At 41.2% G+C, this 1120567-nt stretch overlaps 10 protein-coding genes, 1 long non-coding RNA gene and 2 pseudogenes across 21 annotated transcripts; 9 read left to right on the top strand and 4 right to left on the bottom strand.

Moving 5' to 3' along the window:
• Positions 1-132120: 132120 nt before the first annotated feature.
• Positions 132121-175694, bottom strand: NUP58 (nucleoporin 58). Of its 2 annotated transcripts, XM_055317333.1 has the most exons (16): positions 175373-175693; positions 170532-170674; positions 168865-168900; positions 166278-166427; positions 165491-165628; positions 162786-162896; positions 154715-154739; positions 153580-153645; positions 153086-153260; positions 148690-148769; positions 146436-146554; positions 145940-146022; positions 142721-142922; positions 137205-137303; positions 135521-135616; positions 132121-134286 (listed from the first exon to the last, which is right to left on the bottom strand). In XM_055317333.1, exons 1-16 carry the CDS (start codon positions 175477-175479, stop codon positions 134117-134119), a joined length of 1800 nt encoding a protein of 599 aa, XP_055173308.1. In that variant the 5' UTR covers positions 175480-175693; the 3' UTR covers positions 132121-134116. The 2 variants fall into 2 exon arrangements, with proteins under 2 accessions (XP_055173308.1, XP_055173307.1); XM_055317332.1 differs by lacking the exon at positions 168865-168900 and having other exon boundaries at positions 175373-175694.
• Positions 175695-187046: 11352 nt separating this feature from the next.
• LOC129504617 (elongation factor 1-alpha 1-like) lies at positions 187047-188596 on the top strand. The gene has a single exon (XM_055317398.1). The coding sequence runs from the start codon at positions 187047-187049 to the stop codon at positions 188433-188435; it is 1389 nt and encodes a 462-aa protein (XP_055173373.1). The 3' UTR covers positions 188436-188596.
• An 11638-nt stretch (positions 188597-200234) lies between these two features.
• On the top strand, positions 200235-239237 carry MTMR6 (myotubularin related protein 6). The gene is made up of 14 exons (XM_055317365.1): positions 200235-200401; positions 213405-213521; positions 217259-217421; positions 218767-218924; positions 219446-219574; positions 223011-223145; positions 225288-225420; positions 226976-227085; positions 227485-227610; positions 230250-230299; positions 230771-230971; positions 232932-233063; positions 233148-233274; positions 235690-239237. Exons 1-14 carry the CDS (start codon positions 200378-200380, stop codon positions 235948-235950), a joined length of 1866 nt encoding a protein of 621 aa, XP_055173340.1. The 5' UTR covers positions 200235-200377; the 3' UTR covers positions 235951-239237.
• LOC129504597 (U6 snRNA-associated Sm-like protein LSm3) lies at positions 219586-221908 on the top strand. Its single transcript, XM_055317366.1, has one exon. The coding sequence runs from the start codon at positions 221366-221368 to the stop codon at positions 221672-221674; it is 309 nt and encodes a 102-aa protein (XP_055173341.1). The 5' UTR covers positions 219586-221365; the 3' UTR covers positions 221675-221908.
• A 44886-nt stretch (positions 239238-284123) lies between the features above and the next one.
• On the top strand, positions 284124-285103 carry LOC129504489 (glyceraldehyde-3-phosphate dehydrogenase-like; annotated as a pseudogene).
• Positions 285104-304259: 19156 nt separating this feature from the next.
• AMER2 (APC membrane recruitment protein 2) lies at positions 304260-307569 on the top strand. The gene is made up of 2 exons (XM_055317381.1): positions 304260-305088; positions 305401-307569. Exons 1-2 carry the CDS (start codon positions 304260-304262, stop codon positions 306291-306293), a joined length of 1722 nt encoding a protein of 573 aa, XP_055173356.1. The 3' UTR covers positions 306294-307569.
• Positions 307570-330942: 23373 nt separating this feature from the next.
• On the top strand, positions 330943-331833 carry LOC129504451 (methylglutaconyl-CoA hydratase, mitochondrial-like; annotated as a pseudogene).
• A 72337-nt stretch (positions 331834-404170) lies between these two features.
• Positions 404171-749731, top strand: SPATA13 (spermatogenesis associated 13). The gene is given in 16 exon segments (XM_055317330.1): positions 404171-404221; positions 451478-451513; positions 569090-569154; positions 667580-668667; positions 668669-669239; positions 691564-691929; positions 693784-693928; positions 729490-729626; positions 731330-731509; positions 731870-732055; positions 733782-733961; positions 735989-736221; positions 739446-739575; positions 741680-742052; positions 743181-743255; positions 745546-749731. Coding segments are annotated over 13 exon segments (3678 nt in total). The 5' UTR covers positions 404171-404221; positions 451478-451513; positions 569090-569154; positions 667580-667741; the 3' UTR covers positions 745722-749731.
• On the bottom strand, positions 526492-526854 carry LOC129504570 (60S ribosomal protein L31-like). Its single transcript, XM_055317331.1, has one exon. The coding sequence runs from the start codon at positions 526852-526854 to the stop codon at positions 526492-526494; it is 363 nt and encodes a 120-aa protein (XP_055173306.1).
• A 3084-nt stretch (positions 749732-752815) lies between the features above and the next one.
• On the top strand, positions 752816-765083 carry C1QTNF9 (C1q and TNF related 9). Its single transcript, XM_055317280.1, has 4 exons — positions 752816-752861; positions 758148-758334; positions 762446-762508; positions 763866-765083. Exons 2-4 carry the CDS (start codon positions 758169-758171, stop codon positions 764636-764638), a joined length of 1002 nt encoding a protein of 333 aa, XP_055173255.1. The 5' UTR covers positions 752816-752861; positions 758148-758168; the 3' UTR covers positions 764639-765083.
• A 6206-nt stretch (positions 765084-771289) lies between these two features.
• On the top strand, positions 771290-958071 carry MIPEP (mitochondrial intermediate peptidase). Of its 6 annotated transcripts, none has more exons than XM_055317277.1 (20): positions 771450-771507; positions 772070-772202; positions 774680-774853; positions 778774-778862; positions 781763-781849; positions 790098-790161; positions 794511-794693; positions 795438-795594; positions 800936-800984; positions 802932-802992; positions 807132-807184; positions 835475-835628; positions 837280-837357; positions 837989-838193; positions 839955-840064; positions 872843-872917; positions 875704-875823; positions 930513-930634; positions 933737-933810; positions 957821-958071. In XM_055317277.1, exons 3-20 carry the CDS (start codon positions 774782-774784, stop codon positions 957916-957918), a joined length of 1851 nt encoding a protein of 616 aa, XP_055173252.1. In that variant the 5' UTR covers positions 771450-771507; positions 772070-772202; positions 774680-774781; the 3' UTR covers positions 957919-958071. The 6 variants fall into 6 exon arrangements, with proteins under 6 accessions (XP_055173249.1, XP_055173254.1, XP_055173252.1 ...); XM_055317278.1 differs by having other exon boundaries at positions 771450-771514; XM_055317276.1 differs by lacking the exon at positions 771450-771507 and adding an exon at positions 772360-772473 and having other exon boundaries at positions 771932-772202.
• LOC129504545 (uncharacterized) lies at positions 799923-816320 on the bottom strand. The gene is made up of 3 exons (XR_008663380.1): positions 816085-816320; positions 801402-801652; positions 799923-800164 (listed from the first exon to the last, which is right to left on the bottom strand). It is a non-coding gene; the product is annotated as an uncharacterized LOC129504545 (long non-coding RNA).
• A 55384-nt stretch (positions 958072-1013455) lies between the features above and the next one.
• Positions 1013456-1104003, bottom strand: TNFRSF19 (TNF receptor superfamily member 19). Of its 5 annotated transcripts, none has more exons than XM_055317174.1 (10): positions 1103589-1104003; positions 1083612-1083716; positions 1081778-1081888; positions 1068566-1068744; positions 1059096-1059181; positions 1026552-1026716; positions 1025981-1026106; positions 1021460-1021562; positions 1020464-1020863; positions 1013456-1016369 (listed from the first exon to the last, which is right to left on the bottom strand). In XM_055317174.1, the coding sequence occupies exons 2-10, from the start codon at positions 1083678-1083680 to the stop codon at positions 1016361-1016363; spliced, it is 1248 nt and encodes a 415-aa protein (XP_055173149.1). In that variant the 5' UTR covers positions 1083681-1083716; positions 1103589-1104003; the 3' UTR covers positions 1013456-1016360. The 5 variants fall into 5 exon arrangements, with proteins under 5 accessions (XP_055173149.1, XP_055173147.1, XP_055173151.1 ...); XM_055317172.1 differs by lacking the exon at positions 1103589-1104003 and adding an exon at positions 1095187-1095354; XM_055317176.1 differs by lacking the exon at positions 1103589-1104003 and adding an exon at positions 1095187-1095354 and having other exon boundaries at positions 1020464-1020809.
• Positions 1104004-1120567: the final 16564 nt, after the last annotated feature.

Genomic DNA, 1120567 nt, shown 5'->3' with positions numbered 1-1120567 from the left:
GTAACGTTCAAAATGAGACTTATTTACTTCCCATTTTGAATTTTGTGATTACCTTGAGGACAACTTGAAATCAGAGATTTGAAAAAACATTAAGCAAAAGTTCAAAGTCAAAAGCTAATGATCTAATAAGCAAATTAGGCTGCTTTATAGGAAAATTAAAAATAATATAGCCAACCCCAAAAGAGAATTCTTTGAAGAAGATATAGAATTATATTTTATACATGAAACATACAACGACTCATCGTTCCAAAGGCCTCGCTCCACATATGTGTTTGCCCGAGTCAGTGCTCTTTCTCTTTCTCACTGTCCCTACTATTGTGTGGAGCACTCATCTGCCAAGTGGCTGCTCCCGTAGGTTAGAAACACAGTCTTTTTTTTTTTTAATTTTATTTATTCACAAGAGACCCAGAGAGAGAGGGAGAAGCAGGCTCCATGCAGGGAGCCCAATGTGGGACTCAATACCGGGACCCCAGGATCACACCCTGGGCCGAAGGCAGGTGCTAAACCACTGAGCCACCCAGGGATCCCCAGAAGCACAGTCTTACAGTAAATACAAAACTACTCAACTCTACCGAAAGCCCACACACCTGACACTGATGTTGTTAATACAACAATCTCATCACAACAGCCATACCAGGTGTTACTCAAGTCTAATCCAAAGTCCTAAATCCACTTGATGAAAGCAAAGAACAGATCTCACCATCTTCCCAATCCCAAACACACTCTCCTGAGAGGTGCTGGATACAGGTGCCAAATTTTTTTATAAGGACAAAGTTCTAAATTAAAGAGCTATTAACTGATATGGTTGTAGTCATCAAACAAAAAGGTCACAGTGCCAAGAGAGCACTTGCTAAATAACTGAACATCAGCTCCCATGATGCCTCAAAGCCAACATAATGCCCTCTCTGTCAAGAGTCATTATTCCCAAGAACTTCTCTGTATTTATTTAGTTTATATATATTATATATAATATATACAGTTCTTTTTATATTATTATATATAATAATATTTATATTCCAACCAGGAATTCTTCTAAGCTGGTCCACTTAGAGTCTTGATTTCATGTTTCAGATCACAAGGGCAGTCCCCATGTCCACCCTTCCTTTTACCAATATTACTCCTATGCCTTAGAATTCTAGTTAAATACTATAGTTTCCTTGACCAAAAAATCACACATTAACCTGATAAACTTTTCTTTTCCTACTGTGCTTTTCACAGCTCATGTTGAAAATTTTTACTATTTTAAGGTTGCCCTCAAGTTTTTATCATTGAGAAGCACTGTAAAGACCCTCTGTTAATTTCTCCAGCAGGTATAAATATCCCAAGCAGAGTACTGACAAGTATTATTACGAATAACCAGAAAACCAAAGATTATTTCATTGTGGCTATCCAAAGCGCATTAAATATGGCTATTTCTGAACATTTTCCTTATAACACAATTTGTGTGTGCATGTATAAATTCTGAATAATAAGAATAATATTGATCAGATAACAGAGACTAACCCCGTGCTGTCCAATATGGTAGCCACCAGCCACATGTGACTACTGAGTACTTGAAATACCGCTAGTCAGAATTGAGGTATGCTAGAAGTAGAAAATACACAGCAGATTTTGATTATTTTTATATTTAAAAAGGAAGTAAAATGTCTCAATTTTTCATATTGACTACACACTGAAATAACATTTGGGATACATGGACTTAAAAGAAATACACTGTTAAAATACAAATATGCTCATATTAGATTTATATTTCACAACACTGGGTTGGCAGTTGTAACTTCATTATTATCTTACCTGTCAACACAGTGCATAGCCTGCCTCACCCCTCAAACTCACAACTTGTATCTAAAGGAGAAAAAGTAATTTTACTTATTTTTTTCTTAAAGATTTTATTTATTTACGAGAGACACAGAGAGAGAGACAGACATAGGCAGAAGGAGAAGCAGGCTCCCCAATGGGGTATTCGATCCCAGGACCCTGAGATCACACCCTCAGCTGAAGGCAGACGCTCAACCACTGAGCCACCCAGGCACCCCGGAAAAGTAATTTTAATACCAGCTTCAGGAAAACTTAACAGGGAAGATAGATCTATACCCAGAATCACTGCCTAATGCTGAGTACCAGCACTTTCTCTAGCTACAACTTAGCCTACTGGTAAATACTCCGCTAGCGGTGATTTAGACACCAAAATGCCTGTCTGTAGAGAAACCCAAGTTGATGTAAGAGTTTTTCACTAATATCAAAACAGGTTTTTTTTTCTTTTTTTTTTTTTTAACAGTTTTCTTATACAAAAACTTTAGTTCTGCCTTAGAGGTAAGCCCATATTTTGTTTATTCTTGTTTCTAGGAAGATTAACAAATTAGGCGTCTCCTATAACTCAGAGACAATTAGAGGAAAAAAGATCATTATAGTCAACCACACGTCAGTTAGAAGTGACTGTCCACAGCGAGGAAGGGCACAGAACTTCACAGGCCCCACAAGTGTACCACACACAGCAACCCTTAGGCCATACGTTAGAGAGAGTATGTAGCTCTAAAACCCAGCCACAAAGACAACCCTTAAGTAAACACCCAATAATCACTTATTTCACAATGACCATTTGAGTCCTTAAGAAAAGTCTGTGTAACACTTTCCTAGGAGTCCTGATGCTTTGCCCAAAGTTATTTTTAACTCGAAAGCTTCCTATTATGTGTGGATAAATATTTTTTCAAAACAATGTTAATTTATCAAAACTACATTTTTTAAAAGATTTTATTTATTTCCTTGACAGAGAGAGAGAAAGAGCACAAGCGGGGAAGCAGCAGGCAGAGGGAGACAGAAAAGCAGGCTCCCCACCAAGCAAGGAGCCTGATGAGGGACTTGATCCCAGACACTCAACCACTGAGCCACCCAGGTGCCCCAAAACTACATTTTTTAACAACTTTAAAAACTTAATTTAGTATCTCTGATAAAGCTAAAGAAAATATTTGCTGTTTTAAATATTTAAGATCTTCCTACAAATATAAAGTGTTTAAAACAATATACAATAGTATACCTTATAAAGACATCCATGTCTATAAATACATTTATAGCCAGTGAATTACTACTTAGTACTTATACAAACTTAAGTAGCATATCAATCTTCAATACCTCTTATCTTTAATAGTTAATAATTATTTATTTAATTATTTAATAATTAGCATCTTTAATACCTCAAGCATACTATATGGATATTTGATTTATACAAAAAGTCATAGTGGACATAAAAACCAGTCATAAGATTATAAGGGAAGAAAAGCACCTAAATAAAATTTAGTAGAAAAAAATCAAGATAATATTCTATGGCATACAAAGAATAGAATGTAACATCCTTTTTCTACCTTCAAAAGGGACGATGCCAGAGCTAAGTGTGCAGCAGTCACCTACTTTTCCATACCTTGTGTCACAGCTGTCACTTGTGTGACTACCACTTGAGCTAGGCTGTGTGCTTCCACTAAGTTCTCTAACTAAAACTTGTGGACTTCTTAAATTCATGAAGATGTATTTGCTTACAGAAGAGGACAGCTCTTCCCTTTTTAAACTCTATATTGAGATTTTAAAACCTGAACCCAGCATGATGTCTGTGTTTTGGGTAGTGTGTGACTTCCTGCTACTGTAAGAACCATCCAGTGAGATGATGGCCAAGCAACTGGCTCCCTCAAACTATTCCATGGTAAGCCCAAGAAGTGTAAGCTAATTAAGAAGACAACAAATATACATCAACAATGAAATATAAGTTAAAATGAAATTTTATCTCACAAATTGATAGTTTAAAATACACCAATTGGATTTCTGTTTCTGGCTCTGAGGAGTATAAGAAGGTCCAGACTAGCACCCTTCCACTAATGATTAGAAAACTAGAGAAAACATAGGAAACAACTATTTTCTGATATCAAGTGACAGGTGGGTGGTATAAGTAATCCTTCAGAGAAGAGAAACAAACAAGGTGAGCCCTATGATCATAGCTTTCTGCCTAAAAACAATTTCCAGACCAAAGTGCAGTGGGCAGAGAACCCAAAAAAACCCTTACAGTTTTGGGACACCTGGGTGGCTCAGCGGTTGAGTGTCTGCCTTTGGCTCAGGGCATGATCTGGGTCTGGAGATCAAGTCCTCCATAGGGCTTCCTGCAGGGAGCCTGCTTCTCCTTCTGCCTATGTCTCTGCCTCTCTCTCTCTGTCTCTCATGAATAAATAAATAAAATCTTAAAAAAAAAAAAAAGGTTCATCTTGAATCTTCAGCTAAATTCCACTCTGGACATACATATGGCAGAACTCATCAAGGCCAGGGAAAGAATAATTACCAAGGAACTGTCAGAAGAATAATTTTAAGAGGTCACACAAAGCCAGGAAATTGTTAGAGGTGTCAGGAACCACGGTGGAGAGGCCTCATTGACTACACTGGGAATCATGTCTGAACTGTGAGACTAGAATATGCCTCTAAGAAAAGCTACTCTAGGCTCATTGTATAATAGCTTAAAAACTAGCTTAAATAGGATCAAATTAATCTACAAATAACTAAGCAGAACAAAGCCCAAAAGTCCTGATAGGAACTAAAATCTAGCACTCACTTCATCATGTATGGTATTTTTTTTTCATGTATGGTATTTAATCAAAATTACTAGACATGCAAAGAAACAGAAAACCCATATGAAACAAATGATTCAAAATCAAAAGATAAGTCAGTCACGGAAACGGGCCCATAAGTGAGAACAATGTGGAATTACAACACAAAGACATTAAAACAACTCATATAAGTAGATGCAATATGCTCAAGGATTTATTTTTTCAAGATTTTATTTATTTATTCATGAGAGACACACAGAGAGAGGCAGAGACATAGGCAGAGGGAGAAGCAGGCTCCATGCAGGGAGCCCGATGTGGGACTCGATCCAGGCATTCTGGGATCACGCCCTGAGCTGAAAGCCGATGCTCAACCACTGAGCCACCCAGTCATTCCATGTTCAAGGATTTAAAGGGAAAAAAGAATATGAGATTAGAAATGAGATATAATAAACAGACTTCTAAAGATGAAAACTAGAATATCTGAAATGAGATGATGCTGGGTAGGGTTAAAATCCAAAAAAAAATCATGAATTTGAGGACATAGCCACAGACCTATCCAAACTGAAGCACTGAGAAAAATATACCAACAGAACATCGACGACATGTGAGGCAGTAACAGGGGTCTACAGTATATACAGATGGAGTCCCAGGCACAAAAACGGGTCGGGGGTGGCAAGGAAGGAAAGGACAGAAACAGGTGAAGACATAATTTGGAAAAATATTTCAGATTTAATAAAAACTATAAACCCAAAGGTCCAGAATCTCAATGAACCCCAAGCAGGATAAACTAAAACACAACAAGGCATATCATATTCAAATAACAAAACCAGAAATAAAGAGAAATATCTTAGCCAAGAAAGACAGTGCATACTGAAGAACAGAAGAACTTTCTCAGACTTCTCATCAGAAACTATGAAAGTCTAAAGAAAATGGAGTATTTCACTTTTTTAAATGTTAATTTTGAATGTCCTATCAATATCTTTCAATAATGAAGGTGAAATAAAGTTTTTTTTTTTCACACAAGTGAAAGCTTACAGAACTTAGGTACTACAAGTTAAAGGAAGTCCTGTAGTCTAAAGAAGTCTATCAGATGGAAATTGATCCCACACAAAAACAAGGAAGGCCTAAAGCTGGAAATATAGGTAAGTGAAATATTTCCTCTACAAATTTCTAAAAATTATTTGAGAGTATAATAGTGTATTGCGGGAATTATACTTAGAACTAAAATGGAGGAAGCCCGGGTGGCTCAGCAGTTTAGCACCGCCTTCAGCCCAGGGCGTGATCCTGGAGATCCAGGATCGAGTCCCACGTCAAGCTCCCTGCATGGAGCCTACTTCTCCCTCTGCCTGTGTCTCTGCCTCTCTCTTTCCTCTCTGTGTCTCCCATGAATAAATAAACAAAATCTTTAAAAAAAAAAAAGAACTAAAAAGGATAGTGCAACAGATAAAGGGGGAGTGAATAAAAACATAGTATAATAAGGCATTTATATTAGACATAAAACACTATTGTTATTCAACAGAAAGCAACAAGTGAAAAGATACACATAGGAAATCCTGGAGCAAATATAAAACAAAAAGCTACAGTTAATAAGCCTAGAGTGAAGATAAAATAGAACACCTAAAATGCACAATTAATACTGTTTTAAAAAGCAGTAGACAATAAAAATTAATTTATAATAAAAAAATAAATAAAATAAAACCAACAGAAAATAAAAAAAAAAAAGCAGTAGAAAAGTAAAGAGCAAAGAAGAGACTGGATACAAGTAGCAAGATGAGAGACTTAAATCTAACCACAATGATACCTACATTAATTATAAATGGCCGACATACTCCAATTTATTCAATTGTCAGACTGAATAAAAAGATCTAACTGTAGGCAATCTGCAAGAAATCCACCTTAAATATAAAACAGGTTAAATGGGAATTGGAAAAAGTCATCACACAGACCATCAAAAGAAAGCTACAGTATCACAGCATCAGACAAAACAGGTTTTTCAGGGTAAAAAGGTACATTTCATAATTATAAAAATGGCAATATACCAAAAGGACTTAATCCTAAACACTCATGTATCTAATAACAGATCTATGAAGCAAAACCATTAGATCTGCAAGGAGAAATAGGCAAAGCCACAGTATACTTGAGAGACTACAATACTTCTCAGTAGTTGATACAACAAAGAAAGAAATCAATAGTGAAAAACAAGATGTGAACAACACTATAAAGCAACCTGACAACACTTCTAGAACACTCTACCCAACATATGAGAAACACACACAGGCCATTCAACAAAATGAACTATATTCTATACAAGTCTCAACACATTTAAAAGAGCTGAAATGATCTAAAATGTGTTCTGACCACAATTAAATATAATAGAGAGCTCTCTAAAAATGTTTGAAAATTAAACACACTTCTAAACTGTAGGTAAAAGAATATTTTAAAAGAGAAATCAGGAAATATTTTGAACTGAATAAAAATACAGCTCTAGTTTGGGGCCAGGAGGCAAAGCAGCAGTCTGAGAAGTAGACACATGAAAATATTTAAAATGACAACATTCTTTGCTTTTCTTGGGATTATTTAGGAGAAAGGTAAGTGAGATATATAAAAATACATTCTGGGTTGCGTTGCAAGCACCAAGAGTTATGAAGAATGCCTTCAGCAGTTGTACACCCTGGCCTTCTGCACGTGTCAGGACCAGACGAGGCAGCCGTAGACATGTGGATAAGGGAAGAAACAGGCAGAGGAGGCAGTCCAGCAAGACAGAAGTGAAACCAAAGTATAAGTAATACCAACACTGACATCTGGAGCACATATTGTGCTTTATATTCATATCCTCTCATTTATAGCAACTCCAGGAGGTAGACATTAACTTCATTTTCTATATAGGAATCTTGTAAGCTGGTTACCTTGTTCAAGTTCACAGTAGCTGTAAGAGCTGGGAAAAGAGTCAGAATCCAAGTGCCTCATCACTGCCTACTTGAGAACCCACAGATGGTTCTTCTATGAGTGTACATCTCCGGGCATCCCACAGTCTTGTCCCATCAAGTTCACTTGGTCTTCCCACAAATCCACCAGCCACACTCATGCTTTTGCTCCTGCTCTGCCCAAATGCTTCCCTCCCAAGCCGTGCTCTACATGAGCCTTCCTCACTGAGACCAAAGAGTCCTCCTCTATAACCTTTTCATGGCCTGTTTAGAATTTAAATTGTCTTTCTCTTATACTGTCTCTATTTAAGGAGCATAGTGAGAATATATCAATATGTGAAGATGTATATTTTAGGTCAAAGAAATTTTGTAAATGCTTGACTAAAGTCAGCATACCTCAATTCCATCAATATAACCAGTGTCCACTTGTGCTCAGGATAATGTGGCGCAAAGATGGAGATGACACTGCCCTTCATGGATACCCCAGTTCAGGGGTGAAGGAACTCTATACACAAGTGATTTCCAAAGAGAATATCAAGTGCTACAAGGAACTCAGGTACCAGGGTCCCTGGAAACACACCAGGTGGCCTCCTAACTAAGTCAAAGGAGTTCTCAAAGAGGGTAAATAGCTAGGCCCATATTTAAAGACAGAGAGGGTGCAACAGGACATTCTGGATAAAAGCAGCAATATGTGTAATTTCTGCAACGTGATAACAAATATGCAACATTATGTTCTGGAGGCTGCAAGAAGATCCACATGGCTAGAACACAAAGTATGTGTCATGCTTTGACGGGAGAGAAGAGCAGAAAGTAGAAACCCAAATCTGAAGGGCCTCGAAATCCATATGAGGTCATCTGGATATCATAAGCTACCTGAGAGGTAAAAATTGAAGAAGGGAAAAAAGATGTAATCATCTTGTCAGTACTGAGCAAAGTCACCCTGCTCGGGTCAGAGAGGGAGAAGAATAAAGCCTGTGAAGGATGAGGAGGGAGATAGACAGGTTAAATCATCACAGTGGTCAACCATGGAAGAGACAGTGGAAGAACTGAAGGCAGCAGAGAATTCTGGAAAATCACTAAGTCATTAGACTCAATAGGGTTACCATCTGAAAGAGAAAAAGCAGCACCAGGAAGGACACTGGTTTGGGGCCTGAGCAATTGATGGGGAGACCATCAAGCACAGTGGAAAGAATAATGTTGGGGTGTCTGAGTGGGTGAAAGGATGCCAAGGGAGGAAAGCATGAAAGAAACAGAAAGAGGGAGTTTGTTGTTTAGACATGTTAAGTTTGTGGTTTCTACCTTCAAGCGGAAATATTCAGTATACATTTAGGCATTTGTGCACAGAGGCTGAAGTCGATCTGAACTAGAGCTTCAGGAATCCTGAGCACGGATAAAGGATCCGAAGCCTGGCAGTGGTGGCCACCAGGGTAGAAGGAGAGACTGGTAAATGAGAAAAACAAGACCGGCATTGGATGCATAGAGTGCTGTGGCTTAGAGGGAATGCAAGCTTTAAATGCTTATATTAAAAAAGAAAAAAATGTCTAAAATAAATGAGCTAATAAAGCTTTTACCCTCAGAACCTAGAAAGAGCAAATTAAACACAAAGTAGAGAAATATGGAAGGGGGAAAAAAACAATTAAGAACAAAATAAATCATAACAACTGACTGACAAAAGATTTATAACACATACATCTGCAATTGTGAATAGAGTAAAAATGCTTACAAAGTAATAACAAAAAGAAAATGTTTACATATAGGCACTTTGTATATCTTTGCATATACCTGAATTCAAAAAATTACCTGGTATAATGTCTTTTTTAAGGGGTGGCTGGGGAAAGCTTTCTATTTTCCTAGGTCATATTTAATTTTATCTTTCTTATATTCAGGTATATACAAAGATTTTGTTCTCAGGTATATACAGCAACCTCAAATTTTGCCAGCCATTAATCTTGCACCCAGTTGCTACATTCCAACACCCTGATGGGCTCTGGCATGAAGGCCTCCTTTGGCTGCTGGGTTAGCACAAAGCTAATAGAAAAAAGTTCACGAGGGGATCCCTGGATGGCTCAGGTTTAGTGCCTGCCTCTGGCCCAGGGTGTGATCCTGGAGTCCTGGGATCGAGTCCCACATCGGGCTCCCTGCATGGAGCCTGCTTCTCCCTCTGCCTGTGTCTCTGTGTCTCTGTCTCTCTGTGTGTCTCTCATGAATAAATAAATAAAATCTTAAAAAAAAAAAAGTTCTCGAGGGAAAGGGGAGGGGCAAACAGGAAAAGTTATGCCCAAAATTTGTGAAGGAGACAGAAGACAAAGTTTCCAAGTCTAAGTTCAACAACTTATTCACTCCCAAATCACTGTCCCCTTACTGGGGCCAACAGACCATCTTCTCTTAACATTAGGCAATACAGAGTTCAATTTAAAAAAAAAGTCTGTGTATGCAAAAGGTTGTATAAAAAGAGGCCTTGTGTCTTGGTCTCACCCTTAAAAGAGATATTTGGATTCTGCACTTGTTTAAACTTAATTCTTTGCCCCGTTTCAAATGAGTCTCTAATTTGAGCTCACTTTATTGTGCTAACTGTATTAATGGCTTTAAATCATTCCAGATAGGCAACATTTTTCTAAACAGAACACAAACAATAATCTTTGAAGTAACCTTGATCAATTTGAATTCATTAAAATTAAGAACTTTGATTCATTAAAAAAATAGTACAAAATGGAAGAGGCAAGACACAGACTGGAAAAGGATATTTGCAATATGTATATCTGACAACAGACTTGTGCCCAAAATAAAGAATACATACAAAACAACAAGAAGTAAAGACAAGATGAGCAAAAGGCTTATTCACAGAGAATACCCAAATGGCCAATAAGCACACGAGCAGATGCTCAATCTCACTTATTAGAGGAATGCAAATTAAAACCACAGAGGATGCACTAGACATCCACACATGTGGATTAAAAAGAGAGGCAGGGGTGCCTGGGTGGCTCAGTTTGTTAAGGTCTGACTCTTGATTTCAGCTTGGGTCATGGTCTCATGGGTCATGAGATCCAACCCTGAGTCGGGCTCCATGCTCAGCATGGATTCTCTCTTCCTCTCTCTCTGTCCTTCCCCATTCTCTCTCTCTCTCTCTCTCTCTCTCTCTCTCTCTCTCTCAAATAAATAAATAAATAAAATATTTTTATAGAGAGATACACTCTTCATGTTCACAGGACAAGGGTAAATTGCTGGGAGAATATAAATCACTTTCACCACCCTAGAAAACTATTTGGCAGCTTCTAAAGTATATATCTATTCCATGAGTTACTCCTGTGTATTTTGTCCAAGTTATATCCACAGAAAATACATACAAGAATCTTATTCATAATAGAAAAAACAAAACAAACAAACAAACAAAAACCCTCAGGGGGATACCTGAATGGCTCATCAGTTTAGTGCCTGCTTTCAGCCCAGAGTGTGATCCTGGAGTCCAGGGATCGAGTCCCACATCAGGCTCCCTGCATGGAGCCTGCTTCTCCCTCTGCCTATGTCTCTGCCTCTCTCTCTCTGGGTCTTTCATGAATAAATAAATAAAATCTAAAAAAAAACCCTCAGATGTCCATCAGCAAGGAAGTAGATAAACAAATAGTGATCTATCATACAGTAAAACATTCACATTACTAAATCTCACAGACATTACTCTGGCTGAAAGAAGCCAGACAAAAGAGTATATCCTGTAAAATTCCATTTAATTGAAGTTTGAAGGCAAATAAATCTATGGGTGATAAAAATTAGAACAGTGATTACATCTGGCAGGGAGAGGACAGAGGGGTACAAGGGATCTTCTAAGGTGGAAATAGTCTACATTTTTATTTGGGTATGGACCACAAGCATGTAGATACATAAGTATTCACTGAATTAAATACTCTAGATTTGTATGCTTTATGTTAAATCTCAAAAAGCCATTAAGATAAAATATCCCAAATGCATTTATCCTTCAAGTGACTTATTTTACTTATAATATTTTATCATTCCGCAGATATTTGCTGATCTGATCACCTACTGTATGCCAGTCACCCTTCTTGGCACTAGAGCAATGAGCAAAACAAACAGAAGTTCATGCCCTCATGGAGCTTACACTCTAGAGGGAAAGGAGACAACAAAGAAAAAAAGTTGTATAGTATTTATAAGTAAATAGCAAAAAAATTCTAAAAGGGGATGAGGATAGGGAATGGGGGCAAGCAGATTACAATCTAGGCATTGACCTCACTAAAGTGCTGTTTAAATCAAACCATGAAGGACAGGCACATGCAATAACTTACACGTATAGTTTTTTAATTATGGTAAACATTTATCTTAATCATTTGTAAGTGTATAGTTCAGCAACATTAAGGACATCCACACTGTTGTACAGCCATATTGCAGAACTGGAACCCTGTGCCCATTATTTTTTTTGAAGATTATTTATTTATTTATTCATGAGAGACACACAGAGAGAGGCAGAGACATAAGCAGAGGGAGAAGCAGGCTCTTTGAAGGAAGCCCGATGTGGGACTCGATCCCAGGACCCCAGGATCATGCCCTGAGCCAAAGGCAGACACTCAACTGCTGATCCACCCAGGTGCCCCCTGTACCCATTAAATACTAAGTCCCAGTCCCCTTCCCAAGCCCCTGGCCACCACCCTTCTACTGTCTGTCTCTACGAATTTGACTGCAGGCACCTCTTACAAACAGAATCCTATAGTGCTTGTCTTTCGTGACTGCCTATTTCACTTAGTACAATGTCCTCAAGGTTCATCCAGGCTGCAGGCTGTCAGAATTCCCCTCCTTTTTGAGGCTGAATAACATCCCACTATGGAAATACCACATTTGTTTATCCACAGATGGACACCTTGGTTGTTTCCACCTTTTGGCTATTGTCAATGTGTGTGCAAGCATCTCAAAGGCCCTGCTTTTAATTCTTTGGGGTCTATACCCAGATGCAGAATCGGTGGCTCATGTGATAATTTCACATTTAAAACCATGAGGAACAGGCACCTGGGTGGCTCAGTGGTTGAGCATCTGCCTTTGGCTCAAGTCATGATCTTGGAGTCCCAGGATGGAGTCCCGCATCAGGCTCCCCACAGGGAGCCTGCTTCTCCCTCTGCCTGTGTCTCTGCCTCTCTGTTTGTGTGTGTCTCATGAATAAATAAATAAACAAATTGTGAGGAAGCTCAGCCTGCTTTCCACACAGCAGTGTGCTTTTACCCTCCTACCAACAGTTCATGTGGGCTCCAATTTCTCCACATCCTTGCCAACACTTGTTCTTTTCTGGGTTTTTTAAAAAATATGTTATAGTAGCCATCTTATAGGATGTGAGGCACTTTTTTTTTTTAATTGTATTTCCACGCCATCGTTGTGAAGTACAGACTCACATTCCTGGAAATGGCAGCAGTCTGTCCTCCCAAGTCAGCTTACCTGAAATTTACTATCCCTCCGACTTTTATTAGAGTTTCTATTGTCTGCAAAGGTTTCAAGGGGGGAAAAATCCAATAAAGGTCCTATTCGCCCTTCAACGGATCTCAAGGAAATGACAATATTTCTGCTTAAGATAATTTTAATATAAAAATAAATATCCACCTGCATTTAGAATTAATCCTGGTCTTTATAGCTTGAAATTCTTCATTTCTAATCAGTAGGTTTCATTTGTTATACATAATAGTACAAGAAAAATATCTACCTCAGAGTTATAAGGGGAAAATAAAACTGAAAAAATTAATCTAACCATTGAAAAAAAATTATACCTAAGGGCATTTTCTAGGGTTGAGTATTTGTTGACTATGGCAATTTTCCCATCATCCAATACTATTTATATAAAGTAAGTATGAGAGGATCATAATTGGTGTCGAAGTTGCAAAACCCTGAGTCCCCATGTTGTAGCCAGGTTGAAAACATGAATGAGGAGACAGGTCATGAATGAGAAGACCAGACAAGTTAAGCAGCAAAGCTCCCAGAATACTTCGAAGCACAGCCCGCATGGACTTCCTCATCACACACACTTGGCATCCAGAGGTCAGTTCTGTACTCGGGGCCCTACCACCGTTGTTCCAATTGTCAGGTTGGGACAAAACCATTCATTTGCCAAAAGCAACAGATCTTGGCAAACAATGCTTTGGATTCTTCTCCCTACTATGGTTTTCAGCAGCTGCAACTTTTACCAGTGAAAAGAAGTGGTCTAAAAAGTCTGAATCCAATCCATGTTCTCTGGATTTATGTATTTCAGTAGCCGTTACATCACTATTCTAGGGTTGCAAAAGCAAATTAAATACCTGGCCATTCGGGATGATATTTAAAACTCCTAGACCAAGAACAAATTAAGAAAAAGTAATTTTAAAATAATGTGAATATCATGACACACACACATCCCAGTCAGAAGCTTATTAGTTTTGAGCTCATGGTTTTCCTTTTTGGTGCCCAGTGAGGTAAACAACCTATTCTAAGATGGAATATTATTAGACCATTCTCACGTGTAACTTCTGGGCTTCTGGCTTCCTATATACCATCTAATTCATCTTAAGGTTTCACCTAAATATTTTTATTGCAAAAAAAAACTATTTTAAGGTCCTGAACATATTTAAAATATATTTGGCTAACATTTACAAAGAGAAAAAAAGAATTCTTTGAATCGCCTAGGCTGTTTTTACTTCTTTTTAAGCTATAGGACGAATAATCCTTATCTTCAAGGCAGAGAATTGAAGAATTGCTAGCTACAGGCTAACCATCTGCTCAAAGCATTGCTGCTCCACTCGTTGTCCTCTGTCACTCATGCCTTGGGGAGGCTGCATCTACATTAGAACAGCTTTGTAGATGGAGTGTGTTACCTATGGCACAGCATCTCTTCCAGCCGCAGGTCAGGGGCATGGCGTTCAGTCCTTACATGGGGTGCACGAAGACAAAAGCAGCCGTAACTGTTCGTATGTGTCTAGGTATTAAGAGCTCAAAGCTGATCCCCCAAGATAATCTGAGAGAATTATATTATGCCCTGCAACTGTCCTGTTCTAATTCACCTGGCATGAAATATCGCTCTGGAGCACAAGAAATTTAGGAGGGATAGCAGAAAGTTAGAGATGGGAGCAATTTTTAATGAAAAAAATTTTCTTGGGCAGCCCAGGTGGTTCAGCAGTTTAGTGCCACCTTCAGCCCAGGGCGTGATCCTGGAGTCCTAGGATCAAGTCCCATGTCAGGCTCCCTGCATGGAGCCTCTTCTCCCTCCAATTCTCATGACTGAGCATGCCTCCTGTTTGCTTTGGCCACTTTGAGGATGAGAACCAAATATATTTTTACTTCTGATTTTGTCTTTTTCTTACTCCTATTTCCTTTTATCCCCCATTTTCGCACTTATTTCCAATTGTGGAATTATTTCCAATAATATACCAAGCTATGTTGCTTTGTGGGATAAATAAGTCTTCCATAAAAGGTCTAATGAAATATAATTAGCAACATAGAAATAAAAGCCCATCATAAATGAGTCTGAGTTTGTTAACAAATTTGGTTCAAAACTGGGAGACTATATTTTCTAATTCATCTCTTATGGTCTTAGATTATTTATAAAAGATAAAAATCCCTCTATAGAAGTCATCCAAAAAAGTTGATAACACCTTTAAAAGCTCTTGAAAATATGGTATTTTAGAGATGGATGGACATCTTTCTTAAAGATTTCCTGAACTCTGCTAGGTTGCAAATCTCCGACCCAGAACCTCCTTTATTTCTCATCTGTCCTCAGAGTTGAACTGTCTCACAGGTAAAAATCCACTAAGGATCACAGAATGCCTTAGAGACATTCACAGATTTAAGATTTTAAAATTGTGAGTCTGAAAAATAACAAATATAACAAACTGGGAAAAGAATTAAGACTCTTCATATTTCCTAAGAGGATATACACCAAAATGTTAATAGTAGTTCTCTTCTTTGGACTTTAAGAATATACAGGACTTGTTTCTTCTTTATTTGTTTTGTTTTTTGTTTTTAAGTAGGCCCCAAGCTCAGCATGGCACCCAACTCAGGGCTTGAACTCACGACCCTGAGATCGACATCTGCGCTAAGATCAAGAATCAGATGCTTAACTGACTGAGCCACCCAGACGCCTCTTCTTTATTCCTGTTCTTATTCTCATTTTCTAAAATGAAAACATTTTATAATCAGAAAAAGATTAAAATAGGAAGGTTGTTTTCCTTATGATTTTCTTATTTTTTAAAAACTGCCTTCTTCACATTGGATTGATAAATCAAGGCTGTCTTATCTTATCAACATATAGTATTCTGTATCTAAACTGGAGGTTGCCCAATGGCAAAGAATTCTTTTGGGAATTTTGAAGACCTGAGTGTCCACTTGTTTAAAATTTGTCTCACTTTCCCTGTAAATCAGAGTAAACACTCCTTCAACACCTTCTCTCCTATCCATTCTTTGAGACTTCAGATAAAGTAGGAGCTTCCTTTATAAAATGTACTTTCTTCAAATTCCATTTGTAATCCTGACTGAAAAATACATAGCTCTCTAATTCTGTTTAATGGTGAGGCTTTCACCCTCAAGAAACTGTTAGAGGGATGCCTGGGTGGCTCAGCAGTTGAGTGTCTGTCTTTGGCTTGGGGCATGATCCCGGGATCAAGTCCCACATTGGGCTCCCTGCATGGAGCCTGCTTTTCCCTCTGCCTATGTCTCTGCCTCTCTCTCTCTCTGTGTGTGTGTGTGTGTGTGTGTGTGTGTGTGTGTGTTTGTCATGAATAAATTAGTAAAATCTTTTTTAAAAACAAAAAAGAAAGAAAGAAACTGTTAGAAATGCTAAATACAAATCCCCAGTATACCAGGAAAAGCTTTATTTTAAAAAGAGTGTTATTGATTTTACTTACACTATTTCCTGAAATATCACAGCTTCTAAAGCTTTGAAGACTAATTTTATAGGGCTTTGATCTGTTGAAAAGCCATCAAATTTCTTAGCATAAACATATCCCTGGGAGGAAAAAAATACCAAAATATGTAAACATCTGAGTTTTTAAAGTTAAAGCAGTTATTAGCAATGATGTCTAAATGGTCAAAATATTACTCTGAATCGAAATGACTAATTCTGATCCTCACTGGAAGGTTATGAACACACCTTCTAAGTCGAATTTTGCACCGTGAATGAAGGTAAATTTGAAACCTCCAGTGCTAAGGTTTATGGCCTTGAACCAATAAAAAAGATAGTCAACAGCTTAAATTTAGTCAGAAAAAGCATGTGAACACACATACATGCACAGAGTATTTTTTTTAACTGTGCAAAAATTTTCATGAGATTAGTGTAGCCTGTAATTTAAGATAAAATTAGGGGAAGAATAAATAAGATTCTGGCCAAGTGGTGTTCCAAAAATTAGTGGTTTACACTGTATTTCCCATTTCTAATGCATGAGCATTCTGTGTGCAAATAAGCACTGCAGCCAAAACTCAAGGATCAAGCATACGCACTGTACTGTCATATATATAAGGAACATTTTAAGAACAGGCTAGAAACAATGTGAACCACAGGACACACCTGAGATTGTCAGAGGAAGTCCACACCACTCCTTCCTCCTTTCTCTAGCCATACACACCCAAATCCAGGAATAAACATATTACAAAATGCTTTTTCCACATAATCACAGAAAGGCATGGAGCCAAGGCTTAGGTAGGAACTCAGACCTTGCAACAATTCACAGATTAAAAACAAAAGGAAAGAAGAATTAGAAGACATTCTCCAGACTGGTTTAGATTTCTCCTGAATTGAGGAAGAACACAAGGAGCTTCACTACAGCGACTACACCCCACTCCACATAGAACCATGAAAATCCAATGGTTGGCTGTACCTCTTTACGTAACATGACTACTGGAGGACTCTGATCACCAACTGTCCCTCACTGAGGGACATTCACTGAGAAGTAAAATGTGTGTGTTTAGGGAAAAAAGATATAAAATCAAGAGTGTTAAGCTCTATGAAAGAACATTTACCCATGTAAGAACACATATATACCTAGAAGCCCTCTTGGTTATGAATCTTAAAGGAATTTCTGGGAGAGCTCCCTTTTGAGAAAGGCAAACATGATCGGTCATGTCATCCACAGAAAAAGTGGACAGGAAGAAAATGAGCAGGTTCTACTTGTGCAAACCCCAGGGACATGACCTTGGTTGACAGAAGCCTGGCTCCTAGCTGAAGTATCCCCGGCCAGGAGGCTTCACCACACCTCTAAGAGCCCCTCCCCGATCAGCTCACCTACATGAGATCAGATCCAGCCCCAAGATTTTGCTAGGAACCATGAAAGCTCCCAAACTAGTCAATATTCACACCAGTAGGGAAAAAAGCTCACTTCATGTTTATGCAAATCTAAAGATCCCCAATGATGAAAGTCAACTGACACTTTGCTGGGGTTTCTGCTCCATCCTAGGGACCCCATAAACACCCCAGCCTGGGATCCACTGCAGATAAAACCCCAAGCTGTCCCGGGCTATGAGCACACAAGTGTGCAGACACATAAGAGCCTCAGAAATCCATCAGCAAAGGAACCTCAAGTGCCAAGTGATGTGGGCAAAGCTGATAGCATAGCTTCTGTGCAGGCCCCTATGTGGCCCTTCATGCACAGAGCAAGTGCCAAAGCTTCAAAAATTAAAACATTAAAAATCAGGGGCACATGGGTGGCTCAACGGTTGAGGGTCTACCTTTGGCTCAGGTGTGATCCTGGGGTCCTGGGATCGAGTCCCGCATTGAGCTCCCCACAGGGAGCCTGCTTCTCCCTCTGCCTATATCTTTTCCTCCCTCTGTGTCTCTCATGAATAAATAAATAAAATATTTTTAAAAAGTCAATCACATGCATGGATAAACAAAATGTGGTATATCCATACAATGGAATATTATTTGACTATAAGTAAATAACAACCTAATTCATGCTACAACACGGATAATCCTTGAAGACATCATGCCAAGTAAAACAAGTCAGATACACAAAACACCACATATTAGATGATTCCACTTATAGGAAATTTCCACAATAGACACAGAAAATAGGTTAGTGATTGCTAGGGCTCTGGAAAAGTCAGAAATCAGCAGTAACTGCTAATGGGTATAGGGGTGTTTTGGAGCAGGGGCAAAATGCTCTGTTATTAGTGGGTGTAGCTGCTTTGGGAAAGTATTAAAAACTCACTGAAGTGTACATTTTAAAGGAGTACATTTGATGTATGATTGATAGCTCAGTAAAAAACAATCATGCACTTCTCAGTATGTAGGTTATAACTCAATGAAGAATTAAACTTTTAAAAATGCTACAGGTTCACATTTCACTAAGAAGCACCTCATACTAAAGCAAGATTTTTACTTAATTAGAAGAAATCAAGTTAGTACTAAAAACTAGATCTCAACCTCAGGTTGTCTTCTGGAGCTGGGGGCTTGGGGATAGAGGATGGAATCACTTCCCATTGCACTGTGACTACATGGGATTTCCCTGCACTGAAGTTAAAAAAAAAAAAAACACATAAAATTAAGTCTGAGGTTTTCCAGTCCATTCAAATACTTTTTTTTTTAATCAAAAGAGTCAGGAGACAGGTTACATGTATATGCATGCATCATATGTGTAATTTATATGTTATAGATGTGTATATAAATATATATATGTATTGCACGTGTATTACATACACAATGAATGCCTATTTGTAAAATACATTTTAGGACAGAATATACACTTATACAAGGAGACACACTACCAACTATTCCATTCTTGTTAAACATGCTCCAGTCTATACCATAACCTTCTGTCTTATTCATCTCTCAGAACATCCCCAACAATCCTCATGTCTAACCACCATTCCTCAATCCACTATAGTGGCTTCCGGCTACCACCTTCTGGAATCACTCTTCTAAGGTCAAGGGCAGCCCCTTACCTACCAAATCCAGCTGTCCACATGCTCGTTCCCACAAACCCCTCTGCAGCATTCAGCCTTATAAAGTACTCCCTGCCCCCTACCCCATGTGGCAACAATCCCTGTTTGGGCTTCTAGGAATCTATGTGCTCAGCTATCCTTACAATTGTTGTTTTCTTCTCTTTCCGCACAAGTCCCCCCCGATGATCCTCCACATGTGAGGTTCCACACAGCTCCCTCCCATGCTGCAGATTCACCTGAGGTTATGGCCTCCTTTTCCAAGCTGGTCTAGGTGCCAGACCACTCCCATGGACATGAGCTCACATTTCCAGCTGCTGATCAGACATCTCTACCTAGAGGTCCCACATACTTCTCCAACTCTCTAAAACCAACCCTAAAACTTCATTAAATCTGTTGTTTATCCAAGCTCTCAAACCACACATATCAGAACCATCACTGATTTCCTGCCTCGGAGGCGACTCAATGGTTTTATCTCCAAGCCCTGTTCCTCCTCACAGATCTTGAGGTCATTCATCCCCAGGGTCTCATCCTCCCAGTCTGGGCCATCACACACCTGCTGAGTCCTGCTCAGACCGCATCCCTGGTCACAAACACCTGACCCTTCACTCCAGGCTTGTGATCGAACCTCCCACCTACCTGGGTCCTCCTGGGCTATAGGAGGAACCTGAACACTGGTGTGAAACACAGAAGGCAAAATGACGTCTCCTGCCTCGGCTGCCATTCCACCTGGGCACGTAAGCAGTGAGTGAATCCTGAATGCACCAAGTTCCTACATGACCCCAGCTTTTCACACAACATCTGGCAGTTTGTTACGTTTATCAATTTCTTGAATAATTAATACACTTAAAATGGAAACACTCAAGGGGTACAAATGGCTGCAGCATAGAGAATAGCCCAACCATTCAACCATCTGGTTTTCCTCCTTGCCAACAACAACCAAGTTTGGAGGAATCCTTCCAAAGAATGAACACGCTTGATGTCTTCTTTAGATTCTAACTGCCTACTTCCGCTGGAATCTAAACAAATTAAAAATAGAAATACTATATGACCCAGTATTTCTATTTCTGGACATTTACCCAAAGAAAATGAAAATGCTAATTCGAAAAGAAATATGCACCCCCATGTTTATTGCAGCATTATTTACAAGAGCTAAGACAAGGAAGTAACCCAAGTATTCACTGATGGATACATGGATAAAGAAGATGTCACATGCGCATGCGCATGCACACACACACACACACACACACACACACACACGATTATGTAGCCATGAAAAAGAATGAAATCTTGGCATTCATGACAACATGGGTGGACCTAGAACATTATTATGCTAAGTAAAATAAGTCACAGAAAAAAAAATACCATGGAATTTTGCGTATATGTGCAAACAAACTAGACTCAAATACAGAGAACAAACTGGTGGTTGCCAGTACCATTTCAAATGTCCCCTACTCCATCAAACACTTGCCTTCCAAGGAAATCTGAAGAGTAAATTCTCACTAATATCTCCAATAAGAAGGACGACCTTTGGGGGTCAGGGAAGCAACAAGCAAAAAAGAGTCAAGTTATATCCTCTACACACACCCCAAATTTAAGACATACAGTAGATTTCTTAGTAAAAGATTAAAAACAACAAGAGATCCATTTTATTCAGGTTCAGTAATAAAGCTCAAAAAGGGAGGCAACTGGGTGGCTCAGTCATTTAAGCATCTGCCTTTGGCTCACGTCATGATCTCAGGGTCCTGGGATTGCGCCCTGCATTGGGCTCCCTAGCCAACAGGGGCTCGGCTGCGTCTTCTCTCTGCTCATGTGTTTTCTCTCTCTCTCTCTCTCTCTCTCTCTCTCTTTCAAATAAAAAAATAAAATCTTTAAAAAGAAAAATAATGCTCAAATAGGGTGGGGTTGGGGGTACAATAACAAAACACTATTAACTTTGACTTCGGTCCTAGGAGTCTGTCCAGCTTCTCACCCTCTATTAAACCACATCTCAATAGATCTCAGCAAGAAAGCACTCTGTGTCCTCCACAGACTTTTTTTTTCTTTTTGGAAGTTTCTAGCTTTAAAAGAGAAAGATTATCTTGGGCAAGAATGTAAGGAAAAGCAAATGGGAAAAATGTATATTCAAAACACAGCAGTAATGGTACACATACATGAATGTGCTAATGGTAGCGGAAGCAAAGAGAAGCCCATTTGCAGAGACTTTCACAGAGCATGTGCTTCAGGGCGTATGCTTTAGTCAGGCCCTTAATTTAAGAGATGGGTTGTATTTGAAACTATCAAAAACTATCCATAGCTAGAAAACAAGCTACAGGGCAATGATCATCATTGAAATGCACAAGGTCTACAAGTAAAAAACTCAGGATGCATTTTTAAATACATAAGCCACTCAACAAAATGACTTGGTTTAAGTGAACTTGTTTCCCAAAAAGAGCTTTCACTGAGTATTTTACAATTAAGTTTCAAAGAAATCCTGTAAGCTCTTTAATCTGTTTTGCTATACACTTTACATTAAGAGAAGTAGCAGTTAAACCTAAGTGTGTGCATACGACTGGAACATTCTGCCCAGAAGTTCCTGCAGGGACCCAGCAGTGTACAGGGGACAGAAGAAAGTCACCACCAATCAAGTCACTCCTAAATCGGAACATCACTAAAATCAAACACCACCTTGTTTGATGATGTGGTTATAGAGACCGTAAGATTCAAACTGCTTTTAGAACCACTGGCTTCAGGGACACCTGGGTGGCACAGTGGTTGAGCATCTGCCTTTGGCTCAGGTCATGATCCTGGGGTCCTGGGATCAAGTCCTGCATCAGGCTCCCCAAAGGGAGCCTGCTTCTCTCTCTGCCTATGTCTCTGCCTCTCTCTGTATCTCTCATCAATAAATAACATCTTTTAAAAAAATAAAAAACCATCAACTATAGAAGAAATGCCACAAATATAGGAAGAGGGAATGGCAGGTGAGGCTAGTGACCAGAGACAGAATCACATAGTCAACACATATTATTACAGGATAAAAATCACTTCTAGGAGAACAGATTTGCTGGGCCTCTCAAAAGAAGCCTCTTCTCCCAGGCCTGGGACAGGTGACCCCCAACGCCTTCCTGCTGCATTTCCCACCCCTCCCCACTCCTGAGCTTTCCCAAGTGCCACAGGACAAAGCACCTTTCTGAGGCCCCAAGTGATGACAATGTCCTGCCATTAGGGGGGCCCTGCCCATGGCCCTACTGTTTCCCACCTGAGAAGTCTTCACACTCTCCTGACACCCCTGTCCATGCTTCCCCTCCTGCCAACTTCACTCACACCTCCGTCCCCATCTGGAGGGCCAATGAGCATGGACTTCCGCACTCTGGTTCTGGGAGAGGGGAGTGCCTTGGGTGAGCTGAGCTTTGTTTTTAGGGCTTTTTCTATGGTGTTTCAAAAATACTAAGCCCTTTTTTTTTTTAACATGAATCGGGTCAGGTTCTACATATTTGCAACTGAATTTATCCTTGATATCTTCACTTATTTGTATGTCTAGTCTATTTTTTAAAATATTTTATTTTTATTTATTTGAGAGAGGGAGAGAACAAGCAGTAGAGGGGCAGAGGGAGAGTAAGAAGCAGACTCCCCGCTGAGCAGGGAGCCCGACTCAGGGCTCATTCCCAGGACCCTGAGATCATGACCTTAGCTGAAGGCAGACACTTCAGTGACCGAGCCACCTAGTGACCCTGTCTTGTCTATTTTTTAATGGTGTTTTTATATATGCCATGGTATGTGTGGGCCAAGATAACTAAATGATCCCTCCCCCATTGATAAACTCAGTGAGTTAAGCATCTGCCTTTGGCTCAGCTAGTGATCCCAGGGTCCTGGGATTGAGTCCCATGTGGGGCTCCCTATCCAGCGGGGAGTCTGCTTCTCCTTTTCCCTCTGCCCCTGCTCTCTCACTCACTCATGTGCTCTCTCGCTAACTTGCTCTCTCAAATATTTATCAAATAAATAAAATCTTTTTTTTAGAAAAAAGCTGAGACCTCGGAGATGACGTGATTCACTCAGTCGATGCACCTGCGCACATGCCTGCACGCACTGGCGCACTTGTCCATGAGTAATCTACGATAGTCCTTTCTAGAAATGGCATTTATCATTTACTGACACTGGTTCACAGCACTGGATCCTGCTTTACTTTTGTAGTATTTCCTACCTGTTAAGCTTATGTTTCCAGTTAAATATAATAAATATAAGTTTTGTAAAGCATGGGATCATGTGTTAATAGTTCTGTAGAGGTCTGCACGGGATCAGTGTTTGTACTAAATACACTGTAGCTGGTGGGGAAAAAAACAAACTTACCGACAGTTCCCGTTACTCTTCCCTATTTGAATCCCAGCACTTCCTCTATTATTGCAAACTCAGGGAGCCTCGTGAGAGAGCACCCAGGGTGTTGGTTAAACTTTCTGGTAGTTTTGTGATTTGGATGATGTCAGGTTCACACCTCTTCTTTAGCCCCCACTCCTTGGTGGTTGAGGAGGATAAATTCAGTGGATCCAGAACAGGCAGCAGAATTGGCAGCAAACTCACCTTTGGAGAGCACCTGCTAAGTGCCAGGTACTTTCCACGTCCTTTCATTTAAACTCTCCGAGATCCTAGGAGGAAAGACTTATTATCTCTTGAAAGAGGAGACGTCTAGGGCTCAGAGAAGTGCAGCGACCTGTCAGTCCTACAAGCAAGGAGAGCTAGAAGGGTCTGACTCTAGACCTTTGCTCTGTCTGCTCTCAGTAGTGAAGGACCAAAACCAACAGCAAGGACTGTGTAATAACCCACAAAATCATGAGCAGAAGAACAGTCACACTGCATATTATCACATGTAGAATGTTCCAGTATGTGTTACATGAGCCGATCCTCAAACATTGTACAACATGCACATCGCATTTCCCCACATTTTAGATTAAGGTATCTAAAGTTAAGTGATTGGTCCAAAGCCCCCAAGGGGTGTGAGTAATTCAGTAGGACTAGACTTTGGGTCTCTAGGGCTAGGCCATGAGTCATTGCTCTGACTGATAAGAATTGATGGGGACCTAAAGCGTTAGAGCAGTCCTGTATCTCAACGAGGTAGCGGAGAGCTTTTCCAACACACACACACACACACACACACACACACACACACGCATGCACAAACACTCACATACGCAGCCCTATAGGTGATTCTGATACAGCCATCTCCCACTTGCATTCTCCTCCTCCCCCTCCCTGCCAACTCAGCTACCTCAAGGACCCCTCCTTCCGTTAGCCGACTTGCTCCTGTTTTAACACAAGGGCTTAGGTGAGGAATCTGAGAGCAGCCCAATTTAGCCGAAATTCTCTTCTGCAAATTGACTGTTCAACATAAGCAAATAAAGCCAAAGTAGGCACCATTTGTGCTTCAACAGAAAACTATGAACTGTTGAGCTCATGTCCTTCAAGGTTATTTGATTTTCCCTTTTCATTGTCTTTGAGTTCTGTAAATTGTAGATAACTGAAGGCAATTCAAGGTAATTCTTGTCTGCAGACACAAAAATGCTGCCAGGAGGCAGGGAGTTCAGCAGGCAGTTCCCTGCTCCCCACTTCTGCAGAAAATCCTCGTTTTGCCTCTATACGCAAAACGTATCCTTCCCTACATACACTTCTATATTCCCGATCTATAAATGTGTCTTTGTTGGATTAGGCTTTGAATGGACTGTAATGTCTTCCCTGTTCCCTCTTTAACACTATCTGCATGAGAGTCATGATTTCACTTAAAAGCAAACAAAAATCCTTTAATACAGCAAAGTAATAGGTGAGGAGGCAGGCAGAGCAGCCTTGTCCCCAGGAGAGGAGAGCTCCCAAGTGGAGGGCTGGCAGCTGGAAGGCAACAGCCCTGATCATTAACTGCTATAGAGCTGCCATTTCTGCAGAGGCTTTTAAAAGACTGCTGACCCCTCTGCAACACAGAGCTTCCCCTGGTTCTATGCAAATGTGAGATATATTATTCCAGGGGGGAGGGGGCAGTTGGGATCTCTTTATACAGTTCCCCTTCTTCCACATTTGAGGGTCTGTCTCCATATGCCACCAGCAGGGAGATGCTGGTGGCTTCCTACACCAGGCCATCAGAGGAAAAAGAGGGTTAGAAATAGCTGTTCATTAACCAGGGAAATGACAGCTTATTAGGAGTGTGGGTGGCATGAAAGGTGTGTGCAGTAAAAATCTGAAAGCACTGGGAGGGCAGGAGGAGGGAGTCCTGGGAGCACAGTGCACAGAGCACCAGCTAATTTTACTTTCAGGCAGATAACTGAGTCCACTGGAAAACCGAGTTTCCCGCTGTATCAGTGGGTAGGCTGCCACCTGGTTACCTATGCTGGCAAGCTTTCATTCTATTTTTGCTGGTTACTCTGGACAGTTGTGTTGTCCACAGACTGAGCCAACGAACATCCGATGACCATCTACACTGTGTGAGCACTGTTACTGTGTCGGCGCAGCAGGCAGTGCCCCTCCAAGTGCAGTCAGCAGATCCCCGATCAGAAATGCTGCCATCCCTTGTGAGAAATGAAGATTCTTGGGGTCAGTGAGTCAGAAATCTCCACTTTGGATAAACTTACTTGTACACACTCAAGTCTGAGAATCACTGAAACAGAATACTTATACACTAACTAGCTTAAGCTAAGGAATCATTGTGACTAAGGAATCGTGGATTTGAAACCTCAGAAACTTCCCAGACGAAACCTGAAACTGGCCCCCATACAAGAAAGGCAAAGAGACACAGGAAGAGGAGGCAGCCCTTGCAGATTGGGAGGCAGCAGGCCTCGTGAACAAGAGAACCTACACACAAAGCTTGTTAGGACAAATAGATCCCTGCACCTGCCCAACAAATCTTCAGATTATGTAGAGGCCTCAATGCAGTCCCATCGGTGTACAGTGCAAATGTTCTCAACATCATGTCACTATCTCAAGGCGAGGTCTTTGGGGCACCTTCTGGGAGCAGGGAAGGCAAGTGGCAGCCATATTCCAAGGACAGGGGAGGAGGAGTGAGGAGCCCCTGAGTGCCCAGGCCCAGCTCACTGGTCCACCAGTGGTCACGTCTTCCTGATGCCCCTTCTGCAACAATCATCAAATCTGGATTGCTGGAAGGGTCTTTCATCCCATCTGTACCACGGAGCTATACTACCTGCCTCACAGGACTATTACAATAATCAAACGGGTAATATATGTGAAGGTGCTCTGTATGCTGTGAAAGCAAAGATTATTACTCCACTGCCTTCAATTCGTTCTGAAACAAGTAGAATATCAGTCAATGAGTAAGTGAATTAATCAGCACAAAATTCTTCAGTATCTGAGATGGTAGAAGATAGAATATTTGTTGATAAATGAATTCACTTACAGAATTCACTTACTATCTCATAGAAGAAGAAACTGAGTGCCAAAGTATCAAAGTAACTTGGCCGAGACCACAGAGTTAGACCATGACAAAATCCTGCATAGGCCAAAAAGACAGGATCAGAGGCCATGCATCTGGAGAAATGGAAGAAAAGAGAGTAAAATAAAGTAAAGGTTACTGTGTTTTATATACATATATATGTATGTATACATATATATATATGTTTTATATATATGTTTTATATATATATCCTTGAAGGACACAGCTTCATAGAAGGTGAAGACTCAGTTATACCAACAGGCTAAAGATGGAACAAAATGTTTGCTTCAACCTACACTGGGAAAAACTGGATCATACCTGCCTTTAGAAACAGCTGCAAATTTATGGAAAACTGGGGACAAAAGGTCCCAACGGATAAAGGCATGCTTTCAGACAACGGGAAATAAACTGGATATCCTAACACTTCATAATTAAAGTACCAATTAATGTTATCACTTAATCTGGAATCTAGTTCCCACACTGCCCCCCCAAGGTGGTCCACGTTCTAAGCCACAAGGCAATCCCAAGCAGCAAAGATGTATAAGACCTCACATCACATTTCTGGGACACAGTCTGTGAGTACACACCATGAGTGTGCCTACTGTTTCATTCAAATGACTTTAATTCACATATGCCTCAATATTCATAGCCTGAAAATCAAAAAGAAAAACTAAAAGAAGCCATTCAGAGATTAAATATTAAATAATATTAATAAAGTTGGTCATTCTGGAAGAACTGTTGACAATTTATGCTTCTCCCTGGCAGTTTATGAAGTCTTGTGATATATCAAATGAAATAAATAATGACAGTAATGGTCTACAGCTAATGCTTCCAGAGGGGTTTCTACTCTGTTCATCTTGAGAGGAGTCCGGGAGAGTGATACAGACTCTAAAATTTCTGTAAAGGAGGTAAACACATAGACATGAAAGCTGCCCAGAATCAATGCACACTGTCTAGGCTTGAACACAAGATGCTGGAACACAAGAGAATACCCACAGGGCTCTCACCTTCTAACTCATGCCAGAACTTCCAAGAGACTTTCATATAAAATCTAGAGATAAACTTATGTAAAATAAATGGGGGTAGGGTGGGATGCAACAGCAGCACAAATAAACCCAATGACAGTGAGGGAAATAAAAACAAAAAACAGTATTTTCCCATTTGCATGTTGCCAGTGCCCTTTCAGTCCTAACCCACATGAAAGCTCTTGGCTTTAGTAGGACAAGAACTGATAATTGTCATATAGTTCTCAGATGGTCCCAATTATTCATTTAACAAATATTTGTATTCTGCAAAAAAATAAAAAACAAAAACAAACTCAAGGAACAAAACCCAAACCCTATCTCATAGATCCTACAATGTATTTGGGGGTGGGGGTGTAGATAACAAACACATACATATATAATATAGACAATAAAGCAAAATAAAAGGTAAGGGCAAAGACAGTGACCAAGGAGTTCAAGTTCAAACGTAGGAAATTAGAAGTCCAGTGAGAAAAGCACACCCACAACGAAGAAAAGAGCGAGTGCAAAGGCCCAAGACAAGGACTTGTTTCCTGCATTTGAAAAGCAGCAGCGAAGGCAGTACATCTGGAGAGCAGGTCAAGACGGGGAGATTGGTAAGAGCAGGCCTAGGATCTGGTCATGAGGACCCCTCCCCTGGTACATTTTACACTATATTCTAAGTAGGACTAGAAAACACCTTCCTATTCGAGCAGGAACATGATATGATCTTACTTTTTTAAGAATTTATTTATTTATTCATGAGAGACACAGAGAGAGAGGCAGAGACACAGGCAGAGGGAGAAGCTCCCATGGGGAGCCTGACGCAGGACTCGATTCCAGGACCGAGATCATGACCTGAGCTGAAGGCAGATGCTCAATCACTGAGCCACCCAAGCATCCCAGAATGTGGTATGATCTGATTCTATCATAGAAGGATGTCGTCCAGAGGATACGTGTCTGGGAAAGGGAGCGAGTTAGGAGGCCAGTGCAGACTCCACTTGAATGATGCTGCCTTGGACAGAACCTTATCCTTAGTCGTAGAGGTGGTGAGAAGTGGCTCTATTTGGGACAATATTTCTAAAGTAGAAACCACAGGACTTGAGGATGGGTTTGATGGGGGTGTGAGAGAGAGTAGTCAAGGAATGCTCCAAGAATTTGTGCCCCATAACTGGATAAATGGTGGTGCCATTTGTCAGGAAGGAGAGCACATGCAGAAGTGGGAGGCACTCCATTAAATATATACACAAGACTTCCAATGAGTTCATCATGTTCACGGGTAAACGTGACCATGAATAACATCCTGTGGTATAAGATCTATGATAGTGGAAATGTGAATCTACTGAAAAAGCTTATAAACTGTTACAGCTGCTATATTCTGTTTGCTTAGAGCGTCAGCTTTCCCAGCAGCTGTCCATCTTGAGCATCCCCTTGATGTGCAGAAGCACCACGCTCTTTTGCTTCTTCCCTGGCAAATTTCAAGTAGGTGCACTCTCCTGGTTAATTATTTATGCAGTACCTGCTTGCCACGACCCTGTGCCGCCAGGAGCTGATGAGATGGGAGAACAGCTGGGTAGTGGCAAGGGCACAAAAGGAGGGAACAGACAAAAGGAACGAAGGGCAGCACTCAGAACAAAAGGTACATTAGGTAATTAGCCACAAACCAGGCGACGAAATTCCGCACCATGTATGGTTCTGGGGCACGGAATTAATATTACAACTAGGGTTATTAATATGTAGGAAGCTTTAGTTACCTAGATGGAAGCACTCGATTTATGGAAAAGAGGCATACGTAAGATGATCCGGGACTGGCAAGGACATTTCACATTATGTCCTTGGCCAAAGACCAGGCAGCTTCATCTCCTAAAACTTCTTCTATTTAGCTCTAAAGTTTAATACAATTGATACTTCTGTTTAGAGATACAGTCCTTGTGATAAAAATCATAGAGTCAAGAGTCTCAGGTGCCAGTCGAGCTCTGGTTTGGTCTTTATGGGTCTCCGTTTCCCACTCTGAAACTGAAAGTCGGGCCCAGTGATCACCAAGGCTCCTCTGGTTCTAACCATCCATGGTTCCACTGGCTGCTGTGATCACCCCACATAGACAGCCCTGAATTTATCCTCCTGCTCACATCACTGTGCCAACAAGGAAGAGCCACCCGCTTTTAAAAAGATTTTTTGATCAACTTGTGGGAAAATGATAAACTTCATCAGTGATCAAGGAAATACCAATTAAAACACACAGATATTGAGGAATAAAAACAGAGCATCCTTTAGGGGCATGAAGAGACTTTATTCTGAAATGGTGACCAGTTCTTTGGTTAGTGAAGGACAAGGAAGATATTCCTAGGTGAGTTTTTTAATCCAATCCTATCAGCCTCCATACCACTGCTGATTCTGGGCCAGTCACAGAACACTTCTGGGCTCCATTACCTCAATTAAAAAAAAAAAAAAAGAGTGACTTGAACTCCATGCAAGTTTAGCTTAAATCAGAATCAGAAATAGTAACCAGGCTCACTTAATTTTGAACTGAGATTATCACATTACCAAATCAGTTTGTAAATCTTTTGAAAAATAAATCTGACTACAGGTGTAGAAGATATTCTCACAAGAACTATGTGATTGATGTACTCAAGTACTTCACATTAAATCAAGCATAAAGTTAGATTTTGTCTTCGCTTACTGAATGAACAAATAGATCCGTCTGACATTCTGAGGGTATACCCACGTTATGTCCTGCCCTAGCACTATGGGGGTCCAAGAGAGGACAGGCTGGTGGGTGACCAGTCAGCTCTGCTGGTCCCCTGGGGGTCTAGAGGCCTCATTCTCCAGACCTCTGGCTCCTTCTTGCTGGTATAACTAGATACACGACACCTGAAGTGGACCATATCTGTCTTTTGCTCAAGTCCCAAGGCCTCAAGAAGCCATGGAGGCTGCTCTCAGAAGCCTCCAGCAGCCACCTGGCCAGTAGTGGATATGCACAGTAAGAAGTTTGGGTCTTTGCTTCCCTTAAGTGGATTACTTTGGCACCTAATACATGTTGAGCACAGCCTGCGGCTGTGGAAGGCAGATGGTCTCTAAACAATCAAATCATGTCTCCATGGGAAATAAAGACATTGCTTGATAGATAGATCCTTTTAGCTACCAGTCCCCAAACATTGTGGCTTAAGCTATAGTTCTTGGATAGTAAACAGTTTCTTCATCTTCAGTATTGCTTTATGCATACTAACTGTCCTTACAGGAGCTGTCAGGTAGACTACCGCCACCATGAAACAGCCCCGGCGCTACAGCCCTGAAGTTGTCCTTCCTCATGTTCCAAGCAGCTCCACCTGACCCATACCTGTGCCTGCCCTGCAGGTGGCCATCTGTGGGAGGGGCACCCCCGCCCCCAACCCTGCTAATGTGCATTTTCAGTTTCCAAAGTTGCCTCTATTTTAAGCTTCCCAACATTCCCTGCAAATTTTGCTAAAAAAGGTATCTGTATGGTATTTTGGCCTAACCCAAGAAAAGAAAAAATTGCAGACAGACAAAAAGCGAATTTTATTTATATAGCATGAGGAGGACAAGAGTTTAGGTGGGAAGATTTAGAGTCCGTTTTATCCATTTGTTTTAAGTGCTACAAAAGAGAAAGCAAAAGTCACCCAGAATCCCAGCATTTTGCAGAAATGTTTATACCAAAATGATATGAAATGATACCAAGCCTCCATCCTCATGCTGTACTCACAGCTTCGTACCCCCTACCAGGGCCTGCCCCACTTTACAGATGTGTGTACATACACAGGTGCATGTGTACAGATACATACATGCTTCTTTGATGTAAAATAGAATTATAGGGTAACTTTTTATTTTTTTTAAAGATTTTATTTATTCATGAGGGACACACAAAAAGGCAAAGACACAGGCAGAGAGAGAAGCAGACTCCCTTCAGGAAGCCCTATGTGGGACTCCATCCCAGAACACTGGGATCACGCCCTGCACCAAAAGCAAACACTTAACCACTGAGCCACCCAGGCACTGAGGTAACTCTTTTTAGCATCCTCACTGAGCCGTAACTATAAAGTTACAACTTGAAACCTTATTATGTGGATACACATAATTTGTTAAATTAGTTTCTCTCCGGTCTCCTATGGTAAAAGACATTTTTGCTGACAAATAGATGACACCTTCTGAGGGAGACAAGGACCATTAGCCCTGCTTTATGTGTCAGAAAACTAGGGCTGAAGTAGTTAAGTGACTTGTCAGAAGTCACAAATCACACGGCTGCACAGGGCACCGACATAAGATGCTCCCTGTTAATCCAGGCCTCCCCCTATAGTCCTGGCTCCTCTCACTAACCACTTGCCATGTGGAAACATGCATCTGACGTTTTCCTTCCAACCAGGACTCCTCGTGAGCTGCATCAGGGAAAACCTCAGTCTTTGCAAAAACAGTCTCCCTCCTTAAAATGTATGAGTAGTGTGAAGCCAGTAAGAGGATTTTTTTTTTAATTTATAAGCTTGACAGCATTATAAATAAGCCCCTGTTTTTTGTTAACATTGTCCTAATGGGCAGCATTGATGACAAATGGTAAGGGAAGAATCTAGCTCAGGAGGTCGGAAGCCCAGAACACCAGGAAGATAGTCAACAGAAGAACCAGGGATGTTAAGAACAGAGCAGAACTGGCTGAGCCTTGCAGGATCATGGGTGTATATATGAGGGTGCTAACAGCAAGAACAAGGAAAATGATCAAAGGAGTGATCATGAAACCTTGGAACAGCTGCAAGTCCAGAAGGAAGCCAAAGCCAGTTCCGGGAACTTTCCAAAGTGGAATTCCTGAATGGTGTTAGGTCAGTGGACACCAAGGGGAAGGGCCTGCAGTATGGCCCATTGGTGGTAAAACACTTCTCGTCTTTACTGCAAGGCTGAGCAGAACACATGACCCTCACACAGTGCCTTCTTCACAAGGGGTAGTAAAAATCTATGTGTTATTTAGGAAATACACAGTGATGTATTTAAGAGTATAAAGGAATATGATGTATGCAACTTCCTCTCAAATTGTTTAGAAAAATATTGTGTGTGGGATGCCTGGGTGGCTCAGTGGCTGTGAGCGTCTGCCTTCAGCTCAGGCCAGATCCTGGGGTCTTGGGATCGACTCCTGGATTGGGTTCCCCGTAAGGAGCCTGCTCCTCCCTCTGCCTATGTCTCTGCCTCTGTCTGTGTCTCTCATGAATAAATAAAACCTTATTTAAAAAAATAAAAATATTATGTGTATTTATATGTACAGATGCATATATATATGCCTATAATATATACATAGATAGGCTGAGAAAATGAATACATAAACTGTTAAAAGTTGGTGAACATGAATAAAGCATTCTGAATTCCCTGCACCATTCTTGCAAAACACACACACACACACACACATACACACAAGATAATCTATGTTTTGATTTAACATGATCTGCTCCACCTAGGTATTAAGACTTTACTTCATTTAAAATTAATTTATTTCTCTAGCAAACACTTTCTGAGGGCCCAGTAGGTGCCTCATGCTGTGTAGATCATTGAGGATACAAATAAGAATAAGATACACTCTTTGAGTTCAGGTAAGTTAAAATCCAATGGGAGAGACAGGTATATAAATGAAAATATATGACAGTGACTTTGACTTCTGCATAGAAACAGACAACAGTGCCACAAGACTTTTAGGAAGAGTTAAATCCTTTCTGACAAGACAAAGAGGAACAGCTCCACAGAGGAAATAGCATTTGACCAAGGTCTTGAACACAAACATGAATTCAATAACCAGAAACTGGAAGGAGAAACCTACCCTTCAGCCCTGTCTGTATAAATCCACTCACCCTTGTAAGCGTTGTGCCTGATTTTCGAAGCCAAGAGTGTTTGTGTTGTGAACTAAACCACGGCAGCAGGAGCCACCCGCAAGACTGACTACACCTCGTATTTCATTAATTTTGGAAAAGCACTGTGTTAATGGGGTCAGCCGCTTTGGCCATTTAGAGTCCCTGACCTAAGTGACTTGCTGCAAAAAGTGCCCTAACCTCTGTGACTTGCTGCAAAAATAACCAGGTGTCAGTACAATATGAAAATTCTATTATCTCTACTGGCAAAACCTAAGAGCCTATCACTCTTCCTTTTTTTTTTTTAAGATTTTTATTTATTCATGAGAGACACACAGAAAGAGGGAGAGACACAGGCAGAGGGAGAAGCAGGCTCAGTGCAGGGAGCCCGATGCAGGACTCGATCCTGGGTCTCCAGGATCACTCCCTGAGCCGAAGGCAGGCGCTCAACCACTGAGCCACCCAGGCATCCCCCTATAGCCTCCTAACCGTCAGGGAATACATCCTGTTTTGTGGTCATATGTTAGTGGGGTTTTTTTCTACTTTTTCCATCTTTTTCCCTGGTTATCCTAGCTGATTCAAAAGCAATACCACATTTGACCCAAATTTCATGAGGCCTAGCTTAGTGTTTTGTCTCTTTGAAGGTCATGATTCTTCCTTAAAAGAACCTGAAATAAAACCTGATCATTCTTTTGAGTCACTTTTTCCATGTACTCTTCCAGGTTATCAATTTTACCATCTCTGTCCCAGTTCAGCTTACCTATTTGCTATGGCATTTGGATTTTTTAATCTTAGATTCTGAGCCCCGGGTGTCCAAGATCTTATCTTTTAGTTTTACGTCGTCATGCTTCATAAAAATCATGCTGAGAGTGATATACAAATGTCCATAACCATCTCCTTCCTCCCTGAAAGGAAATGAAGCCCCAGCAAATTCCTTTTCTTTAAATAGACACAATAGACATTATTATCAAGCCTACAGACTTTAAGTCAATACTTCAGTAGACAGAGCATATCATGGCAGAAAAGGGATGAAAGCCAACCTGCTGGGCTAGACAGTAGTGACGTTTCCAGAAACTGTTTACATAAAAAGAGAGCTTTACAGGAAGATCAAAATAGAAAAGGGCATATATTATACCAGTAGAGTCTAGGAGCAGAAAAATAAAGAAGAAAGAGTTTTGAATAACAATTCCATGAGCTAGTCTGTGAATCTGCAAACTATAACTGAGGGTACTAAAATCCAGCATCAAGATGATGCTTTATTTCTCCAAGTGTTGTTATAATTCTTTGCATGTTTGCAGAAAGCCCATTAATTCTATATTTGAGCCGCTCCATTTGCAATAGTCCAAGAGAATCACAGTATCATTCCACATTTATAATCAGAAATTAAAATTATTAGATGTAAAATTATTTTCCTTGAACTATCAAAACAAGGAGCCATGCAGGCTGTCCCAAAACGTAAGAGATAGGAGGATTCCCTAATTAAACAGTCTTTTAAAATAAGGCCAAGATTATTTTGGGAGAGACAAGAGCTTAAGGTAATGGCTTAGTCTAGATAACCCATAAGTAGAAGTCATTAATAAGACACTAATATACTTTTTAAATTTTTATTTAAATTTAATTTAATTAACATATACTATATTATTAGTTTCGGAGGTAGTGATTCTTCAGTTGCATGTAACACCCAGCGCTCCTTCTATCAAGTGCCCTCCTTAATGCCTATCACCCATTACCCCATCCCTCCACCCACCACCCCTCCACTGACCCTGTTTATTTCCTATGATTAAGAGTCTCTGGTGGTTTGCTTCCCTCTGTTTTCTTCTTATTTTATTTTTCCTTCTCTTGCCCAATGTTCATTTGTTTTATCTCTTAAATCCCTGCACAGCAAAGGAAACAGTCAACAAAACTGAAAGGCAGCCTATGGAGTGGAAGAAGATATTTGCAAATGCCTCTTTAGATAAAGGGCTAGTATCCAAAATCTACAAAGAATTTTTCAAACTCAACACCCAAAAAAACAAAAAATCCAGTCAAGAAATGGGTAGAAGACATGAATAGACACTGCTCCAAAGGAAGATATACAAATGGCCAACAGACACATGAAAAAATGCTCCACATCTCCCGCCATCAGGAAAATACAGATCAAAACCATAATGAGATACCACCTCACACTGGGCAGAATGGCTAAAATTAACAACTCAAGACATCAACAGTATACTTTGAAAATTTTTACCTGCTATTCTACAAACCTAGTACCGAGTAAATATCCACTGACTGCAGACTGGGAAAAAATGTCTTTTACCAAGATTACATAGCACATGGTGATCCTGTCACAGGAAACACCATCTTCACAGCAAGCATCGCCAGAGCCCCCTATCCTGTCCCATTAGCACCCCAGAGGGCAGGGCCAACTTATTCTGGGATCCTGATCAACCATTTTAACACCAGAGAAGAGAGGGCCCTCTCTGACTCCAGTGGGAGTATCTTTGGCCACAAGAGACATGAGCTCTACAACAGTCAAATTAGACAAGTTACACCAATTGTGTGACAGCAAAACCAGACTGCATACAGGCCAGCTCAGGTCATCTGCTGCAACAGCTCATCTCCTGGAACAGAGGCCACAAAGTGGCAGCGTGGTGCCCAACAGCAGCAGAAACAAAGGTGGGACCTGAGCAGCCAACACGGAAAGCAGGGCCGAGGAGAGAGGAGTCTGAGTGGAGGAGGCAGGAGTGGGAATGAGTTCCAGACATTCTGCTCGTGGGCACTCAGAGCCTGAAACCAGGGAGAATTGTGCCAGGCTGCTACGAAGGTAGGATGATATGGCCCTACAGTTAACAGGAAATTCACCTGTCCATTCAAACAGGATTTGAAAAATCCAAAAATTTCATAATGGGTGGAGCTTTAAAGGGATGAAGCTTTTCTCCAGGAGTGACTATCAAATTGAGGATCCAGAAGACACTGACTCCCTCAATGTCCCTCTCTCCTTCACTTCTCTCTCTGGGCCTCGAGGCAGCTTGAGGGAGCTCAGAAGGGTCTGAAAAAGAAGCTGAGATACTACTTAGCCATAAAAAGAAATGAGCTATCAGGCCATGAAAAGACATGCTGGAACTTTACACACATATCACTAAATGAAAGAAGCCAATCTGAAAAGGCTGCACGATGTCTTAATCCAACTATATGACATTCTGGAACAGGTAAGACTGCAGAGAATAAAAACATGGGTGGGTACCAGGGTTGGGAGGCGGGAGGAATGAATAGGAAGCACACAGGGATTTTAGGGCAGGTTACACTATTTTTTTTTAAGATTTCATTTATTTATTCATGAGAGACACACAGAGAGAGAGAGAGAGAGAGAGAGAGAGAGAGAGGCAGAGACACAGGCAGAGGGAGAAGCAGGCTTCCTGTGGAGAGCCCAATGTGGGACTCGATCCCAGGACCCCGGGATTATGACCTGAGCCAAAGGCCAATGCTTAACCACTGAGTCACCCAGGCGTCCCCTGGGACACTATTCTTTTTTTTTAATTTTTATTTATTTATGATAGTCACACACAGAGAGAGAGAGAGAGAGGCAGAGACACAGGCGGAGGGAGAAGCAGGCTCCATGCACCGGGAGCCCGACATGGGATTCGATCCCGGATCTCCAGGATCGCGCCCTGGGCCAAAGGCAGGCGCCAAACAGCTGTGCCACCCAGGGATCCCCCTGGGACACTATTCTATGTGATACCATAATGGGAGATATATGTCACTACATGGTTGTCAAAATCCACAGAATGTACACCACAAAGAACCCTAATGTAACTAACCTGGGGACTTTGGCCAAATACTCAGGTGTCAGTGCTGGGCCACTGACTGTAAAACACATACTTCTATGGTGTATGAGGTTGATGGTGGGGATGGCTGGGCAGGGGCTGGGGCAAGGAACTCTATACTTGTGACCAATTTTGTTGTAAACTTGAAAAATAAAGTCTATTGACAGAGATAGAGAAGTGGGATCAGGCCAGATCCAGAGCCCAGAGAATACAGGAAAAGGTTATGCAGACAGCTGGAGGGAAGAGAGACTGGTGTGGTTAATGTTAGCTGGGCCAACCACAAACCATGTAGTCAAAGTGTTCCTTGCCATATTGATTTTTGAAAACTGTTTTATATAAGAGTAACTCCTTCTCTCGACTGAATGGCATTGAGAGATGATTAGTCTATGCCCCTGGACTCAAGCCATTCCACACGGCATGCTTTTGTGGTTCCCACAGGTCAGAGACCCTGCCTACGGTCGCCCCACAGCACTGGCATGATGCCGTCCACCAAATATGTATCCACATTATTTGCAGAAGGAGAGACAGCCAATTTTCTTGGAAACCCACCTGGAGCCTCCCAGGGGTTGCACAGGCAGGAAGCCTTCCCAAACATCCTCTTTGATTTCAATCCACTTTCTTCAAGCCTTTTGGTTGTTTTTGGTTGTTCCCTGCTGTGAAATTTCTTAAGATCTGCTTATCATTTTCCTCTTAATGCACCTGTCTGTTCCTCCCCTGAATCAAATCATTCACACTTTCCAATCCCACACCCATTTCCCTGGACCTCAATATGAGGTAGAGGTGAAAGTAAAGATGCCTTTTCCCTCACTCCTCACTAACTTCATGGGATATTTGGAGTACAAGTTGCTGACTCAGATGACATTTTGGTATTACCATCACTAACTCTAATTGCATATTCCAAAACAGGCAAAGTTGGAAGAGTCTGGTTCCTTAAATTTGTTCCTCATTAGGTGGACTTTAACACTTAATAATGAGTAAGGGTCCTTACAGGAAACACAAAAGTCAACTAGCCTTCTACTCGAGCATCCGGGCACAGGGGAGAGAAGCAAAGCCCTGAGGCCTTGGCCTGCCCCAGACAGCACAGCCTCCCTCCTTCCCTGCGGCCCACGTGCTATCAGCTCCTCATTCCCGCACCTTCCTCTTAGCGCATCTCTGCTAAATGGGGACTCTTTCCAGGTGTTTACATTTCATAGGGGACCTCAGATCTAAAAGAATGATGAGATGAACCATAGTCTCTCCTTTACCCACACCTACCACCTGATCATGACATCAGCCATGTCTGGACATCAGAGCTCCCCAAAGCTCCTGGGGAAGAATATTTGTTACCTCCTTACACAAGGACCAGTTCCTAAACCACTGGGGTGCAACCAGACAAATAAAGCCTGCAAGAAAGCCAGAAAATGACAGAAGAGAAAGATATCATGGATTTCTCACCACACACTGTCTTGCAATTACTTGAGGATGTATGATTTCCAGAGAGTTCCAAGTAGCAGAAACTAATTGAGTCTCCCCATAAAGACAGATTTGGCCAAGTCCTAAGATGAAAAGACTCAGCTCTGAAGAAGAGAGGAAATCAGGTGCACCCACTCTGCTTACTGACTGTACGTCTGTAGGTACTAACTGGAGACAGGGTCTGGGGTTAATGAAAAGCAGAAAAGACCCTTCAACTTTCAGGACAGTCTGACCACCCCAATCAGAGGAAACTCCCTTCACTCATTCTCTCATTTGCTTAACAAAGGTTTATCATGAGTCTGCTATATCCCAGAATGTGTAGCCTTACACATTATCCTTTGCAAAGGCTGGTTTCCTATCTCACTGAGACTAATAAGTCTGAAGTAGTCTAGAAACAATTCCAGAAACCTTGCATCAGAATTCAAAGACATTCTTCTTTTTATCTAAGAAGACCTCCCAGAAAGGATCTCAAGGTTTTTTCTTGTAAATTACCCTTTAAATTATCTCACCAAGAGGCGCCTGGGTGGCTCAGTGAGTTAAGCATCGGACTCATGGTTTCAGCTCAGGTCAAGATCTTGGGGTCGTGAGATCAAACCCCACATCAGGCTCCATTGCTAGCTGTAGAGCCTACTTAGAAGTCTCTCCCTCTCCCTCCACCCCCCACCCCACTTGCACACACACTCTTTCTCCCCCCCAAAAAAAGAAAATAAAAGTAAACAATCACACTAAAAAAATATCATGCAGTCAGGATTATGGGACATCAATTATCTTCTAAAGTTATCAATTTCTCCACTTTGATTAGATTTAAAGAGCAGCTTTTCTGTAGCGAAACTGAATTGACAGAATGTTAGCATTACACTTGAGACACTCTTCTGTGGTTCTGAATTCAACCCAGTCACACGGTCTATAAGGGCCCTTACAGATCTCTGCTACCAGGCAAATGGTCCCTTCTCAATAATGCCATCGCTTTGGCCACAATCTGGCAGCAGGAGTAACAGGCTGAGACCAATCAAGATGCCTGTGGCATGACCTTCTGAGAGGCACGACTACCTGGCAGCCTGAAAACACAACCCCCGTTATAGCCACTGCTTAGATGGAGGCATTAGCCATACAGCAGCATTGTTAAAATAAAAATATCTTACCTGGAGGATATAACACATTTTCTAGGAAGGGAGACAAAACCGTCTCATCAACTCCATAACCTAGAATCTGACCCTCCAAGGATGAGATGGGTGCAGAGCAGAGAGATGGATTTGGAAAGGCAGAAGGGGATTCCAAGCACGGGCTCAGCTCAAACCACCTGGAGAAATTCAACTTTCCTCTCCAGGCTAGACTCTAACTTTGCCTCCTCCGAGAGGCCATCCCTGACCTTTGTGTGCTCCCAGGCCTCCTAGCAGGTTCCCACTGAAGTATGTGCTTGGTCTCCTTAGAGCATTTGTCACATTGCCCTCACAGGGCAAAAGTCCCATTTTGTTCATCTTTGAATCCTTAGCACTAATCACCACCAGGCACACAGATCCTTAAAATACTTTTTGTTGAAGGAGAGAATGAATGAATGAATGAATGAATGAATGAGTCATGACCCAATAGGCCAGGAGCCGGCTGAGAGAAGCTAGGGCAAAAAAGAAGCTAGGTCAGGGGAATCAGAGTGTGGCTAAAGGACAGAGGGAAGGAAGGCTGTGTACCTGTATCTAACTCATCTTTTCAGTTTCCCCAGAACCTTCCCCACACAGAATGCGCATTTGGAAGTACACGTAGCTACCAAACCTAAAAAATACAATAAAACAGTGCACAGAACATTATATCCTGAGTCGGTTTTAGTATATGATGTTTAGGATTCTGTCCATGTATTCAAAACTCATGACCCAGAAGGTGTGGCCCTGAACCAGCCCTATCTGTGGGCATGCCAGGCTCTCCAGGAAAGAGCGGCGCAATGTGAGGCCTGGGCAGGGCCTCAGTGCAGAGGGTCCCACTCAGACCCCAAAGGCCCGGGGGAGCAGCTCAAGAGTGGGGTGTGCAGGGATGGGAAGCAGAGGCTGCGGGCTGCCAGAGCTCTGAGCTAAGGGGACCATCTGGAAGAAAGCTCAGAAGTGGGCTGAGGGAGAATGAAAGTGGCGCACGGATTTTATTAAGGTCTGTATTCTAACTTGGCCTACAAGGCATGACCAGTCTTGTGTGGTAGGCAGTGCTCCTCTTTAAGACTCCATTTTCTGTACTTTGACTCATTTTTCAACAGCTTCTTCCCCCACCCCCCCACCCCAAGGAAAGTGAGTTTCTGAAAGCTCTGGTTATGCTGGGCCGCTGGCTTCTCCCCTCTCCCCGGCCCCTGAGCCCCGCTTTCCAGCTCCACACAGCAGCTCCCCTCATGGCCTCCGCGGCCTCGGCCTCGTGTGGCTGAAACCAACCTTCTCGGCCCCTGCCTTCCTCGGGCCCTGGCCGCACCCAGCCCTGCTGACTGCTCCCCTCTGGAGCATCCCTCCCTGTGCCTCTGGGAGACCACACCGCCGGCTTTCCCTCAACGTCCCTGGTCACTTCTCTGCGCATTTATAGCTTTCTCCTCCCTTGCCTGTTCCTGCCATGCTGTGGTTCAGGAAAGTTCTCTCCGGGACACATTTTTGTCACCTCCCAGGGGCTCCTCATCTTTCGCTGAAGCCGCAGGTCCCATGAGCACCAGTCAATGACGTGCATCTGTCACATCCCAGGGCCACATGCTCAGATCCAACTGCCCACTGGACACCTGCCCTTTATTGTCTCAAAGCCACGTCAAACCAATGTGGCCAACAAATAAAAGCACTTATCTCTCCCCTCCCCTATTCCTCATCCACCCAGTTGCCCAACAAGGAGGCTGAGCAACACGCTGGCCTTTCTTTCTCCCTCAGTGTCACCTTCCGTCAAGTTTCCCCCGTGAGAGCCACCTCCCTCACCCTTTCTGCCACCCTCCTGCGTTCACCTCCACTCTTCTCCCATCGATGTTTCTTTGGTAATCACTCTCCTCTCCAAGCCACTCTCCACAGCGAAACCGGAGTCAAAGCTCTCTAGTGCAGATCTCACTGCAGCACTTCAGAACGCTGGAGAGGACTCTCCACCATCTTGTCATGAAGTTCAAATTACTTAACAAGGCCAGGCTTTCCAGCACATTCTGTCTCCCTTCTCCAGTGCCAGCCAGTGTGGAATGCCCCATGCCCTCCTTGCAGGCTTCAGTCCTCTCCTGGCTTCTGCCCACACAGTCCCCTTTGCCCCAAACACCCTGACGCCCCGAGCACCCTTGTATGCATGACTCAGACTTCATTTGGTCCCAGACACTGCTTTCTCCAGGAAGCCTTCTCTGTCTTCCAGGTCTGGGGTTGGGGGGGTGGCGGTTCACATGTGTTCTACCTTCCCTGTGGTAATCCTTTCCCACTGTTCCAGAAAAGCCTATCTATCTGTCTGTGTCTTCCACTGGGCCAGAAGTTCACAACACCCACCCCCGCCCCCACCCCGCCCCAGTCAGGACATTCCCGGCACCTAACTCAGTGCCTGGCACATTCCAAGTAACCAGTAAACAAACATTCAAACAGATGGATAAATAAATGGATTCCTTTCAACAACCCCCTCCATCCCTCATGCTGTTAGGATGTCTTACCTGTGACAAATAAAGCACACTGATAACTTTCATGCCAATGAGAGCAATCATACCACAGGATTTTCTTGACCAACTCAATTTCAAGCTCTCCACTCTTCTAAACCCTTAAACTTCAAGGTGTGGCTGCAACTAGCAACCAAATGAATCAAATCAGGAGACCATACTCAATTCAAAAGAAATCGAGGCGAGAAAAAAAACAATTTCCAGACCCACGTTCCTATTGGGTTCTGGGGAAATGTGGTTGCCACACATACAGAGCTAGCTCTCCAATCTCTCTGTACAAAAAAGGCTGGCTCAGACTGAAAACTCTGGATGCAGAGTAGCTGAAAACTTATTTGAGATCACCCAGTGAGTTCCTGGCAAAGGTAGAGATAGAATTTACAAACCAGCCTGAATTCTGTTTAGAGGTTTCTGCCCATATATTCTCTCATGCAATTGATGCTCTACTTTCATAGCTGCATTCAACCAGTGTCTTCTAACTCAATATTACCAGCCAAGATGGACCACTCCACAGAGCAAGAACCAGCTCACCAAGGAAGCCCTTCTATTGTCCTTCTAACTGGTGCCCAGCCTGACTCAGTTACACCCTCCTGAAAGGCAAAGAAAATATGAGATTAGACCATAAACCACATGCTTGCTGGGACAAAGACCCAGGACCCAGCACCATGGCAAAGCAGCACAGAAAAAAAGCTATTTTTATTTTTAAAATTACTTTATTTATTTATTTGAGAGAGAGTACACAAGAGAGAGCACAAGCAGAGCAGAGGGGCAGAAGGGGAGGGAGAAGCAGGCTCCCCACTGAGCAGGGAGCCCCACACGGACTTGATCCCAGGACTCCAGGATCATGACCTGAGCTGAAAGCAGATGCTTAACCAACTGAGCCACTCTGGCGCCCCAGAAAAGCTATTTTTAAAGGACACTTTTAAGTCAATCCTGTCCTGGGGCACCTGGCTGGCTCAGTTGGAAGAGCATGCAAGTCTTGGTCTCAGGGTCATGATTTTGAGCCCTACAGTGGGTGCAGGAATTACTTAAATAAAACCTTTAAATATATATATTTTATTTAAATACATATATTAAATATAACATACATGCATATATATATGTAAGATATATATATTTTAGAGAAAGATATCAATCCTGTCCTTTCGCCCATGCAGAAAGACACACTGACTGTCACATACAGAGGACCAGTGGCCATGAGGCCAGTTTGTGGCTGATATACCTTGCCCTGATATCCACCCCCAACCAAAAAGCACTTATCTTTGTCACTCACAATCTAGCCTAAACTGTATTCATCACTAAATAAAGAACAGCTGGAAGCAAGAGAATAGCAATGAAAAAGTGGTTATTTTGGGAGAATAAAGCTTTTGGCTGCCACTTAGAGAAAAGAGCCCTCTTATGACATCTTGAGCAAGTGTTTATTAATAATATTGCTTCTGGTCCTTCATTTTATAACTTGATAAATAAGAGCATTTGCTATAGGGCACCAGGCTGAACATTTTTGAGAAAGTGCCACTTCCATGACAGCATGATGCCACTGATCTGGACTTTCTATTTCTAACGCATCCAATACCAAAAAAAAAAAAAAAAAAAAGATCTTTTTCATTTGTATCATACTTAACCATTTTAAAGAGCTTTTGCAGGGCACCTGGGTGGCTCAGTCAGTTAAGCATCTGACTCAATTTCCACTCAGGTTATGATCTCAGAGTCATGAGATCGAGCCCCGAGTCAGGCTCCATGTTTATTGGGAGTCTCTTGAGATCCTCTCTCTCCCTCTCTCTCCACTGCTTCCCCTGCTCACACGCTCTAAAAAATATAAATCTTTAAAAATAAAAAGCACTTTTTCATATATTTTTCATTTTATCCTCACTACTCTGGAATATCAGAAGGCCAAGAACACATCCAAATTTTGCCATGAAAACACTGAGTCTTAGAGAAGTGGTGGGCCCAGAGCAATTCCCCAGCTGAGCAGCACACTCACTATATGCCCAATTCATCTTTGTATGAACCCAAAGTGCTTGGCAGTTGTTTAATGAATGAATCAAAGTTAACAATTAATGATAGCTAAGGATTTGCCTAATAAGAAGAAAACACTAAATAAAACCTGCCCAGTATTGAGCTGGGCAGTCACAGAACCAATGTGTTCAGGGTTGATATGTGTAATACAACCCTACTGTTGTTAAAATATGGAAATGTTCCCATACCAACAGTAAAATGCCACCATCCCAAGCTCCTGAGGGGCCCTCTGAGCCCTGGTCTCCTCTTACACTCTCAGGTACCCCAGGGCCACCCCATGGACCAGGACTGCAAGAGAAGTGCCTGCCAAAATGCAGGCCTCCGGGATGCATCTCCACTGGAAGACAGGATCTTGTGCTGACCAGCAGGGCGTCTGCTGTTTTGTTAATCGGTTCAAATATCACCCCTTTGCATTACTGAACAGAACCAGGATAAATGTTCATGATTGATAATCCGGAGTCATCCAGACAGAGTCCAGTGGTGTTCAGAAACCATTCATTAAGAAAGTAAAGGAATGCAGAATTCGTTTTGGAAAGTGTTCTCCTAACATGACTAAAAAAAATTAAGGATTGGCATTTGGAGGGATCAGTTTTCATTACCTGGGTAAGTCATTCCTGTGGACCACTCCTGTGGAGACCAATCACTCTGTTCCTCAGAAGAGCCATGAAATCAGGGAGGATCTTACACACCAGTGATTCTCAAAGTGGGTCACAGATCACCAGCAGCAGCAGCAGCAGCAGCAGCATCTGGGATTTGTTAGAAATATAACTTCTTAACCCCACCCCAGACCTGCCGAATCAGAACTTCTTGGGGGGGGGGGGTAGCCGTGTGCATTTCGACAAACTCCCAAGTGATTCTGGTGCCTGCTTCAGTTTGAGGATCACTGCTCATCGCCAGCAGTCCCCATCCTTGGCCGTATGTCAGATCCCCCAGGGAGTCCATCAAAAGTGCAGATTAACTACCCAGCTTCCATCTCCTGGGACTGTGACTCAGCCAGTCTTCAAACTGGCATTTGGAGGACTCCTGGTGGCTCAGTCGTTAAGCATCTGCCTCAGCTCAGGTCGTGACCCTGGGGTCCTGGGATCGAGTCCCACATCGGGCTCCCCTGCAGACAGCCTGCTTCTCCCTCTGGCTATGTCTCTGCCTCTCTTTGTGTCTCTCATGAATAAATAAAAATCTTAAAAAAGAAACTGGCATTTGGTGGTCACTGCTATAAACTGCAGGAAACTTTTCAAGCAGAGGTAAAAACTTCTAACAGTAATGATATCTTATTATACATATTTATACAAATCCACAGAGCCTTAGGGCATATAATGTCCCCTGCCTTCTTTCCACATTCATTACTTCAGTTACATGAGGACACTTTATAATAGTATCACTTTCTCTTGCGAGGTTTTCTTGATCTCTCCTACTCCCGGCAGAATGAACACTCTTCTCTTCCCTGTCACCCCTCAAAATCACACATATCTTTTAATAAAATTTATCACATTGTATGGAAAGTACTCTAGAAAGATCTTCCTCCTCTTGTTCTCGAAAACAACTCAATTGTTCTTGACTTCAACAAGTCAAGTCAATTTAAATTGGAATTCCCACAGCTTTCAGCACAGGGCTTTCGGTCAACGATGTTTACTGAGCATCTACCAAGCACCAGGGACACAACGGTGAGGCAGAGGAGACACGGGCTGTTTTCGTGGACCTACAGCCTGTAGTGGTGGCAATCAGAAATCCTACACATGGAATGGCTAATTATAAAGAAAATTCTAGCAGGTTATAAGAAAGATTCCCGATTGTTATGGATTGAAATGTCTGTGTCCCCCCAGTATCCATATCCTGAAGCCCTACCTTCCATTACAATGGTATTTGGAAGTGAGACCTTTGGGGTGATTAGGTTTAAGGAGGTCTTAAGGATGGTGCTTTTGTGATGGGACTAGTATCCTTATAAGAAGAGGAAGAGGGGGCATAGGGTAGAAGGGGGATAAGGTGAAGGGGGGTGTGAATTTAAAAGAAAGACCGGAGCTCGCTCTCTCTCCACCTATGTAAAGACACTGCAAGAAGACAGTTGTCTGCCAATCAAGAAGCAGATCCTCACTGGAGAACCAAGTCAGTCAGTACCAAGTACCTTGATCTTGGACTTCTCAGCTCCCAGAACTGAGAGAAATACATACCTATTGCACTTCATCCATCCAATCTATGATATTTTGTTATAGCAGTCCAAGCTGAAGAATGAACACCAGTGAAGAGAGATATTGATTTCCAGAAGTGTGATATTATAAGCCGCTAGTCCAAGGAGTGCTGGGTGGTGCTATCGGTCGAGCATCCACCTCTTGGGTTTCAGCTCAGGTCGTGATCTCAGGCTCATGATCTAGAGCTGTGCATAGGGCTCCATGCTCAGCCAGGAGGTCTGCTCAAGACTCTCTCTCCCCCTCTCCCTCGGCCCCTCCCCCGTGCATGAGCAATTTCTCTCTTCCTAAAATAAATAAATAAATATTTTTTTAAAAAATAAGCTGCCAGTCCTAAAGTGTGAACCATGAGTTGAGCCAAGGAGAAGTGAGGACCCCCCCTTCTCCAATGCCCAATCAGGAAATTGCAATCATCCTGAACGGCAGCAAAGCAAGCAGGTTGAAAAGGTCCCTGTGCATCTCTGGATTTCTACCACCCGTCCAGAGAGACTGGCGCTTTAAGACTCGGAAAAAAAAGTATCAGGATGTTGGTGGTGCTGGAATCCTTTAGCAGATTTCAGGAAGGTCCTATAAGCAACAGACAAGCTTTTTTCTCAGTTTCCTGGTCTGAAAGTAGAAAGGAAAGGAAATGCACACTTGCTAGAAGCAGGCTTTCCAACGATAGCTGGGGCTCAGTGTTAAAAACACCATGGTAATATTACTACTGTTAGGAGTTAGTGGGACAGTTAGGTAGTCAAGGCCAGGGTCCCCAACAAGAAAATATGGAGTCAGGAGGGCTAAGATCAAACAGCACTGACATCCTGTTTTGCAGCTCAGACAGGGCCCCACCAGCATTCTGTTTCGCAGCCTTTGCAGAAATGAGTTCTGTAAAACATCCCAAAATAAAGCAATTAACCACAAAGTATTTGTCACTATCACAAGTTAGGGGCAGTTAAGACATAAGCCCCCCAGATGTCAGCTCCAGAAGACCATCTGAACATAAACATTAACCTTAAAGCTAGACAAATGCATGGTCAAAGCCCTGATCGGCAGGCACGACTCAGCACACCCTGGTTGCTTAAGATTGTTCCGAAAAAGAGCTCATAAAAACCCCTAACCTTAGAAACTCCAAGGGCAATCCTCTCAGGTCCCCTTTGTCCTGGGGAGCTTTGTACTATTGATCAATGGCTCTGCTTTGCTGCCCACCAATCTTCATCTGGTCTACTTCTTCATTCTTTGAAGCAGCATGACCAAGAACCACAGGCATGAGAAGATTAGAAATCCTGCGCCAGTATGAACACAAAGACATTAATGCATCTGAGAGCACTCACACTGTCACAGGCTATCTGAGGTCAAGGACACATTAGCTCACGTTACTAGATGTCCAGGCCAAGACAGAAGCCACAGAGCCAAGGGTGAGGATGACAAGTGGAACCCTGTGGCCTTCCTCTAAAAGAGATTCCCTGAGGCTGGAGACAAGATCTCTGGCTTTGGTACCTAGCTTCTGGGACAGACTGTGGAGGGGACCAGTGGTCTACTGAGAGGTGGCCCGAAGAAATGTCAAGCCTATGAAGCCTAGATCTTACCTGTGTCATCACCTGGCCAGCAACTGGTCTGTGCAATCTCCTGCTTTCTGCTGACCTGCTTCCACCTGGGTCTGCCCCTCAGGCTGCTGGGGGCTGGGGTGGGGGCAGGGGCACAGGGTAAGCCTGCTGCAGGTCAGTCAGACTTGCAGTCTTCTTTTGTCTTGGTTTTTTTCAGTTTTCTTTTTTCTTTTGTTCCTTTATATTTCCTTTCTTTCTTTCTTTCTTTCTTTCTTTCTTTCTTTCTTTCTTTCTTTCTTTCTTTCTTTCTTTCCTTTTTTGGCTTTTGTTTTATATTGTAACATAAAACACAGATACCAAAAACCACACAAAGCAAATGGATGGCTTAGTGACTTATCTGAAAGCAACGCCCTTGTTGATGTCTGCCTGAAGTCCAGTTCCCTACTTCATCACAAATTTCTAATGAGCTAGGAGCCCCCGTCCCCCAGATTGTCCCCTCTTCTCTCAAGCCTACTTGTGGCCAGATTAGGCCATGACTAACCACAGTGCAGAGGACACACCCATCCACCTGCAGCCCAGAAAGGAGACCCAGAAAACCAAAACCACCCACTAGAATCTTTCCAAACTGTTAAGATATAACTTACAAAGTGATGACAACTATACTGATCACTTGCTGAACTAGTTGACAACAACCAAAACAATAAAAGCAGTTATTTATGGAGTAACTACCAAAAGCCAGGTGCTGTGCAGATAGCCTAGTTGCTCTCACTGATCTTGAGACAGTATTCACATGTTTTAAGTTGGTGGCCTGAGTGTGAAAAGTTTCATAGTTTTCCCAAGGTCACATGACCAGACTCTGGGATCTCAGGCTCAGTACGCCAGATATGGAAGCTTAGATCTTCCTGTTTAACTCCACTGCCTTGCTAGTGAATGGCAGCAGAATACGCCACCCCAGAATATGCCTTGTTGACATAAGAATTATTTTGAGTTGATTATTTTGAGAAACTGCAGAAACAGGAAAATCTCTGAAAACAGAACAGCAGTGACCCTTTTGGAAGGGAAACCTACATTAGAAATTGGGTGGTACCAGGAAGAGAGCTACCGCCAGAAATAACTTCATCACCTGAGGGGTAACCTCTGTTTGTCAAATATTTCCTCTTCTCACCTTCCTGTGAACTGGCTCCCCTCTTTGAAGCCCTAGATCTTTCCTTAGTTTAGGAACTAGTCATCTGGCTGCCTTCTGAGTCTCCCATCTCTGTGGACTTCCTGTGTACACATGCACATGTAATTAAAATTCATTATTTACTTCTGTTATTTGATCTTTTATCACAAGGGGAGGAACCTAAAAGGGTGGAGGGGAAATTATTTTCTTGTAGATGAGATTTTTCTTTGAAAAAAAATTGGTTGATTTGAGAGACAGAGAGAATGTGAGCAGAGGAAGTGGCAGAGGCAGAGTGATAGAAGCAGACTCTGTGCTGAGCATGGAGCCCAACGTGGGGCTTGATCTCATGACCTTGAGATCATGACCCTGAGATCACAATCCAAGCCAAAATCAAGAGTTGAACGCTCAAGCAACTGCGACATCCAGGCACTCCAAGATGAGATTTTTATTTTATTTTTTTTCAAGATGAGATTTTTAATAAATGTGTACTGAGCACCTATTGTAGTCAAGGCCCATACAAAATGTAATGAATCCCAGATGAACTCCTTCAAGATGATGAAGTCAAACAGCAAGCTCAAAACGTATCAGATAGAGAAAGACAAACACCATATGATTTCACTTACATGTGGAATCTAAAACACAAACAAACAAACAAAAAACCAGAAACAGACTCCTAAAAGCAGAGAACTGACGGTTGCCAGAGGGTTGAGGATGGGTGAAATAGATGAAGGTGATTAAGAGGTACAAACTTCCAGTTACAAAATAAATAAGTCATGAGATGAAAAGTACAGCATGGGGAATAATATAGACCATTGTATTGCAACAACATCGTATGGTGACAGATGGTGACTACACTTATCACGGTGAGCACTGAGTAATGTATGGAATTACTGAATCAATATGTTGTACACCTGAAACTAATACATATCAATCATGCTCCAATTTAAAAAAACTGAAGAAAACAAATTACCCAATTTAAAAATGGGTCAAAAATCTAAAAAGACACCCCAGCAAATAAGGTATATGGATGACAAATAAGCCTATGAAAAGATGCTTAATATCATCTGTCATTAGAAAAACGCAAGTCAAATGCACAAGGAGGTACCACTGCTCACCTGCTGGAATGGCTCAAGCCAACAACAAAACCGAGTACAACAGGAACTCTCACTGCTGGTGGAAATGCAAAATGCTAATACCAGTCATTGGAAGACAGTTTGGCAGTTTCTGATCATGGGAAAACAACAGACAAACTCAAATAGAAGGACACTGTATAAAATAACTAATTAGTACTCTTCAAACATGCTAAGGTCATTACAAAATAAGGAAAGACAAAGGAAATCCCTGGGTCACTCAGCGGTTTAGTGCCTGCCGTTGGCCCAGGGCGTGATCCTGGAGCCCGGGATCAAGTCCCACATCAGGCTCCCTGCATGGAGCCTGCTTCTCCCTCTGCCTGTGTCTCTGCCTCTCTCTCTCTGTGTGTCTTTCATGAATAAATAAATAAATAAAATCTTAAAAAAATATAAGAAAGACAGAAATTGTCACAGACGAGAGATGATGAAAAAGCCACAGTCACTAAACACAACGTGGGATCCTGGGCAAGATCCCGGGGCAGAAAAAGGACATTAGGGAAAAAACTGGTTAAATCCAAATAAAATGTGTAGTTTAATTAATTAGTATTTTGTCTAATGCATCACAGCTACGTAAGATACTAAAATAAGGGAAGCTGGGGGAAGAACACACCCGTGCACTAACACTGCAGCAAGTGACTGCTGTCAGCCTCCTGTGACCGTCTCCAGTGACCTCAAGGAGAAACCAAAAATAAGAAGAATCAGAAAATCAATTGAGGGGAGGCAAGCAGGCAATATTTTTGAACAATCGGATATGGCAGAAAGGTACTGTTACGACGGCCTAAAAGTCTTTCTCATGTCTAGGTGGAAATCAGTAAGTCTTAATTTTACAACCCAACACACCTTGTGCGGGGCAACTACACTCTGGAGAACCGCTGGCAAGCACGCACACCCCTTCCCCGTTTTGCATACAATCCACTGTAAATCAACAAGCATTGGAGCAGTTCCTGCAGAGCGATCCAACATACTGTCTCCTGGGCTACTGTCCTCACTAAGATAGCGGATATAGCATTTTCTTTTTTTTTTTTTTAATTTTTATTTACTTATGATAGTCACAGAGAGAGAGAGAGAGGCAGAGACACAGGCAGAGGGAGAAGCAGGCTCCATGCACCGGGAGCCCGACGTGGGACTCGATCCCGGGTCTCCAGGATCGCGCCCTGGGCCAAAGGCAGGCGCCAAACCTCTGAGCCACCCAGGGATCCCGATATAGCATTTTCTAACCTACTTTGAGGTTGGCTTCTTTTTTTTCCTGTGGACATACCAAAACCCTCTTTATCTTTGCAACTTTTCTGTAATTCCAGAATTATTCAAAGGAAATAATTTATTAAGAAACCCCGGAGGCACCTGGCTGGCTCAGGCAGTAGAACGTGCAGCTCTTGATCTCGGGTCAGGGTTGTAAATTCAAGCCCCCTTTTTAGGGGTAGAGATTACGCAAAAATTAAAAAAAAATCTTTAAAAAGAGAAAAAAAGAAAAGAAACCCTGCAGTTAGAAACACACCCATGAAGGTGTCTAATATAAAAAACAGTATATAGTGGGGCACCTGGGTGGCTCTGTTGGTTGAGTATCCGCCTCCAGCTCAGGTCTTGATCCCAGGTGTCCTGAGACTGAGCCCCGTATGGGGCTCCCTGCTCAGGGGGAAGCCTACTTCCCTCTCTCCCCACCCCGCCCCCCTGGCTCGTGCTAACTCTCTCTCTCCCCTCTCTCTCCCTCACTCATAAATAGATAAAATTTTAAAAATAATATGTATATATATAAAGTATGTAAATAATTCTGAGAAGGTTAAAAAATATATACAAGAATTCAAAAGTAGGGCAGTGTGGGTGGCTCAGCGGTTTAGTGCCGCCTTCAGCCCAGGGTGTGATCCTGGAGTCCCGGGATCGAGTTCCACATCAGGCTCCCTGCATGGACCCTGCTTCTCCCTCTGCCTTTGTCTCTGCCTCTCTCTCTCTCTCTGTGTGTCTCTCATGAGTAAATAAAAGAAATAAAAAAAGAATTCAAAAGTAGTGCAAATAAAATGCCAGGGTGGCTCAGGGAAAGAAAAGTTCATTAATTTTGATCAGCCATGAAGGGCTCCATGGAGGAGGAGACATTGGCATCTGGATGGACCTGTGCAGATATGGAAAGGAAAAGCACAGTATGTGTAAAAGCAAGAGAATTTTCTTTCAACTGGAGTGTCAGACACTTGCCAGTACAGGACTCACCATCAATCACTAGTGCCACACCAACTTCCACCATGGCAGGGGCCTAAGCCTGACTACACTTCACATCGCCTCGGCTCAGCACTAAACGTGTGACCCAAGGGCATCTTGGTCGCCTTTGTCCAATGCCTTATGTAATGGAATTTGATAGGTTTATTTTTTTTAATTCATGGACTTAACTATTGTACATTATGATAGACTGGCTTATTGGCATTTTTCAAACTGTTTTCTCAAGCACAGATAGGTATCAAGTAAAATGTAACTGCTGCAAGCTGTGACTATCCCTGAGCCCCACACCTGCTAAAACAGCCTGCTCAAAGGTCCCCATCTTGACCAAAGTTTCTTCTGTAAGGCACCTACAGGGCAGAAACATAAACATTGATACAAGTAGGTTTCATCTCTTTCCCAAAGACCAAAAGTAATCTAAACAGCCTCAACCATCTTTTTTTTTTTTCTCAACCACCTTTTATACTTGAGAGATAATAGGAATTTCAAGGCACCAAAATGGAGGGTAAGGTGATCTTCCTGCCCTAAGGGACCCAGATTGGAAGTTAAATAACAATTCAAATTATTATATGATAAGTGTTTTTGCTAACTGTTGATGTTCCTGTTATGTCCTCCACTAGATTAAGAACTTCTTGGGGGCAGAGAGTATGATTTTTAATTTGTTTAACCTGATCAAAACTCAGTGCCTAGCACTTAGATGGCTCAGTGATGAATGAACAGAATAAGTAAACAGATGATGGAAGAATGGATAGATAAAATGATAGATGGATGATGGATGGATGGACAAACAGATGAGCAAAGAATGGATAAAATAATAGGAGTCCAGGGTAGGGAGAAATTACTGCTAGTTGGTAATGAAGAGGGAGGAAAGACTTAAGCCGGACTTATAATAAAAATGCAGATAAAGCCTCCTATTCAGGAGGCTTCCTCTCTGATTTACTGGTTATATCTCAGAAATCCATCCTATTCTAACTTGTGCCACTCTACCTCTGAGTCGCCCCATCTCCTCCCCATCACCACACCTCCACTTAGATCCTTGAAATCTAACTCAAGGAAATGAATAAAAGGATAAACAAATTGTGGTACCTCCGTACAATAAAACGCTCATCAGCCATACAAAGGACATGGATAAAGCTCAAAAGCAGAATGCAAAAGAAGCCAAACATAAAAGAAAACAATACATATGATTCCATTTGTCTGACGTTCTGGAAAAAACAAAACTGTGGGAACAGAAATCGGACGAGTGCTGTCAGGAGCTGGTAGAGGGAAGGGAACTGGCCACAAAAGGACAGGGGGGGAAACACAGGGGTGATGAAATTGGTCTGTGTCGAGATGGTATGCAGCTGTATTAATCTGTAAAATCATCAAGCCATACTACCCACGTAAAAAGGGTGAATTTCACCATAGGGAAATTATACCTTAATTACCCTGACTTTTAAAAAAGCCAAAAAACAAAAAATCTCACACAAGTCCTGCTCTGAAAAGATTCCCATGACCAGGCTCTGCTTCAAGTGTTCATTTATCATCCTTGTAACTCACTCAGCAATTAATCATGCCCTGTGGGCACCTCTTCTGTTATCATCTTGAAATACTTTTTATTTTTATTACCTCCTCTTTACATGTCTAGGTCTTATCTCCCCAACCAGATGGCAAATCCCTTGGAAACAAGAACCTGGTAGTATTGTGCCTCCTTTAGCCACAAAGTATCCAGGTCACTGCTTGACACATTACACAAGTGAAAGGTTGAATAATTATTTTTTTATTTTAAAGATTTTTATTTATTTATTCATGAGACACACACACAGAGAGAGAGAGAGAGAGAGAGAGAGAGAAGCAGAGACACAGGCAGAGGGAGAAGCAGGCCCCATGCAGGGAGCCCGACGGGGACTTGATCCCTGGACTCCAGGATCACGCTCTGAGCCAAAGGCAGGTGCTAAACCACTGAGCCACCCAGGGATCCCCAAGGTTGAATAATTATTCATTGATTTCAGCAAAAACCAGCTAGGTGAAGTTATTTTGCATACATCTTCAATTCAAACTTGACCATGATAAACAGGCTGACCAGTGCCTTTCTCTGTTAATTACCAAACACACCTTTTCCTGCAGCCTCCTGGATTCTCTACATCATTCATATGTTTCACCCCCAGGAGCTCTCTGGTTGATCCATCACTGGTATAAGATATGACACCAAAGATTTCCAAATGAACCTGAATCAAGTTGAGGACGCTTCCCAGAAAGTGCCTAGACTAAGTGCTGCTACCTCCTTTCCCAAGATTATTGACCTCAATTAAGCCCAGAGCTTATCAGACACAACAGAATCACATTCCTGTTTGAACATTACAAAATCCAACAATTTCTATTTCATTCTCCTTACGTCTAAAATGCTGAGATTTCCAATTTCCAAACGTGCCTATTGTCAGTTCCTGAAAATAAAACAATGGCCACTTCTCTCCCTATATTCCCTCAAATTTCATGAAGAGACACTATACTAATTAAATTGCTGTCTTAACACATCATTTTAAAAGGAAATTTAATCTTCATTAGTCTGGGGTGAGGGGAGAAGGAGAGTAGTATTTCCTGTGCTCATTAACCCCATGTTAGCAGCAGAATGCTGTTCTTTGACATTGCAGGGCTTTGACCTCACCTTTAATGGGTTTCCTCTCAGATCTCTCCTGGCCACCTTGGTGAATCTGTTTTCCATTAAACAGGTAGAGCACCATTTCCTTTAGGCACAAACAACCATGACCACAAAAATACTTTAAAATATTAATAAAGAGAAAAAAATCAATGTATAGAAATATTTACATTGCATTTTATATATAAAAATACTGGGACACCTAGGTAGCTCAGTGACTGAGTGTCTGACTTTGGCTCAGGTCATGATCCTGGGGTCCTGAGATCGAGTCCATGTCAGGCTCCCCACAGGGAGTCTGCTTCTCCCTCTGCCTATGTCTCTGCCTCTCTCTGTCTCTCATGAATAAATAAATAAAATATTTAAATATATAAGTATATACACATATATAAAAATACTTTCAGGTTAAAGAAAAGAAACACCTACTTTATATTTTTCTCATTTACAGAAACTCTTATAATTACAAAATTACTGTTTGAGCTTTAGGAAGTTACAGCTCAAAGTAATGTTTCAGGTACTTCAATAGTAACTTGGTGAAAAGGTTTTTATTTATTCTCATTTCAGAGAGCAGTGAAGTGAAGTTGTGCAAGTCTGCTTGAAGGAGTCTGCATAAACACCCAGTGCCCACCAACCTGAAGCATGGACTCTACGAGGTGAACACCTCCAGGGCTCGGCCCAAGGTCTCTCTCCAGCTGCTCAGAGCTTCACCTCCTAGGCAGAAAAGTGCTAAAGCCAATGTACAATGTGCATCTGACCCACAGCCCACACCACCTTGTGTGACCTACAAAAGCAGCAGAAGTATTTAGAAATAAGTACATATAAACATATAAACTTTTCCACAAAAAGGGAAAAGTTTAAGATGTGGAAACAACATGTTTGTTTAAGACCCTGTCACACAGAACCGTCTGCACAGTTTGAATTCCTGCTAAAACACACAGATGGAGGTTCGTGGCTGCTCACGCTGCCCTGAGAAATTCTCAGTGGCTCTCAAGGTTCTGACCACCTCAGCAATGTCTCCTTGGGGTACTTAGTGCCTTCGGTCCAAGCACAGAATGAGCCCGTTCTTTTTATTTCTGATGCTAAAGGAGTGGGAACATTCCCCCCTGAGGGTCCAGAGAAAGTGATTTAATCCTGCATTTATATGATCATCTGAGAAGCCAGAAGGCCCCTGAAATATGTGCTCTGTGGTGGAAATAAAAACTGAAAAAAAAAAAGAGAGAGAGAGAGAGAGAGAGACGCCATTAAATTGTTTCAGAATCTGGAATGTATGAAGTGGTCACACCTTACATGTTTAGTGATGAGAGGAAATGACAATTTGGATTCCAAGAGGGGAAAAAAAAAACCCATCCCTATTAATGCTCAAACTACTATTTGGCTTAACATAGTTTCGATTAAAAAGTGCAAGTCTGCAATGGTGCCAGTGAGGCGAGCCCCATATCCCTCCCGGAGGCCTGCGTGGGCAAGGGAGGTTGGGTAGCAGGGCTCTGCAGGGTCACTGTATTCCTCTAAAAGCACCCTCATCAGGCAAAAAACTGGCTTGTTTTCACAAGAAGAGACAGATTCCCCCATGCATTTGCTGATACAAGGAGAAACTGTCATGCTCTTTAAAAATTAAGCTCACTACAGGGGAGCCTGGGTGGCTCAGTCGGTTAGGCATCTGACTCTTGATTTCAGCCCAACTCGTGATCTCAGGGTCATGGGACTGAGCCCCACATCAGGCTCTGGGCTTATCAGGGAGTCTGCTTGAGGCGCTCTCTCTCCCTCTTCCTCTGCCCCTCCCCATGCTCACCCTCTTTCTCTCTTTCTCTAAAAGAAATAAATCTTTGAAAAGAAAAAAATTAAGCCCATTACAATTGTCATTTGACTTTCCAGACAAAGACTTTGGTATCCATATGAAATTCACATTAAATGGAGAAAAGTTAACAGTCGACCTATGGACAAAAGAAAATGGGGGAAGGTCAGAGCCCTATATCTCTAGCATATTACTCTTGAAATAATTACAGAAGCATTTTATGCCTTAATGTTTTTAATTATTAATTTTATAATAATTAATGAATAACATGAAGTTTCAGGTAGCAGTAGGTGCTCCATATGTTATCCTGTGTAAGAACTCTCAGCAATCAGCAAGGTAGGCTATCATCAACTCTAAAGCAGCTCTGATTGGAGTCATCTGGGCTGTATCCCTGCCTGAAGTCAGGACTTTGAGTTCAGCCTAAACCATAGCACAGATCAAATGAAAATAGAGAACTGTGGGTGGCTTCCCTCTGCAGCCAGCAGGCATGCAGTTAAGCAAAAGAAAGTGCAATAGGAACACCTTGCATGGCTACTGTGGTCCCATAGGACACCTGGCAAGGGTTAAACCACAGCCACACTGGCCCCTTGGAAAGTGACCAGCCCTTTTCCTTTGGAGACAGCTTCCCTGTTAATGGGACCCAGAGCTGGTCGTGTGGAAGGAATGAGGAGCCAACAGGCTCAGCAGACTATCAGTGGAGGCAACCTACCTGGTAGCGTGTCCTGACCACCGCCCTCTCCCCCCCCCCTCCCCGTGTGCTCACTGAAGACGGTGCAGACACTCCTGCAGCTCTACTCTGCCCCCTCCGGGAACCCTCAACTGAGGGGAAAAAAAATGATTTCTGGAATCACAAGGTACTTAAAGTACACGAACAGCATGCAAAGGAGAAAACAAACAGAACTCAATGCTCAGATGATGAAACCATCAGAAAAAGACTTTGAAATGTGAAATTCACATCCCCCAGGAAAGGAGAGTGTCCCATACCTTACGCAACTCTAGACTGCTCTGAAAAAAAGAATCCAAGACCATGGAAAGAAATCACATAGCTGTTGAAATAACAAGTCAACAGATATTTCAAACTAAGGAGGAAAAAAGAAAAGAAAGCCAAAGCTGAAGAGTGCATTAGTGAACTGAAAGGTAACACCAAGCAATGATACCGAAATGGAGCATTAGGGGATAACAAGTATAAAACCAATTAAGGAACCTTCAGGGAGAGACAGACGTGCCAACAGCCATGTGGAGGAGGTTGCAGGCAGGAAGGGGGAGAAAAGATGAAAAATTCCCCCAAAAGTAAAGACAGTACTCTCAGATTTGAAAGGGCCCTCCAGCACTGAGCATTTGATGGGGAAAAGAAAATACTTAGACCATCAATCACGTTGGAACTCAAGAACATCAAGAACATTAAAAACTGATCAAAATGGGGGATCCCTGGGTGGCTCAGCGGTTTTAGCGCCTGCCTTTGGCCCAGGGCATGATCCTGGAGACCTGGGATCGAGTCCCATATCGGGCTCCTGGCATGGAGCCTGCTTCTCCCTCTGCCTGTGTCTCTGCCTCTCTTTCTCTCTGTGTCTCTCATGAATAAATAAGTAAAATCTTAAAAAAAAAATTTTAAAAAACTAATCAAAAAAGAAAACAGTTTTGTGGCAAAGGAACAAGAATCAGATGGACATAGATTCTCATCAGCAAATCTGGGTATGGGAAAATAATGAAGCAATCTCCTTAAAGTGCTTAAGGAAAAGAGTTTTTGAGTCTAGAATTCTGTATTCAGCAAAACTATTGCTTAATGGGGAGGATGACATAAAAACGTTTTCAGGGACACGAAGAATCAGTTTTCAGTCACAGATGGTCACTGGGCGATCCTGAGGGATCCACTCCAACAAGAGGAATGACACATAAGCACTGCACTCCGGGGATTTCAGCAGAGAAGAGAACAGGGATGGAGGCAAACAGCCAAGGTTTTTGTCTTTTTGTCTGCAGGGCTCGGTTGTGGAGAGGAAAATGATACACATACTGATGAATTCTCGCCTCTGTTAGGAGAAAAAAATATATGTAATTTGCAATTTAAAAGTGCCCTCTAGAATAAGAAGTTTACACATAAAAGGTTCAAAAAGCTAAGGAAAAATATTATGATAGAAAAACTTGAAATAACAAGAGCATAATCCATGAAAGTAAATGTTGGTAAGTTGGATTTTGTTAAAATTAAAAACATGCTCTGGGAGAGACACTCAGAGAATGGAAGACAAGCCACAGACTGGGAGAAGATATTTGCAAAACATATCTGGTAAAGAACTTGTCTCTAAAATATAGAAAGAATTCTTCAAACAATAATAAGAAAACACCTAACCTGATTTACAAATGAGCAAAAGATTTGAATAGGGGCTTCATCAAAGAAAACACACAGAGAGTCAGATCAGCATGTGGAAAGGTGCTCCATATCAAGTGTCATTAAGGAACTGCAAGTTAAAACAACTATTAGAATGGCTAAAATCCAAAACACCGAGGACACCAAGTGCTGGTGAGGATGCGGGGCAACAGCCATTCTTACTCACTGTTGGTAAAAATGTAAAATGCTACCGCCACTCTGGAAGACAGTTTGGTAGTTTCTTACAAAATTAAATATACTCTATACGATCTAGTTTACCCAAAGGGGTTGAAAACTTATGTCCACACACAAACGTGCACACAGATGTTTATAGCATATTTATTCATAATTGAATTCCAAAACTTGGAAACAACTAAGATGTCCTTCAGTAGCTTAATGGATAAATAATCTGTAGTACATCCAGACAACAGAATATTATTCAGGGACTAAAAAAAATAGCTATCACGCCATGAAAAGGTATGGACGAACCTTACACACGTTATCACTAAGTGAAAGAAGCCAATCTGAAAAGGCTACACCCTGTAGGATTCCAATCAAATGATATTCTGGAAAAGGTAAAATATGAGGACACTAAAAACGTAGCCAGGGGTTGGGGACAGAGGAGGTGAATAGGTAAAGCCCAGATTATTTGCAAAGCAGTGAAAATACTGTGTGATACTCTAATGTTGGATGCATGTCATGATACATTTGTCACGGTGCAACACTGCAGTGCCAGCCTCAGGGTATGACACCACAGCACTGAGTTCAGAGTTGACAGAGACATCACCACATCCACGATGGCATCTTCCCTGCCTAGGCACGATACTGCTGGCATTGCCCCGGTATATCCTGTCAACATACCATTCTGCATAAAAGAGCCTGGATGGTAGACTGCAACTATGGACTGTCTCCCCTACCCTGGGTATCTTCAGCCATTCTCTACAGCCATGCTCATAAAGCCATGACCTCTACTGAAATATATCCTAGACAACAGACAACACAGCTCTCCATTATACAGACTCACAGACTGAGTCAAATCATATCTCTAAAGCAAACCAACCCCATGCCACTGATACAAGATATCAGACTGCTAACAACAACACAAGTATCATCTCGGTTGCCAAGCCCGTATTGAGTACCACAGCCCATAATCTCACCAATGTTAAAAGAAATTCCTAAAAACTCAAAGTACGGGAACAGTCTAAAAAGCCCAGCTTCATCCCCTGGTAATAAAACCTACTTCGTCTTCTCAATAAAATGCCAGGCTGCCACTGACACAGTCTGAACACAGCCCTTGGATTATTTTCTTTTTTGTTTACTTTCTCCATTTCTGGAGGATATGCTTTTGAGAAAGTTGTGAAGAAAATATTCACTAAGACGGAATTATTTTTAAAATGTGTTTCTTTAAAAAACTCAACTCCAATTACTGACTGGCCTTTGGGAAGACGAGATCTATATACCGAGATGCCCGCTGGTTACAAAGGAGATTCTCATCTTGGTGGCTAAGATTTGCCAGCTGCTTGCTCTAGACTGTGCAGCACGTGGTCAAAAGTTTGTTTAATCATAAATTGCAGGTGCATAATATTTGAAGATCCTCTCTGCAAATATTGACTGATAAACTCAGATTACAAACACTCAAGTAGGTCTTATTAGATGTTAGGTTCAAAGAGATATAATAGTACAGTAGCCCCCCACTTCTCCACAAAGACATGTTCCAACACCCCCATTGGATAGTACCGAGCCCCATAAATACTATGTTTTTCCTATACATACGTACTTATGATAAAGTTAAATTTATAAATTAGGTACAGTAAGAGATTAATAACTACTAAACAGACCAAATATAATATATGATAATAAAAATGATGTGAATGTGGCCTCTCCGTTCAAAATATCTTATTACACTGCACTCATCCTTCTTCTTGTGATGGGAGATGATAAAATGCCCACGTGATGAGATGACATGAGGTCAGTGACACGGGCATTGTGATGTGTTGTTAGGCTACTATGGATCCTCTGCTGATTGTCCAGAAAGAGGATCACCTGGTTCCAGATGGCATTTTGACTGCGGTGACTGAAAGTGTGGAAAGCAAAACTGAAGACATGGGAAGGGCACTACTGTACCACAAACCAATTAATTTTCAGAATAATCTTAAGATGGATTGCCTAGATGGTGCCCAAGAAAGATTTTCACTCCATGTAAGAGAAAGACAAAGTAACCCTGAAAAAAATATTGGAGGAGTGGAAAGACATGGGCTCCAGGCTGTCACTACCCCTGGAATGCTGGGCAAATTCCAGAATGTAACCCTCCATAGCCTTGGTTTCCTCCCCAAGGAAGGAGGGTGTTGGGCCCCCAGACAATTTTATTTCTGAAAGTCTGCAATTCCATGAACAGCAAATCACAAATGTTGGCACAAGACCATTCATGACAGTGTTGTCCAAGTTACATAGAGCATCTTAAATTTTTTAGTAAGCACACTAAAAAAAAAGTAAAAAGAAACAAAATAATCAGAATATTTTAGGGCTGAGTGGCTCAGTGGTTGAGCGTCTACCTTCAGCTCAGGGCGTGATCCCCCATGGGGAGCCTGTTTCTTCCTCTGCCTGTGTCTCTACCTCTCAATCTCTCTCTCTCTCTCTCTCTCTGTGTGTGTGTGTGTGTGTGTCTCATGAATAAATAAATCTTTTTTAAAAAAATTGGAATATTTTATTTAACTTGACCTATCCAAAATATTACTTCAATATGTAGTAAATATAAAACATACTAATGAGATGGCTTAGATTCTTTTCCCATAGTAAGTCTTCAAACTCCATGATACTTTCAATACTTTGAGCACAGCTCAATTCTGACTCACTCCTCAAGTGTTCAGTAGCCACTGTGGCTAGTGACCACCATCTGGGACCACACAGATCTAGAAAGTCACCTTTGACTTTGATAATGTCTGACTCTCCAAGTACTGCTGATGCTCTGCAAAGTATCTACGCTCTCAAAGGACAAATAATGATCAGGCAAGGATGGACAGATTTTTCTATCTGCCTGGTTCCATCTCTACACGTTGTTGATTACAACTCAGCCATGCTTCCCACAGTTACTCCCCTCTTTGCATCTCTGGTGTTGCCCTGGACCAGGCCCTCATTATTTCTCACCTGGAATACTGTAATAGCCCCTTACCGTGCACTTCATTTGCTATCTTTACTGATCCCTTGTGTTTACACCCAGCCCAATTTATTTTTACCTGGGGCCCCCTCAATCACTTGCCCACACTGGTGTCTTCCCTCCCAGAACATTTGCCTACACCCTAACATCTGAAACCCAGTCAGTAGAAGAGTCAAACAGAGTGGAATAGACATATTTTCAAGCATCAGGAAGGGTCAACAGGAACATGAATGTGGGGTGGATCCAGAGAGCAGTATCTGTAATATTCTTGCCAGCACCAATGAACAGCGCAGGGAATCTGGGGGAAGGACTGTGGGGACTGAGGACAGAACAGAAACACCGCACACCACCTCACACTCTTAGCAATTCGGTCAGTTAAATTCAGTTGCTGAGCCAGGCTCCCAAGATCCCAGAGGACAAAAGATCCATTTGTGTGTTTGCTAGATAAACAGTAACTACCTCTTTGGGGGTCCAAAGATAAAAACTGTGTAGTTTCAAAACCAACGTTCTGTCTCCTCGGTACATAAGAATAAAGAAAACAGAAAGAAAATGGAAACGAGTCTTAAATAAGGATAATCGTTATGTGGCTAAAAATAGTTCATAAGAGGCTGATCCCATGGAGCATGAAGCTGAACAGCTCACCAGCAGGCCACAGTTTTCTCCCTCTGAATGTGAATGAGCTTCTCCATGATATGCATGCATCATTTAAGGCTGGTGAAAAAAGCAATGCTCCCTGAACTTAAGATCTGGAATGAGATTCTAAATGTCAGAGTAGAGAGGTCCTTGCTCTATGTAGTATTCACTTGGCCCCATTTCCCATATGATCAATCTCAGTAATGTACTTAAAATGTTTACAGTAATCCTGGGAGCCTCAGTGCTGATTGCAGCTAACACAGTATCTCTAGAGATAGAAGAGGGAGAAGCAGCCCCCAAACACTTCACCGAAATGTGTGAAATGTAACATTTGCTTATTATTTGGCATAAGATTATGAAAGACTGGAAAGCTTACTTGCAAATGTAAAACCTCTACATCAAAATTAATCAGGATTAGATCACTTTTTAGGGTGAAATGTGATGTTATATCAGATTCTGATTCTTACAGATAGGCAGTGAGCAAGGTAAGACATGTAGTGTCTGAGCAAGAGACACACATAAATAGCACGTGTGCACATACACACACACACACACCACCTACGGTAATGTGTTGACATAGTGAGCCCTCCACAATCCCTGCTGATGAATGAACAATATTATTCATGCACTCTTATGAACACAGCTTTGCAGGCAGACCCAGCATCCATGTGTGACTGCGTCCCCATGGGCTGTCAAGGTATTCTGCATGGGTGACTGGCCATCCCCGTGGCCTCCGTGCTCTGTCCTAGCAAGGGCTCTCTCCCAGGTATCGTTCCTGAGTTTGCCCTTAATGATGGAGAAAAACTCCCTGGGCATAGACATGAGGTCACTTTTATTTTTAGTCTTAATGGTTGTTAACATTCGTCCCGAGCACTTTTATTGGCCTAAATGGATGTAAATAATACCTTATATCCAGGATGGTATTGACCAGAGGTTATATTTAGTAAATGCAAAGATCTGAGGAGGAAAGGCAGAAACTCATCTTTAAAGGTGTTCTGTAGACATCCTCCCATAAATGTCTGAAAACGTTTTTAGAATAATTTAATTTAACCCTTTGATCTAGCTGGCACCTCTGTCAGAGAAGGGTTTAAGATAAAATATCCGCTGTGAAAGGAAAATCAATTATTAAGCAACTTAAGCCATCAACTGAGGTGCTTATTGGCCACTGTAGGGTGAAAAGAATGGCCTTGAAGCCAGGACAAGTGGACAGAAGGTGAAAGCCTCCAGAGACACTGGTGGATGAATTATGTATCCCTAATCTGAGCGCTTAGTGGGTGATCACATACACCTGGACAATAGCACACGAAGGATACCTAAATGCTCCAACAGTGACTCCTTGTCAGGCCTCCATGGTGAGATTTAGAGGGGGAATAATGACAGGTGAAGTTTCCTCTCATCCTGATGGCATGAAGGGTAAGTATCTGGGTGCAGGAGTTTACCTTGAATAGTGATGGGCAGCCTGAGTAAGATCTGACATGCTGCCAATATAAACTTGATTATATCACAAAGTTCTCTAAATGTATCAAATAATTATTGTGCATACTTTAATCCACATTGCTCACTCATCACAACCATCCCGTGGGGTACAAAATTTATTTTCATCTGCATCTGTAATCGAAATAAAGGAAGCTTTCCAATATCATACAGAACTGAATCCAATTCTCTCCAATCCCAAAGCAAGGTGTTTTAACCCTGATATATGACTGACATAAAGAACCTTCCAAACATAATCTAGACCGTTAGGCCAAGTTCGAAAATTAATCCATGACAGAGCTCAGTCAGAGCTTTTTTTATTGAGTACTCACAGGGTAGACAGTACAGAAAACCGAAGCAGAGCCAATTAGGCCCAGCTCTTTACATGTTTCCATTTGAGGAACGGAACACAGAAACAGAACTTGTTCTGTTCAACCTGGGTGTCATATTGAACCAGGCGCACTGGAGGAGTCGACAGTACACTGGGTTTGGGGATTACCTGGTCCTGCTGGAAACTAACCAACAAGCAAGGAGTGTCTCTGAATTGTTTTTTTTCCTCTGTGAAACCAGAGGATGAAGCCATTTCTGAGATGCCATCCAGCCCTTTATGATGAAAGACCACGTCTGTGTTTCAGAGTTGCCACTTAGGTATTTTACAGTCTGACAACCCAACTCATAGCTGGGGTCTGGGCAGGTGGATACAGGCCTGAGTTTAGGAGGGCACTACTAAATTTTGCTTTTCCCCAGGTGCCTTTTAAAATAAGCGCTTAGAGTTAAGGTTGGGGAAAAGTTAGTACCCTCTGCCCGATGGCCTTTTAAGTAATAGGTGCCTGCTACCCTGTTCTCTCTCCTGTTCACTCCTGACCTGGGCTGGAGGGCTGCCCTTCCTGCAGCTCACTGCACCCCCATCCCATCTCTGGGCTTTGTAAGTAATAAGTCTTGTGACCACTTCCCTGGTTAAGTGTACTGAAACTGCACCTTCGATCAAAATGAGCCTGAGGGTCTTCGCTTTCCCAAAGCGGGCGCTCGAGTGTTGAGCAGCTGCCTGCCCACCGCAGGTGGGCACCTTGGGCCTCTCTCAGCAGGTCATGAGCTGCATACTCTAGATCCAATAGACCAGCTCTAGCTTCCAACACAGCCTCATGTTCTAGTATCAGAGCTCTTTCTACTTTCATCCACTCTCATTTTTCTACTCCCCCTTGAAACTTGGGGCAGGTTGTTATGGGAAAACTAAGTCCAGGTGGGAACACTTTTTAAATAAAACACAGCAAAAACCACCTTTGCTGACCAGGAGACGACAGAAGAGATGGATAGGTCCAACATGGGATTTGGACGAGGACACTAGGAGCAGCTTCTGGAAGATCCATACTCCTCCAGGTTCTGTATTTGGCCTGTATGCTTACTGCCCACTAGCTCTTCATTGCTAATACGTGTCATTTAAGCCAAATCTCTAAACCTAATAAAATAGGGAGGAAGCTTCTTCCCTAGAAACTGCTGACATCATATCTCTAAAAAACAACTTTTCCTTTCTGTCCTCACCGTTCACCTCCACCCCCCTCCGCACACCCATACATACACACCCCCACTTCACTATTCATCTGTGTGCACCGTCCATGAGTGTCACTGTTCATGAGTGTCACAGCAAGTCAGGATAGGAGTTGAGAGCACTGACCCCGTGGGTTGTAACCAACCACAGTGCGACAAGCTTCATGAGAGCACACCTGCTCTGCTCACCACTCCATCTCTAGCCCCAAGAGTAGTACCCAGCACAGAGTAGGCACTCAACATACATTTGTTCAAATCAATAATTCCAATTCCAACTGTCTCCCTTACCGGACTGAAAGGCTCAATCTTGAGCCAACTGTAAGCTTCATATGGGCAGGGGGACCACCCCTTATTAGCCTTTGTATTCCCATCATCTGGTAAAATGACTGAGACACACTAACACAAAGTATCTAACTGGAGAAAAGTAGAATTGGCAAATGTGCCCCTGTATACCCAGATTAAGGAAAGAGTCAAAGATATCTCATAAGCAAAAAATAATAATCTCAGAATTATTTTAATAAACAGTATGCAGCTCAGCACATAATCTTGAAACAAATTTCACTGTGAGTTTATTTTTTAAAAATGAAAATAAATGTAATGGAGTACACCAAGGTCTGAGTTCACCCCTACCCTAGACCCAACCAAGATACATCAAGCAGGCACTAATGTGCCGAGCACGAAGCTTCTCAAACACAGAGGTTCTGCTGTGTTACAAAAACAGGTGGTATACAATTTAATTGCCCTGAGGGAACAGCTTATCAATGAAATTACAATGATATCATTCAAATGTCTTGAATTGAGAGTGTATTTCCAGACCTGAAACATGACGACTATTTTCTTTTGATAAAAATTACTATAGTTTACCTTTCTTCCACTAAACTTTTTATCTTGGTATCATTCTAGATCCACATGCAGTTGTAAGAAAATAAAGAGATTCTGTGTGCCCTTTACCTAGCTTTCCCCCCATGGAAATATCTTGCAAAACTATAGCACAATATCACAACCAGGACACTGATAGCAGATAAGTCAGGATATGAAACATTTCTATCACCACAAGGATCCCTGAGGTCACCTTTTTTATCCTTCCCATCACCACAGCTTCCTTCACTCCTGGTAACCACTCATCTGTTCTCTATTTCTGTAATTTTGCCATTTCATGAATGTCATATAAATAAGATAACATGTAGCCTTTGGGATTGAAATTTTTGTTACTCAGCACAACTCCCTGGAAACCCATCCAAGTGGCTGGCTCCTTTTCATTGCTCAAAAGTATTCCATGCTGTGAATATACCGAAGCTTGTTTACCCTTTCAGCCATTGACAACATCCAAATCTTGGCTATTATGAATAGAGCTGCTATGGGTACTCATATGTAAGTCTGGAAAAGAACGATGTTTTAATGAACAATGGTATGCCAAAATCAGGACAACAAGGTTACTGACAAGAAAGTCTGCATTTAAAATAAGCATCAGCTACTACGATGCTAGTCATGGTGCAAATTAAGTTAACTGAATTAAAGATAAATGTGGGAGTCTGACTCCAAAGGGGAATTGTGAATTTTAGAGTTGCAAAGGATCTTAGAGATCACCTTGTCAAAATTCCCTTAGAAAGATGAACAGAATTGCTACCTGCACCCAGACCCTTTCTTTGGACATCTGGTTTAATGTTCTCCCTTATTAACACAGCCCCTATGCTCCCAATTCACAGCCCATGATAATACATATATGAATGTAAATAAAAAAAAGAAATAAAGAAGGAAATAAAGGTTTCCATTTCTCCATAATCAATGCCCAAGATTACAACTGCTATATCAAATGACACCTGCATGTTCAGCTTTATAAGAAACTACTATACCCAAAATACATAAAGAGTTTATACAACTCAACACCAAAAAAAAAAAAATCCAATTAAAAATGGGTGGAAGATCTGAATAGACACTTTTCCAAAGAAGACATCCAGATGGCCAACAGACACATTAAAAGATGCTCAACAGGGATCCCTGGGTGGCGCAGCGGTTTGGCGCCTGCCTTTGGCCTAGGGCGCGATCCTGGAGACCTGGGATCGAATCCCACATCGGGCTCCTGGTGCATGGAGCCTGCTTCTCCCTCTGCCTATGTCTCTGCCTCTTTCTCTGTGTGTGTGTGTGTGTGTGACTATCATAAATAAATTTAAAAAAATAAAAAATAAAAAAAAAATAAAAGATGCTCAACATTACTCATCATCAGGGAAATGAAAATCAAAACCCCAATAAGATACCGCCTCACACTTGTCAGAATGGCTAAAACAAAAAAGACAAGAACTAACAAGTATTGGTGAGGATATGGGAAAAAAAAAAAAGGAGCCCTTGTGCACTATTGGAAGAAATGCAGACTGGTACAGGCACTGCAAAAAAAAAAAAAGTATGGATGTTCCTCAAAAAATCAAAAATATAAATACCATATGATCCGGTAATTTCACTACTGCATATTTACCCAAGGAAAATAAAATTACTAATTCAAAAAGATATAAGCACCTCTATGTTCACTGCAGCATTATTTACAATGGCCAAGAAATGGAAGCAACCTAATTGTCCATTGATAATTGTGCACTGATCATTGAAATGGATAAAGATGTGGTATATATACACACAATGGCATATACTCAACTATAAAATGAATGAAATCTTGCCATTTGCTACAATATGTTTTGGCCTAGAGGGTATTATGCTCAGTAGAAGCAGTCAGATAAAGACCAATATATTATTTTACCTACATGTGAAATCTAAAAAACAAAACAAACAAAAACAGCAGAAACAGACCCATAAATCCAGAGAACAAACTGGTAGGTTGCCAGAGGGGAGGGGAGTGGGAGATGGACAAAACGGATGAGGTAGAGGCTTCCCGAGATGGAATGTCTGTCATCCCATAATCATGGGGATGAAAAGCACAGCATGGAGAGTAGAGTGCACAGCGCTGAATGGTGACAGTTGGTAGCGACACCTGGGGTGAGCACAGCATAACATAGAGAGATGTCGAATCACTATGCTGTACACCCGAAGCCAATGTAACCCCGTGTGTCAACATTACTTCAATTTTTAAAAAGCAAGCAAGCAAAGAAGCCGCCAAATCTTGTCCCTGAGTGGCTGTGCCATTTTCTGCCCCCAGCAACAACGGAGGAGTGATCCAGTTTTCTGCATCCTTGCCAGGATTTGCTGATGTCATTATTTTTTATTATAGCCATTCTGATATGTGGGCTGCGATTCACTTTTAATGAACACAAAGATCCAGAGAGGAAAAGGAAAGGCCTCACAACCACCCAGGTATCTTTAAGTATTTTGCTGATCCCTTGTGATTACCTTAATAGGCACAATAAATCTTCCTCTGCCCTAAATGAAGTACTGGGTAGGAAGAGCAGAGTGTTTCCTTCGAGTAACACAGAGCAGCTACCAACAGCAAACATCATCCTCACCACGAAATTCTGGAAGCATTCCCTTTAATGTTCTAAGAGCAAAGCAAGAATAGCACTTCCGGTCAAAGTTTTTATTAGCAGTACTAGCAAATATAATCAAATAAGAAAAATATTACGACTTACAACTTTATAGTTGTAAATGTACAACTATAAATGTAATGTACAAGAAATGAATGTAAATGTACAAGAAATGAAATTACTTGCAGATAATGCAAATGTCTACACAAAAAAAATTAAAAGAATCCTAAACTTTCAAAATTTATGATAGTTCACTAGGTTGTTGATACACAATCACCAAAAAATTTCAATAGCTTTCCTAACATCAGCAATAATCCAATTAAAAATGTAATTTTTGAATAACCCCATTTTTTTCTAGTAACAAGTATCTCTGAATAAACCTTTTAAAATGCATAGGAATCTACGGGGGGAAATTATACCAGTTTAACAAAAGACTTAAAAGACACATTTAAATAGTGAGAAATACCACATTTATGGTTAAAAGGACATTGTTTTAAACGTCTACTCTCTCCAGATTAATCTATAAATTTAATGCAAATTTAACCCAAATTCTATCAGGATGTTGTTTTATTTCACTTCATTTTAGAAAAGGTTCTTTTAAAAATACACATGGAGGGAAGCCTGGGTGGTTCAGCGGTTGAGCACCTGCCTTTGGCCCAGGGTGTGATCCTGGAGTACCAGGATCGAGTCCCATGTTGGGCTCCCTGCATGGAGCCTGCTTCTCCTTCTGCCTATGTCTCTGCCTCTGTGTGTGTGTGTGTGTGTGTGTGTTTCTCATGAATAAATAAATAAAAATCTTTTAAAAATAAATAAATAAATAAACAGTGTATGTTCTCACTTATTTGGGGAATATGAATAATAGTGAAGGGGAATATAAGGGAAGGGAGAAGAAATGTGTGGGAGATATCAGAAAGGGACACAGAACATAAAGACTTCTAACTCTGGGAAATGAACTAGGGGTGGTGGAAGGGGAGGAGGGCGGGGGGTGGGGGTGAATGGGTGACGGGCACGGAGGGGGACACTTGACGGGATGAGCACTGGGTGTTATTCTGTATGTTGGTAAATTGAACACCAATAAAAATTAATTTATAAAAAAAAATAAACTGGTAAATATAAAAAAAAATAAAAAATAAACTGGTAAATATAAAAAAAAATAAATAAATAAATAAATAAATTTAAAAAATACACATGGAGGAGTAAAGGACCCAAAGGAGACAGAACATAAAGACTCCTAACTCTGGGAAACGAACTAGGGGTGGTGGAAGGGGAGGAGGGCGGGGGGTGGGGGTGAATGGGTGACAGGCACTGAGGGGACACTTGACGGGATGAGCACTGGGTGTTATTCTGTATGTTGGTAAATTGAACACCAATAAAAAATAAATTTATTTTTAAAAAAAGAAGTCAAGACATTCTGCAGAATGGGTGACAAAGGGACCCAAAGCTCTGAGTGCTAGCTGTGCTGATGCCAATGTCCCATTCATGGTGGCACACCTCTGTCAATGGAAAGAAGTGGTTTCAGAGCTCAGGACACTCCTAGACCAACCTCCCAGCACCCCCAACCCCAGCACTTCTGCTTGCCCTGGCCATCATCCAAACTCAGTCTTCACCCTCTTCTATAGGAGTGTCCCCACAGAGCCCACACAATCCAAGGGCCCCCTTCTTCCTCACACTATATGCAGATTCTTCACATAGACACCACCTCTTAGAACCTTCCCGTCTTCTGGAACTTGCAGCCTTTCATCAGCAAATATCCTATCTCCCCTACCACTGCTCTGCTTTGATGACCCTGCTCCTCATTGTCGATTTCAGATCACTGTCCCTCCTTACTTCCTAAAAACCGCCTTACTTTGACACTCCATCCAACTGTATGACTGTAATACTAGTCTTCAAATAAAACAATCTGAAACATATCTTCCCGACTCCAGCTACCACTCAACTTAACCTCTGCCCCTTTGCTACAAAATCCACCCAAAAGAGTATTCTGCACTTGCTGTTTCCTTCCCCCCCCCCAAAGGTTTTATTTATTTATTCATGAGAGACATAGGCAGAGGGAGAAGCAGGCTCTCTGCAGGGAGCCCGATGTAGGACTTGATCCCAGGACCTGGGAATCACACCTGAGCAGAAGGCAGACGCTCAACTGCTGAGCCATCCAGGTGCGCCTGGACTTGCTGTTTTCAGTATCTGTCCTCTTATGTCTCTCTCTCTCTCTCTCTCTCTCTCTCTCTCTCTCTCTAGCTGTTCTGTAGACATTCTCGCCCACGCTTACACAAACACAGCTCTTTGCAAGGTCACCTGTACTCTGTGATGGACTGTTCTCAGGCCTCGCCTTCCCTGAGCTCCCAGCAGCACTGGGCACAGCTGAGCATCCCCTGCCTTCTGAACAGTTGGCTCACTGAGCTCCAGAGCGCCACTCTGGGCTTTTCCTGGGACCTCACTGGCCATCCTCTAAGCCCCTTCGCTATTGTCTTAACCTCCCTGAACTTGAAATGTCTGTGTACCCAGGCCTCTGTCCAAGGATCTTTCTCTTCTGGGCCACATGTATACACACTGGTTACATAATATGCAGGGCCCAGGACAATATGAAAAAGCAGGCCCCTCACTCAAAAATTAGTAAGGCTTCCAACACCACAACAGCACAGCACAGCATTAGAACAAACGCAGGATTCGTCCAGAAGTGGGGGCTCTGTGCAACTCTTCTGTCACACAGCTAGGGAGCTGGTCCTGCCGAGGACCCCAGTCTACATCTCTGGTCTAGACCACTCCCTTGAACTCCAGGCTCATAAATCAGAGAAGCTCATAGACTCCTTTTAAACATCTCCACTCTGCTCTCTCTAGCAGGCACTTCAAAACCAAAGTCATGACCCCCCCCTCCACAAATAAGTACCCTGTTCTTTAGGGATTTTTCCCCCCTCTCAGTGAGTGGCATGTTCTTCCACTTTCTTTTTCCTTCTAGCCATCCCTTGGTTCTCCTCTTACTGAAGCGTCACATCCAAATCATGAGCAAATGTTGTTGGCTCTCCCTTCAAACATATGGAGGATGTGCCCACTCCCCCCCCCACCTCAGCACTGCCACAGGTACCATCTGGCACCTGGATTACTGCTGTCCCCTCCCAGCTGGTCTCTGGCTTCAGCCTGCACTCCCTGCAATCTAGCCTCAACCCCATGGTCCTCTCACACCCACACCGGGGTTCTCCTCAGGTGGATGTGAAGGTGCCCCGACGTTCCTCAGGAGCACAGGTCTGAACTACCTGACAGCGCTTTCCACGTCGCGTGACTCAGCTGCAGAAATCGGCAAGTCGTTTTCACGTGCCTATTCTCTCAGAACCACAAAAACCTCACGGAGACTACAAATGCCCCAGCCCCACACTGCAACCCCTGTTCCCTCCTCCTACCAAAGAGCCACCTGCAAATCTGCAGGGAGTCCTAAGACAGTCAGAAATCTGGTCCCCTCTGACGCTCGCTTTCAACTGTTCACCACGTAAGGGAGGGACCTGGGTAACGCAGCGTGGATCATAGTCACGTGACATCCAGCTTAACACGCTCGGGGTTCTAAATATGTTCCGTGATCAACGAAATGCACGCGTCCAGCCGTGAGCGGCCGGGGGCCGTGCTGCGAGCCCAGGACTGCTGGCTTGGGAGGAGCAGCAGGCGTCGGAACGCGGACGCGCGAGCGCGGGGCGTGCGGGGACCGAGCCTGTGCGCCGAGGCTGCCGGGGCTCTGCGGCAGCAGCGCGAGGGCAGGGCAGGGCGCGGGCAGGGCGCGGGCAGGGCAGGGCGCGGGCAGGGCAGGGCGCGGGCAGGGCGGGGCAGGGCAGGGCAGACGCCCCGCGCTCTGAGCGCCCCCCCCCCGAGCCGCGGACCGGCACCCCCGCGCAGGGCGGCCGGGCACGCGCGCGGCGGCTGGCACACACACGCGCGCGCACACACACACGCGCACGCACCCCGGGCCCGCGGGCGGACGCGGGTCTCTGGCGCCCCCGCCCCTCCCGGCGGCGCAGGTGTCGCGCAGCCCCGCGCTCCAGGGGCCGAGAGCGCGGCGCCGCGGGGGCCCCGCGCAGGGAGGCGGGCGGCGGGCGGCGGGCGGAGGGCAGGGCGGGGGCGGCTCCCCCCGCCCGCGGCGCCCCCGCCCCGCCGCCCCTCCGCGCCGCGCGCCCCTCCGCGCCGCGCGCCCCTCCCCGCTCACCAACGGACGAGCGGATCCGCGACCTTCGGGGCAGGGACATCCTAAGAGCTCCGTCCAGGCCGGAGGCGTTGGGCATCGCGCCCCGGGCGGGGGCGAGGCGGCCCCGGGCGCTCGGCGGGGGCTGCGCGCTGGGCGGGGCGCAGGGGCGGCGGCCCGAGGGCCATGGGTGGGCGCGCTCCCGGGCCGGACTGCGGGGCGGCGGGGGCCGCGGGGGCCTGCGCCGGTGCCGCCGCCGAGGACGCCGAGGACGCCGCGCCGGCCGTGCCGCAGCCGCGGGCCAATGCGGCGGCGCCGGCGGACGCCACGGCTGCGGGCCGGCGGGCCCGGCGGGGGGCGGGGCGGGGCGCGGCGCGGAGGGGCCGGCGGCGGGAGGCGCGGGCCGCGGGGCCGTGGGGCGTTACTCGGGGCGGGGGCTCTTCCGGGACCGGACGCGCCTCGCCGGCCCTCCTCTGCCTGTGCCCGTCCGCTGCCCCCTCTACCTGTCCCTCGTCGTGCGGTGCAGGTGGCCCGTGCGAGCCCTTCCGGGCTCAGAGCTTCCTTCCTTTTCTCGGTCTCTGCCCTGTGTCCATTTTGGTGGGCTCGGTCTACGTTCTTCCAGGGACAGGTTATTTGGAAGACGCAGGGCCTGGAACTAAGAGAAGTCCTGAGCCCCCGGGCTGCTAACCCCCAACCCGCTCAGGATTCTAACTTGGTGGCCTGTTAAAACTGCAAGAAGCCCTTAGGAACGCTGCTTAGCTCGCGCCACACGCACACACACCCCCCGACACACCTTCCATAGGAAACAAAGTCAATGAGAGGTGACGTGAATTGTCCAAGGTCACTTGATCCATTTTCTGTTTTTACTCATCAGTGTTTATACCGCGTTTGGTCCTTCTGGGCACAGTTCCATAAAAAGGGGCGGGGGAGGCTGAATCTGTTTAATATCTGATGAAATTCTGACCTCAGAATGAAAACAAAGATGATTCAAGAAGAGTCCGACCTTACATTTATCGATGTGACCATCACATTAAATTTAACATAAACATCGAGGGCTGATGAGAAGGACAGAGTTCCGCAGAAAGAATTGGTGCCCCATGAGAAAACACCTATGCAGCCCCTCAACCTCCTACTGGCTATCTCTGCTCCGAGTTTTCTTAGGAAAAAATAGCAGAAAGGATGGACAGTAGGCTGGCAACGTTAGCTTCCAAGTAGGATTCCCTGCTCCTGTCTTCTGGGCTCTCAAAAACAAAACAAAACAAAACAAAAAGTGGTTCTAATAAGAAATGAGTCTTCAGTAGGATGTTGAAGAAAATTTTCTAAATTGTTGAGCTGAACTTCAGGATGGGGAGATGTTTTCTCAGTGGGTCTTCATAGCTGCTGAGGGTAAACTTCAAGCCACTTGATCCTGGCAGTGACTTTGCCAAAAACTTTGTCTCTAATAATTCAGTCAATTTTCTATTGATGACAACCCTTTGAAGGCTAAGCAGAACTGAAAAGGACTTGAGTGAAAAACGGAGTTTTTTCAACCCCAAATTTTAGGATGAAAAATGTTTCTATCATAACCAGATGGAAAAAGAAAGAGTAGATAGAAGTTATTTTTCATTTTTGAGAAGCTGAATATGTTAAATATAGAACATTGCCTTGACCACCAGATTGACCCAATGCCTTGCCCTGATTTTGTGCATCCTTATCATAAAATGAATAGGGGCACTTCTGTTTCTGTAGCTTCTCAGAACCAAAACTTCACTAACAACTTGGTAGAGCACTGAGATTCAGTTGGCCCACTTTGAAGATGACATGGTAGGTGCAAGGAGCAATAAATGGGTAATTCATTTGAATTTGTGTTCTCTCATTGACTGCCATGGTTAATTTCCCTGATCTGACTAGCTGGCATCTCTCTTGGGAACTTAAGGATGGCATTTCACTATGGAATCCAGGGCGAACTCCTATCTTTGAGATCTTCTACAGACATACACGCACAAAGGACAAAAGCTAGCCGATGACCAGAATTTACTAATAGTCTTAGAATCCAAATGCCAGTATGGATCATTCAGGAACTGGTATGTGACCTCTGGGAGAAATATATTCACCCGCGTCAGAGGCAGCCTAGGCTAGAACCAAAGGAGATGCAAGAAACCTGTAAAAAAAAAAAAAAAAAAAAAAAAAAAAAAAGCAATGCAAAATCAGAGCAATAGGGATAGAGAAATTTATTTTTTGTCTCTACCCTATAGAAGCAAGAACTTCTCAAGAAAGAGCATTTGCCTCAATTCTCTAGAGTCACCACCTCAAAGTCAGGTGACAGAAGCAGCATGAAGAAGAAAATCCCTCCAAAGACAGGCCAAGCAGGATACACCAAGCTCCTAGCACTGTGGGTTGATAAATATCACTGAGCTAAGTCAGAGTAGCTCTTTTCATCATAATGTATGATGTCGAAGGAAAGGGGGAATAGGAGTTTCTCCATCCTCTCTATACTCTCTGCCCCCTCTCTAAGCAATGAGATGGGCCAAGACACACCCATCTCCCAGAGAGAGAACCCCCAACACATACACACCGTGGTGTGACTGCAGAAAGACCGAGCATGTTTTCAAGAATCCGAGGAAGGAAATCTGCACAACTTTTCTTGGCAGCGCGGTCTGATGCTAAGGAGCTAGGGCTTTTAAGCAGTTCTTCCTATGACCACCTTAAATTCTATTTTAACTTAAGCCCATTCTTATTTAATCTTCATGGTTCTAGAGAGCAACCAGCTTGCATCCTTCTTGAGGAGTTCTTTCATATAAATTAAGATTTTGAGCCATTCCTTAAGCTCCTTTCTTCAAACTAAAACCCTATTTCTTTTTAAAGTGTTTACACATGAAAAAATATTCATACATGTATACATATATGTATATCCCTTTTATGTGTGTACATATATGTCTACACAGAGGTAAACATTTTTAAAAAGGAAATTGCAAATATATGCCATATAAAAAGGTACAGAGATGCATATAGCATTCATCCGTGTACCTATGTCCTCAGTTTAGGTAACAATATAGACAGAGCGGAAGGCACTACTAATCTCTAATGTCTTCCCTTTCCCTCTGTCCCCAGATCAATTTCCTTTTAGGCTTTCTTCATAGGGCCTCCTTCCTCTTTCCCTGTTGTTATTTACAAACAGGCTACAAAGCAACCCTGATAGTATTGGGCAAAGAATCCAGGAAGGAAGATGATTTAATAAAAAACTTTATTCTTCTATGGCAGGCTTCTACAACATCCTGTAAATGTGTTCTGATGACTCCAGATTCCTTTCACTTTACACCATATCCCAAATTGAAGCAAAGAATAAATATTCAGTAGAACAGTCAATATCTAAGGACTGAAAGGGGCAAGTGCCCTAGAACCCCTCCCCCTCAATGACTTAATTAGCATTCATGTCTGGCTTTTGATGCTGGCTGCAGCTGGAATCTTTGCTGGGGCTGTCATCTGGTATACTTCACCGTGTCGTCTCCAGGTAGCCTGGGCTTCCTCACAGCACGGTGGCTGCTTCTAAGAGTCCCAGGAGACAGCCAGGTGGAGGCTATGGCATCTTTTCTAACCTAGCTTGGGAAATCATGCAGTATCACCCCTACCACAACCTGTTAAGGCAGTCACAAAGGCCCAGTCACTTCAAGAGGACAGGAAATAGACTCTAGCTCTTGATGGAAAAGGGGCAAGATTCTGCTAGACGGTAAGGATTGGAAACACTGTTGCAGCCATTTTTGAAAGTACAATCTATCAAAACTAGCAACAAATAATTTTAATAAAATATAATTGTACCAAAATCATAAAATTTTTATGGAAAATTAATGAAAGATATGCAAGACATTGAAAATAAGGGACCCAAAAACAAAATTGAAGGACATACATTACTGATTTCAAATCTTAACTGTAGTGTGAATTCTGGTCAACATAGTGTAGTGTAGACACATGAATAGACAGATCACTAAAATGGAGTTCAGAAATAGATCCATGTATATATGGTTAAATAATTTTGACAAAGACACCAAAACAACTCAATAGGGAAAATATAGTATCTTCAATAAATAGTGCTATTACAGAGATGCCTGGGTGGCTCAGTCAGTTAAGCCTCTGCCTTTGGCTCAGGTCACGATCTCCAGGTCCTGGGATTGATCCCCACATTGGGCTCCCTGCTCAGCAGGGAATCTGCTTCTCCCTCTTCCTCTGCCCCTCTTCCTGCTTGTGCTTTCTCTCTCTCTCAAATAAATAAAAGCTTTTAAAAAAATAGTTCTATAACAACTTGATGTTCTTATGAAAAAAAAATAAGCCTTGATCCCTTAACCATACCAAATAATTAATTCAAAATGGATCATAAAGTGTAAAAAAACTAACCATATAAGGCTTCTAGGGGATCCCTGGGTGGCGCAGTGGTTTGGCGCCTGCCTTTGGCCCAGGGCGCCATCCTGGAGACCTGGGATCGAATCCCACGTCAGGCTGCCGGTGCATGGAGCCTGCTTCTCCCTCTGCCTGTGTCTCTGCCTCTCTCTCTCTCTCTCTCTCTCTCTCTCTCTATCATAAAAAAAAGTTTATAAGGCTTCTAGGAGAAAATATGTCTTACACAAGACATAGAAAGCACTAACCATAAAAGAAAAAACTTATAAATTGGACATTATCAAAAATAAAACTTCTGGGGACACCTGGGTGGCTTAGCGGTTGAGCGTCTGCCTTCAGCTCAGGGCGTGATCCCGGGATCTAGGATCAAGTCCCATATCAGGCTCCTTTCGGGAAGCCTGCTTCTTCCTATCCCTGTGTCTCTGCCTCTCTCTCTCTCTCTCTCTCTCTCTCTCTCTGTCTCTCATGAATAAATAAAATCTTTTAAAAAATAAAATAAAACTTCTGTTCATCAAAAAACATCACCAAGAAAACAAATAGGTAAGCCACAGACCAGGAGAAAACATTCACAATGCATACATCTGACAAAAGGCCTGTTTCTAGAATATATGTTACTACTACAACTCAATACTAAAAAGACAAACTGAATTTGTTAATGATCAGGAAAATGCAAATTAAAACACAATGACATTCCACTACACACCAGGATGCTGAAATCAAGATTAACAACTCTGAATACTGTAGAAAGATGGTGAACAACCAGAATCCATACTTGCTGGTGGGAGCGTAAAATGTTATAACCACTTTGAAAAACTTGTAATTTCCTATACAGTTGAATGTACACCTTCCCTATGACCCAGAAATTCTACTTTGAGGTACTTGCCCAAGAGAAATGTACACATATTTACAAAAAGACTTCAAAAATATTAATAGCAGCTTTATTCATAATAGCCTCAAACTGGAAATAACTGAAATATCCATCACCAGGTAAATGGATAAATTGCCATATAGCCATATAATGGACTATGACTCAGGAATAAAAGGGAATAAATTACCAATGTATATAACACCATACATGAATCTAAAAAAACATTATGCTGAGAGAAAGCAAGATACAAAAGGGGGGAGACGGTTTGATTCCATTAAAGTAACTAGATTAGGTCCAACTTGAAATTCCTCCTGCTAAGCCCTACATAAGCAACCCAAAACTTGACTATGTTTCTATGCTCTGTGCTTGGCTTCCCCAGAAAAGAAAGGCCTGGGCCAGCCAATCAGTGCCCATCTGTCCAGGACAAATTACCTAATGTTGTTCCAAGATGTTCCTTTGCTCCATACAAGGAAAGTAACCCCGCTTTAACCAATCAGCAAATGCCCAGTACAACCTCCTTGTTCCTGCTCACCTTGACCTATAAAAATTTCTTGCCCGGTGCTCAACATCACTAGTGATCCGAGAAATGTAAATCAAAACCACAGTGTGATAGCAGCTCCCACCTTTTAGAACAGCTATGATCAAAAAGACCAGAAACAACGAGTGTTAGTGAGGATGCGCAAAAAAGGGAACCCCTGTACACTGTTGGTGGGAATGTAAATTGGTGCAGCTACTATTGAAAATGGTATGGGGGTTCCTCAAAAAATTAAAAATAGAAATACTAGGGGCATGGGGTTGGCTCAGTCAGTTAAATGTCCAACTCTTGATTTCAGCTTAGGTCATGACCTCAGGGTTGTGAGATGAGCTCCATGTAGGGCTCCATGCTCAGTGGGGAGTTTGCTTGTCCTTCCCCACTCATGCTCTCTCTCAAATAAATAAATAATTTTAAAAAATAGAAATACCATATGATCCAGCAATTCCACTTCTGGGTATTCATCTGAAAGAAACAAAAACACTTATTCAAAAAGATATCTGACCAAGTTAATTGCAGTGTTATTTACAATAGTCAAGATGTGGAAACAACCATTATATATATATATATATATATATATATATATATATATACACACACACACATATATATGTATGTATATATATACTGGAATATTACCAAGCCATAATAAAGAACGAAATCTTGCTGTTTTAGACATGGATGGACCTTGATGGCAGTATGCTAAATGAAATAAGTCAGACAGAGGAAGACCATATGATCTCACTCATACTAGCATACATCAGAGATATTGCAGGATTGGTTCCAGACCACCATAATAAAGCAAATATCACAATAAAGTGATTCCAGTGAAATTTTAGATTCCCCAGTACATATAAAAGTTGTTTATTCTGTAGTCTGCTGCATGTGCAGTCACATTATGTCTTAAAAAATGTGTGTATCTTAGTTAAAAAACACTTGCTAAAAAATGCTAACCATCATCTGAGCTTTCAGCAAATAGTAATTGTTGATTACAGATCACTGTAACAAATGTAATAATAATGAAAAAGTCTGAAACATTGCAGGAATTACCAAATGTGACACAAAGACCTGAAGGGAGCAAATGCTGTTGGGAAAATGGTGCCAATGGACTTGCTCCACTTTTCATTTGTAAGAAACATGATTATCTGTGGAGGAGACAGTAAAGGCCAATAGACAAGGTAAACCTATATACGGGGGTGTGGAGTGGGGAATGGTATGAGTAGAGGTGGTCAAGAGGCACATACTTAACAGTTACACAATAAACAAGTCCTAGGGATGTCATGTACAACCTAGTAACTATAGTTAATGATACTATATTGTACATTTGGAAGTTGCTAAAAGAGTAGATCTTAAAAGATTTTATCAAAGAAAAGATATTTGTAACTGTATGGTGACAGATGTTAGACTTCTTGTAATCATTTCACAATGTATTCAAATATTGACTCATTGTGTTGTACACCTGAAACAAATATAATGCCATATACCAACTATACCTCAATAAAAACAATCTCTTGCCTTGTACAGCTCTTTAAAACTGCCTTCTAACCTGCTAGACAGAACACTCCTTAATTCATGAATTGCTGGATAAAAGCCTACTTGATCTAGTAAGTGGATTGTAAATCATCTGTGGGAAACTTTCTTTTTCACAATTCCCTTTAAGTGAAGCTTAAGAAAAGGCAAAAAAAAAATTTCTAAGGGTCAGGTTGTAGAGATTCACTGAAAAGGGACTCAAGGGAACTTCCTGGAGTAATAAAAAGGTTGTTTTAGGGGTTTTTTTTTGTTTTGTTTTGTTTTGTTTTGTTTTTGACAAATGAGTGGATATTGGGTGTGTGCATTTTCCAAAGTTCACCAAACTATACAGTTAAGATCTACACTTTTCACTATAAACTATACCTCAACTTTTATAATACTAATAAAAGGAAGTGAGTTTTTAAATGCTTGCACTGGGATACTCATAATGATGTCTTTTATAATAGTAAGAACTTGGGAAACAAGCCCAATGACGAAAGAATGATAAAGTAAATTAAAATTCTTAAAAAAAACTAATTCTCTTTAAAAATAAAATTTTCAAAAAATATGTAATGGCTTGAGAAACTAGAATATGATGTTAAATGAACAAAGGGGAGATGAAAAACTGTATATATGTTGTGATCTCTTTTTATATACATATGTACATGTATATACATTTATATATACAAGTATATTTAGATATTTATATTTGTATAGCTTTCTAGAGAGAGAAGTATTAAAATATTAACTGTAACTATCTCTGGATGATGATTTTTAATTTCCATCTTATACTCTCTCAAATTTTGTACAATCATTCTCCTTAAAGTGTAGGAATATAGTGAGTCCATTGGCCTAAAGTTGTTGCTTTGCTACAATTTGAGTTGGCTGAACATGTGCAAAGGATGAATGTCAGAGTGATTAAAGCAAGTGTTTGCTGCCAAGCAGAGCTGGGGGCCAGAGAGGATGTCAGAATAACAGAATAAAGCACATCTTTAGGAAATGCGACACAGCTGCAGAGTATTGGGGAATTCAACAGCCAACACAGTGAGTCCATGACAAGTGAACAAGTCAAAAGGCAGATGAACTAGTTTTATCATAATGATAAAAAACAGCTAGCATTTTTTTAAATTTTTATTTATTTATGATAGTCACAGAGAGAGGCAGAGACATAGGCAGAGGGAGAAGCAGGCTCCATGCACCAGGAGCCCGATGTGGGATTCGATGCCGGGTCTCCAGGACTGCCTGGGCCAAAGGCAGGCGCCAAACCGCTGCACCACCCAGGGATCCCAAACAGCTAGCATTTTTAAGTGCTTATTCTGCACCAGGTAATAAGCTAAATGCTTGACTTACATTTTACCGTGTAATTTCCAAAACAATATGGAAAAAAAAACTACATGATTCTCCCCATTTTATGGATGAGAAAACTCAGGGTTAGAATAATTTCCGCAAGGTCACATAGGTAGGTAGTAAGTGCAGTCAGAAGGCAAGTGGCTGTCAGTTCTGTGTCTAGACCACATTCATAATTATTGTACCCTCCAAAGAGGTCTTTCAACAGAGGAGAAGTCAAAAAATCAAATAAATAAATAAATAAATAAATAAATAAATAAATAAATAAATAAATAAATAAATAAATAAAACGGACAATAATAATAATAAATAAATAAGAAGAAAAGAAACAAAGTGTTTCAGGATCCCTGGGTGGCTCAGCGGTTAAAGCGTCTGCCTCTGGCTCAAGGCATGATCCTGGAGTCATAGGATCAAGTCCCGCATTGGGCTCCCTGCATGGAACCTGTTTCTCTCTCTCTCTCTCTCTCTCTCTCTCTCTGTCCCTCATAAATAAATAATCTTTTTAAAATGTTTTAAAAAAAAGAAACAAAGTGTTTCTAGACAGTCATAATAACAGGAACCCAAAGCATACTTTTATATAAACAGAATGAAAGGCTTTAATCGAGTATCTAGATTTTCTTCCACAGCTGCTGGCCAAAGACCACCAAAGGTAGCCACAGCTTCGAACACATGCCCTTTCATATACAATATGAGTAAAAACTCACTTTTACTAAATTCTGAAGTTCATCAGACGAACATCTGTTGCTTTGTCATCTTTTATTACCTGCTCTCTGTCTATGACAAGTGATTTGGAAAGAGCTAACGGTATCATAGCCCACACCTGCTACCACCGGAGTGGCCTGAGGAACCACATGGACAAATCAGACTAAGTCTACCTGGAAACGAGGCTTAATCTCCAGGTAGAGAGGTGATTCTGAGTAGGAAGAACCAGAAGGCTATTCCTCTAGCAGTTCCTTAAAAAGGTAAACATAAATTTATAATCCCAGCAATTTTGCTCCTAGGAATCCACCAAGAAAAATGAAAACATTCATCCATACAAAAATTTGTACCCCAATGTTCATAGCAGCATTATTCATAATAGCCTCAAATCGGGAAAAAAATGAAATGTCCATTGACAGCTGCAAAGATGAATAAAAAGTGGTGTGTCCATACCTGGAGTACTATTTGGCAATGAAAAGGAAATAAGTATTTTTTTAAAAAAGATTTTATTTATTTATTTGAGACAGAGAGCACCCGTGTCCTCAAGGGGAGGAGAAGGAGGGGGAGGGAGAAGCAGACTCCTTGCTGAGCAGGGAGCCCACGCTGGCTCCTTGCAGGGCTCTACACTGGCCTGGATCCCAGGACCCTGAGATCGGGACCTGAGCCAAAGGCAGACACACTTAACTGATTGAGCCACACAGGCTCCCCGAAAAGGAAATAAGTATTAACACAGCTATGCTATAGACGGATCTCACTGACGTGATCAGAGTCAAAAACACCCTCTTGGCAAACGGGCTCCAGAATCCTGGAGAATTAGTTGCTTGAGCATAACTCAAAAACAACGTTTTGGGAAGCTAACATTTAACACTTGGCTTGCTAACTGCTTGCTAACTCACCTCTGTGGGCCGAAGATACTTTAGAAACATTAATGCTAGAAAGAAAGAAGAAAGAAAGAAAGAAAGAAAGAAAGAAAGAAAGAAAGAAAGAAAGAAAGAAAGAAAGAAAGAAAGAAAGAAAGAAAGAAAGAAAGAAAGAAAGAAAGAAAGAAAGAAAGAAAGAAAGAAAGAAAGAAAGAAAGAAAGAAAAAAGAAAGAAAGAAAGAAGAAAGAAAAGAAAGAAAGAAAGAAAGAAAGAAAGAAAGAAAGAAAGAAAGAAGAAAGAAAGAACATTAATGCTCACATCACATTCAACATTTTTCTCCTGCTTTCTACTTTCCTGCTCTGCATTTAACAGGAGGGGCAAAGACAGATGGGCGTTTTCCGAATTATTCAACAGCCAGAATGCTTTAGGTCGCATCTTGGCAGACGCGCACAGGAAGGCGCGGAGCCGGCGGTCTGGGGTCTGCTGCAGGCAGGAGGCAGAGGGCAAAGCTGGGACCGACAGAAGAGCGACCCTGTGGGCTCCGGGGGGTCAGGGGTGGCAGGCGGCCTCCGCCGGAGGTGTCAGAGGCGTCCCTGGGTCCCTACGGCGCTGCGGCCCAGCTGCGCGGCTCCCGTGGTGACCGAGGAGCGCTGTGTGCACAGCAGGTGCCGCGAGGGCCGGCGAGCGTCCTAGACAGCGGCAGGGCACACCAGGTGCTCTAGGGCTGAACCTCGAAGAACGAGTCCGTGAAGCACCCCTGGCTACGGAGAGCGCGGTGCGTGTGCGGGAGAGCAGGACGTCCGCGGGTAAGAGAAACCAGAACTCGGGGGACCCGCGGGGGCCCCGGCGGGAGCAGCTCGGAGCCCGGGGGCTCAGGGGTGAGCGTCTGCCGTCGGCCCAGGCCGTGATGCCGCGGTCCTGGGGTCGAGTCCGCCTCGGCTCCCTGCAGGGGCCTGTTCTCCCTCTGCCTCTGTCTGCCTGTGTCGCTTAGAGTAAATAGGTAAATAAATAAATAAACCTTTTTAAAAAGGGAGAAAGAACGGGGCGCAGCTCTAGACTGTGGCAAAAGCCCATCCCCCCTGCCCTCCGTCGGTGCTGAAAACAGCGGCGACGGTGGTGACGGTGGGTGGCGCGGCCCAGGGGGTCGGGCTCGCGTCCGCGCTGCCCCCTGGTGGACGCTCCGGCCCGGGCGGAGTCCCGGCGCCCGCCTGCGCCCTCCGTGATCACGGTCTTGCGTGGTTGTTCCTTCCTTGCTTCCACCTACTTCACATTCCGCGGCAATGAAACCGAGCCCCCCCCCCGCCCCCCGCCGGACCCGGGCTCCATCCCGCACCTGCTCCTCTTCTGGGCCCGACGGTGGAGACCCCCCGCCGCCCCCCCGCCCCGGACTCGGGGTTCAGGTCGCACCTGCACCTGTCGGCGGGGCCCGACCGTGGAGCCCCTCCGGGCCTCTCTTTGCTCCGAGGTACGGGGCTCGGAGGCGTCGTTTCGTCTCCCATCGGAAGACCCCCCGCGGCAAGTGCGGACCCCGACCTGCCCCCTCCAAGCCTGGGCAGGAAACGGGTAGCGCTTGGCATCCCGTGAGGCGTGGAGGGCCTATGCCGAGGTCACGGTAGACTGTTCAGCCCAAGGCTTCCTTTTTCCCCACCGTCTTCGTGGCTAACTTTCCTCTGCATCTCCTCTTCTTTGCAGCTCTTTCCTCCGCCGGAATGCGCGGTCTCTTTTTCATGAGGAAAAACAAGGTAAATTGCAATTGCCTAGTCCGCTGAAGGCAGCGGGACGTAGTCTCAGGTCAACAAGTGACTGAATTAGTGAAGTTGTCAGACGGCAGTGCCCCCAGTACCCAGAGAGGGAAGACACGCTTGGCAGCCCCGGGAGAGCATCAGCCGCTGGCTTCGCCGAGCTCCGGGGCCCGGGAAGGTTTCGCATCCCCCGGTTTGAAGCCCGTGTACGCAGAACAGCCTTGAGGCCCGTCCAAGGACGAGAAGAACCGCTCTGCGGAGTAGAGACACCAGCTCTGTTCCCGCCTGCTCCTCCCCCTCCAGAGACCCCCTCTTGCCACCCCTCCCTCTCTCGGCCCTGAGTCATCACCTTCCAACCATTATGCCTCGTGCTTAGACGAAGACTCTGAGGTCTCGTGTCCCCCCTTCGGGGCCCTCCGGGCCCTCCGCCCCCTGCCGCAGAGCACCGCCTATGAACCTGTCGCGGAATGGAGCTTTCCGGAGGGACCGCAAACCCAAGGTGAGGTATTGCGAGCCTTCCCCATAGTAAGAGGAGGAAAGCAAGGCCCCAGACATGAGATCCTACCCTTTGCAGTGTTTATGGAATTTAGGAAGAGCAGAGCTGATGATGGGATGCCGAGCTCACTTACCAAGGGGATGATAGAAGGCATGGGGCAAGGTTATGAGATGACTGACTGCCTGGGACTGGAAGACTTCGGTCCACACAGTTTTAACCACAGCCTAATACAGTGTTTGGTTACAAAAACTTAATTAAAAGATGTGGCCACCGCTATCTCTGGAAACTCTGGAGAATGCAATTCCTATAGGGTTTGATATGATCACTGGGTCTGGCCCCTTATGTTGATCCTCATGCCCAGGCCCAGTTACAAAGGCAAATTTTTAGTCAGACATCTCAGGAAGCCATAAGAGCCTGGAATAAGATTCCTGAAGTCAATATACCCACCAGGTCCTTCACCACAATCAGGCAAAATCCCACAGACCCTTAAATTGACTTTATAAATAGGCTACAAAATGCTGCCATAAGGCAAGCCGATACCCCAAGTAGCTGAGGTTCTGGGGCTGCAGTTGACTTATGAGAATGCCAATCATGATTGTCAAAAGGTCTTTGCCCCACTTTGAGGCAACCATCATAACATTGCGGAAATGATAAAGGCCTATGAAATTGTTGGTATGGAGACTTTTAAGGCACAAGTCCTGCAGCAGCTCTCCAGCCTCAGAGATGCTACATTTGTGTCCAGGAAGGACATTTGCAAAAGGAATGTAAAAAGAAAATAGAAAGTGCCCCTAAACCCAAACAAAAATGGCCTAAATGCAAGAAGGGTTTTCACTGGGCCAATCAATGTCATTCAAAGTTTGACTCTGAGGGGAACAACATTTCGGGAAACAGGAAGTGGGGTGCCAGCTTCCGAGCACCAATAAAATCTGGGAGTCAGGCCTGGAACGTGCATGCCCCCTCGTGGGACCCAGAGACCCTTCAAACAGGGTCACCCTCTCTGGTCACAAATAGCTGAACTACAAACAGAAACCTCTGGCAGTGCATATTCTCTCGGTGCACCAGACACCATCACCTTGGCTAAGATATACGCCCATCTGGCAGATCATACCAGCAGGTAGGCTTACAAATCACCCTTGAAAAGGTACAGAAGATGGATCCATGGAAATATTTGGGTTATATTATTACTTAAAGACACATCTGACCACAGGGAGTCACAATGGCAATTAAGGAGACTATGACTCTTAACAACCTTCAAAAATTGCTAGGGACTATTAGTTGGCTTCAGCCCCTCTATGGGCATTCCCACCTATAGCCTGCAGCATCTCTTCGACACCTTAAAGGGGGACCTCGACCTCCTTTCTCCTGGAGTCCTCTCAAGCAAAGGAGGAGTTAAAGAAAATAACTAAATGGCTCAGTACTCGTCACTTAGTACGAGTCACCCTTGATAGTCCGATACATTTAATAATCTTAAACATGCCTCACAGTGCCACGGGCTTCCTCTGTCAACTTCCCCCACATCTTGGGATCCTAGAATGGATATTTCAAGCCCATCACCACAAAAAGAAATTATGTACTCAATTTGAACAACAGGCTTACTAATTAAACAGGGCTGGCACCAATGTCAAATACTGGGCAAGACCCAGATATAATTAATCCAGGAATCAGTAAGACGGATTTTTAGGCAGTGCCCTGCCAATCTGAAATCTTTCAAATAGTATTAGCTGATTATCATGGAAACATTGATTTTTCTTTGCTTTGAGACAAAATCTTGCAAGGCTTTCAACTCCTTCCCCTTGACCCTTTTAATCGTCCCATCTGCCACTCCTATTCCTGATGCCTTAACAGTCTTTGTCAAAGGTCAAAAAAATCGGGTAAGGGCTCTGTCACTTGGCTCAAACAAAATATTTGGAGACATTTTCTTACTATACACTGCAGCTCCACTCAGTGGGCAGAACTTAGTGCTGTCATTGCAGCTTTTCAACATTTTCATGACCACCCTTTAAATATTGTTGCAGACTCTGCTTATGTAGTTGGTACTATTCAGGTCATTGAGACAGCCCTTATCTGTGACAGTAACGATGAGATATGTCTAGACACCTTCCACATCTGATACGGACCAGGACAGAGTGAGTCTATCTCACTCGTATCAGATCTCATTCTGGCCGGCCAGGTCCTTTAGGAGAAGGTAAGCATAGAGCTGACAAATTAGTGATGTTTTCTACAACTATTCAGGAGGCACTCGCTTCTCATCAATTTTTCCACACAGACACCAGAGCTTTGGCCCTAACCTATAAGATACCTTTATGGCAGCCTTAAGAAATCATTAAAACCTGTCCTGTCAACGATACTCCAGAATTGCTCCACAAGGAGGGATTAATCCACAAGGATTAACAAAAAGTGAGATCTGGCAAATGAGGTCACCCATTAGGAGCCCTTTGGTACCTTAAATACCTCAATGTCACTATTGATACTTTCTCTGGCCTACTCCATGCCACAGCCCAATCAGGAGAAACTAGTAAACATGTTTAAAAACATATCCTAGGGGATCCCTGGGTGGCGCAGCGGTTTGGCGCCTGCCTTTGGCCCAGGGCGCAATCCTGGAGACCCGGGATCGAATCCCACATCGGGCTCCCGGTGCATGGAGCCTGCTTCTCCCTCTGCCTATGTCTCTGCCTCTCTCTCTCTCTCTCTCTGTGTGTGACTATCATAAAAAAAAATATATCCTATCTACAACTGCTGCAACTGGGCCTTCCTGAACAGATTAAAATTGACAATTGCCCTTGCAATCTTTTTCAAAACATGGAACATTAAGTATGTAACCAATATCCCATATAACCCAACCAGACAAGCCATTGTTGAATGGGCCAATGGCCTTATAAAAGCACAGCTATGTAGACAAAAAAGGGGGAATATGGAGAGATACACTTCCCCTCAGGAACAACTTTATAAATCCCTATATTCTCTAAATTTTAAAAATTCCAGTGCATCAGGTCTTACAGCCATAGAATGACATTTTGTTACGGCTCAGGAAAGGCCCAAGCCTCTAGTCCTGTATCGGCATCTTCGACAAGGACCCCAATGGCAGGCACTGGTGGGATTGTTAATGTGGGGAAGAGGGTATGCTTCTCTGTTGTCTCCTTCAGGACCCCTTTGGATTCAGACTAAAGCTGCACAACCCTCCCATGGCATCTACAGGGATAGAACCCAGTCCCAGAACTTTGGCAGTTTGCAGTCCAGCCACCTCTGGGGATGGTTACCAAAAAAGGAGGGTGGAATCTGTAACCTCCACGATGCAGTTCTCTGGGCCAACGTGGGGTGACCTGAAAAAACTCACCTCATAAATAGAAAAAACTTTAGAAATTGTGGAAACACCTATGACCCCTGAAAATTTACTCTTTTCCATGTTTGCAAACATAACCATTAACTCCCAAGTTCCCAAGATATCTGTGCTGTTCATGTTATGGGGATTCCTTGGCTTCCTATCTCTATAGGAAATCACACCTATTGGACACATATCTTGAACCCCCCAGTCTTTGATCTCCTTTCCTGGAGGACCCTAAACTCCCCATTTCCACCAATAACACCACTTACACACGGGGTAACTGGCCTCCCCCTTCCCGCCCCCTTCAGGGCTGTGGAAAATTCTGCAACAAACTTGGATACCACAGTGGATGGCATAAACTCACTCATGATTTTTTCTTTTTTACTGAACAGTTACTTTCTGTGCTGTAGTGTACAATACAGCCAGTAATTATTGTATTCCTTTTTCAACCACGATGGTTTATAAACTGCATCTTTACAGGAATGGACTGTATAAGGATGGTAAAATATCCAATATTCATCAGGACTTCCCGGGTAGGGGGTAAAATCAAATTGGGAAAAAATTATTCTAAACCTAACTTTCCTGTATGTTCCCACCCTTGTGTACAAATCGGAAAAGGCTTAGATTTGATCTGGGGCACCAGCTTTACTGAAAATCCATTATTTGAGGGACCAGTGCTAGAAAATTGGTGCCCAATTGGTCTCCTGGTTCAAAACTCTAGCATTACAAGGCATTGTAGCCTTCCTTTCAACTATTCTGGACAATCTTTATCTTGGAACCGGAGACTGGGAAGGCACCTGCTACCTGTGCGCCAGCGCTCTCACTGGTTGTTGTTGACAAAATACATCTGGTGTCTGGCAATTGTCTTTTTTTCCTTGCACGATGTGTCAAGAAGATTATCTAAGACCTAGGGGTAAGATCACTTGGGTTGCCAATGATCACTTGGGTTTGCATCTCTCTCCCCTACATACTTGCTCTGTCCTTCCATGAGCCTTCTATCTCTCAAACAAACTCTTCATCTTCTCATTATCCCTGAATGAAAAACTCTAATGTGACACTAGCTGACAATTCACATGGCTCACTCCCCTGTATTACACATTTGACACATATTTGCAAATCAATCAACATGATATAAAACACAAACAAAAGAAAGGATTAAAAAAACATGATCATTTCAGTAGATGCAAAAAAAAGCATCTGACAAAGTACATCCATTCATGATAAAAACTCTCAACGAAATAGGTTTAGAGGGAATGTACCTCACCATAATAAAGGCCATATATGAAAAGAAAAAAACAGCTAACATCATACTCAATGGTGAAAAACTGAGAGCTTTTCCTCTAAGATTAGGAACAAGACAAGGATGTCCAGTCTTACCACTTTTATTCAACATAGTACCAGAAGTCCTAGCCACAGCCATCAGACAAGAAAAAGATAAAAAAGGCATCCAGGGCAGCCCTGGTGGCCCAGCGGTTTAGTGCTGCCTTCAGCCCGGGGTGTGATCCTGGATACCTGGGATCGAGTCCCACATCCAGCTCCCTGCGTGGAGCCAGCTTCTCCCTCTGCCTGTGTCTCTGCCTCTCTCTCTCTGTGCCTCTCATGAATAAATAAAGAAAAGAAAAACTACAGAAAAAAAAATCTATAGAACAATCTCAGCCATGATATTAATGGATATTCTAGTAAAATATTAGCAAATAGAATTTAGTAGAATATTAATAAATGGTACCGCTTGAGTAGATGGAGCTATTCTAAGAAGATGAGGATTATTCATTATTAGGAAATCTGTTTAAAAACCTTGCCACAGGGACACCTGGGTGGCTCAGTGGTTGAGCATCTGCCTTCAGCCCAGGGTGTGATCCTGGAGTCTCCGGATCGAGTCCCACGTCGGGCTCCCTGCATAGAGCCTGCTTCTCCCTCTGCCTGTGTCTCTGCCTCTCTCTGTGTCTCTCATGAATAAATAATAAAATATTTTTAAAAATAAAAAATAAAAACCTTGCCACACTAATGTCAAAGAGGTAAAAATATAAATGATATTGCTCACTTAAAAATTATTCAAATATAGGTCTTTGATTTATTTTCCTTACCATTATACTCTCTAGCTCCATTCATGTCATTACAAATGGCAAGATTTCATTCTTTTTAATGACTGAGTAATATTCTATTTATATGTATGTGTGTATATATATATGTATTCCATATATTTTTATTTAAGTTTTTCTTTTATATATATACATTCTATATATGTGTATATGTATAGATACACATATATATGTATATATATTCCACATCTATTCCATATATATATATCCCATGTATATATTCTCTATACATGTATATATAGTCTACATCTTTTTATTTAAATTTTTATTTTCATTCTAGTTAGTTAATGTACAGTTATATTAGTTTCAGTTGTACAATATAGTAATTCAACAGTTCCACACATCATCACCCTGTGCTCATCACAAGTACACTCCTTAATCCCCATCATCTGTTGAACCCATCTCCCCCTCACCCCTACCAAAACCATCAGTTTGAAAGGCAAATACCATATTATTTCACTCATATGTGGAATTAAGAAACAAAACAGACAAGCAAAGGGGAAAAAAGTAAGAGAGACACACACATACAAATTAGAAACAAACTCAGGTTTGTTCACCATAATGATTGCCCATACTTTATATCTCGTTGACTGGATTATGTCCATGAGTAGAGTTTTCAAGAGGAGAACATGGGCAATCTACTCCTCTCAACTCTGGAGACATTCCTGAGGTGAAGTGGCAGCTGGCTGTACCCTCCCCAGAGGTCTGAGCACCAACTTGGTGGGTCTCCCTTTCAAATTTCTGTTTTCTATCTCTTCAACTCCCTCAATTTAGGCATGGTAGCTCCTTCCTGGAGATTTTACTGTCTTCAGTTTTTGCTCCTTTTGCCCTCCAGCACCTCTGTAACCAATTCCTCACATTAAATCCCTTCTGTTGATATGCCTTCTGTGTTGTTATGTGTTTTCTGACTCTACTGTGGTCATGAACTGAAGAAACATTGGTTGGATCCACATCTTCTTCCAACATGACCAAATTGTATTTTGTCTGCTTTAACATTCTTTGGGATTGATAGCACAAATTTCAAGACTCTTTACATTTTAACATAAAACTTTAACATAGGGATCCCTGGGTGGCGCAGCGGTTTGGCGCCTGCCTTTGGCCCAGGGCGTGATCCTGGAGACCTGGGATCGAATCCCACATCGGGCTCCCGGTGCATGGAGCCTGCTTCTCCCTCTGCCTATGTCTCTGCCTCTCTCTCTCTCTCTCTCTCTCTCTGTGTGTGTGTGTGTGTGACTATCATAAATAAATAAAAAAAAATTTAAAAAAACTTTAACATAAAGCTGTAACATTTTCCTTTCTGTTTCTTTTTAAAATGTATTTTAGCAAGTGGGTTCTTTCCACAAAAAAAAAGGGATAAAAGAAAATATGATGAAATTTTAAACAGTATTATTTCTGAGTGTTGGGCTTTTGTGTGTGTTTTTAAATTGTTCACAATAGGCATGTATTACTTCTATAAGTAGCAGCTAAGAGATATTAAACTTTTTTGAATATTTTTTGGTAAAAGTTATTCCCAAAAATAATGATGGGGGCTAGCAACCAATTCTTGATTTCAGCTCAGGTCACAACCTCAGGGTCGGGGATTGAGTCTCGAGTCCGGCTCAGTGGGAGTCTGCTGGAGATTCTCTCTCTCCCTTTCTCTGCCCCTCCCCCATACTTTCTCTCAAATAAATAAATCTTTTCAAAAAATAAAAATAATGATTATATTCTGGAACTTGATCACTTAATGTGCAAATTTTGTAGGTCAATTTCCTTCATGTATTCACTTAATCCATCTGCAAAAAAATGTTGTCCCTTTCTCCCAGGGATGTTGGGGTTACTAATTAAACCAAATAAAGATAAAAGATGCCCAGAAATGTTATGAACTCTGCAAAAGAAACATGATGGTATTTTTTTTAAGATCTTATTTATTTATTTGAGAAGAGGGAGGGGCAAAAGGAGAGGGAGAGAGAGAGAATCTCAAGCAGACTCTGTGCTGAGCACAGAGCTTGACACGGGTCTCGATCTCACAATGCTGAGATCATGATCTGAACTGAAATCAAGAGTGGGGTGCTCAACCACCTGAGCCATCCAGGCACCCCTGTGATGGTTTTGTAAGGCAGAAACATAGAGACCATTCTTGGTATTTTAAAGATTTTGTCCTTAAATAACATCCTATTTGCAGAGAATAATTAAGGAGCCCTCAAATTAACACAAGGGCAGAGTTCTTCAGAATGTAACGGTACTCTTCCACTAAAAATAGCTCACAGAAAAGTCACATCTTTCTCTAAAACTTGGAAACACAATCGCCACTGACAATCATTATCTTGTCTTTTGGAAACTGGATGTTTGGCATTTTCAGAGACCTGATGTGTCTGGCCTTCTTGGAAAACAATCTAGCACAGACAGCCCTGCTCCTTGTTTTTCAATGTTAAACCAAGATTGAAGAGGACCCTCAACAAGGCAGCTGCCACCACCAAGTGAATTATAGCAATTCCCTCCACACGGAGTGCTATTTCTACACAAATGGGCCCTCCTCCTGCTGGGGATCACTCAAGCAGAAAAGGTGGGCAGCGCTCATTAAATGTTGGCCTTGGGGCTATATGCGTGAAGATGCACAATAGGCAGCTTAAAGATTCTGATTCTGCATTTTCAGTCTGTCTCTTTTATGGAACCATGTCTATGGTACAGAATCCGATTTGTGTTTTACAAGATTCTCTCCCCTCTTCCCCTGTACCATCAAAAGGATTCTTTTTGGAAATTTTCAGAGTCAGTCTAAAGACATAGATCAGCCAATTTACCTTCAGTGAAAGATCTTTAGGGAAAAGCAGATTTATATAAAAAAGATCTGGGCAGCCCCGGTGGCTGGGTGGTTTAGCGTCTGTCATGCCCAGGGCATGACCCTGGAGACCCGGGATCGAGTCCCATGTCGGGCTCCTTACATGGAGACTGCTTCTCCCTCTGTGTCTCTGCCTCTCTCTTGCTCTCTCTCTCTCATTAATAAATAAATAAAATCTAATAAAAATAAAAAAGACCCTTTCCCAACCTATCTGAGGCATTTCTCTTACTTTTCCAGTGTAGCCATGCAATGAGCCCAACTAGTATTGTCAGAGATTTGTTTAGCTGTGCTACATCCCAGCTTGTGAACTGAGACTAGTAACAAATTTCTCTCTCTCTCTCAGCACAGGACATTAATCATCCTATCCTGAAGGGAAATTGGAAGGTTCAAATTTTGAATGTAATGTTAAGTATTAAAAGGCAAATTATATAAACAAAAGGATGAGTAAAACTGGAAATCAAGGACAGTGTGGGGCTCCTGTGTGGCTCAGTCAGTTAAGCATCTGCCTTCAGCTCAGATCATGATCTTGGGGTCCTGGGATCAAGACCCCAGGGCTCTGTGCTCAGTGGGGAAGCTGCGACTCCCTCTCCCTCTGCCTGCCACTCCCCCTGCTTGTGCTCCCTCTCTCTATTAAATAAATAATATCTTTATTTAAAAAAAAAAAGGACAGTGGAAACAAGGATTAGTTCAACTCTACATAAGACAAAATGTCTGTGATTTGGAAACGTGGAGAGTCAGAGGTAGATAATTAAGACCCAAGACTGAAAGATTATAAATTTAACTCAGCAAAATGCCTACAACCCAGTGAACAGGCTCTTAGAACCTAAGGTGAGGCTCAAAGGAAGAATTTAATATATCTTCCCTTATGGGTCAAAACAATAAAGTCACAATCATTGCTAGGTAGAAATATAAATAGATGATGAGCCTCTGTATTTGTCATCAAGCTTGTTTATTGGGAAAGCAAATGAACATATCAAGGAAAACTCTCCCTTATTCCCAAATGGGATTCTGATGTAAAAAATTAATTAAGTTTTGCTGCCACCTTCACAGAGACATCTCATACTATGCATATTCTAGATCTGCATTCATGTAATCCCTATCTGGTCTCTCTCATGTCACAGGTAATACTCACATAAACACTCATATAAAGAGCTAAAATCTATTACAATTAACTGAGCACTTTAGAACCTTCAGCTGGAAGCATGTAGACACTGCCATCATCATACCTTTTAAAGTATTACTGAGTTCACAAGTAAGCATCATGAGCTATCAAAAGAGGCACCTGGGTGGCTCAGTGGTTAAGCATCTGCCTTTGGCTTAGGTCGTGATCCCCAGGTTCTGGGATAAAGTCCTGCATGGGGAGCTGCCTCTCACTCTGCCTGTGTCTCTGCCTCTTTCTGTCTATAAATAAATAAAATCTTTTTAAAAACTTATCAAAAAAGGTAGTATTGGGGGAAGCCTGGGATAAAAACAACAACAACAACAACAACAGGGAGCTGAAATGAGAATAGTAGGCAACAAGCAAACAAACTTGACCAGTTTTGCCCTGGAAGCAGCATTACCTCCTGAAGCCCACCACAAAGTTAAAGAGTTGAACCTTAAACCCTGCCCTCCCTACCCTATTAGCTGAGGCCTTCAAAGGGAAAAATTAAACTTGAAGCTGAAATGACAATTTAAGCTCAGAAAAGCAATTAATGAACAAATTAAAAAAAATTTATCCAGAATTACAGCATAGAGAGTAAGGAGATGGAACAAATTAATCATTAAGAATCACAGCAAGAGCAAACTTCTGGGTCACTGAGGTCATGGTGGTCATCTATGCTGAATATTCCCACACATACTCCAGTAAAGTAAACAGCATGAAGACAAAATAGCCTGAATCCCATGCTGTCAGCATAACTAGAAGATAGAGATTACAAACTTTAAATCACTTGTGTGTGAAAAAATAAACAATGGTTTCCAGAGAGATATACCTCAAATTCTCAACACAAGATACTGTGGAGAGGAAGGGAGGTCTCCACTAAAGAGAAACTAAAGGAACAAAGGGCTTACTATTCACCTAAAAGCTCCCCAAGGCACAAAAACTACACCTCAAGAATGAAAATATTGAAAAAAATATCCTAGCACATCAGAGCATTAACCACAGGGATGGAACTTAAAAGTACATTAGGCTCAAGGTGGCAGTCACATAAAAACCCCACTTCTGCAGGAAAAAATGCTTTAAAAGATAAGCAAGGCCCCTTTGGAGACTTAGCGGTGAAGGAAAAAATAAACGAGAGGGGGAATTTTAGGATCTTCAAAGATAAAAGTGAACTAACAGTTGAGGGACACACACCCTCAGCCTTCTTTGTTCTTCTCAAAAAAAAAAATCCATTCAAAAACAGTAGTTTCTCACATATTCACTTACATAGAAAGAAGAGGTTTCTCTTGGAATTAGTGATTTTCTGTAGAGATTATTCACAAAAATTGATGCAATAATTCCTCTTATCCATCTGTATGTGCCCTTTGCAGAGATTTAGTACTCTATTTCCCCTCTGCCTTGAATCTGGGCTAAGCTCATGATTTGCTTTGATTAGTAGGATGCAACTGAAGTGGCACACTGTGGTGTCTGAGCCCAGGCCTTGAGTCCTTGCAGCTCCCATGCTTACCCTCTTAGAATACTGCCTTCAGGATAAAAGACTCCAGAAGAGTCCCAGTGGTCCACCCCAGCTGATCCCACCCCAGCCAGCCCATCAGCTAAATGTGACTGCATGAATGAGCCCAGGTGAGACAACTGAAGAACCACCAGTAGCCAATACACACTTGCAAACCACTAAAGTTACTATTTGAGGCCTGTAAACATTATAGTCATTTGTTCTACAGCAAAAGATAACTGGCAACACACACACACACACACACACACACACACACACACAACTTGCCCCTAAAATGAATAGATGTAAGCTGTCTTCTTCTATACAAAACTATCATAATGGGGGAAAAAATAATCAGAAGGTAAGAATTAAAGGATTCAATTAGTGAGCCCAATGAACTGTTTTTCCTTGGCAAAAGCAAACAGCTAACATAGTGCTCTAGACAGAATTAAATAATCTCAAAACCATTAAGGAAAATGAAAAAAAATACCCTTGAGAAGTTTTTGTTAAAAGAAAGGGATTAAATGGATTCAAAACCAAAAGAAGGAACAGGAAAATTTGATGAAAATGAGGAAAGAAATGAAAGCAAAAGACAAAATCATATCAGAAATGAAGACTAAATTACAATGCTTCAGAGAATAGACTCAAAAGAAAGTCTACTTTCTTTTGCATTAAAGAAATGCATTAAAGAAGTATAAAAAGTGTAAAAAAAATGAGATGAGATTTTAAAAGGAGAAAATGGTTTACACAGCATACAGGAGAAGATCCAACATGGTTATAAGTAGAGCCCCTCACAGAGGAAAGTAGAAAAATAAACCTTGGAACAGAAAGAGGACACGTGGGAGTAAAGAGGACAGAGAAGAAGAGAAAGTTGTTGGTGGGGGAGGGATAAGGAAGAAGAGGAAAAAGAGGGCACTCTCACAGAACTCATACAGAAGATTGTTCTCTAAGAGAACTCTCACGAGGCAGAAGAAAAGCTGAATATACTTACTGAGAGGATCAATCAGATACCTGGGAAAATTAAGAGAACCTTATAAAACTGTTAGAACTTTAAAGATAAAGAGAAAAAAATCCTCAGGGCCTCCAGGCAAAAAAATAACTTATAGGGGCAAGAGAATTAGACTGCTGTCAGGGGACAGACAATGAGGAGGGCACTTGATGGGATGAGCACTGGGTGTTATACTATATGTTGGCAAATTGAATTTAAATTTTTAAAAATGTTAAAAACAATAAATAAATAAATAAATAAATAAATAAATAAATAAATAAATAAATAAATAAATAAAAACAATATACAGGGGGAACCACACAGCCACAGGCAAAAGAATGAAAGTGGACCACTTTCTTATACCAGACACAAAATTTAACTCATAATGGATGAAAGACCTAAATGTGAGACCTGAAAACATAAAACTCCTAAACAAACAAACAAACAAACAAACAAAAACAACACAGGAAGTATCTCTTGGTCATTGGCCTCAGCAACATGTTTCTAGATATGTCTCCTCCTCGGGTAAGGAAAAGAAAGGCAAACATAAACTATTAGGACACACCAAAATAGAAAGCTTCTGCAGAGCAAAAGAAAACATCAACAAAACAAAAAAGGCAATCTACTGAATGGAAGAAGATATTTGCAAATGACATCTCTGATAAAGGCTAATATCCAAAATATATAAAGAACTTATACAACTATGATACCAAAAAAAAATAAATAAATAAACAATCCAATTTAAAAAATGGGTAGAGGGGCAGCCCCAGTGGCGCAGCGGTTTAGCGCCGCCTGCAGCCCAGGGTGTGATCCTGGAGACCGGTGACGGAGTCCTACATCGGGCTCCTTGCATGGAGCCTGCTTCTCCCTCTGACTGTGTCTCTGCCTCTGTGTGTGTGTGTATGTGTGTTTCTCATGAATAAATAAAATAAAAAATGGGTAGAGGACCTGAATAGATATTTTTCTAAACAAGACATAGAGATGGCCAAAGGACACATGAAAAGATGTTCAGTATCACTCATCCTCAGGGAAATGCAAATCAAAACCATAAGGAGATACCACTTCACACCTGTCAGAGTGGCTTATATCAAACAGGTAAGAAATAACAAGTGTTGGTGAGGATGTGGAGAAAAGGAAACCCTCAAGTAAAATCATATGGTATTTGTCTTTTCCTGACTGACATATTTTGCTTAGCATTATACCTTCTAGATCCTTCCATCTTGCTGCAAATGACAGGATCTCATCCTTTTATATGGCTGAGTAATATGTACATGCCACATCCTCTTTATCCATTCATCTGTCAATAGACACTTGAGTTGCTCCCATATCTTGGCTATTGTAAATAATGCTGTAATAAACATAGGGATGCATGTATCTTTTCAAATTCGTGTTTTCATTTTGTTTGGGTCAATGTCCAGTAGTGGAATTACTGGATCATATGGTGATTCTATTTTTATTTTTTGAGGAAACTCCATACTATTTTCCACAGTGGCTGCACCAATTTTCATTCCCATCCACAGTGTACAAGGATTCCTTTTACTCCACATATTTACCAACACCTGCTGTTTCTTGTATTTTTTATTTTAGCCATTCTGACAAGTGTGAGGTAACATAAACATGGGAGCAACATTTTAAAGAAATTCAAGGAAAAACACTGTGAATCAAAGTATATAAAGAAAATGTAAACCAAAAGTGATATAGCCAAACTCTTTGAAGCTAAAGGGTTACAGAAAAAACAACTTTAAACATACAAGGTACAGGAGATGCAAGAAAAAATAGATACAAATACATTAATAATAGGAGATTTTAAGATCCTGCTGTTATTACAAGTTAGATCAAGTGGATAAAAAGCTAAAAATAATGAAGACTTAACAATATCACCAATAAAGTAGAACTTCTGGGATATATGTAGAACCTCATACACTAATACGAGAGAATATACCTTCTTCTCAACAGTTCGTGGAACAATCACAAAAGTTTATCTTATGTTAGGTAATAAAGAAACATCAAGAACTTCCATAAAAGAGAAATAATGTAAAGGATACTCTGGTTACAGTGTAATAAAACTGTTAATTAGTAGCAAACTTTTTTTGAGAAATATCACCATTTAATTGTGATATTAAATATGGCTATGAAAACTAATATATACAAACAGAATTTTTTAAAAGATTTTATTTATTTATTCATGAGAGACATAGAGAGAGAGGCAGAGACACAGGCAGAGGGAGAAGCAGGCTCCATGCAGGGAGCCTGATGTGGGACTTGTTCCTGGTACCTCAGGATCATGCCCCGAGCCAAAGGCAGACGCTCAACTGCTGAGCCACCCAGGTGTCCCAAACAGAATATTTTCATTATTCAAGATAGTAAATGCACAGAGGTTAAGAGCATAAGCTCTGCCATGTATCAGCTCAATGAGATTAAGCAATTGCTCAATTGTGATAACTTTCCTTTCCCTCATCTGTAATACAAAATTAAAGAGAATTAAATTAAGTACATCACTGAGTTTACTTCCTGCATACGGTGAGCACTCAGTGATTAATTGTAAGCTCTAGCCATTATAAGGGGTTGATAGTGCTCTGTAAATCTCAATAGTTGAAAATTATAGATCTGATAATATCAGGACTTTAACAAATCTTTTTAAGCATAGGGAAATACAGAACTCAGTCTAAAGCCCTGAAAAACAGAACTCAGTCTAAAGTCTAGGAATTTTAGAATTTACACTGTGGCTAGCAGAGTTCTACTTCACAGTGAAAAATGGATGTGCCCCCAGGGAAACTCAAAACTACCATGAGATATCACCTCATACCTGTCAGAATGGCTAAAATCAAAAACACAAGCAACATGTTGGTAAGGATGTAGAGAAAAAGGAACCCCTGTGCACTGTTGGTGGGAATACAAATTGGTACAGTTACTGTAGAAAACAGTATGGAGGTTCCTCAATAAAGTAAATATAGAATTACTATGTGATCCAATAATTCCACTACTAGATATTTACCGAAAGAATACAAAAAAACTAATTTGAAGGGGTACATGCACTCTTGTGTTTACAGCATTATTTACAATACCCAAATTATGGAAGCAGCCCAAGTGTCCATCAACTGATGAATGGATAAAGATATATACAATGGAATATATATATAATGGAATATTATAAAACCATAAAAAAGAGCAAAATTTTGTGATCTGCAATGACATGGATGAAACTACAGAGTATTATGCTAAGGGAAATAGACCAGTGAGAGAAAGACAATATCATATGATCTCATTCATATGCAGAATTTAAGAAACAAAACAAATAAGGAAAGGAAAAACAAGGTCAGGGAGAGAGAGAGACAAACCAAGAAACAGGCTCTTAAATAAGGAGAACAAACAGGTTACCAATGAAACTGGTGAGGTGATATTTTACAGAGCCTGGTAGGATCAACGTACAAATTTTTTTCCCTCTGAAAATTCTATTGGGAGATTTGATGAAACTTAACCAAATGTAGCATACCCAATAAATTAAAGTCAGATAGTGGGCTTGAGTGTATACCTGCATGTTTCTTCATCTTTAAAAGTCTTGGAACAACAAACATATTTTAAAAGTTTTCTTCCAGTGGAAATTTGAAACCTTGTATTTAACAACTCTCAACCTGAAAGGGGAATTTTTTAAATTACAAAATTCCTACCAAATAAAGTTAATGAAATGCCCTAAGTATCAGAATTTATGAGATACTTTTAAAGATAATGATAAAATTTTCACTTTTAATTATTAAGCTAAGTGGTATTTATAAGAGACATGCCAAAAATATAAGGACACTGAAACTTTGAAAGCAAAAGAAGGGAAAGGTTACATTGTGCATATCAACAAAAAGAAAGCAAGAGAGACTGTTAATAAGAGACAAAACAGATAATAGTAATATTACTAAAGGTAAAAAGGTTCTGCCTAAAGATAAAAGATTCAATTCACCTAATATAATAAATAGCCTTAATGTGTATAATGAAAACTTGCTAGAACATCAGAGTGAAATCGACAGATACATCAGGCCTGGAGGAGATTTCAATTCCCTGAGTTATTGACATGTCATATCATATAGCAGTTAAGAACATGCATCCTGCAAGCAGGGTGTCATGTGTGATTCCTTACTCGGGTACCGACTAGGTGTGTGATCTGACAAATTACTTAATTCCTGCCAGTTTCCTCATCAGTAAAATGAAGGTGATGATAGTACTCACTTTAAAGGATGGACAGCTAGAATTATGAGTTAATAAGAAAATGATAACCCAATAGAAAAACAAGGGGCAAAGGATATCACTGATATTTAATTGGAAAGAAAAATATGAATGGTCCATATACATGAAAATATTCTCAACCCTATTAGTCAGTTAGTAATTAAATTCTAAAACCACCAGGAGATACCATTTAATACTAATTAGATTGGCAAAAATTAAGGAATTTCTCATTATTATTGCTAATGAGGACTCAGAAAAAGAGACTCACAAACACTGCTGGTAGGAATGTAAATTTAAACAACTCATGTGAAAGACTATTTGAATATTTGCATACCCAAATACTTTATAGAAGAATGACTTTAAATCTTGTGACTGTGAGTTGCAATCATGTATTTTATATCCCAAACCAGTATAACAACACAAGTGAAAATAGTGTAAGAAAGCAATAATTGCTCTACCTAATATACTGATATTTTCTATTTTTTCATACAAAAGTCTTCATTTCTTTTATACTAATCCTGTCATGAATTTATTTTTTTAAGATTTTATTCATTTACTCATGAGAGACAGAGAGAGTGGCAGAGACATAGGCAGAAGGAGAAGCAGGCTCCCTCTGGGGAGCCCAGTGCAGGACTCGATCCCAGGACCCGGGATCACCACCTGAGCCAGAGGCAGACACTCAACCACTGAGCCACCCAGGTGACCCTGCCATGAGTTTATATAATCAGTCCCAGCAGTTTAAACCTCTGACCTTGGGACTTCATAAAAGCATTATTTTTACATGGATCAAGCTGGTGTCCCAGTTAAACCCCATGCTTTTTTCTGTTGACTTCCATTTTTGTCTGAGCATTTTTCTTCACATTTCAGTAAACTCCCTCAGTTCATTAGAGTGCTTATAATATGCACACATCACACATTAGTTTTGGCAAGTATCTTCTTTGATCCAATAATTTCAGAGTGTGGTATTTGACATTCTAGATTCTTTCCAGGTTTGTCACAATAACATTTGCAGGGCCTTCCTTTTAGAATAAGCTCTACCCCCTTCATGTCTACAATATAAACATTCTCATGGATTCCCATGTATGCAGCCAAAGGAGCAATTCCATGTTTTCAACAAAGGCCGGGGAACTTGTACAAAGTCCCTCCTCTTTTCCCCTATTCACCATTCTGGGAACCCCTAAAAGATACATCGCACCTATGGTTGAAATCTGTAGATGCTGGTGGCATTCTAAAAGTTTGTTTTCCTGACTTACTAATGAATTGTAACCCACTCTTTGAAAAACACTGCCTTAGAGGACTTCTTATTTGGTGTGTCAGGAAACACATGCAGAAGTACACATCACAACCGTTTGTTCATAGTAGAAAACAATGTAGAAAGTGCCCACTCTCAGGAGAAGGGATATTTAATTTTACACAATGAGTGTTTGCGTAGTCGGGAACATTCATGAGCCTAGATACACCTAGATACAACACAGATAAATCTTGGAAATATGTTAAGTGAAAATAAGCAGTTTGCAGACTACATATAAATACCATTTTTGTAATATTCAAAACAAGCAAAATACAATGCTTAGGGAAATGTACATATGTGATAAAAACTATTTTTAAAACATCAAGGGAAAATTTAGAAAGTTTAGAAAATTTAGAGTAGTTACTTCTACAGGGAGCCAGGAAGATGGGATTGGGTAAGAAGAACACATAGGTAACTTCATTATTGATCATGTTCTGATTCTAAATTGGATGATGATTTCATGAGGGTTTATCATTACTACTCATAATGTATATCTATATTAATATACTTGTTTTATTATGTGCTTGTTATTATATTATGCCTTATCTTGTTATCCCACATAACCCATACTTCCTTTTTTAATATGTATCAGATAGCATATAATGCACTTTTGAAATGAAAAAACCCTGTGGGTTTGGTCCAAGTTGCCATGTACAAGAGTCAAGAGTGTGTACCATATGCTCAGAGTAAGAATAGCTTTGCTCCAGGCCCCAAATCTCCACTAACAGTCCCTAAGAGGGGGCACTGGAACTCTGCATGCTCCAGGCAAGATTCCCAGTTCCTCTAACACTCAACCCCACAGCTTTGACACCATCAGAACTAGGCTTATAATGCCCTAGGATCCACACGATCCTAGGATTTCCCATTTACCCCTCAATTCCCACATTCAAACTCCATATAACTTTTCATAAAGTTGCAATCTCATCACCCTCCTTTCCTCAATTCTTAGATTCCATGTCGTCTGCAAGGCAAGGTCAATCAGCAAAATCCCTTATGGCCTCAAACTCTGAATATTCCTGTCAGGAATATTCATCTCTCTCCTGGGGATACTTCTTCCCAGCAGCCTTCATATAGGGTTGCTGCCTTCTCTCACATCCCCCATACACCTGGCCAGGAGATGGTGAAAGTGTCCTTTCTTCATTGCTATTTCCAGGCCATTCTCTCTCCTTCTCCAAAAAATCCCTGAGCTTCAAAACTCAGGCTGTTTGACTATATACCACTGGCTACCCTGGATCATTCCTCTTTACCTCATTCTTTGAAGACTTTAGCTCCTGACTGATTCCCTAGTCTTTCCAGTGCTACTCCTGCTGTGATTCTTAGTGACTCCAATGTCCATGTAGATGATCTATCCAGTACGCTAGCCTCAGGGTTCCTTAACTTCCTTTCCTCCAGTGATGTTTATCTTCACCAACATTAATTAGCATTCATCCTCATGATCACAAGCCCAGCACCACCCAGTACATTTGTCTGTGATGACGGAAATGTCTGTATCTGTACAGTTTAATATGGTGGTCCTCTGTCTCATGTGGCTTTTCAAATGGGGCTAGCATGACTGAAGAATTGAATTTTTAACTTTGTTTACTTTTAGTTATTTTAAATTTAAATAGCCAGCCAAGCCTATTTGAAAGCACAGCTCTAGACCGTCAATGCCAGTAACTGGAAAGCTACTCTACAACTTGAATTTCAATCATCACATTTTCCTACCAGCTATTTTCCAGCACATTCTTTTGAACATCATCTATGATAATTTTTTCATCACCATAGGAGCTAAAAACCTACTGACTCTACAATTATTTCATTGCATAATTTCCCTCTTTACACAATTTGAATTCTATAATCCTAAATGCCTTATGGTTCTCCAGCTTCATTTTACCTGATTCAATCCAAGTCTCTGCGTTCTACACATCAAAATTTGACTATCTGAATGTGGAAAAGAAAAATACCCAACTTTACAGACTGGGCTTGTTGAATGACTGCCAACTTCAAAAGGGTACTCAGTAAGTATTGTCTTGCAATCTAATTTATTCACTTTCTGACTATCACAGGGTAAATATTTTATATCTTCTTTCTTCTCAAACCTCTCCACCTTACCTGCATCAGCACACTCAGCTTTCACAAGTTCTACCATGAAACCCCATTCTACATCTACTCCCCTTAGCTCTGCATTCGTTTGAGTTATAATGGATCATCTGCTCTTGAGACAGGTCCCATCTCCCCTCACTTAACTAAGGACCTCATTCCAGCAATTCTCTCCTCTCTCCCTGGCATCACCAATTTTTCCCTGTCCATGGGGTTTTCTGTCAGCATACCTACATACCATTATTTCTGACAGAGAATTCTTGATTCTAATTTTCCCTTGAATTCTTACCCTGCTTTTCAACAGTCTCCTCCAAAGTGTGCCTTTACTTGCTGAAATTCTGAATGTCTGAGTCTCTCTCTTTCTATACTCTTTTACTTTTTTGAAGTAAAATTGGTGTACTATAAATCACATATACTTAAAGTGCACAATTTGAAAAAGCTGGGCATATGTATCCACTTTTGCACAACCAAATTAATATTTTCTTCAATCCCATAAGCTTTGTTCTGTTCCCCTTGTGTAACTTCTCTTAAATATTTGAGCATATTTAGCATTCTATTTTAATTCATCTACTGACGTTTTGGTTATATCTCTTTGTATTTTTGTTGTTGGTTGTGGTGGTTGCTCTAGGGATTACAATTACATACTTAAACTTTCAAATATATTAATTGTAGAAATCTTGCAACTATAGAGATCCTGTTATTCTCCCCCCAATGCACTTTGTGTTACAGTTATTATAAGTATTACATCTCCATATATTTTCTTTCGACTGTTTAAGGCTGTTCTTCCAGTGAATGTTGGCATCCTTGGTTTCTGATGAGAAATTCATGATTATTTAAACTGTCATTCTTCTGTAGTTACTTTAAACCTTTCTTTATATTTAATCATATGCAGTTTAATTATGATATACCTAGGCATAGCATATTTTAACTTGTTCTGCTTGGAGTTTGGTGAGCCTTTTGAGTCTATGAATGTATGCTTTTCATCAAAGTTAGAAAGTTCCTATTATTTCTTTAAATGTTATCTCTACTCTACCATTTATCTTCTCTCCTTCCGGGACTCTTGTCCCAGACAAGACATATATTAAATTTTTTTAAGATAGTGCCACATGTTCCTAAGCTCTGTTCATCTTTTTTTTTAATTGTTTTTCTCTGTTCTTCACATTTGATCATTTTTATTGATCTCTGAGTTCACTGTCTTTCCTATATCATTTTATTTTGTTGTTAATTTCAACAGTGAATTTTTTACTTCAAATGTATTTTTTAGTTATAAATTTTCATTTGGTTTTTCATTATAGTTTTTGTTTCTCTATTGAGGTTTCTTATCTTTTAATCATCTCAAGTGAATTTTCTTTTACTTTGTGAAGCATCTCAGTATTGTCTCTTCCATTAGGAATGAGTCACATTTTCTTGGTTCTTTGAATGTCATGTAATTTTGTATTGTGTCTTGGACAGTGTCAATATTAATGCATACAGCTTCTGAGTTCTGTTCTAATGCTCTAGAGAATGTTGATGTTTTTATTTTTTACTTTATTTCTGTACTGGTTAACCTCAGACCATAGCTCCATTTTGCCTTCAGTGATTACAGTCTGAGTTCTGTTATCTAAGTGTTTGGAACCCTGACTTGGGTCTGCCCTGCACACGTGTGGTTCAGGGTTGATCTGAGACTTATGCAGGTTCATATACAGAGTTAAGGAATCTCCTTCTCTACTTTTTTCCTTCTCAGATCTGTCCAACCCTCCACCACCACCACCCCTCAACAGGCTACACACACACTCTTTCCAATTCATGGGGCTCCTTTACATGAATCCTCTGGCCAGAAAGACTGGGGAGTTTTGCCTGGAATGTCAGCTTCCTAAAATGCACTGATATGCTACTATGGCCTGCCCCTGGAGGCAAAACATTAAGGGGGGAAAAAAAGGAAACTGGCCCCAGTTCAACAATCTGCCTTCTGTTGCATATTTTTCAACATCCTCGTGTAGTGTTTTTGTGTTCTGTACAGAGTTTATATGCGTAGTCAGCATGAGGAATGTGCTATCAGGGGAAAGACCATAGTAACCAGAATAGGAATCTCCTTCTTCCCTTTGACCCCACCTCAGGCAGGTCTTCCTCCTCATCACTACACCCAACTGTGCTGCTAAAGGTGACCAGAGATTGCCTCTTACTTGACAGCTAACTCCTTTTTCCTTCTACCTCACCAGGCATTCTTTTCTAGTCTCCTTGACTGGTTCCTGCTCATTACTCTGACTTTTTTATGTTGGAAAGCCCATAGCTTGTCCCCTTTCATTTTTTTTAATAAATTAATTTTTATTGGTGTTCAATTTACCAACATACAGAATAACACCCAGTGCTCATCCCGTCAAGTGTCCCCCTCAGTGCCCGTCACCCATTCACCCCCACCCCCTGCCCTCCTCCCCTTCCACCACCCCTAGTTCATTTCCCAGAGTTAGAAGTCTTTATGTTCTGTGTCCCTTTCTGATATTTCCCACACATTTCTTCTCCCTTCCCTTATATTCCCTTTCACTATTTTCATATTCCCCAAATGAATGGGAACATACACTGTTTGTCCTTCTCTGATTGACTTACTTCACTCAGCATAATACCCTCCAGTTCCATCCACGTTGAAGCAAATGGTGGGTATTTGTCGTTTCTAATGGCTGAGGAATATTCCATTGTATACATAGACCACATCTTCTTTATCCATTCATGTTTCGATGGGCACCGAGGCTCCTTCCACAGTTTGGCTATTGTGGACGTGGCTGCTAGAAACATCGGGGTGCAGGTGTCCCGGCGTTTCATTGCATCTGAATCTTTGGGGTAAATCCCTAACAGTGCAATTGCTGGGTCGTAGGGCAGGTCTATTTTTAACTCTTTGAGGAACCTCCACACAGTTTTCCAGAGTGGCTGCACCAGTTCACATTCCCACCAACAGTGCAAGAGGGTTCCCTTTTCTCCGCATCCTCTCCAACATTTGTGGTTTCCTGCCTTGTTAATTTTCCCCATTCTCACTGGTGTGAGGTGGTATCTCATTGTGGTTTTGATTTGTATTTCCCTGATGGCAAGTGATGCGGAGCATTTTCTCATGTGCATGGTGGCCATGTCTATGTCTTCCTCTGTGAGATTTCTCTTCATGTCTTTTGCCCATTTCATGATTGGATTGTTTGTTTCTTTGCTGTTGAGTTTAAGAAGTTCTTTATGGATTTTGGAAACTAGCCCTTTATCTGATATGTTATTTGCAAATATCTTCTCCCATTCTGTAGGTTGTCTTTGAGTTTTGTTGACTGTATCCTTTGCTGTGCAAAAGCTTCTTATCTTGATGAAGTCCCAATAGTTCATTTTTGCTTTTGTTTCTTTTGCTTTCGTGGATGTATCCTGCAAGAAGTTACTGTGGCCAAGTTCAAAAAGGGTGTTGCCTGTGTTCTCCTCTAGGAGTTTGATGGAATCTTGTCTCACATTTAGATCTTTCATCCATTTTGAGTTTATCTTTGTGTAGTGCAAGAGAGTGGTCTAGTTTCATTCTTCTGCATGTGGATGTCCAATTTTCCCAGCACCATTTATTGAAGAGACTGTCTTTCTTCCAGTGGATCGTCTTTCCTCCTTTATCGAATATTAGTTGGCTTGTCCCCTTTCTAACTCACTCTTTTGTTAATCACCTGGCCTAGTAAAATCCCAAAATTTAGGGGCACCTGGTGGTTAAGTTGGCTAAGCATCTGACTCTTTGTTTTAGCTCAGGTCATGATCTCAGGGTCCTGGGAACCAGTCCACATTGGGTCTTCTGCTCAGAGGGGAGTCTGCTTATCCTCCTCTCTCTCTACCCCAAACCCGGCTCACACTTCATGCTCTTTATCTCTCTAAAATAAATAAATCTTTTAAAGAAAAAACTTCCAAAATTTATATCACCCCTCAAGATTCTTTTTAAATGCAGACTTACCAACTGCCTACTTACCGTATCCACTTGTATGTCTGAAGGCATCTCAAACTTAAAATATCTGGCTGTACCCATAATTCAGCACCCCTTCCCCTCTTCCTCCTCAGTCGGACCCTCCCAGTGAATGCTAACTTCACTTTTTCCAAAATCCTTGAAGTCACCTTCGATTCTTCTCTTAATTTTACCTCATATTCCATCTGTCAGCAAGTCCTGTCAACTCCAACTTCAAAATACATTCGAAATCATCGAGCTTATCACTCACACTGCCTCAGCCTGATTTAAGTCACCCTCATTTCTTAATTATATTGCAGGAATAGTCTCTCCACTAACCTCCTGTTTCTTTGCACCAGTGTTTTCTAGCACTGCTCCTATTGACATTTAGTGCATTGCAATGTTTAGTACCTCTGGTCCCCAGTCACTGTGACAACTAATACCCTCTCACCCAAGGGTGCATGCACAAATGCATCTCTAAACATCCTATTAAGATGGAAGTCAAAGAAAGATATTTCACACTCATGAATTGCAAGAATTAATATTGTTAAAATGTCCATATTTCCCAAAGCTATCTATAGATTCAATGCAATCTCTATCAAAATTTCAATGGCATTTTTCATAGAACTAGAAAAAACAATTCTAAAATTTGTATGGAACCACAGAAGATCCTGAATAGCCAAAGTTACCTTGAGAAACAAGAACAAAGCTGAAGGCATCATAATTCCTGATTTCAAACTCTATTACCAAGCTATAGTAATCAAAACAGTATAGTATTGGCATAGAATAGATACATAGCTCAATGAAACAGAAACGAAATAAACCTATACATATATGATGAATTAATATACGACAAAAAAGCCAAAAATATACAATAGGGAAAGGATGGTCTCTTCATTAAATGGTATTGGGAAAACTGGACAACCATGTGCAAAAAAACAAAATTAGATCACTATCTTATATCACACACAAAAATTAAATCAAAGTGGATTAAACATTGAAATGTAAGACCTGAAAACATAAAACTCCTAGAATGAAGCACAGGTAGCAAGCTCCTTGACGCTGGTCTTGGTGATGAATTGTTTTGAATTCAACATCAAAGCAAAGGCAACAAAAAGCAAAAAAAAAACTAAAAATAAACAGGTGAGACTACCTCAAACCAAAAAACTTCTGCACAACAAAGAAACCCACCAACAAAGTGAAAATGTAATCTACTGAATGAGAGAAAATATTTGCAAATCATATATCTGATAAGGGATTAATATCCAAAATGTATTTTAAAAAGCTCATACTACTCAATAGCAAGCAAACAAATCAACTTAAAAACGGGCAGAGAATCTGAATAGATATTTTTCAAAGAAGACAAGGAGATGACCAACAGGTATATGAAAATGTGTTCAAGGTCACTCACCATCAGGGAAATGAAAATTAAAACCACCAGGAGATATTAACTTATACCTGTTAGAATGGCTAGTATCAAAAAGACAAGAAATAACAAGTGTTGGTGAGGATGTGGAGAGAAAGGAACTCTTATGCACTGTTGGTGGGAATATAAATTGATGCAGCCATTTATAAAATAAATGAGTCATGGAAATGTACTGTGCAACATTAATGTGAAAATTGATAAGGATAGATTCTTAAGGTTCTCATCACAAGAAAAAAGTTGTAACTATATGTAATGATGGATGTTAACTAGATTTACTGTGGTGATCAATTTACAACATATACTGCTACTAAATCATTACATTGTGCACCAAAAATTAATATGTGAACTATATCTCAATTAAAAAAACTATTGATCCTTGAACTTACTAAAGTTTTCTGATATATAAGGAAATATCTCTCAAATTTATCTTCTTTCTGTAAATTGCTAAATGTTTTACATATTTCATGCTTTATGACATGCAGCTATATCTCACAGCCAAATTTTATGCTTCCAAGCTTTATGTTCTTTTTAAATTTAAGTCAAATAAACTTCAGTGTTATTTTTCCCAAGACCAAAAGTATAACTATTAAACATTTCTGATTTTATCAGTGTTCTCTAAATATTATAAAATCAATATTTAAAAAAAGATAGAGATCAGATCATATACTCCTCTGTACAATTCCTCCAAAGACTTACCATCTCACCCAGACTGACAGCCAAAGCTGGTATCACGGCCTACAGAGCCCTACACAATCTGATGGCTTTTTACCTCTGATTTTCCCATAGGTTTCTACTCTCCTCCCTCTCTTCATCCCTGCCATACTGATGCTCTTTGAGTGAGCCACTGAACCCTCCTACCTTTGATACATTCATGCTTTTTCCCCAGCCTGTTTTTGCCCATGTCTCTGCATGGCTCCCCAACCATCATCTCTTAGGTTTACTTAGACCCCATCTTCTAGGTGAGGCCTTCTGCAGCTACTTCATCTAGCATCATAAGCCTTACCCCCAGAACTATCTCTCTTTCCCTCTTTATTTCTTCCGTGTGCTTATCACCACCTCACATTCTACATATTTACCTTATTATTATTTACATAGTCTGTATCTTCCAACTAGAATATATATGTTCCACGAGGGCTGGATATTTTGTTTGATGTATTCATTTACCTATTCTGACATTTAGAACGGTGTCCAGCACATAATAGTTGCTCAACAAATATTTGTTAATAGAATGAACACGGGAACGGTGTATGCTTCATAAGAATGAAGTGCATAGGGCAGCCCAGGTGGTTCAGTGGTTTAGCACCTGCCTTCGGCCGAGGGCCTGATTCAGGAGACCCAGGATCAAGTCCCATGTCGGGCTCCCTGCATGGAGCCTGCTTCTCCCTCTGCCTGTGTCTCTGCCTCTCTGTCTCTCTCTTTCTATGTCTCTCATGAATAACTAAATAAAATCTTTAAAAAAATGAAGTACACAATATACAAATGGCCAATAAGTATATGAAAAGATGGTCAGTGTTATCTGTCATTAGGGAAATTCAAATCAAACCCACAATGAGAGGTGCCTGGGTGACACAGTTGATTAAGTGTCTGCCTTTGGCTCAGGTCATGATCCTAGGGTCCTGGAATTGAGTCCTGCATCAGGCTCCCTGCTCATCAGGGAGCCTGCCTTTCCCTCTCCCTCTGCCTGCCTGTTCCCCCTGCTTGTGCTCTCTCTCTGTCAAATAAATAAATAAAATATTTAAAAAAAATAAAACCCACAATGAGATAACTACTTCACACCCACCAGGATGGCTATAATTTTTTCAAGACAATAACTGGATATAAAGAAATTGAAACCTTCATATATTGCTGGTGAGAATGTAAAATGTTTGGAAAAGTTTGGTAATTACTCAAAATGTTAGCATCACCATGTGACCCACCAATTCCTTTCCTAGGTACATGTCCAAGAGAATTGAAAACATACATCCGCAGAAAAACCTGTACATAAATGTTCATAGTAGCATTATTCATAATAGCCAAAAAGTGGAAACAACTCAAATACCATTAATTAATGAATGAATAAGCAAAATGTGTTATATCCATGCAATAGAATACTGTTCAGCAGTAAAAAAGGAATGAAGTACTGATATATCTGACAATACAGTTGATCCTTGAACACATTATGCTAAGTGAAAGATCCCAGTCACATTTACATGAAATGTCCAGAATAGGCAAGTGTGTATATATACATACACATACACAGAAAGGAAATTAGTTTCCCTAGGACTTGGGGCGGAAGGAAGGTGAGGAGGAAGAGGGAATGAGTTCTCATATGTAAGGGGTTTCCTTTTGAGGGGTCAAAAATATTCAAAAATTAAATTGTATTGCATAACTTTGTGAATACACTAAAAACCACTGAATGTATCCTTCAAATGGGTGAATTGTATGGTATATAAATTATATTTCAGTAAAGCTGTTTTTTTTAAAAAAAATGAGTTGCATAATTAAAGTTGATAAATATTTAATTCACTATACTTGGTCAGTTCCTTCTGTAAATTTTCCACAGTTCCTTATATACAATGAATTAGTGGCCAACTTCCTAGTTTTTAAAAACACTCTCAGTAGCTGGTATATGATCCATCAGATCATCCTTAAACATCAAAGGGCAAGTTTTCTTTACTGAATTCAAAACATCTTGACCACACTCACCCTAAGCCTTATAGTTCTATTCTTAAATAGTGAGACTCATAGAATAATAATCGGAAGTTCCTTGCAAAGTAGATATTTGTCGATTCAAAGACTGCTCAGAACTGGATTTTTCTTCCTACTTCATTGGTTTCTGTAACACTGGGTTTTCGAAATCCAGTTAAAACCTGTGATTTGTTGCCTGAGAGAAAAAGAAAAATAGTTTAGACTGTATTGTGACACTTATAATTGTTAATATTTATTGCACGCTTCGCACTGAAGCATCTTATGTGTGTTAGATCTTCTTAATCCTTACAGTCAACCTATAAGATAGGTATTATTGTCTCTATTTCATTAATGGGATACTTAAAAGACAGGAAATAACTTGGCCACGATCATATACCTACTAAGTGGTAGAGCAGAGATTCTAACCCTGGCAGCATGGTTCCAACACCTATACAGAGAAAGATCAGCAGTGGGTCACTGACTTAACCATTTTCCTATGGCAGTAATCACTCAATTCATAAATATTTATGGAGTCCAATCAAATGAAGGTACAAAAACAAACCAAAATAAAACAGGGCTCTTGTTCTGGAATTACATAATCTAATGTGGGAGACAAATATATCCTTGAGCAACAAAAATATAATGTGGTAAGCCTGTATCATAAGGTCCAAAGTCCAACCAGAGTGAAGAGGTGCATATTAATTTTGCTGGAGGAGATGGGAACGGATGAGGAAAGATAGCATTAAGAGGCCATTTATTCCAAAGGAAGTACAGGATGCAAATGCAAAGTGGTATGAAAGAACATAGTGTCCTGGAATGGCCTTGGTATGTGAGAGCTCCAGTAGAGTGCTGGTAAAGTAGACGCCCGAGTGTGAGGGACCATGTGTGTTAGACTAACGTGTTTGAGATAAAGAGCACCAAAGTGTATGGGGTTTACGTAACCCTATTTGCATTTTGAGGAGGTAACTAAGAATTCTGATTACTGGGATGCCTACTTTGCTCAGTGGTTGAGTGTCTGCCTTTGACTCAGGTCGTTATCCCTGGTTCCTGGGATCGAGTCCCACATCATACTCCCCTCAGGGAGCCTGATTCTCCCTCTGCCTGCATCTCTGCCTCTCTGTGTATGTTTTTCATGAATAAATAAATAAAACCTTAAAAAAAAAAAGAATTCCGATCACTTTCAAAGGTACAGACAATGAAACAGGTGGCAGTTGGGAGGCCTTATAGCAATAGACATAGATTTTTTTTTAAAGAAACACATTAAAATTTTGCAATTTTTTTTCTCTTTTTAGGTCTATGATAAGCCATTTGTGGTCCCAGGACCATGATGAGTACTATCTCAAGCAGTACTGTCCAAGATATATAATGCAAGTCAAGTCACATATATAATTTAAAATTTAAATTAAATTAAATTAAAACTTAGGAGCTCCATTAAAACAAGTAAGACAAACACATGAAATTAATGTTTTATTTAACCCAATATATTTATCATCTCAACATGAAGTTGACATAAAAATTTTAATGAAATATTTTATTCTTTTTTCAAGGCCAAGACTTCAAAATCCAGTGTTGATTTTACAACTAAAAGCTTCTCAAGTGCTAAATTTGCTTGGAACTACTTGATCTGCATGTAGATTAAATAAAATTTACAATCAAAAAGTAGACTCGTGTATCCAGGTTGTTCCAAACACACTTATAATGTTGCCCAATATTTAAATTAAATGTCCAGTTCAAATTTAAATTGATTCAAATGAAATTTTTAAAAAATATTTACTTAATTTATTTTTTAGAGAGAGAGAACACAAACAGGAGGGCCAGAGGGAGAGGGAGAAAGAATCTCAAGCTGATGGAGCCTGACACTGGGCAAGATCTCATGGCCCTCAGATCACAACCTGAGCCAAAACCAAGAATCCAAGGCTTAACTGACTGTTCAAACTCAGGTGCTCCCCAAATTAAATTTTTAAATTCAATTTTTCACAATTTTATAATCACACTAGCCATATTTCAAGTGCTCAGTACTCACATATGGCGAGTGGCTACCATTTTATACAGAGCAGATTGAAGTACTAATTCTGAATGAAGGCAGGATGACTTTCCACATACTCCTGCTTGGCTTACCATAGGTGTTCACTAAATGTGTTTGTTACTATCAGGAAGCATATGGTTAAAAAAAATAGAGAATCACTAATTCTAAATCAAATACAAATAAAACAGTGTATGGGAGGAATTCTTTTGGAAACCAAAAGGAATAATGCTCAGCATGTTATTGATTTTGCCTATTATTTAAAAGAACTTTTCTTCAGACCAATCTTTTGTTCAGCTACATAGAAAATGTAAACAATGACTAGAAAGAATTATTCTTTGTTATTAATTACCTACAAAATAGTAAAAGACAAAAAACAATTCTCACAGGCCAGGAAACACACTGTGCCTTGAATAATAGTACATGAAATATCTAACTAGCTCTCCTCCGGCAGGAGGGAAATCATTTCCCCTGCCCCGTGCTGTCAGCTGCCCTGCACTGCAGAGCTCCAGTTTTGGATTCACCGCATTCAGTGATGATGGATGGCCTGGGGCTTTCCACAGCTCTGAGAAATTTGCCAGGTGGTGAATACATTTTCCTCCCTAAGGATTATTTGAGAAAAGACTAACCATCATCACTCTCACATCTCTCTGAATAGGGAAGGCTGGGGCATGGATCTCTGTGAGTTAATTTCCCCACCAGTCATGGCACTAGTGAAGGAGAATGTAGAGAAGACTCCTATGATAGTTAAAGGAGACAGAAGAGTGGACAAAGCCAGTGTACAACAGAGCAAATGATTATATTGGTACAGCAGGTGATTCAACAAGTGATGTGAATGCAGGAGATAGCAGGGAGCAGGGGGACTGGGGTAAATTGGAAGGTCAATGACAGCTCTGAAAGGCGCAGCTCCCTGAGTAGGTGGGGTGGCTAGTCACTGCTGCCAAATCTGTCCACAGTCTGTTTACAAGAAAGAGATGTGGGGATTTCATGTAAAGTCTGATTTTTAAAAATCAGCAAACATTCTGTGGACCAAACAGATCAAGTTACATGTCTCTAGTTTGCACCCTCTGAACATAAAGTTACAAACGGTCAAAATAGGGTGCCTGGGTGACTCAGTCAGTTGAGTGTTGAACTCTTGATTTCAGCTCAGGTCATGATCTCAAAGTTATGGAATTGGTCCCGTGTTGGGCTCCATGGTCAGTGGGAAGTCTGCTTTTCTCCGTCTCCCTTTACCCCTCCCCCTGCTCAAGCTTTTTCTCTGAATCAATCAATCAATCTTAAAAAAAAAAAAAAGGTCAAAATAAAGAGCAACACCAGAAACAGAGTTAAAGTAAAAGCTAGTCAAGAATAGTTATTTTGAAGAAAGGATAATACAAAAAAGTAGATCATAGACAAAAAAGTAAAATCACTGCTGGGATAGATGCAATGTAGGTCAGCTTACATCCATATCAGGAATAAGATAGATTCAATAGAATATGTACCTGTAACAATTAAGTAAAGGGCCTCTCTTTAGAACTCTATTTGGGAGTGCCTAGGTAGCGCAGTTGGCTAAGTGTTTGACTCTTAGTTTTGGCTCAGGTCATGATCTCAGGGTTGTTAGATCAAGCCCTACACATGGGGCTCTATGCTCTGTGCCATGCCTGCTTGAGATTCTTTCTTCCTCTACCTGTGCCTCTCCCGTTCATGCTCTCTCTCTCTCTCTCAAATAAGTGAATAAATCTTTAAAAAAAAAAAGGAACTATATTTGGATTAGATCTCCTAAAATATACTCCCACTACAAAACAACTGAAAATGATGTGTAGAATTTTTTAACACTTTTTTGAAAAGTAGGCTATATGCCTAATGTAGAGCTTGAACTCACAACACCCAAGATAAAGAGTTTCATGCTCTACTGACTGAGCCCACCAGGTGCCCCTAACACCTTGTAGACTCATAGCTGAGCTAGCTAGGAAAGGCAAAGTCTTAGAAGTCAAACAATTGAAGTGAAAGCTTGAGGAAGGAGAAGCAGAGAGTCTGGTAGCTACCAATGATCTAAAGGTTTTAGCTGCTGTTCGGGAGGTAGGCCAAGGCCCAAGACCCCGTGCAGTCTACCAGTTTTCCCTCAGAAAACATTGTCCCCTTCTTTTTTACCAATAGGAGCTTTAGCTCAGTGCCTGACTATCTACAAAAAGACATATCCCAGGTAACCTGGGTGACTCAGCGGTTTAGTGTCACCTTCAGCCCAGAGCATGATCCTGGAGACCCCGGATCGAGCCCCACATCAGGCTCCCTGCATGGAGCCTGCTTCTCCCTCTGCCTGTGTCTCTGCCTCTCTCTCTCTCTCTGTGTGTCTCTCATGAATAAAAAATAAGATCTTAAAAAAACAAAACAAAACAAAAAACAGACTGCAAGTCCTCTTAAATCTTAAAAAAAAAAAAAAAAAAAAAAAAAGACATATCCCAGCCTCACTTGTAGCTTTGTGGCCTCATTCTGGCCACTGTGATGTGAGCAGAAGTGACATGTGCAACTTCCAGATCACACTCTTAAAAGGAAAAGAGGTGTTCTCGCCACATTTTCCCTCTTCTCATGAGCTGGAATGCAAATATATTCCATTGTGTAGACAAGAACATTACTGTCCAAATAGCAAACAACACTATTAGGAGTCTGGACCTCTGAGTCTGCTGAGCAGCCACATCACCCTGGACAGCTACTTGGACCATATGAAAGAGAAATAAGCTATCTTGTTCAAGCCACTGCATTTTGAGGTCTCTTAATTAAGCAGTTTTGCCTATATCCAAATTAATATGAGCCATGCAAATTAAGGAGTAAGAGGAACCCCTCCCCCCTCAACACACACACATCTGTAGAACAGGGACACCAAATGTCCATACTAGGAGCCATCCTTTTTATCTAATGGACCAGAAGACAGTGATTATTTTAGGCTTTTTTTAGCCTCTGTCCCAATGAGTTAATTCTGCTATTGCATAACAGAAGCAGCCATAGACAATAAGTAAACAAATGGCTATGGTTGCTTTTTTTAAATAAATGTACAAAAACAGTAAGTGAGCTTGATTTGGCCCACAGGCTATAATTTGCCAACCCCTTGTCAACATAGTACTACATAAATAATAAGAAAATGTCTGATAAATAAAATTTGCCTGTTGTAGCCTTGGCTCTCTGAAATGAAAGAAAATTCTGCTGAGAATGCATTACTTAGAGCTGACTCTCAGAAGGGACTACGGTTTCAATATACACTACATATGTCGCCTAAAAAATCCTGAGTGAGATGTTATTTTGAAGTGGACCTGGGTCAGGTGCCTAACAGAAGCAAATGCAAATCCTCTTTGGAGGAACACATCTTCAGCCGCAGATAATTCCCAAAGATAAGTTCCTATCAAGGATAAAAATTATAAAAAACACAAGGAGAAAGACAAGTCATGTTGAACAAATCAACAGAAAAAAAAATCAGATTCTATTGACTTTAGATATTGGACTTGTCAATGACAAATATAAAATGAGTATATTAAATGCATAAAAAAAAAGTTTAAGTAAGGATAAGAGATTATCAAATGACCAGGCATAGTTTTTAAAGGACTAGTGAGAATTTCCACAAAATAAAATCGAAATGTAAAATTAAATGAATTTTCAATAAAATTACCAAAAAGGATCAACATTTTTAAAAGGTAGTCTAAAACCACAAAGACAATGAGAATAGGAAAAAGGCTAATAGCAAAGAAATTCTAGGAACTGGAGTGGAAAATGAACTGACTTAGCAGATCAAGAAGGCTAATTTTCTTTTTTTTTCTTTTTTCTTTTTTTTTTTTTTTTTTTTTTTTAGAGAAGAAGGAAGGGGTAAAGGGAGAGGGAAAATTGTAAGCAGGCTCCAGGCCCAGCATGAGCTCAATCTCACAACCTGAGGTCATGACCTGGGCCGAAATCAAGAGTTGGATGTTTGAGCCATCCAAGTGCCCTGAGAAAGCTTTTACTTACGGTGGGGAAAGCTGAGCAGGAAGCTACTGATACTTTTTTGTAAGTAGGGGTGAAGGAGGGGCTAAAAACAGAATTGACTAAAAGCTTTAAGGGGTCACTTAATTTCATTAGTCACTTCCAAATGGAGAAAAGGGAGACTGCTGCTTTTGTAACAAGGCTATCCAAACAGTTGTCTCTTTAAACTGGGTAATGTAAGGGAGGAGGGGCAAGATGGCAGAAGAGCAGGGTCCCCAAGTCGCCTGTCCCCACCAAATTACCTAGATAACCTTCAAATCATCCTGAAAATCTACGAATTCGGCCTGAGATGTAAAGAGAGAACAGCTGGGACGCTACAGTGAGAAGAGTTCGCGCTTCTATCAGGTAGGAAGACGGGGAAAAAGAAATAAAGAAACAAAAGGCCTCCGAGGGGGAGGGGCCCCGCGAGGAGCCGGGCTGAGGCCGGGGCGAGTGTCCCCAGGACAGGAGAGCCCCGTCCCGGAGGAGCAGGAGCTGCACCAACCTTCCCGGGCGGGCGGAAAGGGGCCCGCAGGGAGTTAGAGCAGGACCCAGGAGGGCGGGGATGCCCTCGGGCTCCCTGGGACATTAACAGACACCTGCGCCCCGGGAGAGTGCTCCGAGCTCCCTAAGGGCTGCAGCGCGCACGGCGGGGCCGGAGCAGCTCGGAGGGGCTCGGGCGGCGGCTCCGCGGAGGGGGCTGCGGGGCGGGAGCGCGAATCCAACAGCGCAGGCCCCGGAGCACAGGGCGCCGGGACACAGCCCAGGATCCGGCCTCCCCCGGGACAGGCAGAGGCCGGGAGGGCCCAGGACAGCAAGGACGCTCCTGCCCCGAGCTGAGCAGATCAGCGGCCCCGCCCCGGAGCCTCCAGGCCCTGCGGACGGAGAGCCGAGAGCCCCGAGCCCGTAGTTCCTGCGGAGGCTGACTCCAGGGCTGCAGAGCTGCCATAGCAACTGCGGCTGTTCCTCCTGGGGCCCCACGGGGTAAACAACCCCCGCTGAGCCCGGCAGCAGGCTGGGACAGAGCAGCTCCCCCAAGTGCTAACACCTGAAAATCAGCACAGCAGGCCCCTCCCCCAGAAGACCAGCCGGACGGACCAGTGATACTCCCCCGTGTTCCAATACAACTTGTTTTTGGCCACTCTGCACTGAGCAAAATGACTAGAAGGAAAACCTCACCTCAAAAGAAAGAATCAGAAACAGCCCTCTCCTCCTGGTGCATGGAGCCTGCTTCTCCCTCTGCCTGTGTCTCTGCCTCTCTCTTTCTCTCACTGTGTGCCTATCATAAATAAATAAAAATTAAAAAAAAATTTAAAAAAAAAAAAAAAAAGAAACAGCCCTCTCTCCCACAGAGTTACAAAATCTGGATTACACTTCAATGTCAGAAAGCCAATTCAGAAGCACTATTCTACAGCTACTGGTGGCTCTAGAAAAAAGCATTACGGACTCACGAGACTTCATGACTGCAGAATTTAGATCCAATCAGGCAGAAATTAAAAATCAATTGAATGAGATGCAATCCAAACTAGAAGTCCTAACGACGAGGGTTAACGAGGTGGAAGAACGAGTGAGTGACATAGAAGACAAGTTAATGGCAAAGAGGGAAACTGAGGAAAAAAGAGACAAACAATTAAGGGACTATGAAGACAGATTAAGGCAAATAAATGACAACCTAAGGAAGAAAAACCTACGCTTAATTGGGGTTCCCGAGGGCGCCGAAAGGGCCAGAGGGCCAGAATATGTATTTGAACAAATCCTAGCTGAAAACTTTCCCAATCTGGGAAGGGAAACAGGCATTCAGATCCAGGAAATAGAGAGATCCCCCCCCCTAAAATCAATAAAAACCGTTCAACACCTCGACATTTAATAGTGAAGCTTGCAAATTCCAAAGATAAAGAGAAGATCCTTAAAGCAGCAAGAGACAAGAAATCCCTGACTCTTATGGGGAGGAGTATTAGGGTAACAGCAGACCTCTCCACAGAGACCTGGCAGGCCAGAAAGGGCTGGCAGGATATATTCAGGGTCCTAAATGAGAAGAACATGCAACCAAGAATACTTTATCCAGCAAGGCTCTCATTCAGAATGGAAGGGGAGATAAAGAGCTTCCAAGACAGGCAGGAACTGAAAGACTATGTGACCTCCAAACCAGCTCTGCAAGAAATTTTAAGGGGGACTCTTAAAACTCCCCTTTAAGAAGAAGTTCAGTGGAACAATCCACAAAAACAAGGACTAAATAGATATCATGATGACACTAAACTCATATCTGTCAATAGTAACTCTGAACGTAAACGGGCTCAATGACCCCATCAAAAGGCACAGGGTTTCAGACTGGATAAAAAAGCAGGACCCATCTATTTGCTGTCTACAAGAGACTCATTTTAGACAGAAGGACACCTACAGCCTGAAAATAAAAGGTTGGAGAACCATTTACCATTCAAATGGTTCTCAAAAGAAAGCAGGGGTAGCCATCCTTATATCAGATAAACTAAAATTTACCCCAAAGACTGTAGTGAGAGACAAAGAGGGACACTATTTCATACTTAAAGGATCTATCCAGCAAGAGGACTTAACAATCCTCAATATATATGCCCCGAATGTGGGAGCTGCCAAATACTTAAACGAATTATTAACCAAAGTGAATAAATACTTAGATAATAATACACTTATACTTGGCAACTTCAATCTAGCTCTTTCTACCCTCGATAGGTCTTCTAAGCACAACATCTCCAAAGAAACGAGAGCTTTAAATGATACACTGGACCAGATAGATTTCACAGATATCTACAGAACTTTACATCCAAACTCAACTGAATACACATTCTTCTCAAGTGCACATGGAACTTTCTCCAGAATAGACCACATACTGGGTCACAAATCGGGTCTGAACCGATACCAAAAGATTGGGATCGTCCCCTTCATATTCTCAGACCATAACGCCTTGAAATTAGAACTAAATCACAACAAGAAGTTTGGGAGGACCTCAAACATATGGAGGTTAAGGACCATCCTACTAAAAGATAAAAGGGTCAACCAGGAAATTAAGGAAGAATTAAAAAGATTCATGGAAACTAATGAGAATGAAGATACAACCGTTCAAAATCTTTGGGATGCAGCAAAAGCAGTCCTGAGGGGGAAATACATCGCAATACAAGCATCCATTCAAAAACTGGAAAGAACTCAAATACAAAAGCTAACCTTACACATAAAGGAGCTAGAGAAAAAACAGGAAATGGACCCGACGCCCAGCAGAAGAAGAGAGTTAACTAAAATTCGAGCAGAACTCAACGAAATTGAGACCAGAAGAACTGTGGAACAGATCAACAAAACCAGGAGTTGGTTCTTTGAAAGAATTAATAAGATACATAAACCATTAGCCAGCCTTATTTAAAAGAAGAGAGAGAAGACTCAAATTAATAAAATCATGAATGAGAAAGGAGAGATCACTACCAACACCAACGAAATACAAACGATTTTAAAAACATTATGAACAGCTCTACGCCAATAAATTAGGCAATCTAGAAGAAATGGACGCATTCCTGGAAAGCCACAAACTACCAAAACTGGAAGAGGAAGAAATAGAAAACCTGAACAGGCCAATAACCAGGGAGGAAATTGAAGAAGTCATCAAAAACCTCCCAAGACACAAGAGTCCAGGGCCAGATGGCTTCCCAGGGGAATTCTATCAAACGTTTAAAGAAGAAATCATACCTATTCTACTAAAGCTGTTTGGAAAGATAGAAAGAGATGGAGTACTTCCAAATTCATTCTATGAGGCCAGCATCACCTTAATTCCAAAACCAGACAAAGACCCCACCAAAAAGGAGAATTACAGACCAATATCCCTGATGAACATGGATGCAAAAATTCTCAACAAGATACTAGCCAATAGGATCCAACAACACATTAAGAAAATTATTCACCATGACCAAGTAGGATTTATCCCCGGGACACAAGGCTGGTTCAACACTCGTAAAACACTCATTGTGATTCATCATATCAGCAAGAGAAAAACCAAGAACCATATGATCCTCTCATTAGATGCAGAGAAAGCATTTGACAAAATACAGCATCCATTCCTGATCAAAACTCTTCAGAGTATAGGGATAGAGGGAACTTTCCTCGACATCTTAAAAGCCATCTACGAAAAGCCCACAGCAATATCATTCTCAATGGGGAAGCACTGGGAGCCTTTCCCCTAAGATCAGGAACAAGACAGGGATGTCCACTCTCACCACTGCTATTCAACAGAGTACTGGAAGTCCTAGCCTTAGCAATCAGACAACAAAAAGACATTAAAGGCATTCAAATTGGCAAAGAAGAAGTCAAACTCTCCCTCTTCGCCGACGACATGATACTCTACATAGAAAACCCAAAAGCCTCCACCCCAAGATTGCTAGAACTCATACAGCAATTTGGTAGCGTGGCAGGATACAAAATCAATGCCCAGAAATCAATGGCATTCCTATACACTAACAATGAGACTGAAGAAAGAGAAATTCAGGAGTCAATCCCATTTACAATTGCACCCAAAAGCATAAGATACCTAGGAATAAACCTAACCAAAGAGGTAAAGGATCTATATACCCTAAAAACTATAGAACACTTCTGAAAGAAATTGAGGAAGACACAAAGAGATGGAAAAATATTCCATGCTCATGGATTGGCAGAATTAATATTGTGAAAATGTCAATGTTACCAGGGCAATCTACACGTTTAATGGAATCCCTATCAAAATACCATGGACTTTCTTCAGAGAGTTAGAACAAATTATTTTAAGATTTGTGTGGAATCAGAAAAGACCCCGAATAGCCAGGGGAATTTTAAAAAAGAAAACCATATCTGGGGGCATCACAATGCCAGATTTCAGGTTGTACTACAAAGCTGTGGTCATCAAGACAGTGTGGTACTGGCACAAAAACAGACACATAGATCAATGGAACAGAATAGAGAACCCAGAAGTGGACCCTGAACTTTATGGTCAACTAATATTCGATAAAGGAGGAAAGACGATCCACTAGAAGAAAGACAGTCTCTTCAATAAATGGTGCTGGGAAAATTGGACATCCACATGCAGAAGAATGAAACTAGACCACTCTATTGCACCATACACAAAGATAAACTCAAAATAGATGAAAGATCTAAATGTGAGACAAGATTCCATCAAACTCCTAGAGGAGAACACAGGCAACACCCTTTTTGAACTTGGCCACAGTAACTTCTTGCAGGATACATCCACGAAAGCAAAAGAAACAAAAGCAAAAATGAACTATTGGGACTTCATCAAGATAAGAAGCTTTTGCACAGCAAAGGATACAGTCAACAAAACTCAAAGACAACCTACAGAATGGGAGAAGATATTTGCAAATAACATATCAGATAAAGGGCTAGTTTCCAAAATCTATAAAGAACTTCTTAAACTCAACAGCAAAGAAACAAACAATCCAATCATGAAATGGGCAAAAGACATGAAGAGAAATCTCACAGAGGAAGACATAGACATGGCCACCATGCACATGAGAAAATGCTCCGCATCACTTGCCATCAGGGAAATACAAATCAAAACCACAATGAGATACCACCTCACACCAGTGAGAATGGGGAAAATTAACAAGGCAGGAAACCACAAATGTTGGAGAGGATGCGGAGAAAAGGGAACCCTCTTGCACTGTTGGTGGGAATGTGAACTGGTGCAGCCACTCTGGAAAACTGTGTGGAGGTTCCTCAAAGAGTTAAAAATAGACCTGCCCTACGACCCAGCAATTGCACTGTTAGGGATTTACCCCAAAGATTCAGATGCAATGAAACGCCGGGACACCTGCACCCCGATGTTTCTAGCAGCCATGTCCACAATAGCCAAACTGTGGAAGGAGCCTCAGTGCCCATCGAAAGATGAATGGATAAAGAAGATGTGGTCTATGTATACAATGGAATATTCCTCAGCCATTAGAAATGACAAATACCCACCATTTGCTTCAACGTGGATGGAACTGGAGGGTATTATGCTGAGTGAAGTAAGTCAATCGGAGAAGGACAAACAGTGTATGTTCTCATTCATTTGGGGAATATGAAAATAGTGAAAGGGAATATAAGGGAAGGGAGAAGAAATGTGTGGGAAATATCAGAAAGGGACACAGAACATAAAGACTACTAACTCTGGGAAATGAACTAGGGGTGGTGGAAGGGGAGGAGGGCGGGGGGTGGGGGTGAATGGGTGACGGGCACTGAGGGGGACACTTGACGGGATGAGCACTGGGTGTTATTCTGTATGTTGGTAAATTGAACACCAATAAAAATTAATTTATTAAAAAAATAAAAATAAACTGTGTAATGTGATTTTGATAAAAAATAAGGATTATTAAAATTAAAAAATAAAATTCTGTTTTCAAGAGTAAGAAATTCACTAAACTATTAAGTCAGTTAGAAGGGCATAATATTGATACACAAAAATATATTAAAATATATCTTTGAATGTTTATATGTCATCAAAAACAGGGATAATTTTCAATGATATATTTTCCATCTTATATACAAATGATTTTAATTATATTTGTATACACACAGACACAGATACATGCACCTCACACACAATTACAGTTTTAGGGAAAAAAATACAAATAAGATCACATAGGCTCAACACTACATAAGGAATCTAAAAGTGGCAGTTTTTAGAAACTTAATAGATTATTTCAAAAATATGATAAAATCATTACATCAAACAAGGGCTCAGCCTAGAAGGTCCAATTAAAAGATAGTTTATTTCAGTTTTCATAGTGGCATCTATACAGTTTGCAAGATAAAAAAAATAGAACTTGTCACTCGTGTTGTTTAAGAGTTGATGTCCTTCAATTAAGTTCTCATGCCCATCTAGGAGAAAAAATTTTTAAAAGAAAAAGGCATTGGCCACAGACATTTAACTTTTCTTCTGCCTTCTCAATATATAACAATATAGAAGGCATTATCTTTGGAAATGACACTGAGCTGGAAGTGCCATTATTTCTAAAAGACTTCATTAGAATAGCACCTGTGATACTGGAGTCTGAGTTTTTAGAATCCTCACTTAGGACTTTAGGACTTTGAGCAAATTCCTTAGGTTCTTCTCTCATCTCTAAAGAGAAATAAATGATGATATCACCTACCTTAGTGTTACTGCAATGCTCAAAAACTCCATTACTGTCAGTGCACTCTGGAAAGTGGTGTGCATGAAGTCTCCTTTCAGTTCTGCCATCCTCTAATTACAACCTGGCACCAGCCAGCTAGCTGAATCTTCTAAAGACCACTTCATACAATTATGAAGTTGTAGTGGTAAATAAAGACTATAAATTGTAGAACTTAAAATGTCTTAATCTCTTTTGTCTTCTCATTGACCTCTCATTCATTCCCAGAAGTCATTAAAAAAAGACTAGTAAATTTTGGTAAAATTAAATTTTTACACAGCAAAAGGAATAACCATAAACAGGTGAAAAGGTTAGCTGCAAAGGGATCCCTGGGTGGCGCAGTGGTTTAGTGCCTGCCTTTGGCCCAGGGCGCGATCCTGGAGACCCGGGATCAAATCCCACGTCGGGCTCCTGATGCATGGAGCCTGCTTCTCTCTCTGCCTCTCTCTCTCTCTCTCTCTCTCTCTATCATAAAAAAAAAACTAAAAAAAAAAAAGGTTAGCTGCAAAACATTTGCAATATATGAGAAATAATATAAAATATTAAGAAAGTTTGAGGGATCCCTGGGTGGCTCAGCGGTTTAGCGCCTGCCTTTGGCCCAGGGCACGATCCTGGAGTCCTGGGATCGAGTCCCATGTCGGGCTCCCGGCATGGAGCCTGCTTCTCCCTCCTCCTGTGTCTGCCTCTCTCTCTCTCTCTCTCTATCATAAATAAATAAATAAATAAATCTTTAAAAAAAAAGTTTGAAAGCAACATGAAGGGGAGATGATGATATAATTTTCATTTTAAAAAGTGACATGGATCCAAGACTAAAGGTTTAAAATTATTTTTTTCCAAATTAATTATCTCGACATCTCGATAAATAAAAAGTGATTCCATCCAAAGAGCTCTTACAAATAATTTTTTAAAGATGGCTAATAACACACAAAAATGTTCAAACCCCTTCATAATTAAGGAAATGTCAATAAGACTGGATACCATTTTTACCTATCCTACTAGAATTATTTCTAATACAGAAAAAAAAAAGGAAAAGGAAAAGAAACAAACAATCTAAATATTCACCCAAACACATAGGTTATCAAACACAGTGTGGACATACATGCTATGCAGCTATGAAGAAAAGCAGTAGGTATCAGAATAAAAAGAGATTTAACAGAAACTTCTTCTGGGAAGTATTAGTTGCCTTTATTCCTTTATGTTGCTCAAATGCAAAATTATCTTTAATATCTTTAATTAAACAATGTGGTTCTTTAAATTCAAATTGCTAATTCTTCATTGAAAATAAATCATAATTTGGGGCCCCAGAATTGGCTCAGTTGTTAAGTGTCCAACTCTTGGTTTCTCCTCTGGTCATGATCTCAGGGTCAGGAGATCCAGCCCTAAGTAGGGCTCCACGCTCGGCACGGAGTCTGCCCCAAGGTTCTTCCTCCCTTTGCTGCCTTCCCCACCACCACCACCCTGCTCTCATGCTCTCTCTCAAGTAAATAAATAAAATCTTATATTTATGCATTGCTCAAAACCACCTATTATAATTTGGGAGGTGGGCTTCCTCAAGCCAGTTAACATCTCCTCTGTGCTCTCAACAATTTTCTTTGTACCTTTATCCTATCACTTAGTAAGAAGTTCAAATTGTATTATACTACTTACATATAGTCAGAATTAGGATCTTAGACTCTAGAAAAATAGCCTGGCCTAAAATGCTGGCCCATCTACTTACTAGTGACCATTAGGTTATTGAACTCTTTTGTGCCTGTTTGCTCACTTGTAAAAAGGAAATAATAATATCCATCTCAAGAGGACTGAGGAATGAGTTCATACGTGTAAAGCTCTCAAAGGTAGACCGTAGCCTCCACTTAGCACTGGATGTCAGCTGGTATTATTGAGCATAGAAAATACCCTATTCATAGTAATATTCCTCTAAACTCCCAGCAGTGACTGAAATACGGCAAATAGTAACAAATGTTTGCTGAATTAAATGAAATGAATTAAAATGACTTGCTACCAAGGGATTCAGAGGGGTGAGGATAACAAAGACAAGGTCTCTGGGCAGCCTAGGTGGCTCAGTGGTTTAGCGCCACCTTCAGCCCAGGCCGGATCCCGGAGACCCCGGATCGAGTCCCACATCGGGCCCCCTGCATGGAGCCTGCTTCTCCCTCTGTCTGTGTGTCTGCCTCTCTCTCTCTGGCCTCTCATGAATAAATAAAGTCTTAAAAAAAAAAAAAGTCTCTGCAAGTTAAACTTAGAGCCTACTCTTCAGCATGGCAGCCTTTGTGCACTGGGTATTTGTTGCACTTAATTGGCAGATTACATAGAGAGAAAACGTGTGTTAGATTGAGTAGGAAAAGGCAAACAACTTGGACCGTGACCAATTCTTCCAGTAATTCCTACTCCTCCCTCTATGTGCTCTTAGCACCTGAGCTTCTTGCCTATTTCCATGGTCTCCTTGGGCCAGATGAGGTTCATCGCTCTGTAAGGCAGGAAAAGGATCTAGTCTCATGCCATCTGAGCACGCAGTGCTCTCTGGGGTAACAGGAGTCAGGGAAGCCTTCCTGGAAAGGCTTTCTTGTTAAACTTACCTCCTAGGATCCCAATAGCCCAAATTACTCCCCCTTACCATTTTCAGGATGAGCAGAGCACCCCTCATGCTGGGATGACTGGCTCCGCTCTGAGACTCTTCATAGGGAAGCAGCGGGGAATAGTGGCTAATAGTAGCCTGCTTTTTCCTCCTTCCACCCATGATAGGGTTATTCCCCTTAAAGTCCCATAGCCCTTTGTACTTACCTTGCCTTCATCTATACTTTATTGTATACTTGGAATGTCCCTCATGCAAATCACGCAATATCATTACCTTTGGTGCCTTTGAGAGCCTAGCCATGAAAATCAGTGTGCTATTCCTGTTATCACAAGTAAACCTAGCTCTATGACTTGACAGCCACACGACCTCCAGTAAACTGCCTAAGTTCAACTGCAGTTTCTTCATCTAGAAACTGGAGTTTTCTGCTTTATAGGATGATAGTGAGATTAAACATCATCAAGTATATAAAGTTGTGAGTGTGGTGCCCAGAACAGACTATGCACTCAATAAATGGAGGTCCCCAGAGGCAAAGGGGGCTTTGTGAAAGAGATTTAAATTAGCCCCTCCAGGGCAGCCCGGGGGGCTCAGCGGTTTAGCTCCGACTTTGGCCCAGGTTGTGGTCCTGGAGAACCGGGATCGAGTCCCGTGTCGGGCTCCCTGCGTGGAGCCTGCTTCTCCCTCTGCCTCTCTCTCTCTCTCGCTGTGTCTCTCATGAATAAATAAAATCTTAAAAATAAAAAAACAAATTAGCCCCTCCAGCTCAGACTTTCAGGACAATGACCCTGGGTTACCGAGTCCCAAGGATGCATCCTCTAATAACTTGGTGGTGTAAGCCCCCAAAACTACAGTGCAGTCAGGTTTACAAACGGTGAGACTGGAACAAGGCACGGAGGGGATGCTGAAGTAAATGTGATAAATCATTCAAACTCAAATATTTCATATGTAAAAAAACCCATTACAGTATTTCTAAAGGGACTATTCAAATTCTCTTGTTGCCAAAAAACACTGAGACTAGTAAGACATTAACTTAGGTTTACTCTACCAACACAAAAGAACAGTTAATCTGCTTCTGAAATAATGTGAATGACCTTGTACCAAGTGCAGGATAAAAATCCACTCAGAAATAAAATCAAGATGCTGTTAGGAAAAACAATTAACCAAATATCAAATAAACAGTGTAAAACCTTGCTGAAAGAATGAGACCTAATATATGCATACATCTATGTCAACTCTCCCCAGATCATAATGTATTTTACTTGTATAAACCCAATCAAAATCCCAATAAGATCTTTTAAAGGAAAATATAGGTATCAAGTTTATCTTAAATAGGTGTCTTAAAATAGCCACCCTACACACACACACACACACACACACGAGTAAAAACAGGTATCTTCCCTATCACGTACCAAAATAAAGCTCCCAGTTATACTGATTAACAGCAGTGAGGTACTGGTGTAGTGCAACACTGATGCTTGAGAAGTATCAGGAGTTCATGCCATTCAAGTGCTTTAATAGATTAATAATAGATTCTATAATTAATAGGACTACCCATCTTTATCATCCCCACTTTTCAGATGATAAAGCTTGATTAAGGTCTGGAAAAGTGATTAATTTGCCCAAGATCACATAGGCTCAAGGCAAGGGTCTGAACCCACCTGAGGAATCCAAACTACCTCACAAGAAAAATATTAATGTCCACTACCTACAGAGATCAAGAAAAAAACACTACTAAATAAACTGGTATAAAAATGGACAAAGGATATCAACATACAATTATAATAACATGCAAATGGCTAAATATATATTAAAAAGCTCAACCTCACTACTACTTATTATTAGGATTGATCATATATAGGGTGACAGAATACTAGGAAATGGGTACTCATGCACGCTGCAGAAGTGCATTACTTATACAGCAATTTTAGAAGGCAATCCAACATTAAGAAATACAATTTGTATGCCTTTTCAGCAATTCCTCCTCAAGGATCAATTCCAAAGAAACATTAAACATAAGCACAAAGAGCCAACTACAAGGATATTCACTGCTTTTTCTGTAAAACTGAAAATACTGGAAGGAATCGAATTGCCCAACCACAGAAAATATGCTATGGGATGGCACATAAAAGCAAATTTCATGGACTGGCATGGAAAAACATTGGCAATCTATCACCAAAGGGGAAATAAGGCAAATCAGAGTATACAGATTTTTAACTCATTTGTTAGAAAAAGAAGGATCTGAGAATGATAAAATGTGAGAAAGAAAAAGAAAAAATGAACATATGCACACGTATGTGGAAAACTCCATTTTTTAAAGGGGTTCAAAAGGATACACACCAAACTATGACGAGTAGATACTCAGGGAAAGAAAGTAGAATCAGGGCTTGGGAATTGAAGGGGACTTTCATTCTACTCAATATTCTTCTATATAACTATGTTTTTGTAACCTTGAAAGGACAAAAGCAAGGGACAACTTACTATCTTGTGTTCACTCTACAAAAAGAAGATAAACTGGTAAAAAGAAAACACTAAAAACTGACCAAAGAGAATAAAAGACCAATAAAAAGAAACTTACATATTAAGAACAACTATTGACACCTATAAAGATTCAAAGCAACTGACACAATAAATTTTATTGTTTACATAATGATAGGCTCTGGACAGAGTGAAGACAATGGCGACAATGACAACACATTTAAACTCCTATCACAAATTGATCTGTAACAAATTTCCAGTGGTTCAACATATTAAAATGTAAAATATATAAAGAAAAAAATAAGAAATATAAATATTTAGATTTCTGCAGCACAATGCAACGTCCTTTTAAAAAATAGTTTGCTGTAATTGGGTATTTAATTCTGACAGTAATTCAAAACACAAAACCTCGCATTTTCCTACCCTTCCCCAAAATCTGGATCTGGGGACAGAAGTATTAGAGAAGTATGCAAAAATAAAAACAACTTCAGTGCTCAGAAACAAAGCATTTTCCTTATTTTAATGCATCCAGGCGCAAAAGTTTCAATCCCAAAAAGCCAATCATTGCTATATGCAGATAAATAAAAGATTTAACAACACTTTAATAAATCAAACCCAACTAACATTATACTAAAAATATATATGTGTGTGTGTGTGCATTTGTGTGTGTGTGTATATATATATGCAATACCTATTTTAGAAAAAAAGGTGCCTTGGTGAAAATGATTCTGAAAATATTCACTTGATGCACATTATGTACAAAACCTTCTATATAAAAAATTAAACTATTTTCAATGAAATTCCATGTTCATATCCCATTTAAAACTGTACTTGAAAGATAAGTAGGTCTACCTAACGGTTTCTGACTGAAATCATGGCTAAGGCAGTTCTCTTTCCAAGGGCCCTCTTTTTCACCCACTCTGTCACTAATACTAATATAGACAAATATTACACAGATGCAATCTGACATGCCTATGTGTCACTACCTGGAGTTCTGTTCACTGTTAAAATGGGATAGTTTATAGTTGCTACAAAGAATACTTTTTTTCTTAAAATATATTGTTTCTCTATTCCAAATTAAGCATTAAGCACTTAAGACATTTAAGAGGCTGATAAACCACTCCATTTGGTGTCAATATCAATAGCCCTGTAAGAAAGAACTCTGTATTGGAATAGCTAGAAAAGTTTCCACTAAGGTAATAGTGCATCCTTCACCTGCATAGAATCAATTTGGCTTTATAGCTCTTTGCCTCCAGACACCAGTCTGGAGTTCAAATATGCTCTTGAAGGTTCAGCTCAATATGAGAAAACATCTCATATAGGCATAATGAGGGTATATGGATAATAAAAGTTGTTAAAGTCTATTTGATGATTCTCACAGCACTCTTCCTTCAGAGTAGCTGCTAAAGGTTAAGGTGGAAACAAAAATGAAAAAGACTGGGGGCAATGAAGCAGAGTTGGTCAAATATTTACACCAGTAATTATTTCATTAAGTCGTTAAGCAAATAACTGCAATGACCTGATACCTCTAGCTCATCATTCTACAAGCACTGAGGATTTGATGCTTAAAGGTGAAAAATAGAATACCCTTAGAAAAGGGAAAAAATTCTGAGGCAAAAGTTGTAGGTCTGTAAATATATATTTTATATGAACACACAACTGTGTGTATTATTCTGTATATATTTACATATGTATTCACAAGATGCCCTGCAGTGTAGTTCAAAAGGCCTTTATCAAGGAACAAACTGATTCTAGTATAGGACTTAAAGTTCATACCATCTGTATAAGAAACAAATGTGCATATATTCACATCATGTAAACCTTATCAACAAAAACATTGCTTTGACACTAGGTTAAATAGGTTTTACTAATTAGTGATGTAATCAGAACAATTCTTACACTGACAATCAAAATAATGAAAAATACACAACTGGGTTTCAAATTCACAAGAAAAAAGATGTTTAGCATGGCAAATAAGAACAAAGTTCAGATTCCAGAGTAGGGAAAAATATCAAAACTTTATAAATCTCCTGGGATGCAATTTAATTACTGCATCGATTTTAGAAAAATAGACTCATAGAATGAACGATGCTGCTATGAATTCTCTCAACCACATCCACCCATATGTTTATCTTTTTCCTCTTTTGTTTCCAGCTGGAGGTTTCTTCAACTGAAGGAGTTGTCCTCCTGTTCCAAAACCTGCAGAGGCAGGATTGGACACCCCAAATGTCAAACCAGCTGACGCCGTGATGCCAGGATTGCTGAAGTTAAACCCAGATGTACTTGAGCTGCCAAAGCCTTATGTTTAGGGAAGAAAATATTCATATCAGAAATTAAATCACAAAAACAAATATAAAAAATGGGGAAGAGAGGTAAATTTCTAGCTAAAAGAATATATAATTTATAAAAATAGCAAATATCTTAGAACCCTAAATTTGTAACATGGAATTTTACAGGAAAATAATTTAGCGAACAACTAAGAGGCACCTTTAAAGACAGAAGTTTAATGATCCAGGCCCAAAGAGAAACCTGAGCACAAATATCTGAACTCTACAGAAAACTTCAAGTTGCCAGATACTTTCCTGTTAATTAAATATGTCATGGTGCCTTCCTCCTTCAGCCCCTCTAAAAACATATTATTAACAGAAGAGAGACTTCACAACCTTTGGACCCATTCCTATAATCCTAAATCCTCTAAGAAGGCCTTAACCCACAAGTTTCAGGTCAATGAACACATGAAAGAGTAGTACCAATTGTTCTGATTTTGTAAGAACCCCTGCATCACTAAGATCAAGTACTATCACTGCCTACTTCCTCATACCAGTGAATGCTCTTATCTTACTCTTTTGGAACTGTTGATTTTAAATACCACTTAACATTAAATGGAATTTCCTTAAAATTCCCTCAATTTAAACATAATTTTAAATGTATTATGTCATTATTTTAGACATGCTATTTATCCCTAAGCACTGCATGTTAAAAAAAAAAGCCATTATTTATACATATAGAGAAAATGGAGAAGAAATTTAGAATTTTCTACTAGAACAAAAGATTACATATCTATTCCAAATGAACAAAGAATCCAATCAATCATCATCTCTAATACTGGCATTCTTAAAAACCAAAGGAACTGATAACTAAAGAACATCTCTTTGGGAGAGAAATTATTTTCCTAAATAAAAAACGATGAAGACTGGGTTAAAACCTTTATGATGGGTTCATTTTTGTAATAATGAAGAGACTTGTTTAACCATGACACTAGTCTTTGGGTTTAAAAGAATCTCTACTTAGTTAAATGATAACTTATTATATCAAACTAATAAGTCTTGTTAGAAATATTACACAAATCTGACTTTTTAGTTTATAAGAGAGAGAAAACTGTATGATTTGTTAGGCTTGCATGCTTCATTCAGGGGATAGAAACTGAATCAGGGATTGTTTTTGGATACTGGAAATAACAATACTTATATTTTTAAATTAAATAATTTGCATCTTTAAATTTGCCTGAAATTCAGGCCAAAAACACACAAACCTGCACTAAGACTTCCTGAGGGTTTATTTGTTGTTCCAAATCCAAATGTGGAGGCCCCTGTGGTGCTGCATCCAAAACCAGAGCTAGTTCCAAATCCTAGTGGAAGGGTAATAGAGAAATATACAATGGTATGTAAAACACAGGTTAAAGGATACTGACAAGTAAAACCTAAAATTATCAAAGGTCTAATAAATATAGTGCTATTACAGAAATCTATTTACTCTTTCGCAGACTTTTGGAAGAATCAGGTTAATCTGAAATAAACATTTTTATGTATTTAGACTAAATTTATGACCCATCAGCAATTTTTAAAGAACAAAGCCATAGAGAAACAAGATCATATTAGTATTTTCTCTCCCAAATGGACTAGAAATGTTAGTGATCATTCGAATATGATGTTAGTCAAACAGGTATAAACATTATCTACTTAGGTATATTTCATTTTGGGAAAAAAAAAAAAAAGCTGACTAAATTTATAAAAAAAAAGTATGACATGCACAACAACTTAAACACCAAGTACCATAAGGTAAAACTTTATTCTGCTTTTTACCAAAACATTTTCACTTACAAACCTTTACCATTGAAAAACTGCATCATTACAACACAATCATGTTAAATATACTCAGTTAACGGTAGACTTCTATCATATACCAGCTGATATTACAATTGAGAAAATTAGAGTGGGATCATCATGATTTTTCTAATACTATAGTCACAATTTAAATAAATATATTTCATTATATAAAAGAGGTGATTCTAATAAGTAAAGACGTGTTTTCCATTCTCTTAAAAGTCAGGTGCTCTAAAAATAAAATTCAATTCTTCTTAGGCTACTCTGCAACAGATTATCTAAAATACTGAGTTTAATAGTATGATGGCCTATAAAGCTAAGATATGTAATGGCAAATTGGATTATAGATCATAGGAAATATGCTGTCTGCCATAATTCTAGTAATTCCAATAGAATTTACTACATTAAGTAATCTTGATTGCTCGCAGGCTTCTCTCTTATGATGATACATTTTAGTGGAAATAAAGGAACTTTATTCATTATATGACAATACACTTGCCACAGTACACTCTTTCAAATACCCATAGCAGAGAATTGTGAATATGTTTTTACTTAACATGACGACTTACAGAACACTTACCTTACTAGTTAGAATTAACTTATAAAACTATTCATCACTACATATACAAATATGCATAAAGGCAAATATGCCCAAATGCTCAGAAAAAAGAAGCTGAGCTGTTCAATTATAAAATTATTTCCCCATTTAAAGTGTTCATTTACAGAAAAAGAAGTAATGATTAGGATGTATGTCCAGAAGTCGTTTGGACTCCAAACTGATGTTATTAAGACTACTGTTTTTTTAAAGTTAATTAAATTTATTAAAACTAAGTAATTTTCAAGTTCACATTTTAGCATATTGCTCTGAAAATATGAACATCCCTACCGGTTAATCTTACTACTCTTTTATATTTACTATTCACCGAAGATGAAATGATTTTTTTTTAAGTTCTAAATCTAATACTAGAAAGCATGGATTATGTTTGTAGAACTGCTTTTGTCAGGTGGAACCTTAACTTCCAAAGTAGCAGAGCTTCTTAGAAATTTTTTACAGGCTAGTATCAATTCAAATGTATAATAGTCCAATGCAATATTAGAAAAATGAAAGTGTACCTCCAAGGTTTGAAGAACCTAAGCCACTTGATTGCAAGCCAGTGCCAATACCTGAGCCGAATGGCGTTCCAAAACTAACTCCCAGAGATGGCTGTGGCCCTGGTATAACAAAAAAACAAAACAAAACAAAACAAAAACAAAAACAAAACAAAACAAAACAAAACGGGGGGAAAAAAAACAAATTTGCCTTACTCTTTCAAGATTAAAGTTTCTTTATGAAATTATTTTTTAAATAAACAGTGATTAATTTTGACAAATTCTATTTGCTAAAATTCAGTTTTCAGGATGTCTCCCTTATTTATCTATCCCAATGGATTTACCTATCAAAAAAAAAAATTGTTTTTAAGTGACTTGTTCACGCCATACAATTAAGAGGCTTACCACATTGAAAAATGATTGTTAGTTTAACCTACTAAATAATTTGAAATCTTTAATGTATTGTAAATTATAATTCTTTTAATTTTATTTCTAGGATGGTTTTAGCTCTCCCCACTTGTTTTCTGATAAAATTACTTGGTGTAATTAGTAAAGGTTTTTTTTTTTTCTCTTTTTAAAACAAGCTCCTTACCGTTAGAGTCAAGTCTCAACTGATCAAAGAGACTGACACTAACATGGCAAAACTATCATGTTACTTCATAAGAGTAAGTACCAAAAAACTAGGCATCACTTTTTTATATGAAATATAAATGATATATACAATAAATAGATAAAAAACAAGACAATGTTTTATTTTATTAAATTTATTGTTCATTTTAAAGCAAATCAATTACACAGTAACATGACAATTCCAACTTGTTCACAAAAAGTGATAATTGAGTTCTATTATTAAGCTCTGCTACATTACACCACTTATCACCTGATTAAATAAGATAGATAATGAACATTTACAAAGGCACCGCTGTGTACCTTGACAGATTCAATACATTCAAGATTTCAATTCAGAAGTTTCTTTCCAACATTTTGGAAAACGTACTCAGATGCAGAACAATTAGTCATCCTTTTCCCGTTTGTTACTTTAAAGATTTTGGCTGAGTTTGTTTGGCAAGAATAGCATCAAACTTACTAGCCTCTCTTTTTAACTACTTTTTTTTCTTTAACTAAGCAGAATACAAAAATCTAAAAATCTCTCATTTGATAAATAATTTATGAAAATTATTTAATAAATTTCATAGTACAATCTTCAGTCTTGTCTTTTTCAAGCACAGTGATCAGTGCATCTCAAAGTTGAGGGAACGGCCAAAGTAATATACAGATTGAAATTTAAACTTTTCAAAAAAAAAAAATTCAAAGCCTTCAAGTTGTTTAATGAAGAATGAGGTTTGTATATTCAAAAGGTAGTGTAAAATTATAAAGCATTAAAAAGAAAAAGAAAAAGAAAACTGAGGAAACTGCATTTTGCTACACTGGGACAGAAACTGGACTTTTCAAATAGCTTCTACCCAGAAAATAAAGAATAAGAACTAATAGCAGCCGGAGTTCTTATACTATTATTAAAAAATAAATTAAAAAAAGGATTTAAATTTTTACATCCAGTTTGAGATTAATTTGAGAATAAAATACCTGCCTAGCAGCTCTTTTGTAAAATGTTACTATAGGAAAAAGAAACTAAGCATATTACTCTCTTATTTTGAAGAAAAATAATACGTAGAAAACACACGTCCAGTTTCTTTAACACTGAGAGACTTAAGTGTCACATGTTAATAGGAGGCACTGCTGGTGGAAGACCCTAAAGAATAATGCACACCACAGCCCTCAACCCTACAAGTCGTAAGAGTTACTCAAATAACATGCTTTTTGTTGTGTGTGGGTCTGTTTTTAAGAGTAACCCTAATCATCAATATTCAGGATATAGGTAATCAAGAACTCTGACAATGACAAGACTTTCCATTGCACAACAGGTACATGATTACTTTGAGTTTTGTACCTTCACACAAATTCTGAAGGCAACATCATTTATAAAACTAGTAGGCAAATGTATAACATTTTTTAATATTAAAAACTCATGATAAATATCTCCCATGCCAAAGTATTAGCATATATTACACTCTGGCCACCATATAAATTAGTTTCACTATTAGAAAGCAGAATCTAAATCCTTCAGGCAAAAGTCACGTAAACAATTCAAGAAATCTGTTTCAGAATCTGAATAGTCATTCAATGAGAGGCTTAGTTCCATAAATAAAACCTAGTTAGTAGTAACATATCCCAATAATTGCCTAAAGTGAAATCTTCATGTAGAGTAACATTTTACAAAAGTTACCGTATAATATATTCACACACAACAAAATCAAGTTTAGCACTGTAATTCATATTTTCCAGAATAAATTCTACTTTCTTAAAAGTAAAACTGCATTCAAGGAAAAGGACTAAAGTGCTAAAATTTTTAAATAATTTTCAATAATTACTCAAAATACCTAATGTAATTAGTGTGATTATTCCTAAGTCATATTTTAAAAATAATTTTTCTTAGAAACAAAAAAATGCCTTTTTTCCCCAATTTGAAAATTTTTACTTACTGATTTAATGGGGAATGTTCCTTTGGTTATTTAATACAACAAAACTACAAGAAACTAAAATGAAATACTTAGAATTTCCTACTTAACACTACATCTTAAATGTTCAAACCTACACTAAAAGCTAGAAATTAGAAATTCCTAACAAAATGTCTCAGCTCTCCTTAAAAATAGCAGCTAAGTCACATGAGAATAGTCTTATTATGTAAACATTAAGAACTTTTAAAAGTGTCAAAACACAACAGCAAAACTTAATCCCAGTACATTAGCTTAAAACAATCTATCCTAAGTTAAAATTATATTAATAATCCTAATGTAATTGTCTTAAGCTTTTTAAGAGGCTTCAAAAGCACTGATGGACAAGTATACTCAAGATCTACTAATATGTCATTTACCCATGTACTGATGCTTATTTGATATGTAATTAGCCTGCTGGTTTTTCATCAATTCTCTTCAGCCTTCAGAAGCAATAATGATAAATCATGCAGGCCTAATCTCTATTATATTTTTTTTTCATTAAAAAACACCAAAGAAAAGTTAAGAAGTCACTTCAATCCATACTTCCACCTTTAAGACTACACAGAAACCACCTTCAGAAGGTAGCAGCCTAAGAAGCTATCTGCACTTTTTACATTAGTGAAGAACCCATATGCAACCTAAAGAAAAAAACCCCTGACAACTCAAATCTTGCACAGACCAACAGTGATGTATAAAAACAGCACATATGCTTTACCTAACTAAATCTAGATGGTCTTTAAAATTTGTTACTGATACTTAAAAAGAAAAAATGTCCTCAAAGTTGCAGGACCTAAACAATCACTGAGTACAAAGCACAGTGCAGTAATTTCACAACAGGCTGTACTCATGAAATCAGAATGTATCTAAGAGACCTCATCCATCTCACTGTAGTGGTGACATGACTGGAATAACTAACATCCTATCAGATGCATAAAGGAATGCACTATGGAACTGGGAAGGACCTCAAAGAAATAAAAGGAAAAAGAGAAGACATAATACAAAACTGTTATTACTATTGTTTAGCTTCTCAGTTCTAAAAATCCACACAACTCAAAATGAAAACACTGTAAGACTGTTTAGCCTGATAAATTATAATCCCTGCCAGTCAATCAGGAAGCCTTATTGTAGGCTTCAAAATTGTGGGGAACATTAGAAAGCAGTCAAGTTTCCCTGGAGCCTGGCAAAAGTCACAAATAAAATTAAATGAACAAAGCCTCCTCAAGATGATTCCTCAAAATTCAGCTAACATTCTCCACCACCACAGAAAGCAAACACCATACTTCACTCGTATTGTTTACCTCTGTATCCTTGGAGCCTAGCACATAGTAAGCACTCACTTGTATTTATAGAATGAACATATATCTTCATATGTTAATGAGTCCAAAATGCATGACCTCTCAAAACTCTCTACATAAAAGAATTAAGAACAACAACCCTGACAAGTGGTTTGGCTTTAAATTTAGTTATACACCACAGAAGATAATTCATTTATACTATGACATTTTACATAACTGACCTTTCTCAAGTTGTATTTATTAAAACGGAAATCTCTCAAGTTTTAAAGAACACACTACCAAAACCCATGCTTATTTGATCTATTTTAGGATTAATACTGGCTCCAGAAAGTAAATCAGTACTATGTTGGTTTCATTAGCTAAATAATCATGAGAACTGATAATCCTAATTATTACGGGGCTGATTCCTATACTGACTTGACAGCAATCAGCCACATACTGACTTTTTTCCCTCCATAACTTGAGAATGAATCCTACACTCCAGCCAGCTAGAGAACTACTATATAGTGCCACTGTGAGCCACTATTCACATGGGTCCAGCCATGGAATGTGGACGGTTTGGCATAAACCAATCATCAGCCATTCACTGATGGTAAGTCAATTCTGTCATCTCCAAATGTGAAGAACAATTTTTAAACTGCCAGTAATGAAAACCAGAGAATGCTTCCCTAGTAGAGGCAGCCTGAATACAATACTCTTTTTGTACTATAATTTACTATTGGACTATATGGAACTTTCAGAAAGACACATGCTATAGGATAATAATAAGCATTACTCAAAAATTATGAACGAGTAAAGTAAAAAAAAAAAGTCAATATCCATTAACACTATATTTTCTACGTCCTACTTCAAGCCTGACAAAACAAGAGACTGGAGGAGTAAAGACAATAATCTTCAAAAGACATAGGACCAAACTCCACACTGCAGAACTAGACCATAAAAATGTTTCTCCCATTAGAAGTGGAATTAAACCAAGGACTGAAATTATCTGCTTTCCCATATCTCATTAATTATTTTCATCATCTGCCCAGCTTCCCAGTTCATACTTCTTAATATGCAATCCAGAACATCTCAAAACATCTTCTTCCTGCTCTTGCTACTGTTCTGTTCATTCTGAAAAGGTACAAAGAATTCTAGTATGTACTTTCTTCCAAATTTGGTTAAGAGGACCTGCCCTCTGATTTCAGTCATGATGCATAAAAACAACCAACTCATCTTCAACACGCTTTCAGTCCTAACAATGTACTTCATCCTAGATGTGGGGTACTCTGTAATCACTATGTATGAGGAAAGGAGAATGCACCATCTATCAGTTTCATATATGAAAAATGCAATATATGGCTGCATTATCTCTGACTTTTAAAACAATAAATGATACAATCACAATTTTAGAATCTAATATTCTTAAATGGAATTCGGTAGTGAAACACCATGTTCTAAAGGGCATTTATAGCAATACAGCAAATAACATTAAGTAATTCACAATATTCAGTGTATAATTATTGCTAAGACTACCCTGCATTTTTTATCAGGTATGTTTATAATTGTGTCCATCACAATTTTTAGATTGTATTGGAACAGCTACTCATAGAAATTTCTTTAGTGCTAACACAAAAGGAAGACTTTTAAAAATGCACATCAATGTTCTGCATTTGAACAGTAAGAAGCTATAACTTGAATGCATTCAGACCTGTAGCAGGCTGTTGCTGCTGTGTAAGTGTTGCAGCCATGGCAACGGCTGCTGCATTTGGCATGTTGCTGAAAGGGGTGGGCCCAGTAGTAACTCTGGGCGCATTCTGCCACTTCTTGGCTTCTGCTCGCCTGGCTTCAAATACATCTACAGCATCTCCCAAGAACATTTTCCTGTAGCCAAGGTACTGTTCCTTTAGCACCTAAAGGAGAGAAAAAAGAGGTTAAGAAGTTCTGTTGACTTTGGTAATATACGAATAATCTAACTAGGAAGTAAGGAGGTAAGCAGACAGATGAAAGACACTGCCAATGCTGCCAATATTAAACATTCGCCCTAAAGTGCAAATCAAAGTGCTAGTGATGCGTGGTGTGGGAAATGACGTGTGCAAGCTCTATTACTCTCTTTGAGTATTTTCTTCCCTATTTTTGTCATGTTTTTACAATAAATTGCCTAATATATTCTGGCTTCATGAGGCCCTCTTTATTTTTTTTTTAATAATAAATTTATTTTTTATTGGTGTTCAATTTGCCAACACACAGAATAACACCCAGTGCTCATCCCGTCAAATGCCCCGCTCTTGAGGCCCTCTTTAAAATGAGTTAGCTCAGCTTTTAATCAAGCAAAGTAGTATCTAAAATTCCAGTTTCAAAAAAAATAATAAATAATAAATAATAAATAAAATTCCAGTTTCAATATTCCAGTTTTTCACATTTCCCCCTCTAGTATTCGACCTTTTGGAAACTTTCAGATTCAAAAAGCTAAAAACATGTACTAAATCTATATTTGTTAAATGTCTTCTTTAAAAGGCCTGGGTGACACAGGTTAAAATAAGAGGTTACCTTAGTAGAGAGGGCTTGGGGGGTATAAAGACAGCTTTTACTTTATCAATATGATCTGCCTATTTTACAACGAGAATGACTCATGTTGAGCTTGTGTAACCAAACCGGGGGGACGGGGGGGGGGGGGACGGGGACATAGAGGGGAGGTGAGTGAGTTTATAATTTCAGAGTAAGAAAGAAAAATTACCAAGTTCATAAGGTAGGCTGGTTCACCTAGTGCAACATCTGCCTTGATTAAGGCAATTAACAGGAATGATTCTACCTCACATCAGAATTACTAAATAACTTTCATTAAAGGTTTAATCTAATTTAGATCAGTTTTAAACAAATTTTTAAAGAGATGTAGAATTCTCAGACTCCCTACCATTCTCAACAGAAATTAATAAACATTAATCTTTTTGGTCTTAACAGGTAGAACATTTAGAAATCTTACTGTTATTTACAATATTTAAATGTTATCAACTCCTTTTGTGTGTATTTGATGTTCCGGTTCCAAACTTTCCTAAAATATTGAAGCAGGCCTGCCAAGAACTGAAAACCGTGGGATATGCAGTCAGAAGTAGGGAATGTGATATCACAAGAATGAATTATATTAAAATTGATCTCCCCCTAATCCATCCTCCCTTTTCTCTGTACAATTAAATGCACATACCCATGCAATGTGACATAACAGCCTATAAATATCCGTTCTACTTCAGACACTAGAAAATAATGACCTGCCCAAGAGACTTGAAACACAACTGGTTTAAGGGAAAACAAAACAAAACAAAAAACTGACCTCAGCCACAATTTGTATAATTACTGATAAAATGTCCAATTTTGTTAATGTCACTAAAGACAGGCTGGCTCAGGTAGTTTAAGCCAATTTTAGGAGATTATCTCATGAAAAACAATACACAAGAAACAAAAATAAAAAACCACCTCTTGTAAGATTTTTATTAGCCATTGAGTCCAGAAATTAGTTTGCTCACTAAAAGCAGCTGAAAATAATTGGCAACATAGTCAATCTGATCACAAAACATCCTTTGGTTCTCAGGAATGTAAATTCCAAAAAAAAAGAGTAGGTCAAATTGTCATGTAAAGCTTATCCAACATGATCAGAGGTGATTTTGTGTGAATCTGTCCCACTGTTTTATGGTCATGTTACTGAAAAAGGTAGTTTTCAAATCAGAGAGGAGAAACTGCCATTAAAAAAAAACATGTATAGGACGCCTGGGTGGCTCAGTAGTTGAATGTCTGCCTTCGGCTCAGGGCATGATCCCAGGGATCAAGTCCCGCATCAGTCTATCACCTACCTCTTCTCCTATGTCTCTGCCTCTCTCTCGGTCTCTCATGAATAAATAAATAAAATCTTAAAAAAATAGCATGGGTACTTACAAATGACATGTCTGGAATATACTTTAAGATATTCTAGCATCTCTGTGTAGAAGATGGATAAAGTTAAGACCAGCAGGGTCTTGATAATGGTTGAAGCTGAGTGATGAGTATGTGGGCATTCATTACAATAGTGCCCTACTTTTTTGTGAATGTATATTTGAAAACTTTCATAATAGTAATTGAGAAAAAAAATCTGTACAACTCCAGACTCATCTGTGAGTCTCTGAGACAACAGGGAATCATCTTTATCCCTTTAAAAAAACTAAAGTAGGGATCCCTGGGTGGCGCAGTGGTTTAGCGTCGGTCTTTGGCCCAGGGCGCGATCCTGGAGACCTGGGATCGAATCCCACGTCAGGCTCCCGGGGCATGGAGCCTGCTTCTCCCTCTGTCTGTGTCTCTGCCTCTCTCTCTCTCTCTGTGACTGTCATAAATTAAAAATAAAAAATAAAAAATAAAAAAACTAAAGTAATATTTATTATAGACCTTTACATTTCAGGAAAATTTGATAAAAATGCTTGTAAGCATTTGATGACTAATACGTATTTAAAACATATGTAAAATTAGAGCAGTGCAAAATGCTTTTGCTACTAAGAATGTTTATTTTCTGTAGTGCTGCTTACAGTGGTAGAGATGGAAACCTAAATGGCCAAAAAAAAGAGGATGGGTTAAATAAACTATCTATGCACATATACAATGAAATGCTACATTAACTACTAAAAATGTTGAAGAAACATGTGTATTAACACAGAAAACTATTTACAACAATAAACTGAAAAAAGTTAAAAGAGCCGAATGCATAGAACACCTGGATCTTTAAAAAAAAAAAAAAAGAAAAAAAAATCTGTGATTGTGTCTGAGCATGATTGCAGATTATTTTATTTTTAGTCTTTTTCACTTATATGTAATTTCAGCTGTTCCATAATAAGCATGAATGCTGTGCCCCACAAATAAATACTTCACTTGGGTCTAGATATACAGATATGTGAACTGGTAATGAACTTACCTTTACATTTTCATGAATAGACTGAAGTTGTGCAGCTAAAGCTACAAATGTTTGATAAATTTTCTGCATAGCCATTGACAAATCTATAAAAGAAAATTATATTATAACACAAATATATATATGTAACAATCAGTATTATTTTTCTATTACTTGAGTCAAATTTTTGGTATAAAGTATAGGAGGAAAAAAACTAAATAAATATTTGCATGAATAAGAGAAGACAGAACAGTGAGCAGACGGAGAGCAGTGTGCCTGCATCAGTTATCAGGGAAAGGGAGGGAGAAGGCCCTGAGACTTCTGTAACAGTTCATAATAAAGCATTTTCTATTTACAGAGAATAAAGATCTTCAAGGCCTTAAGGAAATTTTCTTATGGCAGCTTAAGACAACTACTAATAGTTATGTAGAATATCTATTATTAACACCTTAACCTCTCTCACCAAAAAATAATGCTATCCAAAAAAAGAAAAAAAAAATCACCACAGAAAGCACATTACCTTGAGGGGTTATATGTGAGTTATTTGCTTGAGTGGCAAGATGGTTTTCTAGTTCTTCAATCTGCTGTCTGTACTGCTGAAGCTGTACCTCAAACTGCTGAACCAAGATTCTGAAGTAGCTATACGAAAACATTTACAAAGATCAAAGTTTTAAAACTAGTATTTTCCTTACATTCCAAATACCAAAACGAAAACTTGTAAATTATCAAGGTATCAAAAAGACGCACATCCTTATCTCAATTGCGAAAAATCTCTATGAAGAGATAATCTACAAAGTAACTTTATACTCTTCAAGATATCAGGGTCATGAAAGACAAAGACCAAATAACTGTTAGAAACTGGGAGAGATAAAGGAGAAATAACAACTAAATGCAAAGTGAATAGGATTCTGGAATGGAAGAAGTACAGTAGTGGAAAAGATTGGATCCTGGAAAAGAAAAAGCACGTTAATGAAAAAAATCAATAAAATTCAAATAAGTTCTGTAACTTGGTTAATAATATCACGTTTGTATTAATTTCCTATCTTTGATAATTAAACTGTGGTTACACAGTAGTTTGTTAACGTTAAGGGAAGGGATATAAGGAAATTCTCTGTACTACAATTTTTCAAATTTCCTGTAAGTCTAAAATAAGTTCAAAATAAAAAGTATTTTTAAAAAGTGCAATTGTCAACCAGATTTTACAAGCAATTACTTACGGTTCTTATATTCTGAAAACACTATAGTGTCTATACAATACTATTACACTATTCTGATAAATGTAACCAGAGAATGCCAGAAAGAAAAGAAACCTTGAATAGCATGCAAAGTATGCTGAATGTTATCCTATAAGAAATGGAGAACTATGAAAGCTTCTTGTAGTGGAAAATCAAACAATTCATCCCATTTCAAAACTAGCTCTGATGATAGCATGGAGAACAAGACAGAGGGATAAAATACTAGAGGAAGTCCAGTGAGGAAGCACAGACCGTGCTAATCTGAAAAAGATAAGAGTATCACTGTCCTTGTTAATTTCCTGATTTTGATCAACTGTGGTTATGTAACAGATTATTATATTTAAGAAATACACAATGAAGCACTTTAACATAAAAGGCATCATGTCTGCAAATAACTCAAACTGTTTAGGGAGAAAATATGTATATACATATAGAGAGCAGAGAACAAAATAAGTATTGTAAAAATATTATTAACATGTAAGGAAACTGGATAAAAGATATACGGGAATTCTTTGTTTTATACTTTTTAAAAAAAAAAAAAAAGATTTTATTTATTTATTCACGAGAGACAGAGAGAAAGGCAGAGACATAGGCAGAAGGAGAAGCAGGGTCGGTCCCTGCAGGGAGCCTGATGTGGGACTCGATCCTAGGACCCCAGGGTCACGACCTGAGCCAAAGGTAGACACTTAACCACTGAGCCACCCAGGTACCCCTTTGTTTTATTCTTGAAACTTCTCTATAAAACTGAAATTATAGCATAATAAAAAAGTTAAAAGAAAAATGAACGTGAGGGACCAGGAGTCAGACCCGTATCACTCACAAGCTCAGAGTTTCACCTCTTCATGCCTCAGGCTCCTCATCTGTAAGACTGGAATAATAACAGCTGTAGAGGTTTTGTGGAAAATGAGATAAAGCACATAAAGTGCTAAGCACATCGCTTGGCATATGGTAAGCATCTGATAAATATGAGCTATTATCAGCTCTAGCAACACAAAAAGGATATAAAGAAAAGAGACAAGACAGAGATGACATGGCAACCGTACAAATACACAACCTAGGTGACAAGAATGCAGGTGGATTTTTTAAAATTTCAACTTACCTACATTTTCTGATTACTCTTCCTGAAAATTTATTATCTATGTGACTAAAACTATGCAATAAGTGTTAAACTATTTCTAGAACTCCCTATTTAAGAAAGAGACCATTATAAAAAAAATTTTCAATTAAAAAATCCTTATTGATAAAAACATAAGTTTCTACTACCTGCAGAATCTCATACAGTGGAATAGGCCCTGTACATAACAGGTAAATAAGGTACAACTGCATAATAGTGATTAAAAGCCCAAATTTTAGCTGTCACTTACCCTCCAATAAAATGAAGGTAATGAACTGTCTTCTTATGGTTATTAGGAGAATTAAATGGAGGAATCCAGGTCAAGTGCTACTCAACCCAGGCTTGCTACAGAGTAAACTAAAAATTCTTAGCCAGTGTACTTGTACTGTTTTGCTTTCTTAAAGTGAGAAAATCCAGTAACTTACTCAGCAGGAGCTGTGTTTTCATGTTGGAGTCCAGGTGGTGTTTTCTGGGTTCTTAAAGCGATTTCAGCATTCTTTAACTCCTAATAGATCAGAGGTTGAAAAAAAAAGAAGAAAAAAAAAAAAACGGTTAAATATTAGTTTAAAAATACCAATTTTCTCTGGACTGAAACTTCAATGCCACTCTTATGCTATTAAAAGAACATGCTATATTTAACCTGCTTTACAAGTTGCTAAAATCTCTTTCCAAGAAGACAAAGTAAACCTTTAACAAACTTTATGATAAATTTATAATGAGCTGCTGATCTATTGTAAAAACAATGGATTTCTGTGAAATTTATGAATTCACCTATAGCAAAAGATGCTATCATTTAAAAATCTTTAATACACAAATATAGAAAATGCTATTTTAAAAAAGCAATGCAGCAGCAGTTAACATTCTGTAACTCACTAGGTATCAAGCACTATACTTAAGGCATTATGTGTACTGTATCATGGTTCATCTTCAATAACAAACTTATAAGGTACATGTCTCCCTTTTAACCAATGAAGAGGGGATCTTACAAGGACATGAGGTAACTTGTCCAGACTCATGTAGCTGGAAGACCTGAGACTACATGGAATTTTAAAACTTACAAACTTAACCATTCTTATATTGCCTTCTACCATTCCTCAATGCCAACCCTATCTTTTAGCCAGTGGTTTTTCAAGACCAATACTCTGGTTTTACTACCTTACATCCCATGTTCCTATTACCTCAGTGATTTTCAACCTCTGTTTAAGTTCTTTTATTTAGAGGGGGCAAAAAAAAGTACCTTACTTTATATTTCCTGCAGCAACCTCTTACCCTCATTTTACTGCGAAACTAAGTCTCTAACAGTCTGTTTTTTCTGCTTCCTTTTCATTCGCCATCTCAGTCTTCCAGCCCACCTGACTTCAGGACAAATGCCCCAAAAAGATCTGAACTATTAACTCTGAACCCTGCCTACCTCTTGCCAGGCCCACACTCATAAACAGTGTTCCTAGGATACCAAACTGCTTATAGATCCTCAAACATGCCTATTTCATGGCTCCATGCCTCTGCTTGGTATTCTTTCTACCAGCCTGGTGAACACTCATTATGTTCAAGATTCAGCACAAAGGTATCCTACTCTGGATGGATGATAAAAGTGCCCACTTAGCCCTTTGTGCCTCTATCATCATACCTTGTACCCAGGAACATGTTACCCAACCAATATAACTCTCTCTACAGTATATTTTAAGTCTTTTGATCCAAACACTTCTGTTCAAATGCTCTGTGTATAACAGATCCTTAAAAATGCTCACTGACTACAAGGACTCAGCAATATAACCTCAACAAACTACTGGCACCTGCCCTACCCAAAAAAAGAAGAAGTTTAAATACCCTTCTTATTTAAACTCAAGTCATGTAATCAAAAAATGATTTAAAAGACTTTGCTTCCATAAAGTTCTGGTTTTTGCAGTCACAACACTGTTCCTCAGAATTGCCTGTATTTCCCAAAAAGAAGTTGTTTTTTAAAAAATTTTATTTATTTATTCATGAGAGACACAGAGAGAGGCAGAGACACAGGCAGAGAAGGAAGCAGACTCCCTGTGGGTAGTCTGATGTTGGACTCAATCCCAGGACCCCGGGGGTCACTACCTGAGCCGAAGGTAGATGATGCTCTACCACTGAGCCACCCAGGTGCCCCTAAAAGGTTTTCAAGATGAAAAGAAGACTGATAACTACTTCACTAAAGGAGTCAGAACTGATGATTCCCTAAACTGTGGGTAGAGCACTAATTCCTGGAATTAGAAATAAGAATAAGATATCTTAGATCAAATTTCTTTGATATCACCTATAACATTTTCTAAACTGAGATGACTTTTTTTTAAAAAAAAGATTTTATTTATTTATTCATGAGAGACACAGAGAGAGAGAGGCAGAGACACAGGCAAAGGGATAAGCAGGCTCCTCACAGGGAGCCCAATGTGGGACTTGATCCCCAGACCTGGGATCACGCCCTGAGCCAAAGACAAACGCTCAACCACCGAGCCACCCAGGTGTCCCTTGATGACTTTTTTCTTAAGGAAACTTTCTTTGACTCATCCTCTTCTTCATTTGCTATCTTTATACTACACTCAATCTTTTATTATTTCATTTGTACCCTAGTCTTTTAGTGTCTTTGGAGTTGGGTTTGTGTATCAAGTCTGATACACAAAAGTTATTCCACAAATATTTATAAATAGAATCATCCACCGCTAGTTATAGTGGACCACATTATAGCATACATTACTCTTTTTCTTGAATTTGCCTCCTCTGTTAGTGTGCTAATGACCCTTCCCATATAATTTATATAATTCTGTGTAATGTTTAATCAGTCTTGGCATTCTTCACTGTCTAAAAGCATAACATTTCCTTCCACCGAAAAAGATGATACATGCATATCATGATGCAAACAGAAGCAGTAAGTGGAAAAGAAACATGGGAGAATATTTTTTTTTTAATTTTTATTTATTTATGATAGTCACAGAGAGAGAGAGAGAGAGGCAGAGACACAGGCAGAGGGAGAAGCAGGCTCCATGCACCGGGAGCCCGATGTGGGATTCGATCCCGGGTCTCCAGGATCGCGCCCTGGGCCAAAGGCAGGCGCCAAACCGCTGCACCACCCAGGGATCCCATGGGAGAATATCTTAATCATATTTAACTAAAGAGTTTGTAGGCAACCAGGAAATCTGAGAGTAGACAATAAAGACTTTTAATTCCATTGAAACATCAAAGTTTAGAATAGCTACTTCAGTGAACATGTTTTTATTAAAAATATCACAAAGTGTTCTCTAATAGTTGACTTGAGTTTTCATAAGCACAGGTAAATGTCTAATTTAAAATCAAGTAAGTCCTGGGGATGAAATGTATAGCATGGTGACTATGGTTAATAATACTGTATTGTGTATTTGCAAGTTGCTAAAACAGTAGACCTTGAAAGTTCTCATCTCAGGGGGAACCAAATAAGTATGGTGGTGGATGTTAACCAGATTAGTTGTGGTCATTTTCCAATATATATAAATATTGTATCATTAACACTGCACACCTGAAACTAAAATAGTTTTATATGTCACTCATATTTCAATAAAAAAGGACATATAAGCACCTTTAAAATTTTTATTTAAATTATTATCACTTCATTTATGAAGAGCATAGCACTCTCATAAGCCCATGTTTTAAAAAGGCATATCATAGAAGTGCCTAGGTGGCACAGTTGGTTAAGTGCCCAACTCTTGGTTTTGGCTCAGGTCAAGACCTCAGAGTCAAGACACAGAGCCCTGCATTGGGCTCCCTGCTGAGTGTGGAGTCTGCTGGAGATTCTCTCTCCGTCTCCCTCTGCCTCTTCTCTCCCACTGGTGCTATCTCTCTCTCTCTCTAAAATAAACAAATATATCTTTAATAAGGTATATCACAGGGACTCCTGGGTGGCTCAGCGGTTAAGTGTCTGCCTTCAGCTCAGGGTGTGATCCTGGAGTCCCGGGATCAAGTCCCACATCCAGCTCCCTGCACGGAACCTGCTTCTCCCTCTGCCTATGTCACTGCCTCTCTCTCTGTGACTCTCATGAATAAATAAGTAAAACCTTTAAACAAGAAAAAGGTATATCACATAGTTCATTTAACAGATGAAGGGAAACTTAAGGAAAGATTTCTAAACTGCCATGATCAGATCAAGTATATTTTATAATTGTGAAATACAAAACAAAAATAAATCTTCTACCATCATTCTTTCCCAACAATGTAGATTAAAACTATATATTATACATATATTATACCATAATGGAAACAAAAAAAACAGACATGAGTGACAAAAAACATGAGCCTCATTAACATTTTTAACTAAGATCTAATACCAGCAAGTCATCAGAAATTAATATTTATAAAGCACGAAACAGTTTTTATTTAATTGCTGAGAGCTTTTAAAAACCTCTTTTACTGCCTAGCTTGTGTAATATAGCAATTTAGCCAACAACCACTTTTAGGAAGCAAACTAGTTAAGAGTATCAACTCTAGAGCTGGATTACCAGGGTCTGAATCCAAGCTCTTCCATTTACTAACAAAGTTCTCTGCCCATTTTCTTATTTATATAACAAAGAAGAGTGCCTACTTCATAGAGCTGTCCTAAAAACTAAACTGGACTAATAAAAATAAATTGTTTAAAATACTGCCTCATAAATAGAAAGCGCTCAATACAAACTAGTAACTATTACTATTACAGCAACTTAAAACTACACAAGCTATAGTTTTCTTACAGCATTATCTGTATTGTCTTATAATTGACAAAAGACTGATTTCCACTTGAATAAAACAAAACAAAATGAAACTCTATGATAAAATTATTCTAAGTTAGTTTACCTGAGCAGTTTCTATTTTCAACTTGTCAATATTGAGGGTGTTTCTCTGTAATCCACTGGCAGCCAGTGACAGGAGCTGCTTCAGAGCTTTAATATCTTCTTGTACTTTAAGCATGGCTTTTGAAGACATTCTACTAATTTCTTCTTGTACCTGTTTTTGCTCCTTCACAAATTTCCTAAAAAGATACATAAAATTGAACTTTAAGAAAAAAATACACCATTGGTTTCCCACAGGAAAAAAGTACATTTATGATAGGTTGGTCAGAGTCCTAGTGTTTCGGAAGGAAATATTAAAAATCCATCTACAGTTCACATGCTTTTTTCAGAATGACAGTAACAAAATTTTAATTCCTGTTATTCTGTTTTCTCTTGAGTTTATAGGAATATTGAAATTTTTACCTAACTTAAAATATTTAAGAGGAAGAAGCGATGTTCCCCCTAAAATATATTCTACTATTCTTCAATATGTCTTATCTAATTATATTTCACACTTACTGGAGATTTTCAACATCCTGGCAGATGACAGGAGGTAGATTTTCATCCTTCAGTGCTTTACTATCCCTAAGAAAAAAGCCACAGATGTATTAAAGGCATTAACAGTATAAAAAGCTGACAGCTGAGTTTCACTAGAGTATGTGTTGAGAAGAAAATAAAGCAAATATTCCCCATGTATAGCTTTCTTAGGTGATTTCAAAGCTCTTTATTAGAAAACCCTGTATTTCCTGACCTTTAAAATAACTTTAACAATTCATCTGAGAGGGAGATGTTTTTCTAAAAAAGACTGGCATCTATCACAAGTACACATAAATGCATCTGACCAAATGTTTAAGGAAAAACTTAGAAAATACAGCACATTAGACTAATATTGAACTAAGTTCCCCCACCTCAAAAATTCTATGACTGACATATTTAGTTAAAAAAATCAAAGCATTCATTAAAGAAAGTCTATAAAATTTCCTGTAACAAGATGCTCACTATATTTTACTTTATTTTAATAAATTCAATTTGTTCAACAAAATGAAACCTAGGAATAGCTTAACAGAATCATAAATATTTAATGAGATAGGAGTAAGTGAAACTTGACATGTTGTAATGTAATTATGAAATAAATTTCAGTCACAGATTTGCTACTTGGCAAACCTCAGTCTCTTCCAGCTTCCTCATTCATATAATAGAGTTAAACAAGTTGTTTTGGAGGTATGAACTGGATCGTTTATTTATATATGTTGTATTTAATGTAATATAAATTAGGTGAGAAAATATAAGTAGTAGTAAAAATAGTGATCTTTACACATATGATGTATATGGAGGCTTTTTTCTCCATCATCAGAAAATAAATGGTACTAGTATAGTAATTTATTTATAAAAGGTATATATATATAAAATTAGGTAGAAAACATTCTAGAAAGAACTGGTTATAAATTTTCCTAATGATTAAAAACTACAGATTTAACCTTCCAAAATCATTCCAGAGCTTATGTTTATTTTAGTTTAGACAAAAACTGATTCAAATATTTTTTCTTCTAAATGCCTATATAGTTTCATTTACTTACAACCATACCATTTGCCTATAATTTAATATATAAAATTCTTCAATGAAAATATTTTAAAAGTTAAATTGTAAACTTACTCTGGTCTTGTTCCTGTTTTATCACCTAGAAAATTTAAGAAGTTTCATGTAAAAACAGGTCATTTAACAGTGTACTCCCAATTCAAGTTTTAATTTAATACAAACTAAGGTATAAATATAAAAACTGCTAAGTATTTCTTAGACTGCCTCTTACATATATGTGAGGTCATGATGTCATGGAGATATGTTTGTGTACATATAGATAATTACATAGCTGATTTGTATCTATTTCTTTCAAGGGCCAGAATCTTCCTCTTTCAACTCTCTGATGAAAAATATTCTTGTGTAGCGCAGTTTAACTGTTCAGAGTGAGGTTCTATCAGTTTAGAACACTAAAAGTTGTCAGATTACTGGATGCCTCTAAATATTTAACAAAAGCAATTTTTTTAAAGTTGAAGTTTTTAACGTGTGTAGATATATCAACTTTCTAACATCTGTTTAACGTTCATTAATAGTATATATCTAAAAGTAGAAAAGTAAAAATGCTCCATCAGCAAAATGCAGTGATTCACTTTCTGCTTTTCAAAAATGTATTTCATGCTACAAAATAAAACCTGCTTAATTAAGAAAATACAGGAACACACAAAATTTCATCCCACCAGAAAATTTCAATGATCCTCTTACAACCTATTTCTGCACTTATACACACATTTTTTTTTAAGATTTTATTTATTTATTCATGAGAGACACAGAAGGGGAAGCAGAGACATAGGCAGAGGGAGAAGCAGACTCCCTGTGGGGGGCCCAACGCAGGACTCAAACCCAGGACCTCGGGATCACAACTTGAGTCAAAGGCACACACTCAACCACTGAGCTACCTAGGTGCCCCTATGCACACATTTTTAAAAGCAATCAGGATGACTGTAAGTTATGTTAACATATTTTCTCAGCATGCTGCATTAAGTCTTTTCCATGTCACTTAACATGATTTTAGTGATCACAGGATACTGATAATAACATAGCTGTATCAGAACCTTTATGCACAACCTTCTTCTTAACATATGAGCATTCACTATATAAACAATAGTGCTACAGTCAATGTCTTTAAATCTCCAAATACTTGTCATGACTTTATTTATATTCCAAAAAAGAGGAATTTATAGGTCAAAGATTGTATCAGGGAAAGCCTTTGATATATTATCAAACTGATCCTTTAAAACAATTGTTCCAATTTATCTTCCAATTTACTATAAGCGTACCTTTTCCATCACACCCTCAACAACAATGAACATATTTTTTTAAAACAATTCCTGCCAGTATATAAATGAAAAATGCCACTTCATTATAACCTAAATTCACATTTCTGACAGCACTAAGCAAAACATTTCAAATGTTAGACAAGTCTATTTCTCCTTTAGTGAATGGCCAATCAGGGTATTTGTATATCTTTGAGATATGTTTCTTACTGACTTCTAAGAGCTAAGCATATGAATTGTCATATATATATATATATCATATATATCTCATATATACATCATATATATATCTCATATCATATATATATCTCATATATATCGTATATCTCATATATATATCTCATATATATGTATATTACGTGTCTATTTCTAAAATCAGACCCTAATTTTAAGATACATCTCAATTTCAGATGTTAAAATATAAAAAATTGCGCACCTAGAAATCAAGTATTTTACTTCTGATTTGCCATTTACCTTTTGCCTTTGTCCATCAGCTTTCTTTTGTTTGCCTCTTTAGTCCAACTACAATTTATTTCTCCGTATTTTTATTTCACTGATTCTAAGATCTTTCTCACACATAGTTAAACATTTCTGAAATTGGACCCATGTTCTATAGATGGGTGTCTTCGACTGGATAAGACACAGTTATATAAAGTAGGGATTTCATTTTTTTTCCAAATAGTTCAACTTTTTTACTGATTAATGTACTATTTTGCTCTTTCTTTGATATTCTGTTTCATTGTATTTACAGAAGTTTATATACAGACAGACCTGAGTATATAAAATTTGGGCTTATTTTTAGCTTACCATGGGCCCTGACTAGTCTTTCTAGCTCTGTGTCTATAATACCTGGACTGCTATAAAAGCTCCCTAACAGAGGGAGGGGCAAGATGGCGGAAGAGCAGGGTCCCCAAATCACCTGTCCCCACCAAATAACCTAGATAACCTTCAAATTATCCTGAAAATCTATGAATTCGGCCTGAGATTTAAAGAGAGACCAGCTGGAATGCTACAGTGAGCAGAGTTCGCGCTTCTATCAAGGTAGGAAGACGGGGAAAAAGAAACAAAGAAACAAAAGGCCTCCGAGGGGGAGGGGTCCCGCGAGGAGCTGGGCTAGGGCCGGGGCGAGTGGGGCTAGGGCTCCAGGAGAGCCCCGTCCCGGAGAAGCAGGAGCTGCACCAACCTTCCCGGGTGGAAAGGGGCTCGCAGGGAGTTGGAACAGGACCCAGGAGGGCGGGGATGCCCTCAGGCTCCCTGGGACACTAACAGACACCTGTGAGCGCAGGAGAGTGCGCCGAGCTCCCTAAGGGCTGCAGCGCGCACGGCGGGGACCAACCGGAGCAGCTCGGAGGGGCTCGGAGCAGCTCGGAGGGGCTCGGGAGCGGCTCCAGGGAGGGAGCTGCAGGGCGGGAGCGCGAATCCAACAGCGCAGGCCCCGGAGCACAGGGCGCCGGGACACAGCCCAGGATCCCGCCTCCCCCTGGGACAGGCAGAGGCCGGGAGGGCCCAGGACAGCGAGGACGCTCCTGCCCCGAGCTGAGCAGATCAGCGGCCCCGCCCCGGAGCCCCCAGGCCCTGCGGATGGAGAGCCGAGAGCCCCGAGCCCCGTAGTTCCTGCGGAGGCTGAATCCAGGCTTCCAGAGTTGCCATAGCAACTGCGGTTGATCCTCCTGGGGCCCCACGGGGTAAACAACCCCCGCTGAGCCCTGCAGCAGGCAGGGGTAGAGCAGCTCCCCCAAGTGCTAACACCTGAGAATCAGCACAGCAGGCCCCTCCCCCAGAAGACCAGCTAGACGGACCAGTGATACTCCCCCGTGTTCCAATACAACTTGTTTTTGGCCACTCTGCACTGAGCAAAATGACTAGAAGGAAAACCTCACCTCAAAAGAAAGAATCAGAAACAGCCCTCTCCTCCTGGTGCATGGAGCCTGCTTCTCCCTCTGCCTGTGTCTCTGCCTCTCTCTTTCTCTCACTGTGTGCCTATCATAAATAAATAAAAATTAAAAAAAAATTAAAAAAAAAAAAAAAAAAGAAACAGCCCTCTCTCCCACAGAGTTACAAAATCTGGATTACACTTCAATGTCAGAAAGCCAATTCAGAAGCACTATTCTACAGCTACTGGTGGCTCTAGAAAAAAGCATTAGGACTCACGAGACTTCATGACTGCAGAATTTAGATCCAATCAGGCAGAAATTAAAAATCAATTGAATGAGATGCAATCCAAACTAGAAGTCCTAACGACGAGGGTTAACGAGGTGGAAGAACGAGTGAGTGACATAGAAGACAAGTTAATGGCAAAGAGGGAAACTGAGGAAAAAAGAGACAAACAATTAAGGGACCATGAAGACAGATTAAGGCAAATAAATGACAGTCTAAGGAAGAAAAACCTACGTTTAATTGGGGTTCCCGAAGGCGCCGAAAGGGACAGAGGGCCAGAATATGTATTTGAACAAATCCTAGCTGAAAACTTTCCCAATCTGGGAAGGGAAACTGGCATTCAGATCCAGGAAATAGAGAGATCCCCCCCTAAAATCAATAAAAACCGTTCAACACCTCGACATCTAATAGTGAAGCTTGCAAATTCCAAAGATAAAGAGAAGATCCTTAAAGCAGCAAGAGACAAGAAATCCCTGACTCTTATGGGGAGGAGTATTAGGGTAACAGCAGACCTCTCCACAGAGACCTGGCAGGCCAGAAAGGGCTGGCAGGATATATTCAGGGTCCTAAATGAGAAGAACATGCAACCAAGAATACTTTATCCAGCAAGGCTCTCATTCAAAATGGAAGGAGAGATAAAGAGCTTCCAAGACAGGCAGGAACTGAAAGAATATGTGACCTCCAAACCAGCTCTGCAAGAAATTTTAAGGGGGACTCTTAAAACTCCCCTTTAAGAAGAAGTTCAGTGGAACAATCCACAAAAACAAGGACTAAATAGATATCATGATGACACTAAACTCATATCTGTCAATAGTAACTCTGAACGTGAATGGGCTTAATGACCCCATCAAAAGGCGCAGGGTTTCAGACTGGATAAAAAAGCAGGACCCATCTATTTGCTGTCTACAAGAGACTCATTTTAGACAGAAGGACACCTACAACCTGAAAATAAAAGGTTAGAGAACCATTTACCATTCAAATGGTTCTCAAAATATACTCTAAAAACTATAGAACACTTCTGAAAGAAATTGAGGAAGACACAAAGAGATGGAAAAATATTCCATGCTCATGGATTGGCAGAATTAATATTGTGAAAATGTCAATGTTACCCAGGGCAATTTACACGTATAATGCAATCCCTATCAAAATACCATGGACTTTCTTCAGAGACTTAGAACAAATTATTTTAAGATTTGTGTGGAATCAGAAAAAACCCCAAACAGCCAAGGGAATTTTAAAAAAGAAAACCGTATCTGGGGGCATCACAATGCCAGATTTCAGGTTGTACTACAAAGCTGTGTTCATCAAGACAGTGTGGTACTGGCACAAAAACAGACACATAGATCAATGGAACAGAACAGAGAACCCAGAAGTGGACCCTGAACTTTATGGTCAACTAATATACGATAAAGGAGGAAAGACGATCCACTGGAAGAAAGACAGTCTCTTCAATAAATGGTGCTGGGAAAATTGGACATCCACATGCAGAAGAATGAAACTGGACCACTCTCTTGCACCATACACAAAGATAAACTCAAAATAGATGAAAGATCTAAATGTGAGACAAGATTCCATCAAAATCCCAGAGGAGAACTCAGGCAACACCCTTTTTGAACTTGGCCACAGTAACCGGAGAAGGACAAACAGTGTATGTTCTCATTCATTTGGGGAATATGAATAATAGTGAAAGGGAATATAAGGGAAGGGAGAAGAAATGTGTGAGAAATATCAGAAAGGGAGACAGAACATAAAGACTTCTAACTCTGGGAAATGAACTAGGGGTGGTGGAGGGTGAGGAGGGCGGGGGGTGGGGGTGAATGGGTGACGGGCACTGAGGGGGACACTTGACGGGATGAGCACTGGGTGTTATTCTGTATGTTGGTAAATTGAACACCAATAAAAATTAATTTATTAAAAAAATAAAAAAAATAAAAAAAAAAAAGCTCCCTAACAGCACTCCGTATCTGTTCTTGCTTTCCTGCACATTATCTTCCACATGGCTACCACAATGCTCTTCTTCAAATATGTATCTCACATCAAAACTCTAGTGGGTCTCAACTGTCCTCAGTGTAATTCCAAAACTGCTTAATGTGGCACACATGGCCCTACGGCCCTTTGCCGACCTCTGGAATCTGATCTTTCTGTTGTAGCTCGCTGGTCTTCCAGCAGTTCTTCAAAAGAGAAAAGATCATCCTCATCTCTAGGTCTTGCTCCATGCTACAGCCACTCACAGATCATTGTTTCCTACTACTTTTTATCTGATCAAACCCAATACTGCAGGTCAAGACTAACTGATATAGCTACTAGAGAAACCGAGAAATCCTTGAGATTAAAAAAGAATCCCTTGATACACAGAGGAGGTTAAAGGGAACTGGACATAATGCATCAGTTTCAAGTCACATGCACTTATTCTTCATATTCCTTTTGTTCAACTCTAAGGCACAACAGAAGAGGAAGACAATTGGGGGGGAGGCAGGGGGAAAAGAAGAGAAATTAACTCCTTCCATTTCTCTTACTCTTTTGCCTCAATCGGTTCTTTAACATGAAGGTTAAAAGCGATAACAATAAAGAAACAGTTTCATAATTAAAATAAAAGTAGTTGGACAGTACCCAGACTGCTCCAGCAGAGTAACAAATAAGCTGCTAAAAGACCTAAGATTATTCTTCTAATTTTGGAGATGCTACAAAGAAAACTAAGTAAAACAAGAGAGAAACCCCTATGTTTAAAAATCAATTTCCAAAGAAAAATAATCCCAAATTTTCAAAATTTAAAAGGATTTTAGGATTGCTGACTTTTAAAACAGTACTTCACCTACTTCACCCTAGAATAGTATCTCTATATAATAAAATCCACATTCAAATAAAAAAATTCTTACATAGATATATAAACACAGCATTTTTACACCTTCATCTATTACCTCATTCTAAGTTCTCCATAAGAGTTTAATACAATATGCATGAATATACCCTAGTAAAACATGCTTTCATCAGAGGCAGAAGAGATATTGCAAAACAAAACAAAAAATCAAGCAGAGACTCAACAAAACTAAAAAACTTTTCAAAATGAACCTGGATTGGTAATTTTTATTTTATTTATTTTTTATTATCATTTTTTTAAGATTTATTTATGATAGACATAGAGAGAGAGAGAGAGAGAGAGAGAGAGAGAGAGAGAGAGGCAGAGACACAGGAGGAGGGAGAAGCAGGCCCATGCCGGGAGCCTGATGTGGGACTCGATCTCAGGACTCCAGGATCGCGCCCTGGGCAAAGGCAGATGCTAAACCACTGAGCCACCCAGGGATCCCCTGGATTGGTAATTTTTATTTTTATTTTTTATTTTTTTATTTATTTATGATAGTCACAGAGAGAGAGAGAGAGGCAGAGACACAGGCAGAGGGAGAAGCAGGCTCCATGCACCGGGAGCCCGATGTGGGATTCGATCCCGGGTCTCCAGGATCGCGCCCTGGGCCAAAGGCAGGCACCAAACCGCTGCGCCACCCAGGGATCCCCTGGATTGGTAATTTTTAAAAAGAATATTCAGCATGGCAAGAGCACAGCAAGAAGGGCATTTTCATACTGGTTGGTGGGAAATAAATTGGTAAAACATTTCTGGAAAGTAATTTGACAATATATGCCAAGAATCTCCAAGACCGTCCTTCTCTTTAAGCCAATGATTCAGTTTCTAGGTATTAAAAAAAAAAAAAATCACCAAAAATATGAATGGAAATTTATAAGAAAAGCAAACACCTAGAGAGTATTTACTATGTGCCTGGCTCTGAGGTTTTATAAATAGTAATCCTCAGACCAACACTGAAGTAGGTACTGTTATTTTCTTGCACTTTACAGATAAAGAAACTAAACCAGAGGGATAAATAACAAGGTCACAGAGCTTGTAAATAGCTGATTTAAAGACTGGCGATTTCAGCTCGTCTACACCCTTAAACTACAATACCATGTTGCCTCTCCCTATAAAGATGCTCAATATGTTGATACTTGCTAGAATTAAAAATGAAAATGAACACTAATAATAGAATGATGGTAGACTGATATATCTATCCATTCACAGAGTTGACATTAAGCAGCAGTAAAATATTTCTAAAGAATTACGGAATTGACAAATACTTAGGAAATAATGATGTAACACATGAGAAAGAACAGGTTAAAAAGCAATACGGTTGACCTTTGAACAATGTAGGTATTAGGGGTCCCAATTCCCCAGGGAGCTGAAAATCCACACATAATTTTTGACCCCCCCAAATCTTAGTAGTTGCTTACTGTTGACCAGAAATTTTACTGATAATATAAACAATTAACACACATTTTGTATGTTATATGTACTATATACTGCATTCTTACAATAAAATAAGATAGAGAAAAGAAAATATTAAGAAAATCATCAGGAAAACACATTTATAGTACTCCACTGTTATTTATTGGAAAAAATCCACATGCAACTGGATCTGCACAATTCAAAGTGTGTTATTCAAGGGTCAACTTGTATACCGTATATTTGTGCATCTCAACTTAAGAATATATATTAATACACATATTAAGACATGCACATACAAAACTCAATTTTCTACAAAAATAAAATCTTAAACACACAAAATTTGTGAAATATAAAGCAAATTTAAAAGTAAAAACTTTATTAGTGAATATAACTAAAAATCTTCTTGACATAGGAATTTAAGTTACTGTTAGAACGTAACATTACTTACTTTTTTTATCTGATGAACTACTAAAATCAATACCGCCAAGGCCTTCATTGCCTGTAGTTGAAGTAGCCGCAGTGGTTCCCAAAGTCAATCCTAACGCATTCTGTCCAAGTCCTACAAATAAGCCAAATATAATTTACAAAGTTCACTGGAAGTCTTTATATTGATTTTCCCTTAGAGACCAAAGCTCTCGAATACTTTTAAGTTGGATCCTATTTTTCTTCTTACTGGATTTAAGCAAATAACAAGGAGTAAGTCTGGAGCTGGATTCAATAGTATATGTAGTTTGGATAATGTAATTTTAATTACTTTTTAGGTAATTTTTTTAAGTGTAGTTGATGCACAACGTCACATGAGTGAGTATACAGCAGTGATTTGACAAGTCTATACACTATGCTATGTTCACGAGTGTCACTACCCCATATAACCTTTTTACAATACCACCAACTATATTCCCTAGGCTATACCTTTCATCCTTCTGACTTACACCGTAACTGGAAACCTGTACCCCGTGCTCCCCACCCTCACTCACCTTTGCCCATTCTGCCTATCCTCCAAACCTACCCTGTCTAGTAAACATCAGTTTGATCTATATATTGATGGGTCTATCAATTTTTCTTTACTAAAAAGGTCAGAGTGTATCTGTTAATTCAATATACGTGAACATATTAATTTACTTGTTTTTTTAAACCCTCTCTTAAAAAAGCAGTTTTAGTTTGTTTATTTTCAGATGAATACTTCTTGTCTTCCAATCAGGCTTTGGAATTACATACTTTTAAAATAATCTAGAATTGGATGTGTTAATTCATTTGATGGGCATTTACAATGTGCATGTATATATGAAATCATCATGCTCCACACTTTAAATATTTTATAATTTTCACTTCTCAATTATACCTCAATAAAGCTGGTGATGGATAAATTAAATAATCTAATAATGATCTGTAAGACTTCAGTATAACATAAAGCAAATAGTTTTACTATTAAATTTTAAACTGATTGGTGGAAGCCTTACAGTTCAAATATCATATTTCATACTCAAAGCATTTTTAACAAAACTTTAATGAACAAAGTAGACTTCATTTATTTAAATCCTACCTCACTGACAAAAGGAATTGAAGGCGCTAGACTACATAGTTAATCTTAAGTCAATAATGTATGTTTGTGAATCAAGCTGCAAAATTTTAAAAACCATGCATTGGTAAATCATCTAAGTCCATGCACACCCAAGCTGACACAACTGTGGCTCTTTTGGACAAGATGCTATCTACTTTTAAAACAGAGGAAACAGTAGGATGCACTGGGTAAGAGCATCGGATAACTGAAAACTAGATTTAAATACTGGCAATGTGTGAAAAAAATACAGCTTACTGTTAATTGTTTTTAAAAAGTCAACAGCATCTTTAGGTTAGAATAGCCATAAATTAAATACTGACGTGTGTCTAGAGCCTAACAAAAATTAGAATAGACCTAAAAACTCATTAGCAGAGCAAAAACAATCCTCTACCTCCCCTTTCTATTAATTTTGTGTTCTGCTCTCATAGGAATCTTTGGGAAGGATGTTTAAGTACTTATCCTGCAAAGAAACGTATGTTATAGTCATCCAGAGATTTGGTTGTTAGGGACATTTTGAATACCTACAAGGTTAGACAATAGTGACAAAGATAAATATTCGAAAGATCAATGTAAACTTGAACACTACAAATTTTTAGAGGTTATCTTCACCAACTTTTTTCCCCATTCACTGGCCCAGAGTTCCTTCATTAAATTTAGTATCTGAACAGAGCACCTGAAAGAACCCTAAGTTTAAAACACCAGGCCATACTCCATTTCTCCCACACAACCAAGTATTAGACATTTATTAGGTGTTCAGTAAAACTTCTGAAATTAAATAGCCGTTGCAAATAAACATATGTATTATTGGAAATTCTGTGATTTCAACATCTTACTAATTTTTCCTAACTAAATCGTTAAACAGAAATTCTTGATGTTATACTGCTATCTGAGATCATTACACAATGTTTTCATATCAGAGGAAAGCTTTTCTCACTGCTACATTATATTATTGTATTACATTATATATATTCTATCATGTTTACTCTATTATTTATTTCCAATATTCAAAACATCTGGAGAATCCTTAACATGAAACTAATTTCAAAATAAGCATGAAATGAAAAATCAATCCAAGATAGAAAATATTAAAGATTCTCTGCCTAGAGAACTGATACTTTAGTCTTTTTTGCCTGACTGTAATGAATTTAATACAGGTGTTCTAAAACCTTGCCTTCAAAGCATGCTAATACCCTTTCAGTCTATCTGTAATGGAAAGCCATTCTTAAAACCAGGACTTACAAGGTCAAGTTGTTTTACAATGAACTTAGATACTCAATGATCCAAGACTATGCAACTGCCATTTTTAAAAAGACAAGTTTCTCTAGAATAGTTTACTACAGGCTCCTTCAACAGGCCCTTCTTTGGGGCCTTTTGTTCTTTATCTAGTCAGTCAATATTGAGAAGCAGAAAAATGTAATTCTACAATGTGGCTAAGATGTCCAATTATGTATGGAAAACATTTTATAATTCAGTTTTCATACTAAACGAAAAACAGACAGGTTAAAGAGACAAAGTGACCTGTTCAAAAGGTCAAAATACAAAGTAAATTTTAAAATAAATATTTACAATTTCGGAAAATGAATATCAATTACCTGATGTTGCTGTATTTGAACTCTGGAAAAGTGAACCTCCCAAACCAGCTAAGGCTCCACCTAAGGAAAGGCTTGTTGAGGAGCTAGTAGTTGTGGCTGTTGTTCCACCCAAATTATTTAGGGTAAATCCTGTAGATGCTATAAAAAGTGAAATTTTAAGGCTTTAGAAGGAAACATCATTTCTAAGAACACCAGAAAAACTACAAAACATGTCCAACAACAACAAAAAACCAAAAACAAACAAATCAGCCAACCTGATATCCATGATAAAATTCACACTTGGGAAAAACTACTCACTAAAGATAAAATTATATATATATATATATACTTAAGAATAAAGAAAAATAGTACCTTCAAAGCAAAAGCTAGTGACAGGAATAAGAGTTCTGGGTAATACTAGAATGGTATCAGGTAACTGATTCTGGATTGTCATAAAGAGTTTTCAACCCAGGATACCAATTTCGCCTTCAAAATGGAATGAATCCTAAGCCAGGCAAGGTTTATACAGACTCCTTATCCTTTCTTGTCATCAAAATACTCCTTGAAAACAAAGTGGATATTAATAGTTTTACATTTTACCTCTCACCTGGTCCCTGCTTTGCTCTGTAAATAGAGACCAACTTCCAAGATGGCCCCTGCTGCCATTTAGTAGGTCAAAATTGCTGAATGATTGAAATAAAAACTTTCCAAAATCACTTATCTTTAATAAAGGTGGATATCTATATTCATGAGCCAAAAACAAAATAAAATTCAACCATAAAATGTCACTTTTTGCATTCTGCCTCACCTGATGGAGTTGATGTCAGAGCAGATGAAAGAGTAAGACCACTAGCTGAGGTAGAAGTAATAGGTAGAGCAAATGGTGTGGCAGATGCGGCAGGTTTTGTGAATCCTAAACTGAAACCTGTTGTAGACGTAGACGTAGTGGCTGGCGTTCCTGGGTCAAACAAACAGACAAATCCTATTTTATCATAACTGTGTATGTATTATACCAGTTTCGATTAGGATCCCTAAAAGTTTGTGACCCTACTTTTGTAGATAAAAGAAAGATTTATGTATTTGTATATGTATGAAAGAGGAAAACATAAAAGTTGGGACCAAATCATACTGAATACTTAAAACATGACCCTGTGATTTAAGAAAGGCAAAAATCAGTCCAATCAATGTGGTAATATTAAAATCCAATTTTAGTTCTACCCCTGGATTTACCCAAAACAGCATTTATCCTTCCTTTCTCTATTCTTAGCAGAAAGATATTCCTCCCCTCCAAGGATATTTGACCCATTCTCCACTGCTTCCTCTTCCTTCTGTTTCTGTCAGCTCCTGCTACCACACCTTTCAGACTGCTTTTGTCCATCTCCTTCTTCCATCCACTTCTTAAATGATACTGCCTACAGCTCCAGGCCTGCTCCCATACTTCCTAACTGCAGATTTCCAACTACAGGAACATGAGTCTAAATGTACACCTATCAGAGCCTCCATTGGTTAGCTTTACTTGGATATCTCTTCCCTCTGCACCTCTACATCTCTCTATACAAATACTTTCCCGAATCCCCTGCCATGGTCCACTCAGTTGCTCAAGCCAGAAACCATATGACCCTGAGGTCCCTTCCTCCTGTATTCTATTAGTCACAAATCCTGTCAATTCTACTGCAGAAATATCCCTGGAGTACAAGCATCCTCAAAAACACTAGCTCAGGGGCACCAGGGTGCTCAGTGGTTGAGTGTCTGCCTTTGGCTCAGGTCATGATCTGGGAGTCCTGGGATCAAGTCCCACACCAGGCTCCCTACAGGGAGCCTGCTTCTCCCTCTGCCTGTGTCTCTGTCTCTCTCTGTATGTCTCTCATGAATAATAAAATATTTAAAAACAAAAACAAAAATCCTTAGCTCAGGTCATCTCCCTCTCAAGAACTATTATAATAACCTCTTAATTTGTTTCTGTGCTATCAGCCTTTCTAACCTTTAATACATATGTTCTTGGAATTAGTTCAGTTACTTTGAAAACAAGAAAACACACACACAAAAAAATAATACTCTGGTGATTCTCCCTGACTGAAAGCTCTCACTAGCTCTATACTATCTCTACAGTAGCATCTAAAGGCCTGGCACACAACCACCTTTCCTATCTAGTCCTAACATACTCCTCACTTCCCCTCTCCCTACTATTCCCACTTCTGAATCCTAACTCCAAGAACCAAGTTCTTTTCCTATTCCCTTGGATCCCTTTATGATTACGCCTTTCCACTCCTCCATCAGCAATGTTTCCTGTCCCCAAAATAAATTCCTGCTTTTTTCTTCCTCTGCCTTCCTTGGTGCCTTTCATTTATCTGTTAGAGCATATAAGAACATATTACTATACCTGCAAATCACCTTCACCTTATAACCACGAACAATGCCTTGTTCATGCAACTCAGCATTTCTTGACATCATCAGTACAATTCTCACCATCAGTACCATCACCACACCTACAGCTAATACGAAATGTTCAAAGTATTATGTATACCTAAGGCGAGAATCAGGAAGTAGTAGCTGCTTAAAAAAATTTAAAAATATATATATATATAATGACTTGCATTTTGGATTCTCTTCAAAGCACTAAGCAGCTGCCAGAAATTAAAACTTCTGGATTGCCCTTACCACAACCAGAAGTTCCTGCCAGGATACAGTGCTTTAAAATCCTGTAGAGGTTCTACAATCTCAGAAAAATAAGAGAATCCAAATGCTTCCCCCTGAAGCCAATCCTGTCCAAATCTCTAGTAGTAAATAGATGTGTTACGCTTTCTGCTAATAACAGGTGAGTATCATCCAAATGAAGAAACGCTACCATCTTTAGTTTATTTCAATTTTTTACTTAATTTTACTTAATTTTAACTGAGTTTCCTCACTGTCCTTTCACTCATTCATTTCCTTTGACATTATTAACTGCCATCCTACTCACTCGCATCCTCTTTGGCATATCACTACAGCGAACAATGATGTTTTGGGGCTGGAAGGGAATCCAAAAACTTTTTAGTACAATACATTCATTTTATAGATAACTAAAAGCTGCCAGATACATGACTACCTAAGACCTCACAATGATTTGAGGTATAAGCAGGGTTTAATTCCAAGACTTCTGGCCCATAGTTTGTTGCTTCCCCCCACCTCCCAAAAGGACTCAAATGACTACAAAATACAATGTGAAATAAATCTCTACAGAAAAAGCATTTCTGTATTTAAGGTTTCTTTCTGAATTAAAAAGTCATGGACTTTTTAAAAGACTCCAATATCAAAAGGTTCTGTGGTGAGTCAGTGTCTGTGATCTATACCCCAGCTCTGTGAGATTTAAAGAGTAGAAAACCACAGATCTGGGATCTTTCCTCAAAAATTCTTACCCAGAGTTAATCCTGTAGTTATAGTTGTTGCTATTCCTGGGGACAAAAAGAAATAAAATTTAATCGTCAATGGAAAATGGGATATTTTGGGGTTTATCACAATGGCAAGACTTGGAGTCATCCTCAGAGTGTAATAACACTACAACAACCAGTATCCTCCACCATAACCACTAATACAAATGTTCTTCCTATAGCACTGGCTTTCATATTACAGGCTGTATATAATTTGATAAATTAGGGAATATTTATAAATGCAAACAACTCCTGCTTATAACAACACTAGGCAAGGAGGAAAAAAAAAGCTACTCCAAGCAAACACTGGCACACAGAATTGTATCAAGTAGCTCACTGGCTGGTCTATTTACTCCTGCAGTTCTTACATTTTCTATGTGTGGCTGTGAAAAGTTGCAACTCAAAGCTAGAAGGTCAATGCAAAAAGCAGTAACAGAGACCTAGAGACCCTGAGGGTAGAGAACAAAAGAGTAAAGAAGGAAGTAAACGTTTTAAACGGGGATCCCTGGGTGGCGCAGCCTGCCTTTGGCCCAGGGCACGATCCTGGAGACCCGGGATCGAGCCCAACGTCGGGCTCCCGGTGCATGGAGCCTGCTTCTCCCTCTGCCTGTGTCTCTGCCTCTCTCTCTCTCTCTCTCTCTCTCTCTCTCTCTCTCTGACTATCATAAATAAATAAAAATTAAAAAAAAAAAACTTTTTAAACTGCAGCACCAGTGAAAGGTATTTTTAGTAACAAAATATCTTCAAGTATTAAAAAACAAACAGGATTTTATTATTGAAACGTCTACCAGAAAACTTGACCTCTTGCCCTTTTCCCATTGAAACAATTGTTTTAATAATACAAAAACTTAACATATCTCTAAGGAAGGTAAATTATGTTATAGCAAGACAGGATCTGCTGGTCCTACATATGTAAATTAATTAATGTCCAAATTGGTAAACTTATCTTCACTAAGGTAAAACACCTCATTATATAATCTAATATAAAAACTAATTTACTATATTTAAAGAGGTATGTCTTCTTTGTGTCAAAGTATACTCCAAAAAAAGTTATTAAACAAAGAGAGATCTTATTTCTTTAAATGTATTTTCCTTTTTCAGATTTTTTTTTAAGATTTTATTTCTTTTTTCATGAGAGAAAGAGAGAGAAGCAGAAGCAGAGAGAGAGAGAAGCAGGCTCCCTGAGGACCCTGGGATCATGCGCAGAGCAGAAGGTAGATGTTTAACCAATTGAGCCACCTAGATATCCTATTTATTTATTTTAGAAGGAGAGCTTGAGTGTACAAGCGGGGAGAGCAGAGGTCTAGGAGAAGAGAGAGAATCTAGGGAGACTCTCCACTGAGCCTGAACAGGGCTCATTCCAAGACCATGAGATCATGACCTGAGCAGAAATCAAGAGTTGGATGCTTAACCAACTGACCTACCCAGGCACCCCTAAATGTGTGCTTTCCTTCTTTATATTAAAATGGATTATAACCAATGTTAGGCCTATCACTGGCCCTTAATTCCACATCCCTCTATATTTTTTCATCATACTATTTACCATTTTTTAGATCTGTCGCCAATGACAATCCTTGTAAAGGAAAGAGTTATAAAAGAGAACTTAAAAAATAATACCCATACCAACTCCCTGCAAGTGGGACAATCCTCCTTACCTGTATTTGTTCCTCCTAGAGTGAACCCAGTGGTAGGTTTTGATCCAAAGAGCCCAGTTCCAAAACCACCCGAAGGAGCAGATGTAGTTGCAGGAGTTGCAGTGCTTCCAAGAGTTCCAAAATTGAGCCCCACAGAAGTGTTGCTTGTTTATAAAAAACACAAAAAAAGTCTACTAGAGCCAGTATTTCCTTAAGAAAAATAAAAACTCTTCAAGATTAAGTACCTTCTTTCATTTAACATATTTAATATATCTCCATAGAATATAAAAGGGATTAACTATTTTTAACCAATCAAATTCAAATATTTTCCTGTTCTCTTTTAAAATAAGTACACACAAAATTAGTCTCAAAAAATGAGACTGAAAAAAAAATGAGACTGGTCTTCAAAAAAAGCATAATCCATAACAATTAAGATTTCAGGTCCCAAATAATCATAAACAGTATCACACATATACTGCTTTCATAAGTTTTATTAAAAGCTAGCATACTTTAATATGGCCACAAGGAAATCCTATGAATGTAGGTCATTTTCCCCTTACATGACTCATGTACAGTTCATATCTCTAAATTCACCTGTTCTTCCCCAACTACTAATGATATGAGGAAAAATAAAACATACTCAGAAATAGAAAAGTTATCCTAAATTCCCCTTGCCACCTCTCTGTTACTTATCACCATATTCACGGAGTAGGGCGGGGGAGAAGGGGTTGCAGTTAAAACAGCACCAAAACAGCAATAAGAACTGGAGTAGGGGTGGGAAGAGGAAGAAGACTAAACATAACCTGGCAAGAGTAAAATGCAAAGTAAGATTACCCTCTATCCAGATTATGTGTTCATCAGCAGAAATACACTTTAGAGTTTTTGAAAGCTTAAAAAGAACAGCTGATAATAACAACTGATGTGAACAAAGTTCACAACTTTCAACTGTTCTCATCAAAACTCAGGGACTCATATTTGCTATCTACAGTGGGAGAGCAAATTATAAAAATAGAAAATCTTGACAATTTGATGCTCCAAAAATTGTGTGGAGGAGTCAAGAGAGATTATAACAACACATAACATAATGGGAGATCCATTCATCCTATACAGGTTTCTTTATTAGGTCGGCCTGCTCTTCCATACAGACACAATCTCCATAAGAGAAGCCAAGATCAATTTTAAAAAGCTTAAAAGTCTGAGACATTTCAACTTAAGGAGGCAGCAGTGTTCCAGTACCAGCTCCCCAATGTCCTGGGCCCTGTGTTACATCACTTAGCCTTTTTGATCCTCTAATTCCTCGTGTGCAAAATGGGAATAATAGTGCCCACTTAACAGATGTTTTGCAATAGATTAAGAAATTATGCATGATGAATTCACTTAATAAATGTTGTTACTACTTTCGTCATTAGGAACACTTATAAATTCAACTAAACATATTATATACAAGGTATTATGCCAGCCAAGCACTGTGAGAACAGAACTTGAATCAGTCATCAAAACTGAGTAGGAGGGGAAAAAAGGGAGCATACCCTAAGTTTATCACTTATTTTAAAACAAGCTCTATGAGCATAATAGGTGTGTGAAGTACAGAGGGTTAGCAGGACAAGGCTCCAAGGTCTCACCAACAAAGCACAAATCTTTAAACACTTAATCTACTGAATTAAAAGGGTATTTTAATAAACACTGGCAAATTCTGAAGACCCCAAATTAAGAAAATGGTTATTATGCTCTCCTTCCTCCCAAATAATTCACTGATCCCATTTGATTTACTGCTATTCCACAAATATACAAAAGATGTACAGTTAAATTATGTATTTTAGGCAATTAAAATACCTAAAATTTCTTGACAACTTAAGATAACTGAAGACACTATGAAGTGTTCATAACTAAAGGTGAAAACATTACCAAAGAAATACATCAAAGTGGTATTAGAAAAGCAAAAGAGAACTTCCTCTGTGGCAGAGAAATTTACTTACTTCAACAAAAGGTACCCCAGACAGGACCAATTTTTGCCTCAACCCACTATTATCTGCCAATGACTCATCAGAATGTGTTACAGAAAAGCCAAGTTGACTCCAGCAGGTCAGGAATAAGGTTTTAACTTCTCCAGCATGCCCTAATGTGGACTTAAAAAGTAACATTTATCGAACACTTATCAAGTGCCAGATATGATGCTAAGTACTCTATACGCTTTACCTCATTCAACAACTCAGTGAGATAAATATATCCCTTTTCCAGATGTGGGAACTGAGGCATGGGGAGTAACTTTGCTAAAATTATTTACTTAAGAGACCAAATCACCAGATGGCACTTGGGGCAGTTAGGTCTCCAAACCAGTACTCCACCAGACAAGTGTTAGACTGTCTTTCCTTTCATTTATCCAAGCCCTTCTAAAATTTTTGTTTTTGTTTTTGTTTTATTTTTTAGATTTTTTTAATTTATTTATTCATGAGAGACACACAAAGAGAGAGAGAAGCAGAGACACAGGCAGAGGGAGAAGCAGGCTCCCTGCAAGGAGCCCGATGTGGGACTCGACCCCAGGTCCCCAGGATCACACCCTGAGCCGCAGGCGGCACTAAACCGCTGCGCCACCAGCCAGGGCTGCCCAAATTTTTGTTTTTTAAATTTTACTTAAGTAATCTCTACACCCGGCATGGGGCTTGAACTCACCATCCAGAGATCAAGAGTTGCATGTTGTTCTGACTGAAGCAGGCACCCCTTATCTAAGCCCTTCTGAAGACTGTGTACATGTTTATAGCTGATCACTAATAAATCTTTTACTCATTCACCAAATATTTATTAAAGTCCTCTCCAGAGGAGCTGTCATAGGAATTGAGAATAGAGTGGTAAATAAGACTCAGATTCTGACTTCAGGAAGTTTCCAGTCAGAGAGAAAGAGATTAACCAATCATTCATTCATTCAAAAAATGTGTGCTGAGCTCCACTGTGTCTACAGAAAAAAAAAAAAAAAAACAGTATGAAAAGGTATTCGCTGTCATGGAGCTTCCATTCTATTGCTGGGATCAGAAAGTAAGTCTATAAAAAACACAGTAAACTGATACAATTGTGATAACTATGTTACAAGGTACAATGAGGATGGAAACCTCCTCTACATTTGCAGATCTAGAGACCTCTCTGGAGATGTCAACATGTGAGTCCCAGAAGTATACACCAGCATGGTATACAAGGCAGGAGGTGGGAGAATTCCAATCAGAGGGACCTGCCCCCAAATGGGAAGCGGTTTGGCCAAGCCCAGCTGAGAAACTGAGAAAATGCACTAGTTGCTACAGCAGCATTTTTCAACCTAAGATTAGGAGCCATTAGGAATATAAGATCAATGTAGCCAATCACAATCAGCATTTTAAAAAATGAAATGGAACAGAACAGAAAATATCAAGATGCATCACATAAAGTAAGGGTAAATATCTTTCTTTGAAACTCTGTTTCAGTTATTTCTTTGTACTGGATAATGATGTAAAATTATTTTTTTCATAGAAGGTCTGTATTACTGAATTGGAGCAAACTGAAAGGAGGAGATGGGCTTAGAGTGAGTCTGAAGAGATTCCAGAGTATTTGGGTCTTATGTGTAATGGTAAGATTTATTTTTACTTCATTCCAAGGATAATGAAAAATCATGAAAGGTAGGCAATGGGAATTTTAAAAAGTGACTCTGACTATAATGTGGTAAAAAAAAAAAAAAAAAAGGACATCAAAATAGATTTTTAAGATGGCAACTGGAATTCCACTGAATTAATCAAAGCGGGAGATGAGAAACAGTTGTCATCAAATATGAGAAGGGTTACTGGATGAAAACCTGAAAGAAATCCTAAGTGTTTTCATAAGAATGTAAGCTTAAGGAGAGCAGGACCCTAATTTATCTCATCACCTAAGACAGTCTAGCACACAGGAGCGTGTTCAATAAATATCTGTCCATGAATGACACAAGCTTGAAACAGGGTGGTGGCCCTGGAAGCAAAGCCAATGGGAAGTCAATTATCAGGCCTTGTTAATTAAGTGTGCAGAGGGATCCACAAGTGGATGTTAAAGGAAATCCCCAGATTTTTTACCCGACTATGTAGTCTCTGCCCCCTCCCCCTTAAAACAACAAAGGTATTTTTGCCTTTTTAATCTGCAATCATATCCCTTAAGCTTCAGGCGATACCTTGAAACACTTCCTGTGCACACCTCTTGATTGAATGAACTCCACCTCCATCTTTAAAAGACTGAATTCTAAAGATGCAATCTCTCACCACGAAGCTGACTTTTAGCTCTTCTCATGGACTCTTTCTGGACCTCTGCTAGCTGTACGTACGTCGTCACCGCCCGAAGCGGTGGTTCAGCAGGTTGCACAAAAACGATAAATATGCTACCGACATTTTTTCGGTATCAGCAGAAGACAATGGGAGTCATCACGACACGGCTCTCACGTATGCTAATCTGCACAAAATGTCCAAAATTACCACCAGTGAATGCTGCAAAACTTGCTTAGAACAGGAGAAAAAGCAGCAAGAAAGGATACGGTTCCGTGAGGTACGAAGGTTCGAGCTCGTTTAAAATACCACGAAATCATTAAAGCGCTGGGATGTCCAAGACCCTACCTACACCCTGCCACGCACGGGAACTGAACTACCAGAGGTGAACCTCTAATTGCCCTCCTCAAAATGTTCTCTAAATCGTCGTGCTCCGCACGCCCCGAGTAAGCCAGGACGCCGTTCACACGCCTCTGCCTCAGACTGCCGGACCGCGCGGCGCGGGCTCGGCGGGAGACCCCAGGCCCAGGCCCTTCCCGCAGCCAGCGGGAGGGGAGAGGGACGGGACGGGCCCGCCCACCCCGGGCCGGGAAGCTGAGGAAGGGCGGTTACCTAGACGCCCCCGTCCCGAAGGAGAAACCGCCGCCGGCGCCGCTCCCGCCAGCGGCTACGGTACCGGAGCCCAGCGTGCTGGTCCCGAAGGAGAAGCCCGTGGACATGGCTGCGGAGGCTCGGCGCCGTCGGCGAGCGGCGAGGGGTGCGGGACGCTCCTCTCTCAAAGCCGAGGCCGGCCGAGCAGCATCGCTCGGGCCCAGGGGCGACCTGGCGGGAACTTCAAGCCCCGGCCGCGGACTGGACAGGGCCCAAGTGGGTGGGGCAACCACCCGAGAGCACGTTCGGCGCCCGCCGCGCGCGCGGAGCCCGCCGGGAGCGAGCCCGCCGCGCAAGGCACCCTGGGATGGGAGCGGGTGGGCGCGCCGCGCGGGGCATTCTGGGAGGGCCGGCGCGCCGCGCGGGGCGTCCCCGGACGCCGCAATCTGGGCGCGCCGCCGGCTCCCCGCGAAGGTGGGCGCTCCGCGTTAGACGCGAGCCCAGCCGTTTCCTTCGGCTCTGAATTGCATGCGCGTTGACGTAATCTGTACTTTATGGCTGCTGGACCTCTGTTGCTTCTGTCCTTACTGCTACCGGGGATGCGCGGAATCCCAGAGCGGGGAAGGCCCGATTGAGCAGTCCGAGCCCAGTGTGTGGTTGCTGCCGTCTCTTCCCCCGGAGAGGGACGGGGAGCTCTCCTGCGCCCTGACGGTCCGGAAATCGATCGATAATCATTCATTCATGCGCTCCGCAGTGTTCGGAGCCCGTTAGGCACAGGAAGGCTCAAAGAGCGGCCTCTGGGGGGCGGGGGAGGCGGTGCCCGGCCTCCTGGTGCTGCGCAAACCCCTGGAAGTCCGAGGACGTGCTCAAGTCCTCGAGGTGCTGCGGCGTGTCCCGCGGGGTAGTGTTGGCGAGCCCGGCCGGTCGCGGGAGGTGGCCCCCCGCCCCCCGTAGTGGCTGTCTTCTGACCTTGGGCTTGGCGTCGCTGACACCTCTCTGCTACCTGCTAGAGCAGCTACAAGGTGGAAGGGAGAAGTACAGAAACAAGCACGGCATAGTGTGGAATTCAAGGGTTCCCTGAGCAACCCTTAAAGATAAGAAAAATGTAGATTTAAGGAAGAGATTCCCGTGTTAGTGGTGCATTTGAGGTACTGTGATAATGTGGGTCTTTGTTTTTCCTTCAGGGATTATTACATTTCTCCCGCAAATGGGTTTTCCGGTCTGTGATTTCTTCCAATAAAATTCATCCCATAAGCAACCACCAGAGTTGCTTTCCTAAAACATAATTCTCACCCTTGCACTGCCTTGATGGAACACTGTATTCTGGCACTCATCCTCCATATGGCAAACATTTCTAAGCTCACCTCTCACGACGCCTCTTAATGCAGCTCTTTCTCCGGCGTTGAGGTTGGGCAGGCATTGCTGCCTCCTGTAGGCTGAACTGTATCCCTCCAAAATTCCCGTGTTAAAGCCTTAACCGCCAATGTGATGGTGTTTGAAAGTAGGGCCTGTGGGAGGTAAACAGGTTTAGATGAGGTCATGAGGGTGGGGTCCTCATGATGGGATTAATTCCCTTGTGAGAAGAGACATTAGAGAACTCTTTGTTTCTCCACTTCCGAGGAGACAGCTAAAAGGCATCCTTCTTAAGAAAAGAGCTGATGGGCACCTTGATCTCGAACTTCTTAGCTTCCAAAACCGTGAGAAGTAAATTTTTGTTGTTTAAGCCACCCGGTCTGTGGTATTTTGTTATGGCAGCCTAAGCACTTATACATCACCTCTGTATTTGTTTAATTAAGAAACTAAATAGCATTTTAAATATGGAGGTTACCATAAGAATAATTTAAAAGGAGACATATTTGAACTATGGTAGAAAGAAAGATTTCATAATGATTGAACAGGAGGAGAAAAAAAATATTGAGGGTTTTAGATCTTCAATGGTCTAGAGAATGCCATAAGTGATGACTAATAAGATGGTCAATAGGAGGACTAGAGAGGAAATCTAGGGTACTTTTGCCTGGGGGAAAAAAAAGAACCAGATGAGTTTTGGAAGAAGGTAAAATATGGCTCCCTACATCTTTTAATTCCATTCTTTCCAAAACTTTTGAAGAATATCAGACCAGCATAAAATTTGTAAGATCAAAATGCCTGGCACATGCAATTTATATATTAATTAACAAAACACGTAAGATTAGCTGGATGGAAAGAGCGTGCAAAAATGTAGTAGGGACTACTTTTGTTCATAATAGGGGAAAGGAGGGGGCCCCTGGGAGGCTCGGTTGGGTGGCTGCCTTTAGCTGGGGTCATGATCTCAGGGTTCTGGGGATCAAGCCTCACGTTGGGCTCTCTGCTCAGTGGTGAGTGAGCTTCTGCCTCTCCCTCTGTGATCTCTCTAGTTCTCACTCTCTCAAATAAATAAAATCTTTTTAAAAAATTGGGGAAACTGATGTGGGCTATATACGAATTATCTTTGTGATCATTCTGTAAATCTAAAACAGTTTTATTTATTTTGGGTGGGGAGATTTCTTTTTCTAATTTAAATTCAATTAATTAACGTGTAGTGTATTGTTTCAGAGGTAAAGTTGAGTGATTCATCAGTCTTATGTAACACCCAGTGCTCATTACATCACCTGCCCTCCTTAATGCCCATCATCCAGTCACCTCATTCCCCACCACTTCCCCTCCAGAAACCCTCAGTTTGTTTCCTGTGTTTAAGTCTCTTATGGTTTGTCTCTCTGATTTCATCTTGTTTTATTTTCCCCAGGTTCGTTTCTTTTCGTAACCAAGATCACGCTGTATGTTCTTTGATGTGTTTGTTGGAGATGTTCTCAGCCTAGAACACTCCTTTTATCTGTTATATATTCCACAGAATTAGTGTCACTATTCCGACTGCTTCATTCTATACTGTCATCATTATGGCCACTTTTGTGGACAGATTTGAGCACCAGGGCTGGAATTTGAGGGAAAGAGTGTCAGTTTGAGTCCGTATTGATTTGAGGTGAAGATGTGTTGACTTGACATTGAGCAGGTAGCTGGCAGTGCATGCTGACTCAGGCAGGAGGGCAGTTGGACTGTGACTTTGGGACCCACAGACCAATGGCATCATATGTGACCAGGATGTGGCTGTTTTTGTTCCTGGTCATGAATCCCTTTAACTTTTGTTTTTCTGAGAAAGTTTATCTTTCTATTCTGAATGAAAACCTTACTGGATAGAGTATTCTTTGCTGCAGATTTTTTTCCTTTTAGCACTTTCAGTATATCATGCCGCTCTCTTCTAGCCTATAAAGTTTCTGCTGAAAAATCCACTGATACTCTTATGGGGTTTCCCTTTTAAGTGACTGCTTTCCTTTATCTTACTGCTTTTAAAATTCTTTCTTTATCACTACTTTTGGCCATCTTATTTACTTTATGTCTTGGTGCAGACCTCTTTGATTTGGTTTTGTTTGTGGGCTCTCTGTGCCTCCTGGATCCAGATGTCTCTTTCCTTCCCCAGATTCAGGAAGTTTTCAGCTATTATTTATTCAAATAAATATTCTGCCCCCTTTCTCTCTCTCTCTCCTCTCCTCTCCTCTCCTCTCCTCTCCTCTCCTCTCCTCTCCTCTCCTCTCCTCTCCTCTCCCTTCTCTCTCTCCCTATCATGTGACTATTGTGTCTGACATTGTCACTGAGTTCCCTGGGTCTGTTCTCATTTTGCATATTTTTTCCCCTCTCATCTGCTCAGCTTGATTACTTTCCATTACTCTGTCTTCCAGGTTGCTGATCCATTCTTCTACTTCCTCTAGTTCACTGTTTATTCCAGGTAGTCTATTTTTAATTTCATTTAATGAGTTCATTATCTCTAATTGGTTCTTTTTTAGGTCTCCTATCTCTTTGTGGAGGGTCTCATGGAGATCCTGCATTCCTTTCTCAATTCTACCAAGTGTCTTTATGAGAATTACTTTAAATTCACTATCATAAATAAATAAATAAAATAAGTAAATCACTATCAGACTTATTACTTATCTCCATTTTGTTTAGATCTTTGCTGTGATTTTGTTCTGCTCTTTCATTTGGGACATATTCCTCTGTCTCCTCATTTTGTCTGTTTCTGTGTCTCTATGTGTTAGGAAAGTCAGCTATGTCTCCTGCACTTGAAAGTAGTGGCTTTATGAAAAAGAGGTCCTGTAGTGCCCCACAGTGCAATGTCTCCTTTTTACCAGAAAATGGTGCTTTGGGGATGTCTCCTGTGTATGTTGCTACAGGGGTGTCCTATTGTTGTGGCCAAGCTTTTCTTGCTGTCAGTACAATCTGTGATGGCTCTCTGCCTATTGTGGGTGGAGTCCGGTGTCTGGTGTTAGTGGGGCAGTCTGGGGCTGCCTTGGACTTGAGTTAAGTCAGACCAGATGTTTGCCAGAGGTAAAGTAGCACCAAACTGCAAGGAACTTTCCCTGTGTTGTCCCCTGAGAAGCTTTTATTAGTGGATAGGGCATGCAGTTAGAGTAGCTGCCTGCCCCTAGCCCACTGCTGGGGTCGCAGACAGACTGGTGTTTTGTTATCTTCCCTTCTCCTTAGAGAAAGACTCACTTTGGAGTGGTGTTGGCCTTTGTCTGGGATGCCTGCACACTGCCAGGCTTGTGGCACTGCTTTGATGGGATTTTGCCAAGAGTGTGTCGGAGGGGATGGATCTGTTTCTTGTGGCCTCTTGTCTGTGTCTGTGGAGAGTCTGTTCTTCCAGTCTTTGGGTTGCTTTCTGGGTCATTTGTATCAATGCAGGTGTTCTCTAGGTGGCCATGCCACACTAGGTAAGCCCAAGATCCTCCTACTCTGCCATCTTTCCAGCAACCCCTGCTTAAAAAACAGTTTTAAAAATACGTTTATATGGGACCCCTGACTGGCTTAGTTGGTAGAGCATGCAACTCTTGATCTCACAGTTTGAATTCAAGCCCCATGTTGGGTGTGGAGTCTACCTTCAAAAAACTAAGTGAATAAAATAAAAGTAAGTTTATAAAAGAAAATAGTGAGAAATATGATGTAGATAAAAGTTTGAGTTTTGGGGAAGCCACTCAAATTGACAAGCAAATTATTCTTTTAACTTTATAAAAGTTTTAGTACAGCGTTTCTTGTCTTGTATCTGGCAGATACAAGTTTGTTTATTTTAAAGATTTTATTTATTTATTCATGAGAGACACAGAGAGGGAGGCAGAGACATAGGCAGAGGGAGAAGCAGGTTCCCCATGGGGATCCTGTTGCAGGACTCAATCCTAGGACCCTGGGATCATGACTTGAGCCAAAGGCAGGCACTCAACCACTGAGCCACCTGGCAGATACAAGTTTAAATTATGCAGCAGTAACCTCCAAGATGCTACAGAGAGGAGCACTACTGAGATAGATAGTGGACCACTTAACAAATAGTAGTGTTACCATCTATTACATGGCCCTAGATACACTGAGTGCGAGACTGGACCTGAAATACCTTTTTTCATATACCTTCTTCTGTTTGTCCTATTAGCAAAAAAGAAAACACTTTTCATCCTTTGTTCTACAGAAATAAATCTCCAAAGAAAGCAGTTTCTATAAGCCAGTTGTTTGTTTATTCAATGGAAAGCCTGATAGTAAAATGTCGATATAAGCTTCATGCCTATTTAAGCCAAAAGCCTATGCAGCCAGGCAAAACCATAGGGCACTGGAATTTGGCTTAACCATCCTTATTTAGAGTACATATCCTATTCTAAAGGATGTTTCAAATATTCCTCTTTGACATTGTGGGACCTGAACCCATGTATCAATTCTATGTGAATTACTGTTTTCCATAGATGAAGCAAATGATTCAGATTCTAAATTACATAGCAAATCATCTTGCTTCCCCTTGTTTTTTATATTATGAGAATCATGCTAAGAAACCCCATCTTTTGCTGATTTACTGGCTGTATGGTGACATTGTTAATGTCATAATCAAACTGAATTATCTGAAAGGCAATAGCACTGTAAAAACTATTTTTTAAAGATTTTATTAATTTATTCATGAGAGAGACACAGAGAGAGAGAGGCAGAGACACAGGCAGAGGGAGAAGCAGGCTCCATGCAGGGAGCCTGACTTGGGACTCGATCCTGGGTGTCCAGGATCACGCCTTGGGCTGAAGGAGGCACTAAACCTCTGAGCCACCGGGGCTGCCCTGTAAAAAACAATTTAATTTTGACTTGCATTAAAATGTCTAAAAAGGTTTGTTTCCATGGTATGTTCAGATCAGGATAACTCTTTGAGAAGTATCATTTGAGAGGCTCTAACATAGAAAGGAAGTTGGAATTGAAAGTCTGTTTAAGAGGATCTGCAATATTTATGGTCTGATCCTCTGAAATAACCAAGAGAGAATTTATAATTTAGAGCCTATGTATAACCAGTTGACCTCTGTCTTGAATTTATAGATTCCTATCTTGAATAATAGATTCCTGGGAATCTATTAACTTTAAAGATTTAGGTAGTGTCCTTCCTTTTTAAAAATCCTATTAATTTTTCAAAAGATCTAATAACAAAATTTATGGAGAGATAGATCAATGAAAATGTGACAAAATGTCAATAAATGGTGACTCTACAAGAAAGATATATGGGTGTTCATTGTACTGCTCTCTCAACTACTCTACAGGTTTGAAATTTTTCAAAATAAGTTGGAGTCCAAAGCTAAAACAAAAGTTTCCAACAGTAGATCAGAACAGCAATGATCTGTTTCCTGATATAGCTTTTACCTATCACCCAAAAAATGAAAAAAAAATAAGCAATACAGGAAGTTTTACATGAAGCTAATTATATTTATTTATTTATAAGGATTTTATTTTTTTTAAGATTTTATTTATTCATGAGAAATACAGAGAGAGGCAGAGACATAGGCAGAGGGAAGAGAAGCCGACTCCATGCAGGAGCCTGATGCAGGACCTGATCCCAGATTCTGGGATCACGTCCTGAGCCGAAAGCAGATGCTCAACCACTGAGCCACCCAGGTGTCCCAAGATTTTATTTTTTTTAAGTAATCTCTATACCTGACATGGATCTCGAACTCCCAACCCCAAGATCAAGAGTCACATGACCTATTTTTTTTTCCACATGACCTATTATTGACTGAACTAATAACCAGGCAGACTGAAGCTAATTATATTTAATTTTAAATATGGTCATTTGTTTTGAAATTATGTCCTTCCTTTTGGTGAGTGTGGGATGGGACTCGAAAAGGTTGTTTTCATGACCTGATAATGATATTGAATAAGCATAAGGTCAGGAAAAGGATCTTGGCAATGTCAGCATAAAATAAATGAGGGAAGCTACCTTGTTGCCATTAATTTTCATGCTTCCCTTTTCCCTTAAAAAAAAAAATCCCAATTTTGTTCAAAGTGGCATACGTTTATTTACCTGTGGCCAGTTGAGTGTAGAGGAAGACTTGAGATTCACCCCAGGTATGAGTATGACTCATTTAAAGGAGTAGCTACCATATATCCCTTTTACCATTCTCCTCCTTCTTTCCTGCTGCCTGGGATTTAGACACATGGCTAGGTCATGGATAGCCATCCTGGTCTGTGAAGAACTTAAGAATGAAAGTGTTAGGAGGTGGGTGTTGGGTGTAGCAGAAGGGTGAGTGGGAAGGTATAGCAGAAAAATAGTATAGAGTCACCATACCAGCCATGGTTTGCCTGCCTTTAGACTTCTTTTAATTTTTTTAAAAGATTTTATTTATTTATTTGAGAAACAGACAGACTGAGCACAAGAAGAGGGAGGGGCAGGGGGAGAAGGAGAAGCAGATTCCACACAGAGCAGAGAGCCCACGTGGGGCTTCATCCCAGGACCCTAGGATCACAATCTGAGCTAAAGGTAGACGCTAAACCAACTAAGCCACCCAGGCACCTCTTCAGACTTCTTTTAAATTAAAGAAAAATCATCTTCTGTGTTAAGTCATCATAGTTGGGTCTCTGTTATTCATAGCTAAATTTAATATACCAATTTAAGTAGGAACCCACACTAAAAGATAAATGTTATATGTGCTACTGAAGAAACAGGAAATACCCAAAATGAACCAAGACCAAAGGACTATCTATAGGACCAGAATATAGTGATAAAGGCAACAACATAATAAATTGTTATCTAATCGTTATTTAATTGATTAGATTAGCTGAGGGCACAGTCAGGTTCTAGTTTCAAAAACATGGGAGCCAAAGAGGGAGAATGTGACTGCACTTATTCTCATATTTTAAGGAAACAAGTCACTATATCTGAAGGACTCAGTGTCCACTGTTATGAAGCAGTAATACATTCATAAGACTTCCATAACATGGACAAAATTTCCCTCAACCTCTCCAATTCTCTTTGATCAGTTTTCCCATAGCCTGGTTAGACCTCTTTTGGTTACAAAGAATAGAAACCCTCTCAAAGTAGGTTAAGCACAAGTGTGTATGTATGTGGGGGAGACACAGGAAGACAGAGTTGGTAGTCTTGTTATTGAGACATGGGAGACAAGCCTGGAATACAGAGAAGTTTGAAGTAAGTCTAGAAGAAAAGGAATAGCCAGACCTCAAGTATATCAGAAAGCAACAGCCAGCTCATAAGAAATGAACTGGAGAGGGTTACATTTATTTCAGAGAACTGAGAAGATCTGGAAGTCCCAGAGGATGGAGGAATGGTTAACTCCCTGAGTGCCCAAGGGAGACAGAGGGGCATTTGGGAATCTGCCACACAAGAATCTGAGAACTGACTCTCAAGGAGCAAAGGCTAGCAGGGAGAAAGTGAAACAAACTTGGCAAAACAGATTCCCCTCACTTCTGTCCCCACCTCCAAACCCACTATTATCAAACCTGGGGGGTATGGGGAAAAAGAAGCTTTGAATAGGATTAAGGGGTAAATTTATGTAAGATTGAACTCAGATTCCTAAAAATCTTATTTTTCTAAAACCCAGAGTAATAAGTACAAAGTTGTCAAGAGGTAAAGGGAGAGCCAACAAAGCCACCTAGAAGGGTAACTGTGAAGAAAAAAAGTGCTATTTCACCTCATAAGAATCCAGTGTTCAATGAAGGAATTACAAAGAACAGAACACAACCGACCATTGTATCAACCAGAGTGAATGGACAGAAAGACCAGATATGGATACAACTTGGGAAAATCATCAAGATTCACTTATGTAAAGGACTCAGAAAGTCACACAATCAGGATACACTGAAAAATGATGAGTACTTTTCTTTAAGATAGAATGAGGAGCAAACCTCCAAGTTCTCAACTCCTGAGGGAATGAGAACCACACTAACCTGCAAACATAGTATTTCACCCTCCCACCTAGTATGAGACGGAGGCATATTAGCTAACTTGGCTATGTGCACTTTGCTGGGCCAGGTACATGTCCTCAACTGCAGAGTTCTAGAATATATAATGTGATCACTTGCATACAGTGTATAATTCACTCAGATAAGAGCAAATGTTTCATCTATCATCCATTCCCCTTAAATTTCTGAACTCAGTGATAAAGAGTTAGAATGAGGATAGCAGGTATGCAAACATCTTCAGGGATGCATTCTTTTTTTTTTAAACAACTTTATTTTTTTAATTTTTATTTATTTATGATAGGCAGAGAGAGAGGCAGAGGCAGAGAGAGAGAGGCAGAGACATAGGCAGAGGGAGAAGCAGGCTCCATGCACCAGGAGCCCGACGTGGGATTCGATCCCGGGTCTCCAGGATCGCGCCCTGGGCCAAAGGCAGGCGCTAAACCGCTGCGCCACCCAGGGATCCCAGGGATGCATTCTTCTTAAAACACACATGCACACACCTATTATTTATTGAGGATTCATTGAGACCAGCTACAAGCTTGAACATTTCTTCTCATTATTTCACATAACTAAAACAAATAACTCAATGGAGAAGGTGATGGTAAGTACTACTACTTAAAGATAGATAAACTAAGAGAGGAATTAAATAATTTTACTAAACTCACATAGATAGTGAATAGCAAAAAGGAGATTTGAATTTAGATAGCTTTGATTCCAGAAAGAATTCTGATCATAGATTTCATCTTCTGCAATAATATACCTAAAAATAAAAGCTGAGAAAAATGAAAAGCTGTAGTCAAACAAAGTATTCTTGCTCTATTAGTGGCTTATGTTTATTTAAGAAGCACCCAAATTAAGAAGTAAAATTGCTTTTATTTTATTTTTTTAAAAATTTTTTTAAGATTTATTTATTTATGATAGACATAGAGAGAGAGAGAGAGGCAGAGACACAGGAGGAGGGAGAAGCAGGCCCATGCCGGGAGCCTGATGTGGGACTCGATCCTGGGACTCCAGGATGGCGCCCTGGACCAAAGGCAGATGCTAAACCGCTGAGCCACCCAGGGATCCCCGTAAAATTGCTTTTAAACATCTCATTAGATGGCAAATAGTAAACATAATTATAAAAGCAACAACATTTTAAAAATATGAAATGTTATCTCACATGACAATCATAGTATCAGACACCTCTTACACATTTTGTAGGGGAATTAAGTGTTTTCTTTTTAACAGTGTAAAAACAAACATTAAACATTAGGGAGAAATGAATCTAGGAGACTGATTCCTTATTATTTCAAAGCATCATGATTGTTTAATGTTTTTTGCATATTTGTTACTTTTAATGCAAAACCCATTTGGATGATGAAGTTATAGCTTTACACATCAAAACAAAACTAATCAAAGCACAAATATTTAAAGACTCCATAGAAAGACAGCGTGGCTTCTACACCATGTCTTGATAGGAACTTAGTTGGCATAAAGAAACAACAGGGCCCTCAGAAGGGGGCTTTTCCAGCAATAAAGCCTAAATTAGGGTTACTTGATATATTCCTATAATAATGAACCTTTAGGGCTGCCTCAAGGGGCTTCCCTGGCCCAGAAACACCACTATATTGGTACATCTCAATAGGATTTACAGATACATCACGATTTTGCCTGAATGACGACAATCTATAACATTTTTTTCCTTGCTCCGAATTCATGCTAAGTAAACTTCTCAAATGTAAAATGTCTGCATAGCTTTATAGGAAGAGAACGTGCAGATACTCATTACTGTTTGCTTTAAACTTTTATTTCTCATTGTCAGTGATTAAGTTGATATTTTGATATTTACCAGCCTAACCCTAAGAAACAGATCTCTTGTTGGCTGTCTGGTCTTCCTTCAGACTAGCCTCAGTGGACCCCTTCATTGAAAACTACAATTATTATAAGTCCCCTGTTTGCATAAGTGATGAGATGAAGAAAGTAGGAGATACTTAGTCTGTTTAATTTTATTGTGCTTCCACTTTTTAAGGAAGGAAAGGATTTAAGACCACTGGTACACATTGAAGTTTTCTTAAACTGGACCATATGCTTGATGAACATTAATAAAAATAAAACACATCTAAATGAATGAAACTCTTCTTCTTTCTAGTGTCTCTATTTCCCTTGAGTGAACTGCCCTTTTGTAGTGACACAGGAACTGAGGCTTTTTGTTTCTTGCAGTAATCACCAGGGGTAGAACTACTGACAGAGAAGCTAATGGCCTGGATCCCTTGGATCTGTGTGTGGTGCCTAACGGGGGCTTGTACTCAATCTCTGCTGCTGCTAACAAGACATCGTTCCCAGACTTCCTTGAGCCCATTTAAATGCACAATCCCCCTTTTTTGCAACGGGTTTGCCACCAGAACACAGGTGTCGTGAAAACCACCGCTAAACCTAAACCAAAATGGGAAAGGAAAAGACTCACATCAACATCGTCGTCATTGGACACGTAGATTTGGGCAAGTCTACCACTATTGGCCATCTGATCTACAAATGTGGTGGGATCGACAAAAGAACTATCGAAAATTTTGAGAAGGAGGCTGCTGAGATGGGAAAAGGCTCCTTCAAGTATGCCTGGATCTTGGATAAACTGAAAGCTGAACGTGAACGTGGTATCACCATTGATATCTCCCTGTGGAAATTCAAGACCAGCAAGTATTATGTGACCATCATTGATGCCCCAGGACACAGAGACTTTATCAAAAACATGATTATAGGCACAAATCAGGCTGACTGTGCTGTCCTGGTTGTTGCTGCTGGTGTTGGTGAATTTGAAGCAGGTATCTCCAAGAATGGACAGACCCGTGAGCATGCCCTTCTGGCTTACACACTGGGTGTAAAACAACTAATTGTTGGTGTTAACAAAATGGATTCCACTGAACCACCCTACAGCCAGAAGAGATACAAGGAAATCATTAAGGAAGTCAGCACCTACATTAAGAAAATTGGCTACAACCCCGACACAGTAGCATTTGTGCCAGTTTCTGGTTGGAATGGTGACAACATGCTGGAGCTAAGTGCTAACATGCCTTGGTTCAGGGGATGGAAAGTCACCCGTAAAGATGAGAATGCCAGTGGAACCACACTGCTTGAAGCCCTGTATTGCATTCTGCCACCAACTCGTCCAACTGATAAGCCCTTGCATCTGCCTCTCCAAGACGTCTACAAAATGGGTGGTATTGGTACTATCCCAGTGCGTCGAGTGGAGACTGGTGTTCTTAAGCCTGGCATGGTGGTCACTTTTGCTCCAGTCAATGTTACAACTGAAGTAAAGTCTGTTGAAATGCACCATGAAGCTTTGAGCGAGGCTCTTCCTGGGGACAATGTGGGCTTCAATGTCAAGAACGTATCAGTCAAAGATGTTCGTCGTGGCAACGTGGCTGGTGAAAGCAAAAATGACCCACCAATGGAAGCAGCTGGCTTCATGGCTCAGGTGATTATCCTGAACCATCCAGGCCAAATCAGTGCTGGATATGCACCTGTGCTGGATTGTCACACAACTCACATTGCTTGCAAGTTTGCTAAGCTGAAGGAAAAGATAGATCGTCGTTCTGGAAAGAAGCTGGAAGATGGTCCCAAGTTCTTAAAATCTGGGGATGCTGCCATTGTTGATATGGTTGCTGGCAAACCTATGTGTGTTGAGAGCTTCTCTGACTATCCTCCTCTGGGCCATTTTGCTGTTCGTGACATGAGACAGACGGTTGCTGTGGGTGTCATCAAAGCAGTGGACAAGAAGGCAGCTGGAGCTGGCAAAGTCACCAAGTCTGCCCAGAGAGCTCAGAAGGCTAAATGAATATTACCCCCAATACCTGCCACCCCAGTCTTAATCAGTGGTGGAAGAACAGTCTCAGAACTGTTTGTGTCAATTGGCCATTTAAGTTTAATAGTAAAAGACTGGTTAATGATAACAATGCATCGTAAAACCTTCAGAAGGAAAGGAGAATGTTTTGTGGACCATTTGTGGGGTTTTTTTTTTGTGTGTGCATGTGTGACAGTTTTAAGTTATTAGTTTTTAAAATCAGTACTTTTTAATGGAAACAACTTGACCACAAATCTGTCACAGAATTTTGAGACCCATTAAAACAAAAGTTTAATGAGAAAAAAAATTCACAATCCCTTCAAATCGTGATACAGGGGATCCCCAACAAAATGCTTATCATTCTATAGTTTGGCTTGCCAATTGTCAAACTCTCCTACAAAGATTCTTCCTAATTGACATTTTATTTATTGAAAGGATGGTCAAAGATCATCAGATATTAGAGAACAGTTGTGACATGAAAGTTAGAAACCAAAACAACAAACCTAGAAGGAATCTAGAGGGAATAAAGATAATTTGAGGAACAAAAATAAATTAATACCTAGAGATATGAGATCCACAAAATCAGAACTAAGTGCTACCAAAAAAAAAAAAAAAACCAATGGTAAAAGAAAACTGTATGTAACCAAATGAACTCAGTCTGGAAGGAACAATGTTCCATGGCAGTAGGCACACCTAGTGCTCGGATCTTGGATTCTATTATTATTGCAATGAAAAGGACTAGATCTCCTTGGAGAAACTGTTAATTCTAAGAGCTGGGGTAGAAAAGATACAAGATGAGACTGTGACATATTTTAGTGCCAGAAAGTAAGGAAGTGCTAAAAACAAAAACAAAAAAAGCCCCACCTATATTGATAAGGTATGTCAAAGGGACATAGGAGCCCAGGGAAAGGTTTCCTGATGGCCAAAGCTGGAACAACTCAAGCAAGAAAATAAGGAACTCTCAGATTATAACCAAAAGTATAAAATGAACATACATGAGTCCCTAATGATATAAACAAAAGATGGAATGAATGAATGAGAATAGAAAAGTATCTTGTGTGAAGAATTCCCAATAGTTTATATGTAGAAATACTGCCCTACAAGAGAAGAATTAACTCCCTACTCTGTAAAGTGTATAATGTGAATAGCAATCTCTTTCAAAAGAGGACACTACAGAAATAGGGGAAATAGTACCTTTATGGAGGAGAAACTTGACAAACATTACCTCAGTCAAATGATTAAGGTAAACATGAACAGTGATTAATTATGTTGGGGGTATGTACCCTTGATATGATGTAATAGAAATGGCATTTTATCTCTGGGATCTTCCTCCCCCAAATCCTTAACCCTAGTTTAACTATGAGAAAAACATTAGGCAAATTCCAACCCCAGGGCATTCTACAAAATACCTGACCAGTACTTTACAAAGCTGTTAAGGTTATAAAAAGACAAAGAAGGGGCAGCCCAGTGGCTCAGCGGTTTAACACTGCCTTCGGCCCAAGGCCTGATCCTGGAGACCTGGGATCCAGTCCCGCATCTGGCTCCTCGCACGGAGCCTGCTTCTCCCTCAGCCTGCATCTCTGCCTCTCTCTCTGCCTGTGTCTCTGTCTCTCTCTCTCTCGCCCTCTCTCTGTGCGTCTCTCTTGAATAAATAAGTGAAATCTTTTTTTAAAAAGTAAAATAAATTTAAAAATAAATAAAAAGACAAAATAAAAAACTATCACAGTCAAGATAAACATGACTCCTAAAGTAATGTGGTATCCTGGATGGAATTCTGGCACAGAAATAAGACATTAGATAAAAACTAAAGAAATCTGAATAAAATATGAACTTTAGCTAACAATAACATCCATATTGGTTCAATAATTGTGACAAATACACATTATTCTAGTAATAGAAGAAATGAGATATGTAAGGAGAAATGAGTGGGAACTGTCACCTTACCTTTTCAATTATTCTGTAAATCTACAAGTGTTCTAAAAATAAGGCCTATTTAAAATTTAAAAAGAGGACTTGGGCATTAAAAATATAACTGCAGCAATTAAAAAAATATCAAAAACAATGGACTATAAAGTTGCAAAAATTTCCCTGAAAGTATATTAGAAAGACAAAGGCCTAGAGAATAGGAATAAAAGGATAATAAAATCCTTTTATTATCAGACCAGCAGTTTCAATATCTGATAAAAGAAAAAGAAAAATAGGAAGGAAGAGCAATGAGCAAGAGGGAAGAAGAAAAAAATACAGAAAAGGAAAAAAGCGTAATTATCTTAGAAATAATACAAGAAAATTTCCCAGAATCAAAGCAAATAGTGTTTTTAGATTAAAAGAGATAGCATGTGCGAAATACACTGGATGTAAATAAAAAAGAAAACCAAGTTTTCTTATTTTAAAATTTCAGACCAAAAAGCTTCCTGAGAAAATAAAGCAAGGACATCCAAAGGGAAACCAGGAAATGATCAGATTTCCAAACAAATACCTTGGGAGTTAGGATGTGTTTCTGGGAGCTTTCAAAGCTCAAATTTTCTCCTAAGAGAAAATTTTTTTTTCAGCCCAGCATCTTAGACTTAACTAAACTATCCATCAAAGATGCCCTTCACTTTATTTCAGGAAGTCAATAAAGAGTATACTCCACCAAAACAAATCATAGCAAAGTAAGCAAATCAAGAAGAATAAAACATAAGATCTAGGAATTCAACATAAATACTAATTAGGACATTTCCCTAGTGGAGGATGAAAGGGAGTCCCAAAGATAATACGCGTTTGGTAGGCCCAGAGAACTAGAGCAGACTGGAAGAAGAGGAGAAGAGGCTCCTGGAGATATCTAGGTACCTCTGGAAGGATGTCTCAAGGAAAAACAATGGAACTGAGATTATCGGCCAGTGTTAACCATGAGGAATATTGAATCTGGTGTGAGACTAGTTAATACAAGAGTCAAACTAGGCTAAGTAAATGACTCCAAGATGCAGTTGAGCCAGGAAAAAAATTTTAATTATATAATAAAGGAAATGTGAGTAGAGTACTTAATTTGTATTAACAGTGAGCAGTATAAAAGAATAATAATGACAACATGAATGTGTGTTTAATTTTTAATTTTTATTTTATTTTTTATATTTTATTTATTTATTCATGAGACACAGAGCGAGCAGCAGAGACATAAGCAGAGGGAGAAGCAGAGTCCCCTCAGGTAGCCCGATGTGGAACTCAATACCTGAACTCCAGAATCATGCTCTGACCCGAAAGCAGAGCTTAACCTCTGAGCCATCCAGGCGTCCCGCATTTAATTTTTTTAACGTTTTAAAACTCTAGGAGGACAAGAGGTGGGAGAAATGTGAGTCTGAGAGCAGGGAAGTTGCAAAATAGCGAAATTCTGACCTTCAGTGAAGGAAGTAAACAGAGATTGTCTAAATCTGAAAAAAATGTCAAGAAGGAGTCCCATAACTATGTTACTTAGACACGTGGAGTTAAAAACAGGAAAAAGACAAAAATAAAAATGAATGCTTTAGGAAGTGGAAATGGTGATGAAGCATGGGATAACCAAATTTTGTTATAAGCTTATTGCTACTCTTGAACTTTTAAAACCATTATATGTTCTTTTGGAAAAAAGTTAAAATTTTCCACTTCATAGACTTTTCCCAATTGTCAAAATGTTATACTTACAGAAGAATGCATAAAGTATGTAAGTACTGTTTATAAACTAAAAATTCTCATTCTTTAAACACCACACTGTAACTACCATTCATACCAAGAAACTGAGTTCTGCGAGCAACTTAGAAGTTCTTATGCCCTTCCAATAGTAACCATTATCCTATTATAGGAATATATTCTTTTTCTTTATAGTTTCAGCATCTACATGTTCACCCCTAAACATAGGTGAGTTTTGCCTATTTTTGAAGTATAATACAAATGAAATCATACCATATGCATCATTTTGTGCCTTGTATCTTTTTTTAAAATTATTTTTTGAAGAACAAAAACCTAGTGTAGGGCCCAAAGCAGGGCTTGAACTCACTACCCTGAGATCCAGCATCAGATGATTAACTGACCCAGGTGCCCCTATGCCTTGCATCTTTTGCTCAAGCTTATGTTTGTGAGTTTCATCCTTGTTACATGTAACCGAAGATTATTCCTTTCCATTGCTGCATAGTATTCCATTTTATGACCATATCACCATTTACCCCTCTATTTTATTGTTGCTATTGTTTGTAGTTTTGGGCTATTAGAATGGGACTGCTATAAACATTATTATATGTGTATCCTATTTCTTATGCTTAAGGTTCTCTACAGTCCACATTTAGGAATGAGTTGATGATTCCTAGGCTATGCAATATTCCACTGTATAAGGGGATGATAAACTGTTTTCAAAAGGCTTTGTAACAAATTATACTCCCACAGCAACCATGGTCAGAGATTCCATGCTGCTACATATCCTTGCCAAAACATGTCACTGTCCACATTTTTGAATTTTCCTGATTAATAACAAAGTTAAATACTTTTATTTTTAAAAATATCTATTTATTTGAGAGACAGGGAGTGAGCAAGTGAGAGAGAGCTTGAGCTGGGAGACGAGTAGAGGGAGAGGTAAAAGCAGACTCCTTACTGAGCAGGGAGCCTGACATGGAGCTCGAGCTCGATCCAGGGACTTTGAGATCATGACCTGAGTCGAAGGCAGATGGCTAACCAACTGAGCCACACAGTTGCCCTCATATATTTATTGAACTTTCGGCTATCCTATTTTGTGAAGTCTTGTTCAAATGTTTTTCTCATTTTTCTGTGGAGCCTCTGTCTTTTTCTAATTTATTTGTAGGAATTCTTTATATTTTCTAATTTATTTGTAGGAATTCTTTATATTTTCTGAATATGATTCCTTTATATATGTTACACTCCAGTTGGTCTTTGTACTGCCTTATCATCATTTTTTTAGGAATAGAAATGTGCATTTAAATATTGTTCAAGGGATCCCTGGGTGGCGCAGCGGTTTGGCGCCTGCCTTTGGCCCAGGGCGCGATCCTGGAGACCCGGGATCGAGTCCCACGTCGGGCTCCCGGTGCATGGAGCCTGCTTCTCCCTCTGCCTGTGTCTCTGCCTCTCTCTCTCTATCTGTGTGATTGTCATAAATAAATAAAAATAAATAAATAAAAAATATTTAAAAATATTTAAATATTGTTCAATTTACTATCTACAGTGTTTTTATGGTCTATTTTAAATATTTTTCTCTAAAATAAAGTCATGAGACTATCCTTACCTACCCTCTGAAAGTTTATTATGCTGCTTTTCACATTTGGGTCTTGGCGTAAGGATCAAATTTCATCTTTTGACCCATATAGAAATCAAATTTTCCCAGCCCCATTTACTGAAAAGTCCATTTTCCCACACTGTTCTGCAATATCACATTTTTCATAAGTATCTATATATATGTGGCTTTATTTCTGGATTCTCATTCTGTTCCACAAGACTGCCTATTCTTGCAACATACCACTTTAATTACTGTAAATTTAAAATGGCTTGAAAATTCCTCTGGGAAAATCTTGCCTTCTTGTTCTTCCCCAGAATTGTTCTTAGTTCTTTACATTATCATATATGTTGTAGAGTCAGCTTATCACACATACGTACTGACAGTTCTCCCACGCTCCCACAATATATGCACATACCAAGCCTGTTAGGATAGTGATTGGGAGTGCATTGAATTTATAGATAGATTAGTTTGGGAAGAATTGAAATATTTTAAAATTGAGTCTCTTTTCCATTAACATAATGCATCTTTCCATTTATTTAGGTATTTTTGTGTGTGTGTTGGAGGGAGAGAGAGAGAAATTGTGATTCATCTATCTCTGTATATCTATCCATCTCTCCATTTGTGGAGTTTATAACATTCCCTATAAATATCTTACATATATTTTGTTAATTTTTTCATTGGCATTTAATATTCTTTTCATGCTGTGGCAAATATATCATTTTAAAATGCCATTTTCATCTTCTACTAAATTGGAACTTATATGCTGTTTCTATTATTGTATCAGTTACCCTAGCAATTAAAACAAACATTAACTCTTTTTTTTTTTTTTGAGACAGAGAGAGGGAGCGAGGAATGGAGAGTATAAGGGGAAGGGGCAGAGGGAGAGAGAGAGAGAGAGAGAGAGAGAGAGAGAGAGAGAGAGAGAATCTTAAGCAGGCTTGATCTCACAACCCTGAGAACATGACCTGAGCCAAAATCAAAAGTCAGATAGTTAACTGACTGAGCTACCCAGGCGCCCCTAAGCACAACTTGTTAAAGCTAAAGTTAACCAGCACTACTGCTCTTTTCTAAGGTGATGCAAGGATTCTAAAACACTTTATTTCACTCCTCAGTCATATATTTGAATTGTTTTTCAACTTTACAAAACTTTATTATTGTTGTCTTATGCAGTTAGTGTTGATTTACATTTACTCATTTCTTTACATTTAAAAAAACCCTTCATTTCTTTTGTGTCTTAGATCTTCCATCTGTGATCATATTTCTTATCCTGAAGTATTGTTTAGAACTTGCTTTAGGGGATCCCTGGGTGGCGCAGCGGTTTGGCGCCTGCCTTTGGCCCAGGGCACGATCCTGGAGACCCGGGATCGAATCCCACATCGGGCTCCCGGTGCATGGAGCCTGCTTCTCCCTCTGCCTGTGTCTCTGCCTCTCTCTCTTTCTCTCTCTGTGACTATCGTAAATAAATAAAAATTTAAAAAAATTTTAGAACTTGCTTTAATATGGGTCATGGCAAATTCAGTCTTTTTGTTTTTTTGGAAGATGTCTGAGGGTTTTTTCCCCTTACTCTCATTTCTTGAAAGATTTTTTCTCCTGGGAAAAGTGCTTTATTTTTTAAATTAATTTTTAAAATATTTTTTCTAAGTAATCTCTACACCCAATATGGCACTCAAATTTACAATCCTGAGATCAAGTGTCACATGCTCTATTTGATGAGCCAGCCAAGTGCCCCAGGGACAAGTATTTTGGATTGCCAGCTGTTTCTTTCTGTATATGGGAGATACCATTGCAGTGTTACATGACTTCTACAATTGCTAATAAGAAGTCAGCTGTAAATTTAATTGTTGATCTACTGGAGGTAATTTGTACTTCTACTTTGGATGCTTTTAAGAACCTCATTTTTGTCTTTGGTGTTGCCATAATGAATTCACCATAGTGAATCTATAGTTCACTATCATGTGTCTAGAGATGGATTTCTTTTTATTTATCATACTTGGAATTTGTTGGCTGCTTTATTCTGTGAATTGGTGTCTTCTATGCATTCTGAAAAAATCTTCAGGCATTATCTCTTCAAATATTATCTTTGCCCCACTCTCTTTCCCTCTGTCTCTTATTCTTATGAAACTATAATTAGGTTTATATTAGATCTTTTCACTCTATCCTTCATTTTTCTTAACCTCTTTTATATAATGTTTTTGTCTCTTTGCATTCCTTTCATTTGTCGATAATTTTCTTAATTTCTGGTTTTCTAATTCTTTATTATTTTTAAAGAATTAATTAATTAATTAATTAGTTTATGAGATAGATAGATAGATGGGTAGATAGAGAAGCAGAGACATAGGCAGAGGGAGAAGCAGGCTCCCCACAGGGAACCCGATGTGGGACTTGATCCTGGATTCCATATCCCGGGATCATGCCCTGAGTCAAAGGTAGGTGCTCTACCGCTGAGCCACCCAGGCACCTCTAATTCTTTCTTTTAACTTGTCTAATCCAATGAGCTTCCCATTCCAATTCTTGTATTTCATTTGTAGAAGTTACATTTGGTTCTTCTTTATATTTACTATATCATTCAAAAATCCCATATATTGCAAATAATTTAAATGTCTTTCATTTCTTTAAACAAAACAGTTGCTTTATAAACAAAGCCCGATAATTATAAAGCCATATTGCCATTGTGTTGTAATTGCCAATAATCTCTTGAGAACTGTTTCTTTGTGTGCTATTTTTTAAATTGTGATGAATTATATTCCTTTGAAAACTAATTGTAAGAATTATTTGAAATCTATCATACAGGTACAGTCCAACCAAAGAGGATTTGTATTTGCTATAATAAGATTCCTAGGCACTGCTAATTGCAAACATTTTCAACTATATTCACAGCCTGGTATTTGGGGGAAGTTTTTTAGGTGGTATGAATCTAGGCTGTAAATCCATCTATTAACTTTTTTTGTGGTTGCAATATTTCCAAGACAGGCAATTATTACACCCCCTTCATTTCTCAGTGTCAATGCAAATTTCCTGAAATATTCTAGAGATTGGGTTGGTTGTGCTTCCATATGGCCCTGGCTTTATGTGGGAAAAGTACCTTATTAGACTCCCTACCTGGGGTGGGCCCTGGATTTTGACTTTTGAATTTTGTGCCCTGCAAGAAATAGAAATGGCCCTCTTGCCACAATATTAGTATCTTGCTTACCTCTCTGGGTATGCACTTTCCCTTATAGTTTGCATTGGTATGGTCTCACTAACTTGTCAGTTACCTGATGCTTTACAGAGCTTCATTTCTACTTTGCCTATTATTTTAGTTTTTTAAGGCAAGGTACTTTCCTAGCCTATTTTATTATCATAAATGGAACTGCTATATAGATTTTGAAAAACAAACCAGTATAGAATAGTTGTTAAGAGTACAGACTCTGAAGTCAGACTGTCTCGCTTTGCATCATGGCATCATGGATCTAGGCTTTACCTGCTCTGCAATATTGGACAAATTACTTAACTTCATGTATTTCACTTTCTTCATCTTTAAATTGAGGAAATTATTTCTTTTAAATTAAGTATGTTCCTCATAACACAGGTGAAAAATTTGGTACACTTTCTGCCTCTTGATAATCACTATTAGTTATTGTTATTACCTCTCTATGAAAATTGGTGAGAGAGAAAAAGTGAGAAATGACAAGAAAAAAAAGGAAAGGATAACCTGGTATGTGAGGGTTAAACTGTATGGGAACAGGAAGGGGGAGAAATGACAAAAATGTGGGAGAAACAGTATACAAAGAAGTTTTATTAAGGAAGTCTTGATGTTGCTATCCAATATAATTCACTCTCTTCTGTTTTCTCAAAAGATCTTCAGTAAGGACCTACCTTAGTTTCCTTTTTTAAAAAATATTATATTCATTTATTCATGGCGGGGCGGGGTGTGCAGAGACCTAGGCAGAGGGATGAAGCAGGTTCCATGCAAGGAGCCCGATGCAGGACTCGACCCCAAACCCCGGGATCATGCCTTGAGCCAAAGGCAGAAGCTCAACCGCTGATCCACCCAGGTGTCCCCCTACATTGGTTTTCAATATGGTTTTTGCTTTGTTTTGTTTTCTTGGAAGCAGGATTTGTGTTTCTTCTGGATGTGACACTGTTTCAAGACTGGTTTGTAGGAGACTCTGTCTTATTCTCATTTCCTATTTACCTACAGGAGTAAATAATTTCATCACAAAGACTGCTGAATTTAATAAGCCCTTGCTTTGGCAATCTGTCTGAAGCATAGAAGGCACTCAAAAAAACCAAACCAAAACAAACCAACACCAAGACAAGTTGAATAAAATAAGTGAATGAAATGCTGGCAAAAATTTTAATTAGAAAATAAAAGCTAGATGTTAGGCCTTTATAGCACCAAACACAGTAAGAGAGATGATGTAAAAATGATGATGATGTTTTACAAACAGCATTTTCTAGTTATAAGTGGAACTTCTCGGTGCAGAACACCTGGGAAACATAAAGCAGGGTTTTGCCACCTCTTCAAAATTGACATGTTGGTCTGGATAATTCTTTGGGAAGTGTGTGTTTAGTGCACTATAGGACGTTCAGCAGCAGACCTAGCCTCTACCTGCTAGATGCCAGTAGCACTCTCCACACATGCACCCGTTGTGACCACCAAAAACATCTCCAGATATTGCCAAATATCCCCTAAGGGGCGAAATCACTTCAGATGGAGAACCACTGAAATAGAAGAATTACAAAAAATTACAATCCTCCCGTCTAGAAATGCAAACTTTTTGTTATATAAATAAAAATTATGAGAGTCACATTGATCTTACCATTCTATAGTCAGCTTAATTTTCACTCAGTAATACAGCATCAATATTTTTTTTGCTATATTATATTCCTCTACAGCATAATTTTTTTGGTCGTGTGAGTACTTCATAACCAAATAATCATAATTCCTCCTTCCTCCCTCCCATCCCTTGTCCTTCCCTTCATTTCACTTATACATTAGTGTGCACACTCATATATAATCAGATACATTATTGCTATTATTCTTTTAGACCAAATATTTCTTACCAGATCAATTAAAAGTGAGGAAATGTTTTTATTTTACTTTCATTTACTTTCCTTTTCCAATGCACTTCCTTTCTTTGCGTAGATCCAAGTTTCCAACCTCTATCATTTTCCTTCTTTCTAAAGACTTAACAGTTTTTTTTCCAAGGCAGCTCTACTGGCAACGAATTTGCTCAATTTTTTTTAATCTGAGAAAGTATTTCACTTTACTCTTTTCTTCCTTTTGCAGCCTCATCACATCTGAAAAGAAGTCAAATGTGATTCTTATCTTTGCTCCTCTATTGGTAGACGATTTTTTCCCTCTGGCTTTTTCAGAATTTTTTCTTTATCTTTGAGTCTCTGTAGTTTGAGAATGATATGCAGTTTTCCTCATCTCTTCTGCTCGGTGTTCTATGATCTTACTGGGTCTGACTTTGGTGTATGACATTAATTCGAGGGAATATTTCAACATTATTGTTCCAAATACTTGTCTGTTCCTTTCTTCCTGGGATATACATTACATGTATATTACATCTTTTGTAGATCTTGGATATTCTGCTCTGTTTGTTTGTTTTTTCAGTGTTTGTTTTCCTTGTTCTCCAGTTTTGGAGATTTCTGTTGAGGTATCTTCAAGCACTGTGAGGATAGAGATCTCTTTCCTCAGTTATGTCCCAATGACTAATAACCCCATCAAAGACATTCTTCATTTCTGTTGCAGTGTTTTTTATCTCTAGCATTTCTCTTCAGTTCTTTCCTAGGAGTCTCTGTTTACGTTGTCCATCGGTTCTTGCCTGTTGTTGCCTTTATCTGGATAAATTAGAGCCTTCAGCATATTGATCCAGTTTTAAATTTTCAATTTGATAATCCCAACATCCTTGTCATAGCCATATCTGGTTTTGATGCTTGCTCTGTCTCTTCACCGTGTTTTCTGCCCTTTAGTATGGCTTCTAAGTTTTTCTGGATTGTTGGAACTGATATACTGGGTGAAAAGGAAACTGCCCAGCACCGGTGCCCAGTAAAGTCGCTGCTTGTGGGTTTGTATTCCCTTAAGTCGTGATCCTCTGTATTTGCCTGACCCCTCTCTAATTCTGGGGGTAGCAGTTTGCTCTGTGACCTCGGTTCTCTTGCAAATCTAGGAAAAGTTGATGATTTTTCCGTTTGCTCAGCTTTTACTTGTCAGGATCTACTGCATAAAAATCTTTTTTCCCATTGAACATTTATTTATTTATTTATCTATTTATTTATTTAAGATTTGCTCCATGATTTTTTTTTAAATGGATAACTAGTGGGAATTCTGATTGTTTCAAATAAGGCTGTAGGAAATGTATCTGATCATCCTTCGAAAAGATTCCTGCTGTGAGGGGAGAAGTGGTGATGGCGAGCCTCCACCAGCAGGGGGCGCTCTAGGATCGACGGCGGCCCGGGAAAAACTGGACGCCGCTCTCCCTCGCAGGACCCTCTGCCCCGCGGGTTTCCGCTCCCTCCGCGGCCGCGGGTTTGAGGAAGTGTTTCTAGGAGACGGCGCCTGCGCGGTTGACGCTGCCGGGTGGGGGGGCGGACTAAGGGGCCGCGGCGCTGGCTGGCTGGCGGTGTCTGCCGTGCCCGGGTCGGTGTGCCCGCCCCGGTTCTCTCGCTCCATGGTACGCCTGTGAGTCCCGTCGCCGGCGGACTTGTCCTGGGGATGGAGCACATCCGTACGACCAAGGTAGCCCGCCGCTCGCCGTGGCGTGCGTGACCCGGCAGGGGTGGGAGGCGACGGGAGCTCGGCTGGCTGGACCGGGGCTGCGGGCCTGCGGGGCCCTGTCCGGGGGGGCCGGGGCAGTTCGGGCCCGGGTGGGTGCGGAGGCCTCCTGGACCTACGGGAGCCTCGCTTCGGGGCCCGGTGTTGGGATGTGGGTGATTTGGGCTGCTGGAGGTCGAGTCCCATGAAACTGGTCGCTGCCCTCTCAGCGCTGCACTTTCTTGGGCAGAATTGGGGCTGCTTTAGCTCCGGCTGCTCTCAGGCCCTTCCCGCTGCTTCGCCGCCCCGAAGACCGGAAAACGGCCGAGCGCTCGGATTAGCGGCTGATACTGTGTAAGCTTTTCCTTGTTCACGTTGCATTGTCCCGTGTGACAGGCTGTTGATGCGAGTTTGGGGGGCGCTGAGGTAGGTCAGCCTCGGCCTCGGCGTCCGGTCGTTTGAACTGGGCCCGCCGGCTCAGGGCTCCGCACTTCGTAGCCCGCGTCAGTAGTTGAGAGGGGTTAGGGACGAGGAGAGACGGCATCCCACACCTTAAAGTGTCTGACGCAGCGCTTTTTCTCTTAACCTTGTTAAATCTCATGCTTAATTTTTGCCTGCAAAAGGCACTGATTTCTAAGGACGAACAAGCGTTCGTAGAACTCCATTACAAATGTTGAAACCGAGGGATGTGGCGTCAAAATATTACCGAATTTCGTTACCAACAGTTAAGTTCGGCCTCAAATTTGGGAGGGAGAAAAACATAAATCAAGACAAGAAGAATTGAATAAGACGATGTTGGGATCGCCCGGAGCCTCACAAAATCCGGAAGAGGACCCACTGTGAATCTTGACTCTTCAGGTTTTGCTGAAACCATCTCTCAGTTGCCACGAATCCTAAAGTTACCCTTAATTTAGAAAAAAAAAAAAAAATAGCAGACAGATGTTACCCCCATTTGTTCCATGGAGAATTTGAGGTCTACTCATTAAAATGTTTCACAAGCCTTTTTAAGGTGCCGCGGATTTTTTTTTTTCTTAGAACTTGTTTATGACACTGCACATACTATAATAAAATTGAAGATGCTAAAAACTAATCCTTGTTTTAAAAATGTCTTTTTTTTTTTAAAGAGAATGTTAAATTAACTGTATAATTCAAGTTGCTGACACTTTAAGTTTGAAAATGGAAGGGCAGTTAAGTAAATAACCAAACTAGTAGAAAATGTAGAGGTGGAAGAGCGGTCTAGAGGGTGCATCAGACCAGATTTTTGTCCTGATTGGGAGGTTCCAAATGTGTATTACCATAGTAGCTTTTCACAATGGGCCTGTCCTGATGGTTTAGTAAGGTCCTTTTATGACTTTTTAAGGAGCAGGAAATTTCTGAATAATTTTCTATTAAAATTACTTTTCAAGTTGTGTACTTTGAGTTATTCTTCTAACATAGGACCACCAGTACTCTGGAATAATCCTAAGTGGCTGTAGGTAGGCTGCAATTAAACTGATACTTACTAGGTCCCAGTTATGTGCAAGCACAGACCAGCACTGGCTATAGAGCAGTGAGCATAATAGACTTGGACTTCACTGTACGTTCTGATAATTAATAATAGACTTGGACTTCACTGTACGCTCTGATAATTAATAATAGTGCGAACTATAATATTTTCTAAAATTATGATTTTTGGGCAGCCCCAGTGGCCCAGCGGTTTAGCGCCACCTTCAGCCCAGGGTGTGATCCTGGAGACCCCCAGATCAAGTCCCGTGTCAGGCTCCCTGCATGGAGCCTGCTTCTCCCTCTGCCTGTGTCAGCGTCTCTCTCTCTCTCTCTCTCTCTCTCTCTCTCTCTCTCTCTCTCTGTCATGAATGAATAAATAAAATCTTTAAAAAAATAAAATTATGACTTTTTTAAAGATTAACATGAATATAGCCTATTGCATAATTATACTACTTCTACTTTGCATAGCCTAACTTGGATGTAGTTAATTTACTGCAAAGATGCTTGTATTTCAACACTAAAAATGAATTGCTTTAACTTTACTTGGCTGTTTTGAACTATACAGTTTAGTCACTATGATCAAAAATTGACCGTAGAGTAGTCCTGTGTAACTATTGGTTTGTTCTGTGCTGAGACAGGTTTATTTGAAAAGTAATAATTATATTTCCTAAGAACTCTATGTCAGTGTAGCCAACTGTGCAGTATTACTTTACAATACTTAAAATTTCACAATTATGCTAATCTATACAAAATTGCCACTAATTTCTTAAATAACCTTGCCAGTTGGGTATATTATCAGCATTTGCAGATGAGAAGGAAATAGGCTTGGAGAGTTGAAATAATCTGCCAATTATCTCATGAGGGGTGGAGTGAAGTTTTTTTTTAATAAAAAAAAAAGTTTATTAATTTGAGATAGAGCGAGAAAATGAGTGAGCACACAGTGGGGAGAAGGGCAGAGAGGGAGGGAGAAGCAGACTTCCCACTGAGCAAGGGGCCCAACTGTGGGGGGGGGGGGCGTTTGATCCCAGGACCCTGGCTGGGGTCATGACCTGACCCAAAGGCAGATGCTTAACCCAGTAAGCCACCCAAGCGCCCTTAAGAGTTAAGGTGTTTTTTTTTTTTTTTTTAAAGATTTTATTTATTTATTCTTGAGAGACATGGAGAGAGAGAGGCAGAAACACAGGCAGAGTTCAGAGAAGCAGGCTCCATGCAGGGAGCCTGATGTGGGGTGCATCCTGGGACCCTGGGATCACACCCTGAGCCAAAGGCAGATGCTCAACCACTGAGCCACCCAGGTGTCCCTAGAGTTAAGATTTAAACCAAGGTTTGTCATAATTTTTTTTTCATTACTTCTCTGGTTTTAATCTAATTGTTAAAATGTATTAATATTCAGAAATGAATCCTAATAATAATTCTGAGAGCTTTTTTTCCTCCCCAAACCTCTTCTTGACGTAAGTAAATATTTATGTGATATTATTTTGTATTGTTTATGATCATTGTGGGTTTTTTTATTGTTTATGAACCAGAGGTTTATAAGATAAACTGTTTTAGCTGAGTACTGATTAAATGACTTTATAGTTATAAAATTCAGGAGCAGATACACCATCCTAATTGGTCATATTTGGTTTACTAACTGTATAGCATCGCCAAAGATGTCAAGACTGAATTTGAATTTCCGAAAGACTATTTCCAAGCTCTGCCTATCACTTTGAGCTCTAATTTTTCCATAATGAGGTAGTCTTGCCAAGAAACAATGGGAAATATGCAGAGACAGTTCTTCTTTATGCAGTCTTTCTCCTTTCCCTGCCAGGCTCTAGTGCTTTGGCTGACATCATCTGTTGATGTCGAATGATGTGCTGTTTGTGAATGGAACTTTACAGAATGTAATGGAAGAATGTTTTCCTAAACTATATATGGTAGACTGCTTTCTAGAGTTTGTTAAAGAATGGAATGTCCCATGAAAATCTGACCCCATTGGGGCTCAAGTTGAATTATTGCAAAATGCCTAGCTGCTACTCATTTTTGTCATTAGGATGTGCGGTCATGTGTGTATGTATACAAGTATGTGTAATCAGTTACAAAGAGGGAAAGAGGTGCAAACTAAGAATAAGAGCCAGTAGATTGTGGGGAGTATCTGAGTGCTTTTCCTCACGTAAAGCACTATTTTGGCTAATTAATATTATTCCATTATACAAGTGAGAAGACTGAAATTTGCAGAAACTAAATAATGTGTCCTGACTCAAATAGATAGTTCTATTAAGGAAGAGGTGGAGCTGGGAACTTGAATCCTGATCTTTCTGATACTAGTCTTATTCTCTTAACCATAACACTCCTCTCCTCAGAGTAATTGTCTAATCAAGAGATTTGAGTCTGGGTGACTTAGCCAGTTAAGTGTCTGCCTTAAGCTCAGGTCATGATCCCAGGGTACTGGGATCGAACCCTGTGTGATCTGGGCTCCCTGTTCACTGGGGAGCCTGCTTCTCCCTCTCCTTCTGTGCCCCCTCCCTCTGCACACTCTTTTTTGCTCACATAAATAAATAAAATATTTTTAAAATAAAGAGATTTGAATAGTGAGGTAAGTCAGTGTTATTGGGACTGGAAGAAAGGCAGGGGATGGAGGAGAAGAACTGAGGTGGTAGGATTTTGTCCAGTAGGTAGCTGATTAGAAAGGTGTAGGGTTAGGGAAAAGGTGTGGTCCAGAAGAATAGATTTGGGAGTAATCTATTGATGTAATCACGATATTTTCTTTTCTGGATGAGGTTGTGCAAGGTACATGTAGAGGCTCTGTGGTGGAGAAGAGTGAATGTTAGAGCCCCAGGAGTACTTACAAGGGGCAAGCAGAGGAAGAGGAGTCAGAGAAAGAGTGTTAGGGATAAAACGGGAAGAGACGAATCACAAGAAAAGAAGGCTTCCCTATTCTAATTTCCTTCTTTGCTCCCTCTTCCTCTTCTCTCTCCTTTTTTAGGGCCTGGTATTCTAGGTACTGGGGAAATGGTAGTTTCCAGACAAAAGCCCCTGCCATTCCAAAACATCTTTTCTAGTTGGGGGACACATGACAGAAAACAAAGTTAATAAGCCAAATACATAATACAGTAGATGGCAGTGCTATGGAGGGTGCCAGGGTGAGGTTGGGGGAGAACAGCTGTCAATGTGGTAGTTTGGGAAGCCCTTACAGAGATCATGAATTACTTGAGTAGAGAGTGGAAAGTGGTGAGGCAGCAAGCCATCTTCACAGCAGTAGGGGTTGTGGAGGGGTGGCTGGGAGAGTCCCAGAGAAGGCACAGCAGGGGCAACCTCCCTATGTTGGTCATACCTGGTTAGTAAAAACTAGCAAGAAGACCAGTGTGGCTAGAGGAGAGTGAGTGAAGGAGAGAGCACAGTAGGAAATGAAAAGTTGGAAACAGGGGCAAGCCTTTGCAGGATAATGTGAAATCTTGGCTTTTACTGAGTGAGACAGGAAGCCATTCATGGAAAGTCACCTGTGCCAATGCTGCAGAAAAGCAAAGTGAGTGAAGACTGAAAAATGTCCTTGGATTTATGATCTGTTTTGTTTGATAATTTATGCAGCCAGACGCTGTTGTAGAACTTGGGAATACATGAACAAAGAAAGATTAAAATCTCTGCCCTTTTGAGGTTTACCTTCCCCTTCGCAAAGGCAACTTGATGCTCTTTCTTTTTGAAAGAGATCCATGCTATGGAGTGTGGAATAATGGTACTAAGAGTCCTGAATGGGTGTCTTGTTATAGGGGTTGCTCACAGCAAGTCAGAGAAGCCCTGACCGTGTGTTTTCTGCTTCAGTAGCCCTTGTCATGTAGTTGTCAAATATAACTGTTAGCTGCAGAGCTTTGGTTGAGGATGGGGCATAGGTCCTTTCTTGTCCCAGAGTCTACTTGGTGTCTGAATTTTCTGGATATAAATGCTGAGTATGTGTGATTTCCTGTGTTTTTCATTTCTAGCTTTGTAATCAGCTGAAATATGAACTTCTGTTGAGAGACCATTAGGGTACCTTTAGTGCAGGCCCAAGGTTGGCAACAATTCAACTAAATGGCCCTCAAAGTAATGTGTTGGCATTTCCCCTCCTTACCATAGTGACCACACTGCAATTCTGTTCTCCCTACTCTGTTTCTTCTTTTCCCAAAACCTTTTACTTCTTCCCCATTCTTTTTTTTTTTTTTGGGGGGGGGCCTCTGGTAATACCTAGAATTAAAGGGTCTTGACACTTTCTGTAGTGCTTCAGTGTTAGTGACCTGAAAGAGTTGTGATTGCTTTCTTTTTTTTTTTTTAACATTTTTATTTTATTTTTTAAATTTTTTATTTATTTATGATAGGCACACAGTGAGAGAGAGAGAGAGAGGCAGAGACACAGGCAGAGGGAGAAGCAGGCTCCATGCACCAGGAGCCCGACGTGGGATTCGATCCCGGGTCTCCAGGATCGCGCCCTGGGCCAAAGGCAGGCGCTAAACTGCTGCGCCACCCAGGGATCCCTTGTGATTGCTTTCTAAATACCTGCTTAAAACATTTCCAGGAACACATGGAAAAATCTGTAGCAACATCTGTAAAATACTCTATTCCTTGGTGTGAAAGGGAAATATGAGGCAGCAGTTGGCGCTTAGAAGTTGACTAAGTCTCTGGTTTGAAATTTGTATGCTGATAATTTTAGCAAAGAAAAAGACCTATTTTCCTTTTTTTTTTTTTTTTTTTTTTTTTTTACATTTATCTTAGGATTTTCAGTTTAGAACAGAATAATCAGTAAATTTTCTCAGAACCTAAAGTTTCTCCAGAACCTAAAGTGCTAAATAAATAAATGTTTTGGAATAATGTTCAGATTACTTTTATTATCAGTCATATCCATATAACAGTGGCATATTGAAGCAATCATGTAATGAGTTTTCTATTATGTTTTCTTGAATATGATTACTATGGTAATAATCCTCAATTTATTAAAGTCTTATATAGTCTCTTTTCTCTCAGACTTACATTTCCTTTTATATTTTATCCTACTGAATGGCAGCTAGCCTCTGTTTTTCCTTCCTTCTCACATAGGTTTTGTCATCTCAAGATGGGCTTGGTTTTGTCATCTCAAGATAGGCTTCCTCTTTCACCTGTCTATGGCAGCTTAATCCAGGCCCTTATCACATCTCTCCCAGCCACTCCTAGATTATTAGCTTTTTACCTGGTTACTCACCTCCTGTCTCTTCTTTACTCAACATTTTCTCCACATTATCATTGGAAAGATCTTCTTAAAAACCATATCTGGCCATGGGCTACTGTGCTTAAAAGTCCTCTGTATCCTTTTATCTACAACGCAGATGCTCTACCCTAGCAGGTGTTTCTTTTTCACCAAATGTTATTCCCTCTCCCCTTTTGTGTTCTAGCTCTTCTATTGGGAATTCTGTATTTTCTGTGTATTAAGAAAAATTTTGCTGAGCTTTGCTTCCAGTATTATACTAGAAAAAACAGGTTTTTCCAGTTCTATCACACATTAGAATATTGAATTTGCTTTTTTTTTTTTTAAGATTTTATTTATTTATTCATGAGAGACACACAGAGAGAGGCAGAGACACATAGGCAGAGGACGAAGCAGGCTTTCCGTGAGGAGCCCTCCCGGGACCCCAGGATCACAGTCTAAGCCAGAGGCAGATGCTCAACCACTGAGCCACCCAGACATTCCTTGAATTTGCTTTTAAAGTCCGTGTGCCTTCTCCTTCCTTTCTCCATTTGAACTTGGCATTAGTCTAATACAGAGGACTGTCAGGGCTCAACTTAACTCATCAGGTTACTAACTTACTAACAGTCATTTTTGCAAACATGAGCATGTTATTGCTTACCGTTTGTCAAGCAAACTTGGGGTAAAGTACCTACATGTATTATCCAGTCTTACTGCAGCTTTCAAGGAAGAGATTACTGTCCTTATCTCACAGATGAAGAAAGTGAGATCCAGACAATTTGGTTCGTTGATAGCCGGTGAATTTTTATGGAGTGAATTAGTAAACCCTTTCTGAAAATGTATAGTTATGTGGATGTTCTTCAAAGATGTGTGTGTGTGGGAGGGTGTATGCATATGCCAATAATGTGGTTGTATATTTTAAAGGGCCATAAGTTATAAGAAGCTCTTTTAAAAAGTGGGAGGATACAAGCTGGGACCTTAAATATTCAGGAAAAGAGCATAAAGATAGAGAAGGAACCTAGCCTGGTTAAGAGTTAAGAGCAAGAGGGGGACAGCCTGGGTGGCTCAGCGGTTTAGCACCAGCTTCAGCCCAGGGTGTGATCCTGGAGACCCGGGATTGAGTCCTACGTTGGGCTCCCTGCATGGAGCCTGCTTCTCCCTCTGCCTGTGTCTCTGCCTCTCTGTGTGTGTGTCTCTCATGAATAAATAAATAAAATCTTAAAAAAAAAAAAGAGGGATTAATTTGGAATTTAATTAATTTTAATTAATTAAAGTTAGAAGGAATACTATTTGCCTAAAAATGACCTGGTGAGCTTCTTAAAAATTCAGATTCTTGATGTCCTGTCTGCTGAGACGACTGAGTGAAGTTGAGTGGGGCTTAAGATTTGTATTTATGCAGTTTCAGAGGTGATTCAGATGAACAGCTAGACTTTGGGACTTTTATGTAGGTAAGAAGAATTAAAGATTTAATAAATGGAATCTCAAGTTAATTTTGGATATAGAAATTAGGGAGAATCAAGGAATAGGGTTAGAGTGTTAGGGAGAGTATTTTTAACCTGAATTTCCAATCTTGATAGATGACAAGCCCAAAAGAACTGTGTAGTGTTAGGCAGTTCTAGAGGAAGAGTGACTTAATTGGGTGTTGGGGTAGGAATAGCAGACTGAGTGTCCACATGTGGCTTTAAAAACAAAAAAGCTGATCTATAACTGTACACTATTAGTAATTTTTCTACTTAAGTTTGTTCATCTATTTGTAAATTACTGAATGAGTATTTACTGTTTACCCTTTATGTAAGGAAGAAATGGCAGAGAGAAATGAAGGACAGTATAATGTTACAAAGTAGAATTTCATATAATAAATCTCTTGGGTGATGTCAGCAAAAGAGACCACTGCTAAACTGTGGGCATCTTCTGTTTTCACCCTGTGGCAAATGTGTCTATGGCTGATCACCCTAGTCCAACAAATATTTATTGTATCAGATGCTATACTAGTCATCAGGTAGTCAGACATAAATAAGAGACAGTTCTTGCCCTGGGGTATGTCATAGCTTTAGTGGGAGAGATGGACATGAACAGATGTTTTATAATATAGAAACTACTCTAACAGTAGTGAAAGGTGCAGATTTTTAAAATATTTAGGCTATAAAATTGGTAGGAATTGGTGATTTAATTGAATATTGGGAGTTGGGACACCTGGGTAGCTCAGCAATTGAGCGTCTGCCTTTGGCTCAAGGTGTGATCCTGGGGTTCTGGGATCGAGTCCCACATCAGGCTCCCTGCATAGAGCCTGCTTCTCCCTCTGCCTGTATTTCTGCCTTTGTGTCTCTCATGAATAAATAAATAAAATCTTTTTAAAAAAAGAATATTGGGAGTCAAGAGGAAGTCATAGGATGATTCCTGAATTTCTAATGTGGGTGACTAGATGAGGATGGAGTCCTATATTAATTCACATCAGAAATACAGGATTAGGAACCTATTTGTGAGGAGTGAGGAAAGATCCATTTCATTTTCAGTATGCTTAACATGAGTCTTAAGACATCCAAATAGAGCGGTATAGCATGGTGGGAAGGAATCAGACCTATGACATAGGATTATTACTCTGCTGTTCCACTTACTATTACTAGCTGTAGTGTTGGGACATTTAACTTCTCTAAGTCTCAGTTTCTATACAGAGATTAATAGTACTTAACTAGGTAGGAATTGTGAAAATTAAAAGAAATACTGTATGTTAAGCACTTATCAAAGTACTCAGTATATAATAAGACTTGAGTACTATGTCAGGAATGATTGTAGTCGTTATATGTATAGCAGGCAATATGAACTCAGGAGAGCTCAGAGTTGGGCATTTAGTTTGGAGAGTCATTCACATATAGGTTAAAATAATGACAGTGGATAAGCTGCCTATAGAGAATGAGGCCCCTGAGGAAGAAGGGTAACAAATAGGAGATGGACTGAAGAGAGTTAAAATCCAAATGAAAGTAGTGTGATTGTTTTGCATGTAGATAAGTGCATGTAGAGAATTTGTGCTTTGTCAAGAAATTATTTATGGGGCAGCCGCGGTGGCGCAGCAGTTTAACGCCGCCTGCAGCCCAGGGCGTGATCCTGGAGACCCTGGATCGAGTCCCATGTCAGGCTCCCTGCATGGAGCCTGCTTCTCTCTCTGCCTGTTTCTGTGCCTCTCAATCTCTCTCTCTCTCTCTCTCTCTCTTTCTGTCTATGAATAAATAAAGTCTTAAAAAAAGAAATTATTTATTATGATTAATACATAATATATGATTAATAAGAATTATTTATGACCTTTTGAAAGTCCACAGATTAAACTTCATATGGATTTAGAAATAAAAAAAGCTGTTCAGTTAAATACGTAGTAATGACATCAGCTCCTACTCCCTTTACTTACCAATATCCTTTTTTTTTAAAAATTTTTTGAGTAGTATGTGAAGTGCTGCAAAATGATGTTGGCATTAATTGCTTGAGTAGGGTTAATACTTTGTAGTAACCTTTATTTCTATATGTATTCATTAATTCTCTTTAGAAATATTAACACTTTGCTTTAATTGCTTTGGAGATAAGGCAGGTGAGGTTTATATTACGGTATTACTGTTGGTTGGCTGTAGTCTCCTTACAACTAAGTCTAGCACAATTGAAGGAGAGTAAACAGTAGTTGATTTCATTGTTTTAAAAAATTTAAATTTTAATTCAGTGTGAGTTATATAATTGAGTTAGATTTTTTAAAAGGAAGAAATGGTCCTAAACAATGAAATAAATGCAGATCTCCAAGAGAAATCTTCATACAGTCTTTTCCTATCGTCTTAAAGGATAGTGTGTATAATTATCTGATACTTTTACATGTCAAATCAACTGTCAGATCTGAGCTATATAAATTAGATTGTATCTAAGTTTCCAGAAGAAAATGTTAAAACTCAGTTCATTGCCTTACCCATACAAATAAAATTTTGTGTCAACAACAGGTATTTCAATTTTACAGTTAAATTTTAACTTATTTGAACAGCTGCTGTTAAAAGAAAAAAACTTTTGGAATTAAATTTCTTCAAGGGGAGCTAATTAGCTTTTTACGTGGTAGTTATTGTGGAAATCATAATTTCATAATTAGGGGCATTTGTTTCTTCAATTTTAGTAAGGGAAAAGGAAATATATGTGGGGGAAAAGTACAGAATTAGTGAGATAATTGTTAGACATAGAAGTTAAAGAACTATCTGCAACCTCCTGTTACGGCTATGGATTAAAAATTTTATTTATTTTTTTTAAGATTACTTATTTATTTATTCATAGAGACAGAGAGAGAGAAGCAGAAACACAGGCAGAGGGAGAAGCAGGCTCCATGCAGAGAGCCTGACGTGGGACTCGAGCCAGGGTCCCCAGGATCACACCCTAGTCTGCAGGCGGCACTAAACCGCTGTGCCACCGGGGCTGCCCAGGATTAAATTTCTTTAATGGGAAATGGTTGTTTTACTTTTTTCCCCCCCCTCCCAAAAAGAATGTACAGCAATAAATAACTATGTTTTCAAAACAGTAGTCTCCTACACAGTAGGAGTGGCCAACTGTAACCCCACAGTAGTAGTGGCCAACTCTAACCCCACTCTCCAGTGGCAGCTCTGTGTGTGTGTATGTGTGTTTATTAATAAAGGAGTACTAGATACCTTACTGCCTCAGCCACTACAGGACACAGAGGCAACATGTGATATAATCTGTGATAGGGAATTCAGAGCCAGAAGGAACGATGAAACTGAGACTTTTTTTTTTATGATAGTCACACACACACACACACACACACACACACAGAGAGAGAGAGAGAGGCAGAGACATAGGCAGAGGGAGAAGCAGGCTCCATCCACCGGGATCCCAACGTGGGATTTGATCCCAGGTCTCCAGGATCGCGCCCTGGGCCAAAGGCAGGAGCTAAACCGCGGCGCCACCCAGGGATCTCAAAACTGAGACATTTAAGTAAGTCAGTCAGTTTTCTGAGAAAGGATTCCAGTTAGGAGATAGGGTATCAGTGAGCCCCAGAGAATGCTTACTTAGCACTTAGCTAAGCAGAAGAGACCATCTTAGGAAGGGAGAATGGTATGAGTAAAAGCATAGAGCAGACCACAAAACAATGTCTTGGGTGGAGTGGTGAGGAGAATATAGAGATTAAGTTGGAGTTTGCAACCATTTAACTGTTGATTTGATTTTTCTGGTAGTTTACTCCATGATGCTAGATATTTATTACTTGTTTTGCCAACTTAAATGTATGGACTCTTGCATCTGTCAGCATGGCTAAAATTAACACAAGAAACAAGATTTGATGAGAATATGGAGAAAGGGGAATTCTCTCTTGCACAATTGGTGGGAATGCAAATTGGTGTAGCCTGGAGAACAGTATGGAGCCTCCTCAAAAAACAGCATGCAAACTGATGCAGCCTGGAGAATAGGATGGAAAACAATATGGAGATTACTCAAAAAGTTAAAAATAGAACTACCCTATGATCCAGCAAATTCACTATTAGGTATTTACCCAAAGGATTAAAAAATACAGATTCAAAGGAGGTACAAGCATCCTAAATGTTTATAGCAGAATTATCAACACTAGCTAAACTATGGAGAGAACCCAAGTGTCCATCAACTGATGAATGGATAAAGAAGGTGATGTGTGTGAAATCTTGCCAATTGCAATGATGTGGATGGAGCTAGAGGGTATTATGCCAAGTGAAATAAGTCAGTCAGAGAAAGACAAATACCATATGATCTCACTCATGTGTGGAATTTAAGAAAGAAAACAGATGGACATATGGGAAGGGGAAAGGAAAAGTAGAGAGAGGAACCAACCATAAGAGACTCTTAACAATAGAGAATGAACAGGAGGGCGGTGGGTGGGGAATGGGGTAGATGGGTGGTGGATATTAAAGAAGGCACTTGTGATGAGCACTGGGTGTTATAAGTGATCAATTACAGAATTTTCTCCAGAAATCAATATTGTACTATATGTTAACTAAATAATATTGAAATAAAAAATATATATGGACTCTTGGATATGAAAACCATTTGTTTGCTTATACCATGGGTCTCCTTCCCCTTCTCCTTAATATTTATGTTGTTTTTTTACAGAGTTCCTTTATTGGTTGTATTTATAACTCTAAATAGTACTTGTGTTTCTTGTGGTTTATATACTCCCCAAGATACATGAACTTTGATGTTCAACATTAAATAAACTCATGCTTTTTAATAGAAAGAGGAAAATGTTATCCCAGGATTTAAATGTACCATTTAAAAGAATAATAATAAAGAATTTGCATTACTTTTGAAATGAAAAATAACTTTTTTTTTTTTTTTTAGGTTGAACAAGTGAAATTACTTGACCGATTCAGTACCAGCAACAAGTCACTAACAGGAACACTCTATCTTACAGCCACACATCTATTTTTTATAGACTCTCATCAGAAAGAAACCTGGGTAAGAAGGGCATCTGCTATACTGCTTACCATACTTAGAATAATGGATTTGGCCTATTGCTGTATTTCATTTTGATCATGTAAAAAAAATTTAATCATTGGTTACCTGTTTCAACAAAAATTTTTTCAGTCGCCTCATCACTTATACCCTCCCTTTTAATAAAACAAGGATACCATGTGGAATGTGGAACTCTTTTATAGGTTATATAGCAAGATTTTTTTATCTGCATTAATAAGTATAAAATACCTACTTGTTCCTTTTAATTTTTAAAAATATAAATAGTATATGTACGTGTTTAATATTTAACAGTTTAAGTGACTTAGTCATGCTATTTTTTTTTAAGATTTTATTTATTTATTTGAGAGAGAAAGCACACACACACACCCTATCCATGGTATTTTTACACCAAGTTGCAATTATGGTATTTTTTAATTGATTGATTGTAGATCAAGCAATACAGTAATGGATATTTTGTATATATTTCTTCCTGTATATGCACCAGAATTTCTCAGAGGTAACTGCCTGCGAGTAAAATTGCTAGGTCTTAGAAAAGTGCATATTTTCCTTCACTAAATGTGGCCCTTGCCAAAATAGTTGTTTCAAAATGTTTATTCTCAGTAGAGTGTGATGTGTTGTCTGCCATCATTAGCAACATTGATATTATCAGCTTTAAAATTTTTGCCTCTCTGGTGGATATGCAGTTGTGATTTTAATTTGCTGATTACAAGGAAATCATCCTTTCGGATATTTTGGCCTTTAGCTTTCTTTTTCTGTTGGGCTGTTTGTCCTTTTATTGGCTTTATGAGTCTGGTTTTTAATGTTTCGTCAGGTATGTGTGTTGTAGATAACTTCTCCCAGTGTGTGGCTTGTCTTGTGTGTATATACATCTTTGAATTAAAGTTTCAAATTTAGTGTATTAGAAATTTAATTTAGTGTATTCGATTTTTCATTTTTTCTTTTATGGTTTATGCTGTTTTCTGACTTAAGGGATTCTTAAAGTCATAAAGATTCTCCTGTATTTTTTTCTAAAAGCTTACATTTTGTATTTCAGGATAAGTTGTTAGTTAATACATATGGAAGATATTTTCTCGGATGATATAACTTAGGGATTCATTTTAACTTTTATCCTTTTCATTATTTTCATATGGATACTGGCATTGTTTATTGATGGTTTCAGTGCATTAATGTGTAGTATCAACTCTGTCAAACAAAGTGAGGGTTTGCTTTTGAGCTCTCTATTCTGTTCTTTTGATATATTGATTCCACTGTATAATAGCACACTGTTTTATTGATTCTAGCTTTTTAATACAATCTCTCTTTTATTGTACTCTCTTGATTTTCCCAGGAAGGCCATCCAGTTGATATGTGATTGCAATAAGTAAGTCAAGATACTTACCTGAGATGTTGATCTCAGAGAATTTGTATTCCCTTGAGACACTGAAGCTTTTCCCCATCTAGTGTTGGCCCGGAAACTGTTAAGGATTTCACCTAGCAGGGCCTTATAAAATCATTAGTCATATTATCATCCACTCTGTCCACCCTTCCTTTGTCCGTCTGCTTTAATATCTTCTCAGTATGTTTTTCATCTCCTGAGATACACAGGGAAGTTTCCCATAGATCTCTTCTTGCAGATGTTGGAAAAATAGTTTGAGGGGCAGTGGAAAAGCATCTATTTTATTCTCTCCTATTACTGTGTTTAAAATGCCTTTTTATCAGTATAGTCCCATATGTCTCTCCTGAATTAAATGTTTAGTAACCTAGATCTATAGAAATAAATATTTTAGATCTAGTAGTGGACTTACTAACTTTATCTTTTTCTCATTTTACAGATAATTATTTTTTCAAGATCACATAACTAGTTAGTGGCACAGTCAGGTCTCTTCAACATTTTCTTCTTATAAATAATTTTGGGTCTTAATTAGAATCATAATAGTGATATTATAGTAGCTTATTGTCTCTTACTCTCTTTAGATGTTACTATTAGATCATTTTGAGTAACTTGGCACAGGCCTGCTAATATGAATGTTAATAGTGCTAAATCTTGGCCCTAAGTTTGGGCTATATATGTGCAATGTGTATTAAATATCTGTGTAGTGTATACTTTTAATGTCTGTAGAACAAGTTCTTATTAGTCTTTTTAAAGTTTTTCTTGATTATTTTGTACATTTAATCTTACATGTGAACATTAGTCACTATATATAATTTATATGATTAGTATTAGCATTTAATATTATAATTGTATAATATATATGTATGATGTATGATATAAATAATCATCTCTTACCCTGCCACAGAAAAAGGCAAAAAGCAGTTTGGAACTTTTTATCGAACTTATGTTAAAGTTTTAGATTAATTTGGAATGAATTTCTTGCCATGATTCAGTTTTATTCAGGAACTCTAGGATCTTTTACTTTCTAGAAAAACTTTCCATAAATATTTTAAATTCATAGGAATGATACTGAGAAAAAAAACTTTTTTAGTAGCAAAGAGAATATCAGAACTGCTATGAATGATAATCATATATTTAAACTGCCATTATGGGTTGAGTTTTTAGTAGGTCTTTCTTCATTCATTCAGTAAACATTTATTGTGATGGAGGTAGAAGCAATGACACCTGTATTATTGGTCTGGTCAAATTTTAAGTTTGGATTTATGAGATACAACATTTTAAACTTTTTTTTTTTTTTGAGGAGGGTCATTATAATGCTCCAGATATTGTGTTAGGTGCTACAGATAGAATGATGCTCAACTTAGCTGTGGTATGGTTCCTTACAAAGTTCCCAACATCTGGCTGGAAAAATAGACATTCACTATACAAGGAATTAGTCATGTTCTAAGTGCTGTGAAGGAAAAATATAGTTGATAAGGCATAAGAAAATGGAGGGGACCTAACTTGGGAAAGGCCATGAGAGTTGTCAGGGTGTTCTTCTTGGTGATGAGGTTTAAATAAAGGCCAGACAGAAATAATAGAAGTTCCTAGGTGAAGAGGTAGATCTATAATTTCCTAGTTAGTAGGAAATGTCAGTATATGTAAAGGAGATTGGTGAATTTGAGGAGCCAAAAGAGAACTGTCACTTGCACTTGATGTGAAGAGGTACTTGAGATGAGTCTTGAGCCTAGAGTCTGGGAAATGACACAAACTATATTGCTTTTTTAATCTTTATTTATTTTTTGAAAGATTTTATTTATTTATTCATGAGAGACACAGAGGCAGAGGCATAGGCAGAGGGAGAGAAGCAGGCTTCCTGAGGGAAACCTGTTGTAGGACTCGATCACAGGACCTCGAGATCATCCCCAGAGTAGAAGGCAGATGCTCAACCACTGAGCCACCGAGGCATCCCTATATTGTTTTTTTTTTTTAATTGTTTTTTTAATAGTCACTCACCTGCCTTTTAGAAAATGGATTAGAGGGGGTCAAGGGTAGATACAGGGAGAGCTTTTGTAAGACTACTTACAATTAATTAGGTGAGAAACGATGGCAGCATTCCAGCTGGGGGAGTGACAGCAGACAAAGAGAGAAGTAGACAGGTTACAGATATGTAGGAGATGCAGTTCTTGGGGTTTGATGATGTAGTGAATATGTGGAGTGATGGAAGAGGAATCAGAGCATAGTTCTAATGTAGGCAGGTTTTGAATACTTTATGTGAAGAGGGCATTTCTAATATATGCTCTGGAAGAGAATACGATACTGAGCACTTTTTTATGATGTTGATCACTTGTTTTTTTTCATGCTGTAGATATTGCACCACCATATTGCCTTAGTAGAGAAACTAGCTTTGACTACTTCTGGATGCCCACTTGTGATTCAGTGCAAAAACTTCAGGATTGTGCATTTCATTGTTCCCAGAGAAAGAGATTGCCATGATATTTATAATTCTTTGCTACAACTCTCAAAACAAGGTACTGTTTTTAGAGACAAACTTACTTAATTTTGAGATGGGTTATCTAAGATACTTAATATGCCATTGTTACTTTATCCTTGAAGTAACCCTTAAGTTCTTATGCACTCTATTTCCAAAAATTTGGTTTGGAAATAATTAGATGCTTCTGATCTGAATTGTAAGAATGGTTAGAGTAAGGAGAAAGTTAATTAACATTTATAGTACAGATCTTAGAAACTATAGATTTATATTAATTTTAAAAAAATATTTATTTATTTATTTATTCAGAGAGAGAGAGAGAGAAGCAGGCTCCATGCAGGAAGCCCGATGTGGGACTCGATCCCGGGTCTCCAGGATCACACCCCAGGCTGCAGGCGGCACTAAACCGCTGCACCACCGGGGCTGCCCTATATTAATGTTTTTAAAGTTTGTTGGTAGCCAACAGCACAGCTTTTTATTTTTATTTTTTATTTTTATTTTTTTCACACGGGTATCCACAAACCAGGGGGAATGACTTGGAAATTGATTGCTAAAAGAAAAGTTAAGGAAGGTCAGGTTCCTCTGGTAGCAGTGAGACCAATGAATTTAATTGATCAGAGTGGAGCATAAGGGAGATGACCAGAGGGAAAGTAGAGGTTGAATCCTACTTGACTAGAGGTAGAAGTGAAAGTCATGTAGTTCCGAAAAAGGAACCCATCACTATTTATGCCTTTGAGATCTGGAGGCTTCCTTCCCCCAGCATGACTTGAAGTATGTAGATCTCTCCAGGAGACAAAGCACACTGGTGACTGAATGTTACTTTTTGTTGAACACCTGGATTGCAGTGGTCTAGGAGCAGGTGTATGTACACCCTTGTCTCCTAATACATAAAGCCTATAGCATTTACCACGTTGTCTCTGGAACTCTCTGCAACTATTGCCATTTTTGGTCAACACTGTCCTATAAGAATGTATATGAAATTTCATGTTCTATATGCCACCTCTAGTTTTTTATCACAGCATTAGTATTTCCATTTTATATCTCATTTGGGAAGTGTGGTGGGTGAGAAGTGTGTGTGTCTGTCTTTGTCATTAAAATTTACTTTTTAAGAAAAGGAATTATTTACACTAGAGTATTTAATATAAAAGTATTGTTTATTAACTTTTGCTGATTATATAGGTGAATCTCAGATTGATATGCATGCCTTTAGATACAATCACTTGAAATAACTGAGAAAATAAGTTCAAATATGTTCAGGTATTAGTTATCTTTTTGAAAATTTTAAAGAAATAATGGAGGGATAAAACTGAAAAGTTACTATTATTTGTAGAGTTTTAAGTCCTAGAAGTTGCATTGTAACATTTGTGTATTTTGTAAACTTATAGCAAAATATGAAGATCTCTATGCATTCTCTTATAATCCCAAACAAAATGATTCGGAACGACTACAAGGTTGGCAGCTCATTGACCTTGCTGAGGAATATAAGAGGATGGGAGTGCCAAATTCAAACTGGCAGCTGTCTGATGCCAACCGAGAATACAAGGTAACTTAGCAGTCTTTTTTAAGTTTTTATTTAAATTCCAGTTAGCTACCATACAATATAGTATTAGTTTCAGGTGTACAATATAGTGATTCAGCACTTCTACAAAGCACCCAGTCCTCATCACAGCAAGTGCGTGCCCTCTTTAATCCCCATCACCTATTTCCCCCATCCTCCCACCCACCTCCCTTCTGGTCACCATCAGTTTATTCTTTACGGTTAAGAGTCTGTATCTTGGTTTGTCTCCCTATTTTTCCCCCTTATTTGTTTTGTTTCTTCAGTTCCACATATGAATGAAATCATATGGTATTTGTCTTTGTATGACTGACGTATTTTGACTTAGCAACCTTTTGGAGAAATTCAGATATTAGTACTGAGATAGAGTGTCATAGTAGCATGTTGTCTCAATATTGTTATGTACTGTTGTTGCATTTAAGAAATTGTAACGTTTTTTAAAGGTGATTTTTAACCTCATGATTTTTGAACTGTGGATAGAATGGTTATGTTTTATTTGATTTTTACAGATTTGTGAAACTTATCCCAGAGAACTTTATGTTCCCCGAATAGCAAGCAAACCAATAATTGTTGGTAGTTCCAAGTTCCGGAGCAAGGGAAGATTCCCGGTCCTTTCCTATTATCATCAAAATAGAGAGGTAAGAAAAGAAGGTTTCTTTTTTTCTTTTACAAATGTGGTATAACCTCTCTTCAGGTTTAAGTATCCAGTTAAACACTCATTTTTATATAGGGAGGTCATTATTATAATATTGCTGATAGAGAGTGTTGGCTTTTCTCTTGAGTATGTTTTTGAAATTTTAAAATTACCCTGAAATGTAGAGATTCTCATACTTGTCCTGTTTGCTTCCTCCCTTACCCTCCTTCAGTCTTGTCTTGCTTCTGGTAGGGACTTGAAATACTGAGATTAGTGAACAGATATAGCTGCTTCTTTCCTGTGGTTCTCTTTTGATCCTGCTTGTATTTGGGAAAAACAGATAGATAAACCAACTACTGAGAAAAAGAAGAAAGCCAGCTATATTTCAGCTCTCGCTTTTTCTAGAAAGCTCTCTCAATCAGAAGGATTTTGCAATATGAAGAGGTGGAGGAGGAAGTATCTTTATACTGAGGTACTGTAATAGGTATTACTCACGACAGCAAAATTTTCCCTCGTGGCTTGTAACAATAGGCCACAAGTCAGTATGTTATAGATGCTTTATATGCATGTAATCTCATGTTAATTTTATAAGGTAGGCTTTGCCAATTACCTATAACTTTCAACTTGTGAAGAGAGGATAAATCACTCTCCCTAAATCTAACAGCTAGTAGGTTGTGGAGTTCCATGCCAGTTCTAACTCCCAGTGTTTTGTGACCTGATTTTTTTTTCTCCTCAGGAAGCTTTTAGAATCTTTTTTCCCCAGTGTTCTGAAATTTCACAATGAAGTGCCTTGGTACGTTTTTTAAGATTCTGGGAACTTACTTTTGAGAAGTTACTTCTCTATTTCTGTGGTGACTTCCTCTCTTCTGTTACTTTGTTTTGCACTTTTGTGTGTTTTTGTGTGTGTTGGTTGGCAAATGGGCTTCTGTAAACCTCCATTTTTCTTAATTTTCTCTATTTTCCATCTCTTTCTAGTTTTTAGAAGATTACTTCAACTTTGTTTCCAGCCCATCTCTTTATTTTTTCTATATTGTTTTTAAAATCTAAGAACTCTCCCTACTTTCTGAACTTTTTAGACACTTTTGTATTCATGGTCGTGATGACTGGTTTCTCTGAAGATGTTAAGGACTTTTTAAAAAGAATTATTTTGCTTCCCACATTAGTTGTCTATTGCTCAGAGTTTTTTCTTTTTGTTTTGTTTTTCATGTCTTTCAAATACCTGATTCTTGGCTGGCCTCTCACACTTAACGAGTGAGGTACCACAAACTATTTAGAAGTTTGTGTGCATGAGTGATCTCTATCTTTGGATTCTTTCTGTTAATTTTCATCCCAATGTGGTGTGTTAGTTCTGTCCAGGATTCAAGCGGGGGAAGGCAGATGGGAGGATCTCACATTTTGTTTTGTAGGCTTTACTTAATCCTCTTGTTCTGGGGGGTACAGGGCTTCCCTCCTACGCACAGCTATGCATATTGGCCCCAGTCTTCAGGTTAATCCTTTTCATAGAGTAAACTTTGTCTTCAGGGCGAGGGAAGATCTGGGAGCCTTTATTAGTCCCTATATGGATATTCAACCAATTCTATTTTCAGTTATACTCCAGCTCAGGCTTTCAGAGGTACCAAATCCTGAGTCTTTCTGGGATTTTGCTGCTCAAGATGCTTGCTTATTGTTGACTCATAACAACTTGGCACCTTTCTTTGTCCTGGTAAATTGGTCATTACTAACTTGTCTATTTGCTTTCATTTCCTAAAATTTTATTAAAATCTCTACTCTGGGGAAACGGCACAGGGTTTGAAAGATGGCGGACGATGTGGGCGAGCAACAAACTACCAACACCGTAGAAGAGCCCCTGGATCTCATCAGGCTCAGCCTGGATGAGCGAATTGATGTGAAAATGAGAAATGGCCTAGAGCTTCGTGGCAGATTACATGCATATGATCAGCATTTAAATATGATATTGGGAGATGTGGAAGAAACTGTGACTACTATAGAAATTGATGAAGAAACATATGAAGAGATATATAAATCAACAAAACGGAATATTCCAATGCTTTTTGTCTGGGGAGATGGTGTTGTACTAGTTGCTCCTCCATTAAGAGTTGGCTGAAACAAAGAGTTTATCATGTATGGAATATAGGAGATTTTGTATGATTGCCTCTTTAAATGTAGAAGACATCCAAAAGAGAAACCTGCGTTCATTTTGATATTAAGAAATGACCAAGGATTCTTCCACTCCTGAAATGAGTTGATTTGCAGATAACTCAAAAATTCTTAAGCTAAAGGGCATTTTAATTTTTTTCCAACTCTTTCAATAAATGTGATCACCAGGATGCAAAAAAAATTTTTTTTAATTTTAAAAAAATTAAAAAAAATCTCTATTTTTCTCTCCTTTTCCATCCTTTTTGATCTTCCAATTTTATACATTTTAGATGTCTTTATTAGAATTTTACTTGGTTTTTGGGAAACCAGAGGTGGAAAGTGAAACTTTCAACAGAAATTCCTAGTCTGTTCTTCGTAAAAAAGTCATAGGAAGGGAGTTAGGACTGGTTATGGCCTTGGTTTGACACACCCATATTTTTATACATTGTTTATTGGAATGTTGGGCTGAAAATAGATATTCAGTGCCCAATTTAAGAAATCAGAAAGTACATCTGAAAAGAATTTTATAAAGCAATCTTCATTTTCTTCTATCTTCTTAAATTTTCATGGTTTTATGTGTGAATTTATGTATACTTTTTTTCCTTTATGATACTATGGTTTGAATGATTGGGTAGGGTTAAGTTGGAGCTGGTATGAATGAGATTGTAAAAAAAGTTATTTGGGTCTAAATCTTCTAATCTTTTTTTAAGACTTTGAACAATAGTAAATATCTAATCCAACAATCACTACTTCTTACAGATAGTTTTGCACACTTAGATTTATATTTTAACTCAAATTTGAAGTTCATTTTTTTATTGTAGTCTCATTTTATATAAAGTTAGCTGATTTCTAAATAGAGATCTAAAAGCTCAAATAATACATTATAAGAACTCAAATGTTGCTATTTTTAAAAATCCTGTTCTATCTTTATTGATTAATCCCTTACTTGAATTTCAGTTGAAAGTATCTCATCATCTAGAACATAGCATGCAAGTATCTTAGTAGGTTACATGATAGAGAATTTATCACGTGTTGCTTCTCAGAACTTAAGATTTTTTTCATCAAACTACATAAGGAGGCATTTCAGTTTTTCAGAAGAGAATATTGGGAAAACTTATGTGACATCAGGATGTTCAAATAGTGTTTAATTCAAATAGGATTTCAGGGTTAATATCTTCTGATTGTCCTGCCAACTTTTAAACAGATTACATGTTTGATTTTAACTTTTGTTTTTCTTTTAAGCATTTTTTTAGACATGTTTTAGACATCTTTGGATAATCTGTTTTCTGTCCTTTTAAAATTAGGCTGCCATTTGTCGATGTAGTCAACCACTATCAGGATTCAGTGCCAGATGCCTGGAGGACGAACATTTGCTTCAAGCCATTAGTAAAGCCAATCCGGTCAATCGCTATATGTATGTCATGGATACCAGGCCCAAAGTATGTGTCTTGAATGTAGTACAAATCTGTTAGTTTAATTATCTTTGTTACTTTAATTAATGAGAGTTGATCAATTTGCCCGTATTTAACCTATCTGAATCCCAGTTTTAAATTAACTGAGGCTAATGATACTGAGGAGAGCAATCTTTTAAAGGATACCAACTTAGGAGACCAATTTCCCAGATGGTGATTTCTTATGTCTTCTGATTTATATGTAAATCTAGAAAAACAGAATTTTATATTGGGAACTCTTGATGATGTATAAGTCTTACATTATTGTCAAGAAATATTAAATAGTGTGTGTTGTGAAAAATTAGAAAATCTTAGTAATTTTTTTGGTAGAATTTTTAACTGTCAAAACACTTTGTATTAAAATAAGGGGCCTCAATTTGAAATATTCAAGAAAATAAGGAAAATAGTGAGGTAGGAAGCATTGAACTAGAGTATTATAAATAGTGAACAAGAAATAGTTGTTCTGTTAGGCAGCTGTAATGTTAGGTTCAGTTTTTATCATTGAGACCAATGTCAGAATCCCTTTTTCTTTTAATAAACATGGTTAAACAACTCATTCATATAGGATCCTGAAACTAAAGTAATTAAAATCCTCAATGGTAATAGCTAACATTACTTTTGATTTTTATTAAAGCATCGAATGCAGAGCTGGTGGGCTACACAAAAGGACATTGGCAGAATTATAGTGAGGATTTCTTCAAAAATCTGGAATGATGAGAAAATAAGAGAAAGCGATGAGAAAAAGCGAGTGAGCAATATAGAGCACAATTTTAGGCAGCTTTGTTGAAAAGAATGATAACTGTTTTAGAAGTTATTCTCATCATTATGCATTCTCATAAAATATAATGGAGGAAACAGAAGAGATTAATCTGAGTAAATTAAGCATTAAAAACTAGAAATTGATAATTTGATAATCTTTTATCTTGTTAACAAGAAAAGACTTTCTTAGAAGTCAGAAATGTTGATGATATCTCTTGTAAGACAAATTTTATTTTTCTTCCTTGTTCGATCTGGGTGAATTCAGTGGTCAGAACTACTTTTAGGTGATATTAGATATAAAAGATGATTGTAATCTGAGACTTTCTGAATATGAGGCCCAAAGGCGATCTGTTTCCCAGGACCTAGTATCTCTTATTTGTATAATTGATTTCTACACAGCAAATAGGCATTTCTTTGATTGTTTGTACTAGTTTAAACTTCAACCTAATTAGTAATATTGTAGAAGTATTTGAATATCTAACTCATCTTAGCCATCATAGGTGCTGAATTAACCAGTGAGTCAGTAGGTAGAGTTGAACTGTTCTTATTACCAACCTGGAACCCCATCTACTGAATAAAAAGCTATTTTTTCTTCCAACTTAGCTGTTGTTACATCCAGGTTCATAAGAATATTCTGTAAACTGTAGTAACGTGCAACATGAAATCCTATTTGAAAGAATTAAACATACCAAATCTTAAACGAACCTGTGATCTAGTAACCAAAGACCATGGGCCTACTGGCAGTCTGTTTTTTCCTTAGGGGCCAATTTATATTGGCCCAATTCTTGGAGCTGTATCAAGCTATTGGATGATATGCCACGGTATATACTATGTGGGCCTCCAGTAATCTCTAATATGGAGGACCTTGAATAATCTCACGTGTATTTCAGATGATTTCTCAGAGTCCCCATGGCTCTCTGAATGATCAGGTGTTGCACAGGCTTGCTCTGAAGTGAATCTAATAGGTTCATTAATGTAACAGAAAAGCTTCCCTGCTTGGTTCACTTCTGAATTATTTAGGATTCAGATAAGAGATACTTGTTCCTTTTTAACTTTTAACTTTTGAAATATTACAAACATTTGGAAAACTGTCTAAAACCATAAGTGAATTAGTTTCATAAATTATTTGTGGGAAACTTCTTGTCTGACCTTTCATTTTATAGCAGTCATGTTGTTATTTATATAAAGTGTCCTTCATTACTCTTAATAACATGTGACACTTTTACTTATTAAAAAATAGTAACATACTCAGTTTTGAAGAGTTCTTTAAATTCTACTAAAATGTGGTTTATTTAGTATTTCCATGATGTTTTTGGTAAACTAAGAGATAAAAGCAATTTGTCCATAAATTTCTAAAATTTTAAATTTTAGCTGAATGCAATGGCCAACAGAGCAGCTGGAAAAGGTTATGAAAATGAAGACAACTATTCTAACATTCGATTTCAGTTTGTTGGAATTGAAAATATTCATGTCATGCGGTCCAGCCTTCAGAAATTATTGGAAGGTATGATTATTGTTTGCCTTTGAGGCAACTTTGTCTAATAGAAATATGTTAGTCACATTATAAAATTTAAAATTAGGTAATTTAAAAACTTTACAGGGGGCAGCCCAGGTGGCTCAGCGGTTTAGTGCCTGCCTTCAGCCCAGGGCCTTGTCCTGGAGACCCGGGATCAAGTCCTACGTCAGGCTCCCTGCATGGAGCCTGCTTTTCCCTCTGCCTGTGTCTCTTCCCCCCCCCCCATGAATAAATAAAATTTTAAAATCTTAAAAAAAAAAAAAATTCCAGGGACGCCTGGGTGGCTCAGCAGTTGAGTTCTGCCTTTGGCTCAGTGTGATCCCAGAGTCCCCACATTGGGCTCCCTGCAAGAAGCCTCATTCTCCTTCTGACTATGTCTCTGCCTCTCTATCTGTGTCTCTCATGAATAAGTCAATAAAATCTTCAAAAAAAATAAAAAGTAAAAATAAATAAACATTTTCCAGGATGCCTGGGTGGCTCAGTGGTTGAGCATCTATCTGCCTTTGGCTTGGGGTGTGATCCCAGAGTCCTAGGATTGAATCCCCCATTGGGCTCCCCACAGGGAGCCTGCTTCTCCCTCTGCCGGTGTCTCTGCCTCTCTCTCTCTCTGTGTCTCTCATGAATAAATAAATAAAATCTTAAAAAAAAAAAAAAACTTTTTCCTATATTCACATTATAAAAAGTAAAAAAAAAATTGAAATTAACATTAATAATATATTTAACCTAATGCATTAAAAACATGTTAACATGTAATCAGATAAAAAATTAGTAATGATACATTTTAGGTCTTTTTTAAGTCTTGAAAATTGACTAGTGTGTATTTTATACTATTACACCATGTTTCAGTTTAGATTATTCACATGTCACTTTGGGTAGTGGCTGATGTATTAGTACAGTTCTAATAGTTTTGCAAAAAAAATTGTTATTATTATATAGATATTCTTGCTTAGTCTGTACAATGAAGCTTAATTGATAATAATGCTCCATTTAAGTATCAAGGTATCTTTCCAGTTGTAGTGTGGAATTTTAAAAATTAAAATATCAGACTTTTTTTTTTAAGATTTTTATTTTTTTCATGAGATACACTCACACACACACACACACACAGAGAGAGAGAGAGAGAGAGAGAGAGAGAGAGAGAGAGGCAGGGACATAGGCAGAAAGAGAAGCAGACTATGCAGGCAGCCCGATATGGGACTCGATCTTGGGACTCCAGGGTCACGCCCTGGGCCAAAGGCAGAAGACGCTCAACTACTGAGCCACCCAGGTGTCCCAAAATATCAGACTTTGAAATTAAGTACTTTGTACTCTAGATTTTTCTTTTTTTAAAGAAGAGATTGGAGCTTTTTTTAAGCACAAGGAATGACCAAAAAAAATGTACCCAGAAAATCCAGTATTGAGGTTCTAATAGCATCTTTTCATTTATAGAGTCTCGCATTTTATTTTGTGCTCTTCCCCCCAATTCACTCACTCAGGGAGCTTGAATAGGAGAAGTGGAAGCTCTGGCTGCATTCTAATCGAAATGTTTTTTTCCCCTTTTCAGTCAATGGTACCAAAGGGCTTTCTGTTAGTGATTTCTACTCTGGTTTGGAGAGCTCAGGATGGCTTCGCCACATCAAAGCTGTTATGGATGCTGCAATCTTCTTAGCCAAAGTAACTCTTCTTCACTCATTTTTGATTGGGGATTTTTAATGGTTGGGAAGGATTGCATTTATTCTGTTGGGTGCTGGTACCCTTTCCAGTCAGATAACTTTTATGTTTTACCTCTTTAATAAGGCTTATTTTAATTTGAGCTTTAAAAAATCATGTAGCACTTTAGGGACTTAGGTGAGATCCATAGACACTTGGAAATAGCAGTTTTGGTTTTGTTTTGGTTTTGCTTTGTGTTTTGTCTTGTCTTTTGAAAAATATACTGTGGCAGCATTATCATTGCAGTCCTTGCTCTTCCTTGTAATGCAATATTTGCTAGTATAGTTTTTGAGTAAGTAGAACTTAATTGATCTACCTAAAATGTATTCTGCTGTAATTGAAGTATGTGATCTTTCTTTTCAGGCGATAATGGTGGAAAATGCAAGTGTGTTGGTACATTGTTCTGATGGTTGGGATAGGACTTCCCAGGTTTGTTCCCTTGGCTCTCTTTTATTGGATTCCTACTACAGAACAATCAAAGGATTTATGGTAAGGAGTGATTTGGCTAGACCAGTGATTCTTAAATAGGAGTGATTTTTGTCCTTCCAGGAGACATTTGGCAATGTTAGGAGACAGTTTGGGTTGGTACAAAGAAAAGGACACAACTGACACTTAGCTGGTAGTGGCCCAGCATGCTGCCAATACTCTATATTGCATAGGTTAGCCTCCAACAAAGATATATCTGGCCCAAAATGTATATAGTGCTGAGGCTGAAAAACTTTGAGTCAGACTGATTTCCATTACCACCTCTTTAGTTTTAAACGGTTTTTTCCCCCTAAAATGTTATAGTAGAAATATTCAGTATTTTCTCCTTCATTTTTATCCAACGCATGTGAGTGATATAAAACAAGGCACAAATAAGAATACTTAAAAATTTTACTCTAGAGTAAACTTTCTGTTTAAAACTCCTTCATTCGTTAATTGTAATTACACATTAGGAAGCATGTTTTATATCTGAAGATTAAATTTCTAGTTGAATAGATTTTCTGCTTTGTGAAGTTAAAGCCCTGGCTACTGTTTTTTTATTTGTCTTTTAATATACGATCAGATTAACTTATGTTTTCAAATTTTACATCTTAATTCATGGCAAGTAAAAGTTTCCATTAATTTAATTAAATGCAGTGCCATCTTAAAGCAGGGGAATATTTAATATCACTAGATGCCTTTCAGCACCATTATTTGGTGGCACTAGCATATTGAGTCTTGGACAGACGGAATTAAAGTGCTGCTAAATAAAATTACATACAGCTTACCTTAAGAGTGTAAGATAAGGAATACTTTCTCTGCCATGTTTGGCTTTAATTGCTTGCTAGACATTCAGATGAAATCATGTAATAAGTGCCTAGGGACAATGTGAGAGCTTCCCAGGCAAAAGAAACAATGAAATCCAAAGCATAGCTCTGTAGGCTGACTGCAGGTGATGTGTGATGGCTGGAATTCAGGGTGTTAGAGCAAGGCTCTTAGGTGCAGAAGGATATGTTAGGATGAAGACTGGAATTTGGCCTTTACCCTCTTTGGGTAGTGAGAGCCATTAAAGAGCTTCAAATAAAAGAAATGGTAACTTGCTTAGATCTGCTTTGTAAAATGATGGCTTGCTATCTTCAAAGTGGAGGGGCATGGACATGGAGGCAGGAAGACCAGTGTAGAAACTGGTAGAATAGCTCTGGAGAGAAAAGAGGTCCCAGGAGTAAGGCAGTACCACACAAATGCAAGAGGAGGTAATAGGTTCAGCCTCCAGGGATGCTGAGAAAGTAGAATCGGTAAGAATTGTTCTTGGATTGGATGTGAAGAAGAGAGGAGCTCTCTTCCAGGATGATTTCCTATCTCTGGACTCAGTTGCTAGGATGGATTGTGCTGTTCTCTTGGTCACTACTGAGAGAAGTAGAAGTCTAAGTTGAGTGAGAAAGATACTGAGTTAGGTTTTAGATGTGGGTGTGTAGAGGAGCAGCAGAGGGCCTTTGGTAAGACCTGAGGCTCCAGCCTGAGAACCACTTGCCTGAGGTCACACAGGTGGAAGTGGTGAAGCTAGGATTTGAGCTTAGGCAACATGGCCCCAGAAACTGAATCTTACCCTGTCACAATATGTGGCTTTCTGGAGAGATTTACAACAAAGAGAAGCTAAAGGTAGTTGTTTTTTTAAATCCCTGGCAGTGGATACTACCTCCCTCCTTTCTTTTGGGGTAAATTTCTCTATCTCATCATTTTATCTGGTAGGAATTTAACCCCCCTGTACCAGAGTGTGCTCAGCTGAAAATAAGGATCATGTTGCCACTCAGTGCTTCTTCAATGAGGCTTCTTCTCTCCCCATAGTTGTAGAGTTTGTTCCGTCGGTCTTTAGGCCAGTTTCTGGGGGTGTTAGGATGATTTGATAATTATCTGTGTTCAACTGACAAAAACAGCCTAGAGTCCTCCTATTCTGCTGCCATCTTAGCTCCCCCCTAAAGGTGGCAGTTTTGACACTGAAAAGAATGTGCTTGGTGATTATATAATGAAATTACAAGATACATTAAATACTAAGAAGATACAATGTATAAATTAGACTGAAAAAAATTAGAAGCCTATTATTATTCAGTAGAATTATATTCAGTAGCCTATTACTCAGAGAAAACAGATTAAGATAGTCCATTCAAGAGATTAGCTATCACCATCTGAATTTGAATATACACTTTTTATTGGTCTCTTTATCATTCTTTTTTTGGTATTATATAAGTAATGAATAAACCAAAGCATACACTCCAGTTTACTACCCCCAGTTAACACTGTTAACATTTTGATTTACATTTTCCTAGCCATTTTTCTGTGCAGATATCATCATTAGATATGCAAAAATGTAAATGTGCTAGTGCTTTATAACATGTAGTTTTCACTTAAAAGGTAATAAACACAACCAAAATGATTTAAGTCCCAGGACTACTGTATTTTTCTTTTATGTGTCATTTTTACTCTTTGTTAAACCAACCTCTAATCCAGGTTCTTACTGTCTTTTACCTATAATTAAACAACTGTTTGTTTTGTTTTGTTTACAACCTTAAGTTAAAAGGATAAATTGTTGTTAATAGAATTGAATCCATTTTAGACAAAAGAAATGGAAAGTAGTTGTAAATTGAATTTTACTTTTTGTCATTAAGGTTTTAATAGAAAAGGATTGGATCTCTTTTGGACATAAGTTTTCAGAAAGGTGAGTCATAGTTTTACATTTATGTATTTTGTAAAACGAATAAGACCATTTTAGAGTGCGAAGATATTTCTGTTCTTCATGAATTCGCATGTCCAGTGGCAGATGAGAGTGCCAATAGGTTTATTTTTTTTTTTGGTATGAAAATTGATTTAATTTTTTTCTGTTATCTCTTTCAATTCTCATACCTTTGTTAATTTTTTCTTTTCTTTTTTTTTTTTAACTTTGTTAATTTTCATGGCAGCTTGTTACCTTTCTTTTTTGTCTGGATTGTGGTACTTAAAAGGTAATAGACCCTTTAATGTTGTGGTTGAAAACCTCCTAAATTTAAATTGTTTTAGTAAAAACATTATGCTTTTTTTTTTTAGATAGAATGTTTTAGGTTCCTGTGTGTATGTTTAAATTTGATAATACCTGAACAAATTGACTTCTTCCAGAGGCATTTTTAAAAGCTTGTACTTTCTGTGGGGCTAGGTGTGGCCATTTGGATGGTGACCCAAAGGAAGTCTCACCGGTGTTTACTCAGTTCTTGGAGTGTGTGTGGCATTTGACCGAACAGTTCCCACAAGCCTTTGAATTCAACGAAGCATTTCTTCTTCAGATCCATGAACATATTCATTCATGCCAATTTGGAAACTTCCTTGGAAATTGTCAGAAGGAAAGAGAAGAGCTCAAGTAAGATAGTTTGCATACAGTGGGCTCTTTTTTTCCTACTTAGTTGAGTTCTAACATAAATCATGGTTGAACATAAAATATCTTGACAGTATGTAATAGAACTGAATTTTATTGTAAAGATTTTATTGTATTTCTGAAGCTAAGTGCCCTCTTTCCCTCACATCCTCAGGTTGATAGTAAAAACACATTTTAAAAATTTGTTTTGAAATGTAGCACATACATACAGAAAAGTAATATAGCATAAGTATAAAGCTCAATAAATCTGAAACTCATTCATTTATGTAATCAGTACCTAGAACAAGAAACCTTTACCAACACCCTGGAAACCACCCTCCTACTCCTTGCTGGTCTGAATATATGTGTAAAACAGAAAAATCTTAACAGTATTTCATTTCCTAGAAAGTATTAATTACCAAGCTTTAACGTTGGGTAAAGGATTTAAAAACTGTAGGCTTTAAGGTAAGATAAGTCCAGTTCTCCTCACACTTCTAGGCAGGTTGAGGAACATAGATCTATGTTGGCTGCAGTGTGTCCCTGAGTTGGGTCTTAAACCTCTTCTTTCCTAACCAGTCTTTGGGAGTAGGGGTTTCTCGCTAAATTTTGCTGCGAAGGAGATGCAGGATAAGACAGCGAAAAGTTCTTATATACTTTTTTTTTTTTGGTTGGGTTTCTAACTTTTAGATTTCTTACAAGTCAATAAAGAACAGTTGTAGATTCTTTTTTCTTTCTTTTTTTTTTTTTCAGTTGTAGATTCTTAAATGTCCAAGTGACATATTAGAGAAGCTAAATCTGGTAGTGGTTTGAAGACAGCCACATACTCTCTCACTCTCAACAGAATTGAAGGCAGATGGGGCGCCTGGGTGGCTCAGTGGTTGAGCCTCTGCCTTTGGCTCAGAGCATAATCCCGGGGTCCTGGAATTGAGACCTGCATCTGGCTCCCCATGGGGAGCCTGCTTCTTCCTCTGCCTGTGTCTGTGCTTCTCTCTCTCTCTCTCTCTCTCTCTCTCTCTCTTTCTCTCTCTCTCTCTCTCTGTCTCTCATGAATGTATTAAAAAAAAAAAAAGAATTGAAGGCAGAACTGAGAGTACTTGGAGCACTTGGAAGACTCTAAAGATGTGTAAAGGGAATTACAAGTGAAATAAGAGTATGACAGAGATGAACAAATCAAAGAGCGTTAAGACTTTAGCTCTGTGCTATAGTAATTCACAGTAGCTTATTATAATTTGGAGCAAGTGACTCTTAAAGTAGAGAGCTATTTTAGAAAAAAAAAAAACTATTCTTCTCAGTGCCAAACATCCTCTTACAAAGGAAGATGATAATAAAAACATTTATTTCCTAATAGTCTTTCTCTAAGAATTTACTTATCGGTCATCTTAGGAGTCATAGAGAAATGAGCAGACTCCATTTTTCCCCTGGTCCCCTATCTATTTTATGTTTATTTGGCCTAATCCATTCTACCCTTTATCCACTTACTTCACGTAACTTTTAGAGTTGCAATATAATTGGCATCTTTTTACTGTTGAATAACATCCTGATTTTTCCTACTTCCTTTTTTTCCTATTCACTTGCTCTTAAATTTGTCCCTGTTCTATAATACATGCTGCTACACCCAGATACAGTGATTCAAGTGTCTTACTCAAAGTGTCTGCTGATTTGAAATAGGTATAACAGAGACCATGTCTGTGAAATTATGTGAGCTGAAAGGAATCTCTTAACGTGTATGGTTGTGAGAGAAAATGGTAGACCTATGTTATGTCCAAAGAGACCTGGTTTTATTTATTTCATGATTATATGTGATAAAGGAGAAAAGGGAGAATACAGAATTCAGAGACAAGGTGAGGTCAGATTGCAAATAGAAGGAAAAATTAAAACTGAAATCTACTTGGGAAACAATTGCCTGTTTATAAAAATGAGTATTAGCATCTGTGGGAAACATCTTGGTTTTTCTCATTATGTTAAGGTTAAAGGAGAAGACTTACTCCCTGTGGCCATTTCTCCTGGATGACCAAAAGAAGTACTTAAATCCCCTCTATAGTTCCAAATCTCCAAAATCTGCCGTGTTGGAGCCAAATACAGTCTCCTTCAATTTTAAGTAAGTTGGCATCATTGAGGTATCTATACTTTATTTTTCTCAAACACAATTTATTGAGTTGTTGTTTTTGTCTTTGTCATAAAGGTTTTGGAGAAACATGTACCACCAATTTGATCGAACATTGCATCCTAGACAGTCCATGTTTAATATAATTATGAATATGAATGAGCAAAATGAACAGTTAGAGAACGATATTAAAGACTTAGAATCTGTAAGTATTCTGAAGTATCTAATATATTTGGAATACTAAATTAATGTGTTTCCTTACTTATATTCTTAGTGTATATTAGTATATATGGAAACCTCAGAAGTATACATGATTGCTTCAAAGTAATCAGATCTCTGTTTTCAATAGGTTAGTTTGAATTGTTTTCCCTGAATTTTCAAATTGAAGTAGTTGAAGTACAGTTGACCCTTGAACAACATAGGTTTGAACTGCACAGGTCCACTTACAAGTGGATTTTTTTTTTATAATTACAATACTGTAAATGTATTTTCTCTTATAGTTTTCTTAGTAACTTTTTTTTCTCTAGCTTTATTGTGAGAATATGGTATTAATATACCTTAAAGAATATGTGTCAATTGTGTCAATGTGTATGCTATTGGTAAGAATTCCAGTCAACAGTTATATTATTAATATTAATATAACTTAGAGAATATATGTCAATTCTATCAATGTGTATGCTATTGGTAAGAATTCCAGTCAACAGTAGCTATTAGTAGTTACGTTTTGGGGCAGTCAAAAGTTATATGTGGATTTTTGATTTCATGGAGAGTTGCTTCCCCTGACCCCTGTGTTGTTCAGGGGTCAGCTGTATATAGAAAAGTAGAGATAAGAACATAATAAATATCAGGGTATTTACCACCTAGCTTTGTGAAATTTTAACATTTATCATATTTGCTTCAGATTTTTCATGTTTTTGTTTTAAGAAATGAAACATGATAGATAGATTTGAAGAAGTATACTCCTGCTCAGCCCTCCCCACCTACTTTGGGCTGAATTTGGTGTTAATGGTCCTATGCATATTTTTTTACTTCTATATATGTTTTTATCCACGATTTATAATATTGTTTTGTGTGATTTAAAATATTTTTATTATATATTGAAAAAATACAAAAGAATATATTTTTTATAAGGTATAAAAGAGCAACAGACAACATGAATGCATATGTGCCCTTCACCCAGCTTTTAAGGAACTGCATGATTTAAAACTGTATAAAGGTTGTTATACCATGATGCTTTATTTTACTCAACATTGTTTTTAAAATTTATCCATGTTGATACATGTAGCTTTAATTTATATGTTTTATTAATATCGACTATATAATCTCTTACATGCATATTGTTTTCAGTTTTGGATTTCCTTGATAACAAAGGAAGTTAAATGACTTTTCATATATTTAGTTGGCCATTTGATTTTTCCTGTTCTCTGAATGGCCTATTCCAAATTCTATTCATTTCTTTGTTGGCACATTTGCCTTTTCTTTATTGATCTGTAAGAGTTCTTTGTATACCGGACATTAATTCTTTATTAGAGGTGTGTGTGTGTGTGTGTATCTCACAAGTGGCTCTGCTCAGTCTGTTCTCATCTTCTCCATTTTATTTGTGGTATGTTTTTTATAGATGTTTTGAATTTTAATGCAGTCAAGTTATGTTTTGTGCCTTTTGTATCTTGTGTAAGAAGTCTCTCTCCACTGTTAGACTTTCTTATAATCTTTTCTCTGTCATCATATATAAGCAAAGAGGATCAGTAAGTACATACTTTAAAAATCCTAGACAGTTGTTGTAACTCAGACTGTCATGTCTGTCTCTCAAGCAGGTAAGAAGGTAATTAATGACTGCTTGAAGAGAAGGTAGGAAAATGTGTCAAAAGAGAGGCAAGCCCATGAGTGGCTAGAGATCAGTTCAAGGACTTGGAGAGTGTGATACTCTGCCAAAGAATACTTTTAAAATCTTATGTTTTAAAAAAAAGTTCTGTTGGGGCGCTTGGGTGGTCCACAGTCAGCTGAGTGGCCAACTCTTGGTTTTGGCACAGGTCATGATCTCACGCTTGTGAGATACAGCCCTTTGTCAGGCTCTGCACTCAGCAGAGAGTCTGCTTGAAATGCTTTCTCTTTCCCTCCCCTGCTCTTCTTTCTCTCAAAAATGTATATATAAATCTTTCAAAACATAAAAATTTTGTTATATTCTACCTTTTTGTGTTTATCTAACAAGTCATTGTAGGGAAACCATGTAAGAAAGTTATTTAGGCAATAAAACCTTTAGGTAATAAATAAGTGTGTGCTTATTACATTATACAGTTATGATTCTGGGTGAAGTCTCATACATCTTTTATTATAAGATATTTACTTTTTATACTTTCTAGGTAATGTGTGCTCTTTTCAGATATGAAAGCCTAATGATCTTTTGCAGTCAAGTGTAATAACCATTTTCCACTGTAAAAGTTGTACACAATTAGGATTCTCAACCATGTCTTATTCTGCACTAGGTTTATTAATTTTTTTTGAGATTTAACTTTGTATTGTTCATAAAGAGATCATTTACAAAAGTATAGTTCCTTTTTCTAACCTATATTGAATATGTGGTATGTATAATTAATTTTTTTCAAATTTGTATTTGTTCTAGAAAATTAAGCAACGTAAAAGTAAGCAAACAGATGGAATTCTTACCAAGGAGTTGTTACATTCAGTTCATCCTGAATCACCTACCCTCAAAACTTCCTTGTGTTTTAAGGAGCAAACTCTGTTACCTGTGAATCATGCTCTTCGAACTATAGAGGGCAGCAACCCAGCAGATAATCGTTACAGTGAATATGCTGAAGAGTTTTCCAAATCAGAACCCGGTGTGGTCAGCCTAGAGTATGGTGTGGCAAGAATGACCTGTTAGACCCATAAAGTCTGTTCTGGACTTACTGTGGTGCAAGAAATGGATTATTGCGAAGATGATCAGTGTGCATGACCAAAAGGAATTTGTCTGATAATGATCTTAGAGTTTAATAGTTGAAGAAATGGTAATAACTACTCCTATGAGAGAAATAAGTCAGTTTAATTGCATTTCCAGCAAGGAATGACTTTCAGTTCTTTAAGAAACAAGTGGTACTGGCAGATTTATTCAAAACACAATTTGTACTATAGACTAGTGAATTGACATTTCTGTATGATTTATATGTTAATTACAGCCAAACATGAACAACTTTTCTTAACTATAACTTAATTGCCAGAAAACAAAACTTGACAAAGCTCTCCCTTACTTAATAATTGACATGGCATGTACTTTTGACTACATAACTATGTAACTATGAATATTTACATGTTCTGTCGATTGGTGATGTTTAATGTAGAAGTGCCATGAAAAATATTCTAAGAAAGCCTTAAAATCTCAATTCATCCTTTACTCTTAAGTTTTATAGCCAAGAGCAAGTTTTTGGATTTTTTGGTTTTTTCTTTTGGTCAGCCTTGTTTGATTTTTTTTTAATTTTAATTTTTTTTATTTATTTATGATAGAGAGAGAGAGAGAGAGAGAGAGACGCAGAGACATAGAGACGCAGAGACATAGGCAGAGGGAGAAGCAGGCTCCATGCACCGGGAGCCCGATGTGGGATTCGATCCCGGGTCTCCAGGATCGCGCCCTGGGCCAAAGGCAGGCGCCAAACCGCTGCGCCACCCAGGGATCCCCCTTGTTTGATTTTTAAAGAAGTTCACTGTCATTACTGCAGGGGCTGCATGCTACAATACTCCTGTGTAAACATGTAGAAGTGCACCATTAAGTTCATGGTTGGCTGGTCCCATGTCCATATTCAAAATTAATGAAACTGAACGTTTTATTCTGATGACAGTTTGTGCAGTGCTACATTTGATGACATTATTTACAGCTTAGAGTATTGATTTCTTGAATATGTGTAAACATGTTTGACTGTCTTTTATGGATAGATTACTGCATTCTTTTGATTCTTACTTGGTGGTGGCTTTATTCCCTTGATAACTGTGAAACTTTAAAAAAGCGACTGTAACACTGTTCTTAAAGACAATGAAGAGTATATATGTATATGGTTTTGTTTCAGTGAGTTACTCTTCCTAGGACAGACTTTCAGTTTCCCCCAATTTTGGGGGTTAAACAAAAGGGAAATACAAATAGTTTAGATTTCGCTTGGTTGCATGAATTTTAAAGCAGCCATTTCTATGTGGAACATTTTTTCTTCTCTGTTAACATAGGGAAAAAAAGGGAAAATTAAGGATAGCCTAGTGCAAAGCTAATGTTTAGCAAAAACAATTTAAATGCTAGGAAAAGTTTCATTTTCCAATGTTATGTTAACCGTTCTGTGTGCTAGGAACATATCTTTAAATGACAAAACAAAAAAAAATTCACAGTGTCATCCAGCTGACTTTAAAATTGAAGGTTGAAGTAACATGACTGGCAAGAGGTATGATGTAGGGGTAGTAGGAAACCTGGATAGGATCCCTAATGCTTCTCTTTACTATACTTATATCTATTACATTAGTTTTGAACATAAACAAATATGTTTTTCAAATGAAAAAAAGCTTTATTGTATAAGAACTTATCCTGTTTATTTTTCCAATGCTTTTGTGTAATGCATTACGTAATAAGAAAAATACTCCTTTTTAAACAGTAACAGAAATGCACTATTAAATATAGTTTGTGATTTAGCCAAGCCTATTTCCATACTTAAGCACTGGGACAGGAAACTTAATCTTTGTAACCACAAAGGGAAGCTTTTGTGCCTTGTTATTTGGTTCCAGTTATTGACTGTGGTTTTAGAATCTTCCTTAGCAGATTTCTTATATTCACATGTTTTTGGTTTATTATCTTCAACTTCAGGCATATGTATATATATGTGTGTGTGTGTGTGTGTGTTTATGTGCTCACACATGGACTGAGAAATTAGTTAACATCTTAAGTGACCTACAGAGTATATGTTGGCAGAAAGCAGATTGTGTATATGTCATATAAAATTTACGTTCAGTGTGTTTGGGGATGTATAGCATGTAAATTATTAGATATATTATTTAAAGGTAATTAAATATTCACATTTTACTTTGGATATTTTTCTTTTGGGGAAAAAAACAAATGGAATCAAGTTGTGGTTGGTTTTTTCTTTGCTCAAGTAGGGAATTGGACCTTCACATTATACTAATCATAACAGTATAGGGTTTGAGCAATTCCTTTTCCCAAAGTTCGATCTTGATAAATAATAACATATATAAAAATAATTTCCAAAATACTTAAAACAGGTATAGTGGGCTAAAAGTTTCAGCAGATAGAGTTGATAATGTCACAGTTTTGGTGGAAGGCAGTGTCTAGTGAGTATATACATTCAGAGTAAAAATATCTCCCCAAAGGCAGATCTAGAGATCTGGAGATAAACACAAGGAAAATGACTTACAGGAAAAAGTTTATATGGGAGTGTTTTGAAAGGTTAGCTAGGCGAGAAGTAGCTCAGGGAATCTTGACTAAATAGAGATGGAGGGAAATTTTTTTTTTTTTAATTCTCTATTTGGTAGACTAGCAGGGCAGCAGGGGGTAGTATCAGGACCCCTCCCTTTTTTTTTAAAGACTATTTTTTTAAGAGTAGTTTTAGGTTCACAACAAAATTGAGAGGAAGGTCCAGAAATTTTTTATATACCCCACCAGAGTGCTACATTTGTTCAATTGATGAACCTGCATTGACATCATCATTACCCCAAGTCCATAGTTGACCTTAGTGTTCATCCTTACTGTTGTATATTCTGTGGGCTTTGGACAAATGTATGATGACCTTTATAGTATCATACAACGTATTTTTCATGGCCCAAAAAAATCCTCTGTTCTTCCTATCCGTCCCTCCTTATCCCCCTACCTCTGGCAACCACTGATCTTTCTATTGTCTCCATAGTTTTACCATTTCTAGAGTGTCACATAGTAGGGATTGTGCAGTGTGTAGCCTTTCACATTGACTTCTTTCACTTAATGAATGCATTTCAAGTTCTAAAACTTGAAGTTTTAGAAATTTGAAAAAGCTTCTGTGTTTTTTCATGTCTTGATAGCTCACTCACTTCTTTAGCACTGAATAATATTCTGTTGCCTGGATGTACCACAGTTTATAAATTCACCTATTGTAGGATGTCTGGCTTGCTTCCAAGTTACAGCAATTGTGAATAAAGTTTGCTTTAAACATCCGTGTGCAGGTTTTTGTATGGACAGAAGTTTTCAACGCCTTTGAGTGGATACCAAGGAGTGCAGTTACTGGGTTGTATAAGAGCATGTTTAATTTTGTAAGCAACTGCCAAACTGTCTTCCAAAGTGTCTGCACCATTTGCATCCCCACCAGTTGCCCCACATCCTCACCAGTGTTTAGTGTTTCCAGTGTTCTGCATTTTGGCTATTCGAATAGCCTTTTCTACCTTTTTTCTTTTTTTTCCCAGGTCAGCTTTAGAGTACTGAAACATTTTCCATTGGCATTCTAAGTTGGGTGAAATTCTGTTCATTTACAAAACTGTTTAGAACAGTTGTAGACTTTTATCAGTGATATCGATCTATTTTCATTGGCCAAGTTTTAGCTATTTTGTTGGCTTTTCCATGCAGTAGTCTAATTGGCGTTCACATGTTTTGGTTAGTTAAAATGTAGAAGCTCTTTTTAAAAATACAGACTAAGCTTTAGAAATCTGTCTCTAGAAAAAGACTGTAATTTAAAATAATTGACTAAAGAACAGGATATATACTATTCTAAGAAAATAAAACACTAATTTCTGCCATTTTTATAAACAATATTAGTGCTACTGTAGTTGTTTCTAAGCAAGTAAAATATCTCTGCACAGTGACTTTTGTAAGACAGTGGAATGTGTAACAAAGCAATTTTCAGATATGTTTGCATTAAATATGTTTTGGAGATTCTGCTGCCTAATGGAGAATCACACTCTAAACCATGACCCTGATCAGTAAGCATCTCTTATTCTTAAAGGAAATGCAGAATTACTCTTGTGTGAAGAGCAATAGCTTGGGGGCGTAACACCAAAATGCTACACGAGAAGGGTGAGAAATAAACTTGTGTTTGGGCTCATTGTTACTATAGTATCACCTAGTTTATACTGAATGATGAAACCATTAGCACACCTAAGACGTTAATGATCCACTGATTTCATCTAAAATCCAGTCTTTCACTGACTCCATATGGCTTTTTCCTTAATTTTCAACTCCTGTCCAATGAAGGTTCATGCATGGCATTTCCTTGTAGCTCTTAAATCTCTTATCTTGAACAGTCCCTTACTTTCCTTTGCATTGATGTCTTGAACAGCAATAGAGTATCTTACCACTTGTAAATATATATATATATATATATATATATATGCACAATAAAACAAGGTATGTCTGTACTAATTTGAAATGCAACTGAGACATTTTGTTTTCAAACTTAAGATATTTTCTTATCTTAAGTTTCTAATTTTCTTTTTCATTTAGTGGATTTTTAAATAGATAAAGCATAGTTAAAAATTCAAATTTATGTATAAAGGTAAATGCAGCGGCACCTGGGTGGCTTAATGGTTGAGCGTCTACCTTTGGCTCAGGGCATGATCCTGGGGTCCTGGGATTGAGTTCTGCATCAGGCTCCCCACGGGGAATCTGCTTCTCCCTCTGCCTGTCTCTGCCTCTCTCTTTGTGTCTCTCATGAATAAATAAATCTTTTTTAAGAAAGTGTATGCAGAAGTCTTATTTTATTACCATCACTTCCACCCTGTTTTTTTTTCCTCTACCCTTCTATCCTTCCCACATAGTAGCCATTTTTATTGGTTTCTATTGCTCTTTCAATGTTTTTTTTGTAAATATGTATATATGTGCATACTTGAACAAAGGATAGATACATACTATATATACTATTCTATACTATATAACAAAGGATAGATACATACTATATATACTATTCTATACTTCGCTTTTTTATTTTCACTTAACTGAATCTTGGAGATTACTTTGTATCATTACAAATAGAACTTGCTCATTGCTTCTTTATGGCTGCATAGTACTTCATTGTATAGATTTTATTATACTAGTTAAGTCATTCCTATTTTTTAAACTTTTAATCATGCAAATGTCCAAAAGTTCAAAATTAAGAGTAATATAATGAAACCATGTATCTCTGTAGAATCAATTATTAATGGCAGTTTGCTAATTATATTTGATACTCTTGTTTTTTGTTATTGGTATATATTAAAACAGATTTCAGAAATGCCATTTTACCCAAATAATTCAAAATGTGTGTGGATAGATAGATAGATAGGAAGGCATTGTAAAGATACTGTAGGTGGTTGGATAAGGTATCAGTGTATTTTTTTTCCATATATTTAAGGCCATTTGCACTTTTCCATGAATTGTCTATTTATGTCTTTTGCCCATTTTTTTCTGAACAGGTTCTGTTTTATCTTTACTTATGAGCTTTTTATATTTTAGGGAGACTCTCTATGATATAATGTGCTAAATATATTCTTATTTGTCATTTGCTTCTGGTGCTTTTTGCCATGCAACAGAGTTTTATATTTTGGAGATGGAATTATATTAATCTTACATTGCTTCTTGTTTGAGTTATAGTTAGACTTTCTGATTCTAGGCTATAAAAGACTTCACCTATGCTCTTTTAGTACTTACAAGATTTTTTTTTTTCATTTGACTCTGATTTGAAGTTTGTTCTGGTATATAAAAAGAAATATGGATCCAAATTTATCTTTTCCCAAATGGTTATCTGGTTATTTCAGTCATTTGTTAGTAAATTCACCTTCTTGTCAGTGATTTGAGATGTCATATTTATGTGCTTCTGGATTCTCTTCCTTAGCGTTCGTGTGTCTATTCATGTACTAAAGCCATACAGCTATATTTATCAAGGCTACATAATAAAGCTAACCCTGCCTTGTCACTTTTCTTTCTCAGGGTTCTCTTTACTATTATTTTTAGTATTTATTTTGAGACAATCTCAACTATTCAGAAAAGTTGCAAGTATAGAAGAAACTTTTTTTCCTGAACCCTGTTGATAGTAAGATGCTGACATGTTGCTCCATCTCCTTTAGGCACTTAAGTCTATTTTCCCTACAAAGATATTATATAACTGCAGTGCAGCCATCAAAACCAGGAAGTTAACCACGCTATAATCCTCCAACCACCGTTCAAATTTTCCAGCTGTCCTTTCCATATCTTTAAAAAAGGTAAATAATAAAATATTTAATAAATTAATAAATACATTTACCTAATTAATAAATTAATAAATTACCTTTATTTTAAAAGGCAATCCAGCTATTGAATCCACATGTTGAATTTGGTTCTCTCATTAGCTTCTTCAATCTGGAACCATTTCTCAATGTTTCCTTGAATTTCATGATGAGTTCTTTTGTACTATCTGTGAAATCATTTTATTCTGCTACTGGGTGGTATTTATTACGATCCTTTGATTAAAGTGGTATGTCCCAGGGTACCTGGATGGCTCAGTTGGTTGAGCCTCTAATTCTTGATTTTGGCTCAGGTCATGATCTTAGGGTTGTGAGATGGAGTCCCATGTTGGACTCCATGCTGGGTGCGGTGTCTGAGATTCTCACTCTCCCTCTCCCGTTGCGCACCCCTGCTTGCTTTTACTCTCTCAATAAAATTAAAAAAAAAACAAACAAACAATTCTCTCCCTCTGTCCCCCCACTCTTTCTCTCTAAAAATAAATAAGTAAAAATTTTTTAAACGTGGTCTGTCCCAGATTTCTTCAGTGTAATATTACTTTTTCTCTTTAAAAGTAGTAATACTAGTATTTTGTGGAAAAGTAATTCAAGCCTATGTAAACAATCCTTTTTATCATCAAAATTTATTCATTTTCAATTTATTTATTTGTTTATATTAACATAGACTCATCTTTGGTGTCAGCATTGTCATTATTTATTGTGTGTACATTTGCTACAGCTTTTTTTGCTACAACTTTTTATATTTGCTGTGTTTTTACTATGTAGTCTTCTTTTAAAAATAGTTTTAAACATTTCTTTTAATAATTACACATTTGGACTAGTGTTCAAGTGGGTGCCTTTTTAGTGATACATTATATGATGCATCTAGTTCATTTTTTACCTTACTTAGGTTTCTAGTTTTGCTATCTGTAATAACCTTTGGCTCCCATCTTACTTACATGTCAGTCAATGAGCCAATTCTACTCTTCCCTTCTCCTCCCTGGTTCAGCTGTATTATTTCCACTTTGTCAGAGCATATAACATTATCTCCCACCTTTATCCTCAGTTATGTTGTACTCTAGAATGCTTCACTAAATATCTTCGATGCTCAACACCAGACTTGCCAAAGTTCCCCCGTGGAGCTTATCACCTATAAGATGCTTCAAAAGGGCTTGCAGATACAATCTTTCTTTAGTTCTTGTGTGTTCAAATATTTTCTATAGATTTTATTCTTTAAGGGTAGCATGGCTGAATATAAAATCCTTTGCTCAGACTTTCTTTCCTGAAGTTTCTTGAAAATGTTCTTTTTTTTTTTTTAAGATTTATTTATTCATGAGAGACATAGAGAAAGAGGCAGGGGAAAAACAGGCTCCCTGCAAGAAGCCCGTTGTGGGACTTGATCCTAGAACTCCAGGATCACACTCTGAGCTGAAGGCAGATGCTCAACCACTGAGCCACCCAGGCATCCCTATTGTTTCTTTATTATTGAGAAGTCTGGTGCCAGCCAGATTTCTTTTCTTTATGAGTGACTTGGTCCTTTCATTGTATACATATGAAGGTCCAGTGCATTTTTTTCTATTTAAAGTCAAGTCATTTTACAAACATGTCTTGTAGTTACCTCCTCTAGGTCAGTTTTTTCCAGGTATGTTAGGGCCCAGCTCAACATACAGATGTAGATCTTCTATGACAGTGAAGTTTTCTTGAATTGTCTTTTAAATGTTAGTTTTATTGTTTGATTTTACTTCTTCAGTAAAGTGTTGGATCTTTTTAAGTTTTCTGTATCAGTTTCTCTTTTTTACCATTTTTGTTCATTTCTGTTTAATTTTTACATTTTTTTCTTTATGCTGCTTAATTATATTCTCCTTTGGAAACTTACAATGTAATCTTTGTTTCTGGAATTTTTTTTCTTTTGCTTCAGTTTCTTTTTTAAGTTCGTTAATTCTTTACATATTTTTGTCCATATCCATTCTGAGTTTTTGAATTTATGATCAGTGGTTGCTTATCATATCAGCACTTCCTTTAATTATATTTTAGTATTACTATAGTTTGCTTTTACTTGTAGCAGCACTTTGGGCTCCTCATGCCTCTGAATATACAGACAAAGAAGGGAGTTACTGTGCTGGCTGAGTGATTGATCCTAACTACCAAGAGGAAATTGGGTTGTTGTTACACAAGAGAGGTAAGGAAAAATATATCTAGAATATAGGAGATCCTCGGGGTGCCTGGGTGGCTCAGTGATTGAGCATCTGCACTGGGCTCAGGGTGTGGTCCCAGGGTCCTGGGATTGAATCCTGAATCAGGCTCCCTGCAGTGAGTCTGTGTCTCCTGCCTGTGTCTCTGCCTCTCTCTGTGTGTCTCTCATGGGTAAATAAGTAAAATCTTAAAAAAAAAAAAAAAATAGGAGATCCTCATGAATGTCTCAATATTACCATGGCCTGTGATTAAGATCATTGGAAAATTGCAACAAACCAATCCAGTCAGAATACTAACAGCCCAGACACTTCAGGAATATAGGTCTGGGTCACTCCACCAGGTAAAGAACCATGACCATATGAAGTTCTGGCTGAAGGCAAAGGGACTACAGAATGAGTATTAGGTATACCAGAAGTGACCATGTGACCAGTTATAGATCAAGGACTATAATTGTCATGAGTATTTCCTTATTTTGTTATGAATACATCTGTGTATGAATACATATGAAGCAAATATTTTTGTTTTTTTCCCTGTCTTATTCCCTTATTATATAACATATAATGTGTTGACTGTATTTTAGTATCTAAGTACTGTTAATTTTATATCATAGTATTTAAGTTATAGGACATCAAAGTAAAGAGCAAACATCACTCAAGGATTTTATTTCCTTTTTTGGGGAAGGGGTTAGTGCTTTTTTTTTTTTTTTTTAAAGATTTTATTTATTTATTCATGAGAGGCAGAGACCCAGGTAGAGGGAGAAGCAGGCTCCATGCAGGGAGCCCAACATGGGACTCAATCTTGGGTCTCCAGAATCATGCCCTGGACCAAAGTCGGCACTAAACCACTGAGCCACCTGGGCTGCCCGGGTTAGTGCTTTTTTAGTTGTATGTGGTAGCATTGTATCATGTGAGGCAGAATATGACCCGTTATTTCTCTATTTAGAGATTAAGGAGATGAGTATGGTGCCAAGTTGACAAGGGAGTGTGGTGGTTAGTTTCATATGTCAACTTGACTGGGTCATGGATACCCAGACATTTCACTGAATATTATTCTAAGTGTTCTGTGATGGTGTTTTGGGATGAGATTAGCATTTGAATTGGTGGACTTAGTAGAACAGATTGCCCTCTCAACGTGGGTAGGGATCTTCCAATTCACTGAGGGCCTGAGTAGAATGAAAAGTGGGGGAAAAATTTACCTTCTTATTATGCCTGAGTGATTTAGCTAGGACACTGGTGTTCTCTGCCTCTGGACTACAGTTTACACCATTGGGTCCCCCTGATTCTCAGGCCTTCAGATGTGGACTGACTCATATCACTGGCTTTCCTTGGGTCTCCAGTTTGCAGATGGCAAATCATGGGACTTCTCAGCCTCCATAATTATGTGAACTAATTTCTCATAATAAATCTCCTTCTCTGTGTATATCCTATTGGTTCTGTTTCTCTGTAGAACCCAGCTAATTAGAGGTAGCTACAGTTAGCCCATGGGAACCTAGAAGTCCATTTCCTCTTTTTATGTTATTTTTGTGGTAAAATATACATAACATTGAATTTACCTTTCAATTGTTTTTAAATGTACAATTCAGTGGCATTAAGTACATTCACAGTATTGTGAAATCATCAACCCTGCCCATTTGTAGAAGTCTTTAATCATCCCAAACATACCATTAAACAACAACTCCCCAATGCTCCTGGAAGGCATTCTTCTACTTTCTGTCTCTATAAATTTGACTATTTTAGTTACCTTGTGTAATTATAATCATGCAGTTTATGTCCTGTAATGTCTGGTATATTTCATTTAGCATAATTTCGTTTTGATCCATTTTGAGCAAATTTTTGGTGAATTTTATGGTAGGATCAGTGTCCAACTTCATCCTTTTGCATGTGGTTACCCAGTTTTTCCAACATTGTTGAAAAAACTCTTTTCCTTGGCACACTTATTGAAAATCTACTGACCATATTTGTGAGGGTTTGTTTCTTTGTTCCTGGGCTCTATAATTTACCCCAGTAGTCCACATATTTGCCTTTATGCTAGTACCACACTGATTTGATTATTGTAGTGTGGAAATAAATTTTGAGGGACGTCTGGGTGGCTCAACGGTTGAGTCCCTGCCTTGGGCTTGAGTTGTGGTCCCAGGTCCGGCAATCAAGTCTGGCATCAGGCTCCCTTGGGGAGCCTGCTTCTCCCTCTGCCTGTCTCTCTGCCTCTCTGTGTGTCTCTCAAGAATAAATAAAATCTTTAAAAGAAAAGAAAAAAAGAAAAAGAATTTTTGAAATCAGGGAGTGTGAGTCCTCTAACTTGGTTCTTTTTTCAAGGTTTTTTGGTTATTAGCATCCCTTGAAATTCCACATGAATTTTTGGATGTTCTTTTCTATTTCTCCAAAAGTGCTGTGGGATTTTTGATAGGTGTTTTATTGAACCTTTAGATTGCTTTTGATAGTATAAATGGCCTAACAGTAATAAGTCTTCTGATCCACGAACAAGGGGTATCTTTCCATTTATTTGAGTTTTATTTCTTTCAGCAATGTTTTATAGTTTTCAGTGTCTTTCACCTGTTGGTTTAAGTTTATTCCTAAGTATTTTTGTCTTTTTGTACTATTATGAATGGAATTGTTTTCTTAATTTCCTTTTTAGACTGTTCATTGCCAGTATATAGAAACCCAATTGATTTTTGTGTGTTGATTTTACATCCTTCAACTTTGCTACATTCATTTATTAGCTCTAACCGTTGTGTGTGTGTGAAATATTTAGGGTTTTATACATATAAGATCATGTTATCTGTGAGCAGAGATAATTTTACTTCTTTCTTTCCCATTTGGATACATTTTGTTTCTTTTTCTTGCCTAATTGCTCTGGCTAGAACTTCCAGTACTATGTTGCATAGAAATGGTGAAAACCGGCATCTTGCATTGTTCTTGATCTTAGGAGAAAAGCTTTCTTTCACCATCGAGTATGGTGTTAGCTATGGGTTTTGCATAAATGGCCTTTATCATATTGAGGAAACTTCCTTCTATTCCTAGTTTGTTTAGTGTTTTTATCATGAAAGGGACTTGAATTTTGTCAATGAATTTTCTGCATTGAGATGATCATGTGGTTTTCTTCCCTTTTTGTTAATGTGGTGTATTATATTGATTGATTTTTGTATATTGAACCATCTTTGCATTCCAGGAATAAATCCCACTTGGTCATGGTCTATAATCTTTTTAATGTGTTGTTGAACTCAGTTTGCTAGTATTTTGTTGAGGATTTTTGAATCAATGTCCATAAAACGCTTTGCTCTCTTGTTTTCTTTTCTTATGGTATATTTGGCTTTAGCCCAGCTATTCTCTAGTGCTGGCATGGTATAGGTTGAAAAACTGAAGGAAGAGTGACCACCATGAAAAGCTGATACTTCAGCAAGGAAAAAGAGAGAAAAGCATTTCTCAGCTGCATTAACTGAGCCATCATCCTTCAACTCATCTTAAACTTTGTTTTGATATGGTTACCAAAAATATGAAAATTAAAATAAGAAACATGGCCAAAAGGATCAGGCAAAATGTATGAGAAATTCTAGACTCATAACCATATGAAAGAGAACACAGAATATCGTAAAGGAAAGAAGTTGGAGACAAATTGAATAGCACAAACGAGTATGAAATTAGGTGAATGAGAAGCTGCTATTTAAGTTACAAGATCATCTGATGTTATTATTATCAGTGGTAAAGTCCTGAATGAGAAATAGTTGTGAGGAAAATCCAGATTAATACTCCTATAGAGAAGGGCACCTTAGTGGCTCAGTTGGTTAAGCATCTGGCTCTTGATTTTGTCTTAGGTCTTGATCTCAGGTTTGGGGGATTGAATCCCAGGGTGAGCCCTGCATGGAGCCGCATGTCAAGCCCCAAGGTGGGCTCTGTGCTCAGTGGGGAATCTGCTTGAGATGCTCTTCTCTCTCTTCCTCTGCTCCTCCCCCTGCTCACACACACACTCTCTCTCTAAAATAAATAAATCTTTAAAAAAAAATTGTAGGGGATCCCTGGGTGGCACAGCAGTTTAGCTCCTGCCTTTGGCCCAGGGCACAATCCTGGAGACCAGGGATCGAGTCCCATGTCAGGCTCCCTGCATGGAGCCTGCTTCTCCCTCTGCCTGTGTCTCTGCCTCTCTGTGTGTGTCTGTGTCTATCATGAATAAATAAATAAAATCTTAAAAAATAAATAAATAAATAAATAAATAAATAAATAAATAAATAATAAAATTTTTAAATACTCTTCTATAGAAATATAAGGCAAGCCATATATGTAATTTTAAAACTTTCTAGGAGCCACATTTAAAAAAGTAAAAAGAAACAGATGAAATTAACTTTAATGATATATTTTATTTAACCCAATACATCTAAAATATAGTAATTTCAACAAGTAATTGATATAAAAATTTATGAATGTGATATTTAACATATTTTTGTACTAAGTCTTCCAAATCTGGTATATTTTAGATTTACAGCACATATGAACTTGGACTCACCACATTTTACATGCTCAGTAACTACATGTGCCTGCCATATTGGGCAGTAAAAATCTAAGTGGGATTTCACTTGTCCAGATCTGCTCATCAGTTTAATTTTCCAGAGCTTGACAGATGGAATTGTTAGCTTTTCTGCTCTCTGTTCTTAACAACTGTATACTCTTATACAAGGTAGTTCTATAGGAAGGTATAAATTCTGAAGTCTTTCTCTAATGACATATTCTTTAGAAATAGCCGACATTGGACAGATTGTCAAGAAACAAATCCTTGGCAAGCAATCTTGGCATTTGTGGAGGGGAAAGGAGGTCTGGTGGCTAAGTAGTTGTGGCAGGTGAGGGCCTAAGGGAATTTGTTGAGGATTTTAGGCTCACTGGATCCAGCAGGAGGTAGATTTTTTGAGCAGTTGGTAGATAGGGGAACAAAACATCAGGGAGATTGGGAACAAAAGTTGAGTGGGCAGAGAAGTTGGCCTTTCTTCCCTGAAGAACCATGGGTGTCTGGATTCCAGGTACACAGTAGCAACAGCAGCTTGCATAAGTCCCTGTCTTGAGCTGTTTCCCTTTCACCTCACTTATATGCCACTCCCCAAAACATCCATTCAGTGTGTTTAATGTGTGTCATTCTTGTGCTTAAAATTTGTGTGTGCTTTACATTTATGTAAGTGTGTTGAGTATTTCTTCTTGCCTGTTTTTCTTACCTTTATCTCACTCCTGCTGTCTTCTCATTATCTTTTCTTTGATGCTTTTCCCACTTCAGTGCTTTTCCCCATTTTTTTTCTTTCAGGCATTTGGCATTAGCTGAGTGTCTAGTGCATGCCAGGTAGGATGCTGGGTACATCACATTGTTTCATTAAAGTCAGTAACCCTGCAAGGATGGTGCATTTCCTCATTTTGTGAAGGGATGAACTTTGAGCAGTTAAGTGGCATGCCCACTATCAGACAGCTAGTGATCCGATTCACACTTCACCTTTATGATTCCAAAATTCATGCTCTGCTATTCAAAAACTCTTCTTCTTTAGAAAAAAAAAATCCCCCTCTTAAAAGAAGAAATGACACAAGTCAACTTGGCCATCTCTTGGGATGTAGAGAAGCTAGCTATTTACAGATTTGGTAATAAGAGCAGCTAACATTTATTCAGTGCAATGGAAAGCAGTATAGAGCAGTGATTAAGTGTACAGACTTTGGAGCCTGGCTGATCCCAACTCTGCCCCCAAGCCCTTAAGGATCTGTATACTTTGGGCTGGTTGTCAACACTTCCCTGGAGGAAGAAGACAAATTCTATGCAGTAGAGAGTGTGCAGTAGAGAGTATAGTAAGAACATAGAGATTTGCATGTTTTTCATTCATTCATCCATTTGGCAAATATTTGACATGTACCATGTACCACAGATTACTCTAGGATTATTCTGGGACCTGGGGTTATAGAAGGCAACGAGGTATAAAAAGCCCCTGCCCTTGAGAAACTTACCTTTTAGTAGCAAGCAGGAAGTCTGACACTAAATGAAGGATGGAGACCTCAGCTGGAGGAGGAAACAGTAATAAGCAATAACTTCGATTTACTGCTGTCTGCTGTGTGCATGCTTCTGAACAAATTCCATTCCCTATGGATAAGATTTCATTGTTTAACAGCTTTATTGAGGCATAACTGACATACTCTAAAATTCAACCACTTTAAATGTACAATGATTTTCAATAAATAAATAGACTTGTGTAACCCTTACCTTAATCCAGTTTTAGAACACATTCATCACTCCATAAAAATCCTTCTTATTAAGAGCAAAGTGTTTTTGTGTCCTTGATAAATGAAAGGATGTGGAAGGAACACTGACCCAAGGGCCAGGAGAAGCCAGACCTAGTCCTAACTTTGCCACTGTACCCCCAGGCAAGACGCTTCCCCACAGAGTCTCACTTTCCTCACATGTAATGTAAAGGGCAACACTTACTGAGTCTTCTTATAGTTCCAACATCTAACAATTTTATTTAAGAAATATCTGAGTATCTGCAGCAGTTATAGAAGACATTAGAGAAGAGATATAAAAATATAACAGGAGAGAAAATGTTGATTAGAAAATTATTAGAAGGCATTCATGTGGTGGGATTAAGTCGTTCATCCTTTTCTTTGAGCACTTTGTCCAGTGACATTAGGATCCATCACCAATGTTGTATGCCTTAGTTTCCCAAAAATGTTCCAAAGATTATATACTGAATCATTTAGTGCCTTCTATAATTGGTTAATCAGGAGATCTAACGCAGATGGTATTTTGCATCTTTCCATAGATGGTTCATAGCAGGGACTGTCAGTGAGCATTTGCTCACTTTGTGTCTATGGCTCACATTTTGGTAATTCTTGCAATGTCTCAAACTTTTTCACTATTATATTTTTTATGGTGATTTGTGACCGACCAGTGATTGTTGATGTTACTATTGTAATTTGTTTGGGGGGTGCCATGAACTGTGCCCATATAAGACAGCAAACTTAATTCATAAGTATGTGTGTTCTGACTGCTTCACTTACTGACCCTTCCTCCATCTCTTTACCTCTCCTTGGGCCTCCCTGTTGCCCAAGACACAATAATATTGAAATTAGGCTAATTAATAGGCCTACAGTGGCCTCTAAGTGTTCAAGTTAAAGGAAGAGTAGCACACTTCTCCTTTAAATCAAAAGCTAGAAATTATAAAGCTTAGTAAGGAAGGCAGGTCAAAAGCCAAGGCAGGCCTAAAATGCGGCCTCTTGTGCCAAACAGTAAGCCAGGTTGTGAATGCAAAGGAAAAGGTTCTTGAGGGAAATGAAAAGTGCTACTCCAGTGAACACATGAGTGATAAGATAGTGACACAACTTTATCATTGATACAGAGAAAGTTTGAGTGGTCTGGCTAAAAGATCAAACCAGTCACAATGTTCCCTTAAGCCAAAGCCTAATCCAGAGCAAGACCCTAAGTCTCTGTAATTCTTTGAGGGCTGAGAGAAGTGAGGACACTATAGAAGAAAAGTTTGAAGCTAGCAGAGGTTGGTTCCTGAGGTTTAAGAAAAGAAGTCAGTTCCAGAACAGAAAGTGCAAAGTGGAGCAGAACGTGCTGGTATAGAAACTGCAGTGAGTTACCCAGAAGGTCTAGCTTAGATAGTAATGAAGGTGGCTACACTGACCAACAGATCTTCAATGTGGATGAAACAGCCTTCTGTTGGAAAAAAAATGCCAATGAGGACCTTCATACCTAGACAGGAGAAGCCAATGCCTGATTTCAAAGTTTCAAAGGACAGGCTGCCTGTCTCATTAGGGACTAACGCAGCCGGTAATTTTGAGTTGAAGCCAAACTCATCAACCATTCCCAAAACCCTTGGGCCCTTAAGAATTATGCTCAATCTGCTCTGCCTGTGCTCTATAAATGGCACAATGAAACCTGGATGACAGCACATCTGTTTACAACATGGTTTGCTGAATATTTTAAGCCCACTGTTGAAACCTACTTTCAAAATATTACTGCTCATTGATAATGCATCTGGTCACCCAAGAGCTCTGATGAAGATGTACAGTGAGATGAATGTGGTCTTTATGCCTGCTAACACAATATCCATCCTGCATTTCAAAATAAAATAATAAAAATAATGAACAAATAATAAAAATATATTTCATAAGACTGTAGGTGTCATAGAGAGTGATTCCTCCAATGGATCTGGGCAAAATCAATTGAATCCCTCCTGGAATGGGATGCCATTAAGAACAATAGGAAGAGGTCAACATATCCACATTCACAAAAGTTTGGAAAAAGTTATTTCTCACCCTCATGGAGGACTTGGAGGGGTTCAGGACATCAGTGGAGGCAGTCACTACAGAAGGGGTGGAAACAGCAAGAGAACTGGAATTAGAAGTGGGACCTGAAGATGGGACCACATTGTTGCCATCTCATGATCAAACTTGAATGGATGGGGGGCTGCTTCTCATGGATGAGCAAAGTAGTTTCTTGAGATGGAATCTACTCCTGGTGAACATTTTGTGAAGACTCTTGAGATGACAATAAAGGATTTAGAATATACACAAACTTAGCTGATAAAAGAACAGCAGAATTTGAGAGCATTGATTCCCATTTTGAAAGAAGTTTACTGTGGGTGAAATGCTATCAAATAGCATTGCAAGCTCCAGGGAAATCATTCAGGAAAGGAAGAGTTACTCAATATTGCAGACTCCATTGTTGTCTTCTAAGAAATTGCCACAACCACTTGAGCCTTCAGCAATTACCATCCTGATCAGTCAGCAGCCATCAACATAGAGGGAAGACCTTTCTCCAGCAAAAAGATTATGATTAGCTGAAAACTCAGATGATGGTTAACATTTTTTAGCAATATTTTCAAGCTAAGGTATGTACATTATTTTTTAAGATATAATGCTATTGTACACTTAAAAGACTATAGTATAGTGTAAAGATAACTTTATATGCACTGAGAAACCAAAATATTCGTTTTTCTTGCATTGTGATATTCATTTAAGTACAGTAAATCTGGAACTGAACCTGTAATATCTCTGAGATGTGTTTGTGTGTGTGTGTGTGTGTGTGTGTGTATAAAAAATATACATATATGGGACGCCTGGGTGGCTCAGCAGTTGAGCATCTGCCTTGTCTCCGGTCCATGGTCCCGCAGTTCCGGAGCCCAAGTCCCACGTCAGGCTCCCTGCATGGAGCTTGCTTCTCCCTCTGTCTGTGTTTCTGCCTCTCTCTCTGTGTGTCTCTCATGAATAAATAAATAAAATCTTTTAAAAATATATATATATATATACATATACATGTATATGGAATATGAAAATTTGTTATAGGAATCAGCTCATGCAGTAGAAGAAGACAGGAAGTCCCTCAGTCTGCAGTCTTCTAGCTGTTGAACTAGGAAAGCTGGTGCTGTAATTCATTCTGAGTCTAAAGATGTGAGAAAAGGGGAAAGGTAGGCTGCTGATGTGACTCAGGTAAAAGTTCAACCTGATGTCCAAGAGCAGAAGAGGTCAAGAAGAGAGGGTAAATTCACCCTTCCTCTGCCTTTTTGTTCTATTTGGATCCTCAATGGACTGGGTGATACCTACCCACATGAGGGAGGAACATCTTTACTCAGTCCATCAACTGAAATGCTAATTTTTTCTGGAAATAGCCTTACAGATATACTCAGAAATAATGTTTTACTAGCTTTCTGGGCATCTCTTAGCCCAGTCAAGTTGGCACATAAAATTAGCCATCACAAGGGGCAGGACCCTTAAAGGCCTTCAAACCAAAGCCAAGGATTTAATTTAGTTGAATGGCATAGAGACATGATTGAAACATTTGGTTATTGCTTTTGTATGTCAGTGAATGATTCAAGATATGATATCCTGGAACAAGACCCAAACTTAAATCCTATCATTCCTGTCTGTGAATTTGATCAAATTAATCTCCATATGCTTCTATTTCTTTATCTATATAGATAATACCAACCTCACTGAGCTTAACATAACTGACAGGTATATGTGAAGCACATAATTGTGTTTGGTGCCAAGTACTTGATGTTTTGAAATTATAAAAGATACTTTATGAATATTAATTTGGGAGCAATGTATTGACTCAATTGACAAGAAGCCAGTTTGATGTTCAGTACTTTTCAAAATATGGTTCCTAGATCAACTGTGTCAGAATCAGTTTGAATATTTTGTTAAAAATGTAGGTTCCTGATCCCAGTCCCAAATCTGATGAATCTGAATATTGGAATGAGCTTTGGAGACTATCATTTTAACATTCCCAGGTGATTCTAATACACATTTGGATTTGAGAACCACTGTGACTGGTTAGCCCTCAGTAAATATTAGTTGTTTTATTACTTTTGCTGCTGCTGTGAGTTATTACCATAATAATGTAGAGAAATCCTAGCCCAGCTTAGGGAGGGGCCATCAAAAGGTTGGTTTTAAATTGTTTGCACGAATGGGTAGGCTTGGGATGGATGTACAGGCTTTGGCCATAGAAGGAAAAAGGGGAATGTATTCTATTTAGAACAAAGGCACAGAAATAGGGGAGAACATGGCTTTTGCAGGGAACTCCAAATAGTTCAGAATATGGTCACAGTGAAAAGTGTTACTAGAGAGTAGTAAGAGTTGATATTGGATGTTATGTTGAAGAAGATGGAAAGGCAGTTTGAAGTTTTGGTTTTAAACGAGAGTGGAATAAGGCCAGATTTGTATTTTGGAAGGACTGCTCTGGACCAGAGGGGGTCAAAAGGAGGTTGCTGAGATTACCCAAGAGAGAAGCTATAGAGGCCTGACATAAGATTTTAATGAAAGAGGGCAGCCCGGATGGCGCAGCAGTTTAGCGCCGCCTGCAGCCCAGGGCGTTATCCTGGAGATCTGGGATCGAGTCCCACATCGGGCTCCCTGCATGGAGCCTGCTTCTCCCTCTGCCTGTGTCTCTCATGATTAAATAAAATAAAATCTTAAAAAAAAAAAGATTTTCATGAAAGATAAGGTGCAACCTGAATAGGAAGAGAATTAGAATAGACTGGGTTTGCCGACCAATACATTGCTGAGTGCCTGAGTGTGTGCATAGGCACAAGTCAATGATGACTTCTAGATTTCTCTGGAAGGGTAACTGAGTTGGGTGGGACTACCATTCATCTAGGTGGGGAAGAGAAGGGGAGAATAAAGTATGTCGGAGGAAAGATGCCCTTGGGCTTAGTTATATTACACTAGAGATGTCTATGGAACATCCAAGCAAAGATATTTTTTAAAATATGGAAGCAAAAAAATAAATAAATAAAATAAAATAAAATATGGAAGCATGGGGCTGGTATTAAGAGGAGAGTCCTCAGTTATAAAAAGAAATTCTGGAAGCCACCAGTTTCTAGTAGAGGATTAAGATACGGCATGCATAAAATTTATTGGGAGGCCTTAGAATGAGAGATTGGAGACTGACATCTTAGGAAGGAAGCAGAAGAAGAGATGCCCAAGAAAAAAAATTGCAGGACAGAGAGAGCACTGGGAAACCAGAGTTAGAAGGTTCCAGGAAGGAAGAGTCTGAGAAAACTATTTACTGTGTCAAATGCTATAGAGATAATTTAATTTAAAGAAAAGAAATTAAATCGTAGAGGCAGAAATTAAATTTATGGCTGAATGGGAGGTGAGCAAATAGAGACCATGACTAGAGACTATACTTATAATTGGGAGAAAAGAATTTCTTAACTTACCTGTAAAACCCTTCTATTGAAAGAATTGAAGTATTATTAAAGATGACTGATTTAAAAAGTCCAAATGAACATATCCTATGGAATGTACATGGAAAAAGAAAAAAAATGTCTCAAAGGGGATTTTGGTCCTGGATTGCAAGCCTTTTGATGGCAAGGAGTGTCTTCCTCGTTTTATCCACAACCTGTGAGCACATTGCCGGGCATCCAGCATTTGTGCAGGAGAACTTTATGGATTGGGTGGGCGGTGGACACAAAGGCCCAGAATTTATTTATTTATTTATTTATTTATTTATTTATTTATTTATTTATTTATTTATTTTACAGGCCTAGAATTTTTAAGGTTATTTTTTCTAATTTCAGATGGAGTTAAAAGAAAGGGAATTAAAAGGAACCATGTTAAAATATTGATACTTACCAAGAATGATGGTTTTAATTTTCAAATAGCCTCTTTTTTCCAGGATTTGCCAGGATTATTCTCTCTCTCTTCTAATAAGCTCTCTCTTCCCTTCCTCGTAATTCCATGCTAGTATTTAATCTAAATATTTTAGCATCTGATAGAGCTTGGAAGTAAGTTAGGATTTTAAAATTTGTATGTTGCTGTTGGACAGTGAGAACATCGGGGATGTATCTAACGCTGCTTAGAGTCCTGTGCCCTTCGGCAGAGATTCCATTTAGAAGGCTTCTGTGCTCTGAAGTCAGCCTCCTAGCAGGTGGGGCTGGGACCACTGCTCCCAGAGTCAGGCCAGGTGGCTCTTGGCCAAATGGTTTCTGAAAATAGGCAATTTTAATAAATGTTTAATGCTCCTCCTTCCCATGCAGCTGCTACAAAATGCTGTCCTCTTTGTGAAGACCTTGTGTTTGGCACTGTATTCCCTGTTTGTTCCCACCGAATGTTTTAATCCAGTTTCTTACTCTGCTGAGCCATTGTCTCCATTTGCACTTTTCCTGGGCTGTCTGTGAAGCCTCTGGTTCAGTGTCCATTTTCACGTTTCTGGGAATTCTGAACTAGTAATATTTTTTTAATATTTTATTTATTTATTCATGAGAGACAGAGAGAGAGAGCAAGAGGCAGAGACACAGGCAGAGACACAGGCAGAGGGAGAAGCAGGCTCCATGCAGGGAGCCCGATGTGGGACTCGACCCCGGGTCTACAGGATCAGGCCCTGGGCCAAAGGCAGGCGCTAAACCACTGAGCCACCCAGGGATCCCCTGAACTAGTAATATTTACAGCAGTTGCTCTCACAGGACCGTAGTTTAAAGTGTCACAGATAAGAAGAAAGAGCAAGCTGCTGTCTATGGTAGAGAAGGTAAGCGGTAGAGGGATGGAACCATCAGCTCTTCATTTGATCCTCTTCAGACCACATGATGGCAGAGTTTCAGGTGTACTTTATTTGGGCAAGTTTTTGATTCCTCCATGAACTTACATGACACATGCATTAAATGCTTAGCAAAGTGTCTGTGTTGTAATTCAATAAATATCTAGTGAATGATATTTGGGTCAAACACTGGTTAAGGCACTGAAAATACAAAATTAAATAGGGCCCTTGACCTCAAGAGTCTCACAAGACAGTGAGGAAGGGGTGCAGACATGTAATACCAGAGGATAGGTGAAATTACAAAGTGTGTACATTATTCTCCCTATAACATTTCCTTGTAATTATCTATTTTTGAAGCAAAGGAGGGGAGCTTTAGTCTTTCTTTGTGGGCCGAGCTGGGGGTACATGGTAGGCATCAGGAAGGTTCTACGGGAGAAATGGTAGTTGGGTTGGGTTTTAGATGATAAGTAAGAATTCACCAGGAAGAGAACAACATTTAAGATGGAAGGATGAGAAAACATCACAGAGAGAGAAGTATCATGACTAGTCCAAGATGGTATGGCTGGAGCCCAGGGGCACTGGTAGGAATAGGTAGGTGGGAGGGGAGGTCAGGATTCCTCCTTTTTTTTTTTTAAAGATTTTATTTTATTTATTCATGAGAGACACACACACACACACAGAGAGAGAGAGAGGCAGAGATACAGGGAGAGGGAGAAGCAGGCTCCATGCAGGGACCCCGACGTGGGACTCGATCCCGGGTCTCCAGGATCACACCCTGGGCTGAAGGCAGCGCTAAACCCCTGAGCCACCTGGGCTGCCCAGGATTCCTCCTTTTAATCTAGAACACAGTATGACAATATGAAACAAGAACCTTATAGTTCATTTCACTTGGTCTGTTTATTCTACTCTAATGAATGTAACTTAAGGCAATCATCACAAATTTCAGAAAATGTGTATGTACACCACTCACAAAAATTAACTTGAAGTGGATTAAAGACTTAAATGTAAGACCTGATATTGTAAAACTCCTAGAAGAAAACATAGGAAAAAAGGCCCCTCACAGAGGTCTTTTTTTTTTTTTTTTTAAGATTTTTATTTATTCATGAGAGAGAGAGAGGCAGAGAGAGAAGCAGGCTCCATGCAGGGAGCCTAACGTGGGACTCGATCCTGGATCTCCAGGATCATGCCCTGGGCTGGAGGCAGCACTAAACCGCTGAGCCATCCGGGCTGCCACACAGTGGTCTTTCATGCAGGCTGTATGCTGTGTTCTAATGGATATGGTGTTTTGTTGTAAGCTCACTGAACTGGAGGATTTTAAGCAGGGGGATTACATAATCAGATTCATATTCTAAGGTGGGTTCAACAGGGCAGGTGTCAGATATCTCTGGTACCTGGCCCAACACCCTTTGACCTGGGCTCTCAAGTGTAGTCAATTTAACACCCTCATAGTAAGGACTAGGAGCCAGTGGGTAAATGCTTCTTCTGGTCTCTCTTCAGTGAATAATTCCAAGAGGAAATCTGTGTGTGCCTGTGAGTGAGATCAAGCCCTAGCTACCCACAGAGGTGGTCTTAGTTGCTCATCCTTATATTGGCTTTTGTTCCCATCACTCTCTCTCAGCTACCTCATTCCCACTACCTTGAGCAGGTTCTAATCAAGCTCTGCCTTAGGGGAGGAAGGAAAACACCAGGCTGTGACAGAAGGTACCAAAGAAGAAGCTCTTGCAATAGTTCAGGTAAAGATGATAAAGGACCAAAGCAAAATATTAATTGCCAGGATGTCAAATAGGGGAAGGAGTGGAGAGGGTTGTAGGAGTGAGAATGGAAAGATCTCGATGCCAGGTCAATGTGGGGGGTGGAGAAGAAGGAGGGATTTCTGATGTCTCTTGGACTGCTGAGAAGGATAATGTCATTCATTAATCAAGTTGAGAAATAAAGCTGTTAAGAGGAGTGTATGCGGGGGATAATATAGGTTCTACTTTTAATTAGAAGAATTTGAGACACTGTGGAAAACATGGGCAAAGATGGTTAGGAGGAAGTTGGATTCAGGAGTCTGGAGCTCAGGAAAGAGGTCAGTTGTACCTGGCACTTTTGTGAATCATGAGCATATAGGAAGGAGAGGGCACCTACATTTATTGAGGGTCTAATATCAGTTGAATGTAGCTCTTTCCCCAGACTTTGAGAGGAAAAGGCAAGTGACCTGAAAGTACCCCCTATTTCCTTCATCGCATTGTTTTAACTTCCCATCACCGTTTTGCTTTTGTTTTTTGTTTTGGTTTTTACTAAGACAGTGTTCATTTGTTAAAAGTTATGTTATCATAGTTTTCTATTTAAATTTTGTCTTCCTAAGGAGGGGACTTATGGCAAAGTTCCTGGATCACATTTGAGAGCAGTGCAGAAGGGAAATGAGGGCAGACAGGCAGGCTCACAGGTTAGGTGCTTGGGTTTTATTTCAGGTGTGCGAGGAAGTTATTGGAGAATGCAGCCATCCAAAGATGGTGTGTGCTGCATTGCAGAGACCTGCCTGGAATTGGGGCCGCTTATTTGCTCTGTCAGTGTAACCCTTGTTTTTATTCCCCCTTGTTTTTCTTCTTGGCTAACTTCTCATCCTTCAAACTTCCTCTGAGGCCAGTGAATACTTGAACTCATGATCAAACAGAAGTGGTTCACCTGCGAACCCCCAGCAATTTAGATAAATTCGTGTGTATCTTCAGCATAGCATCATGAAAATGTTCACAAGTGTGTTATATGCCTCAAGTGTATTATAAGCTCCTTGAGGACAGGGACCAAGGCTTATTTCAGCTTTATATCCTCAATGCCCACATATCTAACATATCACAGGCACTAAATCATTGTTGAAGAGAAGTAAGTGAGACACCCAAGGGAATATGTAAGGAACAAGTAGGACAAGAGATACTGGAACAGACCTGGAAGGGGCTGCTAGGAAGGAAGGAGGCTGTTGATAAACTATAACCCCTGCAAGTGACTTAGATGGTATGGTAGAAACTGGAAGTATGGAAAAAAAAAAAAAGAGGGCTTAGGAGGAAGGGAAGGCTGTGGGTGGTGTAGGGTGATAATGGTGGAAGGAGGAGATGGCATGGGAGCAAAGATGGACAGGGAATGAGGAGTTGGCCATCAAATAGAAAGGCCCCAAGGCAGGAGCTGCCTGGCAGGCCTGAGGAACAAGGGTGAGAGTGGGTGAGAGCAGACACTGGCTTCCCTGCACCCCCATTTATGCCCATCCTTTTGATCCAGTTGCAGCATAGCCCTCTTAAACTCTCAGGTAGCTCCCTTGAACATATCTGCTCCAAGAGACAAAGGTGTTCATGACATAACCCAGGGACTTAGTGTAAAGTGGGCACTCTGGGATTGGTAAAATGACAATGAATACAGGAAGTCAAGAGGCGTCAAGGTTTGGAACGGAGAGTGGATCACAATGTGAAATGCAACAGAACAGTGAAAGAAAATACGCCCTGAAAAGAACCTTTGACTTTGGTAACCTCTCCATGATGATGGTTGCTCTAAAGAAAACTTCTGAGTATAAGGCAAATTTTCCATGTGATTCTAAAATTAAACCATCTTCATCCTCCTCTGGCCACCTTATTTACTTGTGAAAGGCTATCTCTTCTGGCTTCTGTCTCTTGGGCACTGTTAAAATTAAAGCTATGAAGAATTTTTTCTTATTTATTTGAATTATCCATTTTTGTCATCTTCTATTTATAGTCTCAAGGTCTGACGTGGAGAATGTTCCATTGTTCTCCACAAGGGTTTTACGAGTGTGTTTGGAAAATAGATGGGAATAAGCTATTTAAGGAATTATCTTTAAGAGTCCCATCCCAGAGCTCAAATGCAGCATTGCAAACATCCCCACTTGATGGCTTCATATCCAAAATTAAATACAGTAGTTCACTCTTGGAATACGGACTTCTTGCATCTGTTTTATCATAGTGTACAACTCACAGTTAACATTGACATGAAAATGAAAGAGGGTCAAATGTCCTTTCATAAATAGTAATGTGGTGAAACCCTTTAATCTAGAGTTCTAGTCTCTGGCACTCACTTTTTAGATTCAATTCATAGCTAGGTATCTGTCATAGAGATTTGGCGTTACAGGAAATGTGCAAAAGGAACATGTCTCACTCTTTCAAGAGTGACAGTCAGTCATCAGAAAGCCAAAGGAAAGGTTAGAGATGATGTCTGGGGCATACAGGCTACAAGGAAGCCTTTTAAGTTCTGGGATTCACTTTTCGGTGGTAAAGTACAGTTGTTTTGACAGGGAAAGCTTGCTTTTAGCCATCTCAAATATTTATGTACTTGACTTCTATTCAACTCATCCATGGAATAGGAGTACATTCAAAGATAAGCATTTAAACCACAGAGAAAGATAGAGGTCCCTGATGGGGAATGCTAAAAATGTATGCTCAGGAAAGAAGAGGCATGTTTTATTCAGTAAAAGCATGTTTTATTCAGTAAAAGCAAAAGCAAGTATGTAAAATAGCCTTCACTAGGTTTTGCAATTTTAAGGATATTTATGAGAAAAAAATATTGGAGGTCCACATCAGTCAAATTTAAATAATTTCCAAACATATTAAGTCCATTTTCTTCATGGAAGATGAGGCCATGTCTAGGAGGATGGTTCTGCTTTGCTTAGGAAACTCAGGATTATGGTCCCTGCTGGGTGACCCACTGCCCAGCCTGCTCGATCTGTCTATCTGAGCAATCCCTTTACAGACTCTGGGCAGCTGGTGGACCACTCTAGCTACTTGGGGTTCCCTCTCAGTACCAGCTTTAGAGTGCCATGCAGTTTATCAAGCTTTCATTCTTACATCCTCTGAAATAAAACTACACACATGCTAGGAGGATTTACTGCTACAGAAATTCTGAAATGTTGAGGGAATTTCAAATGCTCAAGGAATCTCAAAAAGATGCCAACAACAGTAGGTGATGGTCCCCCTTTCAGTGTGGGCCCACACATTACCTTTCCTCCAACCTCCAACATTCCCTTCTGCCTCCTTCCTCCCAGATGATGCCCTGACCTCTCCACTCACTAAGGTGCCATCAGAAAGTGCTACCTTAGCTTCCAACTACCCCCAATCTCCCTGTTGCTGCCTTCCATGGCCAGCTTTCATTGCTCCCCTCATCTGGTTTTCTAGGAACATTGAATATGTTTAGTCATCCCTCCTTTCCATGGAACTTTTTCTGCTTCAGCTTCTGTTAAGTTCCTCTGTTACTGTGTGTGGTTGTGGCCCTTGTTGCCTCATTTCAGGAGGGCTCTCACAGCCACTGGTTCTTCCTGGCACTGGCTTCTAACTGAAAGCCTAGTGTCTGTGTCCTAATGCAAGGGGAGGTAGGAAAGTATCTGGGATTTCCATGTAATATAGGGTGGGCAGGTTGTGTTTCATATGGTAAGGAGTTCCTCACACATACTAGGGTTCAAAAAGAATGACAAATGTCCACATGGAACCTTGACCTAGTGAAATTTGAGTCATTGATGTGATGCAATTAGTACTCCAACTGGCAATGTCTGCTGAAACTAAGATTTTGCTTCGTCTCAGGTTTAGGGGGTATGCTGAAATCTCTAAATGTCTTTGATTTTAAAGAAAGCAACAAACCAATGAGCTAAGAATCAGAAAAGAGTAAAAGGACAAAAGTAAAAAAGAAAAGTAGAAAAAGTCATACAGGTCAAAACACCATTAATGGAGAAGAAGAAAAAGAGAAAAGAAAGAAGAAGAAAAAACACCATTAATGAATTATTGACAAGAGAACATCAGAAGAGTAAGTCAGGAAACCCAAGAGTTGTTTCTTAGACAAAAGCAATCAAATTGGCAAACTTCCAGAATATCTCCTCAAGGAAGAAAAAGACAACTCAAACATACTGAGAAAAGGAAAATGGCAACACTTTATACCCCTTCCTGGGCAGCCACAAAACCACCTAACTAGTCTCTCAGCTGCAGCTGCCACTCTTGTTCCCTGCCCCAACACTCTCTATATCAGTCAAACAAATCTCCTGAAGATATGCATTGGATCATGCCCAACCATGATAAAAACCCTCTAGTATCTTCCCATGTGATGTGTGATGGTTGAGTGATTTCACAAGTGCTTTCCTCTTTGGCCTCTTTTATTATTACCCACCTGCTTTTTCTTCCTGTCCTCTCTTTGCTCTTTATTCTGCTGTGCATATTCTGACTTTGGAGCCTTGGCAATGCTGGCCCCTTGGCCTTTGGAAGCTTCTTCCCATGAAATCTCAGCTCCTCTGGCCACTGTGTTCCAGGCAGGGAGACTGGCTGACATCCATCACATGGTCTTGTCTTACCATCTTTTTGCCACCGCAACCAATCTGTTTACTTCATCTGTGGTTTCCCCCACTAGGATGTAAGCTCTCATCAGAAAGGACTTCTCACGGCATATTCATGACTGTGTCACCAGCAGCTAAATCAGCACCAGGCACAGTGATTATATCCCTTAATTGTGAAGTCTCTGTGGCAGACATCTTATTATGAATAGAATCTATTAAGTCAGGTTCAATTTACTGAATGAAGAAAGAAATGACTAAGTATAGAGTAATATTGAAAGATTATTAAAAAACAGTAAATGCTAACAAAAAGGAAAATCTTTAACTGAACAAAATGGGAAACTTGAATAAGACTTATAATAAAAAATAAATTTTAAAAATTTGTTAAAAATGTATCTCCCCCAAATTCCAGAATAGAAAACTCACCTTTATTTTTTTTAAAGATTTATTCACTTCTCTGAGAGAGAGAGAGAGAGGGCACACTCAAGTGGAAGGAAGGCAGAGGGAGAGAAACTTCAAGCAGTCTTCCTGCCCAGCACAGAGCCCCATGCAGGGCTCAATATGATCCATGAGATCATGACCTGAGTGGAAACCAAGAGTCTAATACCCAACCGACTGAGCCCCCCAGGCACCCCCAGACTCACCTTTTAAGGTGGATGTGAAATCCTACATCAAATGCTAATAAATTAAATTTGACAGCACATTTAAAGAACAATTTATTATGATCATATAGGATTTATTATAGAAATACAAGAATAACTACATTAAAATATATTAATAAACCAAATCAATAACTTAAAAAGGAAAAACTTTATCTTGTAAGATGCTGAAAAGATATTTGTGAAATTCAAGGCTCTTCTTGTCCTATTGAGATAAAAAAACATCTTCAAAACACTAGGGATATGAAGATGCACATTTGGGATAGAATATGTAACTCTGTTGAACCACAGCTCACTTAAATATGAACTCCCAGAAGTATTTCTTTTTTTTTAATTTTTTTTTAATTTTTATTTATTTATGATAGTCACAGAATGAGAGAGAGAGAGGCGCAGAGACATAGGCAGAGGGAGAAGCAGGCTCCATGCACCGGGAGCCCGATGTGGGATTCGATCCTGGGTCTCCAGGATCGCGCCCTGGGCCAAAGGCAGGCGCCAAACCGCTGCGCCACCCAGGGATCCCCCAGAAGTATTTCTATTAAAATTGTGGGGGAACCTCAAAAATTCTTCCATTACTATTATTCACCATTACCTGGAAGTTCTGGGCAATACAATTAATATCAAATAGAGGATATATAATTATTTAAAAGGAGGAAAAACTGCAATCAATATTGTCTACTTAAGAAAGTGCCAATCAATTAAAGAACATTTCATTTGATGAAGAATCAGCAAAGTGGCTGAATGCAAGATAAATATCAAAAAATTGATGGCTTGCTTCTATACCAGCATAATGTTGCTTTTTTTTTTTTTTACCTGATCTGAAACAGATTAGTTTGTCATACATAATTCCAAAGTGTAACCAGGGTTGCCCTCACTAAGAGATATTATCATTCCTCATTGATTGTGGTTTTGTGTTCTTCCTCACTCTACCACATACCACTACCCTACAGAGAAGTTTGGAGGCTAAGGAAACAGCCCTAAATCTTAAAGGTAAGAGCCACTTAGATAAAGTAGAGGTGTGTGTGTTGGGTGGGGTGGGGGTGGGGACACGATCATACAACACAGTGTCCTCGTGCTGTGTAAAGGGTGGCTCGCAAAAAGAATTACCCAAGGGGTCAATATCAATTGGTGCAAGTTGAATAATTTAAGACTTTAAGTGTTCCTTTTTGGAACAAGAAATCCAGAGCTAAATGATCTCTGGAAATGATGAACCCCATGAGGCAGTGAAATCGAATGGAAGGAAAGGGGTGGCACCCTCTTCCCAAGCAAAGGCATCAAGAGTCTATGAGTTTAGTAGTCTTGACCTTTTACTGTAGCAGACATTGCAAATCAGAGGCTTCAGCTTCCAAGAAAAGAGAAGCACACACATTTGGTGCAAATTTCTTTTGCTTTCTCATTGCGGTATCCCTCCTAGTTAGAGAGTTTCTGTCAGGAGGGTCATTTTCTGGCCTGGGGCCCCAAACACCAGCTAGCCTATGGGCTGCTGCTGGCTTCAGGACATGGTAAGGTTTTCCTGGTATTTGACAAGATGATTGAAGGACAGTGTGGTGTGTACATATGTGTTTGGATCAGGTTGTGAACTGCCTTCTCCTGGGATGGATGATCTTTGTTTCTGAGAATATGTCATTTCCACGTTTTCAGCTGTTATAATCTCTTTTCTTTGTTTTTGTTTGCTAATTGCTTAATGACCTTACTTGGAGTCATGGAATGAATGCTACTTATCTGTCTGCCTAGTGCTCCTTTCCCTTTTACTTTTTTCAGTACATCTTATTTTATTTTTATTTTTATTTATTTCATTTTATTTTTGTTGGCTTATGTATTCATTTATTCCTTTATTCAACATATATTAATTGATCATGGAATTTAGTGGGTCCTAGGCCAAAACTAAAAAAAAACAAACAAACACAAAAACAAAACAAAACAAAACAAAAAACCAAACCAGCTTTGTGGGATATCTGGGTGGCTTAGTTGGTTAAGCATCTGCCTTTGGCTCAAGTCATGATCTCAGGGTCCTGGGATAGAGCCCCACCCACATCGGGCTCCCTGCTCAATGGGGAATCTGCTCTGCTCCCTCATCGTGCAACTCAAAATTTAAATTTACTCATTTACTCTCAAGTAAATAAAAATCTTTAAACAAACAACTTTTCCCCTATTGAAACACACTTTGAGCTTCATCACTTCCTTAAACTTCAGTGTGGGTAAGTTTTAGATTCTCTCCTGAAAGGCTGGAGTGGAGGGAGAGACAATGAGAGAGCTTGGAATTCTAAAGAGAGTAGAAAGGATATAGAAAGATGCATAGGAAATCACCAAATTAAACTTGGTCAGTGTCCCAACTTTCCAGGCATCTGAGTGGATGAGTGTTGACTTTGGTAAATTCACTATCATCAACCGAAAGAGTCGTTCTTAAATTGCACAGACTTTAAACATGATTGAAGGAGGCTTTCACACGTGAAAAGCTGCAGGATCTCAACACCAGAGAAAATGTGGGTATTAGTTTATAAGTGTTCTAACTTGGGGTGAGTCTATGAAACATGTAAAAGCTAGATGAAATTAGAAGGAGTCTTTCCCAACCAGTACCCATTCCTGCCTCTCTCCAGCACTAAGCTGTAGGCATCCTAAGGGCAGGGGCTGAGTCTTGATCATCATTATTCCTGGCGTTTAGCACAGTGCTCAGCACGTTGCTGGTACTGAATCAGTACTTACTAATTGATGAAATGAAAAAGTGCTGTATGATGGGGCCAGCGTGCCAAGATCCTTTTCTTAAATTAAGCCTTGATTCTGCCTTACAGTAGGATCCCATGAAAACAGCTTGCTTGTGGGGTAAACCTTTTGTTTAAATCAAGACTTTAGGGAATTTTTTCCTTTGACCCCAATTTTCTAATACATCCTTAAAATTTACGAGGGAGAAGACAGAGCCAATAAACTTCCCCCCATTCCAGGCAGGTCTCTTAAGTTTGCCAGCACACACTGTCCTTGAATGGCAGCACCTTCTAGTGACTTCCCAGTGCACTTGGAATAAATCTAAACCCCTCACTGCATGTGTAGGCTTTTCCCCGCTGGCCTGCTTCTCCTCTGCTGCGTGAGAATGTGATAAAAAGAACCTTTGTCCTCACCATGAATCCTTTCTTAGGAACACAAAATCAAATACACTGTCGAAACCATGATATTACCGCTGTTGGTGTATGAATGCTGGCTCATTGAAAAAGACAGCGATGGGAAATGGAACAGTGGGATGGCGGAAAGAAGGGACACTTTCACAGTGCCCTTGGCCTGGCCTCTCCTCTCCTCCGAAGGCCTGGGAAAAGAGCTACATGTAAGGCTGGCTGGCCAGGGAAGAGCAGGCCCTCCATTGTGCTGAGCTTGGTTCCCCACTGAGCTGCCACTCAATTGGCAGCGTGACTAGAAGTCAGTGACCCCGTTGCCATGGCCAGACAGGCCGTCTGGGTACCATCTCCACTGGGAAGCCAGTGTGGGAAAATGCTGTTGCTCTGGCCAGTATCACCAGTATTATCTTCACCGGCACTTTCAGAGTTAAAGCTCTAAGACTAAATCCACTTTTCTGCTCCCATAACCTAGGATTAGTTGCTGTCCATGGTGGGTTTCATCAGGTAGCCTGAGGGCAGGAGAGAGGCCGAGGTATTGACTGGCCATCCCTTGCTGAACAGTAGACATCTTAGGGAGGAAAACATTCTGATTCCCAATCCTTTGGTGTCATTGCAAATGCAATTCACAGTTCAGAGATGTATTCAACTGGGATTACCCGGAAGAAAAAGAAGCACAATCTGCAACTCAAAATTTAAATTGAATCATAGCCTGGTTAATCTTTTATAATTAATTACTCCGTGTACTGTCACTGATAATTTAAAAATCATAAGTCCCACACATCTGAGGTAATTAGCATTGGGTAATGCCATCATGCTCTTTTGATCCCGTTTGTGTTGCCTTCACTAGTTTTGGAGGTGCAGGATCCAGGTGTCGTGAGGCTTCCATTCCTTAGTCTCATTCATGACTTAATATTGCCATAACTTAGGCTCAGAAAACGTTTGATGTCAGAATAGTCTCAGGTTTATGGAAGAGGCGCAGAGATGGCACAAAGACTTCCATACCCTGAACCCACTGTCCCCTGTCGTTAACTTCTGTCATTACTACGGGACCTCTGTCACAGCTGAGGGACTAACATTAGAATATTACTATTTAACTGTACACTTTACTCAGATTTCACTGGTTTTTTCCTAATGCTCTTTTTCTGTTCAGGGTCCTATCTAGATTACTAATATGTTAATTAAGACATTTCAGTGTCCTGTCTTTGTGACCTCCTTTGGTCCATGATGATTTCTCAATCTTTCCTTGTTTTTTGTGACCTTGATGGCTTTGAAGACTACCGGTCAGGTATTTTGTAGGATGTTCCTCTGTTGGGGTGTATGAAATCTGACTACCCTGAGACCACCCCAAGCCCAGGGAAGGGTCCCCCAAGGATGAGATGCCAGGTAGAGAGGGGGAGGCCTGGAAGCCTTGGTACTAGACGGGTGTGAAGAAGTTGCCTTGGAAGTGGCTCCTTCCATCTCCATCTCCCCACTTGATGCTCTGTGGATCAGAGACAGATTGCTCAGCTCTGCCTTCCCTGCCCTGTGAGCAAAATCAAATGGTAATTTCCGGAGAGGAAGTGTTGGGGTCGTCTTAGAACTATTAAACAGAAATTATTCTGACACATGTGAAAATGGCATAAAGAGTTTATTCAAAACAATTGCAAAAGGAGGGGACTATTGATTGCAGTAGGGGAGAGAGATTGAATGCAACTGGGAATACAATAGGAACAGGTGGGGGTTTCTGACCAATTGGCAGGATGAGGCAGCAGATGGAAAATTACTAGGGGGTTACATGGTTAGCTGTGGAGGTTGACAGGGTGAGGAAGAGGAGTTTGCTTGGATCTCAAGGATGGGGGTTTTTCAATAAACTGACTAAGCATCGCCAGTAAAACTGGACTCCCTAGACCAAGGACAGGGGCCACGGATGAAGCTGAGTAGAAGAGGACTGTGGAGCCTGATTGAAGTTTGGTCAAGGAGGTTGTCCTTGTCTTGTGCAGCAATGGAGACGGGAGGGCTGGAGTGAGGGTGGCTGGAAAGCGTGGCAGGGGGTGGTCTAGCTTCCCCTGAACCCTCCTGGCTCCTGACTTAGGAGTAACTGCAGGGGCTGGGCCCCTTACCTCTGCCCCAGGAGGACACCCGGCTCAAAAGATAATCGTAACTTCAACACTTTACCGAATTCTAAAGAGGGATCAAGGAAAGGAAATTTGGGGTCATCACCAGGGAAGCCGGTGCCGTGGCCAAGGTGGTACTGTGTGTGGATGCTTGAGTGATGGTATTGGAAGAATGAGCCCTGTGCTGGAGGCCAGGCAGGGGGAGGGAGCCCTCAAGTTCCCGCTGAGCCAGGACTGAGACAGGGGAGAGCTCATCACTAGGATTTTCATCTTATTTTTCTTATTTTATCTTTTTGACAGTGACCTGCTTGCCCGCCTCTCTCTGTGAGTGAAGGGGCCCAAACCATGACCCCTTTGCTTGTTCTCCTTTGCATCACTATCCTTAATAAACCTTCTGCCGTAGGATATATGGCCTATAATAATGTCAATCTTCCCATCACCATTGCTAAGAAACAGATGCATTTTCTATGAAGGTATCTTTGTAATTATTACTGGTCCCCCGTGGGAGCCCTTCTGGTATGGCATGAGGCCATGGCCCAGGACAGCCCCCCTGAGAGTGTGCTAATGCGAGCGAGCGCACTGACAGGTGGAAGCCTACTTAGTACCAGGGGCAGTAACAGGGACCCCTGTTGAGAGTGTTAGCACATCCCCGCCCCATTCCCAATCCAGACAGGTCCTGGGATCCTAAGCAAATCTAGAATTGGCCACATTAGCCCCTCTTGGAGTCATGACCAGAAAGTCCCTGGAAGGTGCCAAGGAAGACAAGATTCCCCAGCACCACATACTATCATTAGCTACCCCCACCTCGCATTCACCATCTTGGAGGAGAGGGAGAAGAGGGGGAAATATCTGAGAGCCTCAGCATTTTACTTAAGGGACTGATATAGCAAAGGTAACACTTGATTGATTACGTCAGACTGAATTTACTGAGTCTGGGGAAATTCCGATCCCCACCTTCCCTCCCTGCAGTGCATGGGGCTCCTGAGGAAGAGCAGCTCAGAAATAGAGAAAGGCAGAGGCCAACTTTCTCTGCCTAACTGAGGGCAGGGGTACACATGGACCCTCCTACACCCCCAGTATAGTGTTCATCTCTGCCATGACTACTGGGGGGGAGGGGAGGAGGGAGGGACCCCAAAATCATGTTCTAAGTTCCACGTGCCCAGCACTCCCTTAAGCATCAACAGTCTAGATGGACTTCTGCGCTTCCTAGTTATAAATTTTATCTTTAATCATCATTCTTATGGAAGGGACTCACCACTGGCTTCGAGATAATCACTGAATAATGTGATGAATGGAGCTCAGAGCTATAGACCTCCTTTATGTGACACGAGCACCGTGGCTTGCCTAATGAGTTAGATGATAGATTTATGACCTTCCTGTTTCACTTTCAACCCAAAGCCTGGAAGATTTCATAAATATTATTTTATATCAAAGCCTGAAGAATCACTATTCCGGAAGTGATAATTCATTCATATATTTTCTCTCTGAAATCTTTCTCATGAGATAGGAGTTATGCGTGTAGCCTTATGGGGTACACATGCAACAGGCAAGCCGGTGCACAGCCCTAGAGCTGTGGTATTGAGAGCCACCCTCGGAAAGGAAACACTGGTTTCCACTCTGTGCCATCAGCACCAGTATTGGGCACAGAAGAGATGAAGTCTGAAACAGAAATGGAAAAGACCTTCGGTCGGTCCAGTTCTCCCTCCTGCCTGGGGGCACGCAGCAAACCGATTTCCCCATGGAAGGAAGAAGAACAGAGCTGGGCTCCCCACCCCCAGAGCGAATGATGACATGAGATGTTTGGGTAGAGTATTAGGGTCACAGAGCTCCCCCAGGGAGGGGGGGTGGTGACTCCCGTGGTGCAAATGAGGAGGAGGAGCCTGAGAGGTCCCGATATTTGGATCAAGGTCCTATTCTGAGGCTGCTACGTGGGTACCAGGGTGCATATTCACCATGTTCCTATAGATTTGGGATAGCAGGAAGTATTATTCTCCTTTGAGTCACAGAATGGGAAGCTCAGAAAGACCAGTCTCCCAGTTTAAAGCTGGTGCTGACCCTTGATCCTGGCAGGCTTGTGGTGCCCAGTTCCTGGGAGAATGAAGTACCACCTGGTCATACCAAGGTTGGCTGGGGGGCTCCTGGTTCCAGCATTTCATGCCCCACTCCGTCAATGGGGTTGTTTTCTCTTCTCTTTCCAGATCACAGCAGTGATGTAGGATGGGCCTTAGCAGACTGATCGATCTCTGTGAGCATCCCAGTGTTAGCCCCACAATCTGCCGTGGTCAGGCTGGCTTCCTGAAAGGTGATTTTTTTACCCCCACTCCCAAACCTCAGTTTCCTCCTTGGACGATGGGGATGTAATGAATAAATACACGTGTGCACGCCACACACATCTGCCCTGAGTTTGCTGTGAGGACGTGGTGAGATGGTTTGCTGAACAGTAACACCAGGTAACCCCAACCGAGAGCTTTCCCACAGGCTAAACATTTGACATGAATCCTGTCCTTTGATCCTTACAACCCGGTGAGGGAGGTAGTAGTACAGTCTTCACTCTATGAAGGAGAAAGTGGGGGTGCAGGGGGCAAGGTCCCTTCCTGAGGTCACCGGTCAGCAAAGCGGGGAAAGTTGGTACTTGCCCTTTCACCGGTGAGTCCTGCCTCTCGGGGTGCCTGGCATGTGGTGAGGCCAGCAGGGAGAGTAGTAGCGCCCACTTTTATAGCCCTCATCTGGGGTGCCTGGGTGGCTCGGCAGTTGAGTGTCTGCCTTCAGCTCAGGTTGTGATCCTGGGGTCCTGGGATCGAGTCCCACATGAGGCTCCCCTCAGGGAGTCTGCTTCTCCCTCTGCCTGTGTCTCTCTCTCTTTCTCTCTGTCTCTAATGAATTAAAAAAAAAAATCTTTATAGCTCTCATCGGTGACACAGAACCAGGAGATCTGGAACATGCCTCTGCCAGTCCCATGGGGGTAAGGTAGCCTCTGGATGTAAATCTAGGAGAAAACAGGTTCCAACAGACCTCGTGTTGATTCTCTTGTCAGAGTATCTACATCATTATGCTCAGTATGTGGAAAGAATTTATTTTCTAGAAATGGCTTCTTTAAGAGGCTTCACACTGCTCTCCACATCAGGGCATTTTTCTGGTGGAGAGCCTTTGAGAATATTCATCTTTAATGACATGGACTAATATTAAAATGTAATTAATATGGTCAAACCAATAGTTTTATGAGAAAAATTCTTAAAATGACTATTTCCTTGTAGAGTATGGGGATGTAATGAAATGAGTCACCCGCTGAAGCCATCAGCTTGTTCCTGGCCCGTCCTTATATCTATAAGTCAGTGGTGGGAGAGAGGGAACTTCCGGCCTCCCCCCACCCACCTAACCCCATTCCTTGTGAGCCTGCTGGGGCCAGCTAGTGTGCTGGTTACTGGGGGTAAAGATGAGCGAGAAAGATGAGGTCATGCCTCACAAAACTTAGTCTAAAAAGAGGGACTGGGACGTCCAGGGGGCTCAGCGGTTGAGCTGCCTTTGGCTCAGGGCATGATCCTAGAGTCCCCAGATGGAGTCCCACATCAGGCTCCCTGCTTGGAGCCTGCTTCTCCCTCTGCCTGTGTCTCTGCTTCTCTCTCTGTGTCTCTCATGAATAAATTTTTTTAAGAATCTTAAAAAAAAAAAAAAAGGAGATGAGCTTATGTTATATCAATGAGCTCATGTTTCCAGCAGAGGGACATGCTGGGAAGGTACAGGGTGCATGAGGGTTTTAGCAAGGGACCTTCTCTAGGAGGTTCTGGGGGTTAACGAGCTGTGAGCTGAGCCCCAAACTCACCTGGAGCAGGAAGTGGGGGGTGGGGTGGAAGGAGCTGGTGTATGGGGAGACTAAGATAGGGGTGGGTGAGCACTTGGGGCCAGGTGGCTGGAGCCTTGGACAAGGGGACAGTGGCAGGAAGTTGGGTAGGATAGAGAACCAGGGGCTGTGTCAGCAGGGACTTGTGGGTTAGGTTAAGGATTTCAGACTTGGTCGTCCTAAGAAAACTGGGAAATGACTGGAAGGTTGTAACGGGGCGGGAGGGCTTCATTTTCAGAATCTCACCATTCTGAAGAGGAGCCGCCCGTGGGGCTGTGTGGAGCTACTGTCACCCCTTCTGGCTTTGGAAGCCCGCCTGTCCTGTAGCACCGCCAGCCCCCCGGTACAGGTGATCTCACCTAGAGGGGCCCGGGCACAACTAATGGGGCCGGGACAGTCATCTGTGAGGAACCCTGAGTCGTCCATTCGACAGAACTTACTGAGCCCCTCCTGCGGGTAATGACATAATGACAGTTCCTACTTGGTGAGATATAAGAGCTCTTTTTAAAGCAACGGTGATTTTGTGAGTTGTTGGGTATTTTTCCCCCATGTGTCATTCAGATAATTGGACACCCTCTGTTTCCTATTTGGGATGTGTCAGGGGGCTGGGTACCAAGTAGAGTTTCCGGAGAGACCAGTGGTGACTTTTGTCCTTGCAGACCAATGGCTGTTTCTGCTTGACAGAAATGTCCGGGGTGTCAACATACAAACTATAAGGGAAAACAGAGCTAGGCCAACTTCCCCTCATGGAACATCCCTCTCCAAGTGCATAGTACATTCTGGAAGGAAATGAAGCAGAGCTGAGGCCAGGTGAACTCAGCCAGAGTGGTGAGGAGAATTTTGTCATTGTGGAGAGTCAAAACTCTTCATAAAGTCCTTATCTAAATGCTTTATTTTTGTGCTCTATTTTTTACCCCCAGATGATTAGGATGATTTCTTCAAAGGCTCATGAGTCTGAAGTTAAGGCTTTGTTTCCTGTCAGGAGTTTTCCATCCTGGATCCACATTTCTTCATGAGGGATTTCGATCTGGGTATAATTCTTCTCACTTGTACCAAGAATGGGCTGTTGAGGGAGGTGTGGAAAAAGGTGTTTCACAGATGATAACAGTCACCACTGTCTTTGGGTGGCTCCCATGCAGTGTGTAACAGTCCAGTGGTGATATAAAAATAGTAAATATGAGCACATAATAATTCTTGGAGTGTAATGTCCAAAAGATAGGGCATAAAGTAGCAAACATCATTCCTCCTTTTGAAAGTGTACTAAAAGCATATCTCTCACAACAGGGTTGAAGGATTCTAAAGGAACTCATGCATCAATTAGATTCCAAATGATGCCACTTCCCCCCAAAAATAAGTGATGTCCCCCTGAACCCACCATCCAGTCTTTGATTTTGGCCATGAATCAGCTAGCCAATTAGCAGCAGCAGATCCTTCTTGATTATTCAAAATATAACCAGCAAATGCTTTGGCACAATCATTCATTCTAAAAAGTCCTGGCACCTTTCTAGAAGTCACATTTCCCTTCCTTGGAATGCATCTGAAACCCTGGCACACAAAATCCCTCACATCTACGTGGCTCTTTTGGATTAATCATTTATGACCCTGTTATAGTCACACTTGGCCTCACACACCTTTATTATTTTTCAAATTTAAAAGCCAACACACAGCCACCAATGTCCAGAATGTAGGCTTTGTCCCGGCTGCCTGGGGCTTTCAACGCCCCTGAGAGGAGCACACAGAGCTTGGTTGGGGTTGGCTTCCATGTGCTGGCAGCCCTGGGGCTGAGCGGTGGCTCTCCACTAGGGGTGCTGGCAGGAGAGTTTTGGGTGGTCCTGAGGCCAGGCTGCCTGTCCGGAGAAGACCTAGTGGCTCTGAAGATGGGTGCTGTCATCTGCCCGGCAAAGACCCAAGGTGCACACCTGGGTCATCCCTGGGTCATCCCTGCATTTCTCTGCCACCCCCACCAGGAAATCGTCTCCATTCAGAAGGGCCTTGTGGTCCTTTCTCCTTCCATAAGGCAAGCGAATATTTTCGTTACCTTTCTTCCTCTATAATTCACTTGTTTTTGGTTTCAGTTTTTCTATACTATTTCCTAAGGTATAAAATATTCCAGATAGAACAGTGACACATTCATGCCATGTTGCTCATCCTGAAACTGCATAACCTGGCACCTAGTGAGATTAAATATATACGTTGAATGAATGAATGAATCTATACTTTGGCGACACAGGCACACACCATCTGTACCAGAGCCCTCACTCATGGCATTCATGTGCAGAGACCTGGGACATACCTCACCATCAGAAAAACGTTCTTGAGGATCCCTGGGTGGCTCAGCAGTTTAGTGCCTGCCTTCAGTTCAGGGCATGATCCTGGGTTCCCAGGATCGAGTCCCACGTTAGGCTCCCTGCATGGAGCCTGCTTCTCTCTCTCTCTGTCTCTCATGAATAAATAAATAAAATCCTTAAAAAAAAGAAAAAAGAAAAAGGTTCTTATTGATTTGGGGTCAAAATTAAGAGGCAATAAATTGAAGAAGGTTAGAGAATAGTCAAGTACTAAACAATGATCCTAATGAGCTCTTTCAGTGCTATAAAAAGGTCCTCATCTGGTTACTTTGTGTAAGGAGGGCTTATGGAGGGGAGGTGTGAGGAAATAAAGGAGGTGTGTGTCCCATGGCAGGGGATTCAGGAGGACAGGGTGGGAGGTGGACTTCCTCATTCTTTGGAAAAAACAGCTCTGGAAACAGGATAGCCCGCCCTGTCAGTGGGAGCAGCCTGAGCTTGGATTCCCCTGCCCCGGCACCCAGGTGATCAGTTCCCAGTTTCTGATGCTAGCAGGCTCATCTCCATCACAGAACAACTTCTTTCAGAGATTCTTTTGGCCACTGCTCCCTCCCCGCCTTGTTTTGGCAGGCTCCCGGCCCTCTGATGGTCTCTGCAGCCTGTCTTCTGTCCTGCACTTTGCTTCCTCTTTCATCTGTTAACTCTATCCCTGTGTTTCCCATTCAAACTTCCCAAGAGGGGAATTGGATTAATCTATGACAGTGGTGAAAATTAAATTAACCCCCAAACCCAGAGCACGGATATTCAAACTAATTAAAACCAGGCACACGCTAGCCTGCCAGAGTGTTCATCAGGAGGCAGCAGGAAAGAGAACTAGAGGTAAGGTCTGCAGCTCTCCCAGCACGCCGCCCGCCCCAGCTCTCCACCTCCTTCTCCTGCCGGCCTCCATCTACTTAACCGGCTACAGGCCGCAAGGTCTCCCCCGGCTGGGCAGCCCCTGCCACATGCTGTCAGAACTCCGACACCCATGGGCAGCCCGGGTGGCTCAGCGGTTTAGCGCCTGCCTTCAGCCCAGGACATGATCCTGGAGACCCCGGTTCGAGTCCCACATCAGGCTCCCTGCATGGAGCCTGCTTCTCCCTCTGTCTGTGTCTCTGCCTCTCTCTCTCTCTCTGTGTATCTCTCATGAATAAATAAATAAAATCTCAAAAAAAAAAAAAAGATTAGAACTCCGACACCCCTCATGGTGCTTCTGGCTGGTTTTCCCAGCGTGGCCCAGCCCTCCTGCCTCCCCCTCTCTCCTGGGCTTACGCTAAACAACACCTGTTTCTGTTACTACATCGCAGCGCAAGTCCTCAGCAGCACCCACCGCAGGAAGTGGAAGAGAGAGTCAAGGAGGGGCTGGCAGCGCTGCCCAGGGGAGGGGCCTTGGGCACCTGGGAGGATGGACCCCCAGGTGAAGTGGCCGACTCTGCAGGCCAGGGCATGCGTCTTGGTGTGGCACCTGCGGTGGCTCCCGCTCTCCGATTCAGGGACTTCAGAGGCACACTGTATGTAGGAATCAGGCTATTTAAACTGCAGAACACTCACTCATACATGTGATTGTCTTTGTTTCTAAGAAGGACTGATATCTGCTGTCTCATGATTTGCCCCCCAGGCAGAGTCATGAAGCAGAAGGAGGTGCATTCGTCTTTGGTGTCTGTAGTGACACTATGCTGGTCTACCAACACCCCATCATTTCTTTCCCCTGCTAATGAAGTCTCAGTTGTGTTCTAGGATTGGCTGACTGGAGGAAGAGGGAACCAGCTCCAGAGGATGAATCATGACAAGTCTACAACTAACCCTATTCCTTTTGTTAGTGATTGGGTCTGGGCAAGAGATGAATGAGGGCATGTGATCCTGCTCTGGCCAATGAGTAAAGGAAAGCCTGTTGGATAATTTGGGGCAACAGTTTCCATTCAGAAGAGAAGTACATGAAGTGAATTTATCCTTCCCTTCCTGTCTTTGTTATGGTGGATGATGTGATGTATGGAACTGCGGCACCCATCTTGTGAACAAGAAGCTCACGAGAAAGATATCAAGAGAATGCAGAGAAGTTGACCTAGAGCCCTGATATAATCAAACCACCAGGTCAACATGGAACTTTCTACCTCTATACTTATTATACATAATAATAAACCCTTATTGCTCAAGCCACTCTTAGATATTTTGTTACTTGCTGCCAAAAGGTCATTGACTGGTATATTAGGCACCAACATACCTTAGGACCTTCTGGGAGAGGCCCACAGTGGTGGATTTAGTCAGGAGAAGCTTGTTGCATACATGGCAGAGAGGAAGAATGATAGGAAAAGATGGAACAGATTCCTTTTTGATAATTGTTAGCCAAGAAATAACAGTAGCCCTTGCCCCAAGAAATGTCACCATCCATTGTTGTCCCCCCTAACCCTAACCCACACCATCCCCAGATTACCACCTTAGTCAAAAGTACCTACTTGCCTCTCTTGAGAGAATTTGGGAAAGAAACAAATAAAGAGACCGCAAAGTTAAGGAACACCCTCTATCTTGTTGCTAGGGCACCAGGCTAGAATGGGATGTGATCTACACAGAATAAAGAACTGGACTGGAGCCATCTTAAAGAGGACTTCATCTGAGTAAGCCACAGGCAAAAACTTTGGGGCAGCAAGAGTCTGCATGTGTGCATGGGGGTTGCACTGCTGGGAGGTCGGAATCTGTGGGGCTGGGGGAGATAAGTGGCCAGCCTGAGGTGGCATTGCCCACACTAAGGGGCCTGTGGGTGAAAGAGCCCCAACAAAGAAGGGTGTCTAAACATTAACATAAAGTTTATCCCTGCACCCCTCAAAATCAGCTTTGAATACCTGCCAGTCCAGAAATCACCAACATTTGATCCAAGAGCTTGAGTTGAAGTTGTAGCTTCAGTCTGAAGGCAAACCAGGCAGAATTCAGTCTTCTTCAGTGATCCTCTATTAGCTCCTTCTACTGATTACACGAGGCCCACCATGTTACAGAGGGTATTCCACTTTACTCAGAGCTTATTGATTTAAAATGTTTATCTCATTTAAAATATGTCTTCACAGAAATATCCAGGCTGGTGTTTGATCGAATATTGGGGTACCATGGCCCAGGTAAGCTGATACATAAAATTCACCACCACAGGCCTTACCTAGAATGAGAGAAGGCCGGGATCATCTTCACAGCAGAGGTTGGCTGTAGTGCCAGCTAGAACACCTGTAACAAATGCCAAGTCAGTGGCTCCTAGCCTGAAGACATGTTGAGCTGGAGACGACAACAGGTGGAACTGTTACTCACCTGAGAAGCAGGTGAGGGAGGAGGTGAGGGAGGAGGTGAGGAGTTCACTAGTAACTGAGGTGCTGGGATCTGCAAGGGCCTGTTTCATGAGTTTCCCTCAGGGTTCCTAACAGCTGTCACCACCTGGAGCACTCGTGCGGCCAGGTGGGGTGTCTGACAAGGACATATGCAGCACTGGAGTGACAATCACTTGTTTGTCCTTCCCCCTGGGTTGCAAGTGTGAGGACAGGACTGTGATACCCTGGGCAGTTAAAGAGGGCCACCGCCTCTTTGACACTGTGCTTGCCTGGGGGTAGAGGCGACAGTCCTTGCTCGCGAGTCTCTGCTGACCTTAAAACTCACTTGGCTGATGGAACGCAGCTGATGTGTCACCATGTCCCTTCTTGGGGAACCCAAGAGCCTCACATTTGCACTCTTGGAACCCAGCCACCATGCTGTGAGGAAGCCCAAGCTGGCCTGCTGGAGAGAGGCCACATGGGGTGGCCCCAGAACAGGAGACAGCACGTGTGCAGAGGGCGGGCTTGGGGGGGCTGTGAACTGAGGCACTAACAGACACTTGGTGCCAGCCCTCCATCATGCGACAGACCTTGTCGGGCCTCCCAGGCCGGCCCGTGCCCCACACGGACACATACGTGTGAGCCATCTGCAGTGAGAAGAACTGCCAGTCAGACCATGGAATCATGAGAAATAAAATGCTGTCGTCAGCCCCCATGCTTTGGGGCAATTTGTCATGCACCAACAGATCATCGAAACACACTAGGAACAGAAAGCGGCCAGAGGCCAGATTAAAGAGTTTTATTCAGGAAATATCCAGCCTTCATAAAAAAGGAAATTAAAGATTTCATGTAGAAAAATGATTCACTCACAACCTACTTGTTAGACATATGCAAAGGCTTGGCAAGGGTCTGATCATTGGAGCAACCACTGAGTGGGTAGCGCTGACATTCTGGACGCCAGGGAGAACCTCAGCTTGGCCATCACCAGCTGTGACACCTGGGGCTAATCATTTTCTGATTCGTGACTTAGAGAAACACCCCTGAAGTTGTAGCTTTCAGAGCTGCTAAAGGAAGGCGGTTTGTCACGCAGGAGAAATGGCCCTGGTGACGCTGACATGAGCGCCTAGGCCCCCAAGCTCCACAGGGGTAGCAGGAATTCTGATAGGATAGCGAGAGAGCACGGAGATGTCCTAAAGGCATTTCATGCTCCTGGTGGGATGATTTCAGGAACCAGGAGCCCAAGTATAAAGAACCGAGGAAGCAAACAAACCGAGGTCAATGGTGTACATTCCCAGGAGACCTGGGGCTTCCTGACTACCTCCTGACAGTCCTAAGAAGTTAAACCCAGAGAGATCAAGGCAAGTGAGAAGCAAGTGAAGTTATTAGCTGCCTACAATGGAAAGCTACACCTGTCTCTGTAATCCGGAATAAAAAATGCCCAGAAGCCGTGATGGAAAGCCCCTTCTAAGTGCTGGAGCCTCTCGCCTATAGAAAGAGGGGCCCTGGAAGCAGCTCTAGAAGATAAAGCAGGGCCAGCAACAAGCACATGAGAAAATGCTCCGCATCACTGGCCATCAGGGAAATACAAATCAAAAGCACAATGAGATACCACCTCACACCAGTGAGAATGGGGAAAATTAACAAGGCAGGAAACAACAAATGTTGGAGAGGATGCGGAGAAAAGGGAACCCTCTTACACTGTTGGTGGGAATGTGAACTGGTGCAGCCACTCTGGAAAACTGTGTGGAGGTTCCTCAAAGAGTTAAAAATAGACCTGCCCTACGACCCAGCAATGGCACTGTTGGGGATTTATCCCAAAGATTCAGATGCAATGAAGCGCCGGGACACCTGCACCCCGATGTTTCTAGCAGCAATGTCCACAATAGCCAAACTGTGGAAGGAGCCTCGGTGCCCATCGAAAGATGAATGGATGAAGAAGATGTGGTCTATGTATACAATGGAATATTCCTCAGTCATTAGAAATGACAAATACCCACCATTTGCTTCGACGTGGAGGGACCTGGAAGGTATTATGCTGAGTGAAGTAAGTCAATTGGAGAAGGACAATCATTATATGGTCTCATTCATTTGGGGAATATAAAAATTAGTGAAACGGAGTAAAGGGAAAGGAGAGAAAATGAGTGAAAATATCAGTGAGGGTGACAAAACATGAGAGACACCTAACTCTGGGAAATGAACAAGGGGTAGTGGAAGGGGAGGTGGGCTGGGGGTTGGGGTGACTGGGTGGTGAGCACTGAGGGGGGTACTTGGCGGGATGAGCACTGGGTGTTATGCTATATGTTGGCAAATTGAACTCCAATTAAAAAAAAAAAAAAAGCAGGGCCAGGCTGGAGGGAAAAAGGGAACTCTTGATGGGTCTTTTCCATGACTGACAATCTGAATCTGTCTTCTTCCAGGACCCAGCCCATCAGTGCCCAGCCTGCCCTCCAGCAGCCCCACACAGCACCTATTACGCAGGTCTGCTATGGCTCTGCCTCAGGGCAGGTGTTTGGGGGAAGGACATAGGAAGGAGAATAGCCATCACGAATCTACCTGAATTGTGTCCATGTGTCTACGTCAGTAGGAGCTTCTCCTCAGCTCTGGCACCCAGCAGTGGAAGCCAGTATTCTTCCCAACACCCATGGATGGTCAAACACCTCCAACCTTGGAACTCAAATAATTGTGCCACATTCTGCTGCTCTGGTACCCCACTAAAATGCCAATCTGGTGCTCTTCCATTTGTTCCACACTTTCCTTCTGACCAGTTGCCATTTCCCTATATTCATTGTTCCTCTCAAATTCTCTTCGTCTTCTCTTCCTACTCACAGTTCTCCCCTCTCTCCTCCTTAGTCTCACCCTTTATCTCCTCCTCTGTCTCTCCCTCCTCTTCATAGCATTAAAAATTCTTTCAGATTCTAGTTAATAAAAGACTGGGGCACCTGGCCAACTCAGTCAGTTTTATGTTTTGTTTCCTTTACCACAATTTAAGGGTAGAGATCCTGCCTCATTTGAACTATGTCCATTCATTTGATAAATATTTATTGAGCGGCTACACTATGCTCTCGGGGCATTGTGGGAAGCATGAGAGATACAGACAGACGTGGCCCCTATTCTCATGAAATTTGCAGCCCAGCCATGAACACAGATGATTAGGGAGTGAAAATTAAACGGGGTGATTATTTTACTGGGAGATTCACCCTTCCACAGGATTAATGTAGTACCTGACACTCAATTTTTATTGAGCCACATACTCCTTCAATGCAAGTGATGATACTGATGTCATATTCCTACTAAGAGATTATAGGGAAATTAATATCATGCTTGTTTTCAACTGCTCCCATTTCAACCTCAAAGTTAAAATAGAAGTAAAAAAAACATTAGTCTAATGACACACTTGAACCGAGCTAATATGAATCTTAAATTGGCTTAAGTATTAATATGATTTGGGCATCTGTTGTCTCCTGGAGGACAGTGCTATGTGTCAACCTCAAGTACACATCCTTAGCTCAGCAAATGACTCAACAGCAGTAAAGTGTGGTCTCTTTCTGAAATTGGACTAAGTTCAGCGACCCAAATTTAACTGCCCTCTCCTCTCCCTAGAATCTTCTCTATTGAGGATTTTCAAAACTTGAGCGAAAAGCTCCCCATCTGGACTATAGTGAGGGTCATGGCAAACAGCACAGAGCGTGCCACTGTTGCATGCTCAGCTGATGCCATATTCCTTCATTGCGTGGCCCCACCGAGACTCTGGCAGCACATCTGTGGTTGACAATAAGTCTGATTTCACATTTTGGCTCCACCATAGGCATTGTCATAGGAACTGAATGCATGCCCAAAGGATTGTAAACAAGGAGCTATTCAGCAACAAATATCAAAAAGAAAAGAAAAAGAAAAAAGTCTGTGTCTCTCTTTTTTCTAGTTCCCCAGGATTCCTTCATAGGTCCTCATGAAAACCCTCCACCATATTGGTTTCCACGTAAATGCTTAAAGGTTTCTTTGGAGAGAGACAGCAGCCTCTGTCTTGGGAGAAAATGTACTCCCTCCAGCATGTCGCCCTATTGACAATGTCCAGCTGCCCCAACATGAGATAGCGGAGTGTGGGGAGATAAGCCAAGACTGCAAGAACAATGCTGCTGCGGTCATCAGCAAGAGAATGGGGAGCAGAAAGGGCACTGGAGTGGCCAAGCAGAGCGCTGGTCCCTGCTGCGGGCTATTGAAAGAGTCAAGTGTCACTGGGGAGAATTAGGGGCTGGCAGAGGTGAGTCCAGAGACAGAAAAAGGTAAATGGTGCTCCTGGGGCAATCCTGCTCCTCCCAGAGCACTCCTGCCCATGCATGCACCTCCCTATTTTCCTCTTACTCCCATCCACAGGGCTTCTGGAAGGTCCTTCCTTGAGCTTGTCTTTCCCTGAGTCTGACCATATTCACTTTAGGGTCCTTAGGGACTCACAATGTTCAAGATGTGAGACTTGAGCATACTGCTTACTGAAGTGGTTCACTCAGCCTCTGTGGTCTTGGGGTGTACACAAGTGTGTTCACATAGGATGCACACACAAGGGTGCATATATTTTTGTTTCAAAATACACATGATACTACTTACTCTTCTATTAGTGGAATGACCCATCATCCTGGGATGGCAAGGATTTTCCTGATTTTCAAATTGAAAGTCACACATATTTCAATCTCAGAAGAGATGGTTGGTTGCTATCTCTGTAAAGGAAATTTAGAAGATTTCCATATGTTCTGACCATCATGCTGGCTCAGCAGTGTTCTCAAATGGAAACCTTGCATATAATACATAACTGAGTGAGGGTAAATTGGAAGCCAGAGGACTGAGATCTTTCTTATGTAAAAGAATCTGAGGGGTGCCTCGAGCTCTGGAACCCCCTGGCTCAGATCCTCCCGCACTGGCCAGCTGGACCCACTGGACAAAGGCAGAGCCAATCTGTGCCTCAATTTCCTCATGTCCAACAGTGGCTCCCTCCCTCTTGTGATTGTGAGAATTAAAAGTGATGATATAAACAAAGGACTCGGCTCTCTGCTCCTCGCCGTCCGACAGCCAGCCGCAACTTCTGGTGCAGGGCCAGCTGTGTCCCCGAGACACACGATGGTGAAGGTCGGAGTGAATGGATTTGGCCATATTGGGCGCCTGGTCACCAGGGCTGTTTTTAACTCTGGCAAAGTGGATATTGTCGCCATCAGTGACCCCTTCATTGACCTCAACTACATGGTGTACATGTTCCAGTATGATTCTACCCACGGCAAATTCCACGGCACGGTCAAGGCTGAGAACGGAAACTTGTCATCAACGGGAAGGCCATCTCCATCTTCCAGGAGCCAGATCTCGGCAACATCAAATGGGGTGATGCTGGTGCTGAGTATGTTGTGGAGTCCACTGGAGTCTTCACCACCATGGGGAAGGCTGGGGCTCACTTGAAGGGTGGGGCCAAAAGGGTCATCATCTCTGTCCTTTTGCTGATGCCCCCATGTTTGTGATGGGTGTGAACCACGAGAAGTATGACCACTCCCTCAAGATTGTCAGCGATGTCTTCTGCACCACCAACTGCTTGGCTCCTCTAGCCAAAGTCATCCGTCACCACTTCGGCATCGTGGAGGGCCTCATGACCACCGTCCATGCCATCACTGCCACCCAGAAGACCGTGGATGGCCCCTCTGGGAAGCTGTGGCGTGACGGCTGAGGGGCTGCCCAGAACATCATCCCTGCTTCCACTGGTGCCACCAAGGCTATGGGCAAGGTCATCCCTGAGCTGAACAGGGGGCTCGCCGGCATGGCCTTCCACCCCCAACGTGTCAGTTGTGGATCTGACCTGCCGCCTGGAGAAAGCTGCCAAATATGATGACATCAAGAAGGTAGTGAAGCAGGCATCAGAGGGCCCCCTCAAGGGCATCCTGGGCTACACTGAGGACCAGGTTGTCTCCTGTGACTTCAACAGTGACACCCACTCTTCCACCTTCCACGCCGGGGTGGGAATTGCCCTCAATGACCACTTTATCAAGCTCATTTTCTGGTATGACAATGAATTCGGCTACAGCAACTGGGTGGTGGACCTCATGGCCCACATGGCCTCCAAGGGGTAAGAGCCTCCTGGACCACCAGCCCCAGCAAGAACAAGAGGAAGAGAGAGGCCCTCAGCTGCTGGGGAGTCCCTGCCCCAACTTAATCCCCCAACACACTGAGAATTTCCTGAGCTCCAATTTACATCCCAGACCCCAAGGAAGGGGAAGGGCTTGGGGAGCCCTACCTTGTCATGTACCATCAATAAAGCATACTGTACCCCCAAACAAACAAACAAACAAACAAAGAACTCGGCATAGGGCTTGATGCACTGAGCAACATTATCCCCTATCATTATTAGTGTTAGTGGTAACCAACCAGTCTATTTGTAAATGGGGCCTGTGTTTTCTAATGTGTTTAGAAGAAGTCAAATTCTGTGGGTGAAACACAAAGCCCTCTGAAGAGGGGAATAGATGATACTTGAAAATAGCCTAAGATTTGGATTAATATTTAAAAGATTCAGTAAATGAATCCATAAACTCCAAAAGGGAAGAATGACTTTACTTCAGTTATTTGAAAAAGCAGTAGAAATACTTCATAAAGAACAGTCTTGATTGGTGGAAGATGGACAGATTAAACAGAATGATCCCTTCAGTTTCTGGGTTTTAAAGGTTTTTCTACTGTTATGAAGATATATGTGTCTCCGGGAAATAATTTGATGTAGTTTATAGGTGAAATAGTGTATTTCCCTAGTTTATAGATTATGAGGCTAAATGAGAGAGATGGTTTGGTCCCCAGTTCACCAACTTCAGCCTGTCTCAGGAGACATCTGTATATGGTAACGTTTTTTATTCATAAAACAAGAAAAATTTGAGGATCATATAGGATCTTTCAGGACTAAGGGGTAATTTGGACACCACTTATTTATAGTAGTCAGTAAAAGGTTGTAAAATGGGAGCACGATTGATTTATTTTAAAGGCATTGCAGTTTTGTCTCCTCTGAAGCATTCAGTTTGGCTAAGAAAAATCAGTTCCTTTCCTAAAATTTTCAAAAAAAAAATTATGGAAAGTTGTTGCTTGGCTCATCTATCATAAAATAGGGCACATATGCCACAAAGTCACAATTATCTATTTATTCTGGGATTAGACATAGGGCTAGACCAAGAACAGATTAAAATGATCTGACTTCATTAGCTTAATTAGGGAGTCCCAAATTAGATTTTTGCAGCTAAATTCTTCAGCCACTCAGGGTGAGCAGCTGTTGCCGGGCGCCGACCTCAAAGGTAGAGAGCTCCCAGCGTGGCTGGCGAGCCCCAAAGCTGACCTCACTGTGGGAAGCCCATGGGGCCTCAGCCTTATAGTCCTGCGTTGCTTTGACCTAAAGAGCCATTTCAAACATTGTTTCCAGCAAAGACCCCACTGACCTTTTCCATTATTACTGAGACATGTGTTTAGCTCTGCAGCAGAACTGGCCGCATAATCTGTGGGGCCCCACTGCAAAACAAAAATGCAAGGCTCCCTGTTCAAAAAATGTTAACAGTTTCAAGACACAGCAGCAGGACATTAGCCCTGCACGGGCCCTGTGCAGCCCGACACGCCCAGAAGCTGGCTCTGCCCAGCAGTCTGAACCATTCACAAACTTACCATCTAAGATGTGGTTCCTTCTCTCTGGCTCCAACATACCCTCTACACATAGGTCCCCACTTAGGATGGTTCAATTTAGGATTTTTTGACTTCACCATGGTGTAAAATTGATATGCATTTAGTAGAAGGCGAACTTTGAATTTTGATCTTTTCCAGGGCTAGTGATAATGCAGCAAGAGCCTCTCTCCTGATGCTGGGCAGCAGCTGCAGCCCCTCGTTTAGTCACATCATCACTAAACAACCAATACACTGACAACCATTCTGAACCCAGACCACCATGCTATTTGACACTTTCAGTACAGAAGTCAATACATTACATGAGATTTTCAATACTTTATTATTAAATAGGCTTTGTGTTAGATGATTTTGCCCAACTGGAAGCTGATCTAAATGTACTGAGCACCTTTGTATAGGCTAGGCTAAGCTATGATGCTCAATACATTAGGTGTATTAAATGCATTTTCAATTTATGATGGGTTTATTGGGACATAATCCCATCATAAGTGAATGAAGGGCAGCCCGGGTGGCACAGCAGTTTAGTGCCGCCTTTGGCCCAGGGCCTGATCCTGGAGACCCCGGATCGAGTCTCACGCTGGGCTCCCTGCATGGAGCCTGCTTCTCCCTCTGCCTGTGTCTCTGCCTCTGTGTGTGTGTGTGTGTGTGTCTCATGAATAAATAAATAAAATCTTTAAAAAAATAAAATAAAATAAAAACATAAGTGAATGAAGATCCGAACTCAGGAAATGATGGCTGAGGTCCTTAATTTTGTACATAATGTGTACACGATTGGATTATTTACCAGGTGGGTACCATTTTTTAAATCTTGGTATACATAAATACAGCATGATATAATCCTAAAAGTGGTATTCATGAATGGCAATGCACTATCACAAATCAAAAAAAAAAAAATACCAGAAAGTACACCAGTCTAGAGTTTGAATATCATTGAATGACTTTGAGATAGCCTGGAAGACACAAATACTATTTATAGAGTTCTGGAAGCCTAAAACTGCAGAGTTATCATCTGATTTTGAAAACTTGAGGTTTAGCAAGCTCATAGACCAAATCCTACAACAGAAATTTTGTCAAAGACTTTTCTTAGCAACAGTAAATTCTATTCCTTGGGCATCATAGTGTCGAATGAAGTAGAGACAGACTACCCAGACAAGCAAGCCAGAGGTCACCTGGGACGTTATCAAGCCAGCAATGTGCCTGGGTGGCATTAAGTTCCAAGCAAGTTAAAGGTCAGGGGCGCAAAGTGTCAACCAACTATCTTGATAACTGCTATCCCTGTTGTTCCTTACCTGCGGCCTTTCTCAGTCCCTCCTCCTTGCTTCTACATTATCCTTTCTCAGCAATTTCATGCACCCCTTTGCTTTGAGTCTTAACTCCAAGAAGGAGGCTCAGGGAGGCACCCGAGCCCTGGTGTCCCTGGGCATTAGCTATGCACCTCCATCTGCCTGTGCAGTACCTCCATCCTTGGGTGCTAGGTGCACCTGAAATTCAGCTAGCTAGAAACCAATGGCAGCCCCACCCTTTCTGGTCACGAAACCATGCTTTAGTTCCCTTTTCTTTCTTCTTCTCTTCTTCATATTCAACCAGATAATGACAATCGTGGCTCTGCACCCAAGTATTTCTCCAATCTAGTTTCTTTTCCTGTCTAGAGTCAGACCCATCTGTGACCGACCTCCCAGTCTTGGCTTTGCCTCCTTCAGCCACCTGCGATGGACAAAACAGTAAGCTCTCTCAAGCTGCAGCACTCTCCTGCTCAAAACCTTCAGCCCAGGAGTAAATTCTTTCACTTGTCTTTATAGTTTCCTTAAACTGATCTTAATCTACCCTCAAACCTTCTCTTCCAGCAATGTGTCACACATGATCCTTTGTGTGGATCTTACCCTCCAGCCCAAACCACCGCTTAGGACTTTTGAATACACTTGATACCTTTCAGTCCCTGTGCTATTCCTATCCCATTTGCCAACACTTTGCCCAGAGAGGCTTCTTCCCCTTGTACAATCACCAAGACCCTCATCCTTCGCAGTTCAACACATCTGGGCCTGCTCCATGGAAGAACTCCTAGATTGTCCGAGGCAGTGATCATGTCTCCCCGTAGGAGGATCTGAATTCCTCTGTGTTGTACTTCTCAAGGCACTCATCACATCTGGTCAGATGCAGAACCTTCCATTCCAGCTTCTACAAGCAGCTTGAAGATAGGCCTTTTGTCTTATTTTCCTTTACCGAGCTCAATACATTACTGACGAAATAGTAGTGATTAAATGTAGAAATGGCTATCATAGACGTCACTTCCAGCTTTGCAATGGTTAATGTTTAACTTAGGAGGATTGTCACTAACATTGAGGGCTAAGAATGCATTGGTTAGCACACGTTGCCTCCCCCACTGCCTCTGCTGCCTCCACCTTAGTCCAAACTTGGATTGCCGAAGATCCCCTAACTGGCTTCCCCATGTCCTCCTTGTCCTGCAAATTTAACCTCTACCTGTTGGCCAGGAGGTATTCTGAAAATATGTTGGTTCTCATCACCCCCTTGTTTAGAATCCTCCAGACTTTCTATAGAGGAAGGGATTCGGTCATAATCTGGTCAGAAAGGAAAACTAGGAGAATTGTCTAGATGCTCCTATTTGCGCCCCAAGAACCCTGCTCCTTTAGCAGTGTTGAGGCTGCTTCAGGATGGCTGACGGAGAAAGGTAGTGTTCCCCAAACCATATGGCTTCTGGGACCTGGTTCCCAACTGGAGTGTGTGAGGTGGAAGAATTAAAATGGCTTGGAATCTACCAGAGGGTTCTTCCTCTTGCTCCCTCTCTCTTCTTTTATGTTTGTTCCCTTCCTGACTCTCAGTTGTGCTGGCCTTCCTCCCTCTTCCTTCCTGGGGGTTGCATGTGGACCCTCGGTCCCTTTCTTTTCCAGTACTTCCCTCAGTCTGTATAAGAACAGAGACTTCTTGCCTGACTTCTCGCCTGCAAGGGGGAGTGGGTGAAACGGAGGCAAGCTCAGGAGATCTATGTACAAAGTGAGAGGAGCCGAACTCTGTAAACACAATGTGTTACACATGAATGAGTGGAGTGACAGTGGGGTGACAGAGTGCTATCATTTTCACAGGTGCAAGAAGAAATCCTTCTCAGCTTATGCAGAGAACCCACCTCTCGTAATGATTTAAAGACATAAAAGAACAGTGTCTGCTCGCACCACCTACAAGCAATTTCATGCACATTATTAATGGGGAAAACATTCTCTTCTAGTGCTTCATGTTGTTGGAGGGAGGGAGAGAAGAGAGAAATGAATTGGAGTACCACCCACCCACAAGCTCACTGTCTATATCCTAGGACGAGCTGTGAATAGCTGTTGTGCTTCCCAGACATCCCCGGCAGCGAGATTGTGTGTGGCTGTGAGGTACTTCTGTGAAAATTCAGAGAAATGACTTCAGACGGAAATACCAGTGGCCCTTCCCCTATGCTCATGGATCCTCATGTTTCTTCCAGAAACAGGCCGGTGAGCTGTACAGAGCCTCCTTGTTTACATCCTTGGTGATGGTTGTGGATTAGTCAGAGGCTAAATGTTTAGCAGAGGCAAAAAAAAAAAAAAAAAAAAAGAGGAGAGAGAGAATTTGCCCAGGTTAACTCCCGTAGTCTTGCAAGGCTTACAGGAAAATGGAAGCCGAGCAGCACCCCTGACCATGTAAGTCCGAGCGAGGAGGGAAGTTGCCACCTGAGTGCCACCAGGAGGAAACCAGCAGGTGCATCCTGGGCATCACAGCCACAGGTGTCCTTTGGTCCAGTGGGGAGGAAGCTCTGTCCCCCCAGAAATCCTGCCTAAGTGCCAGGTGTCACAGAGGCAGTCTGGCAACAGGATGAGAAGAAGTCAGATAACTAATCAAGCTTTCACTCGGAGGCAAGTGGTTATCCTCGAAGGGCAAGGAGGGTCAGGCATCCTTTAGGAGCGCACTGGCTGTGCCAGGGCAGGGGTGGTAGCCTGCCTTTCCTGTCCTGCCCTGGCTTTTCTTCACTTCCTGGCCTTCATTTTTCCAAATGGTGATATTTGGAAGTACTTGAGTTCCAAATATTTTCGTTATCTCTAAGGACTCGGAAAATATAGCAATGTAGGTAGGTATAGAAGAACAAAAATCTCAGATCCCCCTTACCAGAGGTGGCCATGGCTATTGGATTAAATCTGCTCCTTGGGATCCCTGGGTGGCGCAGCGGTTTGGCACCTGCCTTTGGCCCAGGGCGCGATCCTGGAGACCCAGGATCGAATCCCACGTCGGGCTCCCGTGCATGGAGCCTGCTTCTCCCTCTGCCTGTGTCTCTGCCTCTCTCTCTCTCTCTCTCTCTGTCTCTCTGTGACTATCGTAAATAAATAAAAATTTAAAAAAAAATCTGCTCCTTAATGCATATAGTTTTACATGGTTGAGATTATACTGGGAATCGTTGTAGGACTGTATCTTGCTTTTTTCCTGCTTAGCTCGTGTTATCATAAGCATTTTCTCATGTCATAAAAAATTCTCGTACAGTAATGTGAGGGGGAAATGTATATTATTAGCAACTGATATGAGAATTCCTTTTAGGGAAAAATGTGCCTTTATTGAGAAGAAAGCTCTGGGGAGAAGCAGGGGGCATCCTTTGTCAGTTGCTCCAGGGAGCTGAGGGAGCAAGCCCGTGAGAGTGAGGGGGAGCTGGGTTGCTTAATCTGAGCCCCCTTGAGGGCTCCTCACAATGACAATAAATCATCCAAATCACAGAATCCTTGTGGGGAGAATGGAAGCTGAATTAGGCAGCCCTGGACAGAGCATTGACAGAAAAAAAAAGTCCTTGGAAGGAAGGAAGCTCTCCTTCATCTAAATAATTAGTGGGAAAGAATTGCATTGTCATGAACTGTGGAGCGGAGAATCAGGGCATGGTAATCAGATATCTGTGAGACAAGGGGAGGGCCTCTTCAGTCCCTGAGCTGATATCAGGTTGACATTCTCAATCTTTTGATGGCTGTCTAGTGTTCCATTAAAGGGCACTATCACTTCAATCACATTTTGAATAACTTTGTGTTTGGGTTAATTCGTTGGACATTGAAAACACTTGGTCAAATGATATAAGCATCTTAAAGGAATCTGGTACACTACTACCTGGCTGTTCTCAAGAATGTCTGTGAACAGGCAATGTGAGAGCCACTTCTTGGCATCCTTGCCAGCATTCACCTGCTACTTACGATCTACTCCACATGCCACTGCCTCCAAGAAACTTTTTCCTGCCCAAGTAGAAATAATCTGTCTTATAAACCTTGTAATGCCTCACTTTCATCCCCTAAAGGCAGTGATCATGTTACTGTCATTAGCATACACACCTCCTCCTTGAACTATACTATAAGTGGTTTGAGGGTGTAGACTGTGCCTTCCTTATGCCTGCGGTGCAATCAGTGTTGTAGGGAGGCAGAAGCCCACATTTCTTGAAAACAATGGGAAGCACCTGACACTGACTTTGTGTCTGCTGACCCAGATTCATAAGAGGATCAGGTTCCAAGAGGTGTTGTGATTTAATTCTGTGACTACACCACTGAGGTGATCTCTGGGGGAGTCTGGAAAACAGAGAAGTACCAGAAGGCTGCAAATGGGTGAACAGTGTGCTGGTGTTCAGAAACAGGCAGGGGTGGGGGTGGGGGTGCAGATTCTGGCACGGAGCGCAAGCAGGATGATTTCAGAAGGGGAGGCTGTGATCACCAGGAGTCAGCAGGGACTCGGTGAGAAAATTCGGACTGACCCAATTTCTTTTGCTGCCAGTATTATGCTTGTGGCACACTAGAGAAAGGCGAAGAGCAGGGAGTTTCCAGAACCCGGTGAAAGTGCTAGCAGTGGATCGTCCCACCCTCCTGAGGCCAGCTGGGTGTAAAACAGAGGGCTGGATGCAAAGCAGGACAAGGTGTAAATCCACAGATGCCTGAACAAATCTGCCCTACCGGTTTGCAAACGTGCAGATCAATGGCTAGATGTTAATGTGGAGAGAGGTTTTTATTTTTTTATTTATTTAATTTTATTTAAATTTTTTTAAGTGGTATTTTTCAGAGTCTCCTTCTTGTCTCTGAGTGGGCCCATAGTCTTGTCAGTGACTTGGAAGAAGATGTGGAAGGAAGAGGTAAGTTACGCATCACACATAGAAACCTGGAGAGGAGTGTGAAAACGGCGGGACACCAAATCAGGACCGAGGAAAGCCTGATGAATCAGGGTGCCAGGCCACATTCCATAAAATGAAATGGAACTTGGGTCCCTTGAAACAATTGCACAGGTGTGGAGTGAGGGGCAACACATTTCAGGGGGCAGAATTTCTATGTGACGCTGTGTGGCAGTCATAAATTCCCATTTGGGGCAGCCCCAGTGGCTCAGCAGTTTAGCGCCGACTTCAGCCCAGGGCATGATCCTGGAGTCCCAGGATCGAGTCCCACGTTGGGCTCCATGCATGGAGCCTGCCTCTCCCTCTGCCTGTGTGTCTGCCTCTCTCTCTGTGTGTCTCATGAGTAAATAAATAAAATCTTAAAAAAAAAATCCCATTTGATTCAATATCCATATCTAGAAGTCAGGAGGTGATGGTCATTCTGGTCTGTACCAGCCTAGGCACACCCTGGAATATGACACTAAGTTCTGGGGTACATCACGGGAAAAGGATAGGATGATAAGGAACAGCTCAGGAGCAAAGAAGGCTAACCCAACAGACTGAAGTTGCAGAGCTCCTGGAGGCCGTTTCCAGAAGAGGTATCATTTGGGAGTACACATGAACCTATTTCCTAGGAAAAAAGAAACTGTGGTTTGGGTAGATGGTATTCTCTCTGATGGTCATCATCATCTTTCTCATTCACATGTTGTTTTATGCTATGATCTTGCACTCTCCAACAAAGACATAGAGTTTAGTTATCCTCCCCTTGAACCTAGGCAACCCTGGGACTTCCTTTGACCAGTAGAATTTGGTAGATGTGATGGTGTTTAACTTCTGAAGCTGGACCTTCGCTTATGCGGCTTTTACCTTTGCCAGTTGAAATGCTTGCTTCAGGGTCCAGTTCTAGCCGCCATCCCACGGCAATCCACAACAGACCTCAGTTGATGCCAGTTGGAGTAGGAGGAGATGCACCTCGCTGAGCCCTGACAAAATACCTGATCCACAAAATTCTGAGTAAATAAAATGGTCATTGTTTGAAGCCACTGAGTGTTAGCGTGGCAGTGGTATGTTATTCAGCAACAGATAATCAAAACAATGATTAAGAAGGAAGACTATGGAACCAGACTATTTACTAGCTGTTAGATCTTGAGCAAATCATTTAACCTCTTTGCCCCAGTTTCCTTTTCTGTAAAATAGGGAAGACCAACCTCATGATTATTGTGAGGATTAAATACCGTGTGAGAATCCCTTGGAATAATACCTAGTCCATAAAGACTGATCAGTACTAGTGTAATAATAGGACTAAGGGGTTCCCACTATGAAGACACAAAGTAATTCAACTCTATTTTTAAAGAATTCTCTAATGGAATTGTCCAAACACGGTGTAAGCTGCTTCTGGATGTGGTGAAGCCCCCTTGGCTGGTGAATTCCAATCATGAATGGGAGGCTGTTTGTAGAATTTGGAGATTGATGACTCCTTCAACCTTAAGATTCTATGTCCTGTCATGTTGGGGCCAAGTTTTTGATGGAGGAGGCACTCAATGTGTTCAATATGCTTTTCTTGAATTGACTTGAGCTAGATATGTAAGAAAGGCCTGTTCATCTGGCTAGATCATTACAATTTTGAGATTACCAACATATTTTACTTGGCATAATGTTTTCTCATCAACTTTTAATGTTCCTGTACACATCCTTCTGAGGTTAGCAACACCATTTCTGTAAGATAAAGGACTTGAAGCAGAAGAGCTAAGTGGCTTATTAATTATTGAACAAACTGCTTAGAGCACCTTTCTGCTTGTGAATTCAAGACTAGAACATGAGGCCCAAGCCATTCAGCTTCCTTGCCCGGCAAAGTGGTACAGAGACCACCCCGAGCTCCCCAAACACAGGGGTGAAAAGGCACAGAGACACAGGACAGATCTTAACTTCACTCCTCTCCAGCTCTGAAATCAAGAAGCAGCCCCAAGTAGCTCCTGAATTACAGAAATTCAAGAAAGGAGGAGTTGCTCATTCAGAAGTTAACAAAGAAAGAGAAGATCTGGAATGGAAACGTTATGAACTAAGAAACCGTCCCAGACCTGATCCCAAGGGCCCTGAGAGATAACAATCCCAAGTCACTTGCAATTCAGCTGACAGTTTCTTGCCAGGACATTCTAGGTCAGAGCACAAGCTAGGGAGAGAGAAACAGGAGCACAGAAGTTCCGGGTGATATGGGGGCAGGGGCCCCAGCTAGCTTCCTGTGCTCTTGAGTTTCTCCACCCACTGGCATCAAAGACAGCGATCTTAGGGCTCTAAATGAGGACAGACTGACCCAAGAAACAGGGACAGGTGGTCACTTTGCCACTCACTCTGAAACCCTACATGGGGTATTTTAATAGTGTTCTCCATCTGTCCAACCTCGGAGGCTAATCCCTTCCTAATCTGAGCTGTAATAAAATAATTGGGTAATCAGACAAGACACTCCAAAAAGCTCAGGCCATAGTTTTGCTGTTCTTTTTGGCTAGATTCTCCCTTTATTAGAGCAAAGTATAGCTGACCTAGAAGTTTCCCTATTTGAGCTTCAGTCTTCGCTAAATACAAACAGACCCGCTGAAGAAGTACACATGTTTAGAAAGCACTGCCCTCCTTCTTGAGGGTAATTTCAGTCCCAGCTCCCTGTGCATATAGGAATGAGCTGCTAGGAGACCACATGATCTTGCTCTGTGCTGCAAACTGGGGGGAGAAAAAAAGAGGAAAGAGAAGAAAAGACAGGGAGAAAAGCCTCATGGTTAGCTTGGGCTAATGAGCTCACTGGTGTGTGTCCAGGAAACATCCCAGAATGAATACATCTGCTGAGATTTCTGTCTTTTGAAAGAAGTAACCTTGTTGGGATAGTTGGAAATGAAACATAAATGCAAGCCGCATGAAGCCAGATCGGGGACTGAACCTAAAGCCCATGCAGAAAACCCAGTAGGTGGTTAGGCTCTGGGACCGAAGTAAGCCTGACTATTTGGGGATTAACCCATCATGGAGGAAAATGTATATATATATATATATATATATATATATATATATATATATATTTTTTTTTTTTTTGCAAGGGAGGGAAAGTGAACATTTAAGCTGCCAAGAGGCCTGATGACACTGGCCTAGCACCTGGAAGGAAACAAAGGTGCTGTCAGTCAGTCGGCTAGGGGTTTCACACTGAAACAAGGCTCACAGCGGGGCGTCTCCCGGTTGCCATCAAGGGCAGGGTCATAGCTTATTCATGCCATCCCCCAACACACAGTAGACACTCAATAAATGCTAACTGATGCAGCTAAGACAATATGGGAACCATCCTAAAACAGTCCGGATGCGGCAGTAGCCACAGTCAGATATTCACTTGAGTCTATTTCAAACATTTGCGAAACGTATTTGCTTTAACCAAAAAATATTCTCTCCAAAGGAGAAGGCTAAAGGAAATGGAGAGAGCCAGGAGCGGATGATAGAGACCGGAATGTGGGGGTCTGGAGGTCTAATGCACGGTCTGTGGCAGGGGGAAGCATAGAGAGGAAAGTGAGCCCAGTGGGGGATGTGGGATATTTCCTTTCCCTGAATGGCTGTAGAGTGGGCTGATTTGCTAGCAAATTCTGCTAGTTGTCTGCTCTAATCTATTCTCTTCTTCCATAGTAATAGGGATGTGGCCAGGCACATGGTGAGACCGTATTTCCCCCTTTCTTGTGGCTAGATGTGGCCCTATGACTACTTGTCACCGTTGCAATATGAGAGAAAGTGATACACACCATGTCTGAGTCAAAGCTTCTTCTAGGATCTCTTTCCAACAACCGACTAGATGTGGACGGAGACAAGACCCCAGGGGAGTTGTGAGGCATGAAGCCTGAGACCGTGGATGAACAAGGAAGAGACCCCTGCCCTATTGATTTAGATACCTTCCTAGAACTGGTAGGTGACCAAGAAATAGACTTCTGTTGGTTTGAGTCATTATTTGGGGAGGATCTGTTACAGAAGCTAACACAATCCTAAGTAATGTTTAGAATACCCAGGGAAGTGACGCCCTCATCCCATGTAGCTCAAAAAGGGGAGAAGAGGCCCAGAAAGTGAGTTATTAGCCTCTGACTGGGATGTCTGAGTAACTCACCTGAAGCTCTGCTGGTTGGCAGCTCTGCTTGTCACAGAGGGAAGAACTGTGCTCTTCCTTGTCAACACAATTCTTAGCCCGTCCAAGCCAGAGTCAATTTATGGGAAGTGGGCCCTGGGGCACCACAATGATTGAGGTTGTGCAGAAAACGCCTGATTGTGTGTGACGTATCATTGGAATCAGCCACACCTCCTAGAGCCACAGAGGAACCCGGCTTCCAGCCATGACATAGAGAACGCACGGGATCCATTAGCTGCACAGGTGAAGCAAGAGTACTCGAAAGGATAGCTACAGTGTGGACCAGGCAGATGGACAGTGACACATTCAGGGAATTTGCTCAGGCTTGTTGGAATATAGACTATGAGAGCAAGTGTGTTTGTGTCTTGTGCGTAGGGGTTTAAGGATGGGACAGAGCTGGGAAATTAGAGTAGAAGAAGTAGGCAGAGATGCAGAAAAAAGAAAACAAGAACAAGATAACTCTTTTTGAAGTTCAAAATAAACTTTTGAAGCCCATGGCAGTATCTTCAGGTATAAGGGTTTTTTTTTTACTTGCATGAGGTAGGGTTATTTAAACTTTACGAACCAAGGTTCCAACTTCAGTGATAAAAGAACATGTATATGTTTCGCTGGCCCAGACTACTCAAGACCCCAAGGCTTTGGGGAATGGAAGAGAAAGAAAGAGTGCTAGGGTCTTTAAGAAGAACGGGCTCTGCTCCATCCAAGTTAGCTCCAAAGAAGTGGGCATGAGACACACTTCCCCATGTCACCATGGGCTCAGGAGCTGAGACTAGGAAGGACCCTGCTACTATCTGTCTGGAGCTCTTATGTATGTCCCCTGTGCCATCATGCAGGGCCAGGGGAGCAGATGTTATGACGTGGAGCAGGGGCAGAACCAGAGTGGCATGGGAAAGCAAACAAACTCTTCATGTTTCTGAGACTGAGGTTGAGGTAGCTGAGAAAGGGAGCCAGCGATCCAGGTGTGACGGTTGTGATGAGGAGATGCTGTGGTGGAGAGCAGCTTGCTCGTGTGACTGGAAACCAGGTGGGAAGGACAAACCTGGGCAGAGGGACTTCCTTAGCTGCATGGACTGGTTCATGCTCACTGTCTGTCTGCTGAGAGGGCTGGACCAGCCCTGTGTGTGATACTGCTCTATGTCAGAGAAGCAGAGACACAGTAGAATTTCTCTAAGGTGAGAGAAAGTACACCCAAGGAGGGGCAGGTGCTTGGGCTTTAATTCATTTTTTGTAGCCTCTCTAGGCTCTCACTCTGGAATTCCTCTGCCTCATTAACACCTGCAGGCCTCATCTTGGACTCTGGTTTAGTTCACACCCTCTGTAGGATCAGATGCTTCCCACCACTGAGTTTGGCCGCTCCCTCGCGTGCATTCATCCATGCCCCAAGCCCTGGCATCCTGTCCACATGGCCTCAGCTGTCTGACCTCATTCTGCCCAGTTTTGGCTTCCTTGCGCCCACCTTGGTGCTGACAGCTGGAAGGACCCCACGCCACTCTGCAATCTGAGACAGAATATTTTCTAAGAGTAGCTTTGGCCAAATAGCAGGCCAGGGAAAAGGGGAATTATGGGGAGGAGCAGATCAATGGTTATGATGTAATCCGCTTCTCAGGCTGCTCTGGCTCATGTGTAGGAAATCAGAGAACAAGAATAACCACAGTGTTTCTCTTATTCTATCCCATCCAGACAGCCATCTAGGTTCCTCTTGGACGGTCCCAACAGACCCCAGGAGCCTCATGTAGGTGTGCCAACAACTAGTTGGCAACCCCCTGAGTGCCCTCCATGACCTTGAAATGACTTTGAAATCTGCTGAGTGTCTACACTTGCTGGAGAAGCCCACACCCAATGTGAACCCCCCAAAGTGAGTCTAAGCACATTACTGTCTGTGTCAAGGGCACTAGCGGCTGCACTGAAGGGTAAAGGTGAGGTGGATGCCACCACCATCACTGGCGGTGATGCTTGTCGTGGGTTGAATTGTGACCCCCCAAAGACACATCACAGTCTTAACCCTTTGATACCTGCGAATGTGACGTGATTTGGAAATAGGATCTTTGCAACTGTGACTAAGATATAAAATTAAGATGAGGTGATGCTGGAGTGGGATGAGCCCTTAGTGCAACGTAACTGGTGCTCTCATAAAAGGAGAGGAGACACAGGCAGATGACACTTGAGGGAGAACACCCTGTGAAGATGGAGGTGGTTGGGAATGATGTGTCTAGAAGCCAAGGGATGCCAGTGGTTACCAGCAAGAACCAGAAGGTATGAGAGAGGCCTAGGAGCTACCCCGATGCCAGCATTGCCAGCTTCTGCATGGCCTGTGCTCCCTGAGATAGGAGAATATCATTTGACTTTGAGGGGGGGAAAATCTTCTTAAGATATAGATTATAAATATCATAAAGGGAAAGATTAATGCATTTGACTACATGAATTTAAAAACACATCTATGTAAGATGCCACATACCAAATTGAAAGACAAACCATAGAGTAGGAGAACATAATTTCAACCCAATGTATCTAATGTAACCCCCAAAAAATCTAATGATAAGGATGCTTGTTATCATGACTTTTATTCAAACCACCAAAGTTACAGACAAGTGCTCATTTTGCTTTTGTTTGGTCTTTTCTTCATACCCTCTTGCTCCACAATCCAGGTACAAACCCACAGGGGCTGGGCCAAGGTGACACCTTATGACTGGTGACCCGTGGAACCCAGAACACCTCACTCCCTGAGCTTCTGGGCCATTCCAGAGCCAACATGGGATTCTCTCTCCTCTTGACATGAGCTCTCTCCCCTCTGCTGCCTCAGCTGTGCTCCAGGGTTAATATGGAAAATTGAGAGTTGGGGTGGATTTTACATTGCATGTTACTAATTAGAAATGAATTTCTTCTCTGTGTAAGCATATACCCAGAACAGCTATTACCCCACATTAGGACAGATTAAAAATCAAAATATGCAAACGAGAACATAAGAACTTCAGTCTAGCCGCAGCCGACTGTGCTTAGACCTCTGTAGTCCTCTGCCAAGTGCTCACCTAGAGCCTTGTCTTCCGTGGAAAGGAGGGCACAGAAATACGTCAGTAGCATGGGCCCCTGGGCCAGGCTCACTGGCAAGGGGCATTCACACATTTCTCCCCTGGCCACTGTACATTTCACCTTGTAGTTTCAGCTTATGGAGGCCCACGGCATCCCTTGTAGGGCAAGGATGGACCTTGGTCACGTGGACAGAGTTAACTGCAGGACGAGGGTCAAGGTTGGCAAGGCTGGAGCTCCCCTCAATCATCCTCATAACAAAGATGTTTGAGGATCTTCACTCTTCTGGCCTTCGAGGATAATCATGGTGGGCGGGGGGGTTGGTGGAGGTGGAGATGGCCAAGAGCAGGAAGGCGACATTGCCATTGGGCCGGGGTCCAGAGCAGGCTAAGTGGTCTGGAGATGGGAGGTGTTGATCCCAGTTCAAGTATCATTTCCGAATGTCATTGATGAAACTATCCTTTTAAAGACCTCAGGCAAACATAAGGTAAAGCCAGCTGCCTCCTTAGCGGGAATGCTGTGATAAGGGGAGATCCACAGTACAGCCACCCCGTGGCTTGAAGGGCAGCTCTGCCCCCAGCCTTTTCTGCAAAATGTTCTGGGTGTTTCCCCTCAGATAGAAAATTCCACCCAATAAGCTCAGGACACAGACTAGAGTTAGGCTGGTCAGAAGACTCCCTGAAGAGGGGATTGATGATGATGATGACGACGATGATGGTAAGCTCTCAAATGATTCCTCCTGGGCTTCTCTTATCTTTTTTTTCTCTTCTTTTGATTAACCTCCTCCAAAGATGCTTGCTACCCAGAGAAAAAAGCCCTGACTGAATAATAAACACTCCCTTGTGCCAAAAAAGAAAAGCATGCACATGTCTCCAGCAAAACCCGCTTGCTGTTCACATTTGTGAAGCATCTTATCATTCTGGAATAGCTTTTTTTCTGAAACATTTCTCCTCAGCTCCTTCCTACTCTAATTTTCTGTTCGCTCTCTCAGATGGCAGGTTTGGGGGGTGCATGGGGGCACTGGTGAAGTAGGGGAGAGAGAATGAAAGAGGAAACTATAACCCCAAACAGGCATACTGGTAAAATTATCCTCACCGTCATGATCTGTCTTTCAGGGACAATAGTCGCCATTTTGTGCAAATACAGATATTGCCTCCCTTACTCTTGACAGTGAAGAGTGATTTAAGGTGTCTGTAAACCCTTGCAATGATTCATAGCAATGGCCTTTGACTTCAAAATGCGCCCCCCCCCCCCAGCAGTTGGGCTGGAACTCAACCATCTACCTCCCTTGCTGGCTCCTGGGCCCTAGAAAGGGGGTGCTCTCCCCCCATGTGCCTGATTCTTCTGGTAAGGTCCCCATAGGCTGGCCACACTCTCCTTTTTTTGATAGTCCCCATAACAAGGACCTTGGGTTGGAGAATATTTGAAGGTCCCCATCCACACCATGGCTTCTAAAGCTCCCCTTGCCTAGGGCCTTCAGATGAGGATGAGTCTAAGTGTCTTGCCTTCTTCTGCCTCAGGGCCAGGGACTGGCCACCACAGCATCTTCCTAGATTAAAGACTGCTTTGTCTCTTTCTCTTTGTTTTAAGTGTCCCTGTCTCAAAGGAATGATACCCATCCCAAAGTCCAGGCCATATTTTTCCTGGAGGGGGGTGGGGAGTGGGGGTGAGGGTGAGGGGCAAGGATTCTCATATAAATGAGACTCACATTGGCCTGTCCTGGGAAGTCAGAGCTCTGCAGTGGATAAGCAGTCCACCTTCTCCCAACGTCAGCCTCAGGGATGGAGAAGGGGAGATTTTTTTATAGACTGCTTTATTTTTTCCTGACCCCAGTCATAAACTCTTTCAGACTGACACAGTTATGTAGTAACCTACCAATCAGAGCAATTGTATGGTGTGTGTGAAAGAACTGGAAAAGATTTTCAACTGCCTTCAAAAGCTTGTGAAGAAGTAACAAATGCATTTCTCTTTATATTTTTTCACACCTCTTCCCTCCCCAGGGCAATGAGAACCCTGATTCACCGTGGCAAGTGGTCAGTTAAAACTAGCAGTGGCCTCTCTAGTCTCAGGTTTAAACCCTGTCCTGGAGGGATGTGTGGCATGAGGGGCAGAGACCTGGCCAGATTCAAATGCTGAGAATGGGGGCACCGGGTGATTCGGTCGTTGAGCGTCTGACTCTTGGTTTCAGTTTAAGTTGTGATCTCAGGATCGTGGGCTCAGGGTTGTGGGATGGAGCCCCCTGCCAGACTCCAAGCTCAGCAGGGAGTCTGCTCAAGATCCTCTTCCTCGGCCTCTGCCCCTCCCCGCCACTTGCATAAATGCTCTCTCTATAAAATAAATGAATAAATAAATAAATCTTAAAAAAAAAAAAAGGGACACCTGGGTGGCTCAGCGGTTGAGCATCTGCCTTTGGCTCTGGGCATGATCCGGGGGTCTTGGGATCTGGTCCCGTATTGGGCTCCCTGCATGGAGCCTGCTTCTCCCTCTGCCTATGTCTCTGCCTTTCTCCCTCTCTGTGTGTCTCTCATGAATAAATAAATAAAACATTTAAAAAACCCAAACAAACAAACAAAAAACAAATGCTGAGAATGAAAACCTCTCCTGAATCCAAAACGATTTTAAAAATTTTATAAAACAATGTTTTTGATAAAAATCAACAGAAAAGGGCAAGTATACAGCTAACAACCCCAAGTCCTACATTCGAACCAACTGTGTCCCATGCTACAGGAGCTGCAGTGGCTTTACATTATTAGTAAAACTCTGACTTCAGCCCATAGAGAATGGAGTTTCCAGGTATAATGCATGCAGCTCATAAAAAAATGAAGCTCAAGATGATGAGGGAAAAGATGGATCTTCACATATACATAAATATCACATATTGCTAAACAATAATAATGAACAAAATAGATCATAAATTAATATTATATCTTTATCACATATTATTAAATATTAAATATATATAAATCATATATATATGTGTAGATGCTTCTCCAAATTTCTTCTTTCATGTATATATGACATGAATATATGTACATGCTTCTCCAAATTTCTTCTTTCATTGTTAGTAAACCTTCAGTTCGGGTCAGGAAATTAGGTGTCAAGGTTACAATATTAGCAGTCACCATCGAAGTCAGATCATAGAAAAGATCCCCAGATCGGGCCATTCCCTGGGGCAAGGTTTCCCTTTTGCCCAGATGATGTGGGTCAGAGCAATTGCAGAGACTCCCCGGCACTCAGGGACCCTGCCAGGCTTTTCCCTGTCCCAGAGGGGGCTGCAGGAAGCCCTGGGGATGTGGAAGTGGGTAGGGGGTGGCAGCAGTAGGGATCGGGAGTAAAGCCCTCGTCCTGCCCAAGGCAAAAGAAGGCAGACCCTGAACTCCAAGGACCACCTGTGGAGTGGACCTGAGATTCTCAAACTGTGTCCTCCCTCCTCCACTCATCCATTGTGATCAAGTGCAGGCTAGGCCGTGGCTTCTGTGACCCGAGCCCCAGGACCTGGAGTGTGGGATAAAAGCCACAGTTGCCTCTGAGGACCAGTCACCTTCCCCTTTACAGAACCAACCGCACTTCTTTCCTTGCAGAGAGTTGCTAATTGGTATTCGGCGGATGGCTGGTGTTTTTGCAGCGAGAATCTGGAACCGCAGTGCTAAGGATTCAGCATGGACCTGGAGACTGTGGCTCAGCAGAGGACAAGCCACAGATGTCAAGGGACACGCTCCATGCCTGCTGGGCTTGGTGCCAAGTGATAAGGACAGACGTGAAAGGCTTGGGAAAGACACAAAGGCTTGTGAGGTCCGGGAGAGGCGCTGAGAGCAATGACCATTTTGGGTTGGGGGTGGATTTCTTTGTCCTTTTTATTCTTTATTTTTTATTCATCAATCAGTTCATTCATCATTTTTGTAGGGGGTGGGGGGGCGGTGGTTGCTGCGATCCACCACCGGGCTTCTGGAGAGGAGGAGGAAGCCGGAGGCGGGTGAGGCGGGCCGCGGTGTGCCTTCCACAATGCCGGCTCTGATTCCTGCAGTCGACTGGAGGCTGCGTTGCCTGCTCGTGCCCCGCTCGCACAGACCCTGCAGCACAAAGCCGAGCCGGCTCCGAAGTGGGTTAGGGCATTACACAAGGCCCGGGCGGGAGGGGAGACGCTCTTTGACGCGTGTTTGTCCTGCTGCGGCGGCGGCGGCGGCGGCGCGAGCGGCTCAGGTTGACGGGGAGCGCGGGTGACAGCGGGCTGGCGCGAGCCCGCGCTGACGAAAGCGGCTCAGCCCGCTCGGTTTCCATGGAGACGAGCGCGGGCCGCGGCGGCGGCGGCGGCGGCCAGGCTGTCAGCGAGCGCGGCGGCGGCGGCGGCGCGTCCGCGGGGGGCTGCAGGAGGCAGGCGGAGGCCGCGGCCGGGACCCTCGCGGCAGACATGGACTTGCACTGTGACCGCGCCGCCGAGACGCCGCCGGCCGCCGAGCAGCCGTCGGGGAGGATTAACAAAGCCGCCTTCAAACTGTTCAAGAAGAGGAGATCGGGTGGCCCCATGCCCAGCATTTTTGGGGTCCGAAACAAAGGGGACGGGAAAGGCTCGGGTCCGGCGGGGATGGTGCGCAGCCGGACGCACGACGGCCTGGCCGAGGTGCTGGTGCTGGAGAGCGGCAGGAAGGAGGAGCCGCGCGGCGGGGGGGGGGACGGCGGCGGCGGCGGCGGCGGCGGCGGCGGCGGCGGCGGGGGGCGGCCGCACCCGGGGCCCCCCAGGCCGGCGGGGCCCGGCGCGGGCTCCCTGGCCGGCAGCGCGGTGGCCAAGTCCCACAGCTTCTTCTCCCTGCTGCGCAAGAACGGGCGGCCGGAGAGCGGCAGGGGCGAGCCGGCCGACGCGAGCAAGGCCGGCGGCAAACAAAAGCGAGGGCTCAAGGGGCTGTTCAGCAGCATGCGCTGGCACAGGAAGGACAAGCGCGCCAAGGCGGAGGCCAAGGGCGAGCGCGCGGGGGCCCCGGGCGGCCTCATCCTGCCCGGCTCGCTCACCGCCAGCCTGGAGTGCGTCAAGGAGGAGGCGCCCGCGCCCGCGCCCGCCCGCGCCAGCCCGCCGGAGCAGCCCAGCGGGGACGCGCCGCCGCGGCCAGCAGGTGAGCTCGCAGGGGGGCAGCCGGCGCCGGCCGGGGGCGCCCAGGAGCCCCGGGCCGCCTCGCAGCTGCGCCCCGGGGAGGGCCGGCCGGCCGACGGCGCCCGCAGCCCCGGGGACCGCCCTGGCGACTCGGAAGGCGGCGTTGGCGGCGGCGTTGGCGGCGGCGTTGGCGGCGGCGTTGGCGGCGGCGTTGGCGGCGGCGGCCGCGCCCCTGACCCCTGCTCCGTCGACCCGCCCTCAGACCCGTCGGCAGATCGTATTTGTTTGATGTTTTCTGACGTGACTTCACTGAAAAGCTTTGACTCTCTTACAGGCTGCGGAGATATTATTGCAGACCCCGAGGACGAGGCAGGCCCCGGCTGCGCCCAGCATGTCCCCGGGCCCGGCCAGCCGGGCCCCCCTAGAAAGAACGCCGGCGTGGTGGCCTACCAAGGAGGAGGGGAGGAGATGGCGAGCCCGGAGGAGCTGGACGACACCTACCTCCAGGAGTTCTGGGACATGCTGTCCCAGGCCGAGGACCAGGGCCAGGCGGCGCCCCAGGCGCCCCAGGCGGCGGCGGCGGCGGCGGCGACGGCGGGGGCCGGCGGGGACGCCCGGTGCACGGAAGGGGCCAGGGACGCGCCCCCGGGCAAGCACAGGAGGCTCGACCGCGGCGCCCCCGAGCCGCAGCCCCCGCCCCCGCCCCCGGACCAGCCCCCGGACCAGCCCCCGGACCAGCCCCCGGACCAGCCCACGCAGCCGCGCAGGGAGCAGCCCGCGGCCGTCCCCAACGGCGACCAGGGCTGCCGGGATTCCCCGCCCGGGCCCGAGGAGGACGGCCCGGCCGGCGGCCAGCGGGCCAGCGCCCCCCGGCAGAGCCCCAGCGGGGACGCGCCCCACGACCCCCACGCCGACCCCGCCGCCGGCCCCGCCAGCGACGAGACGTCCGGCCCGGCCCGCCTGAAGCCTGTGTCTCCCGTCACCATCACCTGCCCGCTGCGAACACCTGGCAGTCTGCCGAAGGACTCCAAGATCCCCATCAGCGTCAAGCACCTCGCGGGCCCTCCGTCCAGCCATCCCGTGGTGCAGCAGCAGCCAGTCCGGAGTGAGATGCCCAGAACGAAAATCCCAGTCTCCAAGGTGCTGGTCCGCAGAGTCAGCAGCCGGGCTTTGGCGGGGACCACCCTCCGGGCCGCGGCGTGCCACGACAGTGCCAAAAAGTTGTGAGGTCTCCGAAGCCCAGGTGCATGGACCACATGTCAAGGAATACGACCCCGCCCCCCCGCCCTGGAAACCGCGAACAGAGGTCATGCTTCCCCTGAAGAGAGGCTTGTAGGGCCATCCCCGCTCCAGAGCCCAGACCGAGGAGGTCTCGGCCACGCCGAGGGGGCAGGGGCCGGATACACCAGAGAGGGGGTGCTACACGTGGGATTCTCCGCTCAAATAAGCTACCCGAGAATGATTTCCAAGCACTTTTAGTTTTTGGCCTTTTAAAAAAAATCCTTTCTTTTTTTTCCCTTTTTTCCTTTGATGCACTGAACACCTGGAAGTCACCTTTACTTGCCTTTGCAAAAAACAGGACTTAACCAAACCCAAGTGAGCATCATGCCATGATGTTTGGCTGTGCCAGCGTCCAGACAGGGCCTGGAGGAACCACTGCCAGCACCAGAGGAGCACCCCCCTTCTTCCATGACACTTTCCTTCCTTCCTTCTTTTCCTTTTTCTTTCCAGGAAAAAGAGAAAGAGAGAAAGAGAGAGAAAAGAAAAAAGACCTTTTGCTGTATCACTGTGTGGGAAACACCTACAGAGCTGAAAGAGCCAGGTATTTTACCTTCTGATGAGCAGAAGGGATTGTTCATTGGCAGAACACTTGCCTACTTTCAGTTGATGGGTATGCAAATAGGTCAATAAAGGAGCATTTTGGTTTGGTTGGTGTAGACCATTTGTTAGGGGAGAAATAAAAAGCTCAGCAGAGCAGGTTTCTTCTTTTTCTTTTTCTTTCCCACCCAGTGAAGAAATTAGGATCAGGGAAAGATTTCACTAAAATGCCAATAGACACAGTATTCTAGCATTTATAAACTGTAACCTTTTCATGTGTAGATAATGCATATTTTACAGTTTATCCAGCTGTTAACATTTTATAATCTGTCAGTAACCTCGGATTTAAAATCTGGTTTTATAACTAGTTATGATGACTGTCCACGAACCACTGATGTTCTTTTATGTACTGTAACCTAAAGAAATTCTGTTTCCGTTTTATATGGGTTCTCTGGCTCTCAATGCAGGAGAAAAAAAAAAAAAAAGAAAAAAAAAAAAAGAAAAGGGTCTATTGTGTTGATGTCCCAGAGAAATGGTTCTGTCTTGTCTTGGGTAAGAGACTATTTACTTCTCACCCCAATCCTGGTTTTCAGAGATTTTTTTTTTTTTTACCTTGGTTATAAAAATTTTGGATTCAACCATTCTACAACATGGGGATTTCCAAATGAGGAACATATGGAAAAAAAAAAAAGAAGAGAAAAATAGAGTTTCCCATGTTATTTGACTTTTGATTTATAGACTTATGATTGAGACAGGTATGTTCAGAATATGACGCTGGCAAGCATACATATCATCAACACTCTATGCCAAGATTTTCTTTTTTGAAAAGTGGTTTCCATATTATATAGGTTTTCTGTTCTTTTAGACGAAACATTTATTTCAGAACGGGTTACCATATGCCTGAATAGTTTGAGCGATTAACTGAAGCAGTTCCTAGAATGCTATTAGCATGTAATGATTATATAATATCCTCTTTGAAATGCACTTCAGTGTGTTTAATCAAAAGACCAGAGCTTCTACTAGGAGTTGATTCATGGTATCAGGAAGATTAGACATTTTCAAGCAACACTGCATGTATATGAATGGCACAAACACTTCTATATAACTCCCATTTTCCAGAGAGATTGCCTAAGTGATGAACTGATATTATACACTTTCTAAGCTTGTTTTCTGTTTCATAAGGGAAAGAAAGAGGCAAGTTATGTATATGGAAATCTATTTTAAGAGTACAAAAGAAACAAAATAAACGGACCTCAAAGGCAAACAAATTTGAACCAGTAGCATAAAGTAAATTGTTCTCCGTTTTAAATTTGCAATGATTCAATTAGAAGAGGTGGTAGAGATTTGTTGGATCTCCTTATTAGTCAGATTATCGGCTTTTATTGCATTGTATCAGATCCCTAATGTTATTTCAAAGCACTGTTTTAATATTTAATTTCCTTATATAGATGAGGTCCTATAATCAGACATAGCCTTAAGCACTCTGAACCCACCACGAGGAATTCATAAAGCCGCTCACACACGTGCTTATGCACTCAACTGTGCACAGACTAACAGACAAAGGCATCTACTGTATACTTGGAAATATTTTACAAATTATTTCTGTCTTGAGAAAGGGATTTAGATTTGATTTCACGCTGATAGTACTATTTAGACTACAAATGCATTCATTTTCCCCTAGTGAATGTAAAGAACGTAAATTTTATTCCTAGCCCTAAAACAAAGGATCTTTATTTTCTTCTTGTGCATTTTCTTGTGAGGATTATATTCTCCTCTGTGTGAATCCACGACAAAGTTATATTTGTTCATCTGTTCAATTGTACAGGAAAGTTAAGGGTACCTGAAGTACTGATGGGAATATTATAACGGTAAAGGCAATCTATTGATAAATCTATTTTGTTAGCACTGAGACAAACTATTTTTGCTTTCATGGTTTTGGGGACTTATTTCTGCAATTATACCACTAGGCTGTGTCTTCTTTTTGTAAGTAAAGGAAAATGACAGCAAAGCTTACCTTCACTTCCCCTTGCCTGTCAATTAACCCATTATACAAGATATAAAATATTTTCTTTTTATTCTTTTTTCCATATGCTTTCTATTTTCTAAAAAACTCTCTATCTTTAAGAATTCCACCCACACAAGTCAAATGAAAGATGCAGGCAATTAATTAAGTGGCGTCAGTAGGTAGATGGGAAATCAGGACCAATGCAGGAAGCCTGCAACTAAACCTTTTCCACCCACTAATAAGGCTTTGTGGTTGCTTTTTTTTTTTTTTTTTTTTTGTGCCAAGGGCTACTTTCTTTCATTTGTATTCCTGGAGATTGCTGGGTTTGTTTGTGTGTGGTTTTTTTTTTTTTGAGCATTTTAATATTTATATTCTAATTAGTATTAATGCATTTCCTAATTTGGCCATATTTGCTGATTTTTTTTTAATGGGAAGGATTAAGTATGGGCTGATGACCCCTTTGCTGTGTGTGTATATGATTCTGAGATATGGGGTTGATGAGGTCTCTTTAGTCAGAGAGCTGGACAAATTAGAGAGGAAAAAGTCAAATCAATCGTTGGCCCTGAATTTATCAGTGAGTTTAATAGCTCTGCACAAAGACAGCCTGACTTTAATATCTACATTACACAGACAATGTTACTTGAACTACTCTGGCATCAGTACTAATGGCAGTTGGAGGCTTTTATTCTTCCATTAGCACTGACGGGGAGAAATTTTATGATAGCATTTTCAATAATTGCAAGAGAAAACAGATTCTTATTATTTTACCTAACAACAACGACATATGGGACGTTAAAGACTTTTATCCGTAAGATAAATTTTCTACTAATTATCTGCTTATTTAAATACAAAGTGTTTAATGTCTATGAGAGTGATAACTTACTGTAGGATTTCAAGGGTTTTGTCATTAGTCTCAGAAGTAGTTTTGAAGTATTTGCACATGGATGACTATTCAAATAACCCTTTGCTTACAAAGTTATGAAGGTAAAAGACTATATTAGGTATCCAGATTTCTTCGACTGGTCTTTCTGAGTTTTCATTATTTACATCTTTGTCAGATTAGGTTTCAGAGCCTTTTTGCCACTAACTTTGCATGAAGAAACAGACTGAGGTAGTTCCTGTCCTGTCCCCACCATGTTTGCTTACTGAGATAGCAATAAGGGGACACTTCTCATGATGGTGGCATCTTTTGACACTGGTGTAGTGGAACACATTTCTTGATTGTCATTCCAGATTTCTCTCCTGAACGATGATAATCTGGCACTGGTCCCCTGTGCTCGGTTTCTGTGGAGGCGTGTTCCAATTTAGCCAGATAGACTTCGCTTCCCTTATCCTTCTTAAGAAATTAATTCAAGAGTTTTATACTCTTAAAAAGAGAAAGCACCACAATTGCCTCTTATCACCACTGGGAATGACCAGTTAGAAGTACTTGCATGAAATAAGAGGAGGAACCCGGATACCTTGGCGCTACCTGTCTTCCCTCCCTTTTCACCAGGCAGACCGAGCAATGAACTGCAACACACATTCTTATTTGTGGAAACTGGGCCTAAGGAATTTCTGATTCCTTATGCACAAATATTCATGACAGTTTGGGACCAAAAGCTAGCGTGGCAGACTGGTGGCTTATACACCTGTGTGGGAAAGCAAGAAGCAAGCATTTACTTCATAAAAAGATGTGTCTGGAACGTTGTCCAGAACCCCCCCTCCCTAAGCGTGGCTTCCCCTCAAGGGCAGTCACCGAGGCCCCTGAGGACTTGGTGATGGCTGTCATAAATTGCTTCTTAAAGCCTTCGCCCTGTGCTAATGCTTTTTTTTTTTTAATTTTTATTTATTTATGATAGTCACACACACAGAGAGAGAGAGAGGCAGAGACACAGGCAGAGGGAGAAGCAGGCTCCATGCACTGAGAGCCCGACGTGGGATTCGATCCCGGGTCCCCAGGATCGTGCCCTGGGCCAAAGGCAGGCGGCTAAACCGCTGCACCACCCAGGGATCCCCCTGTGCTAATGCTTTAGCGGAGATAGTTTGTTGCAACTGTAGCTGCTTATAAGGAATGTTATCATCTCACTCCAGATAATGCTTTTTAAGGAGTGATTCAGAATGATGGTTTCATGATTATGGAAAGGCGTTCTTTCTCAAACTGAAAAAAGCAAAGATTAAAATAGTCACAAAGCCTCCAGAATGGGAACCAGGCGCACTCTTACGACCAATGTTTACTGTAATTCGATGCCACCTGTATTCACGGGGCATACGCTGTATCTGACACTTCATAAAGACACGTGCAGTTTGGAGCTCACACATGGTCGTACTGACTGAACCTTCTTAACAGTCATTAAAAACATCTTTTATTTTATTTTACCTACCTTTTTTTTTTTTTTTTTTGCATTTGTTGCTTATGGTTTGTGGGATGGAGCAGAATGGGGTGAGCTTGAATATGAATGGAATGGATTAAGCCACACAAATTCCTCTCAAAACAATAATAGTAATTATAACGATGAGCATGTGCTGAGTACTTGCTAAATGCCAGTGACTGCTAGGAGCTTTACAAATATTTACTTGGTCCTCTTAGCAGCTGCGTGGGTTGAGGCAATATTATTTCCCCAGTGTGCCATCTTTAATTCATGCTTTTTGTTTGTTTCTGTCCCATCCCATCTCATCTCCACCCCCCCCCCAACTCCCCTCTTTCTCTTTCTTTCTCTTTTCTTCTGGGATGGAAATATAAACTCTTAAGTAACTTAGAGTGACACAAGAGCTAAGAACACAAGAGCTAAGCTCAATGTCATGACCAGCTCACTTCCAATAGGAACAAAGCTAACCCATGTCATGAAGCCGAACATTGGTTTTGTGTTGGAGACGATGGTGGTCGTATCACTGGCAGAGAAACCAGGCACAGTTAATAGGCAAACACTCTGCTTTCTTTTGATGGTATCTTCTCCTCCTTGAGGTTAACATAAAAAATATAGACAGAAATCTCTTCTGTTGTCATGGTGATACTTCTTCCCTATAGGATGCCAGTCATTCCAAGCACGTTGCACTTGTTTTTCCACGATAAGCCCAGTCTAGCCTTGCTCTGGGTGTTCCATGTGGTTTGTTTAAATATCTACTAGCTGAGTGATCCCTGCATTGATACAGTTCTGAACTTCAGAGAGAAGCTCCTGGCTCTTTAAAAAGTGGTGCCTCCTACATTCTGTCTATGGCCACTGCATCCTAGGTCATATTTTCTGATTCATTAATTCACTCAATATTTATTGAAGACCTATTAAGTCAGTCATCGTGAATTTGAGTATTTTATATTAAAGTGAGATAACTGACATATACTGTGTGTTTGCCCTGCGCCGGGATGATGCTCTGTGCTTTCTTTTACACTATTATCACCACTGTTCACAAGGACCATGCAGGCTGGGTATTGGCTCCATCCTGCAGAGAAAGAAAATGATGCTCGCAAAGGTGAAATACCTTGTCCAAAGTCACCCATTTCATAAGTAACAGACAAAATTTGAATCAGAAACCTAACTATATACCTTATGCTTTAATTCTACATCTTTTTTTAAAGCCATATGATCAATTTCTGTAAAACTTGTTTTAATTAAGAAACTGATCAAAGTCCTTAACTGCAAGAGCCAAACCAGATTTTTATAATTGTGGGTACCATCCAACTGATGATTATTTTAGTTAAAAGAAACTTGTATTTTTTTTTTAATTCTTTGATGGCTTTTCAAAAGCAAGCCTAAAAGGTAGAGGTCAGAGACTAGCAGGTTTTCTTCCCACCTGGGCCAGTCAAAGTTGCGAACTATATTCATCAATTACTTTGGAGTTGCAAACAAACAGGTCTACATACAGATTTTGTGATCTGATATATGTTCTGTCAATAATAAAACTAAACACAGTTTTAGTAGTGAATCCAGCAGGTTGCAACCTGAATTTTCTCCCATTCTGATTCTGTTAGTACTCCCAGTATTTAGGGAAAATTCACTTGAAATTGCATCATGGTCACAATTAACGAGACTATTTCCCTAATATATGGCCTGCCTACACTTGGTAAAATGCTTTTAAAATTAATTTCAGACCTCATTTTAATGAGACTCGGTAGAAGATTTCAATAACAGGTGGTCATTCTACTGAAATGTAAACTGGGGTCATTTGTGGTAATTACTCAATAATTGGTGGATTGACTTTCTGCTTTGTGTGAGAACATAACATTTCTTTAAAAAAAAAAAGATTTTATTTATTTATTCATGAGAGACCCAGAGAGAGAGAGAGAGAGTCAGAGGCACAGGCAGAGGGAGAAATAGGCTCCCTGCAGGGAGCCTGACGACGTGGGACTTGATCCTGTGTCTCCAGGATCAGGCCCTGGGCTGAAGGTGGCGCTAACCGCTGAGCCACCCGGGCTGCCCGAACATAATATTTCTAATAAAATATAGTTGAAGTGACTGGTTATCGGAGACATATTAAACTTTCTAGATACCTACCTGGAATATCTAATAAGCTAAAGAAGAGATACTAAAAATATCTGGTCAGCCTGCATAAACAGAGTGGACAGAGAGTAAAAACTTGTAACATGACATGAAATGGTCCTAGGTAGCCTGAAGGAATTAGTGAACTTTTTCAAACATCTACATTGCAACCATTTATCCCCCCACTATAGTTATTTCTAAAGAAAGGAAGAGAAACTCTAACAAAGTAATACATAACATTCTTACTGCTTCTAGGACAAATTTAACTGAACATGAAGGATCGGAGAGTAGTCGTTTTATCAAGAACATCAGGGAAAATGGTTTTGATGTTCTAGGCAAAGTAAATTTTTGTCATTTTTACTTGACTCCAGCTCTCTACCAGGCTCATTACTAACTTCAGGTTTTGACCAAGTTATTTATATGAAATATCTCAGTATAATATAGGGAATTAATTGCAGGTTATTTGAAAATAATGACAAAGAAGACCCAAATGAAAAACTCCATTCTATAATTAGTTTTCCTGAAAGTCAGGCATGTCTTTGAGGACAAGCTTCTGGCTGTATTATTTTTGTGCACAGGAGGAAAATTGTTAGTAGGTTTATAGATATTATTTTTATAATAGAATGTTAAATTCCCCCCAAACATCAAAAATCGTCTCCTAGAACTACTCTATGTTTTTAAAACTTGTTTTAAAAAAGGATTCTAAATAGCAATAGGATCTTTTCTCCTTTCTCCACTCCAATGATTTAATGGGATAAATGAACCAATGTTTATATTTTTAAACCTGTAAATATTTTTATTTTGGGTATTTTGTATATTTGTTGATATAACTCCATTTTGTGCATATGTATCATTGTGCATGTTGTTGTTTTTGATAGTCATTCTTTTAATGAATGTAAGAAGCTTGGACTAATAGCACTTTTCTCGTTTCATTCAAACATCTTAAAATGAAAATACAACACTGCCATTTTAACTGTTGTGTTTAATTCAGTTAATAAATTTTGTTGCTCCTTTACATTTAAAGTGAATTCTCTTGGTTGTTATTTTTCCAGGATGAATTTTATTTCCAGCCTTTTTATTTTTTAGAATTGATACTAATGATGGTGATAATGATAATCTGATGTACGTGCATGAAATTGGTGGAAAAACCAATGGTGGCTTGTATTTCTTTTCACACTTTGTAAACAAGTGAAAAATTATTGTTCGGTTTGGGTAATAGCCTTTCAAAAGCCTTGTTATTCTGATGTGGATCTGATTTCTGAGCCTTTCACTCAGAAAATCTCCATTCCTCATAAGCACATGTGAGGCCAACTGATCTGTGATAGGAGCAGCCAACTGGAGTCTTTTTTTTAAAGAATTGTTTTCTGGGTTTTATTCTATTTTATTGGGGGGGGGATGTTAAAAAGCAAATTTAACCAAGTAAATTTGAAAATCGAATTGGCTTTATTAAACAGTTCATGAATTGGGCAGCATCCCTTCTAGCAAGTAGAGAGATGCTCTGAAGGAATTGTATGAAATAGAGGGTTTTCATAGGAAGGAGAGTGGGGCAAAGACCTATTAGTAAAAGAAATAAAAAGGATTATTTCATGCAAGGTCACCTCCCCTTAGGGGGAAGGGCTGTGGGTTTTAGTAGGTGGCTGACCCCATTTTCCTTTGGGAGATGGAGAGGACCCATGTGGCAGATAACCTCTGATGCTGATGAGAAAATTTCCAACTGACCAGTTAAAACTTATAATTTCTGGGGGAAGCATAGGTTAGGTACTAAGCCCTGGTTTGGTGACTTGGCCTAGGTGCCACCATTTTGGACTGTGGCTTTCTTTTTAACAGGGCTATATTTTCACTTTATATGTCCAGCGGTTCAAATCCATAGTATTTTGAAATTCAGTGTAAAGACTAATGAGGCTGTGCCCTTTTATATTTTAAAAAACCTATCGATGACTGCATAATTTTTTTGAAATATACTTCCCTTAAAATAGGCTTGTTCACGCTGTGCTGGCTTGTATTTCTCTTAAATAACAAGAAAATTTTATATCTGTCTGTAGAATGTGAGGGTAAACTTCCAAAGGGAGATCTGATTAGTCACAGTAAGCAGAGTAAATATACATCGATAGAACCACAAATAAGGACAGAAGAAACTCACAAAGCCTCTACTCCCTTTGTGTTGTGCCTCCCCCTTTCTCCCAGTCTCTTTTAATTCCCCTTCACTTCTTCTCTTGTCCTAGAATCAACATAGAAGCACCTCAAAATAACTGAATTCAATTTCCCTTTAATGAGGCAATGAGGAGGCTAAAGCTCATAGATGCTAGACTTACCCTAAAGTCTTTGAAGGAGGAAGGTGTGATAAAAAGAGGCCAAATTTGGAAACCAAACAGAATCTGGGTTTGAATTCTGGTTTGGGCACTTATCTGTTCTTCAGGCAATTTCCTTAACTTCTGTGAGACTCATTTTCCCATTCTATAAAATTAGAATAATAAGATTTAATTTAGAAGAGTGATTGTACCGCTATTAACTTTCAGAAATATAGGTGTCTAAGACATAGTATGTTTTTTGCTTATGTTCATTTAGTTCTTCTTGTTTAAAAAAAAGCATTTATAAAGATTAAAACTTTATGGGCTGGAGTTGAAATTTCTTGAACAGAGAACTTGCTTTGATATACATAGAGATAAATAGGAACTTCTTGGATGGGGTGGAGGTGTAGAGTGGTGAAGTATGCTTATATACAAACAAGGAAACAAATGGGAGTCAAGGTGGTCTTAAGTGTCTTATTCTGAGACACATTATTCTGAAATGAAAGCCTACATACAATTAGGAGAGACTAAGGGGGAAAGCCTAGTCTTTGTGGAAGAAGTCAAGGACAGTAGCTGAGCTGGTTGGAGAGTTGGCAGCTAAAACAACAATGACCAGACACAGTGGTGCTGAAATTGGAAAGGAGCTTACTCCCTGAGACACCAAACAACTGGCTGTAAGAAATAGCACAACCGTAACTGAAGGCAGGTAGCTGAGGGGTTTAGTACACCCACTTAGTAGAGAGAGATCATTGATGTCCTTAACCTGAAAAAAAAAAGTTACTGTATCGATTTAAGAGTTAGAAAATAATTTAAGCAAGTGGGCAATAGCTTCTACCATTTCAAGCCACAGACGAGCAAGGCCTGTGCTCTGAATCAGCCTCAGTTCCTAAGCACTTCTCACAGAATGAGCATCTCTCTGCCCTCAGAGGGGATGTGGGATTCTGGGATTTAATGATAATAACATTTTCATATGACATGGAGGCCAAACTCAATCCGAGAAACTCATCTATTTCTGACAGGAAGAGAGTAGTTGGCCACACTGAACATACTGATAGACGTGGGTCTCCATTGTGACCCTTCACGGGAGAGTTTTAAGGGCATACACAATTTTCTCCTTTTATGCTGTTTTCACAGAACTTTAAGCCAAATGTATAGAATCCTGAGGAAGCAACTGCAAACCAAAGGGCAGTGAAAAACATGTGTCTCAGAAGGAAGAGTTTAATGTCATAAATCGAAACTAAGAGAACAAAGCAATGGAAAACTGCCCTTGAATTTTCCTATCCACCTATGCTTTGTACTCACAGATTCCTGCACACTCCAGGATATGTCAGGTGCTCATGAACCAGCAGTGAGATGAAGAAAGGGACATTCCCAAGAACAAATAGAAGTCTGGGCAAAGACTAGGACCTAGGGCTGTAGACACATCCCCTTTTCCTTGTTCCCTGGGTGGAAGCAGCAAAATGTGTATTCGTGTTCCATCAAGGAGAGGGTTCCCACTTAAGATCATTTAAGACTTTATGCTTTTCTAGCTTCTAGGTTTGTAAGCTTAATGTCCTTCTCAGCTCCTGAGATCTCTAGATTCCCCGTGCCCTGTGTAAAGTGGCCTTTTAGAAGTAACTGAGAATCATTGATGGTTGTTCTCAGTACCAGAAGCTGCCTGCATGTTGGCTTGTTACCCAAGGGATGTAGGCACTTTCTAGAGGAGTCTTGTTCTCTCAGTCAGGGACAACTCTTACCAGGTGCTCCAGTAGTCCCATGTCCAATGTCACAGTCTAGTTGCAGCTCTCCATCCCATGAAATAGTTATATCCATTATATGTGCCATAAAATAGATTCATGGGAGGCCTGGGTGGCTTGGCAGTTGAGCATCTGTCCTCGGCTCGGGGTGTGAACCTGGAGTCCTGGGATCGGGTCCCACATCGGGCTCCCTGCATGGAGCCTGCTTCTCCCCCTGCCTGTGTCTCTGCCACTCTCTTTCTGTGTCTCTCATGAATAAATAAATTAAAAAAAAAAACTTTAAAAAGAAAATAGATTCATGCCATTTGGCTTAGCTCAAGAACCATCAACTACTTAATGTGTTCAGTTCATGCTCAACTTGATGGGTATGAGGGAGTGAGGTATAACACTCTCTGCTAAGGCCACTTACACTTCCCAACAAACTCCCTGAATACAAATCTCTGTCCTGGTGTCATTTTCTGGGGACCTTCAACCTCAGATATTATTATTTCCATTTTCCAATGAAAAAGTGAGGCTTAGAGATCTTACATGTTTCTGGCAATATAAAAGTTTAAAAAATCTCATGTACAGAACTCTTAAAGATGACAGACAAAGTTCATTTTTTTTCCTCTACATGGATTGTTGAACTATTATTACAGGAGGGAGACCAGAAATCCTTGGATGTTATTACTGATTCCTGGAGGCCTAGAACTTTCAGTTCCATGGTCCAAGAATGGGCTGGGGACCATACAGGAGACAGTTAAATCCACAATCCGAGCAGAAGAGCAGTTTTGTGGGCCTTTTTGGTAATTGAAAGATCAAGCAGGCACAAAATCAGTAAGGATAAAGATTTGAGAAACACTTATATATTTGGATGCATATAATCCTGGATCAAACAATTAGAGAATCCACATTCTTTTCAAGCACAAACAAAACATTTATGAAACTTGGCTACATCTTAAGCCATGAAGTAGGCCTTAAGCTTTAAAAAAAAAAAATCAGTTACATGCAGAACATGTTCTTTTATTATAAATATGCTAGAAATTAGTAGAAATAAGATAACTAAAACCACACCATACATTTGGAAAAAGTTTTTTTTAAGTCTTAAATATGCCTTTAAATAGCTTATGGATCAAAGAATAAATGAGAATGGATACTAGAAAACAATTAGGAGTGCATAATTATGAAAACATTATATATTAAAACATGGAATATAGCTAAAGGTTACTTAAAAGGAATTTTACAGCTTAAAATGCTTCGATCTGAAAGATAAAAGGCTAGAATTAATGAGTTAATAATCCATTTTAATCAAATGTTAAGAAGTTAGAAAAAAGAATAACAGAATAAGCCCCTAGAAGGTATAAATAAGGATTTAAATTAGCAGAAAGTAATGAGATTGGAAACAAAGATACTCTAAAGTGGATCAACAAAGAAAAAATCAATTCTTTTGAAAAGCATCTAATAATATTTATTGGGATCCCTGGGTGGCGCGCGGTTTGGCGCCTGCCTTTGGCCCAGGGCGCGATCCTGGAGACCCGGGATCGAATCCCACGTCGGGCTCCCGGTGCATGGAGCCTGCTTCTCTCTCTGCCTGTGTCTCTGCCTCTCTCTCTCTCTCTCACTGTGTGCCTATCATAAAAAAAAAAAAAAAAGTCCTTTAAGAAAAAGAGATGATACAAATAAGATTCAGAATGGGAAGAGACGGGCAGCCCCGGTGGCGCAGCGGTTTAGCGCCACCTGCAGCCCGGGGTGTGATCCTGGGGACTCGGAATCGAGTCCTGCGTCGGGCTCCCGGCATGGAGCCTGCTTCTCCCTCCGCGTCTCTGCCTCTCTCTCTGTGTGTCTCTATGAATAAGTAAATAAAATAAAAAAAAAAAAGAATGGGAAGAGATGACTTCTGTGTGCCAAAGATAAAGAGTGCTATAAAGCCATGCCAATATCTTTAAATTTTAGACAAAATATGCAAATTCCAAAAAATATATAAATTGCCAAAAGTGACTTGAGAAGAAATAGATAACGTAGAAAGTCCTAAAACTATTATAAAGACATGGAATTAGTAGGGAAAACTCTTCCTCCCAGTAAAACCAGGTGGCAGAACCAATGTTCTACCAAACAATTAATGATGAGATAATTCCAATGTAACACAATGTCTTTAAGAGAAAGATGAACCATTCCTTGTTGCATATATCGGAGGAAAATTCAAGCCACATCTCTATTGTGGAATTCAACATTTCCATATAAGCTCTTAGAAAATTGAATCTAGTAGTCTATAAAACCAGTGCTCATCTTACCATGTTGGGTTTACTCCAGAAATGGAAATATGGTTCAACATAAAAAAGTCTATTACTATAACTTAGCACATTAAGAGATTAAATGAGAAGCATATGATATCTTAAAACTATAGATTTACATGCCCAAAGGTGCTTTTTAAGGTTCTTTAACAATTCTAGAATTTGGACAGCTAATTCCTGTCATGCTGTTCAAGACAACGGGGCTCTTTAAACTTTAAATGTTTTATCCAATAACATTATTTTAAGCAATTGCCCATATTTCATCCAATCTAAGTTTCTACATATGCATATTCTCTTATGTATCATAAAGAAAAAATAATCCTTGCAATTATAATTGTGAGATACCACTGATTCAAATAAGTACCCAGTTTTAAAGATGTAAAATCATGAAAATATGCATCTTAGAAAGGATGTAATATTGGTGTATTTGTTAAAAGTAATAATAATATTATTCTTCACTTATCAGGGAAGTGAAAGTTTCTGTGAAAAAATAGTTATCTAAATGTGGAGTCTGCAGTATACCAAATGCCGTATGTTTGGAAGCAACTAATATTTAGTGAAGAACTTATTAAACAGGTACAATTAAGGTCTCAAAGTTTAGGAAAATTGTATATTCCTTTTTGTACAGACTTATGCACTCTTCATGAAATGAACATAAAAAAATTCACACTATATACAGGCTTAGTTTTCAAACTTCCCACTTTGAAGAAAATGAAGGCCTGTACATTTGACATCTTTGCCTCTAATCTTGCTTCACTTACCAGGCTGTCCAAGTTGTCAGGCAAGAATACAGTGACAATCTAAAAAGATCTTTCTCTGCTAGCACCTCAGTGTTTCCCACAAGACACCAATTTCACATAGATCTATGTCTTGTACTTACTTCCAGATGGTAACGTGTTTTTTAACAAGCTTCTAAATCTTTCTTTTGCCCATGGGACTACATTTCAGAAGATTCTTGTCACATCTTGTTTTCCCAGTCTGGCAGATATGCACCGGCCTGATGCATGACCATAGCCATCAATTTGTGCCTGCCCGGTGGGTGTTAGGTAGATTTCTTCTTAAGTGGTTGGAGGAGAGCCCCATCAACTGGCAAGTCCACATCCTACATTTTGTTCAAAAGAATATTGGTCTTCCCATAGTGATACCTCTCAACCTGTAGGTCTTTAAATAGTAATAAAAAGTGAAACCTTACTTGGCTCCATTCTTCCTGATGATTTATAGTTTCCCCACCCCAAGGACTTGCATTTTTTAATCATTTATTTTATGACTGTGCATTTTGGTTTTAAGTTTTCCTTCTTCCTGCCATCTTTGTCTTTTATTCTCCTAACGACCTGCTCTCATACTGACATTTAGCCCAGAATTATCTTCCCAACAGTTCATTTGTTCTCTTTTAGTGGAAAAATCCATAAAATACCTGCTTTTTCTGGGAGGTTTATCCTGAGAGTCTTGTATCAATAAACTAGTGTTGTTAGGGATTACAATAGAGTTTATCTGGTCTTGCTTCCTGAAAGATAACCTGGAAATCTTTGAAATTTCCTGAATGATAGGAATGTCTTTGTTATTCTTAGTGGGCTGCTCATCCACACGTGAGTTTATGCTAAGGAGGTGTCTCAGAATGGGACTGGTCTTGCCAGAGAGACCAACCATGTGATTAGAAGCCTAGGGCCCCAAGCCTTGTGACTGCAGTCTGACCTCCCCACTCCCAGGGAAGAGAAGGGGGCTGGAGATTAATTGAGTTCAACTTTGAAGCCAATGATTTAATCAATCATATCTAAGTAATGAGACCCCAATAAAATCTCTGGACACTGAGGCTTCTGAGGGTAGCTTCCTGGATATGAGTACATTGTTATTCTGGGAGGGGTGACAACCCCAATTCCAATAGACAGGACACAGAAGCTCTGTGCCTAAGACTGTTCAGACCTTGCCCTATGTGACTCTTCACTTGGCTGGTCCTGACTTGTATCCTTTTTCATAATTTGTAAGTACAGTACCGTCCTGAGTTCTCTGAGTCATTCTAATGAGTTATCAATTAACTCTTTAACCCTGAAGACGTCTTGGGAACCCCCCAAACTGGTAACCTTTAAGTCAGAAGTGCAGGTGACCAAACCTGTGGCAGGCATCTGAGATGAGGACAGCTGAGGACCATGCCCTTACTTAACCTGTGGAATCTTCTATGCTGACTCAGAGTGGCTAGCATCATAATTGGATTGCAGTATTTCAGGGATGCGGGGAAGGGGAGGGAGGCTTAATTTTATCAGGCCCGAATAACACTTTCCAAAAGTTATTTTTGTTATAGTGTCTATAAGTAAAGAAATTAACAAATTGAACACCAATAAAAACTAAATTTATTATAAAAAAAAGTAAAGAAATTAAAATTGATACTATAGTCTCATAACTTACATGCCCAATTGTTCTACCAGCTACACTTGTTTCTTATTTTATGAGGCTGTTTCTCCGAACCTTTAAAGAATTACTTTTCTACTCCCTGCTTGTGGCTTTAACTTGACATTCCTCAGAGGTATGCTTAGAGGAGCTGATCTCCTGCAGGGCCCAGAATGGTTGGCACTACCCTGGTCTGGAGTTCCAGAGAGTGGCTTGGGCAGAGGGTAGAGGGCTTATCCCACAGTATTCACTGTATTGAATCTCACAGTATTCATGGGCCTGAAAACAGATAATAAAGCCTGGGACTCCCTGCAGTGCTAGAAAATGCAAGCAAGGTGATCCAGCTCCTGGAAATCCACCTCTACCACTGCTGCCCACTTGACAAAGAGTAGAGACATGAGTGGAGCCTGTGCTGGAAAGGTGCAAGGGGAGGGTTCCTCTGCCCCAGGCACAGCTGAGCATGGGCAGGGGAGGGCTTGGCTGGGCCCCAATTTCTGTCCTTCCAGGTAGCATGCTTCTGGCCAAGGGCACTTTTAGCAGACTCGCTGTCCTCTGAGTGACTGCTCTCATATATGAGAGCTACACAAAGAGTTTCCACTTTTGGAGTCATTTGTGTCAAAAAGGCAAATTGGGTCCAACATCCACTTGCCCTGATCAAAGAAAAGAAGGAGCTGTTAGACTCTTTAAACTTAATTTCAACTGTTATAAATGTTTGAAAGGTTTGCAAAACGGCTTTCAATTTTTTTTTTTTTAAATTAATTACAGTTTTTTTTTTTTTTTATTTTTATTTATTTATGATAGTCACAGAGAGAGAGAGAGAGGCAGAGACACAGGCAGAGGGAGAAGCAGGCTCCATGCACCGGGAGCCCGATGTGGGATTCGATCCCGGGTCTCCAGGATCGCGCCCTGGGCCAGAGGCAGGCGCCAAACCGCTGCGCCACCCAGGGATCCCCGGCTTTCAATTTTTTATCACCCATTTGGGTGAACATGTTTCCTCCTCCATGGTAACTTTCAAGGTTTAGAAAAGGACTGCTAAGGCTTAAACCTGAGGGGCAAGCCATGTGCAAGGAGAGCTAGGTTGGGTTCCTCAATAAAATTCTTTAAAAGGTTTTATTGGGGATGCCTGGGTGGTTCAGTCGGTTGCATGTCTGCCTTTGGCTCAGGTCACGATCTTGGGGTCCTGGGATCCAGCCCAGGGTCAGACTCCCTTCTCAGCGGGGAGTCTGCTCCTCCCCCTACCCCGTCCTCTGCTCATGCTCTCTCTCTCTCTCTCTCTCTCTCTCTCTCATGCTCTCTCTTAAATAAATAAAGATCTTTAGAAAAATTAAAAATTTCTATTAAAGAATTTTATGGAAAATCAGTATTAAATATATATTTTTTAAGATTTTATTTATTTATTCATGAGAGACACAGAGAGAGAGGCAGAGACACAGGCAGAGGGAGAAGCAGGCTCCCTGTGAGAAGCCTAATAAATCTCAGTGGATTCTAGCGTGATATGTAGTAGTGAACACAGGTCAGTACAGAGGCTTAATATATTTTTAATTTTAAAAAGCCAGAAAGCAATACAGTTGTGTTATGTTACTAACATAATGTAAGTGACAGCTGGGGTCACCTGGTCCTCTGAGCCTAAATGCCATCCTTCCAGGGCACCTGGGTGGCTCAGTGGTTGAACATCTGCCTTTGGCTCAGGGCGTGATCCTGGGGTCCTGGGATCGAGTCCCACATCAGGTTCCCCACAGGGAGTCTGCTTCTCCCTCTGCCTATGTCTCTGCCTCTCTGTGTCTCTCATGAATAAATAAATAAAATCTTAAAAAAAAAATGCCATCCTTCCAATTGGAAATCTGGTTAAGTAAGGAGGTAGTTTCAGGAAAGTTCCCTCAGCCTGATCCCACAGGGAGCTCGGGAGAATTTATTTCACTGCGAAGTCCATCCCACCTTGAGGCGAGCAGGGCTTCTGTATTCCTCACCAGTCAGCCATTTGCTGGAATCCAAGCAGCTTTTTCTATATTTGCTGGCTGTTTGGGTTTATTTTCCTCTCCACTACCTACTCCTATTTTCCCCTTGGCTTCCCCACCTCCTACATGAGCACGCTCCCTCACTGTCCCCCAACAGGCTGGTTCAGGGGTTGTCTTATACAGGTGTCTCACTGGTAGAAATCTGGTGCTGCCTACTAAAACAATTTCCCTACCCCTGCTACCTAAGTAATTAAATAAGAGAAAACAATAAAGGAGGGAAGAGAAGGAGGCTGTGGCAGATGCTAGAAGAGCCCTGCCCCGGTCCCCCGGGAATCTGTTGCTCTCGTGCTGAGGCTAATAATGACTCAGACACACAACCTTCTCTGAAGTCCTGCCTGCTGATTGGAGCTAGCTCTCCAGACCTACCTGGAAGCTGTCGCCCAGTCCTTCCCAGGGACTAGAAATGGTCCCCAAAGCCCTACTCCCTGGACTGAACAGATGTGACTATGCTTGAAATCTCTGACTTACGAGGCTTTAAATCTCTAGGCATAGGATTCATTGCTATGAATTCATCAGTGTCACTTCCAACCGGCACTAAAAGTACAATAATTTTAATTTTCCCACGAACGTCGTGAGATAAATGGGGTGTGGACAGAGTTGTTGGAAGTAGAATTCCAGAACTTTTGAGCTGGAAGGACCTTGGAGATTATGTAGTCTAACCCTTTCATTTTACAGATGACACTGAGGAAAAATGATTTCCTCCTGGTGAGTCCGGTTCCATGGTGCGGGAGGGGACAGATTTAAAGCCAGAGCTAAAGTCAAATCCTTGTCTGGTTCTCCTTTCCAGCAATGGAAGGAATGGACACAAGCATTTCAGGCTTTTGCTATAAGTCCCAGAAAGTTGTCCACAATTCCTGGAAAGGGCCTTCTTAATTAAGGTAGGCACAGAGGAGGATGGAAAGATACAGATTTGAGAGAGATTCAGGAGGTAGTAACAATACTTGATGACCAATTGGAACTGAGAGAGAGAGATGACAGGCAACTGAGACATTTCTAATTTGTTGAAAGATTGATAGTAATTATAATAGGGAATATTGAACAAAAAAAGGAATATTAAGTAACTGGGTCTGGGTGGGGATAGTGCTTGGGAACAGTTTTGGATACAACCAGATAACACTAGGTCATAATTCACTGTTTCCTCTATCTTGGGAACATGTTTTAAGAAGCTTGTTTTAAGGTAGTCACCTACTCAGACCTGTATGCCTCTTCCCCAGAAGATAAACTACACTAACAGAAGAGAACATACAACCCTGATAGAATTGCTCAAAATCATGCTTGCAGGGAAATAAGATAATTGAGGTGAGATATGACCACTGAAACTTCCTTAGATGAGCTAAATAATTGGATATCTCAATTGATGAGCCCAAGGATCAAGAGTTCTGTTCCTAAAGAAGAAGAATAAATACATTTTAAAAAATATTCCTCAACAAAAATGTCTGTATCCACCATGTTGACAAAATGACAGTGAACAATTCCATTTTCAGTAGAAGACCAGAAGGAGTGTGAGTCATTTCAGAATGTTGTTTAATATGTTTTTAGATCGGGAAGAAAAAGATAGTGCCCCTCCTCCTTCTAAAAAATCCCTTTAAAAATTTCCTTTCAAGGGATCCCTGGGTGGCACAGTGGTTTGGCGCCTGCCTTTGGCCCAGGGCGCGATCCTGGAGACCCGGGATCGAATCCCACATCGGGATCCCGGTGCGTGGAGCCTGCTTCTCCCTCTGCCTGTGTCTCTGCCTCTCTCTCTCTCTCTGTGACTATCATAAATAAATAAAAATTAAAAGAAAAAAAATTTAAAAAAATTTCCTTTCAGGGCAGCCCAACTGGCTCAGCAGCTTAGCACCTGTCTTTGGCCCAGGGCATGATCCTGGGGTCCCAAGATCGAGTCCCACATCAGGCTCCTGCATGGAGCCTGCTTCTCCCTGTCTTCTACCTGTCTCTACCTCTCTGTCTCTGTGTCTCTCATGAATAAATAAATAAAATTATTATATTTATTTATTCATGAGAGACACACTCTGAGGGAGGCAGAGACACAGGCAGAGGGAGAAGCAGGCTCCATGCAGGGAGTCTGATGTAGGACTCGATCTCAGGGCCACCCAGGATCACGCCGTGGGCCGAAGGCAGGTGCTAAACAGCTGAGCCACCCAGGGATCCCCAATAAAAATCTTTAAAAAAATTTCCTTTCAAGTGGGCTATATCTTTTATTGACTTGATCTTCCCATTTCATTGAATGAAAATAATCAAAGTAAGGTTTATTCCAGACACCAGGGTCCTAAGCCAAGGAAGTAGTTGAAGCCACAGAAGTAGGTGAGATTATCCAAAGGGAATCTGGAACAGAAGGCAGGAAGTAGAATTCCGGTGTAAGGGATAGCTCTTGAATTTGCCTTTCCAGCATCCATCCTCCCTCCTTTGGCAAACAATATACTATTTCCTCTGGGGAGCACCTCTATTCCAATCCCTCAGTTCAACTTGTTCATGTAGAGATGCACCTCCCATGCTGGACTCGGGACTGGGCACACCATTCAAACACGGTCCATCAGAGCTCTGCAACCCCAGGTCACAATGGTTGATTCAAGGAGAAGCACCTGACTCACTGGTCCAACGAGACATCACTCTAGATCTTCTGCTAAAACTATTTGGGAAAAGGGGTTCTTTGTCTGCTGGGGTTGTTGTACTGGTAGGAATATGAATAGGCAATTGCTGTTGGCCAATTAGTGCAGGGAGATCTTGCCTAAGAGAGAAGCAGTGGGAACAGAACTAAGAGAATGAGAGAGATCCTAAGTGAGCAAATTCTGGTGCCCAAGATCATGAACACATTTTAACAAAGCTAGCTCTGATTTTGAACTTTTTGTCTGAGCCAATAAATTCCTTTTCCTATTAAAGGCAATTTCAACTGTGATCTGACACTTGTGACCAAAAAAAAAAAAAAAAAAAGGACTGAAGACTTAACATTAACATTTAAAATGTGTTTCTTGGGACGCCTGGGTAGTTCTATTGGTTAAGTGTCTGCCTTCAGGTCAGGACATGAACTCAGGGTCCTGGGATTGAGCCTCATATCGGGCTCTCCACTCGGTGGCAAGTCTGCTTTTCCCTCTCCCTCTGTGATCTCTCTCAAAGAAATAAATAAAATATTTTTTAAAAACGAAAGATAAACTAAACTTTAGTCTTTGAGTTTTACATTTACACACACAGTGACACAGTAGATTTACTAGCCCAACACTATCCTGCTTCACCCCTTGTTACAGAGCAGAGCTAGAAATGTGGAAAAGACATTTCCCACTCCCTTTGAAGCCAGGATTCTGCATGAGACTTAGGCTCTGCCCAGGAAGATGGGCTTGGGAGAGACCTTGATTGGAAACTGGGTCAACTGAAGACAGTGGACCTGGTGAGGGACTCCATCTGGATGGAGTTACACGAGGAGAGAAGTGCAGGGTGCAGGGCACCACTTTGCTGGCACAGTCCCTGCTAGAGCTGCTGTAGTTTTAGTGCCAGCAGCTTGGGTGGTGGCTTTTATTTTGAGAGCTTTCTCACCCGGCAGAGGAGTTCCATTGTGTGTTTAAAGTTCCTGAAAGTTTCGCATTCCCCAAACCTTTATGTGAACCACCGCAGCTTTTAGGAAAGCCCTTTCTGGTTCTTCTAGCTGGAGTATATTCTCCAGTGTGTTACGAACAACCTTGATTGATACTATGCAAAAAATCACGTTTCTAGGGAAACAAACCATAGGCTTTGTCAATTTTTCAACAGGTTTTGTTATCCAGAAGAGGCAACACGTTTGTTGACAGGGGGGGTGGAAAATGGAGAAGAACCACTGAAAAGGAGCTGTAAGATCTATGAGGGAAATGCTCAACAGGCCATTTAGAAAAGAATAAATCAGCAGAATAAACTGTTACAGAGGAGTGAAATGTTGAAATTAGGCCACTGCACTTGGCAGTTCCAGGAAAGTAGAGGGGCAGAATTCTAATTGCAGTAGTGAACTGAGAAGTGAATGAATGATAAGAAAGTACAGGGAGTAGAGAATATTTTTTGAAGCGAAACACATTGTGAGGTAAAGAATGGTGATTATAGATTGATTTTCCGGAAGGAAAATTGTTTTTCTTCCTCTCTTTTCCTTCTTTTTTAGTTTGCTCTAAGAGAAAGAGCCACGGGAGCAGAGAGATTGGAGATACAATAGGGAGTGATTGGTAAAGCTAAGTCCCAGAGGAGGGCAGGGAGAGGGGACGGGATCCAGAGCAGGGGGAACCCAGCTCACTGTGGACAGGTGGAAGTACTCCTCTGAGGATATTCCAACAGTGATGGAGGTGAAGGTACATGAGAAGTCAGAGAGAAGCTGTGGACTTTGTGCAGGATGGCTTCTCTTTCTCTATGGAGCAGGAGGCAGGCCACCTGCTAAGGGAGTGGGGTCGTGACCGGGTCTGTGTGGTGAACTGCAGAAGCTGCATGGAGCATGGGAAAGGACACTGGATGTGTCAGTCTTGGCCAACAGCAGGTACAGAAAACCTGGCTCAAACAGACTGTAACTGAAAAGGAACACCTGGTTCATGTAGTGAAAAGTCCAAGGATAGGGCTGCATCTGAGAGTTCCAACAATGCCATCAGAATTTCATTTCTGGGCTCCTGGGTGGCTCAGTCGGTTAAGTGTCTGCCTTTGGCTCAGGTCATAGTCCCGGGGTCCTGGGATTGAGCCCACCTAGAGCTCCCTGATCCCTGAGGTGCCTGCTCTCCCTCTGTCCCTGCCTCTCTCTCTCTATCTCTCATAAGTAGAGCTGGGATCACACCCTGAGCCGAAGGCAGAGACTTAACCACTAAGCCACCCAGATGTCCCTCTTCCTTTCTTTTTTCTTTCTTTTTTTTTCTTTCTTTCTTTCTTTTCTTTCTTTCTCTTTCTCTTTCTTTCTTTCTTTCTTTCTTCTTTCTCTTTCTTTCTTTCTTCTTTCTTTCTTTCTTTCTTTCTTTCTCTCTCCCTCCCTCCCTCCTCCCTCCCTCCTTCCTTCCTTCCTTCCTTCCTTCCTTCCTTCCTTCCTTCCTTTCTCTTTCTTCTTTCTCTCTTTCTTTCTTTCCTCCTGTCCACTTGGTAGCCAGCCCTGCAGTCTAAGGAGAAGAAGCAGAGCTATTAATAGAAATACACGCATTACACAGTTATACCCATTGCAGACCTCTCTACATCAGCGACTGTGCATGATTCATGGGAAATTCCTGGCTTAGCCTTGAAGGCACTCCTGACATACACAGGAGTGTATGGACATACACAGACTCCAGAAGAGCAGCAGATGTGGCCTACAGCTTCCTGTGCAGGCAAAGTTACTCTCAGGGGTCGGGGAGGGGTGGGTAAGGGGAAATGTAATGACATGCATTGGAATGATCCCCAAACAAAGAGGAACAAGTGAAGGATTGTGACATGTGTGCCTTTTTGATTTGATGGGCTCCTCTTAATCACATGTAGTTAAGCCAGTACTTAAAATAGCTGGGCCACTAGGGAACTGGCGTGCCATTTGCACAAACTCTGCTTTGCGTGTTAATTTTATGTTGCTCCCCTTAGGGTATTCTTAATAGCGGTAATGTTTCTTGATTCCTGAACTATACCCACCCTTAGTCTCAATTTTTCTCGTTCACTCCTTACAATAACCAGAATTTTCTCTACCACAGATCTATAGTTGAGTCAAGAAACATTGAGCCTACTGGTGAAATGGGACAGTGAGGATTCCCTAATAATCCCTGTGGGACAATTTTGAGAATAAACAGGGAATACATCAGAGTTACGGATGGAGTTAAGTATGTATCATAGGAAGAGCAAGAAAGTAAAGTTATATGTGGTTGGTAATTTCTAGAGCACAGCTCAGACAAGTCTGCCCTCTACTCAGTCTTTTTTTTTTTTTTCAAATTAAGTTTGCACAAATATTCTTTTTTTTTTTTTAAAGAATGAAATCCTTTTTTTAAATTTTTATTTATTTATGATAGTTACACAGAATGAGAGAGAATGGCAGAGACATAGGCAGAGGGAGAAGCAGGCTCCATGCACCGGGAGCCCGACGTGGGATTCGATCCCAGGTCTCCAGGATCATGCCCTGGGCCAAAGGCAGGCGCCAAACCGCTGCGCCACCCAGGGATCCCTGCACAAATATTCTTTTTAAAAAAGATTTTGGGCAGCCCGGGTAGCTCAGCGGTTTAGCACCGCCTTCAGGCCAGGGCGTGATCCTGGAGACCCAGGATCAAATCCCACATTAGGCTCCCTGCATGGAGCCTGCTTCCCTCTGCCTGTGTCTCTGCCTCTCTCTCTCTCTCTCTATGTGTGTGTCTCTCATGAATGAATAAATAAAATCTTTTAAAAAGATAAATAAAAATTAAAAAGATTTTATTTATTTATTTATTTATTTATTGAGAGAGAGAGAGAGAGAGAGAGAGAGAATAGAGCATGAGTAGGGAGTAGAGGGAGAAGCAGACTCCTCACTGAGCAAGGAGCCCAACGAGGGGCTGTGACAAAGGCAGATACTTAACTGACTGAGCCACCCAGGTGCCCCTGCACAAATGTTCTTAATGCCTAGACAATAAAGTTCAGAATCCTAGGCATGGTATTCTAGATCCTTCAACCTCTGCTCTCAAACTTTCATCATTTTAATTTTTTCTGTTTAAATATTAAAGATTTCAATGCACAGAAAGTTCAGAGAGGATAATAGACACCCAATGCCCATGACAAAAATTAGACTGCTTGCTGGTTTGCGATATTTGTTTCACATCTTTGTGTAAAGAAAGTCCTAAACAGACAAGGTGATGGGGGCAGTGGGCGGGGCCCTTGGGCACCTTGTAGGTGGGCTGAGCTCGTTTGGTGGCTGCTCGCCGTGCACAGCTTGGACCCTGGTGGAGGCTGTCTGGCGATCTGCGCCCTGGGCTGGGCACCAGAGGGTAGGCTGGAGGAGGGGCTACAGCTCTAAGATGAGGACGGGCAGTGACTGCGGTAATTGGAGGAGGAGAACTGAGGAATAGTGGTGCTTGGAATAAATAGAGCCAATGCCAAAAACTCATTCAGTAAAAATCTGATAAAAATGCTCTCAAAAGCTGTGGATGCTTTAAAATCTGATAAGAAACTGAGGTCAGTGGGCACCTGGGTGGCTCAGTTGGTTAAGTATCTGACTCTTGATTTCCCGCAGGTCATGATCTCAGGGTTGTGAGATCAAGCCCTTCTTGGGGCACTGAGAGTGGATCCTGCTTAAGATTCTCTTTCTCCCTCTGCTCCAGTCCCCCCTTAAAAAGAAGGAGGGAAGGGAAGGGAAGAGAAAGAAAAAAAATGAAAGGAAAGGAAGGAAAAGGGAAAGTCAGGAATAATAGTCAGAACGAAGTTCCAGGGATATTCTGTGCTGGTGTGGATCTTATAGAGAATGAGAGCGTCAACATGATCCAGTGAAGTTGGTCCTTCTGTCTCCAAATTAAGAGCAGTGATTAATGAAATTAGTGGGGACCCAGTAACTCACCTACTAACAGGATGTCCCTGGCCAAAGAACTTTTCTTCTCTGCAGGTGTGCCCAGTGGCCAAGAAGCCGAAGCAGTAACCTTGCTCAGTCATGTTCTAGAACAGAACATGGAGGGGGATGCTGCCCACTGCAAGGCCTTGGGCCTGGCAAGAGTTTTTACCTCAGGGACGTGTTATGATGAGAGGCAAAATTAGCAATTAATCAAGGGATGGAGGTTGATTTAGTAACAGGATTAGCCATAGAAGAAGCTTGTCATGCTCAGACTACTCCAATAAAAAACAGGCTTGAAGGTCTTCTTACTTTTAAAGAGACAAAGTCTCCTCACTATAAAACAAAATAGAAGAAACAAAAATCCTTAAAATGCCGGTGTAACAAATATACTTCTGGAAGTATCTTTCATATCCACATATGCTTCAGCACCTGGAATCCCAATGACCGAATGAAGAGCGAGTTAGCCATGTAGTGAATTAGGCATCTAGAGTGCATCCATATGTATACTTTGTCCAAATGTGTATCATGTCATAGTCATTCAGATTTATAAAGTTCTTTGTGTGTACTGTCAAAAACAGATTCAAAATTAAGTACAAATTTTAATATCTCCTGCGTATGCAGGAGAGGCTTCCTGTTCTTAATTTTTTAAAAAAGATTTTACTTATTTATTCATGAGACACACACACAGAGAGAGAGAGAGAGAGAGAGAGAGAGAGAGAGGCAGAGACACAGGCAGAGGGAGAAGCAGGCTCCATGCAGGGAGCCCGACATGGGACTCGATCCTGGGTCTCCAGGATCACACCCCAGGCTGTAGGAGGTGCTAAACCGCTGAGCCACGGGGGCTGCCCCTGTTCTTAATTTTTTAATGTGAATAATTTATACATTTGTACACCCTAAGAAATAATATGATTATATGTATGCTGCAATACGAAATAAAATTATTTCTATGCACCAAAAAAAGAAAGAAAAAAGAAAAAGAAAGAAGGAAAGGAAGGAAGGAAGGAAGGAAGGAAGGAAGGAAGAGAAGGAAGGAAAGAAGGAAAGTCTTAGAGATAGTGGAAGCTCCCCGACGCCCTGCATCCCATATGGAGTTCAAATAATGTCATGACCACCATATTCCTCTCTACTGTCCTAGAGAGAATCAGTATCCTGAAGTTGTTCTGTTATCTTGCCATCTATGTTTCTATGTTTTTGTTAATTATTTGTTTTTATAGTATTATTCAAGGAGATTTAAACATTTATATCAATTAACACTATATGTATCATATTCCAACTTGCTTTTTAATTCTATGTTTTTGGGATTTATCCATCTCAATAGTGTAGATCTAATTCATCTATTTATTTCAACTGCTGTGCTGTATTCCCATGTATGGATATATCAAAATCTATCCATTCTCTTAATGATGAATGTTTATTTTGTTTCTGTATGACAGTGCTGCCCTTAGGCATACTTCCTTGGACACGTATGTGAGTTTATCTATGGCAGTGATTTTGCAAAATTGTGTTCTAGTCCTTATTTTGGAAACACTACAATTAGGAAAACAAGAGTCTTAGAATTGTTTAACCAATCCCTCCAGAAATTGCCATCACAAGGCACAGGAGAGAATATTCACTCAGGTTTTAGAGTTAAGAAACACTGAACAAATGAAACACTCTTTTTCTTCTGTGAACCTTGTAATAATTAGGGTGTGCTTTTTGCTTGGACTATTAAGAAGCCTGGCACCAAAGTTGTAGCCCACCCTGTGAACTCATAGCATTACGTGGCATGTATTCTATGCTCTAATTTTTCCCTAGCGGAATTATTTTTCCTTAGCTTTATTACCTCAAGTATTCTGTGTGTGTGTGTGTGTGTGTGTGTGTGTGTGTGTGTGTGTAGTATATGTATGCGTGTGCTTCCTGGAAACATTTGTGGAGTACAGCATAAATGAATCAATGAATAAATAAACAGATTATTACAGCAAGACAGCAAGACTAGACAGGATGGAATGAGCAGATCAAATAATCTGTACCCATTACAGAAGTCTGCCTGAAAGCTAATTTTTTTGTCAAGACACATTCCTCTTTCATAAATAATGTAGTTTATAGTTTCATAACTTTGGCATTTTCTAGTAGGGAACTAAGATCATTCTATCTCAACCATCTTAAAGATTAAAGGTTAGATTTTCATGTTTCCTTGCATTGATCATAGTGTTAATAAATAAATCAAAAGGATGATTTGTGAGCTTGCAAATATCCAGTGGTTAGGGACAGAAACAACAAAGCTGCCATAACTAACACATCTGAAAGAAGTCCATACTGTTAGCCAATGGATCTTTCTCTTTGAAAAAATAAAATAAAAAGTTCAGACTTGTGAATGCCATAATCTGCCTGCAAAAAGGTTGTGTATGAATTACCTGCAAATTATCCCCACTGGGCTGACAGTGACGAGGAGCAGTTACTGTGTCTCACATGCTCAGCTAACAACAAATGCGGGCTGTAAAGTTCTTTAATGGTATTTTGGGAGCTAAGCCATCCTTTGGCCCTTACTGAATAGGGCTTTTCAGTGTCTTGCCCTGATTAGCCTTTTGTGTTATGTGTTGGAGTCTTTTTCCACCTCAATTTAAGAAGGTCTTCTGATGTTCAGCCACTTCATTTCATTATAAATGTCCTATTTTTTTTCTTTTGTCATCATGGAAACTATCTGTCCCATAATGTAGAAGGTACCCTAAGTGCTTGCTTCTTTCCCTCTGATCTGTTCTGCTTCGGTTCTGTTTTACACATAGATTGCTTTGGCGGTTTTTCATGACTTGGCAGGTCAAAATAGTTTCTGGAAAAAAAAAACAAAACTTAAAAAAGGAAAAACCAGTCAAACTAGAAATTTTTTTGACCTAACCAGTCATGGCGATTGCTGTCATTTTCTGGTTTAGTGAACAATGAAGTAAAATTAAATGAATATTAAAAACCTTACTTAAATTATTTTCACATAGATGGATTTTCTTGCCCCTCTAAATGCTGATTTCTCGTCGTGTGATTCTATCTCATGCATTTTCAAAGTGCATTGGCTGTGGACAAATTGGCCCACTGGGTGAATGGAGAGAGTTTGAAGGTCAGTGGGTTTCCAAGGGCTGGTTATCTTGTTTAAATTACTAGCTGAATCCTGTGCCACACTCTGGGACAATTCACTTCTTTCCTTTACTTATGGCCCCAACCACATTATAGGGAGATTTAAAATGCAAGAGAATTATCTGAGATCATACTCTCAGTAGCATTTCTTGTTTTTCGTTTCAGAGAATTTGTCCACAAGCATACTTTTTACATAGTTGCCTCCCACAACTTTTTTTCCTCACTTAATTAAAAATACCATTTTATCTGTGAGCACATACACTCCAGAGACAGGGTCTATTTCAACATTTTCTACCTCAGCACTATCAACATTTCGGGTTGGATAATTCTTGGTTGTGGGGGCTGTCCTGTTGTCCATTGTGTGATGTTTAGCACCATCCTTGGTCTCACCCAACAGATTGCAAGTGGCACCCCACCCACCCCTAATAGTGACCAGCCAAAAATGTCTCCCGATATTGCCAAATGTCCCTGATGGGTGGGGGACTTCATAAGATTGCCCCAGTTGAGAACCACTGTCCTGTTTTTCTCATCTGAGGAAAGCAAAGTGTGTTGAGAATGAGATCCCATGTCCAGGCAGACAGGAAGGACTGTGGCTCCTGTGTGGTGGTGCCAGCCTGAGGAAGGCATGCAGGCCTTTTCAACTAACCCTTATAATAGAGCCAGTCAAATAGGTACAGGAACCCCCAATCCAGCTTTGCCCAAATCAGGATCAAATAATCACTCTTGGGAGTGTGTGTTGTTTCAGGTACTGGCTTTTACCCATAGTCTTCTGAGGCAGGTAGTATTATCCAAGTTTTACACGTAGAGAGACTGAGTCTCAGAGAGGTTAAGTAAACTTGTCCACTGGCAAGTTGGGGAATTCAAGATTCAAACGCTGAGCTGGGGGATGGTAAAGCTTGTAGTCCACCTCCTGCCCTTACACAGAAAGGTGGTAGGTGTGATCCAGGCCTGCAGGGGATGGCTGGGGAAGTAAGCCAAGGAGGAGGTGGGGTTTGGGTTGGTCTGCCTAGAAACCACCCGTTTTGTTCATTGTAGAAAGTCAAGAGCCTCGTACTCTGGGGCCCTTTAGACTGATGGAGGGAGTTGGTTTGGGCATCTCCAATATTCTCCTCAAAATGTAGCAGTGCAGGATGGGAACAGAAAACCAATTGTCTGCTCAAAGCCCAGGAGAAAGGTAGAGGACTGAAAGGTGAGCCCTTAAATCATAGGCCCACGTGGATAGCCCTGAACCCCTCAGCCATGCAAGCTTGAGCAGCCCTGGAAAAACTGGAATGAAACTCGTCATGTCTCACTTTGGGGTTGCCTTGTATTGCTTCCTCCCATGGGGCCAGGAGAGAAGAGAATCCCAGAGAGAAGTTGATCAGGACACAGCTGTGGAGCTTCAGAGCCACCCCAGCTGTTGGGTCAGGCAGGGATTTGCTGACTGCAGCCCTGTGTATGGCAGTGTGAGGCATGATGCTGAGGGTAGGCCTGGATTGCTCAGGGTATCAGGTTAGGCCTTTGGAATCTGTGTTTCATCACTTCTTGGCCTTTTGGCTAGTGAAATCTGTGTTTCAAGAGAAGGAGAAGATGTGAAATTGATTACAGTTAAGGGAAACTTATGAAGAAAGTACTGAGGTGTTTAATGGGGAATTTTATTGTTTCTGCTTGTATGTTGGATGCTGAGACCTGTCTACGAAAATCCTGCTGAAATCTCCACTAAAATATGTGTTTCACATTTTTTTTTTTATTTATGATAGTCACACACAGAGAGAGACAGAGAGAGGCAGAGAGAGGCAGAGACACAGGCAGAGGGAGAAGCAGGCTCCAGGCACCGGGAGCCCGATGTGGGATTCGATCCCGGGTCTCTAGGATCGCGCCCCGGGCCAAAGGCAGGCGCCAAACCGCTGCGCCACCCGGGGATCCCTGTGTTTCACATTTTGCACCATGGAATTGGATCAGCCTCTGGAGATGGGTCAAACTACTAAGGTCAGCTCAGAGTGGGTAGGAAGAGTGAACAAAGGCAGCCCATGTGGCGCTGGTCCATCCAGTTGTTAGGATGATCATAACATTTTATAGGAGAACATGTTATAACACATCACAGAACAGTTGGGACAGAATTGCCGGGGGTTTCCTGTTGACCCCACACTCTAAACTCGCTGGCAGCCAATCCTTATCAGAACCTTATGATGTAGGTGATTACTTTTGCCATTTTACAGTTACAGAAACTCAAACTCAGAGAAGTTAAAATGATGCAAGTAGTAAGTAGCAGAGGAGAGATGTTAATCCATTTGTGATGGAAGAAGAGTAGGACTGGGAATTTTCTTTGTTCGTAGATTCCTTCACTAGGCAAAGGTGTCCTGGATACTCTACTGAGACAGAGACATGGGGTCTCCACAGGGACTCCACACCAGCCAAACTCCAGCCTCACTTTGTGGGAGACAGCCTGTATCCGTAAAGTCCCTTGCTGTAATTCTTATACAAGTCCTTCACCTCTCTGCCCCAGCACCCAGGCAAACATGTGGCTGTACCCCGACACTGTTAATCTCAGGAACATATGTAATGCTTTTAAAGAGAAACAAATCAGGGTGTAGTGACTGCTATATCAGTCCCTTCAGCTGAGATCAACTTGGAGAGCTACAGTGTTGGTAAGCTTATCAATATAGCCAATCCAGGCTTCATGGAGTTTCATGGAGCTCATGCACTCAGAAAAAGAAAACACAAAGATCTATCAACAACTCTCTGAAATCAAAAGAAGAGAGCAGGAGCCTTCATAGTCACTCATACCAGTATGTGTGTGTGTGTGCATTTGAAGACAATGTTGGTATTAGAAGACTATATTTATATATAGTGGTTACTTCTTTTAACCTCTAATGTAAATATAGTCTTCTATGTGCTAGCACTTTTCCAGGTGGGATAAAACAATGGACAATATAAACCAAAAAAAAAAAAATCCTTGCTCACATGGAGATTACATTATATCTCTATTTCTATGTATGTATGTATGTATAGAATGTATACATGTATGTATTTATTCTTACCCACTTGAGATCATACTAGTGGCTAATAAAGTATAGATAAACCACCATTCTTTCTTTAAAAAATAGATGATAAACATGAACATTTTAACTGACTTTGCACATTATGTTGCAAAATGCAAAAGCACTTGCTCCTTATAGATTATTATCTTGTTTCTACTACCAATTGATTTAGTGAGGTTTTATGAAGAAATTATGCTGCAGAAGGTACATTTCAGTTCATTATGTGTTCAAATATCATGACGGAAATCAGACTTTTCAACGATCGAGTTTTTACTGCAGCCATTTTCAGCAGAGCAGGGTGGGGCTTTGGGATTTGCTGAGTTTGGACTAGAGTTTATGAATGCATGGATTGCCTCAAGGTGTTGACATTCTTTAAATAGAACAAATTATGTATGACAATGACTCATCCACTCAGTCAAAGTTTTTTTATGGAACTTAATCTAGTTTCCTATTTCAAGATTTGGGAAATAATCCACTGCAGTTGGAAGGGAAACTGCTGCCAGTTAGCAACCAGGCTTCCTTCTCTGAACTACTTTATTCCTTTCTTGTTACTAAGAAGCAACAGCATTGGACTGTAATATTACACAGTAGGACACGCTGCATTTTCCAAGACATTTTGCAAAAACTGACCACAGGAGACTCTCACTCGTTGATGGTGGGAATGCAAAATAGTGCAACCACTTTGGAAGACAGTTTGGAAGCTTCTTACAAAACTAAATATACTCTTACCACACGATGCGGTTGGACTCCTTGGTTTTCACTTCAAGAACTCAAACACTTGTCCACCCAAAAACCTACACAGAGATAGATGTTTATAGCAGCTTTATGCGTAGTTGCCAGGCACTGAAAGCAACCAAGCTGTCCTTTAGTAGGTAGGTGAACGACAAATAAGATGATACATCTAGACAATGGAGTATTATTTAGCACTAAATAGAAATGAGCTATCCGGCCATGAAAAGACATGGAGGACACTTAGATGCGTATTACTGAGTGAAAGAGGCCAGTCTGTAAAGGCTACATACTTATGGTTCCAACTATATGACATTCTGGAAGAAGCAAGCCTGTGGAGGCCGTGAAGGGATCAGAGGTTGCCAGGGGTAGGGGGAGTGGGGTTGGGGTGGAAAGAATACGCAGATCACAGATGATTTTAGGGCAGTGAAAACACTCTGTGCACACGTGTCATTATACAGTTGCCCCAAACCATAGAATGTACAACACGGAGGAGAGTGAGCACTAATGTGAACTATGGCCCTGAGTGACAATGTGTCAGTGTAAGTTCACCAATTCTTTTCATAAGTGCATCAATTATAACAATGTAGTGCTCTGGTGGGGGATGTCATGGTGAGAGGGTTGTACAAATGTGGGAAGAGCGGGTATATTAGAAATCTCTGCTCTCTGCTCAGTTTTGTTGTGAGCTTCAAACTGGTGTAAAAAATAAGGTTTATTAATAAAAAATAATAAAAAGCTTAAAAAAGACTTACCGTGGATTTAATGAACCAGAACTTGCTTATGCAAATATTACCATCAGATAGGTCTTTTTCAAACAAACATTGTCCGAGTGACCGATAACAAATTTATACAGAAATGTTAATTGGTGGGGCCTCCAGCTCTTCAGCTCACTCTCTGAACATGAGTGTCTTCTTCCTCTTCCTCTTCTTCTTCTTCTTTCTTCTTCTTCTTCTTCTTCTTCTTCTTCTTCTTCTTCTTCTTCTTCTTCTTCTTCTTCTTCTTCTTCTTCATCTTTTTTTTTTGCTTCCAGCAAGATTTGCTGGTGCAGCAATGGTGCATCCCCTCTGTTTTTATGCCCTGAAAGCAGTATTGTGTAAGTTCAACCTCCGTGCCCTTTGGCAATTTTCACTAATTGTTTACAGTGCTCTAATTTTTACACTCTCTTTAAAGGATCTTTGTGTGTGCTGATTGCAGAAGGTAATATTTCGGGCATAGTAACCATGGTAATCAATCATTCTTTCAGAATTGGTGCCAGCTGCACTAGCATCTAGATAATAGCACCCCGGTGTTTTGCTAATGAGTGACTTTTCATTTGCTGGAGGAGGACGTTTCCCCTTCTTCACGTGTCTGCTTGTGTTTTGTTAAAGGCTCTTCCTTGAGAACATTAGAAAAAAATAAATCCCATTTGGTAAAACGTTGATCTCAAAAGGAAAACATTCCTAGTTCCAGAAAGCCGAGCATGCAGAATGAGAGCCTTTGAAGGTTCTATGGGAGGGTCATTCCCGCATGCTCCAGGCTCCAGTCCTACCCCACCCCCCAGACCCACCCCCCAGCATCGATCTGTCTCTTTGGGACATGCACAGAGAGCTTTCCATCAGCCTTCTCCTTTAACTACTGGAGAAAGGAGTTTAAATATTTCAAAGATTTATGTTATGAATAATTTAAGAGAAATAAAGAAAGCTCCTAAACTCGCTTTGAATTATGTAATGGAAGCTTTGAAATATGTTAGCATTTTACTTTATCAGATTAAACCGTTTTTTTATGTGTGTGGGAAGATGGAAGTGGAACTGTAAGCTATTGCCGCCCTTTATTTCACTGACTCATGATGATTCTAGGAGAGACAGAGAGCTTCTTAACCTTGCAGGATATAAGAGCCCTGGGGTAATGGACCCTCTTTCCATCAACTCTACATCCTATTTGCTCTTTCCATGAACAATTGACAGGATGCTCCCAGCAGCTTTTAAAACATTTGAATCCCATACCACTGCCACGTCTAGCCTGGGTGGCCTTTTGACGACAGCTAAGGAAAACTGATATCCAGGATACCTGCTATGCAGAATATTTCTTCTTTCCTAGTCACTTAGACATGGACACCTGATCATATGATTCTGGTGTGGGCACTGACTTTTATGCTGAAACTTCACTCGCAGTGATAGGTTCACGACACGAAAGGCAAACGCATGGTGCTTTCCATGCTGTCTTATGTGCTTTACATGTGTTAACTTATTTTATCCTTATAATGACTCTACCATGCAGACATTATTTTTATTTATTTTGTTTCATTTTATTTATTTTCTACTTATTTGAGAAGAGAGAGAGAGAGCGTGCGCACACGGCAAGGGGAGGAGCAGAGGGAGAGGGAAGGCCAGACTCCTCACTGAGTGCAGCACCCCACGCAGGGTTTGATCTCACATCCCTGAGATCATGACTTGACCTGAAATCAGGAGTCAGACACTCAACTGACTGAGCCACCCAGGTGGTGTAGACATCATAATTTCCATTTTACAGATGAGGAGGGAGGCACAAAGAGGTTGGGGAAACTGGTCCAAGGCTACCTGGATGGTAAATGGCAGGGCCAGGATTCACATCCAGGAAGTCTGAGTGCAGAGCTCTTGGTATTATCCACATACTTGTGCATCCATGTACCCATCTCAATACTACCATGCAAGGAAGCACACAGGAGGGCTCACCTGCCACTTGTCTCACATAAATTCCTTCCTCTTAAAAAAAAAATTATTTTCTCTTCCTGCATCTCAGCTTCTTCAAGAAATGGAAATCACAGTACCTGCTTCACAGGGTTCTTGGATGATCACATGAGATAAAGCATCTGAAAGCTTTTTAGAAACTACAGGTGCTCTCAAGTGGGTATATAAGGATGGGGATAAAGAAGAAGAGAATGCTGATTGCTGGAAAGGCAAATCATAATGAAAAATGTATCCTTAAAGAATATTAAAATAAGTGATATTAAATTACTCTAATTTCTCAGAATGGTATGATTAAAAACTCACTTATCTCAAAATATCATTCCTGCTGAATTAACTTGAAAGTTTACAATACATGATTCCAGAACAAGTATGAGGACTAGGGACACCTGGGTGGCTCAGTGGTTAAGTGTCTGCCTTCAGCTCAGGGCATGCTCCTAGGGGTCTGGGGATGGAGGCCCACATCAGGCTCCCTGCATGGGGCCTGTTTCTCCCTCTGCCTGTGTCTCTGCCTCTCTCTCTGTGTCTCTCATGAAAAAATAAAGAAAAATCTTTTTTTTTTTTAAAAAAAGTATGAGGACTACTTAAAAACAGGGTAGTCTTGGGGTGCCTGAGTGGCTCAATCGTTAAGCATCTGCTTTCGGCTAGGTCATGATCTCAGGGTCCTGGGATTGAGCCGCACGTCTGGCTCTGAGCTCAGTGAGGAGTCTGCTTCTTCCTCTGTCAGTCCTCCCCCAGCTAATGCTTCTCTCTCTCTCAAATAAATAAATAAAATATTTTATAAAAGTGGGGTGGTCTGCAGTCATTATTATTTTAAAAATATATATCCATCCTTTATGGAGAGATTAACGTAATGTGTCACTTGAAAAAACAAAGAACAAATCCCTTGAAATGACTCAGAGTGTGAACAGAAGCAAATGTCTCATGAGCGAGCGCCTGCTGGGAGCTCGTGAAGGCCAGAATTGCTGGGACTGTGAGATGGGGCCATCATGTCCAGGGTGACAGAGGAAGGAGCATGAGCACAGCTATAACAGAGGAACCCTAAAAAGGACAAAACTAAATGACATAGGGATCCCTGGGTGGCGCAGCGGTTTGGCGCCTGCCTTTGGCCCAGGGCGCGATCCTGGAGACCCGGGATCGAATCCCACGTCGGGCTCCCGGTGCATGGAGCCTGCTTCTCCCTCTGCCTATGTCTCTGCCTCTCTCTCTCTCTCTCTCTCTCTCTCTCTGTGTGACTATCATAAATAAATAAAAATTTTTTAAAAAATTAAAAAACTAAATGACATAAATGGTACCAGATACACAGTTTAAAGCTTAGTTAGCAAGATGTATTTGAGAGAGAGAGAGAGAGAGAGAGAGAGAGAGGAAAGAGCAAAAGGGAGAGAGCAAAGGAGAATCAGAGATGGAGGAAAATGATAGATTTCATGTCTAAGGCTCAACTAAGGTCTAACTGTTCAACTATGGGAGGTTCAGTTTTCCTTCCTGAAATGATAACCTGACTCTTGATTTTTCCCTTTAGACGTTTTCCCAGTAGGAAAAAAAAATGAGCTGCAAGAATATTTATTTATTTGTTTTAAAAGATTTTATTTATTTATTCATGAAAGAGAGAGAGGGAGAGACAGAGGCAGAGGCAGAGGAAGAAGCAAGCTCCATTCAGGGAGCCTGGGATCGGGCTCGACCCCAGGACCCCAGGATCACACCCTGAGCCAAAGGCAGATGCTCAACCACTGAGCAACCCAGGCGTCCCAAGAATATTTAATATACTTACAGAATTCTTTAAGTGGACTAAAATAATCACTTGCATTAAGGTGAAGATTTGTTTTTTTGAACTTAGCTGTGAGTTACCAATCATGTTAAATCCTTTATTATTGTAATTACATTCCAGAATTGACAAGTGGGAGATCCAGAGGCTTTGGTCTTTCCAACAATAAACCACAGTGGAACCAGCTTTACTGGTATTTTCTCTAAAGAGAACACGACCATATTCCCTTTAAGAAGTCAGTTGTGGTGTTGCACCCATGAGTCATGAATACTCACGCTTCTGAGAAGCAGCAATCAGGTACGAACATGTTTGCTGGCACTGACGAGGGTGGGGAACAGAACAGCCCTCCTGGTAGCGAAGCGTTTTTTCACGCATTTATCCTGCATCAAAACCTGTGAACGTCTTGGAAGGGCTCCGGGAAGGCAGGCTCAAAGGCACAGATGGTGAATGAAGGAGCGAATGTTATAGTAGAAATGAATTCGCTTATTAAGAAATCAGCTACTTGGTATAACGTGGCAGGTTTCCATGGAGTACTGCATGGGCTTTGACTCAAAGACGAGAGGGCTTTCCCAACAGCTTGCTCCAAAGTAAGGCTTTGTTTTTGGATCACCAAGATTCACCGTCATTTCACAAAAGCCTCCCACACTAAGGCAAGGATTCCCGTGTGGAGTCTTCTGCTCTCCCCTCCCCGGTCATTCCTCTGGTGCCCCTGCTCCCCACTCTTCTCCATTCTGCTCCTGCCCAAGGGTGGCCCCGCTGAGAAGCATCGATGACAGCTCCTACCACCCCAGGCGTGGCACTGGGCTCAGAAAGGAACACAGATGCCTAAACAAGACACACATTCTCATGGAGCTCACAGTTGGAGGAGGGACAAGATGGAGAAGATGGTTTCACAGGGGCACAGTAGGAAAGCGTGAAGCAGCCAGGTATTAGACCTCGGGGACGAGTGGGTACTGTGGCCATCTGGAGAGAGCAATGGGGATATGCAGATTTTTGTGTGAAAATGTCTGAGTTTTAAAACACTTATGGCGAAGCAAAACATATTGAATTCAGCTTGGAGCCTGCCAATTTGTACGTGACAGTGACAGGTGGGAGGGCAAGAAGCCGGAGGATGAAGTGGCCCAGGACTCACCAGTCCCTTCCTTTATTTCTCCTTGGAATAGTACAGTTAGGATGGTTATCTTACATAAGCAAAACAAAACACTCCAAGGAAAACAAGATGAACAAAAAGCAAATACAAACAGCTTAAGATCCTACGAGGCATAAGAGCATGGCAGCAAAAAAAACTACAAAGTCAGGAATGGTACTGCCTGAGTGTAAAGCCTGGTTCTGGGGCTTGCACCATGTGGGCTTGGGGGGGGGGTCACTTCACCCCAACCCCTCAGTTTTCTCATCTGTGCAACTGGGAGAATATTCATCACCACATTATGGATTGTGAGGATAAAATTAGTCGATACATATAAAGTGCTTGGAAGTGTATCTGGCACCGTGTAAATGTTAGCTATTAATATAGTTATTTAGATGGGTGATTTCAGCCTGTCAGGATCTCAGAAAATGCAGTGAAGAGGTTAACTTGACACAAGATGGTTTTGCTCTCCTTTATAGCAACATCTTCACATGTTCCACCCCCACCAACCCTTGTGTTTGCCCTCTATCTTCTTCCCAGCTGTGTCCTGGATCATACTTTCTTTTCAGATCTAGACTTTCCAAATCTATCCTAGGCTTTATCTTCTTTTCAGATCTAGACCAGCACCATCGAAGCTGTGATGTGCATGTGAATCACCTGAAGATCTTACTAAAAATGCATATTCTAATTCTGTGCATCTAGAATGGGACCTGAGATGCTGCACTTCTAACAAGCTGGAGGGTTTTGTCAACTTTGAGAAGCTAGAAAACTAAACAACAGGCTGCCTCAACATCATCTTCCAAACGAAGTTTCATATCAAAACTTGCTTTTTATTCATTAATTTTTAAATATTTATTTATTTGGAGTGGGGCAGAAGGAGAGAGAGAACCTCAAGTAGACACCCCTCCCCCACGATGCAGGGCTGATGTGGGGCTCTATCTCATGACCCTGGGATCAGGACCTGAGCCAAAATCAAGAGTTGGATGCTTAACTGATTGAGCCACCCAGGTGCCCCTCAAATCTTGCTTTTTAAAGTTTGAAGTATCCTTTAGTCCTGAGGTCTAGCCTATTCAAGGATACCTTCCCTCCCGACTTCACAGCTCTCTTACATGACAGTCATGGAAAATGGACCCGGTGCCCATAGAATATTCCAGCTCTTGCTATTAGCTCCATCTGCCTCTTCATGTTTTCTGTGACTCAGCAACGAACCTCCTCCTGTGGGAGTGTTCTAGTAGGTGTCTAGTATGAATAGAGTTTTCAAAATCATTCTCCAATCTCATGACATTCTGAGGAAAATCATTTCTTCCCAGAATAAACAGAACAAAACAGAAGCTTATGTTACAAGGTATTATATTTCCCTGTGGGTTCATCTTCTTTCAAGACAATTTCATGAAGATGAGGACGTCTTGTTCACTTGACTTCTACCACCCTCACTCTGTTAGATCCCTTGCATACAGTCAATCCTCAACGAATGTGTGGGGAGGATGTGAATGTATTTCCACACTACATGTGCAGTTTCGCCACATTCCATACCACACTTTTGTTCCAAGATGCCCATGCCACAGATATCCTATGAATTTATGAGGATGTCCCAATTCTTTTGGCTCAAACTTCCCCTAAAACCCAGGAAAATGGAACCACCAGGCTTCTCTGTATATTGGCTTGTGTGTATCCCAGACACAAAGTAACAGAAAAGAGTGTTATTAGAAAAAGGAAGGATCTATGAACATGTATTTTAAAATGGAAAAATGACAATTACTTAAAACATGGTAATACTACACAGTCTTCCCAAAGCTCAAATGCAACTAGCCCCTCCCTCCAGTGTCATTTATTATTGCACTAGAATTGAGGGCACTCTAGGGGGAGTTTTATTTTAATTTTTATTTTTTTTAAGATTTTATTTATTTATTCATGAGAGACACAGAGACAGAGGCAGAGAGTCAGACACTTAACCAACTGAGCCACCACTGAGGCACCCTAAGATGAGTGTCTCTTAAAAGGAACTCATTATTCATTCAGAACAACCTTTCAGTCTTTATCATTTGGTGTCTTAGAACCTGACCCTCCATTCATCTTTTACCCCAAAGTGAAAGGGGCTCATCAAACAAAGAATGTTTCACTATGTATTTGTAGTAAAACTCTTGTTTTACTTGTGAAAGTGCACATTATATGTTGGACTGAGAGTCCTTCTCACTCTTGATGTGGAGGAGGTGCCTTCGTGTAAGCCTCCACACCTACAGGGTGTCCTGACAGGGGAGGTGGGATGGGGCAGCCCAGTCTTCTCTCCTCCTCCCCTTGATTATTGGCTCCTTGGTGGGAGAGCACATTCCATGGGGTTCCTTGTGCTGCAGGTTCTAGCAGGGTCTGCCTAGGAGATGGACGGGGTGGGCCCAGCTCCCCCGTTCTGGGGTCAGGCATAGGGAAGCCCACTCTTCTATAGGCATAAGCCACATTCTCCAGTAATGGCTTTGTCTGTAATAAAGGTAACGTTCTGTTGTCCCATCAGTCTGACTCTCTCTGCTTGAATGGAATTACCCGTATTTGATTGAATTTCTGATTCTTTCCACTAAAAATTTTCCAGAGCTCAGAGGAAACAGAAGCTCGCCTCACTGAGTTATTTGCAAGAAACTCAAATGTGTGTGTGCTTTAATGGATATAGTTAAGGAATTTAGCTGGGCAAGACTTGTTCTTCTACATTATGTGCTGCTCCCAAGGCAGCAGAATTATGGCAGCCCCAAGCCTCCCTCCTGTGTGCAGAGCACACAGCAACAGCCCTTATAAAAAAAAGAAATAATAAGTCCAAGAATTCAGGCCAAGAGACAACCACATTTTGGATGATTTTTGTAAAGTGGGACGTCTGTGGTGGCCTGGGAATGGTCTTCATTGCCTCTCCTCCCTCTTCCCTGCCTGTCTGTGACTTTTTTTTACCGGACCTCAATCTAATAACTGATGTGGTCTCCCAATTTTGCTAACAAACTCACAACACTGGAGTATTGATACGATCGTGGTACCTGAAGAACGGCTGAGTCACTCACGCCCTCATAATCAAAGCAAGTGCTATGTTCTAGTTTTCGAAGCATCAGACATCCTTATGTTGCTTTCCTGACTCTGGAGCTTTTGTCACTTTTGGCCTGAAGTCCCACTGGGGGGCCAGAGACATCAAACGTAGGCCAGATGTGAGTTACCGGATTCTCAAAGACTGCCTCCTCCTTCAGTCTCAAAACTCCTAGAGGCTCCTGGCTGTCCAAATGTCCTGGAAAGTCATCCATTTAAACACATAGCTGAGTTTTTATGGCATATGGCAGATATTATGTGGGAGAGGTGTATACTCTAGTTAGAGAAATATAGTAGCACGTAAAGTATTAATAATAGCAGGAGGGACAGAGAGTGATTAGCAAGCGCTAAGGGTCAAAGGATAAGTATGACAATAAATATTTGGGAGGATTTGGGAATTGGGGGTAAGATCCTATCAAGCTGGAGGGTTCAGAGAAAAGTTTTAAGAACTGGCCTTGCAGAGTGGAAATAATGGAGATTTGCATATAGGAAAAGGAAGTCTGTCCTAAGCAGGGAAAGGCCGACCCCGGCCCCTGCCACCTGCCTCCCTGCTGCCAGCACTGACCTAATAAGTATCTTCCAACATTTCCAGCGTGGTGGGCACCAGCTCTGTCAGGTACTTTGACCGTTGCATCTTTGGTTGTAAGTCGTGAGGGGCCACAATCCACAGCTGCGATAAACCAGCCCGGGAGGATGGAAGCCCGTCTCCTCAGAGTGTCCAGGGTGGCCTTACTGTGTGGCTAGATGCTATATGTGTGTGTCTGTGTGTGTCTATATGTGTGTTTCTATGTGTTTGTGTGTGTGTCAAATTGTGTATCTGTATGTTCATGCATGTGCCTGTGTGTGTCTGTGTGTTTGTGTGTGTATGCCTCTGTGCCTGTATGCACATGCCTGTGTGTTGGTGTGTGTCTCTGTATCTGTGTGTGTGTCTCTGTGTGTCTGTCTGTATATCTCTCTGTGTGTGTCTTTATGTGTCTGTGTGTCTGTGTGTGTCTGTCTCTACACGTGTGTGTCCATGTGTATTTGTATGTGTGTGTCTATGTGTGTCTGTGTATATGTATCTCTGTGTCTGTGTGTGCATGTCTATACGTGTGCATCTGTGTGTGTCTGTGTATGTCTACATGTGTGTATGTGTCTATATGTCTGCGTGGATCCCTGTATCTGTGCATGAGTGTGGGTCTCTGTATGTGTCTCTGTGTGTGTGTCTACGTGAGTGTGCACGTGCACACGCTTGTGCGCACGCTGGCAGTCGGCCTCCCACGCCCTGAGGAGCTTGCCTTCAGGCCCTGCCACCCCCGACTGGGGCCGCCCAGTTCTCCCTCGCCATGTTATTATCTGTGATTTGAAAGAGTTCCATGGCCCCTTTTTTCTTATTCTCCTCAACCTGAGGACTGTCACCTCCTTCTCATTTATTATCTGGGAAAGAGTCCTTTTTCTCCTTTTTTTATCCGTTCCTCCCGAGAGGTCCGACCCACACCAAACAGTTATGACTACCACCGTCTACCGACAACTCCAAGATCAATACCTCAAACTTCATTTTCATTTCTAAATTGAGCTCCAGTCACACTCTGTATGTCTTCTTCCTAAGGGACATCGTTAGGTATTTCAAATCGAACATGTTAAAAATGGAACTCGCTTTCTTCTTCCTAAAAATGTCCCTAATCTCTTTCATCTTTCACCTTCCTTATTCAACTCATTCCAAATTGTGTCAACCAAATCTCAGGTTTGTACCCAAACTGCCCCGACTTCTCATCCTGGGTCATTACCAGACCACCTCTCAGGAGGACAGAAGCCTTTAAACTCAACTCACTGCTGCCCTCTCTCCCCTTGGATTTAGCTTTTACACTGCTACTGGAACAATTTTCCTAAAAATAAATTCTTTCTTTAAAAGGCTTTAGTTGGCGTCTAACTTTTATAGAAAAAATTTCCAATCTCTTACTGAAAACGTAACCTCCTCAACATCACCTTCCTGCTGCTCCCAGCCCATATCTTAGGCCTCATCGTACCTAACTTCTCCCCAGTCTATAAACTATAAGCCAGTTCATGCTGTTCCTGTATCTGGAATGCCTTTCCCGTCATTATTCATCTGGTGGACTCCGATTCGTCCTTCAAGACCCGTGCTTTGATTAGAGTCTCTTCCATGAAAATGCAACCGGCATTGCTTCCCCTTCACGCCCGCAGAGCACTCTGCAGTCACCGTCACGGTGTAGCCAACATCCAGGTGGGGTTCTCTGGCCCTACTGGTCTCACATCCCCTTCATTTTCTTGCCAAGTCTTTCCCTACCATCGCCTCCATGTCTTCAGCTCATGGAATGGAGAAGGGAGATCTAGGACCCAGGAAGCACACGTTCCGTTCCCTGTCTTGTCCATCAACTTGATATTCTCTGAGATACTATCTCTGAGATGATATTCTTGGTTTGCATCAGGGCAGGGGGAGCGGGGGGTGATGACAATGTGTTCAGATGGTCAGTACCTCCAGAGGCCTTCCTCCTGCCAGCCCCCTTCCAAACACCCCCTCCCTATGCCACCTCAGATTGGTGGTGATGATGCTGAGTTCAAGAGGCTGTTTCCTTCATCCCCCAGAAATGCCAGGCCAAGGCTTGGAGAGATATAGGGTGTAGTGGGGTGCTATCAGAGGATGCTGATCCTCTGGAGGGACACCTCTGGTTTGGTGAATGGAGCAGGCTCTTGCCTTCAGGTGCAGAACAACAGAGTGTGGACTGGCTAAGCCGGGTCAGTACCGTCACTGCATTGGGAGGGGGTCTGCACTGTCTTCCAGCTGACGGTGGACACATTCATCAACCTCTTTATTCCCAAAGCCTGTGTTCAACGAATGAGTGTTCGTAGGATGAGGGAGTGGGTCACTTTATTACAAGAGTTTCAGGGTTTTTTCTTGTTTTTACACATTGAATAGTGTAAGAACGGGGCAGACTTTCTGAGGGATCTACTGCCCAAGTGGTTTGCCCACACTTGATGCAGGAGCTATGGGATCCTGAGTTCCAGCCCTGACACACTGGGTTCCTCTCCCTTCTTTGACTCATGGACCCATGAAGGGGATTCAGCAGGCGTGAGGGTTAAAAAACAAAAATCCAACTGGGTAAATTTTCTTTCTTAATATTTCATTTATTTATTCATGAGAGACACAGAGAAAGGCAGAGACATAGGCAGAGGGAGAAGCAGGCTCCCTGCAGGGAGGACCCTGGGATCATGACCTGAGCCAGAGGCCAGATGCTCAACCACTGAGCCACCCAGGTGCCCCCCAACCGGTAAATTTTAAAGATCGAATTGGTTTTATTAAACAATTCATGAATCGGGCAGCATCCCAGATAGTAAGTAGAGGGAGTTATGAGGAGTCGTACAAATTAGAAGGTTTTTGGAAAGAGGATGTGGGGGATCCCTGGGTGGCTCAGCGGTTTGGCGCCTGCCTTCAGCCCAAGGTGTGATCCTGGGGTCCCGGGATCTAGTCCCGCATCGGGCTCCCTGTGTGGAGCCTGCTTCTCCCTCTGCCTGTGTCTCTGTCTCTCATGAATAAATAAATAAAAATCTTAAAAAAAAAAATAATGAATCCTCCTTTAAAAAAAAAAAAAAAGGAAAGAGGATGTGGTGAGAAAGTTACTGGCAAAAGAAAAGGATGGTTCCAGTCAAAGCCCCCCTTCCTTTGGGAGAGAGGGAGGCAAAGGGTTTTACTAAGCAGATTCCCCCGTCTTCCTCTGTGGGATGGGGAATGCCCAGTGGCATGACCAACAACTCCCCACTGACTGGTTATACCTGCATCTTTAGGGGAGCTTGAAACTGCAACCCGATGAAGCCCCAGTTTGGGATCTTGGTCTCAGTGACACCCACTGGGGGCCCATGGTTTCCTTTTTAACAGCATCATGCCAGGATCAGGACCACCTTTGCTCCTCAGAGAGTCGGAGTCAGTGTTTGACGTGGCCCAAAGGACAAAGCTCACATTACCACTTTCTCCCTAGAAGGCATGAATTGAGTGAATTATAACCCCATTTTCACCTCAGTTTTCTCCTCCATAAAATGGGTCAATAAATCCTCTAGAACTGCAGACTGTGGGAGCCAGGGGGAACCTGGGGCCAGTCTTCTGGGACCATTACGGTAACTTCTGCCCAGCAGTACCTGGTATACGTTGTCTACACATCTGTCTCCCCCACCATCACCAACTCTTCTCTGTCTCTGAGATCTCCATGTCTGACACCTAGGAAGGGCTTAGGTAAAATGTCTGTTGAGTAAATAAATGAATATGAGAAGAAAAAGAGAAAGGAATAAAGGACAATACGACCTGAAACAGTACCTGTGATGTACTTTGTTGTATTTTGTTGACGTTGTTCTCGGATCCTATTCATCCTTTGAATTGCTAGAGCCAAAATTCTGAGTATTTAGAAATTACACTGAAGAGGTGGAAATCCAACCTGTGGATTTTATTTCTTGACCTGGAGAAGGAGGTGCCTTCAGAGGAAGGGACATAGCTTTTAAAGGGTGGATGAGTGTCTCCATGGCACAGGAAGCAGGGGTGGTTCTAAAAGGAGAAGCTGCCCCAAATTGGGGAATGGGTGGGAAACAGAGGGAAAGCGTGATTGAGGCCTGAGCCCGTTCTGAGAAAGCTCTTGGGTGTCAGATTTGGGTCCAGGGGACAGCCCCGCTTGGGAACCAGGACTGCTGTGGGGAAGCTGCGGCCCAGCTCTGGGCAACACTTGATCTAGAAGTCCCTGCTCATCATAGCAGAGACCCACCCTCAGGCCAACTGCTGATCTCCAGCCAGGCTCAACCTCACAGCGGCACTGGGGACTCTGAATTGTGTGAGTCGGGGGCAGACACCCCCTGCCCTTGGTCCGGGATTTACTTGGAGGACTGCCTTTTCTTCCTCTTCTCCTTCTCCTTCTCCTCCTTCTCCTTCTCCTTCTCTGTCTTCTTTTTCTTTATTCTCTTCTTTTTATTCATTTGAGAGAGAGAGACAGAACCCAAACAGGGGGGAAAGGCAAAGGGAGTGGGAGAAGCAGGGTCCCAGCTGAGCAGGGAGCCCGACATGGGTTCATACCCCAGGACCCTGGGATCATGACCTGAACCGAAGGCAGTTGCTTAATCATCAGAGCCACCCAATTGCCCCTGCCTTTTATACTTCTTAAAAGTGCTTTTTCAAACTCTGCATAGACAGTCTGCTGGGGAAACAGGAAACACGGATTAAAAAAAGATGCTAACTCAGAAGTGAGGCTAAGCCACTGTGGAGTTGATCGCATTACCTTTGGCTAATAAATAAAAATAAAATTCTTCCAGAGTGAAATAAGAGGCCACGGTTGCACCTAGAACACCATGACCTTGCAAAAAGAGATGAAGCTATCTGCAGATGTTCCAGCAAAGCACTTCCTGCTTTGACATCTCCATAAAACACAAGATTATCTGCAAAGCTGATCTGAGGGGAATCAGTGTTCCCATTATTAACATCTCAAACAACAATGTCAAATAGGAGCTTGAGAGTTCTTAATTGCTAAACCATATCACATAAGAAGGTAAGCGATTAAAAAAAATCTCAGCGTGATAAAACTTAAAGGAACCTTAGCGAAAAATCTAGTTCAACCCCCATATTTTCAGATGAAGCAGAGGCGTGGAAAGGCCCCAGGGCCTTGACTGGCAGAACTGGGATTAGAATCCTGAATCTGGGCTTCTTTCTGCCATATTAATGCTTCCCTGAATAAGTTGGATAGCAAAATACTTATTTTGTTATTTCTAAATGTGTATCTAGACATTCCCATTAACCTGTGGCTTTCTAAGTTTTGCTTTTAAGTTGCACCTAATAAATTTTGCTGAAATGAGATCACCAGAGTCCTTTATAGGAACAGTCTTTCCTGAAAGGGATTTAACCCTGACCTAAAACTTATGTTTGGGGAGAGTTCATCTGGAGCATTTAATCAAGAGTGGAAAACTCAGGTCACCTGGGTGGCTCAGCCAGTTGAGCATCTTTTTTTTTTTTTTTAAGATTTTGTTTATTTATTCATGAGAGACACACACACAGAGAGAGAGGCAGAGACACAGGCCCAGGGAGAAGCAGGCTCCATGCAGGGAGCCCGATGTGGGACTCGATCTCGGGTGTCCAGGATCAGGCCCTGGGCTGAAGGTGGCACTAAACCGCTGAGCCACCGGGGCTACCTAACATCTAACTCTTGATCTCATTTCAGGTCTTGATCTCAGAGTCATGAGGTCAAGCCCCTCATTGGACTCCACACTAGGTGCAGAGCCTACTTAAAAAGAAATAAAAGAAAGAAAGAATGGAAGACTTTACTGAGAAGTAATTGAGGCCAAGAAGTCTCATCAGGTGGTTTAAAGACAAATGCCCACTGGGGTGCAGGGGAGTGTGCATGGCCTAGCTCTGGAGGTGGCAGGAAGTGGGGTGAGCAGGGTGTGGCCACACTGAGCAAGGGGACCGAGCAGCTCCAGCCAATTTTCTCCCAAGCATGCAGGGAGTGGAGGCCAAGTGCACCACAGGGTGGCACCTCAAGTATAGCACAGAAGGCAGGTGACATCCGCAGAGATGCAGGCCTACTGTCCCTTCCCACATGCTGAGGTTGCTCGGGCTTTCTGTGAGCACCGATGGCCTTGGATTGAATGACAGATGCCATAACGAAGCCGGACCCTAGGGCAGCCTGAGGCAACAGGGAAAGGCCCAGCTGCCCAGCCGAGAGCAACAGACTCTTAAGGAAAATGAGAGTCCTGGATGGCTGGAGGGGCTGGGATTTCCAGAAGGCAGATGGGGCTCTCGGTTGGGGCATTGGCAGGATGGAGGGTGCAGGGATGAATCTCATCCACTGAAGTCTTGATATGGCAATGAAAATACAGAAAGCTATTTTGGTGTCAAGAAATGTGCAACTGTGTCTCATGCGCTGAGTTCTTCGTCCACTTGGGGGGCGCTGTAATGTTTTGGGTGCTTAGGGCCTTGGACCCCTCAGGGCCTGGGATGGGGCTCCCCAAAGACAAGGAAGCAAAGCCCCTCCTGAGCTGCGGCCAACTGTGGAGATGCCCCAGCTCGTGTCAGGACTCCCTCCCCACCTCTTCACATCACCTCCCCCCGCCCAGCCTCATTGCTCAGGAGGAAGGATTTGGCTCAGCCCTACCTGAGGACACCCTTGGACCAAGAGTGTTTGGAGGAAATGACCTTTTCTACTTAATGAAATCACCTTACGTCCTTTCCTATCTCATGTTCTGCTGATCTGATTCCCCTTTCTCCAGATGGTTCCCAGATCCCGTCCATTGTGACCATTCACTTTTGACCCAAACCCAGTCCCTCGCATCTGAAGGTCTGCCTAGCAGGTACATTTACATCTCCCTGTCACTCCACATCACTGCGTCCCCAAGGGCACCTGCCGCCTTCCCCACTGGGCCAGCCATGCCGCCTTCTCTGTTTCCGTCATCGGCACCCTCAGCTCCTCATCATCTGGGTTTACAAGTGTAGATTATTTTGTATTCCATCTTCTCCCAAATCTTCCTTTCCGCTGTCTTTTCACATTTGTATTCTCCTTCCTAGAAACAACATGACCTGGAGAATTCAGGCCCGTGCATTCAGAGTTAGTTCACTTTCAGCGATTACCAGTGTCAGTCAGTAAATGTTTGCCGGGAGAAAGGATGCAAGGAAGAACTCAGAGTTTACCAGCCTCTGTGAGATGGGAGTCGCCAGAAGGCAGGAGCGAGGTCTGAATTGCCCCAGTGTCTAGGAAGTACCTGGCACAGTCGACCGGATGCTAGTTAGAGGGAAGACACAGACAATTCCTTGGGCTTTCTTCCATCTCTGCTCCTGCTAATCCAGCCTGTTAAACTTTCATAAATAACTCATATTATTAGGGTTCTCCTCTTCTCAAAAATTTCAGTTTCCTATTAAAAACTTCCTTTGTGTGTCATTCAAGAGTTTGATGCGGGACGCCTGGGCAGCTCCGTGGTTGAATATCTGCCTTCGGCCCAGGGCGTGATCCTGAAGACCCGGGATTGAGTCCCACATCGGGCTCCCTACATGGAGCCTGCTTCTCCCTCTGCCTGTGTCTCTGCCTCTCTCTGTGTCTCTCATGAATACATAAATAAATCTTAAAAAAAAAAGAGTGTGATGCATTTGGCTTCAAGCCGAGGAGAAAGAGGAGTGTAGGTGTGTGTCTGTATGTGTGTTTGTGTGTGTCATGTGTATACGTGTTTGTGTTTCTGTGTCTGTATGTGTTGGTATGTACGCTTGTGTGTTTGCACTGTGCATGTGTGTATATTTTTGCATGTGCTCTGTTTACATGTCACTGCATGTACATTGTGCATATGTGTCTTTGTACGTGTGTGTCTGTATATGTTTGTGTTTCTGTGTCTGTGTATGTGTTAGCATTGTGCATGTGTCTTTGCACTTGTGTGTGTATTTGTATGTGTTTGTGTGTTTTTGTAGTTGGGGGAAAGAAAAAGGTTGAGACTAGACTGTATGAGAAGGTGGAGGGAAGAAAGCAAATTATCCACCAATCCCACACCTGTCTCTCCCCAGAATGCAGGTCATTGAGGTTCTGAACCTTGAGGATGCGGACTTGACTGACCAGCAAGCATTTCCTATTATTAATAATAATTCCTATTATTTATTTCCAGGGCAACTCCTCTCTTGAGCAACCTCCTACAGTGGGATTTTTACTCAATATTTACACTTGGTGGAGGATCCGCCTTCAGCGGATAGCAAGGCTTTACAAGGTGAGCTGGGAACTACAGCTGGGCCTCTGAGGACATCTCCTGCATTGTCAGCGAGTCAACACAGGCCAAACAGGAGGGCACAGCCACAGGCAACCCCTGGAACTGGCCACAGGGCGCTCTTCCCACTGTGCTCCCCTGAAATAGGCTGGAACCCACTCAGAGCCAGGAGGGGAGGCACCACGGATGCTGAGCCTGCCGATGACCTTGACAAGAACCCCGTCAAGCAAGCTGTCATCCCCAGGACTGTTCTCCACACCTGTACCTGGCAGACTGACTCGTGCCAGGAGCTCAGCAGCATCCCAGAGCAGAGGATGTGGACAATGGTGGCTTCGGAGGCTGGAGGCCAAGAGATAAGTGGATGCAGGCGTGGGGGAGGGAATGCGCTGGATTTCTGGGCTCTGATCCTATTTATGAGTTAAACGGCCAAAGGGACGGGCAGGATGAGATGGTGTTTGACGTCGGGATGGGCTCTTCCCATCAGCTATCGCAGGCATTTGTAAAACAGCAGAAACGATGCCTTCCATTCCACGATCGATTCTTCATGCTTTCTCCCTCATACATCAGAAAGTTCGTCTCTTCCCTCTGTAAACGCACCTGGAGCAACAGATGTAGCAGCAATCAAGAAGCGAGATTACTTGGTCAATATTGCAGAGACAGAAACCTCCAGCAGATGGCAGCACTAAGACAGCAGCGCCGCGTGGCCGCAGCCGCCAGTGTTCACTCTGAGCGGCCTCCCTCCTACCGGCACAGGTGTTACCTGTTCCACTCGCTGCCAGTGGAAATGCTCCCTGAATGGAGTACAGTCGTAACAGGAGGACTGGTAAATCCCAGAGCCAATTCACTCAATATTACTGAATCATAAAATGAGAGAAATAGAAAAGACCATCTTTCCTGCAAGCTCTAAACCAAGGGCTGTGTGTTTCTATCCTAATTTCCAGAAAGTAAACATCGCAAATACTGTTGAAATTCATTGCTTCAACAAGGAATAAAAGATTTTATTTATTTATTCATGAGCGACAGAGAGAGAGAGAGAGAGAGAGAGAGGTGAGAGAGAGAGAGAGAGGCAGAGACACAGGCAGAGGGAGAAGCAGGCTTCATGCAGGGAGCCCGATGTGGGACTCGATCCCAAGACTCTGGGATCACACCCTGGGCCAAAGGCAGACACTGAACTGTTGAGCCACCCAGGCGACCCTCAACAAGGAGGGTCTATTGCTTGATAATTTGCTTTTGCTACAAGATCTGGAAAAGTGATATTTTGGATTTCTCCTATCTAATATAGACTTGCGGTAAAATGGAGTCTCAGAAAGGATACTGGTCTTTTCCCTAGACAACAGAAGATTCAATTTGGTTTTTTAGTGAAAGTTTAGGAGTAAATTGTGTTGTTAGAAATACATCATTCAGTGGCATTGGATATGCTCTTTTTGTTAAAATAAGTAGACTGAAGTATAAACCTAATTATTACTCAAAAAGAAATGCAGAGCTTCTTAGATATGTCTATGTATGAATCCATGTAGTTTGTAAGTGTATATATTTATAGTTTAGCATATTTTTCTTATTTAAGAGATATATATGTCTGCCATGAATCTCTGATATATAGATATGGATCGTAATTCACGTCATAGGAAAATTCTTTTAAGTCTACTTTCATTTTATATTAAGGCTATAGATGGTTGCTGCCTTAGAGATCTGTACTTGAGCCAAGTGGTATTTTTAAAAGCAAGCCAGTCTATATCTAGCCCTTTGTAGTTGGTAAATCTCAGAGCCAATTGTGAAGCACAGAGCACCTTCCCTTAGTAGATTGTCCTAAGTGATGAAAATTGCATTTGGGATAAATACCAGTTCATCTGGATATACCTGAAATTCTTTAGAGGGCCATGGTGGGGAGAGAGTTAGCTGTTCTCTGAAAATGGGATGTGCTGACTCTTGTCCATAATCCTCTGTGCTATTCTGTTATCACACATATATGAAAAATCATTTTTACATTTGCTTTGACTCTATGGCAGAGGACCCAAGTCCCAGTCCCACCAGCAAAACTTCCAGATATATTCTGTAAATGACACACAGGGCAGAAGGGCTGACAAAGGGTCTTGTAGATTTCTTTTTTAAGATTTTATTTATTTATTCATGAGAGACGCACAAAGAGCGGCAGAGACACAGGCAGAGGGAGAAGCAGGCTCCTTGCAGGGAGCCCGATGTGGGACTCGATCCCAGGACCCTACAATCACAAACTGAGCCGAAGGCAGACACTCAACTACTGAGCCACCCAGGTGCTCCAAGGGTCTAGTAGCTTTAACAAAAACACATTCAACCTTTGTCTCAGTCTCCTTGTCTGTAAAATAAGGGCTGTGGATCACATGGCTTCTAAGGGCTGTTTCAACTTTAACATTTCAGTATTTCTTCTTCTAGAGATACTAGGAGAGGATTAAGGATTTACCTCCTCCCCTTACTGCTGTGCAACTCTGCCAGAAATAAGAGAGAACATTCTCTTTGTTTCAGCACATTCAGATAAGCTGGCTCAAAAGACAGTACTGAAGAAACATAGGCCTTCCATGATTCTCCAAAATCTAAGTCTTTATTTTTAACATACTACTTTTAGTACTATCTCCCTAAGCCTCAGATCCTTACAAAGATAAATATTGTGCTTTCTGGGACTACATTCAGAAAAGCCATTCTCTCTATCTGTGTATTACCTCTTGGCAGGAAGCAAATGTCAGCTCATTCCTGTGTAATTGATCTGTGGCATCTTAGTTTCAAGGCTTAGCCAAAGTAGTTACTAATAGATTTTAGATGACAGATAGAGAATTTTCTTCTCTCATCTTTCAGTGGGAAAATCAGAAGGACAGACCTGTGATGGTAGGTTTTGATGCCTTTGTAGTAATTTGGGGAAAGCTTAAAACAGTGTTAAGAAAAAAATATTGGAATATGTATGTAACAGTGTTGTTTTAGTTATCTTTTTAATGAATGCAATGTATTGATCTGGCAGGTGAACTCTATTTATTTACATTATTGTCAAATTTCATTAAGCTGGGGACCGTGTATATAAAAGTACCAGAGCAGGGAACCTATCTGGGTGGCTTGGTGTTTGAGCATCTGCCTTCAGCTCAGGGTGTGATCCAGGGGTCCAGGGATCAAGTCCCGCATCAGGATCTACACAGGAAGCCTGCTTCTCCCTCTGCCTGTGTCTCTGCCTCTCTCCCAAATCCCTCATGAATAAATAAATAAAATCTTTTTTTTAAAAAAAGCACCAGAATAATGCATGGAACAGTCCCTCAACAAATGGTAATACCATTTTGTACAGAGTGTACTTGGAGGGTGATTATTTGTAATCATCTCAGGAATACCTGAATTATTTACATGACAGTAGCTCACGTTAGGAGACTGAAGATAAACAGATATCCTAAATAAACGTTGGCTAGTTTTGCACAGTATTTTTTTAGACTTTAGTCTAAGGCCTAAGTCTGATGAGGCCCAGGACCTTGAAGATGAATTATCCTGAAATATCCAAGATATATGTGGCCCACGCAGCCCACTTTATCCCTCTGGTCTGCAATCCTTTAATTTCAACTACACACACTCAAAGATCAATGTCTCTAGGAGGTTCGGGTCTTAAGCTTTCCTCCTAAACTCTAGAAGTCATGGGAAACATTGCATAGGTACCAAGTGTTCACTAGATTTTCTAATGTCATAAAATCTCTAGAAGAAATAAAATTTCCAGGATCCCTGAATGGCTCAGCAGGTTAGAGCCTGCCTTTGGCTCAGGGCGTGATCCTGGAGTCCAGGGATTGAGTCCCACATCAGGCTCCCTGCATGGAGGCTGCTTCTGCTCAATCTCAATCTCTCTCTCTCTCTCTCTCTCGTGTGTCTCTCATGAATAAATAAATAAAGTCTTTAAAATAAAATAAAATTCTTTAAAAAAAAAGAAATAAAATTTCCTACTGCAAGAGATGGACGTGCCTATCCCGGTGGCTAAGATACTTGCTGGAAGTTGTTATATTTTCACAGAATCTGCACCATAAAAGCCTATTTCTTGATTGATAGTTGACACTTCCCTTGGTGATGCTATACAGCAGGGTCTCAGCGTTTATGAGGTGGCTGAAGAGACAGCAGAGATGCTGTATTTATTCTCAAGGTGCTTCAAGATACAAATGATAGGAATGAACACGGGCACAAAGATTGTCGGGACTGGGGTGCTCATCACTTACGACCAAGAAAACAAATGCTTTTTTGTTTGCAAGATTACTCTGACAAAGAACATGTCAGAGTAACGCAAGTCACAGCCTACACTATCTTCTATCACTATAGTTACTGATTTACGGAGTCGTCTTACCTCTCTGAAGTATCAATATGGAATGACTTTATTTTTCCATTAACAGGCACTGGCTGTGCTCTGTTGAACACCGCCACTCCTTGCTCTCTGGCCAGGCCTAGCTTAATCAGTCCAGTTATATAAACCTTTAGTATTTCCAGTTATTAGAACAGTCTCTTTCTACAAGCAATCAGTCCTGTTTATTTTCTTTAAAACCACATTTTTTTTAATTGAGGTAAGCTTTATGCAGTAAAATGCCTTGTATCTTACATGCAAGATTCAATGACTTTCAACAAATATATATACCTATGAGGAATGCAAAATGAATACACATAGATCAATTGTATTTCTGCATACTAACAGTTAAAAATCTGCAAATAAAATTAAGAAAATAATTCCATTACAGTGGAATTGTAGGAATACAAGAAGGAATAAAATATTTGAGAATCAGTTTAGAAAATAGTGGAATAAAATATTTAAGAATCAGTTTAGAAAATAGTGTAAGACCGGTACCCTAAAAATGATACATTGTTGAAAAAATTTAAAGAAGACTAAGTAAAATGGAAGACATCCCATGGTAATAGATTGAATGGCTTATTATTGTCAATAATGGCAGTGTACTACAAACGGACCCACAGAGTTAACACGACTCCTATCAAAATCCCAGCTACCTTTTTTGTTTTTTTTTTTTTTGCAGTAACTGACAAGTTGGTCCTAAAATTCATATGGAAATGCAAGGAACCCAGCATAGCCCAAACAATCTTGAAAAAGAATAAGATTGGAGAACCCATACATCCCTGCCCATTTCCAAGCTTACTTTAAAGTTCCATTAATTGAGGCTCCTGGGGGGCTCAGTCGATTAAACAGCTGCCTTCAGCTCAGGTCATGATCTCAGGGTCCTGGGATTGAGCCCCACACCAGACTCCCTGCTGGATGGGCAGCCTTCTTTTTTTTTTAATTTTTATTTATTTATTCGTGAGAAACACACACACACACACACAGAGAGAGAGAGAGAGAGAGAGAGGCAGAGACACAGGCAGAGGGAGAAGCAGGCTCCTCACAAAGAGCCCCATGCAGAACTTGATCCTGGATCCCTGAGCTGAGGGCAGATGCTCAACCACTGAGCCATCCAGGCGTCCCATGGATGGGCAGCCTTCTTCTCCCTCTCCACCACTTGTGCTCTATTGTGGACTCTCTCACCCCTAAGTAAATAAATAAAATCTTTAAACAAATAAAAAAAAAACTTCCATTAATCGAGACAGTCTGAGACTGGCATAAGATAGACATAAAGGTCAATGTAATTAAATTCCACCCAGAGATAAAATGCTTACACGTATGGTCAATTAATTTTTGATAAGGGTGCCAAGACTATTTTATGGGGAAAGAACTATCTTTTCAACAAATGGTGTTTGGACAACTGAATATCTGCATTAAAATTAAATAAAGTTTTACTTCTACTCACACCACATACAAACTTAATTCAAAATACATCATAGACCTAACTCTAAGAAATAAAACTCAGGAGTAATCTTCATTAACTTGAATTAGGTAATGGTTTCTTAGATATGACACCAGAACACAAGCAACAACTACAAAAAAAAATAGGAAAACTGAACTTCATCAAAATCAAAAACTTCTGCACTTCAAAGAACCCCACCAAAAAAGAAGGAAAAAGATAGTCAATAGAATGTGAGAGAAAAAATACACAAATCATATCTTAAGAGACTTGTTATATAAAAACACAAGTCAAAATGAAGATTCAAATAGAAGTTTCTCCCAAGAAGATATGTAAATGACTGATAAATGCATGAAAAGATGCTCAACATCATCAATTATTAAGGGAATGCAAATCAAAATCATAATGATGTGCACAGCAAAGGAATCTATCAACAAAGATAAGGCAAAAAAAAGGCAACCTATGGAATGGGAGAAAATACTTGCCAATCATATATCTGACAAAAGATTAATATTTAAAATATATAAAGAGCCTATACAACTCAAGAGCCAACAAGTAAACATGTTAAAAAATGGGCAGAGAATCTGAATAGGCATTTTCCCAAGAACACATATGTGTAGGAAACGGGTACATAGAAAGATGCTCAACATCACTCATCATCAGGGAAATGCAGATCAAAACCACAAGGAGATACTGCCTCCTATCTCTTAGAGCAGCTTGTATCAAAAAGATAAGAATAACAAGTGTTGGCAAGGATGTGGGGAAAGAGCAACCCTCGCGCACCATTGGTAGGAATGCAAACTGGTGCAGCCACTGGAAAACAAAAACTAGAACTACCGTATAATCCAGCAATTCCACTTCTGGGAATTTATCCAAATGGAACAAAAACACTAAGTGGAAAAGATATCTGCACTTTCAAGGGGCCATTGCAGCATTATTTACAAAAGCCTAGACATGGAAATGACCTACGTGTCCACCAATGGCTGAATGGATAAAGAAAATATGGAACATATATACAGTGGAAATTACTCAGCCATAAAAAAGAAGAAAAACCGTTGCCATTTGTAACAATATGGATGGACCCAAGGACATTATGTTAAGTGAAATAAGTCAGAGAGAGAAAGACAAATACTGTATGATCTCTCTTATATGTGATAATTAATCAAACCAAGCTCTGACATAAGAGAACTGATAGATGGTTACCAGAGGAAGGGGACTAGGGGCTGAGAGAAATAGGTGAGCTATTTTTGGTTTTGTTTTAGTTTAAATAAATTGAATTTTAAAGTAATTTTTCCCTAAATTTTAGTCAGTACTTCCTCCTCTACCTCAATCATATCTGCTACATCTGATAATTTCCCCTGCTATCCTCCTAGCTCAAAAACATATAAAACATACTGCATGATTGCAATAATCTCACTCAGTGATTCTCAACCCTAGTTTCACATTAGAATCACCTGGAAGAGCTTTTAAAAAATTCTTACGTCTGGTCCCAACCTCAGAGATTCTTGGCCAGGATGGGACCCCAATATTGTCATTAAAAAAAAAAAAAAAACTGTTCAGGAGGATCTCTGGGTGACTCAGCGGTTTAGTGTCTGCCTTCTGCCCAGGGTGTGATCTTGGAGTTCTGGAATAGAGTCCCACATCGGGCTCCCTGCATGGAGCCTGCTTCTCCCTCTGCCTGTGTCTCTGCCCCTCTCTCTCTCTCTCTGTGTCTCATGAACAAATAAATAAAATCTTTAAAAACAAAAAAAACTGTTCAGGTGATTCTAATATGCAGCTAGGTCTGAGGACTACTTCCTAACCTTCCATTCGTCCCCATCTTTAATCATTTTGCATGTTAGATTATGAACTTAAAGGATTCTTCTTTCATGTACACCCACTCAAAAGCTTTAATTCATTAACACCTTTGTGATAATGTGCAAACCCCATAATCCGACCCCGTCCCCTAAGCATGAATCTGTGATTTGCTAATACTTTGTCTCCTGAAACGGCCTTGCAATTTTCTGCCTTCGTGCATTGCTGACACTTTCTCTGTGCCTATTTATGCCTTCGAGAATATGTTCAACATTGCTATATTTCCAGCCCAAAGCCTTTCTCTATTTTGCCAGCTGATCATGTTTTTCCCTAAAATCCAAATCATTTCCAATTGATGACAGACTCCTGGCACTTTTTTCACCAGAGCCTAGTGGTTGAAAGTTCAAGCTCTTGCAATACACACAACAGGTTCTTTTTTTTTTTTTTTTTTTTTAAGATTTTATTTATTTATTCATGAGAGACACACAGAGAGAGGCAGAGACACAGGCAGAGGGAGAAGCAGGCTCCTTACCGGGAGCCTGGTGCGGGACTTGACTTGATAACAGGACCCTGGGATCATGCCCTGAGCCAAAGGCAGACACTCAACTGCTGAGCCATCCAGGTGTCCCCATACAGCAGGTTCTTTTTTTTTTTTTTTTAAAGATTTTTTAAATTTTTATTTATTTATGATAGTCACACAGAGAGAGAGAGAGAGAGAGAGTCAGAGACATAGGCAGAGGGAGAAGCAGGCTCCATGCACCGGGAGCCCGACGTGGGATTCGATCCCGGGTCTCCAGGATCGCGCCCCGGGCCAAAGGCAGGCGCCAAACCGCTGCGCCACCCAGGGATCCCCATACAGCAGGTTCTAATCCTGGTTTCTCTGCTTCTTGCAGTGTGACTTTGGGATGTGGTGGGGTCTCTTGAGTTTTGTTTCTATGTCTGTTAAATGAGAGCACTCACCTCTTAGAGTTGTCTGAGAACTAGGTTAAGTGAAATAAGATATGAAAACTATATCTTAAATAAGAAATGCTAGATAAATGTTAGCTATTTATTAGTTTTATTATTGTTATCACTGTGTACGTGTGCCATCACCCCAAATAGATTATAAGACGTTGGAGTAAAAGTCTTACAAAACCTCTTACACTCACAATATCTATTATTGTTCTTTGAACATAGTAAGTGTTCAACATGCTTATTCAATAAATAATTTTTATAGGTAATTCTAAATATATCAAAGGCAATTTAAGTGACCATGACCTCTAGCCTGGCTGTAATGCCCTTTGGTTGTGAACAGACTATATATAACATTCTGATTAAAAGCTTATCTTTTTGGGGAGGCCTGGCTGGCTCAATCAGTAGGGCATGTGACTCTTGATCTCACATTGTAAATTTGAGTTTGGGATTGTAAGTTTGAGCTGCACATTGAATGTGGAGATTACTTAAAAATAAAATCTTTAAAAAAAAAGCTTATCTTTTTATAATATACTTTTAGAAAGACATACAAAAATACCACAAAGCATTTAAAAATGTTTACAGGGATCCCTGGGTGGCGCAGCGGTTTGGCGCCTGCCTTTGGCCCAGGGCGCGATCCTGGAGACCCGGGATCGAATCCCACGTCAGGCTCCCGGTGCATGGAGCCTGCTTCTCCCTCTGCCTGTGTCTCTGCTTCTCTCCCTCTCTGTATGACTATCGTAAATAAATTTAAAAAAAAAAATTTAAGGGCAGCCCCGGTGGCTCAGTGGTTTAGCGCCTGCCTTTGGCCCAGGATGTGATCCTGGAGACCAGGGATCGAGTCCCATGTCGGGCTCCCTGCATGGAGCCTGCTTCTCCCTCTGCCTGTGTCTCTGCCTCTCTCTCTCTCTCTCTCTCTCTCATAAATAAATAAAATTTAAAAATAATAATAATTTAAAAAAAATTTAAAATATAAAAAAATAAAAAAAAATAAAAAATAAAAATGTTTACAATTCCCTGGGTGTAGTTCTAATGTCACTCTTTCAAGATCTCTAAATATTCCAAGATTCTGCTAAATATATTTGGTGTATCCTCCCTCCCCAGAATGAATATTCTTATAATCCTAACAAAAATGGACCATCAATATGAGGTGGAATTCTTTTGAGGCCTATTTTCTGATTTTTTTTTTTTTTTTTTTTGTATTTCTTGTCTAAGGCAGCATTGGTTTAAAAAAAAAAGTGACTGTATTATCATTGGGCTTTTTTTTTTTTTTTTTTTTTTTTTTTTTTTAAGATCTTATTTTTGGGCAGCCCCCGTGGCCTAGCGGTTTAGCGCCGCCTTCAGTCCAAGATGTGACCCGGGATCCCACGTCAGACTCCCTGCATGGAGCCTGCTTCTCCCTCTGCCTGTGTCTCTGCCTCTCTCTGTGTGTGTCTCTCATGAATAAATAAATAAAATCTTTTTAAATAAATCTTATTTTTAAGAAATCTCTATACTCAAAGTGGGGCTTGAACTCACAATCCTGAGATCAAGAGTTGCATGCTCTTCTAACTGAGCCACCAGGTGCCCCTGCATTGGTTTGGGGGGTTTTTTGTATTTTTTTTTAAGATTTTATTTATTTATTCATGAGACACACACAGAGAGAGAGAGGCAGAGACACAGACAGAGGGAGAAGCTCCCCGCAGGGAGCCGGATGTGGGACTAGATCCCGAGACCCCAGAATCCGCCCTGAGTCGAAGGTAGATGCTCAACTGCTGCGCCACCCAGACGTCCCGCATTTCTTAAATAAGCCCCAATACCACTTCATTTTGACAATATTCCTAGAAAAGAGGAGGTTTCCATATAAATGAAGTCTAGTATCACCTTAAGAAGGAAACTCTTCTTTAATACTTTATTGGGGAATGTGGGAGTATTTTAAATTGTTTTGCTGGCTTTAATAATAATATATTGAACACAATTACATTTTTTTTCCTACTGACTGAGAGTTATCATTGTCCTTGACATTTATTCCACAAATGTTTATTAGGTGCCTTTTATTCTTTGTTCTGGTTAATGAATGAATGACCATATTTAGAATGTGCTGTGATAGGGGCATCTGAGTGGCTCAGTTGGTTAAGCATCTGCCTTTGGCTCAGGCCAAAGATTCAAATTTCAGAATCCTGTGATTGAGCCTGCCCACCCCTGCCCCCCCAGCAGGAAGTCTGCCTCTCCCCCTGTCTCTGCCCTTCCCTCTCCCTCTGCTCCTCCTGCCTCACCCCTGCTCATTCTCTCTTGCTTTCTATCTCAAATAAATAAAATCTTAAAGAAAAGAAAAAAAGAAGATGGCACCTGGGTGGCTCAGCGGTTGAGCGTCTGCCTTTGGCTCAGGTCATGGTCCCAGGGTCCTGGGATCGAGTCCCGCATCGGGCTCTCCACATGGAGCCTGCTTCTCTCTCTGCCTACATCTCTGTCTCTATCTTTCTGTCTCTCATGAATAAATAAATAAAATCTTTTTTAAAAAAAAGAGTATGCTGTGATATATAAAGGATATGAAGCGTAGTCAATATCTACTTGGTTTTTATTGTTGCTACTGATGTTATTTATGTTGAGTATTTATGCTGTTTTTTGCCTGTTACTATTTGACTATTGAGTATTATTTGCTGCTTTTTAATGTACTTGTTTCTGATATTCTGTCTCCCCCTTAATTTGTTTTTTTAGTAAGAAGGAAATAGGAAATATGCAACATAAGAGTGCCTTGGTTCTGTGTATCCACTGTTCTAGAAGAAACAAATTCGTAGTCTTTGTACTACTTGTTCTGACTGCCTGAGAACTTGTTTGCTTATTTAGACATTCTGTTATTCCATTTTGTATTAAATACTTGAGATTGCTGAATACGTGACTTATACTTGAATATACCACAGATGAAGCAGCATGGACTCAATTCAACTCTGAATAGTTAAAAGCAAGAATACTCAAGTCAAATATCAATAATATACACATTTTATAGAAATTATAAAAATTTGGGATGCCTGAGTGGCTCAGCGATTGAGCATCTGTCTGCCTTTGGCTCAGGGTGTGATCCTGGGGTCCCAGGATCCAGTCCCGCCTCAGGTTCTCTCCATGGAGCCTGCTTCTCCTTCTATGTCTCTGCCTCTCTCTCTGTGTGTCTCTCATGAATAAATAAATAAAATCTTAAAAGAAAAAAAATAAGTGATAAAAACTTTATATGATATAAAATCAACATTTTGTAATTTTAAAATTATAGTTTATAAATTCAATTAATAAGTCCTACTTACTTGTAATAACAAACCTCATTAGTTAGAAAGATTTTTTTAAAAACACAACTCCCCAAGAATAAATTATATGCCCTTGTCACCAAAATTAACCATCACTTAGGGCTGGTTTCTTTATGTTTGTTTTCCTTTATGCTTTGCTTTACCTATAGCTCTGGGTCAGGTCTCCAACCTAATGATTCAAGTGTTTATTAGACACTGTTTTATTTTTGTTTTAGTCACCAGAAACACTAAATTGAAAACACTCCTCCAATTGTCCACAGTCTAACGTGATGTGCACATCTGGGGTAATTTTCTGTGCTCCCTCCTGCCCTCAGGACATTTGACAATTTCCAGAAATCTTTTTTGTTTGGGTTATCACAAGTTTGGAAGGTATGGGCAGTGCTTGCTCACAAGCTACTAGCATCTAGTACATAGGGGCCAGGGTTGCAGCTACATCTCCTATCAAGTGTGAGATAGGCCCCCACAACAATTATCTAGGCCCAAATGTCAGCAGAGCTGAGGCTGAGAAATTCTGCCCTCAAGTGACAGTAATCACACAAATAAGACAAAAGGAGATAAGTGGTAAACCAATGAAGGGCTGTTTTTGAAGACTTTTTTTTTCTTTTATAGGTACATTAAAACTTTGTTTATTATGAAAATTTTAAACATACACAAAATAAAAGAGAATACATACCCCATGTATCAGCTTCAACTATTGTCAACGCTTTGTCAATCTTGTCTCAGATATACATGGCCCCTCTTCCTCTGACAGATTATTCTAAAGCAAACCCAGATGTCATATATTTGCATGTGTAACTACTTCAGTATGTACCTCTAAAAGATAAGGGGATCTTTTTAAAAACGTAATTTTTTATTTTTAATCACAGCAAAAAAAAAATCCTTAATACATAGATGCCATCTTCACACAAAAGAGACCCAACTCTACAGATTTTTTTTTTTTGCCCAGAGTTATTAAAAGATATCTGCATTCCCCATATTTTCCAGTTTTGAGGTAAACAGGAGAGTTGAAATCTCTCATTTTGTATACCTTATTGATTTGCACAATCCATCAAGGGATTCTATGTTGGTGAATGCTATCAGAGCAATGATCTAACCTGCAAAGTTTGCCTTTTTTTTTTTTTTACGTTGGCATGATCCATAGATCTGATGAAAATTTTACTATATATCCAAATTGTCTGGTTAAGACAAGATTAACAACGAACTGTGTCCTTATTCCAAGTTGATTATTCATGCATCAGAACAGGATGTAATTTCTCAATGTGCTTGGCTCTCTTCACTAGGAATAAATTAATCCTCACATAGAATTTCACTTGGCTCCTGCACTGGGGGAGGATCGGGGGGGGGGGGAGTGGTGGGGTGACATTTGTATTTGGTGAGAGAAACCAACAAGGGAAATGCCACAATGGAGTTCATGAAAATGAGTCAGGAAAGGGCAAAGACATTAAAATATCTCCTGATTCCCTTTTTTGTGGAATGTATCTGGGGACTCTGAGTGTAGCAGAGAGCTCTGAGGGTGTCCCACAAGGTATGGCAACCATGGCTCTGGAGTGAGGGCTCTTGGATTTGAGATGTCTTTTTTCCTTGCTCAAGTAACTATCACTATCATGTCTACTTCCTTACCTCTAAAATATGCAAAGAAAAATTACCTGGGGCTGAGTGAAATGAGAGAATTAGCAGAGCATGCTTATCATGGTGTCTGATAAAATAAATGTTTAATAAACAAAGTAGCCGTCATTATCTACTGGAAGAAGACATTCAAGTTCATCCTAGAAAATGGGCGCGAGAAGGAGATATCTGGGCCTGTTGCCGTATGTGACGATGGAGCACTTGAAATATGGCCAGCCTGAACTGAGATGTACTGTGAGTGTTCAGTTACCACCTGATTTTGAAGTCTTAGTTTGATTTTTTTTTAAAAGAACACAAAATACCTCATTAATAGTCTTTATACTGACTACATGTTAAAATAATGGTCTTGGATGTTTGACTTAAAGAAAACCGTTTTTGGTTTTTTTTAAGATTTTTATCTATTTATTCATGAGAGACAGAGAGAGAGAGAGAGAGAGAGAGAGAGAGGCAGAGACACAGGCAGAGGGAGAAGCAGGCTCCATGCAGGGAGCCCGATGTGGGACTTGATCTCAGGACCCCAGGATCACGCCCTGGGCCGAAGGCAGACACTCAACAGCTGAGCCACCCTGATGTCCCAGAAAACCGAATGTTAAAATTAATTTTACCTCTTGTTATTTTTTAACGTGGCTCCTAGAAAATTGAAAGTGAAACACGAGGCTTGCATCATAGTCTCGGCCACAGCGCTGCTTCAGGCAGTGCCTCTTTAGGCTTGAGGGCAGCTGGCTGGCTCTGAGCGATGCTTGCCTACGGGTGAATGTATTACGGAATAGGTGACACCTCTAAGTTGGGGTGCTCAGCTCTGGCACCACATGACCGTAAACATAAATATGTGTTCTTGCAGCCAGCAGTGTGCAGGCCCCAGAGAATCCATTTTTTACATCTTAATGCCATGAAGATGTGGAGGGTGCCTCAGCTGACCTTGGAGATGAACATTGCTCCAAAGTACCAGGAGGACTCTAGGGCACAGGGGCAGAGAGACTAAGTATTCTGATAAAAGACAAATTAACTAATTCATCCGAAGTTTCCTCTCAGCACACCAGTGCTCAGTGTTGGGTAACAAAGCATCACTTTCTAGTAGCGTGGCTGGCTCATCCAATGTCTTCCTTCTCTCTGCAGCAGGTCTGAATGTGTTCATGACTTGCATAGATGCAGACTGGAGTGGAGGAACCACAGATTTACCTTCCCAGCCAGCACAGCACTCTCCCATCCACCCTGCCCCGGGGGTGCTGCTGCTTAGGGCCTGTGACCATCCCCAGATACCTGTCCTCGGGAACCTGGAGGAGTCCTTGGATGTGGCCAAGACTGACTTGACCTTGTGCAACATTTTGCAATATTAAAATGTGCACATGCATGTGCATGCGTGTGTGTGTGTGGAGGGGGTGTCTATACATAATGTGTGGAGCACTTATCCAACTCTTTCCACAAGCAACTATACGGGAATTGAACACTAGACTGAGATGTCTTTATATAGCTATCGTATATGTATATATATAAATATATTTATGTCCTTGACAATAATATTTAATATTTAATGAAATTTTAGAAAAAATGATTTTCAGCTTTACTTAATTGATTTTGAATTTAAAATTTTGATATTAATTTACTGTAAGTTGCATTTTGCCTTTACATTGAAGTAGGTCATTTTATTATATTTTAATAAAACTAACCTTTTGGAAATTGTATATTAAAAATAATTTAATTTTGGAGCCCCTGGATGGCTCAGTCAGTCAAGTGTCTGCCTTCAGCTCAGGTCATGATCCCAAGACCCGCATTGGGCTCCCTGCTCATCAGGGAGTCTGCGTATTCCTCGTTCTCTCCCCCTGCCCCTCCTCCTTCTTGTGCTCTCTCTCTCTCAAATAAATAAATAAAATCTTTTTTAAATTTTAAATTTCTTCATTTACTCTACATTTTAATAATATATTGAAAGTTCTCATACTTTTAATACAATTAAATTTTCGTTTTCATCCCATAGATTATTATTGTCAAATAACAGAATTTTATGTTAATGTCTTTTTTAAAGTAATCTCTATACCTACCAAGGGAGGCTTGAACTCATGATCCCAAGATCAAGAGTCTCATGCTCTTCCATCTGAGCCAGTCAGGCACCCCTATGTTAATGTCTTAATGATAAAAAACCTAAACAGTGATTTTTTTTTTACTTGAGTCATATAAAAATCTTAGCTCTATACATACTTTCCTAGTTCTCTGTTATGAAGCTATATTTTAAGGTAATAGATCTATTTTATTTGACTGTTTGTTAAGTTGATCTATAATTTTTCTTACTTGGACTTAGGTAGACCTCTGTTCTTTTGACTGTGGACCCATAAATATCAGCTGGACTAGTGCCAGCGTGGGTTATGTCGACTTCTAGTGGCCTACTGATTTTTGAAGTCTGTTACATAAACTCTTTTATAAAATGCATCAGAAGGAAATAGCTCCTTTTAAAATGCTGTGATATATCCTTGGATGATTGGTGTGATTGTCCCCAACTTCTTGCTTAGATCCATCTACCTGATGATTATAGTCAGACTCCTGGTCCTAGTTCACATGCGTATCCTGGTGTTAGGTTAGAAATATCAAAGCCTAGTTCAGTGTGTGCAATGCCTAATCTTAGTGCCTATGTGATCCTTCTAATAAATTCCCCTGGAAGCTGCTTCCACTAGTAGGTTTCCCTGCCTACTGACTTCCTGGCCCTTAAAAGCACAGTTGTGTCCCTTCCTCGAATACTGTTGAGAGCAGCATGAGGTAGAAAGCCCACAATGCCTGTACTGATGCTGTTAGAGTACCTCATTTCACTTTGATCTAAATACATTCATGTAGGCATGGGCTGCCTATTTAGGTTAGGAAGTCATAATTGCCCTTGATCGAGACCCCAGATTTCTATCTACCTGGTCCATAAAAGCTCATCCCCAACAGACACACAAATATTGTTCTGATACACACGGTTCCTTGCTTTTTATGAGAGAATGTTAGTCTCAAAATCCATGCACTCTTCTCCTTAAAAATGATACCCTTGATAGGTATTTTTAAAACGGTAAAGCCAATAATTCGTGAAAATACAGAATCTCATGGCAAATCATGGTTTATGCAGAAATACTGATAAGCCCTTGGCAAAGTATATCCTGGTCTATTTCTCAATGCTTGTCCCCTTTAGGGTGACTGTTGGGTGGCAATCACCACCATTTTCCTCAGACTGCAAGTAAAAATCCAAGGGATGGGACAGATATCCAAATCTGAAGTGCTAACCAATGTGGCTCTTCACAAATCATTACAGCAAGCTTTATTTATTTATTTATTTATTTATTTATTTATTTATTTATTTATTTGAACAGCTATCAATCCAGGTGAGATCCCAATTGCATCTGAATTCTCATATATCCCTGGATGCTTTGTCTCAACACACATATTGATGCAGGCCTCAGAATGGTGGGAATTATATAGATTTGTGTGCAGTTTTATGTGTAAGTCTTAACAGACATTTGATCTGGAAGTAGAATAGTCACCTTTTATTTAAAAGCTTCTTCTTGACTTGACTTATCCTTAAGGGCAATGGTTAAATGTTAACCGGCTAGTGTCAACTTACATCCAGTGATATGATCAGATTTGACATTTATTTTCTGATTGAATTTCAGTCCAATCTTTCAGAAAGCAAGCCTGTCACCTACATGGACTTTGGTCTCCTTCAGGAAGTCTAATTACTTCCCATCACCCATCAATTGCATTGCCCAGAAAGCCCCAGGGGCTGTAGCCTTGCACTGTTGGTACTGTCCACTAGGAGTGATGATCTGGGCAGGGGTTACCCACGGAGCTCTTGGAAATGGGGAGAGTTTTATGTAGCATTTAAATATCCAGTATTTCTCAATGGTTCCTCTTTCCCTTGGAAAAAGAAGGATTGGAATCCCCAAAGGGATTGGAATCCTCTCTGTCTAGGAGATGGAGAAAGGGAAGATGAAAAATATACCTATTTCTCTAGTGCCTTGCTTCAAATGACACATGTCACTTCCCCTAACATTCTCTGGGGGAGAATCGATAGTATGCTGTATCTAGATGCAACAAGGAGCTGGGAAATCCAGACTTTGGAAGGAAAGGGATTGCAAAATCTGGTGAGTAGTCATCTGCCTTTAATAAAATTCCCTTAGCCTGTTACACATATTCTCCTCTTTACTGTCTATCGAAATCCTATTCATTTTAGCTTAGATACCACCTTATTCACAAAGTCCTCCAAAATCTCACTGTTGGAAAATAATTGTCCTTCTCCTATATACTTGACCCATGCCTCTATTATGGCACAAGAAGCCACTTGTTTCCCTGTCTGCCTCCTCTACTACAGAAGGTGTTCCTTAAGACCGTAGACTGGAAGTCATTTCTTTCTATAATTCCCACATCACCCAGAATATCTCTGCATACTCAGATCAGTGTTCCCTCAGCCCTTCTGAGAAATGTTACTAGAATTTAAGCATTAAAACATTAAGTATATAAAATTCTCAGGAAGTATGATACTGGCCAACCAATAAGCATTTCTTAATTACCTGCTATGCGAAACCCAGTTCCTGGATTTAAGATGCTTATAATCTAATAGAGATGTCAGATATAAGCCCCTGAAAAAAACAAGAAAAAAAATATTTAAACTCTTGAGTTCTGCTAACAAGACCATCAGCCAGCAAACTGGTATTTAGCTACCCAGAAACTAGTGACACCTGAGGGTTGAAGTGCTGTTATACACAGCATACATATCAAACATGATCTGTCAGTAGATAAATAATAAAACTCAAATCCTTTTTTATATTTTTAAAAATATGAATATTCTGATTTTATAAATTTTAAAAATCATTTAAGTATAATTGTACCATATATATAGAACATATACAACCATAATGAAGTTCTCTGTGATTTACCTATAGATTGAATCCAAAAGTTAAAATCAATAAACTGCGTTTATATTATTATGGTTACACATATATATATCTCAAATGTTACACTTTGTGCAAATGTTTCTATGTATATGCACACACATCCATCGTACATATAGTGACTTTTTTTTTTTTTAAGATTTTTATTTTTATTTATTCATGAGAGACAGAGAGAGGCAGAGACACAGGCAGAGGGAGAAGCAGACTCCATGCAGGGAGCCCGATGCGGGACTCGATCCCGGGTCTCCAGGATCACACCCCGGCCCAAGGCAGTGCTAAACTGCTGGGCCACCAGGGCTGTCCCATCTAGTGACTTTTTATAAATGTTTGTATGTACATGCACACATGTAGTATATACAGTGACTCTCTCTCTCTCTCTCTCTCTATATATATATATATATATATATATATATATATACTTATATACTTAGCAGATTGCTAAGTAATATGATTATACTTCTTTCTATGGTGCAATGTCATGTCCTCTGCTTGTGTTGAAGGAAAATACTTAAGTAGGCTATCTTTTTTATATTTCACCAGATATAACATTGATTAATATAATTATAATATGAAAGTTTATATCAGCTTTTAATACCAGTTAAAGAATGAAAAATAGTGATGGTTTATATTAGGAGAAGGGAGAAGGATAAGTGGGAAGAAATAAATAAAACATATTCTCATCTATCATAGCAAAAAAGTCAATAGTTATATTGCAAGTTTGATAAACCAAGATCTGACTGTATACAATTATTATTAATGAAAATCAAGTACTAGAAACACTAAAAACAAATGGCTAAATATCTGAGAAGTTAATATCCAGCGTATATGACGAACTCCTACTAATCAATGCAAAAAAAAATAACCATGAAGATATTCAACATCAGGGGAAATGCAAATCAAAACCACAATAAGATATCACCTTACCCTGTTAGACTGGCTATTATCAAACAAACCAAAACAAGTGTTGGTGACAGTGAGGAGTAAAGGAACACTTCTATGCTTTGGTGGGAATGTAAATTGGTGCAGTCACTATGGAAAACAGTGACAAATGCAAAATCTTCCTTTGGAGGTTCCTCAAAAAGTTAAAAACAAAGTTACTGTGTGAGCCATCAGTCCCTCTTAGGGGTGTATATCCAAAGGAATTGAAGTCAGGATCTCAAAGAACTACCTGTACTCCTGTGTTCATTGCAACATTATTTGTAGTATCTAAGAGATGGAAGCAAACTAAATGTCCATTGATGAATGAAAGGATAAAGAAAATGTGGTGTATACATAAAATTGGATATTATTCAAACTTAAAAAATAAGGAAATCCTGCTAATTGAGACAATGTGGCTAGACCTGGAGGACACTATGCTAAGTGAAATAAACCAGGCAGGGAAGGACAAACTCTTATGAGGAATGATCCCACTCTTATGAGGAATCTGAAATAGTCAAAGTCATGAAACCAGAAGGTAGAGTAGTAGCTACCAAGAGCTGGGAGGAGGGAGAAATGGGGAGATGTCAGTTAAAGGGTACAAACTTTCAATTTGCAAGATTAATAAACTGGAGATCTCTCCTGTACAACATGGAGCCTATAGTTAACAGTACTGTGTTATATACTTAAAAATTTGGTAAGGGGGTAGACCTTATGTTAAATGCTCTTACCACAAAAGGAAAAAAATTAAAATAAATAAAAGAAGCAGAAGGAAACTTTGGGAGGTGGATGAATGAATTATGGCCGCAATTGTGGTGATAGTTTTAGGGGTATATTCTTACCCCCAAACTCATCATGTTGTATACGTTAAGTATATATAGCTTTTTGTATGTCGATCCTACCTTAATTAAGTGGTTTCTAAAAAGCAAATGGTTGAGAGTGAATATCTCTGTGATCAGGAGCAGACATAGCCACTATTTAAGTAGACTTTTTAAATTATGTGTGTTTGTGTGTTTGTATCTTTGATTAGCTATCTTAAAAAAAACACAGAATTTAAAGTTAATTATGTTATAATTAATATAACATAATATTGTTGAATTTATAATAGCTATTTTATTATATAATTTACATAATGACATCTAGTTTACATTTTATATAAATATGTAACTATGTGATAACATATAACTATATAAAATATATAATAAATATATAATTAATATAATACTTACATATTTATATTCTCTTGAGGTCAAGCTGGACATTCACATCTTAGTATGAGTTTTATACTCAAAGGTACACAGTCTTAATCTTGGGACCTAATATAGCTATATATCTAAGTAATTGACAATCTGAAGTAATTCTGTTTAAAAGAAACCCTTCTAAAAAGGTCCAGTCCTGGGGCATCTGGGTGGCTCAGTCTGTTAAGCATCTGCCTTTGGCTCAAGTCATGATCCCAGAGTCCTGGGATCCAGCCCCATATCAGGCTTCCTGCTCATCCCTCTCCCTCTGCCTGCCATTCTCCCTGCTTGTGCTCTCTCTGTGTCAAATAAATAAATAAAATCTAAAAAAAAAAAAAACTTCAAAAATAAAAATAAAAAGATCCAGCCCTACAAAGAAGATCAATTGGGAAGCTCTATTCATATTACAAAGAATTCACAACAGGGCTTCTGTAAATCATGGACTTCACTAATATAAGATTCATTAGAGGTTTAAAAATTAAATCAATACACAGCTTTTTAGGAACACAGTCCTCATTTCAAGAATGCAATCTTGTAAAAAAGCAAGTGCTAGGAAGGGTGTGATTACTTACAAATGTGTGGTGAATTTTCTGCCTCATTAACAAATGCAAAATGCTCTTTTCTTTCAAAGAAAGGCAGCACAGTAAAACCATTTCAATGTGTAAATGGATAGGAAAGCAGACTCACAAGGATGTGAATATAGACTAGCTTTTATTTCCTAAAGATGCTACTCATAGACTACCCACTGGGCAGAATAGAATTGGAATGGAATCACCAAAATCCTGGGCTGGAGACCCATTTTATAATTTCACTTTCAAATTTCTCCAGAAATTTTGAGGATTGTAGTCCCATGCCCAGTGACACTGACACATTTGAAACAAGGCTAGACCATGTATTATAAGGCCATTTCCTAGGATGCCTTCATGGCTCAGTGGTTGAGTGGCTGCCTTTGGCTCAGTGTGTGATCCTGAGGTCTTGGGATTAAGTCCTACATTGGGTTCCCTGGATGGAGCCTGCTTCTCCCTCTGCCTGTGTCTCTGCCTCTCTCTGTGTGTGTCTCTCTCATGAATAAATAAATAAAATATTAAAAATAAATAAATAAAAGGCCATTTCCACTGGACAACCAATCTGTCCATTGTGGTATGGTTTATAGAAAAATCTTGATCATGGCTTGCAAGCAAATTAATTTCTGTAGGAAAATTTTGCCTGGTAAGAAAAGGAGCTAAACAGATCAAAGGGATATATTCCTTCCAAGATGCTTCTGAGTCTATATTGGCATATTATGTGGTTTAATCAAATCTCTTGGTCACCATGGTTTCCAAAATAAGAGGGAGCATAAATTCACTTATTTAAATCCTATCCTTTTCTCTCTTTCCTATTGTGGAAGGTTTTTTTTTTTTTTTTTTCATTTTGTGATTTCCACCAATTACAGGTTTGAATGCTCATCTGCTAGAGAGCCAATGATCTGTAGAGAACATCTAGTCTTAGATGCTTTTGTAGATAAAGTTTAAGATTGTCTTATGCACAGATAAGTCAGAATGAACTAGGTTCCCATGTAAAAAAAAGAAAAAGAAAAAATGTAAAGCATCAAGTATGTGCTGTCAGGCTAAACTAATGGCATATTATTATTGTCAATGGTGTTGAATTGTACGGTGGGGTTGCAAATGTTGCAACTGCATGTATTAACTTGTCCAAATATAGAAGTATGAAATTATACCTTTGTACTTGTCCAAATAAGGAAGTGCATAAATGCACACTTTTGAGGCTATGAAAATCAGTGTATGTGGAGACTCAAAGCCAATGAGCAGAGAGAGATCATCCTTAGGGCAATTCTCATGGGTCAGAGTCCTGTGAGGGGTTAGGAGCAGAATAAACGTATCTAATCACTTCTCATTAGCAAGGCTGGGAAGCAAAGGTTACAAGACTTGCTCTTGTGCGTTCTCTCTGAATGAGCACAGAAAATGCTCATTGTACAACATGGGGACCAGTGGGTGTGATGAGCCCATTGTAAGTTAAAGAGTATTTCTGAATTTGCATACTAATATTCATCATTCTGAGATTTTACTTTTAAGAATACTAGGTCTTGGGACACCTGGGTGGCTCAACGGTTTGGTGCCTGCCTTTGGCCCAGGGCGTGATCCTGCAGTCCCGGGATGGAGTCCCACATGGGGCTCCCTGGGTGGAGCCTGCTCTCTCTGCTTGTGTCTGCCTCTGTGTGTGTGTGTGTGTGTGTGTATGTATGTGTGTCTTTCATGAATAAATAAATAAAAATCTAAAAAAAAAAAAGAATACTAGGTCTCTATATTTTGAGAATTGTGAATAGTTACAGGGTTCAACACCTTTCCAAATAGAAGAAGGTAAAATGATGACAAGCCTCTTCCTACCTCTGTCCCTTATCCACCCAGCTGTCACCACCTGTAGGCTTTGTCTCTCAGGTGACCACTACGACTAGTTTCTTGCCTATTCTTTCAGAGTGTTCTTGTTTATAAACAAATAATTGCAAGTATATATATTCTTTCCTTTCTTGTTGACACACTACATCTTCAGAACCTTGCTTTCTTTCAATTAGCATTTCTAATTCTCTTTATGCCAATGAGTACACAGAGCACATTTCAGTGTTTGTTTAGGCTGCAAATTATTATACTGTATAGATACATCATAATTTATTCAACAGGTTCTCCATTGTTAGATATTTAGATTGGTTTTGGTTTTTGCTATTAAAAACAATAGTGAGGTCGGGATCCCTGGGTGGCGCAGCGGTTTGGCGCCTGCCTTTGGCCCAGGGCGCGATCCTGGAGACCCGGGATCGAATCCCACGTCAGGCTCCTGGTGCATGGAGCCTGCTTCTCCCTCTGCCTGTGTCTCTGCCTCTCTCTCTCTGTGTGTGACTATCATAAATAAATAAAAAAATTAAAAAAAAATTAAAAAAAAAAAAAACAATAGTGAGGTAGAAAGCTTATATAGACAAAATTTCTCACTTGTGCAAATATATCTGCAGAGTAAATATACAGGAATAAGATAGCTAGATCAAAGAGTAATTGCATTTGGAATTCTAATACATATTGTCAACAGCCCTCTGTAGAGCTGATACTGATTTGTGCTCCTAAGAGCCGTGCATGATAAAGCCTGTTTGTCCACAGCCTCACCAGGAATACTTTTTCATATTTTTGCATTTTCTTACCTGAGAGAAGGACAGCGATTTCTCAGTGTTATTGTAATTTGCATTTCTTCTCTTCTGAGAAAAGTTGAGTATCTTTTCTCTATTTAAAAATCAATTGCATGAGATGCCTGGGTGGCTCAGTGATTGAGCGTCTGCCTTTGGCTCAGGGTGTGATCCCAGAGTTCCTGGATGGAGTCCCTGCATGGGTCTCCCTGCAGGGGACCTGCTTCTCCCTCTGCCCGTGTCTCTACCTCTCTCTCCGAGTCTGTCATGAATAAATAAATAAAATCTTAAAAAAAAACAAACTCAATTGCATTTCTTTTTCTGTTAACTGTTCTGGTCATTTTTCTATTGGACTGTTGGTCTTTTTTTTTTTTTTCTTATAGATCTCTAGAAGCATGTTGATTCCTCCCACTTCATGTGTTAGCATTACTTCCAGTGTTTTTTGTTTTGTTTTGTTTTTAAAATATTTTATTTATTCATGAGAGAACACTGAGAGAGAGAGAGAGAGAGAGAGAGAGAGAGGCAGACACACAGGCAGAGGGAGAAGCAAGCTCCATGCAGAGTGCCCTGACGTGGGATTCGATCCCGGGTCTCCAGGATCAGGCCCTGGGCTGAAGAAGGCGCTAAACCGCTGAGCCACCCGGTCTGCCCCCAGTGTTTTTTTGTAATACGAACTTTAAAAGAACTTTAAAAACATTTTTATGACTTCTGGATTTTAAGTCATAAATAGAAAGGCTTTTACCACTCTACAATTATAACAAATGCTCTCATATTTACTTCTAGTACTTTTTGACTCCACTTTTACACTAAAATTTTTTATTCATTTGGACTTTTTCTAGATGTATGTTAAACTGCATGGATTCAACTATACTTCCACCCCCCTGCCCCCAGAATGCTACCTGTTGTCTCCAAAACATTTATTAAATAGTCCTTTCCCCAACTGATTTGAGATGCAATTTTTTTAAAGTAGGCTCTACTCTTGTGATGCAATTTTTATTGTAATGTCTTATAAGGATTTGTCTATATTTCTGGGCTTTCTGTTTAATTACATGGGTCTTTTCTGTTCATGTTCCAACACCATAGGTTTCTAAAACATTGATGACAACTTTATTTTTCAATATTTGCTTTTCTTTTTCAGAGTTTTCCCAGTTATTCTGGTTTGCTTGTTTTTCAACATAAATATTAAAACTGATTTGTTTAATTAAAAATGAAATAATAACAGTAATAGCAACAAAACAATAGAAATATCTGTCGGTGTTTGATATACAAATTAACTACAGAAGAATTGACATCTTTAGAGTGTTGAATTTTTTTTAAAGATTTATTTATTTATTTATGATAGACATAGAGAGAGAGAGAGGCAGAGACACAGGAGAGAGAAGCAGGCTCCATGCCAGGAGCCCGACATGGGACTCGATCCCGGGACTCCAGGATCGCGCCTGGGCCAAAGGCAGGCGCTAAAACGCTGCGCCACCCAGGGATCCCTGCCCTAAAATTTCTTATGAGTAATGTGTTGTCTCTTGTGTCTGGTTTCCTTCAGCGTGCATATTTTGGAGTTCTGCTTATGTGTCCTACATGTATCAGGGGTTTGTTCTGTGATTTCACCAAGCAGTGTTTTATTGTCTGGATATACAACAACTTGTTTGCCAATTTACTAGTTTATGAATATATTAGTTGTTTCCAGCTTGGGGCAATTAAGAATAATGTTGGGATCCCTGGGTGGCGCAGCGGTTTGGCGCCTGCCTTTGGCCCAGGGCGCGATCCTGGAGACCCGGGATCGAGTCCCACGTCGGGCTCCCGGTGCATGGAGCCTGCTTCTCCCTCTGCCTGTGTCTCTGCCTCTCTCTCTCTCTCTCTCTCTCTCTCTCTCTCTCTCTCTCTCTATCATAAATAAATAAAAATTTAAAAAAAAAGAATAATGTTGCTATGACCATTCAGATACAATGTCTTTGTGTGGATATATGTATTCATTCTTGGCTATCTAGCAAGAAGTGGAATTGCTGGGATGAATAGTAAGTGTGTGTTTAACATTTTAAGAAAGTGTCAACTTGTTTTGCAAGCGGATATATCATTAGAGTATCACTACTAGCATTAGGTGAGTATGCTGGTTGTTCCATCTCCATGCCCATACTGGGTATTGTGAGGCTTCTTAAATGTTAGCCTTTCCAGTGAGCAAAAACAGTATTTCTTTTTGTTTTATTTTATTTTATTTTTTTATTTATGAGAGGCACACAGTGAGAGAGAGAGAGGCAGAGACACAGGCAGAGGGAGAAGCAGGCTCCATACACCGGGAGCCCGACGTGGGATTCGATCCCAGGTCTCCAGGATCGCGCCCTGGGCCAAAGGCAGGCGCTAAACCGCTGCGCCACCCAGGGATCTCTCTTTTTGTTTTAATTTGCATTTCTGGGCAGCCCCGGTGGCTCAGTGGTTTAGTGCCGCCTTCGGCCCAGGGCGTGATTCTGGAGACCCTGGATCGAGTCCCACGTCGGGCTCCCTGCAGGGAGCCTGCTTCTCCCTCTGCCTGTGTCTCTGCCTCTCTTTCTGTATCTCCCATGAATAAATAAACAAGATCTTAAAAAAATATATAAAAAAAGATAATTTGCATTTCTTCAAAAACTAATGATGTTGGGCACCTTTTCATTCCCTTTTTTTCTAAAGATTTTATTTATTTATTCGAGAGAGAGAGAGAGAGAGGCAGAGACATAGGCAGAGGGAGGAGCAGGCTCCCTGCAGGGAGCCCAGTACAGAGCTCGATCCCAGGATCATGACCTGAGCTGAAGGCAGATGCTCAACCACTGTGCCACCCAGGCGACCCGCACCTTTTTGTTCCTTATCGGGCTTTTACATATATTCCTTTATGAAATGTCTTTTTAAAATCTTCTGTCCATTTTCTGACTAAGCTGTGTGTCTTTTTATTGGCAAGTTGTAATAGTTCTGTATATATTCAGGACACAAGCCACTTGGATGTTTTGACAATTTTTTTCCACTTTATTTTCTGAAGAGTCTTCTGAAGAGCAAAAGATTTTTGTTTTAATGAAATCCAATTTATCAATATTTTTCTTTTGTTTCATACCTTTATGTCTTTTAAAAATTTAATTAAGTGTAGAAAGAGAGTGCAGGAGTGGTGGGGGGAAGCGGTAGGGAGGAGAAAGAGAACCTCAAGCAGACTCTGTGCTGAGCGTGGAGCTCAATGCTGTGCTTAATCTGACAAGCCTGAGATCATGACCTGATCCAAAACCAAGTGTTAGATGCTTAACTGACTGAGCCACCCAGGAACCCCCATGCCTTTATGTCTTAATAAATTATTGCCTAATCTTGTGTTACATATATTTTCTCCCATGTTTTCTGCCTAAAACTTCTAAGATTTGAGCTTTTAAATTTAGGTCTATGATCCATTTTCACTTAATTTTTTTCATATGGTGAAAGTAAGAGTCAAGATTTTTTTTTTTTCCCAATGTGGACAGTGTGGCATGGTTCCAATGCCATTTGCTGTCTTCCCATCATTTAATTACTCTGACACCTTAGTAAAAAATTAGTTGATTATATATGTATGGATCTATTTCTTGACTGTATTCTGTTGCACAGATTGGTGAGTCTTTCTTTACATGTATATTACACTTTCTGGATTACTGTAGTTTTACAATGTCTTCTTAACAGGTGGTTTAAGTCTTCCAACTTTCTTCTTCTTTTTTTTTTTTTCTCTTTTCTTCTTTTTAAAATTGTTTGGTTATTTTAGGTCATTTGCAATTCCATGTCAATTTTAGAATCCACTTGTCAGTTCCTAAAAGAAAATGCCTGTTGGGACACCTGAGTGGCTCAGCGGTTGAGCATCTGCCTCTGGCTCAGGGCATGATCCCAGGATCCGGGATCGAGACTCACATCAGGCTCCTTGCATGGAGCCTGCTTTTCCCTCTGCCTATGTCTCTGCCTCTGTGTGTGTGTGTGTGTGTGTGTCTCCCATGAATAAATAAATAAAATCTTAAAAACAAAATACTTAAAAAAAAATAAAAAAGAAAATGCCTGCTGTGCTTTTGATTAAAATTGTATTAAATCTGGGTACCTGACTTAGTTGTTAGAGCAAGCATCTGACTCTTAATCCTTGGGCTGGGAGTTCAAGCCCCACATTGGACATGGAAACTACTTTAAAAAAAAGAGAGATTGTGTTAAATCTATTGATTAGGGAAGAATTGCTGTTTTAATAGTAAATCTTCCAATGTATAAACATGGCATATCTCTCCATTTATTAAGGTCTTTTTTAATTTCTCTCAACATTGTAAAAATCTTCTACACCTTTCATTATATTTATTTCTAAAGATATTTTGTGCTATTGTAAATTATTTTTTAGATGCCATTTTACTTGCTGTTAATGTGTAGAAATAAAATGATTATTGCATATTAATCTTTTATCTTGGAGTCTTGCTAAATCATTTATTAATTCTCATAGATTTTGTATATTCCCTTAGGATTTTTTATATATGTGATCGTGTGGACTGTAAATTCAGTTTTACTTCTTTCTTTACAAACTCTATGCTTTGGGATGCCTGGGTGGCTCAGCAGTTAAGCATCTGCCTTTGGCTCAGCGGCTCAGCGCATGATCCTGGAATCCCTGGATTGAGTCCCACATCGAGTTCCCCGCGGGGAGCCTGCTTCTCCCTCTGCCTGGGTCTCTGCCTCTCTCTGTCTCTCATGAATAAATAAATAAGATAAAATCTTAAAAAAAAAAAAACCTCTATGCTTTGTATTTTATGTTTTCTTGCCTATTCACTCTTTTAGGACCTGCAGCTGAATAATAATGCTAAATACAAGTTGCAACAGTGTGTATCTTTGTCTTGTTCATGTTTTAGGGTAAAAGCATTTACTTTTTCAACATTTGATATGATGTTCCATGCTAAGTTTTTCACTGATGTTTTTTCCAGGTTGAAGATATTTCGTTCTGTTCTGAGTTTGCTAAGAGTTTTATCAGGAATGGGTATTGAACTTTGTCAAATACTTTCTCTGCATCTGTTGAGATGATTGTATGGTTTTTCCTCCCTTATTTTATTAATATGATGAATTACATTAATTGATTTTCATATATTAAACCAATACTACATTTCTTGGACAAACCCCATTTGATTATGATTCATGATTCTTTCACTATATTGCCGGGTTCCGTTTCTGAATATTTCCTCAAAGGTTTTTACACTTATATCCATGACGAATATGGGTCTATAGTGTTTTTTTTTTCTTGTTATGTCTTTGTTAGACATTAAATCAGAGCCATACAGTAAAGTATTTCCTCCTTTTTTGTGATGTAATTTGTGAGAGATTGGCATCATTTATTCTTTAAAGGTTTGATAGAATTACCATGAAATCAGCTGAAACTGGGGTTTTCTCTATGAGAAGACTTTTAATATAAAACATTTTTAAGTTTTATTTGTTATAGGTCTTCTATTTTCCCTGAGTCTGTTTTTGTAACTTGTGTCTTTTGAGGAGTTTGTATATTTCATATGTCATTGAATTTTTTGGCATAATGTCATTCACGTTCAGACCATTCCTTTATTATTCATCTTTTAGTGAGTATAGAACTATATAGTAAGAATCTTCTTTCAGTCTTTCATCTTATTGGTAATTTGTGCATTTGTAATTGACCAGTTTACCTAGAAGTTTATGTTTTATTGATGTCTACAAGAGACCAGCTTCCAATATCATTGATTTTCTCTTTAGTTGTGTCCATTTTCTGTTTCATTGACTTTCACTGTTACTTTTATTATTTCTTTCCTTCTACTTGCTTTGGGTTTAATTTGCTCTTTTTTCTAGTTCCTTAAGAAAAAAGTTTATACCATTGGATTTATTCATTTCTTCTTGATCTCTGATATAAGCAATGCCATAAATTTTCCTCTAAGCATTTTTTCCACTCTATCACACAAATTTTATGTGATATTTGTTTACATTTTTGTTCAATTCAAAATATTTTCTAATTTCTCTTCTGACCTCTTTTTTCCTCAAAGGTTATTTAGAAGTAGGTTTAATTTCCAAATATTTAAGGATTTTCCAGGGAGCTTCTTGTTATTGACTTCTAGTTTCATTCTATTGTGGTCTGAGAATATACTCTAAGCAATCCCATTATGTTTATATTTATTGAGACTTGTTTTATGGCTCTAGATATTCTATATTGGTGAGTATTTCATGTGCACTTTAAAAAGAACAAATTGCCAATACATTCTTTGAATGCCAATTAGTTCAGGTTGGTTGATGATGTTGTTCAGGCTTTATCTATCATTACTGATTTTCTGCCTACTTGCTCTATCAATATTCGTCGAATTTTCTCTGTACTGATTTTCCAGCCACATGTTCTGTCATTAACTTTGAAAGTATGGTTTCTTCTGTAGCTGATATCATGGATTTGTCTATTTCTTTCCTTTTTTGTCAATGTTTAATGTTTTGGAACTCTGTTATTAAGTTAATATACAGTTGTAAATGTTCCATATTCCTGCCTTTTGATCTTTGTATCGTTTTGAAATTCTTTGTTTCTCATAAAACTCCTTCCTTAAGGAGCCCCTTAAGGGCTTTCTCATGCTGTTTCCATGATATGTCTTTTTCTGTTCTTTTACTTTCAACTCATTTGCATATTTGCATTTAAAGAACATCTTTTGTAGACAGCACATAGGTTGGTTTTGTTTTTATATTCCATCTGCCAATCTGTCTTTTGATTGGAATGTTTAATCATCCACTTATATTTAATTCTTGATATGAATTATTTTAAGTCTGCCATTTTTCTATTTGTCACATCTCTCTCTCTTTTTTAAATTACTCTAGTCCTGCTTTTTTTATCCTCCTTTTTATGTGTTAAACTTTTTTTAGTATACTGTGTAACTAATTTCTTGGCTTTTAAACTAATTTAGTTTTTAGTGGTTGCTCTAAGATGGCAGTATTTGCTTCTTAAATGTCATTTTCAGTCACTTGCTGTTAATATATACAAATAAAATGACTCTTATATATTGATCTTTTATTCCTGGTCATATTCTGGAAATCTTTTGCATTCTTTCTCACCATACAATCTTCTTAGATCTTATCTTTATTTAGCACATGTATAGTGGTCAGTGTTTGTGTGGGATAGTACCATATTCATGGGTCATATGTCATTTTAAATAGCTACATATATATTTATTTAAAAAAAACACATTCTTTATTTTTAAGGCAAAATTTTCCAGTTTTCCTCATTGTGTAGCTGCCTTCATTTGCAATTCATCCACAGAAACACTTCCCACTCTCACAATCTGTCAACATCAGCTAAGCTTATAGAAGCTTTACCTTGTAATGGAGATTTAGTCTCCCTATCAGATAACAATTTGAAGCAGATGGCCTTAATTATCAGCAATGGGGAGCTGAACCCATCAATTAGTGCCCACAAATCTGGCCTAGGATATTGTCAGTATATTGATGAGTGACTAGGAGAAAGAAGATACTTTATACCTTAATTCTACAGTCTACATCGTATAAAGAAAGACCAAGATCACAGCACACATATGAGGAATCATACCTATTTCTCCAAAGTAATACAGTTAAAGCACCAACTTCTTTCTAGACTTGGCAGAGGCTGCAGGCCTTGTCATAAGCACTCCTTCCTCCCCCTTTTAGCTGGGAAAGCCCCAGCATCCTGTGATCTAAGCTGGAGCATCACTCGACTTTCCCAAGTCACTGCTCTGCCCAAACCACCTGCCCAGATTCTCCAGGCACGTGGCCTCCTCCCTCACAGCACTTCCCACCCCTGTGATTTCACATTATTTGTGTGACTAATTAAGGAATCTATCTTTTCCAGCAAACTGTAAGCTCCAAGAAGACAGAAACCACACCCATTTCTGCTCTTGGTTGTGTGGCTAGCCCCAAGCTGAGCAGAGCCTGCACACACTGCTCATTACCTGCTTGTTGAGTGACAGCTCCTATGACTTTGTGCCACAACTTTTGGGGCATGAAAGAGATCAAGTACCTTTGTGTGATTCTGATGCTCATTTGTAGAAGAGATCATATGAGAATCTGAGAGCAGATAAAAGAATTTTTAAAAGTAAATGAACATTTATCTGCCCAAGAAAGAGTTAAAAGACTAATTCAAAGGCAAAAGGGGTAGGAGAATTAGGTTTAAAGAGATTTAAATATTTTTAACTCTTTCTCATTTCCTTTCTTTCTTAATTTCTTTCCCTGTTCTATTCCCCCTCTGCATGTGCATGTTCATGGGCATACAAACAAACATACTACTTTTTTAAAAAAATATTTTATTTTTAAGTAATCTCTACATGCAACTTGGGGCTCAAACTCACAACCTCGAGATCAAGAGTCACATGCTCCACTGACTGAGCCAGCCAAGTGCACCACAAATATACTACTTTTGATGGAGGAGGGACAGAGGGAGAGGAGAGAGAGAGAGTGGAGCTGGATGCAGGGCTTGATCTTACAACCCTGAGATCATGACCTTTGCCAAAATCAGGAGTCAGAGGCTTAACTGACTGAGCTGCCCGAATGCCCCAACATACTACTTTTTATACACTTTTTTCTTTACAGGTAGCCAATGATCCCGTCCTGTAGATCACTGACACTCTCTCATTTGTCACTTATGATGCTTTCAAGAAAATCTCTCCTTTTTAACTTCTCTCGGTTGATGTGACCCAAGAAAAACTAGAGTCATGGAATTATATTACATATATTAAGTCTCAAATGAAGTTATTTTTTAGTCTCTTGAAATGAGATCTTCTTACACTGTAAAGTTTAGATTTAAGAAAGATGTTTATATTCGACACTCAAAACTTATTAAAAAGTCATATCAATATATTATATTCTCTAGAGACATTTTTACAGGCTCTTTTAGATCTTATGACCTCGTTAAAACCTTATGAAAAGCATAGGCTCTCTGGAAAAAATACACTGACGTGCATTCTCAAAAATTTGCTCACAACTTTAGGAGGGTCACAGAACTAAAGTTCATTCATTAACAACAAAGATCTGATGGCAAAATTCCCTATTCAAGAGCGATCTAAATCCTACCAAGGAACATAATTACAAATTCAATTTTGCAAACATTACCTCATAAAAAGCATTAACATTTAAACATAAACATTTTGTAACAGCACTAAGAGTACTCTGCAAATGTCTTTCACGTACACATACAGAACTCAGAGTAGTGCATGGCACATGGTAAGTAACCAGTTGCATATTTATTTGGACCACCTCATGAGTTGATACCAGCAACAGTAATGACGACCATCGTCACCATGACTGCGTGTCCTTCTGCACCAGTCCTTGTGTGCTAAGCACTTTATAAATATCGTCAGTAACCCATGTAACAATCTGGTACAGTGGAGATTTTAAGTTAGTTTTCATTTTCATCAAAGTAATGTATGCACATAGCTCAAAAAAAATAAAATGTGGAAGGCTCAAATCAAAATAAAGCCATTCCTGCTTTTGCTTTTCCCCATCCATTGCTATCATTTGCCTTTTCAGAAACAACCAGTTTTAACTCTTTGTGATGTTTGTTCTGGCACTTAAACATTCCCAGAGGCCTAAACAATATATGTATATTGGTTTTTTAAATCAATTTCAACATGATTTATTGACTTTCTATACTTCTGATCCACCATCATGTTTTCTGCCTTTTCTCCTCCTTTTGTTCAATATAGTTATAATTTATTTTTTATTCTTTATTTTTAAGATTTTATTATCAAGTCATCTCTACACCCAATTCAGGACTTCAACTAACAACCCAGAGATCAAGAGGCACATGCTCAATTGAGCCAGCCAGGCGCCCCTCGAAATAGTGATAATTTTAAATTAAATCTATGTTCACTGTCCACATTTTTCTGCTTATGCAACTATTAATCACAGTTCAGGATTTAGTGTACTGTGATGATTTCCTTTCTTTTCTGGAAGTCAGGAATTCCCTGGCTTATCAATCAATTAATGATTTTCCTCATATTCTCCAATAGTGTCTCTCATGGCTAAGGAATTCCAGGTTTCCTTGGCCGTGATCCTCCTTAAGGTCTCTCTCCTCCTGTGAGGGTGACAACTGTCCAGTCTGCTGCAGCTGGCATCTAGCTTTTTCTAACCTCTTCCATGCATTTCCCCACTCCCTGGATCTCATGACCCCCTCTGTGTTGCTTTAGTCTTTTGTTTTGCAGGGGCTCATCCTCTAGTAGTTCACTCATTAAAAGTTGGTACAGAGGCAGGCTGACCATGCCAAGTGCCCTAGGCTCTGTCTTTGAGGGTGGCTGGTGCCCCCAGGCTGGACCAACCGCCCTCTGCTCTCAGGGATCAGTAGTCATCCCGCATCGGCCCTCTGGAGAGTCCTTTGCTGTTCTTCTCTGGATCTTCAGTCTTCCACCTCACTTTCATCTCTTTTCCAGTTTACTCCTCATCTGAATAGAAGACATCCTTAAGATACTATGTGTACCAATTTTAGAAAAAGGCTCTAAGGCCAAAAGAATGGCCTCAAGTCTCAAACTGGTAAGTGCTGGCTGGACTTCAAACCTGGCTCTTTTGCTGACCTAAGCACCTGCTCTTTTTGTGGCTCCATATAGAGAAGGCAAGGAGGGAACAGGGCATCTCTGTGTGCCATGAGTAGAGACTAATTACCCCTGCCCAGGTAGCCACACAGCAGAAGGGGGACTTGGGCTTTTGGGGCAGGGGCCCGGACTCTGGTAGACCTAAGCTGACTGGGAAAACAAGATTATGGTAGAATCCAGTTTCAATGCTCAGACATAGATGGGTCAGGTCCAAAACTGAGCCTGACTTAGCTTCCTGCTTTGGATCAGCCCACAGCATTGGCTTTCCCTCTCATTTTGCTGGCTTCAGGTCCATCATTGCTATGGGTCTCTGGAGTGCAACCAACACTGCTTCTGTGTAACTTTCTTTTATTTTTTAAAGGAAAACAGCTGAAGAAAGGGGCAAGACATTGACATATGAGTGACTAAAAAACAAAGGACCTGGACTAATGGGGGTTTAACTGAAGGTATTAAGGAAAACATAGGTGTACTATTGTCTACTATATGTCTACTATTGTCATCTTGTATATTTATGCCTATTCACATTAGTGTATTTTTCCCCCATGATTTTTATGATCATGTAAATGCAAACGGGGCTTGTGTCAACCAGAGCATTTATTTTATTTATTTATTTATTTATTTATTTATTTATTTATTTATTTATGATAGTCACACAGAGAGAGAGAGAAAGGCAGAGACACAGGCAGAGGGAGGAGCAGGCTCCATGCACCCACCAGGAGCCCGACGTGGGATTCGATCCCGGGTCTCTAGGATCGTGCCCTGGGCCAAAGGCAGGCGCTAAACAGCTGCACCACCCAGGGATCCTAACCAGAGCATTTAAAGAAAAAAATAGCAAATGGGATTTGCAACAATTTAACTTAACCAGTTTATATATAAAGATATACTCATGTAGCCATGGTCTTTAGAGAAGTACAACTTGGCCCTAATGTGTACATATCTATTTGTGTTTACTGCTTATATAATTTATCTGTTCTCTGACCTTTTTTTTTCTTTTTTTAATATTTTGTTTATTTATTCATGAGAGACACACAGAGAGAGGCAGAGACACAAGCAGAGAGAGAAGCAGTCTTCCTGTGCAGAGCCCGATGCAGGACTGGATCCCAGGACCCTGGGATCACACCCCCAGCCAAAGGCAGATGCTCAACCTCTGAGCTCCCCAAGCGTTCCTCTGTCCTTTTTTTTTTCAGTTAAGGATGAAATTGAGAGGCATTATGCCTGGTGTCAAAATACAGATCATTTTAGAAACTTAAATAAAAAGATCCAGGGACTTATTTATGAGGGCACAATGACCCTCTTGTTCTCAGCAAAATCTTGAGATAGATTTAGAACTATTGGAATACTCTATTTGAAAGTGGCACTCTCAGAAAAATCTAGAATGTTGGGCTGCCAAAAAAAAAAAAAAAGCAGCAGCCAGGTCTGTTCTGGATCACTTTCCAATCTTCTGACTCTGAATTCCTGCTACATTTCTTATTTGTACTTAAAATAATAATAACATTAATAATAGCTGATATTTACATAAAGGCTTAGTATATGCCAAGCTTTGTCTTAAGGCTTAACAAATGTTAGCTCATTCAGTCCCCAGAACACTGGGAAATGGATCAATGTTATTCTCATTTCACAGAGAAGGAAACCAGCATACACAGGGGCTAAGTAACTTGCTTGAGGTCTCATACATGCAGCAAGAGGCAGGAGGCCAGGAGGGCTGCCCCCTATGGGCTTTCTTATCACCCTCTCTCCTCTCATAGCCCCCTTCCTCTCTCCAATTTCCACCTGTTCAAATCTAGTCTCATCTTTCATGGCATGATTCAAAATCTTGAGAAACACAAGTGGAAGGTCTTTTTCTGAATTTTCTTAACACTTGCATGTACGTTATTTCTCTTTTCATGCAGCCATTCCATGTGCATGAACTAAATGCCATTCCATGTGCATGAACTAAAAGCATACCAGATCTATGACCCCTGGGTAATTCCTGCCCTCAAGTAGTTCAGTCTGGGGATCAGGGAGGTGGATAGATGAATTGGCAGGCCATTAAACAGTGACATTAGTGCCAGAGATGCTCGGCTGAGCAGGAGCTCCTGTGCTGGGAGGTCAGAGGATGCTTCCTGGCCGCGGTCCTAAGCTCAGCCAAGCCAACGAGTTGGGGGAGCTAAAGGGTTTTCTTGACAGAGGGTTTGTAGAATCCCATGAAAGAAACTGCAAGTGAGTTCAGCATATTGGAAGTTTGGGGTGAGACCCTAAGGGCTGTGTTCACTGCTTGATGGCTGGGGTTTTATTCACACCACAGCTTATTTGGCCTCACTGAAGCTTCACTCAGGGTGAAGATGTCTCAAGAGCAGGAAGCTAAGGTCACCTATTACTCCTCTTGGCTGAGAGCCAGACGGGGGCAGGCCTCGCTGCTACGGAAGCGGGACAGTTTAGGATACAGGGCTGACAGGGATACGTGTTTGGGGCCAGGAACGGTGTGCACTGTTGCTCACTGGCCACCTCAGTCCACCAGCTACACTTGTGCTTTTTCATCCGAATCCATTTCCTCCCCCTCCTTGGGACTCAGGTGTCACCATGAGGCTGTCTACCTCAGGGAATGCCGGTGGCACAAAGTAGCAGTCCTGATATCTTTCCAGCCTCATCTCAGCTTTTGTCGTCCTGCTGTCTGGACTGGGTGCTGGGGTGGGGAACACCATGGGAATAGTAACCACTGTGCCCCTCCTCGCCCAGCTCCTGGAAGTTAGGGGACCTCAGAGCTGCAAGGAGATGGGGCTGTGGCAGCAGGTCCACAGCTGCTGCACGATGCTTCCAAAACACTGTCAAGTGTGATAGAATTTGATCTACAGATCACAACACTCAAAGCTTTTTGAAATTTTCTCCATTTAACTTCCTCGTCTTCTCTCTGATTTATTTTCTTGAATCCATTATCAAATGCAACTTCCTTTAAAGATGAGTCATCTCAGATGACTTAACACAGAGATCAGGATCTGCCATTAGGCCCCACAGATTTTCAATCAGTATTAAGATGCAGAGAATCCTCAGCAGGTCCTATGTTCTGAGACCTTCTTTATGCCTCCATTGTTGGTATTTTTTTAACTAGTGACCATAGCTGGAAAACAAAAGTACCTGTTTGCTAGCTGCTCAGCATCTTCCTGAATACTTTCTAAATTCATGGGGACTGGTCATAGACATTTAGTATCTTTCTCCTTTTTTTTTTTTTTTTAGATTTTATTTATTTAATAATGAGAGACACAGTGAGGCAGAGACATAGGTAGAGGGAGAAGCAGGATCCCCATGGAAAGTCCGATTCCAGACTCAATCCCAGGCCCCCAGGATCATGCCCTGAGCCAAAGGCAGATGCTCAACCACTGAGCCACCCAGGTGTCCCTCTCCTTCTCCTAAGTTCATGAGGATTGAAGATCAAGTCTTACATTTTGAAATTCAGAATTCATTAAATAAATATTTTTGAATAGTTCTCAAATATTCTAGGAGCCAAAGATAGAACAGAACAAAATAGAAAAAAAATCTTTTCTTTCTGGTGTTTTTTTTTTTTTAAGATTTTATTTATTTATTCATTCATTCACACATAGAAAGGCAGAGACATAGGCAGAGGGAGAAGCAGGCTCCCTGTGAGGAGCCCAATGCGGAACTCGATCCCAGGACCCAGGATCACTAACTGAGCCAAAGGCAGATGCCCAACCGCTGAGCCACCCAGACGTCCCCTCTGGTGCTTAATTATAGTGGGAGAGGAGAGGCAGTGAGCACATGATTAAGCATATAATATGTCAAGTGGTTGTATGTGGGATGGAAATATAAATATGAACATATCGTGTATAGTTTAGTGGACTAAAAGCATCAAGGTTGCTAGTTAAATGGCATAAATCAATGTGTTTTATTTTCTATTTTCATTGCTTTGTCTTTACTCAGGCCATAAACACTTTTTAATGGAATGTGTATCCTTCTGTGTTCCTGAAAGACAAAAAGGCAGGAGAGGACTTCTCATGTGTGATCTCTTAGTTTCCAAAAGGAGGCTGTGGCGCATCTACAGGTGCAACTACTAGCATCTGTGGCTCTCACACCCTCCTAACAAGGGTCTCAAGGTAATTGTAAAAGCCCTCCATCAAATGCTTTCAGGAGCTTTCTCCTGTCAGGGCAGCCAGAGAACTTTCAGCATCCATGACCTGAATCACAAACTTCAGAATGGCTCTCATTTTTCAAAAGTAGAAGTTAGTTGCCAACAATATCCTGTTTGGCTGTAGGTGACCCTGGGATTTTTCTCACCGGCCTATCACTGATATTTTATATATCTACTCAAATGTCTTACAAGAAAACACACATCCTTTTAAGAACAGTTAGTTGTCACGGGTACATTCTAAGTAAAGCATTCTGGGCAGGAGTTTTAGTATTTATGAAAGAATTTAGCCAACGTTAGCCTCAGTGTACCATGAAGAGACAGACACAAATGAGCATGCGTGCACACACACCATCAGTTCGTGGCAAGAAGAGAAGTTTTCTAGAGTGCCAGGTTCCCAACAACTACAATTTCAAGAGGATTTCAAAAGAAACTAATAACTGCAAAATTATATGTGAGATTGATATTTAAGAGGGAAATAGCCTGAGGGCACAGTCTTACCTTTTGATAAAGTTGTGCCCACAGTTGAAAGATTCTTCAAGGGCAGCCCCGGTGGCTCAGCGGTTTAGCGGTTTAGCGCCGCCTTCAGCCCAGGGCGTGATCCTGGAGACCTGGGATCGAGTCCCACGTCAGGCTCCCTGCACGGAGCCTGCTTCTCCCTCGGCCTGTGTCTGTGCCTCTCTCTCTGTGTGTCTCTCATGAATAAATAAATAAAAATTAAAAAAAAAAGAAAAAGAAAGATTCTTCGATTTCAAGTCAAATGCCAAGAAAGATATAACAAATTGTACATTTAAAAAGTTAAGGGACACCTGGCTGGTTCAGTAGTTGAGCCTCTGCCTTTAGCTCATGGGGTGTGATCCTGGGGCCTGGGATCGAGTCCCACATCGGGCTCCCTGCAAGGAACCTGCTTCTCTTTCTCCCTGTGTCTCTGCCTCTCTCTGTGTGTCTCTCATGAATAAATAAATAAAATCTTTTAAAAAAAATTCAAGAATCTACAGAGGCTTCCATAAGGGACTGGATAAAAAGATAAAGATTATTTATATTGAAAAACTAAAGATAATAACAAAAAAAATCATCGAAATCTAAAATGTCTAGACTGGAAGTGGCAGGCAAATTCCCAAAGTATTGCATATTATTTTAGAAAGGCACTTTTCTTCATTGCTTCTACAGCACCTTGCTCAGACACTCCTACTCGTGTTCCAACTATAGTGTCAGTTTTCCCAGTCTGTCTCCACCATTAGTCTGTGAATTCCTCGAGAGCTGGAAGCATGTTGCTTGGTTTCTTCCATGCCTGGTACAGAATCCAGCACCTGGTTTGTGCTGAAGCAATGCTTATTGAGCAAATGCATGAGTGAAGGGCAGTAAGCTGAGTGCTGAATGAGTTATGTACTCTGTGTGTACTCTGTGACACATGAATATCCTACCAAGGTAAGCAAAAAAAAATAAAAAGTAGATCATTTTTCAATGATTATAAAGATACAGCTCATTATTTCCAAGATATGCACAGGCTAAAAATAGAAACAGTTCAGAAAGGATTTAAATAAGCTAATGGCTGATGGTTCCACATATTCCATTATTTGAAGGAAGCTAGGACAGGAAAAGATAAAACATGTCACAAAGGTGTGTGTATCCAGAGAGCTGAACAAAGGTGATGGTGCCGGGTATGCAGAATGTGTTCAATAAAACTCTTGTCACCTTCCTTTGTTTGTTCCAGGGTGAATAGTCCTTGATCAACTGGAGGCTGTCGCCAGTGATGTAAAGATCCTTCTCTGGAAAGGCTGCTATTTTACATGGCGAGAAGTTGTGGCTCTCAGAGACATTGGCTCTTCTGTGTGTTTAATGAAGCACCTGCCTGTCTCTGTGGAACTTAAAGAACTAGTGGAACCCGGATGGATCCGAGTGTGGTAAAGAGCAGCTGGCAGAGAGCTGGGGTGTGCTTAGCTGCCTCTCCATTTCCTCCACATCAGTCTCCCTGGGCACAATTCCTTTCTCCTGGAGTCCCTTGAATCTGTCTCAATCTTGCCCTGTCCTGAGCCCCAGCCCCATGCTGTCCATTCCTGGGTGACCAACAGCTGTGATTGTTTTACTGCTTTGGGCCACAGGGCTGTCACAATGATACAAGATGGTAGCCCTTACTAAAGGCTGTTTTTTTGTTTGTTTGTTTGTTTTTGTTTTTGTTTTTTTTTTTTACCAAACTCCCAGGTCCTTGAGGGTGACAGTGGTCATTTAATCGCTGTGCCTTAGATCAGAGGCCCCTTCTCAACTGGTGTCATGGTATCTCTTGCTCTTTGGGGTTCCATTTCCCACCCTGTGGCCTTCCTGCCTTCCTTCCATTAGCACCCTGGTCCAGGTCCCTCATTGTGTCCAATGCCCTTCTCACTACTTATGTAGCTTGAGGAACTTTCATAAAGAAATCTGCCGTCGGGTTGCTTGGGTGGCTCAGCGGTTGAGTGTCTGCCTTTGGCTCAGGGCATGATCCTGGAGTCCCAGGACTGAGTCCCACATTGGGCTTCCTGTATGGGGCCTGCTTCTCCCCCTGCCTGTGTCTCTGCCTCTCTCTCTCTCTCTCTCTCTGTGTTTCTCATGAATAAATAAATAAAATCTGTAAAAAAAAAAAAAAAAAGAAAGAAATCTGCTGTTCTTCAGCAACCTCTCACCTTAAAAATGTGTGTCTTTATACTGGAATTCCAATTTACAAATTAAGACTGTTGTTTTACAATTGCATTCTTTGCTTTATAAAAGAATTTTTCACAGAATTCTTCAAATTGTTCTTTTATTTTTTTTCAAGATTTATTTATTTATTTGAGAGAGAGAGCATGCGTGCAAAGTAGGGAGTGGGGGAAGGAGAGAAGCAGACTCCCTGCTGAGCGTGGTGGAGCCTGATGAGGGGGCTCCATCTTGTGACCCTGAGATCATGACCTGAGCTGAAATCAAGAGCCAGAAGCTTAACTGACTGAGCCACCCAGAAGCCCCACAAATTGTTCTTTTAAAGTCACATTTAAGCAACAATTTAATTTACAGGAAGTAGATTTACACATATATGTTCTCATTATATTTTCATGTCCTTATGGACAAAGGTTTTTAAAAAAATTCCCATGTGCCAGGCGTCTTGCTTCATACAGAGTTGTGCGAAAAACAGCTGCCAAGTGAACAAATGAACACAAGTCAAAGTGAGGAAGAACAATTTGTAATGACTTCTTCAATAGCAACAGAGCCATGTGCAGAGCTGGTCATAATTAATGTTTTTTGGGGAAATCTGATTAGCAATTGATAAGGGCTTCCTAAGGGGTGACTTTACAACAGAACCTTGACTCATCTCATTTCTCCTCCCTCCGTATCTACCTGGTAGACTGAGAGCCAGGAGGTGTTAGTATGTAGCAGCATATCATAAGGGGATTCTGTGCTACGATGATCAAGTTTGACGTCGGTGGTTAATAACACTGTCAGAGCTTGTCAGTTTTGCTTATAAGCCTATTTCTCAGGGGTACACAATGAAAATGATGAAAACTGACTTTAATTAGGATCTCAAGGTAAAATGCTAGTTTGATGCCTAGAATTGAGAACAGTAGACATATGCGAATCTTTATTACCATCCCACCCCCCGATTTCTTTTCATTTAATTTGAGTCCCAGTAGTGCACTAGAGCAATTCGTGGGAAGTCAGAATAATATTACATTTGGAAATTTAGAGATTCTAAAGCATATATTTGTGTTTGTAAGCAGCATAAAATAATAAACTTCCCCCATAATTAGCCTAACAGTATTTGTGTATTAGGAATCCAAGAAGAGAACACAATGCATTTCTGTGTATTTCAAATGCAGAAGAAATTCTCATCCAAATCAATTAACCATACATGATCACAGAGGCTAAGAAAAGAATTAACAAGGGTGACAATTGAGTTAAATCTTGTAGATGACAATATCTAACAAAGTAGTGTGTTCATAACAAGATTCAAGATCTCCAGACAAGTGAACAAATATTTTACTGTATTTAGAGCATGCTGCTAGGAGGTAACATTAGTGTCTGGCCATCATTTGTGAGCTACTTACTTTTTTTTTTTTTTAAGGTTTTATTTATTTATTCATGAGAGACACAGAGAGACAGAGGCAGAGACACAGGCAGAGGGAGAAGCAGGCTTCCCACAAGGAACCTGATGCGGAAGTCGATCCAGGCCCTGGGGATCACACCCTGAGCCAAAGGCAGAGGCTCAACCGCGGAGCCACCCAGACGTCCCTGTGAGCTACTTACCTGAGATCTAGTTGGCACCTCCAGGTGTGGCTGAATTACCGGTTGTCTTTCCTGGAGTCCCAGGCATTGCTGATTCATGCTGCTGTGCCACGGGGCTGCCGTTCACCATGGCCTGGCCTCCCCCCACTCCCGTCTCCTCTTCTTCCACATTAGTCTCTTCCTAATCCTTTGTGTGAAGGTCAATCTCCAACCCAGAAACACTATCTAAATGCTTGCACAGATAAATTTATGGCTAATGTCAGATCTGTTTCTCGGTGAGCTCTCAAAGTAGGCTTGCAACAGAGATGGGAGAAATACCCATCCAGAAAACTAGTCAAAGTCATTCACAGGAATAAACAAAAGAAGAAAAGCTGATCAGCAAATTAGTTAACAAGGACTTACTGCTCAAAGGTTGTAGAGGACCCTCTTAGACTAGAACCTGGGGGAATGGACATAATTGTTTACCCCTGGGTCTCTAAAATGATTTCATTTTATTTTTTTTAAAGATTGTGATTTATTTAAAAAAAAAAAAGATTGTTATTTATTTATTCATGAGAGACACACAGAGAGAGACATAGACACAGGCAGAGGGAGAAGCAGGCTCCACACACGGAGCCCGATGTGGGACTCAATGCTGGAACTCTGGGATCATGCCCTGGGGCCGAAGGCGGTGCTAAACCGGTGAGCTACCCAGGCTGCCTTAAAGTGATTTTATTTACTCTCAGAATCACTGTAGTAATTCTACTATAGTGCTAATGAAAGACAATTACAGACACACACACACACACACACAGGTATATTAGATTTTTCTCCTATCATCAGGAAGCAAAACAGTAAATGTTCCAAAAGTACACAAAACAAATATGTACAATTATAAAAATTGTCATGATCTCAGGGTCTTGGGATCAAGTCCAGAGTGGGGTTCCCTGCTCAGTGGGAAGTCTGCTTATCCTTCTCCCTCTGTCCCCTGCACCCATCTTGCGCACTCTCTCTCTTAAATAAATAAATAAAATCTTTTTTTTTTAATTTTTTTTAATTTTTATTTATTTACGATAGTCACAGAGAGACAGAGAGAGAGAGAGAGAGAGAGAGAGAGAGAGAGAGGCAGAGAACAGGCAGATGGAGAAGCAGGCTCCATGCACCGGAGCCCAACGTGGGATTCGATCCCGGGTCTCCAGGATCGTGCCCTGGGCCAAAGGCAGGCGCTAAACCGCTGCGCCACCCAGGGATCCCAATAAATAAAATCTTTAAAAAATATTAGTTTTTCATGAAATACATCATGTCTTTTTACTTATTTTAAATGGACTGAAGATTCATTTTTGTACGGTTTGCTTATATTGCTTTCAGAGTTAGTTCTAAAAGGGTCTTGATGAAAACAGATATAAATGCACTAATTTACATAAATATGTGAATGTGTGTTCATCTTTTCTGTTCTCATTTCCCTTGTGTTATATTTTCCTCATCTGCCTGTTTTTTTTTTTTTTTTGATTTTAATTTATTTATGATAGCTACTGAGAGAGAGAGAGAGGCAGAGACACAGGCAGAGGGAGAAGCAGGCTCCATGCACCGGGAGCCCGACGTGGGATTCGATCGCGGGTCTCCTGGATCGCGCCCTGGGCCAAAGGCAGGCGCCAAACCGCTGCGCCACCCAGGGATCCCATCTGCCTGTTTTTAATTCTCTTTCTTGTTCTATTGGATTGGATGTATTTACATGTGCCACCTGAAATTCTTTCCAGACCAAAGTGTGACGTTAATAAAACAAAAACAGACTTATTCAGGACATACTGACAACCAAAATTAGCGTTTCCAAAAGTTTAAAGTTTAATCCATTAAAAATGGATTCCAACACATATATCAGAAAATAATATTTTATTTTTAAAAAGATTTTAGTTATTTATTCATGATAAACACAAGGAGAGAGGCAGAGACACAGGCAGAGGGATTAGATCCTGTGGAACTAGATCCCAGGACTCTGAAATCATGACCTGGGCCAAAGGCAAGTGATCAACCACTGAGCCAATCAGGCATCCCCGGAAAATAATACTTTGAATAACATCTCCCAATAAAACCAAGTATGAATGCTTAGAGAAGTGATGCAGCATTGTACCTAGACAAGAAGGAAACAAACTCTTTCTCAGTTTAAGTGGAACATTCAAGAGGTTTATTCTTAGATCTGCACACATTAATTTAGATAGAACCCTTACTCAGGGCAACTTTATGCTCCAAATCCTTCTTTTCTTTTCATTGACCTCTAATTTCATTTTTCCCATTTCCCTGATGCATCTGATGCCCACCAAAATGTATGCATTTCAAAGCACTATCCCATATGGGGGGGATTGCTCTATAAGCTCCCTTTGGAACCTTGGAATATTTCCATGGTTTCTTCTACTGGGTCCTCAATCAGAAGACTTATTTCTAGGCAGTGGGCTTTGACAATGTCTGGTGTAAAGACATCTGGGTGTCTTCCATGTTCTTACGTTTGGGAAGTGGGTGATGAGAGGAGTTGTTTTGTTGGGAAGCAGCCTTCAATGGACACCCCACAGGAGGACTGACCAGGGCCCTCTGGGAAGCAGTTTGAAGGGGGGACTGAAGGTAGGGTCTCCTCTGCTCTACCCCCTGCTGCCCAGAGGCTGGTTCAGACTAACCTCCTGTGGTGTGTTTCTCCCTGGCACCTTTCAGGGTGGGAGTGGTGATGGGAGGCAGGTCGGGTGCAGCTCTTCTCTCTAACTCACTGCTATGACCCCAGAGATACATCCAGCTGGCTCCCAGGAGCTAGAAGATGTACCTCCCTCTCATTTTTGTATAAGAAAATAATCACATTATTATTATTCTATTGTTTTTTAAGTTTTTATTTGAATTCCAGTTAGTTAACATACAGTGTAATATTAGCTTCAAGTATACAGTATAGTAATTCAACACTTCCATACAACACCCAGTACCTATCACAACAAATGTCCTTCTAACTCCCATCACTTATTTCTCCCATTCCCCTACCTACCTCCCCTCAGGTCACCATCAGCTTGGTCTCTATAGTTAAGAGTAGGCTTCTTGGTTTGCAACTCTCTCTCTTTTATTCCCCCTTTGCTCATTTGTTTCTTAAATTCCACGTATGAGTGAAATCATATGGTATTTGTCTTTCTCTGACTAACTTATTTTGCTTAGCATAATACTCTAGCTCTATCCATGTCGTTACAAATGGCAAGATTTTTCCTTTATGGCCATGTAATATGGCCACATCTTCTTTATCCATAAATCAGTCTCTGGAAACCTGGGCTTTTTTCATAATTTGGCTATTGTAGGCAACACTTTTATAAAACGTAAGGGGGGAAAATAAACCTCAGGGGGCGTGCATCCCTTTGAATTAGTATTTTTGTATCCTTTGGATAAATGCCTACTAGTGCAATTTCTGGATCATAAGGCAGTTCTATTTTTCACTTTTTGAGGAACCTCCATACTGTTTTTCCAGAGTGGCTGTAGCAGCTTGCATTCCCACCAACAGCACTGCAATTCTATTATTAAAGAAACAGCAAACAAGGGGAATCTTCTCTTGCTTCACAGTGGTTTGTTGCTGCCCAAAGTAGCACATGTCCTGAAGGAGCCCCGTGCTGTGGGCTGTAACCTGGCTTTGGGAGGGAGGGATTAGAAGCCCAGCTCCACAGTGTAATGTGCTGCGAGCTGTTGGCAGGGAAACTGACCTCTCAGATCCTCTTTTAAATTTGTACAATGGTTAGTGGTAGCTATGACAAAGAGATAATGTGGGTAGAAGGCTAGCAGGGTGCCTCGGTAACCATTAGCTTTCTCCCACTCACATCTTACTTCCCTTTATAGGGAAAGAATTAATTACAAATGACCAGCAAGAATTAGAAAGCAGCATAGTCTTATAATCAAGCAACCACAGCTTTCAAAGCATGTGCCAGAGGCTAGCCTCCTGAAGGCCACTGGCTCCTGTGAGAAATTATAAGAACTAACCCTGAGATTTTTGTACATTATCTTATTTAATATTCTCAGCAACTGCTGAGGTGGTTTTTATTTTTTTATTTATTTTTAATTTTTTTGAGGTGGGTTTTATTACCCATGTTTACAAATGGGGAAACCAGAGTCAGAGATTAAGTGTCTTGCCCAGCTGATGGATTTAGAGCTCAGTCTGACATGAGTCTGTGCTTGTTGACCAGCAACATTGTCAGACCCTCTGAACCTCTGTGTACACTAAATTAGTACAACAACTTCCTCTGTCCATTCTAAAAACTACTGAAAATAGAGACTACTCTTTGTTTGTTTGATGGGGAAACAGGTTCAGAAAGGCACCCATTTGCCCATATACCTAATTGGACCTAAAACCCTACCAGAAAACCTCAATTTAGTCTCCAGTCTTAGTGGGTTCCACACTCTCTGGGCTTCCAGTACCTTTCTAAATGTCTTTATTTTTCTTTATAGCAATAACAACGGCCTGACTCTTATTTCTTTGTTGTCTGTTCTGCACTCCAAGTTTGGCTCCCAAGGCAGGGACCTGGGCTGTTTCCTTGTTAGTGGTCTCCCCAGCATGCACCATCCACCAGTAGATAGCCAGTGAGGATTTATGTAATGAATGGATTTCTAAAGTCTGTAAGTCTAGCTACCTGCAATTGCAGAGGGGTAATGAGTACAGGTCATCTCTTTCAGCTAACAGGTTTATATCTTAACAGGGAGTTTTCTGTAGCACTTTAACTCAGAGGAGTAAATCTGATAGTAAAAGCACAGGGCAGGCTGTTTGGGGGTTGAGCCTTAGGCAGCAGAATCTTTGCATCCATTCAGATCACCTTACCCAGGCAGGTAACTACCTGTACCTTAAGTGGTAGACTGGATCTGAATTCCAGGCTGTGCTTTAATGATGATTCCCCTGGTGGAAATTTCTGGTAGGAAAGAGAAACCGTTCTGGAGGGCTGCTTGTTTTGTCTGGGTAAGAGTTCCCCGCCAATGGCTTTTACTGCTTCTCAGACTGTCCTTGTCCCCTAACTGAACTTCCTAGGGCTTATCATTTTTCTTACTCTAATTTTATGTTCTGAAAATGGGCTCCAATTAGCAACTTGACTGTTTATAGATCAGAATATCTAGCTTTTGGGGGGAATGGTGGAGGGCTGTGCCAATCAATGATGATGCAGTTCAACAGAATGGATGCAATTAGCAGGGTCTGTATATACAAATTTTCAACCGCTCTCTTCGGTATGAAGAGCACACGGTTCAAATCGTTGTTAAAAATCCTCGGGGGAAAAAAAAAACAAACAACACCAGTCAGTCTAATAGTATAATTAGGAGCAAGAAATTTAGTCAGGACCGTCTTGAAATCTCCTTTGCCCAATTCAGGCTTTGAGAAATGGTGAGTGTGTGTGTGTGTGCGTGTGTGTGTGTACGCGCATGCGACCGGTGAAGCAGGGATCCTACGTTTGCTTATTTAGGTTACCAGTTATTTTCCCACCCTCTTCTCGCAGCGTTTCCTTGCAAATCAAACCGTTCCTCTTCCTTCCCTCCGCTTCCTCAACCCGGAGGATTCAAAAAAGATGGAGAGAGACTCCGCCCTCTCATGAATATGCAACCGCGAGGGGCGGGGACGGAGCCGGGGAGACGAGCCCTGCGAGGAAATTGACCCAGGGCCGCGGGATCGGGCTCCGCCGGCCGCCCCGCCCTGTGCCCGGGCCCCCGCGGACCTGCGCGCCAGGGGAGCCGCGGGCCCGGGAAGCCCCCCTCGCCCGGAGGAGGGTCAGCGCCCTGGCCCTCGCCGGGGGCATGTGGCATCTGAGCAGCCCCTCGGAGCCGCGGTGAACTCCCGCCGGGAAGGCCAACGCCGGCCGGATTAACGTCTCCCGACGGCGGGGCCCGAGGTCCCTCCCTTTGTGGTGCAAATGAGGGGCGCTCAGGGGCCCCGGGGGCGGCGCTCGCCCGGGTGCAAGTTTGCGCGCGGCTGCTCCGAGACTTCCTTCACACTTTGAGCTCGGCGCGGGATGCTCGGATCCTCCCGGGGAGCCCCCTGCCATCGTGGAGGGATGCTGAGGAAGGTAAGTGGGTGTCCTTTGCCGGCTGTCCCCTCTCCCTCACGTTTGCAGGGGGGACCACCCAGCAGCAGGTGGCTGCAATCCTGTGCGCGTGTAACGCTTTTTCGGAAACCAGGGTGAGAGAAGGCGGGGGTCGGCGGCTCTGGGGAGGAGCCGGGCAGAGCCGTTGGACAGCGAAGGTTGGAAAAGTTGGTGCCCAGCAGGTGCCGTGGGCGAGCGCGCCGAGCGGTCCCCGGGCGCCCGGAGCACAAAGCCCGCGCGCCGGCGCGGCCGCGTTGCCATGGCAGCAGGGGCGGGGCCGAGCCGCGGCGTGCCTGGGTTGCCGGGCGACGGAGGGGCGCGGGAGGGGGGGGGATGCAAAATCTTAGGGAGCTTTTCCCCAAGATGAGCCAACTTTTGTCTCGCCCCGATCGTTAACTCAAGTGTATTGGCCGACACTTGTCCTTTGGTGAGGCAATCAGGCTACCACCTGCTGAATGCTGCAGTCCTCTGCTTTCGAAATGTTGGATTGTGGCCTGATAGAAGGCATGGAAAAGTTAGAAAATACTCCTTTCTAAAGTAATAACAATAAGTACTCTGTTTCATATAGCATCAGCTGAAGGATATTCCTTAATTTTTATTTTTTAAAAAAGATTTATTTATTTATTCATCAGACACACACACACACACACACACACACACACACACAGAGGCAGAGACACAGGCAAAGGGAGAAGCAGGCTCCATGCAGGGAGCCTGATGCGGGACTCAATCCCTGGACTCCAGGATCACGCCCCGAGCCAAAGGCAGAGGCCCAACCGCTGAACCACTCAGGCGTTCCTTAATTTTTATTATTAAAAAAAATACGGAACCTGGTTTGGATGCATGCAAACGAATTGGCCTTCAACCTTCCAACATAGTGACCAGAATCTTTGCAAAATAAAAGCACATGCAGTAGGTAGCAGGCACAGTGTGAAACGTTCAAACAGTTACATCTTAAAATGTTTTACAAAGACACGAATTTCACAAAGCTTGAAGGAGAATATCTTTTTTTCACTGGACATTTTCTTACATGTAAATGTGCCAGATAATTTTGGCTTATTATCTCAAAGATTATTTGTTTTAGCCATACACTGCAGAAAAAAATATTGGAAAGGAATTTGAATGCTCTTTTCCAGAGTAGTGATTGACAGCTACAGTAGTATTTTTACACCCTCCCTGCCTTTCCCATTTATCCTATTATAGCTAAAGCTATCTTTTGGTGTTTTTAGTTTGTTTCTCAGATTTTCATTGTGTTTGTCAAAGATACTGATCTGTTAATAGTCCATAAGCTGCATTCCACACATTGATTTATTTCTTTTTCTGCTTCCAATTAATTAATTAATTAATTAATTTGGAGAGAGTGCACGAGGGTAGGGATGGGTGGGCAGAGGGAGAGGGAGAGAGAGAATCTTAAGCAGGCTCCATGCTCAGGGCAGAACCCCACGTGGGGTTCCGTCTCATGACCTTGAGATCCTGACCTGAGCCGAAATCAGGAGTGGGTCGCTTAACCCACTGAGCCACCCAGGTGCCCCTCATGCCTCTGATTTAAAATTATCTATGTGGGGATGCCTGAGTGGCTCAGTCAGTGAAATGTCTGCCTTAAGCTCAGGTCATGATCCCAGTGTCCTGGGATGGAGCCTCCCGTGCCTATGTATAGAGCCAGACTTGGGATTAAGTGGTGAGAGAGACATACAGAGTTGAATTAGAAAAATTCACAGTTTAGGGAGAGGAAAAGGCTAGAAAGCAACTATAAATCCATTCTGATATGTTCTTATTTAGAAATTGCACCCAGGATATCCCCTGCCACTGATCTGAACAGAGTTGAGCTTTGTGCTTCATCTATGCCATCACCTTTGCCTTTGCAATGCACACGTTATTCATGGACCGATTTAAACTCTGAGGAAGATGAGACTTGGAAAGTACAGTAATTTGCCTCAGGTCTTACAGTTAGTAAGTGGTAAAGTCAGGATCTAAATCCAAATGTGACTGCTAGGACATGCTGCTTCTGAAGCATTAAATCTTTTATCCCCATATCCCTACCAAATTACCGTATTTGGATCATTCTTAATAGTGACTGTAAATATCTAAAAATAATTATATGGTTTTCTTTTTGGTTGAGATGTTTTCAAAGTCAGATATCTCTAAAGTCAAATATTAGTTGCATTTCTGAAGAGTATATGTTCTTTCTACTGGAATGTTGTTATTGTCAATTATCTTATTTTCAGGGGTTCCTGAGGAGCTAATGAAAAACAAAGAATTTGATTATTCAAATCAAGTTTTAAGAATATTAGAGATACTTGTTTATGAAAGCATTCTATTTTATAAATAATTATAGAATTAGATTTGTTTAAAGTAGAATACACTACTTAGCATTCCGGTTTTTATTACCTTTCTTAATTTTAAATCTTTTAAATCAGATTTATTAGCTTCTGCTGGCAGTGACTTTAGTACATGATAGTTGGAAAGTGCTTTCTGAGTAGTTGTCCTGGAGAGTTCAGGTAGGTACCTGATTTGACCTGATCAGAACCCTGAAAACCACTGTGAACTGATTTTATAAGCGTTTTTTACTATAAAAAATATTTTTCTAAATAGATTACAGGATCCATGGAGGCAAGAACCAGGTCTTTTTTGTCTTCAGAACCCATCTTTCAGTATCAAGTACAACATTCTTCATAAATATTAAGTGGCAGGAGAAACAAAAGTAAACTTTATTGGGCCAATGAAATATAGAGTAGAAATAATCCTTTAAAATACATAGTATCAAGAGTCACAAAAGTTCTAATTATTTGCTGATCTGTTTTTTTCATGGTACTATACTACAAACTTCTAGGCAGTACCTATTTTACCAATAGAAAAACTGAGCCACAGTGATTAGTATATAAAGTATTTTCCGGGGACGCCTGGGTAGCTTAGCGGTTGAGCATCTGCCATGGGCCCAGGGTGTGATCCTGAGATGCGGGATCGAGCCCCACGTCGGGCTCCCTGCATGGAGCCTGCTTCTCCCTCTGCCTATGCCTCTGCCTCTCTGTCTCTTTGTGTCTCTCATGAATAAATAAATAAAAATCTTTAAAAAAAATAAAAGAGTATTTTCCAATGTTTTGTCTGAATTGAAATTCACAACCACCCATGCAATAATTCCCATTACTATTTTTTTAAATATATGAAGACATAGAAACTCAGAGAAGTTGAGTGACGTGGACAGAGTCAGCCAGAGAGGATACCAAATGATTTTGTGCACTAGGCTCTTGAAAACTAGATGCACATGTGAGCTTCGGGAACCTAAGCCTCTAGACAGACACAGGGATGCCAGATGTAAGATGCCTTCCAAGGTTCCACATCTGTTTGGGCAGAAGGGAAGAGACCCTCTTTTAAAAGACAAGTATAGACAGAGTCAGGGCCGATGAAAGGAAGACATGCTCAGTAGGGTAAAAGAAAGTGAGGGGAAACAGTGAAATGAAGTTCATAAAAGAAGGAACCAGTGTCCACAATTGGTAGTGAGGAGCCCTGGTTATATTATTTTGCTAGGATTGCTGTAACAAGGTAGCACAGACTGGCTGATTGAAACAACAGACATTTATGGTCTCATAGTTCTGGAGGCTGCAAGTCCCAAGTCAGGGTGTCAGTGGGGTTGTTTTCTTTCTGATACCCTTCCTTAGCTTGCACGTGGCCATCTTTATGCTGTATCCTCACATCGTCTTCCTCTGTGTGTACATATGTCTGTGTCCTAATCTCTTCTTAGGACACCTGTCCTGTTGGATTAGAGCCCACCCATATGGCCTCATTTTACCTGAATTGCCTGTTTAAAGGCCCTGTCTCCACATACAATCACATTCGGAGGGAGGGTTAGAACTTCAACATGTGAACTTGGGGAGAACTCATTTCAGTCCGTAATGGAAAAGTGAACTTGATCTATTATTCTGAAGACATGACCTATTGCAGTTGCTTTCTTCCTGCGAGTATTTTCTCCTGGCACAAATAAATGTTTGAGCAAGTTGTGGCAATTTTTTTACATCAGTGTATTCCACTGGATGTACAAAGGGGAAAAAAAAGAGAAGATATTCAGAACTGGATTCTTCTATGTTTAGCTTGCTTCATACTTTATTTTCACTCTCACCTCTGGAGGGCCAGCTTCAAGCCTTGTCAAGTTTTGACAAGGGCAGACGAAGCAGATGATAATCCCATTGCTAGCTAGGTCTAACCTATCTCTCTGCCTTTTTTGAGCTTTGGAGTGCATACAATTTGAGTCCTACAGTCTTATGCACTCCCTGTGTACTGTGATGAATCCAGTAAAAATGAACACACAATACTAAGAGGACAATGAAGCATAGATTTTACAACCCTCACAGCCATGGAGCTAAGCTAGGGTGACCTATCTGAATGGTTTTTCCAGCTTATTTAAATAAGATGTGTTCAGCGTAAAACTTCAGACTGTAAAAGGCAGCCAGAAGAATTTGAAAGTTTTCTCTGAGGCACTGAGCAGCTTACAAAGTTATAATTGGAATGTGTTGCAAAGACTCAAAGTATTAAAAAGCTGTGGTCATAGAATAACAGGGGCGAGGGGGAAGCCTGTGAGTCTTGTGGCCAGCGCCTTGCTCAAAGCACAGAGACTGCTTTGTAAAGGTAGGAATCAGTGCTGTGTTTCAAGACAGCCAAAGAAGATTCCAGAGTCTTCTATAATAAAAGTTTCTGTATCTAACCAGTCATCAGAATCTCAAAGTACTTTTGTTTCCTTGACTTCCTTCATTACTTCACGTTCAGCCTTCAGAAAAGGCTGAAACATACCTGTCTACTTTTCTTCATGCAATATCTTGTGATTTGCTAAAAGAGTTTTTATATGTCACTTCTTGGCCCTTTTTTTGTAAGTTGAACTGAAACTCTGTCCATTGTTTTTAGGAATCTGTTTCTATTAGTCCCACAAAAGCTACCCCTCACCATCTGGCATTGTGGAGTTGTTATTTATGTCTTCATGGCACCTTCCTGACTTGTTCCCTTTGGGGACCATCCTATTTACGTCAAGTATGAGGCTCCGGACTATATTCTGAAATATCCCTACTGAAGAATATGCATCCAATATACTTGGTGGAGCTTTTTCAAGAAATACCAGAAGCTTTCAAAATGCACTCTCTGGATGTGATCCAGTAGCTTTCCATTCCATGATGGGTGGTTTCAGAAACAGGTTCTTGTGTGGAATAGCTATTGTTACCCAGCCAAAAAAAGAGTGCCTATTTCTCAGAGCAGTGCATACTTAATTAGTAAAGGGATTGATGCCAGTGCCTGGAATTTGAAAAGTCAGCTTTTAAAGTTAGTGTAAGTCCCTGAAGGGCAAAACTATGTATTTTTCCTGATACGAGCCAGATGTTGGTCTAACTGGTCAGTTGTGCGTTTCGGCTGACATCGGTCCAGGAGGTGGGTTGACCTGCTCCATAGCTACTTCTGTGACACTTTTTCATTAAAAGTTTGCCTCAGAGGCAACTTTTTTTCTCCTAACTTTAAATTAGGAGAAAAGTGCCAAAGACATGTGTAAGGAAAACCTACCGTCCATGGCTGTTTAGACTTCTCCAGATTTTGGTACAGTGAAATACCTTTCACTCCCCCGTGTTACTGAAGAAAATCATGCCCTTGAAGTGGCTTGAAAGTTCCCAGGCAGTCAGCAAGTATTTATCAGTCACTTACTATCTACTCAGTGCTGACAGGGCATAAGAAGATATATCATGAGCTTTCTCCTCAGGTAGCTGATCCCGGAGTTCCGGGTAAACAGGCATGAAAATAGGAAAGCTCTGTTGTGTGCACCGCTTAGACATACAGCAGCCTCAGCTGGGGCTGGGTGGCCAGGGAGCTACATCCTCCTTCCTCTCTGTGGCTTTGAAGATGCTTATCTCCTTCAAGTTCTCATCTTCCCAACCCCCTAAGCCCAGGCCCTTTCTGGCTTTCAGAGTCTTGCTTCAATCCGGTAAGGATGCTCAAGAAATCCTATCTTTGAATGTGTTTACACCTGGGTGAGTCTGGCCACAGGATTCTAAGCCTTTATACACCTGGAGGAAACTCATCACCATTTGAAGGAAATAAAAGAAGGGGCTAGGGTTGAAGGAGCAGAAGAGACAACCATTTCTAATCTCTTCCCTCACTAAGAGTAGTTGTAAATCCTTGGCAAGCCACAAAAACACTGCTTGAGTGTACATTTGAAGGACAGAAAGGTATGTGGCAACAACATAAGACTATGAGACTGTGTTGAGGGCAACAGCAGGGCAGAGAGGAGAAAAACACTGGTCCAGAACCCTAGATGGTGACAGAAGATAGGGCAGCAGCAAGTGGTCATTATCCCAAGCCTGGGAAGAAAATAAACATGGCAACTGGGAAGCCAGCTCCGGAAACAGAAGTACCCCCTGGGGTTATCCTCCGGAAGCCCCAGGCTTCACACTCCTCACCCACTGGACCCCAGCTGAGCAGCAGGGATTTGGAGCTGGAGGGGGTCCTCTGTAGGAAGTGTAGATGCCTCTGTTCCTTGCCTTTCAAGGCGGAACATACATTCAGTTCAGTGTTAGATTCACAAGAAAACAAGTTTGCTTGTTTGTTTTTCAAGCATGTTTCATGTGCATGCATTCAGTATTTGGGGCTGGCTCAGAGACATAGTCATTGTATATCTATTGCTAAGGAAAATATATGCCAAATTCCAAACAAGTGAAATGTATTTTTATTGCACTAAGTGTTTATGGCATGAAGATTAGTGCAACAAGAACTTTATTTGGCTGGCCTAATGTAAGAGCAAAGAGCATCAGTGGAGGGTTAGGACATGTGCATGTAAGCTTTGTGTCTAATACCAGTTAAGAAATGTTTAGCAAGCCAAATTCCCAGAGGTTACATTTTGTTATCTGCAAGAGGAGGGACTTGATTACATAATTTCTAAGGCTCTTTATTGAATGGAATCCTGTCCTTTCTAAAAGGCAGCCTGAAATGGAATGTGTCTTCTCTAAGAATCCCAAATGCTCAGTCCTGTGCCTTTTCACCCGTTAGTTTTCCAGGGACCCTATGGAACTATAATTGTCAGTGATAATGTTACCAACCTGTTTTCATGCACAAAGTTGGGAAAGTCCAGGAAAAGTTTTAGAGGTGAGAAGTTACTAGCTTTTCTTAATTCATACTCTCGGTTCATGGCTTTGTAAAAATGTAATTGTCTTTGGTTGCTCCTGGCTTTCGTGTCTTGACTCTGAGCTCTCAGCTTTGAGAAGCCATCAGGCTATACAGCAGTCATAGTGCCATAAAATGTCACAGTCCTTTGAGGCTGTTTTTGTTGTGATTATATTATATTTCAAGTCGAATATCGCAGGATGTATCCTCAACCCAAACACGTGATTTCTTTGGATTGGGAACTTAGAAGGATGTCCCTGTGTAGTCAATTGCAACAAAACAGAGTGAAGTACAATTATCATTTAGTGTAGAATATGTAATAGGGTAAATACTTACATATTTATAAATAGTGTAAACTATGAAGCATAACATGAAATTCTGAAAAATTTTAAATTTTGGTATTTTAATTTATATTTTAAATGAACTAGTGGATCAAAGCTTAAGAGAAAAAAAAATAAAGAGAACAATTTTTTTCCCATCTATCTCTTAAATATGTCTGTGACTTGAAAGCTAGGAACCACACTACTTATAAGATACATTTTTAGTGGGTTGCAAGATAGTTAAAATAATGTGGAAATCAACTGTTCCTCTGTGGGAATATATTCTCTGGAGAAAAGTGTAAGCAGTTTTACAATTAAATATATTAATCACTGTCAGCTCTGGGAATCTGCCCAAACAAATCATTGTTCCAGCAATGTTTGTGTTGAGCCAACTTGAACAGTCAACCACTGAATGAAGCACTTTTTTACCCCTAAAAGACATGATTTGGCTGGTAAGAATTTGGCTATGCAATTAAATGTTCACCAATTAGGAGCTAAAAGCTCTGGATTTGGAAAAGTTTGGTATTTTAATGATCCAAAGTATAAATAGTTTTTTACCCCCCACAATAAATAACTGATGTAAAAATTTTAATTTCATATTGGCCAGTCTTCACAGCCACACTGCAAGCCGTACACTAAGGGATTGAGGATAATAAGAAAAACTAGAATGCCACTAGCAGTGAGAAACTATTTTTAAAAGAAAAAGAAGGGCCAATTCCTTCAGAAAATGACTTAAGATTCTTTTCCTATTAAACATGAGAAAAGTGAAAGAATTTTCCAAGAATGTTGACCAGTGATGGAGTCTCTGTCCATCTAGTAAAAATACAGTTTTTACTAGAACTTTAATCAGAAGTTTAGGAGTCACATTGCCTCTTCTAAAGGCAATAGGAGACAACATGATCAAGATTTGATGAGTATTATACCTGCAGATTTTAATCGCAGGCACTTTGTGCTAGTTATGACTAGATGGGTGTAAAGGAGAAGAGACAGTGGAAGTCCCCAGCCACTGAATGGAAGGCACCGGGCAGGACAGAAGCTACGGGAACAGACTGGAAGGAGGGTAGGGACAGTGCTTCCCAGTGTCCTTATTTGGCTCTTTCTTTGGGAAAGGTGCTTCTGGAATTTTTACTGGCATCCGATTTATGAAAACAGCTTATGAGAAGATGGGAAAGATTGGGGCAGCCTGGGTGGCTCGACGGTTTAACACCGCCTTCAGCCCAGGGCCTGATCCTGGACACCCAGGATCGAGTCCCACATCGGGCTCCCTGCATGGGGCCTGCTTCTCCCTCTGCCTGTGTCTCTGCCTCTCTCTCTCTCTCTCTCTCTCTCTCGCTCTCTCTGTGTCTCTCATGAATAAATAAATAAAATCTTAAAAAAAAAGATAGAAGATGGGAAAGATATAACCCAAGTAGCTGGGCTAAAGGCTATGTATGAATTAGATGATAGAAAACAACATCCTTCATTAATATTTTTATTCAAGTAGTTTCATATTAAACATTAGTGTTCTTGATGGTTTAATTTGCTAATTGAACAAAAAGATATATCCCACTGGTTTACTAAAAATCTAACTTAAAAAACTGATGATTTAAAACATGGGTTTTCATAGTGGGAAAGATGGCAGGAAAGCATGAAAAACTCTTATTTTACTTAAAAAATTAAGTGTATTAATTTTTAAAAATTGTGTGAATTTTAAAAAATATGTAACTTATTTATGTCCTGTGAAATTAGAGGGTAGAAAACAGCATCTACTGAAAAGTTGCCTCCTGTCTTCTCCTGTCTTCCACCCCACTACCATTTCCATGTCACCAGCTCCCTGGAAGCTGCCAGTATTACCTGCTTCTTCCATATGCTTCAGAGGAAGTCTGGACCTGTGTTAGTGAATATAATTTCTTTTATCCCCTCTCTATTTGTCATATAAGTGATGACATCATCCACATGCTATTCTGGATCTTTCATTGTCAGTGAATAATGCACTTTGGAGATTATTCCTTATCGGTACATAAAGCAATTCTCCATTCTTTTTTTTTATTGTGGTAAAATATGTATAACATAACATTTATTATTTTAAAGCATACAGTTCAGTGGCATTAAGTACTTTCGCATTGTTGTGCAACCATTAGTACCATCCATTTCCAGAACTTTTTTATCATTCCAAACTGAAACTCTGTCCCCATTAAACAACAGCTCCCCACACCCCGTAGCCCCTAGTAACCACCATTCTACTTTCTGTGTCTACGAATTTGACTCTTCTAGTTTGGCTGTTCTAGCTGCTTCCAACAAGTAGAATCATACAATATTTGTTCTTTTGTGTCCAGCTTGTTTCACTTAGTATAATGTCCTAAAGGTTCATCCATGTTATAGTCTATATCAGAATTTCATTTCATTTTAATGGGTGAATAATATTCCATTGTATGTATATACCACATTTTATTTATCTGTTCATCTGTCAAGGGACATTTAGGTTGTTTCTCCTTTCCTTCATCTTTTTTTTTTCCTTCATCTTTTTTGATGGCTGCATAGTATTCTGTTCTGTGGTTATAACAATACAAAAACCAGTTTCCTATTGATGGTCAGGTTATTTCCATGTTTCAGTGGATAATTGTGAACTAAAACCTTTTCATACATGTATATCTATTAAACTCATTTCTTGAAATGGATTTGCTGGAAAAAATGTTATAGGTATATTAAATTTGAGGCCATTACTAAATTATCCTCCATGGAAATTATACCAATTTTACACACTCTTTAGAAGCTGTTTCCCTACCTCCTTACCAACACAGTGTTACCAAACTCCTTCATCTTTGTTCATCTTTTTTTTTTTTTAAGATTTTATTTATTTATGCATGAGAGACATAGAGGCAGAGACACTGGCAGAGGGAAAAGCAGGCTCCATGCAGGGAGCCCGACGTGGGACTCGATCCCGGGGCTCCAGGATCACACCCCGGGCTGCAAGCAGCGCTAAACCGCTGAGCCACCTGGGCTGCCCATCATCTTTGTCCATCTTATGGTGGAAAAGAGTGTCTCAGAATAGTTGCAATCTCCATTTCTCTTATTTTGAGTGAACTCTGGGAGTTTTAGGGCCTTCCCCCCACCCAGGACTATCTTCATTTCCTTTGTTCATTTCTCAATTGGGCTATTGAGTCCCCCCCACCACCTCTGCTTTTATATTGGCTGTTGTTGAAAAATTTGCTTTTGTTTGGCATCCTTAATATAGCTTACGGGAGACTTTTGGAGACTTTTTGGAGCTCTGCTGTGAAACAGGAGCTTTGTCTAAGAATAGGGGAACCTGCTTTTCAACACCATTGACCAAATGCTGGCTCCATGACAATACATTTTACTGAGGGGACAGACCATCTGATGCTGTAGGAGGCTTTATTGGAGAGGTTATATTCAGAATAAAGTGTATCACTGTGAGAACATTATAAAAACTTCTCACTATGTGTTTTAATGCAGTTTAGGATTTACTCATCTTCCAAAAAGTAGTTGTAAAAACCCAAGGTAATAAATAGCTTCGTATATACTGAAAAAAAAAAAAAAAAAAAAAAACCCAACAAAACAAAATAGCATATTGTTAAATTTCATTTTGCTAATCCAAATACCCCATCCTGGATACCTCCAAGTCAATAGGCCCCACTCTGGACTCATGTTCCTTTGACCCACAAAGCTAGTCCTCAGTTCCTCAACTTCCCGTGTGGATTTTCTAAGGCAGTTGTAACTCTCCTCCATATCCAGCTGGCTTATTGCCAGTGTCCTTCCCATGTACCCACCAGCCTGGGTCCCCATGTCCATCATCGTGTCCAGACCCCCCACTGGAGCTCTTTGGGGTTACTGGAGCAACCTCCAGCTCATCTTCTGTCTCCAGAGTTGTCCCTGTTCAGTAGTCCTATGATCTGTAGCCAAGAGCGAAGTTTATCAAATGCAAATCAGATTGGCAAATCTTTGCTTAAAACCCTTTGATGAGGGGGATCCCCGGGTGGCGCAGCGGTTTGGCGCCTGCCTTTGGCCCAGGGTGCGATCCTGGAGACCCGGGATCGAATCCCACATCGGGCTCCCGGTGCATGGAGCCTGCTTCTCCCTCTGCCTGTGTCTCTGCCTCTCTCTCTCTCTCTCTCTGTGTGTGTGACTATCATAAATAAATAAAAAATAAAAATAAAATAAAAAATAAATAAACAAAATCCTTTGATGGTGCCCTTTTGCCCTTAGGATAAAGTTCAAACTCCTTAACAGGGCCTCCAAGGCCAGCTTGCCCTGGCCTGTCTCACTTATCCCTCGAGCCTCCTTCACTCACCCTTTTTTCTACACTTCTTCTTCCCTTTGTCATCTTTCAGTTTCTCAAACTCAGGGTGCACACTCATGTTTTGGGAACTTTGACTTTTCTGGAATGTTCTCCCCTGTTCCATTCCCTCTACCCCCTCCACCTGGAAAACTCCTACTCACTCTTGATCCAGCAAGACCTGCCCAAAACTCCCCCAGTCTGAGTCAGGGGTTTCTCCTGGGCCCCTGAATATTTATCTTACTTGACCACCCTTTACTTGGAGGGCCTGTTTCCTTGTACAAATAAGTGCTCCCCACCAGGCAATAAGTGCCTAAGGAGCAGGACCATGTCTCCATTGCCCCCACAGCTAAACACATTGATTGCTCATAAGTGTGATGAATGGTTGTTGAAAGATGTCTAAAGAGCTGAAAGAGAGTGTCTTCTGGGAATGGGGTGTTGCTATGTGTGAGTGGGTTGTGATAATATGTTACGTATTGAAACCCTGAATGCCTTCCCTGCAAATTCTGAAATCTGTACAGCAAGTGGGTGAGGTTAGCTGTGCTTTTGTTTGCTTAATGGCATGCTGGCCTCATGAGTGTGACACTGAGCATAAGACTTGCTCAAGGTCAAGACTGGGTAGCTGGGAAACAAAGGACACCTGCCAATATTCTGGGCAGAGTCCCAAATAGGGAAGGAGCTCCCTGAGGGCAGTTGGGGTGTTCAGGCTTCGGGCAGAGGTCCCAGCTGTGGTCTGTGAGGAGGGGATTGTTTTGAGCATAACATAAATTGCCTTGGAGTATAGCCTTCAAGAGAGCCTCTGCTGTCCTTTCTCTTTTAATACCATCACGTCCTCTTTTTGAGAAGTAAGTGTGGTTTGGGGCTGATTCAGGACAAGGAATCCCGTGTTTGTGAAACAGAGTCGCTGATTTGGGACTTAGCATGCAGTAGAGTAAAAATAATAAAGGTCCTGCGTTAGTGGATTCTGTCTAAAGTAAGCAAGCAAATCGTGAGCTTAAGACACTCTTGAAAGGCATCCCTCCTGCTCACCAATTCTCCTTGGAAATTTACCGTGAATGTCGTGGTCATAAGAAATTTTTCCTCCGCCGGGCTTCCCTGCAAAATTAGTGCGATCCAACTTCCCGGTGACCAGCAGTCTTTGTGCTGTTATTTTATTCTCTCCCTCCATAGGTCGATAGAACTAGTTTTCATGGCGAGGTTAACAAGGAAAAAGAGAGAGGATTGTAACTGTAGTACAGTTCATGTTGCCATTGGGATCAAAGGCACCACTTTCGAGGACAAGCGTTTAAGAGGTAAATATTCATCTCATTCCTCAATACCAGGAGAACCGAATATTCAAAATGCTGTGTGACCTCTATTTATAGAAGATTGGGTCAGAGAGACTGTACTAGTTGGTGTTGGGGAATGCAGTTTTTGTTTTGTTTTTGAGAAGAAAAATCTTATTTTTTTAAAAGATTATTTATTTATTTATTTATTGAGAGAGAGAGAGAGAGAGAGAGAGAGAGAGAGAGAGAGAGAGAAACAGGCAGAGGGAGAAGCAGGCTCCATGCAGGGAGCGGGTCTTGATCCCGGGTCTCCAGGATCACACCCCAGGCTGCAGGCGGCTCCAAACCACTGCACCACCGGGGCTGCCCGGGAATGAAGATTTTTAATACACTGAAATGTGTAAATATGTATAGTGACCCTGAACAGGAGGAAGAAATGGTCATGATGACCACATGGTTATTGTAATGATAGGAGCTAATGTTCATAAAGCCAAGCCCTCTGCTAAGTGTTTTACCTGGATTATTTCACATAGCTTTTGCAATAAGATACAGAGTCTGTAAAATAATTAGGCCCACTTGCAGCTGGATGACTGAGGCACAGCACACTCCCTGATGCTCCCCAAGTGTTCGGCAGAGAGTTGGAGTTGACCCAGGTGCTCCGAGCCCTGGACACAGCACACCCCCTCAGTGCCCAGGAGCCATGGCCTGGGGTGAGCCAGCTGCTTCCAGCTGGGTGACCCGTGCAGTTTACAGAAGGCTCCGCTTCAGAGCCACATGAGGCACACAGGCTGTTGCTAGGATTAAATATAACAGCGTCGTGTCTTAGAGTAACACTAAGTCCTACAAGAAACAAAGCCCAATGTTCCAGTGGCTTGATGCAGGAAAAATGTACTGTTTCACTAACGGCGGAAGGCAGATGTTCCTGGTCAGTGGTGGGTGGCTCCTTTCTCACAGTCTGCAGGGACCTCGGTTCCTGAAGCTTCCAGCACCTTCAACAGGTGATTTTCAGGCCCCCAGGGCCTGGATGACTTACCCACAGGCCAGGGGAAAGGTGTTGGCAGGAGTGGTGGCAGATATGAGGCCTGGAGAGAATACCATTTGGGAGAAGCCTTTAAAAAAAAAATACAAAGTGGCCTGTGACCAAATTGCTACAGATCCTTACAAGGCCCAGATGGGGCCCTGCAGCCGAGATTCATTGGTTTCATGGCACACGCACCTCTGTAGTTTACACTCCTTTGGCTGGACCCTGGGGGCTGTGGAGTACCCGGAAACATGTCTGGTATGTCCAGGTGAAATCACTGCTAGAAGTCTCTGCTACATGTATGAAAGTGCTTCTAGCACATGGCAAAAGCTAAATAATAGTGCCAGCCACTGGTTTATAATGCTGCATGAGGATTTCTATCAAGACCAGCATGCCTTGATGGTCACTTGCCATTTATACCAATGTGTGTCAGGCATTGTGTTAATGCTGGACCTACAAGCAAGCTTAAGTGTTCAACAGCCTAGATGAAGAGATACCATGTCTCTTTAAAAAAAAAAAGAATGAACAGTACAAAACCCTGTCACCAAAGAGACAAATGTAGCATCTATACCAGTAATCCTTTTGGGGTGGGCAGACCGATCAGAATGTGTGTACACACATACCCACAAACATACATATACATGCACATGTGTGTATATATCAGAATATACATGTATCTATCCAGTTGAAACAACCTAACTTATAAATTAATAAAACATGTGTATAGGGACATATAGAATTTTTAAAATTTGTTTATAGGGATGTGTAATTGGAAAGGTATGGAGACCATTTAACTTGACAGTAGATGCCCTAGGAATAAAATGGCAACATAACCTTTTAGAGTGTTTTTAAAAAATATTTTATTTATTTATTCATGAGAGATACAGAGAGAGAGAGAGAGAGAGAGAGAGAGAGAGGCAGAGACACAGGCAGAGGGAGAAGCAGGCTCCCTACAGCGGAGCCCGATGTGGAACTCGATCCCAGGATCATGCCCCAAGCCCAAGGCAGATTCTCACCCCGGTGTCCCAACCTTTTAGAGTTTAATATGCACACACCTACTGGGTACAGTACAAACATTTTAAAAGAACACTCTGAGACAGAAAGATACTGTCTTTGAAGGTTGATGTGATGGTTAACTTTAGGTGTCAACTTACCTGGACCACAGGGTGCCCAGACATTTGGTTAAATTTTGTTCTGGGTGTTCTATGGGGTTATTTCTCAAAGAGATTAACATTTGAATTGGTGGGCAGGGTAAAGCAGGTGGCTCTCCCCAGTATGGTAGTCCTCATCCAATCCACCCAGGTGGGAGTTTGCTCTTTCTGCTTGTCTCTGAGCTGGGACATCTGTCTTCTCTCACCTTTGGACTCAGATTGAAACTTATGCCATCAACTCTCCAGCATGTTGACTCACCGGGGAGATCTTGGGACTTGTCAGCCTCCATGACCATGTGAGTGGATTCCTTATAATAGATCAGTTTTTCTCTCAATTGGTAGATAGATAGGTAGATATCTCCTATTGGCTCTGTTTCTGTGGAGAAACCTGATGGACACAGCTGGTTAGGTCCATGTGGCAAAGCAGTGTTAGGCAAGGTGGTTCTCAGTCTGGCTGCCTGTTGAATCACATGGGGAGCTTTTAAAAAAAATCCCAACGCTTGGGTCCCTCAATCAAAGATTCTGATATAATTGGACCTCTTTTTTTTTTTTTTTTTAGATTTTATTTATTTATTCATGAGACACACACACACACACACACAGAGAGAGAGAGAGAGAGAGAGAGAGAGAGGCAGAGGGAGAAGCAGGCTCCATACAGGGAGCCTGACGTGGGACTTGATCCCGGGACTCCAGGATCACGCCCTGGGCCGAAGGCAGATGCTAAACTGAACCACCCGGGTTGCTCCTAATTGGACCTTTTTTAAAAGCTCTCCAAGCATTTCTAATTCTTAAGGTCCCCTAGGGATGACTGGGTGGCTCAGTGGTGGAGCGTCTACCTTTGGCTCAAGGCCTGATGGAGTCCCACATCGGGCTCCCTGTGGGGAGCCTGCTTTTCCCTCTGCCTGTGTCTCTGCCTTTCTCTCTGTGTCTCTCATGAATAAATAAATAAATCTTTAAAAAAATACATAAAATCTTTTAAACAACAACAACAACAACAACAAAAGGTTCCCAAGTGGTTGGGGCTGAGAATTGGGACAAATTCTCTGTAGCACTGTAGGTGTCAGAAATGTGATTGGTCAGCACTGAGAAAGTGACCCTCTGTTTCAGGTGTGGGCTCAGACTGGCCAAGCATAGGACTGAGGAAGACGCCAGAGTGCTAAGAGGACTAAATGCCATCTGAGACTGTCACTTAGAGGAATAGATAGGAATAGATAGCTACCCCCACCCCTCCTACCCGATGGCCAACAGAGGTGGGGAGTGGAGCCTGGTTCTGTACTTGGAAGATGACTTTGTGAGCATGTGGGTAGGAGAAAGCGGCCGCGAGGCTGGATGGTGTCATATATGGGACCCCTCACATCCCGACTTTGCCACCCTGCTGTGAGCCTTCCTCTATTTCATCCATGCCTGAGTTTACCCATCTGCAGAATTGAGATGGTTAATGACAGAGCCTACCTTCTAGAATTGTTGAGAAGATGGAGTTAATATATAAAGAGTGTTCAGAGCAAGAATTGTCACTTGCTTAGTGCTCAGTAATGTCAGTTATTGTTCCTCAGATGTTTGTGGCCCCTCAGCGAGATAGCAGATGTCTGGGATGTAGCCCTCCTTCACGTACAGTTATACTCTTTCTTCCAGTTTGCATTCTTCCCATTGCTGACCATTACCTCCCTTTTTGGTTCTTTCTTGACTATAGTAATTAATGTCGTTACTAGGTGTACTCAAGTTCCCTAGGTCTGGAAGGCTACATATATTTAAGTCTGAGAATAGCCCTGCCTAACTTCGGGTTTTTCTGCTCGGAACCTGTGTTAATTTTTAAAGTGCAATTCTCAAAGGGACTCTTTAGTTGTATATCAAGGTAGGATGTCTCACTTTTAGCCACATTATCTACTGACAAGGTGCAGTGGTGTCACCTGCGCTTTCAGAAAAGAGTGGAAAGCACTAGGAAAGATGTGGTTTTAAAAAGTCAGCGACCTGAGCTGCCACATAGAGGATGAAATGAGCCAGCTCTATGAAAGGCCATGAACATAGAATCCCCCAAGCGTGTCCTGCCATGGCAGATCAGAATCCTAAGCCTGATACTTTGCACCTGCAGAATTACACACAATTTATTGCCTCCTGGAGAAGGACAGAGTATCCCGGGGTCAGTGGCATTAATAGTTCAAGGCAACAGCTTTAGATGGATGACAAATTACTAAATGTGGTCATTTTTATTAATGGTTTTGGTTGATCTGCTACTAACTAGTCTGGGACTGGTGTAAATTGCATTAAAATGCTGTTATTTCTAACAATGTGTTATGCACAAAATCAGGCATATTTCCCTTGTCAGCAATTTACAGCTATAAGGCCTGTCTGCAAATAAGAGATAACACCACCTCTCAAGAAGGCTGACATTGTTTCATGGATGCCAAGTACTTGATGCCAGATTCTGCTAATGACATTCTCAGCCAGGGAACCGATAGGATGTGTATTTATCATCCCCATCCCCCGCCCCTCCTCACAGACTGCCTATATTACATTCTTGAACCATAGCTTCAAACCCACAAAGCTAAGATAAAGAATTTACCTAGAAAAACCCATCTTCTGGCAAGATGGAGAGAAACTGGCGGATCACTCTCTGATGGGGTCTCTGGGTGCTTTCCCAGAGAACCCCTTCATCTGGCTGCAAAACCAATCTTACAGCAGGTGATATTTATGCTGCTTGAGGGTGAGATTCTTGAATATTTGAACAACAGATTTCGTTAGGAAATTAAATTCATTTACTGTGTTCAAGGCACTAGTGATTTGGAAGGCGGGGGATGCTTCTCTGGAGTCTGAGAAGTGGGAAGTGTGTCATGCTTCTTCAGTCTTTTTTTTTTTTCCTGACGAGTAACAAGCAGTTACAACGAAACATCCTTCTTTTCAATTATGAGGTGATGGCCAAGCTTTGGAGTCAGAGCCCATTCTTGCAGGTTTGGGGCAGGCTGCTGCAGTTTGGGGTAAAGGAGGTATATTCCTGGCACCATAAACTTCAACTTGGAAAAATTCTCTAATGGAAACATTCTCTAATTTCACTACTATAAAATGTATTAGGGGCTTAATATCCATAATACTGGCTTACAAAATCACCTTTAAAAAACTTTTGGCAAAACTAGGGTTTAAAAGGTCCTATGCGGGCTTATGTCATAAAGTTGTCAAGAATTTGAAACATAATGTAGCATGAATGGAACACTAACATCTCTAAGAGTTTCCTTCCAAGGAGGACCTCGACAGATCCTGCCGTGGCTCTGGAAAGCAGATTTATGGTGAAAGCTAGAGGATGTTGGAGTCTTTCTTAATAAAGGCAGCACTTTCTATCCGAATAAAAATAGAGATATGGTTGAGAAGATTCACATGTAGGGTTGGCCAACATTATTCTGAAGGCATCTTTCAGAGGTGATTTCTGTGATCCTCCAAGTGGTGGAAAGGCCCCACCCATACATAATTGGGAGCCTGTCTTTAATGGCTGCAGGTGGGAAATGTTGGAGTTTCCTGTTCTTCAGTGAGTAATGACAAAGAGGGGAAAAATGAATATAGAGTGACTTTTAAAATTTTTATTTAGTTGTTATTAATTGATTGCTTCGCTTTGCAAAACTGGTGTCTCTGAGTACTACTTTTGGGATGCAGAAAAGTAGAATTGTAATAGGCAATAAGCAATAGATTTTCTCCTATAACTCCTTGGAATTATGTAGAAAATAGCTTGTAACCAAGCCCTACATTTTAGGAATATAAGGCAGATTAGAAAGCAAATTTACATGGGGAGATGGTTATAAAGTATCTGCTTTAATCTACAAAATATTTGCTTTAATTGTTACTAAATAAGTGAGCTAGTTTAGCTGTGTTCTCAATGGGGAGAAGGGTGATTTTGCTTCCAGGGGACATTTGTCAGGGTCTGGAAATGTTTTTGATTGTCATGAGGTATGAAATAGGATACTTTTAGCATCTGAAGGTAAAAACCAGAGATGTTGCTAAACATCTCTCAATGCACAGGATGGCTCCTAAGCAAAGAATGATGTCCAAAATGTCAATAGCGCCAATGTTGAGAAACTTTGGTAGTCATAGGATATATAGCAATCTTTGATTTGTTTTTGGAAAACTATGATAAATTATGTGTTAAAATGATTTATAATGCATGGCTGATATCATGTCTTTCTGATTCCTAGAAAGACAAAGAAAGAATTGATCTTTGAACACACATGAGTTAAAGATTATTTTGTTTTTCCACTTTGCTTTGATCAGATCCAAGTAGAGTTCAGTGTTGTCCTTGGATGAATTCTATTTAACTCGGTTTGACATTAACATCAGCACTACTGGGTCTTAGTTTCTAGACTGGTTATTATTTCTAGCTTATTTTTAGAACATTGATTATACTGATAACTTGAAATGAATCATGCCCAGATGCAGAGCCACAGAAAGCAATCAGCTTGGGCAGGTGGCCCTAAAATAAGATGACAATTTCAACACCAAAAAATGCAATCCTGTGGCTGACTGAGGTTTTCTTTTTGTAATAAATATGTGGTGTTATGTTCATCTTTATCTGATATGCATTTCATATTTATAATAATCACATTCTGTGATCTGGATCATTCCGATTCTTCTTACCAAAATCCACTGAAAAAATAATGTAGATAGTGAAAGGCAGGGAAATGAAGAAGGTGATGTTAAGTAGCATATGAATTTGCAACTGAGAACAAAGGATCTAAGTCTGAAAAGAGGAGAGGATAGGGCAAAGGCACAGAAATTCAAATTGGCAGCCTTCCCAACATGGAAAAAATGAAAATGTTCATCCTCTGGCCATAAGAATTCCTAAGAATGAGGCTGCCTTGAATTGGATGGGAATCAGTGATTCATTACTCCTAGTACTGATCAGACCCCTAATAGCATGTGTTCTGTCCATATCTGAGTTTCATTTTTTAAAAAAGATGTTATTTATTTATTAGAGAGAGAGCATGTATGTGTGGAGTGCAAGTTCGGGGAGGGGCAGAGGAGGAGGGAAAAAAAGAATCCTCAAGCAGATTCCACACTGTGTGTGGAGCCTGATGTGGGGCTTGATCCCAGGACCCTGACATCATGACCTGAGCCGAAATCAAGAGTCAGACCCTTAACTGACTGAGTCACCCAGGCACACCTGAGCTTCCTTTTTGAAGAGGGGCATGTGAGTTTGGAGAGCAGGTTAAGTGGAGAGCTACAGGGATACTGAACAGGTCGATATGGTGTCTGTGAGATGCATAGGAATTGAGATATTCATTCTAGAAGAGAACAGACCCTTGATGGTGGTCTTTGAGGAAATGAAGGCTCGTGCATAGATTATGAATATATTAATTTCTTCTCCCTGCTGTAACACGTTACCAAAACACACACTTAATGGCTTAAAACAACACAAATTTATTATCTTATAGTTCTAGGGGGCAGTCCAAAATAGATTTCACTGGGCTAAATTCAAGGTATCAGCAGAATTGCTTTCCTTCTGGAGGCCCTAGGAGAGAATCCATATTTTTCCACCTTCTAGAGGCCACCTGCAATCTTAGGCTTGTGATGTCTTCCTCCAAAGTGAGTGAGCACATCACTGCAACCTTTGCTTCTACTGTCACATCACCTTCTCTGGCTATCCTTTCCCTCTCTCCTCTCTCTATAAGGATCTTATAAGGATCCTTGTGATTACATTGGGTCCATCCGGATAACCCTGTAGATAGGTGTTATTCCCATTTTATGGCTAAGAAAATGTGGCTCAGAGTCCTTGCTCTTTCTCTTAAGAACAGTGAAAAATGGAATAAGTCATATTAGTTCTAAGTTTCTTTTTTTTTCTTTTTTTGATTTTTTATTTATTTACGATAGTCACAGAGAGAGAGAGAGGCAGAGACATAGGCAGAGGGAGAAGCAGGCTCCATGCACTGGGAGCCCGACGTAGGATTCAATCCCGGGTCTCCAGGATCGCGCCCTGAGCCAAAGGCAGGCGCCAAACCGCTGCGCCACCCAGGGATCCCTAGTTCTAAGTTTCTAATCACTCTTGTAAAGATCAGTTATGATTAGCAGAAAAACCTAGGCACCTAAAAGTAATTACTTTTTAGGCGCACCAAGGTGGCAGAGTCAGTTAAAGGTCATACTCCTAATTTTGGCATTGGGCTCTGTGTTCAGCAGGGGGTCTGCTTCTTCCCCTCTCCCTCCCCTGATTTGCAGTCTCTCTCTCTCTAAAATAAATCTTTAAAAAAATAATTATTTTTTGTCTATTTAAACATCCACTAAGTTTAAATTAGGAATATTATGAGTGGAAATGGTCACCATTTTTGTTTTATCTTTGCTTTTTTTTTTAACTTATTAAGGTATAATGGACATAGGATAAGTTGCATATATTTAAAGTGTACAATCTGGCAAGTTTTAACATACGTACACACCCATGAAATGGCGACAATAAAAACAATGACTATATCCATTCCTGCCAAAAGTGCCTCATGCCCCTTGGTAATCTATCTCACCTTCATACCCTCATTCCCAGACAAACATTGATCTTCTTCCTATCACTATAGATTAGTCGGCATTTTCTAGAACTTTACATAAAAGAAATTAAACAGCATGAACTATTTTTTGTCTGACTTCTTTCACTAAACATTATTTTAAGATTTATTCCTGTCGTTGAATATATTGCTAGGTCATGCCTTTATATTACTTAGTAGTGTTCTTTGCATGTGTGTGCACATGTGCATGTATCAAAATAATTTCCCCAAGGGCACCTGGGTGGTTCAGTTGGTTAAGCATCTGACACTAGCTCAGGTCATGATCTGGGATCACGTGAGCCCCACATTGGACTCCCCACTCAGTACAGAGTCCGCTTGTTCCTCTCCCTCTGCCCCTCCCCTACACTTGTACTCTTTCTCTCAAATAAATAAAATCTTCTAAATAAATAAATAAATAAAATCCCTCCCCCCCTTAGTGATTTTATTTTTTAAAGTAATCTCTACACCCAACATGGAACTTAAATCCACAATTCTGAGATCAAGAGTTGCATGTTCCACCGACTGAGCCAGCTAGGGGCCCCCAAATAATTTCCCCTTTATAAGATCAAATGTTGCTTTGTATTCTATTGTTTATCTAGTCACCTATGAATGGACATTTGTGTTGTTTCTAGCTTTTGGATATTACAAGTAAAACCATTGTAAGCATTATATATAGGTCTTTGCATCAACAGATAGATGCTTTCTTCTTTCCTGTGGTCATACTTGCTAATGGAGTGATTGGGTCATGTGGTAGATGTGTTTAAATTTTTAAGAAACTGACAAACTTTTCTAAAGTCATTGTATCATTTTATATTCCCACTAGCAGTTAACGAGAGTTCTAGTTACTGTATATTCTCTACAATGCTTAGTATGGTGAGTTTTTAAATTCTAGCCATTCCAGTTGGCATCTTAGAGAGGTTTTAATTTGTATTTCCTCAATAACTAATGATGCTGAGCATTTAAAAATTTTTTATATATTTTTCTTAGTGATTTTTACACCCAAAAAGTGGCTCAAGAGTTATGTGCTCCACCGATGGAGCCAGCCAGGCACCCCTGAGCATTTTTTTCATGTGCTAATTTGCCATCTATATATCTTTTGTGAGATGACTATCCAAATCTTTTGCTCATTTTTTAAAAATTGGATTCTTTGTTTTCAAATAGTTGCATCCTAGAGTTCTTTATATATTATGGGGAAAAAAGTCCTTTATCAGATATGTGATATGCAAACATTATCTCCCAGCCCTGTGGCTTAACAGTGTCTTTCAAAGAGCAGAATTTCTTAATTTTTATCAAGTCCAATTTATCAAGTTTTTTCTCTTGTGGATTATGCTTTTCTTTTCCAGTGTTATATATATATGAAACCTTTTCCTAACCTAAGGTCACAACGATTTTCTTCTATGTGTTCTTCCAGAAGTTTTACATATCTAGATTTTACATTTAGGGCTATGATCCAATTTCAATAAATTTTTATATATGATGTGAGATATAAGTAAGGTTTTTTTTTAACCTTTAAACATATGTATTCCTTTAACCTTTTTAACCTTTAAACATATGTTTTCCATATGTATTTAACCAATTTAAACATATGTATTTCTATTTGTTTTGGCACCATTTGTTGAAAGAACTATTTTTTTTATTGAATTGTCTTTGCATTTTTTGTCAAAATCAATTGACTATGTATGTATGAGTCTATTTATATACTCTCAATTTTTTAGGTACTAGAGGCCCTCCAACTTTTGTTTTCAAGGCTGTTTTGGCTATTCCAGTTACTTTGTATTTCCATTTATTTTAGAAATAGCTATTTTATTTCTTTAAAAAAATGGGATTTTTTTTCCCTAAAGATTTTATATATTTGAGAGAGAGCATGAGAGAGCATGCACATAAGAGACAGCACAAACAGGGGAAAAGACAGAGGGAGAGGGAGAAGCAGGCTCCCTATTGAGTAGACAGCCTGATGCAGGACTCGATCCCAGACCCCAAGATCAAAGACAGTTGTTTAACCAACTGAGCCATCCAGGTGCCCCAGACTGTGGGGATTTTGACTGGAATTATATAGAATGTTTAGATGAATTTGGAAAGAGCTGACACGCTAGCACTGTTGAATCTTCTGATCCATTAACACAGCATATCTCTCATTTTTGTCTCAGTAGCATTTTGTAATTTTAAGTGTATGGACCATGTTCTTCTGAAAACACAACTCTGTCTCAACTCAGGGAGATCTCTAGACTGAGTCTGGATCCTTCCTCCTTGTCCAGTAGCTTAGCTCTCTCCTGGCATTCACTGGAGCAATCAAAGGCTCACCTAATTTGTTTTTTTAAATAAACTCTGCACCCAACCTAGGGCTTGAACTCATGACCCTGAGATCAAGAGCCCCACGCTCTCCTGACTGAGTCTACCAGGCACCCCAAAGGGCTTACTGAATTTGTCTCCTGTCTCTCTGGGATCACTCTCATATATTGCCTGATTTTTAATGTTTGAAAACTGTTGTTTCATATTTTCAGATTTTTTAAAAAAATTTATTGCTGTTTGGTATTTTTTAAAGTGAGATGGTAACTCTGGTTCTTAATACTCCATTTTTTTTCAGAATCAGAAATCTTTTTAATTTTTAATATCAGACTTTCCTCTACTTAGATATTTAGGTAAAATGAATCCAAAGCCACTTTATTGTTAAGATTCCTAGGCCAAATATCTGGCCTGTAACAATACTAAGTGGTCAATTCACCAAACCTGAGAGACAGTATAGTAAAATATATTCAACAACAAGCAGCCCCAAAACATGAAAAAATGCTCACCCTTATTGGTAAGCATCAAAATGAAAACTAAAACCACAGAAAGATGGCATTCAATATTCCCCAGACTGGCAGAAAATTTAAAAGTTGGGTAATACCAAGTATTGAAGAGGTTGTAGAACAATTGAACTTTAACTACTGGTGGAAGTAAAAAAATGGTATAACCACAATAATATACAACTTTGCCTTATCTAGAATCTTAGTCTAGATTCTATAGAAAAGAGAGCTTTAGGCAAAGCTCTGCTCACATGTTACTGGGGAGCACAGTCCCAAGAAGCAGGAAGGAAGGAGACAGAAGGGAAAGCAGAGGGAGTTGCTTCTCTGAGTGACCTACTGGGCTGTTCTGCAGTGGGTAGGGAGAGTGAACTTGCCTGCTGGTTCTCTCTCTCTCTCTCTCCTTCCTCCAGCTCCCCATGGATTCAAGTTTGCCCCATGGGGAACTGACTTCCCTATAGTTTCAGGTTACATGTGGCCTATCTAACAGCTAGAAAGGTAGAGTTCATGGCCAGCATGGCGCCTCATCAGAGTTCGAAGCAGGGAGGAAATTAGGAGCTAGCGGTAGAGGCAGAAACTGCCTGAAGTTGTCTCTGCTGGTGGCAGCTGAGCAAAACTCACCAAGCTGATTGCTGCAGGGACACCAGGACAGAATGTGTAGTCAGATTTCCTGGAGATGGCTGAGAGGTTCTGAACTGCCAGAAAACTGATGTTTGGTATGCCAACACAGGTGAACGTGTGCTAACCACAGGCCCTAGCAGCTGTGCTCTTAGATACTACTTCAGAGACACAAACACACATACAAGGAGATAAGCATAGGGATGCTCATGACAATGTTGGGATTGTTTGTAACGGTCACAAATTGGACTTTTAGAGGCTATGAACGGTCAAAAATTAGAGAAATTGTGGTATATTCATAAAATGGGATAACTGTCCAGCAGTGAAGGTTACCTCCAACTATATACATTAATATGAAGGAATCTCAAAAACATAATGCTAAACAATAACAAAAAAGCAATGCACAAAAGAATATATACATGCTCTGTTAAATAGTATATTACTTCGAGATACATCCTTATCACAAAAGCAGGAACACAGTTAATAACATTTTGGATGGAGGATCCCTGGGTGGCTCAGCGGTTTGGCACCTGCCTTTGGCCCAGGGCGCGGTCCTGGAGTCCCGGGATCGAGTCTCATGTCGGGCTCCCGGCATGGAGCCTGCTTCTCCCTTCTCCTGTGTCTCTGCCTCTCTCTCTCTCTCTCTGTCTGTCTGTCATGAATAAATAAATAAATAAATAAAACAATTTAAGAAAATAAATAACATTTTGGATGGCAGTTACCCCTGGGAATAGTAAGGGGATGCTATTAGTGAGAGCATACCAGAGGCTTCTAAGATAACAAAGGTATTTTATTGTTGAACCTGAGCAGACGTGAGTACTCTTTTTTTCTTTAAATTGTACATATGCATTTTACACATTTTAATATATCATGTATTTTGCATATGTATCTATGCAAGATACTGAGTTAGGAAATGTGGGGTCTAGTCCCTGGTTGGCCTCTAATAATAAGCTATGTAACTTTGAGCAAATTGCTTCATTTCTTCATCAAACAAATATTTTTTAAAGCAATGATATGCCAGTGTGGTGCTGGGCACTAGGATACAATGGTGATCAAAACTGATTATGATTCTTGCCTTGAGGGGCATATGGTCTTTTGGGAGAGTTAGACATTGATCCAATGGAAAATTTCATTTCTGGTAGGAGGAAGATGTTGTGCTAGAAGGTACAACAGGGAGCCTGACCTTGTGTGGGAGCTGAGAAGCCTTCACTGAGGAAGTGGTGGGTGTTAGAACCTCTGAAGTATGAGTAGGAGTTCAACCGGACAAATATGGATAGAAAAAAGGAGTTCTGCCTTGGAGGAGAACATGCTGGGTGTGTGGAACCAAATGAGAGATAGTGTGGTAGGAGAAGAGACTGCAAAGCCAGGCAGGCTTTGAGTGTCTAGGAACATTCCCAGACACTGCATGTGATGATGGACAAGGCAGAAGCAGCCCCTGGTTTCTCAAAAGAAATCTTGTGGAGAGACAGACCACAGCAGAATACATGGCAGCAGAAAGTTCACTAATGGGATCAGATCTATGAAGGAAATAAATAAGGCTAAGATAGACAACTGCTCCAGAAGAAGCGATTCCGGATAGCACCGGCCAGGGGGGCCTTCCTGGAATGTGACATTTAAGCCGAGAACTAAATCACACAGAGGACCTAGCCATGTGAAACTGGGGGCAGCCCCAGAAGAGGATTCTAGGGGAATACATGAAGCATCCCTGTGTGGGAGAAGGATTGTGTTGTGTTTAAGAAAATGAAAGACCAGTGAACAGTGGTGCCAAGGGAGAGTGAAACCAGATGAGACTAGAGAGGTAACCGGCTCAGAGCAAGTGGCACTGCTACCGGTTCTCCTGAGTGATCTTGAGCTCTCTCTTCCAGCAAGGAAATGATGGCAACTTTTGCCTTGGAGTTGTTGGGACAGATAGAATATAGAGGATGACTTGAGAGCATTCAGAGTTGGTTGGATGTGGGACCATGTGGATGGAGTCAGAGGTTTTAAGAATTATCATCATGTTTCAGGGGAATATGACTTATTGCGATAGGAAATCTTATATTTCTTTCCTTCTTTCTTTTAAAATTTTGATTTGTAGTGTTTTTCTGACATTCCACAAAAGGTGTCGAGTAGCCAGTTAAGATAGTGGATTGGTAGCTTGTGAGAGAGGTCTTAGATCGGAGATAGAACTGTGGGACTCAAGAGTGTCTCAGCTTCCTATGGCTGCTGTAACAAAGCATCACAGGCTGAGTGGCTTAAACCACAGAAACTTACTGTCTCACAATTCTGGAGGCTGGAAGCTGAGGTCAAAGCGTCTGCAGGCCTGGTTCCTTCTGAGGGATGTGACGGAGCATCTGTTCCAGGCCTGTCTCCTTGGCTTGTAAGTGGCTATTTTCTGCCCATGTCTTTGTATCATCTTCCTTATGTGTATGTCTGTCTCTCTGTCCAAATTTCCCCTTTCTGTAAGGACAGTCATACTGGAGTAGGGCCCAGGCTAATGACCTCATCATACCTTCATTATCTGAAAGACTGTTTCCAAAGAAGGTCACATTCACAGGTGCTGGGGATTAGGACTCCACATTTTTATGGTGGCACCATTCAACCTGTAGCAGACAATAATGCAGCCTGGGTGAACTTACCTAGGGAGAGCGTGTAGAATAAGACAGAAGAGGGTCAAGGACCAAGCCTAGAAGAACCACATCAGGTAACGGCCAGGTGGAAAAGAGGAACCTGGGAAGGAGAGGGAAGGGCCTTGTTAGAGAGGACAACAAATAGAACATGGCATCACAGAATTCAAAGGAGGAGAGGTTTTATGAGAGAGAGGTGATTAAGAGTTTCACAGGCTGCCAAAAGGTCAAGTATTTTGATGTACATTGAGGACTAAAATATCTCCATTGGATTTCGTAGCACAGGCATTATTGGTGCCCTTTTGTATGAATTTAGGAATAAGAGAGGAACCCAGCTGAAGAAGGATCTGAAGGAAGAGATGAGGCATGTCTTGTATCTTGCTTTAACTGTTCAGGGAGAAATAGGGTAGGGTGGTATAGCCAGAGGCATGTGGGGTCCAGAGAGGAGAGCCCTCCGCTCTAAGTGTAAGACAAAGGAGAAGGGACACATGTAGCCATACATAGGTTTACAGGCATGGCAAGGGACTTAATGGACTTTCTGTCTGATGACATGTATTTTCTCTGAGAAATAGAAAGTGAAGCTGTCTACCAAGCAAGAGGTTGTGATAATTGGGTAGTGGTTGGGAATTTGAGGAGAGTGGAGAAAGTGTGTAGTAGTCACCACAGGACGTGGGAGAATGAGTTGATCAGAGAGATGTCCTTGTTGAAGTTGGCGATCATGAATTTTCTCTTCTTACTTGACTGTGATGCTCACTAGGAGAGCCCACAAACAGATGAAGCAGGGAGTTGAATCCATCTAGTTGAGTGTGATGGGTGAGATGACAGAGGGGTGAGGGGGCTAGGATACTGGCATGGCTGTTGTTTAAGTGATTACCCTTAGATAAGGAGGGCCATGAAGAAAAGAGGGGACTGATGGGTTGGAGAAAGTAGAGGACTTAATGGAGTCCTCTAGAGCATCTCCAGGGAGGTGATAACTGAGCAGGCAATCTATGGGGAAAGGCTATGGAGAAGCTTGCTGAAGAGAACGGGACATAGATTCTGGGAGAGGACAGGTCCAGGATATGACTATGGAAAAGTTGGCAGAATAAAGGAAAAGATCGTGGGAGGTGAGGAGATGAGGGAAATTGAGAGGCCAGCAGTCATTTATAAGACATCACTTAAGGTGATAGTGGAGATGGAGAGGTTGACTGAGCCCCATACCCAGGCTGCAAAGACATGATCCAGTGCAAGCTTGAGGCATGAGCTTCTAAAAAGCAGTGTTAGGGTTTTCTTCCCCCATAACATGAGGTGGTTGTGTCAGAGGAGGTCTGATCACATCCATTTATTTATTCATCTATCCATCCCATAGCTCATCCTATCACCGGACCTAGGATCTAAAAGCATTTCTAAAAATATGTTGTATGAAAATATATTGAATGACAAGAATATAGCAAACTCTGAGTTAGGCTTGCAGTTCCAGACGTAAAAGAAAAAGTCTGTTCTCGGGGTATTTGCAGTCATAGGCAAGCCTGGTGTGTTGAGAAATGGATTGATTCCAATAATGGATCAATGTCACTCTGGATCTGTATTTCATAGAGGAGAGAGTTAACATATTTGGGTGAGAGAGTAGGGGAGCTGGTGATGGCTTTCCCAGGACAGCATTCTGGGCTTGGAAAAACACACGATTGGCCTACATGGCTTGAGGTATGGACAAAAGTGGGATTTGTATTGGTCTTTGGGATTCCTCAATCCATGCCTGTTGGACTGACCTGACTATAAGGATTAGAAGCCAGGGAAGAGTTTCCCCAGTTCCCTCAGGGTCTCCATGAAAGGAGATTGCCCCAAGTCTTGTCTGGCTCGTCTAGGGATGGATTCAGAATCTCAGCATCCCTAGAACCCATCCCGTAGGTGGGGCAAAGCTGTGTTCTCTGACGGAGATTCCTGCCTGATGCTGCTCTGCTTCCCTCATTCTTCAGCCGTGTCCTTAGGAACCCCCGCTTCCCTGTCCTTATAAGTCATAATATACAGGATTGGTACAGCCTTAACGTCACCTGCTGTCCCCTTTAGGAACTGGGTCCCTGTCAGAACCTTTGCTTCTGATGTTCCCAGAAGTGGTGCAGCTAAGTATTTTTCTTTTTTTGCATATGGGGTGACCAGAGAATATCTCTGTCGTTTCTTCTGTTGATTGTCCCTGTGAACTCAGGCCTGGGTGTGTGGCTGGCTCCCTGGCTCCCTGAGGCCATCATGAAGTCTTAAGAAGTACAGCATTTGCAGTAACTCAAAATCCTTTTTGTCTGGTTCTACATCATTCTGTTTATAGCACTCCCCCCCCCCCGCCTCCCCACATTGGTCTATAAATGCAGTGTGTGTGTGTGTGTGTGTGTGTGTGTGTGTGTGTAGATATATAGAGAAGGAGGGGAAGTACCTGTATCAAATAACTCCGGGAAAGGGTTGAATTACTTCATTTTCATGTCTCAGTAACAGACATCTCAAGCTAAGTAAGCATTGCTTCTCAGACACTAGTGACAATTGCATTGCTGGGCCTTGAGGTAACAGCAAGTTTACAAGAGCAGGTTTGGTAAATTAGACTTTAAAAAAGATTGACAGCTTAAATAATGAATGGAACACACAGAGAAAAGACAGTGTTGTGTGTATCTGTGTGACGAACATGAATTAATAGGCTGCTGTGCTAAATATGGAGTAATGTCCTCTTGGGAGGCATGAAGGGACTTGATGATAACAAGTAGCTTTTGAGAAAACCTAAAATTAAAACAATAATAGAGTTAAGATTAGAATCTTCATTATGTAATCAGCTCTTTATATACTGTATTGGTAGTACCCTAACACAGACTGAACTGCATATGATGCATTTCAAAAAACCTTGAATTAAAGCAAAAAATAAATTATTAATAAAATGAAAGGAGAAAGTCTGTGGTTCTTCTGCAAATGCAAAATATTTGCAGAACAATTTCTTTTACATTATTCATCAGCCATTATTCACTATGTTAATGATATCTTAAAATATAGCTTACTTTTTGTTCTATATTTAATTTAATTTATATGTATAATACAATGTTAGAAACATTTTAAAATATATGAATAAAAACACAGTACACATCTGTGCACACAGTACCCATAAAAAGAACCAATATGGTTGAAGCTCCTTCCAGTTCCATTTTCTTCTCTGGCCACCCCATAAATTGTTTTGTATATTTACTGCATATATGAACAATCTATATTACTATTGTTTTTTTAAATATAAAAATTTACTTTTGTCTCCTTTCATATGTCCTGGTGAGCAGTCTGGAGTTCTGGTCTACCTCTGAAGGCTGTTCAGGGACATGGGTTCTTTCCAGGCATGCTATCCTCTCCAAGGCAGAGCCTCTCTGCCTTTGGTAAAGGATTACTGCTTTTTTCTTTTTCTTTTTCTTTTTCTTTTTTTTTCTTTCTTTCTTTCTTTCTTTCTTTCTTTCTTTCTTTCTTTCTTTCCTTCCTTCCTTCCTTCCTTCCTTCTTCCTTCTTCTCTTTCTTTCTTTCTTTCTTTCTTTCTTTCTTTCTTTCTTTCTTTCTTTCTTTCTTTCTTCTTTCTTTCTTTCTTTCTTTCTTTCTTTCTTTCTTTCTTTCTTTCTTCTTTTTCTTTCTTTCTTCCTTTCCTTTCCTTTCCTTTCCTTTCCTTTCCTTTCCTTTCCTTTCCTTTCCTTTCCTTTCCTTTCCTTTCCTTTCTTTCCTTTCCTTTCTTTCCTTCTCTTTCCTTTCTCTTTCCTTTCTCTTTCCTAGGCTCTGTTGCCTAACATGGGACTTGAATTCATAACCCTTAGATCAAGAATCACATGCTCTATTGACTGAGCCAACCAGGTGCCCTGGTAAAGGATTGCTTTCAAAATCTCCAAGTATGGGGGATCCCTGGGTGGTTCAGCGGTTTAGCGCCTGCCTTTGACCCAGGGCGCGATCCTGGAGTCCCGGGATCGAGTCCCACGTCGGGCTCTCGGCATGGAGCCTGCTTCTCCCTCTGCCTGTGTCTCTGCCCCCCCCTAAATAAATAAATAAATAAATAAATAAATAAATAAATCTTTAAAAAATAAAATCTCCAAGTATCATGAACAATATTTGTAAATTACAAAAAGAAGGATGTTATTATACAAATGAAATAAAACCACAAAATATTGCTTTGCTGTCAACTACATAGTTAGGAGTAAAATAGTGACTCCTTATACTGACAGGCTATATGTGCATTTTGAATGCATATCATTTATATCAACATTCAAAGTTTTTAACGTGCCAATTGCTTACTTCTTCCTTATCAAATTGATATAATTTAGGTTGGATTGACATTTATATATTTGTGATTCATGAAATATGGAATCCTGTGCTACAGATAATTTATTTTCAGGCTATGTAGTTCTCCAGGTTTTTGCTTTCTTGACTCACTGGCCATCCAGGAGTGTGGTACTCCCCTTAGGGGAGAAGACTGAACAGTCGGTGAAGAAAAGACTTCCTCCATCATGACTCTGTTCCTTCAGGTGTTTTCCTAGAACTGGTAGAGGCATCATAGAAGACATCATAGAGTCTTCCCTACTACTGGGAAGACTCTGGAAGGATCAAAATACTGTACCAATTAATTAAGTTCCAAGATTATTCTGTTACAAGGGCTGAAAATTTACTTTCCATACTATTTATCATCCCAAATGATGTTCATTCACATTATCCAATGTCAGTTACCAGGGACTCTACAGTGAGCTTAAGCCAACAGTAGGATGAAAAGGGGCACTCAGATAATAAAATATTCCCACCTAGAGATCCCCAAATCAGACTATAAACCTCTTCCCACCATCAGCTTCCCAGGGAGAACTTAGCGCCTACTTTACTTCTTTAGTATTATTATTATTATTATTATTATTATTATTATTATAATCTACTCTAGGTGAGAATAAATCAGAGGAAGTAATTGATAGGCATTTGAAAATGCGTTACAGGGATTCCTGGGTGGCTCAGTGGTTAAGTGCCTGCCTTCAGCCCAGGGCATGATCCTGGAGACCCAGGATCGAGTCCCACATCAGGCTCACTGCATGGAGCCTGCTTCTCCCTCTGCCTATGTCTCTGCCTCTCTCTCTCTCTCATGAATAAATAAATAAAATCTTAAAAAAAAAAAAAGAAAATGTGTTACATTCCCTTTTATATTTCTACCTTTTACTAAATATAAATTATCTTTGCCAACTTGCTTTCAATTTAAAAAACTAAAATTAAAAAAAAAAACCTCTAAAATTTCCTTAAGTAAATAATACCTGGAAAGTCCTTATTTTATAATAACCCTGCTTTTTCTGCTCTCTAGGGGAGGAGTTAAGTGCTAGATGACATAACATTTAATTGTAAAGAAATTCTGTTCTTTGGGGTGCTTGGGCGGCACAGTTGGTTAAGTGGCTGCCTTCAGCTCAGGTCATAATCCTAGAGTCCTGGAATCAAGCCCTGTATCGGGCTCCCTGCTCCATGTGGAGTCTGCTTCTTTCTCCCCTCTGCCTCTGCCTCTGCCTCTGCCTCTGCCTCTCCCCACTGCTTGTCATGTGCAATCTCCTTCTCTCTCTTTCTCTGTCAAATAAATAAATATAAATAAAGTCTTAAGAAAAAAAAAGAAATTCTGTTCTTTGACAATCTGTATACAGTGCTCACATTTTCATATTGTTTTCATTTCTCATATTCTGATAAAGTTGAGTAAATTTAGATGGATGTATGAAACCACATTCTAAAAGATATGCATGTTTAGTAGCAAGCAAGAATCAGGGACCAATTTAGGTGAAATGGACAATTGCCTAGTCTCTCAGACCAAGGAATTAGCTCACAAATAGGGTGCTAGCTCAGGGCTTAGCCGGGGAGGTCCAGAGGCAAGAGTTCAGATTTAAGTATGAAAGATAGAGTACAGTTGACCCTTGAACAATGTTGAGGTTATGGGTACCAACCCCACAGACAGTCTAAAATCTGTGTATGTATAAATTTTGACTCCCCCAAAACTTAACTAGTAGTAGTTAACTGCTAATTGTAGTCACACATTTTACTGTGATATACAATTTACTGAAGAAGATGAACTACTCACCAGAAGATGATTAGCATTACAGGCATTTTAAGCAGCTACCTTTTTTTTTTTTTAAAGATTTTATTTATTTATTCATGAGAGACACAGAGAAAGAGAGAGAGGCAGAGACATAGGCAGAGGAACAGGCTCTTTGCTGGGAGCCTGATGTGGGACTCGATCCCAGACCCTGGGATCATGCCCCTAGCTGAAGGCAGATGCCCAACCGCTGAGCCACCCAGGCATCCCATGTTTTTATTTTTCTTAACTGGAAGTGGTGCCATGTGTAAGTTTTGATAAATTTTAACTTTTTAGAATAGATTCATATATATTATAATAGTAAATGAAAGACTACTATCTACATATATTTTATGCATTCATGACATATCTGACTTTTTAACTTTTTATTTCTAGGCTAAACAGTTTGTGGGTGAGTTCAAAGTGTCACAAATCTCCAAAAAATTTTCCGATCTATTGAAAAAATTTGTATATAAACAGACCCCTGCACCTCAAACCCACATTGATCAAGGGTCAACTGTATCTGCAGATATCAAAAGAACAGTATTTTTATGGGTGCTTGGGAAATATGGAATCAAAGCTGAAAAAGTGCAACTGGATAGCTTTCTTATCTGGTGAAAGAATGAATTCATGTGTTTTGACCACTCTTGGTGTGGGGATGAGGGTAAGATGGAGAAGATTGTAGTTCATGAAACTGTCTTCCAAAGAATCACTCTGAGGAAGAACAGCTGATAAATGTCACATTGAAGGGTCTGAGGACACGCAAAATTTAAAAGGGCATTTTCCAAGGAATGCACATTCTTTCAGATTTGTCAACAAACCTAAACGTTGCCTCTGAGGCACAAGCAGCAGCCTCGGCATTTTTGTCAATAGAGGAGTAGATTCCTTTCTACACACACAGCAACATAACTGACATTTTTTTCTCTCCTTAATAAAGACTTCCACTCCCTTGACCTTTAGAATTGACCTTCTAAGATACAGTCCACCAATTCTTGCATAATTATCACCTGTTCTGCTACACAATTGCCACGCTTGTACTCACATTTCTGGATAGAAGACGTTCAGACCACTTGAGCTGGAAGCACCCATAGGTGCCTTCTACATTCCTTTGGTTTTCACTGTGAGCCACAGAGAAAATATAGCAATTTTGTGAGTAACGATCCATAATTCTGTTAAGTGAGAGGTGAATAATGGACAGAGTAAAAATATATCTGAGAGGATATGAGGGTAAGTTTTTATGTTAGCATCCATTAGGAGTTATGAACTTCTATAAAAATTTTCTTATTCTGAGTGTATCTATGGGCTGACACCCTGAGTCTAGGAGACCCACCAATTCATTAGCAGGTGAATATATAGGGCCTGCCTAGTGTCCTTGAGAATTGCACAAAAGTCTTCTAGGCATTGAGAATGTGATAGAAAAAAAAAAAATCTAGGGGCACCCAGGTGGCTCAGTGGTTGAGCATCTGCCTTTGGCTCAGGGCATGATCCCAGGGTCCTGGGATCGAGTACTGCATCAGGCTCCCTGCAGGGAGCCTGCTTCTTCCTCTGCTTATGTCTCTGCCTCTTTCTCTGTGTCTCTCATGAATAAATAAATAAAACCTTAAAAAAATCTGTAACTGGTATTAGTAAGCAACAATTTCAGACAAATACATGGCAAAATTATTTCCAGTGTGTTCTCACTTCATGTGCTGTGATCTATGAAGAAATGGAAAGAAAGCCAGCATGGAGGGCAGCCAACGAAGGGAGAGTTGGGGTACAGCAGAAGAGCTGGTGGGGCCCCGCGGGCAGGCCTCTGTAGTAACTACTGCTACTCTTACTGCTAGTGCAAAGGGCAGCTGTGCTGTTGAGCACTCACTGTGTGCAGTGCTGATGTGAGCACTTGACAGGGGCCAGTGTTAATCCTCACGATAATGCCATGGCAGGTAGACAGTGACCAGCCCAGGTCACCGCTGTGGGACTGAGTCTCAGGGAGGCCAGCACCTCAGGCAGGGGGGCGCGGGGGCGGGGGGGGGGGCTGGTGGCAGGTGGTGGCAGGAGAACACCCAGAAACATGACCCAAGCCCCTCCCACTTACCCATCGTGCCTGTCAGCTCCCAGTGAGCACTGTGGGTTTTGTTCAAGTGCAGATGGAGCCAGGTCCACAGGGCAGGGAAAGGGATGCTCTTGCTGTGTGATAAACATAAAGCTGCGGCTCAGAAGGACAATGCACAAGGTCCCTGCAGCTCCCACTGTTTCATCATTTTGGACCAGCCTCTCTTCATGCCCACTGCCCCACCCTTGGTGATCTTACTCGCCCACAGCTGGCCTTTCCTTGCAGATCTAGTTGCAATGTCTGCTCCTTCACAGAGCCCTCCCTGCGGCTCCCCTCAGCTCAAAGCACCTGTCCTGCCTTGGCCCCCACCTGTGCTTCTTAAGAGAATCACTTTCTACCTGTAGTTACTGTAGTCATTCTGGTGACCTCTTGCCCAGCTAGAGAAGGGTCCCCTAAAACAATAGGCACATCACCTGTGTAGAGTCCGGACGAATTTTGTTGAGTGGCCTCAGGGAAAAGGGACGGACCCGGCTGGACAACCTCCTCATGTCTTCCTAGGGGGCAGTTGGGACCAGAGCTTGCTCTTTGGGAGGGAGCCTCCTCTGTGTGTGGCATCACAGCTGGGGTTAGGAGTGGGGCCCTGGAACTCAAAATCCTGCTCCTCCGATGACAAGCTGTGCAATCTGGGGAAGTTACTAAGGCTCAGGCTTTTCTCCACTTTAAATTTAGGGGTAATAGTACTATTTGCCTCAGGTGTCGCTGTGAGGATTAAATGAAATTTTATATGTGCTTGATACATAGTAAATCATAATAAACAGCATTTATTCTCATCAGGGTCTGTGTGCACGTGCCACCCCAGAAAGTGCACATTTTACTTCTACTTTAAGCCGTGAAGCATAACTGGGAAGTTCTGCAGGAAAACTGTGGTAGCTGCAGCTAAAAGGCTGCTGTGTGGGCCTGGGCTGCAAAGTAGGGTGGGCGATTAGAGGTGGGGTCACACTTGGGGGAGCTCAGGTGTAGACTGTGTGTCTCCTGACTCTCTTAAAGCAAGGTTAAGATGAGTAGGTTCAAGGAGAGACCAGTATTCCAGACTTCTTTCCTTTTTCTTTTTTTTCCAGACCTCTTTCCTTTTTAGTTTCCTAGTCTGCTGAATGAGAGAAAATGTGGCCCCACACTCTTCCTACTCCTTTCTCATGCTCTCTCTTCCTCTCCTTCCCTGGGTGCTCCCTCCCCCTTTTTTCCATGAGCGCCCCCTCCCCACTCCTCTGATTGCTCCCTTCTCACCCCTTCCCTAAGTGCTCCCTCCCTACCCCTTCCGTGTGTCCCTTCCTCCTCCCCTTTCCTCACACATCCCAGAGAGCTCTTAGTTTTCTTTTTCTGCAGCCTCTACTAAGAAAAACACTTCGTGCCTCCAGCTGATAGGGTGACTTAAAGGCCCAGGAGCCCATGTGGCTGAGCGGGAGGAGAGGTGGCAAGGATACCGTGATGGGACCAGGGGCTGGAGGCTACTCATAAAACAGGATGCAGGGTCGTGTGGCCTCTGGGAACACATGGGAGCACTGGGAAGTGAACCCAAGGAGCACTTTGCTGCAGGTCCCCGAATGGCCAGGCCCTGCCAGAGGCCTGCGGGTTGGGGGGGGGGTGTCACCGCGCAGGTGTGAGCCAGCTTGCTGCCCGCTGCCCAGACTCTGCTTCGGCTCTGTCAGGAGCAGCCGAATACAGGTCTGCGCGTCACAGACATCCCAACCCGGGAGCCAGAGCGGGCCAGCTGGTCTCTTCCTCTTTCTTCTCTGGGCCCTCACGGTCCAGCAGGGCCACCTTCTCTCCCACCATCCCTGCTCCCCTCTTCTACTGCCGGCCTGGATCAGGACTTCCCTTCCTGCTGCGGCGCCACTTCCCATGTCCTTTGATCTTCCTTCTGCGAATATCCCCATCCATCGTCTCCTTCCATTATTTCCTGCCTCGGTCCCTACCCGTGGCTCCCTACCGTGGCCTGCCAAGTGTGTCCCGTGCCGCGTGTCCCATGCCACGTGTCCGGATGCCCAGTTCTCGAGGGACAGCACACTGGCAAACTCCCTCCCTGAGCCTGGGGGGACATCTCCACCTTGAACTCTTTTAGTCTTTTCCCGTTTCCGTCCTGCTGTGATGTGTCTGGACGCCCCAGCAGGCTGACCCCTGCGAGACCTTGAGGTTGCCTTCTTCCCTGGACCTGATCCATGAGCGGGGTCCCCTCCCGGCGCTGCCCGTGCTTGGCCCTGGGTCCGCCAGCTCCAGCCTAGGCTGGGCCCACACTGGGGTGTCTGCTCCCGGCTTCAGTCAGTGCTCAGAGGTCTCACCTGCCCCAGAGGGAGAAGTGGGTGCAACTCCCGGTCCTGGGGCTCTTTCCTCTCCCCGTTCCCGAGGCAATGCCAGCGTGGCTCTCCTGCTCAGTCGTCACATTCCACAGTTGGTCTGGGCCCCAGAGACAGTCCTGGGCTGGAACTTGGCCTTGCTGCCCCTCCCCTGGGCACCATGGTGACCCTGCTGCGGGGGCCTGAGAGTGTGGCTGCTGCCGAGGACAAATCCTGGAGCCACAGAAGAGTCCTGGAATCCTACCACTTCTCCCTCTGCGGGCTGGGTGGTGTCCGTGAGGCATGGGGCTGTCCTACAGCTGGCGGACTCTGCTGGCACACCCACTGGCACCAGGACCCTTAGACTTGTCCAAAACAGACTGATCCTGCCTTGCTTTCTTCTTCAGGCGTGGCTGAAAACACTGGCCTGTAACTTTACTGGGGGAGCAGAGCTCCTGTCTCTAATATCCTGCCTGGCAGAGAACACACTGAGACAGTGGCCTCCTCCTCTGGCCAACACCTGTGCATCCAAGCCTGCCCGGTCGGGGTGGCAAGAGGCAGCCAGTGATGCCGACTGCAGGCCCCGGCCCGGGGCTCCAGGGCTGGCCCTTCCTGCACAAGCAGGTCTGGGAAGGGTCCAGGATGGGCACAAGGAAGGAACTGGCCAGAGCTTATGAAGCCCTGTAGTTTTTCTGCACTAACAGACCCAGAATTCTCAGAGCAGGTGACATCCTCAGGCGTCTTTGACCTTCTTTATACACTTGTAGTGGTGGCTTTCCTGTCCACCTCCTCCTGCCTTCTAGACTGTGAGACTCAGGGACAGGACCTAGTCTTGCCCACCATTGTATCTGAAATAGAACTTAGTGCGGGACTCACTGAGGATAGAGGCCTTGGGTGTCCTGCAGCGACTGCCTGTGGTCGCTGCCTGTGACCAGGGGCCCAGCAGGAAGGTGAGGGACCTGGTCGCTGGCAAGCCATTGCCGAGAAGCCCAGGGTATAACTGGTCAATGATGCAAGATCTGCCCGGGAATCTTGCTGCCTCCACTCTGCATCTCAGCCAGACCCTCCATCATGGGCACCGGGTCTGTGGACCATTCCAGAGCTGGGAACTTTTCTCTGCTTTCAGACCAAAATACATTTAGACTCTGGGTGATGTGGGAAACAATGGCACAAGGAAATGTAGATGAAAGGAATTGTCCCTATAACCTGCAGCCCACCGGCAAGTACTGGAGGCGGGCAGAGTGTCCCGTTCCTCCAGGAAGCTCCCAGCTTCTTAATGTTAATGCCTTACTGGAGAGAAAAACAACCTTGGTTTGACAATAGCCAGGCCTCACATTAGCATATGAAAGCCCTTTTGAAAGTTTCCTTACATTTTCTTCGATCCAACCACAAAGTATATAATCAGTCGCCCCTCCCAATCCCGGGGCAGCAGCTCTTCCTGCCCAAGGGTCCTGCCCCTGTGCTTTAATAAAACCACAATTTTGCACTGAGGTCGTTTCGAGAAGTCTTTCTTGGCTGCCGGCTCTGGACCCCACCAACCTCCCCAAAACATTCCAAAATGGTGTATCATGGGGTGAGGGGAGGGCAGGCCAGCTTGTGGACGAAACTCTCTTGGTCTCCTCTCAGATGCTCCCTGCTGGTCAGTATCTGGAGGAGCCACAGGCCACCTGGCAGTACCTTTGGGGTATCATCTAGGTAACTAGGAGGAGTACAAGGATTATACCTCCTGGGTCTAAGGGTTGAGAGAGACCCCCATATAGGAAATTCTGACAGGCTGCCCTTTGGGACGTCAGGTTAGGACCCCTGAAATTGGCCAAGGTGATCATGGTCATGGCCTTCCAATTTTAGTGGCTCCCGTGGTTCCTTCCTCTCTCTGCCCCTGGCGTCTGTGGCTCACCTATCTCTCGTTACCAGCCCCACAACCCAGGTGTGTGGTAGGAGGCTCTGGTCTCCAAGAGGAGTCCTTGCCATAGCTGCCAGGTCAGTCATCTGTTCCCCCATTTCTACCATGTGATGAGCTACTGCAAAGCCTAGTGGCTCTCAGCATTCATTTAGGGCATGGGTCTGCAGGCCGGGGGTTTACCTGGGCTGGCCCAGGCTCCCTCACCTCGCGGGCGCCCAGCAGGCCGTCAGCTGGACGGATGGTCCAGCTGAGCCAAAGGTCTCTTCTCCAGCAGGCTAGCCTGGACATGTCCTTAGGATGGTGGGCGAGGGGAGAGGTGAGCAAGTCCAAGCCTGCGCTGTGTCCCATGTGTTAGTGCCCCATTGGGCAAAGCCCACACATCTGCCCCAGAACCAGGGTGGGAGGATGGCACAGGGTCACCTGGGAGATGTTGCCAAAGCTTGAGGAACTTTGACCCCAACCACAGACTGAAAGGGGGTGTGAGCCTGGCTTTTCTGAGCAGCACTTGGTGCATTTAGTATGCCCTCCCCATGCATGCTGCTCCGATCCCATGCTCCCCCCTCACAGAATTTCTCCAGGTCCCACTGCCTGCTCCTTGAGTGGGGCTCTCACTTCTATTTGAGTTCCTTGGTTTGCAGAGCATCTCATTCCTTCTACCTGGCCCGTGCCCCTCTGCCTGACCCCCTCAGATGACCATTGTCTGGTCTGTGACTCCACTTGCCTCTTGGCCTCTCGGCTCCAGGCTCTGGAGCACCCGGAAGAGGCAGGGCCACACTTCACCCTGTGCCTTCCCCAGCACCTGAGGACACAGTCCGGTTCCACCCATTCTGATAATGAGGATGAGATATCTACAACCAAGATCATCCTAAAAAATACCTTTTTCTTGGGCAGCTCTGGTAGCCTAGCGGTTTAGTGCCAACTTCAGCCCAGGGCGTGATCCTGGAGACCCGGGATTGAGTCCCACGTCGGGCTCCCTGAGTGGAACCTGCTTCTCCCTCTGCCTATGTCTCTGCCTCTCTCTCTCTGTGTGTGTCTCTCATGAATAAATAAAATCTTAAAAACAAAACAAAACACTTTTTCTTGACCTCGTGTGTTCTTCAAAGTCCCATTTCTTTTTAACTTTCCTTTTAACAATAAAAAACAACAATGGGGCACCTGGATGGCACAGTGCTTAAGCATCTGCCTTTGGCTCAGGTCGTGATCCCTGAGTCCTGGGATTGAGTCCCACATCGATCTCCCCTTGGGGACCCTGCTTCTCTCTCTGCTTATGTCTTTGCCTGTCTCTCTGTGTCTCTCATGAATAAATAAATAAAATCTTAAAAACAGCAACAATAACAAAAGCTTTAAAAGAGTAGTTCACACCTACTTCTTCCACTCCTTATTACCCACTTGCTCCCTGGTTCCCTACAAGTTTTTCTGAGTTTTTTCCCCCTTTTTTTGCCCTAGAAAATACTCGTGAAAGTCAGCAGAGTTCGGAACATCACATGTGGGGTTTTTTTTTTTTAAGATTTTATTTATTTATTCATGAGACACAGAGAGGGGCAGAGACACAGGCAGAGGGAGAAGCAGGCTCCATGCAGGAAGCCTGACGTGGGACTCCATCCCCTGTCTCCACGATCACGCCCTGGACTGAAGCCTGCACTAAACCACTGAGCCACCCAGGCTGCCCATCACATGTGTTTTTTATTTAATTCTTGAAAAACCCTGACAAGACAGGCCTGCATGTTACCACGGCCGTTTCACAGAGGACGAAGTCAAAGCTTGGCCTGAGTCAGGACAGGTGATGGAACATGGGCCTGACCGCAGGGGCTAAGTTTTTAGCCATTATTCTAACCCCGAGTACAGTGCTGGAATGTGTTCAATGTCGGATCCCTCCGAACCCTGGCTGTGCTGAGGGGGGTGTATTCGTTTACTTAGGGCTGCTGGAAACAAGTACCACAAACCGAGGGCTTAGGCAACAGACATTGAGCATCTCACACAATTCTAGAGGCTGCAAGTCTGAGATCGAGGTGTCTGTAGGGCCATGCTCCCTCTGAAGGCTCTAGGGGAGGGTCTGTTCCAGGGTCCTCTCCGGCTTCCAGTAGCATGACTGCAGACTTCACATGGCATTTTCCAGGTGTCCATGTCTATGTCCAGATTCCCCAGTTTATAAGGACATCAGTCATAGTAGATTAAGGCCCACTCTGATGACCTCATCTAAACTAATTGTATCTGTATCAACCCTCTTTCCAAATAAGGTCATGTTCTGAGGTACTGGGGTTTAGGACTTCAACATATGAATATGGGGGTGGGGGTACCAGGTGATCCATGGACAGCCCATAAGCAGACAATGTAGATGGTACCTTCGAGCCCCTCCCCTGATGTACTGAAGGAACATTTGCATTTTAACAAGATGCCCAGGCAATTCCAATGCACATTAAGATGTGAGAAACGCTTGTCTATAACACCTTCCGCAAAGAAGTATGGCAGCATGAAGCAAGATTCTTAGGATGATCCTAATTGTCCAATTTCAGTTAGAAGAGAATTTTAAAGATGGACAAAAACAATGTATACAAAGAGGTTTAGTCCAGGTTATTCCATAGAAATAAAACATTTTTGTGCGGTAAGCATTACTTGCTACCATTTTTAGCTGGAAAATTGTTTGTTTGTTTGTTTTTTTATTGTTCCATTTCAGGTGACATTGGAGTTAAAGTTGCTTTTGTGGGAAATGTTTCCTGAAACCTAAAATGACTTATAACCAAATTTCTGGAACACGACCTATTTGTAAACTTGGAGATTACAGCAAATCAACCATTGAACTCAAGAGCTTACTTAACTATTTTTGTTCAGTATGATAATGGTATTATGTTTATGTAAGAAAATGGGCCCTTCTTGAGATGATATTGTATGATTAAGGGGTGAAGTGGCATGAAGACTGGGATTTGCTTTTTAAAAATCCAGCAAAATGAAAATTAATGGAATGAGTGTAGTGAAATGATGGCTGTTAAATCTGGGTGATGGGTTCATAGAGGGAACTTTCTTTCTTTTTCTTTCTTTTTCTTTCTTCCTTTCCTTCTTTCTTCCTTCCTTCTTTCCTTCTTCTCCTTCCTCCCTCCTTCCTTCCTCCCTCCCTCCCTCCCTCCCTCCCTCTCCTCTCTCTCTCTCTCTTCTTTCTTTCTTTCTTTCTTTCTTTCTTTCTTTCTTTCTTTTCTTTCTTTCTTTCTTTCTCTTTCTTTCCTTGGCTTAAAATCACAGGGCTTGAACTCATGACCCTGAGATCAAGACCTGAGCTGAAATCAGGAGTCAGACACTTTACCCAACTAAGCCACCCAGGTACCCCCATGGAGGGAATTTCAACTCTATTTTTTAGCGTACTTGAACATTTTTTACTATAAAAAAAGTTTAAAAATATAATCATGTAAAGTGTTAAAAATTAATTTTCTCTCAGGTGTTCTTTTGACTGCCATGTCTTTTCAGTTATTTTATTTATTTTTTATTTTTTAAAAATATTTCATTTATTTGTGAGAGAGAGAGAGAGTGAGCATGAGCAGGTAGGAGGGAATGAGGGAGAGGGAGTAGCAGATTCTCCACAGAGTAGCAAGCCCCATGCAAGGCTTGATCCCAGGACGCTGAGATCATGACCTGAGCCAAGGACCGATGGCTTAACAGACTGAGCCACCCAGGTACCCCATCTTCTCAAGTATTTTAGTCACACGATGTTTAACCATCTATTCCTCTGTTTCCTCAGTTTTTTAGTTTGTGACAAACTCATGCAGGTCTTCCTCCCCATGTTGATCATTGTTACTTACTGGCCTCCTTTAGAAGGAAAGACTGCTTGGTTTAGTGTGGGACAGATGAAAGGAAATAATTACCCTGCTGGCTGAAGTTGTAATCTACACACATTGTGTTAGCCTCCTACCATCCCCCTTTCTGGTGCTTTTATGACTCTGGATTTTAGTGGTAAGAACAACAATAATTTCTCAATAGAGCAAGACATGATATTTCTAAACAATGACCTAATATGAGTTTTAACAAGACCGGCCTTGGAAGAAGAAAATCTACTATGATGAATGCTTACTCCAAAACTGATGCATGGAGTTATTAAATGTTTCTTTTTTTTTTTTTCCTTTTCTTCCTTCCTTCCTTCCTTGAGTAAGCTCAATACCCAGCATGGTGCCCAACATGGGGCTTGAATTCACCACCCAAGATCAAGACCCGAGTGGATATCAAGAGTTGATTGCTAACCAGCTGAGCCACCCAGGCTCCCATTAAATGTTTCTTTTAAAAAGTATTCTGAGAATGTCAGTTAAAGCCTTACCAGGTTACCTTTCCCTGCCAGGTACCAGATGGACTGGACACGTTAAGAAAACTCTTCACAGTGCGGATCAATAAACACGGAATTTCAGAGATAATGCCCAGCTTCCCAGCTCATTTCTTTCCCTGAGGTCCCTTCTCCCCCAGAGGGTGATTTATCAATAGCACAAATCTGACCGTGTCAGGGCGGCTGACGATCTTCAGGATGGGTTCTAAACCCCCAAGCAAGCCATCTGAATCTGTCTAGCTCTTCAGCCGCACTTGTTGCCACCCCCTGCTGCTCGGGCTTCTGCTCTGATCATTGTTAATCACTTGTGGTTCTCAGCAGCCACCTCCCCACACAGCAGCAGCACAGGAACCACCTCCTACACCTGTAGCCTCTAAGTCCTTCCTCCCAAACTTCCCCCCGCCCCCAGGCAGTCCTCTTGGTCCCCGATGCCCGATGCCCTGGCTCCTTCATCAGCCTTCACAGGTGCCACCTCTCCCAGGATGGTTTTCTTGAGTACCCCTTGGATCATGAATTTTGGCTAGCAAACCTTCTAGAGTCCCCATCATGACAAAATCTAAATAATTAAAACAAAGTTAATTTTACTTAGAAATAATTTACCGGGCAGCCCAGTGGCTCAGCAGTTTAGCGCCGCCTTCAGTCCAGGGCGTGATCCTGGAGACCTGGGATCGAGTCCCACGTCGGGCTCCCTGCATGGAGCCTGCTTCTCCCTCTGTGTCTCTGCCTCTGTCTCTCTCTCTCTGTGTCTCTCATGAATAAATAAAATCTTTTTTTTTTTTAAATCTTAACAACTACAACAACAACAGCAACAACAAATAATTTACCGTCTAGAAGGGATACTTCCATCATTTAGTGAGACTTTATCATGAAGCCAAAGCACAGTTTTGTGTTCCCTACACCCCCTGAGTGCTGGCTTCCTCTTCCCATGTGGAGGCAGAGTTGATGGTGCTCTGTTCTCTGATGGCACCTGTAACCCCAGCCCTATGGTGATGTGGCGGGTGTAGGGTGTGTGTGTTAGGACGTGGTGGCCATGGTGACAAGTGTCTGGGTTCTGAGCCCTACAGTAAAATAGTAGGAGCCCCAATCCAAGCTCTTCTGCCCCCTGGCAGGATTTGAGACACTTGGTGCATTTTCCCCAGATGTTCTTACAGTCTGTCAATCGTTGGGCTTGGCTTGTGGCTTTATCCTTCTACTCTGCTCCTGGTGATTTCTCCTGATTGGTCAGGCTGAGGCCAGTATGATTTGGGAGTGCTCCTCCTTTGGCAGGACTCTAGTAGCTCTGAAGGGCAGTAGCTGCCCTTCCTGAGCTGGGATGGCTGTTTCCCAGCAGTTTCAGTTCTCATCAGTGTCCGGTTGGAAATTCTTCCCATTTTTGACAGCACCCTGCATGTTGCACTAATTCTATTTTTATTATGTTTTATTTATTTATTTGAGAGAGAGAGAGAGAGAAAGAGAGAGAGAGCATGAATGGGTGGGGGGGCAGAAGGAGAGAGAGAGAAGCAGACCCCCTGCTGAACAGGGAGCCCTTTGCTGGGTTGGATCCCAGGACCCCGGGATCATGACCTGAGCTGAAGGCAGATGCTTCACTAACCCAGGCACCCCTGCACTAATTTATTTAATGGCTTTCAGCTTTCTTGAGTTCTTGCTGAAAGAACTTGGAACATCTATCCTTCAATAGCAGGGAGAGAAAGTGATACAAACTACACTCATACCATTGAGCCTAAAATTGCCTTCCCATTCCTACAACCAAGGTGTCATTGGGCTGACCTTGACACCACTGATGCTACCAGAGCCGACTCCCTTTCCCAGGAACCTATGCATAACCCAAGAGCCTGAGCACCCTCTACCAGCTCCCTTCCTCCCTTGCTCTTACCCTCTGAGCCATTGTGCCTCTAGTATTCTCTCTTCCAAAAGTTTTATTGCCTCCTTGTTCAGAGAGTAGCCCTATAGGATACTCCAGAATATGGAGTACGCAGTTTGCCACATAGTTCCAGCAATAGGGTGGAGGTTCTGTTCCCACCCTGCCTGGACCCCCAGCATGGGAATAAAGACATGATAAGTCACGTGGGTGCAGAGATTGCCGGCCTCATTCATACCTATGTTGTTCCCACCCCGACCCAGGGCCAGCATTCACTAAATATGTGTTAGCTTGGTGAACGAAAGAGCGAACAGCTCTCTATTCACCCAGATGGTATGATGATCATAAATTAACATGAACCTAACTAAGAAGTGGCGGGCAACATCCAGGAAAGGGTGGTTTCTGGAGGTAAGAGATGGTGATGAGCTCAGGACGTATGGAATGAGGCCATAGGGACTGGGGATCAGAAATTCTTTACAGACGTTGAGCCAAGTAGTGAGCCAGGGGAGAGAGTCTAATAAATATCTATGCAGGAACAAGGATTCCTGAGAAAGTGTCCAGTTTTTAGCCATGGAGAGCAGATCCCCAAAATAACTATACTTTTGCATATGTTTACAAGTGCCAAGCCCTGCTCTAAGCCCTTTCTATACATTAATTCACATAGTTTTCACTCAATTCTGCTTCAAGCCAGGCAGAGAGGTTACATAATTGCTGTGGGTCCTGCAGCAAGAAATGGTGGGATTTGACCCTATGTGCTCTGACTTTGAGTCCATGCACTTAACCATCAAATCCATTGATCTTGAAACCCAGCGCTTTCAGTTATAAAATAACACAGTCAGAACCATGAGGCCGCTGCACAATCCAAGTATGTTGGGTAGAACATGTCATTTTCTCAATGCTATTAAAATCTGCTATTAAGGCCACTGGAGATGTATGTGTGTATATGTAAATGTATACATGTATGTATGTGTATATATTTTTTTCTTTATACATTTTTTTTCAGGTCAAATAGAGATCTAACATCCAAATTTAACTTCAAACAATCTTTCACACATCTGTGTGCTAACAGCACATCTTTTCCTTCTTTTCCAGGACTTGTCCTTACGAGTCTCCAGTGCTCCAAACCTGGTAAGAAGGGCTTCCATTCCTGTCCCCTCCCCTACCCCACTATCTCTTCTACACTTCTGGAGACTCAGACTGACAGCTTTATGCTTTTCTTGACTTTCAACATTCACCTTCTATCAAAGCCTTTGAGTGACATCTTCCTTTTTGAGGTTGGCCTCCTCTTCCTATAATTAGGAATTATACCATAAATGAACTTTATTAATCTGCAGTATTGGTACCAAATATTCTGCTCTTGTGGCCAATCCATCTGTAGGCAAACTTTGGGATGATTTTATTTTGTAAGCAAAGGCAAATGAGTCACCTCACATCAGTGGAGAGTCAAACATGAGATTTCTCACATTTTTAGGATATTTTATTGTGATAAATAACCTGGGAGTGTTTTGGGGCTCTTTGTTTTTTATTGGATGGATATACACTTAGGGTTTAACACATTTTAGTATACACGTCCATGTATATAACATATTCATGTCTTCTTACAAATTAAGTTGTATTAACAACCACCTCATGATTGTAAGGCCAAAATGTCTTTTCTGATGGACAGATAGAAATGTTACAAAAGATCATGTTTTTCATCTCAGCATTGCTTATAGCCATAATTTACCCATTGAGGTTAACTAAAGACTAAAAAAGAATCTAAGGAAGGCCGTTTAGGTCTTGAATGAAATATCTTTTTATACTCCTTATTCTCCAACTGAAGTAGATGAAAGCTTATGGAAAGCTTTAGCTGAGCTAGGCAATACATAATTTAGGAAATCCAATTTGAGATTACATCCACATGTCAGAAACCCAATGATGTCAATCCATTAGTAGACAAGTAGATGATAAGTAAGGTGCAACTTATTAGCTAGGTGATCAGATGGCTGGGTTGAAGTTCATTGATTTCGCGCACCATCAACCTTACCTGACATTTTGCCATTTACTATTGACCTGAAATAAAGGCTATTTTAAACATATTTTGCTTACTTGATGAATTTTTAAAATTTTTTAGCTATTTGTGTTTGTGGAAAAATTACATAATGGGATTTGGGTTCCAAAATTTTTGCTTATTAAGTGGATAGATTATCACATACTTTTTAAATATCTTACTTCAAAATCATTTGGTGTACATTCAGATGAAGAGAAATTATGATAAACTCTTAAAAATTTACTCAGCCTGTTTTATAATGTTTTTAATATTTAGGATGAAGGAGAATATTGAAGCATCCCTGACCAGGTGGATTTCAGTGGGCATATTATAATTTGGGTGATACTCAGGGAAGGTGAATGTGTTTCTAAAGAAGGAGGAGCCCCAAAGATATATGATTTTTATTAATGACAGAGAAAAATAGTATACATTTTTATAACATACTGTAGAAAAACTACAAATTTAATAGCAATAGAACTAGGTACAATTTCTACGTGTTTTTTGTTTTGTTTTGCTTTTTTGGTAAACTTGTGATTTTAAAAAATCTCTTACCTAGCAATAATTTATGTGTATTTTAAAGCATTTTTAAAGTCACACGCTAAAGGATGATCTAACTTACAATGCAATACATGTGTTCTCCTCTTTTATCTTGTGCTTCCTTCCCAATTAGAATAAATATCATTGATGAAAATGCTTTGCTGAAGTCAGATTTTATACAAAAATACAATCACAGAAGGGAAACCATCAAACTGTTCACAGAACTTATGTTGCTTGGAATTAATTGTTGGAATCCTAGACAACAATGGGAACCCAAAGGGAAAGAGACAGTCTGTATACAAGAAAAGCTTCTGTTAAATAGATGTTTTAATTTCTCAAACGAGGTCATGTTAGCAATGACAGATGGAGACTTCAGTGATGCCCCTTTCTTTCTTCTCTTCCGCTCTGGAACCAGGGAGGACTGGGGGAGGTTAGGATCCCCACCCCTTTGTCCCTGGAGTCCTTCTGGAGAGCCTTCTGGCCAGCTGGAGCTCTTTGTGTGCTGCCAGAATTCAGACACTTTATCTTTACTGAAGCTTAGCCTCTCACCGTGTGATGCGCTTCGCTGAGGCAGGCTGCTCCTTAGGAAGCCCACCACAGAGCGTGGAGACCCACCCACAGCCAGACCTTGACCTCCTCTGTCACTTTTCCCTTTATGGCAGCAACGCCCTGGGATCTTAGGCATGGTGGCTTGAAGGATTTGGACCTCGTTAAGTGCTGTACTTTTGAATTTAAGGTTTTGCAATTTTACTTGGTCCCTTGTTTTAAATTGTTCCATTGCAAACAGAGCATTTGATTGTATAGTTACAATGCTTGAGCTTTTAAACTTATTTGTCATTGATACTGTTCCAAATTTTGGAAAAAGCAAAAATAGAATGTTCTATATTGTCACTGAGTTCCAAGGTATGTTCATTCTCGTGTAATGAAAAAACATATGTGACTTTCTGAAAACTTGCTTTTAAACCTTAATCAAATATTTATTAACATTTAAATTAAAATATGTTAATTTTTAAAAGCAGGTTTATAGTCATTTGAGATGGAAACCATTGACCAATAACTGTCTCTATTTATTCTTCACATAAAAATGACACCTTTATGTCAAATAAAATTTACCATTCGGTGGTAACTAACTTTTTTAAAAAAGATTTTATTAGGGGATCCCTGGGTGGCTCGGTGGTTTAGCACCTGCCTTCGGCCCAGGGTGTGATCCTGGAGTCCCGGGATCGAGTCTCGAGTCGGGCTCCCTGCATGGACCCTGCTTCTCCCTCTGCTTGTGTCACTGCCTCTCTCTCTCTCTCTCTCTCTCTCTCTCTCTCTCTTTCTCTCTCTCCCCCTCCCACCCCGTGTCTCTATGAATAATAAATAAATAAATCTTAAAAAAAAGATTTTATTAATTTATTTGAGAGAGAGAGAGAGAGAGAGAGAGAGAGAGAGAGAGAGAGAGAGAGAGAGCACAAGTAGGCAGGGCGGCAGGCAGAGGGAGCAGGAGTCTTCCCAACTATCAGGGAGCCCAACACAGAGCTCCATCCCAGGACCCCAGGATCATGACCTGAATCAAAGGCAAATGCTTAACTGACTGAGTCATCTAGGTGCCCCCGTGATAATTAACTTTTAACATCAAAACTTAAATTGATTGAGAAACACTTCAAATGAAAATTCTAAAAATAAAATGAAATTCTGTTTTAACTCTGGAGGCCAGCAAGCTCAATTTCCCACAGAGGCCACGAGAGGGAGCTGTTGAATCTTAAACTAAATATATTTGAATTTCAACAAACCTTTGGGTAAACTACCCAGATAATCTGGGCTAAACAATGTAATGCATTGTAATAAGCGGTAGCACGGTTTCCATTCCTATTAGGACAAAATTTATGCCTATAATTAAGAGGTACTGCAGTTAAATTAGATGAATACTTTGAGACATGTTGTTCATAAGTCACTCTCTTTTAAAAGGGGATATAAAGAATTCAAATGGTTCATGAGCATATGTGTATGTCTGGGTATGTGCACTTGCATGATGATATTAGAACATAATATATAAGAACCATAAGAAAGAAACAAAGTACCATGAGTTTCAAAACAGAGAACTGGCATCCTGCAAGGTGGGTTGGAGAAGGTGGCATTTAAGGATGCACAGAGGGGTACCCCGGGGGTGTGACAATAGGAAATGGGGAAATATGCTAAGCGCAGAATATAGCATAAATGAAGGAACTTAGGAGAAGCCTGAAAATTCCCATTTGCTTGAAGCTTCAGTTATGTAAAGGTAATTAAAGGAATATCAAGCAGGAAAGGCAGGTCAGGATGCATTGTGAACCCATGTAAATAAATACTGGAGGACTTATTTGTACCTAATTACTCTGAATGTCAAAGTGTGACCAAAGGAACTCTTAGCCTGCACATGCTAACACTATTAAATGCTATAGTGTTCACTGTTAATTAGGCATTATTCATCAAATATCTCTTGAGCACATACTAGACATAAGTTCTTAGAAAATATTTTTTAAAAAGATTTATTTATTTATTTGGGGTGGGGGAGAGGGCAGAAGGAGAGAGAATCTCAAGCAGACTCCCTCCTGAGTGCGAGCCTGATGCAGCTCTTGATCTCCTGTCCTGAGATCATGACCTGAAGAGAAATTAAGAGCCAACTAAGCTATCTAGGCACCCCAAGTTCTTAGAAAATCTTAATAGTTTTTAATTACAGTATTCTGAACCTGCTAAAGCATTTGTAAATTTTTTAAAAGTCATTGAAAGTGATCTTCTTTTGAAAAATGGTTAATAGAAACTTCTATATTTATTAAGACAGAAATGACTGCTTCTTAGAGTACTGTGGTATCTTTAAAAATCCAAAATAAGAAATTTTTTTTTAAGAGTTAAAACAAAACAGAAACTATCTACAGGAAGTGGGATGAATTTCATTCTGAAGTTTTCTGACCGCCAGTGCAAGGCAGGCAATCCTGTGGTCCACGTTGTTTGCATTTGATGAATCCATCTGCCGAATTAGAAGTTTTCCTGGAATTAAACTCCAGCAAAAATTTATAGTGTAGGCTGCTATATTAAAAGAACATTTAATAGTATGCCAGACAATAACTTCAGCTGTTTCTAAAAATCATATAGAGGTTGTTCAATCACCCTTGGATCCTCTATAAAGGTAGATGTTAAGGCATAACTGAAGTAATTCATTTCTCTGGAAAGTAGAGATAACATGGTCCTGATAGCTTGCTTAGATTGTCTAATTTAGAGAGAAAATTAGGTAATAACAAGTGATGTCTTATAGTGTGATAGGTGGAATAATTCCATGCCTACCCCCAAAGTTGTCCTTGCCCTAATCCTTGGAACCTAAATATACTACTTTGTATGGCAAAGAGTGCTAGAACAAAGATCCTGGATTATCCAGTGGACCCAATGAATCACAAGGGTCCTTAAAAGGGGGGAGAGGGAAGAAGAGTAGGTCAGGGGAATTCTGTGTGAGGACTTGATCTGACATTGCTAGGTTTGCAGGTAGAGGAAGAACCAGGAGCCCAGGAATGTGGGTGGCTTCTAGAAGCTGGAAAAGGCAAGAATATAGATTCTTCCCTAGAGCCTCCAGTAAAGAATGCAGCCCTGCTGACATGTTAATTTTAGCTCTGTTGGGCTTTTAACCCACAGGGCTGTAGGTGACAAATCTGTGTTCAAGCTACCAAGTTTGTGATAATTTATTACAGCAGCAATAGGAACTAATATATATAGACCCTCTCTAATATCACAGTCAGTTCATGATAAAAATCCCCTGATTACCTGTCATGTAGATATCTCATGTTAGTACATGTGAGCTGTGAGCTTCACTTACTAGGATTGAGGGGATGAAAATGGCCAACATGTGGGAAAGATTTGTGAATCATATGCTATGCAGGTTTATAAATCTGAACAGTCCATGTCATGACACATTAGCAGGAGGGGTGGCCAAGAGAGAGTGATCAGATGTACCTTAGACTAGACTTCATCCATGTATCTATAATTTGCCAAATCATTTGCCAATCATCTCCCTAAGATTCTTCAAATCATGGGAGTTGGAAAGCTGAAGTCTGGAGATTTTCAGACCTTGGAAGGTGCTTAAATATTTACTGAATGGATGGATGGATGGATGAATGGCTGGATGGCTAGAAGGTAAAGGCTAGGAGGATGAACAGGTAAAGACGAACCAGGCTGTTGGCTAAAGAAGAAACACTACTTTATTCTCCTGGGTTGTGGTTGGGTCGATAAGACCAGCCACATACATGAACAGAGAGTCCTATCTGGAAAGTTAGTGACCTGGTGCCCCTGAGTCCTCTGCCACTGGAGATCTGGTGGCTGCACAACACCATTCCTACAGAACAGCAGACACAGTAGCTACTGTGTTATCATTAAGTATTGAATGCTGACTATGTGCTATACAGTAAGTTCTTTTTCAACATTTTTCATGTTTTTATAAATATTTGGTAATGCAAAAGAATACTTGTGTGTGTTATAATGCATAATAATAGACTGAACATCTGGACCCCTGCATATATATTAAGAGATAGAACATTATGTTTATAATGTTCTATAATAATATATAGTATATAAAATGATATAATACAATAGAGTTCCCTGTGTGTTAGTCCTTGATTATGCACCCTGTCTTCTCTCAAAAGATAGTATTCCAAAAATTGGTTTTTAAATTTTTTTTATTTTTATTTTTTTAAATTTTAGTATAGTGTACAGTGTTATTTAAGTTTCAAATGTACAATATAGTAATTCAACAATTCTGTATATTATTCTGTTCTTATCAAGATAAGTGCATCTTACCCTATCACCTATTTTGCCCATTGTCCCACCCACCTCCCCTCTGGTGACCACCAGCCTGTTCTCCATAGTTAAGAGTCTATTTCATGTTTGTCTCTTTCTGTGTTTCTTTTGTTTCTTAAATTCTACATATGAGTGAATTCATATGGTATTTGTATTTCTCTATTTCACTTAGATCTATCCATGTTGTTGCAAATGGCAAGATTTTTATTTTTTATGACTAATAGTCCATTGTTTATATATAACCGAATCTTCTTTATCCATTCATCTATTGATGGACACTCAGGTTGCTTCCATTATTTGGCTATTGTGAATAATATGACTACAAACACAGGAGTGGATGTATCTTTTCAAATTAGTGTTTTTGTATTCTTTGGGTAGATCTTGTAGTGGAATTATTGGATCATAGGGTAATTCTATTTTTAATTTTTTGAGGAACCTCCATATTGTTTTCCACAGCAGCTGCACCAGTTTGCACTCCCACCAACAGTGGAGGAGGGTTCCTTTTTCTCCACATGTTCCCCAACACTTGTTTTTTATGTTTTCAATTTTAGCCATTCTCACAGGTGTGAAGTGATACCTCATTGCGTGTTTTTTTTTTTTTTCATTGTGGTTTTGATGTGCATTTCCTTGATGGTGAGTGATGCTGAGTATCTTTTCAGGTGTCTGTTGGCCATCTGTATATCTTTGGAGAAATGCCTTCTGTCCATTTTTAGTTGGATTATTTGTTTTTTTGGTGTTGAGTTGAATAAATTCTTTATATATTTTGGATACTAACTCCTTATTGGATATATCATTTGCAAATATCTTCTCCCATTTCTGAATATTGTTTTCAATTCTCTTCTCTTTGTTGTTTTACCATAAATACATATGCCCCTAAGGGAGAGAGAGAGAGAGATTGAGAATGTGCACATAAGTTGGGGGATGGTTTGCAGAGTGAGAGGGAGAGTCTTAAGCAGGCTCCGTGCCCAGTGCAGAGCCTGATGCAGGGTTCAATCTCATGACTCTGAGATCATGACCTGAGCTGAAATCAAGAGTTGGTTGTTTAACCAACTGAGCTACCCAGGCCCCTCAATTGTTGCTTATTTTTAAAAATTTTATTAAAATGGTATCATAGTGTATGCATTCTCCTTCTCATTGCTCTTTCATTCATCATACTGATTCTTGAGGTAATAATGTATGCATTTTCTCTGCTCTAAAGTATTTCACTGTACTTATATCCCAAAATGTATGTGTATGTATCCATATTATCTTATGAATAAACATTTGAGTTGTTTCCAGTCTTAACCGTTGCAGACACGCTTCTATGAATATTCTGTACAGGTCTCCCAGAATCCATATACAAATTTCTTTAGGACATACATTTAGAAGTTGTTGGATCAAAAAAAAAAGTTGTTGTTGGATCATAGTGGAGCTATATGTTCAAATTTTTTTTTAAGATTTTATTTACTTATTCATGAGAGACACACAGAGAGAGGCAGAGACATAGGCAGAGGGAGGAGTAAACTCCTCTTAGGTAGCCAGTTGTGGGACTCTATCCTAGACCCTGGAATCACACCCTGAGCAAAAGGCAGATGCTCAACTGCTGAGTCACCCAGGCATCCCTATATGTTCAACTTTTAAATATTTTATATATTTATTCATGAGAGAGAGAGACACACACACACACACACACAGAGGCAGAAACACAGACAGAGGGAGAAGCAGGCTTCCCAAGGGGAACCTGATGTGGGACTCAGTCCCCAGACCTGGAATCACGGCCTGAGCCGAAAGCAGATGCTCAACCACTGAGCCACCCAGCCATCCCCCTATATTCAACTTTTAAAAAGCATCCTAAATCCTTTCCCAGAGTAGTTGTACAAATTATACATAAAACCAGTGATTGGTGCAATTTCTTTTTGCTCTAAATCCTTATTAAAGTCAATATTTTCAGTTTTCAAATTTCTGTAATTGAATGGGATACAAAATTATATCTCACTATGATTTAAATTTTCCTTTTTGTGAATTCTAATAAAGTTGATTATCTTTTTATCTTTTCTTTCTTTCTTTCTTTCTTTCTTTCTTTCTTTCTTTCTTTCCTTCCTTCCTTCCTTCCTTCCTTCCTTCCTTCCTTCCTTCCTTTTTAAGATTTTGTGTTTATGTAATCTCAACAACCCTTTGTGAGGCTCAAACTCACAACACGGGATCAAGAGTTGCACACTCCACTGAGCCAGCCAGGTGCCCCAGCATCTTCTCATAATTATTAGCCATTTACATTTCTTTCCAATAAAATATCTGATCATATATTTTGTCCCTTTTTAAAAAAAAATTGGCTTACTTTATATATTTTGGGTACTAATTCATTGTTAGTTATATAGGTTCCAAACATCTTCTCCCTAACGTGTGACTTATTATTTCATCTATTTTTATGGCAAAACAGAAGTTTCAGAACAGAAGTTCTTTTTTTTTTTTTAAGATTTTATTTATTTATTCATGAGAGAGAGAGAGAGAGAGAGAGAGAGAGAGAGAGAGGTGGAGACACAGGCAGAGAGAGAAGCAGGCTCCATGCAGGGAGCCCGTCATGGGACTCGATCCTGGGTCTCCAGGATCACACCCTGGGCTGAAAGCGGCGCTAAACTGCCGAGCCACCCGGGCTGCCCAGAACAGAAGTTTTTAATGTATTCATTCTTTTTCCTTTTATGATTAATGCTTTTTGTGACTTAAGAAGTTCTTTCCTATCCCAAAATCATATAGTCTCCTCCAAATACCCTTTTAAAGTTTGAAGTTTTATGTCTTTAATATTAAGGGCACCATGAATTATTATTCATGGGTGCGGGGGAAGGAAGTATAAGGTGAAGTAGAGCTCCTCTCCTATCTCACAGGTCTGTTTCAATATTATTTACTCTTTTTTTCTGTTCTGTTTGAGTTTGGTTAAGATAGAATTATTTGATCCTTTACTGTTTAGTAAAATTGTTTATAATAGTGTGTGTAGAAATTGGTGACAAAACTACTGTTTTTTTATAGGAAGGTTTTATTTTTTATTTTTTAAAGATTTTAGTTATTTATTCATGAGACACACACACACACAGAGAGAGAGAAAGAGAAAGAGAGAGAGAGAGGCAGAGACACAGACAGAGGGAGAAGCAGGCTGCATGCAGGGAGCCTGACATGGGACTTAATCCCAGGTCTCCAGGATCACACCCTGGGCTGAAGGCAGCGCTAAACGGCTGAGCCACCCAGGCTACCCTGAACTTCAGCTCTTATCTTTAGAATAACACTTGGTCAAAAGTAGACAAGTGCTCCCCCTGACTCACACCTTCTTCTTTCTCTTCCTTTTCTTAAACTTCACATAGCTATCAAACATCAAAAACTCTGATAAAAATATTTTTGTTATAATTCAATTTTAGTTGTTTCTACTTTCCATTATACTGTTTCTTTGATACATGAATTATTTATATTTTATAATTTCTGAATATATGAGAGGATTTTTTTTAGCATTTTAAAAATTGATTTATCATGTAAGTATAGTGTGATCAGAAAACGTGGTCTATTTGACAACAACTTTTCAAAATTTGCAAGACCTGATATATGGTCTAATGTGTTTTTATAAATATTTTTTTGTTTTGCTTTGTGTTTATTCTCACAGGTTAGACTATTAATACTATCTTATACTATTGATAATTGTTTAGATTTACTTACATAGTTACCCCTTTCTTCACTCATCATTCCTTTTTGTATCTGGGCTTATTTTCTTCCTCCTGTGGTAAATTCTTCTAAAAGTCTTTAGGGACAGTCTCTTGTTGGTATACAGTTCCCAATTTATCAGAATGTATCTGTTTATCTGAAAATGTTTCTATTTTGTCATAGTTCTTAAAAGATAGTTTTGCTGGATGTATAATTCTAGATTGATAGTTGTATTTCTCCTAGTACCTTATAAATGATATTCTTCAGAGTTCCGTGGTTGCAACTGTGAAGTCAATTGACTGTCTAATTAGATATAAGGTAGTATCTTTTTCATTGGCTGCTTTTGATTCTTTTTGTGTGTGTGTGCATGGCTTTGGTGTTCTTTGGTTTTTTAGTAATGTTTGTTTATTTTTTTAAAGTGATCTTGCTTGGTATTCTTTATAATTCTCAATTCTGAGGATTTATCAATCCTCAAAACTACTATCAGTTTTGGAAAATTTGATCTCCTCTCCTTTTGGAAATTTAACTGAATGTTGGTTCTTCTTCCTCAAGTTTTGGTATTCTTTACTTACCCATCATATTTTTCTTTCTTTTTCTCTGTGTTGGATCCGGATGCTAAATCATTGATTTTTTATTCAATCATGTCTAATCTTCTTTGAGGTTTTTGTTTCAATAATTATATTTACTTTAGAGGTTTATTTTTATATTTCTGGTTTTAAAATTCTTCTTGCTCATGGTTTCAATTCCTCTTTTATTTCTGTAAACAATTTATTTTCTATATCTGATCATTCCTATATCTAAAGTCCTGGTGAATCTATTCCATTATTTTTTTTCCTGTGGTTCTTTGTTTCCTTATATATATATTTTTATTATAATCTTATATTTGTTTGAGATCTATTTGTAGCACACCTGGGTGGTTCAGTGGTTGAGTGTGTCTGCCTTTAGCTCGGATCTTGATCCTGTGGTCCTGAGATCAAGTCCCACATCGGGCTCCCTGTTCAGTGGGGTGTCAGCTTCTCCCTCTGCCTGTGTCTCTGCTTCTCTCTGTGTGTCTCATGAATAAATAAATAAAATCTTTAAAGAAAATCTATTCGTGAGAATGTTTTAAGGCCTGAGGTAAAGATACATTTTTACAGAAGTAAAAATACATTTTTACAGGAAGAGACTTTTTGTTTGCTTTTACCAACCACCTAGGGATACCACAGAATTTATCTATTTAATATAAATATTTTAACTTACAGTTTATAGACAGATAATGTGAATTTAGGACCCAAATCCATATTAGGTCTGGCAAATAGCCATGGAGTCTCAAAGGTAGTGTTATCATAAAACATACAGGATGACTTGTTAAATTTGAATTTCAATAAATAATAAATATATTAGCAGTATATATTATTTATATAAAATAAATAGACTTTAGTCTTTAGAGTAACTTTGGGTTTATAGCAAAATTGAGCATCAACCATAGGGTTTTCACATACCCCTCCTCCCCATACTCACACAGTCTCTCTCCCAACAACATCTTCTTACTAGAATGGTATATTTATTACAATCAATGAACTGACATTGACACATTATTATCACCCAAAGTCCGTAGTCTACATTAGGGTTCATTGTTGTTGTACATTCTATTGATTTTGATGAATGTATAATGACATGTATCTACCATTATAGTATCAGAGAATAGTTTCACTGCCCTAGAAATCCATGACACTCTGTACTTTTATTTCTAAATATGACAACCTGACTCATGGGATACTTTTTCTTCTTACACTAAAAGTCAAGACTAAGTCAGGTAACTTTCCTCGTCTACTGCTTGGGTAGGGTGTTTATGTTTTCCCTTTATTTAACATTTCTCTGAGGGCATGGCCTTTTAAGAGCCTTGTCTTTCTGTAGTGGTCTCTGGTTCTCCTCCCACCAAATCCCTTGCCCACCCATGTTTCCTTTAAGATGAAAGCTTGCACCATCTGGGACTGGAACATGCCTCCAGGCTAGCTGAATGGCCAAGAACTTCTCATTTCCTTGGATTTATCCTACAGCTTCATTCCTGGTTACAGAGGAATGTTTTACTCTCTTGTGACCTAGTCCATACATTTTTAAAGATTAAAAAAAATAAAAATACTGAACCTAGCATTCTTAAGTATTCTGTAGTAGGAAGATTTTTACAATCTGTAGTTCACTATATTGCCAGCAATGGAAAATTTTATATCTTTACATAGATTCTCTCTTTCAATCCTCATTGCCTAATGAAATTGATATTATTATTATCTCAATTTTACAGAGAAAATTGAGATTTAGAAAGGTTAAATAATTTGCTTAAATTCACAAAGTAACCACCAAATGCAACCCTAGTTTTTCTAACCTCCAAAACCTATATTTTCATCTAGTTTGCTATATTCTCTTCCATTTCTTGATACCTTTTACCATTCAAAGCAGCAAAAATAAATAAATATTCATTTATATAGTTTTGTCTTTTTTATTTATGTCACCATTAGGACTGCTACTGGTAGTTGGTGGCACTGATGCTGGTATCAGGATTGACCTGCAGCATAGGTAGGACCTCCCTTTGACTGCCATCTCTTGAGGGTTTGGCAAGACTAAGGTCTTGTCCTGAGCTTTACTGATTTGGAGACTTGATTATTATCAGTTTACCTGGAGCTAATCAGACTCTAGTATACTGACTCATGCTAACAGATCATGAGCCAGAATTCCAATATAAAATTTATAGTGGGAGACAGTCCTTTTCAGTGACTAGACTATTTGTACCCACTCTCCAGGGTCTTTCTAGATATCAAGACAGTGGGTGAAACATACCTGTGGTGAGTGATATGCTTGGCAAAGTTTGAATTAGGAAAAGGAAAATTAACTAAGAAAATTAAATGGCCTCCAGGCCCAGTAGGGATATCTGATAAAATTAATGTTTCTAATAACCAAGATTTCTACCATAAAATAGGTCAATTATGAACACGTACTGAGCATTTATTTCATTTTGGTCACCATGCCACGCACTGTAGATGCAAAGATCAATAAAACAGTGACCTGCCCCTGATGAGTTTATGATCTCATATGTTCTCACTCCCTTAAACAATACTCAAAGTTGAAAATTCTCTCTTTTATATCTATATGCAACGTTCTTTAGTTAAATCCAGACTTAAGGACATGGACTTCAGATACCCAATTAGACTTCTGGGCCTCCAAGATGTTCTCAGTACCAAATTTACAAGCTATCTCTTTGGGCAAGTTGCTTCTTTGGGTCACTCTTCTCCATTTTTAGATAATTCTTCACCCACAGTTGTCCTCTGGGTGCTGAGTACTTGGGGGCACTGTTGTTTCTTAGCAATTACTCATATGGCAGTAGCAAGAAGTGAATGCTTTTGGAATGAATCCACCTATGCATCTGCCAGAAATTTCACAAGGAGTGATTATAAGTATCTTGAGTTTCCTTTTGTATTTGTTCACAGGGATGGTTGTGTGGAAAGTCTGCTTACTTATTTCTTTTCTGTAGTAATGGAGAGTATGGAAGCTTTGGGTTGCAAATAAGACATTACAGATTTGGGAACACAGGAAAACCTAGTTCCTGACCAGAATAACTTTAAATTAATTTTACATTTGAGAGTTAAGTTTGCTCCAAAATGTAACCAAACTTTTAAATGAGAGTAAACCTAAATCCCCTCACTACATCAGGGTGGCCTTCCCTAGAGGGTTGCCATAGGTCAGGGTCTGGTTTTCATCCTTATAATTCAGTTTAGTTGAGTCAGTAGGTCTGAGACTTAATTTTTGTTTTCTGAGTCACTAAAAACTGGAAATACTGGGGCATTTGATATAGTCATGGCTGGGGAGTGGTTGACTCATTTATTTGTTTGATTCAATTTGGAGTAGATTGGAAAGGTTAGCTTAATACAATCCTCTTGATGAGGAGAAAGAAGAAATTCACATTTTATCTAGATAAATAAGATATTAGTTTAGCTTTTTAAAGATATTTAACTGTTAGGGACTTGTAGCAAGTCCTCTGGTGTTAGGTAGCTGATGAAAGTACCCTGGACCTGCAGGGTTGACTGTACCATTGAGGAGCAAGATCACTCACCTAACATCCATAGGATGTGTGAAGTCACCAAATTTTATAAAACTGCTGAGAAAATAGAATTTCAAAAATCTAATAAAAATGAAAGCCAGAAACAGCCAAGTTGAGAGGCATGTAAAAAGCAGCTTTGTATTTGGAAGGATCCATGGGGTTTCCCTACATTATCCATGGCCAAATCCTCACAGTATCAGAGATAGAGTCATTTCCATTAATAAGTATGCTAATACGATCTGTGTGGCATCTTCCCTGACCCAAAGTATTCTGCTAACTTATTGGTTTCAACCCAGAATGGTAAAATTGACTATTGTAATTAACTCTGACATGGAAGAGAGGACTAAGGAGAAACTGGCCACAAATCAGCTGTTTCCAGTCTCAGTTTTGTAGGGCTTATTAAGGCCCTGGTCCCTGTCCTAGCCTGCAGTGGGACTCAGCACGATGCTGGAGGAGCTGTGGGTGCTCTGTGTACCCTCTGATCTTATCCCAAATGAGGCAAAGCTTTGTTTAGGATATTGCTTAGTGTGTCATAGGAGAAAATCACCTTTGCCCTGGCTGCCTTTCCATCCATTCCATGGCAGGTGAGTCTTACAGTTCAACCATGTGACAGCTTTAGGTAGTCAGTGCCAGGAGAAATGTGTTAAAGTGAATGCAGTTATGGAAGCTACCCGTTTATCAAAAATAGTCTTTTCAGTAAATAGAGAGGAAGAAGGCAATAGGGAGTTTTCTATAGCAAGTCCTTATTTATGGAAGAGGGGACAGTTTATGTTGAGATTCTGAGGATCCCACACTGTTCCTTTCATTGTTGTGGGTGAGCTTTCAAACATTTAATCAAGAGTCAGGGGCGGTGGCTTCCCCCACCCACAGAGAAATTCCTTTAAGGAATCATGAAACCATCAACATTCTGCAGCTGTTTAAAAGACTGTTTAGACTCCCTGGAATGATGCTGGGAAATTCTTGGATTTACAGTCTTGGGCAAGAAGGGCACTCAAGAGTGGGAAAATCAAGTAGTATAACCACCTAAATCAAAACCAGGGGAACCTTCCTTACATAACCTACTAATCTGCTCCTCTTAATATAGTTACTGCCAAGTGGCAGAATTTAATGGAAAAAAAAAAGGTTAATATCCTTTCTGCTCTGGATCAAATACAACGCAAGAGACCAAATTCTCCATGAAATTGGCTGGATTTAATCATTTCATGCTGAATGCTTACTTTAGAGTCTGTAGCACTCATTGTTGGTTCATTGTCCAATAAACCCTCTCAGGTCTCAGTAGATGAGGTGACTTGTAATGTTGGTCCACTGCACCATCAATTCAGGTACTCTCTTCCTAAATGACATTTTTAAGCCACCTGGCTTAGCTTTGGCCATGGAGACATTGAACAGAGTAGTAGAAACCTTAAAAGCCAGGAGTTCCTGGACACATAGCTTAACTTAGAAGAAAGAAGCAGACATGAGGAAAAACATGCCAGAGAAGTAAGACTAATTGATTGCATGTCAAGTTGTATTTAGTTCATATAAGGCAGTGGTTCTCAAACTTGTTGGTCTAGGACCCCTTTGTGCTCTTAAAAATTGAAGAGGCTGGGGGTGCCTGGCTGGCTCAGAGGTTGAGCATGTGACTCTTGATCTCAGGGTCATGAGTTCAAGCCCAACATTGGGAGCCTAGTTAAAAAAAAAATTGAAAAGCCTCAAGAGCTTTTGTTTACAATGGGCTAAATTACTAATATTTACTATATTAAATAAAATTGAGAAATTTAAAAAATACTGATTTATTTTAAAAACACAGTAATAACCCTATTACATAAATGACATATTTTTATAAAAATAAGTATATTTTCCAAAAAAATATTGAGTAAGAAGAATGGCATTTTTGGGGCACCTAGGTGTCTCAGTCCTTTAAGCATGTGCCTTTGGCTCAAGTCATGATCCCAAGGTCCTGGGAACAAGCTCCAGATCAGGCTGCCTGCTCAGCAGGGAACCTGCTTCTTCCTCTCCTTCTGTTCTCCCCCCACCCCCATGCTGTCTCTCTCAAATAGTAATAACAAAGTCTTAAAAAAAAAAATTCAGCTCAGATCATGATTTCGGAGTCCTGGGATCGAGCACCAAGTTTAGCTCCCTGAGCAGTGTGGAGCCTGCTTCTACCTCTCCCTCTGCTGTTCCCACTTCTTATACTTGCTCTCTCTCAAATAAATAAGTAAAATCTTTATTTTAAAATTTATTTATTTATTTAAGTAAAATCTTTTTTTTTTTTTTTTTTAAGTGGCACTGTTTGGGAGTTTTGCAAATTTCTTTAATGTCTGGCTTAATAGAAGCTAGGAATTTCATCTCTGCTTTTGCATTTAATTTGAATCTGTTGCAATATGTTGTCTTGGTTGAAGTGTATGAGGAAATCTGGCCTCACACAATATATAACTGGAAAAAAGAAGTAAACAACCCTTTCAAATGATGGTGGGTTTGAGTTTCTCGACAAGCGTAGTTTATTAAAAGTGAATCACAGTGTAGAATCGAAAGTCCTATCAGTTTCAGATTCATTCTGTTATGTTAAAATCTGTTGTTCTATTTTGCACTCTCAATGGCTGCTTTACTCATGCATGATTTGGTAATATCATGCATTGATCACTTGAAAAATATTGGTTCACTGAATTATGCAGATCTTCCAAATGTTGACGTACATATCAAGAAAGCACATCTGTTAATATCAACACCAATCTTATCAGAAAAGTCTTGAGATATTGGAAAGCTGTCAAGCTAATGGTGATGGACAGGTTTTCAGTAACCTCATTTTTGCTTGAAACTTGAATTTTACTATTGGCAACAAATACCTCCTGTTGTTTTCCTTTCAGTGCCTGGATTTTTCAGAAAATATCTAACAAACCCAAGTGTGAGTAACCAGAGTCTGTCTGTCAGTCATTCTTTCAAGTAAAAATAGTGCACCATGGTAACCAAATGCTTTTGCAACTCAAGCTATTGCACAAGGATTCTTCTGCAATTATTGTACTTCTGGGGTGCAACAGGAGTGCTTTATGAGTTCTTTACATTTTGTTACACAGAATATTAAAAAGGTTGAAATTTAAAGTTTTACTACAGGGATCCCTGGGTGGCGCAGCGGTTTGGCGCCTGCCTTTGGCCCAGGGCGCGATCCTGGAGACCCAGGATCGAGTCCCACGTCGGGCTCCCGGTGCATGGAGCCTGCTTCTCCCTCTGCCTGTGTCTCTGCCTCTCTCTCTCTCTCTGTGACTATCATAAATAAATAAAAAATTAAAAAAAAAAGATACTTTAAAAAAAATAAAGTTTTACTACATCATCATGGACATTCTTTGTTTTTTTTTAAATGTTATTTATTCATTCATGAGAAACAGAGAGAGAGAGAGGCAGAGACACAGGTGGAGGGGGGAGAAGCAGGCTCCATGCAGGGAGCCTTATGTGGGACTTGATCGTGGGTCCCCAGGATCACACCCTGGGCCTGAAGGCGGCGCTAAACCGCTGAGCCACCCAGGTTGCCCCATCATGGACATTCTTAAGTGAAACTGTTTGGTTTTCGTTTTGTTTTTTTGTAACTACAAGTACAGGGTAGTGACAAACTTACTGGGACTCCTAGTACAGTTGGGGGCCATGACTCAGGCCAAAGACCCTATAGCTTTACCCACCATTGCTTTAGCAGCCTTGGTACAAACATCAATATAGTTAGAATCAAATGACATCTTCATATTTTATTACAGAAATAATTTTGATCTCTAGGGCTCCTCAAAAGGGTCTTGGAACCCTTGGGTCCTATAGAGACCCCACTAGAATACCACTGACTTAAGGCATCTGGATCTTTTAGAACCATACAAACGTCTCCATTTTTGTCTAGTTACAAAAGACTTAAATTACATGGCTGGCCATTCCCATCAAAGCAAGCTGAATTTGACTCTAGAGCTTCCTGCCCATATTTAGCTTAGCCAAGCTCTAGTTTTTTAATTGTCAGATTCAAATATTATACTTTTTATGGAAAATGGTTGGCTCCCCTAAATGAAGTATCATGAAAGCATGTGGTCCATTAACATTTTCCTTCTGCTCATTTATTTTACATTTTGTATTTATGCCCTGAGGAAGAGTTCAAATTCATTCTCTTAGTAACAGAATCATTGTGGTGGTCTGTTGGAGAGAGAATCCCAAGTAAGCCTCCTATTCAGTACAGAGATTGACGTGGGGCTGGATCTCATTACTTGGAGATCATGGCTTGAGCCAAAATCACGAGTCAGGCACTCAACTCAGGCACCCATCTTTTTTTTTTTTTTTTTTTTTTTTTTTTTTAAGTAAACTCTGCATCCAACTTGGGGCTTGATCTCAAGACCTCAAGATCAAGAGTCACACACTCTACCCATTGAGCCAGCCAGGCACCCCTATACTGAGTTCTCTAAACCAAGTTCGAACCTTGACAATTCCACCTTTTTTTTTTCACTCTATTCAAACTTAGAGTTCTTCATTCTCAGAAGAAAAGCAAAATCTCCAATAGCAACAAAGTCCTGAAGGAAATTGCTTTGAATTAACTGTTCAATGAACAGATCATGAGCCTTATAAAGGGAGAAAAGGCTGATCCTTCATGCAGGTCAATGGATTGGAGCCTCTTGAACCAAAGACTCTGGATGGGTAAAAGGGACCAACCCGAATTGTTACAGCAACTTGCAGGAATAAAAATACAGAGTAAGCTTTAAAATAAAAGGCATAAATAGTGAAATTCAAAATAAATATTAAAATCTTTCTCCCCTCATTTAGTCATAGCATTTATGGATTGGTTTTCTTTTTAAAAAATGTGATGGAAATCCTAAAATTTAGGAAAGCAAATTTTAATCACACAAGTGAAAGATTAGACAGCCTTTGCTATGAGAGAAGTTAGAAGATTATAATTTGCTTCATATTAATCATTCAAAGGAGTTTAAATTTATTCATAAGACCAGGTGACAAGTCCTTAGTATGGCATATAAGAATTGGGGTTCTCTCACCCTTGAGACTAGTGTCCCCGCTTGGGGATGGGGGCAGTGGTTCATTTTCTTGTCTTCTTATCCATGTTTGATCATATTACTATTGGATCCATTCTTCCGCCAGGATCAACACTGGCTACAAAATTTGCAGGGCCCAGTTCAAAATGAAAATGCTGTCTTTTTGTTTAAAAAATTATGACAGATTTCAAGAAGGCAACAGGAGAGCATTAGGCTGAGCATGCATGAAGCCCACTCTGGCTGGGATCCACTGTTGTCCTGAATGCAAATCACAAGAATACCAATAAACAAGGTACAGGGGACCCCTGGGTGGCGCAGCGGTTTGGCGCCTGCCTTTGGCCCAGGGCGCGATCCTGGAGACTCTGGATCGAGTCCCACGTCGGGCTTCCGGTGCGTGGAGCCCGCTTCTCCTTCTGCCTGTGTCTCTGCCTCTCTGTGCGTGTGTCTCTCATGAATAAATAAATAAAATCTTTAAAAAAAAATAAACAAGGTACAGAGATTTCTTCTGAGGCCTCAGAATCTGGAGATGTGTAAGGTGACTGTCTTTTAGGGATGTTTTGGATGCTCCTCTGCCTGGCGCCTGTTGGAAAGAAACCTAAGACTGGAACTAAACCTAAGAACTGTCTGAGCCTGGAAAATATTTGTGAACCATCCGTTCCTGCTTCTTTCTGCACTTCTAACACTTAGCTATTCTTTCAGAGCTTAGGTGATTCACATTTCTTCTGTGAAGGCTTCTCTCACCCTACTGAGCAACAATAATCTCTTTTTCCCTCAATTTCGATAAAGTTAGTTGCCAAGTATGTACTTGTTAATTGTTAATTAAGTTAATTGAAAACAGGTTCTTTGACCAGTGCTTTTTAAAATTTATTTTCCGGGCAGCCTGGGTGGCTCAGCGGTTTAGCGCCGTCTTTGGCCTGGGACGTGGTCGTGGAGACCCAGTATCCAGTTGAATCCCACGTTGGGCTCCCTATGGGGAGCCTGCTTCTCTCTCTGCCTGTGTCTCTGCCTCTCTCTCTCTCTCTCTCTCATGAATAAATAAAATCTTTAATCATAATAAATAAAAAAAGCAAAAAAAAAATTAGTTTGTTAATCTGGTTTTTTGGAGTTGAAGAACCTCTGGAAATTATAAATGAAATTGTGGATGCCTACGTATATGTCATTTTGCAGAAGTAGTAACCACTTCTCCCCAAAAGGGTTAATAACAACCAAGCTAGATTCTCAACAGATATACTCTGATTGGTTCTTTGGGGATTTTATTTATTTATTTATTTTTAAGTAAACTCTACCCTCAATGTGGGCCTCAAACTCACGACTCTGAGATCAAGAATCTCATGCTCTACCTACTGAGCCGGCCAGGCACCCTGGTTTTTAGGGGGTTTTAAACCCAAGATCTATTATAACATGGTCAGGAAAGTTCTCACAGATCATCTCATCCTTTAGACCCTCAACTATAAATGCAAATCCTTCTTGAACTGTGCCAGTGGGCTTTTAGTTCTCTCTGTTGTGTGTTGACAAGGGGGTCTACGTTTGGAAGAGAACTCTTGGTTTGCCCCCTCTGTCTTGTCCCATGCAAATATGAGGTTAGTCCTCGGAAAATAGGCCAGATGACTACAATATTTATCACTGTGCCTCTGTAGTGCTAAGAAGCAAGACAAGCATTGAACTCAGGACTCAACAAACTTTTTTAGTAAAGGGCAAATAGTAAATATTTCAGCCTTTGCCGGTTGGATGGCCTGTTGCAACTTCTCATTCTACTATCGTTGCATGAAGATAGCCATAGGCAAACAATAAGTGTTGTTGTGTCCAAGTACAACTCTATTTACACAGTCGGGCAGGGGCTACATTTGGCCTGTGGGCCAGAGTTTGCCAACCTCTGATCTAATTTATGGCTGACTGGGACCTAGGAAATCCCAGTTATAACCAAAAGGCACAACACTGACTAATTAGGCATGCCTTTGAAAACTCTGCATTTCACCAATAGCATGTAATTCTAATCTTGGCCGAAAAATGAGCATGTGAATCCAAAGGAACCAGCTCATCCCAGGTAATGGCCCAGACTGGCAGCCCAGCGACATGGGCAATGAAATAGGGGTGATTTTGTTGTCACTCTTCCAGTTCTCACGCACCCTTTATCAGAGACAATAAAAAAAGGTTATTGTTGACACCACCACCGACAAGGAGAGGGCAGGCTCCTGCTATAAAATCCAGATTGCTCCCTGATCAGCCTCTCTGTAATTAGTCACCCTTTCTTTCTCTGTTCTGTGCAGATGATGAATAAAAGGCTCACGGTGTATGATGTCACCAGAGTTCTAAAAACAATCTCTTGATTGTTCCACGTTAAATTCTACATTTGCACCCGGCTGTGGCTGCAGCTGCTAGTCATTTCTCTACCAGCTACTACTCATTTACCAAACTGGCTTTGTCAGCTTCCCCGCCACAGATTTGCCTGGCAGGAGGAAAGCCTGGGGGGAGCAGGAATCATAGGTTGAAACTTGATAGTGTCATGGCTAAGAGAGCGCAAATAGTGGAAGTTGATTCACAATTTATTTTACAAGTTTAATGATCTGGAAACAGGTTTAAACAGTTCAACTTGCAAATCAGAATTTTAAAACATGGTAAATTCTTAGACTTATTTAGATTTCTTTTTGTTATCAAGTTTTATAAAAGGAAGCCTTGGATCTCAAGAGGAATCCTTTGACTTTGGTCCTTTCTTGTCTTTTGCTGCTCTATCAACTAGAGGGATTGATGAGTTATATACATTTATTTTTTTGTCTTTAGTAAGTTGCCATGTGTTCTCCCAGTCATGTGTGTGATTGGGAGTGGAGAGAATTCTGTAGCTGGCTCTGGTCCTGTGTCTTCTCTACCAGAACTTGGTTTTCTGGCAACTATTAATGCTGTCATTGGTGATGCTGCGTTTGCCCCAAGAAAGCACCCTTCCAGTGACCTCTGGTGCTGTCCTCACCCAGGAGAGGCTGACCCCTGGCCTGTCTCTCTAGGGTTGCTATTCTCTGTCAAAGTATGGTGAGGTCTTTCCTTTCTTTCTTTTTTCTTTCTTTCTTTCTTTCTTTCTTTCTTTCTTTCTTTCTTTCTTTCTTTCTTCTTCTTTCTTCTTTCTTTCTTTCTTTCTTCTTTCTTTCTTTCTTTTTCTTTCTTTCCTTCTTTCTTATTTTATTTTATTTATTTATTTATTATTTTTTATCTTTTTTCTTTTCTTTCTTCTTTCTTTATTTTATTTTTTATTTATTTATTTTTATTTATTTTTATCTTTTTAAAATTTTTTATCTTTCTTTCTTTCTTTCTTTTTTAAAGATTTTATTTATTTATTCATGAGAGACACAGAGAGAGAGAGAGGCAGAGACACAAGCAGGCTCCCTGTGGGGAGCCTGATGCAGGACTCGATCCCAGGACCCCAGGATCAAGACCCAAGCCACAGGCAGATGCTCAACTGATGAGCCACCCAGGTGTCCCTGGTGAGGTTTTTCTGACTGTGCTGAGTGCCACTGTGTGTCACAGACTGCATGCCACTGCCCTAGAAACAAGGGAGACTGAAGACCAGACTATGTTTGGCCAATCACAAGCAACTTGTCATTAGATTAGCACCCTCAGTAGCAATTCCCCTGAATTGCCACTAAAACCCAATCAACAGACATTCCCAAAATACAGACAGGGTCGAGGTGCTGGATGGCCAAACCAAATAGCAAGGGTCCCACTACTCCAGCTAAACTGGATAGACAGTGTGAGCTGGGACTCTAGTCCTAGAGAGGGAGCAGAGAGAAAGAAACTAATCTTTTTACTGAATGCTTACCCTGTTTCAAGCTCAGGCAAGGCACATGTCTTATTTAAAGCTCCACAAACCTTTGAGCAGTGAAGTTCCAAGGCTTTATAGGTGGTAAGTGATGAAGCCAGGATTTGAAACAAAGTCTGTCTGAGGCTGTCTGTTCATAGTCTTTTAAACAAATTGTTTTTTTTGTTGTTGTTGTTTTGTTTTACCAAATAGTAATTAGAGTATGGGGCAGAAACTGATAATACTGCTGTGAAGAGAAACTGGCAGATCTCCATTTTTGTGTTTTAAGTTAAAATAGGTTGGGGAGAGAGACAAGGCCATGGGTTGGAGAGAGAGACAAAGCCATTCACCCTGGCGTTGTAGACATAAGAGAAGGCAAAACACAAAACCAGCAAGACCAATTTTGTGAAGCCCAGTTTTGTGAAGCCCAGCTCATTAAATGAGGAGAAATTCCTTGAAGAAGATCCAAGTGGGATATCTCTGTTATGGATACAAATTTTTCCAACTGGAAGGGTCTTCGAGGTGCTTCAATTTAAATTTTTTATTAATATCAATTATTAATATTCTGAATCTGCTTCCTCTGGCTCTTGCTAATTAGTTATTTTCATACCTTTTATAAAGCTCTTCCTTGTTTTTTGAGGTCAGGGACTGTAGCTGGCCAATACAAGAAATTTTGGCTGAGATCAGATCACAATGTGAACTAAAATACTGTGGTCATGGTCCGCCAGGAGACCCCAGCCTTGTGGTGGGAGCAAGCAGAGAGAAGGAAGCTTGGGGTAGGTGCTAGTACGTCAGTTAAAGCCACATCCAGACATGTACAGCAAAAACAGTTTTATTTTGAAACAACAAACAGAACAATATATAAATACCAACCTGTGGTCTTATCTATGGGAACACTGTAGGGTGGGGATAGGATGGAGCTGAAATAGTTCAAGTTCACACACTTAGCTTGACTCAACCCACAGTATGCTCAAAACGCACCGGAAATTTTGGAAAGCTTTTTCTTGTAATAAAAACGACATGTTCTCTTTGTAGAATCCCCTGGCAGTTTCAATGTTATATAGATGACTTGGATTTTCAAAAGGATGGGTTCTCAACCTGGATTTTGGATATAAAGATTTTTTTGTTTTGTTTTTTGATTCTTTCTTTCTCTCTCACTTGCTCTTGCTCTTCCCCTCTCTTTCTTTCTGATAAAAATATCTATCTATCTATCTATTTATTTATATTTTTAAAAGATTTTATCTATTTATTCATGAGAGACACACAGAGAGAGGCAGAGACACAGACAGAGGGAGAAGCAGGCTCCCTGTGAAGAACCTGATGTTGCACCGTATCCCAGGACACCGGCATCACAACCTGAGCCAAAGGCAGATGCTCAACCACTAGCCACCCAGGTGCCCCAAAAATATCCTTTTAAAGCTCATTTTCCTAATTGAAAATTTCTGGCCAGGTTCAAATTAGTATAGTCTGATGCTAATGTCAAAGTTAAATGCCTCAGAGTTAGAATCTCACATGTAAATAGCCCTGGTGTAAAAGATGTTGTTATATGTTATATAAAACCAAACAAAAAAGTCCGTATCGGTTTTGTCAAATAATTTGTAGATCGAAGTTTTAAAGATAATAGAAACACAGACAAGCCTGGAGTTGGGTTAGGGAATCATGGTGGTATTAAGAAAATGCTTTCATTTTAGTTTTTTTGCACCACCCTACCACCCAGCTCATATTTTCATGCCTCCAAACTTGGAGGGGACATATCAATCAGAAAGTAGAAATATAGGAGGTATGGGCTGGGCATGGGGAAAAGCAAGCATTAGCATAGATGGTGGATCAGAGCTGTTGGCTTAGTCTCATTCACTCAAGAAGATGGTCACAAGCGCACTATACCTACAAGGAAGGAGGCAAGGGGCAAGATAGGTAAATAAAGGGAGGTTCCTGTCACCTGAGAACAGGACAGAGGAGACTTGGCAACCCACTGCAGCACTCCAAAGGCCAGCTGGAATCAGAGTGAGTCATCAAGGTCAATATTTATGCTTTAACACACAGCCTTCTCCTTTTCATCATCTTATTAGAAAATGCAGTGGGAATTCCTTGCTCTGGGGTTGTGTGTGGGACACAGTGAAGGCTGTGTGTGGACCAACGTTGGCAACCCGGTAAGTCTTCCCTCGGGTACATTGACTACCAGAGCCGAGGCTGCAGGCAGTTTATGTAGATGGTGAGAGAGAAGGCAGGGGTCAGAAGATAGTTTTAGGGACTCAGTACTTGCTCTGAAGGCTCATGGAGGAGTAACATTGGTCTCAGCGGAAATTTTAAATTCTAACTGAATAGAAGAAGGAGGGAAAAGTAACACCAAACTAAAAAGCACAAATGGGACGGGGAGGCAGTGATGAGGTGCTGGGCCGTGTTCTTAAATGCTACATATTTAGAATACTGGAGCTTTCAAAGCACACGAGGTTGCCAGACGAAACCATTGACCACCCTCCGCACAAGTCACGTAGGTCTGAGGCACAGGGTGCATCGACACACCTGCTCTAGCTCATCATTTCACAAAACTGGCTCTCAAGTAGTCATTTGTGTGCTGACCATCAGGTCGGCCTTCCTGAATTAACTCTAGGATGGACCTTCTTGAGATGTATTGTACATAGATCTAATCTGAGCAGCTTGACCAAAAGAGGAATTCCCCATCATCAACCCCAAGAGGGGCTGCCCTATTTGGCCAGTGGTGGAGCCTGGTAATCTGCATTTGATCAAGCCCTCTCCATTCTCACACATGTTCTCTGAGAACCCCACTTGGAGAAGTACCTCTGGGAATGTACAGTAGAGAAATTGGTTCTTCAGAGGTCTACTGTTTATTGTGTTTTAATTTTTAGAAAAATTTTTGTTTATTTATTTATTAAAGATTTTATTTATTTATTCATGAGAGACAGAGAGAGAGAGAGAGAGGCAGAGACACAGGCAGAGGGAGAAGCAGGCTCCATGCAGGGAGCCCGACATGGGACTCGATCCCAGGACTCCAGGATCAGGCCCTGGGCTGAAGGCAGTGCTAAACCGCTGAGCCACCTGGGCTGCCCAAAACTTTTTGTTTAAGTAGTCTCTACACCCAACGTGGGCTCGAACTCATGACCCCAAGATCAAGAGTCACGTGCTCTTCCGACTGAACCAGCCAGGCACCCAATCTACTGTTTGTTTAGCTCACACTTTCAAAGCATTAACAACAGTTTGGCAGGTGATAGGGTGATGCAAACGTGGTATGAAAAGATACACAAATATAACTTCATCTTGTCTGAGTTGATAATGAAGACTTTGGCGTTGTGTGGCTTGGTTAAAAATGCCAATCATGGCTCAGTTGAATGGATCATACAAACGCATTAAATCTCAGGTACTTATTTTTGGTGTTGGCAAGGTCCTTTCTCTTCTTCGGCTTTACATTCATAGATAGAGAGACGCGAACAGCCTACTGGAACAGTCTCCATTTTCCCCTTCTTTTGCTCAATGGCATGTTCCTCCTCTGCTTGGCCTTAGCTGCCTTACCACAGATATTTGCTTTGGCAATGACACTTGTGAGGCACAAGAGGATAGGATGCTTACGTGACATATGTTATGCTTTTTTCTCCTTCTGGTTTTACTGAGATATAATCGATGTACAACATCATGTGTGTTTTTAAGGTGCAGAGTATAAAGACTTGTTAATTTAAGAAATAAATACTATAAGTTTAGTGAACTTATTGTTAACATCTAATTACAATTTTTTTCTTATGATGAGAACTTTTAAGACCTACTATCTTAGCAGCTGTCAAATAATGTCTTTTTAAAAAAACCAAACACTGTGCCAACTTCTCCCATCTCAAGGGTGGTGGCTCTTGCAGCTTGAGAGATTTGTAGCAATCACTTTTCTACTCAGGGAAGAGAGGAGGTTCCATCTGCCAGATTCTGGGCCTTCATTGTGCGATAGTTACAAAAACACACATATGTACATGAACATATGTTTATGTACACACATCACACATATGCACATACACACACCGAGTGTGGGGTTCCCTGGTAATTTCCAGATTGGAATGCATGGTTGTCAGCTCAGAGAAAACGAGCATGCCTCTCTGGAGGATAAAGTCCTCAGTGAGTTGCCTCTCGTAACTTTAAGTGGGGGAATTTTTGTATTTGTAGACTCATGCCAGAGGGGAAGAACAGAACACTGGGCAACAACAACTTATAGTGAAAGGTCACATTTTTGTAATTCTGTGCTGATTCATCACACATTGAGATCTTCTAATAAATGCCCTTCCTGACAAAAATGGAAAGGACACTAAGGCGGAACAAATGAAATCACCCTCAAGACATAGGTTATGAGAATGACAGATTTCTCAACCTTGAAAACATGGTTGGTCTTTCCCCCTATTTTGACGGCCCTGCTAGAGATGAGAAGTAGGTTTATCCTGGTAGAGCATGTTGCCTTGCACAGAATGCTGTAATGTGCAGCAGGCAGGGTGAGGATTGCTATTTCTGTGTTTTGCCTGGCAGGAAAACATAAAAGCCTTGAATGAAGGTGAAGGGCAAACCTGGCCTCCTGGCCTCCCAGAGCTGATGGAGCCACCAAACCGCCTGGCCAGCTCAGTGGGTGTCCGCTGCCTTTTAGAAACCAGAACCTTGGGGATCCCTGGGTGGCTCAGCGGTTTGGCGCCTGCCTTTGGCGCAGGGCACGATCCTGGAGTCCCGGGATCGAGTCCCACGTCAGGCTCCCAGCATGGAGCCTGCTTCTCCCTCCACCTGTGTCTGTGCCTCTCTCTCTCTCTATGTCTATCATAAATAAATAAATCTTTAAAAAAAAAAAAGAAACCAGAACCTCTCTTTGCTTCTCTTCTTTCTTTCTTTCTTTCTTTCTTTCTTTCTTTCTTTCTTTCTTTCTTTCTTTCTTTCTTTTTCTTTCTTTCTTTTTTTTTTCCCTCGGAACTTATTCTTGAAAAATAAAATCCAGGGATCTATCATTTGGAACATGTCCTCCTAAAATGACATTTTTAAAAAAGATTTTATTTTTAAGTGATCTGTACCTAATGCGGGGCTCAAACTCACAACCCCAAGATCAAGAGCTCCACCTACTGAGCCAGCTGGGCGCCCCTGCGATGACACTTCTGTCGCTTTATATCTACATATGATTTGTATCATTCGTTATCAAACCTTTTGTATAAGTTTCTTTGGCATGCCTCTTGGAAATTTATATCTGGAAAATTATCTTCTTTGTATAACTGATTTCTTTCTGTCAGATTAGGAGATTTATGTACTTGTTTTCCAGAAAGGTTAGAGTTCAGTGATTTGATTTCAATGTTCAGTGATGGCTTTTGTATTATCCTAAATTAGTTTCTTTCCCTTTCATGAGGTTTTAAATTGTGTATTTCAGCTTTATTTTATTTTTTTAAAGATTTTATTTATTTATTAGAGACACACACACACAGAGAAAAGCAGAGACACAGGCAGAGGGAGAAGCAGGCTCCATGCAGGGAGCCCAATGTGGGACTCGATCCTGGGTCTCCAGGATCACCCCCTGGGCTGAAGGCAGTGCTAAACCCCTGAGCCACCGGGGCTGCCCTCAACTTTATTTTATATGCACCTTTTATTATGAGCCAAAACTGCTTGGAAATAGGCAGGATGTGTGTATACATTTTGAATAAACACTTTTTGATCTGAATTTAACTTGCTATGAAATCAAAACATCAAATGCCCCAAATAAAGCTGCAATATTATTAAGTGGAATTGGGTGGATCACATATACATGTTTTTTTTTTTTTTTTTTTTTTTTTTTTTTTTTATCATTGCAAATACTACAAGGACAGATCTTGTAGCAGAAGAAATCTAGTGTATAAAACACTATAGGGACAGCCTGGGTGGCTCAGCGGTTCAGCGCCGCCTTCAGCCCAGGGCATGATCCTGGAGACTCGGGATCGAGTCCCATGTCAGGCTCCCTGCATGGAGCCTGCTTCTCCCTCTGCCTGTGTCTCTGACCCCCACCCCCACCCCCCTCTGTGTGTCTCTCATGAATAAATAAATAAAATCGGGCAGTCCAGGTGGCTCAGTGGTTTAGCGCCGCCTTCAGCCCAGGGCCTGATCCTGGAGACCTGGAATCGAGTCCCCTGTCGGGCTCCCTGCATGGAGCCTGCTTCTCCCTCTGCCTGTGTCTGTGCCTCTCTCTGTGTATCTCTCATGAATAAATAAAAAATCTTTAAAAACATAATAATAAATAAAGTCTTAAAATAACACTATAAACACCATCAGGCTTTATGAGAAAGGGTGCTAAAAGAAAACCAATGTGCAAGGGAAGCTGAGAAGTTAGATGGAGGAACACTAAAGTTTAATTTCAGTTTGAATTATCTCTAAGCAATCATATGAAATATCATGAAGGAAGGGAAAACACCCACTGCACCCAGGGTTGCGGTGACTTGTACTTGCTCCAGGCTTGCAGCTTCAGCAGGCTGCCAACTGGATCCAGCAGCCTCCAAGGTGGAGGGATCAGCCACTTAGCAGATGTGTGGTCTTGAACAAACTGATTCTACTCAGAGCCTCCCTTTGCTAATCTGCAAAATGGGATCATAAAACCCACTTCATTGGGCGGTGCTGACGATTTTACAAAATGACTTATGAGAAGACATTCGGATGGTGCCTGGCACACTTTTCCTTGAAGTTTGAATTTTAACCTCGTAAAAGAGGTAAAGTGTAAAAAAAAAAGAGAGAGATAAAGTGTGACATTTTCTGTTTCATGATAAATCCTGTGGAGAGCCTGTATTCGATTCTTACCAAAAATGTTTGCTGGAGTATATCACACACACAGAAAAGTGCCTGAAGTCTTAGGTACACAGGCAGTTGCTGGGATCTTCCCAAAGCGACCACACTCATGGACTAGCATTGAAATTGAGAAACAGCCCGCGGGTACCCTCATCCCATCCCTGTTGCCACAACTCTTCCCAAAGAGAGTGTCGATCCACTATCTAGATTTCTGACGCCAGAGACTTGTGTTGCCTATTTCAGAATTTTATATAAATGGAATTCTCTAGTGTGTACTCTTTGTGTCTGGCTTCTTTCATTCAACATAATATTGGCAAGATCCCTCCGCAATGTGTATAAAGCTATAGTTTGTTTATTTTTGTGGCAGTATAGAAGTCCATTATACAATACCAAAATTTATTTATTAAATTTACTATTGACGGAAACTGGGGCTTCCAGCGTGAGAGCTGCTATGAGCATTCTTGTACGTGTCTTATGGTCAGTGTATGCCTACATTTCTATTAGATCCCTGAGAATATAGCTCGTGATGTGAGGCTGTGCATATTGACCAGCTTCAAAAAATCCCATCAGTTTTCCAAAGTGGTTGTGCCAATTTATACCCCCAATACAGGGTGGGAGCTCTCTTCATCCTCCTCAACACTTGGCCTTGTCTGTCTTTTTCATTTTGGTGTTCCCACTATCTGGCGGCAGAGCGAGATTTCATTATGCTCTTCATTCGTATTTCCTGGGTGACTAATGCTTCTGTTGCATTGTTAACATTACCTTGTGTGTTGAGATAAAGTTAGATACTGACGTAAAAAACAACGTGGATCTAAACATAAAGCAAAAGCTATTAGAACTATAAACAGAACTTGATAAGCACAAATATAATGAATGCTTTTAAATATTTTTATTTCATGATTCAGCAGATCTGGTATACTTTAAATTATCCAGGAAAAATAGGATCTCCACACATTCATAATTTCCTGTAATAATACGTAATGAAATTTGTATCCTACAAGTGGAGAATATACAATTTTTCCTTTTTTTTTTCTTTAACATTTAGGAAATTCAGTTTGGTACTTGATAATGAGAGACATTTTGAGGGCTCAAGAAAGTAGAGATTTATTTATTTATTTATTTATTTATTCATGAGAGACACAGAGAGAGAGAGAGAGGCAGAGACATAGGCAGAGGGAGAAGCAGGCTCCATGCAGGGAGCCCGATCCCTGGACTCCAGGATCACCAGAGTCGAAGGCAGACACTTAACCACTGAGCCACACAGGCATCCCGAAAGTAGAGATTTTAGTTAGCACCATCTGCCTCAAAATCCAATCAAATTAGATAAATTACATAAAGACCCAGTCTAAAATACTTAGAAATTAGTGAACACTCTCATTGGGTATGCACAGAGCAAAGAGGAAGTTGAGGGTGAAGTTTCAAGGTATCTAGCAAAGCTTTAAAATTAGGAGACCTTAGGAGTGCCTAGCTGGCTCAGTAGGAAGCATGGAAGCGTGTGTAGCTCCTGATCTGGGAGTTGTGAGTTCTAGCCCCATGTTGGGTGTAGGGATTACTTAAATACACATAAAAAAAAAAAAAAAAAGCTAGGAGGCCTTATACCAAGCCTATGGACTCCAGGAAAACTTGTATTTAGAGGAAATAGCCTTTAATACCTCTTCACTAGAGAAGGAATTTTAAAAAGATAGGTTAGAATTCATTTTAAGAAATGAAGGAAACCAAAAAACCCCAAAAGACTTACGAAAGGAAATTAACTAAGATAATAATAAGTTGACACTAATGAAGTAGACATTAGGACTATTAAATCTTTGGCTCTTGATTTCTGTATTAGGGTTCAGAAATGTCTGAATTCTGTTGTTTTTTTTTTTAATTTTTATCCATTTATGATAGGCACACAGTGAGAGAGAGAGAGAGAGGCAGAGACACAGGCAGAGGGAGAAGCAGGCTCCAGGCACCGGGAGCCCGACGTGGGATTCGATCCCGGGCCTCCAGGATCGCGCCCGGGGCCAAAGGCAGACGCCAAACCGCTGCGCCACCCAGGGATCCCAGAAACGTCTGAATTCTAACTGAAATCAGATGAGAGGCTAAAAACAAACATATCATTTCTCCAGTTAGTTTCCTTCATTGTAAAATTAATAATAGCAGTACCAGTAATAATAATAATACCTAAGACAGTGTGAATGGTCATAATAGGTTTTAAAAATGTAATATTGGGGGATCTCTAGGTGGCTCAGTGGTTTAGTGCCTGCCTTCCACCCAGGGCGTGATCCTGGAGTCCTGGGATCGAGTCCCACATCAGGCCCCCTGCTTCTCTCTCTCTCTCTCTCTCTCTCTCTCTCTCTCTCTTTCTGTCTCTCATGAATAAATAAAATCTTAGAGGAAAAAAAATGTAATATTGTTGTAGTGCAACTCAGGGTAAAGATTTCATCCATATATCTGCTATCTCGCTTCTATATACTAAAGACTCAAAACTGATGTTAAAGGAGAGCAGAGGTGCTATTCATAGAGGAGGGTTTTTGTGCCAGGTGTGTAAATACTCTGAAGAAAGGACCTGAAGTACCTTTACAGTGAGGCCACCATAGTCATCCGCAAGCCAAGAGGACATTAAGTCTGATTATTTACATTTGTGGATGCTTTCAGACTCTTTCTGAACCATCTGTGTACGTCAGAGATTGATACTAACCAAGAATTTGTGGGAAATTGTTGTAATGTTACTTGTATATAGAAGATATTAGAAAACAGGTAGAAAGTTGATCTTAGCTGATAGAAGACTAAAACCTTCCTTGCGCTTCCAGCTCCGTGAAATCTGATAACCCCGACTGGTCACTTTCCCAGAGCCAGATTAACCTGCTCAACTGGTCCTCCCAAGAAGCCAAACATCCTTGTTATAAGAAGAGAATGTTGAAGCAAACAAACAAACAATACACACACACACAACACCCCACACTCAGAGTAGTTGAGGTGCCTTACGTTCTACAGTCTGCAGGATCCGAGGCTGGCTCAGCCCCTCTACCAGACCTCAGGGCCCACTTTCCTGAGTCTGGCAACAGCCAACAAAAGAGGAAGGGGAGCCCGGGGTGGTGGCCAGCCAGAGCAGCTCCGGCCACAGAGGGCAACAGTCCACAAGAGGAAGTTAAAATGCCTGGGTGATAATGCACTGTCCTAATGTTATGTAAAGCTTGCCTTGGTCTACCTCCAAAACCGGGACTGGGCGTGCTGTGGACGACCACCGTCTGTAAGGTCCTGGGCGGCGCAGGCAGGACCTCTGTGCGCAAGGAGCCGTGTATGGCCCACAGCCGAGGACTGTGCTGATTTGCACAACACTCAGAAACAAAATCGAGGGGGAAGCCTGAATAGATGCTGCCATAATGTCCTGCGAGGTCTACCCACTTCTCAGGAACCTGCCATTTGTACCTTTTTTTTTTTTTTTTTTAAGATTTTATTTATTGGGTCTCCTGGGCATCTGCCTCTGGCCCAGGTCATGATCCCGGGGTCCTGGGATTGAGTCCTGCATCAGGCTCCCTGCATGGAGCCTGCTTCTCCCTCTGCCTGTGTCTCTGACTCTCTGTCTGTGTCTCTCATGAATAAATAAATAAAATCTTAAAAAAAATAAAGATTTTATTTATTTATTTGACACAGAATGAGAGTGCACATGTGTGAGTACACAAGCAGGGGGAGGGGAGGCAGAGGGAGAGGGAGAAGCAGACTCCCCGTTGAGCAGGGATCCCACTGTGAGGGACCCCACAGGATCCCAGGACCCCGGGATCACGACTTCAGCCAAAGGCAGACGCTTAACTAACTGAGCTTCCCAGCTACCCACCCCCCCACCCCCCATTTGTACTTTTGTAGTAAAACATCTAAGTTGTGCTACTTGGGGGTTTTTCCCCCATCATGTTCGTAGAGAGGCATGTCCTAGGAGTTCAGCGGTGTTCTAGACCAGATCTGCCATCGATTAGGTGGGAAGCTGTGAGAAGCCTCTTCTCCTCTCTGGATTTCCTGAACATACATGAGAAGCATAGAGTGTGTGACCTCTACGGGAACGCTTCTGGTGCTAACCTCCTTAGATTCTCGGAGCTGTTAGCTCCCTGTCCTGTTTGCCAAGCACATACCTTGTTGCAGGGGCCTTGTGATCGGCCACGGGGATGTGAGCAGCAGAGGGTGGTTTCCAACGTTGGTGGACAGGTTGTGCCTGCAGAGGTCTGAGTTGCCTGTTTTTGTCCTGACATTTTAAGCGAATGACATTCTGCTTGGGGCTGGAGGTAAAGCTTCCTCAGAAGCCAGATCTTTCCTGTCCTTGGTGTTCCTGCTTGGCCCCCCACCCCACCCTAGTCTGTCCAGTGGCCCCACTGACACCTGTTACCACCCTCGCCCCCACCCTACAAACTCCAGTTTGCAGCCTGTCCTGCCACATCAGACAGCCCTTATGGACTCCCTCAGGGCTTGCTGGCCTGTCACGTTCTGGCCGCACCCTGGCCGCTTACCTCTGCAGGTTCTGTTCACCTGCAACAGGTGCAACTCACAGGGTCCCGTCTCATGCTTGCATGCCCTTTGCCTCCTGCTTGGGGGTTCTTCGAGGATGCCAGGCATGGGATTCTGGGGGGAGGCATTTGGGGCACACACATGTGCAACCTGGAAGGTAAGGGGAGGTTAAACCCAGGGGGTCAGTAGAAGAAGTGAATGAATAAATGCTGTGTATCCGTAGTTGAGTACAGTGGAGCCCAAGGGAGAGAATGACCCCTTTCAGGGGTGCTTGAGGGATAAGGGAGGCTAGGAAGAGATTCCACAGAGGAAACATCTGAGATGAATCCCAAGAGAAGTGGGCAGGGTCCGGGGATGGGGGCAGAGGTAGCAGAGCTATGAACATCCTAGGGGGAAAAGCATGCTGTTAGTTGAGTCTGCGAGGACAAGGAGGAAGGCAGGGGTCAGGGAGGGGTGCTATGGTGGACGGACGAGGCGGTGGAGGCCTGGGGCCCCACGAGTTCCCATGACCTTCTGTGCACAGCCCCCTTGTCGCCTTATCTCCCAGTCAGTTCACTCCTGCCTGGGTCCCCTCCCTGCCCCTCCCTGCAGCAGCAGTCACCTGCCTGGCTCTCCTGCCGTGTTCAGATCTCCTGTCTCCAGCTTTTCCATGACACCTGTGCTCGTCATCAATTGTCTCCTTTCTCGTGGAGGAGCTGAAACCTTGCTAGTTGCTGGGAGTGAGTATGGCTGTAGGTGAGGCTTGGCTTTTTCACGTGACTCACTCATACCTGGCCTCAGGGCTCCTCAGGCCTCTGTTCTGAATGCAGTTCCAGATGGAAGAATAGAGGACAAGCATGGCTTGAAAGGATCTTGGGGCCTCAGTGGCGTAGTTTGGTCATGAAGTGTTTGTTTCTTGATCACCATTAAGAACTGATCTTAGATTTAAATTCAGAGCAGACCAGGTTCGTTCAGGTATGTTTACGTTCAGGCATACAGCTCTGATACATAATATATAATATATATAGTTGCTATCTGGGTTTTGTTTTCACTTTTATTTTTAATCTACTATAGGAGAAATAAATGTTCCAGGCAGATGGCTAGGAACCTCCACCAGAGCATCTCTGCCTGACTCCCCCCCATTTCCAAAGGAAGGCCAGTTTCCACATCTGCTGGCCTGATTTCAAGGGGAGATGGGAATTATAAATGGATCTTGCTTTAAGGAACTCTTTGGACACAGTAGAATGTGATGAAATTTCTTTATAAAATAAGACACATTTTCCAAGAAGAATATAAATATTCAGAGTCTTGGCTTTGGAACTCACAGCTTTCCTTTGGGGAGGGCAGGCTGACACCAGAGCGCCTGCTTGGTCAGCTTTGCCCTCCTTCCTCCACAGATGACTTGTGTTGCTCACAGCCCTGCCCAGCTTGTTATTTATGAGACATGTCTCCTGCTTGCCATGGAAAATTGTTCCACTGAGCTTCCTGTAGGGATATTTTGGGACTAAGAACCTTGGCTTCTTCTCCCCCCCCCCACCTTGTGTAACAGCTCTGATTCCCAACTCTTTTGAATTTTCTCTCTCCCCTGCTGTTCATTAATCTGTAAAATAGCAAGTCTCATTTAGCATCCTGTTTTAAGTTTATGGAACCACCCTGTACCTACAGCATAAAGTTATTTACCTCTGTGACTTCTTTTATTTTAGACTTATTACAAACTTTTATTTTAGATACAAAACATCCAGCATTTGGGGAGCAAGTGTATTTGGTTTGCTTGCATTTTATTATCATGAAATGCAGAAAAGGTCCTGTATGAGTTAAGTCTGCAGAATTTCGGAGCTAGAGAGAGCACTGCCTCATGTGCCTCCTCTAAGCTTGTTTGACCTGTTCCTCATTTAGACTGGGATGTGAACTTTGACTTTTTTTTTTTTTTTTCATAAAGCAGTGAGTGCCCTGATCAATAAAGGATGGATGATAGAATTTAGAAAATCATTGCATTTAGATGCAAATACCTAGTGAACCATAAAACCACTGAACTCCCTCACCCACTAACCATTGTTGCATGGGTGATTTGCACCGAGTTCCTGCATATTAATATTCAGGTAGCAGTGACCTGGGGACATAAGTACTAACACCACCCATTACAGGTGTGAAATTGGGTGAGCTGTTCTAACCTCAGGCTTCAACTTTCTTACCTGGAAATGAGAAGTGTAAACTAGCTTGCTGCCTAAGCACCATTCTAGACCTTTCTTGAGAGCGGAGGTGGTGAGCTAGGCCACTAGGCCAATAGGCCCCTAGATACCGATGTTTCTGGGAGACCCTGGGGCTACTTCCTGTTGATGCTGCTCCTGCTGGCTTTGTCCTCTCTGAGAGCTCCTGAATCCTGCAGATGTGAGGACTGTGATGTGTTGGTTTCATGTTTGTAATATTTGGGGGCTGGTGACTCAGCCATTGACACTCAGACAAGAATTTTAAGAGACACCAAAACAATCCCTTTGTTCTCCTGATGTCTGTTTGAAACCTGACTGGGAACCATCACACTCCAGGAATGGATTATTGTGTGTGCCATGGAATAGGAATTTACAAGGATTTTCCCAACATATATGAATCAACAGAGGAAGAGTTATTATGGATTATTTATAAGCTTAAGGTGTAGACGTCTTGAAAAATGAAATAGCCATCACAGGCATCCCCTCTGTGTTCAGCATCTGCCTGAGGCTCCTGCATAGCTTTGCCTGTGCTGGGTCACTCTGAATAATGGGTGCCCTGTGCTCAGGGTCAGCCCTGCAAGGGGAGAGGAAGAGGGGAGATGTGGAGGAGGATGTGAAGAAGCCCACAAAGAGTAGTCACTTCAAGGGCAACATGACAGATCCCTCCTACGCTACTACCATCATGGGAAAGTCCGTGGTTCCCATCACACCCTGTCCTGGCAGCCCTAGTGTGGTAGACCACTGGTTCATTTAGCCAGGAAAGGAGGAAAATCATTCAGGGGAGTTTAAGGAGAACTTCAAATCCATTTGCAATAATCCTGGATAGGTAAATGTCAAGTTTGGCAAAATTAGCTCCATTCAAGTTTTTTAAGTTTTTGAGGAGGAGGGACTTCTAGAAAATAACCGCCAAGAGAAAGTGTACATGGTAGGGCATTAGGAATATCGGCACATCCAGATGTAACGTTCCAATTTAGTGTTGGGGGAAATTGTATGATAGTGCGAGAATCATAGTTCTTACTGATAAATGGTGCAATAATGATGTTAACTTCTTTTATCTTTATATGTTCTCTGGCACTAGATTTAGCTAGGTATCTTTCAGAAGGTGGTTATTATGACTACCATTTTACATTTATTTTTTTATTTTTTTTGCCATTTTACATTTATAATTCAAATTTTTATGAGCAACCTAATATCAATTGCTATGGTTCAAAATTTATAAAGCAAGAAAGCAAATGTTGTGCTCTACCTTACTTTACGTAGCCTTTGAGGTCCGGATCAGCAACCCTACAGTGTCTAGCAGTCTGAAAGGGTATCAGACTGTGGTTAATGTGTATACAGTATAAAACACATATTTCTGATAATTTTACACATTTGTATGCCACTCAATTTTGGTTTTGTGGTTCTTAAATTCTTCCCCAGCCCTCTTCTCTTCCTCAGGGTTATATAAACTGTTATGATGTGTCCATCCCTTCATTGTTGGTACCACATAGTCTTCAAGATCACAGACTCAGCCAGGGGCCCTGGAAAATCCTGGCTCTGACCTTTTCTATTTGTGTTCTCTTAGGCAAACTTTTTTAAAAAAAGATTTTACTTATTTTTTCATGAGAGACACAGAGAGTCAGAGACATAGGCAGAAGGAGAAGCCCTCAGGGAGGGCTGATGCAGGACTCAGTCCCAGGACACTGGGATCACTACCTGAGCCAAAGGAAGTCACTCAATCACTGAGCCACCCAGGTGCCCCCAAACTTCTTAACTTCTGCACACCTTGGTATATTAAGGGGATTAACAGTACCTACCTCACTGGGTTGTTGTAAAGAATAAATGAGTTAACACATACAAAGGTCTTAATCACACCTTCAGCAATCACCATTCATCCATTTAAAATGTATGTATTGCATGATATTTCATGGCATCACGTACCAGGCACTATACTAAGCCATAGGGAGCCAGTGGTGGTGGTAGGAAGAGCACCAGAGACCAAGGGCCCCCCCACCAGTCCTTAGGGGCTACTAAATCTTACCAGCCAGGTAGCTCTGGGGCTTTAGTTTTTCTCTTTTGCCAAATAATAAAGATGGTGTCAATAATCTCAAAAAGTACTTTCCAACTCTACATATTCTTGGATGTTCTAACACGAAGTCAAATAGGCTTGGTGGAAATTCATCTCAGTGAACTAAGGAGGTTATTAATTCCCACAGACCTAGAAAAAAGTGATTGTGATGTCTTAGATGAATGACCTTGGCAATGTCATATCTTATTATGGAAAGCAGTTTCTGGATGGTTGGGATGAAAGGGGATATAAAGATATCACATATTAATGTTAGTGGTTTGAACAATTTAGGGAGCATATTAACAACAGTTTTTCATGATGTGAGGAGCCAGCAATGCTCTCAATGAAAAGCCCTCTTGGACACTGTAGCTTGTCTTTTGCAGGCGGAAGATGGGATAGAGGGAGCTCTTCATCATTTCATGGATGCAAAAAACAGTCAAATAGAGGAAATTCGTCACTTTTTACCAAATGAGTAAATAGAGCAAGTTACCCCTAGATGAGATGAGAGACTAGAAGAAGGGTCTGAACAGCAGTGTCTGCGGTATACCCAGCTGAAAGTATTTAGGATCCAGTTAGAGATGCTTTGGGAGTTCCAGAAAGGGGCAGGTAGGCAAGGCTTAAGCATCTGATTAACCCAGGAGATTGGTATTTGGACTTTTAAAGTAGTAACGGAATAAACCTAACCTTAGATCTGTTATTCTTTCTCCATATAAGAGGTATGTCCAATTAAGTCCTCCTCCTACACATTCCCAGAGCACTCCACTCTTCAGCTGAGATGACACTCTTACTTTCTTGCTTTGTGCTGTGTTTCCCCCTCCAGAATTTCTGCTCTGTGGCTGTGGAGATGTTATCTGATGGTTTGTTGTTATGCCCTAAGGGCCTAGCACAATGTCCAGCACGTAGGAGGAGAATATGCAGACATGTTTGTATCTTGAGTGAATGAAAAGATTAGTTTGTTTTAGCAGACTCGTCTTCTGAACTGTGCATTCCCAGTACTTGAAAGACCTTGCTGGGGCACCTGGGTGGCTCAGCATTGAGTATCTGCCTTTGGCTCAGGTCATGATCCTAGAGTCCTGGGATCAAGTCCTGCATCTGGCTCCCCACCAGGAGTCTGCTTCTCCCTCTGCCTATGTCTCTGCCTCTGTCTGTCTCTCATGAATAAATAAATAAAATTTTTTTAAAAAATAAAGAAAGACTTGTCCATTTCCATGTGCTCTGGTGGCTTTTTTTGGGAGAGAGGACTGAGGACAAGAATAAGCAAGCTGCCTTGTGTTTCTGACAAGATATCCAAACTGTGCAGACCCAGGTCCCACTGTGCTCCTCAAATTGTCCTGAGATAAAGGGGGTGGGCTTCCTTAAACACCAGGCTTCTGGGGGAAAGGAGAAATGGAACTTCTTAGACTCACCCCCTCTTCAGCCTTTGATACCCGGCATCCCCCTGCAGCTGCTGATCTTCTTGAGAATGTCCTCAGCTTCCCCTCTCAGTCTGCAAAGGGGTGTCTTCACTTCACTTCCGGTGAGCAGTTTTCTGACATTCTCCAGTGGAGAGGCCCTCAACCAAGCCAGTGTTCCCTGAGTCCTAGGATAGCATCCATGTCAGACCAGGTTGCTGTGGGACGTTCTGCATGAATGTCTAAATGTTGAAGGCACTGAAAGGTCTGGTTCAGTGTGATATAGACTCTGTTTCTTTGTTCTCCTGGTCTACCCCATCCCTACCACCTTCTCCCCAACCTTCAACCATCATGGCACTAGAGATGTAGAGTCTGAGAGGTGTACAGTATTTGTCTTTTGGATTCTCCACGCCACACATGTCACTGCTTTCTTTTCTCTTCTCTGCATGCAATGACTCTAAACTAAGGCTGTAATTGGGTTGGGAGAGAAGGTTCACAGCCCATCCCCTATTCCCCAACCTCAGGGGTCCAGGAGGACTCAGAGGAAATCAGACTGAGGTTCATTACACCAGATCCCCTTCCTTTGTTTTCCTGTGATCTCAGCGGCTGATGTGACTTGCCAAACCCCACGCTGCTGTATCTTCATTCTGTGGATGCTGTGGCAAGGGGCTGTAGAATGCAGAAAGGAATGTTCAGGGTCAGATTCAAACTTGGCAGGCTGCTGCCAGCATAGCAACATGAGCATCTCGTAGGCTCCATCCTGGATGAACTCCCATTGCACCACATTCATGGCCTCCATGCCTCATGCCACATCAGAGGGTTGTATCTTTATTTTTGTTTCTCTTTGCATACTCATGATGCCACATAAATTGAGCTTTTTCTGACCATGAAACAAAACCCAGAAAGCTTACTTTGGATGACATCTTTTAATTATAAGGGGAATGCAGGATTCCAATACAGAAACTGCCAATAACCCACTACCTGGTATTATTGTTTGGGTATCGGATTAGAATAACAATGGTCATAGCAATGCACTGTGCTCCTGGCCCTATTTAAACCTTTTAAATCCTATGGCCTCATTTAATCCTCACCACAGTATTTTGAGTAGGTAATTCTAATATCTCCATTTCACAATTAAGGAAATCAAGGCAAAATAGAACAGCGTTAAACCTCCTACCTAGGGTGGCTTTTGTTGTATACAGGATAAAAAAACAGCTCACAAGTGGAAGCTTTGTCTTTGTGTTTATAAAGTCCATTTGTTATTTAAAGTAATAATTAATAACCCAATTAGAGATTCTTTTTTTTTTTTAAATGTAATTTTATTTATTTATTTATTTTTTTATTTATGATAGTCACAGAGAGAGAGGCAGAGACACAGGCAGAGGGAGAAGCAGGCTCCATACACCGGGAGCCCGACGTGGGATTCGATCCCGGGTCTCCAGGATCGCGCCCTGGGTCAAAGGCAGGCGCCAAACCGCTGCGCCACCCAGGGATCCCTCAATTAGAGATTCTTTTAAAAAATTTTTTTATTTCTTTACTTGAGAGAGAGGAAGTGAGAGAGAGAGTGCACAAGCAACAAGGGGAGGGGGGAAGAAGTAGATTCCCCGCTGATCAGAAAACCTGACCAGGACTCCATCACAGGACCCCAGGATCATGACCTGAGCTGAAGGCAGACGCTTAACTCACTCAGACACCTAGGCGCCCCCTGATTAGAGATTCTAACAAAGAAAATTATCAGTAACTTTCTTGGTTTGCAACCCCAGGTTTGGAAAATGCCTACATAATTATGAAATTCAAATAATTTATTAATTGCTTATTTTTATATGGTAAAACCATGCCAGATTAGTAAAGAATAACTAATTATTTTAGGAATTATCTACTTGATTTTTCTAATGATTTATGTACAGTCTTTATAGGTTTATTGGTTAAGATATGAGGCAGCAAAATTTATTTTTAAACAAAGTTTCTAGAATATCTTTAACCCCATGTACATTATTTTTAAAAACTCCACTAGCAGTGCCACAGTAGCTCATATAGACCTGTGAGCCTCTCAGGACAAGGCCTATCGTCTGTTTACTGTTGTAGCCACACCACCCAGTCCAGTGCTTGGGACATGGTGAACGTCTAGAAAAGTTTTTCATTTGCAGAAACTTTCTCATTGCAGAAAATCATTCTTACGAACACAGCAGCTGCACCTTGCATTGTTCGTTTGATCGCTGTTCTTTATCACACTTGAATCCTAATAGCTTTGGGCCATGTTCAAAGGTATAATTCGCCTTCAGAATGGAACGATTTGGCACCACTCAGTTACTTAAATGAATGCTTCACTTTTTGAGGAGAATTCCCAAAGGAGAAAGAAAGATTATTTCTGAGAATCTATTATGTACTGAGCACAGGTATTTTCATTTCCGTCATCTTATTTAATCTCACCAATTTTGTAAACTAAGCATAATTACAGCTCTTTTTTAATTGGAGAAGGTACAATTCAGAGAGGTTAAGTAACTCACCCAAAGTCACACAGCTGGCTAGTGTGTATATATATATATATATATATATATATATATATATATTTTTTTTTTTTTTTTTTTGCTAATATGTTTTAGAAATAAGATTTACTTTGGGTACTTTTTGCCTCAAAAGCCTACTTTGCACTGCTATTGCTATCTTGAAGAGGAGGTCCAGGGATGTGGTGAGCAATAGAGACCTCACTGGAGAGAGAAATAATCCACCAATGGGAGAACTGCGAAGGAGAGCACGCTCATTTCCATGTGTACTTACTAACAAGTTTGGTGGCATCTCAGACTGTTTTACCAACAGTGACTCTTCCCAAGTTATTGCTTAATGCTGATGCTCTTCTAGGAGGAGCTGTCAGACCTTCTAGCCCCATGCCCAGTTCTTGTGGTCTCAGAGTTCTGTTTACTGAGTACCACCCAGATGGTTGTGGGTCTGGGTGAGGTTGCATCATTTGAGAGATGGCAGGGGAGCGGTTGAACAGGACCATCCGGGACAACTTAGGGCAGGTGGTCATGACGGGATTCTCACTCTGATGGCCTTCACCCGGACAGTGAGGGTAGAGGCTGGTCTGCAGCAACAGGGAGGGGCCCTGCCTTCCCCTTAGCTCCAACTTCCCAGAGGCTCCCATTCCTGGTCAGACCACCTCACCCTTCTGGAAGTCTCCTTTCTTATTTGCAAAACAGAGGACATCAGTTCAGGTAACTGAAGAGCTTCTATCCAGCTCTAAGTTTCCAGGTCTTTACAAATCTGAGGCTTGAGTGTGGGTGGAGCGCAGTAAAGGGACCCAGGGCAGAAGCAGTGCGGTACCTGTATGGGGCAGGAGGGCGTGCGTGCTCACATTTGCACGTACACCTGTTTGCATGTGTCGTTGCCGTCCTGCTGTCCGTCTCAGAGTCCCATCGTAGGATTAAGTAAAGGAAGAATCAGAATTGCTGCACTTTGATTTCAGATCGATTGTACTCTGGGGCTGCTGCAGACGGTGCTTTAGTTGTTGGTGCTGTTCTGGCTACAGTTAGGGTCCTGCCTGTGACACGGCCCGGCCTCGGTTAGCTCCAGCACCCTTCAGGCTGGGTGTCCCTGGGGTGGGGAGCTCAGAGCCCACAGGCGGCAAGGACACACTTCCCACCTCTGCCTAGAGCTTCCCGCCAGCAACCTGGAACTAATAGGCCTTTCTTTGGAACCCATGTGAGTCACGAAGAGCCCGGGCTCTGTAGACTATGTGTGCCTCCTCCGGAGGGGCCAGATCCGTCTAGGCAGATGCTGACTGTTTTTAGAGACCACAGCCCCTCACCAGAAGTTATTTCTGTTTCCCATATTTTGTTTGTTTTGTTTTTAAGATTTTATTTATGTATTTGAGAGACAGCACATGCACATTAGGGAGGCAGAGTGAGAGGGAGAAGCAGACTCCCCACTGAGCAGGGCGCCTGACCTAGGGCTCGATCCCAAGACCCTGGGATCATAATCTGAACCAAAGGCAGATGCTTACCCCCTGAGCCACCCAAGCCCCCCTGTTTCCAGTGTCTTGTAAGTCTTGGGAGCCAAAGACCAACTTTGGCTTTTCCCAACTCACTTCTAGGGCAGAAAAGAAACCCTACTCCTGCATTCGGCTGTTCCTGAGAGGCCCAGGCCACACTTGTCTTTGTGGATGCTGATGGAAGTGATGCTACAGATAGCCTGACGCCGCAGTCTGTGGTGTGACATCAGATCGTGACACTTCCGCACTCAAGGTGCCAGTAGCCTGGCGTTGATTTGGAATAAAGTTCAAAGACCAGAGCCTACCTGCTCCAGGCCTTCCGTCCCACTTCTCCTTTCCCTCCCCTGCCACTGCGTTTTGGCCCCTCTGTTCTGGAAGCCTTCCTCCACACACCAGATGGCTGCCATGGCCTCTGCGGGAAGACTCCTCCTCCCACTCTCCCAGCTCCCTTCAGCTCTCTGCTCAATGTCATCCCTCAGACAGGCCTCTCCTGACCACCTTACCTAAGAAAGCACCCCTGTCCCTCTCAATTCCCTTACCTGCTTGATTCTTCCTCACAGCACCTCCCCAAAGCCCGACGTCTGCCCCACTAGAAGATGCTCTGCACGTGGCGGGGACTTTGTGTTATTCACGTCTGTATTCTCCTTGCCAAACCACCATCTGGCATGGAGAGCACACTCAATACATATTCATAGGATGGATGAGTGAATTATTGTAATTCTTGATCCACACCCAAGTTATAAGGCCCTCTGGCCAACCACCATCCACTTCTCTTGACCCCAAGCTGATCTGGGCTTCCTCTCCCCTGACCCAAGGGCCTCTGCTGACTATCACTCAAACATTTCTGCCCTACCCTCTGGAGCTCTCATTGCAGGAAAACACACTCCCCTACATCATCACTAAATCTTCCTCCACCTCGTTGCCTGAACTGACCCCGGCTGTCGCTCAAGAACACAGCTGCCCTGAAGCCCACTCAAGTAAGGCGGCTTCTTCTCCCATATCCTCTGTACCTTAGGGTCAGGAAGAAGGGTTGTACCCTGTCTCTACAGCAGCCAGATTCAGAAACTCAGGCTAGACCCAACCAGCAGTCATGGAACTTCAGCCTGGGAAGGGACAGACCAAACCAAGAAGAGGCCTGGGGTTGCCATTTGCACTATTCTAGCTACAGCAGCCTCCATGAATCTTATAAACCTAGTGCTCAGTTGATTTCTCCCATGCCATTCTGAAGGTAAGAATTCAAGGCTCCATTGGAAGCAGATGGACTTGGTGGTACTTCCTTCGGCCCTCTCCCAATCTGTCATACAGACTCCCCAATCCAGGCTCTGCTGCCCTTCCAATACCAAACCTCTAAGTCCTGTACTTTTCTCATCCCTGGTCAGAAGTTAACTCTGTTATGACTTTCATGAGTAAATATCAGAATCCAGGCAGCAGTGGAAATCCCACTGATCCTAGATTTCTGACTCTTGCTTCATGTTTTATTTACTTATTTTTTTTTTTGGTTATAAATTGAGCAGAATTATGATTAGGTTGAATAAGCATTTATTCATTAAACTTCATAGCATCAAAACTACGTGGTTTAATAAAAAGCAAATTGTGAAGAAATACCTACCCAATAAAGCCTAAATCTTTGTGCAGGTCAAAAACATGAGTAGATTGAGGAGGGTTACATAAGTAAATTCACAGGTGACATGTCTATAATAAATATGAAATAAAAAAGTCGTTAGATGGGAAGTTTAGGCTAATATTTCTTTTGAAATTGGCAACATAGAAAGGAACCTCTTCTCTTACCAACTACCTCCTATTTCTTTTCTCAAGGAAAGAATTTGGGGATATAAAAAGCTGCTGATTTGATGGAATACAGTTTTTGCTTCCACAATTATACTTGCCAGTAACAACTGTTCTCTCTTTGATCATTTATTTTGTTTTTCCTGTCATATTACCAATGCAATAATTCTTCCTATCATTTAGTCATAACCCACGACCAGATGGCACTGGCTACTGAGAAAAGGAGAATGCTGTCCCCCAAAGGTGACCCGCAGCTCAAATCTCAGGGCCAAGGGAATGTTCCAAATGGGGGTTCACTCTGGGACAGCATTCCTGTCTGCTTGAGATTTGGTGGTTTGGTGGGGCAGGGTAGAGAGGTCATTCTGGTAAAACTAGACAGAGGTGATGTTTGAGGGAGACTTTCCAGCTTCAGTACATAATTTAGCTCAGACAGAGTCCCAGATACTGACTGCTTTTACAGAGACAGAGCTCAGGAGCAGAGCACAGATTGCTGACAAGAATGGTCCTAGTGTTGGAGTGAATAGGCCAGTTAGACTTTATGCTGCAAGTTCCAGAAAACTCAACCATTTTGGGTTGCACAGTAGAGGATGGATCTGCTCCGGCAATACAAATGTCCTGAGGTAATCAGACTTTACATATAGCTTGATCAGGGCCACAGCATTCCTCTGGGACTTTCCTGGCCTGCTCTGTGCTCCTTACACTAAATTCCCTCAAGATGGTGAACAACTATAGCAACTCTAGGAATCCCATTGAAAGGAAAAGAGGAGAGGATGTCCTTTCCCAGAAATCCACAGTATATGACTTGTCTGATCTGTTTCGTTAATGGTTTGTCATGTGTCCAGCTTTAACCAGTGGAATCTTACTGATTAGCTGAGGCCTGAACCTTGGGACTATATGCTTATTGTAATGGTAAATTTTATATGTCAACTTGACAGGGCCTCAGGGTGCTCTGATATTTGTTCAAACGTTATTCTGGGTGTGTCTGTGAGAGTTCTTTTAAATGAGATTATTATTTCATTTGACAGAAGAAAGCAGATTATCCTTTCTAAGGTGGGTGGGCCTCAACCAATCAGTTGAAGTCGTAAGCAGAACAACAACAACAACAAAAAAGCAAGACCTTCCCCAGAGTAAGAGAGAATTCCTCCTGCCTAAACAACCTTTGAATTGGGACACTGCTTCTTTTCTGTCTTTGAACCCAAACTAAAACATTGGCTCTTCCTAGGTCTCAAACTTGCCAGCCTTTGAACTAGAACTATATCCTTGTCTCTCCTGGTTCTCAGACCTTTGGACTCAGACTGGAACTAACACATCAGCTCTCCTGGGTCTCCAGCTTGCCAACTCATCCTGGAGATCTTGGGACTTGCCAGACTCTGCAGTCACATGAGCCCATTCCTTTACATATTTTCTTTATATTTATATCTCTAATATACATCCTATTGGTTCTGTTTCTCTGAGAACCCTGACCAATAGACTTACGGTGCAGGGAAGGGCTTTCCTATAATCAGGGGAACTAGAGGTGCTCAGAAAACTAAGCCTTCACTCAGTCATAAACTGATTGAACATGGCAGTGTCATTCCTTTAGAGAAGGGAAGTCTATATCCCAGGAGACTCAGAGGAGCCTAGAATTCATTCTAAACACATTGGAATAGAAAGCAAGGCCAAATGGCAAGGAAGCTAGACATTGTTGGAACTGGCACAAAAGCTAGTTGGAGCTCAGCCTGCTATGATGAGCTTCAGAGGCTGTGACCAAAGTGGAGTAATAATGATGCCACCACTGTTATTGGTGTAAGGCATGGGAGTGAGACTCCGTCTGCATCAATATGTTCAGTCCTCATAAGAAACCTGTGATACAGGTCGGATTATCCATAATTTATAGATGGGGAGCAAAGGCTTAGGCCCTTACTTCACTGAGGTGGAATGGTGGGTGGGGGGTGAGCGGTGGGGAACAGGCCCTCCCAGATGTGAACCTTGGTCTGATTCAGGCCTCTGTCATCTAGAGTTTGTTCTTGTCATCTCTGCACTGTGAATTTAAACATTTAAACAGACTTCTTGCCATGGGTCAGATCAGATTTAATATTCATTGCTGGCATTTTGGCTGCTAAAATTTTTTGTTGTTCCATACGTCATAGCATTTTGTGAGAAGGAGGAGGCTCTTGGCATTGTCACCCACTTTGCTATCTTTCTGGAAGCCCATGAGCTCTGTTTTTGCATTGGCAAAAGTTTAAACATTGCAGGAATTTAGAGTTCTTGAGTAAGGGAATTCTCTCCTTGTGCACTTGATGACAGCTGTCCCTGGGTGCTCCAGTAGCTGGAGGATGTAAAGAAATCAGGCTCTGCAGCTAGTTGACAGCATGCTGTTGCTGGTTTTGCTGGCATAAATATGTAGCATGTGTTGCTATATTAATCATTCAACTCATATGCCCTTTACCCATTTTTTATATTTTATTTATTTATTCATGAGAAACAGAGGGACAGAGAGAGAGAGAGAGAGAGAGAGAGAGAGGCAGAGACACAGGCAGAGGGAGAAGCAGGCTCCCCTCAAGAAGCCCTATGTGGGACTCGATCCCGGATCCTGGGATCACACCCTGAGCTGAAGGCAAATGCTCAACTGCTGAGCCACCCAGGCATCCCTCTTTCCCCAATTTTTATAGAAAATTTAAAAAGTGCACATATCCAATCAAGGATATTAAGTAAGAATGAACTGGACACACTACAAAATTGAACACACACGTATGTAAGTTATTCTCTGTCATAGGGTAAATGTTTTCTTAGAAATGACTTGTAACTCACCCTAGAAACACAAAACAGAAATATCTAGAGTTACTGGTACAAATTTGTTTCTTAAAGCCCCCGAATTGCTGCCAAAACCAGGATCTCTATTTAAGTGCCTATTTGCAGAACTATTCTAAATTGGAACAGTCTCTAGAATCTTTGTGCCTGAATAAACTCAATGGAATCTTTGCAGAAATATAAATGAGAGACCAAGCATATTTATGAACTGGGCACACAGATGATCATTTTGTCTACGTTGACCCGTAGACGGGTTGATCTCCACAGTGTGTGCTCATGTGGGAGCAGAACACCAGCCACTCTGTTATGTAAGGGTTTCTACCACATCCCCCCACCCCTTCCTTTTAGAGACAAACTTCATAATAGGGTTGGTTGGTGTAGACTTGGCTGCCTCCCCTCTGGGCCTCCTACTCATGCACCACTTAGTCCCCTGAGTTCTAGCTTGCACTCACAGTTTGGTTGAAGCTATGTTCTGGAGTGTCACCGAGACTAGAGACTCTTCTCTTTCCCAGTCTCTGCACCCTTCTGTGCTTATGATGTTCTTGGCCACTCCACTGGCCTCACTTCCCTCCCGGTTCTTGCCCTAATCCTCAGCATCCTGTCTTGGCTGCTTTTCTTTTACATCCTCATGAACTGTTGCCCAAGATTTCATCCTTGGCAATCATGCCCAACAGCAAGCCTAACGCACAAATGACTCCTCCATTCATATGTCCAAACCAGACCATCTCCTCGATTCCAGAATTGACTTTCCCTTTAGTGTTTCAAACTAAACCACTCCAACATTGACCCCACTGGTTCTTGTCTCCTTAAGCTTAGAGGTTTATTTAAGGATCATTGATATTTTGATGTCACCAAATTTTTCCACCCAAGACAATGATGGCAACTTTTTGGTCATTTTTCCAGATCGTGTGTGGTTATGAAGTTTCAGTGTAAGGAAGAGCATATGTTGATGCTACAAGTCTGAGTCAACTGTACAGACACATTTGTTAAGATTCTGGTGGCCCTGTACTTTTCACTGACACTATTTTGTAAAATTTCCAGATTTATGAATCCCATGACCCCAAGAGAAACCCAAGAACTCACTTTGCCATATCACGTAGGACACAGGCAGGTGACTTTCATCCGTCAGTCCTAGTCCATATACAAGTGAGAAATTTGGAACAGGAAGTTCTACATAGAATTTATCCGTGCTGGTGAGTGACAGCTGAGGCATGTATTTTTTTTGGGGGGAGGGGGGGGTAGAGTCTATCCCACCTACAAGTGACATTGGTGCTGACAGCAGCAGTAGTTACAGCTATAGCTGTGTAAATGATAGCATTTAGGATTGAGTGACATCAGTGGTACAGTTTTCCAACCAGCTCCAGACAGCAGCATGGTTTGAGCTCTCTTCCTGGAAGTTTGGCTTTAAGCCTACTTCTCAAGCCCATGTAATATCCTTTAAATAAACTCATCTCCTTCCAATTTCTGTTGCTTGCAACAAGAACCTTGACTAACACATCAGGGAAGTGTGAGAAGGGAAATAGTATTTTTTTAAAGACTTTATTTATTTATTCATGAGAGACACAGAGAGAGAGAGGCAGAGACATAGGCAGTGGGAGAAACAGGCTCCATGCAGGGAGCCCGAGATGGGACTCGATACCGGGTCTCCAGGATCATGCCCTGAGCCAAAGGCAGATGCTCAACCACTGAGCCACCCAGGTGTCTGGGGAAGGGAAACAGTCTTAAGTGAAAATTCCATCCATGGTCACCATGAATATCCAGGTAGTCTGTGAACTGAACAGATCTGGGCTGGCAACCATGTAGACTGAAGTGATGAATCGAAACTCTTGGAGATGTACAACTTCTCATGCCCAGGTAACTTTTGCTACTGTGTAGCTGCTACTCTGTCTCTACCTTGATTTGATTCTTACATTGTACTTTATATTCAGCACTTTAAAAAAAATTTTTGGTGAAATACACTTAACAAATTTACTATCTTAGCCATTTTTAAGTGTCTAGTCCAATAATGTTAGGTATGTCCACATCATTGTATGACCATCGTCACCAGAACTTTTTCATCTTTCCAAACTGAAACTCTGCCCCCAATAAACACTAAGTCCTCGTTCCCCCTCCTCCACCCCTGGCAACCACCATTCTACTCTCTCTGAGAATTTGCCTACCCTAGACACCCCATATTGGGTGAAATTGTACAATATTTGTCTTCTTGTGACTAGATTGTTTTGTATAGCATGATGTCTTCATGGTTCATCCATGTGTGTGTCAGGATGTCCTTCCTTTTTAAGGCTGAGTAACATCCCATTGTATGGAAAGACCACATTTTGTCTATCCATTTACCCATCAGTAAACATCTGGGTTGCTTTAATTTAAGCAATTGTGAGTAATGCTGATATGAACATGAGTGTATATACTTAGCACTTTTTATAAAATATTTTATTTATTTATTCATGAGAGAGGCAGAGACACAGGCAGAGGGAGAAGCAGGCTCCCCACAGGGAGCCCAATGCGGGACTCAATCCCAGACCTGAGCCGAAGGCAGATGGTCAACTGTTGAGCCACCCAGATGTCCCTACTTAGCACTTTTGATGCTAATAATAGTGATCGTCCCTCGTATCACACTTAGCATGTATTGGGCATTATTCTAACATACATGAATCGCTTTGAAACTTGCAACAATTCTGTGGGTGGGAAACTACAATTATCCATATTTTACCAACAAGGAAACAGAGAGTTAAAGCACCCTCAGAGGAGTTAGGGGGCATATTCCTGGTACTTGAATTCTGGTGGTAGAACTAGGATTCAGATGCCCCAGTGTGGCTCTTGTGTGGAGATGCTCATCTGTGCTGCCTCTGAATACACTGCCTTTGGACCTCAGTCACTTCCTGGGAGGAAGTGTACCCTTCTGGCTGCCAGGAATGGTGTCCTGACCTCTGATGGCTGGTTCCTTCTTGCCACTTACATTCCAATTTAAATGTCTTTCCTCAGAAAGACCTTTTATGACTCCTCACTTTAGTTTGTATTTATCACAGTACCTTGCTTCAAATCCATACAAAGCCCCACTTCCTCTCCAACGTCTTAGTATTCATGTACTTTTTTGCCCACCACCGGTCACCCACTACCACATAAGCTCCATGAAAGCAGAGGCCTGTGCTGACCTTATAAGGTTATATCTCCATCACCTAGAACTCCAGTTAGCAGATCATAGGTACTTGGTGAAGAGTTGTTAGCCAAAACAGTGAATGAATGTGTAAAGGAATAAGCTTGGCCCTTGTAGAATTTCACATTAAAAAAATTAAAAATAGAGCAGATGTTAATATAGGAAATTCTCTCCATTGAGCCAAGGGTTTAAATAAACCCAAGAGCAAAGCAGAATGGCTAAAATATTCTCTCATTTCTAATGACCACGCACTATTCTGATACCTTCTAGCTGCATCTGCTGATTAGATTCACCTTAATGCTGGCATTGTTTCTATTTTATGCAATTGGAAAGGTTATGACAAAGTTGCTTATCCAGCTTCATGAAAGTTAAGTATTTAGTTCCAAGAAACCTGAAGATTGTCTGTAATTTCAGCTGAAGTTAAAATGAGTGAAAGTTTTTCATCTTACCCTTCAAATCAGGAGTGCAAGAGATACTAGACAGGAAGCTCTGCTCACTCTGCTGCTAGTCACAGGGTCACCTGTGTCTCAGAGACACTCCTGAACTGAAGGGAAAGCCAAGTCCTCAGAAGCATCTGCCTCTTTTCTTCTCTCTTTATTGAGAAATTCCTGTGGAAGAGAAATCCTTATAGAAGAAAAAATTTCTGGGGCACCTGACTGGCTCAGTTGGTTAAGTGACTGACTCTTGGTTTCGGCTCAGGTCATGATCTTATATGGGTTGTGGGATCGAGCCCCGCGTGGGGTCTCTGCACTCATGTTGGAGTCTGCTTGAAGACTCTCTCCTTCTGCTCCTCCTCCGTCTTGTGCTCTCTCTCTTTCTCAAATAAATAAATCTGAAAAAAAGAAAGAAAAAATTCTGTAGCAGCATAGGAACAAAAATGGTTTAGAATAGAAAAAAAAGTACCTAAAATAAGGAAATCGTGTGGCAGAAAACTTGATTTTCTGTAAGGTCTTCTGTTCCTATCAGTATCTTTAGAATGTGCTGTCTAAACCAAGCTGACCATTTTCTTTTTCCCTCTCATATAAACATGTTTTTCCATCTGTAAAATAAAGAAAGTGTTTACTTTGGATTTCATTAAGATAATAAGCATCATTAATGTACATTGTTGACTGGGAGGTTCTCAGAGATCTTTATATAAAAACAGAAACATAGCATTTTATGTGTTTTAGCCATTTAAGAACAGCTATAAATTGAGAATGTAACTAAACTGTGGCACATCAGCTAATGCAGGAAGGTTGAAAGTTAGGATCCCAGTATATTAGGAATTAGGATTTTACTTTTGTAACTCAGGGCCAGGAATCCAGTACGGAGATAGTCAGCTGAAATCTGTTTTATATCACTTCTAGAATTGAAATACTCTACTCAGTGTCCTTAAGGAACTAGCAAAGAACACAGCTGCTATCCACTTGCTTACTTCATGGACAGGGAGTACGTTCCACTGGGAAATAATCTATTCAATTTTCCTCATTAAAGTTGAATGAAATACAGTGTCCATACTGATTATAAACTTTGCAGATTGAATTCCTTATGGGGTAAGAGTGATTCATCTTCGTGTGCCAGGTTATAGCCTCATGTCTGGCAAGTGCTCCATCACTGAGTGATGGGTGAAAAACTAAACAGATCAGTGGTAAAGCATGTCTACCATTGTCAAGGACTGAGGAAAGTAGATGTTCCAAGGGATAGTAACATTTACAGATTTTTGTTGTTGTTTTGTTTCTTTATTCTTTTTTTTTTTTAAGATTTTATTTATTTATTCATCAGAGACACAGAGAGAGAGGCAGAGACACAGGCAGAGGTAGAAGCAGGCTCTATGCAGGGAACCTGATATGGGACTTGATCCTGGGATTCCAGGATCATGACCTGAGCCGAAGGCAGATGCTTAACTGCTGAGCCACACAGGGGTCCCTTGTTTCTTTATTCTTATTGGATATCATTTGTGAAAGAAAGAAAGAAAGAAAGAAAGAAAGAAAGAAAGAAAGAAAGAAAGAAAGAAAGAAAGAAAGAAAGAAAGAAAGAAAGAAAGAAAAAAGAAAGAAAAAGGAAGGAAGAAGGAAGGAAGGAAGGAAGGAAGGAAGGAAGGAAGAGAGCTCTTTGTTAATAGAGGAAAAAAATACTATAAACAAACTAGCAGAATCTGAGACATTAAAACTCAAGGCCATATAGGTTGTTGTGGCTCTGGTTACCCATAGGGCACCATGGGGTGCTGAAGTAGGTGTAGAGGGCTAGAACTAAGGCAGTGAGAAGGAAGGAAGGAAGGAAGGAGAGGGAGAGAGAGAGATTTTGTTTTACAGGAAACAAAAAATCTAGAATGTCCTGCTTAGTCAAAAGGCAATTGCTTTCCCCCCAGAAAGGAAGGCAGAAGCCAAGCAGAAGGCAGCTGAGAAAGCAGAGTTCAAGTGAGGTCCTCCTTGAAGTGCAGGCGAGACTCCTCCTCTAATCCTCGTGCATTAGGCGGCCTGGTGGGCTGGCACATCCTTACAGCAGGATGACCCCATTAACCTTGCTATGTTCTCAAGAACAACTAGCTTTCAATCAGAAAATGCCAAGTTGTCTCCCTTTAATTTATATGTTGTTGAAGGGACCCTGGGTTCCTTTGTCAAGCCACAGTTTTCGGTATTTCTGGTTTTTGTTAAAATACCATCTCTTGTGGATAAAGAGAATGAGGACTAAAGTTGAGGAGGAGCATGATATCATTATCGTTGAGCTTAATCATCAGCAAATGGATTTTTCCACTGGGGAGGCAACCTATGAGTGGTTCCGTTCCAAGAAGTTCTCTGGGATTTGGAATGAATTTTCCCACAGGAAATAGAAATAGGAATTAGACTCCCAGTTCCAGTCCACAAGAGCTGGTTTAATTCACAGTACAGCTGAACTATAGTTATAGGGGTCATATTTTCTGAACCCCAAATTGAGATCCATGATTTGGCAAGTACATATGTTCTGACCACAATAAAAGAACAGAATCGGAATACTGAAATGGGATTTGTACTGGGAGATCCAGGAAGTCATATTGTAGGACTTTGATGCTCCACTGTAGACCTCAACACCATGACTATGCGTCCACAGGAAAATGTACATCAAGCTCCAATGTGGCGCATCAGGGTCACACTCCTCCCCTGCTGCTACCTGCCCCCCACGCTCCCCACCCCTGACTTCAAGCCTCAGGAGGGGGCTCTACCACTGTTGTGATACCTGCTTCACCCCACAACTCTGTTCCCATGGCCACGCCTTCATTCCTCCCTCCTGCAACCTAGTGCCATCCCAAGCTTCTAGATTAATCCCAGTCTTGAGCTACAGACCTCTGAAGCCTGGTCCAATATCACCAACCATCTTGTTCACCCCACACTAACTTTTCAAACTGGTCCCAGCCGCTGTGAAACTTTTTTAAGGATTTTATTTATTTATTTATTCATGAGAAATACAAAAAGAGACAGAAACACAGGCAGAGGGAGAAGCAGACTCTCTGAAGGGACTTGATCCTAGGACTCTGGGATCATGACCTGAGCTGAAGGCAGATGGTCAATTGCTGAGCCACCCAGACATCCCACCACTGTGAATTTTGATGGAGCTTCCTGGTCCCATCACTTGGTCCCTGCTTTACTCCTGTCCTGGAAACTTAGACTTTGTCTAGGTACCTGTGGCCAGAACTCTGTGTACCTGGCTGCCTGCCCACCTGTACCTCTGCTCATGCTCGCTCTCACCCCACAGCTGACCCAGTCTAGCTAACTTGCAGACACCGAAGACTGTCAGCCTAGAGGCTCAGTGCTCCCAGCCCCTAAACACAACAGCATCAAGAGAGGAAAGACTTTGGAGACAGATTCACCCTGGTTGAGTTCTAACTTAGCCATTTGCTCACTCTGAGGCTTTAAACAAAGTACTCGAATCTCTCTGAACCCGTTTCCTTACGGTTGTAACGAGGATGATAATAATAGCTATGATACCCACAGTGTTTACCATGGGCCAACTACCATGTGTGTGTGTTAGTTCATTGAAACCTCACAATCTAAAATAAATGCCATCATTTTCCCATTTTACAAATGAAAAAGCGGGAGCCTCCAGCACTTGAATACTTAAAAAAATGTTTTTTTAATTTTTTTTGGGAGATTTTACTTATTCATGAGAGACACACAGAGACAGAGACATAGGCAGAGGGAGAAGCAGGCTCCCTGTGGGGAGCCCGATGCAGAGCTCCATCTCAGACTCAAACTGTCAGCCTCCAGAGACATCACGTGAGGCCCAGCACAGTGCCCAGCACGCGGGGGCCTCAGCAACCAGTCGTTGCTACGTGCTGTTTCTGCCCATCTGTGTCTCCATTTCCCTGTGGATGTGCTTGGGAAATAGTTGTTGACCTAATCGAAGGTCGTGTTACTAAATCTATCAGCCTACCCACCTCTGCCCTACGTCTGCCATCCCAATCGTGTGAGCGGATTTTGGCCCTGGTTTGTTCATCCCTTCCTTTACCCATTTAGGCAATTATTAATGAAATTGCTGTTCTGGGCAGCCCGGTTGGCTCAGCGGTTTACTGACGCCTTCAGCCCAGGGCCTGGTCCTGGGGTCCCAGGATCAAGTCCCACGTCAGGTTCCCTGCATGGAGCCTGCTTCTCTCCCTCTGCCTATGTCTCTGCCTCTCTCTCTCTCTGTGTGTGTGTCTCTCATGAATAAATAAATAAAATCTTAAGGAAAAAAGAAAGAGAAAATGGAAAGATCTGTTTAAAAAAAGAAAAAGAAAGAAATCGCTATTCTGGAGAAGGTGAGCACAATTTGCAAGATGGACACAGCCTCTTTCCTCTCAGTGTTTATGATTCAGTGGGAAAGCCCATCAAAACATCAGCCAGTGAATGTAAAATTACAGTTGGCAAGTGCTCTGAGGCGGGTGTAGAGTGCTATAAGCCTATCATGGCATCTGATCTAACCAAAGAATCAGGGAGGGGTTCTTGGAGGAAGTGATATTTACTTGAGAACTGAAGAGTGAGTAGGAAGCAGTAGACGATGAGAGAGAAAACATCCCCGTCAGTGAGAACAACATGTGCAAAGGCCCTTTGGTGTAAGGGAGCAGGATGTGTAGAAGGCCAGTGTGGCTATAGGCTAGTGTGGCTACAGCAGAAATCGTGTGGCATGAAATGAGTCTGGAGATAAATAGGGGCTAGACCATCCAAGGCCTTGGAAGCCACAGTGGGGTTTTATCTCTATACCCAGCACACTAGGAAACTGTTAAAGGTTTTTTGTTTGTTTGTTTTTTGTTTTTAAAAGATTTGATTCATTTATTCATGAGAAACACAGAGAAGAGGCAGAGACACAGGCAGAGGGAGAAGCAGGCTCCATGCAGGGAACCTGATGCAGGAATCGATCCCAGAACTCCAGGATCATGCCCTGAGTCAAAGGCAGATGCTCAACCGCTGAGCCACCCAGGGATCCCCTGTTAAAGGTTTTTAAGCAGAGTTCAGGTTGGAGAGGGGATGACATGATCCAGGACACTTTTGAAAAAGATCACTGATACAGGGTGAATTAGAGAGAAGTCAGAGAAGGAGAGGAGAAGAGGGTTCTGGTCTGGACTTTTCCACACGAAAGACTCTGGTTGAACTTTCTTTGTTGACCTGGTAGCTCATTGCTCTCAGGGAGTCTTTCTAGAAGGTTTAGCTAAGAATCCTGACTTAAGACTTAAAATGTACAGATGTCTAATGATTCTGCTTTGGGGAGAGTCCTGAGGACTTTGGGGAGAAGCTATTCCTACCAAGTATGATGTCCAGTACTTTCCTGGCTCCTGCTTCTGTCCCTCAGCTGACGATGGTGATTCTTGTGTGTAGCCACATGCCTTTTACACTAAGTCACAAAGTTAGGCTGTATCCCCAGCCAGCATCTCTCTAAAGATACTATGACTTTCAGAGTAAGATCTGACGGCATTTCTTTTTAAATATTTTAAATATTTTATTTATTTATTCATGAGAGACACAGAGAGAGAGAGGCACAGAGACACAGGCAGAGGGAGAAGCAGGCTCCCTATAGGGGTCCTGATATAGGACTTGATCCCAGGACCCTGGGATGACACCCTGAGCCGAAGGCAGATGCTCAACCATTGAGCCACCAGTGGCTTACATTGATTTGTAAACACCAATGTCTCAGAAAGGAAATGACACCAGAAACAAGAAGTAATTCCATATTAAAATATGCAATAACACCAAACTGAAGGAGAACATTGAGAATTCTGAATGGTCTTGTTTCTTAGGGTCCTTACCTACAACAGGCCAATCCAAATCCCAAACCCTTATAACCCCAAAGTTCATCTTTGCCTCATGACAGTCTGTCCCCTGTAGCTCTGTCTGTCAGAATAGAAATATCTAGATAAAGGTTCTTAAAACAGACTCCAAAAGTTTTACTGCTATAAAGACAACTAGGGACAACACAGCAAATGGGAAAGTCTCCTGCTATGGAATGAATGGCCTGTGAAGAGATTAATTAGGTAGCAAGGATGTATCAGAAATTAAAACAAAGAATTGGACACGCTGCTTGATCTCGATCACTTGCCACCATCACATGCCTCATTGCTTCAAAATGAATAAAATGCTCAAAAGGCACATTCTCACCCAATAAATACAGAATGGGGTAGTAAGGGAAAATCGGAGTCATTGTGCACATTTGCAGTTGGGATGTGCAGTTGGGAATTTGAGCCCAGGCAGACCCTGGAATCCATTAGCCTTGACATGCCATATATCATCGCAGAGGTAATTTCCCCTTAAATTTGCAATTAGGCCTGGGATTTGGCCCTCGACCCTGATGTCACAGAGCATCAATTACCCTGCTTGGCGTACCGTGTGCCTTACCCCGTAACAAGCAGAGTCTTCTGCCGGGTTCTGTAAAGTTCAGAGTCCAACGCACTGACCAGTTTTGTGCTTTCTCATCTCTCGTGGGTGCTTCCTATTGTTTCCTCTGCTTAAGGCTTATGTCCCTCCAAAGATGACCTCCTTGAGGTTTGGGAAACCAGCTCCAGATGCCTCTCTTCCTTCCTCCTCATCTCCGAGAGGCATCTGTGCCTCCTAGTAACTTCGCAAGAATGCCTTCTGTCGTTCCAAGGTTTCGGTCAGCCTCCAGGACATAACCGCTCTATGTGAGCATAAGTATGTTTGGTTTCAGGCATTCACTAAAGCATGGGTTTTCTGCTTGTCATATTCTAGGTGCTATGGGTATAAAAAGGAGTCTCCAAGAACTCCATTGGGTCCTTGCATTTCCTTTCAAGGAAATCTATCCAAGACACACAGCAGAAAAAAAAGAGAAAAAAAAAAAAAAAAGACACACAGCAGAGACCAACACACTTTTTTTCTAACATAAAGTGAGGGGATGCGTTCATCACTTCAGTTCGCCAATAGTCTGGAAGAGCCTTCTCTTGTTTTATTTCATTCCTTTTTCCCCACTTCTTTCTCACTCCCCACTCTCATTAGCACTTCTCTCCTCCAACCCTTAAGCACCTGCCCTGTTACGTTTGGCAGACATCCTTGGGTCTGTACAGATCTTCGAAGCGTACTGAGCATGGTAGCCTGAATGTAAGCATTTTAAATTTACAACAACAGTAATAGTAATAGTGTACCATGAGAGTCATCCTATTTCTTAATTTTAAACAAATAGCAGACTGTGTTTTGAAGACCAGTGGATGGGGGCGCCTGGCTGCCCCAGTTGGTAGAGCATGCAACTCTTGATCTGAGGGTTGTGAGTTCGAGTCCCACACTGGGTGTAGAGATTACTTTTAAAAAGTAGAAATCTGGGCAGTGTGGGTGGCTCAGTGGTTTAGCAACACCTTCAGCCCAGGGCGTGATCCTGGAGACCCAGGATCGAGTCCCACATCGGGCTCCCTGCATGGAGCCTGCTTCTCCCTCTACCTCTGTCTCTCCCTCTCTCTCTCTCTCTGTGTGTGTGTGTCTCATAAATAAATAAAATCTTTTGTAAAAAGTAAAATCTTTAATAAATAAATAAAGACCAGTGCATGTTTCTGATGGTACCTCTGGCTTATTCCTGTGTCTGCTTCAGTCTTCTATCAGGGGCAGCCACTGTTTCTCCCATCCATTCACCCAGGTTAAGCTCCATTTAAAGTGCCTCCCACTTTCCCCACCCACAGAGAATGCTACGATCAGTCACCTGAGCCTTGTCTCTTGTGCTGTGCTCACTGGGAGTCTCCTTCTAAAAGTGGGACTTATGGGTCATAGGTCGGATGCTCACCTAATTTCACTGAGTTCTGCTGCCACATTGCCCTCAGATGGCTGCACCATTTCCACCCACAGCGCCCCTTCACTCTCTCCATATAATCAACTTGGTACCTCAAATCATCATCATAATAATAATGCCCACTGCCACTTGTTGAACATCTGCTACCTGCCAAGCTGTATGCTAGTTGCTTCTTGTGCAGAATCCAGAATACTTACATCTTTGCAAGGCGTTTATCAACGTCTTGTTGGCAGGTGAGGATAGCAAGGTTCAGCCAGGGTAAGTTCCTCATCAAGGGGCAGGCAGCTCTCCTGTGACCCAGGCAGGCTCAGTCCCTGGTGCTGAGCTCCATGTGCCTTGAAAAATATGTACTACCGAATGTACTAGGTTAGTTTTATTAAAATCACATAACTAGCTGTGATGGAGGAAGGTGACACTGGTCAAGCACTCCCCTTGAGATGAGGGGGTACCCCTCTGCAGAGTTTTGCCCATCACAGTGGGTTGCTCAGAGAGCCACAGAAATTCTTCTTTGCAACTAGAACTGAACTAAAAATGAGATCTTCACGTCGTTTCCACATAAATACACTGACAATGGTACCCCAAGACTCCTAAATAGTCTCAGTATGAGGGGCAGTCTTTATGAGAGACCTCTTTGATATATTAGAATCGTAGTTTTGTACAATTTTTTCTCAGTATTTTGGAGTATAAATCTAAATGGTTAATGGTTGGAAGAATCTAAGCTTTCTAAGGCAGACTAGAAATTATAGCTTCCATTTGAGGGTGAAAACTTATTTGTTTAATAAAAAACCTTTATGGATGCAAAGAGTAACAAGGCATTCTCCAGCCCTGAGGGGCTTACAACCTCGGGGAGAGAAAGGCATCAGTAAATAATTTGGAGGGTGGCTGGGTGGCTCAGTGGCTGAGGCTCTGCCTTTGGTTCAGGTCACGATCCTGAGGTGCTGGGATCGAGTCCCGCATCAGATTCCCCATAGGGAGCCTGCTTCTCCCTCTGCCTGTGTTTCTGCCTCCCTCTCTGTGTCTCCCATATATTCATTTATTTGTTATAAATAAATGGATTTATACAGAAATATATTTATAAATAAATAAAATGTTAAAAATATGTAAGTAAATAATTTGGGGACCGACTAGATCCCGCACCAGCAAATGGAGAGCTCCCAGGGAAACAGAATAGAGGCAGATGCCCAATGGCAAATGCAGGGAGCATCAGCTCCTGGCATCTAACAAAGGGTGCCTTGCGCCCGAGTCACCCTCGGCCCTGCCTCTTCGGGCACTATGAGAAAACGGGAACCGGACCCGCAGATCATAAACAAGCCGGTGGGGTCAAAGGAGGATGGGTCTGGCTTGGGCCAGCGGGTACCGGGTTATTCAGGGAGTAACCGGGACCCCGACCTCAAGAGAGCATATGGTGCCTTCTCTCCGCTTGCGGGTGGTTGGAGTTTCCTTAGATTTCCCTCAGTTTCCGACCTGTCCTCCTTCATCATCTGTGCAGAGAATGATGTTTCAGGTGTCAGGGGAGCTCATTTTGTAACATTAATCAGGGAGGATTAAAACTATGCTTTCTTCCGATCTGTCCTGCAAGGGTTGCTGGGGAGTCCGGGGGAGTCCCTCTTCGACACAAAGGCTGCGCTCACGGGTTTGAAGTACCACGTTCAGCCAAATAAATGGTGATGAGACGGATCCGCCTGCTACTTTCCAATTCTAAAGTTTTAACTGCTCATTTCCGGGTTGCTCCATCCCTTGTCCCTGGGCGCCGGCAATCCCCATCTAGAGGCCAGATGCTTTTCTGACATTTTCCTCAAAGCAGGGCGGGGGGCGGGGGGGGGGTCCCAATGACATGTTTCTGGATTTCCGCATCCCGTATTCATCTGTGCAGCTTGCAAGAGCCCGCTGCACCCTGCCCAGCACCTGCGTTACCTGCTCTCCGAGCCAAGGCTGGGCTCAGTGAGTATTTTCCTCCTGCTCCTCAGAAAAAGAGGGGGGCAGAGAGAGAGCACCGTGACTGGAATTGTAATGAGCTCCCAAACCTGTTCCTAATTATCTTCCGTAACTTAGCAACGTACTGGATGAGAAAGGAGCAGAACGATTTAAATTCATTGCTGAGATGTGGGTGGAAGTCGGGGAATCGGGCACCCTGGCGGCGCTCCGGGTACAATGTGAGGAGGCATCTGCGAGGTGGGGAAAGGGTATGTGCCCCCAGTTCAGCTTCTGTAGAGGAACAGGGAGGGAAGAGGAGCTGAGCCCACAGGGGTGGAGAAGTCGCTTTAATTGCTACTGTAAGATTCCTAGATTGCCCCGAGAAGGGAATCTGGGGCCCTCACTCTTACCTTCTAATAACCGTGTGCAGTCGTGGGCTGGCCAACAATTGATTCCAGAGAACTAAGCAATTTCTGCAGCCTCCCCCCAGTCCTCTGAGCTCTCCTTTTCAAAATGTCAGGGTGTCTTTGCTATCTTGTGTCTTGAATGGAAAGAGATATGCTGTACATTTCTTGAGCTGCAGATGAATTTCAGGTGACTAAGCAGTACCCCTCAGTGGGACTGCCAGTGGTCAGGTGAGGCTCCAGAGCGTGCTCATCAGAGAGCACAGGTTGGGAATGATGGCCAGTGGAAGAGTTGCCAGAGCCAGGTTTTGAATACAGACCTGAAATCAAGGAGACATGTATTTTTATTTATTTATTTATTTATTTATTTATTTATTTATTTATTTATTTATTTATTTATTTATTTATTTATTTATCTATCTATCTATCTATTTATTTATTTATTTTTATTTATTTATTTATTTATGATAGAGAGAGAGAGAGAGAGAGAGAGAGAGAGAGAGAGAGGCAGAGACATAGGCAGAGGGAGAAGCAGGCTCCATGCACCGGGAGCCCGACGTGGGATTCGATCCCGGGTCTCCAGGATCGCGCCCTGGGCCAAAGGCAGGCGCCAAACCGCTGCGCCACCCAGGGATCCCAAGGAGACATGTAAAGGCACTTATTTCCTTTTTTTTTTTTTAAGATTTTATTTAAAAAAAAAGATTTTATTTATTCATTCATGAGAGACACAAAGAGAAAGGCAGAGACATAGGCCAAGGGAGAAGCAGGCTCCAAGCAGAGAGCCCAATGCGGGACTTGATCCTGGGTCTCCAGGATCACACCCTGGGCCTAAGGCAGGTGCCAAACCACAGGGCCACCCAGGCGTCCCCAGCCACTTATTTCCAGTGGAAAATTCAAGTATAGGTCAGAGGAAGCCTAGCTTGATAACAATTTATGAGAAAAGCATTTGGGCATTTTGCTGAATCATGAACTAAATATAAAACTTGAGGGGATCCCTGGGTGGCTCAGGGATCTTTAAAAAAAAAAAAAAAGATTTTATTTATTCATGAGAAACAGAGAGAGAGAGAGAGAGAGAGAGAGAGGCAGAGACACAGGCAGAGGGAGAAGCAGGCTCCATGCAGGGAGCCAGACGTGGGACTCAATCCTGGGTCCCCAGGATCATGCCCTGGGCGGAAGGCAGGTGCTAAACCACTGCGTCACCTAGGTTGCCCAAATAAATAAAATCTTAAAAAAAACAACAACAAACTTGAGAATGACAGGGGTGATGAATACCTAACTGAATCTCATGTGTCCCATTAGAAGCATGGGATTCAGGTCAAGGGGAGACCATTGTTTTGTTTTTAGCTTTAATCCTGGAGACCCTAATGCAGAGTGTGTGATCTGGCTCTGGCTCTGCTTTTCAAAAAGCAGCATTGATTGACTTGAGAATGTCCAAGGTAAGAGTAATTAATGAGTCTGGAAGCTTTGTTAGGTGGGGACAGCTGTAGAAAATGGGAGTGTTTGGACCAAAGCGGGAAGCCCAAGGGACCCTAGTCCAAGAGGGAGGCTCCCTCACCTGCAGTAATGTGCCTTTTATAGATGTTGAATTCGCCCCTACCTGATTTTTTCTTCATTTCCGTGGGAACCAGCTCCCTTTGCAGGCAGGGCTTTCCTCCCATGCCGCGCAGGATTGTTCCAGGCAGTTTGCAGTGAGCTGCTTACTCAGTGTGAGCACTGCTGCAGCTGGCCTTTCTGTGGGACTCGAGCCTTCTTGCTCCTGCCCAGGTGAGGAGCAGAGTGCCATTTATGGCCAATGCATCCCCTAGCTCTTGGGGTTACTGAGTCCTAGGGTGCTCTTAATATTCCAAAGTGTCTTAACCAGATCAGAGCCACGGAGTAAATAAACTCTACAGGCTCAGGGTGCTAGCTCTCAGAGAGCCCAGGGAAGGATTCAGGGAAGAAAGGGAGTTTCAGAGATGCTTGGATTTAAACAAGCAAGGAGAGGGAGGGGAGGCCCTGGGCTGGAGGAATATTATTGCCAAGGTAGGGAGTAGACAAGCCTGACTGTAAAGACAGTGGGACAAGGCTGTGGGGAAAGGTCAAATGATGGGGAGCCTTAAATGCCACACAAGGGTTTGACTTCTGTTAGGGAGGCAAGGGGTAGATTTGTCAGATTTGGCAAATGAAATACTGTGCCCAGTAAAATCTGGATTTCAGATCAATAACAAATAACTTTTAGTATAATGATGTCCTAAAAATTGCATGGGACCTAGTCTTGCTGAAAAAAAAAATGTGTTTGTGGTTTATTTGGAACTCTGACTTAACTGGGCATTTTGTACTTTCGTAACTCATGCAAGGGGAATTCACTGAAGTTTTATAACAAGGGAGTTCTCTGTGTCAAGTTTGGAAAGAGTCATCTGGCTGCTGTGTGGCCACTGAATTTGAGGAGGAAGACACAGAGTCAGGGCTAGAGAAGGAAAAAACTCTATTCGTCCTGTAGACCCACTACTTCACCTCTGCTACCAGATGTTGGGGGCAGTTTCCGACCAGATGGGTGTCCTACGATTCAGCTCAGTTCTGGCATTATCTACCTGGACAATGTCAGATCTCACAGGTTGAGAGCTCAGATCCCACAAGACTGCCCCTCCCCCTGGATGTCACTCTCCAGGCCAGGTTATCACACCAGCTACTAATCAGAGGTTCCCACAACCCCCTCCTCCGTTCAATAATTTGCTAAAACAGCTTATAGAACTCAGGAAAAAAAAAAAAAAAGAACTCAGGAAAACAGTTTACTTACAGGAGTAACAGTTTATGATAAAAGGATACAGCTCAGCAACAGCCAGATGGAAGAGACACACAGGGCAAGGTATGGGGGAAAGGGCACGGAGCTTCCATGTCCTCTCTGGACATTCCAGCCTCCCACTACCTCTACCTGTATACCAACCCTTCAGTTGAGGTTTCTTATGGAAGCTTTGTAATGTAGGCGTGATTGACTGAAGCCTTGGTCATTGGTGATTAACTCAACCTCCAGCCCAGCTCCTCTTCTCAGAGGTCAGGAGGTGGGACTGGGGACACCCAGGTGGCTCAGCCGTTGAGCTTCTGCCTTTGACTCACTGGATCCCAGATCAAGTCCCATATCGGGCTCCCCACAGGAAGCCTGCTTCTCCCTCTGCCTGTGTCTCTGCCTCTCTCTCTATTGTGCCTCTCATGAATAAATAAATAAATCTTAAAAAAAGAAAAAAAAAGGAGGTGGGGCTGAAAGTTCCAGCTCTCTAATCTCATGGTTGTTACCCTGGCAACCAGATCCCATTGTGGTTATCTAGAGACTTTCCAAAAACCACCTTCCTTAACTTGGACTTCAGATTGAAAGGGCTTGTTATGAATAATAAGATACTCTTTTCCCCTTTCTATTCAAGACTTGTCTCAGGAGCCGTCGACAAAAGACCGAATGTTGTAACAAAGGATGCTCTCATTTTTCTTATCACTTAGGAGATTACAAAGTTTTAGGAGCTATGTGCCCCATGTGTCCCTGTAGAACTACGGCTATGGGTGAAGATTAAAATATATACAATATTATGTATTACTATAAATCACAGTACCACAAGGCAATAAATTGGAAAATGATTGAAATTGTCCCAACTTGACTCTATAAAAGAGCCTTGGTCTGCGTTATAGTAAAAATATGAACAAAGGGATGGATTCAGGAGATGAGCTCAATGGCTCAGTCAACAGGCTGTGGTGACTGGCCAGAAGTAGTTCAGGGGAGAAGGCAGAGGAGTGTGGCAGTAGTGAGGGTGAGTTCAAGGTTTAGTCTTAGCGGCTGGGATGAATCCTGGAGGAAATAGTTCAGAGGAAGAATGACATAGAGGAAAGAAGGTGGAATTTTGAGTTCTCTGGAAGACCTTCTCATGGTAGATACCAAATGGGAGTTTCCGCAAGCAGGAGAGGCAGTACTAAATTCCAGAAGAGAGAGTCGGTAGGAACTGTTGGCTTGGTAGCCCCTGGATAGTGACGGCAGCTGAAGTAGGTTGAAGAGTGGATGAGCCCTCCAAGGGAGGAGGAAAAGTGAGGTTCAGTATAATGGTGGCTCACGGAGGGAAGAAAGCTAAATTCATTGCATATTTATTAGATTCCAGTCTCTACTCTGGACTAACAAGTGAGTCTCAATTACTAGTGGCTTCAGCCTTTTCTTTTCATTTCAATAAAGGTGGAAAGCAAATATGGAGAAATAGTGTAGTTGCCATAACAGGCTTCCTTCTATGAACATAGTTGGGGGATGTAGTCTTAAATCTCTGAATGCCCAGAAAGACTGGCCCTCTGAGCATCACCCAGATGCTTCAGGGATCACAAGTGAAACCTGATGATGCTGTTGGCTCCCATGCTTGTCAGCCCAAATCTAGAGTGAAGGAGTTGAGGGGAGGTTAAGAGGCCTGATACTAAGGGTCTGGGGTCCTCCCAGTCCTGGCACTAATCCTGCACCAGAGCCGTGCTAGGTGGCTCACTCAGTAGCCGGCTCCTTGCCCCTGCACTTCTGCAAAGTGGCTCAGTCACAGCCAACTGCTGATCGGCTCATTGTGCCCCCACCCCCACCCCAAGGGACAGTATTTGGACACATACTTGACCAATCACACACGCTGGTTTTCTCTGAGTCAGGGACACAGGGAAAAAAGCAATTTTGACCCTTAGCCATGGACAGCATCCAGGGACTTTAAGTAGTGTAATTTATTGGAATCTTAATGAGATTCTAAAGATTTCTGGCTCCTGTTCAGGTGAAAATCTTTGGGTTTTAGACATTCTGACTGCAACGTTAAAGATTTTTAAGTGAATGACTCAGTTGCAAAGTCAGAGAATGGCATGATGCAATGAGGCATTCTCAAGTGAGGTGAGAACTGGCTGAAGTACCCTGGCCCTTCTTCTTTCCTTCCCACCCAGACACTCCCCTGGGTCACCCTGGGAAGTGCTTTGATCTCTCACTCACTGGATCTTATGGAGCCTGGCACTCTGGGAGGCCACACAGGGGCCCCTGCCTCTCTGCCTGGAGGCACTGCTGGTGATGCAGCTGCAGTGGGAGCTGACAGACAAGGACCTGCTAGGGCCTTTGTGATGCAAATTGCTGGCTGGTTTGTAGCCACTGATGAGCCGCTCACCCAGAACCAGCCTTCCAAGGCTCAGGCCTTCCTTCAGCTTCTCCCCTGGCCTCCTTTTTCCAACTGTATTTAATAATAACTTTCTAATATCCCCAGAGCTGTGTCTGACCCTCTAATTTGTGAATTTGTCAACTGTCTAAGTAGGATTATGCAACCTGAGATCACACATTTCTGGTCTTGTGATCTTAATTCTCTAAGTGAAGACAAATTGTCACAGGAAGTTGTGTGCTGCTGAGACATGGTTCCAGGAGACTGGGAATTAACGTGTGCTAAATGCTGCTCTGCGGCACTGGATCCCCAAACAATTTTTGGGGTAGGTCTTGTTTTCATCTTACAGACCTGAGGTTCAGAGCTTCCAGAATGTACCCAAAGCCATGTAACTACCAAGTGTCTAAATTGGATGAGAATTTAAACTCAACTGATGGGACACCTGGGTGGCTCACCAGTTGAGTGCCTTCGGCCCAGGGTGTGATCCTGGAGTCCCGGGATCGAGTCCCACTTCGGGCTTCCTGCATGGAGCCTGCTTCTTTCTCTGCCTATGTCTCTGCCTCTCTTTTGCTGTGCATGAAATACATAAATAAAATATTAAAAAAAAAAAAAAACAAAAACTCAACTGACTTCAGATTCTGAACTCTGTTTAGACCTTATGCTCGAGTGTGGAGCTTCAGTTTTGGTTTTCTTCCCCTGGAGATAAAAATATATATGGAACTGAGTGTGTAGCTCTGGATGTTTACTGTTTTATCTTCTGATACATTTGTTAACAAATATTGATTGATGGATCAACGACCTGGAAGACAAAATTTTGGTGCTGTCCTAGCAAGTAGCAACTACATTTACTTTTTTTTTTTTTTTTAGATTTATTTATTTGAGAGAGAGAGAGAGTACAAGAGTGGCAGGAGGGGCAGAGGGAGAGAGAGACAGAAACCCAAGCAGACTCTCTGCTAAGCATGGAGACTGACATAGGTCTTCATCCCACGACCCCGAGATTATGACCTGAGGGAAATCAAGAGTCAGATACTCAACCTACTGAGACACATAGGTGCTCCTTCCTTATATTTTTTAATAGACCTTAATTTTTAGAGCAGTTCTTGGTCCACAGAAAAATTGACTGAAAAGTAAAGAGATTTCCCACGTACTCCCAGGTCCCACACATGCATAGCTTCCTGCATATCAACATCCCCCATCAGATTGGCACACTGGTGTACCAATCATCCAAGTCCATGGTTTACATTAGGGCTTGCTCTTAGTATTGTATATTCAATGGGTTTGAGAAAATATATGACAGGTATCCATCATTATAGTGTCATAAGAGTACAATTGAAACTTGAACAACGTGGATGTTAGAGTTACCAACCCCATTGTGGGGTTGAAAATCAGCATATAACTTTTGACTTTACAAAAACTTAACTAATTTAAAGTTAAAAAGAAAAAACAAACAAAAAAAAAAAAACCCCAAAACTTAACTATTAATAGTCTACTATTGACTGGAAATGTCACCAATAACACAGTCAATTAACACATGTTTTCTATACTATATACTTTATTTTTACAATAAAGTGAACTAGAGAAAAGAAAATGTTATTAAGAAAATCATAAATAAGAGGAAGTGCATTTACCATATTGTACTGTATTTATCAGAAAGAAATCCACATATAAAAAAATGGACCCCCTGCAGTTGAAACTCCTGTTGATCAGGGGTTGTCTGAAGTTTCATTGCCCTAAAATTACTCTGTGACCTGCCTATTCATCCCTCTCTCCCTCTACCCCTGATCATTTTACCATCTCCATAGTTTTGCCTTTTCTGGACTATCGTATAGTTAGAATCGTACAGTGTGCGGCCTTTTCAGATTGACTTCTTTCACTTGATAATATGCATTTAAGGTTCTTTCATGTCTTTTCATAGCCTGATAGCTCATTTCTTTTTGGCGTTGAATAATATTCCATTGTCTAGATGTACCACAGTTTATTCATTCATCTATTGTTGGACACCTGGATTGCTTCCATGTTATGGCAATTATGAATACAGCTGCTATAAACATCCGTATGCAGGTTTTTGTATGAAAATATTTTCGACTCCTTTGGGTAAATACTGAGGATTGTGACTGCTGGATTGCACAGAAGAGCTTTGTGAGAAACTGCCAAACTGTCTTCCAAAGTGGCTGTACCATTTTTCATTCCCAACAGCAATGAGTGAGAGTTTCTAGTGTTCCTCATCCTTGCTAGCATTTAGTGTTGTCAATGTTTTGGATTTTGACCATTCTAATAGGTGTATAGTGATATCTTGTTATTTTATTTTGGATTTCCTTAATGGTGTATGTTGTTGAGCATCTTTTCATATGCTTATTTGTCACCCACCCAGTTCTCTATTTCTACATCCTGTATGGACTTGTATCCATTTTTTCCCTATTAAAATTCATTTATGGGGGGCTATCTTGCTCTACTCTTGCTGGAGTTGAATGTATACATGACATTTGTGAACATTATTGGATGCAGATGGAACTTCTACTTTTATAGCTCTGTCCCAACCATCAGATCTTTGTATCTAACTGCTTATTGACATCTCCACTTGGATGTCCCATGAATACCTCAAACTCAACCATCTAGCAGAAGCTTATCTTCCCCCACAAACACAGGCTTCTGCTGTCTCCACTCTCACTGAATGGTATCACCACCTAAGTCTCAACCTTGACATCTCCTTCTTGCTCACCTGCCCTCCATGCCACCACCAAGTCGTGCTGACTATCCAGTGAACATAGTTCTTGTCCATCCCACTTTTCCCCCATTCTCACCATTGCTGTCATACTTAGTCACCATCACCTCTTGCTTGGACCACCCCAACAATCTCCCCACGGTTGACCCTATCTCCTCATCTTTCCCTCTCTAACTCACTCTCCCCATAGTCAAGTGAGGAGATCATTTCAAAGTACAAGTTTGACTATGTCACTGCCAGACCATGAATTTCACTTCCTCGGGACAAAGTCCAAAATTCTTAGCATGCTCTGTGGGGCCTGAATAATATGACTCTGTGCTAGTCTTTCCAGATGCAATAGTGAACCAATCACAAGAGCCCTGTCCTCCTCATGCTCCTTCCAACATAGAGATACGAACAGAAAATAAACAGTAAAAAAAAAATATGAATAAGTGGATGGTGATTTGTGTTATGAAGGAATGGATGAGGTGTCTCAATTGGGAAGGGCAGGAGTTGTTACTCTAGATAGCATGGTGAAGGGAGGTCTCTTTGAGGTGGCCACAGATATGCTCCAGGACCTATCGTACACCATGAAAGCTAGTTCTATGCAGGGGGAAGAGCATGTGTGAAAGCCAGGTTGGAGTTTCAGGAACAGAAAAGTCAGTGTTGCTGGAACAGAGAAAGCAAGGGGAAGGTGGTGCAAGATGAGCTGGGAAGAGTGGGCAGAGTTGTGGGGAGCATGCTGGGTTTCATCCTGGTAACGTGTAATGCAGAAGAGCGCATTACAAGGGGGGCCTTGTCAGAGGCTGGGTTCATGGAGAGCCCTCTGGGGAATCTGTGGTATTCCAGCAGAGATCTCATCACTGACACAGACATGGCAGTGGAGATGGAGGGAGCAGGTGCATTGGAGCAGTGAAGTGACCTGCACAGAGCTGGAGGAGACCTTGGTCTCCAGACTCTCAGGTTGGTTCTTCAGTTTGTTTGACCAGTAGTTAAGTCAAGTTGGAGATTTTAAGAGTCCTGAAGTTTTACTTGCTTTGACAGCAATAGCTGTTAGGAGTGATCAAAACTGCACGTTGCAGCACCCAGGTAGCTCAATCGGTTAAGTGTCTGACTTTGGCTCAGGTCATAATCCCAGAGTCCTGGGATCGAGCCCTGCGTTGGGCTCTCTGCTCAGTGGGGAGTCTACTTCTCTCCCCCTCTGCAGCTCCCCCTGCTCATGCAACTCTTGTGCTCTCTCTCTCTTTTTCTCAAATAAATAAATAAAATCTTTTTTAAATGTCAAAAAAAGAAAGAAAGAAAACCTGCACATGAGTTTGCCTATTTCACTCCTAGTAAGAGGCCACAGGCTCTTGAAGGAGTCTTTGTTGTTGTTCACGTGTGGTTGGTTTATGGCTGGATACTGAAGGGTAGGTCTCTAGCATTTAGAGAGGCTGTGTGCATAGTGGTCCCTGTTCTCAGAGATGATGCTCTCTAGCTCTCCCATCAGGCTATGAACAGGACCATGTCATTCTTTTTCTTTTCTTTTCTTTTCTTTTCTTTTCTTTTCTTTTCTTTTCTTTTCTTTTCTTCTTTTCTTTTCTTTTCTTTTCTTTGTCTATTAAGATGACTATATAGTTTCTGTGCTGTAGTTTATTTTGTTTTTAAAAAATATTACAGGGATGCCTGGATGGCTTAGCAGCTGATCGTCTGCCTTTGGCTCAGGTCCTGATCCTGGAATCTGGGATCAGGTCCCACATCGGGCCCCTTGTGGGGAGCCTGCTTCTCCCTCTGCCTGTGTCTTGCCCCTCTCTCTCACTCTCTCTCTCTGTGTGCCTCTCATGAATAAATAAATAAAATATTTTAAAAATATATTATATCAATTGGGCCACCTGGGTGGCTTAGTCAGTTGAGTGTCTGACTCAAGTCTTGATCTCAAGGTTGTGAGTTTTAGCCCTGCATTGGGCTCCACATCCAGTGTGGAGCCAGTGTGTTAAAAACAAAACAAAACAAAACAAAACAAAAATATTTTTAAATTATTAAATAATAATAATTTAAATATTAATAATTAAATAATAATTTAAATATTATATCAATTGATTTTGGCATACTAAAATAACCTTGCATTCCCAGGATAAATCCCACCTGGTTGTGATGTGTAATTCTTTTTATTTTTTATTTTTTATTTTTTATTTTTTGTAATCCTTTTTATATGTTGCTGGATTGGTTTGCTAGTCTTTTATTTATATTTCTGCATTTTTATTACTGATAGATATTGATCTATAGGTTTTCATTCTTGTAATGTCTTTATCCATATAAAATGAGCTAGAAAATATTCTCTTCTGCTTTTTGGAAAAGTTTATGATGGATTGGTGTTAATTCTTTAACCAATTTCTGATAGGATTCACCAGTGAAGCAATCTCAGTCTGGGCTTTTCTTTGTGGGAAGTTTTTGGTTACTAACTCAATTTTATTATTTGTTATATGTCTAACAAGATTTTTAATTTATTCTCTAGTCAATTTTAGTAGTTCATGACTTTCTAGGAATTTGTTTAGGTTACCTAAATTGTTGGCATAAAATTGTTCACGGTAGCCCCTTATGATCTTTTTTACTTCTGTAAGGTTGGTAAGGATGTCTCCTCTTTCCTACCTCAACTTAATAATTTAAGTCTTGGGCAGCCCAGATGGCTCAGCAGTTTAGCGTGCCTTCAGCCCAGGGCGTGATCCTGGAAACCCAGGATTGAGTCCCACTTCGGGCTCCCTGCATGGAGCCTGCTACTCCCTCTGTGTCTCTGCCTCTTTCTCTCTGTGTCTCTCATGAATAAATAAATACAATCTTTAAAATAATAATAATAATAATAATTTAAGTCTCTTCTAATTTTTTCTTGGCCAGTCTAGCTAAATTTATCAATTTGGTTGGTCTTTCAAAGAACTAACTAGAATTTGTTGATTTTTTCAATTTTTTAAAAGTTCTATATTTCAGTATTTACATTCTAATCTTTATCATTGTTTTCATTCTTCTTATTTAGGGTTTAGTTTGCTCTTCTTTTCCTATTTTCTTAAAGTGGAAAGTTATGTTACTGATTTGAGATCTTTCATTCTTAAGCCGGAAATTACAGTAAATTTCTCTCTTATCTGCATCTCATAAGTTCTAGCATCTTTTGTCTTCATTTTTATCTCAAAGTGCTTTCTAATTTATCTTGTGATTTCTTCTTTGACCATTTGTTATTCAGGAATGTGTTCTTAAAATTTCCACGTATTTGTGAATATCTCCAATTTTTTTTCTGTTACTGATTTCTAATTTCATTTCAGTGTAGTCAGTCATTCTCTATGATTTTATTCCTTTTTAACTTTGTTAAAAAGTTTGTTCTGTGGCCTGGCACATGGTCTATCTTGAAGAATATTTCATGGACACAAAGAAAAATGTATATATTCTGCTCTTGTTGAGTGTTCTATGGATGACTGTTAGGTCCCACTGGTTTCTAATGTTATTTAAATTGTTCATTCCTTGTTGATCTCTACCCAGTTATTCTATCCATTATTGATGGCAAGATATTGAAGATGTTACAGTTTCATTGTCTAGTTCTCCCTTTACTTCTCTGAGTTTTCCCTTCTTGTATTTTTGGTATTTGTTATTAGGTGCATGTTTGTAATTATTAAGTCCTCTGATGGTTTGACCTTAAAAATTTTTATTTTTTATTTTTTTAAACAATTTTAGTTTTTAATTTTTTAATTTTAATTTTTTAACAATTTTAGTTTTTAAATTTATTCATGAGAGACACACACACACACACACAGAGAGAGAGAGAGAGAGAGAGAGAGAGAGAGGCAGAGACATAAGCAGAAAGAAAAGCAGGATCCATGCAGGAAGCCTGATGCGGGACTTGATCCCACGGCCCTGGGATCACGTCCTAAGCCAAAGGCAGACACACTCAACTGCTGAGCCACCCAGGAGTCCCTTTTTAAATTTTTTAAATTGTTAAAATTTTTTAAATATCTTATTTATTTGAGAGAGAGAGAGTGAAATTGAGCATGAGTTGGTGGTAGGGGCAAATGGAGAGGGAGAAGCAAGCTCCCTGGTCAGGAGCAGAATCCCATGACCCTGAGATCATGACCTGAGCCAATGGTAGACACCTAACTGACTGAACCACTCAGGAGCCCCAACCCTTTAAGAAATGTTAAATGTTCTTTTTAAATCTCTAGTAACAATTTTTTGTCTTCAAGATTATTTTCTCTAATATTGCTATATCTCCTCCAGCTCTCTTTTGGGTATCCTTTGCACAGGATATCTCTTTCCATCCTTCAGTTTTCAATTTATTTGTATCTTTGACTCTGAAATGTGTCTCTATAGATCATGGGTTTCTTTCTTTCTTTCTTTCTTTCTTTCTTTCTTTCTTTCTTTCTTTCTTTCTTTCTTTCTTTTCTTTCCTTTTTTATTAAATCCATACTGACAGTCTCTGTCTTTTGATTGAAACACATTTGCAGTTAATGTAATCACCAACTAGGTAGAATTTACAACTGCCATTTTGCTATTTCTATGTGTCTCATGTCTTATTTGTTCTTTGTTTCTCCATTACTACCTTTTTTGGGGGTTAGATATTCTCTAGTACCATTCTCTAATACCATTTTAATTCCCCATTTGTTTTACTCTACTATTTTTTTAGATTTTACTTATTTATTAGAAAGAGATAGAGCAAATGGGAGGGGGGGAAGAGCAGAAGAATAGAGAGAGGCAGACTCTGCACTGAGCATGGAGCCTGATGTGGGACTCTATTGGATAACCCAAAGATCATGACCTATCTTTTAAATCAGATAGCAAAATAAAATAATTAAAAGCAGAAATATATCTGTACTATCTTTCATACTTACCTGTATACTTATCTTTCCAGAGCTCTTTATTTCTCTGGGTGGAACCCAGTCCAGTGTCCTCTTATTTTAGTCTGAATGACTCCTTTTAGTTTTTCTGGTAGGGCAGGTCTGCTAGTGTTGACTTCTCTCATTTTTTGTTTATTTGTGATTAAATTTTTCTTTTTTTTTTTTCTTTTTTTAAGGATAGTATCAGTGGCTATCAAATTCTTGATTGACAGTCTTTTTCTTTCAGCAGTTGGAATGTGTCACCCATTGATTTCTGGCTTCCAGATGTCTGATGAGAGGTCAGTTGTTGTTCTTATTTTGTATCCATCATGTGTAATGAGTTGCTTTTCTCTTGATGCTTTCAAAGTTCTTCCTGTTTTTGTCTTTCACCAATTTTACTATGATATGTCTAGATGTAGACATCTTTTTTTCAGTTTTATACCTTTATTTGACAATCAGCGATTAGTTCTCATCCACATTAACAGTCTATAGATTTTTTGAAAGTGGTGACAGATACATAGGTAACCAGCTTGTAGAGCTTGTTTGGTGAATCTTCATCCTCGTTATGTTTTCTGGACAACCGCACACAGATACGGTATGGAACAGTCCTTATTCCTTTGGCCCAGACAGCTTTGTTGAGCCTGGTGTCAATGCGCACATCTGGAGTTCCCATCTCCTTCATGGCAAATTTCCGGATCTCTTTGAGTGCCCGAGGGGCAGGCTTCTTGAAACCCACTCCATGGATACATTTGTGAATGTTGATGGTGTATTCTCTGGTCGCTACCTCGTTGATGGCAGAACGGCCCTTCTTCTTCTCGCCACCCTTCTTTTCAGGAGCCATTCTGCCAGGCCCTAGTTGGAAAGGCGATGTAGACATCTTTGAATTTATCCTCCTGGGAGTTCATTGAGCATGTATATGTAAAATAGTGTTTTTAAAAGTTTGGAAAGTTTTTAGTCATTATTTCTTCACATATTCTTTCTGCCTCTTTCTCTCACTCTGCCCTCCCTCTGGGACTACTGTGATGTGTATGTTGCTACACCTGTGTGTTACACAGGTTTCTGAGGCTTTGTTTATTCTCTGCACACTTTTCTCTTTCTGTTCGGCAGACTGGATCATCTCGATTGATTGTTGGACAAATTCTCTCTTTCTCCTGCCAGTTCAGATATGCTATTGAGCCTCTCGTGAATTTTCCACTTCAGTATATACTTTTCAACCCAGAATTTCTATCTGGTTCTTTTCAATAATTTCTTTCACATTATTGATATTCTCTATTTGGTGAGATGTCATTTTCTTACTTCCTTTTAATTCTTTAGACATGATTTCCTTTAGTGATTTGAACATATTTATAATAGATGACTTAAAGTCCTTGCCTAGCAAATCCAACATCTGGGCTTCCTTCAGCATAGCTTGTATTAAACACTTCTTTGCCTAGGCATGGACTATACTCTTTTTTTGCATTTGTCACAATTTTTTTTTATGGAAACTAGGTTTTAAATATTAAGTATCCAGATTTCTTTCTCCCTGAGATTTTTTTGTTATTGTTATTGCCATTTGCTTGTCTAGTGACTTTCCTGCATTAACTGTTTACAAACTATGCATTCTTTGTCATTTTCAGCTACTAATATCTGCTCAGTTAGCTAGTGGTTGCCTAATAATTAGAGAGATATTTTCTCAAATGCACTGAAATAATAAGTTTCCAGGCTTTTATAAGGACCTCTGTGTGTGTGTTGAGGTATGTCTTCCATATTCTAGTAGATCGTTTACATCTCTGCCTTAGCTTTCACTCTCTGCTTGTACAAAGTCTCAATGTCAGCGAGAGGTGAGAGATTAAGCCTTCTAAGCTCTTGCCTGGGCATATCCGCAGCCCAGCACATGCATGTGGCCTTCTAGATTCTCAGTAATATGTTACAGCTTTACAAAGCCCCCTGAAGACATCTCATTCCCCATCATTTCCTTTTAAGTTTTTTTGTTCAGCCTCTTGTTAGTCTTAACTGGTATCACTACCACAAGCAGCTGCATTGTCAAACAATTGCCACTGACTGTGTTTACAAATGCCCTAGGGATACAGCTCTTTGCACAGAACTTGCTCTGAATAAGGTTGAATAAAGACAAATCCTGAGAATGGAGCTTTTCAGAGAAGCTTAAAAATAACACTTTTCTCATGGTGTGGTTGTAGGAGTTACAAACTCATTCTGTCCCCTCCTGTGGCTGCTAGGTTGCTGGTTTTCGCACTTACCAAGGTATAAACCTGTCATTTTCCAAGGCTACTGTGGAGCTAGGGAGAGCAGTGAATAGGAACAGGGCAAATTGAAATGCCACAGTTTGCTGTTCTGAGATTAAGTCATATTCTTTGAATAAATACTCTATGAGTTGTTGCAAACCCTTGATTAGCTTATGGAGCTCTGAAAAAGTTGCTTTTGACAGATTTTGCCAGTTTCTCATTGTCTTTATGGAGGTTTTTGGAAGTCCTTACACCACTAATCTGGAGGTGTTTCTCCAATGCTGACCTCTTTAAAGGGCTTTTTAGAGATTGTACCTTAGCTCACAGAGGAAATTGGGGTCATATGATATTTCTTAGGCATCTTGACAGTCCTCTGAGGGCAGCAGCTTTAGGAAGGGGATGCTTAGTGCCTCTGGGGTCAGTTAAAAGTGTTAGATACTTGGGGTGCCTGGCTGGCTCAGTCAGTAAAGCATGAGACTCTTGACCTGAAGATCATGAACCAAGTCCCATGTTGGGTGTAGAGCTTAGTTAAATAATTAAGTAAATAAATAAATGAACAATCGCATTTAAAAAATAAACTAGCATTTTAAAAAGCATTAGATATTTATTGCATTTATTTTTCACACCCCAGTAGGCTTTTATTACTAACTTGCTGCTGCATATAGTCACTGAATGATTACAATTGATATTACTTGAGTAATAAGAAAAGATAATGGTTTACATATCCAACATAGATGAGTCAATAAGAGGCAGTTTTAAAAACAGTGGTGACAATGAAGTACAATGGGAAGCGATTAAGATTAAGAGTTTATGAGGGAGATAATTTAAATATAAGATTATTCAAAGGAAATTAATTAGGGAGTCCAACCTTAGGGTATGTTAGAAATGGGCTAATAGAACACTATGTAGAAAAACTCTATACCAGGCAATATTCTCTGTTGATCTCTGGCTCTTGAAAACATATTGTTCTATTGATATAATAGTTATTCCTCTTCAAACTGCCCCATGTTTGGCACCCTGACATCTCTATGTGATTTAAGTTGTAGTTTATAAAGAAGACAGCCATTTTTAGCAACTATATTAGGATATTTTTATGTGGCATTTTTATACTCTCTTATGTGGAGTTACTGAAAAAGCTAGTAAGAATGAAAAGGTTTCTTGAGTAAGCTTGAAGCAGTCACATTAAGTTGAATTTTTAAATGTTTGGTATCTGCTCATTATCAGTAAAGATGACCATTTCCTTTCAAATAGAGTCTGAGAGCACAATAGCAGACTGGGATAATTAATCTTATTTTTCTAGAGCATCCTGGTAAAACAGTAAGAGAGTTCACATTTTTTAGCAAGGTCACATTTTACTTGCATTATTTTCCAAAGCAATAAACAACCCATCCATCTTCCCACCAGACACTAATAAAAACCAAAAATCAAAAACCAAAAAAACCTATATTTCATAGGGTTAAAAGGTCAACCTCACTGAGAAACATCAATGGAATCTGTGTGTTTCTTTGTGGCTGAGCCTGGTTTCAAATATATAAAGGGTGAAAATAATTGTCTATGGGTTCACTCAAGCTGGTCATTCTTCCTGAATTGAATAAAAGTCAGGAAATGCTGAAATTCACTTTCCATTCACCAGTGCCTCACTGTTCCTTGTCTTTAGGAATGCAAATACTCTACAGTGATTTGCCAGTTCTAGAAGAGACCTTATAGTTAGTGAGCCAGATTTTCTTAAGATATTTACCTGAAATTTATATGGATCTTAGGAAGAAACAGTGGCTCCAACAAAAATGCAAATTTGAGGCACATTTCAGATACATCACAAAAAACAGCCAGAAGGTCTGGCCCAAATGCTCCCTTGAAATCTGATTGACTTGTCTCTTTTCTGCTAAATGGAGCAATTGTAGGAAAAGGCAGTATCACATAGAAGTAGAAGCTTTAGCTTGGTGGTTATGAGAAAACTGTTAAATAGGTTGGTTTTAAATATTTTGAATTTTTTGTAATGTTACAATTTTAAGAAAAACCTGGCTGCTTTAAGAACTAAGAGTCAAGATTCTAACATTAGAATAAAGGGCAAGTATATAAGGAAAGAGCCAGGCTGTGCTAATAATACTTTGAACACTGTTATTCAAGGTGCATGGGTAATGGAACCTATGAATCTCAGTCAGGATGCTTGTGAAAACGCAGCTGCCTAGGGTCTTTCCCTGACCTAATAAATTGAAATTTAGGACTTGGGATTTGAATTTTAAGTCAGAATTTTGTACACTGTAAAGTTTGAGAACCACCAAGAACTCCTGTTTTCCACATATAAGCAACTTAATATCCCAGTTATCCCAAGAGTTAAAAATAAAAACTAGCTTCTAGCACAAACTAAATACTCTCCTTTCTTAACTGTTGTAACCTCTACTTGCCAAGATTTTTTTCTTTATGCAGCTCTTATTTGGGCTCCCTTATACTGTATTCCTAAATGTTGGCTGGTCTTCTCTATAAAAATCTTCATTTCTAGGGACAGCTGGGTGATTCAGTTGGTTGAAAGTCTAACTCTTAGTTTTAGCTCAAATCATGATCTCAGAGTTGTGGGATAGAGCCCTGCCTTGGGCTCTGTGCTTAGCAGGGAGTCTGCTTGGGACTCTCTCCACCTCTTCCTGTGTCCCCCACCTCAAATAAATAAATAAATATTTTCTTAAAAGGGGGGAAGTTCATTTCTTTGTGATTTTTTACTATTTTTGTTGTTGTTGTTGATTTGTCTTCTCAGACTAAAAGAAAAAATAAACTTCATTTCTTGCTGTGCTTGCTGCATGATAAAAGATATGGGCAGTTCTAGAGTCACCTACAACTAGAACCAGGAACATTTCTCGCTATGCTAATATGTTAAGTACAGGTCCCTGGATCTCTCAATTATCCACATATGAACTAAGCTGAATCACTGCATCTGAACCAGCTCATCATCACCCCTGTCACCTTTCACCTCATGGCAGCCACCTTTAGTGTAGAGCTAAGGTACAGATCACTGGATCTTACACATCTATAGGCACAAGAATCTACTAGGGATTCATTCAAAATAGACATTCCTGGGCTCCAACCACCCAGTTTCTGATCAGTGAATATGGAGCAGATGCCAGGAATCTGTCTTTATCAAGCACGTCTCCCACCCCAGGCTATTCTAGAATCTGGACCCAACCTTTGGGCAAACTTTCATAGAGGAATTTAACTCCCCTATTCAAGAGTAGCTTTGATGCTCTTAGCAAATTCAGCATTGGAAGACTGAAGTAAAGAGAATCTGAGCCATCAGAGAATAGGTCTATGAGGAGAACTCAGGCCCCTTGAGAATCACAACACATGAAACTCTCCGGACAAACGTGACTTGAGAATCACAATTCGAGTGGGTTTGAGTGGGAATTAGTGAAGTTGGGATCTCATTGGTGATTTATATATGTGATGAAGAAAGATGTACTTGACAATTTGCATTTATTAGGACATTGATAAAAATTTGTGCCTAAATTTTTTTAAATCTTGACACAAGGAGTTCTGCTCCTCACCTTTGCCCCTCACAACCTTCCACTCCCCATTCCCAGACACACGTCCATGATACCCACATGAGCATTTTGGTGTTTGGTAGTTCTAAAATAAAAGATATTGTTAAGAACTCTGAATTTAAGCACATTGAGATGGCTTTTCAGCAAATGTTTCGAATGCTTGTAAGAAACAGACCAGAACACGTAATCACTTATATTGCAAAAGCGTATTTTGGCATTCAGTGAAGGTTAAAGAAGCATTGGCTTTTTTTCTTAAGATTCTATCTATCTATTCATGAGAGACAGATAGGCAGAGCCACAGGCAGAGAGAGAAGCAGGCTCCCTGTAGGGAGCCCAATGCAGGACTCAGTCCCAGGACCCCGGGATCATGACCTGAGCCAAAGATAGACGCTCAACCACTGAGCCACCCAGGTGCCCAGAAGCATTGGCTTTTCAGTAAAATCACATAAAAAAAACTAGAAGGTTTTTTGTCTGCATTGAGATTTTAATAGAAATGTACAAAATAAGTAGTTATGGCTATTTTCTTGAGAGATGTAAGAAGAAAAGCTGTGTTATTTTCTTATCTTAGCCAATCCCTCAATACCCATACACCTAGGGTCCTCAAGAGAGTCTGACATCCTGTGGAGATGTTGAGCCATTGCCACACCATACTCTCCTAGGCCCAGGGATGCTGTACCCTGTCTTGTGTGTATCTATCTGGGGCTCCCAGTGTTTGGCAGCCTAACTCTTGATGAGTTCTGGGGGGAAAGAGGGACCTGATGTGCCCCAGCTGCACTCAGATGGCATCTCCCCATCTCAGATGCTGCCACAGTGGTGCAGGTCCGAAGAGGTCCACTTTTGGGTGTGCAGATGTAAATAGCAGGTGACAGCATAGGCCAGACTCTCTGGCTCCAGGAAAATTCTGGAACAGACCTAGGATGTAAACTTTTGGAGTAAAACACAAACAGGTTTAACCTTTTGGCTATCAAACCAGTATTATTGTGTTGCAGTTTTTCAATCACAGAAATGTTTGTGTGTCTCTAGGGAGCATGATCATGAGGACTTCGGAAGTGCATGGCATCTAATAGTGGGAACTTGAAGTTAGCATAGAAAATCCAGGTTTTGGTACATTTAATGATTCTGCATAAATAGTTCTGGTTGCTCAAATAGTTGGGAAAATGTTTTTTTGGAGAGAACTAGATAACTTGAAAACTCTCTCAGTATAAGTTATCTTAAAATGGTGGGGAGGACAGAGTAGGATACAGCGAAGTAATGTGATCTGACAAAGTTAAGAGATGTTGCACAGTTGTTTGTTGCTATAGTCCCTACTCTTTCAGTAGGCTTAAAATATCCAGAACAAATAAATAAAACTCACATTTGTGAAAGCTTTTTCAAACTCATTATATAGAGCCCCCTTACTGTCCTATATACATTAGGATTATAAAAAAAAAAACACACAGAACATAACAAGTATTGGTAAAGATGCAGAGAAATTGGAACCCTAGTGCACTGTGGTGGGAAAGTGAAATGGTGCAGTTGCTATGGAAAACAGTAGAGCAGTTTCTCAAAAAACTGTAAATAAATACCATTTGATCCAGCAATTCTCCTTTTGGATATTTACCCAAAATAATTGGAAAGCAGGATCTTGAAGAAATATCTGTACACTCATGTTCACAGTGGCATTATTTGCAATAGCTACAAGGTGGAAGCAAGCTAAGTGTCTGTCAGAGGATGAATGGACAAAACAAAATGTAGTCTATGCCTATAGTGGAATAGTCTTTAGCCCTAAAAAAGAAAGAAATCCTGTCCATGCTATAAGATGGTGAAATAAGAGAAATAAGCCAGTCAAAAAGGGACAAATACTGCACAGTTCCACTTATTTGAAGTACCTACAGTAGCCAGACTCATAGAGACAGAAGGTGGAATGGTGGTTGCCAAGGGCTGGGTGAGGGGGGATGGGGAATATTGTGTCATGAGCAGAATTTCATTTTTCTCAAGATGAAAAAAGTTCTGGAGCTTGCTTGCACAACAATATGAATGTATGTAACACTGCTGAGAACTGTATGCTTAAAAATGGGTAAGATGGTAAATTTTATGTGTATTTCATCACAATTATTAATTAAAATAAAATTTAAGCCCACCTTAGATAATCAAAAAAGTTATACTGGCTATTGGATGAATCCACAAACTCTTCTCGTCTGGGGATACAGAACTCAGAACAATGGACTTGAAACATACCCCCCTTTCCCTGCACAAAATTTGACTCCCAAAGTTAACTTTCCCAGCTATACTTTCTCAAATGAGTCTTCTCTTCCTAGAGAAGTGCTTTCGATCAATTCAGTTGTAGGCATTCTCATTCAAAATGGGTCTTGTCTCGTGGTACCAGACCCACAACACTACATCTCTCAGACCCTCTTTATCAACCATGGTCTTGGGACAAGAACCTAGACGTCAGGACTCAATCCAGAGCTCTTTATTTCAGAAGAAATATACCTTGATAACTATGCTTGCCTCTGAGAAGCTGCCTGGGTTACTTTACTTCCCATCCTAGTCTTTTTTAAGTATACAATTCAGGGGTGCCTGGGTGGCTCAGTGGTTGAGCATGTGCCAGCTCAGGGCATGATCCCGGAGTCCCAGGATCGAACCCCATATCAGGCTCCCTGCATGGAACCTGCTGCTCCTCCCTCTGCCTATGTCTCTGCCTCTCTCTCTGTGTGTCTCTCATGAATAAATTTAAAAAATATTTAAAAAAAGAAGTATACAATTCAGTGGTTTTAGTATATTTCCAAGGCTGTACAACTATCACTACAGTCTGACTACGCAACATTTTCATCAACCCCAGTGGAAACCGAAACCTATTATCAATCACTCGGCACTCCCTTCTCACCCCACACTGTGGCAGTCACAATATATATTCTATCTCTATGGATTTGCCTATTCTGGACATTTTGTATACATGGGCTCATACAACATGTGTCCTTTTGTCATATTTTCAAGGTTCATCCATGTTATAGCATGTATCAGCACTTCATTCCTTTTTATGGCCAAATAATACTATTATATGGATATATCGCTTATTGTTTATCTGTGCATCTGTTAATGGGTATTTGGGTTGTTTTTACTTTGGGGCAATTATTAGTAATGCTGCTATAAACATTGTTTACAAGTTTTTGGTAGGCATATATTTTCAGTCCTATTGGTTATGTATCTAGGAGTGGGATAGGTGATAGGTTAACTTTCTGCATAACTTTTTGAGGAACTGTCTAATATTTTCCAAAGCAGTTGTACATTTTTCCATCCCTACCAATGTGTGAGGATTCCAATTTCCTGCCATCCTTATAGACACTTGTTATTATTCATCATTTTGATTATGGTCATCCTAGCGGATGTGAAGTGGTATCTAGCACTGGCCTTGATTTACGATTCCCTAATGAGTAATGCCATTGGGAATCTTTTCATGTGCTTATTAGCCATTTGTATATCTTCTTTGGAGAAATATCTAGTCAAAAACATTGCCTATTTTTTAACTGGGTTGTCTTTTTATCATTGAGTCATAGGTTTTATGTATTTGGGTTACTAGTCTCTTAACAGATATATAATTTTCAAGTATCTTTTCCCATTCTATGGGTTGTCTTTTACTTTCTTGATGTGCCATCTGAAGTACAAAAGTTTTTAATTTGGATAAAGTCCAGTTTATTTTTGTCTTATTTAAGTGTCATATCTAAGAAACCATGGCCTAATTAATACAAGGTTACTATGTTTTCTTTTAGGAGTTTTATAGTTTTAGCTTGTATGTTTAGGTCTATGATTTATTTTGAGGTAATTTTTGTAGATGTTATGAAAAAGCTATCCAATTTCATTCCTGTGCATGTGGTTATCCAGTTTTCCCAGCACCATTTATTGAAGAGACTATTCTTTCCTGATTCATTTGACCTGTCATTGTTGTTGAAATTTAATTGGCCATAAATCTATAGGACTACTAGTATTTGAAAAACAAAACAAAAACCATATATTCCTAAATTTGAATTGGAAATATTAGTATATTAGTATAAACTCATCAGATGCTTCATAATGTTTTATTTTATTTTTTCATAATGTTTTAAAGATAAAACATTTCTTAATTCTGTTCACTGATGTGGCTTAGAAATAATGACCAACCTCATAGCAGTGAGTATCTTTAGGATCCACATTGAGGTCTAGAAGTATATTTTCCCTCTTAGACAAATTGGAATTCCCGAAAAATGGTTGTTCCAGCTGTGAGTTAAAAAATGTAAAAAGATCAGCCTGGAACAGCTTGTCATTTCAGGTGGGCCCAAAGCTATCACAGATTAGCAGGGTAATGTCAAAAGGATTCAGGAGCCAGCTTAAAGAAGTTACCACGGAATGAAGATGGATCACTTTTGAATTTTATGATGAATGTTAATTGCAATTGATTGAAACTCATATTTAAATCCATGAGTTCATAATAATATCTTAAAAAACTAAGTCACCTACAAAGGATAATGGGGATCCAATTCATTATCTTGAGAATCTGTGAAGAATGGATAAAAGCAAGCATTTATTGTGCTTTAATGTCTACACACTGTGCGACTTGGTACAATAAATGAAGATAAGTGAACCATTTTACAAATGCCAGTGAAATGTAAAGATCCTGTGCTGCTCAATGGGGTAGTCACTAACCACAGATGGCTGTGGCTGTTTAAATCTAGATTCTAATTAAGTAAGATTAAATAAACTTAAAATTTTAGTTCCTCAGTCACACTGGCCACATTTAAAGTGTTCAATAGCCACATGTGCTAGCACCTTCCACAGTGGACAGTACAGATACAAACATTCCCTTCGGGTGCCTGAGTGGCTCAGTCGGTTAAGCATCTGCCCTCAGTCCAGGTCATGATCTCAGAGTTCTAGGATCGAGCCCCTGCATGGGACTCCCTGCAGGGAGTCTGCTTCTTCCTCTCCCGTGCTCTCTCTCTCAAATAAATACATAAATAAAATATTTTTTAAAAAAGTTTCTCTCATTGCAGAAAGTTTTATCAAACAGCACTATTTAGACATTGAGCATCAACCACAGCTAACATTACAGAGTGGAAAGCAGACATTATAGCCTCCTGAGAGACCACAACACCATTGATGGTCTTTCCAACAGATTTCAGCATGATTTGAATCAAGTCTTTGGGTCCAGTTGTCATTAGAGCAAGTAAGGAGGATGGAGGCTCAGTCGGGCCCCTGGTCTGAGGCTGCCCACACTGCTGGGACCCGCTAGAGCTATGGCCCCGGATTGCCCACCGACCCCAACCTTGACCCCAACCCCGACCCTAACCCTGACCCCGACCCACTGCAGCACAGTTCCTTAGGCACCGCATTTCAGAGCAGGACCTAGCGCTGCAGGAGGAGAACGTGCTCAGCTCCTGGGTAGAAGAGCACTTCAGCAGTAGCAGAAACAGGAGAGTGTTGCAGCCTCTAAGTCTGTTGATAATGGTTCCCTGGAAAACATGCTGCTGGATGCCCAGCAGGAGTCTATTTTATTGAATTGAGAGAGAGAAATTGAGCAAGAGCAGGGCGAAGGCAGAGGGAGAAGCAGACTCCCCACTAAGCAGGGAGTCCCATGTGGGGCTCTATCCCAGGAGTCTGGGATCATGACCTGGGCCGAAGGCAGTCACTTAACCCACTGAGCCACCCAGGGACTTCCACCAGCCCCTTTTGAAGAAGAAATGAAACCTGGCCTTTTCCCAACAGAGCCAGCAGCACCCCTGACAGAAGAGTTTTCTTGATCCTTGGGTAGTAGATGCTCAGCAGGGTGTTTGTTGGTTCTAGAGATGCTCTGTTTGGAATTTAGTGAAAAGGGCAGGACACTAAAACCATGCTAACCTGTAATCATACCTTGGGATCAATTAATAAGCATGCCATATAATTACTATCTACTGTAATAATGTGGCAGTAAGTTCTATTTGGATATTAAAAATGTCTAAGCATAAATAATGTTAATGTACTAGATAGGATGTACATAGCATCTTTTTTTTGTATATAGCATCTTAACAAAGCTTATCTGTAACCAGCTATTCAGTTAAAATAGTTTATAGTTTTTTTTTTACGATTTTATTTATTCACAAGAGACACAGAGAGAGGCAGAGACAAAGGCAGGGGGAGAAGCAGGTTCCCTACAGGAAACCTGATGTGGGACTTGATCCCAGGACCCCAGGATCATGCCCTGAGCCTAAGGCAGATGCCCAACCACTGAGCCACCCAGGCATCCCAAAATACTTTGTATTTCAAAATAATGAATAATTTTTATTAAAATGACTACATAAAGGATTTTTCCCGAATAAGTATTGTGGCATTATAGCCACACTATTATAGGAAATGCTATGTTTAAGTGGATGCAGTTTTTCTAATAGAGACTACATTTTAACTCTGCTGGCTATTCTTTGTGATCCAGTAGAGTCCAATGAACAAATACAGACTCCCCCATACCATTCAGACACTAAACTGCTTGCTTTTGCAAAGGTAGTGACTTCAATCCCAGGCTGTTAGCAACCACCTGGCACAGTCAGTCTTCTGTCCAGGGCACTTGCTAAGTATCTTATTCTTTTTTTTTTTTTTTAAGTATCTTATTCTTTTATCATTCTAGGTTGCTGAACTTATTCTTTGTCTTCAATTTTTGTGTGCTTTTAAAATCAGCTTCATTCTAAGCAAATCTGTGTCTATGTTAAAAAACTAACAATAGAAAAAAAAAACAAACCGTTGCCAAATCCTTCAGCAGAGATGACTGTAGTCATATATGATTTAAAACAAAATGTCATAAAAGCTTTCTGGCTAAACCAGGCATCCTCCCCATTGTCACATTCTTTACCTTTTCTGTGGCATAATATTTTAAAGGCAGCCCCTTGGATATATTCTATGTATCCTGTTGTATTTTTGTTTCACACTTCGTTACTCAATTCAGTTGTGTTAAAATAAATAACATGGGGGTGCCTGGGTGGCTCAGTGGTTGAGCATCTGCCTTCGGCTCAGATTGTGATCCCGGAGTCCTGGGATCGAGTCCCACACGGGGCTCCCCGCAGGGAGCCTGCTTCTCCCTCTGCCTCTGTCTCTGCCTCTCTCTGTGTCTCTCATGTATAAGTAAATAAATAAATCTTTAGAATAAAATAAAGAAAATAAAATCTAAAATAAATAAATAAAGAACATGTTAAGTTAAAAAAAAAAAGTATGGAGTAATACGCAGACCAAACACATGAACATGCAAGCAGAAGAATCCAAATTTGGGGGGGAATTCTACTGGTCAAATGACCCAAGTTTTTAAACAAATAAATGAGAAGAAAAAGAATGGGATGAGTAACCTGCAGATTCAAAGGATTTTTAAACTGTCAAGATGAAATCATTGTATCTGTGAATGGACACTTGGAAGAAAAAGTTACAAAGAAATGCAAATAAATGATTACTGTGAACATAAGGATAATGGTTACCAGTGGGGGAAGGGCTGTGATTGGTCCAGGGCCCGGTGAGGGGCTCCCCGTGTGGCTGGCAAAATTCTGTTTGTTGAGCTGGGTGCTGGTTATACGGGTTCATCTTATAATAATTCATTAAGCCATATTTTGTAATGGCGTTCTCTATCAATGTTTTCTTTTATAATTTAAAAAGGTTTTTTAAAAAAGAACCTAGGAGTACCTCATCAGAGCACTATGCCTCTGACAAGATAATTTCTTGTGATTTATGATCTTTAAATTTCCTTACCAAACCTCTTTCCTGAGTGACATCTGTATTCCCCACTGCATGAACATTTAAGAAGATTACACTCTGTTCGCCCTGAGGTACCAATGAGCTCTATAAAGGAGGAAAAAAAAATCTCTTTCCATTTTCTCCTACTGTCAGCTTGGGCATTTCATCTTCAGATGAATTTACTTTTGTATCATGAGCTCATGCATCTTGAAATGTGCTCGCGGAGACCTTGATCTCAACTCTCTCTCTACTGTTTCCAACGGAATGTGTCACTTTTTACATTTCACTGTCTTATAAGGATAGAATGTTCTGCTGAAGACTCATGAAGATGCCTGACTCCAGCCAACCTTCCTTAATACTCACTTCTGAGAGCTGGGGGCCCCCAGAAGTACAGAATTATTTGCCAAAAGTCACAGGAGAAATTTGGAACGAGGCTGGGGCCGGAATTTTGATTTTCTAGTCCTTCAGTTGTCTTTCTCTTCAAAAAAACCCCCTACATCCAGACTAGATGTTCTTTTTACCTGAGCTCCTCCCTTCTGGGCCATCCATCATTTTCACCTTTACTCTTAAGATTCATCTATACTGGGACGCCTGAGTGGCTCAGTGGTTCAGCGTCTGCCTTCTGCCCAGGTTGTGATCTCAGGGTCCTGGGATCGAGTCCCACACCGGACCCCCGCAGGGAGCCTGCTTCTCCCTCTGCCTGTGTCTCTGCCTCTCTCTCTGTGTCTCTCATGAATAAATAAATCAATTTAAAAAAAAAAAAGATTCATCTATACAGTACACTTTCATCCCAGTCTCCCACCCTCCTTCAAAGGAACTCCTGCCTTTGAGAAAGTGGTTGTTTTTTTTTTTAAGATTTTATTTATTTATTTGAGAAAGAGAGAGAGAGCAAGACAGCAAAACCAGGGGGAGAAAGAGGCACAGAGGGAGAGAAACAGACTCCCTGCTGATTAAGGGGCCTGACATGGGGCTCAATCCCAGGACCCCAGGATCACGACCAGAGCTGAACACAGATGCTTAATTGGCTGAGCCTCTCGCAGGCACCCCAAGCAAGGGTTTTAATAGTAATTTCAATGATGCATTCATGCATTCTTTTGACATAAATTTTCATTGGGTTTTATAACACTGAGAAGGAGAAAACTTCTATCTATGTGACTGACAGTATCACAGCATTATTAATGAGAACTATGACCGCCACCAGAATGCATGAGTAATGTGCAATAAAAACTTGCTGGATGCTCTCAAAGGGAAATTCACATACATTTGAGGATCCAGGTGAAACTGTAACCGGTTAAGTGTGACTTTTGGTGCCTCCACTTTTTTCAGTGGCCGTGGCTCCTTCAGCTCCTCCCCATCACATAGGGATCCTGAGTTCCTATTCCTGCAGTTGCTGTTCCCATGGGCCAGGCCCCAAAGATGACAGGGACTTCCCATCCCAGTGCTTCTTTATTTTCCCTGAAGATTCTTAATTTAAAAATCCTGGGTGGCTCAGTCAGTTAAGCATTTGCCTTCAGCTCAGGTCATGATCTCAGGATCTTGGGATGGAGCCCCACGTCGGGCTCCCTGCTCAGTCTAGTTCTCTCTCTCTCTCTCTCTCTCTCTCTCTCTCTCTATCTGTCTGCTGCTCCCCCTGCATGTGCTCTCTTGCTCTCTCTGTGTCAAATAAATAAATAAATAAATAAATAAATAAATAAATAAATAAATAAAAAATCTTGTAGTATATGTGCTGCCGAATCGAGCACTTTATAAAATCTTTAAAAAAAAAAAAAAAAAAAAAAGGGATCCCTGGGTGGCGCAGCGGTTTGGCGCCTGCCTTTGGCCCAGGGCGCGATCCTGGAGACCCGGAATCGAATCCCACGATTCTCCCTCTGCCTGTGTCTCTGCCTCTCTCTCTCACTGTGTGCCTATCGTAAATAAATAAAAATTCAAAAAAAAATATTAAAAAAAAAAAAAAGCTTTTTTTTCTGGCTGTCAAAATACATGCCTATTATAAAATCTTGAAAAATGCAAAGACCTACTATTAGCATCCAACATGATTTTGCTTATCAATGCTTGCCTTTGGTTTCCTTCCACTCTTTGCTCTGCTCTTTCCTTTTCTCACCTGTTCCCTTCTTTCCTCCCTCCTCTCTCTCTTTTCTCTCTCTCCACACACACTCAAATATAATATTCAAAAACGCTCTTAAGTTAATACTATGCCATGATGATAAATATATATTTAGTATTTACCGACCCTCCTTTCCTGGAACCGAGTTCCTAAAGCCCTTGAAATCCCCAAAATGTTGAGTATCTTTTGTATGCTAATAAGATATCTCCTGGATAGCCTTAGGATGGAGGCTGGTAGCCTGGGGAATCAGCCCCGTGATGAAAGCCTTGGAGCTTTCAACCCCACACCTGGGAAGGGAGAGAATTGGAGACAGAGCTATTCACCAGCGGCTGTTGATTTTATCAGTTTTGCCTATTAATTGAACCTCTAAAAATCTCTAGCAAATTATCAAAAGGAGTTGTAGACACCTCCGATTTATACACAACTGATCAGAAGCACAGGTGACAACCTGGACTGGCCATGGCCTTTGAAGTTGGGGTGGGGAGCAGTCTGGTGGGACAGAGCCCTTAATCTATAGAGCCTGTGCTAACTCCAGATAGTGTCAAAATAGAATTAAATTGTTAGACACCAGCTGGTATTGGACAATTGGTCAGTATGGGAAAAAGCCCTCACATTTGGTGGTCAAAAGTAAAGAAGTATGCATGAGAGTAGTAGAGAGTAGAGAAGGATTAGGGTTTTCACTTACACATATCATTTCTTCATACAGATGTGCTTTGACCATTCTCTACATTTGGATAAGTAGTTTATTCACAATTTAAGAGTACTGTGATCATTACTATACTTGATTTTTTCCTGTTTTATTGCTATTCATGGTTTGATTATTTTTTTGCCATCTAACTGGAGTTTTGTTTGCTTGTTGAAACTTGTTTAATACTGTTGTGTGTTAGGTTAATCTATTTGTGTGTGTGTGGTAAAAGACATATAATATGAAATTTACCATCTTAACCATTTTAAATGCACAGTAGTATTAGCTATATCCACATTGTTATGCAACAGATCTCTAGAACTTTTTTATCTTATAAAACTGAACATCTATACATACCATTCAACAACCCTCACTTCCCTCCATTTTACCCTTGGCCCCTGGTAACCACATTCCACTTTCTGTTCCTATAAGTGACTACTTCAGATAACTCAGTGAAGTGGAATCATACCATATTTGTCTTTTTGCAACTAGCTTATTCCAACTAGCTTATTCTTATAAAGTCCTCAGGATAATATCCATGTTGTAGCCTAACCAGAATTTCCTGTTTTTTTTTTTTTTTTAGTCTGAATCATGTTCCATTGTATGTGTATACCACATTTTTTATTTTTATTTTATTTTATTTTATTTTATTTTTTTTTGAGCAGAGAACATGCTTTATTGAGGAGTAGATATAGAACAGCACATTCTACCACATGTGGGGAAGGGTTAGCTTCAGTAAAAGACCTTTACCCCTTAAGAAAACCCCCAGTGAAGTTGCTTTTGAATAAACTTTAACAGTGACACTGAAACTGGCAGGGAGCTGCCACTGAACATGCTTAAAATTAGCTCCCCCCAACCCACAGTGAGTATAAGTAGTGTACAGAGATGACAAGAGAAAGGCACAAATGACCAGAGTCGGGATTGTATACCACATTTTTTTAAAAAAATTTTATTTATTTATGATAGTCACACAGAAAGAGAGAGAGAGAGGCAGAGACACAGGCAGAGGGAGAAGCAGGCTCCATGCACCAGGAGCCCGATGTGGGATTCGATCCCGGGTCTCCAGGATCGCACCCTGGGCCAAAGGCAGGCGCTAAACGGCTGCGCCACCCAGGGATCCCTGTATACCACATTTTATTGAGCCAGTCATCTGTTGCGATGGACATTCAGGTTGCTTCACCTCTTGGCTACTGTAAATAATGCTGCAATGTACACAGGAGTGGACATATCTCTGAGATCCTGGTTTTGATTCCTGTGGATATATACCTAGAAATGGGAATTCTACATCAGATGGTCATCCTATTTTTAACTTTGGTGGAATCTCACTGGTTTTCATAGTGGTTGCACTATTTTACATTCCCACCAAGGGTGTACAAGGGTTCTAAGTTCTTCACAACTTCCTAGCACTTAATATTTTTAGAGGTTTTTTTGATAGTGGCCATACTAATAGGTGTGAGGTGTACCTCATTGCAGTTTTGATTTGCCTTTCCCTGATGATTAGTGATGTTGAACATCTTTCCATATGCTTGTTGGCCATTCATTTATCTTCTTTAGAGAAAGATCTATTCAAGTCCTCTGCCCATATTTTAATTGGGCTCTTTGATTTTTAGTGTTGAGTTGTAGGAGTCCTTTATATATTCTAGACTTTAACCCCTTTTCGCTCTATTTATTGTTTCCTTGGTTGCACAGACATCTCCCCCCACAGCTTTATTGAGATGTAACTGACACATATAATTTTGTGTAAGTTTAAGGTGTACAATGTGCTGATTTGATATATGTATGTCTTGTAAAATAATTACCACAATAAGGTTAGTTGACATATTCATCAATATATAGTTACCATTTTTGTGTGTGATGAATTTTTAAAATCTGCTGTCATAATAACTTTTAAGTATACAATACAATATTGTTAACTGCGGTCACCAGGCTTTACATTAGATCTTCAGAACCCTTTCAACTTATAACTAGAAGTACACATTGACCATTTTTACCCATTTCCCCCACCCCACTGCCACTGGCAACTACCAATCTGTTTCTACAAGTTTGTTTGTTTTCAAAGATTTTATTTTTTTATTCATGAGAGACCCAGAGAGAAGGCAGAGACAGAAGCAGAGGGAGAAGCAGGCTCCCTGTGGGAAGCAGGCTCCCTGTGGGAAGCCCGCTGTGGGACTCGATCCCAGGACCCCAGGATCATGCCCTGAGCCAAAGGTAATGTCCTCCAGGTCCATTTATGTTGTCACAAATGACAGTTTTTCTTCTTTTTGTGGCTGTTCTATCATCTATCATTTCATAGTTTCTTTATCCTTTCATACTTTGGTCTGTTGATGGACACAGGTTATTTCTATGCCTTGGTCCTTGTAAATAATGTTGCAATGAACATGAGGCTGCAAATATCTCTCTGAAATTCAGAAATATCTCTCTGATTTCATTTCCTTAAAATATACACCCAAGTGCTATTATTAGATCATATGGTAGTTCTAGTTCTAATTTTTTGAGGGATCTCCATACTGTTCTCCATAGTGGCAGCACCAATTTACATTCCCACTGATAGTGCACAAGAGTTCCCTTTTCTCCACATCCTTACCAGCATTTGTTATCTCTCATGTTTTTTTGTAATAGCCATCCTAATAGGTGTGAGATAGTATCTTGTTGTGATTAGTGCTGTTGAGCACCTTTTCATGAAACTGTTGGCTGGCCATTTGTATATCTTCTTTGGAAAAATGTCTATTTTTGTCCTTTGCTGATTTTATAATCAGAATATTTTTCTTTCTTACTATATTTGGATATTAACCTCTTATCAGATTTTTGGTTTGCAAATATTTTTTCTGTTACATAGGTTGCCTTTTCATTTTGTTGATTATTTCTTTTCCTGTGCAAAGGCTTTTTAATTTGACATAGTACCACTTGTTGATTTTTGCTTTTGTTCCTTGCACTTCAGGTGTCATATCTGGAAAATCATCATGAAGACCAGTGTCAAGGAAATTTTCCCCTATGTTTTCTTCTAGGAATTTTATGGTTCAGATCTTCTATTTAAGTCTTTAAACCCCTTTCAATTTAATTTTTGTGCATGACCTAAGATAGGGGTCCAGTTTCATTCTTTTGTCTATGGATATCGAGTTTTCCCAACACCATTTATTGAAGATTACCTCTTCCCCATTGTGTATTCTTGGCTCCCTTGTCAAATATTTGTTGCTGTATATGCATGGGTTTATTTTTGGCATCTTGATTCTGTTCCACTGGTCTGTGTGTCTATTTTTATGTGAGTACCATACTGTTTCAATTACCATGGATCTATAAGACAAATCAGGATACATCTTGTGTGGCTCCATACTAACTTTAGGATTGTTTTTTCTATTTCTGTAAACTATGTCAGAATTGGATAGAGATTGCTTTGAATTAGTTATGAGTAGCATGGACATCTTAACAATATTAAGTCTAATGATTCATGAACATGGGATATCTTTCCATTTATTTGTGCCTTCTTCAATTTCTTTTATCAATGTCTTAGAGTTTTCAGGGTACAGTTCTTTTACATCTTTGGTTAAATTGATTCCTAAGTATTTTGTTGTTTTTGAGCTATTGAGAATAGGGATTCTTTTCTTTATTTCTTTTTAGACAGTTTGTTTTAGTATATGAAAGCACAACTGATTTATGTATGTTGATTTTGTATCTTGCTACTTTACTGAATTTGTTTATTAGTTCTAACAGTCTTTAGGGTGTTCTGTATATGAGATCATGTATTCTGCAGAGATACTCTGTGATGAACATCTCAGTGAAATGGGTTCATCTGTTCTCCAGATGAGATTCAAGTGTGTGTGGGAGGAAGGGAGAAAGGCTTAGAGGAGAAATGAGATAAGATTTCCCTACAGAAAAGTCCACACATAAGTATATATATCCTATTATGGAGAATTCTCATCCTTTTGCATAGTTGTAGCATCTATATTTGTAGCATCAGTAACTGACATTTCATTACTCATGTCCATTTTGTCACTTCTGTTTATTAACCAAGTAGGAGTTACTCTAAGTAGGGCTGATTTCAGCACTTTTCAGTGATTACTTGGTCTGTTTCCTACAGCCTTTCTAATCTCAGTGGCCTTAAATAATCCTGCTACATTAAAAAAGAACACACTGGAACTGAAACTCCTTCTCAGCTAAATTCTGCATCAGCATGTCCACTACCTGTTACTGATATTTTTATTCTGCAGCATCAGCTTACCACCTTCCTTACCCAAGTATCAGCCAATCACTTAAAGAATCTTTAGATTCTAGAATTCTGGAGTACAACCAGATTTGATAGAATCAAATCTGATAAACTAATTGGATAGAATCTAAATATCAGTCCCCTCCGCCCTCAAAAAAGACATCCATATAGTTTTAAGTATATCTGTTAATTCTACTTAGCTACTTAGCAGTTACCTAAATTTTTAGGGCAGTAAAAAAAAAAAATTGCAACAGTTTTTGGGTACAACTTTATACTGTAGTTGCAGCACAAAAGCACACCACTATGAGTATTGGCCATGTGACAGTCATGATCCATGTGACCTCTTCAGGTCCCCTCTATACACAGCCTTAAGCACAGACTGGAGTAAAGGCTCCTTTCTAGTGTCACAGGTCCCATCAAAGCACAGACTAAGTGTGTCTTGTTGACAACTTGCTTTATGAGCGCATATTCTCCTATGAAGGGTTTCATGCAAATCATTTTTGGTAAGTTGAATTTAAATTTAAATTAGCTGCTGAAGGCCAAATCAAATATGACCTGGCTGGTTCAACAACTTTTCTGATTTCAGTTGCACCTTAGCCACAGAAAGCTTTGCTGATAAAATCTAATGCTCCAGAAGAATCTTTACCCCAAGAAGGTCTTTCTTTGATGTGAATTTTCACCAAGACTTTAATGGCATTTCCATTAGGTAATAAATGTAGACACAAAGAGCTGGACTCCTTCAGGTGCTGGAAATACCCCTATCTAGATCTGGGCACAGAGCTGTACTATAAAAATGTGTCCCTTTTTTGTTTGTTTTTCTTTCATTTGTACTCTCATTTTATTTTTCTAAAAGATTTATGCATTTATTTTAGAGAGAAAGAGTGCAAGGGGAGAGTGAGAGGGAGAGAGAGAATCCTTAAGCAGTCTCCATGTCCATTGCAGAGCCTGACATGGAGCTCGATTTCACAACCCTGATACCATGACCTGAGCTGAAATCAAGAGTCAGACATTTAACTGGCTGAGCCACCCAGGTGCCCCGCACTCTCATTTTTATTTATTTATTTATTTAGGCTGGAGTATTTTAGGGTTGACATAATTTCACTGTAAACACTTTATTGTACAACAAAGATTTAAAAGAAAATGTGTAACCACAATGCCATTTTATTCTGCAAAAAAATTAATGAAAAGAAGTTTTTTACTATGTGTCACTGATACTTCAATTTATAAAGAAAGAGAGAAAAAATAAACAGGAGCTAAAGTGGGAAGGTGGGAGAGGAGAGGACAGAAGGCGAATGAGGTGGGAGAGAGGAGGAAGTGGAGGAGGAAGAGGACTCTACTCTTATACAGCTACTTGGCCTTAGCCTGTGAGTTTCACTTTCCTAAGTGAGAGAGGAGTTCCTCCCTTAGGGTTGCCTGGGAGATTAAATGAGACCATTATAGTACTTGGCCTAGTACCTGCTTTAGGGTTCAATAAATGGTAGCTATTATTATTATTAATTATATCCTTCATAGTTTTAGAAAAAAATTAAAACTTAATTATAACCACTATTCTCAATGTATATTCTCTTTGAGCCATGTTGATAAAAACAAAAGCCTATTGGCGATGTATCTGCTGGTGTAGAGGGAGAAGAAAGCAGGACATTGTTTCTTCCTTGCCTTCCTGAGCCACACACACAGGTCTTTTGACCTTGTACAGCTGTGCCAGAGAGACAGTGCGGTGGGGCGCAGGGCGGTGGAATGCATTGCCAGGCACTGTCCGGCGAGACCAGCATTTTGCTGCCTTCTTCTCCAGCAGCTGCATGAGTTCAGTGAGGAATCAGTCCTATCAATAATCCAAAGGCTCAGATGGTGTACTGATTAATAAACTAATATTTATTAAACCTTATTGGGGCACCTGAGTGGCTCAATGGTTGAGCATCTGCCTTCGGCTCAGGTTGTGATTTTGGGTCCTGGGACTGAGTCCTGCCTCGGGCTCCCTACAGGGAGCCTGCTTCACCCTCTGCCTGTGTCTCTGCCTTTCTCTGTGTCTCTCATGAATAAATAAAAATAAAATCTTTAAAAAAAAAAAAAAAAAGAAAGAAAGAAACCTTCTTAACTAGCGTAACCAAGATCAAAATGTCAGACTCTATAGTCAGACTCGGTTCAAATCCCACCTGCCACTGATGTGTTATGGTTCTTGGGGCAAGTTGCTTGACCTATTTGTGGCTCTGTTTTTACATATTTAAAATAAAGATAATAATGGCATGTACCTCACAGATTATTAAAAGAATTAAATGAGTTAATTATACATAAAGTATCGGTATCATGTACCATGTTTGTCATTTTTATTTTCTGTACACCAGGTTCTGTGGGAGATGGGGGGATACAAATGTACTTTTAATGATTTTTTTAAAAAGATTTTATTTATTTGAGAGAGAAAGAGCATGAGCACAAGTAGGGGGAAGGAGCAGAGTGAAGGGAGATGCAGACGCCCTGCTGAGCAGAGAGCCTGATGCAGGGCTCCATCCCAGGACCCCAGGGTCATGACCTGAGCTTAAGGCAGACACTTAACTGACTTGAGTAGCCCAGGCACCCCACTTTTAATGATTTTATAAAGGAAATTATTCAGATGAAACTGTTAGAGAACAATATACAACAAGTTTGAGAATGTCCACCATATATGTAAAAACTAAGAAAATTCCAGTAGGTCACTGTAGGGTGAATAGTTTTGTTTTGTTTTGTTGAATGGTATAAAGATTGAATGGAGGGGCACCTGGGTGGCTCAGTCAGTTACGCACCTGCCTTTAGCTCAGATCATGATCTCAGAGTCCTGGGATGGAGCCCTGTATTGGGCTCCCTGCTCAGCGGGGTACTTGCTTCTCCTTCTACCTCTGCTGCTCCCCCTGCTTTCTGTGTGTGTGTGTGTGTGTGTGTGTCAAATAGATAAATAAAATCTTAAAAAAAAAATCAAATGGAACCTTTTTAGGGAAAGAGTGGTGTTTGACAAAAACGATAGTTGATTTCACTTCACGTTAATTAATTTATTTTATTTATTTAAAAGATGTTATTTATTTATTCATGAGAGACAGAGAGAGGCAGAGACAGAAGCAGGCTCCATGCAGGGAGCCTGACGTGGGACTCGATCCCAGGTCTCCACGATCTCACGCCATGGGCTGAAGGCAGCGCTAAACCGCTGAGCCACCCAGGCTGCCCCACTTCACGATAATTTAAAGAGATTCTGGTTCTATTGTTCTGTTAAATGAAGACGTGATTTAGTCTACCCAACTTTTAAATAGGTTTTGATGAAAATATTTAAAGCAGGCATAAATCTATCCATCCTTACAAAACTGTCCCTTAAATACACATATAAGGGAAAGGGAAAGTGTTTTATATGTACAACATATGCAAGTATCTTCATCTTCATGGACAGATATTAGGCATAGAGACAATAGTTTCTGAGAAAGAAAAGGATTCCTTTTTTTTAACCCATTATTTCCCTCACAGTGATGATGATGATAAGGACATATGGAATGCAAATAAAATATTAGATAAAGGTCCTGTCATTGATGAGCAGAGTCCAGACTGCCCAGGCAAAACTAATTGAGTGTATGTCTAGACAACATAAAAAAACCCTACTGTGCATATAAGTGCTCTGAAACCTACATTTTATTATTAATTAATTAATTGATGCTTTAAAATATTGATTGGCTTTTTCTGCCTAAAGTCCTAATTTCTTAGCCTGGCTCCAACCTCCAACCTACCTCTCCAGTCTTATTTCTGCTTACTCCCTATCCTCAGCCCCCCAGCTTACAACCAAAAACTATGCCATACTTAGTGTGCTCTGTACTTTGTATTTTCTCTTCTCAAATGATGGTTTATCTGTTTTCTCTTCCTGATGAACTCATATTCATTATTTTTAAGAGCTTCTTCATTGTTATCTTCTCTGCTCAAACTTGTTTGCTCCCAGGTGGAAACGACGGGTCTTCTGAGCTCCCACAAAATGTTACTCAAATCTCCATTACAGTAGTTTTTGGCCGGTTACAGTTTTTTTTTTCATGTCAGTTTCTGCTCAGTGGCAGGAGTCACCCTGGGATCTCCAGCACCAAGCACAGTGTAAGAGAGCATTATGGAAAGTCAACAAATATATGTTGAGGAATGGAAAAGGTAATGGGTGGTATATGAAATAAGAGCTTAGAATAAGCCTAGAGAGAATATGTTTTAGGAGAACAGAAATGGAGAGGAAAGAAATGTAAAGAACATGAAAGCTCTCTGTTACAGATTGAATATTTTCCCTCCCCCTGAAATTCATATGTTGAGGTCCTAATTCCCAGTATCTCAGAATGTAACTGTCTTTGGAAATAGTCTTTACAGAGGTAATTAAGGTAAATTCATTAGGGTGGGCCCTAATCCAATATGACTGGTGTCCTTATAAGAAAAGGGGATTAGGACACAGGTATATACAGAAGGTATATAGCCTTTAGGCCTAAAGAGAAGGTGTCCCATCTACACCCCAAGGAGAGTGGCCTTAGAAGAAACCAACCCTCCTGACCCCTTGATCTTGAACTTCTAGCCCCCGGAACTGTGAGAGAATAGATTTCCGTTATTTAAGCCTCTGTCTGTGGTTAATACCAATTAATAGAAATCTTTCCCATCTTTCATCTGCTAGAAACCAAGAAGTTTTTTTTTTTTTTCACTACACCCAACTTTTCATTGTATGTGAAAATGTGAACTATTCTGCCATTGAAGTTGGTGGGAATCATGAGAGATTTTTTGGTTTCCCGTACTTCCTCTCACTTCACTTGGGCAGTTGTGTAGCAGAGACTCGCCCTGTTGGTGGATCAGTTAACAGTTGGTCCCTCAGCTACTGGCATTCACAGAACAACACCCGCATTGTGTTTCACTGGGTCTAAGTACCAACAATTCAATAGTTGTTCATTTCCAACATGGAATCCGCTGGTGCTGGGGCCCATGGAGTTCGCTCTCACTCCAGAGCAAACTTCACAAACAAGTTCAAGGTGAGGGCCGCGACCGCTTTACAAAGATTTCACGTTGCAGATATAAAACCAAGAACCTGCTAAAAGAAATGGGGGTAGTAGGCAATCTTGTACAGAGAGAGACAACAAAAGAAAAATCTTGTTCCTAAATTCATTACAGATTCCAGATAAAGCGGATCAGGTGCATTTGAACAAATGTGGGAACATGAATTCAAAAGGTAACCATGTGCTAATGTCTGTGGGCCCTTCTGAACATCTGAGGAATTAACTGATAGAATCTCAGTTGCATTTCCTCTCTGAAAACTATATTTCTGGGAACCTTCAGATTAGGCACTAACATGAAGGGAAGATAAAAGCAGAAAAAAAGTAGAGAAGGGAGGGGGAATTTATGCTTGCCAGAGTAGTGGAGGAAATAAATAAAGCTTTTACAACTATATCAGGGGAAGGAAATACTAGAAATTAAAGCAGATATATTAAGTAAAGGAGGAGAATGAAATATGAGATCACAAGATGGCTGGGTGTTCAGATGCTCCTTTGAAGTGTCCCTTTCACAACAAAATGTTGTAAGGCTCTGGCTTTCTGTTCAGTCCCGGTTCCCTGGGTAATGCTGGTGAAAATGTTCTATGTGCACAGTGACAATGAAAGCTGTACCCGAGAGAGGAGCATTCATAATCAAAACCGCCACTGTGTAGTCCCAAGAAGCCAGGAAAATGGTTTGCCAAACTGAAAAAAACAACCAACCAACCTAAGACCCTAGTAAGAATAAAAGCAAAAGTAAGCACTCTGGCTTTTAATTTGAATGAGCTGGCTCTCTCAGAAAATACTAAACAGAAGTGGTATCAATCCTGTGCTTCTGGAAATGCATTGAGAAAAATCATCCTCTTATCAAAGGTACCTCAATGTAGACTCCAACATTTTCATACTAACGCTGTCTCTGAATTCCACATGAGAAATATAAAAGCACAATGAGAATCTCTACATGCACTTCCTTTTATTTTCAAAATGTTATTAAACTGCTTATGTACATGGTCAAAAATCAGTAATTAGGGAAGAGGAAACTTTTGCAGTCATTTCTGTGTTAGACCTTTTGGTGGTAACACTTGTAATTCTAAATGAGATGCATCAGTTGTTCATTGACATTAATATATTAATTTAGGTGGTATCTTGAGTTTCTGGTATGAAAGTCCATTTGCATACTCCTTTAGTTATTTCATTTTTTTTTAAGATTTTATTTATTTATTCATGAGAGACACAGAGAGAGAGAGAGAGGCAGAGACACAGGCAGAGGGAGAAGCAGGCTCCATGCAGGGAGCCTGACGTGGGACTCGATCCCGGGTCTCCAGGATCACGCCCTGGGCTGAAGGCGGCGCTAAACCACTGAGCCACCCGGGCTGCCCTAGTTCTTTCATTTTTAACAACTGCTATGTTCAGTCCTTCCATTGGTTACCTTCACACCTTTGTACCTAGACTGAAATCTCAATTTCTTGTTCCTTCAACATTGAACCTGACCTCCCAGTGAGATGCAGCCTCTTTATATGTCAGGCCTCAGTTAATCATTCTGGATGCTTGGGGTGTGAGACGCTGCCTCTCTGTTAGGCACACCCTTCGTGGGAAGCCTGCCTTTGGGGCTGAATCTAGAGACTTGCTTTCTGGAGAGTTTGGGCAGAGACTCCCCCTTCCAGCGAGAAGTCTCCCTCCATGGTTCATTTAATTTCTCTTTAGAAGAACTCTCCATTGGAGATGGGCAGTAAATGCTGGCTAACTTTCCGGTAGCACGCAGGACTGGGGAGACGTGTGCTGTGGCTCTGTAGGCAGGCTTCCAATTTGTTCCTGCTTTTCAGCACCTTTCCTTGTTCTTACTCTGTAAGCCGATTGGCCTCAAGCCCAGAGCTTCCCTGGGGTCTTGCCAGAAAGACTGGCTCCCACTCCCCACTCCCTCACTCCCTCCCGTGAGTATTCTGGGCTAGGGTTTACTCCACTCTGTTGTAAGCAATAACACACTTACATTTGCTTTGCCGTCCAGAAACCTTTAAAATCTCTCTCCCTCCGATGTCAACCCCCCCCTCCAGTACCTACACAGGAGGTACTTGCCCTGAGTTAGCCATATTGAATTGGAGCTAAACATTTTTTTTAAAAAATTTTATTTATTTATTCATGAGAGACACACAGAGAGAGAGGCCCAGACACAGGCAGAGGGAGAAGCAGGCTCCATGGAGGGAGCCCGATGTGGGACTTGATCCCGGGACCCCAGGATCACACCCTGGGCCAAAGGCAGGCGCCAAACCACTGAGCCACCCAGGCATCCCCTATCGGAGCTAAACTTTATGGCCACTTGAGAAAGAGAGCTCATGCTACACACACCCTTTTAGAGCCGCCCCCCCCCCCATTTTGGCCACATTTTGAAGTATTTCCTACATCATCTTTATCTTTTTAAATGTGTGCATAGTACTCCATTATATGGATAGACTGTAATTTACTTAATCAGCACCCCCATACTGGGCATTTCAGTTGCTTGTAAATTTTACTCTGGTAAATCAATCTTTGTTAGCTTAATCTGCTAACATCGTCTACTGTCTCCCTGGAATGCATTCTAGAAGTGGAAGTACTATGTCAAAAGTTTGCACACTTCTAAGGCTTTTGATACACGTTGCCAAACTGCTTTACAGACTTCCATTTTCATCAGCTTTCACTCCCATTCAAACCTAGTACTAATTTTCTTCTAGCCCTGGATCTCATTATACTTTTAAACTCACAAAGTTGATAGGCAAAAATGCCTTATTTTAGTTGTTTGCTGACTTTGTTGTTAACCGTGTAACTCCAGGTAAAGGAGAATAATGGCACTTAACTTCTTTCCCTGTACTGGGTGCACACGGAGGAGGTGGAGAATAGTCAACTGAAGAAGAGTTCTTCCAGACTCCAGAGCGTTGGGCAAGGAGAGGGCAAGGAAGGGAGGAAGATGGTTCTAGATCAGACTCCATTCACCTTGATCCAGTGGCATCTACAGGAATATGGAAATGTGTGGGGATCCCTGGGTGGCGCAGCGGTTTGGCGCCTGCCTTTGGCCCAGGGAGCCATCCTGGAGACCCGGGATTGAATCCCACATCAGGCTCCCAGTGCATGGAGCCTGCTTCTCCCTCTGCCTGTGTTTCTGCCTCTCTCTCTCTCTCTCTGTGACTATCATAAATAAAAAATAAAAAAAAAAATTAAAAAAGAAATGTGTGAGCAAACCTGAGCGATGTACTGCATCTTAGGGTTAGGACCGATGGAACTAGATCCCGACTCATTTAATATTGAAAGAAGTTTGTGGGTCAACTCCACACCCCTTGACCTTCTTGAGTTTCTGTGGAGAGTAAGTGCTTACCTGGAAATGCATCAGCCCTGAGGATTTGTTACCCTCTGATCTGGGCCTAAACTTTGCTAAGACCTAGAGGTTGGTGGAGGAGAAGCAAGGGTTTGGGGATAAATGACTATTTTTTTGTTCATCAAGCCTTTACTGAGCTCCTACCATGTGCCAAGTATCGTGCTGGATGGGAACACAGAAATGAAATAAACACATCCTTGCTGGTGAGGTACTTAAAGGCTATTTAAGGAATAAATATTTAACGTATGATAATACAGTGATAATTTATAGCCCATAAAGCAGATTACACAGAAGAAGGGCAGATCTTTGCAGTCAATAACCAACTTCAGGTAAGGATGTGATGAATTGAGTAAGCTAAGACTGAGGCTTCTGGACCTCTGAGTATGTGTGTGTTATCTGTGATTATAACATATTCTTAACTCCTTCTTTATTAGTAAGAATAAGGAAAGAGACTAGGGGAAAAACGTTTCTAATTCTAACAAAATAAGCTATTTTATCTTCCATTCTTTCTACCTTTATTGCTAGTATTCTAATTCAGGCACTCATTATTTTCTCTCTCTATCATGGATCTTGCCTCCTGGAATCCATCCTTATATAGGGGCAGTATTCAAATCTATCATTTTTTTCCTCTGTCATTTGTGCCTTGTTTTATTCAAAATCCTCTTTCCTGGGATGCCTGGGTGGCTCAGTGGTCCAGTGTCTGCCTTTGGCTCAGGGTGTGATCCCAGGGTCCTGGGATCGAGTCCCATATCAGGCTCCCTGCAGGGAACCTGCTTCTCCCTCTGCCTGTGACTCTGCCTCTCTCTCTGTGTCTCTCATAAGTAAATAAATAAATTCTTTAAAAAAAAAAATCCTGTTTCCTTAATCCCACTGTCATGTACATCCTACTTGCTTCTAAAAGTTTTAACGTTTCAGCTTTGAACATTTAGTTATGTCTCCATTTGGCTAGAATTATTTTTGTTTATGGTATGATTATTTCTACTATGTTCTCATGCAATCTTCCCGTGTACTAATTTATCAAATAAACACGAGTCCATTTTGGTTTCTCCATTTATTCTGTTGGTCTAATTGTCTCCTTCTAGTACCATACTATCTTATTACTATGGCTTTATTGTAAGTGTCCATTTCAAATAAGGCAAATCATATTTACCACTTTTTCAAAATTGTCTTTGGTCCTTTACTTTTGCATCCATTTTAAGAGTTTGTAAACTTCCTCAAAATATCCTGTTGAAGTTGCACTGAATTTTAGGATATTTGGGAGAAAATTGCCCTGTGTGTAATATTGAGTCTTCTCATCCAGGAACATTATAAATCTCACTGCTTTTTGGTCCTTTTAATTTAGACTGTTATTTCCTGTAATGACAGCCTTCTCTTCCTTTACAATTTTTTAAAAAGATTTTATTTATTCATGAGAGACACACAGAAAGAAGAGACACAGGCAGAGGGAGAAGCAGGTTCCCTGTGTGGATCCCAATGCGGAACTCGATCCCAGGACACCGGGATCATGACCTGAGCCGAAGGCAGACACTCAACCCTTGTGCCACCCTTGCATCCCTCAGGTTTTATGTTTCTTTTCTTTTTGTCTTGTTCTGCTGGCTAGATCCCTTGTCTAATTTTGAAAAGAAGTGGTGATAAGGTATCTTTGTTATTTTCTTTAAAGGGAAAACTCCTAATATTTTATCTTTGAATACAATATTTGCCTTAGGTTTTTGATGGATACCCTATATAAAATTAATCAACATTACTCGTGTTCCTAGTTTGCTAACAGTTTTTATGGTAAAAATTAGTGTTCAAATACTCTTGTTTCATTTAATGCACCATACTCCCCCCCCCACTTTGCCTCTTAATGAGGTGAATTGCATATAAATTTTCTAATGTAAAGCTATTATTACAACTCTACTTGGTTATATCTTTCTTTGGTAGTGAACTGTCATTGGCACACAATGTCATGTTAAGTGATTCTACAAACCTATGCGTGATGCTCTGCTCACCGTAAGTGGAGTTCCCATCTGTCACCATGTAACACTATCACAATAATGATACCTTTTTAAAGTACATTTTTGAAATTTATTTGCTAATACCTTATTTCTATTTTGCCTCCATGTTCCTAATCCAGACTGACTCATGATTTTATCGTTTATACTGTCCTTGTTTGAAATTGTTATTAAGGTTTTACAAAATTTATCCAATCCATGGAGGAGCATTCCCATTTTTTCCATTCTCCAGGTCATCCTTTTTTTTTTTTTAATATGTTATTTATTTTTATTTGACAGAGAGAGAGAGAGAGAGAGAGAGAGGGAGCATGTGCACATGCTGGGAGAGTGAGGAGGGCAGAGGGAAAGGGAAAAGAAGCTCAGCGAGGAGCCTAAGATCAGGACTTAAGCCGAAGACAAGAGGCTTAACCTACTGAACCACCCAGGTGCCCCTCTCTAGATCATTCTGAATTACTTAAGGATTATGGTCCTTGAAGACTTGCTAAGTGACAGCTCTTGGGTCTCATCTTCTATTATTTAGCAGCAGCAGTGCATATGGTTGGTTAGTTTTTTCCTTGGCCTCCAGGACACTCTCATTTAAGGCAGCAGCATTCCGACATTTCTGCATTCCTTCCCAGTGTGCCTTCTTGCAGACGTGTGACCACCTTCATGGCAGGACACCAGTGAGGACAGGTTGGCTTCTCCTCTGGCACTGCAGACAAAGTCATATAGTTTGGCCAAAACATCTTCTACCCCCAATGAACACACCTCCCCCCTGAATGTGCCAGGTCAATTGGTTCCTCTTGCTACCATGATACTTAATACCTCTGCAGCACTTACCATGCTATATTATAATTAATCATACAGACAGTCTTATCTCCAACCAGTATGTCACAGCACACTGGGCCTTATTCATCTTTGCAATTTCCATGCCTGGTGTAGCACCAGGCACCAGAAAAGACAGCCGATGTTTGTTGAATAAATGAACTAAATGTTCTAATCAGTTAAACACAAATATCTCATTATAGATCTGACATGTGGTCTGCTGTCTTACCAGTTTCTAACCAGGATGTTCTACTGCCACCTTGCCATACACAAATTTATCACATAAACAAGGGTCGATTTGGGAGTCTTTATTTATTCCCTTGGTCTGATTGTCTCTGTTTTTCTTACCATACTGTTTTAATTACTGCAGCTTAATGCAGGTCTCAATCCCACAACTGTTTTCTCACTCACGATCTGCAGTCTCTCCCTGTTGCCTGTCTCCTTGGCCTGGGGGCTCAGACTCTCTCTGGAGTTCTTCAGTGTCTGGTAGTGATCTTTGATCTTGGCTGCTTTTGCCACCACTTCTCACCCATGCATTTCCTCTTGTATGCTGTTTCTGCTGCTCTGTCGCTAAGGTCTCTGCTTTATGGTTCAGACATCCTTGAATGCTTTCTAGAATTCTGCTGTTTTATAGTTGATTCTGACAGACACCACTTAACAGGACGGGCTACTTATCATAATGACGTACAGACAAGGAAGCCTGACTTCCTGGAGGCCTGGGTGCCTGGGGACCGCATCTCCCAGGCAGCGGGATAGATGCTGTCTCTGAGGTCCTTCCTGGTTCTCTTCCCTGATGTGTTCCTGGAACGCCACTGCAGAGGTCATCTGGACAACATCCATTCTAAGTTTGAGTTTTGTGAGCCAATTTGTGCATATAGCAAAACATTTTTATCTCAGTTATTGGATATTTTAGGCAAAAGTTATTTTGGTTCCAACCATTGTTAATGGTGACATCAACTCTTGGTTTTTTTGAATGAGTGTTTAATAGGTTATTTCTGTAAAGGAACTCTGTTATCTTTTTAAATAAAACAAGAAAATAAAGCAAGTTATATAAACACCAGCTCAAGTACGGAGAATGTGCTGTAAGTTTGCAAAGCATTCTCTGCGGTTATGGGTCTGATCTTTCATGCAGATGGCTTGAGTCACGAGAATGTTTCTACGAGTCTGAATGTGGAAGAGTAATTTAACTTCTCACTGTGCTCACTAGAGAAGTGCACAGTTCATGTGGAGCAAATGTAGACTTTGGTTAGGTTTTTTGATTCAGATGTGCTACAAAACTAGTATGGCTTTCCAGAAAGAGCTTTGGGACTGGAATAGCTTTTGAACTGCTAGTCAGCTCCTTGAGAATCCACAAAAAGATGATTGTCATTCCTCTTTCTGGTAGTCTGTCAACTCTGGTGAATTTTCTTTGTTGCTTCTTCAGCAATGGAACTGACTGGAAACCAATATGTGAGGATGTGGAAGGCAATTCAGTGTGTGTGTGTGCACGTGCACGTGTATATGTGTGTGTGTGTGTGTGCAGGAAGTCAATGCTTTACCTTAAGCATAGTAATATAGTGCTTTTACCTCAGGAGATTGTTTAGTGAACAGAAAAGAAAGAACACCACCCACTGGGGCCTGGAGCCTCCCCCCAATACCCTGCTCCCAGTGTATCGGGCCGTGGACTGGCTGCTACATTGCTTCAACAGCCCTGCTCCATTAGTCACATTTTTATGTTTTAGAGTCACATGATCTCTCCCATTTTTGCTTTTTGCTTTTGGGGAAGCAGCTCAAGATTAGTCAAACTTCTCTTGGTTTGCTTTTAAATCCAGCCTGGGTTGGGTCTTGGAGATTGACCAAGAAGTTTCTAGAGACATCCTCTCAGGGGAGAAAGAAATTTTGCCAGGTAGGACCATGGAAAAGAAAATGATCATAAAGGTCCTCTTGGTCTGTACTTTTGATATGGTAAAAATCAATAAATACATTTTTAAAAGATGCTTGAGTATTTTCCACAGAGAAACCAACTTGATTTCAAATATGAGTTGGGTCAATCTGATACCTCTCCTGGTAGTGATCATGGCACTGGCGACAGGAAACTAAATTCCCTGAAACATAGAATCATTACTAAAAACACATCAGATATGTCCCATTCATTCTGTCATGGCTCTCAGCCTTCAGCGGGCACTAGTGTCACCCAGGGGCTTGTATATGGCAGATTGCTGGGCGGGGTCCCCAGGAGGTCGAGGTCAGTGGCTGGCGCCTGGGCATTTGCATTTTCAACAAGTCTGTGTTGATGCTGGTGCTGCTGCCTTGGGGACCAGACCTTGAGAAGCACTGTGTTTGCCTGTTTCTTGAGAAGAGAGGCCACACTATGGTCTTACCCATCTCTAGCCCCTGGCCTAGTGCCTGGCACATAATTACCTCTCAATAACTGTCAATATAGCAACATTACAGAGAACTTTTATTTGGGACTCACTGTGTGCTGTTCCCTGCATTAAAAATGTTACAAAGATTCTCATCTCTCACAGCTCCTTTAGGGAGATACCAACCCACATTCCCATTTTACAGAAAGCCTTGGAGAGAGAGGTTAAGTAACTAGCCTACAGTCACATGGCCAGTATGTAGTGGGGTCAGGAAAGATGTTTGGGGGTTGTTCTCTATCTCTCTCTTTTTTTTTTTTTGGTGATAATTTTCAAGTTCTTATCAAATCTCTGACAAAGATAAACCTGGAACTATTTTAAAAGAAGAAAATTCTACCCAAATTCTACAGACAACTTTTCAAATTGATCTTGAGAGAGAAAAAAATATTGACCAAATTTACCCTTGCAGATACTCATTTTTTTTCTCAGCAGCTGCTAGACATTTTCTCACAGACCCAGACGTCTAGGAAATCGCCTTTCGTGGGGCATTTATCAGAGCCTGCTCCTTTTGCTCCAACCGAGGTGAACACCATGATCACCTTTGCTTGGTGTGAGCAGCTGTCACTAAGAAAAGTCTTGCAAATGCATCCGATGAGTCACTCAGAAAAAACCAGAACCTCTTTGCAAGGTTTTCCCAGTCTGTGCCTCCAAATTCAGCCAAGAACTTGTCGCTGGGTGGAGTCTTAGGTCGTGTCTTCACTGTGAACAGTTCTGAGAGCTGAACCCCACCACCGGCCAGAGCTGCGGAAGGTGCCCCCAGAAGCCCTGGACAGCGGGAGAGGCCGGCAGCGCCGAGAAACCACCTCTGTGCGGGGCTGGGAGGATGCCTTCAGGGTGTCCTGCTGGGAAATCCAGCGAGGAGACCATCCTTTTGGGGTGATGAGTATGCATCAAATGTTGAAGCTCTCTTGAGGCCTACTGTGGTCTCTGACTTGCCCCCCCCCCCGCCCCCTACCTAGCAACTAGGAACATCACCAAATGGCCCCTCGCTGGGTTGTTTTGTGCAGCTGCCACCAGTGGGACCCCTTCGGGCCAACCCCGCTGCCACCTGCAGCTGCACTAGGTGCTCCCATGCCGCCTGGCCCTTCCTCCCAACCCCGCCGACTCCTGGGACTCTGTGTGCTCCTCCTTTTTTTTTTTTTTTAAGATTTTATTTAATTATTCATGAGAGACATAAAGAGAGAGGCTGAGACACAGGCAGAGGGAGAAGCAGGCTCCCTGTAGGGAGCCCGATGTGGGACTCGATCCTGAGTCTCCAGGATCACGCCCTGGGCCGAAGGCAGACGCCCAACCGCTGAGCCACCCAGGGATCCCCTCTGTGTGTGTCCCTTGTGAATAAATAATATCTTTTAAAAAATTGTGTGGATATTTAGGAGCTTGAAGGGACTGTCCAGCTCCCTTGCCCTGGAATCCTTACCCACCAGGCATTTAAAGTTTAATAGGAGAGATAGGACCAAACGTGTAGTGAGAGACAGTTCACTGAGTTCCACTTACAGATGGGAGTTAGGTACTGCCCTGTCCTGAAAGAAGGAGTGACATTGACTGTGGCAACCTTCCTGGGCCAGAACACTACAAGATAACAAATGATGAGTAAGAAGGAGGAGTTGTCCCCTGCTGGGTTTTTTTTTTTTTTTCTTTTCTTTCTAGATTTTATTTATTTATTTATTTATTTTTATTTTTTAAAAAATGACCAAAGCAACGAAGGCCCCCTGGGGAATGTTTAAAACAGAAAATAAGTCACTTCAAACTCCTCCACCCAGAGATAACCATTGTTAATTCCTTAACAAATTTCCTGTTTCGGGCTTTTGAGATAACCAGGGAAAACTGGTTATGGGAAAGGAAGGCTCCAGGGTCCAGGCCCCTGAGATGCTTCCCCCACACCCACCACTCACCCGGGCCTCCTGCCACCCTTGGGTGGGGAGGGATGCCCTTGTGGCTCGACAAGCTCCTGGGCAAGCAGCTGTGGCCACACCAGTGCGCAGGTGAGGAGGGCGGGATTTGTCAGAATTGTCACCAGTTATAACCAACCAACCTTCTCTGCCAGGCACAACCTGTTTGAGGTGGGATCTTCTAAGCATCAAATCACCTGTCAATTCACCAAAGAAAGCAGTCATCTGAGTTCTTAGAAAATAGCCAAGGATAAACTGGTCTTTGGTTTGTAAGGAATTGTGGGGAGGGGATGTTAAGTTTTGTTTTTTCCATTTTGGGTATTTTATCTATGCTGCAGCCAAATCTCTCTCATTGCCCATCTACACGACGAGGAGGACCATGACCACTTTTTTCTCTAAGTTGCAGACTACCACGGGGCAGGCTGTGGAAAGCCCTCCCGGGATACGGTCCAGACCAGCAGCCCCTACTTAGGTCTGAAAAAACAGAAGAGGGGGATAGGAAATACTGGCTCTGCCTTTCCAGTGCAGGGGCAGGATATCTGAGCTTCTCCGCTCTTAGAAAGTTGTGCCTTCCTAGACTTTGGTGAAAATTACAATCCTGAGAGTGTATTGTTCAAAGTCTCACTGAATATTGGACACTCAACCCTCTCAAAAGCTAAATAAACCATGTGACTAAACTTTTCAAGGTGTTCGGTGGTTCTGTATTGTATATATCATACTTGGTGTCCCTCAATACAAACAAGAGGGTGTTTACTCCAATTTTTGCCTTTTTTATTTGCATCTTTATATAATCACTGTTTGGCCCATTTCATTCGTTTCTAATGTTCTGTACAAACATGTCCAAATGTTTGCAGTGGGACCAGATGTTACTAGAACTTTATCAGTTTTTTTTTCTTTCTCATCTCACACTGTCTGCCCAGATTTGTAAGAGTGAGTCCTTCACTGGGGTCAGGGATCTAAAAGGAACTGAAAAGCCCAGGGCAAGAAAGGGTGGAGGCAGAGGGGAGGAGGTCTTTGAGAAGGTAGTGGCAAAGTAAAATCTCTCCACCCTACATCCCAAGTGACCCCATTGTCTCCTTCTTCCTCTTTCCTTCCTGTGTCCACTGTAAGGCTGCCAGTTCCTGCTCTCTCATAATTTCAGCTTGCATAGCATGTAGAAGTGGCCACAAAGGCATTGACTCTGGGGTGGGTATTTGATGGCACAGAACCCACCTCTTGTAGATTCTTCTAGAGGAGTCTGTAGGCTCCGTATGAGGGAGCTGCTTCCTCTAACACAAGTGGGGAGAGAGGATCCTTGATTCAGAGTAGGGGAGCATCCTCTCATCCCTAACAAGAGTGTCCTCATTGCTTTGGGAAAAGACAATTAGAAGAGACATTTGGAGCCTCAGGATCCAGGGAAGGGGCAGAGGAGAGATGGGGTGAGAGGAAGAATGGTGTGCCTCTTTAACAGAAGCTCGTGAATGATCAGGTTAGAAAAGGGGGGAGGAGGTGTACTGCAAGTGTCTCCTTCAGATTTCTCCTTCAGCACAGATAGAGAATGCAAATGATCCCTGGAAGGCAGCACATGGAGCAACCGACTTTCTCCCACACTTTGTAATGGTTGCCAGTCAGAGATCCAGTGGGTTTAAGATCCTCCTGGCTGAATTAATAATCAGGGAATTTCTTCCTCATGGGTGGCTAGAATCTTCAAGATTCAAAGGATGGGAATTCTTCCTGCTGGGAGTAGGAATGGAAGAGAGAGGTCATTTTAGAGATGAGGAACAAGGAAAAAGCAGAAGTGTTCCGGGTAACCTAAGGGAAAGGTGCCAGAAAGCAGGAGAAGGGCATGGGAAATCCAGCACTCTTCTAAAAATAAAAATAAAAATAAAAGATGCTCAATAAACATCTGGTCGCTTAGTTGGCAGAGTCAATAAAGGTTGAATAAGAGGTGAAAGGGAGCTCACTCTGAAATGTGGATTTCAAATGCTTCATTTTCCCAGAGATGAATGTCCCTGCAGCTAGGAGTAACTGTCCAGTTCTGCTTCAGGCCCTCCCTGTCATTCCTAGAGAGGCAGGGATAGAGCAGGTGAGCGAGATGCCCTGTCTCAGGCAGGTGAATCTTGCACCTTCCCCTCTGACCCAGCCTGGAAATGACAGAAGGACATCCCTCCTTCCACCCCCAAGTCTATGGTAAGATTCTGCTGCAGTTCTGCTCCCTTCTCTGCCCTCTTGTGCTACAGGGGCTGCCTTGAGGGATGAGGCAGTGGGGCAGGTCAGGACGGCAGTCAGGGGGCGCCTGGGTGGCTCAGTGGTTGAGCAACTGCCTTCGGCTCAGGGCGTGATCCTGGGGTCCTGGGACCAAGTCCCACATCAGGCTCCTTGTGGGGAGCTTGCTTCTCCCTCTGCCTGTCTCTGCCTCTCTCTCATGAATAAATAAATACAATATTTTTTAAAAGAAAAAAAGAGGGCCATCAGGAGTTCAGCAGCCTTCACTGCTGTGTTGTAGGTCTAGAGGGATCTGGAGGTGGATGCAGCCAGGGGCCTATGAAACACTTTGTCACAGCATTAAATTAACTAGAAACAGAGAGGCCCGAGGTCACATCTTGGTCTCATCATTGCCATGCTCTAACCAGCTGAGTTAACTGACAGATTACTCCTCTACAAATGTTGGATTTAAGTCATTTTCTAAAGCCAATGACAGTTAGTGTTCATTCTGGAGTTTCCCTGGACAGGAACAGAGGTTAGGGGGCAAAAAATAGACATATTTAACTAAGCAGCTCTTCCCTAATCTGTACTACGGAGCTTCTTTCTCTTGAGATTAGAATAGGAAGACCAGAGGTTATGGAGCCAAACAGAAATGTTTTGCCAGGATTTCCATTATCTCACTAACCCGCCTGAGACTCAGTCCCAGGGTTGTAAAATTAGCAATGCTTACTTCATTGTGTTGTTTGAGGATTTGATTCAATAATACTAAAGTTGCAATAGAAATGCTAGTCCCTCATGGTAGGAAAAGGGGACATTTGAGAATGTTTCATAAAAGAGTGACTTACAAAGGTGTAGGGAAGCTGACCCAGGCCAGTAATAATGAGGGCATCAACTCTGTGCCAGGGGAGGGACCTGAGAGGTCATCATCAGAACCTGCAGGCAGAGAGGGCTGCCTTATAGGTGCTGTCATGACCTTTAGTCAAGGGCAACAGGCCACAGCGCCTCCAGCCTGACCTCATCCCTTCCCACCCTCCCTCCTTCTAGTCTGGGCCATGCTTTCCATCACACAAACCCAACCAGGAGCCCAAGAGCATGGGAGCTCCTGGATGTAGTCCACATAGGCCAGCAGTTAGGGACACAGCAGGCTGGTCAGCTGAAGGGTGAGCCCAGGAAGGAGACGGAAGATATCCAGCACAGGGAGGGTTCAAGAAATGAAAGCCATTGTGCCAAGTCCCTGCAAGTCCAGGTCAGATCCCTTTAAATCCATTTTCCAAAAAAGTATTAGTTAATCCCAGCACTTATAGGATATGCCAATCAGTGTTTGCTGAACAGTAATCAGGTTCTGGAAAGGGCATAAAATATTGACTTGTGAGCAAGCATAACATTTGCATTAAATGTAACATTAAAGCACGATGATTTAAATTGCTCATCACAGATGGAGATAAAACAGAAAAGCATCAAGTCTGCTATGGCTTTATTCATTCCTTCCCTTTCATTCTGAGTTGAGTCTGCATCCAAATACTTCTTCCCTTATTGGCAAAATGACAGTGTAATTAACTAACACCACTTACAAATAAATGACTGTAAATTGCTCTGTAGTCAGAGGGCTAACCCCCGCTGCACACTGTCTCTGGTGTCTGCAATCCTCTTTGAAGTTGTAGGGGAGGCTCTGGATGGATGGAACCTCTAACATATCACTTGCAAACTCTAGGGTCCCAGGGGGTCAGGAGAATAGAATAAAATGCCCTTCACCAGGCAACACTGTAGGATTCCATTCTAGGTGGTACGCTTGCTCATAGAATTGGATTCCTCGATAGTCAATCGGGCATTTTCCCCATGCGCTGTGGGGTGATCTACATATGTGCACCTGTCAAACCCTGGAGAGGAAATGACATCTGGGGCCTGTTCTGACCTCTGCCTCTGCCTGTTCTGTTTCCTCAGAACTTACCTAACCTGTTCTGTAAGATTTTTAAATATTCTAAAGCATTGACTTAAATTGATTCTAACCCCAATGCTTGGTCAGATTTTTTTGCTTTCTGGTTAGCTCTTTGAAGAGAGGGATAAAGCCAAGAGATAATTCAATAGTGGGGCAGAGCAATCAAGGAGGGTCCCCTGGGAACTACTCAGGCCTCAGGTGGCTTACTACCAATTACCCTGTTCTTCCCTGTCCCAAACTAAGGTTTTACAACCTTGCTGATCCCAGGCCCAGGAATCTGCAATCAGAGCTCCCAGATGATGGGGACATACAATCTTGTTTTAGAAACAGGATTCAATGGAGTGAGAAAAGCAAAAGAATGTATTCAAAGAGGATTTAGGCATCAAAATTTCCTACCTTATAAAAATCTACCCTACTGGGATGCCTGGGTGGCTCAGCAGTTGAGCGTCTGCCTTTGGATTAGGCTATGTTCCAGGGTCCTGGGATCGAGGTCCGCATTGGGCTCCCCACTGGGAGCCTGCTTCTCCCTCTGCCTCTCTGTTGTCTCTCGTGAATAAATAAATAAAATCTTTTTTTTTTTTTTTTTAAAAAAAACCTGTCTACTTTCCTCTGAAAATATGAACTAAAGGCTGGCCTTCAGTTTCTCTTATTTCTGGAATGATTAATTTTGTGCTCACCTTTCCAATACAATGACATTTTTACTACACATTGATCTTTAAAACCTGGTAAGAAAACAAGTGATCTGAAAACTTTTAAAGGTTTTCTGCTATCCAAAATCAAATCATATTCCTTGCTGCCACCCTCTTTCGTGTCACCCCGAGGCGCCCAGCCAACCATCTACTGAGACCCTCTGACAACCATTTCTGTTATTTTAAAAGGTGACTTCAGCACAGCAGGCCTGAAATCCAAAGTTTGGGTGGTGCCAAGCTGAAAAGAGAGAATGTCTGAACTTTGATGCCAGGGTCCTCTTTGCACAGCCAACGCTAAAATGTTGAGGGTTAGAGAACATGCAGTGATCAAAGAATTTAGTGAGGAATCTGTCCTGTGTGGGAGGGAGGGAACAAGAATCCAGCCTGACTGTGATCCTCAAATTCCCATGGTCGATCCTTTTAACCTTTTGTGTCTCAGGATTTAAAAAAAAAAAATGCTAAAAACATAAATCGGGGCTGGTCTGGAGAGATGTTGGGTTGTGACAGAAGAACCCAAGGTTCTTGCAGCCCTTGACCTCCAGAGCTGAGAGTGGCAGGGACACTCAGGATCTGCCTTTTGCTGGAAGCCTAAGCAAATTAGAAACTTTAATTAGAAAGTGCTGGTTTGGGACGCTTGGTGGCTCAGCGGTTGCAGGGAGCCCGCTTCTCCCTCCGCCTGTGTCTCTGCCTCTGTGTGTGTGTGTGTGTGTGTGTGTCTATCATAAATAAATAAATAAATAAATAAATAAATAAATAAATAAATAAATAAATCTTAAAAAAATGAATAAATTGATAAAAGATCATGAGTAAATGGATAAAAAAAAAAGTGCTGGTTTGTTCCACTAAGCAGCCACCGGTTTAATTCCGCTAATATTTGCTGACGTTTGAGGACATGAACAGTGCACTATGTCTGGGGCAGAGGGAAGAGCTAGTGGCTTCTTTCTTCTTCTTTCTTTCTTTCTTTCTTTCTTTCTTTCTTCTTTTTCTTTCTTCTTTCTTCTTTCAGATTTTATTTATTTGACAGAGAAAGAGTGAGTGAGCGCACAATCCCAGGACCCTGGGATCATGACCTGAGCAGTAGGCAGGCGCTTAACCAATGGAGCCACCAGGTCCCCTAAGCTGGTCGTTTCTGATCCCTGCAAGGGTTTCAGGCTGTTTCTGCCCTATACACTCTTTGCCCAAAGGCTGTGTCCTGGACATGTATTTAACAGTTAAGACTGACACCAAGTTTTTTCAGGCAGAACTCCTCCTTGGAATTGAGCCCAGTCCCACCGGACTCCTGGCTGGGTAGTGACACTGTCTGTGTCCTCCTCCTCAGGACCAGAGACCATCAGTAGCTGTGGGACCAAGAGGGCGGGTTAAAAATCCAGTGACCCTGGGCTGAAAGAAAGGTCAGGACCCTGGAGGACCCTGGAGTCCTAGCCTGTGGTTCCTGTGCTGCTTTCTGATGATCTATTGTCTTTTCCTGATGCAGAAGGTCACCTCCGGCTCCTCAGCGTTTTAGGAGAGTGCTAAGAGGTGGGTGAGGTGGCCTGGAGGCTGCTGCACCACGCCCTTTCCTTCAGGACGTGTCCTTTCTGCGCTGCACTGGCACGGAAGCCTCAGGCTGACCTCATCCCCTGCATGGGCCTGTCATTGCTGGAGGTGTGTTTGCACCAAGCTCCATGTGTGCCCAGAGCCTTGTGTGTGGGAATCATGCCAGGGAACTAAGTCCCCATGAATACCCAGGAGTCCACGCTTGGAGAGCCACCGGCTGATGCAACAGAAGGTGGCTTTGTACAAACCGGCTAATAATGGTTCTGGTGACTAAGAGCCCAGACCTTAGGTAGTCAAAAGGAAAAATCCTGCCAGCACCCAGTATGAGCCAATATGGACACCTACCTACTAGTGGATTAAAAAGGAAACTGCTTAGCAAACATGAATTGACCCACTGTGCCGGAGTCCAGCTGGGAGGAGAGAAAGCATGTTCAGAGAAGAGAGAAAAGGCCAGGGACACAGGCAAAAGTAAAGCTGAGAATTCTAGAAGCACATGAAAGGACGAGTAACTTTTCTGATTCATTAGCTACATTTTCTACTCATCATTGAGTGTCAAGAGAACAAGGGGTTTATCAGACAAGAGGAGACGCTTGTAGGGTTAATCATTCCAAATCCATGTTCTCTGAATAGGTAAGTGGATAGTTCTTTGTGCTGATAGCATGTTGAAGCTTCCACCGTTTTTCAGGATAAAACCCACCGCCCTTAAAGAAGGAACCACTTATTGTTTGAGTGAGGAGACAGAAACCAACAGAACCAAAAAAAAAAAAAAAAAAGAAACCAACAGAACCTGAAAACACGCCTTTGTCCTGGACCTAAATAAAAGCCTGTTCAAATTGTGACAGCTTTTTAAATTCTCTCCTTTTTTTCTCTATAGGCTTTACATATGTAATTAAGGAGTTGGGACTCTCAGCAGGTGAACTTGTTGGAAAGAAAGCTGGGGTAAGCTCTGGAGCAATGCGCTGTCTTGCTTCATTCTGATTCCCACGTTTATCTCCATCTGAGTCCCCGTATGTTCAGAAATAAAAGCCATTCTAAAGGACAAGGATTTTTCAGTGAGCAAATTCAAAATATTTTCATATACACTTGAAAGTAATCCAGAAAAGGAACTGCATTTGAACATATTGCATTTGGAAAGGAATGCTTTGAACAAAGGCTGTATTATTAAAGCCCATTTAGTGGCTGCTTTGAAAAGACCAACGTCTATCTGGGTTTTTAAGTTCTTGTGCACTTAATTACAGCAAAAAAGAGTAGAATTCAAACCACATTCTGGGCATACCTTGTCCATGTCAGATCAAATACTCCTCTTCCCTCTCCTCACAATCTTCCTGGATTCATGCCCACACTAGTGTCCCTTCTCTCTGTGGCCCCACGAGGCCCGGACTAACTCACAGAACCATCTCTGCTTACCTGACCAGGACACTGGACCATCTCCCCACCCAGACAGAGAGCACCTGGGTGGCAGGGGTCTTGTCTCATTCACCTCAGCATCCATGGAGTCTGGACAAAGCTCACGATCAAGACATGTCAGCTGGAGGGATTTTGTGGTACTTCTAGATATCCAGGAGGTCAAGTTTGGATGCAGAAATATTGGGATTTACAAGCCATTCCAGTTGTTTATGAGAACATGTATTTTGGTTTATGGAAGACCACATATTTGTAATGTGAAATATAACAAAATCCAGGTTGAACACAGCTTTCATAGAGTCATATTAATTACTTTAATAGAGTGTTGGCTTTTTAACACTTGCGGTGAGGAAATAGAAGTTTTGTTGACAAACGGGGGCAATAGTTGGGGAGTCTGGCTCCCTTGGGATAGTGTAACACTTTGAGGGGTAGGGAACTAGACTGAGAGAGGACAAGGAAATGAGGAGGCCAGATTACCATGGGGCCACATAAGGGAAGGCAGCATACAGAGGGAGGCTGTTGCAGCAGACACAGTCAACCATCCGTTCCTTATAATAGCTCTGATTTGAGTCAGGGTGGCAATATGCCCATCTTAATACACCCACACTTCCAGACTCCCTTGCTGCTAGGGTTGACCAGGTGACACAGTTCAGCCAAGGAGGTGCCAGAGGGGTCACTGGGTGCAACTTCCGGGAAAACTTCTTCAAGAAGTAACTGAGAGCTACCATTTTGACTTTTACTCTTTGCCCTTCTTCCTGGAATACAGAGCTAGTACTTAGAGGAGGGACTCATTTCACCATTGCAAGGATGAAAACCACATGCCAAGGGTGATGGAAAAGAAATATAGCAGCCTGGAACCTGATGACCTCATGGAATTGCCATGTCACCCTTGGATGGTTTATCTCCAAATTTCCAGGGATAGGAGAGAAATAGACCACTCTTTGGCTAGGCTACCATACCCGGTCTTCAGTTCTGCATGGCTGGCTGAATACAATCCTGATTTATGCTGGGCTGTACCGGAAGAACAGAGCACAGAATTCCAGTCCTGCCTCCTGCCCTTATTGACAAGTGTGCAACCTAAGGATGTCATTTCCCCGAATGTGAAACTGGGGTGGGGGGGTGGGGGATGGAAATCACTGTCTTAACACCTCACAGGTGATGTTAAAGACCAAAAATTATTTGAAAACATTTCAAAAGAATAGAGAATTTTATATAAAGTGTTATTAATATCTTTACTAATAAGTTATGAAAAGGGGCTAATGTGATGAAGCCAGGCTTAGAAGACATTAAGAAAATGTAGTATTTGGAATTCAAAGTCTAGGAAAGGAAACTTCAGGTCTCAAGGGATTCCCATAGAGGGAAACTTAGAAGCCAGGACCCAAATTCTTTGATTTTTATTCCCTCTGTCATGACTATGTGCCAATCACAAAATAGGCACTGATAATTTTCAGAGGCAGGAATCATTACTTGGGGCTGTTGGAAATGTAGCTCTTGCCTGAAGGAAATAAGTGCCCAGGCAGGAAGTCCTGAGAAAGGAGATGGGCTGGAGGCAGAAGGAGTGGCTAAAAGGCTTCTTCACTCACAGGCCCAGGGGTTGGAACTGACACAGAACCTCTGCAGATTCTCAAGCAGGAAAGGGAGGACAGAAAGGAAATGATGTTCTAGAACTGCAACCTGATAAGCCTAAGTGGTTCCTGGAAGAGAGCAGAGATAAGTCAGAAGGCAAACAATGTCGTTGGCATTTGCATGTGGATTCACAGCCTACAAAACTGTGTTAGATGAAAGGTAAACTGTTACAGGGAAGAAAGTTTATGGTTGGACATACGGTAGCTTGGTTTTGATGCTGAGATCTAGGGAAAGTCAGTAATGGATTCAAATCATGCTCTGTGTTCTTCTGGCCCTGTTCTTGGGTGTCAGGCCTAGGATCTGGTCTCTGTCTTCATCTTGAGGTCTAGAGTTTACACGAGACCCCAGTTTTATCAAACAATCCATGTAGCTGGGTCCCTCTTTTGGTAATCAGCCAAGTACTGGAGTCTGAAACCTTGCCTCTGATTCCCAGGCCTGTGGCGGGTGCCCTGTTAGCCCCACCAGCTTCTCTGAGGGTCACTGCCTGTGTGCCTGTCTGAATCTAAGAATGCCAGCTCCGGGAGGCCACATCATGGCGTCTGTCTGCCTTGTCTGTCTGCTCAAGCGCTATGAAAGGTGATTGCCAAAAAAAAAAAAAAAAAAAAAGAAGAAGAAAGGTGATTGCCCTTCAGTGTAAGGAATAGATATTTAGAAGCTCCAAGGAGATCAGAGAAGGATCTAAAAAGCAGAGAGGGCTCTGGTCCCAATTCTCATTTGTATGGCTGTCTTAGGATAGAGATGGTGGGTAATGGCTTCCTTCCTGTCATATGTAGTTTCCCAAGGCTTATAAATGGAGGTGGGGAGGGGGGTCCAGAAATTGCTATATTGAGGCATGTACATAAACAAAGAGAGCTGGTGGGACCCTGAAAGACTTAATGCTGGGGCAAGGAGGACATAGCATATGTGGATGTTCCCCCTGAGGCAAAGGAGGGAAGCCAGCATTATTGATTGACTCCCACCCATCCAGTAGACAGGTGGATCCGGTGGCAGGTGCAACCAGGAGACATAGGCCCCCAGAGACCCAGGGGATAAGACTGTGAGGTCTGTGTGGACCGGATGGTAGCACAAAGATCAACTACCCCCTCCTTAAACTTGCCCTATGCCCAGATGCTGCACAGAAAATGGGAAAGAGAAACTTGAAAGACTGAGAATTTGCCCCAGGGAGACTGGTAGAGCCAATTAAAACCACAATTACTATGCTACACACTTTTTGCCCTTCCCCCCTTAGTAGAGTTAGTAGCTCTTAGGACGTTTGGGATCTATTCTCAGAAATAAAGTTAGTTCTGTATGTCTGGAACATTGCCTATAAGTTTCAACACCAGCACCCACTGTTTCCAGAGTTCAATTCAATGGGCAGAGGGAAGACAGAGTGAGAAATGGAACCAGATACTCCTACGGAGGTAGCGCAGGTACTAGATATACCTGAAGTTCAGGGAAGAAAGGCGGGTTGTGCAGGTACAATACAATAGCCAGGGATAAGCAACAGGTGGTAGGTAGGCCAAAAGGTGTCCTAGGGTTCCATAACAGGTGGGTAGGTGGAGAGGCTGAGCAGAGAGCTCCGTCGACTTTAGCAGGTGGCTAGGGCTGGGGGACCGGCCCCATCCACAGAACTGGGGCACGGGGCAGAGAGTAGTAGTTCCAGGGCCACTCAAAGGAAAATAACAAAAGAAAGCAGAGTTTTGGTCTGAAAGGGCAAGGGAACAGGACAAGCAATCAAGCCAGGAACATAAGAACTCCATCTAGGAAAAAAAAAAAAAAAAAAAGAACTCCATCTAGTATGGATGTGGCTTCCAGGAGAGGTTACAGCCCAGTGTCGGGCCAGACCGAAAACACATTGACTGGGTGTCTCACTAGAGCTCCTCAGTTTTCCTGGTCTAGGAGGCAGCTGGCTCCAGAACCTACTGTGAGTCTGATTCCACATACTTTCCAGGGGCATGTGGAATGTGTGGTTGCCCGCGGGAAGTCGAGAGCGGGTAAGGAGAGGTATCAAATGGTCCAAAGGGAAGAGAGAGGTAGGATGGTGCCTGGCGGGACCCCGCCTGACCAAATAAGCAAAGAGAACTTCAGAAGCCGTGTGATTGGTTGTGGCTCAGGGCTTGATGAATTTCCCTCCCTTCCATGAGGATGTCTGGGCCTTTATCCAAGGAGCGAGTGAGTACGCAGACAGCACCTGCTGGAGATGTTATGTGGCTCTCAGGGGCCTATCCAAGCCTCGAGTACCCGGGTGCCCAGCCGCCTTCCCAGTGAGGAGTTCTGCTGTGGGATTGCCAGGGATCTGGTATTAAGTCCTTCAGGGTGCCACCAGCTCTCTTTGTTTATCTACACGCCTTGATGTGGCCATTTCTGGATCTGGGGACAGATCAGCCCCGGGACTAGCTTCTGGCTGTGAAGGATCCCCCCAAAGCAGATGGGGAAACACCTGCTGTGTGGAGGTCGAACTGATAACCCAGAGGCTGGTCCCTTCTTGGCAGGCCTAGATCAGCAAAGGGATCCCATTGGGAAATGCTTCCAGAAGAGAGGGGATGAGACCATTTTTAGGGGGCCAAGGAAGTGATGGGTATGCCATACTTTAAAAAAAATTTCTTTTTAAAGATTTTATTGATTTATTCATAAGAGACACACAGAGTGAGGCAGAGACATAGGCAGAGGGAGAAGCAGATTCCCTGCGGGGAGCCCAATGCAGGACTCAATCCAAGGACCCCAGGGTCACGACCTGAGCCAAAGGCAGATGCTCAACAACAGAGCCACCCAGGCGTCTCAGATATGCCCTTTGGAGAGACCAGAGGTTCTCACTGGCTCGAGGACGCTGACCTCCCCAAGAAGCTGATGACACACTAAAGACCATTTCCCAGAAAAGCAAGCACGCTCACTCATATGCACGAACCTCAGTGAGATCAGGAACATTCTGTGGAGGATCTTCACTCACCCAGAGATAGTGTTCCTGAGCAAGAGAGTTAGCAGATCCAAGTTTTTCAGCCTCATGTTGCCATTAGAGATGGAATACAAGGGGCAGGAAAGAGGTTCAGATTTTCACCCAAGGTTCATGAGAAGTTAGATGTGAGGGGAAAGTGACCTTGGATACCTGCAGGAACCCTGGGTCTCTGAGTTGGAGAAGAAAACCCTGGATGTGGGGGTGGACAGGACAGCGGAAACCATGTGGGTCACAGTCTTGGCCCTGCTACTTGTTCACGCCAAAACCTGGGCTGGTCACTTGACCTCTCTGGTCTTAACTCTCTCACCTGAAAGAGGAGGCTACTCTCTCATGTACTGGGTCCTTGGACAGTTGCACCAAGACAACACGGATGACAGTGAAACTCTTGGTAAAAGGGAACATTCTGTGGAAAACGTAAATTATATCATCCGAGTCACCTGCTAGCTCATGGCCCAGGATAGGACCTGGTCCTTCTCAGCCAACAATGTTTCCTGGCTCCCGCCTTGGTCCTGGGACAGCCAAAGGAGTAGCCCTGCGTGTCCTAATTGAAACTCACTGTCCCAGCCATTTGTGGCACCAACCTTCCCTCCTGAGCCTATAAAGTACAAAGCCTCGGTCCAGTGGTTTTATGAGCCTCAGGATAGCTTTGCTCATTGTCATGTGTTCAATTGTGTTCCCTAAAACGTCATGTATGGAAGCTCTGACTTCCGGTACCTCAGAATGTGACCTTATTTGGAAATAGGGTCATTGTTCATTTCATTAGGTAAGATGAGGTCGTTAGGATGGGCCCTGGTCCTATATGACTGGTGTCCTTATAAAAAGTGGAAATTTGGACAAAGAGGTAGATACATAGAGAGGGAAGAGGACATAGAGAGACACAGGGAAATGGCCTTCTGTATTCCAAGCAGGGAGGCCAGGAGAGGCTCCACTTGTGCCTTCACAAGGGACCAACCCTGCCAACACCTCAAGCTCATGTTACACTTCTGGTCTGCAGACTGGGAGAAAACAAATTTCTGTTCAAAATTTTAGCCATTTTGTGGTACTTTGTTATGGCAGCCTTAGCAAACCACTATACTCGCTGTCATCATCAAAAAAAAAAAAAAAAAAAAAAAAAAGAAAAGAAAGAGAGAGAGAGAGAAAAAAAAAAGCAAGCAAGCAATTTTCCCTTCTCTTCTCTCTTTTCTTCAGATTTGTAAATATTGGCCGGGAAATAGCACACCAAGCTTAAACACATATGTATTTCCGTGGATCCTATAAAATCATATTGGTTGAAGGTTAGAATAATCTCCTAAATTAGGAGTTCAGTTCCTTTTACAAAACACCATCACTCAAGACTGCAAATTACATCCTGCATTTAGCTTTCCTGCTTTCACACTAATGTTAGATAGAACTCCATTGCCCCAACCAGGAGCTTTTTGCTTAATCCTGAGTATTACTGCAGGATAAAGGGAACATAATGAAATGCTAATGGTGTTTACTGAGGGTAAAGACTCCTGAGCTCAGGAGCCTCTGGCGTGACTCCTCTGCCAGCCTGAGACCAGCACATTTTTCTCACAAAAGTTTGCAAACCTAGCACAATCTGAAAGACAATGGGGACAGGGATACTACTTTTTAGATAAATCTTTGGATCTCCTGAAAACAATGTGTTCACTTTCCTGAGCCAAATTAAGAGGTTCTGGGCTGCCTTTAAGCAGCAGTCAGCCTCAGAAGCTGTGCAAGCAGCGTTAAGCTCAACTGGGCTGGTGTGTGGGAGAGAAGTTTTCCTAAGCAGATTATTAACAGGAAATTATTTGTCTGAGGTTCCAAATGGTCTTTCTCTGCCAGGCCACAAAAATGCCTTATTTTTAAATAAACAATTTTGGGCAGAAACAACTAGAATACTCAGAAAATTCATTAGATGAATTCTATGAATTCTAAGTCGAGACCTCCCCATGCTACGTTGACAAGGCTCAGCTTTGAGGACCACCGTGGCCACCATGCTGTTGACCTCTGAGTCCGCCGGGCTTGGACGGAGAGCCCCCAGCCCAAGGCTGGTGCCCAGTAGGTCTGGAGATATTTGTTTAAGGCATGCAGGATGGATTTTGGTGCAACAAATCCGTATGAGCTGATGGAAACTGGATGGAATATGTTCCGTGATGTAGGAGAGATATGATCATGCGGCTCAGAGACGAGTTTGCACACTTTGTCATTGCTAGTGAAGCTGGAGAAATTATCCGGTCTCCTTGGGCTCGGTTTCCTCACCTGTAACTTAGCTTCTAAGTCTCCTTTAACCTTGAAAAGGTCAATGCAGAGACTTTCCTTGTGTCATGGTGGAGTGCAAGACCGCTATGAACTAAAATGACAAGATGTGGGTTCTAGTCCCGCTTTGCCACCGCTGAGCTTAGGGGCCTCCTTCAAGCTGCAAAAATTGGGAGGATTTCTATGAGAAATTAATTTCTAACAGAGGAAATAGCTTTTACTATAAAGGCTTGTAGAATGTAGTATGTATCATGAGTTTTGAGCCTGGAGTGGGATTTTGGAACAAGGCCTATTTGAATGCAGCTTAAGTGGGACATCTGGGTGGCTCAGTGGTTGAGTGTCGGGCTTTGGCTCAGGTCATGATCCAGGGGTCCTGGTCCCCCTGTGGGGAGCCTGCTTCTCCTCCTGCCTATGTTTCTGCCTCTCTCCTTCTCTCTCTGTCTCTTATGAATAAATAAATAGCAATCTTTAAAAAGTAAATAAATGCAGCTTAAGTATTATCAGGAAGGGATATTAAGTGACAGTAATATTCTCAAGAAGTAATAGTAACTATTATCAAGAAGTGCTTGTGCCCTCAGACTTTTGTTTGAGAATTTTACGTGCCTCGGACCCAGAAGGGTCGCTGTTTTTTTTTTTGTTGTTGTTGTTTTTTGTTTTTTATAAAATCTGATACTCGGTGATATGTCCGCCTGCCTGCTGCTTACTGTGTGTTCTTGAAATTTTCCTCTGTTCCTTTTGGACCTGATCAGAGGCCCAGAGGTGATAGTGAGTATTGCTATTGAATGACTGACAAATTGTTTCCCAGGAGGGTGGTACCAAGTCCACACTTCCTCTACGACTGTAGGTGTAGCTTGTCAGTTTTCCCACGGCTGGGCGTGCATTGACTATTGACATTAAGCTGAACTTTGCTACTTGAATAAAAGAACTACCACACTGGTCTTTTAACGGGGCATTTCTTTAATAAATAGCGAGGTCAAATATTTTTTTTTCAATGGTTGTTGCAAGACCTGTTTGTGTTGGCCATAAAATATCTTTTTATATCCTTTATCAAGTTGGATATTATTATTGCATTTTAGTGTCGTATTTAATAACATGCTTGTATTCATTTCCTAGGGGTGTCATAATAAATTACCATAAACCCGGCCTTAAAGCAACATAAATTTATTCACTCAGAGTTCCAGAGGCAGGAAGTCTGAGTTAAAGTATCAGAAGAGCCATGCTGTCTTTGAAGGCTCAGGGGACTTTCTTTCTTTGCCTCTTCCAGCTTTTGCTCCTTGCCATCAGTCTTTGGTGTACGTTGGCTTGTAGACACATCACTCCAATCCCTGCTTCCATCTTCACACAACTCCTCTTTGTTTGTTCCTGTGTACAAATTTCCCTCCTCTTTGCAGGACACCAGACAGATTAGGACGAACCCTAATCCACTATGACCTCATCTTAATTTTACTGCATTTGAAATGGCTCTATTTCAAATAAGGTCTAAGACATTAGGACTTAAAACTATTTTTTTAAACTTATTTTTTTTTTTAGAGAGAGAAAGAGAGCACACATGAGCAGAGTGAGGAGAGAGAAGGATGAAGCAGAAGGAGAGGGAGAGAGAGAATCTTAAGTAGGCTCCATTCTGTGCCCAATCCCACGACCCTGACATCATGACCTGGGCCGAAATCAAGAGTCAGATGTTTAACCAACTGAGCTACTCGTGTGCCCCTAAACTGATTTTTTTGAGGGGGGCACTCTTCAGCCCACAACAATAGTTAAAAAGAAAATATGGGCAGGAGGTTCTTCTGATGGAGAAGGAGCAAAAAATTGGCAGGTGAGTGATAACTCAGAGAAAAATCTGTGTAGGTTTATTACCATCTGTTACATCAAGGTACTAGAGAAAACCATGCTTTCTGAATTTTAAACTCTTTGAATTTGAAAAGCATATAAATTAGGTCCTAAGATTTCAGAATACTGGTTACTTACCAGTGCAACTATAAAATTCAGCTCCGGTAATCTAGTAAAGTGGAAAGCACATGCTACCATAGGGTCAAACACTCTGGGTTGGGGGTGGGGACTGTCCCTGGTTCTGGATCACTTAGCTGTGTGACTTAGAATCATTTGCTTAATTAACATATATCTATTACTGTTCTAAAATCTGTAACATGTCAGATATAGACCACCTTTAAGGCTTTTAATTCTAACCTGAGTCTAATCACCTATGGCTGCAAAGGCCATATAAGGTAAATCCATTTACTTCAGTGTCCACATTTGTATTTGTAGGGGTAAATGGCTCTTCAGTTTTGTGTTTAGGCATCAAGGCTAATGGAGTTTAGGCTAAAGTTAGTTTATATTTAAGCTATTGTTATCCTTGAATATTGTGTTGGATTTGGAGAAGGCCAAGAGCTCTGTCAGATGCTGAGATGCTCAGATAATCAATCCACACTTTGTTCTTTCCACAGGAAGAGAGGATATTTTCCAAATATAAAAGGCTCATTGATGTTGGAAGTGAAACTAGTGATTTAACTATAGAGTTTTCATCTTCAAAGCCCTTTATAAACAAGAGATTTGGTGGGACCTGGGGTAAGAGATTCCGGAACCCAGCACAAATAGGGTCAGATGTAGAAGAATCCAGAGCCAGCCTCTGTCTCTGCTGAGATCAAATGTGCTTGTTCAAGTTGGGTTTTATGCGTATTTCTGTTTGCATGCAGGTCCTTCTGCAACAACTATCTATGGTTTATTAAACATTCAGGACTAAAATTAAACTAGATATTGTTTGTGGATGTCTATTTACTCAAGTGAAAAAGCCAAGAATAATATAATGGAGGGAGATGGGCACACAAAATCTGGGTTCATTTTCAACGTTTTTTACTGGTAAGGACCAGGATTCACCTCTTTGATGAGTCTCTGCTACATTTTTTTCCTTTTTTTTAAAAAAAGATTTTATTTATTTATTCCTGAGAGACACACACACACAGAGAGGCAGAGACACAGGCAGAGGGAGAAGCAGACCCCATGCAGGGAGCCCGACGTGGGACTCCAACCCAGATCTCCAGGATCACACCCTGGGCTGCAGGCCGCGCTAAACCGCTGCGCCACCAGGGCTGCCCTCTCTGCTACATTTTTAATTCAATGATCGTGAAAGCTTCTCTGTTTCGTGTAATCTTGAATAAGAGTGGTAACAATATTTTTAAAGTGAATTCATTTATCATTCCAAGGAAATCTAATGAAGTTCACTTTGTTACATCGGGCCATGGTAATGCTTTTTTTTTTTTTAAGATTTTATTTATTTATTTATTTATTTATTTATTTATTTATTTATTTAGATTTTATTTATTTATTCATGAGAGACACACACACACAGAGGCAGAGACACAGGCAGAGGGAGAAGCAGACCCCATGCAGGGAGCCCGACGTGGGACTCCAACCCAGGTCTCCAGGATCACACCCTGGGCTGAAGGCGGCACTAAACCGCTGAGCCCCCCCGGGCTGCCCAAGATTTTATTTATTTATTCATTAGAAAGAGAGAGAGACAGAGAGAGAGAACACATGCAAGTGAGGGGGAGGAACAGGGGACGGCAGGGAGGGGGTTGGGGGGGCGGTGGAGGGAGGAGCAGACTCTGCCTTAAGCAAGGAGCCCAGTGCATGGGGCTCCCTTCCAGGACCCTGAGATAATAACCTGAGCTGGAACCAAAAGTCTGCTGCTTATATGACTGAGCTACCAGGTGCCCCCACGATAGTGCTCTTGAATCTTCTATCACTTCTTGCTTGCCTGTACACTAGTCACTCTCGATTTCTGAACATCAGTCCGCACTCCCTTCTATACCAGACAAACTCCTTATTCCTCACAGCCCTACTCGACCCCTCCCACTGAGCTAATCCTTCTCTCTCCTAAGTTCCAAAAATACTCTACGTTTTCCTCTATGAAAGAGCTTATCTATATAACATGATTAAGGTAGTCCCTGTTAGAACAGGAATACTTCAGAGGTACCTGGCTGGCTCAGTTGGTAAAGCATGTGACACTTAATCTTGGGGTCACGAGTTTGAGCCCACGTTGCGTACAGAGATTACTTAAAAAAAAAAAAAAGCAGAAAACCCTTAGTACTTCATGAGTGAGTAGTCTGAGTCTTTATTTTTGTATCCTTAGAGCCTCCTATATGGGGGGTATTTAATGGGATGTCTGTTAAGCAGGTAAAAAATAGGGCAACCTATATATAAAAGTTGTTGCCTTTTATCTCACTAACTGGAGACTCCATTGGATAAGAAAAAGAGATCCAGATATATCATTAAGTGCACATTGTCAATTTTTTTTTTCTAACTCCTGTATCACTTCCAGGGCAACAATGTGCTATTTCAGAGCAGACTAACCACTACTTTGGGAAAGTCTGGTATTGTCCTTTTCTTCAAAACTGCCATTTAACTGGGGCTGGCAAATGGGGTGTTAGGTCTTCAGGTAGCTATTTGCCCACCTGGCTCAAGCATCTCAGGTGAGCTTTGTGGAAACAATTCCTTAAAAAAACACTGTTTCCAAAAATGAGCTAAATTAGAAATACTACAATGGGTGTTCCAGTTTGTGTGATTGTAGAAGGTACACCAGGCAGTGTTCCTCCCCACCTTTTTTTTAACCAGTGATTATCCAGCAAGTTTTTCCCACTTATGATTCATAGTCCTGATGTTAGAGCAATTTTGGACAGTGTTCATCATTTCTAGGGAAAGCTTTTTTAGCCTTTCTGTTAAAGTAATTTTACACTTTAAAAAATGTGGTTAAAATAGGATAGTTCCTGTATGTCCTTTACCCGGCTTCCCTTAACGTTAACATCTAGCATAACCACAGTACAATGTCTCAAACCAGCATATTAACCTTGATTCAACACTATTTTTACCAACCTATGGGTTTTATTAAGAATTCACCATTTTTCCCACTCACGTCCTTTAGCTACTTTAGGAGCCAATCCAGTACTGCACATTACATTTTGTTATAAAACTAACTGTTTTCTCCAAGCTGTTATAGTTCTTCAGTCTCTCTTTGTCTTTTGTGACCTTGACACTTTCAAAGAGCACCAGCCAGTTATTCCCTCAGTTTGGATTTCTCTGATGTCTTCTTATGTTAGGCTGAGGTCATGCATTTGGGGCAGAAATACCCATGATACCATGCCCTTCCCAGTATATGTAAAAAATTATCATATTCACATTTTGCGTGGGTGTTGGAATTTGCTTTTTAAAAGATAATTCCTTCATCTTTATAAAAATTATTTATTTTTATTTTTATTTATTTACTTTAAAGATTTTCTTTATTTATTCATGAGAGACACACAGAGAAAGGCAAGACACAGGCAGAGGGAGAAGCAGGCTCCATGCAGGGAGATTGCAGACTCAATCTCTGGATGCCAGGATCACAACCTGAGCCAAATGCTGATGTTCAACCACTGAGCCATTCTTGTGCCCCAAGATTTTATTTATTTAGCTTTAAAGAGAGAGAACACACATGTACGAATGGTGGGGCGGGGCAGAAAGAGAGAAAGAGACTCTCAAGCAGACTCTGACCTGAGTGTGGAGCCCCATGTAAGGCTAGATCCTATGACCCCAAGATCACTACCTGAGCCAAAACCAAGAGTTGGACACTCAAATGACTAAGCCACCCCAGGCACCCTGATAATTACTTTTAAAACAAATAACAGGGCAGCCCCAGTGGCTCTGCAGTTAGTGCCACCTTTGGCCCAGGGCATGATCCTGGAGACCCGGGATCGAGTCCTGCATCAGGCTTCCTGATTGGAGCCTGCTTCTCCCTCTGCCTGTGCCTCTGCCTCTCTCTCTCTCTGTGTGTGTGTGTGTGTGTCTTTCATGATTAAATAAATAAAAAAATCTTTAAAAAAATAAAATAAAACAAATAACACATACAAGGATGCCTGGGTGGCTCAGTCAGTTAAGCATCAGCTAGGGTCATGATCCTGACCCTAGGGTTGTGAGATTGAGCCCACATCAGGTTCCACACTCAGCAGGGAGTCTTCTTGAGATTCTCTCCCTCTCCCTTTCCTTCTACCCTTCCCCATTCTTGCACTGTTCCCTCACCCTCTAAAATAAATGAATAAATCTTTTAAAAAACTCAAATATTCTCTGCATTTCTCAGGAATTTAGCAGATCCCTCAATCACTTAAAGTTTGGAGTCATAATTTATGGAAGGATTCCTTTAGAAGACTATTTATTTCTCTGCCTCTGGGGAATCTGAGAAGAGATGGAGCTGGCTGTCCTTCTCTTATCATGACAGCAGAGACTCATTGTCAACCAGCGGCCTTCTGCTGTTGAAAAGCTGGCAGTCCATTTCCAGGCTTTGGCTAATTGTAAACTGCTTCTTAGGTTGGGCTCATCCAGAAGCCAACCCTGAGACACTGAGTTGAATCTAGGTCACTTACCTGGTGGGAGAGCAGGCAAGAGAGGGTAAAAGACTGGAGCATTAATCTGCAGCCCCTAGCAATCATTGGATGAGGGCTGCTCTAGGGCACTTTTTTTCTGACATTCTGGCCCATTCCAAATCAGAGAGTACCTCCAGATAGAGTCACTGGGGCCCCCAGTAGAATGTCTTGAAAGCCCTTAGTGTTTAAAGCAATTGGAAGTATCTAGAGATCTGGTAGGGACACCCCAATGCCCTTTCTGCCCTCCCCTTCCTTCTTTTTTTTTCTCTCGCCACATTCTCCAACATTTAAAAATAAAAATCCTAAGTGGTGGATGGGGTAGAGATGAAAGGGGAGGGCATCAGAAAAGAAGTGTTGTGTAGGTAAAAATCCTCAGCTACTGGCAGTGCTATCATTAATATACTCTTACATTTTTGGATCAGTCGATGCTAAGTTCTATTTTTAAAAGATGAAGACCCAAGGCAGAAAAAAATGTGTATCTTATAAACTTAAAAAAAGCTGTTGTTTTCCAAGCTGTGGTCTTTCTTCCCAACCTTTAGAACTGTGAGATCAGTTATAAAGAGAGTGCATTACCTGAGCTTGGGGATGTCATGGTACCATCGACACTTCACTGAAAACACGCTGCAATGGAAGTACAGAACACCCAACATTGGGAGTTTATTTTTTTCAGAAGCTTTCTGGCGACTCAATGATACATCTTGCAGTGGGATAGTCTTAGAAGTTCTGAAATGGCCCCCAAAACTGGAGGAAGGGATTAAAATGGGGGTTGGAAACATGGAGCTTCAATATTTTGCTCTCTGGTCAGATGTCTGTAGATGAGTTGTTTACCTAATTTCTCACCTATAAGATGGGAATATTTGTACCTATTTCATGTGGTGACCGTGAAATTAGATAAGGTCATGTTGTTGAGAAATGCCTGGTCTAGGCTTGGCCAAAGTAGACTCTTAGCATGTGGGGGTGGGGTGGGGAGGCAACTTCTCACTGAACCTTAGGCTTGTGTCATCCATGTGCTGCACGTATTCTATCCCAGGTGACCTTTGTACTAACCTTATGAGGCCTTTATTATTATCCTCATTTTGCAGAGTAGAAATTCAGTTCCCAGGGCACCGGAGTGGTTCAGTCAGTTAAGTGTCTGCCTTTGGCTCAGGTCATGATCCCGGGGTCCTGGGAGCAAGTCCCACATCTGGCTTCTCCCTCTGCCCCTCACCATGCTCTTGTTTTCACTCTCTGGCTCTCTCTCTCTCTCTCTCAAATAAATAAATAAATAAATCTTTTAAAAAAAGAAAAGAAAGAGAAATTCAGTTCCCAGAGAGGCTGAGTCCTCTGGGACTCACAATTGTCAGTGGGCAACTTAGGATTTGAACCCAGATCTGCCTGATTCTGAGATCTGTTTTACCACACGTTTCCCCGACATTAGGAACACCAAGCCAAAGTGAAGAGAGTGGGTGGAGGTGGAGCACCTTCCTCCTCCTTGTCTTCTCCCATCACAATGAACAAATAAAGAACACCTGGAAGCTCTACCTCCTAAGCCAAAGGGGTAAGAGGATAGAATATGAACAACTTCACTCAGCACCGTGTCCCAGGTGTGATGCTGGGCACTACACGAAAGGTATCTTGCTTAAGAAGGATTGGAGTGCAGCAAGACAAGCTCTCTGTTCTGGTTGCTGCACCAGGCTGGCCAGGGAAGGCTTTTCTGAGCATGGCTGAGGAGCTCGTGGAGGTCCTCTGGTCCCTGCAGGCTCCTGCAGCCCTGCCCTGGGTGCAGCAGCTGCTGAGCTTCCAGTCCCTGGTCCTGGGCTAGCCCAGGGCCAGAAGGCACAGAGATGGTGGTTTCAGCTTGCATGGTGGCAGTGTCTAGAATGTGGGTGACAGGCCAACTGCTGGCTCTTGGCCTCTGTGCCCTTGTGTTCCAGGTCCTGCCCAGAGGTTGCTTGCCACCTTAAGGTGCTGCCCCCTCTCCTGCGAGCCAGATTTGGACTAAGGTTTCAATAGACCAGGGACGTCATCGGGGAGGGCTGAGGTGTCAGAAAGCAGAGGGGAAAGGGCGTTGGGAAAAAAAGGCAGCATCGAAGGTATAGCAACTCACTGCAGTGAGCCACTATTCAGAATCAAGCAAGTCAAAGGACACCTGTGTCAACCACCTTCTTGACTCCTGGCCACACTGACATCACTTGCAATTTGGGTATTGGTGGGTTTCCACATGGAAAGAGAGAGTGGAAAGGCGTGGACAGGTTACTCAATTAGAATGTATAAATCCTACTACCTTAGAGGAATTTGATGTGTTACAATGGCCACGAAATACCAACTAACTGGACTATAGGTGATGATCGAATTTATTTTTTTCTTAAAGATATTAATTAAGGCTATTTCTACAGTAGCTATGGCATTGTAAAATAGCTAGAGGATTCCAGTCAAACAATGACTTTGCAGGGTCTTTGGACACTGTTTAAAGTGTTTCCCTTCAGAAGAAAAGACTAACATCTGAAGAAGCTGACTATAGCATTTTTTAGTGTGCATCTGGAGGATTCTAGGTGAATTTGCATACACAGAGGACATAAATCCAGTGGACTGTTAACAGACGTAAGGAAAATAACCGCAGGCCCCCAGAAGAAGAGTCAGAGGGCAGAGGCTGGCACCTGAACAATAAGCATTAGTGTAGCTGGATTTGTGCTTGAGGCAGAGAGAGACGAGGAAGTACTTCCTATAATCCTTAATTTATAAGTTGGAGAAGAAAGGCATTAGGAACCAAGATGGGATTTGTCAGACTGGAGAGGAGCTGCCTGGAAAGTGGAAAGAAAGCCAGCACATGCTGAGGAAAGGGACATTAGAGCATCTTACGCTCTTAAAGACTAATAGAGTGTGACTGCCTTTTATGTGACACACACAAGTATAAAAAAGAAAAAAGAAAAAAGTTAATGCAGTGAGAATAGATACAGATGACTTAAGCCATATTTCTGGAAGATTCTTGTCCAGTGTGAGAAGGCTGCACTCATAATCCAGGTGGAGAAGAATGTGCATGAACAAAAAATAGAAAACCACTGGATGCCAAATTGGTCGTGCTGGCCAGGAGGGCATGAGGAAGGCTATGAAGGGAAAATCCTTGCAGATGGCATTGGCCAAGATGTCATGGAAGACAGACTATGACCTGGTCCTGGAGGAGAGAAGGCTTTATGTTGGCAGAGGGAAGGAAGAGGCTATTCCAGAGGTGGGGAAGAAGACTGGGTGGTGTGGGGTCGCTTTCTGGGGAGCCTTGGAAGCTAGGAAGAAGAAAACAGATTTGGGAACCTTGGCAGACTAGGCAGGAAGGTGGTGTGGGGTTAATGGTATTTTAGGCAGTATCCAAAGCTGGTTTAGGGTAGAGGGCACCTTGGGCAATAGATTGGGTTCTCTGATCTCAGTGACAAAGCCTGTCCTGATTCAAAGATGATTACCAGGGATTCCAGCCAATGAAGCGTGAGCATTCCGACCCCAGCACCAAAGCTATTCCTATTGTGGACAGGAGCATCCGACTCTTTAAACCCGACACAGTGAATCACCCAATTCCATTAACTCCCCGGTCTTCATGCTGACCAAGTCTCCCTGCGATTGCTGGTGGCCTCCACCTGGGCGGGTCAATAGGAAATGTGTCAGTTTAATTTAAAGAACTGATAAGTAAAATTGCCAAGGAGATAACATAACTAAATCATCTATAGTTTTATCTACATAGCCTTAATAAGAAATAACCTGTAAACCACTGTGATCATTAACACATAGGAATGTAGGCTATTAAATGTTCTTTTATAGGTCATTATAGAAAGTGTACAGAAATTTTTTAAAATTGCCAATGATTTTCTTACTTGCCCATAGGCATTTTTAAAACATCACAATCATGTTATACATTCAGTTAGCACATCCCCTTGCATCTAGAGCCTTTTCTGTTGTGATTGGCGATGTGCCGACAGTCCACGTGCCCTCTGCTACACTGTAGAGTAGCCCATCCCATGGATGGGCTGACATTTGTTTAACATTTCCTGAATTTTGACTATTTGTGCTAGTTCTTCCTTTAAGAGGTCTTGTTCAGGGGCACCAGGGTGGCTCAGTCATTTGGGCATCTGCCTTCGGCTCAGGTCCTGATCCCAAAGTCCTGGGATCAAGCCCTGAGCCAGGCTCCTTGCTCAGCAGGGAGTCTGTTTCTCCCTCTCCCTCTGCCACTCCTCCTGCTTGTGTTCTCTCTCTCTTAGTCTCAAATAATAAATAAAATATTTTTTTTTAAATTGACCTTATTCAGACCTAAAACGTTTTCTTCCTTGAAAGACTATGTGTTCCACATGGTAATAGAAAGAAAAACTTTGGTGATTCTTGATCTTTCTCAACACATTCTTTTTCCCTAGAGGCCGTGAGGGAGTGTGTTATCTTCCAGAGTCTGTAACACTGAGCACGTGTCGGATACAAGATGGTACCTGCTAAATAATGATGTTTTTACCACTAAGAGTGGAATGTTCTCCCCATAAAGTAAAAGCTGTCCTTCAAGAAGACTAGTCTGCTTAATGGGTATGGAGGGTTGATGCCTCAACTTGACATATGGCATTTCTAGTAAATTAGGCTGAACCCACAGCAGGGAAGGTAGAAGGAGATGGAATGATGACTTGATTGAGTAACTTGGTCATGACAGCATAGTATAGTCCGCTTTGCCATGGGTTGAGTTTCTGTCGAATGGTTTAGCTCAGTGCAGCCGGCAAACAGGGAAAGGATGTTGACCCAATGCAGAAGTTGCCCTGGTTCATGGAGATTCCTGAATGGTAGTGTTGGGTACCTGCCAGGGCTGCAGCCTGTTCCTCAGCCTCCTTCATCCACTTCCTTCTTCTGTACTCTGTTCTTTCAGTCTGTGTGCATTTTGCCCTGGTCCCCAGAACTCATTGGTGTCGAACCCTTATACCCGTTCTGTGAAGAGAACAAGAGGGGTGTTTGTTTAGAAATGCATGCATGTGTCACATCATATCAGAAATGCCCATCGAATTGGAAGAAAATAAGCTGGGGTGTGCTGTGTATTGTGCTACCTAACTCTCTGGCAACCCTAGAAATGGAACCAAACACAGCTTTCTCTTCGGTAATGCTGCCTGCCTGGGCTCCTGGAGGAGCACCTGACATGAGGCAGCAAACCCAAGCACCTGGTCCTCCCATTACAGGAGTTCACAATGCCATCACCTGTCACAGGATTGAGCAGTGTTGTCAACCAGAGAGGGAACTTGGTTGCAGAATTGAGCTGGCAACTGGCTTAGCCCTTCTCTTGGGTCTATTCCTTTTTTTTTTTTCCCTTGGGTCTATTCCTGTTTACATCGTACACAGGCTTGATTGACTAAACAGATTAGATAAGCAAAAAAACATGACATTCTGTTCTAACATGAGTGTGCTACAGAGAGATTGGAAAGCTTGAGGACGCCAGGGAAGGGTGGATGGAGAGAAGGAGGGACACAGGAGTTGCTGTCAATTTGGGTAGAACTGCTTGTTTATTCATGGTTTCCATGAGTGTTTCAATCATAAAGAAAGGCTCTTCTCAGCATGTGGCAGAAAGGGGCCCTGTGATTCAGTGGTGCTGGTTAGTCTTGCTGGAATGTAAACTCAGTCTACAAAGAAGCAGAATGAGGGTTTGAATGTTATATTTGACCACTCAGTAAAATTATCTGTGACTGAGGAAGTAAAGAGCTCAGAGACCCCACACAGGAGCCCAGGATTTAGTTTAGCCCTTATAATCCTAAGGGCCTAGTAAAGATATCAATCTAGTCCTCAGCATAGTTAGACTGTTTGAACAATCACCAAAATTGAGTTCTTGGGCTTTCTATTTTGTGAAAATATTAAATAGAAGAGAAAAAGAGCCCCTTTCTGGTTTCTCAATGATGCAACATAGAACATATGTCAGTGTTACTACATAAATAACATTTCCAGTAGCTTAAAGTTACAAGTAGAACCTGCCAAGGAAAGGAAACAATACCTGTTTGTTAGGAAGGCAGATATAAGAGGATCACTAGCTGAAATCAACCATCTTTGCACCAGAAGAGGAAGAGAGTGGGCTAAAAAGGGGTAAGGAAGAAAAGGAGCAGAGGAAGGGGATGTCACGTCTGTGCCCTGTTTACTGTCACACTGTGGTGGTTTTCACATTCCTGAGCACTAGAGTTTATCCAACTATAGGAGTCACCCCTTAGTGAATCTTCTGGAACCAAAGACAATAGAACCAATGGACTAGAGAATATCAGAACGCATTGCATGTGCTAAGGTTCAGCATTGTTTGTAAATATTTCCTCCATGTGTCTATATTCATGAAGGTGTTTTCTGGATTATAATATAAAATGCTTATATAAAATGCTTTTCTCACTGTGGGTTGTGGTAGAAGTTTGAGGAACATTCTGACTTTTTGCCTGTCTTCTGCTCCCGGACTTTCTTTCTCAGTCAATGAAAATTTTGTCTCTAAATTTGGCTACCGTTAGGGACGCCTGGGTAGCTCAGTGGTTGATCGTCTGCCTTTGGCTCAGGGCATGATCCTGGGGTCCTGGGATCGAGCCCCACATCAGGCTTCCCGGATGGAGCCTGCTTCTCCCTCTACCTATGTCTCTGCCTCTCCTTCTGTGTCTCTCATGAATAAATAAATTATCTTAAAAAAATAATAAATAAAATTGGGTACCATTAGTTTTGAAATAGATGGCCCCTGTTTGCCTCAGGTGCCTGTTACAGTCTACCATCCTCACCTACTCAGGAATGGGGGTTTCCCCAAGGGCGCCCCACACTGCTGGTGTGTCTATCAGCTGTGCCATAATGGAAAGTCTCCTGAAGTTAAAACTGAAAACTTGGATTTGAATCTCAGTTTAGCCATTTATCAGTCATATGATCATGGATGTTGTTACTTCAAAATCTCCCAAATCCAAGTCAATCTTTACCAGCCCAATTTAATTCAATGAATGCTTATTGAATGCCTTATTAAATGCAGAGTAGGATACTAGGCTCGAGGAACTGAAGAAGTTGCCAGCCAGGAATGAAAATAAACACATAATTCTAAGATATCTATGGGAAGAGAAATGAGGAGGTATTTAATTCTACATGTAGGAAAGGTGTTATGTGGTATGTGAACTGAGTGACGAAGAAAGAATAACTGAATCGTCAAGTGGAGAACAGCAGAGCTGGCTTTCCAGGCAGAGGGACCATCAGAAGTAGGTCACAGGCTTGGGGAAAGCTCCTGCCATGGGTCCTGAAGGGAAGTATGGTCCCAAGTAATGCTGAGATTTCAGGTAGATGAGTGGACAGACGGTCATGTCAAAAAATGGCGGTGAGTAGAGGCATAAGCTGTGAGAAGGACTAGGCCCTGCCTTCACTGAGGTGCCTATGCTTTAAAATGCTTTCTGTTTCCTCTTCCCTCCCCCACCCCCTTTTTTTAAAAAAAATATTTATTGATTTATTTATGATAGACACACACACACACACACACACACACACAGAGAGAGAGAGAGAGAGAGAGAGGCAGAGACACAGGCAGAGAGAGAAGCAGGCTCCATGCCAGGAGCCTGACGTGGGACTGGATCCTGGGACTCCAGGATCGTGCCCTGGGCCAAAGGTAGGCGCCAAACAGCTGAGCCACCCAGGGATCCCCTACCTCCCTCCCCTTAAACAGCTTCGGCCTCTCCAAACAACCCAGATTCTCTCTCCTTTCCAGCCCCTGCCCCTGCCCCTGGCTCCTACAAATCCCTTGGTTGGCACACTACAGAACTTACTTCATGCCTGTCAGCTAGAGAGCAGATGATAGCCTTAGTTGCAGTTTAGCTATCTTTAGTATCCAGAGCATTCAAATCCTGTCAGGTGTCTCTGACTAGTACATGTATGTTCTTCCAGGGGACTTGGTTCAGGCAGGATTTCCTTTTTGAAGACTTTACAGACTTGTCTTCCACCCCTGTATTAGTTGGGATTCTCTAGAGAAACAGCGCAGAATATATACATAGAAATAGAGATACAGACAGAGAGAGAAAGAACGGCTCATATGGTAATGGGGACTGGCAAGTCCAAAATCTGTAGGGCAGGCTGGCAGGCTGGAAACTAAGGCAGGGCTTCTGTGTTGCAGTCTTTTTTTTTTTTTTTCGTTAAGTTTATTTTTTTATTTTTTATTTTATTTTTTTATTTATGATAGTCACACAGAGAGAGAGGCAGAGAGGCAGAGACACAGGCAGAGGGAGAAGCAGGCTCCATGCACCGGGAGCCCGACGTGGGACTCGATCCCGGGTCTCCAGGATCGCACCCTGGGCCAAAGGCAGGCGCCAAACCGCTGCGCCACCCAGGGATCCCCTCTGTGTTGCAGTCTTAAGATCAAATTCCTTCTTCCTTGGGAAACTTTAATCTTTGTTTTTAATAGCTCTGATTGGATGGGGCCCACCCACATTATGGAGAATAATCTGCTTTACTCAAACTCTACTGATTTTAAATGTTAATCATATCTAAGAAAGCCTTTCAGGCAACATCTAGACAGGTGTTGGTTTTTTTTTTTTTTTAATATTTCTATTTATATATTCATGAGAGGCACAGAAAGAGAGAGAGGAAGAGACAAAGGCAGAGGGAGAAGCCGGCTCCATGCAGGGAGCCCGACGCGGCACTCCATCCGGGTCTCCAGGATCACACCCCAGGCTGCAGGCAGTGCTAAACCGCTGCGCCACCCAGGCGTCCCTAGACAGGTGTTTAACCAAAGATTTGAACGCCGTAGCCTAGCCAAATCAACACTTAAAATTAAGCATGTCGACCTTACCCCCATGCCCACATACACACTAAAGAATCGACAAGTTCTTGTCTGGGCCTTTCCATATTTTAATCCATTCAGTCAGTAATCCTGGGAAGAGGGTATAATTCTCATCATTTTAGAGATGGCAACATTGCAATTCACACAGGTTCAGAGATTTGACCTAGGTCACGCAGTTCTGGAAATGGAAGCCAGGTCATGGCCTCCAAATTCTGGATACCTCCTGCTGTGGCACCAGAGTATCTGTTTTGTGAACATGATGATGGGTCCTCCAGCAGAGGGGAGCAGCAAGATATATACTGGGTATGCTGGGGCTTTCAAAGTGAAACACACCTTGACTTGAATCCTCACTCTGCTAAACACATGAGTTGAGGGCCTAGGGCCCTTTATTTAATCTCTCCATGCCTTACGTTCCCCACTTATAAAATGAAGGTAATAATAAACTTTCCTGAGTGTGGTTTTATTTATTTTATTTTTTAATTTATTTTTTAAAGATTTTATTTATTTATTCATGAGAGACACAGAGACAAAGACATAGAAAGTGGGAGAAGCAGGCTCGTCACAGGGAGCCTGATGTAGGACTTGATCTCTGGACCCAGGATCATGCTTTAGGCCGAAAGCAGACACTCAACCGCTGAGCTACCCAGGCATCCCCTGAATATGGTTTTAATGATGAAATGTGCAACGTAGTGCTTGGCATGAAGTAACCATGCATAGACAATGATAATAGCAAGAATAACAACATTTAATCATTCACAACCAATTTATATGGAAAGAATGTAAATATTCATTTAAATACCTGAAAGTTCTGTCTCTGCCAGGGTTTCATAAAAAACATTTCAAATTGTGGAAAGCTGGTGGAATAGGAGGACCCTAAGCTCACCTCATCCATGGATACAACTAGGTAATACTCATCAGTGTAAATAACCCAAAAACCAATCTGAAGGCTGGCAGAACAGAATCCACAACTAAAAGTACAGAAAAGGCCACATCAAGGAGGGTGGGAAGAGTAGAGACACAGTGGGGAGCAAAACAGACTAGTGGGACCATAGTGGATAGAGCAGCAGGCGCAGAAAGGGAAGGAAACAAACCCTCACACTGGTGAGCCTGCATAGGGAAGATGAATCCCCATAGTATTTGGCTTTGCAAACCAGAGGAGCTGAACTTTGTGAGTTCTTAGAATCAATGAGACTTAAAACTTGGAATTTAAAAATCAATGGGCTAGATTCTGGGCCATCTAGGAGAAAAAGGGGAAACTGAGCCCCCACCCTTAAAGAGACAGCACAACAAACAGCCCCTAGAGATACAGTGTAGAAGCAGCAGTTTGAAAAATGCCTGGGGCATAGGGGAAGGCAGGTTATTTGATAATCTCAGAGTTGCTGAGGGATTTCTTCAGAAGCAAAGGAGCTGGCAGGTGCCATTTCCTTCCCCTCCCCCACAGGGTAAACACACTATAACTACCTGCTGAAACCAACAAGGCCTTGCTTACACCCTGCCTCCAACCCCACCAGACTTCCTGGATTTGTGGCCTCCAGCCAGGCCGGGCCCCCAGTCTCCACGCTGCTGACACTCCATGCCCCTCCCCTGAACGTGTTGTGAATCTGTGGCCTCCAATATGCTGCTGGCCAGAGCCCATCCAAAGCAGGGCCACAAGCCTAGCAGTATGCAAGCAGTCCTGACAAGGCCAGCACCACTCCAGTGTGATTCCTGCCCCAGGGAGAGGAGAAGATAACCACACACATGAGTTAGAAGGAGGCCCAGCAGGGCACTGGGGGGTAGACAGCTGGTCTGTTTATAGGCCCTACCCACAAATGAACGCTTCTCTTGGGACAACATAGAGAAAGTGCCCTGCAGTTTGGTGCTACTTCATCTCTGGGAAATGCCTGGTCTAACTCAACTCAAGCTCAGGGTGGCCCCATACTGGTCCACTAACACCACAGGGATGAAACTCTGTTCACAATAGGCAAAGGGAGCCACTGCAGATGACTGGACTAAAGGAAAGAGTGGCTCAGTTGCAATACCAGGGTGCATGCAACACACCTAGGAGACACCCCTGAAGTGCCCAATTCTGTAAATAAGGGACACTGCCTTGCAGGGCACTTCAGGACCTCTTCTTTTTAAGTTCACTACTTTCAAGAGCAGGACATGTGGCTGACTTTCCTGATACAGAGAAACAGATACAAAGAATTAGACAAACTGAGGAGACAGAGGAATGTGTCTCAAGAACAGGGCAAAACCACAGCAAGGGACCTAAGCACAACAGAGATAAGTAATATGCCTGATAGAGAATTTAAAGTAATGATCATAAAGATACTCACTGAACTTGAGAAAAGAATAGAGGACACCATGAGACCCCTAAGAAGGAAATAAAAAATAAAAAATGAAAAACACAAGAAATGAAATTAAAAATATGCTAGATGAACTAAAATAGATAACTAGAGGAAGCAGAAGAATTAATCAGCAACCTGGAGAACAGAGTAATGGAAAGTAATCAAACTGAGCATGTGAGAGAAAAAAGTTATGCAAAATGAGAGTAGATGTAGGGAACTTAGTGGCACCATCAAGCATAATAACATTCCCATTATAGGGATCCCAGAAGGAGAAGAGCGAATAGAGGATTGATATTTGTTTATCAAGGTAGCTTTGCCTATTCAGGGTCTTTTGTGGTTCCATATAAATTTTAGGATTGTTTGTTCCAGTTTTGTGACAAATGCTATTGGTAGTTTGATAAGGATTGCATTAAATCTGTAGATTGCTTTGGATAATATGGACATGTTTACAATCTGTGTTCTTTGAGTCCATGAGCATGGTATGTCTTTCCATTTGTCTGTGTTGTCTTGAATTTCTTTCACTGGTGTTTTGTATTTTTCAGAGTAAAGGTCTTTCATGTCTTTGGTAAGTTTATTCATAGGTATTTTTTATTTGTTATTTTGGGTGCAATTGTAAGTAGGATTGTTTAATTTCTTTTTCTATGGCTTCTTTTTTAAAAAATATTTTATTTATTTATTCATGAAAGACACAGGTAGAGAGAGAGGCAGAGACACAGGCAGAGTGAGAAGCAGGCTCCATGCAGGGAGCCCGATGTGGGACTCCATCCCGTGTCTCCAGGATTACACCTGGGCTAAAGGTGGCGCTAAACTGCTGAGCTACCTGGGCTGCCCTGGCTTCTTTATTAGTGTATAGAAATGCATGAATTTCTCTGTTCATTGATTTTTGCATCCTGCAACTTCATTGAATTATCAGTTCCAATAGTTTCTTAGTAGAGTCTTTAGGGTTTTTTTTACTTACAGTATCATGTCATCTGCAAATAGTGCATGTTTTACTTCTTGTTCACCAATTTCAATGCCTTTTATTCACTTTTCTTTTCTGATTGGTGTGGTTAGGACTTCCAGTAATATGTTAAATAAAGGTAGTGAGAGTGGACATCCTTGTCTCGTTCCTGACCTTATGGGAAAAGCTGTTTTTCATCCCTGAGTATGATGTTAGCTGTAGGTTTCTCACATATGGCCTTTATTAAATTGAGATATGTCCCTTCTAAACCTACTTTGTTGAAGGTTTTTTTTTTTTTATCATGAATAGATGCTGTACTTTGTCAAATACCTTTTTCTGAATCTATTGAAATGATTATATGTTTTTTTATCTTCCTCTTATGAATGTGATATATCATATTGATTGATTTGCAGATATTGAACCAGCTTTGCATCCCAGGAATAAATACCACTTGATCATGTTAAATGATTTTTTTCATGTATTGTTGGATTCGGTTTGCTAATATTTTGTTGATTTATGCATCCATGTTCATTGGAGATACTGGCCTGTAGTTTTCTTTTTTTGTAGTGTCTTTATCTGGTTTCAGTATCAGGGTAATACAGGCCTCATAAAATGAATTTGGAAGCTTTCCATCCTCTTCTTTTATTTGGAAGAATTTGAGAAGAATAGGTCTTAACTCTTCTTTAAATGTTTGGTAGAATTTAGCCATCCTGGAGGAATTTATAGGTCTTGAAACAGTTTTGTTTCTTCTATCCCAGAGTTCAGGCCTGAATATTGATTCTCTGTGTTCTTTCTAATTTATACATTTTATTTATTTTTTTAAAGATTTTATTTATTTATTCATGACACACACACACACACACACACACAGAGAGAGAGAGAGAGAGAGAGAGAGAGAGAGAGAGGCAGAGACACAGGCAGAGGGAGAAGCAGACTCCATGCAAGGAGCCTGATGTGGGACTTGATCCCGGGTCTCCAGGATCACACCCTGGGCTGCAGGTGGCGCTAAACTGCTGGGCCACCAGGGCCACCCTCATTTATACATTTTAAATTATAATACACTTTTCATCACTAACTTTTATGAATTTCCATACCCAAGGTAGTTGAATATGATAAAGGCAACGCCAAAACAAAAAGCAATCCTGAGTATGTGTCTGAGAAAAGAAAAATCTGTATTACATCTGTTCTCATGTCTAATTATATTCTCTGAGTTGAGACTGGGGCATCCTCCCTAGATGGTATGCTCAATCTGATTTTATTTCATCTGCATTTTTTCCTCCACAAACATTGAATCGACATTATAACATTCCACTGCATTACAAACACATTAGCCCTTTGGCAAATGGGCCTTGATGCTAGACCACCCTGAGTGTCTTTGGGATTTTTTTCAAGTAGATCCTTGTTTGGTCTGGGGACCTCTGATGTGGGAACCACATTGTCCATCTGCTGTCCTGTCTTTGGGCTATGTAGCCTACCTCGCCAGCTTCCCCCTTGCTGCCACCAACACAACCCTTTATTTATTTATTTATTTTTAAATTTTTTATTTATTTACTCATGGGAGAGAGAGAAAAAAAGAGAGAGAAAGAGGCAGAGACACAGGCAGAGGGAGAAGCAGGCTCCATGCAGGGAGCCTGATGTGGGAATCGATCCGAGGACTCCAGGACCATGCCCTGGGCCAAAGGCAGGCACTAAACTGCTGAGCCACCCAGGAATTCCCCAACGCAATGCTTATATTCCATTTCACTGCCTTTATTTGTGAATAGAACTTGTTCTTGTCATGTAAACAAGGAAGAAGTAATAGAGTAAGAGGTCTATTAGTATATAGCAGGTAAGTGAAGGAGTTGACAATTTAATACTAACCATAAAGTAAGCTCTTTAGATGAAGAAATCATCAAGGCAGCCAAGGCCACTTTCAATAGAAGATATTTAGTAGAGGGAATGCCCACAGTAAATGGCAACAAAGAGTGTGAGAATTTTCTGTAAAATAAATTGCAATTGTCCTCCACATTGTGAGGATGCAGCTCTATTTAACTTTTATGTCGTGTAGAAAGAACACATACTTCCTGTGGATCTATGTAGAAGAAGGGAGTCTTAAAAAACAGACAACTTTGAAACATTTGTAGAGATTGATGCCCATGAAAAATGTCTGGGAAGTGACCAAATGGAAGTATGGTGGAAAGAAGATGAAGTTTGGAATTTCTTCCTTGGGGTTTGAATTCCAGCCCATCCCCTTTACCTGTGTGATCTGAAAAGCAAACTGGAAATAAATATCTATTATTTATCAAACGAGTTCTATTTTATGAGGACACTTGCATATGTTCTTGCTTGATGTTCACAATGACTTTAGATAGTGTATACTGTTGTTATCCTTATTTTTTGAGGCTAAGACAATAATAAACATTAATGAGGGTGGTGGAGCACCCACAAGTTCTACTATATTACTTGTGGGAATGTAAACTGATAGAACCATTTTGACAAAATGTTGGGCAGTCCCAAATAAAGGTAAACATGTGCAGACTCCATGACCCAGCAATATCACTCCTGGATGTTACCCAAAAAAGTATAATTTTTTTCTAGTAGAAGCATGCTCAAGAATGTTCATAGAAGCATAATAACCAACAGTAGAAACAACCTAATTGTCCGTCACCAGTAGAATGGGGCATGATATATTCAAACAGTGGAGTACTACCCAACAATGGCAAAGAATGAACTACTGTTACATGGAACATGGACTAATCTCACAGACACAATGTTAAGTAAAAGGAATTAGACACAAAAGAATACATACTGCATGATTCCATTTATATGAAGTTCAAAAACAAACAGAACTAATTTATGGTGATGGTGGTTAGAATAATCTTTATCCCTGGGGCAGCGGGCATTGCTAACTGGGAGCGCACATGAGGTGCTGGAGACATTCTAATCTTTTGATCAACCTTGTGGTTACATTGATATTGCATTAGTTTTCTGTGACATGAAAACAAATTACCACAAATTTAGTGGGTTAAAACAATATATAGATATTTTCTCTCAGTTTCCATGGATCAAACATCTGGGTACAGCTTAGCTGGGTCCTTGGTTCTGAACTCCTGTCAAGATGTGGGCTGGGTGGATTCTGATCTAGAAGCTTGAGTGGAGAAGAACTTGCTCCCAAGCTCATTCAGGTTGCTGGCAGAACTTACTGCCTAGCAGATGTATAACTGACATATTGGCTGGAGACCGCACCCCTCCCCCCTCACTGCCTAGGCCCTAGAGGCTGCTCACAGTTCCTTGTCACATGGGCTTCTCCAGCGGGGCCATTCACTTCACCAAGCCAGCAATGAGTGTTCCCCTCCAGTCTGCTAGGATAGGGTCTTTATATAACATGATACCCTGTCACTTTTGCCATTTTCTATTGGTTGAGTGAAAATTGCAGATTCTGTCTATAGTGGGACAGTGGCTTAAAGACACAAATATCAAGAGGCAGGCATCATAGAGGATCGTGTTAGGATTGGTCCAACACACACACACACACACACACACACACACACACACGCTCATCCTACTATACATGTAAGATTTATGTATGTACTGCACAGTATGTAAGTTATACCTAATTTTTTAAAATATTGGAGACTAAGAGATATAAAGTAACTCATTCTATGTAACTTAGCTACTAAGTGGCAGCAGTGGGATTCAAATTCAGTTGTGTTTTATACCAAACCTGTGCTCTCACTCTGAAGACTGAATGAAAAGATGTAGGGGCACCTGGCTGGCTCAGTTGGAAGAGCATGTGACTCTTTCAGGGTCATCAGTTTGAGCCCTACATTGGGTGCAGAGATTACTAAAAAAATAAATAAATAAACTTAGAGTGAGAAAGAAAAGATGTAGGTAAAACCCGAAGTACTTTACCTGTACTGGCTCAGAGAATGGCGGCTAACATAATGGTGGTGAGGCATCTTAGTCTTATTACTTACTTGTAAACATTACCAGTTTAACTCTGAAAAATGTTCAGGGAGCATTTTGTATGTCTTAGGCAATGCAGTTAAGTCCAAGGTGCCAGAAGCATAGAGTCTAATTGACTTTGATCAGTATATGCCTTTACCACTGTTTTCTTAAACCTCTATGAATATGATTTTATTATTATAGTTCCTTTTCCTGGCACATCCATTTATTTATATTCCCTTGCCATGCAGGTCTAGAGATGTACTATGAATATTTCTTAGTTAATATTCTGAACTGTGAAGGAAACTTGTAAGATTTACTATAACTGTCTCCTTAACTTGTTCCTCATTATTCAAAGGCTACTTATAAGTGAACAGTGAATCATCTTGTTCTCTCCCATTTGTTCTCCTTTACTTTTGAAGTCAGTGAGGGGTGGTGGTGGTCAGGGGTGGGGTGGGGGAACAATTAACTTGGATTTTAAAATGGAAGAGTTTGGTCAGAGCTGAAATTCAAAATAGGTCACATGATTCATCTCAAATTATAGTTGTGGGCTATGGTGGTTATTAGGAGTTTGCTTAGAATTTTGGAGTTGAAAAGAATTACTGTTTTAATGGGACTTATAAAAATCAGCCAAAAAGAACTGGCAGCCTGCCTAGACTGTTAGAACCCTAAATTTCGGAACTGGTTTTCTTAAAAAAATTTTTTCATTCTTCAAGTTTGTAATATACCTTAAGGAATATAATAACATCTAATCGTGTATTATTATTTTATGGAAGACCTAGTACTCACTATATATCTAGTGTTGTGGGAGATCTCAAAGTAAATAGATAAAGTAAAAGAAAAAAATTTCTTCCCTTAAGGAGGTCATAATGTCTTTGATCAGTGGTAAAACAAATTTGTGTCTGAAGTCTTAGGTGCCATGATAAAAGAAGCAATTAGTTGGTTAACCGTCTGACTCTTGGTTTCAGCTAAGGTCATTATCTCAGGGATCTAGTTCTGAGTCAGGCTCTGTGCTCAGCATGGAGTCTGCTTGAGATTCTCTCTCTCTGTCCTTCTGGCCCCTCCCACTAGTACTCTCTCTCTCAAATAAATAAATAAATAAATCTTTAAAAAATAAGTAATTAGGGGATCCCTGGGTGGCTCAGCGGTTTAGTGCCTGCCATTGGCTCAGGGCATGATTCTGGAGTCCCGGGATCAAATCCCACATCGGGCTCCCTGCATGGAGCGTGCTTCTCCCTCTGCCTGTGTCTCTGCTCCTCTCTCTCTCTCTCTCTCTTTCTCTGTATATGTCTCCCATGAAGAAATAAATAAATAAAATCTTTAAAAAAATAAATAAAAAATAAGTAATTAATGCTAGCTAAAGCTACATATGATATCATACATATGTATGATTCCAACTATATAACATTTTGGGAAAGGTGAAACTTTGGGATGGTAGAGAGATCAGCGGTTGCCAGGGTTAGAGGGGAGGTGAACAGTGGAGCACAGGAGATTTTTAGAGATATGACACTATTCTGTGCGATAACTGTGCTGGTGGATATCTGACATCTTGCCTTTGTCAAAACCCATAGAATTATTTAATAGGAAGAGTGAACCCTGCTGTAAATTATGGACTTTAGTTAATAATAATGTATCAGTATAGGCTCATCAGTTGTAACAAATGTACCACACAGATGCCATATGTTAATAGGGAGGGAAACTGTTGGGCATGAGAATAAGGGGGTATGTGAACTTTCTAGTTAATTTTTCTGTAAACCAAATCCTGCTCTAAAAAAAGTCTATTAATTTAAAAAAATGTATGTATATGTATTTACTGCTTCAAGGAGTTCATAATCTCTTTGGTTAGCCCTAAAATAGAAATGTATCTGAGGTCTTAGGGTCTCATGGAATACAAAGTAATAAACCCTCCCTAGGGAGGTCAGGGAAGGCATCAATGAAGTGAACTTGAGAAAGACTGGCCTTTACCAGGCAGGCCTGGGGTTGCCTGTGTGTGTAGTCTTAGCGGCCATTTGTATTACATACTCTCTGTAGGTGTGGCAATTCTAAAGTCTTCACAGAGATTATCTCGCTTAATTCCCCACCATAATGCGGCACATATTACTATTTCCATGTTACAGATGAAGAAACTAAGGTTCAAAATAGCTTATCCAAGGCCACCCAGCTAGGGAAAGGTGAACAGGGGATACTCTGGCAGCTCAGCCTGCCTCCAGAGCCAGTGCCCCATCACCAGCATAGAGATCACATCCTGTAGAGGGTTAGGGGCACCCGGGGTTAGAGAGATAAAGCAAAATTTAATAGATGAGGGTATCAATCATGGCAATTTGATAAAGAAGACAGGACTTCAGGAGTTTGTTGGTGAGGCAAAGAGAAAGACTATGTAGAAAACCACTTTTGAAAAGTCCCCTCCTCAGTCTAGCCTTTGATGTACACCTTTGAAACCTGGAGTCACTTTCCAAAGTAAAGGCTTCCTGTGGATTCTGGTAAAAAAAACCTGAGGACGTGTTTTTTTTTTTTTTTTTTTTTTTTTTTTTTTTTTAAGATTTTATTTATTTATTCATGAGAGACACAGAGAGAGGCAGAGACATAGGCAGAGGGAGATGCAGGCTTCCTGTGGGGAGCCCGATCTGGGACTCGATCCCAGGACCCCAGGATCATGCCCTGAGCCAAAAGCAGACACTCAACCATTGAGCCACCCAGGTGCCCTTGAGGACGTGATTTTATTGCTCATTCTCTTCTCTTCCTTATGGCTGCTTTGCCAATCATATTCCCTCCAGATCCATCAGATTCCTCCAGCATCCTTTTGGGTGAGCATACAGGGTGTGCAGTGCAAAGTGCATGATGGACCTGGTTCCTGGGCAAAGAACAAGGAAAATGCTTTTGTCTTTCTGCTCAGATTAATTGGACATTCCTTACCCCCCCCCCCAAATAGATACTTAGGTGCCCAAATAATTTGATGAATACCAAGCAGTACTCTTTCATCCTAGGAAGCTTAGATTAGAGAGATGTCTGCTCTGATAAAGTGGAATAAAAGACCGCACATCCTTCTTATCCATTCTGATCAATAATGACAGCCACCATTTATTGAGCATTTTACCATGTGCCAGACAGTAAGCTAAGACTTGACATACATTATCACATAATCTTCACCACAGTATGTCACAGAGAAGAAGAAAGTCACAGAGAGGTTGAACAATTTTCCCAGAGCCACGGGGCTGGAGTGGAAGGGGCTTATGTTCTTTCAGGCTTTACCTTCCTCCTCAGGGGTAACTGTGGCCCAGCCAAGTTGCCTCTTCTCCCCTTCCCACCTTCACTACCAATTAAGAAACAAGACACTGGAGACTGACAGATGAGGATAAAAATGTCCGTGATATTCCTGATGAAGGCAATGAGACACTGTGACTTTGGATCTGTGTGGAAATTTCTTGCTAATATTCTTTGCATGCCCCTCTCGCTCCCCCAGCCAGATGTAGGCCATTAGGTACCCCCATCCAGGTGACAATCTGGCTCTGAGGCAGAGACATCGACCACAGATTGCTTCCTGGAGTAGTCTGGGTTGAGAGGTTCGAGAAGAGTGAAAAGGTTTTAATAAATTAGATGGACCAATGGATTTCACCCACCAGTCAGGTAACTCCTTCTGCAGTAGAGGGTGGGGCTCTAGGCCAGAGGGTTACATTTTGGAAGCTCCTCAAAGGAAAAAAGAAGTCTAAAACAAGGAGATAGGAGTTTCCTTTCTGTATGAGTCAGGTTGGCTGCCATGACAAAAGATCACCCTGGGTGGCTTAAACAGCAGGATTTATTTTTTACATTTCTGGAGGCTGGGAGGTCTAAGACCAAGTCGTCAGATTTGGTGTCTGGTGAGGATCCAGTTCCTGGCTTACAGCTGGCTACCTTTTTGCTGTGTCCTCCCAAGGGAGAGGAAGAAGGAGGAGAGAACCAGAGTTCTCTTCTTATTTGGGCACTAATCCCATCAGGGGGCCTCACCCTCATGACTTCATCTAAACCTCCTTACCTTCCAAGGTCCTATCTCCTAAAACTATTTAATTGGGGTTCAGGGCTTCAATATATGAGACTCTTGGGCAGGGGATAAACATTCAGTCCAGAGCACTTTCCTCCTTTGTCTCTTCTCCTGAAATACCCCTCAAGAGTGGGAACTTTCCGCAGAGGGAGCACCATAATGCTTCCTCAGAAACCCTGGGGGGAAGTCCCATTACAGCCTTCTTTATGACATTTAAAAGCAGGAGCATGAAATTAAAACCTGGCTGCATCATTTCCCAGCTGGGTGACCTTAAGCAATTCATTCACCTTCTCTGAACCTTTTTTTTTTTAAGTTTTTTTTTAAAATTTATTTATTCATAGAGACACAGCTAGAGAGAGAGGTAGAGACACAGGCAGAGGGAGAAGCAGGCACCACGCAGGGAGCCCAATGTGGGACTCGATCCCGGGTCTCCAGGATCACGCCCTGGGCTGCAGGCGGCACTAAACCGCTGCGCCACCGGGGCTGCCCACCTTCTCTGAACCTTGTTTCCCCATCTAGAAAACAAGAATAATAATAGTACCTGGGGGGTGGGGGTGGGGTTGCTGTTTTGAGGCTTTAAAGAGAGAATGAATGTAAATGACTCAGCATATTAAGTGCCCAATATATAGTAACAGAAATAGACATTATAATTTTGGAGACATAATTTTTTTTTTAAGATTTATTTATTTATTCATGAGAGACACATTGAGAGAGAGAGAGAGTGGCTGAGGGAGAAGCAGGCTCCATGCAGGGAGCCTGATGTGGGACTCGATCCGGGACTCCAGGATCAGGCCCTGGGCTGAAGGCGGCGCTAAACCGCTGAGCCCCCCGGGCTGCCCCTGGAGACATAATTATAAGAAAAAAATGTGCACCTCACACTTGGTGAGAAGTGGTAGTTTCTATCCCTGAACAGCATTCTGCAGAAAGCGCCGGTTGTGTTAGGATGAATCTTTGGTTGGTGAAAGCTGTGGATTGGCTACTGTTTAGAATTTCAGCTGCTAGTCAGAGTCTGGTAGCAGCAGATCATGGAGAGGAAAAAAAGTTCAAAGAAACCTCCGGAGGTTCTCTTTTGTGAGGAGGGTGGAATGCAGATGTCAGCTTTGTTTGCAGGGCAGTGAGTGATGGCTGGTCCTGTGGGCAGAGAGAAAGGTCACTATGGGAGACTCCGGCCTTTTTACTCAGAAGCCACACCAAGATTCCCCTGGCAGTGACCGAAGCTGAATGAAACTCAGAGATCGCTGGTCCAGATTTCTCATTTAACTGATTAGGAAAATCAGATGCAGAGAAGTTTGGTGATTTATTCACTTAATGCTCATAGGTAGTGATGGGGCTGAGTGTCAAGCCCTGAATCCCTCCATGTCTTATCAATGAGGTTTCTCTTGAACCATCCTGCCTTGCTCCAACAAGTTAGTATCTTTCATCTCAGGAGCTCAAGATTCTTACTAAAACACTAAAAAATGTCTTTCTTTTTAAGGACAGGAACCAATATTAAGCACTTGCATGTGCTAAGACACCAGGATTTTTATACTGGCTAAAGTTTGGTATTTTCCAACCAATCTGAAGAGGATATTGAAAGTCAGCCAAAAGACTTGCCTAGGAACACAGGTATCAGGGACAAATAGACTTTTGAGAGCAGTTTTAGGGTTACAGAAAAAAGGAGAGTTCTCATATACTCCCCACCCCAAGTTTCTCTTTATTGGCATCTTACATCAGTGTGGTACATTTGTTACAGCTGATGAGCCAATATTGATATGTTATGATGAACAAGCATACATCAGTTACTTTGTGTGGATTTTGACAAATGTATAATGACATGTGTCCACCATTTGATATTATACAGAATAGTTTTTGGCTATTTAAAAAAGCATACATAAAATTAATTTTGACTCTTCATTGGGTAATTTAGTCCTTTTATGTTCTTTAGTTTAAAAATAGTTGTATGGCTTTTTGATTATAAAAGTAATCCATGTTTAGAGTAGTGTTGTGCGTAATAACCATTCAAATGAATCACCCAAAACTGGCATTTTGAAAAAGAATATGTTTGTAAGATTCATCAGTGGCATGTAAACAATTACAGAGTATTTGGGGCCACATCCTAGCACAGAAGGATTTGCTTTCCTCTGTGGTTTTCATACGAAGTACTGATCACCGTTGGGCCACATCGAAAAGGTGGTAGCGCCTCGAGTGGGTTCCCTGAACGGTACACTAAGACTCGCCCCAGTTCCTGGGGAGGAGGGTGGGTTTAAAAATCCTCCCCTAGTATTTCCTTTGCTCAGAAATGCGCACAGCTTGGGTTCCTTCTTCTAAAGTGACCTCCAGGCCCGGCCGAGGTGGGGGAGAGTGAGTGGACTGGTGGTGGTGGTGGTGGTGGTGGGGGGGGGGAGTTGCCTGGGCGACGCGGCGGCTCCTCCCACCCTGGGCTAGTGAGACCGGGGTGGTGGTGGGGGAGGGGGAGAGCCCGGCTAAGGGGGTTCGGGCCGGGGGCAGTGGTGTGGGGTGGTCGCTGGGGGTGTAGCTGAGGGTAAGAAGAGAGGGAGTTGGGGGAAGTGTAGCAGGGCCAGGGGCGTGGCTGGGGGACATCCTGATGGGAGTTGGGGGACCCCGTAGGGGGTTGGAAGTGGCTGGGAGGGTGATGGGGCAGCAGGGCTGTTGGCACCGACGGCCTCTGCGGGGTCGCGGGGCGGGGGCGTGGCAGGGCCCGAGGGGGCGTGGCCTGAGGGGACCGCGATCCGGCCGGGGGCGTGGCCTGGGGAAGGAGAGCGCTCCGGAGTGGGGGATAGCGGGAGAGCCGGGCTGGGGGCGTGGCTTGGGCGTGGCCCGAGCGCCGGGCTGGGGCCGTGGCCCGAGCGGCTGGGGGCGTGGCCCGAGCGCCGGGCTGGGGGCGTGGCCTGGGGAGCCGGGCGGCCGCGGCGCAGGCGGGATTCAGCGGCGCGCTTTCTCTAGCGGCCGTCCGGCTCGCCGCCGGCCGGGAGGCAGCGCACCGGGGCAGAGGCTCCCGCGAGGGAGCCCGGCGTGCTCCGAGCTCCGCGAGGCCGGGAGCGGCCCCGTCTCGTAGGGACGTCTTGGATCCACTGGCTCCGGAGGCTCCGCCGAGTGGGGGCCGCGCGAGGTGAGGCTGCCGCTGGGCGCGCGGCTGTGCGGGGCACGCGCGGGGCCGGGGGCCGGCGGCCGGGGCTGTTCGCGGGGCCCCCGGAGGGGAATTAGCCCCGATGGACGGCCTGTAGCCCGAGCACGCCCTGCGCGTCCTCCTGGCCGCTTCTCGGGGCCGCCAGGCTGCCCACCTGTTGGTGCCCTGCGGTGCTGGCTTGGCGGCCCCCTCCCCTCCCCTCCCCTCCCCTCCCCTCCCCTCCCCGTCCCCGTCCCCGTCCCCGTCCCCGTCCCCGTCCCGGGCTCGGCCAGCGCCGCCGCCCCGGGGAGCGCGTGCGGGCGGTGCTCCTGGAGCAGGCCGTCTGCAGCACGACCCGTGCGGGGATCACCCTGAAACTTTACCCCGCGCTCCCGACCCGCCGGGCCTGGCCTTCGAGGTCGCGCGGGGCGCCCGGGGCGGCCTCCGTTCCCTTCGGTCCCGGCTCGGCTCCCTCGGGAGGCGCGCCCGGTGCCGCCGCAGCTGCGGCCCTACAGGGCAAGCGGTCGGAGAACTTAGTTTTGAAAGCAAGTTTCTCCGCGGGTCCCCGCTGGGTCTCATTTCGCGAGGCAGCCGGGAGGACCCGGTGTCGGTGGCCTCTGACTTGGCGGGCACGGCTGGAGGGCGGTTTGGTTCCAGCTGTGGTTGACGTGGGGCGGGAATTTGCATACTAATTTGCATACCGGGAAGGTAGCAGCCGGCCCCGCTGCCCACGTCAGGGCAACTCAGGTGACCTGTGCCGCCGGCCACCCGTCTGTGCAAAGTCGCCAGTCGCCGCGCCTGAGCAGATTTCCCCTCCCTGCAAGTGCGAGAAAAGCAAGGCAAACCGGCAAGCACGACTCTCTGGGGTAACTGCGTCCCAGCTTTGGATGATAATGCTAATAATAGAACAACAATTAGAATTTAGTTAGCACTTACTACCAAGGCTATCCAAGACCCACCCCAGCCCCTCCCCCCCACCAAGGTTTTCTCTGCACCTCATCTCATTTTCAGTGTTACGCGGTGTTTTCTTCCCCATAACCCCCCTCAGATCTCCAGTTCTTCCCTTTCCCTTGACAACGGCCACAGAAGCCTCACTCCGTTTTATTTTCCCACTTTCATAACAAATGCACCTTTTCTCTTCACGTCCCCCAACTTGCAGACCTCCTCACTCCATTGTTCTGTGGCTGCCTGCTGAGTCGCTCCTTCTTATGCTGCCAAACCTCCTTCTCTGCCCCCACATCCTTTACAGTTTTATGTGACTATTTCTTATCCCATATTGTCGTTTTCATCTACGTCCTTCGGCCCCCAGATTTGCCATCTTCCTTTCACCCAGTTTGATTATCTACTTTTTTGTGCTCCAGGTGTGCGGGCATCTTCCTTCTCTCCCCTGTTTCTCCCACGTGGTGCTTTCTTGCCTTTTACCTACTTCTCCTTGACAGGTGCTTCCCCAGCACAGCCTGCTGCTGCCTTCACAGCACACCTTGTTCCTTTGGTTGTGACTTTTCCCTGCCACAACCATCCCTAGGTTCCTTTTCTTCTTTTTCTATCAGTCCTCAGTTACCTTGCAGACATCTTTCAGTTTCAAACTGTCTGGAAGGGTCAAGAGGTGGAGGCAGGGAGCCGCTGCATTTCCCCCCGGACTGCCCTGGGTTTCACGACCTTCTCATCTGCTCTAGGATCATGTACATAGTTCTTGAATTATGTTGCTGTGGATATCAGTATGAGAGTATTTAATCAAACACTTAGTCTGGGCCAGGCACTGTTCTGAGAGATTTACATGCAATAATACCTCATTAATCCTACTCACATACCTGAAATGTAGATACTCCTACTCTTCCCATTTTACAGATGGGACAAGAGAGGCTGAGAGAAGTAACAGGCCCATTTTCTCATGGCTCTGTAGTGGTGGAACCCTTATGACTGCTGAGCTTCTGTGCTGTAGGAACTTCTGGACTCAGATGTAGGCTGGGATTTGGCTTTGGAAATGAGGTCATTAATTGCCCATTTTATTTAGTCTGCAGTTTATACCAGTTGAGGGCTTAATAGCTATACCTGTAGAACAGGGTATGGGGAAAGCCTAATGCCTAATGTCCTTCAGGAAGACTGGGGACACTGCCCCGGCCGACTGTCAATTCAAGCTCATTTCCAGCCTGCTTCCTGAAGGGAATACACTGGTCCCCTTAGCTGTGGGAAAGCTAGAAGAAAGACCGTTGCCAACAGTCTCCCGTGCATTGAGAGTTGAGATTCACTTTAGCTAGCTGGCCAAACCTCTCTGGTCCCCCCCTGACAGCCCTGGGATTTTAGGAGTCTTGTTTATTTCTGTTTCATTATATAATCCTAAAGCCTTGTTCAAATATTTCCTTGTTGGTCTTCACCTTCTGAAAGTTTGAGTCAAATATTCCCCCCTTTGCAGATACTGAAACAAAGTGTAGGTAAAGTTTTATCCTTTGATAACTGGAAGGGATCTTACACTCCATAGGTGAGCAAACTGTGACCCAAAGAAGTAAAATGATACATCCAAGGGAAAACAGCCGTCTCCAAAGGACAGGAGAACTGGCCTTAGATCCCAGATCTGTTGATCTCTGGTCCAGTCAGGGCTCTTCATGCCTCGCCCTGCAGCTTGGTGGGTTGACCTCTCTGCTTGCTGCTGAAAACAATGAACCTTCTTTCCTCTTCCCTTCCTGAGCTAAGAGGCTTTGGAAGGATTCATTTAAAACCGAAATTGTCCGTGGTTTTCTTGGTGGTTTATTTATTTATTTTTATGTCTAAAAGCTAAACAGTTAAAAATGTTTGCTTTTGAGATACGTAATGGCATAAATGGGATCATAAAATCTCGGAAGTATAAATTCAGAGGTTTTAGGAAGAAGTAATTTTGTTATTTCCAAAACATTAGGAAGGAACACCAAACGTACATTGCTTTCTAGAGGCAAATCATATAATACATGGCAATTTGAAGATCAGTAGCTGTAATGTTTAATTGTATTTTCCATTTGCAGAAGAAATGCATTAGGTACAAAGTGGTCACATGATTTCCTTCATCTTTGCATCTGAAATGAAACAGAAGTGAAGGGGGGAGAGCATGTCAGGTTAGTTTTTGTTTCTGTGTTGGCTCTGCCATGCTCTCCACCTTTTCTTTTTTTTTTTTAATTTTTTTTTAAATTTATTTATGATAGTCACACACACACACACACACACACACAGAGAGGCAGAGACACAGGCAGAGGGAGAAGCAGGCTCCATGCACTGGGAGCCCGATGTGGGATTCGATCCCGGGTCTCCAGGATCGCGCCCTGGGCCAAAGGCAGGCGCCAAACCGCTGCGCCACCCAGGGATCCCTCTCCACCTTTTCTTGTTGTGGGACTTCCACCCATGCCTTCCTAGTTCCCAGCTCCTGCCTGTCTATTTAATCCCTTCCCCCAGGAACCCTCAGGGAACCTGGAGGGTATTATTTATCCGTGATGCTCAACTCATTTTGTATCAGTCTTTCTTGACTGAATTAAACCCTGATGCCTTGAGGTATATGTTGTCTGTAATTAATTTCTCTTGGATGCTTCTAGAAAGAGAAGGGTGGTTAGGTTCTTAGGTTCCATCCTTGGTAGAATTGAGGGAACAGTCACTCAAATAGTTACCTGTGTTCTGTGCTGTTGGGGAAGGGAGGCAGCCTGCAGGAAAGTGAGAAACGGGGACTATTGCTTATCGTGTAGGACAGGTGCACGGGGAGGGCAAGAGTTCAGATGAGGATCATTGTAATGGAAGAGCAAATTAGGTTTTCCTGGTCTCCTTTCACAGTTGAAAAAATGGAGGTGAGGGACATTGCTGTGGCCAAATCCCCTGAGTAAGTGACAAGAATGATATTGGAGTGCAGGGCTGCCTGGCGCAGGAGATCTGGATGTATGCTTCCATGTGTCTCTCTCCTCTGTGGCTTGTAACTCCCTCACACAGTGCTTTTTCACAGAGGCTTTTCTGAACTAGATGGTTCCTGCCTGCTGAGCTGCCAATGCAGCACGAGAGGAGGGGCCAGGGCTGATGGAAGTTCCAGGTCCCATCCCTGCCTGTCTCACTGGGGGTGCACATGGCATGTTCTCACTGCCTGAGAGGACGCCAGGGAGCTGTGGCAATGCCGGGAAAATGTTAGATGTTTCTAATTGATGGCACTGATTTGTGGATACAGGTAAAGCCCCATCCTGTGGTCCTAATGTGCAAATGTCCTGGTCGTAGACCTGTTACCTCATCTTACCCAGGACCTTAAAGGACCTGATTTCTTGGTCGGATATAACCTCTGCCCATTTCCCTGCAGTGGGACCACTCTGTGTCATTGTGGAAGAACTGAGAACTCAAACATTATAATTTCAGGGACCATGTGCTGGACTCAGAATATCTTCAAGCACTCTTGCCTGCCAGATCTGGACTCCCTCTCCTGCCTCCCATCCTCACTCCCTGGATTCAGCCAGATTGGGGGAGCTCAGAGAGGATTCTCTTTGGCTAATTTGGAAGAAAGGGGCAGCTAGTCTGTCCCCCAGCCTCCATTAATACCATGACAAAGTTTGTTCTGTTGCAAGCTGACCTTGGAGAAAAATAGAACACAGGTCTGAAATGACCAGACTGGAAAGTGTTGGTGGAGGGAGGCAGCCTGCAGGAAAGTGGGAAACTGGGAATATTGCTTATTGTGTAGAGCAGGTGCAAGGGGAGGGCAAGCCCATGATTTTATTGTCTTACAACAGAGGGGCAGGAGGCCAGGAATGAGATGCGTTCCTGGTACTGGAACTTTGATCACAGTCTTTCGTAGAATTATCGTTCTATGTAATCTAAACAGTGAGGAGTCTTGTACTTGAGTGTTAAAGTTACAATTCAGTCACATTAAACACAGGCCTTAGTACTTAACCACCATGTGTGATACAGAGAGAGATGAGTGAGTCCCGAGTTCTAAAACAACTTACACATGTACTTTGAAACACATTCAGTTGATACATGGGGGCCATCTATGGCTACAAGAAAACCAGCTTTACTTCAGAAATTTGCTTCATTTCCACCCTTCCTGATAGGATGGCATGCTCACATGTGCACAGTTTTTGTGTCCCTTTTATGTGCCAGGTCTTGTGTTGGATGCTGAAGATGGAAAGTCATCAGAAACAGCCACTGTCCTCAAGGAGGCTCACATTCCTGTCCAGTGGGAGAGGTAGATGTGTGAAAGGAAAGTCTTGAAACTTGTAACTTGTAGTGATCAGTTTATGGGGAGGAAGTACATAAGAGGTCCAAGAAGGCTTCCTGGAGGAGGAATTAACTGCAGCCTGGGCTGAAGGGGATGAGCAGGTTGGGGAAGTAGCTGATGGAGGGAGGCGTAAGACAGATTCAGGCAGATTGAATAAGCAGAGGTGGGTAGACAGATTTCCACTTGGTGACCTTAGGGACTCTGAAACACTTCTACATGGCTATAGCTCCTAGCTCATCATTTATGACTGTTAACGGTGTGTCTACGGCAGTAGTAGTGCCTCAGTATCACTTGGGGATTTGTTAGAAGAGCAAATTCTAGGGCTTTCCTCAGACCTATTGAGAGTTTCAGAAGACCAAAGTTTGAGAACCATTGTTCTAGAACATGTGCTTTCCAGAGGTCCTAAACAGTTCATCTTCATGGCTACATGATAATCTTTTCAGAAAGTGGAAACTGTTCCTACCTGGTTGTATTGGGTAGGATTTTCCTGGAGTCCACAGCCATCCTCATTTCCTGCATTTCTTTGCCTAGTGTATGTACATACTCACAGTTCCTTCTACCCACCTTATTTCATTTCATTGCACACAAGTGATTTGTATAATTTCTAGAACACCTCCGCCTGACGTGATTTCTTAGTGTTGACAGTAGTCAAACTGAGTTCAGATCGTGACTGTGCTGTGTGATCTTGGGAAAGCGTTAACCTGTCTGTGCCTCAATTGCTTCATGTGAAAAATGTATGTAGTAATAGTACTCAGCCCTTAGGTAAGCATTTCAAACTTTGCTGCATATTGGAATTACCCAGAGGTTTTTAAAAAAGCTAATGCCTACTGCCACCCCAAATATTGTCTTTGGTTTTGGGTGTGACTAAGACATTGGAATTTTTAGCAGCTTCCCATGAGCAATGAAATCTGGGATTCACTGTGATCGGCTGTTGTGAGGATGAAATGAGTCTGTTCTTGCTCAGCAGAGGGCCTGGTGGAGGCTCTGATGGTTTTATGGCAACAAGAGGAGAAAGTGAGCCATTTCAATTGTATGATTAATACTTGTTGCTTGTCAAATGCTTGTTGGTTTGGAGGTCTCCTGGTGGTTCCCTCTTTTGTTTTGAGAGGTGAGAGGTGAAACAGCCCAAGGCAGTGGATCTCCATGTCTAATTCTCTAAGCTCTCTCTTTGCAAAGATACAAGGATCATGCTGTAAACAGAGCATGTCCCCTCCCACAGCCTTCCCAGCATTGGGCACCATTTTCTACATCTATATGGAAAAACTTGGGTTTTTGGAGTATAACCAGATTCTAAAGTCATGAGGTAGCTATGCTTTACAATATGGATGGGAACTACATAATAGTTGGGTACCACTACTGCCTACATTTTTCAGGTAAGGCAACTGAAACGTAGAGAGGTTAATGCTTTCCCAAGGTCACTCAGTTAGTAAGCAGCAGAGTTGGGACCTGAATCCAGTTTATTTTGTACCTGCTCTAATCTTTTTTTTTTTAATATTTTATTTATTTATTCATGAGAGACACAGAGAGAGAGAGGCAGACACACAGGCAGAGGAAGAAGCAGGCTCCCTGTGGGGGGCCTGAAGCGGGACTCCATCCCAGGATTGTGGGATCACGCCCTGAGCTGAAGGCAGAAGGCAGAAGGCAGACGGCTCAACTGCTGAGCCATTCAGCCCTCCTGTACCTGCTCTAATCTATCATTTGTACCTAAATGCCAGTTTTCAATCCTGGAATAAATCTTTAGACTTGGTCTCTCTTTGGCATGGATCTATTTTCTAGGATCTAGATGTCACTCTGTCATAAATTTTGTATTTCTAACCATTACTTGAAAGGTTGTATATAATCTTTTTGCCTGCCCTATCTTGTCACACACGTTAAGTTCACCTTCATTCATTGTTTTATTAATTTGACAACTATTGATGAGCCTCTGCTTTGCACCAAACAACCAAGTTAGTAAGTTTATTCCTTCTTTTCCTCCTCTGGACAAACATGTCTCTCTCTTATCAGCATGTGTAAGTATTTTGGTTTTGATTTATGACTGTGGCCTTTTCTATACCTGTCTTTTTGGTGACATAATTCCTCCACTCTTAATAATGGAACATATGAAGGACATTTTTCCTGTTGACTTCATGGGCCTTCCTTGAACCCTGCTGAGATTAATTAAGCCAAGCCCCATGCAACAATTATTCTAATATATCCTGCAAGTTATTAAAATGTAGGTTGCCCAGGACCAGGAGGTTCGAGTAAATGATCTACAGTTAGTACCCTCAGAATGAAATCTGTGATGCAGTTGAGGTTTTTTGGGTTTGTAATATCTTTCAGTCTAGAATCAGTCCTAGTAGTGTGGCCAAACTAAATAAAGAAATGAGAAATAGGTGAATTCATATCTCAAGTATTTTATCTGTTCTCTTTCTGTGAAAAAGTTAGATTATGTGTTTGGTTTTGTTTTCTGTGTAGGGCATGCAAGTAATTGGTGTTTACAGTTAGATTGGCCCTGGGACATTTGAGTGTGTGCTGCAAATAGAAATAATTGATTCACTATATTTGTTCTGCTGCCCGATTACCAAGTGAAAATCTACCACTGGGGAAACTTTTGTATAGCCAGCACACAAGTGGCTCAGTATTATGGTAAAGACTAGCCTCCATTGTGTGGTCTTAGCATTATCACTCCAGTTACTCAGGATCTGAATAGGCTTTAGAAATACAGGCCTTCAAAGGACTTGCCCTTGCTTAAATGTTCCATGGGTCCTTCTGAAATAACATCCCCCACACCCTCACTGAAAACAGTAAAGAAGGCGGAGATATATTAGTATCTACAGCTTTAGTTATATTCAAACGGATTATATATTTAAGATGAGAACAATTCGAAGTACATTTAGATTTTTAATGTTTGAGGTTAACACTTCGAAATACACTTGGAAAAATAAGTAAAATATTCTTTAAAATGGTATGTTTTAAAATCTGCTAGACCTGTTTTCTCTACCTTTGACTTTTCTGAAACAAATCTAAACTCCCCAGTGATTGCTTGGCTCCTCTTACCGAAGAACTACTTGTTTTACCAAATCCAGTTCAGCTCTAGCATTAGAGCATCTCTCTCTGTGTCCTTAGGCCACTTTTCCAGAACTATTGTGTCCTATACTTCCTAGAAAAGGATTGGGTACTTGACGTGCCGGCTGCAGTTCCTGGCCATGATCGATGATGTATGTGTGTGGTGTTGTGTGCGAAGGCGGGTGTATATGACAGAGCCAAAATGATGTGCTCTGTTGTAATGAAAAGTCATGGTAAGGTGTGGGTAAGAAGAGTGATTTATAAACTTGCAGCTTGTGGAATCAGGCTGCCTGGGGGATATTCATATTTTCAACTGCTGCCCTTAGCGACCGGTATTGGAATAAACAGCTCTGTTCAGTGTTGAGCTGTCTGGAGGCAGACACTTGTCTCCAGACTCAGCTTTTGAAATGCCGTGCACCTGGCAGTAAAGTCTTGTGCTTCTGCAAGTCAGGATGGCTCACGGATAATGATGATGCTCTGCTCCTTGAGACATAGGGACCGTTCATTCATAAATACAGACGCAGTTCGGGCCAGAGTGAGGCCCTGGTACAATGTCGAGTCTCAATGGTAACTCTGCCAGAGTTTACACTAGTCTCCCCTTTTCTCATTAGGTTTCACTCTTGGATAGGAGGAGAGTGATGAAGGTTAATTTCCTCTAGGCTTTTCTTTCTGGGCTAGGATCTTCTTCCAGGGCAGTGGGGCTCAGGACAAGTGAGAGGGTATGTATGCTTGCTTCTGCCTGTTAGTGGTTTTGCTGGAAGATCATCTGTGCCTCTTGTAACTCCACTCAGAATTAGGAAAAATACCCAGGGCTCAGAGAGTGCTGTCTGCCTTCCTTCTAACACAGAAGAAACTCAGAGGAGGAAGCAAGAACTCTTTCTGTTTTTCCTAATCTCTATTTCTAATCTGACCCCTCATCCGAGGTACTCACCCTGAAAGGGTGCTGACCCAGAAGCCTTTAAGCAGTACACAGAAGCAGGAATGATCTGGCAAACAAGGTCAGTGCTTACAGGTGGATAGGTCAAAGCATATAAAATTACTGCCACTGTCTAAATATGTCTGATTTGGTAGCATAGTTAACTTACATTTTGATGCTCTCACATCTGAAGAAAGTTTATCACCTTGACTTCCTGGGAGCTGTTTTCAAACCTGCTGAGATTAATTAAATCAAACCCCATGTGACAATTATTCTAAAGCAAAGTGGTTTATTAAATTTTGGTGCATGCTGGACTATTGAATTGGAATTGTTCAAGTGGATGATTACATTTTTGTTGATTTCATGCTATAGGAGTTTAATACCCTTTTTTTTTCTACCAATCTCTTAGTTTTTTTTTTTTTTTTTCTCTCCCTGCTGGGATGAAGAATCTCTAAAGGAAGAAGGAAATGGCCTGTTGTCAGCAGGATGGTACTGTTTTCTAGGCTTTCCTGAAAAGTGATCTCTGTAGAGGCCAGGTTTCACTCTACACAGTACAGGTTGGGGATTTTTAAGAACAGTTTGTATCACTTGGAACACTTTTCTTCTGAGATGAAGATAGTGGGTATCTGTGTAGATCAGTCTGGGATAAAGAACGTTGTAAAAGGAGACCTGGTTCAACAGGAGGGTTCCCAGTGCCTTGTCATATTGAGCTGGGACAGCCCCACCTGTGTATGTCCAAGACACAACGGAGAAGACCTGGTAAGCACTTTAGTCATTAGTGAGAGAAGATTTTAAAAACCCAAAAAACTCTTGAAAGCTTGTGGTTTTATTACTGTTTCCCCCAAACAGAAGAATGTTCTTTTATATGATTGTTTAAAGACGACTGGATCACTCAGTGACCAGTTATGACACATGCCTGGTTACAAATCTCTCTGCCTCGGATAAACTCATCACTGCAGGACTCAGAAAGAATTAGCTTGGAACACACTTGTTGTGAATTTTTAGTTGGAAAGATATATCCCCATTGGGAGAATCGTATAGCTCTCTCCTCAGACGAGTGAGAAATTCAGATTCGTGGCAGGACCACCCATTTACTAGCTGCTCAGTAGCAGATCTGCATGGTTTCAGATTCCCAAGGAAGCAACTCTTGTGCCACCTAAGTGCAAAGGTATTTGGGAAGCATTGCCCATTGGCTGCCTTATGTAGTCAGTGCTACCATTTGGCATGAAGGGAAGGGAGATGGTGAAGTAGTGATCTTCATCTCAGAACCGGTTATAGGGCAGATCTGATGGCATCTGCTGCTTCCATGTGGAGGACAGAGCAAGGAGAATTGGTGTTGGGATGGCTGCCTCTCACTGATGTGTCTCATGTATGATGTTATGCCTATATTGTGTCTTGCTTTTCCCACAGTCTGATGCAGATAACTGGAAATGTTTCAAGGTTTCAAAGGAGGTGGTATAGAGAAAGCTGATAACTACCACAGACAGGTGATAGTTATCTGTTTGCTGGTTCATGACTGGGTAATCTGTGCTGGAATTCATACAGACTTCTGGTATTGGTCCCAGGCTCTCTTATTGAACCTGTCTGCTTACATTGTGGGGATATGCAGCAAAAAGGCATACCCAAATTCCGGTGATGGTTTATGGGGAAGACAGTTGTACATAGATTGTTTTCATTAACTAGAGTAAGGTTGGTGAAAGTGAACATCTGACAACAGAAGAGGCAGGAGTTTGCTGAGGGAAGGGAGTGGGGATTTGAGAGTTAAGACAATATATAATTGTATTTGTGAAGAGTTTTAAATTTTTGTTTATTAATTTTTTAATTGAATTTCTCATTTTGAGATAATTATAGATATACATGCATGATTAGTACAATGATATTTACATGATATAGTACAGCATCACAACTAGGATATTGACATTAATATAGTCAAGATACATGGGGCAACCTGGGTGGCTCAGCGGGTTAGCGTGATCCTGGAGACCCAGGATCGAGTCCCACTCCCTGCATGGAGCCTGCTTCTACCTCTGCCTGTGTCTCTGTCTCTCTCTCTCCTTCTCTCTCTTTGTTCTCATGATTAAATAAATCTTCAAAAATATATATGTATAGTCAACATACAGACATTTCCAGTCACCATGAGGATCCCTCTTATTGTCCTTTTATGGCAACACTCACTTCCCTTTTGTCCCTACTTCTTCCTTTCCCTCTAACAACCACTAATTTCTTCTCCATACAATTTTGTTATTTAAAAAATGTTATAAAATTGGAACATAATATGTTTGGGATTGCTTTTCTCACTCAGCATAATTATCTGAAGATACTAGACCTTGAGACATCTGGTTTGCATACATGTTCTCTAACTAGTTTATCCTTTTAGCTCTTAACCAGGCCCTTTGCAGAACAGAAGTATTTAATTTTGATGAGCTCCAGTTTATTGATTTGTTTCCCCTTTTATGGATCATGTTTTTCATGTCAAGTCTAAGAATAGGAACTCTTTGAAGATTTTCTATTTTTTTTTTTAGTTTTATAGTTTTACATTTTAAATTTAAATTTATGATCCTTTTGAATTTTTGTATAAGGTATGAGACTCAGGTCATGATTTTGGTGGTTTTGTGTGTTTGTGTCTTTTCTTTTTTCTGCCTGTGGATGTCTAGTAGCTCCAGCATTTTTTTGTTGACAAGGCTATCCCTTTTCTATTCAGTTGCTTTGTACCTTTATAAAAAATCATTGGGCGTATTTGTGTAGGTCTTTTTCTGAGTTCTCTTTTCTGTCCTGTTGAGCTATGTGTCTGTACCTCAGCCAGTATCACAGTCTTGATTCCTGTAGTTACAAGTCTTGAAATTAGATGGACTGATTCCTCTCATTTTATTTTTCTTCTTCAAAATTGTTTCAGCAATCCTAGTTTCTTTCTCTTTTTAATTTTTTTTAAATTTATTTATTTATGATAGTCAGAGAGAGAGAGAGAGAGAGAGAGAGAGGCAGAGACACAGGCAGAGGGAGAAGCAGGCTCTATGCACCGGGAGCCCGATGTGGGATTCGATCCCGGGTCTCCAGGATCATGCCCTGGGCCAAAGGCAGGCGCCAAACCGCTGTGCCACCCAGGGATCCCATCTTTCTCTTTTTGTATGAATTTTAGAATAATCTCATATCTACAAAACCTGCTGGAATTTTGGTGAGAATTAGTATCTTTAGTATTGAGTCTTTCAATCAATAAACACAGTATATCTTTCCATTAATTTCATCATCATTGTGTAGTCTTCAGCATATAATCCCTGTTAATGATATAGATTTGTACCTAAGTATTTTGGTTTTTGAGTGATTATAAATAATATTGTATTTTTTATTGAAATAAAATTAGTATATAATATTACATGAGTTTCAAGTATGCAACATTATAGTTTGACATCTGTGTGCACTGTGAAGTGATCACTGCTAAAAGTCTTGTTACCATCTGTCACCATACAATTGACCTCCTTCACCCATTTTTGCACCTCCCACCCCCCTTTCCCTCTGGTAACCATCAATCTGTTCTGTGTCTGTGAGCTTGTTTTTGTTTTGTTTTGTTTTGTTTGTTTAAATTTTATATATGAGTGAAATCATAAGGTGTTTGTCTTTCTCTGTCTGATTTATTTCACTTAGCCTAATATCTTCAAGGTCCATAATGGTATTGATTTTTTAATTCTGATGTCCATGTGTTCATTGCTGGTATACAGAAATACAGTGGTTTTTTTTGTATGTTTAGCTTGTATCTTGCAACTTAGCAGAGCTCATTCATTAGCTTTAGGAATTTTTTGGTAGATTTCTTGGGATTTTCTATGTAGACAACCATGTCATCTGCAAATAAAGATGGTTTAATTTCTGCCTTTCCAATCTATATGCGTTTAATTTCCTTTCCTTGCCTTATTGTGCTGGCTAGAACTTCTGGCATTATGTTGGATAAGAGAGTGATGAGAGCAAACTTCCTTGTCTCTTATTTCTGATCTTAGGAGAAAAGTACACTGTCTTTCACAGGTTTTTAGTTGATGCACTTTATCAAGTTGAGAGAGCTCTCCTGTATTATTGTGGTGGTGGTGTTGTTATTGTTGCTTTAATGATGAATGGGTGTTGAATTTTATCAGATATTCTTTCTGTATCGGTTGAGGTGATCATATGATTTTTTTCTTTAGCCTGTTAATATGGTAGATTATCTTTACAATATGGAAAAACTCTTGAAGTTTCTTCTTCTTTTTTCTTTTTTTTTTAAAAGATTTTATTTATTTATTTAACCATGAGAGACACAGATAGATAGGCAGAGGGAGAAGCAGGCTCTACAGGGAGCCCGATGCGGGCCTTGATTCAGGACCTTGATTGAAATCATGACCTAAGCTGAAGGCAAATGCTCAACCACTGGCTCAACCTGGCGTCCCTTTTCCTTTTTTATGTATTCATTTCATACTATAAATTTTCCTCAGAGCACTGCTTTAGGTGTACCCTACAGTGATGGGTTTTATTTTCATTCAGTTAAATATATTTTTAAAAAATTTCCCTTTGACTTCTTCTTTGACCTGTGGACTATTTACATGCATCTTGTTTAACTTTCCAATTATTTGGAGATTTTCTTGTTATCCTTCTCTTACTAATTTCTACTTTATTTCATTTTGATTGGAGAATACATTCTGGGATGATTTCAGTTTTTAAAATTTCTGTGAGGATTGTATTATAGCCCAGGTTATTGTCTGTTTTCATATATATTCCATACACTCTTGTACAGAATATATATTCTGTTCAGCCGTTGTAGGATGGAGTGTGCTATAAATGTCTCATCCTATTGGTTGATGTTGATCTTACTTCTGAAATGGAGTGTTGTAGTAATGTTGGTAGTGGTTGTTTTTGTTTTTTTCTGGTAACGGGAGGGGAATGAGATTAGACAGCAGAGAGTTTGAAGTCGTATTGTCAGCAAAAATAAGGAGACTAAGTCTGTATTGCCAATTTAAGATAACTTTGACAACCGTCCAAGGAGACAGTAGAGTTTATATTGTCCACTGGAGATGTAAGTACTAGAGGGCCATTTCATCAAACCATTGTTTTAGAATTAGAAAGTCTGAAGGAAAACAAGCTTGATCTCAAAATCAGAGGTCAGACAGCTAAAGTTCCCAACCAGGACTGCAAGAAAAGGATATGTTTTAAGTTTGGATTATTTCTTACTGAGTAGTATTTACGTGTTAACTAACTTATTGTTTACTAAGTACTTACTTAATCATTACTTTAATTAGATCCAGAGCACAGAAGTTGCTTATTAATACAAAAGCTAGACAAATGTATTCTAAAACAGTTGTGTAATTCCTCTGTTCCCGACATGGTACTAGTTCCTGAGGATATAAAAATAAACTAGAGAAATATGGCCTTAAGTATCTTTATTCTCCCACAGAAGGAAAACCTAGAAATCCCAATGGCTAAGACTGACTTCTAGGAAATGTAGGAGTAAATTCAATCTCCAAACTATTTTAGTTTCACATGCTACAATTTAAATTTGAAAAATAATATTAAAAATACTTTGCAGGAGAGGTATGTTTTATTACATGGTTACCTAGTCATTTTCAATTAAAGGCTGTTATTTGTTGCATGTCTCCTTTGTGCCAGGTGCTGAAATGGGGACAGGGGAGTTTTTGCCCACCCCTTATCCATAAGCCTCATATAAAGATAGAGTCCAGATAGAGATTTCCTGAACTTATATTCACCTTTGTGTTTTATTTCTTAAGAAATTGAAGTTTCTATGTATAATGGAAACATTTTTCACATTTTTTAAAATAACACAACTTTGTAAAGAATTATCTACGTAAATCATGTTGAACTTAAATGTAAACAGATCTAGTATCTGTATCAATACTGAAGTTACTCCTCAGCATTTTGTAAACACACCTATTAGTTTAACCTGTTTAACCAGGTACAATTGCAGAAGGGCAACCAAGACCTTGGTCTATTACTTTTCCTGTAACACCAGAGAAAGTGAGAAAATACAGCTAAATTTATCATAGTCTTTGCTTGCTTTCCCCCCTCATGACATCATAGTTTCCCTTTAATATCTGTTTTTCAGATCATGAAAACATGTTATTTTCCCAACCAGTTGCTTTGATTAATGGGGCCAGGTCAGTCCAAGGACAGATTAAACACACAGGAACCTGGCGTGATTCCTAGAAATGATCCTCAGTCTTCCTTCTCTCACCTCGGGGCTCTTTAATGTTTTCTGTGAAAATACAAGGTGGTAATTTCCTAAAGAAGCTCCATATATCAGAATAAATGATAGAATGTGTGGTTGTTAAGCTATTAATTGTTAACAAATAACAAGCTCATGCTTCATTTTCTATCATTTTATTAACGAGCCTCCTTTCTTCCTTGTATAAAAAGAAGTTGAAAGTGTTACTGTCTATTCACCTTCTTCATTATTACTTAGTTAATCGAAGCACAGCGGTCATGAGCATTACTTCCCTGATTCACCATTACTTTTAACTGTTCATTAAGTTCTTATAGATATTTACAAGACAGTGGTCAGATACTTTCATAATAATTTAGGCATGTATCAGACAGTGTGGCTGATACGGTTTGCTTTATGTAAATCCCGTAATTTCTTGAGCCCTTATTGTTTCTGTAAAATAGTTCTGGCTAATAATAAGTCACCCCCAGTATTTATTATGGCTCTTTTCATCATAACATGCTAGTCTGTGAGCTCCAAAATATTGATAACTGTGGCTGATTTATCCCTGTATCTCCAGTCTATGACAGCCCAGATATTGCAAATGCTTATGCCATTTGGGGCCAGGCAGGTAACAGAGGAGCCTGCAGTCACATGGAAAACTCTGTGGGTTCCATGGATAAGGTCCCCAGAGAATGTGGCCCAGTGTTATTTTCCAAGAGAATCAGAAATCTACATTTTTAAGTGAAATCTTTCTATTCTTAAATATTGCAGAATTACTTTAGTTTTTAAAAAGTTCCCTGTGTAGGGCAAACAAGACATGAACACTAGAAAATTCAATCCAAAGCCAATGCTTGCCATTGGAGCATGCTCTTAAGAAAATGTTCATTGAATTAACAGCAGTGGGCAATAATGTTCATTGAAGTATTGAGCTCCTTTATGTTATGACTGCCATGAATAGAGATCATTTTGATACTTCTGAGGAACATACACCTGTCTTATAGTAAGAGCTTTTTTTCTAGACAATTATGATGTTATACAGAATTATTAAAAGTACTACTAATAAGTACTATAATAAATGAACTTACTATGTGCCATACATTACTAGGAAGGTATTATTATCCATATAAAAAGGATGCACAGGGGCACCTGGGTGGCTCAGTGATTGAGTATCTGCTTTTGATACTCAATCTGTCATGATCCCAGAGTCCTGGGATCAAGTCCCACATCAGGCACCCTCTGTCTTTGCCTTTCTCTTTGTGCGTCTCATGAGTAAATAAGTAAAATCTTTTTTTAAAAAATGCACAAATTGAAGATCAGAAAATTTAAATAATGACCCAAACAGATACATTTTGCCTAATGGCTGAGCTGAGACTATAACCCAGCAGTTCATACTGTACCATTCTTATGTTATCACCTTTTGTCCAGATGAATGGATTGATATCACAGCAAAGCAACTAGCCTTATTTTTTTGAAACAGCTCTATGGGAATATAATTGACATACAACATACATCATTTATTTAAAGTGTAAAATTCAGTTGTTTTTAGTATAGTCATAGAGTCATGCCAGTTATTACCACTCTCCATTTTAGAACATTTTCATCACCCTAGAGGGGGACTTTGTACCTATTAGCAGTCACTCCTCATTTCCCCCTGAACTCCTAGACCTAAGCAATGACTCATCTACATTCTGTTGCTATAGATTTGCCTTTTCTAGACATTTAATTTACAAGGAATTGTGTACTATGTGGCCTTTTGTGTTGCCTTTTTTCACTCAGCGTAGCATTTCAAGGTTTGTGCATGTGAGCCTGTATTAGCCTTTATTTCTCTTGAGTAGTGAATAACATTTTATTGAATGGATATATTACGTTGCATTTGTTCACCAGTTTATGGCCATTTGTGTTGTTTGTACCTCTTGGCTATTATGGATAGTGCTGCTATGAACATTTGTGTCCATGTATTTTTGTAGAGGTATGTTTTTATTTCCCTTGGGTAAAACTGACCATTGCTTGCATACATGGTAACTCTGTGTTTAACCTTTTGAGGAACTGTCAGACTGATTGCTAGAGACAGCTTCATTTTACATTCCCACCAGCAGTGTATGAGGATTCCAATTTCTCCACTTCCTCACCAACACTTGTGCGTGTGTGTGTGTACAGATATATATATATATATATATATATATATATATATATATATATATACAAAAGTGTATATATGTGTGTGTGTATATATATATTTTATTTATTTATTTATTTATTTATTTATTTATTTATTTATTTATTTATTTATTTATTTATTTATTTATTTATGATAGACACAAAGAGAGCGAGAGAGAGGCAGAGACACAGGCAGAGGGAGAAGCAGGCTCCATGCACCGGGAGCCCGATGCGGGACTCGATCCCAGGACTCCAGGATCGCACCCTGGGCCAAAGGCAGGCGCCAAACCGCTGAGCCACTCAGGGATTCCCCCAGTTGTGTATATTTTTAAAAAATAAAATATCACTTGTGATAAAGGCCACACATCAAAATTTTCCATCTTAGCCGTTTTAAAGTGTACAGTTCAGTAGGATTAAGTACATTCACACTGTTCGACAACCAGCACCACTATCTATCCCCTTAATCCCCTTTTCATTTTGTAGAGCTGAAACTTTGTACCCATTAAACAGTAACTCCCCATTATCCCCTGCCCCCAGCCCTTGGCAACCCTTATTACATTATACCAAAATGTCGTTATGATTGGCTTATTTCACTCTATAGAATGTCCTCAAGGTTCATTCCTGCTGTATCATATGTCAAAATTTGCTTACTTTTTAAGACTGAATAATATGCCATTTTATGTATATGCCACGTTTTCCTTATCTGTTCTTCTATTGATGGACATTTGAGTTATTTCCACCTTTTGGCTATTGTGAATAAGGCTGCTATGAGCAGAGGTGTACAGAAGTCTTTTTGAAATCTTGCTTTCAGTTTTGGGGTATAAGTGGAATGGCTTCATCTGGTTGTGTTCAGAGAAGATATTTTGTATGATAACTATCTTTTTAAATCTATTGAGACTTAATTTGTGACTTAACATTTGGTCTGTCCTGGAAAATGTGCTCTGTGCCCTTGAGAAGAATGTCTGTGCTGTTGTTGGAGGAAGTGTTTTGTGTCTGTCAGATCAAGTTAGTTTATTGTGTCCCTAAATTCTCTGTTTCCTTACTTCTGGCTGTTCTGTGCATTACTGTGAGTGAGGTAGTGAAGTCTCCAACTATCATTGTGGAACTGTATTTCTCCAGTTAGGTCACATTTGTCTACAAAAACATATACATACACACACACACACACATATACACATATATGTATCCTATATACATATATTCTATATATATATAGAATTCTATGTATATATGTATATGTTTCTGTGATCTGAAATTACCAATGTTATTTTTTTTAAAAAGATTTTATTTATTTATTCATGAGAGACACAGAGAGAGGCAGAGACACAGGCAGAGAGAGAAGCAGGCTGCATGCAGGGAGCCCGACGTGGGACTCGATCCTGGGTCTCCAGGATGAGGCCCTGGGCCGAAGGCGGCGCTAAACCGCTGAGCCACCCAGGCGTCCCCCAATGTTATTTTTTTTTTTAAGTCCAGTGTAGTTAACCTATAGTTACATTAGTTTCAGGTGTACAATATAGTGATTCAGTGATTCTGTACATTGCTATCTGCTCATTGTGGTAAGTGTACTTTTAATCCCCTTCACCTATTTCACCTATCCCCTCACCCACCTCCCTTCTGGTAGCCATCTATTTGTTCTCTATAGTTAAGAGTCAGTTTTTTCATTTGTCTCTTTTTTTCCTTTGTTTTGTTTCTTAAATTACAGGAGTATAGTCATACAGGATTTGACTTTCTTTGACTTTGTTCTTTTAACATTGTACTCTCTAGATCCATATATGTTGTTGCAAATGGCAAGATTTCATTCTTTATTATGGCTGATTAATATTCCATTATGTATATATTATATCACCTCTTCTTTTTTTAATAAATTTATTTTTTATTGGTGTTCAATTTGCCAACATACAGAATAACACCCAGTGCTCATTCCGTCAAGTGCCCACCTCAGTATCACCTCTTCTTTATTCCTCTGTCATTAGATGCTTGGGCTGCTTCCATAATTTGGCTATTGTAAATAATGCTGCAGTAAACATAGGGACACACATTAACTTTTTGAATTAGTGTTTTCATATTCTTTGGGTAAGTATCCAGTAGTGGGATTACTGGATCGTATGATAATTCTTTGTTAGCTTTTTGAGAACCCTCCATACTGTTTTCCACAGTGACTATATCAGTTTGCATTCCTATCCATAGCGCACAAGGGTTCATTTCTCTCCACATCCTTGCCAACACTTGTGTTCAGCAAAACTTACATTTTTGATTTAAGTCATTCTGACAGATGTCTTTGTGTTTTGATATTCATTTCTCTGATGATGAGTGATGTTGAGCATCTTTTCATGTGTCTGTCGGGCATCTGTATGTCTGTATGTCTTCCTTGGAGAAATGTCTCTTCGTGTCTTCTGCCTATTTTTTAATTGGATTATTTGTGGAGGTTTTTTTTTTTTTGTGTTGGGTCGCATAAATTCTTTATATATTTTGGATACTAACCCTTTATCAGATATGTCATGTGGAAGTATCTTATTTAGTACGTTGTCTTTTAGTATTGTTGATAGTTTCCTTTGCTGTACAGAAGCTTTTTATTTTGGTGTAGTTTCAATACTTTATTTTGCTTCCTTCATATATTTTGATGGTCTATCATTAAGGGTGGCAGTGTTTATAATTGTTATATCTTCTTGCCATATTGAATGTTTTATTAGTATCTAATGTCCTTCTTTGTTTCCTGTAAATTTTGTATATTTAACCAAGTTATAGTAATACTAGCTTTTATAATTTCCTTTTTTTGAGATCTTCCTTTATCCATATGCTTTTGAATTATTGCCTAGTGCCCTTTTGTTTCACCTTGTAGGAATTCCTTGAGCATTTCTTGCAGGCCAATGTAGTGGTCACACACTCCCTCAGATTATTTATTTTTTTATTTTATTTTATTTTTTAGTTTTTATTTATTTATGATAGTCACAGAGAGAGAGAGAGAGAGAGAGAGAGAGGCAGAGACACAGGCAGAGGGAGAAGCAGGCTCCATGCACCGGGAGCCCGACGTGGGATTCGATCCCGGGTCTCCAGGATCGCGCCCTGGGCCAAAGGCAGGTGCTAAACCGCTGCGCCACCCAGGGATCCCCCTCCCTCAGTTTAATGTCTTCATTTCTCCCTTACTTTCAAAGGGCAGGTTTGCTTGATATGGGATTCTTGGTTGACAGTGTTCTTTTTAGCACACTGATATATTGGTCCTTGTCTTTTGGCCTCCAGAATTTCTGAGGAGAAATCTGATGATTTTGTTAAGGATCCATTTTATTTTTATTTGAGGATTTCCTTCTCTTTTTCTCTTTTATTATAATGTGTCTCAGTATAGGTCTTTGAATTCATCTGTGCTTCGTGGATGTTTATATTCATCAAATTTGAGAAATGTCGAGCCATTTGTTTTTTCCAAATACTGTCTCTTCTTTTTCTCTCTCTTCTTCTGAGACTACCATGATGTTAGATGTTGGTCCATTTGATGATGTCCCACAGGTCTCTAAGGTTCTGTTTGTTTTTCCTCAGTCTTTTTCCTTTCTGTTCCTTAGACTGTAATTTCCATTGTCCTGTCTTTAAGTTTGCTTTTCTTTCTTCTGCTTGCTCATACCTGCTTTTAAATCCCTCTCATAAATTTTTCATTTCAATTATTTTAATTTTCAGCTGTTGAATTGCTTTCTGGTTTCCTTTTAGGTATTTTTTAATGTCCTATCTGAGATTTCCATTTCATTCATGTTATTTTCTTTACTTTTTCCACATCTTTCTTTAGTTCTTTGAGCATCTTTAAGACTTTATTTTAGGGATCCCTGGGTGGCTCAGCAGTTTAGCACCTGCCTTCATCCCAGGGCATGACCCTGGAGTCCTGGGATCGAGTCCCACATTGGGCTCCCTGCATGGAGCCTGCTTCTCCCTCTGCCTGTGTCTCTGCCAGTCTCTCTCTCTCTCTCTCTCTCTATCTCTATCTCTATCTCTCATGAATAAATAAATAAAATCTTTTTTTAAAAAAGACTTTATTTTAAAGTCTTTGCCTAGTAGATCTGCCATCAGGTCTTTTTAAGGGATATTATCTCTTAGTTTCCTCCTCCTCCCCCTTTGGTATGGGCCATAACTTACTGTTTCTTTGTATGCTTTGGGATTATTTTTTTTTAAATGCACATTGGACATTTGAATGTAATAACGTGGTAACTCTGGAAATCAAATTCTCCTCCTTCTTCAGAGTTTGCTGTTTTTTTGGCATTGTTTTTTGGTTTTGATTTTTATAGGCTATCTCTGTGCTGAGGATGGGCCCGAGCTGTACACTTAATGACTTCTCATTTTCTGAGCCTTTCTGTGGGCATGCATGGTCACTTTCTAATCTTTCCTGTATATATAGTTGTACTGAATGTCCTAGTCTTTAATGTCTGGCTCCCTAAAAGGAAAAAGACAAAAAAATGAAGCTAGAGGAGAAAGGAATACTGGTTCCTTTAAATTTCCTGGAAGTCACCAGAGGGGAAGGTGAAACAGCTATGGCTGTTTGTCTGCCTCTTTGCTCTTCTGTGATCAGAAGCAATGATCAGCAATCAGCACAGGTCCCTGATATTTAGAGGGATTCCTTTTTGCCCACCTTGGCTCCTATGAACTGTGTGCAGGCTGCTGCAGGAACACAGACACAGCTCCCTGCCAACATGGCTAAGAGTGGGGATGGGTAGATACTGTTGTGCTAAGAGCAGAAACTGACTGAAACTGATGGCAATTTATCATCTAAGTCTTCCCCTGAAAGTTGCAAGCTTTCAGTGGTATTCAGAATTACAAAATGGCTATATCATACAGATTCTACCAGTGCACTTGTTTATGTGGGAGACAGATTGCTGCTGCTTCCTATCCTGCCATATTCCCAGAATCCTCTTCCTCACTTGATTTTCATTTTCATTTTTCTGATCTATAATGATGTTGAACATCTTTTTATATCGGTTATTTGTGTAACTTTGGAGAAATATCTATTCAAGCTTTTTGCCCATTTTTTAAAAAGATTTATTTATTTGAGGGAGAGAGAGTGATTACGTGTGTGGGAGAGTAGGAGTGGGGCAGAGGGAGAGAGAATCTTCAAGTAGTCTCCCCGCTGAATGTGGAGCCCAACCCTGGGCTTGATCTCAGGACCAATGAGATCACAAACTTAGCTGAAACCAGGGGCAGTCACTTAACCAACTGAACCACCCATTTCCTCATTTTTTAATTGGGTTGTTTGCTATCTTCTTTTTTTTTTTTTTAAGATTTTATTTATTTATTAATGAGAGAGAGAGAGAGAAGCAGAGACACAGGCAGGGGGAGAAGCAGGCTCCTGGCAGGGAGCCCAACGTGGGACTTGATCCCCGGTCTCCAGGATCACACCCTGGGCTGAAGGCAGGAGCTAAACCGCTGAGCCACCCAGGGATCCCCTGTTTGCTATCTTCTTGATGAGTTGTAAGGGTTCTAAAAATATATGCTGGATACTAAACCCTTATCATGATTTGCATGATTTGCAAATACTTTCTCCCATAGATTGTCTTTTCACTTATTTAGTAGTGTCCTTTGCATCAAAGTTTTTCATTTTGATGAAATCCAACTTACCTGTTTTTTCTTGTTTGTGCTTAGGTGTCATAATTAAAAATTATTGTCTGATCCAACTCCGTGAGGATTACTCCTATATCCTCATCTTAAAATTTTATAGCTTTAGCTCTTAAATTTAGATCTATGCTTCATTTTTACTTAAATTTGTATATATATGAAAGAAGGTTCCAGTGGTGTTTTTTGGCATGTGAATGTTCCTTTATCCCAGCACCATTTATTGAAAAGACAGTTCTTTCCCCATTCAGTGGTCTTGGTACCCTTGCTGAAAATGAATTGACCATGAATATGAAAGTTTATTTCTGGACTCTGTTCTGTTTCCATTGATCTATATGTCTGCTCTTAGGCTAGCACTACACTGCATTGATTAGTATAGCTGTATAGTAAGTTTTGAAACTATAAAGTGTAAGCTCACTAACTTTGTTCTTTTTCAAAATTGTATTGGTTATTCTGTGTCCCTTAATTTTAATATGAATTTTAGAATCTGCTTGCCAATTTATGCAAAGTAGTCAACTGAGTTTTGTTTTGTTTTTTTTGTTTTATTTGAGAGAGTGAGTGTGCATGCTTACATGCAAGTGTGAGGGAGAGGCAGAGGAAGAGGGAGGGAGAGACTCTTAAGTAGGCACCATATCCAGCGTGGAGTCCATTCTCACTATTCTGAGATCATGACCTGAGCAAAAACCAAGAATTAGATGCTTAACTGACTGAGCCACCCAGTCACCCCAAGTTTAATTTTTCAAATGCTTTTTCTGTTGAGATAACCATGTGATTTTTTTTTGTCCTTTATTGATATAGTGTAGTATATTAACTGATTCTTGAGTTTTAAACCAACTTTGAATTTCTGGGAGGAATTCCACTTGGCCATGGTATAAAATCATTTTTCGATGTTGCAGGATTTGGTCTGCTGGTATTTTGTTTAGGATTTTTTGCATCTGTATTCATAAGAAATATTAGTTTGTGTTTTTCTACCCTTGTGATGTCTTTTCCTGTTTTTGTTTTGAGGGTAATGCTGGCTTCATAGAATGAGTTTGGTAATGTTCTCTCCTTTTCTGTTTTTTTTTTTTAATTCCTAAAAGAAGGTACCCCCTTCACATTGTCCTTCACTCTAGTCACTCTTTTTATTTTAATCTATCATGGCCTGTGTAGTTGGATCCAAACTGCTCCATGATGCTTTCTCTAATCACTCTTCCCTGCGAAGCTAGTTTCATTCCTGGACTTTCATTAATGCTTAAGGCCCATGAGCATACTTAATTATGTACTATGTGGTTACAGTCTCCAGTGTTATATGCTTGCTCCTTTTGTCTATTGTACTGATTGTGAGCTTCCTGGGAGCAGTGACTGGGTTCTCGGCTTCACATTTTGTCCTGAAGTACCTGGCATCTTGCAACATGTAAAAGTGGAACATTCTATCCAGTTACCTAGATTTAAAGGCTCTGAAAAATAATCTTTTTCAAGATTTCTTAACATTTATGAGTGTGTATATGTATTATATATTTGTATATGCTTTTTCACATGACTGTGTGCATTATTTCAAACATAGACCTAATTGTAGTTAAAAGAGAATTTGAGAGGCAGCACTCCTGAGTCCTGATTCTGGCTGTTTGAGATAGATACAAGCCTCTGAGGTTTGCTGTTAGTCTGTTTTCTCATACATAATGTAGAAATTGGTGTGAAGATAAGAATAAAATTAATTATTAATTTAATTCTTTGTGCTAGTAGGCACTCAGTATGTAATGATTATTATAATTTCTAGCTTAAGCTCCTTTTAAAGAATGAATATGATATGAACCATGCTTTCATATTTGTATTTAACACTTATCTGATATTAATCATGTCCTAATATGTATTTAAAATAATAGATGATTTGGTTAAAAAGTCTTAAATTTTGTTTAATAGCTGATTAGTTGAGATTTTTCCTTAATACTTTGACATAAGCGTATTCTTTCTTCTGTTATTTCTTTGGAATGTCTCTTGAAGCTGTTGCTGTAACTTTTCCTTGACCTAAATGCTTGAGGAAGTGTCTAAAAGCATGGTCTCCAGAGCTACACAGCTTGGATTCAAGTTCAGGCACTCATTCGCCATGTTAGTCTTACTTCCTCCTTTGCCATGCAGCAATGAGTATCTGCTTCTTAGGGACCTTTGAGGGTTCAGAGAGATACTCAATGGGAAACATTTAGCACAGGACCTGGCTTTTGGTAAGTGCTGAATGTTAAGTAATTGTGCTCTTCATATTTATTGTCATCAGCACCTCATATAGCATCTGGCATTTGATAAATGTTTTTTTTTTTAAAGATTTTATTTATTTATTCATGAGAGACACACACACACACAGAGGCAGAGACACAGGCAGAGGGAAAAGCAGGCTCCATGCAGGGAGCCTGATGTGGGACTTGATCCCGGGTCTCCAGGATCACACCCTGCCTGGGCTGATGGTGGCTCTAAACCGCTAAGCCACTGGGGCTGCCCGTTTGAGTGGACAGTTTTGTTGAAATTATTAACCTCCCTGTGGAAAACTCTTTGGGGCTTTTGTTTTTCTGTAGGAAGAATCCTACACTGGGAAGGAGCCCTGGCTGGGTGAGATGCAAAGCTATTTCTAGATGGGCTGAGAGCCTGAGTTGGGAAGGTCCTTTCCGCTACTCTGAGTTTAAAGATGAGATTAGCAAGGCTACGATGCTGTGACTTTATGGTTACGTATTTAATCCTACCTTTGCTGTATCTTTTAATTTTTTTTAAACCTTCCTATCTGGTAATTTTTTTTTTAAACCTTCCTATCTGGTGTGTTTCTAATAGGATTAAACAGTTAGCTGTGCAGATTTGATCAGCATTAGAAAACTCCTGTTGTTCTACTTCATTAATCAGGCCTGTTAAACAGAGCCTAGTCCATTAAACCAAATACAGTGAAACCCAGAGGAACTGCAGTGACCATCATGACCTTGTTTCCTGTGGCGGCATTGGTATATACAGAGGGTTAGCAACATGCAGCACACACCATTATTTTTATTGCCACATTTGGTATCAGAGTATGTGAAGCTTCTGAAGAAAGACATCTACTCAAACAATTTCCTTATTTACGATAACTCACTGGAAAAGGTAGAGAAGATTGCTATATACATGCGTGACTTCAAAGTTGTAAAGGTAAAGCCATTTTTCAAGTTATTATTTGCAGTATTCTCTCATGTACTCTGTCTGACTGAGTCTAAATGTTTTCATCTAGTTTTTTTTCGTTTGCTGTGGAAGTTGTTTGAGCAGAGGGCTAAATGTTTCAGGTATAAAATCACATAAACTGAACATAAATTTGTCCAATATAATGAATACAAATTTCCTTCAGGATAAACCTAATTCTTCACTATTTCCCTATGGAAAACTGCCATCAAACCAAACCAAGATTAATGGTAGAATTAGAAACACTTGACCAGATTGTCATCACTCCTTAAACTTAGTACATGAGAAAGCATAATGTCCAAAAGTTGAAACTCTCTCTATGTGGAAGGCTGTCAAAAAGTTCCAAGGCAAGGCTTCCATTATTTTATAATGTTCTCCACTGGCCAATAACAGTGGCTTTACCTGTGAAGCATACCTGGGCTGAGAGAGGAAGTGAGGTGACTGCATTTCTCTCTACCCTGGGGTTAAAATTTTGGTGAGTTCATTCTAATCCTGATTTTTCTCTGTGTGATTTTTTTTTTTTTTAATAATGTAAGCTTCCTATGAAATGGTGCTACCCAGGTTTTTGTGTATTGGTTTGCCTTGGACACACAGCACACTGAGTAGCCATTATCCCTCCCAGTGTACAAATGAGACTGAAGCTCAGTGAGATAAGATAACTTGCTAAAAATTACCCAGAAATGGGGATCCGGGGGTGGCTCAGCGGTTTGGCACCTGCCTTTGGCCTGGGGCATGATCCTGGAGTCCTGGGATCAAGTCCCACATCGGGCTCCCTGCATGGAGCCTGCTTTTCCCTTTGCCTGTGTCTCTGCCTCTCTCTCTCTCTCTCTCTCTCTCTCTCTCTCTCTGTGTGTGTCTCATGAATAACTAAATAAAAATCCTTTAAAAAAATTACCCAGAAATGCTATTTTTTTTTTTTTGAGAGAGAGAGAATGAGTGGGTGAGAGCAAGGAGTGGGGAAGGGCAGAGGAAGAGGGAGAGAGAGAGAATCTTAAGCAGGCTCCACACCCAGTGCAGAGCCTGACATGCGGCTCCATCTCACCATGCTGAGATCATGACCTCAGCTGAAATCAAGAGTTGGGTGCTTAACCGAGCCACCCAGATGCCCCTGGAAAAGCTAATTTTTTCACAGGATTGTTGTGAAAAGTAACAGAATTGAGTGATAAATGGAGAGTGGCTAGAGCTTTGTGGATTTTTTATTTGTGGTATGTGTTGACTGCCATGTTTGAATGAGTGACTTTGAGTAGCTATCTGGTATCTGTGCTTCCTGAGAATGACTTATTTTGAGAAATCAGTGTTAAACTCATTTGGGTGTTGAAATTCATACAGTATTCTCTGGGAAGAATTACCTGAACCCAAGTGGTCAGGCTGCTTTTCTCTTAAAACTAAAACCACTCAGCTCAACAGAACCTGTGTCTGTTGAGTGGATCAGAGGTAAGCCCGGCAATCCTCAGTCGGAACCACTTCGTCACAAGCAAATGTCTTCACATATGTGGGAAAGTGTGGGGAAAAGCATACAAATAGGGCCAGCCAAATTGCACAGATTATCACTTTCTTCTTGTTGCCAGTTTGGGTTTTCCTAGAGTGTATATTTAACTTGTTGAGTTTTTTCTCTCTGGTGTGTAATTGTTGTTATATATTAACTTAATGCCAGGCAACAGCACGAACTTAGAGATCACACTGGTGGGTTTTTGTATTCTGTGTAGGACAAAGTTCAAAGCTCTGATAATTTCATGGTCTCAATTCTCCTACGGAGCAACTGGGCCTGAAATAAAATCATACTCGCTGTGGCGTGACCTGTTTAGTGGCCTTTCGAAGACTGGGAAAGGTAGAATGGGTCCAGTCTGTTGTTTTTAAATTAAATAGTTCTTTAGTTATCTTAATAAAGATCAGAGTTGAAGGAAAAATCCATTGTTTGGTTATTGTTTGAGTTTAAAGTCAAGTGGTAGAGTCTATAGAAAGTGACCAGTGCTTTACTATTAAAGGATTTGAGGAGATACGTTAGTTCGTTGTTTCCTTAGGAAATAGCTGACGCCTTTCAGGGCCGGCACTGGGAATCAGCCTTTTGAAAAGTACATTCATGTAGCATTATGTTTTGTTTTTCCAGAGGACATGGCGACCCACTCTATAACTGTATTTATTACCAATGTGGGCACTTACCCCCTTTATGTAACTTAATATAAGCCTTCCCTAATAACAAGAGACCAATGTACCTCACCGTGACATGTGTTGTAGTACTGAGTGGATGCTGGTGTGTGTTACAAAGACTGTACAGTAAAGGCTTTTTAAATAATAGTTTTCAACACAAGTGATAGACACTCAGTAAAATTCTCATGCTTTATCAAATATTTTTTCCACAGGGATTATATTTATAGGCAACGTTCTGCCATGAACATGACTTTTAGGGGTCTGTAATTTAGATTTTCCTGATTCAAGGCTATAATTTCTTCTGAAGCTACCTGGAGATCTGTTCAGTAAGAAATAAACCAATGTAGAGAATTAGGAACTGAGATTTGAAAGGGCCAAATTAAGTTATGACTTTCTTGTTACCTCTAGAAATAATTGCTCTTTTAATTTAAAATCCATTAGCAGCCTTCTGTAAGTTTTGGCTTCATGATTATCAGCAGTTCTGTATATCTGGTCTTCTAATATGGTCTCATTTCAGAAACCTTAAGCAGATCATTGGTTATAATGTAATAGGTGTGGTATTTAAAAGATTGCATGATAAATTTTACTGAAGGTATCTAATAACTTGGATTTATCAAGCCTTGCCAGGGCAACAGAGCCAATTGTATGTATGTGTGTGTGTGTGTGTGTGTAAATATATATATATATATATATATATATATATATATATATATATATATATAGAGAGAGAGAGAGAGAGAGAGAGAGAGAGAGAATGAATAAAGGAATGAATAAGTGATTGGTTTTAAGCATTTAGTTCATGTATTTTTCGGGGCTGGTGGGTCTAGAATCTGTTGGGCAGCTCAGAAGGCTGGGAATTCCAGCAGGACGTGACGTGGCAGTCTTGAATCCGAAGGCAATCTTGAGGCCCAATTCCTTTCTTTGCAGAGACCTCAGTCTTTTAAGGACATCTACTGATTGGATGAGGCCCACTCACATTATAGAGGGTAATCTGCTTTATTCAAAGTCTACTGATTTAACTGTTAATTTCGTCTAAAAAATACCTCACAGAAACATCTATTGTTTGATCAAAAAATTGGGCACCCATGGCCCAGCCAAGTTGACACATAAAATTAACTATCACCATCTCCACATGGGGAAATGTTCATGTTACAGTTTACCTGTGGGCATGGAGAAGTATCTTACCTTGCCTACCTGCTTACATGATGTAGAATTAACTAGAAGGTGAGAGTAGAAAATTAGAAAGTTGGGGAGTAATCACAGGAAAATTAGATGCCACACCAGCATTTAGAAATTAATAGTGTGATTAAGGATAGAAATAATTCAAGGTATGACAAGGATATGCCAAGCCTCATGTCATATGGTTGCAGGGGCTGAGAATAGTCTTCAGACAGAAACTCAGCAAAACCAATGATAGACTACCCCAAAGTCCCAGAACTGAACATAAATAGAACTTTAGCAATGCACTCTGGTATAAGATTCCAGCAGAAATGATGTTAGCTTGTCATCTAGTTCTAAATCATGCCACTGTGCCAGGCCCAACAGCTAGAGAGAAGTCACCTTCCAGAATTTCTCAGCCTTAAATTTCAGAAAGCAAAAGGAAAGTATAGTACTGTAGCAGGCACATTAATTTTCTGCCTAGAAAATCCACGTTTTGGAAAGAGGTCCTCCACAAAGCAGCTTGTTTGACATGGGAACCAGAAGTATTGGGGGGAAAAATCAATTAAATTGAGAGAAAAAGAAAGCAATAGCAAGAACTAGGATAAATAGTAGCGCATTTGGCTTTATTTGTATATCCTCAGGAAATTCTAGTTGGTGAATTTATCAAGAAAGTGATTTCATTTCTGCAAAGTCACACTTAACATGCTGTTGAGTTGAAAGCGCCTTAGTCTGGGTCAGATGTGTAGGTGTGGGTTTACGCAAACGCAGCAGAATCAACAAGGAACCCTTTATGATTCCCTTTCCTTTAGGAGACTGTTCAGCAAACACCAAGTTCTGTGGTGTGACACTTTAGCAGGAAGCTCCTCTTTTCAGAGCAGTTGCACCTGTACTGTCACTGGTCATGCACTTCTAGGCTTTCAGAGCCCATTAATTCCTTTACTGTCCAAAGGGAGAAAGTAATAGGCAAATCCAGACCTCTTCTTCCATTGCAGAGTCATCCCTGCCTCAGTTGTACATGAGCCATTTCTAGACTTGGGTGAAGTAGTTACAGATCTCAACTGACAGGTGGCTGCTTTTCTGAGCAGCTTGAGCTCACGCTGGCTCCCAGCCAGCTTTGTTAACGCGCAGGCCTTGCCCTGGGTCTCCCCACCCTCCTCTTCCAGAAGCTTGGCAGGAGCATGGGAGATACCTGCCCCTCTTCTTCTTCACTGTGAATTTATTTAGAAAACCCTTGCATTTGAGGTACTTCAAGTAATGAAAGTATTTTCCTGGTTAAACAGTGATCACATAATTTTCAAATCCATGGCCTTACCGTGCTACCTCTTGATTTTCTGCAACACCGACCCCTGTGAATGACTCTCTGCCTCCTTCTTGAAGCTCTGCCTGGTGCCCATGCTGCCCGCTCTCCTCATTCTACTTCTGTCTGACAGGTCTCTGTCAGCTCTTCCTCCTCCTTGTACTGACTGTCAGTGTTTAACAGGATGCTGGTTTCCAGCATCCTCTTTCTTCTTAACTCTAGCCATTCCTGTGGCCCTACCTCTGACCTTGTCCCCTCTCACTCCACATGTCTTGTTAAACATTTGTATTTTTTGAGTCAAGACCTGAAGTTCTAGCATTAGTAAGTGTTTAATGTGGTGGACACTTCGGTGTGAATGAAAGCACATCTACCCTTCTGTCCTAGGACTGGGTGCCTTCGCAATGGTGTACATACTACAGACTTGTCTGAGCTTCCCTCCCGGATGTGATTGGGGTTAAAGTGGTGGCAAAGCAAAGGGAAGAGTTGGTCATAGGAGGAGGTGTCCTGTGAGGCAAATCTTGAAGATCTTGTAGGATTTTGAGAGGCTAATATGGAGAAGGCAGCCTTCCATCTGGGTAGAAGAGAGTAGACAGAGGCAAGGTAGCAAAAGGCGCTTGTGGAGACTAGCAGGTAGTCCTGGGTGATTGAGGCCAGGAGCATCTCTGTATGGGAACAGCATGAGATGAAACAATTTTTAATTCTTCCTACTGTTCTCAAAATGCCACATGCTGTGCCTTGCACCTCATAGGAGCTCCTTAAAGTTTCTGAAAATAGTTGAAAGTGAGGGTGGGTATGAATAGTGACAGCCTTGAAGGCTGGACTGAGGAGATAAAATTTTAATCCAGGGAGCCATTGAAAGTTATTGAGCAGGCTGTTGACTGGGACTGGGGATAAGCTTTGGGAAACTCCATCTGGCATTTGGGCACTGAATGGACCGGAGAATAGAACAGAGGAAAATTGCTAACAGATCTTGGTGAGAGGTAAGAAGCCTCTGAGGTTGGGAACCCGCAGAGAAAGTAGACACGAGGGAATAAATCTAAAGATTTGGGGAATGGGTGGGGTTAGGGAGATGGAGAGGTTCAGGATTCTCAAGGCTGTGGGGTGGGCACCCCGGAGAAGGGAGGTTTTGTTGGCACTGGGGGACTGCTGAAAAGAGGACTTGACCTTGGTTAGGTCTGAGAGCGACAGGTGAATCCAGGTGAAGAGGCTCCCCGAGTGTTAGAGCAGAAGCAGTTGCAAGAGTGTAGGAAGGCAGCAGTAGGAGAAAAGACCTAACTGTTTACCTGCACGGGAGTCATGCTGGGTGATGGATGATCAAGAAGATCAAGGAAGTCTCATCCTGCAGAGGGTTTCCAGGTCAGACACTGCAGGGTAAGCAATCAGAGAATTGTAATATGTTTAGACAAGACTAGAAGGGAGGAAGTACTGAGGGTTATAGAAGCATGAGAAGCAGAAATTGGAGAATAGTTTGTAGTGTTCAGGCTCCAGGCCCACCTTCCTGTCCTTGCATCCACGTTTCAGCAGCAGTGTCCTTGATGATGCCTCATTAATCTTGGCCACCTTCCAGTTAACATGAGCTCCAGTGGTTTTACCACACACCCCAAGGGCCCTTGCAGGACAGGGATTCTAAGATGGTGACACTGCAGCCGTACGTGATGGGGGTGTGAGACACAAATGATGGCAGATGAGTGCCAATCCAGGAATCTGTGATTTAACATGCTTACAGGTGCCCTGAATTTAGCATCATTCAAGACATATGTTTGTTTTTTAAAGAAAGAAAAGTCCATGCAGCTAAGATCATGTTGGGACCTCTCTTTCTCTGGCCTGCAGGAGCAGGGCAGGGACTGCAAAGGAGAGTTCCCAGGCTGTCTGCAAGAGGAGGTACATGTTGTTGGACCAATGTAGATGCGGAGGTGGACCAGGTGCTCTGGATACTTGCTATTGTTGCTTCCTATGGACATTCAAGTCATTCATGGACCATGGAAATGGATTACTGACTCTTCATCCAACGTCTACTCAAGTGACCTTTTAGAGGATAATTATTTTAGTTTTTAAAAAGATTTTATTTATTCATTTGAGAGAGAGAGAGAGCAAGTGGTGAGGAGGGACAGAGGGAGAGAAAGAGAAAGAAGCAGACTCCTTGTTGAGCAGGAAGCCTGTTGCAGGGCTCGATCCCAGGACCCAGAGGCCATGATCTGACCAAAGGCAGATGCTTAACTGACTGAGCCACCCAAGGCACCCCAAAGGGTGATTATTTTACTTCTTAACTTGTAACAGTGTTAGAACTATAGTCCTAGCAACTGCATAGTCAACATTTCCCCACTAACTGATTTGGTCTACTCTATTAGGTTGGAAGGACAAGGATTTCCTATTCTAACACTACCATTTATTCTGTGGCTAAATCACTTGTACACTATCTGCTTAAAGGTACGTGGAATCTTGGCTTCACCTGCAGGGCATAAATCAGAGATTTCATTTGTACCTATACAAGGAGCTCACATGGTCTTATTATCTGAAGAACAGTTACAAAATGTTTGTTTATTGGAACAGGAGGTAAAACAATACATCCTGTAGGGTGAATTATATCTCAATTAATATGAGCAGACAATACAGCCTTTTATTTTTTAAATTAATTAATTATTTTTATATTAAGATTTTATTTATTTGAGAGAGCGAGAGTGAGCAAGTGAGAGAGAAAGAGCATATGAGCAGAGGCAGAGGGAGAGAGATAAGCAGACTCTTCCTGCTGAGCAGGGAAGCCCGTTGTGGGGCTTGATCCCAGGACCCTGGGATCATGACCAGAGCTGAAGGTAGATGCTTAACCAACTGAGCCACCTAGGTACCCCACAATACAGCTTTTTATTTATTTATTTTTACAATTTTTTTCTTTTAACAATTTTATTTATTTATTCATGAGACACACAAGAGAGAGAGAGAGAGAGAGAGAGAGAGAGAGAGAGGCAGAGACCCAGGCAGAGGGAGAAGCGGGCTCCATGCAGGGAGCCTGACGTGGGACTCGATCCCGGGTCTCCAGGATCAGGCCCTGGGCTGAAGGTGGTGCTAAACCGCTGAGCCACCTGGGCTGCCCACAATACAGCTTTTTAAAAGTTTCCCCATTTCTCCCCTTCCTAGCTTTGCTAGTCACTAGTCTTAGTCTCCACGGATTGGCCTATTCTTGACATATAAATGGAATCATGTAACATGGCCTGTGTTGTGACTGCCTTGTTTCCCTTAGGATATTTTCAAGGCTCATCCACATGTAGCATGTATCCATACTTCCTTTATATGGCCAAATAATATTCAAATCTGTAGGTATATCCTGTTTGGTTGCTCCCTGCATCAGTTGGTGGACACATGGTTTACTTCCAGATTTTAAGTATTAGGTCTAATGTTGCTGTAAACATTCACGGACAAGTTTTTGGGTGGACATAAGTTTTCAAGTCTCTTGGTAATACACCTTGGCATGGACTCAGTCCCTGGGTCATATGATAACTCTAATATTTGGCGGAGCTGCCAAACTGGTTTCTAAAGTAGCTGCACCATTTCCATCCCACCAGCCATGTAAGGGGTTCTGATTTCTTCACATCCTTGTCAACACTTGTCTGGAACAATACAGTATTAGAGCAAACTCTGAATCGTTCAGGTACTGATTATCTATAACGAGGGTTGTCTAGGGTTTTGGTTTCTCTGTCTCCCAAGTAACTAATTTGTCAGTTTCACTCTAATAATACCCAGTTTCACTTTCCCAGGGATGGGTGGGTGAATAGACCATGGGAGAAGTTTCGCTGGTTAATGTAGGTACATATTAACACCTGTTAACTAGTTGGCTAGAAAGGTTCCAGGGGGAAAAGGCTGAATGTATCAACTTAAGTGAGGTTTTGGATAGTGACAAGTGCTCCACGGAGGACTGGGAATATATTCTTGGGTACTATGAGAATTTGTAAATTTGGGGTTTTCATTTATGAAAATAGTGACAACTAAGCATGTTCCATATTGTCTGGATGACCACCATGTAGGGAAAACTGAAACTTAATTTTAGTGCTTTTGTGTTTCAGTTTGTTTGGTGCCAAGAAATTCATCAGAAGTGACAGTACTTAAGGCAGAGTTTTCAAAACATTTCAGGGGCTCAGGGTAACTTTTCTAAGAGTTTCCTGTATTTCTCACATGTGGCAAGGAGTGTCACAGTCAGTACTTCTGGTGTTTTCAGTGTAGCCCTTGTAATGACAGTGAGAAGGAAGGCATACTCCCAAAGGGTTGAAAACTTCACATAAAGAAGCCTGTTGCAAGCAAACATTACTCTGAAGTGTTACACTACGATATTTAACCTTTACGTGAATTTATATTGTTTCATAACATTTATATAATCGATAACTAATATTTATTGTAATATAAAGTCTTAAATTACATAACATCAAGTGAAGATAGCTATACCTTTCACCAGCACATTAAAAAGCCTCCAATTTATGTAGAACAGATTTTTTTATTGTCCTTTTCATGTCATCCATTCATTTAATAAATGTTGATTGGTCCCTGCACTGGGGCCATGCAAAATTATAGAAGATGTTATCCATTCACTTTAAGATCCTGCAAGGTACTTGAGGAAACAGCACCAAGATGTGATATAAGAAGTCAAGTTTAAGTCAACATAAAATGAAAAAGAGGCAAGGATGCTGTGGAAAGAGATTTTTGGGCAGGGTGCTTAAATATGTGTGAATAAATGGTCAGAGATGACAGTTTACAGCTGGAAGGACCTGAGTTTACGTCCCAGGGCTTAAACTTGCCTTATGACTTTGATCAAGTGACTTACCCTTTCTAAGCATCACTTTGCTTCCCCCAAGGGATCATGCATGGTTAAGTTCATGTTGGAAATTTCTAGAATTAAATCAGTTTTGAGAAGTAGTGGAGTGTGGTAGAGAAGAGGTCAGATTCTGTTATTCCATCAGAGTTCACCTCAGGCCTCCTGTGGCTTTGGACCTCTCCATGAGTCTCTAGGACTCACTGTCCTCATATGTGAAATGAAGGTAACTGGAACTGTGCATGAAGAGCAGAGACGAGTAATTAGACTGTTCCAGATCTTTTTACATGTCTGGGCATTTGATACAGAATCTGGAGAATGAGTAGAGCAAAGAGAACATGAGTAAGAACCATAGAAGCTAAGGAGGTCTATGTAATATATTGTAATATAATATCTATACTCATAACCTATAAAAAAAAAGATAGGTAGAAAAGGTAGAAAGCACTTAGATGGTAGAAAAATAGAGAACAAGCTTTTGAGATATTCATCCCCATGGGTTATATTTTTGGAAAGTCAAATAAAGATTACAGTTCATTTTAGAAATAATTCTGGCTTCTTCTTTGCTTGTTTGTTCATATACATGAACAGTCTATTACAATGTCTGGTACTTAATGTTCATTAAACATTTACTTTTTGAAGAAATTGGCAGGTTTGTAGAGAGTAGTATATTTCAAGAGACAGTAATAGGCATGATTTCTAAATTAGACTTGAATGTTGGATTGAGCAGAAGAAGAGAACCAATTTGAGAAAAAGGAGTTGAGTGTGAAATGAGCAACTAGCTGCTAGGTATAGGTGAGTAGTGATCAAATATATTGGAAAAGTAGGACTAAGTTATTTGGAAATCTTAACTTTATGGTAAAAAGTCTTAATTTTGGTTAGTATTTCTGTCTTTAGAAGACTCCTGTTTTAAGGAAGACAGATCTTGCATTCTACTCTCTGAAATCCCATAACTGGTACATTAACATTCATATGATAAAGTAGTTAAGTGTATGATAATAGTGACAAAAATTGTGACAGACAAAATGGAAAGAAGTGATAAAGATGGAAAGAGTAAATGGCAAAATGGTGATTAAATATAGATTAAGTATATCAAACAGTTTTTAAGAGGAGCAGAGATTTATATAGTCAGGAAAGGCCTGCTGAAATGTTTGTTAAGAGACAAAGCTAGTTAAAGTCCTACAGGGCAGTAACCTTTGTAGTATGTTCTCTGCAAGGCAGAAATTATTTGCATCACTGCTGGACAAAAATAATCTACAAATTAACCTGTAATTTACCTAATCAGGGATAGACAGCAAGTCAGAATAAAGTGTGTTCTAGAGAATGAAAGAATCTTGAGTGGGCCTGTTTGGCCTACTCTGGTGGGAAACTGAAAGTTGCCATCCTTTACGTTGTTTTCATTTCTGGGTAATTTTTAAAAATGTGTATAAGGATTAGGCCAATTAATACCACCCAAATTACGATGATGTGTGAGACTGTCATCGAGTTCCTTATGTCTCTCAATGTGCACGTGGTCTCCTGGAGGCAGATTTTTGTCTTGGGCTCAAATCCTGCAATAACACGTTTGGTTTCTGTTTTCTTTTTCGTTTTCGTTTTCTTTTTCTTTTTCTTTTCTTTTCTTTTCTTTTCTTTTCTTTTCTTTTCTTTTCTTTTCTTCTTTCTCTCTCTCTCTCTCTCTCTCTCTCTCTCTCTCTCTCTCTCCTTCTTTCAGATTTGGTTTATTTATTTGAGAGAATGAGTGAGCACAAGGAGGGGGAGGGGCAGCGGGCGAGGGCCAGAGTACCTCAAGCAGACTTCCTACGGAGTGTGGAGCCTGATCAAGCCTCAGGACCCTGAGATCATGACCTGAGCTGAAACCAAGAGTCAGATGCTCAACTGACTGAACCACCCAGGCATGCCTGTGTTTGGTTTCTTTAAAGCAGAGCCATTACAGGGCCCCTGGGTGGCTCAGTGGTTAAGTGTCAGCCTTTGGCTCAGGGCATGATCCCAGGGTCCTAGGATCAAATCCCCTATTGGGCTCCCCGCATGGAGCCTGTTTCTCTCTCTGCCTATGTCTGTGCCTCTCTCTCTGTGTCTCTCATGAATAAATGAGTAAAATCTTTTTTTTTTTAAAGAGCCATTGCTCTTCCAACAACTAACCTTCCATTTTTCCTCTCTTCTTTTTACATTTTGTTTCTAAACTGTCTGTACTAAAATTTCAAATACTCAGTCTTTCTGCTTACACCTCAACTCCCATATAGAGTCATAGAAAGTCACTTTGTAATAAAACAGCAAGCCTATTTCAGATACAAATTGCTTTGCTGTATGTTCCAGAAACGAAAAAAAGTTTAGAGGTCTCTGAAATGCTTTGCCACTAAATCTTTTAGACTCAGGTAACAAAACCCACAGGATTCTCTCCCTGAGTTATTAAGTTTGGTTTGGGATTACTGTAGGGGTACCACTCTTTCTCATTCTTGTAGCAGTCTGCATCAGTTTCCTAAATAACTGTTGTTTGGAACTTAAAACTGGACATAGGCTTATGCAGATAAATGGGCGAGTTTTGTTTTATAGTCTCTTCTCTTTGTCCTTGTTTTACAAATCCCAGGTACTATATGACCCTGTGTCACATGTGATCTTTAGGACATGGAAACTAGTTCAACAAAGTTAGAAGAGTTAGAACCTGCAAAGACAGGTTCCCAGGTGATAACCAGAAGGCATCCAAGATGGGTGCCCAATCCTACAGAATTTTACTGCAATTTATGTAAGGATTATATTTTTAGGATATGTGCTATGTATTGCAGGATCAGAAAACTGTAAAGGTGGAGGAAACCTTAGGTCATGAATCTAGCCCCCACACTGTGGTCTGTGGCCCCAGCTATTGAGCCCACCTTCGGTGGAAACCATGAACCTCCCTAGATGGCATGTTCTGTGTCCTTGATTATTCATGAATTCTCTGTCCCAGAATGAAAGCAATCTCATTCTGTACACAGATTCTACTCAAGGGTGCACATACAAATAAATCTCTATTCCGTCTTCCATAGGAAAATCATTGTGATATCTTCCCTAATAGTTATCTTTTAAAATCTCAGATTCCCAGAATCCTTCTACTGTTTGTGGAAGGAAAAGGGTGGCAGACAGTGGTCCAAAGTGACTTGCAGTTTGTCTGTTTCTTTTAGATGTGGTACTTAGGATTGGCTATATTACTCCAAATTAACCAGCCAGTGTATAGGCTTAGGGGAGGGATGAAAAAACTGCTCATATCAAAAGATCTATCATTTGTGTAGACTAGGAATATATTGGAATTTCTGTTAGCTTTGTGACACTGTCCGGTCACATCCGGCTATCTGATTACATCTTAGAGTTCTTCTTGAAGTAATTGCTTTTTGTCAACTAGTCCCATCTTAACCATGTGTAAATAATTTTTAACCTAATTTAAAAAACCTTGGCTGTGAATACTTACAATAAACAGCACCATTAATAATAATACATAATTTTCATCAGAGTTATTGGTGGCTCTAGAATTAGGATTCTAGTCCTGGAATCAGATTCCTTGCAGGTTCAAATCTTATCTCCATGGCTTATTGCTAAATGACCTTGACATCATTCATTGTGATTGTGCCTATAAGGTACTTCCTATGGCTCTTGGCACATGGTCAATGGTTAACAGATGAGAGCTGTTCTTATCCTTTCTCAGACTCCCACTGAACTCAACAGGCATTATCCTATTTAACCCAACTACAAATTTAAGAATACTCTTATTCCTTTTTTCAGATGCAGGAACTGAAGCTCATAATAGTAATGTAACTTGTTAAGGGTTATATGGCTGCTGAGTGGTATGTTAGGAGTTTGAACATAGGCCTATCTGATGCCAAATGATTGGCATACTTACTTAGCTCTATTATATTATTTTAGTGTTTTCTGACCCATTCTTTTAACCCTTGTCTTTTTAAAAGCTGTTTTATTAAATATTTAAGTTACACACAAAATATTTGTAACCTGTGTGAATCAGATATCAACAAATAACACATATGCATTACCCAACCTGAAATATAAAATGCCACCAACATCTATAAATATTCCTTGCTTGTCCTCAGACTCTGCCGACCCCTACCAGGGAGGGTAACCTTATTCTGAATTTTGGAATTATCACTTGTTATCTTTTTCATATTGGTTTTCCACCTATAAATATATTCCTAACCAATATATTTTAATATAATTATATAGTTGGATAAGCCTGACTTATGAGATCTGGCCATGAAGCAACTTTATTTTTTGGCTCCCTGCTGTCCCCTTAAATTAGCTCTGTGATTAGTTCTTCCCATGCCCTCAGTGAAGACTCAACCAGTATCCATGACTTTTCTTGTCATTTTTGGGTCATAAAAATCTCATTTCAAGTTGGAAAAAAAAGCCAAACAAACAATACTCATTCCTTCAGTTAAAATGCATGACTTCATGTAATAATCAAACTTTAATCTTGCTTGCTTTAAAATGGGCAGACTGTGTCTCATCTCCCTGTCCCTGCCCCGGGAGTATTGCAGGCCATCCCAAGCCCTTGTTCTGTTCTTTCATGTGGATTTTAAAGTCAGCTGGTCAAGGTTATGCACATAGAGTCTGGATTTTGATTGGAGGTATTTTCAAATCCTGATGTTGTAATGGTAGTGGTTCTCCCTTTACCTTAATCAGGTTAGCATAATTATTAACATAAGGGGTGGTTTCTGGGCACTTATCTAGGTGAGCAAGGACCCTCTGTGCTGTGTACAAAGCTCTCAAGTAGTAGGGCTGCGTCACTGGGCTGAACGTCCTATTCAGTCAGCAGCTCTTTATTCATGTTTTGAATTAATATACTTTATTTTTTAGATCTTTATGTTTTAAGGTGGTAGAGATATTGATTGGGAAGTACAGAGTTTCCAAATACCCCATCCTTTGCATGCAGGTTCCCATTATTAATATCTTATATCCGTATGACACAATGAGCCAATGTTATTAAATCTGTTTTTATTAACTAAAGTCCCTAGTTTATGTTAGGGCTCACCTTGCTGTTGTGCAGTCTATGGGTTTTGACTAATGTATAATAATATATATCCATCATTATAGTATCAGACAGCATAGTTTCACTGCCTTAAATGTTCTCTGTGTTCCGCCTAATCATACATCCTTCCCCTTAGCCCCTGTCACCCACTCATCTTTTTCTTTTTTTAAGATTTTATTTATTTATTCATGAGAGACACAGAGAAAGAGAGACAGAGACATAGGCAGAGACACAGGCAGAGGGAGAAGCAGGCTCCATGCAGGGATCCTGACGCGGGACTTGATCCCGGGTCTCCAGCATCACTCCCTGGGCTAAAGGCAGCGCTAAACTGCTGAGCCACAGGGGCTGCCCACCCACTGATCTTTTTATTGTCTCTATAGTTTTAACTTTTTTCCAAAATCCCATATAGTTGTAATCATGTAGAATGTAGCATTTTCAGATTGGCTGCTTTTAAAGTTTCTTTTTCATGGCTTTTAATAGCTCAATCCTTTTCATAGTGATAAAAGTCAGTGACTGTAGTGATATCCCATTGTCTGGTGGCAGCCCATTTATTTATCCATTCATCTCCTGAAGGACGTAGTAGTTATTTCCAAGTTTGGGCAATCATGAATAAAGCTCCTATAAACAGCTTTTGAGCTTTGATCTCTCAGGTCCTTGTTTGTAAAATGAAACACTGAGCAGAAGTCTTTTATCATTTCTAACCATCAAAAATCCCATCTGTGAAGAAATATGACTACCAGGAACAAGAAAATTAATTTGGGTGACTTTTTAAAGTCACATGGAAGTGGTCCCCTTAGGGGAAAATGCACACGAGGAGAAAAGAGAAGGGTGGCCATGAGGCGAGAAAGACGCTTTGAATGAGAAAGACTCAGTAGAGCTGTGAGCTTATGTATTATTTTAATTAATTAAAAGTCTAAAACAAAACCAAGAGTAGCAAAAAGTGTAGCTAGAGGTGGAGGAAGCTGCTGGTGGGCTACAGTCAGGCTGAGAGAAAGGAGGAATTTTCAATAGGGGCTGATGGTGGGACCTAGGGCATCTGGTGCTCAGTTTATGTGACAGTTTTGCAGGGTATAACCAGTTTGCCTGTGAAGCTATTAAGGAAGGGCCAGCAGCAGGCATACATGCACTGATGTATCTGTTTAGCAGGCTGGACATCAACATGTACTTGAAATAGTACGAACAATAGAGATCATGTTTGTAGGGCAACACTCACCACACAGCACCTGTTATGGCCCTGGTGCTCTGTTAGTAGCTCACACTGGCCATTTCCTCACACTGAGGTAACTACGACTGTATTCTGAATCTGAACCCAGGGGGTTGTGCATGGAGAACTCTCCAGCCCTGAGAGTGTGGCATCTAGGTGAGAAATCTCTCCTCTACCTTTTGGATCACAGCCAGGTCCAAAGGGGCAAATACTAAGAGATTAAGATGTTTGTTTTAAAGTTCCTTGAAAAGAGTGACCATCAAGCAAAAACCATCAAGCAAAACCAAAAAGCAAAACCATCAAGAAGGAAGACCTTTCCTGAGGTTGTTGGTGATGAGGATGGAATTATGAGGAGGTGACTTCTCTGAGGTGGGGATTTGGGAAATCTATTGTGGCTCTTTTGACTGAAATTCTTGACCTGGATGCTTTACCATCAACTATGTAACTTGTTGTCTCGAACGTTTATTAGATCAATCATAAGGCAATTATGATCAATATTTTTTATTTTGTATATTTAACAGATTTATTGGTATTTCTAGTTAACTCATTCAATTGTATGATTCAGTAAATTTTCATAGATTTATAGAGCTATGAACAGCCATCACAACAGAACAACATTCTAATTTGGACTGTTTCTACTATTCCCCAAAAGAAACCTCATGGCCATTTGTAGGCCACACTTCCTCCCCTGGCCCCCAGCAACCACTAATCTGCTTTCTGTATCTATGGATTTACTCTCTAGCCACCTTATTATGTCACTAGAACCAAACAGTACCTGGACTTTACATCTGTCTTTTCTGTATCCCTTTCAGGTTTCACTTAGCTGTTGAGGTTTATCTATGTTGCAGCAGTATTTTATTTTTATACAGTTAAGATAAGTGACTTTGTAATACATGACTCGTGTCTTCCATACATCCGAATTTATTCTTGCTTTTATTTTTATTTTATTTTTTTTAAGATTTATTTATTTATTCATTCAGAGAGAGCGAAAGAGAGGCAGAGACACAGGCAGAGGGAGAAGCAGGCTCCATGCAGGGAGCCCGATGTGGGACTCCATCCGGGTCTCCAGGATCACTCCCCGGGCTGCAGGCGGCACTAAAGCGCTGCGCCACCGGGGCTGCCCTATTCTTGCTTTTAAAAGATAGCGGGTAAGGATATCATTTTGTTGTGTTGTGGCGAGCTTGTTTTTTAATTCTTCTGGGATTAATTTCAGAAGGATGTCCATAATGTCATTGTGCAGAAGAGTCTGATCTTCCTGTGACTAGCCCCCCACCCCAAGCCCTCTTTTGACTGTAAAACTATACATCTACACTAAATAGGTGGCTGTAAATATTCTGCCCATGACCATAAAGAGCATTTGGTCCCCCAGGGAACAGCACATTCTTGAGAGTAGCCTGGGGACAAGTGTCTGCTTGAGCACTTTCTCATCTGCACCAGAGCTGGGCAGGGCATCCTGCCAGCACAGTCGCTGGAACTCAGTCCTGGCCTTGGTCAAAGACCTAAGTTCCTGTTTTTTAACTTTACCTTTCTTTGAGGTCTAGTATTGGAACACTCCTGTGACTTTTTTATGTGTGCGCAAATTAGAGAAGAAAATTAAAATTGAGATTTAATACCTGAAGTGAGTAGGAGGAAGAATCTTAGAAAATAATAGATAATAGGTCCAATATTCCTACTCAGAAGATGTAGGTAGAAGACAGTGACAACTCTCTCATTAGGCAGGTGTTTTTAATTTTTTTCCCTTTTGTTCTTCTCTTTTTACATTTCCTATTTTTGGGGATAAGAAAATTTCAGCAAAGGTAGCAAAGCACTCATGAGAGGCCAGAATAATGTTATGAACGACCACTTATTTTGTGCGCTAAAAAATGTTATAATTGAAGCATTGCACATGTTTGTCCAATGTGGTGGTAGTTGATAAGGAAATGGTAAACCCTAACTCGGGAAGCAATAAATAGCTCCAAGAATTATGTTGTGATTTTAATGATGTCAAGGTTTCTGAGGAACAGATATCTGGAGTTGCCACTTTCCCAAGTGCCATGTCCCCCAAGTGCAAAGGACCATTCCATGGAGGATAAAAATTGGTGTCTGGGTAATGATCACTTAACAGAAAAGGAAAAAATACTGATAATGCAGCCCTTCAGCTTTTTCCATCTCTCTTTAAATTCCACACAAAGAAGCCTTCATTTCATAAAGTCTGTTTTGGTAACTGTCTCATTAGTCCGGTGTCAAATCAAGAAAAGGGATGGAAGCCCTATGTCCCCGCCATGTTTCCTTGAACATCAAGGATTCGATGTGGTATGCGGGTCTTCAGATGTGATATGTAGACAGTCCCACGTGCGAATTGAGAGGGCAGGACTCCAGTGATGTCGGACTTTCCCTTCATTTCATGGCTGATTCCTGAAGGCAAGAATTGAGCTAGGCTAATTCCTGTTCCTAGCTTCAATTCAATTCAATGGGCCCGCCAATTCTCAGACTTATTTCTCTTTTTCTTGGTAGATCTATAGGAAAAGAAGCTGGAAGCCTCTTTATTTTTTGACATTACAGGTAATTCATGGGAATAATTTGGTAGTCTGTCTCATAGATGGATACGTTTACTTTGTAGGCATCTAGACCTAATGTTTACAAAGGGACCATGAAAGTTCCATCAAATATTTACTGAGCTGCTGTTAGGTGCCAAATACTGTTCTGTGTGCATGCTAAGGCCCATCTTCAAGGGGCTTGTGTCTGCTGGGGGTTCGGCAGTCACGCACTAACCCGACTTTATATCATGGTGTGTGTTAGATGCTGTCTGCCACAGCATCCTGGTTTAAGCACAACATCTGTCACTATCAGGAAGCCAGCAAGGAAATATCACTTCTGAGCTGAATCTCATAGGTGACCAGTGGCGGGAGGCAGGTCACAGAGGCCCTTGTGTGGAATAATAGCTAGGAGCTCACTGGAGCACCTGTTCTGTATCAGACATTGTTGCACGAATAATATTATCTGAAGCTTTGTGTGCAGGGATATTTGAAACTGTATAGGATAATCACGAATTTTCCTGAATCAGATATATTTTGGAAAATTTTAACTCATTTATTTTTTTTAAAGATTTTATTTATTTATTCATGAGAGACACAGAGAGAGGCAGAGACATAGGCAGAGGGAGGAGAAGCAGGCTCCATGCAGGAGCCCGATGTGGGACTCGATCCTGGAACTCTGGGATCACATCCTGAGCTGAAGGCACACGCTCAACCGCTGAGCCACTCAGGCGTCCCAATTTTAACGCATTTAATGGGTCAATTTGACACTGGTTTTTCGTTTTTTATCTTTTTAAAAAAATTTTTTTTAAAGCCAGAGCATTTTTTTAAAAAAATGTAGCATAATGTATATATTATAAAACTCAGTCTGGGGTTGCCTGGGTGGCTCAGTGGTTGAGTGTCTGCCTTCAGTTCAGGGTGTAATCCCAGTTCCTGGGATTGAGTCCTACATCAGGCTTTCTGCTGGGAGCCCGCTTCTCCCTCTGCCTCTCTCTCTGTGGCTCTCATGAATAAATAAATAAAATCTTAAAAAAAAAAAAAACCCTCAGCATGTTAACTGTTTTTAGGTGTAGAGTTGTTCATTGGCACTTAGTGCAACAATATTCACGTTGTTGTGCACTGAGCACTACCATCCATCTCCAGAACCTTTCAATCTTCCCAGATTTAGACTCTCTACCCTATAAACATTAACTCCCCATTCCTTCTTTACCCCCCAGGCCCCATTCTATCTCAGTGAATTTGTCTACTCTAAGTACATCAACGTGATTGGAATCATAAAGTATTTGACCTTTTCTGCCTGGTCCTTTTCACTTAGTAAAATGTCTTCAAGGTCCATCCATGTTGTAGCATAGTATAGAATCTTCTTCCTTTTTAAGGCTGAGTAATATTCTGTTGTATGGAGACACCACATTTATGTATTCATTCATCTGTAGATGGTCTTTGGGTTACTTCCACCTTTTGGCTACTGTGAGTAACGATGTTGCATACATGTTGATGTTGCATACAAATATCTCTTCAAGACCCAACTTTTAGTTCTTTTGAGTATATCCCTAGGAGTGGAATTGCTGGATCCTATGGTAGTTCTATGTTTAACTTTTTGAGGAACCTCCATACTGTTTTCTGTAGCATCGGTCCCATTTCCCATTCCTACCAAAGTGCACAGGGATTCTGATTGCTGCACATCCTTGCTAATATTTGCTATTTTTTGTATTTTGGGTAAAAACTGTCCTAAGCGTTATTAGGTGGAAAGCATTGTTTTTTTTATAAAAACAAACTTTCTGAAAAGAATGAAAACTTTGCATAATTTCTAAAGATAAATCCTAGAACTTTAGATTTTCTGCATTTAGTAACCTGCTTATCTTAGTCCTCCCCAAGGTGTGAACTGGCTCTCTTGGGCCACCAGGCAGAGGCAATTGCAGTGGGGTAAGGGCTCAGATGTTGTGACCAGAATACCTGACAGAGATGCTGGCTCCACATCTTTCTCCTGTGTGATCTTAGGGCCCAACCTCAGATTTGCATCTGTGAAATGGGTGGGATAGTAGAGGGTGGTTATGAACATTGAGAATATCTGTCATATAGACTTTCTCTCTCATTGATTTGTTATTATCAGGAGTTAGAGGAAAAGTTTGAGCAGCACTGCCTGATGGGGAGTTGTTGAAAAGTTTTCAGCTGGGAAATGGCAAGGCTCGTTCTTATTGTTTGCCAATAATTTTGAGACTGGAATTCCTTTGTCAGCAAGCTGGAGGAAGGCAGTTAATGTCAAGTGAGGCTCAGAGTTGCTGATTGTGTTTAGAATCAAGGACTTGGTGGCTTCTCAGAACAGAGAGGAAGCAACTGTATTCCAGTGATTACTTGTAATAGGTTCAGTTGCCAGTCAGGATGAATGACACATGTTCCATATTCCTGTTGGTCAGCTGTGTAGTGATTCCAATTCCAGACTGTTCGACTATGGAATAAAAGGGCATGTACCTGAGGAATACCAGAGTTACAGCATAATTTCATAATCTCCCAGTGCTACTAGAATTCCAGGTGGGAAATATCTATAGAGCCTGAGTTCTTAAGAGAGCCATTTTGCCTTTCATCTGGAAGGCAGTTCACATTGGCTTTTCTGTATGAGCTGCTCCCAGTGATTCGGTCATGAAAGGCCTTGTGGGGGTGGAATACTTTCTAGATTGATCTTTAACTGCAAATAGGTTTAACTCTCTGATTCAGAGGGTCCCCAGTTTCTCAGTCCATGGGCCCTGCTGTCCTCAAGTTAAGTCTGTCATAGAGCCCATAGGCCAAAAAAATACCGAACAATTCCATTTACCTAAATAGTTTTAATTAGCTGAGAAAGGATCTTTCTAAGTGTAGAGAGAAAGAAGAAGAAAGTTAAGAAAGACTTACAATTTTTTTTGGAGATTAGTGTGCTGGGTGCAATTTAAAGTCACATGGAAGTCTCAAGAGATGAACCAAGTCACTCCATTGTTGAAGGTTGAATATAGGTATTTGGTTTTCTTAACCTAACGTTCACAAGATTCCTAGAAAACAGGAGTCTCTAATGATGTTTGTGTTTGTTTCTTGGGCAAGATTGTAATTCTGTAGAGCCAGCCCATGTTGAATGTGGCTTCTTGGGCCTTGCCCAGGATTGGTAAGCTCCTAGTTCCTCTGTGTGGATCCATTATCACAGTGATACAGTGAGAAATGTTGCTAATCGCCAGCTTAGGGGAACAAGGACTATGCTTACCAAGCAAATTTTAGGAATTCAACTTGAAAATGCACAGAGATTGTAGTAGTATCACCAGTAGGTATTTTAAATGATCATTTTTGTTTTACTTTTAAGCCCCAGTTATGCTTTCAGTTGGACAGGCAGACAGCTGGACAGTCTCAGGTGAGGAGAGATCTGAGACTTTAACTTCACTAAATTTATATCTTCAAAAGGTCCGTGTTTTTATTGAAAATAGATTGTGGGGTGAGCGAATCGAAGGCAAAAAGACAGTTCTTATAAGGGATAGTCAATAAAATGAAGTGATGATCTTTGTCATGAGGTGACACTTTCGGCATCTGTGTTCTTAGAGCTCTAGAGTCTGACCTTGCCTCTCTTGACCTTATACCAAGTCTACCCTGTTTGCTATTTCCTTTTCGGTTCCCACTTTCAGGCCACTCATCTCTAGCCATCATTGAGGGCTGCTTCTCTTGCCCCCTCTCATGTTATTACCCCTTCACAGTGACAGGATAACCTTGGATCTGCGGCCCACTCCAGGCCCAGGGTGATCTGCAGCTGCTGCCTAGATATAACTACTTGCACAATGGAAAGGCAGTATATTTTGATCAGAAGTCCTCGTCTTCCCTCCCAATCCTCTCCCTTCTAGGCCTCGGTAGTTCAATAAACTGTTGGTCCCAGCCTGTCACCTGGAGTCACACCGATTCTCCCTCATTCATGCAACACATCTAGCCAGTCACAAGGCCATGGCATTCCATCTCCATCACCAACCCCATCTCAGAGCCCCTGTAAGAGTCCAGGCAAGAGTTGTCATACCCTGTTGGCTCTATCGGCCTCATAATTGCCTCCCTGGCCTCTGGTCTTGCTGTTTCCAGATCCATGTAGGTCACCTGCTCCTGACAGTTCCCCTGATCCTCAGAGTAAACCCTGAGTCCCTAACATGGCCTCTCGATGCCCGTTGTCCACCAGTCATGTCAGTACCCTCCACCTTTGATCATCTGTCAGGTCCTACTGCCATGTCACTTTCTGAAGGAGACCAGTTCAAGTGTCATAACAATGCAGGGTTCATCACAACTGCCTATTTAGTTACACAGTTGACCCTTGAACAACATGGGGTTTAGGGGCAACCGACCCCCAACATCGTCAAAAAATATCCGTATATAACTTCGGATTCCCCACAGACTACTAAGAGCCTACTCTTGATCAGAAACCTTACTTACCAATAACATAAACAGTTGACCCACACATATGTGATATGTTAGATGTATTACGAACTGTATTCCTACAATAAAGCTAGAAAAAAGAAAATGTTATTAAGCAAATCATAAGGAAAAGAAAATACATTTACAGTATTATACTGTACTTATTGAAAAAAGTCTGCATGTAAGTGGACCCATGAAGTTCAACCATGTGCTGTTGAAGGGTCACTGTACCTTTCCTCAACTGGAGAAAGTTCTGTGGTGGCTGAGGTGATGAGTGCTGTTCACCACTCTACTCCTGATGTCTCCTAACAGCAGCCAGACAAGAGGAACCAAGGAAGCATTTGCTGATGATGGTAAACTACATTTACATTGAGGCCATTGGTATTTCTTCCTAATTTACATTCACTCCAGTGATGACAGGCTTAGTTGACTTTGCAGGTGTTCTTACCTGCATGTGGCCCTTGTTGCTTATGTGACCACCCCAGAGGCAACTGAGGCACTGACTGTTGCCAAACTGTAGACTCTTGCATCAGAGCAGTTGGTCTAGTGAAGACTGTTGGGCTCTATAGAGTTGATTGCTGTATCATTATAGTTCTGAAATTATAATTAGAAAACAAACGAACTAGCAGACTTTGGCAGGTTGTTTTCTTTGCGGAGGAGAAGCAGGGTTGTTTTGAAATGAAATTCAAATATAGTTAAGTTGGTCACATTGAAGCATACACTTGCACAGCTAGCTACCTTGCCAGATCTTGAAAAACTCAAAGGCGGGCTTTGTTCTGTGGACAGGCAGGCTTAGACTCACAAAGCTTCTTCCTAAGAAGTAACTGTTTGGCTGTACCACTCCTTGTTCCTGAGCTCTGAAATCACTGCCACTGGGGAAGCAGCCATCAAACAAGATAAGCCCCGAATGTTGAGATGCCATGAATACAAGCGGTGTGACTGGCAGGCTAGTGTAGGGTCACCTACTCCACAGTGCACCTGACCATAGTGCAGTAGTGAGTTACAGCCGAGGATGTGACAGCAGGTTTATGTTTGTGCCCTGGGCTGTGTGGTGTTGCCCTGGTCTTCACAGCATCAAGGACATTCCTTGACGGAGAGATCAGAGGTATTCAAGAGGCAGAAGTAACCTCCTACGTAATGGAAGGGAGTAGCTCACAAAGGATGAGTGGAAAGAGAGGAAAGTCAGAGGATGCCGAAGACAAATGATCCTACTTCCAAATGCCACAGGGCCTTTCTCGTACAAGGAAGGAGGGGACAAAACTCTTCTTCCTCTTCTTTTTCACTTATACCATCTGAGCCCCTAAGCCAAAGAAATCAGGTCCCTCTTTTTATTAATTGCTATTATTAATTTAGTTTAATATACTAGTAATTTCAATTAATATAGCAGTCATATTGCCAGTGGAGACTTTGTTTACATTATGAATTGAGGGAGATTGGGCAGATAATAGGCACATCTTACAGGAAAATGTGTTTTAAATTCTGAACAGTTGACTCCTAAATTGATATTTAGAATACTAATTGCCAAAATTTTGAGACATCTGTTACTTATATCTCACTGCCAGGGTAAAGGAGAGTCCTAAGGCAGATATTATGCATGTGTATGGAGAAAAGTTAGAGCTGATTTCAAAATGAAATAATGGAATTTAATGTATATTTTGGTTCCAGATCCATCCTTTGGGAAACATCCATATACAGGCATTCCTTGGCCGGTCCTTACATATTCATCTGGCAGTGACCTTTGAATTGGCAGGATGGCTTTAGGGAGCAGGATGGGCTTCCATTTGTGGGTTACAAAACGGTGGCTTACACATGTGGGTACTTTTCTGCACCCCCATGGACTACATGGGATCTCTTTGCCTAAGCCCAGTTGCATATATAATAAGCTCAAGTCCATTGAATTTCCAATAGAATATTTCACTTTTTTTCGATCTAGAAATTTTGAGCTGGAATTCTATTTCCTATTAACCAATTTTATATTAAACTATAAGTATAAAATGTATGCTTTACAAAGAAAAGTGTCACATGGGATCCCTGGGTGGCTCCGTGGTTTAGTGCCTGCCTTCGGCCCAGGGTGTGATCTCGGCGTCCTGGGATCGAGTCCCACTTTGGGCTCCCTGCATGGAGCCTGCTTCTCCCTCTGCCTGTGTCTCTGCCTCTCTCTCTCTCTCTCTGTCTCCCATGAATGAATAAATAAATAAAATCTTTAAAAATAAAAATAAATTTTAAAAAAAGAAAGGTGTCATGCTATGAACCTAGCTAATATTTCAGTGAGAATGTTCTGCTTACAATGCACTTGCTTCTCATAACAACCTTGTGATATATTCTCAAAGAAATGTTAGGATCACATTGGGAAATCTGAGGTTGGGATGGGATGTGACTGGTCTAGGTTCCCAAAGGTAGTGAAAGGCAAAGAATCCAGACCCAGGAATTCTGAGCCTTAGCTAGATGCCCTTTCTCACTTAACCTGCTTCAGCTGTAAGTCTTTGAGGTGTGGACTTACTTGAGATGGACCCTCCCTGGGTCTCAGCTGGTTGGCCCTGGGTTCTTTGTGACTGCTCTCAGAAGGCACGTCTGTTTCCGTTCCTAACTGCCTGGACTCAGAGGGTAACCTGTGTCTCATCTTGCACACTACTTCACTTTCCTTGTTTTAGGTTCCAGATACTTAAGTCTTTCCTATTCTTTGGTGTTTTGTTGGTTGGGGTACCTAAACTAAACTGGTTTTAAACTTTCCACAAAAGATAGAATATAGTATTCATTTTATTTCAGGCCCTGCCGAGCATCTGACATATTTTAGAATATCATTAAGCTCTGCATTGGAGGAGCCATGTCAGTGGGATGTGATGCTGGGGCATTCCTGGGTTTGATACCTGCTCCTGTTCCTGTGAGGCATCCAGAAGCGTCTGGCTTGTGAGAGCCAGAACATCACGTTAGGGGAATGAAGCTGAGGAAGGAGTGTTGTGGCCACAATGATGGCCATGTCTCCTCATAGGCACAGTGTCAGAGGCATAGGTACAGTTGATGGGCTGTGAGGCCCCAAAGGCAGATGGGACAGACCTGACTGGGAAGACGGGGTGGGGGGAGTTGGTGTTTTGAGGGATCAAGATTCTAAGGGCTGAAGCTATTTAGCATGGCTTGTCTCTTACATCCTCTGTCCCCTCAGGACCTAGTGAGTCAGTGGGAGAATAGATGGTAAACACAGTCGCCACTAGAGGCTGTATCTATTGGACTGCTATCAGTGAGCACCCAGGAACCCTGCCCTTTCCCACGGCAGGTGCACTAAACAGATAAATCAAGTGATGAGGGAGCAGGTCACGTGATTGCACGGAAGCTTCTGGCCACAAATCTGTGTGTGTAGAGAGAATGGCAAACTCTAAAGAAGCCACTGGGAGCCCTCTGAGTTGCCAACGAATCTCTCTTTGGAGGGCAAACATGTACAGAGAAATTGGCACCAACAGTGAAAGCCTGAGAAATGTGTGTTTTCTCCACCATAAATCTTCCTCGCCAGGGTTCTGCTCCTCTGTCCCTCTGTCAGGTTTTCCTTGTGGTTGGGCCAGTTTGCTTTTCTGAGCCATGGGAGAGTGTGAGAAACGGTTGCACCATTAGCAGCAGGAAGTTTTCTTTATGTTCTAGCACCATGTCTGAAGTCCTCAGCATTACTTCCTCATGCCCAGGGGTATAAATGATACCCCATGAGGATGGGCTCACCAGATTAGCCTCCTCCTTGAACAAAGTGGCCACAGATCAGCTCCTGCTAGGCTGGGCCATGCTGTCCCAGGGCAGAGGTGTAAGTCAGGGGGCCTCAGAAACTATCGCCTGGTCACCCACTACTGGCTCAAGAGGTGTGAAGGGCTGACAGGAAACAATATCCAAATGTCAGTTCAGTCAGAAGACAATTTAAATTAGATGATATAAGGGATGTTGGCAACTGCTTTAATGTGAAAAACAAATATGAGAATGTGGGATACCTGATTGAACAGAGCAGGGAAAAAGTGTTTTCTGAACCTCTATCTTTAGTGATGGCAAGATGGGCTGCTATGGCAACTCCCAATTTAAAACCTGTTTGACTGCTGGATAGAAACAGACTAGAAAATTGTTCTTGTTTCCCGCAACATGCAGTGTTATAAATTGTGATTCTGTGCCTAGGAACTCATTTTGTGCAAAACACAAAAACAAAAAGGAAATGCAGGGAAAATGCAAGGCAAATATACATTCTTATAAGCAGTTAGTAAATGTGTTTTCCCCAAACACTGTATTTACAAGCTACATTGAGCCTTGGAGGGGGTTTTCTCTGCTGCCTGCACCCGGTGTTTTAGACTGTGAATCTGGTGACGCATGGCTCCAGGTTCTGCTAACCCTGCCTTTAGCAAGGAGAAACATTGTTTTTGCTCCAGTGACCTTCAAAGTGCCTTCAAGATGAGGGCCATCCATCTGGAAAACTTTGCTCTGAATAGGAAATGCCAGGGAAGTCCAGCTTGTGGTGACATCTGTTCTGGTGTTCGCTGCAGGCATTAGGTAGTCCTGACCGTGAACTTTAGTGGTTACTGCTGCGGTCTTACTCACCGTGAGAAAGATGGTGGACAGGGGACAACCGGTAGGAAACTAGGCAAGCTATCTTCAGACCTTAAATTTGGCAGTGATTCTCCTGAAGTGTTCCAAGGCTTTCAGCTTTGAGGTTTAGAGTAGGAGTGGAGGAAGGGGAGGTTCTGAGGCCGGCACTCTGCTGAGTGTTGGGGCGATGGAGGGCAGGATAGTGCAGTGGATTGTGTCAGCTATTTCACAGAGCAAGACCTACCTGAACGTGTCTTGCTAGACCTGCCTGACCCCCAATTTCAGAGATCAAAGGAAGGCTTTCCTCTTTTCAGTCTAAGACCTGCCTCGGCAAATCCTCATTTTCTCCACAGCTTCTGCCTCACAGAACTGACAGAGCAAACACCTATCCCCATTGGGAAACCCCATCTCACCCACAGGAATGTGGTTTAGCCTAGTAACCCAGATAAGGCAAGCCAAGACAATGGCATGCTTGTATGAAATTGACACCTTTCCCAAAGATACAGTGATGCAATCTCATCCACAGTTACCTTTTTATATACACTTTCCATTTTTAGACACTTAAATGATTGGATATTTAAATGAAGCCAGAGCTGGCTTTTTTGAGGCATCCTCCTCCAATTCTTTGACAACAGAGACCCTGAGGATACCAGATCCAGGGGCAAGGGACAATCTTCCTTAGACGGTATACATGAGGGTTGGACAGAAGAAGGAAAATGTTTTATGTTAAGGACTTGTGGAAGTTCGGTGGAGGGGGGGGGGTGGGATGGGAAGCAGCTTTCTCCCTGGATCTAGAACTCACAGTTGAATCTTAGATACAGTTTCCTATGGAAGTGTTATAAATTATGGTTAAATTCAGTGGTAGCTATATTATTAGCTAAATATAGTTTGATGGACAGAGTCTATCAGGAAACACATTGCCTGTTGTACAACCTATTCATAAAATGTGGGGTGCTAGAATTTCCAGCTTCTCACAGTCTTGATTTCAGCAAGGTTTTGGGAAAGATATTGGAACAAATAATAGAAAGAAGAGATCTGTCAGGAAGAGAAAGAGGGAGAATAAAATGGGCAAGTTCAGTACATGAGAAAGACTTACTACCATGAGACTTTTTTTTATCAGTCCATAAACTGTAACTTGCTGAAAATAAGATTCTATATAATTGCAATAAAATAAAACATTTATTGTTGTCAAATATTTTAAAGTTAATATTTATCAAAATATCTTAGCTATATATCTGTGATTTTTTTCACAGCCATCTTGGTTTAAATTACAGAAGTTAATAATTTGGGTACTCCAATTACACTATGTGTGTGTGTTGTGTGTGTGTGTGTGTGTATGATTTAGGTTAATATGATACTATATGGTGTGAAATAGAGAATCTTATTCTCTACTCAAGTATGAATGCATTTAACTTTAATTTCCTGGATAAAGAGATTTATTGAGAACTATACCAGCTTAATATTTATGCCAACTTGCTTTTGTTTTGCATTTAATAAGTTAAAATAGTTTCTTTGAACAAAGAGTAGGGAAAATATTAAAGTATGGGTTATATTACATATTTCCATAAGCCATACTTTATAGAAGAAACACTTTATTTTATTTTATTTTTTTTTAAATTTTTATTTATTTATGATAGTCACAGAGAGAGAGAGAGAGGGAGGCAGAGACACAGGCAGAGGGAGAAGCAGGCTCCATGCACCGGTAGCCCGATGTGGGATTCGATCCCGGGTCTCCAGGATCGCGCCCTGGGCCAAAGGCAGGCGCCAAACCGCTGCGCCACCCAGGGATCCCCGAAACACTTTATTTTAAAAAAGATTTTATATTTATTTATTCATGAGAGAGGCAGAGACACAGGCAGAGGGAGCAGCAGGCTCCCTGCGGGGAGCCCAGTGTCGGACTCAACCCCAGGACCCTGGGATCACAACCTGAGCCAAAGGCAGACGCTCAACCACTGAGCCACCCAGGCACCCTTAGAAGAAACATTTTGTATTTTAAACAGAAAATACAATTTTATAGAAGAAAAACACTTTCCTAAGAATCACAGTTACTTTAGGACCCTCTCTGGACATTTTTAATTCAAATTTTGTTGATTAATATTGAGACAGATAGATTGAAGTATATGTTATAAATATATACATTTCAACATTAATATTAAAATATATTTTAAGTACGTTATGAAATGTTTATAAAATTCTTCATTGTCATATTAACTCAGATATGTAATTTGTGTAATATGAGCATTCAAATTAGAAAGTGTCAGATAAACCAGATTACCTAGGGCAGCCCGGATGGCTCAGCAGTTTAGCACTGCCTTCGGCCCAGGGTCTGATCCTGGAGACCTGGGAGTCCCACGTTGTGCTCCCTGCATGGAGCCTGCTTCTCCCTCTGCCTGTGTCTCTGCCTCTCTCTCTCTCTCTCTCTCTCTCTCTCTCTCATAAATAAATAAAATCTTTAAAAAAAGATAAATAAACGTGATTACCTATTAAATGAAATATCTGTCTTGATAGTTAAAAGGTGAGTGTAACTATTAACATATAAGCATTTACATTTCTATGATATTAAATTTTCTTTTTCATTGAATGTTTAAAAAAATCTACAAAATTAGATACAACTATTAAAATAATGTAACATAAACATTAAGTTGAGGTTTCTACTACAGGAAACTGTAGCTGCTGACAATATTACCATTTGAAAGATTATTTTATCAGTACCATCAAACAGTACGTAGAACACTCTGTTTTATGATTGGAAATGATAAATTTCAGTAGTTTCCCAGAAACCATTTTGAGACTAATTGATAGCACTTCCATAGTTTTCAGAGCATATATTTCTTCTTCCTAATAGCATCATTTAAGGTGGTGACTGGGAATACTGCTAACTTTCTACAATGCATAGGACAGCCCTCTTGGCTAAGAATTATCCAGCCCCATGTGTTATGTTGACTCACCTAAGGTATGTGAAAGAAGTGGTATTCCTTCATTCAGTAACTGACTGAATGCTGAGAATATAGTTAGATAAGATCTGGTTTCTGACTTTTAAAAAATTATTTATTCATTAGAGAGAGACAGAGACATAGGTAGAGGGAGAAGCAGGCTCTTCGCAGGAGCTTGATGTTGGACTCAATCCCGGATCCCGAGATCTCAACCTGAGCCGAAGGCAGCTACGCAACCACTGAGCCACCCAGGCATCCCTGGTTTCTGACTTAAAAGAACTTTTCAACCTTTTCAGAGTTTAGTAGACAAAGTAAACTGAGAAACCAGCATGACAGCAGTATGGCAAATGCTAAAATAGAGTAATGCATTAGAGAGCCCACAGAGAAAGGGTATTTGAATTGGACAGTAAGTAAAGAGTTTCTCTCGGGCAAAGTTCATGTGAATTAATAAAAGTTAGTTAGCAAAACACGTATTTATCAGTCAGGAAGAGAGAAATAATCTCTAGGTATTTCAAACAAAGATAATCTAAAATAGGGGTTATGTTTACACAGCCATGAAACAGAAGAGATGAAAGTGAGGAACTCAGATGAACAATAATAGTGGGAAGATGCTCCTACCCGTAGGCTGGATGGATAAAGGAAGAGGTGGTCCTACATGAGTCCTGCCCTGGTGCCACCTGGTGGGAACTAGGACTTAGGAGGGGGGAGCTGGAGCCAGAGAGTAGAGAATAGCTGCTGGAAGTACCCCTGTGGTAGGTATTGCACACAGGGAGAAATACCCTAGCATCTACCTTCTCCTACACGCATCATCTCCCACCAGTGCTTCCTATTGACCAACTTGGCCAGAAGCCCTTTGTCAGAGGGGCCTGGGAATTGTGCTTCCCTGCAATACAGAGAGACAAAAATGGCTGGAGAAGGTCTCTTGAGAGCAAATGAGGAAATGACCCAAAGCACAGCAGAGTATGATGAAGCCTCCCTGTAAATAATTCAGCATGGCCAGAGTGAGAGGATTTTTGTGTGTGAAGCTGAAATCTGACATCTCCTCCACGTTCAGAGGTGGCAGCCAGTGACACCAGGATGAAGTGGCATGACCCCATTTGCAATTTTTGGGAAGGACACTGGCCAGCTTGCAGGTGTCAGATGTGATGGGAAGACAGGATATTTTTCAGGAGGCTCATGCAGTGTCCAGGTGGAAAGGCACTAAAGACTTGAAATAAGCAGTGGCTTGGCAGCCATACTGAGCACTGATTGTCGCGATATGGAGTAGAATCTCTTAGACTTGGTGACCAGTGAGATCCAGAAGGAAAGGAAGTGGTCTAGAATGAAGGGGCCCAAACCTGGTCCCTCTGATTCCCAGCCCCATTGTGCTTTCGCCTGTAATGGCTTGACAATGAGCACATCTCTCAGACCCGGTGGGTCTCAATGCCTTAATCTTCACAAACAGGGGTTAGATGTTCCCTCAGGCAATATTCTACAGTGCTGTGATTCAGAGATTTATGCTTTCAGATTTTGATGTATTTTGCAATGTATTCCGGTTTGTTTTCCTCCAATGTCATATTTTCTTTAATTTACATGAACAGACTACAAAAACCCCCTTGTGTGTACATTTAACCTGGTATGTATTTCTGAATTTCAAATTCAATTACTATAAATTCTTACTTAAAAATTACTGGTCGTAGTTGTTTTCAGAGAATTCTCATTATGAGTGAAAAGAAATGTTCTATTCTAAAGTTCAGACACCCGAGAATCCAGCTTGTAGACAATGGATTTCACAATATTCCCATCTAAAATTCTTCCTTGTAGTTCTGTTCATAAATCTCTCTGGCAGAACTCCCACAATTTACAAGCCTTGCTACAAAACCACTGATTGAATTGCAACCCTTGTTAGTTAATAGAGGTCAAAGTATTAGTTCTAAATAATGCTACTTGGTATGTTTCTCGGAAATTCCAGGAAAAGCCTTTTTCCGTGATTTTCAGTTTCGTTCCAAGCAGCACACAACAATCACGTTGTTCAGCAGCATGTTGAAATAGTAAGTTACTGGACTTTTAAAAAGCATGTTGCCTCAATCAGAAACTCACATCTGTGTGTATTTTACTGGATCTGTATCTTAAAATTTAAATTATAGAAAATACTTAACTTTTTAGTGTTGTAAAAATTTAAACATCTTAACATTGGAAAAATATGGTGATATATGATGAATTGTTACATTGATACAGATATTGAAACAGTTTTACATCAAGATAAATAATTTACATATATATTATTTCCACTCTCAGTCTTGTTCTGAAGGAAACATGTAAACGTATCATTATAAACATGTCTTGGTAAAGCAGTGTGGTGAGTTGCCTGTAACCTGCAGAGTTAAGGGGTCTCATTAATCTCAGGAGGATCAGGAAGGAATTCCCAAAGATGATGACACTTGGGGACAATCTCAGAGTGTTAGACTAAAGGGATGTACTACTCCTTTTTGACTACCACAGGACACTGAGCCATCCTTCCAACTATATTGTTCTACTCACTATAGGGTGACCAGTCATTCCAGTCTGCCAAGACCTTCTCTGGTTTCAGCCCTGAGAGTCCCTCCCATGTCCTAGAAAATCCCTCACACAGGGCCAACAGGGACAGCTGGTCACCCAAGTTTATTGCCTCCCAATCTAATTTAGGTTCCTGGATCTTCCTTTGCTCATTGCCAAGTTCCCATCTAGAACAGGTTATCACCTTGTCACTGTCTTGAGTTTACCACGGGGCCTATGAATTAATTGGTTGATTGATATACCTTATACATAAATGTTCTTTTGTAGGTGGCACCGGAGCACAGATGACTGAAATGGCTTTACTCAAGATTCACATGATAGTACTGAGTTTAAAACCTAGGCCTGCCTCAGTGCCAGTCACAGAACATTCAAACTGGCCAACATTAAAATCGAGTACTGCCCGGAGCACCTGGCTGGCTCCATGGGTTAAGCATCTGCCTTTGGCTGGGGTCATGATCCTGGGGTCCTGGGATGGAGCCCTGTATGGGGCTCCCTGCTCTGCAGGAAGCCTGCTTCTCCCTCTCCCTCTGCCTGCCCATGCCCCTGCTTGTGCTCTTTCTCTGTCATATAAGTAAGTAAAATCTTAAAAAAAAAAAAAAATTGAGCGCTGCTTGCACCCCTTGAGACCTCAGGGACCGCCGGACACTTTCATCTTTGGTTATGAAAGGTCTCATAGCGCCCTCTACTTGTGGTGTCTGTAAATTGTCTCCGTCCAGCCAGACTGTAAGAAAAGGGTTCCTATCTGCTCCTCTGTATCCAGTGCAAGTCATAACAAGGCCATTATTGTTACATAGTATGCCATTAGTCAGTGTCTGTGACTGGACTTGATGTTTGCATAGACCATATGCTGCCTTTCAAGATTGTGAGAAGCTGAAGCAACCACAGCCCCCTGTTCCTCCAGAGTAGGTGAGAGTAGACAGGGGGGTACTCAGTATTAGACTCATTTTACAACTGGTTATAGATTTACACCCAGCCTTAGTGCCAGGATGAGTCAAGTTTCTGCTGCTATGGCTCATTCAAAAGCAATCCACAGCTCTTCAGGTTCCTTAATTTCTCCATGAGAACATTAAGCTGCCAGAGGGCATTTGGTAGCCCCACTGGGCTTCTGAGTGATGGAATTGGGTAAGTGGACATCAGAAAGGCTCCAGGGGTCTAAGTCTATATAGCCTCTCTGGTCCCAGATGGAATCAGCCCTTTAGCTGTGACTCCCTGGGAATCTCAGGGGGCATAATGTAGGGGCAAATAAAAATGAACCCTTCACAGAACCTGGAGCGTAGAATTAGATGACACCTCTTAGTATGAGGTCACATTTTCTTCTGCCCTTGAGAGGACTAAGCTAAATTGGGACCTAACCTTAAGGTTTTTATACAACCTTTTCCTCTTCTACTTTATTTATTTAAAAAAGATTTTATTTATTCATGAGAGACAGAGAGAGAGAGAGAGAGAGAGAGAGAGGCAGAGACACAGGCAGAGGGAGAAGCAGGCTCCACGCAAGGAGCCTGATGGTAAGGACTCGGTCCCAGGACTCCAAGATTACACCCTGAGCCGAAGGCAGATGCTCAACTGCTGAGCTACCCAGGTGTCCCTCCTCTTCTGCCTTTAATACTGCCTTTGGAATAGTGGCCTTGACTGGCATAAGGACTTCTGGGATTTGACATGAGTTGGGTTATGTCATGAGGCACTGAACTTGGTGTCACACATCTGGATTTCATATCCCAGCTCTGCCTCTCTTTTTGTTCATTAGTTTAGTTCATTAGAAGTAGTAGAGAAGAGTATCAGCTTTGGAAGGGACAGCTGCAGGAACCCCTAGCACCCTCTGCCTAAGTGTCCATTTGATTATCTGTAAAATGAAAATCATTGGCCTTGCAGGTGTGTATGAGTACTCAGTGACATGCTGTTTTTAAAGCACTTAGCACAGGGGCCTGGCATGTGGTAAACACGTAGTGAGTGGTAGTCATTTATGGTTATTATCACAATCCTTCCTACCTTCCTTCATTAACTAATCATTAGTTGAGAACAGGGTGACTGGGACATTTAAGCTGGTGCACACAGGTTGAGCATGTCTTGGCCTGAAGGGCAAAAGATAAGGAGAGCAACGTCTTCACTTGGGGGAGAGCGCATGGATCACATGTGTGTGGTGTGTGGCAAGAAGAAGGTGCGACATTTGTTTAGGTTGAATTTTTGTGTTTGAATTTCTAATATTTAAGTGTTATCCTTATCTCTCTTCATTCCCCAGCCAGTAGGAATCCTGTTGACAGAGGCCTCTCACTAATGCTGTTTCCTTCACAAAGCCAGCCTCCATGCAACCCCAGTTTGTCCCTCCCACTCATGTGTCTCTGTAGGACATTGTGTCTCAGTAGAGTTTCAGGTATTCTGTAGACAGTAGGCAGCTGAGAGCGTCTTGGTCTCTACTACAGCTCCTTGCACCAGTTCTTGCCTAATACTCAGCACTCAATCTGCCTCTTAACTGTGTTAAATTTAATAAAGGTTGGTGTTTCACTGTGACGCATTTAGAAATAGGTGTTGGCGTGGGTTTTTTATTTGATAATTAATAATTACTTCTGTTTTAAAAAAAAGAGAAGACCCAGTGTTGAATGATGCATTGACCTTTGTATTCCAGCAGTTTTTCAAAAGTTTTATTTAAACAAGTTTCAGTGGATTCGAGAATTTATCTTTACATTGGATGCATGACCCATAATTCTCTTTTTTCATTTTTTAAAGGAATGTATATTTACATTCTCTTTTAATTCACTGTGTAATGAATTAAGAAGGGTAAGACTTCTAATTTAAAATAAACTGATGAGCCCGGTCATAAAGCATGCTTTTCTAAATATTAGGAATCATTAAACGATATAACAAGCAGTGTTTATGGAGGTTCCTGTGTGGGGAGAAGAATGACTAAATCCCTGCCTTGTTTTCTGCTGCAGGCGGCGGACACAGCTGAGGAGCCTGATGTGCACCGCAGGGGCGAGAGCCAGGCTGTCAGCAGCCTCGGAAATGCAGGTCTGCGCCTGGGGCCTGTGGACACCGATGTGCATGTGGGCTTGAACCCAGCTGCCCTGTGGCCACGGGCTCGCGGCCCCGGGAACATGACCACAGCTCAGAACGGCCTTGGGCAACTCGCCGCAATCCCAGGTTCTGTCTCTGATCCCAGAGACCCCAGGACGGTGACCTACCCAGCCTGTCCGAATGGAGGATGCAGCAGCAGCCACTGCGGGGAGGCGGAAGCCCAGGAGGCCAGGCTCAGCCCCGCCAAGCTCATGCGCCTCTTCTCCGTGAGCAGGAAGAGGAGCGGCACCAACCCCGAGAGGCCCCGCTCCATGGTCCTGATGGGAAACTCCTCCACCTGGAACGCTCTTGCCTCCTTTCGGAAAATGGGATCTTTCAAAAAACTGAAGTCCTCCGTCCTTCAAGGAATTCAGAACCGCGAGGGGTCAGAGGCGGCGAGGGAAGATGCCCCCGAACGGGCCCCAGGGAGGCCCATCCCCAATGGGGCCGCGGTGGCAATGCAAGCCGGCAGGTGCGCCCCCGTGGGCCCGGGGGCCGCGTCCGACTGTTCCGACCCCGAGGAGGCCGACGACGCCTTCCAGAGGAGCACGCACCGGTCCCGCAGCATCCGCCGCGCCTACGGCCTGGGCCGCCTCAGCCTCCTGGACTGCGACAGGCGCCCGGGGCCGCAGGCGGAGCCCGCCGCGCGCGAGGTCCTGGTGAAGGGCTCCGCGGACAACAGCGGCGTCTACGGGAAGAGCAAGAGCACGGACAGCCTGGACTTTCTGCAGAAGGGCTCCTTCAAAAGGAAGTCCGCGTCCCACCTCGCGGACCTCGGGGCGGCGCCGGGGAAGCCCGGGCCGCGGCGGACGCTGAGCAGCTCCTCCGCGGACACGGGGAAGTTGGGCGGGCCCGAGGGCAGGACCAAGCGCTGGAGGAGCCCGCTGCGGGCCCGGGACTGGGACCGAGTCCTGAGGCTGGTGAGCAGCGCGGCGGACGCGGCCCGGAGCCGAGAGAGCCCCCGCGCGGGGCGCCGGGCGGGCCGCGGGGCCGGGGGACGCGAGCCGGCGGCTGCAGGTGCACAGCCGGCTCCACGACGCCTACTCGCGCCGCGCGTCCACCGGCGCCGAGCGCGACTGGAGAAGGTGCGCAGGTGCGCGCGCCGCCCCCGGCTGCGGCCCGGCCGCAGGGGGCGCCCCCGGCGCGCGGGGGGATGCGGGCCCCGCGGGGTCTCCCCCGGAGGCCGCGGGCTCCGGGCCGGCAGAGGGCGGCTCGCCTAGTCCGCTTCCCCGGGACGCGGAGCACCGCGCGGCGGGCAGCCGCTTTGCCCTGGATCCCGAGCAGCCGCTCACGCCCCTGCGGCCGACCGCGCCCAAGCCCCCCGGCCCTCAGAGCCCGGGCGCCGGAGACGCCGCGCGGCCCAGCAGCCTCAGCGCGCCGTCCCTGAGTTCGGGGGACGGCGGAGAAAGGGCGGAGGGGCCTGCGCCGTCCCCGGATTCCCGGCACGCCTCGTGCGTCGGAGGCGGGGAGCACAGCGCCGGCAGCCGCGCTCAGCAGCGCCCCCACCCGGCGTTGGGTCCAGAAGAAAGGAGGGAGGAGGTAAGGGCTCGGCGGGCGGGGACCCCTCGTGGGTGACCCGCTGCGGAAGAGGCACCGGCCACAGAGGCACCGGCCACGGCACCGCCTTTGCTGGCTCCTGGAGGCCGCCGTGCGGGGGGGGGGGGGGGCAGGGGGGGTGTCCTCCCGGCCTTGACCCTCTTTCCTTCGCTGCCACAGAGGCAGCCGCCCTGTGCTGATCCGACCGCCAGCACGAGGATTCCTGTCGGGTTGCTGTCATCCTTATCTCCCTGAAACGAATCGCTCCCACATGAAATTCCTCGCGCTGCACTCGCCTCACCATCCGTTCAAGACGTATGCATCGTGGGCCAAGCGCTCGCCACATTCTGGGCGGGGAGCTTGGAGTGGAGTGGAGAGCTCTCTCCCGTGCTCTGCAGCTGATAGAGGCCCTCAAAATTTTGGTTTTTGAGACTCTTTTATCGCCCATAGATTTCCTCTCCACGGTTTAAGTCGTTTCAGTGTCCTTTCCGACAGACTACATGTAAATGCAGTTCTTTGTGTCAAAGATGCCATTATGTGTTCTGGATTTTTTATTTCCTGGGACTGAATTAGGAACAGGCAGTTTGATACCTGTCAACCCCTGAGTGATGATGATTCAAAGAGATTTTTATGATGGTTATTGTACTTATTTTTGGTAGGACATAAGCGTCTCATGAATCAAGTCAACTAATAACTGTCAAGGCTGCAGGAGCCATGTTCTTTTCATATCCTGTCAAGCATCCAGACAGCTTTACCTTCCTGTATGATTTTCACTTATTTATGAATGCATTCAGTACACGACAGAGCTGAAAGACGAGGAAATGCATCCATGTGTGTATATTGTAGTTTATTCTTCACGTACATTTCTAGAATATTTTACAGGTATAAATGGGTGCCTGCCATAGAAAATGATCCCCGAGCAACTGTTCCTTCCCACTGATCCCTGGAGATGACCTCAGTTTTGTCTTAATGTCTGTAGATGAACAATTACACAGCAGCCTTTGTGAACGTGGAAGCCAGGATAGCTTCTGGACTGTCTGTTTTGACCTTTGATTTTTAGAGAATCTTCAAAAGTAGAAAGCCTGTTGCAGATCACGTTCAGGAGACCTAAATTAGCCTGAAGTGTCCCTGAGCAGCCAGAGGAGTGAGGCTGCCTCACTTTTTGTGGATGTAAGTTTGTATGGAGACCTCAGGGCTAGCGTGTCTTCTAGAGGTCTTGTGTATTGATGACTATTAGCTCGTTTGCATATTTCCAAAGAAGCCCTGTGGAACAGTTGTAAGGACACTGGACCCGTTGCCAGCATTGGGAAGGAGTTCCAATTCTGTTAGTTTTGCTCTGTGTAAGATTGGCCAAAGCCTGAACCAGTCTGGGCTTCACTCCTTCCCTGGATGATAAGATAAAGCATAATTCCTTCTACCAGACACCCAACCTGCCCCACTGATGATTTAGAACCACAACTCCCCCCTCACCCCCAGCCCTCTGCTCCAAAGATTTGGATATGTCTAGAGGGTTCTTTATATGAAATGTGGGGATTTTATTTTTTTGTTTAATAAGATTAGTAAAAAATCACCATTAAAATGTTTTCTTCCTGAGTGCTTATTAAGTGAACATTATGCAAGAGATAATGTCCAACTTTTTGGAACTGTTTTGATCATTATTTAGTTATATCCATATATTTACTAAGTATAATATAATTATATATAGTTATACATAATTTAATAGTATATAATTTAATTTCTACCCATAAGGGATTACCAAAGATAGAAAGCAGGGCTCAGTTCATCAAGAATGCACACATGTGTATAGATGATTCTACAAATTTGCCTCAAGATGTTTATCACATTTTTAAGTTGCGTTTATTTCCTCCAGATTCTTATCAAGCATATCAAGCTTCCTCTTGTGCTTTTAAAGTAAATGTCATAAAGAAATATATGATGTTTTTGCCCAACTTGCATTTTACATATTGGTAATCTTCAGTGTTACTTAAAGACAAGTGTTTGTAAAATATAACCTGAAGCCTCCTTTTACTTTGACATTTAGAACTAAATCCAAACATAATGAAACAAATAAGACAAACAAAAAAACCTTACAAAGTGCAGGAACTACAACCTTTATGATTTAAAAGCAGTTTTTGTCTATCCTATATAGCATTACAAAAAATTAATTTCAGTGTCAATATGTTTTAATGTACAGTGTGTTTTTTTTTTTTTTATTTAATTCATTGGTGGTATGGTTCTACTTGTATGTTTTTTTTTTGAGGGAGGAGCAGGCTCCATTCAGGGAGCCCGACATGGGATTTAATCCCGGGACTCCAGGATCACACCCTGGGCCGAAGGCGGGTGCTAAACCCCTGAGCCACCGGGGCTGCCCTCTACTTGTATGTTTAAAGCTAGTTGAAGTTGTGGTTAGTGTTGAATATAAAAAAGGTTGAGATCTCTGTATATTGTATTTAAAATATTACAAAACAGTTTTCAATAAGGGAGAATAATTTTTAAATGTAGAGCCATTTATGTATAACATGTCACTCTCAAAGCGACAAAATCATCTTTGAAAAAACTTAACAGTTTAACAGGATTTTCTATTGCTGTGGAAAAAGGATGGGAAAGTGTCCCGCTGTTTTAAGCACTGTAGAAAAATCACCTGGTTGACTTTATACTTCTGCCACCTAGTGGTGAGTTTCTTCATAAGACTGAAGGACTGAAGGACTTCTGCTGAAGGACTGAAGGACTTCTGCTGAAGGACTCCCTAAAATTGTTACTTGGTTTATTTTATTTTAAAGATTTTATTCATTTATTTATTTGAGAGGGAGTGACAGAGAGCAAGTGAGCATAAGTAGGGAGAAGGGTTGAGGGGCGGAGAGCAGCCAATTCCCCACTGGGCAGGGAGCCCTACATAGGGCTTGATCCCAGGAACCTGGCTGGGATCATGACCTGAGCTCAAGGCAGATGCTTCATGGACTGAACCACTCAGGCGCCCCTGTTACTTGGTTTAAAAGTGCAATTTAGTATTTATACTTTCAGACAGTGCTTCCTGTTCTGTGATAAAGGTACAGGCACAAGCACAAGAATTTAGTGTTCTCGCTGGTTTTCCTACCAAGTCACAGAATAGCTTCATTTGGCTGAATTAGGTCACTAGGAAAGGGACCCTGTCCTTATTCATGCAGTATAGATTCAGAAGTATAGTGTTGAGATATGCTCCTAGATGAAGCTATTTTATTTTTTTTAATTTATTTTTAAAGATTGTATTTATTTTTTTAGAGTGAAAGCTTGTATGCACACATGCACCACTTGGTGGAGGAGCAGAGGGAGAAAGAATCTCAAGCCGATTTAGCGCTGAGTGGGGGAGCCCCATGCAGGGCTCAATCCCACGACCAGAGATCATGACCTGAGCCGAAATCCAGAGTTGGACACTTAACTGAATCACTCAGGCGCCTTGGAGCTCTTTTAAATGATGAAAATCCATTGTAACTCCTTGAGAGGGAGCTTTAGTCTTTTAGTAGATTTTTTTTTTTTTTTTTTTAAAGCTTGGTTGGAATCCTGGCCCTGCCATTCCAAGATAACTACCACTAAGTGAACTGCTGAGCTTCTCCAGGCCTCAGTCTTCTTAAGGGTTAGAATGTGGGATAGCTTCCTCTGTTTTTGATGTTTATAGGAACCAAGGGATTTATGCCCATGGTTCCTATAAGCACTTAGCCCAGTGTTTAACACTGGATGTTACTCTGTGATGATTACTACCTACTTACATGATTTTTCCATCCTAGATTGGCCTGATTTCTTGAAACATGGGCCATTTAAGATCAGATTTTTCCAAAACTGTTTTTTGACTATGTTATAGTCTTAAGACAGATTGTAAAGATCTTCAAACAGTTCGTTTGACTTCACATTCACTTTTTTTTTTTTTAAGCATGAGAGTTAGGTTCCAGCATGATCTACCGTTTATATGTTCATTCGCTCTTGCACCAAAGCAAATTCAGACACTCAAATTAGATGAAGCTCTTTGAGGATGTCAAGGACATTATAAAAGAGCTAAGATGTATCTAAATCCTGTGAACTATGCAGAATAGATTAAATCCCACAAAAGAGGTAAAACCATATGCTGTGGGATTTCAGAAGAGTTGTAGTTTTTACCCATCTATCAAATCAAGGAAGGTTTAATAAGGATGATTGAATCTGATTTGAAGATAAGCTGGCTACATTTTAGTTTCAGTCATCAGGTACATAGATTTTATGTGATTTGATAGAACAGGAAGTAACATAATTTGGTTTGATGTAGAGGAATGAACCAAGTTTAGATGAAATCATTAAGTCCAGATCATGGACACTCTTGAATTTAGAGTAAAGAATATGTACACTACTTCGTAGCACTACAGAGTCAAGGGTACTTTCAAGTTGGGAAGAGCCAAGCTCAGAACTGTGTTTTACGGAAGTTAATCCACCATTGGTAAAGAAGAAATTGGGAAGAAAGGTGACCAGGGGGAAGCTATCAGGGATTTATTTCCAGAGAGAGCTCAGAGATAATAAGGCTCTGAAATGTGGGGATGGAAATAGAATATATCAGGAAGAAAGGGAAAGGAGTAAATGAAACAACACATTACAAAGCCTAAGGTACCTTGTCACTCAGTATTTACCTCCCTGATATATATGCCAGAAATAGGGAAAAGAAAGAGTCAAAGGAAAAAAGCTATTCTTATTCTTAGAGATTCACATTCTAATTTGTATATTGGAATATATACAAATAATTATGTAGTGTGGTATTTCCAGTGAAGGATGTACAAAGTACCATGAAAGCACCAAAGACAGGATTATTAACTTTGGGTAAAGAGTTGCATAACTGGGGATAGACAAGTGTGTGGGGTCTTGAAGAAGATCGGGATGGGGAATGCAGTGGGCAGCAGTTGAGGAGGAGTGGCAGGGCCTTCCAGGCTAACTGGAAGAGCATGGGGGAGGGAGGAGGTCTGTAGACACAGGGACAGTCAGCCAGAAGAGTTACCTACGCCTTATTTTCCTCCCCTGTAAACTGGGGGTCGCTAGAGTACCTGCCTATCTCATGCAGTTGTTGTGAAGATAAAATGAGGTGATGCAGGTAGGGAACTCAGCACTGAGCTTTGCACATAGTAAGTTAAGTGTCCACAAAGATGCTAATCTGTGGTGCTAAGGGAACTGCACGTTGCTCACTTTAACTTTTGTACAGGGTGGTTGGGTGGAGAAGTGGGAGATAAAATTGGAAAGATAGGTCTGTACATAGTTAAGAAAGGCTTTGCTTGGAGCTTGGACTTTACCCAGCAGTCAGGAGCAAGCCAGCAAGGTGTTTACCAGGGACAACAGAAGGAGAGCAGCTACATAGAGAGGATTGGGATGGGGGCATTCCTGGGAGAGAGCATTCCTCAATAATTTAGTCCAGAGGGGATGAGATCTATACTAAAACCATGGAGACAGAGAGGAGATGTTACATTTCAAATGATTTCACAATTTATATATATATATATATACACACATATATTTTATATATAATATATATTATATATGTATATTAAAGATTTTCTTTTTTTAATTTTTTATTTATTTACGATAGAGAGAGAGAGAGAGAGAGAGACAGAGACATAGGCAGAGGGAGAAGCAGGCTCCATGCACCGGGAGCCTGACGTGGGATTCGATCCCGGGTCTCCAGGATCGCGCCCTGAGCCAAAGGCAGGCGCCAAACCGCTGTGCCACCCAGGGATCCCTAAATATTTTATTTATTTATTCATGAGAGACACAGAGGCAGAGACATAGGCAGAGGGAGAAGCAGGCTCCATGCAGAGAGCCTGATGCGGGACTCGATCCCGGGACTCCAGGATCAGGCCCTGGGGCCAAAGGCAGGTGCCAAACCACTGAGCCACCCAGGGATCCCCACAGTTTATATTTTTAATTAGCATTTGAATGTTCTGGAGGAGAGAGAAGTCAAAGATGATGGGTAATCGGGACAATCTCTTATGTTGGAATCAATAATCAAACAAGTCGTGAAAACAATGGCTCAGAGCCGAATTAGGTTATTATTCCTAGTCCTTACCACTAACATGCAGGCCCCTGGTGGGAAATCCCTTTCCTTTTCTGAGCCTCAGTTTACTTGAACACTCCAGTGCTTTAGGATCTTATCATTTTCTTCCTCAGGGACTTGTAGCTTCAAAATTGTTGGAAGCCATTGTTGGAACCCAGTCTTACAAAGTTAAAGCAATTTGAATACTTGCTTGGGAGGTTTTGTAGAATAGAATTTGTTACTACTGCACAGGGTTTCAGCTTGTGCTGTTGGCGCCCCACTCAGGGCGTTCTCCAAGTCTCTGCAGGTGCTGATTTTAGCTTGCCTGTTACCCACCGGGGTGGCCCCCACCTGAGAAACACTACTTGAGTTTTTTCCCGACTCCTAAAAAGAAGGGTATTTTGTGGCAGCACAAGGTACGATGTCACTTAAATAAAACTTCCCTCCAACTTTAGTATTGAAGTAATGGGCTAAAGTCAGGCCTATTTCCAATGTGAATTATAAATTGGGAAGTTTTACGACGACGACGACGACGATGATGATGATGATGTGATGGGTACTCAACACATCATGATAGCTCCAAGGTGATGTTTTTGGTGTGGCTGAGTCAGATATAGATACATTATACGATTTTGACTCTTTGAAGATTACTTAGGTATGACTCTTTGGCTTACTCAGGTAGCTGTTTAGGAGACTTAAACAGTTCTTCTGGAGGTTAGAAATGATTCACAGCTATTTCACAGAACCATCTGGGGAAGCAGAAATAAGAGGCCGCATATATAGAAGAAATGTAGTGACCCTAGCAAGTCTGCCCAAGGCTTTTTAGGAATTTTTTTGAAGTCTAATTTGCATAACATGAAACTCACCAGTTTTGGGTATACAGTTTGATGATTTTTAGGAAATTTATAGAGTTGTGCAGCCCCTGCCACAGTCAAACTATAGAATACTTCCATTATACCAGAAAGTTCCCCCATGCCCTGTGCAGCCATTCCTGCTCCCAGTAAAGACCTAGGCAACTGCTGAACTGCATTCTATTTCAGTTTTTTCTTTTTAAGATTTTATTTGTTTATTCATGACACACACAGAGAGAGAGAGAAGCAGAGACACAGGCAGAGGGAGAAGCAGGCTCCATGCAGGGAGCCCGACGCGGGACTCGATCCCAGGTCTCCAGGATCAGGCCCTGGGCTGAAGGTGGTGCTAAATCACTGAGCCACCCGGGCTGCCCAATTTCAGTTTTGTTGTTGATTTTTTTTTTTTTTAGGCGAATAGTTCAATGATTTGTAGTAAATTTATGGAGTTGTATGGCCATCATCACTATCTAGATTTAGAGCATTTCCATCACCCCTGAAGGAGACCTCACGTCCATTTGCAGTCACTCCCTGTTCCATCCCTGGAACCTGAGCTATTTTTTGTGTCTATAGATTATACCTTTCTGGATATGTCATTGAAATAGAATCATGTAATGTGTTGTCTTCTTTCACCTTGCATATTATTTTCAAAGTTGATTCATGGGTTGTGGCATATATCAGCACTTAATTTCTTTCTTTTTTTTTTTAAGATTTTATTTATTAGAACAAGCAAGGGGAGGGGCAGAGGGAGAGGGAGAAGCAGACTCCCCGCTGAGCAGGGAGCCAGATGCGGGGCTTGATCCCAGGACCCGGGGATCATGACCTGAGCTAAAAGCAGACACTTAACCAACTGAGCCACCTAGGTGCTCCTCACTTGATTTCTTTTCTAAGGCTGAGTAACAGGCAGTTGTATGGCTATCCCACATTTTGTTTATCCACTCATCAGTTGTGAGACATTCGAATTGTTCCCACTTTGGGGCTGTTATGAATAATGCTGCTATGAATATTTATGTACAAGTCTTATGTGGACATACATTTCCATTCTCTTGGGTAGATAAGTAGAAGGTGAGTTGCTGGGTCATATATGATTCTATGTTTAACCATCTGAGGAACTGCTACACTGTTTTCTAAAACAGTTGTCCAGGGGGATCCCTGGGTGGCACAGCGGTTTGGTGCCTGCCTTTGGCCCAGGGTGTGATCCTGGAGACCCGGGATCAAGTCCCACATCGTGCTCCCGGTGCATGGAGCCTGCTTCTCCCTCAGCCTGTGTCTCTGCCTCTCTCTCTCTCTCTCTCTCTCTCTCTCTCTCTCTCTCTGTGACTATCATAAATTAATTAATTAATTTAAAAAAAAAACCTTTAAAACAGTTGTCCATTGTAGATTCCCACCAGCAGTGATTAGGGTTCTAGTTTCTCTGCACCCTTGCCGGGACTTGGTATCACCAGTATTCTGGATTCTAGCCCTTCCAAGTGGGTATGTCATGGTGTCTCACTTTGATTTTCATTAGCATTTCCCTAATCTTAGCCATTAGCCATTCCCTTACCTTATTTAGTGAAGTGTCTATTTAGATCTTCTGCTCATACTTTTACTGCATTTTTGGTTTTGTTGAGCCATAAGATTTCTTTATACATTCTGGATACAAATCCTTAACCAGATATATGATTTGCAAATGTTTTCCCACAGTCTCTGGGCTGTCTTCATATTATTTTAATTCTAGTATAGTTAACCTACGGTGTTCTATTAGCTTCATATGTATAATACAGTGTTTCAGCAATTCTATGCATTACTCAGTGCTTATCATGATAAGTGTACTCTTAATCCCTATCACCTATTTCCTCCATACACCTCCTCTTTGTTAACCGTGAGTTCTCTATAGTTAAGAGTCTCTTTTTGGTTTGCTTCTGCCTCTCTTTTTTTACTTTGCTCATTTGTAAATGGCATATGCCTAATTTTTAGTTAAATTTTGAGTAATGTGAGGTAAATAATTTCATCCAGTTATTTTACCTTCATTTGTTGAACAGTCCACAGTTTCTACATTACAGAGAATAAAAATTTCCATACCTCATTGGGTTCTCAATTTTCCCTGACAGAGAAGCCCTAGAACCTGAATCATAGAAATTTTAATTACAGTTGGAAAGATAATTTGAAAATATATTATTTGTGCTTTTAAAAATATTTTTGTAATGGGCAGCCCAGGTGGCTCAGTGGTTTAGTGCCCCTTTCAGCCCAGGGCATGATCCTGGAGACCCGGGATCGAGTCCCACATCGGGCTCCCTGCATGGAGCCTGCTTCTCCCTCTGCCTGTGTCTCTGCCTCTCTGTGTCTCTCGTGAACAAATAAATAAAATTTAAAAAAAATATTTTTGTAATGAAGTTAACATTTTGTTACAAGGACATTTGTTATATCAGTATATTCCAAAAGTATTAGCAACCCTAGGGTGGATATTTGTTCACCATCACCCCACTTAGGGTGTTGTAAAGAGAATTAATATGCTTTCCATGCTTTCTATTAGTTGTCCTTGTCTAGTTTATGTTTAGTTTCTCCTAAGGTGTTTTTTGTTTATTTTTCTTTTTGCAGGAGAAGAACTGAAGAGAAAAAGATCTCTGGCAAAAATATTAAGTCAGGGGCACCTGGGTGGCTCAATCAGTTAAATGTCTACCTTTGGTTCAGGTCATGATCTCAAGGTCCTGGAATTGAGGCTGCATTGGGTTCTCTGTTCAGCGGGGAGTCTGCTTCTCCCTCTGTGCCCCTGCCCCACTCCTGTGAGTGCAGTCTCGTAGATAGATGATAGATAGATAGATAGATAGATAGATAGATAGATAAAATCTTAAAAAAAAAAGAAATATTATTAAGTTGTAAAATGCAGGTCATGAGCCTAAATGTGAAATAAAAACCCACCAATATTTTAAGTAATTAATTAATTAATTATTCATTCATACATACATACATACATACTATGAACTGGGGGAGCAGCAGAGGAAGAGGGAGAGAGAATCTCAAGCAGACTCTGTGCCAAGTGCAGAGCCGGATATGGATCTCATGACCCTGAGATCATGACCTGAGCCAAAATCAACAGTTGGATGCCTAACTGACTGAGTCACCCAGGTGCTCCTAGTAGCTTTTTATTTTAACAATCAAGTCAACATTTTCTGTCTTTTTAAAAGAAATTTCCATGGAATGTTTCAAAATATTTCTGATTGGATGTTTAATATCTGCCAGGCTACTGAACTTTATAAATTTAAAAAGCCACTTCTAAAATTATTTTGTAAAAATGTAAAATCTAAAGAATAGTGTAGTATACATATAATCATGTAATCCTTGAACTTTATAAAGTGGCTCATTTCTAGAACAGTTTTTCTGTAGTGAAATATCAAGTAGGATTTTCCCACTAAAAAAAAAAGCGGAGGGGTGCCTGGGTGACTCAGTTGGTTAAGTGACAGGCTCTTGATTTCTGCTTAATTCCTTCTAGGAATTAAGTTCCTAGGCTCTTGTAGATGTTAAGTATCCTGTTTTTTAGGTTTGCGCATTTCTCTTCCAGATCTACCCGTTAACTCTTGATTTAGGAAAGAGAGTTATTCCTGAAAAAGTTAAAGGTAACCTGTAATCCTATTTTTCTCTTCGAACTCTGTATCAATTGGATATGAATTTTTACAGAATACAAACAAAAATTCCTTTTGGCAAAATAGTGAAATGAAACCTTTTCAAGCAGTAACCTCTCAAATTTGTATGACACTTTTGCAGCTAATAAAAGTCCTTCACATAATATTGTTGCATTTGATTCTGGCAGCCACCCTGTGAAATAGGCCAGCATTGTTATATTTGCTTTAAAAGGTGGGTAAACTGAGGCTTAGAAAGGTTGCAGGACCCTCCTCCAGCTGCTGAATGGCAACTGGGCCCAGAGCTGGTCTTAGAATGGGGAAGAACGCCCAGAAACACCACCTGCATGACAGCTGACACGTAGACTTCAGTTCTAGCCATTTGCTGGTTTCCTGATCTTTGGTGGAATCTCATAATCTCTCTCTCTCTTTCTCTTTCTTTCTTTCTTTTTTTCTTTCTCTCTTTCTCTCCTTTCTTTCTTTCTTTCTTTCTTTCTTTCTTTCTTTCTTTCTGTCATAGCCTTTCTTATCTTTAAAATGGAAGTGTAAATATCTGCTGCAGAGGGTGTTCTAATTAAATGAGATGGAATTGGTAAATGCTGGCATCATAGTCCTTTGATAAATTTCCTTTCTATTTTCTCTTTTGACTCCAAGACTCATGTTCTTTCCACTGAGCATGAGCCACTTCCTGACACTGCTGGTCTTTCCCAAATCAGATTCCTTCCTCTTGATTCTTTTATGTGGTTTTTTGGCTACTTGGGATGGGCTCAGCAGCTCAACAAAGGGGCGTCAGTCCCTTTTCTGACAACTTTTGGTAGTTTCCTTGATGACACAAGAGTGAAGAAAGCCCCTTGGACAGTAGGACTGGTGTGACTCCAGGTCCCTAGTGTGGCATTTCTTCTAGATCAGCACCCACAGGTGGAGAGGTAGGCATGGAGCCTTAAATATGGTTTGTGACGAAGGTCAGTCATTACAGCCTCATTCTCTCATGTATGGTATGAATTTTTACCTATTTACTTACAGCAAGGTTCTGTTGTACACTTCGCTTTATGTTTTTACTCCTTTTGTGATATAAATTATTCATCTCTAATTCTTTCACTGCCAGGCTTTGAATTAAACATTTTCAAGATATTTTGCTTGAGTGCATGTTCTCATATGTTCTCATATCCCTCAGAAATAAAGAAAGGAACACCACTGGTGCTGTCTGTAGGTCTTGCCTTACGTGACAGTACTATACAGACAGGCTGGGCTACTTTTTTTTTTAGAATTTATTTATTTTAGAGAGAGTGTGTGTGCAGGTGGAGGAGGAGGGAAGAGAGAGGGAAAGCAGACTCCGTGCTTAGGAGGGAGCCCAACGCCGGGCTCCATCTCTGATCTCACGATCTTAGGATTGCTGGGATCACAACCTGAGCCAAAACCGAGAGTTGGACCCTCAACTGACTGCACCATCTAGGGGCCCCAGGCTGAGCCATTCTTGATGGAAGCATTCTTGGTGAAAAGCAGCTTTAATTTAGGGTCAGTGTTTTCTTGATAGGTTCATTTGCCGGACCCTTGTACTTTTCACGGAGAGTGACACAGTCCGTTGTCAGTGATTGCTGCTGGAAGAAAGAAAATCCTCATGAAGTCATTACTTTCTCTGACTCTTCTGGGTTCTTTTTTCCAACTTCCCATCACTGTGCCCTCTTTGTTCATTGCTTCTTCATCTTATCCCTTTCTCCTGCCAATACAGTAATGCTTCAAACTTAAACTGAAATACAGAAAAGAGATTTTTTTAGAGGTTCTAAATCTTTCTGTTTACATTCTGTTGCCAGCAGTGGACACTTACTTGTTGGAAAAGATTCCATTACCATGTACTTCACATATCTGAAACTTCAGAACAGGGTTATTAATAATAAGGGAAGGAAAATTGCAGCTAGTCTATTTTCAGGGTGGGCTATATTCAAGTAGGTTATGAAAGAGACAGGAATGGATGGTTGTGTCCTGATCTAAAACATGGGTATTGATTTTAAAATATTTAGTTATAATAAGCAATACCTTAAATCAAGCTCATTTTTACAAAATCATCCATAAATATAGGGAGGGAACAGCTTCCTTGCCACCTAGAACTGTCCATTGATTTGCTCATTTGTCTATCCACCAACTTAGCCATTCATCTCTTTCCACATGTGAGAAGCATTTTTAATTCCCTATTTCTCAGGCTCCAGTGTAGACTATGAGGACACTACCATAATATTGGGAGTTTGGAAAGAATAGTAGTAGCTGCTTTTGTGTGATGCTGAGTCAAATAAATGCTATGTAAACATTGTGGTGGTTTTAATAGAGTCACAGAAAGGACCAAAGTGCTCAGAGCCCAGGGGAGTTTAAGAAGTTTTTCTACAGCAATATTTCAAATGAGTTTTGAAGGATAAATTTTATAGATTGACAAAGGCAAAAAGATAATCCTAGAAAGAGCAACATTTACTTCATTTGCAATTACATAAAGTAAATAAATATGTAGTAAATGGTGAATCATTCGATATGGGCTGGAGAATAATTGTATCTGAAGACAGAGCTGGAGAGATCTTGGATAAGATTTTGAATGACCTCGGGTTTGTTCTATCTAGGTAATAGCCATCTAGAATTAGATGTGTGTTTCAGTAGTATAGAGTAGGTTGGTGACAGAAACAAACTGGGCAACTATTGGAATACTTCCTTAAGAAACAATGGAGCAGAGTCCTCCTGAGATTGAATGATTGACAGAACATGGTGATTGGGTGGCTTTGGCTTATGAAGGTCGGGAACAAATCGAGAATACTGAATGTGGGATATATTGGATGTCCTTCACTAATATGAAAATAGTTTGGGAAGAGAGATGATTCATGAAGTTGCCATTCTGCATTCTAATCCAGAAACCCTTAATTTTCTTGATTCTAAAAGCATTTGGAGCCATTGATTTGAGTGTTTGTGCTGTCATCCATGACTTGAAATGCTTGTGATTCCTCGAACAGACACCTCTGTCTTCTTCCAGTAGAGAATCAACTGGTACTTCCTTCTCTGCTGCCCATTCTTCTTTCCCCTCTCCTCCTAATTAATTCCTTCTACCTTCTTTGTACAACGAAGGTCAAAACAGCATTAAGAAAAAAAACCTTTGCTCTTCAAAAGGGTTCAGAAAGACAGTGGATTTTTGATATATTCAAATCTAAAACACGGTTCATGATTTTAGAATATTTAGTTATCCTCAGTAAACTTGGAAAAGAAGAAAGTAAGTTCATTTTTATAAAATAACGCTTTTTATAAATTGAAGAAAGTTTAAGTAGACCTCTGGTACTCGTCATCATGTGTTTCAGAGATAAAATACATATTAAAATGTCGAGATAGAATTGTTATATACATTTATTTTATAATATGGTTTTTATTTTTTATTATTTTTATTTTTTAAAAAGATTTTCTTTATTTATTCATGAGAGAGACACAAAGAGAGAGAGGCAGAGACACAGAAGGAGAAGCAGGCTCCACGCAGAGAGCCTGACGTGGGACTCGATCCGGGGTCTCCAGGATCACACTCTGGGCTGAAGGCAGGCGCCAAACCGCTGAGCCACCCGGGCTGCCCATATAATGGTTTTTAAATGTGTCTTTACTCTTAATGTGTCTAGGCATAAATTGCAACCTACAATTCTGTTATTTTCTCTGCTTGTGTGCCAAACCTAGGATTGTGTTGCTGTTGATTTGGAGATGGTAGGATGGTTTGGGTTTGTTTTTTTTTGTTTTTTGTTTTTTGTTTGTTTTTTTTTAGATAAGCCCCCAAAATGGAATTCCCCTAAGTGATTATTATGAAGGCCAGGGGAGGAAAGCTCATCACTGGCCCTGTGTTTGCCCAGGGTCAGTGGTAACCCTCCTTCTACAATGTAAGGGAGATGGGTTAGGAGCACAGGGCATGGTCAGGGGGGCCAGGATGGGGTTCATCACAATCATACAGACTTCATTTCTTTATTTTAAATAAGTGAGGATGAGCTCAGCTGCACCGCTTTCTCAGTATAGTGTAACAAGTCAACAGTGTTGAAAATGTTCATAGTTATTTAAGTGCCTTTTTATGTTTATAGAACTGGGCTAAGAGTGTTGAGTTAAATTGTATTCTCCATGAACTTCAAATATTTGCATTTTTTAAAAATTAACTATTCTGCTTATAAAACAAATGGTAGGTTCACTAAGTGTGTTTTAAGTATATTTTATCATCAGTTTTACACATGCAAGGGCAATTGAAGTCCACTATATTCCCCTTTTACTTCAAGAGCCTCAAGCATGAATATATTTTTAAATATTTTTCATACTGTGTCATATTTTTTTTTAGCAAATGGCCTATCTATTCCCTGAACCCCAAGGACAAGGTCATAGCTTTTCAGATCATAATAGTTCCTTTCTTCTCTCTTTTCCTTTAACTTTTAAGAGTTACATCAAAATTACCAGTGTGTGTATAATCTCATTTGATAATAATCAGAACAGTTTTTGGTTAGTCATTTGCTATCAGAATTTCAACAATCCCTAAGGTTCTTAGAAGTTGAAACTTTGTATCTTTAAGATGTAGTATGTTGGTAAGCATGTCACCCAGCATTAGTATGTTCTGCTGCCTCTAGCCATGGAAGGAAACCCTTGGTAAATGGGTTTCCATTTCTCTTCTGTTTCTCGTAGAGACCTGGGCTAAGTCCAAATCTGGGGTCTGAGAAGGGGGAGCGACAAGTTTATGATGGTGTCTGTCCCTTCCGAGGATGGTCCTTGAACTAGAATGGAGCAAGGTTGAACATGCATGATTTCCTGAGGTGGCTGTTAGTTAAGTGAGGGGTGTTTGGCCATTAACTTAGTTCAGACCAAGTCAGAGGCTCCCTTTCTCTTCTTGCTTGGACAATTTTAGAAGTACCTCCACCTGACTATTCCTTCACTAGCTTAAGTGTGGTAGGAGAAGGCGTGTGAACCCCTGGAAAGTTAGGAGGAGGGAGAATTAGAATGGTTGTAGAATGGTTGGGTGGTAGGTGGTCCACTTCTGGAATGCCTCTCCTTGTGCCACTGCAGTTTCCACACACAGACACACACACACACCATCAAGGTGTATAAAAGAAAAGGCAGCTTTGTAGAAAGAAAAATGATTCCACCCACTTGTTCTAAAAATTAAAGATAAGAAACCAAACATGATTCAGTAAGTTAAACAAAATCAACTGTATTTGCAGTTCCATATGTGACCAGTTGAAGGGAAATGTTCCACTGTGGCGTGGCGCCTAGAGCAAGAGGGAAGGTGAGAGATGATGCGGAACGGGGGAGGAAGCAGTAGAGAGGAAGAGCCGGGGAAGATGTACATACATATGCCTACACCCATGAGTGAGGACCCACAAACAGCCCAGAGAATTCACTAAAGGGGAAGCATAAACCGGAAGTGGAGAGATGTAAAAGAGATAAGCAGGCAGAGGCTCTTTGTGGAGCAACGTGTTGAGGTCTAGTATTTGTGGAAGTTGCTGCTCTAGCTTTTTGCAATAAACCATATTGCCTTTTTCTTTTGTACATCTACAAATGGGGGGACATCATGTCTGGTGCTGCCCTTTCAAAGATGAAATTAAGTACCTGATCTCTCTCATATTCTCTTTAATTAAATCCATTGCCTTCTCATGACTAGGTTCTCATCTCCAAAATGGGTGTAATAATGCCTTCTTTACATACCTGAAAATATGATTTTAGGTAGATTATAAATGCAAGTTGATGACAATTTAAGATTTCTAAGTAACTAAGAGTATCTTTTTGGTGTTAAAGTAACAAAAAAAGACAAAAATGTCATCAATGCTCAAGCTTTCATCTTTCTAAATATATAAACATTTTTTGCTCTTACTTTTAACTCCTTAAAATGTAGTAGTTGATCTGGGATCTTATGAATTCCCTCCCTCACTTAAAATTCTAGGACATGGGATCCCTGGGTGGCACAGCGGTTTGGCGCCTGCCTTTGGCCCAGGGCACGATCCTGGAGACCCAGGATCGAATCCCACGTCGGGCTCCTGGTGCATGGAGCCTGCTTCTCCCTCTGCCTGTGTCTCTGCCTCTCTCTCTCTCTCTCACTGTGTGCCTATCATAAATAAATAAAAATTAAAAAAATAAAAATAAAAATAAATAAAATTCTAGGACATGTATTTATGACCCACCCCATCCCAAGTACTCTACAATTCAGATTTAAAAAAAAAAATCACACTTAATAAAAGGGCTTAGGTCTTTTTGATTATGACACATTAATTTTCATTAAAGGGAAATTAGAGACATATAGCTTTAAATAGTGAGGTGCATTTTTTAAAGCTTTATAATGTGTAAGGCCTAAAATTTCATTTTTCTAGAGTTAGAGCACAGAACTGGTACCATAGACTAGTTTTAAGTGAAGCTGTCTACTGGGAGTTTTGAACTTCCACTCATCTGAGGATTTTGTCAACAGAAATGGATGAGTGGGACTTTATTTTACCTTGTAGGTAAAAGGTAGCATTTCCTTTGATTATGAATGTAGGCAACAAGCCAGAGCAGTTTTATCAACACCTGTGATTTTGTCACCCATAGAAGTCACAGATCTTTTTTACATTTTACAATAGTTTTTGCTGGTATCTTAAAATCTCTTATATTTATCAGTGCTTCAAAAGAATTAGCAATAGGTCTAGGTTCCACTAGATGCATGTTCCACTAGACCTATTGCTAGTCTTCTCAATTTATGTGTTTTATATATATTGTTTCAGTTCTTTTAATATTTTGATCATAATCTGATTATAATTTTATCTATTTTATGTATTTAAGATAGTGATTTGGAGAAGGGGTCGAGTCGCTAGCTTTCCCCAACTGGCAGGAGTACCTACAGAGCCTCTCTTCCTGTCATTTCCTTCCCTCACCCCCACCCAAGCAGCTCTACAGCTAAAGGCCGGAGGACCTACCAGATTCCATCTTCTTTCTGTAAAAGTGTATGCCAAGGATTCAGGCCTGCAGAGCGGAAGGGACAGAGATTTTGAAATCAGACAGACCGAGTTATTAGGTGGGACTCTTTCTTTCAGCTCTCCTAACAGGAGCAAGTAATTGCCCTAGTGTCTAAGTGGGTAAAATGTCATAAATAGTTAGCTACTTCCCAGGGTGATGGTGAGGATTAGGTAGGGTATCCCGTGCCTGCTGCCTGCTGTAGTTCTGGCACATATGGACGTTCAGAAGCCACAGCTCTGATTATTATCATTATTGCTGACCCCTTGCAACATGAGATGTTGAGATGTGTTCTTGTCTCACCTCCAGTTCTGTGACTGTACCTGAATTCCTGATGGTGTTCAGGATGCTGAGAATCTGTGAAAGTGTGAGAGCCTTGCTTATTGTATCAGTATGCATCTTGAGAATATCTTTGGCTCATCCAGTGTAAAAGCTCTGCTTTAGTTAATTTTTTTTCTCATCTTCACAAAGCACCTTAATTTCCCTGCTTATAGTATTTTCTCCTGAATTACTTTGCTATATGAGTTTCCTAGGGCTACTGTAACAGATTTCCACCAACTAGGCAGCTCAAAACAGGAGGATTTACTCTCGTTGTAGAGGCCAGAAGTCTAGCCTCTAGCAGCACAAGCGTTTCCTGGCAGTGCTTGGGGTTTCTTGGCTTAGAGATTTACCCCTCTGATCTCTGCCTCTGCTCTCATATGACTCTTTACTTTTGTCTTTGTGTCTAAATTTCCCTCTTTTTCTAAGGACATCATCCATTGGATTAGGACTCCCCTAATTTAGCATGACTTCATCTTAACTTGATCGCATCTATAGACTGTATTTCCAAATAAGATCATTTTCATAGGTCCTAGGGGTTAGGGCTTCAACAATACCTTTTAGAGGGGCATAATTCAAGCCATAGCTCTTGATATTTGATCCTCTATACTTAGACTAAGCTTCTGAATGGATATATGTGACATCCTGGCTTTTTGTCAAGTCTTTTTTCCTCAGTTAATAACTTACTCTCACTGTTGTTTCAAAAAATGTTTTGAAGTGTCTCACTGGAGGTAATTAGACCTATCTTGGCTTTTTACTTTGCGAAGCAAAGAAAGAAATCTTGTAGAGGAAGAAAAAAATTCAGGATTCCTGACTAGGGAAAGTACTCTAAAACTATACAGAGAAGCGAGAGTTAAAAGGGCAGCCACTCCACTGCAAAGTTTGTTTACAAAAGTTTGTGACTTGGGTGTGAATTGGCCAATTAAGCTTAGAGCCCTGGACTGGTCTGAAGCCCAAACTGGTGGATTGTGAGGAGAAGCGTCAGCAGACATAGCTCTGGCATGGCCACTTACACCCTCACTGTCCTGTTTTAAAGGCGAGAAAGAATATCAGAGAGAATGGATATGGTCAACTGCTTGTTCCTTCAGTGTATCTGTGGGCCACCACTACCTGTATCAGAGTCCCGGGTAGGTCATAACTTGTGGAGAGTGGTGGTGGTGGTGGTGGTGGTGGTGGTGGTGGTGGTGGTGGTAGGTGTTTGTAGTTCAGATATAATCACAGTCAAGCTCTGTTCCCTGGAATGAACCTCTGTCATATTTCGAAGTACATAAACTTTGCCAAAGGAAGGTTCAGTTTTAGAATACGCATCAATTCTCATTTATTTTACTAGGAATCTAAGTCTCTTCTGGCTAAGGATCACTGTCTTTCCTTTTTTCTCTTTTGCTAGGAGTAAAGTGGACATTTCAATTGTATATATTATTCTGTTAACTAATTTTTGCAATTCCTAGAACATTCAGTACCACTTAGAAAGGCTGTTTTCTCCTTTTGTTCTTTGGTGGGACTCTATAAATAGTTCTAGGAGGATTATAGTGGGTTCTTATGTGTACCCCCTGGTGGGAATAGTAGCTGACATTCGAGGTATGACGTGTTAAAGAAATCATCCTGTGCACGTCTCCTGCCCTCTGATTTCCTGCTTTGAGAATACCTGCCTTTATGTAGCCTCCTCACTTCCTGGAGTATGTTTTGGTCTTAGAAGGATTTCTTACCTGAACAACTAAGACAGCCTCCTGTCTTCCTACACCCATTTCCTTATTTTCCTGTCTGCATCAGCAAGGCTTTAGTGAGGCATGCTGCATGTTGCATTACGTGCAAGAAAACAAAACAAAACAAAACAAAAAAAAACCACCCGAAAAAACAACAAAAACAAAAAGCAACAACCCAAAGAACAACAACAACAAAAAGCTGCACATAGATTTGTTACCAGTTAGACTACTGCCTGTAATTTTGTCTTGCTTCTGTTTTTCTAACACCTTGTTTCTGAACCGTCTTATCACAGGTTGATAATATAAATGGACCTATTCTTGACTGCTTAAATTGTGCCATTTGGTTTAATAATAACTTGTTTTTCATATGTCATCAAAAAATATTAATGTTTTCTTGATTTCTCGTGTTTTCCCATGGTGGTGTTAGAGAGGAGAGACTTTTCCTCCACCCTCTTAGGCTTAGTACATGGGGGTGTATAGAATTGAACTGCCAAAAGGCAGATTAGAAGAGAAAAGACAGGTTTTTATTCCTGTAAGTAAGTGGGAGTTTACAGGAAAAAGTGACTCCAGGAAGTGATAAGAATTGGGGGCATTTGTATTTCTTACTAGAGGAAGGGGAGGTGGAGAAGACTTGGGAAACCCAATAATTTAGGAAAGATAAATGGGCCTGTGGAAGAGCAGATGGGAGGTCTGATAGTTTTGTGGCAACGTCTGCTGAGGCCAGGTCTTCTCTTCTCAACTGATAAGAGTCAAATCTTCCCTCATTGGAAGAAAGAAAATCCTATCTCATGATAGTGGATTTATGACAATTGAGTTCTTTTGGGAAGCTCTGGCTTCAGGCAAATAAGGGAGTTCAGAAGAAAAAAAAAAGTCTATTCTTGAATACCTTGAGCTCAGAAGAGTTTTTATGCTATGGTGGTGTATTCTAGACCTCTCAGTGGTGACATGGTTTGAACTTCATGTTCTGACTCCATGCAGTCAGAATCCACAGACAGCAAGGTAAGTGGTGATTGCCAGAACTTACTTGCTTTTGAGCAGAGGTGACTTGGTACAGTGGGGAAATTTTGTGGTATCTTGGGAACAGAAATTATAAGACCCACGTTCAGTGTCTGTCTTACTGTGTGGCCGTAGGCAAGTCCCTTCCTTTCTAGAAGTTTGGTTTTCCTAATTTGAAAAATGATGGCAGTGCAGTAGAGCATCTGTAAATTCCTTTCTGCTTTCTTTGATCTTCATCAGATTTTTCATAGTGCAGTGGATCCTTGAACAACATAGGTTTGAACTGTGCAGGTCCACTTACATGCAGATTTTTAAAAATTATTTATAAATACAGTACAATGCTGGAAATGTATTTTCCTTATGATTTTTTGATAACATCTTTTTTTTAGCTTATAGTATTATAAAAACACAGTTTATACTATGTATAACATACCAAATATGTGTTGATTGTTATTGGTAAGACTTCCAGCCAACAGTAGATCATTAGTAAAGTTTGAGGGAAGCCAAAAGTTACATGCAGATTTTTGACTGTGCCAGGGGCAGCACTTCTAACTCCTGTGTTGCTTAGATGTCAACTGTGTATGATCTTAGGGACCTCCGAGGCACGTGGGATTGAAAATTACAGGAACCATATTTGAGGTCTCGATTGCCACTGTTGGGCGAGCAGCATGATCTTTTGGGCCTGTCCTGGGGGCAGTGCCGGGCTGCCTGGGGCAGTTCTGCAGGCTGTCTGCAGGTCTGCCCTGCCCTCGAGAGACATCTCTGTTCTTGTTCTCTTCCCTGGGTTCTGGTCTGTTTTTATTTTTTATTTTATTTTTAAATAATAACCAGAGATGGGAGAAATTGGAGGTGCCCAGGCTCACAGGCATGTGCTTCCTGTAGAACTATGTAGCAGCCTTCCTCTGAACCCAGACTTTGAGGGGTATGCTGACATAGAGGTTATCTGGCAGGCAGGGCTGAATCTGGGCATGCTTATTCTACACACTGCTTTTTAAGAGCAATAATTAACTGTGGCTGATAAGGGCTATCTTACTTATCATTGTTACAGCATTTCATCCACACAAGGACCCATTATTTATTCCCCAGTGAAGAGCTACAGAACTGAATCCTCAGACCTTAAGTAACTGGCCTGAGGTTACAAAGCTAGGTAGTGGCCCAGGCTGATTTACACAGAAGGCTATCCATTTCCGACCTCATGGTTTTTTGCTGGTACACTGCATGTCTCTGAAAACAGTATTTGAATAGTTTGAAAGTGTTGCCTAGTTTAGGACTACAGACTTGCCAGCTGTGGGATTGTCTAGTCCTGAAAGGTCAGTTGTTCCTTGTCCTGGTCACACAGCTAGTTAGTAGCCTGATCTAGTTCTTGGAATCCTAGTTCAGTGCTCTACCCAAAAGACCCAAGTCCTTGAGTGTCAGGCGCTAACAGCCCAGACTTACTTTTATTAAAGCACATCCTATTTTTAAAGATTATTGCAAGAAAATACCTTAGAGCAGCAGTGTAAGGTATTACACATTCATTTCTCCTTTTGGAGTTCTGCATTTCCCCATGCTGTTGTTATGTGTGTTTTTGGGCGACACTGTAGTTCCTTCTTTCTAGGAACTCGCAATGGAACTGATTTCCTTAATAGCTTTTATCATAGGCCATCACTGGTCACCATACATCACTATTTAGATTATGGTTTTAATTCAGCCTCCAATTAAAGATGATTTGCATATTTTAATGCACAGTGCAGTTATGTCTTCCTGTTAGACAAATAACTTTTTAAAACAAACAAGTACATCAAGAAGGCCTTAAGGCAGGGCCGAAGAGGCTGGGAGGGGAGTGTATGGCTTGTTCTCTTTCAATACCTTCCTGGATCTTGGTGCTCACCTAACTTGTTCACATTTGAAAAGGTCATGACAGAGGAATCCTGGAGGCGGGGCTCATCCCGAGATGAAGAAAGGACAGAGTCTCAGAGGATCACCAGGAGGAAATGGGGTTCTGGGAGAAGATCAAGGCCCCGACCACTCTCTGACTATGGCCAGCTGGCCCACCGAAGTCTGTCTATTCCTGAAGATTCAATTGCTGTAGACCCCCAGAAAGAGGACACCTCGGAGGGGGACCACCAGCCAAACACGGCCCCCACAGTCCCTGCAGACCAGAACCCTGCCGTGGGCTGCCCCAGAGGAAGCCGGAGAAGACGCCCCATCTCTGTGATAGGCGGGGTCAGCTTCTATGGGAACGGCCAGACAGAGGAAATAGAGAGTCTTCTAGCCCAAGTAAGATCTGGTGTGCTTCTACCAAAGCAAACCAAGTCCTCCAGCTTCCTGGCCTTTGTTCTCCTCTGTAAACTAAACAGGCCGCTGCTTTTCTTTCTTCTCTCTGCCTCAAGGACGACAGACTCCCAACCTTTCTTCCTGACTTTGAAAGCACGCATGAATTAAACTAACCGTCTGACGTGTGGATGCCTTTTACTAATCTTCTGTCTTTCCTGGAATCTCAAACAGTATGTGAAACTGGTTTGCTGTTTGTTCTAAATCACCTGAGATCTTAATAAGGAAAAAGTAGCAGTGCACATTTAGTGAGCTTCCTGAAAGAAGTTCTTGAAAGAGAAAGTGTCCTCCAATGTTAAAATGTAAAGATAAGAAGAAAATAAGAAATCGGTTCTTTAGGAGCTAAGGAAATCCTTTTCCTACCATTTTTTAACTCTTTACATTCAAGTTGCTGCTTTGCAACTGCTTTACCAATAGATTAAAAATCTTTATCTTTATCCCTTAGTAATTCAACAAATACTTACAGTTACCCAAAGAACACTTTGAGTCTACAAAGCATTTAAATAAAGGCCCTGTTCAGGAGGAGTGTATGCTAATGGTGAGACCCAGCCATAGTCAGGGGTTCCCAGAATATATACTGGCTGATATATTTACTCATATATATATATATATATATATATATATATATATGTATATAAATATATATATATTTATATATATATATGATGATATATTTACTCATATACTAATATGAGTAAGTGCCCAGTTTCACTTTTTGAGCTTGCTAGCTGATATCTTAAGTGACTCATAATATTCTCTTAAAGGGGAAAATCTATGTTAGTATTGGATTTTATATTTACATTCTCCCCGTAGAGCCCAGCCTGATGCCTTGTTTATAGGAAGTGCTTAAATACCTCTTGTTTAATAGAGTTCAATTGAATTGTATTCTTAAGATAAAAAATTAAATGGAAGAATACCGTGAACTTTTTGTGGTATTGAGATGAGCTATATGCTAGGAAATAATTCTGAACCAAAGCAAACTGTAATCTGTTTTAACTTAAAACACAGTGTGGGGAAAATTGAAAGCACTTCGAAATCATTTCACTTTGGAGCATCAAGAAGGAATGTGGTAAGATAACTTTATGTACTGTAAGCTCATTTAGGGAATTGGGTGGAAAATACTAAGAAAACCTAAGGAAAGCATAAACCAACCTGACCTTCGCTGTATAGAGATGGTTCACATGGGGAAATCAACAGGGTACATAGGTGATTCTAAACAGACCTGGGTAAATTCATGGAAAACCAACTCTTCTTTTAAACAAAGCTTATTTGTCATGATAGTTTAGGTAAGGAACATTTGTATTCCACAAACACGTACCTAGTGCCTGCATGTGGATGTCCCTGATGGGTGTGCCAGTCCGAGGCTGTCATCCACGACTGGGTCTTTGGCACCGTGTACTTCCCCTCGAGGCGGCTGCCGGGAGCACATCTTCTTACCCTTCTGCCTCTGCATCTGTGTGAGAAAGCCACCACTTCCTAAATCTGCTTTTCTTCTTCTTGGACACGTTGCTTTTACTAGAGTATTACCCTTTGGTATGTTACTGACAAATAAGATGAAATGTGTGCTGTGAGGTAAGAGCTCTTGAGTCGATACTGGTTTTCTAAAATCTTGGAATAATTCATCACAACTGAGCCCCAATGCAGCCTGAAGCTCTTGCCACGATTTGGAGAAAGTGTTTCACATGTGTGAGTGGCTTGGAGGTGACGGCGCCGACCTGCTCACTGCTGTGCGTGTGAAGAGCTTTGCAGGAGGTGCCACTTCCTGGCATCCCCTCACAGCGTTCTGCTTTCCTTTTGTAGCCGGCAGCCAGGCCTCCCGTGCCAGCTCACCAGGTGCTGCCCTACAAGGCGGTTTCGGCCCGCTTGCGGCCCTTCACCTTTTCCCAGAGCACCCCCATTGGGCTGGACCGCGTGGGACGCCGGCGGCAGATGCGAGCATCCAATGGTGAGTTTCTCAGGCCCACCCTGTTCAGGGGTCCCTTTTTAGAAACTGCTGTGGAGTCCTCTGGTGGACTGTTTTCAGTGAAACAAATGTGCCCATTCGAATGGGCACCTCTCCACTGCCTCTGGGCCCGGTTGTTATTCAGCTCGGAGTGAGGAGGGCTTACCTCAGGGTCTTCTCATGCAGGTGTGGGGGTGTCGTCAGCTCTTCCGGGCTCTGTGTCATCACAGTGACCCCACTTGAGAAGTTTGCTCCCCTCATCTGTGTATCTAAGGTGGAGAGCTAAGAATGGAGTCCCAGGCATATGTCTGAACCTTTCTGAAGCGCTTTCTGGGTGTTTGAGATTTGCAGATGCTGTTTTGAACACCAAAGAAAAGTTTGTCTAATACAGGAGTTAATATGCTGTCACAGTACTTGTCCAGTAAATGCTTGTTGATTTGAATTAATAACCGCATGTTTTCGGAATGATGTTTACATTCTTAAAAAATAAAATCTTCCCCTCTGCCAATATTCATGTCAGGACCAATCAGCTGGTCAGATAATGAATGGCATGGACCAGAGTAACAAGAGCCAACATTTATTGAAGACTTTCCGTGTGGCAGACTGCCCCATGTGCTCCGATGTATTAGCCTATTTGATCTTCGTTAACTACCTGCCATGTTAGATGCTATTATTCTCGTTTTTACAGATGAAAAAGCCCAGGTATATATGGGTCACCTGCCTTAGGTCACTTAGGAGGGGGCAGAAATGAGATTTGAGTCTATAAATAGAACTTTTAATACTAAGTGGTTCATTTTTAACCACTGAACTATGCTGCCTCTTGAAAGAGGTGCAGCCGACCCTAATGATTATAGCTGCAATGGCAGTTTCCTGTCTTACTTTTAGAAATGAATATCATGTGGTGAACATGAGAGTAAGAGCTGGACATTAGGAAGCCTGGCTGCTGGCTGCAGCAGCACCACCATCTCGCTGTGTGGGCACATCCTGCGTGTGATGGTGGCAACGGAAGTTGTAAGATGGGGTGAGGTTTAAACAGACTTGAAGAAGGTGAGGGTGTCACTTGAAGAACTGAAATTCCGGGGAGGGAAGGAGGGAGGCAGGGAAAAGATGGGTCAAGGAAGGGAAAGAGAGCAAGGAGGTATGGACTCCCTGGCCAAGGAAGACATTTCTAAGGACAGGCAAAGAGGATGTGACTGGTGACCAAAAATGGGGACAAGAAGGTCTCTGATGGATTCTGACACAGAAATCGTTGAGGACCGTGTTACCCTGGGTGGTGAGAGGTCAGGGAGTTGGTGAATGGTGAGGGAATGTTACCGCCCCACATGGTGTCGCCATGGTTTCTAACTCGTGTCACATGTACTGGGAGGACTCAAGGTGGAGGTTGAGGAAATCTGTGAACATCTCATGACGTTGTCAGTCTTTCAACCCAGTAGGATAGACGCCTGGGAGTCATCACTCCCCCCCTCCTCATGGAGTCACTAGGTCCCATCCATTGGCTCTCAGGATCACCTTGCTTCTCAGTCTCCTTAACCCTTCCCCTCACAGCCACCCCATCACCTCCTTGAGGCCAAGCTTCATACACTCTCTAGTCAGAGCCACTGTTCATGTTCAACTCTTTCCCACCATTGGAATCAAGCCCCAGTTCCTTAAATGAGTTTATGGACTTTTGTGCAACCGGAGTGTCACTTTCCATCTGTTTTTCTCCCTTCTCCCGCCAGAGCTTGCCATCCAGTCTTCCTGCATCTGCTGTAGGCTTTCACACCCCTTCGCGCTTCTCACATTGCCCCCGCTGTCTAGAACTCCCTTCTTTCCCATTGGCGTATGTCAACGTTCTTCCCATTCAGAATTCAAAACCCATTCACTTGTGTGCCCTTGGAGACAAAGTGCATTCATTGTCTTCCTTCTGCAAAGCCGCTCAGCCCCAGGCCTCATGGTCATCCACCTCTGGTGACGTTTTCAGAAAGTTATCCAAAAGGAGAAAAAAAGCTATATGCACAAGTTATTCTTCACAATATGGTGTAGGCACAAAAGTCAAAGTGAATGTCCAGTTATGGCAGACCAGTGAGTTGGGGTGTTGCATGAGTCACTACCTCAGAACAGTTGACAACATCGACAGGAAAACAGTGCAACAACATGAAAAGTGATAGCTACAATTTTAAAGTGAGGAAAAAAAAAGAAAAGAAAATCATATATATTGTATGAGCTTGCCAAGGCTGCTGTAACAAGGTACCACAAACCAGGTGGCTTAAATAGCAGGAATTTGTGTCTCAGCACTGAAGGCTAGGAGTCAGATGAAGACGTTGGCAGGGGTGGTTGCTCCTCTGTGCTGGCTTCTGATTGTCTCGGGTGCCTTGTGCTCTGGCATGTAGAGAAAGGCACAAAGTATTGCCTTTCTCCCTGCCTACATATTCACATGGCTTTCTGCCTGAATTAGGGCCCACTCTAATAATCTCCTCTTAATTTGATCATCTACTCAGACCTTATTTCCAAATAAGGTTACTTTGACAGTACTGAGGGTTAGCATGTCAGCATCTCTATAAGGGATGTAATTCAGTCTATAACATCTACCACGATTACAACAATATATGACATGTACACATGTGTTCAAAGATTTAACAGGAATGTGCAACACTGAAGACAGTGTAGTTAACATGGAAGGAGTGTTAGTGATTGCTCCTCCAACCCTGTATATATACAAACAGCTGATTTCTGTACTTCCTGTACCAGTGTTTGATTTTGACTTTAATGTTCTTTTGTTGAGAAGCAACAAAAACGAACTTTGACCAGCTTAAGCCAAAAGAGAACTTATTGGAACGGTGTCAGATGTCCCCAGAGTTGTTAATTGTTGAGCTTGAACACTTGAATGGCTAGAGAACCAGTCTGGGAAGTGGATGACCTTCGGGGTTGTTCCTGGGAACCAAGGAACCACATGGAAGAAGCTGAGGGAGGGTGTAGCAGGAGGGCATAGTGCCACTGCCGGGAGTAGTTGAAGGCCAACTGTTCCCTCTGTCCTTCAGTCAAGACAGACTCTTTCACTCAAGAGTCCCAGGATTGAGAAAATCAATTCTTGAAGCTTAGGTGACGTGTCTACCTCCTGGTGGCACTGGAACAGGGTGAAGGGCTGGGTGCCTCCAGAGACCCTTTGCCTTCCATTGTAGAAGGCAAGTCCATGGATTCCCTGTCACAGGGGCCGAACACAATGGAAAGGAGGTCATTCCCCTAGAGGAAATCTGAGTAGTAGTAGAAATAGAGAGTCTGGACAGGTTCTCCATTGTTCATTCATTTGTTCATATATCCAGTAACAATTGAGCACTTACTGTGTGCCAGGTGGCATCAGTGAACAGAACAAAGCCCTTAAGTCACATTCTAGTGAGGGGATAATGAATTAACAAGTGACCATATAACAGCAGGTGGTCCTATAAAGAAAAAATGAAGCAGGGTGGAGGGTGTCCATTTTATTTTAAAATGTCATTCTAATGTGATGCCCTATCCCATGTATAATTAAAAACCCCCTCCCTCCTTCTCTAGAAGGAGACACCCCAAAAGCTCATCAATTACTACAAACCTCTCCTGAGTCTAGGCCCTCCAGAGTAATAGCCATTTCTTTTCCAGTCCTGTCGCAATGCCTTTTCCATTTTGTATACCCAGAGGTACATGTAAGCAACATACCCTTTCGTAGTGGAAAGAGGTGGGGGAGGAAAGGAAATAGAAAATACATAAATATCATGTATATATACATGATACCACAAAAGGAAATTTCTCTCTTCTGCATCTTGTTGCAAGGCCATATGTGCTACTGATTCTGCTCATCTAGTTCCTGTATCATGCTCTGTTTTGGCTCCTGCCCAGGACCTTACCTGGTAGTATTCTTTGCCAACTGAGGTGGCCCAGACCTTCCCTGTGTGGTGTGGAGCTATTAGCGGTCCTGCTTGCTTAGAAATGCTCTGACCTTTTTTTTAAGACTCCTCCCTTAGTCAAAAATCAGTTGATCTATAAAAATATATGGAACACCTGCCAGGTACTGGTTTTACCATTTGGAATATAGCAGAGGATAAAGCATCACAAAGTTCACATTCTAGCACTGAAACCAATTCAGTGAGTCAGTAAATACCCTTGTCTCATCCCCTCCCTTAGTCAAGACTCAGTCAGTCTGTAAAAATGTGTGGAGCATCAACCTGAGCCTGCCAGACACCAGTTTTACCATTTGGAAGACAGCAGAGGATAAAAGCATTGCAAAGTTCATATCCTAGCATTGAAACCAGGTCCCTAAGTCAGTAAATACCCTTATCACAGGTGGTAATGAGTGCTCCAGAGACAATGAACATGGGTGATGTGGTAGAGAGTGTACGACTGGGCCCAGCAGAGGGTGACCTAGTGTCTAGTGTCCCTAAGGAGCTGACACTGGAGTGGAGGCTTGAAAGATGAGCCAAAGATCTGAGGGAGGAGTGGTCCCAGAGGAAGGAACATCAGGTGCCCAAAGTTCAGCTGGAACTTGGTGTGTCTGAGGGTTCAGTGAGAGGGCCAGGGTGGCCAGAGTTCAGGAAACAAGGGCAGGAGCAGAGGGCGTTGCAGTCTGGCGGGGAGGCTGCGGCCGGATAGAAAGGGCATTGCAGGTTTCGGGTAGGACTTGCAGTTATTCTAAGTGAAACAGGAAGCCATCGCCAGCCCGGCAGTGATAGGCACTGATTGAAGCTTTCGAGGGGAAGAACAGTTTGAGGGAGAAAAGGCAGAGGAAGGGAGACTGGCTTGGAGGTTGTTGCATAAGTCCAGTTGAGCAATGGTGGTGGCACTGACCACAAAAGACATCCGGGTCTGTCTTGGGTGCTTATTTGTCCGGTGCGTAGGGAGGCGAAAGTGGCCGGCCTTGGTTCTAATCCAGTGGGGCTAGGCCTATGAATTCCAGTGGGAGGGCTTCTCTCTTGGGAGGAGAAATTCAGTTTCGATAGGGCAGAGTTACTGAATAGGAAGAAAATATTTTGCAAATATATTATTAAGTCATCATAAGCGGCGACCCCCAGGCCTGCCCTTTGTTTCTGGACACATCTGTTTTGGCTATGGGTGAACATTACCTTACCAGGCACTGGTTCACATGCACACACACCCCATCCAAGACAGCTTCACAACTTCAATCTGTGTCCCCACGCCATCTCCAGAACTTCATGTCCGTTAGGCCATGACTGTATGCTTCTGGACGATAACAGGATAAAACTTGTGGCACTTGCACGCACTGGTCTGTCCCTGTACTTCTCTCACTGAGGTCCTCTGGTAGAAGCATGGTCATATGAGGTGCCATGACAGTGTATGAGGCCTTCGGTGACATTCCGGCAGAGGTCTCACAGGTAAGGAAAACAAATCCAGATCTAGAATAAATGTCTTTCCCACTAAGAACAGATCATCTACTCCTCTATTATGAAAAGGGTCCATTGTAATCAGCTTTCCACAAGGAGCTGTCTGGTTCCTTCAAGGAACCATATCATTAACTTTGTTGAGAGGGACACCCTGTGGTTTAGCCCAGGCTTGGCATCCATTTCTGCCACCATGGCCTTTCTTTTTTTTCTTTTTTTTCTCTTCTGAACCTACTGAGTAAGCATCAAGATGACTAGGAACAAAGATTGCCGTTTACAGAGTGGAACACAGTGTTCACACAATTATTAAACAGGCTCTTTTGCAATCAGATTCATGTGGGACACAACTGGACATTCATATGGGACAGATCATTTATCGTGCTTTGTGTGTGTTCTGGTGTATCTAATCGTACTCTTTTCCCAAACCTGTCCATTACCTATTTTGTTCTTTCAGATTACCCAAGCCATTCAGCCACGTCATTGTCCTAGCCATCTATCCACACAAGCTAAATCCCTGCTGGGACCCTCTCTCCTCTCAGAAAGGATTAGGAAGAATTATCACTTAGATTTTATTACAGGGAGTATAGTTTCTGGGGGCACAGTTACCAGATAAATGCTGGAAGCGTCCTTTTGAGAAAGCTGGAAGGAAGAGTTGTCACTGTGGTATACCTATCTACCCAACTGTGGGTCACCTGTCTTCTGCTTCATGAAGAATCTCTGAGTCTGGAAACTAGCTGAGATCCGGGAGCTGTGTGAGGGCCCTTGAGTTTCTGTCATGGTTTCTGTCACCAGGTTTAGAGATTTCCTACTGTACGAATCAACTAATATTTCAATGCAGTTACTCATCACTTTAGTTCCTGCAGATCCTGTGATAAGTTAAGCATAGCCAGAAATCATGTGGGTCAACCATTCCAATGACTGAGCTGGCCCTGCTGCCAGTAGAAGAGCTATGCCCTTTTTCCTGTGACATATGTCCCACCTCCATGGAGGTCCTGGGCCTCATTGCAACAGAAGCATCTCTCACTGACTTCCCCAATGACTTCCCCTTGCTTAGACAGATAAGCAGTACCGTGCTCACAAAAGTTGCTGCCACTTCCATCATCTAGTTTGGGAGACAGAGCCCAGGGGATGATGAGTCCATGATGGACTAGCTCCAGCCTTTATCTTCTGGTATTTGCACTTCTTCCTTCCTACGTGCCAAGAGCTGGCCTCTCTGCTGCTGTAAGAGTGGGCCAGGACTGGGTCCAGATCTATAGCCCATCAAAGTGCTGGGATGATAGCCAGCTCCATGAGCCTAGGAGTTGAGTGTATGATCTCTGGTAGATGTCATCCAAATGGATAAATTTGGTTTAATCTAAATTACGCTTGGTAAATGCAGTGTTTGGATCCTGATACCAATAAATTAAAAGATCATTTTGAGATAAGTGAGGAAATTTTCACAGGGACTGAGAATTCAGCAAAGGAATTCTTGTTCATTTTGTTAGTTGGGATCATGATAGTGTAGTTATTTTTAAGTCCTTAGGTGTTATGGGTATATACTAAAATATTTTTTGCATGAAACATAATACATGAGATTTATTTTAAAATAATCCAAAAAGCTCCTGAGAAAGGTTGGAAAAAAAATGGTAAAGTATTGATAATTGTGGGTTCATCCTTTAATTTCTCTACTTTTGTGTTTGTTTGAAATTTATCTTACAAGTTTTAAAAACAGTGAAAGTATGTTTCCTCCTCCCTGGTCAGATACTCCCCAAATCTGCAAATTGAGAAATGCCCACAACTAAATTTTCCTCAAAATGTAGAAATTAGCAAATTAGTTTAAGAAATGAAGACTTACTCTTTTCAGGTGGAGGTGAGCTCTCTCCTCTCAGCACTTCACAGCAGTGTGCTCCGCTCCTGTCTACTAGCACTTCTTTCTTGCTTCAGTTAGAGTACTGTATTACCTCCTTACTAAATACCCTTACAGTCTGTGAAGGTCACATGCAGTACTCCTCAGTAATGTTTATTGATCGTATGGGTGTGGTATTGAAATAATAGAATCTGGATCAGGAATCACAATGGCACTCATAAGTGCTTCTATAAAATTCATGAATGAGAGGCTGCCAACCTATAAAAACTTTATTGCTTTGCTGGTGATGGTATTTGTGGTCCTTCTTCCTCCTTGGGTCTTGGCAAGCACATCTGCACTGCGATATCTTTTTCTCAGGGAGTTTTCTTTGCTGTCTTTTGCTTTCTTTTAATGAAGCTTTAGTCTTACATCCAAGGCAACGTATTATGTCACAGCCTACTTGCCCATATTTACTTTGGATTCCAGCCTTACATTCTTCCTTACTAGTGTGTATTGATCAGAAGTCAAATTTGATCACTTTCTAAAATTCTTCTTGTCATGTCTACTCATCCTTATCTTTCTACTCATCTCACCCATCGAGTTCGGATTAGCTTGCTCATGTGACATAAACCCAATGATTATCTTAACCAAAAAGGAAACATTTCCCAGAAAGGAAAACATTCAATTTCCTGAGCTATTACATTTCTGTGGAATCTTTATGGGTTACAAGCAAGGAACTAAAGCATGACTTTGAAAATCAGATTTGGGAATGCCATTTAAAAAAATGTGTTATATTTTTAAAAGCCTTTTCATTAACCATTAAGTACTATATTAGAGTATTTTTAATAATGCCATTTAACAGAGGAGAGGAAACAGGATTAGGTACAGTAATCATTAAATATAAAAAAGAAGAAAATGGTTTTCTAAGGAGATACAAAGTTGACAAATTGACTTGGTTAGGTTTGTTTTTGTTTTGTTTTTTGTTTTCTTAAGGAAACTCTACACCACACATGGGGCTCAAACTCATGAGGGGGCTCGAGATCAAGAGTCACATGCTCTACCTACTGAGCCAACCAGCCACCTCGAATTAATTAGACTTTTCATGACTTTAAAAAATACTTCTAGATTAAAATTATTGATTGATTTGATTTTTTAAATAATTTTACATCTTAATTTCTTGTGAATATAGTCATTTTTTTTCTCAAGCTAGGAAAGAGAATCAAATTAAGCCAGTGTAGTGCTCTGATAACCCAGTCTAGAATTTTTCCGTCTTCAGGAGAATGATAGAATAATTGAAGTTGCTAACAATAGCATTGTAAAACTCTAAATTATAATCCCTATCCACATTTTTCATTAGGAAAACAACCAAAAAAAAAAAAAAAATCCAGTCCTTAAAGTCATGATGTATACAAAGAACAGCTTCCTTTTAAAAAATTCTAGTTAGTTAACATAGGATGTTATTAGTTTCAGGTGTATAATGCAGTGATTCAGTAATTCCATACATTATTCAGTGCTCATCACAGTAAGTGTACTCTTAATCCCCTTCAGCAGTTTCACCCATCCCTTTACCCACCATCTCTCTGTAACCATAAGTTTATTCTCCATAACCATCAGTTTTTTGGTTTGTCTCTTTTCCTTTGTTCATTTGTTTTGCTTCTTAAATTCCAAATATGAGTGAAATCATACAGTATCTGTCTTTCTCTGACTGACCTATTTTGTTCAACATTATACCCTTTAGATCCATCCATGTTGTTGCAAATGGCAAAATTTCATTCTTTTTTCATGGCTGATATTCCATTGTATACATATTACCACATCTTCTTTATTTATCTACCAATAGACACTTGGGCTGCTTCCATAATTTGGCTATTATAAATAATGCTGCAGTAAACAAAGGGATGCACATATCCTTTCAAAGTACTGTTTTTGTATTCTTTGTGTAAATACCCAGTAGCGCAATTAATGGATCATATGGTAGTACTATTTTAATTTTTTGAGGAACCCCCATACTGTTTTCCACAGTGGTTATACCACTTTGCATTCCCATCAACAGTGCGTGAGGGTTCCTTTTTCTCCGTATTCTTGCCAATACTTTTATATAAAAAACATCTTGATCTGCAAAGGACAGAATGATACAAATTCTACACTGGTCAACCCGTTTGAGCACGTTAGAGCTTGCCTAATGTTTGGTGGAGGAGGAAGTACAGTTGACCCTTGAATAATGTGGGGGTTAGGGGAATATCCCCCGCCCTTGCATAACCCAAAATCTGTATAGCTTTTGGCTCCGCTAGGCCTTTACTAATAGCCTTCCTTACTGGTAACATAAGTAGTTGATTAACACATATTTGGTATGTTATATGTATTATATACTCTATTCTTGCAATAAAGTAAGCTAGAGAAAAGAACATGTTATTAAGAAAAAGAGAAAATACATTTACAATACTGCTCTGTATTTATTGAAAAAAAATGTGTTAGTGGAGCTGTGTAGCTTAAACTCATGTTGTTCAAGAGTCAACTGTGTTTTGAAAACCTGCTCTAAGGGATTAAAAATCCCTGTTTCAAAAAAAAAAAAAAATCCCTGTTTCTGGTGTCAGTAAGAAAGCAAGTAAAAAATATTACAGACCACACTCAAATTTATCTTGGGTCTTACCAAGGGCTACCACTAGAATACAAAGACAAGTGAGGAATACGGTAATATAGAGATTTCCAAAATAAAGTACTTAGTGATAAGAAATCCGACATAATGCATTTTTCATTTTGCTACAGAATAGATTGAGAGCTTTTTAGATCAACATTCAACTCTGAAAAAGGTGATGGCATCTCCCGCTGAATAAGCTCCTACTTCCCAGTTAGCATTGCTTTTCCTCCACTGTGCATATCCATGTGGAAACGTTTGTTGAGACCTTCTGTCAGGCCAGGAGATGGAAAGGAAAGCATCTCCTAGTTAGCGCCGTTTGAGCGCAGGTAGTAGGTTTTGGGTGGACCCCACTGCCTATTACAGTGTGGGCAGACGTAGCATTGGCTTCTGCCCAGCACCTTAGAGCTTGATTCAGCCCCATCTGTGACCTCTCCTCGCACAGGTGGGTGCTGGTTCTCCGCGAGCAGCCCCAGGAGGCTTGGGGTGCCCCGCAGGCCATCTGCGCAGGTGAACCTCGCGGCCACACCAGGAGTTCTTGCCGGATCGATGATGATGTGAGAGGCCCAAGAGAAACGACGGCGCGCGGCTGGCTCTTCGGGGAGCCGGGTGAGGGTTCCTCTTAAGCAGCTGCACCTGCACTGGGGCGGCCCATCCCGACCCCCACCCCCCACCCCCCACCCTCCACGGGCTGGAGGGGTGCGCCCGCCCACGTGGCCTGGCCGTGCACGCGGGCGCCCGCTGTGTCCGCGCCTGAGCCCGCAGCCCGCCCCACACCCCATCCCGCAACGGCCACCCCACGTCGGCCCCCAGGCCTTGCTTGCTTGCATCTGCCGCATGTTTCCTACACACACTTAAGGTTGGTTTGTCTGAAGGAGAGAAAATGTGTACGAAGACACGTCCGCTGTCTTGAAAGCCCAGTGGTTTTATTTATTTTTTATTTTTTTAAGATTTTATTTATTTATTCTTGAGAGACAGAGAGAGAGAGAGAGAGAGAGAGAGAGAGGCGGAGAAGCAGGCTCCATGCAGGAAGCGGAATCCCGGGACTCCAGGATCACACCCTGGGCAGAAGGCAGGCGCCAAAGCGCTGAGCCACCCAGGGATCCCCAAAGCCCAGTGGCTTTAAAGTACAGTTGGGGATTATCATTCAGGGGTGACATTCTTTGCATGTCTTCAACTTCTGTTTCTTCGATTTGATTTTGTACTGAAATGTATTTGCTCAGTAATGGAAAAGATTTCCTTAGGTGTATTTATTTACTCTTCCCTGTTGAGGAACTGGTATTGGTTGTAAAGGCAAGTTTATTCAACTGTATTATGCAGGTGATAACGACTAATGTTATTGGTAAGTGATATAGGATGTGCCATTATGATGTAATCAAACAGTGATATTTCAGGAAATGCCCAAGGTGCCCTGAAACTTTCAGAGTTGACCTTTTAATATGTTCTTGGTTTAGGAGATACCTCATTTGTATTGACCTGTCTAATAAATCTATGTGATATTGTGAGATATGTTTGTTTATATATCTCTATGTCTGCCTTTTTATGAGTGAGGCACTGTACTAGAGGCTGGGTGGTCCTGAGGAAGCCAGAGACCATACTCACAAACCTCCAGGGTAAAGCCATTGCAAGGAGAAAGGAGCTCAGTGTGAAGGGAGAGCATGCAGATCAGATCTGGGGAGTCCAAACACTTCCAGGAGAAAGTGACATCAAAGTTGAGACTTGTTACTAAACCAATGTGTGTCAGCTCCTTGGCGGGTAGTAGACTTATTATACCAGGTGGAGGTGCCTCACAAGGTTATATTTATTTATAGTAAATAAGGAGAACACAGGATAATTTCCAAGGTCATGCCTCCCTGAATGGGTAAACAGGCTCCTTTTACTGGGGTTTGAATATTCGAAGGAGACCTCATCATTGCACATAATGGGCAGGCTTAAAGTTGCACATGTGTACTCAGAAAACATACCCATACTTATATTGTATATCATGCTATGGAAGCTTATTGCCCCTCCCAGAGCAGGGATTTTAACATTAATGAAGCAGAGGTCACTGTGGGGCACTTTCATCTGCGCAGATGTAGTCCTGGTTGGGGTGGAGGGAAGGTCAGACTCAAAATGTATCTTTTCCTGTTCTAGCAATTAGTTAGCTAGTTTCTAAAAGATAAAATTGATAGGCACAGGCTTCTGGGGGTTTCCTGGGTTCAGGGAGTCTCAGTAACAACGGGAAGGGTGAATGGTTAGGTTTGTTGTTAGGGGGAAGGTATGTTCCAGGCAGAGGGAACAGCATATGCAAAAGATGGAAGTGAGAGAAAGAAGAGCACATATAAGAAACTGAGGTTAGGATTGCCCAACAGAAACTTTCTTACCCCATCTGCAGGTATCTCAGATTCAAGGTGTCCTGTGCTTGCAGACTGATGATTGTAGCATGCTGAATGCTTGCTTTAGGATTTTTTTTTTTTTATGATAGGCACACAGTGAGAGAGAGAGAGGCAGAGACACAGGCAGAGGGAGAAGCAGGCTCCATGCACCGGAAGCCCGACGTGGGACTCGGTCCCGGGTCTCCAGGATCGCGCCCTGGGCCAAAGGCAGGCGCCAAACCGCTGCGCCACCCAGGGATCCCTGCTTTAGGATTTTTAAAAATTTATTTATTCATGAGAGAGGCAGAGACATAGGCAGAGGGAGAAGTAGGCTCCCTGTGGAGAGTCTGATGTGGGACTCGATCCTAGGACCCCGGGATCACGCCCTGAGCCAAAGGCAGACACACAGCTACTGAGCCACCCAAGCATCCCGAGTGCTTGCTTTAGTAGGCTTTTCATTTGGTACTGCTTAACTTGTGTCTCTACACGGGGTCAAGGGCATGCCTCCGAACCCCTTTATGACAGCTATATTTATTATTGTCATTATAGATCTTACTTAGATATATAAACAAATGAAGTGTAAGACTGAAGAGACTCACATCTATGAAAACTAAATTCAGGGACACCTCTGCCTATGTCTCTGCGTCTCTCACAAATAAATAAATGAAATCTTAAAAAAAAAAAAGAAAAAAAACTAAATCGAGTACTTTGTAGAGATTCATTCAATAAAGGTGATTTGCCAAAAAACTATTTTCTGTCCAATTAGGTGAGAATTGATAGCTGTTTAAAAAAAAAAAAAACATGAAAAATTAAGGAATCTACTTGGAATGCTTCACGAGTGTCTTGAAAGAAACCAGAACAGGAAATCACACTTGACACATTCTGGTGTGACCTATTCAAGAAAGAATGCAGAATTGCAGTCAGATGATCATACATGAAGACCTCTGGTCCTTTGTGATAGCAAAGATGAACTTACTGCACTTTTATATGTTTTAAATTGTTTATAGCATATAGCACGTGTGATGTTTTTGACTTAGGGCTTTCAGGCAGTCCAACTGCACCTGTGGGTGGACCGCTTCGGTAGATCTCCTGGCTGTAGCAGGAGGAGGTGAGGGAAAGATTGAAGTGTCGAGAGATGAGTCTAGACCAGAGATCAGAGGTAAGGAGCCTGTCCACTCAGGGCTTTTAGGTGAGGGGATTAGATTAGCCCAGGGGCAGGTAGGAGCAGGTAGGGTTTTAAGTGCAGTGCCATGATCAGATTTGCATTTCAGAGACATGGCTGGTCAGATTTTGTCCTCTCTGGAGACAGGAAGAATCTCTTGCTAAATTAGGTGTATAGAACCCTGATTTAAGAACATGACCATAGTTGGGGCGCCTGCATGGTGCAGTCCATGAAGCTTCTGACTCTTGGTTTCCGCTCAGGTCATGTTCTCAGGGGCTCTGCATTTAAGACTTTCTCTCCTTCTCCCCCTCCCCACCTATGGCTCATGCTCCCACTCTCTTTCTCTCTCTCTCAAATAAATAAATTAAAAAAAAAAAAAGAGGGAGAGAGAGAACATTACCATAGTCCTGGAGAAATGAAAACTTGGAGGTCAAGCCAGTTGGATGTTTTGTGTGCTGAAGCCTGGGTGCCTGGGTGATGGGGAGTATAAGAGAAAAGTACGTGAGTGCGGGGCTTGGTTCCAATCCTGGCATGTTGAATTGGAGGCACAGGTGGAGTAAGCAAGTGGAGATGTTCTCTCCATGCACTTCATCATAATAGTCTGATACTGAGGAGGAAGACGCAGGAGAGCAGACTTGAGAGTCCTCAGCAAGTCAGTGGTTGTTCTTAAAGCTACAGGAAGCAATGTTATCATCCAGGGTGTGTGTGAAAAATTAGAAGAGGATCAACTGGGAACCAGTAAAAGAAAAAAAAATCCACAAAGAAGATAGGAAAGGAATGGTCAGATAGGTAAGTGGTGTCCCAGATGTCAGAGGAAGCCTGGCTTCAGGGACAGAGTGGTTAACAGTGTCAGATGTATCCAGAGTGAAGTTGGGCACTCTGAAAAATATGTGTTGGATTAGCAGTGAGGAGGACAGTGTTGACCTTGATTGACAAAGGCAGCTTGAGTTCACTGGGAGGGCAGAGCCAGAATGCAGTGGGAGGGTGGCTACAAGGCCCTGGGGAAAGTCAGGACCTTAAGTTTTAGTACAGAGCTGTTTTATCGATCTTGTTTCTCATTTCCCTTAAATGTTAGGGGTAATTAAAACATTTTGTCTTGCTGCCATTTAAAACTTATTCTGGCTTTACAGTATCTGAAAGCTCATTGATACAGATGTGTCTTGTTTATTTTTACCAAATGTTTTGGCAAAACAAAACAGTGATATTAAGTGTGCATCAGAAAGTTCCATTCCTTGATTTAGGGTTATGAAGTAATACCCCAACATTGAGGAGGTAGAGAAAATTTAACCAGAATGGTTTATGCCATTTTAACTCTTGATTTTTTAATTAAATAAATTGTAAGAAATTACTGAAGAAATATTTTTGAAAAGTCGTGTGATGAAATTAATACATTTATTAAAACACTTGAGATTTATTCTTTTACTTGGCCAATACAGAGAAAATGTTTTTTTTTCCTTTGCCTTAGTTTGTTGTTGTTGATCCTATTTCTAATTTCTTATTCTAATTATTGTTATGAAAGTAAATTTTCTCCTTTGACCCGACATATTTTTAGCTCAAAAAACAAAAAAAAAAAAAAAAGAATTGAATCCTAATCCTGTTGGCTAGCTACATTACCTTCATCTCAGAGTCTTAATGTCCTCATTTATAAAAGGAAGTAGTCATGTTTTGTACCTCACAGATGTGTGAGAATGACTTGGTGTACAGTAAACGTACACCAAATATCAGCTGTTGTTCGTGCAAAGAACTAGAGGGATGTATTCATTACCCAGGGGAAAAGGGGGAGTGAGGCCAGTGGGCCATGTTTACAGCCAGAGTTCTGAGTTACTTATTTAACTGCACTAACTAGCAGTTTAACCTTAGACAAGTCACTTAAATAAGTAAAGCCCTAGAGTACTAGGATTCTTTATGGAACAATATTCTGTTTAATTATTATCCAAATATAGGTTAAGCATCTATAAAATAAGCAAACTTAAGATGCATACACTTGGGTTTTTAGCAAAAGTAAAAACTAGGAAGAATTTTTCTGTTAATTCTCTTGGACCAAGATTTTAGACATTATCTAAGTAGTAAGTTCCAGAGTATCACTTAGAGACTCCACCAGGTTTTTTGTTACAGCAAAAGGAAAAAAGAAACGCAATAGCAGGTGTTAAGGTGTATGTGACACCTTGAAGTTATTATCAAGTATAAAACCTTTTTTGTCTGATCTCTTATTGTTTGGATTATCTCTTTCTGCGCCTGCTTTTCAGAAGTTATCTTTCAATAATGAATCAGAGAGAAAATACAAAGTCAGATCTTGCTTGCTTAGCCCCTATTGAGAGTGATAGTAACTGTTCTTGGGAAAGCAAGTTGAAGTATTGGTGATAGAGAGCTTTGGTCGTTAGGTGTGGTCTAGTTCTCTTCTCCCTTCCCTATATACTCTATACTACCAAGGGACACTGGGCATTGCTTGTACTTATTTGTGAAACAAGAGAACTTTGTTCACTTGTCTTTAGGCACATACTTGTAGTAAGAGTGTTTTCCTGCCTGCTACACTGAACACATTAAAAGCACTCTCTTCTGACCATGCTGTGAGACAGTGTGGATTCCACAGTCAGAGGAATTTAGAAATTATTCCGTATACAAGAACAAGTATTACAAACATGGACATCAGTGCCTTGAACCGTAGTGCCTGTAGGTTTTAGAAATGCTGTTAGCTCTGATAGGAGTTTTATCTGAGCTGGTATTTCAGACCTTGTCTTTGCTTATAATCAGGATTTTTTTAAAAGGAACATAATGTTCTAGTTTGTCTCAGAAAAATAACCAAGTTTTTCACTTTTTTTTCCTAGCAAACTCTTGAAATTGTTATCATCTTAACAGTTAAAATATTCTCAGTTCTAAAACTTGGATTTGTTCAAATCTTTCTAGAATTAAAAAAAAAAGTAAAAAAAAGTCTTTATCCTGTGTCCAATACAAGTTTCAAAATTGAGTTTTAAAAGTAGAAGAAAGAATATTAAAAGTTAAGGAAGGCGAGCCAGTAGATCTATAAACAGCAAGCGAACAACTACACAGTGCCTGTGCTCTGTACATATTACTATTCCCAGAGATACATCCAAGGCTTTAAACTGTTCAGACCTTTTCCCTTACTCAGTTAAGCAAGATTTAAATTCTAAGTAGTGTAGCTGGCCTTGAGACCAGATCATGCTGACTTAAAGTCCAGATTACTCCCATCCCACCCTGTTTTCCAGGTGCTGTGATTTTCCATCAAAAAACACAAAATGATTTTTTTTTATGTGCTTACACATATACCGGTGTTTTGGCTTTTAAGACCGTGCCCTAATAATTGCCTTTAATTAAAACAAAGAAGAAAGGGAAATTTATCCAGTACCTATTTGCTCTTGTTATATTTGAAACATGCTCAGTCTTAAGACTGCAATGACAAATACATAAATACAGAACAGACACGAAATATGTACTAGGTTCAGAAGGATGAAAAAATCCTCATGCTGTTTACAGGAGACGGGAGAAGCAGAGGTCTTAAAATTAAGACATTAACTTTTCTTCTAAAGGGCAATTTTTTATTTGTTTCTGAATTAGTCTAAACTTTGTGATAAACAGTGCCCGGGAACAGTGTCATTTTTGGAGAGGTTGGGGCATAGAGTAGGGGCAGATGGGAGGGTTTATTTAAGCCACTGAGAAAAATTTTGCATCATCTTGTGTGTTCGAGTCTGCATCACCACAGATTGAAAAGCAGTAGCTTTGAAAACACAGAGAGGCACATTTATATCCTCTATATCTTCAGATGTGCTCATGGTTCTCACCAAGCAAGTTCTTATAACTCGGCTCCATTTCCTGTGTGCTCTATGTGACTGGGTCCTCCCCTTCTGCGGTGAGGAGCCTGGCTGCTGAGTGGTATTTCAGCAAGACCTAAATTGAGCCTGCCTTAGCCATACATAAGCAGGCAGCACACTGTAACAGTGTCTACAGCTATACATCAGAATGTTCTAGAGAATGTTATCTTACATGTTACGTTGATTGTCTGGGTTATATTTTCTTATATTTCTCTGGAAAATAACGTCACTGGTCTGTAGATTAATAATTAATACTACTACTTGTTTTTAGTCCATTCAGAGTAAGAGGATCACTCTGGATATTTATTTGTGCTAGTGGGGACAAGGGAGCATTGGTTTGAATAACTAATAGCAAGTGTAGCAGATTATTTCCTGTTAAGGAATCCCCCAGTCCACCTTTAGGAACTGTGGCCCCATATCAGCAATGGAGAAGAGCGAGTGGTTGTACATAGAACGCATCTTAATTACTCTTAATTCTGGGTTGCTCAAATGGGAGTTGGTACTGCGGTTCATTCCAGCCAGATGTAGGGACTTCCTGGGTTCGTGGTGATGTGGTGTACCCATCCTTGAGCCCGTTTTCTAAAATTGACAGTGTTGTTTTAGAAGAATTGCTGAAGAATAATGTTACTTTATCCTCCGGGACCTTCTCCTGTCTTATACATGTCCTGTAGCTCTTGGTAATGGGGCCATATCTAAACCCAGCAGGCACATGAAGTTGCTGGGATATTCTTAGGTTAAGGACCCCCCTCTGTACCATGAAGGAAGGTTGCTGCTTTGGTGAAGCAGCAGTAGGAACTGGGAAACTTTGAGCAGAAAATGAATGCTGGTAATCTTTGCACAAGCAGAAGATGATCATAAAAGAAAATCCATACCATACTGTACTTAAAATAAGATATCAGAAATTCAAAACTAAGTGGAATGAACCTTAATGACTACCTAGTCAATCTCAAGAAACAGTCCTGAAGAAGCAGAGATGACTGCTGGTTTGAGTTTGAGGTATCACTGTTAACTTACTCCAATAGTTTTATGGCATTTTCCTTTCCATATGGGTGTGTGTAAATATATATGGATCTTAGGGATCACTTTGCCAAAAAATCACCTTAATTTCTAAATCTATATAACAAAAATTATCGTAACATTCCATGTATTTTCTACTTTTACTTAATCTCCACTGATTTCTAAATATTTGATATTAAGATATAACTTGAATTTCTCTTCTTTTCTATGGGACTGAGCCCTTACTTAATTCTTTTAGGGTTGCCAGTAATCAGTGTTTGTTATTCCCAGTCCTGACCATGTAATGTAGTGGTGTCTTATCCAAGGAAAATAGATTAATGTGTGTGTTGGGGCAGGGGTGAAGTTTAAGACTTAAGATCTTTGTTGTGGTCTTCTTATTGATCTTGTAAATCTAGGCTTTCATCACTTAAAAAGAAAAAAAAATTTTTAAGCTGAAAGTCAAACTTCTATATTACTTCTCCCAAAAATATCTTAGAAGGGTTGTTGGGTCAGTATCCTTTGATAAGATGCCTCATTTAAACACAGTTTTGTTTATTTTCCTTCTTTTTATCTTTGTTTTGTTTTAGATGTGCAGTAAAGTAAGTTTATTTACTAAATGACTTTGATTTAAGATCCTAAACTCCCAAGGATCTTAATGTAGTACCTTGACCCTGTATCTGGATTTAGAAAAAGTCTTTGGGATGTAAGAGCTATCCTGTGTACCAACTGCCATTGAGAAGTTAAAGTGAGCAAACAAACCCTTAGGAAAATACCAAGGAAATGTGGCAAAGAGATCTTTTTTCTTCTTGACAACTTGCAATTTAAACCAAAGAAATCCCAAATTTAAGAAAATGAAAACTCTGGATTTTAGTTACCTCCTGCTAGAATTTAAACTGTTAGAAGAGACAGCCATCAGAATTAATTCCAACTTTTCAAGTGCTCTGTATCTCAATATTGAACATTTTGCCTCTTCATTCTAAGCTAAAATTACGTCTGCCCATTCTGAATTGATTTTTAAGAAGCACCCTGGCATTCACGATATTACCTCAGGGAAAGTTTCTTGAATTGCCTTGAACAATACTTCTCAAATCTGAATGTGTATTTGAATGCCCCAGACCTTGTTAAAATGCGGGTTGTGATTCTACATCGGTAGAATGGGACCTAACCAGCTCTGGGTCCTGCCAGTGCTATGGGTCCGTGGACCGCACCCCGAGTGGCAAGGCCCTGGCACACTTTCTTTGGGAGTAGTAATATGTTTTACTATAAAAAGAGAGTTTTGTGACCAATAAGGTTGGAAAGTTCTATGTTAAACAATGTTACACAGATATCATTATTTGGACTTACGAGAGAGCCTCTGGCTACTAATGCCTATCCTTGTGCATTTCCTGGAGGTAGACTTTTTTCATGGACCATTCTAGGCAACTAGTATTCCCTATGGCATATAGGAAACTTTACCTTATATGGAGAATCTGTTTTGAGAAACAATTCCAAGGAGTCTTTTGAGTCCATAATTTAATTTAATACCACCTTTTTAAAGAATAGATAATCCCCTTTTGAATGAGCTATTTTACTATCATTTAAAAAAATTGACTCATTAAAAAAATATTTGCAAAGGAAAGATGTGAAGCTGATATGATGTGTGTGTGTGTGAGTGTGTGTGTGGTTTTCACATGCATTTCAACTTTGTTATGGATTATTGAAGCTGTGAGTTCCTAAGAAAACTCCTTTTAGCTGGGTTTAATTAAAGGTGAGATAGATGCATTAAGGCAGTACAAATAGCCACACTTTTTTTTTATATAACCACAAATACTTAAGAATAGTTTTTTTTAATGTTTTTTTTTTTTTTATTATTTATGATAGTCACACACACACACACAGAGAGGGGGGCAGAGACACAGGCAGAGGGAGAGGGAGAAGCAGGCTCCATACACCGGGAGTCCAACGTGGGATTCGATCCTGGGTCTCCAGGATTGCGCCCCGGGCCAAAGGCAGGCGCCAAACCGCTGCGCCACCCAGGGATCCCACTTAAGAATAGTTTTACGGTACAGCACATAGTCAATAACCCTAACTATACAGTTTTCCCTAGTGAGTCCATGCTGTGAATCTTGTGGGAACTAGCACCTTTTTATGGACGTTAGGTCTTTTGACGTTGAGGCATGATTGGTGACATTTATTTAATCTCTAATCAAGTGTCAATATTGTTCTAAACACTTTTTAATATGTTCTCAATAACCCTCAGAGGATTACTAGTGCCCCAGCCGTACCCATTCTGCAGTCCAGAAACTGTGATCTCTAGAGACTTAGAAACTTTTCCTAATGTAGTTTGGTAGAGCAGATTTTGAACCCAGGTGGTCTGAGTCCCATCAGAGTAAAACATGCATTTACTAACTGGTACTGTGATGGTTTTAACCACCATTTATTGAGGGATGACCATGTGACTGCTCCTTTGCATATATTATATCTCATTGTTCATAAAGTTAAAAAGGCAACATCTTCCTGGCATGAAGAAATCTAAGAAAGCGTAGTTTGTCAGCAGTCATTATTTCACAATATAAAAGAAAGACTTGCTTGTTGCACATAACTTAGAAACTAGTGAGGATAGGAGAAATAAATGGCCTGTATGTCATCTAGAGAGATGCTTTTAAAAAAGTGATTTTCTTCATTATAGACAATACACACTTTATGTAGTGAAAGATATACATATTACTTTCACATAGTAGTGTGTGTGTGTGTGTGTGTGTGTGTGTGTGTATATATATATATATATATATATATCTTTTGAACAAAACCCTTTAAGGTGATTTCATAAATTTACAATGAACATAACTCAAAATTTTGTCATGAAATTCTAACTCCATTCTTGAACTTAGCAACCTCTGTGCCTTTTCCCTGTGAAATAGATACCTTTCTAAAAGCGCTCTGAAAGTCTCACTCAGGCTTTGGGATTGTAATTAAAAGCAGCAAAGGCATTTCTGCCATCTTCATTGAAGACTCTTGACCCTGCTAGATCCGCTTGTGAGTGTGTTTGGGTTTGGTACGAATTTCCTCCCTGACGTCGTCCCTGGGACGCCTGGGGCTGCTGTCCCGGCGGCTCTGGGCGGCTCTGAGCAGTGAGCGAGCTGTCAGCTGCCCGGCAGGCTGTGCTGGGAGTGTGCACAGCATCAAAGCAGTGAATAAGCGATTTCTGCTGTTTCCGTAGCTGAGAGCCTGTGTGATTCTCCGTGATGCTCAGTCACACTCCGGTCCTGCTCTGAATGTGGCTGTTCTTCAAAGAGGAGGATGGTAGCTAGAGGGGAAATAGCAAGATTTTGGAGTCTGGAAAGCCTTCACATGGGTATGTGTGCACAGAATGAATTATTATGTCGTGGCAGTGTTGCTGCTTCCACTCTGTTTCCTTCCAAGTTACTGTGCTCTCTCTTTGCAGCTGCTCGTCAGTGTAAGCGTGTCTGTGAGAGTTCATTCATCCTTGTGCAGCGTCCTGAGGGTACTTTTAGTTGTGGATACAGTAAATCAAAGAAATTGGCTTTGTTTGTGGCATAGCTGTTAGGGTGAAACAGAAAAGAAGCAGCATGCGTCCTGTACGAGTTACAGATCTGGTTTTTATTGTGCTGGTTTTTGCTTCTGTTACATGAAATTCTTCTATACAAGGGTTTATTGTTGGGCTGTATATAAATGTTCCTTGCTAATTTGGGGTATGGAAAGCTGTGTATTGATTGCTGAAAAAGACTGTTTACTGTTTGCAAAAGTGATACTGCCCCGTGTTTGGTTACCGCACTGTTCTTCTCCCTCTGACTTTTCAGTATTTTTGTGAGTGTTATGAGCTAAGGTAGTTCCTATTTAAATATGAAGGAAATGTGGTACTCTCACACTAAAAAGTTATAGATTGTAATCCATGTATTCTTTAAAAGGAGTAAGGAAAAAAACTCCGCAGAATGAATTTTAGCCAACTGCTACAACGTGGATACAACAAGATGCTCTTTAAAAGTCTTGTCTCTGTTTTTGCTTTAAATCAATGCCAGTAACTCAGGCTGGGATGAATGAGAACTGTAGTTGACAGCTTGAAGGCAGCCTTGGGCCTCACCGGAGCAATGCAGTTTAGAGTTTGCACATCTTCCTTGTTTTGATTGGTTTTCTGTGTTGGCCGAGAGCAGACAGGGATGTGGTTATGGCTTCTGTGTCTGGCAGATTAAAAAAAAAAAACAGACCCGCGTGTACTCCCATTTCACTAAAAAGTTGCTCACTCAACCACTGCATTCAGAGCATAGACTTGCCTACCAAGTGGCTGTGCTTGTCAACTCCAGTAACTCAGTACCATGGTCCTCTGTCTGTTGTGGACCAGATGAGGCTGGAATGGAGAACAGAGAGGGGCTGGCCGCCCCACTCATCCTGAGCACCAATGGGTGGGTCTGTGTGTTTATTACAGCTCAGCTGGCCAAGCCAGCCAGTGCGTGGGAGAGCAGAGGCGGCCAGGCGGTCAGTGATGGGAGCCCCCCGCTGTCCTGCTGCTCCTCCTTTCAGCATTCCTCCACTCCCTGGGCAAGGTTCCCAGTCTTTCTTCCCACACTCTTGCAAAGGCCGAGGGAAGGCCTGACCCAGCCTCTGGCTGTGAGTGGAATGCTCTCCACGTAGCTAAAGAGATGCAGCATAGCAGAATCTTCTGTGCAAGGCTTTGCACTTCTCTTCCCTCCCTGTGTTCTGTTAGGGGCTACCTTGCTGCTCCCTGCCCCCCCGCCCCCCCTCCCCCACACACAGGTGGCTGTGTTCCTTTGATGAGCCTAGCTGTAAAGAAGAGGAAGGAACTCTATTTAACTGGGAAGGCCGGTTCTGCAGGAACCTTCTCTCTTCCTGCTCTGAATGTTCACTGGTTCAGTATGTTCCACAGACTTTTTCATATACTCACTATACTAAGTGTGTGTGTGTGTGTGTGTGTGTGTGTGTGTGTGTGTGTGTATATATGGTGGAAATGACAGCAAACACAGTATTTAGTCAACTTTAAATGATATGCCAGCGTAAGATAAAAGTACTGAGTTTGCTAAATTGTGGGTTCTTTATTTGAGTGCCCTGATTGGGCAGGGAGCAGAGGAGGGGCTGGGGGACCCTGAGGGACAGCCTGATGGCTCTCCTCTCCAGAGAAAGCCAGGCTAGGGGACAGGCAGGGGGAGGGTGGGGAGGGCGGGCTGCCAGGTTGTGGTCCTGTCCCTGTGAACTGAGTAAGACCCGGACTGAGGCAGATGCATAGCAAGATTGCTTGGAGCCAGTTAGACCTGGATTTGAATTCCAGCCCCACCACTTAGGAGTGGTTGTGTGACCTTTTTGAGCCACAGTTTCCTCCTCTATAAATGGACAGTAATAATTCCAAGATGCTTACAAGGCTTAACTGAGTTGATTTATATTAACTGTTGAGCACAGTGCCTGGTACATACTGAGGATTCATTCCGGGGTTGTGGTGAAACCAGACAGGTTTTTGCTCAGGATTTGTGCAGCCAGCACAAGAAGCAGCCATCGGGAGCTGTGAGGGGTGGTGAGACCATCCCAGACAGCCTTCGGGGGGAAGTAGCCAAGTGGGGGAGAGGAGCCCACGACAGATCCACAGGTGGCAGGCAGTGTGGTGGACAGGGGAGCCATGGTCAGAACCAGAAACCCAAGGAGGAGCAGCAGCTTGCTAAGGGGATTCCAGGGGATAAGCCAAAGGTAAACCCGAGGGTTAGTGGCAAGACACTGAGAAACCCAGAGCCTGGATCCCACGTCTGAATTGGAGACGGGACAGAGGGAGGAGGGCAAGCTTCCAGAACAGGAGGAAGCTGAGGTCTCTCTAGCCTCTGTGCTCCCAGGAGAGAGAGGAAGAGAGACCTTGGGGCATTGTTTTGGGGATACCTAACCCTGGTATCTGAGGGCTCTGAGTACCCATTTGGCCCATGAGCACAGGGAGACTCTATTCTTTATGATACAGTGTATATATGTATATGAGCCAACTCTAGGGGAGGTTTTGGTTTTAAATTGAGAAGAGGGAAGATGATTCATAGGTAGTTTAAAACAAAACTCATTAAAGCATTTATCCAAACAAAATCCTCCATGAGGACCATGGTGTAAATTAGGCTCAGTTGTGATGTGATTTATTCCCATCACCGCTCAGGGCAGCAGAAGTCAGGAGTGGCCCTAAGCAGAATCAAGATGGAAAGCTAAATGTTGAGAGAATTATTTTTAAAAGATCCATGGACACTATAGAAGGTTATCAGTGAAAGCTACCATGTTCATTTCTAGGACTCTTTTTGATCTTATTGTCCATATGTTTAAAAGGCTCAAAAATACTTTTTTTTCTTGTTTTTTCAAAAATACTTTTTATTTTATTTTTTTTATTTTTATTTTTTTTTTTATTTATTTATGATAGTCACACACAGATAGAGAGGCAGAGACATAGGCAGAGGGAGAAGCTGGCTCCATGCACCAGGAGCCTGATGTGGGATTCGATCCCGGGTCTCCAGGATCGCGCCCTGGGCCAAAGGCAGGCGCTAAACCTCTGCGCCACCCAGGGATCCCCAAAAATACCTTTTAAAAGGAAAATGGTTTGCAAGTCTAGATTAGGCATAATAGTGATTTTCATGACAGTAACATTTTAAATTCTAGATACAAAAGCTGTTCATTCAAGCCTTTCACCCAACCAAGTGATACTGACTAGTAAGCATGTTTCTTTTCCCTAAGAAAGTCCTTTTCTTGGGGAGCGGAGTGGGGGCAGATTTGAAGAGATAGGCACATGAACAGCTAACCAGAGTACTGTAGTTAAACAGCTAAAATATAACAATATAAATGTGATGCATATTTTAAAAGCAGTAAGCTCTCCCATGCCTCTAGAACATCAGAGAGAGAGATTGTTGCTACAGGGGATCACGGAGTAATGGGGAGGACAGCCAAAAAGTCATGCAACCCATCATCAAGAAGTGGGAACCAGAATATGAGGCAGAATCTGATCGACTCTTTGGGTGAGAATGTTGCTCCTCATGGAGAGGTTAGCCAGGGGCAAAGGGATTTTGTCCTTTTTGGTAATAAAGGGAACATTCAGTGGTACAGAGTAGCTAAAGCAAAGGTTTCCCCAATGAGATCAGAGTACATTGCTCTCCAGATTGTGGCTTGCTGCATAGACATGCAACAGAACCCATACATCCTAGAACAGATCCCTGCTGGTGGATTTAAGCAAATTTGGCCTTAAGTTCGCACAGTTCCCACGTTTAGCCAGGCATCAGAAGCACTTGGGGTGCTTTTAAAAATGGATACTCAACAAACATCCCCCCTTTCCTTGAGAACTTGGTTCCATGGTCCAGCAGAGGGCAGGAGTCTTTCTTCTTCTAAACATTTCCCAGGTGATTGGGTGTCATCAACACTGGGTACGTGGAACCGCTGAAGAGGAAGCAGTGTCCCATCTTTTGCCATTGAGTCAGTGCCCTGGAACCTGGTTCGTCCCCTCTGTGTGCATCTCCATGGCCTAGAGTTGTTCTGGGTGGTCAGGGTTTTGGCCCATGCAGTAGTAGTAGTGGCTCTGTGAGAGCTGCTCAATGCCCTAAGTCCAAACCGCCTGCCTGCCTCCCTGCCTTCCATGGTTGATTATTTCCATTTTTAGGATGGGAAGTGAGACTGGCTTATCTCAAACCTGAGGAAGTCTGAGCGACCAGCAGGAGGTTTTCTAAAGCACATGTTTTTAACAGATTATTCACTACGTGTAGGAATTCCCCTGTAATCAGTGAAGTTTGGTGAGTGGAAGTCCCCACAGAGGAGCTGTACCGGCGGGAAGAGGCCTAGTTGGGAGATAGTCTTGTTGGGGTTAGGCCCACCATCATGGCAGCAGCTGACATCGGATGACCTTCACATCAAGTGGCTGATTGTGAAGCCCACTGTGTTCGTTCTTACCTTCCTTTGATTTAACAAAACACTGTCATCTGCCCTCCCCACGGACGCGTGAAGACACAGAAGAGAGGTGCTGTCTTTCTTGGTGGCAAATGAAAAAGCAAAGGCTCAGGGTCTTTGTCTATGTAGCCATGCTGGGACCCAAACCAAGGTCTTAGACTCCTGGACCAGTGCTTTTGAAATTCCATCACTCTGCTCAAAAGCCCTTAAGCATGCAAAAATAAGCCAGACGGGAAATAGACGTGTTGTGTGTCCTGAGAAAAACTCCCGCCAGGACATGGGCCTGTCTTTTGTGTACGCAAACCAGACTCCTATAGGAAGTCCTTTCCTTTGTCACATGCTATAAAATAAAGTTTTCCATTGTTGGTGATGTTTGATATTTCCTGTCATAAAAATTCACCTTTGGAGTCTGTGGCCAGGTCTTATCCCTTCACCAATGCAAAATGTAAGTTCAGACAGGAGAATGTCTGTTGCTTCCCTGAGGAATGTTTCCTTAGGAATGTGGAAGTTGTTTGTTGTTGGCCTTTTCTTTTCTTTCTTTCTTTCTTTTTTTTTTTTTAGACAGCTTAGGTCATCTCGAATTGTATTACCTCTAATTGTATTTGCAGCAGTCCTGCTGACTTAAAAATAGTCTGAACTCTATGGATATGTGGTTGTGTCCAGTTTTTTCTAAAGCCCCATCTAACCAGGCTGTAAATGAGGCCTGGGGCGGTCACCAGTTCCTTCAGGAAGTAAGCAGGAATCTGGAGGGGAAAGCAGTTCTCAGGGCTGAATCTGAAGATGCAACCAAAGAAGGGACAGGACTGGGTAGGTGTTGCTGCAGGAAGAAGGTGGCCCAAGTGCAGTGGCTGGGAGACCCCTACAGAACAACAGCCTTTCCAGGAGGATGCCAATTGTGACAATTCAACAAGAACATTAAAAATTCATTTTATCCATATTTAGAATTTTTCTGTATGTTTACCCTATGGAAAAAGGTGTGTTGTTTCAGAATTGGCCCTAGCCAGAGGCATGTGCTAAAAATCACTGTGCAGAGCTTTTAGATGATAAAGGATGTTCCTGTTGGACTTGCCTGCAGCTTTAAGAAGTGCTATGGAAAGAGAACACACCATATCTGCTTTCATATTATTGTATGTAGGGCTTTTGGGGATTTTAAAAGTGATTTTAATCCATGACAATCTTTGCTCCATGTTTACAAGATTGTTTTCACAAATGGCCTTTTCACACCTGTATATTCAACAGAAGACATGCATTTGGCAAGGAACCAAGTGCATCGTTGGTGAGCATATGCAGTGGGCAGCCGCTTTGGAAAACAATATGGGAGTTCCTCAAAAAGTTAAAATAGAATTACCATATAATCCACCAATCCCACTTCTGAGTATATATTCAAAAGAATTCAAAGCCGGATCTCAAAGAGATACGTGCACGCCCATGTTTACTGTGGCATTACTCACAGTAGCCAAGAGCTGGGAGCAACCCAAGTACATCAACAGATGAATGGATATAGAAAACATGGTGTGTACACACTGTGCAATATGATTCTACCTTCGAAAGGAAGGAAATTCTAACAACATGCTACATGGATGAACCCTGAGGACATTATGCTAAGTGACATAAGCCAGTCACAAAAGGACAAGCACTGTCTGATCCCACTCACGGTGAGGTATCTAAAGTGGTCAGAATCATAGAAACAGAAAGTAGGAAGATGACTGCCAAGGAAGGGGGGCAGGAAGGAGGGAGGATAAGTGCTTAATGGGTATAAGGTTTCCGTTTTGTAAGATATGAAAGAGTGAATGTGAATACACAACGCTATTGAACTGTACACCTAAAAAAGGCTAAGATGGTTCATTTAATGTTACATTTTTTTTACTACAATAGAAAGGAGGAAAGGAGACATTAAATTTACTCTTTTGTTATTAGAATATATTCATTTCTCCTAATTTTACTGAAGTACATTTTGAGAATTTGAAGTAGCTCCACATCATGCAAAATTTCTCCCAAAGAAAAAGTCACGATGACTGACCTTAGTCTGTAGTTGAAGATTTTGAAGCCATTCAGTTAAATGAGACTGCATTCCCTTGGCGAGGAAGTGATCAGCCACATGAAGAGGTCTGCAATCCACGTGGGCAGTGGTCCAGACCTGCTGTTTGTGCAGAGGCCTGCCTGGTGGAGGTGACTCTGGGCTTCCACACACAGTGGGAGAGAAGATCACTTAAGTAGATTAAGGGTCAGATTACCGAGGGTCTGGAGTACTACAGGAGAATTTTGTCAGGATGCAATTGATAACTACTATGTAGTTTCTTGTGAAAATCATGAAACCGTTGTTTTAAAGCAGTTTGCCTTGGATAAGTCTCAGGAATAAAAGGCACAGCAGAAGGAAGGTCTCAGTGATATTGTAATAGCGCTGTACAGTGACAGATGGGGGCTCCACTTGTGAGCACAGCACAATATTGTCAAATTACTGTGCGGCATGCCTCAAACTTATGTAACGCCATGTGTCAACTGTACTGAAAAAATGAAAGGAAGAAAAGGTACAGACCAGGAAAAAAAAAAAAAAGCATTTTACCTTGGAAGTGATCTATCGTTTGGCCAGCAGGGAGCCAGGTGGGGATGGAAAGCAGGAAGATCAGGTGTGTATCCTGCCTCAGACCCAGCCAGCACTGTGTAGCCCAGTTAAATCCTTAAAGTTCCTGGAACCTTAGTTTACTTATCAGCAATTTGCATTTCAGTTAAAAAAGAATTTTTTGAGTGCCTTTTCTCTGCCAGGTATTATTCTAGGTCCCAGGGATAAAAAAATGTACTCTGGCCCTTCCCTTCCCTAAAGGAAATTATGGTCTCAGAGGGAGAGCACACATATAAAGGCAGTGCATATGCACAGATGCAGTATCACACTGTAGTGCTAAAATCCCTCCCTTCTAGGCAGCAGACGTGGAGAAACCCAACTCCATAAAATGTGTGCAAATGATAGGACAGAAACGCAAGGAGCCCATCAGCTTAGAAGAGACTTTAAAATCACAAAGGGAAAAAAAGGATAAAGCAGAAAATCGGATCATTGCAGACCCAGTTGGGAACGAAGGCGGGGAGTAGGAAGAAAAGGCAGACATAGGAACAGGGGATGGTGAACACTGCCACTCCAGAATGATGTAGAAGTACTAGAATCGGGGTGGTAAGCCCCTTTAATATCTGTCCAACTTGGGATCCCTGGGTGGCGCAGCGGTTTGGCGCCTGCCTTTGGCCCAGGGCGCGATCCTGGAGACCCGGGATCGAATCCCACATCGGGCTCCCTGCATGGAGTCTGCTTCTCCCTCTGTCTGTGTCTCTGCCTCTCTCTCTCTCTCTGTGACTATCATAAATAAATAAAAATTAAAAAAAATATCTGTCCAACTGGTTTTTTTTAAGGATTTTATTTATTCGTGAGAGAGACAGAGACACAGAGAGACAGAGAGGCAGAGACACAGGCAGAGGGAGAAGGGGGCTCCATGCAGGGAGCCCGATGCAGGACTCGATCCTGGGTCTCCAGGCTCACGCCCTGGACTGAAGGTGGCGCTAAACCACTGAGCCACCCGGGCTGCTCTGTCCAATCGTTTTTGTCTTACCACGAACAAGGGTAGTCCTGGCAGAGGCAGCAATGCTGGTAAGTAGGAGCGGATGACATTGGCTTTACCCCTGCCGCACACACCGTGTACTATTGGGGCATCAGTCTACTCATCCGGTGAACCTGGTAGTACCTACCACGTGGCATTGCCGCAAGGATTCTGTGAGCCGGGTCACACAAAAGGGCACAGTGCCTGGCACATTGTAATGCTGAGGGAAATAAATGATCTTGGACTTCTGTAATGTGTTTCAGTATCATTATTTCCCTTAGGTCCACAGTGATGTAATAAGTTATTGTCGAGGATTTACAAATGACCCCATGCGATGGCTGTTACTATGTATATTTGACAATTCGGCAGGTGAAAAATTGAGAAAGAAACTTGACCCAGCGACTCAAAACTCCCCACAACCGTTTTTTAAAAGATTTTAAAAAATTTATTTGAGAGAGAGAACAGGCAGGGGGGAGGGAGGAAGGGAGAGGAAAAGAGACTGAGAAGCAGACTCCCCGCTGAGCAGGAAGCCTGGATGGGGCTCAACCCCAGACGGGACTGAAGTTCATGACCTGAGTCAAAGGCAGACACTTAACCAACTAAGCAATCCGGGCACGCCCCAAAAACCACTTTTTAAAAGATTTTATTTATTTGAGAGAGTGAGCGAGAAAGAGAACATAAGCAAGAGAGCAGCAGAGACAGAGGGAGAAGCTCCCTGCTCAGCGGGGAGCCGACATGGGGCTCCATTCCAGGACCTGTGGGGATCATGACCTGAGCCAAAGGCAGACGTTTAACCACCTGAGCCACCCAGGTGCTCCCCAAAAACCATTTTTATGGAGCACAGTTATGTAAAGCCAAGTCCGTCTGACCCAAAGCCCTGCTCTTCGACTGTATGTATGTTGGTTGGTTGCCAGCCAGCCAGCAAATACTTAGTGCCTGTGTGTACCAGGCAGTGGTGCAGGTACTAGAAATACAGTTAAGAGCAAAGCAGACAAAAATCACTGCCTTAATGTAGTTTACACTGTAGTTGGAGGGACAGGCAACCAGCAAAGTATATGAGATGGTCAGAGATGCTATGGAGAAAAATGAATCCGGAAAGCAGATGAGCGGAGAGTGCTGGTTTTGAACGGGCCTGTCAGAAGGACTCGGCCGAGCCTCGGGCCTCGTGTGCTTGGGGGAGGATCTCAGGTGCAGGGAACAGCACACCCTGAGGAAGGAGAGCTGGGCTAGGAAATGAGAGCTGTCAGAGCCAGAGCTCCGTGACAAGGCCGGGAAGTGCAGGGTGTGTTTGGGGTCCGGGAGCTGTCTTCAGGGACTTGGCCTTCGACCTCCGGATGGTTTGGAGCAGTGGAGTGACAGATTGGCCCTGGCTACTTCGGTGAGCGGGGAGGGGCTGCTGCGGTGACCTGGCTAGAGTGGGAGGGCAACGAGAACTGGCCAGATTCTGGGCGCACTCTGAAGGGAGGGGAGAGTCAGGACTTGTTGATGAGCGGGACATGGGATATGTGAGGCAGGTAGGAGAAAAAGACCTCTGAAAAGCTAAAACCTGTAAACTTACTCCCATTTTATAGATGGGAAAACTGAGGTTGGAAGAGCGACTGGTGCCAAGGTCATTAAGCTAGAAAGTCAGTAAAGCTAGGGTGCTTGCCAAGGTTTGTCTGCATTCCTTAGGCTTCCCTCCCACTGCGGGCCTCCTGCCCTGCCTCACTCACCTACTGGAAGATTCAGCTGACCCAGCGCCCAGGACCATCTTGTTTCTGCAGTGATTAGTAAACATTAATCTATGGTGTTGAAACGGTCACTGTGGAAATCTTTCTCATGGTGCACCTCAGCCAGAGATAGTTTTCTGACTGTATGATAGCAACTCAGAACATCACTAGGTAGATGAAGGGCCTTACCTATTTCCAGACAACTTCATTCTACTACCTCCTGTGGAGGTTTAGTAGTTTTTCCATGGAATCTTTTTCACATTAGACTCCAGGAAATTGTGAGTTTGTGCATTGTCACCACTGGCTTTTATTTTTATTTATTATTTTTTTTAGTCCCCCAGCCCCCCCTTATTGATTTTCATAGCAACATCCAGATCAGATGGTGAAAACTTCTCCCTGGAAAATGTTCAGTGGGTTTTTGAGGGAAAAAATGTCATTTTCAGGGCTTTGCTATGGGCAGAAAGCCCAGGTGCCTTTCTTTTACTGCTTTTCCCTGTTTTTGGCTCAATAGCTGCAGCTGAAAAATGATAGGAGGAATGCTATTGGTGCCAGGCGGTGCCAGATTAGTGTTGTCCGACATCTGCAGATTCCTGCCCCTCTGGGCTCCCTTAAAGGCCAAGGGTTTGCATGTATCCTCCTTACCCAGGAGCATCAGAACATTTCAGCCACTAACCGAGGTCGCTATTGGGCATGGTAGTCTGGCAGCTGCTCCAAGGTCTCCGGTTAGAGAGAAAGCTTGGAGCTTTGGTGTTTTGGGTTTTGTTTTGTTTTGTTTTGTTTCTGTAGCTTAATAAGAAAGACTCATGCATGTACAAAATAGTTTATATTGCTTCCTCAAGACATTCTCCCTCCACCCCCTCTCCCCCAAACACACACATCAGGAACGTGCCCTAGACTGGATGACCTCATGTTCTCTGCCTGCAAGCACTCTGTCCACAGCATGGGAGGCAGACGTACCACACGGTATCCAGGCTCTTAGCTCACACACACGTCTCAAAGTGGCCTTTCTCCAGATCCCACTCAAACCCCAGCATTGGGCAACAGATGCACCACCAGCATCGCACTCCAGGGGGAAGCCCCCTGAGACAGAAGGCCCTGACACGTGGCATCGCCTCCTACCGGGCGTGGACACACATTTGTGTGCACATGCACAACTGCAGCTGGCTCTCTGCTGCCCACCTGCCTGCACTCCCCTTGCCTGGGCCCTCGCCTGGACCACCTGCACTGCCCTGAGCCGGGTGCTGCCTCTCTTCATGGTCAATCAGTATGCAAGCTACAGATCTGCAAGGCAGTGCCAGGGGGCTGGAGAGCTTCCATCTGGACTTTGTGGTGAGGCCCTCAAGGGACATTGTTTCCCTGCCTCCATTCTCCCTTGAGGCAGCTCCCTTGTATACACCCCTCTCAGACACGGGCCCTCATCTTCCCTGAATGAGACTGAGCAGGGTAACAGTGAGCAGAAGTGATGTGGGAGAGGATGGTCAGAGCCCAGGACACCCTGTCCTCTGAGAGCTCCAACTCCAGACTCACTGCGCTGACACGCAGTGTGCTGCTCCAGGCACGGGGAGACCATCGACAACCTGGTACTCTATAACTGGGAAGGAAATACTCACACCAATGGCTGTAATTCACCACATCCCTGCTGTCATAAAAGTATGCTGGAGGAGGGCCCACGAAGCAGCTGGCCCACCCCGCACCCTCTCTGACCAGGCCCACAGGAGGAGGGCTTTGAAGAAGACATGACTGCTGCTGGGTTGTGGGAGTTTCCCAAGTGTAGTGGGGCACCCAGGCCTTGGGAAGGCACATGGGAAGCATGGGCCCTTGTGAAGACCTGGCCTGCTGGGCGTGGTTGACAGGTGCTCTGTCCAGCGCTCAGGCACAGACGACGGGCACAGGAGAGGAAGGGGGCAGCTTGTGAAAGGGGCGCTCACCCTGTCTCCCCCAACCCCGACTTCTACTCCATGTGCTTCCTCTGTCTCCCTAGTTTACTTGGCTTTAATTCATCACCATAATGGTAGTCCTGTCTGTGCACATTGAGGAAAACTTGAGTCTGATGCATATAATATGATCCTAGAGCTAATTTTCATGGTGTTGACCGCCTCCCACTGTTGCAGATCTTTTTTCAATAGTTATCATTGTTTTCACATAAGAATTCTAGGCTCCATTTACAAAGTGTGTTGCTTTAATTTTAATTTATTATTTTTTTAGACCAAGTGTGCGTACAAGTTGAGTGGGGCACTGGGAGCGGAAAAGAGAATTGTAGGCTGGCTCCATGCCCACCATAGAGCCTGAAGTGGGGCTCGATCTCATGACCCTGAGATCGTTACCTGAGCCAAAATCAAGAGTCAGATGCTTAACTGACTGAGCCACCCAGGTGCCCCCAAAGTGTGTTTCTTTTAAAAAGTTGTTCACAACTGCAGCATAGCTGAAATGACATGAGGGAAGCCACGGGGCCTGGTATGCAGAGCTCAGGGCCACGGTCTTGGGGCTGGACAGGTCTGTGGAGTACCGGAAATGCAGCCCGTCCAGCTGGGATGGGCTGCAAATGTAAAAGGCATGTCAGATTTTGAAGACTTAGTACAAAACAAAGAATAGAACATATCTCATGTTTTAAAAAAGGTTGTTTAGTTTAGGAAGAAGACCTGTCCCCTGAGGGTAGTTACTAGAAATCCAAATTTGCAGGTCCTTGAAAAGGGCAAGAACAGATAGCACTAGAGAGTCTCAAACCAGCCTTCTTCTTCTCACCACACTGGCTTCTCTGACTTTGCTGTCTTGTTAACTCTACCAATAACTCGGGATTTTCCAAATCATCATTGACTTCATCCTCTCTGTTGCTCTGTCATCAGCTTGACCCGCACAGACAACATCCTATAATTTCAGTTCCTCTTGCCATTTCCCCTGGTGCAGCCCCCTTGGTTCCACTCTCCAACGAACCCATCATCTCCCCAGTAGGTTTAGGAACCCCCACCCCTCCCTCAGGCTACTGTGGCAAAGTCCTCTCCAGCCTGGCTCCCACCACACGCGCTGCCATCATCACAAAACTCTCTTTCAGTGAATCCCAACCATAACTCAAGGATGCTGGGAACTTGACACACATCATCTCACCTCATTCTCCAAAAAGAAAGAAAATAGTTTCTAAAATAGAGGAGGAAGCTCAGAGAAAGTTTCTGGGTCCTGTGCCTACAGACGGGTAAGGCTAGAATTCAGACCAGACTCTGTGACTCTACAACCTGTTCTCTTTCTATAGTGTCAGGGGGCCTATTTTCAAAACCTGTCACTTCCTACTCAGAATCCTGAAGGAGCCACCCTACTGCTTACCGTAGACTCTTGAGGCACCCCCCCATCCCAACTTTTCAAATCTCATATTAGATGGATGGGTGTCCATATACCGTGTGTTTCCAGTTGGGCCACATTTGGTTCTCAATCAAGAGCCATCTCAAGTATTTTAACAAGCCAGCTACTTCCATGAAGGCTGTCTCTGTCTTCTTCACAGGAATGTTCTTTTTCTCTGTATAATTCCCTCTGCTGGATGACAGATTAGCCATGGGGAGGGTAGCCTACTGTCCTAGGAAAAAGAAAAATCTGAATGCCAAGGTGGGCATTCCAAAATGTTATAGCCATCCTTAAACTAAGAGAGAATGCTATACTCATTCTCTTCTTTTTTTGTCAAAGGTCCTATATAATCCTTAACCCTATAAGTTCCAACCTTTTCATATTATGGACACCTGGAAAGAATGATTACACATTTGCATTTATGACGCTATCAATACCTTTTGATTTTGGTTAGCACCACTGCCTTGCAGGTGAAAGATGGAAGCAGAACACTGTTTTAAAAATGATTGTTTTCATTTTCTTTATCTCCTCAAGCTTCAGCACATGACTTAGAAATATAATCTGCATTTATATATTTTGTATATGCTTTGGAGCACAAATTGTCAACCAAATCACACATAGTTTACCCAGTATCCTAAGTGGCAAAGTAATGGTGTGTGTTAACATTGGCAGTGTCCTCGGGGATGTTCTCCTTCCCACTTACTGTGGCGCTTGGCCACAACTGCTACCTTTGGATTGACAGGTCTGTAGGAATTTTCTAATAATTTCTTATTCTAGGTAAGACCCACATGATTCCTTCACCTTGTGGGTATGTTCTCAGAAGTCATTTATTTTGTCATTAAATTTTTTGTTGTTGTTGTTAGCTTTGTCTTTTTAACTGCAATCCATGCCATTGCTTTTTTAGTTTCTTCAGATGGAGGTACTGAGTCTGCTGCCTTAGTGGATGACAACGGCAGTGAGGAGGACTACAGCTATGAAGATCTCTGTCAGGCCAATCCCAGATACCTACAGCCAGGAGGGGAACAGTTGGCCATCAACGAGGTACTAGAATTCACACGTGACAGTGGCGAATCTTGGATACCCAGTTTCCTGGATGCAGGATCACTTAGACTTTGCCCTCTTGATTCTTTTTTTTCCCCCCCTCTCTCCTTTTTATAAATATTTATTGGGGGGGGTACACACAAGTGAGGGGAGGGGCAGAGGGAAGGGGAGGAGCAGACTCCCCGCTGAGCAGGGGGCCCCACATGGGGCTCCAGTCCACTACCCTAAGATCATGACCTGAGCCAAAATCAAGAGCTGGATGCCTGTTGACTGAGCCACCTAGGTGCCCCCTATTGGTTCTTTCTTTTATTTTTTTAAGATTTTATTTATTTTTCCACGAGAGACACAGAAAGGCAGAGACATAGGCGGAAGGAGAAGCAGGCTCCCTGTGGGAGCCCAGTGTGGGACTTGATTTGATCCTAGGATCCTAGGATTACGACCTGAGCCAAAGGCAGGCGCACAACCACTGAGCCCCCCCAGAAGTCCCCCTCTTGATTATTTCTTACCAGACATATTCTAAAACCTAGAACTCTGATATTCTAGCATTTTCAAGGACAGTTTATCTAAGTTTTCCAGATAACCAAAGCTCACTCACAGCTCTAAGTAATAAGAGCAGTGACTACTGCTCAGTGCTTAGGTAATGCTTTTCAGTTCACAAAATGCTCTTCCTCACATTGTCTCAGAAAGATCTCACAACCAGTCTAAGAGGTAGATGTTAGAATTATTACCCATATTTTAATAAACACTCTGAAACTAAGAGGCTGCACCACTTGCTAGTAAATGGCAGAACTGACATAAACCAGGTCTTTCTCACTACAAATCTGGTGTTCTTTCCACCACTGGGCATCTTCAGCCCTTTTTTGTGGAAATCTTTCTAGAAGGTGCTACTGGCTTTTGGAGTTCTTGAATAGAGCATGTGGAGTGTCACTTCTTGGTGAGTTCGCATCTCTGTTAATAATACCAGTTGTGGCTGTAGAATATGATGATGTCTCTCAGTGCTGAGGGGACCTGCAGCCATCTTTTCATTGGCTGGTAAATATCTGGAGATGGCTCTTTTCTCTTTAAAAGTTAGATTAAAACTTTATTCAGATGGTGAATGAAGTATGAAGAGTAAGTTGTAGGTGAAGCCACAAGGGTCTTGCAGTAAAGTATGTTCATAACCATTCGAGGCCTGGCTCTGTGTTTTTTAGTTTGTTCGAAAACCATATTAGGGGTGAATATTTCAGATACTCACATTCCTTAGATAACTGACATGTAGATAAGTGAGCTATTTTTCTACCTTCTTTAAAAAAGTAGATTTGGAGTTTCCTTTAAGAGCATATGAGGGACGCCTGGGTGGTTCAGCAAGTGAGCATCTGCCTTCAGCTCAGGGTGTGATCCCTGGGTCTGGGATCAAGTCCCACATCCGTCTCCTTGTGGAGAGCCTGCTTCTCCCTCTGCCTGCGTCTCTGCCTCTCTGTGTGTCTCTCATGAATAAATAAATAAAATCTTTAAAAAAAAAAAAAAGCACATGAGAGACACCTACCCGTTTCCCTTAATGTGGAAACTCCTTTCGTATAATCATCAAAGGCCAAGTATTGACCGCAAGCCAGCAGTATGTACATATATGAGGTAGAAGAGTCTGTGTCACCCTGGGAGAGCTCACAGCACATCCCTTGCTCTTCCGCCCACCTGGTTTGGCACTAAGCATGTCCCCGTTGCAGCTGATCGGCGATGGCAGTGTGGTCTGCGCAGAAGCCCTGTGGGACCACGTGACCATGGACGACCAGGAGCTGGGCTTCAAGGCAGGAGATGTCATCCAGGTTCTGGAAGCCTCCAACAAGGACTGGTGGTGGGGCCGCAATGAGGACAAGGAAGCCTGGTTCCCCGCAAGTTTTGTCAGAGTAAGTGTGTGACGCTTACAAACGTGTCTTGCGACTGTCTGTGGTGGGCCCTAGAACTGTGGTGTCAGGCTCAAGCCTACTCTGTACAGGTTCGGTTCTTTGTAATCACTTTAATGAAAGCGTTCAGGAATCAGACTGGATTGAAGGAGAAATTTCAACCGTGGTCAACCAGTTGTTTGGCGTTGCCACTGAGGTTTGAGCCGCGGGCACAGCCCTGGCTCTGCTGAGTGCAGGAAGCCTTAGCCTAGGGCCAGGCTGCCTTCCTCACAACCGTAGAGAAGTGGAACCCCGGGGCCTTCCGCCTGCTTCTGGTCACCACCTCCCCCCGAGTCACTGATCACCTATGTGTGTGGCTTGCAGTTGCGTGTCAATCAGGAAGAGCTGTCAGAAAATTCCAGCAGCACCCAGGGCGAGGAACAGGAGGAGGATGCTGGCAAGAGCCGCCACAAGCACGCAGAGAGCAAGCACCAGATGAGGACCAATGTCATCCAGGAGATCATGAACACTGAGCGAGTGTACATCAAGCACCTCAAGGACATCTGCGAGGTAAGACGCCAGACCCTGTGGCCTCCCCCAGGTTGTCGTGCAACCATGTGATACTCCTGATAGGCCCTCGGTCAGACCCTCCTTTTATATTCTTTTCTGTGGTGCTCCCTTCTCCTGGCCCCTTTCCGTCCATGTGGCCCCTGCCCAGAGTGCGCCCTCACTGAATACTTGTCTGCCCCTGTGAGCATCGGTGGCTCTATACTCTGGTTAGGTTTCTGGGCACCATGCAGCCCTCTCTTCGAGGACTTACCCCCCAAGATTATTCAGAGAAGGCAACGCCCTTTCCGTGAAACCCAAGTGATTTGACAAAGGTCTGTCACTGTTTACAATCTCACTGCATTGAATCACTGACTCACAGATTAGTTTCGGAGTCATTTAGATGCAGACCAAAAAGAAGAAAACTGGTTTTATCTAGTGCTACCCAAGGCTGTGTTTGGCAGTGTCCTGGTATTCTACTGTGCAGTCACATCTGCCTCTCCCACAATACTCTTACCCTCTGCGGGTTCGGGATGAGCGCGACACTACACTGCTGTTGGCCCCGTCTCATCTTTCCTTCGGTCCTGGCTGTGAATGCTGAGGTCTGCACTCCCAGCTCAGCCCCGAACATCCAGCGCCGAAGACGAGCTGAAGCGAGACAAGTGCCCATTCTATAATCGGATTAACTAGCCACATAGAGATTGAGCAATTGTTTAGCTTCTATATGCGAACCGTCTTGTTCCATGTAAGTGTATAGTTACGGGAGGTTTTTTTTTTTTTTAAGTGCCGTTTTAGGAAAACAAGTCATGGCTAATAGTTGAGCTTTGTGTGCCATCCCTTTCCTGGATTAACTCCTACAAACACTCCCATCAGCTGGTCCTCTTAACGCCTCTCCCCCCCTTTACAGATGAGAGAACTGAGGCACACAGCAGGTGAAGTGGTGGGGTTGGGATTTAAACCAGACAGTGTGCACTAGAACCTGTATTTTGAAGCTTTACACTGTCATTCTGTTAAAGTTTGTACCAAAAGTGAGTGGTATGTGTTTTATCATGCAGTCCACTTAGGCTGTGTAATCACATGGTGCTGATTTGGGGAAAAGTATCACACATATTTATGGCCTTTCCTTCCCACCGCACTAACTCCTACCCAGGCCATAGCACAACTTAGGGTGCTGTTCATAAAGAATGAATCGTGCGCCAATCTGTGTGGGCCTTGGATTAAAGTTCTGCAGATTTATGCTCCATGCAGAAAAGAGGTGATGGTGGAATCTTTGGGTAAGACGTTCCTGGCTCTTTGCCATGACAGTGAGCCAGCTGCATGAGCTATTCAGCAAGCTGTGCTATTCCGTATTTGACAAGTCTTCTCGGCTGTGAAATGAAATTAGGGATGGGAGAATGATCATCTTAAGAGTTTAGAAAAAGTGTTACAGTCCCAATGTTTGAACTTTAATATTTGAAGCCAAGCAACTTTGTTTTATGAGTATAACCTGCAAACTTTATATAGTTCCTTGCATTACAAATCCAACCACATTCACCTGTTCTCTTTCCTTTCGTCTTTAAAATATTCATAGCATACTGTAGTCACAGAAGTATCATTATCCCAGCAGGGACCCATAGGGTTAAAATGATTTTCTCTAATTAAAATCCATTCCAAGATAATGGCTATGGGCCCAAAAAGCTACATTATTCAAATAATGATTTCTCTGGATCTCCAAATTAATTTTTTTAAAGTTTACTTTTCTGTTTTGCAGGGCTATATTCGACAGTGTCGCAAGCACACGGGAATGTTCACTGTTGCACAACTAGCCACCATTTTCGGAAACATTGAAGATATTTACAAATTCCAAAGAAAGTTCCTGAAAGATCTTGAGAAACAGTACAATAAAGAGGAACCTCATTTAAGTGAAATAGGATCCTGCTTTCTTCAACATGTATGTCACCTGTTACTTCTTATTAATAACATCCTGTTAAATAATTTTGAAGTGTTTCCCCAGAATAGAAATGAGGCCTTTTTTGTTCTGTTTTGTTTCTTGCTCTGTTTGCTGGATTAATTTCCTATGGAATGGAATGATGTCAGTTGCAAATTAAGTTGGTGGGTTATATGGTTAATCTTTACCTAAATACCTCCAAGATTTCAAAATCTTTGCACTTTTATGAACCTTTGAGGGCTTTTAGAATTGTATTTGGAGTAATTTCTCATAATACCTACTAAGTGGCTATTTTATGTTAAGCACTGATTCCAGGGTTTTCTTACCTTAGCTCCTGTACTGCTATAGAGAAGGTATGATTATTTTACCCATTTTCTACATCGGAAACTATAGTCCAGAGAGTAACCAACTCAGGATCACACATTAGTATGGGGGCAGGTGTGGATTCAGACTGAGGTGTGCGGCTCTGGGACCCCTGCTCAGGATGCCCAAATTGCCTCTGAACAGTCTTGTGATGATGGCGAGCTTATTAACTGAGAATTGACTGCCCGTGTTTACTACTAACAGATTTCAGAGGAAGGAGACTTTATTCCCAGCTCAAATGGGTGTAATGATTGTAATAATAACAGCACTGACCGCCACCACCTCTTCAGGCAGCACTTGCTGGGTACCCACCCCAGTGACTATGCAGAGGCTGAGTATCCCCAGATCCTCGGGGGCTGGGTTGATTTTAAACAGCTGAAAATGAGGCTGTGGTGGACGGGCAAGTAGGAAGATTGGCCCCTTGAGTGCACTGGGCCTGTTTGGGACGTGGTGAAAGGCCTGTTTGGCCAGAGCACAAGGTTCCAAGAGAGATACTTCAGAGGTCAACGAAGGTCAGGCTGCAGCAGGGCAGGGTCTGGTGAAGACAGAGCCTCTGGGTGGGGGCCTTGCCTGGACTGGAACAGCCAGAGAGTTTGGCTGAGGAGCAAGACTTTGCTGTTTCTAGGGAGGGGGGGGAGGGGGGCCTGGGTACGGGTGGCTGCAGTGCGGATGTGGAAGAACAGCTATGTTGGCGTGGGGATCTTTGAGAACCAGCTGACAAAACCGATCTTGGGGAACATGGAAGAGCAGCAGTTGGAACTGCCTGCAGGGTGTTGTGTCCCAGAGAATGAATGGGTGGGTTAGGGAAACCTGCCTTGTAGGGAAATAGGCATCTGGTGTGGACATGTTGTGTTGAGCATGGACAGATATAAACTGTGGGGCAGGACACAGGCTGAAGGGCTGTGGGCAGGGTAGACAACTGTGAGCCAGCAGCCTGGCCACAGTGGCCACCGTGGGGAGGGGTGCAGGGAGTAGGGGAAAGGCTACGACGCATGCACAGGGGACTGGCAGGGTGCTGCTCGAGTCCCAAGAGAGAAGGGCAGGTGTCCCAAGGCCTGGCAGGGTGGCTGCAGCCTTGAGGCAAGAAGTCTAGGCAAAAGGAAGTGAGCCAGGGCTTTCAGTTGGAGGTCAGAAGGGACATGCGTGTGGAAGCCAGAGGGTAGGATGTCAGGGAGAGGACTTGCAGTGAGGCGAGCAGGTGGTGGTCTTGCATCCTCACTTCTTGGTCATGGTCACGACTATATGTATCAGTGAAAGTAAAGAGGAAAGCGGGAGAGAGTTGGACTTGTTAGAGCCTGCCTTTTTCTTAGAGCAGAGCTAGGGCGGAGACGGTGGTGGGAGAGGGTGCTGCTCATCCAGGAAGCCCCATGTGGCTGTGACACACCCTTTTGGGGTACACGGAGGGGGCTTTGAGTGGGACCAGGGTGCCACCTGCAAAGATTACCCCTTCCCCCTCTCTCACCCTTCCAGCTCCCACCCCCTGGTCTGTAAGTGGTCCCTCCCTACAGAGAAGATGTAGGCTTATCGCCCAGGTGTGAAGAACATAGCAGAACACCTTGGGGTGCCTCCTTTCCAGGATTCCCCTCGGATAGGGCTGCCTGTAGCCTGTCCTTGTCATGGCCTCGAGCCCACCTATAACCTGACACAGCTGTGCTTCCCCTTCCCAGCAAGAGGGCTTTGCCATCTACTCCGAGTACTGTAACAACCACCCTGGCGCCTGCGCGGAGCTGTCCAACCTGATGAAGCAGGGCAGGTACAGACACTTCTTTGAAGCCTGCCGCCTGCTCCAGCAGATGATCGACATCGCCATTGACGGCTTCCTCCTTACGCCGGTGCAGAAGATCTGCAAATACCCTCTGCAGCTGGCCGAGCTGCTCAAGTACACCACGCAGGAGCACAGGTGAGAGAGGCATGTGCCTCTGGGAGATGTGCACACAGAGCCTGCCCTATGGGGTGGAAGCAGTGCCGGCACTCTCAGCCCTGCGCCCAGCACTCAGAGCCTCGCAGAGTGGCAGTGACAGGTGGGCTTAGGTGTCCTCTTGACACTCTCAGTTAGTATTATGGAAGAAATTGTCACCTTGCTTAGAATGTTCAGGATTATGAAGTCTTGAAATAGGGTCATTGAAGAGGCTCCAGAATACCCATTCCTAGAGATACTGAAAAAGTAAGAATAATTCTTTAACTGTGTCATGAGCACATAGGGATTTGTATTGTAATGTTAGTCCTTGTAACTGATGTATATTTTACAAATCCTTTTTTGTAGCTATTAAGTAGTTAATAAAACAATTTTTAAAAGACCTACACCAGTGTGAATACAGTTTCAGAAATATTTTACTTCCCGTCCTAAGGCAGCTCACCCTCAGCACAGTATCTCGTACTGCAACAAAAAGTTGCTTTACTGATGGGTGAGGACTTCCAAAGTTTCAACCCTGCAATCAGAGTGGGGAATCTCAAGGGTACACAGAGTAGTGTGCAGGGTCAGCTTGGAGAAACGTTGCACCAAGATCCTGTCTAGCTCTACGCCCTTTTTTTTTTTTTCCCAAGATTTATCTATTTATTTTAAAGAAAAAGAGCATGCATGTACGCTTGTGAGTAGGGGGAGGGGTGAAGGGAGAGGAGAATCTCCAAGTAGACTGTGCTGAGCACAGAGCCTGACACGGGGCTTAATCTCATGCCCCGGAGACACTGTGACCTGAGCCAAAACCGAGAGTTGGATCCCACCGAGCCACCAGGTGCCCCTAAGACCTTTCTTGCCCAACCAACCGAGTGCTTGCCCTGTGTCCGTAATCCATCCCACCCCATCCTCTTAACACATGGAGCACGGGGCTTCTCATCATGGTCACCTACTGCTCCATTTCCTTGTGGAGCTTACTTTGTCCTTAACTAAGCTCTTCTGGAGAAGCCAAAAAGTAATCCGTTGCTTACTTCATAACAACTCACTGTTTTCCTGCATGTACATGAACAGAATGATGTAAAACTGTGCTGTGATTATACATGAGATCTCACCCATTCAGTATTGGGATGGGCAGGCTGTTTTGTGCCATTCCCCAAGAAGTGCAGGTCCCAACCATGTGGTGCCTTTAGATGGCACTGGTTGAGTCATCGCTATGTTCTCACCAGGCCAGAATTGGAATGCCAGTGGGCAGGGTTTGAGGATGAAGCCTTACTGTTTTAGGTAAGAATCAAACCTCACCTATGACGTCCATATACAAAGCTTTCAGTGCACCTGCAGCCCTTGAATGGATGATTTTGAAAGATTCCAGTATGAGGTGGAGTGGGGGACAGGATGGGTACCCAGAGGAAATTTGCTGTGCTAGCCCACAACAGTGCTGGGTTTTAACAGGTAAGTGTTGCCCTGATGGCAATCAAATTAGCCATGGCAGTGCCTGGCCCTGCAGGGTGTGCAGAATGGAGCATTCTTTTGTCCTGTCTGCTGCCAGACTCCTGTGGAGACATAGGGCTTGCAAAAGGAATCTTTTTGCAATTAGATTGGAAGGTAGAAAGAGAAAAAGAGCTAGGTTGCCAAACAATAGACCCTAGATGTGGATGTTAGTTTAAAGAATTAAGATTAAAGGAATAAGAGAAAGGAGTTCATTGAAGTAGATAAAAGGGAAGAGAGCTCTATATTTTTTTTTCTGATGGAAAAATCAGAAAACTTGAAGGAAAATAGCAAAGTCAAGAGAGCCACAGATTTGAAGAAAATGTTAAAACAAAGAATAAAAACATACCATGATGGGAAACTAGAGAAAATATATAAGAGAGTAAGACATGGAAAGGAGATTGGTACATTCCAAGATGGGAAAGGTATGGCCAGAAGTCCATGTATCATTCTTTAGCAGTTAATTCTTGTTTAGACACATTTTCACTAGGAGGTATATGCATATTTGGGCAATTTTACAAAAAAAAAAAAATCCTTTTAAAGGAAATGACAGAAAGCCCATTTCCTTGTCTTCAGGAAAACAAAACAAATTTTTTTCCCAAAAGACCATTATACTCTGCCTCTTTTCTGGAATTGACAGAAAATCTTGAAGGAAAAAATATACGATTATTTTGTACACTTTTTTCATTGCTGGAGGCCTTGGGTGGGTGGTTGCTCCATTATTTTGGCAGCCCCCTTGTATCTGTATTGTTCTTCCTTTGTGCTCTGCTTCTGAGTGTGAATACCCTGTCTAAAGGCAGCGGGTCGGCCTTGTGGGGGAATGCCCAGGGACTTCCCAGGAGCTGAGTTATTTGTGTTTGGTAAATAGACAATAGAGTCTACTTCCAAGGCTTTTTTCCCTTGCTGTGCAGGAGGATTCTAATTCAGTGCTCCTGAGATCCTAAGGCTCTATCACATAAGACACAGGAAAGTGCTGGAAAGTAAAGAATTGAGCTCATTACCTGGGTGATTGGTTTACATGTGCCCAAATTATTAACGCTGAGCAAAACCCGAATATCAAACTTTCCAGTACTAGCCATGCTCTGCACTAGTCTGTGTGGAGTTTGTCTCCCTGGTACCTACAGTTTTAGAAGCTGAAGGAACAAGAGCCTGCTCCCGAGGACATTTTAGTCTGATCTGACTGTAGCCTATGGAAGCAGCAGAAATGAGGGTCTGTCAATGAGGTGAATATGGTGTTAGTATTTACATAACTCACCGTGTCAAGCTTCTGTGGCTTGTGTCCTGTTTGTATCCTTTCTTGAACATCGTAAAGGATGAGACTCAAAGTGAATAATTACTCTTGAGGACAGTTAGTGATTATTAAAGTACTTCATATGGCAAAACTGGCTAATAGGAGAACCGAAGCAATCATAAAGATGGTCCTTTTCTTATTAATGAAAATAACCCATTGTCACTGTGACTAAAAGTTATTTTGTGGCATTTACTTTCATTCATTGTGATTTCTGGGAAATGAATGAAAACATTCTTATTCCAAAGAATTCTGGATTGCATTCGGTCAGTTCCCTTAACCTATGGAAACTGTGGTCTATTCATGAAGGAACAAGAAAAAGGAAACAATGGCCATTATCTAAATGCCACTTTGTCTAGACTGTTAGTATATGAATCCAGGATGCAGTGTCTTACTTTGTCAGTCTTCCTCTGCAAGTTTCAGGTTATATGGTTAAAATGAACCTTCTACTTTACAGTGATTACAACAACATAAAGGCAGCATATGAAGCCATGAAGAACGTAGCCTGTTTGATCAACGAGCGCAAGCGCAGACTGGAAAGCATAGACAAGATAGCACGGTGGCAGGTGTCCATCGTAGGCTGGGAGGTAAGTGCCTCGTGCCTGCACCTTGTGCCGCCCAACGCTGCTCATGCCCTCCCTCGCTCTGGTCTAGTTTGATGACACACTGTAACATCTTGTGATCGATGTTTTATATTCTTGGCTTTAACGGTATATATATTTTGAAGCATATGGTTGAACCTAACAGTCAGCTGCTTTACCAGTAACTCATTTCCACCAAAAAAATCAACCCTGAAGAGTGTCTGTGATTGATTTATGGTTTGTGCTTTGTCTCTCCTGCTAGAAATAACACACCATGAGAGTAACTGGAGAACATTTTCTAAATATTATTTACTTATTTATTTGAGAGTGAGGGTAAGCGTGGGGGGGGGGGCAGAGGGACACAGAGTCTTCAAGAGACTTTGCACTGAGAGTAGAGTGGGACACAGGGCTCGATCTCACGACCCAGAGATCATGACCTGAGCTGAAACCAAGGGGCAGCCACTTAACCAACTGAGCTACCCAGGTGCCCCTGGAAAAAATTTAAACACTGCCTGTGTTTGAATTGGTAGATCTGGGCAAGATTAAGATTTTCATCCTTAAGATGGGGTTAAAAATGTTGCCTAACTTCATAGAGCTATTGTGAGGATTATATAAGACAGTGGCAAATGCAGTGCTTGGCACAAGTTGTAATAATGGTCCAGCATGCTTTTGTGCACACTCATGCACAAGAACTTATTTGTAAAAACAACCACAGTGACAATTGTCTTGACCACATGCCTGGCACTGGCCTAAGCCATTTTTATATGTGAACTCATTTAGTCCTCTCAATAATCTTATGAGGTAGGAGCTACTATTACCTCCACTTACCAGGCAGGGAAATGGGAACATGGCAAGGTGAAGTGGCTTGCTCTAACAACTCATACTGTTCAGATTGTTTCCAGACCAAGTAAAATTCATCCTGTTACACCTGATCTTAGCCAAAAGGCCAAGAAGCAATAAAATTCATCCTATGTTAAATTAATTGGTCAGAACTCACTGTCCCTAAGGATTAAGAAAGTTTGGATTGAGGAGTTAGGTTTTTAACTAAAGTAGGTTCTAGCAGTGAACATTGGAAAGAAATATTTCTATTTCAGGGGCCACAGAGACTCCTGGAGCTTGGACAGGCCCACAGACATCACTGCGTTTAACACTCTTACTTTGTAAGTGGAGAATCTGGAGCACAGAATTGCTCCAGGCAAGAGAAGTAGAAGAACTATTTTGGAGTCAAGATATTTTGCCTCCTCAAAATATTGTGTATGACTGGGATTGAAGGACAATAAAGTCTTATAAATCAAAGGCCAGTGTCAGGACACCTGGGTGGCTCAGTGGTTGAGCATCTACCTTCAGCTCAGGTCGCGATTCCGGGGTCCTGGGATGGAGTCCCACATCGGGCTCCCTGCATGGAGCCTGTTTCTCCCTCTGCCTGTGTCTCTGTCTCTTTCTCTGTCTCTGTCTCTGTGTCTCTGATGAATAAGTAAATAAAATCTTAAAAAAAAAAAAAAAAGACCAGGGTCATGCCAAATATCACAAAGTTACATTGGGTTCAACCCCACCTAATACCGTAAAGATGTGTTTTAGCCTTGTGTTCTTGGACCGACATTTAGGAGATAATTTATGGTCAGGAGGTTACCAACACCTTGCTGGCAATGTGCTGTCTGGTCTTTTGTGACCAAGATCTGAAGCTAGTTATTATTCTGGGAGCCATTCTCTGCATACCAGCCTATAAAGTCAGAGCCCCAGAGTCAAAAGCACTAAGTCCCCACACTTAGAAGGCCTCCTTAGTATCCTTATTCTCTGAGGAGCAGCCATCTCTGACCAGTTGGAGTCTCCTCATCCAGCACATTTATCACCAATCCTTTCTTGTCAGGAAGTCACTTCAGATACCACAGAGCACTGTAACATTTTCCCATTGAGTAGGAAATAAGGAAAAGAAATTTTGCATCAAGGGAAACTAGCAGCCCGAGATTTAAGTGGCTCTGCTCCCTTGTGGAAGGATGCCTCATAACTGGCAAGTCGGAGAAAGAAGGTGTCAGGACTTGTTCCTGTATCCCTGACCTGTTCTGAAGGAATCGGAGCCTGAAGATCTTAAAATGTGTTTTCATCCTTCCAGGGGCTGGATATCTTAGACCGAAGTTCCGAACTGATCCATTCTGGGGAACTGACCAAAATCAGCAAGCACGGCAAGAGCCAGCAGCGGACGTTCTTCCTGTTTGACCACCAGCTGGTGTCCTGCAAGAAGGACCTGCTGCGCCGGGACGTGCTCTACTACAGGGGCCGCACGGACATGGACGAGGTGGAGCTCGTGGACCTGGAGGACGGCCGGGACAAGGACTGGAACCTCCACGTCAAAAACGCTTTCAAGCTTGTCAGCAGAACCACCGATGAGGTGCACCTGTTCTGTGCCAAAAAGCATGAGGACAAGGCGCGGTGGCTGCAGGCATGTGAGGATGAACGGAGGCGCGTGCAGGAGGACCGCGAGATGGGTGAGCGGCTCCTCTGCCTCCAGCCCCGGCCCCAGAGCCAGCAGTCCTCAGCCCATTCCGGCCATACTTGCCACCCCCTCCCCAGGGGCGGGGGAGATAGGCCAGATCTGCAAATCCTGAATACAGTTGACCCTTGAACCATGTGGGGTTGGGGTGCCGACCCCACACACAGTCAGAAATCCATGTATAGCTCTTGACCCCTGCCAGAACTTATCTACTCATAGCCCACTATTGACTGGAAGCCTCACCTGTAACATAGTTGAGTAACACACATTTGCTGTGTTATATGCATTCTGTGTGGTGTTCTTCTAATAAAGTAAGCTAGAGGAGAAATGTTCTTAAGAAAACCGTAAGGAAGAGAAGATACACTTACAGTATTGCTCTGTATTTATTAGGAAAACCCCGCATATAAGTGGACCTGTAGTTCAACCCCATGTTGTTCAAGGGTCAGCTGTGCTTCTAAACATGCTGTAGGACAGACCAGGACAGGTGGAGCTCCTACGGGCAGCATTTATTCAGTAGGCTCAGGGTGTTGATGCTCATAGCGCCCCACCGCACCCGCTAACGTGTCCTGGTTGGGAGGCTGTCATCCTAGTGTCCATCCTTGTGACCATCGTTGCTACTCTCCATTTGTAGTCTGCTCAGCCTCTTAGAGTTCCTTGAGGAATAAGGTTCTTTGCTGCAGGTTATGTAGAGCACCTCAGGGTTAATATGGGTTATGGCTCTAGTTTTACTCTGCAATGATATCACTTGTTTTTATTTTTTTTAATTCAATTAGTTAACATATAGTGTATTACTAGTTTCAGAGGTAGAGTTCAGTGATTCCTCAGTCTTATGTAACACCCAGTGCTCATGCCATCATATGCCCTCCTTAATGCCCGTCACCCAGTTACCCCATCCCCCACCCCCTCCTTTCCAGCAGCCTTCAGTTTGCTTCCCATGATTAAGGGTCTCTTATAGTTTATCTCCCTCTCTGATTTCGTCTTATTTTATTCCTTCCCCTTCCCGTATGCTCCTGTGTTTTGTTTCTTAAATGCCTCATTTGAGTGAGTCATAGGATAATTATCTTTCTATGATTGACTTATTTCACCTGTTTTGAATATTTCTCATGTCTGTTCCTAAATCCAGGAATGGAAATTTCAGAAAATCAAAAGAAACTCGCCATGTTAAATGCTCAAAAGGCAGGACACGGAAAGTCAAAAGGTGAGTTTTGAAGGAGGCTTCATTCATCTCCTTATCTCCTTCGTGTGTATCAGTACTGGAATTAAAATCGGGGAGAATGTCTGAAGTCTTTAGTGTGCTGGTGACCAGCTCTCAAGAGTGGAGGAGAGGCGTACAGGTGAAACTCAAAATGATAGGGCCCTTCCACTCCCCAAGAGAGGAAGTTTAAAATAATCTGCATTTAGTTTTGAGTGTGAGTATGTTTCAGTATTTACCTCCATTTAAATATGAGCCTATATGGTGTGTTTTGAATTAATACCATAGAGCTTCTGCATCTCCCCATCCTGAGGAAGTACCGGTGTTCTTCCTCGGGCCAGTCACCAGGCTGAGGCAAACCAGTAGGTCCTGCATGTTTTGGGCACACGTGGAGGAAATCTCTAGCCCCAAACTGCTGATCAGTGCGAGCTATGTTCTGATGTAGGGAAGAAAAAAGATCTAAAAGTCCAGTACATGAAGAAATTAGTTGAAAAGAAGACACACTATCTTATTGAGAGCAAGGACTCCCTACCCTCCGTGCACATTAGAATTGCCTGGGCAGCTACTGAAAATCACCAACTCTCAGGTCACGGCCCAAGGGCCTCATGTGCAAAGATTTTTTTACATTGTCGATAATTTCACCCAACATGAATACAATAAGGATTTTTATTCCAAAACATATTTGTTGAATTCTTAGAAGCTTTTCTTCAGATCGACTTCCTCCTCTAAGAATAATTTATCCTCTGAAATGTGTCCCATTCAGTATTTTCCTAACTGAAAATGCAAAAACAAGACCCAGTTAAGCCCAGGATGGTGATGTGCCATCTCCTGAGGGCCAAGAATTCATTACCAAAACAACCCTTAGGGGTCCCATTTCCCGTTTTCTCTACTCAAATACAGAACTACCCTACCTGCAACCTACTGATAAATAACTTTGAGCTAGAAAAACCTGTTTTCTTTTTCTTCTTATTCTTTTTTTTTTTTTTTTTATCTCCGAATCAATGGCAGGTGACCAGTAAATATCCATTGGTTAGAATGTGTTATTTGTGTCCGTATCTTCCAGGAGTCACTGGCTCAGCCACTAGGTACCGTGATGAAAGGGATACTGTTGGTGGTGGTGGGGGTCCACCTGTCAGGCACCTCTCACCCAGGAAGGCCAGGGGAGCCTTGTGGCAGATCAGGGCAGGGATACTCTCTGAATGGAGTCTCGACTCCTTCTAAGACTCATGTTCCTTCCCTGTCACACTGACTTTTTCACAGTTAGCTTATGATCCTGTAGCTAATTGCAGTAGGGCCTTTTTCATTACCTCTGGGCAGATTTTTTTTTTTTAAGATTTATTATTATTTGAGAGAGAGCATAAGCAGGGAGGAGCAGCAGAGGGAGAGGGAGAAGCAGACTCGTGCTGAGCAGGGAGCCCGATGTGGGCCTCCTTGATCCTAGGACCCTGGGTTCATGACCTGAGCTGAAGGCAAGACACTTTAGCAGACGGAGCCACCCAGGCACCCTATCTCTGTGCAGATTTAAAACACCTATCCCAATGAAACTGTTTCGAGTAAGCGATTTGGTCCGGGGACTGTGTTGTAAGCACATTACTTATATGAGCTCCCTTAACTCTCATAGCAACTGTTAGGTGCTGTTATTCCCATGGTAGATTTGGGGGGACAGAGGCACAGAGAAAGCAGATAAGATCCCAAATAAACACAGCCAGTGAGGGGCAGAGTAGGATTTGGGCCAGGGCAAAAGGGCCCCAGGCTCTCACTGAGGTTATTTCCCTGCTTTTCCTCCCAAGCAGCCATCTGGGCCAGCCCTGCCCCTGCTGTCCTGTGTGACTGTGGATAATTCACATTACTTCTCTGGGTTTCATTCTCCCTCCTTGAGGGTTTTTGTGGGATCATCTTTGCCACAGTTCTGCACACAGTATCTGCACATAAGAAGTGTTATGATAGCTATTAGATGTACTTTAGGTTAATATGAATTAAAATTATATGAATTAGGGGCACCTGAGTGGCTCAGCGGTTGAGCATCTTGACCTTTGGCTCAGGTCATGATCCCGGAGTCCTGGGATCAAGTCCCGCATCAGGCACTCTATGGGGAGCCTGCTTCTTCCTCTGCCTGTGTCTCTGCCTTTCTCTCTCTGTTCTCTCATGAATAAATAAATAAAATCTTTAAAAAAAAAGATTATATTAATTAATATGACTCAATCAGCTAAGAAGTCAAGTCTTGGCACTTTTTTCCCTTTTTGGCTAACCAGTGACACTCAGTTCATGTTTCTATCCTTCTCTCCTCTTGGATTAGGCTACAGCGGATGCCCTGTGGCCCCGCCCCACCAGAGCTTGCACCCCCTTCACCAGCGCCACGTCACCGTGCCCACCAGCATCCCCCAGCAGCAGGTGTTTGCCCTGGCGGAACCCAAGAGGAAGCCTTCGCTCTTCTGGCACACGTTCAACAAACTCACCCCTTTTAAGAAATGAAAATGGAAGGCCACACTTTTCCTGAGGTGTCTGTAAAGAGGAGACCCAGTTTTGTTTCTCGTGTGCTGAAATCTTCTTGCAGGGACTGGTGAAGAATAGAAGGTCTGGACGCACCTCAGTCTTCAGAGGCCTAGCTCCTCCTCGGAAGGGAGACGCAGGTCATGACGCTCGGCCCCGATGTACACGAGACCCCTCTGGGGTCTGTGCCCAGACGGCTGGGCTGTGGGAACCGAGGACCTGCTCTGTGGAGAAGCTGAGCGGAGACCCCAGCGGGCATCGCTGATGACAGGCACACCCACTGCTGCCGTGCTGAGGAGGGATGAGATGACCATGCCACTTTTGCCTATGGATTTGAAGGGGACAGTAGTGATGATGGGGTTGGTATGATAAAGTCTTGGCGGCACGGGCAGGCTGTTCCTTCTTCCACGGTGTGAGAGGACCTACCACCGCAGTGCAGATGGCTGTGGGGTCCCCTGGTGTCATCTGAGTGGTTGCCACGCGGTAGCACAGGCTTCCTCTGGCCGGGCGGGGCCCGTACAGGCTAGAGGAAGAGGCATGACGAGCTCCGCATGGGGAGCATGGTCCAGGCAGCTTCAGCGGTCTTGAAGATGCAACTGCTTTCTGGGGAGCAAGTGCAGAGTCCTACCGCCCGGTGGATTTGTGCTTCTACAGTCAGGTCCCATCTGCCGGTGAGTGCAGCACATGACTCCGTGGGCAGAAATCACACCTCCTTGCACATCGTGGGCTTATGAAACTAGCCAGACATCTCCGTTTGCGATACAAAAACCCATTGACTTTAATTTTATGATAAAACTAATATGTACATGCACCAATGGCAAGGCATTCTTAGAGCATCAGTTCGCTTTTCCCATCAGGTGTTCATGGCATCCCCGTCCACTAAGTTAGAGTGACCCGAACATTCCATGGAGAAAGCATGAGGTTCGGAGCAGCCCACCTTCTTGGGATTCAAAGCCAACTTGGTTGCATAAAACCCAAACAATAGTGCTAACCACGCCCTTATTAACCCGTCAGGAGGGTTCTGAAGATCCTTTCTTTTTACAGAGACCTTAGAAACACACCTGAGACATAGCTGTCTTTACTAACGAAGGCCGTGTGGGCCGATACCTGGCCATAGTACTCTCCTTGTCTTTGTCTATATTGTAAATTTTGATGAAAATAACTTTTAAATACGTCTGAAGAAGACAGATTCTGCAATAGAGATGCCATTTAATTGTACTTAATGCACTGGACCGGGTATTGTAGTACACACTTGGCAGTTTCCTGGTCAAGAATCCCCTTTCTGTATGCTACGCTCAGAAAGTCCTGTTTTCCAATAGGCCCAGCTGGAGAATAAACAAACCTGTAGTGTCCTAGACAGAGGTGTAACCTGTGCCTCTAAGTGTCTGGTCCCTCCTTCCCCCAGCCACCTTCCCTCTCTATCCAGGGCCAGTCCTGAAGGAGGTGACATCACTGGACATCTGAGTGGGGCCTTAGAGCATTATCTGGAAATGTTACCTGGTCTGACCCTGCTCTGCCACCTTGATGTGCTCACTTGTATGTCGGACTGCTGCGAGGTCGTGCTGCCCTGGGGTCCCCAACCCTGGGGTGGCCTCTGTGGACGTCAGTACCCGGTGTCCCAGGATAGAGCTTGCTTCTGTGAGGAAGCTTCTCAGGAGGCGCTGTGGCTCTGCATGTACAACTGCACGTGTGTGTGTGTGTGTGTGTGTGTGTGTACGGGTGTGTTGTTTCTTCTTTGGATATTCATCTCGATTTTAGTTACATTTATATAGCTGACCTTTTTACTAAGAAAATGTAATGATATATTTTCAAAACGACACTTAAAATGCTTTTTGTCGACCCCTCAGCAATAACTATAGGAGTCTCTGTGCTAAACAGAGTTGTTTGTATATACAACATTTTTGAATAGTTGGGTCTTTTTATTTTTTAACAAAGATTACTTTAGGGAAGGAAAGAGAACCATTTGCTTATGTTACATTTTCAGTGATGATTCAATTCAAGTAAAGAACCACTTCATGGGCTTCCATTTACTAATGTTTCCTAATGTGCAATGAAGACGCGCTGTCAGTTCTGTGACCAGTCCCACTCTATTTCCCATCCAAGCCCAACCTGGTTACCACCTGTCCCTCCAGGCTCTCTAACAGGAGCAGGAAGCTCGGACACCAGAGCACATACCAGGCCCAGGGCCACCCCCGCGAGCTCAATACAGTGCGAAGAGTTGGTCGATCAAATACCCACCCCGACCGCTCACGGTGGTCCTGCTTGACTTTTTCAAAGGTGATTTTGAAAAATTAGAAATCTTTATAAGAAGGTAGAATGCTTTTGACTTTTAAATCTGTTCATCTAGCTTGAGTTTTATTACCAGACATATTGAGTTCTATAAAGAATAGGTGGCTCAACTATTAAAATTTTTAGGTTTACCCAACTTACTTTCTTGATTTAAGTCATGTAGCTTCACTTGGAAAGAGAAAGAAATAGACCAAGAGCCCCCAGATGGAATAAGATCCATGGATTTCATTGCGAATCTTGCTTTCTCCTTCCTTGTCTCCTTTTAACCCTACATTGCATAATACGGGTGCCCCCCAACACATTCTCTCTCTCTCTCTCTCTCTCTCTCTCTCTCTCTCTGCCTCTCTCTCAAAGATAGCACAACACTTTGACAAATTTCACTTATTATTTATGTTTCAGAATTTGCCAGCTCTGGGTCAGAAGAACCCTCTCAATTTTCATCTTACCTAAAATGCACAACCACCTTGCAGTAAATTGTAAACAATCATGAAATGGACTATTTGCAGAATCTTAGAGAAAGAGTGTTCTTCGTCTTTGGCCTGCAAGTAAGAAAAAGACCGGCAGCAACGTGCCAGAGTTTTCCTGGGTCCCTCCATAGTTTTCAGTTGATCAGTTCTTTTTCCCTACTGGATCTGATTTTGTCATTGAAAACATTTCACCCCCATCATCACACTGTTCCTAAATATCGTTGTGTCTTTTTATACCTAATCCAGACGAAGACTAACTCCATGCTTGTTCAGAAAATCCCCTCAATTCTGCATTGCTCTTGTCTAGACAGAAAGCAAAAGTGCATTTAATTTGAACTTTGTTTCACAATAGGATTCTTCTGTAATAGCCATGATCCAGCATTTATCAGTTGGAAAACTATGCATGCCCAAATTGCTGATATTTCTCAATACAAATCAACTTATTAGTTACATAGCCACACCAGAACAGCCTGCTTGCCTGGAGTTAAGGAGAAAATTGCTCTATTGTTATTTTATGGAAGAGAGGAGAAGTAGATGTGTGTCTCTCCCAGGACAGCACTAACAAATGTGGATACATGTCCTTTTGATGGCCAACATGCCAGGGATGCTGGGCACCAATCAGCTAGGTCACGCCGCTCAGAAACATTTGTCCCTTTAAGCTTAACCTACCTATTTTCTCCTTGTTAGAAATCCACTTGGCTGATACTGTTATCCTCAGGATGCATGCAGTGAAAGTAGAGTTCAAACAGTTTTGAAAAGAGTAAGTAGCAACTATCTGATCTTAAAAGGAAAAACCCAGAGGCTTACATATTTGATGCAAATATTCTTAGCTACCACACATTTAAGGTTGTCATCCTTAGTCATCTCCTAGGCATCGACATTTGTATTAAGAAAAAACTTTCCCTTAACTAATTCTGTAATTTAATAATTTGCCTCTTTTTTTTTTTTTTTTTGTAAATATTAACACCAGTTGTGTTTGGCTTACCTATTTTGCAAGATTTTCCTTGGATTTAACTCAACATCAAGACAATGTTGTTAAGTCACGTGACAGCCTCCAAACTGAATTCGCTGTTGACAGCTGAAGTGTGTTGTATGAGACTGCTAAAACTTGATATGTATTTCTGTTGAATGAAATTTTTGTAAAAAAAAAATATTATTTACAATGTTATTTGAATAATTCCTTGTAAATGCTGTGAATCTATATTTGTTGTTTTGTATCTGTATATTAAAGTTAATTTGCCAAACTGGTTCCAGTAATGCATTTGAGTAGTAAAATAAGACATTATATATATGTATATATTTTTTAAATAGCAAGTGCTAGACGGGTTTCTGGGACTTAGAGCTCATTTCCTGTCTGGACATTGATAGACTTCTCATCAGTACAAATTCATGCTGGATGAGCGGACTTAAGCCACTGGCTAGGTATGGGGGAAAGGGCTCCCACGTGAACAGGGAGGAGAGTCTCCACAGGTTGGAAATAAGTCTGATGAGATCAAGCCCAAAGTGATACGGCCTCCTCCGCCCTGTAGGAGCAGTGCCAGCTACTGATGGTGGATAGTGGATGGCAGATGAACTGCCTTCACAGGCTGCTGCTGCCCCAGTGGAGGGTGGAGATTGGACCACTTCACCAGGAGATCTACTGCTTACCCTTTGGGGGCGGGGAACATACGAATTTCCTTCTCTAATTAACAGCATGGAGAAGTTAAGTAAATAGCCCATTGTTTGCTGTGACTTCTAATCGGAAAGTATTCCTACAAAGGTTGCCAAGCAGCTAGTCCCCAGTGTTTGTTTACTCCCAACATCCTTGGGCTGCACTAGAAGAGGGGGTTGGCTTAGAGGTGAAGAGGGGAGGGGGAGCACTGGAAACCTGAAAGCCTGCCTCAATGGGGGCTTCCAGGGACCGAGGAGGTGCCACATGTAGGAAAGGGTGAAAAGAGAGCAGTGAAAACTTTATAGAAGTTTCTGAGGAAGGAGATGACCGAGCCGGACAGCCACCTGCCCTGTGGATTGGGGGAGCTCAAATCGGTAATGCTCCAAAGGAGCATGTGGTCAGAGACAGGAGACAGGCACATAAAGGTGTCATTAAAATTCAGTGTGAGTTATGCAGCAAGAGTGGTGCATTTAAGTTAAGGTCTTTAGGGAGCCAATTCCCTCATCTGGTGAGCTTCAGGGCAGAAAGGTGGCCCAGAAGATGAGGCCCAAGCAGCATCCTGGAGGGCTCACCCAGCGTGCCGGGGGTCCTGGGTGTGTTGCTTGAACTAACTTGCCATGGGTTGTGTAAGAAGCCACCAGTGGTGGAAGCTGGATCCCAAAGGATATGCCAACCAGGACAAGGTGCTGGGAATTCATTTTGAAGGCAAGGAAAGCCATGCCCAGATTTGCTCAGGAGCTCATGGCAAAGGAAAGGGTGTATTTAAAACCAGAGACAGGAGATGATTTGGGAAATGGTGTCCAGCAAAGAGATAGTGGGAGAGGAGGGGGCGATGGAGGTGAAGGGTGCTGAGCCACGGCCTTTCATGCACCCATTGGCAGGAGACATGGCTCCCTAGTTCTGGCCTGTGGTGCAGATGGCTGGGTGCTGGCGCCATCAATGGATTCAGAAAAGAATTTTGGGTTGGCCAGAGCCCATGTGATGATACTCTGGTCCCATGTGTGGGTAGTGCAATCCTGCGTACAGCTCCAGATAGAGGGGTGACAGTGGGACAGGCAGGTGGAGAGAATTGGGAATCCTGCTTTCTCTCTGTCTCATTTGAACCCCACGTTGTGTAATGTGGATGTACCCCCCCACACACACACACACTCACAAAGATAGCCCAATGCTTTAATAAGTTTCACTTACACTTTTTTTTCAGAATTTGCCAACTGTCGGAAGACAGTTGAAGTGGCCTTGGGTCAAAAGCAACCTTCTCAATTTTCACCCTAACTAAAATGCACAACAACCTTGCAGTAAATAGTGAACAATCATAAAATAGGACATTTGTAAAATCTTAGAGTGCAGACAGCTGAAGGAGGGGTCAGCCTGGAACACCCCCAGGGAGTGAGAAAGCAGAGCAAGAGAACAGGGAAGAAGCCTGGGATGGAGAAGGGGGAGGCCAGGATGACCTGGGACTGGGAAGGCCAGCAAAAGCAGGAGGAATCTTCAGCAGGGAAAATGCTGCAGCGGCCCTGTCCCGCTAGGAATCAAGAGGTGAGGGCAGGCTGTGGGATGGAGGAAGACAGAGGGCTGATGTCACCCAGTTAAATCCTGCCACTCCCCTGTGATGTCAGGACGGCTTGGCCTGCGGTGCAGATGAGGATGTTGAGGCCTGGTGAGGAGAGGGCGTGTTGCCTCTGTTCCCTGGGACTCGCCCTCCACCCGCGTTCCCCATTCTCCGTGTGGCCTCTGCAGGCCACCTAGGTTCTCTGATTCGGTTCTCAGCACCTCGGAAAACCAGCGTTGAGGAGTCTCTCCTCCTGATGCTATTTTCAAGTTAGAGACCCATGTTCATAGACTCTGGAAAAAATTAAAAATGAATGATTACATAGCATCGAAGAAATAGTCGCACCATGTTTCTCTCAGTGGCAGGTGGAGAGAGTGAGAGAGTGTGAGAGAGTGTGAGTGTGTGAGTGTGTGTGTGTGTGAGAGAGAGAGAGAGAGAGAGAGAGATCCCTGGGTGGCGCAGCGGTTTAGCGCCTGCCTTTGGCCCAGGGCGCGATCCTGGAGACCCGGGATCGAATCCCACATCGGGCTCCCGGTGCATGGAGCCTGCTTCTCCCTCTGCCTATGTCTCTGCCTCTCTCTCTCTCTCTCTCTCTCATAAATAAATAAAAATTTTAAAAAAAAAGAGAGAGAGAGTGTGTGATGAGAACAGCATGACATTTTAACATACACAGTGTCTAAGACCAAAGGACCTACTCAGAAGCCTGAGACATCTAGTTCAACAATGCCAGTTCCAAGGGTCTGAAATTCAAATAATCTGTTCCACTTCGGTTTAGTCCTGTTGGCCCATAATTCGCCCAAGGTCAGCAGGGGAGCTGCTCCAGCAAAGGCGTGAGCATCACTTTACAGAAGGACGACGCCGGCTTGCGGATTCCTTGGAGAGTGTACCTGATTTCTGTCCCTTTAGTCACAAGGACAGGGAGGGGGGTAAGGAGCTAAGTTTTCTGCACTGGTCCTGGGAGAAGATGCTACCTGACTCCTGTGTGGCTGCAATTTTTGAAGCTCTTCCAAGACATCTTGTGCCTTACTCCGCTCCCTCCCCTTCCTGCTGTTTTGCAGACAGGCCCACTAGGGAATTGTATGGCAGGAAGGCGTGATTTTATTTAGTTAGCCCTTGATTCCTGGTGTGTGCAGCACCTGGGTGCAGCCTGCAGCCCTGGGGGTCAGGTAAGTGCATTAGGAAACGATTTCTTTACATTCAACCTAAGGCATCGGAGTCCTAAAACAGCTCGTATGTTCTTGGTGTGCGATGACCCTGCTTAATTATTTGCAAAATAGGCAGAGTCTACAGAGTTTGGGTGGGGAAAGGAACAAGCTGGTCTCACAATTCATTCTTGAGGAAGAGAGTGGACAGGAGAGAAGAGCAGATTTTGAAGTTCTTTTGCCAGAACATTGCAGACTGGCTGGGAGGAGGGATGACGCTATAGAACAAATTGTAAGAAGAGCAGACTTTCCTAGAGAGCTTTCTAGAGAAACCCGCCGATTATCTGGCACAAATTTCAGTGTGTACATTTTTATATTTATGGCTATACTGATTTACATGGTGTAGCTTAGAAACAAGCCCCTCCACATATGTTGAAGAAGAAATACGTGAAGTGTACAATGTATGGGACATGTGGAAGAAAATGTATTTAATGAGGAAAAGTCTTGATTTTTATATTCTTAAACTGTTGAATCTGGGAGGGATGTTAGGGGTTTTTTTCATCCTTTGAGTTTGATGCACTGAAGCAGAGGCTCAGAGGCTGGGAGATCCATCACGGATTGCTCAGCTGGCCTCTGGCAGGTCTTTTATTAAATTAGGTGACCTCAAGGGACACCTGGGGGCTCAGCGGTCGAGCATCTGCCTTCGGCTCAGGTTGGGATCCTGAGGTCCTGGGACTGAGTCCCACATCGGGCTCCCCGCAGGGAGCCTGCTTCTCCCTCTACCTGTGTCTCTGCCTCTCTGTGTCTCTCATGAATAAATAAATAAAATCTTTAAAAACAATTAGGTAACTTTTTATCAAGAAATTTAGTGAAGGAGAAATACAGGTCAACATAGGAGAAACAACCCAGAAATCGGAAGTTAACTGAGTCAGGACCTATTGTGTGTGTCTGGGTGGGTGGGTGGGGGGGTCCTATAAAACAGTAACTCCAAAGCCCCTTGCATTCTGTGCCTCTGCTCCTGACGTGCCAGTGTGTCTGGTTTATGAGATCACAGCAGAAGGCCAGGGTCCTTCACCTCGGGAACTTGACGTTTAGCAGAGGGATTGCATCTATTCTCTCTGATTCACAGGCTTAGATGGATCTGTCTGAGGCAGTGATATTTTCAGTTTTTTAATATCCAGGGAGGGCTCGGCAACTCTGACAGTTGGGCTGACTATGTGTCACAAACCTCTCTCACTTTGGATGAGCGCTCACCCCTTTGACACAGAAGCCTTGTGTTAATCAAGACGTGGGCTTAGTAGTAGGGAAAAGAGACCCCAAATAAACAAGTTTGTAGCAGACTTCCCTCTCTCTCTCTTTCTTTTTTATGATTTTATTTATTTACTTGAGAGAGAGAGAGAGAGAGGGAATGCACAAGCAGAGGGAATGGCAGAGGGGCAGGAGAAGCAGGCTCCCCCCGGTGAGCAGGAAGCTGGACTTGGGGCTTGATCCCAGGACCCTGGGATCGTGACCTGAGCTGAAGGCAGACACTTAACCCACTGAGCTACCGAGGTGCCCCTATACTTACTTCTCTCTCATGTCAGGGATGGGCTGATGGGCAGGTCTAATCTGTGCTGGCATCAGAGACCAGAATTTTTCTATCCCCAAAGTGTTGCTCACCTTCAAGGAGTCCTAGATGTCTCAGCCATGCTCACTCCAGCCACAGGAAGGGAAGGTGCCCAGCGAGAGTACAGCCCTTCCCTTCGAGGCTGTGGTCCTTGCACAGATCCCTCTTGTTCACTTCCCACTGGCCAGAATCTAGTTTCATTGTATTATCTGGGTTGCTGCAAGGGAGACTGGGAAGTGTCCACTGTGGGCAGCCAGCTGCCACCTAAAATTTCTATTACTGGGAGCAAAGAGAGGAGGTGATAAAGAAACTAGTAATCTCCACCAAAGACATTGACATGGATTAAAATTAATACCCAGTCACATCCCCAAAATGATGCTTTGCACACTTTTGGAAATATCCTGGAGCCAGGATATTTCTATCAAAAGTTCTTTTTCTCTCTTTCTTTTTAAATCATTCAACAAATATTTGCCTGTGACGCACTGAAAATAAGCGAGTGAAAAGATGCAGCTGCTATCCTCAAAATGCTTTAAGTCTAGGGTGGCGCCTCATAAGTGACCCCCAGCCTAGGTGCAGTGTGGACAACAGATCGGGGGTGGTGGTGATCCAGTGAAGAGAGAAGGAGGAAGGAGGGAAGGATGGGAGATGGGAGTTCCTAGCTCCTGTGCATTCTGGAGAAACACCAGACATAGGAACGAAGAGTTGAGTGTATCAACTAATGAGCCATGAAACTAATGAACGGAGGAGCCAGTCCATGGCTTTGTGAGACCACAAATGTAACTTTTAATTTTTATGAATAACATATTCATATGTTTACTATATGCATTCCCTGTGCAAACCCTCATGTCCCTCTTCTTAATTTTCTTATTCGAGACAGTGCCACAACTTATTTCACTACTTATTTGGGAGCAAAGCATATTCGGTGATTCAAAATCATTTGTTAAAGGTTGTCCATGTGCTAGGCATGAAGTATATGCAAGGATACTAAACTAGAGAAAGAAATTGCGGAAGGATACATGCTTGCTTCGATCTTAGTTCTTATCTAGCTGGAGGGCAGAAGGGAGTTCATCCTAATTTGACACCTTTATGATCCTGTGATCTTTGTGTTATTGGAAAAATTGTAATACACATTTAAAAAAAATTAAAACGGAAAGATCTAAACCTCTCAGAGGTTGGTCGATGCCATTTAGATTTGACTACTACTAGTCACTTCTGAGTTAAACAAAAGAGGATGATGTAGATTATTTATGGAATTTGGTTCTAAGAAAACAACTCAATTTCCTGAAATGGTGTAAGTCTGTGACTTCAAAGGGAAACATCTGTATTTCCTTTTCCAAAAATATTTTATTTGCATCCGACTGGACCATGTGATATTTAGAAGCTTCCATAAGATGGCGATCTAATCCTTTGGGTGACAAGTTGGCCGGGTTTAAAAAATACATATCTTAAAAAAAATACATATCTACAAATACTGTAATAGACACTGTAAAGAAAAGCATTTTTTAAAAAGGAAAAACTCCCATCATTCCATCATTCTTTTTTTTATTTTTTTTTAATAATTTTTTTAAATTTTTATTTATTTATGATAGTCACACAGAGAGAGAGAGAGAGAGAGAGGCAGAGACACAGGCAGAGGGAGAAGCAGGCTCCATGCACCGGGAGCCCGATGTGGGATTCGATCCCGGGTCTCCAGGATCGCGCCCTGGGCCAAAGGCAGGCGCTAAACCGCTGCACCACCCAGGGATCCCTCATTCCATCATTCTAAAGCAACCAAGTCACTTGGATATACTTGCTTCTAGCTTTTGGCACTATGCATCCATAATGACAGGCACATTCAAAATGTGCACACTTTAGTCTACTTTTTACAGATTCAACACAACATATACCTTTTACATATTTCTATGTGACCTACATAATTATTTAAGTGGTTACATAATCTACTTTTGAACCGCTTATTGTTGTACATTATGTAATACGCACTTTTTCACTATTATGATAATGCTGTGGTTAATACCTTTGGCACACAAATTTGGGATTATTAAGAAGAATTTTCGGGATGAGATCACTGGGTTTAAGATGCCTTTTCTCTTTAACTTCCCAAAGGGCTGTGCAGACGTCTGTTGTCCTCAGCATTGTATGAGACTCTGGGTTCTGACATGTTTCACTAGCCTCATGTTATTTTTTTTTTACATTCTAAGATACCTGCCACCACACATTCATCTCATTTAACACATATTTATTCAACACTCTGTTCCAGGCTTAATATTGAGTACTAAGAATACAATAAGGAGGAAAATACAGTCAGATGAAGAGTCACACTTTTAGCCATCCAGGGACATAAACACATGTAACCCCCAATTACGGCGCCACAAGAGAGAGGGACGCGGTGGCCCTTCCTGGGGTGACTCAATGTAGTCAAGAAAGTCCCATGAGTCTTGTGTGCACACTGCCCTAGGGTCTTACCCGTGTGTTCTCTTTGTCTAGAGCACTTGACCTAATTAGCTGCTCTGCTTCTTCAGATCTGATTGCAAACCTCATCATCCAGCATTGCCTTCACTCCTCATGGGGCTGGAAAGCAGACCAAGAACTTGAGAGGGGACTTGAAAGTGTACTTTACAAACTGTGTGCCCCATGTGTGTGTATGTGTGTGCGTGTGCTCTTCGCAGTGCTCTCCTGTAGAAACAAAACCTTAAGGAATATACATGTGATCATACCAGGACTGCTTGGAACCCTTCACTATTTTTCATTCCATTTTATTCTTTTTATTGTGGTAAAATACACATTACATACAATTTACCATTTTAGCCACTTTTAAGTGTCCAGTTCAAGGGCATTACATACATTCACATTGTTCAGTGTCCCCAACATCTACTTCCGGGAATTTTTCATCTTCCCAAACTGTCTCCATTGACCACTAGCTCCCACTCCCACTGCTCCAGCCACTGGCCACCCCTGTTCTACAGAAACCCTGTAAGGGTGATGACCTCATGCGAGTGGAATTGTACAATAGTGGTCCTTTTGTGTCTGGCTCATTTCACTTAGCATGAAGTCTTTAAGGTTCATACATGTTGTGGTAAGTTTCAGGATTTCCTCCCTTTTTAAAGGCTGAGTCATATTCCATTGTATGTACGTGCCACATTTTGTTCAACCATCCATGCGTCAGTGGACATGTGGGTCATTTCCACCTTCAGGCTGCTGTGAATAAGGCTGCCATGAACATAGGTGTACCAGTATCTGCTGGAGTCTCCACTTGAGATTCTTGCATCTATATCCAGAAATGGGATTGCTGGATCAAATGTGAATTGTTTGCTTTACTACTGAAAATATGCTTTCAGGCACACTGACCAAATGTGGTTTTTACAGCAGCCCTGGGAGATAAGTATTAATCTCTTCTTTGTCTCTGAAAAGCGGTTTACCCAAAGTAGAGTGATAAATGGAAGTTTCTGACCTGGGACTTGGCTTCCTTCTTGATCACTCACCATCAAGAGTGGACCCAGTCACATGTTTCCTTCCAAGAGCAATGGCCTTCTGACTGCAAGCAGCTTTGTTGGCTACCTGCTTCGCCCCCACCCCCCATCTGTCCTGACTGTTCTGTCCAAGGCTGAGCAGGGGTGGGTGTGGCTCCCGTGACAAGGAATGGAGGCTATGTCTTGTGACCCCAGAAACAAAGCCTTCCCCTTCTGGTCTGTGTTTCCCTCTTGCAGTTCAGCTGCGCCGTCTGAACCATGAGGATCTGGTTGCTCCTGCTTGCCTCTGGAATCTGCATGGGAAACGTGAAGTCCCAGGACACGTGCAGGCAAGGGCACCCTGGCATCCCTGGGAATCCTGGTCACAATGGTTTGCCCGGGAGAGATGGACGAGATGGAGCAAAGGGTGACAAGGGAGAGGCAGGTACTCGCCAGCTAGTGGCCTTCCGGTGCCCTTCCATTTACACCTCCATTCCTCTTAGATCATTCATTCATTCATTCATTCATCACCAGTGTAGTCATTGCCTGCCTGCTTCCCCCCTTCATTTGTGCATCCATTGCCCAGAAAGCAGTGGTGGAGAGCCTGCTCCAGGTCAGATTCTGGGGTACATGGTGCAGGCCAAGACCAACAGGGCCCGGCCCCTCTTCATGGATGTTCTTTTTTTATGCAGAAATTACTTTTATTATGTTAGAATATTCCTTAATGGGTTGGCAATTATTCCTGTGAAGGAGAGTTCAGAAAACAGATTTATGACTGTATTAGCCTTGTTTAATTAATCTATTAATCTTGGTTAGAGATTTGTGAATTATACAAAAAATATTATTCCCTAGAGAAGATTACTCTAGAAGTAGTAGTAGAGAAGGTCTAAGAGGCTGTGAACTTGGAAGAGCATCTCCCTGCTTGTCTGGCTGTTCCAGTTGGACCACAAGACTTCGGTACAAGGATGGACATGTTTTCTCTGTTGAATTTAAAGCTTTACAACAGTTCACATGCTCTTTCCTGCATGCAACAGGTCAAAGGCTTCGTTAATTTGGTCAAAAGACAGACTGTGAGTCACAAATTCATCAACTTTTATCTTTTTGGACATATATTCAGACACCAACTTTGGGACACTTTCCACACTTTTAGCAACAGAGATATCAGCCACAGCTGTATATTCAGAAAATGAGCTAGTTCCCATATAATGTAAATTTGTCTTTCCTTTGCAAGTAAATCTGCTAGTACCATCTGGCATTAATCCTTTCCCCTGTGTAACTCTTATCTTCTGGCAAAGGTTTGTTTTAGGATTTAGACAAAATTTGCATTCTCCACATTGTGGGATGACAGTGTCACCTGCCTTCAGCTGAGTAACCCCTTCGCCAACACTTTCCACAATTCCAGCACCTTCACGTCCCAGTATCACTGGAAAACTCCCTTCAGGATCAGCCCCACTCAGGGTGTAGGCATCGGTGTGGCAAACTGCAGTGGCAATAATCTTAATTTGAACTTCATGAGCCTTTGGGGGTGCCACCTCTACCTCTTCTTGGAGAGAGGCTTTCCTGCCTCCCAGGCAACTGCAGCCTTGCACTTGATAACCTGGTTTGCCATGTCCTCTCTGCTCCGGGTCAATGAGGGGGGTCATCCGGGGTGGGTCTTTCATGGATGTTCTTATCTAGATGGGACAACTGTTAGCCATCACCTCTGTTACTAAAGGCCATCTTCAGAAGTATATGCTGTTGTAGATCCTTCTGCCTCAGATGGCAGATACGATGGGTCTTTGGAACATGGGGCCTATAGAGAAATCTGGTTGCTAAATATTTAGCTGAGAGCACCCAGCTACAGTGCAGGGAAGAGTTAATGCCTTGCCACACAGTGAGGCAGGTGATGCAGAATTACAGAGTATACAAAAGTAGATGATAGTACAGCCACAAGCTGTACTTGGGTATGTGTGTCCTGTGCTGGAATATGCCTTGGGGCTTGAAGATTTGGGGACAGGATCTAGTCTCTCGGAAAGAGATTTGCAAAAGTCAGAATATGTGAGTGGTTTCCATAACACCTACTGATGGGTCTGGTTCTTGAACGGGGTTCTTGAGTCTGGCTCTGACCATAGGGTCTTATACCTGAGACATAAGCAGACTGATCTACATGGTGCAGGGAGAAAAAATCAAAACTACTATTGACATTTTATTTCTTTTTAAAAAAAGATTTATTTGAGAGAGAGAGCAAGTGAGCATGAGTCAGGGTAGGGAGGGAGGTGGGAGAGAGGGAGAGAATCTCAAGCAGACTCCGGCTGAGCTGAGTGCAGAGCCCAACATGGGGCTTGATCCCAGGACCCTGAGATCACAACTTGTGCTGAAATCAAGAGTCGAATACTTACTGGACTGAGCCATCCAGGCACCCCTACTATTGACATTTTAAAAAATAATTTAGATGAAGAAAAAAATTGAGCTTTAAAAATATTTAATATATGACTTGGCTTGGATAGCCTTGTTTGGTCTCTTTGCAGATGGACATGTGCCATTTGAGGCCTGAAGTGGGTCCTCTGGGAGGAGTGTGAGCTCTCACAGGCTCACTGTCCATCACTGTGCTGTGGCGTACTGTGATTACATGTGCCCAGCCAAGGGATTTTCAAATTGTCCTATCGAACCATCACAAACAGACGGATGCCTGAAACCCTTCTGCAGAGGAATTGAAGACTGAAGGTCGACTTGACAATGCAAACATTAAAGAACCAACAAAAATAGCAGAGCTGTCATCTATCCCTCAGTGTGAATTCTTCTACCGTACGTGAGTGGGAGATAACGATGATGAACTAGTTAGCTCTGACAGGAAGCCTGACAGAAACCTGGAGACTTTTAAGACTTTGGCCCTATGAATTTACATTTACACTCATTAAAATGAACCTCATCCTAAGTGTAAACTGTGCCATGAGGTATCAGTTATTAATAGAAACGCTCCCATTAATGAGACGTTCCAGGACTCTGTGTGGAACGTGAACACAAACCACTGTTACTTTTCCTAAACAATACATTATAGTAGGAAAACCTCACTTAGCTTAATGATGAACATTTAGAAGCCTTTTTGATATTTCATAATTATATCATAGGATTAGACATTCCTCTGGTTGGACTAAAAATGGTTGAAATAGGGGCGCCTGGGTGGTTCAGTTGGTTAAGCATCTGCCCTCATGAAGCTCAGGTCATGATCCCGGGGTCCTGAGATCGAGTCCTGCATTGGGTTCCCTGCTCAGCAGGGAGTCTGCTTCACCCTCTCCGTCTGCCACTCCCCCCACTGCTCGTGCTGTCTTGCTTTCTCTCTCTCTCTCTCTCTCAAAAAAATAAAATCTTCTAAAAATTATTGAGATAATACACAGGAAGCAACATCAGGATGGACTAAAATTAAGGCTTTGCCAGCAAATGCTGTTGGCATATGGATTTTTAAAAAGTCTTTGCTAAGATCTGGAGAAACAAGTATTAGAACAAATTACTTAGGGGAAGTCTGCTCTACAGATGAATGAAAGTCCAGGTGTTGCCCTGCTTGTGGCATTTGGTGTCCCAAGGGGGTTGTGGGGTGGGCTGGATGCAACAGATGGTCACCAACCATCTCTCCAACCACTACCCTGCAAATCTGCTCTGTGGAGTCTCCAGCGTAACATCTCCAGTGAGTCTGTGTCACTTTTTGGTGTTAGGCCGATCTCATTTCTGGGTAGTAAGAAGCCCAGTCCCAGTGAAAGACAGAGCCTCACTCTTAATGAAATCCATTCCCCTACTCTCCCACTGGGACCACAGTGCATGTGCATGTGTGTGCGTGTGCACCTGTGTGTGCATATGTGCGCATACATGCACAGGATACACTCGTGTCTTCATGATGCCCTCATCTTTTGCTTCTATTCTTCTTCCTTACAGCAAGGACTGCCTTTGACTATAGATGTGTTGACTTAGGACATGGAAGCTGGAGCCCAGGGTAGCATGTTCTGAGCTCCAAACTCATGTGTGGTAGGCAAAACATCACTCATCCAACGTTCCCAATGGGGTCTGCCATGCCAGCTTGATCAGCAACACTTACCACTGCTTTAAGGTGCTGGAGATCCTTCCAGAATCCTCCCTGCCATCTCAAGTAGTGCCCGGTAACCCCAGTCATCCTTGTTTTCATAGGAGGTTAGTGAACTCTATGCAAGAGTGATAGAAAAGGAGAATCGAGAAAGCCACTCCATGCCTCCAACAATCTGTCACTACACAAGTTCCCCTCACAGAGAAGGGTGTAATTGTGACCATCTGTGCACACACTCCCTCCCTTCCAGTCCTGCCTTCCCAGAACTGGGTGCTTAGGAAGTCTACCCAACTCATTTCAAAATTTGCTTCTTTTATACCACTCAGCACCCCTGCCGCTCGCTCACATCTGCCTCTCTCTATCTGCACTTCTGTGAGGGGCAAGTGTGTGTCAGAGCCAAGCACACTCCCAGGACTCTCCAATCTACACCCCTGACTGAGACCAACATCTAGGAAATGTAGAATTGGAATTTTAACTCTTGTCTGTTTTCTTCTCTACTATCTAGGAGAACCAGGACATCCTGGCGGCCCAGGGAAGGATGGAATGAATGGAGAGAAAGGAGAGCGAGGTTAGAAACTGTGTTCCATTTTACCATGCTCTAATTCTGAGTCATTGGTGACTTAATAACCAAGGGCTAGTCCTTTGCTAGGCTCTGAGAACAATACAGCAATAAGGGCAACACGGCTCTTGTTCTCTAAGAAGCTCAAGATTCTTTTTCTGTAAAGGGCCAGATCACAAGTAATTTCAGCTTCACAGGCTCTACAGTCTCTGTCACAACTGTAGAGAAAACCAGCCACAGATGCTACCTAAGTGGGGCTCTGTTCCAGTGAAACTCTATGAAAACTAAAATCTGAATTTTGTGTAATTTTCACATATTGCCGAATATTATTTGTGACATTTAAAAATGCAAACCATTTTTAGTTTGTGGGCCATAAAAATGCGTGGGAGGCTGGATTTGGCTCACGGGCCATAGTTTGCTGAGCCTGGTTTAGTGGATGAACATTGAGGAGTACCATTAAATTTTGACTCAGCGCTTCTGGCAACACTGCATGGAGGAGGTGGTGATAGAATTGGGTCCTGAAGGTAAGGTTGTTGTGACTGAGGGGGAGACAGAATGGTCACAATAGCAAACACAAAAAATGTTCATTTTGTGCTAGATTGTTCTAAGTGCTTTTCACACATTGACTCAATACGACAGCCTAGAAACGAGGTAGTAATTATTATCCCAATTTTACAGACGAGGAAAGAGAGGTGTAGGTAGCTAATCAGCTTGCCTAGTGTCCCATTGTGCTTATGTGGAGGAGACAGGCTTGAACCCTGGCTTTTAACCCCAGACTTCGTGCTCATAACCACTGGAAAGCATGGAGAATGTACGCACAGTGACCATCAGCGTGATCTAGTTGGTACAACGGACAGCCTTAAGCGGACAGCAGAGAGCAATGACTGCCACACTATATGAAGACTTTACTCTGTGTTCACTCCCATGAGGAGTTTTTTTAGGGGATGTCACAGACCCAGGGCTGAGAGTCAGCTAACTAAAAGCAGCCTGAGCTCATCTGCCTTTGATTGTTCTTCCCTATTCCAAAGACATGTTCTCAAGGATCAGCATTGTTTAGTGGTCAGAGAGTAGACTGTGATGGCAAAGAGCTATAATTTCTAATGTGAGCCCCAACACTAGCACAGTAGGGTCAGAAGGTGTTTCTTAGGCACACACGTGTGTGGGCATGTGTGCGTGTGCTCGTGTGTAGACTGTGCACTCAATTTAGGAGTAAACTAATGTTCAATGTTCAGACTCTGAGCATCTCCTGAACCTGAGCATTGCTTTATCCCATCCATATGCTCAATAATGCAAAAGTCAAAGTTGGTTTTACAAGGTGCTGTTTCACAAATTATCTTATTCCTTTATTCTTTCTTTTTCCATGCAGGAGCAGATGGAAAAGTTGAAGCCAAAGGCATCAAAGGCGATCAAGGCTCACGAGGACCCCCAGGGAAACATGGGCCAAAGGGACTTGTTGGTCCCATGGGAGAGAAAGGCCTCAGGGGAGAGACTGGCCCCCAAGGGCAAAAGGGGGATAAAGGTGGTGTGGGGCCCAGTGGTCCAGAAGGGCTAAAGGGCAGCACTGGGCCTTCGGGCCCAATGGGTCTACCTGGCCCCATGGGCCCCATTGGAAAGCCTGGCCCCAAGGGAGATGCTGGGCCCTTAGGGCCCCAGGGAGAGCCAGGAGTCCGGGGAATGAGAGGCTGGAAAGGTGACCGGGGCGAGAAAGGGAAAATTGGCGAGACTCCAGTCTTGCCCAAGAGTGCTTTCACCGTGGGCCTCACAGTCCTGAGCAAGTTTCCTACTTCAGATGTTCCTATTAAATTTGATAAGATCCTGTACAATGAGTTTAATCATTATGATGTAGCCACAGGGAAGTTCACTTGCCACGTTGCTGGGGTCTATTACTTCACCTACCACATCACTGTTTTCTCCAGGAATGTTCAGGTATCTTTGGTCAAGAATGGGGTGAAAATACTGCACACCAAAGACAGTTACATGAGCTCTGAGGACCAGGCCTCGGGTGGCATCGTGCTGCCGTTGAAGCTGGGGGACGAGGTGTGGATGCAGGTGACAGGAGGGGAGAGGTTTAATGGCTTATTTGCAGATGAGGATGATGACACAACTTTCACAGGCTTTCTTCTGTTCAGCAGCCAGTGACAGGGAGGCCTGTTGGGGTCTGCCTCCCTGGCCACTCCGAGCTGGCTTGGTGAACGTGTTCTCAGAGGATTCCACTCTATGAATTGTTCTCATTACTGTAATAATTGTAGAGAGGCAACAATAGGAAAGTTATTCCTAAAGCTGATTTTTTTGTGACTTACATTATTGTTTCCAAGAGTAGGTTTAAAAATGCTTGCAGTGGGGTGGTTGGCTGGCTCAGTCGGTAAAGCATGTGGCTCTGGATCTCAGGGTTGGGAGTTTGAGCCCCATGTTGGGTGTAGAGATTACTTAAAAATAAAATCTGGGGGTGCCTGGCTGGCTCAGTTGGTAGAGCATGCAACTCTTGACTGGCGGGTCCTGAGTCCGAGTCCCACATTGGGTGCAGAGATTTCTTTTAAAAAATGCAATAAAATCATAAAAAAATAAATAAAATCTTTAAAAAACATTTGCATTATTTATTATAATTTGTGATTTTTTTTTCCTCATTTCCCTTATCTGAAGAAATGTATGTTCCTTGTGGGACTAGTGTTCTGATGGCATTCTAGCGCTTGAAGGAGCCGTATCAGGACTTGGCCGTCATCTGAATTTCTGACGACTCTGGGACACAGAAAGGGGAAATGTTCAAATGTTCATTCCATTTAGTGGGTAAAAAAGTTGCAAGCAGGTGACAACGAGACGTCCTAGAAAGCTGCAGGGTACTTTGCTCATCATGCTACTTAGGTTTTAATCACCATTCAGTTTGACAAGTAGTTGTTTCTGAGACCATTTGCCAGACTTGATCTGTGCTAGTTTCCTGGGACAAAGTATACACACCGGGGACTTTAAGACAACACAAAGTGTTGTCTGCCGGTGCTGGAGGCTAGAAGTCTAAAATCAAGGTGTCAGCAGCACCAGCCTCCCTCTGAAATCTCTGAGGACAGTTCTAACTTGCTGCTTCCAGCTCCGGTGGACCCAGGCTCCCTGGCTTGTGGAAGCATCCAGGCCATACCGCCATCCTCACATGGCCGTCTTCCCTCTGTGTCTGCCTGTGTGCAAACATCCGTCTTCTGATAAGGACACCAGTCATTTGGAAGAGGGGCCACCTTAATCCAATATGATCTCATCTTAACCTGATGACATCTGCAAAGATCCTGTGTCCAAATAAAGTCACATTCATAGAAACCCAGGGTTAGGACTTTGACAAATCTGTTTGGGAGACAGTTCATCCTGTAACAGACTGCTCTGGTCCTCCAAAATTCGTGATCCTCCAAATCCCACATCCCCCAAAGTCTTAACAATGTCAGCATCAATGCTAACTCTAAGAATCTCACACAAAATCTCTCCAGCTCAAAGTCCCCAATCTCGTCATCTAAATCCTTTATGTCAGCTACAGGTAAGATCTATTATGTGACACATCCTGGGGCAAAATCTCCCTCTGTGAACCTGTGAAACCAGACACATTCTCTGCTTCCAAAATACAATGGTGGGGAAGGCACAGGACAGGCAGTCCCATTCCAAAAAGGAGAAAAATGAAGGAAAAAACAGGATCACAGGTCCCAAACGAGTCCAAAACCCATCAGGGAGAATTCCATTAGATTTTTTTTCACTATTTATCTTACAAAAAAAAATTTTTTTTAAAGATTTTATTTATTTATTCATGAGAGAGAGAGAGAGAGAGAGAGGCAGAGACACAGGCAGAGGGAGAAGCAGACTCCTTGCAGGGAGGCCTGACTGGGACTAGATCCCGGGACTCCAGGATCACGCCTCCGGCCAAAGGTAGGCACGGAACCACTGAGCCACCCAGGGATCCCTATCTTACAAAATTTTTAAATGAGTTACACAGAAGGAAGAGGTACCTGGACAGAGACATCAAACAGAGTTACGGTGGAAACCAGAGGATGGAGATGACTATACCAAGAAATCTGGGAGGTGAAAAGAAACTCGCCTTTTGGGCCACAGACGATATTTCTTGTTCAGAAATACCTCTCATCTGGTAAAAAACATCCTGGTGTGCACTCTCAGACAAGTCTTTCAAGTGGTGTAGGCACTGGAGATTCAGGCCTGGCTAATAACAATAGTACCTTCTTCTGGCCGCAGTGACTTTCCAAAATGGTGACCGATCCAATCAGAGCCAATGAGATGCAAACTGCAACTCTGGAAGGCCTGTGGGGGTCGGGGGGTGGGGAAAGAAGGCAAGATCTTCTTTAGGTGAAGCTAGAACTTCAGCGGGCAGCCATTTAGCTAATCTGGAGAGCCCCAGAACAAAATCAAACAAGGCTGGAGAAGACCCAGTTCCCATGACATTGTTTAGAGCCCTAACTCCAGCTGTTCCTGAAGACAGAGATACTAGAGATATCCCTGAACTATTGTGTCACTTGAGCCAGAATGATGCAGGGTTTTTGTTGTTATTGTCATTGTTACTACTGCTCTTGTCTAAAAGAATATTAAGTAGTCTAAGGCCCAAGGAGAGGGAAAGCACGATTGTAGTGGAAAATGCCCAAGACTAAGAGTAGAGATGTATGGGTTGTGGTTCCAGCCATGACAAAAGAATTTGAAGTGGATACGTTATTTAGCTTTTCTGTGCTCTAGTCTATCATACAGTAGTGCTGGAACGGAATAACTTCATATGGTCCCACACCTCTAAAATTCTGGAAGTATCACAGATGCCTAAGTTAACTCAATATACTTTTCTATGAGTTAAAAGCAACTAATAAAGAAGCAGAAGGATGCAAGCTCAATGCATATTCAAGCTACGCTATTTTTCAAATCACAGTCTGGGCCAGTTTGCCCGACAGGGGTGCCTCTAGAAATTGGGACTTAGAGCCATTCTCTCCGTACTCCAACGGAGTCAACACTGACATGATGATATCTTTGTTCCCTGGGAAAAATGGGATTTTTCTGAATTATCATTATGAGCAGCACTGCTGTAAGTGAAATATTGAAAAATTACTCAATGGTTATGGAAAATTCTGGAAATGTACAGAAATACTTTGCTTGTAAGCATTTTAATGGCCTTCCTTAGTTTGTTTCTTCTAGAACAGAGCCAGGACTGGGGTGAAGCAAGTGAGGCCCCCAGGGTGCAGCAGAGAAGGAGAGGCTCCCTTCCAGGTGCTGACATTGCAGGCACATGACCCCGACACTGAGGGTCTCCTTCAATTTTACATCCCAACCCTTATGTCTCCCTTGCTGCCCTACTTCCGCTCAGCTGTAGTGTGACTGATCACTTTATTTATTGAGCCACAGTGGCCTCATTTTTTGGCTTCTGTGGCTTTCTCAAATTGTAATAATCTAAGCTATTTCTCCCCAGTGTAAAGCCTGGTTTTGTTATGGACTGAACAGTACAAACTCCTTTCTACTTAGGAACACAACTTTATAGGTTGAGATAGACTTAAAGAAAAAACACATTTATGACCCTACATAGGATAGAAGCTTTTATGAAATTATCTTTTTAGGCCAAATATAGAAGATGAGATATAAAACATATCTTAAAGGATTTCAAGAAGATGAAGTTGACTGGCAGGGGTGGAGCGTGTCTAATCTGCCATTTGGGGGGACTGTTCATTGGTTGTCTACGAACCTAGATTGCAGATTTTATTTTTATTTATTTTTAATATATTTTATTTAAATTCAATTTGCCAACATATAGTATAACACCCAATGCTCATCTCCTTAGTGTCCAACACCCAGTTACCCCATTCCCCCTTCTGCAACCCTTTGTTTGTGGACTGCAGTTTTTAAAAGTCTAACTATGCCAAATCTCTCTGAAACACCAGAAACCTTGTTAATTTAGGATAAGTCATCAACCCCTGAGGACACTTTTAGGCTTAAATGTTGCATTACAATGGTTAGGTATCCTTGTATGACAACCATTTTGGGCTAAAGGAAGGCTCCCAGATTTGAAACATCTTTTAAGAAAATATGACAAAGTAAGCATTTTTGTCAAATATTTTGATGAATTTTCTTTTTTACATGTCACATCTGACATCTTTGTAAGAGTCTGCTATACAGGCATTAGGTCTATCATGTGGGACAGCTGCCCTAAGACCCAGCCAGTGACCAAGAATATGACATTACCATGGAAGTGGGGATTTGGGGATTTTAAATCATTTTAAATCTTTGATTAAAGAATCAGTAGAGGGGCACCTGGGTGGCACAGTCAGTTAAGCATCTACTTTCAACTCAGGTCATGATCCCAGGGTCCTGGGATCGAGCCCCGTACCCAGACATTGGGCTCTCTGCTCAGTGGGGAGCCTGCTTCTTCCTCTCCCTGTGCCATTTGCCTTTCTTGTGCTCCCTGGCTCTGTCTCTCTGGCAAATAAATAAAATCTTTAAAGACAAACATACAAAAATTAGTAGACATAGGAAACAAACTGAAGGTTGCTGAAGGGGAGGAGGATGGAGGGATGGGGTAACTAGGTGATGGGCATTGAGGGCATGTGATGATGTAACGAGCACTGGGTGTTATGTGCAACCGATGAATCACTAAATTCAGTATAAAATGAAATCACAACTTATCATACAATCAATTAGGTTTTTTTCTCCCTTCCAGGCTATATTGAAAACAAACTTTTTTTGCTGTGTGTGTGGAGGGTGGAATGGAAGGAGGGAGGCGGGATTAGAAGCTATCTATAGAAAGCCTGTACCACTCCCGGCTTTAACTTCTGACTCTCTGGAACTTTCCAGAAGGTTCTTAGGACCCCTCAAACCCAACAGGCAATGTTAAAATGAACATAGATTTACTCTAAGCCCAAATACTCTGGTGAGATAAAGCTCTGGAATGACTTAAAAAAGGAATTTAAGAAAACGTGACTATGCGTTGCCTGGGAACAAAAATGTTCACTTGGGTTATTGGCTCCTCTGCACAAGTCACACTTCTGGCACCCAAGGCAAAGGAACCAACCTTCTGTGGTCACAGAAGACCACAGCCATCAATACCCTCTGCACTCATACTGGTTTAACAGAATCACTTGGTCTATAGTTCCTGCACAAAACCGAGGTAGAGAAGGGCAGCTGGGTGGCTCAGCAGGTTAAGCATGGGACTCTTGATCTCAGCTCGGGTCTTGATCTCAGGGTTGTGAGTTGGGACCTGCATTGGGCTCCACTGCGGATGTGGAACCTGCTTTATAAGAACAAAACGAAAACTGAGGTGGAGAACAGTATTTGGAGGACCAGTAGCCAGCCCTCCCTCTTGCTTACTTCCTTAGTGTATGTGTGTTATGTGTGTGTGGGCGGTGGTCTTCTCAGAACCCACACACCTGGCTTCTCTTCTGCAGAAGGGTCAATTCTCAAGGGGCCCATCCCATATGGGTTTGCCATTCAGCAGCACCCTGTTCACCCTAAGAGACAGACTAAGAAGCCGCAGGTGCGTGGAATGAGAGCGCCAGGCAAAATGTGAGGGTCACTGTGGCAGCCTCATGTCCCCTCTGTCCCTTCTCCAACTATTGATTTTCTTCCCTCTCCACCTACAGAACCTCTCAAAAGAAACACCTTACTGTGACCAAACCCTTTCACTTAACCCGCATGCACTCCAGGGAGGTAAAGGAGCAGGCACCTTGCAAGATTCCCGCTCTGCACAGGAGGAGGCTGAAGCGGAGCAAGGCTGAGCCTCCCTCGCCGAGGAGAACACCACCCCCTACCCCACTCCAGCTGTGGCTGCTTCCCGTTCATCTAGGGGGAGCCCAGGCTGTTTAGAGGCCCCACCCTTTTCCACACTCGCCATCTGAAGCCCCAAATCACAATTTCCTCTTTGCCTCCTGACCCCCAATTTTTTTTTTAAGATTCTATTTATTTATTCATGAGAGACAGAGACAGAGAGAGAGAGAGAGAGAGAGAGAGAGAGAGAGACTTAGGCAGAGGGAGGAGAGGACTCCCTGCGGGAGGCTGATGTGGGACTCGATCCCGGGACTCTGGGGTCACGACCTGAGCTGAAGACAGACGCTCAACCACTGAGCCACCCAGGCACCCCCTGCCCCCAAACCCTCTCACTCCCTCGTGGTTGAGTGAAGTTTGGTGCAATCCTCCCTCTGCAAATGTATACTGTCGATTATCATCACAAATTGTACAAGGCAGGGATCCCTGGGTGGCGCAGCGGTTTGGCGCCTGCCTTCAGCCCCGGGCGCGATCCTGGAGCCCCGGATCGAGTCCCACGTCGGGCTCCCTGCACGGGGCCTGCTTCTCCCTCCGCCTGTGTCTCTGCCTCTCTCTGTCTCTCATCAATAAAAACAAATACATCTTTAAACCAAAAAGAAAAACATGTACAAGGCGGAGCCCGGGGAGGCTCAGGGGCGGGTAAGCCAGGGGGCGCCGCACACCCGCACAGCGCAGGACCCCTGCAGAGGAGGAGCGTCGCCCGTGCCGGCGGGCGGCAGGCGCTCGGGGCAGTTCACGGAGCCGCGGGGGCGCCCGGAGGAGCTCACCTGCAGCCAGGCGGCCCGGCCGCTCCGGTCACGGGGGCGCAGGGGCGACCTCGGCCGTTCCTCACTCCGGGCGCGCGGGGGCGCAAGACCGCGGCGCTCGGCGTCCGGGCGGCGGGGCCACGCTCTTGCCCTCTGGACGCCGACGCGCTCACGCCCCGCGGGACCGCGAGCCCCGACCGGAAGCGCCGGCGTCCGGGGCGCCGCGTGGGCCGCTGCCCTGGAAACGCGGCGCGCGCGCTCGCGGCGGGAGCTGAGGCTCAGGGGCGGGGCCTGCGGCGGGGCCTGCGGCGGGGAGGGGGCTGCGCCGGGGTCAGGATGCTGTGCGCGCGGAGGCTGCGAGGGCTCGGGCCCCCGGCGGCGGCTGTGTGGCGGGGGCGCCGGGCCCGAGAGGTCAGCACCAGCTGGTGCCCGGTGGGCGCCGCCTTCAACGTCAAGCCCCAGGGCCGCCGCCTGGACCTGTTCGGCGAGCGCCGGGTGAGCGGTGCGCACCGGGAGGGGCTCCCGCGTGGCCGGCGGGGTCGGGCGGGTGGTTTGGTGTGGGAGGGGCCGGGCAGCGAACCACCTCGCACGCAGGGGCCCGGGCGCGCTCTCGGCGGCCCTGCGGGTCAGCGGCTCCTGCGGGGGCTGGGCGGGGGCGGGCGGCCTGCGGGGGTGCGGCCCGAGCTGCGTCCGGGACCCGTCTCCTCGGCGCCGCTGCTGCGCTCCCCGCGTCAGTTCCTCCGGTTGGAGGCGGCGCGTCCGGCCGGGGGGGGGGGGGGGAGGGAGGGGAGGGGAGGGTCCCGCCGGGTCCCGCCCCCGCCCCGCCCCGCCCTCGCTCCGAGCGGTCCCCGCCGCCGTGCACCTGTGCCCGAGGCGGGGGGGGGGAGGGGGGGCTCGCCCTGCACCTCGCGGTGGCGCCCGGGAGGCCTGGATGACTCGGTTCTTTGATTCTCGAAATAGGGTCCTTAATGTTTTGCCAAGCTTTGGGCTCGTGTTATAAAACACAGAACCGTTGTTTTGTTTTGTTTTGTTTTTTAATTGTATTCCCGAGAGACAGGCGGAGACACAGGCAGAGGGAGAAGTAGGCTCCCCTGCGGGGCACCCGATGCGGGGCCCGATATCAGGACCCCGCGGCGGCGGCGGCGGCGGCGGCGGCGGCCTGAGCCACCAGGCGCGCAGGCGCAGAAGCGGTGAGAACAGTGATTTCCTGCCCTGCAGTGGCGCTGACGGCGCTGACCACCTTGATTGCTCCCCCCTCTCCCCCCGGGGAAGTCACTGGCCGAATTCTTCATTCGGTTCCCATTTGTTTCCGCCCCCACACGCCCCGTGCTGTCTGGCATTCCCTAGGCGCTGGGCGTGGACTGAGTGACTGAAGTAAAGGTGGCAGGAAGGCAGGCTTCAAAGGGACTTACTTGCCTGGTGCCTGCTGCCCTCTGCACTTGTGGATTTTGCCCACTTGAGGTTATTACTTTTATTTTTGCCTTCTTGATTTCTCGCTTATTTCTAACACTGCCCCTCTTGTAAACAGTCTTGGACATGGTCACACCATTAGAGCCTAATGATGTGTTTTCTTATTTGAGCTCTGTCATTAGCTTTGCTTTAAAAGACACTTTTGTACGGAATTGGCTCCACCAACTCCCATACGGTTAAATAACATGGTATGTTTTTTTTTTTTTTTTTTTTTAGGTGAAATGTGTTATTCCTCTGTTTGTAGGGGGCTAGAGTGGTGTCTGTTAGGCTTGTGTGATACTTTGATTCATGTGGGCACTTTATCTTTTTTTAAGATTTATTCAAAAAAGATTTTATTCATAGAGACACACACACACACACACACACACAGAGAGAGAGAGAGAGAGAGAGAGAGAGAGAGAGAGAGAGGTAGAGACACAGGCAGAGGGAGAAGCAGGCTCCATGCAGAGAGCCTGACGTGGGACTCGATCCAGGGTCTCCAGGATCACACCCTGGGCTGCAGGCGGCGCTAAACCGCTGTGCCCTATCCATAGTATGGTTTTGACATAATTGCTGTGAGGAGAACAACATCTATAGGTACTGAGTGGAAGGATGAAAAGAGTAAACTTGGTTATGGACGGATGAAATACAGCTAATTTTAGCTTTACTTTTTTTCTTTTGTTTATCATGATTTTAGACACTGGTATCAGATATGTGAATTGTTTCTGATTAAACAAGAACAACAAACACCCCCAAAGGTTTATGTAATTTTTTGTCATTACCGTAACTAGTAGTCTGAGGTGTAGAATTCCCAAAAGCAGTATAGGCATGTGTGCTGGGAAATGAAAAACAGCCTGTACTTGGATCAAATTAAATCAGTGGAAAGAATCTAATTTATTTTTGGTCCCGATTCTGCTCTGCCTGCAGTGTCTTTATTTTCTTCAACTTCTTAATCATTTTGGCGAGAGTTTAATTTCATGCATCCCTTCTTGCAGAAACGGTGGGCCTTCTTAGTCCTGAAAATTGTACCTCTTGCTAATTTAGAAAATCAACATGTTAGTCATCTCCAAAGTTAATCTACGGGATTAAGCACTGGACCCTTTAATTTGTTTCATTCATGAGTTTCTCCATATGGTAGGCACTATGCTGGGCAGCTAGTTTAAATGATGAACAGGATTCCTGCCTCTAGGATCTTGCCTTCTCAGGAGAGAAGACTTTCAAACAGATACATTGCAATACAGAAGTACGGAGAACTTGTGGGATTTAGAGATGTATGAAGCAAACTCAAGTTCTTTCTTTCCCACTATTAATGACCTCAAACATGTTTTTGTTTTTTTAACTGTTTCCTCATCTGTAAATGGAGGATGGTGTTTCCTGCACTAGGGTTATGTGATTTAAATGAGAGAACCTATATAAAGCACATAGTTCACTTCTTGCATGCAGTAAATGCATAGTAAATGCTTTGTGTTTTTTACCTGCCTTCCTGAGGGTTAGTGATTTTTGTGTTTATCAGTATATTAAAATATTTTTGGAAACATATAAAATTTGCTGCTTTCCACCCAAGAGTTGGTTTTAACATATTTATGAAATCTTTCGGAAATATCTGTGTGCTCAACAATCAGCTCATCCTCCCTATCTTATAGCTGTGGAATACTTGGTACTGTGAACTGGACCTGACTGGATGGCCAGCAGTATCCCTAAAAGACATTACATATACTTTCTAACCTGGTACCTGTATCCATGCTGTGAGATATGTATTGTCATCTTCATTGTGCCTGATGGGAAAATTAAGCCCAGGAGGAGAGAGAACTTGGCCAACCAAGATCACACAGCTCTTGGTGATTATAGCTACCATCTATTAAATGCTTTCTGTGTGCCCCACACTGTTAAAATGTTTTTCAAACATGTATCATCTCATTTAATCATTTTAACCACTTGATGAGGTAGGTTCTATAATAGTGGCTGAGCTGGATTTTGAACCTATACCATTCTATTTTTGTTTTTTATTAAATAATTAAAAAGGAAAGACCAATTCCGTCCTTAAAATATTTGTAGTCTAATTTATGTGGAACAATGTGGGGGATGTGAACGTGGTGTCTGTGATCACAGGTATTACATGATATACCAATGAAAACCAAGATTTCCTTTATGAAAAGAGGACTTAATATGAAAAAATCCTATTCTTCATTACAAATTGGAAATGTTCTCTGGATTGCAGGGTCTTTTTGGAGTTCCTGAGCTCAGTGCCCCAGAAGGATTTCAGATTGCACAAGAAAATGCCCTGAGAAAGGCAGACTTGCTGGTGGAGCGCGTGTGTTCCATGCCGCCTGGGCCCCAGACCGTGCTCATTTTCGACGAGCTCTCTGATTCCTTGTGCAGAGTGGCTGACTTGGTAAGATGCTTGGTGTAAGCCTTGAAGCTACCTCTCTGTCAAGCTGTTAAAATTTAAGTTTATTAGGTTTACTGTTACAGACTAGAGCTCAGAGCATCTGGTGCTCGCTTTGGCATATATACTAACAACATGTGACCTATTTGAGAGCTGTTGAGTGTATAATTTGTTATAGTGGGAGTAAGTCATTAGGTATGGGAAAAATGTATAGGAAAAGGTGATATGTAGCATCTGTACTTTAATATGTATAGTTAAAAAATACATATGTGACATATAATAAAAGAATGACTACTCATTTGGCAAAGAGTCTTCATTTGACAAAGATTCTTCATTCATGAAAACTTCCACCAAAATTTTAATATGACATTTACCTGTACATTTATAATAAATCTTAAGAAAAGCCACTGTTTATAAACCTTCTCAGGAATGTCTTTTTCCGATGAATATTGGATATGAACCTGTATTATAGACTTTCTTTTTTCACATTTTGAAACTGGAATAGACAATGTACATAGGGTACATTGGGCTTCATCAAGAAGCCCATTGTCGACGTAGAAGGCACGATTTTTTTTAGCTGCCCAAAAGAGCCACCTCTGCTTTAGTCATGTCAGTGAAGGCAATTTTAGTAGTGCACATAATCCAAAATTGTGGACCCTCTTGATCTTGTCTACTTGGTATGGGACTGTATATCTTCACACTCATTCAATATTGAGTCCCCACCATGTGCCAAGCACTCTTCTAGGAATTGGGAATGCAGTCGTGACAGGTGCAATCTCTGACCTCATGGAGTTTATATTCTTTTTTTTTTTTTAAAGATTTTTTATTTATTTATTCATAGAGAGAGAGAGAGAGAGAGGCAGAGACACAGGCAGAGGGAGAAGCAGGCATCCTACAGAGAGCCTGATGTGGGACTTGATCCAGGGTCTCCAGGATCACGCCCTGGGCTGCAGGCTGCGCTAAACCGCTGCGCCACTGGGGCTGCCCGGAGTTTATATTCTGATGTTAACTTTTTTTTTTTATTTTTTTAGATCTTATGAGGCACTAGATTCTGGTAAGAGGTTTGCTTGGATTAACTAAATTAACCTTCTCAGTATATCTCCCATTTTCAGATGAGGAAAGAAAGGCTGTAAGAGGTTAAGTGATATACCTAGCCAGTAAATGGTGGAACTGAGCTCAGGTCCAGGCATTTTGGCTGAAGAATTCATGTCCTCACCTGCTGTTCTGTACCTTTTATAGGCTGGCTGGCTGCTTAGGTCAGATGAATAGACCATCTGTACCTGGGAGAGGTTAGAAAGTCAGCATCCCCATCTTTTTAAAAAGTATTTATTTATTTTTAAAATGATCATACTGTATAATTGACTCCTTTTGGGGGATGATACAGTTCTATGAATTTTAACTCATGTATTCATGTGGCCACCACCACAATTAAGGTACAGAACTATTCCATTGCCCCAGAAAAGCCCCTGTATAGTCAGACCCAGCTCTCCCTTCTTAGCTCTGGCAACTACCCATCTGTTCTCCATCCCTATAGTTTGTCTCTTCTAAAACATCAGGTAAACAGAATCATTTGTCCTTTGGGAATGACTCCTTTCACCTAGCATAACACCTCCCCATCTTTTTTTTTCCCCCCGTTTGGAACATTCTCTCCCTCCCATACACCTGAATTGAGCAGTAATACCTTTTAGATGGTCATACTGTCACTGTGAGCGCCCCCATTTTAAGGAAATTTACTTTTTAAAGATTTTATTTATTTATTTGAGACAGAGCATGAGAGAGCACGAACGAGTGGGAGGTATGGGCAGAGGGAGAGGAAGAGGAAGAAGTGGGCTTTCTGCTCAGCGGGGCTCCATCCCAGGACCCTTGAGATATGACCTGAGCTGAAGGCAGATGCTTAACTGAGCCCCCCAAGCAACCCCCACCCTATTTTAAGGAAACTGATAGTGTTTTAAAGGGTTTTTCCCAAGAGTGAAGTAAGGTGTGTTGCAGACTCCTTTTCGTCACTTCTTGGTTTTATAGGATCTTAGTTTTGTTCTGAAGTGTGCAGGTACTGACACTGAACGATTGAGGACACGGGACATGCACTGCCTGAGAATGCCTCAGCAATTACCTTTGCTTAATTGTGTCACTGAAATCTGAAAAGGAGAATATTTGTCAGAGAGTTTCACTTACGTGCAGTCAAGTATTGACTTTGTTGGTGGTTTATTTGTTGTCTTAGCCTCCATTTTAATTAAGTGGTGTTCTAGGATTTTTTTTTCTTTACATTTTTGCTTTTTGCTCCTCTCTAAAGAGATTTTAACTCTCTGCCCCATAGCTTGTCCTATTTTGCAAGTTTTTTGTATTTATGAGGTATAGTAAAATCTCATTTAAAAAGTTCTAAATGTGATCTCTATGTGGAAATCTTTGGGTAAAAAATTCAAAGAACCGTTTTCCTTCTGAATTTTTAAGACTTGACCTGCCAGTAAGATCAATACTGTAATAAGGCAAGGGCTTCATAAACTGTTATTTCCCACCAAATGATCATTTGGTTTTGCTTTCTTTTTCTTTTTTAATACAATTGCTATCACTGTTTCTAAAGAATTTTTTGAAAAGATTTTATTCATTCATTTGAGAGAGAGACAGAGAGTGAAACAGCAGGGGTGCTCAGTGGGGGGAGGGGCAGAGGGAGAGGGAGAAGCAGAACCCACGTGGGGTTCTTTTTTTTAATATATTTTTTTATTTATTCACGAGAGACAGAGAGAGAGAGAGAGAGAGAGAGAGAGAGAAGCAGAGACACAGGCAGAGGGAGAAGCAGGCTCCATGCAGGGAGCCTCACGTGGGGCTCGATGCTGGGACTCCAGAATCATGTCCTGGGTCGGAGGCAGGCGCTAAACCGCTGAACCACCCAGGGATCCCCTCCCACGTGGGGTTGTATCCGAGGATCCCAACATTATAACCTGAGCTGAAGGCAGACCCTTCACCGACTAAACCACCCAGGCGCCCCACAAATGAATTTTAAAATATATGCCAGCATTTTGAAATAAATATTGATTGTAAATTCTGCAACATGTAGATTAGTAATTTATACAAATTGTAAATTTTACATGGCTCATTTTTCAAGTACTAATGTTATTGTTATATCAAATGTATAAAACTGTGGATTTAAATGTTTTTATATTAAAAATATTTAATAATAAAATTAGGAAATTTTACCTTGTGGTGATTTTATTTCATATTATAGTCACACGTTTTCTTGAAGACTGAAGAATGTGTAGTTCCCTTGCGTTTTTCTTTTGCAGTATGCTACAATTAACGTGAAAACTAAAATCTGGCTTTACATAATTTCATTAAAAGAGTAAAAATAATTCTAGCTCAGCGTAATGCTTAAGTCAGGATAGCAGCCACTGCACCACTATTAGTTGTGAGTCATTTAAGCTGAGACTGGGAATTCATATTTATTAAAAGGCCTATAAAGAGAGAATGTGCCTTTGTTTTCTGTACAAAGGCTAGAATGTAGTTAAATCAGTCTTGAAACTATGCTGTCAGTTGAAAAAAAGCCTCTATAGTTGTTCTCTGGAGCCAGGTTAACACGTGAGGACCATATTGCCAACAGTTTTAGAATATTTGAAATAAGATTCTGCTTTTTTGGACTGTAGAATTAGGAAGAATTCACTTGGTGTTTATTTTTGAAGGAGAAAGACTTCTAAAAGTTAGTGCAGGTATTTTCTTTGGAATGAAACCCACTTGATTCTAAGGAATAACAGAATTAATAAATGTTCAGAAAGTAGCTGCTTTGCCCTTCTAGTTTAGGAAAATTTCAGTAATGGAAATGCCTATGTCAAGCCAAATGGCACACTTGAAAGCACAGGTTTTCATTTTTACCCTCAGATCTTGGAAGAAAGCTTTCCATCAAATTCCCTCTTGGTTTTGTCTTTCTTCTTTATTAGGCCGATTTTGTGAAAATTGCTCACCCTGAGCCCGCATTCAGAGAGGCGGCGGAAGAAGCTTGTAGAAGTATTGGCACCATGGTAGAAAAGTATGTTCTGTTCCCCTTCATTACAATCTTGGGGTGATGTGGTTTTGTTGACTTTTGCTTTAGGAAATTTGTCTCTAGGGCTCCTCCCTGCAGGTTAGGGGATGGTGTGCTACCCTGCACAGTGCCCAGGGTGCTGGGGAAGAGGGAGGACCCTGGAGCAGGCCACTGTGGTCTCCTTGGCACCAGCACTGTGACTGGCTATTCATCAGCTTATTTATCAGTTCTTTTCCTTGTCTGCAAGTGAAGTAATGTGATTTGCCTCTTAGATGTATTGTGAGGAAAATGAGATAATAAAGTGCTTCTGGTGGTATCAGGCATGTAGCAAACATCCACTCATTATTATTTACATTAAGTAAGAGTTATTTATTTATTTATTTATTTATTTATTTATTTATTTATTTATTTAAAGTAAGAGTTTTTTAGTATCTCAGTGGCAAGTTGGAATTTCTTGATTATCCTGTAATGAAATTGCTATTGCATTGATGATGGCTGTGGGCGCTAGGCAAGAAGCCAACACTGCCTCTGCAAAGTAGCCTTGTGGTCCCTTGAATCTGGGGTGGGGAGGTTGTCTAAGGAGATCATAAAACTGTCTGGGAGGGCTGAGGCAGGCTGGGGCTTTGATGAAATGAGTTATTTTCAAGCAATCTTGGGGTTGATTTAAATATTTTAAGCCTTTACCAAGAGCTTGAAAGTGCTTGTGAAAATGACTTTGGAGGTGGACAGTGCCATATTCAAAGGCACTTAAGTGCATGAGGCCATGCCAGACACTGTCGAAAGCGAGTGAGCATGGCAGGGGCTCGCTGGGCATGAACATACCACTGGAAAACATTGGAGGGCTTTTTCACAAGCCAGAAGTTGGAGGAGGTGTGTGGTCACAGAGTGTGGTGGCTTCTCTGGTTTTGACCTGACACTTCAGGAGGTGCTACTGCTGCTTCACCCGCACTGAGCATCATTTGCTCTCTTTGGGACAATACATATAAGTTCTCTTAGAGCCATTGAAAATCTACTCATTGACTGAGATAAAACGGGTCCCTGCACACTCCAGACACTGGGTGTGAGGAAGGGACTGCAATTGTGGCTTCCTTGGGAGGGACAGCACTGCCCAGGGAAGAGCCCCCGGAAATGAGTATGAGCTGCTGGGGTGCCTGCCTGAGGCACCTTGAACACTGTATCGGGCCTGAGCTGAGATACAGCTCTGGTCTGATGGATGTGGGTTCTTAATTTTGCAGCAGGACAACAAGGAGACCATAATTGGTAGCAAATGGTTGTCAAGAGTATCTGTGCAAGGTCTTCACTTCATCCTGGAGAGTGTTTCAGTTCTCTCCTTCTTTGCCACACTCCACCGGCTGCCCCGAGGCCCGTCGAGGGCCTGCAAGTGGGTCAGGACACAGAACTAGTGGCCTTCACCCGTGCTTTGCTCTCGGTTCTCCCTGAGCACTAGGACTCCTTTTCCTCTTGAGTCTAACTGAATCATGCCTTAACTACTGGAGCTGATCTTTGAGAAATAGGATGATTTCAGGTGTGTGTGTAGAATTGATTTGTTCCCCAGTAGTGGAAATAAAAGCCTATGGTTAGGTGTGTTTGTTTAGAGTTGATGCCAGCCATAGACTAAAATAGAGACTTTATCTCAGGATCTTATGACATAAAACATAATGCGGGAGATGTGCTGAAACTTCTGAAGAGGATACAGCACAGGCTGTGTCTGAATGCCTGTCCTTTTGACATGTATGTAGTAGCTTGTTGAATGAGCCATCCTGGAGGTGATGGGGGGCCACATTGATTTTCTTCCAGTTTCCTGGGATTGCTGCCTGGGCGCAGGAGAGGTGGTGTGCCTGCTCTTCTTGTTGAACATTTTCCCACTGGTGGTGACTGCCTCAGTTCCCTTGGTCTTTGGGGTGGTCCACGAGAGCCATAGCAACAGAAACTTCAATTTCTACAGAGCTGCAGGTTTTTGACTCATTAGGGAACCTGGCCATCCTTGAGTTCCTGAGTCAGAATGGGCAGACAGTTCTTACAGCCTCCCTTCCCTGGGGATCTACTGGGCAGGGATCACATTATGTCTGAAACCAAGTCACTGTTTAGTTCCGAGAGTGGCAGGGCTTTCTGGCATCCAGGAAAGAAGAACTCAGGACCTGGTAGTGGGACTGTGGCTTGGGTTGAGGGCAGTACTCAGTTGGGGGGCTGAGAGCAGGCTGGCAAGGCCACCTAATTGTAACTACTATTTCTTCATTCATGGCGGGAGCATCTCATTTAACCCTCAGGGTGACCTGCAGTCTAACAAGCTGGAGGAGTTCAAATCCTTGCCTGAGGTCACCAAGTAGTAGTAGGGCTGGTGTTGTAACTCTAGTGTGTGGCCCTGAAGCCTGCATCCTTGAGCTTTCTTCACTGTGTGGCCATGTGAGCCTGCCACTGTGGCCCAGGTGGGCAAAGGTCACCCATGTTCTAGGCTCTTCACTTTGGAACTGCACAGTCTTTGTGTTCATGCTTCCTCCCATCTTCATTCCCTTTTTATTAAACAAACAAATGGCCATCAGCATGTTGCTCTGAATGAATTCTCAGTGGCAGTAGGCTCAGATCGCTCAGCTCACCAGCTACTACATTCCTCCCCCTCCCTTCTCTCCTGTCTGCTTTTCTGGTTCCAGCTGTTGACCGTGGCTTTAAATTTATCCTTTTACCTTTCACAACACTTAGTACCCTGACACTTTGCTTGAGGGACTGCCTGTTTCTGTACTAACTGTGGTTTGTACTATTTCTATACTAAATAAAGAAACAAAACAAAACCCCAAACCTTTGGCCTGTGGGCGTGTGTATGCTAGGATGTGACACCATTCTCTTAATGTAAAGTTAAATAGAAGATACTAGAAGATTGTTTATTTTTTTTTCATTTGTAATTTTTCTAGGTTGAACACAAATGTGGAATTATATCAGAGTTTGCAAAAATTGCTAGCTGATAAAAAACTTGTGGAGTCCCTCGATCCAGAAACCAGGTACTTCTTCCTTTGCATTAATTATGGTTGTGACTATTGAGGCAGATTGGAAGGACAACTAGTGTCACTGTACTCACGGCCCCCTCTGTCTGCAGTATTGCTCCCAGGTCACTATATAACTCTGGCACTTTCTTTAGGACTTCACTCAAATGGTGTCTCCTCCTACTCTGCTTGTGTTTTCTTCTCAGTCCTTATTTCCAGCATTATCTCTTTGCTAATTTGATTACATCTCTCTTCCTCTTGGAGGGCAGGCATTGGGTATATTTTGTTCAGGGCTGCATCCCAGCACCTGCAGCAGTTCCTGGCCTGTAGTAGGGGTTTCATAATGGAATGACTTCCTATTAGCAGTTGGCAATCACACTTAGCTTCATGTTTGAAGTTCTATAATTGATACCACCAGAAGATAGAAGCAATTTGATTTTATTGACTGGTTGGATGTCATGATCCTTGAAATGGTTTCCTTTGGTTCATTCAATTGCATTTATTATGATCTGAATTGAAAAAGCTGAATTTCTAAGTCAGTGCATAAAAATATTTAATGTAGGATTTTGGATGCCATGTTTCTTTGCTCAAGCTTATTTATTTATAATGATTTTGTAAGTTTGTCACTAACCCACCTACATATTACCTGTTTTGTAGCACAGAGGTTAATATTTTTTCTTACCTGTTTGTATTTGCTCATCTACTTTGTATTTTATGGGACACTTACTGGGACACTTACTTCTTTTCATTCCTCAATCTCCCTCTTGCTTCCTTCTCCCCTTTCTGTCTCCGTTATGTGGCTTATGACTCCCACGTGAAGCCCTGTTCTGCAGGGATCAGTTGATATGGGATCTCACTGTTAATCTGATACACAAGCACCATGCCATAGAAATCATACAATGAGGCTGTCTTTGGGGGATTATTTTCACCTGACTTCTAGTATGCAGGTATAGGTTTGATCTTAGTTCGCTACATTGATCCTGAGCCTCAGGATACTAGGAAAGCTGGTTATACCGTCAGAATACTTTGTCTTTATCATACTTCTAGGCTTGAGCTTAACACTGTCTTTGTTAACAAAACAAGTCAAAGTTGAATGCCTGCTCATTGTGCTGGATTTATACTCAATTGGTATGGACATTGAGTAGAGATAGCAGGTTATTCATAACCTGACTTTGCTAATGATCAACTTTTCTATATTTAACATAGAAAAAGTAGGGTGGACTGGAAGACTATTTAGGTGCAAAGAACTTGTTCTAACAGAATATGTCCTCATTTCTAGATGTTACTAAAAACACCAACAGGATCTTTAAAGTGACAAAATGATGACTACCTTGGAAAAAATGAGCAAGGGAGAGTATCAGTATTCTAGAAAGGAGACTTGGAAGTAGAGGAAAGCAAGAATTTAAAGTAATAATTATTGAAATATCATGGCACTTGTGCATCATCGAGTGTTGGCTAGCACTCAGAGAGGACCTTGTGTGCAGTAAGGTATGAGACAAGAATTATAAATTGTACATATAAGCCAGAGAATTATAGATTTAATAAATTATCTCGTCATAAAAAGTTACTGTATAAAAGAAGTGATTTAAATTGAGTAGTAGATCATCATCTTATTCTTTGATACATTCCTTGAAATACTAGTTCTATGAGCTATTCAAAAGTATTCCCAGAAGGGTTCCATTAGTTAAATTTGGAAATCTGACACATTTATGTATGGTCTCCTCTTGAAGAGTTTTAGTTTATTAGAGTCTGTGAGAAGCCCAGCCATAAAGAAACCTGTTTTACTTGGGTTTTTCCAAAACCATTAAGAGCTTTCTTATATGCAAGGAACATAAACTCATCATCTTCAGAAAATATAATGGAGGGAAAACCCCAGTCACAAGAGCAACAGAAGTTGTAATATACCTTGAAATAAACTCAGGAATGCAAAGCATGCAGAACCTCAACACGCACACATAAGTTTAAATATGAGAGACAATTAAGTGGAGAAACTTACATTGTCTTAGATAAGAAGAAAGCTCAGTGATGTTTTCTACTAGGTCCATAAGTTCAGTGAAATACAATCTATAAAGAACATATTTCTGTTGTTACTTTAAATTATTTTGAAGTCATAGACAATAAATGTGGCTGAAAAGACAGGAAAAAACTGGTGAGAAAAGTACTAAAAAGGGATTTGTACCAGATAGTAAGACATATTATAAAAATGCTATATTTAAAAGTCTTGTACTTAAACCAGCGTAGTCAATTAGATCAATGGAAGAAGAGAGAAATTCAGTCACGAATATATATAAGACTATTTAGTATATGATAAAAGTGTCATTTAGTATCAGTAGGGTTTTCAGTAGTTGATGTTAGGCCAGATTCCCTGCTATTCCGAGAAAATAGTAGATTACTTAAAGTTATAAATCTTTTTAAAAAAGGAAATCATAAAAGTATTGAAAATCTTGGAATATGGGAAGTCTGTCTTCTCATGATAACAAAGTCAGACCACAAGAGATTGATTTGATTATCTGAAAACTGCAAACTTCGGTACAGCGAAACTTTTCCACATTCACAGTCAGAATACAGAATACAGAATACTGGGACAAATGTTATTTACACAATAAAGGGTTAATATCTTTACTGTGTTAAGAGTCCTTACAGATTACTAAAAATCAACAAACGTGTATTTCCTTTTAGAAAATTAGATAAAGGATTTTTTTTTGTGAAACTCTCCTTTCACAAAATAAGGAATAGCAACAGATGGGCAAGAAATCTGGAACAGGGCAGCCTGGGTGGCTCAGCAGTTTAGTGCTGCCTTCAGCTCAGGGCCTGATCCTGGAGTCCTGGGATCGAGTTCCACATTGGGCTCCCTGTTATGGAGCCTGCTTCTCCCTCTGCCTGTGTCTCTGCCTTCCCTCCCTCTCTCTCTCCCTCTCTCTCTCTCATGAATAAATAAATAAAATATTAAAAAAAAAAAGAAACCTGGAACAGTGTAATAAGTGTGATACATGTAATCAATGTGAAACAGTGGCTGCACATGTGGCCTGTACTATTAGACTACTTTGGTTGGATATTAGCTCCTTGGCTCTCCAGGTCTTGTTTTCTCCTCTGTAAGAAAAGAGTTAAAAAGTACTTCATAGGATTTTTATGAAGTTTAAATGAAATAATGAAAGTAAAATGCTTTGACAGTGACTGGCACATAGTAGTCATTCAAAGAACAGGACCCTGCCATCCTTAAAGAACAAAGAGCCCATCACTTAACCAAGTTGAAACAGAGCAAGGGTAGTTTGAATGGCTTAGGATAATGGGTCCTGTCTAGTTAAGTGCAAATTGATAAATATTTATGGAGGACACCTTTTTGATCAGTTTCGTTTCTTGGAATGTGTTCTCAGGAAACAAGAATAAAGAGATGTATGTAACAGGGACTTTTATCATAGCATGAATTACAGGAATGGGAAAAACGAAAATATTTTTAGTCCATATGACCAAATATTACAAACATTAAAAGCCATGTTTCTGAAGAGTATTTAAAGAGATAGGGGCGCCTGGGTGGCTCAGTCATTTGGGCGTCTGCCTTCGCTTTGGGTCATGATCCCAGGGTCCTCGGATGGAGCCCGCATTGGGCTTTCCTTGCTCAACGGGGAGTCTGCTTCTCCCTCTCCCCTGCTGACCTTCCCTCCAACTTGTGCTCTTGTTCACTCTCTTAAATAAATAAATTGAAAAAAAAATTTTAAAAGGAAATGTTCAATGTTTGTGGTTTAATTTTAGAGAAAAAGCAAGATAAAAGTCTGTTACTTGGCTCCCAGTTATCTTAAATAAGTAGTATAACATACTCAAGTAGATTGGATGGAAGCCAAGGGAGGGTCTTTATTGTTGTTGATGTTAGCCACAACTACATTGCCACTGAGACAGTGCCTTTATGAGACTGCAGATGCTGTCTCTGCTTCTCAGGATGCGGTCCTGTTGCGTGTCCCCCACCAGTCCACCTGGCCCTCCTCCATCAAGTGGAGTTGGTGTGTGAGGGAATTAAGTGCCTCTTACGTCCATTCAGAAACTCTGCAAACATTTTTCAAGTATCTACTATGTGCTGGGCACTGTGCCAACTTCTCTAACTTTATGTTATTTAATTTCACATTTTCTGCATAGCCTTTAAAAATAAACAGATTGGAGGGAAATGTAAGAATTTTAATGGTGGTTATCTTTGGTGAGATTAGTGATTTTCCTTTTTCCCTACATTTCTACACAAAGCTGTTATACAATGAACTTATATAATATGATAAACTTACTTTATACATTCCCATCCCCATTTATCAATGCCTGTTGTTTTTTTTCCCCTCTTAATAAATCAAACAAAATACTGTTTCTAGAAGAGACAGAGTGGAATGTGTTTTAGGTTGACTGTTCAGGATGGGAGATCACTGTGAGGTAGAGATAATGGGAATATTTTAGGGGCTTTGCATTATTTAAGAAATAAGGTAAGTGACTAAATTATTAATGTGGACTATTGAATTTTCAGAAATTTAGAAGAACTTTAATTCTGTCCATTCAAGGTATACTGGCACAATAATCAAGAAGATAAATATACCCTTTATGAAAAGTCAGAGAAAGCCAGGAGAGTAGATCAAATATTTGGATAACTAATTCCAGAAAACTAGTAGTTTAAAAAAATTATTGACAGAAAGAGGTGTTACATTTGAAATTGGTTCCAAGCATGTAGTAGGATTAAAGAGAAAGAAAATGATTCTCATTAGCCAAGAAACTCAGCTTCCGGCATAGCATCAAAGAATTTAATATTCTAAGTAGCTGCTACTAGTTGGAAGAAAAACTGAAAATCTCATGCAATAGAGCCTTTGAAAAATTGTCTAAGTGCACACTGTTTTATGTTTTTAATTATTGGAATTTGGATGGAGTTGAAATAAGTAATTATCGTGGTGGTGGTCTCAGGTTTGTACTCTGAATAAAGGAATAAGCTCCTACATGTAAAGCTAGTCATAATTATTTTTCATGTTCTGCAGTACATATATTGACTTTTTAAAACATTGGTTGAAGTTATTCTTTGTTCCCTCTTTGGTTATTATACTTAAACTCCTTATAAAGCATTTACAACCCAAGTATTACAATTCATGACTTTTTTTTTTTCATGACTATCATACGGCTCCAATACAACCTTTTTAAAACATTCTATGTTCTCCCTATTTTTTTTTTTAAATTAAGTTTGGTAAGTGGAAATCATAAATGCTATTGGAGTCCATAGCAGAGGCCCCTAATTTGGTTAGTAGTGAAGGACAGCCTTCAGAGACCTTGCAGTGGAGGACAGGTGTTTCATGACGTGCCAGGTTGATCATGCCAAGGGATTCTGACCTTGAGAAAGGTCATCCGTAGGGATGGAGGACTGGAGGAAGGTGATGCATTGCAGTAGGGCTAGCTACAGTATATCAGGGGAAGGAGGACCACTGCCTGAGCTAGGACAGTGGTATTAGGAAGGAGAGAAGGGGTTATTTTATTTTATTTTATTTTATTTTATTTTATTTTATTTTATTTTTTACAGAAAATAACATTTTTATTGTGGGTGGCTAAAATGCACAGAAGAAATGTCATAACTTTAAATAATTAGTAATAGGAAAGAAAAATATGTGAGGAACATTCAACTGAAGTTAATTGAAAATAAAAGTAATACTTTCCTTCAGTTTTTCTGTGAACTTTAAAGCACTTCTGAATGTTAAAAGAGAAAAGACAAAAAGAAGAAAAATGCAAATAAGCATTAGGAAACAGACAAATGATAAATAAACCCAAGTGTTGACTCTTTGGAAAAATGAGTAAAATGAAGAAGTCGGTAGATAATATAATTTAAAAGTTGTTGAAAGTTACAAATCCAAAATTTGAGATAAGATTACAGATATAACAGGGAAAGTTAAAAATATTATAGAAGGAATTATGTTAACCCTAGTCTGTGGAAATAAATTTGAAAACTTAATAAGAACAGATAATTTTCTAAATAACAAGGTACATATGCAGAACTATTTTGATAAATTTTTTTTTGCATGAAAGGACAGTGATGAGTATGTGTTTCTGAAGAGTTTCCTCTGTGGGTCTCAATGCATTCTATAGTATTCAGATTAAATTGGTGAAAATGCATATAGATAATATATGGTAATGTCTCTATATTGGTCTAGGTAGACATGCTGCCACTTATCAGCAGGTGAGAGAAGTCGGTATGGAAGCTACTCAGACACAAACACTGTGCCAGGCACTGAAGAGTCAGTCATTAGATGGCAGAAACCAAGACCCCATTCTCCAGAGGGGCTCGCAGTATAGTGTTGGAGGAGAAGCATCCAGTACACACACAGACACACACAAAGAGAACTGCATTGCACTGTAGGGAATTAGAAGTACAGGGCTCTAAGAACATTTTATAACGGGCCTTCTCATTAGGAAGGTGGTCTAGCCAAAACATCTAAGCAGGGTTTTCTTGAGAGGACTTACTGTCCCTGAAGCACCACCTGCATGGAGGGGATGGCATGACTGGAAGGCCCTTGACAGGAAAGAAAGTGTATTTATTAAAGAATGAAAAGGTGTCTGGAGAGTCTGTCGCCCAGAAGGGGTTAATTTGGTTGATTGCCCTATTTCTTTCTAATCCTTTTCCCCCTCACCACCAAATAAATAGCTACCATTTACTGTGTAATTTTCATATTGCTAAGAAAGTGATGTGTGATTACTTCTTTCTTACAGGTTAGTAATACTAGCATAAGCTCTATAAGATACACTCTTGTTTCCTGATCCCCTGATACATATTTATCAGTCAGATTTACTTAAGAGTGATATTACACTCTTATTTTTTGGACATCAGGGACCATGTTTTTCACTCTAATGTACTGTGTGTACCGGTCCGTGCTTTCGTGGCACAGCATGATGACATCTTGTTTCCAGCACACACATAATTCTCTTCCATTTAGGATATGGTATGAATTCAACATTTTAATTCCTCTGGTGTCTAATGGGAAGTAAATTATATCAAATTAGCTTATAACTAAAAAGGGAGAAATGTCCTTCTAAATATAAGATATTACAGGAGAAAATTAATGAAAAATTGCCCCTTACTTTAGATACTATCCAAGATACTTTCTATTCCACTATTGTTTTTTTTTTATTGTTCTGATGAAATTGTTACATCAGGGAAAGGGTAGGAAAATTAGGGCTTGCTCTTACGTTTGCAGATGCATTCAATGATTATTAAAAATGTTCCTCTCCATAGTGCAAACTAGTACTAGTTCTGGAGATGGTGAGGAACCTTTCCTCACAAGTCTTAAGCCAATTTAGCACAAGGTGAATGGAAGCTGATAAGTGAGGAGCCTGCTTGATGGTTTCTCTTAGAACTCCCCAAATACTTTATTTGTATCCATGTTAGGAAATTTACTGTATCTTTACCTTGTATTCATTCATTCAAAAAGTATTTGTCCCTTTATGGGACCATGCCTTATGAAACATTCATGTCTTTACTCACAAGCATCTTAGAGTATAGTTCTGTTAAATATACATGCTAGATATAAAGCATATTATAGTTATATGTATACAGGCTTATCTAGTTGCAATTGGAAATCATGTGTGTGTCCCATGAGTATTTATTTGGTGGGTTGCATAAAGTATGTGGCAAATATTTTTTGAAGGAAAAGCAGTGGATAATTGAAAGGATGTCCATCTTTTCTAGAAAAAAAGCAGAACAGCAGATAAATTTGGCCTATTCGAGTAATCATCATTCCCTTGGTTCAATTTAAGGCTTATTATACCATTAACATGATGTATATGATGCCAAATCATCCATAGGAGAGCAGCTGGGTATTTTGCCTGATTTCTAAGATGTTAATTCCTGGTTTCAAACAAATTTATCTGTATGTGTGTGTGCATGTATGCATGTGTGTGTGTAAACATTTGGCTTTTGGGGAGTTTGTTTTTTTTTTTTTTTTTTTTTTTTTTTTTTTTTTTTTTTTTTTTTTTTTTTTAAATTTTTTATTTATTATTTATTTATGATAGGCACACAGTGAGAGAGAGAGAGAGAGGCAGAGACACAGGCAGAGGGAGAAGCAGGCTCCATGCACCGGGAGCCCGATGTGGGATCCGATCCCGGGTCTCCAGGATCGCGCCCTGGGCCAAAGGCAGGCGCCAAACCGCTGCGCCACCCAGGGATCCCGGCTTTTGGGGAGTTTGGTTGAAAAAGTCCAATTTATTTAACAAGAAAGTGATTTTATTTATTATTATTATATGTTATAACCTGGGTTCTTATTTACAGGCGAGTGGCTGAACTGTTTATGTTTGATTTTGAAATCAGTGGAATCCATCTAGACAAAGAAAAGGTGAATCTTTCCTCTCTGCTTTTTAATGCTAATTTTACTAATATCTGGTTGGTATCTTTATTGCTACAGTCCTTGTACATTGCTTAAATATGCAAATCACAGAAACTTTAGGTTGTTTGTGTTATGAATTTCTTTTGTTATATTTGAATGTAGCACTATCTGGAAATTTGTCCATTATGCACGATAGTTGAGAATTATGAAATTACACGAGACAGTTGAGGTGTTTGAAGTGTTGTGGCATCCTAGATGGGCGATATCAGGAAAGAGAGGCAAGTGAACAGGAAAGCTGAGAATGCTGAAGATTGAGGTCTGGGAGTGGGAGCACAGGGATTATCGCTGAGACCTTTACATGTGCGTGTTCATATTATACGTGTCTTTGACAGATCCATGTGGTTTTGTTCTGGAAGCAGGAAGCAGGGGTTCTACAATGTTTACCCTGGAACAGGAGGGACCTTAGACATTGTTCAGACCCCTCCTTTCACAAATAAGGAAGTAGGACAAAATGATTTGTTCAGGTTCCCATCCTTTGTTTCCAAAATGTCTCACCCTGGCTGTTTCTCTTTCTAGAACACAGCATCCTAAGAAACTGAGTGCCTCATTTCTATATTAAGCTCAGGGCTGGGAGAGTGGGGTGACTGAGCACCACTGAAAGATCTTCCTGCTCCATAGTTATCTCCTCTACTTGCCTGCAGTCTGTTATGGTTATGCCTTTTTTTTTTCATAGGTATGTTTCTCCTAATAAATAGAGCATAAAGCCGTTTACTTATGAATAGAGATTAGTTTGTCAGAGTACTTTGGAAAGTCGAGGTCAGGGTCTTGGGAATATGCAGCACCTACAATAGGTAATACCATTTTGCTTAGTGCTGGGTTTGAGTAATGCTGGGGCCACTTGCACACCTGTGTGTTTATGTGGCTTTAAGGGCTCAACACAAGACTCCTAACCTCAACCCTGAGCCGACACATGCCACCCAGCAGTCCCCACGGCTAATAGGCTCTACTGTAAATGTATGTTGTTTAAAATTGACACATTGGCTTCTCTTCAAGCCAGTTCTTTAGTAATACTTCTCTGCATAATAAATCCACTAGTTTCTGTTTCACTCGAATAAAAATTTGGGGTCAGTTCACATTTTTTAAATTCCCTATACTTTCATGTCTTAATCAGTGACAGAGTCCTTGGATCGTTTCTGTAGAGCTCCTACGTCTGTCTGCATCCCCAAAACAACTCACCCTGAAGCTTATCACCATGTACCTGGCCTGTCCTAAAGGTCTTTGTCTTCCTGTCTCTCATTATAATTAATAGTGATTAAGCATTTGCTATTTGAAGCATGCATTCTCATCAGAGCTTCATATAATAACTGTGAGGTTGTTTGAGTATTGCTATCATTCCTGTGTTGTAGACGAGGAACCAAGGCACCTAGCATTTATGTGACAACGTCACAGAGCTCAGACTCCAGAGCCTGCTCAGCTCTCCCTGCTCAGATTTTCTGCTGGTCAGTCCAACCTGTCTGTGAACATTGGTGTGATTTCCTTAAAGTATTGATTCAATCATTACTCTCCTGCCCAGAACCTCTCAGTCACTTTCTGTTGCCTATAGCAGCTAATATGTAACAGAACAAACATGGTGATGCTCTCCTAGCTGTTCCTTGGCTCCCCTGTAACTCATTACACTGTGCCTTCTCTGTGTGGTCCTGATGTGGCTCTTCCTTCTCCTCTGTCTGCCCACCAGGCCTGCCTACCTTAAACCCCTGCTTATCCTCAGACACTGTGTCTGTGAACCTTTTATCAATCCCCCACCTGGAGTTTTGTTTTCGTCTGAATTCCCATTTGACTTCTTTCATGCATGTGGCATTTATCTTTAAGTGCCTGTTACTGAAGCTGTTCCTATTGCATTACTTAGCTAAATTATGGGATTCTTAAGGACCAAGAATGCCAGTCATGTTTTTCCAGTTTTGGCCTCAGCAAATGCTGAATGACTGTATGATGAATCATAATAATTCTAGCTAATACTAAGTTTGATATTCAGAAGGAAGATAGTGGAGAATAGTAGACTTGCTAGTAGAGAATCTAGGTGAATAGTCTTGTTATTTTATATAATCCTCAGGAAAGATGTTTTTGAAACTTTACTCAAAGGTATTATGTGTCAAGTCAAGGTCTATTTCACCAGCATTGAACCTGCTGCTTTTACTTCTTGAGTATTCTTAAAAGGATAGCTGCCCTTCCTGGCATGTCACTCCCTGGAACCCACGAACCTTAAAGATGCAAGTAAAGTAAACCTGCTGAACTCCTCTCTCGTAACCTCTGTGTCTGTTCTCCAAGGTGCTCCACTAGGACAGGATAAAAGGAGACATGTTACGCTTTTTGAAAGAAACCCACCAACATAATGTACAAATTATAAAGGCCTGTATATTCTTTCTGTATTCTTCCTAGGTTATCTTTTATTTAATTTTTAAGGTTTCTTATGAATATAACTTAAAAGTTTAAAATTGATGGAGGTATATGTTTTTTAGCAATCATTTGTTAAATAACACAATTGCATAGAATTCTTAGAGTATCATATCTTTACCTCAGAATGATGGAATGCTATGCCTAGAAAATTGGTGAATGCAGGAAGTAACCCAGTTTTTAATTTTCTGGGGATTTTTAAAATTCTTTGAAATAGTTTTATGACTTTTTTTTTCCCATTAGTAAAGGCTTTGGGGAATATTTTTGGAAAGTAGTGTAATTTCCAAATCTTTCACCTTTTTGGTTATTCTGCTGGTGGCCATTAGGTGGCGATAGATGGCCATAATAGAGACAAAATCGGTAAAGAGAAACTTGGACTGTAAAGACATTGGAGTATCTGAAAATTAATTTTTTTTCCATGAAGTTTGATTTCTCTATGTTGTGAGTTTTTTTTTTTAAGTAGGCTCCACACCAAGTGTGGAGCCCCACATGGGACCTAACGTGGCCCCCATATGGGGCTTGAACTCAAAACCCCGAGATCAAGATCTGAGCTGAAATCAAGAGTCTGATACTTAACCCGTGGAGCCACCCGTGTGCCCCTATCTTGTAGAATTTTTGGTGGTTAACATATACTTGATTTTCCCCCAACATCTTATCAAGCATAGGTCGGCATCTTAAATACCTTTTTAAAAATTGTTAATGCTGCTTAACCATTTTTAAGGGTCATACTACAATTTAGAATGTGTTGAAGGCTAGTGACCACCATCCCAGAAAGAGGTGCATCTGATTTCACCAGGTGCCCATCTAGTTTTTTAGTAATAACAACTGCAGATTCCTCCTTGTCCTCCAGTAGATGGGATTGATTACATGAACCAGTTTATGTTTTTTCCAAAACATCTGTGGGCTCTCCCTTTGATAATACATCTTTTCTCAGGAGATTGTATGTCCTAAAGGTGTGACTGCAAGAAAAAGCCCATGTGGGTGTGCCAACGCCATCCACATCCTCTCCCGTGAGTTGGTGGGGTGACGGGTACCGGGCACGGAGCTGGAAGACCGGGCCTGGCCTGTGCGCTCTGTCTGGCTCTGCTTCCCACTGTGCTGCTGTCCTTCTGTAGCTGCTCAAGTGTGTGCACACTACAGGGCAGCCCCCTCTGGGTGTTCACTGTACTCCTGTGAAGACTTGCAAAAAATTCCTTTCCTTTCCCTCTACTTTTTTATCTCGTCATTTAGGACTGAGTATATTTTCAAATTTTCCCCTTCCAATACTTACTCTTTTTCTTAAAGATTTTATTCATTTATTTGACAGAAAGAGAGAGAGTAAGAGCACAAGCAGGGAGAGTGGCAGGCAGAGGGAGAGGAAGAAGCAGACTCACCGTCAGGCAGGGAGCCCGAGGTGGCTCTGGATCCCAGGATCATGACTTGAGCCGAAGGCAGACACTTGACTGACTGAGCCACCCAGGCACCCCTACTTGCTCTTTTTAGTCTCCAACTACTTATATCGATACTTCAACTACCTACTGTACTCCAATTCACTTAACTAAGAGGTTATTTTGGGGATTAGAGAAGGATTCTGTACTTCCAAATATCATTAATTTCAAAGATTAGTTATATAAAAGATTATAGGCATAAAATAGAACCCTGGTATTTATGTAAATCTCAAAGCATAGAAATACGATAAAAACTGTTAGGATATTAAGAATCTATCAAAAATAGATTTAGCATACTATTTATAGGATATTATTATGTTTTATAGATAATATATAAACAACATAGTATTCCTTTTATTTAGTATCTCAATTAATTTAACCATATATGTTGCTTTACCATCTTTGTAGATGGTCTGTTAAATCAGTTGTGAAATATTACTTTAAATGCCTTTAAATAACTTTTACTCCCTCTGCATCTAGCGTAAAAGAGCAGTGGACCTGAATGTTAAAATCTTGGATTTGAGTAATACATTTCTCGTGGGAACTAACTTTCCCAACAAGGTTGAGAAGCATCTCTTACCAGAACACATTCATCGTAACTTTGTAGTCACTGGAAATCATGTCATGATTGATGGTCTACATGCAGAAGCTCCAGATGACCTGGTACGTGCATTCCACTCTCTTCATAGTTCGGCTTCTGTCTGTATGTTGCCTCTGTTTTAACTCAAAATTCAGTGATAATGTCATCATACCTTTAAAAATACTTGAGTGTTACTAAGGCCTAAAATTTGACTGTGAGATTATTACTTCTGCTAATACTTTGAATGATGAAAATGGTTTATTCATGTCTCATAAAGAACTCATTACTTTTTTTAAGATTTTATTTATTTATTAATGAAAGACACAGAGAGAGAGAGAAAGAGAGAGAGGCAGAGACACAAGCAGAGGGAGAAGCAGGCTCCATGCAAGGAGCCTGATGTAGGACTTGATTCCGGGTCTCCAGGATCAGGCCCTGGGCTGAAGGTGGCGCTAAACCACTGAGCCACCCGGGCTGCCCAAAGAACTCATTTTTAAAGTATGATAGATAATAATTGACATTTGAGACTACTTAGATTCTTAATGCCTGTAGTTTTAATCTGATTATGGCACATGCATTGGGTGAATGTTTGTTCCACCATAGCCTATAACAGAGAACTCCAGTCAAGGATGTGTTTATATCCCATACTACAGAAACTTTGTAGTATGGATCAAAAAGCTTTATTCATCCTGTATAAAACCTGACTTTATTTTTAAAGCAATGATCACCTATAGAATAGAGAAGTGAGAGAGTTAGCCTATATTGTCATTGCATGGGCCTTTGTGTCATGGCACTTCTTATACCTTCTACCATTTACATTTTAAATATAGGTTCGAGAAGCCGCTTACAAAATTTTTCTTTATCCCAATGCCGGTCAGTTGAAATGTTTGGAAGAGTTGCTCAGCCACAGAGACCTTCTGGCCAAGTTAGTGGGATATTCCACATATTCCCACAGAGCCCTCCAAGGAACTATAGCCAAAAATCCAGGTAATCTTGTTCACCTACCCAACTTTTCAGGGTAAAATAGAATTTTTGCAAAACTGAACTTCTGATTTTAAATAGCTGTAAATTAGTGTTCTCTTTTTAATATACTCAGAGACCTATTTATTGAGATATTCTACATCTTTATATAAAACTGACTTCTAAATAGAGCAAATAATCTGACATATATTCTCTCCAACCATGGTAATTTATGTCTTGTGCATGTTGAGAGTAAATGAAAATACTTAAATTTTCATTGATGCTGATTTCAATTATTTTCATTTTATTTATTTATTTATTTATTTATTTATTTATTTATTTATTTATTTATTTATTATTTTCATTATAACTCAGCTAGTTTCTATGGTCAGCCTAACCAAATTGGTTAGAATTAGTGTGAAAGAGGAGGAAAGATCAATGTATGTGCTGAAGACAAGGTTGAATATAGGCTAGCGCTATAAAAACATATCGTTCTATAAACCTCCTTTTTAGAGAGAAGAGTATGAAATGGGAAGATTTGTGTTGGGGAAAAAGCAACCTAGGGTTTGTGAGAGTCTTGCCTTGTGCTCTGTTGAGTTCTTTCTGATTTGTAATGTATCAAAGAAAACCTTATACAATAGTACTAATAATGTAAGTGTCTATAGTGGGTTTTCTCAGAGTCAGGAGTAGAGTAGCTGTGATGGTGGCATTGTCCTATTCAAGATACCTTTTAGAGGTTGAATCTCTGAGCCTTGGTGATGGGTTGAGAGGGAGGAGGAAATGGTGTGCTGGGTACCCTTGGTTTCTGGTTGTGCATCTGGGCCGGCGTGCCCTTCGTGGACAGAGGGAATACTGGAAGTGAATTCTGTGTGGGAGAAAGATCACATTGTTCATTCTGTTCTGCCTTTATTCATTCCATGCATATCCCTTCTCACTCTAGTATGTCCCCATCTTCTCCAAAGCGTTCTTCAGAAACGTCCATTTCCTTGACCTGTCAAGGCTCTCTGCAAAACCATGGGCTCATCACACTCATTCCTTTCCTTATGTTGTTCCCTGCATGGGCAACAGCTCCCACCTCCCAGTCTGTTAAATCTTATATGGTTTTTCATTGCTCAGCTCAAAACCCACCTCTTTCACAAAGCCTTTTCACTTCCCCGAGACGCCATTGTTTGTCTCTGAACCCCTTATGTGCATACAATTTGTTTTCACCCCGCTTAACTCCTAAATAGATCTTATGTCATTTTTGTATGTTTTTCTGTAGTCATTGTTGTCATCAGATTGTTACAATACTTTATTATTATTATCTGTATAGTTGATCCGTGAATGATGCAGGGCTGTGGACATCCCTGCAACCCTGCACAATCTAAAATTCACATGTAACTTTTGACTCCCCCAAAACTTAACTATGAATATCCCACTGTCAACTGGAAGCCTTACTGATAACAAAGGGTCAATTAATCCATATTTCGTATGTTGTATGTATTATATACTATATTCTTACAATAAAGTTAGCTAGAAAAAAACATGTTATTAGGAAAAACATAAGAAAGAGAAAACACATTTATAGTACTGTACCATATTTTTCGAAAATACCTTTGTATAAGTGGACCTGCACAGTTTGAACCTTGATGTTCAAGGATCAACTATAATAATAGTAAGATACTTACTCTGGGCCACTGGCCATTATTTCATTTAATTACTGCACAGCTGTGTGAGGTAGATGTTTGTATCCACTTCGAGGTTATAGTGCTAAAAAGTGGCAGAGCTGAAACCTAAACCCATGCTCTAAACTTATGGTCTTCATAAGCTGTTTGAGACTTAACAGATAATATAAAAGACATCATCTTCAGTCTTTGTTTTCATCCATTGATTCAGTATTTACTGAGTGCCCACTACATGTTGGTGATTATCCCAGGCCCTAGATATAAATCTGTGTAAGACATGAAAATTTCTGCTCTTGTGCTGTTTATATTTCTATAAGGGAGATAAGAACAAAATAAATAGGTAAGGATCACAGTATGATATTAGTTACTACAAGATGTGGAGAGAACTGAACAGGTTAGGGGATAAGGAGCATGAGCGTGTGGGGGTGGTGCTGGATTTTATTTTATTTTTTTAAAGATTTATTTGTTTGTTTGTTTATTTATTTATTTATTTATTTATTTATTTATAGAGAGAGAGAGAGAGAGAGAGAGAGAGAGAGAGGCAGAGACACAGGAGGAGAGGGAAGCAGGCTTCATGCAGGAGCCTGATGTGGGACTCGATCCCAGGTCTCCAGGATCACGCCCTGGGCTGCAGGCAGCACTAAACCGCTGTGCCACTGGGGCTGCCCTGGTGCTGGATTTTAAACTGACTTGCCAGAGAGGGGCTTGCTGAAGATGAGGCATGTGTGCGTTGATTTGGAGGAAGTGCAGAAATAAGCCTATGGCTCACTAGGGAAAGAAAGTTCCAGATGGACACACAGTGAGTGCAGCGGGCCCTACATAGGTTGACCTGGTTTGAGGAAAAACACAAAGGGCAAAGCGGTGGACAGAGTGAGTGAGGGGAGTGGTAAGAGGCAGAGGCAGATAAGGAGGGGCTGTGTTCAGCAGGGCTTTTCCTCAAGTGAGGTGGCAAGTCGTTGAGGGATTTTGAGCAGAGAAGGAAGGTGACATGACTTAAATTTTGATGGCAGGTCATGTGCTGCTGACTCTGAGATAGACTACAGAGAGACAGGGGTGGAGGAGAGGCCATGTAGAAGCTGTTTTGTAGTAATTATGAGAAGGATGGTAGCTTGACCAAAATGGTGGCAAAGGAGGTTGTGGGAATATGTCTGATTCTGGATATGCAGCATTTTGGAGGGGAAACCAAGGCTTTTAACCTGGTCAACTGAAAAGACATAGTGAGTTCCTGTTAACTAAAATGGGGAGGACTGGAGGCTTGGTTTGGTTCAAGTTAAGTTGAGATACCAATTGGTATTCACATGGTGATACTGAGTAGGCAGTTAAATATGTATCTGTGGAATTGAGGAGAGAGCTCTGAGCCACAGATATAAATCTGGGTCTTTATTTATTTATTTAAAGATTATTTATTTTAGAGAGTGTGTGGGTGGGGGAAGCACAGGGAGAGGGAGAGAATCTCAAGCAGACTCCCTGTTGAGCATGGAGCCTTGAGCCAAACTCTCATGAGCCAAAATCAAGAGTCAGACACTTAACCAACTGAGCCACCCAGGAGCCCCTAGGTCTTTGTTTAAAGTTTTGAGATTGTATGGTATCTCAAAGGGAGTGAATGCATCTAAGGAAGAAGAGAAGTCTGGGAAATGGGGTCTGGTGCCCTCCAGGTTTAAGAGGTCAGAAATCTGAGGAAAAACCAGTAGTGGCCGCCAAGAACAAGCATCAGGGAGAGGAGAAAAATGAACAGAGGAGGTGCTCCTGGAAGCCACATGAAGAAGTGTCTTAAGGAGGGAGTGATCAGCTGACTCAAATGCTGAGGGCAGGTGCAGTCTGAGGAAGGCTGAGGATTGACCACTGAGGTGAGCAGTGTGAATTGGAGGTCACTGGACCTGCTGCAGCTAATGCCAGATGTCATCGCTCACTAGGGGGTTAGTATGGTCATATTTCGGAGCTAGGCTATTGTGCATAGAGTCACATTGGATGTGACTTGTGTCCTTAAGGAATTTAAAATTTACTTGGTGAGATCAGTTATATAAATATAAAGATAAATAATTGTATAGGTTAATGCCTTTTCAGTGTCAAAACAATGCTGTAGGATTTGAGGAGTGGGGGAAGTTTGTCGGATGCTCATGTGGTTGTCAAGGGTTTCATGAGGGAAGTGAAACTAGAAATTGGAGGTGAGGGGATCCCTGGGTGGCGCAGCGGTTTGGCGCCTGCCTTTGGCCCAGGGTGCGATCCTGGAGACCCGGGATCGAATCCCACATCGGGCTCCCAGTGCATGGAGCCTGCTTCTCTCTCTGCCTATGTCTCTGCCTCTCTCTCTTTCTCTCTCTGTGACTATCATAAATAAATAAAAATTAAAAAAAAAAAGAATATTTAGAAAAAAAAAAGAAATTGGAGGTGAGGAAATGGTGAACTTTCAGCAAGAGGCAGAAGGAGGGCAGGAGGGAAGCAAGGTTTTAAGGTGGCCATTCCTGCAACAGGTGAATTAGGAAATAATTCTCCAGTGAGGCATTTATCTTCAAACTCATTCTTTTTAATATGACAATTTTTCAGGTAGATGAATTGAGGTAGATTTTTCATGTGCAAAATAGCTAGAAAAACAAAAATGGGTGAAAGTGAATAAAAAATGTTTAGAAATAAAAAGCATGCATAGACTTACTTGAGAATACTTCTCTATGCAGCTGGTATGATATCCGGAAATAAGATTTCATTTTTAATGAAATAACCGTTTTTTTCTTAAAGGTCTAATGCCATTTAATATGGTACATGAGGCACTGTTTTCAGGATTACTGTGTACGAGGCTTGTTAAGGATCAACAGTGGCAGGAAACCCCATGGCTTCTTGGTTTAGGTTAACCTCCGTTCTTTTCTCAGGCTTGTATTTTACTCAGAAAGAAGATAAATTGGAGATGGCAGGAAACTTAAAACCATATACAAGATCATCTGGAAAATATAAAAACAGTGTTTGTGGCAAACTCTAAAATACATGTGAAAGCTCTCTATACATAAATCAATGGCAAAAAGTGGTAAATTCAAAAATACACATGAAAAATTCCCTATCATAGAAAATAATCGTTGTTGTACTATGTTGCCTTTATGAGTTTGTAACAAATATATAATGACTAGATGGCTGAAGTATTTAAGTACTTAAAATCCTAGCAGAGCTTAAATTTATAATGTTCTAATTTTGGCATATTTTCTTTTGGTATTGATCCTGTATCGAGTATTCTGCAGCTATATGTGAAAAATAAAAATAGTTGTCCAGAAAAAAACCTGATTTTTAAAATATAATTTTCAGTGAATCATGCTTCTAAATTGTACTGATATTTATAAATAAATAAAAATCCAGCTATCTTTTTTTTAAAACTCAGGAAAAATTAGAAAGCTCTAAAAAACTTATTTTTCTCTTACACATATGAGTAGATAGAAACACACTGAAATTTTGACTCCCCATTCATTCCTCATTTTGGGGTTTAATGGAAGGCTTTGGATTATTACTATATTTGTTTAATTCGTTTTCTGTTAAATTGATCATCATCATCTGGAATTATTTATTATATGCCTACTATATGTTAGCAGCCCTGGGACCTTTTGAAAATGATCACTTAATGGCATTGTAGTGCATAGATTATAACCATTACATTCCAACTTTAACAGGTATGTTCATTTTATTTTATGTAATTAAAGATATTTTCTTTTGGATTTCATTTTTAGAGACTGTCATGCAGTTCCTTGAGAAGCTATCAGACAGACTTTCTGAAAGGTTAGTTTTTTTATTCTACTCTTTAGAGTGTGTATCATGTAGTTTTTTTTATAAAATTAGACTTGATTTATAAAAAATTAGGAGGTGGAAGTATGGGAATATTGGGTCAGATCTGTGGACTAGTCAAGAGATTGGATTAACTGTGAGGAAGATTTAGCAAGCACACAGCTGTCTTTCTAAGGTGATAATCTTGAAAACTGAGGCTGACCCCTCTGATTAACTACTTCATTGCCATTGGAACCCCTCATTGATGTGTAATTAAAACATTTGGTGGTATGAGTTGAAAACATGTTCTGTCTCCCTTTCTGATATTTCCCACACATTTCTTCTCCCTTCCCTTATATTCCCTTTCACTATTATTCATATTCCCCAAATGAATGAGAACATACACTGTTTGTCCTTCTCCGATTGACTTACTTCACTCAGCATAATACCCTCCAGTTCCATCCACGTTGAAGCAAATGGTGGGTATTTGTCGTTCCTAATGGCTGAGGAATATTCCATTGTATACATAAACCACATCTTCTTTATCCATTCATCTTTCGATGGACACCGAGGCTCCTTCCACAGTTTGGCTATGCCTTTCCATCTTTGATAGAATTTCTTGTCTTCCACTGGTGCTTTCTAGTCCTTTGCTGAGAGGCCACACTCCAGTAGCCTTCAGATACCTAGGATTCCAGGAAGAGGCATGTCATGGTTGTCTCATAAAGCTGTCTAAAATTTCATTTGCCTTTTTGACTATACTAGCATGTTAAATTTTAGCTCAGATTTCCATTTTCTTTTATTATAAACTCATGCCTTAGAACCCAATCCTCTCTAATTTGGATTATATCTATACACTCTAAGCTTTTCTTTTAATTTGGTGAACCATTGTAGCTTTGATTTAATGAAGAGGCAGTGTTAATTATGTGGTTAGCTGAGAATTTACTTTTTTTTATTAGTTAAGTGTTAGTATTCTTTCTTCCCTGTGTAACAATAGATTTTGAGCAAGCATGTCATCATATTTTTACAGGTATATATGGGAGTTAATTCTAACAAAAAAATTCACATTCTGTTGACATTAAGCACATCACTTTTGCCCAGCTAGAGGTTTTCTGTAGGAGAAAAATTATGTATAGTAACCTCTCTTTATATTTTGTATATAATTATATATTTTATATAATCTCTATATTTTTTTAAAAACGTAATTTGTTATTCTCTTACCTTTTTAATGTATAGCAAAGAGCGGTGATTTAAAGTTTGCTGGTTGTAACCTTTACATGTATCTGTAACATTGCTAATTTTTCCAAGCTTTAATGCTTTCAAGTCCTATATCTATCTGCTAGGATGTTTTCAAAGACAAATTGTGATAATTTACTGATGATATATTGCTGCCCCTTCTAACACAGGTAAAATTTAGACTAATACTGCTTTACATTTGCATTACAAATTACTTCTAATTTTATTATGAATACTGGGGAAAGTTACATAAGAAAACTAGTTCTTTTTATTTTTTTTATTTTTATTTTTTTTAAATTTTTATTTCTTTATGATAGTCACACAGAGAGAGAGAGAGAAAGAGAGAGAGAGGCAGAGACACAGGCAGAGGGAGAAGCAGGCTCCATGCACCGGGAGCCCGACGTGGGATTCGATCCCGGGTCTCCAGGATCGCGCCCTGGGCTAAAGGCAGGCGCTAAACCGCTGCGCCACCCAGGGATCCCCAACTAGTTCTTTTTAAAAAAATTTTTTATTTTATTTAAATTCAATGAAGTAACATATAGTGTATTACTAGTTTCAGAGGTAGAGTTTAGCGATTCATCAGTTGTATATAACACTCCCTGCTCATTACATCAAGTACCCTCCTTAATGCCCATCACCCAGTTACCGTATTTCCCCAGAGAACTAGTTCTTTAATAATGTAATTATTAAAATTTTATACTAACAATGAATGATAAACCTATTTTACAGAACTATAAAAGACTTTGAGATGATACGAAGGATGAAAATGAAACTAAATCCTCAAAATTCTGTAAGTGACAATTTTGGAATATTTTGATTATAATTTAAACAGTCTATCAGCTGAAGTCCTTATCTTTTGACTCTAGAACTCTTGTGATATATTAAAGGTGTGTATATTCTTGTTTCTGATCCTTGGTCTTGGTTCTGAATCTTGGGTTTGGTGAATAAAGCATTGAAATACTTGATCCATATGTCTGAGTTTGACATTTTCAGGAAATCCAGTATTTTTGTTGGTTAGTTGACATTAATCCACATATATGCTCATACACATATACACACCTATAAATGTATATTAACAACATATGTTAATATACAGTCACACGAAGGCTGCTTCCATTCTACCGAAAGTGGCCTTCTTAGTTTGAAGCAGCCTTTGAGGAAGCTCAGTGGAGGATTGATCTGGCACGTGGCAATTTAACCATCAATGTTAACATTGCAGTTTACTTTTTTATTTGCTAATTTATGGAGCTCAACTAAATAGATCGATATTGACTTCAAAGTATACCCCAACTTAACACACTTAAGTGTTGTTTTTAATCATAAGGTTAAATTGTCACTTGGTCTTACTGTACAGGCTTAAATGTCCTTATGTCCAGAAGCTGCCCAAGTGATGCCATGCCCTGAAAAGTGATGGGATTCCAGGTACGAGGACCCTGATTCTCACTTGGTTCAAGGACACAGCAGGGTTGCTGGTTGTATCATTTTCCTGCAGGTGCCATTGTTGGCAATTCTTGATTTGGTGCTGCTGCCAGGGCCAAAATCATAGAGAACATTTAGGGGAAATGAGCCTTGCAGATTTAGAAATTATTTACCAATTTCTCAGATATAGCTACTAAGAAATAGATTAATCTTATCAAATTCACCAATTTCTGGAATAGCATGTCAACTTGTTAATTTATGGTAGGAGCTGTCTAGCAAAGTAGGATTAATCATCTGCATATTTTGGCATGGTAGGTAGGTCCACTTAGGAAACTAGATACAGATTAGAATTTATTTTGGTGAACATAGAAACAGAAAAGATAAGGTATGTTGTCAAAAGCTAATTCATTAAAAGCTAATATTGGAGCTATCCTCTCTAGACATTTTGTATACCTTATCGATACAGGTTATTTTGCAGATATTTGTGAAATCCCTCATTTTCTCCTGAATTCCCTATTTTCACCTTGCTACCATAGCCAGAACCTGCACTCACTCTAGGCCAGTGATTCACAAAGTGTGTTTTCTGTACCAGAAGCTGTAGCATCAACTGGAACTTGTTAGAAATAGAGATTCTTGAGCCCTACATGAGACCCATTGCATCTCTAGCCTTATAATCCTTGTTTTGACAAGCCCTTCATGTTATTTATCCCCCACCCTCCCATCAGTTACTAAATCCTATATATTCTTCCTTCCTGAGAGCTCTGTGTTCTTGCCTCTCCATGCCCATTGCCGCGGTGCCGGTTGAGGTCATTGTTACTTCTCACCCAGATTATCATTGTAGTTGCCAAACTGATTTTCAAGCCTTTTGTTCTGGCTCCTGATTTGGACTACTTAGCAATGTGCCTAGTTCAGGGTTAGACATAGGGTAGGTACTTAGCACTTAATTGAAATAGGAATGAATGAATGAATGAATGAATGAATGAATGACTTGTCACCAGAGGGATTTTGCCAAAAGGCAGATCAGATCTTGTCACTTTTTTTTTTTAAAGATTTTAATTATTCATTCATGAGGGACACACACACACACACACACAGAGGCAGAGACACAGATAGAGGGAGAAGCAGGCTCCATGCAGGGAGCCCGATGTGGGACTCGATCCCGGGACTCCAGGATCACGCCCTGGGCCAAAGGCAGGTGCTAAACTGCTGAGCCACCCAAGGATCCCCCAAGATTTTGCCACTTTTTAAAGATATTTCAGTGGCTTGCGTTAATTCTCAGATTTACTTTCCTGTTTCTTAGCTTTCCCACCAAGCCTTTCCACATTTTGTTTCTACCTGTTTCTCCAGCCTTGTCTTCTGCTGCCCCTTTAAGCCGTGTCTCTTGTTCCCTACTAAGTAATGCCTGTGTGATGCTCTTGTGCTTCTTAAAAACTACTTACCACTTTGCTTCTTTGCTTGTCCTTGCTTTTCTTTCTTTTGTTTTAAAATTCTGACTGGTATTTATGTGCCCACGACTGTGGTAGGTAGCATGCAGTCATTTACAAACTCTGTACACAGGAATGCCTTTCCCTCTTTCTCATCTGGATTCAGTGTGCCTGGTCTTCAAAACTCAGCTCAGGCTTTATCTCCTCCAGTGCCCTTCTCATGGGCTCTGTTTCACATGGTACAACATCACAGGCATAACCTACTGTACTCTGATTGTGGAGTCTAGACCATTACCGGCTCCTTGGTACAGGGATCAGGTCTTAATGGGTTTTATTTCCCTAGAGCCTGCACTCTCTGGTATGTAGCAGGTTGAAATGATCATCTGTTGGAGGAAATGTGTCCCAGGAACTGAACACTTGGGGGTTGGGGGCCATAGTTCCAGGGATGCTGGGAGAAGGATAGTAAGCCTAGAAGTATCTTACATTGGCTACATTCCATGGTCATGGAATAAAATATAAAAAAGAACACCTTGTTATTTGAGGACATGATGTCTGACCTGAAAATTTAAAGGATAAATCAAAGGATAAAAGAAGCCAACATTCATGGAGTTTTTACTCAATGCCAGGTATTCTGTTTAATAGTCCAAGTGCATTAAGAAATGGTATTTGGGAGATGCTGTTGATACGTTCAGCAAATAACTATTGAGGCACTACTGTGTACCAGGCAGTATTCAAGCTGAGGATATAATAGGAAAAATGCGAACAAAGTCCCTGTCTTCAAGAAGCTTACATTCTAGGGGAGGAAAGGAGATAGTAAGTACATGAAAGAAAGAAATACGTGCCATGTTATATGGTGATAAGGGCAACAGAGGAAAATAATGCAGAGCAACGAGGATGGAGGTTGCTGTTCTGTAGGGATTGGTCAGGGAAGACTTCTCAAGACACTTGAGCAGAGGGATCCCTGGATGTCTCAGCGGTTTGGTGCCTGCCCTGGGTCCAGGGCATGGTCCTGGAGTCCCTGGATTGGGTCCCACATTGGGCTCCCTGCATGGAGCCTGCTTCTTTCTCTGCCTTTGTCTTGGCCTCTCTCTCTCTCTCTCTGTGTGTCTCTCATGAATAAATAAAATCTTAAAAAAAAAAAAAAGACACTTGAGCAGAGACTTGGAAGAGATGAAGTAGTGCCCCACAGAGTAACTCGGGGCAGAGCTTTCTCCGCAGAGAGCGCACCTGCCCCTTGTAGTCAAGGAATAGGGAGGGAACCAGTTTGGCCAGACTGGAGCTCGGGAGGGTGGAAGTGGCAGGAGATGGGCTTGGAGTACAGAAGGGTGAGATCAGGTGGTATAGAAGGAAAACAGGAAAGCATTGATGAGCAGAAATACTTTTTCCATGTCCTACCGTAGTGTGGATTGAAAGCTTGAGCCCAGGCATTCTGACTACATAGCCTGGGCTTTTAGTCACTCCTGTCACCTGGACAATTTGTGGGGAGGAGGATCTTTCAGGTATTCAAGCTTTTCTTCCCTTCAGTATTCTGTACCAGTTGTCAAAACCAACTTCTGTGACAGTGCTCCTTCTTCTTCTTTTTCTTTTTTTCTTTTCTTTTCTTTTTTGTGACAGTGCTTCTTTATGACATATTTTCTTTGTCAAGATTAGAGGTAATTCTCCCTTCATTACACTTGAAATTGTTGCTTTCACTTTGGCAATCTACCCTAAGCTGCCTGCTTAGATTTAGAAAGAACTTTAATCTTATCTTTAGAACCCTAATCTTACCTGCAGTATGTTTTATGGATTGATATGTGGGTTGCATTTTGGGAAAAATTTTGACATGACTATTTTAATCTATTAATGTTGACTTTTATGTTTACTTTTTACATTATTTACCTTTTCCCCAAATTCTGGGATTATGTTTCATTTATACCTTGTACTCCTTGATTATGGGGAAGTCAAAATAAAGAGGTATTTCATGAATATTCAGGGTTTTTATAAAACTTTTCTGATAACAGGTTTACATTTTATAAGCTGTCTAACTTGTTGGTAAAAACTGTGGCATAGTCAATAACTTTCATAGCAACGAATTTTTCCATTGTAGGAATTAATGCCTTGGGATCCCCCTTACTACAGTGGTGTGATTCGTGCAGAAAGGTAAGGTTTTTTTGGAGAAATCTTCATATATGAGAATGAAGAAAACTAATCTTTATTGAGCACCTTGTACATTAAGTATGCAACTAGTCTACTCACTCAGTTGCCTGCATTTTAAGCCTGTATGTTCTCAAGTCCAGGCCTCGTGCTGGCATGGTCAGCATTTGCCCACATGTTTTTTATCTGGATTAAAATCGTGCATAGGATCATGCTCTATCCCCTCCTCATACCCCCGCAGCCTGTTCTGTGGCTCATATCATTTCCTTGTTTAAAACTTTTAAATATCTCCCTGTGGGGTCTGGAATCTGGCTTCTTCCTGTGTGTAGCTTCCAGGTTCTTTTACTACAATGAGCATTTTGGGGGCTGAGACTCTACTAGAACCCTGATTTTCTCTCATTTCTGGCCCAGGATGGATGCTCAGCAAATATATGTTGAACCAATAGAGGAATAAAGTAGTGCTTGGGATGGGGCTGTGTGATTTTTCTTATGTTTCCTCATTTTTGTTTGAATATATTGTGGGCACTTTCTTGGCACATCTGGAAGGATATATGTGAAATAAGGATTTAGGACAGTTAACTTGATGTAAGTTCTCCTTTGGTTTCCATATTCTCATGTGTTTATTCTATTATGGGCAAACTAGTAGGAATGCTTTTTTCCTGAAATATCCTCTAGTTCTGTCATTTTTATATTTGCATGTAAACCTAAGAAATATGGAGGCCTGTTCAAAGTGAATAAATTTAGAAATGTTTATGTCCCAAGCAACTATACATATGCAATAGAAATAAAAAAAAAAAACTTCCAATTCTACACTTCAACAGATCTTTAACATTTTTTCTCTTATAGTTCCTTTTTGAGATCCTCAGCTTTACCCCAGAGTTAGATTGATTTAGGTAATAGAAGAAAATAAAAGCTTTGTGCCTTTTTCTTCATAAAGCATGTTGGCATATATCATGATAATATGCTTATTTGATTGGTATTTAACTTTGAAATCTTTTTGTTACTATGCATTATTTAAACATGAAGTAAAGGGTAGTAAATACGTCACTGAAATTAGGCTTTTTGTTTATTTTAATGATTTTTTTTTGATATTTGTTATAAAAGCAGAAAGCAGTAACTTTTGGTGTTCTTTTCTGCAGTGGTAGGAGGAGAGGTGCCCTGAGATCAGTGTCTTGAAGAGTTTACCCACTTAATATTCATTCATTTTCCTCTTTGGCTTCTCTGTGACATCTCTGTTCCTTAGACTAATCTTACAAAGCATATTGTCTCCTGATACTTTTTCAGCTGTTTTTTATACATATATCCCAAATTCAGCATGAGCCACCTTTTCTATGGAAGCACACAAACCATTACTCAAAATCTGTAAATCATTTGATTACAATAAACAGTGAGTGCTTAAAATGTATGATAGGTTAATGTAATTACTTCACAAATGTGTTTGATGACTGCAAAACCCCAGACTTTGCTCCCTATCATTACATAAAACAAATGATTTCTCTCTTCAAACTTTTTCAAAGCAAGATTTGACTTGGTTGCTTGGCCAACCAAGATGTAGCATAAGGGAACACTAAAATTTTATGAATGCCTTCCATATCAAAAAAGGGTTTTAAAAATTTTTGACATTGGAAAGTAATCTAAAATAGATGAATTTGTTTCTTTCTGATTTTTGCTACTGTGATTTTTATGTGGTATTCCTCTGTTTTATGTCACCCACCCCGTATTATTTTAATGAATGTCTTAGCCTTGTATTTAAGTGATATTCTTGTCATTTAGTCTTATTTTGAAAGTGTAGGATGCCCAAACGGTAGTTCTGTGAAAATTATATATGAATATTTGAAGACTTGGAAAGCTATACTCAATTGTAAAGTATATGCATTAATTAGGAGTATGGGATCCCTGAGAAGTTTGGGAGTAATCTTAAATAAAAGACATTGATTAAAGGATAGTGACTTTCTCTTCTCCATTTCGACCAAAGTTCAATATTGCAAAGATTGCAAAATCTTCATGTTGCTGACTGACTCTGGAGTTGGTACTTAGAGATCACTGAGTTCTGTCCCCTGTGCACAAGCCACAGAGACAGGGTCTTGCTGTCCACACAGGCCAATGGAAAGAGTGGGAACACCCGAGGTAGGGTGGCAGTGTGATCTGGAGCATGTTCTCCAAGGTCTGGGGGGCCTGAGGGGGAGCCCTGGCTCAACCACTAATGAGCTATACACCATCTTTGGAAAGTTACTTGTCCTCTCTGAAGCTTCTCAGCAAGGGTATCTATAAAATGGGGGTTATAATAGTCCCTCCTTCATAGTCAGGACTAAATGAGTTATTAGTGAAATAATATTATTATATGGAACTGGACTTCTCTGGATACTGTTCTAGAAGATGATCTACTCTAAGAGATGCTTTTTAAGTGTTCTCTAAAATCTTTTGGGATCCCTGGGTGGCGCAGTGGTTTAGCGCCTGCCTTTGGCCCAGGGCGCGATCCTGGGGACCCGGGATCAAGTCCCACGTCGGGCTCACAGTCCATGGAGCCTGCTTCTCCCTCTGCCTGTGTCTCTGCCTCTCTCTCTCTCTCTGTGTGACTGTCATAAATTTAAAAAAAAAATTAAAAGCTTTTGAAGGAGTGGTCACTTCTCCCTGAAGCTTTCTCTAACACTTATCTAAAGTATGATGAATGTATTGAGTTAGTTGTAGAATGCTTATCAGAGAAGCTTTTAATGATGGAGAAAGAACATGGCCAGAGAGGTCCGCCTTGCCTGTGCTTCCCAGAGCAATACTGTGTCCAGCGGGGAGGAGGACTGTGCTTGGCTGGCAGGACAGCTCGTTTCTGGTCCTTTTTCTCTTCAAGGTCATGGGATAACTACGGCTTTCAAAATAGAATTGGAGCCGTCCGTCATTCATGGTTTCTAGGATCTGGTCATAGCCCGCTTTTCTTTAACAACAAATGGATGCACACCCACAGTTATTTGTTGGGTATGACCTATCCTTCTGTTTTTTTTTTTTTTTTTTCTACCATGCCTCTTCCTTTACAGCTTTCCTCAGCTGGACTAGGCTCTCTGTCCCAAGTCAGATCCCTTTCTGTCTCAGGCAGAGCCTGTCTGGTGGCTACTAGTGTTCACCTTGCCTTTTTTTGCTGTCCTACCTGAGAAATTTTGCCAGGAGTCCACCAGACATCCAGGTCTGCTACAGCCACTGTAGTTCCTGCCACCACTGTGCTTACAGCCACATGTGGCACACTTGATCTTTAACAATGGATTCTGTTGGTCTTATGTGTTAGACATGTCTCATCAACCAGACCTTAATAAAGCTCTTAAGAAAAAAGTGTGACTTGTTTCTTCTATTTGCAGTAAATTGTGGAATACACACTCTGGACTCAGTAAATGCATATTGGTTGATAGCCACTATTCAAGACTGTATCTAAACCAGTAATTGGGGAAACGAACTGGGGGTGGTGGAAGGGGAGGAGGGCTAGGGATGGGGGTGACTGGGTGGCGGGCACTGAGGTAGGCACTTGACGGGATGAGCACTGGGTGTTATTCTGTATGTTGGCAAATTGAACACCAATAAAACATAAATTTATTATTAAAAAAAAAGAACAAGGGGAAAAAAATAAACCAGTAATTGAAAACCTTATTAAAAACAATCCAGTGATTCTCTCTCTCTCTCTCTCTCTCTCTCTCTCTCTCTCTCTCTTTTTAAAGAGGATATCATATTTTGGTGAATGGCTGTTTTCATCTGTCAGATTTATTGAAAGCAGGGTGACCCTCGGGAGGCCTTCATAATACTCTTTTGTTGACAAAGGTTTTTACCAGGCTTTTGTTGGTTCTTAGAGTTAAGGAATCACCAGCTATTCCAGGAACACAATGTAACCTGCCTGGTTACACCAGGGGCTTTAGTTAATTTACTTCAGGTTTCAATACTAGGTCATTTGTTAGGCTATTAACTCAGTAAAAACACCAAGAAAAGGGATACATAAATGCTTCAGAGGAGACTGTAAGAAGTGAGGGTTTTAAACATCTGTTTTAAGGTGCTTAAAAGGCAAATGACTGCATTTTGGTTTGAGGTTTCAATAATCTTGATTGACAAGAGTTGGCCGAGAAGCACAGGTAATGGATGACAAAAGAAAATGAAAATATAATAGTTTGGGTTTGAGGTTAGAAGAAGGGAGCAAAGTGAAGACTGCTAAATCCTTGTTAAATTCCTCTGTTTTCAAGTAAAGACTTAAATATGTGGTTTGACACGAAACAAAAAATAGAAGGGGCTTTCCTTGATTTGAGTTTTTCTTCAAGTTAACCCCAGGGACCCTTTTTTTTTTTTTTCTTTTATGTTCAGATGCATTTTAAGTTTCTTAAATGTTCGCCTAAAGAAGGAAAGAACCTCTTAGAAGTAAGATAAGAAACAAATGTGTTTTAAAACCACCAAAAGTCAATCCTGGGAGATAGTGGCATGAGTGATCGATAGACATCTTAAAGAGCACAGAAAAATCTTAATTTTTTTTTCAAGTTTTAGTGTCCACAGTTGGAGTCCGCATGGAAGAGGAGAAGTAATTTTTTAAATCATGAAAAGTATATATTCAGTTGTTTTGTTTAAAATGAAATGTGATTTTTGATTAGGCAGTCCATTTGTGTGAATCCAAAAGTCAGAACAACATTAAAAAGTACTCAGTGAGAAATTTTGGTGTCACCCCCATCCCTGCTCATGGCATTCCGCTTTGCTTTGTACCCTATAGAGGTAATCATTTTAAAGTTGTTTAATGTGTCCTTGGTGTTTGATTTTGATTTTTAATGCTCAGCGAATTTTTTCTTTTCTGCCAATAGTGAGTTTCAGTGAATCATGCTTCATTAATTTTGATGCAGTTTTATATAAGGGTATTATTGGGAAGGAGAATTCAGTATCACTTGTTCCTTGCTAAGGTATATCCTCAAAAAAAAAGTTCAAGAGCATTCACATAATGAGATAGGAATGTTTTATGTTTTAAACTCTTTAGAAAACCCTGGATTTTCATGGACAGCTGACACTGGTGTTCAAGATAATAAAGACTTATTTGATGTGTGAAGTTGTATGGTTTATTGGCTAGTGTATGTGCAGTGAGCTGGGTGCTGTCAGTGTTTAAAATAAGGATGCTTTATTATGAAAACTTTCAAAATAAGTGAAGATAAAAAGAATAATGTAGATTACCTGCATATATTTATCTTCCAGATTGAGTAACTATTAAAACTGTGCTGGATTTGCTTCATTTCTATCTTTTCTTTTCTTTTTTCTTCCTTCTTGTGACTAAAGCAGGCCCTAGACCTCATGTCCTTTCACTTTGACATTTTATTACGGCTCTGTCAGGAATATGGGTATTTTCTTACAGCAGTCCCAGCACAATACAGGAAGGTTCACAGCGGCCCATTGGCATCATCTGGTACTCAGTCTGTATTCCTATGTCCTTGATAGTGTCAGGTCCGTCTTCTCCCAGGCAGTTTGTTGGAACCAGACAAGGCCTGCACATTTCCTTTGGTTTGTCTCCTGATTCTTACTCTAGAGCACATCTGCGCCCCTCCTGCCCCCGCCTCACCTCCCACCTTCTTCATGTTACTAACTGGCTATAGACACCAGGTTACTTTCCCTACAGGTTTCTTAAACTTCTGGATCTATGTGATTACTTTCTTGTGGTGTCATTTTGCTGCTTCCTACAGTCTGGGTGCTATACATCCCCCACTATTTTTGGGTATTTTGTCTTACTACTGCATTTTTGGTGTGACTAATTTTATATGTTGATATAATTTAGGGATCCGAATGAGAGACTTATGAGTAGAGGTCTCACTGCCATCCTTAAATTTAGCTTCAGCCTCTTTGATGGGGAGGGGGCATAATATCCAGATTGGTACCCCAGCAGGTAATGTGATCATCCTTTTTTACATCAGGCATGCTGCTTCACTTTCCCACTTCGCTGGGGTCATGATAAAATTGTACTTTGTTTCTTCACTTATTAACTTTAGTTTTGATTTATGTTGAGTACAGTTTCCAGTGAACTAGGTATAGTTAATTGGCACCATTGAGGAACGTTGTTCTCTGATTACCAGGAAGTTTGGCTGCAGAACTTTTCTTGCCGTTAGCCTCAGAAGGCAAGATAGAAACAACCAAACTGGCAATGGCTGATTCTTTATAAACCAGAGAGGGCGAATGATCTTTTTTTTTTTTTTTTTTTTCAGTACAATCCAGTTACCTGAAAGGTAAACCAATTTTAGTATGTTCACTTCTTTTACTACCTTCCCTTTGTTTAACTCAATGAAACAGTAGTTCTCCCTATGGCTTTCAAGACTAAACATTTTAAAATCCCATCACCTTAAAATCTAGCTGAGACAGTCATCCCTAATGCCAAAAACATTCTTATTTCATTTTCTCTTGATCAAGTTAGAAATAGTTTGCCTGACAGCATTGTCACCTACTCTGCTCCTGTTCAGCGTGTGTTTCCCCCAGTCCACATGTCCCTCTGGCAGGCTAGCTGGCTTCTGCCGCCCTGAGCCTCCCCAAGGTTTGCCATTTGGTGCAAAGCTTCTCTCACACCCACCTTATCCTCCTGACTAGCACAGGGGAGGACTGAAGCCTATGTTTACCTGCAGTTTCAACCTGGATTCACTGAATCTATTTAATGGTGTCTCTATGTTTTCATGAAGTTCACTGCCAAGATGCGTTTAGAAATAATGTCCAAGTTCTCTCTTTAATCCCAGCTGCATCAGAGGTTGAAATATAAGTCTGACTCATAGATTGTGCTTCATAAGTGCAATGATACATTTAAAGACCTCAAATTACAACAAAGAATTCTTCAGTTGAGAATCTCTGACTAATCTTTTTGTACTTGTTGCAGTGATAATCAGTGTCTCTGATGGGGATTTTGAAACATTGCTAAATTCTATGGCTCCTAATTGGAAAGACCTAATTTTTTTTATTTTTTACTATTTTACCATGCCGATCACAGTAAGTTCTAGTTCTTTGAAAATTGCGAATTTGTAAACCCATAGGTAAGCATATTTTTAAACAGAACGAATAACAGAGCATTCATTTGTTGAGCTTCACTTAGCAGCCAGGGTAGATAACAGTAATTTCCTTCCTATTTCTTTCTGAGGGAGAAGAATAACAGGATTCCAGACATATCTTATTTCTGGATTCAAACCAGTGGAACATCTTTAACTGTAAATAGTAGTAAAACTCTCTTGTAAAACTATAAAAGAGTTTAGGGTGATGAAAGGGATGGGCAATGAAACCAGATCCTCAAAGTGCACTTCGGTTTTACTCTGTTTCTACTGGGTTGTGGCTCTGAGGGCCATAAGGTTTTCCATGCTGCTTGTAGCACTTTTCTGCCATTCTGGGACTCTTTAGATGACAGAGGAGGGATTTTGCAGACGGAGATGCTGTGAGCAGGTATTCACAGGCACACCAGTAGCTCCCGTGCTGTGGCTGCCAGCTGTGACTTGGATGAACACTGGCATGGCATCCTCGAGTGCCTCAGTGACCTGTGGCCACTGCCACATCCTACGTGTGATTTCACACCGTGTTGCAGGTGTCAGCTGAGAGCATGAAAGGTAGGGGCCCACACTGTTGGGGGATTGATATTTTGTAGGGATGTGCCTCGAGGTGCCTCAGGTCTGACTTATAGCTGCTGGAAGTCCCTTTACCTCTTCATTTCTCTTGCAGCTTCGCTAGACTTTTTCCCCTTCTGGCTGTTCTTTGGGAGGGAATTGCCTCCCACCTGTGGGAGTCACAGAGGGTGTGGAGCAGCGTGCAGGTGCTATGAGCTCTCTTCTTGCTGTCTGAGGTGGCTGAGTCAGCTCCAAGGGGATCTTGGCTTGATCGAGCTTGTGTGCCCTGTTTGCTGGAATGCCCGTGAGCCTTTGCGGGTGCTGTTTCTCCTCCTAGAATGCACTTCCCCCTCCACCAGGGAACTCCTCTTTCAACATCCACCCCAGAGGCCACCTCTGTCTTGAACTTCTCTGCGATCCTTACATGTTTATCCTTAACCCTTTGGTGCGCACAGTTAACCATAGTCTCGTCTTTGTTCTTAAGCCGCTTGTACGTTCCCCTGATGCCCCTTGTCACTTGCAGTGATGTTTTATGGTCACGGTGCCTGACTATCTTGAGTTATCGGGCACTCGATATTAATGAATGTTCACTGCATTGCCTCAGTCTCCTTGCCAAAGTGTGGCTGTAGCTTCTGCAGTGCCTACTTTTCTGCAGGCACCTTGCCAGCACCTTGGCAGGCATTGTCTGAGTGTTGGAGGAGCCTGGGAAGTATTATCCTCATTTCCTTGGTTAGGAGATTGAGGCCCCTGAAAGCCAAGTAACTTGCCCAAAGCACAGAATCAGTGAAAGAGAGATCCAAGATCTTAACTTCAGGGCTCTTTCTCCTACACTGCCTTGGATTCCCACAAACCTGTCTGGGCCTCAGTTTCCTCGAGTAAAATTAAGTGATAGTTCATGCTCTACCTGGCTCATAGAATTATGTAAGGAATATGGGAGACTTGTGGTGTGAAAGGACTCTGCAAATTGTAAAGCAATATGCAAATGTAAGATAATATCCAAACTATCACAGGGATTGCTTCATCAGTTATTCTTTCTTAATATATCATCAATCTCTTCCTTTCTGTTAACTTCTTTCTCTATGTCTGCCAAGTTGCTAGGATATCTCCCATCTTTTTTTTTTTTAATATTTATTTATTTATTTATTTGAGAGAGAAAAGGCAGGAGGAGCATGCATGCAGGAAGGGGAGGGGCAGAGGGAAAGAATCTTCCTCCCTGGCTGTGCATGGAGCCTGACCCAGGGCTTGATCTCAGATCATGACCTGAGCTGAAACCAAGACTCTGATGCTTAATGGACTGAGCCACCCAGGAGCCCCTCCCACATCTTAAAATACAAATAATCAGCTTACCTCTCCCATGACCCTTGGAAAGACGGTAGTCCTCATTTCTCTGCCAGACCTCCCCTGACAGTGGTCCACACTAGATGTTTCCTTTTTCTAACAGCCATAGTCTGAATCTTAGTCCTGTCCATCTGTCAGACTGGTCTTCCCGAGTTATTCAGCAGCCTGCCAGTCATCACTGTTCAGTAACTGGTTTTAGCCCTCAGCACCCCCTAACCTCTGCAGTTTGTGAGATTGCTGACTGGTTCCTGTTTCCCCAAATTCTTTCTTCAGTACATACTCCCAACTCCCTCTCCTTTTCTTTCTCACCACCCTCTCATTTGTTTCTCTTTCTTCTTCTCTAAATTGGCAGCCTTAGAAATGCCCTCAGGGTTCTGACACCCCGGTATGATCAGGAGGTCCTTTCTTCTTGCAGTGGTTTGGGAAATAAAAGGAAGAATGAAAGATACAGTGTCATCTTCCTTTAGTTCTTGAACTTGTAGGCAAGTCCTTGGGGAAAGGACTTCTGTACTAAGGTACTAAACAGAATCATGCCTTCAGTTTTCTTGTATGGGATCATTTTTTCTCAACTCCCATACCATTACCATCCTGTTAGAAAGAAAGCCTTATTAGCCCTTTTACTTACTATATGTTATAACTTCAGGGAGATTACTTTTCTTCCTGTAAATCTTCATGTAAATCATGTAACATGGGGGTAACAATATTACCTTGCAAGATTGTTTTTGCTCTTGAATGAGATACATATAAAGGGCTTAACCTAGTGTCAGAGTGAGTATTACCATTATTATTATATCATCATCATCATGACTTAGGGATAAGTTTTTATTTTACAGATTAAATTGAAGGGAAATAGACATATTTGTAATATTGAATCTCCCCTAATCTTTCATAATAATGAATCTTTGCATTCTAGGCTCTGTCCTGTTTACCACTGCTAGAATACTCCTTCTGTAGCACAGCCCTTTTTGATTTCTCTCTTCTTCCTACCTACTGATGGTGGTTGCTCCCACATTGTGTATATTCTTAGAGAGATCTAGTAAATGGTGCAAAATAAAGGCCTTAAGCTCTATTCCCCTTCCTGGCACCTAGTAAAATTAACAAAAAGACCATCAGTATGGTTATACCTACATCTATATACAACAAGAGAAAAGATTGGTAAGGTGAAATAAGAAATCAGATGATGTGATAGTGGGAATCACAGAGAATAGATATTATTTAAAGTTGATAAACCAACAAATAAATGCTTAAGTGTTTAAAAAAATGATAGTGATAACCACCAGAGGAGGGAAAAGCAGACTCTTAACACACTAAATTATCAGAAATAAAAAGAAAATGCTGCCCACAGAGCCAAAGAAAGAAATGAAGGAAGTATTAAAAAGAACGTTACAGAATTACATTGGCAAGAGTGAGGACATTGACCATTTTTATATACAGTTAATAGGAATATATACAGTTTGCTTCAGAGGATGATTTGGAATACCTATTTGAACATTTAAAGTCTCCAAATAAAATAAAAGTAGATTTACATTTCTAAAATTTTTTTTCTAAATCTCATACCTTTTTTTTTTTTTTTGCTTTAAGATTTTTAGTTATTTAGAGAGAGAGAGTGCATATGAGTGTGGTAGGGGAGGGCAGAAGGAGAAGGAGAGAGAATCTCAGGTAGACTCTGCACTGAGTTTGGAGCCCAGTGAAGGGCTCAGTCCCATGACCCAAGATCATGACCTGAGCCAAGATCAAGACCCAGATGCCCAACTGACTGAGCCACCCAGGCGCCCCTCTAAAACTCATACTTTTTACAACAAGGTTTTTTCTGCAATCTGTCCTGAAGATAGGCTTGCCTGATGTGACAAGAGTGTTTGCAGAAGCATCATCTGTAGCAGAGATAAATTAACAGCAGGCTGACTTAGGAGGAGAGGTAGAGCAGTGTAGGGAGGGTAGCTGTGGGTGTTTTCTGTAGAGAAGTTACAATCAGTAAAAACATGATTACAAGTCTAGCTTCTTTTATCATCACCATGTGTGAGCAATTCCAAACAATGTCAGTGATAGGATACTCCCATTAAAAGGTACGGCATTACTGGTTTTGCCTCCCCTACCCTGTCCGTACATATTGGAGTAGGAGACGTGCATCTGCACACATGTATACATAAACCTTGATACCAGGATATACAAGAAATGGTTAATAGTGGTTACCTGTAGATTGTGGGCATAGGGAGCCAGGAGATACTATTTGAGGTTTTTGTTTTTAAACAGGGAATTTATGTTACTTTATAATACATTTTTTCTTAACTCATTTCATATTAATATCATTTGCTTTTTAGCATTCGTAATAATTTATACAGAGTTGAAATTGTAGAGTATTATATAAACATATTCTATACTTAATTTTTTTTCTCCAAGCTAAATTGTCCAAGCTAATTGAATTTTACCTGAATACCACCCATAGGTAAATCAGTAAATATATGTAAGTTATGGATAGGTTAAGTTGTTGTTGTTAGCTTTACTATGTTTCTTTTCTATAAACATAATTGAGTAATTTATATGTTTATTATAACCTAAGAAGGTTTAATCTTAAGATTTAGATTCTTTTGGGACGCCTTGTGGCTCTGTGGTTGAGTGTCTCCCTTCCACTCAAGGTGTGATCCTGGAGTCCTGAGATTGAGTCCCACATTGGGCTCCCTGTGGGAAGCCTGTTTCTCCTTCTGCCTATGTCTCTGTCTCTCATGAATAAATAAATAAATCTTTTTTTAAAAAAAGATTTAGATTCTTTTTACTCTTTTATTTATTTTTCCCCTTTTCCTTTTTTTATGGAGTTAAAATTCACATAATACAAAATGTACTAACTTAGCCATTTTTAAGGGCACAATTCAGAGGTATTAAGTTCATTCACATTGTCGTGCAGCTCTCACCTCCGTCCATCCCCTAATTCCTTTCATCTTGTAACTTTGAAACCCTCTACCTATTAAACACTAGCTCCACATTCTCCCCTGCTTCCAGCCCCTGGCCACCACCATTCTCCTTTCTGTCTCTATGATTTTGACCAGGTACCTTATGTAAGTGAAAGCATACAGTGTTTGTCTTTTGTGCCTGGCTTGTTTCATGTAGCACAATGTCTTCCAGGCTCATCCCATGTTATATTGCACGTTGCAGAATCTCTCTCTTTCTTTTTTGAAGCTGAATAATATCCCTCCGTGTGTGTGTTTGTGTGGTGTTTCTGTGTGTGTACACCACATTTTACTTACCATTCAGTGGTAAATGGGCACTTAGGTTGCTTCCATATTTTAGGTTTTTGTGAATATTGTTGTGAACCATGGGTATGCAGATACCTCTTAGCCTGCTTTCAATTCTTTTGGGTATATATCCAGAAATGGAATTACTGGATCATAGGATAATTCTGTTTTTAATTTTTGGAGGAGCCTCCATACTGTTTTCTGCAGTTGCTACACCATTTTATATTTTCCCCAAGAGTGCACAAGGGTTCCAGTTTCTCCACATTCTTACCAACATTGTTGTTGTTTTTAAAGATTTTATTTATTTATTCATGAGAGACACAGAGAGAGAGGCAGAGACATAGGCAGAGGGAGAAGCAGGCTCCATATGCAGAGAGCCCAATCTGGGACTTGATCCCAGGACTCCAGGATCACACAGAGTCAAAGGCAGACACTTAACTACTGAGCCACACAGGCATCCCCAACATTGTTGTTCTATGTTGTTGTTTTAAGGTCTCTCTCTCTCTTCCCTCTCTCTCTCTCTTTTTAAATGTGAGCATCTATAGCTGTAAATTTCCCCCTTAGCACCACTTTTGCTGTATCTTATAAATTTCGTAAGTTTTGGTATGTTGTGTTTTTTCATTCATCTCTAATTATTTTCTAATTTCCCTTACTATTTCTTCTTTGATTCATTGGTTTTTTAAAAGTGTGTTGTCTAATTTCTAGTTGGTGAGTTTTTCTGTTTTTTTTTTTTTTTTTTCATGTTACTGTTATGGTCCGAGAAGATGCTTTGTATGATATATATTTTTTAAATCTATTGAGACCTAATTTGTGGCTTAATATATACGGTCTATCCTAAAAATATCACGTGTACACTTAGGAAGACTGTGTGTGCTGCTGCTGTTGGGTGGAGTGTTCTGTTTATAGTTGTCAGGGTTAGATGGTGTGTTAAGTCCTCTGTTTCCCTATTTATCATCTATCTTGTTGTATTCATGACTGTGTGGAGTATTGAAGTCTCTGTTATTGTAGAATGTCTATTTCTCCCTGTGATTCTCTCCATTTCTGCTTCATATATTTTGATGTGGATGGGATGTCATTGTGTAAATATTTTTAATTGTTATATTTTTAACTCTATTGAATCTTAGTTAACATATTGTGTCCTCCTTTGTCTATTCTATAACCACTCCTATTCTTTTTTGGTGACTGTTTGCATGGAATATCTCTTTACATTCTATCACTCTGAACCTGTCTTTGGATCTCAAGTTAATCCCTTTAGACAGCATAGTTGGATAATGTGTTTTTATCCATTCTGTTAATCTTTGTCTTCTGATTGGAGAGTTTAATCCATTTGCATTTAAAGTCCTGATAAGAAAGGATTTACTTTGGTCATTGTGCTTTTTTTTTTCCCCTATGGCTTATAGGTTTTTATTTCTTTATTTCCTGCATTCTTATCTTTTTTTTGTGTTCAGTTGTGTTGTGGGTTTTTTTGTAATTAAATGTTTATATTCATTTGTAGTTTTTTTGGAGTACATTATATAGTTATTTTCTTTGTGGTTACCATGGGGATTACGTTTAACATACAGAATTATAACATTTTACTTTTATAGCAGCTTAACCTCAGTAACATACAAAAAGTGCTGCTTTACAGTTCTGTACCCACCCCTTTCAATTGTAAATGTCACAGAATTACATCTTTACACATTGTGTGCCCCAAAACATAAACCAGTAATTCCTTCAACGGCATTGGTCTCCTTGATTATATAGAAAACAAGATTTTAGAGTTACTAACCAAAGCTATAGTAATACTAGATTTACATTAATAATTGTTTTTTTTCTTTAATTGGTTTCTTAAATACTGTAGAAAACAGTATATTTACATACTACTGTTTTAATAACAATAGCTTTTGTGGTTGCTCATGTATTTACCGTAATTGACATTTTTATTTCTCCATATGATTTCAGTTACTGTCTAGTGTCCTTCATCTCACCTTGTAGGACTTCTTGATCATTTCTTTGCAGGGCAGGTATAGTGGTCATGAACTCCTTAGCTTTTGTTTATCTGGGAATGTTTTGATTTCTCCTTCACTTCTAAAGGACAGTTTTGCTAGATATAAGATTCTTGAGGGGTGCCTTGGTGGCTCAGTTGGTTGGCTGTCTGCCTTTGGCTCAGGTCATGATCCCAGGGTCCTGGGACAAGCCCCACATCAGACTCCCTGCTCAGTGAGGAGTCTGCTTCTCCCTCTGCCCCTCCCCCAGTGCATCCTCTCCCCAGCTCATGCTTGCTCTTTCTCTCTCTCGAATAAATAAATAAATCTTTAAAAAAGGAAAAAAGATGCATCCTTCATATTTGGCTTTTGAAAGTTTGATGATATTATGTCTTGGTTTGGGTGTCCTTGAACTCATTTTTCTTGTAATTTGGTGTGCTTCTGAATGTTTATATTCATGTCTTTCTTTAAATTTGGAAAGCTTTCAGCTATTATTTCTTTCTTTTTTTTTTAATAATAAACTTATTTTTTATTGGTGTTCAATTTGCCAACATACAGAATAACACCCAGTGCTCATCCCATCAAGTGCCCCCCTCAGTGCCTGTCACCCATTCACCCCCACCCCCCGCCCTCCTCCCCTTCCACCACCCCTAGTTCATTTCCCAGAGTTAGGAGTCTTCATGTTCTGTCTCCCTTTCTGATATTTCCTACCCATTTCTTCTCCCTTCCCTTCTATTCCCTTTCACTATTATTTATATTCCCCAAATCAATGAGACCATATAATGTTTGTCCTTCTCCGATTGACTTATTTCACTCAGCATAATACCCTCCAGTTCCATCCACGTTGAAGCAAATGGTGGGTATTTGTCATTTCTGATGGCTGAGTAATATTCCATTGTATACATAAATCACATCTTCTTTATCCATTCATCTTTCGATGGACACCGAGGCTCCTTCCACAGTTTGGCTATTGTGGACATTGCTGCTAGAAACATCGGGGTGCAGGTGTCCCGGCGTTTCATTGCATCTGTATCTTTGGGGTAGATCCCCAGCAGTGCAGTAACTTCTTGTAAGATACATCCATGAAGACAAATGAAACAAAAGCAAAAATGAACTATTGGGACTTCATCAAGATAAGAAGCTTTTGCATAGCAAAGGATACAGTTAACAAAACTAAAAGACAACCTACAGAATGGGAGAAGATATTTGCAAATGACCTATCAGATAAAGGGCTAGTTTCCAAGATCTATAAAGAACTTATTAAACTCAACACCAAAGAAACAAACAATCCAATCATGAAATGGGCAAAAGACATGAACAGAAATCTCACAGAGGAAGACATAGACATGGCCAACATGCACATGAGAAAATGCTCTGCATCACTTGCCATCAGGGAAATACAAATCAAAAGCACAATGAGATACCCCCTCCCACCAGTGAGAATGGGGAAAATTAACAAGGCAAGAAACCACAAATGTTGGAGAGGATGCGGAGAAAAGGGAACCCTCTTGCACTGTTGGTGGGAATGTGAACTGGCGCAGCCACTCTGGAAAACTGTGTGGAGGTTCCTCAAAGAGTTAAAAATAGACCTGCCCTAAGACTCAGCTATTATTTCCTCAGATATTCTCTCTGCCCCCTTTTCTCTATTTTCTCCTACTGGGATGCCCATAATATGTATGTTGGTCCTTTGTATGTTTTCCATTGGTCCTTAGGCTCTGTTCACTTTTCTTCAAGCTTTTTCTTTCTATTCATCAGCCTCTATAATTTTCATTTTTATTTTTTTAGTGTCACTGCTTCTTTCTTCTTTCTGTTCACATCTTCCTTTGAACACCTGCAGTCAATTTTTCATTTTAGATATTGTGCCTTTCAGCTTCAAGATTTCTTACTGGTTTCTTTTTAGCTTTTTCTCTCCCTTTATTGATATTTTTATTTTGTTCACACATTATTTCCTTGGCCTTCTCCACTTCCTTTAGTTCTTGGGCATATTTAAAGCAGTTCTTTTAAAATCTTTGTCTAATATATCTACCATTCAGTTTTTTTCAGGGACAGAGACAGAGCTGTTGAATTATTTCTTTCCCTGAGTAGGCCATACTTTCATATTTTGTTGTATGCCTTGTGATGTTTTTATTGAACACTTCCCAGCGTTTGCTGGTTTTTATGTTATTCTAGTCTATTGTTTTTGTGATTTTGATTGTTGTAAGCTGCTTCTGTGCTGGGGATCACTTGAGGTATAAACTTAATATTTTCCCAGATCTTTCTGAGCGTTTCTTTGGATACGTGCACTAATTTTCCTCATATATACAGTTGTTTTTTGAGAGTTGTTCCAGTTTTTGATGCCTAGTTCCGAAAAAGGGAAAAGTAAAAAATGAAGAAGGGAAAAAAGCACGAATCCTTTACATCTGGAAGTTATTTGAGCTGAAGAGGGAGACTTGCAACAATAGGGGGTGATACAACAATGGCTGCCGGCCTCTCTGCACCTTTAAGAGCAAAGCAGCAATCAACTGTCAGAGCACAGATCCCCAGTATTTGGGGAACAGAGTCCTTTTTGCCCACCCTAATCCCACAAGCTGTGTGTAAGCTGCTCCAGGAACAGATGCACAGCTGCCTGCCGTGTGGCTGTGGATGGGGATAGGTAGGCACTACTGTATTAGGAGCTAAAACTGACCACAGTTTACACTCCAGGCCTTCCCCTGGAAGCTGAATGTCTTCAAAATGCCCCAGAGTTCCAAAACAATTTCATCAGACAGATTGTACCAATACAGTTTTCATACAGTGTGGAAGACAGACTACTGATGCTTCCTTCTTGGAATCTTCCCAGAATCCTTTATTTTTTTCTTTTGTTTTTATATTTATTTTTATTATCTGGCCATTAAGTAGTGAATTATTTTTATTTTTTATTTTATTTTTTTATTTTTGTATGTTTTTTATTGGAGTTTGATTTGCCAACATATAGCATAACACCCGGTGCTCATCCTGTCAAGTGCCCCCCTCAGTGCCCATCACCCAGTCACCCCATCCCCCTGCCCACCTCCCTTTCCACTACCCCTTGTTCGTTACCCAGAGTTAGGAGTCTCTCATGTTCTGTCATCCTCACTGATATTTCCCACTCATTTTCTCTCCTTTCCCTTTTATTCCCTTTCACAAATTTTTATATTCCCCAAATGAATGAGACCATATAATGTTTGTCCTTTGATTGACTTACTTCACTCAGCATAATACTCTCCAGTTCCATCCATGTCGAAGCAAATGGTGGGTATTTGTCGTTTCTAGTGGCTGAGTAATATTCCATTGCATATATATAGACCACATCTTCTTTATCCATTCATCTTTTGATGGACACCGAGGTTCCTTCCACAGTTTGACTATTGTGGACATTGTTGCTATAAACATTGGGGTGCAGGTGTCCTGCCGTTTCACTGCATCTGTACCTTTGGGGTAAATCCTCAGCAGTGCAATTGCTGGGTCGTAGAGCAGATCTATTTTTAACTCTTTGAGGAACCTCCACAGTTTTCCAGAGTGGCTGCACCAGTTCACATTCCCACCAACAGTGCAAGAGGGTTCCCCTTTCTCCACATCCTCTCCAACATTTGTTGTTTCCTGTCTTGTTAATTTTCACCATTCTCACTGGTGGGAGGTGGTATCTCATTGTGGTTTTTATTTGTATTTCCCTGATGGCAGGTGATGTGGAGCATTTTCTCATGTGCTTATTGGCTATGTGTATGTTTTCTTTGGTGAGATTTCTGTACATGTCTTTTGCCCATTTCATGATTGGATTGTTTGTTTCTTTGGTGTTGAGTTTAATAAGTTCTTTATAGATCTTAGATACTAGCCCTTTATCTGATAGGTCATTTGCAAATATCTTCTCCCATTCTGTAGGTTGTCTTTTAGTTTTGTTGACTGTATCCTTTGCTGTGCAAAAGCTCTTATCTTGATGAAGTCCCAATAGTTCATTTTTGCTTTTGTTTCTTTTGCTTTCGTGGATGTATCTTGCAAGAAGTTACTGTGGCTGAGTTCAAAAAGGGTGTTGCCTGTGTTCTCCTCTAGGATTTTGATGGAATCTTGTCTCACATTTAGATCTTTCATCCATTTTGAGTTTATCTTTGTGTATGGTGAAAGAGAGTGGTCTAGTTTCATTCTTCTGCATGTGGATGTCCAGTTTTCCCAGCACCATTTATTGAAGAGACTGTCTTTCTTCCAGTGGATAGTCTTTCCTCCTTTATCGAATATTAGTTGACCATAAAGTTCAGGGTCCACTTCTGGGTTCTCTATTCTGTTCCATTGATCTATGTGTCTGTTTTTGTGCCAGTACCACACTGTCTTGATGACCACAGCTTTGTAGTACAACCTGAAATCTGGCATTGTGATGCCCCCAGATACGGTTTTCTTTTTTAAAATTCCCCTGGCTATTCGGGGTCTTTTCTGATTCCACACAAATCTTAAAATAATTTGTTCTAACTCTCTGAAGAAAGTCCATGGTATTTTGATAGGGATTGCATTGAACGTGTAAATTGCCCTGGGTAACATTGACATTTTCACAATATTAATTCTGCCAATCCATGAGCATGGGATATTTTTCCATCTCTTTGTGTCTTCCTCAATTTCTTTCAGAAGTGTTCTATAGTTTTTAGGGTATAGATCCTTTACCTCTTTGGTTAGGTTTATTCCTAGGTATCTTATGCTTTTGGGTGCAATTGTAAATGGGATTGACTCCTGAATTTCTCTTTCTTCAGTCTCATTGTTAGTGTATAGGAATGCCATTGATTTCTGGGCATTGATTTTGTATCCTGCCACGCTACCAAATTGCTGTATGAGTTCTAGCAATCTTGGGGTGGAGGCTTTTGGGTTTTCTATGTAGAGTATCATGTCATCGGCGAAGAGGGAGAGTTTGACTTCTTCTTTGCCAATTTGAATGCCTTTAATGTCTTTTTGTTGTCTGATTGCTGAAGCTAGGACTTCTAGTAGTATGTTGAATAGCAGTGGTGAGAGTGGACATCCCTGTTGTGTTCCTGATCTTAGAGGGAAGGCTCCCAGTGTTTCCCCATTGAGAATGATATTTCCTGTGGGCTTTTCGTAAATGGCTTTTAAGATGCTGAGGAATGTTCCCTCTATCCCTACACTCTGAAGAGTTTTGATCAGGAATGGATGCTGTATTTTGTCAAATGCTTTCTCTGTATCTATTGAGAGGATCATATGGTTCTTGTTTTTTCTCTTGTTGATCTATCACCTTGATTGCTTTACTAGTGTTGAACCAGCCTTGCATCCCAGGGATAAATCCCACTTGGTCATGGTGAATAATCTTCTTAATGTACTGTTGGATCCTATTGGCTAGTATCTTGTTGAGAATTGTTGCATCTGTGTTCATCAGGGATATTGGTCTATAATTCTTTTTGGTGGGGTCTTTGGTTTTGGAATTAAGGTGATGCTGGCCTCAGAAAACAAATTTAGAAGTATTCCATCCCTTTCTATCTTTCAGAACAGCTTTAGTAGAGTAGGTATTGTTTCTTCTTTAAATGTTTGATAGAATTCCCTTGGGAAGCCATCTGGCCCTGGGCTTTTGTGTCTTGGGAGTTTTTTGATGACTGCTTCAATTTCCTCCCTGGTTATTGGCCTGTTCAGGTTTTCTATTTCTTCCTGTTCCAGTTTTGGTAGTTTGTGGTTTTCTAGAAATGTGTCCATTTCTTCTAGATTGCCTAATTTATTGGCATATAGCTGCATAATTTGTTTTTAAAATTATTTGTATTTCCTTGGTATTGATTGTGATCTCTCCTTTTTCATTCATGATTTTATTAATTTGAGTCTTTTTTCTTTTGTTTTTAATAAGGCTGGCTAATGGTTTATCTATCTTATTAATTCTTCCAGAGAACCCACTCCTGGTTTTGTTGATCTGTTCCACAGTTCTTCTGGTTTCTATTTCATTGAGTTCTGCTTGAATCTTTATTAACTCTCTTCTTCTGCTTGGTGTGGGTTTTATTTGCTGTTCTTTCTCCAGTTCCTTTAGGTGTGAGGTTAGCTTGTGTATTTGAGTTTTTTCTAATTTTTTGAGGGATGCTTGTATTGCGATGTATATCCCTCTTAGGACTGCTTTTGCTGTATCCCAAAGATTTTGAACTGTTGTATTTTCATTCTCATTAATTTCCATGAATCTTTTTAATTCTTCTCTAATTTCCTGGTTGACCCATTCATCTTTTAGCAGGATGCTCTTTAACCTCCACGTGTTGAGTTTCTTCCAAATTTCTTCTTGTGATTATGTTCAAGTTTCAAAGCATTATGGTCTGAAAATATGCAGGGGACAATCCCAATCTTTTGGTATTGGTTGAGACCTGATTTGTGACCCAGTATATGGTCTATTCTGGAGAAAGTTCCTTGTGCACTTGAGAAGAATGTGTATTCAGTTGCATTTGGATGTAAAATTCTGTAAATATCTGTAAAAGCCATCTGGTCCAGTGTATCATTTAAAACTTTTGTTTCTTTGGAGATGTTGTGCCTAGAAGATCTGTCATTTGCAGAAAATGCCATGTTGTAGTCTCCCAGTATTAGTGTATAGTTATCTAAGTATGTCTTTACTTTGGTTATTAATTGATTTGTATACTTGGCAGCTCCCACATTAGGGGCATAAATATTCATGACTGTTAAGTCCTCTTGTTGGATAGATCCTTTAAGTATATTATAGTGTCCCTTTTCATCTCTTATTACAGCCTTTGGGATAAACTTTAATTTATCTGATATGAGGATTGCTACCCCTGCAATATATACCTATTCAGTCCCTGTTTTTGTGGATTATTTCTTTGGGCTTCCTCTTTCTTTTACAGGGTCCCCCTTAATATTTCTTGCAGAGCTGGTTTGGTGGTCACAGATTCTTTCAGTTTCTGCCAATCTTGGAAGCTCTTTATCTCTTCTATTCTGAATGAGAGCCTTGCTGAATAAAGTATTCTTGGCTGCATGTTCTTCTCATTTAGTACCCTGAATATATCCTGCCAGCCCCCTCTGGCCTCCCAGGTCTCTGTGGAGAGGTCTGCTGTTTAATCTAATATTTCTCCCCATATAAATTAGGGATCTCTTGTCTCTTGCTACTTTAAGGATCTTCTCTTTATCTTTGGAATTTGCAAGTTTCACTATTAAATGTTGAGGTATTGAATGGTTTTTATTGATTTTAGGGGGGATGTCTCTATCTACTGGATCTGAATGCCTGTTTCCCTCCCCAAATTAGGAAGTTCTCAGCTATGATTTGTTCAAATATGCTTTCTGGTCCTCTGTCCCTCTCAGTGCCCTCTGGAACCCCAATTAAATGCAGATTTTTCCTTCTGAGGCTGTCATTTATTTCCCTTAACCTTTCCTCATGGTCTTTTAATTGGTTTTCTATTTTTTCCTCAGCGTCCTTCCTTGCCATCAACTTGTCTTCTGTGTCACTCACTCTTTCTTCTACCTCATTAATCCTCATCATCATTAGGACCTCCAGTTTGGATTGCATCTCATTTAACTGATTTTTAATTTTGGCCTGATTAGATCTAAATTCTGCAGTCATGAAGTCTCCTGAATCCTTTATGCTTTTTCCAGAGCCACCAGTAGCTTTATAATTGTGCTTCTGAATTGGCTTTCTGACATCAAATTGTAACCCAAATTCTGTAGCTGTGGCAGAGAGTACTGTTTCTGATTCTTTGTTTTGTGGTGAGTTCTTCTTTCTAGTCATTTTGCTCAGTGCAGAGTGTCTATGAGCAGGCTGCGTCAAGAATATCAACTATGACCTAAGTAAACTTTACCCTAGATGATTCTGCCGAGGTCAGAGACCAGAAATTGAAACCAAAGATCAGAATGAAATAAAACAAAAGGACCACTAAAGTGAAAAATAAATTTTAAAACAAAGTAGTAAAAAATAAAAGGCCAACAATCCTAAAGAAGAAGAGAAAAAAAAGAAGAAAAAAGTGGGGGGACTGGGAGATGGTGGTGGTGAAGAAGTTGTAGTGGAGGGAGAATGTAGTCTACCTGAGGGGTTCTAGAGGGTGATCCTCTTGTTTCTGAGTATATTAAGTTCTGTGTATTCAAAGATGCTCAATTCCCAATTTATATAAACCAGAAATACTTGTAGAGAGCTCCAACATTGACCACCAAAACATAAATGAGATAAAAGGGGGGGGGGCAAATGGGAATGAGGAATCTCACAGAGTGAACCAGCATGGTATACCACTTGGTCCTGGGTGCATACTGGTCATGTTTTAGAAAGTATTAACTTCTGCCATTGTAGAACAAAATGAGGCAGAGAAAACAAAAACCACAAAACAAAAGAAAGCATATCTTGTATATCTCCCAAAATTCAGTTGTGTATGTTGAAGGGAATCTTGAAGTGGAAAATATATCTAAGACCTGTAATTGTAGAAATATGAAAGTCAAAAAGGAAGAATCTTAAAAATGGAGAGGTGGTAAAATATTGTAGTTAAGGTGGGAAAAGAGAAAAAAAATTAGAAATTTACGGTCTGAAAACGAGTTGTACTCGAAAAGGTAGAAAAAAAAGGAGGAGTACCGTCTGGTTCCATATACTGTAAATCCCTCTACTTCCCCTGCAGCTTTCCAGCGCTGCTTGGTTAGGAACTTGCTCTTCCCCTGTCCTTCCAGCTGGTCCTCTGGGGAGGGGCCTGCTGTGCTGATTCTCAGGTGTGTGCACCTGGGGGAGTGCCCCGCCCCCTGCCAGGTGCCTGGCTCAGCGGGAGCTGTTTACCCCGGGAGGTCCTTGTTCCCTGGCGGCCCCGACCCTCCCAGACACAGGGTGACACCAGGAGGGACACCACCACTGGCGGCAGCCAGCTCTCCAGCCCTGGAGTCAGCTCCCGCAGTAACTATCGCCGCCGCATCTAGTCCCCACTGGCCTGGGTGCTCCGGGGGGCAGACACTGCTGATCAGCACAGCTTGGGGGCTCCAGGTGGCAGGAGAGTCCTCATTGTCCTGTGCTGGGGAGGGGGGTGCGCAGGATCTTGGGCTGTGTCCCCTGGCGCCTTGGGCTCCGGGGCCTGCGCCGCTGGAATCGCGTTCCCGGGGCTGCGCAGCTCCCTCCACGCGAGCCACCCCCGAGCTGCTCCCGAGGCCCCATCCGGCCGCTCTCCAGCCCTTTCCCGCACTGCCCCGCGGGGTGTGGCGCACTCTCCCCGGGCGCCCCTCCTCTGTTAGTGACCCCGGGAACCTGGGGGCTCCTCTGCCCCTCTTGGGATCCTGCCCGAGTTCCCTGCGTGCACCTTTCTCTCCGGGAAGAATCCGGTGCTGATTTTTAAAGTTCCCCGCTTCTCCGGGGCGGGGCTCTCCTGTCCGGGAGGCTCCTAGTGGGGGTGGGGTGGGGTGGGTGGGCCTCCCCCATTTGATTCATTTTTTTTTTTCCGCCTTCCTACCTTGTTAGAAGCGAAAACCCTTCTCTCTGTAACGTTCCAGTTGTTCTCTTTAAATCTCAGGTCAGATTTGTAGGTTTTCAGGATTGTTTGAAAGTTATCTAGGTAAGTTGGTGGGGCCAGGTGACTTGGAGACCCTGCTCCTCTGCCATCCTGCCCCGTTCTCTATCGTGTAGTTTCTGAAGAGAATGCAGATATACTTTTTATTCTTGCTCCTCTATAGGTAAGGTGATTATTCCACCCTCCTCCATCTTCTCTGGGAATTTTTTCCTTGTCTTTGATTTTTTTGCAGTTGAAATATGATATTCCCAAATGTGTGTGTTTCTTTTAAAGATTTTATTTATTCATGAGAGACGCAGAGAGAGAGTCAGAGACACAGGCAGAGGGAGAGGCAGGCTTCCTGCAAGGAACCTGATGTAGGACTCAATCCAAGGACCCCAGGATCATGACCTGAGCAGAAGGCAGGTGCTCAACGACTGAACCACCCAGGTGCCCCCCCTCCTCCAAATATGTTTTTTGTCCTGCTTGGTGTTCGCCCTTCATTTGGAAAGTTTTCAGCCATTAAGACTTCAAATATTTCTTCTGTTCCTTTCTTTCTGTGTTCTCCTGTAATTCCCATTACATGTACATTACATCTTTTATAATTATCCCACAATTCTTTGGGTCTTCTCTTCTGTCTTTTTCATTCTTTTTTTTTTCCTTCACATCATATTCTTAGAAGTTTTTATTGACATTTCTTCAGGCTCACTGAGAGTTTCCTTGGTTATGTCCACTCTACTGATGAGCATTTTCTTTTATTCTTTTTTAGAGTGTCCATATCTCTGTTTACATTACCCATGAATCTTGTGAATTTCCTTAGAACCCTTGGCATGCTAATCATAGTTGTTCTGAATTCTCAATCTGGTTATTCTAACACCTCTGACAAACCTGAATTTGGTTCTAGTGCTTGTTCTGTTTCTTCAGACTGTGCTGTTTGTCTTTTATCATGACTTGAAATTGTTTGGTGAAAGTTGAACTTTAGTTAGTTAGACTCTGTTTACTTTTGCTGTAACTGTGGTATTGGAGGCTAAACATATTTTTCCCTTGCCGTTTCTTCTTTCTTTCTTTCTTTCTTTCTTTCTTTCTTTCTTTCTTTCTTTCTTTCTTTCTTTCTCTCTCTCTCTCTCTCTCTCTCTCTCTCTCTCTCTCTGATGTGTTTGGGTTTCTCTGGAGACTTCTACTTAAATAATATCTGAGATGTGCAGTTTTTCAACTGTATCTCCTGTTATATTTTATAGGGTCCCTATTGCTGTGGTGGTGAGGGTGGGGTGGGTGGGATGCATTCTAAAGTTCTGTGATTAGGTCTCAGACTGGTACAAAGCCTGTACCCTCAGCTCTGACTTCTGCAAGTGCTTTTCAGTTCCCCTTCCATGTTTGGATGATACGGGGACTGGGTTGGATATTTCTTTTCTCCTAGGTAAATTATGCTCTGGTAAGATAGTTTCTTTTGAGGGCAGCCTTGTTAGGAATAACAGAATTCTTTGGTGTATTTCAAAGGGCTTCCCCCCCCCCCCCCCGCTGGAAGCATTGGGAGAATTTTTCTCCATCTTTACTATGAGAACCTAGTAGAGCTATTGGAAAGAAAACTCATGAAAAGTGTGGGAATCCCCCCTAAACTGGGCCTCCCTAGAGTTTTTAACTCTCAGATTTGTCCACACTGAGCCTCCCGCAATTTATCAATTTTAGTTTAAATTTTCCTACCTTAATGTTTGTCTACACTGGAGAGTTCTATGAATTGTGATTCTTGTGTATGCCTGCTTGTCTGTATATTTTTTGGAGCAGCATTTTGCTCTGTGACCTCAATTTTATGCTGGATACAAGAAGAGTTGGTGATTTTTAGTTGACTGTTTTACTTGTTGGTAGGATAGAAAAATACCTTACAGGCTCCTTACATGTCAGGACACCAAAGCCTCCATTATTTCCTGTTCTTACAATACATTTTCTCCCCCGTTTCCATCATGTCCCTTTCTTTCCATGCCCTAGCAGCTCTGACTTTTCTTTTCTGTCTTCCTTTTCATCTCTTCATCTGGAAGATCTATTGACCCTCTTCTCAGGCTGCATCACCCTTCCTGGTGATGCTTCTCCCTCAACAGCTTTAACTAACACCTGAGCAATTAAGCCTCTGACTTAATATCCTGAGTGTCTGACACCTTATGGGCACTTCACAGTCAGTGTCTCCAGAATTGAATTTATTTTCTGTGATTCCTCTGCCCTTCTCCCACAACTGCACCCCACCCTCCCTTCCTCTCCCACAAACATACCCACCCTCCTTTCTTTCTTTTTTCCTGTTTAGTGCTCTGATCAAATGACTCTGCCATCTCATGCACCTGGCTCAAGCCAGAAACCTATGTGTTATTCTAGATCATTCTTTCTCACTCACATAGTCCCAAAACATTTTCATCTCAAAGAAAAACAAATTCATATCTGCCTCCTCTTCCTTGACCCTACCTGCTTTTGCTTATGTTCAGACCCTAGTTTTCTGTCTGCGCTCCTCATCTCTCCTGCATTCCTCCCTCCACACTGTCAACTTCGCAGTGTTCCAGAAATCATCAGACTGCTTCTCTGTTGCCTAAAAAAGTAGTCTTCCATGTCTCCCAATCTGTAAGCAATTCACTGAGAGTGTGGACATACTGCATTAGAAATTCTGTTTAGATTTATTTTCATTTCAACTTATAAAAATGTATCCTTTATTTTGTTTTGATTTTAGTGTATGTGCTGCCAAAGCGAGCACCTTTTTTTTGGTTTTGAAATGTAGAACAATAGCACATGCATATAATTTATTAATATGCATATATTAAGGTTGAATACTTAAAAATTATTTTAAGAGTTGGGGTATATAATCAAAAAGTTGAGAGACCATGTGCCTACAATGTGAAGTCCTAATCCCTCAGTTTATGTTCTCTGAATCCTGCCCATGTGTGTCCAGACTCCCCTCCCTCTCTTTTCCTGTTTATCCCCACATCAACTCACTCATGTTTAGCCACTGGTTTAGAAGTTACCAGGCTGTTTCCTGACTTCACACTGTTGCTTCTCCCTAGAATTGTCCTTATTCATTGTCTCCACCCCTCCCAGCAGACTCCTGGTCCTGAGTTTCTTTCTGTGACCCCTTCCTGTTCCTACCTTCTCTTCCACAAGTGAAGTCATCATACCCCCTTGCTGGTCCTCCGTCTCTGTCCTTCACTGAGTCCTCTGATGGTGTCTCTAGCACCACTCTGCTGCTACCCCACGTTTGGGAGACCAGAGTAGTCTGTCCACCTCTCTGCCTTCTTTACAGTGAGCTCCAGAGAGACAGACACTCTCCTTATTCCCTCGCTCCAAAAACCGGCGGACTCTTGACAGCCTGAACAAGTATGTGAATCAGTGACCAAGGACACTGAACTGCTGATATATCTTTTACCAGTGAGATCCTTTTTATGAAAAATTGATCAGGAACTAAGTTGTAAATTTGTGGATTTCTAGAGTCAAAATTTCCTATTTATTTATTTATTTATTTATTTATTTATTTATTTATTTATTTAATTTATTTATTTATTTATCTATTCATAAGAGATACAGAGAGAAAGGCAGAGACATGGGCCGAGAGAGAAACAGGCTCCATACAGGGAGCCCAATGCAGGACTCGGTCCTTGGACTCCAGGATCACACCCTGGGCCAAAGGCAGACGCCCAACCACTGAGCCACCCAGGCATCCCCAAAATTTCTTTTATGCTATACATGTATACATGTATACTTTTATACATGCTTACTTCATCCAATCATTCACTTAGTAATATGCATACATTTGTATATGTTTTACATGAAGGTTTATATATATTTTGTTTTGGTTTTAGTTGATTTTTTATTGAAGTATAGTTGACACACAATGTGATGATAGTTTCAGGTGTACAATGTAGTGATTCAACAAGTGTATACGTAATGCTAAGCTCATCATAAGTGTAGCTATCTTCTGTCACCACAAGTATATATTTTGTTAATTCCAGAGACTAGAAATAGAATAAGCTATTCTATTTCTATTATACTAGAGCCATTCTTTCTAGCAGTGGTCATAAAATTTGGCCTGACCTAATTACCCAAAAGTGAGCACTCACATCATATACTCTGGATGTGCTTTGGCTTATGTTGGAAGAGGACATAAAAAGCCATATATGAGTGAAGAATAATTAACCTTGCCAGTACGTTATGCTTCATTTAAGGTATAGAACTATAAAACAGGTAAATTAAGATCTGATTGTTTATGTTAGAGACTTTTTCCATTAACAAGTGTTTTACTAGAGATAAAATTTAAATTCACTAAGTATGCCTCAGGACTTGAGTTTGTTATTTATGTGATAGAAGTTGCAATTTTTTAGAATAGAATATATTTCATATTTCATATTTCATTATAGCTCACACTGGTTAGATTCTATCTGTAGGTATGCATAAAGGAATGTGTGTGGTGTGGGTAATTGAGCTGGATTGCCTAATTAAGTCAGTGCAAGTAAATAGTAGTAGTCTGTCCACCTCTCTGCCTCCTGAAAAGAATGAAGTTTAGGGAATGGTATGTCTACCTAAATTACTCATTACTAATAGTACTCTTGCATCTAAGAAGTACTACTTACTACTCTTACTACTAAGAATAATTAGACTGCCTTTCTTCTGAAAGTTCCTTGCAAGATAGAGAGATATACTTTTTTGTTTTCAATTCTCTTTTTAGCTACCATGATCCTGAATTTTAAATGAAGAAGTTAAAGGAGTTAACTGGATTTACCTGAAGAAACTGAAGTAAACAAAAATGCTATTAAACCTCTTCTCTTTCTTTTAGGTATAATATTGAACCCAGTTTATATTGCCCATTTTTCTCTCTTGGAGCATGCATGGAAGGCCTAAATATTTTGTTTACCAAACTACTAGGAATTACGTTATATGCAGAGCAACCTGCAAAAGGAGAGGTATGGTGTGAAGATGTTCGCAAACTGGTAAGTATCCAGTTGGTGTAGAGTTGCACTACATCATCTCTTGGGTTCAGTAATTGAGTTAACAGCAGTTTCATCTTCAAGTTAGCTCTGCCCTGATGGAGTGTGTCTCACCTTATTTCTGTTTCATGAAAAATCCAGGTCACTGCTTCTGACTTAGGACACTGTTTAAAAAAACATTTTTCTCTAAAATCAGTTGTTGCCCTAAGTTAATAGAAACATATAATAGTGAATTCTCTGAAAAATTTTTTTCAGGACTTGATAAAAAGTTGAGTCCTTGTATGTGGACAAATTCTAGTTAAAGGGAAATTTGTCATTACTCTTCATATTCCTGCAGTGCTCAGTGTCCCTTTTGGTTAATTTCAGAGTCTGTTGTGTCTAACCTTTCCTTTTTTTTTTTTTTTTTAAACCCTCTTCCCATCTTGTAGGGGCTTATTTGCATAATATATTGATTTATATCCCATGTTCTGATGTGACTTAAAGCTTGATGTCCACCTTTCTCCTACTAGGGCCCACTTTATTTGAGATGTGAATGTTTATTTTTTCCTGGTAAGATTATGGGGGTTTATGGACTTGTTTGTGTATCACAAAGGCTCTGTGTAGTTGTTACGCTGTTTTACTTTCTGCCTATATGCGTACTACACTGTACTCTGTTCCAGTATTTCAAGAAAAGAAAGCTGTCTCATGGCCTTCTGGCTGTGTTCTGTGAGAGTGGAATAGGCGTGGTGGTAGAATTGAAAGGATAGAGTAGGAGCACACTATCACTGCACTAATTACCTGATTATCTGTGTACTTCACAAAGTGGTGGAGCCTGATAAAGTGCAGAGATACAATGAAAGAAAACTTGGCAAAAGTGAAAGGATGACAATGCAAGTAATGAAAATGTTGCTTCATTACAGGGTGTGAGCCCACCCAGCTTCCCCCAGTGTGGGGTGTAGGCCTCACTTGGGCAGCAGTTATTTGCCAGTTTTATTCATTACTAATATCCGAATGCCTTGATAAATTTCAAACACCTACTCGGTGCTTAAGAGGTATTTGTTGAATTAATGAATATATGCCTGTACGAAGTTGTAATGCACAAAGCTGAGGTTCTCTGTGGCAGATTGCTTGAGTTGTGACAAGAGAAAGGAGGCAAGCCAAAGGCTATCTGTTGAGGTCTCCACAAGCCATTCGTCTTCTATAGGCCCAATTTGAGGGAAGGGCATAAATAAAATTACTTATCTTCAGCTGAAGCGAGAAGTAACGTTTTGTTGTATCTGAATTCAAGGGTTCGCATTTTGAGGCATATGTCTACATTGTAAGATTTAGATCTAGAATGGTCTAGCTAGCGCCTCTTCCCAAGTGTCTGGGGAGGTTTCAATGTGAACAGTCTGAAGAGGTGTGTTTGGTCGTGGTTATCCTGGGGCACTAGCGTTTGGGATGAAGGGCTCAAACAAGGAGGGTTTCCTTTCCTGGGAAGAATCCCCAAATCAAAATCCTCTGAGAGGGGAAAATAGAATGTATCTCTAGATAATGTGGGATGGAGAAAGTAATAAAATCTCTCTACTTACGGCTATGGATGTTTTATATATAGATTCTTGTTAGTGATGTTTTTCTACTTTTAGAGTTTCTGGTGGCTTCATTCACCACTAAACGTATTTTTTTTTTTTTCCAGGCTGTGGTTCATGAATCTGAAGGATTGTTGGGGTACATTTACTGTGATTTCTTTCAGCGAGCAGACAAACCACATCAGGTGATGCTTTATGTGACTTTCTTTATGTGACTCAGTGTTTCCAAGGCTCAGTTTCAGTTTCTCCATCTGGATAATGAGAGAGCTGCCTTATGGGTTATTGTGAAGAATAAGTGATACAATGCATGTGAATCTCAGCCTGTTAGCGAAAGCTACTCCAAAATCCTTCCTTTGCTATGGTTCAGAGTTCGTCACTTCTGAGCAATGAAGATAATTAGGTATGAGAAGTGTCTCCCTGTTTATTGCCTGACACATAGAAGGTGTTCAGTAAGCATTAGTATCCCCACCCCCAGTGGTTCAGTGTCTGTGCCCTTCCCACTTGCTTGTGTACAGTTGAGTGTGTGGATCCAAGGTCTTTGATGACTGTGTTTCCAGCATCGGGTATAACATCTCCTCAATACATATTTTTGGAGTGAATGAATGAATGAATGAATCAACACAAGCTTAAGGTAAAAACTTAAAATTTTAACAAAATAAAAAATGTTAGGAAAAAGTACCTATGACTAAATAGAAGAGTAGGACTAAGGTAAATTTGAACTGAGACTTCTTGGTGCAATTTTATATTCATTAAAACTATTTTATTCTTCAGATTTACCTAATACTTTCTTCTCTGTTTTTTTTCTGACCCTTCAAGGATTGCCATTTTACAATCCGTGGAGGCAGATTAAAGGAAGATGGAGACTATCAGCTCCCAGTCGTAGTTCTTATGCTGAATCTTCCCCATTCCTCAAGGAATTCACCAACTTTATTAACTCCTGGAATGATGGAAAATCTTTTCCACGAAATGGGACATGCCATGCATTCTATGCTGGGACGAACTCGTTACCAACACGTCACTGGTGAGCCATTAAGAGGGCGCTTCTGTTTAACAACCATCTTTTAAAAACATGTGTTTTATTTTAAATTGGAAAAAAAAAAGCTCTTTTTTTAAATTTTTTTTATTTATTTATGATAGTCACAGAGAGAGAAAGAGAGAGAGAGAGGCGCAGAGACATAGGCAGAGGGAGAAGCAGGCTCCATGCACCGGGAGCCCGATGTGGGATTCGATCCTGGGTCTCCAGGATCGCGCCCTGGGCCAAAGGCAGGCGCCAAACCCCTGCGCCACCCAGGGATCCCAAAAAAGCTCTTTATTTAGAAAATCTGATCATTTCATATTGTCAGGTGGTTGTTTCTTGCAGGTTGCCTCATCTCATCCTTCTACTTGTTATGCAACCTGTTCATTTTACATTTTTCTCCTTCTTCGCTAATAGTTCTGACTGAGGACTATCTCAGTTGTCTTCTGAATTTTCACTTTCACATTTTATCTTTTCTTTATGGAATTGAAGTTTTTGGCTATGTGTGTGTGAATAAATATGTGTTTCCTTAGTACCTAGAACAGAGTAAGTGAAAGAATGTTGCTTCTTTTTCTCCAGAATCAGTTAGAATACATATTAAATCATACTGAAAAAAAAAATAACATACTTCCTATGCTTTCCCCCTGTGTAATATGGCATTCTTTCAGCTGGTATGTGACCATATTTGATGATATTATATGTAGGCTTTCCTCTTAGTTGTTTCATCTCTAAGTCTTAAGCTCCCTATCCCAATTGGTCAGCTTTAGATCACCTGCTAAATTGCTGTCATTCAGTATTTATTAACTAACTTTGTATACCCAGTATTTGGGGGGAGAAGAAGATATTTGAAAAGACTATAGATTAGCTGGACAGAATCATAAAATGTCACCAGAAAGTTCTTACAGGATTTTGCTTTAAGTCATTTTAAGTTTAAAATATTGTTTTTTGGCATTGAGGGTTGACTTTGTTACAAGAAGCAAACAATGGTTTTAAAAGGTACTTTTAAAACAAATGAAGGGTTGGATAAAGAAGTGATGATATATTCTATGAAATAGTACTTAGCCATGAAGAGTGAGAACTTCCATTTGTAATGACATAGATGGAGCTAGAGGGTATTAAGCTAAGTGAAATAAGTCAGAGAAAGACAAATAGCAGATGATTTTACTTATTTGTGGAATCTAAAAAACAAATGAACAAACGGACAAAAAACCAGTCTTTAAAATACAGAGCACAAACTGGTGGTTGCCAGAAGGGAGGGCTTTGGAGGATGGGTGAAATAGGGGAAGGGGATTAAGAGGTATTCACTTGCAGTTATAAAAGAAATAAGTCATGGAGATGAAAAGTACAGCATAGAGCATAGAACAAGCAAACAAATAAATGAAGGATAAAAGCATTCTGTGGTAGAATTCAGTGAATTGATACAAATGGTTTATTAATTACAAGAATGTTTTAATTTGCGTCTTGTGTGTAGACCAGCAGAGCTGAGGTCGAATTTATTTGTAGAGAGTGAGGCGTTGCTTTATAAGGTGTTTTATCCAGCTGTGCAAATATTTTGTTTTACTTTTGATACACAGGGAAATATATGGGATTATAATAAACTTTTCTGCAAATATGTGCAATAATTTTATAGAAGCAAAATATTGATTTAATGAATTAAATCTTATAGTTCATCAGAAGTACAAATAAAAGTTTTTAAAGAGTACATAAAAAGTAAGATAAATATGTTGATTCATGCCAACCTTTTTTTTTCTTTCCTCCCCATTTTAGGGACCAGGTGCCCTACTGACTTTGCTGAGGTTCCGTCTATTCTGATGGAGTACTTTGCAAATGACTATCGGGTGGTTACCCAATTTGCCAGACACTACCAGACCGGGCAGGTAGGGAAGACACAAGCAAAGTGCTGTCCTCTGGGTGGTGGCGGTCAGCTTTCCCAGCCCATTGCATAATGGCTGGGATTGGCATAATGGCATTGCATAATGACCCTCAGGACGGTCACCCTCTCTTGGAACCAGAATCCTTCTGCTGTGTTTTTATTGTACTTTTAGTTTTTTGCCAGCCAGTAGAGCTGCTCTGTCTTACATGCTAAGTCCTAGCTCATTTAGTCCTCACAACTCTGCCCTGAGGGAAGTGCTTCTTTCCTGTTTTCTGGAGGGGGAAACAACCTGATTCCAGACAATAGTCCTTCAAACCTGTCTCGCTTCAGAAAAGCCATTGGTCTTTCCTGTTCATTTATGCCTTTGAGTATTTGTTTTCTTGGTTTAAATTTTTCCGTTGTTTTGTAAAACTGAACAGCAGTGCCCTCTTTTCCCATCATGCCTTGCACAGTAGGTCTAAAAATTCTTCAGCTTCAGAGTTTTGATTTCAATAGTTGGATTTAAAGTGGAACTTGAAAGATTTTAAAGTTTTATAAACTAGGAAGACAATGAGAAAGCTCTTATGGTGAGTTGGCCATAAACCTAACTATGGACATAGTGCTGTGTACTGTCCACCTGCTTTGTGAAATATCTTCTCCTTCTCTGAGAACTCGGATTATATGATTACTGTCACATTAGTTGATGTTTCCTCCTTAGATTGTACCTCCTTGAGTGCAGCTGTGAAATTACAGTCATCTTTGGATCCTTAGCACTTAGAGTCCTATAGCACATAAGAAGCACTAAGAAATTATAAATGAAGGGATTAATGGAATAAAAAAAAATCACCAAACCCACCTTTATGTCTGAGTCTTTTTCTAGTGCAATTTGGTCATTTCTAATTTGGGAGCTTGATTTCATCTGTTACTGTCAACAAGGGAGTTTCTGGCTAACTAATCTGACTGGGTCTTTGTCATAATTTAGCTCCATTATTAAGGTGACAGAATTGAGATATTGGTAATCAATGAGCTACCTGTCCATTAACCTGCAGAGAGAACCCAGCCAGTAACAGAAACACAAACCATCAAATAATAGCACATTCTGCCCATGGGTCTACATTTTGGGGTTTGGGAATGATCCAAGAGACCTGATTAAGCCCTTCCTTTGATCCCCAGCCCCCCTGCACCTGCTGTAGGGTGCAGAGCCAGGGGGTGCCAGAAGAGGCTTCATGCAGGAAGTGCTGGAGTTGCTGGGTCTGGAAAAAATATGTAAAAGGGGCAGTTTGCCAGTCGGCTCTCTCAGCCCCTTTCCATCTCATTAAAATCTATTTATTGAGAACACTAAGGACATACATGGGGCCTTCAGTCAGGAAGTAGTTATTGAGTTTTTATTATGTACCAGGCACTGTTCTCAGCATCTGAGAAACATCCTGAGAAACAGCCAGGAGTAAGTGAGACAACATTCTGACACTCCAGGTCTTTAAATCTCAGCAGAACTAAGACAGAGCTAAAGACAAGGTCATTCCAGCCAGAAGGAAGAGCCTGTAAAGTCACAGAAAAATCTGAGACCATGACAAGATGCTGGTAGTGGCAAGAACAGAAGGAGGAAAAAGGAGAGACAGGAAAACACTTGAATGTTCTTGTTTCTAGGATTCACTCCCAATCCCTGCAGTCCTCTTGCCCCCACACACTTTTTAATCCCAGCTCATTTACTAGACCACCGTTTGTGACTTGACTGGTTTTTCTTGGTCATTGTTTACACTGGGCTTTGCTCTCACATTTCCTCTTGGGAGTTGTGTCTGGTCCTCCTGGCTCTCAACTCTGCCCCAACCCATTTGTTCCTTAGCCTTTGGCAGACACTTCCCTGGGTTCTACCTTTGAACCCGTGTCCTTGCTCAGCCCTGAGCAGGGCTCAAGTGAAGACTTGCAAATATGTAGTGAAGCGATGGTGAGGGCCAGAATGAAGGCATTGGCTGTCCAGGGCCTGGAAGAGCAGAGTTCAAGAGCTCTTAGAGACTTAATTGGAAGAATTTGAGGCTAGTTGGATACAGGGGTGAGAGAGGAGAATAAAAAATGGAGGCTCCATAAAAAGAGAATTCTGGAAGAGGTCCAAGTTTGAGGAAGGAAGAGTTCTTTTTTGGCCATATCCATGGGGCCGTTAGTAATACAACTCTAAAATCCAGAATCAAATAGAAACTGCAATGTGTGGAGGTAGTTGGCAATTAAAGTATGGCCTGTGAGAAAAAAGCAGGCACTTGAAGAAGCAGCATCACCAGGAAAGGAGCTGAGGAGCTTAGATTGCGAAGGGGATCTGAGAAGATCAAACATAGGTAAGAGGTTTGCCATGAGCCTCTCAGAGTAATACTTAAAGCAGAAAGTTAAATCTCGTGCTGAAATTCACCATGATTACTAAAATCAGTTTTAAAAATGTTATCTATTTACAAAATAGAACTATCAGAAGAGCAAAGAAAGGCAGGAGCCACTAATAATGTCATGTCCCAAAACAGGACTATTCTTATTTTATTATTGCATTCTTCTGTAAGAAGAGCCATTCTTGAACAAGATAGTTTCAAGATAACAACAGTAGGTCCAAAAATACACTTGAAACTGAAAGAAAATGGAAAGAAACAGTAAGCTTCTTTGAATTAATTCAAGTTTCAGATTCAGAAGACACATCCAGTGGGCTAAAGGGACTTGCAGACACAGTCTCTAAAGAATTTAAAATAATTTTGCGATTCATATGGAGAACAGAGAGTGCCAGGAGGCCAGAAACATGTAACTGCCTTGAGTTTCGCAAAGGGCTTGCCTCTTCTTGTCACTAATTAAGATACCAAGTGGCTAGATGATTTCATTTTAAGGGCAGTTTTAGCCTTAAGGACAAGGAGTTAATTCCCTAAAATCCAAGGCTTTGTAAATAAATGACATTAAAGCCCATAAGAAGAATAACAGGGTTGCATCTTTATGCTTCATTTCCTATTCTGCTACATATTAAGAAAGGATTTTTTTTAACCATCATGTGGTATATTTCAGAGAACTCTCAGAGTAAGGATAATATATAATGTAGGTGACTTATTAACACCTACAAATATTTTATCTTAACTAGAGCATGGCATAGCCAATGAATTCCTTGTGGTTGAGGAATGAGAAGCATGCTTATCAGATTTGTAGGGGCCATACAGCTGTCAGAGATAACAAATGCCAGGGGTCCTCATTTGAGATTCAGAACTGTCTTGACAAGCTACAACATCAAAGTTGAAGCAGAATTTCTTGTCCATTAATCTTAAAATTAATAACACAAGTAGAGGAGTATAGACTTGGTAGCTGCTCATGTGAAAAGCACTCAGGTTTTTGGACATAGTAGACAGAACTGAATCAACAGCCTGATGGAGTCTCCCCACTGATCTTCTAGCTCAGGCTACATTAGGGGCCTGTACCATACGAGGAGCTGGAGATGACTGGCTCTCTTCTTGGTGCTTATTTCTTCCCACCTCAAGCCTAACCCTTTTCCCGTTGCTCCCAGTAAGCAGAAAATTATCTACAGGTAGGCCTCACGCTTCTGGAAACCTGATCCTTATTCTCCCTTAAACATTGTTTTAACTTCTTTTTAGTTGTACTAAAAATAATGTAAAGGTTACCATCGGAACCTTGTGTAAGTGTGCCCGTCAATGGTGTGAAGTACCTTCTTATTTTTTGCTCCTGTCCCCACCATCTGCCTCTAGAACTCTCTTCATCTTACAAACCGAAGTTCTGTCCTTGTTAAACAACTCCTTAGTTGTTCTGCCCCTGGCCCCTGGCAACCATCTTTCTACTTTTTGTCTCTGAATTTGACTATTCTAGGTACCTTGTATCAGTGGATTCCTGTAGTCTTTGTCCTTTTCTTTTTTTTTTTTTTTTTGTCCTTTTCTAACTTAGCATAATGTTTTTAAAGCTCATCATGTTGTAGCCTCTGACAGAATTTCCTTCTCTTTAAAGGCTGCATAGCATTCCACTATGGTATAGACCACATTTTTTGTGTCTCTTCATCCACAATGGATACTTGGATTGCTTCCACCTTTTGTCTATTGTGAACATCGGTTTACAAATAGCTGCTTGAGTCTCTGTTTTCAGTTCCTTTGCATATATATCCAGAAGTGAGATTGCCCGATCATATAGAAAGTCTATTTTAAATATTTTGAGGAACCACTAGACAGTTCTCCACAGTGACTGCATCTTTTTTACATTCCTACTTTGTACACTGTTGAGCACAAGGTTCTAATTTCTCCACATCATCATCAACACTTGTTTTTTTCTGATTTTTTTGATAGTAGTCATCCGAATGGATGTCAAGTGGTGTCTCATTGTGGTTTTGATTTTCATTTGCCTGATGACTAGTAATGTGAAACATCTTTTTATGTACTTTTTGACCATTTGTATATCTTCAAAGAAATGTCAGTTCAAGTCTTTATTATTATATTATAATTGGATTGTCTCTTTTTATAGTTATGGAATTGTAGGAGTTCTTTATGTATTCAGACTGTTAATCCCTTATCAGATATATGATTTGCAAGTATTTTCTCCCATTCTATGGGTTGCAACTAGATGGGATGTTGATTGTGTCCTTCGATGCACAGTTTTTAATTTTGATATAGTCCAGTTAATCTATTTTTCTTTTCTTTTGTTGGCTGTGCTTTTGGTGTCATATCCATGAAATCATTGCCAGATCTGATGTTATGAAGTTTTTACCCTATGTTTTTTTCTAAGATTTTTATAGTTTTAAGTCTTATGTTTAGGTCTTTGATTGATTTTGAGTTAATTTTAGCAGATGATGCAACTTATTTTTCTTATTTTAGTAATTCTGAAACTGATATCTCTTGTTAACTATCTCTCTATTTAATGGTGTAAGTGTGCCCCCACCCTATATATTATAATGTGCCCAGGTACATTTTTTTAATACAATTATTACATTCCTGGATTCAAGAAAATAAGATAGTCTTAGCCCCTACACCAAAGTTAAAAACACTAAGCACTTCTATGGTGTAGTTTAAAAGCCTGACCCTTGACTCTCATCCCTATATCCATCCCCATGAGGAAGGTAGGCTGTCCCTGACTCTCAGATTATTTGGAGTATCCAGAGTTTTTCTCATTGTTATTACACAGGCAGGGATGAAGATCAAGTATATATTTCTTATATCACAATATCACACCACCCTATTTCCTTTCAGCAGTGTCTGCCTCTGTCCCCTTTGTCCATAGTTTGCAACCAATAATATCTAAGCCCCCTTACTCCCCAGCAACTCTCCCCCCACATTTGTATTGTTCCCATCTTTTCCCACAATACTCTTTCTGCATATTGTATGGAACAGGTGGCAAACTCCAGTGTATTTCAGTGTGTACTCAAGTATTCTGTTCAGTGTGGGATGCCATGTTCTGCAGTGACATTGGTGAGTTACAAAATATTCTGAAGAGTAGCCTGCTACATTAGTATAAAATTAGAAACCATCTCACATTGGGAATGATGTAAGACTAGAAAAAAGAAACTGCAATGTGTTGTATAGTATCTGAAGGATGCCATATAAGAGTAAAAAGGTAATTGTTCTATGTCATTCCAGAGTAAAAACCAATGGTACTGGTAATAGTGGATGGGGGTTATAATGAAGCTGATTTCAATTCAGTAGATTCTTCTGATGAGTGATTAGAAAGAAAGTGCCTCTGAAAGTAATAAACTTTTAATTTAGTATTTAATGTTGAAAAATAACTTCTATAAAATGAACAGGTGTGAACTTAAACCCAACTTAAATTACTATATGCTCCTCTCTGAAAGAAAGGACAACCCTGAATTCTTATTAATTTTTGTTTAAAAATCGTTTTTTGCCACATGAATTATTGATTCATAAGCAACATGGTATTTAGTTTTGTTTTTGAGCTGTACAAAAATGATATTATACTGTTTATAATCAATGTGTGCTTTTCCCAGTTATATGCCTAAAGCTTATCAGGGGTGCATGTAACTGCGGTCTGTCTACTTTCAATTCAGTATAACTTTCCATAGTTTGTTAAGTCATTCTCCTGTCATCGGTTACAAGGATTCTTCCAGGTTCTTGCTAGTTCACCCAATTCTGTTGCGAGCATTTTTATACTTTTTGTATTCATGTGAAAGACTGGAATTGCTGGATTTGTAGGGGATGTGTGATTTTAAGTTTATGTGATAACACCAAATTGCCTTTCAAAGTATTTGTATTTATTTGCCTTCCTCTTAGCAAGGGTTCCCCTCACACCACATCCTCACTAGCATCTGATATTGTCAAAGTGACAATATCAGAGTGGATTTTGCCAGCTTTATAGTTAAGAAATACAATGCTATTGTGGCCTTTACTGGTAAGCAGCATTCCCTGGCTACTTTTAAAGTTGAATAGCTTTTTATGTTTTTATTGTCCGTTTTTGTTTTCTTTCAATGTCTGTTTGTCTTATGTGCATTTTTCTATGCGGTGATTTACTTTATTCTTTTTTTTTTTAAGATTTTATTTATTTATTCATGAGAGACACAGAGAGAGAGAAAGAGAGAGGCAGAGACACAGGCAGAGGGAGAAGCAGTCTCCATGCAGGGAGCCTGATGTGGGACTCGATCCTGGGTCCCCAGGATCACACCCTGGGCTGAAGGTGGTACTAAATCGCTGAGCTACCGGGGCTGCCCGATTTACTTTATTCTTATTGATCTCTCTCCTCCTTCTTGCTATGTTAGAACAGTAATCCAGTGGTAGGCATATGACTCCTCTCAGTTTGTGGCTTGTCTTTTCACTTTCTCTGTGGTATCTTTTGATGGATTTAATTCCTGCATTTTAACATTGTTGAATTGAGCAATCTTTTCTTTATAGTTATTGCTTCTTAGATCTTATTTGAGAGACATTTGTTTCCTTAAAAGCCATAAAGATACTCTTTTGTTTTCTTCTGAACATTTTAATGCTTTTTCTTGATTTTTCCCCTCTCTGTAATCCAGTTGGAAATTCTCTATGTGTTTAGTACAGGGTAGAATCCAGTTTCCTTTCTGGTCAATGGATAGCCCTGTCCTAGCACTGTTACTCATTCTCTGGTGACCCATCATGAAGCACGTACCCACTATATGCAATAAGCTGTTTATGGGATTTTTCTTTTATTTCACTGTTTACATTTTTTGCCCTGATACTAGTACCATTCTGTCTTTATTATGGCAGCTTCATCAAAGCTTCCTCCATTTGTTTTTCAGAAATTTCTTGTCTATTCTTAAATTTTTGTGTTCATTCATATACATTCAGAACTAACTGACCTATTTAAAAAAAAACAAAAACAAACTGAGAAGAGTTTGGCTAGGATTATTAAATCAGTAGATCAATTTGGAGAAAACTGATAACACTCCATATTGATCTTCCGATACATGACTGTGGTATATTCTCCATTTCTTAGGTGTTTTTTGTTTTGTTTTGTTTTTTAAAGATTTATTTATTCATGAGAGATAGAGACAGAGACAGAGACATAGGCAGAGGGAGAAGCAGGCTCCCTGCAGGAAGCCCATGCAGGACTTGATCTTAGATCCCAGGATCACGCCCTGAGCTGAAGGCAGACGTTCAACCTCTGAGCCACCCAAGTGTCCCCATTTCTTAGGTGTTTTAAGTCATTTAATAAAGTTTAAAATTTTTTTCCTAAGGCTCAACTTTTGCTATACTTAATCTTAGATGCCCTACTTTTTTGAAGCTATTATAAATAATATATTTTTTAAAATTATATTTTCTTTTTTTTTTTAAGATTTTATTCAATTATTCATGAGAGACACACACACACAGAGGCAGAGACATAGGCAAAGGGAGAAGGAGGCTGCCTGCAGGGAGCCTAATGTGGGACTTGATTCCAGGACTCCAGGATCATGCCCTGAGTGGAAGGCACACCTCCAACCACTGAGCCACACAGGCATCCCTGAATTATATTTTCTAATTGTCACTATTGTTTAAAGGAGCTATTGGGCAGCCTAGGTGGCTCAGCAGTTTAATGCTGCCTTCAGCCCAGGGCGTGATACTGGAGACCTGGGATCGAGTCCCACGCTTCTCCCCCTGCCTGTGTCTCTGCCTCTCTCTCTCCCTGTGTCTCTCATGAATAAATAAAAAAAAATCTTTTTTTAAAAGTAAAAAAACAAAGGAGCTATTTATACTTTTTTGTATATAGATTTTATTTCCTCTTTGCTAAACTTTCTTTTTATTTTGGGTAACTTACCTATAGAATTTGTAACCTTTTTAGCCAGTTAACTTTCGCTGCAAAAATGACAATTTTATTTTTTGTTTTCAACTCCTATCTCTTTTTATTTCTCTTTCTTGCCTTATTTGACTTACCAGAACCTACAGAACAGTGTTGAATAGACGCTGTAATATGGTCATTTATTTGCCTTTATCCGGATTTCTGAAAGAAATGTTTTCAGTGTCTTATCGTAAACAAAGATATTTGTAGCACTTGACGGGATGAGCACTGGGTGTTATTCTGTATGTTGGCAAATTGAACACCAATAAAAAATAAATTTATTATTAAAAAAAAGATATTTGTTGTAGATTTGGTGGAGATCTCAGGAAAAGGAATTTCTTTCCTATTTCTAGTTACTTTTTTTTTTTTGATCATTAGTGGTTATTGCATTTAAAAAAATTATTTAAATTCAATTAACATATTATTGGTTTCAGAAGTAGAGGTTAGTGTATTTTATCAGATTTTGTGTGTGTGCATCTTTTCAGATAATTGGGTTGTTTTTTTCCTTCAGTCTCTTAATGTAGTGAACATTGCTGTTAAATGTTAAACCATTTTTGCATTGCAGGATTAGATAGGCTTGGTCTTAACTTATTTTTAACACAGCGCTGGCTTCGGTTTGCTAATGTTTTCATACAGAAGATTTTTGCATCTGTATTTATGAGAGACTGGCTTATGATTTTTCGTTGTCCTCTTGTTCTTTGCTTTGTTAATATTAAGAATATACCATTTCTTAAAATGAGCTTCCAAATGTTCCTTTTTTTCCCTTCTGTTCTTTAAAAGTGCTTTTATACAATTGTATTAATCTGTTTCTTGAAACTTTGTCAGAATTCATCTCTAAAACCATTCAGGACCTATTATTTTCTCTGTGGGAAGGTTTTTTTTAAAAGACTGATTCCTTAATAGTCCCAGCAGTCTTTGGGTCTTCTTTTCTTTTAATAAGCTTTGCAAAGTTGTAATTTTCTAGAAATTTACCCATTTAATCCAAGTTTTCAAGTTTATTGGCATAAAGTTATTTATATCATTCTTTCTTATCCTTCAAATCCTGCTAAACGTGTAGTTATATCCTTTTCATTTCTAATACCGTTCTCTTATTTTTTCTCTGTTAATCCTGGCAGAAGTTTGTCTGTCTTTTTAATGTTTCCAAAGAACTAATGCATATTTTGTTTATCCTCTTTGTTTGTTTTAGTTCACTTATTATTCTTCTTTCCTTCCTCCTTCTTTGTTTGTATCTCTCAATTAAGGTGGGCACTGAACTGATTCAATTTCAATATAATCTAACATGTCTGTTCACATTTTAATGCTATAATTTTATTTTTTTATTTTTTTTATAAATTAATTTTTATTGGTGTTCAATTTACCAACATACAGAATAACACCCAGTGCTCATCCCGTCAAGTGTCCCCCTCCGTGCCTGTCACCCATTCACCCCCACCCCCCGCCCTCCTCCCCTTCCACCACCCCTAGTTCATTTCCCAGAGTTAGAAGTCTTTATGTTCTGTGTCCCTTTCTGATATCTCCCACACATTTCTTCTCCTTTCCCTTATATTCCCCTTCACTATTATTCATATTCCCCAAATGAATGAGAACATACACTGTTTGTCCTTCTCCGATTGAATGCTATAATTTTAAATTGTGCTGATGCAGCGCTTTAGCTGCATGCCATGCTTTTATTTTTTTTAAATTTTTTTTAATAAATTAATTTTTATTGGTGTTCAATTTACCAACATACAGAATAACACCCAGTGCTCATCCCGTCAAGTGTCCCCCTCCGTACCCGTCACCCATTCACCCCTACCCCCCGCCCTCCTCCCCTTCCACCACCCCTAGTTCATTTCCCAGAGTTAGAAGTCTTTATGTTCTGTGTCCCTTTCTGATATCTCCCACACATTTCTTCTCCCTTCCCTTATATTCCCCTTCACTATTATTTATATTCCCCAAATGAATGAGAACATACACTGTTTGTCCTTCTCCGATTGACTTCACTCAGCATAATACCCTCCAGTTCCATCCACGTTGAAGCAAATGGTGGGTATTTGTCATTTCTAATGGCTGAGTAATATTCCATTGTATACATAAACCACATCTTCTTTATCCATTCATCTTTCGATGGGCACCGAGGCTCCTTCCACAGTTTGGCTATTGTGGACATGGCTGCTAGAAACATCGGGGTGCAGGTGTCCCGGCGTTTCATTGCCTCTGAATCTTTGGGGTAAATCCCTAACAGTGCAATTGCTGGGTCGTAGGGCAGGTCTATTTTTAATTCTTTGAGGAACCTCCACACAGTTTTCCAGAGTGGCTGCACCAGTTCACATTCCCACCAACAGTGTAAGAGGGTTCCCTTTTCTCCGCATCCTCTCCAACATTTGTGGTTTCCTGCCTTGTTAATTTTCCCCATTCTCACTGGTGTGAGGTGGTATCTCATTGTGCTTTTGATTTGTATTTCCCTGATGGCAAGTGATGCAGAGCATTTTCTCATGTGCATGTTGGCCATGTCTATGTCTTCCTCTGTGAGATTTCTCTTCATGTCTTTTGCCCATTTCATGATTGGATTGTTTGTTTCTTTGCTGTTGAGTTTAATAAGTTCTTTATAGATTTTGGAAACTAGCCCTTTATCTGATATGTTATTTGCAAATATCTTCTCCCATTCTGTAGGTTGTCTTTTAGTTTTGTTGACTGTATCCTTTGCTGTGCAAAAGCTTCTTATCTTGATGAAGTCCCAATAGTTCATTTTTGCTTTTGTTTCTTTTGCTTTCGTGGATGTATCTTGCAAGAAGTTACTGTGGCTGAGTTCAAAAAGGGTGTTGCCTGTGTTCTCCTCTAGGATTTTGATGGAGTCTTGTCTCACATTTAAATCTTTCATCCATTTTGAGTTTATCTTTGTGTATGGTGCAAGAGAGTGGTCTAGTTTCATTCTTCTGCATGTGGATGACCAATTTTCCCAGCACCATTTATTGAAGAGACTGTCTTTCTTCCAGTGGATTGTCTTTCCTCCTTTATCGAATATTAGTTGACCATAAAGTTCAGGGTCCATTTCTGGGTTCTCTATTCTGTTCCATTGGTCTATGTGTCTGTTTTTGTGCCAGTACCACACTGTCTTGATGACCACAGCTTTGTAGTACAACCTGAAATCTGGCATTGTGATGCCCCCAGATATGGTTTTCCTTTTTAAAATTCCCCTGGCTATTCGGGGTCTTTTTTGATTCCACACAAATCTTAAAATAATTTGTTCTAACTCTCTGAAGAAAGTCCATGGTATTTTGATAGGGATTGCATTGAACGTGTAAATTGCCCTGGGTAACATTGACATTTTCACAATATTAATTCTGCCAATCCATGAGCATGGGATATTTTTCCATCTCTTTGTGTCTTCCTCAATTTCTTTCAGAAGTGTTCTATAGTTTTTACGGTATAGATCCTTTACCTCTTTGGTTAGGTTTATTCCTAGGTATCTTATGCTTTTGGGTGCAATTGTAAATGGGATTGACTCCTGAATTTCTCTTTCTTCAGTCTCATTGTTAGTGTATAGGAATGCCATTGATTTCTGGGCATTGATTTTGTATCCTGCCACGCTACCAAATTGCTGTATGAGTTCTAGCAATCTTGGGGTGGAGGCTTTTGGGTTTTCTATGTAGAGTATCATGTCATCAGCGAAGAGGGAGAGTTTGACTTCTTCTTTGCCAATTTGAATGCCTTTAATGTCTTTTTGTTGTCTGATTGCTGAGGCTAGGACTTCCAGTACTATGTTGAATAGCAGTGGTGAGAGTGGACATCCCTGTCTTGTTCCTGATCTTAGGGGAAAGGCTCCCAGTGCTTCCCCATTGAGAATGATATTTGCTGTGGGCTTTTCGTGGAATGCCATGCTTTTAATATAAAATCTTTCTATGTTGCTAATTGCATTGTAATTTCCCCTTTGATCCACAAGTTGTTAGAAATATAGTTTAGAAGTTTTAAACCTTTGCTTATCTTTTTCTTACTTATATTTAATTAGTATACCTATTACTGATTCTTTGTGTGTTGTTGATATTTTATACCTTAGTATGTCCTCAGTTTTTTGGGAATGTTTTGTTTGTGCCTGAGTACATTGTGTATTTTCTGATTGTTGGGTCTGGGGTTGCATATAAGTCTGTTGTTAAGACAATCTTTTCATTGTGTTGTTTAGGTTTTTGATATGTAACTACTTTTTTTGAACTAGCAAAAATTGAGAGGTGGAAATCTTCCAGGATGATGAATAATATTTTCACCTTAGTTTTACCTATCTTTTTTTTTTTTTTTGAAGTTAGGACTTTATTTATTTAGAGCAGTTTTAGGTTCACAGCAGCACTGAGAAGGTGGTACAGAGATTTCCCATATACTCCCTTGCCACCCCCCCACAGGTAGAGCTTCCCCCCATTATATTCCTCCAGCAGAGTTGTATGTGTTTGTTATAGTTGGTAAACCTACACACACATCATAATCCTCCAAGTCCATAGTTTATATTAGGGTTCACTCTTGGCGTTGTACATCCTGTGAATTTGGACAAATGCCATCATGGCATCATACCCAGTATTTTCACTGCCTTATAAAATTTTCTTTCTTTATTCCATGTATTTTGAGTATATTTTATTAGATGCATAAATATACAGAATTGTTAAATTTTCCTGATGAACTATTCCTTTCTTCCTCATGTGTTGTCCTCTTAATCTTCATAATGCTTCACCTGAAAGTTTTTTTTCTGATAGTCTTGCAACCCTAATTAGGTCACTAATCATTAAATAGAGTCGTATGCAGGACCTAGTTGGCTCACTCAGTAGAGCATGCGACTCTTGATCTCGGGGTGTGAGTATACAGATTACTTAAAAATAAAACTTTAAAGAAGGAAAAACACTGGGGTGCCTGGGTGGCTCAGTTGGTTGAGCATCTGGCTTCCACTCAAGTCATAATCTTGGGGTCCTGGAACTGAGCCCTATATCAGGCTCCCCTCTCACTGGGGAGTCTGCTTCTCCCTCTTCTCTGCCCCTTCCCCTGCTCATGCGTTCGCTCTCTCTCTCTATCTCTCTCAAATGAATAAATAACATCTTAAAGAATATATATAATCATTTTATTTTTGAAAGAATCTACAGCTTTTGTACAATTTTGTGCATTGGCCACCACTAAAATTTGTTGCTCTAGGTAACTTTCTCACAAAATATTTATCAAATAATAGGAATGAACATTTATTATTTTATATTTATCTTATTTAATCCTATCTAACAATGAAGTAGGTACATGGTTATCCACACTTTATAGAAACTGATTTAGGTTAATTTGCCCAAAGGTCACACAATAGTAACATGGGGGTTGGTCTCTTAGTTTCTATTTGTGATGTTAGTAGACCTCTTAGTTTCACATCAGAACTTTCTTAAATTTCTGTCAGTTGCTAAAATCAATATTATAACATATGGGTGTTTTCTCTTTTCCAGTTTTTAGTGTGGAAGGAAATGGCTTATACTTCTTTTACAGTATGTCTTGGAAAATCAAAGACCTCTTTCCATTTTGTTATTTTTAGAACAGTAGAATTCTAGTGCTTTCATTTTAGAATGTTCTGTGCTGCGTCATTGTTAGATTTAGTTTGTGAAAGTCAGCCCAAGGGTAAAATTGCTTAAGATCTATTTCCAAGGAGACAGATAGGCTTGTAATAAATCTTCTGTCATTCTCTCTCAGGAGATATGAACAAGGATTGAAGGTAAAAATCATAATGCCACTGGAACTAGATTAGTTTTGGCAGGTTTAAGTTGTTTTGAAACTTATTTTCAGCTTTCATGCTTCTCAATTGTGTCTAGACAAGAACAGTGAGCTGGGAGGCTGAGGCGGGTCTGAGCTTGGTCTTCCACCACACACACTTGACCTTTGATGAGTCCCTGAACTTGTCTGAGGCTTCTCTGCTTTTCTTTATTTTTGAATATCTTTTTTTTAAATTTTATTTATTTATTTGAGAGAGAGCATGAGCAGGGGGAAGGGGCAGAGGGAGAGGAGAAGCAGACTCCCTGTTGAGCAGGGAGCCCCAATGTGGGACTCGATCCCAGAACCCTGAGATTATGACCTGAGCCGAAGGCAGACGCCTAACCAACTGAGCCACTCAGGTGCCCCAGCTTTTCTGTATAAAATAAAAATGCAAATTTAGAAGTTAAAAATTAATACCCCCATACTTACCTCAAAAACTAGTTTTTGAGTCAAATTTTGTAATATATGTAAAGTGTGAACACGGTATTATTGGAGTTTTTTTAAAGAATAAAATGGAAGTTAGAACTCTATCACACATTAAAATATTTAACTGAACCCTGTAAAAGTCAAAGTACTTCTGTCTATTTCTCTGAACCATCAGTGAGTCTGTGATAACATATAAGCATTTCTAAAGATTCCTTTTTCTCATTTCATCTTAGTTTGTCAGAAGCAACACTACGAGTCATGGAAGCTAAAAGCAATGTTATTTCCTGTGGATTTAGATCTGAGATTTTTGTCTCTTTGGGAGTAGGCAGCTTTTTCATTATATTGATTATGTGCCATCTGGATTATAGGATAATAGCAAAACAGACTAGTTGATACATGCTGAGTCCAGTTGTTTTCCCGTTATAGGCACGTGTGGAGATTTAGTGCTTGGGGTGGTATGGGATCAAGCTGCAAAATTGAAGCTGCCGACTCATACCCTGGACAGCTTTGATGCTCGGCTTTCTGCCTCTGAAGGCTTTTCTTGTTCTGGATGACCATGTCTCAACAAGTTTATGTCATTAGATCCAACATGTTCCTAAAGGATATCAGTGCTAGGAGTTCTTTGCTTTGGGAAGAGCTGAATTTATTACCATAACAGGGGTTTGTACCAGAGAATGTCTTCACTTTTAATATTTATGCAGCTTTTACCATAATAAATTTTCTAAATGGTCATAAATAAAACAAGCTATTTTATCACAGTGACTTGGCTCTGGAAGAGTCTGATGCCAAAACTTTTAACAAGACATTATTTAAATTAGACTGGTGAGATTGTGAAGTGATAGAAAATGTCTGGAAAACATATGAGGTTATATGCTTACAAGTTGAGCTCATGGGGAAACATTCAGAGAATTCAAGTAATGCTGAGTTCGTTAAAATATTTGCATTTTTTGATGATATTCTGAAACCTTCCAAAAATGATGTGCTGCTTTAATGTAACAGCTAAGCTATTACTATTCTGTTTTGTTGGTGTGTATGGTCAGCCAGCAGTGCAGCTTGTGTCTATCCTATAGTAAACACCTCCCTTCCTTTGGGAAGACAGTGTACATATGCTCTGCACAACTCATAGTGTTTGACTCAAATGAAGCTCTCAGAGAAGCGTGTTGTTACCTGGACAGTGATGTAACCTGTTGTCCAAGCCAGAGCACATTTTTTTTTTCTTCAACACCCGCCCACCCTAAGAAGGAAGAGGGATGCTCTTATCAATTAGAACAGAACAGTAGTCCCAAACCAAGATGGCCAGGCCCACCTGCCTGTGCGGACACCCTAGCCATGATAGCCCTGAGGCAAGATAGACATGTTAGGTGCAGGGACTTGAATTTCATCTAGTTAGTTAATCCTTTCCACAAATTGACTGAAAAACTGTTACCACATTAAATTTTTATACCAATTTTTTACAGTGGTATTTTAGTCCTTATTTCACAATTGAGAACACACAATACCAGGAGACTTGCCTGCCATCCCAAGCAAGTGAGTAGCAGCTTGAAAACGCAAGCTGCCTGACCTCAGACACAGTCCTCTGGCTCTCTCACGGTGCTACCTTCCCAAAGGCAGTTCGACTTGTAAAATCAGGTTGATTTAATTTTGCTCACCTTTGTCGTTCAAGTACTCATGATGCTTATGTTTTTCTAAATCAGGATATCTCAGACTTTAATGGACATAAAATCACCTGGGGACCTGGCTAAGATGTGAATTCTGACATGGTGGGTGTGGAGCACCCAAGATTTTGTATTTCCAAGAATCTCCCAGGTGATGCTGAGGCCGCTGGACTTTACTTGCTTCAGGCTTCATGTAGTTGGTAATTATTGTCCTTGTTATTTGTATTTTAATTATGAATAGGAAACCAGACTTTACCTTCTTGACAGAAGAAATGATCAATTTTATGGTCTTTTGTTTTTTCTTTTCAGCTATTAGTTGTGTTGTGGCGTTAAAAAAAGAAGAATTGAGAGCTGAGACTGGGCTCTAGCACACCCATGTACTTTGGGTACACAGAGAAGGATGGGGCTTTCTGTCCCCTAGATATTTTCAAGGGACTTTTCACACCATGATGGCTGTGCCTCAGAATGTAGTTGGGGCTCCAAAAACTTAAACTGAAACCACTGGATGCATCAATAAGATGGATTCATCAGGATAGGATGAATAAATGAACTAAATACTAGAAATAGGAACTGCTACTCTGCACATAGCAGAACTGTGGCTTGGGGCAGTGCACCCTTCTGGACTCTTGAGATGGAGGCTGAGGCCCTGTGGTTTATAGGATACTTGGCATATATTCTGAGAGAGGCTGCACTGTCTCTGTTTTAGTCATACAAAATCAGATCTTATTTCTTTACAAATAACACAAGCATTTTTGTTTTTAAATAAAAAAGATCGTTGTGGAAAAATTCATATTGATTTTTTTGGGGGTTAGGTAGCAAAGCAGGGTTTATTGAGTGATAGTGAGGCAAAGTTTACTTATTTATTTTAATAAATTTATTTTTTATTGGTGTTCAATCTACCAACATACAGAATAACACCCAGTGCTCATCCCGTCAAGTGCCCCCCTCAGTGCCCGTCACCCATTCAACCCCACCCCCCCCCCGCCCTCCTCCCCTTCCACCACCCCTAGTTCATTTCCCAGAGTTAGGAGTCTTTATGTTCTGTCTCCCATTCTGATATTTCCCACACATTTCTTCTCCTTTCCCTTATATTCCCTTTCACTATTATTTATTTTCCCCAAATGAATGAGAACATACACTGTTTGTCCTTCTCCGATTGACTTACTTCACTCAGCACAATACCCTCCAGTTCCATCCACGTTGAAGCAAATGGTGGGTATTTGTCATTTCTAATGGCTGAGGAATATTCCATTGTATACATAAACCACATCTTCTTTATCCATTCATCTGTCAATGGACACCAAGGCTCCTTCTACAGTTTGGCTATTGTGGACATGGCTGCTAGAAACATCGGGGTGCAGGTGCCCCGGCGTTTCATTGCATCTGTATCTTTGGGGTAAATCCCCAACAGTGCAATTGCTGGGTCGTAGGGCAGGTCTATTTTTAACTCTTTGAGGAACCTCCACACAGTTTTCCGGAGTGGCTGCACCAGTTCACATTCCCACCAACAGTGTAAGAGGGTTCCCTTTTCTCCGCATCCTCTCCAACATTTGTGGTTTCCTGCCTTGTTAATTTTCCCCATTCTCACTGGTGGGAGGTGGTATCTCATTGTGCTTTTGATTTGTATTTCCCTGATGGCAAGTGATGCAGAGCATTTTCTCATGTGCATGTTGGCCATGTCTGTGTCTTCTTCTGTGAGATTTCTGTTCATGTCTTTTGCCCATTTCATGATTGGATTGTTTGTTTCTTTGCTGTTGAGTTTAAGAAGTTCTTTATAGATATTAGAAACTAGCCCTTTATCTGATAGGTTATTTGCAAATATCTTCTCCCATTCTGTAGGTTGTCTTTTAGTTCTGTTGACTGTATCCTTTGCTGTGCAAAAGCTCTTATCTTGATGAAGTCCCAATAGTTCATTTTTGCTTTTGTTTCTTTTGCTTTCGTGGATGTATCTTGCAAGAAGTTACTGTGGCTGAGTTCAAAAAGGGTGTTGCCTGTGTTCTCCTCTAGGATTTTGATGGAATCTTGTCTCACATTTAGATCTTTCATCCATTTTGAGTTTATCTTTGTGTATGGTGAAAGAGAGTGGTCTAGTTTCATTCTTCTGCATGTGGATGTCCAGTTTTCCCAGCACCATTTATTGAAGAGACTGTCTTTCTTCCAGTGGATAGTCTTTCCTCCTTTATCGAATATTAGTTGACCATAAAGTTCAGGGTCCACTTCTGGGTTCTCTATTCTGTTCCATTGATCTATGTGTCTGTTTTTGTGCCAGTACCACACTGTCTTGATGACCACAGCTTTGTAGTACAACCTGAAATCTGGCATTGTGATGCCCCCAGATACGGTTTTCTTTTTTAAAATTCCCCTGGCTATTCGGGGTCTTTTCTGATTCCACACAAATCTTAAAATAATTTGTTCTAACTCTCTGAAGAAAGTCCATGGTATTTTGATAGGGATTGCATTGAACGTGTAAATTGCCCTGGGTAACATTGACATTTTCACAATATTAATTCTGCCAATCCATGAGCATGGGATATTTTTCCATCTCTTTGTGTCTTCCTCAATTTCTTTCAGAAGTGTTCTATAGTTTTTAGGGTATAGATCCTTTACCTCTTTGGTTAGGTTTATTCCTAGGTATCTTATGCTTTTGGGTGCAATTGTAAATGGGATTGACTCCTGAATTTCTCTTTCTTCAGTCTCATTGTTAGTGTATAGGAATGCCATTGATTTCTGGGCATTGATTTTGTATCCTGCCACGCTACCAAATTGCTGTATGAGTTCTAGCAATCTTGGGGTGGAGGCTTTTGGGTTTTCTATGTAGAGTATCATGTCATCGGCGAAGAGGGAGAGTTTGACTTCTTCTTTGCCAATTTGAATGCCTTTAATGTCTTTTTGTTGTCTGATTGCTGAGGCTAGGACTTCCAGTACTCTGTTGAATAGCAGAGGTGAGAGTGGACATCCCTGTCTTGTTCCTGATCTTAGGGGAAAGGCTCCCAGTGCTTCCCCATTGAGAATGATATTTGCTGTGGGCTTTTCGTAGATGGCTTTTAAGATGTCAAGGAATGTTCCCTCTATCCCTACGCTCTGAAGAGTTTTGGTCAGGAATGGATGCTGTATTTTGTCAAATGCTTTCTCTGCATCTAATGAGAGGATCATATGGTTCTTGGTTTTTCTCTTGCTGATATGATGAATCACATTGATTGTTTTACGAGTGTTGAACCAGCCTTGCGTCCCGGGGATAAATCTTACTTGGTCATGGTGAATAATTTTCTTAATGTGTTGTTGGATCCTATTGGCTAGTATCTTGTTGAGAATTTTTGCATCCATGTTCATCAGGGATATTGGTCTGTAATTCTCCATTTTGGTGGGGTCTTTGTCTGGTTTTGGAATTAAGGTGATGCTGGCCTCCTAGAACGAATTTGGAAGTACTCCATCTCTTTCTATCTTTCCAAACAGCTTTAGTAGAATAGGTATGATTTCTTCTTTTTTTTTTTTTTTTTTTTTTTTTTTTATAAATTAATTTTTATTGGTGTTCAATTTACCAACATACAGAATAACACCCAGTGCTCATCCCGTCAAGTGTCCCCCTCCGTGCCCGTCACCCATTCAACCCCCACCCCCCGCCCTCCTCCCCTTCCACCACCCCTAGTTCATTTCCCAGAGTTAGAAGTCTTTATGTTCTGTGTCCCTTTCTGATATCTCCCACACATTTCTTCTCCCTTCCCTTATATTCCCCTTCACTATTATTCATATTCCCCAAATGAAGTGAGAACATACACTGTTTGTCCTTCTCCGATTGACTTACTTCACTCAGCATAATACCCTCCAGTTCCATCCACGTTGAAGCAAATGGTGGGTATTTGTCGTTTCTAATGGCTGAGTAATATTCCATTGTATACATAAACCACATCTTCTTTATCCATTCATCTTTCGATGGGCACCGAGGCTCCTTCCACAGTTTGGCTATTGTGGACATGGCTGCTAGAAACATCGGGGTGCAGGTGCCCCGGCGTTTCATTGCATCTGAATCTTCGGGGTAAATCCCTAACAGTGCAATTGCTGGGTCGTAGGGCAGGTCTATTTTTAATTCTTTGAGGAACCTCCACACAGTTTTCCAGAGTGGCTGCACCAGTTCACATTCCCACCAACAGTGTAAGAGGGTTCCCTTTTCTCCGCATCCTCTCCAACATTTGTTGTTTCCTGCCTTGTTAATTTTCCCCATTCTCACTGGTGTGAGGTGGTATCTCATTGTGGTTTTGATTTGTATTTCCCTGATGGCAAGTGATGCAGAGCATTTTCTCATGTGCATGTTGGCCATGTCTATGTCTTCCTCTGTGAGATTTCTCTTCATGTCTTTTGCCCATTTCATGATTGGATTGTTTGTTTCTTTGGTGTTGAGTTTAATAAGTTCTTTATAGATTTTGGAAACTAGCCCTTTATCTGATATGTTATTTGCAAATATCTTCTCCCATTCTGTAGGTTGTCTTTGAGTTTTGTTGACTGTATCCTTTGCTGTGCAAAAGCTTCTTATCTTGATGAAGTCCCAATAGTTCATTTTTGCTTTTGTTTCTTTTGCTTTCGTGGATGTATCTTGCAAGAAGTTACTGTGGCCAAGTTCAAAAAGGGTGTTGCCTGTGTTCTCCTCTAGGATTTTGATGGAGTCTTGTCTCACATTTAAATCTTTCATCCATTTTGAGTTTATCTTTGTGTATGGTGCAAGAGAGTGGTCTAGTTTCATTCTTCTGCATGTGGATGACCAATTTTCCCAGCACCATTTATTGAAGAGACTGTCTTTCTTCCAGTGGATAGTCTTTCCTCCTTTGTCGAATATTAGTTGACCATAAAGTTCAGGGTCCATTTCTGGATTCTCTATTCTGTTCCATTGGTCTATGTGTCTGTTTTTGTGCCAGTACCACACTGTCTTGATGACCACAGCTTTGTAGTACAACCTGAAATCTGGCATTGTGATGCCCCCAGCTATGGTTTTCTTTTTTAAAATTCCCCTGGCTATTCGGGGTCTTTTCTGATTCCACACAAATCTTAAAATAATTTGTTCTAAGTCTCTGAAAAAAGTCCATGGTATTTTGATAGGGATTGCATTGAACGTGTAAATTGCCCTGGGTAGCATTGACATTTTCACAATATTAATTCTGCCAATCCATGAGCATGGAATATTTTTCCATCTCTTTGTGTCTTCCTCAATTTCTTTCAGAAGTGTTCTATAGTTTTTAGGGTATAGATCCTTTACCTCTTTGGTTAGGTTTATTCCTAGGTATCTTATGCTTTTGGGTGCAATTGTAAATGGGATTGACTCCTGAATTTCTCTTTCTTCAGTCTCATTGTTAGTGTATAGGAATGCCATTGATTTCTGGGCATTGATTTTGTATCCTGCCACGCTACCAAATTGCTGTATGAGTTCTAGCAATCTTGGGGTGGAGGCTTTTGGGTTTTCTATGTAGAGTATCATGTCATCGGCGAAGAGGGAGAGTTTGACTTCTTCTTTGCCAATTTGAATGCCTTTAATGTCTTTTTGTTGTCTGATTGCTGAGGCTAGGACTTCCAGTACTCTGTTGAATAGCAGAGGTGAGAGTGGACATCCCTGTCTTGTTCCTGATCTTAGGGGAAAGGCTCCCAGTGCTTCCCCATTGAGAATGATATTTGCTGTGGGCTTTTCGTAGATGGCTTTTAAGATGTCAAGGAATGTTCCCTCTATCCCTACGCTCTGAAGAGTTTTGGTCAGGAATGGATGCTGTATTTTGTCAAATGCTTTCTCTGCATCTAATGAGAGGATCATATGGTTCTTGGTTTTTCTCTTGCTGATATGATGAATCACATTGATTGTTTTACGAGTGTTGAACCAGCCTTGCGTCCCGGGGATAAATCCTACTTGGTCATGGTGAATAATTTTCTTAATGTGTTGTTGGATCCTATTGGCTAGTATCTTGTTGAGAATTTTTGCATCCATGTTCATCAGGGATATTGGTCTGTAATTCTCCATTTTGGTGGGGTCTTTGTCTGGTTTTGGAATTAAGGTGATGCTGGCCTCCTAGAACGAATTTGGAAGTACTCCATCTCTTTCTATCTTTCCAAACAGCTTTAGTAGAATAGGTATGATTTCTTCTTTAAACGTTTGATAGAATTCCCCTGGGAAGCCATCTGGCCCTGGACTTTTGTGTCTTGGGAGGTTTTTGATGACTGCTTCAATTTCCTCCTTGATTATTGGCCTGTTCAGGTTTTCTATTTCTTCCTGTTCCAGTTTTGGTAGTTTGTGGCTTTCCAGGAATGCGTCCATTTCTTCTAGATTGCCTAATTTATTGCCGTAGAGCTGTTCATAATATGTTTTTAAAATCGTTTGTATTTCCTTGGTGTTGGTAGGGATCTCTCCTTTCACATTCATGATTTTATTAATTTGAGTCTTCTCTCTCTTCTTTTTAATAAGGTTGCCTAATGGTTTATCTATCTTATTAATTCTTTCAAAGAACCAACTCCTGGTTCTGTTGATCTGTTCCACAGTTCTTCTGGTCTCGATTTCGTTGAGTTCTGCTCGAATCTTTATTAACTCTCTTCTTCTGCTGGGTGTAGGATCTATTTGCTGTTCTTTCTGTAGCTCCTTTATGTGTAAGGTTAGCTTTTGTATTTGAGTTCTTTCCAGTTTTTGAAAGGATGCTTGTATTGCGATGTATTTCCCCCTCAGGATTGCTTTTGCTGCATCCCAAAGATTTTGAACGGTTGTATCTTCATTCTCTTTAGTTTCCATGAATCTTTTAAATTCTTCCTTAATTTCCTGGTTGACCCTTTCATCTTTTAGCAGGATGGTCCTTAACCTCCACGTGTTTGAGGTCCTTCCAAACTTCTTCTTGTGATTTAGTTCTAATTTCAAGGCGTTATGGTCTGAGAATATGCAGGGGAGGATCCCAATCTTTTGGTATCCGTTCAGACCCGATTTGTGACCCAGTATGTGGTCTATTCTGTAGAAAGTTCCATGTGCACTTGAGAAGAATGTGTATTCCGTTGAGTTTGGATGTAAAGTTCTGTAGATGTCTGTGAAATCCATCTGGTCCAGTGTATCATTTAAAGCTCTCGTTTCTTTGGAGATGTTGTGCTTAGAAGACCTATCGAGTATAGAAAGAGCTAGATTGAAGTCACCAAGTATAAGTGTATTATTATCTAAGTATTTCTTCATTTTGGTTATTAATTGATTTATATATTTGGCAGCTCCCACATTCGGGGCATATATATTGAGAATTGTTAAGTCCTCTTGTTGGATAGATCCTTTAAGTATGAGATAGTGTCCCTTTTCATCTCTCACTACAGTCTTCGGGGTAAATTTTAGTTTATCTGATATAAGGATGGCTACCCCTGCTTTCTTTTGAGGACCATTTGAATGGTAAATGGTTCTCCAACCTTTTATTTTTAGGCTGTAGGTGTCCTTCTGTCTAAAATGAGTCTCTTGTAGACAGCAAATAGATGGGTCCTGCTTTTTTATCCAGTCTGAAACCCTGTGCCTTTTGAGGGGTCATTAAGCCCGTTCACGTTCAGAGTTACTATTGAAAGGTATGAGTTTAGTGTCATCATGATATCTATTTAGTCCTTGTTTTTGTGGATTGTTCCACTGGACTTCTTAAAGGGGAATTTTAAGAGTCCCCCTTAAAATTTCTTGCAGAGCTGGTTTGGAGGTCACATATTCTTTCAGTTCCTGCCTGTCTTGGAAGCTCTTTATCTCTCCTTCTATTCTGAATGAGAGTCTTGCTGGATAAAGTATTCTTGGTTGCATGTTCTTTTCATTTAGGACCCTGAATATATCCTGCCAGCCCTTTCTGGCCTGCCAGGTCTCTGTGGAGAGGTCTGCTCTTACCCTAATACTCCTCTCCATAAAAGTCAGGGATTTCTTGTCTCTTGCTCCTTTAAGGATCTTCTCTTTATCTTTGGAATTTGGAAGCTTCTCTATTAAATGTCGAGGTGTTGAACGGTTTTTATTGATTTTAGGGGGGGATCTCTCTATTTCCTGGATCTGAATGTCTGTTTCCCTTCCCAGATTAGGAAACTTTTCAGCTAGGATTTGTTCAAATACATATTCTGGCCCTCTGTCCCTTTCTGCGCCCTCGGGAACCCCAATTAAACGTAGGTTTTTCTTCCTCAGGCTGTCGTTTATGTCCCTTAATCTATCTTCATGGTCTTTTAATTGTTTGTGTCTTTTTTACCCAGTTTCCCTCTTTGCCATCAACTTGTCTTCTATGTCACTCACTCGTTCTTCCACCTCGTTAACCCTCATCATTAGGACTTCTAGTTTGGATTGCATCTCATTCAATTGATTTTTAATTTCTGCCTGATTGGATCTAAATTCTGCAGTCATGAAGTCCCTTGAGTCCTTTATGCTTTTTTCTAGAGCCACCAGTAGCTGTATAATAGTGCTTCTGAATTGACTTTCTGACATTGAATTGTAATCCAGATTTTGTAACTCTGTGGGAGAGAGGACTGTTTCTTTCTTTTGAGGTGAGGTTTTCCTTCTAGTCATTTTGCTCAGTGCAGAGTGGCCAAAAACAAGTTGTGTTGGGAAAAGGAGAAAAAGAGAGAGAAAGAAGGAAAGAAAAGAGAAAAAGAAAAAAGGAAGAAAAAAAGAAAAAATAAGAAAAAGAGGAAGAAAAAGAGAAAGAAAAAGAAAGAAAGGAAAAAAAAGGTGGGGGAAGCAAACAGAAATCAAAAAGAAAGAAAAAAACGGAAAGAAAAAACCACGGGGGAGTATCTTCTGATTATGTATACTTTAAGTTCCTTGACTTCCCCTGGAACTTGTTCGTCTAGCTGGTCTTCTGGGGGAGGTGCCTGTTGTGCTGATTTTCAGGTGTTAGCACTTGGGGGAGTTGCTCTGCCCCCTGCCAGGTGCAGGGCTCAGTGGGGTTTGTTTACCCCGTGAGGCCCCAGGAGGAACAACTGCAGTGGCGGCGGCCAGCTCTGGAGCCCTGGAGTCAGCTCCCGCAGTAACTCCGGAGCTCTCTGTCTGCAGGGCCTGGAGGCTCCGGGGTGGGGCCGCTGATCTGCTCAGCTCGGGGAAGGAGCGTCCTTGCTGTCCTGTGCCTTCCCGGCCTCTGCCTGTCCTGGGGGGAGGCCGGATCTTGGGCTGTGTCCCGGCGCCCAGTGCTCCCGGGGCCTGCGCTGTTGGATTTGCGCTCCGGCCGTACAGCCCCCTTTGTGGAGCCGCCACCGGAGCCCCTCCGAGCTGCATCCAGGTCCAGCTGTGCGGGCGCTGCAGCCCTTCAGGCAGCCCTTCAGGGAGTTAGGCGCACTCTCCCCGGGGCGCAGTTCCCCTGTTACTGTCCCAGGGAGCCTGAGGGCATCCCCGCCCTTCTGGGGTTCTGCTCCAACTCCCTGGGAGGCCTTTCTGCCCGGGAAGATTGGTGAAACTCCTGCTTCTCCGGGACGGAGCTCTCCTGTCCTGGGGACGCTCGCCCCGGCCTTAGCCCGGCTCCTTGCGCGGCCCTTCCCCCTTGGAGAGGCAAAGTTTATTGAGTGATAGTACAGAATGGCCAAAGAGGGAAGGGACTCGAGAGGGTTGCCTCATATTGAATTATTAAAATAAATTCAATCACTCTAGTTAATTATTAGCATATTATGTCCCAGTTGTGGAAATAACAGTTCTACTGTTTTCCTATTTACCAGTGGAGGGTAAAGATTACAGTGACTTGTTATATTTTATAGCTAGAGTGAATCTTTGAAGTAGAAATACTATCACTCAAATAATACGGAGGCATAAGTAATTGCCTTTCAGACACTAAATAATTGCTGTCTTTTAAATTCCTCCATTACTCTCTCTGTATCTCTCCTGTGGTACTGGGGGCATATTCCCTTGCATTGTTAGTGTCAACATACATTCCTTTTCCTGTTTGTGGTAGCAGGGGTGGGAAGGCTTCATTGTTGTGTGACCTGACTGCTTAGTAGGGTCCCTTGCACACCATGGGATGCTTCCGAAGATGAGCTCAGTGGGTCTCCCTGACTAATCTGACTTGCCTTTATGGCTTTGTCCCCTTCCACAGGCAGAGCCTCTGCTCAGGGAACATGGGAGTGAGCCAGCATCAAACCAGAGTTACTTCACACCCAGCAGCCTTCGATGAGACAAAATCACTATAGGTGTTTTTATAAAAGAAACTCAGGCTAGGGCATAAATGATCTGACATGTAAAGTTTAGTCAGTAAATATTATATTGAAATAAATCTTCATTCATGTTCTCAAACCTTGTTCCAAATAGTCTTCCCTTGTTGAGGGATACAGATTGCTTCTGAAAACCACGTCTCTATGTAGGGTTGCAGATTGCTAAGCTTTGTTAAGGATGTAACTAGATGTGCTGTTATATTTAACAGAGATGGAAATAAGTGAAATAAGTATTGAAATAAGTATTGATGCGAAGACGCACCTGAAAAAGAACAAAATGGCAATTTGCCTCTTGTTGCTGTAGAAAATGAATTTTGCAGGGGAGAAATGTGGGACTTGGGCCTAAGATTATTTGGCATTTTCAGGGTGGACTCATTGTGTGAGGCTGGCCTGTCTTCTGTCTGTGGCCTGGCAGAGAGCAGCAAGTAGTTTGCAGTGGAGAAGTCAGAGGAACTTTGGGACGTGCTAATTCAGTGAGGAAAGTAGGGACGTGTGGCCTACTTTGGAACATGGCCTGTTTGTTTCCTGGCCAGAAAGGAAAGCAGGTTAGTGTGTTCTTCATTAGCTCATCAGCTCACATGTGTTAGAGGAGACCGTTCTGACCAAGGCCTTGAACTGGTGGGGCTGAGGAAGTAGCTGGGGCATCCTGGAGGCCAGTTTCCAGAAAATCCAGGGAGTCTGCTGGCCTCCAGAGAGGTGAGTGCCAAGATGAGATTGAAAGAGCTGAAAAGAAGCTTTCTGAAGAAACTGGGGACATTTAGGATCAGCAAGAAATTTAAAGATTAGTGAGAATGGTACAATTGCATTTGTACATTTTTAAAGAAATTTTCTTTGTAATAATTTTGCTTGTATTTATAGTTTACATCTTATTTCCTTAGCAAATTATTTCCCAACTAGTATCCTAGGTATTAAATCACTTGGTTCTGTAAAGATGCATTATGGTATAAAAGCACATTTTATGCTCAAATAATTTTAGGAAATGAATGTAGAAATTAAGTTTTCTGTTCTTTAAAGCTAGGACTACTCATAACTTTTAATATGCTTACTTGAACTGGGAATGTCCAGGCAAGTAATTTATTTGAGGAGAATCTCATGGAGAAACCTGACTTGCTTTTATTGCTGTATCCTTCTATCATAAGGCGGGACCTCCCCTCAGTAAACGTGGGGGCATGGGAGTCAGCCAATGTCCAATGTAAGGCCAGTAACTTCAGATGGAGTTGGGTTCCATAGATAAAAAATGAAGAATGTAGGAAGAGTTTCTCACTTATTTGGTTATTTAACACATTGTTAATGGCACACACCTATAAATCTCTTGAAGAAGTACACAGTACTGTCTATGGAGTGCTTTGAATGGAAAGCTTTATTTTTTGTCTGTTTTCTTTTCAGTTGAAAGTTCACTTTATATCTCAGGCGAAATATATGTCATACAAAGGTACATTGTTTTCTGTCTACAACTTTGAGATTGCATACCTTGGAATTGAGTATATTCTGGATTTTAGAAAAGTATATTGTTGTATATTTTGAATTTTAAAAACTAGTGGGTTCTGACAGAGTACCCTGTAGTCAAAGGAATTCGTATTTCTGCATATTTACAAAGTAGAATTAACACTTTGAAAACTTCACTTTTGTTCGGGCCACATTTTGCCATCAAGTGTGTTTTATCTAGTTTGTGAAAAACTTTCAGTCTTCAGACCTTTCTGGATTATGGAACCCCAGGTAAAGGATCTAGACCTGTGCTCATAGCAGTTTAAATAGGCACCTCACTGACTTTCTCTCTCTAACTAGAGCTAAATTTATGGCCCACCTGTGAAGATGAATGAAAGTGTGAGATGTATATCTCTGTGCCCAATTTCCATTCTGACCTCATTTATTTTCCCACTTTCGTTTCATCATCTATTAATTATATGCTAATTAATATTGACTGGAATTTTTATTATCATTGCTAATCCTTTTGGGGAGGAACTTTTAGAGTATTTTTTAAAAAAGATTTATTTGACAGAGAAAGAGCGAGCAAGCAAGCACACATTGGTGGGGAGGGGCAGAGAGAGAGAGAGAGAAAGAGAGAGAGAAACTCAAGCAGACTCTGCTGAGCACAGAGCCCTACTTGGGGCTCAATCTCATGACCCTGAGATTAAGGCCTAAGCTGAAATCAAGAGTCGGACACTCAACCAACTGTGCCCCCCGGGTGCCCCTATTAGAGTATTAATAAAACAAATTTTGCAAAAGGTTATTTTTACCATCAAGCCACAGTATACCTGAATTGCAGTATTGAATTTGGAGGGGTATGTATATAAATGGAAAATAAACGTAAAAGCCCAAAGTCATACAGCTACAACATACCGCACAAACTTCATTGTGGGAAGCAGGTATCCGATTGTAATTCTTTTGAGGGTAGGAGATGGTGTTGTCTTCTTCCCGTGGTTTCTAGAATGGCACCGTATACTAAGAATTTATTGAGTGAATGCATGAATAATTGCTGGTGCTTTTAGTATACGTTGAGATCATGTATTTGCATATTTTACCATTTCATTCCTTTAAAGCATACGAATGTGAATTATATGCATATCTAACCTTCATTCACTGTTTGTTGCCTATTTGCTCTTATTTAAACATGAGATAAGAACTCACGAATGAACTTAAAGTGTTTAGAGATTGCATGTGTACACAGCACAGTTGAACCATTTTGGTCAACCTAAAGGAGATGGTGCTTTAAATCTCTGGTACTTTATTCTTTAAGCCTATAGGAGCTGAAATAATGAAAAGTGTCCCCTCCTCCCTCCATTAGTAATTTAAAAATAATAATGACACGGTTTCCTAGAATATAAGTTCCTTGAGAACTGGGATGTTTTATCAGTTTTATTCACTGATATATCAGCTTTGCCTGTCACATGATGGGCAATGAATAAATATTTGTTGAGTGAACGAACTGTCTTTTGGCTAAAACCCACTAACTGATACTCCCAGATGCCTCCTTGACAGTTTTAAACTGTCTTACCACACATGCTGATACATTGTAGGTTTCTTTTCTTTTTTTTTTTTTTTTTTTTTTTAAGATTTTAAAAATTATTTGACAAGCAGAGAGAGCTAAAGAGAGAACACAAGCAGGAGAAGTGACAGGCAGAGGGAGAGGAAGAAACAGGCTTCTTGAAGAGCAGGGTGCCTGATATGGGGCTCTATCCCCGGACCCTGGGATCATGACCTGAGCCTAAGGCAAATGCTTAACTGACTGAGCCACCTAGGTGCCCCCCAGGTCTCTTCATAATAATCTTTAATGATGTCTGATTCCTGACTTAATGGGCAGTAGTTTCCCTTTCCAAAACTTTGTGTTTCTTTTTCCTTTGGAAGCTAAAAGCATAAGTGGTCTTACAGATGACATCATTTTGGGAGTTTGTTTTTTTTTTTTTTTTTTTTTGTACTTATCCTTTTATTTTGAAACAATTGCAGATTCATGGGAAGTTGCAAAAAAATAACATAGAGGTCCCATGTCACCTTCACCAGCAATGGTACTCATTTCCCCCAGCAGTAACATTTTATACAACTATATAGTATGTGTTTTCCTTTTATCAAATCATTTTTGATGAACTCTTTCTAGCTGCCCTCGTCTTTCCATGCTCTCTTTCTTTACATCTTTTGTTTTATTGTAAACCTGACAAGGAAAGAATCAAGCTTCATTAAATTTGTCCCTTTAACGTTTACCATTGCTGAGTGGGTTTGAATCTCTGAGGTATTGCCCTCTAAATAAATGAGCTACTTCCGAATGGTGAATGGTAAGGTGTTAGGCTCTGAGATCCATTACTTGGCATTTCCATATCATTGTCTACAGGGCAGAAGTCATCATCGGCCTTTCAAAGATGCCTGACCCCTGCTATGGGCCCTGGGGATGCTTGCTTTCCCCGCCTGGCAGGGGACCTTCCTACCTCCCCAGGTCTCCCTGCTGACTGGATGATCCTCCTCATCCACCTCCCATTCCCCCATCTGCCCTATCCTCAGATCTGCCCATTACCCAGGCCACATTGGGATCCCAGGATTCTCCCGGGGCTGATGATGCTGCGCTTCTCAGTGGACCACTCTCCACCACCTTCTCTCACCTCCTTAATCCAACTCTTCTCACAGCCTCCTGACTGCCCATCTGTGGGAGCCCTACGTCGGAGGTCTGAGCCGCCTCTCGCCCTGGTCTATGCCTCTTCTCCTGCCCGTTCAGGAACCTTGTACTCTCATTGTTTCTTCTCCTCTCTACATCTCCAGCCTGTATCCCAGGGTTCATTGCCATCAGCATTTCTTAAGCTCGCGTGTGCATTTTTCCAGCCTCAAGACTTTTCCCTCCCTGCTTTTTCCCTCTGCAGCTACCACCCTTCCTCTGTGGACCTCTCTGGCACACTTCTGGAAACTGTGGTGTCCTGTGTACTCATTGTCTCTGCGTCTCACCTACTGCCTTGCCCCAGCTCTCTCCAGTGGTGCCTCTGCCCAGTGTCTCTGGCAGTTGCTTGGGTTACTGATGTTCGTCACTGGTGCACTAACTCCAGCCTCCTGTGTTTTTTTCCTAAGCCACTCCTTTCTTCCCCTTATCCAGTGTCTACACTGCAGCCAAAAGTCTTTCAAAAACACAAATTTGACCTGTGACATCTTTGCTTAAAACTCCCCAGTGGCTTACCATGAGGCAGAGACTGAGGGTGGAGACCAGTGTCCCTGCTTGGCTCCGCCTGCCTCTCCTGCCTGGTGGAGCCCTGCTTTCCTGCCCTTGGCTCTTTCACCACTTGCCAAGGGCCCTCTTCTTTTCTGCCCTTCACACATGGGTTTCTTCCACATGGGGTGCTTCTTTCTCCCTGCAGCCGGTCCCTTGTCTCCTTAATGCCTGTTTGCTTTGCAAATTTCACACCTATGGCAGTTCCTCTGCTAAGCCTTTCTAGGTTATGGTTCTCATACCCACCTGCACTGCCTTTCCTTCTCAGAACTCATGATAGTTGCTAACTCTCTTTAATATTGTGCTTACATAGGTAGTGTCAGCCTATGAAGCTTTAGGGGCCAGGACCCTATCTGTTCACTAGCTTCTGTCCCTAATGCCTGATGCAGTGCTTGTCCACAGTACTTTTCATTGTTGGAAAAATGAGAAAATGCCATCCTTCCACATACTTCTTTTTCTATGAAAACAAAACTAGTACAGCTTCATGAAGCATAAAAAATCCAAGTATAGCACAATACCTGTTAGCTGAAGGTATAATGTAAAGTAAGGTTTAAAGAAATTGAACATTCTGATAGAGACTTTTGGCATATATGCCCTGACTAAATCTTGACTTTTTAAAGTATTGTCTGAGGACATTTTTATTTTATACAAGGTGGTCGCCCCTGGTGTGAGAAAGCTCCAAGCCTTCCACCTGTGCCAGAAACTATACTATACAACCTCCTTCAATTCACATCTTAACTCCTCAAAATTTTCTTTTTGTCCCATATCCCTTTCTTATACCGAAACAGGAAGAAGAGAATAGACTTTGTTGTTTGAGCCTTCATCACATCCTGCTGTAGTCTTTCACATAAGCCTTTTTAAAATGATCATTCTAGTGTTCATCTATTCCTTCTGGACATGTTTATTGAGTGTCTGCTGTGGGGTGGGCACTCTGAGGAGATACACACATGTAAATATGGCAGTGCCCAACCCCCTTCCAGCAGATAGCTCTCTGTGTCCATTCATTGGTTAATTTACACAATGGTAGTATTAGGAACCTAAATAGATTTCTTTGTAGAGGGGCTTTTAGCTTCATTTAGATTATCCATAGAGCTATATAAAGTGGTAACTGTCTTCAGTAAATATCAATAATAATTTTTAAAGTAGAGTAAGTTGACTAAAGTGCTTCCTTGACTACGTTTTCAGTTTATTTCTAAGCGAATATATGATGTTATGTGATTAGGCCTAATTAGTCTCAGAGAGGAAGCCTTAAACCAGATAGGGTCATTATACTGAGTTTCCAAGCTCTGCAGCTCTTTCAGGTTGGAAAATAAAAGGATGTGCAATTCATTATCATGGTTTTTTGTTAGGATATCAGTTCAGCTTTAATACTGGCTGACACCATGGATTATCATCTATTTCTTGACACTTGACTCCCTTATTCCTATCATCCATTATTATATGTACTTAAAAGTCATTGGGGTGCCTGGGAGGCTCAGTCAATTCAATGTCTGCCTCAGCTCAGGTCATGATCTCAGGGTGCTGCAGTCGAGTCCCACATTGGGCTCCCTGCTCAGCAGGGAGCGTGCTTCTTCCTCTGCCCCTCTCCCTGCTTGACACCCACAAGCTCATCCTCTCTCTCTCTCTCATAAAGAAATAAAGTCTTTAAAAAAAAGTCAACAGAGCACTTGAACAGGCTTTCACTGGTAACAAAGGAACAGAGAAGCATTCACTTTTTCTAAGGTTTTAAACAGATTCTTAAAGATCAATGCCAGTATCTCAGTTCCCTACAAGAACTGTGTTTTTCATGTATAAACCCTAATTTGACAATCACCGTGATTAAATTCTGTTACTTTTTCGTTTGATGTCGTTTTTAATTTTCCCACTTCATAAGCACACAGTGCAGTGACTTATGAAACAACTTACTTATGTTCTTTTGTTTTTCAAGTCACTGCCCAAAAGTATGGTGTCTCGGCTTTGTGAATCCAAAAAGGTGTGCGCTGCAGCTGATATGCAACTTCAGGTATGTATGTACCTTTGTTCTGAAGTTTTCAGAGTAATTATTCAAAATAAATATATAACTTTAAATTCTTGCCAGTGCTGCACATTTATTATAATAATTATGCTTCTAAGATCTCTTTCATCTTAGTTCAAAGAACTTGACCAAAACCGACTTGTTCAGTCCTCACACTGTCCTTGTGAAGTGGATGTTAAATAGGGTTATTTCCCATTTTTAGTTGGGAAAATCAAAGCTTGGGAAAGTCACATGACTTCTAAACCATACATTTCAACAATCATGTTATATTTTATGTCATTTTGTATCTTTTTAAAATTGTGTAGTTTTGATGTGAAGTTTAAACAGTAATGACTGTTAGTTTTAGATAATATTCAAAGCCAATTTTCTGGGTTTCCAGATACAGACTAGAAAAATCTTACGAACCATCTGTATGTCAGGTCTACATGATACCAGATGTTTCAGTTACTTGTAATTACTGAGACTGTTTATGGAATACTTACTCTTCATCAGGTCTTGAGAATTCTATAAACACAGCCTAAATACCCGTCTTTCATCTCAGGCAATATTCACTTTATAATGATCCAGCTACCTATTTAAAAGTGTGGGCATTATTTAATTGCTTTATGGTTTTGTAAAATTCAGCCTTTATGAACTCTGTTTATGTTGTATCTTAAAATATATATTTGAAGAAAATGTATATTACAGAAAAAAACTGTGGATTTATATTTGATTTATATTAATATCTGTGCATATCAATATAATTTTTAAAGTATTTCTGAATTACTTGAAAAAAATTTGCTTTACCTAGCAAAAGTCTTTTGATTTGATGGTATCTATAGTGGAAGTCCTACCTTTTAAAAGCCTGAGTTGTGGCTTTCTTTTTGAATATTTGTTGCAAAAATTTTCTTTTAAAATGGAAAAACCTACCTTTCTTTCTTTCCACTCTCCAAAAGAATAACCACCACCACCCCCTCCGAGAGAGAGAGGAAGAGAAAGGAGAGGGAGGCAAATTCTTGCCCAAAGAGCTCCCCATGCCAGCTTTCCTGTTCTATAATAGCCCCCTTGTACAGTGCACACAAATAAGAGTGGAAAGGAAATGAATTGTTCCAGGTTTCTAAAAGGGTTCTTAAAATTGCAAATTTTTTTTCTCTTGTGCATTGTTTGAAAAATAGGCTTCTGTTTTTCTGTGGCTCTAAAGGTTGTTGTTCCCAGACAGGCATGACTCCCTGGGTGGGCAAATAGGCTCATTGCTTTAGAATTGTTTGGTTTATCAGCAAATAAGCACGAAACATGCACATTTCATTTATTTTTCTCTGTTTTTATCATTAAAGTCATTCCATGTTTATGCCTTTGAAGGGCATAACTCTAGGAATGAAACTTTTGAATTCTGGTCTGTTTACAGATTGGCAATTAAAAAAAAAAAAAAAAAAACCAACCCCAAAAATAAAACCCCTTTGTTAAAGTTAGAATTTAAGTTTCAATTCCTAATAACCTATTCTGTTAGAATATAGACAAGATGTGGATGAGTAATTTTGGCTTCTCTGATTACTTTATGCATTGTTACTCATTACAGAATAAAGAATTGAAAGAGCTGTATTTAGCTATATGTTTAGATTACCAGTTAGAGTAAAACTATATTTAGGAAATGTCTATATTTTTCTCGGGAAGGTTTAAACTTGACTTATAATTTAGAACCATAATTCTATATCTAGATGAAGCCAAAAGCTAGAGGTCATTTGAATTTTTTCTTTTATCCAAACTAATCCTCAATTCTTTTAAGTCAACAGCTGCACATTCTCTACAAATTCCATTTTTAAATCAGAAAGATACATATCAGAAACATAATTGCATATCAGAATTTTTTCTTTAAAATAAAGCAGTTTTCTACTTCCTTGCTTCAGGTGAACTCCAAACAATGTTAATATTCAAGCCACATGGTCCAGTGAAAAAGCACTTTGTCTTTACTTTAAATTTGCTATGTAAAATCTAGTTTTCAGAACTTTGTAAGCAGCAAATTTCATGTTCAAACTAATGTTTATTCTTCTATCATATTTTAATGGCCTCTTCCTCTACTCAGAGGTGAGTGGTCCTTCTCTCTTGGTCACCTCTGTAAGGCAGAGTTGCGGGAGCACAGCAGCTGCTTCCTTGGTATCTCCCGACACCAGGTGTAGGGGCTGGGTTGGCTCCCCTAACTGGGCAACAGCTGCACCAGATTCTTTGTAACATCTGTACCCCCGTCAGACACAAGATTGCTATTCCTTTCTTCATCTCACCCCGACTATTTAATGTTCTGTCCCTTCTCCTCGCAAAACTGGGATTTGGGCCATTTCTTTGCTCTCATTTTAGAGAGAGCAGGATTCTATGATGAAACCAAACAGGATTTATTAGATCCAGAGTGTCACAAGTTGTGACTTTATTTTTTCATTGACCCACCTACATATGTTAAATATATCTATAGATATCTATGGGTCAAATTCCAGTTTTATGGTCACAAATTTATATTTAATACAACATAAAGAATACCTTATAGGTGTTGAATACCTTATAGATAAGTTCCAGTTTTTAAAAATATCCTTAATGATGAAAAGATTGAGAGCTTTCCTTTTCATTATTAACGTGGTCTTAAAGGTGGTACAAAATACATCCCAAGCCATATACACTTCTTTTTGTGAATGTTTTCAATAGGGTTATGTATAATTATTACTTTGACACACTTCTAACACCTTTGGCCCACAATGTCTGAGGTGTAAGGATGGACTGACACAACTGAGTGAATGTTTTCATCTACCTAGGTCTTTTACGCCACTCTGGATCAAATCTACCATGGGAAACACCCCTTGAGGACATCAACCACAGACATTCTCAGGGAAACACAGGAGAAATTTTATGGCTTACCATACGTTCCAAATACTGTGAGTCTTGCGTTTTGATTCTGTTGTGTGCCATTGAATGGTCCAGCTAGTGTCTCTGTCAGAGTGAGTAGGTTGTGGTCACCTTCCCCCTTGCAGAATTTGAATTCTGTACATTTATGTCAAGGTTTCCTATGAGGCAAATGCTAGAAATTACCTAGCTCATTTAGTATATCCAACCATCCATTTATATGTGTTCGTTTACTTCCCGCTAGATTCCTGGGAAGGAAGGGGTGGAAAAGGTTATTGGAGTTAGTCTGAATTCTTTGTTATTTTCCTATAGTGAGAAAAATGATTTCCTATATTTTCCTATAGTGAGAAAAATGGCTAGCAATATAAGATGAATATGATTATCAGCCTCACATTATTTTCACTGCAAAAGAAATTGATATTTATTGAGTACCTTATTTGTATCAGGGATTATAATAGAATTTTTGCATATCTTATCTCATTTAGTATGGCCTATCAGCACAGAAAGCAGGAATATTGTTACCACTCAATGAGTACTAAGTGCCACACTCCATCTAGCTGCTTTCCAAGAGAATTTCACTCTCAAATTTCACTCTCAAACCACCCTGTGAATTAGATGATATTCTCATATGTGGGGCTCATATTGAGGTTCATATGCATGACATGTCTTCTCTAAGATCATGTAGGTTGTGTTAGGATTCATGAAACCATGCTGTTCCATTGCTCCAAGGTTCCCGAAGGGAAACTGGGTGTGATGGAGAGAGTGGTGGCTGGTGCAGTTAGCAATGCATCTAGCCCTTATGTGATTCAGGACTCTCAGGTGCAACTGGTAGAAACCCAACTCATACTGCTTAGGCTAAAAAGAGAATTTATTGAGTCTCATAACTGAAAGGTGCAAGGGTATATCTGGTTTCAGGTAAACTGGATCTAGTTAGTTCTTGTAGAATACTGTTCAAAATGTATTTCTCGAGTCTGTCTTTTTTAGGATGCACTTTGTTCTCAGGCAGTCTACCCTGACTGAGTGGTGTAGTGGCTGCTGGTAGGGCCTGGCTTGATCCTTCCTGCTTAGCCAGTCTGATAGGAAGAGAGTGCTCTGTAAACTATAAAATGCTGAATAAATGTTATGGTATTGGGTAGCAGTATTTCTGGTTAGAGGCTCATCAGTAAATGCTAATTGTCCAGTGGATCTTCAGGTCCCAATACTCAAACATACATGGGAATAGTTCACACTTACCAGACAAGTAAAATAACTGTGTATTTTATCTTCATAATACTTCTTATCAATAGTTTTTGTTGTCTTAGAAGCTTAATCATCTCCATATATATAATGCTAGTCATACTACATACCTATTTTTTGACTTTATATGTAATTTATTGTTCTATGCTATGCATTATTGCACTCTGGATTATCTATTTTAGTGAAAATTTGTGGTAATGAGAATAAATTATAATAACAATGGCCTAGTTTTAATAGCTTTTTCCAGTTTACAGAACACTACATGATTCATGTGCTGTTATGCTTGTGTGTTTTTGTGCTCATTTTAGTCTTTGCTTAGTTTTAAGAATGGATGGTACTTAAACTCCATGTAATTATAACATGGCTGGAAAGTGATAAAGTTCCAGAAAGGCTAATAGTAGGAGGGACTGAGAAGCTTTCCTATGCAGTAGAACTTGAACTTGGCCAAGCTGCTTGCTACCCCTCCCCTTTATCTTAAGTCGTATAATGATGTAGCTCTACTTCTCCTTAGAAGAGAACTCAAACTTCCCTACCATCCAGGATTCTTCTGTGCAATAAATAAATATACAAAGATGAGGTAACAGTAGCAACTAAAATCTGAATCAACTATCAGTAAATTATTTTAATTTAAAAGGAAGGATGATGTTACTAAGCCCATTATCCTTGTCCTACTTCCTTTTGAGAAAATATAAAGATTTATTTCTTCACTAGGATTATCTCCCTTGTTCATTGTCAAAAGCCATAGCCCTTTGAGTACATTATTTTAAATGGTCTTTATAAGAAACATAGCTACATTTAGAGCATTTAGAGAAGAAAGACTCTTTTCAGACTTGTCTTCTCCCCCACCCCCAAAAAAGAGTTTGTTTAGGTTTTCATAAATATTCTATTCTTCCTACTTAGAAACATCTGCATTTCCTCATTCAGTTCATCATTAAGCTTGTAACAAACATTTCCATAAAAATAAAGCATAAAATGAGGATGCTCATTAGAATTCTACAGTGCAACATTCATCAGGGCAATAAGACAAGGAAGAGAAAAGATGTAAGCATTACAAAGGAAGTCCCAAAACTGTCATTATTTGTAGATGATTGATTGTTTGCTGAGAAAATCCAAAGTATGTATAGGGAAATTCTTGAAATCAATGAGAAGTAAGCAATTTCTCTAGATAAACAATATATAAAAATTTATATGCCATCTCTGTTTATCATCAACAAATCAAAAGCAATTTTAAAGATACCACTGTGGAAATAAAAAGTATGAGGTACCTACTAAAAAATCTAAAATATGAACAAATATTGTTAAGATGTCTGTACTACCCAAAGTAATCTATGGATTTAATGCAATCCCTATCAAAATACTACCAGCATTTTTCACAGAGCTAGAGAAAAACAATCCTAAAATTTGTAGGGAGCCACAAAAGACCCCAAATAGCCAAAGCAATTGTGAAAAAGAAAGCAAAACCTGAGGTATCACAATTCTGGACTTCAAGTTATATTACAAAGCTGTAGTCATGAAGACAGTAAGGTACTGGCACAAAACAGACACAGATCAGTGAGACAGAATAGAAAACCCAGAATTGCATCCACAACTCTGGCCAACTCATCTTCAGCAAAGCAGAAAAGAGTATTCAATCGGAAAAAGACAGTCTCTTCAACAAATGGTGTTGGGAAAACTGGACAGCAACATGCAAAAGAATGTAACTGGACCACCTTCTTAGACCATACACAAAGATACATTCAAAACGTTTGAAAGACCTGATTATGAGACAAGGAACCATCAAAATCCTAGTGGAGAATACAGGCAGTAACCTCTTTGACCTTGGCCATAGCAATTCTTACTAGACGCATCTCTGGAGGCAAGGGAAACAAAAATAAACTATTGGGATTTCATCAAAATAAAAAGCTACTGCATGAAGGAAACAGTCAACAAAACTTTGGAAGGCAGCCTATGGAATGGAAGAAAATAATTGCAAATGACATATCTGATAAAAAGTTTAATATCCAAAATGTATAAAGAACTTATAAGACTGAACACCCAAAAAAATGAATAATCCAGTTTAAAAAATGGGCAGAAGACATCAATAGACATTTTGCAAAGAAGACATCCAGATGACAGACATGGAAAGGTTCTTAACATCACTCATCATCAGGGAAATTCAAATCAAAATTACAATGAGATATGACCTGCAAGGTGGTATCCCATTTAGTCAGAATGGCTAAAATGAACAACGCAGGAAACAACAGGTGTTGGTGAGGATGCAGAGAAAGGGGAACCCTCGTGCACTTTTGGTGGGAATATGCACTGGTACAGCCACTGTGGAAAACACTGTGGAGTTTCCTCAAAAAGGTAAATATAGAACTACCCCACAATCCAGCAGTTACACTACTAAGTATTTACCAAAAGGAAAGAAAAGTACTGATTTGAAGGGGTATATGCACCCCTGTGTTCATAGCAGCATTATCAACAATAGCATGGAAGGGGCAAATGTCCATCAACTGATAAATGGATAAAGAAGCATGGAATATATACACAATGGAATATTACTCAGCTGTCAAGAAGAATGAAATCTTGCCATTTGCAATGACATGCATAGAGCTGGAGAATATTATGCTAAGTGAAATAAATCAGAGAAAAATATCATATGATGTTACTCATATGTAGAATTTAAGAAACAATACAGTTGAATATGGGGGACGGGAAGAGGCAAACCAGGAAACAGACTCTTGGCTGTTTATCTCTTAGTTATCTGGAATAAACTGAAGATTACTGGAGGAGAGGTGGGTGGGGGGAATGGGTTAAATAGGTGATGGGGATTAAGAAGTGCACTTGGTTGCAATGAGCACTGGGTGTTGTATGGAAGTGTTGAATCTCTATGTTGTACACCTGAAACTAATATTACACTATATGTTAACTAACTGGAATTTAAATAAAAACTTGAAAAAAAATCTAAAATAAAAAGTATATTATCTTTATTTTCAAAATGCTAAGTAAATGAGGACCTGAACCAAATTTATAGATAAGATTTAATGCCAAAAACATTAATTTTTTTCTCTAATTAATGTATTATTTTCCAATTAATTTAATGTTATTCTATTGGTTTGTTTGTTTATTTGAGCGTATACTGTTTTATATGGAAGGGCAATGGCCTGATAATAGCCAGGGAAATTTTGAAGAATAGCAGCAAGTTGATAGGCTTCCTCACTTGGGATTAGTGTCCAAATAAAGCAGTGGGAACTGAGGCAGGGTAACACTGATGTGGAAGGGACAAGTAGAAGAGTAGAACAGAGCCAAGCGCCCAAATGCTACTTTAACACGTTTGGACTACTGAGCCTAAGCTGGTGGCCATATAGGTCTGTGGGCCAAGGAGGGACTAGTCTTTTTAGAAGATGGTGCTGTAAAGATTAATCATCCATATGGATAAGACGAAACTTCTATCTCGGTCTCATTCTGCACACAAATATAAAGTGAGTTGAAAACCCAAATGTGAGAAGTAAAGCTTTACATTTTTAGAAGATGATACAAAAGAATGTCTTTCTGATTGTCCCCCTCCCATTTTTTTTTACTTGCCCAGACTATCTTAAATCTTATTTACAGTATCAAAGGTGATAACCATAAGACTGATAAGTTGAACTGTATGAAAATTTGCATCTTCTGTGTATCAAAAGAAATGTAAAAAATGGTGAAAGGAAAACCACAGATTGAAAGTAGATATTTTCAACACCTATAACTAGGATATTTTCTTTTATTTAGTTAGTTATTTACTTTTATTATGGCAAAAAAAAAACATAAAACGTATCATGTTGGAAGAGAAGTATTTTTGAAGTACTTTGAGCGAAAAGCATAGATGTACAGGGAGCCATATAAAGTGACTTCCACATTCATCAGTAACTGATAATTCAGACCACCTTAGGATAGCATCTTAGTCTCACCAGTTTGACAAAAAAAAAAAAAGAAAAGAAAGAAAGAAAGAAAGAAAGAAAGAAAGAAAGAAAGAAAGAAAGAAAGAGAAAGAAAGAAGAAAAAGAAAGAAAGAAAAAAAAAAGACAATTGACAGTACTCAGTGACTCAGTGTTGACAAGGGTTTGGAGTCACAAGCACTCTTACCTGTGCTGGTAGGAGTGCACACTTGGTGTGGCCACTTTGGAAAACGGGCATTACTGTTAAAGCTGAAGATGGACATTCCCTATGACACCGCAGTACAGCTTATATATCCAACCTAGACAAAGTGTTGTTTCGTGAAGAATAGGAAGGTTTATAATGGCACTGTTTGTATGTGGAAAAAGAAGACTCTGGAAAGAACCCAAGTGACTGTCAGTGGAAAAATGGGTAAATAATTTGTGTCATATTCATTGACTAGAGTACTATTCAGTGGAAATTGAGGGACACAAATAATAAACAGGCACAGTGTCAAGTAAAAAAATGAGTTTCAGAAGAATTAAACTGTATACATTTATTAAAAAGTTCAAAATCATGCAAAACTAAGCAGTTCGTTATAGGTAAATACGTAAGCAGTAAACCTATAAGAAGTAAGGGAATAGTAAGCATAAAATTCAGATGGTCCTTACCTCTGGAGCAAGGAATGGGATCATAGGAGTTTTAGAAATGTCTTATTTCGGGATCCCTGGGTGGCGCAGCGGTTTGGCGCCTGCCTTTGGCCCAGGGCGCGATCCTGGAGACCCGGGATCGAGTCCCACGTCGGGCTCCCGGTGTATAGAGCCTGCTTCTCCCTCTGCCTGTGTCTCTGCCTCTCTCTCTCTCACTGTGTGCCTATCATAAATAAAAAAAAAAAAAAGAAATGTCTTATTTCTTAAACCGATTAGTGGGCATAACATTGATGTTTCATCATTCTCTCCACCTTAATAGTATATAAAAATGGTAGGAAATTAGTATGTAGAAAATATTTTTAACTGTTAAGAGGTTATTTTGACTGTAACATATGTGGTAAAGGATTGATTTAGGGAGACCAGTTGGGAAGTTATTCAGGCGCCAGATAGAGTTGGTGCCTTGGACTAGGAGAGTGGCCATGGAAAAGCTAATATTGAAGGGGGTAGGAGAACAGAAAATAGGCGGAATCCAGAAGGCAGGTGGTCGGCTAGACGTGGAGGTGGAGGTTATGAGAATGATTGCAGGTCTATCATGAATATCAACTGGGGAGGAGGACTTCAGAGCATCCTGCCATGCAAGCTGGAAGAGTGACAGTTTTCCTATAAACTTATCTCCAGAAAGTGTTTCTCTCAAATGAATCCTTTTATTCTCTCAAATGAAACCATGTGAAGAAGAGAAAATAAACAACCTACAGAGTATTCATAATATTGATAAAAGCCTGCACAAGTTACATGTATGTAATATGGTCTAAACTTTTAGATGGTGATTATATATATATCTATATTAATTTCTCTTCTAGTGCATTAATAGCTCGTCTTGGGAATAAAGTATCCCATCAGTTATGTTTGAGAATACTCATTTAAATGATGTTAAATGGGCTTCTCAGGATCTGAAATGTCTCCAAATGAACATTGAGTCTCTCGTGCTGTGTTCCCAAGCTTGTTGACCATGAAAGTCTTCCTGATTCATTTCTAGGCATTAGCCTCATGTAGGTCATATTTTAGCAAACTCCACACTTATGTTATGCAACTGTTTAACAAGGGCAGCTCCATTAATATTCTGTAATAAATAATGGGTGCTTATTTTTCAAGTGAATAAATAGCCTTATTATGTCAGCAATTTGTTAATATTTATGAGAGAGCTAAAAGTACTCTGTATGATATATGAACGAACAGATTTAATTTGTAATTGTCTTGCTATTCTAACAGTAGTTTGTTAGGAACCCAAAAAGCTCTTGCTCCGTTGTAGAGGGCAACTTTACAGCATATACCAATAGGCTTGTCTTCTTCTATTATCACTTTTATTCTATTCGGAGCATAATGTTTTGTTTTTATATTAATGACCATCTCTTCTCAGAATATTTTGTTTCTAAATGATTGTGTATTTGCCCCATTATTAATTCAGAGAGTTAGAAAATGCTGAATTTTTCATTTTTATAGTATTTCAGGTTTATATTTTACACTGTCACTTGCTCTCTGGAGCAGTTGACAGTCATGTCTGGGAGAGTATGGGGCGAAACCTTTCTCTAGCCTTATGACCCTTCAGTTCTATCCTTGTGAATATTTTTCAAATTCAAAGCATGAACAACTGGCTCTGCTGATAGACTGCAGTTTTCCAAGATTTGCTAGTGACTCATTTGTATCTCACCGTTTGGATTAACTTGTAGATTTGTGGTTTGGTAAAGTTGCATCTTACATGCAGCTATCCCAGGAGTAACAGTATTCTCTGAATAAATGTTGTTGCCAGTCAGACCTTCTTGGTCCTTTTTACCCACTTCAGGTTGAAAACAGTGATGTGGGGGCGCCTGGGTGGCTCAGTTGATTAAGCATCTGACTCTTGGTTTTGGCTCAGGTCATGATCTCATAGGTCCCGGGATTGCGCCCGTCATCTGGCTCCCCAATAAGTCAGCTTGAAGAGTCTCTCCCTTTGCCTCTCTCCCACTCATGTGCAAGTGCGTTCGCTCACTCTCTCTCTCAAATAAATAAATCTTAAAAAAAAAGGAAAAAAGAAACCAGTGATGTGTACAGAACAAGAAAGTCCCAAGCACCTGTCTTTGTTTCATGAAAATATAATAATATATCTGAGAAGAGTGTCTTTCTTGTCCATTTTAACTTAAAATTTATTGTCTTGATTGAAGCTAAAATAAAAGAATTATTTTAGGAAAGCTCTTACTGGGATTGAACGACATGTTCATATCTGGACATTATTCCTGTTAGAACAAGCACCAATAATGCAAAAAGAAGGCATGTTTCTTGTAAATATTATTCCTTCCAGATTTAAAAGCTCCAATTTTTTAAATCCAGTGACAAACATATTATGGCAGTTCAGTGTTACACTAAGTAAAAGTGGCACACCAGTTGTAGTTTACTTGAGCTGGGGAGATGGGAATTTGTATGATCTGTACACATTGCTTGCCTGTACATCTCATTGTGACCTGCAGGCTTCTTGGGGAACATACCTGATTGGCTTCCACCTGCTCAAGGCACATCATTTCAAAAAGGCTTCTGCCACGGGAGACTGATTTCTATTGAGACTTATTTCTATGATGTCTAATCACATGGAAGAGATATATATAATTCACATTCAGTGTAATTATCTATAGTATTTCTCCATATTAGAACAGCTGAAAGTTGTGCTAGTCAGACATATCAAAAAGCAAGCACCCTTTTGTTATTTGGTATAAATAAAACCATTTCCAAATTCTAATTTATATATTTGTACATTCATTCAATTATATTACTTATATTATTATAAGTAACACTTGTAAATTATTTTTAACAGTTGATATATTTAAAATATGTTATTCTTATTAAGTACCTGCTATATGCCATACACTAGGAAATGGGGATATAATATAGCATGGATGAAACAGACCAAAATTCTTCCCTCATGAAGCCTGTATTAGCAATGGCTTGTTGGAGGGTATGCATACATAATTATTATTATGTCTGGCTAGCTGCCAAACATTTCATTATTAAGCAAAATATTCTTTGAGCCCTTCAGATTGCTTTGTGAGCAGATGGACTGAATATAAAAGATTGAGACCTTTCAAAGCATAAAACAGCTAATACAAATGATATTTTGAGACCCTGTTTTTTATTTTCAAAGGGGGGTGCTTTTTACCTGAAATATTCATAAGAAAAAGAGAGACCTTTGGTTTTTCATTGGGTTCCTACATTCTTCCTCATTCTTGCTGATGTGGTGACTCGGCATCAGTAAGAATTTGTGTGGATGTAGCCCTGCTCAGACACCTGGAGGCTAAGCAAAGATTAACGGGTGGCTAGGAGGAACAGAGGAGCAGTTTAGGGGCTCGGGTGGGCCATCAGACAGATCTGGGTATGTGGTGTTTGATAGGTTGGGAGAGGAGAGAAGAGAAGGAGGAATGAGGAATGATGTGAAGGAGGCCATCTGAGGGGCTGGGGGACCAGGATGACATTCAGTGGAATATGGACTACAGGAGGGGTCACTGCTTAATTGCATGAGGGATGCAAAGATGTTGAGTACAGTTTGAAGTGACAGTGGAATATCCAAGTAGAGATGCCTCTGAGCAGCAGTTGGATCAATGGGCCTGAAGCCCAGAAAACAGATCAAGGTGGGAGCTATATAGATTTGAAAGACCTTCACCTCAGAGAGATAGAGAGAGAGAGAGAGAACTATAAGCTATGGTCACAGACAGCACTGAGCCAAGAGAATTTACTAAGAAGGGAAATTTAGAAGATGACTCAGGGGAATATTTAAGCAGTGGACACACAGTGGATCAGCCAGTGTGGTTGGAGAGGATCTAATAGGAACAGTTTTTTTTTCCAAGTACCAGCAAAACCCAAAGTTTTAAAATACTGTTTTCTGTTTCTGCTACTACAATTACAACAATATAATGCCCTGCTCTTTTCTGTTATTTCAGGGTTACCTTGACTGTATAGTAGCTTGGAACATTGTTTATAGAACATTTATTTTGGATGTGTGTTCTGAGTTCCAAATAACAGACTAATAAATGAACTTTCAGCATAAGATTTATGTGTAATTTGAGGGCTTCCCATCTTGAAATTGCTCAATTTTTAGAGCTGTTTCTTAAGCTGACATTGGTGTGTCATGATAATACGTGCAAAGGAAAGTAACCTCTAATTTGCCAGTCGGGAAATAGGAGTGCAACCAGTGGTAAACCCAGTTGTTTATATAGTGTGCTCATCCCAGATTAACTTTCAAACAGACCTCTTAACCATGTGGAAGGCTGTAAATAGGGAGATGAAATCAATGTAATGGAAGAGTGCAGAGAGCTTTTGAAAGAGCTTTTACCAAATTTATTTTACTGTATAGAGTTTTGTATTATTTTCCTTTAAGTCTCGAAAAAAACCAAAAACACTCATTATGAGAACATGGCCTTGCTATACATGGCTTGGATGTGAAAATTTTGATTTATTGCTCTTAGGGTTTATTTTCTTTCCTCCTTGATAAGCCAATTATGAAGGGCTACTTTCTTACAAATATATAAGTTGAGTGTATCAGGATATTTGTATAGAAATCCATGTCGATACCTGATATATGTGCATTCAGATATAAAAATTATGTTTTAAAAGTTTTAAGTTTAGATTTCAAAGATTTTCATAAAATAATTCATAACTTTAAAATTATATTACAGGTTATTGATCTTATATAAAATCAAATATTGATGATTTTATATTAAAAGCTTTAATTTTAGAAAAACAAGTAAATCATGAGGATAAATAATTAGCTCTTAAATGATTTCTGTGATCTAGATTAAAATAGCAATCAGATTTTTTCCAATTATTTTTAAAGTAAGCCTCATAAGAGAAACTGATTACATGAGAGTCGTTATATAGAAATCTGAGGTCTGCTTTTGACCTTTACTATTCTTAACCTCACTTGCTCAGATGTTGGTGTAAAGCATGACATAAAGGTCTTTCCTTTTCATGTGAAAAAGATAAATGCTATCTATTACATGATAGATCTAGAACCCCTGGATGGTTAAAAGTTCACCATTCTGTCTCCAGAGAACTCAACCTAAATCACGTAATAAAAATCTTCATTCCTCCTATTTCGTTTATTTATTTTTTCCTTCCTGGGGAAGAAGTTCCATTTCCCTTCTGTTCTTCTGTGCTAGCTCTTGTACAAATGGAAAAACTCTTCCGTGAAAGTGAAGGTGCTGCCCACGTTGCACGAATTTGGAGTATTTGGTGTTGCTAAGCAAATGTTAGATTAAACAAAACAATATTTATTTTTTGCTTTCTCTTAAATACAAAGACCATATGGTGCATATCGAAAAAAACCCTAAGTAGTTAATTGCATGTTAAATTCCTTTCCTCTTTGGCTGAATAAACAACTGAGAAAATATTTACCTTCTCTGTCATGCTAGATTTATTTACGACTTTGTAACTAAAACACAGAAGTGTTATAAATTGAAACTTTAATCTCATGATTGACTCATTTTCTAAAAATTTGTATGGTTTCAGTTTGTGGGACAGCTGCAACTCTAGATTTCACTGATTTAAAACAGGAGGAAATTATAGGACTTCCCTGGGTTGTTTTTATAATAGAGTCTTTCAAGCCAAGTCACCGGCTTTCATTTTTGTCTTGGTTTTCATGAACAGACCTATACTTTTTTTTTTCCTGCATATTTACATAGGCTAAATATAATGAAATAAAAATCCAGGATATTAAGTTTTTCCTATACCAGGTAAACTGTGTATTTTAAATGATGATGTGTGTATTTTAGATTTTAGGCAGTTTACATTTCAGGAAGCTTTTTTCTCTGGTGATTCTCTAAGGTGAATCGAGTTCTCATCCACAGTGAATACAAGCTGTGAGCAGGACGCAGAGACCTTGCTATTCTTCATGAGTGACAGTACCCAGAGGGGTGGTTACAGTGTCTTTTCATCTCTATGCCTTGTGACCAACAGGGAGGCCAAGGGCAACATTAGTAATGTAAGGAAGCCACCCGCTGAGTGACATTAATTTTACATTTTAATTATATTTTGAGTAAGAATATATGTACATGCCCAAAAATCATTAAGATGTAAGAGGGTCCCAGTGTAACATCTCTGCTATACTCTGGCCCCCTGGCCCTCGGCCCCTCTCTATAGGTGTTAACTGTGGTTTCTCACATACTGCCTGAAGTTGGAATCACTTGTCTTAGATGTAAAGGTATATCAAATCTGCTTCCTGACTGCTCTTCCTACCTTCTCTTCCCAGGTAAGCTGACTCTACACTGAGCAGTTATAATTCTCTTAACGAGTATCCCCTTACCTACTTTCCCACTCTCATATCCACACAGGTATCAGTGAGATCTTTTCTGAATACACATTTGATTATGACACCCCTCCCTTAAAAGCCTTCAGTTCCTTCTGTCACTCTTAAGCTAAAGGCCAAAGACCTTTGCTGCCCATGGGTTCTTGTGTGGTTGGGTCACTCCAGCTTTGTCCAGCTGAACACACTCACCTTTTCTTTGTTGCTAGTTCTTGGCACTTACTTCCCTCTGCCTGGAGCAGGCTCTTCTTCCTTCTCACTTTACCTCTACTGGAAATGTCACTCCCCTGGGCCGAGCCAGTTCCTCTGTTGTACACTTCCACAGAACCAGAGTCTTTCCCTTCCTATCAGTCATCTTACTTCTTAATTTCTTGATGTCATTTGATTAATTTCTGTCTTCCCAATGGGAGTAAAATTCTCACAGCAGCAGGGCCCATTTCTGATTTGTTCATTATTTCTTCGGGTTACTTATGCATGGTAGGTGCCCAAAAAATATTTATAGATGGGTTTTTTTTTAACCTTTTTACTGAGGCATAACTTCCATGATACACACAAATCTTAATATACAGCTCCATGAAATTGTATATATGTCCATGCCTGTGTAACTGCTACTCAGATCAAGATATACACCATTTCTAATACCTCAGGAGGCCCCTGCAACCTGTCAGTCAATATACCTTATCCACAAGGTAACCACTAGTTTTGCCCTTTTCTGACCTCATCTAAGTGCCATCATATGGTATGTACTCTTTTGAATCTCACTTCTTCCATACAGCATTATGTCTGTGAGAGCCCATCCATCTTGTGTATGTTTCAGCAATTCATCTTTTCCACTGCTTTGAAGTATTCCATTTTTAATATACTATAGCTTCTGTATTCCACTATTGACAGACATTTGCACTCTTTCCTTTTGGGGTTAAGGTGAATAATGTTCTATGTCTTCTGGTGGATATAAGCATTTATTTCTGTTGAGTATACAGCCAGGAGTAATACGGGATAGACTTTAGTTTTATTGCAGCTCTTGCCATACTGTTTTTCAAAATAGTTCTCCTGAGTTTACATACCAACAGGCAATGTTTAGGTGTAACATTTGCTTCATATCCTGTCCAATACTTGATATTGTCAGTCCTTATAACTTTAGACATTCTGAGAGTATGGAGCCATATCTCATTGTGGTTTTAATTTGTACTTCTCTCATGACTAATAATACTGGGCACTTTTTCATATGTTTATAGGCCACTTGAATGTTTTCTTTGTATAAGGATTTTGGCTCTAATGAGGACGAAATAGGAAGCCATCTGAGGGTTTCAGATGTAGGGGGCAGACAGAATTTGTAGTATAAGAGAGGGAAAAGAGTCAAGGGTTTTGGCCGCAGCTGCCAAAAGGATAGCATTGCCATTAACATGGAGAAGACTGTGGGAAGACTAGGTCCCTGGGGCAGTCAGGAAATCAGTTTTAGAAATAATAAATGTGAGATACCACTACTCAGACAAGAAGACATGTCTTGTAGACAGGTGGATATGCAAATCCAAAGTTCAGAGGAGCAGTCTCTGCTGGAGATTGGGATTTGCAGCTACCCACACATAGATTGTATCAAAGCCAAGAGACTGGGGAGGTCACCCTATAGCGTGAGTATAAATGGAAAAAGTTATGAATAAAGATGAACCTGGGGCCATCATTTAGAGGGCTGGAAAATGAGGAAGAACCAACAAAGGAGAATGGGAGAAAGAAACCAATGGGGTAGGAGGGAAAAATAAGAAAGCACGCTGACCTGGAAACTGATGGTCTCACTTGGAGCCTCTGGCAGTTGGATGGGGAAAGCTCAAAATTGATCATACTGAAACAATTGGGAATTGAAGATCAGGGTGTGGAAAATGAGACATGTATTCACATTAGTTTGCAAAATGGAAGGACGGTTTTCTGTTTATTTGTTCCTGATATTTTCAGTAGTGGCAGAGGCCAGGATGACCATTCAGTTTTGTATTGAAGTTAAGAAGCTTTCCAAACTTTGGGAATAAGTTATAGGGACAGAATAAAATGAAGATTCGTGTACGTATTGTCTAGCTTTATACTTACTGTCATGAAATAAACTCCAAATGTAGCAAACACTTAAATAGAAAAAAATGCCATTAAAAAAAATTTCCTGTTTCATTTAGAAAAGGGCAGGAGGTTAGAAATAGAAGAAGTCACAAATGGGAATACAAATGAATAGATTTAATCACAAAATTTGAATTTCTCACAGAAAACATGAATAAGATACACAGATAAGCATACTGGTTTTCAAAAATTATAGCATTTATGACAAATGGTTTACATTGTTGCTGCATAAAGAGTGCATACAAATACAAAAAAAAGGGCAAAGGAATAACAACAATAAAGTCTGAAAACACACCCAAAGTAAAATGGACAAAGAGCATTAAAGGCAGTCATAAAAGAGGACAATGCACATGATTAATATATAGGAAAAATGGTTTGCCTTTCCTAGCATGCAAAAATATACAAGTGGAGATAGCAGCAAAATGATACATTCGTTTGTCATATGACTATATTTTATTAAAAGACAACCCACTAGTGACCATATTGATACACTGATGTATATATTATTTTATTTGTTCATAGGGGAGAGAAATTGGTTTGGCGGGAGAGATCAAAAACATGAAGAGCTTACATACCTCTTAAGTCAGTAATGTAACATGGAGAAATTTATTCTAAAGGTATACATATATTTGATGATCACCACATTTACCCAAAATTAGAGAGAGTCTAACATTGAAGGAACAGTTAATCCAACAATGTTGTGCCCAGTGCTTATCATCAGGCCTGTTCACTAACACTCCACTACTGTCTCTGACATGTGGTAGAAGTGCATGTTCTTGCTCCATGCAGTTTATTGTCACGTGACTTGACTCAGCCAAGTCATGGAGCAGAAGTGATGGTTCTCATTGCTGGGCCGCAGCCTCTATGGGCCACTCTGCGCTTGTGTGTATTTCCTTCCCGTTGGCCCAGCAACCAACCACCCTCTAGGTGGTGGAGACCCTGAAAGTGTAGATATCTTCATGCCACTGACATGAGAAGAGTCTGTTGACCTGAGAGAGAGGTGTCATCTGCTCAGGGAATGAATCTTTGCTTCTTGAAGCCACTGAGATGTTAGGATTCATGTTATTGTAATCGTAGCTTAGTATATCCTGACTCATGTAGCCCATACGATGAAGTAATACATACCCATTAATGTTTATAAATAATTCTTAAAATCAGTTTAGTGAAAAACCTATAATGAAATTGTAGATAGCGTGACTTTGTCTTTTGAAAACAGACTGAAGAGAGCTTTCACATTAACAAATGTTTATCACAATCATGGATTAGGGTGAGTTCCATTTTCTCTTCTAAAGATTTGGGTCGTTTTTTTTTTTTTTTTGAGGGGGAAGGCAAGGCTCTCCCACCAAGTACAGAGGCTTGATCCCACAATTCATAAGATCACTGCCCAAGCTGAAACCAAGAGTCGGAGGCTCAACTGACTGAGCCATCCAGGTGCTCTCATTTTCTTTTTTATATTTTTTATTCCAGTTTTTCTATAATGAGCACATATTCCTTGTAAAATTGGAAGGGCAGACATGCATACAAACACACATAACTTCGGTTGGCTTTCAGTGACACAGGCATTCAGTTCTTTCTGTGCCATTAAAGATGGCAAAGGTCATTGAAATGACCATGGTCGCGTGGCTCTTCTAGTCCTGGGAGCCCAACTGAGATGAAGGAGCGGGGCTCAGCTTAGATTAGCTTCAGAGTAGAAGCTCTCCCTCCCCTTGGATATAAAATGCCCTGCCACAGAGCATAAATACTTTCCCTCTCTTCTTTAAGTGATCTTGGAGGTTGAGAATGCAAGCTCTCTGGCCTTGTAAGAGGTACATCCTCAAAGAGATGGCTTTGGAAGTGCCACCCAGTTTCCTCACAACACTGAGTAGTTTCTCATCACCCAGCACTATGCACACGTACTGGGATAGAGGACATAGAGCAGAGAGAAAGTGTGTTTCTCACTTGGAAAAAACTTACACATATGTTAATAGATGAAAATGAATGGCTTTCTTTGAAACTGAGTATGTAATGTGATTCTCTTATTTTCGCAAATCACCTTGAAGTCTCAGATGTCTTTACTGGGATTAAACTCAATCCTCTATGAAATGCAGTTTAGACTTCGTTCATTTGTGTTCTATCAAAAATTTTCCAAGGACCTCTCTATTCCTGGGTGCCAGGCACAATAAGTTGATGCTACGTGTGCAGAGCAGACAATCTATGCTTGACTCTCATCTACATGCCAAGCCAAGGCCTCCCCTCACCCACCGTGTGTTTTCCCAGGCCCCATCTGGTACTCACACTCCCTCCTCTTGTTCTGAAACTGTGCCCCAGAACCCTATCTCCTATCTCTTAGCCCTAACTCTTGCTCAAGGTTCTGAACCCAGTTTTCAAGGTTATAGGAGGACTACAGTTAGCTCTGTGGATGCATAGGTCTTGTACACTTGACTACTCTAGCCTTAAATTCTTAAGGTTGGGAGTGGTTCACTAGAAGATTCATTTACAGATTTGATTTTAATTTTTTGCCAAGCTGATAGACCACAGATACTGTAATTTATTTCTGCTTGCAATTATTTTATTACTAGGGAAACCAAGAGCTTCCCCTCGAATATTTATCTTCCAGCTTTTATTATTATTTTTTTTAACATTTAACGACTTTCCTTTCAGTGTTCTGTCAGGCTTAAGGAGAACTTGCTGGCCTAACCATATTTAAATTTTTGCCCATATTTTCTTCTTGCACTATTGTGGTTTTATTTTTCACTTTCCAATTTTTGTTTAAGTTTGTGGCGGTAGAAGGTATGAAATTTGGAACCAGCTTTAGTTCTTCTAATTGGTTTTTCCCTACTGATTTGAAAAGGCCTCTTCTGTGAGATACAAAGTTTTCCTGCACAAGATTTGGTTCTGGCCTTTCCATTTCAGGGGTTCTTGCCCAGACTGCATAGTCATTTGTGAAGGGTTTGTTGTTGGTTGTTTTTGAATAGACATGCCTTTGCTCCACTATTCCATTTTTCTATATCTTCCTGTTACACTGTCATATATTTATAATATTCTTACTGGAAGTCCCTCATATATCTTGTTAAGTGTATTCCTGTTTTAAGTTGTTTTTTTTTCTTTTCTGTTGTGAGTGGATATTATATATTTCCTCCTCCCTCCTTTTTCTAGCTAGTCTCCATGGGTACATAGAAAGTTATTTATTTTAGTTTACTGCTTTTGTGACTGACACTCTTTTTTTTTTCTAAGATTTTATTTATTTATTCATGAGAGACACACACAGAGAGAGAGAAAGGGAGAGAGACAGAGACACAGGCAGAGGGAGAAGCAGGCTCCATGCAGGGAGTCTGATGTGGGACTCGATCCCAGGTCTCCAGGTTCACACCCTGGGCTGAAGGCGGTGCTAAACCACTGAGCCACCAGGGCTGCCCATTTGGCTGACACTCTTAATGAACAACTTACTGTTTCTGATACTTATTCACCCAGTTTTAGGGACTTTCCAGTTATGTTTATGTACATAAATGTTTATGTAGAGATACATGTTATATATCTCCCAACATATATAAATAATATTTTTGCTGCCCCCTCCCAATCTTTATGTGTCCACATGTCTAGGTTCAGTGACTTGAACTTTCAAAATAATGCTAAATGTAATAGGGAAATTGAGCATGCTTGTTTGGTTTATAGTTTTAATGAGAAAAAATTTTAAATTCTTTTTTTTTTAATTCTTTATTTCAGTTCAATATAGTTAACATATAGTGTATTATTAGTTTCAGGGGTAGAATTTAGTGATCCACCAGTTGCATATAACACCTAGTGCTCATCACATGCCCTCCTTAATGCCTATCATCCAATTACCACATCCCCCTACTCCTCCCCTTCAGCAACCCTCAGTTTGTTTCCTATTATTAAGAGTCTCTTATGGCTTATTTCCTTCTCTGATTTCATCTTATTTTAATTTTCTTTCCCTTCCCCTGTGTTCATCTGTTTGTTTCTTAAATTCTGCATATGAGTGAAATTATATATCTTGTCTTTCTCTAACTTATTTTACTTAGCATACCTTCTAGTTCCATTCACATCATTGTAAATGGCAAGATTTCATTCTTTTGGATGGCTAAGTAATATTCCATTCTTCATACATTCATCTGTCAAAGCACATCTGGGCTCTTTCTACAGTTTGGCTCTTTTGGACATTGCTGCTATAAACATTGGGGTGTAGGTGCCCCTTTGGATCACAACGTTTGTATTCTTTGAGTAAATATCTAGTAGTGCAATTACTAAGTGGTCATGGGGTAGCTCTATTTTTAACTTCCTAAGGAACCTCCATACCATTTTCCAGAGTGACTATACCAGCTTGCATTTCCACCAACAATGTAAGAGGGTTCCTCTTTCTCCTCATGCTTGTCAACATTTGTTGTTTCTTGACTTGTTAATTTTAGCCATTCTGCCCATGTAAGGTGGTATCTCATTGTGATTTTGATCTGTATTTCCCTGATGCTGAGGAATGCTGAGCATTTTTTTATGTGTCTGTTGGCCATGTGTAAGTATTCTTTGGAGAAGTGTCTTTTCCTGTCTTCTGCCCATTTCTTGACTGGATATTTTGTTCCTTGGGTGTTGAGTTTGGTAAATTCTTTATAGATCTTGGATACTAGCCCCTTATCTGATAAGACATTTGCAAACATCTTCTCCCATTCCATAGGTTGCCTTTTAGTTTTGTCAACTGTTTCCCTTGCTGTGCAAAAGCTTTTTATTGATGAAGTTCTAAAAGTTCATTTTTGCTTTTTTTTCTCTGGCCTTTGGAGACGTGTCTAGCAAGAAGTTGTTGTGGTCTAGGTTGAAATGTTTTGAGTTTGATCTATGATTTGAAAGAGGGCTAGAGTGTGTGTTGTAGAGAAGAGGACGTGGCAGGATAAAGAGTCACATATTCAGATTGCAAAGATAGGAGTGAGAAAGTTCTGTGGGGAAATAGAATATACAAAGCCAAAGTTCTGTGTAGGGGAATGGCAACATGAGTAAAGATGGCTCCTCTACAGAGGGTAAGTTAAATCGATATGGTAGGCAATGCAGGAATAAGGGTACAGAGCTCCAGAATCAAATGGCCTACATTGAATCTTAAACATCAGATCTTTATCCATAAGATGGTACTATTAAACCCAGTATGGTTATTGGAAGGTTAAAAGAAATATTTGTCAAAAGCATTTAGCCCAATGCCTGGCACATAGTAAATGCAAAACAAATGGTAAGCATTATTATTATTGTCAGTAATAATAAATATTTACTGAAAGGGGGAGTTGTTTTTAATTTGAGTATAGTTGACACAGAATGTTATGTTAGTTTTGGGTGTACAACACAGTGATTCAACAAGTTTATATGTTATGCTATACTTACCACAAGCATAGCTCCCATCAGTCACCATACAACACTCTGTCAGTACCATTGCCTATATTCCCTATGCTGGTTTGTTTATTCAAAAGAAGGAATTTATATGATCAAACACATTTTGCAAGAGTGTGTGCCACATTCTTTTGTCAATGACTTTTGAGGATGATCCCTGTTCCTGAAAGATAGCCAGAGGTCCCTGTTAATAATGCACAGCTAGTGTCTCGAGCACCATTATGGTGGATTTGTGCCCTTCTAACTGCTTTCCATGTGGTTATTAATGTATGCGAATAGCTTATCTTGGTGTCTTTTACACGTCTTTACATATTTAATAATTACAAAACCGAGGACCCAGTGTTGCTTTCTTTAATACTATCTTCAGATCCTTAGCTTAGTGATGGTGCAATCATTCTTTTCACATGTATATATTTTTCTATGTCTCAGGGAAGCTTTGAAATACTTGGTGATTTATAGAGAGTGAAAAGTGAACCAAACTTTCTCCGAACACTTAGGAAAACCCAGACTCTTAAAAGCTAAAATCAAACAATATTTGGGATGATTTATACAATTTCAGCAATAACTTTTTTCCACTTAAGCCAAAGTACAGTCTAAACAACCCTTTCCTGGTGCTAAGTCCTTTAAACGAGAGCAGTGGAGGTCTATAAATCAAATGATAGTTTACATTTATTTTGTAGCCACTTTTTGAAACCTGTTTTCCCTCTTAAAATTTAGTAATTCCTCTGAAATGTTCCCAGTCCTATATTGAAATTAAATTAAAGTGAATAAAGAAATAAAAAGATTTTGGAGAATAATGCATGGCCACAGTTTAGTTTAGAAAAGCACAGTATTGAAAAAGAGTGGAGTAATACTAGATGCTGCTGAGCTGGCTCATTTGAAATAAGAGAATTCAGCCGTAAGCTGGTTTGTCTCCATCATGAGTAATAAGCACAGTCACAGAGGTGGAGTAATCTCAAATTAGCCTACTGGCATCGATCCTAAGAATCCACAGAGCACTTTAATCCTAATTATTTTTAATAACCTCTTATCTTGAATTAAAACATCATAATATTCATTCAACATTTTCATAAGTTGCAAACATAGTTGTCATGTACACTTCAGCCAGGTTCCCCAGTGACAATATCCCAGATAACCCAGAGTACATTGTTCAATCCAGGAAACAAGCACTGGTGCCATACTGTGAACTCCATGTTCTGAATTACTTCTACATCTGTGTTTGTTATGATTACCTCTGAGGTTGATTGTCTTTCATATTTTAGGATGGGATGTCTCAGAGTGGTTAGCTAAAAGTGATTCATAATTTTAATCTACAACCTGTGACTTCTTTTGTTCTGTGTAAATGATAACCAGATTTCACAAACATGGTGAACACAGGACCAGTAGGAGTAGAATCAGTAGAGACTGGCACATCATTCCAGAGCCTGCATTCTGATTACATATAATGTTAGAAAAACACAAATATTTCAAAGTGCTAAATGTAGAGAGCCACAGAGGTGATTTACCTCCTTATAATCTACTTCCCTGCATTTTACTATTGTAAAATCTAGTATGTGTTATGAGATCAACCATCTTAAGCTTTTACATCTATTGTCATAGCCTTGGCTTCTCTCTCTACTTAGAGTAACACTGGTTTTCTTATCCGTATCCTTGAAACTGTTAACTCATTGACTTTCAAGCATTCTGACCAAGCTCACAGTAAGAAATGTACTATATTATGATCTGTTATACAAATATTTGTATGTATATGTAGGTGAGTGTATTTGTGTGTAAAACTAAAACAAAAGTACCCCTAACTAAAAGTTACCCTATGTACATTGTGCTCCAATATTTTCTATTTTGCATTTTCATTTTTTAAATGCTAATCACAACCTATTATATTGATTTCACAAACCACTAGCAGACAATGGCTCCATAGTTTGAAAAACACCATGTTAATTTATTGTGGCTCTCTTTATTTTTGTTTATTCTTCTCCACTTTTCCAAATCAACCATAAAACCTTTTTCAGATAGAGATATAATAAACTACAACTCCTATTTAATCCCAACAGAGAAATAAACTACAACTCCTATTTAATCCCAACACCACCATTTCTCCTCATGTGGGTTAATTCACTTATAGACATTGCCTTTTGAGAAGGATGAGTATGTACATATATCAGTGTGAAAAATGATGTAATGTGGTGCAGTGAGAGCTCTGTTCTATACCGGAAGGTGTTTAATTGTGCCTTAAGGCATCAGAAATTGCATTTTATCTGTGTTTAGTCATTTCTTTTTCTTTTTTTAAAAAATTTTGTTTAGAAGCAGACTCCCTGCTGAGCATGGAGCCTGGTGCGGGGCTTGATTCTGGGATCAGGACCTGAGCCAAAGGCAGACACTTAACTGACTAAGCCACCCAGGTACCCCTATGCTTAGTCACATCTAAGTCAGTTTTTACCCCAGTTTAAGGAAGTGTAGGGAGGAGGGGAAAAGGGACAAGGGAAGTATGATAGAGGGTCGTTAGTGGGTTACTTGATGTTAGGGAGTGTGGTATGAGAAGAGAGGATGGATGTTGAAAATGAAGTTAGGATTAAACGTAAAGAGCCCTGTATATCTGCACAGAGGTGTATACATGATCCCGGAGGGAAGGGGGAGACCCTGGAGGTTTGATGTTTGTAAGCAGAGTAGTGACACAAACAGGTAGAAGCTCTAGGGAAAAGTGAAGGTTTCAATACGGAGACTGGTTGGAGGGTAAAAATAGTGAAGACAGGGAAGAAACAAAAACAAAGTATAAAAATACAGTGGATTTTAACAGATGCTTAACATCCATTTTTATTTGTAAAAATGATCTACTTGATCATTTTGATAAACATTTTATTGTCTCCTATCTCAGCAACACATTCACAAATATTTTTTAAAATATGTTTACCCAGCATTTTAGTTGTTTCATTCAAGACAGTTGTTTGAAGTATCAGATCCACCATGCTGCAGACCTGAAGCCCCTCCGTCCACTTTCTCTCTTCCTTTCTTCCTTCAGTGATTCCTATTCAGCTTTGGATCTATGTCCTGTTCTGAGACATTACCTTGATTTTTTTTTCTTCCTACTGTTTTCACTCATATTCTAGTGAAAATGAATTCTCTTACTACAAAATCTGTTTTTTTTTTTTTGCCTTTCACATCTATCTTTTTTATCACCAGTAGCTGCTGCTGCTTCTTTCTTTTCCATAGCATCTTGATCTTGTTGAATGAATGTGATTCTTTTAGGCACTGTATATACATATATATATACATATACCATAGCTCCTGCTTTAAAGGTCTTACCATCTAGTCAGAAGATGATAAGGGTCTAAGAAATCTGAGCATTGATGGTAGGCATGTACATAAGGGAGGAAAAACAAGAAATATATTGAGATAAAATTTTCAGGACCTGAGGATCAATTGAGTGTAACTGAGGATAAGGAATCCCGAGTTAGTGCTGATCAGCAACCCAATAAAGAGCATCTAGGAAAAACCCACAGTTAATACCATACTCAATGCTGAAAGATTGAAAGCTTTCTCCTAATATAGGAATAGAACAATATTGTCTGCCATTACCACTTCTGTTATATATTATATTAGAGGTTTTAGCCGGAGCAATTAGGCAAGAAAAAGGAATAAGAAGTATTCAGATTGGAAAGGAGAAAGTAAAAGTATTTCTATTGCAAGTGACATGATCTTATATATAGAAAATCCTAAGGAATCCAGGATTTGTGGCTCAAGCATCTGCCTTCAGCTCAGGTCATGATTCCAAGGTCCTGGGATCAAGCCCCACATCCGGCTCCCTGCTTCTCCCTCTCCCTCTGCCTGCCAGTCTGCCTACTTGTGTGTGTTCTCTCTCTGCCAAATAAATAAATAAAATCTTAAAAAAAAAAAAAAAAAGGTAGGGATCCCTGGGTGGCGCAGCGGTTTAGCGCCTTCCTTTGGCCCAGGGCGCATCCTGGAGACTCGGGATCGAATCCCACGTTGGGCTCCCGGTGCATGGAGCCTGCTTTTCCCTCTGCCTATGTCTCTGCCTCTCTCTCTCTCTCTCTCTCTCTCTCTCTCTGTGACTATCATAAATAAATAAAAATTAAAAAAATAAATAAAAAAAAGTAAATCCTAAGAAATCCATGAAAAACTACTAGAGCTAATAAATGGATTCAGTAAGGTTGCAGGATAGAAGATTAATAACAAAACTCAATTGTATTTCTATACACTAGCAATAAACAGTCCAAAAATTAAGAAAATAATTCCATTTATAATAACATCAAACAGAAAAAAGTACTTAGGAATAAATTGAACAGAAAAGTTTTACATTTGTGTATTGAAAACCATAAAACATTATTGAAAGAAATTAAAGAAGCCCTAAATAAAGGAAAAGATGTCTCATGTTCATGGACTAGAAAGCTTGTTAAGATGACAGTACTTCCCAAACTGACCTACAGATACAATGGTGAAATCCCATCTGTGGATTTTTGGTTTGGGGCTTTTTTTTTTTTTTTTTTTTTTTTTGCCAAAATTGACAAGCTGATCATAACATACATTTTGAAACCAGGGGACCCAGAATAGCCAAAACAACCTTGAAAAAGAAGAAAAAAGTCGGAGGGCTCACACTTAACAGTTTCAAAACTTACTACATAATCTGTAGTAATCAAGCCTGTGGAATTCCAAGAATGACATTACCCAAATGGTTACATAAGAGACTCCAGTCTCTATCCCCTTACAAAGCTCAATAATCAGATAGCTACCCACAAACAAAAATGGATCTGAGGGAGCACTGGACTCCACTTAGGAAACTTTGGCAACATGGTAGAACAAAAAGACCTGAGAATTACCTCATAAGAAGAGAAGGAAGAGGGATCCCTGGGTGGCGCAGTGGTTTGGCACCTGCCTTTGGCCCAGTGCGCAATCCTGGAGACCCGGGATCGAATCCCACATCGGGCTCCCGGTGCATGGAGCCTGCTTCTCCCTCTGCCTGTGTCTCTGCCTCTCTCTCTCTCTCTGTATGACTATTGTAAATAAAAAAAAAAAAAAAAAAAGAGAAGGAAGACAGCTGAATTTTGCCCACATTATATCCTCCCCCAAGTCAGCATTGCTCAGCGCCACAGGGAACTTCCCAGCTAGGAAGAGTCCACCTTGCCTGAAGAGGAAGAGCAATGGTTAGCTAGCTTCCTCCACCTTTCAGGGCACCACACAAAGGTCACACTTCAGTGTCACCCCACCTAGACTGGCAAAACTGAGACAGAGAGACAGACGGCTAGGAAAAAGGAAGAAAAACGGGCTACCAAGAGCAGCTACACAGGTAGAGTGATTGTGGGTGACAGCGACATTCTCTGCAGACAGACCCAGCTCATACTGCCACCTAAGCCAAGGCATAGATGTGGACCCCTGTGGGTTTCAGCAGCATTTGCCCCACAGGAATTCATTTTTGCTGACACCAGCCACCAGAGTCTCTCCCTGCTCTTTTTACTTCCCTGCGGGAACTACACTAGTTTGAGCCTCTGTGGCTACATGAGCACAAAACACCATTCTAGAGACCCTGATGGCTGACTTCCATGGCTGCGTGCACCACTAGTGGCTAGCCCCCTCACCTGTGCACTTACACACTGCCAGCCTGATACCTGTCACCAGCTTCAATTATGTGGACATGCCTAGGGTGACACCATGTAAACTTGGGAAAGCACACCAACAGCCAGGGACTCTGCAGCTACTGCAGGCCCAGTTCTGGCCCTGTCTTTTGTCATTGGCCTATGTGATCTCCTCACCCACATGCCCTTGGCCCAACCCCTGTGATCTGTCTCCATTGGAGTGCACATGTCTGAGGAGACACTGTTCAACCTGGGGCAGCATGCCAAGAGCCAGGGCACTGACAGGTGCAAGTGAGCCCAGAGCCGACCCTGGCCCTTGCTGCCTACCCTGATCCCCACCACTTCATGTGTCTGCATCTGGCCTTTGCCAGCTACACAAGCACCTGCAGCTGGTCCCCGTAACCAAAAGTATCTACCACCAACTCAGGCCACTACTGCTACCTACCTTGGTTCCTAGCTGGTGTGGACCTGGAGGTGCAACTAAGGACCCTGACACCCTCTCCTCTCCTACCCTGCCACACCTGGTAGACAGCCTCAGTCAGGACTAGCACCCCTTCAAAGTGACTTCTGCCCTGGGGAGGGGGAAGTCAGCCCCTCCACAGCAGTTGTGGCCAGTCCTCTCTGCCCACTAGTGCTCCTGCAGTAACCATAGTTTATCATTGCAGACAGATGGACTGTGGTAGAATTAGAACAAATAATCCTTTCAGTTTGTATGGTACCGCAAAAGACCCTGAATAGCCAAAGCCATCTTGAGAAAGAAAAACAAAGTTGTAGATATCACACTCCCAGATTTAAAACTACAAAACCATGATAATCAGTATGGTACTGGCACAAAAAAATACATATAGATCAGTGGATCAGAACACACAAGAGTATATGGCCATTTAATCTATAACAAAGGAGACAAGATACACAATGGGAAAAAGATGGTCTTCAGTGGGTGGTGTTGGAAAAATTGGACCACTTTCTTATATCATACACAAAAATAAACTGAAAATGGATTAAAGGCCTAAATGTAAGACCTGAAATCATAAAACTCCCAAAAGAAGACATACACATGAATCTGATGGACATCATCAGATTCCATTTCTTTTCTGGATTTGTCTCCTCAGGCAAGGGAAACAAATGTAAGAATAAACAATTGGGACTACATCAAACTAAAAAGTTTTTGCATAGCAAAGGAAACCATCAACAAAATGAAGTCAACTTATTGAATGGGAGAATATATTCACAAATGATATATCCAGTAAGAGGTCAGTATCCAAAATATATAAAGAATTTATACAACTCAACACCAAAACGAATAATCCAATAAAAAATGGGTAGAGGAAGGCCTGAATAGACAGACACACTGTTCCAAAGAAGACATACAAATGGCCAAAAACACATGAAAAGATGCTCAGTATCACTCATTATGAGGGAAATACAAATCAAACCCTCAATGAGATACTACCTTATTTCAGTCATAATGGCTAATGTCAAAAAGACAATAAAAAGTGTTTTTGAGAATGTGGACAAAAGGGAACCCTCATGCTGGTGGGAATGTAAGTTGGTACAGGCACTATGGAAAACAGCATAGAGATTTTTCAAAAAGTTAAAAACAGAAATATCATACAATCAGTAATTCTATTGGGTATTTACCTTAAGAAAATGAAAATGCTAATTCAAAGAGATGTATACATGCCTATGTTTATTGAACCATTATTTATGAGATGTGGATGCAACCCAAATGTCCATAGGTGAATGGATAAAGAAGATGTAGGGTATGTATATATATATATATATGTGTGTGTGTGTGTGTGTGTGTATATACATACCATGGAGAGAGTATTAGTCATAAAAAAGAATGAAATTTTGCCATTTGCAACAATGTGGATGGACCTAAAACTACTGTGCTAAGTGAATGAAATGAATCAGACAAAGATAAATACCATATGATTTCACTCATGAATCTAAAAACCAAACCAAACAGGTAAAAAAAAAGGAAATGGACTTATTAATACAGAGATCAAAGCTGGTGTTTCCAGAAGGGTGGAGATTGGGGAATGGGTGTAATAGATGAAGGTGATTAAGAAGTACAAACTTACAGTTATAGGTCATGGGGATGAAGAGTACAGCTTAGGAAATATAGGCAATAATATTATAATGATTTTGTATGGTGACAGGTGATAACTACATTTATCTTGTTGAGCTTTGTCTAATTGAATCTATGTTGTAAACCTTAGATTTGTATAATATTGTATGTCAGCTATACTTCAATTAAAAATAAAGAATATCACTCCTTCTCAAACTCTTCAAAGAAACAGAAGAGGAGGGAAAACTTCCAAACTCTTCCTAAATTCTTTAAGGCCAACATTATCCTGACACCAAAGCCAGACAAAGACACTACAAGAAAAGAAAATTTCAGGCCAATATGCCTGATGAACATAGATGCAATAAAATGTTCCTCAATAAAATGTTAGCAAACTGAATTCAATAGTACATTAAAGGGTCATACACCATAATCAAGTGGGAATTATTCCAGGGATGCAAGCATGATTCGCTATCCGCAAATCAATTAGTGTAACAAATCACATTAATAAGAGGAAGGATAAAAATCATATGATCATCTGAATAGATGCAGAAAAAGCATGTCACAAAATTTAACATTCGTTCATGGTAAAAACTCTCAATATATTGAGTGTAGAGGGAATGTAGCTCAACATAAATGCCATATATATGGCAGACCCACAGCTAATGTCATACTCAGTGAAAAACTAAAAGCTTTTCCTTGAAGCTCAGGAGCAAGACAAGGTTTCCCTCTCCCACCACATTTATTCAACATAGTAGAAGTCGTAGCCAGAGCAATTAGACGAGAGAATTACATAAAAGACATCCAAATTAGAAAGGAAGAAGTAAAATTCTCTGTTTGCAGATGACATGATTCTTTACATAGAAAATCCTAAAGACTATGAAAATGTTAGACTAATCAATGAGTTTATTAAAGTTGCAGGGTACAAAATCAATGTATAAAAATCTATTACATTTCTTTTTTATTTTTAAATCATCATTATTATTATATTATTATTATGTTTCTATATACTAATAGTAGACTAAAGAGAAATTAATGAAATAATCCCATTTACAATTGCATCAAAAAGAATAAAATACCTAGAAATAAATTTAACCAAGGAGGCGAAAAATCTGTACACTGAAAACTGTGAGACCTTGATGAAAGGAACTGAGTAAGGTACAAATAAATGGAAAGATATGCCATATTTATGGATTGGAAGAATTAATGCCGTTAAAATGTTTGTACTGCCCAAAGCCATGTACAGAGTTAATGCAATTCCTATGAAAATCAGTGGCCCAAATAGTCAAAGCAGTCCAGAGAAAGAACAAAGCCAGAGGCATCGCATGACTTGATTTCAAACTGTACTACAAAGGTATGATAATCAAAACAATATGGTACAGGCATAAGAGACACATAGAGCAATGGAACAGAATCGATCCCAGAAATAAACCTTCACATATACGTATACGGTTAATTAATATTTGACAAAGGAGCCAAGAAATACTCAATGGGAAAAGAATAAGTGATGTTGGGAAAGCTGTTTAACCACATGCAGAAGAATGAAATTGGACCCTCATCTTACAACACTCCCAGAAATTAACTTGAAATGGACTAAAGACTTAAACATAAGAACTGAAACCATAAAACTCCTAGAAGAAAACAGGGGGAAAACGCTCCTTGACATTGGTCTTGGCGACAAATTTTTTATTTGACAACAAAAGCACAAACAACAAAAGCAAAAAGTAATGAGTGAGACTACGTTAATCTAAAAAGCTTTTGTACTACAAAAGACACCATCAACAAAATGAAAAGGTAACCTACAGAATGGGAAAAAATGTTTGTAAATCACATAATCCAGTAAGGAGTTAATACACAAAATATATACAGAGCTCATATAACTCAATAGGAAAACAATCTTATTAAAAGATGGGCAGAGGATCTGAGTAGACCTTTCTTCAAAGACATACAAATGGCCACCAGGTACCTGAAAAGGTGCTTAGTATCAGTAATTGTCAGGGAAATGCACATCAAAAGCACAAATGAGATATTACCTTGTACCTGTCAGAGTAGCTATCAACAAAAAGACACAAGATAACAAATGCTCAACATCATTTGTCCTTAGGGAAATGCAGATCAAAACCACAATTAGATACACTTCTTTCCCACTGCTGGGATGGATATAATAAAAGAGATGGGCAATGATAAGTATTAACAAGGACATGGAGAAATCAGAGCCCTGTATACTTCCAGTGGGGGTATAAAATGGTGTAACGCTTTGGGAAACAGTTTGGCCGTTCCCCCCAAGAGTTAAACAGAGTTATCATGTAACCAAGCAATTCCACTTTTAGCTATATACTCAATAGAAAACTCAATGTGAAAACACATGTCCACCCAACAATTTGTACACAGTGTTAATAGAAGCATTATTAATAATAGCCCCAAAGTGGAACAACCCAAATGTCCTTCAACTGACATTTGGATGAATGGATAAACAAGAGTTATATATGCCTACAATTAGATATTTGAACACAAAAAGGAGTTTAAATGCTGACATGTGCTACAAAATTAATAACTAAAAATATTATGCTTAGAGAAGGAAGCAAGCAAGCATGAAAGGCTATCTATTGTATGACTGAATGTATACAAAATGTCCAGAATAGGCAAATCCATAGGTAGAAAGTAGATTGGTGGTTGTCAGAGGCTGGGAGGGAGGAGGGAATACAGAGTGGCTACTAATGGATAAGATATTTCTCTGGGGGAGTGATGAAAATATTCTGGAATTAATGGTGATGGTCGTACAGCTTTGAATATACTGAAGCTCGCTGAACTGTACACTTTAAAAGGATGAATTTGTTGGTGTGTGGATTTTACCTGGATTTTTAAGAGAAGAGTGAATACTGACATCATTTAGACTTGGAGGGTGATACTTGATGGGTTTGACTCCTTCCAGCAGGGGAGGAGACTGAACTGGCCAGCTTGCCTCAGAAGCCTGTTCTGGCTATGGTTATGTAGAATAAGGTTTACTTTAGTAACCTATAGATTTAGAAGACCATCAACCTTAGACAAGCCATCACTATGGCTGATGCTTTTGTTTTTTTTTTTTGTTTTTTTTTTTTTGGCTGATGCTTTTGAAGATTACACCTTGAACTTTCAAACTTTAGGACATGTGAGAAGAAGAAAGCCAATATGTAGCTCCTATTACAACATTATAAGATAATGCTGGTTGATACCATTTTTATACAAAGTTATAATACTTAGGTGCTCCCCCCTTTTTTTTAATAGTGACTGCAAACTTTTAACTAATGGTTAGTCGATTCTTTTTTTTATCTTACCCTGCTTTTGAACTGCAGTAATATGTACTGTTTATCATTACCCATATTTTCCATATGTTTCAACCATAACTCTGGCATTTTCTTTTTTTGTAAGAAATTGCTAAAAGCTGTTACATCAGGAATTTTGGAAATTCTTCAGACGAGATCATCAGAGAGGATTGATGACATGTTGATAGAAAGTAGGCAACCCTCATAATTTCAGTGGATCAATCATGTATTTTATTTCTGTTGGTTATTCTGTACAAAATACAGGTAGTAACATGACCTACAGAAGATGTACTGTCACAAGCCCTGAGCGGCCCTTCAGAATATGCCCTTACTTCATAAACTTCCAGAGTGCCTTCACGGTATTGCATAGGGGTGGTGGGGGGTGGGGTGGGGTGGTCAGCATGCATTTCTGGAGGTGAAGGTGTTCCCCAACTTTACCAACTCACTTTGATCTCACCAAGAGCATAACCCTTAGTAAAACATTTCCTCATGTGCCTGTCTAGCTATGTGTGTCTTAGGCAACATAAAGGAAAGTTCATAGGATGTACTTTCTCATGTGGTCTGGAGGGATCTTTCACAATGTGAGTTAGAAAATAGATTTGGGGGGCACCTGTGGGTCTGTTGGTTAAGATTCTGCCTTTGGCTCAGGTCATGATCCCAGGGTACTGGGATCAAGCCCCACACTGAGCTCCCTTCTCCACGGGGAGCCTGCTTCTCCCTCTCCCTCTGCCTGCTGCTCCCTGATTGTTCTCACTCTCTCTGTCAAATAAATAAATACAATCTTTAAAAAAAAAAGACAATAGATTTGGAAAGCAGCAGTCACTCAGATCAAGGAAGCTGAGTAAATACCTCTTAAACATATTAGGCATAAGGGTTAATAGGTGAAGGTGTTACTGTAAAGACACCAGATTTCACAAATTTCAGGGATGAAATAATAGGACCTTGGGAGCACTATCTGCCTGAGAGTCATAAATTCTTCGGTGTTAACTATATCCATTGGTTCAATCCTATGAGAAGTTAATAAAAGTAAGTGACAATCTTTTTTTGTGTGTGATAGTGTTATTGTATCACTCCAGAATTCAGATGTGTATGTGGGTGTGTGCATGTGTAGTCAGTAAATTAATTAGTATTTTTACCTGTTTGTTGACATTGTTATGATTTTAGTGATTATTGAAGCTAATTATAGGAAGAAAATTTGGACTTACTGATGTGAATTGTGTCTAAATTGCAGTTGTTTGATTCTAGTTTTCCTACTCTTTTCATCATCTTTTTGTGAATATTTTTTGAGGACACTGGGCCAGGCAGGAGATGCAAAGAGGTACATGCTGTTCTCCCTGCTTGCAAAGAACAATGTTAGTAGCTGACAAACTGAGCCATCCGTAAAGGCCAACACAGTACAGACTTTTTCCTTACTTTCTATCATTTAATCCATGAAGCAGTCCTGTAAAGTGGGTATGATCAGGGTCATGCTCCAGATGAGCACTTACTTAGTGAGGTCATCATTCACACAGCTGGTCGGTGCCAAGCCCGGACTCACATTGCACTTGTCATGTTGTAATCTTTCTGGTGACACTTTATTTAGTGTGTCTCTCTCCAGTAGGCTGTGTCTGAGAATGCTCAGGGGGCAGTGTCTGAGAATGCTCCCCTCTGTAGCAGTGCCTGACATTCAGTCAACTTTGAAAAGATGGATGGTTTTTGTTATGCGTTGTGCCCTTGGTAAGGAGGAAAGGAACGCGGGTGTCTGTAAGTAGCCCATGCTGTAGGTTCAGGTACCAGAGGCAGTAGGGGTTCAGGGAAGGAAACACAGCCCCTCTAGCTTTCTCTGTGAAGACTTGAAAAGGACAATAAAAATTCATTTGTATTTGGGGTTGTGTTTTGAAAATGTTAAAGTGTGTTTTTAACTTTCACCTCCACAAATCATTTTCCCCTGGGCCATTCCACTACAGAAATCCCAGGTGCTGACCAATGAACTGAATGAGAACCAGGTCAGGTGTGGTCGTGGTGGTGGGGCAAGGGGGCCCTGCAGCTGAGGAGCTTGGGTCCAGGGTCAGGGAGATCTGCCACCCCAGAGGGCACTGGGGTGAGATGGAGGCAGCAGGCAGGTGAACCAGGCCCCAGCCAAGTGCCAGGGTGAATTGCCCTCTGTGATGAGGACTCAGATGAGCAGGGACCCAGGGGACAAGCCGGCTTCTCCTGGCATGAGGGCTCAGCCCCCTGGGAGCAGGAGGGCAGCAGTAAAGCTGAGGACTAGCCTTCATTCTCGGCCTTCTAATGTGCCCACGATCAGCACTGAGTGAGACAGTGTTCCTTTTTTAACCTCAGAGTAGGCTGTGCCAGTAAAGGAGCATTTGAACAGAAACTAAAGAGAGTGAATTAAGCCATCCAGATATCTCTGAGGAAAGAGTATGTGAGGCAGACAGAAAAGGAAGGACAAAGACTTTTTTCTGATGAGCCAAAAAGCAGAGAAAGGAGGAAAAAGTGATAGTACATGAAATCTAGCAGCTAAGAGTCCTAAGGAAGAGATGCCAGGATTCTCCTTGCCTGCTTAACGTGAGAAGTCTATGAACCCATATTTGACATTAGTGTCCTCCCCCTTTTCATGTCACACCTTTGTCTCATGGGCTAGCAGTGTTGTCTGCCTGTTCCAAGCCAGGCTGGACGTGGTTATAAACCTATAAATGCACTGGTTCCTTGGAGGAGTCGAGTTGAGTGGCTCATGCAGCCCGATTATGTCCACTCACCCATCTGAGTTCCCATGTGGAGCCCATGGGTGATGTACCCGCTCTTGGATTTTCTTCCACACTGAGAAGTCAATGTCCCATCTGCATCACTTTTTTATGTATGAGGAGAAAATTCCATTGTCTACAAGGGACACTCACGTTCTTTTCCAGGTTTGCTTTTGTGGGTTTTGTCTCAATGCCCACAGACTCCCACTGCTTTTCTTGAACTTCTCATAATCACAATGAAGACACAAACAGTATCCCTCTTATTCTTTTTTTAAAAAAAAATATGTGCATGTTCCTTTTTTCTCTTTATTGAGGTATAAATGACATAACTCTAAGAGTATAACAACATGGTAGTGTGATCTATCCCCCCCATATATGTATACATTGTGAAAGAATCCCCTTCCACTGCATTTAATTAACACATTCATCACCTCACATATTTACCTTTGTCTTTTTTTTTTTTTGGTGAGAATATTTAAGTTCTACTCTTAGCAAATTTCACTTCTACAATACAGTATGACTCTAGTCACTGTATTATACGTTAGATCCTCAGACTTTATTACTCCCATAACTGAGAAGTTTGTACTCTTTTACCAGTCTATCCTGACTTCTCCCACTGCTTGTCCCCACTACCCCTGAGCAACCACTTTTTTACCCTCTGCTTCTATGGGTTTAACCTTTATTTTATTTTTTTAATTTTTTAATGGAGTTCAATTTGCCAACATATAGCATATCACCCAGTACTCATTCCATCAAGTGCCCCCCTCAGTGCCCATCACCCCGTCACCCCAACCCCCCGCCCACCTCCCTTTCCACCACCCCTTGTTCGATTCCCAGAGTTAGGAGTCTCTCAGGTTCTGTCATCCTCACTGATATTTTCACTCATTTTCTCTCCTTTTCCCTTAATTCCCTTTCACTAATTTTTATATTCCCCCAAATGAATGAGACCATATAATGTTTGTCCTTTTCCAATTTCACTCAGCATAATACCCTCCAGTTCCATCCACGTCGAAGCAAATGGTGGGTTTTGTCATTTCTAATGACTGAGTAATATTCCATTGTATACGTAGACCACAGCTTCTTTATCCATTCATCTTTCGATGGACACCGAGGCTCCTTTTACAGTTTGGCTACTGTGGACATTGCTGTTCTAAACATTGGGCTGCAGATGTTCCAGCGTTTCACTGCATCTGTATCTTTGGGGTAAATCCCCAGCAGTGCAATTGCTGGGTCATAGGGCAGATCTATTTTTAACTCTTTGAGGAACCTCCACACAGTTTTCCAGAGTGGCTGCACCAGTTCACAATCCCACCACCAGTGCAAGAGGGTTCCCTTTTCTCCACATCCTCTCCAATATTTGTTGTTTCCCGTCTTGTTAATTTTCCCCATTCTCACTGGTGTGAGGTGGTATCTCATTGTGGTTTTTATTTGTATTTCTTTGATGGCCAGTGATGCGGAGCATTTTCTCATGTGCTTGTTCGCCATGTCTATGTCTTCCTCTGTGAAATTTCTGTTCATGTCTTTTGCCCATTTCATGATTGGATTGTTTGTTTCTTTGCTGTTGAGTTTAATAAGTTCTTTATAGATCTTGGATACTAACTAGCCCTTTATCTGATGTGTCATTTGCAAACATCTTCCCCATTCTGTAGGTTGTCTTTTAGTTTTGTTGACAGTTTCTTTTGCTGTGCAGAAGCTTCTTATCTTGATGAAGTTCCAATAATTCATTTTTGCTTTTGCTTCCCTTGCCTTCATGGATGTATCTTGCAAGAAGTTGCTGTGGCCAAATTCAAACAGGGTGTTGCCTATGTTCTCCTCTAGGATTTTGCTAGATTCTTGTCTCACATGTAGATCTTTCTTCCATTTTGAGTTTATCTTTGTGTCTAGTGTAAGAGAATGGTCTAGTTTATTCTTCTGCACATGGCTGTCTAATTCTCCCAGCACGATTTATTGAAGAGACTGTCTTTTTTCCAGTGGATAGTCTTTCCTGTTTTGTTGAATATTAGTTGACCATAGAGTTGAGGGTTCATTTCTGGGTTCTCTATTCTGTTCCATTGATCTATGTGTCTGTTTTTGTGCCAGTACCAGACTGTGTTACATAAAGCTTGATGATCACAGCTTTGTAGTACAACCTGAAATCTGGCATTGTGATGCCCCCAGCTCCGGTTTTCTTTTTTAATATTCCCTTGGCTATTCGGGGTCTTTTCTAATTCCATACAAATCTTAAGATGATTTGTTCCAACTCTCTGAAGAAAGTCCATGGTATTTTGATAGGGATTGCATTAAATGTGTAAATTGCCCTGGGTGGCATTGACATTTTCACAATATTAATTCTTCCAATCCATGAGCATGGAATATTTTTCCATATCTTTGTGTCTTCTTCAATTTCTTTCAGAAGTGTTCTGTAGTTTTTAGGGTATAGATCCTTTACCTTTTTGGTTTTCAGACCATAATGCTTTGAAACTAGAACTAAATCACAAAAAGAAATTTGGAAGAAATTCAAACATGTGGAGGTTAAAACACCACCCTGCTGAAAGATGAAAAGGTCAACCAGGATATTAGAGGAAAATTAAAAAAGATTCATGGAAACTAATGAGAATGAAGATACAATAGTTCAAAATCTTTGGGATACAGCAAAAGTAGTCCTGAGAGGGGAATATATCTCAATATAAGCATCCCTTAAAAAACTGGAAAGAACTCAAATACAAAAGCTAATCTTGCGCCTAAAGGAACTGGAGAAAGAACAGCAAATAAAACCTACACCAAGCAGAAGGGAGTTAATAAAGATTCAAGCAGAACTCAATGAAATAGAAACCAGAAGAACTGTAGAACAGATCAACAAAACCAGGAGTGGGTTCTTTGAAAGAATTAATAACATAGATAAACTATTAGCCAGCCTTATTAAAAACAAAAGAGAAAAGACTCAAGTTAATAAAATCACAAATGAAAAAGGAAAGATCACCACCAATACCAAGGAAATACAAGCAATTTTAAAAACTTATTATGAGCAGCTATATGCCAATAAATTAGGCAATCTAGAAGAAATGGACACATTTCTAGAAAACCACAAACTACCAAAACTGGAACAGGAAGAGATAGAAAACCTGAACAGGCCAATAACCAGGGAGGAGATTGAAGCAGTCATCAAAAACCTCCCAAGACACAAAAGCCCAGTGCCAGATGGCTTCCCAGGGGAATTCTATCAAACGTTTATAGAAGAAACAATACCTACTCTACTAAAGCTGTTCTGAAAGATAGAAAGGGATGGAATGCTTCTAAACTTGTTCTATGAAGCCAGCATCACCTTAATCCCAAAACCAGACAAAGACCCCACCAAAAAGGAGAATTATAGACCAATATCCCTGATAAACACAGATGCAGCAATTCTCAACAAGATACTAGCCAATAGGATCCGACAGTACATTAAGAAGATTAATCATCATGACCAAGTAGGATTTATCCCCAGGATGCAAGGCTGGTTCAACACTAGTAAAGCAATCAATGTGAGAGATCATATCAACAAGAGAAAAAACAAGAACAATATGATCCTCTCAAAAGATGCAGAGAAAGCATTTGACAAAATACAGCATCCATTCCTGATCAAAACACTTCAGAGTGTAGGGATAGAGGGAACATTCCTCAGCATCTTATATTCTTTTTTTTAAAATTTTTTTTATTTAAGATAGTCACACACACACACACACACACACACACACACACACAGAGAGGCAGAGACACAGGCAGAGGGAGAAGCAGGCTCCATGCACCGGGAGCCCGATGTGGGACTCGATCCCGGGTCTCCAGGATCGCGCCCTGGGCCAAAGGCAGGCGCCAAACCGCTGCGCCACCCAGGGATCCCCCATTCCTCAGCATCTTAAAAGCCATCTATGACCTTTCTTTCTTTTAAGATTCCACATATTAGGGGAGGGGCAAGATGGCGGAAGAGCAGGGTCCCCAAATCACCTGTCCCCACCAAATTACCTAGATAACCTTCAAATCATCCTGAAAATCTACGAATTCGGCCTGAGATGTAAAGAGAGAACAGCTGGGACGCTACAGTGAGAAGAGTCCGCGCTTCTATCAAGGGAGGAAGACGGGGAAAAAGAAATAAAGACACAAAAGGCCTCCGAGGGGGAGGGGCCCGCGAGGAGCCGGGCTGAGGCCGGGGCGAGTGTCCCCAGGACAGGAGAGCCCCGTCCCGGAGAAGCAGGAGCTGCACCAACCTTCCCGGGCGGAAAGGGGCCCGCAGGGAGTTGGAGCAGGACCCAGGAGGGCGGGGATGCCCTCGGGCTCCCGGGGACACTAACAGACACCTGCGCCCCGGGAGAGTGCGCCGAGCTCCCTAAGGGCTGCAGCGCGCACGGCGGGACCAGAGCAGCTCGGAGGGGCTCGGGCGGCGGCTCCGCGGAGGGGGCTGCGGGGCGGGAGCGCGAATCCCACAGCGCAGGCCCCGGAGCACAGGGCGCCGGGACACAGCCCAGGATCCGGCCTCCCCCGGGACAGGCAGAGGCCGGGAGGGCCCAGGACAGCAAGGACGCTCCTGCCCCGAGCTGAGCAGATCAGCGGCCCCGCCCCGGAGCCTCCAGGCCCTGCGGACGGAGAGCCCCGTAGTTCCTGCGGAGGCTGACTCCAGGGCTGCAGAGCTGCCATAGCAACTGCGGCTGTTCCTCCTGGGGCTTCACGGGGTAAACAACCCCCGCTGAGCCCTGCAGCAGGCAGGGGCAGAGCAGCTCCCCCAAGTGCTAACACCTGAAAATCAGCACAGCAGGCCCCTCCCCCAGAAGACCAGCTAGACGGACCAGTTCCAGGGGAAGTCAAGGGACTTAAAGTCTACAGATTCAGAAGATACTCCCCCGTGGTGTTTTTTTTTTTTTTTTTTTTGCTTTTTGATTTCTGATTGCTTCCCCCACCCCCCTTTTTCTTTCACCTTTCTTTCTTTTTCTCTTTTTCTTCTCTTTTTTTCTTTTTTCTTTTTCTCTTTTCTTTCCTTCTCTCTCTTTCTCTCCTTTTCCCAATACAACTTGTTTTTGGCCACTCTGCACTGAGCAAAATGACTAGAAGGAAAATCTCACCTCAAAAGAAAGAATCAGAAACAGCCCTCTCTCCCACAGAGTTACAAAAACTGGATTACAGTTCAATGTCAGAAAGCCAGTTCAGAAGCACTATTCTACAGCTACTGGTGGCTCTAGAAAAAAGCATACAGGACTCAAGAGACTTCATGACTGCAGAATTTAGATCCAATCAGGCAGAAATTAAAAATCAATTGAATGAGCTGCAATCCAAACTAGAAGTCCTAACGACGAGGGTTAACGAGGTGGAAGAACGAGTGAGTGACATAGAAGACAAGTTAATGGCAAAGAGGGAAACTGAGGAAAAAAGAGACAGACAATTAAAAGACCATGAAGACAGATTAAGGGAAATAAATGACAGCCTTAGGAAGAAAAACCTACGTTTAATTGGGGTTCCCGAGGGCGCCGAAAGGGACAGAGGGCCAGAATATGTATTTGAACAAATCCTAGCTGAAAACTTTCCCAATCTGGGAAGGGAAACAGGCATTCAGATCCAGGAAATAGAGAGATTCCCCCCCCTAAAATCAATAAAAACCGTTCAACACCTCGACATCTAATAGTGAAGCTTGCAAATTCCAAAGATAAAGAGAAGATCCTTAAAGCAGCAAGAGACAAGAAGTCCCTGACTTTCATGGGGAGGAATATTAGGGTAACAGCAGACCTCTCCACAGAGACGTGGCAGGCCAGAAAGGGCTGGCAGGATATATTCAGGGTCCTAAATGAGAAGAACATGCAACCAAGAATACTTTATCCAGCAAGGCTCTCATTCAAAATGGAAGGAGAGATAAAGAGCTTCCAAGACAGGCAGGAACTGAAAGACTATGTGACCTCCAAACTAGCTCTGCAAGAAATTTTAAGGGGGACTCTTAAAATTCCCCTTTAAGAAGAAGTTCAGTGGAACAATCCACAAAAACAAGGACTAAATAGATATCATGATGACACTAAACTCATATCTGTCAATAGTAACTCTGAAAGTGAACGGGCTCAATGACCCCATCAAAAGGCGCAGGGTTTCAGACTGGATAAAAAAGCAGGACCCATCTATTTGCTGTCTACAAGAGACTCATTTTAGACAGAAGGACACCTAAAACCTGAAAAAAAAAGGTTGGAGAACCATTTACCATTCAAATGGTTCTCAAAAGAAAGCAGGGGTAGCCATCCTTATATCAGATAAACTAAAATTTACCCGGAAGACAGTAGTGAGAGACGAAGAGGGACACTATATCATACTTAAAAGATCTATCCAGCAAGAGGACTTAACAATCCTCAATATATATGCCCCGAATGTGGGAGCTGCCAAATACTTAAACGAATTATTAACCAAAGTGAAGAAATACTTAGATAATAATACACTTATACTTGGTGACTTCAATCTAGCTCTTTCTCTACTCGATAGGTCTTCTAAGCACAACATCTCCAAAGAAACGAGAGCTTTAAATGATACACTGGACCAGAGGGATTTCACAGACATCTACAGAACTTTACACCCAAACTCAACTGAATACACATTCTTCTCAAGTGCACATGGAACTTTCTCCAGAATAGACCACATACTGGGTCACAAATCGGGTCTGAACGGATACCAAAAGATTGGGATCGTCCCCTGCATATTCTCAGACCATAACGCCTTGAAATTAGAACTAAATCACAAGAAGAAGTTTGGAAGGACCTCAAACACGTGGAGGTTAAGGACCATCCTGCTAAAAGATAAAAGGGTCAACCAGGAAATTAAGGAAGAATTAAAAAGATTCATGGAAACTAATGAGAATGAAGATACAACCGTTCAAAATCTTTGGGATGCAGCAAAAGCAGTCCTGAGGGGGAAATACATCGCAATACAAGCATCCATTCAAAAACTGGAAAGAACTCAAATACAAAAGCTAACCTTAAACATAAAGGAGCTAGAGAAGAAGCAGCAAATCGACCCGACGCCCAGCAGAAGAAGAGAGTTAATTAAAATTTGAGCAGAACTCAATGAAATTGAGACCAGAAGAACTGTGGAACAGATCAATAGAACCAGGAGTTGGTTCTTTGAAAGAATTAATAAGATAGATAAACCATTAGCCAGCCTTATTAAAAAGAAGAGAGAGAAGACTCAAATTAATAAAATCATGAATGAGAAAAGAGAGATCACTACCAACACCAAGGAAATACAAACGATTTTAAAAACATATTATGAACAGCTCTACGGCAATAAATTAGGCAATCTAGAAGAAATGGACGCATTCCTGGAAAGCCACAAACTACCAAAACTGGAGCAGGAAGAAATAGAAAACCTGAACAGGCCAATAACCAGGGAGGAAATTGAAGAAGTCATCAAAAACCTCCCAAGACAACAAGAGTCCAGGGCCAGATGGCTTCCCAGGGGAATTCTATCAAACGTTTAAAGAAGAAATCATACCTATTCTACTAAAGCTGTTTGGAGTACTTCCAAATTCCTTCTATGAGGCCAGCATCACCTTAATTCCAAAACCAGACAAAGACCCCACCAAAAAGGAGAATTACAGACCAATATCCCTGATGAACATGGATGCAAAAATTCTCAACAAGATACTAGCCAATAGGATCCAACAACACATTAAGAAAATTATCCACCATGACCAAGTAGGATTTATCCCCGGGACACAAGGCTGGTTCAACACTCGTAAAACAATCAATGTGATTCATCATATCAGCAAGAGAAAAACCAAGAACCATATGATCCTCTCATTAGATGCAGAGAAAGCATTTGACAAAAAACAGCATCCATTCCTGACCAAAACTCTTCAGAGCGTAGGGATAGAGGGAACATTCCTCGACATCTTAAAAGCCATCTACGAAAAGCCCACAGCAAATATCATTCTCAATGGGGAAGCACTGGGAGCCTTTCCCCTAAGATCAGGAACAAGACAGGGATGTCCACTCTCACCACTGCTATTCAACATAGTATTGGAAGTCCTAGCCTCAGCAATCAGACAACAAAAAGACATTAAAGGCATTCAAATTGGCAAAGAAGAAGTCAAACTCTCCCTCTTCGCCGATGACATGATACTCTACATAGAAAACCCAAAAGCCTCCACCCCAAGATTGCTAGAACTCATACAGCAATTTGGTAGCGTGGCAGGATACAAAATCAATGCCCAGAAATCAATGGCATTCCTATACACTAACAATGAGACTGAAGAAAGAGAAATTCAGGAGTCAATCCCATTTACAATTGCACCCAAAAGCATAAGATACCTAGGAATAAACCTAACCAAAGAGGTAAAGGATCTATACCCTAAAAACTATAGAACACTTCTGAAAGAAATTGAGGAAGACACAAAGAGATGGAAAAATATCCCATGCTCATGGATTGGCAGAATTAATATTGTGAAAATGTCAATGTTACCCAGGGCAATTTACACGTTCAATGCAATCCCTATCAAAATACCATGGACTTTCTTCAGAGAGTTAGAACAAATTATTTTAAGATTTGTGTGGAATCAGAAAAGACCCCGAATAGCCAGGGGAATTTTAAAAAAGAAAACCGTATCTGGGGGCATCACAATGCCAGATTTCAGGTTGTACTACAAAGCTGTGGTCATCAAGACAGTGTGGTACTGGCACAAAAACAGACACATAGACCAATGGAACAGAATAGAGAACCCAGAAGTGGACCCTGAACTTTATGGTCAACTAATATTTGATAAAGGAGGAAAGACGATCCACTGGAAGAAAGACAGTCTCTTCAATAAATGGTGCTGGGAAAACTGGACATCCACATGCAGAAGAATGAAACTAGACCACTCTCTTGCACCATACACAAAGATAAACTCAAAATGGATGAAAGATCTAAATGTGAGGCAAGATTCCATCAAAATCCTAGAGGAGAACACAGGCAACACCCTTTTTGAACTCGGCCACAGTAACTTCTTGCAAGATACATCCACGAAAGCAAAAGAAACAAAAGCAAAAATGAACTATTGGGACTTCATCAAGATAAGAAGCTTTTGCACAGCAAAGGATACAGTCAACAAAACTCAAAGACAACCTACAGAATGGGAGAAGATATTTGCAAATAACATATCAGATAAAGGGCTAGTTTCCAAAATCTATAAAGAACTTATTAAACTCAACAGCAAAGAAACAAACAATCCAATCATGAAATGGGCAAAAGACATGAAGAGAAATCTCACAGAGGAAGACATAGACATGGCCAACAAGCACATGAGAAAATGCTCTGCATCACTTGCCATCAGGGAAATACAAATCAAAAGCACAATGAGATACCCCCTCCCACCAGTGAGAATGGGGAAAATTAACAAGGCAGGAAACCACAAATGTTGGAGAGGATGCGGAGAAAAGGGAACCCTCTTGCACTGTTGGTGGGAATGTGAACTGGTGCAGCCACTCTGGAAAACTGTGTGGAGGTTCCTCAAAGAATTAAAAATAGACCTGCCCTACGACCCAGCAATTGCACTGTTAGGGATTTACCCCAAAGATTCAGATGCAATGAAACGCCGGGACACCTGCACCCCGATGTTTCTAGCAGCAATGTCCACAATAGCCAAACTGTGGAAGGAGCCTCGGTGTCCATCGAAAGATCAATGGATAAAGAAGATGTGGTTTATGTGTACAATGGAATATTCCTCAGCCATTAGAAACGACAAATACCCACCATTTGCTTCAACGTGGATGGAACCGGAGGGTATTATGCTGAGTGAAGTAAGTCAATCGGAGAAGGACAGTGTATGTTCTCATTCATTTGGGGAATATGAATAATAGTCAAAGGGAATATAAGGGAAGGGAGAAGAAATGTGTGGGAAATATCAGAAAGGGAGACAGAACATAAAGACTTCTAACTCTGGGAAATGAACTAGGGGTGGTGGAGGGGGAGGAGGGTAGGGGGTGGGGGTGAATGGGTGACGGGCACTGAGGGGGACAGTTGACGGGATGAGCACTGGGTGTTATTCTGTATGTTGGTAAATTGAACAGCAATAAAAATTAATTTAAAAAAAAGATTCCACATATTAGTAATATCATGTTGTATGTCTTTCTCTTTTTGACTTGTTTCACTCAGCAGAATGCCTTCTGGGTTCATTCATCTTGTCACAAATGATAGGATTTCCTGATTTTTAAGACTGAATGATATTCCACATATAGGCCAAATTTTCTTTATCCATTTATCTGTTGATTGACACTTAGGTTGTTTCCGTACCTTGGCTGTTGTGAATAATGCTTCAATGAACTTGGGAGTACAGATACGTCTTCAAGTTAGTTATTTCATTTCCTTTGGGTATATCCCAAGTGATGCTATATCATAAGGTAGTTCTATTTTTATGTTCTTGAGGAATCTCCCTACCGGTTTCCATAATGGCTGCACCAATTTACATTACCACCAACAACTTTTCTCCATATGCTTAGCAACACTTGTCTCACCTTTTTGATGAGAGCCATTCCAACAGCTGGTATATCATTGTGGTTTGATATATATTTCCCTGAGTGATATTGAGCATTTGTTCATGTGCCTGTGGCTATTTGTATATAATCTTTGGGAAAATATTCTATCAGATCCTTCACACATTTTTAAATTTGTTTTCTGGTTGTTGTTATTGAGTTGTAGGAGTTATTTGTATGTTTTAGATATTAACCTTTTATTGGATATGGGGTTTGCAAATATTTTCTCCCATTCCATAGGTTGCCTTTTAATTTTGTTGTTGGTTTCCTCTGCTGTGCTGAAGCTTTTTAGTTTTATGCAGCCCCACTTGTTTATTTTTGCATTTTTGCCTTTGTTTCTGGTGTCAAATCCAAAATATCATTGATAGACAGATGTCAAGAAGTTTACTGCCTGTGTTTTCTTCTAGAACTTTTCTAGTTTCAGTTCTTATATTCTAGTCTGTAATTCATTTTGAGTTGATTTTTGTAAATGGCATAAGATAGTCTGGTTTCATTCTTTTGCATGTGACTATCCATATTTCCCACCACCATTTATTTGAGAGACTGTCCTTTCTCCATTGAGTATTCTTGGCTCATTCATCATAAATTAATTGACCATACATGTATAGGTTTATTTCTGGGCTCTCTATTTTCTTCCATTGATTTTCTCTCTCTCTCTCTCTTTTTTTGCCAATGCCGTACTGTTTTGATTACTATAGCTTTGTTATATAGTTTGAAATTAGGAACCATGTTGTCTACAGTTTTGGTCTTCTTCAAGATCACTTTGGCTAAGACCCCACAAGAGGTCTTTTGTGGTTTCATACACATTTCAGGATTGTTTTTTCTAATTGTGTGGAAAATCCCATTAGAATTTTGATAGGGACTGTGCTGAATCTATAGATGGCTTGAGTAGTATGGTCATTTTAGTGATATTAATTCTTCTAATCCATGAACATGAAATATCTTCCCATTTGTGTCTTCTTTAGTAGCTTTCAGTATACAGATCTTTCACTTCCTTAGTTAAATTATTCCTAATTTTATTCTTTTTCATGTAATTCTGAATGGGATTGTTTTCTCAATTTCTCTTTCTGAGAGTTTATTGTTGGTATACAAATGTAACTGATTTTTATGCCTTGATTTTTATATCTTGCAACCTACTGAATTGTTTGTACCCTAACAGGATCTTTTTTAGTGTGCAATTTTTACAAGTTTCTGTATATAATATGTCACCAATAGAGACAGTTTTACCACTTCTTTTCTGATTTACATGCCTTTTATTTATTTTTCTTGCCTAGTTGCTCTAGCTAGGACTTCTAGTACTACAGTGATAAAAAGTGTCGAGAATGAGCATTTTAGTCCACTTCCTTATCTTAGAGGAAAAGATTTCAGTGTTTCATCATTAAGTATGATGTTAGCTATGAATTTGTCATATTTGACCTTTAATATGTTGAGGCACATTTCCTCTATACCCAGCTTGTTGAGAGTTTTTATCATGAGTGGATATTGAATTTCGTGTAATGCTTTTCCTGCATCTATTGAGATGATCATATGATTTTAATCCCCTCTTTTGTTAATGTAATGTATTAACACAATGATTGATTTGGGGATGTTGAACCATGCTTGTATCTCTGTAGTAAATTGATTGTCATGTATGAAACTTTTGAATTCAGTTTGCTGATACTTTGTTGAGGATTTTTGCATTTATATTCATCAAGAATATTGGCCTATAATTTTCTTGTACGATTTTCAAATCCTTGTCTGATTTTGGTATTGTCACAATGCTAGATTCCCAAAATGAATTTGGAAATGTTCCCTCTTCTTCTTCTTCTTCTTTTTGTTTTTCTTCGAAGAGTTTGAGAAATATTGGTATTAGTTCTTCTTTAAACATTTGATAGAATTCACCTGTGAAGCCATCTGGTCTTGGACTTTGGTTTGTTAGGAGGTTTTTAGTTCCTGATTGACTTTCCTTACTAGTAATTGGTCTGTTCAGATTTCCTATTTCTTCTTGATTCAGTCTTGGTAGATTGCATGTTTCTGAATGCATCCATTTATTCTAGGTTATCTAATTTGTTGGTGTATCATTACTTGTAGTCTCTTATGATCCTTTATATTTCCATGTATCAGTGGTAACATTTTCTTTCATTACTAATATTACTTATTTTATCCTCTCACTTCTTCTTTTGTTAAATCTAGATATGGTTCTTCTATTTTGTTTATTTTTTAAAAACTGCTTTAGGGGCTCCTGGGTGGCTCATTCAGTTGGTTGACCAACTCTTTGTATTGGCTTGGCTCATGATCCTGTGATCCTGGGATCAAGCCCCGTGTCAGGCTCTGTGCTCAGCAGGGAGTCTGCTTGAGGATTGTGTCTCCCCTCCCTCTGCCCTTTCCCCCTCCCTAAAATAAAGAAGTATATTTTTAAAACACTGCTCTTCTGCTGTTGTGGGATGGAGTGTTCTGCATATATATGCCTATGTTAGGACCATTTGATTTAAATTCAAGTCTAGTGTTTCCCTATTGATTTTCTGTCTGTTCTAACTGTCCATTGTTGAAAGTCAGGTATCGAAGTTCCCTGCTGTTACTGTATGGTTGTGTGTTTTACTCCTCCAATCTGTCAGCATTTGCTTAAGATATTTAGGTGCTCTGATGTTGGGAGCATATATATTTACCACTGTTCTATCTTCTTGATGAATTGACTCTGTTAACATTAAATAATGGCCTTCTTTGTCTCTGTTACTGTTTTGTCTTAAAGTTTATTTTCTCTGATGTAAGTATAGCTATCCTTGTTCTCTTTTGCTTCCTATTTATATGGAATACCTTTTTCCATCCCTGCATGTTGAGCCTTTATGTGTCCTTAAAGCTGAAGTGAGTCTTTTGTCAGCAGCATATATAGTTGGGTCTTAAAAAAAAAAAAAATCCAGCCAGCCATTCTGTGTCTTTTAATTGGAGAATTCAGTCCATTTTCATTTAGAATAATTATTCTTATATATGGAATTACTGTTGCCGTTTTATCCATTGTTTTCTGTTTGTTTTAAAATCCAGCTTCTTTTGGTGAGTGTATTAACACCAGAGCTGTGCCTGATTGTGTCTTGTTCTCACAGGGATCCCTCTCATCCCCTTGGTGCCTCCTGATCACAGAAGCCCTCATATTCTGTGGCAGTCCTCATTACCTGACCATGGTTCCTTTGGAATGGAGAGGAACCTCCTTTCTCTCATGAGATGGTACAGACAAGGGGGAAAGCAGTATTAAGGAGCTATGATTAGGAAGAGACATGCCAGCATGTCTTGGTTCCGGTTCCATGCTTGTGGTTTTTATTTATTGTCTCATTTACTTTGATTAATATCACTTTACCATGTTTCATCTACTAAGCATTTTAATAATATGAATGTTTGAATCAGTTACACCTTTGCTCTGATAATGGAGTAGCTTTGACAGGCACGATCCAGTATTTCTAAGGTTTTGGGTTTTGTTTTGTTGAATTTTTCTTTTTAAATACCCAATTGAGGTTGACATACTAAAGAGATATACTCCTAATTAATATATTATGCATTAATAATGATTATGACTGATATTGCTATTGATTGCCTGAAGAGAGTTGGTCAGTTTGTTAGAAATTTTTTTCTTCTGACACTGGGTCTTATCTCCTGAAAATAGGCCATAATTCTACCATTATCAGAGAAAATGTCTTCCAGTTGTCATTAGTATTTGTGTCACAAACACACAAATATGGCATAGGAGTATGTTTGGGGGTTACACATTCTCTTAATGGCACTTTGGGAAATCAAGTTTGAATGGTAATGTGGAAAAGGATTTATGTAATGAAGATAAATATTTTTACATATTGGAGAGGAGTGATAGCATTTTAACTTACTCTTAGTATTATATGCAGGTTTAGTATTATTATATGCAAGCCAACTTTTCCCTAGCTATCAGCTCTAGGCCACTCAAAGGTCCCAGAGGCCTCCTTCAAGTCCAGAAGTGTTAACATTGTTGACTTACTATAACACTTACTCTTACTATCATTTGCACAAGGTCTTTTTAGTTGTAAGAATAGCTACCTGGTGTATTTTTGATGTGTTTAAGCTGGTATGATAGAAATTAAGTTCTCTGTCACGGTGTTAAGTATAAACATGCAAGTCATGCATAGGAATATGTTCTGGGGGTCCAGAATTTGAAATAAAGCATTCATGGAAAGCAGTAGGTCACATAATTCAGTTCAATACTTTAAAATGTGTGATATGGAGTAGCAAGAGACATGGGCTTTGATTTTAAGAAGACACCTGGCTGTGAATTCTGTCTCCACACATGTGACCTGTGTAGTCATCAGTTGGAAATACAAAATACAATGACTTAAATGAGATACAGTTCATTTCCTCCTGCATGACAAGGCAAGGGTGTGCAGATAGGGCTGGTGGACTGGTAGCTCCTCCACATATGGCTTTGACCTGTGTCCAAGGTGGTGCCAGTTTTCACTTTTCAAGGCTAGCAGAGAAGGGGGAAGAGAAGGAGGATGAGCAGCATTCTTTTGAAGGACATGGTTGTACACATTACCTCCCTTCGCCTGTGCGTGTGAGAACGTAGTGTAGCCACCCTGCCCCTCGAGGAAGCCTGGGAAGTGTAGTCTCTACCATTCGACCACAACCTTGGTCAGATATATTAGGGAAAAGGTGTGATTCTGTTTCTAAGAGGAAGAAGGAAATGAGGTGGGCTGCTTAACAATCTCTTTCAGTAGCTGTGACCAAATTACTCTTTCTTGATTCTTATTTGTAAGATGTGAAATGTTAAACTATTTATAAAAATTTACAGAAATATCTATAAAAATGTCATCCTCAAAAGATTTTGATGAAGAGACATTTAAAAAATATAGGTATTTCTTCCATATTTTCAGGAGTTCATTTCTCTTAGTGGCACTTCTGAATACAATTCTCACTTTTTGAAATTAATAATAATATACATTTTCTATTGCCATGTAACAAATTACCACATACTTATTGGCAATAGCCACCTCTCTTTCTGTTTGTCAGGAGGCAGAGCACAGCATAGCTGCGTCCCATGCTTGGGGGGGTCACAGGCTGCAGCCAAGGTGTCAGCCAACTGCAACCACATGTAGGGCCTGACTGCTTCACCTGGGTCATTGGCAGAATTCATCTCTTTGCAGCTGTGGGACCCAGGGTCCCGACTTCTTGCTCTCAGCTCTAGGACATCCATATGTCCAAGAGGCCATTCCCACATCTTAAAGCCTTCCTCCCAGATCTGGAAGGGTTCACCTGGCTTCCCCAGTATGGTTGCCAACTTCCTCAGGTCATGGAGGATTTTTATTTTTTTTTATTTTTATTTATTTATTTATTTTATAAATTAATTTTTATTGGTGTTCAATTTACCAACATACAGAATAACCCCCAGTGCTCATCCCGTCAAGTGTACCCCTCAGTGCCCGTCACCCATTCACCCCCACCCCCCACCCTCCTCCCCCTCCACCACCCCTAGTTCATTTCCCAGAGTTAGAAGTCTTTATGTTCTGTCTCCCTTTCTGATATTTCCCACACATTTCTTCTCCCTTCCCTTATATTACCTTTCACTATTATTCATATTCCCCAAATGAATGAGAACATTTACTGTTTGTCCTTCTCTGGTTACTGTGGCCAAGTTCAAAAAGGGTGTTGCCTGAGTTCTCCTCTGGGATTTTGATGGAATCTTGTCTCACATTTAGATCTTTCATCTATTTTGAGTTTATCTTTGTGTATGGTGCAAGAGAGTGGTCCAGTTTCATTCTTCTGCATGTGGATGTCCAATTTTCCCAGCACCATTTATTGAAGAGACTGTCTTTCTTCCAGTGGATCGTCTTTCCTGGTCATGGAGGATTTTTAGAGTGAATCTGCTACCCAGACAAGACATGATGTATAGCACAACTAACCATGAAGGTGACATTCCATTGCCTTTGCCACAGTCTGTTAGCTAATAGCAAGGCACAGGTCCTGCCCACACTCAAGGGGAATGATTTCACAAAGGTGTGAATGGGATTATGGGGGCCACCTGAGAGGTTGTCAGACACAGTTGCTGTGTTTCATTTAAAATCACTTTATATTCCAGATGGAGAATTCCTGTTTGTTTGGCATAGTCATTTCTCAGGTTTTGGTGAAGTGTCAATAGGAACTTTTTATCACATTAGAAATACTAGTCTGTATTGATTCACAGAAATGTATATGTACACATACATTAAGAGATAGAGAATATAGGGGATCCCTGGGTGGCGCAGCGGTTTGGCGCCTGCCTTTGGCCCAGAGCGCGATCCTGGAGACCCGGGATCGAATCCCACGTCGGGCTCCCGGTGCATGGAGCCTGCTTCTCCCTCTGCCTGTGTCTCTGCCTCTCTCTCTCTCTCTCTCTCTCTGTGTGTGACTATCATAAATAAAAAAAAAAAAGAGAGAGAGATAGAGAATATAAACATGAGAAGGCAGATGGAAAAATATCTGCTTCTGCTACTGCTTTCCACTGTGGTTGAACAGTTTGGATGCCACAGATTTGGTATCATAAGAGGTACCCTGCAAACCAACAGTATTGCATGTAGAGAATGTAAAAAGTCAAAAAGGTCTACCCATAAAGACTAGCTCAGGAATTTGCTTCTGTCTTGTCTTTTAGTTACCCGAATTAACAACGGGTACACATTGAACAGGAGGCCTTTATGAACTGGCATGGTATTGCTAGGCTCGTTGTTTAATGTTTAGAGTCTACAAAGCTTGAAGGAGATTGAAGTCACATGCTAGGAAACACTACACAGATTGTGTACATAGTTCAGACCTGGAGATCTGGTGTCTTCAAAAATCTTATACTATCTATCAAATGATGTAGCAAAAATATTTAGTTAAAAATTGTTATTGATACTATAAGAGCCAAAGTTTGCTTTTAGCTCTGTAATATCCTCTTGTTTGTGATATGGATATTATTCCTGGCCTCCTCATTGCAGTCAGAGGCTATTTATTTTTTCAATAGCATTGAGCATCCTCCTGAAAGACTCCTATAGTGTCTGTCCTTCTGTACATCCATCCATCCAACCATCCATTCATCCACTTATCCAGCAGACGGCTATTGAATTCCTGTTGTAGTCCCCATACTGTGCTGAGTTCAGATGTAGACACAGTATTGTGGTCTTTGCTCTTAAGGAAATTTCAGTTCATTTGACACACACCAAAGAGGCAATGGGTGTCATTCCTGTTCTCACACAATTTATAATGTCACTGATTAGATTGTTTTAAAATAAATTTTAGCTAAAAGCATTTATACATAAATAGTTAGAAATGAAGAAATGATGTGCTATTTGAAATGTAAATTAAGAGAAATGATTAGTTCAATCACTGAACATTGAATATGTAGTTAATGAGTATTTACTCTACTCCAGCCCCCTTTGAGGTTCAAAACCAAAATAGATAGTAGATAACCAGCTACTGTGCTGTGGTTCCATTCCTGGCCCTGTCTCTCATTTGGATGGAGGAAAATCACATGATGAGGAAGGGGCTATAGCGAATAAGAATCCTCAAAGAGCCTACCCTTCCCTGAGTTCTAAAGCAAGTGATAGTCTCCACAGAGTTTCTAGATCACTCTTCACCTGCTCCACATTCCTATCTATGGGATCATTGTGAGTGTCTGACCAAGAAGTTTGTAATAGCCATGACTTGGGATAGTGTCAGGGTTGGAAGACTACACCTCTAGTCAAAATAAAAGAAACACTGTAAAGGGATTTGTGTCTTTTGTTTTTAAGACCAGATCCGCACATTACACTTCAAAGGAAGGGTGAAGGTGTCCATCCAGTAGTGTCCCTTGGAAAGAAAAGAGGTTCAACTTCAAAGGAAGAGTGTGTCATAATTCCTGAGCTTAAAATGAAATGCTGTCTTTTCTTTTCCTGATGAATGGGTGAAATTATAACAAAGACTTAATATTAGGGTGAATAAGAAGGAATTCAGCTATTTGTGGTTAAACAGCAGTAGAACCATAGGTCTTAGCCTACCAGAAACTTGCAAACCACTGATGAAAGGTGTCAGGTGGGTGTAATTTCTCTAGCGTGTCTTGAGTATGGAAAGGGTGTAGTACCTAACTCAAACCTGTAATTAAAGAACAAGACACAACGAGGTGAACATCGTGCCAGAACATCTGTATCCAGGTAGGCATGTTGCTATAAGGCAGACGCCGTGGCAGCTCAAGAAATTGAGCATTGCACAAATCCCAGTGTCTCTTTCTACACTTCTGAAAGGTCTTATTTTATTACTCTGTTTATGTGAAGACTTAGTTATGAGCTGATGACACGAACGAACTTAGAAATTTCTTAGCTTGAATCCAATGCCTCTATTCAAGTAGGCCTGCTTTCAAGGTAAGACAAATTTGCATTCAGTTGGAGTCTAAACAAAATTAAACTCTGCTCTGTACTACAAAGGCTACCAAACTAGTTATGGCAGATCAGCAAGAAGAAGTCTCAAAGACAGGACCGCTTCAACTCTGTGCTTCCAATCTTGAGGCTTCCACCTTGGCATCATCAGTAGCATGAGAACCAGTATCAGTGGAGTATCAGGTTAAAACAGCAGGTGAAATGCCATTACAAAAGATATCATTGTATCCCAATCAGTGGCTTTATATGAGAAAGATTACCAGTGGTCCATTAAGATGTTGGCATAACAGAAAAATTGACATAGATCCCCTTTTTTAATAAGACAGATACAGAACTGTTATGTCTTATAAATGAATTCTGAAAGACCCAACACTTTGACTAATAATTTAGCTACTCCAGGTTTATCATAATGGAATTTAACCCATAGATGGTCCTTGGCTATTTGCCTTCAATTCAAATACCACTTGCATAGGAAACAGAATGGGAAAGAAAGCCTTTCTGTACTTTCCACCACCCCGCTGCCCCACTGAGGGTACCTGTTGGCTGGAGAGTGTGCAGTCACCTTCTCCCATCTGGGGCGAGGCCTCAGTTGAGCTTCTGGGGCCTCAGCTCCAGTGCCCTTCATGTTTTCATGGTGCTGGCATCTGTGCCTGGGGCAAATGAGGAGGGATCCAGGTCTGGTTACTATAACAGACCCCAGATAACAACCTGTGAGCGCACCCACCCTGTGCTGGCAGTGGCTACACAGAGTCAGAAACCACACTCCTGGCTTGTGGCTCCCTACGTCTAGGATCTCCCCTCCACAGTTGGCCCAACATGGGACCAATGGGGGCCACATCTCCTTCCTTCAATAAGAAGCATCACTCACAAGGTGCTCACTTTATTTCCAAGCATAGCCATTTTGAAGAACAGGGAAAGTGGATATGCAGGGTAATTGTTTCTCCCTGCCATGATAGCCTCATGTTCAAAACTAGTTTCAGTGCTCCAGTACACCTCTCCCCCGCCCTTTTTTTTCCCATTTGCAACTTTCCATTTATTTGTGCTGTTCCTTTTTTTTTTAATAGTTCTTTAAAAATTGAAGTATAGCTGACACACAATGCCACATTAGCACACCCTCTTTTATAATAGCTCCTTTGCCCAATCCAGACAGAATATTTGTCTTACCGTGTTGGGCACAGGCAGAGAATAAGTAGCGCTGTGACCTCACCATTAGAGTCCCTGTGTGGTGGATGTAAGACTTAGATAGACTGTGTTCTAAAATTTGCCACACACTGTGATCAAGGAATCATTGTTTTTTTTTTTTTAATATTCTTAATCAGGTAGGATTTGCTCATCTAGTTTATAGGTTTATGGTAAGGATTATACCTTATGTTTTATTTCCTGTGGAATTAAAAGATTTGCTAGAGAATGCTTATCTTTGTTAAAAAATGAGCTTCTAGACTTCCTGTGGTGATCGCTTCAAAATACATACAAACATCGAATCATTATGTTGTACACCTAAAACTAATGTAATATATCAATTACACCTCCATTTAAAAAGTGAAGAAATTAAATTAGTAATGAAAGAATAATAAATCTGTCATTATGACTAAAGCTCAGTTTTTTGTTTATATCTTTAAAAAAAAACCTCAGGCTTCAATTTTTCTTCCTCAAAAAATGTGAATATCAACTAAAGCATACATTAGAAGACAGTGGATTATTGCATGTTTGTTTTAGAAAAGCAAAAAAAAATTAGGTCATAAATATGTCTTTTGAGGACTGCTGTGGTAATTCTAGCTTCTGTTGTAGCAACATTACCATCAATAGGCTGTGCTAAGTTTATGTGCTGGCACTTGGATAACCTTCCTATTACTAACAGCTCAGAACGTAGGTGTTTCAGCATTTAGGTACCCAGCAAGAACAGTAGTTGTAGGACAAGGATTTTCCAGTGGAACAGTATGCTTCCATGAAAACTCACATGGCCCTTCTTACAATAACAACATCGTTGTCCTTCTTAAAAAAAAAAAAAATGACATGCTCAGTGCCAGACCCATAACATAATTCCCTCTCCTGGTGTCAATGACCAGGCAGGCTACACCGGATATGAAAGCTGTCCCCGTTCCACCATCTTTGCTCCTCCTGCTGGGTGTGAGCTGTCCTCTCTCCATGTCTGTCACAGAAATGAATCTCAGCAGTGATGAACTTGTGAACAATTAGGTGTGGCAGGTTTGCTTTCCTCAGGGTCCCTTTCCTTGACTTGCAGATGACCGTTTTCTGGCTGTGCCCTCAATGATTTTTCCTCTGAGCCCATGCCTGGTATCCCTCCCTTCTTATAAGGACTCCAGTCCAACTGGATTAGGACCTACCCCCACAGCTTGAATTTAGTCTACACTTTTAAAGCCCTGACTTCAATACAGTCACATTCCAAGGTATTAGGGTTAAGCTTCAACATATGATTTTTTTTGGGGGGGGGACACACTTCAGTCCATAACAGTGTATAAAATGTGGAAAAATATTAATATCATGAGTGACACGGCCCTCTAAAGTTAAATCTGAATTAAAACCTTTGTGGATTTCCTTATTGCGGTTCCATTGTGTTCTCATACATAATATCTGAAAATACAAAGACTTACTATTTCCTGTGTTATGTTTTGTTTTGGCAGGCCTGGCAGCTTCGATTCAGCCATCTTGTGGGCTATGGTGCCAAGTACTACTCTTACCTGATGTCCAGGGCAGTAGCTTCCATGGTGTGGAAAGAGTGTTTTCAACAAGATCCTTTTAACAGGTAACAAAGGGGAAGAATTCTCTAATGCTAGTGATCCCCCAACCTGCTGTGTCTAAAGCCAGGCTGAGAAGCTCAGCCACTTGCCACCTCACCCACACCACCGCCAGGACTTCCGGGTGGGCCTCCCTCGGGCTTCCAGTGACAGAGCCTGGCCCTGAGCCTCTGACTTGCTCCACAGCACCGCACAGTTGCCACACGTTGGTGATGGCATGGCGCCCTCCCATCATGCCCGTGGGGACCTTTGTGTGAGAGCTCTTTGCTTCTCCAAAGTGGGCCTAGACTGCCCTGCTTCCATGCCTCCCTGGTGGGTTTTCTTAGTTGTTCCAGCCTCCCTCCTTGTCTTTACCCTGCTCTCTGTTACTTTTGACAGCATTCCTTATTTTCAGCGCAAGCTTCCAAGGATTCATTCATGGGGAACACCTGATTTCCTTCTTATTGCCCAGCAAAGGATTAGCCACCGTTGTTCATTTGGGAGCAGCACCATTAGAAACTTTGATTATTGATTCTAGCATCCACTTTGTTCCGGAAAGTTCCCCTCCCCCTCCACCTGACTTTGGAACACTTCCATTCTGTGTAGGACAGTGGCAGTCTGAAGAAGGGGAGTGGCTCCCCTGATCATTTCCTCCACGGCATCATGTTATGGGGGCCAGTGACCACCCCTTAGCATTGGTAGCTGCAGAACTCCTGCCCTGCATCGCTCTCCACTGCTTGCCTCCTGCGTGCCCTCCCGAACAGCCTTGTTCACCATTGTCAGCATCAGGATGGGGCAGGAGTTCAACAGCAGAGGCCACAGCTGTCATGAACGTAATTGTGTGGTGACTCTCAGCCCTGTCCAGAGCATATTTCATCAGCTCAGCTGGTGACTGTGTGAGTCTTTAACAATTCTGTTAGGGACTCTGGGGAGGTTGATTGATTTCAGCCAGGGATACATGGTGCCCACCCCCATCCCCACTATGGAGGTGGTCACGCACAGTGGTGGGCCGGAGAAGGAGGGAGAGTGGGGTCTGGGAGGGGCAGCCTTGCATCTCAGTAGGCTCCCGCCAGCCATGGAAGAAGCACAGGATTGCTTCCATTGTGCCCTCAGTGGGCTCCCTGATTCTCACAGGCTTCCCTCAACACCGGGAACCTCGGGGACGTCCGGGAGTTCTGGTCCCATCGAGTCCTTAGAAGGAGCTTCCTTTGAAAGCAAACCACTAATGATGATCTGGTCTAATATTCATTTAAAGCACTTTATCTCCTCACCATGCAAATAAACACATATCCAAATACTTCTCAGGCAGCTGTGGATGATGACTAGTATCTTCACTGCTTTCATGTGGTTGTGGTTTAAAATTAATGGCACCTGGGATGTTCAGAGTGCCCAGAAGTTCCCATGTGGCACGTTATTTTACGTTCGCAGCAGCCTTGGTAGAGCAGGTGCTTCTTGTAAGAGGGAACTGAGGCTCAGAGGGGACAAGTGGTCTGCCCAAGGCTTCCCAGTGAACAGACTGGACTTGGATAATAAAGCAGGTCTGTTAATTCTGACCCCTTTTCCTTCCCTGTCTCCTGCCCAGCCCCCAGCTTTTCATGCAGTTTGACGTAGGCTTGGATTTTCTTAGCTTTTAATAATCACATTCAGTTCCAAGGCCTTTTGAACTTGAATCTGATGTAATCGAATTTTTAAATGTTTTACAGCTTGGTACCCACATGTTATTTTGTCTTCCGCCCTTTGCACACTGCAGACATTTGGTCTGCTTTTCAGATTTTATTATTTTCAAAGGACCTAAAGCCAAAATTGACTATAATAAATCAGTTTGGGGGATTATGATTCTTTACTGGAGATTTCTATAAACCAGGGAAAATATTATCTTGCTTAAAGGAAATGTACTTTACTAGAAAACCGCATACTATTAAATACATATATTTCCAGGCATTTATATCTTGTTTATATGTGCATTCTTGCGTAGACATGTAGTTCACCATACTTTTATAGACATGTAAAAGTAAGCTAGTAAAAATACTCACTGACTAGAAAGTTTCTAACCCATGTCAAAGGATCCTTTTTGATCCAACTTCTGAAAAATCACCAGCCTGGAAGCCTCACCAGAAAGCCAAGGAGTGCAGACCTGAGGCCTGAGAACAGGGTCTGAGGGGAGGGAAACTGCAGACTCTTGGCCACTCCGTCCCCTCCCTGGGTGGGCCCAGCCTTCTGTCCATGTTTCCTAATTCATGACACACTTTGCCTTTGCATCCACAGAGTGTTTGATATCAACATATTTTTGATACTGTAATACTATCAAAACTTCTGATTAGAAACTATGTTCACAAAATTGCCCATACATAAAGATGCTCCTGAAATAGTGGAATGAAACATCATGTGCATTTGTGTAACTTAGAGCATCATGGTGTGTAGTCATCTGGCATTAAAGGAATTGCATTTTTCATAAAATACAAACGTAGTGTTAGATAGCTTGTCTCCAGGTGCTGATAAGTTGGAGAATTTCTATCTGTAAAAATTCTCCAAAATCTGCCTGCAAGTATTATTATAGATAGTGTTCCCTATAGAACCCAGCAGAGAGAGAGCATCAGAAGATGCAGATGAGCTGTTCCTGCCTTTGCCTTCACCCCTGGTGCACTCAGGAGTCAACTTCCTGTTCCCAGGCTTGTTACCCTCAGCCCCGGAGGGGGTGTAATTAGCCCCCTCCTGCCAGTTTTGTCTCCCTCACTTTCATTTCACAGTGTTATTTTTCTCTCTCAGTTTCATCTCAGTGTAAATAATTTCAAATCGCACTTTAAGGGAACACCAAAGGTAATGGAGAATGGGATACCTTTTACTTAACTATATAATACAGAAACTAAATGATCCTTTCTTTGAAGAGAGATTGCTTGCTCTGAAACAGAAAGATGAAAATACAGTTCTCCTTTTATAGTAAATATTTCACACCCGGTTTTACTTATTAGAATAATTTAAATTTGGAATTAGAGTTTTAGAAGCAAGAAAACAGAGGACTGAATTGTCTCAAGGTGGCAGCTTTTCTGAATATGATGTCAGTGGCTTCGTTTTGAGAAACTAAGACAAGTGTGACCTGGGACTATAACAGAGTGTCCTCTCCTCTCCCACAGGGCAGCAGGGGAGCGTTATCGCAGGGAGATGCTGGCACACGGCGGGGGCAAGGAGCCCATGCTTATGGTGCAAGGTAAAACAAAAGGATTGATAATTTTTCTATGATCCATTTTTTAAAAAGGTTTTCTGGGTTATATATATATTTTTTAATTATTGAAGTATAGTTGACATAACAATGTATTAGTTTTGGGTATGCAACATAGTGTTTGGACAAGTCTGTACATTACACATAAGTGTAGCTACCATCTGCCACCAGAAACTGTTACTACAATATTATTGACTATATTCCCTATGCCATACTTTTCATCTCTGTGACTTACTTATTTTATACCTGGCAGTTTGTATCTCTGTCCTCTCCATCTATTTCGCCCATTCTCTCCCTACTCTCCCATTTTATGGGCTTTATGTTTTAGTATTGGATCTTTGAGGTATGTTTTTGCACCATCTATAATAAAAGCTGCTCATATTTTCTCTATACATTTTTCCCTTTAGAGATGAGGCTTCAGCTGTGTACTTTGTTCTGAGCATCTATTTATTGTATCCCAAACAACAATTTAATTTTTAGTTACTGCAATTTATTTAAATTCCAACATGAATTTCAGGTTTTAACTTTTAAAACGTTCCTAATGCTCTAATAGGAAATTTGTAAATTTGTCATAAATTATCAGAAAATTTGCCTTTAGGTTTTAACAGGCCACAGTGTATGTCTTTAGCCTAAAGGACTCATTTTTTTCTTATTCCTTTATTTCTTTCTCCAAAAGCTTAGTTAGGCCTTTGCTAGAAATCCCAAGGCATTGGGCTAGATTTTTTACCCACTGAAAAATGAGAAACTAATTAAATCTCTTCCAGATTACCACAATGCTTGTTTTCCTGTGTAATATGGGGGGTTAATTTTTTTCATTTAAGTATTTTCCCTGAAAATTTAATTGTAGATGGAAATGACCATCATTTTTCATAAAATATTCTTACAGATATTTTAAGGAAAATGTGAATATTATTGGATATTCTCAACATATCAACAATTATATTTGCAGCTGACACTTCTCTCTAGCTGATAAACATTAGGAAACATTAGGAACATTAGGAAATAACATCCAGTATTGGAGAAGCAGGATAGCAATGGGTCTGACATCAATGTTTCCTTGCCTAGATCTGTTCAATCTAATACCTATTGCCCATTTTCTCAGAACCCCTTTCCTTCGTCTGTTTTTTACTCAGCAGCTACGTGCTGAGTGCTCCTGGGTGCCCGGCCCTGTCATGGTGCTGAGCTATGCTGAGGGCAGTGCTGAAAGACTCACAGACAAACACCTGGTTCTTGTGGAACTTGGCCACGAAGGTGCTTTCTCCCAGGCACCATCTGCCCAATGCCGTGTTCTGTTTAGAAAACAGATCAGCCGACCCAGAGAGCCTACGGTTTCAGGTAGCCTGGCCCAACCGCCATGACAAAAGCCCTTCACAACAACACTCTGGTCTCCTGTCGGTACCCTGTGCCTCAGAGTTGTCATTCTGGGATGGAGAAGGTATGCCAGTGGCACCTCACTTCCCACTTGTTCCTTCATGGCCTGTCCTGAACTCTGCTACACCCAGGGGCAGGTTTTACATGGTTTACATGCATCAACTAACTTCATCATCTAGTACCCCTATAAGGTACTAAGGATCACTATTCCCATGTTACAGATGCTGAAACAGGTCAGGTCTTTGGCCTATGTTAGAGGCAGTGAGTAAAACAGTCAGGAATTAAACCTGTGTCTTCTGTCTGCAGAGAGAATGCTCTCCAGCAGTCTGTGGAACAGGACGCCAGGGTAAGGGTCTCTCATGGACCGACCCACGTAAAAGAGAGATGACCAGGCTCATGATGAGAAACCACCGAGAGTGTACATTGTGTACTTCTCAGCTGGTGGTTTGTGGTGCCTCACAGAAAGCCCACTGTGAGTCAAGAAGGGCTGTTGCAGTTTGCTTCCTCCTGTAGCTTTTCTGTGACATACACTCTCCTGGCAGCGTGTTTAGCTTTTCCTCTTTGAGACCAGGATCTAAACACTGTCTGCACATAAATATTAGCATACATATGGTTCCCTCAAAAGAAAAAAAATCAAATCCTTTTCTATGTTTGTCCTTTGGCTGTTATATTTTTCTACTGGCTTCCAAGAATGTTGTAACAAACCTCTCTAAAAATTCTGTTCTTTAGATGAAACATCATTGTGTTAAGAAACTTAATATTTTCCACACTGAAATTCGCACACTTGGGAGAGAAAAACAAGACTGTGGTTCAAACCAGAGACGATAAAGTATTCAGATTCCAGTTAACACCAACAATGGGAGAGTTCTGCTTTTAAACTTTAATATTTTTCTTAATGTTGTTCCGTCATATCTCATTAATTCACATGATTTGTTACATGTCAAAGATGAATGGGAGACGTGCAGAGGAATTATGGCTGTTGTCACTTTATAGGGCTGGATTTGTAAGACAAGACCAGCAGTGGCTTCTCATTTTCTTGTAGGCAGTCAGCCCATACCCCTAAACAGGAATGTCTTAGGGGATGGCTCATAGCCAAACTCCGGGGTGCCCCAAGGAGTAGTGATTGGTGAAATTACTAAGAGTTGTGATATAAAAGCTTAAATAATCCAGTAGGTAGTATTCTTGTATGAAAATGTAATTTTTATAGGTGTTTATATATGTTACTTAACTACTTACTAGGTAAATGTAAAGAGTTATAGAGTTACATCAAGTAGCAGAAGATAAAGAAAGAACACCTTTTTTTAAGCTATGTGCCTCCCTGACCAAACAACAACTTGATTAACCGTGCTTTAAGGCTTATGTTTCAAATGAACTCCAGGCAATTCCTTAGAGTCAGAATACCTCTCTGCTTTGTACTCATGCTCTTTGAATGATACATAGTCAAAGGAATCAAGTATGCCATGCTTTTTTGGTCTTTGAATAATCAAAACAACACAGGACCTATTTTTGGAATGAGTCGTCATTAACCCTGAGTCCGTTGATCTTTTCTGGTCCCACCAACAGATGAGCACCCTTGTGGCCAAAGCCTGGTCTGAAGGAAGTACCAGAGAACACAGCATTCCTCCTCCTTTTCTCCTTTGCTCCACGTTCGTCAGTTAAAGGCTGCTGCCTCGCAGCCCTGTGTGCTGACTCAGCTCTGTTCCCAGGGAGCCCCACGGGGAAGTCCAAGTCAGGGCCACAGAAGCCTTTCCTAGAGTCTGTATTTGTTTCCACTCAACACACTAAACCCCATTTGAAAACAACGTGGTAGTTAAATAGTAGTTAAAACCACATTCCCCTCCTGGGAGAAAAAGGGAGGTCACATGGTACAACCACCTGGGATCTGCAGTCCCTAGCTCCACTTCTTCTTAAGAAAGTCACTCACCTTCCCTCGAGGAGAAGAGGAGTGATTTGGCATCACAACTTAATTTCCTTCTAATATGCTCGTCCTTAGCTCTTGCCCCAGTCCATCTCTGAAGGGGCGCTTATGTGTACCCAAGGGATAAAACAGACGGAGTAGAAGGAGCTACAGATTGAAGTTATATCCTCATCTGCTTTTAAACACATTCATGGCATATGTAAAAGTAGATGTTATAAGCACAATATTCGTTTACTTATTAATCCCCCCACTCAACAGTTTGGCAATACATGACTGAAACCAACTTTTTTTCATTGCCAGGAACTCTGGGGTGAGATTGAACTCTTTGTATAGTGAGAGTTTTTCTGCTCTTCATGCCATCTGCTACCTGCCAGTATTTTTTGGTTTATGTTAAGTATTACATTTCTGAGTAATAAAAGAACTTAAAGTTTTTGCTTAAAAGAAACAATAACGATACAGCATTTTCATTCATTTTGCTATTTTTAAAAAGTATACACTGGAATACTTTTAAGTGTGCTGTGGTGGACACGATCCAAAGTTCAGTTTCTATTACAATCATTTCAGAAAATGTATGGTTTTCTAGAAGACAAACATGCAGTAAAGGTTTGTGAGTAGCAGGGGAGTAATATTTCATACCCACTGTGAAGTGGAATTGTTTCTTACTACACCAAATACAAGAGTGGGATGATATGGCTAGTCAGGGTAGAAGTTATAGGATTGCAGCAGTTTGTGAGTGACATATTATTTATTCACGCGTATCTTCCTTTGTGAACTATCTTTTTGTGTTTTATGTCATCTAGAAGTTTGAATAAATGGCCTTGTTGAGTTTTTAGGTTCGGAATTATCTCTTAGATAATCAGGAAAAAAAAACCCTAACATTTTGAGAAACTGTTACATGCCAGGTGCCTTCTGCTGTGCTACCTAATTTAGTTCCCATATGTAGGTCACATGGTCCCCATTTCTATAGATAATGAAACTTAGAGGTCATTCTTTTTCTGTGCTGCCTCTCTTCCTGACTCCCATGTCTTCCTCAGTTGATCTCTAAATTCTCTCTGGAGATCGAACTGGTCTTTAGAACATAGGATATGTAAGAGACATGAGTCTTGAGGCCTTAATGATCCCCCAAAGCCTGCGGTTTGTTGTTTTAAATGTCACATCCTAGCTATTCCCATTGACATTGGAGAAGCCTGCCTCTGACATCCACTGATGAGCAATAAAATTTTCCTTAATATGTTTTTGTAAGAGCTCCTTTAGACTTTTGTGGTAAAGCTATCAACTTAGTTTATAATCATTTTTAATCTTGATGCTTCCAAGAGAAAGATTCTCACCACAGCCAAATAAGCCTGATGCCCAGTGAAGTTTCATGTTTCTGCCTCTGGTTATAGCATTCTTGTGCTCTACCCTTCAACCTTTGCACAAAGAATTTTGTGGGGGAAAAGAAAGGTTAAAGTCCACGACTTTCGCATTCCAGAAGGTTATTTCAAATACAGAACAACTTTACTTCTCTGCTTGTTTCCAGAAAAGAAACTCTCAGCTTCATTTTTATGTCTCTGGGGCCAAAAGCAGTATGTAGGAGATCCCTGGGTGGCTCAGAGGTTTAGCGCCTGCCTTCAAAAGCAGTATGCAAGGAGATACAAAGTAAAAACATGACAGAGTTTTTAAAAAGACCAAACATCAGATAAAACTAAAAGAAATAGTAGATAAATGAGTTCATTCACACTGGAACTCCCTTCAGTTTGTTTTCCTGTTGCTGAACTGACTCATGAAACCAAAGGCTAGAAGCCCACAGGGCCTTACCTTAAGCTGATTAAAATCGTAATACCTTACATTTCTGCAAAGCTTTATAGTTTTCAACATACATTCATTTTTGCTGCAATTACCCTGTAGCATCTATTCTAGCTTATTACATATTATTTTTGTCCAAGAAACAAACCAGAGGATTATAGTTTATATTCCAAGAGATCATCCCTGTGGTACCCCAGGGAGATTAATACAATCTATAGTGATAACTACTCTTTTCTTTAAAAATCTTCTTTGTTGGGGATCCCTGGGTGGCTCAGCAGTTTAGCGCCTGCCTTTGGCCCAGGGCGCGATCCTGGAGTCCCTGAATCGAGTCCCGCCTTGGGCTCCCAGCATGGAGCCTGCTTCTCTCTCCTTCTGTGTCTCAGCCTCTCTCTCTCTCTCTCTCTCTCTCTCTCTCTCTCTCTCTCTCTCATAAATAAATAAATAAATAAATAAATAAATAAATAAATAAATAAATAAATAAATCTATCTTTAAAAAACAAAAATCTTCTTTGTCCTAGTAGCAGTGAATGCGCCCAGCACCTGGATCTTGGTTCCACACCATTCTCCATTAAGAGGAACCAGGGCTCCTTGGAGAAATGGTTTATTTTAGGTTTGAGTGTACAGTGTGAGCTGGGAGCACCAGAAAATATGAAAGTACTCAGAAACACACACAAGGATGTCAAAGGGAGGCAAACACTTGCTAAAAGAGTTCCCAGTGGCCAAAGCTATAACAATTTGTGCAACAAAATAAATAAGGCAATTACTGGAATATAACACAAAGTATAAAATTTATATCCATGAGTTCTAATGATGTAAATGATTGAATGAATGGATGAATAAATAAATAAGGAAAATAAATCTCTCAGGCAGAAGAGTTTCAAATGATTTATATAGATGAAGTCCTCCCTCAAGGAAGTGGAGTGTAACTCCCCACCCCATAAGTGGGGGCTGTGCAAAGTGACTTCCTTCCAAAGGAATCCAATGTGGAAGAGGGTGGGGAAGAATTACAATAATATTTATCTATCTATTTATTTATTTATTTATTCATTCATTCATTCATTCACTCATTCATGAGAGAAACAGAGAGAGAGGCAGAGACATAGGCAGAGGAAGAAGTAGGCTCCCTGTGGGGAGTCTGATGTGGGACTTGATTCTGGGATCCTGGGGTCACGACCTGACCCAAAGGCAGAGGCTCAACCACTGAGCCACCCAGGTGCCCCTACAATAACTTTATAAACCGAGAAGTACTTACTCAGGTGTTCCATGATCAGCAACTGCTGTGAAGCCATGCTGAGACGATGTACCCTTGATATGACATAACAGAAGGGGCACTTCATCTCTGCGATCTTCCTTCCCAAACCCATAACCCAAACTGAGGGACATAGTACAAAATACTTGAACAGTACACCTTAAAACCGTCAAGGTCAGGGAATCAAAGAATCTTTCAAGATTCAGAGGAACCTAAGGAGGTGTGACAGCTATGTGCATGGTGGTGTCCTGGGGAGCAGATGTGTATCCTTGGAGCAGAACAAGGGCATTAGGTAAATACTAAGGAAATGTGAATAAAATATGACTTCAGTTAACAGTAATATTGGTTACTATTGTGACCAATAGGTATTGGTTAACTAGTTGTGACACACATGCCCAACCAAGAGGAGATATTAATGCCAGAGGAGTTGGATGGACCGACTGGGTGTGCTGCGTGGGCATGCTCTGTCCTCACCATTCTTCAGTAAATATAAAATCACCTTTAAATTGTCAGTATAAAAAAAAAAAGCCTCTTTGGTAAGATTTTTTGGTAATGGCACAACCACCTGTGGTTTGACCCCTCCAGCCACCAATTCTACTTGCCACATTTCCACGCATTCATCTTGAGGACCATGAGAAAGCCCTGGGAGTATTTCCAAGGCAGGTAGTGACAAAATTGGATTTATGGTCTACGGTATCCATTACGTGCTGAGGAGGGGCCGTGGTAAGGCTGATTTGAATGGGCCCCTTGTTGTTAGCAGCAATCGTGGTAAGAGATGAGGGCAGCCAGCCCAGGAGAGCAAGCAGCTGGGATGAAAAGAGGTTTTCTAACTTAAGACCATTTATGACGTAAGAACAACTGGTCTTGGAATTGATGCTGTGTGGAAGTGAGCAAGCAGGAGAGATGTCAAAGATGACTCCCAAATTCCCTTCTCTTGCTGCAGGAGAGGTGATTGTGCTCTTGAGAGCCTTGGGAACCTGTTGATCGGAGCAGTGGAGCAGTGACCAACTAAAGTGTGTTGTATTAGAAAGGACGAGAGAACAGAGAACCAACAAGGAGGCCCACTGCCCTAAGACAGTTCAGCCCCCATGTGGAATTCAGCTCCAGAAACTCCCAAGTCAGGGGGTTTTGATTCCAGAATTACCTAAGGGACCGTGTTCTGATTAGCTTCCAGAAGCCCCTCCTTCCCAGACAGTTCGAATGATGGGAAACCCACTTTGTCGCAAGGCAAATTCATTACACTTTGTGACAGTTCTCATTGACGGGGTGATACAGGCATTAAAACGGACTCAGAATATTCTGTCTGCTTGAAAAGATTGATGTCTTGTTGATGTGGTGTCTTTAGGTAATGAGCGTTGATACTTTTTTTTTTAATAACCTGATTACTAACCGAATTGGCCAAACATGCTTAGCATGCAGCTTTACTGTTGGTGTTATTTGTACAGTACAAGCATGACAGCAGGGAAGGGGCAGGAAGTCCTGTCTGTCAGCAGAAATACAGCTGATGTTTTAAAAGTAAGAAAGCTACATAAACAGTCCTTATTCAACATTAGCTTGATTGGTTTTTCCAATTGTCAAAACGCGTACACAGTGTATTCAAGAGAATTGACATTTCCCATTGGCTTATGGTACTAAGAATTAGTTGTAGTTACTACTTCAGTTTTAAAACATGCTATTAGCATTTAAGCATGTAATGTGGTTAGTCCCTAAATATTGCCATGTATGGCACAAAGCTGGCAGGCCTAACACCGTATGAGAATAATAAATTCACGCAGACTTTGGATGGTTATTCCTGCGTTTGTTTGTTTCTTTTTAAATATGCCTCTTTGCTTTTTATTTTTTTAATTAAGTGGGACTTTGAAGGGAGAGATTAACACATGACAAGTTCTGCCTGACTTGGCCGACATCTGTGCCCCCTGGGCGTGTAGGGACTCCCAGTAAATAAATGCCAGGACATGCTCCAAAGATATGCCCCGTGGCGTACGAGTGAGTGCCCACCCCAGAATGTATTTTACATTTGTGACTTTTAAGGGAGCCTCTCCCATGTATTAAATATTAAAAGATAAGATGATTTAAAACTACTAGCATGCCAAGCAGGACTGTGCTGTTCGAAGTGAATCAAATGACTTTGGATGTATTGCTCAAATGTTTAGAAATCTAGATCATCTTTATTTCTCCCCTGTTGTCAGGCCTCCCCGTCACCCTCTACCTCCTTACTCTGCCATGTTTTACTCTGTTTCTTTTGCAGCACGTATTTACTTCAAAGTGCAACCTGTATTATTTCATTTATTGGCTTGTGGTCTAGGTTCCGTGAGAGGAGGGGAACTGTTCTGTGCGCCACCAGATCCCTAGCACCTGCAGTCAGCAGTCAGTAAACATATGTTAAATGAGTGAATGCATACATATTAAAATATACTTAAAAGGTGAAATATTTCTTGTGCCATAAAAAAGCGGTGGTTATTACAAGAGGGACAGGTTTTCATTGACCTTGTCTGAGAAGTTTTATATGACATAAATACTTTTAAGGGTTTCGTGGGACCAAATATTTTTGCAGAGTTCTTTTCTAAAGTAAAAGAAAAATATATACAGTGAAAGTATTCTGTGTTGTCACCTGTGTATTCAGTGCCTTCCCTCTTTGATGCCATGGCATCGTGGCTGCCCTGCTGTCTAGACATCAAGTTTTCCTTGGCCTTCCTGCCACTCATTCTGGCTTCCGCCTCCCACCACACCCACACCAGGACCTCAGCTTCATGGGCCTCAATCCTTTTTCTGATCAAAGAGGCTTCATCCACAGGTAGAAGGGAGCCACGGCTACTAAGTGAATATCATATATTTCTCTATCCAGCATATTTTGTGTTTTTGGTAGAGCTTTTCCCCTAAAGAGCACCTATATTTATTACACTGTACATAACCAGTATTCTGCAGGGTAGAACAAAATAGATCATTCCTTGTGTTTTAGAATTCCTATAATGCAAGACTAAGTCCATCTGGTGAATTAATAGTTATTTAGCAAACAGGCATTAAGTGGAAAATGCTTTCCCTACTGTGGGGGGTTAGAGATAAATTCTGCAACTTGATTTATAGCAATGAGTAGTGGGCTCTGTTATAGGAGTTGAGTCGACTCTTGGGGCTTCATTAAAGGAGGACCAACTCTAAGTAAAACCCTCCCTGAGGCCAAGTGGTCCCTGGGGCCTCAGCCTACACCACCACCTCCATCTGATGTCTCCTCTTCTTCCCGGCCACCTGGTGTATTTTGGCATCCAGGACCCTTTGCTTTCAGCCACACCACCCTTGTAGCCTAAGACCAAAGGGGCTGTCCCGAATTCTGTCTTTTGTTAGAATGTACTACTTTAATATCCTTGGGTTAGTGAGCAGTAAATAATGTGAAAAAGCATTGTGAGTTGTTGGCAGTGTTAATCCATTTAAGCTTAGTGAATATTTATTGAATACTGCTAAGCAGGCACTTTAGAGAAATGAAAATAAACAGGAATAATATAGAGGTCCTACATTTTTGTGAGAGGGATAACATCCTATCAGATTTAGAAAAAGGAGCCCCTTCTGGGAGGTGGGTTTGCAGAAAGGTGCCCACTCTGGAGCTGAGCAGCCTGCACCAGGCACAGGCTGGGGTTCCTGCAGGGCTCCTGGGGTTCAGCCTTTCCTGTCCCGTGCCAGCTACCTTAGTACTGGGTACTGACTGGACAACTAGGTGAGGCATCCTGGAAAGCGGTGTGCTGAAGGTATAAACCTATGTAAATATGCCAGGATGCTGACCTTTGGGAAAGCTCTCTACATACGTATTATGTTAATAGACAATACACCTGGGAATCTGCAGCCTGATTTCACCAGACGCTTTAACCAAAATACACCCCGTCTAATCCTGGAGATGGGTAGCATTCTGTAGTGATCAGAGGCACCCACCCTGGGAACAGCCACTCAGATTGTCTTTGCTTATAAAAATACAAGGTCAGTATTTCAATGACACAGATAAACAAAAGAGAAAATATGTGGGTATGATAAGTGAAATGCCCTTATGGGAAGAGTGGCAATTTTTTTACTTCTTAATAAATTGACTTTGGAGCACCAGGACTAAGTAATACTCCTGGGTTATGGTGTTTTGTTAGCACATCAAAAAGATAACTTCATACTACTGTACCAGGAACCGATGAGCATTCTGTATCATTTTTACAGTGTAGGGTAAATAGAAACTACAAGGCATATTGATTTCTTTACACCAGTAAAAGGAAGTCAGCCTTTACCAGGAAATGACAGATTTTTTTCTTCTGCGAAACTTAACCCAGAAGCATCTACTATCCTTGGATTTTTTTTTTCCCTCTGTTTCATTGTCAACGTTCCACTGACTGAATTCAACAGCATAATTTTTGCTAGCAAAGAGGATGAAAAGCCTGTAGGGAAATAACTTTTAAACAGAATTTTAATTTTTTTTCATAATTTTAACTTTTAACCTGCCAGTGTGTGCTACATTATATATAAAATGTGCCATATGTATACATGTGGCACTTTTCAGTACAATGCCTTGCTTGCCAGTGAGGGTTAATTATCAAACAACTGGCTAGAAGGGCTAGTTAGAGAACCTCGTTAGACAAAAGGCCGTGGCACTGCATGTTCACTAGTGCTCACAGTAGAGCAGCTCTTATTAAACCCTGGGCATCACAAGTTCCTACCCAAATGATCTCAGATAGCATGCAGGCAGGAGATTCAGTATGCAGAAGAGGTCAAGGGGCAATGACATACTGGAAGTCACAGCAAAAGTGTTCGATGCAGACCCAGACAGTGTCTGTACGCCACCTAACATTAATCTGCAATGTAGTGTTATGCCCACTCCACATATATGGGGAGCAGGGCCTAGAGAAATTGAGTAATTAGCACAGTGTGCCAAGCTTCTAAAGGCCTCATCAGAGATTTGACTTAGGCTGTCATATCTTCACACCCCTGGAGGTGTTCCCTGCATCTGCCCACTCATGGCACTCTTCCACTGCCCTCTTGGGAGCTTTGGACTTCTTTTTTTTTTTTTTTCAAGATTTTATTTATTTCAGACAGAGAGTGTGAGAGAGTGCACGAGTGGGGTGAGGAGAGGGGCAGAGGGAGAAGCAGTCTCCTCACTGAGCAGGGAGTCTGATGAGGGGCTCACACCTGAGCCAAAGACAGACACTTAAGCTGCTAAACCACCTAGGTTCCCTGGAGCCATGGACTTTTGATACGCTTTTTAGTTGCTGTTTACTTTGGGTGGGCAGTGCTCCCCTTGGTAGTCTCTGAATCCTAATAAACTGTCCTTCTCCACTGGCCGTGTAAACGTGATGGAGCCCTGTGTGTAGTCATCGGAGACTACGTCTCTGGAGTTGGGCTTCTTTTGAGATGTGAGAGCCTTTTTGTTTCCAAGTAAATAACTTGTAGTAGACTCATTCCAGGAAGTACACTAGCAGTTCCACTTCGAGATTATATCAACTCTACTTTCTAGAAGGAACGCAGATGGTATTCCTCAGTTCCTTTTGATTACTTAATGGAAATGTTATAAAATCTTCTTTAAAGATGGTCATTATAGATGGTGTTCTTAACATGTGGTCACAAATGTGTGCTGTTGGCAGTGGGCTAAAAACAGGTTAGGAAAGCAGATGTCGTATCCCCAAAGCTCTTGATGGAGATTCTTAGCCTGGTACCCTGAGGCACCAAGCTTGAAGGGCAGAGCAAATTAGAAGCCCTAAGTATCTCAGGCAGCACTGCTGCATTTCCATCTAGCAAGTATACCAATAAAAGGTAAAATAATAATAGCAGTGGCCAGAGATCTAGAGCACAGTTTAGTGGAACAATTGAAACTGGCATTTGCTAACCCACTCTTGTTTGAAATGTTGCCAGGGAACGTAGAGACAGGAAAATGTCTCTTGGTTTAACTGGATTGTTTCCTGAAAGATCATTTTACAAGATATTTTCCAGTGTTTATCTGAGGCTCTCAACTATCTAAGAGAAATTGTTTTCCCTTTGATTATTATATAACATTACTAATAACAAAATTAGATCAAGAAATGATGAAGCCAAACCTAATTTTCTTTTATTTACTAGTTCTTCTTGATATTAAAGGGTTTTTTTTTTTAAGATTTTATTTATTTATTTACGAGAGACACACAGAGAGAGGCAGAGACATAGAGGAAGAAGCAGGCTCCCTGCAGGGAACCCAATGTGGTACTCGATCCCAGGACTCCAGGATCACGACCTGAGCCAAAGGCAGATGCTCAACCACTGAAACACCCAGGTGTCCCTAAGGCTGTTTTTTAAATAGAATAATCCCTTTTTAATCTCAGAGTGTTCACATCTCAAATATTTGAATCACATTATCAAGTTCTTTTTCTCTACCTCATCACACAAAGTAGGGGTTGTCAAGTAAATCATGTGTTGTTTTTTTATCTTTTCCGGTACAGAACTAAAAGTATGTTTAGTTCAGTTAAGGCATAGGGTCAGGAGGATGGCTAAACTCCACTTTTATTTTCCATCCAAGCAGTTTAAAGAAAACAGAGCTTTAAAAAAACAAAAAACAAAAACCTCTTGAAATCTTAAATCACGCACTCAGAATAACTGGAATTCTGGTACCTCATTCCCCTGTGTCTTCCCTTCTGCACACATTCTTTTTTCACTTTAGGACAGTCACCTTCGCATACTAATTTTCCTGAGCTAACTATTACTTTATGTTGGATATTAACCACTGAAGACTGATTTCTAGTGCTGTTTGTATTTCTGGAGCTGAGTGGACAGGCGGGAGTAACAAGAGCGGGAGCAGCAGCAAGAGTGAGAGTGGTAGCACTGACTCCTGCTAGAAGCACCTGTGCTGTGTGTTGGTGTGTTTGTGTGTTTGCTGCACCAGGGGCTGTGCTCAGCCCTCTGCACGGAGTCACCTCATTTCCTGCTCTGGGGGACCCTGCAGTGCTCACGTGGTTGACTGCCCAAGCTCATGCCAGAGCAACTGGTGGAACCCTGACTCCCATTCAGGCACTCTGACTGGTCTTGGGGCCCTGCAATCTCTTAAACTTATTTTTCAGGTTGTGCCAGGAAACTCTGGCTTTAGAAATGGTTGTGCGCATCTTCCACTGTATTTTCCTGCTCCTTCTTTTACAATGTTTGCCACTGAGTTGCTCGTCACAAACACACTGATGCTCAAGAAAGATCCCATTGAATTTGCAGAGCAGGCTGTCACAGGGACAAACGTGAAAGGTGGTGGATGTTAAGTAGCATCGATAAGGTATCAGCTGGATTGCATGTAGTAAAGTGGTTTTGTAGCCAAATAAGATTTGTTGAGTGAGAACACATGAGTGTCCAGCAAGTTTTAGGGCTTGACGACACACTCGATGGCAGCAAGCTTCTTTTCTTGCATGGTGCAACAGGAAAAAATGAGGAAAGCATGTCATGGAACCAGACTTAGAATTTAGTGGCTCCAGGATTATGACATAGCTTCAGTAATAGAGGTAAACGGCAATCCGGAATAATAGCCAAGTAAATAGAATCCCTAATCTTTGGCTTCTTTGGATATTTACTCAACGTGGCCTCTGAAATAGTTGAGAGCTTTCTGGAAGAAAGAGATGGAAGAGAAGGGAGCACCTGTGTTCTCAAGGCTAGGACCTCCCTTTTGTAAATGCACTGATTTTTGGAGAGGGTGTGTGTGTGTTTAATATGTGGGTGTGTTTGTTTAAGGAAGACCTGGAGCTACAAAAGGCAAAATGTTTTGTAACCCAGAAGTGTAATTGTAAATGGAATTATTACATCTGAAAATGAAATTAAAGTAAACCAATTTGTAAGCAGATCACGTATGTGGGACTCGCCTGGCTGGATCAGCTTCTGTCCCGGACGAAGTTCAGACGCTCTGTGTCGATGCAGTCAGCAGCCCCTCAGACAGAACTGCCTGTTTGACCACAGACAGATATTAACCCAGCCTAGGAGGCAATCGGGTTTTTTCAGTTCAAAGGAAGAAAGGAATTTCACTTTCTGGCTGATACTCTGATTTTCCCAGGAACTGATTGTAGATAGTGGGAATCCACCTTTAGAAGAAGGTGTGGGTAACCACAGCCTTGTAGCAGAGAAGAACTTCAAAGCAGAGAAGGTGAGCAATACAGTCGCCCTAGGCTTGGGAGAGACAGATCTGGAATGAGAGTTCTGATCTCGTAAACTTCACTTCAGACTTTCTAAACTGCCAGGCCAGCCTTTGACCTGTAATTCTTCATCAGGCTGCACTGCATTTGGCACATATAATTATTTCAGCACACACACAGAATAACCATTTACTCTTATGATGGATTTTTAGAACTGGACGTGGTGTTGGGAGTACACAGACATATGCCTTTTCACTCATCCCTAGATCTGGACAGAGAATCTGCCTGTTGGCATATCCCCCTTATTAATAACATTTGCTAATAGAGGCGAGGCTGGCAGAGCCAGCTGACTGGGTAAATCAAAGGCTCTTAGTACTTCAGGCCCTCTTCCTCATTGTTTTTTAAATTGTGGTAAAGTTACTTATGGTATAAAATTTACTATCTTAACCATTTTTAAATATGTGTTTCAGTCACAATGTTGTGTATTCATGATTCTGTGTAATCATCACCACTGTTCATTTCCAGAACTTTCCCCTCATCCCAGTGGTCTCTTCTCACAGCTTTTCTCACAGCTACTAATAATTAGGGAGAAAAATGGATCCATTTTAGCCGCATCTTTTGCTTCATTCTTTTAGCAGATAAACAGTTATCTCCTAAAAAGCAGATAGCAAAAAGTAGAAAAAAGTAAAGCAAGGAGTGATTCTTTTGCTGGATAATTAGCTTGTGATTGTGAGTTTGATGATCATATCCTAAATATGTAATCATAGAGCAACGTTCTAGAATTGAACTTGTGCAAATAAATAAGTAAATAAACAACTTCATCCTTCAACTCACTGAACTGGGAAGTAGGCTTTCCTTTGGATCTGATTGTTATTACTACCAGTTATGGAGCATTTTCTGTCGTAAATGCACCATCTTTTAAAATTCTTACAGCAATCTTGCAAAGTAGATGGCACTGTGCCAATTTTATGATCTTCAAACATTGTATTACACTCTAGCATTTTACCTTTACTCAGATTGCTCTTAGCAGAAGTGAGGTATAGGTGAAGTGACTGGTAAGGTCTCTTAACCAGTTTGTTAACTCAGGTAATCACTCACTAAACCATCAGGATTTTAGTACCTTGTTTAGAGGCATCTAAAGTTGTGTTTAGAAAAGGAAGAATTTCTCTTTCCTTTCTATGCCCCCTTGTCAACCCTTCAAAGGAAAACTTTTGTATAGTCAGAAAAGGAGAATTACACTGAAATTTAAGTTATAAAATGCTATGCCGAAACAGATACTGTTCCATTCAGCTTAAAATCCTAACCTGCACATTGCCCCTGAAGCTGTTTATGGAACCACATGGTAGTGACTCTGCTGGGTTTTGTAGAGCAGGCTGTGTGTCCCAGTAGGGAGTGCCCAGGACATTTCCTCTGGGAGCCTAAAGCTTTTCTTGTCCTCCAGCCTGACCCCTAAATAAGTACTACCTGTAGGTCCTAACTATAAACTGACTAGTATAATTTAGACCAAGTACCAGTGTCTGGAAATGTAAGATTATGATTGACCTTTAGCCTTGATTTTAAAAGAACCAATGAGTTATTTTTCCTCTGTCATCTTGGGTTCTGGACCTGGCCATTCCAGTGAATATCAGGCTTATGTCCGCCGGGCTCCCAAATATACCACACCCAGGCTTCATCTCTCCTGGACAGCTTTGTACACGTCTAGTCCACAAACTCTCAGTGCACCTTTGATTCTACAAGGAAGGAACCCAAAGACTATGGAGACAATCCCACCCCACCTCTTAGCAGACCTCCCAGCCACACCTGGCCAGGATTGCAAGGCAGTGGAATACTTGTTCCTCTTTGGCCAGGAAAGCTCTCCTTTCCTCCCCAGTGAACTGGGGGAGAGGAAATCCGACATAAAGCTTGAGGTATATCACTCAGAATTTATGAATCTGAGGAAAGATAGTCATTTAAGTGGGGAAAAAAAAAAGACCATCTAGTTCAAGCTCTGGTTCTAGAAAGTTGATCCTTAATCAAACAACAATATCGGTGTCCCCCAGGAGTTACTCAATCCCTTTTAATAACTTGTTAGCTGATCTTTTTATCAACTGGGAATCTTCTTGAAAAAAAAAAAAAGTAGAACCTACTCTGGCTTACCAAAGCAGAATTTTTGGGAACAATGTGGAGGTGGGCACAGAATTGAAGGGGAAGTCACAGCAGAGTTCAGAAAGCACAGCTTCCTGTGTCTTGGGAGAAGGAACGGATGTTGTCTTTGGGATGCTGGTGCCATGATGAGCCACTCACTTGATCACTCCCTTCTTTGTACCAATTCTGTATCTTATGTACACCTTTGTTCTACATAAACAATTATGCATTTATATGGTTTTCTCCTCAAATAATCAACTTGTCAAGAGCAGAAATCATGTCCCACTCATGTCTATGTGCCTCATATCTCTAGCACATAGTGCTTGGCACACGGGTACTCAAAAAAACTCAAAAATTTTTTGTCAATGTTGGAACACTTTCTGTCTTGAAGGAAGGAGGGTATAGGCATGGTTCTGCTCATTGCCGTGGTGTGTGGAGCTTGGCAGCCAGGCGTGGACATCCTTTCGGAGCCTCTCAGAGGAGGGATCTTGCCAAGTCTACGGAGAGTCGACTTCAGCAACATCCAGCACCTCCTCCACTCTGAATCACCCTAAGATCCCATTTGCACAGAATTCATGATGTTGCTGTGGACCACTGGCTCCTGTAGGGATCCTAGCGAAAGAGCCCCAGGTGGCCCCTCTGCATTCCTAGCAACTCAGATTTGATGACAGTTCTCAAGCTCAGACCAGTCAGAACTGCTACAGGAAAGAAGCCTCTGAGATGTGTTCTGAGCTGTCCTCACAAGAGACAATAATCAATAAACACAAAGCACTGTTTCCCAGGGGGTTTCTAGTAAGCAAAATATACTCTGCTTCCTTTTCTAAAATAAAAACCCTGCCACCAACCCCTGGAGCACACCTCCCATCTGGGAGACCTCTCAATCAGGGCCAATCACAGCGTGGCCCTCCTCCCACAGCTTATGGCTTATGGCAGCTTCCCTTCTAGCCTCCTCCTCCGCCCCAGGTTCTCAGACTCCCTTCATGCCAAATCCACTTGATCCTTTTACGTGCTTTTCCAGCCAGCTGTGTCCTCTCTCCTGAGGCTTGGTAATCATAACTTTGAACAGTGTCCCAAACAAACCCTCCTTTTTTTGCCTAAGATTGTTTCCTGAGATTGTTTCCTATTTCACTTGAGAAACAAGTATTTTTCAGTTTAGGTAAATAGAAAACTAATTACATCTTTGTTGCCCCATACTTTTCAAACGATGGTTGCCAGCGGAGAGAAACCAGATCTTCTCATTTTCCACTTTAGTCAGTTTCCACATGTCCATCTGGGCTGTGGTTCTCACACTTCATCAGGGTCGCTGACTGCCGAGCGCACTCCCAGTTCCTGATATTAGGCCTGGGGTCCAGACCTAAAATTTGTATTTCTAGCAGGTTCCCGAGTGATACCCATGGTGTTCGTCAGAGAACTATGCTCTTAGAACCAGGAGACCATATATTTCTATAAAATAGATTCTTAGTAATTTTTATATATGATATATATACACATACTGAATCTTCCTAATAAATAATTAAGTGATCTTTTTGCCTTCCTTCAACTGACTTTAGGCACTCTGGCCCACATTGAGTGAGTGAGTGAGTGAGTGAGTGAGTGAGTGAGTGAGTGAGTGAGTGAAAGAAGGAACCCTCACAGAGATTTTACTTATAGTTCCTTTAGTCACCCTTCTTCGCTTTCACTAAACTTTGGTCACAAACTCAACCAGTTTTATTTGATTGGCCACCCTTGCTTGGTGTTCAGCAATATATGAACTAGACCCAAAGAGGAGGTGTAACTATTCTACTTCTCTTCCAAGGCTCAAAATAACAATGATGTTTTTAAGTGCCCTGATAATCTCCTGTATTCTTGAGTGCTTCATAAAGGGGGCCAGAACAAGAGTCCGTCTTTGCCAGGTTGTCTTAGAGCCATGAGCAAACTGCCAGCCAGGCACCCAGTCATGTTTTCAGACAGTTGTATTAGTTGCACATCCAGATGGGCACTCAAGGGGTTAAAGAGATCCTGCCAAGAATATGTTGATATTTAAATGATGGTCTGGTTAGATGATATATTACATATTACAGACTAACAGGGCGTGAACGTGCAGCTTTGTGCACGTATAGCTGACATTCTGTTCATGGTGAAAGCATAGAAATATGCAAAGTCGGGAGCCCCTTCAACATGTAAGGGCTTCTGTTTGCAAGGGGTTACCACAGATACTTGGAGGCCAACCAGAAAACATCCTGAAGTGTGGAACTCCTAGGTGTTTTTTCTGCTGGTATCATACCTACAACTGCAGCAGCAGCCAAGCGTGGCTGAGCACCGTGCCCTGAGAGGAAGAGCCATTTTCTTGGTACCAGCCTCTTCGACAGAGCTTGCGCCCTGTGCTCTACCTCCCTGGATAGTTAAGTAGTAGGGAGAGCTGGTGAAGTGTGCTCAGTAGCACCAAAACCAACCTGCCCAAGAAACAGTGGACATTTGGGCCCTGCCTCAAGGCCGTATGGGGCCAGTTAATAAGTGGAGGACCATCCAGCCCTGGGGGACATCATGAGGCCAGCAGACTCCCTTCTCCCCCACCCCAGTATCTCCACACAGGTGGGCTTTGTCATATCCAGGATGCTGATGTTTAAATAGAAACCTTTTTAGAATGTGTTGTTTTACAGAATCCTAGGGCCTGAGGCAGTATAATAAATCACAGTGCTCTGCGAGCATGGGCTCTGGCACCAGACTCCCAGGGTTCAACAAAAGTAAGAGTTGCGTGACCTCTCTCCGCTCTCTTTTTTTATTTGTAAGATAGGTTCCTCACAGGTGTGTTTTAGCACAATCCCTGGCGCACAGTGAATGCTCAGCAGATAATTGCCACCGTCACTTGGTTGTTGGTTTTCTGATAAACCTTTTCTAGACCAGCTGTGTGGGGGTCAATTCCTCATGCCTCGTATCTTTACCCGTGCTTTATTTCCAGCCCTGTGCCAGTAAGCACTAGAAGGAAGAGCACATCGTGTGATTTGGAAACCCTTATTGCTTCAAGAGTCAGTCTTGGAATCCTTGTGATATCATAATTTATTTCAGTCAGGCTCAGAATAATTGCCCCGGTACCTCAAGGTTATGAAACACACTCATTTGAACAGAGCAGTCGAGACAAAAGTGTTCTGGCTTGTACCAATTTTTATTAGCCCATTTGCCTCTCAGGTAAAATGAGGAGAAAAATAAATTAAATCATCATTCTTCAACTGCTCATTATACAGTCTCTCTTCCTCTAGGACAGGTAGGTGAAACTCAACTACCTCTTTTCCTTGTTATGAACTGATATATGCAAGTGTCTGTCCTAATGCAGCTCTTTCTTACATTGCTGTCAACACTTTTGTTAGCTGTGAAATTTCAGTCCTTTTGGCAAAGTCAGGTGACTTCCACAGTGAAATATGTTTGTAAATTCCACCCACTTCTGGACTTAGCAGCCCCAATCTAACTCCCAGAGGCTTCCAAGAAACTGCAGACCTAATCATCACCCTTGAAGATCAAGACTTGAAGACAAAGGGGACATCTTTGTCAGCTTCTTAAAAAAAAAAAAAAAATCAAAGAGTTCCTGGAATTTTTTTGACCATACATGCATATAAAAGCTAATTTTAAGTTTTCTGACTTGGGGAACTGCCTGAAAACACTGCATTTTTCTTTTAATTCTCTGTGTAGAAGTCCGTTCATGTTGCCACTTGCAGAACAGTTAAATCTAATTAAAGCAAGGATACCCTGACAATATGCCAAGAGAAGTCTTGCCTCGGGAGCTACTCTTTATCCCTTTGGGTCTTGGTTTCCTCTCTTGGAGACCTTCCTCTTTAGCAGTCATATCAAGCCATTTGCCACTGACCAGATTCGATTGAAAAATGCCATGAGTGTAAATATTTTTAAAAGCTTTCTTTGTGGCCGCGATGGACATTCTCTGAGATGTGAGCATGGTTGATGATGGGAAACTGGAGAAGGATGTGTGCTAGTTAGGTCTGTGTCCCGAGAAGGACAGAGCAAGGTCATCTTTATATTGGCAGCTTTTCGAGTGAAAATGAACCACTTCAAAGGGATGGGAAGCCATGCTTAACTGAATAGGTTGGCTCTGCATAAATGGGTTTTACCTTCTGACAGCTCCAGGCATTTAATTATAAACGACCAGTCATTTAATTATAGAATGTTTCACATACTAAAAGGAAGAAAAGAGTATAAAGGTTAACACATTTGAGCAAAAGCCATGTTTAAATGTTTTCCCCACAGCTGTTCCCTGCGTTAAGAAACTTGGTGGGTAGAAAATGCATGAACCCTGATTTATTAATCAGATTGCTTCCACTTAAGCAATAACCTGTATCTGAAGATCTAGTGGGAAAACCTTAGCAATCATCGAAGGCTCAACATTTCTATCCTTAGAGATACAGCTGGATCAGAGGAAAGGCCTTTCGCCCATAGAGATTATTTTACCATACAAAGAAAATTGTGTTTTGAACTTTCATTTGGTAAATAAAGACAAAGCAATGACATTCTCTTCCTGCAGCTGCTTGTTATTTCTCAGTTAGTTCCTAAATGGAGATGTTAGAATTTGACCTCGAATGAGGATGAAAATATTTTGGTCCTCGGTTGAAAATATTACAATACTCTTACTGTTCTTAACTACTCTAGGTCTAGTTAGTGGTTTAAGAGTGTGTGTTTAGAGCTGCTGTTTTTATGTCTTTCACACAAACCAGTTCTTGGGCAGTTTCCCACCCAGTCGCTCCCACTGATGGGAATGAGCAAGTCCATTGGTCCTGTCCAGGCCCGCCCCTGAGCTCTGTTCTCACTGCTGACTGAAGCCTGGTGGTCTGCAGGTGGAGCACCCCCTGGCACCTAAATGTAACAGGCTTTTGGTTTTCCTCCCATGCTCTGGCTCAATTACCTTCCCTTCCTGGTCACTCTAGTGCCCAATCTTAGAGTCTCCACAACACATGTGCCCCCAGAGCCTCCTCCAGGCTTCCTCCAGCCCTAAAGGAGTATACATCCCGCCTTTTCCCACCTTGGTGCCTTCCTGCATGGTCCTCTCCATACAGAGGGTCCTAATTTGAATCTGACTCTTCTCTATCCCTCAGATTTCTACTCAGATCCCAGTCCTCCACAAAGCCTTCTGAATCTCCATCAGAATTCATCTCCCACTCTCATCTCCTACCAACTGCACTTTGTATACTGTTAACACCCACAGTTGACTTTTTCCCAAACGTTTTATGTTGAACATTTTCAGACATTCAGAGAAGTTGAATGCACAGCACAACACTCATATACTTGCCATTCAGATTCTACAAGGAACATTTTGTTGTTTTTGTCACACATCCAGCCATCCATTCCTCCATCAGTCCTTCAATCCACCATGTATATATATTACATGTATAATATATGTAATTTTTCAAAGCATGTGTCAAACAGCAGTAAATTTTACCCGCCATTTTTATATGTGTATTTGTTTACTTTTCTTTTTTAGATAAAATTTATATACAGTGAAAGGCACAAAGCTTTAATGTACCCTTTAATGAATCCTGACGCGAGCATGCATATTACTAATGGATCACTATCCAGATAGAGAACATTTACCATCACATCAGGAAGTTGGTTTGTGTCCCTTCTCAGTTGGTTATCATCTCCACTCCCCAAAGTAGCCACTATTTTTTTTTTTTTTACCACGGATTAGTTGGGCCTGCTTTTGGACTTCGTATAAATGAAATCAAACCAGATGTACTCCTTTGTGTGTAAGGCTTTTTGAGATTCATCCATGTTGTTGCATGTGTCATTGAGTTCTTTTTTATTGCTGAATAGTATTCCATTTCTGAATATACCATATATGTTTATCCATATCCTGTTGGTGGAAACTTGTGTTGTTCCTAGTTTAGGGTTGTAAAGTCTTTTTTTGTTGCCTTCATTTCCCTTGGGTAAATACCTAGATGGAAATTCCTGGGTCATAGGGTATGTGTGTGCTTAGTTTTATAAGAAACTCCTAGGTCTTTTTCCAAAGTGCTTGTACCATTTCAGCCTTCCATCACTGATGTGTGACAGTGTAGGCTGGCCCACAGCCTTGCCTACATTTGGTCTTTGTAATTTTAGCCATTCTAGTGGGTGTGTTGTGGTGCCTCATTGTGGCTTCAGTTTTCTTTTCCCAGATGACAATGATGTATCTTTTCAGTACCTGTTTGTTTATTTGGTTTTTTTCTTTTGTGAAAGGTCTGCCCAAATCTTTTGTCCATTTTGAATTTGTTTAAATTCTTTTTATGATAAGTTGAAGGAGTATTTTATGTATATATTGGATGCCAATGTCAGGTGAGATATATATTGAGTATTTTCTCCCATTCTTTCATTAACTATTCATTTTGTTAATTATTTCTTTTAAAGAAGAGAAGTTTCTTATTTTGATGAAACCTAATATTGCAATTTTTTTCTTTCATGGTTATTACTTTCTTATCCTAAGAAACCTTTGCGTACCTCAAAGTTGCAAACGCATTTTCTTCAATGGTCTTCATAATTTTAGCTTTTACAGGTAGTCATATTGTGACTTAGCCTGTTCATCTTTGACTGTTCATGAGCTGGCCTGGTCATTACACACACCAAATACTCAAGATATATTATATTGAATTGCATTAAAGATTGAGATGGTAATATAGGACTCTGGCCATCCTTTAATGTCTCTGTGTTGGAATGGGTTTTATGAGATCCACCCCCAAATTAAATGCCAGTGTATAGAGCCCTGTCCAACCCTTGAGTTAGCATTATCTGCCAAGAATATAGGTCATGGCAACAAGGTTGATTGCTTAAATATTTGTCCTTTACTTCCTTGGAGTAAAAAGAGTAGAGAGAGATTTAGCTTTTTACTGAATTGTTAATATGTTTTAGATATGATGCCTCATTGTTTTCTACTACATCTTCTCATTTTATCTTGATAGCCACCTTGAATGCTAGATGAGGAAATCTGAGTACCAGAGATTATAAGTGACTTTTTCATTACCCAATTAGAAAGTCACAAAGCTAGGAGTTCTCCAAAATAGGAAAATCTGGAGGAAAGCCAGTAACTTAGCTCTGTTATAAGATTTCTGCAAAAGAATAACACTTGATTGATTTTAAAGTGTATGGAACTTGATAAGCAACTAAACATTTTAAGTTCTGAACCAACACACTCAACCAAAAGTTCAGTCTTCTAACATCACTTTATAATAATATCTGCAATATAAAAACCCTTGGGAAATGAATTTGGTCCTAAATCTCTGTACTAACTGCTGACCAGATAGTAAAAATATATTAAAATCATAAATAGCCCCAGGGCCCACCCACTACCCAAGAATTCCTTTCACGGGTGACTTTTTATAATGTTTACATAGGCAGTTATGTAATGAGCCCTTATTTCAAAAAGCCAGAATGTTCCCCTAATGTATAATGCCTTTGTCCCTCTTATTGTCTCCAGGTGGATATGCTGGCTCATTTTTTCTTTGTTTGCAGGTATGCTTCAGAAGTGTCCTTCTATGGATGACTTTGTAAGTGCCCTTGTTTCCGACTTGGATCCAGATTTCGAAACTTTCCTCATGGATTCTGAATGATAGAAGCACCTTGGATCTTTTAAATCAAGATCGTGTAGATACGAACTTGGTTGTAAATGCTACAGCTGTGAACACTCATTTCTGATTTCAGTATTCTAATTTCTGAAAAACCTTATACCGATGGAACTTGGAATAAATAATTTGTTTTAATTATGTTGGCTTTTAGCCTGTTTGGCAGAGTTTTGAACATATGGATATCTACTCAGTGAGCTAATAAAAACTAGAACCTAGTGTTAAATTCAAGGTATGGGCACTCCCTTAATCCAACCAGTCTCCTGTTGAACTTTTCCCCCCATATTGATCTCTAATTGATTAAATTAGAGACTTAATTAAAAGCAAACTTGTTTTAGTTTGAAACAGTCTTCAGAAGAGTTACACATATTCTTTTGAATGATTACCATTTGAAAATGCACTTAGAGCAAGTATGGTTTCCAAAGTACTCATAGTTGACTGCACTGGGTTGGTCTTAGTGCTGAGGCTATACAGATGGACTCGGAACAGAAAGGATTTGAACTCGTCCTTTCCTGGCTTGACTATGAATGTACAAAGATAAGTGCAATTAACAAATGGTGTGTCAAGATCCAGCAGAAATGAGGAAAGGGAGATTCAGACCATGTCTGACTTCATCCTGAACCCATCTGCTTTACATTCTTGTGTATCGTATCACTGTGTGTTAATAATAGCAAAGGAATTCTTCAGTGGGGTTTTCCCACCATCAAAGTCAAGAATTTAATTATAGACTTTAGCTTAAAATGGCATCTGCTAGCAGCCTCTTCTGCTTCTCACTAAATGACCAAAGATGGTGCCAAAAGACAAGATTTGAAATCCCCACAACTGGGACCCACGTCCAGCCTATTCACAGGATCTGAAGAAGACAAGAATTCTACAAGCTCAGAAGCAGACAAAGAAATGTCAGTGACCCATGCATGCTGGATCCCCCTAGATATGAGAGCTTTTGTTCTGTCCCCTCCCCTTGCTCACACTGAAAAACCCAAAGTGGGTACCAGCCAGAAAGCAGAGCTGCTGACATACCACCAGGGCAGTACTTTTACCTTAGCCACAGTCCTGCCATTTATCCTTCTTCCAGCTACTCCACACTTGAATTTCTCAGTCTACGAACACTTGGAAACAGTATCTCACAGAGAATACTTGGGCAAGAAGTATGGCAAGCCTGGCAGCAGAGCCTCCTCTATACCGAGAAGGTAGAGAGCGGAAGAATGGACAAGTCTTAGAGGGTTGATGGCCACAGGAAGAGCCCTGAAACAAGTACACAGGGAGGAATGTAGCTGTGTGTATGCTCCACCCCATTTATTCACAGTCTCTGAGCCAAGGTGAGGAAAGATCTTACCTACAAAGTTGCACTACACAAATGCCAACTCTGTTCCAGGAATGGGCTTGAAGAAGCTAACATCGACCTGCCAGTCAATTAAAAGCAAATCTTAAAAGGTTCTTTGGCCAGTTAGCAGGTCCACCAGCAGTGAGAAACCTCTGGATTTTTACCAGTTGCTTTTCAGTTGAAGGTGAAGGAGAAGAAGCTGTGTGGAGCCTGTATGCAAACATCTCATGGAAAAGGAAAGGGAAAGATCACCTGGAAGATCATAACTTGAAAAACTGTTTGTTCAAGGAAGTAAAGCACATTGTGGAAAACCTCTCTGGTATTCCTGGTGAGATTTGAGAAAACACAGTATTAATGAAACCATAGAAGAAACGGTGAGGGATCCCTGGGTGGCGCAGTGGTTTGGCGCCTGCCTTTGGCCCAGGGCGTGATCCTGAAGACCCGGGATCGAATCCCACGTCGGGCTCCCGGTGCATGGAGCCTGCTTCTCCCTCTGCCTGTGTCTCTGCCTCTCTCTCTCTCTCTCTCTCTCTCTCTGTGTGTGTGTGTGACTATCATAAATAAATAAAAATTTAAAAAAAAAAAAAAAAAAGAAACGGTGAGCAGAAATAAGGTAATTGGATAAGCTAAAAAAGAAGATGGGGGCAGCCCGGGTGGCTCAGCAGTTTAGCACTGCCTTCAGCCCAGGGCCTGATCCTGGAGACCTGGAATCGAGTCCCACGTCGGGCTCCCTACATGGAGCCTGCTTCTCCCTCTGCCTGTGTCTCTACCTCTCTCTCTCTCTCTCTCTCTCTTTCTCTCTCTCTCTCATATGAATAAATAAATAAAATCTTAAAAAAAAAAGAAGATGAGTGGAAGAAGAAAGAAAGAAATACAGAGAAACGGAAACACTAGTGCAATGATTTTAAAACCTTATTGTAGCAAAGCAGAAAAGAGCAAAGTTGTAGAGGTCAAACTTGAGAAACATCTGAGAATGCAAGTCAAAGGGATGTGTTGAGAGCTGATGGCCAGGAAGCAGAATAGAGTCACCTCCTTCAGATGATAGGATTCCTGAGGATGAAGCCAGAACGGTTGGAACAAAGGTGACAACAAAAAGTAAATTCTTATGTCCTTCTGTATTCCCATTGCTAAAACCAACATCTAGCACATTGGAGGTGCCTTGGCGAATACATGCTATTCAGTGAATTTAAGGAAACTTTTTTGAGATGGAAAGAAAAAATGAGTGTGCAATTTAAAAGGAAACCTGATGGTCACCCAATAACATCAAAGTACTTAATGCCACTGAACTGTACACTTAAAAGTGGTTAAAATGGTAAATTGTATGTAATGTATATTTTATAACAATTTTTTAGAAGAAAAAAGGAATCCTGTATTCCAGACCAAGACAAATAAAACACTGAAAAGAGACCCTTGCCTAGACACAATCTGCTTTTTCTTTTGAGAATTTAATTATAAATATATTAAAATTACAAGCCAGTGTATCTCAAATTGGGCTTTGCAGAGCACTTCCTAATAACTGTTACGTAGTATTCTATGAACTCAAAAGGGTCCTGTTGTCAAATAACGTTTGGGAAATGCTGAGTGTTGAAGGTTAGCAAGCCTACAATTACAGAACATATCTCGCATTGCATATGGGCGCCAATATTTCCCAAACATTTGGTTGTAGATACCCCTTTTTTGGAGTATCTGTGGATGACCTTTTTCACAAAAGTGGGAAGTAACTGTTAAATACATTCAGCTGGAAATAATAGGCTTACACATAAAGGAATAAAAATTACAGTGATCCCAGAATGCAATTGTTCATCTCCATTAAATGCCAAGGGACAAGGAAAAAAGAAGTTTTGAGAGGTAAAGGCTGAGATGCAAAATGGCATTCTCAGATATACAAGGGCTCAGGAAACACCCCAGCTTTGTACCTTTCTTTAAAAATTGCTAAAAGAAAAAGTAATTTAGACCAAGCATCAAAGGAAAGGAAATCTCTATGGAGCTTCTAAGAATGCAGAGGGGTCATTGCCTCTTTTCACAATAACAGCTGGATAAATCATAATAGCAAGTTATTTTATTCTGAATGCTTTTCCTTATAATGGGAATAAGCCCATAATTGCTCAGCAATTCCTCTGGGAAAAATTCTCTCCTGTAGTTATGATACACTACCAGGTTCCAAAAATCTAATTTAAAGTGCTTATGAATATATGAACACTAAAAAAATAGTGTAGCAAAAGAACTGTAGGATAATGACTAAAATGTTAATGTAGTTATATTTAGTGTTGGGATATTGGCCTTTTCTTTTTCTCCATTCTTCTTCTATTCCCGAACTTTTTAAATAGGTAATGTGTTAATTTTAATTATTTAAAATTTACAAAAAGTTTAATATTCATGACAGAGCCAAATTTAAAGCATTCTTCCAACTCCAAAGAATGCTCAGCTGATGTAAACAAGTTCAGAAAACATCTCTGGGACAGTTCAGGGAACACTTTGTATAGTCAAAAATTGTATTAATACTCAATGTTTAGTCTGACCTGGTAAAGGTGATTGAGATAAAATATTAACAATAGTGCTTGATGTATATGTGGCATTTTTCAGTTTACAAAGAACTGTGTCATATACTAGACACCAATACAGAGTGTTGCATGGTCACATGACCCACACAGGCCATAGGGCCTTATGTCATACACTGTGTTTCTGCTTGAGGAGTCCAATGCCCATGGGCAGATAGACAGGGACATAGAGTATGATACAATGTTAAAACATCCGACCTGGAAAGATGAAGACTTACATTAGAGCAGGTTGGGGTTGGATGGTGAAGAGAGACAGAGACATCCTGGAATGTTCATTGACAGAACTTGGTATTAAATTGTGTGGTGGTGGAGGGAGGAGGAATTAGGTAAATATACTACCTATGTGCTCGTGTAAATCATGACTCAAATCCGATTTTAGAAAAAAAAAATTGTGGGCAAATAAGAACTAGGCACTAGTGGTGGTGAGCCATTAGTGACTGTTCTCTAGGTTGATATATTACTTAATCTTCATCTTTTGAGTAAGATCATCCAGCAATTGTGAGCCATCCTCTGGGTACATTTCTGTGTCTTTTCCACACACACACAGAAGATCATGAAGAATTGTGTCAGATGCCTTTCTGAAAATCCAGATACATCAGCATAGTACTCTCTTGGTCTGTGGTTAATTGCACTTCTGCACATACTGTGTTCCTGTTTTTAAATATTTTATCCTTACAAGCATTCTTTGGGGCGGGTGAAGTGATCCCGATAGAGTGACACTTGGAAAAGGCCATATAAAAGCCAACTCTTGAGCGCATGGAGTAGTGTGGATGGTGTAAAATGTGGATGGTGAGTCTTCATTCCCACAAGAGCACTGGTTAGGGAATGCTTCCAGAGGGATGGGTCCTAAGCAAAATCTTGTAATAGATGGTAGGTATGGATTGGAAAAGCAACTCAAAGGAGAGCTCATGTGGTATCAATGTGGTTAATTCACCTTAGCAAAGCACGGGGCTCTAATTTGCCCATAGTCACAATCAGAATTCAGCTGTTTTGTATTATGAATAACAAAGGACTTGGGAATATAAAAAGTATCTAATACATAAAAGACCCAGAAAACATAAATATATTTACTATTTAAACAAAATGCATTTGACCTAGGAAGGTCCCCAAGTAGCACACAGAACATTTTAGACATGTTTTCTTCCATGATGCAAACACTGAGCATCAAGATGCCATGTGGGATGTCAAGTAGCATGCCATTTTTAGAACTTTCATCTTAAATTCCAGGTGTTTTTCAAGCTGTCTGCATTACCTGTTTATATTGAAGACACATCAAAGTCAGCCTCCAGAATCAAACTCATCTTCTGTCCCAAATATTTGTCCTGAGTCACTGTTTTGGTTAGTGACATTCCATTTTTTCCAGCTGCTGAGTAGAAACCCTACCAAAAGCGTTAGTCACTCCTCTCTGAGCCCTCATTCTTGAAGTTCATACTTCCTTCCCTGTCGCACTTGACTGATTCCTTATATATCTGGCTCAGTAAGGCCTGAAGCATTCTGACTCAGCTGCCTTTGGCCAATCTCAAGTGCCAGATATGTATCAGAATATCAGTAAAAGCCTCCGATGTGGTCGAGCGTAAAGTAATAAGCGTCCAAGGACATGAAAAGGAGGAGCAAGTACAGGAATATTGTGCAGGTGGGCTTGAACCATACAAGTAATGGAAGCTTGGAACCTGATCCTCCTGGAAACTTCTTTAAAATCCATTGGATATAGTTAGCATTAACAATGATGAGATTTATAGAAATTTCTGGTTGCTCCTATTGCTGCTTTAAGAAGAATCCACAAAAGGACCAGTGAGGAAATGTGGAATGGTTTTTTTGGAATTTACGATAAAAGTAAACACCAAGGAAACCAGGACCAAATCAGCCTCAGCAAAAGTCTCAAGCACAGCTATGATGTTTGCTTTAGAATATGTGTAGAAACCTCTTTTGACCCATTGTTCTCGTTAATTTTTACTCCAGCGTCCTGTACATGGCTAGTTGCAGAAAAGGCATTACTCACTGGGCAGGAGTGCTCTGTGGCTGAGCCAGGTCTTTGTTTAATTCTGAAATACAAGTTGTATGCTAGTCTGCAGATATTTAGCAGGAAGAAGGAAGCCTCAAGAAAGCAAATGTCATGGACATTTGGGGGAAATTGCTTTTATGGCTTTTTATGTTGACTCAACATTGAATGCAAAGTTATTTTTGTTCTTTCTTACCAATCTTTTTGGAGAAGGAGCCATGAGCAAAGAGCTTGGTGCAGCAAGTGAGGGCCCCTGAGTGAGCTGGGAGCACGTAGAAAACACCTGCCCTTAGAAAGGGGCAAACTCTGTCAAAACTTCCTGCCTGTGTTTTGAGGTCAAGCTGCTCTGAAGACCTCCATTTTTAACTCAAAGAAATATTTTATGGTTGATTTAGTAAAAATACATTAAATCTAGAACCGAATTGTGTTTATATTTTTTCAGGTAATGCTTCTCACATTCAGTTTTTAGTAATTGCTTATGCCTAGCTACTAGAAAAAAAGGGAGCGAAGAAGGCCTGGTTGTCCTACTTACTCTTGCCTAGAAAGGTGGTGACAAAACAGCATGTCAGGGACCTGCTCACTGACACAACCGTATACAGGCCACAACTGAACCAGGATTGTTTTCCTGCAAAGTCATCCTAAGTTACACAGAGTTTAATAGGAATGAAGCATAGAAGTAAGCACTTAGCCTCAATCCAAATGTCAGCCCCCTCACTGTTTCCATGCCTCTCATAAAGCCAGTAAACTCTCCTCTTCACCAGGACAATGGCATCTTCTGAAGTACATGCACTAACATCGAAGATGCTGACACACATACATCAGAAGAGGTGAGACTTGCATTATCAGTTTGTCACAGTCAGAAAAAGCATGTAGACTGAGGGCAAAGATCATAAATGCACACAGAGACGATGAAAGATAAGCAGTGTAAACAGCTCTGTAGCGCAATATGTTTCTAATAGTCTGCAGATTGCTTACGGAATAAGCCAGTTCCATACGACAGACAGCTCTTTATTGGCAAGTTTATAGCTTACCGTGTTTCTCAAAGTCCCTTTACTTTTTAGGTTGGAAAGTTAAAGAATAGTAATAATAATAAAGAGCCAGAACACATGCCATAGTAGAACATTTGTGTTCTCCCGAAATTCATATGTAAAATGCAATACCATATCTTAGACCCCCAGCCTCCAGAACCATGAGAAATAAATTTTATTTGTTGATGAGTCACGTGGTCTGTGATATTTTGATATAGGATCCTGCACGACTGAGATGACAGATGGCAATCTGATTGTCCACAGTGCTTCCAGAGCAATGAAATTGGAAACTTCGGATTGCATGGAGCACATCTTCAGGATGTTGGGGGGAATGCTCACAACGGCTGGCCAGCAATTCTTTGGTTTGATCATTAAACATCACATTACAATATTTAGCAAGCCCTATCACTCCTGAGAGGTCAAAGGCCAGGGAATTTATTCATGACAATATTAATTGAACTCCTTAAGTGAGAGCAACATTAACGTCCTGTGGGGGCTGATGGACACAACTGTACAGTCCCTCGGGTACATACAGTAGCTGAGCTCCTGAGAATCACTTTAGAAGCAACACATAAAAACACGATAGGAAGTGTGACGTGTGTAGTATGTATGTTTGTCTTGTTCATGCCCAACCATGTGTGGATTCTCAGTACAGCTGGTAGCTGTTCAGACTGAATCATTTACTACTTGTTAAGCACTGGGCTGGGTGCTATAAATACAAAGATGAATACAATCTGAATCCTGCCCTCAAGTTGCTAACACCGTAGTCAAGAGGTGCTGAAGAACCAAGGCACTTCCAGCGTGTCGTTGCAGGTCAGACGAGGATATGAAGAGCAAGTAGGTCTTCAGGGAGCTCCTGCAGGAAGTGATGGGTGAGAACTAGAGAGTGAAACGAACACTCGGCAAGGCATGCAGACGGTCAGCCTGTGTCCACCCTCAGGTAGGCCAGTCCACTCCCGTGAAGCAAATGAACGAAGGATCTTAGAAAAAAGAAGGGTTGCTGCCCAAAAGAACCAGAGAAACTCAAAACCAGACAGATTATTTTATATTCATGAGATAAAAGTTGCTGATTTTCAGGGGGCTTCAAGTACATTCATAGTTTACAAACTTTGAAGGCCGCTTGGGTTTCACGTGGTCATGATCAAGTAGCTTTAGGTTATGACAAGTGTAAGTTGGAAGACGCTTCATCCCTGTCCCCACACCACCAGGGGCTGATCACCTTCCTTCGAGAACTCCTTGAGAGGCCTTTTGGGCCTCCAAAGAGGACTTTGCAGTCCGCCTTATGTCCCTGAGTCAACCTGTGTTCTCCCAGGGGACTTTCAAACCACCTGCCTACTTGATCTTCATTCTCACATTCCCTACATCTCCTGCCACACCTGACCCTGTTGACAGACCCATGTGACCCATCTTCTGTTCCTTTGGGTCAGTGTTCCTGGCTGTGACACATGCTTCCTGGTTCCTCTCACCATCCAGTGAGGATGCACACTGTGCCCTGGGGTTCAGAGAAGGGAGCAGAACCCACACCACGCGTCTCACACAAGAAAAGATTCATTCAGGGCACTGGCTGTGTCTTAGTTCTGGCTGCTATAACAAAATGCCACAGACTGGGGGGCCTAAGACAGAAATGTGTTTCCCACAGTTCTGGAGGCTGGAAGTAGAAGCTCAGGGTGCCAGGTGGGCATGGTTCTGGTGAGGGCTCTCTTCCCGGTCTCCTGCCTCTTCTTTTGTGGGCACTAATGGGGTTCCACTGTCATGGCCTGATTACCTCCCAAGGGCCCTGCCACCAAATAGCATCACATGTGATTTGGGAAGGGGGGTGGTTATAGACAGTCCAGAAGTCCATCTCCTCAGTGGTACCTCATTCGCACACAGAACTCAAGCAGTAGTTTCTAGATACCGAGGCTGTATCCAGGAGAAAGTCTTTCCTCTTCTTTTAAGACATCACTATCCACACGTGTAACTTTAATGCCCCACTTCTGTTTCGAGCAGTATCTCTTCCCAGTCACTGAATTGCTGAACCCAGAACTCACATTGTTTCCCTCTCCCCCATTGGGTCCATCCCTGAAGAGTCTCCCTCTGCTGGGTCCTCCAGTTCTGTCCTCCCACTTCGCCAGGCCTCCCTCTGACTCAGCCCGTTTGCTGCCACCTGAACTGGTGCCATCACTGCTCAATCCTGGTCATCTCAGTGGCCATTAGAGGACCCTTCTAAGGCATGCTGCTCGCCACGTCGTGTTGCTACCAAAAAACCTTTACACCAAGTCCCTATTGAACATTTGAAAAACATGCCAAACTGTTTAGCGTGAAGCTGACAGCTGCCCACATTCTGGGCCCTGTGGACCTTCTGTCTCACCTTGCGAGTGCCTTCTTTATGCAGCTGCTTCTGCCTGGAATGTCCTTTCTTCTGTTCTATGTGTTCAAATCCTGCACTCACATTTGGTTTCAACTCAGATGCCACTTGCCTGAGACCATAAGCAGGCTTCTCTCTCCTTTGATCTTGACTTAGGGCATATAATTAAATCTTTTTTGAGAGCTCTTGTACTTTCTACTTGATAATGTATGCATTTGTGAACATGTCTATCACCTCTGCTACTAGACTGTTAATTCCTCAAAAGTGAAAGGCTACATCTTAGTCATTTGTGGGTAGGTCCCTTTCAGTGTCTTACACAATATAGGAGCTCAGTATTTAGTTAATGGATAATACATATTTTATGGAGTTCTGTGCAATCTATATATTACTGTGCTTTTTCTTCTATACCTTGAAAAGAAAGAGCCCAAAGAGAGACAAGAGTCAAGAAAACTGAAGGGGGAATGAGGTCTGAGTGGTTTCTATGTCCCCAGCACCCAGCAGTGGGTGACACACAGCCATTGAAAGTTGTTGAACTGAACAAAATGGGAAGAGAGGGTGGATCACGTTGGCAAAGGGAGGGAAGGGTTTCTAAGAGTGATAGTGTCCAGCGTGTGAAGGGTCAGGGGCATGCTGGGCCATAGCTGCTATTAAATTTGGGAATCAAGTGGAGAAAGAAACCAGATTAAAAGAAATTGAGGAATAACATGAAGAAATGTAATCAATGAGTGTAGATTATTCTATCAAGAAACCTGGTCCGGCTAATGGGAAGAAGAGCAACAGGATGGCATATAGTGCCCATTGGATCTCACGATCATCTGCCTCTGAGGAGCATAGAGATGGGTCAGTCCACATCATCCCAAGAGGTATGTGAAAGGTGCAGAATACACCCCTGCCACCAATCACAGGGCTCTGTAGTTGTGTGGCTGGCTTGATGTGTTCATGTTTATGTACCACATTCTCAAGACAGACACAGTGATGGCTAATTTTATGTGTCAAGTTGACTGGGCTATGATGCTCAGATAGGTTGTCAAATATCATTGTGGATGTTTCTGTGAGGGTGTTTTTTGATGAGATTAATGTTTAAATTTAATGTAAAATGTTTGAGTAAAGCAGATTGTCCTCCCTCATGTGGATGGTCCTCATCCAATTAGTCAAAGCCCTGAATAGAACAGAAGATGAACCTTCCTGGAGCAAGGATGAGTTCTGCAGCAGACTGCCTTTGGACCTCACCTGCAACATCAGCTCTCCTGGATCTCCAGCCTGCCGACCCGCCCTGCAGATCTGGATTTGCCAGCCTCCATTATTATGTGAGCCAATTCCTTACAATCAATCCATCCATCCATCCATCCATCCATCCATCCATCCATCCATCAGTCTCTGCGTCTCTCTCTCCCTCTCCCCATCCCCAATGTATATTTATTAGTTCAGTTTTCCTAGAGAACCCCAATTCAGATTTTAACAAAGCAGGTCTCATCCAAGGAAGAGAGTCAAATGGAAGGTTTATTAGCATGATAAATGAGGCATAAAGAAAAGAATTGGACAGAGCCTGGAGAAGAGACATGAGGGCCTTCTGCAGACATTTTTAAAATTGCCATGTAGGAGGAGGGATCAGATTTATCTACAATCCTAAGAAAGAAAAAACTGTCAGCACTGAGGCAGGCTAATTTTGATTCAGTATAAGGGATATCTTGCTAATACCTTGAGCTGCTAACAATGATACAGGGATTCTGATAAATGGGCCCCTCCATCACTGGAAATGTTGATAAGCATCTATCATGGATGCTTCAGGAGTCCTGCATGGGTAGGAAGGTTAGATTAGCTTGTGTGTCTTCTCACTTATGCTTTGACCATCAAGGCTGTTATTTTAACAACCTCATCTCTGCACTTCCCCATCTTTAGACTCCCATGTTTGGGAGGGAAAAGACTGAATTTCTAGGATATTGTGCAAACTCTTCTCAATACTTCTCTAAACATTGTTGGTTCTTTCTTACTAAAGTGACTCATGGGTACCAAGTCCTGCCAAGAATACCTAAGAGGCATACCCTCGTTCCTGTGATTTCTGTGCTTTACCCATTCCCCTGTCTCCAGCTTCAGATATATCTTCCCTATCTTCAAAACAGCTGTCTCCTTTGCTAAACAGCCTGGAACATGTCTGCACATCTTTCAGAGTCTCAGCTGGAGCACGAATTGCTCTGGGAAGTTTCTCACGACTACTCCAGACAGAGGCACATCTTCTCCCATACTCCACTGCATTTGATATATCCCTCAGTTAAAGAATAGAAGGAAATTTTACTAGATATAAATTTGCCTTAATCCTTCACCTGGCTCTTGCTTGATAAAGCCTAAGTTCATTGAGAGATTTATGTTCTATTGCCTGAAAGGAAAAGTATTGGGAGTCCCTGAGGGGCAGAGGCAGCCACGATGAGGGAGAAAAGGGTAAAAATAATATTCTTGGGGAATTTCTTTTTTTGGTTTAATTTTGTTTTTGTTTTTGTTTTTAAATTTTATAAATTAATTTTTATTGGTGTTCAATTTACCAACATACAGAATAACACCCAGTGCTCATCCCGTCAAGTGTCCCCCTCAGTGCCCGTCACCCATTCACCCCCACCCCCCGCCCTCCTCCCCCTCCACCACCCCTAGTTCATTTCCCAGAGTTAGGAGTCTTTATGTTCTGTCTCCCTTTCTGATATTTCCCACACATTTCTTCTCCCTTCCCTTATATTCCCTTTCACTATTATTCATATTCTCTTGGGGAATTTCCTTCAGGATATAGAGCTTGGTGCCAACTTGGCTGATCATGAGGGAATCAGGCAGCTGAATGAACATCAAAGCTGGCCTGAGGATAATTGGACATGAATTCTGTGTCCCAGTTCAGCCTGGAAGCCAAGGAGCCTGTGAGAGCATATCGATCACATTATGTTGGCCTCTCTGCCACATGCTTACCTCGGCTGGGAAACAGTGGCTATCGACCATGTGCTCTGAGCCCGGGCGACCCACGGCCCCCCAGTGCAGATGTAACTGCAAGGCCTGGTACTCCCGCCCGGGGCCCAGGGCCATCTCCAGCCCCGTAGACAGGGTCAGCTGCACTGGGAGGGAAGAGGCAGGTGAGCCGAGGGGCCCCGCCTAACAGCCAGGCATGGGCTTGGCGGGCCCTCGGCTCTAGGACACCCGTTTATGATGTATGCAAGACTCTTACCACGTCCTCATTTGCCTTCTCATCATAGTCTGTTCTGCTACAATGTGCATTTTCATCACACAAATTATGTCATACTTGCTTGGAAGACAGGGCAGTGATAACAAGTAATGTGGATGATGGATTGGTTCATGGGAGATCTTTTTCTAAGCAAGGGGATCCAAAATAGTGGAAGTTGGCTTGTACACATCAGCAGAAAAGGAGAAAGCCCTCTGCTTTGCTGAGAAGGAGCCTTGCAGCTCTAGATGAAGAACATAAAACCAAGTACCTGAATGCAAGTACCTCTCCCTCCAGCTTGTGTTGGGTCCTACTGAGTCCTGTGTTCCACAGGTCACGGTCCAGCACTGCCGCCTGGTTACTTTTGTGCTCTGGGAGTATGCATCGAGATGGCTTCCCTTGGCTGTAGAAGGGATCCCTGTGGTACTCGTCAGTCATGTACATTTGGTGAGTGGTCACTTCCTGGGCTTTGAGTTTCTACCCCAGCCAACTGTTCTCATAAAACCCTGTTATGTTTGTGGGATTTTTCAAATTTTGAAATCTCTCTTCATATCAATTTTTCAGATTGTGTGTGTTTTAAGACCATGTAAATCATGTTAGACTTATGTTTAACTTACATTGTGTGTGTGTGTGTGTGTGTGTGTGTCTTGTCTTTTCTTCGATTAGTCCCATCAGAAGTTTGTCAATCTCAGTCATCTTCCAAGAACAAATCATTGGCTTTGTTGGTCCTCTCTTTTTTGTATTTGTTTTCTTTTTATTAGTTATTGAACTATTTATTGTTTTCTCTGACTTTCATCATGTTTATTCTGCTGTTCTTTTTCTTATTTCTTAGACAGATGCCTAGCTCTTTAATTTTTAATTTTCAACCTTTTGTCTTTTCTAAAATATGCATTTAAGGCTGTAAACCTTCTTCTAAGTACCTTTTAAATTACATCCCAAAGATATTCGCATGTAGTATTTTCATTATTGTGATTACTCAGTTCAAAATATAACCTAATGTGGTGTAACAGGTGATTCTTTCTTACATTTAGTCAGGACACATTTTATATACCATTTCAATATCTTGAAATGTATTGAGGACTGCTTAATCATCCTGTATTTGGTCAACATAGTTAGCATGTTATATGTCCTTGAAAAGAATGTGTATTTACTAGAATGCATATTGTTAGGTGCAATGGCCATTTTCTTTTATCTTTTGTCTGCTTACTCTACTTACTGAAAGATGTGTTAAAAATCTCTTGCCATAATTATGGATTTATCTATTTACCATTGTAATTTGGTCAATTTTGCTTTATTGATTTGAGGCCATATTACATCAAATTTAGGCTGGTTATATCTTCCTGATACTTAATTTTTTTTATCATTATTGATGTGATGATCTCTAATTATACTTTTTTGCTTAAAATCTGTTTTGCCCAATTTATTATTGCTTCTAGTTTTCTTCTTTTTTGGAGATTTTATTTATTTGAATGAGAGAGAGCAAGCACAAGTGAGGGGAGTGGCAAAGAGAGAGGGAGAAGCAGGCTCCCCGCTGAGCCAAGAACCTGGCTCGAGGCTTGATCCCAAGACCCTGAAATCATGACCTGAGCTGAAGGCAAATGCTTAACCAACTGAGCCACCCAGGCAGCCCTCCTAGTTTTCTTTTGATTAATGCTTACATGCTGTATTTTTCATCCTTTAACTATATCCTTAAATGGTTGTGTGTCTTTTATCATAGTGTATTGTATCTTACTCTGATATTCTTTTACCTGGATCACCTACTTCACTTATGTTTTGTGTAAAATACTAATTCATTCCTGTTAAATAAATCATCTTACTATATGATTTCTTTGTTTCACCTATTTTAAATTCTTTAAAAATAAATAAATAAATAAATTCTTTTTTTCTCCTTTCTTTCATTCTTCTATTGATATCTATTATTACTGCATTGTTTATTATTCCATTTTGTTACTTCTATTAATTTGGAAACTATATATTCTTTGTTTTATATGTATATATAATTTTTATTATTCATATAGTTAGTACTCATAAGGATTCAAGTGTGTGTTTACCATTTTGATTGCTCTTTATTCTTTCCCATACCTCTCACTTTCCATGTCGGATTGAAGATCACCTTCAGAATTTCTTTTAACATGGATCTGCTTAAGAGTCCATTTTCATTTGCCTATGAAGTCTTTATTTTATTTCATTCATTTTTTTCAAATGTTTCATCATGAGAATGTCTCATTTTATTATAAGAGCATACTTTTATTGGGTAGAGACTTCTGTTGGCAGCTCTTTTCTTTCATCACATTCTACATTCTGCACCACCACCTTCTGGCTTCACTGTTGCTATTGGAAAGTCAGTAGTTAATCAGAGTCTTGCTCCTTTGAAGGTTACTTATTTTTATTCCCTCCTACCCTGGTTCTTTTTAAGACTTTTTCTTTGTTATTTTTTAGTTTTACTATGATGTATCTAGCTGCATATTTGTTTATCTTTTTGCTTACTTATTTAGCTTGCTTGAAATTTACTGATTCTTAGATCCAAGAATTAACTATCTTTTCATGTTTTGGAAAAGTTTGAATCATTATCTCTTCAAATATTGTGCTGGCCAGTGTCCTTTTGGGACTCCAATGAAATATATGTTAGACTTCACTGTATCCTCTGTGTCTCTTATTTTTTCTACTCGTTTTTCATCCTCTTCTGCTTCATTCTAGATAGCCCCTACCTGGTCTATATTTCCAATTTGCGAATTCTATCTTAAGCTGTATTTAATATGCTTGATCTATCCAAGTTCTTTTTTTTTAAGATTTTATTTATTTATGAGAGAGAGAGAGTAAGAGAGAACATGAGTGGGGGATGGGAGGGGCAGAGGGAGAGGGATAAGCAGACTCCTTGCTGAGCAGGGACCCTGACCTGGAACTCCATCCCAGGCCCCTGGGACTGTGATTTGAGCCAAAGGTAGAAGCTTAACTGACTGAGCCACCCAGGCATCCCCCAAGTTCTTAGTTGCTGTATGTTTTCAGTTCTGGAATTTGTTCCTGTCTCTTTTTCAGATCTGCTGTGGCACTGTTAATAGTTTCCAATTTCCTTACGAACATTTCACATTTGACTCTTCTTCACTATGGTAAACATAGCTCCCTTGCAGCTGTTTCCTTGCAGTCTGATTATTCCAATATCTGTTGTTTCTCTGGTTCTTGTTTATATATGTCTGTTGCTTTCATTGAGTACTAGAAATGGTATTTGCAAAATTACTTCTAGAAATAAGTTGATGTCATCTTTGGAGCACATAAAGCAGCACTAGTAATCTAGATAACATGCTTCCAATTTTAGGACTAGTGATTTTTCTGGGCAACCCACGTGACTCAAAGCTGCTAAAATCCATGCAAGAGCTGTTTTATTTCTATTTCACTCTTCTAAATCCTAAAGCAGAAGGGATGTCATCCAATCCTAAAGCAGAAGGGATGTTACCTATACTCCTAGTTTACCCTTACTCCGTGGAATGGTCCTGAAGGCCTATCAGAAGTACAATTCAAATGCACAGCAGTCTTTTTCAGATTGGCAAACATTTTCAGAGCAAAAAACCATGAGTGCCCAAGCTCACCCCTGCAAATACCTATTCTCTCCCAGATCTCAATCAGTTTCATATTAGATGGTTAGTTTTTGAATGCTTTTAAGATTTTTAAGAAATATTTCATCTGATTTTTAAAAATTATCTTCTATGGAAAGTTTGGCCCAAATGCCGAATCCACCATTACCAGAAACCTGTAATTATGTCTCTCAAAGAGCTAAATACACAATCACCCATATGACCTAGCAATTCCACTCTTAAGCGTATACCCAAAGAATTGAAAGCAAGTATTAGAATTGATATTTGTACACCAACACTCATTGCAGCATAATTCACAATAGCCAAAACATGAAAACAGCCCAACTGTCTCATCAACTGATGAATGGATAAACAAAATGTAGTATGTCCATTATCATGGAATGTCATTCAGCCATAAAAAGGAATAAAGTTCTGATACACGCTGTAAATGGATAAAGTCAGCAACATTACACTAAGTGAAAGAAACCAGGCATAAAAAGACAAATACTGTATGATTACACTTATATGATATATCTAGAACAGGTAACTTCATAGACAGAAGACAGACTAGAGGTTACCAGGGGCTGGGAGGGAGGTAATGGGATTATCTCTTAATAGAATTTCTATATCAGGTGATGAAAAAGTTTTGTCCAAGGTTAGTGGTGATGATTGTAAAATAATGTGAATGTAATTAATGCCGCTGAATGATACACTTACAAACGGTTAAGGTGATAGACAAATTTTGTTATAAATATTTTATCATAATATTTAGAAGTTGGTAATGTAATATACCAAAACCATTCCATTGCATACTTTATATGGGTGAATTTTATAGCATGTGAATTCTATCTCAAACTTCTTAGAAAATAAATCTAGAATTATACTTTATTAGTATTTATCTCCCCACTACGTTTGAACAAACTAAAGCCAAGATGTGTATCCTTTCATCCTTATTTATCCAGTGACTAATAGGATGTCTGCTATGTGGTAGCCCAGCTGGCTGCATCTTCACTGAAGCTTCGCTGATGATTAGCAAGTTTGCTAAACTACCTTTTGCCATAACAATTTTCTTTACTCATGTGGGTGACAGGCTTCAAGAGATAAGGTTTGATTGGGAGTGCAATTATTTCTGTATGCTTTCCTGATTAATGAAACATTTCTATTTTGTTATAAAATTTTAACTTCTTGAAAGTACCTAGTGCATATGAATGCTCATAATTCTTATTTCTCCTCACTTTCCTTCTAAATTTCTATATAACCACTTTTTGTGTAGTCTTTACATTTTCAAAGATAGATTAAATATTCTCACATAGAAAAAGGATGAAGATTGGTTTTCATTTGCTGTACAAGATAACTGTCAATTTATTTTCTACAGGATTTTTAGAAACACGGACATTTTATTTATTATTTTGACTGTAAATGGTAGAATGCAAACTTGAACTTCTTGAGTACAGTTATCGATTTCTTATAAGAATGCGTCAAAGGTGTCTCACAGCATCCAATGGCTGCCAAAAGGGATTAGGATGCTTTGGGCTGCAAATAACATAAACCTGGAATCAAATGGGTTAAACCACAAGGAAAAGAACTATCATGTTACATGGTTGTTGGTGATCAATGAAAAGTAGCCCATAAGACTTACTTCATCTTCACCTGAGATATTGATTGGCCATTTCAGCCCTCACTGTTGAAGGGCTATGGGTTGGGACATTCAGAGCTGAACGGCTTAGTCTCCTTATAAAGAGGATATTGGGCCCCTATCACTTAAAAGAAGTGTTATCTAGAAGTTTCCATCTCTTGAAATTTCTCTTCCATTATTAGCTGATATATCTCCAAGTGTATCAACAGGTTTGGAGTGGGATTTAGAAAATACTAGCTTAGGGAACAGAGCCAGTTCAGGTCCTTTGAGAAGCAGATGGTGAAACAGGATTAGAAGTACAGATTTGTTGGGGGAAATGCCTGTGAAGGATAAATAGGAGGGAGCAAGGAGAGCCTTTAGACACTGATGCAGGTCTGACACCTGTGAAAGGAGAGGGGTGGGGTAAAAATAGCAGGAAAAGTGTACGTTCTTATGACTTGGGTTAAGTAATGGCTTCTTAGATAGGACACCAAAAGGACTAGTGACAAAATAAAAAACAGATAAATTAGACTGCATCAAAATTTTAAACTTTTCAATTTTGCTGCAAATTATGCCCACAAGAAAGCAAAAGGGCAATGCACAGAATGGGAAAAAAAACATTTGCAAATTCTGTCTCTGACAGGGGACTTATATATAAAGAAATTTTGTAACTCAGTAATAAAAGGACAAATAACTCAATTAAAAATGGGCAAAGAATCTGAATAGATATTTCTCCAAAGAAGATATACAATTAGCCAGTAAACACAAAAAGATGTTCCATGTCATTAACCATCAGGGAAATGCAAATCAAAACAATAGCATACCACTTTACACACACTAGGATGCTAGAATCAAAAAGACAGTAACAAGTCTGTGGGGATGTGAAGAAGCTGGAACTCTCATTATTTCTGATGGGAAAGTAAAATGGTAGAGATGCTTTGGTACAATTTGGTAGTTACAAGACAATTTGGTAGTTACTCAAAAAGTTAAATATAGAGTTATCATATGACTCAGCAATTCTACTCCTAGGGATATACCCAAGAAATGAAATAGGAATATACTGAATATATTAAATATATTTGATATTTATATGATTACATATGAATATAACCCATTCATATGTATATGTGAAATCTATCCATCCCAAAATTTATACATGAATGTTCACAGAAATTTTAGTCATAATACCCAGAGTAGAAGCCACCCACAATTCATCCACTGATAAGTGGATAAACAAAAGTGGTATATTATTTGGCAGTAAAAGAAGAAAAAGTATTGTTACACATACAACGTGGGTAAACCTTGAAAATATTATGCTAAGTGAAAGACCACAAATTTTGTGATTCCAAACATAAAATGTCCAGAATAGACAAATATAGAGAGAAAGTAGATTAGTGATTGCCTAGGGAATATAGGGAATCGGCGGGGGTGGGGTGGGGTGGGGGGGGAATAGAGGAAATAGGAGGTGAGTGATAATGGGTGTGGGGTTTCTTTTAGAGATGATGAAAATGTTCTAGAATTAGTGGTGATGGTTACACCACTCTGTGACTATACTAAAAACCATTGAAGTATTTACTTTAAATAAGTGAATTTTGTGGTATGTGAATTATACTTCAATTAAGCTGTTAAAAATAGAAGCAGTAGTGGTCCAGCACTAGTGCCTTCAGCATGGTCAGTTGCTGAGTGGAGGACCCCAGGGAAAGCATAGCCTACCAATACTGCTAGATCCCAAGACTTAGCAACTGGTGCTGTCACTCAACTATAATTCCCACTGCAGACTCTCTTGAAGAAGATCTAAACAGTGCATTTCCACAGCCCCCACAGAAACCACGAACAATCACATCAAATTTGCATGAAATTATTTTCAGAGAAACCTTTGTTCTAGTGCAATGAATCCTTCTGCCTCGCATTTCATTCATTTAATAAACATTAATTCTGAGTGTCCTGCTATGACTCAGATGCTATGCTGGGTGCTGGGGAAAATCTCCTGGTCACAGCTCCTTACAGTTTTGTCTTCTTCCTTTCAGTTTCTCCTCCTACTGATACACACACACAATACATACAGAGTTATAATGATCCACTAACTTTTAAATGAAAATGGCTTCTTACAGTGTACATTGTGTTTCATGTACATTAGCTCATCTGATCCTCACTTAAACACTTCATAATTATCAATATTAACCAAGGATACACTTAAATAATTTAAATTTGTCCAAGACCAAAAATCCAATAAAAAGTAATTACTGAGTACCTGGGTGGCTCAGTCAGTTAATTGTCCAACTCTTGATTTCAGCTTAGGTCATGATCTCAGGGTGATGAGATCCAGCCCCATGTCGGGCTCCACACTCAGTGCAGAGTCTGCTTGAGATTCTCTCCCCCTCTGCAATGAACTACATCTTGTTTTATAACTGTTTTTTTTTTTTTGCTTTAAAATATGACCATTTGGATTGTAAGTCTTTTTCTATACCAGTTTTAACAGCTACGTAGTTCTGCTGAATGTTTTTGAGGGTCTCTGAAAGAAGTCAGTAAGTAGTACCCAGCTTTTTCACCCCAGTCCATTGAGACTGGTTTTCCACAACAGGTGGAGAACCAAAATCTCACCCTCTATCCTAATTAAAGCTAAATTGGGAGGTGTAGCTCACCACAAGACAAATTGGGCTTGCCAACTCTGTCCTTCTGTTTGTACGCTGTAAGAACCCACCTCAGAGAAAGCTTCAAGCAGACAACCCACTGGTTCGCCAGCTTCCTCACTGGCCCTAGGGGAAAACAATGAAGAAAGGAAAAAATGCTCCAAGCCCAGGGCCTTTGATACCTTCACCCAGTGCCTATACCTAACCAACCACTGTGTTTCCTCTCTGAGGTAGAAGCTGGGAAGATTGAGGGAGAGCCCACAAAACTAGAGGCTGTGGAAGAGGCATTCCCTTGGACAAAGCTGTTGCCAAACAGCCTAAAAATTAAGTACCTTTTCAATTAATCTTCGTGAACATTTATGGTGATTTCCTCAGGATAAAGTCCTAGAAACACAATTCCTAGGCCTAACAATATCAAAATTGCTTGAAGCTTTTGGTGTTTTGCCACATTTCTTTCTAGAAAGTTTGTATCAGTGCACATTACTGCTAGCAGTACAGCTGACCCATGAATATCAGTTTGAACTATGCAGGTCCATTCATATGCAAATTATTTCAAATGAATATATGTTCAGAACTGTAAAGGTATTTTTCTCATGATTTTCTTAACACTTTCTTTTCTCTAGCTCACTTTATTGTATTTATTGTAGAAATATGGTATATAATACATATACCAAATAGTGTTGACTATGGTACCGGTAAGGCTTCTGGTCAACAGTAGGCTATCAGCAGTTAAGCTTTGGAAAATCAAAGTTATATGTAGATTTTCATCCGCATGGAGGAGGGTCACCCCTCCCTGCCCCCATGTTGTTCAAATGTCAGCTGAATGTGAGAATGGGTACCTTAATGTGCACCCACTCTGGATTAGTCTTTTTTGTGCTGGTCTTTGTGAAATCATTGGGCAAAACATCTATACCCACAGTGCAATTTGAGATTTGAGCAGTCTTAATAGAGGAACTTTCCTGGAGGATGATGGGATAGAAGGTGTGAGAGAAATTCTTGAACAGGCTAGACAATGTTTCCAGAGGCATGGAGCCCTAAAATTGCCCCTATCCTTACACTTTGGTATGTAGATCTTGTTTTCCAACCCTGGCGGCACCATAGTGAAGTTGAGAGAGGATGATTCTGGGAAAATACAATTCCTTAAGAATTCCGGAGCTTGGGGCAGCAGAAGCTTAAGTATTCTCATATAACATGTGACTAAATAGACCCTGCTTTTTGAATGAAAGTCATGTGGACATTGCTTGGCCCAACAGTGGTCAATGAATGAATTGTAACCCTTCTGGAATCATCTTAGAGCCCTCTAGGGTGACAGGAAGAGGTGGATCAATCTGACAACATCCTCCCTTCTCTCTCCCATCTTTGTGTCTGTATCTGTCTCAGCTGAACCACAGGGAAAAGGGGTGATTGACAGAGTGATGTGGGCATTCCCAGGATTTCTGAGCACAATACCGCATTCCGGTATTCTGAATTCTGGTCACTCTCCTGAGTCACCAGGATTTCTAGCAGCTGGTGGTCAGCCTATCAGCCTGTTACCTGCCTCTCCATACCCTATATCCCTCACACCTGGGGCTGGTGGTGATGTTCTCAGGATCCTTCAGGGTGTGCTTCCACACCTGTGTGAATTCTTGCCAAGTAAGCCCTTCCCTGTCCCCACCCTCACCAGCAAAGGCCAAGCCAGGCAAGGGAGTGCCCAGCCGTCCTTGCTGCCTTCTTTGTTTGACTTTGGTTCCCCACCTACAACTCACCTTTGTCATCAGACACCTTAGGAAAGGTCTTGGACTCTACCTCCAGTGGCCCATGGACGTCCCCGTGGCAGGAGGCAGGCCCAGGCCCACCCTCAGGCACCTAGTCCATTATTCTGGGCACATTTCTTTCCAGGAGCTGCTTTGGCTTAGAGTTTTAGAATCCCTTTTGTTTCTTTCTGGAAGTTAGGAAGACAAGATAGGAAACCAGCATACAACTGTCCATTTGGAAGACCAGTAGCTGTACAAGGGCAGGGGGAAGATCAAAGCAGCTAAGGTGTAGGACCATGCCCCATATGGAAAGGTGCCAAGCCAGAGAACTAGCCAGCCTGGGTCTCTGGGAAAGGGACTCACTGAGTTGTTTGATGTCATTTGCTGTTATCTAACCAGTGCTCTCTCCATCAGCAACACAGGTGTGTGTGCACGGGTGTGTGTATGTGTGTGTATGCGAGAGAGACAGACACAGAGACAGAGAAGAATGTCCTGGCCCCAGGTATCATCTTCATAAATGCCATGGGCCAATTTTTCATCCCTCACTATAGGAAATCTCAGCCACAAATAGCCCTAAAAGCTTATTTACTTACCCAGTTAATGGTTTACATAGTTAATAAATTTGGTTTATAAAATTCACCACCTGGCACAAGCACGTGTTTAAAACACTTGCACCCTATGATGGTAAATAAATCACCTACTAAAGAGTGAGGCCTTCGGGTGGCCCCACAGAAGCCATCCTCTCTGCTTGGTGTTCATCTGAGGTTGATCTTCAGCTGGTCAGGCGTCACTCCAACCCTAACACAGTGGAAGGCCTGAGCCACACGGACACCAGCTGCTTTCTTTCAACATTTACAGGAGCTAATGGTTGACAAGTTCCCTGTGTGCATCGCCATGGGAAATGCACGGGGGTGAGATGCTGCCTCTCCTCAAGGAGAGAAGACTTGGACCAGAATGAGCCCATTTCCAGGCAGAAGGGAAGGTGCTCTCTGGAAAGAGCACACGGAATAAGGCATCAGGGGCAGGCGAGCACCTGGCTGGTTATATGCGGTGCACGTAAGCAGGGTGCTCTTATCCTTCCTCCAAGCCCCAGACATATTCCCTTAACCTAGGAATTAATCACAGCCCCTCCAGTGTGTCCTCTAGCACAGCTTTCTGGGCACACTCGCTTTCTTGCTTTCTTCTGGTGATTAAGAGGCTCCTCCTCACCCATTTCTACATTGTTGCTCCTTCTGCCTGGAAGGCCTGGCCCCGGTGCTCCCTAGTGGAGTCCTCTGGGTCTCCCAGAGAGAGCTTCCCTGCTGCACCTGGATGGGTTCTCACTCTCGCCAGCACCACCTATGATGCCTCTTCATTCCCTTAATCAGAATCAGAACACATTGATTGATTTATTTGACTGCTTTCATGGTCTTTGCCCCTCTAACATGCATGTAAGCTCTCAAATGGCAGAGATTTCATCTGAGTCCCCGTTGAATCCCCAGCATTTAGAAAAAAACCTGACTCATTGTGATTATTCAAGAAACTGATTTCTAACGTGTCACCTACAATCGAAGATGAAATTGCTTCCTTAAAGGAGACCAGTTTGCAGGGATGGTGCTGCAGCTGAACTGTATGGATGGGCCTCAAAGGGTCCATGGAGCACTTAAGTCTATATGTATAATTTGGCATGTATGTACACATTCCTGGTCTGAGAGTCCAGAGCTACAAATTCCCAAAGGAATCTGTGATACCCTGCCTTCCCTCAACAGGGCAGAAACCTCTGCTGGGTTCCAATGCTCCTTTAGGTCTGAGTCTGCATGGGGGAGGGCTATAGAGGGCAAGAATAGGGACTAGCATGGGGCTGTTCCTGGGTATTTCTCAGAGTCAGTGTTTCTCAGACAGGGTCTGCTGATTCCTGGGAGTTCCGCTTTGGGGATCATAGGGGGATCAGGAGGATTGACAACCTTGGGGGACAGACTTTACACATTGGGTTTCTGTCTAAAATGCCATTTAGGGAATGTTTTTCACTGCTTTGGAAAAAAGGGAGGAGGTGAAATGCATGAAAGTCCCTCTTACAAGTACTTATATCTCAGTTCGGCTTATGTGGAGAGAATTTAAAGAAGAATCTGTTTTCCCAAGAATTTATTTCAACTCAGCTATTCCAAAATCTGGAGAAACAGAGCCTGAGGTTGTTCCCATGGTGCAGAGGCTTTTGCCTACTCTGAAGGGGGGCAGGGAAGAGTCCTCTGAGATATGCTCTGGGCTTTGCAAAGCTCTACCCCAACCTCTCCAAGAATGCATCCTAATAGGAAGACTTCAGTGACCATAGAGGACCTGACCTGTGTTAGCCGAGGTACCTGAATTGGCCAGGAGAAGGAAGGAGCAAAGACAAGAAGCCATGGAAGCATCTAGGCACTGGTTACCATATGTAAGGAGCGCCCCCCCCCCCAACACACACTCCCTCCCCAGGAGATGCTTTATTCACTGGCTGTTGCTCACCATGTCTTCCAATCCTATTACTGGCAGGTCACATCACCTAAAAGATCAACCAGCACCTTCTCTAAGGAAGCAAATAATCTCCTAATGCCATAAAGCGAAAAGGGCAAGGACAGGATTCCTCCCTGGAAAAGGAAATAAAAAAAACAAAACTGTAATGAGCAGCCTGTGTCCCACATTGGAATTTATGGGATCTTAAGGCCCCCTGATACAATTTTGTTTGGTCTCTAAACAACTGCAGAGCTTGCATCGATGGTCTCCATCTCCCAGACAGGGCTCCGAAGGTACTGGGTCTGTTAGCCCCACCCCTGCGCTCCCACCTGCCCCCCTCCCAGGGGAAAAGCAGGTCCAGCTCTAACCTGGGCCTGGGGTGAAGGGCAGGGACTCCCAGACTCCATGGGGCACACACAACCCCGCCACTCTGTTGGCTACAGTTTCTATCAATAGGTGACTGTCATCCTGCAGGGATTGAAAGTCAGACGGCGTCCATGTTCTGTCACTTTCAAGCTAATCAGAGGCAAGAGGATTTGGAATTGGAGAGAAATGTGCTGATAAAGTATATTTAAATGATACCAAAATTTTATTGAAAACAGCCATCACATCTTATATTTTACATTTAGTGTGGCTTTCATCCATATTTTATTTTCCCAAAATTAATGTTTTGCTTTCAAGGAAGTGAAAGGCCAAATTTAAAAGAAAATTTCACCAAGTTTTCTTTTTACTGATTCTGTGCCAGTTATATTCTTGAAGCACATTATCTGTATCACCAAAAATTATTTTGATTTCAGTGTTTGACACTGGAATTGAAAGAGACTTGAACTAACTTCAATCGATTTGAAATAGGATTTTTTTCACACACATTCACAACCACATTTTTACTTATAAGATGTCCCTTCCAAGAACATTAATGTGTCAAAGACATTGCCTCATAGAATTTGGAAAGAACACTTCTTTTTTCCCAACATAACATTCTGATTTGAATTATTTCTTCATTTAAAAGAGGGGGAGGCCAATCTGTTGGCAAATTAAATTTAATTAAAATATATTTTTTAAAATAATAAAATAAAATAGGGGGGAGGCTTTTCATGGTCAGTAAGACACAAAGGACTTTGTTGTAAGAAATGGTGAATGGTGAATGTTCAAATATAGGCAGATTTTCCTGATACTGGATGTTTCCCACAGACACAATCAGCATTCCAAAAGCAAATTTATTAACCATAACCATGTACTATGTTAACAGGTCTTTAGATGATTCGAATATAAACCCCAGAATAAAAACATACAACAACCGTCTTTTTTTTCTAAAGAGATTTGGGGTGAAATTAAAGAAAATAGTCTCCACTTAACGTAGTCACTTTTTAAAGAATAAAGTTGCCCAATATTCCTTAAAGATGAATAATGTGGGGTAGTAGAAAAAGGAACGATAAGGAAAAACAACCTTCTTTGACCCACACATTTGTACACAGACACCAACAAGGTGCCTTGCTCTGCTGCCCACTGTCAGGGTCAGCCTGGAGACCCAGGCGCATGCGCAGGTGCAAGCCAGGGTGTTGGGGGAGGGAGGGGCGGGATGAGGGTGGGAGGGTGGAGGCTGGGCGGGGGCAGGGGTGAGCAGTGGGAGCCTGGGCCTGGGGTGCAGACAGAAATTGCTGCACTTGCATATTTTCAGTATTTTCTCAAATTGTTTCCCGGATAGAAAGCACAAAAGGCAAACTGTGAGGCCCAACAGGACGCACCTGGTTCAAAAGGACCCACCTGGCCCCTCACATTATGCCTCCCTCACCTCGCTGTGCATCTGGGACATCTCACTTGTTTATTAAATTGAAGTAAAATAAATGACAAAAACACACGCTTCATTTGAAGAGAACACTTTGAGTTCTGCGGGTTCACTTTTGTGATTCTTAAAAAATTGGGGTAAAATATACATAACATAAAGATTTACCATTTTAGCCATTTTTCAGTGTACAGTTCTGCGGCGTTCAGTACATTCACATTGTTGTGCCACCATCACCACCACCCACCTCTGGAACTTGTCATCATCCCGGACTGAGACTCCCACTAACTCATTTTGGCAGCTCCCTAGATTCCGCATTTAGGGAGAAGGGAGGAAACCCGACAAATGACCAACTGGTTTCCTAGGGTGATTGGGTTAAGATAACACCTATTTTTCCTCCCTGCCTAACGATTTTGTCACCCCATGATGAAAAGACTATGAAATTATCAAAAGCTTGAATTTCTTCTTTTTATTGTCTCACTTTCAGGTTACTCATCTCATAAGTAAGAACTTTTATATCTTGTTACTAGATTGTTATTAGACGTTCACTTTATTTTTTTAAATTTTATTTATTTATTTAGAAGAGACACAGAGAGAGAGGCAGAGACATAGGCAGAGGGAGAAGCAGGCTCCCTGTGGGGAGCCCAGTGCAGGACTCAATCCCAGGGCCCCGGGATGACCACCTGAGCCAAAGGCAGACACTCAATCACTGAGCCACCCAGATGTCCCCTAAAGAAAAAATTTTAGGATTAAAGAAGACTGAGAACTACTTCACTAAGGGAGTCAGAATATTTTCTCAAGTCCTGGGGGCGGGGGTGTGAGGAGTACCAGGCAAGGCAAGATCCCAGGGGAACAATGGAGCTGTCAAGTTCTTCAGAACTGGAATTGGACTGGAAATTTTCTGAGAAGTATTAGAGACTTCGCCAGCTCTGAACGACAATCTCAGGCCAGGGTTTGGTTGTGGAGCATCACTCTGGCTCCCTGCTAAACCCTGTTACTGTGAAATTTTCCTGCTCTGAATATGATTTTGTCACACATGGCAATTCTATCAATTTTTAATTTACTTTGGTTTTTAGGTAACTCTTTAAAAAACCCTATTTAGCCGTGTCAAAAACAAAGGTGGGTTTTGTAATTAAAAGTCTGGAGAGGAAAGATACGGATGCAGTGAAACGCCGGGACACCTGCACCCCGATGTTTCTAGCAGCAATGTCCACAATAGCCAAACTGTGGAAGGAGCCTCGGTGTCCATCGAAAGATGAATGGGTAAAGAAGATGTGGTTTTGTATACAATGGAATATTACTCAGCCATTAGAAACGACAAATACCCACCATTCAACGTGGATGGAACTGGAGGGTATTATGCTGAGTGAAGTAAGTCAATTGGAGAAGGACACACATTATATGGTCTCATTCATTTGGGGAATATAAAAAATAGTGAAAGGGAATCAAGGGGAAAGGAGAGAAAATGAGTGGGAAATATCAGAAAGGGAGACAGAACATGAGAGACTCCTAACTCTGGGAAACGAACAAGGGGTGGTGGAAGGGGAGGTGGGCGGGGTGTGGAGGTGACTGGGTGACGGGCACTGAGAGGGCACTTGATGGGATGAGCACTGGGTGTTATTCTATATGTTGGCAAATTGAACACCAATAAAAAAAAAAAAGTCTGGAGAGGGAGTGGTTCGGGGTCCTTTATAGCCAAGCAAGGTTGTAGTGATGACAGTGGCCCTTGGATATTCTGGTGAGAGGACAAGGAAGAAGGATGGCCTGTTCTTGCCTACACTTTGCAAAAGAAAATGCCCACCTAGCCATACTATAGGGATTCCTGGAACTCTTGAATTATGGGAATATTTGAGGGCATGTGGTAAGTCTCCCAACCAATGCAAACCAGTGATCTATTCAAATGCACCCAGGACAGAGACCTCAGGATGACAGCTTTCTAAAATTGTAAGCAGTCAGGTATACTTTCCATTCAGGTCGTGGTTGTTGAACATGGTTATTGTGTTATGCTATGCCAATCTTGCAAAAGCATTCTGAAATGCACCATGGAGAGCATACGCCTGACTTTCTTGGATGTCATGAATGAGTTACGATGATTATGAATTAATCATGATTATTACTGAAAGACTTCATCATAGCTCACATGTATCCTATGGTAATAGGCACAGTGTTTTATAGGCATGTAAATGAAGAAAATGTTAGTAGAAAGCATATGTATGCAGATGTGAAACATACACATCATTCATTTGATAGATTAAATGAAATGCTGATTTAGAGGCACCTGGGTGGCTCAGTGGTTGAGCAACTGCCTCTGGCTCAGGTCATGATCCCAGGGTCCTGGGACTGAGTCCCACATCGGGCTCCTTGCTCAGCGAGGAGTCTGCTTCTCCTTCTCCCTCTGCCCCTGCTCCCTCCTTGTGCTCTCTCTCTCTCAAATAAATAAATATTTTTTAAAAATGCTGATTTAATCTCTTACTGCTCATGTGTATGTGTATGTGTGTAAATCTTCCTGGTAGCTCAGAGGCAGGGGCTCTAATGCCTGAGGACCCTGCTGCAGAAAAGCTACATTATTTAAGTGGTAAATAACACTTATTAATTTGATGATTTGGGAAATCTGCAGTATTTTTTTTACAATAAGGTATTAAATTCTTTACACATGTATCTTCTGCTGTGTGGAACACTCTTCTGAGGATAAAGATAATATCTGGGGTGGCTGGGTGGCTCAGTGGTTGAGCGTCTGCCTTTGGCTCAGGTCGTGATCCCAGGGTCCTGGGATCGAGTCCCACATCAGACTCCCCTCAGGGAGCCTGCTTCTCCCTCTGCCTGTGTCTCTGTCTCTCTCTGTGTGTCTCTCATGAATAAATAATTAAATCTTAACAACAACAACAACAACAAAACCGGGTGTTTGGAGGCAGCTTCACTGGGGAAATGACTTATAAGAAGACCATGAAAGAGTCAGATGTCTGGGGGGAGAGCAGAGGGAACAGCATGTGCAAAGGCTCTGTGGTGGAAACGAGCCTGACTCTTTTAAGGCTGAAGATGTCTATCTGAAAGCACTGAACTCTATTAAAGACTAACAATATATTTTAAGAAACAATAAACAAAGTTTTCCTTCACCTTGTTGTCTGACGTTCTACTGCTTTGATAACATAGCACCTGTCTGTGAATTGGTTCTTGTACCTAGAAAGCTCCCATAATGTGAACTCAGACCACTGTGCTCTTCTTTCTTCTAGGTTTTATTTGGAAAACACTTAAATATCACCTATTACATGCTGGATGTTATTTTTTTAAAGATTTATTTATGTATTTATTCAGAGAAAGAGAGAGAGAAAGAGAGAGAGAGAGAGAGAGGCAGAGACACAGGCAGAGGGAGAAGCAGGCTCCATGCCGGAAGTCCGACATGGGACTCGATCCCGGGTCCCCAGGATCACACCCCAGGCTGCAGGCGGCGCCAAACCGCTGCGCCACCGGGGCTGCCCTGGATGTTTTCTAAACACTCTAAAAATGTACACTCACTACTCATACCCATCCTGAGATACCATTGTTATGCCCATTTTACAGGGAGATAAACTAAGGCACAGAGAGCTAAGATTACTTGCCTAAGCTCACACAGCTAATAAGCCTCAGAGCTGTGATTTGAATGCAGCGTGCCCAGCTTTAGTGTTCATCCCCTTAGCCTTACACTACACATCCCCTTAACCTCCTCACCTCCCAGCGGAGAGCCTGAGCCGGCTCAGACCAACTCCAAGGAGCCAGTGTGTGCCTCTCTTCCCAACTCCACATTGGATGGCATCACCTTAGTAACGTGAAATCTGCCACGGAGGGAGTGTCTACACCACAGAAATCCGCATGTGCCATAACCCAGGGATTCATTGAGAAGAACTGGTAAATTTTTTTTTTAAACCACTTTTTGAAGCAGCAACTATGAAGTCTGAAAAGCAATCGAAGAATTGGTTATTAAACACCTACTAGCGTATGACCTCTCTGACTTCTGCATCCCACGTTAGGCTTCATCCCCATTGGCGCTTCTCCTGACTCTACTCTATCAGGCCCCGGTTCCTCTGGTTTTACCCCGGCACCAGCCATTGTTACATCACACCATCTCCCTCATGGATCGCTAAATCCCTTGGTGGAAAAGCACTATTTTATTTGTCACCGTGTCCCCAGCTCTCAGAAGAGCATCGGGCATGATGGGCCTTCAGCAAAGACCTGTTGACTGATGACCAGTTGATATGAAGTGCGAGGCCCAGTGCTAGGTGTACAGTAACTGCTCATCCACGAGCTGTGTGAGTGTGTTGAGGAGCACCTTTTGGTCCTCTGGACTCCCACGGAGTAGAGATGGGTGGGGGCTCTGGCCCTGTGTGCAGCTGGTCTGTGCCAAGGCTAGTGTGTACCCCCTATCCCCTGCAGACCAGGGTCCCCTATGCTTTATCCAGGCTGAGGGGAGGGAGGGCAGCGCAGGAGTCATGTTGTCAAATATTTATCAAAGGCTTTCGATGTGCAGACTTGCAGTTCCAGCAAGCAGGGAGAAAACCACTCCCTTTCAAGTGGCATCTGGCAGGGCTTCAGCCTGTCACTGGATGGTTAGTGGGAATGTGTGGGCCAGGGCAGGCTGCTGTAGAAATCCAGTATCGAATTTCTTGACCTTTGAGCATTTTCTTTTTAACTCTTTACATGTCAGGCCATTGCAGTCGGAGGAGGGATCCTTCTTGGTCGCCAGCCTCCCCTGGAGGTGTCAGGATATCCAGTATTTTGCCTGGAGGTAGCCAACTTGATAATTAGTCATCAAACACCTCCTGCCCTCCTGGAGTCACTTCTCCAAACCTCAGCATTTTAAGAGGGCTCAAGAATTTCCAAGTAACCCCTGATAAAGTGGCTTACAATTTTTATGAAGCCGGTGTGGAAGAGTGGTACAGGAGAGGCCTGAGGGAATACACGTTACTTGTGCGAGAGGCCAGGTATTCATCAGACTGGGGCCTGCTTCTCATTTATGGACCCCCCCCGGACACTCAGCGCGATTTGGGCTGATGGTCCTGGGCCTCTGGTGGGAACTGTCCTTCCTCAGGCCTCGCTCATGTTTGTTGTCTCTTCTCGTGCTCACAACACTTTACTCTTCTTCAGACCCTCGTGGCATTATGTGGATGGCTTGGCTTCCAAGTTCCAGAAGGTTGTCAGAGAGCAGGGCTAAGTTTTCTTTTCTTTTCTTTCTTTATTTTTTTTATTTTTAAGGTTTTATTTGTTTATTCATGAGAGACAGAGAGAGAGAGAGAGGCAGAGACACAGGCAGAGGGAGAAGCAGGCTCCATGCAGGGAGCCCGATATAGGACTTGATCTCAGGACCCCAGGGTCACACCCTGAGCCAAAGGCAGAAGCTCAGCCACTGAGCCACCCAGGTGCCCTCCCCTCCCTCATTTTTTTAAAGGGCTACATTACATTTTCTGAATCCGTCCAGGAAGCATTTGGTTTGCAGCCAGGATGAGGGGTGGGATGGGGGGAGACATGGTGCCTGGTGGTGGTAGAGTCTGGTTCTCTAGGCATCCGCCATGTTCCTCTCTCGTGTCCCCATCATTGGCACTAGTGTGATGGAGGGGACCCTGTCCAGTACTGGAGTGTCCAGCTATGATTGGGAACCTAGATGTGCTTTGGCTTGTTGGTTCTAATGGTTTTAAGAGCCTGTTATGGCCATCAGAATGCAGAGCCTGGCTTTGACCCAGCCTTCTCCAGGCTCCAGGGACTTCAGGAAGGAGGCCTCCACCCAAACTACAATGGCCAAGTAAACCAAAGTAGCATGTTATTGCTTGCTAGGCTTCGAAACACTCTGGAAACCAGGCTACAGCACACAGCTGAGGCCTCAGGCCTGATGGGGCTTCCTCTTCCACGCCTTACCTCAAATCTTAGCCAGCGGGATAAATGAAAGAGATGAGGATCCATGCCTGTTGGGAAGCAGAGAAGAGAGAACTGGCCCACCAGGGGTCACTACGCAGGACAGGCCTAGGAGGAAGGTGAGGGGCTTTGAGCAGACAATACCCGGCTTACCAGGACATGTGGGCTGATGGACACCCAGCCCCACCTGCTATCTTGCTTCTTTGTGCAAGAGCTGGGAGGAACAAAGGCCATGCCACCCCCCACTCCCCACAGCAGCTCAACCCTTTGATCCCTCACTTGTAGAAATGTAGCTTTTGGGGAAGGGATGTATATATTTTTAAGAAGCACAGGTGATGGTATTATAAATTAATTTAAAAATCAGTGACTTCTTCAGCATCTAAAAGATTTACTTAGATTTCCCCAGAGTGTAGAAATGGGTCATTCTTCTCCCAGGGCTCCCGAGTGCCCTTTTGCCGTAAATTTCCAGGCCGAGAGCCTGAGAGGGTGGCTGGCCACTGGAGCATTTCGTTCAGGGGCAGGACCCCGTAGGCATTCAAATGTCAACTATTTTTATTTTGATTGCTAACTTAATGATTTTTGGTAACCTACTTTTGTGGAACTCATTTTTTGTTTCTCTTAAGCTGCCCTAGCCTTCTGTATTTTTTTGAGCCAAATAATTAGACTCTGACATTTTTTGTTTGTTTGTTCTTTTAGCCACCAGTAAATGCATGTTTAAGCGATAGCTTCCTACAGCTCTTGAATTATGCAATAGAAAAAATACCAAAGTGTTTTAATTTTAGTTTTGTAGGTCATGTAATTGGAACATGATTTCAAAAATAATGGAAAAAATGTATTTTTAAATCTGCAAGTTAGAAGTAGAAAGCTATTTCTCCTCTGATTCCCTGGAAGACCTGGAGGCTTGTGCCTCCCTGGGGGTGCCTCCTGAGGGTGCCTCCCTTGTCAGTAGCCCCCACTGCCATTCCAGCCCTTTTGCCCCTGGGCATGCTGTCTCCCCGTCCCCACTCCAATATACTGAATTTCTCCAAGTTCTGCGAACTCACAATGGGAAAGACAGTCACTCCTATTTAGCAAGTACTTCCTTTGTACCGGACAGGGTGCTAAGGCTTTCCATATATTAACATGTTTAATCCTCAGAGCAACTCTGGGAGGTGGATACTCTTTTTTATTCTTTTCATTCTAAATGAAATTCTATTTCATTTTACGGATGGGGAAACTGAAGTACAGAGAAGTTAAGTCACTCGACAAAGGTCACACAGCTTCAAATCCAGACAGAGTGAATCAGCATCTGTGCCATTCATTGCCATGTGACATGCTTCATGCCTTGCGCCTCCTGCCTGGCCTTGGCCTTCAGTGGCCTTGGCCTTCCTGTCAGTGACCACCACTAGACTTCCATTCCCACCCCCTATCCCCCCCCCCCCGTGTCCATGTCCCCCTGAGGTTCACACTATTCAGTTCTGCACTGTCTTTTGTTTTGTTTTTATTTTATTATTAAAAAAATATTTTATTTAAGGACGCCTGGGTGGCTCAGTGGTTGGGCATCTGCCTTTGGCTCAAGTCATGATCCCGGGGTCCTGGGATGGAGCCCCACGTCGGGCTCCCTGCATGGAGCCTGCCTCTCCCTCTGCCTGTGTCTCTGCCTCTCTCTCTCTCTCTGTGTCTCTCATGAATAAATAAATAAAATCTTAAAAAAATAACAAAAATAATTAAATAAAAATATGTTATTTAAATTCAATTTGCCACCATGTGGTGTGACACCCAGTGCTCATCTCAAGTGCCCTCCTTAGGGCCCCTGAGGCTCCGTAAGCATTCACTGGAAGCACGAAAGCCTGACGCGGGTCCCAGGGCTGATGAGGCCGCAGCCCGCTGCCTGGCGCCTTTGGAGGCTGCTGGGCGCCGCCGCTGGCTCTCCTGCAGGGCCCTCGAGGCCGCCAGGCCGCGGTCCTCGGGCTGGCCAGCCCGGCTGTCCCCCTGTGGCTGTCCCTGCAGGCTTCCCGCGCTGTCCCAGGCCCGCTGCCGACCCCGGCGTTCCCGCCCTCTCCGCCACACTTTCTATTTGTACTCCTCCACTGCTTTCAGCTCTTCTCCTGGCTCTTAGTGAAGACACAGGCAGAGAATAGGTCACGAGAAATTCTAGAAGGGCCAGGCATGGCGGGAGGCCGAGCCCGCGGGACATCACCGTTGTCCCGCGCCTCCCCCGAGGTCCGGCTGTTGGTGAGTGAGGGAAGAACGGGCAGCCTGGTCCTTGAGAGTTGCACCCCTTGATGGAGGCTCGGTTCTGGGTCTCTGGAGAGGCCGGCAGGAAATCCCCAGCGCCTTGCCCACGGAGCACTCCCAAGGCTGCCGGGCCGGGCACACCGCGTGCAGACGCCATCAGGGCTGCTGACGCCTCGGCCTCCGTGTGCTCAGAAGAGCCAGCCCGGCCAACAGTCCATGGCCGCCAGCCGCCTCCCGGACGGTCTGTCTCCCTGCACCTTGGTAGCTGGCCTTCCCGCCCTCAGCAGGACGTGCGGCGCCCTGGGGCCTGGTGCTCAGTGACCCTACGCAGGGCCTCGGGCCAGGCCCTCCCAAAGCAATCCTGTGCGGTGGCTCGCCCCACCAGCCCCTCCGTCTCATCGAAATCTCTCCACCGTCCGAGGCCCTTGGCCGTGGTCTCTGAGGGCTCGGGGAGCGGCCTCTCCCTTCCTTGCTCCATGACTGATACCTCAACTATGCAGCTCAGAATTACTGGTGTTTCGCGCGGTTGTTCCGGCTAGATCACGTTACCAGCTCACATGTAATTTGTTGGCCATTTTCGTTCCCCTGAGGCCTCCTTCAGTGTTTGTATTTTCTGAATACTTTATCTCCTTGCCATTAATAACTATGTGTGGGATTCTCGTCCTTCCGAGTGTGAGAGTTTGCATTTTTTCCACATTGGCCTGCCTTTGATTTACTGCCCTTAATTATCGCCTCTTGCTATTGGTGTCCTATTCTCGTCCGTGAGTGGGGAGCTTATTTAGTTTCACTTAATGGGCGGCAACCTCCCCCGTCTTCTCCCCACGGAGGCAACGTCAGAGAGCATTAACTGTACTGCGGAGCGGATGCCTTCGGCCTTCTGCTCCTGCCTCACAGAGTGTCGCTTATTCAGGGACCTGGCCAACTGGGGCCCATCATGGCAAGTGTGATGGAGAGACTCAGAGATATGATCTGTGATGAAAACATAAAATAATTGGGAGACAGACTCAATGACCTAAATGTTCTTGTGGGGGAGGCATTACCCTATCCTATCTAATCTATCCTATTAGGTTCGCTCTAATGTTCCATCTCTTGTACATGATGTAAATGCGTTAGTACCAGAATAAGAGGTTGCATTTAGATTTGAGAAAAGCTTGGCGGTAGTTAATTCTGAGGCATGGGATGGAGAGGAACAAAGAAAGGGGCAGAACTTGGGGTGGGTAGAAGCTCCTTTTGCATGACTTTTAAAAATAAAACAGAGATTGTTCTACCCAGAAGGGCTCCAGCCTAGCCCTTGTAAAATAGGATCCTTACCACATTTAGACTTTATCAAAATCTTCTGGCTTTGATTCCAGCCCTTTGGACATTGTTCTCAACGATACAGTTTCCTCCTGCATCCCCATATCTTTAGAGTTATTTTGGTTTAGCCACACACTGCGAATTTCAAATGAGCAGGTTTATAACACAAGCATTCTTGACCCTACAAACTCATTTGATCTCCATGAATCTCATCTCAGACTTTGAGAATGGTTTACGTGCAAACGGTTTACATGTGCTGCTCAACTCGGATCTCATACCCCGCCTTGAACCGATGGCTTCAGAACTGACCTTGGCAGTCAGTAACTCCGGGAGGGGGCTCAGCTGTGGGACAGTGTGAACTGGGTCCCTACGCTACTAACACTTCCTAACAATGACACCCCATTGCCTGCTACCTGCGTCGGTTGTGGAGGGAAAAGTGGCAAAAGCAGTGTTTAGAGCGGATTAAGTTGGGGGGATGTGGATGTGTTGGTGGTTTATGGGGACGATAAATGTGAAGAAACAAATGATCTCACATCAGTGGTTTTCCCTGAGTCACACTTCTCCCGTATATTAATATTCAGGACTTCATTATATAGAAGGTTCTTTTCAGCTCTCATTACTCTACAGGCAGTACACCTGATCCCACCCCTGCCCAGATCAAGGCTCAAAGAATTGGCTGGATTTTCATAGAATGGGGTGGATTTGTCAAAATCCTATACTTTCCCTAAAGTGTGACTTTTCCAGCCTTTACAATGTTGGAGGAAAAGTGAACTAAAGCATCATAAGGTCTGAGGAAGAGAGCTCAGAGTCTAGGATTCTCTTGAGTCTAGTTTGGAGGTCTCCCCAAATTCCCATACCTTCCTTCTACCACAACAGCTTGCCACAACACGGATCATCGGAACCCCTTTGTAAAGCATAGGAAGTAAAGACAAGCCAAACTGTCTCCAAAAATGGATGTAACCATAAATTCACAACCAGAGAAAGGGAGTCACCCTTTGGGCTTTCTCAAGATAGCCTGGACCTCAGAGCATCACAAATGCCACCTGATTCTTCATTCAAAGCCATCATCAGATGCTTTTGCTCTACTTAGGAAGGCACTTGATTTTCTCTGATTAGGTTATATCAGGAATTCCGAAGGACGCTTCCTCTTGCTGTTCAAGTTGTAGTGATTCAAGATGCTTCAAACAGGGGATCCCTGGGTGGCGCAGCGGTTTGGCGCCTGCCTTTGGCCCAGGGCGCGATCCTGGAGACCCGGGATCGAATCCCACGTCGGGCTCCTGGTGCATGGAGCCTGCTTCTCCCTCTGCCTGTGTCTCTGCCTCTCTCTCTCTCACTGTGTGCCTATCATAAATAAAATTTAAAAAAAAAATCTTATAAAAAAGATGCTTCAAACAGAGATAAACCAGAGGTAGTAGTGTCCACTCCTTGATCCCTTGGTAGGGGGTTACTCAGCTCTCAGGACAGGGCTGTCAGACATCCAGTTCTAGTTGGCATGATGGGTGCTTTGAAATGAGAGGCTCAGGCAGGGTAGATGCAGGGAAAGGAGAGGTGAAAAAGGGAAGCAATGTTTCAGCTCACAACAGAGCACCCCCTTCACTTCACCTCCATCATATCATCCCTCCCAACTCCCCTCATCTAGTCATACCTGTAACCCTGCCATTCCGATGCAGTCCAGGCCTTGGAAGCGGGGCGGGGGGTGGGGGGGCAGATTCAACATGAGAACTTGTTGGGGTCCCTTGTTAAAGAGTGACTGATGGTTTTCAGAGGGTGACTGCAAGCAGAACATGCAACCAGACTGGGGCCCATCTGCGTACAGGATCCTAGATGACTCCTGGGTTGTACAACCTTGATGTCAGCCCTGGTCCAGGACATCATCAAAATAGCTGCATGGCCCAGAAGAGGCCAAGGCAGGTTTATCAACACGCAGGCCCAGGCTCACTGTAGATGGTGGTATCTCCTGCATGCAGAGTTCCACTCGAGGCTAGGTTACAGGTGCATGGCCCGGCTCCTAGGGGGAGGCTCCCCCAGACACACTGGCCTCTGAGAAGGGGCCTTTGTTCAGATGCCAAAATACAGCGGTATCTGAGGTGGGATGTGCTGCAGGTAGAAATCTAAACCTCAGCTGGCAGAATCAGGGAGAGGAAGAGTGAGCGGAACACACGTGGCCTGCTGCTCGAATGGCCTTCCCAGGAACGTGAGCCGCAGGCCCGCAAATAACCCACAACAAAGAGGAGATTCCAACTCCCCACACACACTTCATGCCAAGATGACTAGTACCAGATGAATAGCCCAGCTTACTTGCTGAAGAGAATCCCTGCAACGGTGAGTTCAATAGTTTCCCTGGGGCCAGAGGCTCCCGGGCCCTCCAGGAACCCAGGCAGCCCCACGGGACCAGGTGTCTGGAATGATAGGTCACCAGGCAAAGGCCCCTGTAGGCAGTTTGGATGATCACCAAAGTACCCCTGGTTTGGTCACTGTGTCTGAGTCAGCGCTCCATGGTCTAACACCCTTCTATTAGGAGAGGGGTCTGTGTCCCCCGCAGGGTGGGAACACTGCAGGTCATACAGAGGGCGATTCTTGCCCAGCTGGGCTCCATGTGTTATTCCAATCATGCAATAACGTGTACTCATTTACATGTACTTATAAGTCCACCTTTGGGTCTGGGTATGTATTTTGAGCATTACATTATGATTGAAAAGGGGAGTATGTGGACAGTCAGCTTTTAAGAAGGTCAGCTTAATAAAGATGCCCACACACTAATTTCTGTCTTGGCTCCCTAAAGTTTCCCACTTCTTACTCATTTTCCCTACCATGCATTCCTCCTATACCCTCTCTGGAGGTACAGGAGACACAGGGAAAGCCATCCATCTATATAGCCACACTTGAGATTACAGACACACTGGCTTTGTCTGTAGTTGCTTCAAGGGTCTTTAACAAACAAATTGAGTCTCACCATTCCCCACCACCACCTCCAATCTTTTCCCTCTTCTTCTGGAGAGGTAAATATACCTGCCAGCTTGAGAGGTGATTTTTTCTTTTTCTCATCGGTGAGGCTACCAATCCTTGATTGGTTATAGGCCTTGCAAGTTATCTTCTCCTTGTCTGTGGTTTGGCTTACCAATTTGTATCTGGTGACTTTTGTGATAGGCTAGTCTTAAATTTGAATGTACAGTTGGCCCTTGAGCAACATGGGTTTGAACTGCATGGATCTTCTTATACATGGATTTCTTTCAACAAATATCCACACAGGACTATACATGGTACTCTCTCTCCCTTATGATTTTCTTTTCTCTAGCTTTCTTTATGGTAAGAATACAGTGTATAACACATATAACATAATCAGGAAGACTTCCGGCCAATAGTAGGCTATCAGTAGTTACGCTATTAGAGGGTCATTGTTATATGTGGATTTTCGACTGCTCAGGGCTTGGGGGAATGCCCCGGCCCCTGCCTTGTTCAAGGGCCAATTGCAGTCAAATTTGTCCATCTTCTCCTTCACAGTTTGTGTTTTTATATCTTATTAGAGAAATATTTCCCTACCCAAGGCCAAAATGGATTTTAGCCTAAAAATTTATAGAGTTTTGCTTTGAATGTTTAGATCTTTAATTTACAATGGGACTTATTTTTATGCATGACATGAGCTAGATCTCCAACTTAATTGCAAATTTTCCTACAGATAACCAATCCTGCTGTCCCCCCCACCTCGACCCCCTGACCTGCAGTGCCACCTGTCATGTGTCACATCCTCATGTAGTATCGTCTGATTTCTGCTGCTCACTGCACTGGCATAATTACCTTCTCTTTATTGTGCCTTCACTGTATTCGTCTTCAGAAATGTCTTGGCCATGCTTGACCCTTTGCTGTTCTAGAAAAAGGCACAGAATTGGCACAGAATTGGCACAATCAAATTCAATTAAAAAACTATCAGTGTTTTTATTGGAGCTTCATTGAATTTATTGTGAGAAATGTGTTAAAATCTCCCACCTGCAGAGGTCAATTAAACAATTTCACTGTGTAGTTCTGTCCATATTATATTTCTTGTCTGTATTTTAATCGTCCACTTATATATTTGAGCCTATGCCATTAGGTTCATACATTGCTATGTTTCCTGCTGCTTTTTTCTGATTATACAATGGTCCTCTTTTATAACTCTAATAAATTTATTTTTTTTGCCTCAAAGTTCATTTGATCTTGTGTTGATATCACAATCCTGGCTCTCTTTCAGGCGGTATTTACCTGGATATTTTTTCCTGTCTGCTTATTCTTTGTCTTTTCTTTTCTTTTCTTTTCTTTTCTTTTCTTTTTCTTTTCTTTTCTTTTCTTTTCTTTTCTTTCTTTCTTTCTTTCTTTCTCTTCTCTTTCTTTCTTTCTCTTTCCTCCCTCCCTTCTTTCCTTCCTTCCTTCCTTCCTTTTTTTTTTTAGCAAGCTCCATGTGCAGCATAGAGCCCTACGTGGGATTCAAACTCATGACCCTGAGATGAACACCTAAGCTGAGATTAAGAGTCAGATGCTTAACCAACTAAGCCACCCAGACCCCCCTGTATATGTTTTTTATAAATAAAGAAAACAAAGCTGGATTTTGTTTTTTATTCAATTTTCTAGTCTTTGCACTTTATTGCCGAGTTTAAACAATTTACACTAATTGTGGTCATTGAGACATTAATAATGTTATTTTGTGCTCCTATTTACCATCTTTTTTCTTCTTTAACTCTTTGTCCTTCCTTCTCTCAGGTTTTTCAAAAGAAGAAGTTTTGCAGTTTTCTTTATTCCTATTTTTTTCCTCCTCTAGTGGTTTGGAAGTTATGTAATCTGTTCCATTTTTTTAAAAGTGGGTTACACTTAAATTTTAAAACTACATACTTGCCTCAGAGTCTAGTGTGAATATCTTTAACCTTCTTCTGAATAACATAGAGATCTTAGCAGTCGAAACTGATTCCCTCTCCCATCCTTCAACTATTATCATTATGGATTTTAGTTCCACTTCTTCTCTTTCTTTATTCAAAAGCTTTATTGAGGTATAACTGACAAGAATAATAGTGTCATATTTAAAGTGTAAAATTTGATATATTTTAACATGTTTGCACACTCCCCAAACTCAAGAGAATAAACTCATTTTGTTTCAACCTCTCTCCTAGTTGTAGCTATCATTGTGATTTTATCATTCATTTACCCAGATATTTATTTTTATTATTTTTTAATTTGTCCACACTTATTTCTTTTACTTTACTTTTTCCATCTAGGTTCATTTCTTTTTTTTTCTTTTCTTTTCCTTTTCTCTTTCTTTCTTTTAAAAAATTTTTTAAAAATAAGCTCTATACCCAACATGTGGCTCAAGCTCACGGCCCTGAGATTAAGAGTTGCACATTCTACCAAGTGAGCCGGCTGGGCATCTCTTCTTTCTTCTTGAATAAAAATCTTTGGCTCCTCAGCAAGACTCCATGAGTAGCACATGTTCTGTTTTTGTCTTAAAATTTCTTTATTTTACACTCACATTTATTTATTATAAGATTTTATTTGTTTATTCATGAGAGACACAGAGAGAGGCAGAGACACAGGCAGAGGGAGAAGCAGGCTCCCTATGGGGAGCCCGATTTGGAACTTGATCCCCGGACCTGGAAATACTCCCTGAGCCAAAGGTAGATGCTTAACCACTGAGCTACCCAGATGCCCCTACCCTCGCATTTAAATGAGATTTTAATCTGGATACAGAATTCTAGGCTAAGGATTTTCTTCAGTGTTTCAAAAATATTATTCCAAAGCCACATGACCTCTATTCTTGTAGAGGACTTGGGCTCAGGCTGCTGCCTTGCCTTTGTGGTCAGATGTTTTTTCCTCTCTCATGGCTTTAAAGATGTTCCCTGTCTTTTATGGTATGCAGGCTCACACTAATGGTTTAACTCATGGCTATTGCTGATAAATGATAAGATGTGTAGGGCCCTGAGCAAACACTTTTTGTGGGTCCTTGTCCATATAAATTACTTGTGTCAACAAAATCAGCATGTCAACATCATTTTAGCAGCTCAATCACATGTGATGTTCTGCTGTGACAAATGGGAGAGATCCCACTCATGAGGCTACCACCCTGGGTCGAGGATCTGGCCCTGGGGACTCCAGGACAGCCCATAGGGGCAAGACCTGAGGTCTGTGGGAGCATCTGCTTGAACCTTAAACCAGATAGAGTCAGAGAGTGCCTTGCAGGGTAGAGGTAGGACCATGGTTCACATGGGCCTTGCTCTGGGCTCAGGGCACCATGTCTAAACACTGCCAACTCTGCTCAGTCCTTGCCTTTGGAGGGGAATTTAGAAAACCTCAAGGAAGGCACTCCAAAGTACCAGGGCTCCCTGAGGGGCAGGGATCATAGTAGGACGCCTGCTCACCTGGGTCTAAGAAGCTGCACTTGGTTCTGGAAAATGGTGTCTGAATATCCTCTTTCATCATCCATGTTCTTTCTTTCTGGAACTCCTATTAGATATACATGAGACTTCTTCATATTATTTTTCATGCATTCTATCACATCTCTTCCATTTCCTCAGATCCAGGCTCCAGCCCACTAATTTTCTTTACAGCTGTTTTTTAAACATCTGTTTAAGCCATCTACTGAGTTTTAAATTTCAATTATATTTTGCATTTTTAGAAGTTGTAGCTATATTTTTCCAAATCTGCCTATTTTTCGTTTGCACAATTCTCTTTTCTTGTTTTATATCTTGAATCATATAACAAAACTTATTCTAGATTGTGGCTCAATGGCAGCAAATTCTTGGCGATGTCATTTTGCCCTGTCATGTCTGCTGGTTCTTGTTCATGGTGGCTGGTTTCGTCTTGTGAGATACTTTGGTGGCAGACAGGGCAGGAGGGCTTTGTGTTTGTCTTTCATAGGTTGTCCTGTTTCATCCCTTGTCCCCTCAGCTCTTTCTTCAGGGGCTCCTCTGTCCCTGCAAGTAGACATGTGTAGGTATTGGCATGGGCAGATCCTTATCATGGGGTGAACGTGGGTGCCACCCCCATTCCTGGCATTTCCTGGTAATTGGTTTTCCCCAAGCCAGCCTTCATTCCCTGAGGGAATATAGGGAACTGGCTTTATCAGTGACTGGTAGAAATCCAGCTCCCACAGAACATGTGGATGGTGGCAAACACCCTGGCCCACACGCTGATACCTGTTTCTGCTGTTACCTCTGCTGCCTCTGCCTCTGACACTTGCTGCTTCCCCCACACCTGCTGACCTGGCGCCTGCAGCCCGCTCAAAGGCAGTGGCTGTGACCTCCCTCCTGGATGCCAGGTACTTGGAGGGCCCCCTGGGAAGCTCCGCCCAACTCCTCCCACAGTCTCTCACCCCAACATCTTTCTTTCACACTCTGCATTTCTGCATTCAGCGCCAGAGGGTCCTTTCCTCCCCAGGCTGGCTCAGAGGAGTTTCTCACAGCAGCACCCATGGGAAACCGTCACAGACAGGGAATGAGGCGCTCCCTGCCTCCCTTCCACCAGGACTCCACCTCTACACACACATCCTAGAGTGAATGAGGCCAGGCTCCCAAACCACTGCCTCACTTTACTCTTCTTCCCGTTTCCATATTACTTCCCCCACCTTCAGATTACTGCAGATTACTGTGGGTGCCTTCTGAAGTTCCTCCCCAAAACTCACAGCCCCAGATGATGGGGCAGATTCGACTCTTACCATTTTTGAAGATTTTATTTATTTACTTGAGGGAGAGCTCAAGTGAGGGGGAGGTAGAGCCAGAGGGAGAAGCAGACTCACCACTGAGCAGGGAGTCCAACTACGGACTTGATCCCAGGACCCCAGGATCATGATCTGATCTGAAAGCAGAGGCTTAACTGACTGAGCCACCCAGGCACCCTCGACTCTTACCATTTTGCTTGCAGACTCTTTCCATACTTGATCACACTGACAACAGAAGTAGAAATAATAATGATAATATCTTCTGCTTACTGAGCAGCTGCTCTGTGATACAATGTTACATGTTTTATCTCTGATTCTTACTATATTCTTTCTGGAGAATTATCAATCGTCACCATTCTGTACAGGAGTAATTAAAACCCCCTGAGATAAAATTCTAACACAGCCTACAGCGTGGATGAAGCTTGAGGACATCATGATCAGTGAAAGAAACTAGTCATAGAAGGACTAATATTGCATGATTCCATGTATATAAGGTACTTAGAGACATTCATAGAGACAGAGGAACGGTGGGTGCCTAGGTCTGGAAAAAAGGGGGAGCAGGGTGTTGTTTAATGGGTGCAGAGTTTCAGTTTGCAAAGAGAAAAAAATCCATAGGTGGATGGTGGTAAGTTTGCACAACAATGTGAATGTTCCTAATGCCACAGAGCCATATAGGTAAATTAGTTTAAATGGTAAATTGTATGTTCTGTATATTTTGCCACAATTAAAAAAAAAAGACAGAGTTCAATGACTTGCTCAAGTCCCTGCATCAGGTGAGCGGCTGAGCCTGCTCTGGACTCTGGCTCTCCCTGACCCCATGCCAGGCTCCTCCCTGGCACCCACCCATTCACCACTTCCACTGTCCCTTACCATTCTGGCACCTTTCACTCACTCTGGACCTCAGAGCACAGCACAGACCCTGGCACACTAGTCAAACAAATAAAGCAATGACTACACATAAGATGACTATGAACATAGTAGAAAAGTTGTCTGTTTTTACCTCTAGGGCTGGGCCAAGGAAAACTCAGCTGGAAGTAGGCAGGGAACAAAGGGGATTCGCAATCAGAACTACAGGGGAGCTACATTCCCCTCTGCCCTTTCCTGCTCCCCTGGTGGCCAGTGAAGGCGCTGCCAGAGGCGGCAGCCACCTGACAGCCCCCCTGGTGCCTCCTGCCCTGCGTTCTCGATGGGTACAGTCCTTTCCTTGTCCCGGGATGAAGTTTAAGTGGCAAGAAAGCTGCAAGGTAGCTCCCACTGGCCGAGGTCAGTTGAGCTTTCTGCTCAGTGTCCTAAGTGGAGGCCTTGTGGGCACTAACCTGCCAGCCCCACACCACCTCCTGGTGGTCCCACAGGCCCTCCCTGCTGGTCTTGCTCCTTGCTGGAGCGTGTCCCCAGAGCCATGCATGTTGTGACAAATGTCCTTCTCCAGAGGCAACACAGTATGGCTGAGTGGGTACTCTGTTTCCTACCAGCTGTGAGGTTTCAGGAGAGGGGGGTAGGGCTCTGGCTTCAGACTTCCCATCTCATCCCCAGGGATGAGTCGTTCCTGGACTTCTGTTTTATAAGAATCACCTGGGAAGTTTGTTTCACCTGCAGCTTCTGGGGTCCATCTCGAAGATCTCAGGTGGCCTGGGCTGGGGCCCTAGGAATCCTGATTTAGATAATAGACTGCATTTTTAAATTTCACTGTGGGAAAATATACATAAAATAAAATTGACCATCTTGTCCATTCATAAGTGTATAATTCAGTGGTATTAAATACATTCCCAACGTTGTAACCATCACCACCGTCTATACCCCAAACTTTTCCATCTTCCCCAAGAGAAACTCTACACCCATTAAACACTAATTCCCCATTTCCCTTCCCCACTGCCCCTGTAACCTCTATTCTACTTCTGTCTCTGTGTATCTGCCTATTCTGGGTATACGTCACATAAATGGAATCATACAATATTTATCCTTTATTTCACTGAGTGTCATGTCTTCAAGGTTCACCCATATTTAGCCTGTGTCAGAATTTCCTTCCTTTTTATGTCTGAATAATATTCCATTGAATGTACTTGCCACATTTTGCTTATCCATTCATTTGCTGATGGATAAGATAGATTTTTTTTTTGTGAGAGAGAGAGAGAGAGAGAGAGAGAGAGAGAGAGAGAGAGAGAGAAAAGGATTTGATGACCTCCCAGGGGCCCATAGCAGTTCCAGCATTCTGTAACATGCAAACTTTCAATGAGGAGTGTTTCTGCTTCAACAGCATCCAGAAATAATAGGGGGTGGGGGGAGTGGTCACAGCCAAGTCCTGCTCTTTCCCCGAGACGACAGTGAAAGGGGGATGGGACCCTGGGGCTTGAGCTGGAAACTTGCCAGCCATGGTACACTACGGGTATGGTGAGAACAGGGATGAGCGGGCCATGTTACAGCTTCCCCCTGTGTGTATGCAGCATGTTAGAGTCTCCTTAAGCCATGATCTCAGATCCCAGAACCCAAGGGCCTGAAAGAGCTTATGAAATTGCATTTATTTACTTTATAGAATAAGAAAAATGAGATTCAGAGAAGGGATGTACCCAGGGTCACTCAGCTGCTTGGTGGCAAAACTCAGACTAGAATCTACCCTCTTTGTTTTTGTCTCAGCATCCATTTCCATCAATTCACTGCCTCCCTTCTTGGACACTTGGGTTGTAGTCCTTGGGGACCTGGAAAAATATGTATGATAATAATAATAGATTGTTGAATGTAAACTATGGGCTTTGGGTGCATTAAGTTCTTTTTCAGTTCTCACAACTCTCTTGTGAAGTAGAGACAGTTATTGTCTCTTTTTGGCAATGGAGGAACCTGGTTCTCAGGGTCTGGTGATGCTGACAGGGTACCCCAGCTGTCACATGATAATCACAACTGTCTAGTTCTAGAACATTTTCATCACTGCAAAAGAAAACCCTGTATCCATTAAGCAGCCATTCCAGTTCTCTCCTACCCACAGTCCCTGGCAAGGACTAATCTGCTTTCTGACTTGATGGAGTCACCTATTCTGAATCTTTCATATAAGTGAAATCACAATATATGACTTTTTGTGTGTGGCTGCTTTTACTTAGCATGATGTTGTCAAGGTTCAGTCTGTGCAGTGTTTTTTATGGCTAAATAATATTCAGTTGTATGAGTACATTTTGTTATCCATTTATTTGAATTTGAATTGTTTCCACTTTTTGTCTGTCATGAATAGTGCTGTATGAACATTCATTTACAAGTTTTTGTTGAACTCTTGTTTTCGATTCTTTCAAGTATATACCTAGATATGGAAAAAAAAAAAAGGCTCCTCTGCCTTCGGAGCCCAAGCTTTTAGCCCACTATGTTGTGTTGCCTCTGTGGAAATCCATCCCCTCTTCTGGGGAAAAAAGCCCCATGAGACTGGTAGGTCACTACTTACCTCAGCCTCAACCATGAGAGATGACATGTTGTCTAGTCTCATGTTGGACACAGGGAAGGTCAGAGTAAATATGGCAGGGGTCAGGAGAGCTCACAGGAAACCAGCAACTCCGTCAATCACACAGATGGAATCACTGTTCAATAAATGTTTAAGCATTTACTATATGCCACATAATGCTCCAGCCTTGGGATTTAGTGATGAATAAGGAAGACGGAGTTCTCCACTTGGGACGTGATCATTCTATCTGGAAGTGGATTATGAATAAATCAGCAAGTGCCGTGCATCGATAAATGTTGAGCATTGAGAGGGAAGTCAGCTGGGTGGAGGAGGTGATGGGGATGAATGCATTTTAGAGGAGCATGGTCTTGGTGGAGGGGGTGGTACACCTGAGCTGAAGTCCTCAGATTAAGACTGAAGCAGCATCGAAGTTCAAGGGAAGAGTAAGTGCAGAGGCCTGGGTGGAGGAAAGCAAGGGGCTAGCAGGAGAGCAGTGTGAATGACAGGGGTGGGCACTGAAGGGACAGTAATTTATTCTAAAAACCATACGGTTTCCAGGCATTTGAGAGTCATTAACCCATGCAATAAATGTATGTATGTATGTATTATTTAATTTTATTTTTTTAAGATTTTATTTATTTACTCATGAGAGACACACACAGAAAGGCAGAGACACAGGCAGAGGGAGAAGCAGGGCCCCTATGGGGAGCCCGATGTGGGACTCAATCCCAGGACCCTGGGATCACGTCCTGAGCTGAAGGCAGACGCTCAATTGCTGAGCCACCCAGGTGTCCTGAGTGTGCAACTCTTAATCTCAAGCACGGGGTAGGATGAGAGACTGAGATGGAACGGGAGCCTGAGGGATGTGAAGCTGAGTTGATGATCTGGGGCCAGGTTGTGAAGAGTCTTGCTTGTCCTGCTGGGGAGTCAGGACCTGACACTGCGAGGCTGGAGAGGCACGGGAGGATTGTACAAGGTGGGATGCAATCATACCAGAGTCATTAGAAAGGCCGTGGGCCATGCCTGGGCAGCCCTCAAATTCCATCTATTAACTGAAAAGAGAGAAATTTAGGATGGAATTCAGCCTGGAGTAGGAGAAGGATCAGTGGATTTGGAGCCAACAAGGATGAAGATGAGGTTCTCTAGGCCCATGTATCTCCATTTCCAAATGAAGAGGTGAATAGTCCCATGTTCTCCAGCCGGGCATCTCTCTCACTCCGTGGGCAGCCTCCTGGGAACTCTGGGGACCCACGGATCACCACGCCGAACTGCTGGACCAGACAGCTGCTAAGGTTCCTTCTAGCTCTCTCTTAGGGTTGCCAGGTGAAGCAAGGAGGCTCTGCCCTGTTGTTACAGTCTAACCCCTTCACTCTGCACAAATACGGTCACACGGTGTGGCATCTTTTCTCTGTTTGCTTCAGTATGAATGGTCAGCTCTGAACGGCACTGCATGGCTGAAAGATTACGGTTTACAGATCAGAAACTCAGGGTTCAAATCCCAGCTCTGGGATTTACTGGCTGAAAGCTCTTCTCTAACATGCTTTCTACCACTTTCTACTGGTTTTTTTTTATAATGCATTTTTTAATTTAAATTCAATTAATTAACATATAGTGTTATTAGTTTCCATATAGTTATTAGTTTCCAAGGTAGAGTTCAGGGATTCATCGGTCTTATGCAACACCCAGTGCTCATGCCATCACATGCCCTCCTTAATACCCATCACCCAGTTACCCCATCCCCCCACCCCCTCCCTTCCAGCAAACTTCAGTTTGTTTCTTATGGTTAAGAGTCTCTTATGGTTTGTCTCCTTCTCTGGTTTAGTTTTCTTATTTTTTCCTTTCATCTCCTACGAGCCTCTGTTTTGTTTCTTAAATTCCACATATGAGTGAGATAATAGGATAATTGTCTTTCTCTGATTGACTTATTTCACTTAGCATAATACCCTCTAGTTCCATCCATGCCATTGCAAATGGCAAGATTTCATTGTTTTTTTGTTTGTATGTTTTTTTCCTTTTTTTTTTTATGGCTGAGTTCTACCATTTACTGACTTTAGGGCTGGTTATTTAGTCTCCTTGAATCTTCATTTTCTCATCTGTAAGATGAAGCTAATCATACCTCTCAAAGGATAGATGTGAGAATCCAATAAAATAATGGTATAAAAGTGCTCAGGAAGAGAGGAGTTGTTTTCAAATGTTACACATTATCATCAGTGGGTCCTCAAATGAAGAATCTGGTTTTGAGTTGATTCATCACTTCTGACAGAAGTGTCCAGTGTACAAAGCCTAGCTGTCAAGTATTGGGATTTTAAAAAAAAAAAAAAAAACAAGCCTTGAATATCCATTAACTTCAAAGATGTCTCTTCATTGGGCAATTTGTTCTTCTAATAATATTACTGTTACTTAAGACTTCTTTGAAATGTATCTTTTGAAGCTGTCTCCAAAGTTGCTATATCCTTGGTGATGGTAACTCTTTATTCATTGGATTGAATTTTGGTGAATAACCAATGATTATACCCAGAGAGCTATAGCTTGTGAATATAGGCGCAGATCAAGCTAGATAAAATGTGTTTAAAAATGAGGAATACCTTTTATGCCATGAGCATGTTTTCTTGTGTGGCAGATTCCACTGTACTTTTTAATGTATGATTCTTCTAAAATTCAGCCTCCTGGTCTACATTAACAAAATCAATCATTTGTTTAAAGATGCGTGGGACATCAGCAACTGAGTTTGTTTGCTTAAGAAATGGCACACTGGGGGATCCCTAAGTGGCGCAGAGGTTTGGGACCTGCCTTTGGCCCAGGGCGCGATCCTGGAGACCCGGGATCGAATCCCACATCGGGTTCCCGGTGCATGGAGCCTGCTTCTCCCTCTGCCTATGTCTCTGCCTCTCTCTCTCTCTCTGTGACTATCATAAATAAATAAAATAAAAAGATAATAAAAAAAAGAAATGGCACACTGCACCTTTGGGCCAATGAGAGAAGCATCCCGGAGATGCCATTCCTAGGAACCCAAATCCCAATGCTAGAGAGCAATGCAGAACCTGTTTTTAGAATGAAGACAGAGTTCCCCCTGGAGTGATTTATAAGATCATGTAGGTGGGGTTGGCTTTTGGGGATGGGAGAGGCTTCGCTTGCAGGGACTGTGCTTTGGGTCTTGGGGAACAAGTTTCTACTGGATTCATGAAAATGACACTTGAGAAGTGTAGAAGACGGAGGCTGTTGCTCTGACTGTCTCTGAGTCACCGAAGACCTCAGGCTCTTTCTGTGCATCACTCTTTTTTCAGCAGAGTAATTCCCACTTCCTGGGAAAGAGAAGTGGGACTAAAGAGACAGACTAATCAAAAAGATTCTGTAGCTCTCAGCAGGGTGAAATCATACTACAGGCGATTTTGCATGTCTCATAACAAATGACAGTCATGAGTTTTTGTGCAAAGGCTCCCATCAGATAGAATCATCTTGGCTATTCTTTTAGCATTGAACTACAGCTTTTTTTCTCTGATTCTCCCTGAACTAATATCTAGTCATCACATCAAAGCCACCTAGAGCCAAGCTTTTCCCTTAATGTGGGCTGTCCATTGTGGTGAGGGGCGAGTCCGCAGAGGAAAGAATGGAGAGTTGAGGGTGGAGACCTCAGTCTGAGCTACTGATGTGAGGAAAGGGGAGAAATAGCACAAAAGGACCTGTGCCTGAAGAGAAAGATGAGAAGTCACAGTAGTTCTCATCTGACAGACCAAGGGTTTCTGGGTTATGTGCCTTGGGCTTTTTTTTTTAATATATTTTTTTTAAGATTTATTTATTTATTTATGATAGACATAGACAGAGAGAGAGGCAGAGACACAGGAGGAGGGAGCAGCAGGCTCCATGCTGGGAGCCTGATGTGGGACTCGATCCCGGGACTCTAGGATTGCAGCCTGGACCAAAGGCAGGCGCTAAACCGCTGAGCCACCCAGGGATCCCCTGCCTTGGGCTCTTAAGAAAGTCTTGAGCCCCATGATGGGGGCGTCTGCGTGGCTCAGACACTTAAGAATCTGACTTTTAATTTCAGTTCAGGTCATGATCTCCCGGTCATGGGACTGAGCACCACATCTGGCTAGGTGCTCAGCGAGGAGTCTGCTTGAGACTCTCTCCCTTTCTCTCTGCCGCTTCCCCTCCTCTTTCGTTCTCTTAGAAAAAAGAGAAAGAAAGAAAAAGAAAGAAAGAAAGAAAGAAGAAAGAAGAAAGAAAGAAAGAAGAAAAAAGAAAAAAAGAAAAGAAAAGAAAGAAAAAAAGAAAAGAAAAGAAAAGAAAAGAAGAAAAGAAAAGAAAAGAAAGAAAGAAAAGGAAAAAGAAAGAAAGAAAAGGAAAAAGAAAGCCTTGAGCCCTATGGGACTCTACTGGTCTGTCCAATAGAGAACACTTCACTCACATTGACACTCCACCAGTTTGGTCACTGGTATCTATTTAGCATGGGAGGGCAGGGGGCATGGTTTGAGTGTGTTAGGGTTTTCCAGAGAAACAGAACTAATAGTGTGTGTGTGTGTGTGTGTGTGTGTAGGGAGGGAGAGAGAGAGAGAGAGAGAGAGAGAGAGAGAGAGAGAGAGAGAGGAGAGAGAGAGAGAGAGAGAGAGAGAGAGAGAGAGAGATTTATTTTAAGGAATTAGCTCGGGAGATTGTGGGGTCTGACAAATCTGAAATCCATAGGGTCTCAAAGGCTGGAAACCCCGAAGAGAGCTGCTGTTCAGCTTGAATCTGAAAGGAGGCAGAATTTCCTCTTCATTAGAGAGCCTCAGTCTAGTCTCTTAATACTGTCAACTGATGGGATGAGGCCCACCACATCATGGGGAATAATGTGATCCACTCAAAGTCTACTGATTTGAAGCTCATCTAAAAAAATGCCTTCATGGCAACATCTAGTCTGGCGTTTGAACAAACATCTAGGTATAATGACCCAGTCAAGTTAGCACATAAAATTAATCACCACTCTCCCTTACCCAATATCTAACTGGGATCTACTCAGAGAATAACCTAGAATCTGCAGAGTTATGGGTAATTGAGTGGTTTATAAACTGAAAGAAGACATTCAGAGAAGCGTCAGCTGGAACCTGGCCTTGTGTAACTTCCTCATCACCCTTGATTTCGAGAAAGGGCATCTGCAAAGGTGCCTTGTTATCAGGTTTGATGGCCATGCTCAGTTGTCCCCTGGGTAGATTTAGTAAATGTGATTCCCCAAGGGAACACAAATTCTACAGTCAGACAGGACCATCTCTCCTCATTTCACTTTGTGTGCTGCTCTATGCATCCAGCCAGAGGCTGTCAGACAGCAGCCTCCACATTTGCTGGGAAGCTGGAGACCAAGATTTTAGGTCTGTGGTGAGGGAAGTGAGGGTAAGAGGAAAATAGTGGCTGAAGGAGGAGAAAGTTTCTTTTTACGAGTGCTGATCCTCATGTCCCCTGCCCACATTAACAATGTACTGCCGAAATCTTAACACTGTACATTCCATTTTCTCTCTCGAGATCCAAGGCTAGGCTTTGGTGACATTAGCATGAACACTTCCTTCTACAGAAAGATGCCAACTCTTCATCACATTATTGCAACGGCCGCTGCCTGTTAGTCCTGGGTCCCTAAAGAACACATGGGCGAACCCCCTCAAGGGTGAGAACAGGATTCAGGGAGGACCTGGGGTCCTCTATGTGGCTCCTCTCTCATATTTATGCTTGGGTTCCATTTCCAGCTGGCCTATTTATTCACCTCTCAGTGCACCTACTTGTGGTTGAAGTATCCAAAGAGATATGGTCTGCAGCTTTGTGTCACAGCAGGCATGCCGAGTGCTGGGGAGCAGACAGGCTACAGCCACAGACACCATGGCACCTCGTGAGCAGAAGTGACAGAAGGAGAAGGGGGCAGGAAAGGCAATGGGCTCAGACCACCAACCATTGCTGCCACCCAAAACAAGAGGCTAACCTCTTTTGGGATTTCCTGGGGGGGAGGCTGCTCAGCCACGCAAGAAATGGACAGTGAAGCCACAGTATTTCTAAGACAAGGGCGACGGGCTAAGAAAAAAATGACCAGGTGAGATGTCAGTTCCCAGGTGAAGAGGCCTGGCTAAGATTGAGAAATGGGGACAAAACACATTTCCCTCTAGAAGTGAACTCACATGTGATGACAGCGGTGCCTGGAACGCTGGGTCAAGGAGGACCAGGAGTCTGAGCCCCAGGCTCAGGACAGAAAGGCCATGGTTGATGGGTGATGCTGTCCTTGGGCTCTGGGAGGGCGAGGCCACACCCACAGGGTGGATTTGTCATCGCTAACTTATGTCTTCTCAAGGACTCAGGCGTAGTATTGATTTGATGTGAGCAGGTGGTTCAGCCAAGTCCTAAACATAGATCTCACATGCAGCATGGTCCCCTTCGAAGTCAGAAGGACCAAGGCGACCTCGATGACAGGAGAAAGATCTCAGGCTCAGTATTTCCTAACCAGGGACTGATTATCCACCCCGCCCCATCCAGGTGGCCATGTCCTCTCAATGACTGGGGCTATTCTGTGTCTAGAAAGAGGCCTACCTTGCCTAGTTTGATAACTTCCAAGCTTCTGAAAGACCAGAGATTATACAGTTGTTATGTCATGTCACTCATTTGTTGGAAGGGAAGTAAATTCCCTATAGGGTAAAGTTCAAAAAGGGTAAAGTTCCCTGCAGGGGGAACTCACACAGTCCTTCCTGGCATACCGGGACCTCACCCAGCTGCTGTGCCATTCCTGACTTTCCCTGGGATGTCACAATAAAGACCTAGCTTATAAATATTTAAAAGATTTATCCCCCTATATCTCTTTGCTTGCTCTAACCCTGGCATTGCATTGGCAACCAAGTACATACTCTATGCTACTACTGTATACATGTGTAGAATGAATGAGTGAATGAATGAATGAATGAATGGAGGAAGGAAAGAAGGAAGGAAGGATTGATATAGGAAACATGCTCTTCTCAGAACGAAGCTTCCAAGAGGAACTAAATTTGTGTTTAGAACTTCAAGGGAAGTAATTCATATCTGATACACTGAGCCGGTGATGTGCGCCTGGCTGAGAAGAGCCTGCCTCCCTAACCCGCTATTAAAGGATTGCCACCGGACTGTTGTGCAGATCTCCTGTTGACTGTAAACAATCAATCCAGGTAAGGAAAATCCCTCTGCAGAGTTCTGCTGGCTCAGTTCAACACCAAACAAAACAGACAGAACATAGCTATTTCCATCTTAAGTAGGACTAGTTAATGCCATTAGAAATTAAGATAAAAAGACAAAATCCTGTCTTTATGGACTAATAATTGAAACCTGCTTCATCAGACCACCCAGGGTTGAAGAGAAAGTAGTTTTTAAAATTCAGGTCTTCTGGAGAGGCTGATTTGAAAGCAGCCATAAATCACACTAATTCAGGTGCCACTGCTGGTTTGCGAACAGACTGGGTCTGGTCGGCTTGATCTCTACAGGAGAAACCTTGTGACCTTCCTCTGGCTGAAAGGTGACACAGCCACTGCTACTGTGCACTGTTGACTTGATTCCATTTAATTACATGACTACAACCACATACCAGGTCATACTGAAATTTCTTAGATATTATAGAAGACTTTGGAGATTCTCAGACTGTTGTTTAGTTTCAAGATGACTGATTGATAAATTTAAGCTAGCATCTATGTAGCTTATCGGGTGCCAAATACCTTTTAAGGAAATTAGACAATACCTCCTCAAGTTAAAGTAGCACTAATAGACGAATTCGGAATGACAAGTAGCCAACTGCAAAGACCTTTATAATAGTGGTAATAATGAAAATAAGTTGTTTATGTGACTAGAGAGTACTTCAGACCTCTTGTTAGAACCAACCTCACAGGCTTTGACTTACTTTTCTCAGAGAGTTGATGCTACTCACAAGCCCAACTGGATTGCATGCACATGGGAAAAGTCTACTTGAGCCAAGGAGCTGGTGTGTGGGTGGAGGTGTGGAAGGGGGAGAGAAGCTAATGTCCTGGGCACTCGGGTGGTTTAGTTGGTTAAGTGTCTGCCTTTGGCTCTGGTTATGATCTCGGGGTCCTGGGATCCAGTCCCACCTTGGGCTGCTGCTCAATGGGGAGTCTGCTTCTCCCTCTACCCTTCTCCCTGCTCATACTCTCTCTTTCTCATGCTTTGTCTCTCTCTCTCTCTCAAATAAATAAGTACAATTAAAAAAAAAAAAAAAAAAGAAGAAGCTAATGTCTTTCCCTTAGGGAACCCGTAGTGTCATTTTAACACTACAGTCTAACCCGCTGAGAAAATATGGCGTCCCTTTAAAATAATCCAATTTTTTCCAGGAAGTTTAAAGTCCTCACTCAATATCTAATAATAGCTTTAAAAGCTTTACCAAAGGGAAGGAAGGTCAGAAGCTGGGAAGGAAAAAAGAAACTCTTACAGTAACCAGTGTCACTCTGTGGGAGTGGGTCCACTCCTCCGCAGAAAACATCCTACTGACCTCCACAAAGAATGAATATAAAACCTCTCCTCCTTTAGTTCTTTTCATCTTTATGTCATAAAATGAAGGAGGAAAAAGAGATCATAATATAATCTTGATGCCAAAGCTTCTCAAATAACTCAGAGCATTCTTCAGTAGCTTGACATACCTGAGAAATACAACCAGGTCACTATGAAGGATTTCAAATCCCCCTCACAAGAGTTGAGGGCCAGAGAGGGTTATAGTGGAAGGATCACAACTTAGTGAGACCCCCCAGGTGGAGAGCAGGAGAGGAAAACAAATCCACATTCTGATCGCCAATCATCTTCTTACTGGACATGTCAATACGAATACCAGGTAATGATTTTATTCACATATAAAAAAGGATATTACAAAACAATTTGTATAAGAAAATGAAAATTTACAAATTTATAAATTCCAGTATGCAAAATAGTAATGATGAAATCTAAATTGATTCAAGCTGGTGACCTTCAAGCAATGATGGACTTCTTTTCCTTTTCTCTTCAAATTTTTTTTTTTTTACTACCATGAACAATAGAGCTTAACTAGGTATTAGCAACAGTAACATTTTATCTAAAGTAGAAAATCTATATTTGAAAAATATATTCCGTATACACAAAATGAGGAAACCCTTGCCTTTACATGGTCAGTCCCCAAATCCTTGTCTCATTCTTGTTGGTGGGTCTCTGTAATGTTTGAAATCACACCAATTCTCACTCCCAGCCCTATTATTACCTGATGATGATTTCCTGGCATCCACATCCTAGAGGCTGAGTTCCTGTGATCGCTGTAGGATATTCCAACTATGGGAAATGCAGATTGGGCTTTTCCTCTCAAGTCTTTATACAGAGTATAGAATCTAACATTATTATATGTTTCTGCAGTAGGTGGTGGTAAAATGTCTTCATCTTGATAAAATAACCCTGGAATTTTCAAATTTAGTATCAAATGAAATCAGCTTTCAACCCTAAGTATTTCCTCACTGATCCAAAGTGATGTTTCAGGGTTTAGGGCCACAGTCTCATTCCCATCCATCTAGCTCTCTCCAGCAAGTGTTTGTCTTTGAAGTTGAAGAGGGTTTCTACATGTGGAAAATATATTCAGGTCACCAGAAGCAGCACAACCCGGGCCTACTTTGATCATCCCTCTGTCAAAACAAAACGCTCAGATTGCAAACAATGGCATACATATGTGAATTACAGTGAAGCCACTCGAGGAAACTCTAGTGTGCATTTTCATAGACATCTTGTGGTCAAATCCTACATATTTTACATGACTTTCCTAAAGGCAACTCTCCTAAGAGCTGGCGACTTATCAAAGTTTAAAAACCATTGATGAATGCTCCAAAAGGAAAAGAAAAGAGGGTACTAGGGAGACACAAAAGATTGTGGGTCACCCTGAGATGATTCTAATTTCTTATTTTGGTTCAAGGAACTGAGGTCACGAGAAGAACCAAGCACAGGCAAGCTAATCCACACATATTAGAGCCTAAAACCATGGGGAGAGAAACCGGTCCAGCTACAAAGAAGAAGGCTCATTAGATGTTCCTAACTTCCTACAGAGAGAGAGAAGCATGGTCTAATAAGTGAGAAGATAAAAAGTCCTAAGAAAGACAGATCTTTTTTAGTTCAATTTAATGTTAGGTAAGAGTGATCTGGGTGGGGCAATTGGGAAACTACGTATTTTAGTGCACTCAAACACAGTGATGTTCGATTTCTTTTTTAAGTGCAAATGTGAAAAGACAAAGGCCAGAGCTGATCATGTAGGTTCACGTAGGAAACAGATAAATCCTGCTCAAGTAATTCCTCTCCAGGGTGTAAAGATTAAGAGCAAATGAGCCATCTTCCGGTTTGTGGCTGAACTGGGTTCATTGTCTCTCTTAGCTGTAGAGAAAATCCTAGTGTGTAAATACCAAGGATGTAAGGGATGGGGCGCCTGATGCCACACTTAAATCCAGCATCACTGCCTATGGCAGATCACTGTGCTGACGAAATGTGCACAGTCGGAGGGACCACTGTAACACTTGGGCGGACTCCAAGAGGGCAGTTATGAACTGCTCTCCTCTAGGCTGCCTGCTTTTTCTTCCCATTCTAGTATGTAGTGCAGTCTCTTAAGACGGTTCGCTGGGTGTTACATTCCAGCAGGAGGGGAACCAGATAAGCGGTAATTTCTAAAGCCCTTAGTTATAAGATATGACACAAAAACAAAAACAAAAATAAACTCATAGGTATAGAGGACAGGCTGGTAGGCTTTGGAGGCAGAAGGAGGGGAGGGGAGGAAAATTATCTTTATAAATTATCACTTTTCTATAAGAGAGAAATTCTGGATCTTCTAAGCTCAATCACAGAGTCAGAAGTAACAAATGCTTCCATATCAATTGCTTTTCACAGAAATATGCTAATCATTGTATCCAAGTCTCCAGGATACATGTGCTAAGTGGTTTTTAACACAGGGTGGTGGGTAGCTCTTTCCCCACCACTTCCCGAGCTCAGGCTCCTCTCATTACCAGCTCCGGCAGGGGTTCACAAGTCAGTAGCTAAGGTTACACGTTCTCCGTTCTGGAGAAGGCTTGCCCTCCTCTGATTCCTAGTCAGGCCAGTTGCCTTCTTCTAACAAACCCATGATTTAGGCAGGCAATATGAAGTCAATTATAACCTCCTAAGCTAATCAGATGATGAAAAAGTGAGTTTCATCACATACAAACACTCATTTTTGAACGCTTCGACATAATAACTCAGGTAACTAATCTGACACTGACTTTTAGTAGGATAATTGGCTACATGAAATTATTCCTGGAGAGAAAGTATAAATGAAAAAACATAGAGTCTGGTCTTCAGTCCGGTAAAACCACATTCACCGTGAAAATAAGCATGAATGCATTTCTGTTTCTTGTTATATGCTCATAATCTCGTAGGCTGCAAACTCGACCCATCAGTCTTTGAAGTCACGCTTGTGGCATAGAAGCTTCTTGTTTAGGAAAGATGCAAAGTATTGTGAGTGCCTGGAGTCTTTCCTTGTTATTGCTTGAGGTTTCAGCTTACAGCTGGTCTGGCTCAGAAGCAACTGGTTGAAAGGCTTAAAACGCCATCAGTTTGGTTCAGATTTATTTTCTTTTCCCCCAGAAGCCGCGCAGGGTCCAGACTGTGCTCAGTTCATAAGCCTAAAGCGGAGGGGCGAGGGCCCGGTGGGTTCCATCCATATGCTTCAACGGCAGAAAGAAGCAACTCCTTTAAGCTTCCTAAAACAGCAACAGAAAGGAAAGCTTGAAAAATAACACCTTACAAGTGAAAACTGCTGAGCTATAGTCTGTGACAATTATTATACATAACGTTTACTTGTCGTACATGTGATTTTAATAACATATGGACAGGTAGTTCATTAACAGTGTTTGGATATCCAGGTATGCACATACTCTGATGATAAAATAAAGATTTTTATAACAACTCACAGTCACTCAGTATTTGCAAATAACACTGCAGAATTGATAATGTGACCCAGAGAAACAAGCGTATTAAACAATGATTCTTTTGCTCATTTTCGACCGCTTTCAAACATTTAAAGCTTATTTCAATGCTGCACTCTTAAAGCAGTTGTAGGCAAGATGTTAGGATCCTTTAGTCCCTTCAGAACAAAGATGATTAATGAATAGTCACATTCTCTTCTAAACTTCTGCTAAACCACTGCATTTAAAACTTCTGCTAAACCACTGGAGAAAGTTTAGAGATAGTTTGGAAATGATTTCTCATCTAATCATCTTCTCTTCACTCTTCCTAGGGCAAATATCCTCAGCAAAGGGGCACGCTTAGAGCTGTCCTTTGTCACAGAAGGGCAGTGATCTAACTTCTGGAGGCATCAGCCAACTGCACGTTACTGCAAATGAAAAGAATCTTCATTTTATGTTAACCTTTCATTCACTTCTTTACCACTAATTTGGCATTGGTGACATATCAGGTAAGTTTACAAATACTTTGTTCCCTAGATCGAAGGGGAGAATCTAGAAATAGAAGCTTCTGAAAGAACTCTCAAAAATCTGAAATAGTTTCATAAAATGTATTGATCAATTGATATGATAGTAATACCCATATGAATGCTACTATGGGAGACAAATAGTACTCATTTTGCTGATATGGAAAAAAAAATAGGGCTTTTAAGAGACCAAGCTACTAGAACCTAGGTCATCTCATATCTTTTCTACCATTCCTTCTATTATTTCATGTTGACATTTTCAATGATGGTGAAAAACATCACCAAAAAAGCTTTTCCTATAAGTAAACAGGTTGGCCTCATTCTCCCAAGAATTTTAGCAAATCATGACCCAAATATTTTAGTTCTATCCCTTTTCTGGGGAGGTGTGTATAGGGAAAATTTGATTGGAAGTGTGTCATTCAGACTAAATAAGGTTCTCACACCTATGTGCTTTATCCTGCACCATAACATCAACATCTGATTCTGGGTGGTCTTAAACCACCCACAAGAAAACTACTGTGTAAAAATACAGTTTTTGGAAACAAATGCATCATGCATTAGCAATCTGACCCTGTAATACAAAAGAGCCATTGTGAATTTTGCAATATAGATGTTTATCAAATCATCACACTGCCATGTGATGTGTCAATTCTATCTCAATAAAGCTGGATAGAAGAAAGGAATTGTAGTTAAAAAAAAAAAAACCCTGAAAATATGAGTGAATGCTTAGGTAGGAATTTCAAGGTCCTTTGAAAATAAGTATAAATAAATCACTAAAGTAGGGGGGGGGATGCTATAATGACTCTTGCAGCCTTTCTGTATTTCTCAAACAGAAATACCATGCTGTCCTGAATTAGGAATGAGCCCATGGACCAAGCTAACTAAACACGAACTCAAGGAACTGGAAGTTCTTTGGTCCATAATACCAAGTTGATGAAAACAAATTCTTTATGAGAAGTAAGTATGTTCTCTATCTTGGAGAATCAGCCTATTAAAAGGAAGTCTGAATTTCCTTTTGGAATCTAATGTATTGACAAAAACAGAACTGTTGAGCTAAATACTCGGCTGACCCTTGAAGCAAAGAAGAGGGTAAGTCTCCCAAGGATGTAAAGTTATATCTCTCTCCTGTTTGCTCTTGAAGATTAAAGTTCACTCACTAAGTATTCAATAAATGCAACCAAAGGCAAAGTGCTTTTCAGAACCTGGAAAAGATTATCTCTTAAAATGGGCTCAAAAGATTATGTGTTGTTTTTAATTATAGGGGGAAAACTGAAATGATTCATGTTTTAAAAATTCCTTTCCAGAATTCAGAATGCCTCATTTATATTTACCACATTATGTAAGAATTCTAAGATAACATATCTTAGAAAGCTAATAAACCTTTCACTAATAAATGACATTGTGTAACTTGAATGTTACATTTTCTCATTCATTTTACATGTAATTATCATTTCTTTTCATGATAATCTGAGTTGAAAGTATCTTTATGGAGATCATGATTACCTTGACAACCGTCTTTGAAAAGAAGTTAATGCCATTATATACACCAATCTTCTACACTAAATGATTTACATTCATATAACTGTAATAATACTGCTTACTCCTGTCCCCATCTCACCAATGATACAAATAGAAAAAGGTAGACATTGAGTCGGTTCTGATATAACTTGGCATCAAGACGTTTCACTCCTTAGTTTCAGAATTTACATCATGAAAGTGGGGACAAGCTACACAATGAAGATGAATGGTAATTCTATTTGCTGACAATGGTCCGAAAAACCATAGATGGTCCCTGGGAACCCAATTCTAGGTCCCTAAGAACTTGTGCCTAAGAACAGATGTGTGGGAAGAGGTAACTAAGACATTTGTGAAAGTAGAAGCAAGTTTATGATCAAAACCAATTGACTTGATGTCAAAGAAACTTCAGCATGTAATGAAATTGTGTCACTGATTTAATTTTAAGAGTCTCTCAAGACTTGTAGAGTACTTGGCAAAGCAGCCGGCCGGGAAATTGGCGTTAGCTGTCTTTTGCCTCTCTCACCTGCTCTTAGGGCCTGTTACTTCCTCCTCTAGGCAGCTGGGTATGCTCAGCCCCCAAGGCTTGTGGGCCACTGTCCATTCTTGAGACCCACACACAGCTCACAACTCTGCTAACTGTTGTCTTTTCTTACTATTATTATGGAAATTACAAAAATTACAGGATGGTTCAACAGAACAAGGTCAGTAAAGGCTCTTTCTCTGCTACAGAGAGATGTATTTTACAATTTAAATGCCGAATTTGTTTGCTTTTCTTCCCTTAACTCTTCATTTCCTTTATTTTGAGAAAAACAAAATTATTTTCCTCCAAAGTCAACAAATGCTTTCTGCATAGAGTTCTCTATGAAGTCTCTATAGAATTTTTTTTTTTTTTGTAGTTGAGAAAAAAAGTACTACAGATTTAGATCAACACATAACCTATAGGCTCTTCTTCAAAGGAGCACACCTCCACTCACACTTTGGCTTCAGACTGAATTGGTTGCTCACAAGCAGTGAGAGCAAGGCTATGCGCGTAGGCCTTGTGGGGCCTGGGAGCCTCACTCTTGCTGACACTCTGCCCTTCTTACACTAAAGGTTGACATCTTTTCAGAAAGAATATATTCCGACATTATATGGGCTCATACGAAGGAAATGCTTGTAGACAGTAAGTCAAATTCAGGAATGGCTATATCCTCGCTGGAAGAGGCATTGGTGACATATAAGGTAAGTCCAGGATGCCCAGGTTTCCCTGATGCTTCTCTGCCTCTCGCCCTGCAGCCTGCCCAAAAGCCCCATATCCCCTCAGTCACCATCTCTACCTCCTTGCAAATCTGATTTCAAGCCCTTTCTTCTAGAAGGTTATTATGCAGTCTTTGGACCCAGATCATGACTGACAATCAATTTCTAACCAAAAAGATCAATGAAAGCAGAGCAATCTCAAAAACATCAGAAAAAGAGAGGGAAAGGAGAAGCTTGGGGAGATCAAAATTCCCAATAACGACGGTGAATCAAGCGATGGTGAGGAACTGTTTACAAGATGCTCCTGTGACTAACTCATCTCTCTCAACCAGGAACGTTGCTGGGGGTGCTGTGCTAAGTACCTGGATTTACAAGGAGTAAAAGGATGGAGCTCATTATGACCAGAGTACCTATGCATTGAAAAAATAAAACAAAACCCACTTGTAATTTAATTTAAAACATATTCTCCATCCATATAAGACCAAGAAGTTACGAAGGATGGAAAAACTTTCTCATTAGGTCCCCCCACCTTCTATGGTGAGAGGAGTTCCATCCCGTTGGGTCTGTCCTGAGTCAATGCTGTGTCTTCATTGAGGCCAGTCACTGCCTTACCTGCAGGGATGTCTGAGTGGACAGGTAAGTGATGTCACCACTCTCCTGCCGTAGCTGGCTTCTGGTAGTCAGTGTATTCTGAGTCAGCACTGGTTCTGTCGGGGGGCTGTTACGTCTAGAGAAATCAGTAGTTTCCGTAAAGTTTTCAGAATGCTCTGGAAGGGCTCCACCAACCAAATCCTGGCTACTGTTTGAATCCAAAGATGATGAGCTTTCGTTCTCTGGACTGAGAGAATGAGTTTCTTCTCCGGGGAATTCAGGATACGAGTCACAAAAAGAGATGTCATCACCACAAATGGGATTTTGCATCAGAGGCCAGGCGTCTGAAAACTCACCACAGATGGACCTTGAAAGAGACCCGAAGAACGTGGGCATGGTCTCCCCTGCTGGACCTGTGTGTCTGAACACACATTCAAAAGATCTTTAAGTCACCTATGGGGAGGAAAAACACCAATACAAAGCAACATGCCAGCTCTGCTTTCAAGTTTTCTAGATGCAACAACAACTGATTACGTCAGAATTCTAGTGCTTCCTTTGCTATAAACTTGCTTCCACACAAAAAGTTTAATTTCTCCACTTACTTTAAAGCTGAATTTTTATACCTACTTCTAATCAACATAGTTATACTTAACCCAATGTCTAAAATAGGCAGTTTCCTGGGTCTTAACTGAGTTTCTTGATGGCTATTCTAAAATTCTATGAGTAAACAATAGGTTACAAATTACTTAGAGATGACAGAAGTGTCACAAATCATGAATATGAGACAAAAACAAAATTAATGGAGTGTAGAGTATAAAGAATGTCGCACTGGGTATCAGTAACCCCGAGAGACTCATTTACCTCTTGCCAAGGCTTTGTCCCCCTCCGATATCCAGAATGTCATTAATAATATTTTGTAAATGATGTCTCATAGTTTGACATGAAAAGTGCTAGATTAGTAGAATGCATATTTGCACAAGGGGACATGCATTATATGGATTAAAAATACCGAGTTACCTCTCCTGAAGAGTGGCCTTGGAATGCACCCTACAGCCAAGAGTCACCCGGTCCCCGCTGCAGGCCTCATCACAGCACAGAGATGGAATCAAGTGGACAGGCCCTAGGGAAGCCAGCAGAGGTGTGAAGCACAAGGCTGTCTTCTGGGAACTTTCCTTTAATACCGGCTCAACAGTGCTGGAGAAAAGTCAGCTATTCCCCTTTGGGTGACTCTTTGGGGAAAGGAAATATGAGGTTTAATTCTCTCTCTTTTGGGAAGCCTGGGTGGCTCAGTGGTTGAGCATTTGCCTTCAGCTCAGGTCCTGATCCTGGGGTCCTGGGATCAAGTCCTGTATCAGGCTCCCTGCAGCAGGGAGCCTGCTTCTCCCTCTGTCTGTGTCTCTGCCTTTCTCTGTGTCTTTGAGGAATAAATAAAATCTTTAAAAAAAAAATCTCTCTTTTTTGTTATCTTACAAAAATGCTAAAGCACTTGTATGAAGTACCTCGGGCAGTCAAACCCAGAAAGGCTGAATGGTGGTGCTGGGGCTGGTGGAAAATGGGACATGGGGGCGGCAGGTCACTTTACTGGAGATGGAGCTTCAGTTTGGAAAGATGAAGGGGCTCTGCCGATGACTGGTGGTGATGGCTGTACAACAGTGGGAATGGGCTCAGTGCCACTGAACTGCACACTTAAATGATGTTAAAATGATACATTTCATGTTACATTTTACCACAATAAAAATAACACTGAAAGGTAAGGACACAGCCTGTGAAAGGAATGTGAAATGAGACTGTCCTACATCACTGACAATGGTAGAAACAAGAGCATATTTCTGCTGAGTGGACTAGCAGTTAGAACAAGAACATAAACACATTCAAAACCCTTAACACACACAAACACAGACTCACACACAGTTATTATTATTATTTTTTACTTCTAGGAATGTGATGTAAGGAGCAACTAGATGTGTACACACATCTTTACAAACCATTTTGTTCACTGAGGCAGCATAGATGTTTGATTACAAAGATAATATAAGCCTACTGAAGAAAAAACATTTTTTAAATTTTTTTAAACTTAAATATTTTATTTATTTATTAATGACAGACACAGAAAGAGGCAGAGACACAGGCAGAGGGAGCAGCAGCTCCCTGTGGGGAGCCTGATGTGGGACTCCATCCCAGGATCCTGGGATCACGACCTGAGCCAAAGGCAGACACTCAATCACTGAGCCACCCAGGTGTCCCAGAAAAGAAATTAAAAAAAAAAAGAAAAAGATTTTAAAGAGAGGGATTAAGATAAGAAATTTAAAAATAACTATTACCTAACCTCATAAACTGGAAATATACACTATCAACATTTAGTGAACTTTTCTCTCTGTATACACATACATATATAACTCTGGTTTCATAGAACCATATACATACTAAAGCATACAAATATAGAGACACACACAGAAAGAGAGAAAAAGATGTGGAGAAATTATATATTTACATATACATCTATATGTTTATGTGTGTAACCCAAGTTTTCATGAGTAATTCTCTCTTTTATCAAAAGGAAAAAATATTGTGGAATTAATAGTTTTCTTTTTGAAAATGAATGTTAAACATTGACATGCATTTGTGAACCAGTGTGAGGTAGGATGGATACCTGCACACATTCGCCTAAATCTCTCTCAGTGCGGGCCCCACCTTGTGCTAAGTGAGTATATGTCACTGTGCTGCTGTGAGCATGGGGAACTTCCTCGGATCCACGGCCAGTCAACTCAGCAAGCCCATGTCACGCTCACCGTGAGACATTTCAAAATTATTTAAAAGCAAAAGGCACTGCCTTTCCTTTTCAAAATGACTGTTTCTAGGGCTCAAGCAGCAAAAGTGCAAGATGAGCCTGGAACTTATTTTGTGTCCCAGAAATTAAGAAAGTGCTAAAAGAATAACTAGGACACGTCAAAATGACACATGACGCGGCATGAAGGGACATGCACTGGCCAAACCTAGGAAAATGTGAGCAACAACGTAAATGATGATAGCAAAGGAGCATACGCCGTGGAATAGAGCCCACAAGTCCACATTAATTCAAATAAATAAATGAGGAAGAAGTTCTTTCTTGCTGTAGGAAGCCAACTAATAAAGGTGGAGAGAATGATGGAATTACAACACAAGCGTTTGTAACCATCATCGTAATGACTGATTCAGGTAAGAATCATCAGTGGATGCTAAACTCCTGGGCGAAAGTTTGGAGAGTTAACAGGGTATTTACATATTTACATAGTCTTAGAGAGTCTCCTGCAAGGTACTGATGAACTACAAAGAGAATAACACTAACGTTACAGCAGAGAAACCTGGCAGGTGCCACCTTAACGAAGGGACCCAAATTGCCCCGACCAGGAACAGGACAGCCACACATGCTGTGCCTCTTGATGAGGGACACTGGAAAGGACACAGCATCACCTCTGCAGTATTTCTCAATATAGTCCTACAGAAACATCAGGCAAACCCAAACTGAGGGTCATTCTACAAAATTACTGGCCTGTGCTTGTCAAAAATAATAATGTCACGAAAGATTAAGGACCTATGTCAGATTAAAATAAGGTAAAGAGATTTGACAACTAAATGCAACAATGTCATTTGGGATTTTCTTTTACTATAAAGGACATTTTTGCAACAATTAAGAAAATCTGAATACGCTCTGTAGATTATACGATAGCTTTCATTTAACGTCAATTTCCTGATTTTCATAAACTGTGCTGTTCTGTAAGAAAATGTTCTTGTTCTTTGGAAACAAACATGATCAGTATTGAGGGGAAAAGTAGATCATCATTTGCAACTGATTTTTAAGTGGAGATGGAAAAAATGTGTATAAGTACATATATCTCTATGCTACTTAGAAAAATGTTAAAGCAGATGTGGAAATGAGATAAAATGTTATTATTAGGGGAAACTGGGTGAAGACAGCGTCAGAAGTCTTTGTATCATTCTTTCAACATTTTTTTAAGCCTTAAATTATGTCAAAGTAAAAAGATAGAAAAAAAAAGGCACTGCCATAAAGCAGGAAACCACATATAAGTGGTCAGTTATCCTGAACCTTAGCAGGGCGGATTCTTTCTAGGCTTGGCATTCTGTTAGGAGGATGTGCGCCAACGCCATCTGCCTATTTAATCTTTCTTTTCGGATAGAAGTTAAGAGGAGACAGAGTTTGCCCAAAGCTGCATTTTACTACATTGGAGTTCATCTCTCAGGAAATTATTCCTGCCCTCTCAGACCCCAGCCACGCTGTGCCAGCACAGTGTCTGGGAACCCTAGCACTGGGGGTGTTTTGAGGATCACTCAGGTATTGTCAAGACTGTCTAGAAGTCTATTACCTACATAGGCAAAGGCAAAAATAGAGCCACACACACCACAGAAAGTCTTGTATTTTGTTCCCAGCCCATTCCTAAAACAGAAGGCAGTAATGAGCAGTAGCAAAATAAGTCTGCTGAAAACTTCTTACTCCACATATGGAACGTTAGATCAGAAAATGGAATCCTGTAATTTCTTGGTAAGAACGACTGGACAGTTCCAAGAGCGTCAGTCAATCTAAGTGGATTGAAACACTCAGCTTCAAGAGCGGCTCTGAGAGACAAAATGGCACTCTCGGCATTGCTTTAAAGGTGCTATGAGAACGTAAGGCCAGGCAGGAAGGGCCAGACATCTAGGAAGGCTGCTGCCATCCAATTCTACTCTGTAGAGGAGGTGAGGGGTCTTCACAGTGGGGGCCGAGAGGGAAGTGTGTTTTTTTTTTTTTAATTTTTATTTTTTTATTTTTTATTTATGATAGTCACAGAGAGAGAGAGAGAGAGAGAGAGAGAGAGGCAGAGAGAGAAGCAGGCTCCATGCATCGGGAGCCCGATGTGGGATTCGATCCCGGGTCGCCAGGATCGCGCCCTGGGCCAAAGGCAGGCGCCAAACCGCTGCGCCACCCAGGGATCCCAGAAGTGTAAGTGTTTGAACCTCATACTGATGAATATAAGTAAGTGGCAGAGAAAGTATTATCTTTGCCCATTTTTTTGCCCTGGTGAGAAACCAATTTCCATTTGCATGACTTCCCTAAACTTCCTTTCGGCCAGTAGTCCCAGGGGCAACTGAGGTATGTGTAAACCCCTGCCATAGATCTTTCCCCCTGCTCTTCTTTATTAATGTCCAAAAAGACATTAACAAGACATATCCAAGTTCAGCTTGAATCCACCAGACAAGACAAGATATACACTCCTACTCTACAAAAGGAGGATACTATTTTCAATCAGTTGGCCCAAAACAATAAAGGTAAACTTGCCTTAAAATGTTGCTGAACAATTCTAGAATTTTAATGAGATGCTTCTGTTTGATACTTAAGAGGTTCAAAACACCCAAACCATTGGGGGACAGAGAATAATTTAACAAGATTAGCTTTAACTAGAAAACCAAGCAGAGCAACCTAGCTGTGGGACGAACAAGGACAACTGTTTGCAAGGTCTGTGTCCCTTGTGCTCCCCGAATGGCCTCTTGACTGGTTGCACTTACCACAGGTCTGGGCTGTGTCCCGGTGGCACCGACAACATGCTCTGGGAGCAGATTCGTTGAGCCGACGTCTGTCAAAACATGACAGTTCAGAACCATTGTACTGAATGTCTTGTGCTCTCAGAGACCCTACAGGGGGCGAGAATTCCGTCAGTGAAGACCATCTCCTCTATAAAGACCAACGAACACCTTAATGCAGACAGGCACCCCTCTAGCTCTTATATTTCTGAAGAGAAAGACAACCATCGTTCACATTTAAAAATATTTCTTCTTACATGGAGGCACAAATAGGAATTAATATGGTAAAGCTCAAATTATAGAGCATTTCTGTTGCCAGAACTTGGAATGGCTTTCATTTTTGCCGGGTGGCAGGGGATGCTGCTGCTTTTTCAATGTCCTTATAAAGTGGTGCCTCTAGGGGACCAAGGGGCTATGGACTCCCTTTCCATATCCGCTCTGTCCTTTTATAGCTCCTGACTGTTGTCCCAGTCAAGGCCTCGTGGACCCTCTGGTGACAATGATGATAAACACATTTCACCCGAATGCTAACAAACAGAAAGAGCTCCAAACTCACAGCTGGGTTTTTTCTCCATAAACTGCCTCTTACAATAGATGACACAGAGGATGAGCAGGGCCAGCAGGACAGTGGCCAGGGCGCTGCAGATAACGGCCGCCAGGGCTGTGTCCCGCGGGCTGGAGGCCGTGGATGGGATCTTCACGAGGTTGACCTTACTGGTACCTGGAAACCACAAGAAGGGGGTCACAGCAGGCTCTCAACAACCTCGGAGACTCTGATGCTTACACTTGACTTGAGGGTCATCTTTAATAATAGCCTTCATGGAAGGTAAGTCAGACCCCAGAAAACAAGAGGAGGTATTCTAAGAAGGCTCAGTGTTCCCTCTTCTTAGAAGATCTCTTTAGCACTGCACCTTCACCCTGCACCCCAAATGTGTGGATGTGCCACTCCTCCTTTCCCACAGCCCCGCGGACACACAATCCTCAACACATTGCATTGCCTGAATGTTCTTTTAGGCCCACTAGACCAGAGCTGTTTGCCAGCTGGAATTCCTCATCTTTCTCCATCTCCCAGTGCTTGACACAGCATTTGGCACATAGTAGGTGTGTAATATTTGCTATTTGATTGGAATTAGACTGCCTACATTTTCAAACACACTGACTTAAGGGATGCTTTTTGGGGCAACTTTAGGGAAAATAAGGAGTGGGATCATTCACAACCTAATTGTGACCCCCAATCTCTGAGACAGTGAACATTTTTTAATGCCTGGCTATTGAATTACTGAACATCAGCTAAATTTTAGAGAAAAAAAAACCAAACAAATACTATTTCTATACTATGGCTGGGCAGCACAGTAATGTATTAAGAAAGTGTCAAGAAAGAGATTCTATTTTAGAGGGAGGTATTGCATCATGGTCAAGGACTAAGGTTCTGGAATCTCATTGCCTGGCTTAACCTCTGGATTTCTAACTCTGAGCCAATTATTCAATCTCACAGAGTATCACTCGCACCTCTGTTCTATGGAGGTAATAATAGGATCTGTCTCACCTGGCTGTTGAAAGAATGAAATGCGTTATATCAGGTGAAGCATGTAGAACAGGCCCTGTACTCGGTGCTCTAGAACCACTGATTGCTGTTATTAATCATGATGATATAAGTAGCACTTAACTTTCTTAGGGTACTGGGAGGCATGAACTCACTTAAATTAGAAATCTATATTAAGTGCAGTCAATTCATAACCTACTAACTAACCTGAGAAGAATCTGAGAGAGCTTGAAGCCTAAACAGGCAGTTATGCCTTTTCCTCCTCTGGGTACCTGCCCTGCAAGATGAGGTGGGCCCTTCTGCTCCCTGCAGATGCTCTCACTTCCTTAGTGCCACTCAGTGGGGGCTCCTGCAAGGCTGAGAGTTGCTCCAGATCACTGTGGCCTGAGAGAAACATAACATGTGTCCCTCGTGTAATTTGAAGTTTTCTAGAAACCATGTTAAAAAAAGTAAAACAGATCCCTTTCACGAAGATGGCACCGAAGGCGAAGAAGGAAGCCCCTGCCCCTCCCAAAGCCGAAGCCAAAGCAAAGGCTTTGAAAGCTAAGAAAGCGGTGCTGAAAGGCATGCACAGTCACAAAAAAAAGAAGATCCGCACGTCACCTACATTCCGATGACCCAAGACCCTGCATCTCCGAAGGCAGCCCAAATATCCTCAAAAGAGCGCCCCCAGGTGAAACAAGCTTGATCACTATGCCATCATCAAGTTCCCCTTAACTACTGAGTCAGCCATGAAGAAAATAGAAGACAACAACACACTTGTGTTCATTGTGGATGTCAAGGCCAATAAGCACCAGATCAAACAGGCTGTGAAGAAGCTCTATGACATCGATGTGGCCAAGGTCAACACCTTGATCAGGCCTGATGGAGAGAAGAAAGCATATGTTCGACTGGCTCCTGACTATGATGCCTTGGATGTTGCCAACAAAGTAAGCTTCCTTTTCTGTGAACTCACCCACTGCCTGGGTCCAAGTGATGGCTCTTTTGGTCATCAATAAATGACCAAAACATGAAAAAAAAAAAAAGTAAAACGAACAGGTAAAATTTATCTATTTTACCTAACCCAATATATCTTAAAATATATTGTTTTCATGTAGTCAATGTACAAATTATTAATGACATAGTTTACATTCTCTATTTGTACAAAACTTTCAAAGTCCAATCTGATTTCACATGGACATCACCATCTCCTTTTGGACTAAGCACATTTCAGGTGCTCACTGGCCACATACGGCTAATGGCAGTTGTATGGATATCACAACCCTAGACATTAAAAGTTTATATCTCCATTTGTGCAGCGTGGCACCTAGATGCAAGCCAATTCATTATTTGGTACCTTTCTTTCTTCTCGTCCCTGGCTACACATCTCTCCAATCCCATCAGACTGATTTCCACTATATGACACCTGAGGCTAGAATCAGAAATTTCTGAGCTAGTAATATTGACTGATAAAAATAGGAAAGCAGGAGTGATCATCCAGGAACATCAAATTTTGGTATTTCTAGGCTCAAGAATTCTGGAGCCACATTGATAAAAGTCTTCTATTGCTACCCAGAAGGCACCTAAGCTATATGCCTTGGGCTTGGATGATTAGGAATCACAATCCAATCATACATGTTAAAAGATATTTTTTTGTAAACATGTTTCATATTCATAAAATAGATTTACCACTTGTAGCTATATAGACATCCTATAATCATCAAACAGCACAAACTGAAGTGCATCATACAGCAAGTTAAACAAATTACGTCCCTGACCTGATAGAGATTAAATCTAAATCTGAAACAGCCTCTATCAGTGGACAAATTCACAGGAGGATGTATGAACACAGGCACAGCTGTACAAACACTGACAAATCAATAACCGAATAGGAATTCATATCCCGAGCAAGGGAAATAGTAGGCTACCCCACAGGGTAAGGGATTTGGGAAATGGAATTCTTATCTGTTTGGACCAAATGGTGCAGTTGTGGAAAACTGCCACCTTGCTTATGTTTGTGAAAAAGGTGGTTGACTCCAGAGCGAGATCAGCTTAAATTCTTCCTCAAATAAACCAGCTCCACACAATGCAAGGCTTTAGCAAGAGCTATTGTCAGAATGCAACACAGTACATGATTTGAGGTGAAGATCTCAAAGTTCCTAACTGTTGTAACTACTGAATTCAGCTCATTCATTCACATGCTACTGGATATTTAGGAAAACCCTACTAAGAATTGGGACTTCCAGTTAAAGTAGAATCATGATTAGCATTCTTTAAGTTCTTGTTTAACTTCTTTTTAAGTATATTAGTCAACTTATGTACCTTCATACGAAAGGAACTTTATAAACATGCTAAAATACCTCCGATGGGGATTCTGAATCTGGTGGTTTGTGATTCAAGATCTATTTTCCCCAAGTGAATCATAAAAGTCTTAGGAATAAATATCTTTCCATGGTAGGGTACTAATATCGTAATCTCAATGATATCCAGTTGCCATAATAACATCGATTTTTTTTTAAGAGTGCACTCAGTAAAGCCCCTTCTCTCTACATCTCCCTGGAAGTAGCATCTGAAGATGAACAAGAAAAAACATAATAGTTTTACCTCTCAACGTTTGACACCTAATAAGAAAAGGTCTCAGAGAGGTCTCCATGGGAAGCAGGGCTCTGGAAACCACATTCTGGATTTTTGTTTATATGTGCAAGTTTATGACAACAGTTACAGCAAGCAATCTATTTTATAGAAAATGGGCTCATCATTTTTAGGCTCCATCATCACATACAGAAATGCAGACATTTATGTGGACACTATGGAAGACTGGGCTATCATTTAAGAACCACTAATTCACATAAATTTCTGCTAAAAGCCTGTTTCCTTATAACTCTTTTTGATTTGAGTAGAAAAAAAAAATAAAAGGAAGGGAGGGGGAGAGAGGAAGGAGGAGGTATCAATTATATGAAGTGGCTTCTACTCTATTAAGTTCTGGTTAATTGAGGTGTTGCTGATGATTTCTCAGAAAAAGATTTCTCTACTACAAACTAAAAAATATTGTTTTGCTGACCTGTGACCGCTACAATGATACTGAGGTTAAAGATTCTTTCCACCCACATGCCTCGACTAAATTCCCTGTCCATAGTTGACCAAGCGTATTGAATGCCTGCAAGGAATTTTACCCGTACCTTATTAGGATTCTGATAGTACTTCTAAAGAACAGAGAACAGGAATGTTCAGTCTTTGGAAAGTTTTAACTTTTCTGGAATACAAAGGCATCGCTTACCCTAATTAAGTTATTAAATTCCACTATAATCTTAGCAATACCCTCCGGCAAAGTTACTTCAGAGTGAGAACTGTTTTCTTAACTTAAATTTTATATTACATTAGATAAGTGAAAATTTTATGTTATACATTTCCTTAGGAGTTCGGCCTAGCGGAACAATGACATACTGAGTACCTAACTGTGACTAAGACATCCTATAAGACATTAAATAAGTTGAATGAGAATCTAAACAGAAGAAGAGGAAACAGAGGTCACCAACAAAGTCTGGTAATCATTTTTATACAAGTCTTTTACCTTCTTCGGAGTGTGACCAAGGTGCAAAATATCCAAGTTGCAGAGATAGTCTCCTTACATCTTACCCCCTAAACAGCTTCAGAATGTAGCTGGAAAGACACATATCATGGAGAGGTCTATGTTACTGGACCCTGACCAGTCAAGGAAAAGTCTTAAAAGATTAGGAACTCAATGTGCAGGCCACAGACCTGACCAGAATGAGCTTCTGTAGGCTTTGGGTGCTATTCTAGCCCTGGACACTGCTAACAGACCTCCAGGGATTTCATTCCCCTTGCAACCAGGCAAAGCTGTGACAATGCACTGATGGCCCTCATTGTATAAGATGAGAAAACCAAGACTTAGGGTAGTTTGCTCAAGGTTAGACCACAAAGTAAGATGGCTCGAGAACTGAAACCAGGCTTTGGGATCCTCTCCAGTGGGCCATGCTGGCCCATGGATGCATGTAGCTTCTGAGTGAGTAACACATTTTGCCAGGAAAAGATTAGCAAAATGTGGCTCCTGTGTATGTGCAGGCCATGCCCACTTCTGCTGGGAGAAACCAGCCAGGTCATGGAGAGATCAGGGGATTTTCTGAATGGCAGACTGTCCGGCTGTGCATGAAGCCAGTTCAGCATGAGTGCATCTGCCCCGAGAAAGCATTTCAGGGCCACTAGGCCTCATTGTGGATCTCATCTCACATGCCCACAGCAGGCACACAGAGCAATGCCTGAGTGTCACTGAGGCAAGGAGGAGAGGAATGTTTATGATGAGTCTGGGAAGGGTCAGAAGCATCAGGCTCCGATGTGTGCTCTGGGGGGTTTCATTTGTAATTCCATAGGTCTGCTACTCCCAATCTCCCTACATGTGTAACCATGTTGACTTCCTAGCAGGCTGTTTACAAACCTGCTAAACAGAAGATCCTTCTTCCCAGAGCATCCTCCTGACCAAGGGCCCTGCTCAAGGAGGGCTGACGTGGGAGGAAGGAAACTGGCCTCCCTGTTTTAGCTCTCAGTGCTTTCCACTCTGGCCACGGACAAGACTTCTGAGGCTTGGTTTCCTCATAGAGAAGACTAAATAGTGGCTCAAGTAGACAACAGATCCACCATCAAGGAGGCTGAGCATCTCACAGGCCAGATGAGCTCCTGTGGAGTGAGCGGCCATGCACATTTGGACATGTTGGCTATTAAGAAAGTCCTGTGATCTGTGGCCTGGCTGATTTCTTCCTACAGAAACACCCAAGGCCTTCACATTAAAGAATAAGATTGAGTAGGATGCTGTATTTTACTACTCTAAAATTTTTATTTCCAGTCTGGGCTGCTTCCCTGGACTCTAGATTCATCTAACAGCTTATTTGAAGATCTCTACTTGGAATGGAGATAAATCTTAAACTCCAAAATGAGTCCAAAAGATGACCTCTTACAACCTCTGATAGTCCCGACCTCCTCACTTCCTTCCACAAACGCTCTGTCCCCACAGACCTCTCCTGCTCACGGCCTATGGGCTAGGCTCATCTCGGGCTGCACAGATGACTCCTTCAGCTGTCCTTCTGCAAACATCACCCACTTAGCAAGACTACCCCCCCACCAAACTCTTTAAAACTACAGTGTCTCACCAGTGCTTCCTACCCCCTTTCCTACTTGCTTTACCTTCCTAGTCCTCACTGCCCTCTGGCACTTTATGTGTTTAACTTGTTTGGTTCATTGTCATTCTCTTCGCTGGTCGGGGTAAAAGAACCCATCCTGCGTCCCCAAACATACCCATTGGGCTTGTGTTTAAGTGGGGCCTGGCCAGAGCCATATTTTCCAGACTCCTTTGCAGCTAGGCATGATGATATGTCTAAGTTAGAGGCAACAGGGGATGGGAGGGATGAACAGAAGTGATGCACAAAGTATGTGTCATTTCCGATTTAGGGACAGATTACTTGCCCCAGACATCCCCTTCACTGTGGACTGCAAGCTGGATATGGCTAGATTATGCCCAGTCTTGATCCTACTGATGAGGAAGATATCCAAAGGCTGGGAACGTGCTGGGGAATCAGCAGCTGGCCTCTGAATGACAACCTGCAGCAGACCTGCTCCTCCATGCTGGACTGGTCACACTACTGCTGGATGGAGAGGGGAACATCTATCTTATGTAACTAGGCGGCAATGTTTTTGGGTGTCCTTGTAATAGCAACTTAGCTTCTACCTGAATCAATTTCACCTCCTACTCAAATTCAGCTTCCACAAGGGCGGGGATTTTCATCAGTGTTGTCCACTACCATTTCTATACCATCCACCACCATAGCTGGTGCCCATGTGTATTTGATAAATGATGGGATGAATGAACACTTGTGAAAGAAACTGGAAGATTCTAAAGAGCCAAAAGTTAATTTAACAGGGACCTCTCTAATTAATAAGGTGAGATTATGCCACCAATGTCTTTGCCTCACATGCTTCCACCCTTGGCTCCCCAGCTGGTGACAGTGCGGATGGAAACAGCTGGCAGCAAATAACAGTTCCACTTATATGCTCTTTATGTGATGTTAATGTGACCACAGGTGAAAGAGCAAGGGTTGCTTGGATTTATCAATACACAAAACTTGAAGATTATTGATTATCCCTGCAGAATGAATATGAGACAAAAACTTCACCTTCTCTAGTCAGTTTTACTCCAAGGACTCATCACAAAGGGGTCTTATTTTAGTTATTATATGTCAAATATAACCTTAATTAACAATACATCCATCATGATGACTAATTTATAATGAATTACCAAAGAAGCTAGAAAAGGGAGGACCTTTGGGAGGCCATGCACATCTTCCAGTGAAAGCCGCTTTGGTGTTAATTTTGGAAACTGATTACTAGCTGAATTGGATAAAGGGAATGATTAAGCATTCTTTTCATTTTATCAAATCAGGCACACTAATCTTATCTTTTTACTGAGCCTCTCCCCCTAAAACTATGCAGAAGTATGCAGAAAATGACATAGGCATCTACAGAACTGTTAATGACAGGAACCCATAATTATTTTTTGGAGACAGCTACCAGATTATCAAAACTATCCTGGCTTCCGTATGCCAAACACCTACAGAGGGCCAGCCCCTTACTTACTTGCTTTTGAAAAGACATAATAATCCTTTACAGTGAGGGTTTTGTACATGAAGAAGGCTCTACATACCTATATATTTTTTCATATCAAACAAATATTGGGTGGTTGGATCTAGATGTGAGCCTAATTTGTCTCTGGCTCCAAAACTTATGCTTTTTTTTTTTTTTGGTAAATTATGCTATGCTTTTTTGCAACCATTTAGAGCAAAAAATCTACTATAGTGTGAAGGATTCTTGGCTCCAGTTTTGTACAGACCAGTAAATTCTACTTAATCAGCTAACATATACAAAATAACTTGACTTAATTTAAAGCACAAACCTAGCTTCACAAATTCAAACTGTCTTATCCCCAAGATTAGAGGCTATTGTATTTTTTTTTTTGCAGGGAAAAATAATGTATGATCTTTTTAAGTTTTATTTTTAAGATCTCTATGATATAATTAGATGAGAAGCAAATAAATACAGTAGGGAAAAACAAGCTGTAAATGAACTGTGTTTTCTAAGTTTCTGTTTTCAAGATTTCAGTAATACCTTGTGTTTTCATCAGAGAGTTTAGCACATGCAAATAAATAATACATCAGGTTTCCTTCCCTATAACATGTCTCTCCAACATAATTGGAAATGAGAGCATTGATAACCATATTCTGGCACATGTAATTCAACTGACAATTAGTTCTGAAATATAAACATACAATTTGGGCATTTCCTAATAATTTTCACTGAAATATTTTATCTTTGACTTTTATGTTTGTTTCAAGTAAACTACAATTCAATCCATTGTTGTCTATACTCTTCTATCACCACTGATAAAAATCCTGTATCAAATAAAGGTTTAACAAAATTAAAACCTGATGAATCCATTTCTAGTAATGCTCTTTAACAACAACAAAAAATACTAACAAAGAACTCTTTGCAATGTTAATTGAGGTGAGGGTACAGTTATGGAGTGTAAGCTTTATCTTGTTAATCGAAACTGGCTAAACAAAAATATCTATGTTAGCACTCAACATATGAATTCCAGATGTACCACAAAAGAGTCTGCCACTAAACAAAATAGTTGGATTTTTTTTTATCCACTTTATATCAAGCATTCTGACATTGTATAAATGTCAAGAGTGAGCCTTCATCTTGGACTTTGGTCTTAGAACAATGTGGTTTGCTTTTTAGTAACTGATAGAAATATTATTCCAAAATTAGCTTTTTCTGTGTGTGTGTGTATATACATATATATGTGTATATATATATGTGATATATATATATATATATATATATATATATGATATATATATAAACTGGACTGATTTTTTTTATTGTGGTAAAATATACATAACATTTACCACTTTTGACATTGGGTATATTCATAATGTTATGCAACCATCACCACTAATTCTAGAACATTTTCATCACCTCAGAAGGAAACTCCAAACCCATTAAGCAGTCAATCTACATTTTCCTTTCTCTCCACTTCCTGGCAAGCACTAATCTCCTTTCTGTCTCTATGGATTTGTCTATTCTGGATATTTCATCTAAATGGAATCATACAATATTATGTGGCCTTTTGTGTCTAGCTTCTACCACTTAGCATAATGTTTTCATGGTTCAACCATTCTGTAGCATGTATAAGAACTTCATTCCTTTTATGGCTGAATACCAGTCCATGGTTTGGATATACTGCTTTTGTTTATCCATTCATCAGGTGATGGACATTTGGGTTCTCTCTGCCTTTTGGGTATTGTAATAATGCTGCTTTAAGTTTCACATATAAGCGTTTCCCATATATTTAAAAACTTTTCACAAAGATATATTGTTTCACATGCTATCAAAAGACACATTATTATTACACTAAATTATTAAGTTAATTAATAACTCAGGAAATAAAAGTATTTCCTGAGCAAGAACTAAGAGGAAAGTGGAGGGAGATGTGATGTCAGGGAAGCTGGTCAGGGTCAGTTCATGGAGGGATTTAAAGACTGTAGTGTGGAGTCTGGATTCTATTCTAAGAATAATAGGATATAGTCAACAACAGTGGAATACACATTCTTCTCAAGTGCACATAGAATATTATTCAGGATAGACCATAAGTGAGGTCACAAAACAAGTTTCAATAAATTTTTAAAAATTAAACTCAAGGCAAAGTCCCTTTTCTAATCACGAAGGAATGAAACTAGAAATCACTAACAGAAGGAAAACAGGAAAACTCACAAATATGAAGAAATTAAACAATATGCTCTTAAATAATAAGTGAAGGAAGAAATGGCAAGGGAAGTTAGAAAACCGTCTGAGATGAATGAAAACAAAGCCACAGCATAACAAAACCTATGGGATGCAGCAAAAGGGAATCTTAGAGGAAAATGTATAGCAGTATAAGTCTATATTGAAAAAGAAGATCTAAAGTTAATAATTTAAACTTCAGCTTTCAAAGACATTTAGAAAAAGAAGAGTAAATGAACCCAAAAGCTAGCAGATGGGAGGAGATAATAAGAATTAGAGCAGAGATAAATGAAATAGAGAGTAGAAAAACAATACAGAGAATCAACAAGCCCAAGAGCTGATCTTTGAAAAGATCAACAAAATTGACAAAACTTCAGACTGACTTTATTTTTATTTGTTTATTTATTTATTTATTTTATTTTATTTTATTTACGATAGTCATACAGAGAGAGAGAGAGGCAGAGACACAGGCAGAGGGAGAAGCAGGCTCCATGCACCGGGAGCCTGACGTGGGATTCGATCCCGGGTCTCCAGGATCACGCCCTGGGCCAAAGGCAGGCGCCAAACCGCTGCGCCACCCAGGGATCCCCAGACTGACTTTAAAAAGGGAGTAGATATAAATTATTAACATCAGAAATGAAAGAGAACATTGCAACTGACTTTATAGAAATAAAAAGGATTATAAGAGAATACTACAAACTGTTTACCAACATACTGGATAAACCAGATGAAATGAACAATTCTTAGAAATATACAAACCAAGAAAAATGAGACAGAAGAAATAGAAAATCAGAACCTATTAGAAACCTATTAGAAGTAAGGAGACAGAATCAGTCATTAAAAACTTCCCAGGAAAGAAAAGCCCAGGACCTGATGATTCCACTGATGAATTCTACCAAATATTTAAAGAAGGATTCACATCACTCCTTCTCAAACTCTTCCCAAAAAATGAAGAAGAGAGTACACCTTCAAACTTTCTAGGGGGCCAGAATTATCCTGTGTAGGTGAAGGCACTACAAAGAAAGAAAACCACAGATCAAGAGTCCTTATAAAGATAGACACCAAACCCTCCACAAAATAAACTTAAGGAGGTAAAAACTTGGACACTGGGAATTACAACACATTGCTGAAAGAAATGGCAGAATAAATGGATTTACAAATAAATGGAGAGACATCCTATGTTGATAGATTGGAATATTTAATATTGTTAAGATGACAATACAATCCAAAGTGACATACATAAGGTGCCTGGCTGGCTGAGTCAGTAGAGCATGCAACTCTTGATCTCAGGGTTGTGAGTTCAAGCCCCACACTGGGTGTAGAGCTTGCTTTTTAAAAAGTACAGATTTAAGTAAAAACTCCATTAAAAAATAACAATGTGATACATGCAATTGAATGCAACCTCTATCAAAATCCCAATGGTTTTTTTTTTTTCAGAAATGAAAAAAAAATACTAAAATTCATACTGAACTTCAAGGAACTCTAAATAGCCAAAACAGTCTTGAAAAAGAACAATGTTAGAGGATTCATACTTCCTAAATTCCAAACTTACTATAAATGCTAGACTAATCAGAAAGTATGGTACTGACATAAGGATAGACATACAGACCAATGGGATATGACTGACAGCCCAGAAATAAACCCATACAACAATGATCAACTGATTTTTGACAAGAGTACCAAAACTGTTCAATGGGAGAAAGAACAGTCTCTTCAACAAATGGTGGTGGGAAAACTGGATATCCACATGCAAAAGAATGAAGTTGGATCCTATCTCGTGTATTAAAAGATTAATACATGAACCAAAGACCTAAATTTAAAAGTAAAAGCCATAAAATTCCTAGGGGAAAACATAGAGGAAAAAATCTTCATGACCTTGGATTTGGCAATAGTTCCTTAAATATATACCAAAAGCACAGGTGACAAAAGCAAAACAGATAAATTGGGTTTTATCAAAATCAAAAACTTTGTGCTTCTAAGGACATCATCAAGGATGCTGACAACTCGTGAAATGTGAGAAAATATTTACAAACTATGTATCTGAGTAGTGTTTAATATTCAGAATATATAAAGAACTCCTACAATCCAACAACAAAAAGCAAGCAATCCAAAATGGGCAAAGCACTGAAATAGACATTTCTTCAAAGAAGGTATACAAATGCCCAATACACACAAGAAAAGATAGTCAACATCATTAGTCATTAGGGAAATGCAAATAAAAACCACAATGAGATACCACCTCACACCTACTAGGATGATGATGATGATGATGATAAAATAGAAAATAAGTATTGGTACAGAGGCGTACATTACTGGTGGGAATGTAAGTGATACAGCTACTGGAGGATACAGTCTGGCAAAAGTCCTCTAAAAGTTAAACATGGAATTATGGTACAACCCAGCACTTTTACTCCTAGGTCCACATTCAAAAGAACAGAAAACAAGGACTCAAATAGATACTTCTATGCCAGTGTTCATAGCAATATTATTCACAATGGCTGAAGGGTGGAAACAACCCAATCATCTATCAACAGATGACTGGATAACACACATGTGGCATATACATAAAATGATGTTTTTAAGCCTTAAAAAAAAACGGGAAAATTCAATACATGGTGTGACATAAGCAAATCTTGAAAACATTATGCTAAGTGAAATAAGGCAGATGCAAAAGGACAAATATTAATATCATTCCTTATATGAAACATCTAGAATAGGCAAAGTGACAGAGTCAGAAAGCAGATCAGATATTACAAGGGGGTGGAGATGGAAGGAGAACAGGGAAGTACTGCTTGATTGTCAGTTTCTATTTCTGTGACCTTGCCCATTGTAACTACTTACAAATTTACTGTTGAATGAGAAACTTTGAATAAAGATGAAACCAAAATGTGATTTTCAAATATGATGTCACCAAGTAAAATTGTAGGAGCAAAGCTCAGTGGAAGTTTATAATAAACAGAAATCATGATGTAAGCAAGATCCCATTACTTACACAAGATTATTTGATTTTAAAAAGTAACATTTCTCAAATGAATACTAGGAGAATCAGACTAGGATTTGCATCTTTTTCCTAAGGAAACATTCTGACTCTACTTTTGAAGCATCACCCAAATATATATATATATGTTTTTGAGCTTGAGATCTCTGTTCATCAGCATCTGTGACAAGTGAACACTGGCTGGAGTATATTCTAACACCTGTAACTAGGACAGCCAGTTGTGTGCAGGTAGAACCAAAAGTTCATCATGTCGGGCCAATTTTTCACTCTGAGTGCTGAGTTTCCAAAGTCATGCCCTATATGTTTGTTTGTTTGCTTGTTTTTAATTGATTTTCTTTTTTGAACTGAGAGAGCATCCACAAAAGCACAGCCCTGCAAGCCCTCTTCCACTGCGGAGCCATGTTGTAAGAACATCTGCTGATACATCATCACTGGTGAGCTGGATTCTTTCTCCGAAGCTCGTGCCTAGGCACTGTACGAATCACCAGTTCTTTTGTGATTTAAATGCAAGTGAATCAAGGCAGAATCCCAAAGTGGCCTCCAGCTTGCTCTGAATACTAACCCAGATGGCCAACAAATATGGCTGTACCATAAAGAGAACCTACCCGTGAGAAGTAAACTTTTACACCTTTATTTCCCACCTGGCCAGGCTGTATGAAGGGCCACTGAATGTAAGCAAAGTGGAATGGGAAAGCCGAAAGGATATCTTTGGAACCCAAAATAAATCCATCTATATGAAATCTAGTATATTGCAATGGCACCGACAGGCTCTCTGATTGTGGCATTATGGGATGGATACTACTCTGTTATTTAGGGCAGTGCAGAGCGGGTGACCCTGAGAGCTCCCATGAAGGATCTTTGAGCCTTCTCTCCATCTGCCAGCTCTGACTTGATTGATCTCTGTTTTCCTCTGGGCTGCCTGCCCATCACTGTTTTATTGCCATTGTCAGCCTGTTACCATGTTCGCTGGAAGGAAACATGAAGAAAATGTGAAATGCCCTTCTTGGGGGAGTGGGGAGGGAAGAGGAAAATATATTCATTCTTAAATTTAAAGCACTAAGGAATGTCCTTCACATTTACGTTTATTCTATTATTCTTCTAAGAAGTCATTTAAATAGTAGTCTCCCTTAGATTATTAAAAATGATTCCAGTAATTCCATTGAATTATAGAAAGAAAGGTTCAAATATTGCAATTAAAACATCGGTTATATGAATATCGAAGCCTTTTATTGCCTTCTGGAAAGTTTTCATCAAAACACTGTGCCAAGTTTTTTAGAATATAACAGGTGTGTAATTAGAAGAGTATAAAGTTCCTTAAATAACAGGTCCATCAGTTATCAGTTCTTATTTACAACTTTATCTCTGTTCTTGGAAAATCTTCACTAAAGTCAGTGGTTTAAAATCATCTTTCAGAGAGTAAAATAAGGCAAGTGATTGTTAATACTTTGGTAGTGAAAGAACAGTTATGAATCAAGGGGTTAAAGATAAGAATGCAGCATCAATATTTTAGTTATATAGAATAGTTGCTTTTAATTAGACCCATTGTTGAAGCAGAAAATGGTACCAATGATTGTCCGGATAAATTAATATTCATAATAACTGAGCAGATTCTAGCAGTAAACAGCTCATACATGTAGAGCATATTTGAGTTGTGTTTACATGAACCTGAATTTACTAGGTGAGAACTAAAATAGCAAACACTCCAGTACTCCAAAGTTCTGACCTGCTGTTTTTACTGGGACTCTGCTGGCAGGTACTGCTAGAACTGGAAGCACTGCTTGTTGATCAATTTAAGCACTTTGCTTCTGAAGGATCATAGATTAAATCTTTAAAAAGGACTAAGTCAGAAGTCTCTTTCTGGTCCATATGTGTCAGCATATCTTCATCCTTTCTTCCTTTTTTGTCTCTTTCTGGCTTTAAAAGTTACTGTAAAACACTGCACATTCTAATGGTTAAGACCTGTGTAGTAAACGGTCTGGGTTCAAATCCCCAGTTTGCAATTTACTAGCAGTCATATGACCAGCAAAGACAACTGTTTGCTTCAGTTTCTTTATTGGTAAAATCAGGATATAACAATACCAACCTGAAGGGATTTTTGTGAGAACTGAATGAAGTAACCTACTTAAAGGGTTGGCATCGTACCTCATACATAGTATAATTTCTATAAGTGTTAGCCATGCTTTTTTCCCATTATTATTCAGAATCAGACACTGTATTGTAATTATTATTATGTCAGAATCTGGAATTTTAACCCAGTTGAAACCATCTGCATAGTAGACAGGCTGTTGAATAAATTGATGGAATGAGTTACTTGTTCATGCATGTGTCCTCATAACACATCCCTAAAGCACTGTCAAGTTCAGAAGGAAAATTAACAATAAAAACAAGCCAAAATAGTTCCTTCCAGAAGTTTAGATGCATTTCTTGTAAGAGTAAAGTTACCACTGCTTTTATGTAAGTATCTCAAAGAGTCCTACCAATATGATCTAACCTGGTAATATTAAGCAATGTTATATAACAATAAAAAATTAACAAAATACCTAAACTTCAAGGAATATTGTGACTTTGATAAGCAAATAAAAATTTTAAAAATTTTTAAAAAGATTTTATTTATTTATTTGACAGAGAGAGAGAAAGAAATAGCACAAGCAGGGCTAGCAGCAGAGGCAAAGTGAGAATCAGGCTCCCCATCGAGCAGGGAGCCCAATGCAGGGCTTGATCCCAGGCCCTGAGATTGTGACCTGAGCTGAACCAACCGAGCCAGCCAGGTGCCCCAAGAAAAATTTCAAATATCTATCAGTAGCAGTGGTAGCCCTGACAACACAGAGCTCAGGCACAGGAGTTTAAAGCAACTCCAGTGGTTAATGTTCTCACTCAAGGCATACAGAAGACAAGGTACAGGACCTGCACTTACTCTTCCTTAAATACCCCTGTAGAGAATTCTACATGGATGAGATGTAAGCCGATAGTTCTACAACCAAGTCCAATTTTTGTACAAGATTTCTGCATTTTTTCAAAGGTTTATATTAAGTATAACTGGCATAGCTATTTAGAGAGAATGAACTAAAACTATATGAATTGTATTTCTTCCTAGATCCTTGGGCACTAAGACCATGCCCTGGACTTATTAACTACATAGTGACAGATAAACAGAAACAAAAAAGCACTAAGCAAAAACAACAGTATGTATTTAAATTACGTGCAAAAAGAGGGTAGTGAAGGAAAAAAGGACAAATAGAAATGATGTCTAAAAGGAAGGGACAGAGAAGAAGAAATCTCTGTTTTCTCATTTTTATGTACATTTGTCTGGTTCTACTGCCAATTGTTTTTTAAAGATTTTATTTATTTATTAGGCAGAGATTGAGCATAAGCAAGGGGAGTGGTAGGGGCAGAGGGAGAGGGAGAAGCAGACTCCCCATAGAGCAGGGAGCCCAATGCAGGTCTCTATCCCAGGACCCCGGGATCATGACCTGAGCCAAAGGCAGATGCTTAACCGATTGAGCCATCCAGGCACCCCTCAACTTCAAATATATAAATAGTCTTCCCTTACTGCAAAACTATAGCAGAAAAAAAGACCAGTTAGTTGGACAAGGTAATTTGACTCTTCATTCCTGAGGATGGTCTGGTGACACTCAGATGGACACTTGGACATTTTGGATTGCCAGCATGCCAGAGAAGTACTCACACTTGAGTAAAGAAACGAGATGGGAAGGAGGAAGACGCCTGGAAGGCCGCCTGGCCCAGCAGAGCATTCACAAGCAAACAGATGCACATTTAACCATAGATTAAATCTTTAAAAAGGGTTAAGACAGACGCCTCCTTCCACTGGCCCACGGGCTATCCTATGTTGGCGATATTTTATCCTATGCCTCTTAACTCTTGACTTACCTTTTTATTTTTACCTGGAGAGTCAAATTCTCACTCAAAGTTGGGTACGTTGTAGTCGTTAAGGAAGTCTGCAACAGCATTTATCTGGCAATAAGCTGATGGTATGAAATTAGGTAGAGATTTGGCAGTTTCTAATTCTCATCAACACAGCCTGGTGCGTTTTCTGACCTGAACTGCTAACCTGTGTGTTTACAAAAACTGGTTTTAAAACCTAAGGCAGATGTCACCGAGTCTGTACCTGGTGTGCCTAGACACGGGCTTGGTTCCCCTTTCAGCTGAGACCACCATTTTCCATTGCAAACCTCTTCCAACTAAATACCCGAGCGCATGTTTTATCTGCCTTTTGGGCAGCCCAGCTCCTTTCTCTCTGGCAGCAGCACCCAGTCCCCCTCCACTGCTCCAGGCATCATCACGCTGCTGTATTAGACTGGCGTGGACGTCGACTCACACTGCAAAGGAAGTTGATGGTACTTAACAACCCAAGTACAAAGCGTTATCGTGCCAATATCGTTTTGTTTTGTTCCTAAGCCAAAACCCCAGTGTCATCATTCATTCTGACTGCTCTAATAGGTACTTTGCATTTATGTTGCTAGAAAAATAGTGACTTTAGATTATTCTTTCACATTGGCACTGTATACTGCTTTGCAAACTGTCTTTCCAAATGCTTGGATCTTTCTCCTCTTCCTCCCTTCAGCCACTATCCTGGTTCTCACTTATCTTCTCCTCAGCAGCACACCACGGCTTCCTAATTGGCCTACGTCCTGCCAGGCCAGGGCGTGCAGGCCACTGGTAGGCCACGGGAGCCTGTTTTGTTTGGACCACACAGTACTGGCTGGGGAGCTGCCTAAGCAATAAAGACAAAGTGTGGACTCAGAGCCATAATATTTCATGGTTTGCTCCCCAGAACCATTGGGGAGACAACAGGGGAAGGGGAAGACAGATTAATCCAGGGTACAGATGTGGCTGAGGGCTTATTCCATCACTGTTGACTCTGTTAGTGACAGTGAGGCAAAGATTTTGTTTTTTTTAATTTGACTTTTTTTTTTTTAAGATTTTATTTATCTGTTTAGGAGAGAGAGAGGGAGAGGGAGAAAGAAAGAATGTTCAGGGGGAAGCAGACTCCCTGCTGAGCAGGGAGCCCGATGCAGGACTCCATCCCAGGACCCTGAGATCTTGACCTGAGCTGAAGGCAGTCACTCAACTGACTGCACCACCCAGGCACTCCTTGGCTTTGGATTTTACTTATTAGTGCAAAAGGTGAATACTTCTATCTGAAAAATGAAAATTAACTGTATTTATAAGGTATTGAACTGAACAGCTGTATTTTTTCTCAACAAGACAAAAGAGAATTACAGATGAAGACAGAGCTTCTACTCTTTAAGATACATATGTCATGGAACGCACTATTTGAAATGCAGCAATGAAATTAAAGGGACCTGGAGCACCTGGGTGGTTCAGTGGTTGAGTGTCTGCCTTCAGCTCAGGGCATGATCCCAGGGTCCTGGGATCAAGTCCTGCATCCGGCTGTCCACAGGGAGCCTGCTTCTCCCTCTGCCTATGTCTCTGCCCCTCTCTCTGTGTCTCTCATGAATTAATAATAAAATCTTTTAAAAAAATAAACAAATAAAGGGACCTGGGATATACAGGCCCTCAGCAGCCCAGTGAGAGGACTAAAGCAAGTGTGATAGGGGTTAAGCAGACAAAGGGTTAAGAGTATTACTAAGAGAGGTGCTGGAGTGGTGGGTGAGGGATCCAGGCTGGCAGCAGATACACAGGCATCTGTGAAGGCTTGGGAGGCAGAAAGAGAGTGATCTGAAGGGCTGGAGGTCAGAGGGGATCCCAAGGCCCCATCATGACACGAAGAACATCCCTGGAAGGGAGAAAATCCCAGGTAGCAAGTCTGTTCCAGGAGGCTGACATCACAGTAGCTGAGACTTAGCAAATGACTTCACTAGACTCTGTTTCTAGTCTTAATCTTGCCTCTAAGATCACTTGGCCTAGAGGTCTGTTTCCCATTAGGACTGTATAGAACAAATATTATCATGCATGTCTTTGAGGGGGAAAAAAAAAAAAGAAAGAAGAGGAGCAGAGAAGACAGTTATCACAGGAGAGCAGCTGACCGGTCAGGGAGGTGAACAACAGGCCCTTGCTGGCCACATTTTGATCCATGGGGTTGACTAGAGACTTTCACTGCCACGTGCTATTCAGAGAAAGTCTGTTATGCCAAAAGCGAGCTCATTATTTTAAATTTCTCTTCAGTGCTGGGTAGATTATAAGCCTAACTGTTTGGTACTTTAATTATGATAAATGCCATAATTAACACTGAAAAAATTATAGGCCACAAAAATGGCAGTAGATTGTCTCTAGTATTTCTCTGCAAGTATGATAAAGTGAAGCAATTTTTTCCTGCTTTCAAGGATGTTTTTCTTCTTTTTATTATCCCACAGTCCTATAAGGTCTTGCTGTGTTTATTTGACCGATGAAACAATGAAGCTTTGAAACTTCTACACAAGAAACAGAAAGGACACCATAAAAGAAACACGTTATTATGGCCTTGAACATCTGTGCTGAAGGATACACAAGCTCAAAAATAGTTTTGCTTCAATTGGGACTAAGAGACAGGGTTGCCATCTGGGAACTAGAACAAAGATATGAAATTGGGCCCCTGCCCTGGCTCTTCCCCACGCAGACTGCTTAACCCTTTGAGCGCCAGGCTCCATTTAGGCTCCTGGATGCCATGTCCTTGTAAAAGCATGACCTTGTTCATTTTGCCTCAAGTGGAGAAGGGCAGGGTCAAGCTAGGCATGCTTTCACCTAAGTACGCTGCATCCTATAATTGTTAGGTTCCCTGTTATTAGTAAAGTGGATACTTTTTATTTACCTCACTGCTGTATTTGAAGAGGTAATCTCCTGTGAAATTATTCTAAGGTAATGAAACTTAAAATTATTTCTGCCCATTAACTTCCAACTAAGAAAAGGCATATATGTTGATGCACAGCTTCATATAGCTAGGTCTACACTGAAAAGGAAATCTGAATGTAGATTGTGTCTCTTTCTATCTCCTACTCTGGCAGAATTGATACTGCTGCTAATTTCTTTATAATTTTACAGTTGATATAATTTATGTTAAAGAATAAAACTCTGGGTGAAGCTGGAAGGAGTCTAGTTTTTTTGGAGACTTAGAACATGAAGCAGATTCAGGAATTCAACCAATGCTTTGTTTCCTCTTTTAAAATTATTAGAATCCTCATTTGGTACATGAAAAACCAGGGTCCCAGAAAAGTTAAATGACTAGTTTGAGAGTTAGTGCTACGACCAGGACTCAAAATCATGTCTTCTTCACAGTGAAGGTTACATGAGCTAAAGGGTGAGAAACATCAAGTGGATACTGGTCTCCATTCGTCCAGGGATGATAAAAGTGGGTGTTACGTGACAGTGTCCTTTCAGTGCCAATTAGTATTGGAAGTTAGAGAGAAGCTCTCCCAATTTTATTGTTCAGATCTTCATCTGTGTCCCTAGGCCCTAAAGTAATAGAAAACAGTTGTGATGAACTAAAATCTTATGGCACTGATGTAAAATCTTCAATTAGCCTCTTCCAACTTTGTGGCTTCCAGGAGTTTAGGAGAAAAAAAAAAAAAACTCAATCAAATGCTATTCCTCTGTAATTTTCTTTGGCATCACACAGAGCAAGCAAAATATAACAAATATTCTATTATTAATATAACTAACAATTAAATTCATTAAATGTATTTACATTAAACTGATTAAATTAAACTAATTAAACTAATAATTAAATCTGGAGAAAAGGGATCCCTGGGTGGCGCAGCAGTTTGGCGCCTGCCTTTGGCCCAGGGCGCGATCCTGGAGACCGGGGTTCGAATCCCACATCGGGCTCCCGGTGCATGGAGCCTGCTTCTCCCTCTCTCTCTGTCTCTGTGACTATCATAAATAAAAAAAAAAAAAAAATTAAAAAAAAAATAAATCTGGAGAAAAGGGTAGGAAACCTATTCCTCAAAGTGCCTACGTTTATTGTACCGGTTAAAAATACTGGGTTTAACTAGTCCCCTTGCTTCTTCCCTTGCTCCTCTGAAGTCTATTCTGAACAGCAGCCAGACACACTTTTTAAAAGTTAAGTCAGGCGATGTCATTCCTATAGCCAGACCAGGGTCCTTACAGTGGCTTCCCAGCTCTTACAGTGGTCTACACCCTCACCCCAAGTCCATCCCCACCCCCACTGGATTCCAGCTCAGCTAAGCGTGTTGCTGGCTCTGTCCCAACATGCTGTGTCCAACTCACTCCCTTCCCTCCTCCAGGGCCCTGCCCTAGGATCACTTTATTGAGGTCTTCCCTGACCACTTTATTTTAAATAATACCCCAGCTCTGGAGCATTCGAATGCCAACTCCTTGAGGACTGAGAATTTCATCCGTGTATTTGGCTGTGGGCCAGCACCCACATCAGTGCTCAGAGAAGGCCTTCAATATATTTGTCAGTCAACCGTGTGGACAGACTGACCCACAGGTAAATGACAACATCACAGAGGTGTCTTTACGATCATTCCACTGTGTCAAGATGAGCATCAGGCACTCAGAAAGTCCACCCTGGCATATCTCCTGAATTACACCAATTACACATCAGCTTAATACCAAAAAGGAATTTTTTTCATTTTAAAGAAAAGCATGCCTCCTGTGACCACTATAAAGCTTTCTAGACATGATTAATTTTCAATGACAGTTTTAAGTTTGATACTGAAGATTTTGCTCCTTTCAAGACAAAATTCAACATTTCATACTGTAGCTCTTGGGTCTCATGACAGAAAATGAGCGTGTTCAGAAAAGACTATATATATATATGCATACATTTTTTAAAATGTGAGAGAATGAAAAAATGCTCAAACCACATCTTCATGACAGCTAGTAAGTAAGATAAAGTGAACCCTTCTGAGGTTACTCCAAAGTCATCACTTAAACAGGACTTTTCTTCTTAGAGAAATGACAGCAGTGTTTTACATCTTTATTGGGGAGATGATTACACAGGTGTACAGATCCATCAAAACTCACTGAATTATGCACACCTTCTTGTATGATATTTGTATATCTATAAATTAAAAAAAATATTTTGCAGCAGTTAAAAAAAGCCTAACCTCCCTTTAATTATAATTGTAATTATAATAGTGTCAGGAAAAGATATTTTTTGGATATTTAAGAAAATCGCTAAATGATTCATAATATAGACAAAATTTTCATGAATACTTAATATCTCTGAGATGATCAAAATAATTTTAAAAAGCAGTTAAAATAATGTTTTAAATCCCCAAAGTCAGATATTATCCTTAAAAACCTAATTCCTGGGGCCCTGGGTGGCTCAGTGGTTGAGCACCTCTACCTTTGGCTCAGGTCGTGATCCTGAGGTCCTGGGATGGAGTCCCGCATGGATCTCCTCGCAGGGAGCCTGCTTCTCCCTCTGCCTGTGTCTCTGCTTCTCTCTGTGTGTCTCTCATGAATAAATAAATAAAATCTTTTAAAAATACCTAACTCCAAAAAAAATAATAATAAAATAAAATAAATAAAAAAATAAAAATACCTAATTCCTGTTTAACATAGGACTTCAAGCTTTCAATTTTTATTTTTTACCACCTTTGCTAACTTTTATGTTCTTTTTACACTATTTCTTCAAGTAGGAGGACTCAATTACATTTCATTTATAGTTTCAAATTTTTTCCTTAATCTTTAAATTATTTTAAAACTCTTTTATAGGAATAAGAGAGCTCCTCCCGAGTTCACTTGGAGAGGTGAGTATTGAACTTGGCATGTCTGCGCTGCCAGGCCGACCTGGGTTCGAATCCTGTCTCCTCTTTTCTGTGCTGCCTGACTGTGACATGAAGGCACAGTAGAGAATTACTGCAAGCTCAGACTGAGAAATGCAGATGAAATGTCTGGTCCTGTGCAGAATTCAAGATTTGCTGTTTTAAACTCTCTTGGTGCTCTCTTCCTCCTCCTCAAAATTATGTGCCTTAAATTAAATCCCCTCCCTTAAGTAGTTGATGTGGGAAGTGGCCAGGCATTCACCCTTGTTTAAAAGCAAAAAGATCTCAATCCATTGGCAAAGGTGACATATTCCAGTCCCTTTGGAATGTGAGCCCACAGGGGACCAAATGCTGGTCTCCTGGCACAATGTGAGCCCTCATATAGTACCTCGTGAGAATAAATGTCCTGCAGTGGGAAGGGGAGGTTTGGCAGAAACTGTGAGAACGCTTTCTCCACATTTATGTATGTGCTACGCGTTCAATGGACACGCACGCTAATCACTGTTCCATTTGCAAAAGTCCATACCTTAGTGAAACAGGCCTGTTGGATTTTAGATTTTTTAAACAAACTGTACTTAATCTAGCATTCATTTAATTTAGTGATGGCCTTTAACAAACCACAGCCTGTTTCTCCATGAGTAAATATTTACGCCGGCGCACTGACTTTCAACATTTCAAAGAGACTTAAAATAAAGGGCAGAGAAGTCAGATTTATAGCTGACGGGGTAATCATCAACAGCTACCGTGGGCCACTGCCGTGCCTCGGGCTCAGGACACTCCTGCCTCCCTGACGTCACAGGCAAACAACTTCTCCAAAGCATCTCCACCTTCAAGGGACAGGGTCACCTGACTCGGTCAAGGCATCCAAACTTTCCTTTTCTTTCACTTGAAACAAAGTTAACAGCTTACATATATTTATCAATACCATATTGGGACAAAAGGATGAAGGTAGAGCACATGAGTTTAAGGAAGATTTTTTTTTTAGGAAGTTCTGGTTTCTAGAACTTGAGCGAAACCAGGGCTAAGACAAATATTTGAAATAGCTACATAATCATACGAAGTGGTAGCATTTATAGCACACTTTTCCTCTGAAGAGGTCAACACATTTAAACTGCCCAGCTCTTTTTCCCACATCCTTGGAAAAGGAGGTGTTTGCCATGACACATTTTTAACCTCTTTGTACATAACCATTGTTCACCTCTCGGTAGGCTTATTAAGCTGAAAAAAGATTAATCGTTTTCCATAGAAACCAGTCTAAAACAATTACAATGGTTTTCCATTTTCTAAAAAATTAGGTTTCAACAAACATCATTGGACTGTCTCCCCACCCCTTTCTTGGGGTCCAGAAAGAATAATGAGAACGATGAGTCCCGGGCCCCGTGCTATTCCAGACACAACCTCAGGGCTCAGTCACTGGAGCATGGGTCTCTCCCCTACACTAACTGGCACAAAATCCCAGTGGCTTTGGAGTTCCTGGGGCTGCTCTATGTGTGTTGGGGCTCCCCCCCCCCCGCTGGCTGCAGGCTGCCCTTTTGCTTCCTGCCTTCTCCATCTCTGCCGCTGCCTCCTTCCTCCATCCTTCCCTCCGCTGTGGCTCCTTCGCTTGGCATAGCAGTGCCTGTGACCAAACATAAACGGATTCGGCGGGACAGCTGCAAAGCTGTTCCCCTCGGCAGAGAGCGATCGGGCTGCGGTTCTACAGGGACACCCGCTGCTACCTGCCTCCTCCGTTTCCGCAGAAGCAACCTTTAACCACTATTTTAGATCGTCTTCCAATAAGATAATGAGATCGCATCATATTGACAAGAAGAAAGGGAGAGCAGCGTAGGTTGGTCTCATTGCTTCCTGTCCCCTACCCTGTAAGTTCTGTTCCACGGGAAAGAGCTAAACTTGTAAGGCTCCTCTGCAAGAAGCTCCCCTTCTCTGCTGCATTAGCGACTTAATCAGGGCACGTGGTGGCACTACTGTCTGTTTCTGCAACAATCCCCAAAGCCAGGTTCCATCCACCTAACACACGACAAGTGTCCCCCCTAGCCTGACACTGAGGAGTCTCGGCCCGAGGACCACAGACTACTTGAAAACCCTCAGTCAAGGGCACCCTTCATTAGCACATCGTGGCTTTGTGGTCCAACCTGCAGAGGATCCCAGGGGTACCCTGAGAAGTCCGGCCACTAAGTATTAGCTCACTCATCATCACAAGAGCAGAAACAATATACACCCAGAGATGGAATAAAAATCACATCATGTTTCCAAAGCAAATGCCAAATTCTCCTGGATTATATGCTTCCCTTCTGCATCCCCTCACATGGCCATTTCCTCTGATAAGACTCAGTAAGTGTGTAAAGTGCCTCACAATGCAGGCTACTGGGTGCTGCGTGAATGCCAGGAACTGGGTTTTGAATCTCACCAGTCACTAAAACATTCAGGCAAAAGCTGAAATCCACTTGTAATTTGCCAAAGGCAAGGTCTCTCCCTCTGCCTCCTCTTCCTCCTCTTTTAGAGAAAACCTGAAGACTCATATTGGTACCGATTTCAAAAGACTCCCAATGCATTTCCTTCTAAATTTGTTGTATTTTCTTTAAAAGAGGTGTTTACCAGGCACCCTTACTTTGATATAACCTCGCAAAAACTGCACATTGAGTATTGATACCTTTGGACACATAAACTGTGAGCACCCATTCACTGGGGTATAGACAGTGATACAAACAACAACAACGTGTGTAACAGAGCAGCCTTCAAACCCAACTGTAGCCCTAATACCGACGTGCTACTTTAATCCGTAATATCATTAAAATGAATGCTTCAATAGTGTATGAAAAAAAAACTATACCTCAGGTAGAAAAGGACACAAAGTGGCATGTACAGCATAGTTACATCCATTGTTCATAAATCAGTGGTAGAGATGGAAAACGGATGAAAGAAAACCACTAAGTTCTAATGTGGGCAATGCTTAGCTTATTGGTAGTGTCCCTTTCTTTGTTTCTACTAAACTTTAAAAATTATCTTTAATGAGGGATCCCTGGGTGGCGCAGCGGTTTAGCGCCTGCCTTTGGCCCAGGGCGCGATCCTGGAGACCCGGGATCGAATCCCACGTCAGGCTCCCGGTGCATGGAGCCTGCTTCTCCCTCTGCCTGTGTCTCTGCCTCTCTCTCTCTCACTGTGTGCCTATCATAAATAAATAAAAATTAAAAAAAAAATTATCTTTAATGAGCAAATATTTCAGTTAACAGTTTATTTTGATGTTACTTTATCTGTTACTTAGAAGGCATTTTAAGTTTCCTTTGGAAAATAATCTTTTTTTTTAATGTCATTTATCACTTATTAGTACAGAGACCTGCTGTTCTTTGAGACCATTAAGCCATGTCAAATTCCTAAATAGTTCCAGTCCCACACAGCTCCTGCTTTTGTCTTTCCCCCACACAGAGACTTATCTGGTCACTTATCTCTTCAGAATCACATGGCTTGTTTTACAAAGCCCCCAAGAACAAAGCAAACATCTAGGTTAAACACACTTAAATAAAGCTATACTCGGATGAAAAACCGCTTTGAATTTTTTTCAAAACCATTTGTTCCAACCACAGTATTTGTTCCAAATTAAGTAAACATTGCTAAAAGAAATCATACAAAATCTGCATTTCTTATCTGGCCTGGGGCAGGATATAGTTCTTCTAAAATTTCTTGTGGATTTTTCTTGATTTCCCCTTAATGTTCTAAATGGGTGCACATTTTGAGGAAGTGAAGATCAGGTGATGAGGAACAGAGCCCAGAGCAGGGATTTTTATGTAAAGGTGCCTTTTATTGATCTGCAATTTACAATGATATCATTCATCAACTCTGTGCTCCAGGCCCAACCAGCCATTCTCCCAAATTAATGCTATTGGTGACCTGACAAAGAGGTTATGAGTGGACTAATCAATTACAGTCACACATCCATCCTTATTTTGAGGGGAGGGAAGCTTCAAGCTCATGCTGGTTGGGCATGTGGCCTGAGGCCTTAGGTCGTGGGATGGGGAGGAAAGATACCAGCCTAATAGGGTTTCTTCAGCCTGGTACTCTAGCCATTCAAGTAATCAAACACAAAAATTCCACTGCAGCCACTTTCTGGGGAGCCCTTTCATTGGTGGGGGTGAAGGACAGCAAGACAAAGATCAAAGCCGGCTGCATCATGAGATCCTGCCCATGTGGGACAAGTCCCAAGCTCCATAACCTCTAAAGAGCATACCTGGGTGGGGGTAGGACTGCAGGAGATGCAGGGTAGATGCAGTCACCATTTAGAAGAAAGCAGGCCAGCAGGCAGGTAGCCATTACTAGGCTAACTCTGGGGATGATAGGTTTCTGGTTACGATTTCATTTAGTTCTACTCAAAATCTGCATGAGATAATATTCCACGCTCACGGATTGGAAGAATTAACATTGTTAAAGTGTCTATACTACCCAAAGCAATGTATAGATTCAATGCAATCCCTATCAAAGTTCTAATGGCTTTTTTTTCCCCACAGAAATGGATCAAACTTTCCTACAATTTGTATGGAACCACAACAGCCCCTGAATGGCCAAAGAAACCTTGAGAAAAGAAAAAGAAAGATGGAGGTATCATGCTTCCTAATTTCAAACTATATTGCAAAACCCTAGAAATTAAAACAGTATGGTGTTGGCATAAAAACAGACACATAGATCAATGGAACAGAACAGAGAGCCCAGAAATAAACCCACATATAGAGGGTCAACTAATTTATGACAAAGGAGCCAAAAATATACAATGAGAAAAAGACAGTCTCTTCAATAAATGGTGTTGGGAAAACTAGAAAGACACATGCAGAAGAATGAAACTGGGTTACTTTCTTATACCACACACAAAAGCTAACTCAAAATGGATTAAAGGCTTGAATGTAAGACCTGAAACCATAAAACTCAGAAAAAAATAGGTGGTAAATGCCTTGACATTGGTTCTTGGTGATGGTTTTTTTGGATCTGACACCAGAAGCAATGGCGACAAAAGCAAAAATAAAAAGGTAGGACTACATCAAACTTAAAAGCTTCTGCAGAGCAAAGGAAATCATCAACAAAGTGAAGAAGCAACCTACTGAATGAGAGAAGATATTTATAAATCAGACATCTGATAAGAGGTTAATATCCAAAATATATAAAAACTCATACAACTCAATAGCAAAAAGAAATCTGATTAAAAAATAGGCAGAGGGTCTGAATAGACATTTTTCCAAAGAAGACATACAGATGGCCAACAGGCACATGAAAAGATGCTCAATATCACTGATCATCAGGGAAATGCAAATCAAAACCACCATAAGCTATCACTTCACGCCTATTGGGATGGCTCCTATCAACAAGATAAGATAATAACAAATGCTAGTGAGGATGTGGAGAAAAGGGAACCCTTGTGCACTGCTGGTGGGAATGTAAATTGGTACAGCCATTATGGAAAACAATATGGAGATTCCTAAAAAAAAAAAAAAGACTACCATACAGCTCAGCAATTCCACTTCTGCAATTTTCGAAGAAAATGAAAGCATTAACTCAAAAAGATATCTGCATCCCATGTTCATTGCAGCATTATTTAGGATAGCCATGAATAACTCCGTCCATCGATGGATGACTAGATATAGGAAATGTGATATGTGGTCCCTTGGAGAGTTGACAGAAATGTGGGAAGGTTTCAGTTCTCATGTCATTACTTTGGCTTATTTCAGGTATTGTATAAATACAAGATAATTTATTTACATCCATTTAAAATTATTCTTGTGTTATTAAGACAGGCAATATTATCAAGGCTTGTTTGTAGCTTGCTATAAGCTGCACATTTAGGGCTCAATCTATATCTGTTTTGGGGCAGCCTCAGAGGTGGCCTGAGTCATCCCTACAGCCTAAGTACCTACAGACGTCATTTGAGGAGCAAATGGTGCTTTGCTATGACCACAAACTTCATCTGTACACCTTCCTGGTGCTACCAGGAAACCCACTATCTTCTCAAATCAACTTCCCTCCCCCACTGTGTAATGAGACTCTCAAACACCTGTGCTTTTGCAGCCTCTGAGTTCCTTGGCTCATGCCTCACTGGGCAGAACACAATGCTTCTGACTTCACACACACAGAAGCCAAATCCACGAGCCCCTCACCCCCTGCCACGGAATGCAGAGGTCCATGTTCATTGCCCCACTCCCCACCTTCGCTGGTTACCGCAGGGAGCACTTGCTCCTTCCAGAGAAGGCCAACCCAACAAACGAGCTTCTAGATCCTTTTCCAGCAAACCTTCCATGACTGATCATTCTACTGTTCTCTCATATAAAATAGTCAACCTCTCTCAACTGGACCATCTCCCTCAACCTGCAAATAAGCATATGTGTCTCTCACCTCAGAAACGAAATAAAACAAAATGAAATCCTTCCGTTGCCTGCATATTCCCATGTTACCTTCACAGGTAAACTTCTAGACAGTTGTTCATAATCATCTCTATTCCTCCCCTTACGTTAGCTTGTCCTTTCATTATCATCTGGCTTCATTTCCATTACTCAGTGAGGTGGTGCTTGTCAGTGTCATGACTTCCAAGATGTTAAGTACAAAGGACATTTCCAGTGTCAACTGACTTGACTTGCACAAGAGAGGATGTTCTACATGCGCTCCTGGCTTCCTCCGACTTCCCTGGTCCTCTGTTTAGTCACCTTTTCTGGTTCATCTTCGTCCAACTGATCCTTTAGATCATAGCTCAAAAGTCACAGTTCTGGAAAATCTTCCGTAATGTTCCTACATCATGATCCATTATACATTCTTAGAGCACTGCAGATCCCTTCAGGGACAGGACTGGCCAACCACACTTTTGCATCTATGTGGGTAGTATCTAAATACTGTTAAATTTGGAGTGCTTATCTGACAACTCCCCTACTATACCATAAGCTCACGAAGAAAAGAATCGGGATCTATTTGTCCATCACTCTGCGCTTGGACCCCAGAAGGCACCCAAAGATTTGTTCAACAGTTAAATCAAACAGACTCGGGTCTTATAGGACAGTGGTATTTTCCTTGGCCAATGAGATTCTCTCCCTGAAAAGCATGACTGAGGAAGTATGGACCAACTTCTTGGAAGCACGAAAGGAAAGGAGGAGATGTAAACAGAACTCTGCAGACTGAGGAAGCATCAGTGGTGCTGACCAGAGCCAGGGCAGGACTCGGAGCCTCCTGTTGTGGGGGGCTACAGCCCCCCGACTCCAGGGCTGCCCTTGGTTCCAAGGAAGGACTGCGCCCAGGTTGAGTGAAGTTCCAGTCTCTCACTACTATGTATATCCTTAAAACAAACCCCATTACTTGAGCCAGCTTGAGTGGCATCACTTTCTTACAGCTGAGTCTAAATAAAATAGGAACCCCTCAGCAGGGAAAAATTACTAGAGAAGTAGTTCTTTGTGGATGAGTTGAAATACTCTGAGTAGAAGAAATGAAAACATAAGGCGCCTTACATAATTCCCCCAAAAGATTTCAAGATCTCTTTTGAGGAGATTAGTTGTGCCCTGGACATATTCCCAAGAACTGTGCCAAAGGCAGCAAACTCTCCTCTACAGAGATAAGGATTAACACTCACTAAAGATCCCAGACTGTTGTTTCATGATTTGAAAGGCTATTACCTTGCATGCTGCATTTCTGACTTACAGAAATTATTTGTTTTTCTTTGCTTTCTAAAGAATTTCATATATGGTGGGATATATCTATACATAATAAATTAAATTAGTTAATTTTCTTTTCAAACTGTAACTTACTCAGGGCTCTACAAGACATTGGAAGTTAAATGTGAAAACTATGTTTAAAGTCTAATTTATGATGTCCGAGCTTAGCCAGATCCCTAAAGGCAAAAAATTCCAATGCCTCAGACTTATGACCAGATCATATTAAATTTAAACTGAATAAATTAAAGAGAAAAAAAAAATCCTAGTACTTTCCAACTCTAAACTGGGCAATAGCAGTTACTTTACTAAATCACTTAATGGTAGTTTGGGATGAAGGGCATGATCTTGATTTGCCTTCTGGACAAAATGATGGCAAGCCCAGGTCACTGCCCCATTTTAATTGGCAAGAGGACATGTCCTTTTACAGGCTGTGTAGCATAAAGATCTCCTCTAGGTTAGATTTTTAGAATTTTTGTTTAAATGACGAATATTAAAGCAAACAAAAAGTCAAATGTAGTAGATTACATCAACCAACAGAGGACAGATTAGATACTTCGGTTTTTCTCAGGGAGACAATAGAGTGTGGTGACAAAGGCAGAATGTTCGGCGTTAGACAGACCTGGGTCTGAATGGTGTCTTCGCCATTCCCCAGGCAACAATGGAAAGGTATGAACCTTTCTGGACCTGGTGTCCTCATTGACAAATGTAGGCTGATGATGGGACAGAAAACTAAGCAAACAGTATTTTTACCTCCTAGGACTGATAAGTAACATTTGATACTGCATTTGTTAAATACAATGAATTAGGGGTGCCTGGGTGGCTCAGTGGTTGAGCAACTACCTTCTGCTCAGGACGTAATCCCAGGGTCCTGGGATCAAGTCCCACATTGGGCTCCCAGCAGGAGTCTGCTTCCCTGCTTCTCCCTTTGCCTGTGTCTCTGCCTCTCTCTCTCTCTCTGTCTCTCATAAATAAATAAATAAATACATACATACATACAATTATTTGGCAAATATTTGTATATTATAAAAAAGAGTCACCACATATTTTTGTAAAACTTAGGAAGAATCCTTTTTTCTTTTTTTTTTTTTTGGCCTTTCTACCATACTATATCAAATGAAGAATAAGAAATAATGTATTTTGGTAAAGGAAAGAATAATACGGACAGCAAATTCCGGGACATTCTTGGAAACACAAGTACTGTGTGGTCTTATCAATAATGCAATGACTTTCAGTTAGTTCAAAGAGGGCTCCTGTCACAGAAAGAATCAAGAGGACCTCAGAGTATTACCCATGCTCCCCAGAAAGGCATAAGCAACCCATGCATGGGATGGAGCACCTTCCCCCACCCCCCTACCCAGGCTTCGCTGGTGCTTCTGTACGATCATCCTGCTTAGCAAAGACAAGTCCTGAGCACCCTGGGGGAGCCCACCTGCTGCCTTCTTTCCTGACCCATCACCTGTAAACTTCCACTGGCCACATGTGTATTTAGGACTAAGAAAAGTGAGGATCCACTCTCCTTCCTGTTCAAAATCAACACAAATCGCTAGCCCTGTCACAAATACCTTTTATATTGAAGGAAACAATACAATCAAGAAGATTACTGTTAATACAGAGAAGAAAAGGCAAAATTTCTCATTTAGCTGTACTCCCACCATGCAATGGCTTTTCTCTTCCTATTTATGTGTTAAAGGAGAAAAACGAAGGAGTGAATGAAATGAGCCAATATTTAATTTAAATACATTAATTAGGGCAGGTGATTCATGGTGACGAAAGTCTCTGGAAAGGTAGGGAAGCCACCATAGGACAGTACTGGGGCCTAAAAGATGGGAAAACATCGAAATTCATGAGCCCGAGGCAAAGACAGTATGCCTTAGGATTGGATCACCTACTTAATTGTAGTTAGAAACCTAGAACCCAAGATAGAAGTTTGAATGAAACAAGCAGCAGCAAAATGTCTGTATCTTGCTCTCAGATTCAAATCAAGGGACACAGTTTGCTGACTGAGGCACACAACAAAAGGGCTTTATATCCTGCTGGAAGCTTGACAAAAGAATGCACACTCTAAGCCCCACAGTGGAGAGAGATTTTGCCCCATTTGCTAACTGCAGGAAAGTTTCTTAAAAAGGCCTACAGGGCAGCCCCTGTGGCCCAGTGGTTTGGCGCCGCCTTCCTCCCGGGGTGTGATCCTGGAGCCCTGGGATGGAGTCCCACATTGGGCTCCCTGCACCTGCTTCTCCCTCTGCCTGTGTCTCTGCCTCTCTCTCTCTCTCTCTCTCTCTGTGTGTCTGTCATGAATAAACAAAATCTTTAAAAAAAAATAAAAAAAGGCCGAGAGCCCTTCTGCTGTGCTTGTATGGAGTTGACTCACAGTGTGGCTCGTAAGGAGGAGGAGGATCTCCACAAGGTACACACTCCATGTCTTGAAAACCGACAAGTTTTGTCTTCCTATAAAACCTAGAGGAGAAAAGAAAAGAATCCTCATCAGCTCTTTCTTCTGAGCTCAGAGTTGCAGCAAAGAGATTCACGATGTTTAGAAATTATCAGTCATCTCCATTATCAGTTTTACTTTTTTCAAAAAAAGCAACAAAAAGGCTTACATACAACACTCTCTCAGACAGACACACCCTTATTTTTTTTTTAAAGATTTTATTCATTCATTCATGAGAGACACAGAGAGAGAGAGAGAGGCAGAGACACAGGCAGAGGGAGAAGCAGGCTCCATGCAGGAAGCCCGATGTGGGACTCCATCCTGGGACTCCAGGATCACGCCCTGGGCAGAAGGCAGGCTCTTAACTGCTGAGCCACCCAGGAATCCCCACAAACACACCCTTAGATGCAGTGACCATTTAAGAAATATCAATTCCACTAAACATAACTTTGTAAATTCTTCTCAGCCCCACTATACTGAGGTGCTGGTGCTAGTGAGGGATTAGGAAATCAGTGGTCTTTGGCATTTCTATGTAGTTTAAATGACAAAATTCCTTGTAAATCAAGTGCCAGTTTTTAAACACTTGAAATTCAGAGACCAAAAAAAGCCAAGCAAACTATAAAAGCAATGGAAAAAAATCGGGAGATACTTATACAGCCTTCATATAAGGATAACCTTTCTAGGCATGACAAGAAACCCAGGAGCCAGAATGAAAGAGATTGACAGCTTTTACCACACCCCTAGACACCCATACCTCCCCCATACACACCCATGCACACCCATACATACACACATGCATACACACAGACCCATACATACACATACACAAAATATTAAAGACATCCAAAGAGCAAAAAATAAATAAAGCATCATCAACATAGTCAACAGGCAAAAGAAAACTGAAAAATGGTTCTAATCATAGTATTATCTGATTCCAGTCTGTAATAGAAACCTAAAAAACCATACTGGTAAAGGTGAATATTGCAGTTGAAAGATAGGCAAAGAACATTATTAATTCCCAAAAGAAGAATATTTCAGAATTTTAAAACTTAAAACTAGAAACACGATGTGATTAAATTTTTAAAAATTTAACATTGAAATGTTTAACTTCATTAAATTAATCAAGTAAATGCAAGTTGCAATGACAATATTCCATTTTTACTTAGAAAACTTGGAAAGTGTTGGTGTGAGTATTGACAAAATAAGCACATGCCTATGTACCAGTGGCATTATAAATTGCTACTTGTAGAAGGGCAATGTAGCAATATGCCATCAGAACTCAGTAAAATAGTTTATATATCCTTTAATCAGTAATTTCATTTTTTTGAAATTTATCCTAAAGAAACAATCAAGTGAGTGAAGCTGTATGTATAACAATGCCATCATAGTATTGTGTATAGAAGAAAAAAACCCAGTTAGGCACAATTTCAGTATACAACAGTAGATATGACTAACCATGGTAGTCCCAAGGCAATGGAATACAAAGTGGCCTTTAAAGAAACAATGATGTAGATCTCCTATACATTTTTTTCTAACTCAGAATATCAATAAGTTAAAAAAGGAAAGGTGAATAATATAATTCCGTTTTGTACAAGCACATACTTTGTTATATATCCTTTTAGATTTTTTACCAAAGCAGCTAATATAACTTACATACATAAATTTGTATTGAGAAAAATTTGTAAGATATTATATACCTAACTTAACAGTGATTATTTCTAAATATATTTGAAAATACATCTTTCTATGACAAAATAATGATATGGAGAATAAACCAAGTCTATAGAGGGCAAGATAGATGCAATTATTTTGTGAAATTGGATATTGTGGTAGCAAATCTGTATGATTTATGGTTGAAGCAAAATTTGCATTTAAAATTAGGTAAATTATTTGAAATGCCCAGATACATTCTGTATTTGCTTAGTCTTCATTTTTCACACTTCCTGATACTGAAACATATCACAAAGCTATAAAATCAATATAGTGTGCAGTATCAATAAAGTGTACAGCATACAAAACAGTATAATAATCAGTGATAGCTATAATAATCAATACTGGCATAAAGAGAGACATGGAGAACAATGGAATGAAATAGAGAGCCCAAAAATAAACTCTCACATATATGGTCAAATGATCTTCAACAAGAGTACCAAGACCACTTACTGGGGATGGGACAGTCTCCTTAAAAAATGGTCCTGTGAACACTGGATATCCACATGCAAAAGAATGAAGTTGGAACCTTATCTAACACCATACAAAAAAGCTAACTCAAAATGAATTAAAGACCTAAACATAAGACCCAAAAACTATAAAATTTCTAAAAGAAAATGCGAAAAACTTCATGATGTTGAATTTGGCAATGATTTCTTGGATATGACAATAAAAGGCAATCTAAAGGCATATGTGAAACACACAACAAAAGGAAAAATAGACACATTGGACTACATGAAACTTAAAAATTTTATGCAGTAAGGATAAAACCAATATATACTTATCCCTAAACTCATCAAGTAAATATGTACAGCTTTTGACATGTCAATTATACCTCAATAAAGTAGTTAAAACAAGTTAAGTCACATCAAAAAAGTATTAACTGATAATAAAATAATAATTTTTTTCAGGATTTTAAAAGCAGGATACAATCAACAGAGTGAAAAACTTATGGTAGGGGAGAAAATATTTGCAAACCATATATCTGACAAGGAGTTAATATCTAGAATATATAAAGAATACCTATAACTCAACAACAAAAATCAAATAACCTGATTAGAAAATGGACAAAGGACTTGAATAGATATTTTTCCAAAGATGATATATAAACGGCCAATAAGCACATGAAAAGATGCCTGACAGTCAACCTCACTCATCATCAGGAAAATGCAAATGAAAACCACAATGAAGTATCACCTTATGCCCATTAGGATGGCTACTAAAAACCAAACCAAAACAACACAATTGGAAAATAATATGTGTTGGGGAGGATATGAAGAGAAATTGGAACCACTGTAAAATGATGCAGTTGCTGGGGACAACAGCAGTTCCTCAAAAAATTAAAAATGCAACTACTATATGATCCAGCAATTCTACTCCTGGGCTGTATCCAAAAGAAGTGAAGGCAGGGCGTGGAAGGGATATTTGCACATCCATATTCCTAGCAGCACTATTCACAATAGCCAGAAAGTGAATGCAGCACAAAGGTACTTGGAAAAATATCCTGTCACACCCTACAGCATGGATGAACCTTGAGGATGTGTTAAATGAAACAAACCAGTAACAAAAGGCAAATATTACATGGTTCCATTTGTATTAGGCATGTAATCAAATTCATATAAACAGAAAGTAGAATGGTGGTTACCAGGGGCTGAGGGGAGGAGGAAAAGGTGAGTTATTGTTCAATGGATATAGAATTTCAGTTTGGGAAGATGAAAATGTTCTGGAGAGCCACTTACAGCATTGTGAATGTACTTAACACTCCTGAACTGTATACTTAAAAATAGTTAAGATGGTAAATTTTATGTTATGTGTTTTTTACAACAAAAACACATAAAAAATTTTAACATGAGGTAAGAAAGAACCATAAGGCTATATGAGAGCTTTCTTATTAAAGATAGATTTTTATTAAACATTATAATATATGCAAACTAATACTATTTATCCCTTCAGCCAGAAAATTTGACAAATATAAGTAACTGAACATTGACACAGTCTCAAATCATTTTATACATACCCATTCTACGTAAATAAATATTCAGAACAAGTGAAATAAAAATGTAATATCCAACATTTTCTGTATCAACAATTGACAGAGAAATACATACTCTTTGGGAAACAAACACAGACATTTAACATTCTTAAAATAAGGAAATCTAGTGGCAAGTTTTGAGGTCTGAGCTTTCCCTGACAATTGAATGAAATATATTTCCCAAAAATATATTGATTAAAATATGGGTTTGAGCCATCATTGGAAATGAGGCTAGAAGGTGAGCAAATTACATCACGTTTAGAATAACACTAGATACGAGTATAAACAGCTTGAAATACTAACTAGAACTGAGGTTGAGTGTGCACAGCGATTCATGAGGCTCCCGTGTGTGTAAACACTGCTCACTAGGAGAAATGATGCTTGGATGTTACTCTGAGAGCAGCTATCCACAGCTCTGCACAGAGATTTGACAAAAAGCATTCAGAATCTGCTCTGCCAGCTTCTTTATGCCAATGGCTGGATTGCAGAATCTAAGGTTTGTTTCTTTTTTTTTTTTTGACTGAATTTTTAATTTTTAAATTTTAATTAATTTAATCTAATTTTTTCAGGAGATTATTTATTTATTTATTTATTTATTTATTTATTTATTTATTTATGATAGTCACAGAGAGAGAGAGAGAGGCAGAGACACAGGCAGAGGGAGAAGCAGGCTCCATGCACCGGGAGCCCGACGTGGGATTCGATCCCGGGTCTCCAGGATCGCGCCCTGGGCCAAAGGCAGGCGCCAAACTGCTGCGCCACCCAGGGATCCCCAGGAGATAATTTTTAACAAAATTTTCCATTTTATCCTCCAATTTGAAGGTGAAGATGCAGAAACTAGAGTTTTAACATGTAATTGAAAATATTCAGTGAATAAATACATGTAAGAATTTTAAAAAATTATTTTACATTCTTTTGCTTAGACTGTCATGGTTTGGGGCCACAGAAACATTTGCAACTCTGCTTTTTGCCCAAATGAGAAAGGATACAAATTTTAAGAAAATAAAATAAAAGGGACCCAGGACATACACAGGTGTCTGGCTAAACTGGCTTCTATAGTCAAACTTCAGATTTTACTCTGGGCGTTCAGATAGCTAATGCAATAAAGACAAAAGGAAACCATACTGGCTTTTATCTAATCATGGTTTGGTGAAAGGCAGCATATAAATACATCTTTTAGATTCTAATTTTTCTCCAACACTGAAATTGGAGAGGAATTTTTAATTGGACTGGATCCAAATAACACCAGTTTGCCTAATGGACACCATGTTTGAAAAGTGCTATTTTAAGAAAGCCTGGTTGTAGACCATCAACTCTTCATTCACTGAGAGCACTGCTGCAGGGAGACGACACACCATAGTCCAACTCTGGTTTTATAATGATCTCGCTTAATGCAGTCTGGAAGGCAGTGACTGTGTCCTGTGTCTTATGGTCAAGCCATGGTTAAATTTTCTGCAGTGCATGTTAGATACTGGGCATGCTCTTCCCTCCCATATTCTTATTTGTACCAGTTTCGTATTGATGGACAGCCTACTATTTATGTTCCTCAGCAATCCACAGCAATGGCCCCTTGTTGAAACTGAACAAATACTAAGGAAGAGATGAACCACTAGGGTCAAAGCCAAGCTCAGTGTAGTGGTTCATGGAGTGAACTCTGAGAATGGGCAAAGGAGGACCAAGCACCAAGATGAGAAAGCTCACCAAGGCAATGCCAGCAACTTTCCGGAGCCAGGAGGCTGATGGGGTGTGCGGGTGCAGTGAGGGTAGAGCACGGAAGGGCAGTGGCAGCCCCCTGGTTAGTCACCGGTCACAGAGGCTCCAGGGGACTCTCCCTGTGAAACCAGACACAGGGTTAGGTATGGGGGCTCAGCAGTGAAATGACAAGCTAGGCGACCTTGAGTGAGTCATTTATCCCCTCCAAGGATCAACTGCTTCCTTTGTAAAGGGTATTTGGTATTACTCCCTGGTTTATGGAATGGTTTTGATGATTAAATAAACTGCTCAGCACATAGTAAATGCTGAATACATGTTAACTATCATGGTTACTAGGAACAGCAAAGAACCATCAGGGGCCAGGTTAATTCTTTCAGGCCAGGCCCCAGGTCCCCTTAGCAGAGAAAGAGTGGGAACATGGGAGCCAGAAGGGGAGGTTGGAGGCCCATTGTAAACAAGACAAAATAGAACAAGTCATGTGAAGCTTCCACTGGTTTCCAGTAACATTAATTGGTGACGAGGTCAAATATGTATTTAGTGCTTACTATGGATTAGGCGCTCTGCTTGGTACTTTGCACGCATTATATTCTCAATCATTCCAGCAATTTTGCAGGTTGGTATTATTAGATGATCATTTGTAGGTGAGAAGTATGGGTGTCAGAAAAATTAAGGAATTAGCCTTAAGTCATATTTGGGAACAAGGGGACTGTCTGTCTTCAATCACTCAAATTGAGGGCACCGAGGACAGACTATTCCCACACTGTACTGTTACTGGGGAAAAAGCCGCTACTGTTCTGTTGGGGCTAAGCCTATGGGCAGCAGAAGATTCTTATCTGGGTGAGGTTGAGGCTTCAGAAGGCAGAAGTAGCACTATGAATGAAAATGCCCACCCTCTGCCTGACTTTGGCATCCTTTTTCTGGGAGCAATAGGCAAATGGCTTATTTTCTTTCTGCCTTAATTTTCCTCTCTATAAAATGGGTTTCAACTCTTTACCTTCTTCACACACATATAGTGAGGGTGGGTGAGCACCTTAAAACACTCTGGAAGGCCTGGGTCAAAGTCACTATGTAATTATTGCCTGCCACATACATTCATGCTGGCTTAGAAAGGATGTAATTTTAAACTAATCATATAAATAAACTATGAAACATCATTCAAATGTCTATTCACTTATATATGACTTTCCCACATCTAAGGATTTACTTAAGGAATGAACAAACACTGTTGAAGCTGAAGCCGTGGGCTCAGGTGACAATGAAGCACGAGGAAGCACTTTGGTGCCAGGTCCTGGGGAGAACGCACCCTCTCTCACACTCCAGTCACAAACCCTGTGGATTCCCTCTTTGTAAAAACTAAATCCCTTGGTCCTATGGTCTTCCCCACTCTCTCACCCCTGAATCTCCCATGGACCTCCTCTTCTCCCTGCCCCATAGATGAAGAGAGCAGGTGGGCACTGACATGCTTTTGTCAGAAGCGGAAAATAGGAACAGCAGAGATGAGTCAGATGCTCTGTTCGTGTTCCTCGATCAGTCTGCTTGAGGTCAAAATCCTGGATAATAATATTCACTGGTATCAGCATCACCTGAGATTATAGACCATTCCTTTTTTTTTAAGTAGCAGACTGAAATCTAATTCACATATATTGCAATCCATCCACTTAAAGTGTACAACTAAATGGTCTTTAGTGTACTCACAGAGCTGAGCAACCATCAGAACCAACAATTTTAGACATCTTCATCACACCAAAAAAAGAAATGCTGTACCCTTAAGCAGTCACCCCTCAGTCTTCCCAAAACCCCCTGACCCCAGGTGACCACTCATATTCTTTCTACTCTATAGATCTGCCCATTCTGGACACTGCATACAAATGAAATCATAGAATACACCTTTTGTCATTGGTTTCTTTTGAGCATGTTTTCTAGGTTCATCCATTTTGTTGCATGTTATGAGTAATTCACCCCCTTTTATCATCAAATAATATTCCATCATTTGAATATACTCCATTTTGTTAAGCCATTTATCAGTTGATGGATATCAGGGTTGTTCCCACTTTTTGACCGTTACACATCATGCTGCTCTGAACATTTGTGTACTCGTTTTTGTGTGGACAGGTTTCCAATTCTCTTGGTTATAATACCTAAAAGCGGAATTGCTGGGTCACATGGTAACTCTATTTTAACTTTTTGAGGAACTGCCAGACTGTTTTCCAAAGTAGCTCCATCATTTTCCAATCCCACCAATGGTGGATGATGGTTCCAGTTACTCCATGTCCTTATCAACCCTTGTCATTGTCTTTCTGGTCACACCCATCCTAGTTGGCTTGAAGTATGTGGTTTTAATTTGCATTTCCCTGATGCAAATTGACACTGAACATCTTTTCATGGGCTTGTTGGCTATCTGTGTATCTTCTTTGGAGAAGTGTCTATTCAAATCCTTTGTCCATATTTTAATTGGTTATTGGTCTTTTCATTATTGAGATGTAAGAGTTCTTTATATATTCTAGATAAGACAATCCCTTATCATATATTATTTATAAATAGCTCTAATTCTGTGGGTTGTCTTTTCATTTTCTTGATGATATCCTTTGAAACACAAAAGATTTTAATTTTGGTGAAGTCTAAGAGCTATTTTCTTTTATTGCTTGTGCTTTTGGTGTCAGACCACTACATTTTGCACCTGTTCAGGTGCTGAGTCATTGCATAGGGTCACACTTGGCCCATCAGATTATTTCTTGTCCTGTTTCTGTCCTTCAGGCCCACAGGTCTGTCTTCCCCTCTGCCCTCAACAAGAGCCCCAGAGGGGCATCTAGGTGACTCGGTTAAGCATCAGCCTTCAGCTTGGGCCATGATCTTAGGGCCCTGGTATCCAGCCCTGTATCGAGCTCCCTGCTCAGCAAGGAGCCTGCTTCTCCCTCTCCCTCTGTACCATGCCCTGCCCCCACTCATGCCCTCCCTCCCTCCCTCCCTCTCTCTCTCTCATCCTCAGATAAATAAATAAAATCTTAAAACACACACACACACACACACACACACACACACACACGAGCCCCAGAACTAGCACTATGCCATTTGGTCAGAGCTACCCTGATCTGTAGGCGTATTCTGGCTAAGTCCAGTTAGAGCCCTGCCTCTGCAGTGCCTGAGAGCCCAGATTCCCATGTTAGACTGCTAGAGCACCTGAACTCCAGGGTCATGTCCATGTTAGGACCTGTCTCTGCATTCCTGTGTCCACAGTGCTTTTCTCCCCCCACACCTACTCAGCAAACTGTCTGAATTCCTCCAAGTCTTGCTCAGAGCTCACCTACCCTGGTCACCCACCTGAACACTGCCATTTGCTTGCCCATGGGGCATGCCTAATCCACCTTACCTGCTCTAGGTTCTCTTTCTTCTACAGAAATCATCCTCTGCTACGTTTCTGCAGAATTTATGTATCATTTACTGTTTAGCTCTTTTGAAAACCCTTACTAGGATCTAAACTCCACACGGGTAGGGTTCTTGGCCTCTCTACCTCAGCAACGCTTCACTTCTCCTAAAGCAATGTCTTCACGCTGCTTCACAAATATCCGTGGAAATGAGTGAATGGCTGTGATTTGCATTTCTCTGATCACTAATGAGGATGAACGTGGACATAGGATCACAGGGCACACGTGTTGCCTCTTTTGTGAATTGCCCAATCACTCTTCTGTCCATCTGTCCACATTTTCTTTTTCATCAATTTATAGGAAGCTCTTTAGATTCTCGTGACACTAATCCTGTGTTAGCGTTACTTATGCGTTTTATTCGTAACCAGCCCGTGTCACGGGGCGCAGCACATGGTGGGCACAGAGGATGTCCCGACCGCTCGCCAGATGTGTGCAGGTTCCTGTTGGGGTGTGATCACCTTCAGGGGGAACAAGGGAAATGTTTGTTTAATCATCATCCTATGATTACGGGGGAAAGGAATCACCCAACGTACCCTGGCAAGCAGTCCCCGCAGACAGTATCGCTGGTGACGGAGCAGTTGGCCTTCTGGAAGCGGTTCATGGCCGCGCACTCCAGGCACGGCTTGCATTTCTGAAAGCCCCAGTCCTCCTTGAACCTCTGAGGCCGGCACGTCATGCACTGGGCATCCTCCCCGTAGCCAAAGCCGCATTCCTGCAGGGATTAACAGGCACCAGAACGCTATTCAGACGTGGCAAGCGTGAAAAAGACGGCAGGGATAAAAGGAAGACCTGGTCTTATAATCACCAAGTGAGGCCTTCTTGGATACAAAGGCAGCCCTTTCAGCAAGTTCAAATGTGTCTCCCACTGCTAATAATCTCTCTTACTACGATGAGTATACTTAGTCATCCACTTTATTCAAGAAGCCACAAGCATTTGAATAATAAAGGTTCTCAGGGACCCCCACTGCTGCATTATTGGTAGCTTATGGCAGAATTATGGCACTTTCTTCTTTCCTAATTAAGCCAGTCTTGGGCATGTGCAGAAACTACAGTCAGGGAAGTATCCAGACATTTACTCACTTAGCAAGGCAGAAAACAAGTATTTGGATCTCAACAGTGATATTTTAGAAGTGAGGCTAGCTGCGAAAGAAATTTCCTAAGCTGATAAGCCTAGAAATCTATCCAGTAGAGAGCATCTTGACAGGTTTAGCCGTGTGTTATTGCGTGAAAGATTCTGATGTAGTTCTTTAAAGAACACTCAATTCTTGTTTGGATTAAGCTGTGTGATGCTAAAGGTCTCCGGATAGATTTGAACATCAAAACACAGCACTGCTTTCCATGGATGGGCAAAATGGATGGTGCTTTGACCCACATTATGATCATTTCTACAAGGTTGAGAACCAAATAAATCAGAGCCTATCGTATAATGTAAATACAATGCAACCATAAGAAGAATGATGTACGGGCACCTGGGGGGCTCAGTTGGTTAAGCATCTGCCTTTGGCTGGGGTCATGATCCCAGGGTCTTGGAATCAAGCCCCATGACAGTTCCCTGCTCAAGGGGGAGTCTGCTTCTCCCTCTCCCTCCCTGCTTGTGCTCTCTCTTGCTCTCTCTCTCAAATAAATAAAATCTTTTTTTTTTAAATAAGAATGTGTAGATATGTGTTCATGGTAGCTTAAAAAACAAGTTATAATACAGAATTGGAAATATGATCCCATCGCTTACAAAAATATTGATAATTAGTACTAATGTTTACTGGGTGCTTACTCTGTGCCCGGAACTTCATACACATTATCTCATTACTTTAGACTTCTTTCAAATGAGAAAAGTGTTATCATGACTCCCATTTCATGAATGGGGGTGTGGAGCTTCCCAGAATGTAACCAAGGTGACATTGCTAATGTCAGAACCAGGATTTGAGCCTACACTGTTTCATTCTGGAGTTGGATTCTATACCTCAACACCGTAGGATCCATAGGATACTTATCTCTGCACTTGGAGAGCACACTGAGCGAGCCCACATAAACAGCTCAGTAGCAGATGGAAGGACTCTGACAAAATCTCTTCACTTCCTCACCTGTAAACCTCAGATGCACAATGCAAATCCCTGCTAGTTCAAAATTCCCACTGGCCTATAAAACTTATATACTTAAAGCCTTTCATTTGTATTTATAGGCACAGTCAACTAAGTAGTACTTACTGTCAAAAATTAAATCAAAACCAACACAAAAGATAACATTTCCCATACCCAACAAACTTCTGAATAAAAGAGATGCGTAATAGCACTTCAGTTTAGAGTTTTTACCAGTTAACTCATTCATATCATGGAGGAGCCATACCTTCCTTCCTCACTTCAGTTACTCAGCCAGCCTTTCAAGTGTGTACTCTAAACATCCACATCAAAAAGTAGGGGAGCAAAAAAAGGTCAACAACCTTCTGAATCCTGAGCGTTCCAAATAGACGATGTTCTAATCCAAGGCACAGCAGAAGGAAAAAAAAATTGATTTGAAGAACTATTCACAATTAGAATTTTTTTAAAGGTTTTATTTATTTATTCATGAGAGATACACATAGAGAGGCAGAGACAAAGACAGAGGGGAAAGTAGGCTCCCTTTGGGGAGCTCGATGTGGGACTCGATCCCAGGACCCCAGGATCACGACCTGAGCTGAAGGCAGATGCTCAACCACAGAGCCACCCAGGTGCTCCACATTTAGAATTTCTTTGAAACTGTTAGCAGGTATTATCTAAGGGGTGGGGAGTGAAATTATGAGGTGATTTGAATTTTTTATAATTCTGCGATAATTTAAATTTTGCCAAACAGCATCTCTTACTCCGGCAATCAGGAAAATACCAAAGATACATATTCAAGAAGAACTGCTTGGGCATGGACTAGGTCCATGGAGTAGGTCTTTGAGGGGAGGTCCCTGCTGTTTTTGGTGCTTTGTACATGGGCGATGTGGCTCTGCACTGGGGCAGAAGTGTGTTTTTGCTAAGTAGTTGCAGAGACAGCTGAATGCATCCTAAGACTCTCTTTCCGTGTGACAGGAGCCTCTTTCTTACAATTTTCCAGGATCAAAGTGTGGTGCCTGTGACATTTGGATAGGGGGATGGGGACTTGTTGCCCACAGGCTCAATATCTCCATGTCAAAGGTTCACACAAGAGCAAAGTTTCAAAATTATACTTTGATACAGCCAGCTTGGATGGTAAGGGTGTCATATACAAGTGGCAACACAACAAAGAAAGGAAGGAAAAAGGTAGAGAGCAGAAAGGAAAATAAAGGTTAAGAGAAATGAGAACTAGAGGCGCCTGGGTGGCTCAGTGGTTGAGCATCGGCCTTTGGCTCAGGTCATGATCCCAGGGTCCTAGTATCGAGTCTCACATCCGGCTCCTCACAGGGAGCCTGCTTCTCCCTCTGCCTGTGTTTCTGCCTCTCTCTGTGCTCTCATGAATAAATAAATAAAACCTTTTTTAAAAAGTAGTAAACTATAAATCAAACACAGAGGGGGCATTCACCAGGTAAATGATACCTTTCTAGATTCTCTACAACTCAACAAACCAACTTTCCCAATTCAAGTATAATAAAGCCTCACTGGGAAACAAAAGGATCCTCAGACTCCAATTTTTTCTGGGTTACTTGAAACATAAATATAGGGACGCCTGGGTGGCTCAGAGGTTGAGTGTCTGCCTTTGGCTTAGGACATGATCCCAGAGTTGCAGGATCGAGTCCCACATCGGGCTCCCTGCATGGAGCCTGCTTCTCCCTCTGCCTATGTCTCTGCCTCTGTGTGTGTGTGTGTCTCATGAATAAATGAATAAAATCTTTTTTAAAAAAACATAAATTTGTATCTGAATTATTTTTAGAGAATAAAAATATGTCTATAATGAATTGCAGTTATCTGTCTTTTAAAAATGGTACACAAAATATAATTTAGCCATACCTGCTTGAATCAACTATTGTGTTGTGTTGTAATACAAGAAACTAGGAAGCCCCTGTGTGTATGTAGGCAGTTTAATATCCTTGCCAGGCAGTCAATTCTCACTCCTCATCCTGTTGGGTATCACTGTCTCTGACAATTCTCTTCCTCTCTCCATTCCTGAGAAACTAAATGAATATCCAAGCAGACATAGACTTGAAAGAAAGACAAATAGGTGTTTTGGTAGGCTCATCTCTTTTGAAAAATAATGAGTATTTAAGTGTTGGGAAGATATTTGTCCTTATTTTTTGATTCTTGACTATATTCTAGAGTTTGCATTGCACATACATGAAGACCATTTTGACCAGTGTGTTTCTGCCACATTATCATCGTGTGTCACTTACATATCACTATACTTCATAGACTGAGGATTCCATGAAACTTTTTTGGGGGGGTCCATTCTATATTGGACCAAATCATGTATAGAAAAAACAACAGGGGCGCCTGGGTCGCTCAGCTGGTTAAGTGTCTGCTTTCATCTCAGGTCATGATCTCAGGGTCCTGGAATCAAGTCCTTAGGTGGGCTCCCTGTTCAGTGGAGAGTTTGCTTCTCCCTCTCTCTCTGCTCCTCCACCTCACTCACACTCCTCGTGCTCTCTTTCTCTCTTTCTCTCTCTCTCTCTCAAATAAATAAAAACCTTGGGATGCCTGGGTGGCTCAACAGTTGAGCATCTGCCTTTGGCTTAAGGCATGATCCCGGGGTCCCGGGATCAAGTCCCACATCAGGCTTCCTGATAGAGCCTGCTTCTCCCTCTGCCTGTGTTTCTGCCTCCCTCTTTCTGTCTCTCATGAATAAATAAATAAAATCTTTTAAAAAAATCTTGAAAAAAAGAAAGAAAAAAACAACAAAGCCTGGGTGGCTCAGTGCGTGAGCATCTGCATTTCGCTCAAGGGGTGATCCCAGGGTCCTGGGATCGAGTCCCGCACTGGGCTCCCTGCAGGGAGCCTGCTTCTCCCTCTGCCTATGTCTCTGCCTCTCTCTGTGTGTTCTCATGAATAAATAAATAAAATCTAACCAAACAAAAAAAAGCTGTGTGTCCATTATAATCACAAAATAATACCTAAATGTATTAAAAATGTACTGTGAATCATGTAGTCTCCTGAGAACTTTTATAGAGACTGATTACTATTTGGGGGAATTTAGTTTAAAATACCTTTTATCTAAAGTATTTGTCATTTTCCCAAAGATAGTATCAAAATTCCAACCTCATTATTTTTAAGATTTTAAAAAATGCTTGCAGTTCATGACGGTCTAAGAAATTTATGAAGTGATCATTCTAGATGTTAAATTAACTAGAAACCTTGACTTAATGAGAAATTCAGAGAAGATATTCCCAAGGAATTAAGTGATAGCACCGTGTCCATGGCAGCAACTGCTTTTAGAGCTGACTGCCATATTTCTAAAGCACCATATAAACACAGAGATGCTGCAATTATTTGAAATCCAGGCTATAAAGTAAACAGCATATAAACATTAAATTATCCCCAGTATAAATGTCTACTTTGATGTTTTTATTTCATTCAGTAAAACTAGGTGGTTGAAATGCCCTGAAATCTTCCCCATTAAGTTCAATAAATAACTACCAAGAGAAAAAGGGAAAAGGCCAAACAGCTTGAAGTGCTTGTGGCTCACAGCCTCCTGCCCAGGATAGTACTGCTGAGCGCACATTGAAATTGTGCCTCTATAAACTCGTGTCCACCCCCCTGGGGCCAGAGACTATTTCTGGTCTCTTTTCTTTTTATCACTCTTTACACTGAAAAACTACTGCTACACACAAGATCTTTATAAACAAATCAAACAGTACGCCTTCTTTGACACCTCTGGTCTCTTTACTTCCTATTCTGTCCACACAGGCAAACAGCTGTTATCTTAACACACTGCTCTGTAACTAGTTTTTCAGTTTTCTGTACCCAATACATCTTGGAGAGGGTTCCCTACCAGCAGATGAAGGGCATACCATTGTGTGGCTAATAGTTGAGTTCACCCTACCGGAGGCTAGTCATCACTGCATCCCAAGTGCAGGATGGAGGGGCAACCACAGAGGTCTGCTGAAGCACTGTGGCATTGATCACACTGTCTGATGGTACATTTAATGAAAACAGTTAAAAAATCTTTTGCGGCTTCCCCCATTACTTTTAAATATAAAGGGCACAATTTCCCTCAGCATATGATTTCCCAGAGCAGGCTAGTATACTACTGTTGAGAATAAAAGAAATGGAAGGAATGGATTTTTGGTGACATAAAACAAAGAGTACTTAAAGAAGAGACTAAGCTAGCCATGCTGGTGGTGAGGTTTACCGCACTTTTCACCAAACTTCACAGGCTCCTGTGAGCTACTTTCTCTGAGGCCCTAGCCTTGGCTTTTTCCTCAAGAGGTCAGTTGTCCAAGAATATTGTGTGGTTGGTTAAGCCAGAATCTTCCACCCTCCTATCTGCTCACCCTCAATTCCTGCTCAAATTTCCTCCTGGCCCTCCAATCCTCGGATCACCCTGCCTGCCTTCAGCAAGAATCCTGTTAGGTCTGCTTTTGCCAGAATGCCCCCTGCCCTGATGTTTCCTCCTAGGACTTTTCCATCCACTGCCTCCCACCCTGGTCCTTGGCTGAAATCCCCACTTGTCCATGTTGCATTTGGAATTGAGCCTAGTTCTATCCTGAGGCCTCTCTCCCCCTGTTGCAATAGTTCCTGAGTAAAATCTGTTTTTGCTGCTTTCCCCTCTGTCCGGCTCTGGTTCTCTGACACTTTTCAAGTTACATTAGAGCTCGCCCTCTCACCATTTCCTTGGAAGGACTGTACTTGTGTTCGGTGAGGGAGGATACATGGGAGGACACCAGGGCGGGAGTGGGGGCATTAGTCAGCCATTGGCCTGGCCCTCAGAATTAGATATATGTGTTTTATTTTTATGGAGCATGGTTGGCCGTGAATACCAATGGCAGAGATGCATTTAGGCTTTCAAACAATCCTAGAGTCTTTGTTTTTGAAATTGTGACCTCGTATCTTATAAAAGCTTAAAAGGAAAACTTACAACTTTCCCGAATCCCTGAAGATGCCTTTTAATAAGCATCAAGGTGTGAAAATGTACACATGAATAAAATAACCCAATTAAAAAAAAAAAGCATTGCCATAGGATTCCTAGTGATTTCCCAAAATTCTACAATAAGTGAACAATCCTCTATACCTAACACCACCCTCCACCACTCTTTCCCCAAAGCCTATCAGGGCACCTGGTACTTATAAAGATTCTTTGATTGACCAAACTTTAGCCAGGCTCCTTAACCTTCTTCCAGGTGCACCTGTGCACGTCCTTGTGCTATCCTGCTTTAGCAAGTCCTCTGCTAAGTCAGCTTACCCAGAACTACCCATTCTCAATATCTGCTGGGGTTCCTCATCCTATACTTGAAGTTTCATGGGGACTTGAAGCCCAATCACCTTGGCTTGGCTTCAGCAAAGAGCTGTTAGGTTGGCTTCAGCCAGGACCCCTCCTACCCTTGATGCTTGCCCTCAGTAACTTTCAACTCACCGACCCCTGCTCCATGGCTATAAATTCCCATAAGCCCATGTTGTGTTGGGATGGAGCCCAGTGGTTTTCCCCCACTAGAAAATCCCATTGCTGTGATCCCCCTCCATACCTATCGAACAAAGCCTGCCTTGCCATCCTTATTAACAAGTGCCACTGGATATTTTTTCTTTAACAGCACATACCAGGCTGGTGAGTAACACATAAATGTTTGCTGACTAAATGAATGGATGAACAAATATCATTGAAGGCAGTGTTTCCTGATGTTGTTTTATTACTAGTATCATTACTTTATTCCAGGGAACAAATCCTATAAAGGTCACAGCAGTGTCCTAATTGGTAAGTCCAGATAATTCTCTGGGGCTGGTGGAGGTGGGCCAGGGGATGGAAGATGAGGGTGAGGGTCAGTGTGGGGTGGGGGTGGAAGCTTTGAGCAACCCTCCTTATCTTGGTTCCAAGGCAAGAGAGGGCTGCATCCAGCTGGGTCGCTTCCACCCAAGCTGGCGGCAGCAGTAGCTCTGACACTCTGCCCAATATTTTTAAGCCACATTTGGTGGCTTTCCAGTGGCAAAATGACTCAAAGTAAACAGTCCTCAAATCCCCTACTCTCTTTTCTCCCTCTGCAAATTCAGCACTTAGCAAAAACACAAGCAGATCTTACCTACATGTTGTAGGAGCAGTTTCAGACCACAGGGGAGATCCTCACAGACCATCAATTGTCCAGGAAATACATCTGGGGGCCTTGGGTCTAAAGCACTATTTATTTGTACAGCCAATAAGTTATTAACTTTGGTTCTTTGAACTTGAAACGCTCAAATTTGGACAGAGAATAAGTTATTTGTGGAGAAAATCTAGCGCACGCAAATGGAAATGACAAATTAGATTTATGTAGCTGGTGTTTAGAAATCAGCTTTTTAAATTTCCTTTAATAAAACACCACCAAAGACCTAGGTTCTCCCCCCGCCCTGGCCCCACAAGTTCCAGTTTATGAAAATCTGTAGTTGAGTTTTTTAAAGAAAAATTACAAGCTAGAGCTTGCTAATATCTGCCAAACATCACTGGGCTCAATTAGGTATAATTAAACATAAATAAAGTGAGCAACACTGTAATTAGATGGCATAAATGAATCTTTTTCATGCTTGCAAATCATATTAATTTTTTTGTGTGCATGTGTGACTTTCTTCATGGGGACGAAAATAGCTTTCCAAAAAAGTAGACATCTTTAAAAATGTGCGTATTTGTGGAGGAAAGTGTGTTGTTGTTTACAAGAATTAATTTTTTACATTAAAGTCATCCCAATAATTGGTTAGAAAAGTTTACTTTGAAAACCGTGCCAGAGACTTGAAGACTGTTTCAAGTGGTTCATGCAAAAACTAGTTTCCTGGTTTACTGCTGGGAGGTGATCATGTTAAAAGCACATTGTTGGCATTAATACTCGGTGAGGAGGAGGGGCTGTGGCTGGGCAGATTCTAGACAGTAAGAATTAAAAGGCTAATGTGGTCACTTCGGGAAAACAAAAGTCATCCTCTCCCACGTATCGCAATGCTGTTTATTTCTGTGAGCCAAAAAGCTGGCTGTTTAAGGCTCCAGATGCCAGCATGTAACCACTCATGGAGCTACGTAAGCAACAGTTTGTACTTTTTGTCTTGGAAATAGGAAAAAGACATTATCAATGATCTTTCTCTTAAACTTTCTGAACCTAAACCCTGATGTGGAAGAGAAAAAGACCAGCTATGGCTCAATGGAAGAAAATCCTCAAAACAGACCCCAGATGGCTCAGTGGCCTATCCTACATTTTCCCAAAGACACAGGAAAACTACCCGTTAAGCTGAGTTATCAAAAAGAAGCTGACTGAGAAGATAGGATGCTGGGGGCTTTCAGGGAAAAGAGCCCAAAAGAGCTACTAGCTACTGCCATCAGACAGCTCAGATGGGGACACAGAGGGTGCCACATGGTGTGAGAAGCCACAGCAATGGCTCCCGCTTGGCTCAGTCGAAAGGAGTGGTGGGAGAGCAGAAGCAGATGGATGTTCAGAAACCAGTGCCCAGGCCACGGGTGGCTCAGACAAGGAAGGAAAGGAAGAAGGCTGACCAGGAAAGCAGCTTCTACCTAGAATGTACAAGCATCAGGTCAGCGTGATTTGGATCTCTTTTTTTTAGAAGTTGGTCCTGAGCCAGAATTTCTAGAGGGAATTTCATCATTCTAGAGAGCTACACTGTCCAATATAACAGCCACAATTTCATGTGGCAAAACTTAAAATTTCATTTGCTAAAATTTAAAATCTAATGCTTCAGTGACACGAGCCACCCTTCAAGTGTTCAATAACACACTTCAAGTGGCTAGTGACTCCCATATTGGCCAGTGCAGATACAGACCATTCCACCATCACAGAAAGTTCTATCGGAAAGCACTGTACATGGGCACTATGCAAAATGAGAAAACAAATCATTACCACCATGTGGCCCCACCACTTTCTCCCTGCACTTCTAATGGTGGCAATGGACAGAGCAACTGACCATCTCCATGTCTGTTTCCCCATCTATAAAACAGAAGGAGTTATACCCCCTATTTAAGACATACATTAAAGGGACTCTATAATTTAATATACAAATATCACATAGAATCTGGCTCATTATAACAAACGTTAGCTAGTATCTATTCTGGTTGCATGATATATATTACAGAATAACAGCTGAAGACACATTTGAGACGTAGTATATATTTGCTAAGAGACATCCCTTAGACACACATAACCGAAAGTATCTAGGGTAAAAGGTTAAAATAAGTAATCACTTAAAAAGTGGCCAACAAAAGGAAAAGTCTCAATCTAAACAAGCAACAATGGTTATTACTGAGCTTGGAGCTTCTGTGCAGACTTACTATCTGACAACTGAAAGGAAGTGAAAGAGGTCAGATGGACCACTGACCACCTAGGACAGGTGTGCCAAAGTGTAGACTGTCTCCAGGAATGCTCTTCTGGTAACCTCCCCCAAACCCTACACTACATGTTTTAAATGGCAGAGACCTAACAATGGGAAAGTAAGCCCCGACACCTTTAGAAAAAACTAGAATTGAACGCCTTCCAAAGAAAATAATCATTAGGAGTAATAAAACCACAGATGCAAATTTTAACGCTACCTGCTTACCCAAAGTATTTCTAGGCTTTAGTTTTAAGACACAGATAACACATTTGTAATTGAAAGAACCCTATGACCCAGCATTTGTTATTTTGGGTTGAGAGACACAATATTAGAAAATGGACATAAGTTTTAAGTTATGTTTACTATAGCGAAACAAGTAATTTAATAATGTTAGGATAAAGGTTATCTGAAAGCTCTCACATCTGGTGAAAATGCACTTCTTTTTTTTCCCCCTTAATATAAAGAAAACTGGTTGTGATCAATAATTTGATTCAGCTTTTCTACTTTTTAATAACTGACTTTAAAATACTTACTGTTCATTGTGCATTCAAAATTTCAAGCACCACAGGTAACCAGAATCTTAAGCCTCAGTTAAAGAGGTAAGTACTACCGAACTCAGTTATTACAAATGAACAGGCATTCCGCCCTCCAAATTATAAGTTTGGCATAATAAGTGAAAAAGGAATTCAATTATTTATAAATATCAGATTATGTTTTTTTAAAAAAGCTTAGTATTAGCCAAAGATGTAAACTTTTCTTTGATTTGTAAAACTTGGATGTCAGAGTTAACCAGTTGAAAAGGTTTGCTAATTTAAGTGATTTATCTGATTTTAATATACTCAGAACTTAATATTTTTCTCCTCTGACAGATATATGTTCTTGCTAAAGAGTTAATTAAGGCAGCCTAGAAAGAAGAAACTGTAAAATTATGAATGGACAGTTTTGAAACTTCCAGCCCCAAAGTAATCACTTATGAAAAAACCTCAAGCTGTCTTGATATATACATACTGTATATAATATGTATAATATTATATGTATAATGTATATGTACATATGTATATATATATTTATATGTATAAACGTATTATATATATAATTATATATACTATAGTATATATACTATAATATATACATACTAGGAAACGCGGTATGAATATATATTCCATTGATACGTTTGATTCCTTTGCTCTGTTAGGGCATGAGCAAGGCTAAGTTGCTAATTTTATTTGCTAGGAGCTAAAACCAAGATAAAAGACTTGGCAAAATATATAATTTATAACACACACATATACACACACAGAGATATCCATTAACTTTTATATGACAAGATTTAAGTGGCACTTTTTTTGACCTAAGAACTATCTGAAGTTGACTGATGTTCTTTAGTAAAGGTACTTTGTGGCTGTACTATGTCCAACTCAAGGTAGATACCTCAGGGTATGTAGGAGCATGATACACGTATTTGTGACATTCGTGCGCATCCAAGTGGGTCTTACCCTAATTTTTCAGTGATATCATTACCTTTCCTTTGAGTCTTTCTCACCCAATTTGTCCTTTTTCCAATGAATTAAAATGATAATAAATATTGAAACAAATACTAATCAAGTAGTAAAGGCAGAATTATTCAGAATTCTTACTCTCTTTGGTTGCATCCAGTGTCATAGGGATAGACACCTGTTTCCACATTTGGGGAAAATTACTACCTAGAGAAAAATATTTCTTCTGAAAATCCATGGAAAATTTGGAAAATTGTAAAATAGAAAAACTCTTATCAGATAATCTCAGAAGATGGATTTTTTTAAATTAAAAAAATGTTAGGGGTGATAGGACCGTCAGCCTACTTTTTCAATAAAAAGTTAGATTTTTTTAATTAAATATTTTTAATAAAAAAAGCTTAGATAAAAATACTAAAAAAAAAAAAAAATACTAGAGGTCATAGGGACCTTCACCCCTGGTCTGATTCTCCAGAAATTATTCTGAGGCTATACTCTCTAGATTCAAAGGATGGAGGAGAGGGAGCAACTTCTGAAAATGATTTACTCATCTTTCAGAATCTATGACATTTCACTCAGATTTTTACAGAGATTTGGGAAAAGAAGAACTTTTGAGAGGTAGCAACTTCATCATCTATTTTTCTGTTGGGCACTGTCACATTTTTTACTACTTTGTTCACTGATCCTAGATCTACAGGTCTGCTCCTCTTACACCCAACACCACAAAACCTAGATCTGAAAATGCACCTCTCTACAATCAATAAGGACTAAAAAATACCAGTTTAGATGCCACAGTGAAGTCAATGGAACACAGGGTTCGAAGATCAGCCAGTTTCAATCCAAATGTAAAGCCCAGGATATTAAATGGCACCACTTATTGAACACAACCAGCAGAGAAAAGCCATCCACCAGGAATCACTTGCAGAATGCAGAATGCTTTGTTTCCTGCTGTTTGTGGATCATTGATCAAAAATCTATGAATGACAAGACTCCATTTGAAATAATGGCAGTCTGTAGGGGCAAAGGACTCCTCTTTTAAAAGTCACTTTAAGTAAAAAGAAAAATCTTTTTGTTCGTTTTCTAGCAGGAAGACTTTGATGCTTTATTTAGAACAAAATGATGTATCAATTATCTACAACTAGTAACATCTTCAAAAGGTTAGAAAATAAAGCAAAAAAGGTCTGAGAATACCCAAGACTTTGAAATATGCCCTCCTGGGACATACTGCTTCTTAACAAGTAGCGGGTAGAGGAATATATTTAAAATGCTCCTGGGAATAACGTACATCCAACATGGGGAGATTAATAATAGCACTTGCATTGTCAAAAGAATGTACAGAACGCTAGTTTGCAAAGGCGCTGCCTCTATGGAGCATGGTTACTGTAGGCACTGCTTTGTGACTAGCAATGGTAATAATTCATCTTAAGAAAAAGAATACCCAGTAAAAGAAAGTAGAGTTAGTATTTTCTCTTATGATTTTATTTCAAAATCTTCAGTAGAGTATTTGGTTCTTTTTAACTAACTCAAATACACCTTAATAATTCTATTCTTTCACTGACATATGATAAGCACAAATTTCACAAAACAACAATTAGATTCTAATTATCAGAACCTACTCCTTTTATCTCAGTAAGATATATGAATCAAAGGTACTGGAGAGAGAATTGGGTAATAACCCAATTCTCAATTGGCTCTCAATTTACCCAATTTTGGCTCAAGTAACCAAATTCTGTCATCGTGTCCAAATCTTCACCAGTAATTAGCTAAAAGAGTTTAGCCCAAAAGAATGTATTTTAAAAGCACAGATTTACAACCTCACCATGCATCCAATATTTACCTTAGACAATTCCATGCCTGGCCCACATTGCTTGCAGAGAACACAATTTCCAGATCGATCCCTGAATTCTTGTTGTCTACAGCCTCCTGTTTCACAAATCACTTCACACGCCTGAAAAAAAAAGTTTTGCAAAATGTTATTTTAAAGTAAGTTAATTATATACATATATTTTTGGTAAGAAAGGAACAACATCATCAGTATTATTTACACAATCACTGAATGTAAACATGAATTCAGAGACCAATTTAATTTTCAATTTAGGAAGAAAAATCACTTTTTTAATAAAGATTTCATTTATTTGAGAGAGAGGGAGAAGCAGACTCCCCACTGAGCAGCGAGCCTGATTTGGGGCTCGATCCCAGGACCCTGAGATCATCACCTGAACTGAAGGCAGATGCTTAACCCACTGGGCCACCCAGGTGCCCCCCAAAATCACTTTCTGAATAAGTCAGTGGAACAAATAAGTCAATAAGCCTGATTTTTCTCTGTATTCCCTGACTGAGGTTTCTGTGTGTGTGTGTGTGTGTGTGTGTGTGTCTCATTCTCTCTGTCTCTCTTTTTTTTTTTTTTTTTTTTTGGATCAACGGCTATCTTCCTCTGATACTTTTCTGAGTGCCTAAGGTAGAAAAGGACAAAATGACTTAGGACATGTCCTCTTTTCTAAGAAGCACTGGGTGAACAGACTATTGTTCTGCAGAATGGCGATTATACAAAAAGGCACAGTAAATTGTTCTTGATTGTAATGATGAGTAATTAATCAGTATAAACTATGTCCTCCTTGAAGCAGGAGTGTCTATAATGATGTCCTGCAAACCAATTAAATAAAATCAAAGTCTGAACCTCTCAAGCAGGCAGGAGGGAGAATTCAAGGTGGAGATTCCATTCAGCCACAAAGAAACTGTAATCACTCTGAGAAACAAATTCCAGGGACACCCAGGTGGCTCAGTGGTTGAGCATCTGCCTTTGGCCCACGTCCTGATCCTGGAGTCCTGGGATTGAGTCGCACTGGGCTCCCCGCAGGGAGTCTGCTTCTCCCTCTGCTTATGTTTCTGCCTCTCTCTGTGTCTCTCATGAATAAATAAATAAAATCTTTAAAAAAAAGGGCGGGGGGAGGGAGAGAGAGAAACAAATCCCACTACCTCCCTCCTAGACCATTCATTCAAATGTGTAACAGCGTCAGCTGGAAGGAAGGAAAATTTTCCTTCCTCTACTGAATCTCAGGCTCCAAAGTGACCCCACTCTTACTTTGTCTTTCAAGAAGACTTCAGGTACTGTCTTCAGCATGAATAATTCGTTTTACATTTGCAGATGATGATCCTATCTCCAGATGAAATAAATTTCAACTTTTTTGAACACCTTCATAGATCTTTCATGTCAAGCATTCAAACATTAAAATTCTCCCTCTGTCTTTAATGCTTTTTGGAACCAAGAAGTGTTTAAATAACTATATAAAAATCACACCTCTTTTAAGAGTCAATTCTAATTTCTTCACAAACTATGTAAATCATGGGCTCCAAAGAGAATCTGGTCTTGTTAGGGTCTAGGGTGTGTTATAGAGACATAAGCCTATACACACAACAGAGTACCATTGTCCTAGAGCTATGAGTAATGCTGTGATTTTATTACTTCATCTAAATGTAAACAAAATAATTTCAACAATTGCTACAAATGTCAAGACTTTTGTCTTGGCAGCAATCTTTGCTTACTAATGAAATGCAACATGATAAAATACAATTTGAAAGAAAAATGTAAAAGATGGGATTGGAAATTGAAGATCGTTTTGGTACTACTTAGATGACTCTCTCACCACGTTCTTAGGAAAGACTTGACTTACCAAATAGGCCAGTAAAAGTACAATGGTGCGAAATGCTTTCTCTTGTTCCAGGAGCACTTTTAAAGCCATGGCTCTTATTACGTGTATTTATTGTGGAGGAGTTTTCTAAAAGACAAGAAGATCTAGTTAACCAGGATGACATTGGTTGCTGGTGTTCTGTATTCACTGTACAATGTCTACCATTAACATTTCTACTAGGTAATACTATTTATGTTTTAAAGGAAATTACTTGGTAAAAAGATACACAGACAAACAATAGGTAAGCTTTTAAGAATTTAGGTTAGGGGAGTGGAAGCTTTGTCTCCCTACACATTATATGCAAAACTCCTACTGGCTCTGAATTCCTAGGCTATACACGCCTTTATTTTCTTCTTTTTCTTTTTTTTACAGATCTTACCTTTTAAAGTAATCTCTACTTCCAGTGTGGGGTTCAAACTCACAACCCAGAGATCAAGAGTGGCATGCTCTCCTGACTGATCCAGCCTGGTGCCCCTATGCATGCCTTTATTTTCTACCCAAGTCTCTACAGTTCCAACAGCTCCACCCAATAGAGTTATACTACAACAGTGACTATATAAACCCACCATGTAGATGGGTTTAGTTGGTGCCAAGAGGGCAATTATAGTGATAAAGTAACAATGAACATGTGCTAAGTAAGCACTATGTGCCAGGCACTGTCTCCAGCATATTAATTCATTTACCTTCACAAGGACTCCAGAAGGTAGATACCCAATTTTAGGGATGTGGGGAAACAGGCTCAGAGAGGATGGAGTCCCTTGCTCAAGGCCAATGAGAGGCATAGCAAGATGTACACCCAGGTGGGTTGGCTCCAGTGCTCCTGAGTGGCATATACCCTGCAACATAATCTGCTCTGTTTAATAAAGACATCAGGCTTGGGTCTTGGGCCTGCAGCTCCACAAAGAAGCAGATACAGCTCACGTTTGGCATGTGTGAGTACTTCCTCCAACCAGTACAGTGAAAGTAATCTATGAGCAGAAAAATGAGCATTTATTTAAGAACATCTAAAAATCATTTACAAGTGATGAAATTGGAGGCACTCACTTTTCGGTAAAAGATAAAGCCAAACCACCTCATCTTTATGGTAAATGACCTAAAAGGTAGAAACAGACATGGCTGACTTTTTTTCAGACCCATACAATGTCCAGAGAAGAGATCTATCTTAAAAAATAATAATAATAATAATAGGGAAGACTCAGCTGGTGGTTCCATCTATTAGGTAGAGAAACAAGGGCTCAGTTTCTCTTCAAAGTTGAATCTTCCAAAACTAACAGAGACCCAGAGCAAACAATGTGACCACTTAGAAAGAAACCAGAGCAGAGAACCAGAACCCTGGACCAAAGACCTTAAGAAAAACAATAGCAATTAACAACAAAGGAAGCAGGGCTGGCGGGCTGCTGTCTCCCTGCTGGCCAAGCAGCCAGCCTGGGGTGAGCCTGAACATAACCCTGTCTGTCTGAGACAGACAGCCCAGAAAGTTACTCCGGCCACCTGAGTGGCTCCAGTTATCAGTGCAATGAAATTTAATGTTTGTTGAATGAATGATTCATTTTGACTGAACTCAAAATTTTTTGGTTTTGGTTTTTGCTTTTCCAGCTTCTTTGGTCATAGCTTCTTTTTCCTCCTTGCATATGTCAAAATGACCCAGCAGTTATCCAACCATGCAGCTTCCTGCCTGTGCAGATGCAGAATTGGGAAGAGAAGATAAAATCACATTCCCCAAAAGGTATGCTTTGGGTTATCTCTTTCTTGACATGGTCCTAATTTTTTAAAATGTGCTGATTTTTTAAAGGAAAACACAAAATCTCTTGGATTAAGCTAATATGGAAGAGAGGGTATAAATATCAAAGCATTTACCCAAATATACAAGAAAAAAAAAGATCGACAGTTAGTGCATACCACAATCAAGCAACTAGTTTGATCAGAACAATACACTAGGATTCTGTACTAACTACTGCGGCAGGCACACAGATACTGTAGTATCTTCCAAACCACGCACTTTGGGTTGGAAGTCATGGCAACACGATTTTGACTTCAGAAGATACACCTGTTTTATGTACAAAAATAAGTAAGTCAGAATACTATCAGCGGTTAGGTTAATATTGTGGCATCCTGGGTGAATTTTTTTCCCTCTTTTTTCTAAAAGTTCTTTCTAGGGTATTTCATTAATAATGAAAAAATATGTGTTATGTTCTTGGGGCAAAAAGGTAAATTATATAGTACTCCTTGAAAAGTCTATAAAATAAATGATGAGATTAAAAATCACATAAACACAATTAAAGAAAAAAATTAAATAAAGTACTATGATTTCTGCATTAGAAGGAGAATTTTTTTTTTTAGATGATAGGGCAGAAAAAAATGAATGGAACTATATCCTACGTGCTAACTTTTATCATTCTCCCAAAACACACACACACACACACCACGCTAAATTAAATAGTTTGAATGGGTTGATCTTTGCAAATTACCCTTTAAACTCCTTAGCCTGGCACCTGGGCCATTTACAATCTCACCCACTAGCCCACCGGAGTCATCACTAGTCACTGCTCTCCCATCCATCTGGCTCTGCCATAGCCTGATGCCCACGTTTCTTCTGAACCCCCGTGGTCTTGCCCTCTCGCCCAGGCTGTAACCTAGGTCTTGAGAGCGTTCCCCCTAAATCCCTCTAAGAACCTGCTCAGCTGTCGCCCTGCTGAGATGCTGGCCAAGACCAAGCACACTAAAGAGATTTATTTGTTCCCTATGGCCCTAAAGGTCTTTCTACATTCATGCACAGTATCGATCATATGACATAGCAATTATGCTTATCTGTATGCCAGTTTTAGGCACCAGACTGTGTGTTTCTTTAAAAGGGGTACCACACCTCATTACTCTTTGTATTCCTAGTATAGCATAGCACCTGGCACATGTGGGCACGTAAATGTTTGAATTAATGAAGAGAATAAAGCAGCACAAAACAATGAAGAATATATTGTGGAAAACAAGTGGGATTTGGTTGCAGACTTAACTTTTCTGTGATGAATAAGAATAAACATTCTATCTCAGATACATCTTATTACTATGTCATTATATCTACAAGGCATTAAGTCTGATGATTGAATAATATGGTGATTTTTTAAAAATCCTAATTTGCTTTTAAAAAATGTGAGCAGGTTTTTTTTTTTTTTTTTTTTTTTTTTTAACAGATCTCTTACACTGGGAGCTAGAAGGCAAAATGCACCATTGGAATATATCACTTCTCTCTTTTGTGACTTCTCGCTTAGCCTGGCTTTTTTTTTTTTTTTTTTTTTTTTTTTAGCCTGGCTTTTTTTATACCAAGAGGCTGGGAAGTAATTAGGACTGGGTAGATTGCCCAATTGTCCTGGCAGCAGATGGGATGATATAAAGTCCAAGTTCAAACATTTTTCTGCATGTAAACCCAATATGGGTTTTTTAAGAACCTGGCTTTTAGGGGAAACTATCAGGGAAAAGTGTTAAGTAGAGCACCTGGGTTTTTAGGCCCATTTCTTAGCAATGTCACTTTGAAACAACACATTGGTAGAGATAAAAATAGAACCTGTATCACGGGCTGTTGTGAGGATTACCTGAGATAATGTATATCAAGTGCCTACCTAGCCCAGTGCCTCACATACTTAGCAGAGGACGGGGGTGGATCTGGTTCCTGGGGCAGTTGTTAGGCAATGCCACCCACTAGTGTGTGACCTTGGCCAGGTTACTTAACCTGAGCCTCAGTGTCCTCATCTCTGCATTGAGCCTAGTGATAATGCCTGCCTCCTGAAACTGCTGTGAGGAATAAGTGACTTGAATAGCACTCATAAAGCACTCCCAGGATGGTGAATTGATACAAACTGTTTGTGGCACATAATAAATGCTACATAAGCATTGGCAATGATTATTGTTGTAATTAATGACATTCATATTGAAGACCTAATGGTCCAATGTCTGTGACTTGTTAGACCAACAGGAGACATTATTCAGGTGGTCACAATCCAGTGGAAGGTGACAGTTTAGATCTCTGGACCTACAGGTGCACAGAAAACATTCAAAGACTAAGAATTAATTCAAAGTCTGAACTAAGCATTTATATGTTGAGTACTGTGACTATACTTTATAAAAAGTATAGTTGTTTCCATACTCCCACACTTTAAAAAGAGTAGATATTTGGAGATCCCTGGGTAGCGGACCGGTTTGGCGCCTGCCTTTGCCCAGGGCATGATCCTGGAGACCCAGGATCGAGTCCCGCATTGGGCTCCCTGCGTGGAGCCTGCTTCTCCCTCTGCCTGTGTCTCTGCCTCTCTCTCTCTCTCTTTCTATGTCTATCGTGAATAAATAAATAAAATCTTACAAAGAGTAGATATTTACTTCTATCCAATGTAAGAGGAAAACTTCAGGTCAAAGGACACATCATAGAAATGGTGAAAAACAAACCAAATCCATGACTAGTAACTCCAAAATGGGGTGCTCAGCTGTTCCACCAGGTTGACCTAGGGTTTTATCATCCTATACTGCAGCATCCAATGGCCCGTGGCACAGTAGGATGACGTGAACACAAATGATCAACAAAACCAAAACCACATAACAAAATAAGACATTTCATGATTTATCCATTTATTCAACACATTTTGGTTAAGTAGTTATTAGGTGCTTGAAAGAAGGCAATATCAAGTTGGGGCAGGAATTACAAAGGTACACTTCCAGGGAGCTCACAGCTTAGCAGCGGTGGTGGTATCTCCTAAACACATTTGAGTATAACCCGGCAAAGGGGTATTTAGAAACAAACAATTTGGCTGGTGAAGTGTTAAGTGTGACCTTGCATTTCCTGGAAAAAAATGAAATAACCTTGTGAAATGCTTTGGCATTCATAAAAAGAAGGAAAATTTAATGAAATAACAAGCATGTAAGCAATAATATTTAAAATAAAAATAAGGCAATAAAAAGGTATTTATTGAAATTGCTTTTAACTTCTGAGCATTCAGGGCCCAAGCCAGGGAGAAAGATGCCTTTATATTAGTGTCCTGTTTATTTGGAGATGACTTATCAACCATGAGACATACGAATTATCAGGATTATGGGTTTTCATAGTTTGCCAAAAAAAATCCAGACTAGATATCATCTATTAACAATCTAGCAATCATTTTTGCAAAATGTGTGTGGAGAAACTGCCTCTAGCTAGGCAATAAAGGAAAAGACTAAGGATGCCTGATTCACTGTCTTTTAGGAGTTTGGAACTTCTGCTTTGACAACTGCTGTTCTACAGTATCAAACAGAGTGGCAGTCTGGGGAGGCCCAGGCAAGCAAACATTCAGACGGGAGCCTGAAGCCCAGGGCTGCAAACATTCTGTTCAGCTGCACAGAAAGTGGCTGCTTCTCAAATCAAACTTTTCAGCCTGCTCATTTGAATGAATGGTAACCGGGATAAATCCAACAGGTGCTGAAATGCACGCCCCTTCCACCTCCTTGTTCATCTGGTAAAACCCTGCGCTGGTGTGTGAACAGGCAGAGAGGCAGGGTCCTGGAAGCCCTCTGCAGGAGCCCGCTAAGGAGAAGTGGCTCTGGGCTCCATCTCCTACTGGCTGGGCACACCACTAGCTCCCAAACCCACCCTGGTTGTTTTAACCTGCAGTTTGCCCAACTGCCGCCTGCCTCTTTTTCCCTGGGGCCTTCCTATATGTACTCTGACTATATCTACCATACCTGCACCACAATCTGTCAGAGTTCTTCTGGGATCTTCCTAAATCTCGCATGGCACTTCTCTTCTGTTTTCATCGCACCCTGGGTTCATCTCTACCTCGCGGTGTAATTACCTGGACACTTGCCTCTCTGCAGGCCATGTGTTGCATCTGGCCAGCAGCACTATTTTCTTCACTCGCTGTACCCTAAATTTTTTAAAGTAAGTTTTCGATATAAAAAAAAAAAGTTTTTTTTTTTTTTGAAAAATTAAAACACCTAGTCCCGCACCAAGGCAACGTGAGGTAGAGCTGAGCATCAGTCATCCTTTACACAGAAGAACATATGGTTTCTAGTGCCCCATACTCCACCATCTCCTATTGCCACACTGAGCACTTCCCTTCACTCCAGCACCAACCAAACCAATTATGGTTTGAGGACTTCATGACAAGAACTGTGATTTTGCTCTAGAATTATAACTCACTCACAATATGTGCCCAATACATGTTGAGTGGATGAAGAAACTGACTAATTAGGGATGACATTTTAGTTCTTAGGATTGTTATAAGGGCTAAAGCTATATGCAGAAAATATGTGCAACTGTAACTTGAGATTGAAACATAAAATCCTTTGGTAGAAGACAATTCAGTTCAGAATCCCAGTTCTTTTTTATTTATTTTATTTTTTTATTTATTTATGATAGTCACAGAGAGAGAGAGAGAGAGAGAGGCAGAGACACAGGCAGAGGGAGAAGCAGGCTCCATGCACCGGGGAGCCCGACGTGGGATTCGATCCCGGGTCTCCAGGATCGCGCCCTGGGCCAAAGGCAGGCGCCAAACCGCTGCGCCACCCAGGGATCCCCAGAATCCCAGTTCTTGAATATAGTGCTATAATATAACAAAGATCACTAAATAAGAATCTAGTATTTGTTTTTCAACTTTTAACAATTCAGTAACCTTTCTTTCCTCCTTCTTCTTCTTTTTTTTTTTTTTTTAAATAGGCTCCATACCCAGCATGGAGTCCAACGTGGGGCTGGAACTCACAACTCTGAGATCAAGACCTGAGCTGCAATCAAGAGTTGGATGCTTAACTAACTGAGCCACCCAGGCGCCCCTAATTCAGTAAACTTTCTGAGAATAATTTTATTTTTTATCTTATAAATGACCAAAATACATGAATTTCAGAATAATTCAAATAATCTGGATACTTTTTCAGAATAAATTAATTTCTTCACTTTTTCAACCTTTTAAAGTTATTTGATTTATTATCCAACATACAGTGCATGCAATAGGTAACAGTTTTCATCTCCTAAAACTGTATTACCATTATGTAATAAAGCTACAGTCAACTCATACAGTTTTCCAATATGCAATAAACTGAAATATTTTTTTAAAAAATCAACATTAAAGTAAACTGGCAGGCTTACAATTTATAAAATCAGCATTGAAATAAAGCCAGTGCTATACATATAGTCTTTTACATTTTAATGGTGGAACATAATCATTAATGGCTTAGAAATAATGTCCATTCCCTATGCTGAGAGAATAAAAAGCTAGTTAGAAATTTAGGGTACTGCCATTTCCAAACAGGACAATAACCTCTGGCCTCTAGCCTTCCTCTATCTTAGCCTTCAATTTCATTATGTTCTGAAAATCATTCTTCCTACATCATAGAGTTGGCAGCCTCTTTTGTAGCCTAGGAAGCTCACAAAGGCATGCAGTAATAAGCACATACATATTGTTGTTGGCTGCAGAATGAGAAAGATTTCCCTTTTTCAAATCATGAAATATTTTCTGCTAAAAAACTCTACAAGCTTTACAATGTTCTGTTGCCAAACACAATATCTTCAATTCCCTCAAAGTTCAAAAACATTAGGGGCCACTGTCAAGCTTCTAGAATAATTTTTTTTTTTTTAAGAACTTAACCTAGCATAGTGTTTTTGGATACTAATTCTTTTTGTTTCTCTGGATTGTAGATTCTATCAACCTTGGGTTCTCTACCATCCTTGTGTTCCTTCAGAAAATCACTGTCAGTATTCTCAAAATATAGCATATTGAACCCAGGCACCACCCCCCACCCAATTCATAAATATTTCTCTATCTCAAAATACAAGTAGAACAACTGTAGCATCAAGGACCATGGGGACCTCCAATGCCGACACAGTGTATCTTAAGAGAACTGTGCATAACCATTTCTAAAACACAGCTGTTTAAATTTTTATTTTAGAAGTCTGGATCAATTCCAAAACTTCTCTCTGAAACATCTGAAGTCCTCTTTCCCAGTCTAAGTAGTGTCCATTCTTTTAGATTTCCTCTTATTAGACCTTTCCATGCCTACTGAAGAGTGGCTACATAATATTTAATCTTTAGATATACAAGTTCCTTTGTTTTATCTAATTGCTGATGGGTGCTTGTTCCCTTTTTAAAACCCGGGTTTTAAACTTCAGTTTAAAAGGTACATATTCTGTGATGTGTGGACTAAAAGATAGCTCAACACTGTTTAAACATCTTACTTTTAAATGTAAACATTTTAGACGGATAAAATAGGATGAATGAACTCACTGCTTAACCTGTAAATCATGAAAAGAAATTGCATTCATACTGCTTTACTGTTCTTTTTTCTTCATCTAGAAAGTTACTTTAAAAAGGCTATGAACATTTAATAATCAGCTGCCACGAGACAAATGTACTTCACTGCTGAACTGTTCCTGGCTCTCTTATCACATAAGCAGCTGTCTATTTATTTGGAGTGTACATTAGCCAAGGTGGGCCTTCTCATTCAACCTGTAGTCAACACAGATAGGGCATGTTAGCCTTTTTCCGAATTTTAAATCTTTGACTTTAAATACTGACTCATCAGATTTAAAAGGACTTGCTATTTTTCATATGTTCAAGACGCCTGCAGTTTTTTTGTGTTGTATTAATTTTTTGAATGATGGAAGTAGTCACAGGGGATTGGATTAAGCTTCAAAGATCTAAATAGGTGAAAAAGGAGAATCAAATTCTCATCATGAGTGTTAGCAGGCTTCCTCACTTATGTTTCAAAAGTCCCCAACAAGTCCTAGAGTTATGTACTAGAGCTATAACTAGTAAATTAAACTAACATAATAAGGACAGCATGTGACAGTTACATGTCTCCATTCATTTTCCATTCGTATGTGTGGTAGGTAGGTATAAATGAAAGCTCATGATTATCTGAAATTAAAAAAAAAGTCAGGGATCTCTGGGTGGCGCAGCGGTTTGGCGCCTGCCTTTGGCCCAGGGCGCGATCCTGGAGACCCGGGATCGAATCCCACGTCGGGCTCCCGGTGCATGGAGCCTGCTTCTCCCTCTGCCTGTGTCTCTGCGTCTCTCTCTCTCTCTCTCTCTCTGTGACTATCAGAAATAAATAAAAATTTAAAAAAAAAAGTCATTTTTCTGTTCTTTTGAAAAGCTTCTTATGGCTACTTATATATTAGCTGTGTTCCTTTTTTCAAGTTTCTAGACAGGAAAGGTACTTTAACACTGCAATTTCAAGTGTGTAAAAAGTCTTCACATGTCCTTAACTTCAAATTCAAGATGCAGCCTGGGGCTCATTTAAAAGACAGTCTCATCAAAGGGACAGATAACTTCCATCAACATCCTAGAAAATACTAACACTTACTATGGAAAAATTCTCAAGTCAATAAGGTCATGTGGCCTCAGTAATAAAGTAGATGGTATAAGACATTTTCATAGGTTAAAAAATAACTTACACAGCTCACAATAATGTTTTACGTATTGATGTCAAGTAATATTTTCACAATGAAATTGCATTTCTATGTTTTGCATTATTTTCAGAGCAACTTGATAAATATCACTCAAAGATAAATTCTTTTTAAGTACCCATATCTCTGTGAATAATAATTAATGTCAAACACTTTCTTCTACAGTCGGACTCAATTCTCACCCCCTTTAAGTTACTGATCTTCAAATTAGAGAATAAGCAGTGCTTGAAATAAAAAAATATATATGTATACATATGTAAACTACATGAAAGTAGCATTGGCACAAATGCCTAAGGAGAAACTGCACAACAGAAAACATACTGAGTAAATCCTGAACTAATGCAATATAATCCTCCCTTTTGAAGAGAAGTATCTGATCATGAAATAACAGCATATTAAAATTTTCTGTTTGCATAAGTCATGCTTAACAATAACTGTTTCCTGTTTATGTGAAGAAATTGCTTCTAGTAAAGGATAACTGTCAGTGGAGTAAAAAGTAAGCCTTCATAGATATTTTGAGTTCAATTCTTTCAATTAAACAACACTGACCGAGGCTTATGGTTCTGTTTGCAGATTGAGTCCTTTAATGAAAATGCAAAAGGTGACATGGATTTCTTAAATGTACATTTGGTGAATAGTTGGCTGCCATCCAAAGAGATCATCCTTGAATTTTAAGCCTTCCAAATTTCACCTTCAAGAGTGTATTAGTAAATTTTTATTCCACGAAATGGCATCAGAACCTGGACCAGTCCTGAGAACACTGACCTTTCTCCCTAACCTACCACCCTCTACCCATCATTGTACTAACAGTGCTTTTATTTGCCAAGTGTTCTTTTCCTCAGAATGCTGTGTTTCCGGACCACCTCTGAGGCCTACCTCCGCATACTGGTACCTCCGCAGCCTCGCAACCCCGCCCCCCGTAACCCACACCCCCGCACCCCCCGCCGCTCTGCACCCCTGCAGCCCAGCACCCCCGCACCCCCCGCCGCCCGCAGCCCAGCACCCCCGCAGCCCAGCACCCCCGCAGCCCCGCACCCCCGCAGCCCAGCACCCCCGCACCCCCTGCCGCCCCACAGCCCAGCACCCCCGCAGCCCAGCACCCCTGCAGCCCCGCAGCCCCACAGCCCAGCACCCCCACAGCCCCGCACCCCCGCAGCCCAGCACCCCCGCACCCCCTGCCGCCCCACAGCCCAGCACCCCCGCAGCCCAGCACCCCTGCAGCCCCGCAGCCCCACAGCCCAGCACCCCCGCAGCCCAGCACCCTTGCAGCCCCGCAGCCCAGCACCCCCGCAGCCCAGCACCCCCGCACCCACACACCCCCGCACCCCCCGCCGCCCGCAGCCCAGCACCCCTGCAGCCCAGCACCCCCGCAGCCCCGCACCCCCGCAGCCCAGCACCCCCGCACCCCCTGCCGCCCCGCAGCCCAGCACCCCCCGCACGCCTACATCCCCGCACCCCCCGCAGCCCAGCACCCCCCGCACCCCTACATCCCCGCACCCCCCGCAGCCCAGCACCCCCCGCAGTCCAGCACCCCTGCAGCCCCGCAGCCCAGCACCCCCAGCACCCCCACATCCCCGCACCCCCCGCAGCCCAGCACCCCCGCAGCCCCGCACCCCCGCAGCTCCCGCGGGTGGGCAGCCTGGGCCTGCGCACGCCTGCCCCGGGAGCGGGAGTCCACACGGGCGCCGAGGCCGCGAGGTGTCCGGACCCACCGACCTCGCAGCGCCGCCCTTCCAGGCCGGCGGCAAGCCTCACACGGGTTTATTTACACACTCACAAACGTCTACTGCACACGCAGGTTCTCTATTTACAAGATCCTGGCCTGGAAGACTAAGTCCCATCACTGCCATCGCCGACTGAGGCCGGAGGCGTTCATCCTCCCGCGTCCCTCCCGCCTCGGCTCCATCTCGGGTGCCTCCTCCCTCGGCAGCCGTCCTCTCCCGCTGTCACCCCTGCCGGGGGGCGCCTTGGTCCCGCACGGTCCGCTCGCCCCCACCCCGCCCCCCTGCCCCCTGAAGGGAGCAGCCTTCTCCAAGCGACCCTCCCCGTTGGGCAGCCGCCTCCTCCCCGGCTGCCCTTCCTCGGGGTCCACCCAGGGTGCGGGTGAGGCACCGCCGCGTAGCCCCCGAGGAGCGGGGCACCTACCTGCCCGGCCACCGCGAGGCTCCGCCGCCCCCGCTCCCCGTGCTCCCTGCAGGGCCAGGCCGCGTGGAACGAGCCGCGGGCGCGCACCGGGTGCGCAGCTGGGACCGGGTCCTCTCACCGCGCGCTCGCCGAGCGCTCCCCGCGCCGCGCGCTCCGCGCTCTCCCGTAGCCCGGCAACGGTGGCCGCCTCCCGGGCCCCGCCCACCCGCCCCGCCCACCCACAGCCCCACCCAGTAGGGGGTTCCATCCACCCAGAGCCCCGCCCACCGGGGCCCGGCCCCGCCCCCCGCGCCGGGCAGCCTCCGCTCCGCGGGTCGGGCTCTCCCGGCTCAGGTCCGACGCGCGGGAGGGCGCCCCCTGCGGCTGCGGGAGCCGGTGACCGCGCAGGGCCTGCCGACCCGGGGGTGCGGTAGGGGAAGACACCGGGACGCCAACACCAGCAAGAGCTCGTCTGTTAGGGGAACTGGCTTCGGCGAAGGGAGACAGCCTTCGTTTCTAGCCTAGACGTATTTTCCCCAAGATGTTTGCGCCTTTCTTTGCCGGCTCACCTTCTCCCCAGCACCTGCTTTTGCCCGTTCCCTGTGTACCCAGAAAACGATGCGGCACGTTTGCCCAGGTGGATCCAAATCGTGATGACCTAGCTCATCAGTAACCGTCTCATTCATTCATTGATGCATTTTTCCAGCAGATACTCACTCAAGGCACGCTCCCCCCACCCGCGGACAGAAACCTCTAGTGGTTAGTTTTACCCCGAGAATCCTGGTATCCGCCTGTGTCCACCTCCTCCACGCCAGCGCTAACCCAATCCAACCCATAGGGTCGCTGGATAAACTCAAAGCCGCTGGCCTGTAGCGGAGCACAGTGCCCAGGCTCCAGACCTTTACTATTGCTTTGTGTAAGGTGCTGAAACTCAGGAACTTTAGTTGGTGCATCTATGAAACGGAGCTAGCGGTACCCAGTTTGCAAATTTGCTGGAAGGAGTGAAAGAATCATGTGTATATATATAAAAAAATACATTTGCAGCAGTAGAATGCTATAGAAATGTAAGCAATTACATTTTCACCTGTCCAATAAGTAAATAAAAGGCAAAAAGTTCCTTCAAACTCAAGATAACTGTGCATGACTCCAGTACAAAGAGGCATCCGTTTCTCGTGTGTTGGTTTTGTTTTCCTGACGCAACTGCACGACTCTTTGGGTGGAACCACAGCCTATGTTTCCTTACTACACCCCAAACCCTGTTGTAGTCCCTCAATAAATATTTGTTGAATAAATAAATGAATGAGTTGCTCTAGTTAATTTCCGATAGCACATCTTTTGATCTTGAGAAGCCATAGTTCTAGACCAGGTTCTTGTGAATATACATTAAAAAATATGATTCCCAAGCATCATATCTCAAGGATATCTACTTCAAATCTAACACGGCCAGAACATAAACCCCAGTAACAACTTCTCTGTAAAGAATTTACAAATAATACGCACTATCTTATTTAAACCTCAGGGCAAGTGTCTCAACCTTAGATTGAAAGCAAGTTCACCACCATCTGTGGTGAGTACGATTTGCTCTTTGATGGAAAGGGAGAAGGAGGGAGAGGTGAGGTCGGTAGGTGGGGCTTTCCAATGACTTTATCAAACCATTCCCTCCAGGTGCAACCACTCTCTGCAAGGGGAGTTCTGACAAGAACAGCTTTCTCCATCCTGCTAACTGTCCCTGGTACTTGGACAGCCTTGCCTGGCATCATGGGCGGCTGCCCAGCCTGCCTGTTCCTTTGTTAAGCCACATGCAGAGCAGTCTGCCATATTTATAGGGAAAGAAGAAAAGAGTTTCCCTAGCCTATCTGTGCTGTTACTAGTACTGCTACATGTACTGCAGTAACATGCTTGTCATTATATTGAAGTTATCTGTTCGTCTGAGCTCCCTTCCTACCTTAGACTTAAATCATCTGAGGACACATCTTATTTTCTTACTATCTCAGAGTCTAGAGCACGGAGCACTCAGTGTCTTTGTTCACCTGGATTATTGCTTCTTCCTTTGTGAGATTTAACTGCATTCACCCTTTCTTCATCTTTTTCTCTTGGTCTCACTCCCTCCACCATGGTACAGGCCCTCCCTACCTGTCATCTGAATATTGCCACAGCTGGTCAATCTTTGTCCTTGCTGGTCTGTCCAGCAGTCCTGCTTTCTCTGGACTTCCATCACTGGCACTGTCCAATTAAAAGATTTACAAGAGGTTCCTCGTTGTAAAAAATGGCTTTCATACTCCTTAAATTAACATTCAAAGATGCCATACACTTTATATTCTGGCCAAACTGGTCTGCATGCCTTGCCTCAAATGTGCCCTGAATTTCCCCTTCCCTTTGCTGAGCTTCTTATTTATACTCACCTACTTCCCTTACTGCTCTGGCTCCTTACCTACTTACCTTACTCCTATTTAAGAACCAGCTCAAAAGCCACAACTCTTGTGAGTCTATCCAAGATTTGTGAACTTCTTACTACCATAATAGTACTTGCCACATCTCCCTCAAGTCCTAAGTGTCTATGGCTTAGCTTTCTTCCCTAAGGAGTTAAAAATGCTTTCAGAGAAGGGATATATTTTGTTCAAACTTGTATCTCTGATAATATCAAACACCCAAACAAATGTTCAATAAATGTTTTCTCAGTGGAATTTAATATGCCAGCTCAGGAACTACCTCTTTGACTTCAGCCAAGTGCTCTTTTATTTCCTGGCCTCCTTTTGTACTTAGAGACAGTAAGACATTATTTAGTCCATTAGTTCTTGCATCATTTCATGTGTATTTGATTGATCTGCCCAGGTAACCTATTAATTGACTACGGAGAGATACATTATTTTTAACACTCATGGGCCTTGGCATCAGATTATCTGGTCTTGGATGACAATTTGCCATTCACTAGTTGGATACCCTTGGAAAAGGAACTTCACCTCCTTCAATTTCCATTTTTGTCATCCATAAAATGTGTTGATTCATTTGTAGTTATTATAAAATAAGGTACTTAAAGCACTTAGCACCATGTCTGACTCATAGTAAATGCTCACTAAACGGCAGCCATTATTAGTAGTAGGACATCTTCTGTAGGGCATCCAATGCCCAGTGTCAGTAGATAAATGATCAATGAAATGATACTTGACAGTGGGGACAAAGAGCATTGAACTTCAGCACTCGGCTAGTGTATGCATCTTATTCTCTAAAGAACAGTCCAGTTAAGTTAAATAAATACTCCCCACTTTACCACACTCATTCAGATACTCTCTTCCAGTATCTGAATGAGAACCCAGACACACAACTGAGTGTCAGTGGAGGTACAAAAAGAATTATGTGATTCCTAGGCTCACTGAGAATGAGGCTGATGCTTAGAGCTGCAAGCATTTTTTTCTCCCTTTCAAACACTGAATATCATTAATATGTTGAAGTTTTTACAGGAAAGGCCAAATTGCCATGAGGATCTTCATAGAGTTGCTGTTTTTAAGATTATATTAAGGGTTGGTTTCCTTGAAGCTAGTTTTAGCAATATCTAGGCTGATACAAAGTACATTTGTTTAGGATGTTTCCCCCTGCAAATTGAACTAATGAAGTAACAGGACTTCTTTTAAAAATAGTTTCATGTATTAAACACTTCATATGTAAATAAACGTGGGACATTGGCCCTTGTGGAAAAAAAAATAGTTTCAGTGATAAGTCAGCTCACTAGAAGCAAAATTTAAGAAAAATTGGTTGGCTTTCTAATAATTTCTAGTGTAAATCACTATTCTCTGGGAAAATGTAACAGAATGCAAGCTATACGAGAGTATTGAATTTTGTCTGTCAATCCACAGTGCCTGGTGCATAGCAGGTATTCATTAAAACTTGTTGAGTGAATTAATAAATGGGAATGAGGATCTCAAATATTAATCAAGTTTGTCAAATACAGTTAAGAAAATAAGGGAGAAAATAACCAAGATGCAGCTATTTAAGTAAACCCCAACACCCATTTCAGCCAATTCTAGACTATCAGTGTATGATTGGGGCCAGACATTGAGTGACTTGCTCAAGGTCACACACCAAGTTAATAATAAAGCTGGAATCAAAATCTAGTCTCCCTGAATCTTAATATAATCTTCACCATACCATTAGTGCATAAACCAATATATATGAAAAGGCCAAGGAAGTTATTTAGTTTATGTAATGTCAAACTCATGACATTTATAGAGCAAAGTTGTTATAAGTTGTAGCACCTGCACTGATCTTTGTGAATTCATGACACCCCCATTAGCTAGACTTTTCACGTGTCTAATGAGAAAAGAAATGAGCCCTTGACTCCTCTAAATCTAAAGGCAGACTCCTCTGCATGTGGCTTAACATGGAGAAAGGTGTTCTTGTCAGAACTCCTCTTGCAGAGAGTTCTTGATGCTGGAGGGAATGGCTTGATAAGGTCAATGGAAAGCCTTATCTCTCCCTCCTCCTCCCCCTTTTCAGTAAAGAGTAAATTGAACTCACCCTGGATGGTGGTTTAACACCTCTCCATCTAAGGATGGGAGACTTGGTACCTTCTGAGTTGTCATTCCAGCAAGAGGAGGGGTTTGAGAAACAACTCCACAGGCCAAAGCTTGTGACATAGAGGGGAAATTAAGCACAGCCATCAGGTAGCTTCCTTCTGCCCCCTTTTTCATTGCCCATTTTTGTAAATTGGGCTGACAAAATTATAAAGAATCATTCTTTCAAGGGGCACCAAATTAAAAATTTTTCCAGGGTTCCTTGGACTGGCTCTACCATCATAGAGAAGAAAATCTGACCAGGCCAATGGCCAATTATTGATCTCTGTCTAGTTGCAAAGCAGAAGAAGAATGCTTTATGTCTTAAGCTCCTTTATAGCTAACTGATGGAAAACTCTATCAAAAATTTCTAATAGTTCTCATAAAATATATCAAAAGAAAGAAAAAATACAGAACGCTTTTTTTGGCCAAGATTTTGGTTGTAATGTTTGCTAACAGTTAAGTTAGGCTCTATATAATTCTTGTAATGGAAAGAATTAAGTACCTAGCCCTAGAACAAAAGAACCCAAGATTTGAAATCAGATACATTCTAGAGCTGCCACTTAATTAGCCTTGTGATCTTGCGTATGTTTTTTAACCTCTCTGAGAATCACTTTCCTCATCTGTATGATGCAGATGACAGTGATTGTAAATTTAAATTAGATAGTCTTTTAAAAACCATTGTGAGAGTGCCTGACATACAAGTATTCAATAAGTATAAGTGAATTAATAATTAGTGAATTAATAAATATTAGTGATTGTTACTGAATAATAATCTGTAAAGCCTCATATGAAACCTTTATGAGGATGATAAGACATGAGGGATAGCTATTTAGCTTTAAGAGTACGGTCTGTTCAAAATTTATAGTCCACAAATTAAATTTATTCACAAGAAACATTTTTTCTCCCTCAGGGAAAAAAAGAAACATAAAGAGTTAATGGAAATACATTCAAAGATTCTTAACATAATCAAATGTAGTATGAAACACATCTCAAGAGAGAATCATATGAAATTTATAAAGTGAAATCTCATAAAAATCCCACTGGGAATCTCCCTCGATGAATAACAACCTTTCATTAACTATTAAACTTATCAGGGACCCACTGACATCTTCTAAGATAACATGAATTCCTTGAAAACACAAAAAAATGTGCCTATATAATGCCAAACTTGTATAGACACAAATACACAGGCAGACACACACAAACGTGTATAACTCCACATTGCGCTGATACATTAATATTTGGTATAAACTATTTTAGTCCTTCTGATACATTATGTGCAGCAATAATTGAGTTTAGACTGCTTAGAAATATAGAAGTGAAGAGAACAGCTGGAAGGCAACCAGACTAATCCAGTTGATTGACATATCTATCATGGAAACAAACAAACAAAATGTGTGTGTGTGTGTGTGTGTGTTCCAATAGGAAGCAGCCATCTTTATCTTTTGAACTAACATTGTTCTCTGTTCAGCTACATGGTGCATTTGTTCTGTTGTGCAGTTGTTAGAAAACAGACTATGCAAGACTATGCATGGTGAACTAGAAAGAACATTGGATTAGGACTTGAAAAACCAGCCAAGCGACCTTGGTTAGGGTAGTCAAGGCAACCTTTCCCTAATCTCAGTTTTCTCATCTGTAAAATGGCTCTAAAAATTCCACCCTGCTTCTTTCACAATGATAGAGTCGCCTCCCTCATTTCACACATGAGAAAACTGAGTAGTGAAGTGACTCTCTTAAGGTCACATAGCGACTCGGTGACAGAATCAGGACTAGAAATAAAAGTCTTTTGAAGACTTGGAACTTCTACAGTAACAAAGCTGCCATTGAAGCAATAGATAGGAGAGTGCTTTGAAAAATATGACATAAGGGTTTCCTTCATAGAAGTATTATGGAGTATAGCTACTGAAGTCACCATCCAGATCATTGTGTGGCAATTAATTAAGAAATGCCTTTTTGAGACTCTACCTGTACATTTGGTAAGGGCCACCTTTCTTTGAAAATCAAACACAATCTGCTTCATTTCTCAACCAAGACACAAGAAGTAAACAATTAATTGAATTAATTCAGACACTGAAGTGGATTTTCAAGGACTTGACTTGCCCAAGCTAGTTTTCTACAAAGCCTAAATTAATCAGATAATTGCTAATTCTCCCTTTTGTTTTGTGCCGAGGAGAACTTGTAGCTGTTAAAATGAGCCTAGTAGCAGAATAAACAATGGTTTGACATTTTTATAAATCTCAAATCTAAACTAAATGATCAAGTTCCTAAGCATGTTATTTCTTCAGGCATCTTCTCCACTCATTACTTTAAAAGCTTAATTTTCTTTATTGGAATGTGAACATTAATACTGCTTTTGTGATTTAAAGAGGATTTTTTAAGCAAACAAATATAAGAATCAACCTAAACAGATACCCCAGGATATTTTGGACATGCTTTGCTACACATTGTCAGTAGAACAAAAAATTAAATGCCTCTCCTGGCATGACTAAAAACAACAGTTACATCTTTCAGATTAAATTCTTACTGACACATTTTCTAAAATATAGTCGTCTTGTACGATTTTAAATAATCTCCACTTAACAGCTACCAAAGTTTTAAAATTAAGCAAACAGTGCTAATTACCATCCTTCTAATATCTGGAGGAAAGTTTAGAAAGTGATTAAATTAATTGGCTCTGAAAAATTAATTACATTCGAAATGAGGCTCATTAGACCTTTCCTGTTTCATCAGAATTTCAGACTAAAGGATAACTAGTCTTATCACTTATAATTTCTTTGTGGTTCAGCTAGCATAAAACAGACCATTGTGATGATAATTATTCTACCCAAATAAACTTAGGACTAGTAACTAAAGTGAACTAATGTGAATGTGGAGCTCTTACTTTTGCACTGTATTTAAATTCTTGCATTTCAGTGTAAAAATTTCTCTCTGTGTGTGTGTATGTGCGCACGCGTGTGCGTGAGATTATTGAACTGACAAAAAAAAAAACCACTGAACTTTCAAATTAGACACCACGATATATATTTTGGCTTTGCCAAGTTGAGTATAAACTAAAGTGAAAATGTGACTAAAAACTATATACAGCCTAGTAACTATTGATTACTCGGTTTTCATAAACAGCTGGCAAATTTTAACTTACAACAGCTGTCAGTATAAATTTAAAGTAAATGTTAATTTAGGAATACTAATGTCGTGAATGTTTCTGTAAGTAAGGCTTTGCTATTTCCAAAGGTTACTGAAAATCACTAGAGAATTTTTTAACCAAACTTGGCACAACTTTACCCTCCCTGTTTTACAATTCTTCAGTTTTACACATAAAAGGCTTTAATCATACTTGAATGCCTTTTCAGTGATTCCCTTGAGGATGCAAACTGCACAAGGAAATGTTTTTGATAGGTTTACATCTTGGAGGTGAGAGAATAAATAAATGAAAGGCACAGTATTGCCAGAGATGCACTATACTCTTTTATATAAGAAAACAAGGAAAGCGTTGGCAGCCAGTAAAGTTCCACTGCCTGTTTACTAAATAAAGCAACCTGTAAATACTTAGAGCAATTACAGCTTACGGATCTCAGGCTCTGAAGGCGGGTTGTATGCTAAAGTTAGCGTTCTGTTTTTTCCTGTTTGAACAACTCATTTCCAAGTAAAATTTGCATGACAGATTGCAAACCCTTTTGCATGAACTATTAAACTGGCGATGAGAATCCTCCTTGCTCGGACACATTCATGTAACATAATGTAGTATTCAAGTAGAGAAATGCCTGCTTTTAATTGATTTTCTTTTTCTTAGAACACACAGGAAAAGTCAAGTGAAAGCTACACAAAACAGAAAGTGCTGTACCTGCAACGTGCTGAACTCTTTCCAGTACTCACCCTTTCGGCAACTTAGTTTCTCCTTGGCAGCACTTCTGTGCCAAATGCTTCTACCTTCCCAAAAATGTATGTCAGCACAAGCCCAGACGAAACTTCAAATCCAGGAAAATAAAATTAACCATGCAGATCAAAGGCAGACGAGCAGGGAGATGAAATGCCCGTAATCTGATCGGTGATCAGTTGCAGAACATGAAAGGCACGACTAAGTTTATATATATGCACGGATATCAGAAAGTTCCCTTTCGGCAGGTAGTCACCCTCCCGCCTCCTAGTCCACAAATTCTTTTGTTTAACGTGGATCACGTTGTTTTCCTCTTTTTTCCCCCCCCTTCCCCTCTGCAACCAGGCAATACCGGTGGCTCCCCCAAGCTTGGGCTGAGTGGCTGGATCTGTAGCTTTTTTCGGTTCCCAAGCTGTGTTGGGGATTGTGTGTTGGAAGCTTTGCCTAGTGCCAGCGGGTTCTGCTTTATCCCTTTCATCTCGCTGAACTGCAGATCCCATGACATCATTCAGCGCCGTGGGACTGGTAGGAGAGCTATAATTCAGCCTGTGGGGGAGTACAGCTCCAGAGAAGCCAGAGTCGGCCTGATTTCTAATCACGTTAGGCTATTGTGCCTCACGCAGTGCAGTTTCTGTTATCTGTTTCCCAGTTGGAAAGGACAGCGATTGCTGGAGAGTGATAAGATCCCGGATCCATCTGGGTTCCAAATGACAGCATTTAATTGCCTTTTCGTTGATAAGAATCACACTTTTTCACAAAGACTGGGTGTCAAATATTCAGAGTAGTTAAATAGCACTGTAAGACCATTCTGGAAAACACCCAGGGGCTCTGACACATGGAGGGGGTAATGTTTTGAAAATGTGTCTTTGTTTTAAATGTGACATGTCTTTAAGGATCTTAAAGTAAGCTGTCTTTTCCTTGCAACTTAAATTATTAGAAGTTGACTGTCAACTAAACAGTGGTGTTTCAATGAAGGTAATTATTCAGCAGATAACCAACAATTCATCAGTGGGTGATATCTGCCACCCTTCCACTTAAGTCTCTGTCCTAGAGACTTAAGTGGAGCAGTCTTTGGACAGAGACTTAACTCTTACTCTTGGTCTTTGTCAGGGATTCTGAAAACTAGGTTTTAAAACAATATGCAGTCCTTCGATAGGTATAACTCAGTAACACCTGTTAAGCATTTTTAAATTCACAAAAGAAAAGTGTTAGGTAGAGAAAGCACTTGCCCTGTGCTGACCCCAAAACCATATGTACCTTCAGGACTGTTTTTCCTAAATCCATAGTTTGCACTCTTAACTCATAAAGCATCACCACATTAGTCTAATTCTCCATAATTTAAAATCAAACCTGTTGCACATTATTTAGAATTTTTTTTACCTGGTCCTTAACATTGGCAGATTAGATACGATAAGATTATTTTATTTTTAGTACTCATTGGAATAGAAGACAACCAGAAATTTCACTTTCATTACAATCTGGGATAAGGTGCATTTCTCAATTAGAGACCACTCTTTCACAGAGTGAAGGAAAATTTTCTATTGTATAATGGAGATTTGCCAACTTCTGGAAGGAGAGTTAAAATTATGTTTGCAAAACTGAGAAGACAGTAGAATTTCATCTTTATGTAACTTCCCTCCCTAATTTGTTTTGTCTAATATTATTTTCCTGAAAGTGTAGTTTATAATGTGCTCTATGAATCCCAAACAAATTTTAATAGCAAAATACTGGTTTGAACAGTTAATGAGCTCAGCATATGCAATGTGTAAATAGTCACATTTACTTTTCAACATTTCTTTTATAATTTTCGATCTCATGCGTCATTTCTCAAAGAGCCACAGAGCTCAGATAGTGTTTGAAGTGCAGATGTGATTCTTTATGACTTCTTGAAAGTGGAGCAGAAAAAATCCTGTGATGCTTGGACTCTGCATGACGTTTCCAGGGCTTCTTGGAATACAATGAGAATATTTAACAGTACAAAATATTACCAAGTAGGCATATGCCCATTTCTTCCTGGAGGTCATCCGGCCCTGCAACTAGCATGAAATCCATATTCTATCACCCTGCTCTCATGAGTAAGGTCTCCCCATGTGTCGACATATGAAGTCATAACAATTCAGTGCTATGTAAGTGTCTTTGCGTCAGCAAGTAATCTTAGTGTCTTGATAGAGTTTGACACCAAGAGTCCCTCACCAAAATAGGTGAGGGATTCTTACAGTTTCCCTGGAAGCTTCCAGCAGGGACTCCCATGAAAACCAGTCAAATGATCCTTGATTTACACGAATCTCACCAAGAAGATTTGTTGTTCAAAATACGTCTCTCAATGCAGCATCATCTCCAATGGAAGAGTTTATTCACTAACTCACTGAGAATGACTATGAATTGGTCCTCTTGTGACCAAAACCCTCCCCCGCCCCCACCACGTGTGAGATGAAAGGGGAATGAGGTTAGGGCCCCATCTGTCGCCAGGAGCAGAGTGTGGCTAAAGGCCCTTCTCGAATGAGGAGTGACCTCTTGACCCGGGGCTCATTAGTGCTGTGCTTCAGCCCACGGAGCTCCCTTCATTGTGGAGATGTGGCCTGGACCATTGTTATTTCTGAACGGCACCATGAAGGGGAGCTACTGCAAAGCTTTTCTCTCTCCCTCCAAGAAACTTAGATTAGTGAAATTAAGTCTGATGCCATGGTGATAGGAAGTATGTCACTACACTCTGCTCAGTGATCTGTTTCAATAACACTGGCTTACATCTTATCGATGACTCCTGGTGCCACATCACCTATAAATGGCTTATTTTACTCTCTTGGCCAAATTGCATTCCGCCACCTGGCTGTGTAATGGTGCTGGGACAGCAATTTGATCCCCAGTGAGGAGCCTGATGCTGCATTTCATTGCACTTAAAACTGAGGAAGCTTCCATTTGTCATATCAAAGAATGGCGGGGCTTCCTGAGATTCTTGAGAGGGCGCCTCACGTGTCCCTCCGTTGCCACTGCCTGCTGTCTTCTTTCCAACAGCTGAAACGTGCCTCCTTTGGTTCTCTACCTCGCAGGGGGAATGGCATGCATTCCTACAACTGTGAGATACAGGTTCAGGTAACATACATTTTCTTCCATTAAGTTTTAAAGTTCTTGGAGTTCCTTGGAACTCTTTTTCTAATGCCTCTTTTCTCAACTTTTTGTTTAGATACATCCTGGATTATATGGGCTAACATAGTTGTATATACATAAACTGGGAGGAATAACTTTAAAATTTGTTCCATTTATATACTTTGCTCACATGTGTGAAGTAGCTCAATGCTATGGGAAGAGCATGGGTACTGGAGTCAGAAGGGCTGTCTTTTTTATCTGGAACTTAATAGCAGCTTGGACAGTCTGGGTAAGACACAAAGCTTCATTTTCCTGTACTGCAAGAAGATGACAGCATCTACCTCCCCAATGTTGTTGAGATGAGCTTATGCAAAGCAGATCAAGCAATCCCACTCGAGTATGTATCTAAAGGAAATGAAATCAAAGAGTAAACAGCTCCATGCTCGCATGTTCACTGTAGCGTTATTCACTATAGCCAAGCTTGGGAAATAAGCTAAATGTCCATCCACAGATAACTGGATAAAGAAAATTAAGTATTAGCCTACTGAAATATACATATTCCATTATATTATAGTATAGCATATTATCGAGCCTTTAAAAAAGAAGAAAATATTGGCATTTTTGACAGTGTGGATGAAACTGGAGGATATACTATAAGTGAAATAAGCCATACACAGAGAGACAGATATTATACGATCTCACTTATATGTGGAATCTTAACCCTACAAAGACAAAAACAAAAAGCCTCACCAAACTCCTACTAACACAGAATAGAATGGTAGTTACCAGAACCTGGAGTGTGGGGGAAAGTGAGAGATTAAAACAAAGAGTATTGGTTACCAGGAGTTTGGGGAAAGGGGTCATTAGAAGTTGTTTTTTAACGGGGACATATATTCAGGATCACAAAGATGAAAAGAGATCAAGAAGTAGTTGGTGGTGCTGGCTGCACAAAAATATAAATATATTTAGTACCACTAAAGTGTACACTTAAAAATGGTTAAGATAGTAAATTAATGTTATGTGTATTCTACCAAAATGTTTAAGATGGAGAAAAATTGAGAACCAAGCAGAAAACACTCTCAACAGAAAAGCCAAGTTTCATTTTCTTTCTCTGTGAGAATTAGAGAACAATAGTGAGACGCCAACATTTATTTGGGAGATCAAACCCAAATTTGAGTTGGGCTTAATATTTCAAAGGAGTAGGGCAAAACATCACACAGGGCCTGGGTCCAGTTAATGTGGGTCTGAGGTAACCCAGATGTCCTCAAGTCCTTCAGAGGCCGGAGACCATGCTTACATTATCTGATTATCCTCTACAGGTCCTTAAAAAGGAATGTTTCAAGCCTGTAATGGGTTGAGTTGTGAACCCAGAATTCATATGTTGGAATCCTAACCCCTAGTACTTCAGATTGTGACCTCATTTGGAGGTAGGTCTTTATAGAAGTAACCAACTTAAAATGAGGTCATTAGAGTAGACTATAATCCATTATGATTTGTTTCTTCCTAAAAAGACCTGAATTTGGTCACAGGGACACACAGATGGAAGATGACGAATAGACCCAGAGAGAAGATGGCCATCTACAAGCCAAGGAGAGAGGCCTTGAACAGATTTTCCCTCACAGCCTTCAGAAGGGACCAGCCCTGCCAACCAACATCTTAATTTCAAACTTCTTGCCTCCAGAGCTGTGACTGTCAATTTCTGTTGTTTAAGCCCCTCAGTCTACAATAGGTACTTCATTACAGTAGCCCTAAGAAACTAATACAGAGCCCACCCAAAATTTCAAAAAAGGCTTATATTCTCATCAGAAAGCCTCCAATCTGCTTCCTAAAAATCCCTCTCAGCTCCTGTGGACACCCCCCGCTCTGGCTGGACTGCTTCCTCTCCTGTGGGAAAAAAACGTTCTCTCTTCTTCAAAATGTCAGTTCAGGGGGATCATTGAGTGAAGCAGGATATTGCAGAAAGTAATTAAAGAGAGGAATTAAAGTACACATTTGGGCTATTACTTATAAAGCTGTTATGAACATTTGTATGCAAGTCTTTGAGTGGGTATATATATTTTTATTTCTCTTAGGTAAATACCTAGAAGTAGAAATTCTGGGTTACATGGCATATATTTAACATTACAAGAAACCGCCAACTTGTTTTCCCAAATGGTTATATCATTTTACATTCCTGCCAGTGATGTAGGAGATTCCCATTTGCTCTACACCCTTGACTACACTTGATATTGTCGGTCTTTATAATTTTACCCATCCAAAGGGAATTCAGTGGTGCCTCATAATGTTTTAGTTTGCAATTTGCTGATGCCAGTGCTTAACTTTTTAATATATATAGAGAGACTTCATTTTATGGAATAGTTTTAGACCAACTGAAAAATAAAATAGTACAGAGATGTCCCATATAAGCCCTATGCTTCATACAAAGTTCCCTCTATTATTCACATCTTTTTAAAAAAATATTTATTAATGAGACACAGAGAGAGAGAGAGAGGCAGAGACATAGGCAGAGGGAGAAGCTGGCTCCTCGCTCGGAGCCCGATGCAGGACTCGATCCCTGATCCTGGGATCAGGACCTGAGCTGAAGGCAGACACTAAACTGCTGAGCCACCCAGGCATCCCTATTATTCACATCTTGCAGTAGTGTGATTTGTAACACTGAATGAATCAATATTTATATCATTAGCTGAAGTCCTCAGTTTACACTATAGTTCCTGCTTTGTGCTGTACCATTCTATAGATTTGAACAAACGCATAATGTCATGTATATGCCAGGACAGCCTCACACAGAATAATAGTTGCACTGCCCTAAAAATCCTATGTGCTCCACCTGCTTATCCCCCCTGCCCTGAACCCCTGGGATCCACTGAACTGCTGAATATATCCATGGCTTTTTCTTTTTCAGACTCTCATAACGGTCGAAATCATATAGTAAGTAGCCTTTCAGATTGGCTTTTTGCACTTGGTAATATGCATTTAAGGTTCCTCCCTGTCTGTTTATGGCTTAATATGAGCTTTTTCAAAGCTCATTTCTTTTTATTGCTGAATAATATTCCATTTTCTGGCTGTGCCATTGTTTATCTATTTACATATGGAGGAACAGCTTGGTATCTTCCAAGTTTTAGCAATGGTGAATAACGTTGCTAAACATCTTTGTGCAGGTATTTATGTGGGTGTCAATTTTCAACTCACTTTGGGAAATAAATGCCTAGGAGAGTGGTTGCTAGATCGCATGGTGAAACTATGGTTCAATTTTTAAGAAACTGCCCGACTTCCAAAGTTACTGTGTCATTTTGCATTCTTACTGACAATGAATAAGGGTTTTGGGTTCCTGTGCATCCTTGTCAAGGTATTGTCAGGTTTTTTTGTTTGTTTGTTTTTTTGTTTTTGGATTTTAGCCATTATGTGTAGTGGTGTTTCATTGTAATTTGCAATTACCTAAGGACATTTGATGTTGAACATCTTTTCATATGTTTACTTCCTATCCGTATATCTTCTCTGGTAAGGTGCCTATTCACATCTTTTGCATATCTTAAATTGGGGAACATATTTTTTTATTGTTGAGTTTTAAGAGTTCTTTGTATATTTTAAGTACAAATCCTATATCAGATATGTGTTTTGTGAGTAGCCTCCCAGTCTGTGGCTTACCTTTTTATTCTCTTAACAATATCTTTGCAGACCAGACATTTTTAGTTTTAGTAAAATTTACCTGTTCAATTTTTTCTTTCATGATTGTGCTTTTAGTATCATATCCAAAACTCATCACCAAACCCATCATCACTTCTTGTTTTGCCCTCTGGAAATTTTGTAGTTTTGTGTTTTTTTACATTTAGGTCTGTGACCCATTTTGAGTTCATTTTTGTGAAAGGTATAAAGTCTGTGTCTAGATTCGTTTTGCACATGAATCTTCAGTTGTTCTAACACCTTTTGTTGAAGAGCCTATCCTTTCTCCATTCAATTATTTTTGTTCCTTTGTCAAAGATACGTTGATGTATGTGTAGGTTTATTTCTTGACTCTTTTTGTTTGTTCCATTTTGTCTCTTTTGTCTATCCATTTCATCTTGTCTTTTTCTAATATCACATTATATTGATTACTGTAGCTTCATAGTATATTTTGAATCCAGATAATAACAGTCCCCTGACTTTTTCAGTATTATGTTGGCAATTCTCAGTCTTTTGCCTTTCCATATAACTTTAGAAATGATTTGCTGATATTCACAAAATAAATTGGTGGAATTTTAATTGAGATTTCATTGAATCTATAGAACATAGTGGGAAAAATTGACATCTTAGTAATAGTGAGCCTTCTTACCCAAGAACATGGGACAGCTCTCCACTTATTTCATCAGAATTTTGTAGTTTTCTTCATATAGATCTTGTATATTTTAAGATTTATACCTAAGTATTTTAGGGTGGTTTTTGGGGTGTAGGTATTAATATAAATGATATTGTGTTTATAATTTCAAATATCAGTTGTCAATGCTCATACAGAAGAAAGCATTTGACCTCTGTATTAACCCTATATCTTGCAACCTTGCTGTTATCACTTATTAGTTTTAAATTTTTTTGGTCAGTTCCTTGGGGATCATGTAATCTGTGAACAAAGGAAATTTAATTCCTTTCTTCTCAATCTGTTTATTATTTGTAAAAGTATATCACAAACTCTATGACAACCACTGCAACAAATCTAAGTCCACTTTTATATAATACTATAATGTTTCACGGGTAGTATAAGGCACCTTATAACTGAGCATTCCCAATTCCTCTTTCCTATCTCTTATAACATTGTTGTCATTTATTTCATTTATCCATAGACCACAATCACCCAACATACTGTTGCTATTATTGCTCAGAACAGTTATTTATTAAACAAAAAGAAATAGGAAAAATAATTTTTATTATACTTTCATTTACTCAGTCTTTCTTTTTATAAATCTATGTTTTTGACCTATATAATTTTCCTTTTTTGTGAAGAGCTTCTTTTAACATTTCTTGCAGGGTGACAAATTCCTTGAGTTTTTATTTGTCTGAGAGAGTTTATTTCTTCTTCAAAAATGGATTTCTTATATCCTTTTGAAGGATAATTTTGTCAGATACATAATTCTAAGTTAGTGAGGGTTTTTATTTCTTTCCACTCTTTAAATATTTCACTCACTCTCTTTTTGTTTTCCTGGTTTCTTATGAGAAGTCTGATATAATTTTTATCCTTAATTTTAAATAAATCAAATTCTTTTCTTCTTTCTTTCCTTCTTTCTTCTTTCCCTTCAGACTTCTTTTGAGATTTTCTCTTTGCCTTTGATTTTCTGTAGTTTAAATATGATGTGTTTCCCTGGAGAAGTTTGGATGTTTATTCTGGTTGGTGTTCTCTAAAGTTTCCTGGGTCTATAGTTTGATGTTTGTCATTAATTTTGGAAAATTCTAAGCTATTATCATTTTAAATATTTCTTGTATTCCTTTCTCTCTTTCTTCTTCTACTAGCATTCCTATTACTTGCATGTTACACCTTTGGTAATTGACCCATAGACTTTTAAAAATTCTTTTTTTCTCTTTGCATTTTAGTTTGGGAAGTTTCTATTGATATTTTTTCCAAATTCACTGATTCTTTACTTCACTGTGTCTATTTTACCAGTGGGACCACCAAAGACAATCTTCACTTCTGTTACAGTGTTTTTGATTTCTAGCTTTTCTCTGTTATTATTTCTTAGAATTTGGATCTCTCTGCTTACATTAGCTATTTGTTCTTGCATACAGTCTACTTTTTTTTAATCAGAGCCCTTACTATGTTAATCATAGCTGTTTTAAATTCTCTATATGATAATTCTAAAATTTATATCATATATGAATCTCGTTAGGATGTTTGCTTTATCTCTTCAGACTGGATTTTGTCTTGTCTTTTAGCATGCCTGTTATTTTTTTGTTGAGACCTGTACATGCCATATGAGATAATTAGACTTTTTGTATGAGGTTAATCTCTTATGTTATGTGAGGTTAGAATTATGTAAATCTGGCTCAGATCTAGGCTGCATTTAATGTTTGCTGTAGCTGCAGATGCCAGAGGTTTTGGTTTCTTCTAGTTTCCTTGTTTTGTTTTTCTCCCATTGCTTTCCCTAAGTTCCCTAAGAACTTCTTCTTAAATAGAGTCTGTGTCTTAAAATTCTGTCAATACCAAGGCCCTTTTGATGTGGTGGCAAAGTGTTGGGGAGGGAAAGCTTTCTATGCTCCTACGATTAAATCTCAGTTTTTTAGTGGGCCTGAGTTCCTGGGTTATGGACTTCAGAAACATTTCTTAGCCTTAAAAAAAAATTCTTTATATATATAAGGCAGGAATTCCAGAGGGGTTGAAGTTGACTTGTTGTTCTTGCTCCACATCAGATAAGTCTCTGGTAAAGTAGTTTCCTCTAGAGGGCAAGCTTTTGTTGTGGAAATGTTCTGGGAATTTATTTGTTTATTTTAAAGATTTATTTATTTATTCATGAGAGAGAGAGAGGCAGAGACCTAGGCAGGGAGAGAAGCAGGCTCCTTGCAGGGAGCCTGATATGGGACTCAATCCTCGGACCTAGAATCACTCCCTGAGCCAAAGGCAGGTGCTTAACCGCTGAGCCACCCAGGCATCCCTCTGGGGAAAGGTGTTCCTTTCCCCCTTCCTCTGACCAAAACACAAAGGTTCTTTCTCTGATCATCACTGAAAGAACATGATGGAGTTTTTGGAGGTAACATTTAAGAAAGTGTGCTGATTCCACTAAGATTGGGCTGCCCAGAATTTCTCACAAGTCTACACTCAGTCTCTAAGAATTCATCAAAATTATTATTCAAGTGTTCCTGATTGTTACTTGCTCCTGTGGCTTCTGCTTCAGGTAAGCAGATCTCTGTTTTAATTCTCTATATTTCCCCATCTCTCCAGATTTCGAGGTTACAGTTTGCCCTGTGACTTCAGTTCCCTCATGGATCTAGAAAAGTCACTGATTTTCAGTTTTTTCTTGTTATAAGGATAGGAGTCATGACTTCTCATCTCTTTACATGTAGGAGCTAAAATCAGAAGTCCTTTGAATTCTATAGTGTTTAATAATACTCATTATCATCTAAATATTTTGGGAGCCTGGCTGATTCAGTTGGTAGAGCATGTGGCTCTTGATTGCAGAGTCATGAGTTCAAGCCTCATAATGGTGTTAGACATTACTTAAAAAATTCCATAATTTTGGTTTTGGGTTTATTCTTTGAACCATCTGTGGTTTAAAAATGAATTTCATCATCTCTAAGTAGCTAATACTTATTTTGATTCTCTTTATGTTGGAAATGTCTGATTAGATACATGAATTATGTTGTTTCCACTTTTATTGATTTCTTGTGATTTTCTTTGCGACCTTAATAATATATCATTGTACTATAGGTCAGTTAAAGAGGTGCATTCTCTGTTATCAGAGCAACGAAATTAATTTCATTGATACTAGTACTGAATTTTCAAAGACTTACATTGTTTTATATTGGGTTCTATAGCACTGTCAGTTTTAATTCTTAAATGTCCCTCACATAAAATTGGAAATTAGAAATATTTATCCATAACTACAAGACATTAGAATAGCTAGTGATTTAAATACTCTGTCAAATTCAATTTTCTCCAACGTAGTGACCCATCGACAGTGAATATGATAAAACTATCTGCAATGGAGTGGTTCTGTTCTAATAAAACAACAGCAGCAGTAAACAAATTAATTCAGTAGATACATACAGACACACCCACCATCAGTGAGCAAAAAGGTATTTCATTCACAATGAAGTTGCCTCCAACTACCCAATTGCAGCCTTGCTATTTTCTGTTCTTCAATTTAAGAGATTGAGAGTTTAAGAGATTACAATATTATTCTTATCCACCATAACATATTACTGTCCAAATACTTCTCTGAGCTCTGGCTAGTTTTCAGATCAGCTATCAAACTTGTATTTTCCAATTAATTAAATGATTTCCATTTCATTTTCTGCCTGTTCAGAATTTATGCTGATTAATACACCAGACTAATTATGAATCTTGGTTCCCAGGAGCCTGACCACACTAACAAAAATGCAAATGGAACAATGAGAAACTGGGGAAAGACACACTAAGAAATTTATTCAGAATAACACCGCAAAAGAGAACGAGAGAGAGAGAGAGAGAGAGAGAGAGGAAAAGAGTGATATTTTGGCTTCATCAGAAAGTACAATGTTAGGTGAAAACAGGCCTGCCCTAAGGTGTACTTTAAGAAATACTGATCTAATGTCAAAATATTTGGGATGCCTGGGTGGCTCAGTGGTTGAGTGTCTGCCTTCATTCAGCTCGGGGCGTGATCCCAGGGTCCTGGGATCAAGTCTGGCATTGGGCTCCCCAGAGGAAGCCTTCTTCTTCTGCCTATATCTCTCCTTCTCTGTGTGTGTGTCTTTCATGAATAAACAAATAAAATCTTTTGAAAAAAAATTAAAAAATAAAGTCAAAAATTTAATGACGCAACTATTCGTGAAATCGAAAGAGCATCTACCACACAACTGGGGACATAAAACACGCAGAACAGTTATCATTCTTGGTAAAATCAGAAAAAGACAAAATTTGAGGGAAAAATAGAATACAGTAGCTCTGCTAAATAGAATTGCAAAATAAAGTGGTAGAGTAGATGGTGAAGGATTCACTTTCAAACAATAGAAATATGTTAAGAGCATACTTAGGAATATAGTTTGTACTCCATTTGTAAAACAAAATTTCCAGATTAATCTTCAGATTATCTAATATGTTCAATAGAAAATAAGAGAGAGTTTAATTATGTGAGAGATCCTGTTCAGCATAGCATACCCAGTTTAATATAAAATTATCTTTGAAACCCTTTTTATTTGGGATTAGTTTATGTTATTTTTAAAGATTTTATTTATTTATTCATGAGAGACACAGAGAGAGAGAGAGAGAGAGAGAGAGAGAGAGACATAGGCAGAGGGAGAAGTAGGTTCTGTGCGGGGAGCCTGATGCGGGACTCAATCCCAGGATCCCAGGATCACTCACTACCTGAGCCAAAGGGAGATGCTTAACCACTGAGCCACCCAGGCATCTCTATAACAGTGCTATTTTGTTTTTTTGTTTTGTTTTTCTTTTAAGTTTTTATTTATTTATTCATGAGACAGAGAGAGAGAGAGAGAGAGAGAGAGGCAGAGACATAGGCAGAGGGAGAAGCAAGCTCCATGCAGGGAGCCCGACATGGGACTCCATCTTGAGTCTCCAGGATCAGGCCCTGGGCTGAAGGCGGCGCTAAACCACTGAGCCACCAGGGCTGCCCCAACAGTGCTATTTTGGAATAATTTTAGATTTACAGAATTGCAAAAATAGTACAGAGAGTTCCCATTTATCCTGAAGCCAGCTTCTTCATCTCAAAATTAGAATATTAATCTTGATACAATACTATCAACTAAATGACGAAATTTATTCAGGAAATTTACTCTACAGTATACAGGTTTCTGGCAAATGAATAGCCATGTATCCACCACCGCAGCTCCATAGAGAATAATTTTATCACCCCCAAAATATCCTTGTATTGCTTCTTTATATTCAACTCTTCCCCTGTACTCACCAACCTCTGGAAACCACTAATCTTTTCTTCTCACTTTTTTTTTTTTTGGCCTTTGTACAGTATCACATAAATAGAATTATAAAATATGCTATCTTTGTAGTCTGGTCTGTTTCCACTATAGCAAATTGCATTTAATGCATCCTCTAGCAAAATGTATTTATGTTGTTGTGTGGATCAATGATTGTTCTTTTTTATTGCTGAGTAGTATTCCACTGAATGGATATACTACAGTTTGATTATACATTCACAAGTTGAAGGGCATTTTGGTTGTTTCAAATTTTGGTAATTTTGAATGAAGTTGTTAAATATAAACATGTACAACTTCTTGCTTGAACAAAAATTTTCATTTCTCTTTAATAAATATCTAGGTGCAGGATTGTTGAGTCATATGATAGATATGTTTAGTTTTACAAGAAATATCCAAGTTGTTTTCTGAAATGGTTGTACTATTTTGTATTCCTTCCAATAACATGTTAGAACTCTAGTTGATCCATATTCTCACTTACGTTTGCCATTTACACATTTTAGCTAAACTAATAAGTATGCAGTGGTATCTTTTAGTTTTACATTGAAATTCGTTAATGATTAATGATGCTGAGTATCTTTTCTATATTTATCTGTTACTCATTTTTTTGTAAAGTGTCTGTTCAGACCTTTTGCCCATTTTAAAGTTAGTATTTTGTTTTGTTTTCTTTTTTAAATGTTATTTGTATTTTTTGCAGATTATGCATTTTATTTCATTATATATTTTTTTATTGAAGTGTAACTGACACACAATGTTACATTAGTTTTGGGTGTGCAACATAGTGATTCCACAAGTCTTTATGTTGTGCTATGCTCATCACAAGTGTAGCTACCATCTGTCACCACATGACGGTGTTACAATACCATTGATTATACTCCCAATGCTTTACCTTTCATCCTCATGACTTATTCATTACATATCACCTTTTGTTTTCTTATTGTTCAGTTTATAGAGTTCTTTGTCAGAAATATAATTAGAAAATATTTTCCCCCAGTCTGTGGCTTATCCGTTCACTCCTTTATCAGTGCCTTTTCCAAAGGAAACATTTTAAATTTAATGAGTACCTATGTGGGGCACCTGGATGGCCCAGTGGTTGAGCATCTGCCTTCTGCTCAGGTCATGATCCCAGGGTCCTGGGACTGAGTCCCACATCAGGCTCCCCACAGGGAGCCTGTTTCTCCTTCTGCCTGTCTCTGCCTCTCTTCTCTATGTCTCTCATGAATAAGTAAATAAAATCTTAAAAAAAATGAGGACCAATGCAGCAATTTAAAAAAAAAAGTATCATACTTTTGATGTCCTACTTTAAAACTCTTTGACCAATCTAAGTTTACTCAGATTTTCTCTTATTTTTTTTTTAGTAATTTTATAGCTTTACACTTTACATTTAACTCTGTGACCAGTTTTGAGTTAAATATTTTGTTAAATATTTTGTGATAAGGTACAGATTGAGGTTAATTTTTTTGCTTTTGACCATCTAGTTATTTCAGCATGATTTGTTGAAGACTATCTTTTCTCCATTGAATTGCCTTTGTACCTTTGAAAACAAAAAACAAACAAACAAAAAAAAAAAAAAAAACAAGCACCAAAGAATGGTTGATTATATTTTGTGTGAGTCTATTTCTGAGCTCTATTCTCTTCTGTTGACCCATATCTCTATTATTTTGTCAGTACTACACTGTATTTACTACTGTAGATTTTTTTAAGGTTTTTTTTTTAATTTAAACTTTTTTGGGATGTTCTTCCTAAGTAATGCTATTTGCAAGTTGAGATTGTTCTATTATTTCTCTAATTTGTATGTCTTCTATTTTTCTTGCCTTATTGCACTAATGAGGACTTCCAGTAGGATGTGGAGTCTGAGTGATAAGAGAGGACACCTTTGCCTTTTTCCCTATCTCAAAGAAAAAGCATACAGTTTTCACCAATAGGAATAATGGTAGCTGTAGTGTTTTTTGTAGATGCTCTTTATCAAATTGAAGAAAACCCTCTCTATTCCTAATGTTCTGAGAGTTTTTATTACAAATGAGTCATAAATGATAATTTGTAGGATATGCTTTTTCTGTATCTATTAATGTGATTATATGGTTTTCTTCATTTTGTTTATATAGTAAATTACACTGATTTTTGAATGTTGGGTTGATCTTGTATTATAAGGATTTGATTGTGATGCATGAGTTTTTAAAAATATTGCTGGATTTGATTTGTTGATTTTTTTGCATGTGTGTTCATGATGGTTAGTGATCTCTAGTTTTCTTTCCTTGTAATGTCTTTGTTTGGTTTAGGTATAGGGTAATGCTGGTCTGATAAAATGAGCTGGGAATGAATTACTTCATCTTCTATTCAATAGGAGAGTTTGTATAGAATGGCTATTATTTCTTCCCTCAATATAAAATTACCTTTTCATAAAGCATATACAATGGCACAGTTGCTATTTATAATTTGTAGGAAATAACTACATTATGGTACTTTTCTAATGTTATTCAAGATCAAAGCCTATGGATTATATGAATCTCAAAATTTAGTTTTTCTTTTTCATCTTCTAGTTTCATAGATATTGAAAGCAAGTAAGAAATACATATGTTGTTGGAAGTAGATATAAAGAGTTTGGAGGGATGCCTGGGTGGCTCAGTGGTTGAGTGTCTACCTTTGACTCAAGGCATGATTCCGGGGTCCCAGGGTCAAGTTCTGTGTCAGGTTCCCTGCAGGGAGCCTGCTTCTCCCTCTACCTATGTCTCCACCTTTCTGTGTGTCTCTCATAAATAAATAAATACAATAAAATCTTTAAAAACAAGAGTTTGGAAAAGAAAGCTGTTCTAGCCAAATTTCTACCTTTTAATGTCCTGGTTAGAACCATACAACTTAGGTAAATAGTCTCTCACATGAGGGTGCCTTGGCTTGAGGTCTAGTACTTTGACATAAATTTCTGAAGATGAGTAAGTCACTTCAAACTTCTTTCCTTATCTCTAAGATGAGGGAAGTAAGAGTACCCTACTCCTTAGTTCTTGTTAACATTAAAATAGTACTGTTGGGGAGTAAGTATGGAACACATGTTAATTCTTAACTATTTAAAGCATAGCTTAGAAAAAAAGACATGTCATTTCTGACTGTAACAGGTGAGTAGAAATTGTTTCTCTTTGGAAGAGAAAGGCACTCTATATTCCTCTTTTAAAAAGCATTACTCAGGGATCCCTGGATGGCTCAGCAGTTTAGCGCCTGCCTTCGGCCCAGGGCGTGGTCCTGGAGTCCCAGGGATCGAGTCCCACATCAGGCTCCCTGCATGGAGCCTGCTTCTCCCTCTGCTTGTGTCTCTGCCTTTCCCTCTCTCTGTGTCTCTCATGAATAAATAAATAAATAAAACCTTTTAAAAAAACATTTTTCGTTTTGAAGTCAAAAGGTATTTTACATTTTGGCTTGTAATGTGTTTCACAGCATTTGAAAATGGGCAACTTTGATTTTTAGAAATTGCTACTATGACCTCTCAGTCCTATACAACCAAAAAGTTTAATGTATTATGATAGTTTTTAAAGGGAATACCTCATTTCTGTTCATGTTAGAGTTCAAGGTTAAGGATGCATCATCCTTTAGATGAATGTATAAGATTAAAAATAATATTCTTTCAAAACAATAAATGAAGTGTGTCCAGACTTCAATGATTGGTAGGACTTTCATATACTGGTACAGCTTGATAGTAAGTGAGTCTTCCACTATCAGAGGGACAGAGTGCCCCAGAGCAGAGAAGAATATTTGGTCCTTCACAAGTACCAAGCTGAAGGTATGGTGGAGAGCAGGAGTCTCCGTGGAGACAGGGAGGAATAACTGGAAATACAATAGAGGTGGTCTGTGTATATCAGAGGTTGGAGAGGGAGTAGCATTTTGTGATTCTGCTCTCCTGGTGGGATGTGGGCCTCCTACAGAGAGGGGCAGAAACCTCTGGGAAGGAACAAGAATTTTTGTGCTAAGACTAAAGGTGTGGTCTTTTCAGGACTGCACATGACATGGATAAATAGTGAGGACCGCAGCCAGTAGAAGGTAGAGATTCCAACTGGTAAAAAGTCAGGAGAATGACCAGAAGTGAAGGACTTTGGAGCTACATGCACATGGAACTTGGCAGGAGAGGCTTTATAATTAGAGGCAACAAAGTGTCCAGCCCTCCCTCAAATGTCTCTATGATGATTTGACAGCTTGTTTGGGGTCTCTGAGAGGTTGGGAATATGGTGGAACTCTGTTTTCATATGCATTCTTCAGCATTGATAATAATAGCTCCTGGTTAACTCTCTCTCTTCAGCCTGGCACT

This window comes from Nyctereutes procyonoides, unplaced genomic scaffold, assembly GCF_905146905.1.
Source record: "Nyctereutes procyonoides isolate TBG_1078 unplaced genomic scaffold, NYPRO_anot_genome, whole genome shotgun sequence".
Lineage (NCBI taxonomy): Eukaryota > Metazoa > Chordata > Mammalia > Carnivora > Canidae > Nyctereutes > Nyctereutes procyonoides.
The sequence above is the reverse complement of the archived record's forward strand: the minus strand, read 5'-3'. Positions and strand labels throughout refer to the sequence as shown.

What these genes read in the sequence shown, in the direction of transcription:
- LOC129504570 (XM_055317331.1), bottom strand. Translation starts at nt 526,854, where the DNA reads ATGGCTCCTGAAAAGAAGGGTGGCGAGAAGAAGAAGGGCCGTTCTGCC.
- AMER2 (XM_055317381.1), top strand. Translation starts at nt 304,260, where the DNA reads ATGGAGACGAGCGCGGGCCGCGGCGGCGGCGGCGGCGGCCAGGCTGTC. An exon ending in CGCGCCGCCGCGGCCAGCAG is followed by an intron (nt 305,089 to 305,400) that starts GTGAGCTCGCAG and finishes ACTCTCTTACAG; the next exon opens with GCTGCGGAGATATTATTGCA.
- C1QTNF9 (XM_055317280.1), top strand. Translation starts at nt 758,169, where the DNA reads ATGAGGATCTGGTTGCTCCTGCTTGCCTCTGGAATCTGCATGGGAAAC. An exon ending in GGGTGACAAGGGAGAGGCAG is followed by an intron (nt 758,335 to 762,445) that starts GTACTCGCCAGC and finishes TCTACTATCTAG; the next exon opens with GAGAACCAGGACATCCTGGC. An exon ending in TGGAGAGAAAGGAGAGCGAG is followed by an intron (nt 762,509 to 763,865) that starts GTTAGAAACTGT and finishes TTTTCCATGCAG; the next exon opens with GAGCAGATGGAAAAGTTGAA.
- MTMR6 (XM_055317365.1), top strand. Translation starts at nt 200,378, where the DNA reads ATGGAGCACATCCGTACGACCAAG. An exon ending in CTGCAATCTTCTTAGCCAAA is followed by an intron (nt 227,086 to 227,484) that starts GTAACTCTTCTT and finishes CTTTCTTTTCAG; the next exon opens with GCGATAATGGTGGAAAATGC. An exon ending in ATATTAAAGACTTAGAATCT is followed by an intron (nt 233,275 to 235,689) that starts GTAAGTATTCTG and finishes TATTTGTTCTAG; the next exon opens with AAAATTAAGCAACGTAAAAG.
- NUP58 (XM_055317333.1), bottom strand. Translation starts at nt 175,479, where the DNA reads ATGTCCACGGGCTTCTCCTTCGGGACCAGCACGCTGGGCTCCGGTACC. An exon ending in TAGTTCATCAGATAAAAAAA is followed by an intron (nt 154,740 to 162,785) that starts GTAAGTAATGTT and finishes TAAATTTTCTAG; the next exon opens with GTGATAAAACAGGAACAAGA. An exon ending in AGGTTCTTCAAACCTTGGAG is followed by an intron (nt 135,617 to 137,204) that starts GTACACTTTCAT and finishes CCCTTCCACTAG; the next exon opens with GATTTGGAACTAGCTCTGGT.
- LOC129504597 (XM_055317366.1), top strand. Translation starts at nt 221,366, where the DNA reads ATGGCGGACGATGTGGGCGAGCAACAAACTACCAACACCGTAGAAGAG.
- TNFRSF19 (XM_055317174.1), bottom strand. Translation starts at nt 1,083,680, where the DNA reads ATGGCTTTAAAAGTGCTCCTGGAACAAGAGAAAGCATTTCGCACCATT. An exon ending in CAGGCATGGAATTGTCTAAG is followed by an intron (nt 1,068,745 to 1,081,777) that starts GTAAATATTGGA and finishes TAATCCCTGCAG; the next exon opens with GAATGCGGCTTTGGCTACGG. An exon ending in TGCGGGGACTGCTTGCCAGG is followed by an intron (nt 1,059,182 to 1,068,565) that starts GTACGTTGGGTG and finishes TTTCTCCTCTAG; the next exon opens with GTTTTATAGGAAGACAAAAC.
- MIPEP (XM_055317274.1), top strand. Translation starts at nt 771,349, where the DNA reads ATGCTGTGCGCGCGGAGGCTGCGAGGGCTCGGGCCCCCGGCGGCGGCT. An exon ending in TGTGCAGAGTGGCTGACTTG is followed by an intron (nt 774,854 to 778,773) that starts GTAAGATGCTTG and finishes CTTCTTTATTAG; the next exon opens with GCCGATTTTGTGAAAATTGC. An exon ending in GTGAAGATGTTCGCAAACTG is followed by an intron (nt 835,629 to 837,279) that starts GTAAGTATCCAG and finishes TTTTTTTTCCAG; the next exon opens with GCTGTGGTTCATGAATCTGA.
- LOC129504617 (XM_055317398.1), top strand. Translation starts at nt 187,047, where the DNA reads ATGGGAAAGGAAAAGACTCACATCAACATCGTCGTCATTGGACACGTA.